A 1153433-nucleotide genomic window follows, 5' to 3' on the forward strand; every position below is an offset into this window, starting at 1 on the left:
CGGAAATGGATTAATTAGGTGATTTTATGAACACCTATACCAATTTTTTTTTTTGTAGCATCAATATTTTTAGGCGTTACAAACTTGGGACTAAACTTATAATACTATGTATATTTCATATATACATGGTATAATAAATTACGGGCGATATGAGGTCGGGAAGTGGAAGGGTTGAGTTTTTTATGGTACAAAACAGTTTATCTTCATTTTCGGCAAAACTACTAGTCCTATAGAAAAAAAGTTAAATTGCAAAGTTGTAGGTAATGAAAAGATGTACAACTTTTGTTCATACATTTTTTTCACATAATCTCAAAATTTATGTGAAAAATTCAAATATCCAAGTTTTTGGTTTTTTATTTTTTTCTTTTACAAAAAAGTTTTCCACGAAATTTGTTAAAAACTTGGATATTTGCATTTTTCACATAAATTTTGAGGTTATGTGAAAAAAATGTATGAACAAAAGTTGCACAGTTGTATCGCTATATTTCCATAGAATATTAAACTAGAGAACGCCATGGCCCAAAATTTGCGATATGACGAATGAGAGAGAAGACTGCCAGTTAATTTCTATTTGTTCTTGTCTAATCTATGTCATTGGCTATATATTGTTTACATTATTGGAGACACAAAATCTCTATGCATCATATGACTATGATAAGGACACAGGGCAACTCACTGACAGTCTTCTCTCTACAGGCTAGCAGATCCCTCGCGTTCTGTATGTATAATTTTCCATGTATATTTCATTATTTACAATTTTGAATAAACAAACAAACGTGCATAAACTGGAAACTCAACCCCTCTTAATCTAGCCTTATTTTTGCGAGAATCATCAAATTTAATCAGAATTTAATCATATATATTTATACATATCTACAGAAGAGTTAAAACGGATATGTTGTCGAGTCCAAAGCTCTCTGCGAAAGTGCGAGTGCGTTCAAACTGAAATGAGACCAACCAAGATTGTAAATATTTGATGTTTATGCACTCAAATCTACAACCTGAACCTGAACGGACTCTATAACGAAAACTGTTTACAAATTTTTTACTTGCTGCAGCATTGAGCTGTCTTTAACGACTTAACGAAGCTATGACTTCGTTAAGTCGTTGAAGTACATAATGCCTACATTGAATTTCGATAATTCTATCTTAACAATATACTTAATCAAATGCTAAAACTTTGCGGGTGAAATGACCCACCAGAAATCATGTTGAAAAAGATGCTCCTATATGTAAAAGTTTAAGCACCATGGCGTCAGCTTTGCGGGGTACAGGTGATTACAGGTGAGAATATGAATATCACACCCCTTGGTCTCTCACCCTTGCATCAGTAAATATGTACGGCGTTGCTGGATACTAACTCTGCATAAATATTCGAAGCGAGTTACAAAAATACCGTACAGAAATAAATCACATAGGGCTTCGGAAATTGACGGGAGATCAAATATTTTTTTTAAACTCCGGTATCGATTTTACCGGATTTATTTAAGTACGATTTATATTTATCTAAGTTCGAATACTTATGCAGAGTTAGTATCCAGCAACCAAAGGATGTGATATTCATATTCTTACCTTTACCGTGCAAAACTGACGCCATGGTGCTTAAACTTACTTTTACATATAGGCGTATCTTTTTCAACATGATTCCTAATGGGTCGTTTGACCCGAAAACTTTTAGCATGGAATTGTAGTCTATATTTAATTAATTATTTCCACATGACAAAGTTATTCTTACTTATGTTAAAAATTCTAAATACTCTACTTAGCTAGCGTTACATTGCTCTCTTTGAAAGCTCCGTGCATAAATGCAGTATATACACTGAGATTGAAACATGCTAACAATTAAATTATTTCTTTGCATCGATCCCAACAACTTGTGATATATTTTCAAATCCATCGAATTCTAATAACTGCTGTAATTCCTCCTTAATTCGTGTTATTCTAGGTGGACCGTGATATATAAACGAAGTGTAAATTTGTATTAATGATGCACCAGCTCGAATTTTTTCATAAGCATCATGACCAGTAAATATACCACCAGCACCTATAAAAACAAAAGTTGAGCTAAATAATCACTTTGGTCCACAAAAATTAAAACATAAAAAAGCTATAGTGATCGACTTATCAATTTGTTATGAAGAAAAAATTAGCCGAAAAAGCGCAAATATATTTCTTTAGGTAGGTTAGGTTAGAATGGTTGTCCTGAGGTGGGATCGTTGTGATACCGAGAAAGAGTTGGTCTATCAACGACCATTACTCCATGAATCATTTAGAGCTGTTTAAGAACAGCACGATTGCCTTGACGTCCACGAGCTTAAGAGTCAGAGAGATCGTCAAAGAAAGGCTGGCTCAAGTAATTTTGACATATCCTCATGGCAAGAGCTGGACAGTAACAGAGAAGATGAGACAACTACTGCAATAATTGTGATGTACTGGTAAGCTTAGTCGTTCAGCGTAAATGCCGCTTAGCCAGTGTCCTGTAATAGCCGCATCAATTGTACTTATAGAGACCCTTTGAAGCTATGTATGGTCTTCGAAACGCGTACAATTGTACTCAGACCATATCTGTCTAGTAGTACCAAAAGTGCGTTCCTCCATCCTTTTAAAATTGGCCTTTTTTAAGATATCCTAATTCAAGAGCAGCAGTTCGCAAATGCAGCTTCCGGATGCCTATTGATGCTTATATCCCTGTGTCCCAATTTCCTAGATAAATTTTTGTATTATATAAATATGTATTTCGACTACCAGTATAAATCAGTAATAAATATCTATTCGTTGTCAATTTGGTGACATCTACACACGAGTATTTTGGTATGTCTACAGTTTATACTTTCCAAGTCCAAGATCATGTAATTAATGTTTGTTTGTTGTTTTTTTGTTATTATTTGTTTTTAATTTGGATTTGAAGTTTTTAATTTATGTGTCAAAATTAGATGATAAAATACTCGAATAACAGTGGCCAAAAGGGAGCACGTGATCCAGTATCATTGGCCAAATACCAATCACATGATCAATGTTGTGAGAGCTGACGGCACAATTTGTCAGATACTTGGAAAGTCTAAACTGTAGACATACCAAAATACTCGTATGCAGATGTAACCAAATTGGCAACGAATAGTTATTTATAACTGATTTATACTGATGATGACTACCTGATAGTCGAAATAGGTATTTATATAATAAAAAAATATATCTAGGAAATTGGAGCAAAAATCAAAATTTATTTCAAGTACACTCTGTCGAATAGAGATATTTTGAACTTTTTGCTCTAGCTTTGTACCCGAAAATATTGGATATTCAGGCTCAAAGTGCTTTTTTTTTAAATGGAATATAGTGCATTTTTTTAACGGAACATTTTTTAATTTGTTTGGGATTCTACCCAAAATATATGATCCGATTTTTGATACAAAAATAATCATATTATTTTTATAGAATTCAACCCTATTATAAAAATGTTCCATTTAAAAAAATGAAGTGAAGTTAAAAATGTATTCATTCGAAAAAAAGTATCCGTTCAAACTGAAATGAGAGCAACCAAGAGTTTAATATTTTAGTTTTTAAACGGGTGTCTCTAAACCCTATACTTAATAATCTTTGAAACATTACTTCTATGAAACATTTTAAATTTATGAAACGATCTCATACCAGATTTTATTTTAACCTATAGTTAGACTGTTTCTTAGCACGATCCTTCCATAATAGGCAAGTTTACTACATTTTTTATCACTTCAGGTGAAGAATTCTCAATGCACGGGCAGAAAAGTGAAGTGGTTTTTGAAAATCTTTAGAAATACACAAAATATGAACGTTTAAAATTCCTAATTAAACAAAGAGGAAGATACGCACTAGTGACGCCATTGTTCGATATCACCATAGAGATTACATATAAAATACATATAAAACTTTGTTTTGCTAAAAGGAGATGGACAATTAATCTTTGAATGCTTATAACTTCAATTAATTTTAATTTCACTTTCAAATTTTGTCATGGTATCAAGGCTAGCTTTACATTTTTATGCGTAATATGGCAAATTTGACATAGTTGTCTAAATTTGGCAAATTTAGACAACTATCGTATTCTAGGTTCGAATTCTTATATGAAATAGTACGAAAAATTGATGAGTGCAATCCAGACCAGTTTTATTAGAATTTTTTGCTGACAAAAACATGACAAATCGATTTCAATTAATGCTAACCTTGCAAATTAAAACGACCAACCGTATCATTTATTTAGTGACATTTTTGATACCATTCATTTTAATTATTTTTATAACTTACCAATAATTGGAATTTGTCCATTGGTTAATTGATACATTTCTTTAATCATTTGTGTCGATTTCTCCTTCAACGGTCGTCCGCTTAAACCACCTGTTTCATTTTTATAATGAATACTTTTCAAATCGTTCCTTGCAATGGTAGTATTTGATATAATTAATCCGTCAATACGACAATCACGTTTTTTTAAAATACTCGCTACAGATTTACGTTCTTCTTGTGATAAATCTGGTGCTAATTTTAATAATATTGGTGGTTTATTTTCGACATCAAGTTGATTGCGGGCCGATATTACAGCTGGTAATAAAACTTTTAAATTTTCCTCATTTTGTAAAGTTCTCAAGCCAGGTGTATTTGGACTGCTTACGTTTATTACAAAATAACTTGCATATTTACCAAATTTCTGAATACCTTGAATATAATCATCAATCGGATTATCTGATTCTTTATTTTTACCTAAATTAATGCCTAGAATTCCATCAAATTTATCACTGTTTCGCAGTTTTTCGATTCTTTCAAGAACTTTATCATGGCCATCACTATTAAAACCATATCTGTAAAATATGTTAATAGAAATTTTTAATATCGAATGAAACATTTATTGTAACGTTTATCTGAGAGAAGTATAACCAGTTAAAAACTAGATGACACTTCTTTAAGTGGGTACAAGTAGAATTAATAAACATTCATTCACTAATTTTAAGTGATTACTTATTGTGTCTTGACTAAATGCTTTTGCTTCGAATAAAACTTCATAAACAAGCTACCTACTCCTAGCTGTATGAACAAGCTACGTAGCTTAAGTGAATTTAAAAAATATATAATTTCTGGTTGATTACAATAAAGTTGGGCCGTTTTATCCACCAAAAATCAATTTTCGTGTGTTAAATTTATCAGTCATTTTAGTTCAAAAATAAGACTTTTGAAGTCGAAATTTAAAATTACACCTTCGATTTTTACTGGACCGGGTGCAAACTGTTCGTAAATGGGTGTAGAAAAATGCCAGTTTAATAAGAATAAAGTGTGTTCTTCAAATTTACGCACGCTTATAAGTTCGTAGTAGCCAATCGTGCAGAAAATCATTAAAATGAGAAAAAAAAATATTGGATGTTATTTCTTGAATTATTTTTAGCATTTTTTCCCCTTTGAAATTTTTGCTAAAGCTCAACGTTTAAAGATACAAGCGTTCAAAAAATTCATTATTATGATGAAAATTTGATATTGACAAAATTAACGATTATTGTGTGGATTTGATCAAAAATTTTATTCAAAACCTATTGGATCTTATATTTCGGACATTTCTAAATAATTTTTGTTAGATGACTTTTTTCACCTTGTCGTTTTTGAGATGTCGACGTTTCAAACTATTTTAAGCTAAAATTTTGTTATTAATAAGTTATCAAATAGTTATTGTGATCAAATATTTGATTAGAAAACCAACTGATTTATTTTTGCTTATTTAAAACATTTTTTGTATCATGACATATTTTACCTACCCTCACCTTTTTCGAGATATAGACGATTAAAAAAATCGATTTCAAGAAAATGTAAAAACTTCCATTTTTGAGCTTCTTAGTTATTTAATTCTTAATTTTCTAGAAGTGTTTAAAATAATCAAAAATATATAATCAGTTGGTTTTTATAGCCTGCATATATGAAATATATATCAAGGTATGCTAAGTTTAATTCTAAGTTTGTAACGCTAAAAAATATTGATGTTATGAAAAATATTTTGGTATAGGTGTTCATAAAATCACCTAATTAATCCATTTCCGTTTATCTATCCGCTTGTCCGTCCGTCCGTCCGTCCGTGAACACGATAACTCAAAAACGAAAAGAGATATCAAGTTGAAATTTTTATAGCATGCTTAGGACGTAAAAAGTGAGGTCGAGTTCGTAAATGAGCAACATAGGTCAATTGAGCCTTGGGTCCGTAGGACCCATCTTGTAAACCGTTAGAGATAGAACCAAATTAGGCCTTAACTTTGATGTCCTTTTTTTCGCCAATTATAAAAGATAGGCAGTTGTGAATTTGCAAGTAGCTTCAACTAGTGGTCTTAAATATTTTCAAAAAACGAAAAAATTGAAAATACTTTAGAAAATTTTCGAAAACCAAATAAATGGCAGCCGAAATGCCGCTACATTTGTGTTGATTTCTTGAAATGTTCTAATTTATAAAACATAATGCAAGCACTGACACTCAGACACTCAACACTTTCTATACATGATATTTCAACAACTAACTCAGTCAATTGTTTGTTTTAACTTGTATAATAAAATATTTGATCAAAACCATTCGATAATCGTCAAACTTTTCGATAACTAAATTTTAGCCTAAAATAAATTAAAACGCCGACTCTCAAAAACGACAAGGTTAGTTAAAAAAAAGTCATCTAACAAAAATTATTTTGTCCGGAATATAAGATCCAATTGGTTTTGAATAAAATATTTGATCAAATCCACTCAAATCGTTAATTTTGTCAATATCGAATTTTTATCAAAATAACGAATTTTTTTTTAAACGCTTGTATCTTTAAACGGCGAGCTTTAAGAAAAATGCTAAGAATAGTTAAAAATATGAGATCCAATAGTTTTTTTTTCTATTTTTATGATTTTTCAGTACGATTGGCTGTTACGAACTTTTAAGCACGCGTAAATTTAAAGATCACACTTTCTGATAAAACTGACATTTTTCTATACCCTCATTGGAACAGTTTGCGCCTTGTCTCGTAATAATCGGAGGTGTACTTTTTAATTCTGAGCTTTTGGTCATTTTTCTATTTTAATACCTTGAGTAATTATTTCGTATAAAAGTCTCTTTGAAAGTTATGCTTACACTTACGCAGTTGCGCTCTTTAATATAATTTTCATCCTTAGACAAGGCTGAAATTTAGCTTCTAAAAATGCAATTTTTTCCTGTGGCTGTTTAGATCAGGCATTGAATTAAAATTTTTTTACGCAATCTTTTATACCATGTATATATGAAATATACATAGTATATTAAGTTTAATCCCAAGTTTGTAACGCTTAAAAATAATGATGCTTGGAAAAAATTTTGTCATAGGTGTTCATAAAATCACCTAATTAGTCCATTTCCGGTTGTCCGTCCGTCCGTCCGTCCACCTGTCTGTGGACACGATAACTCAAAAACGAAAAAAGATATCGAGCTGAAATTTTTACAGCGTACTCAGGACGTAAAAAGTGAGGTTGAGTTCGTAAATGAGCATCATAGGTCAATTGGGTCTTGGATCCGTAGGACCCATCTTGTAAACCGTTAGAGAAAGAACCAAAGTTTAAATGTAAAAAATGTTCCTTATCAAAAATTAAACAACTTTTGTTTGAAACATTTTTTCGTAGGCATCACTGTTTACCCGTGAGGGCGCCAATTAGGCGGAAATTTTATAATATGTACTATACTTGATTATCAGTTATGTATGTGTCACATGTTTGTATGTGTAATGTGATAAAGAAATCAACACTGACTATGCATGGTATTTCAACAATTAACTCAGTCAATTGCTTGTTTTCTCTTGTTATTAAAATCAAAAATTATTAAAGAGATTTATAAATAAGCAAGCTTTAGAATGGTTTGAAACTAAATTATATTTTTTATCGGTAAATTAAGACAGTACTGTTCTGGCAGACATCGCGCTATTGCAAAAAATCAAAATATCTTGTAAACCTACTCCCACAAGACTACAAGACTAAAAAACCAAAAAAAAACAAGTGAAAACAAACAATTGACTGAGTTAATTGTTGAAATACCATGTATAGTCAGTGTTGATTTCTTTATCACATTACATATACCAACATGTGACACATACATAACTGATAATCAAGTATAGTACATATTATAAAATTTCCGCCCTAATTGTCGCCCTCACGGGTAAACAGTGATGTTTACGAAAAAATGTTTCAAACTAAAGTTGTTTAATTTTTGATAAGGAACATTTTTTACATTTAAACTTTTGTTCTATCTCTAACGGTTTACAAGATGGGTCCTACGGACCCAAGTCCCAATTGACCTATGATGCTCATTTACGAACTTGACCTCACTTTTTACCTCCTGAGTACGCTGTAAAAATTTCAGCTCGATATCTTTTTTCGTTTTTGAGTTATCGTGTCCACAGACGGATACACAAACAAATAATACAATCTTATAAGTGACGTATATGTTTGAAATAAACAATGTTGTTGCTATGCAAATAATTGATACTATGTGTTATATATATATAACATATCAATTATGTTCTGAACTAATTTGCGCTGTCACGGGTAAACAATAATCTTTACAAAAAAATGTTTCAATCAAAAGTTGTTTATTTTTTTGTAAGAAACATTTTTTACGTTTATAATTTTATTCTATCTCTAACGGTTTACAAGATGGGTACTACGGACCCATGACCCAATTGACCCATGTTGCTCATTTACGAACTTGACCTCACTTTTTACGTCCTAAGCACGCTGTAAAAATTTCAGCTTGATATCTCTTTTCGTTTTTGAGTAATCGTGACCACAGACGGACGGACGGACGGCCGGACGGACAACCGGAAATGGATTAATTAGGTGATTTTATGAACACCTATACCAATTTTTTTTTTGTAGCATCAATATTTTTAGGCGTTACAAACTTGGGACTAAACTTATAATACTATGTATATTTCATATATACATGGTATAAATATCAAGCTGAAATGTTTATAGCGCACTCAGAATGTTAAAAGTGAGGTTGAGTTCGCAAATTAGGAAACTAATACGTCAGTTGTGTAGCAGGAGAGAACTTAAATGACAATTTTTTTTTTGTAAATATCATTATTTTCCCGTGGAGTCGAAAATTAGGAAAAAATTTGGTGTAAATTTTCTCTAAAACTATAACAGGTAGAATGTTGAAAACTAGTAAGTAGCTTTAACGAGAAAATACTAAAATTTTCGAAATTTTAACGAGAATTGTTGGTTTTTCTAACTTTCAAAATTAAAAAAATTTCAAGCACTAATATTCAATACTCTCTAAAAAGGGTATTTAAACAATTAACTCTGTAAATTGTATATTTTAAATTTTTTTAAAATAAAAATAAAGTTATTTGTTTGTTTATTTCATACACAATAATTGCATTCCCTATCCCTATCACTACATATTATAAAACAAAGTCGCTTTTTCTGTCCCTATGTCCCTATGTACGCTTAAATCTTTGAAACTACGCAACGGATTTTGATGCGGTTTTTTTTTAATAGATAGAGTGATTCAAGAGGAAGGTTTTTATGTATAATACATCCATATTATAGTAGAGTAAGGGATTGAAATAGGGGTTGAAAGGGATATGCTTCAAAAACTAAAAAAGTTGTGCATCGATTAAGCTCAAATATTGACACGATATACAACCAGCTTCAAAGATCTATTGTTTTTATCTACTTTTAACCTTCGGAGGGTAGAAAGGTGAAGCGAGAAAGAGGGAAGGAATTATCGAATATTTACAAATATACCTAAGTGGGGATCAAATAAAAGAGCATGACGTGTACATTACAAAACTGTTATCCCACGCAAGGAAATGTGGAGGGAGGGGTGCAAGTGGGGATGTTGCCCAGCAAAGCGGGTAGTTCACAGCTAGTATATTATAAATGTGAAAAACTAGCGAATGGTTTTTAATAAAACTGTACAGCAATACAGCTTATACATCAGAATAACACATGAGCTATAAATTATAAAGATATTTAAAAAAAATAAATTTAATCTGACATTTACTATTTTAAATTTTAACAGACATCTTTAATTTATGGTTCAAAATAATGATCACAGATGGAGCAGAATGATTATCATTTTGAACCATAAATTAAAACAGTAAATGTCAAACAAATCATGGCCACCTTTTCTAGTATACTCAATCAATTATGACTATTTTACAATTTAAAAAATTGAAAAAGGGCATATTTTTTAGCTGTATAAACCAATCCCTTAGAGTGTAATGGAAGAGGGATAAGTGAGATCAAGAGAGGTGGAGGTATAGCCGGTGGTTTTTACTTTTAAGCCCAGTGAAGCGGGCGGGTATCAAGCTAGTATAATTATATAAAACAAGTGAAAACAAACAATTGACTAAGGCAATTGTTCAAATACCCTGTATAGAAAGTGTTGAATATCAGTGCTTGCATTATTTTTGTATAAATTAGAAGATTTTAATAAACCACTACAATTATGGCGGCCTTTCGAAAGTATTTTATAGAATTTTTTTTCAAGAAAGTTTCACAAAATCACCAGTTGAAGCTACCTGCAAATTTCATCAACTCTTATTGTTTTGGAGCAAATGGACAACAAAGCAATAAGAAGCATTTTTTACATTTAAACTTTTTTTCTATCTCTAACTAAATTTCTATTTTTTCAATTCCTATTGACCATGTTGCTCATTTACGAACTCAACCTCACTTTTTACGTCCTAAGCACGCTAGAGAACGCTTCAGTTTGATATCTCTTTTCATATTACAGTTATCGTGTTCACGGACGAACAGGCAGTTAAGCGTTACAAACTTGGGACTAAACTTAGTATACCTTGATGTATATATTTTATACATACAAGATATAGAAAATATAAGTAATTAACAAATTCACAATTATATTAGGGCAGCCAACTCTCAGGTTTTCGAAGAATAATTTCCAAATTTTTGCCATTTTGATTTAAAAAAAAAAAAAAAATTTATCGCTTACAAATAATCCTCATGTCGTCATATAGAATGGTATTCAGATATGAATAAACGAAACAAGCTCAGCGAAAAATGAGCTGATGGTAAGTTTATAATAAATTTTATTTCGTACTTTGCTTATTATAATTTTCAATTCTCAGTCTAATATTCATCAAGAAATTTTTAAAATTAAATATTATATTACATATCTAGGGAGCAAAAGTTAAGAATGTGTCAGAATGCCTCGGCTTCGCCCCGGGCGACAATTAACATGAGATCTGAGGCATTCTTTACTTCTGTCTTCTCCCGTGGTGTGTGTACTATTTTTCTCCCCGGTGGAGGCATAAAGCGGCAACTTCGTTTTGCACAGCGAGACAGCAAGACGACAGTTGACACTTTCTGCACGGAGGTGAGAAAAACTATATTAATGGAGTTTTAGCTCGGTACCTAGGCGTTAGATTTTTAATCGAATTTCTGCCATTCAATACTTTTGAGCATACTGTATATTCTTCGATTTCGCTACGAGTCCTTATAGTATTTTCGTTGTTACCTGTTAATTACAGCTGAATCTTCTGGCAAACGGAAAACACGTGGCTTGGGATTACCTTCTTGAGGTTTAGGTGTAATTGACCCGATCTCAACAAATCCAAAACCAATATCTGTAAGACCTAACACCGATTCACCATGTTTATCAAAGCCGGCAGCTATTCCAACTGGATTCGGTACTTGTAAATTTAAAAACTTGCTATTCTAACAAAATACTTTCATTACTAACTTTTATTTGTTTTGAACAAAAACAAAATACTAACCAAAATTTCTGGATCCTTATAATGACTTCTAGGCAGTAGACGATATTTGTTTATAAAAACTACAGCTTCATGAGCTTTTTCAGGTCCGAGTATAGAATGAGTTAAGGGAATTAAAACATCATCATAAAACTTTTCGCTGCCTTTATAGATGTTCAAAGCAGTAAAAACTACACCGCCTCCAAGAGTCATCGATATTATAGTTTTTACTTTATGTACCTAAATACAATTTTAAATTATTATACAACCAGAAAAATTATAAAATTCGTTAAAAAAAAGCATACCAATTGTTGTCGACTCATTGTTTTAAACTTTTGAGACTTTCATAGCATGCTTTGTTAAATATAATTTTAAAATAACCAAATTGACATACGTCAAATTTAATATTTACTATTTGTTTACCAACTGTAGAAATTTATAAAAACACGTGTGCACAGACTTATTCTTAAATATAGACCACTAAATCCCACTCTACAAATATACAATAGACCTTTTCATTTTAAAAACGATTATTTTTTGTTTCGAACCGTATGTCAAAAAATAAGCTAAATTACAATGATTATTACTGTAATTACAATGATTCTCATGGGATAGATTAGAACAATCGAATATTTTCAAATATACTCGAGTTTGGTATCAAAAGAGCATAGCGTGTACATTAAAAAACTGTAACCCTGGCGCAAGAGGATGAGAAGAGAAGGGGTGAAAGTAGGGATGAACTATTGAATATTTTCAAATATATCCAAGTCTGATATCAAATAGAAAGCTTCATTAGCAGTGAGTAACATGGCCTGTTTTCAAAAAAATTGGGGTTCAGCACCAAAATAATAAAATCGACGAAATTGTGAACAAAAGGAGGATAAGTGACGGCATATGAAGTGAAGGTTGTTATAACACAACAATCTTTGTATTCAATATTGAAGTTGCCCAGCGAAGCGAGTAGTTCACAGCTAGTAAAATAATATATAAAAATTGTATTAATTTCATAATTCATTTTCAGTTTAACTTAAAAGTAAATCTTTTAGATTTTTAAGTTAAAAAAACACACGTCCAACAATTATTAAATTTTAAGATATTAATTTGTTATTACAAACAATAAATTAAACATGGGAGGAAGTAAATTAAGTCATAGAATTTGATTAAGTTTTTATTATTCAGGAAATTATATATCCTATCATAATAAATGTTTAAAATGTGCTCTTTGCACATCCTGGCATAAGTTCACCCTTTTCCACAAATTATATATGTTTCTTCTAACATTCTTTAGTTTACATTATTACATTTTTTAATAATTGTTATTATTCAATGATATGGATGATTTTGGGCGTTGCATCTGGAATCCTTAGAAGCCATCTACCAGAGGTTAATACTCTTGTGCAGAATCTTGTTGAAAGTAGCCTAATGTAAGCTCTATTGTTAAATAATCGGACACAAATAAATTATTAATTATATTTATTTAAATAAAATAATTAATTGTATAAATTATTTTCACAGATGAGAATCGCGAGTTACATTTTTATAATGAATATAGGATATCTCTATCCTCCTATATATATCTCCTTATCTCTGTATGTAAGAAGTGTCCATCGAAAAGCAGCAATAGATATTTTACTTAATTTACGAATAAACTGCTGGTGATAATTCCATCTAGCATATCTACAACGTATTACCGGAGCTATTAAGCATAATGCAAGATATATAAATATTAAATGAAATTTTGTATTCCTTTTTCTAGTTTTATTATTCAAAAGTGAATTAAATAAATACAGTAGAATCTCGATAAGTTAAAGTCCAAGGGAAACACAAAATATTTTAAGTTATAGAGGTCTTAAGTTATCAAGTGTCTATGTTAGGTAAAGGTTAATATAGAGGTATGTAATAGGTTGGCTGATAAGTCCCCGGTCTGACACATAGATGGCGTCGCTAGTATTAAATGCATATTATTTTTATATAGTACCAACCTTCAAATGATTCGTTTCAAAATTTGACGTCTGTAAGTCAATTAGTTTGTGAGATAGAGCGTCTTTTGTGAAGCAACTTTTGTTATTGTGAAAAAAATGGAAAAAATGGAATTTCGTGTTTTGATAAAATACTGTTTTCTGAAGGGAAAAAATACAGTGGAAGCAAAAACTTGGCTTGATAATGAGTTTCCGGACTCTGTATTTTTTCCCTTCAGAAAACAGTATTTTATCAAAACACGAAATTCCATTTTTTCCATTTTTTTCACAATAACAAAAGTTGCTTCACAAAAGACGCTCTATCTCACAAACTAATTGACTTACAGACGTCAAATTTTGACACGAATCATTTGAAGGTTGGTACTATATAAAAATAATATGCATTTAATACTAGCGACGCCATCTATGTGTCAGACCGGGGACTTATCAGCCAACCTGTTACATGTTTCTATGTACCCTAGTTAATATAGAGGTATGTACATGTTTCTATGTAGTTACTGAGGGCCTATACAGAGATTATTTATTTAAGTTATAGAGGTTGCGTATTTTAAGTTATAGAGGTTTTGGGCTCTGATGGGAAGGGAACATAGTATTTTTTGAAGTAACAGAGGTTTTTATGTTACCGAGGTTTAAGTTATCGAGATTCTACTGTAATTTCAATAATCACTTGTTAGTTATTAAATAGTTCACTTAAAAAAATACTCTCAGAACTTATGGCGCTGCTTTTCACAAGTTGTAAGAAAAGCATCAACCACGAAGTACTAAGAGTACGATTAAGATTTAAACAAGTTGTTAAAGAAGGATAGAGAAGTTCACATCAAACACAAAGATATGCGAGTAAGATAAGGTCTAAACAAGTTGTTAGAAAAGGATACAGAAGTTCACATCAAATATTAGCTGCTTACCACTGTACACTTTTTCAATTTGTCCCCAATAAAAGATGGTTCGCCTTATCTCTACGCTTCAAGGAGAACCATCTCCGTGTATGAAAAAGTGGTCATAAAATTGGTGGCGCCACGTTAGCAAGCGATAAAGCGAAAGTATAAGTTTTAAAAGAAGTGCTCAAAGTTATAAAAGCAAGATAAAGAGATCTAAACAAGTTGTTAGGGAAGTATTCATATCATTCCCACTTGTTAAGCTAGCGCTAGTTTGGTGAGTTTTTGAGTTATAATATAGTTATAATTTGGTCGTTACCGCTGACCACTTATTCAATTTTTCCCCTATATAAGATGGTTCGCCTTATCTATACCCTCCACACTCTATAGCTATACAATACAACAAAAGAATATCACTATTTTTGGTAGCAAAACATTAATATAATACATACTGATAATATCCCTAGTTATAAGTTATAAGTTATAACACTAATAGATGAAGCAAAACATCGCTAATATAATAGGGTAATCTACCATGTTTGAAAAAGTACTTCAAAATATTGATTTTCCTAATAAAAAGCCACAAAAAAAAAAAAATAAATAAATAAATATTTCGGCAAAATAAACACGCTTTCTTGCCAGAAAATGAAATTAAATTTTAAACCTTTTTTATTCTCGCAAAAACTCTGTCAGCCAATTTGGTGACGTAATATTGGTAAAAACAACAGTCGTGTATGTATCCTGTATATGTATAAATGAAGTTGGTGATAACATAACCTACAATTATTATGAAAATCATCAACAAATTAGTAATTAATCTTATATATTTAAACGAGCAATTCTTGTATATATATATATATATATCAACGATCTTGGAAATGGCTCCAACGATTTTCATGAAAATGAGTATGTAGGGTTTTTTTGGGGCGATAAGTCGACCTAACAAGGTTTCATTTTTAAAAAACGTCGTTTTATCCGTCTTTTCATGAAAAACTGAAACCGGCAATGCAAATTATAACTCTTCCTGACATCTATTGGTGTATATCGTAGTTAATGAAATAAAAATTGGTATTTGTGTGGAGACATTTAAAACGGTCTTCTATTAGTGATAAAATTTGTGTCTTTTTAAGAATACCGAGCAAAGCTCGGTCATCCAGATATTACATATTAATTTGCCTATATGATGTGATGTCACATTATGGCGGCTATTGTTTTAGAACACGTGATATACATATTAAAAAGATTAAAAATTACGACTTCTAATTTTAATATAATAAAACAATAATGTGCTTTTATGACTCAAAATCAGAATATCCTTATATATTATAAATGTAAAATTAAGGATGTTTATTTGTTCGTTTCTTTGTTACGCTTTCACGCATAAACTACCGAATGTATTTGAATGAAACTGTATAACAATATAGCTCATACATCAGAATAACACAGACGTAAAATCTGACATTTTACGACTCCATCTATAATCATCATTTTAAATCATAAATTAAAAATTTCTGTAAAATTTAAATGTAAACTAGCTTGATACCCGCCCGCTTCGCTGGACTTAAAAGTAAAAATGGCCTCCACATCTCTTGGTCTTACTTATCCCCCATACATAACACTTGAAATACGGATAGGGATTGCTTTACACATTAACAATATATGTAATTTATATAGTCTTGATTCATTGAGTATATCAGAAAAGGTGGGCATGAATTGTATCTAGAAATAAATTCCATGAATTGTATTATAGAAATCTGTAATTAATGGTTCAAAATAATCATCAAAGATGGCGTAGTGAAATGCCTTAGACTAAATTTAATTTTTTAATATATCTTTATAATTTATAGCTCATGTGTTATTCTGGTGAATGAGCTATATTATTGATTCAAATCCATTCATTAGTTTTTGCGTGAAAGCGTAACAAACAAACATCCGTACTGTGACTTTAATAATATACAGGGATATCAAACAATTCATGGTCATTTTTTCCGATATACTCCATGAATGAATTATGAATAATTCATTCTTAATTTAAAAAATTGAAATTGAAAACTGTGCATATATTTTAGCTATATAAAACAATCGCTTCGAGAGTTATGGAATGGGGAAAAGTAAGATCAGGAGAGGTGGACATTATAATGTGGTGGATTTTACTTTTAAGCCACATGAAGCGAGCGGGTATCAAACTAATTTAAGTATATTTCTACATAAATTTTAATATTTATCAAATTTCATAATTTATTTTTCACTACCGAAAGTACTCTATTGTGATGTTAAAACAGTTATTTTCTAACAAGCACATTCTCATCATCGTAATTGTGTTAAAATTTGATCACTTCAAATGTAAATGGTTTTTCTCTAGAATGATTTCACACTTTATGTTTATAATTAAATTACTTTGCTGAGTAAATATTTTATTACTTCACAAGAAAAACGTTTCTTCATTATTAATTGCTACATGTTTTGTTTCAAAACTTTCGTCCAATATTTCTTCTTTAATAAATACTTGTTCAATTTTAACCATTTCTTCTGGTATATCTTTTTTAACTTCTTCATGTTCCAATCGAACAGTTTCAGACTTCATGTTCAAATGATTTTCTCGAGAATGATATTCTTTATGTTCATTAAACTGATGTTTTTGATTAAATATTTTATTACAAATTTTACAAGAATAAGATTTTGCTCCGGTGTGAATTCGTTTATGTCGAATTAAATTACTTTGTGAATTAAATTTTTTATCACAAACTTCACATGCTAATGGTTTTTCTCCGGTATGAGTTCGTATATGAATAATTAAATTTCGTTTCCTAGTAAAGGTTTTTTTACAAATTTCACACAGAAAAGGCTTTTCTCCAGTATGAATTCGTTTATGCACAGCTAAATTACTATGATCAACAAATTTTTTATCGCAAACTTCACATGTTAATGGTTTTTCTCCAGTATGTATTCGTTTATGTTTAATTAAATCGCTTTTTTGAATAAATTTTTTATCACAAACTTCACATGTAAATGGTTTTTCTCCGCTATGAAATAGTTTATGTTTCATTAAACTACTTTTATTACTAAATGTTTTTTCACAAGCTTCACATGAAAACGGTTTTTCTCCGGTATGATTTCGTTGATGAACAATTAAATTTCTATGATCAACAAATTTTTTATGACAAACATCACATGTAAATGGTTTTTCTCCAGTATGCGTTCGTTTATGTTTAATTAAATCATTTTTCTGTGTAAAATTCTTATCACAAATTTCACATGTAAATGGTTTTTCCCCAGTATGAGTTCGTATATGAATAATTAAATTATGTTTTCTAGTAAATGTTTTTTCACAAGTTTCACACAGAAAATATTTCAAAGATTTTTCTTCAGCGTTGATTCTTTTATTTTTAGTTAAAATTTCCTTTTTAATTATTAGATCTGTATTGACTTGTTCTTCAAATTCAAGATTTCCATTTTCTGTGATCGAATCATTGAAATGAATTTCTTCCTGTTTAATTTCAACAGTTTCTGTTAACATTTCTTCCTTGATTAATACATGTTTATCTGTATTTAATTGTTTTTCAAGTTCCATGTTTTCTTCTTTAATAACAAATCGCCAAATAATTTTTATTTGCAAATTTTTTTTATGTTACGTTTTAATAATTTGACATTTATTTTATTATAGATACCATTTTAAGATTATTTCATAGAGATCATAGTAGAATTAGACAAGGTATGTTCCTTTGAAAATACTCTACATATGATCTAAGGTATCATGAATGTTATAAAGAAGGAGAACGATCGCTACGTGTTAAAGCATTAGCGCGTCTGTCCCTGAAAATTTGTAGAATTTATAGTTCATTTTTCAGCCACCAACCGCGCTATCATCAAGAAGTAGTATCTGCGAAGTTAGCTGTTTATGAGTACAAGTAGATGCAGTTAGTTGCATAATGTACAAATTGATATATCATTTCAAATTAGCGCACACCAGCCCGCTTTTATTGATACTACTTAGCGGTCGATCCCAGCACCTCACTTAGTTTGTCCATATTTTGAGGACAATATTTTCTACAGCGATCGTTCTTCTTCTTTATAGCCTCAATGGTATGTTCGATGGTCGACGCCATCTTCGCTTCCTGATTCAACTATATTGTAAAAAACGTGAACACGTTTGTGTGAACAATCTTTGATTTTAGCAGGGCCGGATTAACCCTCAACGGGGCCCTAGGCAACCATCAATTTGGGGGCCCTTTTTTTCACGTCCGTTCCCTTCTTTTTTCGATTAAAAAATACAAACTTTTATCTTTCATAAAAATTTTATTGTCCCAATGTAATAATATCAATAAAATTACTATCTACATTTTAAACATGTCGTTTTCTACATTTGTTTTCGGCAAATTCATCAATTATATCATCAGTATCGATTTTGTTCAATAAATCTGACTCAATGCAAAGTATACCTAACATCTCGAGTCGCTCTTGTCGCGTTGTAGCTCTTTCAGCAGCTTTGATTCTTTTTAATTGCGAGAAGGATCGTTCGGCAGAACAATTTGTGATCATTAATGTTAAAAAAATCCGAAGAGCTATTTCTGTGTTAGGAAATACATCGGCTAATTGATCTTCCATTAGAATCTTATACAAATGACTATGAGTTTTTTGTGCGTCAGTGTATCTGGAGTTCACGTAACTTTGGAATTGTTTCATTTCAATAAAAAATTCTTCCAAATCTCTAGAATAAAAACGAACTAAGTTATTTATAGCTTCGTGGAGGTCTCCATCACTTAGAGAAAAGTTGATGAGAAATGCAAATCTCTCTGAAACTGAAGTGTGTTTGGCGTATAACAGCGTATTTAAACTGTATTGTGTTTGGCGTATAGCAGCGTATTTAAACTGTATTGTGTTTGCTGTATAGCAGCGTATCTAAACTGTATTGAGGTTGTTGTATAGCAGCGTATCTAAACTGTATTACATGCGTTAATTTAGTATGAACACTGATGTGATTTTATTTCATGAATATTGATGAACTTTAATACGAACATTTTTCTATGTATATTAATTCTTAATTAAATTTCTAAATTATCCTGTACGTTGTTTAGTTGTGTCCTATTTGTCCCTGCGCAACCCCAAATATTACAAGTTCTGATTATATTTTTCTTTCACTCTCTAGAATTTTATGTTTGTAAGAAAATTTTAGAAGTCTTTTTCATTTTTCGGGGGCCCCCTAAAATCGGGGGCCCCAGGCAACTGCCTATTCTGCCTACTTGTTAATCCGGCCCTGGATTTTAGTAATGATAAAATCGTTCCTTACAATGAATTAATAATTAATGAATTTTTTCCGCCTCAGGTTTTTTCAATTTTTTATGAGACAATTCGACATTGAAAAAATGTAAACAAAACATTGACCAACTTGACAGCTCGAACGTAATAGTGCAGGCGCTGAGTTAGATTAGACAAGGTATGCTCTTGCGCAGGTAGGAGTAGGATGGGGACATTCTCCCACTCTCGGTAATCTCTCTCGCACGGTACCCAGTCACCGCCATATTGATTATTTGTGAATTTCGACCCGCTGAATTCGAATTTTCAACTTGCTCATCGCTCAGAGTGACGGGAAATTTGTTATAAACAAATTAATTGTTCATACGGTCATAGCTCCTAAGCTATTGAAAATTTTGTATATCCGGAAACACACGAAGTTACACGAAGGGCATTGTGACGTCATTTAAAATTATTTCAAATATTACGACTTTTTTACAATTTTTTTCAGTGTTTTTATTGTTAAAAATGGGTATTTTTCGAGTTACATTCTCTTCTCGACCTATATTTTCTTAAAAAAATTAACTAAAAGCATTTATGTTTTTCATGAAAAAGGTCTATTGTATAGTTATTGTATTGAACCAAAAGCACAGTCATATATATATATACACCAAAGATATATACACATAGAATTTTCCTTAGTACGTATTTATTTTATATTTTTACTTATCAAGTTTTTATTTTTTTTGATTCGTTTGTACGAATACTCCGAAAACTTGCCAAATTAAATATAAAATATTTATACGAATCATTTTCGTAGTTTAGTAAAAAAAAAAACTAAAATAGGCCTTTATTAAGTAACTTTTTTACTTAAAAGTACTTTGATATTTTAAATTTAAATTTTGATGTTTAATAATAGTTGTAAAAACCTACGTCTTATCATTTGGGAAAGGGAGAGGGGTTGGCGATTTTCTTATTTGCTCCGATAGGGAAGGAGTAGGAGTCTAAAATCACCGAAAATTTGCTTATTTAATACTCAAATGCTTAATGACGAAAAATTTACTCAATAAATTTATATCATTCTTCTTAATATTTTTCGAAGGATTTTCTCTCTTACCAGATTTCATAACCTTTTTGGGCTGACGTGATTGAGTTTATTAGAATTCTTTGGCAAATACGGCCTTTTTATACATTTATGTTTTTGGTGAGCTTTTAATTATGAAACAATAACTTTTATTGTTTATGGGTGCCCGGGTCTATTTTAGCTTCTTATTTTTGTTGAATGCAGTTGGTAAGTAGATGGTAGTAATGTCAGTGTGCAAGTCTAAATTTTATGAGGTCTGTGTACGCATGTATATCTTAGACCATTAAATTATTTAAATTACATAGACTGAGCGTCAAACAATTTCAGCGTACCAACATCTGAGGTAATTGCTTAGGTCAAATACATCATGGCGGCGGTGTAGAAATGTCAAAACAAAGTCTTGTTGTCATACTTGTCATTGTAGATTCACAAGAAAAAATTTAAAGTAATACATGATAACTTTTTTTTTATCATGTATATGAAATATATCAAGGTATACTAAGTTTAGTCCCAAATTTATAACGCTTAAAAATATTGATGCTATGAACAAAATTTTGTTATAGGTGTTCATAAAATCACCTAATTAGTCCATTTCCGGTTGTCTGTCTGTCTGTCATCACGATTACTCAAAAACGAAAAAAGATTTTAAGCAGAAATTTTTATAGCATGCTTAAGACGTCAAAAGTGAGGCCGAGTTCGTAAATGAGCAACATAGGTCGATTGGGTCTTGGGTCCGTAGGACCCATCTTGTAAGCCGTTAGAGATAGAACAAAAGTTTAAATGTAAAAAATGTTCCTTATAAAAAAATAAATAACTTTTGTTTCAAATTTTTTCGTAAACATCACTGTTTACCCGTGAGAGCGCATATTATGCGCAAATTGTAGTATTATATGGGTATATCAGTTACGTATGTGTGACATGTATGTATGTGTAATGTGCCGGATGTGCCAATTATCTCAGATGTTGGCACACCTCTCACTGTACGGAAAGATAGACGCTGCCCAGCCTATGTACTATAATGTCAATGGTGTATATATATCTGTCAACGATTGAACGATTGCTAAATTATTTAAAAAGTATGTCAAATTGTCAATTATGAGTTCAGAACAATTAAAACATAAGTTGGACAATACAAACACAGATAAATTAATTAAAATGTCAAAAACATGCGTTAGATTAACCAAATCATTTTACGATGTATCTTGTCAAGAATTAGCCTTAAATTTACTTGGTAAAGTGTTAGTACGTCGTTTAGATGATAATTCCCTATTTAAAGGTCGAATTGTCGAAACCGAAAGTTATTTGGCTGATATTGATAAGGCATCACATGCTTACAATGGCAGGTTTGTAAAATCTTAAAGATAAATCATTGAAACCGGACCAGGTTTAGAGTCTCTGATATAAAATGCAATTGATATATTAGCACAACAAAATTATACAAAGTCATGGTAATAAAGAAAAAAGTGTTTCAACTTTGAAATTTTTCACATTTATTAGGCTGTAAAAACTTCGTACCAAAAAAGCGGCCACTCCGGGGGATGTTCAACCCCCTTTGGGGGGGGGGGAGTATAATTAGAAGTTTTTTAAAAATTATAAAAAACTATAGAGAGCCGTAAGATTTATACCTCGTCATCCCTTTCTTTCAACAGGAATCGATATAAGAATGAATAATAAGCAAAAAGTGTCATTGAAATATATTTCGAAAAGTCAATACTTTCCGAGTTATTGGTGATTGAAATTCGGAGTATTTGACGTCGTACTAAAAATTTGATGTTTTTTGAAAAAAGTATATCGTACACTTTTTAAAGTAGAATAAAATACCTTGAAAATGAAAAAAGTTTCCTTGTCATTTGCATAAAAATTGACGGAGTTATGAGGAAAACAAAGTTTATCGGACCTTTCTTTTTATGTTTTATTCAGTACAAAAACTGATGAATTTACCACGGTAACTAAAATTAATGCTTGCCGCTTTCCTTTTATGTTTTATTAACTTTAATTAACTTTATTTAGGTACTGGCAACTGGCTCAAGAAGTTCTAGCAGTATCGGATGTTTTTTGAAATATTGCAACTTAAATGCAAAAAATTGTTTCGAAAAATACAAAAAAAAACTGTCTTTATTGGTAAATAACTCGAAAAATAATAAAGTTACAGAAAAAAGTAGCAGGGAAAAAATTTTAGCTTTTTTTCGACAAAATATTTTACATTTTAAACTTTATTTTGTAATTTTTTTTTCGAGTTATTTAACGTTAAAGACTTTTAAAAAAGATTTTCTTGTATTTTTAAAAACAAAAAAATTTCATTTAAATTGCAATATTTAAAAAAAAAAAACATTTATCCGAAACTGCTAGAACTTCTTAGGCCTGTTCCTAGGATCCAAATCCAAATAAAGTTAATTGGAAAGCGGCAAGCATTAATTTTAGTTCCCGTGGTAAATTCATACGTTTTTGTGCTGAATAAAACTTTTATAGTATTTTAAAAAGTGTACGATATACTTTTTTCAAAAAACATCAAATTTTTAGTACGACGTTAAATACTCCGAATTTCAATTTAGCCTCCAAAAAAAGAGTTGAGCACCCCCCTCCTGAGTGTCCTAGTTTTTGATAACATGTTTTGCTATCTAATAAATAAAATGTGAAAAATTTCAAAGATGCAACACTTTTTCTTTTAGATATTTAGTTTCATTGTACTATATGGAAGTTGTAGGTTTTTAGTGGCTGCTTTATAGAAGGTTGCTTAAAACACAAATAAATATTAAAGACAATAGGTCTGTTCCTAAATACAAACCTCGTGATGAGCAACATAACGGCTTGTATTTAGGAACAGCGTGACGTGATTAGTTATAAATTCTGGGAATTTTAACAGACATTTCGATAAATCCAAATTAATAGAAAAATAATTAAAAACTCCATAAAAAAATTAATGTAGATAGTTTCTTTGATTTCCTTAAATCGGTATGGAACTGTGATTTCACGGAAGCGGATGTAGTTCGAATTTATAATATTTTGGTTTATATAAACAGAACCGGATTAGTAATTTTGAGACAGTGGACCATATAACTTGTAGATGTCCTCCAAATTTCCGAAATGTGCTTAGGAGCCATTCATTAATTACGTAAGCATTTTGAGGAGATGGGGAGTTTAAAAAATCTGTACATATCCTTATGTGGGGGAAGAGGAGGAGGGGGAGTGTAAAAACTGATTTATTTTCACATGGGTAGGCTAGAATTATTGTTTGAAGGATTCCTAACAATTGATCTGAATGGCATTCACTTTGGAATCTCAATCCATTTTTGGAGCTAAATAATGGTCTAATAGGGTTTCGTTCTAAATATATTGTCTGTAATTTTAGACGTACTGAAAGGAATGAACCAATGTATATGCCTGCTGGAACAGCGTATGTTTATATGACGTATGGAATGTACTTCTGTTTTAATATTTCTAGTTCAGAATCAGGAGCTGCAGTATTACTTCGAGCGTTAGAACCACTTACAAATATCGAAGAAATGATTTTATTACGATATAAAGGTAAAAACATCTTGATCGTAGAATATGAACTTTTAATGAATAATAAATATTCGTTTTTTATGCTTTAAGTTTATTTAAACCTAAAAATGAAGATATCTATTGAGAAATTACTGGTGGAAATATTTTATGCCAATAGTCTAATTTAGTCTTGCAGTGTTTTGGAAAACAATTCTAAAAGAATGAATAAGGCTAAAAAATTCTGAAAAGATCTATGTAAAATTTATTTAAGGTTGTTGTCGCGATATTTGGGTAGCGTCAGAAAATTATAAATTTTTGTGTACTTACTAAAGACATGATTATACAATTACCCTTAAAATTTGAATCTGATTGACCGTCTAGAATCCGAGATAAATTTAATTAAAAGTTCGATATTTAACATGTATGGTATACACTCTTTATACTTTTGCATCAGCTATTAATTTATAAAAACCAAACTAACAGTCTATTAATTGATTTGTTTCGATTCTAAAAAAAATTAAAAAAATTTTTTGACCGTCTAGTTATTTTTAAAAAATAGTTTAAAGTTCAACACTTTATAAGCAAGTATACATAGTAGCGAGTCAGACAGAACAGTGTTAGGATTGGTGTTGTATACGTACACATGAATATTTTATGTGTAACGTCTCCACGAGTACAGGCTTGTTTAAATATTATGGATCACTTAGCTACAAGCTCGTATACTTTTACAGCGCGCATATTCCATAATATGCGCATTAGTTTGAAGATGGCATTATTACAAGTTTTTAGACTCTTCTAGAAGACTTTCAGAATTAATATGATAATTTATGAAAATTTAACTAAAGTAAGAGTAAGACTTATTCAGAATTAATCAGAGTAAAATTTTAAACATTTCAGATTTTCACACAAATATACTATATATTACTGCAGTATTTATCATATTTAAATATTTAATACTTGTCCTAAGGAATATAAAAATTTGCAAGGAAAATATTTAGAGTTTTTCTGATTTATTTATTCGCTTTGACGAGTAACCAGAGTGATAGTTGTTTCAAAGTATACGAATGATCATATATTTAATATAAAAATGAATTATTCAGTACAATAAGGACCATAATTTCAAAAATGTACTCAGCTAAACTTTTTTGCTAAACTTTGAGAATAGTTTAGCTTGAGTACATTTCGAAATTATGGGCCTTAATGTACTGAATAATTCATTTTTATATTAAATATATGATCATTCGCACAAGAGAGTTTTCCTGGCAAATTTTTATATTCCTTAAAAGAAGTATCCAATATGATAAAACCTGCAGTAATAATTTTTTTGAAAATCTGAAATGTTTTAAATTTTTCTCTGATTAATTCTGAATAAGTCTTACTCTTACTTTAGCTAAATTTTCATAAAATCTCTTATGAATTCTAAAAAGCGACGACTCTTCTAGAAGAGTCGAAAACCTTGTAATAATGCAGTCTTCAAACTGTTTAATAAATTTTACATAGATCTTTTCAGACTTTTTTCAAAGTTTTCAGAATTTTTTAGACTTACTCATTCTTCTAGAATTGTTTTTCAGAACACTGCAAGACTAAGTTACACTATTGGCAGAAAATATTTCCACCAGGGTTGAACGTATTTTATTTCTTTAAAATGAATTACTAAAATTCGAAAAACGTAATTTAATTTTCCAAAAGTCATATCTGTGACTTTATTGAAAATTTTGTGAAGTCACAACCGCGACCGGATTAACTATTTCAATAGACCTTTTAACAATTTGACAGGTAAAAGTAATGTCGGACAAACAAACAAGATATTTTGTTATTCATTTTACCACATTAGTTTTTTGACATACTGCCCGAAAAAAAAAGTCATCATTTTTTTTAATGAAAAGGGTCTATTTGTCACTAAGTTAGGGTTTCTGCTCGAAAATTCTCGAGAAATTTATCTTTAGTCGAGACGAGATAAAAAAATCAATGTCTCGAGAACACGAGAAATTAATTCCAGGCGCTAGATAACTAAAAAACACATATAATACTTAGATAATAGCTTATATCGAAATTCAAAAGTTCAACCTAAGTTTCCGAAATCGCAAACCAAAACAATATAGAGGACCTCAAACTCGGCAATGAATTATTAGAACTTCAATTTACAAGGCCATTCAGACAGCTGAGACTACAGACAAAACCAGTCACACACTACCAGAAATTTAAAAAGGAATTTCAATTATTTGAGTCTATTGGGCAACGAACGCCTACTCTTGAAAAAATTTACAAAGCTGTAGTGACCATTAAGCCAACGCATCGACGGAGAATGAACGTGTTTTCTCGTTATCGGGAAACATTTCCACTAATGCTGTTGTATTTCTGAAAGTCTATTTTATAAGGAAAAGCTTTAAATTAAAATTTGTTTACTTTGTTGATTATTTTGCGAATTGCTGGTTTGGTTATAGTTGGCATACTATTCTCAAACTTTAAAAGAATAGTATTGAAAGAAATTATTTTAATTATTTCCATTAAATTCCAAAATATGTGACGTCACACAAAAGGTGGAGGGGGCTTCAAAAAGGTGACCATCTTGTGATAAGGGAGAAGGGAAAGGGGTTTCAATAATCGCAAAATTGATGTGACATAATTTATAGATGGCCCCTTAGATCATTTCGGAATGTCGACACGATAACTCAAAAACGAAAGCTGAGATATCAAGCTGAAATGTTTATAGCGTGCACAGGACGTACAGAGTGAGTTTGAGTCCGTAAATGAGCACCATAGTAGGTCAATTTGATCCTTAGAACCCATCTTCTAAACTATTAGAGATCAAACAAAAGTTTAAATATAAAAAATATTCCTTATAAAAAAATAAACAGCTTTTCTTTGAAACATTTTTTTGTAAACAGCACTGTTTACCCGTGAGGGCGCGCCAATTAGGACAAAATTTTTGTGTCTATTTTCTCCAAAACTATAAAAGATAGGCAGTTGAAAACTCCTTTTCTGAAATTTTTTTTAGTAAGTCAGAATATTTCCACAAGGGTTAAGAAACCTTTCATCTTTTTTTATTACCCTTTCCACGACAAAAAGATTCAGTATCTTTACTTTTTTATAACATGATAAATGTAGTTGTTTAAACACAATTTTCAGCAAATTAAACGACAAAAATGCATCTTAAAGATATAATCAGATAAAGGAATACATAAAGTAGCCATTCTTAGGGAGTAGTCTTCAATAACAGCTCCGATTTTGATGATTTTTTTTTTAAATGATTCTTTTTGTATATTATTTAAAATCAGAAACATGAGGGGATGTATTATACTGTAGGTGTCATTTAAGAAAGGATTTTTTGAAATCCATCCCCTAAAAGAGTGAAATAGGGGATGAAAGTTTGATTGAAAATATATACAAACCTCAAATTCTTTCATCTATAGAATGCTACGTTATAACCAATCAGCATGGGTTGTATTTTATTTTCAAAAAAAGTTAGGGTTCTGGGTTCCGCAACAAGAGTTAAAATCCATTTTTATTGTTATTAAGTTAAAATACATTTTTTATATAAGTTGCACATATACTTAGTCTTAGTGCTTACGGCGATATTTTCATCGGAAACTGCAAATCACAACAATAATTTTGGTCAGAGGAACCTCCCCCCACCCCGTGACATGACATTGTGTGTACAACGTAAGAGTATTTGGAGTGGGTGAAGGTTTCTAAAAATGCACATCTTACATTAAAATGAGCCACCTTCACGTTTAGGGAAGGGGGACAGTTGGGGAAGTGGAAAGGAGGTAGGGCTGAGGTCATAGTTGTACTAGACTGTTGATATTCATGTGCGCTTAACATAATTAACATGATATGATGGTAATAAAGAGTTATAGGGCTAAAATATCATTTTTCGGCTACTTTTGTACATTTCGAGAAAATTTGTCTACCTTTTTCGGCTGTATCTCGGTTATTATTGAGTCTAGAAAATCGGTTAATAAACTAAAGTTTAGCAAATTCAATGTTCTACTAATTTGTAGTGAACTCTAGAACACAAAATGGGCTTAAATAACGAGATATAAGCGAAAAACTGAAAGAAGTCAGAAAATTTTGGGGTTTTTGTCCCCCTCCTCAAGTTATCACAGGGTTCTCGAGGTCAAAAACTTAGAAGCGACATTCTAGAGTACCCCTAAATAGCCTGTAAAAAGTTCATTAACTTCGGAGTACTTTCCAGGTTAAAAGTACGTATATACTGGCGTATGTACGATGTATCACATTACGTACAATGAAGGCTTTTAAAATCACACGCATCTTTTTTAATGCGTATAGTTCAAAAACTACTCGACGGATTGTAAAGCATTTTTTTTTATTTTGTAGTTTAAATTACCCTTTTCCATTTAAATAAAAAATATGTGACCATATCATAGGATATTTAGTTGTTATTTTCATTAGAATGAAAAAATTAATTGAAAAATTACACTCTTTTAATCACTTTTATTAATATTCGGCCGCCATCTTTAATTTTTTAAATGGTATGTCTTTCATTTGATTGGAGGTGTCAATAAAAATTGATTGACACACCAAGCACTCAAATCTGTGCAACCTTTATGAGTGTATACACTTTTAAAATTATTCGGTCGACATTTTGGAAAAGGTCCGCCATCTTGAATTCCAGTGGATGAAGTTTTCTTTTCCTCGGATGAAATCATTCATATTAGTCCCTAGTATCACTGGGCAAAGTAGCTTGCTTTTAGCATAAAATGCAGTTTCATTTTGCTAAGCCCTATGACTAATAGGGTATTATCGTTAGTCACAAATAAATCATGAAATTTAAAAAAAAGTTAAAATTTATGTAAAAATATACTTAAATATTCTGATTTCGAGTCATAAAAGCACATTTTTCTTTTGAAATATTAAAATTAAAAATCGTAATTTTTAAACTGTATATCATGTGACCTAAAACGCGGGTAAGCTCTGCTGTGATGTCATAGCGGTATGAGTTATAGACCATCAGTTAGTTCAGTGTAGACAGCTGGGTATTATATATATCTACATAGATAATAAGTATTTATATTTATTATAATCAGATGTCTATGAATATATCTGTCAAACTTATTTGTGTTATTTCGTATAGTGATACCCATATTACGTCATCAAATTGGATGCCCGCGTTTTTGACAGTTTAAAAAAGGTTTAAAATTTAATTTAAGTTTTTGGCAAGAAAGCGTGTGTATTTTCCGAAATAAATTTTTTGAGACTTTTTATTAGCAAAATCAACATTTTGAAGTACTTTTTCAAAAATAGTGGAATACCCTATTGTTTAAGCAATATAAATAAATGGCAGTTATTCATGTTATAGCCTTCAATTCTCTTAAGTTCCCTTTTTTTTCACTATTTAATGGATTTTAATTTTTAATGCGAATTCTTATATAATTATTTTGAAAAGAAAATACGGCCATGTCACTGACTTGCTGGTAATGTAGTATTCTATAAATGAAACAATTTTTAAAATCGGTTAAGTGGTAAACCCACAAATGACGGTTTGGATATATTTTCATACAAAATTTCATCCGCTATTTCAACCTTTTAGGCTATGAATTTCGAAAAATCCTTTCTTAAATGACACCTACAGTATAAAATCAATATGCTCTCGAAATTTCAAACTTCTATTATTAGCGATTTAGACTGGGGGTCGATATATCAGTCGCAACATTGCCTTTCCCCCCTCCAGATTATTTCCCCTTCCTGAAATGTTTCTGATTTTAAATAATATACAAAAAAAATCATCAAAATTGGAGCTGTTATTGAGGATGAGGACTCCCGAGTAAAAACATGCATATTGATGCGACTAATATAATAAATTTTTCTAGGAAAGCCAGTACCAAAAAATTTCAAACATCACATGTTATGCAACGGACCATCTAAATTATGTATAAGTATGTCCATTAACAAAGATACGTGTAACAAATTAGATTTAAGTGATGATCGAAATCAAGCATTATGGATTGAGGATGATTTTGTTGACACAGATTTTAAAATTGTTAAAACACATCGAATTGGTATAGAATCAGTTGGTGAACCATGGTCCAAAGCACCATTACGATTTTATATACATGGTAATAATTATGTTAGTAAGAGAGATAAAAAAGCGGAACAAATGTTTCATAAATGAACAAATAAATTTTGTTTTTTGCATTAAAAATATAGTTTGTATAGATATTTTAACAATAAAATTTTTTTTTTATACCATGCATATATGTAATATGCAAGGTATACTAAGTTTAGTCCCAAGTTTGTAACGCTTAAAAATATTGATGCTATGAACTACATTTTGGTATAGGTGTTTATAAAATCACCTAATTAGTCCATTTTCGGTTGTCTGTCCGTCTGTCTGCCAACACGATAACTCAAAAACGAAAAAAGGTATCGAGCTGAAATTTTTACAGCGTATTCAGGACGTAAAAAGAGAGGTCGAGTTCGTAAATGACCAACATAGGTCAATTGGATCTTGACCTATGGGTAGGTCAAGACCCAATAGACCGTAGGACCCATCTTGTAAACCGTTAGAGATAGAACAAAAGTTTAAATGTAAAAAATCTTCCTTATCAAAAAATAAACAAATTTTGTTCGAAACATTTTTTCGTAAACATCACTGTTTACCCGTGAGGGCGCAAATTAGGCGTAAATTGTATTATATGCATTATATGGGAATATCAGTTATGTATGTGTGACATGTATGTGATTTTAAACCCAGAAGTGCCAATTTTGCTTCGAAAGCGAATATCTTGGCCCAAAAAGCTCGTACGGATATTTCTTAGACCTCAATTTAAAGAAAAATAAACAAACTTTAGAGTGGCCTTAAGAAATTTGGTGTAAAATAATTTTTAAAATTTTGGTACGCTTCTAAACTTAATACAAAATTTAGGGATAACATTTAACACCTTTACAACCCTCAGTGCAAAGCGGCAAGGAGTGATAAAAATATTTATCCAAAACTAGAAAGTACAAGCAGAGTTTTCGCAGAGGTACAGACGTTTGAATTGATGTTAAAATTTTGTGTTAAAAAATTTTTCTTTAATACTTTGGGTCTGTATATTTCTACACAATGTTAATAAAAACAAGTGAAAACAAACAATTGACTGAGTTAATTGTTGAAATACCATGCACAGACAGTATTGATTACTCTTTCACATTACACATACATAAATGTCACGCATACGTAACTGATATTCCCATATAATACATACTATACAAAGATATTGTACTATTATTTTATCTATGATACTATACAATTTACGCCTAATTTGCACCCTCACGGTAGTCGTGTCATTTTAGCATTTCATAGAGAATTTTTTTGTACCTCAACCTATCGAGCCAATTTTTTTTTTTAATGATTAGGAAGGTCCATATATCGGAATCTACATCTAACTTTTTGCCGCTAGAAAGTTTGGTTTTTGCTATGGATCCAATAATCATTAGAATCCATTTATGAGGTCCCTGGTGGAAAAAATATTTGAAGAAAGAATAACAAATTCTGAAAAATTCTTAGGAACTTTGAATTTCTTAACGTTTTCGGACTAGTCTAATTCAGAGTTATTCCGAGTTCTTAATACTTTTTTAAAGTTTCTAAGATTTTTTCAGAGTTTCCTAAGACTTATTAAGACTTATTTTTTTTTCAAATATTTTTTCCACCAGGGGTGGTTTTTGAAAATTTTAAAACGTTGAAAATATGGGTCAGAAACGTATACTCGGGGGTTTTCGGGGTCTCTGATCACTATTTCGAAATCAGAATTTCGATATAATCTCCCCCTCTTGGGGTAATTTACCTCGCTGCTCCAAAATTGCAATATTCTGTAAATATTCGACAAAAGGGATAAAAAAACTATACTCAGGGGTTTTTGCGGTTATTGAGCACGATTCCGAAGTTATAAAGGGGATATACTTCCCCCCTTCTTAGGGTTTTTCGCCCTTCGTTGACCTAAAACTGCATTTTTCTGTAAATATTCAATTTGGACAAGCGGGGTGAATTACCCCAGGAGGGGGGGAGTAATTCTGACTTCAGAATAGTGATCAGCAATCCCGAAAACCTCTAAATGTACGTTTCTGGCCCATTTTGTTGCATATTTTCAATGTTTTGAAATTTTCAAAAATCACCTATTATAATAATGGGCTTTTTTGGCCCATAGCAATGGCCAAACTTTCTAGCGGCAAGAAGTTAGATGTAGATTTTGATATATGGACCTTCCTGAACATTTAAAAAAAAACTGGCCCGATAGGTTGAGGTACATAAAAACTATTTATTTTAGCCTTTTTTGATTTAAAATGATTCGTCTATGGATAAACAATGAAGTTTACGAAGTAATGTTCTTTATTTTTTGATAAGGAAGATTTTTTACATTTAAACTTTTGTTCCATCTAACGGTTTACAAGATGGGTCCTACGGACCCATAGGTCGAGACCCAATTGACCTATGTTGCTCAATTGACCTCACTTTTTACGTCCTGAGTACGCTGGAAAAATTTCAGCTTGATATCTTTTTTCGTTTTGGAGTTATCGTGTTGGCAGACAGACGGACAGACGGATAGATAACCGAAAATGGACTGATTAGGTGATTTTATAAACACCTACACCAAAATTTTGTTCATAGCATTAATATTTTTAAGCGTTACAAACTTGGGACTAAACTTAGTATACCTTGCATATTACATATATGCATGGCATGAAAATTAATTAATTAATAAAGTCGTAAAAATTAACTGAACTTCCCTTGACGACGTACTGCTATAGCCAACTTTTCTGAATGATTACTGGGTGTGCCTTCACAATTAACAACACAACAGATTCGATCGTTTCTAACTCATTTTATTGAATATTGTTGAATATTAAATCTTTATTTAATTCCACTTGTAACATGACAACGACGTTTCTGCTGAACCACTATTTACAAAATTAAGACTGTTCAAAGTAACTGAAACATGAGCAATTTTATAAATTTATTCAAAGCCAAAAAAAAACTAAAAAAATTGGTAGGTTTCGGCATCTAGTTTAAGACCCTACTAACGCGCAGTCTCACAAGTGCTAGAGTTGCGTTAATTGACGCTATGTATACATAAAAAGACGATTTTTGGCCAATATCTCGGAAACCATCAACTTTATTAAAAATTGTCGGAAATTTTTTCCCTAAAAAAATGTAGAATCAAATTTTAATATCTTCAGCCATTTTTCCGAAAATTGGGAAAAATCGCCAAATATATATACAGTAGAATCTCGATAACTTAAACCTCGGTAACATAAAAACCTCTGTTACTTCAAAAAATACTATGTTCCCTTCCCATCAGAGCCCAAAACCTCTATAACTTAAAATACGCAACCTCTATAACTTAAATAAATAATCTCTGTATAGGCCCTCAGTAACTACATAGAAACATGTACATACCTCTATATTAACTAGGGTACATAGAAACATGTACATACCTCTATATTAACTAGGGTACATAGAAACATGTACATACCTCTATATTAACCTTTACCTATCATAGACACTTGATAACTTAAAACCTCTATAACTTAAAATATTTTGTGTTTCCCTTGGACTTTAACTTATCGAGATTCTACTGTATTTATATATATGCTAATTAACAATATCTTGATACTAATTGATTTTATAAAACAATTTTTCAAATGAAAGTTGTTGGAAAATTTTTTCCTTAAAAAAATGTAAAGTGAACAATTTCGATATCTTTAGCCGTTTTTTTCTTTAGCCGGCTTTTTGTTGGTACGCGCTGGTATCGACGTCGTCTATAGGAATTACTACCCGATCTTTAACAGAGGTGTAAAATTTAGGCTCCATCATCTAGTTATCTCCATCATTGAATGTCGTGAAGGAATAGTACCCATTTGTTTTTTATTATCAAGTTTATTGATTTGTCAAAATTTTTTTTTGCCCCCAGTTTTAAATATTTCATTAATAGCTTTGGAAAAGTTATGGAATAAATTTTATGCAACACTATTTTTTTTTTCATTTAAAATTTATAATTAAAACAAACCCCTGAGTAACAAAATTCAGAACTTTTTACATATAATTCGAGGATAATGATTGAAAAAATTCTTAAACACTTTTTTTTAATAAAAGTTTTAAGATATTGTTAATTAGCATATAAATATATTCTAATATATAAAATTCTCGTGTCACAATGTTCCCATACTCCTCCGAAACGGCTTGACCGATACTCATGAAATTTTTTATGCATATGCAGTAAGCCTAAGAATCGGCTACTATCTATTTTTCTAACCTCTAAGTAATAAGGGGTGTTCACCCCGATAAAATTTTTTTTATTTTTTTGATAAAATTTTTTATTTTTTATTTTTTTATTATGTGGCATCAAAAAATACATACAACTCTAAATTTGTATCCCTCATCGTTCACAGCGCTCCAGGCCTTTTTCACTCATATTCCACATCTTTATACACTTCCAATAAGTTAAGTAATTTTTTTTCTACACTAGAAATTCTCAGAAATTATTATTCACATGGCAAAACAACGTTTGCCGGGTCAGCTAGTATATATATATATATATATTTGGCCGTTTTTCCCGATTTTTGGAAAAATGGATGAAGATATAAAAATTTATTACTCTACATTTTTTAAGCACTTTTGAAACTGCGCGTTAGTAGTGTTTTAAATTAGATGCCGAAACCTTCCTTTTTTTGTTTTGTTTTGTTTTTTTATTTTGCCTTCAGCAGCAATGAATAGCTTTCTACCAAAGTTACAGATGAGGTGACCCAAAACTGTCCTAGCTATCCTCACGGCAATTATATCTAACAACAACGAATAAAATGGACTTGAATATAGCCTTTAAAAGTTTTTGAGCTTTGCCCGATGTGACGCTCATATGCGCTCCATCTATCCATCAACTAGTTGAATGAAGTTATAAGGCCCCCAAGTTATAAATGTCCGAAACCATGGAAACGGTCCTGAAGTTTGAATGTATAAATTATTCAAAAAGAATTGACAAAAAATTATGTATCTCCTAACCGAAAGTACGGTCTTTCAGGCTGCATTTGGCTGCAGAAAGCACGATTTTTGTGACCAGTTTTCCGCATCTGTTGATCACTTGCCCAGCATCATGAAGGTTATAAAGAAGGAGAACGATCGCTACGTGTTAAAGCATTAGCGCTGTCCCTGAAAATTTGTAGAATTTATAGTTCATTTTTCAGCCACCAGCCGCGCTGTCATCAAGAAGTAGTATCTGCGAAGTTGTTTATGAGTACAAGTAGATGAAGTTAGTTGCATAATGAACAAATTGATATATCATTTCAAATTAGCGCACAACAGCCCGCTTTTATTGATACTACTTAGCGGTTGCAGCGCCTCACTTATTTTATCCATATTTCGGGGACAATATTTTCTATAGCGATCGTTCTCCTTCTTATAACCTTCATGCCTAGCACTATTTAATGCAGTAAGCACAACATATCGCAGCGCAAAGGTGAATTTGAAATTTTTTAAATATAATATTATAATTATTATTTTACTATCCATAGTAACAATTTTACTATAGCAAACTTGATACTTTTCTTCTTTTTCTAAATCATTTTTATGAAGTTAAAAATAACTTGTATAAAAACTTGCAATTGTTATTTTAACGATTGTAAAACCGTAGTTTCGGTTAGGGGATACAGAAATGTTTTTATCATCGTTACAAGTTTGCCTGCAAAGTTTCGTTTGATTGGATCACGGGAAAAGGCTTAAATATCGATCCAAAGTTTTTCCGACAGGTAAGCAAAGACTACGAGTTTAAGGGGGTAAAAAGACTTTGTTCTTGAAACACACAACCACAACCATGTAATTTTAACTTTAAAGAATTATTTCAAAAATTGTATTTTTGGGCACGGTTGCCATAACTCAAAACCGGTACCTCCAAAAAAATCGGAAAAATTCAGAGAAACTCCAGGAAGGTAGTTTTGCTTCATCTAATACCTTTGGAAGAAATCGATTCATTATATAGCAACTCTTGAAATTCGAGATTTGTGCCCATTTGAAGAGATTTGCGCCCATTGATACATTTGTTCAGAATCACAAGAAATTCCCAAAAATGAATTTTCCCAAATTCTGGCGACATTTGACCGAAAGCCATTCTCCATATAAAGTGGTCTGGAGTCCTTGAGAAACATTTTTTCTCACGCAATTTTCTTGCCTGATGCTTTAAAATATTTTTTCTTTCCAAATTTTAAACTTCAAAATGCCGTTTTCTTTCGATAGAACAATTATGAACGAAAATACAGTCTATCAAAAAAGCTTTCCTTTTCTAATAATGTTACTATCTAAGCTATCCTTCCTTATGGTGGGACATATTGATTGCTTCGCGTCATTCCCAAAAGTAAAAAAGAAAAAAAAAATGGAATAGGAAATTTTGGCGTTGAAAGTGAACTGTATTTATTAGGAATAAATGGAGTATTAATAAATTTAACATAAAAATTATAAACTATGTTTGAACTAATTTTATTTTGATCACTAAACAAAGTTAAAAATAATTTTTACAAAAAATAATGAAAGTAGATTCAAGTTTTAAAAAATAAATTGTAGTTATTAATTATAGATAAGCAATGAAATTAAACATCGTTAAATGAAGGAATGCAACGAATACTGCTTGCTTAAACTTCTAAGTTGAAACATCCATTGAAGCTGAAGGTTCTACAAATCAAATTAATTTATATTAACATCTGTTCAACAATTAGGATCATTATTTTTGAACTGATCAAAACCTTAACCGCAAAAGTATTTAACTCACAGGTCCATTCATTCATATAGACTATTGATTATGTCATACAGTGTGATCATTTCAAAAGTATCCACCCTTAATAACTCTTAACCTGGTGTCATTTTTGTTTTGTGTGAAAACACGTCGATTTAGAGAATTTTAGGTTTCATCCCTTCAACCCACTCCAACTTTGAAATTTCAAAGGGCATAAAATTTTCTCTTTAACCATGATAAAAATAAATAAAATCGATAGATTGGTTTTTATGATAGACTACACAGAAGACGGAAGGTATTAATTCCATTTTCTGAGTAGTCTATCTTAAGAACCAATCGATCGATTTTTTTTTGTCATGGTTAAAGAGAGAATTTTATGCCCTTTCAAATGAGGTATCACAAATTAGGGGGGCTTATTTGAAATTTCAAAGTTGAAGTGGGTTGGGGTGAAGGAATAAAACCTAAAATTATCTAGATACTATTTTTCGTCGATATTTAAATCGACGTGTTTTCACTCAAAACAATAATAATTTCAGGTCAAGAGTTATCAAGGGTGGATAACTTCCATCTTTTGTGTAGTTTATCTTAAGAACCCATCGATTTCATTTTTTTTATCATGGTTGAATAGACAATTTTATGCACTTTCAAATGAGGTATAACAAGATAAAGGGTACAATTTGAAAATAATAATCACATCAGGTTAAGAGTTATTATTGGTGGATCTTTTGAAATGATCACACTGTAAAGAAATTAGAAAAGAACTAAGACGTTCATGAGTTTTTATTGCTGGAATCGTTCAATGGGTTATTAAAGAAGAAGAAACCGCAGAGTGCTATTCAATGAGAGGGTGGAAATTGAGGATAGGGGTGAAAAAGCACCCCTTTTTGTTTTTTCCAAATATTTCGTAAACTAAGCAAAATTTCAATAAACTTTATATAAAATTTTTGAAGAGAATTAAATTTTACATTGGATTAGTATTTTTCAAAACTTAAAAAAAAATTGCATGCCATAACAGTTGAAACAAATAGAAAAATAAACGGTCCGAAACATCGGACAAGACTTTATTATATTATAAAATTGATTATTCTTGTAATATTTTTATTGAAAGCAGCCAATTGTAAGAATTAATTAGAAACAAGTAATGAGGAACAGGCTTACGTATTTATTGGATTTAATATAATATTTAGAAGGATGTAGTTTGGTAAGGATGAGGTTAAGCAAAGATTACCAAGTTACAAAAGTTATTTAAAAAGACATTTTAAATAATATTTGATCAATTTTGGGTAGGGTTGATTTGACCACTTTTGACGATTTCATCCCCTCCGGCTCCACGGCTACATTGGGAGGGGTTCCAGAGGGGAATTATATCAAACCTAGGACCTTGTTGATATAAACCCTGATACGAAGTTTCACTGATGACCCCTCAGCCTCTCCCTAGAAAATCCCATTTTCCTGTATTTGGAAAGGTTTTCCCTAGGATGTGGGCCTTCTCGAATTTTCCCGGATATGCGGCTTATACCAATCCTAGGAACACCTTAAGGTTTAGCCTTGTGTCTAGTTTAATCGAAATCGTTAGAGCCGTTTTTGAGAAAAATCTAAAAATCCTGTTTTGGCCTAGAGGGAAGTACCCTTGAAAAAAGGCCTAGGAAGGCTCCAGCTTGGCAACAGACATACCGACATACCCACATACCGACAGACGCAACATTTTTTAAAAACCACTTTTTTGGAATCAGGGACCCTCAAAATGTGTATTTCCGTTGAAACCCCGATATCGATTTTTTTTTTTCGATCACAATACTTTATTATATTTATAATATAATAAAGTAAAAAAGATAAAATTTTGATTTTTTTTTTGTCTGTATCTTTTTTTAGATATAGGGAGATAGGTATAGGGAATGTAGAAATCAAAAGAAAGTAAATTAAATTTCCTAAAATTAATTAAATAGCCATTTCCTTTTCATTTTAAATATCCATTTCAACCTAGCTTCTTTTTTTCGCATTTCATACATCGTTCGTATTTTATTGTAAAAATTATGGTTTTACTAAATAAAAAAGGGATTTTTACGTTTATGGTAAATGCAATATGGAAGAATGGTACTAAATTTCCTCAATAATGTTACCAAATATCATCATCTTTTACATTGTCACAATTAATTCCCATGAATTAATTCTTTACAAAACAGCTACCATAAAACAGCCAATTTGCAATTTTCTACAAGCACAGCTACCATGGCAGCCTTTAGTGCAACCACAAGCAATTGCTTTAAGCAAGACTCCATGCTTCGATCTTTTCCAACCCAAACTCAGAGAGTCCAAGTGATTTCCTTTCCATTGTTGGATTTGGAAGTAACTTTACAAGCCATGTCATCGCGTGTTGGTGGTAATTTGCGACACATAATACATTTTTATAACTAAAGAAACACTTTTCCATTTTACAATATAAATATCTAGACATACCTCAACGAACACAAGAAATTACTGGTAACGAACATGAGAAATAAAGGTTGCCATGGTAGCTGTGGTTGCAATTTAGTTGTTCAATTTTTTGTAAAAGTATGCATGAGGATTAATTGTGACAATGTAGGCCGATCATTTTAACTTTTGGGGGGGGGGGGGCAGGATTAAAACCATAATAAGGCGCATGCTTAGGAAGTGGGGGACTAGTTATAATGATATATATACATGCAAAATAGTTTTTTGGTCCATAAGTCGAAAACTGTTATATTTACGGAAAAATATTTCAGAAAAGTTGTAGGAAATTTATTTTTCTACAAAAAAGCCAGAGTGCATAATTTCGATTTTCCGAACGGTTTGTCGAGTATAAATATATCAGTTTTCGAGATATCGACCAAAAAAATTTTTTTCATGTAAAAATATCATTATAACTCGCTTTTTCTCCACCTCCTGAACATGCGCCTTATTACGGTTTTAAACTAGATGTTGAAATCCTCCTTTTTTTTAGTTTTCACCCTGCCTCCCAAAAATTACTATAAAACGGCATTTTTTGTCTTAAATGATCGACCGAATGTAAAAAAAAAGTAATATTGCAGAAGACGACATTATTGAAGATATAGATGATAATATAGATATAGAAAGCGGCAATCATTAATTTTAGTTCCCGTGATAAATTCATCAGTTTTTGTGCTGAATAAAACTTGTACAATACTTTAAAAAGTGTACGATATACTTTTTTCAAAAAACGTCAAATTTTTCTATTATTTGACGTTAAATATTCCGAATTACGATGGCCAATATCTCGATTCCAGTTATAATTTTCAGCGTAAATTTTTGTTTTTAATTTCTTTAAGTAAGCTTTAACAATGCAGTCGCAAATTTTTGATGAAGGTTCATTGACTGTTCTTGGATTCCGTGGTATAATCTTACGGCCCTCCACTAACAATAATGTGCGCATTACTTCACCTAGAACTTTTAATTGTTTTCTTTTGGTCATAGTTTTTTTTGTAATTTGTTAAAAACTACACACCTCTTTCAAGTTTTTTGCTCTCAAAAGTTATGCACACCTCCTGGAATGGGGCAAACTCGGGTTACACATATTTAGGACCAAATGAAGATACTAAAACGATTTCCAGCTTGCTGGAAATTGATTTTACGAATTTTTTAATTTGATTAGACTACGGAGAAAACGAGATATTCTCAAAAAACTTATTGAGACCTTTGACCTTGAATATCTAAGCAAAAATTCCTTGACCAAAAAATCATCTTATTCCGTTCGATTCCGAGGTTGACCACTTTTATTGATTAAAATGATCGAGTTAGTACGTACTTTTGCGATTCGATTAAAATCACGGTATCACTTACCTTTAATTTCATTAAACATAAATTCATCTTGATATTCTTTAAGAAACTGTGTTGATCGTCGTTCATCCAAGAACAACGAATAAACTCGTTTTACATCATCAATACCGACTTCAGTAGCTTTACGTCGACGTGCCACAACATTTGCCGTTGTGATTAATTGTATTGCGTAACGTAGTGATGTTTCTTGTGAGATACGTGTTAATACAGTCAATGCATCATCTGACATTTGACAATCCTCTTCTTCGCATCGAATCGATAATATCTGACGCAATTCACTTGGTTGATATGGTGAAGTGGGTACAATAATTGATCGATCTAATAAATCGATCGGTATACCATGTGGGCTTCGATAATTAGTACCACGAATGCGTGTTATTCCACGATTGGTAGCCATTATAACAACTGGTGCCATGTCGTTTTCTAAGGCTCGATTTAAGAATGAAAAACATTCTATATCTAACATATGTACCTGTAACAAAGTTCATAATGAATCTCTGCAAAATCATCGGAATTCGGAACCTCAATAACTCATTTGAACTTCTGACTTTCTAGTTTTGGATTCTATTGTTCAAAAATTTGTATCCCCTCTTGCCGCTTGTGCGGAGGGTTGAAAGGGTGAGTAAGAAATATTATCCCTAGATTATCACTTGAAAGTTTATTTTTCTTGAAAATGAGCTATGAAAAATTCCCGTAAGAGCTGGATCCAGATATTCGCTTTCCAAGCAAAATTTGCACTTCTGTATTTAAAATCTAGTATCTTTTGAAAAAATTAACACCCTAAAATTTGTCTCATATCACGAAAACTTAAACTGCCTTCTTTCAAACCCCTGAATATTGTTTTGTAAAAAAATTAAAATGTTCTCCTACTTTTCGTTTTTAAAACATTTTCGAAGTTTTGTAAAAACAGGCGACATCTAAAATCTCATCATGGTTTTTCTCAGTTGTTAATGTCCCCAAAAGCTATGCAAAATCACAGATGTCTGCCCTTGTATTCTTGATGAACATAGCTCACAGATATTAAGCTTTCGGGAGCTAAGATCATCAAGAAAAAAGGGCAGAAACCTATAATTTTGCCTTAGTCTAAGCGTACCACTTTTTTTAACAAAAAAATTTGTTACAGGGCAACAGCTGAATGTTTGCCGGTGAAGAGGGGTGGATGTTTAAAGGGGTGGAAAAAGATTTCTAGCGATTTACGGCGTAAATACTCGTCCTATCAAAAAAATTAAATATAATAGTTCTCGACAGTAAAACATCTAGAACTTTTATTCTTATCATTTTTATACCATGTATATATGAAATATACATAGTATATTAAGTTTAGTCCAAAGTTTGTAACGCCTAAAAATATTCATGCTACGAAAAAAATTTTGGTATAGGTGTTCATAGAATCACCTAATTAGTCCATTTCCGGTTGTCCGTCCGTCCGTCCATCCGTTTGTGGACACGATAACTCAAAAACGAAAAGAGATATCAAGATGAAATTTTTATAGCGTACTCAGGACCTAAAAACTGAGGTCAAGTTCGTAAATGAGTAATATGGGTCAATTGGGTTTTGGGTCCGTAGGACCCATCTTGTAAACCGTTAGAGATAGAGCAAAAGTTTAAATGTAAAAACAACAACTTTTGTTTGAAAAATTTTTTTGTAAACATCATTGTTTACCCACGAGGGCGCTTATTAGGTGCAAATTTTATAGTATGCATTAATATATCAGTGTGTGTGTGTAGTGTGTGGGAATATCAGTGTGTGTGTAGCTATTTAAAAGTGGATATCTTTTTTTATTAACGTGACGTCAAAAAACAAACGATTGCGTCATCAACACTGTCTATACATGGTATTTCAACAATTAACTCAGCCAATTGTTAGTTTTCACTTGTTTAACATAAGCTCAAAATTCATACGTATATGAGACATCTTTTACACAATATTACATCCAATATGTAATTTGTATTGCAAATTTTTGTACAAACCTTTATTTTGATAGTACAAATGTTATCTCAAAAGTCACATATAATCACGCTTGCGCGTCCTTAAATATTAAAGGTCAAAGGTAACGAAAATTAGTTTTCTGTGAATATCTCGTTTCTTTTGCCTTCAATCGAATTAACATTCATTATAAAAGATGTAGAGGATAAAATTTTCTACAAATTTTGTCTGAAAGTTTTGTTTGTATGCTGAACCGTTTTTTAAATAGAGGGCACAGAAGATGGTACGCTCAGCTTAACGTACTTCAGTGCTGGGTTAATATTTATTAATATAAGGTATTAAATAATTATTTAAGTAGTATTTAATGAATAATTATGGAAAAAAAACGCATAACAAACTGAGATTCACTATTGATCCTGTCTATTATACGGTTTTAACACTTAATTATCGATTAAATACTACTTAAATAATTATTTAATAATATTTATAAATATTAATATTTACCCTACACTAAGGTACGTATAGATCAGCGCTTCATCTTCTGTGCCCTTTATTTCAAAAACGGTCCAACGTATAAAAAAAAGGTTTCAAACAAACATTATCCCAGTTACACATACTTTAGTGCATGGTAAATATTTATAAATTTAAGGTATTAAATAATTATTTAAGTAGTATTTAATAAATAATTATGGAGTAAACCACATATTAGACTCGGATTCACGATTGACCCTGTTTATTATACGGGTTTTTTCACTTAACTATCGATTAAATACTATTTAAATAATTACTAGCTGTTAAACCCGCTTCGCTGGGTTGTTTTTAAATATCAAAATTGTTAAATGAAAGACTTTTTTTTAAATTCTCTCTGTGTGTACGGAACAGTAAGATTTTTTTGGCCGATCCCAATATTATGTCTACACTCTCTGTGTGTACGGAAAAGTAAGGGAAAGATCGATAGAAACCCATGGAACATTCCAGAATATTCGAGAAAGTTCTAGAAAATTCGATAGAAATCCATAGAACATTCCAGAATGTTCGAGAAAATTCTAGAAAATTCGATAGAAATCCATAGAACATTCCAGAATGTTCGAGAAAATTCTAGAAAATTCGACAGAAACCCATGGAACATTCCAGATTGTTCGAGAAAGTTTGATAAAATTCAATAAAAATCCATACAACATTCGAGAATATTCGAGAAAGTTCTAGAAAATTCGATAGAAATCCATAGAACATTCCAGAATGTTCGAGAAAATTCTAGAAAATTCGATAGAAATCCATGGAACATTCCAGAATTTTCGAGAAAAATCGAAAGACATTTGCGCCAGTAGCGCCATCTAGCGAAAATTGTACTATTGGCAGTGGCGCCATCTATTGAAAATTATTAGAACTATTTTTTTCTAGATCTATTTTCTATGAATTCCTAGATCATTTTTAATTCCACCCCCACCAAACTCCCTTATTCACAATGGGAGCCTAAGGGCTACCAAATGACATAATCCCCTACCGAAGGTCAATGGTTAGTTTTAGGGAAAATCGGGGACATACAAACAAACACTCTCTTTTTATATATAATATCTGGATGACCGCCAATAGATGTCAGCAAGTGTCATATTTTTCACTTTAGACTACTCAAACGCCTCCTTTTTGTTATGTTATAATTTGCATTGTATTTCATTAACTACGTTATACACCAATAGATGTCTGATGAATTTTTTTCACTTTAGACTACTCAAACGCCTCCTTTTTGTTATGTTATAATTTGCATTGTATTTCATTAACTACGTTATACACCAATAGATGTCTGATGAATTTTTCATGAAAAGACGGATAAAAGGACATTTCTGATAAATAAATTTCCTAGCTAGATCGACTTATCGCCCCAAAAAACCCCTACATACTCATTTTCATGAAAATCGTTGGAGCCATTTCCAAGATCGTTTATATATATATATATATATATATATATATATATATATATATATATATATATATATATATATATATATATATATATATATATATATATATATATACAAGAATTGCTCGTTTAAATATATAAGATAGATAGATTTAATACCATATATGTATTTATATATATATTGACCTTGCATTAAAGTACGAATCGCTGAGATACTGTTTGTCTTAAAGCTTTTTTTTAAACAGTATCTCAGCGATTCGTACCTTAGGGCAGGGTCGATATTTATAAATATATGGTATTAAATACTACTTAAATAAGTAGTATTTAATCGATAATTAAGTGAAAAACAGTATAATAGACAAGGTCAATCGTGAATCCTAGTCTGTTATGCGGTGTTTTTTAATACCTTATATTTGTAAATATTATTTAATACCTTCCTTATATTTATAAATAGTGACCTAGCACTGAAGTCCATTAAGCTGAGAGCACCATCTTCTGCGCCCTCAATTTAAAAAAGCGGTTCAACGTACAAAATAAAGTTTCAGACAAAATTTGTAGAAATTTGTATCTTCTATAACTTTGATAATAAATGTTGTACGATTGAAGGCAAAAGAAACGAGATATTCACAAAAAACTGATTTTCGTGAACTTTGCCCTTGAATATCTAACGACGCGCACGCATGACCATATGTGACTTTTGAAACAACATTTGTACGATCAAAATAAAGGTTTGTACAAAAATTCAGCTTATTCGGTTATATTCTGAGGTGAAACCCTAAGATGATTGGAGTAATATAATTTTTCAGTTTTTTTGCAATTTTAAGAATGTTTTTAGCATACAGTAATATTATGTATTTTAATTTTTTTATATGGATTTTGATGTCTTTACGAAGAAAATGAGCGTCACAGAAATTGTCTTTCGTTAAAAAAAACCTTTTTGAGAGACTTTAAAAAGAGGTCTTTTTTACCAATTTCTCAGAAACTGATTGATTAACTTAAAAAAACAAAAGAATACCAGGCTATTATGAATTCAAATAGATTCAATTTTACCAAATTACATAACGATTGCATTTTTTTCGCGGAAAAAATGGTCTTTTGCGTTTTACTCGCAAATTTTGAGGTTATGTTAAAAATGATAACAATAAAAGTTCTAAAATTTTTTGCTGTCTAGAACTATTACATTTAATTTTTTTTTGATAGGACGAGTATTTACGCAGCAAATCGCAAAAAAATCGTTTGCCACCCCTCTTCAGCAAAAAACAAATAGCTGTTGGATTTTTTACCCAACATTTGTAGCCCCTTTATCGACCCTTTCGTACTGAGTTTGCCCTGTAACGAATTATTTTGTAAATTGACAATTTTTTTTTAGGTAGTACGCTTAGTCTACTACTTTTTGGGACATAAAACTGAGAAAAATCATGATTAGATTTTAATAAAAATTTTTGCATGATGAGGTTGGTTTTAGATACCGTCTTTTTTTACAAAATGTTGGCCAGAAGAGTGGGAGAATGTAAAAATTTTTTGAAAAATGATTTTTATAATATATAAGGCCTTAAAAGAAGATACAGATTTTAAATTCAGAAGTATCAATTTCATTTGGAAAACGAATATCTTGGTCTAAAAAGCTCGTACAAGAATTTGTATACCATGTATATGAAATATATCAAGGTACATTAAGTTTAGTCCCAAGTTAAGTTTTGCTACAGGTGTTCATAAAATCACATGATTATTCCGTTTTCGGTTGTCTGTTCGCCTGCCTGTCAAAAACGAAAAGAGATATCAAGTTGAAGTTTTTATAGCGTGCTTAGGACATAAAAAGTAAGGTTGAGTTCATAAATGCGTAACATAGGTCAATTGCGTATTGAGCCCGTAGGACCCATCTTGTAAACCGTAAGAGATAGAATAAAAGTTTAAATGTAAAAAATGTTCCTTATAAAATAATAATCTAATAAACAACTTCTGTTTGAAACATTTTTTCGTAAACATTTCTGTTTACCCGCGAGGGCTCAAATTAGGTGCCAATTTTTTAGTATGTATTATATGGGAATATCAGTTACATGTGTGTGGCTATCTAAGAGAGTATATCTTTATTTAAATGACGTAAAAAAACAAACGATTGGGACATCAACTGTTTATACATGGTATTTCAACAAATAACTCAGTCAATTGTTATTTTTCACTTGTTTATAGATCATTTTTAAGAAAAATAACTTGCGAGTGATCTTAGCAAATTAGCGAGTGATATTAGTTAAATAATTTTTAAAATTTTGACACTTCTAGAAAAATTTATATAAAAGATAAGGTTGAAATTTCTCAACCTTTCAACCCTCCATAAAAAACGGCAAGCCATTACCAAAATTTTACAAAATTAGCAAATATAACTTTTTAAAGGAGCTATAGAGGTTCCAACGATGATTTTTCGCAGAGATGCAGCTGTTTGTTAAAATAAAACAACTTTTTATCGTTGAAAATTATATTTTGTCCAATATTACTTTTAGTCTCATGTCGTCAGAAATTCCTTAAATATAATTATATAATTCCAAAAATACTAATTTCCAGGTTCCGACATCCTGTTTTGTCAAGTGGTAGACCAAATCACTTTTCTATTTTATTATTTACTTTCTTATTGTAATAAAAAAAATTTGGAAAACGGTTGACCCTGCAGGTCATCCCTGTAACTTCCCGCTAAGTATTGACTGATCAAAAATTTCATAGACGTTTGATAAAACACTATTTTTTAAATTTTCAAATCGCGATAACTTTAGAATGAATAAATCGATTTTCACGCGGTTGGTGACATTCGACGCAGTTTTTGAAGCTTCATGAAGAATCTTCAATGAAGTTTCAATTGATAGAACAAAAAATTTTGAGGTTATTCCGAAAAAAACGCTTTTTTGGGTTTTCTTTCGTCAACGATAACTCACGAACGAATCAACCGATTTTGACCGGACTGGTGGTGATCGACGTGGTTTTTTGATGTTGAGAGCTGATTAGTTTTTGGAATTGATCGATACAGCCGTTTAAAAGTTATTCAAAAAAAACCACTTAAAAAAAAATTTTTTTTTGCAATTTTTTTGAGATTTCTCGAAATCTATCGTATCGGTCCAAATAGGCCTCAAAATCTAAGTTTGGTCAAGCCCTTTCGAATGGCACCAACCGCGATCAAATCGGACAAGCCGTTCAAAAGTTATGAGAGGTTTACATACATCCACACACACACACACACACACACACACATACATACACACACTCATACATACATACAGCCATACAGACACCCTCGCGGAAGTAGTCAGGGAAGCTTCCTGATACCTTAAAACGTCGAGATCTGATGAAAACTCGATTTTGGCAAAACGGGGTGAAAACAGAAAACAATAACTTCCCTATTTTCTTAGCGGGAAGTTAAAAAAACGGTTATAAATAAATTTTAAGTTTAGGACGTAATTAAAAATTCAAACTAATGAAAGAAATTTTTTTTGTAAGTTATTGATAGTATTGGATTATATTTTACCTCGTCAATAAAGAGCACTCCTGGAATAATATCAGATTTGCCCTCTTCTCGCCATTCAGCTACTTTTGCATCAATTTGATCACGTACTTCCGATTTAATTTCTCCAGTATCACCTGTTCAAATAATTTTTATTTATTATTGGTTCCCTTTTTCAAATAAATTCCCTTGTTCTTACCTGAAAATAGAGCAAGGAATCCATGTGTTCGACTATTTATAACATCAATTTCATGTAACGTAACCGTGTGAACCACTTCTTTTCGTTTTTGTAATTCTCCTTCAGGGCACTGAACGAATCTTGTCGTTGTTCCTAATCAATTATATTTTCAAATTAATAAATTCATGTTTTTTAAAGTTTAAATTTTAGCCAATTATGCAACTAATAAATTCTCCAATAAATCTAGGATCATTTGAGTCATTTCAGAACGATTGGAAATTTGAGGGACTTTTTTTAAGGTCGGGCCTAATAAGTTTGTCTTCTACGAAAATTTATATTCTAGAGACTTCAGAGTGGATGAAAAATTTTTAATTCCACGGTAAGCTTAAAATTAATAAAAATTGATTGATAATACCATAGAATATTAAACATAGAGAACGCGAGGGATCTGCCAGCCTGTAAGTGGATGCGATATGATGAATGAGATAGAAGACTGGCTGTTAGTTCCCCTCTGCCCTTGTCATAATCAAATATACACATATACTTATTATATGTATTAGTACGTATAAGTATATGTATTGGACAAGGAAACAGGGGAACTTACTTACTTTGTGTTTGAAATTAGGTAGGAATGAAGTATTTCTGGCATCTGAGAGCGGTTGCGTTTATTGCGTTTACTAGTGTGTAAATTTAAAATCATTTTAAAGCTGTTGTCTAGCTACAATATTATAAAAATTTTTTGTTTTAAGAATGGTAGTAGTATACACATTTATTAGGAAATTAAATGCAGTTTTTAACGATACTGTACCAGCTGATGCACACATACACATTATTCATATACACGTATTCGCAACGTGCGTGAGTTTTATTGGAGGCGTTTCCATGATAACAATACACTACTTTAATTATAGAATTGTATGAATGCATATATAATTGTATGGATTGCATTTATGACTTACATTGAAAATTTAATATTATTGTCTCACAAATTTAAATAAATAATTGTGATAATTTACATTTGAAAAATAATATTTGTGCAATTTGATTTCTTATTTTCACAATTTTTAATGCATTAAGTTAAGTTAATTAGTGTTTTTCAATAATTTTAATTTGTCATTTTCTTTATCGCCAAAAGTTTTCACTGGAAGCGTTGGCATCGTTTTTATTGACCCTACCATGACTACACACGCAACGAATACACAACTACTATTAAACATTTTCATAATTAACAATCCGACAACGTCGTATATGTCAGTATTTTTATATTCTCAATTATCAAATAAAATCATAATAAAATTGAAAACATGTCTAATGAATTGTTAAATTAATAAGAATTATATCGTTTATTATTAATGTATTTATGTGCTTAGTTAATTAATAAAGAATATATTTATTTAATTAAAATATTATTTAATTCATTATTTAATGTGTTACCTGCTACTGTTAGCTGCTATAAAATTATCGTACTGAAAATGTTATGTATATTTTTTCCCTCTGCCCATTTGAATTTACCGTTCAAATAATATAGAATCTCGCGTTACACTGTTGCCAAATTGTTTTTGTTCAATTTATCAGCTTGCACATTGTTCAACTTTACATTGTTATATCTCAACAATGAGACGGTCAATAATTTTGTTTGTTTGTTTTTTTTTTCAACTCAGAACAAATACATCAATGTTCAATTAGTTTTTTGAAAATATCTTAAATCTAGTCTTTTTCTAAAATTAAAAAACTAGTTAAAATTACAACAAAACACAACCTTTCCTATGTTCTCCATGTTAATTATCCGAACTTTAATTTAATTTATCTCTAGTTAGTGACGGTCAATCGACTTCAAATTTCCCTGGTAATTGTATTATAATATCCTTAATAAGTATAAAAAAAATTATAATTTTCTGTCGATAAGCCCATAGCGAGACAACAGCCATAAGACAATTTTTATCAAATTATATTTTATGCCCTTTTAGCAATATAAATTATAATTGTCAGACAGTTTTACCGTTGCAAACATCGCGCTGATATTAATCTAATAATTAAAAAAGAAAACGTATTTAAATAATTTTGAGTGTGTCTGTAATTTTTACATGATTTAGTTTTATAGTTAAAAGAATTAAATTTGAATTTGCAAGTCATAAATTCGGTTGCTTTACTAGAGCGATTTCATCGTTGATTTATGCAACCGCTCACAGATGCTAGACGTATTTAATATTTCCTAATTTCAATAAAGAAAGAAATATCCGAAATTTAATCTTCCTAAACTAAAGTATCTGTAACTTATTATTTTTAGAGTTATTTAACGATAAGGACATTTTTATACCATGTATATGAAATATACATAGTATATTAAGTTTAGTCCCAAGTTTGTAACGCTTAAAAATATTGATGCTACGAAAAAAATTTTGGTTTAGGTGTTCACCTAATTAGTCCATTTCCGTATGTCTGTCTGTCGTCTGTCCGTCTGTCATCACGATTACTCAAAAACGAAAAGAGATATCAAGCTGAAATCTGAGGTCGAGTTCGTAAATGAGCAACATAGGTCAATTGGGTCTTGGGTCCGTAGGACCCATCTTGTAAACCGTTAGAGATAGAACAAATATTTAAATGTAAAAAATGTTCCTTATAAAAAAATAAACAACTTTTGTTTGAAACATTTTCTTGTAAACATCACTGTTTACCCACGAGGGCGCTACTTAGGTGAAAATTTTGTAGTATATATTAATATGGGAATATCAGTTATGTGTGTATGGCTATTTAAGAGTGGAAATCTTTCTTTATTTTCGTGACGTCAAAAAACAAACGATTTCGTCATCAAAATTGTCTATACATGGTATTTCAACAATTAACTCAGTCAATTGTTTGTTTTCACTTGTTTTTTCTTATTTCTTTTTTCAAAAATTTTTTTTGCATTTAAATTACAAAATTTTAAAAAATCCCGTGGTTTTATCAGTTTTTGTGCTGAATAAAACATAAAAAAAGGTACGAGCAACTTTCTTTTCATTATAACTCAGTTAATTTTCATGCAAATGACTTGGAACTTTCAAGTTTTCATCAATCAAATTTTTGAATTATTTGACGTTAAATCTCTTCGAATTTCAATCTCCAATCACTGGGAAAGTAATGACTTTTCCAAATATACTTAAATGACACTTTTACTTAGAATTCATGTCTATCGATTAGTAGGGGTGGTATGTGGTATCTATCCCCTGGGTAAAAGCACCAGTCGGCATCATATAACTTTTGTTTCTTGGGGTCTTTACTAATCGTCAAATTTTCAAGTCAATCGGAGTTATAGGAAATAATTTAGAGGTTTAACCCTCGTATACTGTACTAAAGGCACGATTACGATATCCGCAACGAACCGTGAACGATGTAATGTTATTATAAATGGTATAATATAGCGAAAATGGAGAGTATAAATTTTTGACATATTTCGTGCTAATTAAAGCCAATAACTCTAAATCGAATCGCACCGGTTTGCGGTATCAGAAATCATTTAATTTTTCATCACATGGTTCATAGCAAAGTATCTGCCCTGGTGGAAAAAATATTTGAAAAAATAATAAGTGCTAATAAGTCTTAGGAAATTCTGAAAAAGTCTTAGAAACTTTAAAAAAGTATTAAGAACTCTGAATAACTCTGAATTAGACTAGTCCGAAAACGTTGAGAAATTCAAAGTTCTTAAGACTTTTTCAGAATTTCTTATTCTTTCTTCAAATATTACAAGGGTGGTAAAAATTTGAAGGCATTATTGGAACAAGGTTACTATTTTTGGAACTCTAACTACAGGTTATAATTTTTTGATGTTATATCAAAAAACGGATTTAGAGTGATTTTGAATAATTAACCAATTCTATACCTGTTGCGTCATAATCACGAGCTCTTGTAAATGAACGACCTAACTTTGAAATTTTCCCAGTTGCTTTATCAATGGTAATAACATCTCCAGCTTGAATGCGTTCTTTCCCAATACTGTCAATCATTTTTCCACCCAAATCATAAACAGTCTCCATATCTGTTGATTTAAGTGTTAATTTTCCTACACGTGGACCAACTCCTGTTGCTGGTCGATCAATTTGTATTTCAACAACCTCTCCTTCAATAATTTCTGTTTCTTCCCTGTTCAAAAACATTTTCAATTTTAATAAAACTTATTTATTAATATACTGTAGGAAATGAAGTATTTGAACCAGGAAAAAACTCCGCGCTAGTAGATTTTTATGGGAGCCGGTGGAAAATATTTGTCTGAATGTACTAAACAAAATCATATTCATGCGAACTTATGTATTTTCGATTTACGCTCATACAGTGGGACAGAAGCACCCTATTTTCGGGCCCCATTCTTTTTATTAAACATTAAAAAAAACTATTCGATTTTATATTTGCGATTTTATATTTTTCTAAATATTTTTTTATCCCTCAGCTATATATAAAAAATATATATTTCAGCTATACATAAAAAAAAAATATATATTTGAGCTCATTTTTTGGTAGTAATTATATTGATATTTAAATTAAAAAATGTTTATATTTTAGGCTTATTTTATAGTCGCAGGAATAAAGCAATGAACTCTGCTTTCTTTTTAAACACTTATAGAAGAAGAGTCAAAAAATGATTGGAATCGTCCAAAATATAATATCTAATGGCTTTCAAATTAAACTTTTAACCGGAACCACAAAGTAATCTTTATTTTTATCAATAACGACTTTTCAGCGAAATTTTGTCATGATTATATCTCGAAAAAAGTGAGGTTAGGTAAAAAATGCCAGGTATTAATAATACTTAGAATTGTCCAAAATGTAAAATCGAATAGTTTTTTTAAATGTTAACGAAGATAACGTGCTGTCTGGAAGTAGGGTACTTTTGTAGCACTTGATGGGCGTAAATAAAAAAAGCATAAGTTCGCCATGAATATGATTTTGTTAAGTAAACTCAGAGAAACATTTTCCACCTGCTTCCATAATAATTTACTGGCGCGGATTTTTTCCCTTGTTCAGACTGTTTATTCGGTTTAATTTATTCGATTAATAGGTATTATTCGTTTGGTACGTACTTAATTCGAACACCAATACTTTTACGAATAGCCTGTGTAAGTGCTTCTGTTTTACTCATTTCCAACGAATAAATTTCTGAACCAGCCATGCAAGTAAATGGAGTATCCACACCTAGTGATTGGGCTAAAGCCATGGCCACTGCAGTTTTACCTAAAAAAAATTGGGCATATTTCAATTATCCTTGCTCAGGACTAGTATACGGCGATCTCCGCGATACCTGTTCCAGGTTGTCCAGCTAATAATACAGCCCTTCCTGCAATTTTACCCTCTCGAATCATCTGTAAAATGATACCAGCAGCTCTTCGGGTTGATTGTTGTCCAACCATACCTTGGGAAATCTACAATTTTTGGAGTATTTAAATATTTTTCGAGATACATTTTATATAGCTAACTTACATTTCTAGCTTCAAGACTGTCATTGAGACCTAGACCACGAATATGGGAATGAGCTCCTATACGTTCAATACGCGTTAACTCGCGTACTTCTTGTACTTTTGCCGCAGCGGCTGTCTGAAAATTAAAACAAAATTTGATAAGTTTCTATTTTCAATAAATTTAATAATTTAACGAACTTACAGCCATATTTTAATACTTTTCTTATAAATTGCAACAATTTATTGAATTAATAAGCTTATTTATTTATTTGTGATAATGCTATGGATACCGCAAAATTTCATACATACGCTGAAATCTCGTATCCTTGTTACATTATGGGAACTTTTTAGATAAATTTAGTTCCGATTCTGCTACCTGTAGCGCTGATTTAAACAAAAACAAAGAAAAAATATATGTTGTACTCTATGTTATCGACTATAAATAGTTTTGTCTACTGTCATTATGTTTATTTACAAAATAATTTTTGTATAGATACTGATAGATACATTTAAATTTATTATTTGTGAATTATTAAAATATTTAATAAATAAAAATGGGAGTCAATTGTGGTGTACCTGGATGCGAAAGTAAAGTGAGTGAAACAAAAATGCATGTGTTACCTGGCGATAATGTAAGTACATATTCAAATTATTATTTATTGAATTTTTAACTTAATAAACTCATATGGAAATATTAGATTATTGTTATTAAATGTGTACATTATTGAATTTTAAAAAGATATCCAATCATGAAATGAGTATATTTCATTATAAATTAAGTTGAACGAATACATAATTTCTTACAATTTTAAAATGTTTGGTTTTTTATAAATTTTAATACAAAAAATTGTAACCTAACCTAAAAATCTCATGTGGACGTATCATGTTACTGTTAATAAATGTTTATTTAAATAATAAATTCCAATGATGGCATGAGTTGAGTATATTTACTAAATTAAGTCAACAAGTATGTCATTTCTTACAATTGTTTAGTTTTTTTTTATAAATTAAATAAAAAAAACACAAAATTCCAACCTAAAAAATCTAATGTGTGAATTATTGGAATATTGTTAATAAATGTGTACATCATTTAATGACAAAAATTTTTATAAATGGTATGAATATATTTCACTAAATTAAGTGGTCGAATGCATAGTTCCTTATAATTTTAAGACGTGTAGTTTTTAAGAAGTTTCAATACAAACGCAAAAGATAACTATTATTTTTGTCCACAGCGATTTAAGATTTGGGCTACATTCATTGGACGTCCGGACTTGGATATTTCAAAACGAAAATCTTACCGTATTTGCGATAAACACTTTCCGGAAGAAATGAAATATGCTACATTTCACAATGTTACAAATCTTAAAAAGACTGCTTTGCCGGTTAATAAAGGTAAGATAAATAGTTATAATCAAATGAAGTTATATAAAATAACATAAATCGTGATCAAAAGAATATAATTTTTTACAAAAACGTTTTCTTTATATGAACGCTTTTTAATTTTGAAAGTAATCTTATAACTGTATAAGTTTACTAATACCTATCAACTCAATGTAAATAAACTCAAATTGAATTTTTTTGAATCTGATTATTTTAATTTTATGCCAATTTCTGATACACGAGTTCTATTTTGTAGGATAGTTGATTGTTAATAAATAATCGATAATAAGTAGTTGATCGTACCATTAAAAAAAATAAATATTATACGTCACTTAAATATGTTCGATATGTAGCTTTTAAATTCATTTTTGTGTAAATTACAAAACGGTATTTCTAAAATAAAACAATTATTTCAATTTTTGTTTAAATTGACAATTGTTTTTAAGAACACAGTCTGTTTATAATTTCATTATTAAAATTTTTTTTTTTTACTCTAGATCTAGAAGATCGAGAGTGTTATTAAAAATTTTATTTTCAATAAAATACCATTTTTATTTTTTGCAAATATTTATGAAACTTTTGATTATCAAATAATCGAAGAATAAATACTATTAGAATACGAAATTTAAAGGAATTCAATTTGTAAAGCTATATTTATAATAAAAAAATAGGTGACTTTTTCACTCGAATCAAGTAAACTATGATTCAAGGAGACGTTTCGTGTTCGAAAAATGGTTTTTTATATCATATTTATTTTTACTCTTCCAGAAGTCCAGAGAAATGCAGATGTGGAAGAGGCGTATTCTTCTTTGGAGGTGAATGTTTCAAGGCCAAATGAATTGGTTCAAGAACCTGGTAGTTTGAAAGAATTAGCTGTTCCTGGTCCGAGTCGTTTGGTTCAAGAAAAATCACCTCCTAGAACACCTGTGTCTCTACATGGTAAGCATTTTTTCAGTTCAAACAATTTTTTTTAATAGTAACCTCAAATTCTAGTTCTATAAATTTTGAAATGAATAAATAAAACAAAATTTAAATACCTTGAAAATTAATCGCTTTATTATGAATGCCGTTTCGACACGCATTTAATTTATAAGTAGGTATACTAAAAGATTATGCCATTAAAATAATTTGTCGTGGCTATATGATAATAATTCTTTTTTGATACAATCTTCCATATGCCACTTAAATTTAAATATATGTATAGTAATAATTTGATCATTCTCATTTTTAAGGTGCAGAGTATTTGGACTCATTAACAAAAGTTAGATTGTCGCCTCAGAAAAAGCGATTGTATATTACAGCACGAAAATTTCAACGGCGGGCATCATACCAGCTTCGCAAGTCGTTAAATTTTCAAGCTCGCTTAAAAAAAGCAGAACAATTCTCGTCGCAAGCAAGTTTCAACAAACTTACAGAAACTCTGAACGAGAATTGCAGAAAGTTTTTTTTGAGTCAGATTAGTTGCTCAAAAAAGAAAATGAAGGGGCGTCGATTTTCCACAGACGACAAGGTTATGTCTCTGGCTTTGTTTAAACAGAGCCCAAGTGGATACAGATTGCTATCCAAGATATTTGCGCTTCCGTCAAGAGTCACCCTGATGAAATTTTTAAACCGCTTACCCGTGTCACCAGGACTTCATTTGGAAATCTTTAATGGACTTAGTCGAATGGTGAATAGACTCGATCCTTCAAACCGGACATGCGTCTTACTTTTTGACGAAATGAGTCTATCACGTAATTTGACGTATAATGTCCATAAAGATTGCGTTGAAGGTTTTGAAGATTTTGGGGATCACCATACCGATAAGATTGCGGATCATGTACAAGTAAGTTGCTATTTAAAATTACAGTTTACATTACATTTAACTTTTCGCGTTATACAAATTTTTAACACACATTTTTATTATAAATTATTGTTTTTCAAAATAAAATATGTTATAATATTTAAATTAGAATCATGATAACAATTTACCCGTATTTTAATATCTTTCATATCACCCGCCCACTTTTTTACAATATAATAAAAATTTTTGCGGAACAATAACAAAATTTACAAAAACTATGTTTTGGAAAGTATAATAACATAATTTTTTTTAAATGGGTGTGGAATTTAACAAATTGAAGGACAGATAAACTTAAGTAAACCATAAATTGTCCCTTGATTATAATTCTAAACAAATCGTCATCACTTTTAGTAATAAAATTATGCCTACTTGAAAGGTAACTGTAATAACAAAATATTTTGTAAAAATAAAACTTAAAAGCAAAGAATCGTAATTAAATATTTATTGCTTTTGGTAGTACAAATAATACCGAATTGTTTAGAATTACAAAGGGTTGGTTATGTTGTAACACATTTTAATCTCTTTTATTACTCACTCATATAATAAAATATATTTATAGATCGAATTTGTTGACAAAAATGCCGATTTATATTTGATTTAATCATTGTACCCATAACTCTTCATTTATTCTAAAAATCTTATATTATAATTTTTTTTATGATATCTATTTTAACTCAAACTTTTTTTTCATTATTACAGGTTTTTATGTTAAGAGGAATTGTCCAAAATTGGAAACAGCCGGTGCTATATCAGTTCGTGAATGGAGCCGCAAAAGGGCCACAAATAGTAAAGGCCATTAAAGAAATTATTTTGGCTGCTCAAAATGCTGGATTTAATGTTGTCGGTACTATTTGTGACCAAGGGTCAAATAATATCAACGCGATCCATCGTTTACTAGAGGATACGCGGGGAAAATATTTGGCCCGAGGTGAGGAACTCAGGCATCAAGTTTTTGAAATTGGAGATTCAACAATAATTCCTCTCTTTGACACTCCCCATCTCTTAAAAGGTATAAGAAATAATTTGTTAACAAAAAATATTTCATTCCAGATCGACGGTGAAAAAAAAGTGGCGAAGTGGAACGATATCCTGAAGGCATGGACATTGGACTCTCCAAGTGGCGATCTTAGAGTCATGCACAAGTTGACGGAGCATCATGTCAATCCAAAAATTTTAAAAAAAATGAAAGTTTCTGTTTGTGCCCAAATTTTTAGTCGTTCAGTTGCGGCAGGAATCAATTTAATGGCCAAAAGTGGTAAGTTAAAGTTTATTTTATTAAAGATTCACATTTTTACAAATATTCTTAATTCTTCAGTAAATGGACAATAATTTTTAAAATTTGATTTTCTACATTTCATCACTAGCAAAGTGTGTAAGTGTTTGCGTAAAACTTTTATTGCCAATTAAATGTAAATATAAAACAAAGCTTAAATGAGGTTTATTTTTCAGAATTCACTATTGGTGAAACGAAAATGGAGAGGCGCGCTACAGAAACGGCAGTTTTTTTAAAATTTATGGATGATGTGTTCGATAGCGTCAATGGTTGCGGACCTTTCAACGAAGGAGGAAAAAAACTCAAAACTCAGATTGATCTTAAGGAAGGGGATAGCTTACAAGTAAAGTTTTGGAGAGAGGCTATCCCCATTTTCAAAAGTATGGAATGCCACGACTCGAGTGGAAGACGAATGACACGCCCACCGACTTTCAAAAATTGGGTGTTTACGTTGACAAATTTAATTTTACTGACGAATAAATTAAAGGATCTTGGAATTAAGACGTTGGTTCCCAGGTTTTTGAACCAAGATCCCTTAGAGAATTTTTTCGGTAAAGTTCGTCAACGAGGAAGTCGGTGGTCGAATCCATCGTGCCATGCTTTTGGACCGTTTTACAAATCTCTTCTGGTCACTAACTTAGTTAGTAAACATTCTGTGGGAGGGAATTGTGAAGATGATGGGTCGGATTTGCTGATTCCATTGCAAACATTTATCCTACAGGTAAATAATAACTTTTGATTATTAACAATTATTGATAACTTTTGTTAAATTTATTTAAGAACTTGATTATGTTTCTACGTTTCTAAAAAATTATAGTTAGAATAGTTATTTTTATCGATTTTAAAATTTTCTGAAAACAGTTACAAAAAATTACTTTTATTTGTTACTAATGGTTTTTTTTTTCTTATTAGAGTGAAAATCAGGAGAGAGGAGAAGCGGAGATTACAGCGGTTGAGATTCAATCTGAAGTTTTGAGTAATGTTTTCAATGATTTAGAAAAAAATGCTATTGCATATGTAGGCGGGTACATCTTAAAAAACATTAAAATAAAAAAGTGTGAGAAGTGTAAGTATAATGTGTTTTTGCAGCAGGAGGAGGAAAATGAATTTTTAAATTTTGTGCGCGAAAAAGAGTTTGGGGGGGCCGTTGCTACTAGGCTTAATTATATAAATAGTAAATTTTTATTAAATATGACTAAGGCGTATAATATTGCCAAATTTATTTTGAAAAATGACCCAAACAAAAAACATTTGTTAAAAGTGATTAGGAAAACGGTTTTTCAGAACGTAAATTTCGACTTCGTAGAATGCGAGCATTCTACGGAGTTGAAATTTAATATTGTGCATAATTTTTGCAAGATGATTGTGTTCACTTATTTTAACGGATTTAATAGTATATTGGCCGGTAAAGATTTAAGATCTTTGCCTTTCAATAGTAGTAGCTTGTATAAAATCGCGAAGAAGTTGCATGACCAGTACAAACATGCTAAAAAGTAAATAATTAACAAATCTTTTATGTTTGGGTATTTTTCGGTTGTTAGATATAGTGAGGATGTCCTAAAATCGTCCCATTTAATTTTGTTAAAATATTTTGTTAGAAAATTAATGTAAATTTATTTATTGTAATGTTTTATCTTATATTTTATTTTCAGGTTTAATCCCTTGGTTTTTTGACATATTTATAACGATAATCCTATCTTAGGATTAAAACTTAATATTTTATTGTGTTTTAGGTGAAAGCAGGCAGTTACATTGTTTTAGAGGGTGTATTTTAATTTATTTTAATTTTAAGGGTAATATTTTATTATTATTTGTTTCAGTGTGATGCGGTCTCCTTCGGTTTTTTAAATATTTTTTAATTTTTCTAATTTTAAGATTTTTTAATTTTAAGAGGTTTAATGCTACTGAAGAGGATTGCCAAAGCAATCGAAACCGGTCTAGCTAATTAATAATTTTATAATCTAGCTAAATATTTTTATTGTGGGTCCTTAAGGGGATATATTTTAACAAAATGTATTGTAATGTATTTTTTTGTTTTTTGTTTTTTTTTTTAATGTATTTATTTATTTATTGTTATGTATTTTTAATGTATATAATAAAATTATTTTATTTAAATTGGTATTTGTTTTTGTTTACATATAACATTTAAATAATATTAATATAAACAATTTAAAAGGAAATAATATGTGGTGGAGTTCCTTGCTAAATTAATTTTAGTTCAACCTTTAGACGTCTGTAGCGCACAATTTGATAAATTAGTTGAGATTACATTCTATCCGTAAGGTTATATATTCTATGATTTCATAACCTCAAAATTTAAAAAATCATGGCTATTAATAAAGGTTGCGTTCTTCACGTCATTATATGATAAAAGTATGCAGAGTGAATTAGTGTCAGAGTGTTAGTAAAGATCCTGTAAAACAGAGAGCGATAGTAGGTACTAAACATAATTGGTACTTAGTAAAAATTTTATCCATAATCATCATTTCTAAATTATAAATTACACTTAAACAAGTAAAAACAAACAATTGAATGAGTTAATTGTTGAAATACCATGAATAGACAGTGTTGATTACACAATCGTTTGTTTTTTCGTCATGCAAATAAAGAAAGGTAGCCACTCTTACACACAAAGTAATAAGAGTATCTTTCTTATCACTTCCTCAGTAGATATAGAATATTCTTTAAACAAACAAACAAATGCATAATATATGTAACGTATAAATTTAAAATTAATACAATAACTATATGCATACTATATAATGTTTCTTACCAAATTTGCGCTTTCACGGGTTAACAACGATGTTTACGAAAAAATGATTCAAACAAAAGCTGTTTATTTTTTAACAGTTTAAAAGATGGTTCTTAACCATCCATTACTTGTAAACTCAAACGGTTTACAAGATGAGTTCTACGAACCCAAGATCCAATTGTTGCTCATTTACGAACTTGACCTCACTTTTTACGTCCTAAGTTCGCTATAAAAATTTCAGCTTGCAATTTTTTTCGTTTTTGAGTTATTGACGTTTAAAACGTCAAATATTTTTAATAATGAACAACTAATTAATTATTAATTATTTAGCTGGAGCAATTATATATTCTGAAGAGCATTTGAGGAGAAAATTATTTTTGATATATAATAGTTTTTTAAAATATAAACGATTAAAATATGTAAATGTAAATTGGAATAAATTTTTTAATAATAATATAATAATAATAATGCGGTTTAACCTCCGATTTTCTGACATATACCTATAACAGAGTCCACCCACATCATTATTTTTTAATCTTTATTTATTTAACTACATCCATATTATTACAATTACGTGTATGATGTGGATGGAATTGCAGTTACTTCGTTCTAAGTAGTCAAACGGTCAAAGTCTAACGCCTTAAATTAATTTTTTAAGTGGAGCAATTGTACATGCTGAAGGACCATTTCAAGAGTGCAATTTTTTTATATATAATTTTTTATATTTAATACATTATTAATATTTGGTGCTAACTAGTTTATAGTTATTATGGCTTGAAGAACCCAATACTTGAATCATGGGTATTTTACAAGGACACTCGACAACTTCTAATTTTTACGCTATTCAAAAATTCTCTCGACAGAATTGAAAAAAAACTAGGAGAGTTAAAAGGATTTTTTTAAATAACATTAAAAAAAATAGCAACACTTTGTTTTGTTTTCGAGATACTTATTTTGACTTAAATTGGTCAAAATTAGGAACTTATGCACAATTATCTCGTGTTTTAAACGGCCAAAATTTCTGAAACTTTGAAATTTAATAGTAATTGCCCTATTAAATTCTGAAATATAATTTCTCGTTAAATTCGGTCGAAAAAAATTTTCCCAAAATTTTAGCATAGGAACTGCAAATACCATGCTGGTATAATACCTTAAATTAAACTGTGTGCTTTAAAAAAATACTTAATTTTTTTCAAGGTTGGCCTCGGTAAAATAACTCAAGTCTAATTAGGATTTTAAAAAAATGGGAAATATTTTGTGTTTATGTAGAACACACCCTACCCTAATCAAACATATCTTTGCGGGATCCTAAACTTTGTATAAAAATTTTATTTACGATTTGCATATTATTATACCTACATTTACGTTTTTTAACAACTATTTTAATTGAAAATTATTTATAAAACTCAATAAATAAATGTTATAAAATGTAAAACTATTGAAACTCGGTGAATAAAAACAAACTTTCGAGTAAAATATTATTCAATGAATTAAGTACAAAAACTCCGTACCATAATATGGGAATAAAATGGCTTAAGCCCAATTTTTTTTATAAATTTCATAGTGATTATGATTTAGAAAATGTTTTGTTTGTTTTCGATATTATTTGTAATCGTAGTCATTAATAATACTGAAAGTGAGTTGAGTAGTTTTGAATAATATTATATACCAAATTTGGTATACATTTTAACCTCAAAATAAATATTGTCAAAATTTTTAATTTTAGGTGTTAAATTACAAATTTACGCAAATGATACTTATATTAGTAAAATTTATATCGGTAAAGTTAGAGAATCATTACGTTTGACGTGTAAATTATTGGAAGACAACGATTCACATTATAATAAATGTATATTAGAATGGAAAAAACCGAAGTTCATTCAAAACAAGTGAGTATTTTTAAACATAAAATTTATGTTTAAAATGGTTCTTTTGTTAGGATATTGTTTTTAAATGAACTCAAGGATATTTTTATATATTATACCAAGTATATATGAAATATGCAAGGTATATTAAGTTTAGTCCCAAGTTTGTAACGCTTAAAAATATTAATGCTATGAACAAAATTTTGGTATAGGTTTTATGAAATCACCTAATTAGTCCATTTTCGGTTGTCTGTCTTTTGTCTGTCTGTCTGTCATCACGATAGCTCAAAAACGAAAAGAGATATCAAGCTGAAATTTTTATAGCTTGCTTAGGACGTAAAAAGTGAGGTCGAATTCGTAAATGAGCAACATAGGTCAATTGGGTCTTGGATCCGTAGGACCCATCTTGTAAACCGTTAGAGATAGAACAAAAGTTTATGTGTAAAAAATGTTTCTTATAAAAAAATAAACAACTTTTGTTTGAAACATTTTTTCGTAAACATCACTGTTTACCCGTGAGAGCGCAAATTATATGTAGTATGTATTATATTGGAATATCAGTTATGAAATATATGTGTAATGAGTAATGTGACAGAGTAATCAACACTTTCTATACATGGTATTGCAACAATTAACTCAGCCAATTGTTTGTTTTTATTATATAAATGGAATTTTGCCAATGCCAGAAAAAGAAAAGGTGACTAAACTGGTGTATTTTTAATTCGTTCACATATTATTTATCAAAAATTGGTTAATTGGTGCGAATTGGGGGCAATTTGAAATTTGTATAATAACAAAAGTTTAGAAAATACAATTTACTAAAGTTCATTCTGTTAGCATTATTTTTCTATGTTTTAATATTTACACACAGATATAGTTACGTGGTCAAATTCTAAAATACAAAATTCGTTTATCGTCAATATCTCCGCAAATATTTTAAAGAGAAAAATACTTGCAGGGTAAAATGCAATTTTATATTCTAAAACTTATTATTTAAAATTTCATTTCAATTTGACTTTTATTGATCGATAGTCTAGCCAACAAGTTCTAAATTCATGAAATATAGAAATAATGGTTGCAAAAATACGTGTGATAGCTTGTTGAATTCAGAATGATGTCTACAAAAGTATGCGAGAAGCGTTTTTTAGCACATAAAAAATTGTAAAAGTTATAAACAATTAAAAATGAAAAAAAAGGTGTTTCGCCAATATTTCATTTAATATTAATATTTAATTATTCAGTGTGAGATACTTGTTTTTGACGATATTACAACAATCTAAAAATGACGCAAAAGACATATTTTCAGTGTTAAATTAAAATTTATTAATAACGGAGATAGATTTCTGGAAGTGAAAGTTTTTTATTGGAAATTTCCTCCTCTTTCAGAATCTTTGTTTTTAAATTTTTTAAATATAAATATTTTATGAAATATTGGCGAAAAACCAAATACCATTTTAATTGTTTATAACTTTTGAAATTTTGTATATGCTGAAAAACGCTACTGGCACATTTTTCTAGATATCGTTTTGAATCCAGCAAATAATCCAATTAATCTACGGAGGCCCAATGTTAAATTTGACAAAATTGTTATCAGAAAACCAAAAATATTTTGTTATAGAAGAAAAAAGAGACAAGAAACATTTTTTGTTTACGGCTAATCAATAGCTAATTTAACCGAAAAAATTTGTAAAAGCCAAAAAAACGGTTTTCTTGTGATTAAATTTAACGTCCAATGCAAAAAAAATTAAATGGGAAAGTTCTAGATCTCAAAAAAACCTATCGATTGACGTCTGGTTGGTCCGATTTTAATGCGTAGGTGCCGAGAAAACTTAACAAACTTAGCGAAAATAGTCATTTTTACATTTGCTTATAACTGTTTTTCTTTTTCGATTTTAAAGTTGTTATTTAGTGAAGTTATGAGTAATTGATTCAAAATCTTCAGTTTTTTTTTTAGCAAAAAATTTTGAAAATTGCAAATAGCAAGCAATTGCAAATATAGCAACAAAGATACAAAGATAACATTTGTAAATATTTTTTGTAACTTAAAGTAAGTATTTATTAGTAACGTATGCGAGTTTTAGAGCTCTACGAGTTTTAATTTTTACCGCGAAAAACCCATCCCAAAAAAAAAAATGCTTCTTAAATATCATAATCGAAGAAGTCTAGACGAACAGGTTAAGCCCCAAAAAACCGCTCTTCCATAAGCCCTCGACCAAGAGGAAAGTTTTTATGAAAGGTGTCTTTTTTTGAAAAAATGTGATATTTCGAAAAAATTTCAAAATTTTTTGCTAAAATAAAAACTGAAAATTAGTGAACAAATTACTCATAACTTCACTTAATGTCAACTTTAAAATCGAAAAAGAAAACAGTTATAAGCAAATGTAAAAATGACTATTTTCGCTAAGTTTGTTAAGTTTTCTCGACACCTACGCATTCAAATTGGACCAACCAGACGTCAATCGATAGGTTTTTTTGAGATCTAGAACTTTCCCATTTAATTTTTTTGCATTGGACGGGCAACTTTTTTTTTAATCGCAATAAACAGTTTTTTTGACTTTTGCGAATTTTTTCGGTTAATTTATTTATTGATTAGCCGTAAACAAAAAACGCTATGATTTTTGGCTTGTTTTCTTCTATAACAACGTATTTTTTGTTTTCTCACAGCAATTTTGTCATCTGTTTCGTAGATTAATTGAATTAAAGCTATCAGACGTATTTTTAAGAGCATCATCTCTATTTCCCACCAATTTGAACTTGTTGACTAGAATATAACAGATCAATAAAATTATTTTATTTGTGTACAAGGAACTGTTAAGTCAGGATTGAACTAGAAAACGTACAAATGTCAGGAAATGTTGAGATTCTGAAAAAGTTACAGCCCCCAAAAAAGATTGCGGCCACAATCATCCAAAAATCGGCCAAGTACGAGTCAAGAGTATGAACCCGTTCATGATATATTTGGTGCATAACTGCAAAGGACATATTTACAAAATATATGATGCTCTGACCAAGATAGATTTTTTACACTGTAGTTATTCCATGCGAGCAAAGCCGTGGGACGAACCCTAATAAATTAATAAACCTGTTAAATGTTAGTTTGTTCGTTCACGAAAACTGCAAAAGTAAGTGTGTGTTTGTTTGCACATCACAGTGTCACACTTAGACTCGAAACTACTGAACCGATTTTGATGAAATTTTAACAACTTCAAAGGATATCAAATTAAACTAAACGCTGGTATACACTTAACATAAGTGTATTAAGGTTTATTACTTACAAATTCAAATTAACGTTTTTTTTTTTCGCGAAAGCGTTGATAATTTTATCGCCCAGGTTCACATCTTTGTGTATATTTAGGAGAGCTAGTCCGAGTAGTGGTATTTTGAACAGTGATGTTTACGATTTTTTCGGTTAACAAGATGAGTCCTTTTTTCATTTGGTTGAATGAGCAAAAAGAGAAAACTGATTAAAACCTCCAACTACCCCCCTAAAAAGGGGATGAGGCTCCCCTGAGAGACCGAACTGTGAAAATTTCCAAGATGCAAGACTTTTTTTTCTTTATTACGATGATTTTTTATTTAATTTTATTGTGTTTAAGATGTATAAGAGTTTTTTGATTATTTAACATTCAGTCATGAAAAACACAATCTTATACATGTATAACATATATGCATATATATAATACATATATAACATATATATAATACAAGTTGACTATTTATTAATTTTATAAGTCAACTTTTACATGAACCGTTTCATTAAATTATCAATTAATTGTTTATTAACAAATAGAAACATTAACGCAACTAACTCATGGTTTATAAATGATATTTAATGCCAAAGAAACAGATTCCACGAGGTTTTAGCAAAAAGTGAGCGGTATATTTCATTTGACTTAATCTGTTGTATCTTTGACTGTACTATTAGTACAATGAAACTAAATATCTACAAATGAAGGAAAAAATCAGTTTTTTACAAATTACAAAAAAACCGCATAGAAAAAGATTTTCAAATGAAAAAGTATCCATCTTGTTAAATATAAAGGTTATTCCTTATAAAAAAATTAATAACTTTCACTTGAATCATTCTTTTGTAAACATCACTGTTCACCCGCAACTTAGGAGAAAACTTTGGCGTTCATTTTCTCCAAAACTATAAAAGTGTGTTAATTTTTTTCAGGTTAACTTCAAATAGTGTTTTTTTGAAATATTCTAGAAAAACAAAAAAATTCCAGAAAACACTTGCGAAAATTTCGAAATTTTTGCAAATAATTTCTGAAATTTTTTTTTACGAATGCTTTACAAAACGACTAGTTGAAATCAACACACTTTTTTTAAATAATTTTGAAAGAGAAAATGGACACCAAAGTAAGTTCTTAAGGGCTCTCACGGGTAAACAATGATGTTTATTTAAGAATGATTCAAATAAATAATACATTTAAAATTTTTTTTTCTATCGCTAACAGTTTACAAGAGAGTCCTTTGTCATTTGATTGAATGAGCAAAAAAATTCCATTTTAAAATTGGCATATCTCGGTCAAAGTCTCATATCTTTTAAAGATAGCAAACCGAAAAAAAAAAAATGTGTTCAAATACCTCAGCTAGAATTACTTTTAATTGAACTTTTTTTTATTTGTTGCATAGTTTTTTTGTAATTCCAAAAAAACTGATTAAAACTCCCAACTACCCTTCAAAAAAGGAGGTTAATTACGCCCCTGAGAGGACGATTTTTTTTTACCAAGTTTTTACAACCTAATAAAAAACTGTGGAAAATTTCATTATGATGCATTAATTTTTTCTTTATTACCATGATTGTTTATTTAATTTTGTTGTGTTATATATGTTTATTGTAAGATTTCTAATTCCTGTTATTTGTTTGTAGTCACAATCGAATAAGACCTAACATTGAGCAAAATGAAGCCACCTTGGACATATTATCGCTTCAAAGATCGGATATTGGACAATACACATGTTTATGCAAAGCCTTGAATTTGACTGCAAAAATAACATTAAATGTAAAACCATTAAGTAAGTTTTAATTTATTTTTCTTCAAATTGTAGAAATAGAACCCTAATCAAATGTTCTCGTGGATATAGTAAGGAAATCGAATGTCACATGTCCGAGATTTGTAAAAAAAAATACTTCTATGTATTAATGCTTTCCTTTCCTTTGTTTCTATTATAATATACTGCCCCCGCCCCCCAAAATAGTTGACGCTCTTAAAAAAAAATTTAAATGTACAGGGTGGACCATTTTAATCTATAATGGGTAATAGTTCGTTTTGTAGTTAGCCAATAAAAAAATAACTTAAACAAAAGTTTTAGAGTTTGATAGTTATCAGAGCAAAACTTTATGAGACATTTTTTAAGGAAATTTTGATTCCGCACATGTTTTGCTTTCAACTTGTATCGCTTAGTGTTGGTAGTTTCCGAGTAACAGCGATTTTAACAATTAAATTGTTAATAACTTTTGTTTTCACCAATTAACATGAAATCGACGCACATGTTCGTATTCAGCGACCTAAAAACCTTCAGAAAACACTGCGTGTACTCATCCGGTTTTACTTCTTACGAAACTCCCCTGTCCTGCGAAATGACTAAAAGAGATACAAACAAATGTTTGATGACTTTTATCTTGATTGTTCTTATAGTTCTATTCGAAAAATAACTTTTCTCTTCTGTTTGTTACATGAATGAGCTTTTATGAAAGCAAAGAAATAAAACCATGCACATTTTCTATTATACATAAAATTTAAAAAAAGCATTAGTACATATAAGTATTAGTTCGAGAACCGTGAAAACAATACAGTTGGGTGAATGTACCGGATTTTGATATTCCTTAAATTTTGAGAAATGGCTAATTTTTTTTAAAATAGGTTTTTTTCGTTGTAAAAAATACAGAAAAGAAGAATTCTGGTTCCAGAACGATCCGTACGACCTTCTGCACGCGGTTATTACCTCTACATTGTTTTCTTTGTTGACGTTTTCTTGAATATCTCTGCTTCTATCGAACCCTGAACATAGCATAATAACATATAACTTATGATCATAAAAATGTTGGTAAATAGAAAATTTTCAATTGTACCTTGTAATCATGCAAATCTGGATTTTTTTGAGTGATTGCATTTTTGTTTTGTAATATTTCGGTTCATAATCAGGATTTGAAAAAAACCGTTGGCACTCTCTGAAAGTACATAAAAACCTGCAATTTAAAAAAAAAGGTTAAATCCGATGATTTGCCTGAACTGTACGAGCTGTTGAAATTTTTCAGAAAAATTCATTTTTCTCAAAATTGAGGTTATGTATCGGGCTAAAATTGATCAAAATTTTTAATGATCACAAGTTACATCTTTTTCCATATTTGCAAATCAATTCCTTCATTTTTCGAAAAGTTATCAGAGAAAGTTGAAAATATGATGTTACTGCGGTTTTCTTGAGATTTTTAGGTTATTTTTCTATGTTCAGGGTTCAATGGGCAAAGTTGATACAAAAATTCATTACAAGCAATTCTTTTTTTGTTCACCTCAATACAATCAATAGAATCCGAGATATTCAAAAAAACGTAACCAAAGAAAACAATGTAGAGATAAATTGTCCCAAAACCGCGTGCAGAATGTTGTGCCGATCGTTATGGAATCGTAAATCTCCTTTTCTGTATTTTTTACAACGAAAGAAAGCTATTAGGAAAAAAAAGTATTGAGACATTTTTATATTTAATTACCTGATCTACAATTTTTGTCTGAGCTAATTTTATGATAAAACTTTCCGTTTGCAGAAAATCACGAAAAAACTTTTTTTTGACCTTTGACCCCGCTTAAATTTTTTTCCACGTCTCGGATCGATGATGACTTTTTGCTCTCATTTATTATGGTATTTTGATCAAAACTACCAAATTTCAGCCGGGTGTCAATTTTTCTACCTTTTTTTTTAAATTTGACCGGTTAATTACTTAACTAATATAAGTATTGTTTTCACGATTCTCTAATTTTAAAGGATTTTAATTTGAAAATGTGTCAGTAGATTTCCATGTAAAGCAGAATTACTTAAAGAAAATTCTTCTTTATTTTTATCTTCTTTTGACAGTATTTTGTTTTACATTGGTTTTGTTTGGGATCTTTTGGGGAAAAAAAATCATTAATTTGTGTTTTCTAGGTATCCCATATTGTGGTCAAAGTATGTTCGTATGTGAAAAATCTGAAAAATGTATTGCACAACATTATGTTTGTGATGGGAAAATTGATTGTAAATATGGCGAAGACGAACATTATAATCAATGTGGCACAGACGCATGCATTGGTAAAATTCGTAATTGTAAAGATGGTCGATGCATTCCAGCAAATTGGTGTTGTAACACTGATTTAGATCCAAATTGTACTGTTAAAGAGCGTCCATCATGTTGCAGGCAACAGTTTAAATGTAAGTTTTTAATATTGTAATAATAATATAAAATGGGTTCATTTCAAAAGTATCCATCCTTAATAACTTTTAAACTTATGTGATTATTGTTTTGAGTGAAAACACGTCGATTTAGACATGGAGGGGTAAGTCCAAAAATGGTTCCTAGAAAATATAAGTTTTCATCCCACCCACCTCAGCTTTGAAATTTCAAATGGCATCCCCTGCCATGTGATACCTTATTTGAAAGGGCATACAATTCTCTTTTCAACCATGACAAAAAAAAAAAGAAATCGATCGATTGGTTCATAAGATAGACTACTCAGAAAATGGAATTAATACCTTCCATCTTCAGTGTAGTTTATCTTAAGAACTAATCGATCGATTTCATTTTTTTATATCATGGTTGAAGAGAAAATTGTATGACCTTTCAAATAAGGTATTACAAGGCAGGATTACCATTTGAAATTTCAATTTTGGGGTGGGTGGGAATGAGAGATAGAACCTAAAATTTTGTAGATGCCATTTTTGAATTTCTCCGTTCATATCTATATTGACGTGTTTTCATTCAAAACAATAATCACACCAGGTCAAGAGTTATTAAAGATGGATACATTCCATCTTCTGTGTAATCTATCTGAAGAATCAATCGCTCGATTTCATTTTTTTATTATGGTTGAATAGAGAATTTTATGCCCTTTCAAACAAAGTATAGCAAGGTTGGGTGAGCCATTTGAAATTTAAAAGTTAAGGTGGCTAGTGGTGAAGGGGTGAAACCTAAAATTCTCTAGGTACCATTTTTAAACTGCTCTCTCCATATCCAAATCGACGTGTTTTTACTCAAAACAATATTCACATCAGGCCAAGAGTTATTAAGGGTGGATACTTTTGAAATGAACTCACTATATAATAAATCTAATTCAGTGCACTAGTTAGACAAAGTCCTTCCCTAACCGCTTTTAATTTTCTCTATGACTTGCCTTGCGCATTTACACACTTCCTGTACATTTAACAATTCCAACGTTTTTTTAAGTGGCCCTTTTTCTTTTGAAATCATAGGATGTCCATGTAGTCGTTTTATCAGTCAGAAGGAATTTTTTGCGAATACTTAGCATGGATTGTTCTTGTGCACACTGGCATGAGTGAAGTTTTTTTGCAAATTTTTGTAGTTAGTGCCGATCCATATGCCAGCACCTGTAGTACACAGGCATCCATCTTATTCTTCCTCAGAGTTATTAGTATGTCACCCTTGAGTATATGCTTTAAGAAACAAATTTTTTTTCCATGAATTAGTCATCCTGGCGTGAATTTTATTAGGACCGTTTGCATTCAAAGACTCCATTCAAGAGAATCGGTATCTGTTGGGTATTCGACATATCCTATCATTGAGCATGATTTATAGCTGCCCAGCATTTTTCGCAAGCAAAACTATATCATCTGTAAAACGCAAGCTACAGAGTCCAGGATGTCTAACGGTTTTTGAAAACTTGAAAATCCTCTTGATTTTTTATTTTATTCTGGAAAACATAGAAATGTCCTTAAATTTTTGTCGCCTTCTTGAAAATGTGTATTTTTGTACTTAACAACAAGTACGTCGAGTTTTCGCCTTTTTTTATCTCTATCTAATAGCATTTTGAAGCTAAGGAAAGAAATCTCTTTTAGCTGGTCATGTATCCGTTTCTGAAAATTATCAACTTTAAATAGTTTTTGCACTCTGTAAACGTACATGGCGTCTTTATAAGTGTAAATTTAAGATAAATTATTAAATTATTCTTTTTAATAAAAAAAAGTGTTCTTAAGGTAGTACGAGGTTAGACTTGTGGTTGAAATTATTTGTACCTTATTTTCAACTTTAAGATGAATTTTTTTATAACTTCATGAAAGACGAAAAATAACAATAAAAATTTTCGATATTTGCCTTGGTTTTCGAAATATTGAAAGCTAAATATGTAAAAAAAATTTTCAATTTTTGATATTTTGAAAATTACTCTAGGTTTTCGAAATATCGAAAGCTAAATAATTAAACAAAATTTTCAATTTTCAATATTTTGAAAATTACTCCAGATATCGAAAAATTTAATTCTTACTTTTCGTCTTATATCGTCCAGTTATAACATAATTCACCATCAAAATTGAAAAGATATATTTTTTTAACTTGTGTCCACACTACCGTGCTCATACATTGTTAAGCACATGTATTTTTATCAAATTATTGTATTTGAAGTATGGCTTATCTGTTAGTTCATCAGCTAGAGACATTTTTATATCATGTTTAGGACGTAAAAAGTGAGGTCTAGTTCGTAAATGAGCAACATAAGTCAATTGTATCTTGAGTTCGTAGGACCCATCTTGTAAACCGTTAGAGATAGAACAAAAGTTTAAATGTAAACAAGTGAAAACAAACAATTGACTGAGTTAATTGTTGAAATACCATGTATAGAAAGTGAAAATGTTTATAAAAAAAATAAACAACTTTTGTTTGAAACATTTTTTCGTAAACATCACTGTTTACCCGTGACTCGTGAGAGCGCAAATTGTATAGTATGTGTTATATGGGAATATCAGTTTTATATATGTGACATGTATGTATGTGTAATGTGACAGAGTAATCATCACTTTCTATACATGGTATTACAAAAATTAACTCAGTCAATTGTTTATTTTCACTTGTTGTAAAACAATTTTTTTTTTTGTATCACTAACCCTTTATGACTTATAAGACTTTGACGAAGTGCACGGTATGGAGATATAGCCTAAAACAGTTTTCCTTAAAATGGAGGAACTTCCACCTATTTATATTTTTGTAAGAATTTTGTGCATTTACATTCAGAACGTCATGCTGAACCAATTTAAATAAAAAAAATTACTCCTGTAATTTAGTGCATTATAGACAAGAGTAACTAGCTTCTATTTAACCTGTACTATATAAAAGTTTTTCCATTTTGGCGCTATACGTTCTTCAAGTTGCAATTTTGAAATCGTTTTTCTCTAAAACGGATAGCGCGATTTGAATAAAATTTGGTGTGGTGACACTGTTTTTCATACAAAAAACTAATATCAACCTTATGATACTTCAATAAACGAGGAGAAAAAATAAGGCGAATTCTTTAAATTTTGACCTATAGCATCGATTTCGAAAGAAATTTGGGATTAAGCTTTGTTTAGCTTCTGGCTCAAAAGGTATAAGGTGCCTAGTGGTGCTTTTGCCCTGGGAGTGGTAACCATCCCTTCTAGGGGATGGAAAAATATATGTTGAAAATGCTAACGGGAATCGATAGAGCGATGAAATCTAAGCAAAAAGTGTGGTTTAAGTATATTTCGAAAAGTCAATACTTTCCGAGCTATTGGCGATTGAAATTCGGAGTATTTAACGTTGAATAACTGAAAAATTTGATTTAAAAAAAAATAATAATATATTTATACATTTTGTAGACTACTATAAAGAACCTTGAAAATGAAATAAAGTTTCAAATCATTTGAACGAAAATTAACGGAGTTATAATGAAAACAAAGTTTGCCGTATTTTTTTTTATGTTTTATTCAGCACAAAAACTGATCAATTTACCTCGGAAACTGAAATTAATGCTTGCCGCTTTCCAATTAACCTTATTTAGGTACTGAAAACATGCTCAAAAAGTTCTAGCAGATTCGGATATATATTTTTCGAAATATTTTAATTTAAATGCAACAAAAATTTTCGAAAAAAACAAAAGAAATTGTCTTTATCGTAAAATAACTAGAAAAATAATAAAGTTACAAAAAAATGTTCAGAGGTAAAAAATTTAGCTCTTTCTCCACAGAATATTTTACTAACAAACATTTTTTTGTAACTTTATTATTTTTCTAGTTATTTTACGATAAAAACAATTTCTTTTGTTTTTTTCGAAAATTTTTGTTGTATCTAAATTTTTAGTTAAAAATAAGAATTAAACAATACTAATTATTCATATTGGCGCGTTCTTTATGATTTTAAATATGGTTTGAAAAAATGAAAACAAGTGTTTACTAATTTAAAAAAATTCCCGAAAAATTTTACGGAATCGTTTTTCCTTCGAGCCTTGTCCAAAATGAACTGATTTTGAGGACCATCGTCTATTTTTTTGTTGTTCTGGGTATGGAATCCTAAACTCGCACTTAAAACATAGCTAAGAACACTTTCCGTTAAATTATCTTTATAACGAAATAAAATAATAAAAATCGATTGTAAAAATAAAAATATCTGAATCAAATGCAAATTATTTTACGACTACTCTTTTTTCGATGCGTAAAATGAAAAATAAGTAGTACCTTACTTAGAGATCACAGATTTCTGAGTTTGATAAATGAGCATTTATTAATCCCCGAGCCAAAAAAGGGTCTTATAAGTTTGACCGCTATGTGTGTGGGTCTATATGTCTGTCTGTGACATTGTAGCGCTTAAACGGATGAACCGATTTTGATTTTTTTTTTTGCGTTTGAAAGAAAATTTAATGAAGAGTGTTCTTAGCTATGTTTTAAGTATGAGTTTAGGGTTCCGTACTCGGAACAACTAGAAAATATGCGATAATGCTCAAAATCGGTTCAATTTAGAGAAGGCTCTAAGGAAAAGGTAATTTAATGGAGAGTGTTCCTAGATATGTTTCAAGTGCACGTTTAAGGTTCCGTACCCGAAAAAAATGTCGGGGATTCTTTAAATTTTGTAAATTTCATTTGTTTGGGACTTCGCTTTATTTGATAGAGCGTTGTATAGACTTTTTAGAGACACAATGTAAATAGCTTTCGTAATAATAACGAACTCTCCTCTCTGATTAACTGAAATTAAAGCCTTTAGAGGCAAATAACCAATTTAAAATATTATTAAATAGAACAAATTGAAGATCAAGTTACTTTCAAGTTGCGTAGTCTTAATTCATAAATTGTTTCAGTGATTCAAGAACAGTCATCTGGATACAGTGAATATCATAGCTTTAAGCATGGCTTACTCAAAGCTACCATCTTCACATTGTTTGGTAAGTAGTTTTTGATAGTTTGTTTATGATGACAATTAAAAAAAACATTGCAAATGATTCCACAAAATCTTCTATGCTTTATGGTGCGGCATCATCTTTTTATACCATGTACACATGAAATATATACAGTATATTAAGTTTAGTCCCAAGTTTGTAACACTTAAAAATATTGATGCTACGAAAAAATTTTTGGTATGGGTGTTCATAGAATCATCTAATTAGTCCATTTTCAGTTGTCCGTCCGTCCGTCTGTGAACACATTAACTCAAAAACGAAATAAAATATCAAGTTGAAATTTTTACAGAGCACTTAGGACGTAAAAATTGAGATAAAATTCGTATATGAGCAACATAGGTCAATTGGGTCTTGTAAATCGTTAGAGATAGAACAAAAGTTTAAATGTAAAAAATGTTCAAATTTCAAATTATTCAATTTTCATGAAACATGGTGAAAGTGTTTCTTTTTTATTACAGAATTAGCATGAATTTTTATGAAACCGAAAAATAATTTTTTATTCTAGATTTTCAACGGAAAACTTTCTTGATGTTTTTTTCGATTCTCCTACTCTGTCCGGGCTCATTTGAATCGTTGAAATGTCTACTTTAAAATGGTCCATGTATGTGTATGGTTTAGTTTTTATTATATCGCTTAAAATCCAGAAAAACCGAAAAAAAACCATTTTTCATTCATAAACACGATAACTCAAAAACGAAAAGAGATATCAAACTGAAATTTTTATAGCGTGCTCAGGACGAAAAAGAGATTCGTAAATAAGTAGGTCAATTGGATCTTGTATTTGTAGGACTCAACCTTGGTCAATTTGTACATTTTAGGGCATTTTACAACATTTTTCGAAGACTTACATATTCTCCGTTCTTTGACTTTAATTAATCGTTATAAATAAGTTTCGTCTTTGCTATGCAGCCGGATCTTCCAACCGTATACGGTTTAGAAAACCAATAGCTTACTCATGTATTGGGTCAGTTCTATCAATAAAATGTGGTCTCAACCTTGCTCCACCAGCTTCCCTATCATTACATGACATTTCAACAACTGTCAATTGTTTTTTCTCTTTTTTATATATAAAATACTTGTATACTTGATACAATATAACTAGTGTATGCATACTATATAACGCTTCTAACATATTTTTCGTCCTCACGGGTAAACAGTGGTGTTTACGAAACAAAGTTTCAAAGAAAAGTTGTTTAGTTTTTTATATGAAAACACTTTTTATATTTAAATTTCTGTTCTATCTCTAATGATTTACAAGATGGGTTTTACGAATCCAAGAACCAATTGTCCTATGTTGCTTATTTACGAATTCTAACTCACTTTTTACATCCTGAGCACGCTATTAAAATTTCAGCTTGATATCTCTTTTCGCTTTTGAGTTATCGCGTTTACGGATGAAAAATGTTTTTTTTCTGGATTTTAAGCGATATAATGAAAACTAAACCATACACCATACATAGACCATTTTAAAGTAGACATTTCAACCCGGGTTCAAATGAGCTCGAATAAAAAAATTTCGGTTTCCTAAAAATTCATGCTTATTATGTAATAAACAAAGAAACACTTTCTTGATGTTTCATGAAAATTGAATTATTTTTGTGCGAGAAAAGAATAAAAACCAAAAAAACAGTTTTTCGCGGTTTTCTCATGAAATTTGACGTTATGTTAAATAAAGTCTCGTACAAAAGTTTTTAATTTTTGGTTTTTTGCTGAACGTTTTTCGCTAGGAGGTCATTTTTCTCCTTAAATTACAAAAAAAACCAATTCAACCCCCTAAAATCAACCCCCATTTCACCATTTCCAAGGGTCTCGAATTTAATTGTTTAATTACACTAGTGTGTATTGAATTATTTCACAATTGTTAAAATATAATATAACTTTGTTTATGTTTTCATTTTCAGTTGGAGCCGTACTATTCTTTTTTCTGGTATCAATATGTTTACTTGTATTGTGTCGCATCCATATCCATTCATGTCCAGCGAATCAGGACATACGTGAAGTATGTTCACGTACACGTATCCCATTCTATGATTTTTATTTATATTTAAATCGTAATTGGAACAATTTAGACCATTCGTGTGTTCAACAACGACCTGCATTACGTAGTGCATTATATTCCAATGGCCAACACCAACGCCAACGCCAACATCGTAGCCAACGTGTTGCGGATCAAACCAATAGTAATTTTAGTAGTGGTTTTGATATCGGTAGTTCAGTCAATCGTTCCATACCTCATAGTATCCTCTTAATGTCCTACTTAAATAATGAAGTTCAATATATACATAGACCAGCAAGTCCTCCACCATATTCAGAAATATGTGATACAACTATTGGGTAAGAACCTTTATTGTAACTATTTACTAGGCTAAGATAATATAACAGTTGGCTTGAAAAGTTCGTAGGCTAACATAGTAAAATGCATTTTTATTTATTATTTAATATAGTTGTCTTCGAGGGCGATACAGCGATTATATCGGTCATATAATTTTTCGATATCATTTTTATTGTACGATTTGCCTGGCCTCAAAATAGGCTTCAGTTTCGGCGATTACCTCTTCATCGGCGCAAAATCTCTTTCCAGCGATAATTTCCTTGATTGCCGAGAACAGAAGTCGCTGGGGCCATTGTTTTTATTGATCCGTGACACGATGCATTGTCTTGATGAAAAAGCGAGTTGCTTCACTCAAAATGATATATCTCACAAACTACCAGTATAACTGATTTAATACTGGTAGCGCCATCTATGTGCCAACCTACGAATTTATCAGCCCACCTAATATAGTGTGGTCCATTTAAGGTGTTTCGATACCAAAACGAAAGTGTTGCCAAAAAACTTAAATTTTGTGTATATTAATGAGTATTTAATACGCCTTCTTTATAAATTTCAAGTGGATTCTCTGTACGGTTTTTACATTGTGATACGGTATTTGATGAAGAAGTCGTAATAAATGATGGTTTTTTAGTCAATAAGTGCTTTTAAAACGGTTACCAAATACATAAAAAATTTTCATCAATATTACTCAAGTTTTAAGCTTTATAATCATATCAAAAATAAGAATTGAGCATAAAAATGAAAAACTTTTTCGTAAAAACACTAACTTTAATAGTTAATTTCTCATAAACCATACAGAGACGAGATATGCATTCTTCACAAAAGACGTATAAAAAGATGATTAATTGATAAAAATTGATAAACAAAATTTCAAATTTTTGGTATCATTTTCATTTTTACTTTTGGGAAAGAATTACTGTCCAAGTTGCTCAACTTGGAAGAGAATTTTACGAAAATCGACATGCTTGCATATACTTTCAAAAATTTTTTATCGTTGGAAATTTATCTTATTAAACGACCCAATGATAAAATCGAATTTGATGCTACCCAGAAACAAAAAATTGGGTTGTGTAGATTGAATTGTTCTTAAAAACGTGCTATAGTTTGCATCTCTGTAGCTGTTTCACAACATAGTCTAAAAAATTCATAAAAGTCCAAAAGTAGTTGATACTTTCCGGGCTTAAATTCTCGTAAGACATAGCAAAATTTTATGCTGGACGTTAAAAATGTTAATTTTTAATTTTTAACAAAAAAAAAAAAATATATATAAAAAATTGACAATCGAAATAAATTTGTCAAATTTTTTATTATAAAAAATAATAATTAATGTACATTTAATCTTCTGAAATTAAGGTAGTACCTACACGAAAGTGATATTCCAAGAATTTCTCAAAACTCAGAATATAAAATATTTAATTCATAATACACTTGCTGTTAAAATTAGAAGATGATTTACCATGCCATACATGAGATATTAGCAATTAAAAGTGACGCAATTTGTACGTGTACATGGGAGAAGTGTATAAAAATACACAAATTTACAAATATTATATTTATTTACCAATGAATGACGTCCACCATCTCTATGAAAAACTAATATAATGTAGAATACTATATTTAGAAAATATATAAATAAAAATAAAAATTATTTACCATATAGTTTCGATAAAAAACTTAAATAAATAACTCGTTTTAGCGATATTTTTTGTGGAAAGCATATAAAAACTAATGGTAAAGGTATATATCAAAGAATGTGTGTGTATACGTATAGAAGATTTGTTAGTGAGTAACTACAGTCTTGTGAAAATAATATATGGTATATGTATAATAGTCATAGCACAGTTAATGCACTGAATGATAGTATTAGTCCAAAACTTTTTGACTGGACGGTCGCGGAGGAACTACCTTAATAGATATCTTTTATAAAGACAGGTCAAATCTTGATCAACTAGCCGAAAATATGTCCAAGATAATAGTATCCTTGTATTCTAAAGCTTGGCAATGTTCTTTAAACGAGTTCCGATATGAGTTATTTCAGAAATCAATATCTCTAGCCACTTTTAAACTACAATTTTACCACCCACTGTGAAAGCAGCTAGGCAGCATACAATGAGGGTTTATTTGAAAATGCAAATATGGCAGGGAAAGGATATATTAAAAATAAAAAAGCTTCATTTTTGATGATTTTTATATAACGTATCTTAACCAAATCCAACTCATTCGATAGATCTTTTTATTATCCTACCGAAACTTTTTCCTGTAGGATGTTTCGTTTGTTTCTTCTTTTTTTTTTTTTTTAAATGAAACAGAGATGCAAACTATAGTACGTTTTTAAGGTTGTTTCAATCTATATGGCCCGATTTATTGTTTCCGGGTAGCATCGAAAAAGCCGATTTTCATAGAATTACTGGATTAGAATACAATTTTCTGGAATGTTCCTTTCCATTGTAAATTTAAAAAAATGTTGAAATAATTGGCGTAAAATTTTTTGGCTTCGAACAAGATCACGTCAAAAAAGTTTTAAAAAAATAATTTTTTTCACTTAAAAATTATTATAAACACAAAGTATTAAATTTTTGAAACTCTTTTGAGTGGTTTTGTTAAGTATATATTTAATAAACGTAGGCAAAAAAATTTACACCAACTATTTAAATAGTGGAGAGCCGTAAGATTTATACCTTAAAATCCAAGATCAGTCAATGGTTCTTTATAAAATTTCCAATAAACTCTTGACTCCTGAATAAAAAGGTAATTCGTTTTTCGCCAATATTTTATAAAATATTAATATTTAAGAAATTTAAAAAAAAAAAAGATTCTTGAAAAATTGAATTTTCTTATTTGTTTATAATATACTACCCACAAAAGAATTAGCGTTGGCGCTTTAAAAATTTTTTTAATTTTCTCAAAATTTGAAATAGGTATATGTCGGTTAAGGAGAAGAAAATTTCCAATAAAAAACTCCCACTGCCGTAAATATATCTCTGTTATTTATAAATTTTGATTTAACGCTGAAAATAGATTTTTTTGCGTCATTTTTAGATTGTTGTAATATCGTCAAAAAGGAGTATCTCACACTAAATAATTTTTTTAAGGTTTTAAATATTTATCAAAGATAAAAAATAAAGGAGGTAGATAGATTTCCGGGATTTGGAGTTTTTCATTCTATTCCTTCTCCTTAAGAAAATTTCCTTCTCCTTAAGAATCTTTTTTTTAACTTACTTAAATGTTAATATTTTATAAAATGCTGAAAAACCTCTAGCACATTTTTCTAGACATCATTCCGAATCCAGCAAGCTATCACACTTATTTTTATGACCAGTATTTCTATATTTCACCAATTTGAACTTGTTGATTAGACTATAATACTTATTAAAAAGTTTCCTATGGTCTATTTTGGTTACTTTCATGAATTGGGTTACTCCAATTATTTTTTTAAAATTAAATCAACGCTCAGCTTAATTTTTTAAGTACATTTTTGTAACAAACCAGATTTCTTTATTATAGAATAACAGATCCACCACCGCCGTATGTGAGTCGTGAAAATATATCGGAACCTGTAAATAATGACGACCAATGTTTACTTGGACGTGGATACGTTTTAGTTACAACACATAGTGATGATGAAGATGTTAATCAAAATATTAATGATACAAACACAAGTTGTGCAATTTACGATTCACCTACCCCCACTCCTTCCGTACCGGATACTAAAACTGTACTACCAAATCAATTAAATACATCGAAGAAGTATGATATCAAAAAATTACGACAAGAATTTCTTGGTGCGACTACCTCAACAAATTTTTCCGATTCGGAATGTAGTACATCGGATTGTGAATTTTCTACATTATATTCATCCTTATACCCAACCGATATCGAAAATAATAATAATATTTTCGAGGAAATTAGTGATAATAAAAAGTAAGTATGTAATTAATTATTTATTAGTTTTTTTGTTTTAAGGGGGTTAAAAGTACTCTTAAATAAATCTTTCTTTTTAGAAAATTATTTTTTCAATTTTATTATGGTGATTTCAGGGTTGACCATGCAAATCGACTAATATTTCAGTATTTCATCTGTGAAGGAAAAATATTTTAAGAGTATTTTATCCTTTCAGATACATGTCTCCGTATAGAATACCTTTTGATATCAAGTAAAAAATTGAATTTTCTTATTTGTTTATAATATACTACCCACAAAAGAATTAGCGTTGGCGCTTTAAAAATTTTTTTAATTTTCTCTAAATTTGAAATAGGTATATGCCGGCGAAAAAAGGTTGAGTCTTAATATATTATCCGATAGCTTGTAATTTCTAGTTCTTGAATCAATATCTCAAACATTTTTATCACCCCTTAACATTTTATGCGCAAAATAAAACTTTAAGGTTACTCTAACAAATGCCGGAACATCAGCCAGACCGTATTGATAAGCGGAGAGCTAAACTAGCAAAAAAAAAAAAAAAAATGTAACGAACATTTACGTGGCTGATGTTTTTTTAGAATGTTAACAGAGATGTTAAAAACAGTTTGCCAAAACATCAGCCAGGTAAGCGAGGATCGTAAGTGTGAGTGGAACGTCAAACCAAATTTACAGTTTTTTTTTTGCATGTTTGGCTCTCCACTCAGGCTTACGGTATCCGGTTGCCTGGCTGATGTTTTGGCAAACTGTTTTTAACATCTCTGTTAACATTCTGACAAAACATCAGTCTCGTACCTGTCCGTTGTAAAAATAAATTTGTTTAAATGTTTGGTCTTTCCACTCAGACTTATGGTTTGCGGCTACCTGGCTGATGTTTTGGCAAAATTGTTTTTAACATCTCTGTGAACATTCTGACAAAATATTAGCCACGTACCTGTTCGTTGCAAAATTTTTTTTTGCATGTTTGGCTCTCCGCCTAGACCTACGGTCCCCGGTTGCCTGGCTGATTTTCTGGCATTTGTTAGAGTAACCTTAAATCTTTATTTTCCGCAACAGAAAACTCACGTACCTGTTCGATAGTAAAACTTGTATGCCCCTCTTGCTCTGTTAATTTAATATGTATTTTAAAAGCGTGCGCGGGGTGCATAAGTATTTATATAAGAAATTTAGTATGTGCAATCGAAAGTTTGTTTATTTCTTTAAAGTGCACTTATATTGATCTTTATACGAGCTTTTAAGACCGAGTTATTCGCCGACAAATTAAAATAAACATTTTTCATTTTAAACTGCTGGATCACCTCAAATAATGACCTTTTATCATGAGGCTGTTGACTATAAATATTCGTCGCTAATTAAAAGAAGAGAAAGTGTTGGAGAAGAGTTCAGAAAAATTTTCAAATGAGAGAAATCTGCAATGAATACGACATGAAATTGTGAAATCCAAGGCTCGCGTCAAATCAAACTCAAAACTCGAATGTACAGACTGATTCAGTTTTGTTTCTGACTCATTTACTATAGGATCGATTAATAAATCATCGCAATATTTTATTAAATTTTGCTTGTCTTTTTCTCAACAAAATGAAAATTTTAGTGAAATCTCTTGCATTCAACTTTTTGTACCAAACTCTTTCCGTCATATCTGGGTCAACGAAGTTAAAAGCATTGCCGGACAGGTCGTCAAAAATTCATTTGAAACAATGGAGTGCGTTCAATATTTGCAATGAACTTCGCGTTTTGCCATTTTTACCTGTGACAACAGCGACGAATGAACGCTTCTTTTCAATTTTGCGTGCTCTTAAACCATACCTTAGATTGAAAATGTCAGAAGATAAGCTAAACGACTTAGCCTTGTTCAATATAAATCTAGAAATCGGTCTAACCAAGAAATTGTCTCCTCGTAAGTTGATTTTTATGAGAGTCGGTGGAATATGTTTGTCTGAGTGTACTCAACAAAGTCATATACGTATTTGTGCTTTTTCGTTTTAGAGTACGTCAGAAGTACCCCACTTCCAGACACCACATTCTCTTTATTTAGTATTAAAAAAAACTATTGGATTTCATATTTCAATTTCCATTCATATTTTGGAAAATTTTCAACATTTTCTTATCCCTGATAATTTTTACGTAACCTCACCAGTTTCGAGCTATAAGCATTTTAAAAACAAGAAATGCGGATTTTCACCGACAAAATTTCATTTTTAGCGATTATTTTGTTATTTCGGTCAAATTTGAAAGCTATTAGAAATTATGTTTTGTCGGTGAAAATCCGCATTTTTGTTTTTCAAATGCTTATATCTCGAAAATTGTGAGGTTAGTTAAAAAATGTCAAGAATAAAAAAATGCTAAAAATTGTCCAAAATATACAAGAAAATAAAAAAAGCATAAGTACGCATGTATATGACTTTGTTGAGTACACTCAGACAAACATTTTCTACCGGCTCCCATAGAAATTATCTGACGAGAAGACAATTCCTTGGTCAATTGCTTCATTTCCTACAGTAAATATCACATTGACTGAATAAAATGTTCTCTTACTTGATAAGAGAGTTTCCTGTTTTTATTGACTGAATAACCTAACATGATAAACATAATCCTAGCTGAAATGCTATATAGTAGATCGCATTTTTTGGGGCGGAGTCCGACTTTTTAGTTATGGTTATGATGGCCAAAGATTAGTTTAAATTTGGAAAGGCGGGATGCTACCCCTTGAGGGAAGGCCGCCATCTTGGTTTGAAGGGGTGAATTTGTTTTTTTTGCAATAACTGCTACACTATTGATTTTAGCGAAAAAACTGCCAGAAGCATTTTTGTAGAGAAAAACATTCTTACAAATAAGTCCCATGTTTTTATTGCGTAAGTCACATATGAACAATCTACTGAAATGTTAGTGAAAAATTGAGACAAATAATTTTTTTTTTTTTTTCGGCGAAAGGAAGGGAAAAAAATTATTAATGAAAGTTATAGACAGCATAACAATCAATAACATTTGTCTAAACAATTGTGACTGGTTTCAATTATGACTGGTTTTCTCGCGTCAGAGGTAGCCAAATTTGCGCACTCCTAAACAAGGCACATACAGAGTTATTTAAAAACAGCTTATGCGTCTCTAAAATATTAATAACGCTATTTGAGAGTAAAATACCCATATATGTTGCTATTATGGAATTATTGCAATGTGAGCATCGTATAATTTCAAAATTGTTTGTTTCAAATTTTGCACTAACTTCCCAGTAAATTGTTTAATATGTGACCTTTTTTTTTGTAGAGAATTTTATTCTCTCGACATTTTTGCGCTAAAATCAACAACGCGTTTTTAAATTTAAACTTAGCATTGACCACCCTAACCATAACCAAAAAGTCGGACTTCCCCCCAAAAATGTGATTTAAAAATTTAGGATGATTATACTATATCGTTTCCAATACTATTTTAATTTTTTTTATTTTTCAGTGATAATAAAATTGATAATAGTAGCGAAACAACCTTAAATCAAGTAGCGACATCATCTGCAGCAACGACTACAAATGGTGTAAAATTACGTGAAACACATGTAGATAGTACAGAGAATGTAGGAAAACGTTCAACAAATACAAGACGACCGCGTAGTTTAAATTGTGATATTTATTTACCATCACGTTCATCACAACAGAGTGATTTGAATTCAACATCAACAACGAGTAGATTGTTACCTCCATTAATTAAATGCAATAGTGGTAATTTAAATTCATTCTCTGATCATGATGACGATTCAACGTTCACCGATAGTGATAGACCACCAAGTAAAAGTGGTCGCTTACAATTAAGTATACGACATAGTATCGCTGATTTATCACCCAGTGGCTCTAGCGAATATAAATACTTTGAGATACCTACATATGATCGAGAATCGCGATTATTAACTTTACCATTACGTGAGAGTTTTATTGGATTGCGTAAAGAGTGATGTATTCAAACATTTACCATTTTGCGATGTGTTCAGATTAAATGGAAGCCATTTTAAATAGAGTTGCCGAAAAACGCGACTTACGAAATTAAAATTCGTCAAATGAGTACGAAAAATAATAGTTTTTTGAAATGGTCGCATGGCGTTGGGAATTAAAAATTTTGTAAAAATGGCGCCTTTTAAATGAATGAAGTCGATTAGATTAATAATTTATTGTTTTCTGTTCAGAATTTAGAGTATTTTTTGTTATTGTTAAATTTTTAACAATAGATAGAAAGTTTGAATAATTTTTAAGTCAACAATTTCTGGATCACAAAACTGTACAAACTCTGTTTTACAAAAATTATTGTTAACTTTCTCTACCAAAAATGGGTATCACTTTGAAATTCTTTTTTACCATTTGGTAAAAATAAACAGAAATAATGAAATTTCCCATTTAACTAATTTAAATTTCGTGCGTTGCATTTGTCCGATTATTGAATGGCTTCTAAGTTGGAAAATACTCTGATATCTAGTGAATATTCAGATATCTTAATATTATGTTACGATTTGGTCGTAGAATACGTCACAATGTGTTCTTATTCGATTTAAATTGAATTTCGACACGTTTTTGTAATTATTACTGAAGATTTTGATAGATCTAGGTGAAAAAGAGACGGTGACGATATCGCAGTCAAGCTTGCAAATACATCACATTTATTATTCTAAAAATAAATTTATATATTTTTATTCGATTTAAATCGAATATTTGGATAAAGTTGTAATGAAACATACTTTAGAAAGCTATTCAACTTATTGACGTTCAATACGCACGCACCTCCAAATCTAAATGTTAGATAATTGACAAAAATACCAGTGAAATTTAAGTCACCATGTTGTGGTCCCCTGGTCAGTGTTTTTTAAGAACAATTTTCATAATTAATTGAAAAGTAATTAATAAATTTTAAATTGCCAAATCAGCCACAAGCCAGACTCCAGAGTAGGCAATTTTCGTCGTAAAAATGAAAAAACCTAACCAATATAACGCTCTCTAAAAAAATAAGAGCAACAGAAATACATAAACTCTTAAATATGTAATAATAATAATACCTAGGAGGGGTACCGCATCTGTGCCCTTCGTGAGGACAACAAATCATCCGAAGGCGCAGCATCCCGGGTAAAAGCTGCTATTTTAAGCAGATGAAGTTATAGGATTCTGTAGAGGCCAGGCGCCGCGCAGAAAGCCCATAACTTTAGCACCGGGATTTCTCCCATGATTAATGGATCAAGGATTTCGGACCCAAATATTCTAAACTTTCGGTAGCTGCAAATAGCATGTATTGAAGTTTTATCGACCTTCATACAGGCCCTACAAGTGGAAGCATCAGACTCTGTCAGACAGTGTCGTTTGAAGAGTCTCACCACCTTTTTCAACTGTGCTCTGTGCTCTAGTGAGTTGAGTGAGTACGTTATCAAGATGGGCTGTGATACTGAAATGACCTTTGAATTATATTAAAATTTTAGGCAACAATTATTTATCACAAAGCAAATTTATCGCGACGGTAAAATACTGGTGACATTTTTTCATTTATTCCGTAAATTACTGCCACTCAACTCAAGTTTATTGTATCAATATCATTTAACCGTCTCGTTTTTTCCCATGGTTTTGTACGGTTCAATTTAACTTATTGCACTATTGTTGGAATGAAGTACAAATTAAAGCGGCGATAAAATATACTTACTGGAGTAAACGAGAATTAAACCTCTAAATTCTTTCCTATAGCATTTTTTTTTAAATAACTGACAATGAAAGATACTCTACTAAATATAACGATTTAGAAAATCTATTTAACCAAATTCAAAAGGAAAGCCTTAACATGGTGGCTGTCTGAAAATTACATTTACATCACATTTATTGGCCCGTTTTATTGGAAAGTTGCTAGTTTGAGAGGTGCGAGATTGTACGTTAAAAAAAAAAAATTGATAATTAATTATTATTAATAAGGCTTTCTATATCATCCAAGTACTATTTAAAAAAAAACATATTAAATGAAATAATTTAATATTAAGGTGTCTTACAAATTAAGATGCGTTCTCATCTCAATATATACAAACTTTTGGAATCCGCTCATTTTAAGTGGAAAATGGCCCATTGTTAAATTCGTCTCGATGTACTGAATTCTGTTAAAGTCAATACCAGTCTAACTAAAATGCCAGTATTTGTTAAATTTTAGTTAAATGAAAGCCTCGTTTTGAGTGTTATTTTACTGATAAAACATGCAAGGAAGAATTTTGGAGGCTCGTACCCGTGAGAACATTTGTTCAGCAAAAAATTAACGAATTTAACCGAAGGACATTTTCCATTTAAAATGTGCGGGGACCTTTATACAGGATGGGTCGTTTTAATCTATAATGGCTAATAGCCCGTTTTGTAGTTAGTTTGATGGGAGACATCATGTTCTGACATCGGATTGGACCTAGTTCTTCGGGTTTGTTTAATAGCCAATTTAGATCCTAAACGGTAAGAGATAGAAAAACACTTTCAATTTAGAAAGTTGATCCTCATAAAAAAATCTAACATTTTTCATTTAAACCATTTTTTCGAAAATCGTCAGCTTTCGGAGGAAATGCGGCTTAAAATTATATTATCATTGCATTTAATATTGCAAAAGTTGTCAAGGGAATAGAGGATATTCGCTTGTGTCCATGACTCTGACCTACAATTATCGATTAACTTTAAGCGTATTTTCTTTCGATTAAATGCAAAAATGACATATTTTTAAGTCGCATTTCCTCCGAATGCTGACGATTTTCGAAAAAATGGTTTAAACAAAAATAGTAATATTTTTTTTGAGGATTTCTAATTTAAAGTGTTATTCTATGTCTTACCGTTTAGAATCTAAATTGTATATTAAAGCAACCCGAAGAATTAGGTCCAATCTGATATCAAAACATAATCTCACCCCCCCCCTCCCATCAAACTCTACAGTTTTTGTTAAAATTATTTTTTTGATTGGTTAGCTACAAAAGAGCTATTAGCCATTATAGATTAAAATGATCCACCCTGTATAGAATATTTACTAATATGCAGTAACGGTAAAGATGCATAGATAGTATTTACAAAAATATGATTGAACGTTGTACATTTTCACAACGAATCTATGAGGGAGGACGCTTCGTATATTTATAAAACGTTGCTTGATATGCTAACGTTTTGATTTTTTTTCATTGTTTTCTACACACATACGCTATATTTTTTAAGATTTATAAAATAACATCATCAAAGCATATGTTGGTGTGACAAACTTCGTCTTAAAATCAGTGATTTCCGAGTTATTGAAGAAAGTGATTTATTTGTACTGATTCTATTTAATTATTTATTTGTATTAAAGTACTCTGCGCAAAACCAACATAACAATAATTTTTGAAAATTAATTTGAATCCGAATGAATTGGTACTTTAAAAAGATTCCGATCAAAAGTTATAATTGATATAATTTTTAAAAAAATTTGATACTACACATGTCACGATGTCAAAGCTAATGCTTGTGAAATCTTCGTAACGCCTCGTTTTAAAAGGAAAAAAGTTGAAGTTCGGAGAATTTAGAAGTACAACTAAAAACTATCCATTCAATGAAAATGAAGTCAATTAAAAGTAGTGATTTTGGGCAGAGTCCTCTATATGAAATGGCTCATGAGTACTTCAAAGATGAACGTACTTTAAAATTGACATTAGCAAAAGTCTTGCATCAATTTCGATGAACGCTTTTGCGTTATCCGTGCATAGCTTCTAGGCTAGTTCTTTTATACCTGTTTTACACTACGTTACGAGTAATTTAATCTGCATTAAATTTGGCCTTTGTGGCTATCTAAACTACTCAAAGGACTACATTATGAGTTTTTATATTGTATTACCTTGTTTCTTGGGAGCAAACTCGTCTAAATTCTACAACCAATTTGTGCCAAATGACATTTCATTTCTGATTATCGATTTGGAAAATTAGATATCGTTTTAATTCGAAATAATAAAATGATATGAAATTGCGAATGGATTATCATTATGGTATAAAATTTCTGGTTTAGCATATGGACGTGGTGCGCATCATCTAAACACAGTCAATACATTTTATTAAAAGTCTGTCAATTACTATTACGATCTGCTGATAGAACATTGACATATTTTTAGTAAAATCTATAGTTTGAGTTTCAACTCACACGAGTGCTACTTTAGTTTCAAAATAGTTTGCGATTGCAAGTTAGTTTTTTTGCCACCAATTTGCAAAAAAATGAAATTTCAATTGACCATGAAAACTGACTGATAGCAAACCAATTTCTAACTTATTTGCAAGCCAAATCTCAAGCGTGTGTATAGTTAAACACAAGATTTTATGTTTATGCAAAATATTTCCTAACCCTGCTCTATTGTACTAGGCTGAATAGACACTTCCAGTAAATTTTTCGATGTACCAAAAACACGTTAAATCGATTGTAGGGATCAAAAAAATGATTCCTATAATAAAATATTTACATTTAAAAGTGTTTTGCAATAAATATACTCGCTTAAAAAAATTGTGACCAGAAAACATTTCAGAATCGTGCGCCATGAATCATGACGTCATCTGCTATGACAATTCATAGTAAAGAGTTTATACAACTAGAGAACGCCAGGGCCCAAAACTTGCGATATGATGAATGAGACAGAAGACTGCCAGTGAATTCCCCTGTGCCTTTTTCTAATCCACACGCCATTGGCTACATATTGTTTACATTATTGATATTAAGTAAATAGTTAAAAAACGATTTATGGATTATTATTTAATACATTAAAAGTTATTCAAAAAGTAGAAACGTCAAAAGAAACTTTATTTACACAACAAACACAATATAATCGGTTTAATTTTTAATAAAATTAACTTAAAGTTTTATTATTTTTTAAATTTAGTTTAAAAAAGAGTTTAATTATTATTTAAATTTAAGTGCACTTTCATTTACCAATATTTCAATTACAATATTTTTGAAAAAACAAATTGTGTACTTAGTATAAACTGCGGCCACATATTGGAATAAAAAACTGTATATAACCTCTTTGTACAAAACAAATATATTATCAGACACAAAATCTCTATGCATCATATGACTATGACAAGAACACAGGGTAACTAACTGGCAGTCTTCTCTCTCATTCATCATATCGCATCCACTTACAGGCTAGCAGATTCCTCGCATTCTCTATGTTTATAAACTCTTTGGATTCAAAACTATTCATAAAAGATGTTTATATTACCTTGCAAAAATTTGAACTTTAACATTCAATTTTAATTAAATGGACTATTAAAAAATCGTTTCGATAGCTAAGAAGACATTTTTTGGACTTTAACTAACTTTAAAGACAAAAAAACTCGGAAAAAAATTTTTTTGGAAGTGTCTATTGTATTATACATGCTGAGTGCATCATCGAGTACACTAATCCAAATGAGGATAATAGCTTATCTAAAGACAAAATTTTTATTCGTTAGATTTGTGTTATCGCTCACCTGCTAAATAAAAACAATATAAGCTACAATAATTCTGGGCCACTTTACATTTTAAATCTCCATAAGAAAAATCGACTTTGTTATATATATAGGGAATACAATGTAAAATATAAAAGGGTAAAGTGTTGAACGTAGATGGGGAGATAAGTGGTTCAATTGAATAATAAAAATTTGAAATAATACATTTAGTGCGGGAGTGCAAGGACAAGAGTGTGTGGTTCAATTGAGTAATTTAATAAGAGGTGGTGTAGAAAAGTCGTTTGACCCCGCCAGCTGATTTTTTCTTATGGATTTCTTATATTTCGTGTAAATTCCTTGTAGGTATTTCGATTGTATTTTCAATTATTTATATTACCTAGGTCCTAGTGCATATCATTCTTTTTAGAGATATAAAAAAGTTTATTGAATTAATTGTTAATACCCATAAAATTAAACCAGTTATTTGATAAAGAAATCAATAGTATGCATATCGTACTCATGAGCAGAAATATGATTTTTTCCTTAAAATGTTAAATTTATAATCGTTACAACTTGAAAATTATTATTCTACACTTGTTAAATGTAGCAATTTTGTTAAAAGTACTATTTTTCTTTACAAAAATGAAAATTGTTGATTATAATAAAACATATTTTTTTATAAATTGGTTAATATTAATCTCCCGGTTTAAATTTGATCTGTGTTAAAATTAAGGAACAAAACTTTGTTAAAAAAAATAATTTACCAGTTTTTTGCGAATTGTTGAAGAGTATTTAAATGATTTTTTTATCAGTGTAATAAAATCATTGATGTTATAAATATACTATAGTTTAATTTTTATACTCATAGTATTCTAATCTGAAGACACCACATCTGGAGAGAGAAAGAGTAAGTTTATATTAACAGAAAAGTTTGTAAATTTAACAACTAAAAAAAGGATAGAAATCATACAAAACAAGAGTATCATTTTATAACAAACTTTTTCATTTATTCATGAAATATTATTTCCGCATTCATTAACAAAATATGAAAATACCGTAAAAGTGATGATAAAAAGTGAAATTAAAATTAAAATCGGCCAAAAAATACGAATGATATAAGCATTTTAAACTGATATTAGACAGAGAGATCGTACATGGTATTTGACGTCATATATATACTATATATACTATGTTTACCATAAGAACTCCATGTTAAATTCTGTTTACCATAAGAACTCAGAACATGTTAAAATCTATGATGGCTTTTATCTTGGTTGTTTTTATAGTTATTCGAAAAGTAATTTTTTTCTACTTGTTACATGAATAAACTTTTCTTAAAGCAATAAAAAAAATTCATGAATATTCCCCATTACGATTCATTATTGTTTTGGACACACAGTAATAAGTTGGACAAAGACACAAGATATTTGTTATTCATTTTATCACATTAGTTTTTTAACAAACTGTCCGATACAAAAGCTAATTACTTTTTAAAATGAAAAGGTATATTACAATTTATTATTAGAGATTTCAAAGCAGGTTGTTCCAAGAATATTTATTTCACAAACAAAAATTGTATTTTTACAAAATCGTTGTGCGTTATAGCTATCAAAATTTTTAGTAAAATTACCATAATAAATTGTGTTGAGTGTACACAATATGGGTTCATCTTGTGTATCTTAATTATCCTTCGTCTAAAAATGTTTCTCTCTACCAAAATTATCTTAAGTGGGACGTTTAATAATAAATTCATATTAAGATTGGAATACTATGAATATAAAAAAGAACTATGACATTAAATTATGTTACAATAATTACATAAAGGCTATATCACACTATGAATTAAGCATTTTATGGCCATGGAAATTAGGAAATATATTTTATAAATCCATTTCTGAAAGAGTTTTAAAAATTAAACTTTATAAAAATGGTCTAAAGCTATTGTGATAATTTCTTAAAATGAATTTAAACTTTTGTTTTTGTAGAATTTAATTCTTAGTGAGATAGCTGGCCTTAAATGTGAATTGATTAGGCCTTAACTCAGCTTTTAGCAAATAGTTATTTAAACAAAAATAAAAGATTATAAAAACTGTTATGAAATACAAAACTAAACATTTATTTTTGAATACTCTTGTTAAATTTATACAAAAGTTATGTAGAATATTTACAATATTTAGAACAGTTATAGATGTCGATCTAAGTGTTGGACATGATTTGTATATATTTCAAATTTAATATTATCAAACGCAGATTCATGCTTCCAGTGTCCAAGAATATCTTACTGAATGCTGGAATATTCTTATCATGGTTATTCAAATTAATGGCTAACAAATATAGCAGCAAGCGAGGATTGCGATTACGGTCAATCTCCTTTCTTGAAATTTATACTTCAATCGACGAAAAGAGAAAGAGAAGGGGGGGCTGTTTTCTTTTAATGTGAGACACAAATAAAGTGTATTTGTGCCCTATTTGTCAACCTCAATTGGGTCTTTTTCATGACTCAAGTTTTTCACACTTGAGTCAATAAATTAAATATAGAGAAACACATAAGACATACTTTTAAAATCAAGTAAGTTACAAAATTAAAAGTTAAAAATTAGGTAACACTAGCCATTGAATTTCTTTTATAGTCTTGACTTGTAATTAGTAATTTCTATTGACTATAAAAGAAATCCAATGACTGTGTTAGCTTATTTTTAACTTTGTAACTAATGCTTTGTAATAACTTTTAACTTTCCAATTTTGCTTAAGGTAGTATAAGGGTCACAGTTAATTATTTTTCTTTTCTTTTTTAAAATTTATTCAAAAATAATAATGTCCTTAATCAAGAAGAAAAAACTTAGACTTTTTTGCCGTACCGTTTTTAAGAGATATAATTAATTAAAATTAACACGAGTTCTTATGATTGTATATTAAAAAGCACTATAAAGGAATTCTTGTTGAATTGAATGAAGGAATTCTTTTAACTTATTTAGGGAGATATATATAGGGGAAAATAGATTTAGGGAAAATTATCGGCGGTTGTGCACAGAAATGCTCATCTTAATTTGAATAATATGACCTATACTTTGTCAGATAAATCATAAAAGCCATTTGTACCCTTTATTCCAAAATGGCGGGCGAGGGGCAAGGGGTGCAACTCCACAAACTTGGATTTACCTTTACACTAACCACTCCTTGATATCTAAAAAATAAAATTGCCTATTCTGACAAATGCACTCTAAGTCAAAACGAAATGTAACATTTTAATGGCCTATAGGTATTATTTACCAGTAATATACTAAATATATTCAAATTAATTCATATTAATTATTTATAAATCTGATCAAAATCAAAACTCAATTTTATTACATAAGATCAAATATAAATAAACTTATTTAGGAAAAATAGTTTTTTTATGGCTTTTAAATTTTATTAAATTAAGTGAGATATTCCGGCATAATAACTTTTAACTACTTAAAAGTGGTGGAATAATGACTTGGTCTACTGGAAAAGTTGCAGTCAAACTTATAAATTGATTGAATGTCTTAAACCCGGCAAGTAATCAAGGAGAAGGCCATGATCATCGTTCCTCGAAATTCTATAAATTTTAATAAATTTATATCTGCTCCGAGACGGTTATCATTCTCTGAAATTTTCACGTATCTATTAAATTAGCAAGTTACTTAATGTTTAGGAACTTAGTTAATATTTATGACCATGCCTATTTTGAATTGACTTATAAACAAATCATGTCTTGTACTTTATTGGAATTGATATTATCAATATAATTAATTCGAATTTGAAACATAATTGATTTGCAATTATCATTATTTAAGATATAATTTTGTGTTATATCGATTGTTATAATTATTATACCAGATGTTTTATGAAAAGTAGACTGAACGTTGTAATGAGTTCTTCAAATGCAAAATAATAAAAGCTAAATTACAGTTTAATTTAAAAAAAATAAAAAAAAATTTTGTTTTGGTGCTCTTTATTTTGATATCTTCGAAAATATAAAAAATACGAAAAAAAAAGAAAGAGAATCAGTTTGAAGGACCTAAAATTTATTTCTCACAAAAATTTTTATTGTATTTTTCACAGGAACTGTGTAAATTACGTTGTTTTATGTATGTTAGAGAGTTTTATATTTTCAATGGTCGTTAATTTTTTCTAAAATTGTGCGATCATCTTTTAGAAAAACACTTATTATTCGAATACGAAAAACTCACGTTTATAAATGTTTTTCTTGGATAAGATGTCTTTTTTGGACAATTTGGTACATTGGAGATTAGTTTTGACATTAATGAAAAAAAAAACTATTGTGAACTCCAAATTTCAACAAACATTACTTTTTTGATTTCCCTAACACAGAAATTAATTATTTCGTACCTTTATGCGTCAGCGAGGTAGCTGATGTATCATTGAAAGTTTTTGTAAACAAAATTTCTTTTCTATTATGAAACTCTTGGATAACGACATCATATTCTCTAACTTTTATTTTGCCTTATTTTTTACCGAATTTCTTGTAAACATTGATTTCATTCGATAATACAATTTCGCAAAAAAAATTTCAATTGTCCATCGACTCCAACTAATGATTTATAATCTGCTAATAATTTATTCGTTGAGTTTCATATTGACAGAGATATTGACGTTGAACGTTCTAAAATACAAAATTGGAATTTTTGATTAATATTTCTTAAGATTGTTAAGAAAAAAGGCTATTTAATGACAAATTTTCCAAAAATTGACAGTAACTTATTCATATAAAGAAACCTAATAAAATATGTTTAAGTTACTTCGTAGTTTTTAAAATAATTAACAAAAATTATCATAAAATATATTAAATTTAATATAATTTATTCTTAAATTTTAGAATTTATCATTTTAGATTGAGACGAGATCTTTTCACAACGTTTGATCCAATTTTCCTAAAACATTTTATATTTAAACAAAATGAGTGCCAAAATTGTGAGAAAAAACAAGAAATTTTTCTCGGTAATCACTAAAAAATTGGGATCGTTTGAATCTTTGATCTAAAATGGAATGTATGAGTATTACTTATTTATATACAATACTAATATTTCGATATTTATATTAATATTTCACGTCGTGTTTTTCATAATAAAATTTATGCTACTTATTACGAGCTATAAGTATTAATACCTAATTGTAATTGTCTTGGTTAAGAATGTTCATTATATCTTACAAGATTTATTTACACTACAATTAGGTATTTATACTGCCCCGCAAAAAAAAAAATGACTAACTTAAACAAATTTTTAATATTCTTCAAATCTTAAACAGTTATATCTCGACGAAAAATGATTGAATCTGAGTAAAATATATCAAATCCGATGGCTTAAAATTTCTAGTTTTTGAATCAATATCCCAATATTTTTATCATCTCTTAATATTTTATGCGCAGGGTCGAAATGCTAAGAAAATTTATTAATTAATTTAATATGAATTTTAAAAGCGTGCACGGGGTGCATAAGTATTTATACAAGAATTCAAGTATGTGCAATCGAAAGCTTGTTTATTTTTACTCCGACTATACTATGGCAAGAGTTATGTGTTTGATTGGTATGCATGTATGTTCATTTCTTCCCACCTAGCTTCTAAACTACTTATCATAATTTGACAAATGAGGTATCGTTAAAAGCGTCTTGATTCAAAAATTTTCACATTAAACTGCCGTATCTCCTCAAATAATAATAACCTTTAAGAAATAAATCTGATCTCATTCGAAAGCATAAACCTTTGTGATTTTGAGACAACAAAATTTGTAGCTTCCTTATCCAGTAAATTCCTTGTCGTTTTGAGATGAGGGATTAAATTGTGGGGAAATATTTTCTTATACGGTAGTTGCCTGATGTCGAATTTGCCATATAACCCATAAAAATGTAAAACTAGACTTAATTCCATAACAAAATTCGAAAGTGAAATTAAAATTGATAGAAAAACGAAGACATTTTAAGCATTCAAAGATTTTTGTCCCAACCCCTTTTAACAAAAAGTTTTATATGTAATCTCTATGGTGATACTGATCAATGACATCACTAAACTATAAAAAATCGACTTTACTTTTCTGCCCATTCAGTGAGAATTCTTCACCTGAAGTAATAAAACAAATTTAGAAAACATAGGGTCCTAAAAATTATTTTACAAAAATCTCTTTATTTTAAAACTCGCTAATATTCAACACGACCTTTCTTGGCTAAATCAATTTATCAACAAAAAAAACTTTATAAACAATGATCAAAAATTCTCTAATTACAAAAGGTTCGGGAGTTCAAAGATCAATATAAGCGCGTTTAAAGACAAACAAACAAGCTTTCGATTGCACATACTAAATTTCTTGCATAAATAATTATGCACCCCGTGCACGCTTTTAAAATTCATATTAAATCCCTATATATTATAAATGTGAAAGTTAGGATGTTTGTTGTTGTTTTTTTTTTTTGTTACGCTTTCACGCAAAACCAACTGAATGGATTTGAATGAAACTACAGTAATATAGCTCATACATCAGACTAACACATAAGCTATAATTTATAAAGAAATATCTAAAAAAATTAAATTAATTAAATTTAATCTGACATTTTACTACGCCATTTAATTGCATCATTTTGAACTATAAATTAAAGATTTTTGTAAAAATGGTAAACGAAATGCAATTTATATGAATAACACGGCTATCTTTTCTGATATACTCAATTTATAAAAATTGAAAACTGTACATATATTTTGCCTGTGTAAAAAAATGCCTACCCCTATTTCGAGTGCTATGGAAAAGGGGATAAGTGAGAGCGAGAGAGGTGAAAGTTATAACGAGGTGGTCTTTACCAGTCTTTACTTTTAAACCCAGCGAAGCGGGTGAGTATCAGCTAGTTAATTAATAAATTTTCTCTTAATTTCAGTCCTGCGAATTAAATATAAAGGGGATAATAAAAATATTGATATTGATACAATGAGATATTGATACAAAAACTATAAATTACAAACTATCAGATCATATATATTTTATTCAGATCCATTCATTCGCCGAGATTAACCTGTTTTAAATTTCGAGAATATTAAAAAATTTGCTTAAGTGCGTCCCTTTTTTGCGGAGCAGTATATTTTAGTTGCTTGATGGAATTGCATTACTACGATGGTTTTGAGAAAAACTTGAGTTTATTTATTTAAAACATTCATTTGATATTAAATACCTTTGGGGATCGTCTCATAATTACGTTATTAAAATCTTACTACCAGAACACTCCCATCATTTGATTGTTACCGAGCGGAACTTTGTAAGTTTTATTAAGTTTGAAATAGTGAGTAAACATAAAATTGAGTAAGATAATAAGCAGTTCGTGATATTTAGAAGAAAATGATAAGTATACTCATGATAAGTATAACCATTGTAATGCTTACTTAAAGTTTTGTCAAAACATTCTTTCAAAAAGCAGTAGATTGGTATTTTAAGGTAGTACCAGCATGAAATCACTTTTCGACAGATTTGGCCGAATTTTTTTTCTCGGGTTTATAATAGCTTTATTTATGAATTCCTAAAATTTCATAATTTTTGACCGTTTAGATCGCGAGATATTTAAAGACAAAGTTCGCGATTTTGAGGGTCATGTCCCATTTAAAGCATGTAAAATGTCCGGTCTCTCCAACTATTTTTTATGATATTATTATATATTGAAGAAAAAGTAGAAAAAAATGTTTATACAATACAATTCTAAAAAAAAATTTAGAAATTAATTTTCACTTTCGAGATATTAATTTTGACGTAAATTGATCGAAATTGGGACGTTGGCATAATTATTTCCCATTTTAAACGGTCAAAATTTCTGAAACTTTGGGAATTAATAGTAAGCATTATTAAATTCTTAAATTTAATTTTTCGTTAAATTCTGTCGAAAAAAAAATTGTACCATTGCTTTAACATAGAAACTGCAAATACCATGCTGGAACATCCTTAATCTATTTCTTGCATCCAAAAATGAGGCATTAGTACAGAAAACGGAATAAGAAATTTAAGTAATATTAAATTTAAATCTAGTAACATTTGAATGTGCCACAGTTGGTTTCAACACAATAAAGCCTGCAATAATTCCTGTCGCGAGACGATGCTCCAAGAATATTTGTAATAAGGGTAGGAAATTCCTATGTCGAGCTATAAGGGTCCGTGGCTGAATTTATGGTGCCTATCTGGGCGGAGTCTAGCCATGGGTCGTTGCGTACTTTGCACTGCGCATAAGTCTAAGTAGTAAAAAACATGTTTTCAATCACTTTCAATTGATTGAAAAAAACAAAAAATTCAAAACAAAAGGCAGCCTGATGCGCAGTTCAAAGTACGAAACGACCGAGAGTACTAGATCTCGCCCAGATAGGTGCCTTTTTTCCTGCTATCCTCTGCACTTTAATTTTACATCCTTAATACATATGTTCTTGCGCTACTGTGATTCAAAGTCAATTAAATGTTCCGCTCTCCAAATGACATTTTGTGATGTCACAACATTGAACAATTGACGTAATTAATAGATGATCCCTTAATTTGTCATAGAAATGATTTTAGAAATGTTTGGTTAAGTATTATTCTTCCATTTACAATTTATCATTAAATATAATTAATTAAGAATTGTGAACCTAAAACACAAATTGCGCTTTCAATTAAACATAAATCGAAATAAATGATATACTTTTTATATAGTTAAGATGATTATTGAGTTCTGTCCACAATTATATACAATTTTGAGCGATTTTGAATGTTGTACAATAGGTAGCGATTCTTCACACACATTCATAGACACATTCATAGAAAAAGAATGTAAACTCTATTTGTTAGACTCAGCTGATTTTTCCATTGAATGAAAAGATAAAAGATGTATCGTATTTGTACTTACATAATATGTTATTTATCAGATGTAAGTACAAACAATTCGTGTTAATACCTTTGAAAAATTTCCTTTTTTAAATGAAGACAACACACTCTGGTACACGTACTTGGAAATTTTTTATCACTCTTGTCTTTTGTTAAGCATGTTACTTCCCATTCTTATTTCTTCACTATTTTTTTAAGGTTTTAAATTAGTTTTTTTTAAGGTATATAAGGTAATCTCCGTGATGCTTCGTATATAGCTTATCGCACGCATGCCGCAATTGTGTTTTGTATGTTTCGCATTGTGCCTTGATTATTACTTTTGCACGGGTCAGAGTAGTGTTTGGTGTAAAGAAATTAATACATTGGTACAATACTTTTATTGTTCATTAGGTTTTTAAGGCGCTACAGAAAAAAAACTGAGAAATTTTTGATTTTGAGAAATTGTTTTTAATTATGTTAAGAAGTCACAATTAAATTATTTTAAAGATTGTCTGAAAATTCTGTAAGTTTTTCAGAAAATAAGCTACCGTAAATTAACAGTAGTTCTTATGGGATTTACTAATAAAAATGATTATTTTCTTGCACTTTTTCCTAAATATGAATTGTTATATAATAAAAAAAACTTATTGTTTCTGTAACAATGTTAAATCTTTGGTAAAAGTTTAAAAATCATAGCTATCCAAAATATACATTAATGTTAATTTACGGTAACTTATTCTCTGAATAACTTGCATCATTTTCAGACAATCTTTTTAAAAATTTAATTGTGACTTCTTAACACGTTTAAGAACAATTTTTCAAAATCTATAGCGCTTCAACAACCTTAAAATGATAGACCTAAATTACAATTTTTATTTAGCCCTGTCAAAAAGATTCGATAGTCTCGTATTTGAATTTCTTTTTCACCAATTAAACAATAATGATTCCCGTAAAGTCAAATATAATGAGTGCCAAATGATGATTTCTCGAAGTGAGCAGGGAAAAACAGCAAATACTACGAGTATGAACAACTATATCAAATACCGACATCCAATACTGTTCTACAATAAAAATATTAATTAACAATCAAGATTTTCTTTAATGTAATTCTTCCTAAATATATTTTATTGACAAATACATACAAAGTAAGAAGCCAGATAGTCAGCGCTTTTAGCCGGCTAGGCTTTACCTATTAGTCGCCGACTAGTTAAAACATCTCTATTCTAAATATTAATTAAAAAATTTGAAAAAATTATGGTGTATTCTGAATACTTGAACGAATTTATTACTGTTGAAAATTTATCTTAAAGTTAATTTTTTAACAAGTTATTAGGCAATAGTTCTAATCCCGTTTTATTAGACAAGTGTTGATTAACAAAATTTTCTCGAATTATCGTTTTCATTGTAAACTAAAAATAATGTTTAAATAATTGGCGTAAATTTGTTTAACTTCGTGGAGCCCTTCTTATATTTGTTTATAATTATTTAGTGTGACGTACTCATTTATGCCGCTCTTTAAGAATCACCCATTTGAACTTGTTGATTGGACTATACCAGGAATGTGTTGTCTTCATTTTAAAAAAGTAATTTTTTCAAAGATATTGTAACATAAATTATTTTTACTTACATCTGATAAATAACATATTATGTAAGCACAAATATGATACATCTTTTATCTTTTCATTCAATAAAAAAATCAACTAATCTTATTCGTCTAACAAATATGGTTTATATTTTTTTTACTCATGGCGCTGACATCTTTGCCTTAAAATCGCATACAAAAGCTCGACGATGTATATGAGTGTAAATCATAGATATAGATATATATATAACATATAGATAGAGGATCCTATGTATTGTTGGTCTGAAATTGGTCTTAATTTGAAGTTGAATTTGTGATATATTTGAGATATATACTAGCGCCACCAAATAACTGAGTAGAACATATAACATATGCGTTGAATGGTTTTATTTAGTTCCCAGACACTCACACTGAGGCGCTGTTTTACGCCATATAGATCCTCTATCTATATGCTATATATCTATGGTGTAAACATAGCTTTAAAAAAATTATATACTTTATGTACAATAACTTAAAAAACATTCTTTATATATATTGTCAAATTGTTTATTTTCAGTTGGGTTTGAATGTTTAAAAAAATTATATTTTGGAAAATAAATGAGACTGACTAAGCAAAATTATCTACATATTCTTTTTATTATTGAATTATTTTTTTTATTGTACCTTTTCTTTATGCGGAGAATTTTCCAATCTTTGAATCCCTTGATTACCTACGTAATATTCTTTAGACGTCCATATACATGTACAATATATATATATATATATATATATACCGCAGTCCAATTGAAAAATAAATAAATAAAACGTATTTCAGAGTGATATCTTTATTTATAGTGCAGTTAATTAGCCATTGGAATAGTTAGGAAACAGCACTAATGCTAATCAAACTTTTTTTAACATGTTTAAAGGACTCGAAGGAACATTCAACCAACTGAACCTAGTCATAGAGGAATATGGGGCTCCAGCGGAGGCCATGAGTAGCACAAAATTTTTTTGAAATGGTTATTTTGGGTTTAAATTGTCATCTTGTATGTGTTTTTGGTCGCTGACAACGAATCCGATGTCAGATTACATGGATTCTGTCACGTCTTCCGAAAATCGTGCCATTTTTGCCAGTAGCTAAAAATTATATATTTGTTAAACATAGTCTCTGGAAACTGTTAATATTTGATATAATTGTGTAAATGTTAAATTTAGTATTTACAACGTCATTATTTAATATTTTTTTAGCCTGCGTGCCTTTTTGTGCCAAGTGAAATTTTTGGCCAAAAATGAAACGATTTTCGGACGGCGTGACAGAATCCGTGTAATCTGATATCGGATTCATATTCAATCTATAAATATATAGGAGACTTTCTATAGATATAGATAGTCACTCATCACGATATCTCTGGAACTATCATCAAGACCTAGAGACTTGAAATTTGGCAGGAATATTCCTTTTGCCAAGTAGAGGTCAGCTAAGAACGGATTTTTCGAAATTCCACCCACAAGGCGGGTTGCGGGGGTGTTCATGAATAAAAAATTCATATTTTTCAATTATGGCTTTTAATAGTTCAAAACTTGGTCAGAATGTTTTAAATTACATTTAGAAATTTTTTTAACCTTCGGAGGGTAGAAAGGTGTAGCGAGAAAGTGGGAAGGAAATATCGAATATTTACAAATATACCTAAGTGGGGTATCAAATAAAAGAGCATGACGTGTACATTACAAAACTGTTATCCAACGCAAGGAAATGTGGAGGGAGGGGTGCAAGTGGGGATGTTGCCCAGCAAAGCGGGTAGTTCCCAGCTAGTATTGTATAGATGCATTAGTTAGACTGAAATAGAAAAACCTGTTATCGACTGAAATAGAAAAACCTGTTCATTAAATGAGGTATAAATCGTAAAAGGTAAGTTTTACAAAAAAGTTTATGGCAACAAAAGATCCAAAATTTTATTCTCTACAATAATGGTTCCAATAACTTCTGCACTATAGTCCATAGTTTCCTTAATATCGGTCAAAAACATTTTTTGAAGATGGCACTTGAAGATTCGTCGGAATCTGCCAGTGTTTTGTGATTTATTATACTCAGTAAGTGAATGAAAGCTAAAAAAAGACTGGTGTTTCGTAATTTTTTTGAATTATTGTGTGCTCTACAAAACTCTTAAACAGTGACGAACAATGAATATCAGGGAAGCAGAGCCGCCTGAGTTTTTCCTATTCTGCGTATTGTTACTGATATAAGAAACGTAACCCAACGAGCACGTGCAATGTGAGGCGTTTAAAGGTACAGTTTGCGCACAAAAGTTACATCAGAAAACCAGGTTCTGGTCGAAAAACTTAAAATTCAGCTTGTAAATATTCATGGACTACCTTATGAAATCGACAAACTTCATCAATATCAATATAAGTAAATGGCCTATAGGGAAATGATTAGACGGAACGTGGGATCAAGTCTTTTAAAGAAGCAACAGGTCCGAAGTTGAGTGCAGCTCATAAAGTAGTAAGATTAAATTTGTACCATACAGACAACCGAAATAAAGTGTGGTATCGAGATGGAGAGAGTTGAAATGTAGTTTAAAATAGGAGAAACAGTGAGTTTTAGGGGTGGCTCGATAATGCTTTGGACTGGGATAGGAATGGGGGAGGACAATACAATGTATTAATTTGTCACAAAATAAAAATAAAATCATGTGAGTAAAAATTTTATTGGGCTAAATTTGCATAATTTTTATATTTTACGTATTTATTCTCTATTTATTCGCTTACCAAATTGGTAGATTTTTTATTTATTTATTTGAAAACATCCTAAAAACCTTAAAAATAAGTTGCAAACTCAGAACTTACAAAGCAACAGACTAATTTTAAAATTTTTGGGTTGCCTAAATTTGTTGCGCCGCAGTGTAGACAAGACTTGCGGCTCGCAAAGCAACTTTTATAATAGCAGAACAAATAAATTTGAACTACACAAGAACTATACAAGTCAGAAACAGAACGGCACGTTGAAAAAAAATTCTGCTATAAAACGATGTTACTCTGAGTGATGTAGTTGGGATCCCCTTGTATGCATAAACTTTTTTTTTATTTCCATATTTTCCATTCTTTTCCGTTTTTTTTTTTTTTTTTTTTTTTTTTTTTTAAACTGCATTTTAGCGAAATATTTCTGAAAAAAGTTGTTAAGTTAAACCGATCTGTATATTTTGATTATTCCCAATATTTCCCATTTTCAGAAAATAAAATATCGGATCGGTAAATTTTTCGAGTTTTACGTAGTTAAGGTAACGGTGCACACTCAAATTATCATACTTTAATGAAACGCTGAGAAAATTTTTTTAACTTTATTATATTATAAACTAGCTGTGAACTACCCGCTTTGCTTGGCAACATCCCAACTTGCACCCCTTTCTCCACATTTCCTTGCGTGGGATAACAGTTTTGTAATGTACACGTCATGCTCTTTTATTTGATACCCCACTTAGGTATATTTGTAAATATTCGATAATTCCTTCCCACTTTCTCGCTACACCTTTCTACCCTCCGAAGGTTAAAAGTAGATAAAAACAATAGATCTTTGAAGCTGGTTGTATATCGTGTCAATATTTGAGCTTAATCGATGCACAGCTTTTTTAGTTTTTAAAGCATATCCCTTTCAACCCCTTACTCTACTATAATATGGATGTATTATACATAAAAACCTTCCTCTTGAATCACTCTATCTATTGTTTGAACCGCATCAAAATCCGTTGCGTAGTTTCAAAGATTTAAGCATACAAAGGGAAATAGGGACATAGGGACAGAGAAAGCGACTTTGTTTTACACTATGTATTGATATAATAAAGTATTGCGATCGAAAAAAAAATCGATATCGGTGTTTCAACGGAAATACACGTTTTGAAGGTCCCTGATTCCAAAAAAGTGGTTTTTAAAAAATATTGCGTCCGTCGGTATGTCGGTATGTCTGTTACCAAGCTGGAGACTTCAATTTTCAACCGATTTTTCTCAAACTCGGTACATAGGTTCAGTTTGGTCATAATTCCAGACGATTTTTGCCTTAGGCCTTTTTTCAATGGTACTTTCTTCTAGCCCGAAACAGGATTTTTGGGGTTTTCTCAAAAACGGCTTTAACGATTTCGATTAAACTGGGCACAAGGCTAGACCTTAAGGTGTTCCTAGGATTGGTATAAGTCACATATCCGGGAAAATTCGAGAAGGCCCACATCCATGGGAAAAACTTTTTTTTTTGGGTTTCCTCAAAAACGACTCAAACGATTTAACGATTTCGATTAAACTAGGCACAAGGCTAGACCCTAGGTTTGATACTGTTTACGTTCAAGTGCAAGTGCACTAAAACCTCAAAAATCGCAAAAATCACATGATAAAATCGTATAATTATTCAAATTGTTCACATAATCAAATAAAACAAATAAAGAAATAAATAAAACTTAATTAAGCCAAATTAGTGAAGTTATGAAACTATATCAATTTTATAATATAATAAAGTCTTGTCCGATGTTTCGGACCGTTTCTTAGTATTTTATTTAAACATAACTTATCAAATGAGTCAGAGGAAGGAGGAGATGAGTAAATTGGGATTCTAACTTCGGAATCGTGATCATAGACCCCAAAAACCACCGAGTATCCTTTTTTAGCATATTGCTGCGTTGGGCTAGGAAGGGGGAATTATATCCTCATTCTAACTTCAGAATCGTGAATACGTTTCTGGCCGGTTTTGTAAAATATGTTTTAAAATTTTCAAAAATCTTCTTAGAAATGGATTCTAATAATTTTCCTATTTGGCCCATAGCAATGGCTGAACTTTCTAGCGGCACAAAGTTAGATGTAGATTTTGATATATGGATCTTCTTGAACATTTAAAAAAAAGAAAAAAATAGCCCAATAGGTTGAGGTACAAAAAAATGCATCATTTTACACTTTTTTTTTCGTCTTAAATGATTCGTCTACAAGCGTCTTGTGAAATCTTAACATTGATTTTTAATATCAATGTTTTAAGAAAACCCAAATCTCTATTGTATAATACATTTTGTATGGAGGTTAAAAATTATACGCTTCTATATTGTTACAGTTTTGGGAAAAATAAAAAAATATGTAAGTTGTTTAGATTTATATCGCTACTAGCTAGGGTTTTTTAATAAAAAATCAAATCAAATTGGTTTCATTCAAATAATTCATTTTGATATAAATGAATAGGGTGGTAGGATACATTTTAATACTAATATGTATGTAGTAATAAACTGGGCAATAACTTTTAAAATGCAAAAAGAAAGAAGATATTACACTTTATTTGCATTTGTTATTAACATCTAGTTATTAGGTATTTCTTTTACATGCTATACTTATTATACGTTAAACATGAAATATGAGTGTTTATTTAGGATTGAAATTATTATTAATATGTAATAGTTACTATATTTATTTATTATTTTATTCTATTCAGAGATAGTCCGTTGCTTGATAAATATATTATATGTAGTTATTGGTGGTCTAAATCAGGGATATAATAGTAATAAACACTATGGGAGAATGTTGGGTCTACGATCAAAAATTACTTTTATATGGTTTTAAGGGCATTTTTATACCCTGTTATATATGAAATATATATGAAAGTTTACTAAGTTTAGTCCCAAGTTTGTAACGATTAAAAATATTGATGCTATTAACAAAATTTTAGTACCTATAGGTGTTCATAAAATCACTAAGTTCGTTAATTTTCGTTTGTCCGCCCGCCTGTCTATCTGTCCATGAACACGATAACTCAAAAAAGAATCAAGCTGAAATTTTAAAAGTGTTCTCAAGACGTAAAAAGTGAGTTTGAATATGTAATAGGGGCCATCCATAAATTTACAATTTTAAAATTTTTAACCTCACCACCTTCCCCATCACAGATAGTAGTCATTTTTGGAGTCCCCTTCCTTGGTGTGACGTCACATATTTTATAATTTAATAAAAATAATTAAAATAAAACAGAAGTTAAAAATTTAATAAAAATAAAAATCTTGGTTTTACCGTTGGGTCAGATTTTTTTTTGATTTTACATATAAATTTTTGAATTTTTTATATTTTGAATTTTAACATGTGACGTCACAAAGTTTTTGAACCCCCTACCCCTTGTCCCGCAACATCACATTTCGTTGACCCACTCTTAACGTGTGACGTAATAAATGGATGGTCCCGAATGAGTAATATAGGTCAATTGGATCTTGGGCCCGTACTACCCATCTTGTAAACCGTTAGAGATAGAACATAAGTTTAAATGTAAAAAATGTTCCTTTAAAATAAACAACTTTTGTTTGAAACATTTTTTTATAACCGTCACTGTTTACCCGTGAGGGCACAGATTAGGTGTCCATTTTTTCCAAAACTATAAAAGATAGAGAATTGAAAATTTGCAGGTACCTTCAACTAGTGGTATTATGAAAGATTTTCGAAAAACGAATAAAAGTTCTAGAAAATACTTTCGAAAACTTTGAGAATTTTCGAAAAACAAAAGAAATGGCCGTCGAAAGATCGCCATAATTGTGTTGATCTTTTAAACTCTTCTAACGCAAGCACTGACATTCAACACAGTCTGTTCTTATAGCACCATTATTTATACATACTTTGTATTTTTTAAAGAGTTTAAATTTGAACAGTTACCTATCAACAAAAACAAAGTATAAATTTTTAAATTTGCGTGTTCCATGCTGCATGACCATAATGTATCATACCTTGGTGAACCATATATCATCTCCATCTATTATACTTAGTACTTTGCTAGTAATCCAACAAGAAAAGGATCTTTCAATAAGAATTATTAAAATGAGAATAGAAAAAACAGCTCAACGTATTAAAGTAAATTATTGAAGATTTGTTGTTAACAAAATAACAGGATATTTCAATTTCTGTGATGATAAAGTTGAACTACTTTTACTATTTCTTTGAATTTTATTTGACCTATAATAAAGGATAAAACAATTGTAACAGTAACTCTGTTTATTAATCACTGATACACTGATATAGGACATTGTTTTGACCCAAGTAATCCGATTGCTCGTCTTTTCAAACTTACCTGCACAACATTCGATTTAGGTAGATTGTAATTTAAATCATTTAGTTGCTTTCTCATAGATAGCAAGCACTATATTTCAGAAATTGAAGGGTGTTTCAAGGTACATTGCCATCAAGGTACAAAACTTTATCCTATAAACTTTTGTAAATTTAAACAACGTTGTAACTATATTTGATTATTCGAAATTCTCTAATAAATTACAAGATCATATCTTTTATTTATCTATATAGTATTAATATTGAAAATTTAATTCTTATAAAATATAAAACTTTTTTTTTTTATATTCAAAACTAGCTTTAGCAACAAATATAAGACTTATTAGCTATATTTCAGGCTACATTGTGTATATGACCCCAAGACAAAAGATCCAATGACTAAGGAACCGATGTGAGAAAAACATATCACAAATCGCATGTGAATCTTTAAATTATTAATTATTAATTAATGCGAAATTTTGTAAAAAAATGTATGCAGAATTTTGGGAAAAAAACAAACCAATAATTAACGCATAATTAATTTAACATTAATTTAACGTATCCACGGAATAGAGAGTGACGTAGATATTAACGAGGTTGAAAATGAAATACCTGATTTCATGGCATCGATTTGATTATACATATAGACGGTTATTTCATTATCGAATATTTATTTGTACAAATACATTATAATAATTAATAATTATAATCATAGATACATATTTATGTAGAAGTTTAGTTACTATCTCTACTATACTTCTTTTTTTAAATTCCGTTAAAAAAAGCCGCCTTATAACCCCCAAACATTGTAAAGATCGATATGAAAGACTCACTTGCACATAGAGACGAACTATCATTTTCCATTTAACTTGTGCGGGGGTATTTTAATGAAAGTACTTAAGGTTAAATTTAGAGTAACATTTTTATCCCGATATGATTTTCTGATTTTAACGTGGGTAATTGGTCCAAAAAAATATAGGAACTCATTTTGAGCGCGTTTCATACGAGTTGATGCGACCTTACATGCGTATAATAATGTATCTTAACTCGGAAAAAAACGCTACATGCACACACAGATTTTCCGAAGAGAAAAATGAAAAATGTATATTTTCAGTCAAAGCTTAAGATTTGAGGAGTATTTTGCCGTAGAATTTTTTGAATTAGATCAAAATTCACCGAGAAAAAAAAATATGGAAATTGGCCATTTTTAGCCCTTAGTTGACGGCATTTGTTGGAGGCATTTTCTAATATAAAAAACAACTTTTTATTAGTTAAAAAATTAATTTGTTTATAAAATTAATGGCCCACTTGCACAAATTTATGTTTTTTTTTTACCATTTGACTACTTTTGATCCAAGGTTTACGAAAAGTACAAACATGTTTAGTCGCATTTTCAGTGAATCATTACAGTTTTTGAAGGGATTTTCCGCTTGCCTAATTGACCAGGGTGAGACTTTATATAAACAGGCAATGTATCTCTGATACACTGACACTATAAAATCATAAGGGGTACTTGCTTTATATACAGAATGTTTGATTTACATCTAGGCATATAAATATCACGAGTGTGACAGACTACATGCGTTAAGCAATGCATCTAGGTGAGAGGTATTATATGTATGTGTTGAAGCTTCGATATGCGTTGAGATAGTTGTTATATAACACCTATAATACCTCTTACTTAGATGCATTGCTCAACGCATGTACTCTGTCATACTCGTGATATTTATATGCCTAGATGTAAATCGAACATTCTGTATACAAGATACACACAATGCAGATTGCGTGCATCAGTCTGTATTTTATGTATAAATATATACACACCTTTAATTTTTAACTGTCGGTTTTATTTCATTATTCTTTTAATTAAAAGATATATTCAGAAATTTCCTTATAATATTGTAAAATAATGAGTTTAGGCATGAAAAAACATATATTTTCGCTTGTTTAGGTGATGGACATGCCCATCGTATCCATATGGGTGGATCCGCCACTGGTAGACAGACCCCCAAATAAACGTGTTGTGTTACTTACCTGTTTAAAGTTCTAATGTAGTGTAACAATACATATTATGTACTTTTGTTATCATGTGTGTTTACAATACAATATTTCATAGTTATTTTATTAACAATAAAAATATTATATTTATTAAAGTGCAAACATTTCAAACAATGAATGCTGCACTTATTTATTTTATTATATAATAAAGGTAAAATCCATATTCTTTAGCTTTACATATTATGGCAATGTTCCAAGTTTTGTATATGAATTACATACACAAATGGGTTCATGATAAATTGACGGAAATGTTTAACTATTATGTATGGGACGGGCATATCTTGAGTTTTTTATTAGATTTGTTTTAAATACTTACCTAAACCATTAAAGTTTAGAATATTTTAAACAGGAAATTCACAATAATTCTGTTCACATAATTTTATTTACAAATTTTAATGTAACATTTATTATGTCGATGTACTCCTAATTGAAGCGTCAATGAACATTCACAATCTTGTATCCAAATTTTTACACGTTTCTTTCTTGTTCACGCACGCTTTAGCTCCAAGTGTACTCAACTGCGTAGGCATAATAGACATAAAGAGAAGGTGGTTATTGGGGATGTAGCCTCACAATTGCTTAAAAAAAATAAAAATTTGAAAAAATTTGTTCTTTTAATTCTATTATTGTGGGATCGCAGAAGTAAGGGAATGTTAACTCTTATCTTAAAAGAATGCTAGAAAAAAAATTAAATGAAAAAAATAAGATCGAATTCCCGGCATTTGAAATAAATAAATATAACGTTCATTGTTGTTTGTTATGCCAAATTTTTACAGCGTATTCATAGGTCAAATGGGTCTTGACCTACGGGTCCGTAGGTCTCATCTTGTAAACCGTTAGAGATAGAACAAAAGTTTAAATGTATGTTCCTTATCAAAAAATAAACAACTTTTGTTTGAAACATTTTTTCGTAAACATCACTGTTTACCTGTGAGGGCGCAAATTAGGCGTAAATTGTATTGTATGCATTATATAAATTGTATATGTATGTATTATATAAATTGTATATGTATGTGCAATGTGATAGAGTAATCAACACTATTTATGCATGGTATTTCAACAATTAACTCACTCAATTATTTGTTTTCACTTGTTTCTTATCAAAATTGCTATTTCCTATTCGCACCGTATGTGAGTTTTATTGGAGGCGTTTCCATGGTGACGATACACTACTTTAATCATAGAATTGTATGGATGCATATATAATTGTATGGATTGTCTCACAAAAAATAAATAATTATGATAATTTACATTTGAAAAATAAGATTTGTACAATTTGATTTCTTATTTTCACAATTTTTAATGCATTAAGTTTAATTAATTAGTGTTTTTCAATAATTTTAATTTGACATTTTCTATAACATTAACATGTAAAGAATTGCAAATTAGTCATAACAGCCTCCTTTATCGCCAAAATTTTTCACTGGAAGCGCTGGCATCGATTTTACTGTCCCTACCATGACTACGCACACCACGAATAGTTGTTTCTGCGAAATCTAGGCACTCTTCGAAAATATTTTCCAATAAATTAAATAAAATTGTTTTATTTCTCTATAAAGACCATTTTTGTTCAAATTGAATGAACAAACGCAGAAAAAGTTAGATTTTTGCAATCGATTACTGTCTAAACTATTGGCTTTACAATAAAATATTTCAAACAAAAAATGTTTTCCTAATTAAAAAGAACAATTTTCTAATTTAAAGCGTTCATCTAATATTAGTCAGTTGTGCATAGAGTAACGTTTTAAAAACTTGATGTGTGCCTTTAAAACTAACATTTTTCGTTTGAGGCATTTTCCTTAAATTTATTTATCGATTTTCAAGCATATGTCAACTTAAAAACGATATCCTGTATTTTGTGCGTGTTTGTTACTTTTTATTAATAATTTCACATAATAATAATCTAATTTTTGTTTATAAAGAAGGGGGGTGAGGGATGGTCTAAAATCATAAGTAGTTTGCTTAGGTAATACTTTTATGCTCCAAATGAAATAAAAAAAATCGGATAAAGTAGGTATTCTTGGATAGAGATCTAATTCTAATTCGTTTTTCTAATATAACGTCCTTTAAAATGCAGAAATGAAAATTTTGAGGGGAAGGGACTACATTTTCTTTATTGAATTGATTGAAATAGTTTATATTTTTCTCCAAATAGACTAGGAAACTACTTTTTACTATTAGAAGAAAATTTGAAGTTGAAAATGAAAATATAATAATAATTTTTTACTTTTCTTTTTTTTTTTTGAAAAATGTTATCACAAATTATAGATAACATAAAATCATTTAACTAACCCATAGTATATAAAATCACTGATAATTTAATTTTATTGGATTGTTCTACAGCTAAATTATTTTGAATTGCGTGACAAACTATTGCAAAAAACAAAATTCAAAACAAAAATCGATATTTAAACTAATAGTTATAAGTGTAGTACAATGGACACTCTGCTTTCTTAATTAAGTGTCGACCAAAGTCAACAGTGTCGGGCAGACCATTATCTTCCTATTTAATAAGACAAAAAGCAAATTATAAGGTAGGTATTTATATTTTGTTTACTAGAATTTGTATGCAAATTTAAACGTCAAGGCCTTTCGGTTATAATTGATGTTTATGTATGATTCAACGGTGTTAACTATAAAGGCAAATAGCTTGTCGAGTAATCATAATTAAAGAGAATTGAAAAAAAAAAAATACTCTCGCACCAGGACTCGAACCCGGACTGTTCACAAACAAACAAAGTTCGATGAGTTAAAAAATTTACACTCTATGTCTAGCGTATTTTTTCCATTCTCTTTAATAAAAAAATCAGATAATCATCAATTGTTATCTGGGGGAGAGGCGGTGTAGATTGAAAAATGTTGCCCTCGCGAAAGTCCGAAAAATAAACGGTAGCTTTATATTTATATACGAGGCTTAAGGAAAGAAAAGTTCAAAGACAGCAAAATATTTTTTTGGAAAATAAACAAATTTTGATTTGATTTAAATAAAGAATATGAAAAATTTACCTATTTAATTTTTATAATTAATTGACTGTAGTATGAAGTTACAAATATAATATTTTTGCGATTTGGCGCTTGTTTTAATTCTGCAATAAGCAAATAAAGAGCAGTATCTTCGAAGAATATGGAGGGTCTACATTCAAGGTCGAATACATTGTCTCTAAGGAACAAAATTTCTCTCTCGCTTCGAAGGAAATAATTTCTAGTAATAAAGAGCGCACTTTATTCAACAGTTTTTATTTGATCACAATGATATTTAGGATCTGATGCATCATTGTATAATAAATTGAATCTCGAAAAAAGCTGTTTATCAGTTTTCTTGCCTGTGTTCCCTAACATACTATCCGATTTCATTGTGTTTTATTATTATATCCTATATATGAAATATATCAGAGTATGTTAAGTTTAGCCTCAAGTTTGTAACTAGAGCTTAAAAATATATGCAACAAAATTTTGGTATAGATGTTCATAAAATCATATAATTAGATCTTTTCCAGTAGCCCGCCCCTCTGCCCGATCAAGAGCACGACAATTCAAAAATGATAAGAGTTATCGAGCTGAAAATTTTATAGCATGTTCTAATTATTTTTATTGATCAATTTAGTCATCTTTTATACCGTAACACATAGAATAAAATTAAAAAAAATGTCCATCAAAAAATAAAATAACTTTTGTTTGAAAGATTTTTTCAAAATAGCTTTGTTGTCCCGTGAGGGATGAAGCATGAAAAATAAAACCGTCAGCTTGTCCAGATTTCTTCATACTGGAATAGCAAAAATATTATATTCAAGATCATTAAATGCGAAATGTCATGTGAAAAATTATAATTTATATAATGAAAGAGAGAAAAAAACCAAATATTGAAAATATTAGTGATTGCCAGTTCTCCTTGCAAATTCTGTAAGAAATGAAAATATTCCTATTGATAAGACTATTAAAAAACAATTAAAGAGCAAGTTATGGAGTATAGAACTGAATTGAGGCTAATAGTCAAAAAGCATTATGAAATTTTAATCAAAGATTGGTGTAATCAACTAAAAGAAAAATACTCTGGCAAAGAAATTAGAATTTTACGAGTAACAGGAGAAATTATTAGAAGGGACATTAAATCAGAAATATATCGTACTAAATTTTATACAGATAGTGGCAAATTTTTGGAAAAATCTCACTGAATCAATCCCGAGCCAACTACTTTTTCTGGTGCAAATAATAATGGTCGATAAAACCTGAATTCTTATGATAAAAAATGTACTTCAATTGTACATGCTTGAAGAGGTGATCTTCATGTTGGATAAACTTCGCTTCATCGAAAATTTGGCTTTAGAAAAATTATGCAAATCTGTAATGAATTGGGTTTCTGTTTCCACAAAATTACCCAAAAATTATCACACTTTTTAAACCAAAAACTTTTTTACTTATTTTCATCGAAATAGATTCATGATCGTATTTTCGTCTTCATGTTCTGTTTTATAAATTTTATTGCAACCTGGCTAGTTAAAAATTATTTTTTCCTTACAGTCTATTGATTATGTAATGAGGAACTACGTGCACGGGTTTTTATTGCAGGTATCGTTCAATCACTTAATAAAGAAGAAAAAACCGTGGAGTGCTGTTAAATGAGGGTGTGAAAATTGATGATAGGAGTGAAAAAGCACCCTTTTTTGTTTTTTCCAAATATTTCGCGAACTTAGCAAAATTTAGGGAAATTTTATATAAAACTTCTTGTAGAGAATCAAATTTTGCATTGGTTGGTATTTTTCAAAAAAAGAAAAAAATTGTCATGCCCAAACAGTTGAAACACACAGGAAAAATATGACGAAATTTCGATTTTTTGCTTTTTCGCATTTATCTAGCTTTCTTTCGCATTTTATTATAAAGATTTTTGTTTTTATCAAACCTATTTTTAACCCTTGAACTAAAAAAAAGAGGTGTTATAAGTTTGACTGCTATGTGTATGTGTGTGTGTGTGTCTGTCTGTGACATCGTAGCGCCTAAACGGATTTTAATTTTTTTATGTTTCATTTGGAAGGTTATTTTTACGGAGAGTGTTTTTAGCTATGTTTCAAGTGCGAGCTTAGGGTTCCGTACCCGGAAAAACTAAAAAAATGGCTGATATATAATTTTAACATATAAATAATTTCGTTGGAAATGAATGGTCAAATAAACCTGGCTCAATTCATTTCGAAAGGTTAAATGGTAAAATATTTTTCCCAAAAAACGATAGCTCTCTAAGTATCCTTTTCATCTTATCTGATGTCCTTGTCCATCACTTTGATATTGATACAAGGAATAAATCGCATTTGTCGGGGGTTTTTTAAATTTTGTAAATTTCACGTGTATTTTTATTATTTAGGAATATATGACAATTTCAACAATTGGTTTAAAATTGATCGAGATATAGCCATTTCCAAATGTATGATTTCAAATATTACTATAGCAAAGAAAATATTATTTATGTCAAATGTTACTACAGAAAAAGCGAAAAAGCAAAAAACCACAAAAAATTTTGTCATTTTTTTCCTTTTTGTTTCAACAGGTTGGGGGTGCTTGTTCACTCCTATCTTCAACTTCCACCCTCTATATAATAGAATTCCGCGGTTTTTTTTCTTTAACAACCTACAGAATGATCTACTTCTATATGATATAATCAATAGCTTACTGTGCTTCCAACGCAATACGTAAATACAAGACCATGTATAATACAATTTAAGGTATAAATGAAAGAATATATTTTTGAGATGATAGGACTAATTTAATTAAGGGTTTATCGTTTTACGGCAAGGTTTGGCTGACTTATTTATGAATTTTTGATACTGTGATTGTATTTTTTTAAAACTAAATGTAAGTTTGTTCCGATAATTTTATTTGCTCTCAAATTATACCGCTCTCAAAGATGAAGAATTTCAAATAAATATCTTTGCAAACATAAACTTCCGTATAAAAACGTTATTCTCCAAATAGAAATCGAAAAAACCCATTAATTATATTATTAAAAGAAGGAAAGAAATCAAATTAGATACACACTTAAAACTCACAAGAACCACTTAAAAAAAATCTTCAAAAATTTATTTTATTCTCACATTGTCCTTACGATAGTTACGGTTAAGTTTTCCTTCAAGGTACTCCAGAATTACAACAAATAGGTGTGTGTATGTGACAATAAACATATAAGTACCTATATATGAATGAATTTTATAGAAATAATGCAAAAAAGGCCACTCACACATATTCTCAATTGCATTCTATATAAATTATAGATTTATTTACGTGTATAGAAAAAAAAAAGACAAATTGCAAAACCTAAAATTCGATACAGAACATTAACAACTTGTAAATGTGAAGAGTATAATATTAATATATTGTATTTGATAAGGAAGGATCTATACTCACTTGTATAGTGACAGTGACTGACTATAGTATCTATTTTATAGAGCTGCATAGTAGAGAGAATGAATGAGTGCTATGCCCTGCTAAAACTGACTATTCATTCAATTTTAATTTAACAATACGTTCTCAATGCGTTACAAATTAATAAGTTTCATAAATATATTTAACTGTTTGTATTTATTACCATTCATATCATCTACAATTTCAAATACTCTTCATGAGTCTGAAGATTTTTATCCTTCATACGTCAACTGACTAATAATAGAGGCGCTTGATAGAGTTGGATGTGTAAAATTCGAGGACCGCATTTTGTCAATTGATTCTTGTTCAGAAAAGCTTATAGATTAATATTCCGGATGTTGCCAGAATCCCTATTTGTCCAATTTTTGTATATTCCTCCTCCTTCCCAAAAACAGTTAAATGTCAATTTTTTTGAACCAAATAAAGCTACCAAAGGTTTTTTAGGTAATTTTACGCCAAAAAGGCTCTGTGATTTTTTCTCAAAGTTCACCTTTTTTGAGTTATTAACAGTTAAATGTTTGAAAAACTCCAGAAATGTTATTTTTAAAGCTGAATATTAATGCAAATAAATTAAATTTTTGAGCTTTCCAAACTATTAAATAATCATCTTTAAACTAACTCAAAAACGGTGAACTTTCAAAAAAAAAAACTTGCATAGTTTAATTAATGCACTATGTTATCAATTAAATCAACCTTCCATATAATTATAATTTTACAGTTTTTTTTACATTCGCGCTTAACCTACCCGTTTTGGTCTACCTTCTCTTACTCTTTAAAGCTCTGGCTAATTTTATGACTCCCTGCGGTCGCCATGTTACAACCGCTTATTAAATTAATTTTAAGTTGAGCATAAGATCTTTTTGAATTGAAACTTTCTTTTTTATAAATTGTTTGTCTTCTATTTCTTCATGCTTAATACCAATTTTAAAGCAATTGCTATTTTCGTTAAAATGTATATAATCGACAAAATAGAGAAAAATGGATTTTCATCCTTCCAATCATAAGAATTAGGTAGGAACTTAAGAATTAGTTGTCCTTGTCAGCACAAGTAGTTAGTCTATGATTCTTAAATAAGAATCCATAACCTGAATTGGGCCGTTACGACTTGCTTGTCAATTTTTTTTATATTATACTCCTTTGAATTTTGCTTAGAGAGGCCCAGTTAGCCCAGATTCAATATCTTGTATATCAGCATTTCTAACTTCATTTGAGGCCCATGATTAAAATTTTTTTTAAAGTTGTATTTGGCAGCCAGGCTTTGTATTTGGCAGTTATTTCTGTACCGCTGGAAATTTGAGAAGTTGTTCTAACGTTGCATCGTTGTAAATTTTTCTTTTATGAAAATTTGCATATTTGGACTTCTCTTTCAGGAGGAAATTAACAATTGGAAAATTTTTAAATGCATGGTAGGTTTCAAATTATATTTTAATAGAAATCGCAAACACCATTTTGTTCGATACCCAACAAAGGGACATTCAGTATGTGTTGCCTGGAACCTTAAAAATTATAATTTTTAGATGTTGGAAAATGTACATTACGTTGTTTCGAGTGCCAGACAAAATAATTTTTATAAAATTATGTTTCTATTTGTACATATTTGTTTCCTAATTAAAAATTTTACACCCATTTTACCTTTGAGAATAAAAAAGACCTTTGTCTTCTTTTGCACCAATGTTTATGGTTTGATCAACTTCCCTGTGAGTTAAAATTCATATGAATGAGATTTACCCGAATGTTTAAAGGATATCAAATTAAAATGAAGCATAAAATACATATACTTTTAATGAAATAAAATTTCTATAACAACCCCGTAACATCCCAATAAATTTTTGCAAAAACTGAAAACCACATACTCAAGTCAATAAAAAAACTTATATAAACTATGAATCAGGGTGGGCCTTTTTATACACATAAATATCTAACCAAAATACATACGTTTTTAACAATAGATAAAATATTATACAAGAAGAATATTATTGTCAGTTTTTAAAAGGACCTACTCTAACTATTATCACAAATAAAAATACTATTTTTATGTAATTCATTAGACAGACAAATTTTTTGTATGTAAATAATTTTCTACTAATTTCACGAATGAATAACTTTTCGATGCATCTTTTATGTTAGGTACTGACCAGGTGTGAGGTAAGTAAAGACAACTATTATTATACAATAAATTCTAGCTTCAATAATTATATAATTATTAATTTACTAGCATTTTGCATGCAAAGGAAAAAGACTAGCATGTCCCGTATTTTGACATGGGACAAGTAAAAACATTAAGAAACATAGTTTTAAGTATATCTACCCGATTTTGAGAATCAATTCGTAAAATTTTGAGAATTTGAAGACTAATTTTTTTTAAATAGGTTTCTTTCGTTGTGAAAATACAGAAAGGGAGTTTTCCGGTTCCGGAATGATCCGCACGACCTTCAGCACGCGGTTTTGAGACAATTAATCACTACATTGTTTTCTTTGGTAACGTTTTCTTGAATATCTCTACTTCCATTGATCGGATTGAGACGAATAAAAAAAAAATTGTTTGCTAAAAAATTTTGTATCGATCATGGTTGCTATCGAACCCTGCATATAGCAAAATAACCTCAAAATCACAAGAAAATCGCAGTTACTTTTAACTCATCTTTTTCTGGTAAATTTTCACAAATGTACGAATTAAGTTGAAATTCTGGAAACATATGTAACTTATAATCATAAAAAGGGTGGTAATTTTTTTAAATTGCAGGGTTTTTTTATTAACTCAAATTTTTTTATAGTGCTAACGGTTTTTTCCCAAAACCTGATTATGAGCTGAAACATTACAAAACAAAAAAGCAAAAAACGCGAAAAAATCCAAATTTGCATCATTTTGAGACACAACAATTGAAAATTTCCAATTTCTTTTAGATTTCAATTGCTGCATCTTGTAATGATGCAAATCTGGATTTGTTTCTAGTTTTTTGCATTTTTGTTTTGTGATGTTTCGGCTTGATAATCGGATCTGGAAAAAAAAGAAACCGTTGACACTATCCGCAAGTATATAAAAAACTTCTAATTAAAAAAAGAAAGGTAGAGTCAGTCATGGGGACTGTCGAAGGAAGTGAAAACTTTGAACGTTTTAACACCTGTTGCTTTTTTCTTTGGATATTTAAGATAAGGGAATGATGATGATTTTCACTACACTGATGATTTTCAAGCCACAGACGGTCTGAAAATAAACATGATTGAAATTTCCATGAAAATAAACACAAAAGTAAAGTTTAAAAACAGTTTGCAAAGCAACAGCCAGGCAAGTGGAGACCATAGGTCTGAGTGGAGAGCCAAACATACAAAAACAAATTATTTTTGCAACGGCCAGGTAGGTGGCTGATGTTTTATCAGAGTGGTAAAAGTAATGTTAGAAATAGTTTGAAAAAACATCAACCAGCCAACAGGGGACAGAGGAATTGAGAATTTTTTTTTTTTTTTAACTTTGGCTCTCTTCTTAGACCGTCTGTCCCCGTTTAACTGTTCGATGTTTTGGCAAACAATTTTTAACATTACTTTTAACACTCTGACAAAATATCAGCCACGTAGTTGTCCGTTGCAAAAAAATCCTTTTTTGGCAAGTTTGGCGCGTTTGGCTCTCCACTCAGACCTACGTTTCCATGTGCCTCGCTGATGTTCCGGCATTTGTTACAGGAGCTTTGACTCTTTATTTCTCTCTTTTGCTATAAAACACTATTATTGACAATAAATGACTCGGGACTGCTTGGAGTCAAACTAAGCACAATAAATCAGTCGTTTCAAACTTACAGCAAAGCTACCTCCTGTGTTATATCTTCGAAGAAATGCTGTCAACGCCATGTTTTTGAAAATATATTTTAAAAATTTCTACTATACATCGAATACAGGTGTTTGTAGCTACTCTGTAGTTTTAATTGAACTTATATCAAAATAAAAAAGTCAATACGGGGAAAGCCTTACAACAGGAAATTTGATTCTCATTTTTTAATTCTTGTTTTATGTTTTTTATTATGTTTTTAAATGTAAGAACCCGAATTATGGTTTCTAAAGCTTTTGCAAGGTTAATAAGAAACGTGCATATAAATAAGTCATCATTTAAGGATGCTCGAGAACCAAGGCAATTTTAAAATAAAATGTTGATTTTTTTTATATGAAGTTGGACTAAGTCTAAATCAAGTCTGAAAGTTTTAGGAGGAGGTTTCCCGATTATTTAAATAAATAAATGACTTCAAAAGTAAGCATATTTAACGCCTACTTGGTAAAACGGTAGATGGTAAAATGGTAGATGGATGATATGTTTTCATAGATTTCTCCAAAACTAATCGGTGGAAATAAAAAAAAAATTTTTTAATTAAAGTTAATACTTTGAAAACAAAAAGAAATTCGTTGTGCCCAACTAATTAAGGATGTATGAGCACGGTTGTGGAGACACAAATTTAAAAAAATAAATATTTTCAATTTTGATGTTGAATTATGTTATAACTTGACAATACGAAAAGTAAGAATAAAAATTTTCGATATCTGGAAAAATTATCAAAATATCCAAGGCAGATATCAAAACATTTTATTCTTATATTTCGTCAACATTCGTGAATTTATAACAAAAACTATCAAAGTTGAAAATATGGTACAAATGATTTAAACCCTAAATCTAAAATTGCCTTTGTGTTCGTACTAAAGCCATGACCAAGGAATTATCTCTGTATACACTTGAGTTTTGTTTTTGTACTTTACTATCGATTGTTGATTACTTTATATTGTGGCTAATTCCAGATATTTACGTTATAACGCCAGCCAGTTGGGAAGCGAGGGGAGAGGGCAAAGGGGTGTATCATGGGCCCGGGCGCTACTCACATAGGGCGCCAAATGGTTCGTAAAACAAAAAATTGCTTGAAAAGTTTTATTATAATTGATTTCTGGAAAATATATTTTAAATTTATTGCTAGTTTAATAAAATAAATGTTAATTCGTAAATAAAAAGGAACACTTATCAAACTGTACAAATCAAACTGTAATAATATATAAATAATAGAAATGGCACGTCTTTTTTACTGGCAGGGCACTTACTTATGGCATCTACGTTGTGTGAGCTAGCTGAAATTTGAGACAAGCTCTGTGAAGAGGCAATAGAAAAAGCGAAGTCTCTTTGTGAAAAATGAGATATTGATACAACAATACGTGTAAGAAGATGCCGCAAAATGCCTGGAGAATTATCTAGAGATAAATAATATATATCTTTTCAACTAATAATCCAAGCTAAATACATCTGATATTAATAATTTTTGGAAAAAATTAGTTGCAGGATCGGACCCATTTTTTTGTGTAGGACTAAATGTGTATAACTGAGGAAAAATATTTAAAACAGTTGAATTTAGCCGGAAAGGGGTGCGCCGGGGGTGGGAATAGGGAGCAAGTGGTTTTTAGCGATTTGTGGCTAAAGTATTAATTATACAGAAAAAAGTTAAATAGGAAAGTTCTTGGCAATAAAAAAATACATAACTTTTGTGCTTACCATTTTTTCACATAACCTCAAATTTAACGAGTAAAATGTAAAAAACTAATTTTTTTGTTTTTAGCGTTTCTTTTTTAGAAAAAAAAATCGGAAAAACTGGATATGTTGAGGAAACGTTCTGTGTTTTATTACCAACAAATTGTTTTTTGATTTTTAAAAAAAAATTAAATAGTTTTTGAGATATTCAATTTTTTGGCAAAAACCACCCCTTTTTTCAGCTGGATGAACAATCTATTTTTTTTCATCGTACAGTGTTGACCATGGTCTCATTTTCTTTGTTAGGATGTATATTTTCATTTAAAAAAGTAAAAACATATCATTGCAATGAAAAAACATTGTTGAAATCGCCCAAAACTAAAAATTCAATTTTTTCATTTACACATTTTTTCAATGTCTATGATAATTTTACAATTAAAAATTAAAAACGTTATAATTAATATTTTTGCTATCTTACATTTTATATATAAATATTAAAAAAATTTTCATTATCATTGCTGGGAATATTAGCTTTTTAAAAATAATTGAAAGAAAAAAAGTAAAAATTTTAGAATTTGGAACAGTTTTATATTTTTAATATTATACAAACTTAACAAACTCCTCAAATTATTTTCTCGCCGTTAATTTTCTTCGTTTTTCTTCGGGTTCTTCTTCTTATTCTTTCTCTTCCTGGTCGATTATTGACGCAGGTTCAATAGCAATTCCTTTTTCTTCATCTCGAGGGACTAAGTTTAGTCCCAAGTTTGTAACGCTTAAAAATATTGATGCTACCCACAAAATTTTGGTATAGGTGTTCATAGAATGACCTAATTAGTCCATTAGTCCAGCGATTTCAACAATGTTTTTTCATTGCAATGATATGTTTTTATTTTTTTAAATGAAAATATACATCCTAACAAAGAAAATGAGACCATGGTCAACACTGTACGATGAAAAAAAATAGATTGTTCATCCAGCTGAAAAAAGGGGTGGTTTTTGCCAAAAAATTGAATATCTCAAAAACTATTTAATTTTTTTTTAAAAATCAAAAAACAATTTGTTGGTAATAAAACACAGAACGTTTCCTCAACATATCCAGTTTTTCCGATTTTTTTTTCTAAAAAAGAAACGCTAAAAACAAAAAAATTAGTTTTTTACATTTTACTCGTTAAATTTGAGGTTATGTGAAAAAATGGTAAGCACAAAAGTTATGTATTTTTTTATTGCCAAGAACTTTCCTATTTTAACTTTTTTCTGTATAATTAATACTTTAGCCACAAATCGCTAAAAACCACTTGCTCCCTATTCCCACCCCCGGCGCACCCCTTTCCGGCTAAATTCAGCTGTTTTAAATATTTTTCCTCAGTTATACACATTTAGTCCTACACAAAAAAATGGGTCCGATCCTGCAACTAATTTTTTCCTTAAAAAAATGCAATTCAGTTGATCTATAATTCTAGATGATAAAATACATTTCAAAATCTAGTCTTGTTTTCTCAACTACATTTTTTATCTCAAATTTAAAGCCTAACTTGAGCCATCGACTTTATTTATTAATTAATTTGCGAGTATATTTTAAATATAATATTATATGATTTTCGAATGCGAGGGGGGAGGCGCCAAAAATGTACTGTGCTCCGGCAGCTAAAGAAACTCACTACGCCACTGACGACAGCACTTCATAAATAAATTTTTGTGAAGCCAATGTTATTAATCTCCCCAAAAAATACTAAAATTTTTTTTCCAAATTTCTAAAAATTAATAAATAAATTATAATGATTTAAACAATACTTATTACATTAAAATGGTTAATATTTCCAAATATAATACAAACATCATATTAAAGCAAGCAGATGTTTTACACGCAGACAGCAAAGAGATTAATATAAGGAATGTAACAAACAGTGAAACGTGTGCGAAGCAGTTGAATATAATCAAACCAATACCATAATATATCCATTTGAATGCACATTTAAAGCATTCATATAAAACGACAAAAAATCGAAAAAAAAAATAATTCTATGAATACAATACCAAAATAATAATAGACAGATTTATAAAATATAATAATGTATAGTTTATGTTGTTCATTTTTGGGGAAAAAAAGTGTAATTTGACAAAAAAAATAAAAATCTATATTTATATATTTTATATTATTAAATTTTAATCCCAATGAATTGATTTAATGATTCAAAAATAATTATTTAATAATATATGTATTGAACAATAATAATAATATGAAAAACATTCAATGACATTAATCTATTTGATTTGAGAGAACAAATTTTTAACGATTGGGCTAACCTGTTGAAATATTAACAGTACAAAAATAGTATTCGTAGTGTGTATTGTGCAGAAATATCCAGGGTTCGAGGATATATATCAATGGATATATATCATGATATATATCCGATATATATCACGTGAATTTTTATGGTATATATCAATACAAAAATGATTTAAAAAAATTTAATATTATTTAGTAATTTTGGCGTTTGTTACCGTATTTCTACTTCCCAAATTTTGATGGCATTGGAGTAGAGTTAAAACCTACTAATACTAAGCTCAAATCGTCCCGTGTCAGAAAAAGTTCGTTACTAAAGAGTAAGTTTAAGTAAGATTCAGAATCGGAAGATGATCTAGCTTTATCTTCCTTGCAGTCAAACCAAGCACAATTATGAAACGACATTTTTTTATTTGATAATTAACAGTTTATTACGAATGAGAATGACTGATGACTGATTTGATAATTAAAAGACTGATTATACTCTAGAGTTATTATTTGTAATGTTTATTGTTTTGTTGTCTAAGTGTAGGTATGACCATTGACTGATAGCAATTTATAAAATTGTTTTTTGTTTTAAAATTGATTTTTATTTATAAAAATTTTGTTATTTTTAATTGATTTTGTCTGATCTAGAAGAATATTTTATGTTTTAGTTTCATTTGTCTGATTTGAAGCGCCTAAGTAAATAAAACCTTTAAAACATTTTAGTTTTTTTTAAATATCAAAATTTTGATATATATCGGATATATATCAAAATATCCGATATTTTGATATTTATAATAAATATCGGATATTTTCGAACCCTGGCAAATATCACAAAAAGTAGCAAATTATTCAACTTCAGACATAAGGATAGCTCATATTTATTTAGTTCGAATTTATTAACTACTAGAGCGATACCCACCCGCTTCGCTGGGTTTAAAAGTAACGATTGATAAAGATTGCTCTCGCTTATCCCCTTTTTATAACACTCGAAATAATGGTAAGGATTGTTTTACACAGGTAAAATATATGTATGGTTTTCTATTTTTTTAAATGTATATTAGTCTCAATTATTCATTGAGTATATATCAGAAAAGATGACCGTGAAATATTTTATATTGACTATTTTTAGAGAAATCTGTAATTTATGGTAATGTCAAATGACTACTTTTACAGAAATCTGTAATTTATGGTAATGTCAAATGACTACTTTTGCAGAAATCTGTAATTTATAGTAATGTCAAATTAAAATAATTTTTAATTTTTTTTATTAATATATCTTTATAAATTATATCTCAAGTATGAGCTATATTGCTGTACAGTTTCATTAAAAACCATTCGCTAGTTTTAGCGTGAAAGCGTAACAAACAAACAAACAAACAAACAAACAATCAAACAAACAAACAATCAAACAAACAAACAAATAAACAAACAAACAAACAAACATGCTTACTTTCGCTTTTATAATATATAGAGATAGATAAATTTTATTATATAGGATATCACAAAAGTAACGGAAAGGTCCAAGAACTTTCTAGAGAAAGATTTTTTTTCACACAAAAATTCGTTAAAAAGCGATCGAGTTAAAAAAGGCCTCATTCAGATCGGTTCACCCGTTCACACAGACACACACACACAAAGCGATCAAACTTATGACAGCCCTTTTTTGATTTGAGGGTTAATACTAAATACTGCATTTTCCTCCAACATAAGTCGATGTGTGTTTTCACGTTTGATGATTGGATGATTTTCCATTTTGTTTCCGAAATATGCTGGTAGAAACTAACTACTAAAAAAAATTAGATTGTATCTACCTGTGTGTTACATTTTAGGTAGTATCTCACATAGAATTTTTCATATTCATAAAAAATATTTCATTTCTTCGGGGATTTTGTTTTGGAAATTTAAATATATTGCACTTTTATAGCATTGGGAAGATCAATTCTATTTTATAACTACAATTTACTTAGCCACGGCTTTCACAGTTTTTCCGAATATAGTTATTATTTTTAAAATTACTTCTAGTAATAATAGTATAGTAAGCGAACCTTTTTCTTACGAAAAACTTGTTTGCTGGGTGTATTGACTTGCGGTTTTGCATTGGCTTCAGAAAATTATCTTAAAAAAATCTATATGGTTTAAAGCGAAACTTTTTAGTTTTAACCCCCGCTCCATTGGGGTGAAGGAAGTTCGAATTGTAAATTAAGTCAAAATGCTAAAGTAACCCAAAATTTAGGATATTTTTATAAGTAAATTCCTTCATGCACCCCTCTCGTTACATCTGGGGTCTGAAAGACTCAAATTTCAAAAAAACCATATTTCGCAAATTTAAAGACGTATAAGGGTGGTTTTTGGGGTCGCTGTTCTGGAATTTTCAGTCAAAATTTTTAATTGGTTACCCGCCTCCTCTTTAAGTCCACATAAGTAGACCACCTCAGTTATAACATTGTTTTGAAAATTTAAGCGTTTTTAAAGGAAGTTTTCATAAGGCGGTTTTTTATGTTGCAGTTCTCAGAATTAATGATAGAATTGATTCAATTTTCACCCCCCCCCCCCCAACTCCCTTATACTTCATTAAAAGTCTTAATTTGAGTGAAAATTGAAGCAATTTGCTCATAAATTCAAGGCAAGCAATTTTATAAACCCCCTTAAATGCTTTAAAAAGGCTTGAATTTAAAAAAAATGGTATTAATTATTTCGGGGGTCTAATTATGTGGGATAAAAGAGGGGGAGGATAAAAAATTAAACATTTTGACTGAAAATTCGAGATCATCGACCCCAAAAACTCCCTTATTCGTCATTAAAAGTCTTAATGCAAATAAATGATTGTTTTTCATTTTGAGAGCCTTTCAAACCTTTGTAAACCTTTAGAGATAGAACAAAACTTTAAATGTAAAAATGTTTCTTATAAAAAAATAAACAACTTTTATTTGAAATATTTTTTGTAAACATTTTATAGTATGTATTAATAACAATTTTATAGTATGTATTAATATGGGATTATCAGTTATGTATGTGTGACATGTATAGGTATTGATAGAGTAATTAACACTGTCTATATATGGTATTTCAACAATTAACTCAGTCTCTTGTTTGTTTTCACTTGTTTTAGAATAATTTTCTGAAACCAATTCAAAATTCGCAAAATGCACCCAGCAAACAATATCTTTGTGAAAATTAAAAAAATTCTAGGTTCTTTTATTGTACCATAATAGTTTCTAAAAGGTACTATATAAAAAATATTACTGAAAATTTTTAAACTTTTTAAATTTTCAGTAAAATGTTTATAATTAAAACTTACTATAATTAAAACTTACTGTTAATGTTGAATTGATCAGTTAAAAATGTGAATAAAATTATTTTAAGATTGTTTTTCAAATAATACAAAACGGAAATTATACTAAACGATACAGTGTCTCGCACATCGAATATTTAACTAAATTTAGTGTATAATGAATAAAAAAAATGCCAAAAAAGCTAGTTTGATAATTTGAGGGGATAAATTATTGAACTGTGTGATTTTGTTGGTTATATAAACAAAAATTGTTAATTTTTTTGAAAATAGGTTTTTTTTTTGTTGATGACCATAGTTTGGTTTTGTTCCTTTTGCGTGCATGAAATAAAAGAGCAATATAGTAAGCTTGCAAATGTTTTGGTCCTGCTACATTTACTCTGGACCCGATTTAGCTATTTTGCCACTTGGGAAAAAATAATATTTACCGCCCTTTACATAACATATACAGAATGTCTTAAAGTTGACATATGCTTGAAACTCAATAAATAAATTTAATCGAGGAAAATTCTTCAAACGAAAAATATTAGTTCAAAGTAACAAATCTTATACCGGCTTCGAATTCGATCTAAGTTTTGAGGTTCAATTAACACTCTGATTAGATATGAAACATCATTTATAAATACGCAAACATGTTTTGTTTGAAACATTTTTTTTAAAACCGAATAGTTTAGACAGTAATTGAAAGCAAAAATCTAGCTTTTTGTGCGTTTTGTTCATTCAATTTGAACTAAAATGGTCTTTGTAGAAAAACTTTTATTGGATTTATTTGAAAATTTTTTGAAAGATGAAAATTTCGAAGAAACAATTTTGATACAAAGAAACAATTTAGTATATGTGTGTAAATTTGTTTTTATGTTTTTGTCTCGTGATTATCCTAAAAATTATCCGATTAATTTGTGTGCCACACAGATGGCGGAGCTCTATGTCGAATGTATCCTATTAAATAATGGGTGCGATTTAAATGTACGTCGAAAAAGGTGAAAATCAAGTAAAAAAAGTGTGTTTTAACGCCAGATAATAAAAGGGAACAGTTCTTATATAATATGCACAGAAAAATATTATATTGAACATCTATGTATGAAAAAATGTAATAATGGTTATTTAATAGCATTAAAATTTAATTTACAGCTATATAACGTAAAATTATTATATGAACCACAACATTTTAATATTATAATAAGTTGGTAAAAATGTTTAGATTTGCAATTTACTCGCCAAATTAAATGTCAAATTAAAAAGTTTTTTTGGTTATAAATTAAAATTGATATTGATATATTTTATTAAATAAGTGTATATATTAAATAATGGCAATTATGAATTATTTTAAAAAACCCTAAAAAAAACTATTTATCTACGTTACTAATGCTAACTCGATACCGTTAAAAGTGTGATAAACATTAAATCATAGAGTGAACTCAATGCCAAGAAAAACCTACAGACCCGTTTTGGCTCGACCACAATAAATGCATGGCCAACCTGTTGATCACAGGGTGAATTCAATAACAGAGTGAATTCAAGGACCAAAAACCCGCAGACCTATACTAACTCGACCCCATTAAAGGCATGGCAAACCCGTAGATCACAGAGTGATTCAATCACAGGGCGAACGCAAAGGCTAAAAATTTAGTTATATGCTATATAATGTACAATGTTAAAAAAAAAAATAAAAAGATTTATCGTTTTTAATTCTATTTTGTACAAGCTTATGTTGTCGTTCTATAGTCAATTTATGCGTCTTTTTTTATCTATCTTGGAGTTAAATGACTAAATCTGGCGTGAAAATCACCTATTTACAAAAATTAATATCTGTCGTTAGTTAACATATTTTTATGTGTACTTATATATACCCCTTAAATAATTGCCAGTTAAATTGTGGCATAAGATAGAAGAGTTTTTTCTTTTTAACAAACAAAGTTGTACAAAATCAATTTATGTTAGTTCATGAAATCGTTTTTTCTGGTTATATTAGTCAAATTTATATTGATCAAGATGGTTAGATTTTAGGAGTCAATAAAAAATTAACTTTAATTTTCTTTAAAATTCAAATTTGTGCGCACAATCCGTTTTACTATTTCTATAATGCTATTAACAACAGAATTAAAAAAATTATAATAAAAATTAAATAAAATCAAAACAACAGTAGGTAAATCATAAAACTTCAAAGGTAAAACTTCTCTAAGGCGATTCATAGTGTTATTAAAAAAGTACCTTACTCTTAGTTTTTTTGGAATTTTCAACGTTCATATTTTGTGTATTTCTAAAGATTTTCAAAAAGTATCCATTCACTTTACTGTACGTAAAGTAAAAATTTATCACCTGAAATGATAAAATTGTAGCCATGATTCCTATGAATAACCAGATCATTATTTTAGGTATGTACTAGCTGTTAAACCCGCTTCGCTGGGTTGTTTTTGCACATTTAAATATCAAAATTGTTAAATGAAAGACTTTTTTTTTAATGCTCTCTGTATGAACGGAACAGTAAGATTTTTTTGGCCGATCCCAATATTATGTCTACACTCTCTGTGTGTACGGAAAAGTAAGGGAAAAATCGATAGAAACCCATGGAATATTCCAGAATATTCGAGAAAGTTCTAGAAAATTCGATAGAAATCCATAGAACATTCCAGAATGTTCGAGAAAATTCTAGAAAATTCGATAGAAATCCATAGAACATTCCAGAATGTTCGAGAAAATTCTAGAAAATTCGACAGAAACCCATGGAACATTCCAGATTGTTCGAGAAAGTTTGATAAAATTCAAAAAAAATCCATACAACATTCGAGAATATTCGAGAATTTTTTTTTTTAAATTTGTTCTAGAAAATGCGATAGAAATCCATAGAACATTCCAGAATGTTCGAGAAAATTCTAGAAAATTCGATAGAAATCCTTGGAACATTCCAGAATTTTCGAGAAAAATCGAAAGACATTTGCGCCAGTAGCGCCATCTAGTGAAAATTGTACTATTGACAGTGGCGCCATCTATTGAAAATTATTAGAACTAAAAAATCGAAAGACATTTGCGCCAGTAGCGCCATCTAGTGAAAATTGTACTATTGATAGTGGCGCCATCTGTTGAAAATTATTAGAACTATTTTTTAATCTATTTTCTATGAATTCCTAGATCATTTTTAATTCCACCCCCACCAAACTCCCTTATTCACAATGCACCCCCACCAAACTCCCTTATTCACAATGAGAGCCTAAGGGCTACCCAATGACATAATCCCCTACCGAAGGTCAATGGTTAGTTTTAGGGAAAATCGGGGACATACAAACAAACACTCTCTTTTTATATATATAGATTTAGTGCATTGACCATGACAATGACATTTAGAGTACCTTGAAAACCAAGTTGAGCTTAGAGCTCTGAAGAGTACAATTTAGCAAAGTACAAAACGACAAATCACTTTTCTAAGAAAATGTTTAGAAATATTCATCTCTGTTGATTACAATGGAACGCCAAGGTATAAATAGGGTAAAGGAAGGAAAAACAGAAAACGTAATAAAACTAATTATTTGATTGAAAAGCACATTTAACGTTCTTAAAAAGGATTATCTATTATATTATTCAGACTCGAATGAATCAAAGATTATGAAGATATTGAATGATTTTCAACAACCTCGTTTTGGTCCATTTTAACTTCATATGGAGGTTAATGGACACATGAAGGCAAAAAGATCTGTTGAAGAAACAAAAACCATTGAATATTTACAAAAGCTCGAACAAATTATAAGCTCGAATGGAACTAGCCTCAAAAAGATTCATTTCTTGTTTAATTTTTTTTTTTTTTTTTTTTTTAAATTTGATTACTATTTGCAATCTGTAATCGCAATAAGCAAATATGATAAAATGAACAGGGACGTTCAATTTGTATTCATTAATACAAATTATAATTTACTTATATTACGAAAATAATTCTTTTTTTTTTCGTAATTTAAAACTTTGAACTATAGTAAATAATAGTATTTGCTAGTAGATTTTAAAATTAAATAATAATAAAACTAATAGTGGAGTCAATGAGTGTTTTTACTTGGAAGTCCTCAGGAACAGCTCCGATTTTGATGGTTTTTTTTTCAGAATGATTCTTTTTGTATATTATTTAAAATCAGAAACATTTCAGATGGGGGAAATAATCTGGAGTGGGAATAGCCAATGTCGTTACTGATATATCGACTCTCAGCCTAAATCACTAATGATAGAAGTTTGAAATTTCGAGAAGTTATTGATTTTATACTGTAAATGTCACATAAAAAAGGATTTTTCGAAATTCATCCCCTAAAAGGGTGAAATAGGGGATGAAAGTTTATATGAAAATATATAAAAACCGTCATTTTTGAGTTCATTTCCAAACCGATTTTAAAAATTCTTTCACCTATATAATGCTACATTATCAGCAAGTAAAATGGGCTATATTTTATTTTCAAAAAAATTAAGGTTCCGTATCAAAAGTTAAAATCAATTAAATACTGAAACCGACATTTTTGAGTTCACTACGTTACCGATTTTAAAAATTTTTTCACCTATAGAATGCTATATTATCAACAAGTGACATGGCCGAATGTTCTTTTCAAAATTATTCGGAATTCGCACTAAAAGTCATGGTCAGGACAATCCATTAAATAGTGAACATAAGGGAATTTAAGAGAATTGAAGACTATAACGTGGATAACTACTAGTTATTTATATTGTTTAAACAATATTTTTGCAACTTATATAAAAAAATTCATTCTTGCGTGATTTTTTTCCACGCACACCAAAAATTGATTTTAACTTTTAGTGCGGAACCCTAACTTTTTTGAAAATAAAATACAACATATGTTACTTGCTGATAATGTAGCATTCTATAGGTGAAAGAATTTTTAAAATCGGTAACGTAGTGAACTCAAAAATGTCGGTTTCAGTATTTAATTGATTTTAACTTTTGCTACGGAACCTTAATTTTTTTGAAAATAAAATATAGCCCATTTTACTTGCTGATAATGTAGCATTATATAGGTGAAAGAATTTTTAAAATCGGTTTAGAAATGAACTCAAAAATGACGGTTTTTATATATTTTCATACAAACTTTCATCCCCTATTTCACCCTTTTAGGGGATGAAATTCGAAAAATCCTTTTTTAAGTGACACTTACAGTATAAAATCAATAACTTATCGAAATTTCAAACTTCTATCATTAGCGATTTAGGCTGGGAGTCGATATATCAGTCACGACATTGGCTATTCCCCCTCCAGATTATTTCCCCCATCTGAAATGTTTCTGATTTTAAATAATATACAAAAAGAATCGTTCTGAAAAAAAAATCATCAAAATCGGAGCTGTTCCTGAGGACTTCCTATGAAAGCCTGTTTTATGTATTCATTGACTCCACTATAAATAACAAAGTGGTATTCACAACGTGTCCCACTTGCTACTATGTATTAAATCTATAAGGTAACTGAAGAAGTTGAATTCTTTTTAGTCTTTGAGTTTCTTCACTATTGTCTAACAGGTTTACTGCCAATGTATTTGTATGAGTTTCTAGTCTCTTCAAATACTTAGCACTGCACTTCACTATTTCACTTTTCACTGTGTTCACTTTTAGGTCTTCACGAATTTCACTATTTGGAATAAAGTAAGGAGCCCCTGTCATAGCTCGGAGTATTTTTGACTGGAATCTTTCAAGAATCTCAATATTGGAGTTTGAAGAAGACCCCCAAAGTTGAATCCCATAGGTCCAAATTGGCTTGAAGGCTGCTTTGTAAACTAACAACTTATTTCTAAGCGATAATTGTGAATTTTTGCCTAAAAGCCAATAATACTTGGTAAACTTGAGACCTAGCTGTTTTCGCTTTTTCCAAATGTGTGTGCGCCAAGTTAGTGTCTTATCTAAATGCATTCCAAGATACTTTACGCAGTCAACTCGTGGTATAATTTTGCTGTTTATGCATACTTGCGGTGAAACACCTCTACATTTTGTAAATACAATATGAGCGGATTTTGTTTCATTGATAGTTACACGCCATTGCTTTGTCCAATGATTAATTTGGTTTAAGTGCTGCTGAAGCTGATTTGTAGCTATATTAGGATCAGAATGCATAGATAATATAGCTTTGTCATCAGCAAATGTGGCTAATGTAGTAAGCTCATTTGTTGGTAAGTCAGCAGTGAACAGTAAATAAAGAGTTGGTCCAAGAACACTACCCTGAGGAACTCTTGCCTGAATTTTGTGTAGTTCACTTATTTCATCATCAAACTTGATTTGGAAATATCTCTCTTGAATATATGATTCGATGATGCAATACAAAGTATGTGGAAGTAATTTTTTTATTTTGTAAAGTAATCCTGCGTGCGCTTGTTTAATGATTTTAGAAAAATCAGTTTCTTTATATGTTACTGGATATAAAAAAAGGTTTTCTTTCAATGTTAAGTCAGTTGTACTAGTTGTAAAAGTAGGTTCAACCTGCATGCTGCATGTCATTTTCATGTCACTTTTACGTATAATCCGATACTGGTCGTTAGCAAAAACAAATGAAATCAGCTGTGTAAACAAAATGGCTCTCAAAACATCAAATTAAGGTAAGTGCCTTTCGTTTCACATACATTTTTATTGACTTATTTCAAAATGTATCAATCCCGAAAATTCTGGGATTCATTAAATTTAATTCTGAAAATTTCGGTACTAAAATATGACCGGGATCCCGGGACGAATCCTCTAATAACAGCTCACGATGTAACTAAAATAACAAACGAGCACGGCTTCTTAATATAATACTTCCTTTAGTGAACTTTATGATCGATGGAGTGCCCAAAATATTGTGACCATCCCTCGTTTAGAAGCTATAAGTCTGCACCTTTCCCTTATTATTTAGTTAAAGCCAATTTTCAACCTCAGATTATATCCTAAAAACCATATCGTATATGAAAATAAAATTCTTCATAGTGTACAAAGAAAATTTAGTAAAAAAAAAGTGTTTATGAAAACTTTTCTAGGTTGGCATTTTATTACCACTAAAAATATTATAAGATGAGTGGATAATTTTAACATTCATCTCAAAAATAATTTATGTAACTGCACATAACTTACATATGGTGTGAATGTAGGTATTATGTACCTACTATAAGAGATGATATGGTACGTTTAGTTCAGATCTTTTCTATGGTGATGGATCTCTTCGTATGTGCTTGTGAAAAGTGGTTTTCCACTATACACACATACTCAAGTCAGTCACCAAGTGTATTATATATTTTTAGTGTTAGTGCTGACAGTGATGTAGTAGTCCAGTCAGTATCCATGAAAGTTATAATATAGAAAGAAGCAGAATGTATGAAAAATTATTGTACCTTGGAACACAATTTACAGAAATAGAAATTAGAATTGTTGTTAACTTCTAATTTCTTAGTGGGAAGTTATTGTAATTGGTTCGATTTTGCAAATTGAAAAAGGTTGACATAACTCCACGTTTCAAGGCCTTTAGAGTCGAATAGTATGGTTTTTAAAAGGACATCTGTGTGTACACATGTATGTATGTATGTATGTATGTATGTATGTATCTTTTTGACGGATTCCAGACGTAGATGTTACGCTTGGATATGTGATACTCGACGCTTGCGCCCATACTCACTAAGCCCTAAACTCCTTATCTTCTATCCTCTCATTCCCTACGGACCCGCCCTCTACGCATTACATCGCAGCGGGAGGCATTAGCTGCCGCTCTTCCTTCTTGTTGTTAAAGTGCTATTTCCTTCTAAATTGTGTCTTTTGCTCTTCTTCTTTCAATGGAACGCAGATCCGTAAGGACTTCTGTGACGAAAGTGTTCGTGGCGTACCAGGCAGCTTCACTAGACAACATTGATTCAACTATTGTCTCTGGTTGACTTCTCTTCTTCAGGATCATCCCCAGCTCATCTCGCAGTGGATAAAATCGTGGGCACTCAAAGATAACGTGCTCTGCATCTTCATTGACTCCTGAGCAGGACAGGCACTCCGATGAATCATCATGAATCATCTTTTGGTCCGTCGTTCGTGTCATACTTTAGGACTCTATTTGTAAAATAGGTAGCCACTATCCTACGCAGGTATCCTGGTACGTTTTTTTTCTTGGAGAGCTTGCATAATGCAGTCCCAATTAGTGGAATTAAAGGCATTTTTGATATCTAAAGTAGCCACCAGGCAGTACTTTTTCGTACCACACTTCCATCTGGTTCCTGCAATTGCCTCCTTAGCCAGCTTAATCGCGTCCAGGGTTGATCGCCCTTTTCGGAATCCATATTGATTATCCGCCAGGACCGGTTCCACAAATACTTCTATCCTTTGATGGATTATACGCTATAAAAACTTACCTGCTGTAACTTACATGCAGAGTGGACGGTAAGACGACGCCTTTTCTGGTGGTTTCTTTCCTTTAGGAAGCAGAACTAGTCGTTGTTGTTTCCATTTCTGTGGGAAAAGTTCCTTCTTTAAGGCAGGTGTTGTAAGCGTCTAGGAACAATGCCGGTGCTGCCTTTATGATGGTTTTCAAGGCAATATTAGGATGGCATTTGTTGTTTTTTCAAGTGGGTCATGACTACCTTATAAGGCCTACCCCACACGACTTTATCCACTTCATATATAAGCTCTTCTCATAATCTTCTTTTGCCCTCTTTGTGGCTTTATTCAGTTTTCGACGAGCTTTTTTGTATTAGCTCCGCTGAGTTGTGCCGTTGATAGCCGCGCTGAGAGATTCTTCTCTTCCTATAACATTCTTTACGGAGGACGCTGATGTGATCGGCCCACCAGTGCATGGAAGAATTTCTACCACGTTTACGAGGCATACTGGCATCACAAGCATGTGCTACTCTTCTCATCAGGTCCTTAGTCTGTTCTTCCGCACATCCAGTGTTGATCGGATCAGTGGCGTAGCTAGGGGGACAAGGGCCCTGGTGCATAGGGAAAGAATCGGGCCCTCCTCCTCCCCTCTTTCCGCGTAGTTTGAACTTATATTTGCCTTCAAAATTATTGATAAGAATAAGAATAGAAAACAGTAAGTGAACTTATCCCTAGTAGGCTAAATCCATACGTCGCCTCTATTAGAATCTCCATGTGTTTAATAGAAGAAAAAGGGAATAAATAAACAACGACGCACATGACAATATAGAATATTTATTAATAGAATATATTTAAAAAAAAAATTTTTTTTTTTAAATTAAAAAAAAAAAAATTTAATTTTTTTTTTCAAAGCTGAGGTTTGAGGGCCCCCTGAGCTCCGGGGCCCTGGTGCACTGCACCACCTGGCCCTATGATAGCTACGCCACTGGATCGGATCACTATCGAGGGCTATTAGCAATACTTCTGGGTCAAAAGATTTCACCCACCAACCACCGATGTTACGTTGCTTGATTGGTCTCATCAGGTTCTGGTCGCTTGATATTTTCCAGAGTATCGTATGATGGTCGCTGGCAGTGTAGAGGTCCAACACCTTCCAGTTGCAGTTACCTTTAGCCAGGCTATTACTGATAAAAGTGAGGTTTACAATCGAGCTTGCTTCGCCTTTGGTGTAGGTCGGCGTGTCACCACTGTTGAGTAAAACTACATCTAGTGTAGTAAAAGCCTCTAGCAGTACATTTCCTCGTGTGTTAGTATGTTTGCTACCCCAGTCACACAAGAAAGCTTTGAGATTGAGATGACTTTTTTTAAAATTAATTATAAAATTAAAATAAATTAATATTGTGGAAAATAAAAATTTATTCGACAAATGGAAGAAAAAACATTAATTGTCGTTTCTTTATTAAGGGTTTATTGTAGTAATATTTTGTATTAAAATTTTTGTAATGATAATTGAAATTAAATCTTTGTTTAAGAGCCACGTCAAGATTGTTTCATTTGTCGATTAGTCAATCTATAAAATAAAAGATATCTTATAAAACAGCAGTTTTAGTTATTGGAAAAATGGAAAAATTACAATTTACGGTGTTACCGTCAACTGGTGGAAAAACAAATGTATGGAGCATAATCTCCATACATTTCATCTCCATACATTCATAATCTCTAATTACTACAGAGGATAACAAAACCTATAGAATACCTCAAGAATTACAAACCGCTGCACTCCACACAGAACTGATCAAGCAACCGGCATTTAACAAAGTTAAGAATAGTATAAAAAATAGGTACCAATACAGGAAAGTTTGGATCACTTTAACAGAAGAGGTTAAGTCTACCTACATTGATGATGGAAATATGCAGTTTTCTAATCAATATCTTGAGTAATTGGTTCAAGACTCTCAAGTAACAGCAGCGGCAGCTACTCCAGAGAATACAAGTACTTTACATAAAATTCTTGAAAAATTAATGGAAAGAGAGGCACAAGTAAGTCAAAATCAAAATATAAAGAAAATAACAGATAAATTTATTTTAGAAAAGTTTACTAGTAAAAATAATAATGCTAATCAATGGATTGAATTATTTGAGAAAGAGTGTGCAAGATTTGACATAGCATCTGATGAGAAGAAAATTAAAATTTTAAACTCATATAAACGTCTCTTTTAACTCCTCCATATAAAAGTCAAGATTGTTTCATTTTTCGATTAGTCAATCTATAAAATCAGAGATATTTGATATGTATGTATGTATGTATGTATGTACGTATGCATACCCTACGGACCCGCCTTCTAGGCATTACATCGCAGGGGGACAAATTAGCTGCCGCTCTTTCTTCTTGCGGTTAAGGTGGTATTTCTACCTTCCTTCTAAATTCTGTCTTTTGCTCTTCTTGTTTCAATGGAACGCAGATCCGTAAGGTCTTCTGTGACGAAAGTGTTCGTGGCGTACCGGGCTGCTTCACTCGACAGCATTGATTCAACTATTGCCTCTGGTTGAATTCTCTTCTTCAGGATCATCTCCAGCTCATCTCGCTGTGGATAAAACCGTGGGTACTCAAAGAAAACGTGCTTTGCATCTTCATTGACTCCTGGGCAGGACGGTCACTCCGATTAATCATCATGCTTGAAACGTTGCAGATAAGTCCAAAAACAGCCATGTCCTGATAACATCTGTGTAAGATAGTAGTTGACCTCGCCATGACTCCGGTTCAGTCAGACATCAATCCTTGGAATGATCCGGTTCGTCTATCTACCCTTCTCTGCGGCATCCCACTATTGTTGCCAACGTGCGATGCTGTGATGCCGTTCGTCTGACTTGAGCTCCTCGGGACTCAGTGTGGTTGACCTCTTTCGTTGGTAAAGGTTCCGTCTTTCCTCAGCTAGGACTCCAAGTGGCAGAGTTCCGGAAATGACACACTGCTTCTTCTGATATCGTGCGAAATGCACTGGTTACTCTTACAGCGTTCAATCGATATACTGGTATAGCCTTTCTCCATGATTCTTGCAACTTCAATGCGTCTGCCCAAATGTGTATGTATGTATGTATGTATGTTCGGATTCAATTTTCGCCTCGGAAGGCGAAGCCCCCTGAAATGAAAAAAAATTGTTTACAAAAAAAATAATAAAAACTATATAAAATAATAAAAGTAATAATAATAATAAGGAATCTGCAACAGTTTAATTTTAATAACATAAATACTAATTCACACAGAATTTTTATGCGTAGCATATTATAATAATAATAGTAATATTAATAATAATTAAAATAATAATATAATAATAATATAAAACATATGATATTTTTTTATCCTTTCCTCTGGGAAGTTAGTCGTGTGGACCTTTCGGGTCGCACCTGGGCTGCTTTTTTATTTTTAGAATCTTAATATCTCATTCAAAAGATAATATCATGTTACTATTGAGATTTTATAATAAAAGAGACAGAAAAAGAGAGAGAGAAACACGACTGTGGTTGATACTTTTATTTTATTACCAATTTTTTTTTTAATTTACTATTTTCATTTTAAGAGTCATAAAAATTTAGAGAAGAAGGAACTTATAATCCGTATTTTAAAGACATTTATTTTTTAAAAGTTTATTTTACCATATTATGCCATATTATGTACATTCATGAAAATTCAAAGATGGTTAAAGTCGAGGCGAGGTGAGGATAGTAAACATTCTACCTAGGCCGAGGCAATTCGAGAGTTCTTATGAGAAAATGGGCTAATCGGTGAGTACCACCTCATAAAATTGATTTTGGGTGCTGAACATATGTATGAAATGTCATTACTTAATCCTGAAATGAAGGGTTATAAAGTAAAAATGTTTGTTAGCATCTAGGCTAAAAATGACTTCTCTAATAGGGGGACTCTGAGGTAAAAACTTAGCCATATAAATATACAGTTTGACTCATATTCTTATTTTCATTCTAAGTAGCATCACAATAGAAGAGAAGTAGTAGGTAGGACGTACTCACTCAAACTCAAACATAGTTAATGTATAACGTAACAAACATATTCAAAATGAACGAGACATGAGGCTATTTCTCTTCACATCGTTATATGTATGCCACACATATTTGTCTTTTTGTATATATTAATATTAAATCAACTTGAGTCACATAGTATAGTGTGGGCGAAATTTTGATTAGGTCGTTTCGTTAGAGTTAATCGATTAGGGTTCAGGAAGGCCAAACATTCTACATTAATAAATCAGAATTTTTTTATACTTATTAAAGATATTATAATACAACTAGACATTATAGTTGCATAGAAATAGATTAGTCAATTTTATGAAATTTGATAAATCCTCAATAGAAGAGTTCACAATTTTTAAGCGGCTGAACTGATTTCATGTAACTAAGGTACAGTTTTTTAATGTACACATCATGTCCTTTTATTTGACACCCCACCGTTTGAACACCGCATTCCTAACATAATGCTTGCGATGAGAATTCTATTTTGTAAATATTACAAACCACATGAAATTTAAAAAAACCCAGGGCCGTCTTAGACTGTGCTGGGGCCCTTGGGCACACAAGAATTTGGGGCCCTTTTGGAATGTAAAGAAAGTGAAATACATTTTTTTACTGTGATCTGCTTTATTATGGGTAATCTAATCTAATATAATTAATGATATTAGTATGATGCGAAATTACGATAATAGTTTCTTTCGAGATTTCTGTTGAGCAAAATCTTCTATTAAATCCTCGAACTCAGTTTCCTGAAGAATATCACTTTCTATGCTCATAATTGACAAATTATTTAGTCGTTCTTGTAGCATTGATGTTCGCAATTCATTTTTAATTCTCTTAAGCTGCGAAAATGAGCGCTCCCCACTACAATTGGTAACCATTAGGCAAAGGAATATTCTTGTAGCAACTTCAACATTTGGAAAAGTTTCTTCTAATTTATCAGTCTTTATTAAGTTAAGTAAGACTGAGATATTTAAATCCGCTGATGGCTTTGCTATATTTTTTAAATATTGGCTTAAATGAAAACATTCTGTTTTGAGCTCATATGCATTAATGTCTTCGTGATAAAATTCTGCAAATTCGTTGCATTTTTTGGTCAATTCGTCAGATTCGATTGTTGTTAACTGACAAAGAAAACTAAATCAATTATCAATTTCTTTGTATGCTGCCGAACGTTTTTTTAAATGTGTAATTAATGTGTCAATTATGGGAATGAAAGTATCTACACGAAACTTTTCCTTGCCTCTCAACTGGAGAGTTTCTGATGATGATGGTCTTTCAAAAAAAGTGAGGCGTGAGCTGCGAATTCTTTTTCTTTCAAATTTATCTTTGTAATCAGCACCTGGATTTTTTTCTTTAGCAGCCGTTTCATAATGATCAAAATTATTGCGTGCGTTATTGACATAACTGATCAGAGATTCGTAAAGTTTTGTCACAACGTCCATAGTCATAGTGCTATTCTGTAAACTTAGACTTGTTTTATTCATAATTCCCAAAATATCATTCCATATTTCCGTCAGAAGAGCAGTCTCAAATTTTTCCATTTTTTTTACTAAGCTTTGGGCTTCGTTTCTAGTGTCTCCTGGTTGATTGATGTCACTTGCGATGAAGGATAATGCTTCAGAAATATTTAAATAACCATTTTGCAAAGCATTAATAGCATTGGCATGTGCGGACCATCTGGTTTGCGAAAGGGACTTCAGAACTCTATTTACACCTAAATGCTCTGTCAAAATTTGCCAGCGTTTGGTCGAAGCTGAGAAAAAATTATACAATTTTTGAACAAATTGAAAGAATGCTACTGCTTCAGTAATACATTCAACAGCTTGAACACCCACTAAATTAAGCGAATGTGCCGCATATGGAACGTAAATTGCATATTCGCATACTTCTTTTATTCTAGACTGGACACCAGAGTACTTTCCAGACATATTTGACGCATTGTCGTAGCTCTGTCCGCGGCAATCTTTTATGGGGATATCAAGGCTTTCAAAAAAGTTTAAAATGGTATCTGCTATATATTGCGCATCATGTCCACCCATAGGCAAAAATTGCAAAAATCTCTCAATAGGCTGTCCATCTTTTACGTATCTAACGATGAAAGTGAGCTGGTCAACATGGGACAGATCAGGCGTAGAATCTACGCTAATAGAGTAATATTTCGCTGATTTCAGTTCGTTGACTATTGTTTTTAAAACTCGCTGTCTCATTAAATTAATAAATTCGTTAAAAATATTTGCAGATAAATATGATACACTTCCTTTTCCACAATTTCCGCAGTTTTGTATGTGATTAGCAAGAAAAGGATCAAATTCACTAATCAGTTCTAAGCATCCCAAATAATTTCCATTATTTTGCGATGTAAGTATCTCATTATCACCACGAAAAGCAAGACCTCTTGAAGCTAAAAATTTTACTACTGCAACAACCCTCCTAAGGACATTTTTCCAATAGCTAATTTCTGTATTATATTGGGACAACAACTCACTATCAATTCGTCCAGTAATTTTCATTCTTGTGACATAATTCATCATAGATTGCCTGTGTTGCAAACTGTTCTCATGCTCCATCAATAAGTTACTTATATGCTTCCAATCCTTATATCCATTTGGAGAACTCAAATTATTACCAATAGTGGTATTAAAGAGACGGCAGCAATAACAGTACACAGATTTCTTTGTTGGAGAATAAAGAAGCCATTTTCTGTCCAAAGACTCACCATTCTTCAATTTACGAGTAAAAACATTTTTTGTCAAGTATCTAGTTTTGGTTTTACCGCTTGAATCTGGAAAACTTGTAGAAGTTTCGGAGAAATCGCAATGTTTATTTTGGAAAAACTCTGGCCCTTTTCGAATCCAAATATTACGGACTTCTTCCGTTAAAATGTCATCACAGTACTGACCAGGGTCATTAGATACAGATACATTCTCCAAGTTTGCAATTATTAACTCACAGTTGCTCGAAGTCGAGAGTTCAGCGATTGATGTGTGTTTGTCAGTTTCGTTACACGTAATAACCTCTTATTTTTATCTTGAGGTGATGATGATGAACAACTCCCCGACTTATTTGTTTCTTCCACCGCAAAAAATGACGTAAGCTTTGGAAGTTTTTCCGTGATTTCTTTTTGAGCTAAAACTTTTTTTCTCTTTTGTGAACCACTTAGATATGTTCTTTTCGACATAATGAAATAATATTTAAACGAACAAATCAATAGTTCTATTAATTTTACCCAAATTACATTAAACAAAATTAAATCACGACACTTCTGTGAAAATAAGTGATATAATAAGTAATAACTTTAGGTAAAAAGTTCCGACTGAAAGTTTTTCATAATTTATCCGGGGATTCCCCCAAGCCCCAACCATAGACAAAGTCGACATTTTTTATGGTCGCTTGAATTTGGCATTGGAGCGGTTTGCATGGATGATCGCTAGATGGTGTTCTTAGTAAATTAGGTAGGATGCGTTCAGAAATACTTTTAAATTACTGAATAACTGAATAAAAAATCAAATGATATGTAACTTGAAAATAGACATTACAGACTCTAGATTATAAAATTTATAAACTCAAGTAAATGTCTGGTAAGTTTTATCAGACCAAAAACAGCCCTTTAGTACAGCCAAAAAGCGCACTAAGTTTAAATTAAGCAAGAAGCTACCGTGTCTATATACCGCACACAACCGAGACCCTGTAGGCTTGATGTCACTCAAATTCATATAAATATATTGATTCGAATAAATCTGAAAATAATCGATATTCGGGCATTGAGAAAAGTGTAATGAGTATTTTGAGATTAAATGTGAGAGAAATTGTCGGCCCTTCGGGGCCCTCTGAGGATGGGGGCCCTGGACACTGGCCCCTTGTGCCCTTATGGTAAAGACGGAATTGAAAAAACCCTAGATGATCTGTATTTGTCTATAAAATTATTTACGGGGGTTTTCTCTATCCAAATTTAATCCTCACTTTCACTCTCTGAGAGTTAAATATAGATAAAACCATCCTCGAATCTGGTATTATATCATGTAAAAAACCAATAATTTGTGATATGGCATGTTTCGTTCCTTTGCGGTCATTATAAAAAAAAATAGCGGGATATCGTGAAGTATTGGTTTAAGTTTAACAAATTCAAAAATGTTCCACAAAGTAAAGCTATAATCCTTACATATATATTAGTGATGGGACGAATGTTGAATTTTGTTCATTCGCGAATGTGAATGCGAATGTTTATTTCCACTATTCGTGAATGCGAAACTTAACTTTAAATTGAAGTGCTCAAAAATTCTAATATGTTAACTTAATTAATCCTTATACACCGTGTTCTCTTATTGACTTCAGATCGTCGGCCTACAGAATAAGCTCATAAAGACGAAGGAAAAATTTATTTACCAATTTTGGATCAGAGCCCTAATTTGGGCGCTACAGGTATGACAAAAATTGATAAATTTGTTCATTCACTGACTATCATTCGATAACCAGCAGCAAAGTATTTGCGTAATTTTTTTCACCACTTTTCTACGAAATTTGTTGTTGTTTTTTTTGTCACGAGTACAAGGTAGCCATGAGTTGCGGAAGCCACGGGAGTCGAGTTATTTTTTAATATTAATATAGTATTTTATTAATATGAAAGGATTATTAATTTTGCTATATAAGAGGTGTATTAAATTGAATTAAGTTTATTTTATACTTTTTAGTTTTTGAAGTCGGTTTTTTTAAACGCAGTTTTTTTATTGTATTGCTTTTTAGTGTCTTGTATATATAATTCTACATATGCGTAAAAGAGTCGTATTAGTCCATTAAAAACAAACCATATGAGCCCATAAAAAAACCATATAAGTCCATTAAAAGCAAATTCAGTTTTTTTTTTGTTTGAGGTTAGTTTAATATAATTGCATTTACTTAACATTCAAATTTAACAGTGATTCAAAAGTGATTTAAAATAATGAATAAAGTACATATTAGTGAATTGTGGGGTTATTTTGCCATTTTATGATACAAAATGATGATGATTTTTTGTCAAAAACATTCGCACCGTTTTATGTGATTTTTCAATAATACGCGAATATTCGTGTATGCGAATATTCCTCCCATCACTAATACATATCATAGCTTTTTGAGCGTTTCTTCATTCAATTTGAAGAAAAATGGTCTTTGTCAACAAATCACTTGTATTGGAAATCTTGTTTCGAAGAGTGCTTCGATTCCGTAGAAGACATACGAAAAAACAGTTTTTGGGGAAACTTTTCTGTTTTTGCCTAAACTGTACGACTAGCGCAAAAATGTTTCGAGCAAAAAATATTACTTTTTTAATCAATAACAACGTTCTAATTGAAATAGCTCGTTTATCTATCACCAGTTATGGAGTAGAGTGAGCTTTTCATTGAGTCTGAAAACTTAGGTCAAGTTTAAGGTTTGCGTAATATATACGCCTATACACTCAGTATTTTTATCGCTTGAAGCATTTTTATCGATAAAACTTATTTTTCGAGTTTCGAGTAAACATATGTCAACTTAAGAAAAACATGTCAACTTAATTAAGACGATGTATAAGCGAAAGGTAATTCATTTATTTAGTTTATTATTGAATGGATATTAAATAGAAAAATAAATTGACGTGAGAATCATTAAAATCGGTCCACGTTTTTGGTCTCTAGTGCGCTAAAAATTACTAAACACACATGCAAAGACTGCAAATGAAAGTCGACGAATTATTTCAAGTGGGGTATCGTGGAATAGGTATTTGAAAATCTGTACTAAAAGGTATAAAATACAAATATGTATAAAAAAAATTGAAAAAGCCGACTACGTTAAATAAAAACTGAAAAGAAAAAACACCAAAAAAATCCAGTAGTTTACAAAGCGACTTCAAGAGTCGGGACCTATTAAAATCTAGACCAGCTCAAATCGTCACAATAATGGGCCCCGTCTTTAAAAGTCGGTTTGCAAACTACTGGACTTGTTTTTTTCTTTTTATTTAAAGAAGTCGGGTTTTTGGATTTTTTAAATTTGTATTTGTATTTTACATCTTTTAGTAAGCATTTTCAAATATTCATTACTGCCATTTCTTTAGTGATACTCGAAAGATTAAGATAAATCGATAGACGTAAAACTCATATAGTGTAACGTAAAAAAACGAGAGATATCCTGGGGTACCCGATTAAAACTATGTTCCTATCGTATTTTCCTACATTATAAATGTAGCGCTTACTATTTTACTCAGATTTGCTTTTCGTTTTTTGCTGGTTTGAATGGTTGATTATGCACATGTTCAATTTTGTAAGATCATTTTGTGCTTGTTTCTTCTGTCTATTTTTTTAAATATTCAGTGTGACTTGTAGTCGATTTGCTATTAAAAAAAATTTACAATTATATTTCAACTTTCGTTCTCGAGATCACTGTGTGGATGTTCAGAGCTGTGATGAGCATATTTAATATATTAAATATTGCTTAGGGTTGATTAATAGTGTCACTTGAGCTGCAATTTTGTTTTTGTTTTTTTGTGTGTGTTTTTTTTGGTTTTTTTTTTTTTTTTTTTTTTTTTAATAAAGTTAGTAACTAAGCATAAACAATAGCATGTTTACATGTGTACGACTTTTAAGGAAACAATAATATAGTTTTAATTCATAATAATGACAACAGGATGGTATTGACTCTGCAAAATTATATCATTAACAATGGGTCTGTAATAAAGTCTTTCAAATACCCTTGACTTATCTGACCATCCTGCCAGACTTTTAATAATATTTACGCCAACTCCTTCATTGAAAGCAGAATTTTATGAAAAGTATAGATTTCGATAACCTTACACTTCAATAAAGAGGCTCGAAGCCATCTACTGATAGTATTCTTCGATGTATTTATAAATAGTTTCCTTTTATAAAACCAAGTCTTTTTATAGACTTGGAGTATTATTTTAATGTTGGAGTGGAAAATGACTTAGTAAGAATGCTCATGGCATCATCATTTCTAGCCTTTTGTTTTAATGTTTGGCTGATAACCGAGTAGCACGCCTTGCACTTCAATTAAAGATTTTAAGCGCGTGATAAAAACCTGAACTGATTTTTTTTTCTTTTATAAACTTTTTGAGGGATGAAATTGATTTGATTTTCGTTGCGTTTTATAAAATTTTACGAATATTTTATTCGAAAACTGAAATAACATATTTTGTTATTTTTGACAACAATTATATGATACATCTTTTTTTATTAGCGATTCGGTCAATATTATTTAATTGTAAAAGAAGATTAGTTTAGATAATATCTTTCCGGGTTGCCGAACGTCAACCTGCACTTTTACGTTCAGAAGCATTTTGTAAACTGAATCCTGCAGAAATTTTCGATGCGAAGATTATTTATGAACAATGACGGATTTTGCCGTGTCCAATAATCCGGCATACGCAATTTTTGATACTGACATTAAAACGCGTAAAATGAAAACATAAAAAGCAAAGGGTTTCCGTGATTATGGGACTTTGGCTCCTATCACTATTCAATTAGGTATGTCGGACCTTTCCGGCTAAAAGACTTTGACCGGCCATATTTTTTCTGAATAATCAAATCAAATTTTTATAATATCAAAATCCACGTGACTGTAAAACATGATGAACATAAAATAATATATTTAAAATATTTTCGTCCAATTAAATTCATGCCGACCAAGCGCATCTTGTTCGCCTAAGTGATAATTTTTAATTTTTATGCAAAAATTAAACAAGGCTTAATCAGGGAGCGTTCAAGCTTGAAGGCTCCTCACCTATCGTAATATGATTATAGTTATTATTAGATTCTAATATATTCAGATGACGTTGTTCAAATGCATTTGAATGAAATCAGCCACAATTAACTGCTGGACAAGCAACTGTGATATTTTTCACAAATTGGACAAAAAAATCCCTGAAGATGCGATGGTGGAATCCCTAAATTTTAAAACTTATGTGTGGGATATTCAAATATCAGCGTTTCCTAGGAAACGGTAGATCACTGAATGTTCAATTATCAGGTACATGTTATTATATTGAATAAGCGTACAAGGGCAGTACTCCACAGCGATCTCGAGAACGAAACTTGAAATATAATATAAAATTTCCTTGTTATACTATGTATATATGAAATATACATAGTATATTTAGTTTAGTCCCAAGTTTGTAACGCTTAAAAATAATGATGCTAGGAAAAAAATTTTGTCATAGGTGTTCACTAAATCACCTAATTAGTCCATTTCCGGTTGTCCGTCCGTCCGTCTGTGGACACGATAACTCAAAAACGAAAAAAGAAATCGAGCTAAAATTTTTACAGCGTACTCAGGACGTAAAAAGTGAGGTCAAGTTCGTAAATAAGCATCGTAGGTCAATTGGGTCTTGGGTCCGTAGGACCCATCTTGTAAACCGTTAGAGATAGAACAAAAATTTAAATATAAAAAATGTTCCTTATCAAAAATTAAACAACTTCCGTTTGAAACATTTTTTCGTAAACATCACTGTTTACCCATGAGGGCGCCAATTAGGCGGAAATTTTATAATATGTACTATACTTGATTATCAGTTATGTATGTGTCACATGTTTGTATGTGTTATGTGATAAATAAATCAACACTGACTATGCATGGTATTTCAACAATTAAGTCAGCCAATTGTTTGTTTTCACTTGTTCTTACTTTAAATTATCTCTAATATGTTTAACTTCTCCTGATAATACAACTTATTTTACAACTCATTTTTTTGAATGAAAAACATTAACTTTGGACGAAAAATTAAAATTGACAGATTGTATATTATTTTCAAAATATTCTTAAAATGGTAAGCTGAATCGATTAAAAAAGTTTCCTAGGTAGCACATTGTTGACTTACTTGATAATTAAATAGTGTTCTGTATTCAAATATTTCCATAAAGGTACTAATTATGAGTGTAGACTGTAGACCAAAATAATGAAAAAAAAATTCGAATTTTGTTATGAAAATCGGTATGTAAGCTAGTTTTTCTAATAATGTTTTTCGATATCTCTCACCATCTCTGACGCTAGGCAAAATATTAACAATCGGCCGTATTGGCCAATTTGTAGTAGGCTGAGTTTAAAATTCTGATTTCGGTGAAGAATTTATATACATCTCCCTGTATGAATGTGGAAAATTTAAAATCGACATTCTTATAAATAGCGATAATATTAGGGTGTCTTCATCTTAAATTCGACACACTCTGTACATATCATATGTTTGACTTGTTTGTACATATGTTAATAATGTATGAACACTTAAGGACATATGAAACGCTTTTCATTTAAGTATGATCTAACACATTTTCTAACCTTTTGTAGTAAATCCTTTATTCTATTCACTTTACATATTATATTATTATTATTATTATTATTGTTGTTTTATCTTTGTCTAAATTCAATTTATTTAAGTAAGTATATTTGTTTATATACACTATGTGGTTTTCTTCGTCAGAATGTATTCATATCATTGTATTTGTAAGGAAATTCTGTCATTTTACAATTTTCATATAAATGCCACTCGAAAATATGTGGGTTATTAAATTACGTGAAAAATTCGATTGTGATAAAATAACGACGAAATGTTGTTATACCATGTATATATGAAAAACACAGATACCCGCCCGCTTTGCTGGGTAATTTCTACATTGAAAACAAAGATTACCGCATAGTCCTCACTTTCCTTGCCCTCACTTATTCTCCCCTCTTTTGTTCACAATTTTATGGATTTTAATTTTTTGGAAATTGAAATATTGCCTATCACACTCGCTGATATTGTAACTTTTTATACGTCAAATAATTTTTAAAATCGGTTAAGTAGTTAATTGAAAAATGACGAATTTTCATACAAACTATCATCCTCTTTTCACCACCAAAATTACGCAGTTTCATATAAACTTTCCCTGTCTAGGTAAGTAAGTGTATTATTTATTTTTATGGATCGAAATTGGATGGCAATTTTAATATTTAAAATATAATAGGAATGTAGTATTCATGAGATGAAGTAAATTGATTAGATATTTATTAGATATAACTATTAGTAGTTCTGTACCAAATATTCTTTCAAAGATAATTGATTTTGTAACAAAATCTACTATACTGGGTTTTTCTTTAGAAATCTTTAAAAATAATTCAAATTTCTATCTTCAGTTCCCTCGACTCTTTCTACCTTTTTGAACTTTAAATATAAAGCTTCATAACAACCATTTTTACAAATATTTTGTAAAGCAAGCCAACTTCTACACAAAGTTTAAAGCGCGCGTTCGTAGGACCACTCGTGTTCGTTCGTAATATTATGTGGCGTGCCCAAAATATTGTATCACGTTTTATCAATGGTCCACGTGTTGTTGGTTCTCCATTCCTTTCCTAGACCAACGATTGTGAGCTTATCAGTAAGACTTTTTACCTTGAAGGCTGTTAAGGTTGTTATTCACAGTAAAATTTTGTTATTCACGTACAATTGTTGAAAAACGGCAATGGCTTTGTTTTCCTTTCTTTATAACCCAACAAAATAAACATTTGTCAGCTTATTCAGATACAAGAAATAATCTATAGAAAATCTATAACAAAATCATGTGTGCAAAAAAAAAAAAAAAAAAATTATTCAAGATCAAAGGTCGCGAAAATAGAATTTTTTCAAGTATCTCGTTAGAAATTAAGTTTACTGCAGTTTTAGCTGCTATAAAATTTATTTAATTTTACATAAGAAGGTTAACAAAATTTCTGAGGAAGCAATAGTTTTCGATATATTTAACTGAGAAAAGTCAGATTCAGTCGCTTACTCTTCGTACAACACGAAAAATAACGATATTTTTTCCTAGTTATTTAGTTTCAACGGAATACTTAGAAGAAAAATAGTAGTTTATAAAAAAACACTCTTCAAAAAATTCGGACTACAGGAAACTGTTAAAAATATATGGGATTGAGCGCAAAACTGTTTTTTTTTGCAAGAAAAAAAACTGAAAAAATTTGTCCCGTGACAAATATTTCGGGTATGGAACTCTAAACTCGCATTTGAAAAATAACTACGAACATTAAATCCCGTTAAATTAATTCAAACGCAACAAAAAAATCCAAATTGGTTCATCCGGCGCTACGATGCCACAGACAGACAAACACACACACATAGCGGTCAAACTTATAACAGCCTTTCTTTGACTAGATAAATGAAATCCGTTCGAAAATGTACGAGAAAACACGAAAACACACAAAATTGATGTCGTCGCTTGGATAAGAACGAAGTAACCCACTACACCCACATTATTAATTTAATTGTATATATAATATTCGAATGTTTATGTGGGTGGCCTCTGTTATAGACGTATTTGTCTGACAAACGGAAGTTCAACTCCATTATTATTACCTATTATTATTTTACACTTTTTAGTACGGATTTTCAAAACTCAATTCAAACACACCGCTTTTAAAACAGTTCGCCAACTTTCATTTTCAGCCCTTTACGATCCCCGCTTACCTGGCTCATGTTTTGGCAAACTGTTTTAACATCTTTGTTAATATTCTGACAAAACATCAGCCACGTACCTGTTAGTTTCAAAAAAATTGAAATTTTTCATATTTGGCCCTTCGCCCAGACCTACGGTTCTCGGTTTCCTGCCTGATGTTCCGGCATTTGTTAGAGTTACCTTAAGTCTTTATTTTCCTCAATAGAAAATTCACGTACCTTATCTGTTCGAAAATAAAACTTGCATGTCCCTCTAAAGCTATTTGGGGTGTTCTAGAGACCAAACACGTGGGTCGATTTTAATGATTCTTACGTCAATCGATTTGTTTATTTTATACCTATTTAACAATAACCCACTAAACATATATCGTCATTTTTTCTTTTTCATAACATGGCATTTGGTTGTCGCCCACTCGTATATAAAGACACTCGAAAGATAAAGATAAATCGATTGACGTAATAATCATCAAAATCGTCCCACGCGATTAAAATAAAATAAATACAAAATACAATTTAATAATTTTTTTTATAAAATAAAACTTTCAAAATAATGATTAAAATCACATAATTTCGATTTCCACCGATGTACCCACCACCTTGGTCTATGTCTTTGTTTTCCACTCTTTTTTTTTACACTCCACTTCCGTGGTTACCTCTAGTTCCTTGTTATCCAACGTCCTTGTTGTCCACCTCCTCTCTGAAAATTATTTATTTAAAAAAAAGTTATGGGCGTTACAAATTTTTGTATACCGAACCCTCTTAATTAATTGGGAAGTTTAGGTAGCACTTGAGGAACATTGATCAAAATGTATGTCTCCTTGATGTTTCATCTTGAATAAAATCGTTCAAAGGTTACTTCCTTTAAGTTTGTCCTACAGTAAATATGCAAAGTTAAAAAGCATAATTTTTAAAGGATTTTATTCAAGTCGAGGCACGAAGTAGAAAAGTTAGAACAATAATACTCTTACAAATTAACAATGGGTTTTTCTCTGAATTTACGAATGATTTACGCCAGCTTATCATTCCAGCTGCCGGATTACTGTAGCGTGTATCAAGCCGAAGTGATGACTATTTACGAGGTATGTGAAGGTTTAAGAATGAAAGCTCTCATGTGCAGGGACAAAACTATCTTCATCGACAGTCAAGCAGCGCTTAAAGCCTTCAGCTCAGTATTAATGGGATCCTCAAAGTAGCATAGCACTCAAATGTACGTAAACCTTATATGGGTACCTGGGCACAAGGACATTACAGGAAATTGTGAAGCCGACGAGCTCGCTAGAAATGGCTCAAGGCTGCCGGACACAAGCATCAATAGACATGCGGGAGTTTCATTTGCGAACTTGAAGTTGCTTCTCGAAAAGGATATCTTAAAACAGACCAATCTTAGACGGAGGGAGGAACATACTTGTGGCACTACAAGAGTACAATCATAGGCATTCCAAAGGTCATATATCACTTCCAAGGGTCTCTATTAGCAAAATTGTTGCGGCTACTACATGACACTTCACATATATCACTGACATGTTGCTGTAATCAGATGACCCGTCTGTGATATTATCTTCAGATAATATACCTAGTTTAATGAATGAAATGAATGTTGAGGTACAGAAGCAATCACGTATTAAAAATATGACTAAGACAATGATTTTACTTTTTTTAAATAAAGTTATTGATGCATCTATTATTACTTTCATCAATAAAATATCCGATTAAAAAAGTAAGCGAAATGAAATTTTTATGTATCATTTTGAATGAAATTCTGAAATGACATCGATATGTTGACACATTGTGTAAATAGCTAAGTGCAATTGATTTTTTATATAAAAAAATTAAAAGTTAGCACTGAAGCACTAGATAGCACTGAAGCATAATTGTCTGTGCGGTATACGTTTGGGTACACTTCCATGTAGTATTGCGTAATATGATGGGGCCAATTCCAAAACAAAAAAAAATTGTTCGCCTTATGTATCGAGAATCATATGTTTTAATTTTTGTTATATTACCATACTTATGTACTTATATGGGTATCTTATGGTAAAATAAATAATAGTAATTGAAAGCAAAACATAAATTTACCGGATTTGCTGGTGCAGCTGGAGTAGCTGGTGTAGCTGGTGTAGCTGGTGTAGCTGGAGTGGCTGGAGTAGCTGGTGTAGCTGGAGTAGCTGCAGAAGCTGTAGAAAACTATTAAAAATAAAATAAAATAAAATGATAAAAATGTAAAATATAAAATAAAATAATTGATTGAAACATAGAAAATTTAAAATGAAATATTAAAATATTTCAAATATAAAAGGTATAAAACTTTCGACTCTAACTGAAACTGATCGATCTGAAATCTTTCATATATTGCGAAAAAATATCCAAAAAAATAAAAGAAAGTGAAAATTATTGTACCTGGAGCTTTGCAATCAAGAATGTGATACAGCATAAAAAGATTTGTCTGACCGAAACACGAGAAGACAAACTGGCGAGCTGTAAAGCACTGCTCGCCGTTCGTGTTGAATTATGTATATATGCTCACAATGAATCTTGTGATTCAGCATTGGAAATTTGTAATACCTTAAAAAGGCTACACGAAGACGAGAGACTGTCACGCTAAATTGGATTGTTTAGAAGTTTCATATCAATCAGATTGGAGTATACCAAGAACATGCAGTCGAATGTTTACGAAATTATTTGTTGCTCGAACAAGTTAAGAAGAATACGTTTCACTATAACAGGTGAATGGTTTGGTGCTATTGTTTTAGCGGGCCTTAGCGATCTGTATAAGCCGTTCATTATGGGGATCTACGCATCGGGCGGTAAAATCAATTCCGATAAAATTATGTCAAAGCTGATTGTTTCAATTCAAAAAGGGGTTTCAATTGTTTGTCGACCATACACTTAAGCTAAAATTGTAACATGCCTAAAAAATTTTCTAATGGAAAATCGGCTAAGGCGTATAACATATTTCAGGCCATGCCGAGAGGAAAACCAAACTCACACGACTCGTACATAGATTCAGATACGCTAAAACACATGACACCGAATACTGAAGTATTGGATGAATAAAGGTCCGCCAATGTGAAACAATGGGTTAAAAATGGTTCAAAAATGGAAGTAAAGAATACTGGCAACACCACAACTAATGAACACGGCATCGAAGTGAATAAAGTGCCTACGTTATGAAAAAATTTGTTATCGGTTAAAAAAATTGTTCAAAATGGAAACGGCTTCAATTTTATTAAGGATGGTTGCGTAATAAAAAACAAAAACAACGATACTGTTGCAAAAATTACACCTGAAAATCGAATGTATAAAATTCTTACAATTTGTGACATGTATGCTGATAGGTTAACAATCATGTATTATAGAAAGGCACTGAGACGTTTACGGGTTTTTAAATTGCCCTGCTTTTTAATATATAACTATTAGTCTATGAGTCAACAAAATGAAATTCTGATGACGATCACAAAATAAAGAATTGCAAAAATTGTGCTTACGCTTAACAAACAAGAAATTCCTTCCAAGAAGGCAAAACACAGTCAATAAAATAAAATTTTTGAATTAAACCATCGCGACTTGATGGGCCCAAGGATATCATCAACCATAGGAAAGACAAGATTCATATTAATGCGATATTAAGGTAATCGATTTGATTTGTAAGAGCGAACCAGGCGCTCCTTTTTTCCTATGGGACACATTTGGTTGAGCATTCGGCTAGAATAACAAAAAGCGAAGCGTTTTTAAAAAAAGCTGGGTGCGTTATCAACTATAAACAAAAGTGGAGATATTACAAGATAAGGAGGTATTTACATTATGGACATTATATTGAAAGGCGCGCTTTTTCGCCTATCAGACACAAGCAGTAAGGGAGCAATCAGCTAGGATAACATAAACCGAAATGCTATTGAAAAGCGTGTTTTATCAGCTATAATGAACGCGAATCAATTTTACGAAGCACGCTTTGCAACAACGCTTCGATGCTCACTATTTGTATGTGTCCCATAGGCGAAAAATCGCCCATGACGCGCTGTGCAACATCAAGTAAGATAGCACTTTGTGCTCTTAAATATCATAAAAGAGCACTTTGTGCGACATGCAGTAATGCTTATTTCTAGGATTTCGTAAGAAAGCATACCTCGCGCGCTTTACAATAGCGACTTGCGGTATGCTGTTAAATGGAGTCTTACTGACATTGGTTATATCTCATTTATGACTGGCTGATTGAAAGACGTGTAATTTATTGCTCTGTTAAAAAAGACTTGAATTTTGTGTTTAGTATAAATTTTAATACTGTTCTTTGTGAAAATTTGACTGAAAACAAGTTTTGAGTTCTGTAATAGTGAATACTAATCCTGAAAACAGTTTATATAGTGGTCACCACACAAGATTGGTTCGAACAATGCGAATCATTGTACCAAAATTAAATAGTATGTCCGGATTCAGAGGATATCAAGCTTATGCCGAGTAGAATAGAAAAACTAGACTGTGGTTTTAAAGAAGAGGCAAACTGGCATAGACGGGATACCAAATGAAATTTACAAATACATATTTAGTGACCAATCAAATATTAATTTACTGAAAGATATCTTCATTAATTCTATTAAGTTATGAAAGTCGAATAAAAAACCGTTAATGTGCATAATTACTTTTTCTGCTATATTTTTCGTTTACTACAGCTACAACTACATTTTATTTTATTTTTTGCATAGTTTTTTTGTATAACCTCCAAAAAGATGTTTTAGCCTCCCGCTGAGTAGTCGATTTTTCGGTACAAACAGGTGTGTCAAATTTCAAATATGCAACACTTTTTCTCTTATAGATATTTCATAAATGACCCCAAATGATAAATAAAAAAGGTAAAAATGACAAATAAATATTAATAGTTTTTACTTACTTGAACTGTTGCTAACGCAACTAACATAAAGAAAATGGACAAAAATACTTTAAAATTCATTGTAGTTTATTTTTGATTGTTTGTTTAGCATAAAACTGGTTATTTTATCAAACTATAAACCATAAAATAATGTTCGTTGTTTTTATATAAAAATGTATTAATAAATGAAATTTTTTAATATCTACCTTTTCTTATACTGGAAAAATTTTCAAAGATAGCTTCCGAATATAAAACTCAGACTTCTAATTATTCAAACGAAGTGACTGATGAACTAAGTTTGAACTAAGTTCATTAGTTGCTATACATGGTACCTGGGATTTTTTTCTGGATGTTTGAAGCTTTCTTTGGTGAATTGAAGGTTGTATGTTGTATTTGTTTTGTAAATTTGATCGGAACCAGTTTAACGACAGAGGATAATTTTGACCATAGTATCCCAGCGCATTGTATTGACGTGCGTAAAATATTGCATGTGCGGAATATAGTTGAACTAATTATAATACTGGTAGTCAAAATGAATAAACACTTTGCTAATCATTTTTTTGCATTAAAAAGCGGTCTAGGTGCGACCCGAAAGGTCCACACGGCTAACTTCTCAGTGGAAAGGGTAAAAAATATCATATGTTTTAATATTTATAATTTTTTTGTAAAATTTTTTTTTTTGCATTTTTCCGTGGACTTCTTAGAGGGGGTCCACTGCATCTTCGCCCCTGCATCCCCCAGGGGCTTCGCCTCTTGCAACACGAGCGGGGGCTTCGCCCCTGCACCCCCAATACGTTAAAACTATATAAATGATAAGTGATAATAGTGACAATTATACAATTTTTCATTCGGTACAAAAAACGGCTTGAACGATTTTGCTCAAAATCTAATCAGGTCTAAGTTACATAATTATGCGTTAAATGAAACTGGTCGCATGTCAGTATCATCATTTGTTCTCGAGATATACGAGACGAAATATAAATACATACAAACAAACATACATACATACATACATGTGCACACAAGGACATCCTTTTAAAACCGTACTATTCGACTCTTAAGGCCTTGAAACGTAGAGATATGTCTAAATTTTCAATTTGCAAAATTGGACCCATTACAATAACTATCCCACTGGGAAGTTAAAAAGAGTAAAAACTTAATCTATGATATACTTTAGATCAGAAAAATTTAACTGGCTTGTTCTCAATATCAGTCTCAGCAACAGTTGAGACTTGTTATACCATGTATATATGAAATATATACTCACTGTCAAAAAAAATGCCACAGTTAAAACATTCTAAGCGTACTCATCATATGTTATGTTATAATAGTAACACTTAGAATGTTTTAAAACGAGCATTTTTTTCACATTGAGATACATAGTATATTAAGTTTAGTCCCAAGTTTGTAACGCTTAAAAATAATGATGCTAGGAAAAAAATTTTGTCATAGGTGTTCATAAAATCACCTAATTAGTCCATTTCCGGTTGTCCGTCCGCCCGTCCGTCCGTCTGTGGATAACTCAAAAACGAAAAAAGATATCGAGCTAAAATTTTTACAGCGTACTCAGGACGTAAACAGTGAGGTCAAGTTCGTAAATGAGCATCATAGGTCAATTAGATCTTGGATCCGTAGGACCCATCTTGTAAACCGTTAGAGATACAACAAAAGTACATCACTGTTTACCCATGACGGCGCCAATTAGGCGGAAATTTTATAATATGTATGTTTGTATGTGTAATGTGATAAAGAAATCAACACTGACTATGCATGGTATTTCAATAATTAACTCAGCCAATTGTTTGTTTTCACTTGTTTTAATTTTTAAATTTCGAGCGTACAAGTGATTTAGGTATCAGTGTAAAAACTTGTATGATATCTGAATATTTTACTCAAAATATTGTCTATATAAAATGGAAAAATTCACAATGTTGGGTATTTACATGAGATTTATACCCATTAACAGTGTATAAATTATTTTACGATCTATTAAAGAAAACCGTAAGAAATTTTTGATTTGTTGTTATCTTTGCGTCTATGTTAATTTTATTTTTGTTACCACCATATTGCAGTATTCTATCCAACATAATAGTCCAAGGCCCCTCAGACCTTATTTATTTTCTGATGGACAAAATATGTACAATAGAGTAGTATTCGGGAGTACAGTGAGATAATACATGCCTGTAAGCTTGAAACGACGGTCAATCCTCAGATACCAGGTGCTACAGGTATGTAAACATTGTACTCAATTTTATTGTAGTCTAAGGACTCATTCTAACATATGCTGTAGGAAATATTGTAAAAAATTTGAAATTAATACTGCTAGACACATTCTGTCGGAAGTATTTATTGCCGGAAACTTTAAATATTGAAAGCAAAAAACATACAATCTTGGCAACCGCAAAAAACCAATATTACTTGAATTATATATGTTGTAAGATACCTTCCCACAAAATTGACATTACTTTGACCATTCGGAACCCTCATAAAATCGAAAAAACTCCTTAAAATTAACTTTTTCTGTTCTAGACATGCAAGAAAGATTTATGAAGGATCCAATCAAATAGTAGAAGATCTGCTGCAAAAAATAGTTAAAGACGTTAATAGTCATAGGGCTTAGCAAAATGAAACTGCATTTTATGCAGAAATCAAGTCACTTTTCCCGGTGATACTAGGGACCAATATGAATGATTTAATCCAAGGAAACGAAAATTTCATCCACTGTAATTCAAGATGGCGGACCTTTTCCAAAATGGCGGCTGCATAATTTAAAAACTCAAAACGGTTGCATCGATTTAAGTGATTGGGGTGTCAATCAATTCTTATTAACGCCTCTAATCAAATAAAAAATAAACCATTTAAAAAATTAAAGATAGCGGCCGAATATTCAGAAAAGTGTGTAATTTTTCAATTGATTTTTTCATTCTAGTGAAAATAACAACTAAATATCTTATGATATGGTCACATATTTTTTTATTTAAATAAAACCTGATAATATTAGATACAAAATAAAAAAAAATAGCTTTACTATCCGTTGAGTAGTTTTTGAACTATACAAATTACAAAAGATGCGTGTGGTTTTGAAAGCCTTCATTGTACGTAATATGATACATCGTACATATGCCAGTAGATATGTACTTTTTACCTGGAAAGTACTCCGAAGTTAATGCAATTTTTAAAAGCTATTTGGGGGTACTCTAGGATGTCGAGTTTTCGGCCTCGAGGACTCTGTGTTAACTTGAGGGAAGGGCCAAAAACTCAAAAATTTTCGGATTTCTTTCCGTTTTTCGCTTATATTTCGTTACTTAAGCCCATTTTGTGTTCTATAGTTCAATACAAAGTTGTATAACATTCAATTTGCTAAGCTTTGGCATATTAAAATATTTTCTAGATTCAATAATAACCGAGATACAGCCAATCAAAGGTAGACATATTTTCTTGCAATGTAAAAAAGTAGCCGAAAAATAAAACTTTTGGCCCTATAACTATTTATTGTCATCATTATCGTGTTAACTATGCTAATCGCACATCAATATCAACAGTCAAGTTCAACTTTGACCTCAGTCCTACCCCAGTCTTATTTTAATGTAAGAACTGCATTTTCAGAAACTTTAACCCCCACCAAATACTCTTACGTTGTACACAATGTGATGTCACAGAGTGGGGGAGGTTTCACTGACCAAGATAATTGTTTTGATTTGCAGTTTCCACACTTTCATTATTATTATTTTTTTAATCATTTATAAGGGTCTGAACAAATAAAATAATATTGGTTTGTCATTGGAATGTTTTTAATTGTTTTAAAAACTATATATTAAAAAAACTCGAAAAGTTTTGAAAATTTATTGATAATTAGGATTTTATAATTAAAAGTTTCATAGAGAAAACACATCATGTTACAAAAATCTGTCAGCGCTGGGGGGCTGTCGGATTCTCTTCCTCGTCGTCGAAGTCCATGGGCTTGTCTCTCTCATGCACTTTTGGTGAGGGAGAAAAGGGGAGATTAGTGGCGTTCTCACTCTCATCATTCGTATCAGCAACGTTGGTGTGGACTGAGGGACTGATTCAGACTGAGGGAAGTTTTTGCATGATGTGCCCACAAAGTGCTTGCACAACAGACCAGCCTAACACCTGCAGTGGCACAGTCAGTCGTATACTTGAAGCTTATTATATGTAGCAGCTGTTCTAGAGCAGCGTCCATCGTTGTGGTGATGGGAACAGGTTTGTGATGATGGCACCCCCATGACCGAATTTTACGTTCTTTGTGAGCTTAATCGTTTGACCATCGTAGGACCACTTTTGACCACCCTCAATTTTCGTTTGACCACCCTCCGTTCGGAAAATATTCACGATTCAAAATTTTATTTCTCGTAGCCTCCACCATAACCAGCATAGGGAAAATAACATGGTAGCACCCCCATGAACGAAATTTAATTTAATTGTGAGCTCAATCGATTCTAAATCGTAGGACCACTTTTGACCACTCGCAATTTTCGTTTGACCACCCTTCGTTCGAAAAATATTTAGAAAAAACAATTTTTTTTTTAACGAAAAACAATAAAGGCTCGATTCTAATGAATTACTACAAATTCTGGGGTGTTATTGTGCTCAATCGTTGGAGAATCGTAGGACCACCCAGGAATATTAACAAAAATCGTTAGACCACCCTCCGTTCGAAAAATATTTAGAAAAAACAAATTTTTTTTTAACGAAAAAACGTTCCCTCCACCATCCAAAGATTGTAATAACGACAAAAACAAAAAAATCGATTTTCTACTAAAGGAGTGAAAAATTTATAGATTTTTTCATCCAAATCCATTCAAAATCGTAGGACCACTTTTGACCACCCACAATTTTCGTTTGACCACCATCAGTTCGAAAAATATTTCCAAAAAACGAATTTTTTTTTAACGAAAAAAAATGAAAAATGAATTTTTATATAAGCAGCAGGAATTCTGAGGTGTTTTTGATGTCAATTGTTAGTGAATCGTAGGACCACCCCAAAATATTCACAAAAATCGTTTGACCACCCTTCGTCCGAAAAATATTTAGAAAAAACAATTTTTTTTTTAACGAAAAACAAAAAAGGCTGGATTCTAATGAATTACAACAAATTCTGGGGTGTTTTTGTGCTCAATCGTTCGAGAATCGTAGGACCACCTAGGAATATTAACAAAAAACGTTAGACCACCCTCCGTTCGAAAAATATTTAGAAAAAACAAATTTTTTTTAACGAAAAAACGTTCCCTCCACCATCCAAAGATTGTAATAACGACAAAAACAAAAAAATCGATTTTCTACTAAAGGAGTGAAAAATTTATAGATTTTTTCATCCAAATCCATTCAAAATCGTAGGACCACTTTTGACCACCCACAATTTTCGTTTGACCACCCTCATTTCGAAAAATATTTCCAAAAAACGAATTTTTTTTTAACGAAAAAAAATGAATTTTTATATAAGCAGCAGGAATTTTGAGTTGTTTTTGATGTCAATTGTTAGCGAATCGTAGGACCACCCCAAAATATTCACAAAAATCGTTTGACCACCCTTCGTTCGAAAAATATTTAGAAAAAACAATTTTTTTTTAACGAAAAACAAAAAAGGCTGGATTCTAATGAATTACTACAAATTCTGGGGTGTTTTTGTGCTCAATCGTTCGAGAATCGTAGGACCACCTAGGAATATTATCAAAAAACGTTAGACCACCCTTCGTTCGAAAAATATTTAGAAAAAACTAATTTTTTTTCAACGAAAAAACGTTCCCTCCACCATCCAAAGATTGTAATAAGGACAAAAACAAAAAAAATCGATTTTCTACTAAAGGAGTGAAAAATTTATAGATTTTTTCATCTAAATCCATTCAAAATCGTAGGACCACTTTTGACCACTCACAATTTTCGTTTGACCACCCTCAGTTCGAAAGATATATAAATATTAAATTCATAATCATCTAATCGTTTGACCATCGTTGGACCAGTGTAGAAAACCTCAAAATTTGTTACCACAAACCACAAACTTTATTGGACCACTCTTAGTTTGAAGAATTCTGGTGGTGAAAATTGATACTTTATATTCTTATATTTTATTTATATCATATGCAGGGATGTTAATGAATACAGTTTAGATTCATTAATCAGTGAAAAAATAATGTTCGGAAAAACTAGTTATACTTTTTTACACTTATTATCTATATTACGATAAAAGCTAAGCAACAGCGATAATTAGTGTTAAAAATTTGGTTTTATGGTGGTTTTTATTATTACTTTTTACAATTATATCAACCAATGTATTTCATAAACGAAAGACTATAAGAATTACTTTTTATAAAATCCATTAAGTTAACAGGAAAAAGATAAGCTTTTGCAATTAAATTATCAAGAATGCTTTATAAACGCAAGAATTTTTGAATGATTTCTTTAAAAAAATTTTAAAAAGAAGGTTCCAGTTTGTTAGTCATTTCCACACCACCTTCGAGGTAGACTTATTGGCGCGAAGGATCCAATTTGATCCTTTGTTGCCCATAACAACGTTTTTTTTCTTCTGAAATGTTATTTTGTTAGTTAGCGTTCTTATTTAAAATTTTAAATAAATGTCTAAATTTTTTTTTAAAAGCGGATTTTGAGAATGTGTTTTAGATTTGTCATTTTCTGATTTCAAATTTTGTTTTGATGTCAATGTTTAAATAAAAATTTCTTTGTTGAACAAATTTTCATTTTTTGGCCTATTATTGCACACATGTTAAAAAACTTAATAAAATTTTAATTTATTGTGCGTACACTTAACATAGTGGTGTACGGTTTTCTAGCAAATACTTTAAAAGTTTTTAAATAATTTAATACTGGAACTTGATAAATGTGTTCGATTTTTTAAACTTCTCTAATTTATTAGAAATAGTGCAACACTGATATTCAACATTCTTTACACTTTACAGGGTATTACAACAAATAACTCAGTTAATTGCTTATTTTCACTTGTTTTTAATATTATTTGAGTTGTTTATTCGTATGTGAGGCCTACTTCAGAAAAAAAATTCGTTTTTTGGAAATATTTTTCGAACTGAGGGTGGTCAAACGAAAATTGTGGGTGGTCAAAAGTGGTCCTACGATTTTGAATGGATTTGGATGAAAAAATCTATAAATTTTTCACTCCTTTAGTAGAAAATCGATTTTTTTGTTTTTGTCGTTATTACAATCTTTGGATGGTGGAGGGAACGTTTTTTCGTTAAAAAAAATTTGTTTTTTCTAAATATTTTTCGAACGGAGGGTGGTCTAACGTTTTTTGTTAATATTCCTAGGTGGTCCTACGATTCTCGAACGATTGAGCACAAAAACACCCCAGAATTTGTTGTAATTCATTAGAATCCAGCCTTTTTTGTTTTTCGTTAAAAAAAAATTGTTTTTTCTAAATATTTTTCGAACGAAGGGTGGTCAAACGATTTTTGTGAATATTTTGGGGTGGTCCTACGATTCGCTAACAATTGACATCAAAAACAACTCAAAATTCCTGCTGCTTATATAAAAATTCATTTTTTTTCGTTAAAAAAAAATTCGTTTTTTGGAAATATTTTTCGAAATGAGGGTGGTCAAACGAAAATTGTGGGTGGTCAAAAGTGGTCCTACGATTTTGAATGGATTTGGATGAAAAAATCTATAAATTTTTCACTCCTTTAGTAGAAAATCGATTTTTTTGTTTTTGTCGTTATTACAATCTTTGGATGGTGGAGGGAACGTTCTTTCGTTAAAAAAAAATTTGTTTTTTCTAAATATTTTTCGAACGGAGGGTAGTCTAACGTTTTTTGTTAATATTCCTAGGTGGTCCTACGATTCGCGAACGATTGAGCACAAAAACACCCCAGAATTTGTTGTAATTCATTAGAATCCAACCTTTTTTGTTTTTCGTTAAAAAAAAAATTGTTTTTTCTAAATATTTTTGAACGAAGGGTGGTCCAACGAAAATTGTGAGTGGTCAAAAGTGGGCCTACGATTTAGAATCGATTGAGCTCACAATTAAATTAAATTTCGTTCATGGGGGTGCTACCATGTTATTTTCCCTATGCTGGTTATGGTGGAGGCTACGAGAAATAAAATTTTGAATCGTGAATATTTTCCGAACGGAGGGTGGTCAAACGAAAATTGAGGGTGGTCAAAAGTGGTCCTACGATGGTCAAACGATTAAGCTCACAAAGAACGTAAAATTCGGTCATGGGGGTGCCATCTTCATAAACCTGATGGGAACCCCACCTGTAAACAAATGAATCAGTTAATTAATGCACGTGCATTGTATATGTTGTTACGAGAATATTTAAAAAAAATACCTACCTTGTTTGGTAAACTTTCGTCCCCATTAAGAAGGATAATGCTGATGGCTTTCTTGGTTTCCCATCCACGCCTGTACTTGACAGTACAGTCAAGTTCTGTATGAGTAGTACTTGGCAGCATCTCTAGTTGATGGTAATCTGACAAGCCGACATTTCATTTTGAATGTTTTTTCAACTAACATCAATAAAAATTTGTGGGAAATTCGATAAAATGGAAAATGTTATCCCAATAATGGATGCCCTTTTTTTATTTTTAATCAATCAATTATTATTTAAATACAAGATGGTAAACTTGATTTACAAAGAAAGAGAATATATTAAAAACTTGGTTTTTTATTACTGAATATTATATACAATCAGTAGAATAATGTAGTTGTTTACATTTTTCCACAAATTTTCCAAACTTTTCCAATTTTTTTGAATGTATAATGTTTTAAATAAATAAAAGCATTCCGAAATCATAAAACAAAATTATTTTGAATGAAAATAATTAACAATAAAAAAATTATTATCCTGAAAAAATAATAATGAAAATATGGAAACTGCAAATCACAACAATAATATTAGTCAGCGGTACCTCCCCACCCTGTGACATTACATTGTGTGTACAACGTAAGAGTATTTAGTGTGGGTGAAGGTTTCTAAAAATGCACTTCTTACACTATAATGAGACAACTTCACGTTTGGGGATGGAATAAAGTTGGGGAAGGGGTATTGTTTTAGGGCCAAAACCTTCATTTTCGGCTACTTTTTTACTTATCTTTGATCGGCTGTATCTCGGTTATTATTGAGTCTAGAAAATCGTTTAATATACCAAAGCTATACAAATTTAATGTTCTACAACTTTGTAATGAATTATAGAACACAAAATGGGATTAAGTAACGAGAAATAGCCTGTAAAAATTGCATTAACTTCGGAGTACTTTCCAGGTAAAAAGTAAATATCTACTGGCATATGTACGATGTATCATATTACGTACAATGAAGGCTGTCAAAACCACACGCATCTTTTGTAATGCGTATAGTTCAAAAACTAGAGTATTTCTTACTCAGTTTTTTTTACTCAACGGATAGTAAAGCTATTTTTTTATTTTGAAGCTAATAGTACCAAGTTTAATTTATATAAAAAAATATGTGACCATATCATAAGATATTAAGTTGTTATTTTCACTAGAATGAAAAAATCAATTGAAAAATTACACTCTTTTAAATGGTTTATTTTTTATTCGATTGGAGTCAATAAAAAGTGATTAACACCCCAATCACTTAAATAGTTGCAACCGTTTTGAGTTTATAAATTTTTTAAATTATGCAGCCGTCATTTTGGAAAAGGTCCGCCATCTTGAATTCCAGTGGATGAAATTTTCGTTCACACGGATGAAATCATTCGTATTGGTCCCTAGTACCGGGCAAAGTGGCTTGCTTTCTGCATAAAATGCAGCTTCCGATGAAAATATCCCCGTAAGCCCTAAAACTATAAAGATATTTATTATAGATAGCTTCATATTGTGGAAGTCCATAATGATGATTTTATCTACGCCAGTGAGATAAGAGCTACTTTTCTCACTCAGTATGCGTGGGAAACATAGTTCATTATCACCCTAGTGTCGTAATTAATTCATAAGCACTTGTATCGTTATGAATTCATTACCACTCTCTAAATTACTGTCAAAATGGCTACAAGCTACAACAGGCTACTTTATTAAGTATTTAAATGTTATATTTTTATACACTGTGTATATGAAAAATATATCAAGGTATACTAATTTTAGTCCCAAGTTTGTAATGTTTAGAAATATTGATGCTATTAACAAATTTTGGTATAGGTGTACATATAATCACCTAACTAGTCCATTTCCGGTTGTCTGTCTGTCTTCACGATAACTCAAAAACGAAAAGGACTAAAAAAGTGAGGCTGAGTTCGGAAATGAGCAACATAGGTCAATTGGGTCTTGGGTACGTCCATCTTGTAAACTGTTAGATAGAACCAAAGTTTAAATGTAAAAAATGTTCCTTATAAAAAATAATTAACTTTTGTTTGAAACATTTTTTCCTAAACATGAATGTTTATCCGTGAGGGCGCAAATTAGGACCAAATTTTGGTGTTCATTTTCTCCAAACCTATATAATATAGGGAGTTGAAAATTTGCAGGAAGCTTTAAATAGTATTCTTGTAAAACATTCTTCAAAAACAAAACAAAAATTCTAGAAAGTTATTTCGAAAATTTTCGAAATTTTCGAAAAACAAATAAATAAAAGCCGAGTAAAAAGCCTGGTCGTGTTAGTTTTTTAAACTCTTCTAATTTATAAAAACTTTGAACAGGAGGGCCATATCAAAAAAGTTTCAAGACAAAGTTGTAGCTAGGGTACATACGCACAATTTTCTAAATATAGCCCCTTATGCCCATTTTTACCGTTTTGTTTTTAATAATTTGTTTCGAGTAGAAGGTTGACTCTAAAATTAATATGTGTGCCGTGACATCAAGTGATAGTGGTTTGTGAATATCACCACTTCCGGTGCCAAACCATTTCCGGAAAATCTTAAAATTGGTTAAGTCCAAACAATGCAGTTACTTAAAAAAATTAAAATAGATCTTGTAGATTTAGGTCAATGTTACCTAAAAATACTATTGTAAGTTTGGTTATTATTCCAACTTCTGAGCTAACTTGTCGTCGGTGGATTTATTTTTTCTCATATAGAGCCGGAGAAATTGATCAAAGAACCGGAGAAATTGAGGATTGAAATTGAGTTAATTGTTGAAATAACCTAAAATGTGTGTGTGTTAGATTAAAAATAAAAATTTTTTTTCAAGGTAAAACCCCTGTAGACGCGTTAGACAATTTGTAATATATGTATAATAAATAATATTTGGTGGGATAAATTTTATGATTTCGCGTCATCAACATGCTATGAATATAGTTACAGATATATCGCAACCTAGGAAACTAAAACTTTTTACAATCGATAAAACGATACCTATGTAATAATTAATTAAAGATGTACGCCTAATTATTAACTAAATGATTCTGTTCGTTGGTAACTAACTAGTAGTTTACTACATAGCCACAGTGGGAGTGGGTTTCTTGGAAAGATTTGTGCCGGTCTATATTTTAATTTGTCTCGGCTACGTTAAAGTTGCTACTTAAACTACTGGATTGGTTTTTATTTAACGCAGTTGTATTTTTTGATTTTTAAATTTTTATTTTACATTTTTTAGTTAGGATTTTTAAATACCTATTTAATGAGACTCCACTTAATATAGTTCACAGACTTTCGTTTTCAGCCCATGCGCCCATGTATGTTTGGTCTTTGTGGCACTCTAGAGATCAAATGCGTGGACCGATTAATAGGTTTATCTCTTTAATACCACCTAATCAATAGTACCCGACTTAACATAATTCGTCGACTTTCATTTTTTTCTTAAAAAATATGGCGTATTGAATTTTCATTACTGTCATGTTTTTAATGATCCTCGCAAGATTAAGATGAATCGACTCACGTAAAAATAATCAAAATCGTCCTGGGCGCTTAAAATAAAATAAAAACCAAACACAATTTAACAATTTTTTTTATAAAAATAAATCACTCAAAATAATAATTTAAATCACACAATTTCGATTTCAACCGATGTAACCACCAACTTGGTTACCTACAAGTCTTTGTTGTCCACCTTCTGAACCATATCTTTTTTGTCCTGCACTTCCTTTGTTACCTCTATTTCCATGTTAGCCAACGTCCTTGTTGTCCTCCTCGTCTTTGGCCGCCTATCTGAAAATTATTAATTAGAGAAAAAAAATATACCATAAATTACAGATTTCTGTAAAAATAGTCAATATAAAATATTTCACGGCTATCTTTTCTGATATACTCAATAATTACGACTATTATACATTTAAACAAAATAGAAAACCATACATATATTTTACCTGTGTAAAACAACCATACCAATATTTCGGGTGTTATAGAAAGGGGACAAGCGAGAGCAATCTTTATCAATCTTTACGTTTAAACCTAGCGAAGCGGGTGGGTATCACTCTAGTTAAAAATAAAGAATGAAATTCATGACTATAACACTCGACAAAATAATGATTAACGTATTGCAAACTACAGTTTGCAAAAATACAATAACTCTACGGAAATTATTGGGATTGAATTGTACAATGCCAAAATTCAAACGCAAGCACATTATAATGAATTGACTTCCAAAGAAAATTTTTTTTTTTCCGTTTTTTTTTTTTGTTTTGAAAGTTAGTTAAAGTTCAAAAAATGCCATCTAAGCTATCGAAACCGATTTTTAATCGTGCATTTAATTAAAACTTTAATGTTAAATTTCAAATTTTTGTAATATATACAATTATTAATGGTTTGAATCCAAAGAGTTTATATACATAGAAAAGGATCTGCTAGAGAAGGATACATCGCGAAGGATCTGCTAGCCTGAAAATGAGTTTCCCTATGTCCCTGCCATAGTCATATGTCATAATTATATGATGCATAGAGATTTTGTGTCTACTATTGTATTTGTTTTGTACAAAAAGAGGTTATATAAAGTTTTGTATTATTTTTTCTGGAAAATGAAAAATGTTTAATATGCAGATTTGAATATTCTCCAATATGCGGCCGTAGTTTATACTAAGTAAACAATATACTAAGTTAAATAATTAAAGTCAATAAAACTTTTAGTTAGTTTTATTAAAAATTAAACTGTTTATATTGTGTTTGTTATGTAAATAAAGTTTCTTTTAACGTTTCTACTTTTTGAATACCCTTTAATGTATTATATAATATTCCATAAATCGTTTTTTAATTATTTACTTAATAGCAATAATGTAAACAATATGTAGCCAATGACATATAGATTATACAAGGACACAGGGGAACTCACTGACAGCCTCTCATTCATCATATCGCCAGTTTTGGGCTCTGATGTTCTCCTGTTGTATAAACTTTTGGGTACACTATGAAATGTCAAAGCAGATGACGTCATGAATCATGGCGCACGATTCTGAAGTGTTTTAATATCACAATTTTTTTAACCGAGTATATTTATTACAAAACACTTTTAAAAGTAAATATTTTATTATAGGAATCATTTTTTTGGTCCCTTCAATCGATTCGACGTGTTTTTGGAACATGGAAAAATTTACTGGAAGTGTCTATTGTTTTAATATTTTTTATATTACCATACTAATGGACTTATTTTTGTATCTTATTGTAAAATAAATAAGAATAATAATTATTATGATAGAAAACACAGTATACGATATACCTGATTGGCTGCTGCAGCCGCAGTAGCTGGAGTAGCTGGTGTAGCTGGAGTTGCTGGAGTAGCTGGAGTAGCGGGTGTGGCGGGTGTGGCGGGTGTAGCTGGAGTAGCTGGAGTAGCTGGAGTAGCCGGAGTAGCCGGAGTAGCTGGAGTAGCTGGAGTAGCTGGTGTAGCTTGTGTAGCAGGAGTAGCCGGGGTAGCAGGAGTAGCTGGAGTAGCTGGTGTAGCTGGTGTAGCTGGAGTAGCTGGAGTAGCTGGTGTAGCTGGGGTAGCAGGTGTAGCTGGAGTAGCTGGAGTAACTGGAGTAGCTGCAGAAAACTATAAAAAGAATAATAAATTGAAATTGATTTAAGAAAATTGTTGATAATTGATTGGTGATAAATAAAATATTTATATGAAATATTAAAATATTTCAAATAAAAAAGATGTCAAAATGTTCTTTTTTTGGTCTCTTTGTATTGTGTTAATATATATTAAATTTTACGCACCAGTTATTTACATATTCACGGCAACTTAAAAAATAAATAACAAACTCTATATTATTTATCATTTTAAAATGAATCAAATGCACTTCAATATAAATATCATCGTATCAATATATAGCTTATGGAAATATACAGAATGTTCGACTTACATCTAGGCATATAAATATCACGAGTATGACAGAGTACACGCGTTAAGCAATGCATCTAAGTAAGAGGTATTATAGGTGTTATATGAAATTGCAAAAGTAACTTGTATCGTGGCTTGTCTGTTGTAGTTAAACTATTCAACTAAGAAACTTCCGCTCTCCAAGCATCTTACAACTATCTCAACGCATATCGAAGCTTCAAAACATGTAGATAATAGCTCTCACTTAGATGCATTGCTTAACGCATGTATTCTGTCATACTCGTGATATTTATATGCCTAGATGTAAATCGAACATTCTGTATAGCTTTAGTTTCAATATTTAGCTTATAGAAATTAATGAAAAAAGTACACTGTTTTTGAAAAAAATGTTTATAGAAAAAACAATGTTGAAAACTATCTATTTTAGCATCCTTAAAAACATATTTAAATAGTAAGATTTTAAACGCATGGCTTACGAAAACGTTCATTTTTTCGATTTTTCCTATTTATCTCAAAAACTGAAGGTTCTGTGAAAAAACTTCCATACAAAAGTTGAACCCTATATCGCGTTTATTATTTCATACATTCACTTCTTACTAGTACATCTGTCTCAGCATCTTCCCATAAAAAAGTACGAGCTGCTACACATAGGTCGAAATTTTTTTGTAATAGTTTGATTAACTTTTATTTTCCCTTCCCATAAAAGCGCGAATCATAACCGGTTCATGCATGTACAACTGGAATGATACCTCTGGGTTTTTTACGTTCAAAACTAAAACAATCATACACCGAATTACTTTCGAATTTGACCTCGGCTTATAAAAATAAATATTTCTACCGTATGGTGGAACTTTGTCTACTATAACGACTATTATGTATTTTCAGATACTGTGACTGCACTTTGCACGATTAATGCGTCGGAATCTTTGACAGCTTGGCCCATCTTAATTCCACGAACTTGCACTTTCGCATCAGTATTTCGATTATAATTGCTTTTTATTTTTTTTTTTTATAAAATAAAATTAAAGAATCTTGTTTCATCGGAATTTTACTATCGATATTGAAAACGAAAATGAGGATGAAAATGAAAATAATGTTGATGAAAATGATGTCAATGATGACGATGCTGACAACGACGGTGTGATTGATGACTATTTAGGTAAATGCGATGCAGAAATACGCAATGAAAGTGATTTAGAAAAAAACGAAGATTGAATTATTGTTAAATTGTATTATTGTATAAATATTCTGATCATAAAAAGCAATTAATCTGATAAATATTTTACACAATAATGAAAGAAAAAATCAAAATATACAGTTTTGGTCATTTTTCGCTAAAAATAGGATAAAAAAAAATTATATATCGAAAACTAAAGGTTGAAAAAAAAGTTGCCCACAAAATTGTATGTATTTCAATTGTCTACAGCTTTTGTACGAAGCTTTTTTTCATTGAACCTTCAGTTTTGGAGATAAATAGGAAAACCCAAAAAAGTGAGGTTCTAGAGCTATCTTAAAAATGTAATGAGCTTTATATTACGGCGCATAAAGTGCACTAATAAGGTATTTGATTTGATAGTTAAGGGTGCGACAGGTTTTCTATGGGTCGCATAAAGTTAATGAGCATTAGGCTAAGATAATATAACCAACGTGACAGTATATATTTTCTCCTCTCACTCTTATATGAGAAAAACGCGCACTTTAATAGTGTAGTTGTTGCGTCTTAGATCATACCCATTTCTAGGATTTCGTAAGAAAGCGTGCTTCACGTTGCGCGCTCTATAATGACGTTTAACGTCGTATTATTGTTAGACAATGAGCACAAATCGCGGTATTAATTATTGTAGTCTAATGTTACATACGTTATACTGCATTTGTTTATTTTGTTTAAGTAGGCAATTTACTTAAATTGCTTTACTGTATAAGCCATGTGCCTACTCTGAAATCGTTTCCCACTCTGAAAACTTATTAGCTTCTCAATTGATGTAAATTGATTTTTAAACTTAAAATAATACAAACAATTGATGATAAACATTGTATATACAGGCTATTTCAACAATTAACAACTAAGTCAATTGTTTTTTTCTCTTGTTTTAATGTAATTTTAAAAAAGAGGATTGCGCGCGTGCTTGAATAACTTAAAAATATACGATCTTAAAATAAACATCTGGGTCAATTTGAAAGCTAGGAAGTCGAATAAAAAACGATGTACAAATGTGCACAATTACTGCAACTACAACTTTTATTATTTTATATTTTTTTATTTGTTGCACAACGTTTTTGTAATTTATGATATGTTTTTAAACAACCAAAAATGCTTTTTCGTATAGATATATAATATTATTTTACTATTCAAATTAAGATGAGCATTTCTGTGGGCTGTATTATGCATTTTGTTAAAATATATCCCCTTAAGGACCCACAATACCCAGTTTATTGCTTAATTATACTTGTGGTGTACACTTTTTACCTGTTTTATTTGAATGGTGATCGAAAAACAACACAATTTGGGCAGTGTTTCTTTTAGTTACCTGTTTCATTTATGTTGTGTCGAGATACGATATTTTATTCTATTTTTCACCTTTTTATTTATCTTTCCTATTATTATTTTTTGATTTAATTTTTATTTTTTATTTTTGCTTATTATTTTTACTTAATTTGATTTTTTGTTTGTTTCAGTTTGTCATTTGGTAAAATTTTTTATTTTGTTTTAGGTGAAAGCAGGCAGTTACATTGTTTTAGAGGGTGTAACATAAAGATTTATTATTATTATAATCGGGTAAATAATTTTATTTTTATTTTAAGGGTAATATTTTATTATTATTTGTTTCAGTGTGATGCGGTCTCTTTCGGATTTGTAAATATTTTTTAATTTTAAGATTGTTTTAATTTTAAGAGGTTTAATGCTACTGAAGAGGATTGCCAAAGCAATCGAAACCGGTCTAGCTAATTAATAATTTTATAATCTAGCTAAATATTTTTATTGTGGGTCCTTAAGGGGATATATTTTAACAAAATGCGTTATTTTACTAAATGACCCCAAGTGATTCATAAAAAAGTTAAATAGTAAAAATGAAAAATAAATAATAATAGTTTGTACTTACTTGAACTGTTGCTAACGCAACTAATGAAACGATAATGATTAAAAATACGTTAAAATTCATTGTAGTTTATTTTTGATTGTTTGTTTTCGATAAAACTTTGTTTGTTGTCTAAAACTATAAACCATAAAAGAATTTTCTTTGTTTTTGTACAAAAGTTTATTAACAAATGGAATTTTTTTCAGAAATTTTTTTATACTAGTTTTTCATACATTTTTTTATACTAGAAAAATTGCTTGCAAATATAAAATTCAGACTTCTTATTATTTAAACCTCAGCTCAGTAAACTTGCAACACTTAACCTTCTTAAAAAATTGGTAATGGCCTAGCTCTGATCTTAAAAGGGTATACTTCTAACAAACCAAAGTGACACTGAGCAAGATAGAGTGTACACATACATACATACATATATATATATATATATATATATATATATATATATATATATATATATATATATATATATATATATATATATATATATCTCGCTCAGTAGTGGCACTTTGGTTTGATAGAATACTAACATCGTAAAATGAAAACGAAATCCATTTAAATGGAATTAGTTTTCAATCACATTGTTTCAATTGAATTCAATCATAATGTTTGTTGGGTAATAATTATTACTCATAAAAAATTATGATGTCCTTATGATCTCCTCAACCAGATTCAGGAATAAAGTTGTTAAAAAAGAAAATTGAGTTTTCATCCTTGATCTGCCCGTTTATAGTTAACCAATCAAAAATAAATTAAACAAAAGTAGCAGAGTTTGATGGGGACATCATGTTCTGACGTCAGTTTGGCCTAATTTTCCGAGTTGCTTTAATTGTCAATTTAGATCATAAACGGTAATAGGTAGAATAAAACTTTAAATTAGAAATTTGATCCTCATATAAAAACTAATATGATTTATTTAAAACCTTGTTTTCGAAAATCGTTGGCTTTCGGATGAAATACGACTTAAAAAAATGCCATTGCATTTAATCACTACTCAAATGTCAAGTTGTTTTATCAATTAAAATAATCAGATTAATTTAATCGTATTTTTCGATTTTGGGCTATTTGCTTGATAGTTAATATAATTACATAGTCATTCAACTTTTGAGAGCCTACTTAAAAAAAATCTTGTCTTATTTCAAAATACCCATAAATGGTCTATAAAATAACCAGTTACATTTATTTAAATATTAATGAATAAGCCAATTTTTCGGATGGTTGTTATTATTATGTTATTCGCTCCGTGCATGTTTTATTTCACAGAGTTACCATAGTAACGATAGAATCTTTTTTAATACTGCTTTATTACTATAATTGTATGGATGGAAATATAAGTCTATGGATTATACATTTAAAAAATCTTATTTGTGCAATTTCTTTATTTTCAGAATTTCTAATGCAACAATTTTAACTTTAAATTTGACATTTACTTTACCATTTCCAAATTTTATAACAGCGCTGCGGTCGATTTAGCTTTCCTCACTACCTAATCTACTGTGCTCCCTACCAATACTTTGCACTTATTTCACACTGTGAGCTCGAACAAACAGAAGTAATAAAACAGGACAGTTGAAAATCTGTAAAGAGTACCTATTTGTATAAATAACAAATATTTACAAATTTTCCTTTCATCATTGTCCTTGGTGTTAAACAAGTGGTAGTGTAATAACTATTTACAAAATTAATTGAAAAAAAGCGCGAGAAAACTGATTGTTTCAAAGTCAAAGATGAACTAAAATTAAGTTGGGACTAAGTTCATCAGCTGCTATACATGGTCTCTAGGAACTTATTCTGGACAATTGGAGCTTTCTTTGGGGCGTTGAAGGCTGTAAGCTGTATCTGTTAAGGAAATTTGATCGAAATCCGATTAACGATAGCGGATAATTAACTATAGTATCCCATAACAAGCAATTGTAGCAGATTTTTGTTGAATGCATAAGCAGATTTTTGCCAAGCCAGTTAAACGCGCGTTTAAACACTCTGATAAGGACTATGGTTAATTTGAATTGAGATCGAATAACGTAACAGGGTGTAGATTTATCTAAAAGGAACAAGAATTTAAAGAAACCTGACTACTCTCAAGCACGTCTGAATATGGGAGATCCCAGATTTCAGAATCTAAAAAGGACTTCAGAAATTAAAAAGGACTGTCCCAGTATTGACACCTTATATTGCTAGTGAGAGTTTTGGGCTCAGCGCTCTCGTATAGAACCAGATTCTGCTGCCATTAATGAAATATCAACACCAAGAATTGTATTCTATTCAATTGCAAGTTGAATACAACCCTCAGTAAAAACATATTTACACAATTTGGGATTAGAAAAATTTAACTCGTTTGCGATAGGTGCACAAGATTATATTGTGCACCTAAGTTTATAAGACTGGTATTGTTGAGAGCAAACGAGTTAAATTTGTCTAATCCCAAATTAGAAGTCCCTAGTCCCAAATTAGCAGGGAAACCCCGATAGTAAAGTTAATTAGTTATCAGTATAAAAACTTGTATGATGTCTGAATATTATACTCAAAATATTGTTGATATAAAATGGAAAATTTCACAATGTGCAATGCGCCCTTGGCTATAGATAGTACTGTGCTATCTGTGTTAATATTATTTTTCGATCTATTAAAAAAATGCACAATAAATTTTTGAGTAATTGGTATCTTTGCGTCTATGTTATTAGCGAATTTCCAAAGGAAATGGAGTTAGCGAATTTCCAAAGGAAATGTAATTTTGTACTGATTATGAAAAAATTTCTTCATATATATACAGGATGTCTCCTTAAGTTGGCTACATATGAGAAAATATTTTATTTTAAGGTTTAGGAAAATTTTATTATTATTTCAAAAATCCCTGTCTGTAGACCATATAGAACATATAATAAGGAAAATGATTCAGGAAACCACTACCGAGATGGTGGTAGATGTAGGAGTTTATTTGAAAAAACAATTGTGAAAGAACATTACACGAAGGTGGATACGTTGAGGCAAAAACGAACTGAGGGTAACTGTTTAGGAATGAATTTTTAACGATGTGAATGTTTTGACCATTTCAATTTGAAATTAAATTTTGAAAATCCTACTTATAAAACACGTTATCTGATATCCAAATTAACCAGTCATCGTAATTTAAATGTTTAATTACTAATTTGAAACATTTGTAACAAAATAATTAATACAGACTATTTATTTTTCATACATTACGATACAATTATAATTGTTGACGTAAGTAAAAATAGTTATTTTCAGTTCATTTTTGCCGCAAGATATCCACCTTCGCGCCCAATACATGCAATTGTTCTTTAACAAAATTCTTTAAATACACTCCTGCATATCTCAGGAGTGATTCCTTGAACCGTTTTCCTTATTACCTGTTCTAAATGGTCTACATTTGTAAACGACACCCTTCAATTTGTGAACATCCTGTATATTCGATGTCAAGAGTGAATAGCAGAATGTTAATATTTTCGAAAGCAGGTTTGCGCAAAGTACAACCTTTTGAATTTGTTCAAAATAAAAAATATATTTGTATTTTTTTATCAGTTTCAAGCAAAAATCAGTTTCAATCTATGAGGGAATTCGCTTAGTCTACGCAGCTCCAGCGCTACGAATGTTTTTATTTTTGTTATCATCATATTTTATGTTTTTATTTAACCCTGCGTTTCCTTGTGTGTTTTTTCTAGATTTATTTATTATTGTGTACCATAATCAATAAGATTTTTTTGGTAAATATTTTCTCGTAAAATGTTGATGACATTATTTTTAATTTTTTTTCAAAAAGTTTAATGCTCTTTTAATAAGACTTTTAGCCGTATCGATTATTAAGGTGATTGGAAAAAGAGTTTAGTAGTAGATTTCTACTTATTTCTTTTAATCCAATTCATAGTGATAACGTTATTATTGAGAGTTATTTCCATATGTTCTAATGTGATTCGATTGTTTTCTAAATTTTTAACGGTGAAATTAATTCTTTTGTGATAATTATTAAAAACTTCAAAATCATTCTTTTCTATAATTATTAAATAATAATCTACATATTTCTTAATGAGTAAAGGTAAATTTGCGATTTATTTAATTTTCTTGCGGTAAGCTTTTTTCAGAAAATTCCTCTAAGGTTAACAGACCTTTCCCCATCGGTAGTCCAAATAATTGCCTGTTGGCAACATAGTTAAAATATGACAAATTTTCAACTGTTTACATATAAATGGTATAATAAATGTCAAATTTAAATTATTGAAAATAAATAACAATTAATTGCTAAAGAAACTGTCACGAAACTGAAAGACAATATAAACAATTATACGAGTCAAACTGAAAATTTTGAGATTGAGAAACATAATGTTATCTGTAGACCAAGTGCATCTTCCCAATCATTTCTGCCAAAAAGTCTAGAAATGGCTCAAACAACGCCAAAAAAAGAAAATCCTAGTTCTAATATACTAGAAAATCATATTTGCGGAAATAAATTCAGGAAAAAGTAACCATCCAATGACAAGGTAATGACTTAACCATTGTCGAGTCTAAGCTCTGAAAAATCTTTCTTAACCGCCAGGAAAAAAGCTCCGACACCCGTAAACAAGAAAATAGATCAAGTACCTACAACCAATTTTCGTGTGCAGTATTTTCTCTTGAAAAGGACTTGACATCAGCTGGCTTTATAAAGAAGTATACTTGCAAGGTTTTGAACAACCAAATCAAGATAATCCCTCTCGACACGTACCACAACTAAGGAGGGTATAATAACCGAATTTGCGGATTTGGGTTATGTTTTTGAAAACGTGGCAAATATTAAACATGCCAACCAAAGCACCTCTACTAATGTTTTTCATCGATTTAAAGCCGAATGAAAACAAGTAAACAAGTCAAGTTTGAGTATCTAAACAAAAAAAGAGAACTTCTTCAATTTAAAGTGCCAAAGATTCGGACACACTCAGAATATTTTTTGCACGTATCGGTGTGTTAAGTGTACCGAAACCAGCCCACTAGTGCGTGTAATAAAACTCGTGATGTGCCAACCGAATTATTTGGACTGTTTCTGTGAACTGTGGTGCGAAGTCACTCAACAAATTATAGGGGTTGTGAAATATATTAAAAAACTCTTGCACAAAAAACAAGGAGACTCCAATTCTCTTGATCCACCTCGCAAATACATCAGACATAAGTTTAGTTATACAGAAGTAGCCCGTAGCCAATATTCCACTATAAGTGTTGATGCCGCCACTGATAACGGAAAAAGTTCTAATGACAATTTTACTATTTTTAAGAATTATTATTTTTTAAATTATATATCAATTATAAGCGAAGAGACCATGATGTAAATAAATATCGTATGCATGATTAAAAGTAAACAAAAACAAAAAGTAGTACTACAAAAACTTTATAAAGAGTTATAATGAAAAGTAAATTTCTCGTACCATTTCTTACTTTATTATATTATAAATATAATAAAGTATTGTGATCGAAAAAAAAATCGATATCGGGTATTCAACGGAAAGTGGTTTTTAAAAAATGTTGCGTCCGTCGGTATGTCGGTCTGTCGGTATGTCCATCGGTACATAGGTTCAGTTTGGTCATAATTCCAGACGATTTTTTCATTTTTCCTTAGGCCTTTTTTAAGGGTACTTCCCTCTAGGCCAAAACAGGATTTTTGGGGTTTTCTCAAAAACGGCTCTAACCATTTCGATTAAACTGGGCACAAGGCTAGACCTTAAGGTGTTCCTAGGATTGGTATAAGCCACATATCCGGGAAAATTCAAGAAGGCCTACATCCTTGGGAAAAACTCTTTTTTTTGGGTTTTCGCACAAATGGCTCTAATGATTTCGATTAAACTAGGCACAATGCTAGACCTTAAGGTGTTCCTAGGATTGGTATAAGCCACATATCCAGGAAAATTCAAGAAGGCCCACACTCTTGGGAAAAACTTTTTTTTGGGTTTTTTCTCAAAGACGGCTCTAACGATTTCGATTAAACTAGGCACAAGGCTAGACCTTAAGGTGTTCCTAGGATTGTTATAAGCCACATATCCGGGAAAATTCGAGAAGGCCCACACTCTTGGGTAAAATTTTTTTGGGTTTTCTCAAAGACGGCACTAACAATTTCGATTAAACTGGGCACAAGGCTAGACCTTAAGGTGTTTCTAGGATAGGTATAGGCAACATATCAGGAAAATTCGATAAGGCCCACACCCTTGGGAAAACCTTTTTTTTTGGGCTTTTCTCAAAAATGGTTCCAACGATTTCAATTTAACTTGGCACAAGGCTAAACCAAAAGGTGTTCCTAGGATTGGTATAAGTAACATATCCGGGAAAATTCTAGAAGGCCACACCCTAGGGAAAACATTTCAAAATACAGGAAAATGGGATTTTCTAGGGAGTGAAAGTTATATCAACAAGGTCCTAGGTTTGATATAACTACCCTCTGGGACCCTTTCCCCTGGAGCCCAGGAGCTGGAGAAAAAAACTTAATTAAGCCAAATTAGTGAAGTTACGAAACTAAAGCTTTTCCTTGTTTTTAAATAATTCTTACAATAATATATCAATTTTATAATATAATAAAGTCTTGTCCGATGTTTACGACCGTTTATTTATATTTTGTGCACTGATGAATTTACTAGGAGAACTAAACTTAATGCTTGCCACTTTCCAATTTACTTTATTTAGGTGCTGAAAACATGCTTAAAAAGTTCTAGCAGATTCGGATTCATATTTTTTGAAATGTTGCAAATTAAATGTGAAAAAATTTTTCGAAAAAAAAGATTTTGTTAAATAACTTTTTTAATAAAATTACAAAAGAAGTTTGTAAGGTAAAATATTCTGCGGAAAAAGAGCTAAATTTTTTCCCTGTAAACCTTTTAGTAATTATTTTTCGAGTTATTTAACGATAAAGACAATAATGACAACAAGGAAGAGGCCTATAGTATATATCGCACTTATCATCTTGGTTATAAACAAACAGGTTTTTTACCGTTATTTTAACACAATTATTAAGAATTTTATTGAGCAGAAAGTTATGGCCTTAAAACTAAATACCTTAACAGGAGCATACAATCGGAAAGAGTTCATTTTTCATTTGATAATTTCATTATTACGTGTAAAGCATCAACGTGTTGTTTTTGAAGTTCAATGAAGTTCAATCTATTATTTTTGATCTTATATTCGTTCAAAGAAGAGTAAAATAGCGAAATAATAACACAAGAAACAAACACAAGAAATAATTCTGAGGGATTACAAAAACTTGTGGCTCACTAGAGATAAACAAAGAATTTTAGAGTCCAGGTTTAGCACCTTATACCAAAACATGATAACTAATGATTCAGTAGAGCCATACCTAAATTACAATATAAACTTTGCAAAGATAAGACTAATTAGCCAATTGAGAATGGCAGGCATTTTAAAAATAAAAATCACCGCCAATAGTCTCACACATAAAAGGCTTCAACACCAAATATGTGACATTTGTAACAGAGAGCAGCCAGAAACCATTACTCATTTGATCTTAACTTGCCCGATCTATAATTCCTTAAGAAAACACTATTTAGAAAAATACTTAGTCTCAAACCTCAATTTAGAAAACCAAATAATTAACCTTCTGACGATCCCTACAACTAACAAACTAAATGACATATATTATTATGTCTGCAACGCATTAAAAATGAGAAGCTTTATCCAGTTCGGATAACCAAAAAAGAAAAAAGAAATAAATAAAATAAATGATGTACAAATTTAGAAATTTAAACAATTTTTTTTTACCAATTAACAAATAGAACTGTTCAATTATTTTCTTAAACTAAAAGTCTGTATAAAATTTAGATAATTTAATTAATGTGTAAAATAAATAAAACTACTTAGTAATAAGGATAATACTAATAATTTAATTATAAGATTAGTGCTAAGCAAATTTGTAAAAGACATCTGTAGCTACCCCTGTAAAGCTTAATTGCAAAATACAGAAAAAATTATTATTATTATTATTATATAAATTCGTTCAAATATCGAATTTTTGATTTATCCCAACAGTCATCAATATTTTCTTGGCTGTCAAGTTCTTTATTCAATAAAAAATAATGAAATTTATATTTTCTCCGCTAAACTGTCTGGTATTAAATATACATATTAGCGTTACATGTGAATTTTGGATATTACTGATTTGGATTGCTTATATTTTCCCGCTAGTGCTACAAGTTGGATTCGTTCACTCAAGATTTTTACATCGCTGTAATTAGATTACACAGGTCTGCAAAAAAAATTTTTTTGTCAGCTGCATGAGATATTTTTACTAAATTGTATGTTTTAGAATGCGCTGATTTCAGAAGTGATGGCCTTTTTTTTCTATCACGTAAGGTTTTTTTTGCAAATTTAAACACAAAAAACTGGTAAAAGCACTCGTTTATTCAAAATTATACAGTAGCCTGCAATCATAGTGACATCCCATTTTCCTTGGTACCGTCTCTCGATATCGCGGATATCCTGGTGAAACCGCTCCCTCTGTTCTTCACTGTATGCTCCCAGGTTTTCAGAAAATATTCTATGTGGGAGTGTAAAAATGGACATTCAGGCTTATCATGATTGAGAAGGAAAAAAAAGCTTGGGTATCGTACAAAACCATTGTTCAACTAGCAGCATACGAAGCTCAAGGCTGCAATTGAGCTTCGTATGCTGCTAGTTGAACAATGGTTTTGTACGATACCCAAGCTTCTTTTTCCTTCTCAATCATACTTTCCACAAAGAGGGTGTCAGTTAAAAGCCTTCTTATGTCGGGGCCAGTGAAAACTCCCTCTTTCAACTTTGCTTCTGATAGCTTCGGGAATTTTGTACGTAGATATTTAAAACAGACTCCACCCTTTTGCAGTGATTTTACAAATTGTTTCGTCAACCCCAATTTGATATGGAGAGGTGGCAACAAAACTTTTTCTGGCGGCACCAAAGTAGTATTGATAACATTTTTCTCCCCAGGTTTTAAAGTTTCTCCGGGTGGCCAATCACTTTTAGTCCAGTGCTGTTTTCTGGCTCTACTATTCCATAAGCATAAGAAGCAAGAGTATTTAGTATAGTCTGCTTGCTGACCCAAAAGCATCGTGAGTATTTTCCAACAAACGAAGTCCCCACAAACCATCCATTGATGGTCCTGATATTTGATTATTTCCAGGGCAATGGCCAAATTGTTATAGTTAGTTTTCTTCCATATTCACAGAATAACTCATTGGAAGCGAAGCTAATTTATTTTTACTGTGCAGTAATACTACTTTAAGACTAGTTTTATATAATATTACTATAAAATACTATATAATACTACTATAAGACTAGTTTATGTTGTTACTAATATCAATGAAAACCTATATGATAGAATGTTTTGAATAGTTTTCCTGTTTTTGGGAGGTCAAAATCTATAAGAAAATGTAAAAAATTTCTATGCAGTTTTTTATTCGCAGACCTGTGTTATTATTATTATTATTATTATTTATTTTCACCATAAGATACAAACGTACATAGGTATAGTCAACATGAAAATTAAATAAATTAAATTAAACTATATGGGCACGACGTTACAATATGCTTCTTCAGCTCACGTTTAAATTTTGGCATGCTCTCTATGTTTTTTAACTCTCCGGGAAGATTATTGTACAATTCACTTCCAATAATTTCCGGAGAGTTTTTGAACTTTTGCAATCTATAGTTTGCAATATGCAAATCATTATTATGACGGGTGTTATAATCATGTATTTCATTTCTAAGTGATAGGTTTTGATATTTTTTTTTTTTTATTATTTATTATCACATATTTACTTGGTCAATAAAAATAATAAGTTCTGGTATAGTATTTTGACACTAGAAGAAGTAAGAATAAACGGTCCGAAACATCGGACAAGACTTTATTATATTATAAAATTGATATATTATTCTTGTAATATTTTGATTAAAAGCAGCCAATTGTAAGTGTGGGCCTTCCCGAATTTTCCCGGATATGTGGGTTATACCAATCCTAGAAACACCTTAAGGTCTACCCTTGTGCGCAGTTTAATCGAAATCGTTAGAGCCATCTTTGAGAAAACCCAAAAAAAAGTTTTCCCAAAAATGTGAGCCTTCTCGAATTTTCCCGGATATGTGGCTTATAAAAATTCTAGGAACACCTTAAGGTCTAGCCTTGTGTCAAGTTTAATCGAAATTGTTAGAGCCATTTTTGAGAAAACCCAAAAAAAAGTTTTTCCCAAGAGTGTGGGCCTTCTCGAATTTTTCCAGATATGCGGCTTATACCAATTCTAGGAACACCTTAAGGTCTAGCCTTGTGCCTAGTATAATCGAAATCGATTGAGCCATTTTGGAGAAAACCCCAAAAATCCTGTTTTGGCCTAGAGGGAAGTACCCTTAAAAAAGGCCTAGGGAAAAAATGAAAAAATCGTCTGGAATTATGACCAAACGGAACCTATGTACCGAGTTTGAGAAAAATCGGTTGAAAATTGAAGGCTACAGCTTAGTAACAGACATACCGACATACCGAAGGACGCAACATTTTTTAAAACCACTTTTTTGGAATCAGGGATCCTCAAAACGTGTATTTCCGTTGAAACCCGGATTTTTTTATTTTATTTTATTATATTTATAATATAATAAAGAAAAAACATTTAAAAATTCATAAAAAAACGGTCCGAGACATCGGACAAGACTTTATTATTTCTTGTAATATTTTTATTGAAAGCAGCCAATTGTAAGAATTATTTAAAAACAAGGAAAAGCTTCAGTTTCTTAACTTCACTAATTTGGCTTAGTTAAGTTTTATTTATTTCTTTATTTGATTTATTTGATTATGTGAACAATATAGCATAGCGGTATATTTGGAATCATATGGTAATGAGGAACAGACTTAGGTATTTTTTGGATTTAATATAATATTTAGAAAGATGTAGTTTGGTAAGGGTGAGGCTAAGCAAAGATTATCAAGTTACAAAAATTACTTAAAAAGACATTTTAAATAATATTTTATCAATTTTGGGTAGAGTTGATTTGACCACATTTGACGATTTCATTCCCTCCAGCTTCAGGGCTCCAGGGGAAGGGGTCCCTGAGTTTAGTTATATCAAACCTAGGACCTTGTTGATATAAACCCTGATACGAAGTTTCACAGCTGTCCCCTCAGCTTCTCCCTAGAAAATCCCATTTTCCTGTATTTTGAAATGTTTTCCCTATGGCGTGGCTTCTCGAATTTTCCTGGATATGTAGCCTATACCAATCCTAAGAATACCTTAAGGTCTAGCCTTGTGTCAAGTTTAATCGAAATGGATAGAGCCATTTTTGAGAAAACCCAAAAAAAAGTTTTTCCTAATAGTGTGGGTCTTGTCGAATTTCCCCGGATATGTGGCTTACACCAATCCTAGGAACATCTTTAGGTCTAGCCTTGTGCCTTGTTTAATCGAAATCATTTAAGCCATTTTTGAGAAAACCCCAAAAAAAAATATTTTTCCCAAGGATGTGGGCCTTCTTGAATTTTCCCGGATATGTGGCTTATACCAATCCTAAGAACACCTTAAGGTCTAGCCTTGCGCCCAGTTTAATCGAAATGGCTAGAGCCGTTTATGTGAAATCCCAAAAATCCTCTTTTGGCCCAAAGGAAAAAATGAAAAAATCATCTGGAATTATGACCAAACTGAACCTATGTACCGAGTTTGAGAAAAATTGGTTGAAAATTGAAGGCTCCAGCTTGGTAACAGACATGCCGACATACCGACAGACCGACATACCGACGAACGCAACATTTTTTAAAAACCACATTTTTGGAATCATGGACCCTTAAAACGTGTATTTCCGTTGAAACACCGATGTCGATTTTTTTTTCGATCACAATACTTTATTATATTTATAATATAATAAAGTAAAAAAGAAAGTAAAAAAAAAATTAAAATCTTCGTAGCGGATTGTTTTCATTGGGGTATCCATTTTTATGGGGACCTGTATACTCTTGTTCATAATGCCCAGTTATTATCCACATTTAGACTTAAAAAAAATAAATTTAAAAAATCAAAAACCCGACTGAATAAAAAGTGAACCAAACTTCATAATTAGGTAGCTTATCGTTTATTAAGTAGGTTATTAATAAGTTTCTTTCATCTTTTTCACAATATGGATTCTGGTGGGCGTCATATTGAATTTACATTACTTCCATATCTTCAGTAGCACTTACGAAGTTCAAATAAATCGATTGACGTCAAAATCGGACTACGCGTTTGGTCTCTGGTGTGCCACATAGGAACACATGTATAGTCTTTTCACTTTATCGCATCTGGTGATCGCCATATTGAATTTTCATTATTACCATATTTTCAGTTGCACTTCCAAGGTTAAGAAAAACCGATTGACGTCTGAATCATCAAAATCGACACACGCGTTTGGCCTCTAGTGTGCCACGTGGGAACATAAATGAATTTTTTTTCACAATATAGCGTCTTATGGTAGCCATATTGAATTTTCATTACTGCCATATCTTCAATAGCACTCGCAAAGTTAAAACAAATCGATTGACGTCATAATTATCAAAATCGGACCACGCGTGTTGTCTCTTTTACGCCACATAGGAACACACATACATTCTTTACACAATATGGCGTCTGATGGTCGCCATATTGAATTTTCTTGACTGTCATATCTTCACTAGCACTCAAAAAGTTAAAACAAATCGATTGACGTCAAAATCATCGAAATCGGACTACGAGTTTGGTCTACAGTGTGCCACATAGGAACACACACTTTCATAATATGGCATCTGGTGGTCGCCATATTGAATTTTCATTATTACCATATCTTCAGTAGCACTTCCAAGGTTTAAAAAAATCGATTGACGTCTGAATTATCAAAATCGGCCCACACGTTTGGACTCTAGTGAGCTATATAGGAACACACATATATAGATGATAAACACATTACCACTCCTTTGCGTTGCTCAGTCGGGTAATAACAAACCTTCCTCTGTACCCGTGGTTATAATAAACAAACAACAACAAATTTCGTAGAAGCTTGGGAAAAAATTAAAAGTTTTGCTTAAATATTATGAAATGATTTAAAAATAATTTAATTTGAAATATCCTTAACAGTTGTTGATTTAATTCTTAATGAAGCCTTCAGTATTAGGAGAACATCTATAAAACTCTTACCTACATTCGAAATATGTTTTCTTAAATACACTTATTATTTTTTAAACGATTTAAATTTATGATATTTTTTTGTAAAATTATTATTTATCTGGCCTGTTTTTTTGGTGGTACATTTTTAGCCCGTGAATCTATTTTTTCGTGATAATTAGCTTGAAAATTAATTGAAAATCATGGAATTTCATAAAGAAATGAGTAAGATAAGGTATGGACAGTAAAAAAACAAATTAAAAAATATTTTCAAAATTGTTTAATTTTTTCTCATTGCTAACAATGTTGACATAATTTTTATAATACTAAAAAAATGTCTATCAAGTACAATTAAACAAAAATAAAAATAAAACTCTCAAAATAATTAATAAAATTATATAATTTCGATATCAATCGATGTAACCACCTTGGTTGCCAATCTCCTAATCCATTTCTTTGATATCCTCCACTTCTTTAGTTACCTTTAGTTCCTTGTTATACAACGGTTTGTAGTCTAACTCGCCTTTACCCCCATCTGAAAATGAGTAATTTAAAACAATTATTGGCGTTACAATCAAATTTTGGTACACTAATTGGATGGAAGTATAGGTAGCACTGGAGATATTGCGTAACCCAAGAGATATTAGATAACCCAAAAAAGTAAGTATTTGAAAATTTTAATTTCGTGAAAATATTTACCCGCATATTTTCATTAACGTGACGTTGCTCATATTCATACTCTTGTTTACATTGGGCCCTGAGATACAAGGGTGTAAAAGACAGCGATTTTACAGCCTGTATTTTCAATTTTCTAACAACATATTACGGATATACAGTTAGTGTCTCTATATGATACAGACGGTGATGAATATCAGTACTTTAATTATTTTCATAAATAAAGTTTAAAAAAAGTGCAAACAAACAATTGACTGAGATAACTGTTGAAATATCATGTATAGACAGTGTTGATGACGCAATCGTTTGTTTTTTGATGTCATGTTAGTAAAGAAAGACATCAACTCTTAAATAGCCACACACACATAACTAATATTCCCATATTAATACATACTGCAAAATTTGCACGTAATTTACGCCCTTGTGGCTAAACAGTAATGTTAACAAGAAAATATTTCAAACAAAAGTTGTTTATTTTTTTATAAGGAACACTTTTTATATTTAAACTTTTTTCACTTTTTACGTTCTAAGCCGCTATAATTCAGAACTGCAGCTTGATATCTTATTTTTGAGTTATCGTACTTACAGACAGACAGACGGACATACGGACGGACAACCGGAAATGGACTAATAAGTTGATTCTATGAACAATCAATACTAAAATATTTTTGTTCGTGGCATCAATATTGGTATAATAACATGGTATAAAAAAATTTTTTACGCCACGAAAATTTATCTAGCCACCAACTATTGGTAGCTTTCGAAAAATTTTCAACTCTATCTTCTGTAGTTTTTGAGAAAATAAAAATTCTTTGACTTAATTTGGACCGGCATGGAAAAACAAAGATATTTACGAAAAATGTTTAAAACAAAAGTTGTTTTTCAAAAAGGATTTTTTTTTAAATTTTTGTTCCATCTGTTGTGGTTTTAAATATAGGTCTTTAGGACCCAAAGGACCAAACTGCAGGTCCTTAGGACTTGCAGTTTGCATATTGCAAACTGCAGGTTGCAAAAATACAAAAACTCTCCGGAAATGATTGGGAGTGAATTGTAAAATGTTCTTCCTGAAGACCTTAAAAACATAGAAAGTATGCCAATATTAAAAAGCACATTATAATGAATTGTCTTTACATTTTGACTTAATTTTTTTAATATTTTTTATATTACCATACTAATAGTCTTATTTTTGTATCTTATGGTAAAATAAAAAACAATAATAATTATAATAGAAAACAGAGCATAACATTTACCTGTTTTGCAGAAGCTGGAGTAGCCGCAGTAGCCGGAGTAGCTGCAGTAGCCGGAGTAGCTGCAGCAGCTAGACGACCCCTAGCACCCTCAGCAGCCGCAAGAGCTGGTGTTGCCGCCGTGGCTGGAGTAGCCATAGTAGCTGGAGTAGATGCAGAAATCTATAAAAAATAAAATTAATTGATTTTACGATATTGAAAGCAAAAAAAGTAAGACTTAAGAATTAAAATTAAAAAGTTCATTTTTCTTCACAGAATATTATGCAGTATTTTCCATCAAATTTATCTTAAATTTTTCGCAGAATTTAGGATCACGCCCACGGTCACAGCAAATAAACAAGCCGTGGGTAGAGTCTGGTGCGACCCCTGAGGTTCACACGAAATTCTCAGCATAATAAAAAGTTATGAAATAAAGTTCAAAATTAAAACTCCGAAGATTACAAAATCACGCGCTTAAAAGTATTGAAACAAGAAAATATTTTCATCTGAAATTGAAACGATATGTAAACTCGTCGTTACAGCCGGGGGACTTCTAAGATTAAACAGTTTTCCACAGGACGGAAAAGAGGTTCCCCGACTGTAATGACGATTTTACTTAGCATAACGGGTAAACAGAGATTTTTACGAAAAAGTTTTTATCATAGGAACATTTTTTACATTTGAACTTTTGTTCTATCTCTAACGGTTTACAACACGGGTTATTCGAACACAAGACCCAATTGACCTTTGCTGCTCATTTACGAACTCGACCTCACTTTTTATGCCCTGAGCACGCTATAAGAATTTCAGCTTGATATCTTTTTTCGTTTTTAGTTATCCTGTTAACAGACAGACGACAAACACAAACAGGCAACCGAAAAAGGACTAATTACTTATGAAAACCTATACCAAAATTTTGTTGGTAGCATCGATACTTTTAAGAGTTACAAACTTGGGACTAAACTTAATGTACGTCGATATATTTCATGTATACATGGTATACAGAAATAATTAATTATTCATATATTATTCGTATTCAGATATAAAAATAAATTAAACTCAAGATCCTTGGTAATGGTGGAATGGGGATTGAATTTAGGGGATTTTTTAAAATTTCAATTTTCTTGAAACTTGGTGGAAGTGTTTTTTTTTTCTTTTTTTTTTATTAATTTTTTGATTAAACATGAAATATATTAATTATATAACCGAGGATTTTTTCAGGCTTTTCAAATCTTCCATTAAAATAGGCCAATTTTTACCGAAACACTCTCTTGATGTTTTTTTCGCTTTTCATACTCTGCCCAGGCTCATTTTATCCGTTGAAATGTTAGCTTTAAAACCGTTCATTTGTAAATACGATAACTCAAAAACGAAAAGATATATCAAGCTGTAACTTTTATAGCGTGCTTAGAGCGCAAAAAGTGAGTTTGAGTTCGCAAACGAGCAACATAGGTCAATTAGATCTTGGGTCCGTAATATCCATCTTGTAAACTGCTAGAGATACAAGTTTATGAGTTTATAAGTTATAGAATAAAAGTTTATTACTTAAAAATGTTCCTTATAAAAAATAATCAACTTTTGTTTAAAACGTTTTTTCATGAAAGTCACTGTTTGCCCGTGAGAGCGCAAATTAGATTAAAACATTATGTAGTATGACACATGTATTGCATTGTATCAAGTGTACATACATTGTTTATATTTTAAAGCATATGTTTGTTTAAAGCATATACTGAGTCCACTGAGAAAATGAGAAGAAATATATCCTAATTATTTACAAACACTTAAAGTTGAAAGTGACTTAGAAAACATTTTTGAAGAGCCAGCAATTCGTCTAGAGGAAAATAACGAATTGGAATGCGATGATTTAAATTGACCAAATACGATATATTGAGAAATTGTGCTCCGAAAATTCATTTTTTTCCGGATTTTAAACGTTTTAATGAAAAACAACGCCCAAACATATATAGGTCAAACATAATGTAATGCATAAATTCAAAATATATACATTTATACTTGATATCACTGGAAACAGTGATGTTAATGAGAAAGTGTAAAACAAAAGTTGTTTATTTTATTTATAAGAACATTTTTTACTTTGATGTTTTTGTTCTATATCTAACGGTTTACAATATGTTATCATTTACGAGCTCACACTCACTTTTTACATCCTGAGCACGCTATAAAAATTTCAGCTTGATATCTCTTTTTTCGTTTTTAAGTTCAAACGAAAAATCGTTTTATTTTTCTGGATTTTAAGAGGTTTAATGAAAAATAAAGCTTATACATAGATCTAGACCATTTTAATGTTGGTATTTCAACGGTTCATGAGGCAAAGCATGAAAATCTCAAAAAATATCACGAAAGTTTTCTTTTAAAAATGACCAATGTTAACGGAAAATTTGAAAAATCTCAAAAAATATATTTTTCTGGGTTTTATAAAAATTCGCGCTCATTTAATAATACAAAATAAACACTTCCACCAAAACAAAGTTTAAGGTTATGTTGAAAAATTTGAGGTTATGCCGAAAAAAGACCCATATAAAATTTTTTTAATTTTTTTAATTTTCTAGAACTTTTCTGTAACACTTTTAACTAGCAGATCATTTGCCGCCCTAAATCACAAAAAAAAAAAAACGGTCTTAACCTCTAAAAGCAACTTCCGTTTCATCATTTCCAAGGGTCTGTAATTTAATGGACTATGTTACTGTCACCCTAAACTAATATTTCTATCAAGTTAGTAATTTGTAAAAAGAAGAAGAACAATCAAAATAACGCTAGTGTATAAGATCACAGATATACGGTATTCATATTAAAAATTTAAAAAAATTTCAAATCGGCAAGTATTGTTATTTTGAAAATTAATATTTTCAGTTTTTATTCAGAGATTATAATAAATAATGAAAAGCATTATAAAAATTTTCAACCCTCGCTTTTAAAATGCTTTATCATTTATTTATCCGTTAATGAATGAAGAAGTTTTACTATTTTTTTTAATATAAAGTTGCCTGTAGAAGATTTCAATCAGAAAGTCAATTTTGAACATGTGTACCTACAATTACTTCAGGTAAGACTTTTATTCGTTGCATAGTTTTTTTGTTATTTGAAAATACTGATTCTAGAATATTGAACCCACTTTTTGGTACGAAATTGTTACAAACTTTTTAAATATTCAATTTTATTGTACTAAATGACTCCAACTGGTTAATAAACCAAAGTGAAAGTGAAAATAAACAATTGACTTAGTTACTTGCTGAAATAGCCTGTATACACAATATTGAATATCAGTGCTTCCATTATTTTTAATAGGTAAGAAAATTTAAAAAAAAAATCTATTTTATGGCGGCTTAAGGTTTTCATTTGTTCTATTTCGAAAATTTTTCGAAGTACTTTTTATACTTACTCTAGAAAACTTCTTTCGTTTTCTTTCATAAGACTTACTATTTGAAGTTACAAACAAATTTAACCTTCTGTTTTTGGACAAAATAAATCCCAAAATATTATCCTAATTTTCGTCTTCATGGGAAAGCAACTTTAATATTTACAAAAATATTTTTTAAATAAAAGTTTTCTATAAAAGTATTTTTTATAGGAAACATGTATTACATTTAAAATTTTGTTCGATCTCTTACGGATTACGTAAAAACCTAAGGACAGACGTAAGAACATAAATGGACTAATTAGGTGATTTTTGGAACATCTATAACAAAGTTTGTTTCATATTATTAATAAGCGTTTAAAAATCGAGGCTAAAATCAGTATATCTTGATGTATTATATTACACTACCCGTTTCACTGGGCAACTTCAATTTTATAACCTCTAAAATTATCAGTGTTTTTCTAATATATTATGCATGTATTATACATAAAAATCTTCCTCTTGTATAACTCTAACTATTAGAAAAACCACATCAAAATCCGTTGCGTAGTTTTGAAAGCTAAGCATACATAAGGACATAGGGCCAGGCAGTGGAAAGCGATTTTGTTTTATACTATGTATTGGTGATGTTAAGGGGATATAAAAACTTAAAATTATAAATAATTTAATAAAATAATAATAATTTACTTACTTGAACTGTTGCTAATGCAACTAAAATAAGTAACATGGACAAAAATACTTTAAAATTCATTGTAGGTTATTTTTGATTGTTTGTTTTGGATTTAAAATTGTTGTCTTCTCAAACTTTAAACCATAAAATTATGTTCGTTGTATTTATACAAAAATGTATCAACAAATGGAATTTTTTAATACATTTTTGTGTACTGGAAATATTTTTTTTGATACTGGAATTTTTTTTTTTTGATATTGAAAATATTTTCAAAAATAGCTTGCAAATATATAAAACTCAGACTTCTAATAATTATAACCAGGACAAAATTACAATACACTTAACCTATGAGATATTTTATTCGTCTTGTTAAAAATGTTGGCCTAATGACTTAGCCTTGATCTTCAGATTGAAAGATTGTAAAGTGTAGACTAATTCTATTACAATCTAGACGGGGAGACAGAGCCGAATTTCTCATGATCTGTAGTCTTTCGAATGTAGTTGTTATTACGTTAGCGAGGGAGAAAGTGAAAATCTGGTTTTTCTCCCTCATTAACAGTTTTTATTCACTTTAACGTAGGAATTATTTAATTTAACTCGACGTTGTGATTAAAGTTGTGTCGGGGTTTGAACGGGAGGCTATTGGATTGCGAAACTAAGCTTTTAACCGTTACACCACGGGTGATTGTTACTACCTGTCCCTTTTTAGTAATTATATTATATAAGTACGGTTTATGATTATAAAACATTTTTTAGACGCAGATCTACTAGTACGACATATATTTACATTTCTTTACATGCAATTAATGACTATCATCAGAAATTTTTTTTAACGAGTTTCCAGTTCTAGGGCTTACAAAAAAGGTATAGAAGCAAAACTGATATAATACTTCAAAGATTTTAGAACTGGGCGGTGTTCCCAGGCAAATCCTACTGTGCAAAAAATTACATATTATATAATATATTAAACGTTGGCCTGTCCAAATGAGTTCTCGCCCATGTTCCAATGTGAGAAAACTCATAGTGGTTTAAAATAAAAGTTCATTGGGTGATTCCAACAAGTTACCATCCGAGTTCCAACTGGTTAAGCACAATATCGAGCCATTAATTTTCACATTGGATTATTCCAATTGATTCCCATCCATGTCCAACTGGGCAAGCCCAATATCGAATCAGTTATTTACCTTGGGTATTTCCAACAAGTTCCCACCCGTTTCTCAACTGAGAAAGCTTAAGTAAGAGTCATTATTTTTTACCTTAGATATTTCCAATCGGTTCCCAACCAGGCCCCAACCGGGCAAGCTCAAAGTCAAAGCATTTATTTTAACATTGGATATTCCCAACAGGTTCCCATACAGGTCCTAACTGGGCAAGCCCCATATTGAGTTACTTATTTTTCGTTGGGCTATCCCTACAGGTTCCCAATCGAATTCCACCGGGCACGCCTAATTTCGAGTCTTTCGCATCACAGCTAATATCCAAGTTTCTTAATAAAATAAATTACCCATGTCAAACGTACTTACAAATTCTCTATGCAATTTTCATTTTATCGTGCATTTGAATTTGCACATTGCAGACATTCGAAGAAAATAAATTACCTTTACTGTACAATTACGTAAGTTTGAATATTTATCAATTCATTTACGATTGTACAACCTATACTGAAGCCATTACTACATTGGACGCACTCTACATAAAGAAACGTAATATCATATTCGCTAGACATTGCTTATCCACGCGAAATCAACAAAGGGGAGAAACCGTTACTGAATACTTGCATGTGCTACATCAACTAAATACAGTCTGTAACTTTAATAATGTACAAGCCGACGATTATCGGAAGAAATATATTAGAGTTGTTTTTTCTACGAGGATTAAAATGTAATCGTATTTATCAACGATTTTTAGAAAATGCAACGTTGAATCTAAATGAAGCTTTCAAACAAGCTAGAACACTGGAATCATCTGAAATGCATACAGCTTCCTATGCGGGAAATCCTATCGTGACACCTGTAGCTGTAATAGAAAACCTTGGAAAATAAGAACAATCTATATCGGCAAAATACTTCAAATGTATCAACTTCTTCAGATACACTGGCAGCTATCCCAGGAGCTAGCCACTGCCTCCAGAAATCAATCACTAATGTCTCCGTGAATAATATCAAACTCAAATCATTGATCGATACAGGTACTTCTCTTAGTTTTCTCAATGCAAAACACGTAGAGAAGTGTAAAGTGAAAATACAACCATATTTGGGAAAAAATTTTATGGCAAATTCTTCTATGATTGTGGAAACAGTAGGATGCTTTAAGATAAATTTAATAGTTAAAAACTTCACATACCAAAACGTGGATCCATTAATAATGAAAAATCATTGTTGTGATGTACTGATTGGTCACAACATCCTAAAACGACATGCATCTGTGGAGATCGGATTTGATGGGGATAAACTCCCACTATCAATCTGCTCTTTAGCTATAGCACAAGTACCTCCTGTTTCACTGTTTGGTAACCTAAACCCAGATTGTAAGCCCGTTATAACAAAGTATAATAATAATGGGGTTTTTCTGACATACGCCTATAACAGAGGCCACCCACATCATTATTTGTAAATATTTATTTATTAAATTACATTCATATTTTACAATTACATTTATGATGTGGGTGGAATCGGTTACTTCGTTCTTACATCGTTTACTTCGTTTATAAAAAAGTCAAGACGCCATACAGATGAAGTTTACAATTTTATGGTAAAAGAACTTCTCCAAGAAGACGTCATTGAACCAAGCAACTGACCGTGGAGGGCCCAAGCATTCGTTATCAGAGGAGAAAGTCACAAGTCAAGAATGGTAGTAGACTACTTCTAACCATTTGACAAGTACACCTTACTCGATGCCTATCCTTTCGAAAATCGAAAAAATTATTCTAAAAATTACAATAAATAAAATATAAAGCAAATTCAAAAACCTACTCTGGACAGCGAAAAATTATACGGTTTTTGAAGCTGGAGGAAAACTGTATCAACTTTTGCGAGAACCTTTCGTATTTACCAACGGCGTAGCGTGTTTTAAAAGAGTAATCGACAAAATTATTGAAGACGAAGGACTTGTTCTTACTTACCCATTCATCGAAAAAACGAGTTATATTTCGAACGAGGATATGACAGATGAAACGCAACGTGAAAGAAAAGAATTCTTACCAACGATGATGAAATACCGGCAAAATGGCCACAAAACTTTCGTTGGCGAACAAGTAAACGATTTGTTAGAGAAGATGAAAAGAAAAAAAGAGAACTTTTTCGGATTCAACCACTTCGGTTACTAAAAAACCAATTCATGAAAGTCTTGGAAATACAACCACCATTGAAATCTTCCACATTTATAAATTTATGCGCCTGTGAGCATTCCTTGAATCAAAGCGATATATCTTCGGAATACAAAGTAGTCGTCAGCAATAGAAATAAAATAGATTTGGGATTTAAAAACTTGGACTGGAAATGGAATATTTTATACTGGAGTTGAACGATTTTCACATGACCAAAAATTTGCAAAGTTTGATTTTATATGTATTTGTGAAACGTGATATATGTGAACGCCTTTTCGACTTCGAAAATTATCAAATGTTTATTGTAAAAGCCACTAAAATGAAAATTTAAATATTATTCAATATACCAATGTGATCATTGAGTGTCACTCAAGCTAACGTTATAGAATTTAATTCATTTGTTATAATTTTTGTTTATTTCAAACCTTTTCTAGATATTTACTTCATTGGTGATTCACTAAACGATCTCATTCTATTGGTTCTTAATAATCTCGAAAATTCATGTACTGATAGGGGATATGAATTGTGGAGTCGGTTTATTGAGCCAAACCAATAAAGAAATTTTTGAACTTGCCCACCAAAATGAGGTAAAAATTTCTAAATACGGTTGAAGATAGAAAAGGAAAGCAACTAAGTGATTATCTAGGGGATGTTGGTTTTATTATTATAAACGGCAGTTCAGAACCCGATACTAGGCAACTGCTTACATTCCACAATTCCAATGAACACAGTATGATAGACCATAGATGGGCGATTTAACTGGCATTATTGGAAGTACTGGATTTTAAGGTAAGCGTGTTTAAATTAACGTCACTTGCCTTGTATAGTAACATTAAACAATACTAATAAAAAACAATCGCACAGCGTAGTAAGTCATGTCCCTCACACTTATACTTTGAAGAACCTGAGTAGCATGATGATCATTCTCAAGCATGTGTACTTGATAAATATTTAGCCAGTGATATTGGCAATGCGATAGTTCAAAATATTACAAATTCAGCTCAAAACTGCGACATCGTTCAGATGAAAAGTGCTCACCATGGTTTTATGAAAAGTATAAAGCCCATAAATCGAAGTTTAAAGATGCGTTCAGACAGTCAAAGCTTTCCTTTCCCAGTTCGATATGACAAAAAGCTACTCTAAAAAAGCTACTAAAAAAACTTCACACTTTGGAGCAAAATTTGGAAACGACCAAATAAAAAAATATACACTTAAATCTGATAAAATATCTCTCGAAACGTGGCAAACTTATTTTAATATCCTATTTCAGAGCAAAATTTTCACAGACTTTGCCTTCTTAGATTTTCTTCATCAACATTACTTACTCCAAGTCCTACAGCATATAAAAGTAGGTAAAGCCGCGGGAGTAGATTTAATTTCAAAGAATTTTTTAAAAAATTTACCAATCACATGGCAAAGGCAAAACAGAGCTATTCTCAGTTTTACATTGAAAATAACCATATTGAAATAGTTAGAGCTTTAAACTATTTAGGTGTTCTATATATTAGCTCAGGCACTTTCACAGCGACAAATATTGCGAAAAAAAGGGAATGTTGCTGTGTCAGGCAAGTATTTGTGAAACCCAGATGCAAATAGAACAAGCTATCTAGAACTAGTCTTTTTTATGCAATTGTCAAATCAACTACGTTATACGACGTAGAAGTATGGATTTTAAGACACCTAAGTGAATTGGATAGTTTGCAAAGTTGTGTTGTAAAAAATATTTTACGTAATACGCGACACTACATGATTTTCAAAGAACGTAAGAAAGGCAACTTGGGAGCATATACTCTTGCTATGATTTTGAGCTACACCTGTCAACTATAACTGGGAATATCTCAATTGAGACACATTGTTTTAAATCTAGGGTTTGAGTCAGTCTGGGCTAGTCAAAGTTTAAGTAACTTAAAGAAAACAACAAGCCATGGTCCAGAAATATGTGCAATTTATAAGAGCACAGTATGATTGGAGGATTCTTGAGTTTTCTTTTCTCTTTTTAGTACAAATATCTCCTGCAAAAGTCATGTGAATATCTGAGTTTGCTACTTAACAAAGAACGCATTAGCTTCATTACCTAATTGCGTTTGATGGGAAATTTACATATCAGGCTCCTATTTAGAGGAATAATTCACAAAAAGGGCAGTCAAGAGAAGATGTAAGATATGTAAGATTAGAGAAAAAAAGATGCCAGGGAATTTTATTCTAAGCTCATTATGGATCTACGTAGTTTAGTAATACTACAGTAATTTATTTTTATTATTATTTAAGATTGAAAAATGAACGTATTCATGCCTACCTGCAGAGTGGATATAGGATGTGCATCCTAGAGCCATCTATCTCTCTTCGAGAAATAAATCTTCACATAGAGGAGGATATAAATGGAAAACATATTAGTGACTTGGGCCGTATATGTCCCCGACAATTCTGATTCCCAGATTTGTTTAAGACGGTGTCTGTACCTGCCGCGAAAAACTTATATGTGTCTGCATGTTAGTCAGGTGCCCGTTTAAAATGAATGGCAGCACATTTTTCAAGACCTAATTCTATGGCAATGGCCTTTAAGAGCTTTAGATAAACGGCTCTCAGAAGATGCATAGTGTTTCAGATCATCCATATAACATAAATGATCTACCTTATGCTTCGTATCTGTCTGGGGGCCACAGCGATAACCACGAACTTCTAGCAAGCACAAGGTAAGGGGCGTTAGAGAGATGCAGAATAGAAGCTAGCTCAGCCTGTCGCCTTAACAGACACCACGCTTATACGTTACCGTTTGGTGTTCGAAATAAAATGAAACATTTTGAAAAGTTATAAATTAAATATTCGATTTTATGCAAAAGTCTTTTTTTTTAACCTCTGAAGTAATTTGTTTAGCTAACGCAGCTCCTGCGCTACAAATTTTTTCATATATGAGAAAGGGTTATCGCATACGTGAAAGATACTATGAGTTAAGATTTACGTACAGTTTAAGGTTCTACGAGATAGATTATCGCATTTCTAACAGACATACGTAAAGGGAACTATGACATAGACTTTATTTATTTTCTTACCTACTTAGGTCCTCACGGTTGAATAATGAGCTTAACGAAAAAAGTTTTTATTTTTTGTTAAACATTTTTTACATTTTAATTTACCTGTTACGGTTTACAAGATGGGCTCTGCGGACGCAATTAATTTATGTTGCTCATTTACGATCTCAACCTAACTTTTTATATTCCGAGTCACTATAAAAATTTCAGCGCGATATTTTTTTGCTTTTTCAGTTATCGTAATCACCTACGGACAAAAGGCAATAGACTATCTGGTAATTTCAAGAATATCTGTACCAAAATTTTTTTCGAAACATCAATATTTTTAAGCGTTATCAACTTGGGGTTAAATTTATATACCTTAATACTTATATATTTCATATATACATATAACGCATTTTTGCGTGTTACAGTAGAATAAAACTGACTGTTTCAACTAAGTTACTGATGAACTAAGTTCATCAGTTGGTGAGTTAAAGATTGGAAGTTGTATTTGTTACAAAATTTGTTCGGAATCTAAGATACGGAACGATAAAGGATAATTGACTGCAGCGCACCAACGCGTTGTATTAAGGTGTGTAAAATATTGCATGAGCGGAACCAAATTAAATGGATATTACGTTTGTCAAAATGAATGAACACTTTGCTTACCATTTTTTCCTAAAAAATAATAAAAATTAAATCTATGATGTAATTTAGATCAGAAAAATTTAACTCGCTTACTCTCCATATCAGTCTCAACAACAGTTGAAATCATAAAATATTATACATAGAGAACGCGAAGGATCTATTACCTGTAAGTGCATGCGATATGATGAATGAGAGAGAAGACTGTCAGTAAGTTCCCCTGTGTCCTTGTCATACTCCTATGTACATATTTACCTATTATATGTATTAATAAATATCCCACCAAAAACATAAATGTGTAAATAGGCGTAGGTGTTACAGAATCACAATAAACTCAATTACGTCAGCCCAAAAAAGTTGTGAAATCCCGTAGAGAAAAAAAATCTTCGAAAAAAATTTATAAAAATGACATAAATTTATTGAGTAACTTTTCCGTAAAGAAGCATTTAAGTATTACATTAGCAAATTTTCGGTGACTTCATACCTACACGCATCTGTATAGGAGAACAAAAGAAAATCGTTAACCCCCTACTACCTCCCTCCTCCCCTCTAATGTTATGACGTTATAATTTTTTCACAACTGTTTTTAAACATCAAAATTTAAATTTAAACAATCAAAGTATTCTTCAGATAAAAGTCAAGCACCTACTTAAGAAAGGCCTAATTTTTTTTTACTAAAGTACTAAAATTATTGGTTTAAATTTCTTGTGTAAGTTTCTCCTTAGTACGTATTTATTATATATTTTTCTTCGCAAGTTTTTATTTTTGGATTCGTTTTTTTATTCCGAAAACTTGCGAAGTAAAATATAAAATAAATACGTACTAAGGAGAAACTTACACAAGAAATTTAAACCAATAATTTTCGTACTTTAGTAAAAAAAAATTAGGCCTTTGTTAAGTAGGTACTTGACTTTAATCTAAAGAATACTTTGATTGTATAAATTTAAATTTTGATGTTTAAAAAAAGTTGTGAAAAAATTATAACGTCATAACATTAGAGGGGAGGGGGAGGTAGTAGGGGGTTAACGATTTTCTTTTGTTCTCCTATACAGGTGCGTGTAGGTATGAAGTCACCGAAAATTTGCCAATGTAATACTTAAATGCTTCTTTACGGAAAAGTTACTCAATAAATTTATGTCATTTTTATAAATTTTTTTCGAAGAATTCTTTCTCTACGGGATTTTACAACTTTTTTGGGCAGACGTAATTGAGTTTATTGGGATTCTGTGACATCTACGCCTTTTTACACATTTATGTTTTTGGTGGGATATCACTTCTTTTTGCAAGGCAATAGTATTTGGTTTGAAACAAGTGTTTGTAACAATTTTAACTGACCATTATGAATACATTGAATTACTGTTGAATACTGAGCCTCGTACGTCAAGAGAGATGCCGGACAAGATGTCATCAAAATTGTGTTATTTATAAATATTGTAATGAAAATTTCATTTTCATATAACTGATATTGATTATTATATAATACATTCTATATAATTTACGCCTAATTTGCGTCTTCATGGGTAAACAGTCATGTTTTCGAAAAAATGTGTCATACAAAAGTTGGTTATTTCTTTATAAGGAATATATTTTACATTAAAACTTTTGTTCTATCTCTAACGGTTTACAAGATGTGTCCTACAGACCCAGGACTCATTTACGAATATTGCCAATTTACGAACTCGACCTTCCTTTTTACGTACTGAGTACGCTATAAAAATTTCATCTTGATATCTCTTTTCGTTTTTGAGTTATCGTGTTGGCAGACAGACAGATATTATGTAACTGAAAATAATTAGGCCTTATTCATGGGTAATACGCACAGCTTGATTTCATATAATAGTTCTGCACATGGATTGATCGTCAATATTACAATGGCTCATACAGGGGCCTTATATTTTGTAAGTGCGTATCCTAAATATTACAACTGCGCATACAGGGATATTTTATAAATGGGCATATTTGGTCCTTAAATATTGAAAGTGCGCATAAATTAATCACAAATTATAGTTCTGCGCATGCATTTAACCTGAATCCTAGAACTGCGCATTAGCTTAATTTATATTTTGTTACTGCGCACATGTAGGCCTTAAATATTGCTAGTGCGCACATGAGGATTACATGGAATAGTACTGCGCATGGGTTGACCCTGAATTCCAGCAAGTCTCTGTCGAATGTCCAAAATCGCATCTTTCTATAATTTAGAAGTCTCTTAGAATTGGTATAGCTTAATCATTCCCTTTATAGATAAATCAATTATAGTGGAAGTGATGGAAAAATAATTACGCCACTAACCTTACCATGTTTTGTTATCAAATCTAAACGTGTATACAAAATTTCAACTCAATCGGTTGAAGATATCTGCTTTAAAATTGGGCTGTAAGATTCCGCCCATTTAACAAAATATGGCGGAAGCGACGGGAAAATTCGGTCAACCATAAAAATTCAATGTCATTCAAATTGAGCGTACTTACAAAATTTCAACGCAATCGGTTGAGGGTGTCGGCTTCAAAATTGGGTTGCAAGATTATTTATTGTTGAACATAACAATACCATTGTTTTTAAGAAAATAAAATTCGTTGCCATAGCAACGGTTAGTTGTGAACGCTACAAGAGACATGATCAAAATGGTTTAAAACTTCTTGTGCGAGTATATTTATACTTTTTTTAAATTTAAGGACAAAAATAGTATGCTTTTGCATTAATGAAAAAAACAGGACTGATTTACTTTCTCGAGGGAAAATGATTGTTTTTTCGAAAAAATGTTTCACACAAAAGTTGTTTAATTTTATGCAAGGAACATTTCTTACATTTAAGCTTTTGTTCTCTACAGTTTTTGCTATAAAGGCAAATTAAAATTTTCCATGTGACAAAATCTGTTTTCTACATGGTACTTTAAATTTGATAGGGTATTATTTTTTCGAAATATTTTATTTAATTTTTATAATATTTTAAAAAGAAAACTGCATCTTTATACCATTTCTCAGTTTTGCTGTGAATTTATATGAGTGAGTAACAAAATTTCGGGGCGTGGCCGTTTTTTGACGCGTTATTGCTCGGAAACGATGAGAGCCGTGAACGCGCGAATTTGATTTACGGCGTCCCAGAGTATATATCTACTTAAGTTGAAAATTTCAACATTATAGCTCAAGTAGTTTCTAAGATATAAGGGTGTGAAAAAGGGCTATTTTACGTCGTGTATATATAGTCACAGCAAAAGCATACACATTTCACATATACATCATCATACATTACACTTTCAATTTTCGATTTTCCATTTTAAACTAATCTACGCTTCGCACTGCTGTGCTATATGATAAGTATATGGTATTAGACAAGGACACAGGGGAACTTACTGGCAGTCCTTTTCTCTCGCTTCGCATATAGCATTCACTTACAGTCTAGCGTTCTCTATGTATAATATTCTATGGTTGAAACTGTTTCAACAAGATGTTCGCTACGAGCCATACAACGGTTCAAAATAATGAATTTTTTCACGATAAATCTCATGTTTGAGTGACGTTAATAAGTCAACAAAATTGAAAGCTACGTGCCACTCAGCTAAACCGCGAAAGAAATTTAACAAATAGAATATGCATCATGCTATCGAATTCTTTTTAAAAATTTGATGATATTCCAAATAAAACTTGTTTTATTTTTTAAATATTGAGCGTATAAGTGATGTAGGTATCAGTCTAAAAATTTTTATGATGTCTGAATATTATACTCAAAATATTGTTAATATGAAATGGAAATTTTTAATTCAAGTTATCAATTGTAAGTTTTTCCACGAAAGTAATACCCATTAACTGTCTTTTATTATTTTACGATCTATTAAAACAATCCGTTATAAATTTTTGGTTAATTACTGTCTTTGCGTTTTGTTAATTTTATTTTTGTATGCATTTTATCATTTTGACCTACTTTATTTCTCCAGACGTTTATCCATGATCCAACACAAATTTTACTGACTATTTTATTATATTAATTTTTAAGCAGTCATTCATGACAAGTTGTTAAATTTTTAGGCTCGCAAAAGACGAATTACAAACAAAATTAATAGTCTGTGTTTTCGTTGATTTTTTTCTCTTGTATTTTATTCAAAGCTCAGCAAAGTCCCAATTCGATCATTTTTCGCTCTTTTCCACTAATTTGAGAAAGCTGAAAAAACTTTCGCAGGCGACTTGGGTGAATGATAGGGTCAATGCGTATTTCAAATCAAGGCCTACATTTGGGTTACTACTCGTAAAAAGATTATACTGCTATAATTGTCTATAACAGCCAGCAAAGCATTTTTAGTAGGATGGGTGTTTTCCTTTGCTTTTATTGGCACTTTCATCGACTTCGTTGCCGTCATCTTTGTTAAAACCGTATACTTTACACAAACATGGTGTCTTTTTTAACTTGACATATGCGTGTAACTCGAAAAATAACGAACACTTTAAATTAGAAAGAAATTGTTTAGACAGTAATTTATAGCAAAAATACCCTATAAGGCACTTTACGAAACTGCATTTCAAAGCTTTAGGCGCTTTTCTTCATTAAATTTAAACAAAAATAGCCTTTAAAATCATTTTATTGGAAAAATTTTTTGAAAACGATTCGTTTTTGCAAGTGTTCTTCCTATGTCTCTTAGCAGTTATCGAATAGATTCAGCTTTTTATTGTGTCAGAAACCCTGGGTCAAGTTTAATGTCTGCGGAACATGTTCGCCTTTAGACCCAATATGTTTTGGTTGAAGCATTTTTATCGATAGTACTTATTTTGTCAAATTTCAAGCATGTGTCAACTTAAAAAAGAAACCTTGTATATTTAAAAATGTTTCTTAAAATCTATATCCAAATTATGAAATCAAACCAATTATCCAATACGCATATATTTTTCAGTTATCAAAATTAAGTTCGAATTATTTAACTTTATTGGCTTCAAAAACAACCAATTGCATATAACCTGTAACTTTCAAGGAGAAAAGCGACCAGTGGCGGTATTGGGTAAGGTTCGTGTTAACAAGTATTTCTCATATAACTTAAATAATAACACTGAACATATTTTGTAAAGAATTCATACATTTGAAATTCAGCAGATTTACTTAAAACAGTAAATTTTTAATTAGTGTTAATGTTTAGTATAGCTTCTATTTACCTGCAAATCTTGTATCTTATTCTATTTACCATTGTATTGCAAAAATGTACAACTTATTTTAAAGGTTTTACAACTTTATTATCCCTAATCATATAATATACATGATAGACTGCAGTCTATAATTGGGATTAAGAACCAATTTTTTTGTTGGCAAAATGGAAAGATTATATATGAGTTTCATATTTTTATTTTTTCATGATAATTTATAGACAGTTTTAAAAGAACTTTTCAAAAGAGAAACGAAAACGCCCGACAAAAAAATGTACGTAAAGGGTAATGTTCGTAACGTCGTTGTGACGTAATAATGTTAATTGAATTGTATACACTATATACAAATATTAATTAACACTATGACGGTACACAATCTTTTACGAACATTTTTTATCATGAAAAAGTAAAAATGAAAACAGTTTTGCTATAAAACTTATATATGATCTTCCCATTTTTGTCAAATAACATCTTAATTGCAGATATTTTTCGTTTACACAACGTTATGTTGAAATATTAAGGTAGAGACGCAACGAACGCTTGATAAAATAATTAATAGTAATTATAATCAAATAAATACATGTATAAATTTTAATTTTAAGAAAATCTGTCTCCAATTTTGCCCGTTTTTCATTTCTGAGGCTACCGGCCCACCAGGAATTCGGGAGATTTTAGCTAGTCCAACCCTGATAGTAATTACCTTTATATTTATAATATCCAAATTTTGTGTATAATTTTAACCCTCCAATTTTATACCATATATATTATTAATATTAATTTATTATTTGATGTACCCTTTGGGCTATTCAATCTACATATTTTCACTACAAATTCTATAACTATGTAGTACGTAACATGAAAAAAACAAAATTTAAAAAATAAATAAATAATTCTCACAATAAAGAAAAATTAAATAAAAATAAAAAACTCTTTAAAATAAACGGCGTTATCCTTACAAACGTGGTTCTAACACACTAAATCATTCATATCATTATTAAGTAATCATTTTTATAATAACCTAATTTGAAATATTGTAATATCGTAATAATTGAATTGAGGTCTAATTTGTGATAGCAGCATGGCTATGATTATATTTACTTGTCAGCAAAATTAATATTTAATATTTTAATTTTTACGTCACAATATTTAATATTTTGACCTAAAAGTTTTGTATTTAAAGACATTGGAAATTGATCATAACAAATCATACAGTAAGTATACAAACTTAAACGTCAACTTGATTATACAGTCGTTAAAATACTAATCGTTAAAATACTCAAGCAAATTTCAATACCACTGATAACTTTGAATAATATATTCAAACACATCGAATTAATAAAAATCATACGAAATATCAATAGCAGTATATCAATGTTTATTTTGTAAGACTTCGTATTCATCCCCAAGGATTCTCAAAGTCTTCCCTTATCAAATATTAAAACCTTGTGGTGGCAGCAAAGACCTTTTGGTACACAACAATATTCATACAATAATCCTTTAGGGCCCACAACCCAGGGAAAACCTTTTTTTTGGGATTTTCTCAAAAATGGCTCTAACAATTTCGATTTAACTTGACACAAGGCTAGACCTTAAGGTGTTCCTAGGATTGGTATAGGCTACATATCCAGGAAAATTCGAGAAGGCCCACACCCTTGGGAAAACTTTTTTTTGGGCTTTTCTTAAAAATGGCTCCAACGATTTCGATTAAACTAGGCTCATGAATAGACCTTAAGGTGTTTCTAGGATTGGTATAAGCCACATATCCGGGAAAATTCGAGAAGGCCCACATCCTTGGGAAAACATTTCAAAATACAGGAAATTGGATTTTCTAGGGAGAGGCTGAGGGGACAGCAGTGAAGCTTCGTTTCAGAGTTTATATCAACAAGGTCCTAGGTTTGATATAACTACCCTCTGGGACCTCTTCCTCTGGAGCCGTGGAGCCAAAATGAAATAATAGAATTGGCTGCTTTCAATCAAAATATTTTAAGAATAATATATCAATTTTATAATATAATAAAGTATTGTCCGATGTTTCGGACCGTTTATTAAAAGTTAATTACCATGTATATATGGCACGCCATTTTACTATTTAATGTCCGAAAAAACATGATCGTAATAATAATACATTATTATTATGTTATCATCATAATAATAATCATTTTCATTATGTACATAATTTTAATTCAATCATTTTTATTATGTACATAATTTTAATTCTCTATTTCCATTATGTACATAATTTTAATTCAATCATTTTTTTAATCTAATTCAAATAAAATTAACTGATTTATTATTATGTATCATCATAATGATAATACATTTTTATTATGATGATAACATAATAAAAATGTATTATTATTATGATGATACATAATAATAATACATTTTTATTATGTTATCATCATAATTTTAATTCTCATCTCTCTTTTCTCATCTTATCTTATATCAATTCTCTTTTACTAAGATTTATTTTACAAAATATAAAATATAAAATATAAAATTTCTGATTGAAAAAAAAAAATTAATTAATTTTTTTTCTCGATAAAAATTAGCCTATTAAATAGTAAAATGGCGTGCCATAATGTATACGTATATAATTACCATGTTAATTACCATGTCCCAAAGTAACACTTAAAAACATTGATGGTACGAACAAAATTTTTTACAGGTGTTCATGAAATCACCTTAAGGGTCCATTTCCGATTGTCTGCCTGTCTGTCAATACGGTAACTCAAAAACAAAAAGAGATATCAACCTGAAATTTAAATAGCGTGCTTTGGACGTAAAAAGTTAGCTAGAGTTCGTAAATGACCAACGAAGGTCAATTGGGCCTTGTAAACCGTAACAGGCAGAAAAAAAGTTTAAATGTAAAAATTCTTTTTATAAAAAAAGAAACAATTTTTGCTTGAAACATTTTTTCGTAAACATCGTGTGTATACATGTTTGTATATATGTATGTCTTTGTTTATTATTATGTATATTGAGGAAGTGAGAAGAAAGACACTCTTTTTGGGGAAGAGTCAATATCTTTTTTTACTTACATTACGTAAAAAAAAAAAGATTGTGTAATCAACACTGTCGATAGATGGTATTTCAACAATTTACTCAGCCAATTGTTGGTTTTCACTTTTTTATCTTTAATTTCGAAACTATCTACGATGCATTTCCTGCAATTCTATAATTTTAAGACATTCCTCTACCGGCAATTGAATCTTTTAAAATTGTTTTAAGCTCAAAGAAATTTTCAACATCAAAATCGTCATTTTACCTAAAATTGTTCAAAGCTTGTCTAAGAAATTTTGACAGTTCATCAGTTAGTCCATTAATTTTATTTATTATGGGTCTTAAAGTCAAAGTATGAATTTTCTTATCGGATTCATTATTTCATGGTTACATTACAAGTAACAATGTCAACAAAATAGAAGCAACATTCATTAATATGACATACCATAAAATGGTAGGCCATACATACGATTAAGGACGTTTGTTCATGAGACTTTTTAATAGATAATAACAAAAAAATTATGATAGTATAAAATTTATAAATGATTTTGAATGATACTGTTGATGAATTAATTTCGTTGAATTTTTAGTTTAAAAAAGACAGTAAGCAACGTTATACATAAGACTAAATGGAAAATATAAATCGATATTTCTTAAAAATAATTGCATCAATTATACTTTTACCATTTAATAATTATTTACACTTTAAACAGAATTTCACAAAATTTTTCTATTTTCTATTCATTTAAAATTTACAATATTGGATAAAATGTGTATTTAAGTTTCCGATTTTTGATTTATGAAGAAACATTCCTAACATACTGCTTGTGAGAAGAATAATTATAATTATCTTTTGTAAATATTATAAACCACCTGAGGTTAAGAAAACCTTATAATTACTTTAAATAACAACATTGATATTTTAGCAAATATTGATCCATGTTTGTCCATAAAATTATTTATGTCGGGTTTGCATATGAAAACTCTCATTCTCTCTTTTATCATCGTAGAGTAGGGGTGCGAGGATGAGAAATACCTTACAACCTATTCTCATACCTACCGGATGTACAAAAAAAACATGTAATTATAATTGGTCATGTCGTTTTAGAGAAGTTCAAACACAAACACCGTGACACGAGATTTTTATTTATTAGATTATATCCCTATATATATTATAAATGTGAAAGTAGGGATGTTTGTTTGTTTGTTCAGTGAAGCGGAAGGGTATCAAGCTAGTGTTATATACAAAGATGAATCAATCAGATTTAATATTAATTGATTCACGAGATCTCTTAGTACACACCGGATGGAATTGAAAATTAGCATAGCTACTCGTTGTGAGTTTTGGAAATTTAACTTCTACAATAGTGAAAAAGACGAGGATAGTTTGTATATGGAAATCAGTTGTAAATAATTTTCTGGAAAAATATAGTTGATTATCAAAAGTTATTTACAATATTCATTTGGGTTTTTTTTTATTAAAAAATTTTGTTTTACAATATTAATGAATAATTAATTTTTATAAACAACAATCAAAGTAATTTTTATAAACAATAATTAATCCGATTACAAAAAAAGTATTTGCTTTATTTGCATATTGTGGTGTTCAAATTATGGAAATGGTATTAATTTTTTATTTATAAACATTCGGACTATTTGGTTGGTTTCTCATAACACGCGCTTCAAATAAATAAGTTTTGTTGTTCAGTTTTTTATTTCAAATCTCTTATTTTTTGCCAGGGTACATTTTAATGGGTTCCGACTGTTAAAGTCGCAATTTAAACTACTAGACTTGTTTTGTTGTTTTAAGTTTCCCTCTCATTTTCTTATTATTTTACGCAGTCGGGTTTTTAAATTTTTTTAAATTATTATTTTTAGTTTTATACTTTATAGTAAAGGTTTTCAAATACCTATTCAATGACACCCCACTTAATATAGTTCGTCGACTTTTATTTTCAGCATATATATGTATGTTTGGTCTTTTGTGGTGCTCTAAATACCAAACGCGTGAGCCGATTTTACAAATTCTTACGTTAATCGATTTGTCTATTTAATACCTATTCATATCGCTGGATTTAACTACTTAGCACAGTTCGTTGACTTTCATTTTTTTCACAATCTGGCGTCGATTGTCGCCATATAAAGACAATTCGATTAATATCATAATCATCTTAATCGGCCCCCACGTTTGGTCCCTTAAGTCCGCAATCCACAAAGCAAGAAACATACATACATACAAACATAGACTGATAAACTCAATACCACTCCTTTGTGTCGCGCATTCGGGTAAAAAATAAAATGAGTACCAAATTCAATTTAACATTTTTTAAATAAAATTAAAATTTTCTAAATTATTATTTAAATAATATAATTTTGATTTCAACCGATGCAACCACCAGCTTGGTTACCTCTATTTCTTTGTTGTCCACCTTCTGTTCCATATTTGTGTTGTCCTATACTTCCTTGGTTACCTATTCTATTTCCTTGTTATCCAACGTCCTTGAAGTCCTCCTCCTCTCTGAAAATTAGTTTTTGAAAAAAGAGTTAGTGGTGTTAAACTCAAATGTATGAACACCGAACCCTCTTTATTAAATGGGAAGTTTAGGTAGCACTTGAGACACTGTGTAAAATAAATCAAAACGCCACCTTGGCGCTTCAGCTTGAATAAAATTGTTTCAAGATTACTTCTTTTAAGTTTGCCCACCATGTTATAATTTTTCAACATGTTTAGGTATTCGGAAAGCTAAATCTAAAGACGAGGCAAAAATTACTTAAGATTGTTATAAAAGTGGAAGGAGATTTCATTGCCCTTCTCACTCTGTCGCATGCATAATACTTAGAATGATGTATCTCCTGCCAACTTTGAATAAAAAAATTATGTAATTTTTAAATTGATGAAAATATATATATTTGCCTATTAGATCTGTACAATTTTTGTATACGATTGTCTTCAAATTGTCCTAATGATGGTACAAATGCATTTTACCAGGTCGGAAAAGTAGCCGGAAAATTTTAAACAATTTTCCTTAATTTAATTGCGAAAACTATTTATTCTGCTAAAGGTAATAGAGATATGAATTATTTAAAGTACGAAAACAGGCGAAAATGACCACTTTCAATTCTGAAAATCTCTTAAAAAAGTTACAAGGTGTTTTAGCCTATTATTTTATCGTAAACCCTTCTAATAAATAAGTGCCTACATTTAATATATATTCTGCGTGAGTGGAAGAGAGACTGATTGCATTTTGTCGAACTTTAAATAATTAATACCTCTGAAACTATTAGTTTTAGAGAAAATTGCCTAGAATCCTTTTTTGTTTTATATTGTCCAAGTAACCTTAAAATCTTTTCCCGAAGCATAATAAATAATTTTCACAATATTATTGATGAAAATTGTTTTAGTTTTCCGACCAGTTTTCCAGCCTGGCATCATGCATTTATATCATCATTAGGGAAATTTGAAGACAATCGTATAAAAAAATTGAGGTGGAATAGTTGTTTGAAGTCATGCGCTGATTTGTACTGTACTATATTTTTTTACATTATTTTTGTATTACGAACTATAGTCTCGCAATCTGTGAGTAAATTAAAAAGTTATCAGAAATCTTAGTTTGTAATGTAGGTGAAAAGAAATGCTTATGTATGTATAGAAATATATGAATGTATGGGTAAAAATGAGTATGTATATTTGAATGTATGGGTAAAATATATGAAATATGTGAAAATACTTGTTTTTTGAGTTTGAAAAAAATTTCATCATGAAAAAAGCAAAAAATTTTTCAATGCCAAAATTATGGCTAAGGCTATGTAAGAGTACATTTTGTACATTTTGACTAAATGCCTACATGAATTTTGACCCAAACACTCACTTGCTCTGGAAGGAATGTATTTTCTCATTATTTTCTAGGATAGCTTAATAAAGAATTTATGCTCACTTTCCTCTGTGTGAACCTTGGAGTTCCACAGGTTTCAAATCTTGGACCATTATTGTTCTTAACATATGTTCTACCGGTCTATTTTCTGCATGGGCAATTGCTACTGTATGCAGATAACCCGTCTGTGATATTATCTTCAGATAATTTACATGGTTTGGTGAATGAAATGAGTATAATAATGGAATAATTTGCTGATAGTACAGAAATAACTAAATAATCATAAATATGACCAAGGCAATGTTTTTTTTCTCTTTTTAAATAAAGTTATTGATTCATCTATTATTACAACATCAATAATATATTCGATTAAGCAAGTAAGCGAAATGCATTTTTAGGAATGATATTAGATGAAGATATGAAATGGTAGTGGCATGTTGACATTTTGTGTAAGTACGAATTATTTTTATATCAAAAAATTAAAAATGAGTTATTAATGTCTGTGTATTATACGTTTGTGTACATTTCCATGCAGTATTGTGCAATATTAGGGGGATAATTGTCAAATTGTTCACAAATATGTATTCTACAAAACATAATTATTCGGCTCATGTTAAATCTTGATTATCGACAATCATTTAGTGGACAGTTAGTGGTTGAAGGTATACCTTACAACGGGTACAATGTTGGATTTATCCAATGGAAAAAACGTGTAAAAGCCCGTGTGGAAGGTTGCTATAGAGATAATATGCTGAAAATATGCTAAAGATAATATGCTGTAACAAATGGTCTCTACAAACTTTTAACATGATCGGAAAATTTGGGAAAGTGATGTGATGTGATAATTTTTGATAGTTTTTTAATAAATAAATCAAAGTAACAACTTAGTAATGAAATTCATGAATATATCACTCTCCAAAATAATAATTTGTACATTGCAAACTACAGGTTACTAAAATACATAATTTGTCCGGAGGAAGTATTGTGGCTGAATTGTACAATAATTTTCCTGGAGATCTTAAAAACATAAAAAGTATGTCAAAATTTAAACGTGAGATGAAAAGGCGCATTTTAATGAATGATCAATAGGTTCCTTCTTTACACAGTTTAACTTAATTGTTTTAATTTTTTTATATTAACATACCTATGTACTAATTTTTGTATTTTAAGCCGCAGTAGCTGCTGTAGCCGCAGTAGCTGCAGTAGCTGCAGTAGCTGCAGTGGCCGCAGTAGCTGCAGTAGCCGCAGTAGCTGCAGTAGCTGCAGTAGCCGCAGTAGCCGCAGTAGCTGCAGTCGCCGCAGTAGCCGCTGTAGCTGCAGTTGCTGCAGTAGCCGCCGTAGCTGCAGTCGCTGCAGTAGCCGCAGTAGCTGCAGTCGCTGCAGTAGCCGCAGTAGCTGCTGTAGCTGCGGGAGCTGCAGATATCTATGAAAAATAAAATAAAATGATAAATAAAATTGTTGATAATTTATTGAAACATAAAATATTTTGACTCAGTCACTTAGAAAATAAATAACAAACTCAACCGTTTTAAAATGAATTAAATGCACTTGTATCAATATTCACCTGTAACTTGCTTTGTTCGCAAAGGAATTCCTCTGCGTGACAGAAAAATCTTTACATGAGTTGAAAACTACCGAATCTTTATGGTTTGTAAGTGCGAACATTTTGACCTTGCATTTTAGTAGTGCGCACAGGTTGATCTCGTATAACATTTCTGCAGATGGATCGATCCTGAATATTGCAATTGCGCCTTCCTTTTATTTTGAAAGTGCGCACATTTAGACCTTATATATTAGTAGTGCGTACAAGTTGATCTGTTTTCATAGATCTGCTCATGGATTCATACTGATTATTACAACTGCGCATAGATAAGTCTTAAATATTATCATTTTCTAATGGCAGCGGTGAATAAATTGAGTTTTTCGAATTAAGCTCTTAATTTGCAGGTATTCTGCGTTGATTGCAAAAAATCGCACCTTTCTTTCTAGCATGTAAAGTGGTGGTTTTGGGGTAGGTGGTTTCGAGGTGTTTTTTTCCATTTTCAAGTGGGGTGGAGAAAAATTTAACGAATAATCTCACTAGTTCTAAGAAATGTCCCACCAAATACAATAAATCCCGTCTTTCAAATATAGATAGAAGTTAAAAGGGTAACTAAGTGAGGCTAAGTGGCGTTGCTCATATTTAGAAGGTAACCTTGTGTTGCACACTTACATAGTTATCAGTCCTTGTATATATATATATATATATATATATATATATATATATATATATATATATATATATATATATATATATATATATATAACAAATCGGAAGGGAACAACTAAATATTCGTTATATCAAGTAACTCGTGAAGCTGAGGCTTGTTACATTGAGTTTAGGTTGGTCTAAACTTTGTTATAGACAGGTAGTTAATGATGTTTCTCTTTTCTGCGACTTATAAAGAACACCTTTTAGTTTCTGAGCCATTGCAACATGACTTTTTAACAATAGTGACGACTCGCAGTATTTACATTACTTTCCATCCAACAGCAATTATTGTTAAAAAAAAAAAAAAACGGGTCGGAACTTTCGCGACATAAATCACATACTATGGGATTAAGGGGATTGGTGGGTATGTTATATAAAGGTTTTGGGTTGACAAAATTCGTAAATTAGAGGTATTTACACATCTTTTTTATAGTTGAAAATTCGTTATAAAGAGGTTGTTCGCAATGTAAAGGTATATTTTACATTGACCCTTATGGGCAATTTAAGGGGGCTACGAAAAATTTGTTAAATCGAGGAATTCGTTACATTGAAAAACATGTTTACTTGATACAATACAATACCTGTATGCATACTAAATAATGTTTTTAACCTAATTTGCGCCCTGACGGATAAACAGTAATGTTTACGAAAAAATGCTTCAAACAATAGTTGTCGAGGAACATTTTTACAACTAAATTTTTGTCTCTAACGGTTTACGAGAACAGTTTACGACGACCCAATTGACCTATCTTGCTCATAAATGAACTCGACCTCACTTTTTACGTTCTAAGCACGCTATAAAACTTTCAGCTGAATTTACCTTTTCGTTTTTGAGTTATCGTGTTCACAGACGGAGAGATGGATAGTCGGAAATCGACTATATAGGTGATTTTATGAACACCTATACCCAAATTTTGTTCGTAGCATCAATATACGTTAAAAACTTGGGACTAAATTATTTATTCATAAAATGTTTTATGTATGTTTTAAAAAGAAATTACTTAGTGGGCTGAGTTGAAAAATGTGTATTAAATTTTGATGTTGTTGGTATCCTAATATTCTATTATAAGTTCCAAATTCAGTAACTACCTGGTAGTCAACTAATCGAAGTTATAGTAGGTATGTAAACTATAATTAAAACTATTTACGTAAATCTAAATCTTAAATCTTGTAAACTTTGTCTATTTAGTCCATTAACTTTTCCACTATTGTCTAAGAGACCACTCCAACGTCTGTGAGCCGTTCAAGACAAGTTAACTATCTATCACTGAAACGTGCAATTTCTTCACGCACTGTGAGCACTTCGAGACTACGTTATATCGTCATTACGCACATAATATGGATATTCACTAATTGCTTGTAACACTTTTGATTGAAACCGTTGAAGGATTTCAATGATACTGTTGCTAGCAGTTCCTCATAGTTGGATCCAACAAGTCCGCACAGATTATAGGATGGTTTTATAAACTACCACTTTATTGTCTAATGATAACTTTTGTTTATGGCCTTACAGCCAGTAAAGTATTGAAAATTTTAAAGTTAATTGTTTTCTCTGAGACCAGATGTATTTCCGCCAAGTTAGCCTTCTAACTAAGTGAATTCTCAGATATTTCACTTCGTTTGCCTTTATGGAAAACTGACACTGTTCATTTTTACAGATGGGAAAGTTTCTCTTCTCATAGTTTTACTTGAACGGATTTTTGTTTATTTTCTTGAATACGTCACTTTTGTTACCAGTTTTTTACCTTATTTATACTATTTTGTAGCCTTTGAGAAGCTGCATTTAGGTCCAAATCTATGGATAATATCATCTGCAATAGTAGCTGTGGTTTTTTTTCTGTCCACTAGTAAGTAGACAGTTGGGCCCAGAAGCTACCCTGAAGTACACCAAATTGAATAGAAAAGAAGTCAAAAAACTCCTCATGAACTTTGACCTGGAAATGTCGGTCTTCTAAATATGATTTTAAAATACACTAATATTTACTTGAGAGAGTAGTACTTAATTTGTAAAGCAAGCCGGGGTGCCATACTTTATTGAAGGCCTTGTTGGCAAATTGGTTAGCTACAAATTTTATTCGATTTTTTTTTGCATAATTTTTTTGTAATTCGTAAAAACTGATTTTTTATAACCCCCAAAACCTCTCCCATAGTAATCGATTTGTCAGAACGAAGTTTTTGTAACCTTCTAAACAACTGCCAAATTTCAAAGATGCAACTCTTTTTTCCTCAAACATTTTTAATTTTATTGTACTAAAAAGTTAGAAGTGGTAAATATCAATATTAATAGTTTTTACTTACTTGAGTTATTGCTAACGCAACTAATGTAACGAATATGAACAAAAATACTTTAAAATTCATTGTAGTTTATTTTTGATTGTTTATTTTGGATAAAAGTTGTTATTTTCTCAAACTATAATCATAAAATAATTTTCATTGTTTATATACAAAAATGTATTAACAAATGCAAGATGATGCATGACGAATACTGGGTTTTTCGAAGTTTTTTTGTTTTCTTCTGAGAATATTTTAAAAAGTAGCTTGCAAATATAAAATTCAGACTTCTTATTATTCAAACCTCGGTAAAATGGCTATACACTAAATTTTTAAGATATTTCATTCGCGTTGTTAAAAAATTTGGTAGTGACCTAGCCTTGATCTTAAAACTGTAAGATTGTAAAATGAAAATTATTCTATTATAATGAACTGTGTCTCTAATATTATTGCTGGATAATAATTATTACCCTGCAAACAAATGGAAAATCTTTTGCACCTTTGTTTCCACAATATTAATTAATTGGATAATTGGTTGTGTCATGAAATTCTATATCCTCAGTTTTGTGCCCTGTAACTTTAATTTAGCATAAATATCTGTTAATTTAGTCAACATAGAATGATTCTAAACGCAAAAAACAAATCGATCGTAATCCCTCGAATTGAAAATTCGTTGGACATTTTTACTACTTTTGAATGATTTAGGAGATAAATTGAATTGTTAACATGTAGCATTAATACGCGAAATACTCAATTTATCTCCTAAATCCTTCCCTCATTCGAGTTTTTCGATTTGAGAGTTTTTGGAGACTTTTTTGTTGCTATGTTTATGTAAGATCAGAAGAAGAGTCATAAATAACACAACACATGTACAAAAATAGCAATTTTTAATTGTCGCAAGGTTTGAAACATGTTTTTTTTGCACAAGTGTCCTCAATTTAAAGTCCTTTCGACAATTGTAATCGTTATTATAATATTGTCACGCTTCGTATTGTACTTGACATAGTTTTAACACAAACGATTCGGGATAAGCAGAATTTTCTTAACAACAAACTTGAACGACCCGATTTCCATTAAACGTATACTTTACCTGATTGCATTCAACAATCACTACTCCAACAATTAAAATTAAACACCAATGAAAGTTAATTGTTACCTGTGAAGATTTCAGTCACTACTCAAATATTCCGTTATTCTTTAAACATAATATACAAAGTTGTTAACAAATGATTTGATAAATTTTATTGAAAATAATAAACCATTTTTGGGCTGTTTGATAGTTAACGTAATTACTTAGTTAATCAACTTTTGAGTGCCCTTATTTAGAAAATTTCTTGTCTTATTTCTAAATAAATGTTTCAAAATTAATTACTAAGCCATTATTTTTTTGTGTGGTTGTTTTTTTACAGTTATTTCACACCATGATCACATCAAATTCGATTTAATTAATGATTTACTGAAGTTTTGGAGGCAGCAATGTCCTATCCTTGACATCTATGTCAAGTTTAGATTGTTCTGTAAAAATAAAAAAACAAATAAAAAAAATGTCCAAAAAAAACAGGATGATTTCGGAAAAATGAATGATTTTCATGTTTTTACACCATTTTTTGAAATTCACTAGAAAACTATACAGTTGAGAGACAAAACAGGTTGGTCCAAAGTTATCGGGCGTAAATTTTTTTATCGATTTATGTGTATGTATAAACCTTTTCTTATCAATATTGCTTTGGTAACAGGAATGTGGACGAAAAAAATTATGTTAATTTTTTCGGTATATTTTTTTTATTTTAGCTGCGTTTCGATCAACATTTGATTTTCATCAGACATCATAAAAAGTACCTCACAATAAACATTAAACTATTATCTATTTGACAAATCAATAACAATTAACGGAATTTGTTAAACTCCATTGATATTAAATTTGAAACAATTTTATATTAAAATCTTTTTTATACAAACAAAAAATAAAATAAATATTTCAGCAACTAAATTATATAACAGTAACACGTAAACTGACTTTCGGTTTTTCTAAGTATATGTCAAAAAGTCTTAGTATATGCTTTTTCTTATTTTTCATATTTTCTGTGAAATTTACATCAATGTACAATTTTCCATGTTTATGGTGGTTTTTTATAATTTTTCTTTAAAACTGTGTACTTTAGGAAAATAATACTTCGAATAAAAACGCAAAATTGCCAACCGATTTGTATATTTCGAATGTTCCCAATCGTTCGCTATAAAATATTCGTTCGTTATTAAAGTAAAATTTTCCGCGTTTTTCAGTTTTTATAATTTCATTCAAAAACTATGCATTTTAGGGAAAAAACACTCTGGCCCAAACTTGAAGAGCGTAAAATTTTCCATCTATTAGAAAACTGCGGAAAAATGAGTAGTTTTCGGGGAAATCGCAAAAAATTGTGAAGAAACGTAGAAAATCGTTGAATCGATCATCCTTTTATGTGCATAGCAAAATTTGTATTCTGCAGGTAAAAATTTGGAAAAGGTGGTATTACTGCCTGCAAATTTTCTGTAAATGTTACCTAATTTGATTGCAGTACTGTAAGCTCGGAAAACAGAAGTCATAAAACGGTTGCAAAACTAAAAGGACTACCTATCAGAACTAGAAACAAATCCAAGGAAAATATTTTCAGGTGGCAGTGTGATAACTGCTCACAAAATTAATTTAAAAGAAAAATTTTGCGTGTTACAGTACGAGAAAACTAACTGTTTCAACAAAGTCACTGATGAACTAAGTGTGAACCAAGTTCATCAGTTGCTTTACATGGTCTCCAGGAATTTTTTCCGGACATATGGAGCTTTCTTTGGTGAGTTGAATCAATTAAAAATGATTTGATTGATTCTGTTAAATCAACCTGATCGAAACCTGAGTAACGATAGAGAATAGTTGTAGGTAGCATCCCAACGCGTTGTATTGAGGTGAGTAAAATATTGCATTAGCAGAATCTAGTTAAATGGATAGTATTACTGATTGTAAAAAATGAATGAACAACTTGCTAATTTTGCATTAAAAAGAGTAAAAATTAAATCTGTGATGTACCTTGGATCAAAAAATTTTACTCGCTTGCTGTCAATATCAGTCTGAACAACAGTTGAGACTACAGTCCACAATAATGAATCTCACTAAAAATTGTGCACTACAAACTGAATCTGGCACTACAAACTGAAGGTGCCGCTTAGCGGAACCATGGCAGAAATTTGACAGATTTAATTAGAAATTTGACAGAACATGCATAATGCTATAGACTTCTTTTTAAAAAAAAATCTTGATGATATTTCACAACTTTTTTTTTCTTCTACATATCGAGCGTATAAGTGATTTAGGTATCAGTAAAACTTGTATGATGTCTGTATAATATACTCAAAATATTGTTTATATCAAATGGAAAAATTGTGCTTTTTTCAATAATCAATAAATTTTTAGTTAATAATTATTTATGTTTAAATGATTCTTTACTAATTAGTCATATGAATACATAAAAAGGCAGAAGTCCTCGAGAGCAGCTTCGATTTTCATGATTCTTCTCTTTTCTTTTTTTTTTTTTTTTTTAATTTCTGTTTTTAAATTTTTTTAAATCAGGGACAAATATTATTTATATTTATTTTAATTATCACAATAATATAATAATAAAAATAATTAAAAAAATTTATCATAATTTTAAGATTTCAAGATACTGTTTTCGTCAAGTAGTGGATGATTATCGCAGTCACTTTCACTACATATAGTGCAGGCAGTTAAGCAATGTTGCGTCATTTTAATTGATTGCGTCATTTCAAATATTTTTCCTTTTGCCAAGCCCATTTTTCAGGAGGTATTAATGATAATGCCATTGTTTGTAAGTACACTATTCTTATATGTAGTTTGGCTATATCCTCTGGCGGAAGTAACGAGCTGAGTTGTATGTACTTGTGCTTTGCAGCTAATGCTGCAAAACGTTTGTAGTGTAGTCCATTTGAGTTTTTTGGCAGTTTTGCAACCAATAATCGAGAGAATGCAGTTAATGCCTTCCTTAAACAGTACATCTTTGTTCTTCAATCTTAAATAAATAATTTATTTATTGATGCAAAATGTCGCTGTTCACTTTGATTACAAAAAAATGTATTTATAAACAATCTAAATCGACAAAAACCACTTAAAAGATGAAAATATTATATCATTATTTGAAACTATATTTTACACTATAGTTTCAAATAATGATACACAAAGTACATTTCAAGCCATGTTTCCTACATCCACACCTGTTATTACAGTCAGAAATTTGAGCATGGTTGACACCACATTTCGATAACATCGATAACATTGACATAGCTTACATGAGCAAGCAATTGTTCTTCCAAACCGTATACGTTGCAAGGCCCGACTACATGGCTCTGAACATCGTAATAAAAATTTTTAAATGTATAATTTGACCGAAGACGAAACTAATTTTTAACAATTATTTAAAATCATCTTCCAAGGAATTAGGCATTGCAAAAAAATTTTTAAATGTACAAATTTGCACATTTTAAATTTTAAAATGTACAAATTGACCAAAGTTGAGCTTTTCTTTTTTTTAAATGTTTCCAACGTAATTTTCACCCTCACGGGTAAACGGTGATATTTACTAAAAAATGTTTCAAACAAAAGTTGTTAATTTTTTTATAAGGAACATTTTTTACGCTTAAACTTTTGTTCTATCTCTAACAGTTTCCAAGATGGGTCCTACGGATAAAAGTCCCAAATGACCGATGTTGCACATTTACTATATTTAACTCACTTTTTACGTCCTGAGCACGCCATAAAAACTTCAGCTTGATATCTCTTTTCGTTTTGAAGTAATCGTGTTTACAGACGAAAAATAGTTTTTTTCGGTTTTTGAGGATTTTAAGCGGTTGAATGAAAAGTAAACCATACACATAGATAAACCATTTTAAAATAGACATTTCAACGACTTAAATAAGCCCAAGCAGAATATGAACATCGAAAAAAAACATCAAGAGACTTTGTCGTTGAAAAATGACCAATTTTATCGGAAAATTTGAAAAATCTCACAGAAAAAATTATTTTTCGGTTTCATAAAAATTCATGAATTTTTTGTAGTTAAAAAGAAACACTTTCACAAAGGTTCATGAAAATTAAATTTGTTTTGACCGAGAAAAAAAAACAGTTTTTTGCGATTTTGTCGCGGAATTTGAGGTTATGTTGAAAAAATTGCCTTGCAAAAGTTTTACAATTCATTATTATCAAGAACTTTTCTCTTGATCATTTTCCGCTACGACGTCATTTTTTGCCCTAAATCGCACAATAACTTTTTCAACTCCTAAAAGGAACCCCCATTTCGTAATTTCCAAGGGTCTCGAGTTTAATTGTTGTTTACTATGTTACTTACACCCCAAAGTCACATTCCCACCTAGTCACTACCTGTTAAAAATTTAATAAATTAGGACTAGAAACAAAATTTTAATAACGCTAGACTATAATGCACTCGTGAAATTTCAACAGATTCGCGACTACAGTTCTCGGTTAGAAAAATTTCAAAGGTTAGCACTTTTAACATAGGCTTATATTATGGTAGCTAGCTTAAATCATATAGAAAAACGTTTCTTGATAATTATAAACTTTTTCAATACAAATTACCTTTAGTAGTAAACTAATCTCAGCTTCTAACCCTTTATATGAAAAAATTAAGCCTTACAAAAAATAAATGTATTTGTTCTAAATCATTTTGTTTCCGAAACCCTATATATTATAAATGTGAAAGTAAGGATGTGTGTTTGTTTGTTTGTTAGTTTATTTGTTTGTTACGCTTTCACACAAAAACTAATGAATGGATTTGAATGGAACTGGACAATAATGTAGCTCATACATCGGAACAATAAATGAGCTATAATTTATAAAGAAAATAAATATAGATATCTGTCATTTTACTGCTCCATCTATGGTTATAATTTTGAACCATAAATTAAAGATTTCTGTTAAAATTTAAAATAGTAAATGTCAAACAATTCATGGAAATCTTTTCTGATATACTCAATGAATTATGACTATTTTATACTTTAAAAAAATTTAAACCTACATATATTTGAGCTGTGTAAAACAATCCCTTCGAGTGTTATGGAAGGAAGATATGTAAAATCAAGAGAGGTGGAGGCTATAAAGCGGTGATTTTTACTTTTAAGCCCAGTGAAGCGGGCGGGTATCAAGCTTGTATAATATAATTTATGAACTAGCATACATTAACGTTTTATCACAAATAACCACTTTTGAACTTATTTAAACTTCTTTTTTCGATTTTAAATTTGATTTAGTTTCTTGCAAACTTCACTTTGACACATTTTCTTATATCGAAACATTTTTTAAAATATGAATTTGCTGTAGAGTTGGTTCAATTTGTATTAGATCTTACCGAGAGAACGAATGATATGCATATTTAACGTGGAATGAGCTAACTCTATATGATTTGTCTCATATTTTGAAAACTTATGCCAACCTTGATATTCGACATTGCAATGTTACCAGATTATTTTATCCAAAATAGTACTACAAAGAAAACCAAATAAAATAAAATTAAAATAAATATAATTCAATTATTATCACGCAATATTTATTAAATTTTTCACAATATTAAAGGGTTTTTATTTATGCTTGTGTGATTATTATTATTAAAATTTAACTCGATGACTTTTTTTTTAAAGATGGTAGTGGTAAAGGAGCTCTGTACATTTTGCATTGGATGCTTCCTCTCGCCCCCTTTCCTCAAGTGCATAATTTTACTCCCTTAAATAATAATTCAAAGAAAAAAAAAACGGAAGAAAAATGTTCAATAGTTTACATAGAGTATTTAGAGTCGAGATCCATAATTGGAAATATTTCAGCCAGGCTACATTTTAATGGTTCCCGACTGTTAAAGTCGCTATGTAAACTACTGACCTTTTTTCTTTTAAGTTTTTATTTTACGCTGTCAGGTTTTATTTGATTTTGAAAAATTATTATTGTTATTATACTGCAGACTTTTAAGATTTTTATTTTTATTTTATTTTTTTTAAATTTATAGTTCGTTGACTTTCATTTTCAGTTAATTTATGTATGTTCATAGACTGGTAAACACATTATCTTTTACTCCTTTACATCGCGAACTCGGAGAAAAAATATAAAAAGTATCAAGAACAATTTAACAATTTTTTAATAAAAGTAAAAACTCAAATTAATATAAAAATAACATAATTTCGATTTCTACCAATGCCACCAATTTGGTTACGTCTCTTTCTTCAGTAGTACACCTCCTTTTCCATATCCTTGTTGTCCACCTCCTGTTCCATGTCTTTGTTGTACTCCATTTCCTTATGTTATCACTATTTCCTTGTTATCCAACGTCCTTGTAGTCCACATCGTTTTCGCCCGCCGATCTGAAAAATAGTAATTTAAAAATAGTTATTGGCATTTCACTCAAATCTTTGTACACCGAATCCTCTGGAGTAATTGGGAAGTTAGGTAGCACTAAATTTGGTGCTTCGTCTTGAATAAATTCTTTTAAAATTATTTAAAGATTAATTTATTAAATATTGTTGACTGTACATCGGTGTGTTTATTTTAATAAAGCTTACTATGCCTTCTGTCAAATATTTAATTTTATTAGTATATTAATAATAAAAAAAAAACAAAAAACAAACAAACAAACAAACAAACAAACAAACAAACAAAATTATAAAAAACTGATTTGATCAATCCAGACATAGTACAAGTAAGTGAAAGCTTAAAAAATGTATACGATTTAACAATGACTAGTAATGATAGCGTTTTGATGCAAGCATACAGCAGAAGAATGAGTATAATAAGGTATTCCACTATTTTTGAAAAAGTACTTAAAAATGTTGATTTTGCTAATAAAAAGCCGCCAAAATATTATTTCGGAAAAATACACATGTTTTTTTGCCAAAAACTACAATTAAATTTTAAACCATTTTTAAACTGTCAAAAACGCGGGCATCCAATTTGATGACGTAATATGGGTATCACTATATGAAATAACACAAATAACTTTGACAGATATATTTATAGACATCTGATTATAATAAATATAAATACTTATTATCTATGTATACATTATATCCAGCTGTCTACACTGAACTAATTGATGGTCTATGACTCATACCGCTATGTCATCACAGCAGGGCTTACCCGCGTTTTAGATCACGTGATATACAGTTTAAAAATTACGATTTTTAATTTTAATATTTTACAAGAAAAATTTGCTTTTATGACTCGAAATCAGAATATTTAAGTATATTTTTACATAAATTTTAACTTTTCAAATTTCATGATTTATTTTTGACTAACGATAATACCGTTTTAAAAATACAAAATCTAAACTCTGAGCTCTTTAAGCATAACTATCTTTTGATTATCGAACATTTCAACAACAAGTTTGTGTTTAGTCTGTGTTTTTGAAGTTATACTTCTTTTGGCGCGTTTTGATGAGAGTGAATTTGTGAGCTGCGCGCGCACGAACGACATGGTGAAGTTAGCCACAGAATTGAAATAATAAAAAAATATATCAACACTGAATATAGTTACAGTACTGAGTCTTCATACTATACAGTACACAGTACTTATATCCCTGAGCCAGTTCAAGTCAATGGTTGTGAAATATAGTATTCATATGAATAATTAATTTTGAATATTAATTTTATATAATTATTCATTTTTCTTCAATTTATTACATATATAAATATTATTTGTAAACTTTTGACATTGTGTTGTGAAAAAACTGTAAAAACTTTAAGTGTTTTCAAATATTAGAGGTTAATTTTGTAAGTATAATATATAGATATATTTCTAAAGAACTTATTATTTTTCTAACAAATAATCAAATAATAATAAAATTTAATTATTTATTATTTATTATTTATTACTTTAGATAATAATATTTTATCATTTTGTGAATCGAATCGAATAATTTTAATCATCTCTTTTTAATTTATATTACAGATTACTTGAATAATTTTCCGGCATTTAATAGAAAACATCTAGCATTGTACTTCAATATACTGGCAAGTATTTTAATTCAAGTGATAATTATTAATTGTGAAAATATTGATTACAAAGAAATTAATTATCTAAGTTAATTAATAAATAATAAATAATGAAATATTCAATAAGAAACATTATTTATTTTAGATTAATAATTAATGTATTTTACAATGATTAATTGTAAACTATATTAATACTTGGCAAGTCCAAAATTAGTTCATTCACGAAAATCATGAATACTATCAAAAAATCAAATTCTTTTGAAGACATTTTACAGCATGTTCTATAATTTAAATGTTACTTATTTGTGATTTTTTTCATTTTAGTTGCGATGCCGATGACTAATGCAGAAATTTGTCGGCGTTACCGAAAGCGCAAAAAATCTAAATCGGAAGGAAATATATCTACAGCAGAACCCAAGCGACCTTATGAACAACGGCAACAAACATGTAACATGGATTCAAACCAAGCTGCAACTCCTGAGCCTCGATCAGAATCTGTTAATATTACAGTGAATCAAGTTGATGAAAATTTCAATATTTTTACGTTAATAAAATATTTTTTATTTAAACAAAATCTTTTTGATTGATTTTAATATTTATTGTCGATTACTACTGCATTTGAGTTATTTTAAATTTTTTTCATACGCCAAAGAAGTATAACTTCTAACGCGTGTACATAAGTACACACACTCTTTTTTTTTTTTTTAATAAATATTTTGACAAAATTTCAACATAGATTCCAACACAAATACTCTACTTGTTGCTCTGCCAGAAATGCATTTTCTAGGAGAGCTTGATAAAAAATATATGTTATGTCACTGATAATTTGCTCCTGTTCAGTATGCGACATGACTAATCGCAAATTTTTGTTTAGTAAGCTCGAGTATAACAGGACTTCCACTTTCATACTTCATGCCCTATTGAGATAATAGAAAAATAGTAACAGATGTTGTATAAAGGTATAAAATCAAGCCCACTCTGTGTCAACCTTGGAGTTTCACAAGGCTGAAATCTTGGACCATCATTGTTCTTCACTTTTATCAATGCTCTCCCTTTTTATATACAGATGACCCGCCTGTGATATTCTCTTCAGATAATTTAATTAATGAAATAAATACTGTAATTGAACAATTTATTGATAGGTATAGAAATAATCATAAATATGACTAAGGCAATATTTTTAATTCTTTTACCCGACTATCAAGGAGTGCTTATGTTTTCCACGACTCAGTGTATTTCAACATTTAGGGTATCATTATATTTGTCTCAAAAACCCAAGTGTTCTTAGAGTGTTCACCCAAGTGTTAAAACAAAACAAAATGGCGGATTTTTGGAACAAAATAGTAATAAGTTAATAAAAATAATTTACAAAAGCTAACTAGTAGGGTATCAAAATAAAGGGAATTACAAAAATATATATTACATATGCTTAAATTTAATAAAATAATAAATTGGTTTAAAAGTTTTAATATAGTATAATACAAAAGTTTTTTTTTGGTTCTGGGACACTAAACAAAAAAATTAAAATAAATAATTAAAAAAATAAAAAACTTGCATGAAATGAAAATTTTTAGGTGTAATGTTGGATAGAGGTGTGGAATGGCATCGACATGTTGACACATTGTATAAGTAGCAAAGTACGATTGATTTTTATACAGAAAGAAAAAAAAAAACAAAAACTCATAAAACAGAAGCATTTTTTAAATGTATAGTCTATGTCATAAAAAACGCTCGAATTATAACATTCTAAGTGTTACTATTATAACATAACATATGATGAGTACGCACGCTTAAAATGTTTTAACTGTTGCGAATTTTTATGGAATCAAGTATACATAGTTATGAACTCTTCCATGCAGTATTGTGTAATATTATGGGGACAATTACTCACACATATATGTGTTCCACAAAAAAAAATTATTCGGCTCATGTTAAATCTTGCGTATCGAGAATAATGTGTTTACCATTACATACTTGTTATTAAGTTTTTAATATATATTAATTTGACTTGAACATTAATAAAAAATAAACCGGTCAAAATAAATAAAAAATATGATTGAAGGTACAATAATTCGCACCCGGCTCAAATTTGGTAAGATTGTTCAAAATAGCATCATAAATAAAATCTAAAAAGTCCTCATCGATCTGAGACGGTTTTTTCGTGATTTTCAGCAAAACGGTAAATTTTATCATAAACTAGCTAAGACAAAAATTGTAGATCAGAAAAATTTATATAATAACGTCTCAATACTTTTTTTTCCTAAAATGATATGAATCTTACAGACTGGGGTTGGAAATATCAAAAGACGATATTTTATTGTCAAACTATTAAGAATGATTCCCGAAAATCTACTGGATAAAATTTGTTGCAAATGTGAAAATGGATGTACAATCTTTAAATGTACTTGCAGAAAGCATAGTTTGTACTAATATATATATTAACGGTCACCAGGAAGGAAGAGAAAAAGACGAAGAACCCGAATAAAAAAGAAGAAAATTAAAAGCGAAAAAATAATTGAATGAGTTGGTTAAATTTGTATAAGAACTTATCCAAAAATATATAACTGTTACAAAAGCTTTTTAATTTTAAATTTTGTTAAAATCGAATATTTCATTCCTAGCAAAGATAATGAAAATTTTTTGGATATTTATATATAAAATGACAAATAACAAATAAGGAAAGCAAAAATATTAATTATGAAAACGTTTTTAATTTTTAATGGTATAATTATCATAGACATTGGACATTGAAAAATGTATACATCAAAAATTTAAATTTTAGTTTTTGGTGACTTCAACAATGTTTTTCCATTACAATGATATGTTTTTATTTTTTTAATTAAAAATATTCATCCTTACGAGGAAAATGAGACTATTTTCAACTAAGTACGATGAAAAAAATAAATTTTTCATCCAGCCCTAGAAAGGGGTGGTTTTTGCCAAAAAATTTAATACCTCAAAAACTATCCAGCTTTTGTGAAAAAAAATTATACTGGTTGTTAGTAAAAAAAGAAAGTTTCCTGAAAATTTCAAAATTTTCGATTTTTGTTTTAATTGATAAGCTAAAACTAAAAAAATCAATTTTTTACATTTTTATCGTTAAATTTGAGGTTATGTTAAAAATGGTAAATAAAAAGTTAATTTAACTTTTTTCTCTAAAATACATTTTTTAGCTAGAAATCGCTAAAAACCATATGGCACCCCTTTTCACCCCTGGGGCACTCCTTCCGGCTAAATTCACCTGTTTTAATTATTTGTATATATTAAATCCAACAAAAATAACGGGTGCGGTCCTGCAATTAATTTCTTCCAAAAATAATTAATTTCAGAGAGGTATTTAGACTGTTGCAAATACCTCTTATCTTTTCAAACAACTGTATATAATAATATACAGCTAAACTTTTTTAAGTTGTTTATATTTTCATACCTATATACTTATTTGTGTATCTTATGGTAAAAATAAATAAGAATAATAATATTAATAATAGAAAAGAGAGCGAGCCTAAGATATACCTGATTTGCTGGTGTTGCAAAAGCCGCAGTAGCTGCAGTGGCTGCAGTAGCTGCAGTGGCTGCAGTAGCTGCAGTGGCTGCAGTAGCTGCAGTAGCCGCCGTAGCTGCAGTAGCTGCAGTAGCCGCAGTAGCTGCAGTAGCTGCAGTAGCCGCAGTAGCTGCAGTAGCCGCAGTAGCTGCAGTAGCCGCAGTAGCTGGAGTAGCCGCAGTAGCGGCAGTGGCTGCAGTAGCTGCAGTAGCCGCAGTAGCTGGAGTAGCCGCAGTAGCTGGAGTAGCCGCAGTAGCTGGAGTAGCCGCAGTAGCGGCAGTAGCTGCAGTAGCCGCAGTAGCTGCAGTAGCTGCAGTAGCTGCAGTAGCTGCAGTGGCTGCAGTAGCTGCAGTAGCTGCAGTAGCTGCAGTAGCTGCAGTAGCCGCAGTAGCTGCAGTGGCCGCAGTTGCTGCTGTAGCTGCAGTAGCCGCAGTTGCTGCTGTAGCTGCAGTAGCCGCAGTAGCTGGAGTAGCAGGAGTAGCTGGAGTTGCTGGAGTAGCCGGAGTTGCTGGAGTAGCTGGAGTCGCCGGAGTAGCTGGAGTAGCTGGAGTAACTGCGGCAGCTGCAGAAAGCTATAAAAAATAAAATAAATTGATTTAAAGAAAAATAATTGATTAAAACATAAAATATTAAATGAAAAAAAAAAATATTTCAAATAAAAATGTATCAAACTTACGACTGCACAAGCTCCGAAAACAATAAGTGTAAGACGAATTAGAAACTTACATCGTATTTTACACTTTATATTGTATGTATATAAAAAATGATTTTAAAATATAAACAAATAGCTCCGTTCCGTAAAATATTTACTAAATTTTACGCAAAATTTATGGACACATCCACAGTCACTTAGAAAATAAACAACAAACTCAACTTTATTTATTATTTTAAAACGAATCAAATGCACTTGTACCTATATTTAACTGTAACTCGCTTTACTCGCAAGGAGGTTTTCCTGACCTCATGGCGGCCTTTGGCTTTGACACTAGTTTTTTCGTAGATTTCAAGCACTTCCTCGTCGAGTGTGAGGTTTTCGATATTCGACGCAGAGTTGCTTGAAACCTACGGGAAATCACCCCCACAAATTAAGTTTTTAGTTCTATTACCTTGCTAGCAAAGCGAGTCTAAAATACAATACATTCCCATTTCAGCTGACTTGACTGATTCACTGACACCAATACAAATTCTAATGTGCTAGACATGCTAGACTTCTAAACGTGCTAGAAAAATGAGGTTTTGGCACTCAACCCTCCACCCCCTCCCCCATCCAAAAATATGCCATATATGCTAGAAAGATGGAATTTGCACTAATCGACCCGAAATAAAGTCAAATTAACAGAATACTTACGTATCAAATTAACAGGTTACTGAAAAATTACGTAATCCAAATCTACGGAAAATCGGAAAGCCCCCAAAAATTTACTATTTTAAATAAAGTCCCATTTACTTCTTTTGCATTTTTCGATAATGATTCATAAGATCACTAGTTCAAGCTACCTGCAAATTTTCAATTGCTTATGTTATATTAATAGACACCAAAGTTTTATCCTAATTTACGCCCTCACGAGTAAATAGTAATGTTTACGAATAATGTTTCAAATCTGTGGTTTACAAGATGGGTCCAAGACCCAATTGATTTTTATTGCTCATTTAAGAGCTTCTCTCAGTTTTTACGTCTTGACCACGATATAAAAATTTCAGCTTGATAACTCTTTTCGTTTTTGAGTTATCGTGTTTACAAACTGGCAGGCAGCCAACCGGAAATGGACCCTAAGCATAGACTCTTTATTTGATATAAATATTTTTCAGCATTACAAACTTGGGACTAAACTTAGTATACCTTGGTATATATTACATATATACATGGTATAAAAAGTTAAAAATGATAAATAAATATTTATAGTTACTTACTTGAACTGTTGCTAACGCAACTAACATAAGTAATATGGACAAAAATACTTTAAAATTCATTTTAGTTTATTTTCGACTGTTTTGGATTTAAAATTGTTGTTTCCTCCAACTTTAACCATAAAATAATTTTCGCTGTTTACACACAAAAATTTATTAACAGATGGAACATGATGCATGACTGGGTTTTTCGAAGTTATTTTGTTTGCTACAGGAAATATTTTACAAAATGGCTTACAAATATAAAATTCAGACTTCTTATTATCTATTCAAAATTCAAGAAAGTTACAATACGCTTGACCCATGAGATATTTTATTCGTCTTGTTAAAAAATTGGAATTGGACTAGCCTTGATCTTAAGACTAAATCCATTACAATGGACTTGGTCGTCAATCATATTGTTTCATCATCAATATTTGATTGGTTAATTGGTCATGAAATGATAAAGTTAAAATTGGTAGTTTCATGATATGCTTTGTGTCATGTAACCTTAATTTGGTATAAATAGTTGTGCATTAAGTCAATATTCAATGATTTTAAACGCAATAAAATCCTAAATCCTCGATCGTATGCTCTCGTTGAAGTGAAAATTCAATGTTTTTCCTACCTTTAGGGGATGTTTTTCGATTTCCTTGCTCTGTTAATATAAATATTATCGAAGATAATAAATGAGAACTCTGGGATATTTCGAAATAAATTTCGATTATTGCCCCAATTTCCTAGATCAGTTTTTCTTTTGTATTTTATAAATTTGTATTTCGACTACCAAGTAGTCATTATCAGTAAGAATTAGCCAGTAGCCACCAAATTAGCAAAGAGTTACATTCATAATAAGAGTAATAACGACTAGCTAATTCTCACTGATGATGGCTACTTGGTAGCCGAAATACGTATTTATAAAATACAAAAAACTGATCTAGGAAATTGGGCAAAAATCGAAATTTATATTTATGTTATGTTAAAAGAAAACCACTAATAACACAATTTGTCCAAAAAATCAATTTTTATTTCTAGAAAAGTTTAAAAAAGGTTTTGTTTTTGTGCACAAGTGATCTTATTTTTCAATAAATATAAAGAAACCGATTTTTTGACTTTGAATTTTTGAGGCTTTGTTGTGCAACAGCTACTACAGAGATGGAAATCATAGTACGTTTTTTTCCGGATATTTCACTCTATCAGACCCGATTTTTTGTTTCTGGGTAGAATCGAAAAAGATTTGATTTCCAAGTGAAAATTATCAAAAACTTTCAAAATGTGTCGTTTTTTGAGATTTCTCCATGAGAGCAATGTATTTTATCTATCTATGTATTTTATCGATTTTCTATGATATTTTTCTTAATAATTGGCATGGATACCTAAGCTGAAATTTTAACCACATATTCTTTGAGTAAAAGTCTACCTATAAAAAATTGTTTGCCTTTAAATCAATTATTGTTGCCATGCTCATACATCCTTAAACATGTGGCAGTGTGATAACTGTTTAAAAAAATCTGATGAATCTCAAAATCTGATGATGAACTGAGTTTGAACTTGAAGTTCATCTCCAGAAACTTTTTCTGGACGTATGGATATTCCTTTGATGTGTTGAAGGCTGTATAAGTTGTACTGTTCTTGTACCTGTTAAATGAACCTGATCGGAACCTGATTAAGGATAGAGGATAATTCACAGTAGCATCCCAGTGCGTTGTATTGAGGTGAGTAAAATTTTGCATTAACGGAATCTAGTTAAACAGATATATAGTATTAGTAGTTGTCAAATTGAATGAATACTTTGCTAATCCTTTTTTTGCTTTAAAAAAATTTAACACGCTTGCTTTCAATAGCAGTCTCGGCTGAGACTGTTTCAACAAGATTTGTTTTATTTTTTAAATATCGAAATTTTATTTTTTAAATATTATTTATAAGTAATTTAAGTACTTATCGGTGAAAATTTTTTTAAGATGTCTGTATATTATACTCAAAATATTGTTTATATAAAAATGGAAAAATTTAATTTTTAATTGAGTACTTACATGAAAGTTATGCCCTTGGCTATTACTGGAGTAAATCTAAGCAAAAATAGGCTGTTATATGGATTAAAAGTTCGAGCAGTGAAACTTGGGGGTTTTTCTTTTCACATCAAAATAAGTATTTTTTGAAATTTTTTACTTTCCCGGAGTGGTGCAACATGTTTAAAAAACAAAATGGCGTCAAAAATGAAATTTTTTTCAGAAATTTTATCATTTTTATTTTATATTCGCAAAAGGGGACATCGGTGCATATCCAAATTTGGTAGGTTTGTAGTCCATGTTAAGAACTACTCCTCATAATTTTTTGGTGGGGTTTCGTCTCTTCCCCTCCCAGTTATATATATATGTATACATACATATGGTAAAACAGTTCATTTGACTATAACTTGAAAAATATTCGATTGATTTTAATGAAACTAATATCAATAGTAGGTTTTATTACTTACCACATTCGGTTAAAATTTTAGCGAAATCCGTTAAATAGTTCGGCCATAATTTCCAATTTAGGGAATTGTTTAAAATGGCTGCCATTTTATGCCATTTTGTCCTAGGAGGTTAAATTTTTTTTTAAATTGTAGCATTTTTAATTTTCTTTCGATTTTATAATAAGTGGCTTACCCGTAAAATGACTCCTTGATCCATATTTTTGCGAAAAACGGAAAATTTAACACTTTCTGGAAATAATTGTTTGGGGGGTGTATGGACTGGCTTTGGGGGGTGTTTTTTGCTTTGGCATGAGAAAACTATTTTTAAAAGAGGTCTATATGGTTTAAAGCAAAATTTTTAAGTTTTAACCCCCGCGCTGTAAAGGGGAAGGGGTGTATGAAATAAATGTATCTTAAAAGATTTTAAAAAGAGGTCAAAATAGTTTAAAATGCTAAAGTAACCCAAAATTTTAGATGCTTTTATTAATATAGCACTTTTTACAACATCCACCCCTTCCCCTTCCGTTTTCATATTTTTTGCAAATTCAAAATTTTTATGACGTATAAAAGGGTTTTGGGGGTCGCTGATCTCGAACTTTTGGCCCAAATAAGTACACCCCCTAAAAATATTACAATTGTTTTTGATTATCTATTGCAAAATTCGTGATCAGCGACCCCCAAAACCCCTTTATACGTCATAAAAATTTTGAATTTGCAAAAAATATGAAAACGGAAGGGGAAGGGGTGGATGTTGTAAAAAGTGCTATATTAATAAAAGCATCTAAAATTTTGGGTTACTTTAGCATTTTAAACTATTTTGACCTCTTTTTAAAATCTTTTAAGATACATTTATTTCATACACCCCTTCCCCTGTACAGCGCGGGGGTTAAAACTTAAAAATTTTGCTTTAAACCATATAGACCTCTTTTAAAAATAGTTTTCTCATGCCAAAGCAAAATACACCCCCCAAAGCCAGTCCATACACCCCCCAAACAATTATTTCCAGAAAGTGTTAAATTTTCCGTTTTTCGCAAAAATATGGATCAAGGAGTCATTTTACGGGTAAGCTACTTATATAAAATCGAAAGATAATTAAAAATGCTACAATTTAAAAAAAAATTTAACCTCCTAGGACAAAATGGCATAAAATGGCAGCCATTTTAAACAATTCCCTAAATTGGAAATTATGGCCGAACTATTTAACGGATTTCGCTAAAATTTTAACCGAAAGTGGTAAGTAATAAAACCTACTATTGATATTAGTTTCATTAAAATCAATCGAATATTTTTCAAGTTATAGTCAAATGAATTGTTTTACCATATGTATGTATACATATATATATAACTGGGAGGGGAAGAGACGAAACCCCACCAAAAAATTTTGAGGAGTAGTTCTTAACATGGACTACAAACCTACCAAATTTGGATATGCACCGATGTCCCCTTTTGCGAATATAAAATAAAAATGATAAAATTTCTGAAAAAAATTTCATTTTTGACGCCATTTTGTTTTTTAAACATGTTGCACCACTCCGGGAAAGTAAAAAATTTCAAAAAATACTTATTTTGATGTGAAAAGAAAAACCCCCAAGTTTTACTGCTCGAACTTTTAATCCATACACAAGGCGTAATTTCACTCTACTATATATAAGAGATGGTTGTAGTATCGTGTTAACTGTGTTTATATCATTTTCCAATCTATTAAAAAAATCCGTAATTTTGTTGTCTTTGCGTCTAGGTTAAGTTTAATTTTGTTATCACCATGCTGTATGTTCCTATCTAAGCCCGCTATGTTTAATTGTGCTTTTTTCTTGTATGCTAATTTCATTTATATTTCTGTACCACAACTTATTTAGAACACTTTTTTCTAAACCGTTTATTGTTTATTTATCAGAGAACCTAAATATCGCTCAATAATTGACACTGGTTCAACTTAAAATATCTTTCGTTTTGATTTGGTTCCGCTTCTGAATTAATGATTCAGATGTTAGGAACGTAATGACCATTATTTTATGTCGCATGAAGCGCGTTATTTATTAGTCTGATACAATGCGAAGCATTATTAGAAAACGTGCAGGGTGCATAAAAGTTGTTTATTTTTATACAAGGAATATTTTTTACATTTAATATTTTATTCTGTCTTTTACGGTTTACAAAATGCAAAACGCAATTGGATTATGTGGTTCATTTCCGAAATGAAATTTACTTCTTATAACATGCTTTAAACATTTAGTTAAACATTGATTCAGTTAGTGAATTATTGATTCATTTAGTGAATCATTGATTGTTTTAGTAAATAATTGGTTCATTTAGTGAATCACAATAAATGATTCATGTAGTGAATCAGTGTTTCATTTAATGAATCATAGATTCATTTAGTGATCCATTGACTCTTTTAATTAATAATTGATTAATTTACTATCCCTCAACCTACTTAAAAAAACATCATGGCTGGAAAACATCATTAAATGGGCAACTTTAAATTCAATCACCTCATCCGTACTGTTCATGACAGAACTTAATAGAACAGAATGGTCTCAACGTCCTCTATTGGATACGGAACTCTTGATTGAATGATTAACCTACTTATCCCGGTTATCCTACCACCAACTGGTGGTGGTTCGTGTTTAACCAACTATTCTCTTGAAGAATCAGCTTTCGGCCACTAAACTTTCTTCAATAGTACCTACTCTTCTCATTACCATCAACAATATTTTAATAATAACATCTCATCGCTCATCTCTCATGTATTTGATCAAACTATGAATAGGTATACCTCATACCTTACAGACGTACATGTAGAGTACTGTGGGATAGGGTACACGTTTAGGGTACTATGAGTTAGGTATTTAGGTATTTAGGGTATGGATAGGTACTTAATCATACATGTTCTATCCATATACCGTATTACAAGCATTACTAAAAAACACAAAACATAGATGTGTACTCAGGTTTATGTTCTGGACTAATAAGCGAATGGTTCAACAACGATATTGCGAAAAAATGTTCCATACAAAAGCTGTCCATTTTTAACCGACTTCAAACAAAAAAGGAGGAGTTTCTCAATTTCGCTGTATTTTTTTTATGTTTGTTACCTCAAAACTTTCTCTTGGATAAACCGATTTTGATGATTTTTTTCTATTTGAAAGCTAGTGCTTTCCGGGTGGTTCCATTTCAATTTAGTCCCGTTCTGACAATGGTTTCCATGAGAAAACCATATAAGTCTTAAATTTACATTAAGTATGTGCGCGAAAAATGGACAAACAATTCAATATCACCCAAACCGATTTCGATGATTCTTTTTTTAGTGACAAATTAGTTAATGTACTTCGGATTCACTAAACATCAAAAAATAAAAAAACTTTTAACAAACAAAAAATCGACTCCAAAAAAAAATATTCCCAAACAAATTAATATGCACTAAAAAATAAAAAATAATTGCGTGTTCTTCTGAATAACAGACAATAATTAAAATATTTTTTAGAGTTCTCTTGAAGTAGAATGAAATCAAAAATATTAGACTACTTTAAAGTTAATCAAATTTTTACGATAATAAAATGTAGTTACACCTATTGCTATTTTTGGAGTCACTGTCACCCAAGGAAACAACAGTGACAGAACAATTTGCTACATTAACTTGGCTGACACCGACTCCAAAAATAGCAAAAATTGTAACTACATTATATTATCGTAATAATTTGATTGACTTTTAAATAGTCTAATATTTTTAATTTCATTTAAGTTAGGAGAACTGTAAAATATATTTTGATTATTGTTTGTTATTCATAAGAATACGCAATTATTTTTTTACTTTTTAGAGTATATTAATTTGTTTGGGAATAATTTTTTTTTGAAATTTTTTCTTAAAAGTTTTTTTATTTTATAAGAAATATTTTTTACATTTAAACTTTTGTTCTATCTTTTATGGTTTACAAAATGAGTTCTGCGAACAAGACCCGTTTGAGCTATGTTGCTCATTTACGAAGTAAAAGTTTTCCTTTTTACGTCCTGAACACGCTTTAAAAATTCCAGCTCGATATCTCTTTTCAATATTTCTAAACGTTACAAATTCGGGACTAAAATTAATATACCTTGATGTATATTTTATAAACAGGGGGTTCTATAATTGACTACAGAACTGTCGCTTCCTGAATAAGCTGAGAAAAAAAGAAGAAAATGTTATTTATCAAATTTGGATCTGACGTCTTATTTACTAGATAATTAACCTACACTTATATTAATAAATTAATAAAAACTAGGTCCATCAAAATATAATTCATCCAATAAAACACTACTTAACTACACAGAGGATGTGTTTTATCATGATATGAAGAAGTGACCTAAAGGCAAAATTACTACAAAAAAAAACTCTACTTGGCTACTTAGGTTATTATAAAAACTAACTCAAAAAACCAAGTTTTATTAAACTCCCTTTCTTCCTGAATTAAGTTTTGTACGCATCCTATCGTGCGCAAATCACATACCTTAACATGTATTTGATCGAAAAGGACAATGTAATCACAGAAAAACCATATTATGTATATTGAGTTGTGGTTGTCAGTTGTTACAATGTATAAGATTTTGTTTTAGTTTTTTGTTTCTTTTTTGTGATAATTTCGCATTTAGGTCACTCCTTCACATTATGATAAAACGCATCTTTTGTTTAAGTAGTGTTTTATTGGATTAATTTTATTTTGATGAATGTATCTTTTGGACAAGAAATCTGCAACAGGCTTGTATGGACTAGCGAAAATGATGTTTCACATTCATTCTTTTGTATGGACTTTATAGAAGTACGTACAAAATAGCAGACCTGCTTGTTTGTTTTATTGTAAGAGACAAACAGGAAACTAGTCTATTGATACTATTAAATTTCACCTCTCTTCATAATAAAATGTGTGTGCAACCATATTATTTAAAAATAGCTTACTAAAATGTATTATTTAAGGGCGAAAAAAAAAATATATGGCGGCAATTTGGCAATGCGCGGACCTGACGAAAATGAACTCGTCGGAAGAACATAACTTGTCTTTTTCTAACATGATTTTCATCTTTGAAATTATTTTTACAAGTATGTTGTCATAATTTACAAAAAAATAAATCATGAGTACAATTAATAAGCCGAGATGCATGGAAAAATTGGGAAACAGCACCGTAGAAATGGAATTTTTTGGAACGCGTTTATAGGACCCCGAAAAACATTCAACCAACTTAACCTAAGTCATGGAACGGCACAAAACTCAGCGGGAGGTATATGTTGCCCAAATTTAAAAAAAAATACTTATTTTGGTTTTAAATTGTCATCTCGTAGGTATTTTTCGTCGCCAAATACGTATCCGATGTCAGATTACAAAATACCTACAAGATGACAATTTTAAGTCAAAATAGGGACTTTCAAATAAGGTTAAGTTGACTGATTGTTCCTTGGGGTCCTTTAAAAACGTCACAAAAAGTTTCATTAAAATCGGTGCTGTTTCCCAACTTTTCCACTATCGACACTTATCTCCGGCTTATTGAGACGGAAGCCTGAACAGTTCATGATCAATTTATGAAAAAGTGGCGCTACACTAGCTTATTTGCTAAATGTGTACTACCCACAAGTAAAAAAACAACTTTCAAAAAGTGCACTTGTAGCTTGTGGTTATTGAAACAAACCTTTTTGAAAATGTTAGTCGGTGATAACTATTCTTTAATTAGCCATTACCGAAACCAAAGAATGGCCGAAACTGTCTGGAATTGTTAATAATTGTATATCCGAATTTAATAGTAATATGATAATGTTTATAATTTGTATTATGTAGTTAGTTAAAAATTTTTATTAGTATTATTTAAAAAATGTAATGTTTTAATTAGCCTTTTTACTTAGAAGATTAATAAAAGATCCGCTAGATGGCAGGAAATCAAAATATTTGTATCACCCTAGTTCTGCCATAGCTAGCGAATCTTATTTTAATCTTCTTAGTAAAAAGGCTAATGAAAGCAATATATTTTTTAAATAATACTAATAAAAATTTTTAACTAACTACATAATACAAATTATAAACATTATCATAATTATTTTTAATCCAGACAAATAATTATTAATAATTCCAGACAGTTTCGGTAGTGGCTAACTAAAGAATAGTTATCACCGACTAACATTTTCAAGGTTTCTATCCATAACCACAAGTCACAAGTGCACTTTTTGAAAGTAGGTTTTATACTTGTGGGTAGTACACATTTAAAAAAAAAGCTAGTGTTTTCTACTCCACTTTTCTTTTTTTTTTCCACCTTTTCATAAATTGATCATGAACCATTCAGGATTTCGTATATTTACTGTATTCCTAAGGTTGTTTTTACTATAACGAAGACTCGATTAAAATCCATCCCTGTACTCCACATTACTCCACATTAGTAATCCTATTTGATGATCCAATTTACATGATGACAGTAATATGCAATTAATTGATCTTTTTCAAGTTAGCTCCTTATTTTCAAAAGTTTTCATGTTCACTAGATTGAAGAGAGATCCTAGACTGGAAGTGACGAACTTTTATGTATTTTGCCTCCATTTTTTCCAAAGAAATGTTGAATGTAGTCATACACTTGTCGTCAAATAATTTTCACTTCGTGATCATTTTAAAAATAATAAAACTAAATACTATCAACTCAGAACTATTTATTTAGTACAAAAAAAAAAAAGAAAAAAGAAAAAAAGCTATACGCATAATTAAAATTAAACTATCTTTAGTGTGACTTCTGTTGTTGCAGATGATAAATAACTAAGGGTTGTGCGATGTTACTTTTATCAGAATGCATGCTGAGCTGGAGTCTTTAATGTTATTCATCACTGAAAACAAGTGAAATTTATAAAATTTAAAAAACCCTCGACAAATTTTTCGGTTACAAAACCCTAAACTAGCACTTGAAACTATAGCTAAGAACACTCCGTTAAATTACCTTTCAAACGAAATCAAACAAATTAGAATCGGTTCTTCCGTTTAGGCTCTACGATGCGACAGACAGATAGATACACACATAGCGGTCAAACTTATAACACTCCTTATTTTAGTTCGGGGGTTAATAATGACTCGCGGGCATAGTTAGATGAAAATATGGTTAAAATATCATGAACCGGCTTCTTCTAACAGTTAAATGTATCTGTTAACTCCATGTTACTAATTTTTTTTTTTGTATTTTTACTTATGAATCTTTCTGTTTAAATTAACTCTTTCTTTTAAAATAAAGTTGTGTAAAATTTAATATTATGCTATGTGTAAATAAACTATGAGTCATGAGCAATTTTAGTTCACGATGTAACGGTAATGATTTCCATCTGTTCAAAATTTTCTAAATCTTGAGAATCTTCTTGCATTGATAAAACTTCTTGCATTTTTCTTTAGTAGATTTAAAGGTTTTTTCATTCCACACTCGGGTTGCCCGCCTTCAAAATGGGCTGCCAAATTTTCTAACTATCTGAGGCTTGGCAACCATTTTTCCCCTAAAATTAGAAATTTTTCATTTGGTGCTAAAATCATCCTTTGACTAATGAGCTAAGAAACTAGACGAAAATAAAAAAATTCAAGAAAAGTTTGCCTAGTAAAATAACTTGCTGTGAACTGCGGGTCCCATTGCATTACTTCCACTTACCAAAGTACTATCTTTTCCAAAAATATATTCCCTTTAACATCTCAGGTGCCATTTTCAGCGTTCGACTCTTCGCCTAATATAAATAATTAACATTTTTGTTCACTGAATCTATTTTTAATTTTTAAATTATCTTTATGGATTATTCATTATACATCTAGGCATATAAATATCACGAGTATGACAGAGTACATGCGTTAAGCTATGCATTATTGTTTTTGAAGTTCAATGCGATTATTTTTGATCTTATATAATTCGTTCAATTATCGATAATTTTCAACTATTTGATTTATCCTAATAGTTATCAACATTTTCCTGGCTATCAAGTTCTTTACTTTAAAAGAAAAACTATCATTCAAATTTTCTTATATATTAGCGTTGTATAAGTATATTAGCGTTACATATATTACTGTTATGGATTGCTTATATTTGGCCGCTCGTGTGACTACTTGGTGCGATTCACTCGAGTTTCGGACATCGCTGTAATTTATTATTTATGATCACATAGTCAATAAAAAATTAAGTATATTTTGATAGTTATAAGAAATCATAATAACATTTAGCTAAGGCACGTTATCAAAATAAAGCAATTTTTTCGATCTTGGAAATAATTTTATGCAATAAAATTTTAAAAAAAAATTATTTTTTCGTAGCGTTTTGTTTTTATTGAGGTAACAATTTTGGTTAGGGCCTGTGGACTCGTGACTGCAATGCCTATTTATTATTAAGATTTAGAGTTAAAAACAAGAAAAATTTAGCAACTGTGTCGTAATTTGATAAGACAAAAAAAATCGAAATAAGTACCAAGTATACAATTACACAATTTATTAATTCAAAAAAAACTCTCAAAATAATTATAAAGATCACATAATTTCGATTTCAACCGTTGTTAACACTGCCTTGGATATATTAATATCCTCGCCTTCCTCATCCTGCAGCTCGTGCTGCAGTAGCCGCCGTTGCTGGAGTTGCCGCAGTAGCTGCAGCTCGCCTTCCTCGTGCTGCAGTAGCCGCAGTAGCTGGTGTTGCAGCAGTAGCCGCAGTAGCTGCAGCACGCCTTCCTCGTGCTGCCGTAGCAGCAGTAGCAGCAGTTGCCGCAGTAGCAGCAGTAGCAGCAGTAGCAGCAGTAGCTGCAGTAGCTGCAGTAGCCGCAGTAGCCGCAGTAGCTACCTATAAAAAAATAAAATTAATTGATTTAAAAAAAAAATGTTGATAATTGATTGAAAGATAGAAATTTTAGGTGAAGTAAAAAAACAAGGGAAAAAAACTATTAGCTAATCTTACACACAAAGTTATAAGAGTATCTTTCTTCTCACTTCTTCAGTGGATATAGTACATGCTATAAACAATCACATACATAGTATACGCAACGTAAAAATTTAAAATATATACAATACCTGTATACGTACTATATTTTGTTTCACGAGTAAAGAGTGATGTTTACGAAAAATGTTTCAAACAAAAGCTGTTTAATTTTTTATAAAACACGGACCCAAGACCCAATTTACCTCATTTACGACCCCTCTTTTTACGTCCTGAGCACGCTTTAAAAATTTCAGCTTGATATCTCTTTTCGTTTTTGAGTTATCGTGATCACAGACGGATAGACAGAGAGACAACCGGAAATGAACTCTTTGGTTGATTTTAAGAATACCTATGCCAAATTAGTGAAAACCCTCACTACGGCATGCAAGAGTCGACTAGAGCTTCGTGTCCAACAAGGATAACCAAGGGGAAATCAAAACCTCCATTGTGGTTTCCCGAAATTGACATCCTAAGGAAAAAGTGCCGACGCTTCTTGTTCAATTAGTCCAAAATAACCAATGAGGGGAACGCTTATAAGGCCACCTTAAACACTTACAAAAAAGCCTTAAGGCTTGCAAAAAGGACTTCCTGGGCAGACTTTTGCGAGAAAATACAGTCAATGGAGGCGAGTCTAGTCAATAATCATTTCCCTGGCCAAGAGCTGCGGGAATATAATGGATGAGAAGCTACAGCTAATTCGTATAACTTCGCCCAAGCGCTGATCGATACAGAAAAGATCAAATGGACAATCTCTGAGTTTCAGCCATACAAATCAGCAGAAGAAATGGAATCATCCCAGCAGAAATGCAAGCGATTTCCAACAGAATGACTTCATGGTTAGAAGTCATCTGCAAGTCCTGTATACAGTTGACCCACATCCCAAAAAATGGAGACAGGTCAAAGTCGTCTTTATACTTTAAGGCGAGCGTGTCTCAGAAAGTACCCCCAAGGGCTTTCGACCCATTAGCCTCTCTTAATTTCTACTCAAGACGCTGTAGAGGCTGTTGGATGTATATATACGCAAAATCATGAGAACCAGAATCGTATTCGATTCATAACATGCGTACTGTAAGGGCAAGTCCGTCGAGACAGCTCTGCATTCACTTGTGGGTACAATCGAAAAATCAGTGACCTAAAAGAATACACCTTGGTGGCCTTTCTATGAAAGTGCCATCAATAACATCGGGCCTGAAGCTATAATCAGAGCACTGTATGATCTGAATATCGAAGACCCCTGAGATAGATCACTGAGTTTATTATACTTTTTCTTAGAAGCAGGGTGATAAGCTCCGAATTAGGCGACTCGGTCATACATCGATATGTAGGAAGAGGTACACCTCATGGTGTTGTGCTCTCACCCCTTCTGTGGAACATTGCGATAAATGAGCTTCTCCTTGGGATGCAAGATAACGGCGTATGCAGACGATGTAGCCATAGCGGCATCAGGGAAATTTCCTGATACCTTATCAAACATGATACAATCCACACTAACAATTCTAGTTCACTGGTGCTCTAACTCTAGCCTTGGGATGAGACCTGACAAAACAGATTTAGTACTCTTTTCAAGGAAATACCAAATTCCCTGAAGTTCCGAAGATTTTATATCGCTTCCAAGGGCCTCTATTATAAAAATTTCCCGTAAGTTTCAAACAATTCATATTTAAGATAGATGGGAGTGTTTTCAATTTTTCCGTGGTTCACAATGAAAAAATTTAGATTTTCCAATTTCTCCGTAGGTTTCCAGCAATTCCAAGTGATTAATAATAAAGTAAAAAGTGGTAAAGATTAATATTAATAGTTATTACTTACTTGAGCTATTGCTAACGCAACCAATGTAAGTAACATGAACAAAAATACTTTAAAATTCATTGTCGTATATTTTGAATAAAATTTTCTGAAACTATGAACCATAAAATAATTGTGGTTGTTTATGTACACAAATTTATTAATAAATGGACAATGATGCATGACGAATACTGGGTTGTTGTTTACTAGTGGAAATATTTTCAAAAATGGCTTGCAAATGTAAAATTCAGACTTCTTTTTATTCAACATATAATATATATATATATATATATATATATATATATATATATATATATATATATATATATATATATATATATATATATATATATATATATATATATATATATATATTTATTATATATATAAACATGTATATGTATATATCCTTTTTCAAAACTGCATGTTTTCCTTGTATATATATATATACCAGATATCCTGATATATATATATATATATATATATATAACATTCAAAAAGGGTACCCGATGATATTGGCCGACAATTTACCGCGAAATTTTGAACAAAAGGGGAGATATAGCGCGGTAGTTCTTAATAACATGGTCTCAGTGTGACAACTTTTATGATGTCTGTATAATATACTCAAAAAGTTGTTTATATCAAATGGAAAAATTGTGATTTTGTCAATATTCAAGAAATTTTTATTTAATAATTATTTATGTAGAAATAATTATTTACTAAAAGAAGTTAGTACAATAAAATTTAATATCTTTAAGGAAAAAATGTTGCATCTTTGAAATTTAGTAGTATTTTATTAGGTTTTAACAAATTCGTGCCCAAAAATCAAATTATACAAAACCTATGCAACAAATAAAACATTCGTAGCACAGGAACAGCCTTAGCTAATTCCCTCAGAGATTAAAAAAAATAACACATTTTTCTGAAAATCGAAAAATGCATTTTTAATTTTTCAAGAATTTTATTTAGAATACTAAGCGTCTAGATAAAAAAATTACAAGAGTGCCTTTTTGCTTAAAACTGATACAAAAATATTTTTTATTTTGAAAAAATTCAAGATTTTGTTTTTTGCGCACCGCGCACCCCTCACGCTTTGTGTATATCTGTCCATTTTTCTCATTAACGAACTTGACCTTCAAATACCAAAACCCCATTCTTGATATCACATTTTATTCAAATCGGACTTAAATTACGACCGCTAAAGAGGGTACAGACACATAAGAACAGTTATACTTTATAAGAATCTCTGCTTTCAAAAATATTAACATTGAGCTATTCACTTTGACATTGAATGTACAATCATTTTGAACAGATTATTAAGGAAACGTTTCAAGAAATCACTTCCGAGATATGTATGAGTGTATTTAAACAATTTTTTAAAAGAACAATTACATGTATGGAACACGAAGGTGGATACTTTGAGGCAAAAACGAACTTAATATGAGAGTGTTCAGGAATGAATTGTTAACGAAGATAATGTTTTGATCATTTCGCTTTTAGATTTAAATTTGCAAATCCAATTTATAAAACTTGATATCTGTTATTAAAATTAATTAATTTGCTAATTTGAAACATTTATAACAAAATAATTCATATAGAATATTTATTTTTCATATATTATGTTACAATTATTATTGTTGACGTAAGTAACAACAGTTATCTTCAGTTCGTTTTTGCATCAACGTATCCACCTTCGCGTCCCATACATTTACTTATTTTATATGAATTTTCTTACATACACTCCTTTTTCTCGAAGCGTTTCGCTTATTATCTGTTTAAAATAGAGATAATATTCATGAAATTTAAATTTGGTTCAAAAATTTTTTTCCGTAACTTTATTGGCTGGACAATTCAACTAAACCATTATTTTAATAATTAATTACTTTTTAATTACTTTAAATTAATTAATAAAAGTACAAATTCAGTGAGAAAAATTCAAAATTTCTAAAACGGGAAATTCAAATTTGTAAACGGACGTGACATCATAATAATACTGGCTTGTCAAATTTGTTAACATACTGTATGGCATTAATTACTTACATTTGTTATGATATTACATTAATTTCTATTATTCTACGACTTTTTATTAGAAAACTTAATGATAACGAGTGTAAATTCTATGTTGTACGGAACCCTAAACTCGTACGTGAAACGTATCCAAGAACACTCTTTATTAAATTACCTATTTCCTTAGAGCGTTTTCTAAACTGAACCAATGTTAAGGATCACCGAATATGTTTTAGTTGTTGGGAACGGAACTCTGAACTCGAACTTAAACCATACCTAAGAACACTCCCCATTAAACTACTTTTCAAATGAAAGAAAAAAAGTACATATCTGTTCATCCATTTACGCGCTGCGACGCCACAGAAAGACACACAGGCAGACAGACACACATTGCTGTCAAACTTATAACATCTAAGTTGCCTCTAAGTTGGTATTTGATTTTGTTTTATCCATCAAAAATAACGAAGTAATACCTATTATTTTTCATGTAAAGTTAACTGCAAAAAAAAAAAAAAAAAAAAAGAATTTAGTGCGTGCTTATAGGAGCAATAAATATGCACAGTCTTAAAATTTGAATACATCGGTCCATTTTGTAACTCTAAGGTAGAATTAAAAACGAAAATTTGCTCAATTACTTCAGCTACAACTTCTATTTAAATTTTTGATTATTTTTTGCATGGTTTTTTTTTTTGTAATACGTAAAAATCTGATTTTTTAAAACCCCTAAAAAGGGGTTAAAACCCAGCGTACCATGAGTAATCAATTTTTCGACACGAAGTTGTTACAGCCTAATAAACAACTGTGCCACATTTTAACAAGATGCAACACTTTTTTCTCTCTTGATGTTTAATTTTTTTCGTACTAAAAGATGACTGCTTATTATTATTTATCATTGGCTATCATTCTATATCTACCTAACACAATGTAGAGAATTAACATGAAAGTTATGCCCTTGGCTATATAATAAGTGATTGTAGGATCGTGTTAACTGTGATTATAATATTTTCCGATTTATTAAAAAAATGCATAATAAATTTTTTATTAATTGCTACCTTTGAGTCTATGTTAATTTTATTTTTCCTATCTAAACCCGCTACGTTTCCTTGTGTGTTCTTTTCTTGTAGATTAATTTCATTTATCTTTGTGTAACATAATTTATTAATAAGATTTTTTGTGTAAAAGTTTTCTCGTAAAATGTTGAAGATATTATTTTAAATTAAAAAAAAATTTAATCCTTGAACGTTCATACTCTATTAATAATATTTTTATCCGTCTTGATTATTTGGTATTTAGGGTGATTAGGAAAAAAGTTTAGTAATCTATTGCTACTTATTTAATTTCAAGTCCAATTCGTAGTGATTACTTTATTATTATTGAGAGTTAGTAAAATCATGTTCCTTATTGCACGATATTTGTTTGCTGGTTGGGAGTTAAAACCAAAAAAACTGCAATAGACACTTAAAACAGGAAACTAAAACTTTTTCAATCGATTCAGGTTGCCATGAATTTTGAGAAAATGCAAAAATCTTTTTATATATTAACTGTCAAATTGTATCTTTAATCTCCGAACCAAAAACAGAGGGAGTTAGGGATCCGTACCCAAGGTGTTTTAAGTTTTGTAAATTTCACTTTTAATTGGATAAAAATGCTTTTTTTGTCAAAATTTTATGTTTTATCATTAAAAAAAATTGACTTGTGAAAGTTATCAGAATTAAATTTAATGTAACTACAATGCAATTTTGATGCTTTGTCTTAATAAATATCCTAATCAAGCCAAACGTAATATACTCACATATTGGGTTGACTACTAAATCAGAGGTATGTTTTTTTAAACTAATACTACAATTATTTCATACATGTAAAACTGACTATAAAATTCAGCCATACAAGTATTTGACTTTCAAATTAATACCTTAAATTTCCAGAAAAATATCTTGTAAAAAAAAAGTTAGCGCTACATTTATAATGTACCAAGGTACGAAAGGAATATACTTTTTACCGGGTGTCCAAAAACACCGCTCGATATTTTATTATTTCCATACCTAGGAACCTGAGTCTTCTGAATTTTTAACAGTGAGATAATTATTTTATGATAATTATTAAAAGGTTAACTGGTAGCCTTCTCCCCATTAGTAATCTGAATAATTGTCAATAGTAATTAGCTTTATATTTAAAATATCAAAATTTAGTGCGTAATTGTAACCCTTCAATGAATAATATTTTATCGTTATTTTCGGAACTAACTATAATTCGTTCCCAAGTCTATAATTTTAAAACATGCGTCTACCGGAAGTGACGTTATAAGTTTATGAAGTTTATCTAAGCTCCATATCCATTCTGGACTTGTGTACTACGTTTAGCCACTAATTTATTATCGGTATTTTGTTAAGGTTGTTATAAAAGTGATAAGGGTTTCAACGTCGGTCTCACTCTGTCCCATGTATAATGGGCAGAACGAAGTATCTGCTGCCATCTTTAAATAAACAAAGGACCCGGACATAATACATTGATTTTTGGTTTCGGTTAAAATTTTTTGTAAACAATGGATTAAGGTAGTTCTCATTCTGATAAAAAGTTCTTATGGATTCCACTCTCAAAAACCTTTCCCTTCCGAGCTATAGCCCTTCAAAGGTTATGTCCACATGATATATTTATTTTTTGTTTTGGTTAAAATTTTTTGATAACTGTGGATTAAGGTAATTTTGAACATGATGATCAAAAGCTTTTATCTTCCCTTCTGAGCTACAGGTCTTCAAAGGTTATGCCAACATGAGATATGGATTTTTGGTTTCGGCTAAAATTTTTTGAAAATTATGGATTACGGTTGTTTTGATTATGCTGATCAAAAGTTCTTATGGACACAACCGTTAAAAACTCTTCCGATTCTCCGTCCGATTTTTACCATTGTTATTGTTATCACTAATTAATTTGCTTTCTGATGAATTGTTTTCTAAACGTACAGTTTGATCTTTAGAATCAATGATTTCTTCTAAGATGAGTAATGTTAGGTCTAAAAAAGATTACCTGCAAATTGTTCTCTTGTTCTCTTTTAGACAAACCTCTTCTGTAATGCATATAATTTATTAATTATTAACTTTTTACTCGCAGATTTGTACTGTATTGTGGTGGGATTATTATTAAATCCGTTCATTCTTCGTATAGAGAAGAATCGTTTGCGTATTGCTTATGGACTCAAAAAGTTCTCCATCGATTGAGCTCAGAGGGTGGACGAATGGGGGATGGAAGTGCGATTTTATAGACAAATACAGATCAACGTTTGCCTAAATCTAGTTTTTTTTTTTTTTTTGTATAATGTCATTTATAATAATTACAACAAAAAAAAGAAGATTTCTAATTATTATTCTTACAAGCAGTATGTTAGTAATGTCTCTTTATTAATCGAAAATCTGAATTTATTATAAAGCTTTATATGTAAATTTTGAACCAGCAGAAATTGGTAAAATATTGAAAATAGAAACTTTTTTAACAGATTTCTAAAGAAAATACAGTATAAAAGATTTTCCATTCAAAATCAAGTATCATAAAATGAATATTTTACACATAACTACTAATGGTTACGGTTCTAAAAAAAATCTACTAAATTTTCCTTTCCTGTTATGGACAGCCATGTTCTTCCTATTCATGAACAATCAAATATTTCCAAATATATCATAATAGGTGGGTATCAAATAAAACAGTATGCCGTGTTTACATCACAAAACTTCTGACGCAAGGGGATATAGGAGAGAGAAAAAATTGGGGATGAATGATCGAATATTAAATAGTACAATAAAAGCCTGTAAGTTACATGAACGTCAGTTCAGTCGTTTAAAAGTTGTAAACTCTTTTACTAAGGGTTTATCAAATTCCATAGAATTTACTAGATACTTCTCATCTATTTCCATGCAACCATATTGTCCCACAGCAAAATGTGGCGGGATACATTTAGTAACATAATAACTAATCAGCAATATTAGACTATTCGTTGTGTGCGTAGTCATGGTAGGGATAATAAAATCGATGCCAGCGCTTTAAGTGAAAAATTTTGGAGATAAAGTGGGCTGTTATGACTAATTTGCAATTATTTACATGTTAATGATATAGAAACTGTCAAATTAAAATGATTGAAAAACACTAATTAATTAAACTTAATGCATTAAAAATTGTGAAAATAAGAAATCAAATTGTACAAATATTATTTTTCAAATGTTAATTATCGTAATTATTTATTTAAATTTGTGAAACAAGAATATTAAATTTTAAATGTAAGTTTTCAATGCAATCCACACAATTATATATGCATCCATTAATTCTATAATTAAAGTAGTGTATCGTTGTCATGGAAACGAAATTCACGCTCGGAGCGAATATATAAATATCTCTTAATATATCGAATGTTGTTGTGAATGATGATTGCGCAATTGTCAATCATCGTTAATACACAATGGTAGATAGAGGGCCACGTAACCACTACAAATTGATTGAAAATATATTTATGATATTTTTTAATTATTTTGTACATTTTTAATAAAAATGTACAAATTTAATGCTTATAGAAAACTTTCCATGTTTGCATTTGCCTTTCTTTTCCAGCTAAAATTATTTTATAATATGTATTTCTAATTAAAATAAAAATAAAATAAGTATTAGAAATTAACTTAAGTAATTAAATTAAAAGTATCGTTAAACAAGTGAAAATTACAAAAAAAAACCGACAAATTTTTCAGCTACGGAACCCTAAACTTGTATTTGAGACATATCTTAGAACGCTCTCCATTAAATTGCCTTTTTCCCTTAAGCCCTTTCCAAACTGAGCCGATTTGGAAGATCATCGCCTTTTTTTTCGGGTACGCAACCCTAAATTCTCACTTGAAACATAGCTAAGAACACTCTCCATTGAATAGCCTTTCAAACAAAACAAAAAAATCAAAATTAGTTTATCCGTTTATGCGCTACGATGCCACAGACAGACAGACAGGCAAACACACAGACAGACACACACACACATAGCAGTCAAACTTATGATACCATTTTTTTTAATTCCGGGGTTTAAAAGTTAAGATGATATATATAAAAGACGATAAATATTTCTTGTATGTCCTTATGGTAAATACACATAAAAGACAAGTCAGTCAGTTTCTTCTTTTATTTGTAAAGGTAGCAGTTAACCCGCTTCACTGAGCAATTGCAATTTTAAATACATCGATTATTTTATTATAAACTTTACTTCATTTGCCATCATTTAATTCCGCTTTCGTTAACAATTTCGTTCGTTTTAATTTTTGGTGCTTTATCCTAATTTTTTTGAAAACAAAATATACCCGCTATTCGCTGATAATATAACTTTCTTTCCATAGGTGAAATAATTTTTAAATTCGACTGTGCTGTTTTAAAATTGAACTATTTTACCACCTCGAGCTAAATTTCCAACCCTTCCTTAGTGCTCATCCTCCACAGTGGCAAAAAACCCACATGCAAATTTACATAGTCCTACATTGGGCGTGGTTCCATGCAAATAAACTGAAGTGATTGATTTTTTCCTTTCTTGATTAGTGCAACTTGTGCAATCTTGAATGGTTTTGCCGTCAACTGTTTCTGCCGGTTTGAAGTTTAAGTATATAGCTTCATGACCATTGTTTCAAATATTTCGTACAACGATTACATATAGTTTTAGAAGAATAATTATTTTTTGAATATTGTAAATATTGTTTATTAAAAAAACCTTGATAATATTATAACACACGTTGATCTATATTTGTCTATGAAAATATTAATATGGAGTTCCCACATATACAAAATTCACATCCCCTTTTTTACCCCTCAAGGAAAAATCCCTTCTTAGTGCTCACAGACATTACTTAAGGAACGTGTGTACAAAATTTCATGCTTCTGGACCAAGCGGTTTCAGCTGTGCGTTGATCGATCGGCCAGCTTCCATTCTTATATATATATATATATAAATCAATAAATTTTCATATTTAATTTATTATTTATAATTTTAATACAGTGTGTAGCATTTTAATATATTATTTTAATTTTAATACAGAAATTTATGTGTAGCATTTAAGATGGAGACACCATCATATTTACGTTATTGGAATTCGATTTGAAATATTGCACAGTCATATAGAGTGATGAATTTTAAAGTCAGCCTACTACAAATTGATAAATGGGGCCGATTTTTATTATTTTACTTAGCGCCACAGATGGTTAGAGATATCGAAAAACAAAAAATTAAAAATTTTGTTCAAAAATTTTTTTATACGCATATACCGATTTTCATGACAAAATTAGCAGTTTTAATTTTTTCCATTTCATAGCACACTAGTTATAAAATTATTTTATAACTAGTGTTACTGTGGAATGTAAAAACTGGTCGAATTGATAATTTAATGTGTTATGAATTAATTTAATGAATTACTATTGAATGCATAACACATTAAATTATCAATTCGTCCAGTTTTTACATTCCATAGCACACTAGTTATAAAAATATTTTATAAATAGTGTACTATGGAATGTAAAAACTGGACGAATTGATAATTTAATGAGTTATGCATTCAGATATTTCAATAAATTTGAGTAGAGAACGAAATAACAAAGAAATTAAAACTGCAAATTTTGTCTTGAAAATCGGTATATGGGTATAAAAAAATATTCTAAGCAATTTTTTCTTATATTTTCTTTCTGATTTCGGTTAAGCATTTTAAAAAATGTGACTCATCATCTTGTACGAATTTACAAAATTTCAAATCGATATTCTAATAAATCACAAAGATATGAGGTTGTCTTCATCTTAAATGCGTCACACTGCACATAGATATTTGAATTTCCAATAGTTTTTTTTTTTTTTTAAATTAATAAAATTAATATATGTTATTGTTTTGTGATAATTATAATAAATATAATTAACATGATTAACAAACAATAGTTAAGTATTTCGTTATGAGGAAAATAAATTTTATAGATACAAACGATATATATTGTTAACACAAACAATAATTCTACATGCAAAGTTTTTTAAATAGTAACAATAATATAAACTATTTAAAACAAATTCACACAATAAATAAATTAGTTACGGTTTAAAAGACATAAAAATTATAATCACTAATATAATAATTCATTTTTTATTATTATTATTATTATTATTATTAATTGTTTACATGAACTAGAAATAACTTATAAATACATAAATATAATATTATATTTATGATTGACATTATAAATTTGTGGTTATGTTCATAATAATAATAACATAGCATAACCTTTTTAATATCATTTCACCATGACCGGATACGGAAGTTTATATGGCGCGATGCAGTTCAAAACTCACATGGTGTTGGTGTTTATGATCATCAAATGAAATTTATGTGTACAGGGTCGGATTAATCAATACACCAGCATGGCACAAGTTTTCTTTTTTTAAAATGTTGTATCATTTAAAAAAATTATTTAATCAGTTATCGTCTAGTTAGTGGATATTGTTACTTTTGCAAAATTCACTTATACAGAATGTTCTATTATTTTCTGTAGAATTTAACACTTGCTGCACAAAATTATCAAGAAGAACGAAAAAGCTGTTTATCAAATTTCGACCTGAGCCATAATTCCCGACATAGTGTTATTGAAATAATTAAAAAATCCATCATTTTCCAAAAGTTTAACTGTTAATAACTTTTAACGGTGAACTTCGCGAAAAAAATCAGGATAGCTTTACTTGACTCCAAAAAGTGGCATTTGAATGTTTCTGTACATCAAGTTTATATTTATGATATACAAAAATGCTAACAATAGGGGTTTCTAAAAATATCTGGAATATTAATCTCTAGGTAAGCTTTTCTGAACAAGAATTAATTGATAAAATGCGGTCCACACATTTGGCAAAGTCATCTTCATCTCCTTTTATGAACCCACCAACAATCGCGTTATGAGCATTTGGCTCACGCTCGATTGTGGTTGAAACTTTTCTATCTTCATATAATTTTATCCATTTACGAATTATGAATTTTTCAAATTTTTTCAACCAATCTACAATTTTGAAAAAATTATTTTTTCAAGCCATTCGGCAATTGTGGTCTCTTTTTTCACGAGTCAAAATTTTTTTGATTAAAATATTTGTGATAATAATTAATAATTATTAATTATTTTTAATAAGCTTAATAAATGTCGATCAGTAAGTACGTTTTGTTTTAATTTATTTATATTACAATGTTGAAAGCATTGTTATTTTGAACATAACCTATGATGTTCATTCAGTTCAATAAATATTTACAGTATAACCCTGGTGGTAAAAATATTTGAAGAAAGAATAAGAAATTCTGAAAAAGTCTTAGGAACTTTGAATTTTTCAACGTTTTCGGACTAGTCTAATTCAGAGTTATTCAGAGTGCTTAATACTTTTTTAAAGTTTCTAAGACTTTTTCAGAGTTTCCTAAGACTTATTAAGACTTATTATTTTTTCAAATATTTTTTCCATCAGGGAATTGATGAATACATAGTAAATTTTCTAAAATTTAACTCAAATTAATCATTTTCTAATTATGTTATTGTTTTACTGTAGATTTGCTATCATTGAGACGAACTTTTGTATTTCTAGTCAAATTTGAAAAAGCAATATCTGACTCAGATATTTTTAATTCACTTGAACAAATCAAAGATGAAGAATCTACTACTTTTTATTAGCTACTGTATTAAAATATAAATTTATATAAAATCATTATGTTAACATTTACAAATTTATAGAAAATTTATTATTTATTTTATTGACGGATTAAAGGATGTGACTTATTAGTAATCAAAGAAAGTGAGATACTATGATAATTAAATAGGACGATAAAGACAACAAACTTTTTATGTTTTCAGTTTTCAATACTAATTAAATTATTTTACAGTTTTTTTTATAATCGTCTCCTATAAATAAGTGTGCGACGAACAAGCCTAATGTCTTTCAGTGCTCCGTGAATGGATGGATTTTTTCAATAATAGCATCTCGGAAATTAGGCCTCAGATCGAAATTTGGTAAAAGGATTCTTCGTTCATCTTGATAAGCTTATTGAGAAAGTGCAGAGTTCTACGTTCAACTACAGAACATCTTGTATACCAGTACTTATCCTCAACATTTACAATTTTTCGTAAACTTCATCGTCATTTATATCAAAACACAATTGAATGAATGCCTAATGGCGATTCGATTTGAACATTGAGTTAATGTCTTGTCTTGGTTCCAGAAGTCAATTTTAAATTCGACTCTGTATATTTTATAGATAGATAGTACAAACTAGATAGATTCTGACTATACTGATGACTGCCAATATTGTGAATATAACGATAATTTAAATATCCGGAATTTAAACGATTTTAGTTTAATATTTATTACATTAATAGGTATTACACGTGTTAGCTTGTTATTTTGGTATCATTGTAATAATGGCTTGTGCTACACTTCAATGAATCTCAAATATTTTAATGGGATCATTTTTTATATTTTCTCATACATTTTATAGTTAAAAACTCGTGAGCAGTGAACTTCCATTAATGAGGCCATATTTTCCGATAATTTTATTGAAATGAGATGGTTTTTGAACATATTCAATAAAAGTATTCACATTTTTAATCCTTATTTGTAGGACTGACTTTTTCCTAACCTGTTTTGAATAGTCCAATTTATTAGGTACATATCTTTTCATTTCTATAATTTTTTCTGACTTTTTAAAACTGAAGTTACTAAATATTAGTAGGCTTAGTAAATGAAGTAGTCCAGACATTTTCGGAAACAATCACTCAAAAACTTTTGAAGAATAAATTTTTTTCATAGAAATTTAGGGGAGGCAGTACTTCATAAAAATTCAAATAGACAAATACGCAAATAGGGGTTGTGTTCACCCTCTCCCCCTTTTTGGGGGTAATTTACCTCAAAAATGCTTTTTTTTACATATCTCAAAAAAGGGTATAAATTAATAAGGACATAAAAGTTCAATCAATTTACTTTTAAACAAGTGAAAACAATTGACTGATTTACTTGGTGAAATAGAATACCATGTATGGACAGTGTTGATTACGCAATAGTTTATTTTTTTCCGTCATGTAAGTAACGAAAGATGGCCTCTCTTAGATAGCCACACATACATACATACTATATAATTTACACCTAATTTCCGCCCTCACGGAAAAAAAGTGACGTTTAGGAAAAAATGTTTCAAACAAAATTTGTTTATTTTTTTAAAAGGATATAACATTTTTTACATTTAAATTTTTGTTCTACCTCTTTTACAATTGACCTATGCTGCTCATTTACGAACTTAGGCTCACTTTTTACGTCCCGAGTACGCTATAAAATTTTAGCTTGATGTCTTTGATTCATCGTGTGAACAGACGCATAGACAACCGAAAATGGACTAATTAGGTAATTTTATGAATACCTATACCAATATTTTGTTTGTTGCATCAATATTTTTACGCGTTACAAACTTGGGACTAAACTTAGTATACTTTGATATATTTCATATATACATGGTATAAAAAGAATCTTATTAGTCGGTAATCGTTTACTAGAAAATCATGGTTAAAAAATATTTAAAAATCGAATTAGGGGAGAACATGTAAAGTTTGATTTATAGAATTTAACAACAAAGAGTTAATTAAAAAAAATTAACTTTTATTTTTAGGGTTTACTCAAGTCTGCAATCAATATTTAATGTTTTTTTTTACTACCTAATTATACAAAAAAAATTATAATAAATTAAAATAACACAATAAAATATTTTTTTAATCAAATTCAATTCGTATTAACAATTGTTAAAAATCATAAAAATATTTTTTTAAATTCAGTTGACTAAAATTGAATTTCCAAATTCAACGATCAGTTATTTTTAAATTCAAAAGCATAGCCTCAAAATTTCCAATTCTTTAACAAAAGATAACGTAATTTTAATTTATATATTATTTTGATTATGAATAAAATAAAACTAATATACAGAGTGGGCCCTTTTAACCTATGCACCAGAATATCTCGCCAGAAGCGCCACATATTAAAAAATGATCTGAAAAAAAATTATATAGTTTGATGGGGGATATCATGTTCTGACATCAGATTGGACCTAGTTCTTCGGGTTGCTTTAATAGCCAAATTAGTTTTTTCCATAATTCATCACAAATTCAAAATAATAATTACTGTTTTTTAACGAATTTCCGAAGCAACTGGAGCTATTGTTTTTGAACTGATGATAGAATTTTTTTTTTAATTTCTTCAAATGTATATTGATCCTGCATAATATATGTCAAAAATGGCCGTCGTGTCTGTAAATTCTCTAGCGGTCGCAATTTAAGTCTGATTGGAATAAAATTTGGTATCAAGAAGAGTTTTGGTATTTAAAAGGTCTATATTGTTAATGAGAAAAGTCGACAGATAAACAAGGTGTGGGGAAGTGAGTAGGTTTACGCAAAGTACAAACTTTGGAATATTTTTGTATTTTTTTTATCAGTTTTAAGCAAAAAAATTCACTTGTGATTTTTTCTCTAGGCGCTTAGTTTTCGAAATAAAAACTCTTGAAAAATTCAAAATAAAATATTCGATTTTAATAAAAATGTGTTTTCATTGATGGGAGAATTCGCTTAGCTTACGCAGCTCCTGCGATACGAATTTTTATTTATTTTAGAAACGTAGATCAATACGTTCGTAATTCCCATGCATTTGTGAACAATGGTCTTATACCACTTGTATTGTAAATAACTATTTTCTAACGCCAGCCAGAACTTAGACCCTTTAAAATTCATGAAAATTAATTAAAAATAGCTAAAAGTAAACAAAATTAAATTGCCGCATCCGATTATCAGATGAGTGAAGATCGAACATACACCGTCTGTTGTATTGAAGGAATATTTTTAAATTTTTCCCTTAAGGGGTTCAAAATAGGGTTAAAAGTTTGCATGAAGCTTTATCAATTTTTAAGTTAGAATTGCCAGAAATGATATATGAGCCCATGGTTGAAAAGAAAACTTTAGTGTATTACTTACTATTTTCAAAAATATCATTGTTCAAGGGGCTTAAATAGGAGGTGAAAGTTTATATGAAACTTTGTCATTTTTAACACGCTTTTATAAGCTTGGGCTGTATGTTTGTTTGTATGTATGTAACTATGTAACGGAATCTTTGAGCACGATTTTCACCGGTTTCTAAACATCTGATTAACTTGAAACTTTGCATACGTCTCAAGAACCGGTGACAATGCAATAATTCGTTAATAATTTCCCATTATCCTTGGTAGGGACGCCAGGATAAATATATTCTTTTCATATATCCTCTATGAGAGTGAACACGATAACTCAAAAACGAAAAGAGATATCAAGATGAAATTTTTATAGCGTACTAAGGACCTAAAAACTGTAAACCGTTAGAGATAGAACAAAAGTTCAAATGAAAAAAATGTTCTTTATAAAAAAATAAACAACTTTTGTTTGAAATTTTTTTTTTTGTAAACTTCACTGTTTACCCACGAGGGCGTAGCTATGGAACTGCTGAAAGACGAATGTTGCCACTAATCCTGAGTTGGGCTTCGACTGTTCACAAAATGCAAGGTTGTACAGTTGATCATGCAGTCATTTATCTAGGCTCACGACTGTTTGCTCTGGACAAGCTTATGTGGCACTTAGTCGTGTAAGAACCTTAGACGGTATTCGCATTGAAGAACTTGATTGCTCTAAGTTAACAGGAAAAACCCCGTGCAATAGTGATGCTTTAAATGAGATGAATAGATTACGAAACGATTCGTAATACATTTTAATACCACATATCCACAAAAAACTAATTGATAAATCGTACTAAAAAGTATAAAATAAATAATAGTTTAAAAAAACTAAAAAAACACGCTTTTATAGCAAATCGAACTAAAAACTTAAAAATAATTTTTAATAACAAAGAGTTTATATTACCGTAGCAGAAGGTTATACAATAAATCATAATTAATTACTTTATTAAATTCAGAGTGAAAAGCGTGGGGTGCATTTCACTACATTTTCATAACTCTCCACTCATAGATAGTTGCCAATAGAATGATTGTATAACCTTTAGTATGTCAAGCACCCCACGACTTTTCACTCTGAATTTAATAATTCTGTTTGTAACTTAAATTTTATTATATTTTTATTTAAGGTAGGATTGTAAAAATTGATATATGTGCTCATGGTTTGAGACAGAAGTATACTGTATCACACTTTTATTTCATTCTTTAGAGGAGCACAGCGAAATTCGTCTCCGATTGCAGCCTTATTTTCCAACGGTATATAAATAAATTTGCCTTTAGGGGGCGGACTAAACGAAGGCAAGCGGGTTGAGGAGAAGCACTTGAATCTTCAAAGTTGACATTGTGTATATTGCTGTATATAAAAGGGTGAGGTAAAGGTCGGATCTCTAAATGAATCAATGAATCACTAAACGAATTCACAAGCGATTGTGAGAAAAGTGTACTGTATCATTTTTATTTCATTCTTTAAAGAAGCACAGCGAATTCCCGGACGAATGTCGCGTAGTTTTCCAAGGGGATGTTTTCCAAAAACAAACAACAAATAAATTTAGTTGAAAAATGGTGAAAAAAATCAAAAGTTCTTAAATTAATATCAGGAGAACATGGAGTATTATGTATCTAGCGTGTTTTTCCTAAACGGTACATTTTTAGACCGTGAGTATATTTTTCATCAAACCTAGACATAATAATTTTGAAAAAAGGGATGAATCATGGCATTTGATAAACGAATGAGGAAGATAAGGGTAGGACAGAAAAAATACTAGAGTAATAATATATAAGATTATTAGTTTTGGCTATATAAGAGGTGTATTAAATTAATTCTTTATTAAGTTATTTTATACTTTTTAGGCTTTGAAGTCGATTTTTTAAACGTATTTTTTTATTTTATACTTTTTAGTGTCTGTAATAGGTTTCAAACCTATCAATAGATTTGAAGTCTAAATGAATGAAAAAAGATATCAGTTATTCAGTATTTATCAATAAACGAAAACTACCTCTCACATTTGACTGGCCATTGTCATTGACTTTGTTGACCTACGATCTTTTGTTACCATTCGATAGATAATCAAAATTCAAAAAAAATGATATAGAACTTGACTGCACGTGTGATAGCAACAAAGATAACTAATAAAAACAACTCATCCCTGTATTGACACGGAATTGTATCTTCCCCCAACACCACGAATACGAAAACTTGGTTTTAGACTCAGGCAATGTCCCTAAACATCCCATAAAAATTTCAGACATTAAGTATTTTTTAACCGACTTCTAACAAAAAAGAACGAGGTTCTCAATTCGACTGTATTTTTTTTGTATGTTTGTGACCTCAGAAAATTTGACTGGGTGAACCGATTTTGATGATTCTTTACCTAATTGAAAGCTTGTGCTTCCCGTGTGGTCCCATTTCAATTTGATCCAGTTCTGACAATGGTATGTATCCATGTGAAAACCCTATAAGTTCGATGATTCTTTTTTGATTTCTCACTAAAAATCATAAAATAAAAAAATTTTTAACAAAAAAAAAAAACCGACTTAAAAAAAAACTAATTCATATGCACTAAAAAGTAAAAAATAACGAAAATATAATGTAGTTACAATTATTGTTATTTTTGGAGTCCAAAAATAAAAATAATTGTAACTACATTATATTTTCGTTATTTTTTACTTTTTAGTGCATATTAATTTGTTTTTGAATTGTTTTTTTTAAGTCGGTTGTTTTTTTGTTAAAAATTTTTTAAGTTAAAGTAAACTATCTATATTTACCGTACTATATATAATATAATAAATTATTTATTTCTGTTTAATAATTTAGTTTCATTATCACACTATATTAATTAAACATCTACAAAGCCATAACAAAATTAAATCGTTAATAATATTTTCAATTTTGTTTAGTTGAATTTATATAAATGTCACAGAACAATAAACTTTACTTAATATATTATTTTATACAATTTAACATAGCTGGTAGTAGGTATAGCTTAATTGCTTGCTTGCTATTTGCTGTACAGTTGTTAATTTTGTCAAGTAATTGCATATTATCTGTATTAGTTCATCGTTGTAACATATTGCAACTATAGATACATTTCCGATTCATTCAATTGAACTTATTAATGCTTAATCATGATAGATATATTATTTAAAAGTGACTTTCATCATATTAATAATACCTTCGTTTTATATAAAATGGTCTTAATATAGTAGCAACTAAAGGTGGTCTATTCTTATGTATTTTGAGACGTTAACTTGAACGGAATTGATCTCGAGGTCAACATACTTTTAAAGAATCAGTAATTCGCAAATTATATCAAAATAACGTACGATTTTTAGGACCTATTCTAACTAATTTATGTAACTTATTCGTGTTTCTTAAGTTTCATTTTCACTGAGTTGAATGGAATTTGGTCCAGATTATAAATAGGTACTCAACAATATGTTGTGAATTTCACTATATAGGTTAATGAATTAGAGTAGAATCCACAGATGTTTAATTTTTATAGGTATATCTCGTAAATTACTTAATCCTCTATCACATTTACCCTCAGGAACGGTTCCATTCGATTCAGAGTAAGTAAACACATCAGAAAAATGCTTAACACCAACAAATTTCCAAAATATGTCAGAGTGGAACTCAAAAAACCTTTAATTGTACCCTGCATATATGTAATATATATCAAGGTATACTAAGTTTAATCTTAAGTTTGTAACGCTTAAAATATTAATGCTACAATTCAAATTTTGGTTTAGATACTCATAAAACGAAAAGAGATGTCAAGCTGGAATTTTTAAAGCGTGCTCAGCACGGGAGAAGTAAGTTTAAGTTTGTAAATAAACAACATAGGTCAATTGGGTCAATTCATCTTGTAAACCGTTAGAGATACAACGAAAGTTGAAATATAAAAAATGTTTATTATACAAAATTTAACAACTTTTGTTTGAAACATTTTTTGGTTAACATCACTGCTTACGAATTACCCGTGAAGTCGACAAAACTTTGCTGTCCATTTTCTCCAAAACTATAAAAGATAGGTAATTGATAATTTGCTGATAACTTCAATTAAGAGTCTTGTGAAAGATTCTCGGAAAACGAAAAAAAATTCTAGAAAATAGATAAGGAAATTTTCGAAAAATAAAATAATTGTGTTGGTTGTTTAATATTTTCTAATTTTTTTAAAATAGTGTAAGCACTGACACTCATGGTATCTACAGGGCACTTTGTATACATGGTATTTTAAAAATTAACTCAGTCAATTGTTTGTTTTCACTTGGTTTGATTTACTTTGTGAATTGATGGCTCATTTCAGCTTACTACGGAACAATTACATTCAATTCATCGTCCCAAAAAAATTAATTCATAATTTATTACCAGGGGTTAACGTGCACACGGATCCACTTTTAGTTGTTACTGGATTAAAATAACAATACTTTTATATCGAGAGCTAGACTAGGCTAATTTGTGTGTTGATGAACATCCTGCGTCAATATATTTCAATAAGGCAGTATAAAAGAAGGTGCTGCAGAGTGAAATAAGAAAATATTTTTTGAGCTTTCAAAAAATAAAACTTTTTTTATATTATTATTTTTATATTTAAAATTTCTAAGAAATTACAGATAGTGCAATTTACCCACTATAGGAAGTTTTCAATGGGTTCGATTTTCGAAATCAACATGTTCAACATATTTTTTCATGGTTAGGACAAGGCATTAATACCAATCTGGAGAAGAAGCATGTGTGTGTGTGTGTGTGTGTACGAAAGTACGTCCGTAGAGATTTTTTTCGTTGTCGATATCGCTGATATGGACTTCGTTGAGGTGTCGATAGATGCTTATTAAAGGCAATATGATGAGGAATTTCATAACATTCGGTCGACTCGTTTCGAATCAGGCGAGATTTTTCTTAAATTTTTTCCTGATCGATATCGCGCAAACAAAAATGATATTGACTTTGTTGAGGTGCTGATCGAAGCGTATTAACGGCAGTATGATCCGAAAAAATTTCATTACATTTCGTCGTATTTTTATTTATTCTTTTAAATTTTTATAGCTTTTTATAATGCTGGGCTCTACATCTATCCACGGCTATCTAACGCACCTGATACTCTGCTTTATAATGTGGCATAGTTTCCAATAAGCTTTCTATACCCTGTAAATATGTTAAATATATCAAGGTATACTAAGTCTAGTACCAAGTTTGTAGCGCTTTAAAATATTGATAACACGAACATAATTTTGGTATATGTGTTCATCAAATTACCCAGTTAGTCAATTTTCGGCAGTCTGTCTGCCCGTCTGTCTGTGATCAAGATATCTCAAAAACGAAAAGAGATATCAAGCTTAAATTTGTATAGCGTGCTCAGGACGTAAAAAGTGAGGGTAAGTTTCTTACTCCTTTTTTAACCTTTCCAATTTTTAAAAAAATTCTCAAAATTGATTTTTTTTATTAAATTCAAGGTTTTGACAATAGAGAGATGTATAAAGAAGATATTTTAGGATATCATCCCTCCCCCTTCGAAACTGTAGTTTCAAGAAAAACGCGTTTTAAGTTTGAGAGACAATTCTGGCCGCGTAACCCGGATAATAATATTACTCAATTTAGATTAATCCGGATCCATACATGGGACCTTCTTCTACTTCATATGCCATGTTTTGCAAAGTTATTTCTTCTAATCGAGCTGTTTTGCCTTCTTTTGAAGCAGCAAAAGCTCGCAGTTCAGAGCGATCAATTTAAACTTCGTTACCAGAAAATCCGCTATATCACCGAAAATAATTGAAAGTTGAAAATTTCGAAAATCTATTTTTTTTAAGTTCTAGACCAGAATAAAACCATAAATGCATTGGTATAATTTATTTATTTCCGAACTTATTAATGTAAGTAAAGTTTTGTTTTGTAAGGTTTTTATTGTAAAATAAATCTGTGAAAATTAATCTGTGCAAATTAATCTGTGAAAATTAAATGAATGAATCTTTTATAATTTACGGTGTTTTATATATTAACATTAGAGTTCGTGTTGATTTGATTGAGAATTATATAAGTTTTAGTTTTAAATTCATTTTACAATGGGAACACGGAAATTACCAATTTAATGTCTTTGGTTTCTATCTAGAAGTTTTTATTTACACCCAGATACCTAGCACCCCTTTCCTATTGATTCAACCTGCTGTAAAGTCTTAGGCTTATGTTGGTACTTTTGCTCCTTAGTGATTCTTCAAAGGATAATTTTAGAATTATCTATTTAATTATTTTTTGTTCCCCTTCATGAAATCGGAAAAATAGACCCGGAAAAGATAAATGGATAATTTTATAGGCCCGGAGTGTTGTTGTAATTACGCACTGGTTGGGCAGTGTTTGTTTCGTTGGATTCTGAAGTTTTTAGCCCTTTTTTCCTAGATTCGGATCACATACACCAAGTTTATTCAGCAGCATATTGATCACCAAATTTTTTCTCTATACACAGTTTTTGTAATTCTCATACCCTCATACCCAACTCTATATTTATTGCCTTTTTATTGCGGAATTCGGGGTAGAACGAGGAACACCAAAAATGTCCTAATAGAAAATGTTCACAAATTGGTTATTTCTTCTAATCTGCTCTTCGTTACAATTTTGAGACCATCCATACGAAATTAATGGTATAACTAGAGCATTAAACATATTCAGAACTAGCTTGAAAGGAAAATCGTTGTAGTTGTAAACAAATCTTCAGTTGCTCATCGTTTGCTCTTCATAGATAAAGTATCTGCATGCTCACTCCATTTTACATTATGGCTTAGGACGACTCCAAGATACGAAAAATATTTGACAATTTCAAAAACAAATCCATTACAACTCCAATTTTCTGTTGAAAATGCTTTGGGGGCATCTTTCAGATAACACTTCGTGCAGTACTCCTACTTTCGCGTTAGCATTCTATGCATACCACCGATAGATATTGCCATCAAAACGACATAATCAGCAAAAATCATTTTTTTCACTTCCCTCTTATTCAAACAAGGAGATGCGTTATCCATAGATACTGTTAATCCATCTATACACTTTTTTTTTATCTAAAGCAGTAACGGTAAGGCAGACAAATGGCAAACTTGTTTTAGCCCACGAAATGTGCGGAAAGTAGGTGTTACTCTACTATTATTCATCACAAGTCAGCGACCTTATAAAAATTCATTTCCATGTTTAGTAATTTGCGCCATAAGAGATTTCGACCTACACTGTCGAATGTTTTTTCGAAGTGAATGAAAAAAAGAAAGACTTTTCCGCGCTTTATTGCTGAACTTTTGTCAAGTACAGTTTTTAAAACCAACACATTGTTTATTGAAGAACCCTATTTTGTCTAAGAAGTCTATTTTAATTGAAGTGATACGGGCATTTCATATTTTGTCTAACTAGTTTTCGCAAGACTATCGTAAAATTAAACAACACGGGCATTTTATATTTTGTCTAAGGAGTTTTCGCAAGACTATTTTAATTGAAGTGACACGGGCATTTCATATTTTGTCTAACTAGTTTTAAGACTATTGTAAAATGAAACAACACAGGAATTTCATATTTTGGCTAGGGAGTTTTCGCAAGTCTATTGTTGATTGAAATGACATGGGCATTTCATATTTTGTCTAATTACTTTTCGCAAGACTATTGTTAAATTAAACTACAAGGGCAATTTATATTTTGGCTAGCAAATTTTCGCAAGTCTATTGTAATTAAAGGAACAGGGGGTTTCATATTTTTCCTAATTATTTTTCACAAGACTATGTTAAATTAAACTACACGGGCATTTCATATTTTGTCGAGGGAGTTTTCTCAAGTCAATTGTTAATTGCAGCGACATGGGCATTTCGTATTTTGTCTAACTAGCTTTCGCAAGACTATTTTAAATTAAACAACACGGGCATTTCATATTTTGTCTAACCAGTTTTCGCAATACTATTTAAAATTAAACAACACGGGCATTTCCTATTTTGGCTAAGGAGTTTTCGCAAGTCTATTGTTAATGGAAGTGACACGGGCATTAAATTTTTTGTGGAGGGAGTTTTCGCAATACTATTTAAAAGTAAACAACACGGGCATTTCATATTTTGACTAGGGATTTTTCCCAAGTCTGTTGTTAATTGAATTGACATGGGCATTTCATATTTTGTCTAGGGAGTTTTCGCAAATCTGTTGATAATAGAAATGACATGGGCATTTCATATTTTGTCTAACTAGTTTTCGCAAGACTATTGTAAAATTAAACAACACGGCCATTTCATATTTTGTTTGGGGAGTTTTCGCAAGTTTATTGTAATTAAATTTACACGGGCATTTCATATTTTGTAGAACGTCTTTTCACAAGAATATTGTAAAATTTAACAACACGGGCATTTAAAATTTTGTCAAGGGATTTTTCGCAAGTTTCTGGTAAATTGAAGTGACACGGGCATTTCATATTTTTACTAGGGAGTTTTCGCAAGACTACTATAAAATAAAACAACACGGGCATTTCTTATTTTGGCTAAGAAGTTTTCGCAAGTCTATTGTTAATTGAAGTGACACGGGCGTTTCATATTTTGTCTAACTATTGTTCGTAAGACTATGGTAAAATTAAACAACACTGGGCATTACATATTTTGTCTAGGGAATTTTCGCAAGTCTATTTTAATTAAAGGAACACGGGCGTTTCATATTTTGTCTAACTATTTTTCGCAAGACTATTGTAAAATTAAACAACACGGGCATTTCCTATTTTGTGACACCAGTTTTCGCAGGACTATTGTTAAATTAAACAACACAGGTATTTTATATTTTATCTAACTAAACATCAAAGGTTACAATACCATCTACATCCAAGGTAAAGGTAAGCTTAGGGCATGTATTGCAAAGAAAGAGTACAATTCCTTTATTCTGCATAATTTCAGTGATCTGGACACCGTGAGCGTGGCGGTAGAATTGAGAGCTCAGGCTATCTGGATACTGTCTTCCTACATGACCTACAGCGATTCTCCTCCACTGGCGTGCTTGACGAAAGCGGTAGCAGAAGCGGAAAGGAGAAGAGTACCAATCATCATTGGGCCCGACGCCAACGCTCACCATTCTACGTGGGGAAGCACGGACATCAACGAACGAGGTGAGTTACTATTTGAATATATGTTAAGTAACAATCTATATATTTGCAATAAGGGAAAACATCCAACCTTTATTACATCAATTCGATGGGAAGTTCTGGACATCACTTTAGTCAACGAACAGGCTGTCAGTATGACTGAGGCTTGGAAAGTCTCAAGCAAACACTCTTTTTCGGACCACCGATATATAGAGATGACTGGAAGTCATCTACAAGGCCTGCATAGACTTGACTCACATTCCCAAAAAATGGAGACAGGTCAAGGTCGTTTTTATACCCAAAGGGAGACGTGCCTCACAATGTTTCCCCATGGGCTTTCGGTCCATAAGGCTCTCATCATTTCTACTCAAGACATTGGAGAGGCTCTTGGATGTCCACATACGCAAAAGCGTGAGAACAGGAATTATATTGGATTCACAACATGCGTACTGTAAGGGCAAGTCTGTCGAGACAGCTCTGCATTCACTTGTGGATACAATAGAAAAATCATTGACCCATAACGAATACACTTTGGTAGCATTTCTAGACATTGAAGTTGGCTTCAATAACATCAGGCCTGAAACTATAATCAAAGCACTGCATGATCTGAATATCGAAGAACCTGCCACTGAGTTTATTAATCTTTTGCTTAGAAGCAGAGAGGTAACCTCCGAATTGGGCGACTCGGTCATACATCGATTTGTAAGGAGAGGTACACCTCAAGGTGGTGTACTTTCACCCCTTCTATGGAACATTGCGCTAAATGAGCTTCTCCTTAAAATGGAAGGCTCGGGATGAAAGATAATTGCGTACGCCGACGATGTAACGATAGCAACAACAGAAAAATTTCCTGATACCTTATCAAACATTATACAATCTGCACTAATAGATCTAGCATACTGGTGCTGCAACTCCGGCCTTGGTATGATCCCTTCCAGACAGAATTGGGATGAGAACCTGGTCAAGCCAAAGGGCGTCGTTTTTTACACTGAAGTATCTAAGATAGAGAAGAAGGTGGGTTGTGGGATCTTCTCTGAAGATCTCAATCTGCGTCGTGTATCAAGCGGAAGTGATGGCTATTCATGAGGTATGTGAATGTGTAAGATTGAACACCCCTAGGTGCAGGGACATTACAATCTTCACCGACAGCCAAGCAGCTCTAAAATCCTTTAGCTCAGTCTGTCTAACGTCAATGGTAGCACGTACGTCCTTAACTGAGCTGGCGGAACAAATCAATGTAAACCTGGTGTGCGTACCGAGACACAGGGACATTCCAGGAAATTGCGAAACCGACGAGCTTGCCAGAAATGGCACAATGCTGCCGGACACAAGCATCAATAAATATACGGGAGTTCCATTTGCGAACTGCATCTTGCTCCTCAAAGAGAACATCTTAAAAAGAGCCAATCTTAGATGGATGGAGGGACGTACTTGTGGTACTATAAGAGAGGTATGGCCTGAGTACAATCGCAGGCGTTCCGAAGATCTTATATCACTTCCAAGGGCCTCTGTTCGCAAAGTTGTTGCGGCCATTACAAGACTACTCATTGGGAGGCAGGCATGCTGAACGCCTGGGCCTAGCAGTGTAATACGACTACTGCAAGAGCTGTCACAGTGGTGAGGAGGGAGAGACAATGTCTCTTCTTCTCTGTCACTGCCCAGCTCTTGTTATGAGGAGATGGACTTACTTGAGCCTCTCTTTGACAACCTCTTCGACCTGGGGTCCGTCGACGTCAAAGATCTCCTGCTGTTCTTAAACAGTTCCAAATGATTCATGGAGCAGTGGCCGAGAATGGGCCAATCTTTTTTCGGTATCACAACGAAAGTGTGTCCCACCCCAGGACAGCCACTCTAACCTTACCTGAAGTATAAAGTTTTAAAATATAAAGTTTTAATAGTTTTAATTTTAAAGGATAAAATTAGAATAAAATTGTATGATTCTTTTGGAAGAAAAATAACAATTGTTTTTAACCAAAATGAACACTATCTAACACAATAAAAATAATTTGTGTTTGAGCAGAGTTTGTGTAATTTGAAACTGAATGGTTGTTGAATCCTCGTGGAGCATTCAAAAACCATTACATTACATTCCCGGGCCCATGAAGGAATATTAGAGATCCGGTAGATCGTTGAGGCTTAGCGTGTTGTTAACACTGAAATAAAAAAAAAATATATAGGAAATGGAAGTTAAAAATACCACTACTATTATTTTAGGTAATTCTGTAAAACACATACCCATATTTTATTGGTTTCTAATAAATATTATATATTATTTTCAATTTTTTCATATACAAAAAATTCTTAAACATAAAAATTCCATTTTCACGAGGTTGAAAGATTGGAACACTGAGAATAATCACTATGACATTTGTTCGTCACAAATAAATTCAATAAATAAACAGTTTTGACAATATAAAAAAAAACTTTTTACAAAAAGAAAACCGACTTCAAAAGAAAAACTTTTCCAAAATAAATTTATATGCACTAAAAAGGAAACAATAACGATAACATAATGTAGTTAAAATTATTGTTATTTTAGGAGTGTGTGTCAGCCAAGGAAACAACTCTGACAGAACAGTTTGCTACATTAGCTTGGATGACACCGACTCCAAAAATAAAAATAATTTTAACTACATTATATTATCGTTATTGTTTACTTTTTAGTGCATATAAAGTTTTTCTTTTGAAGTCGGTTTTCTTTTTGTTAAAAGTTTTTTTTTTTATTTTGTGATTTTAAGTGAATCTGAAGTAGACAAACCAGTTTGTCACTAAAAAAAGGGTCTAGTTTTAAAAGGATTTACTTTGTCACTAAATCGGTTTGCTTGATATTGAGTTATTCGTCCTCTTGTCGTGCATACTTAATGCAAATTTAAGATTTTTATGGTTTTCTCATAGATGCACCAGCTTTCAAACAGTTAAAAAATTATCAAAATCGGTTCACTCAGTCAAAAGTTCTGAGGTATCACACAAAAAAAAAATACAGTCGAATTGATAATCTCCTCCGTTTTTGTTTGAAGTCGGTTAAAAAATATTATCATACAAATATGCAATATATATTTGATTTAAAACTGAAATATAATTTACCAAAGTAGTGAGTATAAAAAAAAAAATTTAATATTTTGTGAAGGGATGTGAATTTTGTCTATGGAAGATCCATGTTAATAATATTATAGACAAATGTAGATCAACGTTTGCATGTTTGTCATGTTACTATAATTTTTTTAACTTCATGTGGTTTATATATATTTACAGAGAAATATAATTATTCTTCTTACAAGCGGTATGTAAGGAATCATATCAAACTTTATTTTATCTTTGTACGAAATATTTGAAACAATGATTAAACAGCTGTATCTTTAAAGTTTTAACCGCAGAAAAAGTCGAGGGCAAAACCATTGAAGATGGAATTTTAAATTAGGTTTAAAAGAAAAATAGTGTAATAAATTTATTTTGTCACAAAACCAAATATCTTAGAAAGAATATTTAATACAGACCTACTAATAGACTTACGTTTCTATAAAATATCTACTAAATGTTTTCTTTCCTCTCATGAACACGTTCCTATTCATATTTTAAGTATCGAAATTGGTATCCAATTTCTGTTCAAAAAAATAATTACACACTAATCGAAAAAGGAAAATCAATCACTCCAGTGCTTAATCCAGAGAGAGAAACTGTATAAGGTCGATCTTCACCCATCTGATAATCAAATGAGACATATTTTTTACGAAATTTTATTGATTTTTGAACACTCCTATTATATTTTTTTATAACGAAAAGTGCTCATGGCTATTTTTAATGAAATTAATTTTAACCAATTTTTTCCATGAAGAGCATTTTAGAGGCATGCCTATACCATTTTTTTCGTAATTAAATTATCTTTTTCTGATATCAATTTGGATTCGCTAACAGATCGGTTTAGTTACCTATATTGACTTACACCTGTTCATATGGTGTAAACAGGCTTACATCGATCTGTAAACCAATCGAATTTGATAATAGAAGAAAGATAATATAATTACGAAAATGATGGTATTGCCTTGCATTCATGGAAAAATATTGATTAATATTAATTAAAAATAGCCTAAAGTCAATAAAATTCCATTCTTTCAATACAAGAGACCATATACCGTCTCTTGTATTGAAGATATTTTTTAAAATTTATCCCTTAAGGGATTCAAAATAGGATTAAAAGTTTTCATAAAACTTTATCAGTTTTGAAGTTAGAAGTGCAAAAAGGGGCTAAAATAGGAGGTGAAATTTTATATGAAACTTCATTTTTTTAGGTGGAATTGTACAAATTGATATATGTGCTCATGATGTTTGAGACAGCAGTATACTGTATCACACTTTTATTTCATTCTTTAAAGGAGCACAGCGAAATACATCACCGAATGCCGCCTTATTATTAAGCGAAGACAAACGGGTTGAAGGATAGAATTTGGGCCATCAAAGTTGACATTGACATTGCAATATATAGAGGGTAAGAGTGAGGTAAAGGTTGGATCTCTACATGGATCAATGATTCTCAAAATCATTATCACAAGCGATTGAGAGAAAAGTATACTGTATCACTTTTTTATTTCATTCTTTAAAGGGGTACATCGAGCTCTATGGACGAATGCCGCGATGTTTTCCAAGATGTAAGTAAAGTTGGTTCTCTATGTCTTTAAAAATAGTTTTCGAAATGAATCATTATCACGAACCAAGCGGTGGACAAAATCTAGTTATTTATATTTATGCTTTTATAAATTTTCGTAGCTTTACTGAAGAATATACTTTTACTTTTTTTAAAATTCACTTATATACATATATATATATATATATATATATATATATATATATATATATATATATATATATATATATATATATATATATATATATATATATATATATATGTCCGGTAAAAACTCTTTTACGCAATACATAAATATTTCCGAACTTTACACCTTGAAGTGAATTTTAAAAAAAGTTAAAGTATATTCTTCAGTTAACGAATCGTTGATTCATTTAGAAAACTAGTTTTAAAGACAGAGAACCAACTTTACTTACATCTTGGAAAACATCGCGGCATTCGCGAACTCCTCCTAGACGGCTGAACCGATTTCGATGAAATTTTTTGTGTGAGTTCAAGGGGGTACGAGGATGGTTTAAATTCACAATTTGGTCCATTACAACTGTTTTTGAGGATTCCGCCCCAAAAAAGATAAATTTCATTAAATGGTGGGAGCGCATATAAATCATATATTACTTTATATTACAATTATGTACTACATTTTTTTAATAATATTAATAGAGGTGTTATTTATTATTAAAATTACATTATTATTACAAATTACTTTGTACTATGTATTTTTAAAAGAATTGAGGAATAATTTATTATATAGGTATTATGTTATTTTGGTATTGTGAATAGGTACTTATTAGAGCTATATGCGAGCGCAGCGAGTTCCACTGTCGAAGGTTCCAACCAGGTCGAAACGCAGACTAAAATCCAAAGTTCAGGCCGTGGCCTGTCCAATGGATAGGAGTAAAATTTGGGTTTAGCGGAATGGGTTTCGCAAGATTGAATTAGTGGGACGTATTATTTTTGAATTGGTGTTAGTTTTGAATTGATATTACGTTTTCACAGTACAACGTCTGTCGGTCCGCTAGTATATATATATATATATATATATATATATATATATATATATAGCAATTTCGGAAACTGCTCCAACGATTTTCTTGGAAATTGTTATGCAGGGATTTTTTGGGGGGAAAAATCGATCTTGCTGGGTTTTATTTTAAAAAAACGTCATTTTACCCGTGTTTTACGGAAAAATTGAAATATTGACTTGAAAATGTGACTCTTCCTGACATTTATTGGCGACGAAATAAAATACATTACCGGGACATTCAATTTGGTATTTGTGTGGAGACATTTTAAATAGTCGGATTTAAAATCACATTTTAAATAGTTATATTAAAACTTATATTATTGATAAAGTTTGTGCCTTTTTAACTCCAAAAATACCGAGTAAAGCTCGATCATCCCGATATTCTAAATTACTTACATGAATATAATAATATTTTTCGACCATATTTATACCGACTCTAGAGAACATAAAAAAAGTATAAAAGCAGGAACCTAAAGCATCTTATTTGAATATAAATATAAATAAAAACACAAGGGTATGTTTGAGTGACTTTCACCATTTCAAAATGTAATACGAATATGTAGGTGTAGCTTGACAATAATATATAGAAAATTAAATAATGAATTATTTATTTCATTTATTTATGTATTATACGTGTCAATGTTCAATGTGTTGGATATACTTTTGATATTACAGTGAGCTGAACTTTTTTCTTTTTTCTTTGTGCTATATTATTATTTTTATTTCATTATTATACGAATTGAAAATAATAATAATAATCAAAATGGAACAATAAATTGATGATACCGATAATATTGATGATAGACATATTGTGGACAATTTTAATATATTTATTCATTCATATGTCGATGATCATGCAAAAAGTTTATAAATTGGAAACAAAAATTATATACGCTTACTTCTTATTGTGTGGCTTATGTTGTAGCAATTTCGAAAATATGTATTAGAAATGAAAATTATATATTACTTCTAATCTTCGTTCAAAGACTACAATAAAAATCCACTGGAAAAAGATCAGAGAAAGGATATCGTTAAAAAAAATCGTAATATACTAATCCTGATTATCATTTTTTACACATTCTAGTGTCAGTATTTATTAGCAGACCCAAGCCTTTATTGAGCATAATTTATTAATAAATATGAAATTTCTAACAATTGTATTATAATTTTTTATTGAAATAATATTCTTTAATAATCTTTACTAGCTTGACTCGTGTGGAATTCTGCTCCCGTAGTTACCGTAACCAGTGGCTTCCCTGTACCCGTGGCTAAAAACAAAAAACAATAAAATTCGTAGAAAATTGGTGAAAAAAATTAAAAGTTCTTTAATTAATTAATAAAATAGTATATTTTTCGTCAAACCTAATAAGCTTGAATATAGACGAATCATTTTAGATGAAAAAAGTGTCAAATAAAGAATTTTTATGTACCTCAACCTAGCGGGCAAGTTTTTTTTAGGTTTTTATGTTCAGTAAGGTCCATATATCAAAATCTATATCTAACTTGTTGCCTTTAGAAAGTTAGACCATTGCTACGGGCCAAATAAGGCCATTATTTGAATCGATTTCTGAGGTGAATTTTGAAAAATTTTAAACCTTGAAAATATGCAATAAAATGGGCTAGAAGCAGATATACGGGGTTGTCGGGTTCGCTGATCAGTATTCCGAAGTCAGAATTTCGATATACTCCCTCCTGCCTGGGGTAAAACGCCCCGCTGGTCCAAAATTGTTATATTCTGTAAATATTAAACAAAATGGACCAACAAATAGGGTTTTTGGGGTCACTGATCACGATTCCAAATTTAGAATGGGGAAATACTTCCCCTCCTAGGGTTATTTGCCATTCGCTGGCCAAACACAGAAATATTCTGTAAATATTCAACAAAGTAGACGAAAAAAAATATACTTGGAGGTTTTTGGGTTTGTTGATCACGATTCTGAGGTGATTATGAAATGAGGATATACTTCTCCCCCCCCCCCTAGTGCGGTAATTCGCCTAACGCTGGCCCATCACAGCAATGGGAATGAACAATCGAATATTTTCATATATATCCAAGTGGGATATCAAATAAAAGAGCGCGATGTGTACATTACAAAACTGTTACCCTGACGCAAGGGGATATTTGAAAAGGGGTGGAAGTGGGGGTGACTGATCGAATATTTTTAAACATATCCAAGCCTGTATCAAATGAAAGGTCATGATGTGTACATTAAAAAACTGTATCTAAGTTACATGAAAATTAGTTCAGTATACTTTTCATACCCTTGAGTATACTTTTTTAGTTCATTTTGTTGAATGTTTACAGAATATTGCAAGGCTAGTAATTTACATGAAAACGCAGCCCCGACGCAAGCAGATATGGGGGAGGGATGAAATAAATGAGCGTGACGTGTACACTAAAAACTATAGACCCCGACGAAATGTGATATGAGGGGAGGTGGTGGAAGTGAGAATGAACGATGGAATATTTTCAAATATACCCAAGTATACCCAGTATACTTTCTATACCCCCGAGTATACTTTTTTGGTTCATTTTGTTGAATATTTACAGAATATTGCAGGGCCCGCGAAGAGCAACTAACCAAAAGAGAGGGGAGTATATACTACAGTAAATAAGCCGGAAAATACCATCAAATGTGGAAAAGTGGTGGAACAGCTCCGATTTCAAAAATTTTTTGTGTACGTATTCCTTAGACCTCTAGGACCATCAAGCCGCCCTAACCTTGGCATTGGAAAAAAAAACTGAGAAAGTTAGGGTAGTTTTCCCATCCCCAAATAGTAACAGTGAAAACAAATCAATATTTCACCTCAAAAATCGTCTTCCGAGGGCTTTCTAGGTCACTGATCATGAATTCAAGGTTTAAAAACAACTGAAAATGGTTGCAACCCCATTAAAACTACCCCTAGAAGTGTCAATATTTAAAAAATTTTGAATTTGACCTCAGAAATTGTCTTTCTGCGGTTTTTGAAGTCGTTGATAATGAATTTGAGGGTAAGAAGCAACTGAATGTAGTTCCAAGCCACCCCTAAAAACCACCCCTAGAAGAAACAGATATAAAATTTTAAATTTTTAATCGAATATCGTCTTTCGGGGGGTTTTTGGCATCGCTGATCACGAATTCAAGGTCGAAAAGTAACTTGGATGGTTGCAACCCTATTAAAACTACCCCTAGAAGTGTAAATGATTAAAAAATTTGGAAAACTTTGAATTTTATTTTAGAAATTGTCTTTCTGTGGTTTTTGAAGTCGTTGATAATGAATCTGATGGCAAGACATCTGGGGGTAGTTTTTTTGGGGTTGCAACCCTCTTCAGCTACTTTTTGACCTTGGATTCGTAATCAGCGCCCCCAAAATTACCCGAAAGTCGATATTCGAGGAGAGAATTCAAATTTAAAATTTTATCTCTGTCACTTCTAGGGGAGGTTTTAATAAGGATGCTGTGACATTCAGTTACTTTTCGACCTCAAATTCATGATCAGCGACTCTTAAAACCGCAGAGAGGCAATTTCTGTAGTGAAATTCAGCATTTTCAAAATTTATTTATCATTGACATTTCTAGGGGTAGTTTTAATGGGGTTGCAACCATCCAAGTTACTTTTTGACCTTGGATTCGCGATCAGCGGCCCCAAAAACCCCCCGAAAGACGATATTCGATTAAAAATTTAAAATTTTATATCTGTTTCTTCTAGTTCAGTTGCTTCTTGCCCTCAAACTCATTATCAATGACTTCTAAAACCAGAGAGAGACAATTTCTGAGGTGAAATTCAGAATTTTCAATTTTTTTTTATCATTGTCACTTCTAGGGGTAGTTTTAAGGGGGTTGAAACAATCCTCAATTGCTTTTTGACCTTAAATTTGTGAACACCGAACCTAAAAGCTCCACGAGACACGATTTCTGAGGCAAAATTTTGAATTTAATAAAGTTTTTGTCTCTATCACTTTAAGGGTTATTTTAATGGGGTTGAAACCATATTCAGTTGCTTTTTAACCTTGAATTCATGATCAACGACCTCAAAAACCCTCGGAAGACGATTTTTGAGTTGAAATATTGATTTGTTTTCACTGCTACTATTTACAGAAATTTGGGGATGGGAAAACTACCCTAACTTTCTCAGTTTTTTTTCCAATGCCAAGGTTAGTGCGGCTGAATGTTCCTAGAGGTCTAAGGAATACGTTCACAAAAAATTTTTGAAATCGGAGCTGTTCCACCACTTTTCCACATTTTCCGGCTTATTTATTGCACTAATAACCCCATTCTAACTTCGGAATCGTGATGAGTGAGCCTAAAAACTCCCAAATATGCTTTTTAAAATAAAATCCCCCGAGTATACTTTTTTGGTTTAAAAAAAAAACATTGACTCAATAAAATGTAATGAATTAATATTAAATAAGTAAATAAACTGAACATATTTTATGAAATTATTAGCGACATGTGTATGACTATTTTTGGCTAGAAATAATTTTCCACCATTTTCACATTTAAGTTCAGATTTAGATTCAACGATCTCATAAACCCCCTTTAAAGCATTGTTTCCCTATTAATTTTGCTTAATTTTCCTACATTTTGGTCGTAAAAATGATAATTTGCCCTCTCCCTCCAGTGTTACCCATTTTCGGGGGGTTGCTATAAAATGCGGTTCGTGGGGCAAATTCTAAAAGTATGGGTTTTTCTAAATTAATTTACGAACAAAATGAGCCGTATTGCATCTTCTCAAACTGTTTTCAAAAAAATTAAATACTCGACCCTGTTTTTGCATAAATAACGTGCATGAAGTACAGAGTTGCCTTCTAGCAGATCTTATTAGTTTTTTTTTTTTTGCTCTACAATTTCTCTTTAAAACTTTTTTTTACAGCTCTTAAGTTAATTGGGACCCTGTATATAATCATCTGCAGTAAATTCGGGGTAAAAATTTATATTTTACGTATTAATGCAACTAAAATTTAAAACGTCATGAACATTTTCATAAACTTCATTTTAAGCCAGTGGCCGTTTTATTGGTTAACTATGACGCACCATTTTCTTTGGGTCAAAAATTGACAGAGTGTTTCTCTTGAAGTGAAAGAATCATTCCTAAATTTTGAAACATAACTATTCGATCCGTACAATATGCTAGTTTTACTCCAATACGTCGCCCCTCTTTTAAAATCAATATGTTGTCGACAGTGCACGGACGCACTTTATACGTATATACATGATACATTCATATAATTATATATAAAAGGATTCTATTATCTAATAAATTTAATAAACCTATTATTTATTATTATTTTTGTTATATATTTATATAAATTCAATAATTATTAAATATAAGTATCTATTGTTAACGATATCAAATTTGATGTCACAATACAATACAATGGAGACAGATTTAAAAGTATATTTATTAAAAATAATTCCTTATTTATGGAAAAAGTAATGTTGTATATAAATAAATAAATAAATGAACAAATATAGAAAATAAGAGATGTAACCAGGGAGAGATTAAAGAATATACTAATGTGATTATTAACGATATAATATGGGTGTAGGTAGAGATAACCTACCGAGTGGTGTCACATATGTAACAGGAAGGCTCAAAAATATTTTAAACAAAGGTTTCATGGCCCAAAATCGAAACTATCTTTTTTTTATCGTCGACTCTTGTAAGAGAAGTAGAAATAACATATTTTAATTGAAACCTTTTTTTTTGAAAATCGATTAATTATGGTAGAAATCAAATGCAAAATGGTACGTGTAAAGTAACGTAACAGTAACATACTTATTCAAATTTGTATTTCAGTTGGACGTATTATGTATGCATTTTGTTAAACTCAGGACCCAGCGATGAATTATGAGTTAAAAGTTATTACTATATAAGATTTAGTATTATTTAGAGTTTTTAACCATAGTAGCTTTGCAGACTTGGAAATAACAAAAAGTACACCAAAATCTCTAGCAAGCCAATTTTCGAACTTATTATCAAAATAATAGTTTCATTTAATGTTAGGTTGCCGAAATACGCTTAATCTCATTTTATAAACTGAAAAAAAGACTGTAATTTTTCAAAAATCAAACGCTATTATACCTACCGCAGTTTTATGAGAGTTGATATTTACAATTCTGGCGAAAGACTACCATCTTTTTGTTATTTACTACATGTGCATTTACTTTTCACATTTTGCTCATTGTTTTTATACATTAGACTACAGCGAATTTTCCCTGCATTAAATTACAGGAGTTATTTTTTCAATTATATATGTTCAGTTTAACGTACTGAATGTGAATGTACTAAATCCTTACAAAAATAATCGGGGATAGTGTCTCCATTTTAAGGAAAACCGTTTGGAGCTATATTTCCATAACCATACACTTTAGACCAAAAATGGTAACAGTCTTTAATGTAAATAATTAAATTTCCTATAGTTTTCGCGAAACATGTTTTTTTTCGCTAACCGTTTAAGACTTATGCGACTATGACAATTTATTTATTGATTATTTGACTTATAGATACGACTACGGCGATTTACTTATTTACTATTTGGCCGATATCTGCTAATATTTGTTTAAACAATAAAATGATAATAACTGAACTCTTAAATTTTGAAAACCTACAAAAGTTTAAAAGGTTAAAAGCTTTCGCTGTTTTTGAAAACATTAATGTTTTTTTATATATTTATTGAATTTTTTCATTACACTATGCAAAACATCTCTTTTATTATATCTTGTGCCCGGTGGTTGTAGCACTGAACGCGTTGTAACTTTAAAAATATAAATTTTAGAAAAAAAAAATTAAAGTAAAAGTTTTAGAAAATTTGTAAATTTAAAATTTAAGTTGTGACCATTTCATTGTTTAAACAAATATTAGCAGATATCGGCCAAATAGTAAATAAGTAAATCGCCGTAGTCGTATCTATAAGTCAACAATAGTAATTTAATTGTCTATGATAAGGACGATTACCACTTTGAATCTAATCTTCACTGTTATTGAAATATAGCCTCCATTCCTTAAAATGGAGGTACTTCCCCCCTATTTTTGTAAGGATTTTGGGAATTTACATTCAGTACGTGATACTGAACCTATTTAAATAAAAAAAATAACTCCTTTAATTTAATGTATTATGGACAACAATAACGAGCTTCTATATAACCTGTATTGTTATACTTTTAATGTTTTTTATTCTTATATAAATAGTGACGGGCACCTTGAAATTGATGTTTCGAGACAATGAAGGTTATTAGGTATAATGTTTATATAACTCATTGTGTACTTATTTTCTTCAACATCGTTTTTACTATACTGTAAGTGCGATCTGCAAAAAAGAAAAAAGAAAAGTCAATGTTATGGCATTCATTTTGTAATAAAATTTTATGTATAAAAATAAAATAAAAAAAGTAAAATATTAAAAAAAAATATACCCTTAAAAAGGTACTGACTGATACTTAATACCATGTATATATAATATATATCAAGGTATACTAAGTTTATTCCGAAGTTTTTAATGCTTACAAATAAATATTGACGGAACAAAATTTTGAGATATGTATTCATAAAATCTATTTACGGTTGTCCGTCTGAATGTTTGTCTATCCGTAAACACGATAACTCAAAAGCGAAAAAAGATATCGAGACGAAATTTAGAGCGTGCTCAGGTCGTAAAAATTGAGGTGGAATTCGTAAATGATCAATATACTTCAATTAGGTAATGGGTCCGTAGGAACCATCTTGTAAAACGTTAGAGATAAATAAAAAAAATGGTCCTTATACAAAATTTTTCCGTAAACATCACTGTTTATCCATGAGGGCGCAAATTTGATAGGAACATAATAGGTCATATTATATTTACGTGACTGTGGCTATCTAAGACTGCTATCTTTCTTTACCAACGTGACGACAAACAAACGATTACGTAATCAACACTGTGCATATCTGGCATTTCAACAATTAACTCAGTCAATTGTTTGGTTTCACTTGTTTTTGTTACAATTTTTTTACAATCGACAATCACAAAATTTACGCTTTTTTTGCCCTTTGTTCTCTGACGCTAGATGGCGGCTACCTATAAGAATGTATGTTATTTTATTTTCATTTAATCAAATATAAATAAAATTTTTATGATCGAGTTATTTGTGTGTGCCATCATCAATCTACACGCTCAAAAATAATAGAAAGAGTTATTGTTATTTAACTAACTGTATGTAGAATATAAAGTAGATTATAGGGTGATCTGTTGGGATCGGTGGTACAGGTTCTAAAAATGTATAAAATCACTAATAATCACTTGTTGTTATGGTTTAAACATAAGAACTTTATTCACTCTCTTGGTTAGTCAGCCTGAATCGAATATTCCTAAAGTTGCTTTGATGGTACCTTTTGAATTTGGACAAATTGTACACACTTTTTATCCGTTAAAACACTCTAAAAAAGTTTCTATGCTTTAAGTGAAGAAAATTAAAAAGGATGGGTATTTATCCACTAGTGGGTAAATTTTGAACACTTAAAATTACTTCATTTTTCGAATAATTTTCACTACTTTATGAAAAATTCTTGACTCTAGATTTTGCAGAAAACGAGCCAATCTGAGATTGATGTATTACATAATTTATCATAGTTTTTATATTATCTGTATCCTATTATATCTTTCATAATTTATCAATATATTTTGTTGTTAGGAGGATATTCGTAATTTGAAACTGGTTTATTGTTAGTAAAATATTTTTTATTAACCTGGCTCATTACTACTTTATTGAAGAATTTATAGAAGAATATTCCCACCGATTATCCCTGTTTGCTCTTTGACTCCACTCTCTTAACCCGAGCCTATTTTCACCCCTTTTCGTTTGACTTCGACTCTCAGTAGCAAATCTGGTTCGTTTGCAATAATAGTACACATACTTAGGCGTACTATTTTAAAACACATTGGACCTATCTTCTCAACGTTTGCTAGGCTTGTAATATGGTAGGTACATTCCCTAAGATACATACGATGTCTACACTTCTGGCGTTTGAAATCGTTGTGAGGGTTCAAGCAGAGGGTAATGAGGAAGTCTTTCGGCATGGCTCTAATTTTTGATATAGTTAGCTTACGAATTTTGATGGATGGTCTTCATGGATGTTTTTTCAACATATTTTATAAAAATCGATTAGGCATAATTTGAACATAGAATTTTTTGTAAATTATTTATTATTTACGATATGTAGTTGGTTGTCGAAAAAATGTCAAAAACAAAATATGACAGTGTTAATTTGTTTATACCGGTTTAAAAAAATTTTGTAAAGCAAATTTGAGATAGATTTAAACATACGTCGTTATTATTTTAGATAAATTTTTGTATTCGATAATTTTAATGGTTTCCCCATTTTGTATCACTTTTCTCAACATAATCTTCATTGATGGAATATTCAGCGGCGTCGTTTCAAACAAGCAATTTGTACTTTTTAATACTATTAGACTCTTTCATAAAAACTTTTACTCAAGCTTTTTCGATCACATCATACATATTTTCAGGCACTGAAACAAACAATGATTTCAACTCTCAATAGGCCGTATATTTTAATATATTACCTACATAAAAATTCACAACAGTATTTTTTTCAACTTTAAAATTTTTTTTTTTTTTTTTGAAGTATTATATAATTCATTGGAAACTGTTAATAGAAGCACTGAAAACGGAGAAAAAAAAGTAATAATTTTATCGCAACTGATTTTTGCCCAATTTATTTGCTGTTTAAAATCTCTTTTAGCAAAAGTGTTTATGAACTTCCCAGAATGGAAAGTTATTGTATGGGTCCGATTTTTCAAAAATTTTGAATTTTTTCAAAATAACAAATATTTGTGTATTTTTTGATCAGTTTTAAACAAAAAAGTATTTTTGTGATTTTTTTCTCTAGACGCTTTGTATTCGAAATAAAAATTCTTGAAAAATTAAAAATGTAATATTCGATTTTAAGAAAAATGTGTTATTTTTTTATTCTCTCCTTTTTTTTGATAATAATTGTCAATGAGCCAGTTATATAAATTTGTAGAAAAGAAGTTTTCACTTTTTTTTTCAATGTCTACTGAATTTACTAGGTTTCACAATCATTGAATATACTTTTCTTAAAAATTTGAGGCAAAAAATATCTTTAACATAAAATGTATGTATTTTACATAATATTTACTTGAAGGGTTCGCTTTTATCTATTGAGTAAAAAATAGCAATATATTATAGAAAAATATTGAAAACTATATAAAAAATATTTTTATATAAAATGTTGTACGTATTCTTAGTACAAAATTCAAATGAACTTGAGGTTAATGGCGTTACTATAGTTTTTTAATTTTATGATAGAAAGTTATTTTTAGCACTTTGAAAATCACAATTTTAAATTTTACGAAATCACAATATATTGACCCAATTCACCCTAACCCCTTCTCCTCCACCATCAAAAAACAGATCGACTCTGCTTCAAAGATTTAGTAATCTTTTTGTGCTAGTTAGTTGCTCTGTTCCCGCTAATTAGTTGCTCTATATTATTTTTTGGCTCAAAGCGTGGTATGTACAATAAGTGTACATAGTGAACTGTCGTGTTCTTTTTTATTTGTAAATAAATTGAATCAAGTAAAAAAATATCGGAGTTCGAAGCTCGCATTCTGAAATTAGGAAATATATAAAATAGGTCATTAAAGGAAACTTGGCCAACATTGGTTCAAGCCTGAATCGGGAATGGCTAAGCTTCCCACAAAGGCTGAACCCAAGCATGGCTGTTAGGCCTTCGGCTAGTTCTGGATTACAGATCGCATAGAGTCAATCCAAGATGTAAGCAAAAAATTTAGTTTTCATTACTTATGGTGTTGTAATGATATTTGGGATTTAATCAATAAAACGCCATAAAAGTGAACTTTGGTAAATATCTTTTACAATTTAACAGTACACTTATTTATTTTTTTAAGGAATCCTTTCCAGTTTCGGATATAGACTTTTCGAAATATCGCAATTTAAATGCACAAAAAATTTTAGCAAAAAAACAAAGAAAACAAGTGAAAACAAACAATTGACTGAGTTCATTGTTGAAATACCATGTATAGACAGTGTTGATTACACTGTCACATATACAGTATACATGTCACACATATACAGTATACATGTCACACATATATAACTGATATAGCCATAACATACATACTATACAATTTGCGCTCTCACGGGTAAACAGTGGTGTGTACGAAAAAATGTTTCTAACAAAAGTTGTTTATTTTTTATAAGGAAGATTTTTTACATTTAAACTTTTGTTCTATCTCTAACGGTTTACAAGATGGGTCCTACGAACCCAAGACCCAATTGATATATGTTGCTCATTTACGAACTTGACCTCATTTTTATGTCCTTAGCACGCTATAAAAATTTCAGCTGGATATCTCTTTTCGTATTTGAGTAATTGCGATTACAGGCAGACAGACAGACGACAGACAGACAACCGGAAATGGACTAATTAGGTGATTTTATGAACACCTATACCAAAATTTTGTTCATGGTATCAATATTTTTAAGCGCTACAAACTTGGGATTAAACTTAATATACCTTCGTATATTTCATATACATTGTATAAAAGTCGCTTTACTAACTTGAAATACATTCATTTTTTATGTGGCATTGCAATGCATGAGGTTCTTTATAAATAAATACAATCATTTTCTCAGAAAGTATTTGGTTTGTTCTAAGAAGTCATATCTAATACGGCTTATTTCGATTAAAATAATGATGAAATGTCTGTCAATATATAAAAGTTATAAAGCTCAACAACCAGCAGCCGTTTCATTACATGTATACACGTCTTGGTATGATTTATCGTAATATTTGAGTGATTTTCAATGACGACGAAACTAAATTTATAAAAATCATAAATCAATTTCAAAAGCTTTTTTTTATAGTTTTTTTAACAAGTTGAGACAAAGGAGGAGCAATTTTGAAAATTCTGGAAAAAAAATTCCTTCAATTTTTACAAATTATCTATTTTAGCTACATAAAAAAACCTTTAAAATTCAAGTAGATCACAGATCACGAATACTTTTCTCGATAAATCTACAGGAGTTTGTAACTATTTCAATATACAGGAGTTTGTAATTATTTTTAACTATATATTATTAAACTATGAACTTCACATGGCTGTTTCTTCAGTGATAAGATTTGATGTTTTTTGGCACAAATCTGTAAGCAAGTTTTATTTCTATCTTTTAAAAGTAATCCAAACAAAATATTTTAATTTATAAATTATAGTTTGGAAGGTTTTTCTTCTTTAAATTCATATCACATTATAATTTTGTAATGTTTCAAAATTAATAGAGAACTTGCATTAATTTGTTTTTTACCACAAATTCATATATAAATGAAAGAAACATTCATCTAAAGTATATTTAAAAAAATTTTTTTTAATTAATAATTCCATTTTGTTATTAATTATTAACAAAAAAAGAGTTATGTTTTTTAATAAAAAATATGGTGGTGACGTATTTACACCCCGGAAAGCTGTGAGCAAACCAACAATTAGTAACAGAGTCCAGAAATCTAATCAAATACGAATGGGTTCGTCAGTGAAGAAACATGATTCTGTTTGTAAGCAAATTAGTAAATTGTATTGGGTTTTTATGTAATTTAAGTTAATGTCATAAATTAATTATAAGTTTTATTTCCAAAAAGAAGGCGTCCACTTAAATGCAAACATTGTTGTAAGTGAATTTTGAATTGCTCTCATGAGGCAGCGGAGACAGTACTTTTCAATGCTTCAATTTGCTAAAACAGTTTCACAGCGTCAACATCCACTTCTTCATTGTAACTGAATAAACGATAAGAAAAATGTGATATATGGAAGAACATGGCCGACTCAAATATTTTAACTCAATCAACAATATTACTGTGACTAAATCAACAATATTACTGAGCTGGGCAGTGACAGAGAAGATGAGACATCTCCCCCTCTTCACCACTGTGACAGCTCCTACAGTAGTCGTGATACACTGTCAGGCCCAAGCGTTCTGCATGCTTGCCACCCAGCCAGTGTCCTATGATAGCCGCAACAACTTTGCGAACAGAGGCCCTTGGAAGTGATATCAGAACTTCGGAACGCCTACGATTGTACTCAGACCATATCTGTCTTGTAGTACCACAAGTGCGTTCTTCCCTCCATCTAAGATTGGCCTTTTTCAAGATATCCTCTTTTAGGAGCAACTTGCAGTTCGCAAATGGAACTCCCGGGTATTTATTGATGCTTGTGTCCGGCAGCATTGTGCCATTTATCCACCCACTAATTTGGAAGAAATTTATGAAAACATATCATCTATATGTACCGTTTTACCATAAAATCAATGTTAAATATGCCTACTTTTCAGAATTGATTTAAACTTAGTCCGACTTTATCCAAAATTTCTTAAGTGCTCCTATATCCTTAATTGGAAAAATTAATGGGACTTTTTTTACAGATTTTTGAAATTCGCATACTTTTCTGCCTTATCCTAAATAAGGTAAAATGTAGTACTTGAATCATTCTGTATTCTCGGTTGAGATCATGGGGTATAAAATTGTTTTTTTTTTTGTACTAAAGAAAAGTTCAAACTTTATGATGTTATTTTTATTAAAATTTCCATTAAAATGTAAAACCCAAGAAATTTATTCACAAAAATGGTGAATGAAACTGCTTTGGCCATGAGCCAGAAGAGACTATGGTAATTGCACATAACGCCTTTATTTGTGTCCGCGCCTGGTTTTTACTAAAATTCTAATTTTATTACATTTCGGTTATTATTGTTTGGGTTATTGTTGCAAGAACATTGCGTTTGCATGGTTGTGATTGAACGTAAACCGCAATCTTTTTGTGTGTTCTTTAAAATTAGGCATGTAAAATTCGATTTTCAAGATATATAATCTCACTTTAAGCACCAGTAAATTTATTTATTTATCTTTCTAATCAATTTGAACAACAGTTGTAATAGATTCAGAATTGAATTCTCTATATTATAATATAATGTAATAATATAACACAATGTTATGGTATAAGTAATAATTGTGCAAGCTGTACCGTTTGGTTCGTTGTATCATACGTACGTATAGAACATCTAACAACAAAATATTTTGATATAATCTGATATTATCAAATTACTGTAATAATATATGTCAAAATATATTAGTTACAATGTTTTTAATGTAAAGATTTATTCGACTATACCGGTATAGTAGATATGTTTTATTTATATACGGTAGACTTGTGTACCTTAACGATGGTATATTTTATTCATCATCACCAAGGTAATCATTTAGTTTCATGACAGATAGATAGTAGATTGTTGTCAACGTGCTTGCAACTGTATTCAGAAAATTATTTGTTAATTTTTTTTCTTTTTTTTAATTATAATTCTCTACTTCTCTGTCTCTTTTTATGAAAAACGTAAAAATTGAATTGTATTAACTTTAAAACGTTGAAACTTAATTGTTGCTCGTGTTTATGATTCCAAACCAAGGCGAGATATTATATTTTTTAGTATACCCTTTATACATATACAAGGTATACTTAATTCAGTTTATAACTAGAGTTTAGATATATCGATGATACGAGTAAATTTCTTATATAAGTGTTCATAAAATCAACTAATTAGTCCATTATCTTTTGTCCATTCCGTGGCCATGATATATCTCCCCGTGGTCACGATATCTCTCAAATAAAAGCTGAAATTTTGTAAGCGTAAAACGTGAGTTATAAATAGGCAACATGGGTCAATTGTGTCGTGGGTCCATAGTAAACCGTCTTGTAAACCGTTAGAGCAGGACTAAAAGCTTAAATGTAAAAAATAAACAACTTTCGTTTGAAACATTTTTTCGTACTGCAAACTGAAAGTGAGTATTTTGAATAAATCTAACAGAAATTTCCAAAAATTCGTACAAATTCAATTTTCACACAAAAATGTATAAGAAACAAGGGAAAAGAAACAATTGACTTATTCAATTGTTGAAATACCATGCATAGACAGTCTTGATGACTCTATCATATTACACATACATACATGTCACACATAGATAACTGATATTTCCATAATTACATACTATACAATTTACGCCTAATTTGCGCCCTCACGGGTAAAGTAAATATTTACGAAAAAATGTTTCAAATAAAAGTTGGTTATTTTTTATAAGGAATATTTTATACATTTAAACTTTTGTTCTATCTCTAACGGCTTACAAGATGGATTCTAAGGACCCAAGACCCAATTGACCTATGTTGCTCATTTACGAACTTGACCTCACGTGTTACGTCCTGCTTTCCTTCGTTTTTGAGTAATCGTGATGACAGACAACCGGAAATGGACTAATTAGGTGATTTTATGAACACCTATACCAAAAATTTTTGCATAACATCAATATTATTAAGCGTTACAAACTTGGGAATAAACTTAATATACCTTGCATATTACACACATGCATGGTATAAAATGGTTGATGGAAGGTTGAAAGTGGCATCGAAATTTCGAAATACATTACAGCATTTTCGAAATTTTCAACAAAAAATTAAGTTTGTTAAGAATAAAACCAAGATTTCAAATTATTTACGAGTTACTAGTTGGCAGTGCTTCAAAAAGTAAAAAAAACTTTCAGAGAGTTGTAAAAATTGGAATTACTAACCTGTCGTAGTTTCGTGAACATCTCTTATTTTTCACGCGCAACGCCCACTATAATTTAACGTTTTTAAAAAGGTTTCGTAAAGAGCTTCGGTCTTTTAACCCAAAAAATCAAAATCGGTTCATATGTTAGGGAGCAACGATCCCCTGATGAATCCACTAGACCTGATTTTGTCTCTGAAGTTTCTTTTAATTTTTAATAAATTAGTGAGTAATTTGTTAACCTTTTTCATTTTTAATCAGACGGAAAAACGTTTAGAATGTAAACTTGGAAGAGCAACGACTCTTTCTTTGATAGTACAACGCCCAGTACCACGGATCAATGGACATATGCTGTTAATGTTACTTTGTGCTACGTGCCACCTTTTTGTGGAGCTGGCACAAGTGGAAAAATAAGTTCAAATTGACAATGCGTCAATAAAAGAAGATATTATACCACATATCATATGAGTGATGTTTTTACATTTAACAAATAGAAAAAAACGAAAAATTACATAAAACCCGGGACCTGGAATTTTTCGTTTCCTTCTAGTTGTTTAAAAAAATTAAAAAAACTAGTTTGGTGTTTAAGGTAGTACCAGCATGAAATCACTTTTCGACAGATTTGGCCGAATTTTTTTTCTCGGGTTTATAATAGCTTTATTTATGAATTCCTAAAATTTCATAATTTTTGACCGTTTAGATCGCGGGATATTTAAAGACAAAGTTCGCGATTTTGAGGGTCATGTCCCATTTAAAGCATGTAAAATGTCCGGTCTCTCCAACTATTTTTTATGATATTATTATATATTGAAGAAAAAGAAGAAAAAAATGTTTATACAATACAATTCTAAAAAAAAAATTTAGAAATTAATTTTCACTTTCGAGATATTAATTTTGACGTAAATTGATCGAAATTGGGACGTTGGCATAATTATTTCCCATTTTAAACGGTCAAAATTTCTGAAACTTTGGGAATTAATAGTAAGCATTATTAAATTCTTAAATTTAATTTTTCGTTAAATTCTGTCGAAAAAAAAATTGTACCATTGCTTTAACATAGAAACTGCAAATACCATGCTGGAACATCGTTAAATAGGATTTGTATGAATTTTTTACAATGTTTATTTATTTTAATATGGTAATTATTTTTAATGGTTTGCTCTCGGCATGAAGTTCATTCCATATCTTTCAAGAATCACTATCAATTTCTAGGAATGTTAGCTAACACTGTGATCGTTTCAGTTCTCGGTTAGTAACGAAAATAAACAATAAATGCAAATTCAAATCAATTCAATTTTATTCATTTTTTTTAACAACACAAACATTCTATATACTTTTTTTTAACAATTGCAACATGTTACAAATGGGATAGGGAAAATGAAAGAAAGGAAAAGGTATGCAGCAGCTATAGCTGAATTTGTTAGGAACTATCCGCGTATTTACCTTTGTAACTTTGTATTTTTTTCAAACCTTATGTAAAATAGATACTAATGATCAAATGCTTCCCGAGTATCACTCATAAAGTGATTCGGTTAAGGATGCGAAATACATAATATGGTGCTTAGATGCAAACTAAATGATTTTCTCAGATGAATAAATATGTGATAAAAAAAAAAATAAACCTTTATTTTTTTTAAATGAGACCAATTTAATCTATATTTTAATGTACTATTTATTATTAATTCAACTGAGAAGTCAAATATATAAGGAATGAATATCCTTACAAAGAAAGTATGTATGTATGGTTCCATATCCCTTTAAGGGATGTTAGAGACTACTTTAGTCCATGTTTTTCGCTTTTCCGGGGGCTCTGCATATTTCTTCTAATGTCATTCCAGTCCAAGCTTTTAGATTATCCATCCAGCTAATTTTTTCCCTTCCAACTGCTCGTATAGCTGGAATTATGCCAAATAAAGCCACTTTGATCATATTATATTTGTTCGATGTAATAATATGTTCAAAGTAGCTTAATTGTCTTTTTTTGGCGGTCTTGCTCAGTTCTGCTGAAAGTCCAATAATTTTAAGCACTTTACTATTTGTTGTGTATGTGTTCCATGAAATTTTTATCTTTTTATAGCACCACATTTCAAATGAAGTTATTGTTTTTATTATATTTGTTGACAAGATCCACGTTTCACAAGCGTAAAGAAAAACCAAACGTAACATTTTAGAAACCGCACTCGTATACTTTGTTTATTTTTTTATCCGTTAAGAACTTTTTTAGCTTCCAAAATGCACTCTTTGCTTGCCCTATCCTTGATTTTATTTCAACACTATTCTTATTATTGTTGTGAAAGAGTTTCTCCAGGTATCTAAATTCACCAACTTGTTTAAGGTAAACACCGTTACACTTTATTTTATTATTTTCTGTCATTTTTTTCCGTGTAAATACCATTACTTTAGTTTTCTTTTCGTTAATTTTAAGGTTCCACTATTCACTTGCATTTACTACTTTATCCACTAACATTTGGAGATACTTGGGATTTTTTGCCATTAACACTGTATCATCAGCATAACGTATGTTGTTTAGCACGTGTACATGAATTTTTACACCGATATCGCAGTCCTTTAAAGCCTCATCTATAATCACTTCACTATAAATATTGTATAAAAGAGGAGATAATATACATCCTTGCCTAATACCTTTCCCTATTTTTATCCAATTCGTGCTACCTCCCTTTGTGACTACAGCCGCTTCTTGTTTTTTGTAGAGTTGCATGATTATGTTGGTTATATTGTTCTCGATTTCAAAATCCCGAAGCATTTTAAATAGTTTAAAGTGGTTGATGCTATCAAACGCCTTTTCGTAGTCCATAAAACATACATAAATATCTTTTTTGGCTTCGAACATTCTTTCGATAACCGTTCCTAACATAAAAATTGCTTCTCTCGTTTCCATTCCTTTTCTGAAGCCGAACTGATTGTCGCTTAGCTGATTTGATATTTTTGCTTGTATTCTATTAAGAAGGATTTCTAAGAATATTTTCGATGTATGACTTATTAGACTTATAGTACGAAATTCTTCACATTTGCGGGAATTATTTTTTTTAGGGATTGGTATAAATAGGGATTTGCAGAAGTCGCCAGGCATATTTCCTCTTTCATATATATCATTGAACATGCTAAGAATGGTATTCAGATTATTTTCATTTAAGGCTTTTATCATTTCACATGATATTCTTACATATCCCAATGCTTTATCATCTCCTATAGATTTCATTGCCCATACCAGTTCTGCAAACAATATTTTTTTTGGCTGATTCTGATCCTCCGTTATTAGTTCTATACTGATTTTCTGAATATCTTGTATGTCATCACCTTTAAATTTCTCCATGATATATTTTACCCAGATTTTTTTTTCTTCATCTTTTTCATGGACTAATTCATTATTTTCGTTATGCAAACAACACAAGGCCTTTTTGTTATCCAAGTTACAGTATTTTTTTATTTCTTGATACACTTTCTGGTCGTTCTTTGTTGCTATAAGTTGTTCTATTAATTCGCATTTCTTACTAACCCATTCTTCTTTTGCGTATTTTATTTTACGTTCGATTTGTTTTTGAATTTCATAGTATTTAATTGGGTTTGTCTCTTTATGTATTTTTCTTTCCGCCATCATATCGAGTATTTCTTTTGCTATCCAACTTTGTTTTTTGCTTTCTTGTGGTGCTTAGATTGCGGTGCTTGTTGCTATTTTTAAGCTATCCTTAATATTGATCCAAATTTCGTTAATGGACTTTTCATTGCCTCCTTGAATGTGATTTTTTTCATATTCTTCGTTAAATATTTCATTATTTGACTTTTTATTATTTGACAAAGAGAGTAGATATACTAAAATATATAAAATAAATACATGTATATAAATCTATCCGTAATGGAATTTACGAAGCAATTTGTAAGCCACCTAATATCAAAAAATGCTTTTCTATAAATTTCAAATGAAAATCGCGTCCAATACTCATGAACTGTAACTGAACTCCTAAGTCGATGTGGAGCATTTTCTCTAATAGAGCGGCCTTTTTTTGAGACAAAGGGGAAGGAAGAAATAAAATGAGTAAAAATTGAAAAAAGTTTCTGCTCTTTGCCAAATAAGTTCCCTTACGACCGCACTAAATGTTAATGTAATGCTAGCAGGCATATCTCCCTTCCCTTTCTAACTAATTCAAACCACCTTACCCTTTTTTGGGCGTTTGGGAGGATGTACAGGAACGAAATGTCTGCCAGCAGTATGGAATGTTTGTGTGATTATTAGGGAGCTTATTTGGCAAGGGGCAGAAATGTCTCATGTATATGTCCTATGAGAGAAAATTCTCCTCATCCACTCCGGATCCACCTCGCGGCCGGAATTTAAGGCTCATGAATTTTTTTACGCTGTATATCCTAGACTATACAGACAAATATTAATAAAAAATCCTTTTTTTCTTCTGCCAAAAAACTTGACCCTCTGCATTGTAATCCAAGGTACAACTGCCTGCCAGATATTTGTTAAAGTTTATTATATTTTAGTAAACAATGTTTTTATATATAATAACAATGTGTTTATAAACAGTGAATTCCATCTTTCCAATATTATTATTGAAACTATAAATATAGATTGTAAACTCACCCCTATAACCTACTTGTCACCTACATTTATATAAAATTCTATGGACATTCTTTTATACTAATAATTTTAATGTCATCTCTTATGACATTGATTTGTTTGTTTTTATTCTTCATTATTTGTTTTCATATTAGGTCAGTGCGTATCGACGAACAAGTGCGAAAAATTTGCGCTTATGTTTTTCATACGCGTTATTGAATTTTACAGTAACATTTTGTGTCTAGAATAACAGTTAATTTGCAAAATTAACAAGCGCGAATTAAGCCCTCAAGGAATCGGAGTATGAACTCGCTCGCTCATGATGGATTAAGTGCATACCAACAAAGAAGCTATTTACAAAATATATCAAGCCTTGACCAAGATTTTGTACAGTGTATTTTTTAATTAATAAACCTTTTAAATGTTAGTTTGTTCGCTAACAAAAATTACAAAAGTAAATGTGCGTTTGTTTACACATCAGAGTATCACATTTAGAAATTTTTACAACTTCAAATTAAATTAAACGCCAGTATACATTTTATATTAAATAATTTTATTAAGGTTCTTTACATAAATAATAAATTCAAGCTTTCAATTTTTTTTGTTGGCGAAAGCGTTGATAATATCATCGATTTCCAGATGTTTAGGAAAGCAAGCGCGAATAATCTTTCCATCAAAAACGATCTCTCTGCGGTAGCTTCGCATTCTGGAAGAGTAACGTTACAAGTTTTGGTCGCATGCTTCAAAGAGATGAGATACCGACTCTGGTATGGCGGAATTATTTTCACATTCGTTTTTCCATTTAGCAATTCAGAGTCGGTAGTCATTTATAATAGTTGATTCACTATCGCCGGTACATCTGAATCACTTTTTTCACTGCCTGGATATCGATATTCAAGTACTTGACACCCACATTTGGTTCCTTGATAACGAAATCTGATATAGGGGTATGTAAATTGATTTCCGAAAGTACTCTTCTACCGATTTCGATGTTTTTTTGTTTTTTTTTTTTAAATTTTTAAAAGTGCCCATAAAACAATCCTCGTCAGTGATAGCGAACTTGGGCACACCCATTTCACAAGCGATATCAAATTTTAATCCAACTCTTAGATATAATAAGTTGCGGTCGATAAAATAATTTTTCAACCCACTAAATAATTAGTTGTGATTTGTTACAAAAAGTTTGATGATCCTGAGAAATTTATTTGTTTAAATTTGTGATAATTTTTGTATTTTTAGTTATTTTTTTAAGTGTTACTGTAATTTTTACAAGTTTTTATTTAGTCTCACCTGTCCCGTTGTATGTCTGTAATCAAATCTTGTAAGTCAAATTTGATCCACTTCCCGGTTTCCGATTGAGCTGAAATTTTGCATTCACATTTAGTTTGGATCACAATGGATGATAAGGTTCTGGCGTTTTAATTTTCCCATCGCTTCCACCATATTTGATATATACACATTTTTTTTGTCTTACAAATTTTAATAAAAAATACTTTTTAAGGAACAAGCTATTATTGTACTTAAAAGTAGAAAATAATTTTATCTATAAGTCACTCATACTCAACTATTTGTAAGAGCATGAGGCGCTTAATACCAAGAATGAATCGAAAAATAAATAGGCACGTGGAGTGGATGAGCCGCTTGATTCATTTTTGATATTTTAAATTGCACGCCTCAAGCTTTTACAAATAGTCGGGTATTAGTGACTCATAGATAAAATTATTTTCGACTTTTTAGTACAATGAAAGCTTATCCCTTAAAAAGTCTTTTTTGTTATAATTTTTTTTTGTAATGTTCTACAAATATATTTTTAACTCTGGCAATAATATTTGTTATGCGTTATATGAATAAATTTTGCTACTGACGATGATTGCGTTGCAATTGAAGTATCGATATTTAGCGAAATGTAAGTCTGTTGTATTCTGTTTATTAATTGTATTTTTTTAATTTTTTAATATAAAATTTTATTTTGAGTATCGTGGTATTTATCTATATATTGGTATCTTCAAGAAGGAATAGTCAATTTCAAAAAATGGATATTATATTTATTTGGCACGAAGTTTTGTGAATAATATTGATTGTTAATAATAGCCATTAATAGTTGGGTACTTAGTGTTTCATAAATATACCAGCCTTCTCGAGAGCACATTAAAAGAAACTTTTTTGATGAAAGATGATACACTTTTAAGACTGAAACAGGAGAATGATAATTGAATTGTTTTTTGGATATTATTGACACAAAAATAACATAGACTTTTAATATAAACATATAGTCAATGACTCTTTTTTCGAGAAAAACGGTCATAAGTTTTAGAACAAAAATGTTAAAATTTTCCCTATAATCGTACATCTCAAAAATGAGAAATCATTTAGCATATCTTTATATGGTTCATCAACAAAACGGTTTATTTGAAAGATGTCGATTTCCAAAATAATGGAATTGTGGAAAGATTAAAATTTACTCATTGGGCTCGTTTATTTTCTAAGGCCTGTAAGTCCTCCCTACTCTGCTAAAGGAAAAAACTTTAAAGGATATGATTTCCTTAAAATCATCTAAGATACAAATCGAATTGATCTTGACGACCCTTGAGTATTAAGACGAGAAGGCAAAATGTGCAAGATTAATCATTGACTGTTTCTGCGTTTGTTCATGACAGTTTGAATTTTGTGTAGGTATATCCAAATAAAAATTTGCAAACATGTAACGTTATAATGTATTGAAAATACTTCATAATACTGTAAAGTCTAAAACTTACGTTGAAAACTTGACAAATTGATTTGTCAATATTTTATAAAAATTAAATAGGGATAGAAATTCTAATTCTAATCTAACTTTTAAAGATCAATAAAATTATGTTTAGAAGAACTTTGGGCCATATGATAAAAAGAAACCACATACTATAGTAGCAAGTAAAAAACATAATTTTTAAAATTTAAAATTGATGACTTTACCACGAACATGACTTATATTAATCATATGTTATGTTTATGTAACATCAATTTCTCTCTAAAGAGGGGTTCGTTAACCTTACCTGTGCTTGTAAGGATGAAGTAAGGTGAAATGTGAAAGATATTGTTTTAGTATACTCTGTATATATGAAATATATATCAAAGTGTACCCCTTCGGTAAGTCTAGACCCAAGTTTGTAACCCTTAAAAATATTGATGCTATGAACAAATTTTTGGTATAGGTGTTCGTAAAATCACCTAAATATTCCATTTACGGTTGTAAATGCTGCCTGTATGTCTGTCGACACAATAACTCAAAAATGAAAAGAGATATCAAGCTTAAATTTTTATAGCGTACTCAGGGCAAAAAAAATGAGGTCGAGTTCGTAAATGAGCAACATAGGTGATTTGATTCTTGTAAATAGTTAGAGATAGAACAAAAGTTTATATATGAAAAATGTACCTCATAAAAAAATACTTTTGTTTGAAAAATTTATAAACTTTACTGTTTGCCCGTGAGGACGGAAATTAGATCAAAACTTTGGTGTCCATTTTCATCACAACTATAAAAGATAGTGAGTTGAAAATTTGCAAATAGCTCCAACTAGTGGTCTCGTGAAATATTTTCGAAAAGTACCAAATAAATGCGACCGAAAGGCCGCCACACTTGTGTTGGTTTTTTAAACTCTTCTAACATTCAACATTGTCTATGCATGGTATTTCAACAATTAACTCAGCCAATGGTTTCTTTTCACTTGTCTTATTTGTCTATTGTAATATGTAATACAGATAATAGAGTTTATTCACCTAAATAATAGAGAACTATTCAAATTCAGTTCAAAAATTACGTGAACAAAATGAAAATTTAACATGAACAAGTGAAAACAAAGAATTAATTGACGAAATACCATGTTTAGAAAGGGTTCAATGCTTGCATTATATTTTAATAAATAAGAAGACTTTAGAAAACTAACACAATTATGGTGGATTTTTTTTCGTATTTCGAAAATGTTTCACAAAACCACTAGTTGAAGCAAGTTATCAACACTTTTATAGTTTTGGAGAAAATGGACACTCAAGATTTGCCCTAATTTGCGCCCTTACGGGTAAACAGTCATGTTTACAAAAAAATGTTTTAAACAAAAGTAGTTTATTTCTATTTTTTTATAAGAAACATTTTTTAACTTTAAACTTTTGATCTAACTCTAACGGTTTACTAAATGGGTCCGTAGGATCAAGATCACACTCGAACAGACGGACAGGCAGGCAGGCAACCGGAAATGGATTATTTAAGTTATTTTATGAACACCTTTACCAAAATTTTGTTTTAGTATCATCAATATTTTTAAGCGTTACAAAACTGGAACTAAACTCAGTATATATTGATATATTTCATACATGTACTAAAAATGAGATTTTCTAAATTAAATTAAAACTTTTGCTTTATCTAAAAAGAAAATTACAAACAAAAAACCAACTTTTAACGATAGGTATTTTTTTAATGTTAATCAGTTTATCAGTTTTGCGCAAATAACTCAAAAAACGTACATTAAATGGAAAAAAATTACTAAAACAATCGTTACTGTATTATATCTACATAGAATGGAAAATCAATCGTTTCACATTTTTATACCATGTATATGAAATATAATACATAGTATATTAAGTTTAGTCCCATGTTTGTAACGCTTAAAAATTAGTCCATTTCCGTATGTCTGTGTGTCTGTCTGTCGTCTGTCGTCTGTCGTCTATCCGTCTGTCATCACGATTACTCAAAAACAAAAACAGATATCAAGCTAAAATCTTTATAGTGTGCTTAAGACGTAAAAAGTGAGGTCGAGTTCGTAAATGAGCAACATAGGTCAATTGGGTCTTGTAAACCGTTATAGATAGAATAAATATTTAAATGTAAAAATGTTCCTTATAAAAAAATAAACAACTTTTGTTTGAAACATTTTCTTGTAAACATCACTGTTTACCCACGACGGCGCTAATTAGGTGAAAATTTTGTAGTATGTATTAATATGGGAATATCAGTTATATGTGTGTGGCTATTTAAGAGTGGAAATCTTTCTTTATTTACGGATAAAGGAATACATAAAATAGCCATTCTTAGGGAGTCCTCAATAACAGCCCCGATTTTCTAGATTTTTTTTTCAAAATAATTTTTTTTGTATCTTATTTAAAATCAAATATATAAACAAAATATAAAATAAAACATTTCAGAAGAGGGAAATAATCTGAAGGGGAATAAGCAATGTCGAGACTGAGATATCGACGCGAAGCCTTAATCGCTAATGATTGAATTTGAAATTTCGAAAGGTTATTGATTTTATTCTGTAGGAGTCATTTCAGAAGGGATTTTGCAAAATTCATCCCCTAAAAGGGTGAAATAGGGGAAGAAAGTATGTATGAAAATCTATACAAATCCTCATTTTAGAGTACACTACTTAATCGATTTTAAAAATTCTTTCACCTATAGAATGTTACATTATCACCAATTAATGTGGGTTGTATTTTATTGCCAAAAAAAGTTCCGGACCAAAAGTAACATCCATTTTTATGGTTATTAAGCTAAAATACATTTGAGCTATAGCGAAAGATTAGAAAATGACAAAATAATCAGATTAAAAATTTACAAAACAACTATCTAATATGGACTTACTTTGAACATTTTGCTATTTGCCATAATAGCCTAATCTGGATACAGGGTGGTATCCACCCATACATATACGTATATTAATAAAGAAGAGTGTCGTTAATATAGTAACTCCCTGAAATAAAACTCGGTAACTTCCTTACTGCACGGAGCGAATACATGTGTCCTATGGAGCATTATTTTGGTATAATGGAAGAATTCAGCCTGCTTCTATATTATGAAAAGAATTCCAGAAAAAAAAATCACGCAGGAGTGAATTGTTTATATAATTTGAGCAAATATTGTTAAAAAAAGATAAATAACTAGCAGATATCCACGTTATAGACTTCAATTCTCTTAACTTCCCTTTTTTTCACTATTTAATGAGTTATAACTTTCATTGCGAATCCTAAATAATTTTTGAAAGAAAATACGGCCATGTTCCTTGCTGATAATGTAACATTCTAGAATTCTCTTCAAAGAATTTTTAAAATCGATTAGCTGTGAACTAAAAAATGACGGTTTGAATACAGTTTCAAACAAACTCTCATCCCCTATTTCACCAGTTTCATACAAACTTTCATACCTTAAATGAAATAGTTTAAGGAGATGAATTTAAAAAGATTCTTTCTTAAGTGACACCCACTGTATAAAATCAATATCTCTTCAAAATTTCAAACTTCTATCAGTAGCAATTTAGGCTAGGCGTCGATATCTCATTCACGACGTTGTCAATCCCCCTTCCAAATTATCCCCCCCTCTTGAAATATTTCTGAATTTAAATAATATACAAAACGAATCATTTTGAAAACAAATCAGAGCTGTTATTGAGGACTCTCGAGAAAAAACATTCATAGATGCGACTATTTATTTGTGGAAAACTTTGATGGTAATTTTCCAAATTTCCTGATATCTAAAATGCAGGATCTTTTAAATTATTTGTTTACATCCTATAAACTATAATAAAATCAAATATTATTCTTCTTCACGTTATTTTTGTACTCAAAATGCCTTTTGTCTGTGCTACTATGCAATAATAACTTTTCAATTTTGATTTATGATGTTTCATAAATCTTTGTATATCAGAAAACAATGTATTACAGAAGTATATTTATCATTACGTGCTTAAAGACTTTTAAAATGATATATTCAATGAATTGTAAAAATAACTTATTTGAATACATCGAAAATCTATCATCTTCATCATATCGATTGTATCAAGTAGATACTACGCTTACAATGTGATTTTAGATACGTTTTAATAAGAAATATTATAAATACATCCCTAATAAAACTTTCATTATTCTGATCTGTAACAGCTTAACTTTTAACATCATAAATAAATTCAACAGCTTATTTTTCATCTATTGCTTATTGTTTAAGTGAGATAAATACAGGTTTTAACTTAAGATATATTCAGGATAGCCGTAACCTCTGAGAATAACATGCATATACAACAAATTACTTAAATTATAAACAATAGATCTTCCGCGTGATTTCTTTCCAAATATCTCGGAAAAATATTTTTTTTGAAGTAAAAATTTCTTTAGGCACGTTAAGTACTTTTTGGGTGAACAAAAATCATGGAACTCGCGTTATTGTCACGCTCCATACATTCCACATTGAAAACAAAGGTACCTAGATTACTTAGTAAAACTAGACTTTTTAAAATGCTGTACGAAGCCCGTCATATGGCGATACAGAGTTATTAAGAGTCAGTTAATGTATGGAGTCCGTCACGGAATGTATGCCATTGTCAGAAAACGTTTCTCGTATTTGAGTATAAGAAAGGCGATCATAATATGCTTTGAAATAATTAAATTCACACGTTCCTTATCATTGAACAACAAACAAAATAGTCTCATCGAGTTAAATTTATTGAAGTTTTGGATACAGCAATGCAACGGTTATTTTTATCTTTTTGCATGCAGAAAAAAAACGTGATTTCGGAAAAAGCAATGATTTTCGGTGCTTTTTTTAGTTTTCCTTCAAAACTGTGCATTTTAGGGAAAAAACAGTTTCAAAAAACTCGTTAAGCATAAAATTTCCAACCGATCTGTATAATTTAATTATTTCTAATAATTCGTACTTTCGGAAAAATTGATATTAAAATATAATCTCGCGTATTTTCCGCAATTTTTTTTTTTTTTTAAATTTATTCAAAAACCATGTATTTTAGAAGAAAAGTACTCCAGTAATGAAAGTGTAAAACTTTCAATCGATATGTAAATATAGGTTTTTCCGGCTTATAATTTATAACACCAGAGGGCAGAAATCAAACATAAGTATATATGCCTCGTGTACATTTATTTAAATAGCGATTTTTTCGAAAGATTAAGATGCATATCAAAATACGAAGATTGGAAATTTTATGCTTTACTTGAAATTTGAATCGCACTATTTTTACCCTCAAATGCACAGTTTCTAAGTAAAATTCAAATACCCATCAAAAAGTCAAAAAATTGTGCATTGAAATAGATTTTTAAGAAAATATGAAAGGTAAGAAAAAGTAAAATGAATATAAATCGATTGGAAACTACACCCGATAACTTTGGACTGATCTATTTTTTAAAATGTGGAAAAAAGTTGCCGAAAAAGGTCCCCTTTTTTGGAACTATGTTTCTTATCATTCGTTATAACTCTTTGCTGGTTGGGAGGTAAAACCAAAAAAGGTGTAACAATTTAAAACGACGCCAAAATCCGACGATGTGTTACCTAGGAAACTAAAACTTTTTTAATCGATTCAACTTGTTATTAATATTGAAAATGTTTTGAAAATAATTTACTTTCTGTCAATTTATATTTTTTGTCCAAAGCTTACGTTTTTCATTCAAATAAATTATTTGTGACTTATCAGAAGAAGTTAAACATATTAGACATAATTTAAACTGAGAAAAAGGAAATTTTGTGTTATGCCATAATAAATATCTTGATCAAGCCAAATGAACACACATATTGAGTTGTACGCACATATTGGGTTGACTACTAAATCAGAAGTACGTTTAACACAATTAATTCTTAAAGTATATTCTTTATACAATAAAACAAGTATTTGACTTCTTTAATCAATTCTTAAAAATTCTTAGAATTACCAATGCACAGAAATGCTAACTGCATCGTCGGAGAAAAAAAATTAAATCTAAAATTATCAATGGACAGAAATCCGAACAGTATCGTAAAAACCATTTACAAGAAACTAATTACACTAAACCTGCAAAGTAGCGAACCACAAAACTAGTATTTATAATTAATTGCTCATACAGTTATTTGTATTTTCAAATAATTTTTATCTAGTTGTGTGTTTTTCATTTTTTTGTAATTGTGATTTTTTATAGCAAATCGACTACAAATCGCACTGAATATTTAAAAAAATATAGACAGAAGAAAAAAGCACAAGATACAAAAAAATCAAAGCAAATCTGAGTAAAAAAGTAAGCGCTACATTCATAATATACGAAGATACGATAGGAACATAGTTCCACCCGGGTGTCTCACAGACTTGATGGGACTAAAAGTTATATTCCACAAACTTTCAAGTTTGAATATTAAATTAAAAAAATCAAATTTAACCGTTATTTTTATTTTTGTTACATTTTCCCTACACCCATCAGATTGTTAAAACCACGACCATTTTACATACAATTGTAATAAATAAAAATTTAAAATGTTATTATTCAAAAATTAATGGAAATAAATATGTTCTTAAATAGTTAAATCTCATTGGTTACGCAATAAGATACCTTTAATCACAACATAAAATCATATTTTAACAATTATTTTATATTACAAAAAAAGAGGCGTGTTCTATATTAAACATTATATTATAATTTTTATTAATAATTCAGAAGAACATATTCTAACACAAAATACTTATATTGTTTGTCAAATAATATAATCAGACTGTGATTGTATTACATCTGTTCGAAAATGTTTTTTTTTTATTTATTATTAAATTGATACACAAAAATTTGTAACTGAAATAATAAAAACATGTTTTTTTTTTATTTTGCAATGACCCTTGTAATTTTGTATGTAAGTGCATATACTAACCCTATTATGTAAGGTAGCTTCTCTTGTACAGAAAAAGGCTTTTATTTAATAAATAAATTTAAAAAGAAGCCTTTTTTTATTTGATCATGTATATATTATGAAGTAAGTAAAGTTTTCCCCTCAATGGTTTTTTGAAGTGTGTCAAATTTTGTTAGATACTCATAAATAAACCGTGGTGGATAGAGCCTTTGGGGACAAAATCAATAATTTTTTACACTTTATATAAATTATAAACAAATGTTCGTGAACTTTGATCATGTATACCTCGAAAAATTGACTTTTTACTCGTTTATCAAACAAAGTTATATTCATAAATATCGGCAGGTTAGCGCTTAACAGTTCGTCCAAGCTAATTCTGCTGAAAAATCATGAAATTTGAGAAAACAGATATTGGACCTTTTTATTTGGGAACCATAAGTATATTTTGTTTCGTGACATTTTTTCTTAAAACTTACCGTTTTTGAGTTACAAGTGATTGAAGAAAAGAAGCTTATATTGATGAAAAATTGCTCTTGTCAAAATTAACTTTTAAACCATTCAATTTCGATCAAAATATTTTATTTATTGTATCCCGTATTTTGGAACAAAAAATTTTTCACTCACCTCAACGTTTTTGATACATAGATAAGCTGAATTGATAAAATTATCGTGATCAAATATTTGATTTAAAAACAACTTGAAATTTATATTTTGATCTTTTATGTTTGCCATTTTTCGATTTACCTCAACATTTTCAATGTTTGAGCGCTTTTTTTGAAAGGACATAACTAACGAGTTTAAATGTTAGTTTAAGCAATGTAAAAATTCGTTAACTGATGATCGGGAAATGGGGAACTAATAGATAAAAGATGTTTGTTCATGGTTGCCATCGTCTGTCTCACAGACATGGCACTATTGATGCTGATACGCTACTAAACGCTTTCAAAATTGCTAGCTGACTTGTTTAAACATGTTTGTGTACACAAATGTATTTGATGCATTATATAATGATCAATCGTGGAAATCGTGGAAATCATTCAATTTATATTTTTTTATGTGCGTAGGATTTTTATGTGCGTAGAATAAATTGTGAAATAACATAGCACACCAAAATAAAATAAAAAGCAAGTGGTTCTCTCATTCACTCTAAGGGGGCAAAAAAGGCATTAACGATTTTTTTGATGGAAAAATTTTAACATAAAGATACAAATTTTTCTTAAACTCTGATATCTCAAAAATGATGAGGTGAGATAAAAAAGCCAAGAGACAAAAATTGTTTCAAATCGTCAAAAGCATAAGGTCCAATTTCAAAAGAAATATTTGATAGAAACTACACAATAGTTGATTTACGTAATTTTAAATTTTCATCAAAATTAAGTTTTTTTTTTACATCCTCTTGCATCCCAAAAATGAGCTATTGGAAACGAAATCCTGAGACAAAAAACTAGCCAAAATATCAGGTTCAACAGCTGTATTCTAAAATTTCATTATTTTTCAGCAGAAATAGCTTGTTCAAAATTCTAAGCACGGCCACGCGCTCACATGGTACAAGCACAGTTTCTAATCAATATGGCTTTGTTCTACACTCATTTTGAGTGTACTCATACTACAAACATTTTGAGCCTGTTCCCATAAAAAATCATATTGATCCATAGAATTGTAACATTGTGGCCTTTTCCCATATTAATTTCTTAGATTAAAAGTAAGATCATTTTTTCGGGAGTCATAAAGCGACTAGCGTAAATCACAGATTAGTTCATTTTTAGTTGTTTATTTTGTGATAGTTAATATCTCAAAATATAAAGGTATCGTATCTATAATTTTTTTCGGGGTGAAAATACTAACTTCTATCAGGAAGATATTATTTATTATCATTTATATCTAAGTACTTTATTTTATTAGTTTTTTTTTTTTTTTCAAATTTTTGTGAATAAAATCCATTCTAACAAATGTAATTTTTCATTGAATCAATGGACCTTTAAAATGGAGAGTTTTAACCACATATTTAACCGAAATTGTTACAATTGTGAGAAGTGTTTTATTTTTGTCAATTTTTAAGTGGGCTTTAATAATAAATTTTGTGACACTTTCGTTTTGACAAAGTATCAGTCTCGCTTTCTTTAATAAATCAGATGGGTCCTCGGTTTTATTATGTTTTCCCCTACTTAGTTAGATTTTTTATGACGCTCGGTGACATTAACGTCCTGCTTACGAATGAAATTTCATGGAATAGGAGATAAGTAACTTTTTTGCGAGTTCATAAACTACCTCTACTAAACATTTAATAGGGTACTTCTTATTTCCCCAGCTAAATTTTTCTTCAATAAAGCGCTTTTGGAAAAATTGAGCCGAATAAAATTTGTTCCACTTAGAAGGGGACTTCTACGAAAAAGAAGAATGTTATTCTTCATAAAATAACAATCAGCTTTTATTAAAAACTTTTTTCGAAAATCTAGTAGATTCTTGACAAAAAAATGTTACCAACAAAAGTTCTTTGTTAATTTAGGAAGAATTATTTGTAATTTTAACATTTTCTGTATCACGTAACATTTACGAACATAGTTTTAATTTTCAAGGATCCTGAAAATTAACATAAAGTTCGAGATCTTCATGAAATGCCCTCTTTATAGCAGAAAAACTTTTATACTGGACATATTTTCGAAAAGACTTTGTTGAAGAAACATATAGCTCAGTATCTTTAGTAATAATTATTCTTTTTACTCATGTAAAAAAATGGTTTTACAATTTAATTAGTAAATTTAAAGAATATTCTACAAATTTCATAAATCGAGACCAATATAAAAGAACTGCAGGTCGAAAATACGGTTTTCTGTATAGCATTCCTTATTGCCATGATTTTTAAATAATTTTATTGACTTTTTTGAGGTTAAAAACTATTTCAAATACTAGTTGTAGCTGAAGTAATTGTACACATTTTCAATTTTTAATCGATTTTCTAGCTTTAAAATAAATATGCTAGTTTTAAGATCGTGCATTTTTTTTTTGCTTATTCAGATACGCGTTAAGTCCTCTTACTTGAATTTATTGCAGTGTTGATAAATAAGTTAGTCCCAAGTTTGTAACGCTCAAAAATATCGATGCTAGGAACAAAATTTTGGTATAGGTGTTCATAAAATCATCAAATAAGTCCATTTCCGTCTGCCTGTGAACACGATAACTCCAAAACGAAAAGAGATATCAACCTGAAATTTTTATAGAGTGCTCAGGAAGTAAAAAACGATCGTAAATGAGAAGATCGGTCAATTGGGTCTTGGATCCGTTGGACCCATCTTGTTAACCCTTAGAGATAGAACAAAAGTTTGAATGTAAGAAATTTTCCTTATATAAAAGTAAACAACTTTTGTTTGAAATATCTTTTCGTACTATTTATCCGTGCAGGCGCAAATAGTACAAAACATAACTAGTGGTGTTGTAAAACACTCTTCAATAACGAAAACAAATTCTAAAAATAATTTTCAAAACTTTTCGAAAACCAAATAAATGGTTTCCGAAAAGTCACCATAATTGTGTTAGTTTTTTAAACTCAGAATTCTAATTTACAAAAAAATAATGTAAGCACTGATATTCAACACTTTCTATACAAATTTTCAGCAATTAACTCAATTGTCAATTGTTTGTTTTCGCTTATTTTAAATTTGTATTTGAATTTTTTCCTTTTTAAAAAAAATTTACAAAATATTACCATTTTTTAATAACATAAAAAAACATAATACTAAAATCACATAACAAACATAATAAAAAAGTGTGGCAAAAAGCACCTCACACTTTTTTACGATAAAATAATTTTTTTTTAATCTAAAGAAATTATTTTAGTGTAGTAGTTACAAAAGCTGGTGTTTCTGTTTTTTTAAACTACCATTTATTTTGAGTTTTTTGACTATTATTTATTTATCAAAAATTCAAGATAAATATGGTGGGAGCTCAAATAAATGTATATATTTTCCGATAAGGAAATCGTTAATCCTCAAAATTTTGACCAGGATAATCGAATAAAGGTATTAAATTATTTCATTGTCATCGGTCCTTGATAAGTATGCCGAATTTTGAGTTAATCCGACAAAGGGGATCAAAATAATGTTCAAAGTTTCCGTTACATACTAACATACAAACATACTAACAAATGTATGACTATGAAGCTAAGCGTGTTGAAAACAGTCAAATCGGCAAGAATATTAAATGCGTGCTTAAATGAGCAAAAAAAGCCCTTAAAAGTGGCATATCTGGGTCTGTTTACTTCATCTAAAACTTTTATTGCGAAAAAAAAGCGAATTTTTGTTTATACTTTTATAATTTATTACTCCACTTCCCGAAAGGAACCCCCTCCTCCGCCCGAGTACTCGATTTTTCGGTATGAAGTTATTTTTGCCTAATAAACAACTGTGGTACATTTCAAAGATGCAACAATTGTTTTTTTATAAATATTTAATTTTATTGTACTATAATAATATAGGAAAAGAAACCGAAAAATCAGTCTAACTCAGGAAAAAACTTCGCGCTAGTAGATTTTTATGGGGGCTGCTGAAAAATGTTTGTCCGGGTGTGCTTATCAAGTTCCCTACTTCGGGCATCACATTATCTTTATACACATTAGATATTTTGGACAATTTTAAGCATTTTTTAATCTTAGAAATTTTTACCTTACCTCACCGTTTTTTAAATAAGAATATTGGGAAAAAAAAATTCCAAAATTTCGCCGAAAACTCGTTGTTGGCGAAACTAAAAATTATTTTGTGGTTTTTGCAAAAACAAAATTTAAAACCCATTAGATTATAGAATTTTTTACTTTTGACATTTTTCAACAAACCTCACCACTTTCGATATATATGCGTTAAAACATAAAATGACGAGTTTTTGACTTTGACGAAAATAAAGATTATTTTGTGGTTTTGATCAACCAGCTCTGCTAAAAATTTACCAGCGCGAACTTATTTCCTTGGTAAAATGCTCCGTTTCCTAAACTGTAATATTACTTATGAAACATTTTTAGAGTAGGTACTAACTAAGATAGATAACGGTTTTAAGAATGACGTACATAGAATGACTACGCGGCTTTTGTGATGTAAGTGCACATTTAGACAAGAAACAGATGCATGTGCAACTTTAAAGACGTATAAACTAGATAATATTTTTTGATACGATTGTGGATCACTAACTAGGTGTCAAATTAATACCAGCAAATGTGCTGTTATTATTAGCAAAAACAAAATTTAGATTTGAACTTATAAATAGGATTTAATTTCTTTTAAAAATATACGCTATTTTTTAAATTTAATATACTTGTAAACATATTTGTAAATGCACACCTGCATTGTAAATTAAAAATTGTAGGTAATAAAAAAAAAAAAAAAAAATAGTATTAATTTTAAACAATAATTACAATTTTATTGATAGTTAATGCCACGCGTATCCTGTTTAAAAGTGTGAAATTAATTTATTTTTATGAAATTATTATTAAACCGTATTTTTATATTTTTTATTTTTATAATAAAATTGATCCTAATATTTAATAATTAGTTTATTTTTATTTATTAGGTGTATTCGTTTTAAAAATGAATTTCATACTTCTATTTGTTAGTTTTATGAGAAATTGTTATTTTTGTATTTAAAGGGTAACGAATGATTGTTGTTTGTAAACATGACGAGCTTAATTTAAATAAAAATTATTTATTTAAAAGAAGTAAAGTTATTTGTTATTTTTTAGTCGCATGCAGGTAAATTATATTGATTCTTGAAGATTCGATGGTTAAGGGGATACTAATTTTTAATTCAGCGAAAGGACAAGATTCTCCTCCATAGACACAGTATACCGATGTGGTGTCCGTAGCGGCGTACCGCGCGCACTGTTTTTCATCTTCAAAATTATGTTGAACTTTTTTATTCATATCTAAGAGGTCGCAAATGAATTTAGACTAAGGGTGCCCAAATCTACCATCCATTTTATTATCTTTCTCTAGGCCCAAAATTGAGTCCAGGGCAGCCCCAAACGCATTTTAATTAATATATCCTATTCTAGATAGATAAAAGTAATCGTTCGTTGTCGAAAGTTGGGCGGTGGTCTACAGTAAAGGCAGGTCCACATGCTACATTTTGCGCAATCTTTTGTCTACATGGCGCAAAGATATCTGTATATTTCGCTTAGTTTTGTGTGATATCGTCATGGAGGAGGTAATACTGTTGTCAATTTTGGCATGGTGTCTTGCTACAAAAAAAGGAAGTGTCTCAAATGTATCCAGCGTTCTGAGTGGCCGCGAAAGTGGCTTCTAAAAAGGCAGAATTATTCCCATTTCAGGTTACTGTGTGAATTACGCCATAAACCTAATGATTGGCCGAACTACTTGAGAATGGACCTGTGCACGTAGGTATAGTTATTTATTGGAATTAGTGACACCGCATAACATCAAAGAAAATACCAGTATGGAGACAGCAATATCACTACACGAAAGGTTAACAGTATCTTTAAGATTTTTGGCAACCAGAAGAAGTTACAAAGATCTAGAATTCACAACTGTTTCTCTGTTCGCAGTTGCATCAACTTATTCTAAACTAATTTTTCTACTAAACTCTCATAATCCTCCCCCTTTTTATCCATGTCACTATACTCCTTGAATTTGACAAGGTATTATTCTTTACACATAAGTCAAAACGAAATATGAATGTCACAAAGTTTTGAAAAAAGCATCGATTTTAACCGTTATTGTAAACTTTGTGACATTCATAGTTCGCTTTTGACTGGGGATGTGACTTGCGGGTTTTGATTTTTAACTACACAATTACTCGTATCTATTTTTTGTTTTATTCAGCACAAAAACTGATGATTTACAATGGAAACTTAAATTAATGCTTTTCAGTTTTCTTTATTTAGGTACTGACAACATGCTCAAAAACTTCTGGTTTACTTTCCGCTTTACAATATAAATTAAGCTCTTTTTTCGCACGATATTTTACTTTCGTAACTTTTTTTATTTTTCGAGTTATTGGACGATCAAGACTTTTTATTGAATTTTTTTTTGCATTTTAATTGCAATACAGCGTTTACTACAATGGGCATGATTCATGAACAGATACTACAGTATCTATGTTAGCATGAGTAATATTATAAGATTGAATAGGGCTCAGAGATATTGTGAGTATCGCCGACCAGTACTGAATTGACTCGACCGCCATAACTATTGTTAATGTTACTATTCCTTCAATGGTCAAATCATTATGGTGTTGGCACCGATACTGACATAGGGATATCCGAATGAATTGCTTACCGTACGGAAATGTTTTTTTTGTTAAAGTTGGGCGTTACATTATACAGAGTGACGTGATAATAAAAAATTTTCTTTAACGATTATTATTGGCGAAAATGAGCTAGTTTCCTGCATCATGTATATACCTAACAATCAGATAAAATTTCGCATTATGCATTAAGCATATTTTTTAATTAGTATTTACAAGGGCGGGCTGATTGCTGCCATTACAGTATTTTTGTTCAAATCATTCGGTATAATATGCTTACTGACAGAACTCAAGTTGATAAAATCATTTTTTTTATGACATAGCAAGTAGTTTATTATTTAATACCTATAAACGAAATGTAATCTTTTTTTTTCGATTAAATTACTACAACTTTATATTTTCGAATTTAATTCCGTGTCATTCATAACTTCTGTATCAAAAAAACAGCTCTTTCAAAAAAAAAAAATTGTTAAATTTACTATAAATCCGCATTATTCTTCATAAAAATTTTGCAAAGAAATATTGTATTTTTTTAACAAAAGACTCGTTTAAAATTATTTACACCATGTATTTAAGTGTAGAGGCATTTCTTTGTACCTTTTGGATACAAACACAAATGGTCCTATTGACAAAAGAAATTAAATGTAAGAAATTAAAATGATGTTTGTATGTCCATTTCAAATAAAGGACTACACATACATATAAAACATACATTTTGAATAAGTCCACCCAAAAGTTAAAAAGTCATTGAATAAATAGATAAATGTCATTTGTGTATTAAATATACCTAGCCTAGACATATATATACTTACCTATACTAGGACAGATTGTAAAAAGCACTCGAGCGATACTAATATGATTTTTTAATGATTATTATTATTATAAATAAAATACACAAACAGAGAGAATGTACCACTCTTATTTGTCAAATAAAACTGTCATAAATAACTAACTTTTTACAATTTATTAAAGAAAAAGTTTATAACAAAGGTTGTCGGCTTACCTATATTAGTAATTATGATTTTTTTTATTTACAAAGAAAGTTTAAAACTATTTTAAATATTCATTCATAAAAATTTCAATTTTTATGAATGTTTGATGATAGTTTCAAGTGTAATAAGGTATTTGGAGGGAAATTTATACATTCCCAAGTTTATATTAAGGGTTACTCTATTTTTAAGTTTATTAATATAAGAAGACTAATGTAAAGTGTATTACCAAAATTAACGCGAATTGCGTGGTAAAGTGTTGACAGTTAAAACGAAAAACTGTTTGGACAAACTGTTTTTAGCATTACATTAAATATTTATCAGCCACGTAACTGAACGTTGTAAAATTGTTGAAATTCTTTTAAACGAAATATCCATAGATGGGTAACAATTGTGTAATGTATTGCTAACGTGTTTCAGAAAAAAATACTCTCTGAGAAGCTGGAGTTAAAAATTTATAATATACATTTAAAAAAATTCGAAAAGCATTTTAACATTTAAAAAAAATAACATTTTAGAAATACCGACTCTATCGAAAAAGTTTTGGAACTATAGAAACAATTGAAATTAAATTTTAGAGGTAATTAAAGAGAATTCTTCATATCAGAAGTTTAAAGTTTTCGGAAACAAGTGCAAATAGTAACTAAAATAAAATGCGGTCTAGGTTGACCCGAAAGGTCCACACGACTAACTTCCCAGTGGAAAGGATTGTATATGCACACATATATTGTATGTGCACACACGGGAATCCTTTTAAAAAACCATACCATTCGACTCTAAAGGCCTTGAAAAGTGGAGATATGTCTAAATTTTCAATTTGCAAAATCGGACCCATTAGAATAACTATCCCACAGGGAAGTTAATAAGCACGATCTGTTCGTAACTTTTCAATTATTAGTAAATATCCATATATTATTGTTTACATTGGTTGTCATAAAATTATCATAAGTGAAATATTATAAAATTGATTAACAATTGATTATTAATAATATAATGCTAGGTTAAATTATAATACGATAGGCTATTATTATTCAATTTACTCCAGATCAAACAGCACATTAAAACTAGTTTTATTTTAAACCACCAGATGTCGTGACTAAAGTTATCACTACTAAAGTTATCAATACTTTACTTTTGATTGAGAGCATTTTAAATTTCTTAATCGCAAACTATTTTTATACCATGTATATATGAAATATACATAGTATATTAAGTTTAGTCCCAAGTTTGTAACGCTTAAAAATAATGATGCTAGGAAAAAAATTTTGTCATTGGTGTTCATAAAATCAACTAATTAGTCCATTTCCGGTTGTCCGTCCGTCTGTGGACACGATAACTCAAAAACGAAAAAAGATTTCGAGCTGAAATTTTTACAGCGTACTAAGGACGTAAAAAGTGAGGTCAAGTTCGTAAATGAGCATCATCGGTCAATTGGGTCTTGGGTCCGTAGGACCCATCTTGTAAACCGTTAGAGATAGAACAAAAGTTTAAATGTAAAAAATGTTCCTTATCAAAAATTAAACAACTTTTGTTTGAAACATTTTTTCGTAAACATCACTGTTTACCCGTGAGGGCGCCGATTAGGCGAAAATTTTATAATATGTACTATACTTGATTATCAGTTACGTATGTGTCACATGTTTGTATGTGTTAAGTGATAAAGAAATCAACACTGACTATGCATGGTATTTTAACAATTAACTCAGTCAATTGTTTGTTTTCACTTGTTTAAAATCGATTCTAAGCTAAATGATCTTTATGATAATTGAATTTCGAATTGTGCTGTAGCAACCATCCAATAACAAGGTATGTTAAAACTAATTTTTTATCTTGTAAGTAAAATAAAAAATGCACACCTGGATGACCTGAATCAATTAAAAATTGCAAATGTATTATTTTTCACACTATTTTAAAAAGTCTGTGTTTGATGATATTTAATATACATATGAAAATGAATTAGTATTGTATTGCTTGCTTGTATGCTATGAACAGAACAATTAAAAAAAGGCCTATATCTAAGATTTCAAATATAGATATTATTATAAAAATATTGAAGTTTTGACCGACTTTAATAGAATTTTGACACATTTTTTTTTTTCATACATTAAATTTTGTGATAAGATTTAAAAGGCATTAAAAGATTAGTATCAATAATCATTTTTAAAATTTACTTAAATTGGTTTAGTATTTAAACTATTTTAAATAAAAACCTTTCCGATGCTGTACAATGTACATACGTGAGATTACATTTTAACTTGTGTATGCAATAATTGAAACGTGATGATTTATAATTTCAATAAAACCTTGGGCTAGAAATATAAAATGTGATAGTGTGTCGCATTTAAGATAAAGACATCTTCATATTTTCGTTATTTATAGGAATTCAGATTTGAAATTTTGCACAAGCTGATGGTTAGTCACATTTTTTAACATACTTAACCGAAATCTGAACTTTAAACTCCCTATCACAAATGGACAAATAGGGCCGATCTTAATATTTTGCAGAGATGGCTAGAGATATCGAGTAAAAGTATTAGAAAAATTTGCTTAGAATATTTTTATTTCCATATACAGATTTTCATTCGCAAGTTTTAATTTTCTCATTATTTTGGTCCCCACTGATAATTAATACAAGTTTATTGAAATATTTGAATACATAACACTATTAAATTATCAATTTGTCCAGTTTTACATTCCACAGCACACTAGTTATAAAATTAAAAAATAAAGTTTTATAAATAGTGTGCTATGGAATGAAAAAACTGGACAAATTGATAATTTAATAGTGTTACGTATTCAAATGTTTCAATAAACTTGTAAAAATCTTGAGTAAAGACCAAAATAATGAAAAAGAAGACGAATTTTATCGTGAAAATCGTTATATAGGTAAAAAAAAAAATATTCTAAAAAAATTTTTGTAATAATTTTTTTTGCTATCTCTAACCATCTCTGACGCTAGGCAAAATTTTAAGGATTGGAACTGTTTGTCAATTTGTAGTAGGTTGAGTTTTTAGTTCTGATTTCGCTTAAGTATCTGTGTTAAAAAATGTGACCCATCACATTGAATGGCTGCAAAATTGAAGGTGATGAGAAAAAAAAAGGAGGGTGTCTGCATTTTAAATGCGACACACTGTATATTTATCAAATAAAATATGCGAGCGACAAGTAAAACTAGAATATTTTTAATAATTAAAAATATTTTCATTTAATTTTTATACCATGTATATATGAAATATACATAGTACATTAAGTTTAGTCCCAAGTTTGTAACGCTGAAAAATATTGATGTTCATAGAGTTTTCTAATTGGTCCATTTTTGGTTATCCGTTCGTCCGTCTGTCTGTAAAAAGTGAATTCGTAAATGAGCAACATAGGTCAATTGGGTCTTGCAAACCGTTAGAGATAGAACAAAAGTTTAAATGTCAAAAATGTTTCTTATAAAAAAATAAACAACTTTTGTTTGAAACATTTTTTCGTTAAAGTCACTGCTTACCCGAGAGGGCGCTAATTAACTGCAAATTGAATAGTATGTACTATATGAGAATATTAGTTAATTATGTGTGACATGTATTTATGTGTAATGTGACAGTGCACTCAACATAGTCTATATATGGCATTTCAACAATTTTCACTTGTTATTTTTATTTTTAATATTTATGGTAATTAAAACACTTTGCATTTTGAATATATATGTTAGGATTTCATGTAAGAATTCTTGATGTTATATAGCCACTGTAATGCGGCAGTAAATTATTTTCAAATCATATAACATTTCTTTATTATCTATTCTTGTCAACGTACTTTTCTGCTTTTATTTGAAGCTACCGATTTATATAGTAACAATAGCATGACTGAAAGGAAGAAACTTCGATCGGATAGAAAGCGGAATAGAAAATATATGAGATATTTGTTATAAAAATGCATCAGAAAGTAGACAGTTTATTTAATTGCGTTGAGTTTTTGTGGATATTTATTGCGTTGTTACAATTGCGTTGAGTTATTGAACAGTAAATTTATTGAATAATTAAAACTTTTAAAGTCATCTTATTGTATACGAATTTGTTCTTTTTACCCTGACGAGAGCGAGGGATTATGTGGTTGACCGGTATGTATGTATCTATGTTCATCTGTTTACTCATAACTTCTAAACTACTTACCATAATTTGAAAAAGAGGTATCGTTGAAAACGTCTTGATCGTCCGCTGGTTATAAGCTATGTAACATCACATTAAATTGAATATAACGCCCTTCAGAGGACATAAAGTCATGAACTAAACACAAATTTTAAGTTTATAATACCGTTTTAGGTATAAAATGAAAAGGCGTAATTAGTACTTTTCGAAAATATATATATTATTATACTTTATAATCTAAAAAGAGCTTAAATAAAATAAAGTTCAGAAAATAAAATCCCGACTACAAAATCACACTTTCAAAATATATGAAAACAATAGTTTCATCTGAAATTGTTTTAATAAGTCAAATGAACATTAAAGTCGGGGAATCTCTTTTTGGTCCTGTGGACAATTTTTTAATCTTAGAGAGCCCTCGACTGTAAAGACGGTTGGTTTTACTTATCATAACAATTTAAATGAATGATGAAACTATTTTCTTGTTTTGATACTTTTTAGAGTCTGATTTTGTAGTCGTTAAAGGTTTTAGTTTTTGTACATTATTTTATAATTTTACTTAATTTTATAGCCGGTATAAAACTCTTGAGGGAGTAAGTAGTAAAATCCATACTTCCATAACTTAAATAACAATCGTTGAAAAACAGGGCTTGTACATTAATTACCATATACAGATCTTATTTTTATATGAAAGTCGTGTGAAGATTCTAAATTTATTGTTTTTTTGTTAAATTCTATAGATTTGTAAATCAGATTGAAATTTTTTTCTTTATATGTCAATTATAAGGCGTCTTGTCAATTTTTTGACATATTTAGTTAATTGTGTTGTGCATTTAACAGACATTTTAATGTAAGCCGATCACATGCTATACAAAGATATTTGACAATTAACACGCTTGTTTGTAATTTAATCATTTTTTAAGAAAAGTTTAATAACGTAGACATATCAAAATAATTAAAATTTCAAAACTCCTAATTCTTAGATAGAAGATAATAAAATTATTAAATAAATCATAGTAATAAGGAAGAAAAGTTGCATCTCTGAAAGTTGGTACAGTTGCTTATTAGGTGGTAACAATTTCGTACCGAAAGCTCGACTATGTTACAACAAAAAAAGTAATTTTTAAATAATGTTTAAAAAAAGATATAAAAAGTAATTTCCTAGTGGGCTAAAATGATAAAGTAAATTAAAAGTATTGACTCTAAAAATTTTTAAAAATTGTCAAATCGCCAAGAATTTTATTTTCAAATAATTTTTTTCAGTATTTGTTATGACTTATAAATTTTAAAATAGCATCATTAAAAAGTTTAATCCCTCGCCGTTAAAAAAGTTTTTAATTTTTTTTTATCTTTTAAAAAATGACGAAGTTATACTATTTTTTTAAATAAAGAAATGCAGAAAATTTAAATAAGAAGATTGTGACTGAATGAGCTTAAAAAAATGCACGATCTATAAGTTGTTATATTTCGGTCGATTTTGCAACTACAAAGTCGAATAAAGAACGAAACGTGCACAGTTAATTTAGTTACAAATTTTTGAATTGTATAGTTTTTTTCTTTTTTTTTTTTTTTTTTTGTAATTTGTAAAAAACATTTTTTTTACAACCCTCCAAAAAAGAGATTTGAGAACGCAATGATATATAAATGAAAGAATAATTCATCTAAAGGATATTCAAATTTAAAAAAAAAAGAAGTAATAATTCCATTTTTTGATTAATTATTAATAAAAATTAGTTATATTTTTGAATAAAAAAACAGTAGTGCCATGTTCACACCCGTTGAGTTTTTCAGTTTGTTTCCGTGGAAAATTACGTTATAATATAGTGAAAGCAGCTGAGAGACAAACCATTTATCATTGTGCATGTTATTTTATCATTTCTTCATGCGGTATCGTTGCTAAAATTATGTGTTGACGTCACTGGCGTTTGAATTTATAGCTAAAAACCATTTTCAATTGCAAAATTAAATGAAAAATCAATTTAAGCCTTTTTTTAATTTTTCTCAGTAATTTTTAGTAAATTTTTGAAAAAAATAAAATAAAATTTAGCATCATTTAACTTCTCTAATGCTTTGAACTAATAAATTTTAGCATTAAAGAGCTTGAATCAGTAATTAAGAGAAATTCCTATCATTATTTTTTGTCTCCCATTTGGAGAAATCATAAAAATAAACTTGATGAATAAAAAACTAACCCATAAAGTTTTTATTATACTCCTATTCTTACCGTAAAGTTTCGCAAAATTCAAAATTATTATTAATAATTAAATTTGCTTAAGCGAATTTTTTTTTTACCGTCGGCATTTTTTTACGAGTCTGCCTACAAATTTTAAGGTCGATTGGATCGTGGGAAAAGGGTTAAAAATCGGTCCAAAGTTTTTTCTGTAGACACTGCCATTTAAAAGAAAGGTAGTAATAAAAAAACAAGCAGTGGATAGAGTCTAGTGTGACCCTTGAGGTCCACACGAATAACTTTCCAGTATAATAACAAGTTATAAAAAATTTAAAAAAATTAAAACTCGACCAACTCAAGACAACTCGATCGAATGTTACGAAATTATTTTCGGATCATATTACCGAAAATAATTTAATACGCTTCGATCGACATCTCAACGAAGTAGATATAATTTTTTGTTCGCGCGATATCGATCAGGATAAAATTTAAGAAAAAGCTCACCCGACTCGACCAATTGTTATGAAATTATTTTTGGATCATTTTGCCTTTAATAAGCATTGAGGAACATCCCAACGAAGTCGATGTTCGCCTGAAAAAAATGTCTATGTACGTAAGTACGTACACACACACACACACACACATAATTCTTCTCCAAATTAGTGTTACAACATCCTATAGTGGGAAGTCTATAACGTTTTAACTGTGATACGAGAGCCAACTTTATAAAAATCGGGAGATATGCTTTAAATGACTTCCTACTAGCATAAGTCAGATTTTGTTTGTTCTTCAGAAGAATACGCAATTATTTTTTTACTTTTTAATGCACATTAATTTGTATGACTACTCTTAACTTTAATTTTGTTTAGATTTCTTTTCAACTGAGGTCCAATTTAGATCTGATGATTGATTTGTTTAAAGAAAAGAACAGTTAATGATTTTAACTGCTATAATAGACCGAAAGCCCCGAAGGCAACATTTTATAATTATATTTGCCAGCCATTTACTGATTGTAGATTTTATAAAAATCGATTTTCACGATTTGTATGTTCTGGCTTTCGTATTTCAACGATTTTTTTTTACTACTAGCATAAGTCAGATGTAAAAAAAAATCGTTGAAATACGAAAGCCAGAACATACAAATCGTGAAAATCGATTTTTATAAATTCTACAATCAGTAAATGGCTGGCAAATATAATTATAAAATGTTGCCTTCGGGGCTTTCGGTCTATTATAGCAGTTAAAATCATTAACTGTTCTTTTCTTTAAACAAATCAATCATCAGATCTAAATTGGACCTCAGTTGAAAAGAAATCTAAACAAAATTAAAGTTAAGAGTAGTCATACAAATTAATGTGCATTAAAAAGTAAAAAAATAATTGCGTATTCTTCTGAAGAACAAACAAAACATTTTTAGAGTTCTCCTAAGTAAAATGAAATAAAAACATTAGACTACTTTAAAGTCAATCAAATTATTACGATAATATAATGTAGTTACAATTATTTTTATTTTTGGAGTCGGTTTCAGCCAAGTTAATGTAGCAAACTGTTCTGTTACTGCTGTTTCTTTTGCTAATTCAACCGACTCCAAAAATAAAAATAATTGTAACTTCATTATATTATCGTAATAATTTGATTGACTTTTAAGTAGTCTAATATTTTTTATTTCATTTTACTTAGGAGAACAGAAAAAATATTTGATTATTATTTGTTATTTAGAAGAATACGCAATTATTTAACGTTTTTTTTTCAGCGCCCAGCAACCTTAATCATTTTAATCATTTTATTATAATAATTGGGACTTGGGATTAATATATAAAGCTTTCATGAAAAAAAAATTCATGAAACAAATTTATTTTCTGTACTTATGACTTACGTATTTCTGAATAATATTTTTTAAACAGAGAATTAAACTTTTAAATTAGCAAACTAAAACTTTAAACAGCATCATTAGACAATACTTAAAGAGAAAAATATTAAGCTTATTTGAAAAAAAATCAGGATTATTTAAGTTTAAAATTAAATTATTAAAAACTTTTCCCTGAAAATTAATAAAAGAATAAATAATAATAAAAGAATTTTTAATTTTAATAATATATATTTAATTCATTTTTTTTATACAAAAAATATTTAAAATTACTTAAGTACTTTGGCATAAAATTATACAAAAATATTTAGTTTTTTCATATCAAAAATACATAAAATATTTTATTTACAATTAATTTAATATCAATATTTACAAAAATTAATTTTATTCCACAATATAAAATAAAATTAAGTACAAAAATATTTATTTATTTTAATATTTGGCAATAATTTAAAACTTTACAGCGGAATGTATCTATCTTATGAATTAAATCTGAATTATTTTGTTTACGTTTCCCTAAACATGTCGATTTGCGTACGTTAAATTATTATATCTTTATGATAAATATTATTTGATAAAAGTTAAAGATTGATTGCTTTTGATTTATAATTTAGTTGTTAAAATATTTAAATATTTAATTTTTGTGAATTCTTGTTTTATTGATAATAATTTAAAAACATTTTGTTTGCGTATAATTAATCATGAAATAGCATCAACTTCTCGTAAGGTACGCGATAAAAATGCCTCAATAAGTTGTTCAAAACTTAATATAAAAATTATACTAAAATTTCAGCATTTGTAATGTGTGTTGTTAAGTTTAAAACCAAATATTTATTTTATGTGAGTGTCTCAATTAAAGCTATTTTTCTTTCTATAATACAATGATTTTTGAACAACTGTGTAAAAGAGACAAACAGAAGAAGATCATCCGTCATTATATATTTTCTACGTTTTTTGGTACGTTTTACGTCTGATAGAATAAATGTTTATTTCCATGTGAAAAACGTTTTACATTCACATCTGCTTTGTCATCTTCATCTGTGTTTGTCACATCGATATGTTGATCACTTGAAAAATCTTCAACATCACTACAATTTCTAACCTGCATCATTGCATACTCATCCGATGTCGACGTGGTGTTATTATTATTGTTATATGCACTAGATATTAATGATGACGATGACGATATTGGTGATGACATTGAGTCTTTTGACCTAGAACGTGCGTTATTAGTGCGTAAGCAACAACACTTCGATAGTCCTGATTTGTTTTGACAACATCCTGACAAGTTACTGGATGATGAGGTTGTCGTTGGTATTGAAGAACATGATGTAATTGATGATTGTGGCAAATCTTCTTTCTTGTATTTAACGCGACGATTTTGAAACCAGATTTTCACTTGTTTTTCCGATAATTTCAAACATGATGCAATTTCAATACGACGTAATCGTGATAAGTACATATTCGCCGAGAACTCACGTTCGAGTTCAAGTAATTGTGTCGAGGTAAATGCAGTACGAATTCGTTTACTTGAGTTATCAATCTTCGAATCGGATGACTCAGATTTAATACTTGGCGATGGGGGAGTTGGAGTTGATTCTCGTGACGTAGATGCACCACTTTGATTGGATGGAGACATTTTTGGTGAGGAGATGATTGTTTGTTGTTCTGGTAATCGTTCGTATGGATGTGTTATGGGTAAGGAAATACGTTTTGATGGTAACATTACACGTGGTTCTGGTTTTATAATTGGACGAACTGGATTGATTTGATTAAATAAGTTCGCTTGGTGTTGTAGTGATAGCAAATAATTGCTTAAATATTCAGGTGGATATGGAAACATTGGTACAGCATTTGGATGAAAATGTTGTGTTAACTTTGGTTGATAATCCTTTGGTGATTGGGTGTTGATTAATGAATCCACTAAGAATGAACGAGACATTGTCACTCACAAATAAAAACAAACTTTCACTTTTCACAAATATTTTAACGATAACCTTTTGCTACAAATGTTTATGTAATACTAACAACCCTTAGCCAAAAAATTGTAATATTTATTTAAAGATCCCCACTTTTTTCTCATCGATAGGGTTTTATTCTTTGCGTATTTAACCGCCTTGTATTTACCCCCTCCATTTTTTTTGGATAACTAATATAGGTTTCAATTTACCCAAAATAAGTGAGTAATAAGGGTAAGTTTAGTGTGTAATATTACAAACAAACCCTTATTGAAAAGAGATAGCTATAAAGTGTATGTAACAAACATAGGTATAGATACATTATTATGTATTTGCTAAACAAGATTAATAATAGCCAATAAATTTAATGGTATTAAGAAAGGTCCTTAACATATGCTTGTATGTGCAACATGCTTTTAAAAACTACTACCCTATTTTATTAGAGGGGATGACGTTTTGTATTACTATGCATACTATCTTTTATTTACATTTTCTATGTAGTATCTAATTTATTTTATTTACAAAGTGGTTTGTTTACTATTTCTAAATTTTTTTTGTTCACGTTTAAGGATGTACAAAGTATCATGAAAATGTTATAAACTTTTTTAACTACCAAAATAGTTATCTGCATCCAATAAAAAAAAAAAAAAAAAAAAACGAGAGGTCTCGTAGCACACCCGGATGGAACTATGTTCATATCATACCCTCGTTTATATTAAATGTAGCGCTTACCTCTGATTTTTTTTCTTTTTTTTTTTTGCTGGTTTGAATGATTGATTATGCACACGTTGAATTTTCTAAAAAAAAAAAAAAAAACAAAAAAATCCAAAAAAATGAAAAATATTACACAAGATAAAAATTATTTGAATATTCAAATAACTGTATTAGTAATTAATTATAAATATTAAGGTTTAGTGTGATTAGTAAATGATTTTATTTTCTCTTACGTATTAAAGTATTTAAAAAGTCAAATACTTGTTTCATTGTTTAAGGAATTAAACAATAAAGCTACTCTAAATTTATACTTTATGAACTAATTGTAATATTAGTTTAAAAAAGACATACTTCTGGTTTAGTAGTCAACCCAATATGTGCGTACATAACCTTCATTTGGCTTAATCAAGATATTTAATATGACAACATAAGATTGCCTTGTTCTTACTTTAAATTACCTCTATTATGTTTAACTTGTATTATGATAGCTCACAACTAATTTTTTTGAATGAAAAACAACTTTGGACAAAAAATATAAATTGACAGATTGTAAATTATTTTCAAAATATTCTCAAATTTCATGGCAAGCTGAATCGATTAAAAAAGTTTTAGTTTCCTAAATAACACATCGTCGGATGTTAGGGTCGAATGTTAGGGTAGTTTTAAATTGTTTCACATTTTTTGGTTTTATCTCCCAAACAGTAAACTAATTATAACGTGCGATAAGGAACAAAGTTAAAAGAGTAATAATCCCGGCTGCGTTACATAAAATTTGAACAAAAAGGAAACAATTTTAGTAGTTTACATAGCGACTTTAACAAATTTTCTCAATAACGGGCCCCGATTGTTAAAGTCGGTATGTAAGCTACAGAAGTTGTTTCTTCTTTTTCAGATTTTATGTAACACAGACAAGTTTTTAATTTTTTAATTATTTATTTTATTTTAGACTTTTTAGTGCCGGGACACTAAAAAGTCGACTAAAACATAGGAGTAATAAATTGGTACAAAAGTTTTAATATAGTATAATGAGTGGGTTTTCGGCATCTTAGTGTTCCAGTATTAAAAACTCTTTAGTATCGCAGCACTAATTTTTTTAATTAACGTTTTACTAATTCATTCCAAAAATCCGCCATTTTGTTTTGTTTTTTCAAAAACCTATCTAAGAATACTTGGGACAAATATAATGATACCTTAAATGTTGAAATCCATTTAGACGTTTGGATGATACGATATAATAAAGAAATTTACAAATATACATGCATGCATATAAAATACGAACGAAAAACATAATCACTCCTTGACAGTCGGGTAACAACACAGAGAAAACTTGGTAACATTATACTGTATTATTGTACAGTGTTGTTGAATTCGATCTAAATATTTGTATTGTTTTATAAGAACACAACCGATCAAACAGGTAGACATTTTTGGATTAAATTCAACTTATACAAGATACGGATAGCGAAATATCATTGATTCGTCACAATATCTCTAAAACTATTCACCTGATTGACTTGAAAATATGCATTATTACTCCCTTAGCGACGTAGACGTAAATTGTTAATAACTTTTGTTTCCTAGACTAAAATTGACGCATATATTCGTAATCTGTAACCTAAAACCTTAAGAAAAAACTGCGTCTGATCATTCTGGGTTTACTTATTACGAAACCTCCTATCCTGCGTATGGACTAAATGTTTTTATAATCAGCTTCTTCCGATACTCTTAGCTGATTCAATTGAAAGAATACAAAATATAAAAAATCAATTTATACGTTACTATGTTTGTTCCTAATTCGCCTCTGATAATTTATCACATGTAAATTTTGTATTTTAACAAAAAAAATTAATTGATATTTGTGTAATTGACTTGAACTTTGTTCATCCCTGTTTCATTTAAAAATTATTTGGTTTCCAAATTATTTAAAGTAAAGAATTTATACCCTAATATTTATCTGTATTTGCTCCGCCTTTAAAGAAAGAAGACAAAATTGGCACCAAACAGTCTGGTATTACACAATTCATCTATGTATTCGTATTTATAAGACCAACCCTCCTAAATATAAAACTACCCTTATTAAAAAATAGTAGTCTCAAACACTCATACAAATACAATATCACTCACTTACTTACTGAATATAAATAAATAAAAATATGCTTAATGATTCGTTTATTATTTATATAAAATTAATATAAATATATTTAATTTATTTATTTTTATATGTTTGTGTCTAATTAAATTTATATGCATCGATAATCAATCTATCTACTATCATATGTTTGTTTGTTTGTATCATGTTAATTTAAACATTAAGAAGCCACAAATTAATATACATATATTTGTTAATCACAGTAACAAAGGTCGTTTTAAACTTAAATTTAACAATTTGTGGATGAAATATTACATGTTTGATTCCTTAAAAAAAGTGTTTTAATTTCTGTGATATCATTATCATCTATATGTTACGTCCTGAAAAGCAGGGCGCGTTACCTGTATGCAAATAATACAATTTTCTATGATTTCATTTAGTGTGCAAAATTCAGGACCGTATTTTTTCAACTGTTTTTTGTTCAGAAAAGCCTACAGATTAATATTCCAGATGTTGCCAGAAACCCTATTGGTCCAATTTATGTATATCCCTCCCTCACCACTAAGAAAGTTAAATTTCCAGTTTTTTTACCAAATAAAACCAAGATTTTTTGGGTAATTTTACGTCAAAAAAGCTCCTTGTGATATTTTCCTAAAGTTCACCGTTTTTGAGTTATTAACAGTTTAATGTTTTTTGATGGTAGGATTTGCTAATTTTAACTTTTTTTTATGAAAATTTATTCAAATGTGTTGTTTATAGTCCACAAGAATAGATAGATTTATATTATGAACACCTTTTGAAATTTTGTTTGTGATTTTATAAAGCTATCCTACGATATTTTATATTTGTAAAATTTCTCGAAAATGCTGCATTTTTAAAAATTACATTCAGAAATTTTTTAATTGAGTTTTAAATACAATAGCAATATTTCAGATACAATTTTTGAGCTATTTGAATTCAAAATCTATTACATTTTCTGAATAAACATCCTTTTTTTTTTTTTTTTTAAAACCTGCTACGAAGCCAAAATTTTTCGAGTAAAGTAAAAGTTATGCCATCGTTTTTTGCGAATTTTGTCATCCAAAAAAGTTTTTGATCAGTTAAAGTAAATCTCCAATTAAGTTTCAAACGTTTGTGGTAGTCAATGAAAGAGAACACCTTTATACCACCTATGAACTTCAGTAGTCACCTCAAAGCTATTTATCAGAAACATCTCAACATGAATCCTTTTCATCAGAAGTATCTTTTGGAGGTTTTTAGTCTATTTCACAAGTATGTATATGTATGATACGATAATTTTTGATTTTTAAAAATAATTTTCATTACAAAATCTGAATAATAATAAATATTAAATGAGGATTTACGGTAGATTGTAGTACTGCGGATGAGATATTATTGAGAAAAAAAATTGAAGCTTTGCTACAAACAAAATTTTTTAATAAAAAGCAAAAACTATAAATGTTCCAAAAAAAAAAAACTTATAGTAATGTTTTGGAAAAGGATAGAATTTCATAATCATGTAGTTTACATTAGATTTTAATAATTTTTATGTTAAGGTGCTTCGATACCAAAACGAAAGTGTGACCAAAAAACTAAAATTTTGTGTGTCGATTAATGATTATTTTAATTCGCCTTCTGTATAAATTTCAAATAGATTCTCTTTACTGTTTACGATAAATTAATTATTAAAAACCGCCCTTTTTACCTGGTGGTATATGAAGAAGTCGGAATAAATGTTGGTTTTTTAGTCAATAAGTGCTTTTAAAAATGTTTTGCCATTTACATAAAAACTTTTATCAATATTCCTAAAGCAATAAGCTTTAAAATCATATCAAAATTAAGAACAGAACATAAAAATTATATATATATATATTTTTTTTGTTGGTAAAAACGCTGACTTTGACAGTTAATTTCTCATAAACGGTACAGAGAATCGATATGCATTTTTCACATAATACGTATAAAATGATGATTAATTGAGAAATATAACCATTTTTTTTGTATATTTGCTTAGTTTAAGCAATTTGAGTAACAAAAACTATTAAATTAAAGACAAAGTTGATACTCATTTGTATGGTGCCTGCTTAATTTATAAGAATTACATTTATTTTCCTTTCAATCATGGACATGGATAAGTACAATGTCCGTTTGGAAGTGAACATTCATTACAAATATTGGCAAGAGTGTGTTATATAAACCAAATTTATTTATTTTTTGCATCAAAATAGACTCTCAGTATAATTTTTGTTTGACTCTCAGTATAGTTTTTATAATGCATAAAACCTAAATATGTGATTTTGTAAAATAATTCAGCTAGTTTTTCTAAAAATTATGATAATTTTTGTTAGATTATATTATTTAATTAGTCTTGGGTCAGGCATCCAATTTGGCTTTTTGAAGACAGTCAATTATCGATTGTAAGTTCTAAATATTTAACTATACGATAATAATAATTTTAAAATTTGTTTTTAGAAAGAAAGTAATTATTTAAGTCATTGTATAATAATTAATTAACAAAAAGCAATTACACAAGTGAAGAACCTTAAATATTTCATTTTAGCGAGTTAACCGAAACGAACTAGAAAATATTGTAGACATTGTATTAAACATCTTCGCTTCCCTTACCTTCCCGTTTTCACGATTTCACCATGCATGTAAGTGATTGATTAATTGTGAAGAGATTTACAGAAGAAAATTCTCTTTTTGTCATTGACGTGCTGTTATTTCGTGCGTTTTCGCGCGCTGCTCTAAGAAGCACCGATTTTTGCATTTTCGCAAATTGTTTGGAAACATTACATTATTGGGCGACAAAAAAAAAAAAAAAACAAAAAACAAAAAACAAAAAGATACTATTAATAGCTAATACAGTTTCAGCCAAGAAATGATTTCCTACGAGTCATAAAAACCGAGAAAATAAATTGTGAAAACGGGATAAAACCGAGTTTTCTCGTAAAGTTTCCATCGGATTTGACTTTAGCTATTCTAATTTTTTTCGTTTTCTGGCGTAACATCCCTCTATTTTTTTATTAAAATGCTTTATCTTTCACGTACCTTTTCGATTTTTTTCAAGATTTTTTTTTTAAACTTAAAAATTTCTGTCTTTGTGTTCGCCTTGAAAAATCGAACGTGTTATTTTTTTTTAATACTGAAGTATTTTGAATGATGTAATTTTATTTTATGTACCTACTGTTTGTGTTTTGTGGTCGCTGAGAATAGTTCACAGTACCTAGTCGAATTTCTGAATGTGGTAAAAATATATCTATTTTTTAATCTGTTAAAACACTTCCTTGAAATATAACAAAATACAATAAATAGGAAATTCTTAAACAATACCAATAGTAAATAAATTGTCAGAAAGGATTTATTTATTTGTTGATTTAAACTGTATCAAAGGAATAAGTATACCCTTAGGGTATCGATTAGATTCTTTTAATTTGAAATTTGTTTAAAAGATTTATAAATATGAGATCGTGTAATAAATATGTGGCTAGAATAAACTTTATATAATATAAACTAAATATACATACAGTGAGTAAAAGTTATTCACTTCAAACCTATGTTCTGAGCGCTCTAACAATAACGACCTAAAACCTTTTATAAGATTTTATACCCTGTATATATGAAATATATAACAAGATGTATAAATTTTAGTCCCAAGTTTGTAGCGCTTAGAAATATTGACGATACTATATACGTTATTGAATAAATCCATTTCCGTTTTTCCGGAGTGTTTATACCAAATTTTCGGACAAAATATAATGACGAGTTTTATGCTCAAACTTGATTCACAAGACTATTTAGATGCAAAAGTACTTTTTAGTTGGCAAAAAAAAATTCGTTTATATATACATATTCGTTTTTACCATATTTGTCTTAAGACCCAATTATTTCATTTCGAATTTTTTAATTTTTTTTTGCTTCTGGTTCACTTTTTTTTCTTATATATGCTTGCTTTTGTTTCCACGTAAGGTGAATTTGGAATTATAAGTTACAAATTGTCACTGGAAAATTGCTTGCTCCCTTTTCTGACTTTTGACTTAAGCTATCTTTATCTCTATCCTTAAGATTTTTTTTCATAAATATATTAAAAAATACTTAAACTTTGCCTGTTACAAATATTTTACCAGGCCAAAAGTGGCACAAAAACCAAAAAAGGAAATATGAATCACAAATTTTTATTTAGATTAATAGAAACATTAACATTAAATACAAATAAATAAAGAACAATCTTAGTCTTCAACATAAAAAAAAAATCCTTACTTAATTGCACTAACAAACACAGTAAACGTAAATTGAATGACACGGTATATCAAGAGCAATAACAATAATAACATGTACCCGTAGGAACAGGTAGATTGCGGATTACAAAACAGGCAGGGAGCGAGGTTAAGGTAACTCAAATGACCTGTTTGTGATGGAGTGGTTATCTTACTATACCAAAGAACAACTTTCAATGCAAAAGAAAAGAGTTGAGTTTTCTGCAAATGTCCGGAAATTTGGTATAAACACTTCACTGTGCTACGGTTTTAAAAAATAAAAATTTGGTCAAAGTGAGTTTAGGCACTTTTCTAAAAAATTGTCCTAGAACGTCAGAATAAAAGCTAAATTAAAGCATTTTTTACCTAAATTACTATTCCCTTGCCGGAGATTGGAAAACTTACAATTAGCAAGTCATTACAATTTATTTTTTGTGCCCAAAAAAAATAATGGGTTAAATTAACTAAAATAATAGCGTTATTTACTTGATTTATTATTAAATATGCTAAAATGTACAAAATTTATAAACCAACAAGTGAAAACAAACAGTTGACTGAGTTAATTGTTGAAATACCATGTATAGACAGTGTTGATGAAGCAATCGTTTGTTTTTTGACGTCACGTTAATAAAAAAAGATATCCACTTTTAAATAGCTACACACACACTGATATTCCCATATTAATGCATACTATAAAATTTGCACCTAATAAGCGCCCTCGTGTGTAAACAGTGAAGTTTACAAAAATATTTTTCAAACAAAAGTTGTTTATTTTTTTATAAAGAACATTTTTTACATTTAAACTTTTGTTCTAACGGTTTACTAGTTGGGTCCTACGGACCCAAGACCCAATTGACCCATATTGCTCATTTACGAACTTGACCTCAGTTTTTAGGTCCTGAGTACGCTGTAAAAATTTCAGCTCGATATCTTTTTTCGTTTTTGAGTTATCGTGTCCACAGACGGACGGACGGACGGACAACCGGAAATGGACTAATTAGGTGATTTTATGAACACCTATGACAAAATTTGTTTCCTAGCATAATTATTTTTAAGCGTTACTAACTTTAGACTAAACTTAATATACTATGTATATTTCATATATACATGGTATAAAAAGCTCAATAAAATGATGTTTTTAAGTAAGATTTTGAATATTATGACACTTCTTATTATGTCAAACTAGAGTGTGTTATATCAAAAACTGTAGGATGTGGATTCTTTGATGATACACATCACAGTGAAATATACTCAAAAAATACATAAATTATTTACTTATTTTCTTGTAGTATTTTCTTATTAATTAAATTCCAATAAAAATTCGTGATTTAGTTTTACATTTAATTACATAAATATTTTTGACCCTTGCGTTCATCCTGCGATAGCGTTCATCCTGTGATTCGCGATTGGCCATGCTTTTACTGGGGTCGAGTAAACACGGGTCTGCGAGTTTTTTGGCCCTTGCATTCACCCTTTGATGGCGAACAACCCATGTTTTTATTGCAAATGAAGGAATTCTTATGTGAATTTATTTATCAATGAAGAAACACTATAAGAAAATAGATGAATAATTAAAACATTTTTAAGTATATTTCATTGTGATGAGTATCATCAAAGAATCCACAACCTGTAGGTTTTGATATAACAAACTCTAGATTGACATTTAAAATTCGCCATTCTACGTAATACTCAAAAACTTACTTTTTTTAGTGAGTATATTTTTATAATTTTTGTATAAGGTAAATAACGACATACTTTTAGTTTTTGTTATTCATTTTTAAGCACAAAAAAACAACTTGTAATGACTTGAAACTATTTTCCTTAATTAAATTTATAACTTTTTCACTCCGCCAAGGAAATCGTAGCTTACGTAAAAATTGCTTTAATTTTGCTTTTTTTCTGACGTTCTAGGATGATTTTTAAAGAAAAGTGCCTAACTGAACTTCTACTTCAATAAAAAAAAGTTCAACTTCCATTGATTCCCAATATTTTTTGCGTATTTTACATAATATTTGCGAAGATGGTTACAAATATTTTTTTTGCACAGAAAAAGCAAAATTTTTGACAATCTCCAATTACCTATATTGTTTTTTTGATATGAATAATGTTCAATTTATTTTAGTAAAGATATATAAAAAATTTTTTAAAAGTTTTGAGGATTAACAGAATTTATGCATTGGTAATATTTTAAATAAAAAATAACAATGATGATTAATCAAAATTATTGGAAAATTGAATAATGTTCTTTCGATTTCAACAAGCAAAGTAGTTAGTTAACAAAAATCAGGTAGGTATTTGTTGTGAAATGTTTACAAAAAGTTTGGTGGTATTGAGAAATTTTTTTTTCAAATTTGTGATAATTTTTACATTTTTATTTTTTGTAAATCGTTACTAATTTGTTGGTAATGTTTTGTTTATTTTTAATTTTTTAATTTTGTGTAAAATGTTTGTAATGTGTTATACGAATAAATTTTGCTACTGACGATGATTACGTTGCAATTGAAATATCGATATTTAGCGACATGTAAGAAGTCCGATGTATGTTTTTCAATTGTATTTTTTAGATAGAATTTCTTAATATACAATTTTATTTCGAGTATCGTGGTATTTATTTCAGTAATTATTTTTTCTGTTTTTAATAAATATTTAAAATAAATAATGATTTTATTCAACGAGTATAACGTTGTACATGACTTTACGATACAAAGTTCTGTTTTTTCAAAATAATTTACAAAGTATTTATATACAATAAAATAAAGTTCAAAAACAAAAACCCCGACACTCTTACAAAATCGTGCTCTTAAAAGTATGTAAACAAGAAAATAATTTCATCTGAAATTGTTATGATAAGTAAAATCGTCATTACAGTTGGGGGACCTTTTTTCCGTGTTGTAGTAAACTTTTTAATCTAAGAGGTCCCCCGACTGTAATGACGATTTTACTTATCATACTAATTTCAGATGAAATTTTCTTGTTTTCATACTTTTAGGAGCACGATTTTGTAAAAGAGTTGGGGTTTTACTTTTTGAACTTTATTTTATTTAAACTATTTTGGGGTTATGGTTTCGTGATAAAGTATTAAAATGTATATTTGAAAGTGCTAATTACACCTTTTTATTTTCATGACTTTATGCCCCATAGAAGGCACCACATTCAATTTAATGTGACGTCACATAGCCTTTAACCAGCGGGCGATCAAAACGCTTATGACGAGACTTCATTTGTCAAATTATGATAAGTAATTTAGAAGCTAGGGGGGAATAGATGAACTTGGGGGGAATAGATACCGGTAAACACATAACTCTCGCCATTGTATAGTAAAAAATATAGTGTAATATTTTTATAAATTAAATTAAAAATGCTGATTTAAATTAAATTAAAAATAAGAATTTTTAAACACGCGTATTTACTAGTTGGATATCGTGAAATAATTTATTGAAATTATATTTAAACTAGCGGCCCCGACGGACGTTGTCCCGTAAAAACGTAACTCCAATTCATGAATACCTATACTACGTTTAGCCTGTCCGCTAAACCCATCCCGCTAAACCCCAATTTAACTCCTATTTATTGGAGTGGCCTGACCTTCGACCTTTGGCCTGACCTTTGATAGTAGAGCTCGCTGCGCTCGCATATGGCTCTAATAAATGCCTATTGACAATACCTGGAGTTCAGTCACATACACACGCACACAAGAAATATATATATTAAGATATTTGATCGGGTCATTGATATCTAAATTATAAATTTTAAGGGATGTTATTTATTATGAATTTTAAGAATAATTTAAGGGCATGATTGATGGCTTAACATATTCTTAGGGCACAACAGTACCTGCCTCAAAATTACTCGAAACTTAATGATTTTAAACATGTTACTTATAAAAAACAAACAACTTTTCTTCGAAACAATTCAGAAAGCTCTCATCCCATTCGGCAGAAATTGCATTCGAAATTCTACAAATTCAAATTCAGTTAAATATGGTTTCCACCTTTAGATTTCCATCTGTAATAGTTTTACATCCTGTTTAAAATTCACTTTAAAAGTAAAACCATGGTAACATCGTATTAACTTCTTTTTACTACTTCTTTTTAAGTAGTGAAATTCTGAGAAAATTACAAAATAAATAAACAAATACACTCAAATTCTTTTTCAATTCAATTGATGAAAACATATATGATTGAGAGTGGGAAGTGAACAACCGAAAACAAAGAAGAACAACAGTCGAAGAACCAATAATTCAATCTGTTAAGTTTGAATTTTCATAAGTTAAGGATTTCGTAGGTATATACATGCAGACTCATAGAACATTATAGCCTGCAAATAAACTCCGTGAAAATTGCATCACCAAAAACGAATTTTCATAAAATACTGATTGGATTCGTTTGCCCAACATTTGTCCGCATTTTTCCATCCAAATTTTTATCCATCCACACCCTAATTGAGTTATGACAACATATTTAAAAATGATAACGACAGCAACCCCAGATGCAAATTTTCATAAAATTTCGATGTCACTCGTTTGACAACGTTTTTTTCACGTTTGTCGACCCTTCGGTTTTAAATTTTGAGGTAATTAAAATATACTTTAAGATCAATAAATGCGAATTTTCACAAAAGTTTGATACATTTCCTGTGGCAACGGTTTGTCAACATTTGCTTTCTAAAATTTTTGTTTGCCCACTCGTAAAAATAAACTTTTGACAAAAATACAATTGTACTACTGCATTCTCTAACTGTAAATCTATACAGTCCTATGTACATGATTTATTTGCCAATTATGGATTAATAAATTAAGTTTTTAGCTAATATATTCAATTTTTTAGTTTTTAGAGTTCCGTACCTAAAATATAATTACCCTTCCACCCGAATGTTTATTTACACACGAAGGGTTTCTTACTTTGTTATATCCTGTACGATGGTACGGAACCCTCTGTAAGCAAATCAGACACGCGCTTGATTGGTTTTTGAATAGGTGTTACATTTAAGTTGATTGTTGAAATTTAGCTTGACTTTATTACAATATAAAACAAGCCGTCGGTAGGGTCTGGTGCGATCTCTGAGGTCTACACGAATAGCTTCACAGTATAAAAAATAGTTTAAAAAAAAATCTCGACCGACTGGAGAAGACTCGTTCGAATGTTATGAAATTCTTATCGAGTCATATTGCCGTTAAGACGCTTCGATCAACACATCAATTACGAAAGAATTTTCAATCATTTTCAATTTCCATGCATCGATCGACAACTCAACAAAGTCGTTATCAATTTTTGTTCACGCCATATCGACGACGAAAAAAATGTCGAAGCATGTACGTACCTACGTAATCAAGAATTGGTGTTTTATCCCTCAACATTGGTTTTAAATCCTCTTTAACCTCTCTTAAACCATGAAACATAAAGACATGTTGAAAATTTCGATGTCGAAAATCGTATCCATTACAATAAATTCCTATATTGGGAGGTTAAAAATCTTGCCAATGATGTTATGAAAGTTTACCATAAAATTTGTATAAATTGTGGAGTAATTTTGTATGTTTGTCATAAGTTAATTGTGAATAGTAAACAAAAAACAAATTTTGGACGGAAAAACTTGTATAAATCGTTGTAAAACGTTTGCCATCTGTATTTTATGAAAAGTTGCATTTGGGCCTGCTCATGTTTTAATTTTAATTGTGTCAACTTTAAATAAGAGGGCAGACAAAAATTTTGGTGGAAAATGTGGGCAAATGATGGCCAATTTTGACGAATGTCAAAAAAAAAAAAAAAAACTAAACAAAACGCTATATTATCGAAAATCTTAGGAATTAAGTTGAATGAATGATTATTTGCCGAAAAGTATAATATCAATGAGCGCAATCATGATTCATTAGTTTATTAGTTACAGGACCATTAAATACAAAGACAATTGTGTGCAATAACGTACAATTGTTGATAAAATAGTTTAATAGTAAATAAAACTGTTCAATTGTTTTAATTTACCATCACTCATGATCGATGTATTTTTAGTTAAAGTAGTACGGCTGTCACATGACTAGTTAAGTTAGAAACTAATTTATAGTCATTGAATTTAAATCTAAGTGAAAACAAACAATTGACTTAGTTAATTGTTGAAATACCATGAATAGACAGTATTGATGAACCAATCGTTTGTTTTTTTAACTGACATTCCCATATAATACATACTTAAAAAATTAGCGCCCTTGAGGGTAAACAGTGATATTTACAAAAAAATGTTTCAAACAGAAGTTGTTTACTTTTTTATAAGTAGATAATATTTTTTTATATTTAAATTTTTGTTTTACCTCTAACGGTTTACAAGATGGGTCCTACGGCCCAAGACCCAAACGACCTATGTTGCTCATTTACGCTCTCAACCTTCATTTTTACGCCTTAAGCACGCAATGAATTTCAGTTCAATATTTCTTTTCGTTTTTGTGCTATCGTGTTGACAGACAGACGGAGAGACAGTCGAAAACGGACTAATTAGGTGACATTATGAACAACTGTACCAAAATTTTGTTGGTAGCATCAACATTTTCAAGCGTTACAAACTTGGAACTAAACTTAATATACCTTGTATATATTTAACTAGCTGGGAACTACCCGCTTTGCTGGGCAACATCTCCACCCCTCCCTCCACATTTCCTTGCGTGGGATAATAGTTTTGTAATGTACACGTCATGCTCTTTTATTTGATACCCCACTTAGGTATATTTGTAAATATTCGATATTTCCTTCCCACTTTCTCGCTACACCTTTCTACCCTCCGAAGGTTAAAAAAATTTCTAAATGTAATTTAAAACATTCTGACCAAGTTTTGAACTATTAAAAGCCATAATTGAAAAATATGAATTTTTTATTCATGAACACCCCCGCAACCCCCCTTGTGGGTGGAATTTCGTAAAATCCGTTCTTAGCTGACCTCTACTTGGCAAAAGGAATATTCCTGCCAAATTTCAAGTCTCTAGGTCTTATAGTTCCAGAGATATCGTGATGAGTGACTATCTATCTATCTATCTATATCTATAGAAAGTCTCCTATATATTTATAGATATACATGGTATAATAATTTTAAAAGTAATGGCTGTTTGTGTTGATTCAGTTAAAACCAAAGCTTCTCGCGGCGACTATCACTAATTAATTTGTGGAGATTCATCGTAAATCAATCGGTCAAAAAAATTAGTTTTTAATACAATGGTGAGTCAATTTACCAATTTATTAATTTAGTAATATGTATTACTTAATTACTTATAATAGTTCTTCAGTTGTTGTAGCAGCTGCCAAAATATCTATTTGATGTTTTCTTTGTTCTTGAGATTCTACCATCTCGAGTGTTGTCGTTAGCGCGCTTGTCTGCCCGTTGCTTGCAGCTGCTGTTAGCTACCTGCTCTCGAACGCTCCAGACCGCTCAAGAATCCTTTTGATATTATCGAATAACTCGTAGAATTCGACTCGAATTATTTGTCGGATTTACTTTTTCAGAGAATATTTCTAAGATATTAACTTTAAGAAAATGCAATTTGCGATTTTTTTAAAAATTCTGACTATACTTAACCCTTTAATAGTATCGTAAAAGACAAAATTTTGTATCGTAAAAGATATAAATGCGTCCATTTGATTAGTTTTTTATGTTTTATTTTTGAAAAGTAATGTTTTTTGTTTTGCAAACACTGTTTTGCATATAGTGATAAATTTTCTTCATGATGAAAACTTTTTTGAAGCTCAATCACCGCTTAATTTTCGTATAATTTACATTATTGTGAGTTCTACCATATGGTACTGTGTTAATAATCATAATTTTAAAATGAAATAATTCAAAATTTTGCGCCGCAAGAGCCCCAAAACTGTGTTTATTGTGATCAAGAGACTTTGAACTATGATGTTACCACAAAAACATCCACAGTACTTGTTCAAACAGCCGAACTACTTTAAGCACAGAATGATCTGTTAGATCTCACAAATATTGAAGTGGTAGTTAATATTAAATTAATTATAGTTTGTAGTATACGTGATAGTCAGCGGCGACTTTTCAGGGTATCTTTTGTTACTTTCGTACATAGATTATTAAGTTAGTTTCTGTAATTTGTAAACATAAGTGTAAAAGAGGGGAATCCATTTTATTTAAGATATTTATTTTATGTTATTTTTGAACACTTTTAGTTCGCGTTTTTGCTTCAGAAAATATCATTACGAAAAAAGTTCCATTTATGTAACTGAACAAAAGTAGGGATAATAACTTGTACAAGCGCCAACATTGTTCAATCTACTCTGTATCGTTGACAGATTTACTATCAAATGTTTCAGTAATACAATGACTATTTAGAAAACTAAATTTCCTTTTCTTTCTACGATGCCATGATAACATTTTCAGTAATTATTAGACACGCAGAAGCCTGATCGAAGTTTGTAATAAGATTACCTTACTATTTCCACAGGCATTTTTATAAAAAGTAGATTTTTGTCGTAAAATATCAAATAATTTATTTTTTTGCGGCTTAATAACTCCATTGGTGAAGATATTGTTGATGTCCACCGATCGAAAAAGAACCGATACAAAAAACAAATGAAACCAAACTTTTAAATGCGTTTTTCTCAAATCAATAGTAGTAGTTATCTATTGATCATTATGAAACGTTTTGAAATAAAATCATCGTATTGAAATGAAGTATTTTCTACTGTTATCGCACAGAAATCTACCACATCATAACAATGTGAATCATCTTAAACAATTTTTGAGATGCTGTTCAAATTGTGAAGACAGTCGCTCGACTAGTTAGAACAAACAAAGGACGTGAATCGTCCAGTCATCTGTTCAGCTTATATTATTGTGGAGCACAAATGGATAACCTCATGTAACGTCACCCGTCGTTAATGTAGTTGTTATAAAAAAATCAATCAAATTAAATTTCTTCGACATACTCTTCAAATTACTAACGATACATCAAATTTCATAAGGTTTTTAAACTTTCTTCCTGGATTTTTTTTTTATATATCATTACACTCTTCTGGCGGTAATATTTCAACAATCTGTATAAATGCAGAAATGTAAACTTAAAAAAAGATGATCCCAAAAGTTGTTCTACAATATAATGTCCTGACCATTTTATTTATAGTTAATTTACAATTAATTACCTCTAAAAATTTTTCGAGCTTAAAAAACTAATTGCATTCTATTTATTTATTGGTGAATGCATTAGAGCTGACGGACTAGCTCTATTTTCACATTTAACGGACTGACCGTCATAACTGTTATTCATATGCAATATACAATCTGTATAACAATTTTCAGCTTTAATAAATTCATTGAAATAACACGGCAATTTGATCGTTTTGATATCATATATCTGACACTTGTTCTATCGTTCGTTTGACTGACCGCAGTATGTGTGTGTACACAACTACTATAACCAATCCTCAAATCAGCTTTTACTCATCATCATTTGGTTGAAAAAAAAGTTACCTAGAATGTTTGCCGGGAGTTTTTATAAATTTTGAGGTGCTCTATTCGAATTTCCACTTTGCTACCTCGTATCATTGCCGCTTGCGGTGCCATATAGGAAAAATTGCGTCGAAAAGTAATTTTTTGACTATATCTCCTTTCCGAGTTATTTTATGAGGAAAAAATTTAGTTATAAAAATAAATTAGAAAAAATTTTCTACAATTTATTTTCAGACCATTTTTTAATAAATTTAATAGTTTCGGCAACGAGCGCAGTAAAGTGTAACCACCCCTTTTAGGGGGTAGAAAAATATATGTTGAAAATGGCAACGGGAATCGATAAGCAAAAAGTGTCATTACTTTCCGAGTTATTAAATAACTCAAATACTTCATTATAACTCCGTAAATTTTCGTGCAAATGATTTGAAACTTTTTCATTTTCAAGGTTTTTAAAGTACATTTAAGAGTGTATTATATACTTTTTTCAAAAAACGTCAAATTTTTCAGTTATTTAACATTAAATACTCGAATCAAAATAAAAATCTTTCATTTAATCTAATCACCTTGCGGCGTTCGTACGTCGAAACTATTGATTTTGCGAAATTGTAAAGACATAAATTGTATCAAATTTTCTGAGGTTTAATTATGTATGTTTCTATTTTCCTCGTTAAATGATTCGAAAAGGAGAAATTGTCAAAAAACTGCTTTTCAAAGCATTTTTTCATTATAGCTGCGGGATCGGCGCAGATACAAGGTAGCAAAGTGGAAATTCGAAAAGAGCACTCAAAATATATAATATCACCCATTTACAAAACTCCCGGAAAACTTTCCAAGTAAAACTACCAGATGAATATACTATTTAGTAAATTCAAAGAATTTTTTTTTGGCCAGGCTCTTAATCCAATATTAATCGGGAGAACGGCAGTGCTCGTGCCAAGTCGAGCGCGAAGCAAACACTGCCGTACCATCCGTTACTGGAACAATTTCGCCGCATTTTCAGGCCCCTATTTGAGGATCTCTGGATAAGACCAGAACGCAGAAATTTTCCTCATCCAGTAAGTTATAACTACATACTTAAAATCCAAAATTTCAAGTCTGTAGGTCATTTAGTTCCGAAGTTAATCGAAAACAAAGTTTTGCATTTATGACACTCTCACTCACTCATGATCATCAGAATAGAACTAGTACTTCCCATAAACTCAGAGAGCTGAAATTTGATACAGAGTTAGGGTTCAATGGCCATATAAAGGGAAAACTATAAAAACTAGGATAATCGAAGATCTGAAGTAGAAAGTAGAAATCCCAAAAACATTATGTAAAAAACTAGCCAAATCTCGATGGAGCTGCTTGTTTATCTTTAAAAAGTTATGAATTCTAGACAAAGTCATGCCAAGTCTAAGGTTCCTTACTGCAATTTCTTTATTATTATAGTTGATGTTGTGTGACTTGGCCGTGGACGTTGACGTGGTCTCAGATTGGTGCAATGGTGTCATGGAGCACCTGGTTTTGTACCCTTGTGTACCCTTCAACGGCCAAGTCACACAACATTAACTATAATAATAAAGAAATCGCAGTAAGGAACCTTAGACTTGGGACACGACTTTGTCTATTCATTACTTTTTAGAGATAAACAAGCAGCTCCATCGAGACTAATTTTGATCTAACAAATCACTCTGTATGAAACGATTAACATCGCTCGTATCGTAAGTTTATATTTCAACTATATGTATATGTGGCAGATGGATTGCTTTACTAAGTTGTTTTACAAAACCATTAGTAGTTATTTTACAAAGCAGTACTTTTATGCAAAACAGCTTAACAATGTTCAGCTAGATTTGCCAAGTTAAGACGTGATACAGAATGGCTTATCCGTAGTCACAATAAGCGTTTGGCGTAGAGTGATTTTGATGAAATAAAAAAGAGTAAATAATTACTGTTACAAGCTAACATAATTAATAGAGAACTTGCATTAACTTTTTTTACCAATAGTTCATATATAAATGATAGAATAATTTATTTAAAGTATATTTAAGTAATTTTTTTTAACTTACTAATTCCAATTTGTTCTTAATTATAAATAAAGAGTTAGATTTTTGAATAAAAAGAAGCAGTGATCTATTTACAACCGTGAGCCAATAGGAATCACGCTAAATTTACATTTTTTAGTGTTTCTATTAGTACAAGAGTCGGTATAAGGTCGATCTTCACTCATTTGATAACCAGTTGAGACATATTTTTTAAGAAATTTTATTGATTTTTAACATGACTATCATATTTTTTCCATCGAAAAGTGTTCATGGCTATTATTAATTTCATTAATTTTAATGAAATTAATAACGTCTTAGAACGTTGGATTATTTAGACTTAGGTTGTGGGGTCGAATCTAGGCAGCGACAGTGTGAACAATTTATAATTAATGGGTGTGCAGAATTGATCACATTGTCGTCGCTTGGATAAGAACGAAGTAACCGACTCCACCCACATCAAAAGTGTAATTGTAAATATGTTTGTTATTGAATAAATAAAGATTAACAAATAATGATGTGGGTGGCCTCTGTGATAAGGCGTATGTCACAAAAACGGAGGTTAAATCCCCACTATATCTTTTTTAATTAATTTTTTCTATGGACGGTTTTTTTCCAGGCAAGCCTATACCATTGTTTTCTTTATAAAATTATCTTTCTTCTGATACCAATTTCTATTGGCTAACAGATCGATGTAGGTACGTATAAAGCCTTATCTGTTTATACTTGATGATGTAACTTCACCAATCTGATAGCTAATCGAAATTAGTATCAGAACAAAGATAATTTAGTTACGACATTAATGATATAGATTCATTCACGGTTTTTTATAGTACTTTTAAAATGTGTATGGTATACTTTGTCAAAAAAACGTCCAATTTTTCAGTTATTTAACGTTAAATGTTTCGAATTCCAATCGCCAATAACACGGAAAGTATTCACTTTTCGAAATATACCTAAATGACACTTTTTTCTTAGATTTCATTGCTCTATCAATTTCCTTTGCCATTTTTAATATTTTCATATATTTTTCCACCTTTTAAAAGGGGTGGTTACCAACCACTGGACAAAAGCACCACTAGACACCATATAACTTTTGATCTAGAGGGTGAACGAAACCTAATCCCAAATTTGCAGGTGCATCAGACTACAGGAAAGAATTTAGAGGTTTAAGCTTCGTTTACTGATGTATTAACATCTACAATTGATTCGGCAATCCATCTGCGACATATATAAATATTATTTTCTTCTACGTGTAACTTTATATATACTTGAGAGCAAAAATAACTAAACACTAGACAGTCTGGACGTGGGTTCATTTTGAATTTATTCTTGAACGGCTTCAATAGCAGGCGTAGACGGGTTGTCGATGTTCTAAGAAAAGCGTACTTTAAAACTTTATGTATACAAGTTATTTGGTAATTTGATGGTAAATATTTGAGCTTATTTGAGGTAGCAGGTCAACAAATCATATCAGTCATAAAACTGTTCTTACATGTTGGTTATTATTGCGTTCAATTCAGAATTCTTATGGGAAATGTTTTTCGACTAAATTTGGTAGAAGATAGTTCTTAATTTGTATTTGTTGTTTGTGAAGAATATTTTTCGGCAGAAATAATATAATAGCATTATGACAATATCTTTTAGTAGTATTTGTTATTAGCTCGCGGATCATAATTCCACATTATTAATCAAATATTTGATCAAAACCATTCGATAATTGTCAAATTTGTTTGATAGCAAAGCGATTTTTTGAAACACTGACATCTCGAAAACCGCAAGGTTAGGTAAAAAAAAGTCATAATATAAAAATTAATATCCAATTTTGAATCAAATATTCGATCAAAACCACAAAATAATCGTAAATTTATTAAATATCAAGATTTCATCAAAATAATGAATTTTTTTAACGCTTTTATCTTTAAAAATTTCCCAAAAAAGTATTGGAAAAAATGAGAAAGGACAAAAAATGTTTAAAATACTAACATTTAACTCACGCGCGGCGTATTTTTTAACACACTTATACGAACTGTATGCGAATGGTCCTGTAAAAATTGGACTTATACTATTTAATTTCGATCTCCTTGGTCATTTTTCGATTTTATTACTTCGACTAATGAAATTTACTTTAGCCGCACTGCTTATTACAAGAAAACTATTTTTGGTAATACTCAATCAGGCTGGTGATTTAGGAAAGCTGTTAGCCAACTGATTTGGCCTAAGTAACCATTAGGCAATGCAAAACCTTAACACGTTCACACGTTCTTACTCGTTCGATAAATGTTGTGTAATGAACTATCGTTTCACGTGTAATGAACTATCGTTATCGAGTTTATACTTTAGAGAAAAAAATAGCTTTAGGTACAATCGATTAGTCCCAACTACCAATCGTATACTCATACACGGTGAGACTATATGGCGTTTACTACAATGCTGGTATGATATACAGACAGATAGTATATTATCTATGTTATCATAAGTAATATTACAGTACTGAATAGAGCTATCCACTTTAAGTATTGTGGATAATGCCAACCAGTATATACGAGGCGCCCATACTGCATTGATTGATCCGCCATAACTATTGCTAATGTTAATATAACCTCAAAACAGTATTCAAGTTTGGAGATAATGGTATAGTGATATCCCCAAAAAATTTCTCACTGTGTAAGATATAAATACCATCAAAGATAATAAATGAGAAATCTAGCATATTTCGAATTAATTTCGATTTTTGCCCCAATTTTTTGCATTATATAAATACGCATTATGTTATACTATTTGTTATGGCACAGGCGGAAGGGTCCTTCAACGCTTGTACGTAATTTATCGAACTAAAAAGAATTTTTTTTTAAATAAACCTCGCGCGCTTAACTTGAAGTAACCCACCTTTTAATATACTGAAAATAATATGTCATGACAATATTTAAGTTCAACCAATATACTACTATACTATACCTAAATTTAATAATTATGAAAGGTTTTTAACCATAAATTCCTAAAAAAAAAATACGTGCAAATAGGGGTAGGGGGTATGTCAATGTTTGATTTCGATCTGAATGCGATACGTCATTTAAGTGAAGCCCTTAGCCACTGTGACCAAATAAGCAACGAGTAACGTACAATATTAGAGTAATTATGATTAGATAATTCATGCTGATGATGAAAACATGGTAGTCGAAATATGTATTTATTTAATATAAAAATTGATCTAGAAAATTGGGAAAAATCGAAATTTAATATAAACAAGCATCATATCTCTTGTAGATACTTATCGTGCAATTTCACTTCGAAATTATACTGTCATGTTTTAATTGTAGATTTGTATAGCTAGATTCTTTTCTCAAGGTATACTAAGTTTAGTCACAAATTTGTAGTGCATAAAAATATTGATGCAACGAACAAAACTTTGGTATAGGTGTTCATAAAATCCATTTCCAGTTGTCAATTCGTCTGCCTGTCCGCCTGTCTGTGGGCATGATAACTCAAAAACAAAAAGGGATATCAAGCTGAAATTCTTATAGAGTGCTCAAGGCGTAAAAAGTGAGGTTGAGTTCGTAAATAAACAACATATTGCTACTGTAACCAAACTGTTAGAGGTACCTAGAACAAAAGTTTACATGTAAAAAATGTTCCTTCTGTTTCAAACTTTTTTTTCGTAAACCTCACTGTTTACCAGCGAGGACGCATATTAAGTTCGAACATTATACAGTACGTCTTATTATGTTTGCATATGGTAATATCAGTTGCGTGTATGACACCACAGTCGTGTTATATATACACGACTGTGTGTGGCTATTTATGAGTGATTATCTTTCTTTACTTACAAAACGTAAAAAAACAAACGATTGTATAATCAACACTATCTATACATGGTATTTCATCAATTAACTCAGTCAATTGTTTAAAAAAAGAAGAAAGTTATTCTCGAAAGTCTCTTTAGGGACCACGGTGGATTCAAAGAATTGTGTACCACTATACCGATTCGGCATATGAAATGTTTTCGAAAAAAGTACTGGTCATTTAAAGTTTGACTCTTCAGCGAAGGATACATTCATTTGACCTAGGATTTAATAAATTTGGATATCTTCATACGTGTTATTCTAGATGTGGAAAAATTTATTTTATCGGCGAATATTTTGGGTAAGTTGCTGAAAAATTTATTCACGTGTTCAATTCATCAGTGACATTCGACAGTATAACTTGAAGGAAAAAACTAAGTCCATATATAACCCATTCAGATGTTTTAAATTTTGTTTAGCTGGACTTAACGTGAATCGTTCCAATCGATCCCAATCTAAAAAGTTCAAAGATAGGCAGGTACTTATACAAAATGTTTAAATAATAGAATATTTCACTTATTTTAATTTGTTTCTTAAATCTTGCGTTACTGCAACAAAAAATCCGATCTTTATTTACAGAAAACATTTGATATTCTACATCTGAAGACATTTATATTTATTTATATAATACGAACGATTCAATTACTTTAATGTCTTAATACATTACTTCAATTGATAATTCAGGAAACAATTGTAATTCTCTTCAACGATAAAAATATCTAAGTAAGTGTATAATAAAAGTTATATTTAATTATAAATATCATTTTTATTTGCAAGAAAAAAAAAAGCTTTCATGGTATTTCATAGTTTTCATTAACATTTTAATTGAGAAAGTCATGGTTTATTCATTTTTATAAAACTTAACTAAAATAAAGACTAACATTTCAAATCTTAATGGTTTCATAGCAGCACTCACTCTCTATACTTGATCCTTTTTAACCCCCGAACCCAAAAAGGGGGGGTTTGTGTATCATATTGCTTAAACGGATGAACCGATTTAAATTTTTTTTATTTCGTTTGAAAGATAATTTAATGAGGAGTTTCTTAGCCATCTTTTAAGTGCGAGTTTAGGGTTCCGTACCCGGGACAAATAAAAAATAGACTATTATCCTCAAAATCGATTTAGTTTCTCCAAACTCTAAGGAAAAAGCTCTAAGGCTCCAGGCTCTAAGGAAAAAGGTGATTTAATAGGGTTTCGTACTAGAAAAAAATTAATAAATTTCACTTATAACCTAGTTAAATGTTTAGTATTGTGGACTAGCGTCGTGGCCAGCATAAATTTCATTTGCAACCTAGTTAAATGTATAGTATTGTGGACTATTTTCGTGGCCAGCTTATCAGGTAAAACCGAAAAAAGTCGAAATTTTTGCACTACCCATGTACGCATTCGATTTATCCTCCTCTTAAAATATAGAAAAGTTTTTAAAAAACAGCTGTATCTCTGCAAAAAACCATCGAATTTAGAACTATAATAGCTCGTTTGAAAACTTGTACTAAAAAATTTGTACACCCCTTGTCGCTTTGAACGGAGGATTGAAGGAGTGAAATGCTATTCTGAAATCTTTAGGCGCGTACCAAAATTTTAAAGATTATTTTACTACAAATTTGTACAAAGACATTCGAAAGCTTGTTTATTTTTCTTGAAAATGAGCTGTAAAAATTCCACATCCGAGCATTTTGTACCAAATTATTCGCATTCCAAGTAAATTTGAAAGCAATAATTTTTTATCAAAATGTTTAATAACTAGAGCGAGCGTGTATTGTGTGCCTTTATTGTGGAAAAATTCTGTTATTTTAAAAATGAAAAGTGAGAGAATCATAAAAGTTTTTACAAAACAATATGCCAGGGCTTAAAGAAGACAGTTTATGTTTTCGAACCAGGTGAAAAAGATATTTTCAAAGGGACAAATATTTAAAAAAATACAGGATTTTAATTCAAGAAGAGTCAGTTTTGCTTGGAAAGCGAATATCATGGTCCAAAAAACTCTTACGGGAACTTTTTATAGCAAAAAAAAAATTTTCAAAAAAAAAAACAAACAAACAAACAAACTATCGATTGGTCTTACTTAATTTGTTGGGAAATAATTTTTAAAAGTTTGGTATTCTTCTTAAAATATAGAAATACCATTTCACAGTTCAACCCTCCGTTCGAAGCGACAAGGGGTTATCAAAATTTTTCAGCTATAGATTCCAAGGATAGAAGGTCCAAGTTTTCCAATGAGCTATTACGGTTCCAAATTCGATGATTTCCGAAAGATACGCCTTTTTAAAATTTTGGACAAATTTTGTGCTAAAAAAATTTTTATGATGATATATAAAAGCTTGAAACGTGCATGTTACAAGTATTAAAGAAATTTGATTCGCAATTTTCTTTTAAGTAAGCTTGTACTGTAAAAATCTTATTTATTTATATTTTTTATATTTTCAACATCTCTGAATCAATGAAAAACATCCTTGAATAACTAAAAGACAAACAGTAAATCGAAAATAATTAAAAGTATACTTTTGAAGAGCACAAAAAATGATATTTTGTCTCAAGTTATAACTACAATTTGCCGCTATTTTGAAAATTAGTAAAAAATGAGTTTTTTACCATAAATGCCTGTTTTTTTAGATTTTTGCCATTTGAAGTACGAAATCACATTTCAGGCTTTATATCAAGATAAGGAAGCCGTAGTTCGCGTAAAAATACACCGATTTCCATAAGGCAGACATACCTTTAAACGAGATTTGTCTAAGTTACAAGTCCTTGTTAGTTAAAGGATAGGGGCCATTCATTAATTACGTACGCATTTTAAGAGGAGTGGGGGTTAAAAAATCTATTCACGTGCTTATGTGGGGGAGGGGGTGGTTTAAACCCATTCTTAGGTAAGATTTTATGAGTTGAAATTTAATATTAGAAAAAATGTAGTAATTTAATGTACATCGCGAACTGAAGTCTTTATGCTAAAGAATGAAAATCTTTAATTTACGTCAAACTGTGAATTTAACTTAATAAATCTCTTATGTGAATCTTATGTAAGTGGGGAAAGGAGAATGTTCCAGATATCTTATGTATACTTACTTGGGGGGAGAGAGGGTCAAAAATCGTCAAAATTATGCTTACGTAAATAATGAATGGCCCCTATAACGCAAAAACCAACGGAACCCGCACTTGACCGGTTTTCAATTATTGTAGTGGGTATTCCGGTTAGTTTTTGTAGTGGGTTTTTCGGTATTTGAATTTGCTTAGCATGTGTGTACATTTTTAAACGTCAAAGCCGTAGTTTATACAAGCTAGTAAGTAAAAAGTAGAAATAATAATGAATAAGTTTAATGTTGACACCAAACAAACCAAAATAAAAATTCGTTCAGTTGAAAAACTCTGTGACTATAGAGCTCGTATGACCACACTGGCTAAGGCGCTTGGCATGAGTACAAGAAATCCGGGTTCGAGACCGGGAGCGAGTGTATTTTAAATTATTTTTAATTTAATAACGTATGTTACTAACAGTCCTTGTGAAAACTACACGTGGTTTTTATACGAAAAGTATATTTTTTGATTCACGACAGATGCTAATACAAGTAATGAAACTTGTGAATAGAACTAAGGAATGAAACTAATTACTTTCAAGCAACACCATTATGTCAAGTACCTAATGTTAAGTAGATTTGTGATGTTTAAACATAAAAAATTTTTCTTTTCAAGTGAATATTCGATCAGATTAACGTTTCAAAAAGCGTATAGTTATTATTATATTGCTAATCGATAGCTTGGTATATTGCTAATCGAGAATAATTTTTCCATTAAAATCCCCTTACTACTTCACATCGATACTGAACAATATAATAAAAGTTATAAAAAAATATCAAATTTTGTAGCATTTTTATTAATTGTACGACAATTGTGTACAATAATGTAATTTATAGTAATTGCAACGTTAATTAACCAATAAAGGGATAAGTATCTTCCGCTTACTACCTATACTTCGTACACATTGAAATTTTGGTAAGTGGCGCACAACAGATAAGTTAAAATACAATCCTAATTTCCTGAATTTACTAAAAATTGTATATATAATTGACAAAATACTACTTACGCAAAGGCCTTCTAAATGGCCAACGATGTTGATGGATCCAGCTTTCCTATCCGACTTTCCTTTTAAATGTTACTAACATTTCTATATTTTGATAAATTTTTTTAATCAAGCTTCCAAGCGGTATTCGTAAAAATCTCAAAACACGGAATGCAAATTTTCAGATTGTCATTTACCATCTCGCCATTGTTCAAAAAGTTGTCATCCGTTTTTATTGGACTATTTTTGAAAAGTTAAATTTTTAAGGCGAAAAACCATAAAAAATAAGGCGAAAATAAATATATGCGAAACAGAGTTAATCTTGCTTAGATCGAATGGCAATATAAATATGGCTTCTTGGGGGCTTCAAAGTAATATGTACCAATGTCATCCGGTTTCAGTAATATTTCCCCCACTTTCTACCGCCAAAACCTTTAAAATTGAATGACTCGAGAGTTGTTCAATCAATTTAAGAGGATTTGGGGGTGGGAATTGGGTTGCAACTTTATTGAAAACGAGTGGCATTGAAATATATTACTTTTGAAGCCGCCAAGAAGCATTATTTATGTCACCATCCGTTTCAAACAATATTAAGCTTGTTTTTTTTTAACTATGATTATTCGACATCTTAAAAATTTAAATTTTCAAAAACATCCCAGTAAAAACGCACGGCAACTTTTTGAACAATAAAGACGTAGTAAATGACAATCCCTGAAAATTTTAAACAGCTAGCAAAGTAAATTTTGTTTAAAATTCCTTGCTCAAAGTCCACATGTCGTTTCGGTGGGAAATTTTGTGATAAACTTTGGGTAAAAACGTTCTGTTAGCCGCAGCTTGCTTCGGTGAACAAGTAAAAAAAATCCAGTGGGATTCCAGAGTAAAGGCTTGTTTAAGCGTGTATGGATCTCAGTTTGAACAGACTCTTTAAAAGATTACGGTACGTTGACATTAAGCGGAGTTAGTTTCAATTTTTAATTTCACATTTACTTGTGGCATACCTTTGGAAAAGAGGGTGGAGCGTTATAAACTTGTCACCTTCTATAATTTTTACTGTAAATTTGTAAAATTAGCATTAAAATTGTTTTTTAGAATGTAGTATATTCGAAGGCGATATTAATCGGTAAGGACACAATCTTCATAATGCAATCATTCTACAATTCACTTGTTGCAATCTAAAATAGATATCTATTTAAATAAAAAATATCAAAACTGTTGATAAAATCACTTCTTACATATCTTTTAAAAAATTATTCAGCAAAATTATTTCAAGAACTTCGTAGTACTAAGCATATATATAATAATAATGTTTCTTTTAGATAATATCAGCAGAATACAGATTCGGTATACATCTCCGTTACACATACAAAAGTGTCTATAATGTACGGAATGTTATTTGAATGAGAACAAAAAACCACCCTTACAAAATCTATCAATATAACTTGCGTATTTTTTCTATCTTCAAAAAAAAAATCTCATTGTGTTGGTCTTGAATGTATACACACTTGACTTAGGTATATCTTTTTATTGAAATCGTTGAATTTCGTAAACATTTTTATTTGGTGAATTTAAAAAACTGCCTTTGATCAGAATTGTCAGGGTACTTTGTGATAAACACATAAATCTGATAGAGATCAATGTATATATACACATATATACCAGATAGAGAACGTCACACTCTGAGTTCTGTTTGATCGATGATTTAAACAGTTTATCTTTTTTGATTTAGGATTCCGTACGTAATTTTCATTTAATAATGTAACCCACAGTCAGGGTGATTCGTGAAGCATGGACCGAACATCAGGAGTGTCTTCTACAGGTGAAAACAATGTAAAAAAACCTTAATGTAGTTATCTGACTGCCAGAGATGCTACAAAAACCGTCACAGATTCATTGAAATACCTTAAGAATCAGTTTTACAAAGGTTGCAATATAAAATAATGACTCCTCCTACCGTGAGACAAATATTTCCATCACACAATAAATATTTTTGCCGTTTTTTATTTCCCATGTAATAAACTAATGCAAACTTCGACAAATAACCTTAGAGCAAGTTTGTAGAGTATAAAATTCCTATATATTATAAATGTGAAAGTAAGGATGTTTGTTTGTTTGTTTGTTACGCTTTCACGTCAAAACTAGCGAATAGTTTTTAATGAAACTGTACGGTGGTTTTTACTTTCAAGCCCAGTGAAGCGGGCGGATATGAAGCTAGTATTCTGAGAGTTCATGTGAGAATTTTGTCTCCTTTGGGCGTAATACATAGATTACCGTAAAATTAAAAAAAAATTCATTGTTATAATAAATTTTCTAGATTTCCGCCATTCTGTTCTGAGCTTTTACTGCTTCTTCTATGAAGGGTGGCAATTGTGTTTACCGGAATGAAAACGTTGAACTAGTGTGCCATGGCTCAAAAACATTTGAGAACATGTTCATTCACGGTTTGAGTCACAAAATGCCTTACACATATTCAAATTTAGAATATGCAAATATAGAAGATGTTTATGTTTTTTGTAATGGGAATGCTACAGCTACTGCTGAAGAATACCGCCAAAAGTTTCCAATTCAGAGATATCCGAACAAAAACAATTTCCAGCCTTTTCACCAAACTTTGCGAGACTGGAAGTTTCCCAGTGTTAACAATTTACTTATTGAGATTTAGAAGAAATAGAGGTATTTCTGGATTTTCAGAAGCAGATCTAACGCCCAATTCACGAAGAACTGGCACTCAATTGGGTATTTCAAAAGTAAGAGTGACAATCACCTTACCCGTGCAAGACTTCTACCCATATCATGTACAGTGAGTCCAGCATCTACAACTGGAAGATTACCAAAAACATATGGAATTTTGCCGGTGGATAAGTAGTATAATCCCCGTTTTGTACGGCGCAAACTTACCGGTGAAGCCACATTCAACCGTGACGGCATTGGTAATGTTTACAATAGTCATGTTTGGTGACGAAAATCTAAATGAAACAGTTGAAAATAATCTTCAACATAAATTTTAGCCAAACGTATGGTGTGGTATGATGGTTTTTTACTTGACCCTTGTATCTTAGAGAATCACCTCACAGGAGATAACTTCCTGCATTTTTCATAAAACAAGAAGCTACTACAAATGGATGTTCCTTTAAATGTCGGAACACATATGTACAATCAACACGATAGAGCTCCTTCATATTTCGCTCGTCAGGTCAAGGTAAATTTGGACGAAAGATTTCCAGGGTGTTGGATTGGTTGGTCGTGGTGGTTCTATTAATTGGTCTGCAAGATCTCGAGACTTAACAATCTTTGATTACTGTTCATGGGGCTAGTTAAAAGATGAAAGTGGACACTCCATGCGTACTAATCCATTCGAAATGCTGCAGTGGATCTTAAACAAAGACGAGATACAATGAGAAAAGATATTTTCGAAAAGTTACTGTAATCTATGTCTCACGCTGAAAGGAGACAATGCACCCTCTCATATGCACCCTCAGAACTTTATTAAGAATATTTTATTTACAAACTTTTTCCAAGGTTGTTTGTCCAAATTGGTATTAGTTTCTGCAGTATCTGACTTGGAAGATCACGAATGGAAAAACTGTTTATTCTATTATGGCAATAGTTGTCTCACGGTGGAAGGAGTCAAGATTTTATATCTGTGACGGCCTTCGTAGCATCTCTTCTTGACGGGTTCTATACAAATCGAATTATTTTTATTAATTACGCTATAACTTGAAAACAAATTAAAAGCGGATAACAACATTTGTGTTTTTTACATTACTTTCATGTGTTGAAGACACTCCTGTAGCTCGGTGCATTCCTCGTCACTCACCCTGTATGGGTGGGTTAGATCCAGCACAAACTGACGCAACAAAACATTTTTTAACAAAATTTGTTTCTGATGAAAACCGTCATTAAAAATGTAAAATAAAGCTTTAGATTTATAATACATATATATTGTACAAAACGTTTTGTCGATGTCAGTACCACTGCTCAATCATTTAACCTTTAAACAAGGCAATATTCTTAATATAGTTTTGTCTTATTTGTTTTATTAAGTTACGGGGGAGCAAGGCTTTCTTAATTTTATTTAAAAGATTTTTCTAAGCATAACATTTTTGTTACTTTTTGCATATTTAGTAGTATTCGAAATGATACTTTTGTTGAATGAAATAGTAGAGCGTTTTATCTCTGGAAGGTACCCCAGTCCACCGTTAGCTTCCTTCCAAATATAAAAAAAAAAAAAAAAACTCACATGATTACACAAACGCGTTGAGGTATTTATTTATAAGGCATTTGTAAAGATGTACTTTTCAATGATATAAAGCTGTAAAAAAAACTTTTAGGACTACTAACCCTGTATGTAAGCTGCTAGAAATTTTCAAAGTTGTCCACATTTAACATGGAAAGAATAGCAATCCATACTATTTAGCAGATATTTTTTAAGCAAACTTAGTTCACATTTTAGAAAAAAACAAAAACAAAAAAACAAAAAAAAAAAAACAAAAAAAAAAAAAAAAAAAAAACAAAAACAAAAAATATGTAAATAAACAGGTTTATGAAAAAACAAAGATTACTTTTTGACGAATATTTAATCCAGAAGTAAACTGTAAAAGCGCCACCGTTATTGAATTTACTCTGTGTATTGTGACTATGAGATGCTTATACACAGTATACACTGATTGGCAATATTATGATAGTATTGGTAGTGTTGACAGATTTACTGAAGTAATACACTACTATTTAGAGAAGTGTATTTTTTTGTCTTTTAAAGGTATCGCGTTCTCTATTATGCCGTTAGATTAGTTAAAAAACCTTAAAAACACATACGTTCACGCTTTCATTTAAATTTTATACCATGTATATATGAAATATCAAGGTATACTAAGTTCAGTCCCAAATTTGAACGCTTAAAAATATTGATGTCACGAACAAAATTTTGGTATAGGTGTTCATAAAATCCATTTATGGTTGTCCTTTCGTCTGTCCATCCGCCTGTCTATCTGTCTATCCGTCTGACAACACGATAACTCAAAAACGAAAAAATATATCAAGCTGAAATTTTTATAGCGTGCTCAGGACATAAAAAGTGAAGTCGAGTTTGTAAATGAGAAACGTAGGTCAATTGGGTCTTGTTAACCGTCAGAGATAGAGCAAAATTTTAAATATAAAAAGTGTGTCATATAAAAATAAACAACTTTTGTTTGAAACATTTTTTCGTCAACATCACTGTTTACCCGTAAGAGCGCAAATTAGGCGCAAAAAAAATAGTATGTATCGGAATATCAGTTATGTGTGTATGATATGTATGTATAATGTCTCTAAGAGTCGCTATATTTTTTTACTTACATGACGAAAAAAACAAACGATTACGTAATCAACACTGTCTATACATGGTTTTTCATCAATTAACTGTGTCTTTGTTTTCAATTGTTTTTTTAAATTTAACTAGCTGTTAAACCCGCTTCGCTGGGTTGTTTTTGCACATTTAAATATCAAAATTGTTAAATGAAAGACTTTTTTTTTAATTCTCTCTGTGTGTACGGAACAGTAAGATTTTTTTGGCCGATCCCAATATTATGTCTACACTCTCTGTGTGTACGGAAAAGTAAGGGAAAGATCGATAGAAACCCATGGAACATTCCAGAATATTCGAGAAAGTTCTAGAAAATTCGATAGAAATCCATAGAACATTCCAGAATGTTCGAGAAAATTCGATAGAAATCCATAGAACATTCCAGAATGTTCGAGAAAATTCTAGAAAATTCGACAGAAACCCATAGAACATTCCAGATTGTTCGAGAAAGTTTGATAAAATTCAATAAAAATCCATACAACATTCGAGAATATTCGAGAAAGTTCTAGAAAATTCGATAGAAATCCATAGAACATTCCAAAATGTTCGAGAAAATTCTAGAAAATTCGATAGAAATCCATGGAACACTCCAGAATTTTCGAGAAAAATCGAAAGACATTTGCGCCAGTAGCGCCATCTAGTGAAAATTGTACTATTGACAGTGGCGCCATCTATTGAAAATTATTAGAACTAAAAAATCGAAAGACATTTGCGCCAGTAGCGCCATCTAGTGAAAATTGTACTATTGGCAGTGGCGCCATCTATTGAAAATTATTAGAACTATTTTTTTAATCTATTTTCTATGAATTCCTAGATCATTTTTAATTCCACCCCCACCAAACTCCCTTATTCACAATGGGAGCCTAAGGGCTACCCAATGACATAATCCCCTACCGAAGGTCAATGGTTAGTTTTAGGGAAAATCGGGGACATACAAACAAACACTCTCTTTTTATATATATAGATAGATAGATTTACCAAAACAAATTCATTTGTTCACTAGTGTTATACCGAACCATTTATAATATTTTTTTCATACTTGAATCGGTATGAATATTATAAAGTTTAAGGTAGTACTTCCATGAATACAAAACTCTTTAGTGTGTAATAATATTATGAGTAGTTGATAAGAATAACCACACCCTTGAGAATTTTCTTAAAAGAAATTTTCGTTATCAATGATGGAACTTTTTGTATTAGTTAAATGTACGTACCAGTATACTAAAAGTAAAACTTGTCTTAAATTTTTTGGTATCAAGAAAACCATTCTTGCTTGTTTTGTTTTATAAATAAACAAAACAAAACAAGTCAAACAAACAATTGAGTCAATTGTTGAAATACCATGAATGGACAGTGTAAAAAAGATAGTCACTCTAAGATAGCTACCCTCGTATTATATATACACGACTGTGATATCACATACATACAAACTGATATTCTCCTATGATACATACTATAATGTTCTAACCGAATTTGCAGACTCGCGGATACACAGTGATGTTTACGAAAAATGTTCCAACAAAAGTTGTTAAATTTTTTATAAAAAGGAACATTTTTTAAATTTAAACTTTTGTTCTCTAACGGTAAAGATGGGTCTCGGACCCAAGATTCAATTGACCTATATTGGTCATTTACGAACTCAATTACACTTTTTACGTCTTGAGACAGACAGCCAGACAGACAACCAGAAATAGTCAGTTTACATAATTTTATGAACACCTGTACCAAAATTGTTTCGTAGCATCAATATTTGTAAGCTCTAGTTACAAACTTGGGACTAAACTTAATATACCTTGATATATAAGGATTGTGGGTTAATACATAGTATAAAGATTGCGGTCGTGGAACTCCCTTTAGGAACATAACTAGTTTTGGATGTAAATAGTACAAAAATGTAAAATTCGTGTATTATAATAAATACAAATTACATAAAGTAGGTGAATATAGTGGTTGTCATGAATGTGACACACATAAAGCATATCTCACACTGTTACGTGATTAATGGTGCCAGTTTGCTCACCATGGCAAGCCGCGTTAAAAACTTATAAATATGCATTTAAATGTGTATTGAGTAAATGGTGATCTAGTATATTTCAGCATTGGGTATTATTTCTCAGACAATATCACTTTGTCAAAAATAGTGCACTATAGGAGCATGTTTTTATGAGTTTGACTATAATGAACATACTACCTTAATAAAAAAATAAATAAAATATAATAGAATAGAAGTACTTAGAAAGTCGCAGCTTTTGTCATTCAGCTCTATTAATCTTTGCACTTTTAATATACCTACATTCCGAAAAAAACACTTACCAAAAATCGGCATTTCTTCTTACAACAATTTTAGCGGTATGGTTTTCTATAATTGTGAGAAATACAATTTTTTCAAGTGTTTCTTAAAAAAAATAGTTCATACTTGTTCATATATAATTCCGGACAATTCTTTATTTTTCAGTTAAATGAACATTAGAGTAGATTGTTCTAAAATATAATAAATCTATACATGAAAATTTATAAGACTCGTTTTAATAGAGTAGTTTCTTAAAGTGGTAGGGGAGACTGGGAACAGTTGATTTAAAAAAAAAAAATTGTTCGAGTTACATGCCGGTGAAGTGGGGGCTAAAAAAACACTCCATTCTTCTTGAAACAATAACAGTTTGTTGTGATTTGAAACAAAAAAATTGGAAAAAAACTTAATCAGGAAAAATGTCGCCACCGTAAAAAAAAAAAAATTCAAAAAATGGCGAAGAGAACAACGTTTTTATTAACCCCTTTTTTGGACCTATCGAATTTTTAAAACATACTTTAAATAGAAATTTTTTAAAATAAAGATATTTATAGAAGATACATTTCAAAGGAACTCACTTTGGATTAATCGGCGATCCGAGGTCGATAAATTGGGCTTTTTTCTACTTAATATGCAATGTCTTGGAAAGTTATTTCTGCTAACCGAGCTGTTTTACCTTCTTTTGAAGCAGCAGTGCGATCAATTCGAACTTCGTTATTAGAAAATCTGCTGTATCCGAAAATAGTTTGAATATTGAAAAATCCATTTGAGGACATGTTTTTAAGGGTCTAGCCTTTCAAAATATGCAAAAAATGAATTTCTTTAAATTTCTAGACCAGAATACTGCCTAAATATGCCTTAACAATTTTTGTTTGTTTGGGTAAAAGGTCTGTCGTTGTGGTATAATCCTATTGAACAGATGATATCACATAAACGGGAGAAGTTTTTCCCAGACAAAAAAATTGTAACCACCTAAACGGTACAACCTAAATGGTAAAGGTACATTGTTCAAAAAGATATTACCAATTATATGGATGAGACGTGTATTTTTATGAGCATAATACACATAATATAAGAGTACATATGTTCTATTAAACCTAGTAAGTTATTTATATTCTACTTTTATATTATTTATATTCTTTTAATACACGTCTCAACCATTCAAGTGGAAACTTTTTTTCGACAATGTGTTCCCCCCATTTATGTGGTAACATCTCTTTGGGCATAGTGCCTCTCGTTTATATGGCAACATCTTATTGAACAACTTTAGCAAAAAAAAAATTAAATAGAATATTATAGTAATAAAGAAAAAATTATTGCATTTATGAATTCGCCCAATGTTATTTATAAGGTTGTGAAAACTTCGTAAAAAAGTCGACCGCTCAGGGCTATACTTAACCATTGGGGGGGGGGGGTTGAGGAAATACTTTGAGGGGGTTTTAATCAGGTTTTTACAAATTACCTAAAACGTAGGTATGTTATTGTAGACGCTGAGTGAGTTTCCTATGCATTTACAGGTCCCACCAAACAAGGAGTGTATTTCGACCTATTTTGACCCACTAATCCAAATTTTCAACTTGCTCATCGATCAGACTAGGATGAAATTTGTTAAAAACAAATTAATTGTTTATGCGGCCATAGGTCCTAAACTATTCACAATTTTAGAAAACTTTCGTACCATTTCATTCTACATGACAAATATTTCGTTTTTTATTCGTCTTGATACGATCAGTAGAATCGGAGATATGATTAAAATTTTAAATAAAAATGATATGGCATAAGGTCGGAACGCAGAGCTTGGATTGAAACGTCCGTCGATTGGCCAATAAATAAAAAATTTTGTACTTTAAGGTACTAATTTTAAAGGTATGATGAGTCTATATTTTAATTTTATGCACTTAAAAATACGTTTTATACAATAGCAACGAAGCTAGCACGATTGTAAATATTATCATTAAGTTTTATCATTTTTCCAACCCGCTATTAGTTTATAAGTCGAAAGCGAGCCTTTAGCGAAAGAAAATCCCATAGGTATATGCGAAAATTGCAAATTTGTTCTAGTATAAGAATCTATTTTTAATTTTTTCAAATATCTCAATTAAAACTTTAGTTATTGCCAATTTATATCTTGGTTTACAGCAGAAATAACTTTCCAAGACATTGCATATCAATTAGAAGAAAGGCCAATATTTCGACAACGACAATGAAAAAGATTTTTAAATTTGTTTCCTGCGCCTTTCATTTGACTTTTCAACCCGTAAATTTATAAATGGGGTGAAATCTGCTGTTTTTTATCAAATGAGATATTGCGTGTAAAATGAAATCTTTTGAAAGTTTTTGTAACTGAATAGAACATAACAGAACATGAAATAAACATCGGTAAGCTATTTGTAGCTTTTCAATTAATTCAATCGGAACTTTAAAATAATTTCAAATAATGTAAACTCGAGTATCATGTAATTAGGTGTATAATTTACAGCGAGTGTTATGTTATGACATATATCTCCGAAATGTTATTAAATGACAAAAATTTTAAATACTGCCGTCATTTTTATATGTAATAAAGTTGTAGTTAGTTTTACTAGAATTACCATAATAACTTTATATATTTCACATTAGAATACAGACACAGTTAGAATTGTTGTGAATTGAGAAGCTGTTAAAAAATTGCATACTCCTGCCAGCTCACTTCACGACGGCAGAAACTTCCAACAGGAAGTGAAGAAAATGGCCGTTAGTTTTCGTTAACCAAGGTGCTGGGTGGTTTTGAGTATGCAAAAATCCTAGAATTTAGTATGCATGCAAGTTAAGACATTTTTTTTCGTTAAGATTCCGAGTTTAATTAGATCGTTTTATATTGTATCAATTTGACACAAATTTTGAAATTGATAAACTTTTACGTTTATAAGTTGCTAGCACTTTTAGGTAGTTAATTTATTTGTACTTGTCCAATCTAACTAATCAAACTTTTAAAGTAACCTTTAACTATAATTAATATAAAACAAGTGAAAACAAACAATTGACTGAGTTAACTATGGAAGTACCCCTCATAGAAAGTGTTGAATAGCAGTGCTTGCATTATTAACTTCTCAGAGGAAGTTAATATAATGAGGCTGGTTTTGAAAATCTCCAGTTTTAAATATTTCCGCGGTATCAGGGCCTTAATATCCGAATAAACCTTTTTAATGTGATGTGTGTGTGTGTTTTTTTTTTTTTTTTTTTTTATATAGCGAAGGAAATTCCTTTACGAATCTCTGGCTTAGATGTTTTGCCTGGTATGTCGGACTCGGACATTTACTTAAGATGACGTGTTAATGCTAATACCGACTAAAACCTCCGCTATCCTCTGAACTCTGGTCCCCCACGGTATCCGCCGTTAGGCATTACTTCGTGGGGGGAGGATTTAGCTACTGCTTTTTCTTCTGCTAGCTAAGATGTTATTACTTCTTTCTTCTAGCTGTTGTCATGTGCCCTTCTTCTTTCGATGGAACGCAAGCCTATGAGGACTTCTGTTGCAAATGTGCTGATGGCGTTCCAAGAGGCTCTTGATGACAACATTGCTTCTACTAGTGTCTCTGGTTGAATACTCTGGTGTAAGATACTTTCGAGTTGATCACGCAGTGTAGAAAATCGTGGACACTCGAAGAAAACATGCTTCGCATTTTCAAGTACTCCTGGACAGGACGGGCACTCCGGAGAATTATCGTGCTTGAAGCGGTGTAAATACTCTCGAAAGCAGCCATGTCCTGATAGCATCTGTGTAAGATAGTAGTTGACCTCACCGTGATTACGATTCAGCCAAACATCAATCCGTGGTATGAGGTGGTGAGTCCACCTGCCTTTCTCTGCAGCATTCCATTGACGCTGCCAACGTGCGATGCTCTTCTGTCGTTCTTCTGCCTTGAGTTCTTCAGCACTCAGTGTGGTTGACGCCTTTCGTTGATAAAGGTTCTGTCTTTCCTCAGCTAGAACTCTAAGAGGTAGAGTTCCAGAAATGACACACACCGCTTCCTCCGATATTGTGCGAAAAGCGCTTGCGACTCGTAGTGCACTCATCCGATATATTGGTCCAGCCTTTCTCCAGGAATCTTGCGTTTTTAGTGCGTCAGTCCAAATGGATATTCCGTAAGTGAGCACCGATGTGACTACTGATGACAATAGTAGCCTACTGCTCTGCTTTGGGCCTCCGACGTTCGGCATCAATCGTGCGAGACTAGCTCTCACTACTGACGCTTTCGTGCAGACGTGTTCGACTTGCTGCTTAAAGTTGAGTCGGGCATCAAGCATCACTCCCAGATACCGTATATGAGGTTGTGATGTGACTTCTTGGTCTCCGACTTTCAGCTTAATTGTTTCAACTTCTTTACGGCTGGTAATAAGCACTGCTTCGGTCTTCTGCTTTGCCAGTTGTAGATTCACTGTGTCCATCCACTGGTTGATCTTCTCAAAAGTGATGTCAAACAGGTGATGTATCTCGTCAAGGTGTTTGGCGACGATCACTGCCGCAACATCATCGGCATATGCTACCAGTTTGCAACATCATCGGCATATGCTACCAGTTTGACACATCTTGGAAGATTGAATCTCAGAAGGCCATCGTACATGATATTCCACAGGAGTGGACCAAGGACAGAGCCCTGTGGAACTCCACCGGTTACATCATATTCTCTTGGACCATTCTTCGTGTCGTATTTCAGCACTCTATCTGTGAAATAACTAATCACTAGTCTGCGCAGAAATGCTGGCACGTTTTTTTCTTCAAGAGCTTGCATGATGCAGTCCCAGTTAGCGGAATTAAAAGCATTTTTGATGTCCAAGGCGGCCACCAGGCAGTACTTCTTCGTTCCACCCTTCCATCTAGTTCCTGCGATTGCTTCCTTGGCCGTATTAACAACCAGATTGATCGCGTTAAAAGTTGATCGTCCTTACTGGTCCATACTGGTTGTCTGCCAGGAGTGGGTCGACTACTGTATCTATTACCCGCTGTATCTAGCATGCAGAGTGGTCGGTAAGATGACGGTTCTTCTGGCAGTTTTTTCCCTTTAGGTAGCAGTATCAATCTTTGCTGTTTCCACTTACGAGGAAAGTCCCCTCCTTGAGGCATGCGTTGTAAGCGTCTAGAAATAATGTTGGTGCTGCCTTTATGATGGTCTTCAGGGCTATATTAGGGATTCCGTCCAATCCCGGAGCTTTATTATTTCCTACACGATTACAGGCCTCCAGCAATTCTTCTTCAGTGACCGGTGGAATGTTTTCCAGTTCGCCTGGCATTATCTGATACTCGAGACTGTGTTGCTGTGGAAACAGCACAGTGACGATTTTCTGAAGGAGTTGAGGACACGTAGGTGACGGCATTTGTTGTTTCTTCAGGTGGTTCATGACCACTTTGTAAGGCCGACCCCACACGTCTTTGTCCACCTCGTATATGAGCTCTTTCCAGCATCTTCCTTTGCTCTCTTTTCTGGCCTTATTGAGTTCACGGCGAGCTATTTTATACTCTGCAATCAGAACTGTAGAGTCAGATCGTCGATAGCCACGCTGAGATATTCTTCTCTTCCGATGACACTCCTTACGGAGATTGCTGATGTGTTCGTTCCACCAGTATACCGCTGGTCTAGATGTCATGACACGTTTACGGGGCATACTGGCGTCACAGGCTTCCGTGACTCTCGACATCAGGTCTTTTGATTGTTCTTCCGCACATCCAGGATTGATCGGATCACTATTGAGAGCTATAAGTAGTGCTTCTGGATTAAATGATTTTACTTTCCACCCAACGGTGTTAGATTGCAAAATAGGTCTCTCGGGGTTCTGATCATTTGATATTTCCCAGCATATCGCATGATGGTCGCTGGCAGTGTAGGTATCCAACACATTCCAGTTGTTAACGCTTCTAGCGAGGCTATTACTGACAAAAGTGAGGTCTACAATCGAGCTTGCGTCACCTTTGGTATAGGTCGGTGTGTCACCACTGTTCAGCAAAACTACATCCAGTGTAGCAAAAGCTTCCAGTAGCGCTTTCCCTCGTGCGTTGGTATGCTTGCTGCCCCAATCTACTGCCCAAGAGTTGAAGTCTCCTGCTATCGCTACTGGATGATGTTGCTTGGCGTCCTCAGTCAGTCGATCCAGGAAGTCAGTAAATTCGACAATGGAGAGGCTAGGTGGTGCGTAGCAACTGTAGAAGCGGGTGCCATTTACTGATGCTGCTACAAAGCCGGCATTGTTATTGTCAACTGCTCTCTGGAAGGGGAGCTTGCCACAAGACCATACGACAGCTTTTGTGTTACTGTCAGATTCCCATGGCTGACCGATGAGGTGTTTATACGGCTCTGATATAAGCACAAGGTCGATCTTCTGTTCACTTACTGTCTGCATAAGCAAGTCATGTGCAGCCTCGCAATAGTTGATGTTTAGCTGCAATATTCTCATTTTCGACTGTTCGTTATCTTCTTGAGTGCCTCCTGGCATACGGGACATCTATTTGAGGCGGCATAATGAGCGACATTCTCTGTACCGGGATGATCAGCACATAGTGAACATCTGGCAGGCTTATTGCACTCGGTCAGTTTGTGACCCTCTTCCCCACACTTAATGCACAGTTTGGATCGGTCTTTCTCACTTTTACACTGGACCGCACGGTGTCCAAAGTGCCAGCATTTGAAGCATCGGACTGGCTTTAGCAATGTTCTAATACGACAGTTTACCCAGCCGATTCTTATCTTGCCGTGTTCTCCTACCACTTTCTACGCTGTTGCTGCTGCCAGCGTGACCGTCGCAGTCTGTGTGCCTCTGAAGGCTTTACGAATTTTGATTGCTTCTGCGGTTATTCCACAGTCGTTCCCGGCTACCTTTTGTAAGGCTGCAAGGATGTCTCCTGTTGTGGTTGTATCATCGATGTTCCGTATCTCCAGATCTTCCTCAGGACCTGTGGCGATGACTTTAGCGTCGTCTTGAAGTATTCCCGAGAGAGCCGTCTGGAGGACTTTGCCTCTATCACAACTGCCTTTTGACAGTGTAATGAGCATATTGCCTGCTGCTGTCTTCCGTATTTTGTCGACTGTGTTACAGACCTGGTCAGCGGGTACTGACATTTTAATCTGTTTCAGTATGTCGGAATACTTACTTTTGTCTGTTGGTCGGATGATCAGTGCTTCCGGTCTCATCGCTGCTCTTCTATTCTTCTTCCGGTTCGGCTTCGGTTTAAGCACTGGAGGTTTTTCTGAAGGCTTCGTCTTGCGCTCTTTTCTTTTGTTTTTCTTCGACGGCACTGTCTCCCAGCCGTGGTCCTGGGCCTGCTTGCCAGAGTTCTGCGACTGTTCAGTCATTTCTTCCTTCTTGCTTGGGAGACTAGGTCCCGAGTCTCTCAGCTTCTTAGTAGTGCGCAATGTTCCATCCTCAGGAGAGCGAATTTTGTGTGTGTGTGTGTGTGTGTGTGTGTGTGTGTGTGTGTGTGTGTGTGTCTGTGTGTGTGTGTGTATGTGTGTGTGTGTGTGTGTGTGTTAGTATGTTCGTTCGGATTCTGTCGCCTCGATTATCTCGCGAAAAAGCTATGATATTAACACGTGACTGGGCTTATTCGACGCGTAATCGCATTTAACTGAAAAAGTTTTCAGCAGAATTACTTAAGCCGTTTTTTAATGGTAATAAAAAACTGGAAAAAACTGAATAAACAGACTCTGAAAAGTGAATAAAACACATCATTTATCTATGGAGATAATGATCATTCCAGCATACTCTGCAGTACATGTTTGAAGAATATAATCTATGAAGGCTAGCAAGACTTTTTTTTAATGATTTTTCCCCTCTGGGAAGTTAGTCGTGTGGACTACAGGGGTCGTATTCACACGACTTCAGTATCACACCGACTATGTACTGCCAATTTATTTTATAAATAAGAAGAATTTAAAAACCAAACACAATTATGGCGGCCGTTTGGTAGCCATTTATTAGGTTTTCGAAAACTTTCGGAAGTATTTTTTGGAAGTTTTTTGTTTTTTTAAGTATCGAGATCTTTTATAATACCACTAGTTGAAGCTACCTGCAAATTTTCAACTCACTATCTTTTATAGTTTTGGAGAAAATGGACACCAAAGCTTTATCCTAATTTGCACACTAACGATTAATAAATAATTATGTTTACGAAAAAATGTTTCAAAAAAAGTAGTTTACTTTGACAAGAAACATTTTTTACATTTAAACTTTTGTTTTCTAACGGCTTACAAGATGGGCCCTACTTGGGTCTCATACGGTTTACAAGTATGGGACCCAAGACCTATGTTGCTCATTTAGGAACTAAAACTAACTTTTTATGTCTTGAGAAAGGTATAAAAATTTCAGGCCGATATGTCTTTTCGTTTTTGAGTAATCGTTATTACAGACAAACGGAAGGACAAACAGAAATGAGCTAATTATTTGATTTTATGAACACATACATCAAAATTTGGTTGGTAGCATCAATATTTCTAAGTTCTGGTTACAATCTTAGGACTAAAATTAGTGTACTTTGATGTATATTTCATATATAACAAGGTATAATAATACTGTTGTATCAACAATAATCTACGTATATAACCATACCTGTCATAATAAAGTATGATGGTGACTGGTGATCAGCGTCAAATTAATATAACCAACTATGACCTACATTAAGTTAGCGGACCACGTTACGAACTTTACTATACTGAGAATTTGCAAGTTTTTAACTGTGAATTATTCGTGAGAGCTTAAATTTTTCCGCTCAGTTATTTGAAAAAAAACGGACTGGCCCACTGATTTAATATATTAAGTTACCTAACTACCGTATGCAATAAAAACCCACTACTTTATGCAATGAAAATTATTCCATCCTGAGTAATTTGCTGTTTTTTATCCGGACCAGGGCGATTTATGGTAAAGTTGACAAATTCATAAAGAGACCCGCTAAATTAATATTAAGTTAGCGGATCACGATCCGACGTCAAAGCACTCCTGCTGTTCTTAAACAGCTTAAAATGGTTAATGGTGTAGTGGCCGGAGATGGGCCAACCCTTTTTCGGTATTATAACGGACCTTATGGTCTAAGTGTGTCTCATCCCAGGACAGCCACTCTAACCTAATCTAACCTAACCTAACCTAGCGGACCACCCTAAGTTTTTTGTTTTTTTTAATAATTGAGCTGCAAAATGAAGAATTTACGGATAAAAAACGACAAATTCTCCATTTGGAAAAATTGGAAATAAAAAAAGTGGCTCGCTAACTTATTATAGGTACAACTATGAGTTTTGAAGGAAACTATGAAACGGTTTATATAGGCTAAACGGTTATATGTTGTGTATGTCACATGTATTTCATATTTATATGCGGAGTTCTTATAAACATTATATACAGCGTGTCTCAGACTTCAATGTAAAAAATTGACAAAATGATAAATATAAAAATAAAAGGATTCGTTCATGTTTACAAGCTTCGTATTCAAAATACAAATTGTTGAAGTTCATAAAAAAAAGTTAGTATACCACTGTTTATATAATATAAAACATTGTTATAATATTGTAAGAATGCGAAAATATTGAAAAATTGATAATATTTGAAGTCATATAGTAACATTCAGGGACAGATATAATCTTAGCGCCGCTTCTGGGCACCATGAAAAGTGCCGTTCATTATCAAAATGAATAGTTCGTCGATGTACAATTTTTAACTAAATAAAATGATTCATTAGTAGTAGAAAATTTCTCGCAAGGAAGTTAATTACATGAAAAAAAGGTCGTGGGATCCCCGTTAGGAACGAGGTTACTAACGAAACTGTACGAAAAGAAATGTAAACATAAAAAAAAATACATATAGGTAAATCTGTTTTTGATTGTTCTCCTAGATAAAGTTATAAACTAAAAAAAAATGATTTAATAATTATTTAACGTTTATAAATAATTGATGTTTGATAGCTACCAAAATAGTAATAGATTATTTGGTTAGTGCCAAGTACGTAGTGTTCTAAGGCGTACATAAGTTTTGGTACACGAATTTTGCCATTTTTTATACATATGTGTCCATAACTAGTTTTGGATGTAAATAGTGCAAAAATGTATAATTCGTGTATTATAATAAATAAAAGAAGATGAACATACCTATAGTGGTTACCATGGATATGGCATAGAGAAAAGAATATCTCACATTGTTACGTGACGGTCTCTGCTAGTTTGTTGACCATGGCGAACCGCGCTAAGGAAATTCATTCCAAAAAAAATTTTATGTATTATTATCATTACCTATAAATTGCAATATAATCATATTTTTAGGGGACAATGGATCTTACTTTTTGATTTGTAAGTTGGTCACTTAAATCTTCACAATCTAAGTGTTGAAGCTAATGTGATAAATATTCCACGCTCGCAAACGTTCGGAAATGGAAACCATAGAGCGGAAGGTGTACAACGCAAATACATTTTTCAAAGCATATTCGACTACGCGGACAAAATTTTTTTTCATCCTCCAGATTTTACCGTTCATAGTGCCTCTAGTATAAATCCAGTGGTGGTAGTATTATTACGATGCAATGTTTTTACAATTCCTATATCAACTGGTCCCAAGCTGAAGTAAACTACTTAAGATTAATATGTCTATTTTCCACTATTTCTCCTCTAATAAAGATCACCTTCAGTTTATTGAAATATTACATCTATTAGTTACTGCTTTTTGAAGTGGATTGAAAGAGTGAAACAAATTATTTCTTTATTTTCTATGATAATTTATAGCATGCAACTCAATTCTATAAATGCACTCGAAAGCTTGCTTAATGCTCTTGCGTAAAATCTGAATTATTCTATTTAAAATAATAATTTAGTATGTACAAGCCTCGAAATATTTTTTTTTATTAGATTTTAAACAATTTAATGCAAAATTTATTCTTCAATATCACTTTTTTAATTTAACAAATAATTAAATTTTTTATTTTATTTTAGTGACGTGTTCAACCTCCGTTTTGAGTTCAATATTGGCAACGGTTCTTGGGCCGTTCTTTTGAAAGGTCCAAGCAAAATAAAACTTGAAATGTAAATAATATTACTAAGACAATAAGAGTAAAAATTGTAGAGTGTAAAAATCAGGAGTCAAGGACTATTATCTGGACTTTCCAGATCTTTTAAATGTCAACCTTAGGTCTTTAATTAATAACAGATAGAGGTCCAGCTTAAATCTAAAACTTTTCCTCTTAACTATTTCGAAAAATTTTTGTTCGAAACATCACGAATTACATTTTTTTCCTTTATATTCCTTATCGCACGTTAAAATTTGTTTGCTGGTTTGAGAATATTTTGAAAATATTTTACAATCTGTCAATTTATATTTTTTGTCCAAAGTTTATTCAAAAAATGAATTGTGAGTTATCAGAAGAGGTTAAACATATATTAGAGATAATTTAAAGTAAGAACAAGGTTTAAGTTATGTCATAATAAATATACTGATCAATTAAATTGTGGGTAATGTACGCTCATATTGGGTTGACTACTAAATCTATGTATGCCTTTTTTAAACTAATATTACAACTAATTCATAAAGTATAAAGTTAAAGTAGCTTTAATATTTAATACTTTTAATATTTAATACTAAAAATAAAACAAGTATTTGACTTCTTAAATTAATACTCTAAATTTTCAGAATTATCAATGCACAGATATTATCGTGTAAGAAAAAATGAAAAAATGCAAACATTATCGTGAGAGAAAAAAAAATATCTAAAGTTACCAATGCATAAAAACGCAAACAGTATCGTGAGAGAAAATAAAATCATTTACATGAAACTAATTACACTAAACCTGCAAGGTAGCGTACCAAAAAACTAACATTTATAATTAGGTAATTACTAATACAGTTATTTGAATTTTTATCTTGTTGTACACTTTTTAAAGTCGCCTTTTTTGATAGCAATTGGACTACAAGTCACTCAGAATATTTTAAAAATAGACAGAAGAAAAAATGCAAAAAATAATCTTACAAAATTGAACATGTGCATAATCAATCATTCAAACCAGTAAAAAAACTATAGAAACATGGTTCCAACCGGGTGTCCCGTGACAACTCTCTTTTTTATTTTATCAATCTCAAATATTTGAAGACTTTAACAAAAATTGAACAAAATTTAATAAAATATAAAATAAGAAAGTGTACCCAAAATGACTTTGAAAGTTTGAATACATAAAGTCTAGTGGCATAAAATACATAATATAGAATTTTGCGTTAGATTTCTCGTCAAATGTTCCCCTTTTTGAAAAACTATTTCGAAAAAATTCTCGGGCATGTTTTGATAAATACCCCTATATCTCTTACCAGTTATGAATGAAAATTTTTAAAAGACCACGTTAGTCCAGGTCTAACTCATAATGGTGATTCAGCAGAGCATTTTATAATGTAAGATGTACTTTTTTGGATATAAAATCTATTTTGTTCGATTTACAGCTTAGTCTCAAACAGAATATCGTACATCCTGTATCATAAAGTTTGCTGGTCTATTTATGTATTTATAATAACAATAATTTATAATACATATTTTACAAAAGTTATTATTATTAAAGTTATTACTATCAAAAACAGGATATTAATAAAATTGTAATTTTAATAATGAGAGTTTATAACTATTTTATAATAATAAAAACAATTATTATTATTTATTTTAATTATAGGTTGGTGTGCATTTTTATTTACGATATTAAAATAATATTAGGGAAATTTTAATGTAAATACATTAACTTTTATTTGTATATTAAACTGATATAACTTAAATAATATTTAAAAGATATGTAGCGGACGCATCTTTCCGTTGGCTATTAATTATTCAATTATAATTAATAGACGAGGAAGGCTGTGACGATGCATTTACCATAACGACATAAATTGTATAAACATCATTCGATTAATAAATTCTTAACTTTGAGTTTGATTTATTATTTCTTGCGCGTCTTTCAGGAGAAGGTTCAAGTGAAGTCTTCATATTTTGGTTCCGATACCGGGAATCGAACCCGAGCCTCCACACACGAAAGACTTGCATACCGTCTTCAAAATACTTGATGATGCTGGAATTTTAATTAATCCCTCGAAATCTATTTTTGGTGTAAACAAATTAGACTTTCTTGGCCACCGCATTGATTCTGAAGGAATTTCCCCCCTTCCTTCAAAAGTTGAATCAATTTCAAATTTAAAAATTCCTACCACCCAAAAATCTCTTCGAAATTTTCTGGGGATGATTAATTTTTACAATCGGTTTATCAAAAATTGTGGAACAATTTTAGCACCATTAAATAGATTTGTTGAAGGCGGTAAAACTTCAACGAAGCCAGTTTCACTTGATGATCGAGCAATTTCAGCTTTCAATTTGGCAAAACAAAAATTAATAGATGTTGTCAAATTGGCACATCCAGTTTCGAACGCTGAAACTTGTATCGTCACTGATTCCTCATCTACAGGACTCGGTGCCGTTTTACAACAAAAAATTAAAGGTGTTTGGAAACCTATATCGTTCACATCAAGAAAACTGACTTCTGCTGAACAACGATATAGTACGTTTTCAAGAGAATTATTGGCGGTTGTTTTCGGCATCAAAAAATTCCGTCATTTCGTCGAAAATCGCGAATTTTTTATTCAAACTGATCATAAACCGTTAATTGATGCAATAAATTCTCGTAATGAAAATTTACTAAATCGTGATCTACGTCATTTGAGTTATGTTTCACAATTCAACTGCACTATTAGATTCATAAAGGGTAATGAAAACATTTCGGCTGATTTCCTTTTCCGAATAAATTTAATATCATTACCCTCACAAATTGATGTCATTGACCTAGCAAAGATTGCGGATCATCAGAGGTCTAGTCTACAAATTCAAAATTTGATTAATAATAAGAAACTTCGTTTTGAACTTGTTACTGTTCCTGCTTGTAATTTGCAGGTTTTGTGTGAATGTTCACGATTTCTTCCACGAATTGTCATTCCGGATGAAGACATCTCCGATGTTTGGAATGCCGTCCATGGTCTAGGTCATCCATCAGTGAAGTCAACTATTCAAAATGTATGCAAATATTTCTTTTCTCCAAAATTAAATTCAAAAATTAAAAATTTGACCCGGTCTTGTCGGATCTGTCAGTTAAATAAAATCACGCGCCACACCAAAAGTCAATTTATGCCGATAAAAGAACCAGATACCAAATTTTCCTTTTTACATTTGGATCTTGTGGGACCTCTTCCTTCCAGTGAGGGTTATCGATATATCCTCACTGTTGTCGATCGTTTTTCGCGTTGGGTTGAGGCGATTCCACTCAAAAATGCTACATCGGAAGAAATTATTGATACCTTGATCGCATCCTGGTTCTCGCGTTATGGTCTGCCTATGCGTATCACCACTGATCAAGGCTCACAATTTCGATCTCGTATGTGGAATGATTTTTTGTCAAGTCTGGGAATTAAGCACATTTCGTCGACTGCTTATCACTCAATCAGCAACGGGATTGTCGAACGTTTCATTCGGACTGTCAAGACATCCCTTGCTTGCTGCAAAAAAAATAATAACTGGCACAAAATTCTTCCATGGGTCATGTTAAATTTACACTCCTCGGTAAGGGAGGATATTGGTTTTTCATCTGCTGAGATTTTGTATGGAACAGAAATTCGACTTCCATATAATTTCTTTGGAGATGTGACTGATATACATCGTTCTGTTTTCGAATCCACAAAAGAATTGAAAAACAGAATGATCAACGCTAAATTCTTTTTCACAAAACGGTTCGTAAACAAAAATGTTTATTTACCAAAAGATTTGGCCAAAACAAAAAAGGTTTATATTCGAGAAGATTGTGTCAAACCTCCTTTAACTTGTAATTATAGAGGACCTTACTCTATAATACAAAAATTTTCAAAATATTTTGTTGTTGACGTTAACAACAAACCAACTTCCATTAGTATAGATCGACTCAAACCAGCATACTATTTGGATAGTTAATTTCATTTATTATTATTTATTTATTTTTGTTAAATATTGTAGTGGAAAATAATATATTGTTTCAAAATTTTGTGATATTTCTTTTAAATATCAATCATTTTTTTAATTCAAACCAATATATTATTTTTCATTTTCTTTAATTGTTCAATTTTTTATTTTATCATTAATTTTTTTTTCCCCTGGCCAAAAACAATAATTATCAATAATTACATTTCTTTTCTTATTCACCTAAGTTAAAATGTCTCTATTTTTTTCCAAATTAGATTAAAAAATTTTTTTTTTCCAATTCTAAAATTGTTTTTGGTCCGTTTTTTTTTTTAATGCAGATTTTTTTTGTTTTTTCAAAGTTATCTCACTATGTTTAGATTTTTTTCTTTTTTTGGGGGGGAGTAGATGTAGCGGACGCATCTTTCCGTTGGCTATTGATTATTCAATTATAATTAATAGACGAGGAAGGCTGTGACGATGCATTTACCATAACGACATAAATTGTATAAACATCATTCGATTAATAAATTCTTAACTTTGAGTTTGATTTATTATTTCTTGCGCGTCTTTCAGGAGAAGGTTCAAGTGAAGTCTTCATAGATACAAAGATAAAATTTGTTAGTTTACAGGAAATACTCACACAAATGTAGTATAAAAAACATCTAAATATATTAAACAATGTCGCATTAGTTAGACCATTTACAACTCAAGAACGGCAGGACCAATTTTAATTATCTGTGATTTGTTGGATTCGCCCTCCCCGGCTAAGGAGGGAAGGGGCAGTTGTATGAAAGTTGAATGAAAATCCGTCATTTATGACTCCACTATACTTAACCGATTTTAAGAATTAATATTCACCTATAGAATGCTTAATTTTTAAAATTTATGAAATTGTAAACAAAAGGGCCTGTACTCTTTTTGTTTGCATTCATTAACTTTTAGGTGTTACGAAGTTTGTTAGCTCAGCTCGTTTACAATAAAATTCATTAAAAGACTAATACAAAATAAATAAGTAGGAATGAAAATGAACACACATTTAAAATAAGCACTTGAAAACTGAACAGATAGCAGTTTCAAAACAGAACAGAATAAGTGTCATATATTACGGTTTTTATAATCACAATAAATTCCCAACATTCACAAACATAGAACTTCACATTGATGTATGGTGGGGAGGATGGCACAGATGTTCGGGCTATCCAGTACCGTTGTGCAGGGTCATGGAGGCTGATCATGGTATTGCCTTTTTCTAGATAGATATTCGATGTACATGTCGTGCGACCAGCAGATCGATCCGACACCATCAACCAAGTCAAGGTCTGTGTATTCGCAAAGACATCGCGACCCTACACTTCTGAGTTAGCCAGAATCCGAGCGACCAACGACAAATACCTCTTATGAGACCCTGTAGTCTTTCGTGGTCAACTTCGAAACAGTTTGGTTATCCTTGAGCTCCACCAAACAGAATCCAAATTTCGGCGATCTTTACTTGTCTATTGACGTGCAAAAGAGTACAAGAGCAGACGCAAGCAAGACGGTCTTGAACGGCGTTATCCTACCGTTGCCTCGCTGCTGAATGGTTGGTACAATGATTCAGCACGTGTGGTAATGTCTCATTGACATAACCACAACCTCGATTCTGTTTATCCCCTGCATTGAATAAGACCACATTACATTGAATAAGAAACGATGTTTGACACCAGAATCTCAAGTAGCACAGCTCACATCAGTTACTAACAGTATTATCATTTTAATAGAAATCAATTTGGATTATTAACCGAGACGAATTATTAACCCTGATAGCACGCTACCATGTCAAATTTGCCACGTAGGGTGAGCACATCGTTGCGACTTAGTTTTTCCTGTTGTATAATTGTTCGTATTGAATACGAAAATTATTCCCTTTCGACCTATTAGTGGGAAATAATGATCTTTTAATAACCTTCGTAGCAACTTGAGATTATGTACATTACTAAAAGTTTGTAAGCTTCTAATTTCAGGTATATTTTATTCTTTATGGGTTTCAATTCTCACTTTGCAGGTTGTATGTTATGAAATAAAATTTTATGTTCACTTTTTATAATTTTATAGATTAATACTTCGAGGATAAAATGTAATAAAACTAAAATTTTAATATTTGTAGAAAATATTCTTTTTTTTGTCAATTTAAATCGCCCAACACGTTTAATTCTTAACAAGGAATAATTCGATAATTGTGAAACGGGTATATTAATGTTTGCATCATTAAAAATCCAAGACAATTAATATTAAATATCCTGTTTTATGACAAAAGCAAACATAAGCAGCACCCTTAATGATAACATCTAACTCGGATATAAGTTACACATACTATTATTATATCATGAGGGTAATCGAAAAAAAAGTGATGGTTCATTAATTGTATGTAGGGTAAGATGTAATACCACGATTTCAATGTATTTTGATTCATGCTCTATATAGGCCCTCGACGGTCTGTAAGATAGTAACTATATGAAGAAAAATTTAAGTTGGTTATTTAGAAGGTTCTGCAACGTAGAAAATGAGATCCTTTTCATTCGTTTTCAAGTAAAGTAGAACATTTTTTGGTGTTATTACAAAGTATTTATTTATTTAAAAGTTCACTATTGCTTTATTATAGTCTAAATCACATTCTACCTAAATCACTACTTTTTATTGGTGGTTCCAGCTAAACAGGATGTTCTTAAATTGATCTCGGAAAACTCTACTACGTGAATAAGCTCATTACGGTAAACGAAAGAGGCCTCTACCAAATTTTGATCTTATTCGTAATTTCTGAAATATCTTTCATTCGAACACAAAGCGCTTCGAATCAAGAGGCAAACAATTAAATGTTATTTTGTATTAAAATTCAGAATAATATTTTTGAAGGTCTGAACAATTTACATCACATTTACATCATTGCAAATCGTAAATAACTATCAAATTATAATTAAAAACTAAATTTCCTTCAAACTACGTGCTCGCCTCTTGGAAGGAGTTTTTAATTATGATTTGGCATTTCTTTAAGATTTACAATGATGTAAATGTGACAAATTTTACAGCCCATCTAAAAGAACTGACTCTAGTGCTTTTTGATTAGCTGAAAAATATCTCGGAAACTCTTTCTGCATCAGATCAAACTTTTGTGAAAACCTTTACCGTTCGTCTTGATGATCTTCAATTAATGTATATGAATGATTTACAATCAAACAAAAAATGGCAAAAAAGAAAAATTTTCTATCTTAATAACTTTATTTAAATTTTTTCGAATTTTTAATAATAACGTGTGTTTTTGTTTCAAATATGGACTCCCATAAAATTTCTGGTATGGAGGCCTCTTAAATGTTAGCCATGCGTTTGCTTGATGCTCGTTCTTGGAGTGTGTTGTATATTAAATGTTCCACTTCTAGGTAAAATTGATGGAGATATTTCTGGATATACATGGTTGCGACCCGCGTTACATTTAAAAAAAAATGCATAGAGTTGGGAAATCATATTATTACAAATACAGACTATTTTCATTGATATATTTAAAAAGTATATCCAAACACGTAAATGTAAATTTTGTTTCCTGGTACAACACCTTCCCCTTTTAAATGATTTTGAACTGTTAGCCAGGCCACACTCTTTTCAATTCTGATAATATTTTTAGTAAAAATAATTGTTTACTGATCGACTTTGATATCAGAATATGTATTCTGTGCGTATATTGCGTTGGCGAATTTATCAGATGAAATATGTCAATGACAGACATTTATATAATTATTCGAACATTATTTGATCTTTTATTATAAATTAGTTTTAAATGTTGATGACATTTTATTTGTATGTATGTATGTACAGACATACTATGTATACCTATTGAGAAATTGTCTTGTGTTCAATTCAATTTTCTCATTCATTCATTGAGAACAATTTGGGGACAGTTATATGCGGACATGTTTTGAATATCACTTCACTAAAGAATAATCACATAAATGACCTCAAAATAAATAAAAATTATAATTCAAAACAAGTGAAAACAAACAATTGACTGAGTTAATTGTTGAAATACCATGCATAGTCATTGTTGATTTCTTTATCACATTACACATACAAACATGTGACACATACATAACTGATAATCAAGTATAGTACATATTATAAAATTTCCGCCTAATTGGCGCCCTCACGGGTAAACAGTGATATTTACGAAAAAATGTTTCAAACAAAAGTTGTTTAATTTTTGACAAGGAACATTTTTTACATTTAAACTTTTGTTCTATCTCTAACGGCTTACAAGATGAGTCCTACGGGCCCAAGACCCAATTGACCTATGATGCTCATTTACGAACTGGACCTCACGTCCTGAGTTCGCCCTGAGTCCGTTTTTACGTCCTGAGTTCGCTAAAATTTCAGCTCGATATCTTTTTTCGTTTTTGAGTTATCGTGTCCACAGACGGACAACCGGAAATGGACTAATTAGGTGATTTTATGAACACCTATGACAAAATTTTTTTCCTAGCATCATTATTTTTAAGCGTTACAAACTTGGGACTAAACTTAATATACTATGTATATTTCATATATACATGGTAAAATAATTTTTTTTTTTGCAAAGATGGTAAGATCGCATATAAGTTTTATAACAAAACTGTTTTTATTTTTTTATAATAATTTTAAAGTTATAGATAGTTTCAAACGAACTTTTCAAAAAAGAAACGACAGCGCCTGAAGGAAATATTCCTCGTTAAAGATTGTGTAACGTCATATTGTTAATCAATAATTGTATACAGTGTATATTATTCAATAGGGTATTCTACTATGTTTGAAAAAGTACTTCAAAATGTTGATTTTCCTAATAAAAAATATATTTTATGACCTATTTTTAGTATTTATTAAATTTGGGAAAAATCATTTTCATTTTTAGCCATATTAAACGTTAGCTCAGGACGTAAAATGAGATTTACTTAGTAAATGAAGCACATAGGTCAATTGGATCTTGTAAACCGTTAGCGATAGATCAAAAGCTTAAATATAAAAAATATTTCGCATAAAAAAAGTTTTTTTGAAACTTTTTTTCGTTAACATCGAGTTTGTGTTGAATATACACGACTGTGGCTATCTGAGAGTGACTATCTTTTCTATTTACATGACGTAAAAAAACAAACGATTTCGTAATCAACATGTTGTATGCATGGTATTTTAACAATTAACTTCGTCATTTGTTAGTCTTCACTTGTTTTATTTTATACAAGCTTCACTTCAAATGCTGCCACTTATTATCCTTTTGTTCACAATTTCGTCGTTATTACTTTATTGTGAAAACATAATTTTAGGGCAAAAGTCCTAGCAGTACCCTGCCACGCTTCGCTGTGGTACATTATGGTTGCCTAGAAATAGATGAGAAGCATCTAGTAAATTTTATAAAATTTGATAAACCCCCGATTAAAGATTTCACAACCTTCAAAGGGCTGAACTGACTTTCATGTAACTTACAGTTTTTTAATGTTCACACCATGCCCTTTTATTTGATATCATTTTATTTTATATGGGTGTATTTGAAAATATTCGATTATTCATCCCCACTTTCATAGATAAAGGAAAGCTACTCAGTCATGGGGACTGTCGACGGAAGTGACACTTAAAACTTTGGTCTTGGATTTGGCCTTCGATTGTGAAAATTATTTTTATTAGTCTAGTTAACGTTTATGTACTAAAAATTCGGGGAATCCCAATGTAAGTAATCCAAATGAATCTTTTTCATTTTTCGAGACTACTGGTTTGTCTTTTTTCTCTTAATGAATACGACTTGTATTAACTTTGAGGACAAACTCAAAATTAAATGAATAATGAAATGTGTATATCGTAAATGGATTTTTTGCCGCTAGTTTATATTTAAATTCATTTCTCCCTTGCTACTTGTAAGAGCCATTCAAATAAATTATATACCTAAACTTTGTACACTACAATTTCTTTCAAACTATTTATGTATTATATTTCATGGACAGAAGGTTAAACTATTAAAAAAATGTAGCAGATTAATAATAATAACAATTTATAAAATAAAAACATAAAATATGTATTTTATATAAGTAAATAATGATTTATTAAATGTGATTCTTATCATTCTACATAATAAGTATTATAAATAATATTTTATTACAGGGTGTTTGTTATGTACACCGACAAGAAACCGAACCGACAAGAAATTGTATTGTGAGCTTCTATCAGACGCATCAAAATATAAACCTTTTGTCCTCTTTTATAACCGGGTGGAATTTTGTAATTTTAAAGTAACTTCCCGATGCGCTAGAGACTTGGACCATAGCTCAGAAGTGGACGACAATGCATGAAAATGTGAAGAACAAAAACGAAACAAAAAGATAAAAAAAACGAAAAAGGCGAAAATAATCATAGAGTAAAAAAATTTGTAGCGTAAATTTTTTTTGGACTGTTATTAAGATCCCTCACGGGAGTGTCAAATTACGTTTAGCGAGCAAAAAAAATTTTGTGCTCCAAGTTTTTTACATATTTAGAACATTTTTTTTTTTTCATTTCAAAAAATAGTTTCACACTCTCCTAACGGGTCCAAATAACATACCAAAAAAACCAGCTTCAAAGCAAAAAATCTCTTTCCTGCCGCCATTTGTAATAGAAAACTTTGGAAAATTTTCCAGAAAACATTTTTTCCGTTTTTTTCAATAAATTTTGATAATGCTCGCTAGTTGAAGCTACCTACAAATTTTCACTTCTTTATCTTTTTAACCTCCGAACCGAAAAGGGGTGTTATAAGTTTGACCGCTATGACTGTGTGTATGTCTGCCTGCCTGTCTGTGGCATGGTAGCGTCTAAACACATGAACCGATTTTGAAATTTTTGTTTCGTCTGAAAGGTAATTTAATAGAGAGTGTTTTTAGCAATGTTTCAAACGCGAGTTTATGGTTCCGTACTAGGAACAACTAAAAAATAGGCGATGATGATCAAAATCGTTTCAGTTTGGAGAAAGCTCTAAGGAAAAAAGTAATTTAAGGGAGAGTGTTCGTAAATATGTTTCAAGTGCGAATTAAGGGTTCCGCACCCGAAATATTTGTCGGGTGTTCTATAAATTTTGTAAATTTCACTTGTTTATTTTTGGAGAAGATGAACTCAAAAATTTTGCCCTAATTTACCACCTCGCGATATTCACAATGGTGTTTACAAAAAATTGTTTAATGCAAAAGTGGTTTGTTTTTTTATAAGGAAGATGTTTTATGCTTAAAAATTTGTTCCATCTCTAACGGCTGAATACTTAGCAAAACTCAAGATTTTAACATTTCTGAAACCATTTAAATTTTTCAAGCATCATATCTCAAAAACTATTGGACATACGGAGCTGTGTGTTGGCTTCAATTATTTCAAATTTAAAATACTTTCAAAATGATAGTTGCTACTAATGCCAGAAGCTCACAGTTGTTGAATTGAACTGAAAAAATTGGAAAAAGTTGGAAAATTTTGCAGTTTTTCGCGGATGACGCAAAAATTTTTTTTGCTTGCAAAGCTAAGTTTCACATTCCCCTAAGGAGTCCAAATAACATACCAAAAAAGCACGTTTACATCGCGTTTAGCGTTTTGCGATTTGAGTTTTTTTTTGTATTATTTTACTGGCGATTTTAAAATGGACTAAAAAGTAAAAAATAATTTTCCCACTCACCCACTCGTTCAGTATAATTTCAGCAACGATTTCTACAAATTACATCCGCCTCATGTTCTTCTTTTTCAATCTTACAATTAGTTTAACAGCTATCAAAAGTTACCAAGTACAAATTTTCAGGATAATTTTGAAAAAGTTATAAATCTGTATATGGTCTTATCCTTCATAATGATTAGGGAAACTATTTTATACTGTTAAGTCCGTTATGAAAACATCATACATTAAAATTTTTTTTCTCTTATTATTATTCATTTAAAAAAAATTGTTCTTTAAATTCGATTTCCAATTTTTGCAAAAATATAAGTAAATGAAATTGAGAGCCTGCCGTACCGCCTACGCGAAATAGTTTCCAGAGATACCAATCCCATCTGATATCATTAAGGGGGTGAAGTATAATTCAGCCTTCTATTTCTTAGTTTCGAAGAAAAAACCAGGAAATTAAATGGCAGAATTTAATTTGAAATTATGTAATATTTTATATCAAAATTCTAAAATGATTTTTAAATAAAGTTAGTTTTTAACCTCTTAAATAGTAAGAAAGTCATAATGACCTTTTGAGTTGGTCTAAAAGTATTCCAACATAATGAATCCGGTCTAATGGCAGTTTCGATTCGAATACTTGAGGTAAACGTTTTTTGCAATTTTTTTAAGCACATATAATAGAGAGTCATAAGGCATATACTTGTTAAAATTTCTGAATCCAGGGCCAGTTAATAAATCTTTATGAATACTGTGTGACAGCATTGTTTAAAGCTCGCATAAAATTTTTTTTTTTTTTTAAATTGTTCGAACTTGCCCAGGAGGCTGAAAAATTTATGTCGTAAATGACAACAGGAACTGATAGAGGGGTTAATTCTATCCAAAAAAGTCATTCAAGCATATTTCGAAAAGTTAATACTTTAGTAGTAATTAGCGGTTGGAATTCGGAGTATTTAACGTCAAATAACTGAAATATTTGAAAAGAAATTTTTTAAGAAAGTATATTATACATTTTTTAAAGTACTATAAAAAACCGTGAAAATGATAAAAGTTTCAAGTCATTTGCATGAAAATTGACGGAGTTATTAATGAAAACAAAGTTTCTCTGATCTTTCTATTTATGTTTTATTTTGGTCCTGATGCTTCGTGAACTAAAATTACTGCTTACAACTTTCCAATTTATTTTATTTTAAACTTTCAAGGAAAATATTCTTTTTGACTGTGTCTAAATTCGTTTTTCGTAGTTTGTGACTTCACAAGGAAGTCATTTTATGCCCGGATAATTTTTTGGTATGAATTATTAATTATTGCAGAAAATGAATGTTTGTATGCAAAAAGATCGAACATCTTCAGTCAAATCTCATATACCGGTAAGAAAGTTTACAAGTTGGGTCATTTTAATCTATAATGACTAATAGATTGTCTCGAAGTTAGCTCATAAAAAAATAACTTAAACAAAAGCTTTAGAATTTGATGGGGGACATCATGTTCTTACATCAGATTGGTCAGCTTTTGGACAAAAAACGACTTTAAAATATGTCATTATTGCATTTAATCGAAAGGAAATACGCTAATTACGGAAAAATTCCTAAGCCAGCAGTTGCCAAGGGCAATACAGGACATTCGCCTGTGTCCATGACTTTGACCCACAATTATCGATAAACTTTAAGCGTATTTTCTTTAAATTCAATAATAACATATGTTTAAGTCGCATTTCCTCCGAAAATGTTTGAACGAGATATTTTCGTTTTTTTTATAAGGATCAACTTTCCAATTTAAAGTGTTCTCTCTTCCGATGTCAGAAGATGATGTTCCCCATCAAACTCTACAATTTTTTTTAAAGTTGTTTTTGATTGGTTAACAAAACGAGCTTGCCATTATAGACTTAAATTACTCACCCTGTATATGAAATATATTAAGGTGTAATAAGTTTAGTCCCAAGTTTGTAATAACCTAAAAATATATAGCTTAAAAAATTACCTAACTAGTCCATTTCCTATGTACTGTCGGTCTGTCAACACGATAGTACAAAAACGAAAAGAGATATCAAGCTGAAATTTGTGTAGCGGTCTTAGAATGTAAAAAGTGGTCGAGTTCCTAAATGAGCAACATAGATCAATTTGGTCTCTGGTCCGTAAGACCCATCTTGTAAATTGTTAGAGACAAAAGTTTAAATGTAAAAAAAGTTCCTTAATAATAAAATAATAAACAACTTTTGATTGAAACATTTTTTCGCAAACATCACTGTTTACCCGTGAGAGCGAAAATTATGTTATAAACATTATACCTAGTGTTCTGTTTACATCTAGGCATATAAATATCACGATTATGACAGAGTACATGCGTTAAGCAATGCATCTAAAAAAGAGGTATTATAGTGGTTACATGAAATTACCAAAGTGACTTGTATCGTGGCTTATCTGTTGTAGTGCATCTATTCAACTAAGAAACTCTCACCTTTCAAGCGTCTTACAACTATGTCAACGCATATCGAAGCTTCAACACATGTATATAATACCTCTCACTTAGATGCATTGCTTAACGCATGTATTTTTTCATACTCGTGATATTTATATGCCTAGATGCATATCGAACATTCTGTATAATACCTCTTACTTAGATTCATTGCTTAACGCATGTACTCTGTCATGGTACGTCTATGCCTAGATGTAAACGATTAGTATAGTATGTATACAGGTTATTATATATTATAAACTTATACGTTACATATATTATGTATGTGTTTGTTTGTTTATAGCATTTGGTATAGTATATCCACTGAGGAAGTGACAAGAAAGATACTATTATTATTTTCTTTGTAAAAGTGACTATCTATCTTTACTTACATAACGTAGAAATACTGATTGCGTGATCAACACTGTTTATATATGGTATTTCAACAATTAACTTAATCAATTGTTTGTTTTCACTTGTGTTATAATTATTTTAATTGTTACGTTCTAATAATTTTAATATTTATTATATTATCATATTATTCGTGTTTTTTTCCTTTTTTGATGCAATCAAAAAATATTTAAGATACCTTATCATGCTAATTTCTAAAAATAGTTGCCCTGTTGATAAAAAAAAAATCCCCAAGCGCTTGTAGGGTAATATTGAGTAATAAAAATTCGGTCATCTGTAATTAAAAAAGGCGTTTATTTTCCAAGCATTGCTATTTTGCAAAATGTTTTCGAGCCTATATTCTTGCCATTTAGCTCAAGTTATTCAATGCTTTTTCTTACTGGCAAATAGCACTCAAAGTAATAATATTAGTTTTATCCGATATTTATTAATTAACAATAAAAAATCTGCAAACAGAAAACGACTACCTTGAAAATTTGAAATCGAATATTCTCTGAATATGACTACGTTAAAACAAGTACAGAAGGTGGGATACAAAATTGGATGTTGCAATTGTATGTCTTAATAGAATTATAAAATTTAATACCGAATTTTCTCACGGTTATGATAGTTTTTTGGTTTTGACTCTGGAATACCCTTTCAAAACAGCACGATAAAATTTTGCATCAAATTTCCTGAGATTAAAGAGTATTAAGGCAAATGGTGGGACAAGATGTCAGAAAGTTACCAGAGGGATGGAAAATATATGAAATAATGTAAACATTTTTTCATATTTTTAACTATTTGGCCACTTGTAGATCTTATTATCAATGGTTTTCGCTGAATGAGTATATCTTAGAAGTTATTGAACGCTATATATTCGTTCTTTGCAAGGTATTTCAAGAATTAACTCAGTCAATTGTTGGGTTTCACTTATTTTATTAGTCAGAACTTTCTGTAATTGTGTCTTTTTTTATATCAAATTAAAATAAATTCAGCATTGTGATGAAAACGCTCTTTTGGCATCTCTTCAATAATCTTAAACGTATGTGATATTTACGCAGGTAAATATGAATGTGCTAACATCCATGTGAGGAATTATTCATTTTGATGGGAATAAATAAGACAATTTATGATAATATTTATCTTCACTTAAACCCGATTTCTCGCCCTTTTGTTTTTCTTAATAGGTTAGGTTAGGTTATATTGGCTGCCCACGAAGGACACACTTAGGCTGTAGAGCCCATTGTGCTACCATATATGTGTTTTACCACCTTTCCGCGGATAATTTCATTTATCAGCTCCTCAATTTCAGGGGCTGACTTTATGACAATATTATTGTTAGAATAGCACCTGCTTCATGCATATACCAAGCACTACACCAGCCCATCACAACTATTAATTAAATTAATTAATAAGTATTTTAAGAATCTCTGAGCATATTTTGATTGTATTCTGTACGTAGATAAAACAAACGTAAGAATAATTAAATTTTAGATTTAAGACTAACTGTTGTAAATCCAACTGTTCATATTTCATTGCGTATGTACTTTTGGTCGAACAGTCTTTATTGAAATTTAAGTTGTAAATCTTAGTCCTAATGTAGATGCCTTTTTTGTATTCCCTTGTTTGCAGCGATATCGATTTAGGCTCTTAACAGAAATATCCTTTTCGACCAGCCCTTGACCCATTTTGCTAAGGAAAATTCGCTAATATTACGTAGGTTCTGTTAAATAGTTAGTTTTTTTAGTATGTAATTTTTCAACTAAATAGTTCATATCATAAATATTTTTTAAATGTTGATTTCAAACCAGTTACAAAGTGCTCACACGCAGCTACAAACAATGCGATTCTGGATCAGTTTTATTAGTGTTGCTATTTTATTGTTAGAAGTGTTGGTAAGACGAAATATTTTACTTCTATCTAATCATATGCTTGAGAGTTATTTTTTGTAGAGAATTGGGGGGGGGGGGGAGGACTTTTCATAATACGAACATATTCTACCTTTTAGTCCATATGTAATACTCGATTTCTTAATTAATAGTGATTTTTCTTCCAAGCAGTAACTTTTAATATTTTCAAATGATCCATATTGCTCTTTATTTGTAGTCGCATCTATCAATGATTTTACTCGAGTCCTACATTGCAGCTTCGATTTTGATAATTTAAAAAAAAAAGTTGTTTTTGGTTATTATTTAGAATCAGAAACCTTCCAGAGGGGGGAATTAATCTGGAGAGCCTTAGTCGGCCGAGGACGCCCAGCATAAATCGCTAATGATAGAAGTTTGTAAAATCGAGATGATATTGATATTCTACTGGTGTCATTTAAGAAAAGTTTTTTGTAATTCATCCCCTAAAGGAGTGGAATGAGGGATGAAAATATATAAAAACTGTTTAGTTAAAAATATATTGAGTTCACTACTTAACCGATTTTAAAAATTATTTCATATATAGAATGCTACATTATCAACAAGTGACATGGCCGTATGTCATTTTTAAATAATTGAGGTTTCGGACTTAAAGTTAAAAGGAAGTAAGACGAGCCATTAGTAGGAGAAAGTTACATTTGAAATTTCAAAGTTGGGGTGGGTGCGGTAGAAGGAATATGATACTTAAAATTTTCTAGCTACGATTTTAAAACTTTCCCGTCGATACCTAAATCAACGTGTTTTCTTTCAAAACAATAATCAAATCAGGTAAAGAGTTATTAAGTGTGTATGGAACCTTCTAACTGTCTTCTATGAAGTCTATCTTGACAACAAATCGATCGATTTAATTTTTTCTTTTCAAGGTGAACAGAGAATTTTATGCCCTTTCAAATGAGGTATAACAAACAATTGGTGCAATTTGAAATTTCAAAAAATGGAAAAGCTAGTAGCGAGAGGGCGAAACTTCAAATTCTCTAGAACATTTTTTACTTTCCCACTCGTTATCTAAATCGACGTGTTTTCACTTAAAACAATATTCACATTAAGTCAAGAGTTATTAAGGGCGGATACTTTTGGAATTATTACATTGAATAATAAATATAGACGAACGTGTCCCAGATAACTACATACATTTATTTATTTATTTATTTTATGTGCGCTATTGGGCTAATCAACCCGGTCATTAGCTCTGATTAAATAAAAATGTATATTTGCTATATATAACACGAAAAAGGAAAAATTCTAATTCTTAAAACATAAAATTAAATAATAGTATTATTAAAACAATTGATTTAACAATTATGTTCGTTTGCGGGAGGGAGGGGGATAGTGTACGGTCATCAATCATAACTTATTTTCCCCGATCATCTCATTGATCTGTTCCTCAGTATTTCTTTTACAAAACTATAATACTTTCCAAGTACGTTAACCCTCCTCTCTTCAGATCGAGCCTATTATCCTCCTTGACTCCAGGTCATTCACATATTAAATGGTAGCCAGACTCACCTGCTCCACACAATTAACATGTTCTTTGATTATCAAATTTATTTTTAGTTTCCCACATGTATCTTCACAAGCAGCAGTTAGCAAGCTCTCTCCTCGTCCTCTTCTACGCTACTGCTATATAAGGTGCTCCGTATACAAAGTGGCCCATTTTGTTGAAAGTATCCAAGGATGGCATATCTTTTATATTGTGAAACATGCTTCTTCTGTTCCAACCATGTAATAATTCTTTTATATAATCTTGTTTGTGATTATAAGTAATATTCCTATCAGTTAGTTTATTTATGTGAATTCCAAACTCCTGAAATAGCTCTAAGATGTTGTCTTTTAATCCATGAATGAAACAAGTCTGTTGAAACTTCCTTTCATTTGCACTCGACTTAACTCTGCAGAAGTACGTCAAATAATGCTGCACTATGTACGCATAAATTGGTACTTCTATCAGTGTTGCATCACTAGCAGCTGCTTTAGCCACACTCAATATCTCTTTTCACTTAATGCACACAAATGTCTTCCAATTAAAATTTATCCCCTTCCAGGACCCACAGTAAAAATATTTACCTAAATTTATAAAATTATTATTAGTTTTTTATTATTATTATGGAAAATTATTATCAACTGAACTTTTCCATTCTATTTCTACAAAGTCTTAATGACTATCGAAAAAAGTTTGTTGGGCGACCCCCTCCTTAAAGAGAACTAAATTATGACATTTTTCTCAAATAAATAATTAGGACGAGCCACTAAAATCGAATACCCGCTATACTCGTCCTGTAGAAGGCGAAGTACATTCCGATATCAGTCAGTAGTTTAAGTGGGAGGTTTTGTGGTTGAATGAAAATAATCTTCTTTCTTCTTTTAAATGGTTTTTTATTTAGGAAAATTTGTTTACCAAGTTCAAGGTTAAAATTTTGAGTACCAAGTTTTAACGCCTAGAAATATTGATCATCAAAATTTATATGTTCATAAAATCACCTAGTTAGTCCACCTACGGTTGTCTGTTCATCTTCCCGGGAATCTTTCATCACGGTAGTTTAAAAACAAAAAGAAAACTAGCTGATATTTTTATTGCACGTTCAAAGCTCAAAAAGGGAGTTTGGGAAACCGTAACAAATGGAATAAAAGTCTAAATGTAAAAAATGTTTTTGAAAAAATTAACAATATTTTTTTAAAATCATGGTTTCTCCGCTAGAGCGCAAATTACGGTAAGAGTTTGGTTTCTATTTTCTCCAAAACAACAAAAGGCTGAAAATTTGTAGGTAGCTTCAAACAGTGACTCTATTATAATTTTATACAAAACCCATCAGATAATATTATAGGGATCGAATAAAAATGGGTAACCAGTTTATTCTGTATAAATGTCTTTGGTTTTTTTAAATTTGTTTATTCTATAAAAAAATTGCAAAGTCTGATATTCAGAACTGTCTGTACAGGTTATTTCAACAACTAACTCAGTCAATTGTTTATTTTAAGTTTTTTTTTTTTCTAAATCTGGTTTAAGAATGCTTTTATGTTCGTAATATATTTTTCCTAGAATAAAACATAAAAAATTAATTTTAATAAAATGCATGAGCCTCCCTTTTTAGATAAATAGGTTCGACCCGATATTTGTGTTCTATTTTTTCGACTTTGCAATGGGTGCAAGTTAAAACCGTCATTCGATTTTTTATAATATTATACTTTCATGATATTAATAATCGGGTATTGAACGTTTATGTTTGTTCTCAGTCGCATCTTATTTATGAAATTATGTTTAAAATTTTAGAGTATTTCATTTGCTCAACCGCCGTATGGTCTCCCACCAGGGCATTGGCACCCACATGGGCCACCACTTGGACCACCACATTGGCACCCACATGGGCCACCACACTGTCCACCACATTGGCCACCTCATGGACCACCACATTGGCCACCTTATGGACCACCACATTGGCCACCTTATGAACCACCACATTGGCCACCCAATGGACCACCTGGATTTCCACCTTGCGAACCTCCACCACATTCAACAACTCCGCCAGGCCAATTAAATCCATCAGATTCAACAAGTCCACCAGAATCAACAACTTCAACAGAATCAACAACTCCACCAGAATCAACAACTTTACAAGAACCAACAACTCCGCAACAATCCACAACTCCACCAGAATTTACAACTCCAACAGATGCAACAACCCCGCCGGTATCAACAACTTCAACAGAATCAACAACTCCACCTGAATCAACAACTTTACAAGAACCAACAACTCCGCAACAATCCACAACTCCACCAGAATTCACAACTTCAACAGATTCAACAACTCCACCAGAATCGACAACCTCACCAGAATCAACAACTTCAACAGATTCAACAACTCCACCAGAATCAACAACCTCGCCAGAATCAACAACTTCAACAGAATCAACAACTCCACCAGAATCAACAACTTAACCCGAATTAACAACTTCACCAGAATCAACAACCCTATCAGAATCAACAACTTCACCAGAACCAACAACTCCACTAGAACCAAGAACTTCGCCAGAACCAACAACTCCACTAGAACCAAGAACTCCACCAGAATCAACAACTACACCAGAATCAACAACTTCAACAGAATCAACAACCCTATCAGAATCAACAACTTCACCAGAACCAACAACTCCACTAGAACCAAGAACTTCACCAGAACCAACAACTCCACTAGAACCAATAACTCCACCAGAATCAACAAGTACACCAGAATCAACAACTTCAACAGAATCAACAACCCCACCAGTATCAACAACTTCAACAGAATCAACAACTCCACCAGAATCAACAACTTTACAAGAACCTACAACTTCGCAACAATCCACAACTCCACCAGAATTAACAACTTCAACAGATTCAACAACTCCACCAGAATCAACAACTTCAACAGAATCAACAACTCCACCAGAATCAACAACTTCATCCGAATTAACAACTTCACCAGAATCAACAACCCTATCAGAATCAACAACTTCACCAGAACCAACAACTCCACTAGAACCAAGAACTCCATCGGAACCAACAACTACACCAATCCCAACAAGTCCACCAGGTCAATCAAATCCGGTAAATTCTTCAAATACACTAGATCTCTAAGATCAACCAGATAAACCGCTATTCGAAGCTCTCGTAACAGGACCTTCACCGACAGGAAGTGGGTGAATATTTGACGTTGAAACATCCATTTCGTTTAAATGCAGCAACTATGGTCTTATACACTCTTAATAAATCTTGACCTGATGTGAATATTGTTGTGAAATAAGAGAAAACACGTCGATTTAGATATCGAGGGGGAAATTCAAAAACGCTATCTAGAGAATTTTCACCCACATCCCTAACTTTGAAATTTCAAATGGCACCCCCTACCTTGCTATACTTCAAAGAAAGAGCATAAAGAATGGGCATAAGGAAAGGGCATAAAATTATCTATTCAACCATGATAAAAAAAATGAATTCGATCGATGGTTCTCAAGATTACACAGAAGACTACACAGAAGATGGAAGCTATCCATTTTAATAACTTTATGAATGAAAACACGTCGATATAGATATGAACGAGGAAGTTCAAAAATGGTACTTACAAAATTTTAGGTTTTAACCCTGCATCCCCACCCACCCCAACTTTGAAATTTCAAATGGCACTCCTGCCTTGTAATCTTCCCCTTGTAATCTTCCTCTTTCCCTTGTAATCCTTGTAAAAAAAATGAAATCGTTCTATTGCTTCTTTAGATACACTACCCAGCAAATGGGAGGTATTCATGCATATTCTGGGTAGTGTATTTTAAGAACAAATCTATCGATTTCATTTTTTTTATTATAGTTGAAGAGAAAATTGTATGCTCTTTCAAATGAGTTATCACAAGGTAGAGGGTGACTGACACATGAAATTTCAAAGAAAGACAACACAGAAGATGGAAGGTATAAAAATACATCTTTTGTGGAGTCTATCTTAAGAACCAATCGATCCATTTAATTTTTTTTTTTTTGGTCATGGTTGAATAGAGTTGCATGCCCTTTCCAATGGGGTATAACAAAGTAGGGAGTGCAATTTGAAATTTCAAAGTTAAGGCGACTAGCGGTGAAGGAGTGAAACCTAAAATTCTCTAGGTATCGTTTTTGAACTTCCCCCTCGATATCTAAATCGACGTGTTTTCACTAAAAACAATAACCACATCAGATTAAAAGTCATGTGGATCAAGTGTGGATCTTTAGAAATGAACACACTGTATAATAGCTTTGGAAGCAGGATATGAAATAACATTGTACATTGTACAATAAAAGAAGTCGTATAATAAAAAATTTGTACGTAAATTACTTTTAATTTCCAATAAATATTATACGTAGTTTATAGATGTCAGATGTAATTTTTCTTTATAACCTTTTTTTTTAATTGACGTTTGGTTTTCATGAAAAACTTTTTTTAAGGGAAGTCCCAAATCTTCTGCGCGGGGTTCTACCGCGGCAAAGCCTTATTGAACTAAGTAGCAATTACATGACTATTATTAATTTTATTAAAAGGCTCAAATTTCTGTGACATGATTTTCAAAGCAATTTTAAGCACTGTGTTATCAAAACATTTACACACATCCAAACCAACTCTTCCTAAAAATTACTTTGCCATCTCATAGAATATAGATAAAGTATAGACTACGTGCCGAACCGAATTCAGTACCACACGCGAAAATATTTCTATACATTAAAATTGAATCGATAATATCAAAAACCTCTTCATAGTACAATAAATGAACCTAGAATATTTTGATTCTTACGAAAAAATTGTTTGCTGGGGGTATGGATTTTTTGCAATGGCTTTAGAAAATTATTCTAAAAATGTCTATATGGCTTAAAACAGGCTATTGGAGTTTAGGCGGCTCAAATAGTAAATTTAATCAAATAGAATAAAATAACTTTTAAAAGATTTTAAAAGGGTCAAAAGGCTAAAGTAACCCGAAATTTAAGATAATTTTTTAATTAACTCCTATTATGCACCTCCCCCCCCTTTTCGGGGTTCAGAAAGACTCAAAATGAAAAAGATCATTTTATTGCAAATTAAAATTTTTAATGACGTATAAGGGAGTTTTTGGGCAGGCGGATCTCGAATTTTTAGACAAAATGTTTAATTCGTTACCCTTTCCCTCTTTTAGCCCACATACGTAGAACTCCGAAATAAGTAACACTTTTTTTTGAAAATTTAAGACTTCATGGAAGAGGGGTTTTTTAAGTTGCTGATCTTGAATTTATGATTAAATTCATTTAATTTTCGCTCCCCCCCACCTTTAGCTTACATAAGTAAATTCTCAAAGAAAAATACCACTTTATTACAAATTAAGACTTTTAATGAAATATAAGGATGGTTTTTGGATTCGCCGATCTTGAATTTTTAGTCCAAATGTTTAATTTGTTACCCCCTCCCCTCTTTTAGCCCACATAAGTAGACCCCCGAAATAAATAATACTTTTTTTTTTTGAAAATTTAAGCCCCTTTAAGATGTAAAGAGTTGAATTAAGTTGCAGGTCTTGAATTTATGATAAGATTGATTCAATTGTCACCCCTCCCCCTCTTTTAGCATATATAAGTAGACCACCGAAATAAAAATTAATTTTTTGCAAATTAAGACTTTCAATAACGTATAACGGGTTTCTTGGGGTCGCTGATTCAAATTGTAACCTTCCCCTTCTTTAAGCTCGAGAATTCTCTTAAAATAACTTTTTTGAAAATTTCACCCTTTTAAAGACATGTAAGGTTGTTTCTTTACTATAAACAAAATAAACATTTTTACTGAAAATTCGAGATCAACGACCCTAAAAGTCCTCTGATACGTCATCAAAAGTCCAAATTTGGAAAAAAAATGTTATTTTTATTTCGGAGGTCTACTTATGTAAGCTAAAAGCCAGTGGAAATGAAAATTGAATCAATTTGATCATAAATTCAAGATCAGTAACTTTAAAAAGCCCCTTATATGTCTTTAAAAAAAGCTTAAATTATCTTTTACCTTATATGGGCTAAAAGAGGGAGGGTTACAAAATCAACATTTCGACTTAAATTCGAGATCAGCAACCCCAAAAACTGCTTTATACATCATCAAAAGTCTTAATTTTCAAAAACGATCTTAAGGGGGGAGGTGTATACAATTTACTAATAAAATCTTAAATTTCGGGCCACTTTACCATTTTGACCATTTTAAAATCTTTCAAATGTTATGTTATTCTATCTGATTTAATTAACGATTTGAACCACCCTTACCCTTTAAGACTTTTATAAAAGGCGTTCTACCATATAGACTTTTTTTAAGGATAATTTTCTGAAACCAATGCAAAAAACCATAAGTGAATCGCCCAGCAAACAATATTTTTAACCGACTTCAAAAAAAAACGGAAGAGGTTATCAATTCGACTGTATTTTTTTTTTATGTTTGTTACCTCAGAACTTTTGACTGGGTGAACCGATTTTGATGAGTCTTTATCTGTTTGAAAGCTGGTGCTTTCCGTTTGGTCCCATTTCATTTTGGCACAGTTCTGACAACGGTATCCATGAGAAAACCATAAAAGTCTTAAATTTGCATTAAGTATGCACGACAAGAGGACGAATAACTCACTATCACTTCGATGATTCTTTTTTTAGTGACAAGTTAGTGAGTGTACTTCAGATTCACTAAAAATTACCCAATTAAAAAAAAATTTTAACAAAAAGAAAACCGACTTCAAAAGGAAAACTTTTCCAAACTATATTAAAATGCACTAAAAAGTAAAAAAATAACGATAATATAATGTAGTTAAAATTATTGTTATTTTTGGAGTCGGTGTCAGCCAAGGAAACAACTCTGACAGAACAGTTTTCTATATTAGATTGGCTGACACCGACTCCAAAAATAACAATAATTTTAACTACATTATATTATCGTTATTTTTTTACTTTTTAGTGCATTTTAAAATAGTTTAGAAAAGTTTTCCTTTTGAAGTCGGTTTTCTTTTTGTTAAAAGTTTTTTTTTTTTTTTTTTGTAAGAAAAAGGTTCGTTTACTATACTACATTCACGTTTGCTTCCAACATGCTTTTTTTGCTGAAAATAGCTTCTTAGAGGTAGATACGTATTCTGGGTATTCTGGGATCCACGTAAGTAAATACATTCCTTCCTTTTCAAACAATACCACGTAAAAGACGTTCATTGCTCAAACAGCATTAGTTAGTGACTTAATATGTTTTTACATGCATTTTGTGATTTTGATAATCCATGTGAGAGTGATGGATAATTTGATTTGTGTCTTAAAGATTTTAAATGTAATTGAAGTTCCAACTAGTTATTACTAACAATAATTTTTAAAAAATTATTCTTTGACTTAACGATGTTCCAGCATGGTATTTGCAGTTTCTATGTTAAAGCAATGGTACAATTTTTTTTTCGACAGAATTTAACGAAAAATTAAATTTAAGAATTTAATAATGCTTACTATTAATTCCCAAAGTTTCAGAAATTTTGACCGTTTAAAATGGGAAATAATTATGCCAACGTCCCAATTTCGATCAATTTACGTCAAAATTAATATCTCGAAAGTGAAAATTAATTTCTAAATTTTTTTTTTAGAATTTTATTGTATAAACATATTTTTCTACTTTTTCTTCAATATATAATAATATCATAAAAAATAGTTGGAGAGACCGGACATTTTACATGCTTTAAATGGGACATGACCCTCAAAATCGCGAACTTTGTCTTTAAATATCTCGCGATCTAAACGGTCAAAAATTGTGAAATTTTAGGAATTCATAAATAAAGCTATTATAAACCCGAGAAAAAAAATTCGGCCAAATCTGTCGAAAAGTGATTTCATGCTGGTACTACCTTAAAAATCTTTTGAGTAAGAACTAGAAGCATATTATGATTGGAAGTCCAACCCCCTCCCGATTATCTCTCCATAAATATCGATTACTCTTATGGTTTACTCAAAATTTTCAATTTCAATCTTTGGTAGAATTTGAGACAATTAATTTAATTTCGAAAAATTTACATTTGATTTTAGACAAATATTTTTTATGATTTTTCTGTGCGAGCTTTTTTGCATTTTTAAAGTTGTTGTAAGTTTTCAGGTACAATATGTTAGACAACCCAAACTTTATTATTAAAACACGCATGCAAATAAACAAAGTTATCATAATATTATATAATAAGTGCCCAACATTCACACGCATACAAAGATTTACACGACAAGTAAATTATAATAAATTTACATAGTCACCTCGTTGAGTATTCCTTGCGTTTTTTATTCCTTCCCATAATTGCCACACATGTTCTAGTGATGTCCGGTAAACCACCGATTTAAGATGTCCCTTTACAAAATAATTTAATGTATTTAAATCATGAGAAGTGGTGGGAAATTTACGGGGGCATCGTTGAAGAGTGTGGTGGTCACCATCATGCATTTACCACATATTTCTGCATGAGTGACGTAAATCTTCTAACAACCTAATGCTACTCTGCTCAATTGCATCGTGCTTATTTCTGGATCGCCATTTACAAGTTTTAAAATACCCTATTCAACTGCAATAATCCTTCTTAAATTTTATTTTCCACAATCAACTGTTTCAGGAGCACAGCAAACATTCACTGAACAAAAACCAAAATATAATACAATATCGGTATAAATTGTATTGGTGTATTGTACAGCCATGACTAAAAAGAACGGTTTCCAATTGTAAACTTTATTAAAAGCACTATCAAATCTCAAAGTAAAGCTTTCTTTAAAATGTGACGAGTTTAAAATGTGAATAGTTTAATTTAGTTGAAAGTATAGCAACTAACCGTCTATCGAAGTTTCAATTAACAGTCAGTAATAAAATAATGGAGTTTTACTACACAAAAAATAGGTTTTTTTTTATCATATTAAACTACAAACGATTTAGAGTATATTTGAATACTTTAATTGTTTGTAGTTTCGATGTTTTTATCATTTTGTTATAAAACTCTTTTGTTTTATTATTTTATCTTTTATTTTATTTTATTTTATTTTCAAAATTTTGTAGCTTGAAAATAATTTTTCTGATCACTACAATAAACTATATTCAAACGATTTAGAGTAGATCCAAGATCTTTATCAACTCTCATATTACTAGTTTTTACCCATTATTGTTTTCACTTTTTTGTTGTTGCAACATCCTCCTTAATAAGGAGGTAAGTAGGAGGTAAGAAGTAAGAATGTCATAATAAGAATAATCCACCTTTCATTCGGTGTATCCCGATTTCATCATGATGACACCCATCTAATGGCAGCCGTATAAATATAACCCTTTTTGGAAAATTAATGTATTGCTAATGAGGGGCGTCGCTAGCCAAGAGGCTAGAGGGGGGCAGCCTGAAAGATACAGAATATGGCATATAAGAAAAAAATTTTAGCTCAGAGATTAGCTTAGCGAATTAGAATTTGCTCCATTTCCTACGGTAGTTCGCTAAAATAACTTTTAAAGATTCACGTCGCTAAAATTGTTAAAAAGGGCGGTCAGACTTTTAATTTAGATAAAGCAAACCTCAAAATTTTTTGAGGAAAATTACATTTATTTAGAAATTTTTTCATTATCTTATACAAAACGACCTTCCGAGTACAGTGACGGATAAATAGACTTTTTTTGTACTGTCAAACACTCTAAAACTTCTATTAAATCATTATATTCACATCTATTAATAGTTTCATGCTAGCGTTTAACTCGCGAACTTATTTTTACTGGGAGAAGCATTTTCTTTCATATGATCAGTCAATAAAAAAAAAAAACTTTTAACAAAAAGAAAACCGAATTCAAAAGAAAAACATTTCCAAAATAAATTAATTTGCACTAAAAAGTAAAAAAAAATAACGATAATATAATGTAGTTAAAATTATTGTAATTTTTGGAGTCAGCCAAGGAAACAACTCTGGAAGGACACTTTACTAAATTAGCTTGGCTGACACCGACTCCAAAAATAATTTTAACTACATTATATTATCATTACATTTTTACTTTATAGGGCATATCAATTTGTTTTGGAAAAGTTTTTCTTTTGAAGTTGGTTTTCTTTTAGTTAAAAGTTTTTTTATTTTGTTATTTTTAGTGAATCTGAAGTACACTAACTAATTTGTCTCTAAAGAAATAATCATCGAAAATGATTGGCGTGATATTGAGTTATTCGTCTTCTTGTCTGTGCGACAAAAGGACAATGATGATATTCACATGGAATCAGTTACATTTAACGCTTAATTATGTAACTTAGACCTAAAATCGGTCAAGCCGTTTTTTGTACCGAATGAAAAATTATATATTATTATTACTTATCATTTATACAGTTTTAACATCATAGGGGGTGCAGGGGGCGAAGCCCCGTCGGGGTACCATGGGGAGAAGCCCCTGGTGTTGGAGGGGGCGAAGTCCCCTGAAATGAAAAAAACTAATTATTTACAAAAAAAAACTAATAAAAACGATATAAAATAATTCCACTGATATAAAATCGCTTCCACTGGGAAGTTAGTCGTGTGGACCTTTCGGGTCGCACCTAGACCGCTTTTTTAAAATGTTGATTTCAAACCAGTTTGTCTTCTAGTAATATGCACCTGAATTTTATTATTAGATATTAATTAATATCTTGACCTTCATAATTTTTATTATGTTACGTACCTATCTATAGTCTAATAAAATTAAATAGAATATCATGGTAGTATGGAAAAATTAATGCATGTGTTTAATTTTATTTATTAGTTGTTTATAAGTTTGTAAACACTTTGTAAAAAAAGTTGACCTCTCAGGGGGTCAACCTAACCATATTTTTTGGGACGAAGTTGAGGTTTTTAATAATTTTTTCACAAATTACTAGAAAACTATGCGTCAAATAAAAAAAAAATTCAATTAAAAGTTCTAGCTGAAGCCTTTCTGCACATTTTCATTTTTTTTCTACTTTTTAGCTTCAAAATTGAACGAGATATATCAATTTTAAAATGGAATTGTTTTGTTCATTCTATCAAATGAAAAAGTATCCACCCTGTAAACCGTTAGAGAAAAAAAGTTTAAATGTAAAAGCTATTCCTTATAAAAAAATTAACAACTTTTACCAGAATCATTCTTTCGTAAACATTACTGTTTACACGTGAGGGCACAACTTAGGAAAAAGCGTTGTGTCCATTTTCTCTAAAACTATTAAAACAAGTGAAAACAAACAATTGACTGAGTTAATTGTTGAAATACCATGCATAGTCATTGTTGATTTCTTTATCATATTTCACATACAAACATGTGACATACATAACTGATAATCAAGTATAGTACATATTATAAAATTTTCGCCTAATTGGCGCCCTCACGGGTAAACAGTGATGTTGACGAAAAAATGTTTCAAGACCCAATTGACCTATGATGCTCATTTACGAACTTGACCTCACTTTTTACGTCCTGAGTACGCTGAAAATTTCAGCTCGATATCTTTTTTCGTTTTTGAGTTATCGTGTCCACAGACGGACGGGCGGACAACCGGAAATGGACTAATTAGGTGATTTTATGAACACCTATGACAAAATTTTGTTCCTAGCATCATTATTTTTAAGCGTTAAAAACTTGGGACTAAACTTAATATACTATGTATATTTCATATATATATGGTATAAAAAGTGTGTTGATTTTTTGCTGGTTAACTTCAACTAGTGGTTTTGTGAAACCTTCTAGAAGAAGAAAAAACATTTATCGAATTTCGAAAATTTTTGAATTGGCATATCTCGGTCAACTTCGAAACTAGGAAGTCGGAAAAAAACTGCACAAATAAAAATGAAAATGTGCACAAATACTTCAGCTAGCTTTAGATTGAATGTTTTTTTTATTCGATGCATAGTTTTTTATAATTTGTAAAAAACTGATTGAAATACCCAACTACTCCCCAAAAATGGGGTTGGGTACACCCTCAGAGGTCAACTTTTTTTTACGAAGTGTTTATACCCTAACAAACAACTGTGTAAAATTTCAAAGATGCATTAATTTTTTCCTTTCGGATATATAGTTTAATTGTACTACTTATACTAATTTATTGAATTCCTTATACTTGCTTTGAAGTTATTAAATTTGTTGTTGTTTTTGTACCTTTTGTGGTGAATCTGTTTTGAAGGTGAATCAGTTTTTACAACCTTTTATTTAACTTACAATGTATGTATGTCTGAATGTATCTTAGTATGTAAGTATTTATGTACGCATGTAAGTATATATGTTTGTTTGTGCGGGTGGAATCTTGCAACTGAATTTTGAAGTAGTTATCGTCAACCAATTGAGTCGAAATTTTGCTTGCACGCTAAGTTTGGATGACAATGTATGGTTAGTGTCATCATGATTTTCCCATTGCTTTCGCCATATTTGATATATATATAAATATATATACAATTTTTTTAGTTTTATTAAAAGTGTACAAAAACAAGAAACTTTTTAATGGACAAGTTTTTATTGCACTAAAAATTAAAAAATTATGTGTTCCGTAAGTCACTCATACACGACTATTGGTAAAAGCTTGAGGCGCTCAATATAAAGAATGAATCGAAAAATTTGAGGGATGTAGAGTGAGTATAAAATAGTATAAAAAGGTAATTTATTTAATTATAAATAAATACTCTATCTCTGAATGGTGATAAAAGTGAAAAAATAAATATTAGTAAAGGAGTACTTCAAGGAGACTCTCTATCACCATTGTTATTTAATCTATTTATCAACGATTTAGAACAGTTTATGGCTAACAACGGGATCAGAGGTGTGGGAGTAGGTAAAATTGATGTTTTGCTAATTCAATATGCTGACGATTTGGTTTTGGTAACTGACAGTTCAGGCATGGCTCAAAGAGCACTCAATAAACTCCAGCTCTATTGTTTGGAGAATGAACTTGATATAAACACCGAAAAGACAAAAATGTTAATATTTAGAAAAGGGGGTAAGTTAAAAACGTCATTATTCAAAATTAACGACAAAATTATTGATATCGTGTCAGAATATTGCTATCTTGGCGTTCAATTTTCTTCCTCGGGATTGTTCATTAAAGCTGCTGACTATGCTGTTAATAGAGCCGTGACAGCTATACATAGAATCAAGAATATAATGGTTAAATCCAAAATGCAACCCTGGGATGCCCGAATTCAGCTATTCGACAGTTCAGTGTCAACTACATTGCTATATGGGGCTGAGAGTGTTGAGGAAATCGAAATAAAGCCCTTGTGGTTAAATATTTAGAAGTGGTTTATTGTCATAAATGTGATTCTATATATATTAAATAAATGCAGTCAAAGCATTATATAAATAATAATTTGACATACATACTTAGCGCGTGTAAGTTCATTGAATTAAGCAATATTATAATTACATATTTTCAACACCGTCCCTTAATTTAATATTACCGAAAAAACAATGAACCGATAAGCCGAAATAACAAAAATTATATAAATCATAAATTCTACAAAATTATTACAAATATATAATTATGCAGTGTAAAAATAACCAAGACACTGCATTCACAAAAATAAAATTTGCTTACAATAGTAAAAATATATTAGGTTTCATATTTCAAAACAGTATATATCTAATTTATTGAAATAAAACAATCACATTTCTAATTTAAATATTTTTCTGTTTAAATACACTAAAAATTGTGTAAGCATTTGCAAAATTCGATGATTTATCTTTGCTCCTGTTCTTTGCTCTACTAATTAAAACATTTTTATCTAGAGCTTGTCCTTTAGGATTACCAACCATATCAACCCTCGATTTCTGCAGAGGTTTCTGATCACCTTTCTTTTGAAATTTTCGCTTGTGCCTCTCTCTAACCCGTGCTCGAAGTACCATTGGAACTTCCCAAAAAGCATTTGTAGTTAGTTTAGGCGTTTCATCGTCTTTAGATGAATCTTCATATTCTTCAACAGGTAATCGTTGATTTATTGGTCTACGAAGTTGTTCAATATTTTGAACTTCTTTTAATGTCAAGCCAGTTTTCATCATAGTAATCCAAACTGCATTGTTCATAAATTTTCTTCTTGATATGTGTTTTTTCATTCAACATATCCATCGCATTTCCATAATCCACATTATTCCTTTTCCGGAATATTCTTGTTGGATCAATAACTAATTTTGTCATACGATCATATTCATCACCTTCGAATACGTTTCGTTTTGACTTTCCTGTATCTACAGGCATAATTGGTAGACTTTCATCCATGACACTAACTGTATCTCTTAAACTTTTAGCTGATTCCCTTTTCATATCAGCTGCTTCACTACAGTTATTTATATCCCTTGGTTCCACAACAAAAACCATTTGATTTAATTTACGATCCATATTATCCATTAAATCAGATTCCATTGATTTCAAGATTTCCTTACACTTGGTTTCGTTGACCTTTAAAGAATTTCTTGTTTGCTTAGCATAAGCATTAGTTTTACAATTCTTTAATTTATTGTTGTCATCAGCACATTTTATACTGTTTGTATAATTCCGCGTTTTTTTATTCAAACGCATGTGACCCAGTTTTCTATGTCCACTCATAGTAGTTTCATTTTGTAGACTCAGCATACATTTACTTATCGAACGAATCTTATACATGCCTTTTTCAGGTGTACTTCTGGCAATTATTTTGTTGTATTTATTGCGTATTGTACAGCCATCCTTATTGAAGATTACAACATTTCCCTTTTCAACAATTTTGTTAACCGATAACAAATTGGCACATAATGTATACTCAATGTCACAAAAAATGCTCGTTTTAAAACATTCTAAGTGTTACTATTATAACATAACATATGATGAGTACGCTTAGAATGTTTTAACTGTGGCACTTTTTTTGACAGTGAGTGTAGGTACGTGTAATACTTCCTTGACTTCGATATCATGTTCATTCGTTCTAATTGTAGTATTGCCAACACTCTTGACTTTCATTTTCGAACCATTTGGACCCATTACTTTATTCACATTTGCGGACCTTAATTCTCTGAATACATCAACATTCGGTGTCATGTGACTTGATGCTCCCGAATCTATGTACCAGTCGTTTGAGTTTTGTTTTCCACACAACATAGCTTGAAACAAATACTCTTTTTCCGGTTTTCCATTTGGAGATTTCTTGGACTTGTCACAATTGTAGCTTAAGTGTTTAGTCGACCCACAATTGAAACACTTTTTCTTGAATTGCTTCTTCTGATATGCGTTCTTTTGTTTTTTCGAAAAAAACGCTTCGTTGCCATTTTGTTGGCTTCCCTGAGTATCAATCAGCTTTGAAATTATTTGATCGGAAGCCATGTTACTTCCCGATGCCTCGATTCCCATAATGAATGGTTTATATACGTCGCTTAGACCTGCTAATACAATAGCACCAAGCCATTCATCTGTTATGGTGAAACCAATTCCACTTAACTTTTTCGAGCAACAAATAATTTCGTCCACATACGACTGCATATGGTCGGTGTCCTCCAATCTGATTGATATCAAACTTCTAAGCAATCCAATTTTCCGTGACAATCCCTTGTCCTCGTATAACCTTTTTAAGGTACTCCAAATTTCCAATGCTGAATCGCAAGAATCAATGTGAGCATAAATACATGATTCAACACACAGCGACAGCAATGCCTTACAACTCTCCAGTTTGTCCACCCTTGATTCGGTTACTGGATCTGTTATACAACCAGATAAACCTTTGTATGCAATCACATTCTTGACTGCAAAACTCCAGGTATGATAATTTTCACTCCCATTTAATTTTTGGATACCAAATTCTGTCGACATTTTCTTTAAATATTGTTACGCATATATTAAAAATTCCAAATTCCAAAAATAAATTCCAATTTCCAGGGAGAATCCAAAAATTATTTCCAATAAATAATTTAAATACTAAATTATTTTTCCAAAAATTGATTCTTCAAATTATTTTCCACAAATAATAAAAATAATTTTACCGCAAAGAAGAATCCAAATAATTTTTCATAAATTAATTTTCCACGAATTAATTTTCACAGGAACCCAATAATTGGAGAATCCAAAAAAATTATTTCCAACAAATAATTATACAATAAAAAATTATTTTCCAAAAGTAATTCTTCAAATTATTTTTTCCATAAAAATAAATAAAATTATTTTAACACAAAGAAGAATCCAACAATTAATTTTTTAATTATATTTCCATAAATAATTTCCAAAATTATTTCCATAGGAATCGAATAATTTATTTTCCAACAATTAATTATATATAAATAATTACAAAAATTATTTCCACGCGATTCCAATAATTAATTTTTCACAAATTAATTATCTTCAAATAATTACCAAAATTATTTCCACAGGAATCAAATAATTAATTTTCCACAAATTAATTATATTCAAATAATTACAAATATTATTTTTAGAGGATTCCAATACTTAATTTTCCACAAATTAATTCCATATAAATAATTCCAAAATTATTTCTGCAGGAAACCAATAATTAATTTTTCACAAATTAATTATATTCAAATAATTACACAGATTATTTGCACAGGAATCCACTGATTAATTTTCCATAAATTAATTCAAATAAATAATTATCAAAATTATTTCTGCAGGAATCCACTGAATAATTTTCCATAAATTAATCAAATAAATAATTACCAAAAATTATTTCTGCAAGATTCCATATAAATATTTTGAACACAAAATAATTTATTCCAATTGAAAGTTTTATATCATTTCAAGATAGACCTCTTATTTTAAATTAACCAAAACAATTAGGCTTCAACTACGCTCTGCTACCATGTTGAGGAAATCGAAATAAAGCCCTTGTGGTTAAATATTTAGAAGTGGTTTATTGTCATAAATGTGATTCTATATATATTAAATAAATGCAGTCAACGCATTATATAAATAATAATTTGACATACATACTTAGCGCGTGTAAGTTCATTGAATTAAGCAATATTATAATTACATATTTTCAACAGAGAGCTGGTGTTTATGATATCTCCGAAATATAGAAAGGATCCAAGGAATATTTTTCAAAACTGTACTTGGTTGGCCACAGAATACTCCAAACTATATCATTCGATGGGAAACTGGGAGGGATAATATTGCCGTAGAAGCATTAAAAAGGGTTTTAAGCTGGTGGGAAAGAATTTTGAAACTAGATGCCAATAGACTACCAAGAATATGTTACAATCAATTAATGTCACTTGATATAAATGGGGATATGGATTGCAAATACAATTGGGTTACTCAGTTAAAAGAGATACTTCGGGATCTTGGTTGTATAAACACATGGAATGAACAACGGTCACAAAGTATTAAAGAAAACAGCGAAATCATTCTTACCAATTATCAAAGAGAACTTTCCAACATGAATAAAAATTTAATTTTGAACTCCAGTTACAGCCCTATGTATCAGTATATTTTGAACGACTCTGTAAAATGCCTTAAAATGAATTTAAATTTTAGTAAGATAAAACTAGTTAACCAAATCAGAGCCTCAGGGAAGCAAATCGTTAAAATTCATGCAAATGGCTGTTTATATAAATGGAAACAAGAAGAACTCTGTATTATTTGTAATTATAAAAAGCCTGAAACACTTATACATTTTCTTTTGGAATGCCCGATTTATAAATCGATGAGAAATCACTTTATTGGCAAGTATTTAAATTCAAATTTTAACTACGAGAATAATTTCATGGTCTTGCTGTCAAGTTTGTCCCCAGGGAAAATAAATGATATTTTCCACTTTGTAAATGGCGGTCTTAAATTGAGGAGCTTTTGTTTAAACGAATAATTGCACTGTTTGCACCATTTCATACATTTTGGAAATAACTCAATGTAGAAAGAATTTACTAATTATTCGATTTAATTTTGTTTTTTATTCGAATAATATTTATATACTTAGTTTAAGTTAAATACTTTAAGCTTCAATTTATAATTAATGCATTTAATTTAATTTTTTACTTTATATATACTTTCTTTTTTCTTTTTTTTTTTCTCTTTTGTATTATTGTTAATATTAGTATAGAGAATGTACCAACCGCTGTAAGCTTTATTGCAAATACAGTTACATTTATTATTATTATTATTATTATAAATGAATACCATTAAAATTCGTGGACTTAATTTCGGCATTAATTTAACATGGATTTCCACAAATTATCGCTCGATACAATTAATAAGTTAATTGTATTTTTAGCAAGTAATATACTAAAATTATATTAAAAAAGAGCAAAATTTAAGAAAACAAACAAGTGAAAACAAACAATTGACTGAGTTAATTGTTGAAATACCATGTATAGGCAGTGTTGATAACTCTGTCACATTTCACATACATACATATCTGACATATTTAACTGATATTCTCATATAATGCGCAAGTGTTGATGCGCAATCGTTTGTTTTTTTGACGTCACGTAAATAACAAAAGATATTCACTTTGATATACCTATATTAATACATACTATAAAATTTGCACCTCATTAACGCCCTCGTGGGTAAACAGTTATGTTTCCAAAAAAATGTTTCAAACAAAAGTTTTTTATTTTTTTATAAGCAACATTTTTTACATTTAAACTTTTGTTCTATCTCTAACGGTTTACAAGATGGGTCCTACGGACCCAAGACCCAATTGACCTATGATGCTCATTTACGAACTTGACCTCACTTTTTACGTCCTGAGTACGCTGTAAAAATTTCAGATCGATATCTTTTTTCGTTTTTGAGTTATCGTGTCCACAGACGGACGGACGGACGGACGGACGGGCGGACAACCGGAAATGGATTAATTAGGTGATTCTATGAACACCTATACCAAAATTTTGTTCGTAGCATCAATATTTTTAAGCGTTACAAACTTGGGACGAAACTTAATATACTATGTATATTTCATATATTCGCTTCGTGCGTGAATTTCGTTTCCATGACAACGATACACTACTTTAATTATAGAATTGTATGGATGCATATAGAATTGTATGGATTGCATTGAAAACTTACATTTAAAATTTAATATTCTTGTTTCACAAATTTAAATAAATAATTATGATAATTTACATTTGAAAAATAATATTTGTACAATTTGATTTCTTATTTTCACAATTTTTAATGCATTAAGTTTAATTAATTAGTGTTTTTCAATCATTTTAATTTGACAGTTTCTATATCATTAACATGTAAAGAATTGCAAATTAGTCATAACAGCCTCCTTTATCTCCAAAATTTTTCACTTAAAGCGCTGGCATCGATTTTATTATCCCTACCATGACTACGCACACAACGAATACATGGTTTAACTAGATTATGGTGAGTTCAAATATATTACGTACTTGTGCTGATAGGACATCGTTTGTTTCGCAAACTTGTGTACCTATACGATAAAATTGGTTGGTAGAAAAGGGATAGTAGTTGCTTGAGAGTTTATACTTACTGATAATTTAAAAAAATAATAATAATCTGTGAATTGATACAAATGGTTTTGAAACTTTGATTAAAATATAAAATTAATATAACTAAATTAATTAATTAATTTAAATAGCATCAAGGCTATCGTAAGAGATTGTGTATATTATAGTCAACCTATCTATTCAATTATTACCTCTACCAATACTACTACAGATAAATTTTTTCTGCATTAAATTACAGGAGTCATTTTTTTGTTTAAACAGGCTCAGTATCACGTACTGAATGTAAATGCACAAAATCCTAACAAATTTGGAGGGAGGAAGTGCCGCCATTTTGAGAAAAACCGTTGCGGCCTATAACCCCGTAACCGGGCATTTTAAGCCAAAAATGGTTATAAACTTTTTTGTAGATAATTAAATTAATTATCTTTTTAGTCAATTTTTTTTATTAACTTCAAACAAAAAAGGAGGAGGTTACCAATGTGACTGTAATTTTTTTTTTAAGTGTGTTGCCTCAGAGCTTTTGACTGGGTGAACCGATTTGTGTGGTCTCATTTTATTTTGGTCCAGTTCTGACTAAGGCAACCATGAGAAAACCATAAGAGTCTTAAATTTGCATTGAGTATGCACGACAAGAGAACGAATAACTTAATATCAAGCCAACCAATTTCGATGATTATTTTTTAGTGACAAATTAGTAAGTGCACTTCAGATTTACTAAAAATCACAAAATAAAAAATTTTAAAACAAAAAGAAAACCGACTTCAAAAGAAAAACTTTTCCAAAACAAATAAATATGCACTAAAAAGTAAAAAAATGACGATTATATAATGCAGTTAAAATTATTGTTATTTTCGGAGTCGGTGTTGGCCAAGCAAATGTAGCAAATGTTCTGAGTTGTTTCCTTGGCTGACAGCGACTGACAATAATAACAATAATTTTAATTACATTATATTATCGTTATTTTTTTACTATTTAGTACATATTAATTTCTTTGGAAAAGTTTTATTTTTTAAGTCGGTTTTCTTTTTGTTAAAAGTTTTTTTTATAATTAAAAAAAAAAAAAAATTCAAGAGTTGGTCGCTGCCTTAGCAGGTAAAATGGCAAATTATTTATAGATAATAAGGTCACTAACATTAACATGTTCAGATATTTACTGAATTTTTATCTTTACACTAAGGATACTTCTTTTTCTTTATTAATCTTGCACCCGGTGGTTGCAGCATTAAACGTGTTATAACATCATAAATATTAAATTTAGAAAAAAAAGTTTAGAATAAAAGTTTTAGAAAATTTGTAGATTTAAAAGTTAAGTTATTAGCATTTTTTTCATTAAACAAATATTAGAAGAGATATCGATTAATTAATCAATAAGTAAATCGTCATAGTCGTATAAGTCATAAACGATTAGTGCTACAAAAAAAAATATTATACAAAAAGGGTAGGAAATTTAATTGTCTACAATAAAGATTATTTCTATTTTTGATCTAGACTGCACGGTTTTGGAGATATAGTCCAAAAAGGTTTTTCTTAAAATGAAGGCACTGTCCCCCCTTATTTTTAAGGATTTTTTGCATTTACAATCAGTACGTAATGCAGAACCTATTTCAATAAAAAAAAAACTCTTATGATTTAGTTTCACTTTACTCCATAACTGGTAACAGATAGATTACAACACTTCAAAAATTAGGAAGTTGTTATTGATTAAAAAAGTAACATTTTTTGTTCGAAATTTTTTATTTGTATGAAAAAATTGTTTGTTGGGTGAATTGACTTGCTTTTTTTTTGCATTGGCTTCAAAAAATTATCCTAAAAAAATCTATATGGCTTAAAGCGGAACTTTTAAATTTTAGCTCCCGTGCCATTGGGGTGAAGGCGGTTTATATCGTGAAGTTAAGCAGATAACTTTAAAAAGACTTTAAAAAGGTCAAAATGCTAAATTAATTCGAAATTTAGGATATTGTTAATAATAAACTCTTTTATGCCCCGCCCCGTCCCATGCGGGGGTCTGAAAGATTCTGAAGATGAAAAATACCATTTTTTTGCAAATTAAATTTTTATAAGGGGATTTTTGATGTCGCTCGTTAAATTTGTACCCCCCCTTCCTTTCCCTCTTTTAGCTCACATAAGTAGACCTTCGAAATAAAAACCATTTTTTTGAAAATCTTACGGCATATAAGGCTTTTTAAGGTATTAAAAGTAGTTTTTAAAGTCGGTGATCTCGAATTCATGATCAAAATGATTCAATTTTCAACTCCCCTTTCAAAAAAAATTATAATTGAAGGGGTCGAGATAAGCAACTTTAAAAACTCCCGCACACCATTTTAAAAGGTTTAAATTTTCAAAAAAATAATTTTTTCGAGGATCTACTAATGTGGTCTAAAAGAGTGGCTGGGGGGGTGAAAATTGAATCAATCTGATCATAAATTCAAGATCAGCAACCTTAAACGAAAATTTTGACTGAAATTTCTAAACCAGCGATCTCAAAAATCCCTTTACACGCCATTAAAAGTCTTTATTTGCAAAAAAAAAAATGGAGTTTTTCATTTTGAGAGTCTTTCAGACAGACAATAAGTTTAATAGCAAATCGTAAATCCATCCGTTATAATTGTTAACGATATTAATGTATGTAAAGGTACTAATGTATTATATTACCTATACATACCTACTATACATTCTTTTATAAATAATTAATGTGGAATCAATTCTCTCAGTAATTAACAAATTTTATTATTTCCATAAAATTATGAGCATACGGCGACGGGTACTGTCGTGTAATCAAATATACGTATGCAATAATTAGAAACATATATATATATACATATATATATATATATATATATATATATATATATATATATATATATATATATATATATATATATATATATATGTATATGTATATGTATGTATAAATATAAGTATATGTACTGGGTGATCAATTTTTAACGCTCCTCTCTCTTTTTTTCTTAGTAGTGCAGCTAGCTCCTCAAATTAGTGAGTCTTCCTCTCCCCTTCATAGAAAATTGAACTTTTATGCCCCAGGATTCCCGAAACGTCTTGATCGTCCGCTGATTATAGTAGTGTTTGGTATCAAATTAAAGGGCGTAATTAGGACTTTTCAAAAAAATATACATTGTTACACTAAAGTAAAAATTATAACTGCAAAATAGTTTAAAATAAATGTATTTCCGCCTGTTCCCTCTAAACTACCTACCATAATTTGACAAATGAGGTATCGTTAGAAGCGTCTTGATTGCCCACTGATTAAAGGCTATTTGGCGTCACATTAAATTGGAATATGCCACCTTCAAGAGGACATAAAGTTATTCGAAAAACAAATTTCGATTTTATTATAGCGTGTTTGGTATCAAATTAAAGGGCGTAATTAGCCCTTTAAAAAAATATACATTGTTGTACTTAATCTCAAAATTATAACCGCAAAATAGTTTAAAATATATGTATTTTCATCTGTTCCCTCTGAGCTTCTAAATTACTTATCATAATTTGACAAATGAGGTATTGTTAGAAGCGTCTTCTGGTTATACACTATCTACCGTCACATTAACGGAAATTATTGAATACGGCGCCCTCTAGAAGGCATAAAGCTATGAAACCACTTTTCAAATATATGTATGTAGTTATAGTTTCTCACGAAATTATAACCCCAAAATGGTTTGATTAAAAAAAATTCGAAAATTAACACCCCGACAGTTACAGAATCGCGCTCTTAAAAGTATGGCAACAAGAAAATATTTTCATCTGAAATTATGATAAGTGAAATCGTCATTAAGATAATTTATGATAAGTAAAATCGCCATTTCAGTTGTGGGACCTCTAAGATTAAACAGTTTTCCACACAACCAAAAAGAGATCCTCCGACTGTAATGATGATTTTACTTATCAAATAATTTCAGATAAATATTTTCTTCTTTTCATACTTTTAAGAGCGCGATTCTGTAATTGTCGGGGATTTTAGTTTCCGAACTTTATTTTCTGAGCTACTACACTAAAAAAATATGCCTAGAAATTAGTATTATTCTGGGAGTTTTTGAAGACGCTGAACTTCTTAAACTTCAGTTTTAGAAATTCATTTTTTAGAACAAAAACTTCCGGTCGGAAAATTCAGTTTTTCGCTATAGAACATATTTTTAACAACCTTATTCATAAAATGAAAGAAATTTGGCACTAAAATTAAGAAATACTGGTATCCCACTAGTTTTTCTGGATAGAAAAAAATAATATTTGGTGTAAAAAAGTTATTTGAATGAACTTTTCAAGATTTGTTATATGCTTGTATTAATTATAAGAAAAATAATTAAGTTTTAAACAGGTACAAAAAGAATTTTTTTAATAAAATAAAGTTTGATTTTATATTTGTTCTGTTAGTTATAATATAATTTGTGGTCAAAAACTTATTTTCCCGACCTCTTTTTGGAATTTGCACAGTTTTCAAGTTCAGATTTGGATTCACCAATGTAGGGTGTTTTAATCGCGTTTGCGGTTATCATTTTGAATTTTCAAATTTTTTGATTGCATATTTGAATCTTACGATGACGAAAACCCTCTGGATAGCATTATTTTTGTGATATATTCACTACGAAAATCTTTTTGTTTTATCAATAAAATTGGGTCTATATTTTGCGTTATCAGTAAAAATAAGAAAAATTGTCTACAAATGATTTATCTAGCCACTATTGTGGTTTTTCAAACTTTTTAAATTCAGATTAGTATTCAGCGACTTCGAAAAACTCCAGAATAATAATATTTTCTTGACATATTTGTTATAATTGAGTAGGGTAAAATTGAATTTTTCGGCGGCCATTTTGAATTTTTACATTTTTCATGGTTAGATTGGGCGTCGTCGAAAACACTCAGGACAATATTATTTTCTTCATATATTCATTTAAGTTGTGTTTTAAATTATCGGGGTTTGACATAAGGATTGCGGCTAAAAACAGAATTTTTCGGCTGTTATTTTCAGTTTTCATACTTTTTAGAGTCAGATTCGAATCCCAAAAGCTCCCAAACTGGTATTTTAATTTATGTTGGAAACTCTGGGGCATAAAAATCAAATTTCCGAAAGGGGAAGGGGAAGGCTCACAAACTAATTTAAGGAGCTTTTCTAAATGCATTTACGAACAAAACGAGATGTTAAACATTAAAATCGGTTAGTGGTCAAAAAACCTAGTTAGTCGGCTTTGATTTTATACTCATTAACTGCACTTGATTTCTTGTAAAAAGATTTTTCAAAATCTCTTATACCTCCTCCACAATCGCACAGTCAGATCAAGATAAACAGTGTGGAGATGATACTTCCAGTCTCGCTGAAAAGCTTTTTTTGTCACCCGTCAAAGGCAAAACGGGAGATCCTCACGAATCCAGGCAAGTATCATCACCACATATAGAGAATTGACATTTTTCAGACATTCCCACAAAAAATAATTAATTGATATAAAGTTTGGAGATCGAAGCGGCCGTTGGATTGAACCATGTGTTCCTATCTACCTTCCTTGTAAGATTCTTTTCTACTACATATCAAATGTAGGAATCCAGACCTAAAGCTTACCTAAGTATGGACGGAGCTCAATTAGAACAGCTTCTTTACAAAATATGGTAATTTTGGCATTAACTGGAGTTAGTTTGAATATGTATACACATTTGAATCCGTTTGAAAGTAAAAATTTGGATGCGGTTGGATCTCCTAAGATGATGGGCCAAAATGTTTTTGTCGTGTAAAATAAATTAGATTACAAATGATTAAATTTCACACCCAAAGAAAATGAAAATAGAGCGTGAAAACCAGGTCACCCAGTTTATAATTAGAGATTACAATTGATCGAACGAGGGATTGTTTCATACTGGTACTGGTAGAGGAATCGATTTTGTACGTGGGTTATATTTCAAATGGTAGTTTTTACTCGGGCGTGAATTGAAATTCTAGAACATTTTCCGGTTATAACGAATAAGAATCAATTGACAAAATGCGGTTCTCATATTTTCCACGCTAAAGTCCATCTAGCATCCGCTCTATGAACAATCCGACAAATACCTGTGCGCAATTTAAGAATCATGGGATAAAATTTTCTTGAATAAGTATTAAGAGAACATGTAGTAAAAATAGTAATTATATGTCTAGAGTATTAGGAGAGCATTTTTTCCCACGCGGTACATTTTTCATCAAACTGAGACATAATAAACTTGAAAATGATGGGTGAATCATGGAATTTCATAAAGAAATAAGGAATTTGATAAAAGAATAAGGGTAGAAGACAGGAAAAAATTTTGCTAGAGTAATAACATATAAGAACCTTTTTCGATATAAAAATCACGGTTACGGAGATATAGGCATATATAGGTCACTTCAACTTAAAAATTTACAAAGATATTGTGGGATGGAATTTCGCGTTTGCAGAAAAATGATTTAAAATGTTCAATTTTTGGAACGCGAAAAACAATCCATTAATTTTTTAGAGCACCCTGCATATGTATAATGCTAGTATCGTGTAAGTTCCAATTCCAGTCTGATACATAATATAATATATATATATATATATATATATATATATATATATATATATATATATATATATATATATATATATATATATATATATATATATATATATATATATATATTATTTACAATAATATGGAGCCGAAATATATAAGGTTCATTATATTATACGTACACATAGCATATATGTACCAAGAGTTATCCCACAACCCTGGGGAAAATGTTATTATTACCAAACTAAATTATAACGAATTAAATTATATTTATAATTATATTTTATATACATTTCATTTATATTGTTTATTATCTTGTATAGAAATAAATTGTTTCAATTTTTATAACATATTTATGAAAGACCACTCATGGAGTTTATCCTGTAGGTTTCTCTAGTACATACAGGAAAAAAAAAATTTGAAAATTACCACAGTCGAGGATTTTTGTATTAATCATCACTACATATTATAAAAGAAAGTCGCTTTTTCTGTCCCTATGTCCCTATGTCCCTTTGTACGCTTAAATCTTTGAAACTACGCAACGGATTTTGATGTTTTTTTTAATAGGTAGAGTGATTCAAGAGGAAGGTTTTTATGTATAATACATCCATATTATAGTAGAGTAAGGGGTTGAAATAGGGGTTGAAAGGGATATGCTTCTAAAAATAAAAAAGTTGTGCATCGATTAAGGAAGGAATTATCGAATATTTACAAATATACCTAAGTGGGGTATCAAATAAAAGAGCATGACGTGTACATTACAAAAATGTTATCCCACGCAAGGAAATGAGGAGGGAGGGGTGCAAGTGGGGATGTTACCCAGCAAAGCGGGTAGTTCACAGCTAGTATTGTATATAGAGAATATAGTCAACAAAACAGCTGCTAAATAGCCATCCATATCTGTATTTATATTTGAGATACTATTCAAATAAAAGCATACATTAAATAGACATTCTTAGTTCTTCAGACAACAGAGAATATTTTTCTGCATTAAATTACAGGACTTATTTATTTATTTAAATAGGTTTAGTATCACATACTGAATGTAAATGCACTAACTTACAAAAATAGGCGGGGGAAGTACCTCTATTTTAAGGAAAACCGTTTCGGGCTATATCTCCATAACCGTGCGCTTTAGATCAAAAATGGTAATAACCTTTATTGCAGAAAAATATTTTTTTTTTGCATCACCAACCGTTTATGACTTATACTTCTATGATGATCTACTTATTGATTATTTGACCGAAATCTCATCTAATATTTGTTTAAACAATAGAATGCTAATAACTTTTAAATCTATTATTTTCTAAAACTTTTACTATAAACTTTCTATAATTAATATTGTTGACGCGTTCAAGGTTACATTACAGCTACAGATAATTGAGAATTTTTTCTTGCACTAATTTACAGGAGTTATGTTTTTCAACACATAGGTTTATTATCACGTCCTGAATGTATACACACCAAGTCCTTACAAATTTAGAGGGTGGAAACACCGCCATTTTGAGGAAAACCGTTACGGCCTATAACCCCGTAGCCGTGCACTTTAAGCCAAAAATGGTAAAAAAAATGGGATGGGGGTAATAATGTCACTAACATTAAGATTTTTCATATATTTATAGAATTTTCATCATTACGCTATGTATACTTCTTTTTTATTAATCTTGCACCCGGTGGTTGCAACAGTAAACTTCAAAAATATTAATTTAAAAAAAAAAACAAAAGTTTACAGTAAAAATTTTAGGAAATTTGTAAATATAAAAGTAACTATCACTTTCTTATTTAAACAAATATTACAACAGATATCGGACAAAATAGTCAAATAGTAAATCGTCATAGTCTTATAAGCCTTTAACATTTGAAGTAACAGTGAATACAAAATTATTTTACAAAAAATGTAGGTAATTCTATTATCTAGAATAAAGGTTATTACCATTTTTGGTCTAAAATGCACAGCTATATAGCCTAAAACGGTTTGCCTTAAAATGGAGGCACTTCCCCCGCCTACTTTTGTAAGGATTTTGTGCATTTACATTCAGTACGTGATACTGAACCTATTTAAGTAAAAAAGTAACTCTTGTAATTTAGTGTATTATGGACATGAGTAACGAGCTTCTATATAACCTGTATTATATCGAGTACTCAATAACGGCTCCGATTTTGATGATTTTGTTTCAAAACGATTCTTTTCGTATATTATTTAATTTAATTTCAGAGGGTGGAAATAATTTGGAGGGGGAATAGGCAATGTCGCGAATGATATATCGACGCCCAGCTCAAATCGCTAATGATAGAAGTTTGAAATTTTAAAATGATATTGATTTCATAAAGTAGGTTTCAAATAGGCGATGAAAGTTTGCATAAAAATATATATAAACCGTCATTTTTAAGTTCACTACTTAACCGATTTAAAAATTCCTTCACCTATAGAATGCTATATTATCACCAATTAATATGAGTTGTATTTTATTTCCAAAAATTTAGGGTTCCGTACCAAAAGTAAGAATGCAATTTTATTGTTATTAAGTTAAAATATATTTTTTGTGGAAAAAAATCACGCAAGAGTAAACCTTTTAAATAAATTGCACAAATATTGCTTAAACAATATAAATAACTAGCAGTTATCCACGTTATAGCCTTCGATTCTCTTAACTTCCTTTTTGTTCACTATTTAATGGATTGTAACTTTTAGTGGGAATTCGTAATAATTTTGAAAAGAAAATATGACCATGTTACTTACTAAGAACGCAGCAAATCGGTTACGTAGTGACCGATGTCGGTTTCACTATTTAATGGCTTTTTACTTTTGTTGCGGAACCTTAATGTTTTTGAAAATAAAATATAGCCCATTTTACTTACTGATAATGTAGCATTCTATTGGTGAAAGAATTTTTAAAGTCGGTTAGGTAGTGAACTCCAAAATGAAATGTATATGTTTTCATACAAACTTTCATCCCCTTTTTCACCCTTTTTGGGGATGAATTTCGAAAAACCCTTTCTTCTGTGACACCTATTGTAGGAAATCAATATTTTCTCGAAATTTGAAACTTCTATCATTAGCGATTTGGGCTGGGCGTCGATATATCAGTCGCGACATTGGCTATGCCCCCATCCAGGTTATGCCCTACTCCCCTGAAATGTTTCTGATTTTAAATAATATACAAAAAGAGTCATTTAAAAAAATCATCAAAATCGGAGCTGTTTTTGAGGAGTTGACCTCAGAAAGTGGATTCAAAATCGTCAATTAATCGTTATTATTTCTCCTCCACAATTCAGCGTTAAAATGCATGAGCAACCTCATACAATATCATACAAAGTAGTAGACAAGTTTAAAATGAGCCCGTTTTCTCTAAAAACTGAACCGTTAATGGTTCTTTTTTATGTATTAGTTATATTTTTAGAAACTATCCGCTAAAAAAGGTTATGCAAAGATTGTTTAATGTAATATGACGGTGACTCATTGAATATAGAAAAAAACAGATTTACTACTCCGGCAAATATTTCTGCGCGCGATGTTTTTTTTTTTTTTTTTATCTTCACAAAATACCCGCTGATAATAATCTAACGATATGTGTTAATGAGGTTCATTGACGTTGTTTGATTCAAATTATATTAGGTATATGCTTTTTTGATATTTGACTTGAGCTTGGTTAATTTTGGGAATTTTGTAACTGGCTATTGATAACTGAACCAATTAATGAAAGAATAGTTACGCTAAAAATAAGAATTAACAAAATGGTAATATTAATTATTCAAGTACATGCCCCAACAGCTGTATCTCCAAACGAAGAAATAGAAGAATTTTATAACAAATTGGAAGAAACTATTAAAATATATAAGAAAAGAATATATTATTTTATAATCATGGGAGATTTTAATAGCAGAGTGGGGAGAGCTAATCCAGGAGAAGAACACTTGATAGGGAAATATCATTTTGGCGAAAGAAATGATCGTGGTGAAAATTTATTAAACTTCGCGTCTAGTCATAATTTAAAAATTGGCAATACCTTCTACCAAAGTAGGCAGAATAAAAAATGGACTTGGTTATCTCCAAATAAAGACAAGTTTGAGTTAGACTACATTTTGATAAAAGATCTAAAAATTATAAATAACATTGAAGTGTTGAATCGTGTTGAATTTGACACTGATCATAGAATGTTGAGAGCATCTTTGGCGATGAATTCTAAACATACCAGAAAAGAAATGCATAAACAGAAACAAAGTTTGTTTGTAAATAATATAAATAAAGATGAGTACACCGCAGAGATAAGAAAAATCTGGATATACCAACGGATGAAAAACATATTCCTACAAACCAATATTATGATCTGATAAAAAACGGCATTATCAACAGTGCTAAAGAATCAAACAAATGTATGCAAAAAAACATCAAAACAAATAAGTTAACGGAAAAAACTCTCCATATCATTGCCAAACGAGAAGAAATGAAAAATATTAATCCGAGAACATCCGAGCTAGAAAAGGAATATCGTGAAACCAAAAAGCTTGCTAAAAAGGCTATACGTAAAGACATTAAGGCCTATCGTGAAAAAATTATTAACGATATTCTAGAAAAGTGCAATTCGTCAACTAAAAAAGTTAACAAGGAACTCAACTATAAACGCTCGTGGATAAAATCGCTTAAAGATTCCAATGACCAAGAACAATTCAATCGCACAGAAATAAATCTTATAGCCACAGAATTCTATAAAAATCTATACAGCCATGAAAGGGAGTCAGAAATACTAGAAACAAAGTTTGATCTTAATATTACTGATGAAGAAATACCCCCAATTTTAAATGATGAGATAGAATTTGTATTGGAAAATTTAAAATTAGAAAGAGCAGCAGGGCCAGATGGAATTACAAATGAACATTTAAAGTTTGCCAAAGATGTGTTATGTGAGCCGCTGAAAATTCTATTTAATAAAATATTAATAACTGGTAAAATTCCTGAAGAATGGCGGTTGACAAAAATTACACTAATTCATAAAAAAGATGAAAAAAATAATATTTGTAATTATAGGCCAATTAGCCTCGCATCAGCTGTTTACAGAGTCTTTAGCAAGGCTATACAAATACGAATTTCTCCAATACTAAATGAATACCAATCTCCAAACCAAGTTGGATTCAGAAAAAATTTTTCAACATTGGACAACATCTTAACTATAAATCAAATTATTGAAAAAACAACAGAGTACCAAAGAACAATATATATGGCCTTTATAGACTTCAATAAAGCATTTGACTCTGTATTTCATAAATATATGATATATGCGTTATATAACAGCGGATTACACTTCAAATATATAAATCTGATCAAAGAAATGTACACCAATAATAAGATGTATGTAGAAACAGAAATATCAGGACCAACTTTTGAGCAAAATAGAGGTGTGAGACAGGGTGATCCCCTGTCCGCTGATATTTTCAACTGCATCCTAGAAACTATATTCAGACATATGGAATGGGATAGTTATGGCTTAAATATAAATGGAGAGTATCTATCCAATCTCAGGTTTGCAGATGATGTAGTAATCTTTGCTGAATCAGCTGAAAAGCTGGAGACTATGTTAATGGAACTAGCTACAGAGATTAAAAAAGCGGGGCTATCCATCAATTATAATAAAACTGCAATCATTACCAACGGTACACACAGAAAAATATCAATTGAAGGGTATGAATTGAAATACACCGAAGATTACATTTACTTAGGACAGCTAGTTAGTTTCGTTAACAAGGAAACAAAAGAGGTGCAAAGAAGATGTATTACAGCTTGGAAGAAATTCTGGTCCTTAAAAGAAATTTTAAAAGGAAACTTTCATTGGACAATTAAGCAGAAAGTCATGGATACATGCATCTTACCGGTAATGCTCTACGGATGTCAAACTTGGTCTAGGAAAGACACAACAAACACAGCAATAGGAGTGTGTCAAAGAAAAATGGAAAGAGCAATACTAAATATACGACTACGCGATAAAATAACAAACAACAGTATCCGTCGTAAAACAGATCTTAAAGATGCGGTCTTCATGGCAAAAAAACTCAAGTGGTCTTGGGCCGGTCACATTCTAAGAACGCAAGATGACCGATGGACTAAAAAACTAATATATTGGACACCTAATTACTGCAAAAGAAGGCAAGGAAGGCAGAATATAAGATGGATGGACGAATTTAAACGCTATGCTGGTAACGAGTGGACCAGATTTGCAAGGGACAGACATGCGTGGAAAAATGCCATAAAAATCTTGCCAGCAATCTAAAAACATAAAAAATGTAAAATTACTTTTCCTTAAAAATGGAGGAGAGGCCCATACCCACTTAGTGGGTCCAGTGGCTAATTATTATTATTATTATTATTGATAACTGAGAGTTGCAACTCCTCAACCAGATGGCCCGAAAACTCGAAACAGCAGTTACAATTTCGACTACCAGATGGCATCACTTGTAATTACCATTTTTATAGGCTAATAAATATATTCAAATTCAAATCAAATAAATCCCGCCAACTGGCGATAAAAATTTGTAGTATTAAACAGGAAGTGTGCCGCTTTTTTAGTAGATTCAATTTGCACCACCCGATTACTCACTATTTATCAATTCTGTCTTGGTTTAGTAGTAGACTTTTTTTTCAAGTATTTTCTCAAATATCGCTGCACCGTCTTAACTTATACTCAAAAATTTTAATTCAATTCCATGTAAACTTTTAAATATACAATTTGAAAATTTTAATAAAATATTCGTCAAAAGTACTTACTACTGTTAGACTGAAGTATTGCGAATATAAAACTTAAACTAAAACAAGTGTTGAATAAATTTCTAAAAGATTTAAACATAAAATTAAAACTATAAAACATACACAGATTTATACAACATAATATATTTTCCTGAGTGTGAGTGTTTGTTTCCTGTATATTATTAAAATTTTCACAATTGTGAAAATACTTATATATTATACTTTTTCAAAATAATTATATGCAATTTATTATTTGTATATATTTATGTACCAACAAATGTATGATACGTTGAATTGGTGTTAGTTTAGTGCATGCTACCCGAGGAAATAAATTTAAAGTGGCTTTGTGTAAAGTTATAGATAATATTTGAAGAAAATGACGACAACGTAAATTTTGTTCTCTTCAATGAGTAATTATTTCATTAAATTAACATTTTGTTTTAATAGGATTTATAAAAACTAAATTTTGTTTTTTTTTTTGTTTTTTTTTTTTTCAATTTTTTAGGATTTTCATCATGGTTATTTTTTAAAGGTACTATAGTTATATAAGTATACTTTAGGTACATAATATAGGTATATGATGCAAATTGTCTGGAGAGGCTAAGTGTACGTGGTATGTAGACAAATGCAAGTCCAAACATTTTTTTCCGGGCGGAAGGTGTTAACTTTTACCCCACTGCCGCTTTCCACTTCCATCGAGATGGAAAATAGTATACAGACCACCGAAGCAAGTAAAGAATTTATCATGAATGTCTCGGCTTCACCTCGGGAGACAATGAACATGAAATCTAACATATTCTTTATTTTCTCTCCATAGATGTGTAATATAATTGAAAATATACACTATGCAATAAATATTTTATTTTTAGATTATTTTTCTTTGTATCTATGGAAACGGGTAGGATTTTCTCCTATTTTGTGTGATATATGTATGTACTTATAATTAACACTAACCACATAGGAGCTGCAGCTACGACGGACATCACGGTGCAATAAATGTTGGAAAAATCATCAACATTATCTAAAACGGGTTCTGTTTTCAATTTATACTAAGCGTATGCCAAGTGATTTTTATTGGCTCATAACGTTAATATGAGTCGAATATAATTCACACCGTTTAGTTGAGGTTGAAAGATCTTACTCTTACATATGAAAATTTTGAAAGCTAAAAATGGAAATAAAAAGTAAAGAAGTACTTTTTAAAATTTTACGCGATGATGGTATACAAACATGAAGCGTTGCTTAGGTAATATTTGTTTATAAAGTAAAGTCGTATCTATGGAATGTATGTACAAACGCAATAGCCGGGTCATTATAAGTTCTTCATCTTTCTTGAAGATGACCCGGCGTCAGATCAAATTCCCTTAAAAGTAAGCTAAAAAGACATCGAAGAATTTTATATTCGCATAAACTTTTCGAAGGAGATCTGCGTTTGCTACTTGACTGGTATTATTTACCATACATAAATATACCCTTTCCATTAAAAAAAAATGTTTTAAATGAAATCTATCTCATGCTGTTAATTCTTTACAATATTATTGCATAAACTATTTACTATTATATTTGTTTCATTAAAGTTACTTTTAACATAGTACTGGCAGTCGGTTCGTTTTCTGTAACAGCTTGTCCTACGACAAAGGAGTCCTCTGAAGATTTCCATGACGCTCGATAATTTGCTATAATATTTTCTAGTGCTTGTCATATTTCCAAGTGTTTCAGGTGTTCCACATATCTACATTTAATACTCGATTCTTGATTCAAAGTACAAGAATCGAGTATTAAATGCAGATATGTGGATATCTGATTTTTTCTCCATCTTTAGAGGGTCGTGGTCTTTCTCTCCCACGAGAACCAGTCGGGTTGGGGGAGGGAGTTTTTCTTTTAATTTTGATTTGGTTTTGGTGTGTTCTTGTATTTGGTATAACCTACAGAATTCAAGGTTTAATTCCTTTTCCCCACCCACCCTAACTTTGAAATTTCAAATTGCACCCACTACCTTATGATATCTCATTTGAAAGGGCATACAATTCTCTGTTCCACCACCATGGTAACAAAAATGAAATCGATTGATTGGTTATTAAGATAAATTAGCCATAAGATTGAAGGTAATTCCTATAATTTTTTTTTGTTTTAATAACGATAATAATTATATAATATTTTATTTTTAATCTATCAAAAATCATTAATTATTCAGTCTCAGTCAGAATCGAGTGGTTTTAATTTTTAGTTACAATGCTTCTGATTGGCTGCTTATTTTAATTAAAAGCCAACAATCCGTGCATCGGATCAAAAAATGAAAGAGGATTTTTCGTCTCAGAATTTTATTTTCTGCCTGATGAAAAAAAGCGTGCAGTACTTACCGGACACCCCGTATATACTATTTGCAGTCACACTTTAATGTGATACTTTCGAGCAGTTTCGGAATTATGAGATACACATTTTTTTGTTTAGGTTAAAGCAAAAAGGTTAGGTTAAATAAGAAACATTTAATTTTCACAACTTTTCTTTACAGAAAAGTTATGTTTAATTTAAATTGATCACTACGATTTAATATCACTCTTAAATACATTAACATTAAAATTAATTTAATTATCGATAATATACGATATACTTACGTCACAAACTTCTCTTCTTTTCATTGTCTCATATATAAAATATAAATTATGTTGAAAGTTTGGACACTCTTATTGTGAGTAGAAAATCCTTTATTTCAAATGCATTTTATAATAAAAATGTTTAGTATCTGGAATTTCAAACATATTTTCATGGTTATAATTTTTTATATCTCCGTTTACCTACTTTTTACAAAGAAACTATTTTTAATGAAGATATTTAAATAATGAATATTATTGTTTGAACTGGGTAATAAATATTTGTTTCGTAAAATGAAAATATTATGCTTTAATTATATTTGACTTTAGAGCTTGAAAAATAAAAAACAATCATAACGGCGTGTGCTAAGTAATGAGTCTTTAATTTTTATACCCCGTATATATGAAATATATATCAAGGTGCACTAATTTAAGTCCTAAGTTTTTCAAGGTACACTAATTTTAGTCCTAAGTCCTTAAGCTTTTAATACTTAAAAATATTGCTGCTATTTACAAAATTTTGGTACAAATAGTTATTCATAAAATCGCTTAATTAATTTATTTCCGGTTGTCTGTCCGTCTGTACGAAAAGGGATATCAAGCTGAAATTTTAATGGCATGCTCAGGACGTAAAAAGTGAGTTTGAGTTCGTAAATGAGCAACATAGGTAATTGGGTATTGGGTCCGTAAGACTCGTATACCGTTAGAAATAGAACAACGGAAGTAAAAGCTTGAAAACTTTGTAATAACTGTGTATGCGTGTAATTATTGTGTAAATAATTAAAATTTAATAATTTATAAATTGAAATTATTACTGGTGTATAAAAAACTATTATAAATTATAAAAAAATGAACAACACACGGTGTTTTCAAGCGGTCGCCCATCCTAGAACTAAGTGTGTTGTGAACCGAATGTTGCTTAACTTTAGTGATCGTGTAGTAATCGTTGAATCGTTTTCAATGTGGTATGTACGAGACGCATGACGATGACGCAAGTTCCATGGTTTTCGTTCACCCAAAAAAGTGCTCAGTGAGCCTAAAGAAGGTTTCATTTCAAAAATAAACTTTTGTTTCAAACATTTTTTTCGTAAACATCACTGTTTACCCACGCGGGCTCTAAATTATGACAAAACCTCTTTAAGGATTATTAGGAATGCCTCTTTAAGGATTATTAAACCTAAAGTAAAACAATTTTGCCGAATTTATGAAAATTAATTTGTTTAATTTTAGTGTTTTTTGACAATTGCTTTTGACTACCGTGTAAGTTAAAAGAAAGTTATTGTCAATATTATCCTTGAAAAAAGTACAGAAAAATTTGTGAATGTTGAAAGGTTTGAAAAATGGAGTGCAATTGTGAACCATACATTTTTAAACTCTTTTGACACTTACAAATTTACTGCCTGTTTATTACGGATTTTATTGTCAATAACTTCATTTTTTTTAACGATTAAGGCAGTTATTATTTTCCGATATTTGTAAAATGATTCATGTTCAAGAAAAAAAAATTTGCTCTAACGATTAAGCAAGTTTTCTCAAAGTTTAATGTTTTCGAAGACAATGCCGTTTATTATTCTAAAAAAAATTTGATGTTGAGATGAAAATTTTCAAATTCGGAGTTTTTATAATATTGGTAAACTTTTTCACCGTTTAAAATGTCAGTACAATGCGGCAAGGGGTGATACTAATTTTTAAGAAATAAATTCCAAAAAAAGCACAAGTCTTTAAATGAGCGTTATGACATTTTACCAAACTGAATCGATTTTGAAGATCAATGCCAATTTTTTAGTTTTTTCGAGTATGAAACACTAATTTACTTGAAATAGCTAAGAACACTCTCCGATAAAGTGCCTTTCAAATGAAACCAAAAAAATTAAAATCGGTTCATCCGTTTAGGCGCTACGATGCCACAGACAGGTAAACACACAGATGCACACATATAACGGTCAAACTTATAACATCCCTTTTTGTTCGGGGGTTAAAAATGGCAGGCAGATGAAAAAAGACCCAAAAATGGAACAGTTCCGTGTAATGAAATGCCTTAAAAACGAAAAGTGAGAGAGAAAAAGAAGGCAATTTAAGTTTTCGAATGGTCCGAAAGCTCATACGGGAACTCATTTCCCAGACCAATTTCTTTCAAGAACAAAAATCAAGTTTTCCAGTGTCAAATTGTTGTAAAATAATTTTAAAATTTTGTTACGCTTCAAAATTTTATATAAAATTTAGGGATAATAACAAGGGGAGATACAAATTTATGAGCAATAGATTTCAAAACTAAAAATTGCAAGTTTTCAAATCAGGTATTGTGGTTCTTAATTCGATGATTTTTTGCTGAGTTTTTGAAATTTTGATAAAGTTTTTTGTGTTTTAAAACATTCGTTTAATATTTGGTTAGGTATATATTATTTTATCCTTATATATAGAAGCGTTCACACTCAATTTTTTGTTGTTTCAATTCATTGACATGTTATATTACCTTTGTTCAAAGTTAATAATATGCAAATGACTTTTCATTCTAAACATCCGTTTATGTTTTGGGTTCATTATTACTATTCACATTTGTTTTCGATGTTCATGCGTACCGGTTATTTTGATTCTAATTGAAACATTTTTCTCTACCATTTTACTTCTATAGTAGAAATTACTATTGTTAAAAACGTTTAGAACATTTTCTAAAAAAATTTTATGAATTTTGAATTTTGCCTCATTCAAAAGCTTAAAGTAATAAATGGTGCAAGATCTTTAAGTCTGTTGAGATATACTGATAAATACGTCAAGAGTTCATCTCTGTCTCTGTCGATTATTCATAGTTTGATACTTTAGCAGTTACAAGAACATGCCAGAAATACTTCATAAGGTATTGTGAGAAAATTAACTATCAATAATAAAATTTTACTAAACCGCTTTTTTAATACAGCGAAATTTGGGAAAAATTAATTCTTTTGACAAATCTTTTAATAGACAAGCCAAATAATCCAACACATTTAGATGAAGAACAGATGCAGCCACTAAAAATAAATTGAAGAAGCCGTTTCTTGTAAACATTTTTTATATGCCTTTATTTAGCCATTTTAAATACGAGCTCAAAGTCAGCGGTGGATAAAATCATGTGATTTCTAGAGAAAAATTTGCAGAACTAATTCGAAATAAGCCTGTATTTAACTTTAAAAATATTTAAACTTTCTATAACATATTAAAACTAAAATTTGATTTTTATTGACAGCTTATTTGTGAATGTAAATTGATTTTTTATCCTTAGCGCAAAACATTCATTTTAAAAATATAAAATTATATTAAAATATAAATATGTGCGTATAATCATATTATTGTCCTGTCAGGAGCAGAATTGTTACAGTCATTATACAAACTGCGTATTCTAGGAAAAAACAAGTGAAAAAAACCATTGACTGAGTTAATCGTTGAAAAAAGATGAATGCAAGGTTTTTAATAGCAGTGCTTGCATTATTTTTTCATAAATTAGAATATTTAAAAAAACCAACACAATTACGGTAGCTGACGTCTTTTATTTGGTTTTAGAAAGTTTCGAATATTTTTAAAAGTATTCTTTAGAATTTTTTTCGTTTCTCGAGAATGTTTCACAAGACCCACTAGTTTAGGCCATCTGAAAATTTTCAACTGCCTATAACTTCATAGTTTTGCCGCAATTGGACTCCAAGGTTTTGTCTTAATTTGAGTCCTCACGGATGCCAACGTGACGTTAACGAAAAAATGTTTCAAACAAAAGTTTTTGAAGGTATTGCAAGCTCCAAGGCAAGATTGAAGACTTGTGGTTGAAATTTTTTTTACCTTATTTTCAACTCTAATAATGAATTTTATTATAGCTTCATGAATGTAGACGAAAAATAAGAATAGGTACAATTTTTCGTTATCTGCCTTGGTTTGCGAAATATCGGAAGCTAAATAATTAAACAAAAATATTCGATATTTTGAAAATTACTCCAGATATCGAAAAATGTTATTCTTACTTTTCATCTTATATTGTCAAGTTATAACATAATTTATCATCAAAAAGCAAAAACAATTTATTTTATTAAAATTTTTGTCCGCACTTCCGTGCTCATACATCCTTAATTAGTTCAGCATAACGGTTTATTTTATTTTTGTAATTATTTATTAAGTTCTACTAGTTCTACGAACTGGTTTTGGAGAAATCTATGCAAACCAATCATCCATCTACCTTTTTCCCATAAGCCCAATGTTAATATGCCAACTTTTGAAGACTTTTCAAGATTTCTACATATAAAGAAAAAACAAGCCTTTTATCGAACATTGCCCCGGCGCTGGACCGCTGGTATATCCTTAGTTTTTTATAAGACACATTTTTTACATTTAAATTTTTGTTTTCGTTTTTGAGTTATCATGTCCACAGACAAACGGATAGACGGACAGGCAACCGGAAATGAAACACTGAATTGAAGATGATTTTATGAACACCTAAATTAAATAATTAATTGATAAACCAAAATTTTGTTTACTAATTAATAAAATATTTTTAAGCGTTTTAATCTTGCAACTAAACTCAGTATACCTAGAAGTATTACATATATACATGGTATAAAAAACATGTTATGTGTAAATATATGAAAATAAAATTGTGTTAAGTGTTTGCATACTGCGTTTGAATTAGATACTCTATTCTATCATATAATGTTGGATTCTCATGATATTTTTTATTTTGGCATAAGTATTTCATACAAATGTAATAAATTTTTAGTTGCTTAGTTAATTCGGTAAATATGTACAGACTCTGATAACCAATAACTAAAATTCAAAGTTTAATTTGTAAGTTTTAGTACAATCATCTGATAGTTTTACCTGGAAAGTTTTTCGGCAGTTTTGAAAATAGTTGATTTTATAGAATTTGAGGTGTTCTTTTCGAATTTCTATTTTGTTACCTCGTATTTTTGACGCTTGTGACTCCATATTGAAAAAAATGTCATCAAAAAACAGTCTTATGATAAAATCTCCTTTCCAAGTCATTTTACGAGGAAAATATCTAAACGTATGACGTAAAAAAACAAATTATTGCGTAATCAAAATTGTCGATACATGGTATTTGAACAATTAACTCAGTCATATAATTGTTTTCCATTCTCTTTACCTGATAATTATATTGGATAAAATGAATTATTTAAAAATGGGAATTAATTTTATTAACTTTATCAGTTTTATTATCGTATTAATAAGTTGCTTACGACAGTGTACGTACATAGTAGTATTATGATAAACATATAAGATCTTATATCTTATAATTTGATTTTAATATGATTTTTTACAATCATTTAACATTATTAATTTTATAATAAGAAACTAAATTACTTTGAAAGCTCGTACAATTTATAAAAGAATTAAAATTGAATAACAAATGCAAGGCACATTTAAAAAATATAGCAATTATAAAAGTCAAACCAATGAAATATAATTTTGTATACTATTTCGACTAATTTCTAGAGAGAGATTGAAAAAACTGATTTTAAGTCAAGGCAAGAACTTGACAAGATAATACAAGATAATATAATGAACTGAGACTGATTTTCGACAACAATACGAAACTAAGCTTTCAGTTCGAGAACAAGACAACAAAGAAAATTTTAAGATCGAGACAATCTCTAATCTCGCCTTGTTACGGCTCTAGTGTGAAGCACTTTTCTTGTGGCCTGAAGGGTGTACGATTGTTATTCCATAGATGAGACAAATGCTTCTTCAAGAGAGTTCCAGAGCTTTCCAGCCTTGGCTATAGTAATGAGCGAGACCATGGCAAAAATCAAGACTGAATTAGACTATCTTTGTTTAACGAATTAAGTGTAATAGGCTTACCATCTTTGTCTTACTGATTGGTCTTGATATTGCGCATGTGTAAGAGTAAGATCAATGTACCTATTACATTAAGTATGCTAGACAAAACCGGTTAATTACAACAGGAACAAGACCAAGAAGTAAGACCCAGATCAAAGTTCAAGCTTAAGCGTGTAAGGTATAGACAGTCAAATTAGCCTTGTTTTGATGTTGGTGGTCATCAATACTGGGCTAGATATAGCAGCATCAATACAGCCCCTTGTGATAAAAATTTCAGATCATGGTGTCATCTACGCCTTGGTCTACATTTTGTTCTTTTATTACCATACATATCCTTTTCGTGCTTCTTGATGTCCATCGGTCGTCTTTTATTTGCCCGGTCCAACATCACTTAAATCTTTTAACAGGTGTGACCACATCCTTTATTTGCGTTTTTTGTCTTATGTCAGATGATGAGGAATATTGAAAAAAGTTCGAAAAAATGATAAACTTTGAAAGGCCTTATATCGGAAACTATTAGGTCTACAGAGATAATTCTTGTCTCATATTGTAAAAAATTTAGTCTACTTTAAAAATATATTCATAAGGAACGATTAAAATCTACCCTTTTAGGGTTATAATCGACAAGCTCTGATATATTTCGGAAACTATTAGGTGTATAAAGACAGTTGTAGTCTCATATCGTAGAAAATTTAGTCTACATGAAAGACGTCCTGATAAGGTACAATCAAAAATTTGCCCTATAGGGTTATATTCACCAGAATGACGCAAACTACGCCTTCCTTTCAGACAAGGTTACTGAACCGTTCAATAAGGTTCAAAGTATTTTGATTGTAGGTTTGGTTGACAGTAATTAAAAATCTTTTAAATTAGAGTAATAAGCACGATCAAAAACATTATACGGATTGAAGCAGAAAAGGTAACAATCATTAAAACACACGAACACGAAAAGAAATATGTACAAAAGTGAAAAATAAAAAAATAAAAAAAAATAGAAATAAATAAATAAGTAAAAAAAAGAAGCACACAAAAAAAAAAAAACCTATTTAAATCCAAAACACACACACAAAATAAAAAAAACAAGAAAAACCACTCAAAAAAAAAAAAAATTGAATTAAAATCACGCTAGCGTGTGAACGGACGTTAGTACACGCTAACGTGTGAATGGCCACCCTGCGCAACAATTATTAAAAGTTAACAAACAAAACAACGTAGTTCGGTGTATGAATACACAACGGAGCTAAAAAGCTCAGACAATTTTAAAGATTAGGTCTCTTGAAAAATCACCATTGAAGGGTACACTTCGAATAAAAATTTTATTAAAATTAATAATTTTACACGTTTGTGCCCGCAACGCGAGCACGTTTTTAATATTACATCGACAATTCATGGATTGGGATAATCAACGACGGAATTACTCTTGAAAAAATCACCGTTGAATGGTACACATCAAAGATAAAATTTATTAAAATCAATAACATACACGTTCGTGCCCGCAACGCGAGCACGTTTTAATATTACATCGTACAATTGATGGATTGGGCAATTTAATCTGGAAATAAAGATAATTGGTTTTACTTCAAAGAAGCGGACCTATTCTTAAACAAATTAATCATACCTGGACATTTCATCAACGGCTGGTGTTGTTTGTTTGGTTGTGTATCGCTCGGTCATCCTCAGGTGGTTTTTCCTAGATTTTTAAGGTACGGTTATTATTTTCCTTCTGTTTTAATCCGTATTTACTAGTAATTGGAGATTTACCTACAAAAAAATTCAAAAAAAAACGATTAATATACGTAGTTTTAAAATAAGCGATTGAACATTTCCGATTCGATTTTCATAAAATATATAAATTTTGTTGTGTATGTGGACCAATACCGCGCTTAGAAGGTAGCTGACCACGAGTTTAGACAGCCCTATTTACGGGTGTCTCGAAAACTCGCTCGGAGCTGAACTTCGCGGTCTTTAATCTTCGCTGTATTCTGCCCCGTGTAATGCTTGACTAAATCGAGTCACGGGTCAGATACCGAGGATAGTGAATTGGTTCACTGCACAAGAAGAATTTACGCCAAAATCGGAAATGTTCAATTCAAACTAGAATCACACATTTTAATAAAACAAAAAAAATAATTAAAAAAAAAAACAAAACTTACTTTAATAAGGTTATGTCGCCTTGTGATTTTTGTGAAGTTGTGATCTTTTTTTAGTTTCTTATTTTTTTTTAAATTCATTTAATGATTTTAACTTTAGTACTGACATATTTGTAAACGCTAAAAACAAAAGAAGAATATTTTATATTTTAATTAAATAAATTAATCTAAAGGTAGATATGAACCTACATGTGTTTTTGTTGTTGTCTAATACTGTGACATTTCTCTGATATAACCCATAGAGTTGTAGTTGCTTCACAGACTACTACTCCATCCTAGACCGTTCCCTTGTCCACTTTAATTTTTTTTTCAGATTCGATCACACTTACTAAGATCGCGGTTAAAAAACGCTTCCACTTTGTCAACAAAGCCACAGTTGGTCATTTAATAGAAGATTTTAATATAAAGTCATCTTAAAAATGCCATATTACTGGATTATTATTATTATTATTATAACAGCAAGGCTTGATTCAGTCAAAACACGCAATTAAACTGTAGGCGTATAAGCTTTCTTTTTCTAGATACAGGCTGCTGAAATTTTAGAAAAAAGGGATATTGCTGAGAGTATTACCGGCTATATAAAACGTGTGCTTAGAAAAATTGAACATTATTTAATAGTTATTGTATTTGCAATGAAGACAGAGATTTTTATTCCAAACGGGGTGATGGCACATCCATATATCGTCTACTAGATTTCATAATTTCTAAAAATAATCCTTAAATCATTAAGAATGTTTAGCTCATAATCAAATTTTCAATTTTGCTAACATTCACAAAATTTCAACATTATTTGTCTAAAAAGCACACTTCCCCGCCTAAGTGTATTGAAAGATTTTATCATTATTTTTAAGTTATTTAGCATTTGAGGCATCATAGCTATAGACTACCCTAATGCGGTTTTCCACTTGGTCTAAAAGACTTTATAAGATCGGCCTTCAACCATCTGATAACCAGATGAGACATTTTTTATGATATTTTATTGATTTTTAAACACTCCTATCACAGTTTTTCTATCAGAAAGTGTTCAAGGCTTTTTAAATTTGATTAATTTTAATCAATTTATTCCAAGAACGGTTTTTTTCAGGCAAACCTATACCATTATTTTCGTAATTAAATTATCTTTGTTCTAATACCAATTTCGATTATTTAACAGATCGGTGTAGTTACCTATATTAACTTACCCGTTTATAAGGTATGAACAGATTTACATTGATCTGTTAATAAATTGAAATTGGTACCAGAAGAATTCCTTCAGAGATTGAAAAAATAACACATTTTTCTTAAAATCGAATATTACTTTTTAAATTTTTCAAGAATTTTTATTTCGAAAACTAAGCGTCTAGAGAAAAAATTATACGAGTACTTTTTTGCTTAAAATTGATCACAAAACACAAAAATATTTCTTATTTTGAAAAAATAAAAAATTTTGAGCTTTATGTATTCTCTACCCCTTGTTTATCGGACGATGATGTTCATTAACGGACTTGACCTTTCAAATACCAATACCCTTCCTCATGTGAAAATTTTATTCAAATCGGACTTAAATTGCGACCTCTAGAGAGTTTACTTACAGACACATAAACGTATAGATACATATCAATATGCATATATACCTATATATAAATTTTAGTGATGGTCATTTTTGACATCTATGAGGTAAGATCGATGAACATTCAAAATTAGGTAGGATCGATGAACATTCAAAGAATTTTCAAAATTACATTGTAAGTACAAAAGCAATAGCTTCATTTTCTTCGGCAATTGGCTAATAATGGTAAGGGCTTACCTGAAAATTCCTCTCATGGAAAAAATTGATTTAAGTTAATTTAATAATTTAATTAATAATTTAATAATTTAAGTTAATTTAATTTAAGAAATATCCATGAACACTTTTCGATAGAAAAACTATGATATGTGTTTTTGAAAATAGATTCCATTAAAAATATGTCTCATCTGGTTATCAAATGGCTGAATGCAGACCTTATACCGTCTCTTGTACTAACTGGTTTACTAGCTTAAAGACATAATACAAGATTTAGTTGAAGTGTCTTCTTCAATAATATAAAAGAATTTCCATTTAATTGATTGAATCATTATTTATGAAAAAGTTCCATACAAAAGAGACAATTTTTTTGTGTTCACTTCTTCACATTGACAATAGTATGACTATTTGTTATAGTAAAGTACAGGTATTATATTACATTTATAAAAAATACAATTACTTAACAATAGTCGTACAATACCAAATATTTAATTTTTAATAACTATTTAAAAAAATACACTCTTTATAAAATTTATTTAACACTACAAGTCGTGTTACATTCGAATCAAAATTAAAAAGGGAAGAAGTAGAATACATACAATGTTACTGACATTATTATTATAAATGTTGTGATCAGGTACGTAGGTACTTTTAATATTTTTATCAATATAAAAAAATTGTATAATGGTTATGAAAGTTTGATATGTAATAGTCTTGAAAAACTCATGTGACATTCATGTTTATTGACAATGGTTTGTAAGTAGCGGTATTCTGACTAGCGGTATTCAATTTAACTTTACAACGGATTATTGTTTTAATTTAATTGAATATCTTCGGCCAATATTAAATTGCTCAAAACCTAGCGGAGGAGAAAAATTTACACCCCCTGCAGAAATGTTTAGAATTATTTCGGGCAATATGGAATAATCTGACTTCATTCTTAATGTAAGCGATTAATAACGTTAACATGATTAAACATTTGTGATTTTCTATTGTTCAAAATCAGTTTAGGCATAATTTCTGTTAACAAAGTTTTGAAAGGCAGATCACTTAGTATTTATAGTGGTGTTATTTGTTTATAACTATCACTAATTTTGACTGGTAAGCCTACCCATATGATAAGCTATTGCTTTAAAGTATTTTTGATTTTTGCGAGTTCAGCTAAGGCTTGCAATTATTTGTTTTTAATTAAATTGACAAAAAAAATACAACAACAAGAGAATTAAAGTTATATCGTTATGGCCGGGTTATGATTTACTCTATTCCCTATTACATTATAAAGAATTAATATCGGAGAAACTTAAAAAAAAAATATCTTAAAGAAGGGGAAATTTCCATAAAAAAACTCCCACTCCCGATAATTACAAACAAAGTATTAACATTTTGTATACTCTTTTGTCGCGATCTTGTCAAGTTGAATATAACAAAGGCTCCTTGAAGCTAAAAAACTTGACGAAACTTATTTAACCATTTTTTTTTAGTTTAAAGTGTTTAAATTTAATAAAAATTGTTGAAAAATTAACTTTAAGATAAATTTTGAACGATACTATCATAATTATATCAAATTTTTAAATTACTATTTAATTCCTTATAAAAAATTATTTAATCTGAGATACTCGTTTTTGACGATATTACCTACAACAATATAAAGATAACGCAGGAAGATCTGTTTTTAGCGTTAAATTAATATTATAAGTAATGGAGATAGACTTCCGCGAGTGGAGTTTTTGATTGGAATCTCCTCTTTACAAAATTTCAAAAATTTCTTAAATATTAATATTTTTGAAAATATTGACGAAAAACCAAATACCGTGATTTTTTTCATCTTTAATTGTTTATAATTTTTGAAATTTTTTGTTCTGAAAAATGCTTCTGACACATTTTTCTAGATATCCTCCCTAACCCAACGAGAGTATTTCTATATTTAACCAATTTGAACTTGTTGACTTTGTTTAAATAATATCCTATAATATTTAACTAGCGTTTGCTCTAATTTTGTCAGTGTTTATACAGGGGATCTTAAATATAGTGAACAGTAGAAAAACAGCAAAAAGGAGCTAAGATTAAAAGTCCTCTGGAGTTTTTCAATCTGCCACACCGTTAAAAATTTGGTACTTTGTTATTTATCGTTGATAATAAAAAAATTGTCGGCTAACATTATGAACACCGAAATTTTTTATAATAGGCAAAGTTGTAGGAAATAAAATTTACTACTTTTTACTATTTAACCAATTTTTCGCTAAGTTTAATATTTTTTTGAGATCAAATTTAATAATTAATTTTAATAAAAGTTTGGATTTTAAATTATAGAATTTTGTAGGCAAATTTATCTGTAAATAATAAACGTTCTATTAAATAAAAATTTGTGTCATTCATTTACCTTCACACGGAAGCCAAAAAAAATTACCAAAAATTAATAATAAAAATCTATATATTATCTAATATATTTTAAAATGTAAAAAACCATATTTTATTTTGTACGCCAAACCAAAGCCCTATCCTAACAACATCAACAAGTACTGTGTGAATTGAAGGGATATAATATTATAAGTGAAATAATAATTGTTAGTATGTATACATTTAATAACCCCCTACCGATATTTATTAAAATGGGTCTGGTAGCAGGAACATCCATAATATACTGCTGTTGTAGATTCGTACCTACTTATGTAAGTATATTAAATAAATTGAGAGGGTTTATTGTACAATTGTACTGATTTAATATTATTATCTTTTGATTCATAATAATAATTTTTAAGTGCTGTTGTTATTCATTCTATTAAAAAAATGGACACATAAAGCTATCAAAATGTGGTATAAGTGTGTTTTATAAATGTTTTCAATCATATAAATAAAATATATATTTCCCATATGATTTTTATTGATCTCAATTTTTTTCGTCATACTGATTTTATAATGAAAATAATGTATGAGAAAGAAACATGTATAACTAAAGATGATATCATTATAGTTAAATAAAACGGAACGAGTAAAATTCTAATTATTACTTTCTGTTTCATCGAATACCTTAGTCTATCAACAAGTTTAAATTGGTGAAGCATAATAATACTGATCTTGATATCTTGAAAAATATGCCAAAAGCGTTTTTCAGCACATAAAACATTGCAAAAGTTACAAATAATTCAAGATGAAAAAACAGTCAATTTGTTTTAGCCAATATTAATTCATATGGTATTAATACTGAATAAATTTCAAAAAAAGATTCTTAAAGAGGAGGAAATTTCCAATAAATAACTCTCACTACCGGAAGTGTGTCTCCATTTTTTATAATTTTAATTTAACGCTGAAAATATTCCTTTTTGCGCCATTTTCAGATTGTTTAAATATCATCAAAAACGAGTATATTTATAATAATTTTTTTAAGTTAACAAAAGGATGTACGAGTATCAAGACAATCTTTAATGAAAAATTTGATTTTTTGTATATGAAGCTGGGCTGAGTGAAAATGAATTCTGGGAATTTTTTGTGGGTGAGCTTCAAAAGTAGTCACTTTCCAGCCATACATTTTTCACTACACTTAAATTTCAAATATGCTTGATGCATGGTCACCATGACAATCCAAAGTAATTTTGATATTATTATTTTTTATTGCCAAAACAAACCAAAAATATTTTAATCCAAATATATCAAACTTAAATTACCTATTTTTTCGTAGGTAAACACTATAAACATCATGTAATTAACAACCATAATTATGGCAAAACATTACTGTATAACATTCTGTCTATAAAGTGACCTGTAAAAAAATTCCAATTCCAATTCCCGTTAATATCGGTAGACAGAGTCTTCCTTAGTAGGATTTGCGAATAAAACAATGTCCACATATCCAATTTTAGCAAATAGAGGTCAATGAAGTATAACATAAAAATGTTTAGCGAGATGGTGTATTACAGAAGCAGGCTTAGAGAGAGGGAGGGGATTAATAAATCTTACGTACGTTTTTAAACAATATTGATAATTTAAGGTCTCGTTATCTGTGAGTGAATTATAGGAACTGATCAGAAATTTATTATAGTCGGTAATGTGAGTATGCATAGTAAGAAATGCATGGCGTTTATTACAATACTAGTATGGTATAGGGACAGATATTCAAAAAGAATTTGATAATACTTTATATAATTTACTTCGAGTGTGTAGATGTTAGTCACTGTACTCCTCATAAATGTATGGACCGATTTTGATGAAATTTTTTGTGTCTGCTCAGCTGGATCCAATGATGATTTTAATTTCCCATTCAGTCCACTGTAACTGTTTGTGAGGGTTCCGCACCAAAAAAAAAAAAAATCAAATTTCATTAAATGGTGGGAGCGCATATAAATCATGTCTTAAATTATAACATGCCATATGTACTACGTATTTTTAATAGTATTGAGTGTTATTAATTATTATTCAGATATTGTGAATAGGTATTTATTAGAGCTATATGTGAGCGAAACGGGCTCCACCACCAAATTCCAGGCCATGGCCGAAGCTCCGGCCGTGGTGTGTCCTATAGATAGGAGAAAAATTTGGGTTTAGTAAGATGGGCATGGCGGGATGGGTTACGCAAAATAGGTTTAGCGGACAGTCAAAGCATAATATAGGTATTAATGACGTCTGTCGGGTCCGCTACTACTCGATAATATTGCTTTAAGATCCATAACTATGACGTTATTTACAATACTGTATGTCATAAAAACTTTGTAGGCATAAAAACTTAGCTTGTATGGCATAAAAACATAGATATATCAGTGAGTAGTAAATCTTGAGTCCCACACTATATTGCAGATGTCGCAATTGTACTTGATTATTCCGCTATGATATTTGGCGCGTTTATCAATACGCATAATTGAACTATGATTTTATTCAGTATAGGTGTAAACGCTATGTCTGTTGTCACACTGTGCTCATCACTATTATTCTTAACCTATTTTGTCATTTTAATAAATATTGCAGGCATGCCATCGGTAGCATTAGTGACATTACTGTGTTAAATAGTACTATTCGCTAGAAGTATTGTGAATATTACCAGTCAGTATTGGCCAGACATTCAAACTGACCTTAGCTAATGCGCCCTAACTGTTCCGATACATCAAAATTTTATAGTAAATCAAAATTCTCAAAACCATATAATATTGCGTTCACATCTGCACTTGCAAACAGATATCGTCAAAAAATTTCTTACCGTGTAATGATTCCCGGTTGGAGTTAAATTACAAAAAACAATTTAAAAATATCAACTGCAGGACACTATAGATCCCAAATATTTTGCGATGTATTATAATTGGTACATTTTTATTATTTGGTACAAAGTTACGCTGTATATGTGATATTTATTTTCATTTTCACAAAAAAATTAGCTTTTATAATTATTTTGAATAATTCAGTGTATTGTACGTACTTAGTGTTAGTTAGCACAGAATACAATGAGATTACCTATCACGTTGGACCTCTATAAATAAGCATGAAATCTAATTAAGGAATATCACATATGTAAAAAAATTATTCTGCCTAGATTTTTTTGTGTACATTCACAAAAGAATAATAAATATGCCAATTAAATTTACTCATTAATATTGTAGTGTATCTACTGTACAGTACAAAAGGTACAGTGTAATTTGAAAGTATTTTTTTGAGGGTATGCCTGAAAAGAAATTTGCTACCAGGCAACACGTGAAATAGCATTTTATGCGAAGCAGGATCGAGCTCACGAAGGGGAGGGGGTCGTGTGACACGCATTTTCACCAACAAACATAGTTTCAAAACATAGCTTAGATGGATAATGTCTGAAGATCGGCTAAACGGTTTAGTCTCGCTGAATGAACATCGTGGTGAAGAGGTTGATGCGCATAGAGCTTTCGAAAAGTTTTCTTCTATAGCTTGCAAAATTAACTCATTGAGACATAATGGTTGAATATCACATTTTCAGTGAATATCTTACTCGAAAAAAGATTTTTTTGACTCTATGATCTAACATGACGAACACAAAAACAAAAATTACTATTATTTGACCACTATCATTTGGATATTTTGTTGAATTTTCATTATTCCTATATATTATAAATATACAAGTAAGGATGTTGGTTTTTTTGTTTTGTTTGTTTGCTTCCTTGTTTGTTTGTTTGTTACGCTTTCACGCAAAAACGTATCAAGTAAATTATTAAGAAGTAAATTATGGAACCAGCCTCTGTCAAAAATGAAATGTAATCAACAATACCTGTCTAGGTAGGGGACAAAAATTGCATTATTATAAAGTTTTGAACAAAATAAATTTAGAAGTACATTTAAATGCTCTTTAGTGCAAAAATTTATAAATTGGGTCTCAGATTACATTTCATTTGTGACAGAGACTGGTTCCATAATTTACTTCTTTTGTTTCTGCCGTTCAGGATGACATTACAGAAAACGATTATTTCATTAATTTTGTAAACGTTCATCTTTAATCCCAGAATATAACATTGCGAATTATTATCGAATTTAACAAAAAATGCTTCTTACTGTGTAGACTAGAAAATTTATTGATAGGCATTGAATTTGTATGCTCTTATATTCCAATAAACGAGGCGAAAAAATAACGAAATCTCTAAATTTTGACCTATAGCAGTGATTTTGATGAAAAATCGGGCTTGGCTTTGTTCATCCTCTAGATCAAAAGTTTTATGGTGACGAGTGGTGCTTCGACCAGGGGGTGGTAGACACCCCTTCTAGGGGGTGGAAAAATATATGTAGAAAATGGCAACAAAAATCGATAGAGCGATAAAATCGAAGCAAAAAGAGTTTTTTAATATATTTCGAAAAGTCAATACTTCCGAGTAATTTTCAACTGAAATTCAAAATATTTAACGTTAAATAACTGAAAAATTCTACGTTTTTTGAAACAGTGTTTTGTATATTTTTTAAAGTAATATAAAAAACCTTAAAAAAATAATAAAAAAAAGTTTATCCGATAAAATAATCTGCGGAAAACGGGTTTTTCCTTTCTAAACTTTTTTTGTAACTTTATTATTTTTCGATTTATTTAACAATAAAGAAAACTTTTGCGTTTTTTTTTAACTTCCCAGTGGGATAGTTATTGTAATGGGTCCGATTTTTCAAAGCCCCCGCTGAGGGGGTCCACGGAAAAATGAAACAAAAATTTTTTACAAGAAAATTATAAATATTAAAATATATGCTATATTTTTATCCTTTCCACTGGGAAGTTAGTCGTGTGTACCTTTCGGGTCGCACCTAGACCGTTTTTTTTTAAATTTTCATTTCAGCATTCAAATTGCAATATTTCGAAAAATTTCTATTCCAAACTGTTAAATTTTTTGAGAATTTTGTCAGTACCTAAATAAAGTAAATTGAAAAGCGGCAAGTATTAATTTTTTTTCTCGTGGTTATTTTATCTGTTTTTGTGCTGAATAAAACATAAAAAGGTTCAAGAAACTTTCTCTCATTAACTCCGTTAATTTTCGAGCAAACGCCTTGAACCTTTTTTCATTTTCAAAGATTTTTATAGTACTTAGAGAGTTTATTCTATACATTTTTCAAAAAACAAGTTTTTCATTTATTTAACGTTAAATACTCCGAATTTCAGTTGCCAATAACTCGGAAAGTGATTTCTTTTCGAAATATATTTAGATAACACTTTTTGCTTAGATTTCATCGATCTATCAATTTCCGTTGCCATTTTCAACATATATTTTTCTACCCCCTACTAAGGGGTGGCTACCACCGACTGGGCAATAACAGCACTAGACACTTTAACTTTTTGTCTAGAGGATGAACAAAGTCTATTGCCAAACTTTCAGGTCAATCGGAGTTATAGGAAAGATTTTAGAGGTATAGGTAAGCATCGGTTACTGGAGTATTAATGTTATAATACACTCGCATATACCATATGTACAAAAATTTATTTAGAAAAACAAACTGAATGTATATTAATTTATAAAACGGCAAATTAAACGCAAACAATACAAAATATTTACAGTAAAAAAAGAAGTTGTTTGTGCTGTTAATGAATTAAAATATTTTACGTATAAAAAACAGATTTTATTATATTCAAAACAAGTCAAATGAATATGTAAGTTTTTATAATCGTAATCATCTATTCAAAATCATTGAATTGACTGACGATGACAAATAACGGAACGACTTTTACAAGGTTTTTTTTACGTTTTTGATAATTTGATTGACGAGCCTCTTCTCTTTAGTGATTTATTTTTCTGGTATGCATTAATATTATGTAATGTATTATAGCTACATTTAAAAAATGTTAAATATTTAATGTAGGTACATGTGTTAAACCAAATGATATAATTATTGTTGTTATAACAGCTTTTAATGAAAACATATGTATAATGATTACATTTCATATTACGTATAACATTTTTAATTGAATTTATTCTACATTCAATTTCAATGTTACTTGCATGTGAATGTGATACCTACTTTACTTTTTAGAGTGGTAAATTGTTACCCTGTAAAACTACCGAACTTTTTTAGTTATGTTACATATGCTAGTCATATTCTTACAAGTGATATTTACAAAATTTAAATACTCCCTGACAAATTTTTCGGGTACGGGTTCCTAAACTCGCACTTGAATCATAGCTAAGAACACTGTCCGTTAAATTACCTTTCAAGCGAAACCAAAAAATTAAAATCGGTTCATCCGTCTAGGCGCTACAATGCCTCAGACAGGCAGACACACATACATAGCGGTCGAAATTATAACACCTTTTGTTTTAGTTCGGAGGTTAAAAATCGCAAACCGCGATGTACAGCTGCTTTTTTTGAACCTCTTAGGGGAGAGTTTCAATAAGCTTCGATCGACACCACAACGAATTCTATATCACTTTTTTCAAAAAATAACCACGAACGCACGTACGTACACACACACATACTTATTCTCCAAATTGGTGTTAAAGCTTCGTTCTAACCATGAGACGTAAAGATATGTTGAAGATATTTTGATTTCGAAAATTGGACCCATAAGGGAAATTAAAAATACTCTTTTCACAACAATGTACTTTAATTTTTCAAATTATTTATGAAAAAATTAAGCTATGAATCCATATAGCTACAGGCTAATTTTTAACATCCTAAAAATGCTTAAAATGCATAAGAATGGTCGAAGTTTGACCATTCTTAGTTAAAAAGCATTTCCGTGTTTAGAATTTCATTGAACTTAAAAGTCGGCAATGAATTGAAGACCAATATTATCTAATTGAATACAATTTTAAAGTATTTCTAGGTCAGATGTCCACAATTTTGATCAACTTATTCAGACTGTTATTTACAAAAATTCATCTTAGGGCAATAATTAACAATTCTAGTGTGGCCTAAGTCCAGTAAAGAGATTTAATAACACGTATTTATGTGAGAAATTCGTCCCAGGCAAATTAGTACCTATTATCTAAAGTATTCACAACACAATTTTTCAGAGAGGTTTTTATACCTGTTTTTATTTGTGAAATTTTTGATTAAAAAATACCCCATTAAATATCACAAATCGAAAAGGTAGATAATTCCACCATGTAATAAACAAAAAATGTTGATAAAAAAGTTTTAAATGATAATCAACCATATAGTTTTTAGTACAATGTATGAAAAATATCGAAGGTTAATTGAAAAAGAAGAAAACTTGATTAAAAAACTACGGATATTTTAAAAATTAGGTTGAAGTAAATAAAAGTATAGGAATAATAAAAAATCGTTTAGAGTGAACTGTAACTCGATTACATTGGGTTCTATAGCAAATATTTCAAGCTTTGAAATTTTAAGACAATCGCTAGAGGGGCAAAGATACAAAATATGAATTACAAGCAAAAATTTTTAAAGGGTCCTGATTTCTAAAAAAAGAAAAAAATAGTTTTGGCTCTTTTCTTACGCATGTAAATTTATTCAACAGATTTAGAGATGAGACATTTTGTTTAGTTGATTTTTAAATATTCTTCGGAATTTGAATAAAGTAATCCTATTAACTTTGCGAGAAAGATTACATTTGTTTATAAATATTTCTTCCGTATCTTATGCAAAACGTCCTGCAAGAGCCATTATCTAAGTGACAAACGAACCGACTCATTTTATATGTGCAAAACACTCTAAAACTTCAAATATAAAATTATTACATCTATTAATACTTTTATATTTGGGTATACATTGTTACGTAACTGCCATGATTAACGGTCCAGAATTAACGGAAGATGATGCCACCATAAATCCGTATTATTTTTACAAGGATAAGGATTTGTAAGATCCTTGAGGGTAAATTTAACACAAACACTGCTTCACGTTTAATTCTAGTAAGTCGTTTATTTTGACTTTGTATTTCTATATAATTTTTATGTTTTTCCGTAATAAGGATTTTATTACTTGATCCCAATTTTAATGTATGATGTTCGAGTTTGTATAATTACTGTATGATTTTGATCATTTGGCGATGCCTTTAAATACAAACCTTTTAGGTCAAAATATTAAATATTGTGACGTAAAAATTAAATATTAATTTTGCTGACCAGCTAAATAATCAAACCATGCCACTGTTACAAATAAGGTTATTACATTATTTAAATATTACTTAATAATAATAAAAAATGATTTATTTATACAGTTTTTAGGATGTTTTTCGTAATGACCTGATCCAGGCTACTACAATATAAAGAGTAAAGATTTTCTTTCATATAATCAGTCAATAAAAATGAACGAAAAGTTTAACATAGAGACTAGCACGCACATTTTTAATTAATATTTTCACAAGCCATTCAGGTCAAAATAGAGAGAAAAATCTCAAAAATGGAAATGTTTTAAAATTAGACTTATTTAACTATAAAATCTGAAAACGTAGTTTTATCAACGAAAATAAAAGTTTGAATGTGAAATGAAATTTTGAATTCAGTAGTATTTTACTTTTTTAAAGCAAGTGAGTGGCCTTCGAATTTCTAAGGAGAAGGGTTGCAAGCTCAAAGCTCCGCGAAGTTGGGAGATAAACCAGAAAGTCGAGTTATGTGTACCCAGTTTTTTCATAATTAAATAATTAAATAAATATATTTCTAGTAATTTAAAATAAAAGCTGCTCAGAGTTGTCAAGTTTACCTGAAAATGAAACAAATAATAAAAAAATTTGTTTTTTTTTTCTGAACTCAGGAGAATTTATGTTGATAACGGGAGCCGCGAAAGATTTCACGATTTCATTAAGTTTAAATTTTTCAGAACACTTTATTCGAGTTAAAGATATATTTGACTTTGCCCTACGCATCTTAAAAAAGTATGATCGCTTACTAAATAAAAACCATTGTATATACCCACTTTTAATTAAGTTTGAAGGAAAATAGAAAGAGGCTATTATTCAAAAAATCAGTACATAATACTTACCTCTCAATAACAACCCTTATCAACTATCAAAAAAGAAAAAGTTTTCCTTCGTTTTAACTAACATGAAAATGTCTATGTTACAGTCAAAACTATAAACTGGTCAAAAGTACTTTGAACTAACAAAATCAGTAAAATGTACTTTGAACCGCAGGCTTTCGACAATAATATTTTTGACTGAAATAACAGTCAAAAATATCATTGCCCAATAAAGCGGATCAAAAGTAGATGTTTTTTACTTCAATTATTTTAACTTCAATTAATCATTTTAAAATTATAACGTAATTGTATTTTTTCGTTATTTTAGTGTCTATTTTTTAAGTATTCTTATTACCTTTTCTTTCATGGCATCAGACATGGCCAACCCATGAATCAGTGAATGAACATAATTATGGGGTCAACCAAAAAGCCAAGAAACCAACAGAGCCGTGCTTACTCGACTTCATTAAAGGCATGACCAATCCATGGAAAAGTGAATGAATGTAACCACAAGGTTAACGTCAGTTGATTTTGTATCGAGTTGACCCAAGTTGTTTTTACCAGAGTGGGAATGATCGCGTTGTGTTCAGCCGAGTTATATAATACTTAAATACAAGAGTTATTCATGACGGTTTCTTTCTAGCGATTAAAACTAGTTTTGACCAGAAGTATATATAATGGACACATTGTAGATAAAGAAGTTTTATAGATAGAACCTTGTTTTATGAAAAAAGAAAATGAATAAAAAAAAACACTACCAAACTATACATACATCGGTTTTGTATGTTGTAACAAAAAAATCTGGCGTGGGTGCCATATTACCTCTATGCACATCTATAATAAAAGAAAAGTGGTTCACGGTCAACAGATTTGGCAGTTAGTTCAATTCAGTAATTGACGAAAAACCACTAAATGGTATTGCAACACTTAATGTTATTGTACAATTGTTTTCGAGTCTTTTACACAATGATAATATTTTTCAGCTTAATAACATACCGCTAAAACAAATTAATTTAGGGCTTTCAAGAAAGAATGTGCAAAAATTCAAAATTACCAAATTGTACGAATCCAATAATATTATTCTGATGTGATATACCATCAACTAGATGAGGCTTTCTTAACTATGGTTTTCAATTTTGAGAATTTGTCGAAGATTTTTCTAGCATGAATGCACTTGTGAACAGATTTGGCCTAGTTTTCTTCACAGGCTTAGAATAATGTTAGCTGTGACATAATCGTCTGCAAAGTTCGCGTTTTCTCCATTCAGAGCATGTAAAACTCACGTCCTCTCAGCTATTTTTAACAATTTTTTAATTAATTGGTATGAATGAAGTATATTTGACATCTGAGAGTGGTTGAGTTTACTTGTATATCAGTGTGCAGTATTAAAAAAGTTGCGAAAAGGCGCGCTGAGCACTTTTTTGTGTGAACAAAAATCATAGAAATCGCGTCATTAAGCAACATTGAGCACACATAGTTCTATGATGGATGACCGCTTGAAAACACTGCGTTTTGTTGCATTTTTTAATTATTCATAATAGTTTTTTATACACACGTTAATAATTCCTATTTATAAATTATGAAATTTTAATTATTTATACTATATTTAATTAAAAAGTTATTACAAAGTTTTAAGTTTTCATTTCCTTCGATAGCCTCCATGATTGACTTTTTTCATGCTCTTTTAGCAATATAAATTATAATTGCCAGACAATTTTACCGTTGCAAACTCCGCGCCAAAACAAAATCATTTTAGCGTGGCTGTAATTTTATCATGATTTAGATTTATAATTAAAGAATGTAATTTTAAATTGCCAGCCAGAAATATTCTTGCTATACTAGTGCGAATCCACCGTTCTTGCGATATACTTATCCATTCCTAATTTCAGTACGGAAAGAAGTACCCGAAATTCAACCTTCCTAAAATAAACTCTCGAACATGTTACCAGCTATCGTACCAAAAGTTGTGGAAATATATAAATATATAAATTGAACGTAAATTACTTCGTAAATTTGAGACCCAAGAAAAATTCTTAGTAACTGAACTGTCATGCTTAGAAAATAACAAATTGTATAACTTCTAAGATTCTTCTTGTGTTACTCCTTGTTTATAGCGACATCGAATATTTTCGTATTTCTTACTACACAAAAATCGTAGTCCGTAGAACGGTAAAATTTTAGATTTGGGAGTGTTAATTAGTATTGGCACCTTATTCATTTTGAATATGTGCAATTAGGTTTTCATGAATTAAGTTATCCTTCTCCAAATGATATTTTTGAAATACGAAAACAGTAAATCGCTTAATACGTGCATGGACGTGAAAAGTTGAATGTAAGAGATATTTTACTTCAACATTGACAATATTTTATTAAAACTTACTAAATTAGAATCTATGTTATATAGTATAGATGTACTTTTAAATTAGTTTTTACTTAATTATGTTCGTTTAGCTTTAATATTCACCATACAATAACTTAAACAGACAATATGACGTCTTTATGAAATTATAAAGGCATCAAAATTTTTTTCCAAAAAAAACTCATGATGTTGTGAAGATTTCTAATGCATGATAAGATAGTAAGATAGTGAGGCGCCCTGATTTTCTCATCGTTATATATATATACAAATTTTAATAAAAAATACTTTTTATGGGACAAGCTTTTATTGCGGTTAAAAGTAGACTTAGTACGCCACTATCTTACCATGCATTGTCATGCAAACTAAGCGTGCATGCAAAATGTCAGCTTAATCGGTTGACAATGACTGCTTCAATATTGAGTACAAGATTTCACCCAGGAAAACATACAAACATACCTTCATATATACATTGCAAGTAAAATAAAACCTTGTAAAAATATGCCCATATTCAAAGAAAATATTACTTACCAGTATCAAATCGGAAACGGAAAATTGATCGGAAAACGGATTTCTTACCGGTTATCAAGAAATCCGTTACTCTTTTCCATAATGCACGAAATTACAGGAGTTATTTTTTGTTTTAAATTGGTCAGTATCACGTATTATAACGTAAATAAGCCTCAAACTTAGCACTTCCACTCTCCAAATTAGTAAAGATTTTGTGCTTTTACATTGAGTACCTGATGCTGTACCTATTATTATCATGTGAAAACTAATGCGCCTCTTCAGCGGCTTTGTTTCACTGGAAAGAATCCCTCCTCTATACCACTCATTCCAGAGATTTATGCGGTGTTCACAGTTATACATTGCACTCAATTATCCCAAATGACTTTACTAAAGTAAATAAATATTTGAATGTTAATTACAAGTACAACAAATAAATCAAATCATTTTATGCCAAATAAATTTTAGAAACCTTAAATGGTCGTAATTTATAACACTGGTACCTACCTGCATTTAAACATTTTGATTAATGTGTAATAAAAATGTTGTTTTATAAAGATTGATAATTTTTTATTATTTGCTGATTTGCTGATATTTATTTTAGCTACAATCAATAATTTGTTTACCTTATTTATGCAAAATATATCAGAGTATATTAAGTTAAGTCCCAAGTTTGTAGTACTTAAAAATATTATATAAAAAAAATCAGCAGTTTTTATTTTAAAATAAATTGCAACGAGAACCTATTTAAATCCTCCGAAAAAGGATCGGCGATATATATATATATATATATATTTTTCGAAAGATTGCATGTTGTAGTAGTCTGTTCTGAAGTAGTATAGAGTAGTTTTCCGAGAGTCGTATTCGAAAAAATTAACTTGCTAAAAAAATGTCATGACTCATTTTATCAAAAACTTTGGCCCAAGGTTCGCTCGTGATAGTGACTTATTTCAATGGATTCCATAAATAATTCATTTAGTGAATTGTTGATTCGATTCATTGAGAGTATATATTTTTACATCACTTATCCGCTCTCCCTACAACTCACAATAAGGACAATAATAACTGTGAAAACGTATGAGCTATACTTCACCCCGCTTGATCTCGCTTATCCCAACCCCTAAACATCAACTTTACTCCCATCTCCTTAGAAAATAAGGCGGCTATCGGTTACAGAATTTTCTGCGCTCCCGTGAAGAAGAAAATAAAAAAGTGATGCAGTAAACTTTTACAGTAAACATTTCTAAATTCAAAATTGCCAAAGTTTCAAACTAACTTTAAACTCTCATTTTAAGCCCTTAGGGGGTGAATTTTCAAAAATCCGTTCTTGAGCCTTACTTACGTTATTTAAGGAACATTTATACAAAATTTCATACTTCTAGAACTAGCGGTTCCAGCTGTGCGTTGATCGATCAATCAGCCAGTTTCTTGTTTTATATATGCAGGTCACTTTTTTGAATTGACTTATGCTTGAAACTCGCTAAATAAATTTAATAGAAGGAAATGCTTCAAATGAAAAATGTAAGGTTCAAAGGCACACTTCTATATCGGCATCGAGTTCGATCTAAATTTTCAGGTTTTATTTTTTGTTTTTTTGTGTGAAACCTTCAATTCAAAAACAATTATACAGAGTAGCAACTTTGAGACGAAAAAACAATTTTGGGTAAAACTTTTCAATCCGTTTTGCCTAAACTGTACGGTTTGCAGAAAAATATTTCGAAAAAAAAGTTACTTTTTTAATAAATTCTTTCTAATTTAAAATGTTTGTCTTTCGATAACCAGTTATGTAGTTTACTTTCCATTGATCTTGAAAACCTAGATCAAGTTTAATGTCTGCGTAAAATGTGTGCCTACACATCCAAAATTTTTCGATTGATGCATGTGTCATCTTGTATAGATACATGTTTTAGTTTTTGTGAACCATTTCAATTTATAAAACAATATGAGATCTGGTATTCGACACTGTTTTTACCTTGTATTTCATCCATTAGCTCAGCCAATTGTTAATTTTCACTTGTTTTTAATTGACTTAGTGCAAATCTAAAAGTATACATACCATACATAAATTAAATTTAGAAATACATGTTATCAAAAGAAAATTGTTAATTTCAATAAAAATTGGTTGGTATAAAACATCATTTCATTTTAAATAATGAAAAACATCATTTCATTTTAAATAATTCTTAAACTTGGCGCACAATAAAATTCAATTAATAAATTTATTAATACATTAATAATAAAAATAATATTTATAAAGTTCTCTTAAAAATTTGTTTTTATTTTGTATGTTTTTACAGAATGTTTCGAAACTTGTTTCAAAAAAAAAAAAAAATAATAATAATAAAAAATAAAACAAGACATATAATTCACACAACACGTCATAACAACAAGAGCTTTACATAATAAATTTTAAGCTGTTCACCTTATTTTTGTACAGAAAATTAATGAACTATTAATTAAATATGAAAGTTTAAGGAATATTATTTAAGTCTATAATCTATGACTTCTTTTTCTATAATAGTATCTATTATTCGTTCCTGTAGTTATGGAGTTAAATACATTCAGGTGGTACTTTAACATAATGTCAAAAAATATTAATGGTAGAAAATCAATTTTTGTATGTGTTCATAGAATTCTTTTACTAGTTCACTTTCTTTTCTCAGTCTGTCCGTTCTTCAATATGTTAGCTCAAAAGTGAAAAAGAGAAAGAAAAACTGTAATTGTGTCCTCAGGTCCACCGACAACGAGAAGTAAAGATCGCCACCAGACACGAATTGAATGATAATTTTTTAAACCTACGAGTGAAGTATTGTATATCACACCGTATCTGAACTAATGAAGATTGTAGACTGTGGGGTTTTATCTGAAAATGTAGATTTATGACCATCCCGGTTACTTGATCATTGTAACTTGTATCAAGTAGAAGTGATGGCTATGCACGAGGCATGCGAATTTGTGACACTGGAATTTCTCATGTGCAGCGACATTACTTACCTTACCAAAAACTAAACAGCGCTATTTCAGCGTTTTTTAGCTCGGTATATCTAGCCTCAATGGTAGTACAGGAACCGCAAACTGTCCCTGAATAAATGTTTCTTAAAAATGGCCAGTCGGACATGGAGGGAGGAACATACTTGTGGAACTACAAAATTGATATGGAGTACAAGCGTACTGCAGACCTTATATCGCTTCAAAGAGCGGTACAGTCCATCACAATTATCGCAGAAACCGTCACAGTGTTTAGGAGGGGGAAACGATGACCCGTCTTTTTGTCACAATCCTGCTCTTGTCATTGCAAGATTATCTCACTTGAGCTAGCCTTTCTTTATCTACCTCCCTGCTGTTCTTAAACAGCTGCAAATGGTTTATAGAGTAGTGTCCGGGGAAGGGCCAAGCCTTTTTTGTATGGTCTAAGTGTGCACAACACCAGGACAGCCACTATAACCTAGCCTAACCTAGCCTAACCTAACCTTTATATGCCTACAAAGCTAAAAAGTCGCTGTAAAAGCAAAATCGGTCTATTAAATCATAAATACCATGGATTTATTGCACCTGTCCATCAAACTCTAAGATGAAAACTTGGAGTAACCTGACTAAATCAAAAAATAACAAGGATGATGAAAAGACATTTTAAGGGTGGAATAGTAATAGAATACTTTCATTCAAATATTTGCCTCCGTTGTTTTAAAGAATGCAATGAGCCTTGATTTCTCTTCGTCACTTTAATTGCGAAGTTTCTCGATGATTAACAGAGCATTATTTTGATATATATATATATATATATATATATATATATATATATATATATATATATATATATATATATATATATATATATATATATATATATATATATATATAATTTCTTTCACTTGAATGACGATTTTAAAACGTAAAAACGCGTGTAATTGGCTGTTGATGTTTTCATAAGAAGTAAGTATATTTTGAGTCAACGATACTTGCATAATTGCGAAGTTTCTCGATGATTAACAGAGCATTATTTTGATATATATATATAATTTCTTTCACTTGAATTAAAACGTAAAAACGCGTGTAATTGGCTGTTGATGTTTTCATAAGAAGTAAGTATATTTTGAGTCAACGATACTTAAAAGTATAAAGTATAAAGATCTGCATGGGGAAATAATCACCAACTTTTACGGGTGTATTTCGTGTAAATTATTTTTCTTAATAATTAAAGTATTGAATAAAATTGTAACGAAGCACTCAGTAGATTAAAGTAAATTGGTGCTAAAATATTATTTTATCATTAACTATAATAAATTTTCAAAAGATATCGTTTATTTAGAAAACTGTTACATGTTTTTTGTCCGCTCTTCTGTATATTACTTATTTGATGAAAAGTTTATTTATTTCGAAAATGTTTACATTAAAACAAGTGCTTTTAATTATCAATATTAATAGTATGCTTTTGTAGAATGTGTATAGAAATACTAGAAAATTTTCTGCGAATATAAATAAAGTAAAATAATATTCGTATATATCGTATATAAATATTGTTTTTAAATATTTATTTATTGTTTTTATTTCAAAGAAAACACTTTCAAGTATGAAAAGAAATGCGGAAGGTACTTAAGTAATAGGTGGATTATATTTTTATTGTATTTTTTTGTAATAAAATTTTCACTGTCCACAAAAGTTTCTACCACTCTGCTATTTCAAAGGTTTTAGTTTATTAATTTAATCGCATTTTTAGTTGCAAACTTTTTTTACTAACCGAAATTTGTCAGACCTATATCCACTTTTGATGACGTTAATTATTTTAAAATAAAAACTTGATAAAATAAATAAAAATAATTGATTTAATTCTAATATAATAATATAAAAATCTCATGTCACGGTGTTTGTGTTTAAATTCCTCCAAAATGAAATTGAAAATAAAGTGAACGAAAATTCATCCGAAAATACTTTCACCCTCCTACCCCTACTCTTAGGTGGTGAATTATAGTTTGTAGATGGAAGCCCCATGTAAATAATTTTATGAACAAATATGGATCAATTTTTGCCAAAATGTCAATGTTATTAAGATTTTCTTAACTTAGTGATTTATAGGTGGGCCCGCCATGTATATGCTAATTTTTTTCGTCTTCGAAAAATCAACATGTTAAGAAATTTTTTTACACTGATATTATTTGTTGTACTACATTTCTCACTGTGTAATGACCTGGTGCGTTTATTGAATTTTAAATTAATCACGAAATAATTAGCTACTAGATCTAACTTACTTATCTAACTCTAGATATCAGCTGAAAGGTTTATAGAGTGCCCAGAGCGTAAAAAGTGAAGTCGAGTTCGTAAATGAGAAACATAGGTCAAATTCTGGGGTCTGCAGGATCCATCTTGTAAACCATTAGAGATAGAACAAAAGTTTGGGTGTAAAAAATGTTCCTTATAAAAAAATAATCAATTTCGTTTGATCCGTGTTTTCAGGAAAAACTGAAAAATTGGCTGCGCAATATGACTTTTCCTGACATAGCGACAAAATAAAGTACATTACCGGGACATTCAAATCGGTATTTGTGTAAACACTCTGAGACGAAAAGCTTTAATATAATTTTTGAAAAAATATTTCTCCAAAGAAATTTTACATCTATCATCCAATTAGTTGAATAAATTTACCGGATTATGATATAGAATTCGAAAAAATTTTTAAACCACTATTTTTTTTAAGGGTTTCGTTTGTTGTAAAAAATACAGAAAAGGAGTTTTTCGGTTCCGGAACGAGAGCGAACCTTCTGCACGCGGTTTTATTTCAACAATGTTTTCTTTGGTGACGTTTTTTGAACATTTCTCTGCTTTTACTGATCGGATTGTGACGACTAATAAAATAAATTGTTAATTAAAAATTTCTGCATTAACCTTGTCTGCAATCGAGCCCTTAACACAGTTAAATAACCTCAAAATTTCAGAAAAGCCGCTGTAACAACTTTTTCTAATAACTTTTCGAAAAATGAAGGAATTGAGTTTAAATTCTGGAAAAAGATGTAACTTACTTTAACATGTTGCTTACTTTTACATATAAGAGTATCTTTTTCAACACGATTCTTGGTAGGCCATTTCACACGAAAAATTTAGGTATGGGTTTGTAGTAATAAAGGTCGTAGAGAAGGTATTTATTTACCCGTAAATAGATTTTCAAAATTCTTTCATTGTACAATGTAATTTTTTTTTGCAAATATCATAAAATTATTATGAGTGGAAATTTAACCGTAGCGGTTCTGATGCGAAAGAATAGTCAAAATCTATTAACCGGAAAAACAAATCCATTTTCTACGACCATATTATTTAAGAGAATATTGTTCATTTACGTCTTCTGTATCGTTTTAACTTAATATCAGAAGCATATCGAATCGGTAAATTTTTATTGCATGTGACGTACAATTTACGTTTGTTTTAAAATGTTTTCATCGACCAAAACTATAAATGCATTTTTTTTCAAGCAAACAAAGAAACTTTTAAATAAGTTTTTAGTTAAATTAAGTAAAAATATTTTTCAATTTTGAGAAACAAGTTACATACTTGCATGATTATATCATTAAAAAAGTTAATTGTTAAATTCCATGTTTTTTTACAATGTGTTTGTCAAAAAAGATTAGAGTTCTATCAAACCTCATATCTACACTCTCTCTTGCTCAGTGCCAGTTTGGTTTGATTGAATTATAGCCACTCTTAGATAGCCCCACATATATACCACACACCCATAACTGATATTCCCAAATAAAACTCACAATAAAATTGGCGCCCTCACTAATAATCAGTGCCGTTTACGAAAAAATGTTTCAAACAAAAGTTGTTAATTTTTTTATAAGGTTGTTTGTTTATTTTTTTTCATTTCAACTTTTGTTCTATCTCTAACGGTTTACAAGATGGGTACGGACCCAAGACCCAATTGACCTATATTGCCCATTTTTGAACTTAACCTCACTTTTAATGTTATAAAAATTTCAGCTTGATATCTCTTTTCGTTTTTGAGTTATCGTGTTTACAGACAGACAATCGGAAATGGACTAATTAAGTAATTTTATGAACAATTATAACAAAATTTTGTTTTGTAATATCAATATTTACAAACATGGGACTAAACTTAGTATATCTTGATGTATATTTCAAATAAACCTAGCCATTTGTACAATAAAATACAGTAAAGTAAATAATCGACTAATAACCATTTTGTTAGACAATTTATTTTAAATGTGAAAAAGTTATCTAAAATTCTTTACAAGATAAAATACACTTGTAAATGCGTGGGAATCACAGACATGTTTTTAAAGCTACATTATCAAAACAGAGCTGGCTTAATATTAGATTGTTTCAAAAGTTTTGTCCTGTGTAGCGCCTAAACGGATGAACCAATTTTGATTTTTTTTGTTTCGTTGCAAAGGTAATTTAATGGAGAGTGTTTTAAGCTATGTTTCAAGTGCGGGTTTATGATTCCGTAATCAAAAATTTATGAAGGGTTTTTTAAATTTTGTAAATTTCACTTGTATAAGTTAACCTTAAACTGTAATATCCAGTGAATAGAATATAAGCGATGTAAATATTTTAATCTGTGCAGTTTTGTCAACGTAGCACAAGCCGATTAATTATGTTGGCATCAAAATTGGGTGCTCGGGATTCAGCAAGTAGTTAACGAAAGACTGCTCTTGATTGCTTTGCACTTAATTCGTTTAATTTTCGGGGAATGATTTGTAAAACGTGCTGTTAAACAGTGCCTGCTGCTGGTGACGCAATTTTCGATGCATTTCTTTTAAATACATTTTGAACTATCAAAAACCGTATGGCGGCTAACGCCCAATTCTTCATTCCACGCATCGTGTTTGATGGGTCAGTCTCCCGGGTCCTTAAACTCGTCTTGGATTACTCTAAGTCGACCAATTCATTGCTCATCTTCGAGGCTAAAATCTCCGGAACGAATTTTCCAAACCAACGTAGAACGGTGTATTTATTAACACTATCATTTTATTTGTTAAAATTTTAGGAAAAATGAACATCATGAATGTATACAAAACATACTGCATTGACTATTCCGCCATAACTGTTGTAAATGTTACTATTATCTCAATACAATATACAGTAAGGCGTTCACATCGATACTCATATAGTGATATTCACAAAAAATTTATTACCGTGTAATGATAAACTAACAAATATTTTACTACCTCTTATATTATATCTAAAATTTTTATCATTGAACTCCTTTAATTATATGGCTACACTAAACAGAATTGAAGCAAAACATTAACCACAAAACTACAATTAAATAAATACTAATGTTTGAAAATAAAATTAATAGTTTGGAACCTTTTTAGAGTCATAATGTTAAAACCAACAAGTGTCGTTCATTCATCCATCCATCCAAGCCAAACCCATCAATTAAAATTGAATTGTTTTGTGTGTTCATGTTAATTATAAGACACAATTAATTAAATTATAGAGATAATACTTAATGATAGAGAGTGAGTAAATTGAACTATTCTCAACTTAATCAATTTATTGGGGTCAATGGGTGTAATGGTGAAGCGGTGGTCATCCTTACTTACACAGGTTATTTTATATATGTTAATTCCTTTTGACCAACCAATATATTATGATTATATATGTCACAGTCAAAACTGTTAAAAAGTACTTTTAACTGAAAAAAAAACAGGCAAATGTACTTCCGACTACACAGGTTGGTCAATAGTAGATTTCTCTGAAAATCATTGGTTAATAGTGCTTTTGAATGTAAATTGGCCTTCAATAGTGGTTTTAAATGATTCTTCTGATCAAACCTAGTTTTAAATCACTCAACTAGTTATTTAATAACTTTATATTCTTAAAAAATATGTCATTACAACTCTGGTAAAAACAATTCCACACAAAAATATCCCAGCGCTCAATAACTCCGGTCAAAACAACTTGGTACAAAAACAACTCGCGTTAACTCTGCAATTCCGTTTATGCACTGATCCACGGGTTGGCCATGCCTTTAATGGGATCGAATTAGCATAGGTATGCGGTTTTTTTTTTACTTTTTGGTTAACCCTGTCTTTGCGTCCATTCACTGATCCACAGATTGGCCATGCCTTTAATGAGGTCGAGTTAGCATGGGTCTGCGGGTTTTATGGCTTTTTGGTTAACACTTTCATTTCGTTTATTCATAATCCAAGTTGGTGTTGTTTTTGTAATAATTTTTTCTGTAACTAGTGATTGCGATATGTAACTTTTGCTAGACATTCAGTTAAATTTGCTTTAAATTCTTTAGAATGGAAATAAAAATAGCGAAATGGTTTATTACAAAGGTTTGCTATTATAACAAACAATACAAAGAAAAAGTAACAAATACTTAAAAAATACTCAGTACAACAAAGATAAAAGGCAATTACGTTAAATTTTTTTTTAAATTATTATTAGCTTTAAATGAAGGTAAAATAATTAAAATAAAAGTAAGCAAAATTAGTTAGTCAAAACAACTTTTGTCCAGCTTCATTGTACAAAAGTACTTTTGACTGATTTTGCAAGTTAAAAGTAGTTTGGCCCGGTTAAGAGTTTTAACTGTAACATATACATGTAGTAGGTATTATACTGTTCTGGTTCGTCGTCTGTGTACTTAATTATTTCATCTAATTCTAATTGATTTAGACGAAGACATTTAACATTATCATAGATATAATATTTTATTATTGTAAAAGTCGATATCTGTGTCTTTAACTAATATTGAAAACCAGAAAAGTTCGATTATGCTTATGTCTACTTGACATATACGTCCCCTAACTCCAAGCATTTCTTATTTAGTCGTCATAGTTACATTTCTTTCCAAAATGCTTTTTTGCTGAAAATGGTTTCTTTATAGCAGACGAATATTGTTTGTGTATAGTACAAAATTCAATACCAAAATAAGCCTATCCAACTAATACCGCCTAAAAGACTTTCATTGCACAAGCAACTTTAGTCAGTGACTTACGAAGTTTTTGCATGCATTTTGATAATCCAAATGAGAATGATAGAGAATATAATTATGTACTCTAAAGATATAAATTATAATTGAAGATTTTAACTGGCTAGTTAAGTAAAAATAATTCATTCTTTGATCCCGAATTATTCGATAAAAACAGTCCTTGTAATGTACTTAACTAATACATATAGCCAGGTTATTTTAGAGAAGCCAACCTTAGTACATTTTTGAAGCACAGACAGAGTTTATTTAAGGACGTACATGCGTGAACCTGTTTGCTATGTGCGTTCATAGGGAAACAGTATGTAAATTTTAAAGAATTTTAAATTAGTAGAAAATAGGAATTTTTTTTGAAATTCTATTAAATGTTTAAATAATAGTTAACTGGTAAAAGTTTCAAGTATGGTTATCGATATATTTTTTGAAAAATATCGATTTATATTTTCCATTTAGTCTCATGTTAAACCTTACTTTTAGTCTTAAACTTTTAAACAGGATATTTTTCATGTTTTAAATCATAGAAAATCATTTCAACTATCGCTTTATCATATTGTTTTTAATTTCTCTACTAATATCGTTGACGCATGAACGTCCTAACATTTCCGAAGAAAAATTATCTATACGTGAATACTCCTACATCTTAAATTAATTAACATTATTTATGGAATCTATTTTTTATCTATTATTGAGAAAGAACCTATGACGATTTGTCTTTCGTTATATTACAAATGTTGAAAGTTTCTCTGGGTATTTCCCCAATACAGGTCCTTACCTTAAAACTCCTTAGTTAAGGACGATTCTCAACTATGAAGTTTGGAAAGATGGTGACTTTTGCAGGTAATTAGTAGTAGAGGTGTATGTAATTGAAAGATACCTTCGTAATGGTAAAAAACCTAAATTTTATATACATTCCTTGGGACGCTATCAAAAGATGTTTCCCCAAGTATCTGATTGTTTTAAGGGTTCCAACTCTCAACTAGACACTTTTAAACTCTAATAAATTTGGGCCTGGCTTTCATTCTAGTATAAAAGTTAAATTTTAGGAGGTTCCTCCAAGTATCTGACACGTTTCGAAGGTTTCACCCCCTGTCAAAGAAATTCGAAATTCCCCCCAAAGTTTCATTTTTCAGATTTATAAAGGCTATAAAGATGAAGTTTTACTCTTCGACCACAAGTGAAATCCAATTAACAGGAAACTTTGAAATATTTCATTACCTACATCGCAACTCCCCGAAAATGTAAAAAAAACACCACTAAAACTAGCCTTTTCATTTCTATTCATATGAACTTCTATTCATGTTAGAAAGGTTCGATTACAATAACTTCTATATATTGTGTTGAAATTAAAACAATGAATTTGAAATGTAAAAAATATAAATATTAAGTACTAAGTAATGGACAAATGCGAGGCCAAAATCGCATCTGTTTGTAACAAAAATTCATGCTGGCTTAACGAGTTCCGAGGCCGTAGATGGAAGCATACATACCGATATAATAAAAGCAATAAAAAATTATAAATTATAATTTTTATAGAAATTTTGAAATGATTTTTTAAAAAGGCAGAATGTACTATACAGGATGGACCATTTTAATCGATTATGCCTAGTAGCCCATTGTGTAGTTAACTAATCATATAATAGTTAAATAACAACAAAAGCTGCAGAGTTTGATGATGGACATCATGTTCTCACATCAAATTGGATCTAGTTCTCCAGGTTCTATTCTCATAAAAAAATTAATATTTTATATTTAAAATTTTTTTAGAAAATCCTTAGCTTACGAAAGAAAATATTTCACTATAGCATTTCATTATTGTATTTAATAGAAAGAAATTACGCTATCTTTAGAAAAGTTTTTTAGGCAAAAGGTATCAGGGATAATAAAGGTCATTCTTCTGTGTTAATAAGTTTCAAGTCTAGTCAAATTTTCCAGATCATTTGAAGATTAAGGTACAATGACCTTGAAACAATGACCTTGAGACACAGTTGGATGTCCTCTATTGACCTTGACCACTTTTGGCTAAATTATTTTTCTGTAGCTAATGTGTTTACTTTCGATCAAATGCAATAATGAAATATTTTTCCGAAAGCAAACAATTTTCGAAAAAATGTTCTCAATAAAAAATTTTATTTTTTTATAAGGATCAACTGTCTAATTTAAAATAATATTCATTCTATTTCGTACCTTTTATGATTGAAATTGACTATTAAAGCAACCCAGGGAACTAGGTCCAATCTGATGATGTCAAAACATGATGTCCCCCATCAAACTATGCAAATTTTGTCTATTTTTTTTTTTTTTTTTTTTTTGATTGGTTAACTACAACACGAGCTATGAGCTATTATTAATTAAAGTATCCCACGCTGTATATATTCAAGACGAGGGAAAAGCATACTAAACTAAGAGATTAATGAATTTTCTATAATACTTCAATTAACTAGCAACAAACATTCAACATAATCTCACCATCTAAATATGTAGCTAGTACATGTACAACAGAAGACTACGTATATTCAGAATTATTATACAAGCAAAGTCAGGAGTTATTTGTAAGATCACAGCTGCTAGTAAGTATGAAGAAGGCCCTATGTAAGCAAAATATAAAATTAAAAAATTCTTCTAAAACGTTTACTCATCTAAACTTGTTTACTAAACCTCTTCTTCTTATTATTAAAGAAGAAAATGATAATTTTCTCTTTTTTTTTATCTATGTATATGTTCACATTTGAGAAAAGAAAGAAGAACTTTTTTACGATCGTATCATTTTATTTTAGTAAATACAGTAGAGTCTCGTTAATCGGGAACAACCAAAGTTGGAACACTTTTAACTTACCCTGTCTTTACATCTAATATCATTATATACATCTAATATTATTCAAAGTTATAGTTCTAAAAGATTTAGTGATAATGAAAAAAATATTTTTGTGAAAATCTTGTAGACGCTTTTTTTTTAATATCTTATTAGGAAAAGTTTTTAGATAGGAAAATTCTCAGTTGCAACGAGTTTTCCTTCACGATATCCGAGGCATTTTGACTAACTACGCTTGAAATTGAAAGATAACCGTTTATTTCTTATTCTAGTTGAAAGATGTTTGAATATCAAATGGAAAATAGTTTTGTCTAAAATTCGATTAAATTGAAATTTTCTGAGTGTTGAACGAACACATCATTTATTGAATGGCAGAATGTTAGAATATAATAGCCCAAGAGCCCATAACGGCCAGATCTTCGTTATGTTATAAAAGCTTATGTTATAAAGGCTGTGTATGCCTCCAACACAGGTAGAACGACTATAGAAATTGGATTGTGGTTATTTGGGCAGGTAACATGTACTAAAAGTGTATAAAATAGTGCCTCAAATTTTATACTTTCTTCAGGATAACTTTAGAAATCACGTTATTCATTGCCGAACAGTTGCTACCCTCTTACGACACTTTCGTTATAGTATAAAAGCTGAATTTCATGTATGTTACTTGGAGGCCTATGAAAAAATGTTAGCTCAATAGCCGGACAGTTTTATTGGTTTTTACATCTTGCCAGATACATTCAGTGTCCGCTGTAGGTACGAGCGCGAGGTTAGTCTAATCGAATTGGAATTTGACCCGGAAATAATAACAGTAATTTTTCCTCAATTGGAGGGGCTCGCTCGTAGTCTACATTTCGGTTTTCGGGATTTTAACCCTGTTGCGTCATCCGCCATTTTGAATTTGAGGAGGAATCTTTACTAATTGAATAAATTTGAAGATATAAAAAAGTTGAACTTTATACTTACAAGGATTTTAGGTACTATTTTATACACTTTTACTACCTGCCACCTGCCCAAGTAACCACAATCCTATTTCTATAATCGTTGGTCGCATACAGAGAGAATCTTTCAGCTTTTATAACATAACCAAGATCTGGCTATTACGGGCTTTTGCTCTATAACAAACAGAAATATTGACTAATTTCCAGCTTGTGAACAAAGTTTTTTAAGATTAGGTCTGTGGTCTATTTTTTAGACATTCTCAGATTTCTTGTTATGGGTGGATGAAAAATCAAATAAACACAAAAACTCTCCTTGACTGTCAACTGATTTTATAAACAGATAAACATTAAACGCCGGTATTTAACATGTGATGTGTTAAAGGTATTAAAAATGCATCAACAAAAATAACATATGGTCCTTTTATCGAGGGGAGTTATTCACTAGATTAAAATATGTAGGGCTTAATTCATATTCATAAGTATGTAATGTATACGATATACCGAAATCACATATTTATAATATTTTAACACCATTTATTTACTGTATTGACCTTTGTTTAATGAATTCATTGAAATACAGTTAAAAATGCGAAAATTAATTTTCTATGAATTTTAATGAGAGAATTAACATTCATTTTTAAATGTTCGTTTGAATTCAATTTGATATGTGTTATTGATATTGATTTAAATTTGGAATTGATTTGACTTTGATAAAATTGAAACTATTGAGTTTCTGTTTAGAGGTACCATATGTCGAGGAAAAAAAGCGTTGATACTGTAATGAATTTGTCAATTTTTGTGCTTCATGAGTATTTGAAAACTTTTTTGGTTGTGTAGTTTTTGATAGTGCCAGTCGCGGTGTCTGCCACTATTTATGTTGTAACGGTCATGTTGGGGTCATGTTGTAACGAGAAAATCGCACTTGAGTTTATCCGATTAGTCTTAAAAATGGATGCCTTTATTTACCGTTGCTTCTAGGCGATTAAGTTCTACTCTTTTCTACCGATTTTTGCACCCAACTCTACTTCAAAAATTGGCGTTCCGTGCCATATCCTAGAATAATGAGAAAGTATTGTTTTCACTAAGAGTAGCCATCGTAAAATTTATGACAACGCTACTATTTGAGTAGTTTACAATGAAGAAAAAACGTTTATGAATATAAGTGTACCCAATTTTCGTCGGGTGATAATTGAATCTCCCGTATCAATTGAGCAACAACAACATATACAAATACAAACTACATCAACATACATCAAACTTCACAGCAGAAACAACTGCTATAAAAAAAGCACTGGAACACATCAAAACAAAAAACCTACCACAAAAATATCTAATTATCACAGATTCTCTCAGCGTACTACAAGCCATTAGCAACTCATAAACAAAAAACGCTATAACACAAGAAATTCAAAATTTATACATGGATCTCAAACAAATAAAAATAAGCCCAAAATTCTTCTGGATTCCTGGACACACCGGAATAAGTGGAAACGAAAAGGCTGATAATGCTGCAAAACAAGCCCATGACAACGGCACACCAACACATGAATCCACAGCTCAGGATGCAATCATTCAAGGAAAACAAAAACTCATTCTACTTCGAAACAAAAAATGGGAAAACAGCCCACCAAGCAAACTGAAACTGATGAAAACCGACACCCAAACCTGGGATACCAGTTATCAACAGCATCGAAAATTTGAGATAGCTCTTGCTAGATTACGCATCGGACACACCAAACTCACCTACTCGTGCTTACTAACAAAAAATCAACAACCACAATGCACAACATGTCATACAACATTAACAATAGAACACATACTAATCCACTGCAGAAAATATGAAAATACAATAAATAAACACAACCTGCCATCTAATCTGAATCAACTACTCTCCAACAACAACACAATAGTCACCAAACTCAATCATTACCTTAAAGATACAAAATTAATTAACAAATTATAACATTAATACACTGTATATTATTGGCTGTACATATGACCTAAGCTGTTTAACGTACAGTCGTTAAACTACATTAATACAAAACAAAAAAATTGAACAATTAATTTGAAATTTTAATTAATGTTAAGATGGGTTTATATGAAAAGTTGTCGAAAATTCGCCTTCTGGTCAGTTTTTTTTTTTTTTTTTTTCCAAAATTAGAAAAAGAAATAAACAACAAAATTGGGAACTATCTGTCTCGATTTAGTAAATTAGAAGGGTAAGTAAAATGGAAATAATTATCATAAGTATATGTATAAAAAATAAAAAAGTGCTGAGAAGGTTATCAAATTTATTGTTATTCTAAAATCAAAAAAAATTTAAGTGAAATCTACTTTTTAGATACTTTAATTTTAGCCGATTTGTACGTATTTTAATGAATATTTATAAAAATTGTTCTTAGAAAACAAAACCAAAAACTATATAAAAAATAAGTCAATTGAATAGTATGAAATTTAAGATAATTAAAAATACTGGTTTTGACATTTAATGTATAGCCAGCCAGTGTTTTCTTGTCATTACATCAAAAGTTTGTTGTATATTTTTAGGATACAATTTTCAACAAAATAATATGTACATTTTTGTATATAATTAACAACTACGTCCTGTGCTCAAAATTTTAACGTCAAACTAAAAGTGGACAGGAAACATAAACATATGCGGAAACTACAAAATAGTCGACATTACAAAATAATTTATACAACGACCGCATGTCTCGAAATTTCGGAGAAGATAAAATATTTTCAACAGATACACGGCTTATTGAACGTCGAAGTTGGTTTTTTTAGGTTATTTGAAATATACCATAAATTTCTTCACTTAAAAAAAGAAAAGAAAAAAAAAAGCGGTCTAGGTGCGACCCGAAAAGTAAACGCTTATGAAAAATATGATAATTTCTAATTAAACAATGAAGAAGAAATAGATTCGTGACGTCATTGTGCAATATCCCCATAGATCGATCACACATAAAATATATATAAAACTTTGTTTTGCTAAAAGGAGATGGGAAACAATCTTTGAATGCCCATAACTTCTTCGTTTTTTAATCAATTTTAATTTCACTTTCATATTTTGTCATGGTATCAAGTCTAGTTTTACATTTTTATACATAATATGGTAAATTCGACACCAGACAATTACCGACCATATTATTTTTGTAGATAAGATAAGAAAGTCTTTATAAATAAAAAATTAAATAGAATAATATACGTGAAGATGTGAAACAGAAGAAAACTTTTTAATTAGTGTACCTGAAATAGAAGAAATAATTTAAACAAAATGCATAGAAATGTTCGTATTAAGTTTTTGAATAATAGAAACTCTGGGTTTGGTGGTATTATAGAATTTTCAATGAGTTTCCACTCGTATTAAATAATAGTTTTTGACTAGTCATTACTTTTAACTTGATATATAGTAGAATATCATGGTAGTGGTAGTATACGGTCTTCATTTCAATATAATATGATGAAGGATAAGGTATCATCATCAGCATTAGTAAGCTTGGCGACATCATATATTTTTAAATAGAAAATTTTGACTATTTATATAAATTGTTCACCAAGTCAAATGACATACAAATTTAATTAGTTTAAACTTTTCACAAATGAATGGATGATATGTGTTGTATACATGTAGTTACAACTAAAAAGGAAATTCTATTTTTCATACAGTGTCTTTATTATATAATTTATGTATCATAAAAACAATAATAAGAGGGGCCTTAACAATGTCTAGGGGCCTTCACCAAAAAATTTACCTCCAGTCTTTTAACAAAATACAAATCTTATTTTAAGCCTTATTAAGCCACTCCAACTTTTATTCCCATTGTGCATCTCCACTTATTCTTGAAAAAAAATTTTGTTTTGAAAATGACGCTAAAAGAATCATTTGCTTATTGTTTTGGAATTAAATTTTAGACTTGAATCGACCAAAATAGGTATATGCCATTGGTTCCAAAGCATGTACATCTCAAAAAACTTATCCAGAAAGTAATCTTTTTTTCTTTTTGTGTAAAATTATTTTTTGAATCTTTGGGACAACATTCAAGGGATGAAAATAGAGTTAAAATTTTTATGAGAAATTGAATTTTACCCCATTTTTCTCCTATATGTCATGGGATTGGTCAGAAATTAGGCATTAAAACCAACAAGTTGAATTCCAATTTTAAACTTTATACCTTGCTTTTCGGAAAAAAAACTCTGTAAACTTTTGACTTACGACGAACAGTAATTTTTAAATTTAATTTGAAAAATCTTTTTAATATGCTTTGCAAAAACAGACTAGAAGTTACAACTTAACTTTTACACAATTTTATATAAATTAATTTTTTATACATGCCAGCAGTTATGAGCATTTTGCCCATTGTCGCTATAAACATAAATAACTTTTAGATTTCAAATATGACATGTGTTTGAAACTTTTTTATCTTCATATAATTTTATCTATTTTCGAATAATGAATTTTTCAGATTTTTTCAAGTTAGGAATCTACTAAACATATTTTTTTAAATTCCTTTAGAAATTGTGAGAATTTCTCTCATCACGAGAGTAAAGGTGTAAGCAAACAAATCTTACTCGGAAATTTTCGGGCCTATTTGTGTAGTATCGTTAGTTTAATTAAATAGTACACAGTAAATTAAAAGAACTTGAGGCATGGTAAATATGGTGAAATTAGGTGAAATGAATTAATTAGATTATTTCCCTGCTCTAATATTTTCACACCAAACATCATTCAATAATCATGTAATCAAATTGTTATTAATTAGCTAGTGCATTATAAAATAAATTTATATATGATTTATATAGACTTTATGATTTACAAATTTAAAGAATATTCAACGCGCGAAATATTTGCCGTATGTGCAGAACGCGTGAACAGATTTCCATCATTCGACTAAAGATTATCTAACGATAGACACGAGTGCTGACGGGTTAATTCCCTGCTTATGCAAAATAGTTTGATTATATAGTTATTAAATGATATTTAATGAAAATTGAATGAGTGAAAACATTAGAGCAGAGAAATAATACAAATAATTAGATTAATTTTAACTAATTTCACCATATTTTTATTCCAAATATTTTTTAATTTTGAGTACCTACTCAACTTACTGACTTATTTTTAACTAACGAAAATACACGAACAGGCCCGAAAAAAATTTTCGAAGTAGTTTTTTTCTTATACCTTTACTCTCGTGATGAGAGGAATAGGGAATATTCATGTATTTTTTTTTATATTTTTAATTCATTGTTTACACCGTTATAACAAAGTAAAAAATATAAATACTGCTTAAAAATACCGTATTTAAGTATAAATTATCTAAAATAAAATATCTAAAATACATTATAATTTTGAGATATTTAAACGCAGTTTTTTTGCGCTCTGCGTAGATGACGTATAAACACGTGATCTGTCAATTTTTGACAGTTCAATGTATAATTTACACTTTAAAAAAATGAATTTACAACACAGAATTTACACTCGTTTTATTAAGTTTTCTAATAAAAAGCCGTAGAATAGTATAATTTAATGAAATAGCGTATAAAATGTAAGTAATTAACATCATACAGTATGTCCACAAATTTGGCAAGCCCGTACTTTGATGTCACGTCCGTATAAAAATTTGAATTTCCGTTTTAGAAATTTTTAAATGCCCTCACTGAATTTGTACTTTTATTAATTAATATTAAGTAATTAAAAAGATATTAATTACTAAAATAATGGTTTAATTGAAATGTCCAGTCATTAAAATTACGGAAGAAAAATATTTGAACCATGTTTAAATTTCATGAATATTCCCTATTCTCACAATTTTGGAAAGACTTAAAAATGAGTGACGAATTGTGTGATTTAATTTTTTTAAATTTTCTTTAAAACAAATTATAATAGTACAATATTTATTTTAGAGACAGTAATTTTTTCAAACATAAACAGACATACATTCAAAACAAACTGAGGTTGTAGAATTAATAAAACTTTTGGGCTATTTTTTAACGTCTTTTGTTGTGTAAGCCCTCGTCAGAATTCACGAAAACAGACAAATTAAATTTTTTGTTCATTAGACTTCTATTTACAGGAAAAAAATATATGCTATCCAGCAGTTAGGTTAAAAATTATGAGTGAGGTTATATTCATTGATCCCTAACTATTATACTTGTTAAGTTTCTAGTATCCTCTTATGAGGACACAGAACATGATCAATGTTAAATTTATCCCCCGTTAAGTATACTATCTATACATATATACATATATTCAGATTCACGTTCTAGAAGACTGTGTAATTCAGATAATTTTAACCATAATAAGACCATTCAGTTGTATAACTAGGTACTACATATACATACAAAAAGCAAGTTTAAGGAGATAGATAGTTACAAAATAGTTGTAGTCAGTCATTTTCATTTACAACCATCCAAACGTGGAGAAGGATTGTAACAAAGCGTTGTGAAGCGAATAGTAATCGAAAATCACTGCATAAAACAGCAGCTAGATGGCTTAGAGTATGCTGGAATTGGCGACGGAATTTCATTCGTTGCATTTAAGTATCGTCGAAGCATCTGAGTCTGTACAGTACTTTTTGCCTATTCAACACTCATTTATTATTCATATCAGTTTGAAGAATAATTGGAACAGTCAAAATAGTCGACAATTTTACACGTAAAAAAATTAATAAGATGGTTGGATAAATCTACCGGATGTTGATAATAAAATTCGGTTTTTGGGAAAAGACTAAGTTTTTCTTGTTCTCGTTGTAAATAATTCAAAAAAGGCAATTGAATATTTCCAATTTTTTTCAGGTTTTGAAAAGAAAAAAACTTTATTCAACTGAGTGCAGAAGGTTGTGCGAGTCGTTCCGGTAGGGGAAAACTTTTTCTGAATTTTTTACAACGAAAGAAACCCATTAAAAAAAAAGTGCCTCATGCCAAAATTTACCGAATTTATTATCAAAATCCGATAAATTTACGCAACTACAAAAGTATGTTTCATGTTGGCAGCCCGAAAGTAAATACAGTTATCCAAATAACAAAAAAATATAATTTATTGAAAATAGAATGTAACGATTATTCTTAAGCGGGGACTTATTTAACTGCAAATACTTTGCTTGGATTATATAAATAGAGTTTTCTTAAAGCTCATCGTTTATTCGCCCAACCTAACGTCTTTTGTTGTTTGAATTGAAAGTTTTCATGTTACGTTAGGTTAGGTACCATTGGCTGTCCACGAAGGACACACTTAGGCTATAGAGCCCATTGTGATACCATATATGTGTTTTACCACCTTTCCGCTGATAATTTCATTTATCAGCTTTTCAATTTCAGAAGCTGAGTGCACCTCCTTCATGCATATACCATGCACTACACCAGCCCATCACAATTATTAATTAAATTAAGCTACCCTAAGCATACTGCGGACAGAATTGGTTACGCGTTAACCAACTCAGCTAGTAGGGCGACAAGTTTTCATGTTGCTTGAGTTGAAATTTTTTTTAACTAAATTTAAATATTTCTGAAATAAACCTCGCGATGATAAACAATGTTGAGCTTGAAAATCCTAGGATAATCTCCACATGGTAAAGTGAAAATAATGACCAAAGACAGTTCTGCGAACGCTGCTTTACTCCAATCATAGAATTGTCATCATGGTTGTTGTATGCATATAGTATATTTTATATTGATGTACAAAGCAGCATTATAGCTTAATGAATTTTTACAGCTAAGAGGACGTTTTTCAATTGAATTTCTTAAGATGTGTTTTGTATACTTTATTCAACCATTCAGGTGTTTCCAAACTATATCAGCTAATTGAGTACCTCCGCCAGTAGTATATAATTTCAAACCACTTTCGAACAGTTTTACGCATATTTTATCAAAAAACTTATCAACCCCATGGATAGTTTCCCAAAGCGTGAAAAAACACGCATGAATATATTGAAATAGTTTCAAGTAAAAGATATATTTTTTCACCATGTTTATGAAGATACATGTTAAATTTCTCCAACTTACGATTTTCACAAAATCGCCATAGTGATAAATTCTCACTTTCTTCAGCTCACTTTTATGGATACATTTGACTAATATTGTGAATTTCGTGAAGTTTTTGACAACCTAATAATATTTTGAAAATACCTTAAGATAGTTTAGTAATAAGGGAACGCCGAGAGATGATGTGCTAAAACAACAGCACATGATTAATAAATACACATCCTAATCATTATACCTACAATCAAAATTCTGAAAGGGACACATACAAATCAGGTTTTTTTTGGTAATGTAAAGGCAATGTTAAATCCAAGTTTTAGATCGCGGCAAACGACCAAATCATACCGAAAACAAAAAACCCCGAAAATTTTAACCTTATTTCAATTTTTGTTGATTTTTACCTGAAAGAACTGATTTTTCTAAACTTAAACTGTAGTATTTATTTTTAAAAAAGGTTTAATTTGCAACAATTTGAGATCAAGCCGGTTTTTATAGGACCGATAGTTTCGGAGATACATTTCATTTTGTAATTCGTTTGGGATAGAACAAATGGTTAAATATAAAAAATATTCCATATAAAAAAATCAACAACTTTTGTTTGAATCATTTTTTTATAAATAACATTGTTTGTATATAACATGAAGGTGCAAATTAGTTTCTCCAAAACTTTAAAAGATAGGGAGTTGAATTTTTGCAGGTTCAACTAATGGTCTTGTAAAACATTTTGGAAAAAAAAAAATTTCGAAAATTTGCGAAAACCAGTGATAATTACGAAAAAATAATCTAAATCAAAGTTTTTTTACGAAACATTTTTACATTTTAATTTTTTTTTCTCTAACAGTTTAAAAGATGGATCTTTGAGTAAAATCATGTAATTTGAAAAGATACAAAAACTTTATAATAATAGCTTTATAATAGCTGCATCTCTGAAACTCATCATATAAAAGCATCAGTCCTATAAAAGCCGGTCTTATATCAAATTGTTGAAAATTTAACCTGCTTTAAAAATGAATACGATTTTGATGATAAACCAGTTCTTCTGAGTTAAATTCGGCAACAACGGAAATAAGGTCAAAATTTTCGAAGTTTTCTTATTTGTCGGCATGACTTGGTCTTTTGCTGAGGTCCAAAACTTAAATTATTGCCTTTACATTGCAATCAACATAATCAACAAAATAAAAAAATGCTTTTTGCCATTTCTCAATAAGGTGGAGTCCACATTTCACTAATCAATTACTGGGAAAATTACACAACATATAGACAACTCTCCGGTTTCTGTTTATTCAATTCGTTGAGCTATTCCTATAAAATGTATAATACTTTACAGTAATACATATCTACATTATTCACACCGTGCGTGAGTTTTTTAGGAGGTGTTTCCATGGTAACGATACACTACTTTAATTATAGAATTGTATGGATTTATATATAATTGTATGGATTGCATTTATAACTTACATTGAAAATTTAATATTATTATTGTCTCGCAAATTTAAATTCATAATTATGATAATTAATATTTGAAAAATAATATTTGTGCAATTTGATTTCTTATTTTCACAATTTTTAATGCATTAAGTTTAATTAATTAGTGTTTTTCATTAATTTTAATTTGACATTTTTATAACATTAACATGTACAGAATTGCAAATTAGTCATAACCGCCTCCTTTAACGCCAAAATCTTTCACTGGTATAGTTCGTACAAAACGAAGTGGCACCGAGCAAGAGAGAGTGTAGATACGAGTGCACATACATATACATCATACACTCTCTCTTGCTCGGTGCCACTTCGTTTTGTACGAACTCTATCGCTGGTATCGATTTTATTGTCCCTACCATGACTACGCACACAACGAATACCTACGATATTAAATAAACTACGCTAATCCATTGAATGAGCTAGCGAGTGCATTATCATTATGCTACACATTTATTGGTGTCAGTGAATTTATACAATTACTAGTATACGTATTATTTTAATTATTTAATCTACTTAGATGATTGTATTAATTTTGCCTGGCTTAGATTTTTCAGTAGAATTTAAATAATATGTGTGTCATGTTAATATTTTCTGCTACTATAAGGTGTTATTTGTTAGTTTTGTAATTAATTGTTTGCAAAACATCTTTTTGTGTTGAGAATGTATCAAGTTACAAAATATAGCCCTCCTGGCTTAACATTTTGGATTTTAAATTGTAAATCACCTAAAATTTTTGAAAGCCAATTTGGTTTTGATTTATGGAATCTTGAAAATGACATAGATTGCTATATAAAGTAATATACTCATCGTCGAAATGAATTCTCTTTACTAGAAAGAAAAACTTTGAAAGGACCTGTATGTTCCAAAGAATGAAAAAACAAGATGAAATGTTGAAAAAAAACCTATAACTTGAAAAAATAGAAAACTTTGAAAAATTGTATCTCAGAAACTATAGGTCCTACAAAAACCAGTGAACTCTAATTGTTGCAAACCTTTTAAAAAATAAATGCTACAATTTTTGATGAAAAACCAGTTCTTCTAGGTCAAAATTGGCAAAAACTGTTAAAGGTCAAAATTATCGAGGTTTTTCTTATTTTTCGGCATGATCCGATCGTTTTCCACGATCGAAAACTTGGATTTAACGTTGCAAACAATATATCAAAGAAACAAACATTCCTGATTTGATGCAAGGTTCACCCTTTTTGCATGTGTAAGTTGATTGATCAATACGAAATAAGAAAAGTGTTTTATTGACGTTCTTTTGTATAAAACAAAGAGGGAATGTACTGTGTGTGGTGCGCGCTGTATCGTATGTTAACTACTTCAAGTGATGTCCAAGTGATGATACTGACCAACTATGTTAATATAGACACATACACAACTACAGATCAAATGATATGATTACGCGCGCATAACACACAATACGTTGTCTGGACACTCTTTCTTTGTCTTATTCGTAAGAACGTCCATAAAACCCTTCTTAATTCTAATTTTAAATAGTTAACTAAATGGTTGCCAAACTGTATGCAAGTTATAAATATATAAGTACTTATAAAATCATCGAAAGGGGCGCCACCAGTCTTTATTATGGCTTTTTATAAGTTAACATGAATGCTAGTGCGGAGAGTACGGTGAATAATCTCATATAATCTGACCCTACAGTAGTTCATCGAAGTAGAAGTTCACTAGGATTTTCAATGTGCAAATACGAATAAACTGAATATATAAATGCATGTTTTGTGTTCATAAAATGTTATAGTACCCAGAATAATTCGTGAATAAAATAGTTTTATGACAACGAAAATTTTAAAATGAGAATTTTATTCATTGAATAGATAAGATATAATTTTAATAACAATACCAAAAATTTATACTATTACATTATTAAAATATAAATTTGAATAGCACATATACAAGAAATGTGCATTACTACCTATAGTAGTCTAGTCATTGAAGAAGTTTAACCAGCGAATTATAAAGAAGAGATTCAATTTTTTTTAAACATTGTTTTTGTATGTTAATTTAAAAACAAGTGAAACCAAACAATTGACAGAGTTAATTGTTGCAATACTATGTACAGACAGTGTTGATTGCACTGTCACATTACACACACATACATAACTAATATTCCCATATAATACATATACTGCACAATTTGAGCCTAATTTGCGCCCTCACGGATACAGTGATGTTGACGAAAAAATGCCTTAAACAAATGTTGTTCATATTTTTAAAAGAAACATCTTTTAAAGCTAAATGAAGCAATTTATTTCATTAAAAAAAAAAAGAAGGTGTATCGACGAATTGAATTTGCTATTTTTCAACCTTTCTCAGTAGGCGAAAGGTATGCATTTAAAAAAAAAAGGTGATACGAATAAAAACGGTTCCTTTTGACTTTATGAATACCTATAGACCAAGAGCCAGTGACCAATTTAAGGTCATTTCAAAAGTCACGAAACTTTTCATAAAAAAACCTCAAAACCTACAGATACTGAAAAGCCACTTCTGACAGCTCAGTGTGGCCGGGTTGAAATACCCAAATTTTTTAAAGAGGGTAAGAAATAAGGCTCATTTTTGTTAAAGTATAAGTCATAAAAGTTTAGGAAATTACTTTCGACAATATTTTTACTTCATACAATTTTTGCCAGAACATTTACATCCCTCCTAATTGTTGCCAGAACGCTATAAATATTTATTTAAAAAAAATCCAATGTTGTCATTTCATCAGTCTTGAAATTTTAACAGAATAAAGAAAATATATTAATAATTCATAATATTTAATGCCAGAACGAAATTCCATCATCAACAGTCTGCCAGAGCGAAAAAAGTATCCGTGCGAGTGAGAGCAATGTATATGGAAACCTATGAGTTAGAGTGAGAGCGCATATTTATTCATTGTAGTATACGATTCAACATTACAGTAGTTATTTACATTGTTTTTCAGTATGTTTATAAAATTTTTGGAGTGCAGTTCAGTTTTACTCGTGCATTGTTTTTTGCTATCAGAAAAAATATTTTATACTGAAGTATAAATATGTTGTTTTCACTTGTTTAAAGCAATATTTAATAAAAGTTGAAAATAATGATTTAGCGGTGGCCTCTGTTATAGACGTATATGTCTGTGGAACGGAGGTTCAACTTTATTATTATTATTATTATTTTCAGAAAATTTTCTTTAAAATGATTTTCAGTAAAATTTTTGTATTTTGTACATTTTCGTTAAAAATTTGTTCGCAATCAGTTTTTCCTGATTTTAAATAATATACAAAAACAAACATTTAAAAAAAAAATTCATCAAAATCGAAACTGTTCTAGAGAATTCTGAGTTAGGGATTATTTCCAGTGTTTATTAACTTTGCTATACTAGAAAATTTATTTTTAGTAAATGATTTATTAAGTTTGATACAAATTTTTCAGGTAATTACTTTTTACTTCTGTTCAAAGGACGGTCAAAGGTGACCGTAAAAGTAATTGACCGATTTCAACGCGAGTTTTTTAAAACCATTTTTGACCAAACCATTTAAATTGACCATTTAAAACCAAACTTTACTACTTTTTTAGCTTCAGAAGATATGGAAACCAGAATTACTTCAATAAGAATCTAAATTTAATGATTTAGTTCGATCATATACATCCACAAAGCATCTCCCTCAAATACATAAACATTATGTAACTTTTTATCAATGAATAATTTTAATATATATCTTCGGTGTTATAAGATAAATAAAAATAAATCAAAATTGAATATATGTGTTCTTGTAAATAAATTTTGACAGAAAAAGGTGTCCAAACCAATTGAAAAAATATTGCTTGCTTTTCCTAATTATAATTAGGACAACAAGTAGCAGATAATACAATTTAGGTACTAAAAATATAAAATATGCTTTGAAAGGTTTAAGGATTTAAGTTTGTATAAATTAATTTCATTTAAATAACATATTATTTAACTAGGTTATTTCAGAGAGGCCAACCTAGAAAAAAAACAAAGCACGTTTTTACTTCTTTAAAGCACACAATTTAATTGAACTTGTTTGCTCTTTTATATTTCTGCTTTAAAATTACTTTAATTTAGCAAAATTATAAATTCGAATCAATTAAATTGTATTATTAGGGTCCAAAACACACTTTGAAGTTATCAAGGTTGGCCTCTCTAAAACGCTTATAAGTGATAATTTTTAATGAGAAATGTATCATACAGTGTGTCGCATTTACGAAGAAGGCACCCTTATATTTTCATTAATTATAGGAATATTGATTTGAAATTTTGGATAGTCATACAGGGTGAGGGGTACATTTTTTAAGATACATAACCGAAATCTGAACTTTAAAGTCAGCCTACTAAATATTGACAAATAAGGCAGATTCTTTATATTTTTCTTAGCTTCAGTGATTGTTAGAGATATCGAAAAAAATTATTAGAAAAGTAGCTTAGAATGTTTTTTTACACCCATGTACCGATTTTCATGACAAAATGTGCAATTTTAATTTTTTCATCATTACAAATTTATTGAAATATTTGAATACATAACATTATTAAATTATCAATTTTTCCAGTTTTTACATTCCATAACAAACCAGATATTTAATTAAAATATTAAAATGTAATAATTTTGGGTAAATACTAAAATAATGAATAAATCGGTATATGGGTAATATTCTAAGCAACTTTTTCGAATTTGTTATTTTTTTGTTTTTTTTTTTTATGGCTCATTTGTAATAGGCTGGTAAGTTAAAGCTCAGATTTTGGTTAGGTATCTTACAAAATGTAACACATGGCCCTGTAAGACTGTCCTAAATTTCAAATCGAGATTTCTATAAATAATGAAAATATTACGGTATTTTCATTTTAAACGTGACGCACTGTATATGATACATTAGATGTAATTTTCACATTCAAATTTCCCATGCGTGAAAATTTAAATGATAATGAGTGTAGGTTGTGCGTCTGCTTCCACCACTAAAAATAAACATTCCTTTTTATTATGTGAAAAAAATTTTTCTTGTAGAAAAAATAAATTGGTAAGATCGGTGTCACAAACAAATCGTGAATTTTTATATATACAGTGCTCTCAATATAAATAATATTGCCCGACCAAAACAGAACGTTCTACCGTAACAGAAAGCGAATCGTCGGTATCTGTCTCAGTTTCTGTCGAAATCGAAACATGTCTCAAATGTTAATAATCTATTATTTACTTTTTATTAGTTTTCAGAGTTCCTTTTTCTTTGACTGGATTTTCATCGCATACGTGACCAAATTTGACTTATTAGATAACATTTTTACTATCAAAATAAAGATTTGATGAAGATGATTGAAGTACTGCATGCATGGAATATATATATATACAGAGTGTTCTGTTATTGACTGCAGATTGTCGGCCTACAGAATGAGCTCATAAAGAGCAACAAAAAAACTCTTTTCTAAATTTGGATATAATGCCTAATTTGGGCACTACAGGTATGGCAAAAATTGATAAATTTGTTCATCCACAGACCAATGATAATAAGTAGATATAAGTTTATTATGTTTTAATATTTTGAATTATGGAAGGGATTTTAAAATAATTTAATTAGATTTGGTCAAACCAGTCCAGGTTTAATATTTTAACTATGATGGTATTGTATTAATACCAAAGCTAAGTAGGACGTCTTACAATCTATTAACATACATAAAGAAAAGTCTATAAATAGACTATATTATATTTTGTGTATTAAAGTAAAAATAATAACAAAACAAGTTGAAATTTGTTTGTTAATTCACTTACAAAAACAACTGATTAGAGCAGGAGACGGTCGTTTCATCAATACGTATGTTTTGTATAAATTTATTATTATTCGAAATAGCTTATAAATTATTTACATTCTTCTGTTTTTCTCCAATTTTTCATTTTTCTAGAAATCATTAGTTCTACTACAAAATCAAGAAAAGCTTTTTTCAGAAACTTTCAAAAATACAAACTCAAGAAAAGTGTTTTTCGGAAATGTTCAAAATTAAATGTATAATAAGTATGTTATGCGTGGTGCCCAAATGAAATTTGGATTCTATTTTCAAGCCACAAACTACAATGAATTGTTTGTACATTAATCACAGCACAGCTTACATTAACCACAGTCTTCTGATATTCCTAGGTAATAATTACTATTACTGACATTCCTAGATCATAATTCATTTCATTGGCCGTTTGTAGCTTGATAATAGCTTGATATTTAGATACCACGCTTAACTTACTTTATATATTTTTGAAAGTATCCGAAAAACGCTTTCCTTGAATTTGAAAGAAAACTAATGATTTTTAAAAATGAAAAAGTGAAATATGATTACTGATTTTGAAGACTGTGATAAGATGGGTTTATTTTTATTATTATTTAGTGCTGTGATTAATGTACAAATATTTCATAATTCATTCATTTGCCATTGGCCGTTTGTGGCTTGAAAATATCTTGAAATTTGGATACCACACTTAACATGCTTAATTTACTCTTGAAAATTTCCACAAAAAGCTCTTTTTAAATTTGTAGGATAACTAATGATTTTGAGAAAATGAAAGATTTGGAAAATTCCTACATATATTTTTTGTTGGAATTGAAGGTCTACGTTGGTTATTGAAACCAATGGATTAACCTTTTGTTATACAATAATGTAAATAATCTATAAGCTATTTTGAATAATAATAAATTTACACAAAACATACGTATTGATGAAACGACCGTCTCCTGCTCTATTCAGTTGTTTTTATTATAAAATTATTTGAAAAGAATCAACATGTTATTTATTATTTATTTTATTGCGTATGTAAAGTTTAAGACATCCCATTTGGTTTATGTAATTAAACAACTCCAGCCTACAGCTAAGTGAACTGTAGTGACAAATAAATACTAATCGAAAAACAAGTGAGACAAGTAAATAATTAAATGCGAAAAATAAAGATAACAATTGCTAATGCATTGGATTTTTATTGTCGAATTGAATTTTATAGTTTTTAATTGCCCCATACAAATAAGATAGTGTATGCCTATCAGGTTAACAAACATTGTGAATGGTTAAATTTTTTCATTACTGCCATTTTGTTTTTGATTTGTACCATAGTCATATCTCGCAAATTATTGCTCAGATCCAAAATTGGTACATAACTTTTTCCTTCGTCGTTATGAGCTTATTCTGTTGGACAACGATCTGCAGTCAATAACAGGACACCCTGTATAGTTACACTAATTTTAGGTAACTAAGGTTTGTTAACTAACGCTTAGAAATATTGATGATACGAACAAAATTTTGGAATAGGTGTTCATAAAATCACCTGAGCAGTCCATTTCCGGTTGTCTGCTCTGAACACCATAACCAAAAATCGAAAATAGATATCAAGCTAAAATTCTTATAGCGTGCTCTTAACGTAAAAAATGAGTAAATGAGCAACATATGTCAATTGAGTCTTGGATTCGTAAGAACCATCATGTAAACCGTTAGAGTAGAAACAAAAGTATAGAGATAAAAAATGTTTCTCATATAAAAATACACAATTTTTGCTTGGAAAATTTATTCGTAATATATCATTGTTTTCCCTTGAGGAGGTGGATTCTGGCAAAATTATGGTATCCATTTACTCCAAATCTCTAAAAGATAGAGTAAGTCTTGTAAAAGATTATCGAAAAACAAAAACAACAAATTTTTCGAGAAAATATTTCAAATATTTTTCGAAAGGACCCCGGATACAAAACATTGATTTTTGGTTTCAGTTAAAATTTTTGGAAAATAATGGATTCAGGTAGTTTTGATCATGCTGATCAAAAGGATTTATGAACCTAACTCTCAAAAACCTTTCCCTTCTGAGTTACAACATTAACAATGCTACACGAAAGTCAGTCGACACGTAAGTGATATTATTTTATGAAAAAAAGTGGACCTAAACTATTTGGATAAAAATTAACGGCCCTTTTGGAATGTACATTTAAAGAAAAAATTCGAAAAATCCGTCGGTGAAATAGTGACAGACATTGCAGGCTAGCCATTTTCTAATATTTTAAATTCGATATTCTCAAAAATTGCCCTTAAATGGGCTTTAGTTAATAAGATAGTTTTCGCTTTATAGAATATTACCTAAAGTTTAAAAAAACTGAGTGATATCTGTGGCTGATACTTTAGGTTAATTTAAAATCCCAAAAGCCCACTCCAAGAGGTTCAATTTTACCCAAAGAAATTAATTTTTGAGGGATAAAATGCTTAAAATATTTTTATTTACTTCCGATTTGGAAAAGATGATTAACAACAAAATCAATATTTCTAAGCGTTACCTGTCATGCGAAAATATCTTAATAATATAGCCGCCTAACTACCGTATCGTTATAGTATCGGAAAATTTTTAGAAAGCTTAATTATCTCACTATGACAAAGGATTCTATAGGGTAATATGGAGGGAGTCAGAGTACAGTTCGAGATTCGGACACTACTACAAAGTAATATCTTGATATCACTTAAGAGGCTAGGAGCAAACTCTTTTAACATCTGGACCATCCAGTACATTTTGTCAGAGCTGACAAGATACGGAGGCGAAAGAGACGATGAATGATCTTAACCGCGTCGTTACCCAGATCTTCTTCTTAGAATATTCATGTAAACGTCAAATCACTCTTGCCTGTCTTAAAGCTCCAAATGCTGCATAGAATAGTACCATTTTAATCTATTATGGCTTATAGCTCATTTTGTAGTTAACTAATCAAAAAATAACTCAAAACAAAGGTTGTAGAGTTTGATTGGGGATAATCCCGCAGGTTTATTTAATAGCCAATTAAGATTCTAAACGGTAAGAGATAGAATAACACTTTAAATTAGAAAGTTGATCGTCACAAAAAATCGAACAATTTTTAAAGAAAACGTTTTTTCGAAAATTGTAAGGTTTCGGAAAATTATGACATTGTAAAATTTTATATTATATTATATATATTATAATCCGATGGCAGAACATGATGTCTCATATCAAACTCTGCAACTTTTGTTTGAGCTATTTTTTGATTAGTTAAATAAGGAAACGGCTACTAGCCAAAATAGATTCAAATAATAGATAGACTATGGCTATTACCCATAATTGATTAAAATGGTACACTTTGTATGTCAGATATCATAACGAAACCTACGGTCCATGATGTCTCAATCTGATACAGCCACCATAACCTTACCTAAGGAGTGGTGGAGAAACCACTTTTGTTGAATACAAATAGATATCTTGCAAAATATGAGGTTTTCGGTTTTCAAAGTTCTTTGAAAACAAAGCTTCACGGCAAAAATGAATCCAAGAAACGCTACTGTCAAAATAATTTTCTTCAGAAATTACTACAAAAGCATAAGTAAGTAACTGCGAGGTGACTTATTCATTGTATTCTTTTGTTAATTTACCGAGAAAGGAAATCCCAAAGACGTAACGTTTTAAAATTAAACTTCATATCAAAAATAAAAATCAAACAAAAAATATTTTCGTCTAATTAAATTGTCATACTGGGTTTCATTCTTTCGGCATTTTTTTGTGTATAAATAAAATTAAAACTACAGTTATATTTGAATCTAAACAGTTTGCAATATCAAAATTATAATTATCAAGCGTAAAAATAAAAATTTATTTCTTTTTTTTTTCTTTTTCTTTTTTTTTTTTTTTTTTTTTTTGTATAATAAAAACATATTCTACTTTTTATACGCTTCAAATAAAAACACCAAAAAAAGAGTTATGTTTAATAAAAAAAACACCGAATTAAAGGGATGATGATCTCTCGGCATTTGTTAATAACAATAATAATGATAATGTTATAATACCGACAATAATAACGATGATTTAAGAAGGGTTGCCGCAAACCCTTTTGGTATGTTTATTTTTATTTTTTATTTTTTGAGAATTAATAAATATTTTGTATTTATTTTGTTCAAAGAGTATGCAACATTATTATAGAATATATACATTTCTACATTAAATATTTTTGATTCCTTATTTTCAATTTGTATACATTATTCTTTGCATTTACCAAGATTGTGGGGTAATTTTGAACAAGTAAAAAAATCTAATTTTTTGAAAGATTTTCTTATTACTCAAAAATAAATTTTCTCCGACCGGACCGATCCGAGGAATTCGGATCTAAATGCTGATTGAAAGTTGATGTATTTTATTTACCTCAGCAAAAACTCACTTTCTACTATAAAAATTTATTAAGCTGTCAGAGAATTTGTCCCAGTTTTTCACCGACATTATTCTGATCATATATATGATTGGCTTAAAGATGCAGGCAGGTTCTCTTTTCATAGATGAAAAGTGTTCTGGTGAACTCTACTAGTATTTTTGTAGTTACATTTTTAGTTCGAACAAGTTCTCTATAATTAAAATAAAAAAATTCTAGTAAACTAGAGTTATCAAAACAAAGCATTTTTTTGTAGTAGGTAAAGTATTTACTCCATCTATATTTTTATTTAAATTACTAGCTTTTACCCGTGGCTACGTTCGCTTTTTTGTCCTTAAATAACTGACAAAGATCATTAAGAAGTAAATAAAATAATTTGATAATTCATTTTTATTGCTAAGTATTATATACAACGTTTAAAAAAGTAATTCCTCTTTAGAATAGCCCAAAACAGAATATCTTATTCTAGGATGTTACTGTATACTATATTATATGTCCTTCGGTCCAGTGCAAATATTTTAAGACTTTGGGTACTGAAGACCAGCGAACAGATTACATATAGTTGGCCATGGGAAAAGCATGGCTTTTTCAAATGCACCCCTGCCACTTGCAGTGTTTTCCTTGCACTTAGTTAATGGTAACTGCCAAACTGACCTTCATTGTGAATTTAACTCGTTTGAATTGAAACGGTAGTGGTAGTGTCAATAATTAGAATTCGAGGTATGATTTCTGAAACTTTCTTTTTTCCCAACATCTGTTAAAATAGTGGTATCAAGTATATTCTGCACCAAAGGTGTGATCGAAACCTTCTTCGATTGTTTTACACTGGTAAAAGTATATATATCAAATAATTAGCTTTCAATTGTATTTTTTTTAATGTCTGATAATCTTGGTTGAACAGATGTCCATAAACTGTGTTATTCTGATGTATGAGTCATACTATTGTACAGTTTCATCCAATCCATTCAGTAGTTTTTGCGTGAAGGCACAACAAACAAGCTTAATTTTAAATTTATAATATATAGGGGCTTTACTTCTATTAGCGGCATAAGGCGGTTTGATAATTAAAACATCTTGATAGCCAATGAATTGGTATTATTCAACATTTGAATTGATTTATTTTTGTCCAGTAAAGCTATGACCACTTTGCAGATTTTATCAACGGCGATTTTTCCTAATTATTATTAAAAACAGCTACTATTTCTAAATTGTAACTTAAGAACTTTATATCATCCAAGCGAAGATATACATCGCGATAAAAATAAATAAATATACATCGCAATATAAAATCATATTTATTTTTCTTTTTCTTTTTTAAAAAACATATCATAAGAAAGATAGAAGTGAGCTCATACATCTCTTTAAGCAGAATGAATTGGACTGTTTATTACTAAAGTTTTGACAAAACTGATCGAGGCAGAACTTCCACAGAGTTTTGTAGGGATATTAATTATGTTGAAAATGTGTAATAATAATATCGCTTAATTTTGGACTTGCACGCGCTATGTATGTAATTTGTTACTTGTATAATGCTTTGTGTGCAATTTTGTTGTCTATAAAGACCCACATTTTTGATAATAAAATACTTCTTAATACTTCACAAGGGCTTTAATAAGATTTTCGTAACATATTAGTGGCTATACGACTTAAAATAAAATTTAAATAAATAACCCTCTATAGTTTGATGTATAATATTTATGAGATACTTGATTCTGTAAGCATTACACATATACAATTATGATTTAAAACCAGTGTTTGAAGAGTTGATCCAGTCACATAATTCATTTTGACATACATACCTACAGGACTTGCAGACCTGTGCCGCTTCTGTTTGCTACCAATGATCATATTTTTATTTTATTATTTTTTATAAATAGAATTTGTATAATTAAAATAAACATGGATTCTGTCTTAAATAAAATTATGCATAATTTTGTAATAATTCAAATAAAATATTATTTATTGGCTTTTTAAATTAACTGTATATTGTTGAAAATAATAAAATAATTATTTTGGTTTTTTTTAGTGTCAATTAATTCTAGTGTTGACAATTAATTTGACAGATGTTGCGAAACAAGATCTTTTTTTTTTTAATTTGTAAAATATTCATAGGTAGATTAAATAGGAGAGTCGATATCTATTAAAAATTTAAACACAGAATAAATGGCAACGTGAAAAATCAAATAAAAGTTTATTGAAACTGGCATTTTATCTTTATATTTTATATTAAACGTATAAGTTATCTCAAACTAAAATTCTTCATAATCCTAGATATTTGAAGTCAAAAATATGAATGATGAAATGGTGAAATAAAAAAAAAAAGAGAGTAGTCGGTAAAAGCGATCAGAATGCGAAGTATGTATATTCAACCTCTCAAAATGATATAAGAGCTGAAATAATCAACGGAAAAGGTGGTACAACACATAAATGGATCACGTTGGGTCCTATAGCCTAATATAAGTCCCTCGTGGACAGCCAATTAAGTCATCTTTGCCCGGTACGACTAGCTTGAATAGAGAACTTGCATTAATTTTTTTTTAACCACATATTCATGCATATGGCTCGCCATTTTACTATTTAATAGGGTAATTTTTATCGAGAAAAAAATTAATAAATTATTTTTTTTCAATCAGAAATTTTATATTTTATATTTTGTAAAATAAATCTTAATAAAAGAGAGATTGATATAAGATAAGATGAGAAAAGAGAGATGAGAATTAAAATTATGATGATAACATAATAAAAATGTATTATTATGTTATCATCATAATAAAAATGTATTATTATTATGATTATACATAATAATAAATCAGTTATTTGAATTAGATTAAAAAAAAAAAAAATGATTGAATTAAAATTATGTACGTAATGGAAATAGAGAATTAATATTATGTACATAATAAAAATGATTGAATTAAAATTATGTACATAATGGAAATAGAGAATTAAAATTATGTACATAATGAAAATATATGGCACGCCGTTTTACTATTTAATATGAATTAAAATTATGTACATAATGAAAATGATTATTATTATGATGATAACATAATAATAATGTATTATTATTACGATCATTTTTTTTCGGACATTAAATAGTAAAATGGCGTGCCATACATGTATAAATAAAACAATAATTATTAATCTAAAGTATATTTAAGTAATTTTTTTAAAATTAATGATTCCATTTTTTTATTAATTATTAAAACGTAAAATAGTGACGGTAGTAACGTTTTTACACCCCTGGAGGCTGTTTCAGTTTATTTCTATAGAAAATTAGAAAAACAGTTAACGATTTTATATGTTTTTTATCATTTCTCTGTGCGGTGGTACTAAAATGAGGTGTTGACGTCCCGGCGTTTGAATTTCTAGTTTATCAAAACCATTTTTAATTGTAAAATAACATGAATAATCAATTAGAATAATTTTTTTTTAAATTTTAGTAAACTTTCGAAAAAAAATTAAAATTAATTAACATGCAACTTCTCTATTGTCTTAAGTTTTCAAATTCCCTTATTGAAGTTTATGCAGCTGATAGTATAACAAACTTTTAACAAGAACAAAAAGAAAACCGCCTCAAAAGAAAAACTATTCCAAAGCAAGTTAATTTGCAGTAAAAAGTAAAAAAAAAAAAAACGATAATATAATGTAGTTACAATTATTGGTGCACTCAGTCCAAATTTTTGAGGTAACAAATATAAAAAAAATTCAATATAATTGAGAACCTCCAGTTTTTTAATTCGGTTAAAAAGGTAAAGGGGTGAATTTTGATAGGAGCGCATGACGTGAGTCAAATTTTGGCATAAAATTGTTTTGGATGAAAGCCATATTCGCTCAAAGAATCATTTGCCCTCGGATAAGAAAACTAAACACATTTTTTTAATTAAGGATAAATTATAAGATGATTAATTTTAGACTCATCAAAATGCAAAGGTCAGCGTGTGTGTGTTATAATCTTAACCTTCCACCACCTTCAGCTTTTTTTATAACACACAACCATATGTTTTCGCGGTTTTTAAGGCTTTGTCCATTTCAATTGCTCCTCCAAATGGAGCAAGATGGTTAGAAATTGTTATATAAGTACACTTACTTCATCTTCTACTTTTTCCCATAAAAACATGTATTGACAGAAAAGTCATTTCAATCAAAATTCCCCTAACAGTAAGAAACATTGAATGAAAGGGAAATATCAATAAAAGGTGCTCGCTGAGTTATGAGTTATTTTTTAACTGAATGACATTATTTAACAAATTATTATCAATTAATATAATTATTTTTGGTTTATATTAAAAACTAGTAGGAGGTATACGGTATATAGCTCAAAAAATTCAGTGCACAGGATAAACGTTAATTTACAAAATCGATTACAACAGTGCAATTAAATCAATTTATATAATTACATTTATTTGTACAAAAATAAATGTAGGTACCCATGTACTCATTATTTTTTTTCCACTTGCCTGAAGCTACCATCAAATGTACCAATATTAATGATTATTGATTACAAACAAAATAATATCTATTTTGAAACAGCGTGGACCATTTTAATTGGTCAAACAGAATAAAGCCTTGTTAAGGGGGCGCCCATAAATTACGTGAGGTGTTTTTTTAAATTTTCTGTCCCTCCCTCTCCCCTTGGTGAGATGTCGTGAGGTTTTAGTCAACCCCCTCCCCCGTCCCCCAATCTCACGTGAGATTTTTCAGAATGTGGGTTTATTACGTAAACGCGTTAGATTGTTTATTGTAAAAAGAAAAAAACAATTTGGTTTGTGCTTTTATTTACGACTAGTTAAGACTGCCAATCAATATTGATGAGAGTTATAAATGTAATAAAAAGTTAAGAGTAGAATACTTAAATTATGTCTACTGTGATTAAAAAAAAGAATTACTCTAATTCAGTCCATGGAGAATTATGCGCGGTCTCAAGAGAGACTATTGGAACCAACATGTCCATATGATTTTCAGTAAAATCATCCGCTCCTTCAACTTCGTTCTGATTTAGCCACTCCAATTAGTGAATAATCGTAATCATATTACGTTAACGCTTAAGATTAAATTTTAAACATGTACATACAATTTGGATTAAATTCAACAAAATAGTATAATATTTTTTTGTTTCAATCAGAAAAAAAAAATTGCGTGATATTTGTCGAGACCCCCCCTCTCCCCAACGTGAGATTAGATGATATTTGACTCGACCCCCTCCCCCCCTTAATCATCTCACGTAATTTATGGACGCCCCCTAACTTACTATCTACAGCCTTGTTCTCATTAGGCCAATAATTTAGTCAAGCATCAGCAAGTTATTTAGGAGCAGCAAGTTCAAACTTATTTATTATTATCAGTTTACAAAGTTAAAACACAATAGTAAGAATCTATAGAGCGTAGCCTAAACTTTACCTATAATGCATCGTTTTACCACGTAAATACAACGATATATATAAACATTTTACACCGTTTCTTAAATGGAAAAATCTTATGCAAAAACCATTGACATCAAAACTTTAAATAAGTCTCCTCGGATAAGCTGCCCCTAAAACTAGATCTTAAGAAAATACCTACAATTTAGGTTCACACGGAATCAGTTGTAATCGACATCATGAGGTATTGTTTCCTGAGAAGCAACGTTCGCGGGTCAAATTGACACAGTTCGTTTTTTTCTGGGAAATAATTTTTGCGGGGTAGGAAACAGAAGTTCGAAATGGTTTTAAAAAAGGAGTGGATTGTGGAGTGCCCAGTTTCTCTGTGTAAGCTTTAGTCGGATATGGTAGGGGACTTTAGAAATCGTCGTAACACAACAATTTTAAAATTTATTCATTTTCCAAGCTGCGAAGGTGCGGAGTTCGACCAGATTTAGTTACGGTTTTAGTTACAGATTGGGCAACGTTTGTAAGTAAGAGCCGGATACATGACTTGAAAAGTCGATGTTTTAGACATTCGAACAATTTACTTCTAGTGTTGAGTAGTGGGTGCAACCCAGAAAAGGACGCGTTTCCAAGGGCAAGGCGTTTTTCTACGTTCTGCGCCCAATTCAACTACCTGTAAAGAGCTATTCCCAGGTATTCAAATCTTTGAGTCTGTTGGATTTCAGTGTTAAACATCTTCAATTCAAGTAGGTAAGAAGAAAATTTAGTCATCTTTGTGAACAATACGGACTGGACCTCCGTAAGATTAATTTTGATTTTTCGTCAGAAGAAGTGGAAAAATAGAGCGGCTCAAAATAATATTGGGCTGCCGGGAAGTGCAGTAGATTGCTGTATCGTCTGAGTTAAAGGCGTCCACGCTAGTATTTAAATAATTTGGTGAGTAAAATATAATGGTATGAGTAAATAATAATGAATTCAACAAATATTTGGTGGAGAGTGGTGAAAAACATTAGTTGCCGACAACTATAATCTGGCTAAATTCAACTACTTTTTTTTCTGATTTTGTAGATATGATGTCCATATGACGTCATATCTTAATACGGATGCTTCCCCGTTCCTCCTCCCATTGAGAATCTCTTCACAAAAGATTGAACTAATAATATAGTCTTGTAAATGCAGCCATTTATGAAACGCAAACAATACTTTTTACACAAAAATATTCAATTTTGCACGATGATTTCCGTGAAATCTGGTTTCATAAACGTTAAACTTGCAAAACTTTACAAATGATTGGCAATAATTGATCGGCAATGTCTGGAGATCAGCTAAAAGGTTTAGCCTCGCACAAAATATATCCCAGTGTAGAGGTCGATACGATCAGTTTTGGAAAGTTTTTTACCCGCAATTTTTAAAAATTCACAATTAAATATTATGACACCGCAATGTTTTTGACAAATAAATTCCAACAATTTATTCCGTACAGATCCCAATATTCGCAAAAGAAACTATACGAACAGGCCCTCAAATATCCAAAGTTATTATTTTTTAGCTTACAGCTTTAGTTCTGGTGTTACGAGAAACCCTCACAATTTCTGAAGGACTTTAAAAATTTTTTTTTAACTGTAGATGTATTGAAAAAATTTGAAACATTCATAACCATATACCATATGAAAAATAAATGTCATTTATGCTTTAAATCCAGCTTGAGCAAAATACTCCTAATGAGAGTGCCTAAGGGTTAAGAAATTAAACCTAAGAGTTTATTAATATGCCTTTTAGGGGCGTCGGGAGGAGGATGCAAAGCGGTGCACTCGCACCCCCTTCCAAGATAGAAAATTCACAGAAAAATATAAGGAATTGTTTTTACTCACTTATGAACCTTGTATTTAGGTTAGGTTAGGTTAGGTTATATTGGCTGTCCACGAAGGACACACTTACACTATAGAGCTCATTGTGATACCATGATGTGTTTTACTACCTTTCCGCTGATAATTTCATTTATCAGCTCCTCAATTTCAGAGGCTGAGTGCACCTCTTTCATGCATATACCATGTACTACACCAGCCCGTCACAACTATAAATTAAATTAATTTTGTGCGACGGCGGGAATCGAGCCCGCTACCCTAAGCATACCGCGGACGGAATTCTATAGGATGACATTCTATAGGAATTTTGTTTTCTTGATTAACTGATGATCTCTTTGCCAAGTTTTGTCGGATTTTAAATAAAGAACAGGAAGATGAGGTTCTTGAACAAGTACTTAGTCAACATGGCTTGACTTTTGATTTGCCACAAGTCAATGGAAATATAAATATTCATAAGGCTTTGATGGATCAATTAAATCTCTAAAGAGTTATTGTTTGGACCACTCGATAAAATATTACACTATGTTAAAATATTACTCTATGCTTATAATGATAACTAGTTAAATTACGAATGACAATTACATTTATTGTTTGTATGAATGTAAAGGGACTCGCAAAACAACAAAACACATTAATTTTTGCGAAGTTATTTTTTGTAAATTTGGTGTAAGCGCTTCCTACCTCTATATAAAATAAATACAATCTATGAAAAACTGACTGTTTAGTAAATTCGATGACTTTTGCACTAGGGCATGTAGAAATAAATATGTCTGATCGTGTAACAATTTGATACTCCCTAATTGCATAACAAAAGGGACACATTATCCATATATAAAAATAATTTCAATACCTGAATATCAAGCCATGCGCCAACAATGCGATCTGCGAGGAGGCTTAAGTCAAATCCTGGATAACAGCGCCACCATGCTGCCCAGGCTGGTACAATTTTTAGAGCAATCAGGACTTTTGCGAAAACTGTGATAGTATATAATCTCCTGTTTATTCCTTTTTAATTTTCTTTTTTTGTTGTTTTTATGTATTTTTTATTATCTCTATTTTAAATTTGTATATTTATACTTACCTGTGATAATACATACTGGCTTGTTAATGCAGTGTTCTTTTAATAATTTTATTTTTGAGTTCTGTTAGGATGTGTTGTATGATTTTAAAGGTCCTGTAAATGTTATAATTGTCACTGTTCTGTTTAGATGACGTGGGCTGCTAATGATCTCAGTTATCGATGCGGCCCTAAAACCTACAAAAAAAAAAAAAAAAAAAACCTGAAAAGGGATTTCCCCTTAATCGATTTTCAATAAATTTGATTGTTTAAACCGAGGTTAAGTAAGATACCATTTCTTAGTTTATTTCTCTCATCAGTGGTGAGTTATAAAGTTTTTAACAAGGTAGTTCACTAATAGTTCAATTAAAAATTATAATTTTAGTTCAGAGTTTTTGTAATCAAAAAATCATTACACCCAAAGCTGCTTCAAAAGTAAAAACTGTTAAGAATATGTTTTACAGGCATCATTTACAACTGGCTAATATTGTAGAAACTACTGCATTCCAGGTCTATAACTCACTTTTTCTGTAGCTCATTAAGGGTATAAACTAGTAGCTCCCTAAAATATAATACAAAAATTGGGAAGGCGGTTTTGTTGTATGTGTCGGTCGAAAGAGATTACATCTATAAACTGCTCAAATGTATAAAAATATCACTTGTTTTATTATTAGTATCTAATAAAAACATAAACAGAAACAATTTCTAAATTCAAATAACAATAGGGTATTCTAATATATTTGAAAAAGTACTTCAAAATGTTGATTTTGCTAATAAAAAGCCACCACAAATTTTTATATCTTTACATTTAAACTTTATCATTTTGTAACTTGAAAATGAAGTCTTTTGGTCTTCTACGACCTATAGTTTGTCGATTCAGTTAACAACTCACTATACAGTTACTGCATTACTAATCATGCATTCTTAAAAAAGTGTACGGAAATATACTTGAAAAGATTAGTTCTTTTCCCGTAAGCTATAATCGCTAAGATCACTTTTCGATTACAAAGACTTCTAACGCCTAATCTCTGTATTTTATGAACTCCTCCATACATGTTATTATTCCATATATAGACGTACAAAAAATATATTTATTCATTGATAACGAACGACTGACTGATGATGAGTTTAATGAGTGCAATTTATTTACTTATTTATTTATTTTGTGTAAACAGTTATTTAATTCATTCAGTGATGACCGGGTTGTTATCGTTATAACATCTCTCTTATTTTTATAATGTAAAACTGTGTCCCAAGTATATGCGTCAAATTACTAATTCTATACTGCTTCTAAACTAATGTTCAAAGAAAAAAATATAACCTAGAGTCAATATACTGAATATTAACAAGTATCAGTAAAGTCAAAGTATAGAGAAAAGAACTTTAAAAATAGAATGTGTTAAAAATAAAATTCATTAAGATAACGTTATACCGACGATCTGACGGTGTCACACTCTTAGCCACATGCTTCATTGTGATACCTGAATGAAGATTGACACTTAACACGAAAATTCATTATTGTCAACAGATTTTCAAATTAGAGAAGACGTCAAAGAATAGCTGAAGCAAATCATTCAATCTTGGAGTTGTCCATTATTCAGGTATAAACAAACTTAAAACTGACGATTTGATAACTTACCATTTCTCATAAATGCTTCAAGCTTTTACCACTCTTTCCATTCTTGTAACGCCATATAGAAAAAAAATTTGGTAGTTACATATCTTCTTTCTAACAGTATTCATTGGTTTATGGACGTCTGATAACAGATGAGCAGTGACAGAGGTGGTTGGTCATTAGCTCTCCTCTCCCTCAGTATTGTAGATCTTGTTGGTCTTGTTTCAGACAATGATGTGCTTCCCTTCAAGCCATTTGTCTATAAGATTTGCAACAGTATTTCTTTTCACGCATCTTTTTATACTCTAACAGAATGTGTCTTAAAAATTTCTTTAATATATATTGTTAGTAATTTCGAAGATGCTTTCATTACTTAGTAGTTTGTATTACTCAAATACTTTGGACCTGCAGTAATTACGCAAGGAAATGTTAAATCTAGGTCTGGACTTCCTCTGTCATTACCTTAGTGCTTAACCAAGTTTCCGTAATATACATGTTCAGGTAGGGTAATTTTTGAGGCGCAGGAAAATCAAAAAATAACAGACGTGCACATCTTCGTAAGATCCGAGCATATCCGCAATGCATTACCTTCTAGCATGGAATTAAATTTAGTCTGACAGTCCCACTGGTTGTGCGTTATCTCCAAAGAGATTAGTCAGTTGTAGATGCAGAATTACTTTAGGACATTGAGTGCTTCTTATTTTCCTGAACTACCCAATTTCTGAACTAAAAATCCCTGGGTGGAGACCTTACTGACCTTTTTGTGCTAGAACAACGAGGTTTCTCACTCTTACCCCAAGACCTTAAGTCTCCAAAATACTAATAAAAAAAAGGCCAAAACCTTTCTTCTGATCTTGCTCTTGTCGGTCTGTCTCTTTGCACAATAAAATATAAAATATGCAATTTGATTTTATGCATTCTGTTTGTAAACATATCTAGCTGTCTGTTGATTTCATGCCACATAACATGTTAACCGTACCACATGTAATGTTTTATGTTATAAACTAGGCTGTTAGTCTCTTTACAATATAATATAAACCGTGAGCCCATAATGAAGCAAAACTTCTATGATTCTGTATATCTCCTATTCTGAAGATTGATAAAGAAAAGTGAAGTTTTAATCGTCTTTCGAGTGTCGAATTTATAGAGAACGATTTTTAGATTTTCATGGTGTTATTTTATGTATCTTATACGTTAAAAGAGAAGAGAAATGTTGACAACCAACACAATATGTGAAATAAAGATCAGGCATTTATTCTTTTGTTTTATCAAATACCATTCTTCAAATAATAAATGTCTGGTTTGTTTTATATTTAAACTTTATTTTTAAAATTCAGAAAAGACAAATGTAAGCATTTTTACGTTCGAGGCCGATATACAGAAAGTTTGTAACTGGATAAGTTTGTAATGGATTGTAATTATGAAAAACAAAACCGGTGTTTTACCATTTCGACATTCGTAACCTTGTTGTAATTTGTTTGCATGTACTCTGTAGTTTTTTTTAGTACATAAGACAAACAAATAAATTTCTTAAAACACGGAAATCGAAAAACATGTTTTCTATAAATTCGACTTAATGTTTCATTTTTATATATAATCTAACTTAAAAGAAAATAAAGTGGTAGCGTAGGAGCTGCGTTAGCTAAGCGAACTCCCTCAGATATAGAAAAAGTAACACATTTGTCTTAAAATCGAATATTGCATTTTTTAATTTTCTGTAGAAAAAAATAACAAGACTACTTTTTTGCTTCTAATAAAAAAAAACTGATACCTGTTATAACTGATAACTGATCAAAAAACACAAAAATATTTTTTATTTAAAATTTTGTACTTTGCGAACCCTTCAACCTTCTGCTTATCTGTCGATTTTTCTCCTTAATGCACTTGCCCTTTCAAATACCAAAACTCTTCTTGATACGAAATTTTATTCAAGTCGGGTTATATATATATATATCAGTACAAAAGCATAGCTCCATTTTCTTCGCTAATAGAAAAAAAGAAATTTCGCTTCATTATGGGCTAACGGGCTAACATATCAGTACATCATACATATACACACATAACAATAACAATGAATGAATATGATGTTAATAATAATGATAATATTTAAACATAATTTACATATAAAGTGTATTTATATTTTAATTTATTTTATCTCTCAAAGAGATAAAATGATGGTTCACAATATAAATTTTGTATTGTGAACGTTTAATAGTACCTACTTACGTAATATATCGTAAATTTACAAGTGAACTTCACACGTAAATTCAAAAAAAAATATATTTTGCTGATTTATTAACTTCCAATAAACTTATTTGAGAATGGAAGATTGTTTTATGAATAAAGCACGTCGTTGAAAAATCCATGAACCCTTACTTTCTGCCGTGTGTTAAATATGCTCCTTAACTTATAAGCGTAAATGAGCATTTTCTCTCATACTACTGCGCCAATTTATTAGAGGCACAAAATTTTACTTAAATTTTAAATAGCTGTATCTCCACGCACAATCGTTGAATAGCTCATTTGAAAACTTGCACTTTCAAGTTTTGGAATCTACTGCTAAAATATTTTTATCACCCCTTGTCGCTTTGATCGAAGGATTGAGAGGGCGACAAAGACTATCCCTAAAGTTAACATGAAGTTTAGAAACGTACCAAAATTTTAAATTAATTTTTTGAAAACGAGCTATAAAAAATTACCGTAGGAGATTTTGGGCCAAGATATTCGCTTCCTAAGCAAGACACTTATTAAATATCCTGTATCTTCTGAAATAATCATCACACACGCATTTTTAAGCCCTTGCATATTGTTTCTTAAAAATTATTACCAGTCTCCTATTTTTCGTTTTTAAAACATGTAGAAATAAATTTTTTCTATATTATAGCCAAATATATTATGGTCAAAAATTGTTATCATCCCTTGCCGCTTTGTACGGAGGGTGGAAATGCTAAAAATGAATTTTTTAAATTTGTTAAAACCGCTCGAAAGTTTGTCTATATTTCTTGAAAATGAGCTATAAAAAGTTACCGTACGAGCTTTTTCAACCCAAATATTCGCATTCCAAGCTTATTTGAAGTTTGTATTTTTAATATAGTGTGTTTTGCGTTTACTTATTTACTGTGTGAGCTCATTTTCAAGAAAATTAAACAAGTTTTCGAGTGGGTTGAACAAATTTGTTGCACAAAAATTTTTAAAAACTATGGTATGCTTCTAAATTTTATATAAAATTTAGGGAGAACATTTCTCACACTTTTAACCCTCCTCATGCTAAAATATTTAGGATGAAATGACCTACAAAGACTTATTTACCCTCTAAAATTTTATTAGAGAAATTTTCACTAATTCAGCTAGTAAAAATTTTTTCACTGTAAAATTTTACTAGATTAATCAGTGAAACATTCACTATCTCAATTAGTGATTTCAATTTTCAATAATTCAATAGTAGTTTTCATCGGTTAGCAGTTTCTTTGTCACTAATTGTATTAGTCAGTTTAGAATTCACTAATTATGCAGTTATTTTCACTTGGTTATCAGTGATTTTATGACTAATTTCTTTGATGGCTTTGATTTTCACTAATTTATCAGTGATTGTTCACCTTTTTAACCGACTTCAAAAAGAAAACGTAGGAGGTTATCAATTCGACTGTATTTTTTTATGTTCTTTTCCTCAAAACTTTTGACTGAGTGTTCTGACAACGGCATTCATGAGAAAACCATAAAAATCTTAAATTTTCATTAAGTATGCACGAAAAGAGGACGAATAACTCAATATCACTTAGATGATTTTTTTATATTGACAAATTAGTTAGTGTACTTCACATTCACTAAAAATCACAAAATAAAAAAAACTTTTAACAAAAAGAAAACCGACTTCAAAAGAAAAACTTTTCCAAAATAAATTAAAATGCACTAAAAATAACGATAATATAATGTAGTCCAAATTATTGTTATTTTTGGAGTCGGTGTAAGTCAAGGAAGCAACTCTGACAGAACAGTTTTCTACATTAGCTTGGATGACACCCACTTCAAAAATAGCAATAATTTTGACTACATTATATTATCGTTATTTTTTTACTTTTTAGTGCATTTTAATTTAGTTTGGAAAAGTTTTTCTTTTGAAGTCGATTTTCTTTTTGTTGAAAGTTTTTTTATTTATTTAGAGTATGCTCTTTATTTGCTTGTATGAACCGAGACATATAACATACTTGTACGAACCAAGACATAACAGTATAATATTAGAATACAGTTCAACAGTTTTAAATGATAATGTTTTCGTGCAAAGAAGACTGTCAAATTTTGATTTAAAAATTTTGATCCAGTGCAGAGTAAGTGAAGTTTTTTCTCTTGTAATCAGTTACATTGCAATGTTTTAATCATAGCAACGGCACACAAAAAAAAAGTAAGTGGAATGTGCATTTGACCGGACCTAATGTGATTTTTCAAAGTTTTTGGTTCTAAACACGTACTTAAGTAAGATGTATTATACAAAAATACAAAAAACGTAAGTAAGTAAGTAAACGTAAGTTCTACTCTTTTTAAATGTATAATAGTAAAATATTTTTTATTTAACAAATATTTTATTTTAAAAATAATAAATATTATTTTTATTTTTTAATTCAACAGTTATTTTATATGTTTCTAGGAAGGGGGGATTTGAAAAATTTTTCCGAAGAAGTAACTGAGAACTCCAAAGAAAGCATTCAATCCTACAAAGTAATAGAATCGGAACAATCTGGAAACAGTTCATTTATTCAAGGCGATGGAAGTAGGCAAAAAACTGGAACCAATATTTGCAGTTGATTGACTATACAGATGTTATTATACCATGTATATATGAAATATACATAGTATTATAAGTTTAGTCCCAAGTTTGTAACGCTTAAAAATAATGATGCTAGGAAAAAAATTTTGTCATAGGTGTTCATAGAATCACCTAATTAGTCCATTTCCGGTTGTCCGTCCGTCCGTCCGTCCGTCCGTCTGTGGTCACGATAACTCAAAAACGAAAAAAGATATCGAGCTCAAATTTTTACAGCGTACTCAGGACGTAAAAAGTGAGGTCAAGTTCGTAAATGAGCATCATAGGTCAATTGGGTCTTGGGTCCGTAGGACCCATCTTATAAACCGTTAGAGATAGAACAAAAGTTTAAATGTAAAAAATGTTCCTTATCAAAAATTAAACAACTTTTGTTTGAAACATTTTTTTGTAAACATCACTGTTTACCCGTGAGGGCGCCAATTTGGCGGAAATTTTATAATATGTGTACAAACTATACACTAAATGTCGGTCGGTAATGCAGAACACTATAAATTCATTTACATATGTACTATACTTGATTATCAGTTATGCATGTGTCACATGTTTGTATGTGTAATAAAGAAATCAACACTGACTATGCATGGTATTTCAACAATTAACTCAGTCAATTGTTTGTTTTCACTTGTTATGTATTAAATTTGGAGTATCCAAAGGAATTAATGAATTTTTATAATTTAATAGATTATTTTATTTTTTAAATGGGAGTAAAATCCAAAAATATTGTATCAGCTATTCATATAACTATGTAATTCATTAAAATCAATAATGAAATTCATAATAGTTTTAACATAATTTCTAACAATGAAAAATGTACTTTTGCAGTAACTGATAACAGTGCTTCAAGTAGTAAATTTAAAATATATGATGAAAATAGTCAATAAAATTTTTAATAAATGAACATATTTTTTCCTTTTACTAATAAAAAATTGTTTTACTTACACCTAATTGAAAAGAATAGTATATTTAACTGATAAATTAGTGAATTCTGCTAATTCACAACAATGAAAGAATTAGTAAATTCTGTTAATTTAATTGGCGATTTTCACTATTTCAATAAACCGTTTGATGTAACTAATGGATTAGTGAAAAGTACTGTAGCTATTAAATTAGTTACTTTCACTCACAAATTAGTGATTTTAATTTTCACTTATAAATTAGTGAAATATATTTCCATTTATCAATTAGTGAATCTTATTTTCACTGATGAATTAGTGATTTATTTTTTAACTGAATCATTCAGTGAATTTTCACTAATTCTAGGTTGCTGGATTTCAACTGCAAAAATTAGTGAAATTTCACTAATTTAATTTTAGAGAGATAGCAAAAACTTTCCTATATGTAAAAGTCAGTTTAAGAACCACGGCTTCAGTTTTGCGCGGTACAGGTGAGAATTTCGCAGTCACAGGTACAAATAGGGAGTGACAGTGAAGTAGTTTTGTACTGCTTTCTTCTGTGTGTTGGAGCAATCTAGTGCCGTACTAAAGCAGCGGTACCGGAAATTAACAGCTGTACGACATTTTTGTAATTTGCTTCGAATACTTATGCGGAGATAGTATCCAGCAACGTTGTACACATTTTCCTGGTGCACGGGTGAGACATCATGGTGTGTGACATCCATACTCGCCTGAATTCATTTTTACCCTGCAAAAGTGACGTCATAGTGCTTCAACTTACTTTTACAATAGGAGCATCTTTTTCAACGTGCTTCCTGGTGGGTCATTTCACCCGAAAAATTTGAGCATAGGGTAAATTATCAAAATTCGTCCATTCGGGTACCGTAATAGTTCGTCTTGAATACTTTTTTATATTGTGTACTTTCAATAAATTACTTTTGAATTTGAAACTCTTTATTTGTCAAATTTGTGAAGAAAAAACCACAAAAAAAAAATCAATTATAAAAAGTTTTTAAACATAAACACAAAGTATTTTCTCGTATTGTATAATATATATGTGAAGAAGGAAAAAAAAAAGTAAGAGTTCCAATTATTTATTTTTATAAGTTTTTGACGTATATGAAAAGAAAATATATAACAACTATTATTACTGTGCATCCATCTACTGTGTCTTCAAAAATTATGCCTTGACAGAACCCAAATTTTGGCTGCATAAATTGAATTGACTAAATAAAAATTGAGCTTTATCGTTTCAGGCATGGTTTATGATTGCTTATCATTTACCAAGCCTGATTTTTGGCCCTCGTTCAAGCCTGGATGCAAGTTAAAGAACAAAAATTAATCATTTGTTTTGTATGGTAGTACGTATAGCACGATGTTAAGTATAATGTGTTCTATACAGTTTTAGATTTATCAAGATAAGGCAGTAAATTTAATAAACGAGTTTCCTGCAACCGAGGTTTCAAGCGAGTCGATGAGTATATTTTCGGATAAGGCTTGCGGCAGGCTGTGGCTAACAAAGCCTTAATTTGTTAACCCTTGAAATGAATTAAACCTAACTCGTTCAAGTCAATGGTTAGAAAACCGCGGCTTGACTTAAGCTCTCTCCAAGTGCTTCACAAACCAAAAGATCCAATCATAGTCAAGAAGGGCTTTTTCCTCTTTGGAGCGCAGAACAAGAAGATTCTTCAATACATAGTACAATGTCATACAACAATGTCCCTCTTACTCTCACACAACCTATTTAAATAATTTTGTCAAAATTATTTTGGTGTATTAATAATTAATAAAATAAAGTTCAAAAACGAAACCGCCCCCCCCCCACTACAAAATCACGCTCATAAAAGTATGAAAACAAGAAAATATTGTCATCTGAAATTGTTATGATAAGCAAAATCGTCATTACAGTTGGAGGACCACTAAGATTAAAAAGATTTCCACCGAACAGAATAGAGGTAAAATTTGGGCTTAGCGGGATGCAGACTAAGCATTGTATAGGTATTCATGAATTGGAGTTACGTTTCCACAGGACAACGTCGGTCGGGTCACCTAATATTTTTATATTTTAGTTGAAAGTAAACAAATATTTAAAATATCATTCAAAAAAGTATTTTCAGATATACATATTTGTTTTTCTCACACTTTTAATTGAAAATATGACAGGTGCCAATTCCATGCATCCAGACCGTTGAATTTTCTATTTTCTTTCGAAAAAAATATCAAATCGATCTACTACTTTCGTGTTTAGCTCAACAATACACAATCAGTCTAAATTGCTTTGTTTTTGAACATCCAGTAAACAGCACAGCTCTACTCTGAGTTTTTCTTGTTGTTGAATGATTGTTTGTATTACATTTAATCATACCAAAACACTAAACATAGCATCATTTTGTGTTGAATAGACAAATAAATATACACAAAAGAAAAACATGATGAAAATATTTCTTAGCTCACATGAGAATTCTACTCTTTCAGTCTGACACAATGAAAATATTAGTTAAGATCTTATGTTTAATGTTTTATATATACGTACGTCTTTTAGGACATCAAATTAGATTACAACAAAAAATTTGATGGTGTCAATAAAAATATGGGTTTGATTGTTTATTTTGAGAAAATCACAAACACAACAATTTAAAAAGTTTTATCGAATTATAGCTGCACCAATTTTCTTTATATAATAAATTTATTTCTTCTTAAATAGAAGCTTTATTTTATCTAAACTTTTTGAAACCGAAAATTCATTTTAAAACATCTCCAAAAAATGCCATTGTTGTTTTTTGCAGTTAAATACTTTGAAGCGATCTTTTATATACACTCATTCCAGGAGAAAATGTTGTTCGGTTTTCGTGTCGTTTCGGAGAATGTTTTAGAATGTATATTTTTAAATGGAACGGAGTTAACGAGAAAAATTTTTGTCCGTAATTTGGTCCCTCCTCTCTTTAGTATTATCGGATGGTGAAATTTGGATCCTTGGATGCACTATTCGAAGCTACATTTCACTTCTTTGTTTCGATAAAAACTCTGCACATATCTTCCTGTTAAATTTCTCACAAACTGTAAAGCTTGAAAAATAATAATAGTACCTCGGATAATACACACAACCCAATAAAAGTCATTGAATAATATTGTCAGGAATATGGTTGACATAAATGTAGCAGCTTTGCCACAATAATTAAAAAAAAAAGCATTAAATAAATAAATTTTGTGTTTATAGAATATAACTGTTTCCTAAATGATGAAATTTTTTTTTAGGTTATGTCTTGAGTTTAAAATAAAAACATAGCTTAAAGTTTAAACAAAAAACGTTATCAAAGAGCGAAGCTCTGAAGTTTTTATTCGAGATTGATAGATAAATGAATGATTGATTGATAAATGAATGTTGAATTTGCTTGTTAATATAGGTGCTTATTTGATTCGTAATAGAGAATAGGTGTCTCTATGCTAAATATTGTATACGAAGTTAGTATTAAAAAGTAGAGTAGTTTCAAATTTTTCCTTCATTTTTCGTCAACCATTTTTTCTAGAGGTAATTTAATATAAAATTAAAAACATTACAGAAGTATACAACTTTTGTCATTTTTTGTCGAATGTTCTTTAGTTAATTTTTTTTTCTTCAAATTTATTTTGGCTTTAACTGTAATGATTGCCCTTAATAGGAATATACAAATCATGCCAAAGCCTCTAAATCCAGTCTGGGCTGACTTTCAGCTTATAGCAAAGACCAATAACACGGGCAAGTGGGCGAAATGTAAACATTGCGCCAAAGAACTGCAGGGCATTCCCTAGCGTATGGTGAAACATCTAAATACCTGATTACGAGCAGGCAGCTCTAACCCCACCACACATTCTAATTCAGAGAGTACGTCCAGAACACGTCCTGCTGATACAAGTTCTATTTTTGATTTTGAATCAAAAAAAAAGAAAGAAAAGAACCTCAACTTCAACGATTGACGATAAAGTAATACGTACTTCTACAGCTTTATCAAAAGAACTTGATTCTAAAATTGCAGCATTTTTTTATGCAACAAATACACCATTCAATCATGCAGATCATTCACTATTTAAGGAAATGATCACAGTTCTGAGGCCAGGATACAAACCACCGTCCGCATTCCAGTTAGCTGGACCACTACTCAATCAAAAACACGCATCTGTTGTAGAGAAGGATAAAGAATGTTTACGCGGCAAAACCGTTTCCATGTCCTCAGATGGCTGGTCGAATATACTCAACGAACCAATTGTTTGTTGTAGTATTACAACAGGTGAAGGAGATTCCGTTCTCGTCCATACTGTCGATACGTCTGGCAATTCGCATTCTGCCGAATATTTGACAAGTATTGCTAAGAAGTCAATCAAAAAGACTGAAGAAGGAGTTCAAGTTCGCAGTTTTGTTACGGACAATACTGGAAATGTAACAAAGATGCGACGTGAGTTGGAAATGCAAGAAGGCATTGACATTATCCAATATGGATATAGTGCACACTTGTTAAATCTACTTGCTGAAGACGTAGAAGTGAAGGGAGTCACTAAACACATCATAAAAGTCGTCAAATATTTCAGAAATAAGCATTTGCCAGCAGCGTGGTATAAAAAAGCAAAAGGCAAAAAAGTGATCTTGCCTATTGTCGTACGATGGAACTATATTCGGGATACAGTTCGATCATTCGTCCCACTCCGATCATCCCACTCCCACTCCTTGAATATCTGTCAGTTTTTCTCATTAACGAACATAACCTCTCAGATACTAAAACCTTTCTTGATACCGACTATTTTTTAAATCGGACTCAAACTGCAACAGCTAGAGAGGGTACAGACACATAAACGTATAGATACATATAAACATATTATACATACATAAATACAGCATACATATATATTTATATAAATTTTAACGATGGTCATTTTTGACATCTATTAGTCAGAATCGATGAAAAATTGAAGAAAGTTTTTCAAAATTACATCACCAGTAGTCAGGCAATAGCTTCTTTAGCAAATAAGCAAGTAACTTCCAATCTGCCTTCTTTTTAGAGTCTTCTTACTTGGTTTTCAATTGTTGTAAAGAAATAATTAGTACTTTGTGATTCTGTGCTTACTTCATTGCTACGTAAAATTGAGTCCCAAAGTAACATAGAACCAAAACTATAACTTCCGATCCGAAAAAAATTACCATATCCTGAATTATTTTAAGAAATATATTTATTTATTAAAAATATGTTTATTTATTTTGAATGCGAAATATACAATTCATGAATCCGACTTTTTTTATCAGGGTTTACATGCATAGCTGAAATTATAAAAAGAAAACCAGCAAGTAACTGCCAATATTCTTTTTTAAGTGTGCCTTACTTGGACTATAATCACAACAGATAGATAGAACCGTGTTTCTGCTGACTTCATGGCTACCTAGGTTTAAGCTCAGATGTTACATACAATAATAATTTGAACTTTCGATCTCATCAAAATAGTTATATAATAATATTTTCATGTCTAATTGAAATCATAACATATAAAGACATATTTTGATTAATTAGGCACACAGTACATATTATTAAATACAGTAGTAACACAACATGTTATATAACAAGAGAAAATCATCAATCAATCACGTCTCTCATTAAAAAACAAAGTCTGTTTCACAGATTTCATACACAAAAAAAATAAATAAATAAAACATGAACGTACATTTATTATATCGTAACTCTAGAATTAAATCGTATAGAAAACTACTTATTTTATACCTTACATGTACTTCAACATATAGACCGTGAGCCCATAGTGAATGGTAATTTCTATGACTCTTTTGAAGTTTTTATTATGAGTCGAGTATCTAATCCATATTTGTTTTTTTTTGCCATCTATTTACGTTAAATACAAGTGAATAAGCAGGCAGTTCGCATGCCAAGAGGGTTAAGAACTGGAATGCAAATTTAAAAAAAAAAAAGGTGATACATTTTCCCTTTTGCGACTTTTGCTACTTCTTTTAGCAAATTAAACAAATGACATATTTTTGTCAATTTTTTTATTAGTAACATTATCAATAACTTTCTTTTAACCAGTACTGTAATAGATACTCTTAAAATGTATTTAGTTATACATACAGATACATTTTTTTTAAATGTATTTAAATACTAAAGTATCTAGATACTCAATATTTAAATACATTAAAAGATACTTTTTATATTTGTAAATTTTTTTAAAATTAAATATAGATTTTTTTTCATAAATTTTTAATAAATTATTTCCCTTTATAAAAATTTAAATTAATATTTTATATGTAAAAAGTGAGCAAGGCTTATACCGAAGTTAATTTAAAACAAATTCGTAGAGCTTACACCGTATTCTATATAATGTACACCAATTTTGATGTATTTGGTAAAATCGTCAAATTTATATACCAAGTGTTTTTGTACCATCTAGGCATATACATGTCTGTAGTATGACTGAATACATCCGTTTAGTAATGCATCTAAGCGAGAGGTATTATATACATATATTGTAAGGCTACAGATACGATACATAAGACTTTTGTTGTATGCATGCAGAGAGTGGGAGTTTTGTTGCATACAAATATTATTAATTAACTAAAAAACTTCCACTCTCCAAGCTTCTCCCAACTAATGTTAAATACATGTATATAATACCTCTCGCTTAGATGCATTACCAAACGGATGTATACTGTCATACTACAGATATGTATATGCCTAGATGGTACAAAAACAGTTGGTATATTATTAATTTGAAAGTAAAACACATAAATTTTGATTTAAAAAAAATTAAATAATTATTTGATGATACAAGATGCATTTAAAATATATCTAGATACAGATACATATACTCAATATATAATAGTATTTAGATATAGATTCAAAAAACAAGCAATGTATCTTTATACTATATTTAGATATTTGTATCTAGGTGTTACAGCACTGCTTTTAACGTATACGACAGAAAAAAAAACTTAATTTCTGTAAATGCGATATTCGAGACGCAGTTAAAAGTTCAAATTCTTTATTACTAAACAACCTTTATCAATTCTCAAAAATGTAGACAAAAAGAATAAATCAAATTTCGCTTCATAATGAGCCAACGGTCTAATATCATGAATTGTTATTTATTGTTATTTTACGTATTTATGTCATATTTATTTCAAACTACAAAAAAAAAATCCAAATATATTTATTTAAGAAATACAGATGTCTACGATTCAAATTGAGTTTTTGTTATGGTTACGTATATCAGTTAAATTAATCGATTACAAAAATCATCTACGATTGTAAAAAAAAAATTCTTTTTGCGGTAAAATTTACTCATCCCCTGTATAAGGTAGGTAATTTGTTGATGGTAAAATATACATCAAAAAATGGTCATAGCGCTTATCATTTTTGCGTCATCGCAGTACGATTAAAATAACTTGTTACAGGCTTTATTATATTTTTAACTGGTTTATAGTTTTTGGAAATTCATTCGCGAAAAATATTTTGGCATAATATTTTGACGGTTACAAATCTCCGCGATACTGGCGTAAGGTTACCGTTTCGAGATAATGGATATAGAGAGTGTATTGGAACCTTACAAAATGATTGACTCCGATTGGTCCGTGAAAAGGAATTATCCAAGGGAGGGTTTCAAACTTTTGTTCGCCATTGCTAGGTCATATAGTCAATAAAACAAAACATTATTTTTTTCGAGTAAGAGAACATTTAATTAAGTCAAAATGTAATATTCAGTCACTGTTTTTCAGTAAGTTAATTCAGCGAGGTACAGTAAAAAACTTTTCCAAACTCTGTCCGCATCGACTTCTATACCGCAATGTCTATTGAGCGAGGACTAAACCGTTTAGCCGATCTTCAAACATTGTCAATTATTTGCTGTTGTCCCAGGTAAAACAGGCAGAACGCGAAGAATTTAGTAGACATTCGGAAACGCATTTTTATTGCAAACATCGAATGCTTCGAGTGAATTTTGGAACACCGCCCGGCAATGCTTTTTCGCCAAAGTTGAACTTCATCGGCCCAGATGTAACGGGAATCATCGTGCAAAATTGTATATTCTAGTTCAAAAAATCGAGCAATAGTTTGCATCAAAATTTTTCATTTTATTGAAAGAGACAAGCTAAATTTGATTAAATATTGCCATGATTCAAAATTCGATTTATAATCTTCAACTGAACTGGTCTGTATATTCAAGCGTTGAGTCCGTTATGAACGTGAACTTTGGCTTCCGCAATTCTATGTCGTATTCATCACAGATATCGCACATGGTTTTGAAAATTTTCCTGAACTCTTCTCCAATGTTTCCTCTTCTTTCAAGCTAAATATGTTCCGCAGCATCAGCTAGCTCGACATCCTCGCTAAGGTCCACATTTTCTGTTTGAAGTAGTCGATTCAAAGACATATCTGACTCGTCAGGGGAAATACGTCTCATAAATGAGTGCATTTACAGAACTAAAATTTAAGTTCAAAATTTATCTCGACAGATCCTCAATGGAAGGGGCTTTGACCTCCAAAACTCCTCCCTTGTGCACGGGTCTGCATTGGCTAAACAGAGAAATAAACTTAAAAATTAAATATATGGCCTGTAAGAAGTTCTTTTAAATACCCTGCGATTTCGCATCGACGATAAGTGCTGCGAACACAATTTTCTTTTCAATAATTACACACATGGGCCTACGAAAGGTTGTCATACTTGTAACGACTAAAAGTTATCAGTGTCACCCAGTCCTCTTGTTCAACAAAAATTGAATGCAATAAAAATATACTCTCAGAATTTGTTTTAATGAATTTCTGCCAAATGTATGAAAAAATGTTTCCACTCCAACAAATTAGTATGACTAACCATGACGTTAATTTTTTAATTAATATTTTTTTGCAGGCATATAAAAGTTGGTGCTTTATTTCACGTGTTATTATTTCCGGTGGAATATGTTATAGTCTACAAATCTACTCATCGAATTTTTTCTACACCTACCTACATCTTTCTACCTAAATTTAGCCGAATTTATTCGGTTTTTGTAACAGGTTAGCTTTTTTTATATAAACTAAGTTTTAACCGACGTCAAAAAAGGAAAATGTTCTCAATTCGACTGTATTTTTTTTAATGTTTTTTACCCCATAACTTTCGACTGAGAGATCCGATTTTGATGAATTTCTTTTAATTGAAAGCAGGTGCATTTCTAGCAATGGCATCCATGAGAAAGGCATATTAGTCTTAAATTTGCATGGAGTATGTGCGCGACGAAAAACTCTATACCACGCCAACCGATTTCAATGCTTTTTTTTGACAAATTAGTCAGTAACAAAAATGCACTTAAAAGTAAAAATAGCCATAATATAATGCAGTTACAATTATTGTTATTTTGGAGTCGGTGTTAGCCAAGTTAATGTAGCAAACTGTCAAAGTTGTTTCCTTGGCTGACACCGACTCCAAAAATAACAATAATTGTCAGTACAATATATTATCGCTATTTTTACTGTCGGTTTTTTTTTTTTTTTTTTTTTTTTTTTAATTTTGTTATTATTTTAAAATATTTTTCTAGGTCATATGAAGTTGAATTGACTATTAAATGACACTAAGAGTTAAAAAGACTACAAGGAATATAATCAAAGTATCAAGTCCCCTGTGTTAAATAACGTTTATCTAAGATATATGTAAATCTTACAAAAGGTACGATAAGCATCGTGATTTTATAGTTTTACACTTTTGTTAAATCAAAAAATATTACGATCAATTTGAGATACAGCAAATTCGTGTAATATGAAAGTTGTACATAGTAGTCAAGATGTTAGCGGGACTAACCTTGCACTTTTTCTAACTGATATGACACTTTTCTAACTGGAAATAAGGATGGGAATTGGTTTACACAGATAAAAGAATTTTTTTAAATATAAAATAGTGGATATTGAAACAGGAATCAGAGCACTAGATGAAGCAACCTAAAACCAAATTGGAAAAAATTGTACAAAAATAATAAAAAACGCCAAACCACACAACAGTCAAGACACCAATGGTAAAATAATAAAATCATTAAAAGAAAAGGATGTACACTACCTGAAGGCAGACAAGGGCAACTTAATCGTCATAATGGACAAAAAAGATTATTCAGCAAAAATAGAAAAAATGCTCAACGAAGGTCCATATAGAGTAACACAAATAAACAATTCAACAACATTGGAACCAGAACAGAATAGCATCGATAAGAAGAAATGGTGCAAACTTACATATTTTCAACCATGCGTCAACAAATTAACAAAAGAACTTGGAGAACATAACCTAAAAATAGCTCAAAATTATTAGTAGAACAAAATTAAAACAATTACTGGGAAATCCGAAAGATAAAATCAACATGGAACAACAATCGGCTATTAATTGCATTGGATGTCAAAATTGTTCGAAGAAATATGTAGGCCAAAATAGAAGACAAATTATCACAAGGTTCAAAGAATTTTAAAATGTGGAAGAATTGAAAAATCATGTGTAGCCGTTCACGTTATCGAAAACGACCACAAAATTTATAAATCAAACTTAAAACTCCTGAAATCAGTATCCAATCCTTGCGAATTAGACGCTTATGAAAACATCTACATACAAATGCTGGGTAATGAAACAATGAACTTGGACAAAGGACATATTCCAAATTCGGATTTAATAAAAATTGCAAAATCGAGGTTAAATTCTAAAATTGTTAATACGTTGTAAAAATAAATAATTATTTATTTACATGATTTATTTATAGTTTGTAATTTAAGTTTGATTATTTTTAACCGACTTCAAACAAAAAAGGAGGAGGTTATCAATTCTACTGTATTTTTTTTTATGTTTGTTACCTCAGAACTTTTGACTGGGTGAACCGATTTTGATGATTCTTTATCTATTTGAAAGCTTGTGCTTCTCGTGTGGTCCCATTTCATTTTAATCGAGTTCTGATAACGGCATCCGTGAGAAAATCATAAAAGTCTGAAATTTGCATTCATTATGCACGACAAGAGGGACGAATAACTCAAAATCACGCCAACCGATTTCGATGATTCTTTTTTTAGTGATAAATTAGTTAGTGCACTTCAGGTTCACTAAAAATCACAAAATAAAAAAACTTACAAAAAGAAAACCGACTTCAAAAGAAAAACTTTTCCAAAACAAATTAAAATGCACTAAAAAGTAATAAAATAAAGATAATATAATGTAGTTAAAATTATTGTTATTTTTGGAGACGGTGTCAGTCAAGATAATGTAGCAAACTGTTCTGTCAGAGTTGTTTCCTTGGAGGACACCGACTCCAAAAATAAAAATAATTTTAACTACATTATATTATCGTTATTTCATTACTTTTTAGTGCATTTTAATTAGTTTTGGAAAAGTTTTTCTTTTGAAGTCGGTTTTCTTTTTGTTAAAAGTTTTTTTAAACGTCAAAAAAATACTCGAATAGGCTTGCGCACAAGTATCATGCCCATTGGCCCAGCACTAGTCAGCTGATGGAAGCTGATTGGCTGGCGCCAATGATATACAATTTGACAGATACTGTGAACAGTATAAATTGTAAGAACACGAAAGTATCAGTGTGCAGTCCGCCACCAAATTAGCAAAGAGTAACATTCATAATAAGAGTAATCACGACTAGCTAATTCTTACTGATGATGACTTGGTAGTCGAAATACGTATTTATTAAATACAAAAAACTGATCTAGGAAATTGGGGCAAAAATCGAAATTTATTTATAAGTATGTATTATGAATCTGGCATAGTATCATATCAGTTGGTGTAAGTGCAAGGTTAGAGGGAAATTTTCGTCTTACCTACCGTAGTACAAATATCTTCAATAATCATTACCCACAATTCTTGTATATGCTATAATGACTTCGTACAATAAATTCGAGTTGGTAGATACTTATATATCTATCTAATGTCAGAAAATAAACGTATATCTATTTTAGTTGTGTGATAACATGAATGCGAGTAGCTAGCTATAACATGAATGTAAGTTTGAAACGTACGTAGAACACCACACTAGGTAATTGAGACTGATGTTGGTAATCGTCTTAAATAAAATGGATGTCATACCATTACAAATGGTACTTATAGATATTATTTACGATATCATTTATATAATTCCCTTAGTGATTTGTGTTTCAAAATTGCCACAGTCTTACCTCATTTCTGGAAATGATTGTCCTGAATGAAGTCCATTCAATGATTCACAAGCATTGGAAAAATTTTAGAACATTTTAGAACCATTTGAAACATTCTTGGACACTATCGAATATCAAGGAATATCTGATATCTCTATATATTATAAATGTGGAAGTAAGGATGCTTAAAAATAAAAAAATTAAACTTACTATGACATTTTATTGCATATGACATTTTATCATCATTTTGAACCATTAATTAAAAATTTCTGTAAAAATTTCAAATAGGAAATGTAAAACAATTCGTGGCAAGCTTTTCTAAAATATTATGACTATTTTATATTTAAAAAAATTGAAAACTGTGCATATATTATAGCTGTGTAAAATAATTCCATCAAGTATTATGAAAGGCAGATAAGGGAGATCAAGAGTCGTGCACGCTAAAAGCGGTAGTTTTTACTATTCAGCCAAGTAAAGCGGCGGGTAACAAGCTAGTATATTATAATCTTAAAAGATTGCGAGGATGTTTGTTACTCTTTCACGCAAAAACTACTGAATGGATTATGATAAAATTTGGAACACTCATAGTTAATAACCTGGATTAACACATAGAATACTTTTTATCCCCATAGTATATTGCTAAGCATTTTTTTGGTACTTTATAATACTGAACAGCTACTCAAAATAATTCCACGACAGATTAAACTTATTTCACCTACAGAAAATAACGGTATCAGCTACCATCATGGGCTAAATTTTAATTTAAAAAAAAAATTATTGTTCCGCACCAAAAAATTAAAATAAAAAAATAGTTAAAAAAAAGAATAAGAGAGGTCAAGAAAAGTAAGGACTATGTTTTTATGCTTGAAATTTCCCATCGAACCGGGCGGGTTCAATCTGCTAGTTCTATAATAATTTCGTACATTTTATGTATTCTAGAAAATTTTTTAAACTTTTTTGGATATTGGAAGACGCCCAAACTATGTAACTGAGGGAAATTTTCTCTTCCTTTTGGGAGTTTTTTTATACCTTGTATAATATGAAATATATCAAGGTACTTTTCTAAATTTAGTCCCAAGTTTGTAAAGTTTAAAACTATTGATGCTAAGAACCAAATTTTATTTTTGTCATAACTTTATTTTAACGGGTTGGCAAACAAAAATTTTGGGCGGACAAACGTGGAAAAATCGTTGCCAAACGAATAAGATCTGTATTTTGTAAAAATTCGCATTTGAGGGTGCTGATGTCTAATTTTAATTTTCTTAAAATTGAGGATTAGAGAGATTTAAATTGAATTGTGAACAATTAATTTTCAAACGAATTACTTCCGCATTTTATGAAATTTTGCATCTGGGGGTACTGATGTGTCATAACTTCCAATTAGAGGGTGGGCCAACGAAAATTTTGAGTGGACAAATGATGGACAAACAGCAATTTATGAAAATTATGATTTGGGGGCGCTATTTTCACAGGGCTGGAAATGAGCTACATAAAACAAAAATCAAAATTCCAAATCAATCTCGCTCTAGTATAATCTAGACTTTCATGTACGGTTTTCAAAACTATATGGAAATAGTTAAAATAATGCATAGCTATTATTAAGAACTGAGACGCAATGTATAATATGTTCGTTCGTTCACAATGTTTGAATTAGATGAAAAGAAAGAACACTGAAAATTACAATCATTCAAGGATTATGTAATTCAATAAGTTTATAGTAAAAAATTATACTGTTCTGATAATACATTTGATTTAAACAAAAAAAATATTATATAGATATGTGTCTGAGTTGTAATCAAATCAATAGATAACTACTAACCACATCGAATCGTGATTTAACGATTTTACTTTTTGAATTTTCGAAAAACGTTTGGAACAAAAGTTACTCCTTGTTAAAATACCATCTGATCATCATAAAATCATTTTTCGAAAACTCAACGGACTTGATACAAATTCGAAACGATTACTTATATCTTAAAATCGTGGTATATCTCTTATCGTTAATTTATATTATTGAATGCCGCATTAAAAATGTACTTTGTTTGAAATTTATTTTCATTGAACGCATATTTTTCATGTCTTATCGGTTGGGACCTAAGTTACTCCGTTCGTTAGGTAACTACCCAGGGGAGGAGAGCACACCTCTATTGCTAGACCATTTTATAAATACAACCAATATGTATGGTAAATACTTCACTGTGAAACGGAGTTTACCGTTTACCCCAGACTATTTCATTTTTTAACCGACTTCAAACAAAAAAGGAGGAGATTATCAGTTCGACTGTATTTTTTGTGTGTTACCTACGGTTTTTCGACTGAATTAAGCGATTTTGACGATTCTTCATCTGTTTGAAAGCTGATACTTCCCGTGTGGTCTCATTTCATTTTGGCCAGCTCTGACAACGGCATCCATGAGAAAACCAAAAAAGTCTTAAGTTTGCATTAAGAATGCACGACAAGAGGTCGAATAACTCTAATCTAACTCACACCAATCGATTTCGATGATTTGGAAAAAAAAAACTTTTAACAAAAATAAAACCGACTCCAAAAGAAAAACTTGTCCAAAACAAATTAATATGCACTAAAAGCTAAAAAACGATAAGTCGTGTCAGCCAAGCTGTCGGTGTAGCAAACTTCTGTCAGAGTTGTTTCCTTGGCTGACACCGACTCCAAAAATAAAAATAATTTCAACTACAATATATTATATTTAGTTGTTTTGGAAAAGTTTTTCTTTTGAAGTTGGTTTTCTTTTTGTTTAATTTGATTACTTTATTAAGGTGCATCTCTCGTTAGTTAACAGGTGCAACATGTGATTCATCCTACCTTACTTCAATAAGAAAAGAAATATCCAAAATTTAAAATAAAAACTAAAAATATATTTTTGGAAAACGTTGCCATCACTGATGCCATAGTAAAATTATTTAAAAAATAAATAAATAAATAAATAAATAAACAATCAAAAAAATGATAAGCTTAGTTAATATCCGCTCCCTGCATGAGTTTTATTACAGAGAGCAACCACAGTACCGACAGACTACCTATTAATATATTAATATTATTTTATGAAGGGACAAGTCTATGGATTGTATATACGTTTTACAACCATTCCACAATTCAAATTTTACAAAATAAGAAAAGAAATATCCAAAATTTAAAATAAAAACTAAAAATATATTTTTGGAAAACGTTGCCATCACTGATGCCATAGTAAAATTATTTAAAAAATAAATAAATAAATAAATAAATAAACAATCAAAAAAATGATAAGCTTAGTTAATATCCGCTCCCTGCATGAGTTTTATTACAGAGAGCAACCACAGTACCGACAGACTACCTATTAATATATTAATATTATTTTATGAAGGGACAAGTCTATGGATTGTATATACGTTTTACAACCATTCCACAATTCAAATTTTACAAAATGTAATTCCATTTTCCTACAAATTTAAATTTCGTTTCTTATTTTCTCAATTTCCATGGAACAATTTAATAAATGGTTATTTTTTAACAATTTTAATTTAACATTTCTATACTATTTACATGTAAGCAATTGAAAATTAGTCATAATTTAAATTATACACACGATTTATTGTAAAATCAGATAACGGCACTGCGATCGATTTAGCTGTACTCCTATGCACTTGCTATGCTCCCTGCCTGTAAAATAAATTAAGGTAAAGTTAGATCAGCATGTCAATGTATGGAATAATTTAGTAAATCAAAAAGTTACGGGTCTGATCAAAATCATTTCCATGAATTCATGTTCATAACGTTTGGAAATCAATTCATATTATATTTGCACCTTTCAATTCCAGTTCCATTATTTATCTGTTTAGACAATACTAATAATTATTATTGTTATAATTTCAATAATTATATTATGTTTGATATTTGTTTACCTGTATCTGTTAAGACCTATTTAACATCTTTTACATGACAGATACATGACACACATCATTGATAAAATACCGTGTGCAGTAAGTAATTATTGTAAAATCATTTATCATTTTCATGTCAAGATATTATACACAGGGAATTTCAAAATACCGAGAGTAGATATTATACGCCATTCAAAAATATTCCACACCTGATACTATCACCTTATAATTTTTTTCTAAATGTATTAGTTTTTCCACCTAAGAGATGCTCTATATAGCATTTTTGATGAGAATGAGTACCAACATCTCCATTAAACAACCTGTAGTTTATAACAACGTCAATGGATTTTTGGACACTTCATCAAAAATTTTTTTAAATGTTCGTTATTTTATGTTTCGATGAGTTTTTCAGTACTTTAGACTACAGCGAATTTTCCTGCAGTATTTTACAGGAAATTTTTTTTATTTAAATAGGTTCAGTAACACGTACTAAATATCAATGCACAAAATCGTTACTAAAAAAGAGAGCCGCCATTTTGAAAAAAACCGTTTGAGTCTACATCTTCGTCATACCGATTTCTTTTTCTTCTGTTTTTTTTTTTTATACCATGCATATATGAAATATACATAGTATATTAAGTTTAGTCCCAAGTTTGTAACGCTTAAAAATAATGATGCTAGGTTGTCCGTCCGTCCGTCCGTCTGTGGACACGATAACTCAAAAACGAAAAAAGATATCGAGCTGAAATTTTTACAGCGTACTCAGGACGTAAAAAGTGAGGTGAAGTTCGTAAATGAGCATCATAGGTCAATTGGGTCTTGGGTCCGTAGGACCCATCTTGTAAACCGTTAGAGATAGAACAAAAGTTTAAATGTAAAAAATGTTCCTTATAAAAAAAATAAAAAACTTTTGTTTGAAACATTTTTTTGTAAACATCACTGTTTACCCCCGAGGGCGTCAATTAGGTGCAAATTTTATAGTATGTATTAATTTAGGAATATAGTATTAATATATAATAGTTGTATGTGTGTGTATTTAAAAGTGAATATCTTTTGTTATTTACGTGACGTCAAAAAAACAAACGATTGCGCATCAACACTGTCTATACATTTTTGTATGTGTTATGTGATAAAGAAATCACAACACTGACTATGCATGGTATTTCAACAATTAACTCAGTCAATTGTTTCTTTTCACTTTTTTTTTTTTTTTTTTAAAGTTTGATACCTCAGAACTTTTGACTGGGTTAACTCATTTTGATGATTTTTTTGTTTATTTGAAAGTTGGTGCTTTCTTTGTAGTTCCATGATATCCATGAGAAAACCATATAAATCTAATTTTGCATTAAGTATGTGCGCGAAGAACCCAATATCACGCCAACCGATTTCGTTGATTCTTTTTTTAGTGAGAAATTAGTTAGTGTACTTCATATTCACTAAAAATCACAAAAAAAAACTTTAAGAAAAAGAAAACGGACTTCTATTATTTTAACTGTTGTCACAGTTGGTTCCTTGGCTGACATCGAATCTAAAAATAACATTAATTGTAACTACATTATATTATCGTTATTTTATTTTTTTTTTTTAAATGATTTTTTTTTTTTTTTTTGAGCGGTTTTTTTGTTTTTTTATTTTGTATCACTTACCGATTAAGACTTATAAGTACATTTTCATATAAACTTTTATATCCTATGTTTCATCGTTTTTGGGGATTACCCTCGATATCTCTTTCTTAAATTACACCTACTGTATAAAATCAATATTCTCTCAAAATTTCAAACCTCTATCATTAGCGATTTGGACTGGGCGTTAATATATCAGTCGGGATACTGACTTTTCTCACCCTTATTATTTTCCCTTTCTTTAGGATCTTGATTATAAATAATATATAAAACGAAACATTTTCAAAACAAATCATCAAAATCGAAGCTGCTATTGATGACTTCCTAGAATGGCTATTTTATGTATTCCTTGATGCGATTAACTGTTCAAAAGGAAGTACTAGTCAAAGTTTTTTTAAATAACCATAATACGCGTGTGTCGGACTAAAATAAATGCAATAATAATAATAAAATAAAGTTCAAAAACTAAAAACCCGACGACTATAAAACCTTGCTCATAAAAGTATGAAATCAAAAAAATATTGTCATCTGAAATTATTATGATAAGTAAAATCGTCATTACATTCGAGGGACCTCTAAGATTTAACAGATTTCTACAGGACGGAAAAGAGGTTCTCCTACTGTAATGACGATTTTATTTATCATAACTCGTTTTTCGATCATAACTTTATATCGTCTAGCGGACGCTACATTAAATTTAATGTGACGTCACATAGCCTATAACCACCCGACGATCTAGACGCTGCAGCTGTTAGCGATGCCTCTTTATGATAAGTAGTTTAGAAGCTAGGAGGGAACAGACGAAAATATATACATTTAAACTATTTTTTCGATCATAATTTCACGATCAAGTATAACAAAATATATAGTTTTTATGCATGGTAAAGAATCCAATTAATGTGGCATTATATATTGTACCTAAATATGGAATAGCAGATCAAAAATTATTATAATAGTAGCACCTCAAAAATATATTTGCCCTCAAGGTTTTTTTATACAATTTTTTCCATACAATTCTTACAGCCTTAAAAAATCGTAAAATCAGGTACGAAAAATCGAAGTTGAACCCTAGACACCAGGCACCTCGGAACCAATTCTGTCGCGATATTGGTGTTTAGTGACCCCAAAAATCTTCGAATAACAAGTTCTGAATCATTTTCATAATAATTAACCGAATTGTGAATTTGGTATACATTTACGGTCAATTAAAAATTCAATTATTAAATGCATATTTTTTATGCAAATTGCATATTTTTAATTTCATATAAGTCAATTTAGGTCACTAACGAATCGAAAAATCGAAATTCAAATCCACTATACTGTTCATATTTTCGAACTTCAGTGCTTTGTTTCCGCGATTAATTCTATTGTTTTATCGGGTTAAAAATGATTATAAATATAATCATTATTTACAATAAAAGTATTTGGTCATGCATAAAAATAAGTTTCCTTGATAAAAAACTTAAAAATAAAATCGCAAAATATAAAACTTTTTTTCCTATTTTTTGATTAAGCGTCAGCCATTTTTAAATTAGCAGAAAATACTTACAGGAAATTTCCCGCTGAAAATCATAAACAATTGAAATAACTTCCAACTCCTAACACCGCAGTCGACGGTTACCGTATTGACGTATTCAACACGATGTAAAATTGTGTTAATGCGATGTAAAAATAATGTTTTTTATACCATGTATAGGCATATGAAATATATCAAGGTATACTATGTTTAGTCTCAAATTTGTAAAAATATTGATGCTACGAGTAAAATTTTGGTAAAGGTGTTCTTAAAATTCATATCCGCTTGTCCGTCATAGGTCAATTGGGTCTTGGGTCCCTAGTACCCATCTTGTAAACCGTTAGAGATAGAACAACAAGTGTAAAAAATGTTCCTTATAACAAACAACTTTTATTTGAAACATCTTTTCGTAAACATCACTGGGCAACAGTGAGGGCGCATATAAGTCGCAAATTATATAGTATGTATTATATGGGAATATCAGCTATGCGTGTGTGACATGTATGTATGTGTGGCTATCTAAGAGTGGCTATCTTTCCTTACTTATGTGACGTAAAAAAACAAACGATAGCATAATCAACATTGTCTTTACATGGCATTTCAATAAATAACTCAATCAGTTGTTTGGGTTCTCTCATTTATATGCCTAAACATTTTTTTTAAATTATGAACTTTTCTTTGTCAAGTCACTTATCCTAAAAAATTTGCCATCCAATCTTTAGCAAGAAGAATCTATTTTTTCTACCGATACCTAAAAATTAGTTATAAATCATAAAATTATTTTTATGCTTCAACTGTGTCATTATGGACGAGGTAATACTTCTTGTTCACATTTTTCTGCCCGGCAAATGGTCTCTAATTAAGAAGACACTGCAAAAATTAAATTTGAGACGATTAAACATTTTATTAGAAAATTAATCACAATAATTGTACACATAAAATTTTTTCTATTTTTTACAATATGGTACGAAGCGTTCGTTGATCATTTTAGAAAGAACGCACACCTGACCATTCTCAATTGATTATTTGTGAAAATAAAATTGATGATATAGTATCGATGCTAATCGATACAATTATAATTTTAAAACGTTTATTTTTAACAGAAAAATAAAATAGCAATAAGTTGTTGTCCAATCCGTCTTAAGAAAAAAAAAAAAAACACTATTTTGTAAAATCATTCAATTAGCAAGGTTCGTTGCATCTTAACAATAACATACACAAGTTTTACTAAAATACACCCGGCATTACCTTAGTTATTTTAGAGGAGATTGTGGTAAAGTGCTTCAGGCAAATGAGATAGTGGCTTCAACGTTTTAAGAATCATATTATTTATATCATTTCATGCTCACATAGTAAAAATAGTGTCCTATGTATTTCGACAGCTCATTTTATAAAGAATGAAACTTTACGACGCTTTCACCAAGACCGAATTTTCAAACGTAAAACTATATCCATATTATTTAAGAGCGAGATGTTACTTGGTCTCAAAATATCTTGTAATTTTAATTTTTTTTTTTTTTTTAAATAGTAGAAAACGCCACTCAATTTGAATAATATATTAAGCAAAACTTTACTATTAACTATAAAAAAAGTCAACTCCGAAGCGATGTACAATACATTTCAGCTTTCGAATATGACAAACAAAAGTTAGGTCGTATATTTAAAAAAATAAAGATTTGTAAAATAGAGTTACCTTCATCGATTACTTAGAACAGTTTTGAGGAAAATTTCAAAGCTAAATTGGCAAGCTACGTTATTTGCACATATCAAGCGTGAATTTTCCAAAACAATTAATTCAATAAGTGGATGTGTAAATTAATTTTATTTCATTGTCATTCTGAACTTAAAGCGTTAGTTTTCATGATATAACTTAATATATTTATGATAATATTATGATAATTAGAATATTTAGTGCCTGACATTTCTCGCCTAGTACTTAGTGCCTGAATATTAATAAATACAACGATAAAAATGAATAGGCCGGTGAATTGGCCAAAATGAGTGCTATTATTTCAGAAAATCAAAAAGTTCGAAAAAGTGCAATAAAATATAAATTAAAATAATAGGCGATACGAAAATATTTTCTTCGCCAAGATCATGCAAAGGCTCTTAAATAAAGCTTCTTAAGACCGCTGGGCGTTTATAAATAAGAAAAAAAGTTAAGAATACTTGTTTTCCATCCAACATGTAACTGGAAACAAAATGAAATGCAAAAAATAAAAATCAAAAGAATGATCCTGAGAATTTTAACTTTCAGAGACAACGGAATCCACTAAGCCTCTTACCAGATTCAAGTTTTCCAAAATAATTGATTATTAACAGTATAGCAAGTTATTGTAATGAGTTTGATTTTCGAAATCGAAATCGAAAGTGTGTGTGTGTACATTCGTTGTCATTTTATTCGTAATCGTTAACCCGCAAACAAAATTTGATACCGGCTTCGTTGATGTGTTGATCGAAGCGTGTTAACGGCATTATGATACGAAAACAATTTCATAACGTTCGGTCGAGCCGGTAGAGTTTTTTAATATTTTTTTATAACTCTCTTTACTATACTAAATTATTCATGTGGATCTAAAGGGTCGCACCAGTTTTTTATGCGGTTATCACAACTGCTGGAACATTAGTAACTAAAAGAAGGTTCAAACGATCAAACTGATCACGGGTCTAAAGAAAATAGCTTTGAAACTTACTCATATATAATAGATTTAAATTTTAATAATTCTGAAACTGGAATACGTATTTCAAAATTATTGTGTTTGGGAGACATTACATTCAAAAGCATCGATATTTACAATGGTTGAAAACAGTATATCTGGAATCCGGAAACTTCAAGACGTAACTATTTACACCAAAAAGCTCAACTTTTGGGTGTAACACAATGACTATAAACAATAATGGATAAAAAGGATGAGTAAAAACATGGATAAAGGATCCTAAAAATAAAAATTTGTAGGTAAGCAATATTTGACTATTTACCCATCTTACTCGTACGTGTTACAAACGTACACCCGGTGTGATCGATAACTTAAAGTACTTAAAGATTCTATTATTACATGCATGAGTATCTGTTGTAATATTTTCTACTTATCACACGTGTAAGTTTAATCGACCATAAAATTATTTCTAATAATGGTAAGATGGGCTGGGTTGTATTTTTTGCATCTTTCTTCTCATTTAGTATTTTTTCTTGACGTTTTATAATAATTAAACACATATATTTGTGTTAATTTTTTGTGAACACACGTTGGCGATAATGGCATATAATTTTGTAATAAATCTTTGTATAGGTATATTTTTTGGTTCTAATTTGACATTATTTACCCATTGTAGTTTCTATGAATGAATTTTAGTTAACACTAGTTATTTACACTTCTATGTACAGCTATAACAAATAACGTAAATTGCTATATGTCCTTAAATATTCCGAAAATTATTTTTAGTTATTAAAGCGAACGTCAAGTCTGGGCTCAATTAACGATACTTTACAAAAACTAATATAGTAAAACTAAATATCTAATAAAAATACTTTTAACAAAAAAAAAAAAAAAAAAAAAAAAAAAACCGACTTAAAACAATTTAAAAACAAATTAATATGGAAGAGGGGTTGTGTTTGCGGTATCTTGATAATCGTTTTTTGAAGTTTAAAACAAGTTTTTTTCAAATAACAAATACAATAAATAAAAAAATATTCAATTAATAATTTTTAATTGCGTTATAAAACGTAATAACAAAATCAAAAATTAAATATGCTTTAAAAAAGAATTTCTTATTAGGCAAAGAAAAAAAAGCTTGTATTAAGTATTTTAATTAAAAATTTAAATTAAGGATGTTCCAGCATGGTATTTGCAGTTTTTATGTTAAAGCAATGGTACAATTTTTTTTTCGACAGAATTTAACGAAAAATTAAATTTAAGAATTTAATAATGATTACTATTAATTCCCAAAGTTTCAGAAATTTTGACCGTTTAAAATGGGAAATAATTATGCCAACGTCCCAATTTCGGTCAATTTACGTTAAAATTAATATCTCGAAAGTGAAAATTAATTTCTAATTTTTTTTTTAGAATTGTATTGTATAAACATTTTTTTCTACTTTTTCTTCAATATATAATAATATCATAAAAAATAGTTGGAGAGACCGGACATTTTACATGCTTTAAATGGGACATGACCCTCAAAATCGCGAACTTTGTCTTGAAATATCTCGCGATCTAAACGGTCAAAAATTATGAAATTTTAGGAATTCATAAATAAAGCTATTATAAACCCGAGAAAAAAAATTCGGCCAAATCTGTCGAAAAGTGATTTCATGCTGGTACTACCTTAATTGTCAAATCGGCAAAGATTTTTTGTTTACAATTAATTTTTTTAGTAGTTATTATGAATTATAAATTTTTAAATTGCACTTTAAATCCATTTTAATGCATTTAATGCTTTTTGATTTTTTGATTCAATAAAATGTCTAAAAAATTTAGGTCAGTTTTGAAGCTAGAAAGTCGAATAAAAAACATTAATATGCACAGTTACTAATTTACACATTTCATTTTTTTATTTTTTGCATGTAGTTATTTGTAATTTGTAAGGAAATGATATTTTTAGCAACGAAAAAAGAGATTTAAGTTCCTCACCACGAAAGAAACTTGCAACAAATGTATACTAGATTTTCAGCTTTTGAGTTATGGTATGGTTCATGCTATTAAAAATTGCAAATTACGAGGGTTCAACAATTTTTAGTAACTTCTATGTAATACCTTGTTCCTACTTTCAATACTTAAAAACGTTGAATGTTAAAATAAATTTAATATACCTACCATCAACTATATTTATTGTATGTATATTATAACAATTAGAAATAGAGTTAATAATGTAGTTATTACCTACACTAAGTTAAAAAAAATGCCAAAAGGTAATCTGAACAACGAAAAAGGATCTGTTTAAAAAAAGAGATTTAGTTTTTCCTCCAATTTGATATGAATTTTATAAACTATATCAATGAATTTTCAGTTGGTCATTGACTTAAAACCTTTTTGTGTGTGTGGTAAGAGAAGAGAATCCGTCTTTACATGAGGTTGTAAGGGGTGCGTGGTACACGGGAGTGGGTCTGATCGCCTTGTACAGTGCATTTGAACAACTGCTTCTTGATTCAAAATTAATTGTTGAAGATTTAGAATGTGAACCTGAAATCACCGAAACTGTTCACCCACGTCCTCGGAAAATACATTTTAATTACAAGGCTACAGATTAGACCATATTAGACTAAAACATAAAAAGAAAAATATTTTTTGCTACATTTGCGACGATCTTAAAATAAAATGAAAGATTTGGTTTGTTAACAGTGTCGCCAAACACTAGTACTTCAGAATCCCTAGGAAAAAGATTTTAAAAAGGCTGAAGCGACACATCGGTGTTAACGGTGTTATTATATGTATAATACTTGAGTAATGAAAACAATTAAATTCACTTGAAGAATGTAGCCTTATATTAACAAAATTCTTATTTAATCTGAATGCTACTATTTTGTATATAGAAAGAGATTCCTAGAGACTTTATGCCTGTCAAATTTTCCACCATGGCCCATTTCTTTGGGAAACAGATATTTCCAATTAAGCTTTGTAAATCAATACCCAAGGTTTCATGTTATAGAGAGCACAACGTATGCTGCGAAAGAGGCTTGCAGATTAAGTGTAAAAAAGGGACTCGCGGATTAAAGATTGTACAAAGCAAAAAAAAGAAGATAACTTTGAATTAAGCATTGGGTGAACCAAAAAATAGATTGGGTACAAAAAATGTGCCGAGCGCTTCATTTTTTACAGTCATAGGCGCAGTCAGATTTTTCACATCATAATCTTAACTATCTCTTAATAGGCACTATCTACCAAAATTGGCGCAAAGATATATATGTGTATGATTCCAAAATTCCGAAAACCATGTGTTTCATGAAAGTAGGTGGATGAAATTTGATTCAAAATGACAAATTGGCAGCGATGCACGTTCAACTCATCTGTTCATGTTTTGTGATGCAGTCATATCGAAAAAGTTTCACCAGAATTATTTCCATTTGTGTCTGACCGATATTAAAAGCTCAGCACAACCATCTCGCACGGATTTTTCTTCGCTATCTCCCGAATCAATAGAAAAAAAAATGTAAACAATTTTTATTTAAAATAATAAATATATATCTTGAATAGAAGTTGTTATTCGTGTTCTCGTACAAACCTTACAAGTTTTCTAACTAAATCTATAGAGATTTTAAATGTTCTTTACAAACACTTAGTTATAACGTTAAAACGCACACATATGGTATCTCTTCTTCACATATACGTGATGTTTCCAAAGATTTATGACGACATAACATTATATTTCTAACCACTATTCAACAATCGTATCATCCTACATAAAATAGTCTTTAAAATCTACTTAATACATATTAGTGATATGTCGAAGCAGCTTAAATGTAGATACGTGATTTAGAAGTACAAATTTCGTGTGATGGATGCTTAAATTAATAAATTAATTGATTTGTTCAGACAGAATCAAATTAAATAAATAAATCAAGCGCAAATTGAGACATACCTTGATGAGTTAACGTGACACAGTTTTAGTTTCTATATTTGAGTTATTTTAGCGAGGCCAAAATCTTTTAACTCTGATTTAAAATAGCATATATTTAGCAAAAATATAAATTCCAATCAATTAAATTGTATTATTAGGCTCGAAAATACACTTTAGAGTTCAAAAAGTTGGCATCGATAAAATCACTCAAATATAGAGAGACGACGCAGTATATACTCCGAGACTGCATAAATACCTCACACAAACTTGCGTCTCAAATTTATCAACCTTATAAGTAATATTAATTAATAGGCGTCAAATTTGGGGGTTTGGTAGCTAAAACCTCCAAATTTTGCAATTTTTGGTATCAGCTTATTTGAGACCAAAATTAAATTTCGACAAAATTATATATTTAGATATTTTTAAATAATAATAATAATATTATCATTTATTTGATATTGTAAGAGGTTGCTCTTACATCAGAAAATGCTGAAATAAAATACGAAATAAAACCAAAAGAACTTTGTTTGAGAATTTATTCCGCAATTATCTGGAGTACAAAAAACCGGCGTTGCTAAGGTAATGTTTGTCTACAAAGCAAAGTCGTTTCTATCGAATGTACATACATTCGATAGAAACGCAATTACAATGTCGTCACAATATATATATATATATATATATATATATATATATATATATATATATATATATATATATATATATGTATATATATATATATACATATATATATATATATATATATATATATATATATATATATATATATATATATATATAGATATATATATATATATATATATATATAGATATATATATATTATATACAGTCAGCTCATAACGGCGAAGGAAAAAGTTATTTTCCACTTTTGGATCTGAAGCCTAATTTGCGAGATAATTAACAAAATAAATTAATTATTCTTTATCGAATCGCAGTTCAATAAAATTTTACCAATAAAACACTACTTAAATAGAGGATGTGTTTTATCATAGTGGAAGGCGTCTTTAAATGCAAAATTATTACAAAAATACTCTATTTGGCTACTTATGTTATTATAAAAACTAACCCATTAAAACCTACACTGTGTTTCTTTGTAAATGTTGTAAAGTGTTGTACGCAACCTATCGTGCGAATATCACATACCGTAAGCATTAATTTAGCAAGACGGACCAGTCCAAATTAATGCTCCCATACTTGGAGACAAACCAAAGTATGTATGTTGTGTGTTGGCGTTGTAAAGAGAGACAATGTTTCAGATTTTGTGTTCAGTATTACAAAATTTATTCCCCCTATCCTGGACCTATTATAATATATAATTTGATACCTCCCACATCTAATTGTATTGGTGAATCAAACTTTTGTTTTCTTTATAAATAATAACAACAAAATATTTTTTTTTAGTATTCACTACCCAATGCAATCAATTTACAATCAATTATTGCTTTATGATAGTCCCCTCTTTATTCTAAATTGACACCTACTAATTTAATGAATTCGATAGGTCTGTGAATTCATAAATCTTTCTATTTTCTCATAGTCACATCTTCCGCATCAGGCCTCAAATGGAAATTTGGTATAGAGCTTTTCCATTTGTCTTGACAAGCTTATTTTAGTGGTACTATTTTCTGCTATCAATAACAGTACACCCTGTATAAATAAATAAATAAATATATATATATATATATATAATATAATAATATATATATATATATATATATATATATATATATATATATATTTATATATATATATATATATAAATATATATATATATATATATATATATATATATATATAAATATATATAAATACACAAATAAATTAATATCATATACAAAAAAGAGAAAAGAAAATGCTCTCGTAAGCAAAAAACAAAACAGTATTCAAAATTCCAAAACAATAAAATAGTAAAAGGAAAAACCAAATAATACACAAACAAACGAACAAAAATTTGTAATTCACGACAGTATTGGCCTTCGTTTTAAATCGATAACTTTCAGGCAATACACTACTTTTTTTAGCATAGACGGATTGTCAACAACTAGCAGATAACTGAAGTTATCTGCCAGTACACCAATTGTTCCAGGACACTTCTCTAGAAGATATTCAATTGACTCAATTTCATTGCAAAAAACGCATTTTCTCTTCTTGTTAACTTTGGGATTCTCCCATACAAAAGTGTACAACCTGAAGCTTGCGATCATTCTTCTTTCCTCCCTTCCATATTTTTATTTTCTAGATAAAAATAATTCCATCCTATTTTTTAGATAAAAACAATTCAGATATTTGCACCCAAATGGACCAACTTTTACAAGGGCATGTTTAGCTAAATTGACTTATTTTGAGCTAAGCTGTATGTGGTAGAGCGTTGTAAATACCTTTCAAGCACCCCGTATTGTTTTCCCTGGTTAAGTTACAACTTTTGCTATATCATTGCTATTAAAAAATTTATTTATATACGTATAAGATTCGCTAAAAACGAAACGAATGCGAATTTTTTGTTTAAATGGCATATACGGCACATCACTAATATGTATGGTACAACTATAGTTGAATCAGTTTTTTTACCTTGTATCTAGCAAAATTAACACGCCAAAACAAGCAAGAACGGACCACTAAAAGGGTATTTTATCTACATGGCCTTGCAGATACGGGTATCGATTTCTTATTTCACACAATAATTTTCTTGTAAGGAAACGTATTAAAATGAGGAAACAAGCTTTCATACTTTCTAAGTCTCTATTTGTTGTCAAACTGGTGATGCCGTTTTATAGAAATAATAGTTATATTAATTCTAGTACTGTTTTAAGAAGCATCTTTTGATAGTACAGCTGCACAATGTAGAGACAACATGTATTTATAAAACATTATCTGTATCATCAGAGGGAAAATAAATATTGAAAAGTAAACAATAGTAATAAAAGTATTACATGCTCTACTACCGATGAGGCTTTTATTTAAAGAGAAATATTACTACTTGTGTTTGCAGCCTCCTTGGAGTCGATATTTACAAAAATTCGAGAAGCAGCAAATCATCTGTTCATCTATGACGTAATTTTATTTTGAGCCAGTTTTTTAATATGTGCGCTCTTTATTGCTATAGAGTCACATTTGACAAAACATCTAGATGAAAATATTTGTAAGTGCATGTTGAAAATTTTGAAAAAGGGGCAGTCTTTGTGATTTTCAAATGATTTAATCGATAATATACCGATAAGTAGTTTTTGATCACGCAGAAAGGTACTACGGAGAATAGTGTGACACAAAACTCAATACTGTCAGTATTTATTTCGTTTATAACAAGAATAGGGAATATTCATGGAATTTAAATTTGGTTCAAATATTATTTAAAATTAATTAATAAAAGTTCAAAATTAATTCAAATTTCTAAAACGGACGTGGTGTCATAGTAGGTGGCTTGCCAGACTTGTTGACATACTGTATTACATTAATTACTTATGTTTTGTATGGTATTACCATGGATATATACCATATTTACTACATACGTGGATATTACACCTATAGTAAAAAGTACATACATTGAACTGTCACCAAATGACAGCTCACATATTAATAGTCATCAACAGAGAGCGCCAAAAGGACTGCCTTTAAACACCTCAAAATATTTTCTATTTAAAATATTTTTTGACACTTAATTAAGTATTTTTAAACAGTATTTATATTTTTTACTATGTTATAACGGTATAAATAATGAATTAAAAAAATACATGAATATTTCCAATTGGCTAATGTTGACTACCTTATAATAGTTGTTAATGTTATATTCTTTTTTATAAGATCAACTTGTCTGTTCTTATCTATTTGATTAAGTTCGATGTTAATAATGTCCTTCACTGCTTTACTTTTATTGCCAGCTGAGTTAATATGGTCCAATTTCTACTATAAAATTTAAAATAAATATTAAACATTTCAAGTCTATTGGATTTTCCATATAAGTGATACTATATCTAACGTTTTTAATAATAACACACATCGTCGCCAAACAAACTGTTGTAAACTTCAATACACACTAGTAGTGTTTAGAGTCATTAGTGTGAGCCAATTAGAGTGCATTATCCTTATACTTACTTATGTTATAAATGCGAAAGTAACTCTCTGTCTCTCTATATGTATATATGTTACGCAATCACGCCTAAACTACTGAACCTATTTAAATGAAAATTTGTTCAGAGATAGTCTAGAGCCTGAGAAAGGATATAGGCTGTTAGGGGTTGTGGGGGGTTGAAAGGGGTGAACTTCAAAAACTTGAAAAGTTCTGCATCGACTAACCTCAAATTTTACACGTTATACAACCGGCTTCAAGAAAAAGTGGAGCGTGAAAGTGAAAAATCGAATATTTTCAAATATTCCCTAGTGTTCCCCAGACGCAAGGGCATTTGGGGAAGGGAGTGAAAGTGAGGAAGAGCGATCGAATAATTTCAAACGTACCGAAATCTGATATCAAATAAAAGGGCATGGTGCGTACATTAAAAAATGTAAGCTACATGAAAGTCAATTCAGCCGTTTCAAAGTAATGGACTCTTTATATGCCTTAAAGATATAAGTGTAGGTACTTAACCGATTTAAAAAAATATAATGTGTATTGGTAATTATTTGAATCTAAGCATCTATAGTCTATACAACAAATATATTAATACAAAACCTAGGTTAATTTATTGGAAAATAATGTATTCTAGTGTGATTTAGTTACGTAAATCGTAGAGGGTTGTTTAGAGACCTTAAAGATGATTTTGCGTTTTCGGAAAATTAACTCTTTTGCCGCCATCTTTGAAAATGATTTTTTTTTGCATTATGGTCTATTATTTTGCGTTTTATTAATTAAAATTTGATGATGATTTCCGTTACAAAAAGAAACTCACGTAAAATTTTTGAACATGAATAGGTTTTTTTTCTATCGCTCGTAGCGTGTACTTTGGCATAAATGGGTTTGAAAATAAAAAGGAGGCAAGTCCAACGACAACAAAAACGTCAAATTTGAATTAATATAACGCAAGATATGGTCCAAAACGTAAAAAGGCATTTTCCAAGATGGTGGTGAAAGGGTTAATTTCCCGAATACGCACAATCAGATTTAAGGTCTCCAAACAAGCCCATATCGAATGAATGAATAAAAAATCTAGAGGTAAAAATTTTGGGTCTGCCCGTAACCCACTGGATCAATATCTTACAAATTAATTCAGTTCTTTACACTGACATAATAACATCATATTATACATTTCGAATTTATCTTTTAATAAAAATTATAATCTTTGTTAATATTGTTGTTTAAATATTAAGTCATCATAAAAACTTCATTAGCAGCGACTAACATGGGCTGTTTTCAAAAAAATAAGGATTCCGCACCAAAATAATAAAATGGTCGCAATTGTGAACAAAAGGAGGATAACAGACGGCAAATGAAGTGAAGGTTTTAAGACAATAATCTATGTATTTAAAATTGATGTAGTTCACAACTAGTGATAAAAAAATTTATTTTCTTTTAAAAAAAAAAAACGAAATTAGTCAATGTGGTGACCATCGTAAACAGGTGATTTTCCAGTATAAGCACAAAAATATTCTTTGTTACAATTTGATAATGTTGTTTGATTAATATTAAACCCTCAATCTGGAAGTCTGAAAAGTCTCCATTCTCATTTTTTTAATAAAATTTTTATCGTATTTTTTCGTAAAGCTATATAGTAAACCTATATATAGCTTAGGTATAATTTCTATAATACGATGGCGTTTTGACTGAAACAATAAAAAAATTCAAATCCGGAATCCTTATTCTTCACACAACGTGTCACACAAGTGTGCGCGTCGTTAGATATTCAAGGTCAAAGGCGCAAAACTCAATTTTTGATTTCTCATTTTCTTTGCTTCAGGCTAAAATTTTAGCCTGAAACTTTTTTTTGTACGTTGAACCATTTTTGAAATAGAGTGCGTAGAGCATACTTTTCAGTGTTGTGTCAATATTTATAATTATAAGATATTAAATAATTATTTAAGTAGTATTTAATGAAAAAATAAGTAAAAAAAACCGTAAAATAGAAAGGGTCGATCAGGATTATCAGTTTTTTATGCGGGTTTATAATTTATTGTTCATTCAATACTACTGAAATAATTGATTAATACCTTATATTTATAAATATTGACTCAGCACTAAAGTTCGTTAAGCTAAGTGCTCGATTTTCTGCACACTCAATTTCAAAAAAGTTTCAACGCACAAAAATAAGAATTTTATCCTGTATAACTTTTATAACAAATGTAAAAACGATTGAAGGCAAAGTAAACGAGATATTCTCAATAAAACTGATTCTCGCGATCTTTGACCTTGAATATCTAAGGACGCTCACACGTGACCATATATGATTTTTGAGACAACATTTGTTCTATCAAAATAAACATTTATACAAAACCGAGGTTGGCCACTTTTTTTTGACTAGGATGATCGAGTTAATTGAATTTTCCAGCTAAGATCCGGCACAAACTTGCCGGTATACCGGTGAAATTTACCTGTGCAGATAAATTAAGTGTGCCTGTTAGCAGCTGTTGGTCAAACAAACTTAGTGAACTGCAATAGTCAAACGATCAAAGACTAATGCCTTAGACCGCTCGGTCATTTAGGTTCAACATATTAACACATATGAATTCATACAATTTTTTATGTCTTTAAAGTGACCTGTAAAAAGGTCTCAATTTATATCGAATAGAATCTCCCATAGTTGAATCGGCAGATAATTGCCAATACTTGCTGCCATATGAAAAGATCGAGCTAGTAGCGTATTGGTATATTCGTAGCGAATATTCGGTCTACTTGCTTCTACATGAAACTGAATCCTCATTTTCAAAGCAATGATTTATTCAATATTAGGGGTGGAACATCTTTTTCATTGTACAAATTGTTGCATATATAAATGCTATTTCTTTGGGGGCAATTGATTTTTAAGAAAATTTTCTTACCAATGTTGAAAACCAGCAGTAGCCCGTCTGCTCCGCCAGATGAATCCAATTTTCCTGAAAATAATGTATTTAATAAGAATAAAATGTGTTTCAAAATAATGTAAAATAATGATTGAATATGCACAAACTATGTAACACTATTTTTCCCTTTTAATTCTCTTACAGTTCCCAATTTATGAACTAATTAAATATTAAATTGTAGGCTACTTTAAAACTTTATTATGAGGTATAAAATAAATATTTTTTGTGACTTGATAGTGAAAAGTATGGCGTTTTTTTTTGGACTCTAATTTTAAGAATTGTAAGATACATTATGGCGTCTTGTAAGACCGCATTAAAACATCTTATAGAGCTCTTATAGAGCTGTTTATTCTGATTTTATGTATTTCACCCCATTTTACCACGTTATTTATGGGTGTTCCAATACAAATATTTTCAACTCGGTGTTCTTGTTCATGGTTTCAAAGTATTCCTATACCAAATTTGATCCAAATCGGTTTTTTATCCAAACCAAGCAAGCAGGAGTTACTTTCATATTTATAAAATACAGGTATCGCTTTGAATTGGTTGATGTTTTTACAATTCTGTCCAGAGAATCTTTTAATATCGTAAAAAAATAGCTGAGAGGGAGTGAGTTTTACATGTTTTGAGGGAAATTGCGAACTTTTCAACTTACATTATTTTGAGCCTGTGAAAACAGACACACTTATAATACTAGTAGATCCTATACTATAATGAATATTGGCTCCGAGAATTAGGTCGGTGATTTGGACGTTCGTACCACCCAAAAGTTTTCATTTTTTAACAATTAAACGTTCATAACAAATCAAATTAACCTTCGCATTTACCCCTTTGGGAGTTTGGGGGTTGGTTTTTATAGGTAAACCCTTCAATTTTATTAATTTCAAGTATAGTTCAATAATTTGATGCGTTTGAATTTCAATAACGCGATTTTATCCATGTAAGGGTGGCATGAGTGCATCTGGAGATCAAGATACCTCCATTACAAATTTCTTGCAAATCGAATCAGCTGCTTATGCGTGAAAACCAAGACAGACAAACAGATCAAGTTTTTTCGCATTTATAATATTAGCAAGGATTCTTTTTTTAAGAGAAAATTGATAATAATAAAATATTCTTTGAAAACATATGAATAGACAAAATCAAAATTTAATATATACACAATTGAGAAAAACGAAAATATTGTTCCCGTTTTTATTTTTATTATTGTTGTATATTACAACCCCAGAAAAAATATTTTTATAAATTGACAATAAAATTATTGAGTAACCATTGAAATAGAAGAAAACATTGAGAAGCATTTCATTTGTATTGTATTCGATGAATAAAAAAAAACTTTTAACAAAAAGAAAACTGACTTCAAAAGAAAAACTTTTCCAAAACAAATTAATATGCACTTAAAAAAATAATTATAACATAATGTAGTTAAAATTATAGTTATTTTTGGAGTCGGTGTCAGCCAAGGAAACAACTCTGACAGAATAGTTTGCTACATTATTTGTAATTTGTAATTTGTTTTGGAAAAGTTTTTCTTTTAAAGTCGGTTTTTATTTTGTTTTTTTTTTTTTATTTTGTGATTTTTAGTGAATCTGAAGTACACGAACTATTGTGTCAAGTGGGCTGTCAATGACTAGCTATTAAATAGACAAATCGATTATCGTAATAATCATTAAATCGATTCACGCGTTTGGTCTTAGCGGACCAAACATACAAACATAGGCTGATAATGAAAATCGACAAACTATGGTAAGTGGAGTATCGTTGAATAGGTATTTGGAAATCCTAAATAAAAACCGTAAAATAAATAAAAAATAAAAAAATTAAAAAATCTGACTGAGTGAAATATAAACTGAAAAGAAAAAAAATCCAGCAGTTTACATAGCGATTTTAACAGTCGGGACCCATTATAATCTTTTTCTTTTGAAGTCGGTTTTCTTTTTGTTTAAATTTTTTTTTATTTTGTGATTTTTAGTAAATTTGAAGTACACTAACTAATTTGTCACTAAAAAAAAGAATCATTGAAATCGGTTGGCGTGATATAGAGTTATTCGTCCTCTTGTCGTGCATACATAATGCAAATTTAAGACTTTTATGGTTTTCTCATGGATGACGTTGGCAGAACTTGACCAAAATAAAATGGGATCACACGGGAAGCACTAGCTTTCAAACAGATAAAAAATCGTCCAAATCGGTTCACCCACTCGAAAGTTCTGAGGTAACACACATAAAAAAAAAATACAGTCGAATTGATAACCTCCTCCTTTTTTGTTTGAAGTCGGTTAAAAACAGATTTGTACTAGTTTGATTACAATTTGTGATTGATGAAATATAAATAAAAGTTACCAATGATATTTGTGTCGAAGGAAAATGTAAATTCCAATATAACGTCCAGTTTTCACTTACAGGGTGCTTCTTAAAATTGACATATGCTTGAAAATCGATATGTAAATTTAATAGAGGAAAATGCTTCAAACGAAAAATGTTAGTTTCAAAGACACATCTTATACCGGAATCGAAATTTTCAGGTTCAAATAAAATCTAACTCTGATTCATGACAAACATTAGATACACGTTTTAACTTAAAATGTTGTTCTCTATAAATACACAAACATTTTTTCTAAACTGAATAGCTTAGATTGTAATTAATAGCAAAAATCTAGTTTTTTGTACCTTTGTTCATTTAATTTAAACAAAAATGCTCTTTATAGAAAAACGAACCACTTTTATTGGATTTATTGAAAAATATTTTTCGAAGAATGTCTAGATTTCGCAAAGATATTTATAGGAATCAGCAATTTTGATACGAAAAAACAATTTTGGGTAAAACTTGTCAGTACGTTTTTTCCTAAACTGTACGGTCTGCGGAAAAATGTTTCGAACAAAAAATGTTACTTTTTAAATCAATACCAACTTTTGTAACTTAAAGTGTTCATCTTTTGACTGCGAATTAAAAAGTAGATTAAGCTTACCGTTGAGCTTCAAAAACTAGGTCAAATTTAATATCTGCGTAAGATGTGCGTCTACACACCCAATATTTTTCGCTTGAAGCATCTTTATCGTAAAAATTAATAATTCGAGTTTCAAGCATATGTCAACTTGTATAATGCCTGACAGCAAACTAGTATAACAAAATCGTGGACCAAAAGAGCCATAGTAGAATTGGAGCGTTTTGCGTTGAATTGGAGCCACGGAAAATTTCAATAATAATTAACTAATGCCCCCAGAATACTTTGCTCAACTTTCCACTTCCGAAATAAAGACCGAAAGCAATGATCGCCGTCTTGAATTTTATAAATTTTGTCAATTATCTCGCTAAAGATGCACACTAAAATGGTTAGGACAAAAAGGGGTTATCCACCTTCGAAGGAGCATTCTTAAAACTCTTTATCCTTTCAAACATACAAAACTTGAGAAAAGTTTCATGCAAAAATTTTTATTATATACTATGTATTATATGGGAATATTAGTCATAAGTGAATGACATATATGTGTGGCTATCTAAGAGTGCTACTTACATCACATAAAAAACAAACGATTTCCTAATCAACATTGTCTATACATGGTATTTCAACAATTAACTCAGTCAATTGTTTGTTTTCACTTGTTTTCACTTAAAATTTATATGAATATTTATGAAGGCGATCACCTCTTTTAAAATCTGTTGGAAAACTTGACTTGAATGTACGCGAAGCATCCCTTATCTATCATAAAAATTTCTTCAGACGTCGGTATAAAATTTTAACGCAAACCTCGATGTATGATTTTCCTGTACTGTAATATGTTTGTATGATTATTAAGCGTTTTCCATTAAGAGTGTCTGAATTTTAAATTTAAATTAAAGGGTGTACCATTTTAATCTATTACTGCTTTTTGCTTGTTTTGTAGATAACTAATCAAAAAATAGCTTAAGCAAAGGATAGAGTGAGGGAGGGGAGATATAAAGTAGAGTTTCATATTCTGACATTAGATTGTACCCAGTTTTTTGGGTTGCCTCAATGGTCAATTTAGATCCAAAAAAGTAAGAGATAGAAAACTCTTTAAATTATAAAGTTGATTTCATAAAAAAACTATCATTTCTGAATAAATTCGACTCAAAAATACGTCATTCATGCTTTTAATCGGAGAAAGCACGCTAGCTATAGAAAAATGCTTTGGACAAAAGTTGTCAAAGATATTAGAGAATATTCGCTGTGTCCTTGACTTTGAACTGAAATTCAAGTTTTACGGTCATTTGACCTTGATGTTCAAATGATCTTGAAAATATCGTCAAACTTGTAGAGATTGTATGAGATCTCAAATTAAACCTTTTTTGTCATGAAATTCTGTTAAACTCTTTTTTTTTGTGATCCACGGTGATAAAATGTAAGAACCAAACTATAAATAAATATAAATTTTTGAGACCTTTGGTCTACTTCAGAAATTACGCATTAAAATACAATTGGGCAAGTTAAAATTGCTTTTTCACGGAGGGTTTCCTTTAACTTCATTTAACCGAACAACACATTACAATCATTTGCAAGCTGTACAAGGAAAGATACGAACCTTCGTGTAAGAAGTTTCAATTGAAATTGATTGAAAAATTTTGAAACTGGCCATGAAACAAAATAGGAAGTAGAAATTCACCGAGTATTTTTTTAATAAATTTTAAAAATGTTTCGATTTTAAGTTTTTTTTTAAACTTTTTTACTATTGCGGTTAAAGATTAGTCAAAGTAAATCGAACGGAAAGAAACCAATATCTATATAGGCTGTTTTATCATTGCCTGTAGAACTCTACACTTCCTGAATAAGTTTATCAAGACGAACGAAAAAGCTTTTTTCCAAATTTCGATCTGACTCCTAATGCTCGAGAAATTATTATTAGGAAAATTAATAAATTCATCCATTCACAGAGCATTGAAAGTCAATATAGTCGTGCACTTGCTTATACGGAGAGGACTATAAAAACACTGTAAAATAATTTAACTCAGCAATGAAAACTGAAAACATAAACAGTTCGATGTCTTTATCATCGCATTAATTTATCAAATTATCTCACTTTCTTCGATTATTTATGACAGTTGTTACAATTTCTGAGAATTCGAACACTATAAATAAGACATCTACTTGGATATACCAGGAGCCGTAGGTATTCGAGTTTGTAAAATATAAGGACCACATTTTGTCAATTAGTTTTTGTAAAAAGCTTATGGGCTTATGGATTGCTCCAATTTTTGTATTTCACCCCTTCCACAGAAGCAATTAAATGTAAATTTTTTTAACCGAAAAAAGCCATCCTTTTTTTTCGTCAAATTGACCGTTTTCAAGTTCTTGACAGATTATCGTTTGGTAAAACTCTAAAAAGTCATTTTCAAAGCTTACAAATTAAATTTTTAAGCTTTTCTTATAAATCCTAAAATGATCTTTGAACATATATTTGATTAGCTTTTGACAGCAAATTGTTATTGTTTACAATTGTCACTGCCAGATTAAATTATTTTACAGTTTTATAGTAGCTCCCTCCATATAAGAAAAATGCACGCTTAACAAGCCTACTGATTTTCTTCAGCCCTGTCAACGAATGGAGTCGGTAAAGAGATCTTTTTCGTTGGTTTGATAATCTTTTTCAGGAAGTGTTCTACAGTCAATTATACAACATCCTGTATGTAAATGTTTATAAATTACTTTAAATCAAATTTTGCGTTCAATCAAAAGTAATATAGAATCTATGTTTAAGAACATCTTAAATCTATTATGAGAGCTACACTTATTTTGAATACATTTTAAGCATAGGGCTATTATGTTGTAACTGTATAAGCACAGAATGTATACTTGAGAGGTTAGTTACAAAAAACCAGAATTTCAACTTAATAGGCTAAAATTGTATAACCTTTGAAGTACATGGCCTTAGTTACTTTAAGATAGTGCTACTACAGTAGAAATTGTCAATACATGTATGGGCAAGACTCTCTTCAAAAGTATGGTATTCAAATGTTAGTATTTTCCATGGGAATTCGATAAAGCGACATTTTTTCCTTACTGTTTACGAAAAAAAAAGCAAATAAATAATTGTAACTAATAATTTAGAACCCTACAGACTATTATAAACAATTTGGTAATGTTAAGCCAATAGAGTTACGGAAAAAACGTGTTGTTGTTGGTTATAGGTCTCAAGTTTTTGAAGTGAAAACTTCTTTAGTGACGTTGGGCACTTTTTGTTAGGGTAAAATGTTATGGGACAGGCTTATAGCAGTATATCTGTAGCTATACAGCTGACGTATTGTGTAACATTAGTATTGTGTCCATATATAACAAATATATTGAAATTTATGTAAATATAAACACTATTCACAAATCATATGATTGTATATTAATTGTTATTTCAATTGAATTGTATTTATATTTTGTCATAATCTTGTACAGCGGAGGGTCAATAGATGTGAAAACCAGATTCATGTTGATAATTTTAATTCAAATATTATGAAATTTCAAATTTTGATACTAAAAGTTCTAAGTTTTCGATTCTATCGGCAGTCCGAATGATTGCCAATTTTTTTGTTTTAACCTCTGCACGTGAGCTCGAAACCTGAGGAATGGACTTATTAAATAAATTCGGCTGGAATTTTTTTTTTTTTGCTTCCTTGTTTTTCAACGGTCAGAGTATAATTTATATGGAAAATTTAACGGTCTTGAAATTTTGAATTTAAAGAAATTAATAGAAAGATCCGTACAGCAACCCCGCCCAGAATTGAACGTGAACGTGTTGTTGTTGGTTATAGGTCTCAAGTTTTTGAAGTGAAAACTTCTTTAATGACGTTGGGCACTTTTTGTTAGGGTAAAATGTTATGGGACAGGCTTATAGCAGTATATCTGTAGCTATACAGCTGACGTATTGTGTAACATTAGTATTGTGTCCATATATAACAAATATATTGAAATTTATGTAAATATAAACACTATTCACAAATCATATGATTGTATATTAATTGTTATTTCAATTGAATTGTATTTATATTTTGTCATAATCTTGTACAGCGGAGGGTCAATAGATGTGAAAACCAGATTCATGTTGATAATTTTAATTCAAATATTATGAAATTTCAAATTTTTATACTAAAAGTTCTAAGTTTTCGATTCTATCGGCAGTCCGAATGATTGCCAATTTTTTTGTTTTAACCTCTGCACGTGAGCTCGAAACCTGAGGAATGGACTTATTAAATAAATTCGGCTGGAATTTTTTTTTTTTTGCTTCCTTGTTTTTCAACGGTCAGAGTATAATTTATATGGAAAATTTAACGGTCTTGAAATTTTGAATTTAAAGAAATTAATAGAAAGATCCGTACAGCAACCCCGCCCAGAATTGCGTTGACACTGTTTTGAACATGTCTTGAAAGTAGCCCTAGGCCATGTATTTCTAGCATACAAAAGCTTCTAACTGAGTTTTGTGTATCTATAACTTCCTAAGTACTACATAGTATGTATGCATGCTTTTATATGGAATTTGTTTTATTAAATTTGAAAGTTCAAACAATCATTGTATATACGTAATAGAAGTAGATAGATAGATAGGAACCTACTGCATTTGAAAGTATGTAGGTAAGTATGTTTTGTGTATACTTCTAGGTATACAGAGAGGTCCAACTAATAACAGCAGCAGTTCTCAATACGTCAAAAAAGTTTGTTTGCTTTTAAAAATGCATAAAAGAGAGATAAATTAATCGAAAATTATAAAATAAATTAATAAAATACATTCATTTAAATATATAGTAACAATAAATTAATAGAACAATCAATAAAATATGTACTAATAGTAAATTAGTAACCAATAATTAGCACAAAGCCGTGACAAAATTACAAATGAGTTGCTAAAAGGAACAAGAGCAGAACTGGCTCCTATTCTGACTAAAATCTTCAACAATGTTATAGCTTCAGGAGTCATACCTGAACAGTGGGAAACATCTAATATAATCCTAATATAAGACTGGTCAATCTACATGTTTCGAGCCAAAGTCAAGATACAGCAAACCAGTACATGTAAAAAGTCGTAAATGTTCCGTAGAATTCAATGCACTATTTTTTTACACTTTTAAAGAACGGGATGACATTAAAAATGGCTGCGAAAGTTGGTCGAAAACAGTTTTTTTAGGTTTTTTTGAAAAACATGCTAATTATTAATTAGTAACGCGTAACTTTTAATTTCGGATCGATCTAACCCAGATAGATGTCAAAAAATTATCAAATAAAAAATTTATTTAAAAAAAAAAAAAAAAAAAAGAAACTGTTAAAAATAGAATTTTTTTGAAACGCCCATATCTCCTTGAAAAAAATTTATTTTTAAACGACCCTTAGTAAAAATTTAGTCTTTAATATGCCCAAGAAGAGTGTTTTTGCAAATTTGAAAAATATTGAAAAGTTTGGGCAATCGCTTTTATAGACCAAAAGTTGTTTTTCTTTAAATTCCAATAGCTCATATACGGGTGTTTTTTAAAAACGTTTCTGTGCTTAAAAGTTTCTTTAATAGTTGCCTGAATATGTGCGGATATTGCGCGCTTGATTATTTGATCGATAACATTCGAAATATCGGTCGAAAAATCAGTTGTTGAAACATTTTGAAACACTATATTAATTATTTTTTCAATTTTTTATATAGTAAGTATATTTGCTTCTAGTTGATATTTTATTTTATTAGTGAGGTCTTAGTTATTGATGGAGGTTTTTTTCTTCACAAATTTGTATCTCGGTTACTAAAATTTAACATTGTGCTCAAAATAGATAGACTAGACTATATACAAAACAAGGACCAAGAGAAGATAATGAAAGAATACTGGTCACTCAAAGAAATCATGAAGGCCAACGAGCTTAGCATCGGTACAAAATGGTCTACGACACCTGCATTCACGTACGGCTGCGAGACATTGTTTCTCTCAAAACAACACCAAGATAAGCTGTAAAGCTGTCAAAAAGCGAAGGAGAGAAGCATGATAGGCATCCAGAAACAAGATAGTGAACGAAACACTTTTATAAGAGCGAAGACAAGAGTCTTGTGTAAAGACAAAAATGTTTTTCAAACTTCACACTACTTCAAATCTCTACTCAGGGTGTGAATATTTATATAACTTGTTTTCTGATTCGGCATTGAAATGTTCTTAGCCTTAACGCTGCATTATCTAAATGTAGACCTCACACATAATATTTATGAAAAATATGCAACTGAGAAGGGAAAAAAGGATTTTGAATTGATACGAAATTTAGTCTTTTAAAATGACTGCATTTGAAAATTAACGTGTCTCTAATATTTAAAATTTTATTCTCTACTTCTGATATTCTATGGGTTTTTGAACAGGAGTAATCTGTTTCAGAGATATGTGGTATGAAAAATCGCAAAATATAAGTACTGAATCGAATTTGAAGGTTTAGATGCTCATGCGACGCCGGACGTACCGTTTTCGAAGTAGAAGCAAAAAACTGAAAAAACAGCAATAACTTCCCAGCTACTGGACTTTTTAAAGGTATACACATCTCCTGGAATTGCGCAAACTCATATTACACGCATTTAGGACCAAATAAGAGTATTAAAACGACTACCAGTTTCAGAATTTTAATTTGGTTTGCCATCAGGTGCTTATACTGTATATCTTTTGTTATATCACTTACCAGAGAAATCTAGACATACTGTTTGTTTGTTTGGGAAAAAACACTTTCAGAAAGCCCAGTTGGTGGTTAAACATAATTTCAGAAAAAGAACCATTTCTATCTAGAAAAGAATCATTTGATGTAAGAGGAGTAAATAATTATCATTATTTGAATGTTATGTGCCATTTAATGAATTCCAGCGGTAATAAGTTGTATCAACCTGTAAACTACACTTGTATATGTACAATGTATATGTATATGTTTTTATAGGTCAAATTCAATCAATAACCATTGTCGAACATTGAACCTTTTTTTCTAGTATATGTAACAATGTATGAAGTAATGTATAATACTTTTTTCAAAATGCACGAAAACCAAACAGAATTTATTTTAAAGTTTATTTCTATATGTAGATAGAAAGCCATGTCACGATAAAACTCTGATACTGTCTAGATAAACAACATATTTTAATAGCATGGATAAATATTTCATTATATCTTCAGGAATATCACCGTAAAAAACTCCAACGATACAATTATATTTTAAATACTAGCTTTTGCCCACGGCTTCGCTCGTAATTATTTCGATTCATTTTAATATATTCCATAAATGATTCATTGAATGAATCGTTGATTCATTTAGAGAACCAATTTTAAAGATTTAGAGCACCAACTTTACATCACGTTTGAAAACAACGTGGTATTCGTCCATGGAGTTCGTTCTCTGTGCTCCTTTAAAGAATGAAATAAAAAAGTGATACAGTATACTTTTCTCTCAATTGCTTCTGATAATGATTCATTTAGTAAATCATTGATTCATTTAGAGATCCAAGCTTTATCTCACTTATCTCCTCTATTTACTGCAATATATACAATGTCAACTTTGAAGACTCAAATCCTACTCTCCAATCTGCTTGTCTTCACCTAGTCCGCTCCCTTAAGGTCAGCTTTACTTACATCCCGTTGGAAAATAAGGCGGCATTTGGTGACGTATTTGGCTGTGCTCCTTTAAAGAATGAAATAAAAGTGTGATACAGTATACTTCTTTCTCAAACCATGAACACATATATCAATTTGTACAATCCTACCTTAAAAAATGGCAAACTTTCTTCCCTATTTTAGCCCTTTGAACAATGAATTTCTTGAAAAAAAAAGTAATACAGTAAAGTTTTTTATTGAACCATGAGTTCATAAATCATTTTTTGCAATTCTAACTTCAAAATTGATAAAGTTTCATGCAAACTTTCAACCTTATTTTGAACCCCTTACGGTTAAAAGACGGTGTATGGTTGCTCTTCACACATCTGATAATTAATCACATGAGACAATAGAATTTTTAATTAACTTTTCTCTATTTTTTGTGTGGCTATTTTTAATTAATTTTAATCAGTTTTTTCCATGAACCCAAGCCAATACCATCATTTTCTTAAATTAATTATAATATTATATAGGTAACTACATCGATTTGTTAACCAATCCAAATTGATATAAAAAAACATTACTTTATTACGAATATAATGGTATAGGCTTCCCTGTAAAAAAACCTTTCATGGAAATTGGTTAAAATATTGGTTTAAAATTGGTAAAAATTTCGTAGATATTTTATAGAAACGTTACTCTATTAGTAATTATAGTAGTGGGTATATTAAATATTATTGAGATATTTGATTTTTTTACAAAATAGATCTATTATTCTAATTTTCCTTTAAAAACAATTCAAATCTCTATCTTCGATGTGTTTTCTCTCGACTTTTTCTGCCGGTTAAAATCTTAAATATACAGCAATATAATCATCGTTTCAAATATTTCATACAACGATAAAATCTAGTTTCAGACTTTGAGTTTATAAATAATGATTCCAAACATACCGCTTGTGAGAAGTAAAATTAAAATTATCTGTAAATATATACAAACCACATGAAGTTAAAAAAAAAAAAAACTATAGAATCATGACAAACATGCATACGTTCATCTATATTTGTCTATATCTATAGTTATTAACATGGGTTTTCCATATAGAAAATTTACATCCCCTTTTTTACCCCTTTAGGAGGTGAATTTTGGAAAATCTCATCGGATGCCTATGTACATACAAAGAACACACTCTCCAAGTTTCAGGTCTCTACGATCAGCGGTTTAGGCTGTGTGATGATCCGCCAGTCATTCAGGACAAAGAATTTTTAGATTTAGATATTGGAAGGTGCCCAGCATGGTGACGAAAAACTAATTTCAAGACGGCTGAATTTTAGATTAGAAAATCACCTATTTGGTTCATTTCCACTTGTCCGTCGTCTGGAATCACGATAATTTAAAAACGAAAAATTTTCGAAACTTTAGTACACTGCACAGGTTTTTTAACTTTTATAATTTATTAAAAATAATCCCCAAGCACTAATATTCAACACTGTCTATACAGGGTATTTCAACAATTAAACCTGTCAAATGTTTATTTTCACTTGTTATTTCTAAAATTATTTTAAGGCAATTTTTTTAAAATCATTTTTATGTACCTTTAAAAATGTATATGCATATTTCTTAGGTTCATATTTTTAACGAGTCAGATGCTTTTCTAATAACTTTTATTTGCTACGCGAAAATTCAGTTAAAGTGCAAGACTTACTTCATGATATGTTCAATTATCTATAAGTCCTGCCTTCCTACCTAGTTTCAATAAGAAAATATATATTCAAAACTCAGTTGTTTTAAAATTTACTTTCAAAAAGGTTGTCGGGTACTAAGAGTATCCAATTTGAAAAAGTTTTGAACGACATGCTCTGGGTCAGTTGTTAACTTAATTAAGCTAGGTACAATTTATATACTAATTTTTTGGTATCAAAATCTATTTTAGTTAATTTTTCTGGTGGCGGCGGGAATCAAACCCAACAACTATATCTCGTGTTGAAGCTGGTAGACTTTCAGGAGACTACGCTATTTGAACTTTAAGACTTAATTCGTTAACAATTATGTAGCATACCAAAAACAATAGAGAAGGAAGAAGAATTCTCTATGTTTATACACACACACAAACTATTAAAGAATACAACCTTTTAATTATATACCTATATTATAAATTATAATAATTAAAAGGATGTATACTTAAACGGATCTTCTTTCTTCTTTCTAAAACGAATTAATTTTAATATTTTAAGTTCAGATTCTTAAAGCGGATACTTAGGAAATTATTTTGAACCTATCTTAGTTGAATGTTGTGTTCACTGAACCGCAAAGGGGGGGGGGCTGTTACAGTCGTAATTCTATATGTAATTTCCTATATAGCCAAGTTACATCCACACAGCTGTGACGATTTTTATTTACTTGGTGGGTATCGTAATATTACGTACTATATATATGTATATATATTAACAAACTAAAAGTTTAAGATTTCTTCTATCTTTTACACCTTGTCTGCTGACAATTTTTGTTAATAAATTTCTCGGACTTAATTTGGAATACGCAGAAAATGAACCTTAAATATTATCATAGTAAGAAACATTTTTTCCCAGCCAGACCAATTTTTATGCATAAAATAGATGCAAACCTTCGTTCAGGAAAAACATTTTGATGCTGTCTCTACATCTGCGTTTTTTGAAAAAAAGAAGTTTTTACAAGAAGGTCATGTCCAGACACCACGTTAATTTTTTTGCTGAAAGAAGGTTTGATATCTATTTTATTCAAAACTAGCTGGGAACTACCCGCTTTGCTGGGCAACATCCCCACTTGCACCCCTCCCTCCACATTTCCTTGCGTTGGATAACAGTTTTGTAATGTACACGTCATGCTCTTTTATTTGATACCCCACTTAGGTATATTTGTAAATATTCGATATTTCCTTCCCACTTTCTCGCTACACCTTTCTACCCTCCGAAGGTTAAAAAAATTTCTAAATGTAATTTAAAACATTCTGAGCAAGTTTTGAACTATTAAAAGCCATAATTGAAAAATATGAATTTTTTATTCATGAACACCCCCGCAACCCCCCTTGTGGGTGGAATTTCGTAAAATCCGTTCTTAGCTGACCTCTACTTGGCAAAAGGAATATTCCTGCCAAATTTCAATTCTCTAGGTCTTATAGTTTCAGAGATATCGTGATGAGTGACTATCTATCTATATCTATAGAAAGTCTCCTATATATATAAGATAATTGGTCTGTCAGCGAAAAAATGTATTTTGACTACAAACTTCATTTTTTAAGCTTCATTTTGTGCGCATTCAAAATTTATTAACAAAAATGGCCAGCAGACAAGTTGTAACAGATAGAAGATATCTTAAACTTTATTTTTTTTTAAATCCAAAGAGGTGTAATGAAGAACATTTTCGTAAAAAAAATTATTTATATCAAACGATCTGTCAAAAGTTAATTAAAATTGTTAAGCAGACAAATTTCTAAAAAAATGAATCATTACTTACTATGAATTGTTTAAATTTCAAGCAGGTGTTTCGAAAAAAAGTCATTTTTTTAAGCTTTATTTAAAAAATTAAAAAAAGATAACAAGTAACAAATTTGCATTAGTCTGGCAGGCGTAACATGTTTTCAGCCATTTTCGCTTTATAGTTTGGAGGGTGCAAAGTTGTTAGATGGGTACCTTGTTCTGTTATGCACTTTTATACCAATACCTCAATAATTCAAATATAATCGCATCCAATTATATAGTTGGATGAATTTGAATTATTGAGGTATTGGTATAAAAGTGCATAACAGAACAAGGCACCCATCTAACAACTTTGCACCCTTCTTGCACCCACACGAGTTAATAAAATCCATCCTTTAAGGACACATAAAGCATATTTAAACTTATTCATAGTCCCGTTAAAGATCTGAAGACAAAGGTGAAAATTAATTGATTGTGGGTAAAGTTAATTCATTTTAAAATGGATATCTGACTTTTGAGTTACTCTGTATTATAAAATAAAAGATATTATTTAATGAAATCTTCTAAACAATTAACTTGGCAAGTAATAAAACTATAACATTCATAACAATAAATGCATGTACACAGCATCATCTAACATCTGGTGGTAGTGAAAACTCGTTACATAATGAAGGTGAAATTGCCTAACTTTTTTATTTAATATCGTAATACAATAATTAAGGTTGTTGTGAAACTGAAAGGGGATCTCATTGTTCCTCTCACTCTGTTTCCATACAAAATGCATAGAACAAAATATCTCTTGTCAACTTTAATTAAAAAGTTTTTTAAAAATTTTAAATTGATGAAAATATCTAATTTTGTCTATTTTTATTATATATTTTTTAATTTGAAGATTCTATATGTAGTTATTTCCAAGAGTCTTAATGGTTCAAAATATATTTTTATGTATTTTAAAAAAGTTATATGTGACGCATAAGGTTTAACAACACTGAAATGTTTAAGGTTACTTTGTACGAGCAGCTCATTATGGCATAGCAAAAAAAGTGCTTGAAAATATTAGTAGTCCAATTGTGTTTAAACAGAATTATTTGATTAATGGATTAATAAAACACCGCATTATATTATTAAATAAAATTATTTTTTGGCAATACAATGACATATCTTAAACACATGTGCAACGTTACCAAGCCTAATTGTAACAATAATTTAGAAAAAAAAAATTAAAGCAAAGAAAAAGTTACAAAAAATCGTAGTGCAGAACCTGCGTTAGCTAAGCGAATTTCCACAGAGATTGAAAAACTACACATTTTTCTTAGAATCGAATATCTCATTTTTAACTTTCCAAGAATTATCATTTCGAAAACTAAGCGCTTACAGAAAAAATCACTGGAGTACTTTTTTTACTTAAAACTGATCTAAAAATACACAAATATTTTTTATTTTGAAACAATTCTATATAAATTTTATCGATGGTCATTTTTGACATCTATTAGGTAGAATAGACATTTAAAGAAATTTTTCCGAAATTCCATCATCAGTACAAAAGCAATAGCTTCATTTCCTTTGGCGATTCGCTGAAAACATATATAGTCAAGTGACAGAAGAGTCCATCTATGACGATATCATACATCTGTTCGTGCCAAATATGCCCATGAAATATGCATCAGGATAACTAAATATGAATAGAAAGAATTTATTTGCCTCATTGTTTTAATTAAAAAAAAAAAAAAAAAAAACTCTAAAATAATCACAGGAGTTGGTTTTATGTTTCTTGGCGGCGATAACATAAAATCAACAGACAAGAATTAGAGAAACAGTTCTTAGGTTAACTAAATGTACGAAATTCTTTACTTAGATAAAGATTTATAATTTGGCATTTAATATTTGATGAACTACATATAGATAAGTACATGTATAAATAATCTGTTTAAAGACATTAAAGAGGCGTTCTTACGTATATAATATTAAAATCAAATTGTGTACGGTACATACACACCTTCTTCAAAACGGAAATTCACAAGAAATAACACGCAAAATCTAACAACGCATATATAAATGAATTTGTTACGCTTGGAAAAATTATCTGACACGTATTTTATAAGCAACCAACAGCGAATTACATTTCTTTTTCTTCTTCTGTTCTTTTCACTTACTTATTGTATAATACAAAAGTATCTGTATCTACACTGTCTATCTACATGGATTCAGATATAAGAAAATCTATTTATATTATTCCATATGAAGTATCTGAAGTTATTCTGGAGCCAACTGTTATAAAACTTTCGCGATGTTAATATTTCTTGCAAATATCAGTCTTTATTGTCCCTTACAAAATCTTTTAAAACAACTGAAAAAAAAAATGTTTATAGTCTAGTTTACAAGTGCCTTTTCTTTCAACTTTTTCGGCAATCTTGGACAATTATGAACACATCGATTCGGAATTGCATTTAGATGATTTTTGAAAAAAATAAAGTACCGCTTGTAAAAGTTGCAATAGCTATTATAATCCATTTAGTGAAAAAATAGGAGTTTAGTTTTTTGCAAGTATCTCAAAAAGTAATAGAAATTTTAGAAACGTAAAAAAAGAGTCAAAAAGAGGAGAAAATATTCAAAATGGAAGTCCCGTATACTGGAGTTGTGGGAACAATACTTCTAATTTTCCCATAGGGATAAAAATATGGTCGAAAACGAGTACTCTGACTTGCAAAGGTCAAGCAAACTTTTAAACACTTAATCATTTAAAGTTATTTAAACATTTTAATTATGAAAATTAAGAAATGAAAATTCAAGCACATGCTGGATAAATGAATGACCGATAATCCAACGGCAAAAAATTTTTATCGGAAATTTTCAACGAGTTAAGCAATAGTTTATTAACAAGGTTTTACTGCTTAATCATGAACATTGCAAGTGAGATAATTAATAAGCTATGAACCTGAATTTTTTTTTCTTTGTTGGAGCTATTCCTGAAAATCATAAAATTACACTCCAGTTGGAAAAATTAAAAAATTTGCATTTTTCAATCTTTTATCACCAATTGAACTGTTCAATTTTTTTTTCATCGGATTATTTTTCTTCCAATTTATGCAGTAAGTGGCTGAATTTTTCATTTCTAAATTTTCATATTTAATATGTTTAAATGACCTTTAATGATTGAGTGGCTGAAGTTACGGCTTAGCTTGGCTGATGCAAGCCAGAGTACCCGTTTTCGGCCATACAATTCTTGGAGTTTTTCAGATACTTAAAAACTTAAATCCCTTTTTTTACGTTTCAAGGTCTTTAGAGTCGAATAGTATGGTTTTTAAAAGGATGTCCGTGTGTGCACATGTATGTATGTATGTATGTTCGGATTCGATTTTCGCTTCGCGTATCTCAAGAACAAATGATGACATTGACATGGGAACAGTTTCATTTAACGTATAATTATGTAACTTGGACCTGATTATATTTTGAGCAAAATCGGTTTAGCCGTTTTTTGTACCGAATGAAAAATTGTATAATTGTCATTATTATCACTTATAACTTATCATTTACATAGTTTTAACGTCATCGGGGGTGCAGCGGGCGAAGCCCTCGCTAGGGTTGCAAGGGGCGAAGCCTCTGGATGGGTGCAAAGAGGGGGCCAAGCCCCCTAAAATGAAAAAAATAAATTGTTTAAAAAAATTGTTTACAATTAAAATTTAATTTTAATAAAAACATGAGATATTTTTTTATCCTTTCCACTGGGAAGTTAGTCGTGTGGACCTTTCGTGTCGCATCTAGACCGCTTTTTGTCAAAATCATCTGTATGCCATTCCGAATCGAATGATACTTTGTTCATAATTTTCCGAGATTGTTCAAAAAAGAAGTGTGGAGGTCAACTCTACACATGGAGTGTGTAGAGTTGTCAGATGAGGTCGTGTTTTTTCAATTGTTCTTAAATAATTAAAGTTTTTATTAAGTTAATATTTGTAAGATATATTTATTTTAAAAGTAACGTTTTTTAAGTTAAGTGAAAGATATAGTCAACAATTTATTAAATATTAAATATTTACTAAATTATAACCGGTGATAAATTTTATATGTAACCACAATTTAATATTAGACAATAAGTGTTAGTGTCTTATTTAATTAGTGTGTGTTGTGTTAATATATATATATATATACATATGGTTTGAAAGAAATTGAACATTTAGAGATTTACAGAAAAAAAAAAAGAAGAAGAAGCTCTATAGAAATTTTAAGATTAATTACCAGTGAGTGCAAATACTAAATAACTTGCTATCGATTAAAATACCAAGAGATCATGTAGCGAACCATAGCTCAGTTGGTAGAAGCGTGGCACTCTAAACATAATTCGGACACTTTTAAGTGTTCGCTTCTCAACCGGGTCAATTAAATCTTTTTATTACAAATCTAAGATTATTCAATAAAATTAGTTTCAATTAAATTCATTTTTAAATACATTACGTACACCATTAACAACAAAATTAAAAATATATTATTCTACTGTAACAAATAAAAAATATAAATATAAAAAATAAACAGGAATATTAAAATGGACCAAAACGAAATTAAAAATATACTTCTAGAAATAAAACGTGACATGACTGAAATAAAAGACGAAATAAAATGTGTTAAAAATGATATGAAAAATCTAGAGTGTTCAATAGAAAAAAAATTAAGTGACATTATGCTAAGTAACACGGAGCTTAAAAATAAAATAGATGAGTGTGAAAAAAGATTATACTTCAATGATAAAGAGTTAAGGAAACGTAATGTGATATTCTTTGGAATAGATGAAACAGAAAATAATTATTATGAGCTTGAGAACATGATAATTGATTTAGTCAAAAATAAAATGAAAGTTGAATTTAGTGTACGTGATATCGATTTTGTTAGAAGAATAGGGCGCAAACATTCAAATAGCTGTAGACCAATAATATTGGGTGTCATATCATATAGAATAAAAATAGAAATTCTGAAACAAAAAAAATTTTAAAACAGTATGATATAACATTAAAAGAAGATTATTCGAAAGAGGTCCTAGAAATACGCAAGAACTTACAACCTGAAGTACACGATTTAAGGAAAAAGGGAATAAACGCTATAATAAAATTTGATAAAGTGATTCGACTAAATAGTAGTATGACTCATACAACTAAAGAAGATAATAGTCATAAAAAAAGATCGATGTCTTCTTCTCCATCTAAAGAGGCCATATTTGAATTCAAAAAATCTCTATTTTCACCCTTCAGCCAAAAGACAACAAAGGTTAATTCTACCAAAAGTATGAATATACAAGGTGGGCCGAAAATTAATGATTTTTGGAGACCTCGAACAAATTCAGCGCCTAAAGTGATTACAAGAAACGAAAACCTTACTAGTAGCACAAATTCAAAAAACGGACAGCAATTCTGAATTTGGCAAGCGATGGTAGAGACAACGACGGCAAATGCAAACAGAATATGGATAAATGCAAAAATGAATTAATTAAAAATAAATTGATAAGAAGAGATAAAATAGTGTTTTGGAATATTGAGGGAATCTATAAAATTAGAAATATTGATATTGTGAAATATTTAAGTGAATATGATATTGTCTTTTTGGTCGAAACGTGGACAGATTCAAACATAAATATAACATTAAATGGATATGAATGTAAACAGAAGGAATAGCAGTGTACTATAAATCACATTTGGTCAATGCAATTAGTAGAATTGATGATGAGAAGGATCAGGCATTATGGATCAAGTATGACTCGGGAGAAAAAACATATATATTCGCAGTGGTGTATAATCCTCCTAAATATTCGGAGTACGAAAATAGACAATGTTTTGGAGAACTTGAGAATGAATTTAAGAAACATCAAGAGAAATATGCAAATACAGAATGGATAATTATTGGGGATTTTAACGCGAGGGTCGGAATTAAAAACGATATAGATGCGAATGCGGAATCTGAAAAGGCTCATAATGAACATTTACGGAACTTAGAGGTATATGTCCCCAGCAGAAAGAACAAAGATAAGGAAACCAACGACTACGGGCATAAATTAATTAAAATGTGCCAAAATATGGACCTAATAATACTTAATGGAAGATGCAAAGGCGACCCGGAGGGAGAGTACACTTTCATATCAGACAACGGGCAGAGTGTTATAGACCTTGTACTTATGAAAACAATGCAGTTTACTAATAAAATAGACATTTCAGTAGGCGTAAAAATAAGCGAATCAAAACATCTACCAATTGAAATATCTGTGTATAATAAAAAGACTGTAATTAAGAGCAATAAAGAGATAATTGGGGACGATTTAGAAATATATAGGTGGAAAAATGAAAAATCAGAAGAATTTACAGAAAACGTTATGAGTAACGATTTTCAAATTTTTATGTACGGGGTAAAAGAGATGATAAGGCAAAACAGAATCAATGATGCGTATAATATATTTAAGATGTCGTTTCTGTGGGCAGGCAAAATTATGAAAAGTAAACCAAATAAAAATTTTGCGAAGAATGAAAGTACATGGTTTGATGAGGAGTGTCGAAGAGTTAAAAAAGAAGCTGCTGCAGAGCTTAGAAAGTTTAGGAAAAATGAAACTGAAGAAAATCTATTAAACTATCATTCCAAAAGAAAACAAAAAAGCAATTGTTACCTAGACTATCTGTTTTTATATAATTTTTTAATCTATGTACTGAAGTGAAGATTACGTGTTTAAAATAGGGATAAATTATTATAAACTAATTGGATCTATTTGCCTACAAAAATTTGCCTTTTTTTACATTTGAGGGTTAAACTTAAAATTTCTCTGTTAATAATTATAGAAGGGAAATAGATTGTAGTAAGCCCTCTTTGAAAATGAATTTCTTTTTTTAAATTCTTGTTTTATATTTTATACGTTTTACACTATCCTACAGCGAAAGTAATAACCTTGATAATATAGGTTCAAGCCTGGGACGAGATTATTTACCGTAGGGACATGGTTGGACACCAGGGCAATCCCAGTATTGAATGATAAAATCGTTTCAAAGGGTGACAGGTACAATTTTGATCATACGGTTTTCCTACAAAACCTGGATTAAACCACTTGTTATATTTTCTTTACAAAATAAATTTGGATTTTTTAACGCTCATCTTTGAAGTATCTACATGAAATTTTGTCCTTCAAAACTGATCAAAAACCTTTATTGTCGGTACTTACGTTTGACAACAACAAATAATAAACACAATTTTGTTACAATTTAAATAATATCTACTTCTACTAGAAATTAGAAGAGAACTAACTATTATCTATCATAAATGTATTAAAGATTTTTCGTATAATTTATGACTCTACAAAGTCACAAATAATCATAATAACATTTTAAAAATTATTAACACTTATTTACAATAAAATTTTACAGGTACTTCTTAAAGTTACACCTTATCAACAATAGCAATAAAAACATACCGACTTCTTTACAATTTATTGTAGTTATACCTTCTACTATCGTTGCGTTGTAATCATTACAAGAGGTCTATTACATTCAAGTCTAGAAATGTTACGATCTATTGGTTTAAACTTTTTACTTTGTAGTAGAAAGTTATTATTTTCACCCCAAAAAGGAAATAAAATATTTTATAAAAATCAGTTAACTAATGGTAATGGTATACAGATGTGTATGTATGGAAAACTCCAAAGAGGATATTACTTGTTGTTTAAAGAGTATTGAAGTGGACCATAAGAAAATTTAATACACAAGTTATCCATGTAAGGTCAGTACAGAACACAGATAAAGTACAGCTTAGTATATTAAGGTATTCTATTCACTATTTCATTTTCCGTAGATACTTAATTTTTATACCCTTAATATGAAACATATTTAGGTATATTAAATTTAATCCCAAGTCCTCGTTTTCCTTACTTTCAGCTGGCAGATTCTGCTATTTGACAACAGTTAGGAATAACAGTTTCTTTTACAAATAAATTTAATATTATTACCAAATCTTCTGTTTCGTTATATTTTGTAAATTATACATACACTAGCTTTGACTCGTGGCTACGCCCGCGTTTTTATCCGTAAATAACTGGCAAGATCGTTAAAAAGTGAATAAAATAATATGCAATTTTTTTTCTTGCCTTAATGGTGACATAAAAATGGAAAAGGTCATAAATCGTATCTTTCATGTTTTATGAAATGTCAAATAATTAATTTGTTTTCAATTTTTTATACCATGTATACCTATATGTAATATATATCAAGGTATATTAAATTTAGTCCCAAGTTTGTAACGCTTAAAAATATTGATACTACGAGCAAATTTCATGAAATCACCTAAGTAGTCCATTTGAGGTTGTCCGACGGTTTGTCTACCTGTCAAGTTGAAATTTTTATAGCGTGCTCAGGACGTAAAAAGTGAGGCTAAGTTCGTAAATGAGCAGCATAGGTCAATTGGGTCTTGGGTAATAAATGGCGGCCAAAAGGCTGCCATAATTGTGGTAGTTTTCTAATCTATTCTAATTTATAAAAAAAATAATGCAAGAACTAATATTCAATCAATTTTAGTAATCTTAATAAATTTTAGCTCATGTGTTATTCTGATATATGAGCTATATTGTTGTAGTTTCATTCAAACCTATTTGCTGGTTTTTGCGTGGATCTTGGCAAACAAACAAACATCCTTACCTTGACATTAGAATATATATTGATATTGGTGTTGCTGACATTTATAGATTTGAAAAATGTTGACCAAATTTTTATAGAAATCATTATTTATGCTTCAACTACTGTCAGGTGACAAATTTAGTATAATTGCCAAAAAATGGAATGTGTATTTCTGTAATCGAAATTCGAATGAAATACAAATAATTGGTCGAAGCAACTGTGATTTTTTGGAATTGCTATAATGAATATTTTTTGAAATGAAAGAAATAACGTCAATATTTAATAATAATGTTAACATTTTCATATAATCAAATCAAAAATTTACCAAGAGTGGGATTAATGAACAATATTTTGTGACTAAACATTTCTCAAGAAGTACACTATTGCCAATTAATCAACAGAATGAGAAATGAAACTCTACCACTGAAACGCAACCACCAAACAAATTGAGACGATTATTAATATGTTTATTAAATTCGTAAAAGTTATATAATTAAAACTTAAAGATGAAATTAAATAATTATTATATGTATTTTAACTATTACGTTTGAGATAAAGCTTGTACCATCGATGTATAATAAATATTTTCGTTCACGGAGTGTAATATTTAATAAATCAGATTTTTGAAAAGCATATGTTTTTAAATTGAAAATTTTAAATTTTTTCGAAACCATTCCGCATTTACGAAACATAATTATATATATTTATTCAGTTATGAAACATTTCAGGGGAATTCTTTCATTAGACTGTTGCAAATATAGGGAACAGTGCCGAGATTCATACGGACTTTAACCCTTGTAACTTGTACCGCACGACTCCGAATCCCCTTGAGCATTACTTCAGAGCTGTGCTTTTTGTCTCCTTAAAGTGTTTTCTCGTTGCTATTTGCCGTCATTTTGTGTACCCTAATTTACTACGCTGTGTACCTACTACCGATTCCATTTTTTAGAGACTTGTAGGTACAGGTCTATCAAACTCTCTCTGTGTTTGGTTCAAAACTTCGCAAGTAGTGTATTCTTTGTCAAAATTTATTTTCTAAGCTAAAATTGATCTCGCATCTTTTATCCTTTAAGACGAATATTTAATTATTATAACTTGTAGAGAACAAATCATTCTAAAAAATTGTTATAATTAATTTCTTTGCTTGGGCCAAATTGTTATAATTATTTGTTCGGTGCACAAATATTAACACATATCACATATCACAGAAAATATTAACACATATCACAGAAAGATTGGCCTATTTTATATGGTAATTTTTCAATTCTGAAAATAAAAAAGTTTAGTATATAATATAAAAGTGATTCCCATATAACATAATAAAATTCTCGTGTAATAGTATTAATTTTACTAATACCCACTTTTATTCTAATTTACATCCTATATTCGAAAAAATTCTAATTGTTTGAAATAAATTTGAATTTTTCTTCTATTAAGGATGTTCCAGCATGGTATTTGCAGTTTCTATGTTAAAGCAATGGTACAATTTTTTTTTCGACAGAATTTAACGAAAAATTAAATTTAAGAATTTAATAATGCTTACTATTAATTCCCAAAGTTTCAGAAATTTTGACCGTTTAAAATGGGAAATAATTATGCCAACGTCCCAATTTCGATCAATTTACGTCAAAATTAATATCTCGAAAGTGAAAATTAATTTCTAAATTTTTTTTTTAGAATTGTATTGTATAAACATTTTTTTCTACTTTTTCTTCAATATATAATAATATCATAAAAAATAGTTGGAGAGACCGGACATTTTACATGCTTTAAATGGGACATGACCCTCAAAATCGCGAACTTTGTCTTGAAATATCTCGCGATCTAAACGGTCAAAAATTATGAAATTTTAGGAATTCATAAATAAAGCTATTATAAACCCGAGAAAAAAAATTCGGCCAAATCTGTCGAAAAGTGATTTCATGCTGGTACTACATTAACATTTTCAAGATTACAAAATAATAAAAAAATTTTTTGAAACAAAAAAAAAAACTGACTTCAACAAAAACAATTCAAAAACAAATGAATACGCACCAAAAAGTAAAAAATAACGAAAATATAATTTAGTTACAAATATTGTTATTTTTGGAGTCGGTGTCAGCCAAGGAAATAAATATCGCACGATAAGGATCATAGCTCCAAAAAAATAAAATAAATCAACGAGTTTAATGTTGGTTTATAGGTAATAACGATAAACATTATCACGGACAATCAAATATTTAAAATTGAAATGAATTGTCATCATTTTTTTAACATAATAATAAAATTGTTATATTCAATATTCAAAATGTATGGGCATATGTTAGAATACAAAATGATGTTATGCTGGTATTTTTTGTTTGTTTGTATTGTTTTTACCATTATGAATAAATACGATAGCTGTAATAGAAACGATGCGATACGCGGTTATGAATTACATTACCATATTTACATTACTATTTCATGATAATGCTGATGATGATAATCATATTTGTAGGTATTATTTGTGTGTTATATAAAACACATGTCCACAAAACGATATAGTATATTAGCTTGAGACGTTTTCAAGAGAGAATTTTTTTATGGCTGATTTTATGATATGCTGTTGATATCTTTGCTCTTTCAGTTAGAGCTTGGGCCATCTGGCTGGCCGTAGTGGTTGCGTTTAGTATTGCGCAGCCTAAATGTACAGATAATAATCCTAAATTTTAAAAGTAGTTTATTATGTCTGTAGTTTTAATATTAGGTTATTTAGGTATACAAAAACCTAAAATTAATTTGCCAGACGTTAATTCGGTTGCTAAACCTTGAATCAAAGCAAAAGTTATGAAAAATATTGCGATGCTAATGAAATTAGTATTATATTTATGTTATATTACATTTTTTTATGTGTGTTAGATGGCTGTGGTTGTTAAGGCGCCAGTTTTCTTAATATTATTTTAGTGACTAGTTCCGAGTTCGAATTCAGCAGCAGTCAACATCAATATAATAAAGTATTGTGATCGAAAAAAAATCGATATCGGGGTTTCCACGGAAATACACGTTTTGAGGGTTCCTGATTCCAAAAAACTGGTTTTTTAAAAATGTTGTCTGTCGGTATGTAGGTATGTCGGTACGTCTGTTACCAAGCTGGAGCCTTCAATTTTCAACCGATTTTTCTCAAACTCAGAATATAGGTTCAGTTTGGTCATAATTCCAGACGATTTTTTCATTTTTTCCCTAGGCCTTTTTTAAGGGTACTTCCCTCTAGGCAAAAACAGGATTTTTGGAGTTTTCTCAAAAACGGCTCTAACGATTTCGATTAAACTGGGCACAAGGCTAGACCTTAAGGTGTTCCTAGTATTGGTATAGGTTACATATTGAGGAAAACTCGAGAAGGCCCACACTCTTGGGAAATTTAAGTGCATGATAAAATCGTATAATTATTCAAATTGTTCACATAATCAAATAAATCAAATAAAGAAATAAATAAAACTTAAGGCAAATTACTGAAGTTACGAAACTAAAGCTTTTCCTTGTTTTTAAATAATTCTTATAATTGGCTGCTTTCAATGAAAATATTACAAGAATAATATATCAATTTTATAATATAATAAAGTCTTGTTCGATGTTTCGGATCGTTTAATTTTTTTATTATCTTATGTAATTCTATTGATTCGTCGGTTAAAAGTCGGTTAAAAATAGGTTATGTAAGATTTATTTCTTACTATTTAAGTTCACATAGAGAATAATCCCTATGCTTTACAAAGTATTTCTACCAATGTTAACACAGTACAAGTGAATCGGTTCATTTATCATTCAAGGCGCTACGATGCCACAGACAGACAGACACACACACACATAACGGTCAAACTTATAACACCCCTCTTTTAAGTTCAGGGGTTAAAAATTGACTATTTTATAGAGAAGAAAATTGCCATATAATATCGGGAAATCGTTGTGCCTTGAAATCAAACAACGATACAAGGTTCAAAGTTGGTGTCAGTAAACAGTTTGAATAAATATATGCATAATAATAGTCCAACCAATCTACGGAAATGCCTTAGACAATTGAAGGCAGAAAACAAAATATATTAGCGTATAGATGAATTGATTTCAAGAAAGATAGGGTTTTTCCTGAATTTCATTTGCGAACCTAATTTAAAAAATTCATGGAAATCAAAACATAGTTTTTTGCTAGAGAATCAAAAATTTCAGCTCTAATACGAAAAGTTTAATTGAGAAAGTTGAAGGTTTTAAAATATTATTTTGATTTATGGGTTGCGCAATAATAATTAGTGCCTCCAACATGGAGAAAAACGCAAAGACAACGAAAAAAAGAAGAAAATTAAAAAAGATTTTACAAGTAAATAGAGATTATTTTATGATGAAGAAAGTTTTAGAAAATAAATTTTACTATAATATATCATTGAACACCTACATTCTTATACATAATCAGAAAGTCATTGATATGAACCCTAAAGCGCAAATCCATTATGAATTGTTAAAAGAGACTTATTACAACAAGGTCTAAAATGATACTATAGTGTAAAAAATTTTTATCAATGAAATATTTTTCAATAAAAAGACTTTAGGTTGTCAATTTTTTATATAAATGACTTTTTATGGTTGAGTACTTTGCTTTACTATTGAATATATATATTGTCATTTTTGTTATTGAGTGGATAATGAGTAATCGATACTTACCAAAATAAAAAGTTTTTTTCATAAAAGAAATTTCTTTTTTGTATGTATTTTCATTCATAAATAAATCTTTTAAAAGTATATTCAAAAGTTCATTCAAAAGTATTCTACAAGAGAGTATACAGAATCTTCCTTTGTTAAGGATTAGGAATTTTTTAAATAGTTTATATAAAGTGTTTAAATAATAAGTTTATATAAAGTATACACAAATACAGAATTTTTGTTCGCAAATAATTACTATTTGTTAGTTTGTAAAATTATTGCATATTTCACAAATCCTCCACCAGTACCTATCTGGAAAAAAACCGAAATTATATAAAACATGACCTGGTTTTTGTTTTCTACATGGTTAAAAAAGCAATATAAAGGATAAAATTATAAAACGAAGAGTACTTTGCTGTTTTGAATTTGGTGTACCATTAAAGAGACATCGCTTTGTAAATTATCGTTTATATTTTTAGAAATAATAATAATAAGTCCAACAATTGGGCAAAGCTTCCCCCTTTTGAGATAACTCTGCTCTGTTTTGCGCAGTTCTATAAAGCCTTGATTAATTGCCGTTGAAAAAAGCAATCATATCGTGGGTCCAACGTTTGTACAACGTTTAGCCCATTTATTAGCGGTTTGTCTAAAAATGTGTCCCGCCCAACGCCACTTTAAAGCTCGAACATTCACCGCAACGTCTCTGACTTTTGTTACTTATGTCCACGCAACGAACTCTGTGTTTTAGCTGAATTTTTAAAATGTTTATTTCAATTTTACGTTTACATACTTTTAACTTTACAGACTTTGACGTGAGGTAAGTGTACAGCTCTGCAGTCCGTAGGTCAGAAGCGGGATGATACAAGAGTTGAGTACTTTACTTTCCATTTCAAGTGGAAAGTCCCTGTCATGATATCCTTTACACTTCCTCCAGGAAGTACTGGTCACTAAAGTAGTAGTGACTAGGCATTAGTAATTCTGTGTTCAATCTCGAGCTCTGAACTATTATCAAACGCTATAATTTGACCTATATATTTAAATTAAGACACTTGTTCTATTTTTGAGTTATTAAATTGGAGGTTTATGGGTTGGTTTGCATTTGAAATAATCTTTGTTTTGTGCTAATTGATAACAAGGCATAGTTGTTGACTAAAAAATCCAAGCTGGAGTAGCATTTGTTTAAATAGGCTGTCTGAATGTGAAAACAGGACTATGTCATCTGCAAACCGAGATTTCATAAATAAACCCCATATATTCTAGTACCCAACTTATTCCAAATTTTTGGTCAAAAACCGTAGAACACCGTTAAATAATTTAGGCGATAGTGGGCTCCCTTGTTTTGTTCCTCAAAAATACCGGCCCTTCACTTTCCAATTTAATTGACGCTGAGCTTTGCTCCTAAATATATTTTTAAATCGAATGTACTTGTCAGAACTTGAGCTTTTTTTAGTGCCTTCCAAATGAATACATGTTCAATGGTATCAAATGCTTGATAAAAGTCAATGAAAGCCATGTGCAATGTGTGTTTATATTATTTCGATTTTTCTATGTCTTGGTTAATGACCTGTATATGGTCGCTACCAGAAACAAATTTTTAGAAGATATTTATTAATTACTTAATTACACCCCTAAGCGGCTTTTTAGGAGCTTTTACTTTTGACTTTGTAACGGACACATCATTCTGTTTACTATTAATTATCTAAGTAATTGATAGTAAGTATGTATGTCCTGCCATTTTATGAGATCATGCAGCAATGAGGATCTGTTATATTTACCATGGCAATATATTTTAATTTAATTCGATAAATTTCATATTAAGTTGATTTTATTATATCGGGTTTTCATTATTTTCAGGAGAAAATTTCTTCAACTGTATAACTTCTTATACTAGAAAAAGTTTAGAAAAAGCGTTTGATAGTTCTTAGTTCTTAGTTCGTGAAGAGATCTTAAAAATATTTGATAAAGCTTTCTGTAGATACTTCAATTCATCTTTGAATGATATTTTGATATTTTTCATAAAAGTGTCTGTATAACATAGTTTTTGTAAGAATAAAGTGGAACAACAAAGCGCTTTTCTGCTTTTATTAACAAAATATTCAATCTTTTTTCAAACTCGACAATGTTAGAAGTTAGTAACTTAAATAAATCAAAATATATTGTTTCAAAACTGAAGTTATATGCACGTTTTCGATATCATACTTTTGTTTCACTGTGTCTCAGCGTGGTACAGCAAAACAATTGTTAGAAAACTGTAAAACAAGATGGAAATATATCAAAATTAATTTAAATTAAATGATAGATCCGAGAGTTCTTCAAAAAGAAAAATATTTTCCCGATGGTGATGAGATTAATAATGCATTCTAAAGTTTTGTTGATAAAGGAAATTCTAAACCAATAATCTCATATCAAGCATATAAGTTTAAATGTTCGAAAACTTTGGATACCGACATTTTTCTATGTGTATAACGAAAAATATGTATTAATTATTAGGAAAATGTAGATTTACTGCCGGTAAAAATATTTTTAATAACATTGAAAAATTTTCTGAATTATTTTAAAAATAAACATAACTCGACAACGAAATTATAATAAAAAAGTTACTTAACTGCTCTTTAGGTCTGGGCAGCAACTTATTTTTCAAATTAAGATGAGCCTTTTTGTGGGCTGCATCTTAATTTGAATAATAATTTGGTGCCGAGACCAAGGGAGCCCTTAAGTAAGTTTTTTAAATTGTCATTAAAATTTCGTTCTCTTTCAGCGGATTTATCGTTTTTAAACAATTATTTAAAAGAAAAGGTATATCCAAAATTTTTATTATTTGTTTCGTAGATCTAAGTTATTTTATTTTATTTTATTTGTAGTATTTTGGGAAATAATTTTTCTTTTTAAGAGTTTGTAATGCTACTGAAGAGGGTTACACCAAAGCAATCGAAACCGGTCTAGCTAATAAATAATAATTTTATAAATCTAGCTAAATAATATTATTGTGAGTCCTGAATGGAGTATATTTTAACAAAACGCAACGTTTGGGTTGTTTTACTTACGTATTCCACCGTATCCCAAATTTTTCTACTCTTTTGGATCTCCAACAGTTGGAAGTATAATATTATGTTGATTCTCATAAAAAAATCAGTGTTAAAGTTTAATATACTTTCGTATTTGATGGTTTTATCTTCAGTGACCTATAATCGGTGATCAAGAAGAGCGGGATTCAGAACAAGTTTGAAATAAGAAGTAAGGTATTAATAGACTTGTTTTCATATGATTTATCGGACACTTTTATGTGGAACATAATAAATATTGCTCTCGTTTAATCAAAAAGAGTACTAATAAGTATTTCAGTATATCTTTCTCATTTCTACTGAGTAAAAATCATTTGAAGTGTGCATTTGTTGCATTCACCATTTTTCAATCATTTTAAATTGAAAATGATTTATTTACAACACGCTGTTACAAATAATTCTAAATATAAACGATGAAGCATTTAAAATAAGAGACAAAAGTACACCTTGAATTCCATTCTATAAATAATGTGGAAAATTAGATATTAATGTAGAAGACCTCATGGTTCATCCATGTTGCAGTGTCTATAAAGATATTTCCGAAATCGAAAACGAAAAATGAACAAACATTTTATACTTCGAAAAATTTCAGCGTTTCTGTTTTATATCTTCTTCTATGTATATAAGAATGGAAGTTGAAACCGCTGGGTCTAGAAGCATGAAATTTTGTACACACGTTCCTTAAGTATCATAAGTACTAAGTTAGCACTAAGAAGGCATTTTTGGAAATTCATTCCCAAATGGGGTAAAAAATGGATGCCAGTTTTGTATGTGGGAGCTCCATATTAATAATTTTATGGACAAAGATAGAACAGCGTATGTTCTAATGTTACAAAGGTTTTTTTAATATACAATATTTACAAAATTCAAAAAATAGTTATTATTCTTACAAGACATTCTATATTTAATCGTAACTCAAAAATTCAATGAAATTAGTGTTAAGCAACATAAAATTCTGAAAGATGTAGGTACTCTAAACAGGATTAATATTAATGCACCGTTCAAAATCAAACAAAAATTACCGCACTCACTTTTGTGGGATAATCATTGCGCATAAAATAGTTATAAGTCTAATTTTAAGCATTGATGTAACTATTAGTTTTATAAGATATTTTAAAAATAAATAATTTATGGGATTTTTTTTTAAATTTTTACTCCAAACAATTAATCAATTAAACAAATAAAAATATGAATATCAATAATAAAATTATAAACAAAACTGGTTATATTGTCATATACAATAGTTACAGTAAATGTAAGATGTAACATACTATGTTTAATTAATTATTATACCATGCATATATGTAATATGCAAGATATACTAAGTTTAGTTCCAATTTTGTAACGCTTAAAAATATTGATGCTACGAACAAAATTTTGGTATAGGTGTTCATAAAATCACCTAATTAGTTCAATTTCAGTTGTCCGTCCGTCCGTCCGCCCGTCTGTGGGCACGATAACTCAAAAACGAAAGAAGATATCAAGCTAAAATTTTTAGAGCGTACTCAGGACGTAAAAAGTGAGGTCGAGTTCGTAAATGAGCAAAAAAAGTCAATTGGGTCTTGACCTATGGGTCCATATGACCCATCTTGTAAACCGATAGAGATAGAACAAAAGTTTAAATGTAAAAAATGTTCCTTATAAAAAAATAAACAATTTTGTTTGAAACATTTTTTCGTAAACATCACTGTTTACCCGTGAGGGCGCAAATTAGGTCTAAATTGTATAGTATGTAATATATAAATTGTATATGTATGTGCAATGTGATAGAGTAATCAGCACTATTTATGCATGGTATTTCAACAATTAACTCAGTCAATTGTTTGTTTTCACTTGTTTATAAATATATTTTTCTTTTGCACAGTATATTTAATCGTTGTACGAAGTATTTGAAACAATGGTTATGAAGCTATATAATGAAAGTTCAAACCGGTAGAAAGAGTCGAGGGCAAAACCAATGAAAAAAGAAATTTCAATTATTGTTAAAGATTTTTAAATGAAAGCCATTATAATTTTCTTCCAAAATCAATTATCCTAGAAAGAATATTTGATTCAGAACTAATAATAGATACGGTTTTAAAAAATATCGAATAAATTTTTTCTAACCTCTCATGAAGACTATGTTCATATACATATATTAAATATTAAAATTGCCACTCAATCTCTGTCCATAAAACTAAATATTACACTAATCAAGAAAGGAAAATAACAATCACTTCAGTTTATCTGCATAGCAAGTCTAGTGTAGTAGCGGGTGTGAAAATTTAATTATTATAAATAAAAAAGCGGTCTAGGTGCGAGCCGAAAGGTCAACTCGACTAACCCAGTGAAAAGGATAAAGGATAAAAAAAAATCATATGTTTTAATATTTATAACTTTGTTTGTAAAAATTTTTTTTTTCATTTTTCAGTGAACCCTCCTCTCAGCGGGGGCTTCGCCCCTTGAACCTATACCCCCATGACGTTAAAACTATATAAATGATAAGTGATAGATGATAAATTATAAGTGAATAGTGACCATTATTCATTCGGTAAAATAAACGGCTTGGCCGATTTTGCTCAAAACCTAATTAGGTCTAAGTTACATAATTATTCGTTAAATGAGACTGGTACCATGCCAATATCATAATTGGTTCTCGAGATATGCGAGCAGAAAATTGAAACCGAACATACATAATACATACATACATGTGCACACACGGACATCCTTTTAAAATCCATACTATTCGACTCTAAAGACCATGAAACGTGGAGATATGTTTAAATTTTCAATTTGCAAAATCGGACCCATTACAATAACTATCCCATAGAAAAGTTAATAATAGCAGACTGACTAATGACACATATGAGCGAATAACAAAAACGGGTGTGTTTTGCTAAAAAAAAAAAAAAAAATTAGGGTAAATTGGAAAGAAACCGGAAATAAAAGATGGCAAATAAAGTTGGTGAAGTTTATAACGAAATAGTCCTTGTATTTAAAATTGCAATTGCCCAGTGAAGGTGGGTGACTCGAGGATCGATCAACGCACAGCTGAAACCGCTTAGAATCATGAAATTTTGTATAAACGTCCCTCAGTTACTTAAGTAAGAAAGGATGTTCGAAAATTTATTCCTCAAGGGATAAAAATGATTGTTGGAAATTTGTACGAAACTTGGTCCATTTTGTAGTTAGTCATTTTAGTTACTTCGTCATTTTTTAAATTAACTACTTAATCGATTTTAAAAACTATTTCAAGCATAGAAAGTTACAATATCAGCCAGTCTCAAGTAAAAATTGCCCAACAAAGTGGGAGGGTATCAGCTAGTTTTATATAATATCATACACGGATGTTTCATATAAATAACAAACAAAATTCTATGAACAAAATATTATTAAAAACGAAGATATTAACATCACAAACTTTGATTGCACTATGAAATCCAGTTTAAAGCCGGCAACAAGATGTTTTAATTTTAATAATTATTAAAATTAAAATTAAAATTAGTTAACTTCAATTCACCATTACTAACTAAAATGAAAGCAATGATTTAAACAAGTGAAAACAAACAATTGACTAGGTTAATTGTTGAATTACCATGTATTAACAGTTTTGATTACGTTTGTTTTTTTACGTCACACACACGTTAATGACAGTCCCATATAATACAAACTGTGTAATACTTTAATGTTCTAAGCTAATTTGTGCCCTCACGGGTAAACAGTGATTTTTACGAAAAAATATTTACAAGACGGTTTACAAGACCTTGCGCTATAAAAATTTCACCTCGGTATCACTTTTTGTTTTTGAGTTATCGTGCTTACGGATGGACAGACGAATAGTCTAACATTCTATGGGTGAAAATTTATTCGAAAAAATAGCCCGTAAAAATAAACCGAAAATTTTAAGGACCCGGAGTAATGTTGTAATTAAGAGTTGTTGGGGTTGAGTTTGCCGACTATAGAGGAGTTGGTTGGGTGCTGAAGTTTTTAGCCCTTTAGCTTTAAAAATGGAACCACATTACAAAAATTTTTTTCAGTCAATTTTTCCGGTCTATTTATTCCTAAATCATCAGAGAGACAGCTGAAAATAAGCAGTAAAATAATAGTAAATTTTGGTATGGGTGTTCATTTTATGAAAACCAAAAAAATGGTCCATAGCATCAATATTTTTAAGCGTTACAAAATTGGGAATAAACTTTGTATATCTTGATATGTTTCATATACATGGTATAATAATAAATATGAAAAAACCAAATGATGAAAATTGAAATTCATATGAGTATTATAATTTTCTATTGTGTAGGAAAATTTTGATATTTTTTCTTTTAATATTTATAATCAATGTTTTTCTGGACAGAAACGGCTTAAAATTTTGAGCTCACGTTAAAGATGTTAAATTTTTTTGTTTGGTTCTACTTATCAAACTCTGTCACCAAACGTTCACCCATCTGTCTACCGAATGAAAGTTATTTTTATGAAATATAAAATATTAACAAATAGTCCTGTTATAGGTTGCCTCAAAAAATATGGTCGAGACTATTTTTAATTTAACCGATATTTCATGGATAATCATATAGCAGCACCGTATTTGCGATAAAATTATCTTTATTTAGATATGCGAGTCTATGAATTAACAGACGAACGTAATAACTATTATCAACTTGTATATATGTATGATAATAGTGCACGAAAAGGGACAGACACCTCAACTGCTGCATATTCCTTATGGCTTTTACATTTGAGTATACCGAAATTCGTAAGACAATTAAGTCGGTGAAAAATTTCAACAAAATTTTACTCATGGTATTTTCACTAAAAGTACGCTTGACCCCATTTTATTTTCACTAAAAGTAGGTTTGCCCCCTTTTTCAATGGTAATCCATTGCAGGGATATTTTTTAACATTTTGTATTTCATAAAAATACAAATACTTTCATTCGGTGAGCAGAGTGAAGGTCGACTCTAATTCGGATCTTACACCAATAATTATAATTATCATTGAAATTTATATTCGCAATATTAAAACGCGTAAGCCTTTCACACAAAATACGATTTTTACGTAGGTTTCACCTCGTACCAATTTGATAGTGAACAGTTCAAACTTAATTGTGTGATTTAGCAGGTCAGGCAGTAGTTTTTGATTAGTTTTCCCTTTTTGTCTGGAAAGGAATATTAAATGTCAATACCTCATTGCAAACGAAAGGATCTCTGAAGCTGAAGATTTAGTAGCAAAGAGGCGCTATATAATGAGTTAGGTACTTTAAGGAATGGGTCAAGAGAGGCAAGGCCATTATACGCTGTTAAAAGAAGTAGAGATCAAACGTCAGAGGGCATAGTTTGTTTGGTAAGCGAAACTAACAGACTGGAAAAAATAGATATGAAAAAATAGCCCTAGAAAAAAATGATCCAAGAAAAAATAGTACTAGAATACGTAGATCCTTGAGAAAATAAAATTTAAAAAATAGACCCAAGAAAAGTTGAGCTCGCTTGAAAAAGTAAAATTAGTAATTATAGGTAACATTAGGTTAAATTATATTGGCTGTTCACGAAGGACACACTTAGGCTATAGAGCCCATTGTAATACCATATGTTTTACATCCTCTTCCGCTGATAATTTCATTTTTCAGCTCCTCAATTATTTTCAGAGACTGAATACACCTCCTTCATGCATATAACATGCCTACACTAGCCCATCACAAATAATACTTAAATTAATTTTTGGTGTGACGGGGGAATCGAACCCGCTACCCTAAGCAACTGAGCTACTAGGGTTATGGGACCCTATGGTTTTTTGGCCAGTGATCATTAACGAATCTATTTGCAATGGATCTGTTGGTTTTTTCTTGATTCTAATTATTTTTGAGTCTTTTTTTTTCTGGTTGTATCTATTCTGAATCTATTTTTCCTGGCCTAGGTTCGATTTTTTATTGATATATTTTGTCCGCGTCTATTTCTTTTAATTGTCTATATTTTCCGGGTTCACTTTTCCGAATTTACTATGTTTTAGTGAATCGTTATTTTATTATAAAATTTTGTATTTCCATTCAATTCGTTCTTTAAAATAATTTTATAAATTATTTTTGAATAAATTTGTAACGTAAGTAGTTAACAACCATCTGAAAGATAAAAGAAAGTATCTGACGGTTTTTTCTGAATCAACCATTGTATAAATTAATTTTGTAAATGGAAACATTTTTATAACGTTCACTAAGAATATTGTCGGTAAGTCAGTACAGATGGTATGTATGTATTGTATATATGTATAATCAATTTAATTCTCTATAAGTCTTTTCTTTTAAAATATTTTTTCATTTAAAAGATTTTCTTTAAAATAAGACATCCACTTTATACTCTTAACAATACAATACAATACAAATATATATTATGCATATTCTTATTTCTGCTTATTTAATGCATATAATATATAAAACTAAATAAAACTAATGAAAAAAATTGGAGTCAACTTCTCACATAACCTCTATATGATAGCTACAACGTAACTTAAACCAGATGTTGACTTTAATAACACCAAGTTTAAAATTTTGACGTATTAATTTTTCCTAATTGAAGTAATGCGCCACTGTAAGACTTTTTTAACAGAAATTAAAAATTTTAATATGTTAATAAATTATTTAAATTGAGGTAGCCTAAAAGATAGGAACGACATGAATTGATGTATTAGCATTAAAACTAATTGTCTTAAGTCTCAAATTAAGGTAGCATCTAACATCACTGAGTCAATAAAATTAATAAATAGGTAATAGTTTTTGGACTTTGTTTTGACGAATGCCAATTTTTTGTTATTTTTTATTTTCTTATTTAAAGTATCCAGCATGGTATTTGCAGTTTCTCTGCTAAAGCTGTGGTAAAAGCCACTTTTCGACAGAATTTAACGAATTATTTATTACAGACTAAGATCAGGGCTTACTAATAAATTTTTGTCAAAATTAATATCTCAAAAAAATTTTTTTTATATCAAAGGCCTTAGAGGTTCAAAACTTAGGATATACGTCCTACAGTACCGCCAAATAGCCTGTACAAATTTCATTAACTTCGGAATACTTTCCGGGTAAAAAGTATACAAATCTACTGGACTATTATTGCAATAATTGGAATAAGAATTTGTCGACTACTATTTCGTTCTACACTAGACTGAATTGTGTGTAAAAAAAAAAAAATTATCTTTTATCCGGCATCCGACAAATGTGTCCCAGCCATCCTACACGCCGCGCTTTGATAACATTTACAATGCCGGGGTCCCTATACATTGCATAAACTTCCTCATTTTTCCTTCTTCTCCAAAGCCCACACTAATCTTTTACGCCTCCATAAATTTTCCATAAAACTTTCCTCTCCCAAACCAGTAGTTTATTAGCCGGTGCCTTCTTCATAGCCCACGTTTCCGACCCATAGAGTATCGTCGTCTTAATCATTGTTTTGTAAATCCAGGCCTTCACCGATCTTGATACCATTGGAGATAGCAAGATGCTTCTCAAGGTACCTACTAACGACCTTATTTCCTTTTTGAAGCCTATTATTAATCTCCATCTCTTTATCCGCATTTGGTGTAATAAGGAGCACGTTTTCCTAAGTGTTTGAATTTTTAGATCACTTTCAGCTTCGCCATTATGGTTCTGTAATTCGACTTTTCTTCTGGTGATAACAGCTAAATCATCTGCATATGCTACGATTTGTTGTTTTCAATCCACATTCCCTGATTATGACTTCAAGCACTAAGTTAAATAACAGTGTGGACAACGGATCTCCTTGCCTTAATCCCTTTTTTACACAAAAGTCTTTGGAAATTTCCCTTTCCCAAGTTACCTTACTCCATGTTTTATGCTATGTTATCTGCATTAGTTTGATGAATTTTTTGGGTATATTTAGTTTTGTCAAGGCTTCTAACATCTTTTCTCTTCATAATCCTGTCGTATGCTTGTTTAAAATCAATAAAAAGCACATGAAGCTGTATATTACTATTACAACTGCTACTAAATAACTCTTTAACCGTAAACATTTGGTCAACGGTAGACTTTCCTTTCCTGAGGCCCCCTTGGTATTCATCAACTAAGTTATCAGCATATGCACTTAACCTTGCCCCAAATAATTGGGCTAATATTTTGTACACTATATCTAAAAAGACGATCCCTCGATAATTTTCGGAGCAATGCTTGTTTCCTTTTTTGAAGATGGGACATATGAGCGATCCTCTCCAACCTTTAGGGATACTTTCTTCCTTACAAATTGGCTAAATGAGATCATAAAGTTTCATGTCCAATAATGGAAGTCCATATTTGAGTATTTCCGCAGTGATACCATTTTCCCCTCCACATTTATTATTTTTAAGTGAAGCAACAATTTCTTCAAACTCCTTTTGTGTTGGATCTTCTAGACTCTCTTCAGTATCGTTCATTTGATTGTTGATTGCGTAACACTTTCTTCATCTTCATCTAATAACTTTTGGCAATAGTCCTGGCAGATATTCAGTTTTTCATTCGTTTCACCAATTAAGCTACCATCTTTGTTTTTAAAATAAACTGAATTGGTTGAATTTACCGGCTTGCATTTTTTAATTTCTTAAAAAAGGTTTTTAATCTCATTTTGCTGAAAATAATTCAGTTATCTTAAAAGTCGTTTTAAGTCTTTTTTCATACGACAGTAATGTCCCTTGTTTAGAGCTGAACTATTGCTGCACAAACTCATCCATGCCTTATTCCTTTCTTGCAGAGCCCTTTCGCACTCCTCATCAAACCAAACTTTACCTTTTTTGGGTACATCATAGCCGAGTACATCTTCTACTGCACTAACAACTGCTATTTGTATCATTTGCCACTTTTGTTCGATGCCTTCCCCTTCCCCTTGCGTATTCAAGTTAGCTAATATTTTTACTAATAGCTAATTCTTTATATCTTCCTGCTTCCTGCTAGGAAGCTGCTGCTTTAATTTTGCTAGAACCAAAAAATGATCGGAATTACCTTCCGCTCCTCTGTGGCTTCTCACATTTTTTACTGTTTTCATATCTCTCTCTTCTATTAACATGTGGTCAGTTTGATTTAATGTTTTTCCATCAGGTGAAACCCAGGTTGCCTTATGTATATTTTTGTGATCAAAGTGCTCAATAACTTTCATATTATTCTCTCTTGCAAACTCAATAACACATTTCCCATTTTTGTTAGTACACTCGTGTTTACTTTTACCTCCTGTTACACTTTCATATATTGCTTCATTTCCAATCTTAGCATTACAATCGCCTATTAAGATTTTCGTATCGTATTTGCTAATTTATTCAAGGCATTTTGTACTCAAAATTCATTTTCATTTTGTACAAAAAGTTGTTAAGACTCGATTTCCTTTTCTTCGGATGGTGCGTGAATATTTATAACCGATATCTTTCTATATTTTCCTCTCAACCTTATTCGATACATTCTCTCCGAGTGAGCTTCGAAATCCAGAACTGCTTTCTCTGCTTTCTCATTTAGAAGGAACCCCGTGCCTAACATTCTGTTAACTCCCCCACTTTTAAATAGGACATGTTTCCCGATTCTAAGAATATCATTTCCTAATAATTTAGTTTCCTGTAATGCTAAGATGTCTAAATTGTATCTTTCCATTACTTAAATTTTCAATTTCTTCCTCTGCGTAAATACTTTTCACGTTCCATGTAGCGATTCTCATTTCTAGATCAGAAAGCTTCCTATACCTCATTTTAATATTTTTTTCTTTCTTTATTTGTTGACGTTTTTCAAAATTTCCATTAATTTTTATCCATTTTCAAAGCCCATTTCGTCGACCTCTTAGATACTGTTGTTTGAGATATAACTTTTTTCCAACATCGTTTCTACTTTTTATCTCTAACTGGTCAGCTTCAATATTCCATCTCCATTCTACATCGCCGATTTTTAATTTTTGGTAAACAATTTTAACCTGCTTTTCCATTTCCTGCTCCTCTGCTGCTATTGCTCTTATGCGTCTCTGTATATCCCTCTCCTTGACTGTCTGATCGTTATTTATGAAAATCTTTTCCCCCTTTATTTCTCTTAATTTGCTTTTATTTTCCATAACTTTAAACTTATCATCTTACTTTTCGAATAAGATCAGGTAAGTTGCCTTCCCTAGCCTGTGTGCTGACTGAATTGAAGTTTCCACTTTCAAAGCTCTTTTGAAAAAATCAGTCATCACATCTTTTAATAAATCCTTATTTTCGTTAGCTACCTCCAGCCCTGAGACCACCAGTTTGAGTGTTGCCAAATTTTTCTTAATATTTTCGTTCTCTGCTTTTAAAATTTCATTCTCTTTCTTTATTTTATTATTATTCTTTTCCTTCAATTCTTGCATTTCACGTCTCATTTCTTTTCCTCTTGCCTTCATCTACTGAAAAATCTTCCGTACTACTCACAGTTTAAAGTACGTTAAAACACAACACCAGATCAACTCTTCGAAATGAGGTATTTTATCAATACAATTTTATGTTATACACTTTACTACCCCTTAACTGCTTTAAAAATAATACAGCAAATAAAAAAAATAAACAAATATGATCTATTAATTTTATTACCTTCCTATTTAAAGGTTATCCAACCGTCAAAATTGACAATTAGTCACAATATTAATTAAGTATCATTAAAAAATAACAGATTGAATTTATTTCACTTAAGAAACTAATCCCAAAAACACTTTCTAATACCTTTTGGTGGCACAGTAACCTCAAAATTTTCCAATAATGAATATTAATTTTGGAGTTGTGTACCACAGTAGTTTGTTCATTTAATACCAAAACCGAACTTTTCACAACTTAAATACATTCCATTTTTATGATTTTCAATGGTTGAGGTTATACTATAAACTGGTGTGACAAATATTTTGGTCAAGTTTTCAGCTGGCACGCCGAGATATTCGTGAACAGCAACCCCAAAAACCTCCGAGAAACAAGTTTGGACTGATTATATATGACGAATTTCTCGAAAACTCTAGAAGACGAAGGGGATACCGGTCGTACTAGGCACCAGGTACCTCTGGACCAATTCTGTCAAAAACGCAAAAACCCACGTGTAACAAGTTTGAAATCATTTTCATCACTATTAACCAAATTGTGAATTTAATATTCACGGCCAATTTAAAATGCATTTTTAATTTCTTATAAATCAAATTAGGTTCTTATACACAAAATTTCCAGACGCTCTAACGAATCGAATGCCGAAAACCGCATACAAATCCGACTTCCTGCTCAAATTTTTCGAACTTTATTCCTTCGTTTCTTCCTCTATATTATAATGAATGAAATTTCAGTATTTTCGGTTTTTCTTATTGTAGCCTGTATAAATACGCAATTTCACAATATCTATCAATATATAGAGGTAACAGTGAAAATAAGAAAACAAAATAAAATCAGTAAGGTGTATAGGTTAGTTATTTTAAATGTTAAGGTTCGATCGACTTGGCATACGTATTTCAAAATGTAATATTATAAGAAAAATAAAAATAAAAAAAATAAAAAAATCCAACTGCGTTAAATAAAAACTGAAAAAATTGTCTTGTAGTTTCATGACTCCAACTAGCTGGACCCATTATTGGGAATATTTCGGTAGGTTAAGATTTTAATGGGTCGGGAATGTCGCTATGTAAACCGACGAGTCGAGTTGCGTTTTTAGGTTTTTTTAATTATTTAATTTTTATTTTATACTTTTAGTAAATAATACCTATTTAATGACACCCACTTTACTTACCTCGTCATCTTCATTTTTTATTTTTGATAATATGGTGTATAGTTGTGGCCATATTGAATTTTCATTGCTGCCATTTTATGTGACACTCGCCAGATTAAGACAAATCTTTGGTCTTTAGATTGCCGAAAAGGATTAAACAAATATACATAGAGACATAGACACATATATACATACATACATACCTAGTTCTTCGTATATATACTACAGGTGTTAAAGAAGCTGTTACTCTTGGCCGTAATGCACTAAATTAGAGGTGTTATTTTTTATTTAAATGGGTTCAATGTTTTGTTAATGCATAAAATGCTTACAAAAAAAAAGAGGGGGGAAGTGCAACCGTTTTATGCTAATCGTTTTGGTCTATGTCTCCGTAACCGTGCACTTTAGCAAAAAATCCAAAAATGGTATTTTGATTACAGATAATTAATTTCCAACCTTATTTGTAAAAATATTTTGTTTCTTCAGTCACTAACTTTGCAATCATACATGACTTATATGACTATTACCATTTAATTATTGACTCTTTGACCGATATTTCTAGAATAATTCATAAAATGGTAATATAACTTTTAAATATACTTTTTTCCGATAAAAAAATAGAAAAAAAAAATTGGAAATTTAAGTACCTACGGTAAAGGTAATTACCATTTTTTGCCTGGAGTGGGCGGTTACGGAGATAAAGGCCGATTTGTAAGGATGTAGTGCATTTACATTCAGTACGTGATACTAAACCTATTTGTAAAAAAATAAACCTGTATTTTAGTGCAAGAAAAAGTTCTCAATTATCTGTAGTTTTAATGCAATATTACTCGCGTAGTAACATAAAAAATATTTACTAACCGACTTCAAACAAAAGAGGAGAGGGTTATCAAATCGACTGTATTTTTTTTTAATGTTTGTTACTTCAGAACTTTCGACAGGGTTTGATGATTCTTTTTCTATTTGAAGCTAGTGCTGTAAATATAGTCTCCTTTTAATTTGGTTCAGTTCTGACAATGGCATCCGTGAGAAAACCATATAAGTCTTAAATTTGCATTAAGTATGTGCGCGACAAATGGGCGAATAACTCAATACCACGCCAACCGATTTCTATGATTTTTTTTAGTGACAAATTAGTGAGTGTACTACAGGTTCACTAAAAATCAAAAAAAAAAATCTTTAACGAAAAAAGAACCGCCTTAAAAAAAATTATTTGAAAACAAATTAATATACAAAAAAAGTAAAAAAATAATTGCGTATTCTTCTGAATAACAAACAATAATCAAGATATTTTTTATCGTTCTCCTGAGTAAAATGAAATAAAAATTTTAGACTACTTCAAAGTCCATCAAATTATTATGATAATATCATGCAGTTACAATTATTGCTATTTTTGGAGTCGCTGTCAGCCAAGAAAACAACTGTGAGAGACCAGTTTGTTACATTAACTTGGCTGACACCGATTCCAAAAATAGCAGTAATTGTAACTTCATTATATTTTCTTAATAATTTGATTGGGTTATTGTTTGTAATTCAGAAGAATAAGCAATTTTTTTTTTTAGTGCATATTAATTTGTTTTCAAATTTTTATTTTATTTTTTTTTTTGGAAGCCGGTCATTTTTTGTTAAAAGGTTTTTTTTATTTTAGAAAAAAAAGTTGGAAATATGTAGATTAAAAAGTTAGGTTAGCATTTGTTTCTTTAAACAATTATTATAAGATATATCGATCAAAAAATCAATAATTAAATAGTATTTTTCGTAAAAGGTAAGTGATACAATAACATTATTGAACAAAAATGATAAAAAATTTAATTATCTACAATAAAGAGGAAGACTGTTTTTGGTATATAAGCCGAAACGGTTTATCTCAAAATGGTGGCACTCCCCCCTTTTTTTGTAAGGATTTTGTGCATTTACATTCAGTACTGAGTCTGTTTAAAAAAATAAATCTTGCAAGTTAATACAGAAAAGAATTCTCAATAGCTTGTATCATTCAAAAGAAATATATCATTATTGCATTTAATCGAAAGAAAATGCCCTAGCTACCGAAAAATGCACTAACCAAAATTTGCCCAGGGCAATAAAGGACATTCACGTGTGTCCATGACCTTGACCTGAAAGCCTAGTTTCAAAGTCATTTGACCGTGACCTTGAAAAGATCTTAAAAATTTACCTGGACTGAAATGTTTTTAACACAAACGAATAACCCTTCATAATTTTTCTAAAGCAAGCCTATTTTCAATATTAAATTAGTGAAATACTGACATATTTTAAGTAGCATTTTTTCCGAAAGCTAACGATTTTGAAAAAATATTTTTCACAAAAAATTGTAGTTTTATTATGAGAATCAACTTTCTAATTAAAGTGCGATTGTATTTCTTTCTTTTTAGGATCTAACTAAATTGACTATTAAAGCAACCCGAAGAACGAGGTCCAAGAACATGATTTATATTATTGAGCCATATTAAACCTATCCACCCGGTATACATACATACGTAGACTGATGAACACATAACTACTGCATTGCGTTGACGGGTAAAAAAGTTCGATATTATATACAGATCTCAGAAAAAAATTATATACTTTTCTTCAAAATTAAGCCTACCAAAAGGATCGCTATATATAGTTAAGATTTCAAATTTCTTTAATTATGGATTTTCTCTTATCTAAATTATTATCTACATCAAAAGTCTCCACGGTAACGTCCTTAGCACACAAATTTTTTAGATTTGAGCTCTGTCATACATAGTAATACAAACGCATGATTAAAAAATTTTTTAATTTATTTTTTTTCGTATTTTGGACCACTCATAACTTTTTACAGAGTAGCCCAATTACGATTATTATTTTTTGCTAGATAGGGTACACTTCAAAGTTGGTTCCACATAAATTTAGCAACAAAGTTTCGACCCTAATGGTAGAAAATTAAGTGTGATTTATTGTTCAACCATTGATTTTTCATCTGGGATTTGATTTTGTTGAAATTTCGTCTACATTCGAACGCAGTAATAAGTTCACTAGAAAATGTAAAAAACTTACGAAAAATTAAAATAATTTTAAGTACAGACACCAATCAATAGTATACTTGTGAGTAATTACGCTTTGAAGTCGACGCCAATAATCCGATGTTAAGCTATACATTTGGAATTATGAACACCATGAAATTATTTTTTAGAGTCAGTCGGTGCTTTAAAATTATTTTTATTTTTTAACCAATGAGATCCGACTCAATAAATAGCTTAATTCTAACATAAATAATAATTTTCTAGGCTAGTTAAACTATTATTATTAAGTAATTTATAAAAATTGTCTGCTCCATGTCTTAGAAAGTGCATATTGACAGTTTTAAAATTTGTATTGTATCTTTAACGGTTTACAAGATGGGTTCTACGAATACAAATTTCATTTCTACGAATCCAAAATTCACCTGAGCATGCTATAAAAATTTTTGATATCTCTTTCCTTTTTGCTTGCTATTTCTTTCAGTTTTTGAGTTGACGTGATCACAAACAGACAGTTAGACAGACAGACAGACAACTGGAAATGGACTCTTTAGGTGATTTATGAACACGTATAGTTACCAAAATATTGTTCGCAGCATCAATATTTTTAAGCGATACAAACTAAGTATACCTTTTGGGACTAAACTTAGTATAAGCAGAGTAAAACAAGTGAAATTTACAAAATTTAAAAAAAACCCGTATAATTTTTCGGGTACGGAACCCTAAATTCACACTTGAAGCATATCTCCATTAAATTACCTTCGTCCTTAGAGGCTTCTCCAAACTGAACCGATTTGAGGACCATTGCCCAATTTATAGTTGTACCGGGTACGGAATACCAATCTCGCACTTGAAACATAGCTAAGAACATAATCCATTAAATTAACTTTCAAACGAAACAACGAAAATCAAAATTGGTTCATCCCCCTAGGCGATGCCACAGACAAACAGACACACACACACACACACATAGCGGCCAAACTTATAACACTTTTTTTAGTTTGGGGGTTAATAATATATACTGCATATAATTAATGTACCTATACAGGGTATAAATATGCATATCTTTGAAAGGAGCTGTGGAACTATATTATTTTGGATGCATTTCAGTAAAAAGTTTCGATTTGCACTAGAAGAAGTTTAAACTCAGTATCATATATGTTACTCAAACATAGGTACTCCTATAATATTGACTTCTTAGAAAACACTTTAAAATAATATCTAATTAATTATTTTTACTGAATGCTAAAAACAGTACTACAATGTAATTTTCTTTCTTTTTTAAAAGTCTTCCTAGAATAATAAATAGAAGAAGTATTATTATTATAACAGTCAGCCAGCCAGCCAGTCATAAGGTAGATTCCATCTATACCTACCACTGAATAATGCAAGATGTTGAATCTTGTATTAACACAGGTCGTATCTTCACATTCGTTACAGAAATTTTTCATTCTCTATTTTTTGCATAGTCTTATGCAAAATGACCTGCTTAAAAAAAACCGACTTCAAAAAAAAAACTTTTCCAAAACAAATTAATATGTACTAAAAAGTAAAAAAATTACGATAATATAATGTAGTTAAAATTATTGTTATTTTTGCAGTCGGTGTCAGCCAAGCTAATGTAGCAAACTGTTCTGTCATAGTTGTTTTCTTGGCTGACACCGACTCCAAAAATAACAATAATTTTAGCTACATTAAATTACCGTTATTTTTTTAGTTTTTAGTGTATATTAATTTGTTTTGGAAAACGTTTTCTTTTGAAGTCGGTTTCTTTTTGTTAAAAGTTTTTTTTTAAATGTTGTAACTCCTTGTCTGTCTGTGGGATTTGAACTCCTCACGAAGGAACCGATTTTGATTTTATTTTTGTTTGAAAGGAAATTTTAAGCGTTTTAAGGTATGCTTTAAACCACTTTTTTTACAGTGGCATGCTTCCAAAGTCAAAATCATTTCATCCTTTTTAGAGCTACCATGTCACAGGCGGACACAAAGGCACGTTAAACTTAAAATACCTCTAGAGATTAAGAATACATGGGGTACAACAAAATAATAGCCTAAAACATTTTGGACCTTTGTTAAGGCATGTTAGAAGAATACTTAAGAATTTTGGAAACATTAATGTTTTTGGTTTTTCTTATTGTTTTCAGGATGGAAAATGGCCATTTTCGTATTTTTTCGAAATTTAAATAATTTATATCTCTGAAACTTTTGACTTTAGCCAAAATTTGCAGAAGACCTTTTTTTTCTAGCCAAATAAAGTATCCAAATATTCTAGCCTAGTAAATTTGTTTTTAGGGGATTATTTTATATAAGGCTATGTAAAAATTCGAGTGCGAAAAAACGGTTGGGAAGATACGACCTAAACTATATGTTGATGAAGATACTAATGGTGGTAAGTCAATTTAAAATTGAAATATTGTATACTAGAGTACTTAGATTCTGACAATATAAGCTTTATTGTATGTAATTACAATTTTCTATATGAGAATGTTGTGAGAGGTAAATGTCTGGTATAAATCGTAAGATTTTTCAACAAATTTAATTCGATTTTTAAATGTAGGTTCTTATTTTTAATAAATGTAGAAACTGTTTTTTTAAAACGTGGAAGGAAAATCGACAACAGCGCAGCGAGAATCAGGATCGTACAATATAATTGTAAGATCGAGCGAGCTCGCCGATCGCGGGTGAAGCTCGATCATAACGGTATTGATAGTTTCGTTTAAAGAGATCACTGTGTAGTACTGCCCTTGCACGCTTATTCAATACCCATAGTTAAACTGTTAATTAAAATTAAGTTAGTATCTATGGCAACGTGCTTATTTATTCTTCATTCAGTTCAGCTTTGCTTTAGTTAAGGTAGAAGAAATCACTGGGAGGGTGACATATTGGGAACATATTGGGTGGGAGTGATCTCTTCGAACGAAACTATCAATATAATTATGATCGAGCGATCCCGCCGAATTATATTCCAAGTTTCGTTCTCGAGATCACTGTGTAGATGTTCAGAGCTGTGATGAGCATATTTAATATATTAAATATTGCTTAGGGTTGATTAATAGTGTCACCACTTGAGCTGCAATTTTTTTTTTCTTTTTTAAATAAAGTTAGTAACTAAGCATAAACAATAGCCTGTTTACATATGTACGACTTTTAAGGAAACGATAATATAGTTTAAATTCATAATAATGACAACAGGATGGTATTGACTATGCAAAATTATATCATTTACAATGGGTCTGTAATAAAGTCTTTCAAATACCCTTGACTTACCTGACCATCCTGCCAGACTTTTAATAATACTTACGCCAACTCCTTCATTGAAAGCAGAATTTTATGAAAAGTATAGATTTCGATAATCTTACACTTCAATAAAGAGGCTCGAAGCCATCTACTGATAGTATTCTTCGATGTATTTATAAATGGTTTCCTAGTTTTGATAAATAAAAACTCAATGTAGTCGCCTACTATTGACGTGACATTTAAGTATTGTTCTAAAGTAGATTCCCGCATTTATATTTTATTATTATTATTATTATTTTTTATTTTATTTTATTTTATTTTATTTTATTTATTTATTTATTTATTTTTATTTATTTTTTATTATTAAGAGTTGAAAGGCACCGTGTCTGGTTGGTAAAATTTCGTCTGGAATTTCTATTTCATAACTACACGTTTTTCAATAATACAGATTCTCTTAGAGGAATTTTCTGGATGCAAAAGCTAATACTGTTAATACAGCTAATACAGCAAATTATGTTGTTAAATGTTGTAAATCAAGTTCAATTACCGAATTTAACTGCGATAGATTTCCAAGAATTTGATAGAAACTATCATTTCTAACACTCTTCTGTTTAGCAAGTTTAACATTACATGTATTAACGCCCTTGTGTAAGCGTGATACCAAAGAATTTTTCCAATATCCTTATCACAATTAAGTGATAGTACGGAACGAATGGCATTTAAAGTACTATACCTCGCTCCTTCACTGATTTTTTTTTTTAAATATTCAATAACAAATTTATCTTTGCAAATAAACAAATGATTTTGTGATTATTATTATTATTATTATTATTATAAAATTTGAAATTAACGAATTCATGCCTGCCAAGGAGGGAGAGAGGATACAGGATTTACACCCCAGAGCCTCCCATCTCCTTGAGAGACATAAATCTTCACAAGGCAGCTACGTCTTTTGAAGAAAGTTCACTGACTTGTGGCCGTGTAGTCTGTACGTCCGTCAGTCAACGCGACGTCCGTTTGTCCGTCTGTTTTCCGAGTCGAGGGTACGTCAGTCTGTCTGATGTCCTGGTCAAGCAGGCTCCGTCCCTGCACCGCAGCGATGTGGAACCTACTAAAAGAAATAAAAAAAAGAGAAAGAAACTTCAAGGGCTGTTACTTGAAGACAGTCTGATGCGATCTCAATGTACGAAGGGTGCCTATAATGACAGCCTTCTGCATAGAAGAGATAAGGTGACGAAGATGAGACCTGCAGACCGGAATTTGAGATAGATTCGTCTCGAGAGTGGGACGAATTCCGCCTAGGCAACCGATAATGAGGACAACCATTTTGACTGAGTAGCCAGGGTGTAGTTGTCGCAGTTCTTGTAAGAGATCAAGATATTTAGTCCGTTTTTGCTCCTCCTTCGTGACTATGTTCGTTTCTGCAGGCGCAGAGAACTCGATGACGTACATAGTCTTAGATGAGATATCCTGGAGCACTATATCAGGCTTAGTAGCAGAGAGCTGCCTGGTAGTTGGGAACGAGAAATTCCAGAAGAAAATGCATTTCTCGTTCTTGACGACGGACTCGATCTCGCCGGGAGCATATGGTAGGACTGGCGTAGGGTCCACTTCATACTTGTGTCTCAAGAAGTAGTACAGCACGCGGAGGGCAGCGTTATGGCGATGTATGTAGGTGTTCGTGGCATAAGAAGGACATGCCGAGATGAGATGCATCAGCGTCTCCGGCTGAGATTTGCACGCTCTGCACATAGTGGTGGAGACTGCTTTCTTATATACATACTTTTGGTGAGTTAGCGTCGCTATCACACCATCTTGGGCAGCGATGATAAAGCCTTCTGTTTCGGACTTGAGTCCAGCTGATCGCAGAAAAGAGAACGTAAGATCAACGGAAAGACTACAGGTGTCTAGATGACGGTAGAACATTCCCTGATGGTCACGATTCCGATGATCTTCGAAGAGGGAGCGTATTTTAGCTCGTTTTACAGCTGAACGAAGTCGAGATTTGGAGAGAAGGACCACGTTATCATCAAGATCACGATTAGACGGATCAAAAGCAAGGCCCAATTTAGACGCTGCATGTTGTGCTGCAGAGAACAAGAATGCTCCTTTACCCTGTAACTCATGATCGCGCACGAGCTCCATAAGAGGGTCAGAACTATTTATGACCTGACAAGCTATTCCTAAAACTACCCTATCATGTAGACATTCAACGGATAGGAGACCTCTACCTCCTTGCTGGCGTGGGAGGTAATTACGCGGTATAGAAGCACGTGGGTGCAAACTACGATTGACGTTCATGAGTTTGCGAGTGCCTCTATCAAGTTCCTTAAGCTCCTCTATTGTCCATTTGATGGAACCAAAAGAATAGAGAAGGATGGGTATTGCAAGCATATTAGTAGCACGTATCTTATGGATCCCAGACAATTCTGATTGCCAGATTTGTCGAAGACGGTGCCTATACCTGCCGCGAAGAGCTTCCTTGACAGTAGACACACTTTGAATGTGGTTTTCACCGACACCCAAATATGTGTAGAGCTCTTCTTCATCGAGATGTTTCACGATGCTTCCATCTGTGAGCTGCACGTCTGCATCGTAATCAGGGACACGACCCCTCTTACAATGAATGACGGCACATTTATCAAGTCCGAATTCCATGCCAATAGCCTTCGTGTACTGATGGACAGCTTTGAGAGCTTGAGATAGACTGCTCTCAGAAGAAGCATAAAGTTTCAGGTTTATTATTATTATTATTATTATTTAAAATTTGAAATTAACGAATTCATGCCTGCCAAGGAGGGAGAGAGGATACAGGATTTACACCCCAGAGCCTCCCATCTCCTTGGGAGACATAAATCTTCACAAGGCAGCTACGTCTTTTGAAGAAAGTTCACTGACTTGTGGCCGTGTAGTCTGTACGTCCGTCAGTCCACGCGACGTCTGTTGGTCCGTCTGTTTTCCGAGTCGGTGGTACGTAAGTCTGTCTAATGTCCTGGTCAAGCAGGCTCCGTCCCTGCACCGCAGCGATGTGGAACCTACTAAAAAATAGAAAATGAAAAAGAAAAAAAAAGAAACTTCAAGGGCTGTTACTTGAAGACAGTCTGATGCGATCTCAATGTACGAAGGGTGCCTATAATGACAGCCTTCTGCATGGAAGAGATAAGGTGACGAAGATGAGACCTGCAGACCGGAATTTGAGATAGATTCGTCTCGAGAGTGGGACGAATTCCGCCTAGGCAACCGATAATGAGGACAACCATTTTGACTGAGTAGCCAGGGTGTAGTTGTCGTAGTTCTTGTAAGAGATCAAGATATTTAGTCCGTTTTTGCTCCTCCTTCGTGACTATGTTCGTTTCTGCAGGCGCAGAGAACTCGATGACGTACATAGTCTTAGATGAGATTATTATTATTATTATTATTATTATATATTTTTTTTTTTTTTTGTAAATAAACAGAAACCAAGTCTTTTTTATAGACTTGGAGTATTATTTTAATGTTGGAGTGGAAAATGACTTAGTAAGAATGCTCATGGCATCATCATTTATAGCCTTTTGTTTTAATGTTTGGCTGATAACCGAGTAGTACGCCTTGCACGTCAACTAAAGATTTTAAGCGCAAATCTGATCTGTTTTTTTTTTTTTTTTTTTTTTTTTTTTTTTTTTTCTTTTTGAGGGATGAAATTGGTTTGATTTTTGGTGCGTTTTATAAAATTTTAGGAATTTTTTTTTTTTTTTTCGAAAACTGAAATAACATATTTTGTTATTTTTGACAACAATTATATGATACAACTTTTTTTATTAGCGATTCGGTCAATATTATTTAATTGTTAAAGAATATTAGTTTAGATAATATCTTTCCGGGTTGCCGACCGTCAACCTGCACTTTTACGTTCAGAAGTATTTTGTAAACTGAATCCTGCAGAAATTTTCGATGCGAAGATTATTTATGAACAATGACGGATTTTGCCGTGTCCAATAATCCGGCATACGCAATTTTTGATACTGACATTAAATTGCGTAAAATGAAAACATAAAAAGCAAAGGGTTTCCGTGATTATGGGGAAACTTTGGCTCCTATCACTATTCAATTAGGTATCTCGGATCTTTCCGGCTAAAAGACTTTGACCGGCCATATTTTTTCTGAATAAATATGATATTTTTCACAAAATTGATTAAGGTTGATTAAAATCCACGTGACTGTAAAACATGATGAACATATTTAAATTCGTCTAATTAAATCCATGCCGACCAAGCGAGTTCCCACAGAAGTGAAATAAGTTTCATCAAACTTGGCAGCGCTGGATCTTTTGCGCAGACAACAGGCATGTTGTCTTCTGGATCTTTGTAATTTCCCACCTTCTCTGGAGCCTGATGGTATATACGCGTGGAGACGAGCAGCATCTTCAGTAGGTGGTAGAAAAGCCAAATTGAAATTAATTTTTTTGAAAAAAAAAAAACGCTTGCTTCTTACGATAGAAGTTCAAAGGTTCGTTGGTTCTATGTCCACCTTCCAGCTTGTAGAAAAATGATTGTCCAATATCTTCATTAAGTTATTTTTTACTTTTTAGTTCTTTGAAGTCGGTTTTTTTTTATTTTTTACTTTATAGGTTCTGTTTAGCTTTCAAATATATCAATAAATTTGAAGTCTAAATGAACGAAAAAACATGTCAGTTATTCAGTATTCACAATAAACGAAAACTACCTCTCATATTTGATCTTTACCGGCCATTGTCATTGACCTTACTGACCTACTTTTTAATGTCTGTAATAGGTTTTAAACCTATCAATAGTTGCGAAGGCTAAATGAACGAAAAACCATGTCGGTTATTCAGTATTTATCAATAAACGAAAACTACCTCTCATATTTGACCTTTGACTGGCCATTGTCATTCATCTTATTAACCTACGATCTTGATACCACTCGATAGATACTCAAAATTTCAAAAAATTGATTTATAGAACTTGGCTATAAGTGCGATAGCAACAAAGATAATTAATAAAAACTAACTCACCCCTGTATTGACACGGGGTTGTATTTTCCCCCATCACCACGAATACGAAACCTTGGGCTTAGACTCCGGGCATGGTCCCAAACACCCCCTAAAAATAACTGTTTACCTACGATCTTGATACCACTCGATAGATACTCAAAATTTCAAAAAATTGATTTATAGAACTTGGCTATAAGTGCGATAGCAACAAAGATAATTAATAAAAACTAACTCACCCCTGTATTGACACGGGGTTGTATTTCCCCCATCACCACGAATACGAAACCTCGGGCTTAGACTCCGGGCATGGTCCCAAACACCCCCTAAAAATAACTGTTTACCTACGATCTTGATACCACTCGATAGATACTCAAAATTTCAAAAAATTGATTTATAGAACTTGGCTATAAGTGCGATAGCAACAAAGATAATTAATAAAAACTAACTCACCCCTGTATTGACACGGGGTTGTATTTCCCCCATCACCACGAATACGAAACCTCGGGCTTAGACTCCGGGCATGGTCCCAAACACCCCCTAAAAATAACTGTTCACCTACGATCTTGATACCACTCGATAGATACTCAAAATTTCAAAAAATTGATTTATAGAACTTGGCTATAAGTGCGATAGCAACAAAGATAACTAATAAAAACTAACTCACCCCTATATTGACACGGGGTTGTATTTTCCCCCATCACCACGAATACGAAACCTCGGGCCTAGACTCCGGGCATGGTCCCAAACACCCCCTAGAAATAACTGTCCTATCTGTAGTCTGAAGTAAAAGAATTTATTACCATTGGAAATTTACATTTACATTTACAAGTTAATTTTTAACAAGCTAGACAATTAACAAAATTTTCTGAAGCTTTCGTCTTCATTTTAAACTAAAAAAAAAAAAACAAAATAAGTAATGGTTGTAAAATTTTTTGGCTTAGTGGAGCTCTTCTTAGACACAGGTTGGGCCATTTTAATCCATCTTACCTAAATATCTCGTTTTGTAGTTAACCAATAAAAAAATTACTTAGGCAACAGTTTCAGAGTTTGATAGGGGCATCATGTTCTGACATCAGATTGAATCCAGTTCTACGGGTTTTTTTAATAGCCAATTTAGATTCTAAACGGTAAGAGAGAGAACACTTCAAATTAGAAAGTTGAAAGTTGAGAAAAAACTAATAATTTTTGTTTAAAATAATTTTTTTTTTTTACCCAAAACCATATAAACGTATTGTTCTCATGCTTAATTTTGCCTTCTATTCTCACATTTGCAAAAACGTAAGATAGAAATGGTGTAATTGAGGCAGAATAAACAATAATTGAAATCGTCGGTTTATAGTAAGGGAGAACAGTGACAGTATTTTCAAATATTCAAATTCACTATAGATTCAATATAAATTGCTATCTCTTTTGGATTATATTGTCAATAAACTATTGGACATCATCGTTTCAAACGTATAAAAAATATTGATGTATTGTTTTCAAATAAATTTATTTAATATACACTTATTTATATAAATTTATGTCTGTTGACGAAACATATAAAAAAATGACACATGAGGTTTATTTCATCTATTCCGGTGAAGTACATTGAGTGTAAAATAAATAGACTGAAAAGTGTAAATTAATATATCATAGAGATTGTTGTTATATTTACACAGCGTTAGTAGTATACCTTGCAAAAGGAACACTATATTTTTAACTTCATGCATCCATTGTCAACGCTTACAAAGTGTACCTTTGGGTTAAAAAAGAACATACTGATGATATATCAAAAATAAAAAAATCTGATATTGACATCACAAAATTTCTACAGAATAAATACCTATATAGGGTGCGCCGTGATGCTCCTTTTAGGATAATGCGTAAGCCTCTAGTTAATTTCAACACGTACAATTCTTTGACCAATATAAAGGCATACTTTAGTTTTCGCTCGCTTTCTATAAGTTATGATGGCGTCTTTATTACAAGAAGCATTCTAAAATACTTACGTTGTCAAGTTTTACAATTATTATGATCGACATTTACGTCATCTGATGACATTAAATTTAATAATGGTCCAAGAAACGTCCGCTAAAATTTCAGGGTACTATTTATTTTGATGACAACCGGCAGTAAAAATGGTATTTACGTTTATAAAAGCATAAGAACAATGATTACCTGGATTCGGTATGACCCCTAGATAGAGGAAAGAGACACTTATTTGGTACATTTGTAACACTGATCATACCTATATAAGTCAAATTGATGTCTGGAATCTGGGTAAAAGTGATCTTAGTAGTAGGAAAAATTTGGTGAACTCGCGCGTCAATAAACTCCAATCGATAAAACGTTAAAAATCCATATGATACTAAAATTCCAAATTCAAATTCAAAGTCTCTAGAAAATGTCCCCCTCTCGTCATTTTTTTAAATAAAAACTCAGATTTCGCAGACCTACCAAAGACACACTACAATTAGTTACATTATTTTTATTCTCTTTCTTCGGTAAGTAGCTTCACATTTTTGACCCGAACTTTGTGGACTGATGTTCTTAAGACTCATTTAATATGGTGTGAATGATATATCGAATCGCATAATTGTTTAAGACCTTTTAATAACGTTAAATCTCTATATCAATCAATTGTCCGAATGTAGTCCTTATGCCACACCCAATACGGTTGTTTTTAAAGGACTGAATATTAGTAAAAATTTGTATATAAAATATGAAAACTTTTATCATTTCATATATTTATTTTGTGCTTGAAAATTTTTATTGATAGTAATTTTATATTGATATTACTGAATTTTTATACAATGTATATATGAAATATATATCAAGGTATACTAAGTTTAGCCCCAAGTTTGTAACGCTTAGAAATATTGATGCTATCATCTAAATTTTGCTATAGGTGTTGATAAAATCACTTAATTAGTCCATTTCCGGTTGTCCGTCTATCCGTCTGCCGTTTGCCCAACTGTTCGCCTGTCCGTCTGTGATCACGATAACTCAAAAACGAAAAATATATCGAGCGAAATTTTTTTAGCGTGCTCAGGACATAAAAAACAACAATTGGATTTTGGGTCCGTGGGACCCATCTTGTAAACCGTTAGAGATAGAACAAAAGTTTAAATATAAAAAACTAGGCAACTTTTGTTCGAAACATTTTTCACAAGATGTCAACATCACCGTTTATTCCTCAGGACGCAAATTAGGAAAAAACTTTGGTGATTTTCTCCAAAATTAACAAAGATAGAGAATTGAAAATTTACAGATATCTTCAACTAATAGTCTTGTAAAACGTTGAAAATGGTCTAGTGGTCTCGAAACAAAAAATTAATAAATACTTTCGACAATTTTCGAAATTTTCGAAAACCAAGTAAATGGCGGCCGAAAGAGCACCATAATTGTGTTGGCTTTTCTACTTTTTATACAGGGTATTTCAACAATTAACTCAGTCAATTGTTTGTTTTCAGTTGTTTTTACTAGTTTATTTGTCGAATCGATCATATACCGCATTTTATTACATCTGCCCATCAGCATACATTGTTTTTTATAAAACTTCTAAAAATTGCTGTAAGGATGCACTTAGAACCTTAAAAACTTTACGAAAATTCATTAATCCACACTTGAAAAATTTTGATAGCATGCACTAGCTTCCATTTGTCCGATATCTATATCCTTTGTCGTCCCTAAAACAGGTTAATCTTATTTTAAGGCAGTTGTCGTGTAAATACCAAAGTGCTAAGTTTATGTCCAATATACTGCATCCTACATCTTCTATTGTACATTATTTATTAAATAAAAAATAAAAATTCAATTCGGTCTGTCTTCTTATAGAGACAATTTACTCGCTTTTTGTATATCGAGGAACGTAGCCCCTCTTTATACCCGCATTGAAGAAAAAAAATTTCATGATGTGTTTTTTGATAAAACAAACGTTTAATTTAAAATAAAAGGGAAGTTATGACTCCATTCACTTGCCGATTGATGAAAAGATCTCGCCAAAAATATATTTTTTATTGTTTTAGACAATCTATCTGAGATCCACAAGGATGTGTGACGATAATTTTTTTTAAACGACTTCAAACAAAAAAGAAGGATGTTCTCAATTCGACTGCATTTATTTATTTATTTATTTATTTTTTTGTTTGTTAACTTTCGACTCAGTGAATCGATTTTGATAATTTATTTGTCTAATCGATTTTATCTATTTGAAAGCTGGTGCTTTCCGTGTGGTCTCAATTCGTTTTGGTCCAGTTCTGACAACGGTATCTATGAGAAAACCATAAAAGTCATTACGTTTGCACATTTACATTAGGTCTGCACGAGAAGAGGACGAATAACTCAATATCACTCACGCCAACCGATTTCGATGATTGTTTTTTCGGTGACAAATTAGTTAGTGCATTTCAGATTCACACAAAATCAAGAAAGAAAAAAAACTTTTAACAAAAAGAAAACCGACTTAAAAGTAAAAACTTTTCCAAAACAAATAAAAATGCACTAAAAAGTAAAAAAAATAACGATAGTATAATGTAGTTAAAATTATTAATATTTTTGGAGTCGGTGTTAGCCAAACTAATGTAGGAAACTGTTCTGTTAGACTTGTTTCCTTGGCTGACACCGACTCCAAAAATAACAATAATTTTAACTGTATTATGTTATCGATTTATTTTGAAGCCGGCTTTCTTTTTGTTAAAAGTTTTTTTACTATTAATCTTAGGGTCCTCAAATCAAAATTTCATATTAAAATAATTTACAATATTAAATAAATAAGAATATATTACTTCAAACAAGTGAAAACAAACAATTGACTGAGTTAATTGTTAAAATACCCTGTATAAAAAGTGCTGAATATCAGTGCTTGCATTATTTCTTATATATTAAAGGAGTTTAAAAAACCAAACCCAACTATAACAGCCTTTCGGCCGCCATTTATTTGGTTTTCTTATTTTCTAGGATTTTTTTTTTCGTTTTTCTATAACTTTGGAGAAAATGGACACCAAAGTTTACTTAATTTGCGCCCTCACGGATAAACCGTGATGTTCACGAAAAAATATTTCAAACAAAAGTTGTTTATTTTTTTCAAAAGGAACATTTTTTCATTTTAACTTTTGTTCTATCTCTAACGGTTTACAAGATGGGTCCTACGGACCCAAGACCCAATTGACCGATGCTGCTCGTTTACGTACTCGACCTCACTTTTTATATCCTGGGGACATTCTATAGATCTCTTTTCGTTTTTTTATCGTGTTTACGTACAGACAGAACGAGAGGCGGACAACCGGAATTGTACTATTTAGGTGATTTTATGAATTCCTATGCCTAAGTTTTATTCGTAGCATCAATATTTTTAGGCGTTAAAAACTTGGTATTGAACTAAGTTTACCTTGATATATATTACGTGTATACAGGGCATAATAAAATTAGTATACCTTGATATATATTACATTATACAGGGTATAAAAAGTATTCATATTTCATAAAATTAAAAGTGGTCTAGGTGCGACCCAAAAGCTCCACACGACTAACTTCCCAGAGGAAGGATTTCATCCCAGGGGAATTCGCCCCACGGACACCCCAGCGGGGCTACACCCTTTCGCCCCCTGCACGTCCGATGACGTTAAAACTATATAAATGATAAGTGATAAGAATGACGATTATACAATTTTTCATTCGGTACAAAAAACGGCTTGACCGATTTTGCTCAAAATCTAATCAGGTCTAAGTTACATAACTATGACTTAAATGAAACTGGTCCCATGACAGTATCATCATTTGTTCTCGAGATCACACATTATCCTCAAATTATGTGTAAAGATTCCTGAATTTTGTTACTTGGGGGTTTTTGAGTTGGCTGATTGCGAATATGACGATAAAAACAATCCAAAGCGCATCTGGAGGTCGATACCAGGGCATACTGACCTCCAGGTGTGCTCTGGAATTTTTTTTATGTAGCAATCACGGATCTCAAAAACCCCTGGTTAACTAAATTCAGGACTTGTTACACATAATTCGAGAATAATTTTTGGATAATTAACGACAAATAAATATGAAATTGCTCGATTTGAATACGGCTATAGATAGCGAATTATGACGAGGTTTTTTTTTCTTTTGGTCGTCGTAAATATGAGCAATTTTAATTTTTTTTCTGCATTTACTGATATATCAAAAATAGGAGCCCATTAAAAAAACGACCCAATCTTTACTTCCTGAAGCTTTCTCCAAAACAAAGTAATTTTATCGAATCTGTCAAATTCTAATATTGACGTTGATTCGTCCCAAAATTTTCGTAAAGTTAAAATGCTTGTAACTTTGTTCCAAATCTACATTAAATATGCATATTAAAATAGGAAGGATTTATTTCACTTTTTAAATTATATACAAAATTGGCAGATAAGAAACAAGGAATAATACCAAGAAGAATGTTATTTGTCATGTTGTTTGATTACTATGCAAGTTTATATGCATTTATTGTGGTTTAGGTATTTATGTCTGTATACACAATGTTTCTAGAGTAATGCAATTCTAGGAAATACTCGACGCGAAGACAGACATAAATTGGATAACAAACGATCATAATAATGAGAAGATAAATTGTGATAAAATTCATTCTTAGGACTCTAGTTCTTATAAAAATTTCAATTTTACTTATATCAATCGGGAAATTACCAAATTATATCTTACCCTCTCTCAATTCCGTTTACATCCAAGATTGGGGACTAAAATTAAGAGTTTTGTTGTAAAAGATTATTTTCTTTCATCATTTATTTATTATTTTTAATTTAAGTTTGATGTTGTAATTTATTATTTTAAACGTCAAAAAATACTAGTCACTAGTCAACTGAAGGAAGCTGATTGGCTGACGTCACTGACATTACAATTTGACCGATACTTAGAACAGTATACATTTTTGGTACACGAAAATATCAATGTGCCCCTAGGATATCCGGCTGAAGCTCTCCACAGGGAAACTGGGCACCCCACAATCAAAACCTTCATCCAAACCGTTTCCAAATTATATTTCCAATCTTCCTGCAAAAATCCTTTCCCAGAAATCAATGAACTGAGCCAATTTGACTCGCGTACATTGCTTTTCAAAAAACGATATCGCATGCCACATGATGTCGATTACAACTGATTCGGTGTAATATAAATTGTATATATTTTTCTTTAAGATCTATTTTAAGGGATGGTTAATCCGTCCAACTAAGATGATAAGATGATGTATTATAGGTAAAGCTTAGGCTAGGAACTATAGATTCTAGGACGTATTGTAATTCAACATTGTAAACTGACGATATTAATTAATAATTTTCAATTTCATATCAACGTGCAGTCCGCCACCAAATTAGCAACAAGTTACATACACAATAAGAGTAATTACGATTAGCTAACTCATACTCATGATAAAAAATTTATCTAGGCAATTGGGGCAAAAATCGAAATTTATTACGGTTGTCTTTATTCTTAATGTAGTTACTGCCCAGCAAAGCGGGCGAGTATCTGATAGTATGATCATAAAATTATTTCAATTTTTGTTCTAATTATTAATTTATTCAAATTCGTACTTAGTTTGTGGTATTTAAAATTTCTTCTGATAATTTTTTGCAATCATTAATCATTTTCTCATTAAGAAATTGTTTTATTATAGATTCGCTCACTATCATGGTGACTTATAATTTATGTACTTTGTACTTTGTAATATTTGGCACGCGCCAAATATTACCGAACAATTGACGCCAGTGCTGGTGAATTAAGCTTTTTTATTTTTTTGCGACAACAATTCGGATTCAGTTGAATTTATCCAAACCGATTCATAGAAACCGCAGTCCTTGATTATACCGTATTTTCATCTTCATGTACTGAAATAGTAATCGGATTTTATATATACACATTGTATATGCGTTGACATATACATATGTGTGTATGTAACGTTTATTGTGTACCTATTGCGTTTAGAGATTTTGTACTACTATGAATTGAAATGGTACATCACTTATATGAGATAATACTATGCCGTTTTAAAGTAAATATGTATTTGAATTTTATATAATACTAGCATTATACCCACCCGCTTCTCTGGGTGATTTCCATTTTCATAATAAAGACCAACACGTTACAAGCTTTACCTCACTTATCCTCCTTCATAACACTATAGGCCAGTCATATTTGACATAAAAAATCACTATATTTGCAACATAGAATCTGAGGAAATCACATTGGGACTTGCATCCGCATCCTTGATTGCGTTCAATGCACAAACAATTGCCATTACTTCGCACGTCCAAATGGAACAGAAATAATAGACATGACAAGAACGGAGAGTGCCTGTATTGTTAACAACACCAAATCCCGCATGATTTTCTGACACAGAACCATCTGTAAAATATTCAGCACAGCTCTGATATTTCTGCTGGGTTGTATGGAAGAGTGATCTATACATTAAGGCTGTAGTCGTGTTTCTACTATAGTCGTTAATACTTAAGTCTATGTTAATATTGAGCTGTTGCCAAGGAGGAGGGTGGTGACCGAGACTTCTTGTTACGATGTTAGGGAGCCTTATATCCAGTTCTTCCTTGTACAGTTGAATTCGCATTCGTAGGGGCTTCGGCAATCGTTTTATGTTGAAAACTTCAGTTAAAAAATCTTTAAATACTTGTCGGTGGGCAGGATTGTTTGGGGTGGATGCTATAGTGGCTGCGTATTCTAAACAGAGCTCTTTTCTTCTTAGATATAACGGTGGCATATCTGCTTCCGCTTGTAGGCTTGAAATTGAACTAGTACAGAATGCTGCAACACCTAAACGTATCGCCGTGTTTTGAACTGAGTCCAATGCTTTTAGTGAGTTATTACTTGCGGAGTCATAAACTATGGCAGCATAGTCCAACTTTGTTTTAATTAAGGCTTTGTAAATGGAAAATAATATATCAGCATCAGCACCATAGTGCTTTGAAGACAGAACCTTTAGAATCCGAAGTCTAGATTGGCAGTCGCTTTTGAGATTCCTAATATGTGGGATCCATGCCAGTTTATTGTCAAAAACCAAACCAAGAATCTTTATTTGTTGCACCTTTTTGCTTGGTTCGTTCTAAAGGGTAAGGGCATTATGTTAGAAATCGTGGCCACGTTTAAATACCATGTGTTCTGATTTGGTCTCCGAAAACTTGAATCCGCTTATTCTGGACCATTCGAGAAGTTTATTGATAGCATTTTGCATCATTTTGACGGTAACATTAATATTGGTACCACGTATGGAAAGTGAAAGATCGTCTACAAATAATTTTTCTTTTAAAAAGGTTTGTTCGTTAGTTATTTGAAGAGCTTCATTGATGGCTATTAGGAGCAATACAACGCTAAGAACAGAACCTTGTGGTAACCCATTTTGTAATTCAACTTTTTTGGGTAATGTTTTACGTAGTCTGACTATTGTGCAGTGGTTCATAAAATTGGAAATGTATGGAATTCAATTACCATTGAAGCCCAATTTATTTGGGTAGATATCACTCTTCTAACCCATACCATCTCATAAGCCCTGTCCACATCCAGAGATAATAGAAGAAGATGTTCATTCGGAGCTAGCGCATCACAGATATCCGATTCCAGGTTGACTAGGAAATCAGTGGTAGATCTCATATTTCGCTAGCGAAATTGAATTGAAGCAAACATATTTTCATTTTCCAACCTCCATCTTAGTCTTTTGCAAACCATTTTTTCCAGTATTTTACTCAAATAGCAGGTTAATGAGATTGGTCGATAGTTTGTAGCTTAAGTATGATCTTTATTGGGTTTGGGTATAGGAATTACTATCGCCTCTCGCCATTGATCTAGAGGCATTTGATTTATCCAAATATAGTTATATACATATCCAATCAATAGCTTTTACAAATACTTTTTACAGGTGCTAATTGCGTGGTAAAGCTCATTTATCAAGAAGGGATTATTTATTGGATCCATATTCTAGATTGATCCATATTATAGCTAAGATTGTCAGGCTCACTCGTTATAGAATTTTTATGACGCTGAAAGGTAACTAGATAATTGATGTCAGATGAATTGGCTGCAAAATTTTCGACCATATGATCTGCGATAGTTTGTATTTCAGGGGTTGAGATATCATATGTTTCAGGCAGTAACGGAATTGAGCTACTTGTATAGTTACCCTTTATTCGTTTTAGTTTTGTCCATACAGTTGCCATTGGAGTGGTATTAGTGATTGAAGAAGTGAAATTAAGCCAGCTTTCGCTTTCTTTAATTGTTCTCCTAGCTGATGCTCGGGAACGTTTGAATTGGATTTTGTTTTCTTCTGATTTATTTTATTTAAATTTTCGATATGCCCTCTTGGTTTCTTGTATAGCCCTTTTACATTCAGGATTCCACCATGGGACAATCTTTTTGTGGTTGTGACTAAATGATTTTGGTATATATTCGTTGGCTACATTGGTGATGAAACTTAAATAAAAATTAAAATTAGCCATAATTTCCTGGATTGTTAAGTTATAAAAATCGGATGGTTTTGGCAGTTCGCATAGTTTTTCTTTAATTTGGTGTTGACAGTCCCATTTAGCGCTTTTAAAAATCCATCGTGAAGTATTTTCAAACTGGTATAAGTTGGTTTTATATCTTGTGTCGAGAATAGATATTGGATGGTGGTCACTGATATTTAGGTTCTCATTAACCATCCAATCCAAGAAAGTGGCCCCATCGGACGTTGCAAATGTGAGATCAATTGCGATGTGTTGCCCAGTGTTACCATTGAAGTGTGTACTAGTTTCATCATTTAGTAACAGAAAGTCATCATGTATTTCGCAGAGATCCTCAATCATTTTGCCCCTTGCATCAATATAACTAGATCCACACATGATATTATGACTGTTAAAGTCTCCGATAACGATAAGAGGTATAGGTGGTTGAGTAAAAATGTCTCCAAGATTTTTTTTGGTAAGAATTTGACTATTAGTAACATAAATGTTACACACTGTTATTGGATAAAATAAATTAATTATGATTGCGGTAGCTTCTAAATCAGTTGTTAATACTATTTCCTGTGCTTGAAAATTTTCTGAGATAAATATGGCTGTCCCACCACTGGCACGCACTGGGTTTATTCTATTTTTGTGAAATGCACGATAAATCTGTACTAAGACAAAAATAGAGGTCAAAAACCGACGTTGGGAATGAAAGGAAAAAGCTTTGCGATTGAAGTTCGCCGCAGATTCTATGAAAAAGAATAAAACCCCAGGTCCAGACAAAATAACAGCAGAAACGTTCCAAATATATAATGATCAAATTCTTGAAACTTACACTGAGTTTTTCAACCTTATTTACGAAACAGGTTGTATCTCTGACGATTTCCTAAAATCAAGTTTTATTTCAATACCCAAAGTGAACCGAGCTATAGAATGTGAACAATTTGGAACTATTTGTCTTATAAACCATAGCATGAAAATATTTACAAAAATTATTGCAGAAAGGGTAAAAAATAAACTTGAAGTTAGTATCGGTGCAGAACAAATGGGATTCAAAAAGGGAGTTGGAACTCGAAATGCCTTATTTACACTGGGAAGACTAATAGAACGAGGAATGGAGGTGCAAAAAGATATATATCTATGCTGTCTTGACTACGTCCAAGCTTTTGACCCGGTAAACCATAAGGAACTCATTAAAACATTGAAAAGATCAAATATAAATAGTAAAGACCTTCAAATAATAATCAACATGTATTGGGGACAATCAGCAACAGTAATAACAAATCATGGCTGCACAGAAACTATAAAAATAGAAAAAGGGGTAAGGTAAGGTTGTATATTGTCTCCAATGTTGTTTAATGTGATTCAGCTCGGCAAAACTGATACAAATAAAACGAGGCCACCTAAATTGATCCTACTGATCCTAGGCCACCGTTAAAAATAGAAAGAGGGGTAACGCAATTTTGTATATTGCCTCCAATATTGTTTAATGTGATTCGGCTCGGCAAAACTGATACAAATAAAACAAGGATACTAAAATTGATTCTACCGTTTGAGTCTCTTGTACATACTTTACTACGTGGTACCAAAATATATTCCAGCTTTAATCCTCATTTTAAAATCAGTGCATCACGTGATAGGACTCCGCAAGAGAGAGCATATCTAAACAAAGTTCGAACCCTTTTAAAAAACCGAATTGATTCAGGTGAAAAGAACTTAACAATTAAATATGTGCGTGGAATTCCTCAAGTTGTGAAGCAAAAAAACTAATTTCTGGGCAGCTTACTGTTTATTATCAAAACGTTAGAGGACTGAGATCCTAAGTTACCCAATTTAGCAATAATATTCTTATTTCTGATTATGATGTGATAATAGCTAGCGAGACTAATCTCAATAATTCTATTTTAGATAGTGAATTTAAGTTTTACTATATATATCGTAAAGATCGTGATATCTTAACTACTCATAAAAAGTGCGACGGGGGTGTATTAATTGCTATTAAAAAGAAATTTATTTCGTTCAGTTTAACCACAAAAAATGAAAATGTTGAACAATTATTTATCAAAGTTGTCTGCAATAAACAAAGTATACTCCTTGGTGCTGTATACATTCCTCCATCGTCAAGGTCGGGTTTTTATACCTCGCATTGTGAATCTATTGAAGAAATTCTAAGAAATGACTCAAAATTTAGCCAAATATTAATTGTAGGTGACTATAATTTGCCAGCATGTCATGGTCAAACGAAGCTATCCCCAACCATACTTGTAATTCTCAGGTAATAGTTGATAGTTTTTCATTTTTCATCTTTATCAACGTAATTTTATAACTAACTCTTTTAATGATTCTCTTAATGATTCTCTTGAGGATAGCTATCACCCTGCAATTTCATGTAGTTTAGATATAACTTTCGATGTTTCCACAATGAATAAAAGTTGCCACCTTTTATATTATAAAAATTGTAATTCTAATGCTTTATTTCTAGCCATTAATAGTATTGATTGGACTGGTGTGTTTGATAATTTATCAGTGAATTCAGCTTTTGATAGTTTCTATGACTGCCTGATGGATAACGTAAAACAATTCACTCCTGTTAAGAAACTTTATAAAGATCTATCCTGATTGGTTTTCTAGGGAACTTAAAATAGAAATTTCAAATAAAAAAATTTACCATAAGCTTTACAAACAAACCAATTCAATTCGTTATTATTATCTCTTTACTGAAGCTAGAAAAGCCTGTAAATTATTGGTAAAACAACACCATAACTCTTTTATTGATTGAGTACAACAATATATTCCTCAAAATAAAAGTTACTTTAGGAATTTTGAACTTAAAAAATCAGGAGGAATACCAAATCATATGTATTTAGATAATGTAACTACCGATGATCGTCAAGGTATAGTCAACTTGTTCGCAGCTAATTTCTCTTCTGTTTATGAAACTGTAGCAAATACAAATCCAAATTTCGGTTACCCATCATCTGTTAATATTAACTCATGCTATATATCTCCAGAAATGATTTATAAAAAGCTAAATTCTTTAGATGTAAATAAGAAGTCAGGTCCTGATAATATCGCTCCTTTGTTACTAATAAATCTTGCTGAAATCTTAGTCAATCCTCTTACATGCCTTTTCAACTATTCTCTTGCAACTGGTGTGTTCCCTGACTGCTTAAAAATAAGTAGAGTTGTACCACTTTATAAATCTGGCAATAAATTTGACGTTCGTAACTATCGCCCAATCACAATTCAATCTACAATTGCGAAAATCTTTGAAAGTTGTGTGTTGGATTTTATTACTCCATTTTTCAAAAATATTATAATTTCGGAACAGCATGGTATTACTCAAGGACGCTCAACTAATACAAACCTTTTAATATTTCAAAATGAAGTTCTTAATGCATTTGAAAGAGGCAATCAATTGGACGTCATTTACATGGATTTTAGTAAAGCGTTTGACAAAGTAAACCACAATATTCCAATATTTCCAAACTCCAAGCCTATGGTGTCTCCGGCCCATTATTGGACTGGACATCCAGTTATTTAAGTGGAAGACGGCAATTCGTTAATTTGGAATCTTCTTCTTCTTCTATCTATTTGGCAACTTCAGGAATACCCCAAGGTTCACATCTTGGACCGTTTCTTTTTTTGTTATATATTAACGATATCAAACCTTTCTTACAACGTTGCTCCTTTCTGTTATTCGCAGACGATCTTAAATTATTTTTGCCTATTTCCTCTGATAATGACTGTGCAATTCTTCAAAACTGCAGTAATCAATTAGATAACTGGTGCGAAATTAATCAATTATATTTGAATTACTCCAAATGTTCCATCGTTAGTTATTATAAAAAAAAATCCCCAATTTTCAATCCCTACACAATTAATGTCACACACTGGCTCGGTATGAGAAGGTGCGAGATCTAGGTGTAATTATGAGTCATGATTTGTCCTTTGCTCATTATATCGATACCATCTGTAAAAAGGCTCATCGAATGCTAGGCTTTATTTTTAATTATAACTTTACAGACATGAACGTTTTACTTACCTTGTATCTTGCATTAGTTCGTCCTATCTTAAAATATGGTACATTAGTTTGGTCCCCACACTATGAATGCTACATCGAAATAATTGAAAGCGTACAAAGAAAATTTTTGAGAATGATTGGTTTCAGACTTGGCTATACATTTGACGACCATAATTATGAGGAGTTGTACAGTAGATTTTCAATTGATTTGTTGAGTAAAAGACGAGATACAGCTGATATGGTATTTCTATATAAATTACTTAATAATACAATAGACAGTTCCTACCTTTTAAACTTAAGTAATTTAAATGTTCCTAATATGAAGTTAAGAAAAAATCAATTATTTAATGTTCGATTTGCCAAAAGTAATTATTTATTTCACAAACCAATTAATAGAATAATGTGTAATGCAAATAACTTCTGTGATTCCATTGATTTTTTTCAACAAAATTTATATACATTTAAGAGAAGTACACAAAATAATAATTCTTAGCCATAGCACTAAAATTCATTGCTTTAATGTATGTTTTTGTTCTTTTAAATTATATTTTATAACAATTTTTACTGTATTTATTGTAGATATTTATATCATTTTTTTAAATTATTGCATTTATTTTATTCCTACATTTATTGTATTTCTATATTTTATATTTTAATTATTTTTATTTATGTAAATGTGTACACTGAAAGCATTTTCCAAGAACTGAAGAAGCTTCGGATGGTATCAAAATAGTATAAGATATGCAGACGATACCATACTTATAGCGGACAGTGAAGAAAAGCTACAAACATTATTAGACAAAGTGTGTGAATTAAACAACTCAATAGGGATGGAGCTAAATGTAAAAAAGACTGTGTCAATGGTTCACTCAAACAATAAAATTAAACCTAAAATTAATATTAAAACGAATAATGAACGGAATGTACAATTCCGTTTAAAAACACCAATATTTTGGCTCATTAATAACCGATAATGGGAAGTACGTTAACAAAATTAAAAGAAGAATATCAATATCGACAGCTAATTGTAACAGACTTAAAAAAGTGTTTTATAACAACAACATAAGTTTAAAAACAAAAAATAAAATTTTACAAACATGTTTGTTACCGGTGTTGTTGTACGGATGTGAAAGCTGGAATATCAATGCAAGTTTATTTAAAGCTTTGGAAGCATGTGAAGTCTGGTACTGGAGAAGAATTTTTAAAAATAAATGGAATGATCACCAATCTAATTCGAAAGTATGGAAGCGGACTTTAAAACGAGCATACGATCCTCAATATACAAACGCCAGTAAGATTTCTTCGGTCATGCTATAAGGAAGAGAGACCTTGAATCAATTGTAATTATGGGAAAATTAGATGGAAAAAGAGGAACAGGCAGAAGACGTACAAGCTTAATTCGAAATCTACCTCTCAAATCTCTTAGCACAGAGGAAATTATACATAGAGAATATAACAGGCAACAATGGAGAGATATGGTCGTCAACGTCTGTAAACAGACATGACACAATCATCATCATCATGGAGGAGCTTAACTAATAAATAAGTTTCGCATTAGTGATTAAAATCATCCAAGTATTTTATTACTCTAGTATATTTCATTTGTTTATCTATTTTACAAGTACACAATCCAGTATCTAAGGTGTGAGTTTTCTTCTTTTTATTCTTTCTTAAGTATTGTCTTTATTTTAGTATTATCTTTTTTATCCAGTCAAATTAGTCCATAAAATATAAGTGAGGTAACAAAAATTCCCATAGAGCTAAAAATTGGTATGAATGTTCAAAATACTATTATAAATGAATGGTGAAAAGTCCCCATCAATCCCACTTGTGCAAAAATTTTTATTGAGGGGGAAGTTTGCAAATATAGACTTTTCGCGTTTTTCAGCAAAACGATGAGTTTCACAGCAAAAATAGTTCATTCAAAAATTATAGATAATCCGATTCTCTACCAAAAGTGTCTCTACACCTTTTTTTCATAAGTATTGCTATTTTCGTGATATAGCGGTTCAAAGAATTGAACAAATTATTTTTTTCGTTATATATTTTTGAACCGTTATACGAGTAAAAATATGAGGATTTATTTTTGATGAACCTGTTTCTTCTTCTTGGCGCTGCCTTTTCACAGCATCAATGCTACTATTTCGAGTATAATTTTTTCGACACTGCACATGAATTTTTACAGATGTCTGGCCTTTCAGGTACTCTGAAAATTCACCACCTCTTCAATACTTACGACTAACAGTATTTTGTGGATTATGAGACCTTTGAAACGAGGCAGGTATACGAGCGTCACCAGGCTGGCAATTGAATGGAAGACAGATGTTACTCAGGCCATGCTACTAAATAAAAATATAGACGGAGTTCTTGACGTTGATTTATATTCTAAAAATTTTAAAATTTGTATGTATAAGATATAGGGACTCATATTTTTACTCGTATAACGGTTCAAAAATGTATATAAACGTGCATATTATGAATAAAATAATTTTTTCAATTCTTTGAACCGCACTGTATCACGAAAATGGCAGCACTTATGAAAAAAGGTGCATATTTTGTAGCAAATTGAATGATCTACAATTTTTGTCTGAACTATTTTTGCAAACTTCCCCCTCAATAAAATTTTTTGCACAAATGGAATTGATGGGTACTTTTCACAATTCATTTATAATAGTATTCTGAACATTCATACCAATTTTTAGCTCTGTGGATCGTCTAAGAGGTCACATGCGTCCTAGCTTCAATATGATGAATCGCCGACATCTCGAAATAATTGACTAACACGTTTAAGGATGAACTACCGACGATATTGTCGGCCACAACTTTTCCCAGAAGACTCAGTATGACTCAGAAGCGCAATTAAACGTTTCATATATAAATTTTTATTTTTACGAATTTATTTGCGCTCCCACCACAACCATAATAAAGCAAAAATTATTATTAATTTTTATTCACAAAGATATATATATATATATATATATATATATATATATATATTACTGATTTGGAAAATAAGATGCACAAACGGACATGTCATTTTATAACAAACCTGTGCTTCTTACGAAAAGAGTTCTCAAGCTCAAATTTTTACAGCATGCTAACGAAGAAAAAAGTGAGGTCGAGTTCGTAAATGTGCAAAGTTCGTAAACCGTTTGAGATAGGACTAAAGTTATATAGTATAAAATGTACCCTATAAAAAAAATAAACTTTTATATAAACAATAAACTTTTGTTTATAAAATTGTTTCGTAAACACCACTCACCCGTGGTTTTGTCCATTTTCTCAAAAAATATACAAGATAAGTAACTTGTGTGTTTTCACTTCTTTTTACTTTGAAATGACCGTGTAGATTGAAGATGATCCCAATGACAAATTATTCACGAAATTTATTGGTGACCTGGCCAAAAATTGGCGGTTATATTTCAAAATGAGCACTTACAGTAAGGGAGCCCAAGATGCTAAATGTGTAGTAACTCGAGCGACGTTGGGATTGGTTTTTGTTGCTTAAATGATTTCAAGAAAGAAAGGTCCCTAAATCTTTTCAATATAGCGATGGGGGCAGGAGTTATAGCTCTTAGAAAATGTAAAAAAAAAACAGACTCATGGCGTAACTCGAGCGCGTCAGATATTGAAACTGTAATACGTATCTCTGAAAAGGGAAATATATTATTATGGCGGCTTGGGCGGTGTTGGTGGCCGTAAACTGATGATTTGGAAATCTAATGGCGCAATCTAATGGTAAATTTTCGAAAAGGCAAAAAAAATAAACGCATCGGATTTGCATAGTGGAGATTCAACTTGATGTCCTTGTCATGTTTAATCCTGACCTTAATCTGATAGAAATCCTGCGGGGTTCTGACTGTTTTTTTTGTTGACATTTACACTTGATTATTTTAGTTCCGATTAGTCAATCCGTTCTGAATTAGGCAAACACATTATTATTATTTTTGGGTAAATGGGTAAACAATTGAAAAAAAAAAACGGCGCGAGTCCTAACATAGCTATTAATTTAACAACACATATTCTCTTCTATATTCATAGCTTAAAGGTTTTTTTTTGGGGGGGGGGGATCCTAATATTCTTTTATAGGTCTGATTAACTATAAATAGGTCTGGGATCTGGGGAATAGATATGATGAACGGCAACTACCCAGTGATAGTCACCTAATCGAGTTTTACGTAAATCTAAATCTTAAATCTACAACACTTTGCCTATTTAGTCTATTTACTCTTTCACTATTGTCTAAGAGATTGAGTACTTCAACATTTGGGTGCCTTTCAAGGCGAGTCAAGTAACTTTCACTGAACCGCGTAATTTCTTCACGCACTGTGGGCACTTCAAGGCTATGGTGAATGTCGTCATTACGCACGTACCAAGGAGATTCACTAATTGTTCGTAACACTTTTGATTGAAACCGTTGAATAATTTCGATGGAACTGTTGCTAGCAGTTCCCCATACTTGAATCCCATAAGTCCACACAGGTTTTAAAATTTATTTATACACTAGCACTTTATTGTCTAATGATAACTTAGATTTATGGCCTAACAACCAGTAAAGTTTCGAAAATTTTAAGTTTAATTGTTTCCTCTTGGACCAGATGTGTTTGCGCCAGGTTAGCCTTCTGCCTAAGTGAATTCCCAGGTATTTCACTTCGTTTGCCTGTGGAAAACTGACATTGTTCATTTTTAATGCTGGACAAGTTTCCCTTCTTAAAGAGAATGTTACTTGAACTGATTTTTGTTCATTTACTTGAATACGCCACTTTTGTAACCAGTTTTGTATTTTATTTATACTATTTTGTAGTCTGTGAAAAGCTACATTTGGGTCCACGTCTGTGGATAACATTGCAATATCATCTGCAAAAGTAGCTATGGTATTTTTTCCGTCGACTGGTAAGTCCGCGGTATATATCAAGTCGAAAGTTGGACCTAGAACGCTGCCCTGACGTACGCCAGATTGAATAGGAAACAATACAATAATATGTACTTGGAAGATGTTGTTTTAATTTATAGAGTAAGCCATACTTTATCAAACGCCTTGCTGACGTCAAGAAATGAAGTTGTACAATTTTTTTTTTCTTGAAAGCTTTTGTTAAGTGTGTTAACTATTCGATGCACTTGTTCTATAGTTGAATGTTTCTCACGGAACCCAAATTGGTAGTCCGGTATGATCTGCCACTCATTCACTATAATCTTTAATTTTTGTAGAAATAATTTTTCAAAGAGTTTAGATAGTGTTGCTAATAAACTGATAGGTCGATATGATTTGACTTCGTTGATTGGCTTTCCTGGTTTTGGAATTAGAATTATCTGTGATATTTTCCAAGTACATGGAAAATAGCCCAGTCTCAAAATCGCATTGAAAATATTACGAATCATGATTATAGCATTTTTTTGGTAAATGATTTAAAATTCTAGTTATAAGATCAAAACGTGGTGTTTTTTTTGGGTTTATTGTTTTAAATTTCGTTTAGAGAAAAAGCCTCTATTGGTGGGGATAATTGTAGAGGAGCACTCAAGAACTGTTCAATTTCTTCGTCGGGTGCATCTAGTGAATTGGAAAATGTTTCTTTCAATTCTTGAGCAAAAAGATCAGCTTTTTCTTTGTTGCTCCTTGCCCATGAACGTTCTTGATTTCTTAAGGGTGGAAGAGCTTGTAGCGGTTGATTGCAACGTTTTGTAGCTTTCCAATTTTCTTTAAATTTTTATAGCAAGCGTTTTAAATTTTGTGACGCTCTGTTGAAGCTGTTTTTGTCATTTGGAAATATTGTTTGCTGTCAGATTCTTCTTAATTTGCACTTTTCTGAGATTAGCTGCCTAAAGTTTTGTGGGAGTAAACTTTTAAACTTAAGGCTTTTAATACCAGGGGTGGATTCTCTGGCTGCTTTTTGGATAGTCATTGTGAGTTTTTGTACAGCTAAGTCAATATCCTCTTCTGATTTTAACAGCATTTTTGAATTTAGGTTATTATCGAAATGCCATCAAAAGCAGTCCCAGTCTGTGTGACGGTCAGTTTAAGACGCAGCCCCTCTTTTTTGAATAAATTCATTGTATATTGATAATAAAACCGGCGAATGGTCGCTGGTGAGTTCGTCGCATGATTTCATTTGCATGTGTGCTTTAGACATATTTTTCACCACAAATAAGTCTAACAGATCGGGTAACTTATTTAAATCGGATGCCCATTAAGTTCGTTCACCAGAAGAAAGCTGGTTTAGTAAGTTTCGTCCTTTCGGATATATCAATCTCGACGCCCAGAACGTATGTTTGGCGTTATAATCACCACCGGCGATAAATCTGTTACCAAGATTACTGAAGAAAGTTTCAAAAGTTTCTTGGCTAATTGAATGCCTCGGTGGACAGTAAACGGCTGACACTGTTATTGGATCAACCCAATCCTCAACAACTACGCTTGTAGCTTGGATTTGCTCAGAAACATGTTTTTCCATTTCATGATGTTGTATATTTTTTTTTATAATAATTGCTGTTCCCCCTTGAGCTTTTCCACTTGGATGTTTGGTGTCATAAACGCAATAATTTTTAATGCTTAAAAAGCTTTTCGCAGTTAAGCGTGTCTCAGAAATTATTGCTATGTCAATATCACGATCTATGAGCTATTATGATCTATTAACCATTTTATTTCATTTTGCCAATGACAGCTGTTAAGAGATTAATCATAACACTATTCTGTTTCATTAAGTCACGAAACATTTCTTTAAGTTCTAGAAATGATTCTTTCTTTTTTGAAAGTAACGAGATTTTGTTCTTCGTTGCGAATGAGGTGGGGTTGTTCATCTGCTGGCCTTTAGTTATTTTGATTAGCATTTTGGGCTGCTGGCCTTTGGTTATTTTGATTAAAATTTTGGGCTGATTGGGCAAACGAAAAATTTTCCCGGATGGAATTTGGCGTAGTTGCCCGGGAAGTTGTAATGGGTGTGTCAATTTGTCGTTTTCTTAATGCAGGATATTTCTTTTCTAATATTTTTTTGTAGACCTGACAACCTTTGTAGTTATCCATGTGATGATCACCACAATTAACACAAGTAGCCGGTTCATCAAGAGTTTTCTTGGGACATTCACTAGTGGGATGATCACCAGTGCACTTCACGCATCTGAAGGTCCTTCCACAGCTGTTTTTTGTGTGGCAGAATCTTTCCCGTTTTCGGTTTGGTGGCTCAAATTTGACTATTTTGTTGCCAAGTTTGTTGATCGAGTAGATTGACTTGTTATTAGGATCATTTTTTAAGTCGATAAATAACGTTGGCAGTGGTGCCTTCGTTTGACTATATTTTATGTTGGAGACGTTTTCAACAACGTAACCCAGTTCGGACAAATCTTCAATAATGTCTTCAAGCGCTGTGGGGCTGTGAACATTTCTTAAGACTATACGGAAAGGACGTTCTTGTTTAAATCGATGAGTATAATAGCTTACATTTTTCGATCGAAAAGTTTTTACCATATCCTTGTAGATACTGATGTCATTAGGAATGATTTTAATTTCTTTATTAAGCACTTTTACGGTGTATTTTTTGTCAAATCCGAAGACACAAAGATCCTGTTGTTGAAATTGGTAACAGTGGTTACAAAGATTGATTGAATCGGTTTTTGGTTGTGAAATTAGAGGGTCCCGCCTCCTCTTCTTTCTGTCTAACTCTACGCTCACTCGGCTCAGGTTCACGTTCATTTTTCTTGAGACAACAGTAAAGTCTTTATCTTGCCATGATGGGGGTTGCTGGCTTGCAGGTATGGTATTTATGGGCGTAATGATATCAATATTATTCATTTTCTTAGAGTTTTGAGATGAGATGCTTAACCTTCTGGATATGTTAGCATATTCTTTAATATAGTTGTCTGTATTACTATTGTAAGCATTGACGTTCGCCCTAATTTTTAAGAATTCTGGCGTCTTTTGATGGTTTGTACTAACTTCTAGAAGATCATCAAGGAGTGATTTTGATGTCTTGCGAGAACATATTAAAGGTGGTCTAAAAATTAAATTTCTGTAATCATTTGGCATCCTTTAATGGGTTTATGCAGGCCATATTAGTATAAATTCACAACAATGAAAATAAAATTTCAAAATAAAAAAACACACTGACCTCATAACAAATTGATGAACTCAGCACAAATATATTAAAAATGTATTTTAACACTATTGCAAATTTTTTTCAAATTATTTATTTAACTATTGCAAAGCTTTAAGGTGAAGCGCGACACTGAGTCTGTAATTAAATATATATTTAAGATCCGTATCCGTATCTTCGGTTCTAGACTTTAAAACCCGTTTCCGTATCCGTGGATATACATTTTAATAATCCAGCACATCACCAATAAAACAAAATTCAGAAAAAAAATTTAATCATGCTCGAGTTACTACAGATAACGTTTTTGTTTTTGCAACTTTGCAAGCTTCCCATTTCCTTAGTCACGGTTAAGTCGTCATATTATTGAAATTTATACTTTTTAGCATGTAATTAACCCACCAAATCTTGATCTGACTTGCTTGAGTTAATTCGTGTATCGATTTTTTTTTTACTAAAAGTCCAAGGAATTCCCCTCCCCACATGTTAATCTTCTCCCTTACTTTTACTTTATGAGCTCCCTTACTTTAAGTTTATGTGGAATTTTTCTATCGCACTAGTAACCAATTTAGAAATTTTAAATTCTCCAAAACTACAGATCCACCAAAAAATAACTATTTACAATTTAAAATGTTGTACAATTTAGAATGACAATGTTTTGTAATATGACAAATATACGAAATGATAAGGATTTTTATTCCATTATATTGTTATTTTGCCTATCAAGTACCACAAACATCATGCCAGCTACAAACACGCATACATACATGTATGTAAATGTTACAGATAAAGTTGATTATTAGTTAAAGTTGACTTAAATTATATGCCAAGTATACTTGTGGTTACAAACAATATGACCACAAAATGTTCATTACTTACTTTACTTACTTTGTCTACAACCACATTTTATAAACAAAGTTGATTATAAACACTAAGTTAAGAATTTTGTTTCACATTGGCTAGTCAAAGTTGTCTGTATCTAGGGAAAGTGTATTCTGGACTGATATGAGTTTGTGAAAGTTGATTCTTACTAACTAAATTTCAAAAACTTTTAAGAAAAAAAAAACGATTTCAAAAAAAAAAAAAAACTATTCCAAAATAAATTAAAATGCACTAAAAAGTAAAAAATAACGATAATGTAATTACAATTATGGTTGTTTTTGGAGTCGGTGTATCAACGAATTCATATTTTTAATTCATTCCCATTCTATTGTAAATAAAAATATTTAGCTGTATTTGTTCCAATCATTAGGAAATTGTTTGAAAGTGTTTTTACTTTATTTCAATATAACACGGTCAACTTCGCCATTGTCATTATTTTAATTTTTTTCAATGTAGGTTAAGTGAACTTTGCCCAATAATCAGCTTTGTTTGTAACATATATATATATGTATATACTGAACTGAAGTTTTATCCGTACATATTAGACTAGGGTTTGGGGTGTTGTTTGGTAAAATGTGTACGTATACATTTCACTGTTAGTGATGATACAACTGTTTTAACCAAAACCACTCACTGACGTTTGTGTTGTCATGTAGAACCGACATTTATAAACATCATTCAAAACATACCAGATATTCACTATCATGGGTAGATAGATAGATAGTCTGATTCAGATGTCCTTAGCTATCCGAAAATATCAAATGTTTTCGTTAAATGTGTAATTTGATAATTAACGGTTTGTATTTTGATAACTAGCTGTTTCTTAACCAGGAAGTATTTGGCCAATAAAAAGGGGATGTAGTTTGCCAAAATAAATTCCTTAACTTTTATCATTTCTTTACTTTTTTTTATGTCTTGTGCAAGCTAATCTTACAAGCTCAATTTGACCCACTACGCGATCTCCGATTAACTTGAAATTTTGCAAGCATGTTTATCTTGCGGGCAATAAAGTTGCAACAAAGCTGTATATTATATAAATTGGATGGCATTAAAACATATTAATTAATAAAATAAATTTACTTTTAAATACCTAATATAATGTACAGCAAAGTACATCATTTGATATACGCTCCCACCATCTTTGATCTAATTTGATATGTAAATAGGATGTTTTTTAGTTTTTTATAAAAAATTTAAATGAACAATTGAGCTAATTGTTGAAATACTCTGTATAGACGATGTTGGATATGACTGCTTGCATTATTTTAACAACAAATTTAGGACAAATTTAGGACGGCCTTCCGGTTGCCGTTTGTTCTTGTTTAATAGTTTTTAGAATACTTTATCATCTTTTTTCAAAAAATTTGTATAAGGCTCACTGTTTTGAAGATATCTACAAATTTTCATCACTATTTATTTTATAGTTTTGGGGAAAATGGACACAAAATTTTTATCCTTATTTGCTCTCACTCTAGAAAACAATGAAAAATGTTTCAGACAAAAGTGGTTTATTTTTTGAAAAAGGAAAAATTTTTTACGTTTAAACTTTTATTCAATCTCTAACGATTTACAACATGTGTCCTACGGCTCAATTGACGTATGTTGCTCATTTACGAACTCAAACTCACTTTTAAAGTCCTGAACACGTAATCAAAATTTTAGCTTGATATCTTTTTCAAACTTCAAACAAAAAAGTCCTGTCAGTCCCTTATGAGTCATTCATGCATGTCTAATTGTAAAAGCTTGAGGCTGTCAGAATCATTCTTGAGATTTTAATTTGTGCGAATTAACTTTTCTTTTTGCACAAAAATAATTAAAAAAATATAATATTTTTAGTAGAATCAATGTATACAGTTAATATCGAACAATAAGTAATGCATCGATTAACGTATAAAAATAAGTGCATGCCTACGTGCACTATGTGGCGGAAGCTTATATACTTGTGAAGAATGTTCTAGAATAATTAGATATCGATAATTAAAATAATGGTTATTACTAATGTTTTTATATATGAAACAGATAAAATTGCCGAGCGGTCTGAGGCGAATTTAGCCGTTTAACTGCGTAGACTAAGGCTGCGGGTTCGAATCCAGATACCGGCGGAGTGAACAATTATAATTAATTGAGGCGGTAGAATTGATCACATTGTCAAATGTGATTTGACCTACACCAAAAATTTAATTGTAAAAGCATATGTCTGAAAAACGGAGGTTAAACTCCATTATTATTATTTATTATTTTCTACTTGTTATTTGTAATGAAACAAAAACAGTCCAATTTCGTTGATCACGTCCACTCATATTGTAGGTTTTGAGCTCCTGGGTAAGGAATAAATAGTTGCTAAACGTTCCGAAAGGCAAAAAGTATTAACTTGTTGACCCGCTCCAACAATTATCCTCTGAAAAGTTGTTATTATGTACAATCAAGGAGCTGACCCACTGATAGTATATAAATAACACCAAAACGCATAAATGTATAGTGAAAAATTTACCTTTGTTTGTTAACCACGGAAAACAAGATTTTAAAGTCTCCCATTCATTTTAATAATACTGATTAATACAATTAAATTTTTTGGACAGGCGGTTTTCTCGTTTACAAACTATATATGGTAAAGGTAAAGAATAACTTTCTTCTGTTCTATAACTCAAAAAATAAAAATATTAAATTAAGTTTTTTAGTGAGTGGTCACATTGGTTCTCGTGAGAAGAAGGACTTCAAGTCAAGTCATCTTCTCTATTTTTCTCTAACAACTTGATTCTTTTCCTTCTTTTACTCTTATTACTTCTTGTTTGATGGTAGCTTCCCTATTCTTCTATAACTACTTGTTTAGATATTTACCTTACTCTTATTACTTTGTCTTTGATGTGAACTTCTCTATACTTCTCTTACTTTTAATTTTTACTTGTTTATATCTTACTTTTATTACTTTGTAAATCTTACTTTTATTACTTTGTATTCTTGTGTTTGTGTTTAATGCTTCTCTAATTTCCTCGGATCCATCATATTGAGTTGAATTTTTTCTCTCCATGTAGGTTAGTTTTTTTTTCTCACACTTTATATTTATATAGAAATTATAAAACATAAACAAATCAATATTTTCATTTTTATCTATTACGTTAGTGGATTAGTCAGTCATTATAAAAAAATAATGAATATTGAAATCCAAACCCTCTTGATTAAATTATAGCAGATATCTGGATGTGATACCTAAATAAAGATTGTCTCCTACACAGGAAGACAGCTACACAGGATTATATTGATTGGGCCATTTGGAGCTGTTCAAGCAAAGCCGGAAAATATTTCACGTGGATTGATTTAAGCTGCGCGAGTTCCTTAAAAAAAGATGTATTTTTTTGTGATAGTTTTCTTATTCCTAGAGCTGGACGGTGAGTGTGGAGATGAATCATCGCCTAATATCAGTAGAAGTATTATTAAAGTATTAAGAAAATTAAAACAATTGTGACTATATTAGTTTTTCAATAACATTTTATTTTCAAGTCTAACAAAACTTTTATTCTCCTTAGATTGTTCAAGATCACCCCAACCCCAAATTGCGGTTGGATGTGAACCATCACCCGTTCGTTGAATGCGCTTTAGTATCATATCATTCGAAACAGTTTTCATATCGTAAACCCAACCAACTTTAGCAAGTAGGTTTAATATCACCACTATGGGAGTCATGTGCCAGCCACCTAATTCACTAGTTCTATAATCCCATGGAAATGTATGATGATAGTTATGCCAACCTTCACCCATAGCTATCAATGACATAAAAAAAGAATTGCGCCCACTGTTACCCCTAAAAAGGAATTAAAATCAATCAATTAAGTTCGTATACAGCTAGCATACATTTTTTGACTTATTTGCAACAAATCAAAAATTCAAAAAGGCGGATATTGAGAGACTTAAACTTTTTGAGTTCTGGAACTAGAAAACATTCGATTGCTCTGTTGATGAGTGCCTACCTTCTTTCATACTTGAACTACCTGTTAACCCACTCGCTTCGCTGGGGAAACAGCAATTTTAAATACAAAGACTATTGCGTTATAAAATTTCACTTCATTTGCCATCACATATCCCCACTAAATTCTTTGGTTTTAATTATTTGGTGCGGAGTCCTAAATTTTTTCCCGGAGTCCTAAATAAATGAATAATAATTTTAGTCGTTAATTTTATGTATCTTTCTATAGGTGTATCTAATCTTCACACCTTGAGGTTAAATTTTCAAAACTCTTTCCTTAGGCTCTTCTATAGTGTCAAAAAGCCAACTTATTAATTTACATGTTTCTTGCCCCAGAAGTTTGGCTGTGTGTTGATATTGTCAGTCTATCAGTTATTCCTATTCATTATATAATAAAATTTCACACCCGCTACACTGGACATGCAGATATTGGACATAAACAACTACAACTGAAGTGATTGAATATTAGAACATACTGTCCATGAGAGGAAAGAAAATATTTAGAATATATTTTATAGAACCGTACTATTAGTAGTTTTGTATCAAATACTTGTTCTATAATATTTTATTTTGTAATAAAATCTTTTATTTAGAAATCTGTAAAAAGACGCAAGTTTCTAACTACAATGGTCTCGAGTTCCTCTGCCGGTTCGAACTTCATATATATATATATATATATATATATATATATATATATATATATATATATATATATATATATATATATATATATATATATAGCTTTATAACCAATGATTCAAATTTTTTGTACAGCGACAAAATGTTTCCAATTTTCGATTATAAAGAAGCATTCCTTGCTACTGCTGGTGAGAATAATACTTAAAATTCTCTTTTGTAAATATTCTAAACCACATGAAGTTAAAAAACCTTAGTAACATGACGTTACAGAAAAGGTTGATCTATATTTTTCTATACAATTATTTACATGGGTAAAACTATATAAGTATTGACTTGGTACATATACGATATGGCATCTTCTTTTTAACCCCTTTGGGTAATAATTTCCAAAAATCTCTTTTTTGTGCACACTTACCTCATTTAAGAAACATGTGTACGAAATTTCCTGCTTCTAGATCTAGCGGTTTCATTTGAGCGTTAATCGATCAGCCAGTTTTTTCGAAAATTTCGTATGTGACAATGTGTGAAGGGCAACGAATACGTCACTGTTGAATACCGGACGAAAGTTAACATTGCCGGAGAATCCATTATCTTATTATTAGAGCATACAAAAAGGTATATATTCCTTAGCTGTGCTCTGGCGGGACCAAAAACTTTTAAGGATTACATCTACATGAAATTTTGACTTGTGACAAATAAGTCCTAATAATGTTTAACTTTATATCCAAAATAACTGTTATTTATTCGAGCAAAATCATCAGTTGTGAATACTTTTTGTTTTTGGCATAAATTAAAACATACATACTTTTCGTATGGTTGGGTACCCCAAATATGTGCCCAACTATTTGCTAAACATGTTGAATTCAGTACAAGTATGTAACGCAGGAATATATAATACCAAGGAATTATCGTTGGTAAAAGAAAACACAATAAAAATAACAATGGGTAATAATATCTAAAAAAAAGAAAAAAAGTTAATTTATGCATTCCTTAGGGCATTGCTTTGTCAAAACAGTACAATATTTCGCGAGATAAAGCCCAAATACTCTGAATAATTTTGAAACTAAGGCACGATGATTCGGAAATGACAAGATTCCTTTAATCTTTCCGTTAATATTCTTTGGAGTATTCATCCTTTTAAGCACTTGTCGACCGATTTTGCCTATTTTTTCACACTCAGAATAATGTTAGCTATGAGATCACGAAGTTGCAGAATTTTTGAATTTCTGAAAAGTTCGTGATTTCGAGGATCAAAGCATATTATAATCATTGTCTCTCCACATAATAAAAAAAAAAATTCATTTTCTTTTCGAGATAGTAATATTAACGTAAATTGTGAAAACTGAGAACTTTAGCATTAATTATCTCTTGTTTTAAAAGGTAAAAATTTCTGAAGCTTTGTATTTTAATAGTAAGCCTTATTCTTAGCCTGTGAACAGCAATTCTTTAAATTTTGTTGAAAAGTGAGGTTTACCATTGGTTGAGTATAGGAACTGCAAATACCATGCTGGAAATATCTTAAGCGTATTACAAAGTTGCAAACTTTGTAATACGTTTAAAGTAAAGCAAAGTTTACCGATTGCGATGGAAATGGTTGTAAGAAAAACGAATCTACTGGCCGGATACATCTGGATCTAACTGCGATCTGGATCTAAAAATAAATTTGTTTTCGAGGAACTGGTATATTTGCGACCTTTTGGTTGACCATTGTAAATTACAAAGAAGAAAACTGATTTTAACGAGTAAGATGTCATTAGAGCCGTTCAAGACCAATAAAATAGAGACCAATAGAGTATATTTAAAGATAGTCCTCTCAACGAGGAGTCTGAAAATATATAACTTTATGTATATTGTTTCCTGATGTCTGCTAGAAACGATGCAATAAACTACATTTGCGTTTTTGTGGAAGCATATTATCTCAAGTAATGTCAACAAATGAGTACGTCAACAAAAGTGGTTACAGGCTGAATAACAGGACATCAGAATTTCAATAAAAACGAACATTTTGGACGTGGCCGCATTTATAAGTTATGGTAGTTGATCGGTATTTATAAAATTTTAATAATTCAAATAAAAACCTTTATTTTTGTTCTAATTAGTAATTCAATTTAGTATCAAATGCAAAAACAAAGTTACCTAATCTGAAATCTTATAAATGGATCTTTTTTCAAATCGGACATATCAATCAATTTTCGTTTTGCCATATATTCTGGATGTGGTTCAACAATTAACCAACCGATATGAGAATAAAAAAATCCACGTCTTGAATTATGTGGATCAGCATCCGTATCCAGAAATTTATGATGCATTCGATGGTTTCTACACCATAGGTAAAGCGACTCCTAATAAATTTAAAAGATCTAAATTAAAGTTCGTACTACTCCAGTACGAAGTGAAATTTTGAATCCAACTAGGGGATTCCGTTTCCTGCCCAAGCCTTATCCAAATCTTTGGGCGTTTTGGTCAAGCTCAGAGCAAACTTTATAAATTAAGTCTTGGTTTGTCAGCACCCTCTCAAGACTTAACAAAATCTAATGAAACCAGTCTTGATTTCAAGATCGTGGTAGACACATAGAATGTTATTTTTTTTGTTACATATTTAAAATAGGTTTCACATAATTGTAAATATAATTTAGCATTAACTCCACCATTACCTGAAATGCCATAGTTTGTAAAAGCATAAAAATTAATTTTAATTGCCACGTTGCTTTATATGCATGATGTGACCATAAACGATGTGCTGCAGCAGCTAAAGAAAATCCTGATAACCAGCTGAGGACGTACGCTGAAACAAAGTAGTTTTTTAAAACAAAGCTTGTTGAATGAATCTTCCCAGCTGATTTTTTAAATTTTATTCATTAGAAAAAAAATTATAATTTATGTTTATAATATTAGCTATTATTCAATTAGCATTTAAGAAAAACATATCGTTAATTTGTTAAAATTAAAAACCATTAAATAATTATCTGAAAGGTTTGGTCAATTTAATCGACAAATGTGGTCAATTTTTTTCACAGACACAGAAGAATGTGAGATTCCAGAAATTTTGATCTTTTACATCGCGAGATAAACAGTTGCAAAAATCGCAATTTCGAGGGTCAAACCATGTAAAAGTGACTGTTCTCCTAGCTATATTTTACGATATAAAAAAATTCTTTTGACAGAATTTTAAAAAAACGTTTTTAGAAAAAAAACATAGCAGCACGTCGTTTTGTTTTCGAGATATTAATTTTGACATAAATTGTCAAAATTGGGAACTTAGACATTAATTACCTCGTAATTTTAAACAGTCAAAATTTCTTAATGTTAGGGATAAGAACTGCAAATATCAGGCTGGAAATATATTAAAAAAATTAAATTTTTGGACCTAGGTCTAAATTGGATTAATCTGACTTACCAAAAATATTTGTTAGTAATTTGGCTGACGTTAATGACAAATACATTCCATAAATTGCTTGGATATGGAATAATCCAAACAGCACTATATGAGTCCAACGATATTTGTATTTTCTTTCTGTCGGCGAAGTAGTACCAGACAACTCACGAATATTATCTTTTCCATTTAATACACATTTAACTTGCTTTGGATTACGTGACATTTTCTACAAATTTTTCAATTCAAATTTTTTCAATATTTACTGTAAACGATTAATACCACCAAAAACATTCTGTAAAAAACTAGTCTCGATGGAGCTGCTTGTTTATGTCTAAAAAGTAAGGAAATTTAGACCAAGTCGTGCCAAGTCTAAGGTTTCTTACTGCGATTTCTTTATTATTATAGTTAATGTTGTGTGACTTGGCCGTGGACGTGGACGTGGTCTCAGATTGGTGCAATAGTGTCATGGAGCACCTGGTTTTGTACCCTTCAACTTGTGTACCCTTCAACGGCCAAGTCACACAACATTAACTATAATAATAGAGAAATCGCAGTAAGAAACCTTAGACTTGGCACGACTTTGTCTAGATTTCATTACTTTTTAGAGATAAACAAGCAGCTCCATCGGTACTTGGCTGGTTATTTACATAATGTTTTCGGTGGGATTTCACTTCTTTTTGTAGAAACGTGGGCATATTGATTTTTTTTTTTTGGTCAACAGGTACTTCAGATCTTCGATTATCCTAGTTTTTTTCCAAATTTCTGCTCTCTGAGCTTATGGCAAGTACTAGTTCTATTCTGATATCATGAGTGAGTGAGTGTCATAAATGCGAAACTTAGCTTTCGCTTAACTTGGGAATTAAATGACTTACAGACTTGAAATTTTGAATTTTAAGTATGTGATTATAGCTTACTGGGTGACGAAAATTTCTGCGTTCTGGTCTTATCCAGTAATGGATGGTACGGAAGTGTTTTTTCGCGCTCGACTTGGCGGGGGCACGGTAGTGCCCCCGGATCCCCGGATAAATTAAAAACTTACAGAAATCTGAAATTATTTTGTAAATTCAGATATGATACATACCAGTTGACATATCGGTCTTGTACGAAACAATTTTCGAAATAAATTTCTTTCAAAATTTCTTTAGATGAAACTACACAAAAATTAATTTGGATCAGTAAATTTCTGACGTGAAAAAACAAATTTATACAATTAAATAAAATTATAAATATTTTTAAAGTAATAAACTGCTTACTTATCGATTATTTTATGCTTTTAAAAAAACTATTAGGACAACATTTTTCATTTATCGTTTTTGGCTTTTATATGATGCAAATGATGCATACATTTGACATCATCTACGTACATACAATTGCGATGCCATTTAAGTGGATAATTCTAAACTCTATCTCCCTTATCACAGTATTTTATTTTTTGTAAATATTTATAATTAATAATAATAATAATCATAATATTAATAACAAATTTATTTGTTTTCAAATTTTACAACTTTTTACAAAGAATTCCTAGACATTAAGCAAGGAAAACAAAAATAAATGTATCTAAAGAACAAGAAAAAACTTAAAAGTAAGAAAAAAGAAAAATTATAGAAATTATCAGAATAGAAAAAAAAGTACAAGTAAACAATCATATTAATTCATTATGTAAAAATAAATTCTAAAACTAGAATGGCAAATTTGTTCATTCATTCATAAGAAAAGACCTTATCATGAGAATTACAGGAAAAAAAAACTTTTTTATATGTGAAATAGTTTTACCGTATAACAAGCCTTAACAAGACTCAATTAGTAGAATTTGTTAGTCAAGAAAGAGCTGATTTAATTGCTTTTGAGACAAAGATGATATGCCTGTTTCAAGAAGCACTCCATGGTTCGCTGTATTCCTTGGTATCTGGAGAAGTTGCCCCTAAAAGTCCCACTTGGACGGATTCAAGAAATCTCAAGAAATCGAAGTCTCAAGAAATAACACTTGGAGTTGGCCAAAGTTGCCATCACTTAGCAGATAATAAGTAAAAATCAATTTCCTTAGTCCGAATTTTCTTACTCTCTAACAGCTAAAGACTTATAGTAATTAGGAACAAAGACATCGCTAATTACTATGTTATAAAACTCTAACACTTAAATCCTAAAAACATAATTATGTCTCTGTAAATACTTTTAAAGTAGTACGTACGTACTTTTAAAAAATAAAAACAGTCACATGGTATAAAACTTATGAATGATTTGCTTTTAAGACGAAACCAGATCTTAATTTTTCAACAATTCAATAGTGAAGTTGATTCTTACGAAAAAATTGTTTGCTGGGTGTGTTGACTTGCGGTTTTTTGCATTGGTTCCAAAAAATTATCCTAAAAAAATTAATATGGTTTAAAGCGGAATTTTTTAAGCTCCGTGCTCCGTGAATATTGGGGTAAAGAGAGTTTATATCGTAAAATAAATCAGATAACTTCTAAAGATTTTAAAAATGGTCAAAATGATGAAGTAACCCGAAATTTAAGATATTTTTATTAATAAACTCTTTTATGCACCTTCCCCTCCCTTTCGGGGGTCTGAAAGACTCTCAATATCAAAAAGACAATTTTTAAGCAAATTAAGACTTTTAATGACGTATATGGGGGTTTTTAGGGTGACTGTTTAATTTGTTGACCCCCCCCCTCCCCTCTTTTAGCTCACATAAGTAGACCCCCCCAAATAAATAACCTTTTTTTTTTGAAAATTTAAGCCATTTTAAGGCATCTAAAGGAATTTTTAAAGTTTCTGATTTTGAATTTATGAACCCCCACTACTTCTTTTAGCTTATATAAGTAGATATTTTTCAATTTATAGTCTTCAAACTCCCAAAATGGAAGGGAAAGGCATAAAAGAGTTTATTTATAAAAATATCTTAAATTTAATAAACCTCCTTCATTCCAATGGCATGGGAGTTTAAACTAAAATGTACCGCCTTAAATCATATACACTTTTTTTAGGATGATTTTCTGTAGTATATGTAAAAAACCGCAAATTAATACACCCAGCAAACAATATTTCAAAGGAAAAAGGTTCGTTTACTATACTAAAATTATGAAATATTTTTTTTAATAAAACTTCATGTGCGATTTTCTTGGATTTGGTATGTTGACTTTGTTTTATGAATTAATTGCTTGATACGGAAAGTTTACTTTTGTAAATAAAGGCATGATTACTCTCGCGGTTTACTCGAATTTGTTAGTTTAAATTATTTTAAACTAACTAATTTTCTCGCGTAAACTGCGAGATTTATTTTAATACATAGTATAACAAGTGAAAATTTGACTGAGTTAATTGTTGAAATATCCTGTATAGACACTGCTGATTATCACTGTTTGCATTATTATACCATGTATATATAAAATATATTTCAAGGTATGCTATGTTTAGACCCAAGTTTGTAACGCTAAAAATATTGATTCTACGAACAAAATTTTAGTATAGGTGTTCATAAAATCACCTAATTAGTCCATTTTCGGTTGTCCGTCCGCCCGTCTTTGAACACGATTACTCAAAAACGAAAAATATATCAATATCTAGATATCAAGCTGAAATTTTTACAGTGTACGTTGGACGTAAAAAGTATGGTCGAGTATGTAAATGAGCAACATAGGTCAATTGGATCTTGGGTCCGTAGGACCCCACTTGTAAACCGTTAGAGATAGAACAAAAGTTTAAATGTAGAAAATGTTCCTTATAAATAAAAATAAATTTTAAAAATCAAAAAACCCGACAGAGTAAAAAGTAAACCAAACTTCATAAAAAATTAACTCATAAGAAAAAAACCAGTCCAGCAGTTTACATAGCGACTTTAACAGTCGGGACCCATTATTAGGAAGATTTGAGCCGGTATAGACTTTAATGGGTCCCGACTGTTTAAGTCGCTATGTAAACTTTTGAGTTCATTTTTTTATGAAGTATGGTTTACTTTTTACTCAGTCGGGTTTTTTGATTTTTAAAATTTATTTTTTTATTTTACCCCTTTTAGTTTAATTATAAGGCGGTTTTCGCAATCTCGTCATTTCATTGAGGGAGTTAATATCATTAGGTTTATTAAGCAGTTAACGGTGATCTAAACTACCGATTATTAGTCCATCTACATAAAGCGGCTCAACGCTACATAGGATTGACCATTTATTCGCAAAAGTACGTGAACTTAAATCAACTACACCTTGATCTTAAGTAGTTCCTTGTAATTTATGTACAATAAAATCCCAACACAATATCAATGGCAACATTTTTTGCTCTATTTTTCCCTGGCCACGAAGTTCACGAATAGTATCATATTCTATCTATATATACATATATAGATATATATATATATATATATATATATATATATATATATATATATATATATATATATATATATATATATATATATATATATATATATATATATATATACATATTGGCTTATAAATACATTCCCTGTAATAAGAATCGGGACCCTTTGTTGGGAAGATTTCAGCCGGTCTAGAATTTACTCGATTCCGATTGTTAAAGTCACTATACAAACGACTATATAGTCGCTATTTATAATAAGTTATTCTCTTTTCAGTTTAATTTCTTAATGAATATAACGTCAGTCGAAAAGTCTATTTAACAGCTATCCAATGATACACCACTGGACATAGTTCGTCGCCAATCAAAATTGGCCCGCTCGTTTGGCATCTAGTGCACCACATAGGAACAGACATACATTCCTTTCAAAAAGTTAGGACAATTCGATTGACGTCTGAATCATCAAAATCAGCCCACGCGTTTGGTCTCTAGTAAGCCATATTGAAACACACATTATCATAAAATGGCGTCTGGTGGTCGCCGCATTGAATTTTTATGACTGCCATATCTTCAGTAGCACTCCCAAGGGTAAGAGAAATCGATTGACGTTTGAATCATCAAAATCGGCCAACGAGTTTGGCCTCTAGTGAGACAGATAGAAACACACATTTTCACAAAACGGCGTCTGGTGGTCGCCACATTGAAATTTCGTGGCTGCCATATCTTCAATAGCACTCCCAAGGTTAAGAAAACTAAGTTCATTGACCATACAGTGTGCTCTCTGCGAATAAGTGTACAAAAAATCACTTATAGCAAAATCCATTTCCGGTTATATGTCAAGACGTAAAAAGTGAAGTTTAGTTCGTAAACAAGCAACATAGGTCTTGTAAACCATTAAAAAAAACAAAAGTTTAAATGTAAAAAAATATTCCTTATAAAAAAATAAAAAACTTTTGGTTGCAACATTTTTTCGTAAAAATCATTGACTGGTTACCATACGCGCCACCACTTTTCGATGATCAATAAAGATACTTCAACGCATCAAAGATTTATCTAGAACCAAAATAACAGAAAGAATCCTAAAATTGGCCAGAAATGTATCAGATCAACATAAAGTACTCCTTTTATGTCGCTATGTGTTTACAAAGGGACTGACGTTACTAAATCTGCACGTTTAGCGGTTTTTGCTCGATATTGTGTAGGAAAACTCAGTAAGGACGAATTAATTGCAAATCTCAACAATCACGAAGTCAAAATTATGTGATGGTACGTACAAACGTACACCATCATATAATTGTGTGTGCCGGCAAAGTTTATGCATGAGGTTTGACACCCCTCTTTTAGAGGGTGAGTGAAGTCATTGGAGTTTTAGCTTTTGAGATTTCGATGTTTTTTTTTTTAAAAAAGGTTTTTGTGCTTCTTCCTGAGTAGTCGATTTTTCGGTACGAAGTTGCTATACCTTAATGAACAATTGTGCGAAATTTCTAAGATGCTACACTTTTTGCCCGATAGATATTTAATTATATTGTACTAAATGAAAAATCTAGAAATACTACATAAAATTAATAGTTTTTACTTACTTAAGCTGTTGTTAACGAAGGAGGTTCACTAGGAACAATAACAAAAATACTTTAATTGTAGTTTATTTTATTGATTGTTTTGAATAAAATTTGTTATTTTCTCGAACTATAAATAATAAAATAATTTTCGTTGTTTATATACAAAAATTTATGAAATAAATGGATAATGATGCATGATGAATGCTGTTTTTTCGAAGTTATTTTGTTTGCTGCAGGAAATATTTTCAAAAGTTGCAAATATAAAGTTCAGACTTCCAATCATACAGACTGCGATAATTTGCAATACACTACTTATGAGATATTTTATTCGCCCTGTTTAATCAAATTGGCGACGATTTAGCCTTGATCCAACAAGTATCTGTAACAAATAAATGTACCCACTAATAAAACATTCCTGTTATTAGTTATTTAGACAATTAATAAAAATTATCACAATATGTATAACATTGAATAATATAAAATTATACTTGAACTTTCCACGAAATTAAAATTTACAAATAGATACTTTTTTTTTTTTTTGGTTATGTTATCTTCGTAAAATGTCAACATAAATATTTCATTGTTGTCAGACTTTATTAATCACAAAGTAACTTTTTAAAACACATTAAAATATATTTTTAATCATCAAAACCCTTCGAAATAATCAAATGAATAAAATAAATAATCATTATATTTGGTTTTGAATCCCCATACAAAGGGAATTGAGTTTCAAAGTACTATAATTAACTCAAACTAAAAGTAAAATTATTACAGTAAGTAATACAAAAACAGAAAAAAAATAAATCACCTCAATAAAAATAAATAAATCAACTCAATTAAACATGAAAATAAAACAAAAATAATCAATTTTACAAATTAAAATAAACATATACATGGTAAATGTATTCTTTAAAGAAACTAAATCATTCTAAAAGTTAAGATCTGATTCACGAGGATTCCGTTATATAATGGAAAATATATATCATTTAATTTTTCAAAATTATTAATTAAAAATTGTTGATTATTTTCCAAAACTTGTACATTTGAGTCCAAATATTTAGAAATATATTTTCAACTTGCATTGCAAAATTGCGGACATACAACAAGGAGATGTTTCATGGATGTTACAGATCGAGCATTCAGAATTTATCAAATTTCCCGTCATAAACATTTCGAAAATATGAAGGTTGACACATACGCAGCTGGCTAACAATTCTATGTTTGGCAATTGGGTCTCTTATATTGAAATAAAATTGGGATCTTATATTGATTTTCGAATTAAATACGGACTCTTAATCTGTTGAAAATTTATGGTTTTTTATTTTTTCTAAAACATTAGAATTTAGCTCTTTTTTAAACATAGACTTAGAAGTCACATCTTGTAAGTTTTCTGCACCTATCACAGATAATTTATTAACCAGTTGCATGCCAGTTTTGTCGGGCTTTTTCTGAAGACAAAATTTTAAATTTTTAAATTCTTTTAAAATCCTCGACTTCTATAAATTCCAAGCCAATGTCCAGTCTAACAAAATGACTTGGAGTATTTCTCCCCGATGGTAAATACTTTTAAAATATCGGAATTGAACCTGTTCTAACTTGTGACAATAAAGGATGGATAGCCCATACTCCCGAAGAGTAAAGAAGGAATAACAAAGACATCGGACCGACTTTTAGATGGTATTTCTCGCGCATTCAAATTACCTAGTTGTGCTTTTCTAACAAAGTCATCGGCAATGGCAAAAAATAAAAAGGAGTTAAGGAAATCGGTGAATGTGTTGCTAAACACAAATCTCGAGAGCAGCTGAACCGATTTCGCTAATTATTTTTTTAGAATTTTCCTTGAAGTACGAGGATGGTGCTTACGGAGAGCAAAATTTTAAAAATAGCCTGAAAAAGTCTAAAAACAACACTTTTTTATATTCCCATACAGAAGATTCGTAATAATAATTAAAAGTCAATCTCAACTTTAATATCTGACCATAAAGTTTAAGTGTTAGTAGAGGGGTTCCAGGAAAGGAAAACAATTGAGTGAAAAAAAAAGAATCGACTGTTAGACAGTACGAAGTGCGCTTGGTCAGCTGGTTACATATAGAAGCTAGTAATCAAGTAATGTCAATAAAAATATAATTCTTTCGAATTCTTTTTAAAATTCTTTTTAATTTTATTAATGATACATATAATAATAAATAATTCATACAAAAATTTTAACACTTAATTGACTAATACAAAAACACAATGGTATATTTAATAATTAAAATATGCACGTAATATATTTTTAAAAATGTTTATAATACTTTGCAGTAATCCACTATAAATTATCGTGTTTACGGACGGACAGCCGGACGGAAAATCGGAAATATACTAATTAGGTGATTTTATGAACATCTATACAAAAATTAGTTTCGTAGTATAGCAATTAGTTACATGCGGAATGAATCTTCTTCTGAAATAAATGTTAAAATTCCGAAATCATAAATACTTCTTCAAAGTGATAATTTAATAATCGTAATAACAATTCATACAAATTACGTTGTTGTGGTCAACGCAACGGCATGGCCTTCATTTATATATGACAAGTCATAAAATGGTAAGCCATACATAGGTACTATTAATTACTTTATTTAATTAACAGTTAGCAGAAAGATGTGTCTACAGTAGCATCAATATATTTAAACGTTACAAACTTGAGACTAAACCACGTCCCTATTTCTTGATATATATTACATATATACATGGTATAAAAATAACAAGTTAACTTTGTTTCAAAATTAACGACTAAGCCAATTTTTCGGGCGATTGTTATTATCATGTTATACTTTGCATTTATTTCACTCTGTAAGTTCGGACAAACAGAAATAATGAAACGGAACAGTTGCAAAACTGTAAAAAGTACCCGTTTGTATCAGCAACTAATCTAAAGAGAATATTTTCTAATTTTGTTTACATCATTAGTACAACTCAGTGTGTTAACTGTTTACAAAATGAATTAAAGAAAGTATTTTGTGTATTACAGTCCGAGAAAAGGATTGTTTCAACTTTAAGTGTCTGATGAAATAAATTTAAACAAAGTTCATCAGTTGCTATGCATGGACTCAAGAATCTTTTCCCGAACGTAATGAACTTTCTTGATCGAGTTAAAGGCTGTGAGTTGTACTAATCTTGCATCTGTTACATCAACTTTCTCGGAATCTATTCGTTGTGTGCGTAGTCACGGTAGGGACAATAAAATCGATGCCAGCGCTTCCAGTGAAAAATTTTGGCGTTAAAGGGGGCTGTTATTACTAATTTGCAGTTCTATACATGTTAATGTTATAGAAATGTCAAATTAAAATTATTGTAAACACGAATTAATTATACTTAATGCATTAAAAATTGATCAAATAAGAAATCAAATTGCTCAAATATTATATTTCAAATGTAAAGTATCATAATTATTTATTTAAATTTGTTAGACAATAATATTAAATTTTCAATGTAAGTGATAAATACAATCCATACAATTATATATGCATCCATATCTTATATATTTAAACGAGCAATTCTTGTATATATATATATATATATCAACGATCTTGGAAATGGCTCCAACGATTTTCATGAAAATGAGTATGTAGGGGTTTTTTGGGGCGATAAGTCGATCTAACAAGGTTTTATTTTAAAAAAACGTCGTTTTATTCGTTTTTTCATGAAAAACTGAAACATACATCGCAAAATATGACTCTTCCTGACATCTTTTGGTGTATATCGTAGTTAATGAAATACAATGCAAATTATAACTCTTCCTGACATCTATTGGTGTATATCGTAGTTAATGATTCAAATTGGTATTTGTGTGGAGACATTTAAAACGGTCTTCTATTAGTGATAAAATTTGTGTCTTTTTAAGAAACCGAGCAAAGCTCGGTCATCCAGATATTGTATAATTAAAGTAGTGCATCGTTACCATGGAAACGAAACTCACGCACGGAGCGAATAGAGAATGACAGAAATAATTGAAAATTGTTATCTCATGTTTAGATGACATTAACTAGGCAACAAAAATTTAACAGATAGAATATGTATGATTCTATCGAATTCTCTTTGAAATTAAAAAATTGATTAATTATATGTCATGTACAACTATATATACCAAGAGATACTAAGTTTAGTAATAAGTATGTAAATTCCACTAAGACAACATGTAGTATGCTGCATTGCAATAAAGCGACCAAAAATATGTCTCCTTGTCGCATGCTACAAGTTGACTGTTGTTGCCAGTCGATTGCGCCATCTTTTGACATCCACGTGTCGAACGGTGTCGCAGTCTATCCAACATTGAACTGATTGGTGCGGTTTGTAACATGCAACATGGAATGGATGTCTACGTCTTTTATAGAAGATTAACATAATTCCCCGGAATAATAAAATCACCGAATACAAAGATAAAATAATTAAAAACTATCAAATACAAAGTTAAAACAATTATCGAGTATTTATAATTATGGTAAGGAGATAGAGGTAAAAATAAATGAATTATTTACAAATGGTTAATTTTTTTAAATAGAAATTGAACAGTGGTGAGAGTAAATGAAATCAAGAATTTTCGATCAGCATTGCATCGCGAGAGCAAAAACTTCAGCTTAGAAATGCTCGACTCAGATATTTAAAGCAGATACATAAGCTATAGCCAAATGTCTCAAAATTACTAACAATCTCACGCGAGGTGATATTGTAAAAAAATATGATTAAAAATATTTTTAATCATATTTGAGGTTTTTTCAACAAATAAGTACTTCTTAACTCATCCGTGTGGAATTTCGAAATAAAGGATTATCGTCAGCAAAGAACTTCTTGTACAAATTAGTTCAAATTATGCTAAAATTCTGGATCATCGACATATAGCACTTCTCCAATATCGTAGCGTTTTTCTTATACTTTTACGATTCAAAGCGATTACCAACTAAGCAGCTACCGCCGTTTTTTGTAATGACATGATGTACCAAATTGAAGTAGCCTGAATGGAATCGCTTTAGCCGTAAACCACACTCATGTACGACAAAGCGCATGCGCCGTGGGGCAAAATTTCCGCATGCGACATTTAATTGAATTTTGTGCCACATTGTCGCACGCCTACAATATTCAACATTTGGCAAGAAATATCGAGGGCTGTCAAACAAAAGTAGTTTATTTTTTTATAAGGCACATTTTTTACATTTAAACTTTTGTTCCATCTCTACCGGTTTACAAAATGGATTGGACCCAAAACGCAATTGACGTATGTTGCTTATTTACGGATTCAATCCCCCTTTTTTTGGTCTGAGTACGCTATTTCCGCCTGATATCTCTTTTCGTTTTTGAGTTATTGTGTTGACAGACAGGAAGGCAAACGGATAGAAAACATGGAATGGAATAATTTGGTGGTTTTATGAACACCTATACCTAAATTTGTTCGTAGCATTGGGTCTTAGATCCGCAGTATCCATTTTTTTAATTTTTTAATATCGAGGACATAAGTTATTTAGAACTTTTATGATGTCTGTATGTTATACTCAAAATATTCTTTATTTAATAATGAAAAGTTGTTATCTGTTCTACATTCCATAATTTTTAGTTAATAAGTCATTTATGTAGAAATAAATATTTACTAAAACAAGTTAGCATAATAAAATTAAATAAGGGAAAAAGTGTTGCATCTTTGAAATTTAACAAAGTTGGTTAAATTATAAAAACTTCGCACTGATCACTACTAAGGGGGAGGGCATAAACCTTTTTTTGGGGATTATAAATAAAATCAGTTTTTTAAAAATTAAAAAAAAAACTATCAGTAAATAAAAATCCAAATAAAATTTGTAACTGATATAATTCAAAATTAACCAAGATATGTTAATTTTTAGATCGAACATTTTTTTGCACCAAATCCCAAATCAAAAAAATTTGTTCTAATTTGTTTAGAGTCAACTTTATATTAAAAACAAGTGAAAACAAACAATTGACTGAGTCAATTGTTGAAATACCATGTATAGACAGTGTTGATTACTGCATCACATTTCACATATACCTATACATGTCACACATGCATAACTGATAGTCCCATATTAATACATAATATAAAATTTGCATCGCATCCAATATGATTTGTTTCTGAAAGTTCGATTTTCTGAAATTCTTTCTAGTCTGTTAATAACTATTGTAATAGACCTTTTTCACATTTGTTTTTCTTTTCTTTTTAAATGAAAGTAAATGTCTTGATAAATAGGCTAATTTTTTTCCCCGATTTTTTTGGAGCCATATGACCGAGAAAACAGACAATGAAAACCATTAAAATTCAAATTGACAAAAACGATGCGGAAACACACGAAGTTACAAGAAGGTTGGTATGACGTAATTTAAAGTTGATAATAATGATATATTAATACGCATGTTGACACTGTTTTATTGTCATTGCTTGTCGGATTGACGTAACAGATCACGTGAACGGTGGAGCCAAAAAAAATCGTTTTAAATTATTTCAAATATTGTGACTTTTTTAATTTATTATATTATAAATATAATAAAGTATTGTGATCGAAAAAAAATCGATATCGGGGTTTCAACGAAAATACACGTTTTGAGAGTCCCTGATTCCAAACAAGTGGTGGCGTCCGTCGGTATGTCGGTATGTCGGTATGTCTGTTACCAAGCTCTAGCCTTCAATTTTCAACCGATTTTTCTCAAACTCGGTACATAGCTTAAGTTTGGTCATAATTCCAGACGATTTTTTAATTTTTTCCTTAGGCCTTTTTTTAAGGGTACTTCCCTCTAGGCCAAATCAGTACTTTTGGGATTTTTTCAAAAACAGCTCTAACGATTTCGATTAAACTGGGCACAAGGCTAGACCTTAAGGTGTTCCTAGGATTGGTATAAGCCACATATCCGGAAAAATTCGAGAAGACCCACATCATTGGGCAAAACTTTTTTTTGGGTTTTCTCAAAAACGGCTCAAACGATTTCGATTAAACTAAGCACAAGGCTAGACCTTAAGGTGTTCCTAGGATTGGTATAAGCCACATATCCGGGAAAATTAGAGAAGGCCCACACTCTTGTGAAAAATTTTTTTTTGAGTTTTCTCAAAGACGGCTCTAACGATTTCGATTGAACTGGGCACAAGGCTAGACCTTAAGGGGTTCCTAGGATTGGTATAAGCCACATATCCGGGAAAATTCGAGAAGGCCACATTCTTGGGGAAAACTTTTTTTTTGGGGTTTTCTCAAAAACAACTCAAACGATTTCGATTAAACTGGCAAAAGGCTAGACCTTAAGGTGTTCCTAGGATTGGCATCACCCACATATCCGGGAAAATTGGAGAAGGCTCACACCCTAGGGAAAACCTTTTTTTGCGATTTTCTCAAAAATGGCTTTAACGATTTCGATTAAACTTGACACAAGGCTAGACCTTAAGGTATTCCTAGGATTGGTATAGGCTACATATCCAGGAAAATTCGAGAAGGCCTACACCCTTGGGAAATTTTGGGGTTTTTTTAGGCTTTTTTCAAAAATGGCTCCAACGATATCAATTTTAAATAATATAATAAAGTCTTGTCCGGTGTTTCGGACCGTTTATTCGAGATATGATTTTGTCCTTTTTTATCGAAAAATGACCAAAAATGTTTATTTTATTTTATTTTATTTTTTTTTATTATTGTGAAAAAGATATATCAGGTCGCTATTTGAGCATTCCAGTGAAAAAAGATTTTTTTATCTAACGATAATAATAAAAAGCATTTCATCGAAATATTGATGCGAAAATTTAAAGTTCGTAGAACTAAGACGGCCCAAGCTGTTGATTGTGCAGTTCATTCACAGTATCTGTAAATTACGAAAATCTCGTTAAAATAACGCAAGACATAAACATTCTCATTATCTTATTGCAGCTTCAACCATACGATAAAAATATGTATTTTTATATTTCGAAGGAAGGCGATTCGGTGTATGGTTGTTTTAGTTTTGAATGTGAGAAAACCAGAGAAATTTTTGCAGTTATACTGTTATGGTCCCATGACATTCGTATTATCACTCGGTAGTAAATCGCTTTGTAGTAGTTTATAAATCAGTATGTTGTTCTCGTGTATTTTGTATAAATTGCAGTTTTACGTAAGACACACAATATTTTATAATATTGTGCAAATTTGCAGACTCAGCTTTCTAGTCTTAAAACTTGTGGCATTTACACGTGTCACTTGAATTCGTGGTCAAATTTGAATACACGAGGATGATTGTCCACAGACGCGATTGAAATATTGCTTCTCCTCAGCCACGTATATAAGTCAAAGTTTTCTGACGCTTGGGGAATTCCTTAGTTGCATTTGTAAGAGACCCATTCGTTTTGCGGATCTATTAGTCAAATTCGTTAGCAACATTCGTTGTAGAACCATTCGTTTTTGTTTCTACTAGTAGAACAAATTAATTAGTTAATTCATTTTCGGTTTTCGATTCAAATATTTCAAACACAATTTCATTGTAAATAATTCATCAAATAAAGAATACTTGTACAATAGTGAGTGAAATTTGAATATTATACGCTTATAAAAAGATATCCGCTCGTCCAACCCCTGATCCACAACAATACTCGGAAATTTTATTTTTTTTTTTCTACAAACAATTCTCATGATTAGGTCATTTCTTTTAAATGAATGAACAAAATCCTCATTCTAATTTTAGAATTTATTTTCAATTATAAATGAATATGTTTGCTTCCTACAACTTTTATTCAGGAATTTTTCTGTTTTATTTTAATTTGATATAACAACGAATTCATGCCTGTCAAGGAGGGAGAGCGGATACAGGATTTACACACCAGAGCCACCCATCTCCGAGAGACATAAATCTTCACAAGGTAGCTACGTCTTGAAGAAAGTTCACTGACTTGTGGCCGTGTAGTCTGTGCGTCCGTCAGTCCACGCGACGTCCGTTTGTCCGCCTGTCTTCCGAGTCCGTGGTACGAAACTCTGTCTGATGTCCTGGTCAAGCAGGCTCCATCCCTGCACCGAAGCGATTTGGAACCTACTAAAAGAGCAACTTGACTCCAACTTGACCCCTCTTCGACAGACGGTATCACGTATCGAGTGTGTGTTAGAATACCAGAAAGCTGGTAAACCCTTCACCCCAAAGGTGCGAGCCTTCGCGCGTGAACTCAGGCACCAACACCACACACTCAACAAGGGTATCCTGCTCACTATCAAGCAGCGAAACATTGAAAAGATACGTGCACTAGCTCTCGATCAGTTTTATTAAAATTGAAATATGTATTAATAATAGTAACAAGTGTTTCAATTTTTGTAAAAAATTTATTGAATTATCAACTTGCTTGTACAAATCTGTTTGGGTGTTATTTAGAATTTAAATCACTGAAACTTGTAATTGTTTATTCCACATTCCAGGTGTTAGAGATACATATTTAAATATTATACAGCGTGTTTACTTTGTATATATATTTTTTTTCTCATAATTTATAAATTATAATAACTTATAAATTGAAATTCCACAAAGCTGAAATGTTTTATTGTATTAAAAATTAATTTATTCGCTGCTTAATTTTGATAATTTCGTTAATTCGCATCTGTAAACTTGTAATTAATTCAAACTCATAAAATTTTTGCGAAACACATTGTATATTTCAATAATATTATTTTTTCTTATATTTAATTGTATATTTCAATAATATTATTTTTTGTTATATTTAATTCGTTTCAAAATGACTAGTGAACAATCATTTAAACGTGAGTTAAGCCAATATGAAGGCTTAAAACAAATATACTTTTTACAAATTCAACGTATTCATGGTTATACCAAATATTATTGAATGACCAATCTTATTACTTATTATTGTTGTTCACATTTAATTATGCACACAATATTTACATCATGGTCTTTCGACTAATTTTGATATATAATATGTTACATTCAATCGTAAACTAAATTGACAAATGTCTTGTCTAGCAATCTTAATTAAAGAGAATTGAAAAAAATACACTCGAACCAGGACTCGAACCTGGACTTCTTGGATTCATGTCAAGCGCCCTACCAATTAGGCTATTCGAGTTCTAGACACGAATGCAATTTTTTCAACTCAATGAATTTTTTACTTTGTTTATCCACCTTATTTATTATTATTACTTATTATTGTTGCTCACATTTAATTATGCACACAATATTTACATCATGGTCTTTCGACTAATTTTGATATATAATATGTTACATTCAATCGTAAACTAAATTGACAAATGTCTTGTCTAGCAATCTTAATTATAATAATCAATTAATATTGTGTGCATAATTAAATGTGAACAACAATAATAAGTAATAATAATAAATAAGGTGGATAAACAAAGTAAAAAATTCATTGTGTTGAAAAAATTGCATTCGTGTCTAGAACTCGAATAGCCTAATTGGTAGGGCGCTTGACATGAATCCAAGAAGTCCGGGTTCGAGTCCTGGTTCGAGTGTATTTTTTTCAATTCTCTTTAATTAAGATTGCTAGACAAGACATTTGTCAATTTAGTTTACGATTGAATGTAACATATTATATATCAAAATTAGTCGAAAGACCATGATGTAAATATTGTGTGCATAATTAAATGTGAACAACAATAATAAGTAATAATAATAAATAAGGTGGATAAACAAAGTAAAAAATTCATTGAGTTGAAAAAATTGCATTCGTGTCTAGAACTCGAATAGCCTAATTGGTAGGGCGCTTGACATGAATCCAAGAAGTCCGGGTTCGAGTCCTGGTTCGAGTGTATTTTTTTCAATTCTCTTTAATTAAGATTGCTAGACAAGACATTTGTCAATTTAGTTTACGATTGAATGTAACATATTATATATCAAAATTAGTCGAAAGACCATGATGTAAATATTGTGTGCATAATTAAATGTGAACAACAATAATAAGTAATAATAATAAATAAGGTGGATAAACAAAGTAAAAAATTCATTGAGTTGAAAAAATTGCATTCGTGTCTAGAACTCGAATAGCCTAATTGGTAGGGCGCTTGACATGAATCCAAGAAGTCCGGGTTCGAGTCCTGGTTCGAGTGTATTTTTTTCAATTCTCTTTAATTAAGATTGCTAGACAAGACATTTGTCAATTTAGTTTACGATTGAATGTAACATATTATATATCAAAATTAGTCGAAAGACCATGATGTAAATATTGTGTGCATAATTAAATGTGAACAACAATAATAAGTAATAATAATAAATAAGGTGGATAAACAAAGTAAAAAATTCATTGAGTTGAAAAAATTGCATTCGTGTCTAGAACTCGAATAGCCTAATTGGTAGGGCGCTTGACATGAATCCAAGAAGTCCGGGTTCGAGTCCTGGTTCGAGTGTATTTTTTTCAATTCTCTTTAATTAAGATTGCTAGACAAGACATTTGTCAATTTAGTTTACGATTGAATGTAACATATTATATATCAAAATTAGTCGAAAGACCATGATGTAAATATTGTGTGCATAATTAAATGTGAACAACAATAATAAGTAATAATAATAAATAAGGTGGATAAACAAAGTAAAAAATTCATTGTGTTGAAAAAATTGCATTCGTGTCTAGAACTCGAATAGCCTAATTGGTAGGGCGCTTGACATGAATCCAAGAAGTCCGGGTTCGAGTCCTGGTTCGAGTGTATTTTTTTCAATTCTCTTTAATTAAGATTGCTAGACAAGACATTTGTCAATTTAGTTTACGATTGAATGTAACATATTATATATCAAAATTAGTCGAAAGACCATGATGTAAATATTGTGTGCATAATTAAATGTGAACAACAATAATAAGTAATAATAATAAATAAGGTGGATAAACAAAGTAAAAAATTCATTGTGTTGAAAAAATTGCATTCGTGTCTAGAACTCGAATAGCCTAATTGGTAGGGCGCTTGACATGAATCCAAGAAGTCCGGGTTCGAGTCCTGGTTCGAGTGTATTTTTTTCAATTCTCTTTAATTAAGATTGCTAGACAAGACATTTGTCAATTTAGTTTACGATTGAATGTAACATATTATATATCAAAATTAGTCGAAAGACCATGATGTAAATATTGTGTGCATAATTAAATGTGAACAACAATAATAAGTAATAATAATAAATAAGGTGGATAAACAAAGTAAAAAATTCATTGAGTTGAAAAAATTGCATTCGTGTCTAGAACTCGAATAGCCTAATTGGTAGGGCGCTTGACATGAATCCAAGAAGTCCGGGTTCGAGTCCTGGTTCGAGTGTATTTTTTTCAATTCTCTTTAATTAAGATTGCTAGACAAGACATTTGTCAATTTAGTTTACGATTGAATGTAACATATTATATATCAAAATTAGTCGAAAGACCATGATGTAAATATTGTGTGCATAATTAAATGTGAACAACAATAATAAGTAATAATAATAAATAAGGTGGATAAACAAAGTAAAAAATTCATTGAGTTGAAAAAATTGCATTCGTGTCTAGAACTCGAATAGCCTAATTGGTAGGGCGCTTGACATGAATCCAAGAAGTCCGGGTTCGAGTCCTGGTTCGAGTGTATTTTTTTCAATTCTCTTTAATTAATGACCAATCTGTTTTAAAAACTTTTTTGGCTGAATATACCACTGTCAACGAGATAATGTCTGAAATTAAGGATGCTGTTCTGAAAATAAATGACATTAATTTACAATTAGATGACGCATATGAAGTAAATTATCAAACTATTAGTAGCAGCCAACAATTGGTTGCTCACATAAACGCCGCTTATAATGAAGTGAAGCCTCAAACCTCTATACCTACAACATCTTCTAATATGACACCTGTTCTACCTAAAATTGTATTACCAACATTTGATGGTAGTAAAAAACATTGGCCTGTTTTTTGGGAAACCTTTCAAAGTTTGATTGACAATAATAGATCTTTGGATGATAATTCGAAAGTAAACTATCTACTTTCAGCATTGTGTGGACATGCATTAGAAATGTGTACGGGCATTATCCCCATCGCTGCCAATTATCAAATAATTAAAGGAACGCTTTGAAGACAAACGTTTTTAATGGACACTTATCTATCACAGTTATTAAATTTTAAACAATCTAAATTGGAAACCGCTGCGCATTTGAATTCATTTTTAGAAGTTTTCGATACTTCGGTTACTGCTTTGAAGAATTTAAAAATTGATGATTTGCTTGATAATGTTTTAGTTTTTATCGCACTTTCCAAATTATATTGTGAAACTAGAAAGTTTTTTGAAATGTCTTTAAAGGGAAACATACTTCCAACTTATTCTGGTTTCATCTCTTTCATTAAAGGCCATATTAGAACGCTATGCAATTCTTCCTCGTCTGATGCCTATAAAGTTAAAGCTCAAACTCCAAGTGCAAAAACAATTTCAATTAATTCTCAAAAATCAGCTAAAAGCACACACAGCTTTGTAGCCATAAAGGAGGATATTTTTAAATTCCCTGCATGCACTCAACGTGTGTCACATAGCATATATCGCTGGAGTCAATTTAGAAAATTGTCCCCACAGGAAAGATACAAAATCGTTATGGACAAATCATTATGTTTAAATTGTTTATCCGATAAGCATAAAATTAACGTAAATCTGAAAACTTATGCTCTGTCTGCAAGTCAAAACATCACACGATGCTTCATTTTGACAATACAAAGTCATTCAATTCGAAAACTAGTGAAGATAATTCATCTATTGATGTATTAAATGTTGTCGAAAAATCAAAAACAAATACCAATGTTACTGCTTGCTCTGCAGTTCGAAATACAGTAGTAACTAAAACTGTATTATTATCTACCGCAATAGTGAATGTACAAGATAAATTTGGAAATATTCATAAACTGAGGTTTTTATTGGATTCTGCATCTCAAAGTAATTTCATTACCTCCGAATGTTGTCAAATTCTAAATTTACCAATAGTAAAAGTTTTTACATCCGTTATAGGTATTGGATTGCATACGAAATCAGTTAGAGGTCAAACCAATATATTGGTATCGTCTAGATTTGACCCTACTGAATGTTATCCATTAGAATGCTTAGTTATAGATAAAATCACCAACCAGCTTCCTTCAACAAACATCAACATTACGTCCTTTGAACATTTGAAGGATTTATGTTTGGCTGATGAGACTTTCCATGTTCCTTCAACTATACATGGAATAATAGGTGCATACATGTTTGCACAATTATTAGGAACAGCTAAAGTTATTGGCCCTTCGCTCAGTCCTATAGCTGTTCATACCCCCTTGGGATACGTGGTAATGGGTGAAGTACCTACATGTTCTGAAACAACTACGACTGAAAACTTCTATGCTATTACCACTCCGGTCGAAACGTTAGTAAAACGGTTCTAGGAACTAGAAGAAGTTCCAGAATCCTCTAGTCCCAATACTGAAGATATGGAATGTGAAAAAATATTCAACTCAACCATAACTAGAGAATCTTCCTGACGGTATACCGTGTGTCTGCCTTTTAAGGAAAATCCTCAAAGACTAGGAGATTCATATAATATGGCACGAAAACGATTTTTTTTAATCTGGAGAAACGGTTCCAAACTGAACCTTCGTTAAAAGAAACCTATTCGTTGGTCATTCATGATTATATTCAACAAAATCACATGACATTGTTTCCTTTGAATGATGTGACTTCTCCAAATTATTTTATTCCACATCATTATGTGCGCAAAGTTGACAGTCTTACTACTCCACTCAGAGTAGTGTTTGATTCAAGTGCGAAGTCCAGTACATCAGTTTCCTTGAATGAGTTATTGCATACGGGTCCCAAGCTTCAATCAGATCTTCAACAAATATTATTGAATTTTCGATTATACTCGATTGCAATGACTGCAGACATTAAACAAATGTATCGCCAAATAAATATTTGCAAAGAGCATCGTAAGTTCCAGTTAATATTGTGGCGTGACTCTTCTGAACTCCCTTTATCGGTTTATTCGCTGAATACCGTTTCTTTTGGAGTAAAGCCAAGTCCATATTTAGCTATTAGAACAGTTCAACAATTAGCCAAGGACGAGGCTGCAAATTATCCTTTAGCTTCTGCGGTTGCAACTCGTGATTTTTACGTTGATGATTTGGTATGCAGCGTTGCAAATATTAAGAGTGCAGTCACTCTTTATAAACAAATGGTGGAGTTATTCTTATCTGGGGGTTTTCCACTAGTTTAATGGTGTTCTAACTCTCCCGAGTTACTTCATCATATTCCAGAGAACCTTCGTTCGTCTCAGTCTATAACTTTTGATACGGAATCCTTAAAAATTTTGGGATTAAATTGGAATCCTAGAGCGGATATGTTCTCGTTTAATACGGATATTTCGACAGCAAAATGCTCGAAGCGAAATATTCTGTCTGCAGTTGCGAGAATGTTTGATCCTTTGGGTTTTGTATCACCTGTCGTTCTATTTGCAAAAAATTTAATAAAGGAACTGTGAAAACGCAAACTTAATTGGGATGATGAAGCTCCATTACCTATCCAAAATAGTTGGAAGAAATTTATTGAAGAACTGCATTTATTGGAACAATTTAATGTTCCTCGCCATCTGCAAATTAATTTGAAAAGCCAAATCGTATTAATTGGTTTCGCAGATGCAAGTGAAACGGCCTACGGCGCTTGTATTTATTTTCGCACTATAAATGATGAAAAGGTAAATATCAGTTTAGTTTGCTCAAAGTCCAAGGTTTCCCCTCTGAAAACAGTGTCAATACCACGATTGGAACTTTGTGCCACGCTTTTACTTGCAAAATTAATTTCTTTTGTAATAAAAACTTATAACGATCGTCACAGTCTTTCAAAAATTTTCGCCTTTTCCGATTCAACCGTTGTATTGAATTGGATTTGCTCGTCCCCACATTTTCGTAAAACATTTGTTGCAAACCGAGTTTCTAAAATACAATCATATTTAGATTCCAAATCTTGGTACCACATTCCTGGAGTCGAAAATCCTGCTGATTGTATTTCTCGGGGTTTATTGCCAGCTGCTTTCATAAATCACAAATCTTGGTTAACAGGCCCTCATGGTTAATAAATCCTATTGAAACTTGGCCTTTAGAATTTATTCCCGATATTGAAGAATATTCTGATGAAAATTCAATATCTCTACATGTGTCTCAAAATTTCCCTAATGGAATAAATGAACTTATACTCAGGCATTCTTCTTGGTCAAGGTTGTTGCATTCGATGATCTATATCCTGCGTTTTCTAAAACTTATTCCAAGGAGAAATGAGTTCACTACTGAAGATTTGGAGGCTGTAGAGAGCTATTTAATTCAAGTAATTCAGAATAAACATTTTTCTAACGAAATAAAGGCTATTGAAAATGGCGATAATTGTTCCAAATCACTTATAACGCTTCGTCCATTTTTAAATAATAAAATTTTACAAAAGCGTTGGAGGACGCTTAACAAACGCTTCAATTGGGTTTGATGCACAACACCCTATATTATTACCAAAAAAGGACCATTTTACGAATCTTCTTATTGATTACACTCATGAGCAAAACTTACATACTGGTCCTAACCTGCTATTATCAATTCTTAGACAAAAGTATTGGATACTTTCTGCTCGTCAAATTGTTAGACAACGAGTACACTCATGTAATCGTTAGTGTAAACTGAAACCAAAACCAGTTTTTCCGCTTATGGCAGATTTACCGGCACCTCGAGTGACTCAAAGTAAAAGCTTTGAGCATTCTGGTGTTGATTTTGCTGGCCCCTTCACCATAACATTAAGTAGGTACAGAGGAGTTAGAAGCCAAAAGGCCTAATTGTGTTTATTCGTATGTTTGACAACTAAAGCATTACATCTAGAACTCGATTCAGATTTGTCAACGGACACTTTTATTGCCACATTAAAAAGGTTCCCTGCTCGAAGAGGAACCATTTCAGTTTTATACTCTGACCGAGGTACAAACTTTGTAGGTGCTCATTCGTATCTCAAAGAAGTATATAAACTTATAGAATCATCTGACTATCTACAATGATGCGCTGAAAAGCGAGCTACTTAAAAGAAAAATTAAGTGGCAATTTAACCCAGCTCGTAACCCCCACTTCGGCGGTATTTGGGAGAGTGCGGTAAAATGTGTAAAGCAACATTTATACAGGGTAATAGGCACACAGATGCTTACTTACGAGGAGTTAGCAACCGTTTTAACACAAATAGAAGCCTTATTTAATTCAAGGCCTCTGTACGTGCTTAGTTCGGATCCTAGTGATCCCACAGCTTTGACACCAGCCCATTTTTTGAATCAGGCGCCCCTATCATCGATCCCAAGTACCATGGTCGCTGATGAACCAATAAATTTAGTTTATCGCAAACATCTATTGGATGCTATTGTACGATCCTATTGGAAACGATGGCACAGGGAATATTTGTCGGGGCTCCAATTACGTCAAAAATGGAACAGTTCTGTCAACCCAGTTAAAATAGGAAATGTAGTCATCATATTAGAAGATAATACTCCCCCTCTTCATTGGCCGTTGGGTGTCATAGAGGAAGTGTTTGAGGGAACCGATGGCATTGTAAGAGTGGCCAAGGTACGCACTAAATTAGGCGTATATACACGACCTGTTGTCCGCCTTAGGCCGCTGCCTACTCAATAGAGTCAAACTTTAATTGTAAATTAAAATAATTTTCCGTCGTTTTGTCCGTTAAAATTATGAATAATTGTATATATATATATATATAATATATTTTGTTTTTACTCATTCTCATTAAGATAATTTGGTTCAAGATAGGAATTTAGCTTTAATTTTTACCTTAGTGTCGTGGCGTTTTCATTATTCCTACAGTAATGGTTTAAAAGACCTGATCCTTTAAAGGCTGGGGGAATGGTGACGCCACTGATCCATTATTCAAATCAATTATATCGATCATTTTTAATAATCGATCTTGTTTACAGATTTATATCTATTTTTAATAAAAAATAACAGATTATGCAATTTGTATAAGCAAGTTCAAGAGACTCAGTTTTTGACCTCCATGAGGACAAGATATAGTTTTTGCGCTGCTTGAGAACACACCCGTCGTTGTGAACTCTATATGTGTATTATGTCTATTTAATAAGTTCCGTATATGTGTATAAAGTTTAAAATTTTATGTAAGAATGCTTTAAGTGATAAGTGCTTCTATGCATATCTTTTAACCGTCACCACTCCTTAAAATTATCCTGTATTTCCCTAATTTTATGGAGGCGGTTAATTATTGAAGCCACGTGGAGAAAATAAACCGGTAAGTGTTTTTACATCCTGCTATTTTTTTATTTTGTGCACATTTTGTGGAACTGTTGCTTCCGCTACACAGTCCACTTGCTCAGCATTTTTGAAGTCGAATTTAATGGAATTTAATGGATATATATATATATATATATATATATATATATATATTTTGGTATAGTTGCTCATAAAATCACCTAAGTAATTCATTTCCTGTTATTTGTCTATCCGCCCTCGTCATCACGTTAACTCAAAAACGAAAGGAGAAATCAAGCTTAAATGTAATAAACAGGACTGTAAACCGGTTATATGATTGGTTTCCCATACAAACTTTCATCCCCCATTTCAATCCCCTTTGTTTTTATTTTCACTACAAAAAGTTACTACAAAAAGCCCATGTACTCCATACCGGAAATCATCGAAATTGTTTCGGCGATTGAGGCGTGAAATCATAATAGGCAGACATACTTTCGCATTTATAATATCAGTTAAGGTGAGAAGAAAAAATATATTTATCTACTATTTAACAAATAAAGATAAACGAATGTCAAACTTGCAGTAAGAGAGGCATTTAAACCAGGCCCACGTATAGGGCGGAGCGTTGTGATAACCTTCCTAATTTGGTAACCTAATTTGGTTAGGGAGGACATCGTGAATAAGAAAATAATCGAAAGCCAAACTGGTTTTCCGGCTAAGTTTATATCATAACACAAGAGTGGTTTCCGAATGCATGCCATATTATGCTTCCAATTTAGATGAGGAGATGGGGAATTCGGGAACTCATTTAAACCTTATAAAAAAAGCATTACTGAAATTTCTGGTCGGAATATTGTAGTTATATATCAAAACCGTTGCACTTTCCCTTGAATTTACTCTTAATAATTATAGCATCTTTTTGATGTTTAATTTTTAACTAAATTTGATGTTTCGATAATGGTGGTGATAGGCCTCGAACCGCTAAAAATTATTCCAAAGAATCATATTATCGAGTTTTGATATTCAATGGTTATTTATTGTAAAAAATAAGTTTATGATCCACGAAAATTACAGAGCCACTCATTAACTATCATGACAATTATGTAATGCATATTATTTATATGTATAATACATAGTTGAAAAAAATTCTTAGTTTACATACATCCAAATTTGGCAAGCTAAACTTCAGCAAACTTCCAGATACCTTACTTTATACCATTCAGGCTTTCCAAATTTATGCCGACCTTCGGCAATGATATAGATTTGTTACACCCAAATTTGTATATACGAATTTCGGCAAACCTCCGGTTACCCTTACTTTATACCAATCAGGCTTTCCAATTGTAGCCCGAACTTTGACGATGCTATAGATTTCCCTAGTTAAATTCAGAGATGGCAAGCTAAACTTCAGCAAACCTTTGGTTACTGTTTCTTTATACCAGTCAGGCATTTCAATGTGTGTCAGTCTGTGATGATGCCAAAAAATTTCAGAATAACTAATAAATTTTAAATTTCGTCGGTATGCCATTATTCGTTTTACCTTCCTTGGATCTATAAGACGCAAACTAGACTTACGTAAGCTAGGCTAGCCAAACTTGCTAATTCTATGGCTTTCCTCTTTACATTTATAGCCGAGTTATATAAAAAAAAATTAATGGTGCTCTTCAACTGATTTGAACTAGACTACACCATACTACTATTGCCATACTACATAGGTAATCCAATTTTCTGTAAAAATGGTCTTTCATTTTCACCTTTTTGTATATCAGACCACGAAATTCTTATTTCCGGTATGTAGAAATGATTTTGTCAAACCAAATGAGAATCTTGGTAGTACATATAGCATAACAAAGGAAGCAAGTTTTTATATAAGCTTTCGGCCTATATAATTATAAAAAAAAGTATTTCCTAAACTGCCAACCAATTTCTTCTTTTTTTTTTTTTTATTTGAACACATTGCACCTTAAAAAATACTTAGAAAGCTGGTGGTCAAAGTAGAATGTATTTTATAATAATCAAATATAAGCAATTAATAATGTGAACCTATTAATACTTTTATAATAGTAAGCTGCTTCGAAAAAAGCTTTGCAAAACTGCAAAATATATGTCGTAATTCGTGTGATGTCGTAGTGTTAGACATTTTCCACCTTGTGGTGAATTTAAAGCATGCATTGGTTTTTAAGGGAGTAAGCTCATTAGCTATTAGAAAAAAATAAATTATTTGGTCAAAATGCCAAAGTTTTTGTACGACTGTTTTTTTTTATAAAATAAGTGAAATAAGTTCAAAAATGCGCCAGCTTGAACATAGTACCTTTTCGATACCAAGTTTATAAATCAAATATGTTGAGAATGCACTGGTAAAACCTTCTTCAATTTGTATCGATTTTTCTATCTTTGGCGGAAGAAGGCAACTCCACAATTTGTCCCTGGGAATTGAAAATTGAGTGAAAAAATATGGCTCTGGGCTAAACTACAATACCACACTGGTTTTAGATTCTTGGCAGCTGGTTTAGGTCATACTTGAAAAAGAATGATACTTTGGCGTGAACCTCCATATCACACGGGAGATTAGAAATTATCTGGAAAAATGTAGCTATGGATTAATTGACAAAGCCACACTGTTCTCAAGTTTTTCTGCGACGGTAAATCAAAAACAGGTACCGCATATAAAAAGATTAACGGCCATTTATGAAACTATTTTTAATTTGTTTCATACAAACATACTAGCTGACCCAGCCACGCACTGCTTTGGTTCAATTATAATACAATCAATAAATATTATACTAAATTATTCAACAAAATTAATTTATTATAGACATGTAAATAAGAGGAATACATTTGTTAATATTTATAAATAGCAAAATTCTTATTTGATAACAGTTAAGAATAATGTTACAAATAAGTTATAGAAAGCAGTGCCGGGCTTAAAGGAGGACAAGACGGACTGAAGCCTCAGGGCCTACAAAAAAGAGGTACGGGCCTATAACAAATCTTATCAAATTTATTCGTATCCAGCATTGTACGAGTGATTTACTACGGGAGCTGGATTTAACCGAAATCATTAATGATTTTCCGACGAGCGACGAGCTCGCAAAACTACATTTTCCTTACAATTTACTTGCGGTTATTTCTGGTGTTTTACGATATCTGCATATGTTTGCTGAATGGATTGTGTTTGTCTTACAAAAAAACAATTGAAAAACTACAAATATGAAAATTGTTTGTTTTAGAAAAATAATTAGGGACCTAATTCTAAGTCGCCCTAAGGCCTTTAAATCAGACATGATAGAAAGGTTGTTTTTTAATTTAAAAGAAATTATATTTGTTTAAATTATAACTATATTTTAATTAAACACTATTTAGTGTACAAATGTCTAAAATTTAGTTAATTGTTGCAATACTCTGTGTAGAAAGTGTTATAATAAATTAGAATAGTTTTAAACAATTATTGCGACCTTTCGACTGTCATTTATTTGGTTTTCGAAAATTTCGAAAATTTTCGAAAGTATTTTCTACAACTTTTTACATTTTTCGAGAATGCTTTAGAAGACCACTAGGTGAAGCTACTTGCAAATTTTGCACTCCTTATCTTATATAGTTTTAGAGAAAATGGACAGCAGAGTTTTGATTTAATTTGCGCCCACGGGTAAACAGTGATGTTTACAAAAAATTTTTCAAACAAAAGTTTTTTTTTTGTAAGGAACATTTATCATATTTAAATCCAAGACCCAATCGACCTGTGTCGCTCAATTACGAACTCAACTTCACTTTTTTGTCCCGAGTACACTATAAAAATTTCGGTTTGATATCTCTTTTCGTTTTTCAGTTATTTTCCAATTTCGTTTTCACTTTATTGTGTTGACAAACAAACGGACAGACAACCGGAAATGGCATCAATAGGTAATTTTACGAATACCTTATACGGAGTCTATTAAACAAGCAACTTGCTTTGGTATTTAATTTTTTTGCTTTCATATAACTATCAATAAAGCATTAAATGTATTTAAAACTATTTGAATGAACAATAATAAATTCATTGCTGTGAATAAATGTAATCCTACGTTAATTAATGTTTTATACAGAGTGTAGCTACTTAAATTGACTGCATATGGAAAACTTTTTTTTTCTAAGGTTTACAAAAAAAAGTTATTCTTTATAAAAATCTCTGATTTCAAAAATATTACCATTCAGCTATTCACTTTTGACATCGAATGTACAGAGTGTTCATTAATTGAGAAAATTCGATAGGAATATTAATAATCGTTAAGAAATGTAGACCATTTTGAACAGATAACAAGGGAAACGGTTCAAGAAATCACTTTCGAGATATGTAGGAGTGTATTTAAACAATTTTGTAAGAGAACAATTACATGTATGTGCGCGAAGGTAGATATGTTGAGTCAAAAACGAACCGAAGATAACTGCCGGTTTGCTTACGTCAACGATAATAATTGTAATGTTACGTATGGAAAATAAATGTTCTGTATTAATTATTTTGTTATAAATGTTTAAAATTTGCAAATCAACATTTTAAGTACGATGAACTGTTAATTAGGATAACAGATAACGTGTTTTATAAGTAGGATTTAAAATTGAAGGGATCAAAACATTTCCTTCGTTAACAATTCAGTCCTAAACAGTTATATTCAGTTCGTTTTTTCCTCAACATATCTACCTTTATTAATGTTGACGTAAGTAAATCAACAGTTATCTTCGGTTCGTTTTTGACTCAACGTATGTACCTTTGCGCACATACATGTAATTAATTGTTCTCTTACAAAATTCTTTAAATACACTCCCACATATCTCAAAAGTGATTCCTTGAACCGTTTCCCATATTATCTGTTCAAAATATTCTACATTTCTTAACGACCAATAATATTCCTCTTGAATATCCTCAATTTGTGTACATCCTGTACATTCGATGTCAAGAGTGAGTAGCTGAATCTTAATATTTTGGAAAGCAGAGATTTTTATAAACAATAACTTTTTTTCGTAAACCTTATTAAAATGTTTTCCATTTGTAGGCCACTTAAGTAAACACCCTGTATACATATTATATTTTTTTATTCTTTATTGTAAAAGAGCTGTATTGAAGTAATTATAATTTCACTTAATTATAATTTTCATGTTAAATAATTAGATTAAAATCATATTTGTAGTATGTTTTCATGTAATAATATTACAATACAATTTATGTGCATTGATATATACATTCAGTATGTCAACCAATCGAGGCACCAAGAGAATAAAAGGCTTAACAACTTTTCAAAACTTTTTTTATTATTAGGCAAGAAGTCATTCTTCATAAGAAATCCCTGCTCATCCAGAAAGTAAGAAAACCAAACTATAGGATCAGACTACTGGGTGCCAATAATTCTCAAAATAACGAAAATCTTCAAGAAATTTTACTAATAATATTAACAAATCGATTTATTTTAAAAATCATTGACTACGGTATTTCTAGAACATTTTAACTGTCCATGTTCGCAAGAATGTTTAAAATTTTTATTTTTTATAACATGGGTAAGTGGTAATGGTTTTTGAATGCTCCACGAGGATTCAACAAGCATTAAATTTTTCATAACTTCCAAATTTAAAATAAATTTGCCTTCACGGTCACATTCCGTACGGGCTAACAAGTCTCCAGTACGAGCATCACCCGTACATGAACGTGCGAAGCTGCGAGCCTGAACTTAGCTCAAGTGTATACCACACTTGTGTTAGCCTTCTTGACCTGAAAAATAAATTTAAAAAACGTAAAATGAAAATAAAAAAAACCAAAATATTGTCTTTCTTTTTGGTAACTTAATTGATAGCCATCCTGTATGAAAATGTAATGTGTACATGTGTGTTGACCTGTTACAAACTAACATTATCATTGACTGGATTTACATAAATACAGGTAAGTATTTCATGCAATTAATAAAAATAATTGTTTTTGAAATAAATAGTTATTTTTCTGTAGTTTTACTAACAGTTTTTAGGGTACTGTACTACGGGTCCAAAAGAATTTCTGGAAAACCAAACGTTTTGAGAAATTAATTGAATTGAAATGGCAAATGTGATGGTAAATTGAATAACTTATCTTTCTTAGTGAATACTTTTTTATATATGGCAAAAACTATTCCGGGGAAACAATTACCTTAACTTATAACATTCTACCCGTTGCTCACCAGCTTCGCTTTACGCTTGTAACTTTATTCTATGGTAAAAATTGATAGAGTGGCAGATTATATGCGCCAAAAAATCAAGCCATCCTGCATTTAATTATTCCGCTGTTCAGATTTCCTATGGACCGAAAAATTGATTTTCGGAGGAGGTGTCACGATGATACTCAATGAGGGTGGTAGAATCATACTCACCACTAAGAAAGAGAATACACACTTCTAAAAAACATACACACATTCATAAACATTAATATCTATTAATAACTGGGTCATACAGATCAGATCATAAAATCTTTAATGGCTAATAGCTCGTTTTATTAAACAAAAATTTTTGCATAGCCATTAAGATCCTACAAGGTAAGAGATGGGACAGCACTTTAAATTATAAAATTAAAAATCTAATAATTTTTGTTTAGAGCATTTTTTCGAAAAACGTCATCTCTCGGAGGAAATGAGACTTTAAAATATGTCATTATTGCATTTAAGGTAGTACCAGCATGAAATCACTTTTCGACAAATATGGCCGAATTTTTTTTCTCGGGTTTATAATAGCTTTATTTATGAATTCCTAAAATTTCATAATTTTTGACCGTTTAGATCGCGAGATAGTTAAAGACAAAGTTCGCGATTTTGAGGGTCATGTCCCATTTAAAGCATGTAAAATGTCCGGTCTCTCCAACTATTTTTTATGATATTATTATATATTGAAGAAAAAGTAGAAAAAAATGTTTATACAATAAAATTCTAAAAAAAAAATTTACAAATTAATTTTCACTTTCGAGATATTAATTTTGACGTAAATTGATCGAAATTGGGACGTTGGCATAATTATTTCCCATTTTAAACGGCCAAAATTTCTGAAACTTTGGGAATTAATAGTAAGCATTATTAAATTCTTAAATTTAATTTTTCGTTAAATTCTGTCGAAAAAAAAATTGTACCATTGCTTTAACATAGAAACTGCAAATACCATGCTGGAAATACCTTAATCGAAAGTTAATACACTTAAAGTTTATCGATAATTGAAGGTAATAGTTATAAACACAGGCGAATGACCTCTATTGCCCTTTTTTTCTGGCTTAAGCATTTTTCCGTAGTAAGCGTGTTTTGTTTCGCTTAAATGCCATAATAACATATTTTTAAATTGCTTTTCCTCCGAAAACTGACGATTTTCGACAAAATAGTTTAGATAAAAATGTGAGTTTTTTTATAAGGGTTAACTATCTAACTGAAAGTGTTTTATCTCTTACCGTTTCGGACCTACATTGACTATTAAAGCAACCCGGAGAACTAAGTCCAATCTGATGTCAGAACATGATGTCCCCATCAAACTCTGTAACTTTTGTTGGTTAGCTACAAAATGAGCTATTAGCTATTATAGATTAAAATATCTACCCTGTACACTCAAATAATTATTAATTGAGCATTTTCTCTCGCGTCGCCCTTAATATCCGTAAGTTAGAGATGAACAAAAAAAAAATTACTATGTATTTTTCGTTTCGATTTGCAAGATGCAAAGTACAAATATCTTTCAGAAAGTTAAATATATAGATCGACACCCCATGGCTACCCACAAACCTCTCTTTATTTTATTTCTGTGATATTCTGTCTAAAAAAGTCCATGCATTTTCTTTTCATTTTAAAAGTGAACAAAATTACCTTATATCATAAAATTTTAAAGTAAGAGACTTTGATTTTTCAGGAAAGTGATGTTAATATCTTAAATATCGAATACAAAATAGAAATTATGGAAAGAAAATTATACAAACATTATTTTAATCGTAAATTAGCAGTAAAATCCTTAACTGTTCCGTTACATTTGTGTCACAGTGTATAAAATATTATTATGAATAAGTATTAAAATATACATAAATAGCTAACTATTATTTTTCTCATCTTTGGGGTAAAACATCTAGAAAACGAAGCAATTTGAGCTTTTCGGGCATTGAGACATAAGTTTTACTCTTTTAGATAAAGCATTTCCCACAAGAATCGTGAGTGGTCCTTTGTAAACCATTTTACTGTAGGGAGACAAATCCAGAACAACATTTAAGGCTTACCATTGCGGAAAGCATTAAACTCGCATTTTGCTCCCCCTCGATTTGAAACACATATAATTTTTATTTTTTAAATGGTATATGTGGTTGAAAGTTAATCTTCGTTAAAACTGTACTGATTCTATTTTCGAATTGTGAATTTTTTTGATTTTTCCAACCTATGAACAAAATATTTTTTTTCAAGCCCTTCAGAAATTTTGAGAATTTCTCACACTGCGAAACTAAAGATGTAAGCAGAAAAAATTATTTTTGAGTCTGTTCGTTCACTTTCGTTGGTTTACGGATATTCGACTATGTAAGGCATTAATCGTAAAAAAGTCGTTTATTTGTCAAAAATATTGCATATTATTTAATTGTGTAATACTTAGTGATAATAATTGTGATAATAATAATAAACTATGAATTAATTTTAATAGTAGGTTTATTAAATACAGATGATGTTGTAAATAACCTTTTTTTAAGATTTTGTTATCTATATTAGAGTTTTGGTTTGTCAGTTTCAATATTCAGTAAATAGTTACAGTATCGTTAATTAAAATGATTATGATTGTTTTAATTTTTGTTCGAAAATTTTTCTCTTATTCAAATTCGTACTCAGTAAACTAAAGAATATTAAACGCGCAAAATATTTGTCCAGCAAGCGTCAGCAAATCTCTCATCACAGGACTAAAGATTACCGAACGAATGACGAGAACGCTGACGGGTTAATATACGGTCAAAAGGACATGCACTTCAAGTTTATAACAAGCATATTTAAGTTTGATTTTGGATACCAGTTAATTTAGTCCATTCGATCCCAACAGTATGTTGTATATATTCACTTTGTTACCACTTGATTTTTAGTGTTCAACCTGGTTTCTAGTGTTCATGTATTTAAATATAGTAGACTTAACAAGCTTGTATGTTACATGTGAACTCACACGCAAATATGTCGTTTTCGAACTGATTATGTACTTACCGATATATTCATCATTTATTTTTATTTTTTTCGTTTTAAATTATTGACTTTTAATGTTTTTGTAAGTAAAAAAACGTTTCCTGAATACACGGAAACTTAATGCAGTTTTATGCACATAATAATTTAATTAATTATTTATTAAAGGTACACTCTTTGGTGCATAACAAGAACATTTGAATGAATAGCTAAATGTATGTGATTGAGATCGTTCCGTGTTTCCATTGTTTTTTTTTTTTTTTTTTTGCATTATTATTTTTTAATTTTTTTTTTAAAGGAACATTAAAAGGTTAAAAATAATAAAAATGTTAAAAACATGTAGAAAAAATTATTTTAAAATTAATAAAAATGTTTAGGGTTTTTCAAAAGGACTTTCAAAATATCCATAGCGCCCACGTTAGTGTACAGTCGAAAAATACTTTATTCAACAAAAATTGTTAATTTAATTTTAATTACAGTGCTGCCACCCTTTCAATTAGTCAATGAAATCTAAATAGATTCACTTAAGGTAGAAAGAACCATAGATAATAAATATTTATATTATACTATAGATGCGCATCTCTATCATCATCCCGGAAACTTGTAAATTTAGTTGTCACTCGACTCACGAGATAGCGCGACAGTCAATTGACCGCCTTTTTTAAATTACTCGATACCAAACTTTAAATAAAATTTAAGTTTCTCTATTTTTTTTAGTTTTACTGTTTTAGCACATGTTTTAGTATCATTTGTATTTCAAATAAAAATACCTTTATTTCCAAATCCAAATCAAGTGCTAAACAGTAAAACTAACTATACAATAATAAAATAATTAAAAAGAACAATTATTTTTAAATCAAAAATCTATTTATTAACTTAATTTTAATTTTATTTACATTCCTATTTCTAATTTTTGTCTCTTTTAAATCTTCATCAAGCCAATATTACCATTAACAGACCTTAAATCTAACACTTTTAAAATATTTAAAATATTATGCATCTCAAAGTAATTAATCTTAAAAAAATCTGTTTGAATAATTTGCAATCATGAAGATGTGAATTTGGCTAATACAATGAATTTTTGACGACAGCCTACATCTGATAATGAATCAATTCTGCAATATCCAATTGTTTCAAATGTAAGAATGTGTGTATTCGTTTACTGAAAATTTTCTAATTTCGTTGGAGCATTTTGTTCTATACAATATTGGAAATAAAGTTCGTCAGGTAGTTATATTTTCCTATAAAAATATTAGAAAATGAAGTAAAAAATGTAAAATTTGGAAATTTCTGATCAAAGTGGGAAAACAAGAAGTATTTCGTAAAATGATTGTTATTTGAGGAAATAAGAATGAAACTTATTTAAAATTGCATTTTCCTTCTTATTGTGTGATTATAATTCCAGTAATTGTGTTTTTTTAAATGATGGCACAAAAATTTATTTCTAATTATATTTTCGAAAAACAGATGTTACATTTAAATTCTTGAACAAGTTCTGAATATGATGTGACTTATTATATTTCTCGTGATTAGATAGTAGTTTTACATAAAGCAATAAGCTTACCACTTTCGAAAATGCACTCATTATTTGATTTTTTGGAGTTAATAATATGATTGTAAATCAATCTAAAACCACAGTCTCGATTTTCTATAAAAATTTTTTAATTTGTGATTTTATGTTTTCTAAATAGGTAAATGTAATGTCTATCCGATTAATGATTATTATCCATTTTTTAAACCACTAAAAAGAATAAATAAGTTTTGCTTAATCGATAAAATTATGAGATACCAAAATAATTGTTAATAGCACCATAAAATCCTTTTTGTTTACAATTTTAAATGATTCTCTACGCAGACAGGAACATTACTTAAAGTTGGCAATTTTTTTACTTACCTAAATATCACTAGAAATCATTCGTAAAATTACTTAATTCTTTTTGTAATATTCTACACAACATGAACCAATCGTTTGTTTTAATTACTAATAATAATTAGACGAAAAATTATTTATAATTATTGACATATCAAAAGCAATTTTCGTTATTTGATTTATTTATCGAGCAGAGACAAATTGCTTAGAAATAAGCAAAGCCAACTCTAAGCATTTTCCACAGAAAATAGACTTTTAAGTTTATGTTTTACATACAACATTTTTGTAAGTCATTGCCTATGCTTTTTAATTTAAAAATTATCTACTGTAGTGACATCTAGTGAATCGAGTGTAAAGTTTTTGAGCTCATATGATAAAACATGTTGGAGTGGCATATCTATATTATAATTAGTTGTCTATGGAAAGAACTAAGGCCACTTAGGTAATTAATACTAAAAATGTGTATAGGATATATGTATATTTTTTCAGGAATTGGCGAAGAATTAATCATATAATAGTGTTGCTTTGAAATAAGAGATTTTATTTCATGAATATTATTTAGATTATTTACAATGATATTTAGCTAATTTATTATAATGTCAATTCCCTATTTTACACAATTAATTAAATGTATTATTCATAGTCAATTTTTAACTTAATCAACAATATCACGCGAATTCATAGCGGGTTGAGTGCGGAAAATTCAATTTCGGGAAATATATCCTTACATCTCCCCCTCCCCTTAAGGAAAAAAATTATTAATAATTTCCGTTTATGTTTTCTTCTGATTAGCCTTCTTCCCGTTCTTCGTTTCTGTTACTTGTCCGATATTTTCTGAAGAAATTGGAATAAGTTTTGTTATATTGAAAAGATTAGATTTCTAGTTTCTTGTGACTTGTATCTATTTCATATATTGAATTTGATATTTTTTTGACAATTTTAAATGGTCCAATTTCGTTTTGTAATATTCAATTTATTCCCGTTTCAGCATAGACCAAGTCTCTTTGGTTATATTCATGGTATTTAGGATTTTTATAAAAAAAATTTTTGTAATAATTGTGAGATTTTAGTGTGTTTTCCATCGATTGTTCGATACAGTAAGTAATTTAGAGCTAAACCAGTGGTTGTGTGTTCAGTATTATTGTAACTCTTCACATATTCTTGTGCTATTATAGTCCAGGCTATTTTTTTTCTTTTCTCTAATTCTAACCAGATTTTGTGCACTTATGTTTGGTTTAGCCTCTCATTTTATCCATTCGAAAAGGGCTCATTTACCGTGAAAACTATTAGTATCAATTTTCTATCTAGAAACTTTTTAAATCCTTTTGATTAAAATCCCTGAATATTGATCGGTGAGAAGCATTCCAATTTCTTCTGCTTACGCAATATTGCTCACTAATTTGGCAAAATCGCATTTTGAGTCTTAGATGTTAAAATAAAAGTGTATCTGGTAAAGTGATCTACCAATAAGAGTAGGTATTTTTTTAACCGAATTCAGGAGAAGATTCTCAATTCGACTGTATTTTTTGTTTTTGGTTCCTCAGAACTTTCGACTGGATAACCGATTTTGATTATTCTTCTTTTATTTGAAAGCTGATGCTTCCCGAGTGGTGTCATTTCAATTTGGTCCAGTTTTGATACTGGCATCCATGAGAAAACCATATTAGTCTTAAATTTACATTAAGCATGCGCGCCAAATGGACGAATAATTCAATATCACGCCAACTTATTGCGATGATTCTTTTTTTAGTGATAAAGTAGTTAGTGTACTTCAGATTCACTAAGAATCACAAAATAAAAAACTTTGAACTAAAAAAAAACGACTTCAAACAAAAAAAACTATTCCAAAACAAATTAATATGCACTAAAAAGTAAAAAAATAAAGTAGTTACAAGTAGGTGTGAACCAGGTTAAGGTAGCAGACTGTTCTGTTACAGTTGTTTCCTTGGCTGATATCGACTCTAAAAATAACAATAATAGGGTATTATCGTTAGTCAAAAATAAATTATGAAATTTGAAAAAAGTTAAAATTTATGTAAAAATATACTTAAAGATTCTGATTTCGAGTCATAAAAGTACTGTGATGTCATATCGGAATGAGCCATACACCTTCAGTTAGTTCAGTGTAGACAGCTGGGTATAATATATCCATAGATAATAAGTACTTATATTTATTATAATCAGATGTCTATGAATATATTTGTCAAACTTATTTGTGTTATTTCGTATAATGATACCGATATTACGTCATCAAATTAGATGCCCGCGTTTTTGACAGTTTAAAATTTAAGTTTTTGGCAAAAAGCGTGTGTGTTTTGCCGAAATTGGTGGCTTTTTATTAGCAAAATCAACATTTTGAGGTACTTTTTCAAAAATAGTGGAATACCCTATTATAACTACATTATCTTTTTAGTTTTTAGTGCATATTTATTTGCTATGGAATAGTTTTTTTTGTTTAAAGCCGGTTTTTTTTTATAATTTTTTTTTTGTGAACCACCAAATCATTCCTATCGTATCTATTGTGTTAATTTCGAATGGTTTTTTGGCCGTTCCTAGGTGAGACATTAAACCAAATTTTTCTTAGCCCTCTAGACTTATTTTGTATGCGGATTTTGCAATCTTTACAAATCTTCCTTATGTTCTGACGTACCTAAATTTTTTGCTATATAAAGTGTACGTTATTTAATACTAAATTCTCCGGATATAATTATTTCTTTTTTTTCCGATTTTTTTAAAGAATACATTATGTTTTTGAATTAGATTATTCATATTCTCATTTTCTTTCTTTTCATGTTGGTGTTTTAAAATATCGTCTAGTTTTATTAAGCTCACAATCTTCAATCGATTCTCTTCATTCTCATTTAATTCAAGAACTGGGTTTATATTTAAGCAATCAGCTTCTGCATTTTTTTTCTGGATTGTATTTTATTTCAAAACCGTATTGTGATTGATAAAAACATCGTAAAGCACTCAGTTCTTCAACTGTTCTAGATTTCATTAGATTCAAATTTACTTGTGGTCTATGATCTGAATATACTGTAACGGTTCTTCTTATAAGCCAATATTGCCAACATCGGATTGTTTCTTTTATAGCTAGGCACTCCAAGTAGATTGTTTTTTTACGCTTTTTTGAGAAATATGCTACCGGTTTTTCTTCTCCATTAGGTTGTAATTGTTTTAAAATTGCTCCTTTACTTTTAATTGCTGCATTTGTGTAGATATTTATTGACATATCTAGATCGAATATTTCCAATATTGGTAAATTTTTTATTTTTTCGCAATTTGACAATCAGTGTCCAAAATAATGGCACAATTTGGTATTTACTCATGGAAGTTGATTTTTCCAAGAAACTGCCTGACATTCTTCTGCGTTTTTGTAATAGGGAAATTTTTTATCTTTTATCGAGATTAAATTATCGGCTTGTCAGAGGTTTTTTGTTTAATGTATCTAAGGTATTTAACCATATCTGAAGTAAACTTTTTTAACCTGAATCCTTTCTGTTTTATCGCCTTCAGTAGTTGTTCTACATGATTTATATGTTCTGGAAAGGATTTGAAAAATTTTCTCTTAATATCTTTTGGAAAATGGCTGATGCTGTCTTAAGTCCATTGAAAATGTGCGTGGTAGACAAGTCCATTGAAAGTTTGCATCTTGAGTAAGACAAGCAGTTTTCTTTCGATCCTCTATTCTTAAGTTATTGACAAAAAAGTCGAAGGTATATCTAAGGTGGAAAAAAATTTGCAGTTTCTAGTTTTTACCATTAACTCCTCAATCTATGGAAATGGTTGCGCAAGCGCAACCCTACAAACAAGATTTTCGTATGGGGCTCATAAAATCTTTTACATAGACCACAAGTTTGTACGGAGCTATCCGTCCGACAACACGATAACTCAAACACTAGACGAGATATCCAACTGAAATTTTTAAAACGCACTGAGAGCGTTAAAAGTGACGAATCCAAGGTAAACATATGTCAATTGTGTCAAATAAAATTGCACTGAAAAACAGTATTTTGAGAGTAATTTAATATTATATTTTAGAAATGAAACTATTGACGGTAAGAACATCAAATGTAAAATTATTCTTCTAGATAATATATTATACATGACAAACCTTTATCGAATTTTACAATATATGATTTTAAATGAGTTGCAAAGGAAACCAAGCAAATAGAATTCATTGCAAAGGTTGTATTGGTTACTTTTTTATTAAAAAAAAAAATCTTTGGTACATATATATGAATACATCTCTAGGTGAGGAGACAACTACCAAACAAATTTAACCGTTTTAAGAGCTTTAGAATCAACAGAGGTTTTGAATTTAATTAAAAACAGTCCTTCAAAAATCAAACTGAAAAAACATTTTGTATAAACTTGTATCAGATTGTATTTAAACTGTTACTAGATTTATAATCGCTTGCTATTTGACTTCACAGGCCTGGCTTATATTATATCTCGTTAAAATCATGAAAAGGGGAGATGTGTAACAAAATAGTTATTTATATATCTAGTTCAAAATGAACTATGGTGCTAAGTTTGAATTACTGTGTTTAGCCGTCGTCGAGTTTACTTGCGATAGATGTTTAATGTTTAAATTTGCAGAAAAAACTCAATTAATTAATTATTTATTCAGTTAATTAATTACTAATTGATTGGTGGTATAGCAGAATGAGACCCTGATTGATTATCGTAAACTTAAGGTTAAATTTGCGGAAAAGCAGAAATAAACTTTATCATAACACTATTTATGGTCTGTGAAGATGAACTTTCGATATGCCAGCTAACAAGCTTTATGGAAATAGCTCTTGGGCTTACGTTTAAATAACTCCACGATTAAATTGCATTCGCTTGCAATTATAGAAATCGCGTGGTTTTCAGAAACTTTATTTCACTTTGAAATAAGTCGATATAATGCCAAAATATTTAACACGTGGGGAAAATAAATACCAATAGTTGCCTCTTGACTAAATTTTTTTATCACTTCAACGGAATTCTCACTACACTGCAATTTAGGATGATACTTCCACATGAAGACTTAGTAAGAGAGTGAATTAATGCCTGGTTGTAAAGGTAAAAGTTGTGTGTAAAAAACAAGGTGTTCATGTTTAAATACAAGATTTTTTACCATTCAGCTGACAGAAGAATAATTTTTTATTGCATTTTATTTACGTTTTGAATTAATTTTACTTTACAGACTATTTCTGCTAGATAGTATCAAATCCACCCTTGTTTGTTTCTATACAGGTAGCCATTACAACAATGATAACTAGCTCAAATATGACATATTTGACAAAAAAACTCACGTTTACTAATTAATTACTTGATACCCACCTGTTTCGCTGGGTCTAAAAGTAAAGACTACCGCATCATAGCTTTCACTCTCTTGTTCTCACTTATTTTCCTTCCTGAACACTCCAAATAGGGATAGACATTGTTTTTTTTTTTAAGTTCCCAATTGTTAAATACCCAAAATTCCTTGGTGTTGGTTAAACGGACGGTAAACTAAAATCACTATTATTCGGGAGACTCAGAAAACCGCTAGATGTCTGCTCGTTGAATCCAATAAATTATTGACCAAACTCAACCAAGTATTTATTGAGTAAAAATACCAAATAAAACACAAAAATTGCATTTAAAAATAACTTAATTAATTTTATAGTTGATACTACTATTTTAATATCGTTTCAAATTTCAGAATTGTTATCTATACGTATAATAATTTATTACAGAGTAGAATGATACTTTCGAGAGTATAAGTTCTGTATCCGTTGTTCCAAGTTTGTATATAAACTGTATCATTTAAAGTCTTCCAAGTTTACATAATTACTGTATATTTTACAATAATTTTCAAAAACTTGTAGGTCAGCCGTAACGTGAAACAAAAAACATTAAATATTAATTTAGCAATCAAAATTTTAACAAATATGTTTTTGGCATAGTTAAAATCTAGGCAATGGTTATGTTGTGTATTATTATAAAATTTTGTGATTAAGTAATAATATTACGTTTGAGAAAGTTACCAATGATAAGTATAATTAGAGATAAGTAATAATAGTTTACACAGCTAAAATTATACAGTGTGTCACCTTTAGGATGAACACAAATTATATTCTCTGCTACAAATTGACAAATAACGCCCATTCTTAATATTTTTCTAGCGTCACAGATGGGTATAGATATCGAAAACAATTATTAGAAAAAGTTGCTTAGAATATTTTTATACCCATATACCGATTCTATACCAATGTACTATATAGTGAACTAGTTATAAAATAAAAAAATAAACTTTTATAACTATTGTGCTACAGATTGTGAAAATTGGACAAATTAATAATTTAATAGTGTTCTGTATTGAAATCCAGTCAAACTTTGGTAAGAGAGAACTATATAAGCTGACCTCTATAACTGAAAGTCTCTCTTGCCTGTACGTCTGTACGCGACAATTCAACATATTGTATGTATGACTCATTCTTTATTTCTCAGGAACTGTGTGTTTTTGTTTATCTTATTCTGTTTTTGTAGTTCTGTTTTAAAATTTAAGCGACCTAGATGTTTTAAGGCCGTGAAGACTCTATACCGACTATGCGAGTAATATAAAAGCTTGGATGTCGAACGAGTTGTTCAAAGATTGGTTAAAAAAAGTCAACTAGCAAATGATAAAAAAAAACAAAAAATCGTGCTTTTTATCGATATTGTATTGCTTACACGGATTAACCAAAACTTGAAAACGTTAAAGTTCTATACTTGCTTGCTAATACCACCAGTAAACTTCAACCTTAAGATCAAGGTATCATACATACATTCAAACGATTTTATATTAGACAAGTTGTTGATCATACTCCGACAGAAATAGCGTACTTGGCATTAACGTACTTTTAGCAATGAAATTCGCAAGAGCGCAGTAAGTAGTGTTACCGTTAAAAATTGCTTTAAGAAAGTTGGATTTATTAGTAAACAAGATGTTCTGCCAGATGAAAGTGAGTTTGACGTTGAAGTTGGACCTAGTGATGACGAATGGGCCAAGCTTGTGCCTCATGAAACAACTGATTTTGAGTTAATGCCAACCTTTGTAGATTTTATACGGATTGAAGGGGATGTGGCTATTGCTCGAGAATTCACCGAAGGCGATGTAATTCATAACTGTATGACCCGCGGGAATGGAAGTGAAGATGAAGCTGACCAATCTCATTTTAGAGAAAAAAAATTCTAAAAAGCAAAAAGCTTTAAAGGCTTTGGAGTCGTTTCACCAGTTTTTTGAATATTCAGCGGTTGTTGATAGCACTATATTCGATAAAATTTATCAATTGGAAAAACATACGCAAAATATCAAGTCAGAAACGCAAAAAAAAAAAAATTAACAGATTTTTTCAAATAATCTTTGAATATTGTAAACACAGTCTCATAATTACTTTTTACATTTGTATATCTCCCTAATAAATGCTATGTTTATAACTAAATGTTTTGAATATGATTAATAGACCTCTCTAAGGGAGACAGACCTCTCGTGGTACCTCTATAAGCTAGAAACTCCAATAAATGAGAAACCTCTATAAGCGAAAAATATTCACGGTTTCCTCAACTCTCTCTTACCCAGGTTTGATTGTATTTCAATAAACTAGAAGTAATTTTGAGTGTAGACAAAAATAATGAAAAATTAAAAATGCGAATTTTGACATGAAAATCCGTATATGGGTATAAAAAATATTCTAAGCAACCTTCGCTAATAATTTTTTTCGATATCCCTAAAAATTAATCACGGTAGACAAAATATTAAAAATCGACCCTATTTGTCAATTTGTATTAGGCTGGTTTGAAAGTTCTGATTTCAGTATCTTAAAAAATGTGGCCCATCACCTTGCATGACTGTACAAAATTTCAAATCAATATTCCTAAAAATAAAGAAAATAGTGAAAGTGTCTCCTCTTAAAATTTCCATTCAATCCTTTAAAAACTTTAATTGTGACTTCCCTAAATGTTTAAGAACAATTTCTCAAAATTTTAGGTGAATGATGTTTTTTCTGCAGCATTTCAACATAGTTTATGCTCGAACTATCAAACCTTCACTAAACTGATGACTCCTCTACTATATTTCAACAATAAGAATAACAACATGAATTGAATAAATAAAAAACACATAAAGCCATATTACAAATATTGAAGTGTATTTATCTGGTGATGGCGTGTATGAATGGCAAGATATGATGCGCATGGAGATGATATGAGATACTCTTATAAAAATAATCAAGGGTAAATAGAACGATACGAGACAGCACAATACGCATACGACCATGAGATGGTAAATAATAATATACTATTGAAATTGTGTGACTTCCTTGTACGCTTATAAATTAGTCATCATTATATGTATACTACTAGATGGGCTCAGCCACGTGTTGGTGTGACTCAATTATAATGCAATCAATTAATCTTATACTAAACTAGCTTGATACGTGCCCGTTTCACTGGACTGAAAAGTAAAAACTACCGCTTTATAGCCTCCAACTCTCTTGATCTCATCCCTCTTATCCCTCTTCCATAACACTCGAAGAGATTGTTTTACGCAGCTAAAATATATGCATAGTTTTCAATTTTTAACACGCTTTTATTAACTGCAGACGTATGTTAGTATGTTAGTATGTAATGTTTAGTATGTAAATGGTCGGATTAACTCAAAATTTGGCATACTTATCAAGTACCGATGACAATACAATAATTTAACAAGATTACAAAACAATAATTATTATTTGATTATCCTGATCAGGATTTTTAGGATTCCCGGTTTTCATTTCTGAAAATTTATACATTAATTTGCGCTCCCACCATATTTATACTGAATTAATGATCAATAAATAATAATAGACTAAAAAACGAAAAAAACAAAATTAATAATAGTTTTAAAAAACTAAAAAACACGTTTTTATTTAGATATTTTATAAAAACGTTACATTTATCAATATCTGTCTTTAAAATATTTGCAATAATTGAAATTTAGCACCCCACCCATCTTTTAGTTCAGCTAGTTACAAAAATGTTTTTTTAGTTTTTTAAACTATTATTTTAATTGTACAATGGTCATAGTTCATTGAGTATATCAGAAAGGATGGCCATGAAAATACATTTACTATTTTAAATTTTTAAAAAAAAACTTCCAATTATGGTTCAAAATGATCATCATAGATGGAGCAGTTAAATATCAGATTAAATTTAAGTTATTTAATTTTTTTCATAAATTATAGCTCATATGCTATTCTGATGTATGGGTATATTGTTGTGCAATTTCATGCAAATATATTCAATAGTTTTTTCGTCAGTCCGTAACAAATAAACAAACAAACAAACATTTATAATAATAATACACCATACTTGCACATTTATAATATACTAGTAGATACCCGGTTGCTTTGCTGGGCAATTTATGCCTAAAAAAAAGACATTCACATTCCTTGCCGTCACTCATATTCACTTGTATTGTTCATAATTTTATGGATTTTAATTGCTTAACTTTTTTGAAAATCAAATTTTGTCGATGATCCTTGCTGATAATGTAACTTTCCATAGGTGAAATAACTTCTAAAAATGGTTAAGTAGTTAATTAAAAAACAACGAATATTCATACAATCTATCATCCACTTTTCACCAACAAATTTACAGAGTTTCATACAAACTTTCATCCGCTATTTGACACTCTGAAGAAATGAATTTTCTACTTTTCTATATTAAAGTAAACATTTGTCTCAAATCATGAGCTCGTGTATCAAGTTTTACATTTCTAACTTCAAAAATGACAAAGTTTCAAATAAACTATCACCCCCTATTTTACCACCACCTTGAAGAATGAATTTTTTGAAAATAGTAGTACAAGAAACTATTGATTTGAATCATGATCATATCTTATCTTATATATTTAAACGAGCAATTCTTGTATATATATATATATCTCAACGATCTTGGAAATGGCTCCAACGATTTTCATGAAAATGAGTATGTAGGGGTTTTTTGGGGCAATAAGTCGATCTAACAAGGTTTCATTTTAAAAAAACGTCGTTTTATTCGTTTTTTCATGAAAAACTGAAACATACATCGCAAAATATGACTCTTCCTGACATCTATTGGTGTATATCGTAGTTAATGATATGTAAAATACATTACCGGGACATTCAAATTGGTATTTGTGTGGAGAAATTTAAAACGGTCTTCTATTAGTGATAAAATTTGTGTCTTTTTAAGAATACCGAGCAAAGCTCGGTCATCCAGATATTATCATTTTTACACTTCCAACGCTCATTTAAATCCCGTAATGGAAAATTTCCGAAAATCTTTTCTTAGTACTTCCTACGTACATAACTTAAGTAACGTGTGTAAAAAATTTCATGCTTCTAGACCCAGTGGTTTCAGCTGTTCGTTGAACCTATATATAGATAGCAGTTGCCCACCCGAATCGCTGGGCAATTGCAATTTTAAATACAAAGACTATTTCGTTATAAAATTAACTTTATTTTGCATCACTTATTCTCACTTTCATTTCCAAATTCGTTGGTTTTAATTTTTGTTGCGGTATCTTAATTCTTTTTTAAGAAAATACACCCGTCTTTGTTAGTAGCTTTCTGCTGTAAGCTTTGTTATTAGCTGTAGCTTTCTTTCTAAAGGTGAACAAATTTTTTTTCGATTAATTTATTTTTAGATCTATTAATTTATTTTTTAAAGTAATTTATCCAAAAAATTTCAAAAATCCTTCCTTTATGCTCATCTTAAGGGGCAAAAAAAACCTCATGCTTTACCTAGTCCTAGGCCCAGTAATTTCGGCTGTGCGCTCATATCAGTTCATATAAAATTTTCACACCCGCTACTACACTGGACGAGTGCCGTTCAGATATATATTGAAGTGATTGATTTTTTTCATTCTTGATTAGTGTTATATTTTTTTTTATGAACAGAAATTGGATGGCAAATTTTAAAACTTTTGAATAGGAACTTTTGAATAGTGTTCATGAGGGAAATTAGATATTTTATAAATCTGGAACTATTAGTAATTCCGTATAAAATATTCTTTCTAAGATAATTAATTTTGAAATTTTAATAGCGTGCTCAAGACGTAAAAAGTGAGTCGAAATATTTTTCCGTTAACATCACTGTTCACTTTCTTTACTTACATGACGTAAACAAACATACGATTCCGTAATCAACACTGTCTATTCATGGTATTTCAACAATTAACTCAGTCAATTGTTTTGTTTTTACTTTTTTTTAAACTGACTACTTATTAATGTATTATATTAATATTTTGCATGTAGATAATATCATTAATTTTATTAAGGCTCTCTGAGTAAACACCTCCTCCGATTTTCTCTACTTGTCTCTATCTCTTGCTTTTTCTGTTCATTTTTTCGCGCTGTTTTCAGAATTTTGTAGAGGCATCTCCCTATTGACGTACTGCTCTGTTGCCATCTCTCTATTGGTTCGGTTCCCTAATTGATCTTGCCATGTGGTAATTTTTTGGACCATTCTTCATCATCCCTACGTCCATCATGGCTGATAGCCGTATTTGTTCTTTTATGTTCTAATTTTGGTTTCAGAGTGTTAAATTTTTTGAATGATGTTAGTTAGATATACATACGCTTGAACATATTCTATTGGCGCCTTGTCAACAATTATCGGGATTATTTTAGTATTTGTCATAATTTTGGTTTTGGTTATGTTTAATTGTAAAATAATTTCAAGGAAGAGATCTATATCATTTGCGAACCTGACATTACTTGAATATTGGCCATTTATGTATATACCTGTGTTATTCCATATCAGACTCTTCATAATGTTTTGGAGCACGGTTATAAAAATTCTGGGTGATAGGGGATCCTCTTTGCAGATACCTCTACATATATCCATTTAAAATCCTGATTTGTCAAAATAGGGGAGCCCTAGAATGGATCTTTGTAGTAATTTGAGCGTGTCAGATTAACATATGAGAGGTTCCTTGGACCTTACTAAGTACCTTCACCAAAATTTCGGTCAAAATCTTTTTTAGTAAGGAAAAATTCAATGATTGTAATCGACCATTTCTACATGATCATCGGAAACGACGGAAACAAGATCAAGAAGAATTATATCTTTATCGAGATGATATTAATTTTAAAATGTATGCAGAAAATTTTGAGATTGCTCAAAAAAATTTGAATTTTCAAGTATGTAATGTATGTCATCGTCGTTGGTTTGATTTACAAATTAATAAAGATGGGTTTTGTTGTGTTTGTCATAAATTTAAAATCAAAAATGAATTAAATATTTTCATAGCGGATAATAACATGGATCATGGTTTACAACCTGATATTTTAAAGAAATTAACGTTTAATGAAGAACAATTAAGTTAAAAATATTTGTCAATAATTGAAGTATAATTTTATTTTAGAAATATCTATTTTATATGATACCATTCGCGAACCATTACAAAGTAATTATTAAACGGAAACGAGCCGATATCAGATAAGAACATATAACATTGTGATACTAAATATAGAATTAACATAGACGTAAAGGTGACAATTAATCAAAAGTTAATTATGGTTTTTTTTTTTTTAATAGAACGCAAAATAATATTTATACAATTATATAGTCAAGGGCATCACTTTCCTGTGAATACTCAACATATTGCATATTGTGATTACTAGATTTAGGATGATAGTCAACGACAATAATATTTAACAATCAACTTGTAGTACAATAAAATTAAATATATGTAAAAAAAAAAAGCGTTGCAGCTTTGAAATTTGGCTCAGTTGTTTATAAGGTTGTTTTAGGTTGTTTATTAGACTCGTACCGGAAAATTAACTACTCAGGGGGAGGAGCTAAAACCCCTTGCGTGGAAACTAGTAAAAAAAATCAATTTTTACTAATTAAAAAAAAAAAAACTTGCAACAAATAAATATTCAAATAAAGGTTGTAGCTTAATAAAGTAATGATGCACATTTCCGTTTTGCTTCAAAATTAAAAGAGATTTGCCAATTTTTACGAACGCACACTTTTTTAATCATTCAAATATAAATCATTACTTTCTATTAAAAATAAAATAACTTTTTCAGTCCTTTTTATTGAGTAAAAAAAAAAAATCAAAAGCATGCAAAATGGAAGCTTAACGTTTTTAATTATGCTATTTTTAAAATTTATAATTCATAATAAATACTGAAAAAATTAATTTGACAAAAATAAATTCTCGCAGATTTGACAATTATTTAAAATTTTTATTATTAATTCTTAATACACCTTTTGTTATCTTCCCACAAACTTGGTTTTAATACTGCACTAACCCCTCTTTGATATCTAAAAATTAAAATTGCGTCCTCTGACAAACGCACGCTAAGCCCAAACTAATGTAACACTTCAATAGCCTATGGGCTGGCTCACTTACAAATTTCTTTTTAAAACATATATAAAGTGGATCATTGTGTTCTCTATAATGGCTAATAGCTCGTTTTGTAGTCAACCTTCTTCATTTAAACCATTTTTTTCGAAAATCGTCAACTCGGAGCAAATACTACTTAAAAATATGTCATTATTGCATTTAATCGAAAGAAAACACGTAATTTACGGGAAAAAAAAACTTTAGTCAAAAGTTGTCCTGGGAAATTCGCCTGCTACGTTAAAGTGTTATTGTATCGCTTACTGTTTAGAAATTAAATTGGCTATTGAAGAAACCTGAAGAACTAAGTCTCATCTAATATCAGAACATGATATCCCTCATCAAGCTCTACAATTTCCTTTTTTGATTGATAATTTACAAAACGAGCTATTAGCAACAATAGATTAAAATGGTCCATCCTGAATAAAACATTTCGTGATTTTACTATTATGTTTTTTACGTTATGTACATTTTTTATTTGTTGCATAGTTGTTTTGTAATTTATAAGAAACTTATTTTTTTAACTCCCAAAAAAGGACCTAAGCACCCCCCCCCCGCCAATCCTTTGTGTAGTCGATTTTTTTGTGCGATGCTGTTTCAACTTAATAAATAACTGTGAGAAATTTCAAAGATGCAACACTTTTTCTCTTATGATACTTAATTTTATTGTACTAAATTGTTTTAGTAAATAATTAGCAACCAAAAATTTCTTCAATATTGAACAAATCCAATTTTTCCATTTAACATAAACTATATTTTGAGTATAATATACAGACATCATAAAGACAATGGTTCCTAAATCACTTATACGCTCTATTTTATGAAATAGTATCGATCGTATTATATGAAAAAAATTGTTCCGTCACACTGGAACTGGACTTGAAAAAGTCAGGTTTTTTTTACAATCGAACTAAACTACAAACGAAGCAATGGATTTTAGTGAAATTTGTTTGTTTGTAGTAACGACATTTATTAAGGAAAGTCCATAATTTAGAGCCAGAATTATGAATAATTATGATACGGAAATTAATCGTATTCGTAGTTGAATGTGGCGATGAGAAAAGTAATTTTAAAGTGTACAAAATTGATAGAGTTATCAAACGATGGAGTTTTACAACAAAATAATATAAACATCGAAACTAAAAACAATTTAAGTATTCAAATCTACTCTAAATCGTTTGTAGTTTAAAATGATCAAAAAATAACCTAATTTTTTTATTGTAAAACTGCAATATTTTTATTAATTTATACATTTTTTAAAAAATCCATTGCATTGTTTGTAGTTTATATATTATGATTTAAAAAAACCTGGCTTTTTAAAAAAAAAGTCCAGTTCCAATGTGACGGGTTTTATCTCAAATATCGCATTCAGTTCAAGTGAAAATAATTTAACAAAATTATTTTATTATTGATTATCTATAAATATATATATAGGAGACTTTCTATAGATATAGATAGTCACTCATCACGATATCTCTGGAACTATAAGACCTAGAGACTTGAAATTTGGCAGGAATATTCCTTTTGCCAAGTATAGGTCAGCTAAGAACGGATTTTACGAAATTCCACCCACAAGGGGGGTTGCGGGGGTGTTCACGAATAAAAAATTCATATTTTTCAATTATGGCTTTTAATAGTTCAAAACTTGGTCAGAATGTTTTAAATACATTTAGAAATTTTTTTAACCTTCGGAGGGTAGAAAGGTGTAGCGAGAAAGTGGGAAGGAAATATCGAATATTTACAAATATACCTAAGTGGAGTATCAAATAAAAGAGCATGACGTGTACATTACAAAACTGTTATCCAACGCAAGGAAATGTGGAGGGAGAGGTGCAAGTGGGGATGTTGCCCAGCAAAGCGGGTAGTTCCCAGCTAGTCTATAAATATATAGGAGACTTTCTATAGATATAGATAGTCACTCATCACGATATCTCTGGAACTATAAGACCTAGAGACTTGAAATTTGGCAGGAATATTCCTTTTGCCAAGTAGAGGTCAGCTAAGAACGGATTTCGAAAAACGAAGAGAACGAAATTCCACCCACAAGGGGGGTTGCGAGGGTGTTCATGAATAAAAAATTCATATTTTTCAATTATGGCTTTTAATAGTTCAAAACTTGGTCAGAATGTTTTAAATTACATTTAGAAATTTTTTTAACCTTCGGAGGATAGAAAGGTGTAGCGAGAAAGTGGGAAGGAAATATCGAATATTTACAAATATACCTAAGTGGGGTATCAAATAAAAGAGCATGACGTGTACATTACAAAACTGTTATCCAACGCAAGGAAATGTGGAGGGAGGGGTGCAAGTGGGGATGTTGCCCAGCAAAGCGGGTAGTTCCCAGCTAGTTTAATATAAAAATATGATTGACTGAAAACAAACGATTGACTGAGTTAATTGTTGAAATAGCATGTGTAGACAGTGTTGTAGGAAATTTTTTGTTTTTTAAGTCATGTAAGTAAAGGAAGATAGCCACTCTTACACACAAAGTTGTAAGACTACACAAAGTTATAAGATCTTTCCTCACACTTCCTCTGTTGATTATAGTAATAAACAATCAAACAACGGACATAATGTATGTAGCGTGTAAATTTGAAATATATTAAATAAATACCTTAGTCGTATCAATGAATCTTTTTACTCGATAGCGCAGCTCTAAAAGCAGCTCCAATATTGATGATTTAAAATAAAATTTTCTCTTATATATTATTCAAAAACAGAAACCTTTCATAAGGGGAAATAATCTGAGGTGTGGAAAGTCAGAATCCCGGCATTTTAACACCCAGCCAAAATTTCTAATACTAGAAGTTTGAAATTTCGAGAGGATGTTGATTTTATACTGTCGGTGTCATTTAAGAAAGGATTTTTCGAAATTCATCTCCTAAAAGGCTAACTAGGGGACAAAAGTTTGTATGAAAATATATACAAACCGTCATTTTTGATTTTACTATTTTACTGATTTTTTAAATTCTTGCGCCTATAGAATGGTATAAAAAAATCATCAAAATCGGTGCTGCTATTGAGAACTGAAGAATGGTTATTATATGTATTCCTTGATGCGATTACCTGTATATTTACTCTATAATAACTTGTATACATACTGTTAATAACAAATATTATAAATTGCAATACATATTTTAACAAAAAATTTGAAAAAAAAATTCAAAATTATAAAGACCAATCAATAATAACAGCAACATTAGGAACACAAGCGTGTACAATTTTACTGGTGTTGAGCTACCACAGGAAGTGAATAAAATATTGAACTTGGAATCGGAATCGGTATCGGCATCCCAATAAGACCTAATAACGTTCCAGTTGGTACTTTAATAAAGGATTTAGAAAAAGCCATCAGATTTATTGACATTACTGGTAGTGACATGAAAACAATGAAATATGAGCGGAACAACATAAGATCGAAAGCGGTTAATTTGATATCAAATCATTACAAGAAGAACCAAAGATCAGCAAAACATGATATTATAGCGAATTTTTTAACAACAAAACGAGATCATGACATGATCAGATAAAGGTATAATAATATGGTAATTATGAATAAAAACGAATATCTAGAGCAAATGCGTTGGATGACAAAACCACTTACTCATTGTCAAATAAAGATCCTACCTACAAGTTAGCTAATTATTTGATTTCAAAATATAAAAAATAGTCAGTTATTTCTGATGTGTTGGAAAGAAATTTTAAAACTTCCAACTCAGTTTCACCTAAGCTGTATGGTCTACGAAAAACACACAAACGTGGTTGTGTTATGAGAAAAGTTGTTAGTGTTATCCGTTTTCCGTGTTACAAACTAGTCAAATTTAACAACAAATATTAATATCATCAGTCTCTGACAAATTTGTTTTTTCTGTCAGAAATTATTTTGAGTTTATAAAGTTCATAGAAAAAACAACAGTACCATATATATATACCTTAGTTTCACTGGATGTAGCTTCATTGTTTGCGAACATCAGAAAACTACTAGTGATAGATAAACTTGAAGAAGATTGGCAAGAACTTTCAAAATCCATAAAGATCCAGAAGAAAATCTTGTTAGATTTAATAAAAATTTTTTTTGAATCGACCTGTTTCCAATTCAGTAGATCATTCTACGAACAACTGGATGGATCTAGCATGGGAAATCTACCAAGTCCGGTTCTAGCTAACATCACAATAAACCATATACTAAAGAAGGTAAAAGATATTTAACCATTTACAGTTCCTATTTTAAAGGTTTTTGTTGATGATGTTATCAAAGCAATACTTAAGCATAAAGTGAACTTGAAACCTTACTAGTATTAATAAAAGGATCCAGTTTATTATCGAAATTGAAGTGAATGGAACCTTACCGTTCCCAGATGGTTATAAGAAACGAGGATGGTTCTATATTCAAAACTAAGTAGCAAGCACTTTCATGTCAGTAATTTAAACAAAATCGAGTTATTATTAAAGAATAATAACATCCTAATGGTCTCATTTACACGGTGTTTCAGGCACCTGGATTCAAGCTGGACAAAAAATGTACTTTGAGTGATACCAATACCCAATAGAATAGGGAATTTATAAGATTTCCATTCTCCAACCCTTTGTCGGCTAAATTGGATAAATTTTTAAAATACGAATATAAAACTAGTTTTCTCAAAATTAATTCTATTTATGTCAAGTTAAAAAATGAAGTGGATAAACTGGACCAGTCGAGTTTGGGTTATAGTATACCTTGTGAATGTGATAAGTGTAACATAGGACAAACTAAACCAAAGTTTAAAAAAATATTAGATCAACATAAAAATGATTGCAAACCGATTAATATTTTTAAAACAAACATCACTGCTTTAACTGAACATCAATTCAAAACCGGACACAATTTTAAATTTGACCAAGCAACCGCAAGCAAATTTGTTTAAAAGGAATGTAAGTGATGTTTCACATAAAAATAACAAAATCATATATTTAAGCACAGACACCTAACCAAAGTTACATTTATAACAAAATTTTATATTTTATTAATCATTTAAAACACAAAAAAACTTTTAAACTGAATTCAACCTACCTGGTAGACCTGGGTTCGAAACCTGGGTTTTTTTATAAGAAACATCTACACTTTTGTTCTCTAACGGTTTACAAAATTGCGCCAACGGACCCAAGACCCAATTTACCTATGTTGATCATTTACGAACTCGATCTCACATTTTACGTCCTGAACACGCTTTAAAAATTTCAGCTTGATATTGTTTTGCGTTTTGAATTACAGTGTCTACAGATAGACGGACGGACAACCGAGGATGGACTAATTAAGTTCGAAGCATCAATATTTTTAAGCGTTACGCACTTGGAACTAAACTTCGTATACCTTGATATATTTTATATATACATGGTATAAAAATTACAATTTCATCATTATTTCATAAAATTATTTTTTCGCAGTAAAATAACATATCTTCAATACATACGCAACGTTGCCAAGCGTAATATAATCATATAAATTTCATACATTTTGTGATAATTATCTCAAAAGCTAAAAGCAGGAATGTTTTGTAAATGACAGTAGTTATTTGTAAGCCCTTAATATATATTGTGGTAGTTGTTTTGGAAGCTTTCATTTCTAGGTCTCCAGCAATGAACGTTAAATCGGTGTGTTTACCGTCGTTTCCCTATAATACAATGTAATAACTCGTCTTAAACTAGTAACTTAAACACCGTTTTTCATGAAAACCAAGAACAGGAATCAAATTATATTTCCATTCTGCTTACATAATACTTTTTCTGTCAATATCCTATGATTTTCAGCAATTTTCATTACGATAGCTTTCCTGTAAGACTCGTCATTTAGCCGGTATTTATGACTTATGAAAAAATCTAAATTTTCGCATTTTGGAAAACAAACTCCGATAATTTAAGGAGATCCTTTCGCCGCCAATGTTTATTAAAAAATGTTAGATTACAAAGCAAAATAATTTTTTTTGTAGTAGCTAAAGCCTTTATCAATCGTATAGTGAAGTTTCGATCATACTTTACCGCGTAAATTTTTGTGAAAAAATTTTCCAAAAATGTTAACATTTGTTGACAGTTTTACGAGAAAGTAAAACCTTATCAACTTTGTTTTGAATTACACTACCAATTATCAATTAGATGGATAGAAAAAAAAAACTGAAAATTATTTTTTCGAAATATTCAATATCTGTTTTTGCACAAAAATATATTGGTCCGCTCAAAATAATGTTTTTGCGTGAACTCATTCAAAGGCAAAAAATTAACTAAAAGCAAGGAAGGTTTCAGCATCTAGCTTAAGACCCTGTTTTCGCGCAGTCTTGGAAGTGCTGAGGTTTCGATAACTAACGCTATAGGTACATACATTAAAAAAAAATCAAATTTTTTGTCAATATCTCGGAAACCATCAACTTTATTATATATAATTTTTTCAAACAAAAGGTGTAGGAAATTTTTTTTCTTAAAAAAATGTATATTGAACGATTTCGATATCTTTAGCCGTTTTGAAAACGATCAATTTTTTATACATATTTTTTTAAATTATTCAATCATTATACTCGTATTACTTAGCCAGTCCATTTTTAACAGGTCGAATAAAATATCTCATACGTTAAGTGTAATTCATTTTTTTTCGAAATTTGAATAATAAGAAGTCTGAATTTTATATTTGCAAGCTATTTTAGAAAATATTTCCAGTAGCAAACAAATCAGCTTTGAAAAAACCTGTCATGCATCATGTTACATTTATTAATATATTTTTGTATATAAACAACGAAAATAATTTTATGGTTTGTAGTTTGAGAAAATAACAAACTTTATCTAAAATAAACAATCAAATATAAATTGCAATAATGAATTTTAAAGTACTTTTGGTTCTATTCGTTACAGTAGTTGCGTTAGCAACGGCTCAAGTAAGTAAAAACTATTAACATTTATTTATCATTTAACAACGATTATCTGTTTACAAACCTCAAAAAGGAATACTAAAAGACAAATATTTACCTACAATGTTTGAAGTCCAAAGTAGAAGTTGTCTAGACATGGCTTTACAATCATCGTTCACCGATGAACATTCGATGATAATTGTTAAGCATTGTTTGTATGTAGTGACGTGGCTCATTTCATCAATTCGGAGGGAATTCTCATGACAAAAATCCTTTTTTAGACATTTTTATGGCTTTGCAATCCATGCAGTCTCTTTGGGTTGAAAAGCGGTATATAGATTGTAAAACACAAAATAATATTTTTTCTCGGTGCTTGTAAGCGTTTTCCAAGTTTATTCAATACGAAGCATCAAGGAGACATTTGATCCATGTTACGCAATATCTCAGGTGCTACCTAAACTTCCCAATTAATCCAGAAGATTCAGTGCATAAAGATTTGAGTGTAGTGTAAATAATTATTTTTCAATAACTAATTTTCAGACGAGCGGGCAAAGACGAGATGATCATCAAGTGGTAACCAAGGAAAAAGTGGTAACCACTAACCACGGAAGTTCAGAATATGGACAGGAAGGACATTTAGGAGGTGGAGTAGGATTTGGAATTAACCATGGTATGGGTCACAACGACTGAAATAGAAATTATATAATTTTTATAATTAATTTGACAGTTTTATTTTAATAAAAAATAGTTACGAACAAAATAAAAAAAATTAAACAATTTTGAAATTTTTCTAATTATACCTTGAACCTATGTATGAAACATATCAAGATATACTAAGTTTAGTCCCAAGTTTGTAACGCTTAAAAATATTGGTATTAGGAACAAAATTTTTGCTTAGGTGTTCATAAAATCGCCCAATTAGTCCATTTCCGTTTGGCTGTCGTTTAGTCTGTTAACACGATTACTCAAAAAAACAAAAAGAAATGTCCAGCTTTATTTTTATAGCGTATTCAAGTCGTAAAAAGTGAGGTCGAGTTCGTAAATGAGCAACCTATGTCCATTGGGTCTTGGGAAAGTAGGACATTTTGTAAACCGTTGTAAACCGTTTGAGATAGAACAAAGGATTAAACAGAAAAAATGTTCTTTATAAAACAATAAACATCTTTTGTTTGAAATAGTTCCTTATAGTTCTTTACCTTACATGACGTAAAAATATAAACGATTGCGTAATCAACACTGTCTATACATGCTATTTCAACATTTCACTCAGTCAATTGTTTGTTTTCACTTGTTATGAACTAACTTAAATTTTAATAATAGTTGGGCAGTAAGTACGAGCACATGGGCACCACCAAAAATGGTTACGCCAATAAAAACAATACGCTGCGAATAAATTCATTTTTTTACTTTCTCGGGTAATTTTATAAATTATTTTCAAGCAGGAAAAAATTTCTTTAATTTGATCACGTACCTTGGCTTAATGATATTCTTACCTCATAACTGTTAAAATATTATACTAGAATTTTTAGTCGTATTGAAAAAAAAATTATGCTATTTTTCTTACTGATTATGTAATAATAAATAATCAAATTACAGCGCAGCGGTGGTCGCACCTTGAGTGAATCACACCCAACTTGTCATACTGGCAGGCAAATATAAGCAATCCAAATGAGTAATATCCAAAATACATATGTAACGCTACTAAATAAAGAACTTGACCTTCAAGAAAATGTTGATGACTGTTGAGACAAATCAAATAGTTGTAAAATGTCGATATTTGAATCATTTATGGAAGATCAAAAATAAAAGCATTGAACTTTAAAAACAATATATTAAGAAAAAACATAAAATTAATATATAGTGGCGTCAATGAATGTTTTTCCTTGGCAGTCCGCGAGAGGAGATAAGATTTAATGATTTTTTTTTTAACTAATGTATTTTCCACACAAAATAACATATATTAATCATAAAACTACTAATTCAAATTTATGGCAAGTATCTCTTAGTTCACCGTAGTTGAAAAGTTGAAATAAAGAACATCTTCAAACTCTTCTGGATTGAAATCATAGTTGTTTTATTTGTACCAAATCATTATATTACAGTAACTTTATACATTACAGCCTGCATCAAATCCGGTAGTTTTGATTTTTCGCAGACTTGTTTAAGATGTTAATCCAATATATAATCCAAGTTTTTGACCTCGAGCAATGAACGCAACTTTGTGAATAATCGAAAAAACCGTGAAAATTTCAGATTTTGGCGCTTATAACCCTTTTCTAACCCTTTCTTTTTTTTAGATTTTGGCGCTTATAACCCTAACGGGGTAGTTTTTGAATTTTGAAGTACTTTTTCAAGACGTTTTTAAATGAGACTAAATATGCTACAATATGAGACTAGAATCGTCACTGTAGACACAATAGTTTCCGAGGAAAAGCTATTCAAAATTCATCTTTTTTTCTAACTTCGCATTTTTTTCCAATACTTCAGACGTCACTCGAGCGAGAGGTTCCACTAACTTCCGACGGATTGTGCTAGTGTTGTTCAGGGTCAAAATTTATTCAAAACGACATAATATTGCAAAAAATTGCAAAGTTAAAAAAAATGATAAACTTTGAAAGGATTTATCTCGGAAACAATTTGGTCTACATAGACGATTGTTGTCTTATATTGTAGAAAATTTAGTTAACTTTAAAAATATTTTAAAAAGACGCTTCAAAAACTACCATGTAGGGTTATAATTGCCAAATCAGAAAAAAGTCGATATTTTCACGGGTTTCTTTGATTTTTGACAAAGTTGTGTTTGTCGCTCGAGGTCACCAACTTGTATTACTCATTGGGACAACTTCATAAACAAGTCTGCTAAAAATCAGAACTACCGGATTTAACGTTAGCTCTGATGTATAAAGTTAAGTCGATAAATTATGAAAGGCTTTATCTCGGAAAGTATTGGGTCTATAGAGTCCATTCTCGTCTCATATTGTATCAAATTTAGTTTACTTAAAAATGAAAACCTAATCCTTTAGGATTATAATTGCAAAGCTTGGAGGACACAAACTTGCATTATTTATTAGACCAATATCATAAACAAGTCTACAAAAGATCTACTACCGGTTTTGATGCAGACTACCCCGTTCTTTCAAACGACAAGGTTACTGTGGAATGTGAGAAATTAGTTGAATCTTGTCATGTACAACTATAAAATATGTTAACATGATTACTTTCCTCACGGAAAGGATGGATTGGGTTGAAAAGGATATTACAATATGTAACTGGGAAGTATAGTTAGGTTAAATTGGCTGTCCACGAAGGACACACTTACGCTAAAGAGCCCATTGTGATACCATATTTGTGTTTACAACCTTTTCTGCTGATTGGTTGCGCTGGGAAGTACGGTGGAGTGTTTTGGTACGACTTTCTTCCGTGTGTTAGAGTGATTTATTTCTGTACGGTATTCATGTAATTCGCTTCGAATGCTTATGCATAGTTAGCATCCAGCAAGGGTGAGACATAAAGGGGTATATTTCCTACCCCTAATTAAGTCGGGGTCGGTAATTTGAAGCAACATAAAATAAAGTCTTTTTAAAACTATTTTATGAATAAAAATAGTTTTTGGCACGCCGTACATTTTCATGAAGAACTACCTTTGAAAAAAAAAACTTTATATAGAAATTTTTTAATACGGCAAGGTGGTCTATATTAAAATCAATCATTCAATTGTATGAATACAGTTTTGCCAAAATAATTCCTTCTTAACACGAATTTAATTCGTAAAAAGTAAGTTTTGAGTGTAAATTTCTAAAGGCATGTTAGGCATGCTATAAGCCGTTTTTCTTGTGTTTCTTTTATAATGCATAGAAATTTTTTCAAATACTTAAGTATTATGCATATAAAATTAGAAATACTAACTGTAAGTTAGCATTTTATAATTTATTTAAAGTCAGAGGCTTATTTATTTATTTATTTTGGGTTAACCACATTGTAAAAAAAGATGACAGATCTAACCTAGTTTATAGAATTCCTTGTCGTTCATGTGGGAATTGGTATGTTGGTCAGACTAAGCAGAAGTTAAGGACGAGCATTGGACAGCAAAGATCTGACTGTAAAATGGAGATAATGTGGAGATTATGGAATCTGGAAAATAATTATATGAGGAGGAATTTGAGTGAAATGATCTTAAATAAAGAGTTGGAATGTGTTAATTTTAAATCTGACACACAAAAATTCAACTGAATTATAGCAACCTTATTAATGTTGTGAGAACTTCTTTTAAAAAATCTTAAAATTAAAAAAAATCTTTGATTTCATTATACTAATGTGGGATTATATTATTTATTACTTTGCCGATGAGTAACTAACAACAAATGATTATTTTTGTTCATCTTATTTAATTTACATGATAACATGAATCTATTTAATTTTATATTAAAAAACATTTTGAACTGGTATAATGAACCAAAGATTTAACTTTAATGATGGTATCTCCAAAAGAACTATATTTTTATTTTCGTTTCTTAAATTTTTATTAAATTTAATGAGTTTTGTTTTTTAATTTCTGCAGCTTGCTTGACGAAGTTGGAAATGAAGGCCAACGAAACGTTACAAAATTTGAAATATCACATCTAGATTGTTTTAATTGTCCAAGTTCCCAAGAAAGATTATAATATTTATTGTAACATATGGATGAGACTCAGAATGTGGTTTTATTTTTACAATAAAAAGTTTGTTAATGCCATACGGTACGGTAATGACATTAAAGAGCACCTGAAACGTTATCGTCCTTTTTATCAGCTGGAAAGAGAGTAACCTCCTATTTGTATTGACATTCAATATTCATCTGTAGGTACTCTTTTGTATCGCACAGAACTGACGACAGGGTACTAAATCTTACATTTATATATGAGCATCCTTTTCAACATGGTTCCTGGTGAGTCATTTCACCCAAAAATCCTTAGCATGGGCTTGTAGTCTATTAGAAAAACCATATTCTTATCAGACTAATCTACATTTGAAAAACATTGTTATTTCAAACATTAAATCATACTAAATTTTTACTTTAACTATAATTAGCTTTTTATTTTCCGTCTCAAAAACTTATATAACGTTATATATATAAATTGATAAAAGTAAGGAAGCAAAAGAGGTATGGTTTCAAAACAAATGTAAAAGTATAGAAGAGTACAATGCCAGGCACAACATGCATAAAGTACAACGAGAAGTAAAAAACCTTTGTAAACTTCACAAAAAAGTATAAATACTAATTTCATTGTGAACAAGGATAAAGAAATCTTAATGGAAAGTGTGGAAATAAAGCAACGATGGGAAGAGTACATAGCTGAGCTATTTTATGACACTAGGCATGAATTCTATCCATTGGAATATAATATCAATAATAGGCAAGAAGATCAGCTGTTTTTAATGGAAGAATTAAATCACAATTAATCATGAGGCAAGGATGTGTAGTTGTAAAGTTGTCACCACACATCCTTGTGGAAAAATAATTCAAGAATTAAGCGATATAAACGAAGGCATTAAAGTTAATGGATACATTATAAATAATATCAGGTACGCGGATGACACTGTACTGATTGCAAATAGCAAAGAAGGTCTGCAGGTTCTGGTAAATCTGAACGTTAAAAAAACTGTTTGCATGGTATTTAATAAAGAAAGAAGAATGGCAAAAAAATTAATTGTGAAAATACAATTATTAAACAAGTAGAAAGAGTAAAGTACCTCGGCAAAATAATAGACAGTGATATGGAAAGTGCAGTGGAAATTAAACAAAGAATTGGACAAGCTAAATCCATATTTAATAAATTAAGAAAATTCTTAGTTAACAATAAACTAAACAAGTGTTTAAGAACCCAAATTTGTGGTCTGTGCTTTTATATTGTTGTGAGGTTTGGGTGTTAAAAATCAACTCAATACGAAAATTAAATGCTTTTGAAATGTGGTGTTACCGTCGAATTTTGAAAGTGAAATGATCTGACAAAGTGCGAAATGAAGATGTGCTGAATAAATTAAAAGTCGATAGATCACTGGTCAGAACCATAAAAAGGAGACAAACAGCATACTTCGGCCATTTAATCCGTGAAAAAAATTACGAACTACAACGAGTAATTTTAGTAGTCAAATGAACTGCAGCAAAGTAAGAGGTAGAAAAAAAGTCAGGTGGATCGATAATATAAAAGCATGGACAAATTTAAATTTGGAAAATCTAATTAGATATGCAAGTGATAGAAATAGATGGAGGAAGGTGGTCTCCGACATTCCTTAAAAGGAATATGGAACACACAACAATATATATATATATATATATATATATATATATATATATATATATATATATATATATATATATATATATATATATATATATTGTTGTGTGTTCCATATTCCTTTTAAGGAATGTCGGAGACCACCTTCCTCCATCTATTTCTTATATATATATATATATATATATATTATCACTTGCATATCTAATTAGATTTTCTTAAGATTAGATTGCTTAAACAATATCAATAATTTTTCCCCCCACTCAAATGGTTTCTGATTTTCAATAATATAAACAAGAAAAAATTAAGACAAATTCCTCATAATCAGAGCTAGAACTAGATTTTATTAATCATGTATTCCTTCACATGATTAATAAAACAAGCCAATAAATCATATGTTAACAAATAGTGAAATATCAATGAATCTGGGACCTACAACCAGAATCATATTAACCCATGTCGGGGATCAAAGGCAATGGAATTATTCAAAGCTCCTAGGAATTGTGACAATCAAACACTTGCTTTAGTCTTGGGAAATCAACTTGCCACCTTTTCTGTAAAAATTTGTTCTTCTTAAATCTTGGTGTCCTTTTGGGTCCCTCCTCTACAGAATTGACTTTTTTGATCTTTCCCCGGAGCCCTTAGAAAATGACCTGATATTACTATTTTAATCATATTTTCACCTATAAATACCTGCAAGTCATTATTTTCAGTGATGAATAACATTAAAGAATCGCTTAGAAAGCATGACACTAATGTGACTTTAATTAATTTGAATCACGCGTTTAACTGAGACTACACAAAATACATATTTTTGGCGGCAAAACGAACTATTTAATTTTGAGTCAGTTGATATCATTTAGTCTTATTATATTCCCAATAATCACGATGTCAAAATTATTTGACGGCAGGTCTGTCTACTGCCCCATGAAAACAGCATGAAAAGGAAAATAGCATGTCGGTGCATAAGGTTCGACACCCCTGGTCTAGGGTGTACTCTTGAATCTAGTGAACTAAATTCTTGGGTATAATAAATTATTGATACAAATTTAAAATTCACGGATCAGGTAATTTTTTTTATTAGTGTATCAAAAGTTGTATAAGCTACCTTGATGTGAATACACACAATTGACTAAGTTCATTGTTGAAAAAATCTGTATAGCAAGAGTTGAATGTCAGTGCTAGCATTATATTTAATAAATTAGAAAAGTTTAACGAACCTTCACTATTATGGCTACTTTCTGGTCGCTACTTGTTTTGGTTTACGAAATTTTTAATTCCTTATAAGGAATGTAGCCTATGGCCTGACGCGTTTCTTATGTAGGACTCACTTTCGTAGAACACTATTAATATTTGTGTAATGTATTATTGTTCTTCACATACATATAGATAACTCATAGAATCCCACACGCAACCATCACCGAAGTTTTGTACTAATTGCTCCTTAAACAGTGATGTTTACGAAAAAATGTTTCTCACTGAAGTTGTTTAGTTTTTTATTAGAAATATTTTCTACATTTAAACTTGTTCAATCTCTAACGTTCAAAGTCCTACGGATCTAAGACTCAATTGATCTATGATGTTCATTAACGAACCCAAACTCATTTTTTACGTCTGAGCTATAAGCTTTCTCAGAACGTAAGCTTGATATCTCTTTTCGTTTTTTAGTAATCGTGACATATAAGACGGATACATGACGAACAGTGCCAAATCTATTCAGTTATCAAAAAAAGTTTTCCGACAATTTGCAGCACCTAACCAACACAATTCACAACTTTGTGTTATGTATAACGATTGAGCTGGAAAGTATTTCTATAAAAAATCAATATTAAATAGGTAAATAAAATAATTACTATAAAACTTTACACATACACATATGTTGTGTTGCACATTATAATTCATAACATTAATTATTACGTATGTTGAATGCATTGAAAATATTTGGTAGCGTTTTAATAGACGAATCATTTTAGATGAAAAAAGTGTAAAATGAAGAATTTTATGTACCTCAATAAGCCAATTTCTCTCCTCCTGCGTTAATCCGCCTCCCGCTGGCCTAACACAGCAATGGGGATGAACAATCAAATATTTTCAAGTATACCCAAGTGTGGTATCAAATAAAAGAGCATGACGTGTACATTACAAAATTTTAACCGCGATGCAATTGTGCATATGCGGAGAGTGTGCAAGTGGGGACGTAAGATCGAATATTTTCAAATATAGTCAAGTGGGGTATCAAATAAAAGAGCATGACGTGTAAATTGCAAAACTGTTACCCCGACGCAAGGAGATATGGGAAGAGCGGTGGAAGTGGGGCTAAACGATAGAATATTTGCAATATATCTAAGCCTGTATCAAATAAAAAGTCATGATGTGTACATTAAAAACTTGTAATTTACATGCAAAAGTATCTGCGGCGCAAGAAGATATGGGGAGAGGGAGTGAGAGTGGAGATGAACGATCGAAATTTTCAAATATAGCCAAGTGGGTTATTAAATAAAAGAGCATTACAAAACTGTAACCTGACGCAATGTGATATGAGGGGAGGTGGTGGAAGTGGGGATGGACGATGAACATATAGTTATTTATGTAGAAAAATATGGAAAATTTTTGTAAAAGGATAGAAGTTAACAATTAGATAAGTTGATAGTTCATAGTAAGATAAATTGATTTGTAAAAGTACAATAAAGTTGATATAAGTTATTCATTTTAGATGCCATTTGGTTTTAGTATTATCTTTGATCAGAAATTATCAATTAAGTCAAGGGGGGGGGGGGGTATCGAAATTCTAAATTCGGATTAGTGATCAGCCACCCCAAAAATCGCCGAGTATAATTTTTGGTTCATTTGTTGAATATTTACAGAATATTGCAGTGTTGGACAAGTGGAGGATATTGCCCCAGGAGAGTTAAATCGGAATTTTGATTTCAGAATCAGCGTCCTAAATACCCAAAGGTATACTTATTTTGTCCATTTTGTTGTATATTTACAGAATAATGTAATTTTGGAACAGCGAGGTGAATTACCCCAAGAGTGGGGGATTATGTAGAAATTCTGACTTCAGAATAGTGACCAGCGACCCCGAAAATCCTCGAGAATACGTTTCTGGACCATATTTTCAAGGTTTAATAACCTAGAAAATATGGGCCAGATTTTATTAAATCACCCCAGAAATTGATTCTAATGATTGGCCTATTTGGCCCATAGCAATGACCAAACTTTCTAGTGGCAATAAAATAGATGTAGATTATGATGCATGGACCTCCCTGAACATATTTTTAAAAAAAACTGGCCAGATAATGGTATTATCGTATTTCAACAATGGGTTGTTATATTCACCGATGGGGAGACGGCTGTATGTTAGTGATATTTTCTTAAATATACTTAACACAATATATAAAAGAATCACTAGGCAGAATAATTGGAACTTTAATTGGAATTATTATTATTATTATTATCACAAAACAATTAATATCATCGTTGAAAATTCAAAAAACAACTGAATCAGATTCCTTGATGTGTAAATAATTATCAATTATATCGTAATGACTAAGAAATGGACTAAAAAGGAAATAAGTAGTAACAGATTACTTGACTGTGTTTTGTACTCAGCTTTAGTACCAAATAATAATAATACGGCTTAAAATCTTATTAATAGAACATTAACCGTGGCAGATCAAACGTTTTGAAAAAAATTAAAAAATCAAAATCAAAATTTATGAGCAAATTTTTACCCAAAAAATGTGATTATTTAATTATGGTACACATACAAGATATGGTACACATAATTATGGTACAAGATAAATGAAGTTAATATATAAGAAAAAACACACAAGGAAACATAGTAGGTTTAGGAAGCAACATACGACATGGTGTTGACAAAAAAAATTTATATAAACGTAAAAATAGCAATTACTCAAAAATTGATTACGAATTTTTTAATAGATCGGAAAATAATATAAACCCAGTTAACACAATACTGTTATGCCAAGGGCATAACTTTCATGTAAATAGTCAACAAACATTGTGTTACCTAGATTTAGAAATGATTGTCAATGACAATAATTTCAATGATGCAAGACTTTTTCCCTTATGATATTTAAGTGGTTATATTAAATTGTTTTAGTAAATTATTGTTATTAACGAACATTTTATTGGATTTTCAACAAATCTAAATTTTTCCATTTTATGTAAAGAATATTTTGAGTATAATATACAGACATCATGCAAGTTGTTATATCTTGATACCTAAATCATTTATACGCTCGATATTTAACAATTAAAACAAGTTTTACATGAATTATGATTAATTTTTTCTTAATTCAAAGAAAATTCGATAGCATTATTCATATTCTATCTGTTAAATTTCTATCGTTGTTTCGCTGAGTGGCACGTAACCAAAAATGCAAATTTTACCACATGAATACAACGTAGGTACTAAGATGCAACAGTTAATTATCCTTTATCATTAATCAAGTTCGCATAAAATTGATTTAACCGATTCAATCAAAACTTTTTAATTGATTTACCTAACAAAAGAAAGGTCCATATGTCCACTAAAAAGGTTCTGGCAATCATGTATAACGTCTGATGCATTTCTTGATTCAAACTAAGTTCATCAGCGACTTAGTTGAAACAGTCATTTGTCTCGTACTGTAACACGCAAAATCAAATTAATTTTGAAAACAGTGATCACACTGCCACCTGAAAATATTCTCTTTGGGTTTGTTGTTGATACAAAGACGGACAATAAGATATCTCCTACGTTAACTGTTTTGCAATTTTCCCGAAGTTTGGATACTAAGAAGTCTGAATTTTATATTTGCAAGCTATTTTTGAAAACATTTCCAGTAACACACAAAACAGCTTAAAAAAAAACCAGTCATGCATCGGTCATTGCATGTTTCACCATGCATGTTCCATTTTTTAGTAAATTTTTGTATATAAACAACGACAATTATTTTATGGTTTATAGTTTGAGAAAATAACAAATTTTATCCAACAATAAACAAAAATAACCTACAATGAATTTTAAAGTATTTTTGGTTCTATTCGTTACATTAGTTGCGTTAGCAACAGCTCAAGTAAGTCAAAACTATTAATATTCTAATTTTTTTATTAATCACTTGGGTGTGCAATAAAATTAAAAAAAGTGTTGCATGCTTGAAATGTGAAACAGTTGGTTGTTAGGTTGTTACAACTGCGAACCGGAAAATCGGCTTCTCTGGGGAAAGCTCAATAACTAAATAACAAATTAAAAATATAAATATAAGTTGTAGCTGAATTAATGTGCACATTTTCGTTTTTTATTCGACTTTCTATATATAAATCATATATATATATATATAAATCAACGATTCATTAAATGTATATATATATATATATATATATATATATATATATATATATATATATATATATATATATATACTAGCTTTTGCCCACGGCTTCATTTTAATGTATGATAATGATTCATTTTAATGTATTCCAAAAATGATTCATTTAATGAATCGTTGATTTATTTAGAGAACCAAAATTTAAAAACTCACATGATATCCTTCAATCCCCTTACCTTCGCGTAGCCCACCGTCTAAACATCAACTTTGGAAAATAATACGGCCTTCAATCATGGCTCGCTCAATCATTCGCTGTGCTCCTTTCAAGAATGAAATAAAAAAATGATACAGTATATTTTCTCTCATTTGCTTGTGATAATGGTTAATTTAGAGATCCATCCTTTACCTCACTTAACCCCTCTATATACTCCAATATACGCAATGTCAGTTTTGGAGACCCCAATGTTTTCGCTTAGTCCGCAAAGAAAGCACATATATAAATTTTTTCATTCCTACCTTAAGAAATGACAAAGTTTCATATAAACTTTTACCCCTATTTTAGCCTTTTGAATAATGAATTTTTTGAAAATAGTAAGCAATACAGTAAAATTTTGTTTTGAACCATGAACCATTTTGCTCATATAAGTCGCCTCCATGACTGCTTTTACCCAGGAGTACTCAAAAACAGCTCCGATTTTGATGATTTTTTAAATTGATCCTTTTTGTATATTCTTTAAAATCAGAAACATTTCACCTTTTCAGGAGATACATTTCGAAAAATCCTTTTAAAATGACAGTTACAGTATAAAATCCCTATCCTCTCGAAATTTCAAACTTCTAACATCGGCGGCTTAGGCTGGGCGGTGATATACCAGTCCATCCAGATAATTTCCCCCCTCTGAAAGGTTTCTGATTTTAAACATATAAAAATAATAATGATTTTAATATATAAAAAGAAACATTTTTAAAAAATCATCAAAATCGGAGCTGTTATCGTTGACTCTCTAAGAATGGCTATTTTATGTATTCCTTTATGCGACTATAGAGACATATGAGACATATTTTTTATAAAATTTTATTGATTTTTAAATAATCCTATCATAATTTTTCTATCGAAAAGTATTCATGGCTATTTTTAATTAATTTTAATCAATTTTTTCCATGAACGCAACTCATACTATTATTTTTGTAATTATATTATCTTTCTTCTGATTCTAAATTCGATTGGTTATCTGTGTAGATCTGTTGATACCATATGAACAGGTGTAAGTCAATATAGGTAACTACATCGATCTGTTAACCGATTCAAATCGATATCAGGAAAAATAATTTAATGACGAAAATAATGGCTTGACCTTCATGGAAAAAATTGGTTAAAATTAATTTAATTAAAAATAGTCATGAACATTTTTTGGTATAGAAAAATATAATAGGAGAGTTCAAAAATCAATGAAATATCGTAAAAAATATGTCTCTCAGACCACTTCTAAGTGCACATACACGACCGCGACGTCATTTAAGAAACGTTTGTGTAAAAATTTCATGCTTCTAGATCCAACGATTTCAGTTAAGCGTTGATCGGTCAGTCAGTTCAGTTTTTTCTTTTATAGATTATATATGATAAAAAACTGGAGTGATTGTTGATTTTCCATTTTTCATTGATGTATAATATTTATTTTTATGAGCATAAATTACCAATTTTAATACTTAAAATTTGAATAGGAAAATAGTGTTCATGAGAGGAATGAAAAAATTTAGTAGATATTTTTTAGAAACGTATCTCCATTTAGTAGTTCTGTATTAAATATTCTTTCTATGATATTTGATTTTGTGAGAAAATCGATTGTACCATTTTTCCTTTAGAAATCTTTTTATATCTTCCATGGTTTTGCTCTGTTCGTTTTCTGTCGGTTGGAACTTTCAGTATACAGCTGTATAATCATTGTTTCAAATATTTCGTACAACGATAAAATATAGTTTCATACTTTCAATTTATAAATAAGCTTTTCTACATGCCGCTTGTGAGAAGAATAGTTCAAAATCTCTGTAAAGTTTTATAATCCACTTAAATTTAAAAAAAAACTGTAGTAACATGACAAACATGCAAACGTTGATTAACGTGGGTTTTCCTTATACAAAATTCACACCCCCTTTTCACCCTCTTAGGGGTCGAATTTTGGAAGACACCTTCTTATCGGGTGCCTACGTAGAACACACTCTTCATGTTTTAGGTCAGTCATGCAATGATCAGTCAGTCATTCAGTACAAAGCATTTTATATGTATATATCAAGGAGAAATTTTGATCAATGTCACGCAATATCTCAAGTGTGTGATACCTAAACTTTCCTTTTAATTTTGAGTGTAACGTAAATAACCTTTTTTTTAAACAACTTCTTTTCAGACGGGCCAACAAAGACAAGGTGGACAAAAAGTAGTAACCAAGGAAACCGTGGTAACCACTAGTAACCAAGGATGTCATCAGGGACATGGAACAGGATGTGAACAACAAGGATATGGAAATAACCATGGTAACAACGGTTAAAATCGAAATTATGTGATTTTAATAATTATTTTCAGAAGTTTATTTTTATAAAAAATTGTTAAAATGAACTTGGTTCTTATTATATTTTTTAATATTATAAAATTACGTCACAATTGCTAGCAATAAATAAATTCAAAAATTTCGAAATTTTTTCTTTTTATAACTCTTAATTTCGATAATAAATGGTAACAAAAAATTTAAAACCCAATTAAAAAAATATAAAAAAAAAACTCAAATTTTCATTAATTATATTATTTTTTAGTTTATTTTGTTCGATAATTTTGTGACTTATTATCAACCGCCAAAACATTTCTTTATTTTGACCACTAGTGGAGCTCCTACTATATGGCATGTTTGGCTAATAATATTTATGAAAATTTGTCAAAAAAGGGGTGTCATAAGTTTGTCCGCTATATGTGTTTGTGGCATCGTAGCTCCTAAACGAATGAAACGTTTTTGATTTTTTTTGGAAAAATTATTTAACGGATAGTGTTTCTGGCTTGGTTTTAAGTGAGAGCTTAGGAGTTAGACTAAAAATGGCGATGATAAAAAAAATCAGTTCATTTTGAGGAGAGCCACCCGGAAAAAGGCAATTCAGTGGAGAGTGTTCTTCTATGTTTCAAGTGTGAGATTAGTGTTCCACACCTGAAACATTTGTCGTAGAAAAGTTTGTGAAAAAAGAAATTATAATTGCAATTATTCAAATAGTCCAATACCTACATTTAAAAACTAAGTTGATCTATATATTCATAGTAGCCGCCGATACCCGCCCGCTTTGCTGGACAATTTAAAACGAAGACTACTGAGTGACAGCCCTCACTTTCCTTGCCCTCACTAATCCTTCCTTTTTTTCACAGTTTTATGAATTTTAACTCTTTTGAAAATGGAATTTTGCCCATATAGGTGAAATGATTTTTAAAATCGGATAAATTGTTATTTCAAAAATGACGAATTTTCATATAAAAACTATCATCCCCTTGTCACCTCGACAATTACGTAGTTTCATATAAACTTTTATCCCTTATTTGACCCTCTGAAAGAATGAATTTTCATGAATAAGGTAAAATAAATTTTTTCTCAAACCATGAGCTCATATATCAACTGTTACATTTCTAACTACAAACTACAAAAATGACAAAGTTTCATATAAACTTTTCCCCCCTATTTTACTCCCTTGAAAAATGAATTTTTTGAAAATAGTGACACAGGAAATTTTAGTTTTGAATCATGTTCATATATAATGTTTAAATTACCAACTTCAAAATTGACCAAGTTTCATTTTCAAAAATGACCAAGTTTTCAACTTCCAACACTCAATTCAACCTCTTCAGGGTTAAGGGATAAATTTCGGAAAAACCTTTCTTTGTGTACACTTACGCAGCTTAAGGAAAAAAATTCAAAAATTTGTTTGTTTCTCCAAATTTCATGCTTCTAGACCCAGCGGTTTCAGCTGTTCGTTGATCGAGCCTCGAGTCAGTCAGTCAGTCAGTCACCCGCTGGGAAAATGCAATCTTTTATAAAACCGTAACTATTAGTAGTTCTATATATCAAATATTCTTTCAAAGAAAATTGATTTTGAAAGAAAATCTATTATACTGGTTTTCCTTTAAAAATCTGTAAAAATAATTCTAATTTTTATCTTCAGTGGTTTGCCTTTTTTGCCGGTTTGAACATTAAGTATATAGCTCCATAACCATTGTTTCAAATATTTTGTACAACGATAAAAGATCGTAGATTTTCGATTTATAAATAAGCATTCGTATCATACCGCTTGTGAGAATAGTAACTATTTTGTAAATATTGTAAATATTGTATATAAAAAAGAAAAACAATACAACATACGTTTATCTAAATTTGTCAATTAAATTATTAACATGGAGCTCTTATATACAAAATGCACATCACCTTTCTAATCCCTTAAAGGGTGAATTTCCAAAAATCTCGTCTTTGTGCTCACTTACGCCATTTAAGAAACGTGTATTCAAAATTTCAAGGCATCTAGACCAAGCAGTTTCAGTTGTGCGTTGATCGACCAGTCATCTTCTTGTTCACATGAAATATTTTTTTCGAATCTACATTATAGAAGAAAGCACTACAGTGTAAGCCAATCTTCTGAAGAGAAAACTTTTACTTTCCACTTTTAGAATCTATGGCTCAAAAATAACACTGGACAAAATGTCGATACATCATTTGTTTTCTGAAACGTGGAATACCAATGAATCTGAGGCCTACGTTGGTAATAATATAATTATCAATTGAAAAATTACCTGGCCTTCTGCTCTATGACCAATAAAATTCTTACTACTAAAATAATAATTGTTTTAAAATAGCAATAAAAAAACCTGTTTGCCTAGAAGTAATATAATAAAATAGATTCACATAAGGTCTCCCAAAGATGAGGAGCAATACACGCAGGAGATATTTTTTGGCATAAGTGGCGAAGGAAATGAACTCATAAAGCCTTCTTTGTAGTTATACTCCATTAGATATATAAAAAATACGGGGTAGCTGGAAAGTATTCCGAAGTTTATTTATATTAATTTGCAATTTGTTTTGTTCACACCAAGATTGTAGTTGTTGTTCTGAAGTAGTGTACAATCATTAAGCCTGAGAATGTTGTAAAATATTTTTGAATCATCGGCAAACATGAGAAACTGATTACCACAAAATATTTGTTTGATATCATTTATGAATATGTTGAACAGCAGAGGTCCAATATGAGATCCTTGCGGAACTCTATATATTAAATATATTATATAAAATTTCCAACTTTGACCATTTGAGTTCTTCCGATCAGATAACTTGCAAGCCAACAAATGATAGAAGGATCAAGACCAAAATGTTCCAGTTCATCTAATAGCATCGAATGACATACTCTATCAAACGCCTTGCTAAAATCTGTATAAACATAGTCTGCAGATATTGACTGCAGAATAAAACTTTGGAAGGACAATAAGTTGGTGCATGTTGATCGTTTCGGCATAGAGCGAACAGTTTGGCTATACTCTGAGGATGAAGATCAATGTAAATCAAGCTTCATTATTCCCATATTTAAATCTGGTGATAAACCTGATGTTTCAAACTATAGACCCTTTGCTATTCAATCCGCCATTCCGAAAGTATAGTCTGTTCCAAGTTATCTTCTATACTTTCGGAATGGCGGATTGAATAGCAAAGAGTCTATAGTTGGAAACTGGAAATCAGATTTATCACCAGATTTAAATATGGGTATAATGAAGCTTGATTTCCATTGATCTTGAAAGAGTCCAATCCATAAAGATTTATTAAAGAGAACAATTTAAGAGAGAATAAGGGTGGGATATTATCAGGACCTGCAAGTTTGTTCAATTTTAGTGAAGTTAAAGCCGAGCATAATTCCTCAAGATTAATAGATTAATAGATTAATGATAACGTAAGGATAACCATGTGGAGTTGTTGAAAAGATTTTATAAAAAGTTTTACTCTTAATTCTTAACTGATTAAAGAACCTTTCTATCTATTCTCATAGGTACGTATAGAATATATGAAAGTTTTTATAATCATAATTCAACGTTAACAAACAGCTTTGAATTAATGCGTAGTATTTTTTTAGTTTCTCACTTTCATTGTCAGTTGAAGCTGTATTAATATTGTTTAGATTTTAATTTGAGTGTTTATTTATTACGCTGATAACCCATTCCATTCTTATCAGTGGTTTCCAGTTGAAAGAGTGTGCGTGTTACAATACAAAATAATTATTACAAATCAATTAGGTTCCATTCAAACTCATTCTATGAATGACATTTTAATATTTGGGAGAATTCTACTCATTCATTCTCATTACAGAAGACATAATCAATAAATTGATTATGTAAGCAATTATGAAGTTACCTATTATTTGATCTAAATCACTACACAGGATGTTCCTTAATTCATAGTAGAAAAATATACTACTTTTAATTTTATTTCATATTTAAATAGCTCCATTTTAACCCCTGAACTAAAAAATGGTGCGTTATAAGAATGACCGCTATGTGTATCCATCTGTATGTCTGTCTGTCTGTCGCATCGAAGCGCCTAAACGGATGAACAGATTTTGATATTTTTCGTTTGAATGGTAATGGAGAGTGTTCATAGAGATGTTCTTTGTCGGTTTTACTGAGTCACATTTTAGAAAATTAAACTGGCAATTAATTTTTCCAACGGCTTTTGGAAAAATTATCCAAATTAAAAAATGGTCTACTCGAAAAGTGTATTTTAAGTGTTGAAAAATTAACTCATGTTCAAAAAGAATAAGAAATGGTGGAAAACCTTTTTTCTTCATAAAATAACTGATAAAATAAGATAAACAGTTATTTAAAACAGATTTTGCCACCCACCTCTAACTTCGAACAAGGTTAACCTTTAGTGCTATGTATATCTCTAGCGTGAGCAAACAGAAAAAAAATCTGGGCCTTTTTCTTTCAAAAAAATTTTGATTGCAAATATCTTATATGAAATAAACATTAATTATGCCACTGAAGACCCGTGAAAAACGCAACAAAAGACTTGCATGTGTTTTTTAGTATTAGATGGGTAAATCTATCTGTTTTTGATAATAAATTCGTATAATTATGGGAAATTGCAAATTGCAATAATTCTGGTCTGGATAGATTTGATATTTGTGACCCAATTGAGGTCAATAACAAAAAATAAAAGGGAAATTATTCAATTATCGAGAATTATTGAGCTACCAATTTTTTTTTTTTATTTACTGTTTTCTTTCCTGGAATTACAAAAATTAAGAAAAACTAATTTAGTCTTTAGTAGTTAGTAGTTTAGTAGTTAGTCTTTGACCGTCTGGCTACTGACTGGGAGGTTGCGGGTCCGAATTTAGGCAGCGGCAGCGTAAAAAATTAAAATTAATGGGGGTGGTAGAATTGATCACATTGTCTTCGCTTGGATAAGAACGAAGTAACCGATTCCACCCACATCATAAAATATAATTGTATATAATCGTATGTAGTTAAATAAATAACGAATAACAAATAACGATGTGGGTGGCCTCTGTTATATTTATATGTCAGAAAAACGTAGGTTAAATTCCATTATTATTATTACTATCTACATTTACGCAATTACTTTTCGTACACTTGTCTTTTTCATGCTTTTTGTGTTTAAATATTACCTTTACTTTTATTATAATTAATTTTCTTTTTAACCGACTTCAACAAACCAAAAAAAAGGAGGTTCTCAATTCGACTTTTTTTATGCTTGTTACCTCAGAACTTTTGACTGGGTGAACCGATTTTGATGATTCTTTATCTATTTGAAAGCTGGTGCTTCCCGTGTGGTCTCATTTCATTTTGGTCTAGTTTTGACACCGGCATCTATAAGAAAACCATAAAAGTCTTCAATTTGCATTAAGTATGCGCCACAAGAGGACGAATAACACGCCAACCGATTTCGATGATTCTTTTTTAGTGGCAAATTAGTTTGTGTACTTCAAATTCACTAAAAAACACAAAAAAAAAAAAAAAACTTTTAACAAAAAGAAAACCGACTTCAAAAGAAAAACTTTTCCAAAACAAATTAATATGCACTAAAAAGTAAAAAATAACGATAATATAATGCAGTTGAACTAATTGTTATTTTTGGAGTCGGTGTCAGCCAAGCTAATGTAGCAAACTGTTCTGTCAGAGTTGTTGCCTTGGCTAACACCGACTCCAAAAATAACAATAAGTTTAAATGCATTATATTATCGTTATTTTTTACTTTTTAGTGCATATTAATTTGTTTTGGAAAAGTTTTTCTTTTGAAGTCGGTTTTCTATTTGTTAAAAGTTTTTTTTTATTTCTACTATGTAAAGGGATGTAATTTCTTTGATTTACGTATCAAATATATGCAAAATGAAATAAATTCAAATTAATTATTTATTAATTGTTATAAATTTGTTTTATAATTTTTGTGGTAACGTTTATTTAGTGTATATTTGAAGCATGTGACACTTGATTTCTTTGGTAAGACAAAATTTTAGTTCAATAACGCCATCACCACTTTGCAGGATATGTCCTTGAACTTATTCATATTTAGTTTTTGATTTTAAATTTTTGTGATTAATTTAGATTTTTAGAATCTACACAGAAATCCTAGATTATCCGATTTTTGACAAACAGAATTCCTAGATTTCCGGTTCCAGAACGATCCGAACGACCTTTTGCACGCGGTTTTGGGACAATTTATCCCTACATTGTTTTTTTTGTTAAATATCTCTGCTTCTATTAATCGGATTGAGGCGAATAAAATAAATTATTTGTTTTGAATTTACTTTTCCTGATATCGAATCCTGAACATTGTAAAATAACCTCAAAAACTTAAAAAAAAAAACGCAGTAATATCATATAAATAGTAAGTAGTCACTTCTTTGTTATAATACTTTTGTTATAAAAATTATGTACTTATACAGGGCGTTCTGTTATTGACTGCAGATCGTCATCCTGCATTATAAGCTCATAACGACGAAGGAAAAACCTATTTTCCACTTTTGGATCTGAAACCTACTGTGCGAGATAATTAACAAAATAAATGAATATATATTTATCGAATCACAGTTGAATAAAATTTTGAATGAAACCAATAAAACACTTAAAAAGAGGATGTGTTTTATCATAGTAGAAGGCGACTTTAAATGCAAAGTTATTACAAGAAAAAACCTACTTCAAAAGAAAAACTTTTTCATAACAAATTAATATGCACTAAAAAGTAAAAAAAATAACGATAATATAATACAGTTAAAATTATTGTTATTTTTGGAGTCGGTGCCAGCCAAGTTACTGTAGCAAACTGTTCTGTCATAAAAGATCTATCTGTTCTGTCAGAGTTGTTTCCTTGGCTGACACCGACTCCAAAAATAACAATAATTTTAACTGTATTATATTATCGTTATTTTTTTACTTTTAAGAGCATATTCATTTGTTTTAAAAAAGTTTTTCTTTTGAAGTCGGTTGTTTTTTTTTGTTAAAAGTTTTTTTTATTTTGTGATTTTAGTGAATCTGAAGTACACTAACTAATTTGTCACTAAAAAAGAATCATCGAAATCGGTTGGCGTGATATTGAGTTATCCGTTCTGTTGTCGTGCATAATGAATGCAAATTTAAGACATTTATGGTTTTCTTATAGATGCCGTTGTCAGAACTAGACCAAAATGAAATGGGACCACACGGGAAGCATCAGCTTTCAAATAGATAAAGAGTCATCAAAATCGGTTCACCCAGTCCAAAGTTCTGAAGTAACAAACATAAAAAAAAAAACACAGTCGAATTGAGAACCTCCTTTTTTTGGCTTGAAGTCGGTTAAAAAAACTCTATTTGGCTACTTATGTTATTATAAAAACTAACCCATTAAAACCTACACTGCTTTTCGTTGTAAAATAATTGTTGTACGCAACCTATCGTGCGATATCAAATATCGTAAGCATAAACTTAGCAAAAAGGACCAGCCCGTTTTGCTAAATTCATGCTCAGATACATATACTTCGTATGTATGTTGGTGTTGTAAAGTGAGACAATGTTTAAGATTTTGTGTTCTGTATTACACAATTTATTCCCCCTTGCCCCGTACCTATATTAATATTTAATTTGATACCTCCCACATCTAATTGTATTGGTGAATCATATTTTTGTTTTCTTTATAAATAATAACAACAAAATATTTTTTTTAGTATTCACTACCCAATGCAATCAATTTACAATCAATTATTGTTTTATGATAGTCCCCTCTATATTCTAAATTGACACCTACTAATTTTATGAATTTGATAGGTCTGTGAATTCATAAATCTTTCTATTTTCCCATAGTCACATCTTCCGCATCAGGCCTCAAATGGAAATTTGGTATAGAGCTTTTTTGACTAGCTAAATGTGGTATCGTGTCTTCATAGTCCGCTGATGATATACAGTGAGAAAAACAATTTTTTTTTTTCAATTTCATCAGCTCGTACAGTTCAGGCAAATCATCGAATTTTACCTTTTTTCATTTTAGGTTTTACTTATATTTGAAAAAAAAAAACAAAAAACTTTTAACAAAAATAAAACCGACTTCAAAAGAAAAACTTTTCCAAAACAATTTAATATGCAGTGAAAAGTAAAAACATAACGATAATATAATGTAGTTAAAATTATTGTAATTTTTGGAGTCGGTTTCAGGCAAAGAAACAACTCTGACAGAATAGTTTGCTTCAATAGCTTGGCTGGCACCGACTCCAAAAATAACAATAATTTTTCCTACATTATATTATCGTTATTTTTTTACTTTTCAGTGCATATTAATTTGTTCTGAAAAAGATTTTCTTTTTGTTAATAGTTTTTATTTATTTTGTGATTGTAAGTGAATCTGAAGTACACTAACTAATTTGTCACTGAAAAAAGAATCATCAAAATCGGTTGGCTTTTGAGTTAATCGTCCCCTTGTCGTGCATACTTAATGCAAATTTAAGATTTTTATGTTTTACTCATGGATGTCGTTGTCGGAACTGGACCAAGATAAAATGGGACTACACGGAAAGCACCAGCTTTCACATAGATAAGGTTCACCCAGTCGAAAGTTCTAAGGTAACAAATATTAAAAAAACAATACAGTAGAATTGAGAACCTCCATTTTTTTATTTGGAGTCGGTTAAAAAGTACTAATAACGCTCTTCCATTTGATACTAAATACATTACATTAAATTGAACTTTGTTGTTTTTCTTAAATTTATGTTCGCTAGAGGGCGACAATCAAGACGTTTTTATAACGATATATCATTTTTCAAATTGTGATAAGTAGTTTAGAAGATACGAGGGAACCGATGAACACACTTACCTACCGGTCAAACACATAACCCTAGCCATACATTCATCAACCAAAATCTCAGAGGTTCTTGTTAGACCAAAAAAATGTAATAATCATTAAATCACATAACACAAAAAAATTAGAATTAGATATTAACATTCATTATCATTATAAAATGGAAGAATTGGTAATCCGGAAAATAACCCCTTAGAAGTTAGTCCCGAGGGACCCGCAAAAAAATAGCGTCGGAAACATAGACCAGGAAAAAGAGCGATGAAAAAAATATACTTGGAAAAATAGCTACCGGAAACAAGGGACGATAAAATAAATCCCAAACACATCTAATATTACATTTCGATAATTCTGTATTGTTGTAATTACGAATTGGTTGGGTTGAGATTGTCGACTATAGACGAATTGGCTGGGTTTGCAACGACCTTGAAATTGCGTTTCTATTGAATATTTGTACATTCGATAATTGCGAATTTGCTTTGTACACAATGATTACCTAAGCAACGTCTGTTGTTTGTACCCCACCATAACTGCGGAATAAATTCTTAAACATAGTTCTTTGGTTTTATTTCGTATTTTAGTTTTCAACATTTTTAGATGTAAGGACAAGCCCTTACAGGTTCTGTAGCTTTTAGTCTCTGCGTTCAAAAATGATACACTATTACAGAAAACGGAGATATTATCGTAAACGGTATCCATCCGATATTTTCTTTCTGAAAAGAAAATTTTAGAGTTTTGATTTTGATACATTTATGGTATATAACATTTTTTTGTTTTTTCCGGATTCTATTTTTGATTTTTTCAGGATCTACTGGAAAAAAATAATGACAAAAATGGCTGTTACATGAATTAAAACTTCGGGCAGCGAAACTTTGGGGCTTTTCTATTCACATCAAAATTAGTATTTTTTAAAATTTTACTTTCCCGGAGTGGTTGCAACATGTCTAACGAACATCATTTTTATTTTATATTCGCAAGAGGAGACATCGGTGCATATCCAAATTTAGTAGGTTTGTAGTGAATGCTAAAAACTACACCTTTTTTTCGGGAGATGGGGTCAACCCAACCCCCCCCCTCCCCTAAGTTATACATATATGTATACATACATATGGTAAAACAGTCCATTTGACTGTAACTTGAAAAATATTTGACTGATTTTAATGAAACTAATGCCAAAAGTAGGTTGAATATTTACAACTTTTAGTTGAAATTTTAGAGAAATTTGCCAAATAGTTTCAAAAAAATTAACTAAATTTCAAAATTAAGTGATTTTTTTTTTTTAAATGGCTTAAATTTTGTCCTACGGAGTTAAATTTTTTTTAAAATTTATAGCGTTTTTTATTATCTCTTGATTTCATAATAAGTTGCATACCTATTACTAAATTGACTCCTTGACTCATATTTTCGCGAAAGACATAAAATTTATCGCTTTTTTTAAATAATTTTTTCCTGGGTATATTGACTGGCATTTTTATGCTTTGGCTTCAGATTTCAAATTTCAAATTAAAAGAGGTCTATCCGGTTTAAAGTGGAACTTTTTAGTTTTAACCCCGTTTTGGGGAGAAGGGGGTGCATGGAATAAATATCTTTTAAAAGATTTTAAAAAAGTCAAAATAGTTTAAAATGCTAAAGTAACCCGAAACTTAAGATATTTTTATTAATAAAGTCCTCTTTGTCCTCTATCAAAATGAAAAGGACCATTTTTTTTTTTAAATAAAATTTTTAAAGACGTGTAAAGGTGTTTATGGGATCCCTGATCTCAAATTTTCAGTCCAATGTTTAATTTGTTCTCCTCCTCCCTTCTTTTAGTCCAGATATTATGTAGACCTAAAAATATTTCCATTTTTTTGGAAATCTTAGCCTTTTTAAGGCATGTAAGGCAGTTTTTAAAGTCACTGATCTCGAGTTTATGGGAAGATGGAGTGAAAATTGAATCAATTTGATCATAAACTCGAGATCAGTGACTTTATATATATATATATATATATATAAAATATATATATATATACTAGCGGCCCCGACGGACGTTGTCCCGTAAAAACGTAACTCCAATTCATGAATACCTATACTACGTTTAGCCTGTCCGCTAAACCCCAATTTAACTCCTATTTATTGGAGTGGCCTGACCTTCGACCTTTGGCCTGACCTTTGATAGTAGAGCTCGCTGCGCTCGCATATGGCTCTAATAAATGCCTATTGACAATACCTGAATACTATTAAAAATACATAGTACACATAGTATACATAATGTGATATGATTTATATGCGCTCCCACCATTTAATGAAATTTCATTTTTTTGGTACGGAGCCCTCAAAAACAGTTGTACTGGACCAAATTGTAAATCTAAACCATCCTCCAATCTCCTTGAACTCACACAAAAAATTTCATCGAAATCGGTCCAGCCGTCTAGGAGGAGTTCAGTCACATACACACACACACAAGAAATATATATATTAAGATTTTTGAGTTCACTACTTAGCCAATTTTAAAAATTCTTTCACCTATAGAATGCTACATTCTATCATTAGCGATTCAGACTGGGCGTTAATATATCAATCGCGGCATTGCCTTACTTCCCCCATCTTTCTGATTTTAAATAATAATAGTAACAAGTGAAAAAAAAATTAAAATACCATGTATACCATGTATAGAAAGTGTTGATTTCTCTGTCAAGTTACACATACATACATATCACACATATAGAACTGATATTCCCATATAATACATACTATACAATTTGGGCTCTCACGGGTAAACAGTGATGTTAACGAAAAAATTTTTCAAACAAAAATTGTTTATTTTTTGATAAGGAACATTTTTTACATTTTTGTTCTATCTCTAACGGTTTACAAAATGGGTCCTACGGACCCCAAGACTCAATTGACTTATGTTGCTCATTTACGAACTTGACCTGACTTTTTACGTTCTAAGCACGCTATAAAAATTTCAGCATATCTCTTTTCGTTTTTAGTAATCGTGATGACAGACGGGCAGGCAGACAGACAGTCAACCGGAAAGGGACTAATTAGGTGATTTTATGAACACCAATACCAAAATTTTGTTCATAATATCAATATTTTTAAGCTTTACAAACTTGTTACTAAACTTAGTATACGTTGGTATATTTCCTTTACATGGTATAATTACTATTGGCAATTATTCAAATTACCGATGGGGGTAAGGCTATCAGTTAACCTTAGTGGAATTTTCTAAAATAAACTTACAACAACATAATTAAATAATCACAAATTAAAACTTTAGCAATTAATAAATACATAGATGATTATTTGATAATTATAGAAAAAAATCATTATATAAAATTATTACAAATTTTTAATAATTATCACAAAATAATTAATTATATCGTTGAAAATTCAGAAAAAAATCGAATCAGATTCCTAGATATGGAAATAACATTCAATAACGTAATAATAACGTAAGCACGTAATATTGACTAATAATTGGACAGAAAAATAGATTACTTAGTAATTGCCTTTTTTTTTTTTTTGCTAATCACTCTAAATAAGGGATCATGGGGTAATGAGAGCTCGCGAGTAATGGGAGAATTGGACTTCCCTAATGCCCGTAATTATGTAAATGAAGTTCGAATGTCTTCGTTTATATTTGATAGAGCTAGTCTAAAGCGTACAAGGTCTTAGTTACACTCATTCAGAGGTATAAGACGATTGTTTGTTTTTTTCTGAACTGTTATAAAAAATACAAAAGAACAAGTGAAAACAAACAATTTACTGAGTTAATTGTTGAAATACCAAGTACAGACTGTGTTGATTACTCTATACACATACAAACATACACATACAAACAAGTCACACACATATAACCGATATACCTATATAATACATGCTATACAATTTGCGCATAATTTGCGCTCTCATGGGTAAACAGTGATGTTAACGAAAAAATGTTTCAAACAAAAGTTGTTTATTTTTTTAGAAGAAACATTTTTTACATTTAAACTTTTGTTCTATCTCTAAAGGTTTGCAAGATGGGTCCTACGGACTCAAGACCCAATTAACCTATGTTGCTCATTTACGAACTTGACCTCACTTTTTACGTCCTTAGCACGCTATAAAACTTTCAGCTTGATATCTCTTTTCGTTTTTGAGTAATCGTGATGACAGACGGACAGACGACAAACAGACAGACAACCGTCATTGTTCATGGTATTAATATTTTTAAGCGTTACAAACTTGGGACTAAACTTAATATACTATGTATATTTCATATACATGGTATAATAACGTCCCAGGTAAACATTAAACTATATACGTTTAATATAGTATTTACGTCAATTATATTTCTAAATCTATCTTATTTAAGGTACGACTATTGAAATTTTGATTGATTACGAGATGTAATTTTGAAATTTTATTTTTTCGATTCCAGGTTAAGCGGGAAATGAGAGCTGCATTCCTCGTACCTAAAAAAATTTGAAGTATCGTGAAATATTAAGTTAATATGAGACATGAGAGCTCCAGGTGGGCTGTTCATTCCACGTCATTTTTCCCACACAACACAACTCGTCTCAGCTGGAAAAAGATGAACAGCCAGGAGCTATCTACACCTGCTCCCAGAAGTAAACGTTACTTAAGTTAAATATTTTTCTGTGATTTTCTGGTAACCAAATAGGTGCAGCTTACGTTCATTATAAACAAAAATTTAAATTATAGAAATTATGAGTTTTATTAACAATATTCCTTAGATAGTGCCAATTACCCCACACTCCCCTACCAAATTCAAAAAATTCGGCGAAAAATATTTTTATTATAGCATTGACGGTGACATATCAACCTTTTTCAAAAAAAATTAAAAATAATGTCTTCAACATTTTACGAGAAAATTTTTACCCAAAAATGTTTTAAATAAATTATGGTACACAAAGATCAATGAAACTAATATACAAGAAAAGAACACACAAAGAAGCGTAGAAGGTTTAGGTAGGCACATACAACAGGGTGATAACAAAATTAAAATTAACAGAGACGCAATGATAACAATTAATCAAAAATTTATTATGCATTTTTTAATAGGTCGGAAAATATAATATAAACAGAGTTAACACGACACTACAATTACTTATAGCCAAGGGCATAACTTTCATGTAAATACTCAACATTAAAAATGATGGTCAATAATAATAATAATAATAATTGTTGTAGTACAATAAAATTCAAGTAAATAGATAGAAAAAATTGTTGCATTTTTTAAATTTGGTACAGTTGTTTATTAGGATGTAACAACTTCGAACCAAAAGATTTGATTACTCAGGGTGCGGGTGCGGCTTAATCCTCTTTTGGGGGTCTTTAAAACTTTATTTTTACAAATTATAAAAAAAACTTTTAACAAAAAGAAAACCGACTTCAAAAGTAACACTTTTAACACTTTTAAAAATGAAAACTGTGCGTATATTTTAGCTGTTTAAAACAATCTCTTCGAGTATTATGGAAGCGGGATAAGTGAGTTCAATAGAGCTGTAGGCTAAAAAGCGGTAGTTGTTACTTGTAAGTCCAGTGAATCGGGCGATTATCAAGCTAGTTTGTACATAATTCAAAAAATAAGTGTATTTAACGGTTAGTTTTAATTATATTATAATAAATATATTTCTAAACAAAAATTATTGAAGTGAAAACTTCTTTCGGCACGTTGAGCACTTTTTGGGAGAACAAAAATCATAGAATTCGCGTCATCGGTCTTTGTAATTGAACTCCCATTACATTACACCCTACCCTTGGTAGAATTAGACAAAGTATGTTCGATGGAGGACGAGTTTTGATTTTCGCGCACGTACCCAGTCGACGCCATCTTACCTTGTTCCCGCCTCCTGATTCAAATGTTGTAAAAAACGTAAATAAGTTTGTGTCCTTGATTTTAGTAATGAAAAAATCGTTCCTTGCAATTTATTAATTATTAATTAATGATTAATGAATTTTTAGTATGTAAACTATAATTAAAACTATTTACGTAAATCTAAATATTAAATCTATAACACTTTGTCTATTTATTCTATTTACTCTTTCACTATTGCCTAAGAGACTGATTACTTCAATGTTTGGGTGCCTATCAAAGCGAGTCAAGTAACTTTCACTGAATCGCGTTATTTCGTCACCCACTGTGGGCATTTTGAGACTACGGTGAATGTCGTCATTACGCACATACCAGTTACTGTTTCCAGCAGTTCAGATTCAGATTGTGAATCAATGAAATTAATTTTGCAACAATAAATTTTTTAATAATTGCTGAAAAATAGCTTAACATTTTTTGAAAATGCAAAAATTAATTGACACCATTGAATTCTGTAGAAAAAAAAAAAGAAAAAAAAAGTGTTTTATAAACTAACGCGAAGCAACATTTTTGCCCAAATCGCAACGATATTGCTAGAAAGATTCATCTAAAATACTATATAGTCACAATCTTTCTTAGTCAGCTCGCATATGAGGTTGCCTCTATTTTCTCACAGAAGTATGTCCAATAGGTCCTTTTTGCTTTTTTTTACCCCGACTATACAATGGCGAGGGTTATGTGTTTGATCCATATGTATGTATGTTCATCTGTTCAGACCTAGCTTCTAAACTACTAATCATAATTTGACAAATGAGATATCGTTAGAAGCGTCCTGATCGCCCGCTGGTAATAGGCTATGTGGCGTCACATTAAATTGAACATTAAAACAAATTTCGATTACATGATAGCGTGTTTGGTATCAAATTAATAAAATAAAGTTCGAAAACTAAAACCCCGATAATTAAGAATCGCGCTCTTAAAAGTATGAAAACGAGAAAATATTTTCATCTGAAATTGTTATGATAAGTAAAATCGTCACTACAGTCGGGGGACCTCTAAGATTAAGCAATTTTCCACAGAAAATAGGTCCCCCGACTGTAATGACGATTTTACTTATCATAACAATTTCAGATGAAAATATTTTCCTTTTTTCATTCCAGTCATTGGTTCTGCATTCCGTGATGAGGGTTTCCACTGATTAGTCCAGGTCTTCCTTTGAAGTGGGAGGGACCGGAACCCTTACTGATGCTAAATTTTTAAAAGTATCGACGTGCATTTCCAAGTCTGTCTTACGGTTGTTAGCATAAGTATTTACTCTAGATTATTGTACGTTTATTCAGAACTAATGAAAAAAATGCTAAACTAACTGATGAAATAAAGGTATAGTGTTTTCCCTTATTGAAAATATATAGTTTGTTACTTAAAATGTATTCAAATAGTTACTCACCTCGCTCGTTGGTATCTGTGCTTCTCCACGACGAATGGTGTGCGTTGGCGAGGAAAAAGATGGTGTGCGTTGGCGAAGAACTTATGATCAAAAAAAAGGGTGGTTTACCCCGATACATAACCTCAATTTTGAGTAAAACTAATTTTTCTGAAAAATTTCAACAGCTCGTACAATCATTCAAATCATCGGACTTTAACTTTTTTTTAATTTCAGGTATGTTTATGTACTTTCGGATAGTGCGAACGATTTTGTTTCAAAACCTGATTATGAGCCGAAACATTGCAAAACAAAAATGCAAAAAAGTCGAAACAACCCAGGTCTGCATTCTTAAAAAAAAAAAAAAATCCATTGAACTTTTTAATGATGCAAATGTGGATTTTTCCGAGTTTTTTTCATTTTTGTTTTGCAATGTTTCGGCTCATAATCAAGTTTTGAAAAAAATCATTCGCACTATCCGAAAGAAAATAAAAGAATCTGCAATTTAAAAAAAATGTTAAAGTCCAATGACTTGCCGTAACTGTACGAACGGTTAAAATTTTTCAGAAAAATTCGTTTTATGTATAGGGCTAAAATTTATCACCTTTTTTATGATAATAAAATTTTCATTTTTATTTCAGAATTTCAATCCAATTCCTTGATTTTTCCAAAAAGTTATCAAAGAAACTTGAAAATATAAAGTTACAGCGCCTTTTTGAGATTTTGAGGTTATTTCACAAGGTCGATGCCGAAATTCTTAATAAACAATTTTTTTTATTCATCTCAATCCGATCAATATAAGCAGAGATATTCAAGAAAACGTCACCAAAGATAACAATGTTGAGATAAAACCGCGTGCAGAAGTTCGCGGGGATCAATCCAGAACCGGGAAACTCTTTTTCTACATTAATTACAACGAAAGTTTATTTAAAAAAATTAGCCACTTTTACCAAAATTTATCAAAATCTTTATCAAAATCCAGTAGATGTATTCAACTTATCGTTTAAAATATTAAAGCCTCCACTTTAAAATGCTTTTTGATTTTTTTTATCCTCTAAAAAATATGAAGTTATATTATTATTAATATAAAGTTGACTGCAGATAATATAAATAAGACGGTTTCCGCGTGCTTTAAAGAGCGAAAAAATGTACGATCTTAAAATTGGGCCAATTAAACTTCGGCCAATATTTTAAACTTATACCATACTTATTTTGCAATTATAGCTTAATTTTTAACCCTCAAAAATGTTAAGCCCCTCCCCTCTAATTAGTTGATCTTTCGGTACGAAGTTTTTACAACCTAATAAACAACTGTGCCAAATTTCAAAGATGCAACACTTTTTCCCTTGTGATGAATTTTATTGTGCTAACTTGCTTTAGTAAATATTTATTTCTGCATAAATAATTAATTAATTATTAACTAAAAATTTATTGAATATTGAACAAATTAAAATTTTTCCATTTTCTATAAATAATATTTTGAGTGTGATATTCAGACATCATAAAATTTTTGTACCACGAACGTATGAAATATGTCAATGTATACTAAGTTTAGTCCCAAATTTGTAACTAAGGTTAAAAATATTGATGCTACCAACAAAATTTTGGTATAGGTAGTCCACTTCCGGTGGACCGCCTGTCTGTTGTTTGCCCCTCTATCTATACGTAAACACGATAGCTCAAAAACGAAAATAAATATTTATATATCGTGCTCAGGATGCAAAAATGAGGTCGAGTTTGTAAATGAGCAACGTAGGTTTTGGGTCCGTATAACCCATCTTTTAAATCATTAGAGATGGAACAAAAGTTTAAATGAAAAATTTGTTTCTTATAAAAAAATAAAAACTTTTGTTTGAAAAATTTTTTTGTAAACATCACTGTTTACCCTTGAGGGCGCAAATAAGCTTAGAAACATTATAAAGTATGTACATACAGGTACTTATTGTCCATATCTAAAATTTATACGTTACGTTATTATGTATGTGTTTGTTTGTTTATCTTTCTTTACTTACATGACGCAAAAAAACAAACAATTACGTAATAAACACTCTTTATACGTTTCACAATTTTTTGCAATTTATTCGAAAACTCTGGATTTGAGAGAAAAAATAGCTTGACCCAAAATGTTTTGATAAAAGTTTACTTATCTTTCATATTTTCGGAAAAATCTCCATCAATGTAAAATTTTTCCATGATTTTGGTAAGTTTTTAAGAGAAAAAATACTTCTGAGTTGTAGCATTCTTAGAAGTATTTCTTCCCTAAAAAATTTATATATACAAATCGACCGGAAATTGTTCGCATGATAACTTTGAATCGACTCTTTTTTCTGTAAAACGCATAGTTTTCGAGTAATTTGCAAAAAATTGTGGAAAAACTTATAAAATCTTTGATTTTTTCGAAATAAATCTTTATTTTGCGCATTTGGAAATGTTTATTCTACAGTGTAAAAAGCTAAAACTGGGAAAAGCTGGCATTGTCGTCTCCAAAAGTTAAGTAAACCATATGAAATTTGATCTAATTTGATGGGATTTAAGTGCAAAGTTTAACATAAACGTAACCAACCGAAAAATTAGCCTAGTCATTGATACTGAAACAAGTGTAACTAATTATTTTTTAGACCATGTATACGGTAAAATTGTATAGATATAAAATTGTGATGCGATAATGGGAAGCGGGTCGTTCAATTTTCTTGTAAAATTCTGCTAATCCTGAATCGTTTGAGGTAAATCACTTTTAACATCAAACATACGTCTTCACCAATTTTTTTAAAAGGGCCAATCAGATATATCATAGGTAATGTATTTAAATTTTCCCGAAGTTTTAATAATAAGAAGTCTGAATTTTATATTTGCAAGCTATTTTTGAAAATGTTTCCAGTAGCAAACAAAATAGCTTCAAAAAACCCAGTTTTTGTCATGCATCATGTTCCATTTATTAATACATTTTTGTATATAAACAACGACAATTATTTTATGATTTGTAGTTTGAAAAATAATAAGTTTTATCCAAAACAAAGAATAAAAAATAAACTACAATGAATTTTAAAGTATTTTTGTTCGTATTCCTTACATTGGTTGCGTTAGCAATAACTCAAGTAAGTCAAAACCATTCATATTGATTTATCATTTCTAACCATTTTATCAATCACTTGGGTCACTTAATACATAAAATTAAATATATATAAGGCAAAAGTGTTACATCTTTGAAATTTGGTTGTTTAATTTGAACAACTTTGTATCCAAAAATCCACTTCAGAGAAGAGGGGGCAGTACTACAAAAAAAAAAAAAAAAAAAAAAAAAAAAATTCAACAAATAAAAATAACATAAAAGCTGTGGCTTAAGTAATTTTGTAAATTTTGATTTTTCATTCGACTTTCTAGCTTTAAATTCAGCCTCATTCAAGCTAATTTATAGTTTCTGCAGCCAACTTTAAATTAAAAATAAATTTCGTCATTTTTTTTACGGATCAGAAACAAAAAGCATTTTAAATGATTAGTATGCACTAAAAAAAATAATTTAAAAAAGAAAATTCTAGCCCATTTGAACTTTTTTTAAAGTTTTAGTATCAATACTTCATACACCTTTTTTATCTTATAGTACCTACAGGAGCCGAATAAGGATTGAGCTTCACATGAAAGTCATGTGAAAGTCATGTTTCGTGATTGAAAGTTATTTTTTTAACCGACTTCATACCCAAAGGGAGGAGGTTATCAATTCGACTGTTTTTTTTTTATGTGTGTTACCTTAGAACTATCGACTGGGTGAACCGATTTTGATGATTCTTTATCAATTTGAAAGCTGGTGCTTCCCGTGTGGTCTCATTTCATGTTGATCCAGTTCATCCATGAGAAAACCATAATAGTCTAAAATTTGCATAAAGTATGCACGATAAGAGGACGAATAACTAAATATCACATCAACCGATTTCAATGATTCTTTTTTTAGTGAGAAATTAGTTAGTGTACTTCAGATTCACTAAAAATCACAAAATTAAAAAAACTTTTGACAAAAAGAAAACCAAACTTCAAAAGAGAAAAACTTTTCCAAAACAAATCAATATGCACTAAAAAGTAAAAAAATGACGATAATATAATGTAGTTAAAATTATTGTTATTTTTGGAGTCGGTGTCATCCAAGCTAGTGTAGCAAACTGTTCTGTCAAAGTCGTTTCCTTGGCTGACACCGACTCCAAAAATAACAATAATATTAACGACATTATATTATCGTTATTGTTTTACTTTTCAGTCCATATTAACTTGTTTGGAAAAGTTTTTCTTTTGAAGTCGGTTGTCTTTTTGTTAAAACTTTTTTTTATTATGAAATAGAAAGGTTAACCAATATCCCTGCAATGGATTGCCCAGTGTTAAAAGATTGTTAAAAAAGTGTTAACAAGACTACTTTCAATTAAATTATCAAAGCTGCAAACGTCGTTAATTATCGATATTTCATGGACAATCATATACCGTCGTATTTGCAATAAAAATATTTTTATTTTGATATGCGATTCAATGAATTAACAGATGAACGAAGTTACTATTCACATACATGCGAAAAAAGGTACAAGTTGCTCCCCTGCTGCATATTTTTTATGCCTTTTGACTTTCGTGTAGGGCAAGAGTCGTTACCCTAGCAAGTTAGAGCAAAATTTCAAAAAATTTTAGTCTTATCTTTTTTACTAAAGTAGTCTTGACCTGTCTCTAAACCTTTTATATTTAAAAAAAAAACTTTAAGTCAGGAAACAGATAGGTGAAAGTCCATCTTAATTCGAATCTTAGACTATTAGTCCACTAAAATATATTATTATTTAAAAAAAAAAAAAAAAACTTTTTTCAAATATAGTTTTTACGTATTTGATTTATGTACGCTGTACTCAAATTTTTTAAATCTCGGTGAATTTTTAAGCTAGAAAATAGAAACAATCAAAAAAAATAAAAATAATAAATAAATAAATAAATAAATACAAAAACAACCCAGCTCAATTTGAAAGATGCAACACCGTCATTTTCCTTCTTACCGTCATTTCTTAAATCTAAATACGAACAATATATTACTAATTAACTCATTTTATATTAAAGTACCTGGATACCGAGCTTTACTAGATATTTTTTGAGTTAAAAAAACACTTTATCACTAATAAAAGAACCATTTATAATGTCTCGACACAAATACCAATTAGAATGTCGCGGTAATGTACTTTACTTCTTCGCCAATAGATGTCAGTAAGAGTCACATTTAGCAGTCAATGGTTCTGTTTTTCGTGTTAACACGGAAAAAACGACGTTTTCTAAAAAATAAACCTAGATGGATCGATTTGTAGCCCCAAAAATACCATCCACACTAATTTCAGGATATTATTGGAGCCGTTGCGATTTTACTGCAAATGAGTATAATTGAGGTTATTCAATCACTCACTAATCTATATAATTTGAAACGGACTTATAAACTGATGCGAAAAATTGGAAATTTTTCCTTCGCAAGTCTTCACAACTGGGAAAACCCCTCCAAAAGTACTCCTTTTTTTATTGCAATCGAAGCTTAAAAGCTGAAAATTAAAAGCTCAAATCGTAAAGCTAAAATTTTTGGAACTGTACACCTGTAAAAAATTGGAAAACCATCACTTAAATTTTTTTTAAAACTTCAACTTATGCAAGAAATGAAAAAAAAACTTTAATATCTTCTTGCTTGAAAATGGGAAAAACACCCTCAAAAACCACCCTTTTACTGTTTTACATGCTATAAAGATGCATCTTTTACATTCAACGCAGAATAAATACAAATTAAGACCTTAATTCGAAAATCTCACTTTTTTTAAACGCTACCCCTCGAAAATGATAATGTGAAACTTAGACTATGCGTAGTTGTAGTACTCAAGATCAACTGATGCGGACAACTGTTCAATAGATCAAAATGTGCGTACTATCAACATGTATGATTTAGATGCGTAGCACTAAATTATGAGTTTAGTTTTCAACTCATGTAGTGATTTTTCTATGGTGCAGAACCAGGACCGAAAACCACTTTACTTGCACCCCTTACGAGCAACGCGAGTAACACTTATTATTGATACAAACGTATTTGGTTCATTTTAAAATAATAAATAATATTGAGTGTGTCATTTATTTTCTAAGTGGCAGGGATGTGTCCATAAGCTGTACGTGAATTTTAGTATATATTTGACCGAAAAGACTTATGCGTTCATGTTGAAATTAATTTTTTATATGCATTACGAAGAATCTACAAAAAATGTAGTTTTTAATTTGTCTTATCCATACTTTTATTGGAGCTTGTATTGTCGTAAGCTTGATACCTTGTTTGTTTGAAATGTTTTGACTTTCATTAAAAATATTGTGTTTTGACTTTCATTAAAAATATGTTTCAATCAATTATCAACAATGTTTTGTGTTTTTTAGGCGGCAACTGCGGCTACAGCGGCTACTGCTGCTACTGCGGCTACTGCAGCACGAGGAAGGCGAGCTGCAGCTCCACAAGCAACTGCAGCTACCGCGGCTACTGCTGCTACTGCGGCTACTGCAGCACGAGGAAAGCGAGCTGCAGCTCCACAAGCAACTGCGGCTACGGCAGCTACTGCCGCTACTGCGGCTACTGCAGCTAGAGGACGGCGAGCTGCAGCTCCACAAGCAACTGCGGCTACGGCAGCTACTGCCGCTACTGCGGCTACTGCAGCTAGAGGACGTCGAGCTGCAGCTCCACAAGCAACTGCAGCTACAGCGGCTACTGCTGCTACTGCGGCAACTGCAGCTAGGGGACGGCGAGCTGCAGCTCCACAAGCAACTGCGGCTACGGCAGCTACTGCCGCTACTGCGGCTACTGCAGCTAGAGGACGTCGAGCTGCAGCTCCACAAGCAACTGCGGCTACTGCAGCTACTGCCGCTACTGCGGCTACTGCAGCTAGAGGACGACGAGCTGCAGCTCCACAAGCAACTGCAGCTACCGCGGCTACTGCTGCTACTGCGGCAACTGCAGCTAGAGGACGGCGAGCTGCAGCTCCACAAGCAACTGCGGCTACTGCAGCTACTGCCGCTACTGCGGCTACTGCCGCTCGAGGACGGCGAGCTGCTGCTCCACAAGCAACTGCGGCTACTGCTGCTACTGCCGCTACTGCAGCTACTGCTGCACGAGGAAGGCGAGCTGCACAAGGAGGACAACAACGATATGGGCGACAAGGATCTGGACAACAAGGATATGGACAAGGATATGGGCAACAAGGCTATGGACAACAAGGATATGGACAACAAGGATATGGACAACAAGGATATGCAGGTGGCCAAGGTAGTCGTTATTTGTACGGTTGAAATCAAAATTTTATCATTTTAATAATTGTTTTGAGAGTTTTATTTTTATTAAAAAATTGTTAAATTGTTCTTGGTGCTTCTTTATTTTGTTTTTTTTTTTTTTCTTGGTGTTAAAAAATGTTATAAAAGTCACAATTATTGACAATAAAAAAAATTCTAACCCGTGAAGTTGGCCACGGCATTTTTTGTTCCAGAATATAAACCATATGGTTCGACTGAAGTCGCATAAAGATGGATTTTTTCAGAATTTCACCGTTTTGTACCACATTCTCGAGATATTCAATTCAAGAGTAAATTCCTAGTACATTCGTTTGTAATATAATCTTTTGACAGATTACCTAGAAAATAGCCTAGTTTTTACTTATTTTAATTTTAACAAAAAACGTAGCCACAGGGGGGTTCACGCTCTCCGTGCCGCTTCCTGTGATATTTGAACTAGGATACTGCTAACCCAAAATGATAGATATACATTAGAAGAGAATTGTTCCAGAATAAAAAATTAATCTTACCTCAAATAAGGCGTGGCGGGGGGAATGTACCCCCGATACAAGAGTAAACATATAGTGCTTTCGTTTGTACCGGGTTTTTCATTTTCGCTCTTTATTAACCGAGAACGTAGTCACAGGAAGCATAATTTGCAAGTATTCTGTGCCGAATTCAAAAAACCGTATCCCTTAAGCATGTATAAAAGAAAGGGGGTAGTTGTTTTGTTTTTTCTCCATTTTCAAAAGGTTGTAAAGGAATACTTTAAATAATTCTTTAATAAACCGACCTGTTACACGTCGAATTGAAAAAACACAATCTTTCTTGCGAAAAGGGCAGTTTAAGGGTGTTTTTCCCATTGTTCTAGTGTAGCGATGCTGGTTACGAAAATTTTCAAAGTATTCTGTTAATGTGTTTCTTTTAATTTGTTAAAAAATTTTATTTGGTGAAAATCCCACCTTTCTAGCATTAGTAGAACTGAAAAACATAATGTTGGGAAATTCCTAGGAAATTTGACCCCCCCCCCCGAATTTCCAAGGAGTCGTGATGATCCAAAAAGTATACTTCGAAAAACCCCCCAAAATTGCGTTTTTCAGTTACATAAAGCTAAGCGACCAGAAATTTAAAGCTAATTTCAAAAATCGACCAGAAATAAAGAAATGTACAGAAACAGATGAGCAGAAAACTTGAAAAAATTTCATAACCTGCATAGCAACACTTCAAAATTGGGAAAAACACATCTAAATTGCCCTTTCCGCTTCTATTCATGTTAAAAAGATTGTGTGTTTTCCATTCGACGTTTAACAGGTTCAAAATAACACGATTATTTGAAAAACGTAAAGTATTCCATCACAACCTTTTGAAAATGGGTAAAATAGCCACAAAACTACCCCCACTCTTCTATACATGCTAAAAAGATGCGATTTTTTGAATTCGATAATGAATACTTGCAAATTATGCTCTTTTTGACTACGTTCTTGGTTAATAAAGAACTAAAATGAAAAACTAACCCGGTAAAAACGAATGCGATTTGTGTTTGCTCTTGTATCAGGAGTACATTTTCCTACCCCACGCCCCATTTAAAATTGAATTAATTAGATATTATTCTGGAATAATAATAATGCAGTAAGTGTTTAATCTTGTATCGGCGATAAATGTTTCTTTCCTCAAACCCCTTTAGATGTTAGATTAGTTTTATATTCTGGAACAATGCTCTTCTTATGTATATCTATCAATTGACGTTTACAGTATCCCAGTACAAAGGTCACAGGAAGCAGCACAAGGAGCGTGAAGCTGGCGCCCCATATATATAACCTAGCTGTGGCTTCGTTCTTTTTTAAAAAATAGTGAAAATAGAAAACAAAGCTATTTTATAGATAATCTTTCAAAAAATGTATTAATAGTCCGGTAAAAACGAATGCACTATGTGTTTACTCTTGTATCAAGGGTACATTTTTCCTCCCTCACGCCCCATCTAAGATTGGATTAATTTTATATTCTGGAACATTCCTCTTCTAATGTATATCTATCAATTGGCGTATACCGTATTCCAGTAAAAACGTCACAACAAGTAGCATATACATGATTGTCCATCACCATATAATTTTTCCACCTATAAATATCCTCACCATGGCTGCGTCTTTTAGTAAAAATTACTCAAAATGAAAAACAATATAGTCTTTTGTAAGAAATCAATATTTACAGCTTAATTCAACTGAATTTTTAAGATGTTAAGTAGTATTAGAGGGTTGGTATATTTTTTTGCTCTCCACCCCGTATTTAAAAGTTTTCCCTCTTTATATTATGGTAAAATCCTTTATAATGGTACTCTTTCGAATAGTGGCATTAAAATTGCAGTACAGAAAATGCCGGGACTAGCGTGAAGTTGGCCTCCGCACATATAAAATTGAATATCTAGAGAATCGGGCGGTACAAAAGGGTGAAATTCTGGAACAATCCATCTATATGCAACTACAATCGAACAATATGGTTTATATTCTGGAACAAAAATGCGGTGACCAACTTCACGGGGGGACCTCTTAATTTGAATAATGATTTGGTATTGTGGGCACAAACCCACAAAAATGAGTACTCCAATAAAAACCAAACACTACGAAAACTTTAATTTTTATACCCTGTATATATGAAAAAATATCAAGGTAAACTAATTTAGGGCCCAAGTATGTAACCCTTAGAATGGAAGCTTTATTGATGATAAGAAGAAAGTTTGATAAAGCTGTTAATAAACTCGCCTACTTTGTCCGTCCTTCTACACGATAACGCAAAAACGAAAAGAGATATCAAGCGGAAGTGGTGAGTTTTAGTTTGTAAATGAGCATCATAGGTCAATTGGGTTATGGATACATAAGACCCATGTTGTAAACCTATGTAGATTGAACAAGTGTTAAAAAGTAAGAAAATGTTCCTTATACAAAAATAAAAAACTTGTGTCTAAAACATCTAAGTTAACTCGTGAAAACAAAAATTAGGCTAGAATAGAAGGTTGAAAATGTAAAAAGGTAGATAGCTTCAAATAATTAGTCCATTGATTATTATTTTATGGTTTTTTCGGTAATTTTGAAGTGAAATATTCTTCTGGAAACTGTCAGAATATTATATAAGGACGTATTGTTAAAAATTATGCTATTCTTCTTAATGATTATGTGATATTAAATAAGCAAATTAAAGCGATGTCCAAATTTCGAGTAAATCGCACCAACTTGCCTCACTAGTGGGCAAATATAAGCCATCCACATCGGTAATATATATCCGAAATACATATTTAATAATATAACTTAATACCAGACTATTTAGCGAAGAAAATATGAATTAAATACTTTTTTTATTAAATAAAGAACTTGATAACCAGGAAAATGTTGATAATTGATCGGATAAACCCGATAGTTGAAAATAGCCGATTTATATAATTTCTATAATGCCTAATAGCTTGTTTTGCAGTTGATTAATCAAAAATTTACTTAAACAAAAGTTGCAAGGTTGGATGGGAGCCATTATATTCTGAGAGAAGATTGAACCTACATCTTCGAGTTTCTTTAATAGCCAATTTCGATGATAAACGGTAAGAGATGGAATAATACATTAAATAAGTAAGTTGATTCTCATAAAAAACTTACATTTTCATCTAAACCCATTTTTCCAAAATCGTCAGCTTTCGGAGAAAATGTAACTTAAAAAAATGTCATTATTGCATTTAATCGAAAGAAAATACGATTACTACTGAGAAATGCTTTGGCTAAAACTTGTCAAGGACAAAAGAGGACATTCGCTTTGTCAAGGGCAATAAAAGACATAACTTTGATCTAAAATTATCAGTTTAAGCGTATTTTCTTTTGACTAAATACAATAATGACATATTTTTAAGTCGCTTTTCCTTCGAAACCTAACGTTTTTCGAAAAAATGTTTTAAGCAAAAATTGTTTTTTTTTTATGAGGATCTTATTTAAAGTGTTATCCTGCCTACTTTCAAGTGATATTCTGTCTCTTACCCTTTAGAATCTAAACTTGCTATTAAAAAAAAAACGAAAAACTAGAGATACATTCTGATGTCAGAACATGATGGGGAATATCAAACTCGATCTTAAGGATGGATGAGCACGGTAGAAGGAGGGGGGGGGGATTTAAAAAATATATATTTTCAATTTTGATGATAAATTATATTTTAACTTGGCGGTGTAAGACGAAAAGTAAAGAAAAATATTTTGATATCTGGCGTTATTTTCAAAATATCGAAATTTTTGTTTAATTATTCAGCTTTCGATATTTCGAAAACCAAGACAATTATCAAAAAAATTTATTCTTATTTTTCGTCTACATTCACGAAATTATAACAAAATTCATCATCAAAGTTGAAAATAAGATAATTTCAATCCTAAATCTACCCTGCTTTTACATTCCTTATATGGAAAAGTGAAAATTATGAAAAACTCTCAAAATATGTCGTTTTTTGAGATTATTCCTTAAGAGCCAATGTACTTCATATCGATTTTCAATGACTTTTTTCTTAAAAATTTGCACGGATACCTAAGCTGTAATTTTAACCACATATTTTTTGAGTAAAAGTCTGCCTATAAAAAAATATTGAGCTTTTAAATTTTTTATAAAAATTAATTTTTATTTAAAACATTGTTGTCATGCTCATACATCCTTAAGAAAATACATTAAATAAATATAGTCGCGTCAATAAATACTTTTTCCTCGGTTGATCTCGATAACAGCTTTACGAACAGCTTTTTTTTTTAAACGACGTTGTTCTTTTGCATTTGGCATATTCTGAAAATGTGTGTTCCTATGACACACTAGGCACCAAACGCGTGGTACAATTTTGATGATTTTGACGTCAATTGATTTTTTTTCACTTTATTAGTGCTACTGAAGATATGGAAGTCATGAAAATTTCGTATGGCAACCACCAGACGCGATAAGGTGAAAATAATGAATATATGTTCCTAAGTGGCACACTAGAGACTAAACACGTGATCGGAAATACCATATGACGACCACCAAACACCATATTGTGAAGAAGAATCTATAGTTGTTCCTATGTAGCACACTAGAGACGAAACACGTCGGCCGATTTTAATGATTCTGACGTCACTTGATTTATCTTAACCTTGAGAGTGCTACTGAAGATATGACCATAATGGAAATTGAATATGGCGACCACTAGACACCATTTTGCACTATATCAAAGGATCAAATATACATACTTACACATGGCTGAAAATGAAAGTCGACAAACTTTGGTAAGTGGGGTATCGTTGAATAGGTATTTGAAAATCGTAACTAAAAAGTGAAAAATAAATTAAAAATTATTTAAAAAATCAAAAAACCCGACTGAGTAAACTATAAACTAAAAAGGAGATAATAAATCCAACAGTTTACATAGCTACTTTAACAGTCGGGACCCATTATTAGGAAGATTTGAGCCGGTATAGTCTTTAATAGATCCCGACTGTTTAAGTCGCTATGTAAACTGTTGGAATTGTTTTCTTCTTTTAGTTTATATTTAATTCAGTCGAGTTTTTTGATTTTTTTCCAACAGAAATTTGTCATATATCAATTATAAAATAACTACTAATTGAAGTGTGAGAAAAATAACTCCAGTCCACTGAAGTTGAAATTACTCGTAAGAATATCTTCAAACTCCTCTTTTGATTGAAATCATAGTGGTTTTATTTGTTGTCACTTCACACCATACATAAGATAAAAATACTTTATTTTGTTAAAAACATTGCAGTCGATAAACGAAATATTTTAAAGCAGGAAAAATCACCGGAAAAACAATTGGTCCACAAATTATAAATGTTGAGCTTGTTTGGCCTTTAACACGTGTATTAGTATTATATTTTAGTATTATTAGTTTCACGAGCCTTATGAAAGTTCGGCATTTTTAGGTTACGTCATGATAACCATGTGGCGGTGTTGAAACTCTCTTTTCTTAACCGATTAGATTGAAGAATCTTCCCTTTTATTCTCATAGATAAGTATATATCGGATCATCATTCAGCGTTAAATAAAAGCTTTGAATTAATAAGTAGTTTTTATTTTAATTTTACCTTCATTTATTTTATCTCCGTTATTACCTATGACGTTGGTGACTATAATCTGAGTCATGCGCTGCCTATAGCATATTCTACCGAAAGGCAGAAAAGAAATTTAACTAGTTCTCACCGAGCAATAGCTTCAAATAATTTCTACTTGAATATCCGGATTTCTTTAGCGAATTTATCAATCAAGTGTTTACCGATCAAAACTGATAAAAACTGGTTAATTTGAAAATTAAGAATATATGTACTATACAGATTGTTCAAAATGTTTGAGACCACACCCTCCTGAATTAAAGAAAATAATGACTGCGATAAATAATAAATATAATTTATTATTTATGGCAAAATGTAATGGCGGCCTACAATTCAATGACTGCCTTCAATTTGATCTTTACCTAGACCATGAAAGGTTTTTTATGGTTAAGTCGAATTTTTTCATTGATTGTTGATTTAGTTCTTGATAATTAGAGTTCTCACATACTCCACTAACCTTACGGTTTCATCTCGGAATCTAACGGAATAAGTCGAATATTTGTACAAACCAATATTTTGATAGTAAAAATGTTGTCTCAAAAGCCCACATATTGTCACGTGTGCTCGTCCTTAGATATTCGAGGTCAAAGGCCGCATCAGTGTTTTGATAATATCTCGTTTCCTTTGCCTTCAATCGTATCAACATTTCGTTTAAAAGTTGTAGATGATAAAATTTTCTAAAAAACTTTTTTTTTTACGTTGAACCGTTTTTGAAAAAGACAGCATAGAAGATGAAGCACTAACCTAAACGTATCTTTGTACAGGGTTAATATTGATCAATATAAGGTATTAAATAATTATTTAGTACCTTATATTTATATACATGGCGTGATTCGATAAAGTTATTTACATTTTATTAATATTATATTAATTTATTTTGTTAATTATCTCACAAACTAGGCATCAGATCCAAAATTGGTAAATAACTTTTTCCTTCGTCTTTATGAGCTTATTCTGTAGGCCAACGATCTGCGGTCCTACACTAAGGTACGTATAGCTGAGCGCTCCGACTTCTGCGCTATCTTCTCTACTCAAAAAACGGTCCAACAAGGTCTCAGTTAAAATTTTTTTGAAAATTTTACTTTTTACAACTTTTATAAAAAAAATGTTAACACGATTGAAGGCACAAGTAACGCAATATTCGCAACTTTTGACTTTGAATATCCATGGACACGCACATGTGACCATATCTGACTTTTGAGTAAAACATTTTTTGTACGAATATTTTTTTGAACCAAAGCCATTATTTTTTTTAAACTAAATAAGCCGTTTTTAACCAACTTTGGCCGTCATTTTCTTAGAGATCACCTACTGTTAGTTTAGAAATAGTGCATTAAGAAATTCTAAAGAAAATTTTCGATTTTTTACATGTATTGGTTTGTTGAATCATGTTTTTGGCCCGAAAAATTAGACAGACTAGACTACATTAAATGACAAACAACTTTTGTTGAAACCTTTTTGCGTAAAATTTATACTATCTACGTTTATGAAGTATTCATTTGTTTTTATGAATTACTCATTAATTAAACCATGTGTCTGTTTCTACTTGCAATGATAAAAGTCGGAGTGAATACGACTTTAAGAGTCAGATTAATGACATTTTGATATTATATATATCTTAATATATATATTTCTTGTGTTCGTGTGTATGTGACTGAACTCCTCCTAGACGGCTGGACCGATTTTGATGAAATTCTTTGTGTAAGTTTAAGGGGATTCGAGGATGGTTTAGATTTACAATTTGGTCCAGTACAACTGTTTTTGAGGGCTCCGTACCAAAAAAATGAAATTTCATTAAATGGTGGGAGCGCATATAAATCATATCACATTATGTATACTATGTGTACTATGTATTTTTAATAGTATTCAGGTATTGTCAATAGGCATTTATTAGAGCCATATGAGAGCGCAGCGAGCTCTACTATCAAAGGTCAGGCCAAAGGTCGAAGGTCAGGCCACTCCAATAAATAGGAGTTAAATTGGGGTTTAGCGGACAGGCTAAACGTAGTATAGGTATTCATGAATTGGAGTTACGTTTTTACGGGACAACGTCCGTCGGGGCCGCTAGTATATATATATATATATATATTAGAAACTAATAAAATTTGAGGGATTATCGCCTGTCAATAAAAGCCCTAATTTCAATTTGAGATGGTTTAAGATAGTCTTCAATCCAATAGTACTCGGTAAAAACAGACCCGGAAAAAATATACCGAAAATTTTATAGGCCCGGAGTATTGTTGTAATTACGAGTTTCTTGGGTTGACTTTGTCGACTATAAAGGGGTTGGCTGGGCTCTAAGTTTTAAGCCTTTGCATTCAAAAATGTGACACTATTAAAGAAATTATTTCGGTCTATTTTTTCCTAAATTCTAAATCAATTTTTCTTAAAATAAATAAATAATTAATTTTATTTATATAAACAGAGTGTAGTTAAAAATAGTAAAACTGCTACAAAATTAAAGTGTTTATTATAAAATAGATATATCCTTCCAAAATTAAGGTTGGAAATATAATGCTTATAAGGGTGTGATTACTAATTGCACAACCATGGAAACAAAATCTTATACGCTTATTACGCTTCTTCAACTTTAATTAATACTCAAGCATTAAATGCCTGCATAATAGAACGGGAGGTGTGTCAAGAGAAATAGTCATGTATTTCCCGGCGGACTCTTGATATACACTAAAAAGTGTCTTGTATTCAGCTCATTCAATGATATTTTGTTCGAAATACGATAAAATAAAATATCGATATAATGGCTAAAGCGTCTATTTTAGTGTGTATCTAAACACACATGATAATTCCTTCTTACACAGCCTTCGACAATAATTTAATGTGTCCCGTTTTGGCAACCCACATGAGTAGTTCATCCACAAAGCCATTTTAGAACAAAATGATCCAAGTGAAGGTTATTCGTTCTTATTAGAGGGGAACAAATGGAATATACAAAATTAAAACAGCTAAGAACACTTTCCATCAAATTACCTTTTTCCTTAGAGCATTCTCCAAAAAGAACCGACTTTGAAGATCATCGCCTCGTTTTTAGTTGTTTCGAGTACGAAAACCTAAACTTGCAATTGAATCATAATTAACAATTGAAATTTACAAAATTTAAAAAACCCCCGACAAATGCGACTTATTCCTTGTAAACCGATTTTTGGAAACTTAGCTATTAAATATTCTCAATCAAGTCGGTTCGACTGTTTAGGGGATACAATGCCACTAAAAAACATACAGACGCACAGATAAACACTTTAAACTTATAACACTCCTTCTTATATCAATATCAAAGTGGTGGTCGAGGTAACAGGTGAGATGAAAAGAATACTTAGAAAGCTACCATTTTTCGGGACAAATTTTCGGAAGTATTTTAATTGAAATTGAAATATTTGTGTTGGCCTTGTTCTTTTGAATTACCTAATTATTTTACCATTTCAATTTTCGAAATGAATTGAGTCAGGTTTATGTTAAAATTCTATGTGAAATCGCCAATATTTTAGTTTTTTCGGATACGAAACCCTAAGCTTGCACTTGAAACATAGATAATAACACTCTACGTTAAATTACTACGATGGCGCTACGATGTCACAGACACACACACATAGCGGTCAAACTTATAATACCCCTTTTTTTAGCTCGGGAGTTAAAAATATTATAGAATTGGGAACGAATTGTAGGTAATATCGAATTAAAAGATAAAAAATTATTCAAAGAAAGGTTAAAATTGTGCAATATTTTAAATATAATGGTAATTACTATTGGCAATTATTTGGATTACCGTTGATGTAGCAGTTAACTTTAGTGGAATTTTCTTAAATAAAAATCCAAAACAAATTTATATTCACTAAAAAAAATATTCCAAGACAAATTAATATACCTACACTCAAAAGTAAAAAAATTATAACGTATTCTTCTGAATAACAAACACTAATCAAAATATTTTCTAGATTTCCCCATAGTAAAATGAAATAAAAAATATTCGACTACTTCAAATCAATCAAACTATTCCGATAATAGAATGTAGTTACAATAACTGCTAATTTTGGAGTCGGTGTCACCCAAGAAAACAACTGTGACAGAACAGTTTGCTAAATTAACTTGCCTGATACCGACTCCAAAAATAGCAATAAATGTACCTACATTATATTATCGTAATAATTTGATTGATTTTAAATTAGTCTATTTTTTTTTTTTTATTTTATTTAGGAGAACTCTAAAAAATATTTTAATTATTGTTTATTATTCAGAAGAATGCGTTATTATTTTTTTTACACTGTAGTGCATATTAATTTATTTTTGAATTTTTTTTTGAAGTCGGTTTTTTTTTTATTTATTTTTATTTTTATTTTTAGTAAATCTGAAGTAAACTGTCTAATTTGTCACTAAAAAAAGAATCCTCGAATTCGGTTTGCGTGATATTTAGTTATTCGTTCCTTTGTTCGCATACATAGGTACTAAATTTAAATATAAGACTTATAGGGTTTTCTCATGCAGTCATTGTTCGAATTAGACAAAATTGAAATGGGATCACTCGGGATGCACCTCTTTCAAATAGAAAAATCATCAAAATCGGTTCACTCAATCGAAAATTTTGAGGTAACAAACATTAAAAAAAGCACTCGAATTGAGAACCACCTCCTTTTTTAGTTTGAAGTCGGTAAAAAATCTTAATTAACAGATATCAATGAAAAATTAAACGTTTTTGAAAAAAATTAAAAATTATGTCTTCAACAATTTAAGATCAAATTTTTATAAGAAAATCTTATTAACTTCCCAGTAGGATAGTTATAATAATTGCCGATTTTGCAAATTGAAAATTTAGACATATCTTCACGTTTCAAGGCTTTTGAGTCGAATAGCATGGTTTTTAAAAGGATGTCGGTGTGTGCCATGTATGTATGTATGTATGCATGTATGTATGTATGTATGTGTGTATGTATGTATGTATGTATGTATATATGTATGCATGTATGTATATATGTATGTGTGTATGTATGTATGTATGTTCGAATTCAACTTTCGTCTCGCATATCTCGAGAACAAATGATGATACTGCCATGGGACCAATTTCATTTAACGCATAATTATGTAACTTAGACCTGATTAGGTTTTGAGCAAAATCGGTCGTTTTTTGTACCGAATGAAAAATTGTATAATTGTCACTATTATCACTTATCATTTATATAGTTCTAACATCATGGGGGTATATAGGGGCGAAGCCCCCGCTGGGGTTTCCGTGGAAAAATGGGAAAAAATTTTTACCAAAAAAATTATAAATATTAAAATATATGATATTATTATCCTTTCCATTGGGAAGTTAGTCGTGTGGACCATTCGGGTCGCATCTAGACCGCTTTTTTACTTATTTATGGAACACAAAGATAAATGAAATTTATATATAAGAAAAGAACACAGAAAAAAACGTATCAGGATAGGAATATACAACAGGGTGATAAGAAAAATAAAATTAACAGAGAGATTAAAATTTATTACGGATTTTTTTTAAAGATTGGATAATAATATAAACACAGTTAACACGATACTACAATTACTTATTGCCAAGGACATAACTTTCATGTAAATGATCAACAAACAATGTGTTAGCTAGACTTAGAAATGATGGTCAATGATAATAATAATAAACCTTCAACTTGTAGTACAATAAAATTAAATATCTCTAAGGAAAAATCTACGCATTTGGCATTGTTTATTAATTTGTAGAAAGATCGTACCAAAAAATCGACTACCCAGGGGGAGGCTTAAATCTATAGACAAACAAGTAGTATACACTAACTTCTAGAGACAGCATCTCTACGTAATACATGCGCGTATATCACACACATAATATTTTCCGCGCAAACGGAACTTTATTTAATTTTACTGCACACAACTCAATTGATTATATTTATATAATATTTTTGCACAAAGAAAATATCGGGTGGATATCGTTTACGATAAAATCTTCGTTTGATGTGTCCCATTTTTGAACGAAAGATCTATAAATTTCAGAGCCCAACCAACTCTTCTATTGTCGACGAACTCAATCTAAACAACTCGTTATTAGAACAATACATAGTTATTGAACTGCGGCTGCGAACTAAGTAATCACTAAAACAATAAATTATATAACCACGCTTCTACTTGCGGAACTATCTGTACGCTCAAAAAAAAAAGGACAAATTGATAAATATAACATAAGATACTGTCGTGAGACGCGTGCGATGCGCGCACATGTATGCCGCAGTCGATCGCTACTCTCTATCTACCCGACACGTGTGAAAAAATTTACGTGGGCCAAAGGCCACAAAAACAGATTTTAGTTAACACCTAATTAGTCCATTTTCGGTTGCCTGTATGTCCGCCTACCCGTCTGACAACACGATAACTCAAAAACGAAAAGAGATATCAAGCTGAAATTTGTACAGCGTACTAAGGATGTAAAAGGTGAGGTCCAGTTTGTAAATGCGCAATATAGGTCATTGTCTGGGGTCCGTAGGATCCATCCTGCAAACCGTAAGAGATAGAACAAAATTTTAATAAAACTTATAGGTTGTCAAACGTTAAAGTGTCAACATCGTTCAAAATTAACCTCAAAAGTAACCATCGTTCTAAATTAAAATTAGAATTTACTGTTTTACTTGTGTTAAAAGTGATTAAATTTTTCAAAAAAGTTTTTGTGAATATAAGTGAGAAGTGGCGATCTATGAAATATTTGTGATTTATATCTTTTTTCTATAATTCTGCTAGTTCTTTGAAGAAGCTGTCGAAAGACAAACAATTGCCTTTAGACGACACAGAATAGTAATTATAATTTGTAAACAGTTATAACATTACTCATAGCGCAATTAGTTAAGTGGTCAGTTCAGATAAGTGTGTTATACATTACAACTGAAGTCAGTTCGAATCCCACCTGTGTTGTTTTATTTACTACACTTTTTATTTGCTTTTTTTATTATTATCTCAATTGACATTTGTCATAACCATGTCGAATAAGGAAATTCTTGATGCTATCTTGAGCTTGAAAAATGAATTCGGGAATATTAAAGCTGATATTGCAAATGTTAATAATAATCTACATCAACAGTTCAAGGAAATAAAACTTAGGAGTACACAGTTGGATGAAAGACTTATTAATGCAGAAAATCGTGTTGAATATTTTGAAAACTCTCTAAACGTAAAAATATCGTTATTTAAGGAATTGAAAATACCAGAGAAAACGCAAAAGAATTAGATGATCTTGTATTAAATTTTATGAAAGCAAATCTAAAAATCGAATTTAATTACAGTGATATTGATTTCACTAGTAGAATGCGGAATGGTAATAAAAACAATGGACGGATAATTATGGGTTTAACGTCACGGAGAATGAAACGTCAGATCTTCTGTAATAAACAAAAATTTTAATAAATTCTAGTATCTATACATATCAGATGACCTAACTTTAAAAGAAAGGCAAAAAGAAAAAAACTAATTCCACAGATGATGAATTTTCGAAAAAATGGAAAACATGCTATCATTAAAAAAAGACAACTGTATGTGGACGGGAAATTATTGGGTAATGAAACGCTTAATCAAAATGGGATAATACCTGAAGCGGATATAAATAATAATAAGAGACATTTGGAAAGTAAAGAAGACTCGGCAGCGGAACATAGAGTAAACACTTCCGTGAGCAAAAAAAAATACAGCTATCAACAAATAAATAAATAAACAAAACGGAAGAACAGAACAATATTACCCTAAAGTCGTCGACCTTGGTCCATTATGCTCGGCCAAAATTAAACTCTATTGAAATTTCATCTCCGTCGACATCTGCATACATGGGAAACGAACCAAAAAAAAAACTGACTACAGAAATGGAGGTTAAAAAAGATAAATTAGACGACACTGTCAATGGAACCATGGATAAGAATAAGGGATACGGATTATATAATGCTGTAAATGGGAAAGGTATATATGGTCAAAAATTAAGCATTGAAGGAATAAAGAAGAATTTTTCGAAGAATAATGTGATAGAATATTTGAATAATTTTGATATAGTAGGCTTAGTAGAGACACGGAGTGATTTACGAGAAATACCCCGCTTGAATGGGTGTAAATGTTTATGAAGAAGTGGTGAACGAGATACGAATAAAGGAAGGTTTCTTGGGGACTTGGCTGTCTTCTATCGGAGTAGTATGTCTGAAATGGTAATTGAAAGCGAGAACGGAATGAAAGAAGTAATATGGATGTTATTGATGTGTGGAGCGAAACAAATTTTGATAGGAGTGGTTTATTTGCAGCCAGAAAATTCGAAATATACGAATAATAAGGTTTTTGCTATGTTAAATGACCAAATAAATGCCATAATGCAGAAATATCCAGATGCTTCATTCATTTTGGGTGGGGACAGGAATGCGAGAATTGGAATAGAAACCGATCATGTAGATATAGAGGATGATGTATTAGAGCCTAGGCAAAGCATGGACAAATGTGTTTTTTGAATGGAAGGGCTTTGAGTGATGTGGTAAACATAGTACTTATTTGTTCACCTACTTGACGACGCTAACAAACAAACATTATTCATTAATGTTTTAGTTAGCAGTCATACACATTTCATTTTGTTTAAAGATTAAATATAAATTATTTGTATTAATAAAAATTAACATCTTTATTATTGTAAACCTACTCCTATCCACCCATCCCACCTTCCAATTTACGAAAGCATGCTTGAACGAAAGCACGTTCATTAATGCAAACGTTCGAAATGGACGCAAACCAATTCCAACAGTTACTTGCTGCTATACAACAGCAGAGTAGCCAGCAAGTGCAAGCTATGGACGAACAAATGGTGGAAATGCAGCTCAAACATCAAGAAGAGCTAAAAGTAGTCTTACAGTTTCAAAAACAACAAACATCCGCACAAGATTCGACAGCATTCAAAGTCAAGTGTCTGGTCGACTCCATGGAGCAATTGGATTATGATCCCGATAATAACCAAACATTGGAAGCATACTATAGGCGCTATGAATTAGTGCTCACAACGCAAGCTGAAGGCCTTGATGAATCCATTTGCTTTTGCAAAAGTTTCCTTAAGAACAATATCAAAAGTATGCTGACTCAATATTGCCTGAAACACCTCAGGATCGTACGTTTTCCGATACTGTAAAGACACTTAAACGTCTTTTTCAACCTTCTGAAACACGATGGGGAAGATTTCAGTGAATACGCAGCGCATATCAACAAGTATGCAGAGAAGTTTGATATTGGCAAATGCACCGCTGACGATTTCAAAGTTTTACTTTTCGTGAGTGGACTTAAGGCTTCTGAAGCTTCAACAATTCTAGAAAGGCTGCTGATAAAACTGGACAACCAACATCTAGAAATCGAAAAGGCAAAAGACGATGATGCACGGAAGCTCATTCACAAGCTAAACCTACAAGATCTCGTAAATGAAGCCGAACGTATCAATTGTTTGAAAATGGATTAAGGAAAAGTGAGTGGATCAACAGCAGTCGAAATACAAGCCATTCACCAGCAGAAATTTCCCAGTAAAGTAAAATCTCCAACCTATTCAACACACCAAGGTACAAAATCTCCGCCATCACCATGTCCAACTTGTGGTGCAAATCACTGGAAGCGCGAATGTCCTTAGAGGGAAAAGAACTGCGAATAATGCTCGCAGAAAGGTCACAAAACCGGGTTTTGTGATATGATGAAATATTTCAAGGCACACTGGAGAGGATACAGATCACAAACTAACCAGGTAACGACCAATGTTAATGTAGTATCAGACCGTAAATTTGTCAGCCCGATTGTCAATGTAGCGACCCTGAAACTTCAATTTGACACTGCGTGTGACATGACCATTATTTCCAAAACTAATTGGACTCTATTGGGACAGCCAACGCTCTCAAATACGTCGCGCACTAATGCAACTAGCGCATCGGGCACAAATATTCCGTTGATGGGTGCTTTTCACTGTAGTATCAAGCTTAATGGACACGAAAAGAAGGTGGTTTGCTATGTCACACTACTTGAACTCAATTTATTTGGAATCTCATGGATTAATGTTTTTGATTTATGGAGAATTCCTATTAATGCTGTCTGTAATCAAGTAAGCTGCGATAATGCACTAGCTCAATAAGTTAAGAATCTATTTCCGAAACTTTTCGGTGATGGACTAGGTTGGTTTCACAAAAAGAAGGTGCCGCTTCAACTCAAACCTGGTGTCAAGCCAGTATTCCGAAATGCTCGACCAGTTCCTGAAGCTGCATGCAATGACATCTCAATCGAACTGGAACGCCTTCAACATCTGGGAATTATAAGCCCCGTTAATTATTCGCATCTGTGCGGTCTATTCAACTGGCCTTAATGACGCGCTCGAGCCAAACAAATACCCTTTGCCAACACCAGGCCATATCTTCGCAAAATTTGCCGGAAAAAAGGTTGTCAGTACCATTGACCTATCTGACGCCTTTTTCCAAATTGAAGTAGATGACGATTCTAAGAAAATCATGACAATAAACACCCACGTAGGACTGTTCCAAGTAAATCGTTTACAACAAGGAATTAAGACTACACCGGGAGAATTTCAAGCGATAGTTTACATCATGCTTAGTGCCATTTCTACAGTTGGTTTTATAGATGACATGGTTGTAAGCGGCGAAAATGATAATGATCATAAAACACAACTGTTAAAAACGCTTGAGAAAATTAAAGAATTCGGATTCAAACTGAATATTAAAAATGGAATTTTTTCAAGAAATCGGTAAATTTTTGCGGTCATATTATAGATAATGTAGGCATTAGACCTCAACCTGATAAAATTTGCGTTCCTTCTTGGGATCCATAAATTATTACGGGAAGTTTATTAGATCAATGAAGGAAATAAGAGGCCCGTTGGATGAACTGCTTAAAAATGGTATTAAATTTAAGAGGGAAAGTATTCATCAAGAATCATTCCACAAGCTAAAAAACATTCTTTCATCTGAACTGGTCCTAACTCACTTTGATCCAAACAAATAAATCGTACTTGCAACAGATGCATCAAAAAACGGTATGGGAGCAGCACTGATGCACCGTTTCAAAGATGGATCTCTACATCCTATTATGCATTTCGCTGCCACATTCAACGCAGCGGAGAAAAACTACTCCCAAATTGAAAAGGAAGCCCGGGCGCTTATATTCGGACTAAAAAAAATCACATTTCTATATGGCAGGACGACTTATTACCGCTCACGTGGACCACAAGCCTTTGTTGGCCATTTTCGGCTCGAAAGAAGGGATCTCCGTCTATACCGCCAACCGGTTGCAGCGGTGGGCGCTGGTAGTGATGGCATAAGATATCAAATTTGCATTTATTGGTACCAACAGCTTCGAGTACGTTGACGTCGTTTCTCGCCTAATGTCGGATCAAACAAAGTCTGACGATAATATGGTGATAGCAGCTGTTCAAGAAGATGAGAACATTGACGAAGTGCTTTCCTATGCCATTCAGTCAGCCCAGGACCTCCCAATCACATTTAAAAAAATACAAGAAGAGCTACAAACGCCTGTCCAGTACTACAGGAAGTCATCAACCGGGTGAAAACTGATCGTTGGCCTCCAGCCATGAAACAAATAAAGAATTTAGGGGTGGCCGCTTACTATCAGTGCCGTAATGACCTTAAATTTGCCCATAACTGCCTTTCTAGGGGTGAACAAATTATTATTCCGGCCAACCTTCGCCTAAAAATCATAACCGAGCTTCATAAGGGTCATCCGGGAGTATGCCGCATGAAGTTATTGGCTGCAGACAAGATTTATTGGCCTAACATCACCAAAAATATTGAAGAAGCAGTAAAGACTTGTGAAACCTGTGCAAAAGTCGCATAGGCACCAATTAAATGTATTTTGAAACCTTGGCCTATGCCAACTGCTCCATGGGTCAGAGTTCACCTAGACTACGCTGGCCCCATTAACGGGTTTTATTTCCTCATCATCGTCAATGCATACAGTAAATGGCTAGAAGTAATACAAACAACAACCACAACTGGCACCAAAACTGTGGAAATATTCGCTGACGTCCTCGCACGACATGATCTATGTGCAGTTTGTGTTACGGATAATGGGCCACAGTTCGTATCTCAAACTTTTGAAGAATTTTGCAGAAGCCAAGGTATTAAGCATCTATCGACCGCCTTTTACAGCCCACAATCCAATGGACAAGCTGAGCGATCTATTAAAGTTGGGACTACAGAAAGCGGAGGGAAGTTTGGACCAAAAGCTGCGGGAATTTCTCGTTACCTATCGTTGAACACCTACGTATATTTTGGGCCTCAAGTCACCATTTATTAATGACGGGCCGCCAGATGCCGACTAAACTGGACCTGCTAAAACCTAGAATTCCATCAGATTTAGAAAACGATGGGAAGATGGAAGAAATATTTAATTACGTGTGTGTTACGAAAGATTTGTGGGTTGGGTATACTGATATGATGGTAGGGGAATTGGTTGAGTCTTTTCATTTTCCATTAGAAGTAAAGACTGATATTTCTAATATAGCGGGCAAAGGAAACTTATGTTGCAATGAGGAATTAATGAGATATAGGTGTGATCCCAACAAAGAAATATGTATCCTCAACCGAAGAAATTGCGAAGAATCTCGTTTGTTTACAATAGGAGTCAATTTGATGATAAAAAAAAATAAAATTAATGAAGCTGTTAAAATTTTACAAGCATGGATAGGCTATTTAAGTAGAGATCTAGAAACTAAAAGTCATCGTAAGATTACAGTTAGTAGCAAGTACGATTGGTATGAATGACTTCGACTGTAAGCAACAAAGAAAAGAGCTGAAAAATAAACTGAAAAAGGAAAATGAGAAGACAAAAGACTGATTTGTCACTAAAGCTTTATCTGGAGTGCAAGGAGTCTTTTGAATGTATGTGCGAGCGAAAGAAAAAAATATATTAATCAGAATACGTGCAAAGGGTGAATGAAGCTGCTAATAACCACGACTCCAAGCTACTTTGGAAGATATTAGCCAGGTGAGGTAAAAAATATGTGAAAGATTTGGTAAAATGGGATGAATGGGCTAGCCATTATAGTAATTTGTATAGAGATAGTGTAGAATATGAGGAAACATTAATAGAGGAAGTGCCGACAAGTGATGAAAACGATGATCTCAATCTTTCCCTGGATTGCACGGATGATAATGGCAATTATCATGGCAAAGAACAACAAGGCACTAGGCAAAGAAGGAATACTAAATTAAATTATTAAACCTATACATAAATACTGCCCTGATTTTCGATTGTTTTTGTGCAACTTCATGAATGCCATGATAGCTAACAGATTTTATTCAAATGCCTGGAGGTCTGGTCGGGAATAATCACAAATATATATAAAGAGAAGGGAAGTCCTTCTGATACTCAGAATTACAGAGGTTTGACACTTATGCCTAGCTTGAGTAAGATATATAAAAAAGTTTTATCCCATCGTTTACGACAATGGCTAAATGATAATATTGTTATTAACTAAACCCGGATTTCGCTCTGACTATGAAGTAATGGATCATGTGTTGGTGTTGCAAACAATCATAGATAAATCATTAGCCGTGAACAGAACCAAAACTTATCTATGCTTCATAGACTTTGAGAAGGCATTCGATAAAGTAAATAGACATCTTTTATGGAATAAACTTGTAAATATCGGATTGCCAATCCACATGATTGAAATACTAAAATCTATATATCAGTCCACTGTGTGTTGTATTCGATCGGGTAACGGATATGTTAAAGACTTTAAAACTTTTCAGGGTCTTAGGCAAGGCTGTCACTTATTGACACTTCTTTTCTTGGTATATATCAATGATATGTATGAATGGATGGAGGGAATAAACACCACATCACAATGTATTATGGGTAAAGAAATAAAAATAGTATTTTACGCAGATGATGTGGTGCTTATTTCAAAAACAGTTGGAGGTATGCGAAGATTTTTAAAAGGCTAAGAGGAGCATTGTGAAAGATGGATGTTGAGTGTGAATGTTAAAAAAAAAACAAAAATGATGATAGTGACGATTGGACGAAAAAGTAGTATGAATGAAGTATGGAAATATAAAAAAGTGATTGTAGAGAATGTAAGTTGTTTTGAGTATTTGGGTGGAGTGATGTGGAGTAATGGAAAATGGAGAGAGCATGTGGAACGTATAACCGATAATTCAATGAAAGTTTTAATGAGTATTAGAAGGTATTTGTACAGATATGAAAATTTGATTTTGAAAATGTGCAATAAAAAAATAGAAGCGAATTGTGGGGTGGAAATCGTCATAACTATAAGGGGCATATTAGGACTGTAAACACATTAATGCATAATTTCCTTCAAGAACTGTTGAGTGTAGCAAAATCTATCCCCAATTCAGCAATTAATATTGAAATGGGCACTGGGAGTGTGGAATATTATTGCATGGCAAAGGCTTTTAATTTTCGCAATAGGGTGTATAATAGCAACAAAGAGCTGCAATTAATCTGTTTGAATGAGGGTACGTTGGATAGCATAAGAGATTTAATGAACGAAAGAGGATTGAATGAATAGGATGAGGGCTGTGTGAGTTCAAAGATCAAGAAAGAAATTGAAGAGTTAGCGATACGTGAAAGTTTGAATGATATAAGAATGAAAGAGAGTCTAAGAACCTTTATAACCTTAGACCACTATAAACTAGGTGCTAGATATGCGAATGTGTGTAATAGAAGTGAGAGATACTTGATTACAAATTTTAGAATGTATGGGTTTAAGTGGGAAAAAGTGAAAGTTGATGGAGTCAGAATATGTGTGTTGTGTGACTCGGCAGAAAGTGTGAAGCTTCTGATAGAGGACTGTCCAGGAACTGCAGGCCAAGAAAGGGAGGAATTACATAAATTGGGACTGACTACAACTCAATCCATACTTAATTGCTCTAGTTTAGAGCTGATGAAAACATTAACGTCGTATCTGCGATCAATTTTGATGAAAAGACAGACATATCTCTACTAAGCCCTCGCGAATATATGCTATTAAGTTTTAGTTATTTTTATTTTTTTGTATTGATATGTTTAAAAGATTTGCACTTGATTTACGTCAAATATAATTTGTATATATAATAAAACATGTTCCTTATAAAAAATAAACAACTTTTGTTTAAAACATTTTTTCGTAAACATTACTGTTTATCCGTGAGATGACAAATTGTATAGTATGTATTATATGGGAATATCAGTTATGTATGTGTGACGTGTATGTATGTGTAATGTGACAGTGTAATCAACACTGTCTATACATGGTATTTCAACAATTGTTTGTTTTCACTTGTTTCAATTATTAATTTATTTTTTAACAAGTGAATTTTACGAAATTTAAAAACATTCCGACAAATACAAATTTTTCGGTACTAAACCCTAAAACACTTGAAACACAGCTAAGAACACTCTCCATTAAATTATCTATTAATATTATTCTTATTATTAAACTAAACTGATTTTGAAAAGCACCACTTCTTTTTTAGAGTACGTAACCCTGAAAATTTCCAGAAAATTTTTCTTAAAATCTCATCTTCATATTAATTATTTTTTGTTTTTATAATTTTATAACAAAATGTAATATAATTTAAATACAACGGAAATTGAAATTATAATTGTTGTTTATTTTCAAACAAAAGATATCATTTTAGTATTGAGATTTTATACTCAAGACAGATAAACAAAGAGACAGAAAGGGTGTCCTCTTATATAGTTTTTAAAACGTCACGGGATATCAATTTTTCATTTTTTATTTTTTTTATTTTTTGGAATATATAGTTTTTATTCAAGGAGTTATAAAAATATAGTGAATAGGAGGTAACTTATATTCGGAATTTTAAAGAAATTTGTTTTCTAATAGGTTTTTTTCTACCATATTATGTACATTCATGCAAAAAAGTCAAAATTTTCGGCCTAGTTCGCGGCGAGGCAAGGGTAATATTTTAAAAACCTATGTATATATATTAACTCAACCCCTTTCGAGGATTGTTTTTTCTATTTTTGATCTTGAGGGAGGGGGTGAAAGTGGGGAAGAACAATCTAATTTGTTCAAATATGCCCAAGTAAGATATCGAATAAAAGAGCATGACGTGTACCTACATTACAAAACCCTAATGCAAGGGGATTTGAATAAAGGAGTTAATGGGGATGAACTATCGAATATTTTCAAATAAACTCAAGTCTGGCAGCAAGTAAAATTTCAAATGATGTGTAAATTAAAAAATGATTTGTAAATTAAGTAATGATAAAAGTTAATGATGTATAAAAACTTAAACTCTGTCATCCGGAGGCTCATCAAATTTCATAAAATTTACTAGGTTATGTTCCACAGTGAAGCGTGGCAGAGTACAGCTAGTTCTTATTAAATACTGAAAGAAATAAATTGCAAAAATAAAAGTCTTGCTAATTCTACAATTTTTTTAAAATTTTAATAACCTTAATACAACTTTTTACTTTATCCCACAAACTTCCATATCATGTGTGATATGGAAAACATATCACACATGATATATACAAAGATATTCTTATTTTGTATAATGATACCAAATATTCGTATTTTTTAGTAAATAGTAGAAACACGAAGTGTTTTGTATATGTAAAAAAAAAGAAATTTCTTTGTGGGATAAATTGTCTAATCGATACTATGAATTTTAAATTTTAAAGATAACATCATTAACAGCGATAAAAAAATGACGAAGATATATTATTTTTAATATAAAGTCGACTCCAGAAAAGTTATATATGAAGATTTCGCGCGTGCTTAGTAAGATAAAAAATTCACGATCGTAAAATTGGCAATCGATGAATTATGAAGCAAGAAAGTCGAATACAAATGAAAATACGTCCAATGATTTCAGTAACAACTTGCAACTTTTTTGTGACATAGTTTTTTTGTAAATTTGTAAAAAACTGATTTTATTCTGAATCCTCAAAAAGTAGTGATTTTTCGGTGAAAAATTGTACAACTTAATAAACAACTGTGCTAAATTTCATTATTGCACCACTCTCCCTCATTAATATTTAATTTTATTGTACTAACTTGCTATAGTAAATGTTTATTTCTGCATAAATTATTATTAGGTCACTAAAAATTTATTGAATATTTAACAGATCAAAATTTTCCTTTTTAAAGAAACAATATTATGAGTATAACATTCAGACATCATAAAAGTTCTTAAACACTTATACTTATATGTTTTCGTACTTTTAAAAGCACGATTTTGTAATTGTCGGGGTTTTAGTTTTTGAATTTTATTTGGGATCGATCTAGCAAAGGTAGATATTAAAAAAATAAAATAAGTTGTACATCTTAATATAATCAATTTTTTTTTTAATTTCAAAGAGAATTCGATAGCGTAATGCATAAGTCTAGATACAGCAAACCAATACATGTTAAAAGTCGGAAATTTTCTGTAGAATTCAATGCACCATTTTCTTACACTTTTAAATTGTTGGATCACATTCAAAATGGCTGTCAAAGTTGGTAGAAAACAATTTGTTTGTTTGTTTGTTTGTTTTTTTTTTAAATGTATCAAAAAAATTTTGAAAAAATATGTGTAAGTTTTTATTTTGGATCGATCAAGCCCAGTTAGATGTCAAAAAATCATCAAATAAACAATTTATTGAAAAAACTGTTAACAATTTTTTGAAGAAAATTTTAACCACAGAAACGATTATAAAAAAGCACGCGTAAATGAGCTATTTTAAATAAAAAAAAAAACGGCTTTTTGTCGATAAAAGCGATTTTTGACCAAATTTTTCAATATTTTTCAAATTTGCAAAAGGCTCTTCTTGGGCATATTAAAGGCTAACTTTTCACTAAGGTTCGTTTAAAAATATATTTCTTTCAAAGAAATTAGGGCGTTTCAAAAAATGCAATTTATAAATTTTTTTTTTCAATAAATTGTTTATTTGATAATTTTTTAACATCTTCCTATCCAAATAAAATTAAAAAAGTTAAAAAACTAAAACCCCGACAATTACAAAATCGTGCTTTTAAAAGTATGAAAACAAGAAAACATTTTCATCTGAAATTGTAATAAAAAAAAAGTAAAATCATCATTACAGTCGGGCTAATATTTTTTAAAAAAGCCTAAAAAAATGGTTTCTACCAACTTTGGCGGCCATTGGTTTGTTGTATCTCGGATACGAAAATTTAACATTGTGCTCAAAATAGATAGTCTAGACTATACGCAAAATACTTTTTTTAAATTCATTTTGTAAAAAATTACCACACTTAAAACACCAAGAAAACCAATGACGTGAAAAAAATTTAAAAATATTCCCTTTGAACTTACAGCATGAAAGAAGTGTCAATTATAACATAACCACCCGACAAATTAAATTAGTTTGGTAAGTTTTTAAAAATTAGAACAATTCGAAGAAACTTTTTTAATCACAATGAAAAATATACAATTGAAAACGACCGATTTTATATTCCTACTTTTAAATTTAACTACTTTTTGTTTTTAACCGACTTCAAACAAAAAAGGAGGAAGTTCTCAATTTGACTGTATTATTATTATTTTTTTTTTAAGTTTGTTACCTCAGAACTTTTGACTGGGTTGACCGATTTTGATGATTGTTTAGTTATTTCAAAGGTGGTGCTTCCCGTGTGGTCCCATTTCAATTTGGTTCAGTTCTGACAATGGCATCCATGTGAAAACCATATAAGTCTTAAACTTCCATTAGGTATATTTGCGACAAATGGACGAATAACTCAGTATCACGCCAACCGATTTCTATAACTCTTTTTTTTATGATAAATTAGTTTATGTACTTCAGATTCACTAAAAATCATAAAATAAAAAAACTTTTAACAAAGAAAAACCGACATAAAAAAAAAAAAAAAAATTAACATGGATCAGATTAAATTGGAATCGGTATCAGCCAAGTTAATGTAGCAAACTGTTCTGTCACACTTGTTTCCTTGGCTGACACCGACTCCAAAAATAACAATAATTGTGACTACATTATATTTTCGTTATTTTTTACTTTTTAGTGCATATTAAGTTGTTTTTGTTTTTTTTTTGTTTCTTGAAGTCGGTTTTTTTTTTTTTAAAAGTTTTTTATTAAGTATTCGTTGTGTTTGTAGCCATGGTAGGAACAAGAAAATCGACATCAGCGCTTCCAGTGTAATATTTTGGCGTTAAAGGGGGCTGTTATAACTAATTTTCAATTGCTTACATGTAAATTTTATAGTAAATGTTAAATGAAAATTATTGAAAAATAACATTTGATTGAACTTGTTGCATTAAAAATTGTGAAAATAAGAGATAAGACCAAATTTATAAAAATTTTTTTTTTTTAATTAATGAATATTTACTTATTTAAATTTGTTAGACAATAATATTAGAATTGCAATGTGAATGCAATCCATACAGTTATTATGCATCCATAAAATTATATTAATAAAGTAGCGTATCGTGACCACGGACCTCCAATAAAACTCATGCACGGCGCGAATAAACGGCATAAGATATATTATCTTTGAAAAATGTATATTTTTTTAACAATATCAAATTTGAAAAAAGAAGTTTTCAAAAATGTAAGATAAAGTTTCTTTGCAAAAATTAGCACTTTTGATACTCTCAACAGTAGCATGTGGTTATTCGGTTGTAAAGATACAGTAAAAATACATTATACAGAATACAGAATAAACAAAACTAGGCAAGCACTGAGAGACCACTGACCTGAGATTTTATGCAAAAAATATATGAACACACTTATATTAGCTTCACCTGTATGCATGTATGTATGTATGTTTGTATGTAACTCTCTAATATCATACCCATGCATAGGACATCATCAGTAATATACTTTTATTATACTACCGATAACCATACTATACATATATACTTAGAACAAGCAACAAGCGTGTTTTTTAGTTTCTATATTATTTTATTTTATACCTACATTGTATCTGTATACTGTATTTTTGAAATAACAGTAGTTGTATCCTGCATGGACTATCTTGTATCCTCACACACACGAATAAAGTCAGACATCACACACAGGCTGTTATATGTTGTACTGTGTTGTATACCCTATATGATACATACTGTGGCATGTCTGTTCGTCCGTTTTGTTTATTTTGAGAAAAACATGCTGTATATGTTATATGCGAACGATTGTACTTAAATATAAATGAATTCAAATAACGTGAGCCTCTATGGTTACACGTTTCCGTCACTTTTACACATTTTCGTAGCATTTACAAAATCATTCCCATAAAAAAATATATATAACCATTAACTTACATAGAACACAACAACCGAGCGGAGAGATGTGACACATCAAAAATTATAATTATAACATTATTTAATAAAATTACTTTTTGACAAAATAATGACATGTCTTCAACACATGTGCAACGTAATATAATTCTATTAAATTTCATACATTTTGTGCTAATTTTTGATAATTATCTCAAAAACTAAAAACAAGAATGATTTGTAAATGGGTACAGTTATTTATAAGCCTTTTATAAATTCCGTGGTAAGTTTTTGCTTTGCTGTAATTTTTTTGTCTCGAGCTGTGAACCTTACAGTTTGTCATTAAATAGCATTTTATTCAAAACAACCTTAACTATCAGGAGGCTCAAAATGGTCTATCATTTTCAAAAAGCTTTATCAAATAATTTGTAAACAATGTTATATATTATATTGAAAGAATGGCGAGCCATTTGAGTAAAGATTGAAGTCTCCATCAAAAAAAATATTGTCTATCCTAACTCATATTGTTTACTGGTAAATTATAATAACCCGATAAACAATTTGATTGAATTGAATTGAAACTATACGATTGAAAACTTATTCCATTATAATGGATTTAGTCTTTATTTTACGATATTACAGTTTTAAAATCTAGTTATTACCAATTTCTTAAGCAGGGCGAAAAAAATAATCATAGGTAATGAATTTCAATTTTCCCGAAGTTTGAATAATAAGATGTCTGAATCTTATATTTGCATGCTATTTTGAAAATGTTTCCAGTACCAAACAAAATAACTTCGAAAAAACCAGCATTCGTCATGCATCATGTTCCACTTATTAATACCCTTTTGTATATAAGCAATGGAAATTATTTTATGGTTTAGAGTTTAAGAAAATAACAAGTTTTATCCAAAATAAACAATCAAAAATAAACTACAATGAATTTTAAAGTATTTTTATCCATATTCCTCATGTTAGTTGCGTTAGTAACAGTTCAAGTAAGTAAAAATTTATATATATTTATCATTTCTAGATTTTTCATTAAATACAATAACATTATATAAGTCGGTTGCTCAGGAGGAGGCTTAACCCTTTTTTTATAGGGGGAGTTAAAAACTTCAAAAACTAAAACTCCGGCGACTTCAAATGACAATCTAAAATGTATGAAATAAGAAGAAGTTGAAAAAAATCCTAAAATATAGAAAATAATTTGTTTTTGACATGTTTTAAAAACGGAGAGTGGTAACAGTTTTTAAGAAACAATATACCAGGGCTTAAAAGAAGGCAGTTTAAGTTTTCGAAGGATAAAAAAATTATCAACATTTTTTTTTAATGAATTATTTTTATTTTTTATAGATTTCTGCAGCTATCGCGACTACTTCAGCAACTGCGGCTCGTGGGGCCCGTGCCGCTACTGCAGCTACTGCGGCTACTGCAGCTACTGCAGCTACTGCAGCTACTGCAGCTACTGCAGCTACTGCAGCTACTGCAGCTACCGCGGCTACTGCAGCTACTGCGGCCACTGCAGCTACTGCAGCTTTTGCCGCACCATCAAATCTGGGATATCTTGCGGTATGTATCTGTTTTCTATTATTATTATTATTTTTACCATAAGATACAAAAACCGTGCATAGGGATATTAATATAAAACAATTAAGTTTAAATAATTACAACGAGATATTTCATATAACTTTTTTTAAATTTTAGCACTTTTTCTATGTTTGAAGAAGCTCTTCAGGAAGATTATTGTACAATTCACTTCCAATAATTTCCGGAAAGTTTTCGTATTTTTGCTACCTGTATTTTCTTATTTATAACCTTTAGTGGGCATGCGTTGGCGTTAGACATTTTTTTTTGTCCTGTTTTCTACAAAACTATTATGTTAAAATATGCGAATAAATATTTTTACGAAATTAAAATTTTCAAATACTTACTTTGTTTTTGATTATGTTATCATGAACTGGTGGCAAAATAACCATTCCAGTGTTGTCAGACTTTATGACGCTTTAATGAAAAAAATAGGCCATATTTATATATATATATATTACTAGCTGACCCGGCAAACGTTGTTTTGCCATGTATATTTTAAGGGTTAACCACCCTTATCACTTAGGGGTATGGAAAATAGATAGTAGCCGATTCTCAGACCTACTGAATACGCATATAAAATTTGGTAAAAATCGGTAAAGCCGTTGCGGAGGAGTACGGTAACTAACATTGTGACATGGAAATTTTATATATAAGATAATATAATTTTGCCTATTTTTCTCTATTAAAACAATATTTTTTTTATTATTAGATTCTATATTTAATTCATTTGGAAGAGTTTTGATGATTAAAAAAATAGTCATTTTTTATATTACTAGCACCAATTTTATTAAATTGTCTCCTTGATCCTTGATGCCTTGTCGTTTGAAATAAAATCAGTTTAAAATTACCTCCTCTAGACTTGTCGACCATGTGTTAATTTGTCAACATATTTTGGTGGACATATATATGTTGGAAAAATATGTTGGAAAACAATATGTTGGAAAATAATATGTTGGAAAGTATTAACAAAATTATACCGTGGCGGAGGAACTTGAAAGAAGTAATCCTTAAACGATTCTTTATCCTTAAGACGAAGCCTCAAGGAGACATTTTGATCAATGTTACGCAATATCTCAAGTGCCATGTAAACTTCCCAATTAATTAAGAGGTCTCGGTGTACAAAGATTTGAATGTAATGATCATAACTTTTTTTTTAAATAACTAATTTTCAGACGGGCGGACAACAATATGGACAAGGAGGATATCGACAACAGGGATATGGACAACAAGGATATGGACAACAAGGATACGGACAACAAGGATATGGACAACAAGGATACGGACAACAAGGATATGGACAACAAGGATATGGACAACAGGGATATGGACAACAAGGATATGGAGGTAACCAGGGTGGTGGTTACATCGGTTGAAATGGAAATTATGTGATTTTAATAATAATTTTGAATTTGGCCGTTCAGCAGCGATCCACTGATCCACCAGGCCGGTTATGTTTCCCATTGAATGCGACGATTATCTTTGTTGTAATAATTGTTAAATTTTTTTTTATTAAAATAATATTATTTTATAATAAGTTTATGAGTAGGTAATCTCTTTTTTATTTATGTATAATTTTTAATTGTTGATTTAATTTAAATAAAAAAATATATACCGAGTGTTAGAATTGTTCCGGAAAATCAGCCAAACTTGAAGGACAATGATTTTCGCAAAAAAAGTTTCATACAAAATCTTTATAGCTAAAGAAGTGAAAACTTTGACCTTGAAAGTGATTTTGACTTCTAAGGTCACAGAAAAAAGAGAATTTTAATTCATATATGGTGAAGGATACAGCAAAACATAAATAAAAAAAACCGATAAAATTTAATTTTTCTTCATAAAAAAACCGACAACTTTTGTTTGTGGATCAAAAATCGGTATAATTATTTACCGGGGAAAAATGTACGACACAATTGTACAAGCATAAAGTAAATTCAGCAATTGTGCATTTTTTCTTATTTTATACCATGTATATATGAAATATATCGAGGTATTCTAGTCTCCGGTTTGTAACGCTTAAAAATATTGATAATACGAACAACATTTTTGTGTAAGTGTTCATCAAATCACCTAATTAGTCTATTTCCGGTTGTCCGTGAACGCGATAAATGAAAAACGGAAGATTTGGTGCAAATAAAACAATTACGATTCCCGTAAAACAAGGGGTTGGAAGATCTTCTTAATTTCAACTTCGGTGGAATGCAAGATAATTTTTTTACACAATTCCATTAGTAGTTATTTTATAATTTTTATACCATGATTTTTAAAACATGGTATAAAAATCAGTATTAATTGTAATATAACTACTATTGAATTGTGTAAAAACTTATCTTTCAATCCACCGAAGTTGAAATTATGAAGATTTTCAAATTCCTCCGTGATTGAAATCATAATTGTTTTACTTGCACCAAATCATAAGTTGACCTCAAAAAATATAAACAAAGTCACAAAATATCTGATGTTATTTCACATCATACTTAAGTGTTAATTAAAACATTACAGTTGAGTTTTCTCGGGTTCTCTTTTTAAGAATAAATTCTCTTAATGTTTTCAGATCCATAGGTGGAAGATACCATAGATCGAGTAATATAAATAGTTTAAAGTACACAGAAAAAACATCGGACAAAACAATTGACTCGTTACCTCCGGCAAGGATGTATCAAAAGGTCATATAAGAATAGGTTACTTATAAATTCAACAAGCATTATTCATTAAGATCTCCTGGAAAACGAGCTTGGCAAAAATATAATTATTTGAAACCAATTAAAACAAGTTTTAAAAAAAATTGACTGAGTTAATTGTTGAAATAGCATGTACAGGCAGTGTTGATAACGCAATCGTTTATTTTTTTACGTCATGTAAATAAAGACAGATACCCACGCTCAGATAGCCACACACTCATAAATGATATTACCATATAATACATGGTACAAATTTTGCACCTGTTGGCGCCAATGTGCGAAATTTAAAAAAAAAAAAAAGTAAACAACTGTAAACACGGGTAGACGCGCGCCTATTCATTTAAGTAGTAATAGTTGAGCATCCGGCTGATACCGGCCTAGTTAACCCGTTTTCGAATTAGTAGTGAATAAGGGTTTTGAGAAATAAATAAATGTCAAATTGATTGTGAATTAAGTTATAAATTGGTTCACTTGTTATTTTCGTTAAATTATCAATTAAATCTTAACCGTGAATTTCAATTTGGATCCCCTAATAGTTTATTTTCGTTAAATTCTTAACAAAATTGGTCCTTCGAGTTGGATCCTTGACTCATGCGGGTAGTAAATTCGCGGTTAAAAAATTAATTGTAATATTAAAAATAATAGATAAACATTTCAGACATATTGAATTTGTAAAGTTGTTCTCGTACTGATCAACGTTCTGCGGGCGCAGACTATACGTCAAGCCGAGTTCCTGAAAGTCAAGTCGGTTTGCGTGCGACTCACAAAGTTAATCTTGTCATAGTTTACAATAATATTAGTTTTTTTTTTGAATATTCGTAGTGATCTTGTTTACATACTCAGCTGATATTTTTCTACTATTATAGTATTTTTCTTTATGTCAAGGAATTCATTAAATGAATAGAATTTATTATTAAAACTGATTTTGCAATTTTAAATACAAGCTATTTTTGAAGATTTATTTATTTTGATAAAAGTTTCTTTACTACCGAGCGTATTTACTTTAATATCTGTCAATATTAATAATATTATTATTGTTTGATTAATTGTTTCATAACAGTACAGTTAAATTTAAAGTTTACAATTTGTTTGCTTTTTTTGATATTGTTTTTTGAATTTAATATTCAAAATCATGCCACTGGTCGAAGCTGATGAGATTAGAAGCTTGACGGCGCGTAGAGAAAGAATATTCGCAAGTGTTCAATGAATTTATGATTATTCTAAAACGCTTACTTCTACTAATGTACAATCGTTTTTACCCAGATTTCAAAAATTGAATACCTATGAGAAAAGTTTTGATGACATACAAGCGGACATTATTGAATTTAATGCTTCTTTAACTGACCGTAAAAGTGAAATTGGAGTCAGTGATGTGCAAACATAGTTTGATACTTTGATTTTTGAAGCTAGAGCTGCTTATATGCTGTCAAAAAGGCAACAGGAACCTGTGGCCCAAGCACCTTCGCCAATTGTAAGACAAGTACAACTTCCTAAATTGAATATCCCAGGATTTTCAAATAAGATGGCAGCATTTTCTCGATTATAATTTATTGTCAGCAATTCAAAAATTTCAGTATCTCAGAACTTTGCCTTTGCCTGAGTTAAAAAATAAATTTCCTAACATTTGCTCAGCCGATGAAGAATGTCGAATCGTCCTGAAAAGGTTAAAATGTTGTTAGGGTCTGATGTTTATCCGTTTTTGTTGGAACCTAATTCTGACTCGTCAGTAATTTTAGGAGAGCCTGGCCTACTTGAAACCATTTTTGGATACGTTGTTACCGGGCCCGTGGTCTCGGATGGTGTAACTGGAAGTAGAACCTCCTTGTTAGCCTTAACTCCTAATCTTGAATGAACAAGAAGAAGTTGCCTTGCCTGTTCTGGTAAACCCGGAAGACGAAGCCGCTGAAAGACATTTTTGTAACACTTATGAAAGAGAAGCCTCCGGGAGATATTCTGTCAGCCTGCCGTTCAAAGATAAAAATAATGTATTAAGAAATCGTCCCGCTGCCCATAAATCGTATTTATCGTTAGAGAGAAAACTATCTCGAAATGTGGACCTCAAAGTTCCTTATAATTCGTTCCTTCAGGACTTTTTAAGCCTTTCCTATATGAGCCAGGCTAAGTGCCCTAGTGACTTATTACTGCCAAATCATTGTGAGTTGTTTTCAATGCATCGGCTCCGGGATCTCTTGTTGGCCTTAGCTTAAATGACGTCCTTCTGCGAGGTTCGAAACTGCAGAAAGCCTTGCCTAATCTTATAAATCAATTTCGATTATATAAATATGCCCTGTGTGCTGACATCAGAATGATGTATCGCCAAATTCTGGTGGATAAAGCTGAAAGAATTTATCAGCATATATTTTGGAGACCTGAAGAGAATTGTGAAATTCTTGAGTATGAGTTGAATACTGTAACTTATGGTTGTTTGAAGCCAGCCCCTTTCCTTGCCCAAAGAGTATTATTACAACTAGTCAAAGATGAAGGGGAAAATTTTCCTCTGGCCAGCCCGGTTTTAGAAAACCAAACCTATATGGATGATATTGTGGGGGTAGCAGACACTATTGAGCAAGTCCAGTTATTACAAAAGGAGTTAGTTGAATTATTAACTGCGAGATGTTTCGAACTAAGAAAGTGGTCCAGCAATAATGAATATGTTTGGAAGCTGTTCCTACTGAATTTAGAGAACAAACGTTATCTTTTCGACGGAGGATAATATTATAAAAATATTAGGATTACTTTGGGATCCTACTGATTGTTTTCAATTTAAAATTTCTCCGTTTAAGGATATAGTGATTAAACGAACAATCCTTTCTTATGTGGCCCGGGTTTTTTATTCTTTAGGTTTCATATCTCCCGTTTTTCACTATATGAAATGGTTTTCTCAACTAGACTGGGACACGCCGCTTGAAGGAAGTCTTGCCGAAGAATGGATTAATTTTACAAATGATCTAATGCAAGTTTCTGTAATAAAAATACCCCGATTCATAGGCTCTGCCAATTGTGAAAAAATGTTGGTAGGTTTTTGTGATGACATTGAAAAGGGTGTCGCTGCTTGTTTTTATCTTGTCGTAAAAAGCAACATATCTGTGCAAAGTTCGTTGACTGCTTCCAAAACTAAAGTTGCCCCTTTAAAATCTTTTCGTATTAATCGCCTTGAACTTTCAGGTGCACACTTATTAACACGTTTATTAAAATCGCCCGAAATGGGTTTAAATAACTTAAGACTAAATCGAATTAAATTATATACGGCCTCAAAAACCGTATTATGTTGGCTAAAAACCCTTCCCTATTTATTAAATACGTATGTAGCAAACCGAGTCACATGTTAATTCCAACGAAAACCCTGCTGATTGTGCATCTAGAGGTCTGAAAATGTCCAGTTTATTAAACCACCCTTTGTGGTTAACAGGACCTTCCTTTTCAAATGATCCAAATATTTTCGAAAGTGCATCTTCGTTGCCAGTTTTTGATAATATGGAGATTCCTGAGCTGAAAAAGAGCCCTGTTTCGTAGGCCATTAATATAGAACAAAATTATGTTGTACCAATGATCACCCATTTTAGTTATTTCATGCGACTGTAGAGAACGTCTATCTTTGTTCTGCGTTTTCATTTCAATTTTACAATCTGTTATTTCAATTTTACAATCCCGTTTAGGTATGAAATTTGATCGCGCTCTTAGTTTTTCTGGCCCTTTAAGCACCGAAGATAGCCTTGGTGCTCTTAGGACGGCAAATTCAGCAATGTTATTTCGCTCTTGAATTTAAATTACTAGAAAAGGGTAATTTAAGGAATTAGAAACTTGTTAAATTAAAGCCTTTTGAGGATGAAAGGGGTTGTTTGCGATGTGGCGGTCGTTTAACCCATTCATTATTACCGAGTCATACAAAACATCCTTTCATTCTTCCTAAAAATTGTCATTTGTCTTACCTGATATGATAAATATAATAATAATATGGGTGATAAGCTATTCAGTGATAAATTACATAAATATAAATAAATCAATCAAAAATAACAACATTTAAATTTTTGTTCTATCGTTAATGGCTTAGAAGATTCGTCCTAAGCACCCAAGACCCATTTGACATGTCGCTCATTTACGTACTCCAAGTTAATTTTTACGTCCTGACAGATAGCAGGCGGACAGACAGGGATTTTATGAACATGTATATCAAAATTTTTTTCGTAGCATCAATATTTTTAAGCGTTACAAACTAGGTACTAAACTAGTACACCTTGATATATATTTCATATACACAGGGTATAGCAAATGAGTAAGTTAAATGTTGAAATAGCCTTTATAGACACCATTGATTAAATTAGTTTTTTTAACTATATTATATTATAATTTATATGAATAATTAAAGAAAGTTATACAGACTTAAGGGAGATCCGTTTTTGTCAAACTCGGCCCAAGGGGCAGCATCATAGATCCTTCTAAGTCTTGCAAAATACAAGGCTAGAAATACTAATTGGCTGTATCGAATAAATGAACACAAAAAATTAGTATTTTAAATTGAACGTCGAACAATTGTAAAACGAGTTAAAAAACGTGTACATCGTACACCTGATAAAAAAAATTATAAAAACGGTAAGTATTATATAAAAAACTATTTATCATAATTAACCTCATTTCTAAATTTCGTTGGCAATGAACCGTTTTGATTAACGCTTTCGTTTAACTACCATCGTCGGAAAAGTAAAAGTTAGAAAACACTACACATATTAGCACCCAGAAGTATTGTAATGGCAGTTTTATCAGGTAGACACTTATATAATAAACTCGCTTCGTCTGCGTTAAACATACCATCAACATAATAATAACGCAGAAAATCTGGCAGGACTTCAATCCATTGGCTAAATTTGTTAACATCAACAGCGTTACTTTCTCCTCAAATTACTTTGAAAATTAAACTGTTCCTTTTTTTAACCCCTCCAACCAACCATTGCTGACACAAAAATTATGAACACCAGACCATCGCGCCAAATTTTGTTCCTTTTTTTTTCACGTAATTTTTTAATTTACTAAAACTGAAGGTATTTAAAGCTCATAATTAGTTAAGTGCGGAATTTTGGAGTAGAATAGAACAAGTAAGTGTAATGTTATGTCAGTTCTCAGTTACTGAGGTTAATGAATAAAAAAATTCAATCATTGTCTCAGTTATAGAAGTAACTACGACGATAAAATCAAAAGCACGAATCCCAGATAAAGAAGTTTGCGTCACCCCACAAACGAAGATATTTAAATGTGGGAATAATTTCATGTTATACGCACCACATGTACTACGAGCACCATTTTATTTCTTCTTATCGATGTTGACTTGCTTGTCTTTTTTGTCGTTACTTCTTTCTCTTTATTTGATTTATTTTTTGAAAACAATGAAAGCTTTGTACAATTTTTATGGATTTAAATAAACTATAATTCTATGAACCATCTAAATCCACTTTTCCTTGTGACCACAGTATATTGCATTTAAGAGTTTAATAAAAGCATTATATAAAATACATAATGAAGATTATAATAATTAAAGATAATAACGTCACATGTTTTAAAAAGGCAAAGTAAATATACAAATCCCTTCAACCACAAAAATAAACATTTTAATTTAAAAAGATATTGCATTTAATAATAATAATAAAACACATTTTAATAAAATCACTGCTAAAATGATTTAATACTTTATACTTCAAATATTGTATCTACTATTACTATAAATGAATGGTGGAGTTGGTAATGCCCTATACTTCCGAAAATTACCAAAGGCTATTATTTAATTCTGTTCGTAAACTGTATAACATACCATCGTATAATATAAGGAAAAGTGTTCTACCTTGAGGGCAATGCATACTTACTCTTCAGTTTCCTCAAAGATAATGCTACCTTTGAGATCCAAAAGACAAGGAACCGAGAATATTAAAGTCCTAGTGCTTTTGTTATCGAAATACAATTTTTACTGCAAAAGTTTATCTTTCACTGTTGATTTAGTTATTAAGTTGACTGCTGTAGTTTGTATTTTAACTCTTAAAATGCACAGATGGATGTGCATGCCTTTATAGTAATCTATTCAGGACAAAGAATGCTTGCCATTCATTTAATTTTCTGAAATTTCAAGCATTAGCAATTGTTAAAAATAATAAGCCATATAATTTATTCTACTGAATTAATTGCATTTCAATCTTTTATTTTCATTGAAAATGTAATGTTTCGACTGAATTCAAAATTCCGGAGAAAAAACCATTTCGGAATGTGTTTTAAAAATAGACTTTTTTATAATTAATGTACCTGAAATGCGATTTGAATAATCACTGTAAATTAATGATAAAATGGGTCTTATTTTAAAACAATACCATTTTCGCGTTTTTCCTTATCTTTTGACTCAAATGACTAAATAATGATGTGCTTGTCTGTTTGAAAAACTGTCGTTAAACGTAAAATCGGAATACGTGACAATTGAATAAAACAAAGAAGAAATATTTGTACATAAATGTAATCTTCCTCAAAACATTATAATGATTGCTTCATCTATATTACAAGGAATTATTAATAAATCATTTAAGCAAAATTTATTATCACTAAATCTGTCAAATGAGTCACATGAATAAGAAAAGCGGAAAAGTTCTGTTTGCCTTTTTTTAAAATTTTATGAACATTTAAAATTTTTTTCTTATAATTCATATTCTGTACCTTTCAGGTTGCCCCCTCCGGCCCTGGACTATATATCTGGCTTTCATGGTAGATGCGATTATGATCGTTAGCCAGTATACTGGCGCTCCCTGTATTTACAAATAAACAAAATACTTACCTGACCTGCACCGCAAATTACTAAAATTTAAATGCAAATGGTGATCTTAGGTATGACACTCTTCCATATTTATATATAACCTACCGTGGGATTAAAAAATACATCAGTCTCATTCCTGTCGGTAATGATATTAAAACAGAACTCTGAACTAAATTTGTGTTTCTCTGAAGTAGAAATATTACTTATTTTATTGAGTTGCAAATATTTTAACACATTAAATAAAAAATTAAATCTTAACTTATGGTATTTCTCAAATTTGAAAACACAAAAAAATAACACCAATCGTATTGACAATATATTGTATCATCTAATAGATTTTCGATACAACCCATCCTTTAGCAAATTATTTAAAGCATTTTGAAAAAGATTTCCTCTAACGAACAATGCTCAACCATTATGATTTCATACTTAAACTATTTATTTTGAATTATGCCTTTACTGGAAAGTCTGTTCCACAGGCAGACACACAGGTACGCAGGTAGACACATATAGTGGTCAAATTTATTACACTCTTTTTTTGATTCGAAGGTTTAAAACTTCGCTCGGGTGATACCGTATGTTATAAGTTAAGGACCAATGAAAGAATTTGTAAAGTTTATAATATGTCTCATGTGTGGTATTTAATCGAACGCTTAGTACTTCTTAAAGAATATAGCCCAAAAATACAAATACTTTGTGTAAAACAAAAAAAAAAAAAAAAAAAAAAAAAAAAAACCAAAAAATACCATCTATAAGACCTACGCTGTAAAAAAGTATCAAAAGAAAAGTTTTTTTGGTAAATATCGTGTTTGTTTTTAAATTATAAAAATAAAATCTTAATGACTTTATTTCAATGAAAAAAAAAAACAGCGTACCAAAATGCTTTATTGTTCATTTTCTTTTTACGGCCGGCGTAACATGGGCTATCTTGTTTCTTGTATATAATATACAGCATCACGTTATTTGATAACTCTCCATCTATTCCAGAAAGAAAATTTTGTTAAAATCAAGCGTTTAGCCATCCAATATTCCATGTCGTATAGCGTGAGCAACTCTGTATATTTTATTCGAATGTATCTGCTTCTTCCGCCCCGAAGAATTCAGAAACCTGACTTATATGAAAATATGGATCTAATCAATTCTAGCATATGGTTTTCAGAATATTCGACGAATAAATAATAGCACATGTGGGTATGTGCGTCCTTCTTTTAAACAATATTAGCAGCTTCTTTCATTGTTTCTTTGGAATCGATTATTTTCGGAATAAATTTTTCAGTGATCTTCAAAGGGATATATTGAACACAAATCGCCTCAACATATCGCAAAGTGCTCTATAAAAATACTAGCTTTTGCCCACGGCTTCGCTCGTGATAATGATTCATTTCAATGTATTCTATAAATGATTGATTTAATGAATCGTTTTCAATTAGAGAACCAATTTTTAAGACTTAGAGAACAGACTTTACTTACATTTCCTTGGAAAACAACGTGGCATTCGTCCATGGAGTTCGCTTTAAAGAATGAAATAAAAAAGTGATATAGTTTACTTTTCTGTCAATCGCTTGTGATAATGATTCATTTAGTAAATCGTTGATACATTTAGAAATCCAACCTTTACCTTATTTATCCCCTATATACTGCAATATACACAATGCCATCTTTGAAACCCAAATGCTACCCTGCAACCCGCTTGTCTTCGCTAAGTCTGCTCCTAAAGGTCAGCTTTACTAACATCCCGTTAGAAAATAAGGCGGCATTCTATGATTTATTTCGCTGTGCTCCTTTAAAGAACGAAATAAAAGTGTACAACCCTACCTTAGAAAATGACAAAGTTTCATAACAACTTTCACCTGCTATTTTAGTCCCTTTAACAATGAATTTTTTGAAAATAGTAAGTAATACAGTAAACTTTTCTTTTGAACAATGAGCTCATATATCATTCATTGCAATTCACTTCAACTTCAACTTCAAAATTGATCAAGTTTCATGCAAACTTTCAACTCTATTTTTAACCCATTACGGGATAAATTTAATAAACGGTGTATGGATGATCTTCACCCAAGTAGATGAGACAATAAAATTTTTAATTAACTTTTGAGTATTTTTTTGGCTATTTTTAATTAATTTGAATCAATTTTTTTTCCATGAAAGCAAGCCAAAGCCATCGTTTTCATAATTAAATTATCTTTCTCCTGATACCAAATTCGATTGGATAACAGGTCGTTGTACAACTGTTGATACCAAATGAACAGGTGTAAGCCAATATAGGCAACTACATCGATCTGTTAACCAATCCAAATTGATATTAGAAAAAAGATAATTTAATGACGAAAAGAACGGTATAGGCTTGCCTGTAAAAAACGCTTCACGGAAAAAATTGGTTAAAATTAATTTCATTAAAAATAACCATGAACATTTCTTAAAAAATATGTCTCATCGGGTTATCAGATGGGTGAAGATCGACCTTATACAGTCTCCCCTCTTCTGGAAAACTGGAATGATTGATTTTCTTTTTTTGATTAGTGTGTATTTATTTTTATGAATAGAAATTGGATAACAAATTCAACACATAAAATATGAATAGGACAACATAGTGTTCATGAAAGGATAGAAAATATTTAGTAGATCTTTTATAGAAACGTTACTTTATTAATAATTCTGTATTAAATATTCTTTCTAAGATATTTGATTTTGTTACAAAATAACTATTTGTCCTTTAAAAATAATTCATTTTTCTATCTTCAATAGTTTTGCCCTACACTTTTTCTGCCGGTTAAAACCTTAAATATACAGCAGTATAATAATCGTTTCAAATATTTCGTACAACGATAAAATAAATTTTCAGGCTTTTAGTTTATAAATCATGATTCCAAACATTTTGCTTGTGAGAACAAAAATTAAAATTTTTTGTAAAATACTATAAACCACATGAATTTAAAAAAAAAAAAAAAACTATAGTAACGTGACAAACATGCATACATTGATATATATTTGTCTATAAAATTATTAACATGGGTTTTCCACATACAAAATTCGTATCCCGTTTTTACCCCTTAGGGGGTGAATTTTGAAAAATCCTTTCTTATCGGATGCCTACGTCATCCGATAGAACAAACTCTCCAAGTTTCAGGTCTGTACGATCAGCGGTTTAGGCTGTGCAATGATCTGTCAGTCATTCAGGACAAAGAATTTTATAGATATAGACTAGCTGTTACCCGCCCGCTTTGCGTGGCGTAAAATATACCCGCTTTGCTGGGCAACATCCCCATTTGCACCCCTCCCTCCACATTTCCTCGCGTTGGATAACATTTTTGTAATGTACACGTCATGCTCTTTTATTTGATACCCCACTTAGGTATATTTGTAAATATTCGATATTTCCTTCCCACTTTCTCGCTACACCTTTCTACCCTCCGAAGGTTAAAAAAATTTCTAAATGTAATTTAAAACATTCTGACCAAGTTTTGAACTATTAAAAGCCATAATTTAAAAATATGAATTTTTTATTCATGAACACCCCCGCAACCCCCCTTGTGGGTGGAATTTCGTAAAATCCGTTCTTAGCTGACCTTTACTTGGCAAAAGGAATATTTCTGCCAAATGTCAAGTCTCTAGGTCTTATAGTTCCAGAGATATCGTGATGAGTGACTATCTATATAGATCTATCTATATAGAAAGTCTCCTATATATATATAAGAATTAGTTTCTAAAAATTATGGTGGTTCGTTAATTTGTACAAAAAATTAAAAACAAGTTTTTTTTTACCGGTTTTTTTTTAGTTATTTTAAGTATGCATCTTTTTATGTACAATTTTGGACGCTATGGTACGATCTATACTATACAAACGTATGTTATTATAGTACATATAATCTTTTGTGTGATTATTAATATTCATAAATTATATACATTAACAAGATCAAATATACAGTAGCGTCTATGTCTAAATGGATTGGCCTATTTATCGACAGGCTGTTACTAAAATTTCTTACGTTTTAATTGTGATAATAAATACTCAAGTGAAAAAAGCGCGAGTTGCCTTTTTTTATATTAATAATGATTTCCACGTATTTACGGAATAGGTCAAACAGCTGTTTTATAGAATAGTTTATGGAGTTATCGAAAAGTATGACCTCCATGGCTTATCTTTTAAACTTGAGCTTAGTTATCATAACTTTTCTTTAAAAATTTTGTGTTCAAAATCTGTGTTTCCTATATCAAGGGTCTTTTAATCAAAATGTGATATATTAACAGTTTAATTAATGTATGGAAAAACTCCAAAAGCAGCCACATGTTTCAAGACAGAAAACCAATGCTGACAAATTAAATTATGGACAATGCCAGAATACTAAAATAATAATCCTTACATATTACAAAGTGAAAGTAAGGATGTTTGTTTGTTACCCTTTTATGTAAAAGCGAATGCACCGATTTGAATGAGACATAACAATAATATAGCTCATACATCAGAATAACACATGAGCTATAATTTATAAAGATTAACAAAAAAATAAAAAAATGATTATTTGACACATCGAAAAATCGTAGAACTGTACTTTTGAGTTTTGCATATTCATTTATATTATACAAAAAAATTTTTTGTTTAACGGTCAGTTGTATTCCTTTTTTTTGGTATTGAAGTATTATTTATTAATATTCAGGTATTGTGAATAGGCTTTTATCAGAGTTATATGCGAGCGCAGCGAGCTCCGGCCAAAGGAAAGTTATTCTAAAGCTTTAAGTTTTCATCCATCGATAGTCCATAGACAGACTAACCAATTGTTGTTGACATTTCAACACAGGGTGGAAGATAAAATTTATGACAATTTCTATTTTATACGTTTAACCTTCGTATATTTACACCGGGTGGAAAAACATATAATAAAGTATACAAAGGCATCCTAAAATATTATTCTGTTTTGGGCTATTTTAAAGAGGAATTGAAACATTATACGTATATTAAGCAACAAGAAAAAAAATGTTCAACTATTTTATTTAATTTTAAATGATCTTTGCCAATTTTTATAAGGCCAAAACGCGAGTGAACCAGCGGGTAAAAGCTATATATTGTAATGGTGAAAGTTTAATGGATGGATGGATGTTTGTTGCTCGATCAGTTAGAACGGCTGAACGGATCTAGATGATATTTGACACAGACGTAGATTATAGTCTGGAATAGCACATAGGCTTTTTATCACCATAAAATGTGTGGTTCCTGGGGATAGATTTGTTTTTATTTTTCACAGAGTAAAAGATCGAAATGATTTTTTGCACAGGTAGTGGTAAATTTAGTGGTCAGAAAATGGCAAATTTTTATCCCGGAAAAATGTTAGAAGGCTTAATTCATTTACACAGTAATGATAAAAACCCTCAAAACCTTTTTTAATCGCGGGTATCACTACTCTCTTTTCATCTTTTAAGAAAATCATAAAGAATAATTATTATATTTCGAAGCTCACCCTCAAGATTGCAGTAGAAGAAAACATTTGTAGTACCACTAGTTGTACGCTCCAAGTACACGATTTTAGAGTAATAAATAATAATTCAAAATTACCACCATTCTCTTGACTGCACCATCTGTCTGTTTATGTTCATAACAATTTTTTGTGCGCTATAAGTCACACGTAAAAATTTTTTATTCTGTTCTTTTATTAAAATTTTTTGTTAATTAATTGTGTAACTTTGTCTAAGTATACTAAAAAATCATCGTCACATGATAGTGAACGAAGAAGAGAAAGAAAATCATCGCATAATCATATTGGTATTTTGATGGTAAAACTTAAACTTACGTAGGAAGAAATTGTTAAATATCGAAAAAATAAAACTCAAATAACCAATAAAGATAGTGATATTAATAGTATGAACGAAAACTGTTCCGAAAAGGTTTATATCATCGTTTTTAATTTAAATAATAATAATAAAAATAATTAAAGTTTGGTGATTTGCAACGCATGCAATTTATTTGGTATTAAGAATATCACCTATAACTGCCAGTTATTATCAAGATACGACTACACATGGGTAGACATCTACTTTCTGGACATTGTAAAAACCATGGTAGAACGAGACAAGGTAAAAAAAAATCTAGTTCTACTAAGATAAAGACCAATGTAATTGTTGGACATGGTATAATTTATGGGTCATAATATCAATGGATATAAATATTTATTATGGATGTAAATTCATAAAAATGGTTATAAATTAGTTAAATTGTCTGGAGTTACGTGGGTAACCGATGTATTTGCACATCTGAGCTTTCACGAGAGGTCTGACATAGCTGTAGTTTTTGTAAATCATATTTATTATGGATGTAAATTCATAAAAATGGTTATAAATCAATCAAATTGTCTAGAGTTATTTGGATAACTGATATATTTGCATAGCTGAGATTTCACGAGAGGTCTGACATAGCTGTGGTTTTTGCACATAATATTCATTATGGATGTAAATTCATAAAAATGGTTATAAATCAGTTAAATTGTCTGGAGTTACGTTAATAACTGATATATTTGCACAGCTGAGCTCTCACGACAGGATTAACATAGCTGTAGTTTTTGCAAATAATATTTATTATGGATACAAATTCATAAAAATAATTAAAAATCAGTCAAATTGTCATGAGCTCTGTGGATAACGGATATATTTACACAGCTGAGCTTCCAGGGGACTCTGACATAGCTGTAAAATATTATTTATTATGGATATAAATTCATAAAAATAGTTAAGAATCGGTGAAATTGTCATGAGTTATGAGGATAATTGATGTATTTGAACAATGTAGCTTTTGCCAGAGCTCTGACATAGCTGTTCCTATTGCAAATAAAATTTATAAAGGATATAAATGCAAAAAAAAAATCAATGTGGATAACTGAACAGCTGAGCATAGACATGAGGTATGACAGAGCTGTAAATTATGGATCACTCCTAATTTTTTCTAATTATTAATTTTTCAAAATAAAAAGATTTTTGTATTTTCAATTTCAGTATCAGTTTTAAGCAAAAAAAGTACACTAGTGATTTTTTATTTAAACGCTTAGTTTCCGAAATAAAAATCCTTGGAAAACTAAAAATGCAATATTCGATTTTAAGACAAATGTGTTATTTTTGCAATCTCTGAGGGAATTCGCTTAATTAATGCAGCTCCTGCGTTATGAATTTCTTCATTTGATTGAATAAGCGAAAAATCCACTATTTATAAATTGGCATATTGTGGTTAATTTTGGAACTAGAAAGTAAAAACAAAAATAATTGTGCACCATTACTTCAGCTAGAACTTTTATTAGAACTTTTTTAATTATAGTGTTTTTGTAATTTGTAAAAAACTGAAAATCTTCTCCGACTTTATCATTTATTTGTACCCAAAAGTTATGCACACCTTCTGGGACTGGGCAAACTCGGATTAGACTCATTAAGGACTAAATGAAGATATTAAAATGATTTGCATGAATTAATTTTTCGAAACATTTTACTTTGATTTGCCTAAATACCTAACTCATATGTATAAAATAATTTTTTGGAAAAAACCTTCGTCGGGTCTAGTAGATTAACCCGTTAGTACTCCTTCGTTCGATAATATTTAATCGTCTGATGAGCGATTGAAATATTCTTTAAATTTGTAAATCATAACCTCATGATTTTATATAAATTTATTTTTTATGCAGTAGCTAATTGAAAATAGTAGATTCTTCATCTTTGATTACTTAGTTAAATTAAGGTTAATTGGTTCGATTAGTTCCCTTTATTCCATAATGAGAAAATGATTAATTTTAGTTAAATTATAGGAATTTATTATATATTCATCAATTATACTGTAAATATTTAATATATTAAAAAAAAGCGTACTGACCTATCGATATTTATTAAACTTATTATTAAAATTAATTATTATCACAAATTATTTAATTAAAAAAATATTGACATTTGATTATTTATACAAATAAATTCATGAACAGCTCCTAGCGGAAAGTATAATAAACATTCACACTAATTATATGCGCGTGAAAAAAGAGACCACAATTTCCAAAGGGCTTCAAAAAAATACATTTGTAAAAACTGTAGATTGGTTGAAAAAATTGGGAAAATTCATAATTCGAAAACATATATTGTTTTATGGAAGTAGAAAAACTTTCATCCACATATATCGTTTGAAAAATTAAAGTTATTTATTTTTTAAATCTAGCGTGAGGCAAATGCTCATAACGAGTGCTGGCGAGTTAAGATAAAAAAATATATATGACGGAAGATTTTATTATTATCTTAATAAAAATAATTTTATTCATAATTAGGTGCACAAAGTGAACATACGATAGAGGGTAGAAAGAGGCAGCATTAGTAAACGAAAAAAGTAAGGAATAGGATAAACTACCTTCCTGGTCGATAAACCTTAAAAAGTGAACGCTGAGTGCAAAAATGTTAGCTGAAAACCGATATTACTATTGGCAAGTTTGTATTTTTAGGGAGATAAAAAAGACGGGTATAATAAACCCCTGTAATTTCTAAAGGCAGTTTGACTCGAAATCTATCATAGTTTTTGTTGGTTTAAAATGAAGTATATCGAAAAGGTTTTATTCAACTAAAGTGCAACCATGTTATATGTTATATGTCATATACCTTGTTATGAACCGATTTTATTCATAATTATAAATAATTAAGTAATATAAAAATTGATCAAGTCTAGCCATCAACTTTTAATAGCGAAAAAAGCATTATTAATAAATATTTTTGTTTTGACACATATTTAACCTTTTTGGGAGTTGTTAACTTTTCATTTAAAATTAATGACTTAATGTACTAGAACCATTATTATTAACATCTTTCATCTAATAATAATAGTAAAGAACATTGAGATTGAGAACAAGAAGATTGATCAACGTAACTGCGGGTCTAATGTTTGGTATTATTTTACTGTGCTTATTCACAAAAAATGTAACTAAATACGGCACTGTGTAATATTGTGTAATATTTGTCCCTTAAATGAATATCATTTCTAAACATACATTGTGTTAAAATAATTCAAAATATTACAATATACGAAACACTTTTGTTTAACAAAATTAAACATTAAATCCCTATTAGACTGAATACAATATAAATATCTGTACATTACATCTACCAATTTTATTATACTTATTTTAGTCTGGTCGTTGTGGTCAATCAGTAAAACAAGGTTTTCACTTAACAGTTCCTTAAGTCCTTCTTTACACGAATCTAGTACTTGTCACGGATACTAATCTCATAGTACTAACCTTCTGATCGTGTTCTACGAGCTAAGTATGTAGAACTCTAGCGTGATTCGATTAAAAACTTTAAAAATGTTTGTAATTTTTTGCTTTTATGGAAACGAAATAGCATTGTTTTTCTATTTTTCTAAATATACAGTGTGTTGCATTTAAGATGAAGATACCCTCAGATTGATTTGAAATTTTCCACAGCCATACAGGGTGATGAGTCGCGTTCTTTAAGATACTTAACCAAAATCTGAACTTTAATCTCAGCCTACTACTAATTATCAAATAGGGCCGTTCTTAATATTTGGCCTAGCGTCAGAGATACCGTAATAAATGATAAGAAAAAGTCTTTTAAAACGCCACCTTGTATACTGATCTATATTACCAACATTCATATGGTGGAGTCTGTAGTGTATCACGAAAATGAGCGAAAATGGAAAACATGAACTTTTTTCATAAACTACAAATCAGCCTTTTTGGACAATTATCTCTCAACTCTCAAACGAACTAAGTTATTAGGGATTCCTAAAACATGAAATTTTGAGCATCGAAAATTATTAGTTTCATTAATACACTCAAGCTATCTATACAGGGGAAAATATATAGCGAAAACGAAATAAAACTGCCAAAAATCGAGACTATAGACATGGTATTGCTGGCTAATAAAAATAAAACAAGAAAATGATCAATAATTATCGTCCGATTACTGTTTATTGAAATTTCGACAAAATGATTTTTCCGTCAGTCATTGGATGTTAGAATAACCGGTGAAGCTTGGGGACTAATCAAGCATTTTTCGAACACTGTGGAGAACAACGCAACAACCCTGCTACTGAGACTTTTAAAATATGTCTACGGTGTGTTGTGAATACAATATTTCAACGATGTTTTATCAGTGACTTTTCTGGACATCATTTTCTGGGACTGAAACAAATTTCGTAGAAAAGTGGTGAAAAATATAAAAAAATGCTCAAATTTATATTAGGAGAAGATGTTTTAAAAATAATTTCATTTTAAATATCTTTACAGTCGCTGATTTACTTTTTAGTCTTCAGTATTAGATTATGTTCTTAAAATAATTTGTCTAACCTATTTTTTCCTTGGAACGAATAAGCTAGATCAGGTATGGACACAAAAAACATGCTGGAGAAATAACATATAAGGGGATTCTTTTCAAAAATTAATCTGTTAGCATAGAAAAGAGCTGATGATTTACGCTTGCTATTCCTGCCTATATTTTTACTTTTAGTGCGTCAATTATAAATAGATTTTCACGACACATGTAAATATTCGTCTGGACTAGAACAATTCTTGAGGGATTATTAGAAACTATAGTTATAATTTAGGCGCATACCTACGCATTGTGTACTAGTTAAAAGTTTTAATGGAAACTTTCACCATTTTGGAAAATGATTTTCAACATTATAATTTTAAACACTATTAATGTGTAATAAATTCGTTTGAATATTTCACTTTTTATTGAAAAGTTTCGAAAAAGTTTTTTACCCACTGCTTACAATAAATAGTTTTGATTTAAAATCGACAGGTTGATGTTTATAGTATATATGATATAGTAGAAGTATTTCTTTATTTAGTACTTATTACTTATTGGGCAACACATCATATAGCACAGCAGTGCGAATCGTAGATTAATTTAAAAAAATGGAAAATTGAAAATTGAAAGTGTAATGTATGATGATGTATATGTGAAATGTGTATGCTTTTGCTGTGACTATATATACAGGACGTAAAATAGCCCTTTTTCACACCCTTATATCTCAGAAACTACTTGAGCTATAATGTTGAAACTTTCAACTTAAGTAGATATTTACCCTGGGACGCCGTAAATCAAAGCTCACGTTCACGGCTCTCATCGTTTCCGAGCAATAACGCGTCAAAAAACGGCCACGTCCCGAAATTTTGTCACTGACTGACATAAATTCACAGCAAAACTGAGAAATGGTATAAAGATGCGGTTTTCATTTAAATAAATTAGAGAAAAATCATACCCCAGAAAAACTTCCAAATATCAAAATTTTTAACGGGAAATGGGAAATTTCGCTAATTAAAGGTGCATTTTTAGCCCATTTAAAAATCAATGGTAAAATATGAACCAATCAGAAGGCTAGTTTTTTTTCTTATACAATTTGTATGGGAAAACTTAAATACGCTTAAAAATTTGTTATTTATATAGTTTTTATTAAATATTGATTAAATTTGAAATATTAAATAAATAATAAAAATTTAATTGTGTATTTCAATATTTCCAACTTAAAATATTATAAAAATTAAATAAAATATATCGAAAGAATAAGACCCTATCATATTCAAAGTACCATGTAGAAAACATATTAAAATTATTATGTTACATTAATTAGGAAAATTTTAATTTGCTTTTATAGCAAAAACTGTAAGAGATAGAACAAAAGTTTAAATGCAAAAAATGTTCCTTGCATAAAATTAAACAATTCTGTATGAAAAATTTTGTTGTAAAGGTAATTGTTTTCCCGTGAAGAGCAAATAAAGTAAAAAATTAAATTGCAATTTTCGAAAAAACGGTAAGAGATAGAACAAAAGTTTAAATGTTAAAAATGTTCCTTACATATAAATAAACAACTTTTGTTTGAAACATTTTTTCGAAAAAACAATCATTTTCCCTCGAGAAAGTAAATAACCAGTCCTGTTTTTTTCGTTAATGCAAAATCCAACTATTTTTGTCCTTAAATTTAAAAAAGGTATAAATATAATTTCACAAGAAGTTTTAAACCATTTTGCTTATATGTCTTGTAGTGTTCACTACTAATTGTTGCTATGACAACGAATTTTATTTTCTTAAAAACAATGGTATTGTTATGTTCAACAATAAATAATCTTGCAACCCAATTTTGAAGCCGACACATTCAATCGATTACGTTGAAATTTTGTAAGCACGCTGACTTTGAATGACATTGAATTTTTATGGTTGACTTGATCGAATTTTCTCGTCGCTTCCGCCATATTTTGTTAAATGGGGGGGGGGGGGGGAATCTTATTACTCAATTTTAAAGCAGATATCTTCAACCGATTGAGTTGAAATTTTGTATACACGTTTAGATTTGATAACAAAACATGGTAAGGTTAGTGGCGTTATTATTTTTCCATCACTTCCACTATAATTGATTTATCTATAAATGATTCAGCTATACCGATTCTAAGGGACTTCTAAATTATAGAAAGATGCGATTTCGGACATTCGACAGAGACTTGCTTGAATTGAGGGTCAACCCATGCGCAGTACTATTACATGTAATCCTCGTGTGCGCACTAGCAATTTTTAAGGCCTACATGTGCGCAGTAACAAAATATAAATTTAGCGTTTGCGCAGTTGCAAGATTCAGGATAAATGCATGCGCACAACTATAATTATTGATTAATCTGTGGGCACTTCCCGGATATAATACCCAAATATGCGCACTAACAAAATATAAAGTCCCTGTATGCGCAGTTGTAATATTCAGGATCAACCCATGCGCAGTACTATTACATGTAATCCACATGTGCGCACTAGCAATATATAAGGCCTACATATGCGCAGTAGCAAAATATTAACTAAGCTAATGCACAGTTCTAAGATTCAGGTAAAATGCATGCGCAGAACTATCATTTGTGATTAATTTATGCGCATTTTCAATATTTAAGGACCAAATATGCCCATTTACAAAATATAACGTTTGCGCAGTTGTAATATTTAGAATCAACCCATGCGCAGTACTATTTCATGTAATCCACATGCGTGTACTAGCAATATATAAGGCCTACATACGCGCAGTAACAAAATATAAATTCAGCGTATGCGTAGTTGTAAGATTCAGGATAAATGCATGCGCAGAACTATAACTTATGAATAATCTGTGCGCACTTCCAATATATAAGACCCAAATATGCACACTTTTAAGGTTCATGTATGTGCAGTTGTTATATTCCAGATTATCCCATGCGCAGAACAATTATATGAGATCAAAGTGTGCGCATTACCAATATATAAGACCCAATTATGCGCACTTACAAAATATAAGGCCCCTGTATGAGCCGTTGTAATATTCAGGATCAATACATATGCAGAACTATTATATGAAATCAAGCTGTGCGTATTACCCATAAAAAAGGCCTAAATTTTTGCAGTTACATAATATCTGTCCGTCCTTCTGCACGTCTGTCTGCCAACACGATAACACAAAAACGAAAAGAAATATTAAGATGAAATTTTTATAGCGTACTCAGGACGTAAAAAGTGAGGTCAAGTTCGTAAATGAGCAATATACGTCAATTGAGTCCTGAGTCTGTGGGACCCATCTTGTAAACCATTATAGATAGAACAAAAATTTTAATGTAAAAATATTCCTAAAAGAAATAACCAACTTTTGCATGAAAAATTTTTTCGAAAACATGACTGTTTACCCATGAGGACTATAGAATGTATTATAAAATAATCAATATCAGTTATATGAAAATGAAATTTCCATTACAATATTTATAAATAACACAATTTTGATGACATCTTGTCCGCCATCTCTCTTGACGTACGAGGCTCAGTATTCAACAGTAATTCAATGTATTCATAATGGTGAGTTTAAATTGTTACAAACACTTTCAAACTAAATAATATTGCCTTGCAAAAAGAAGTGATATCCCACCAAAAACATAAATGTGAAAAAAGGCGTAGATGTCACAGAACCCCAATAAACTCAATTACGTCAGCCCAAAAAAGTTGTGAAATCCCGTAGAGAAAAAAATTCTTCGAAAAAAATTTATAAAAATGGCATAAATTTATTGAGTAACTTTTCCGTAAAGAAGCATTAAAGTATTACATTAACAAATTTTCGGTGACTTCATACCTACACGCACCTGTATAGGAGAACAAAAGATAATCGTTAACCCCCTACTATCTCCCTCCTCCCCTCTAATGTTATGACGTAATAATTTTTTCACAACTTTTATGAAACATCAAAATTTAAATTTAAACAATCAAAGTATTCTTTAGATTAAAGTCAAGCACCTACTTAACAAAGGCCTAACTTTTTTTACTAAAATAAGAAAATTATTGGTTTAAATTTCTTGTCAAGTTTCTCCTTAGTACGTATTTATTTAATATTTTACTTCGCAAGTTTTCGGAATATAAAAACGAATCTAAAAATAAAAAACTTGCGAAGTAAAATATTAAATAAATACGTACTAAGGAGAAACTTGACAAGAAATTTAAACCAATAATTTTCTTATTTTAGTAAAAAAAATTAGGCCTTTGTTAAGTAGGTGCTTGACTTTAATCTAAAGAATACTTTGATTGTTTAAATTTAAATTTTGATGTTTCATAAAAGTTGTGAAAAAATTATTACGTTATAACATTAGAGGGGAGGAGGGAGATAGTAGGGGGTTAACGATTATCTTTTGTTCTCCTATACAGGTGCGTGTAGGTATGAAGTCACCGAAAATTTGTAATACTTTAATGCTTCTTTACGGAAAAGTTACTCAATAAATTTATGCCATTTTTATAAATTTTTTTCGAAGAATTTTTTTCTCTACGGGATTTTACAACTTTTTTGGGCTGACGTAATTGAGTTTATTGGGGTTCTGTGACATCTACGCCTTTTTTCACATTTATGTTTTTGGTGGGATACATATTTACAATTTGTTATACCTTTGACTGGGTAAAAAAAATAAAAAAATAAAAAATTGGGTCAGGTGAATAATTTGTTTTCTACCTATCTTAATATATATATTTCTTGTGTGCGTGTGTATGTAATTGAACTCCTCCTAGACGGCTGGACCGATTTTGATGAAATTTTTTGTGTGTGTTCGTGGAGATTCGAGAATGGTTTAGATTTACAATTTGGTCCAGTACAACTGTTTTTGAGGGCTCCGTACCAAAAAAATGAAATTTCATTAAATGGTGGGAGCGCATATAAATCATATCCCACCCTCAGTAGATTGGATTTCTAGATTCTGGGCCCAAAAAATACTTGAACAGATTCGGTTGAATCAGGCATATGCAAAAATAATTATAAACATAAATTGGGATTTATCTTAAAAATTCAAAATTTATAGAAAAATATGATGTTTTAACAACCCTAGCGGTAAATCTTATGCTTTTTTCCGTAAAAACCTTATGTTTTTCATTTAATAACTAACAGGAGGGAAATTACTAAAAGCTGGATAGTAAAGATCTCTGTTTGAACAAATATGGCAAAAAATTGTTGGAGTTTGTAAAGCAGAATGATTTTATAATATTAAACGGAAGAGTGAAGAATGATAGGAATGGACATGTGAGTAGTACAAGTAAAAGTGTTATTGATTAATGTGATGGTAACAAAAGGTTTATGGCACTGTTATACCAAAATGTAAGTAGGTGACATGTCTCAATCAACTCACTCTTCTTTGGAAGTTACAACAAAAGATAGTTGTGTGGCCATAGTGCAAACTGAAAGTAGTACAACATACTCTACAAGTGGTGTGAAGAAAAACGGAAAAATATAATTAATAGGATAAGAAGCCAGGAAACTCAGTTCTATTTAATCGGTGCTAAATATATGACCCAATTGGGGAAACTAAACGAGGCGGTACAAATACTACAATATGGGATAGAATTTATGAGCGAAGAAAAGAGCGTTCCAGTTTGCCATGCGTACAACGATAAGAAGCAGAACCATCAAACTAATAACTGGTTTGATAAGGAGTGTATAAATAAAAAGAAAGAAACAAAATTCAAATTAAGGAAAATGAGACGAACTGATGAACTGAATTTTGTATTGGATTACTTAAAATGTCGAAAAGATTATAAATTAATGTGCGAAGAAACACAATACCAGCACGAGAGCTACATAGAAGAAATTTATGAAGCATTAAAAGATAAAAACTCAAAACAGGTATGAATAATTGAACAATTGACAAAAATACCTGGACTGACTATTATGCAAACTTGTATGGAGGAGAAGTTGTGAATACAAGTAGCGATCTGGACGATGATGATGGCATTTCTAACCTAAAATTTGAGGAAACTGATGTTGGTATGATTGTTGGGTCACTAAAAATGGTAAAGCTTACGGTATTGACGGTAAATAAAACGAATGCATCAAATGAGCTAGTGAAAACTGTAACTTGAACTCAGTTCTTACATCATTATTCAACGCCATGAGTGATCTAAAAATGTTTCCAGAAATATGGAATACTGGTATCGTAGTTAATATATACAAAGGAAAAGGAAACACCCTTGAACCATCGAACTATCGTGATATGACCCTCTCACCCAACATTAGTAATGGTCGATAATGAAAATATTCTAAATGAATTTGAAACAGGTTACAGAAACGTTTAATCGAAGCAATGGATAACATCTTGATACTTAATACTTTTATTGATAACACATTAAAACTGAAAAGATGTAAGATGTTGCTTTATTGACTTTCAGAAAACCTTCGACAGTATTGATAGAGGTTTGCTGTGGAATAAATCACTAAATATTTGACTTTCTAAAGATATATTGTCTGTTATACAATCAGTGTATAAGAATACGTCTTGCTGCAAACGGTTGAATGTGAAGTGTCTATCGAAACAACTTCAGGCATAGCAAGGCCTACGGCAAGGCTGCCATTTATCAACGCTACTTTTTCTATTATACATAAAGAACCTAAATGAATGGATGCAAGATGTAAAATTCACATCTCCAGGTTTCAGGGGAAAAGAAACAAACATATGACTACGCAGATGACTTTTTGATCTAGATTATACCACCACTGGAATGAGACGTGCACTGTAAGGCTTACAAGAATATTGTAAAAAATTGAAATTATGTGTGAATGTCGAAAAAACAAAAATGCTTATCGTAAGCAATGAATGTAAACTTGCAGCAAATGAAACATGGTGCTATGGAGAACAAAACATTGAAAATGTAAAAAATTTAAATTTTGATGTATTTATGTCACTGATAATGGACGGAACATGTTAATAAGGAGAAAGTTAAAATCGTTCTGTTCTATGTAAAAAAATTTAAATATTTAGGTATTTATCTCACTTATAATGGAAGGAACATGTTAATAATATGAAAGAGAAAGCTAAAATCGTTCTGTTGTACATTCGAAGGCATATTTATCAATTTGATAACTGCCCAATAAAAGTCAAAATTAACTTGTTCAATACCTTGGTCGTACCCATTTTAACGTACGGATGTTAAATTGGGACTACCAGTGCCACAAAAGAGCAATTAAAAATAATTAATACTCTGGGAATCAGATTTTTATAAAGAAATTTTAGATGTTGCAAAACCAACGAATAATGCTGCGGCATATATCGCATTTAGAACAAGGCAATAGACATTATCTGCCTACAGGAAGCCATCAATTACCATAAAAAGATACTTGGAAGTGAAAAATACTTACAAATAATATATGCATCTAGCCGTAGTGGTTGGCTTGGTGAGCAACTAACGAAATATGAACTGAGTGATGAAAGCAGCAAATTAGTCGTCAAAAATAAATTCAAGGAGTATTCGCTGCTATCGTTGCTCGGTGCAAACTATAGCAAAGAAAACATATCGATGTTCAGCAAACTTAATCATTATGCGTAGGGAGGATTATATCTGAATGAATGTGGAAGAAATGATAGAAATGATAGAAAAGTGCTTGTTAGTTTCAGATTATATACGTTTAAATGGGAAGATGAAAAAAATAAATGGGGAAAGGATATGTAAATTGCCCAGGGATAGAATCAGTAGAGCACTTGTTAGAAGACAGCCCAGACACCGCTGGAGAATCAAGGCGGAGTTTGCATAATTTAATTTTAAATGTACATGATCAAACTATACTCGAAGATGTAGTAAAATATTTAATTTTTATTTTGTTAAAGCGAAAGCAAATACTTTAATCATACTCTTGTGATCTATTCAATTTTTGCTTTTGTTCCCCGTCAGATTTATAAAGTCTGTTAATAATTTTCGTTCTGTTTAAACTTTTACCAGAATTCATGTTTTTTTTTTTTTTTTTTTCATATTTGATTATTACTAGGACTATAGTTATCTCTATATATTATAAATGCGAAAGTAAGCATGTTTGTTTGTTACGCTTTCACGCTTAAACTAGCTAATGGTTTTTAATGAAACTGTACAGCAATATAGCTGATATATCAGAATAACACATGAACTATAATTTATAAAGATATATTTAAGAAATTTAAAAATAAATTTAATTTAATTTGACATTTGACATTACCATAAATTAAAGATTTCTATAAAAATAGTCAAAATAATAACACAGCCATCTTCTCTGATATACTCAATGAATAATTACTATTATAGATTTAAAAAAAAAGAAAATCATACTTATATTTTACCTGTGTAAAACAATCCTTACCATTATTTCGAGTGTTATAGAAAGGGAAAAGCGAGAGCAATCTTTATCAATCTTTACTTTTAAACCCAGCCAAGCGGGCCGGTATCACTCTAGTTACTATATACATATGTATAAACGTGTTATTTTGCTATTTTGTTACTTACCTACGTTATAAGAATTTAATAACTTGATTTGTACTACATGTCAAAAATAATAATAATAATAATAATAAATAAATGCAATAAAATAAAAATATTAATCATGGTGTCGACTAGAGTTGAAACAAATCGCAGTCTCAAAAAAATTATTATGTTGCTTTACAATTATGAACAAACAAATCAAAACTTTTTATCAAGCTTATCATAATTGTTGACAGTTTATTATAAAAAATAAGTACCAGGATTTTTTTTAAAACAATTTAAAAATTTTAAAAACACCCAGAAATTAATTACTTAAAACTTTGATATATCTTCCAGTTTAACAAAGCCACATGCAAACTTTTCCACAAAATCAATTTTGTTCAAATCATATCAAAGTTTTAAGTAATTAATTTCTGGGTGTTTTTAAAATTTTTAAATTGTTTTAAAAAAAATCCTGGTACTTATTTTTTATAATAAACTGTCAACAATTATGATGATGATGATGATGATGATGTGTCATGTCTGTTTACAGACGTTGACGGATATGCTCTTCCATAATTTTCGGTCGTATGCCGAATGTACGATATCGGCTGTTGTTAAGTTAAGTGGTAGGTTTTCTAGGAAGCCTCTTCTTCTTCTCCCTCTCCCCCTGCGTCCTTCCACTTTTCCCAGCAGTGCTATTGCTTCCAGCTCGTTTTGTTCGTACATTCCACGAAGCAATATTAATATTCCCTTTATTCGTATTTAGTTTGTTTTTTTGTATTTTCTGGGATTGAAGAGCATAATCTTCCTGAGCAGTTTTGAGTGGGGGTTTGCCATTGCCCTCCACTTGAAGTTTTTTCTGTGTCCATTCATAACCTTTTCGTAGCCTTTTCGTCATCGTTAAATCGTTTTCGGTTTTGCTTGTCAGTTTTTTGAGCCATCTCCAATATTTTTCCTATCTCCTTCACTCATTGAACTACTTCTTCTCAAAAAAAAGTCAATGTGCCTTTTGTCTTTAGAACTTTCTCCAATTTTTGGGTATTTTATTTTTTGTTTTATTAGAGAGGATTGTTCACAATTTTCTTCTTCTTTACTATCTTCTCTTTTATTTTTTTTATATTTTTTATTTTCATGGTCTGAGTTTGGGATTTTTATTTCTTCTTTTTGACCACCGAACTCATGCACCAATGCCTTTGCTGATTTTACATCATACAATCGTTGATTATATAAAAGTTTATCTTTTCTAAAGGTCGCTTCTTTTCCCTGTTCTTTTAGTTCATTCATGATTGGTATCAATTGCTTTCTTGACTCTCTCATATATTCAGGCATGTCATCTGTTATGTATATGTTTGTGTTTTTAAGTTTATGTTTAGATTGCATAATTAATATTTTTTTTCTAAATGCAATCATGCCAACTACAATTGCTCTGGTCTTCTCATGGTCTTTTTTTCCGATTCGATTAACAAAGTCAATATCTTCAATTGAAACATTTAGCATAAGGGTTTCTCGTATCAACTTCATGACCTTTTGTTCAAGTTCATAATAATTTTGTTCTCCCTCTATCAAACCGTGAATAATAAAGTTTCTTTTTCTATTTTCTCCTTCAATTATTTTAATTTTTTTATCTATTATTTCTATTTTTTCTTGATACTCTTTAACATCTAGCTTCAAGGTATTGAATTTTTCATTCAAGTTATCGTTAACTTTTTCTAAACCCTCTTTTAGCTCTTTAAACATTTCAATAATCAGCTTTTGATCCATTTTTATTTATTTTATATTTTGATTGTTTTTACAATTTGTTTGCTTTCCCTAACACTTTCTCAATTAATTTTCACTATTTTATTTTATTTTATTTATTTAATTTTTTTTTTTTTTTTTTTTAAACAAAATGTAAGTAATACCAGTCTCTTTTTCAAACAAAATGTATAAAAGGTACCTTTATTATTCGTATTCTGACATAGAATCAGCAAAGGTATGCTAAACTAATCTGAACAGAATATAGTTATTTTAATTCACCAATTCACTAACCAAATGCGTTTAGCATATACACACAGCACTTTATTATTATTTTTTTTTTATTAAACAGGTAACAACATATAGTTGACAAATATGGCTTTTTATTGAAAACAACTCACTTGAACAATTATTTAAAAACCAAAATTTACTCCGAAAAAATCAGTTTTCCAGAATAATTTTTCGTTAAATCGTTGAACAATTTTCTATTTATAATATAACACAGATTTTATCAAATTTTAAAGGCGCTAAGATACTTTAATTTAGCAAAAAATAGGACACAAAAATAAACACGTCTAACTTAGACAATTAATTTATTACGAGTTATCCAATTATGATAAGCTTGATAAAAAGTTTTGATTTGTTTGTTCATAATTGTAAAGCAACATAATAATTTTTTTGAGACTGCGATTTGTTTCAACTCTAGTCGACACCATGATTAATATTTTTATTTTATTGCATTTATTTATTATTATTATTATTATTATTTTTGACATGTAGTACAAATCAAGTTATTAAATTCTTATAACGTAGGTAAGTAACAAAATAGCAAAATAACACGTTTATACATATGTATATAGTAACTAGAGTGATACCGGCCCGCTTGGCTGGGTTTAAAAGTAAAGATTGATAAAGATTGCTCTCGCTTTTCCCTTTCTATAACACTCGAAATAATGGTAAGGATTGTTTTACACAGGTAAAATATAAGTATGATTTTCTTTTTTTTTAAATCTATAATAGTAATTATTCATTGAGTATATCAGAGAAGATGGCTGTGTTATTATTTTGACTATTTTTATAGAAATCTTTAATTTATGGTAATGTCAAATGTCAAATTAAATTAAATTTATTTTTAAATTTCTTAAATATATCTTTATAAATTATAGTTCATGTGTTATTCTGATATATCAGCTATATTGCTGTACAGTTTCATTAAAAACCATTAGCTAGTTTAAGCGTGAAAGCGTAACAAACAAACATGCTTACTTTCGCATTTATAATATATAGAGATAACTATAGTCCTAGTAATAATCAAATATGAAAAAAAAAAAAAAAAAAAAATGAATTCTGGTAAAAGTTTAAACAGAACGAAAATTATTAACAGACTTTATAAATCTGACGGGGAACAAAAGCAAAAATTGAATAGATCACAAGAGTATGATTAAAGTATTTGCTTTCGCTTTAACAAAATAAAAATTAAATATTTTACTACATCTTCGAGTATAGTTTGATCATGTACATTTAAAATTAAATTATGCAAACTCCGCCTTGATTCTCCAGCGGTGTCTGGGCTGTCTTCTAACAAGTGCTCTACTGATTCTATCCCTGGGCAATTTACATATCCTTTCCCCATTTATTTTTTTCATCTTCCCATTTAAACGTATATAATCTGAAACTAACAAGCACTTTTCTATCATTTCTATCATTTCTTCCACATTCATTCAGATATAATCCTCCCTACGCATAATGATTAAGTTTGCTGAACATCGATATGTTTTCTTTGCTATAGTTTGCACCGAGCAACGATAGCAGCGAATACTCCTTGAATTTATTTTTGACGACTAATTTGCTGCTTTCATCACTCAGTTCATATTTCGTTAGTTGCTCACCAAGCCAACCACTACGGCTAGATGCATATATTATTTGTAAGTATTTTTCACTTCCAAGTATCTTTTTATGGTAATTGATGGCTTCCTGTAGGCAGATAATGTCTATTGCCTTGTTCTAAATGCGATATATGCCGCAGCATTATTCGTTGGTTTTGCAACATCTAAAATTTCTTTATAAAAATCTGATTCCCAGAGTATTAATTATTTTTAATTGCTCTTTTGTGGCACTGGTAGTCCCAATTTAACATCCGTACGTTAAAATGGGTACGACCAAGGTATTGAACAAGTTAATTTTGACTTTTATTGGGCAGTTATCAAATTGATAAATATGCCTTCGAATGTACAACAGAACGATTTTAGCTTTCTCTTTCATATTATTAACATGTTCCTTCCATTATAAGTGAGATAAATACCTAAATATTTAAATTTTTTTACATAGAACAGAACGATTTTAACTTTCTCCTTATTAACATGTTCCGTCCATTATCAGTGACATAAATACATCAAAATTTAAATTTTTTACATTTTCAATGTTTTGTTCTCCATAGCACCATGTTTCATTTGCTGCAAGTTTACATTCATTGCTTACGATAAGCATTTTTGTTTTTTCGACATTCACACATAATTTCAATTTTTTACAATATTCTTGTAAGCCTTACAGTGCACGTCTCATTCCAGTGGTGGTATTATCTAGATCAAAAAGTCATCTGCGTAGTCATATGTTTGTTTCTTTTCCCCTGAAACCTGGAGATGTGAATTTTACATCTTGCATCCATTCATTTAGGTTCTTTATGTATAATAGAAAAAGTAGCGTTGATAAATGGCAGCCTTGCCGTAGGCCTTGCTATGCCTGAAGTTGTTTCGATAGACACTTCACATTCAACCGTTTGCAGCAAGACGTATTCTTATACACTGATTGTATAACAGACAATATATCTTTAGAAAGTCAAATATTTAGTGATTTATTCCACAGCAAACCTCTATCAATACTGTCGAAGGTTTTCTGAAAGTCAATAAAGCAACATCTTACATCTTTTCAGTTTTAATGTGTTATCAATAAAAGTATTAAGTATCAAGATGTTATCCATTGCTTCGATTAAACGTTTCTGTAACCTGTTTCAAATTCATTTAGAATATTTTCATTATCGACCATTACTAATGTTGGGTGAGAGGGTCATATCACGATAGTTCGATGGTTCAAGGGTGTTTCCTTTTCCTTTGTATATATTAACTACGATACCAGTATTCCATATTTCTGGAAACATTTTTAGATCACTCATGGCGTTGAATAATGATGTAAGAACTGAGTTCAAGTTACAGTTTTCACTAGCTCATTTGATGCATTCGTTTTATTTACCGTCAATACCGTAAGCTTTACCATTTTTAGTGACCCAACAATCATACCAACATCAGTTTCCTCAAATTTTAGGTTAGAAATGCCATCATCATCGTCCAGATCGCTACTTGTATTCACAACTTCTCCTCCATACAAGTTTGCATAATAGTCAGTCCAGGTATTTTTGTCAATTGTTCAATTATTCATACCTGTTTTGAGTTTTTATCTTTTAATGCTTCATAAATTTCTTCTATGTAGCTCTCGTGCTGGTATTGTGTTTCTTCGCACATTAATTTATAATCTTTTCGACATTTTAAGTAATCCAATACAAAATTCAGTTCATCAGTTCGTCTCATTTTCCTTAATTTGAATTTTGTTTCTTTCTTTTTATTTATACACTCCTTATCAAACCAGTTATTAGTTTGATGGTTCTGCTTCTTATCGTTGTACGCATGGCAAACTGGAACGCTCTTTTCTTCGCTCATAAATTCTATCCCATATTGTAGTATTTGTACCGCCTCGTTTAGTTTCCCCAATTGGGTCATATATTTAGCACCGATTAAATAGAACTGAGTTTCCTGGCTTCTTATCCTATTAATTATATTTTTCCGTTTTTCTTCACACCACTTGTAGAGTATGTTGTACTACTTTCAGTTTGCACTATGGCCACACAACTATCTTTTGTTGTAACTTCCAAAGAAGAGTGAGTTGATTGAGACATGTCACCTACTTACATTTTGGTATAACAGTGCCATAAACCTTTTGTTACCATCACATTAATCAATAACACTTTTACTTGTACTACTCACATGTCCATTCCTATCATTCTTCACTCTTCCGTTTAATATTATAAAATCATTCTGCTTTACAAACTCCAACAATTTTTTGCCATATTTGTTCAAACAGAGATCTTTACTATCCAGCTTTTAGTAATTTCCCTCCTGTTAGTTATTAAATGAAAAACATAAGGTTTTTACGGAAAAAAGCATAAGATTTACCGCTAGGGTTGTTAAAACATCATATTTTTCTATAAATTTTGAATTTTTAAGATAAATCCCAATTTATGTTTATAATTATTTTTGCATATGCCTGATTCAACCGAATCTGTTCAAGTATTTTTTGGGCCCAGAATCTAGAAATCCAATCTACTGAGGGTGGGATTCAGATCCCTAGCTTCCTGTAACTCCACAGTTTGTATTTAAGACATTAAAGTCTTTTAACTTTGGTTAACTTTGGATATATATATATATATATATATATATATATATATATATATATATATATATATATATATATATATATATATATATATATATATACTAGCGGCCCCGACGGACGTTGTCCCGTAAAAACGTAACTCCAATTCATGAATACCTATACTACGTTTAGCCTGTCCGCTAAACCCATCCCGCTAAACCCCAATTTAACTCCTATTTATTGGAGTGGCCGGACCTTCGACCTTTGGCCTGACCTTTGATAGTAGAGCTCGCTGCGCTCGCATATGGCTCTAATAAATGCCTATTGACAATACCTGAATACTATTAAAAATACATAGTACACATAGTATACATAATGTGATATGATTTATATGCGCTCCCACCATTTAATGAAATTTCATTTTTTTGGTACGGAGCCCTCAAAAACAGTTGTACTGGACCAAATTGTAAATCTAAACCATTCTCGAATCTCCACGAACACACACAAAAAATTTCATCAAAATCGGTCCAGCCGTCTAGGAGGAGTTCAATTACATACACACGCACACAAGAAATATATATATTAAGATAGGTAGAAAACAAATTATTCACCTGACCCAATTTTTTATTTTACAACCGCTAGGGTTGTTAAAACATCATATTTTTCTATAAATTTTGAATTTTTAAGATAAATCCCAATTTATGTTTATAATTATTTTTGCATATGCCTGATTCAACCGAATCTGTTCAAGTTTTGAGTTGCAAATTAAAGTTGTATGTGTATTTGGATCATTTTTTGGATTTAAGTTTCTACCTTGTATATTAGAGCCTATTTTAATGGATTAAAGGTAAAATTTTAGGAGGAAACTAGCTGTTAAACCCGCTTCGCTAGGTTGTTTTTGCACATTTAAATATCAAAATTGTTAAATGAAAGACTTTTTTTTTAATTCTCTCTGTGTGTACGGAACAGTAAGATTTTTTGGCCGATCCCAATATTATGTCTACACTCTCTGTGTGTACGGAAAAGTAAGGGAAAGATCGATAGAAACCCATGGAACATTCCAGAATATTCGAGAAAGTTCTAGAAAATTCGATAGAAATCCATAGAACATTCCAGAATGTTCGAGAAAATTCTAGAAAATTCGATAGAAATCCATAGAACATTCCAGAATGTTCGAGAAAATTCGACAGAAACCCATGGAACATTCCAGATTGTTCGAGAAAGTTTGATAAAATTCAATAAAAATCCATACAACATTCCAGAATGTTCGAGAAAATTCTAGAAAATTCGATAGAAATCCATGGAACATTCCAGAATTTTCGAGAAAAAATCTAGTGAAAATTGTACTATTGACAGTGGCGCCATCTATTGAAAATTATTAGAACTATTTTTTAAATCTATTTTCTATGAATTCCTAGATCATTTTTAATTCCACCCCCACCAAACTCCCTTATTCACAATGGGAGCCTAAGGGCTACCCAATGACATAATCCCCTACCGAAGGTCAATGGTTAGTTTTAGGGAAAATCGGGGACATACAAACAAACACTCTCTTTATATATATATAGATTAGAAAAAAAATGGATTCAAAGGAGAACATCTTCTATACATTATAAATCTGGCTTTGACCTTCAGGGTCATCCAAAAGTCAATTTGGGAACGTTTTTGTTAAGAGATAGAAGACTATTTTAAATAACGAGTTGCTTATCATTTAAAAACAAATATCTTTCAAAATAAATTTTTGGAAAATTTGTCATCTCTGACTAGCGGAATTATTCTATTTTTGCATGGTATTTTTGTCGATGCTGTAACGGACGCAACAATCTATTTAATATTAATTATTTAAGTATTTTGGTCATCTTTTACAAGATGGATCATATGGACCCAAGAGTCAATGGAGCTATATTGCTCATTTACAAACTGAACCTCATTTTGTATAGACAGACAGTGTTGCCAGACGGGCAGGCAGACAAACAACCGGAAATGAACTAATTGGGTGATTTTATGAACATATACACGTAGCATCAATATTTTTAGGCGTTACAAATTTGGGACTACACTTAGTATACCTTGATATATTTCATGTATACATGGTATAAAAATAAATTTTAGTTAATCTGCAATATTTGTTAACTCGTCTAAAGTGAACTCATCCCAATTAAATGTATTCATCCTTGTGTGAAGTAATGGAGCCTTTTGATATATATTTTATTCAAGATCGTCTCCAAATTGTCACATTCGGGTGTACCACGTGTAATGTATAGACAGATAGATAGATAGATTGATGTACCTACAACATATTCAATATAATATGATTATCATTATAAATTTTCAACTTGACTTGATTTTGCGAAGCATTTAGTTAAAAGGATTATTAAAAATTCAAATAATTTCCAAATAATAATATAACATATGCTTCAATTATAAACATAATCTAATTTCTCATCGTCTCTGTCTTTTATTGTAGGAAAATTCATTTAAGTGTTAAATTATACTTAATAGGAGTATCAATAATATTCAAATTGGAATTATGGTCTAGTAACTTTATACATTATACCTTGTGTCGAATCCGGTGGTTCCGATCTTTGGCAGACTAATAATGTTGCCTCAATAGAAAAACCAAGTTTTTGGCCTCGAGCTCCGAACACAATTTTATCTATAATTGAAAAAACCTTGAAAATAACGGACAAATCTCAACCCGAACCTTCTAACTGGGCTAAATTAACTTAAGGCTGTTGTGTACAAATTTTAAACACTCTTTGGTTGGTGTGACACTTTATAATTTTGTTAAGAATCCTCTGTGGAAAAAATTTTATAAAGAAAAGCGGTTTTCCAAATACGATTATATTATTTACTCTTTCGCTTTGAAATTCGGATATGTTTTTGGCATTCGTATACTACCTACTCAGTGCCATGCAAATTAAAAATTTCGATTTCAAAAACCGAACCCATTACAAAAACCTACTATCGGGAAGCTAACAAACAAAAGTAACTAATCGGTTATCGTTTAAAATGATCGTATAATTTACAGTCATTCAGGTAACGACAGAATTTAGATTCCGTGACCTTGTTAAAATTATTTCTTAAAAATATATAACATAAAAATAAATTTTTTGACTTGTCGGCTGACATAATAAAAAGCTTTCCAGGATTTTTCATAACTTAAAAAGGTTTAGATTTATCATCACGGAGTCGCACGAAGTTTTTCCGTATTAATAACCATTTATGAGAAAAAATTTATTTTTCATTTCCTTCACCGTTTCATAACTTTTCTGTACAACAAATTTAAGTTATCAAGAGTTAAGAAACCCACTGACTTTATAATAATTGTTTTAATATATTATAACAATAATTCCTTTTAAAATTTATACTTTAATTGTTCACCATATTATTTAAATTCATTGAGCATTAATTTGTCTAATGTCATAAAGATGCTGTTAATTGATTTATAATGAATAAAAAATGTTTTGCAAAAAATAAAACAGACATATTAAAAAAAAAATCGAGTGTGCTTTATATCGCACGACTAAAGTAATACTTCTTTAGCTCCATCGTTTGGTGTAAATATATGTTACAAATAGAATAAATATTATTTATAAGATTGTTGAATAATAAAAACAATAAACTTTAATATTTATATACATGAGCTTTAATAATTTTAATATACATGAGCCTGTTTCGGACGCTAGTCTTCGATGTCGGAGTCCAGTGTTGGCTTAAGCTACTGGGTCTCTGTGTAAATATATAATATCTATATTCACTAGCTTATATCTCCCTATCAACAAATTTGATCTATGTTTATCTTCACTAAGTTATATCCCCCTCTCAACTTGATCACACTTTTCGGAACAACCTTGATCACACATTTTCTGATTTTTACATTCTGATTATACTTTCTCCAGTTTTCTCCCGAGTCAAGCGCGTCTAAAAACATTACAAATAAATACATGTATCTATAATTTCTTTGTCAACAATTATATTTAGGATTTATAAAAGTGATTTTCAAAGTTTTTTCAAATTAGCGTACATTTTAATGACCAAAGTGGTTATTCAGGTTCTGTTTAATTGGCTGCCCACGAGAGACATACTTACACCATGGGGCCCATTGTGATATCATTATGTGTTACACTATTTTTTCGCTGATAATTTCATTTATCAGCTCCTCAATTATTTTCAGAGGCTGAGTGCACCTCCTTCCTGCATATTCCATGCATTGCACCAGCCCGTCACAACTATTAATGAAATTAATTTTTTACAGTGATGAGATTTTACAAATACTTGGTTAAGCAATTACGTAACCAATTAAGCCACTAGGTTCGAAAGTGGTAAAATTTTTGTAATTAATGACGTTCATTTCCTATTTCTTATATTTCCTTCCTCTGTCTCTTGGGGTTGGAAATTTTTCTTTAAATTCTTGGTGTCTATGGTCACTCTGATAGTATAGATAATTACAAAACAGATAATTACCACTTCAGGTTTTCGTCGTTAAACGAAGATTCAGAGATGAACCACAATAGCAAAAATTAATATCAACCAACTCAAGAAAATCCTGTGCAGTAAAAATATAAAAAATTAATAATTAAAAAATAAAAAACCCGGCTGCGTAAAATAAAATCTGAAAAGAAAGGAACAGGTCTAGTAATTTACATAGCAACTTTAACAGTCGGGACTCATTAGTGTGGAGGTTTGACTCGGTCTAGATTTTAATGGGTCCCGAATCTTTAAATCGCTATGAAAACTACTGGACTTGTTCCTTCCTTTACAGATTTTATTTCACAGCGTCGGTTTTTTTTAATCTTTAATTATATATTTTATTTTAGACTTTTTAACATCCTAGCACTAAAAAAACCCTTATTATACTATATTAAAACTTGTAAACCAATTTATTATTCCTAACTAAATTGAAACATATTTTTGTAATTCCTTTTTAATTTCCTTTATTTTAATATCCTACTCGATAGGAAGTGTTAATTTTTTCATTAAAGTATTACTATTGCACTCTATATATCCGCCAAATTTTGCTGAGAGACATCATGTTCTGGCATCAGATTGGACCTAGTTCTCCGGGTTGCTTTAATGGTCAGCTATGATCCTAAAAGGTAAGAGATAGAATAACACTTTAAATTAGAGAGTATATCCGTATAAAAAGACTATCATTTTTTATTGAAAACATTTTTTCCTCTGTGTAAAAAACTTTTAAGCCCAGGTAAATTTTCAAGAGCATTTTAAAGTCAAAGTCATGGGCACGGTTGAATGACCTCTATTACCCTTGGCAAGTTTTGGCTAAACCAATTTTCTGCAGCTTGTGTGTTTTCTTTCTATTAAATGCAATAATGCCTATTTTGATGTCGCATTTCGCCCGAAAGCTAAATATTCTAATTTAAAGTGTTATTCTATCTCTAACTATTAGCATAAATTCATTATTAAAGCAACCCAGACAACAAGGTCCAATCTGATGTCACAACATGATTGCCTCACCAAACTCTGCAACTATTGGTTTAAATACAAATATATTTATGTATCGTATATATTTTTTTCATTATCGATTTTTCCGAAAATGCGAAAGATTGGGAATAATCGAAATATACAAACCGATAGGAATAATGCTTAAAATTCCCCTAAAACTTTGCAGTTTTTTAAGAAAAATCAATTATAATCTAAAAAAAGAAAATGAAAATTGCATATTGATGCAATTTTTCAGAAAAAATGACAGATAAGAAAATATCTATAAATACAAATCGACTGGAAATTTTATGTTTTTATGTCCGAAAACTTTGGACTGATTTAGTTTTTCTTTATAATGGATAGTTGGAAAAAAAATTGTGGAAAACCTGAGTGTATGAAAATTTTTGTTCTATAGATAAAAAGATAAAACATAAGCGGCATTGTTGGCTATACGACTTCAGTAAATCATACGATATTTCATCTTATCGGGAGTAATCGGTACATATATAGAAACATTGCAAATGAAATAAAAGCTTGTAAGAAGTAGATCATAATGATGCATCATCTATCTAAAGTTAAGTTATACGATTAGGGAAACTCTTCGCCACACTTGCCTCTTAATAACTATGTAATCGAAAATGATGTCCAACCTCGGTTTTGAAAGCTTTATCTTCACTCGAGCTTCCCATGTACAGCATTAATGTGAAAGATTGGTCATGTACCTTCAAAAGTCAAACTTCCGTACTGAGACTAGGAGGTTGCGGGTGCGAATCAAGGCAGCGGCAGTTTGATAAATTATAACTTTTTTGGCGGTAAATCGATCACATCACACTGTCGTTGCTTGAGCTATAAGAACAAAATAACCGATTTGACCCACATCATAAAAATTTTATTATATGTATTCGGATGTAGTTTAAATAAATAAAGATTAAAAATAATGATGTGGGTGGGCTCTTTTATAGGCATGTTTATCTGAGGAACGGAGGTTAAACTCCACTATTATTATTATTTATTATTAAGGTAGTACCTACACGAAAGTGATATTCCAAGAATTTCTCAAAACTCAGAATATAAAATATTTAATTCATAATACACTTGCTGTTAAAATTAGAAGATGATTTACCATGCCATACATGAGATATTAGCAATTAAAAGTGACGCAATTTGTACGTGTACATGGGAGAAGTGTATAAAAATACACAAATTTACAAATATTATATTTATTTACCAATGAATGACGTCCACCATCTCTATGAAAAACTAATATAATGTAGAATACTATATTTAGAAAATATATAAATAAAAATAAAAATTATTTACCATATAGTTTCGATAAAAAACTTAAATAAATAACTCGTTTTAGCGATATTTTTTTATGGAGAGGATATAATAACTAATGGTAAAGTTATATATCATAGTATGTGTGTGTATACGTATAGAAGATTTGTTAGTGAGGAACCACAGTCTTGTGAAAATAATATATGGTATATGTATAATAGTCATAGCACAGTTAATGCACTGAATGATAGTATTAGTCCAAAACTTTTTGACTGGACGGTCGCGGAGGAACTTCCTTAAGTCAAACGATTCTTAAACTTGAATGTGTAAAGGAATGAATGCATATCATACATCATATAATTATCCATATCATTTAATTATATTTTGTGTATTTAATTCCAAAGATTAACTTTACTATTCTAGAAAATGTTTCATTATCATTTGTTTATTTAATACCAAGAATTTTCCTTATTATATTACACAGATAATTGACTGACTGCAATCTACCACGAAAACAAACATTTATAGAAATTGTCAGTAGGTATACACTTTTCCCTGTGGATCACATATACAACTCAATACAACTTTTAAAAACTAACCTTACTTATTTTATTACTTTTAAACCGATTTTTGTAGCGTGCACTTCTGCGTGAAATATAAAATTCCGATGAAAATGTGTACACAACTTTTACCTGACTGAGCAACGCAAGGCTCACTAGAGATGTAACGTGTGGGCCGATTTTGATGATTTAGAAGTCAATCGACTTGTCTTAACCTTGCGAGTGCTACTGAAGAAATGGCAGTAATGAAAATTCAATATGACGACGACCAGACGCCATATTGTGAAAACAATGTAAATGTGTTCTTATGTGGCGCACTAGATAAAAAACGCGTGGGCCGATTTCGATTGCCGACGAACTATGTCAAGTGTTATATCATTGAATAGCTGGTAAATAGAAAATTCGACTGACGTTATACTCATTTAAAAAATAAAAACTGTAAGGACAAGTATACACAGTGACTGTCCAGTAGTTTGTAAAGTGACTTTAACAAACGAGATCGATTAAAATCTAGACCGGCTGAAATCTTACCAACAATGGGTCCCGACTGTTATAACAGGGAATTTGTTTATAAGCCAATATGTATATGTATAAATAGTTGTTGGGAGCTTCATTTTATTTTTTTATTAACTACAAAATTAGGATTTTAAGAAATTAAACTTTCAAAACTGCATTAGGCTGTTTATGTAGAATTTGATAACAAAACTATTAAAGACAATGTACCTGAAATAGCAGTCAGAATCGAACCGTCGACGACAGAATTTGATGCACTTTGTGGCCAGGTCAAAATGGAGCGAAAAATTTTGCCATTGATATTGTGTTGGGGTGTTACTGTACATAAATTACAAGGAACTGCTTTAGATCAAGCTGTAGTTTATTTAAGTTCAGGTATTTTTGCGAAAGGTCAAGCTCATGTAGCGTTGTGCCGGCTAAGATATCTAGATGGACTTATAATCAGTATTTTAGATCACCGTAAGCTACTTAGTAATCCCCATGATATTAACTCCCTCATTGAAATGACAAGATTGCCAAATTTACCGTCTTATAACCATAACTAAAAAGTGTAAAATACGGATACACAAGCAGAAGTGAATCGTGGGTCTGAGAGAAAGTCAACTGTTATTGGTGTAGATCACTCTACACGTGAGACGATAGTTGCTGAGACGCAGGATGGGATATCTCAGGATGATCCAGTATTAGAGAGTGAGAGATCTGATACTGAGACACAGAAAAGGGTATGTCTAAATACCCCACCACTGCTTGTGATAGAAGCTATATCAGCTATACCATCGATACCCGGAGATGCCTCATCACTACATGTGTTAACTGCGGAAACCGCTCCGCCACTCACCTCGATCACAGAAGCGAACGTAGAAGAAACTCCGACACCCCCCCCCCCTGCTGAGCACTAATCACTCGTTTGGGAGAGTTAAAGAACAGTTTAAAAATGCTCTGTTAACAACCGATAATGACATTTCTAAACGCAAACGACCCAAGTATCGCAAGACGTTTGCCAAATCACAAGACCTTTCTTTGATCAATCAGAACGTCGACGAACATCTGACAAACACAACAAGCAGTCTACTCGTGATCGATAGCTCATGCTGAAATGTATACACTTTCTCCTGCCCACAAGTCCACTGAAACAGACGAGGGGAAAACACGAAGGCGTATAGAGCAACTTGACTCCAAGTTGACCCCTCTCCGCAGACGGTATCACGTATCCAGTGTGTGTTAGAATACCAGAAAGCTGGTAAACTCTTCACTCCAAAGGTCACCACCACACACTCAACAAGGGCTTCCTGCTCACTATCAAGCAGCGAAACATTAAAAAGATACGTGCACTAGCTCTCGTTCGGAAAAAGCTAGTTAAGCATGAGAAGTGTATTCGAGAGAACAAGATCTTTGTATCGAATTCTTCTCGTTTATTTGCAGAACCCTCTTCTCTCATCGAGAATCCACTTTCAAATCGATGCTAGATCAAATCTAGGGCAAATCGATGGATACTGGTGTGATTTGTATGAAAAGTCGACTAGTGTAGATAGAAATATAGGATCAATCAAACTGTTCGAAAGGTTCTGCAACGCGTGCTTAGCAGAACAAGGGGTTCTCACATCTGTAACCGCAGATGAAGTACCTCTTGCTTTTAAAGGCAAAGAGAACCATTCGGCGCTTGGCATGGAAGCTGTGTCTAACTTTTGGTGGAAACGTTTCACTTCCGCTGACGCACATCTTGCTAGCCACTTCACTTCACATATCCTTGGATATGGGGCCTCTCCAACGTGGTTCGCGGAAGGACGAACAGTTTCCTTTCCCAAGAAAGGAGACCTTCTAGTTCCGAGCAATTATCACCCGAGTACATGTCTCAATACCGTGACCATAGCGTTCACCTCCAGTCTCGATGAACTCAACACCATAGAAGCGGTTTGGCAGATGATATACGAGCAACGCGGCTCCAAACGAGGTATATGACGCTGTAAAGATAATCTTCTTGTTGACAGATGTATCTGTCAAGACGCTCGTTAATATCAACGCGACCTGAGTATGGCTTGGGTAGATTAGTGGAAAGCATTTGACACTCCCTTTCACGAAGTCATATTGGCGCTGCTTAAATGCTTGAAAATTCACCCCGATATTTTCAGATGCATCGAAGAACTGTTACCTTTTTGGAAGACCAAGTTTACCATTAGATGTGGTAAACTTACTGTCTCAACAGAACTGGTAACGTGGTGTCTATCAAGGCGACAGCCTTAGCCCGGTTCTTTTCTGCATATCCATTCATATCCATTATGCTCCTTTTCTTGCGCTTGGGGGAAGAACCTGGTTACCGTTGTTACCTGGTTAAACGAAGGCCATTGGATAACGCCTTAGACCGCTTGGCTATTTAGGCTCTACAACTGTATAATTAAAAACAAAAAAAATAGTAATACAATGGACTGTTTTTATGTATCTAAAAAATTTATTCGCGTAATTAAACCACTGACCTAGTCAACACAATGTTTACTGCTACCACTTTTCCAGATGGAGTTAAGTTCGTTAAAGTGCTGCCAGTATACAAAAAACCTAATATAATTCAAATCACAAATTTTAGGTCCATATCTTGCCTACCTATTTGTTCTAAAATCACTAAAGGAAAAGAAATAAACGATAAAGTCCTAAATTATTAAACAAAAACAAGTGTAATTAAAATCAGTTCTGTCAAGTTCTTGATTAATGTCAGATGTGTTTTTTGTGCTCTGAAAGTTTTTGTAAAAATTTTTACGCAGATTTGAAATTTTGAATTATTAGGCGAGCGAAGCGAGCCTCTACTAGGTTAAAATGTAACTTTTTGGTGGCAAACTTTACAAAAAAATACAAAAGACTTAGACATGAAATGAAATGTTGTAGTTCCTTATATATATATATATATATATATATATATATATATAGATGTGTTATCAATCATTAATTATAGAAAAAATTATAAAAATAATAAATAATAAAAAACAACAGTATTTTTTATTTATTACAATGTGCATGTCAATATATATGCATAGACAGTGGCACCATCTATGAGCTACATCTAATACTAAAATTAAGTGGCCATCTGTAGATTCTTTCAAGCATTAAAAAACGTCATAATGGAAAATACTAAAATCGTGATAACAAAACATAAACAATTAATTTTTGGAGTTCTACAGTAAAATAACTTAAAAATGTAAATGATATTAATAAATGTATACTTAAATGTAAATTTAAGTGATATTAATACAAGTAATGAAAAATTTTTAAATATAGTTATTATAGTTTTAAAGTTATTTATTAATTAATTGTAATTTTAGGAATAAAATGCCCCGACGTCGTACGTTGACGAGTCGTAAAGAGCGTGATTGTAATCGATCATTAATGGGTGATGATCGGAAACGACGAAAACAAGATCAAGAAGAATTATATCTTTATCGAGAAGATATTAATTTTAAGATGTATACAGAAAATTTTGAGATTGCTCAAAATAATTTGAATTTTCAAGTATGTAATGTATGTAATCGTCGTTGGTTTGATTTACAAATTAATAAAGATGGGTTTTGTTGTATTAGTCATAAATTTAAAATAAAAAATGAATTGAATATTTTCACAGCGGATCCTGGTTTACAACCTTATGTTTTAAAGAAATTAACGTTTTTTGAGGAACAATTAAATAAAAAATATTTGTCAATAATTGAATTATAATTTTATTTCAGAAATATCTATTTTATATGATACCATTCGCGAGCCATTACAAAGTTTTGCTTTTAGCTAGTATTTATTGTTCCACAATTATAAAAAGTAATTCTCTGTGAAATTTGATAAAAGTTAAAGTGGTTAATGTGTATATTTAAGAATAATTTTATAAAAATAAAATTATTAAACATATTGTTTCATTCAAAAAACATTGATAATTACATAACTAGTAGTCCATAATTGATATATGTCATAATTTAATAGTAAGTGCAGTGTGGGTATGCTAAACAAGGAATAGTCATCATAGTAGCACATATATAAATATATTGCATATGACAAAGCGTTGAGCATTTCAAAATACAATTTTATCGAGAGTGAGAGAGTAGAAGTATAAAAAGAGGTATTCGCTCCGAGCGTGAATTTCGTTTCCATGACAACGATACACTACTTTAATTATAGAATTAATGGATGCATATATAATTGTGTGGATTGCATTGAAAACTTACATTTAAAATTTAATATTCTTGTTTCACAAATTTAAATAAATAATTACGATAATTAACATTTGAAAAATAATATTTGTACAATTTGATTTCTTATTTTCACAATTTTTAATGCATTAAGTTTAATTAATTAGTGTTTTTCAATCATTTTAATTTGACAGTTTCTATATCATTAACATGTAAATAATTGCAAATTAGTCATAACAGCCCACTTTATCTCCAAAATTTTTCACTTAAAGCGCTGGCATCGATTTTATTATCCCCACCATGACTACGCACACAACGAATACAGATAAAAGATAAACATTAGACATTACTGTAAATTCATCTTAATATATCTTAACATAATATTAATTCATAACTACTTTATTCGTAATATTTAATAAAATGAATCCGGAATTAAGGGAATTCTTAAGTGAAATAAAAAAATGAGTTTTAAAAAAAAACTTTTTTCAAAAAGAAAACCGACTTCAAAAGAAAAATTTTCCCAAAACAAATTAAAATGCACTAAAAAGTAAAACAATAACGATAATGTAATGTAGTTAAAATTATTGTTATTTTTGGAGTCGGTGTCAGCCAAAGAAAAAACTCTGACAGAACAGTTTGCTACATTAATTTGGCTGACACGAGGAACGGCATGATCTCTAAACAAATTTGGTAACAACAAATGTTATTCAAATTAAGATGAGCATTTCTGTGGGCTATATTATGCATTTTGTTAAAATATATCCCCTTAAGGGCCCACAATAAAAATAATTAGCTAGATTATAAAATTATTAATAATTAGCTAGACCGGTTTCGATTGCTTTGGCAATCCTCTTCAGTAGCATTCAACCTCTAAAAATTCTTAAAATTAAAAAATAAAAAAATAAATTACAATAATCCGAAAGAAACCCGCCTAACCCTGAAACAATTAATAATAAAATATTACCCTTTAAATTAAAATAAAATTATTTACCAGAATCTTTATGTTACACCCTCTAAAACAATATAACTGCCTGCTTTCACCTAAAACACAATAAAATATTAAGTTAAAAGCCTAAGATAGGATTATCGTTATGAATATACCAAACAAACTAAGGGATTAAGTCTGAAAATAAAAGGTAAATAAAAAGTTGTAAATATTAAATAAAAAAACCAGAAAACAAAAAATAAAGAGAAAAATAGATTCAAAAACCTGTAACAAACCAAAATTAAATTAAATGAAAATAAATAAATTAAAAACAAAAAAATTCTATTGTTCTTTAATTAATTCTAATTTTTGTTTTTAATTTGCTTATTTTCATTTAATTTTATTTTGGTTTGTTACAGGTTTTGAATCTATTTTTCTCTTTATTTTTTGTTTTCTGGATTTTTTTTTATTTAATATTTACAACTTTTTATTTACCTTTTATTTTCAGACTTAATCCCTTAGTTTGTTTGGTATATTCATAACGATAATCCTATCTTAGGATTTTAATATTTTATTGTGTTTTAGGTGAAAGCAGGCAGTTATATTGTTTTAGAGGGTGTAACATAAAGATTCTGGTAAATAATTTTTTTTTAATTTTAAGGGTAATATTTTATTATTATTTGTTTCAGGGTGATGCGTTCTTTTTTCGGTATATTGTAATTTATTTTTTAATTTTTAATTTTAAGAATCTTAATAGGTTGAATGCTACTGAAGAGGATTGCCAAAGCAATCGAAACCGGTCTAGGTAATTATTAATAATTTTATAATCTAGCTAAATATTTTTATTGTGGGTCCTTAAGGGGAGATATTTTAACTAAATGAACAAATGTTAGTCACAATTTTGCAAGCAACACAAAGGCAGATAGTAAAGTACCCAAAGAAAACGATGTTCACAAACATGATATAAAATTAGGTACGTGGAACGTACGATCAATGAATCAAGCAGGAAAATTAGAAAATATTAAATTTGAAATGTAAAGATTAGAAGTTGATATTTTAGGAGTCTGTGAAACAAGATTACAGGGAGTGGGAAAATTCAAGTCCGATGAATACTGGATTATATACTCAGGGGGAGAATCCCACGATAATGGAGTGGGTTTTATCTTATCCAACAAAATTTTCAATAAACTTAAAGGATACTGGACTATATCAGAAAGAAAAATGGTGATAAAACTAAGGTGTTATCCCCATGATCTAACAATAATTATGTTATATGCTCAACAGCAGCATTTAGTGATGAAAATAGGGAAGCTTTCTACGAGGAGTTGGAAATGGCATATGCGATAACAAAATCTCAAGATATTATCATAGTCATGGGTGACCTAAATGCTAAAGTGGGAAAAGGTAAAGTTGAAAATATAGTAGGTAGTTTTGGTTTGGGAATACCCAACGAAAATGGTAGGAAATGGGTAGAGTGGTGCAAATGAAAAGAGCACGTGATAACAAACACCTGGTTCAAAAACAAACCAAACAAGATATATACGTGGAAATCTCCGGACGGTAATTATCGGAATCAGATTGACTACATCACAATATCAAATAGATACCGTAATAGTATTAGGGACTCCCGAGCATATCCTTCAGCAGAATGTGGCAGCGATCACAATCCGGTCATATGTAAACTGAAGATTAAACTAAAACATCTCCAAAATAGCACAAGGTATCATAAAAAAGACCAAAATTTTAGTGAAACAGATAAAATTAAAATAATAGATAATGTGGAAGGGAAATGGATGAATATTAAGAATGGATTAAAAAAGGTAAAGGAAATGACGAAGACAACGGCAACAGCAGGTATTTAAAAAAATGGATGGATATCAGACGAGTCAATTAAAATGATAGAAAAAAGAAGATCTCTGCAGGATAGAAATTCAAGGGAATACAAAATGTTGGATAAGAATAAAATTAATAGTAGAAAAGAAAAAAAATTGGATAAATGAAAAATGTGAGGAAATTAGTGAATTTAATAATTTTGATTCAAAAGCACCATACGCGACAATAAATATGTTATGTGGAAAAAAGACCAATCTGCGAATACGATAAAATATGAAGAGGGAAAAACCTTAATGGATTTCGAAGATATCACCAACAGATGGGAAAGATATATTGAAATGCTGAATTATGATATAGACCGAGGAAGTAGCCCAAAATTTCAAATTACGGAGGGGCCAGAAATTACAAAGGATGAAGTAGTCTTCGCAAATAATAAATAGAAAAATTTCAAGGCTCCAGGACCTGATAATATATCAGACGAAGTGTTAAAAATTAATGATGAAAACATCCTAAATCAATACACAGAGTTACTGAATGACATCTACATCACCGGAAACTTACCTAACGATTTACTAAAGTCGGCAGGAATAACGATTCCAAAAAAAATCAAATGCTTATGAATGCGAAAATTATAGAACAATAAATCTGATAAACAATTTTATGAAAATATTAACCAGAATTTTGTTGGAGCGAAACATAAATAAAATATCTTCTATAATTGGACAGGAGCAAGTTGGTTTCAGAAAAGGAATGGCTACTAGAAATGCGCTTTTCTCATTAGGAAGAATAATTGGGACATTACATTAATTAGCAACATGTACTGGAAACAAACTTCCGTAATAAAGATAGGAAATAACTCATCAAAGGAAATACCGATTAAAAAAGGTGTAAGACACGGATGCATACTGCCACCTTCGCTTTTCAACATGTACACAGAAAGTATATTTACTGAGCTAAATAACCTTGAAGGAATTAAAATTGGCGGAAAGAACGTCAATAATCTGAGATAAGTTAATTTCAACAAGCTCAAGAAAATTCTATGCAATAAAAATATTAAAATTAGAACAAAACAGTTAGTGTTGTAAACATGTGTGTGGTCAACTTTGACATACGGTTGTGAAAGCTGGACTATTTACAAAAACTTAAAAAAAATCTATGGAATCTTTGGAAGCTTGGTGTTGGAGAAGAATTTTTAAAATAAAATGGAATGATTATGTGATAAATGAAAAAGTGTTAAAAAAGCGAAAGTTAAAAAGGAACTTTTAAACAATGTTCTTCGCAGGCAATTATCATTCTTAGGTCCCATAATCAGAAAGAATGGTTTCGAGATGATATGTTTGACTTAATATAATTGAGACTTACCTCAAAAATAGGAAGCAGCAAGTATAAATTAAGCATTTAGGTAAAATATATCACTCAGGCTGGTCGGAAATAAAATGTGGTGTACCCCAGGGATCTATCTTGGGGCTTTTGTTGTCCTTATTATTCATCATCAATGATTTGCCAACTTTTATTAAAAACGGAATTGAGAAAAGTGAAATTATTCTGTATGCAGATGATACAAGTATAATTTTTTATACTAAAGCCTATAATTTGGATCAGATAGTACCTCAAACACTATCTTTTGTACAAACCTGGTGCATAAATAGACTTGTTTTAAATAAAGACAAAACAAACATAACAATGTTATAATAACACGCGAGTACTTGAAAATAGAATCAGTCCAAGACAAATGTTATGGGTGTAATTTTAGATAGCAATCTGAAATTTGATCTACATATTAATGAATTACAAATGCAGTAGAGTAAATTATGCTATCAACTTCGAATGATGAAGAAAAAAGTGGATCAAGTCACTCTTTTACAGATCATCTACGCTTTCTATTCTATTATGATCTACTGTCTTCCAATTTGGGACTCAAGCTCAAATTGATACGTACAAATTTTAGAGATACGTACAAAAATATGCGTTTTTGTAAAACACTTTTCTTAAGTCACCACCCTCTTTGACATACTTTTATGATTTGATGAAATACTAATACTTCCTAATCTCCTATGAAAAAAATTTCTGTTCCAAATTTTGGACTGGGGGAAGGACTTGTCTATTACTTAAAAATTAATTTTTGCATGTATGTGTATTTTGCGAAGATGGGTTTAATTTGTTAGTTTTTAGCGTTTTGTTGGCGGTCACTTTTGTAGATGTAAATGATCAAAGGCACCTAAAATTTCTCCACTCTTTGCACTAAGGGAATTATAAATTTTTTTGAAATTTATATGAGGCTACCTCGAAAGCATAACCTATCCAAAAGAAAAATAATAATTAAAAACGGTTTTCCATTAGCGATTATTTCCCGTAGCGTAATGTAACAAAACAAAAAAGAAATAATAAATTAATAAATAAATAAATAAAACTGTATTTGCAGTAAAGCTTACAGGGGTTGATACATTCTCTATACTAATATTAAACACTGCTTTTAACAATAATACAAGAGAGATGAAAGGAAAAAAATGTATATATAAAATAAAAAATTAAATTAAATGCATTAATTATAAACTGAAACTGAAAGTTAAATCTTAGATTAAGTATATAAACGTTAATTGAATCAAAAACAAAAAATTAAATTGAATAATTAACCAAATTCTTTGTACTTTGAATTATTTTCAATATGCATGAAATGCAACAAACAGTGCAATTATTCCTTTAAGCAAAAGCTCCTCAATTTTAGACTTCCATTTACAAAGTGGAAAATATCATTTATTTTTTCTGGGGACAAACTTGACAATAAGACCATGAAGTTATTCTCGCAGTTAAAATTTAGATTTAAATCGTTGCCAATAAAGTGGTTTCTCATCGGTTTATAAATCGGACATTCCAAAAGAAAAAGTATAAGTGTTTCAGGCTTTTTATAATTACAAATAATACAGAGTTCTTCTTGTTTCCATTTATACAAACAGCCATTTGCACGTATTTTCATGATCTGCTTCCCCGAGACTCTGATTTGGCTAACTAGCTTTATCTTATTAAAGTTTAAATTTATTTTTAAGTATTTTACAGTGTCGTATAAAATACTCTCATACATACATAGGGCTGTAACTAGAGTTCAAAATTAGATTTTAATCCATGTTGGAGAGTTATTTTTGGTATTTGGTAAGAATGATTTGTTGTTTTCTTTAATAATCTATGCCCGTTGTTCATTCCATGTGTTTATACAACCAAGATCCCGAAGTATCTCTCGTAACTGAGTAACCCAATTGTACTTGCAGTCCGTACCCCCATTTATATCCAGTGACATTAATTGATTGTAACATATTCTTGGAAGTCTATTGGCATCTAGTTTCATAATTCTTTCTCACCAGCTTAAAACCCTTTTTATTGCTTCTACAACTATATTTCCTCTCTCAGTTTCACATCGGATAATATAGTTGGGAGTATTCTGTGGCCAGCCAAGTACAGTTTTAACAAATATTCCTTGGACCCTTTCTATATTTCGGAGATATCATAAACACCAGCTCTCATCCCCATATAGCAATGTAGTTGACTCTATACTATTAACCCAGGGTTGCATCTTGGATTTTACCATTATATTCTTAATTCTATGTGTAGCTGTCACGGCTCTATTAACAGCATGGTCAGCAACTTTAATGAACAATACCGAGGAAGAGAATTGAACGCCAAGATAGCAATATTCTGGCACAATATCAATAATTTTGTCGTTAATTTTAAATAATGACGTTTTTAATTTGCCCCCTTTTCTAAATATTTTCGTCTTTTCAGTGTTTATATCAAGCTCATTCCTCCAGCAATAGAGATAAAGTTTATAAAGTGCTCTTTGTGTCATGCCTACACTGTCGGTTAGCAAAACCAAATAATCTGCATATAGAATTAGCAAAACATCAATTTCACCTTCACCCACAAGTCTGATCCTATTGTCAGCCATAAACTGCTCTAAATCGTTGATAAATATGTTAAATAACAATGGTGATAGAAAATCTCCTTGAAGTACTCCATTACTAATATTTATTTTTTCACTTTTATCACCATTCAAAGACAAAGTAAGGTTAGCACTTCGATAGAAAGTTCTCATCGTATTTATAAGTTTACTACTTATCCCGATTTTATATAGTTTTTCCCAAACTTTACCCTTACTATGCTGCTAAGCGTAAATACTGCGTCTTGGCATCCCCTTCCCCTCCTAAACCCAAACTGGCATACCTGTAGGACACCGCTGCATTCGGCCCAATGTTGAATGCGGTTTGCTATGATAGTTGTAAATAATTTTGCAATATGCTTCATACGTGAAATTCCCCTATAATTATTAGGATCGTGTCTATTTCCTTTTTTAAACAATAGGCTCAGTTTCAAATCCGACCAGGAATAAGGAATAGTTTCCTTATTATTCAACAAAAAAGAAATATCAATGGGATAGGAGATAATTCTGATGTCGATATGGCCATATTACCCATTAAAATGTCAAACTAGACTTTATATTACGCCAAAATTTGAAAGTGAAATTAAAATTGATTGAAAAACGAAGTAGTTGCAAAGACTGCATTTAAAGGTTGCCCATCTCCTTTTAGCAAAACAAAGTTGTATCTCTATGGCGATATACACGTATAACGTCACTAGTGGGTATTTTCCTGTTTGTTTTATTAGGAATTTTAAACTTTCATATCTTGTATACTTATAAAGATTTTTAAAAACCAACTTCACTTTTCTGCACGTCCAGTGAGAATTCTTTACCTGGAGAAATAAAAAAATTCGCCCGATCCCTTATTCTCGATAACCTTCTCGTTTTTCTTCGGTTAAAAACTGTACGCTTCAATTTAAAATATCGTTAATTGGAAATTTATTTAATAATAAATTTTCCATTAAATACGTGTAAATTTTATAAATAAAGTAGTGAAAACAAACAATTGACTGAGTTAATTGTTGATATGCCACATACTTATTGATATTCCCATCTAGTATATACTACATTCCCAACTGATATTCCCATCTAGTATATACTATAAAATTTGCACCTAATTTTTACCCTCGTGGGTAAACAGTGATGTTTACGACAAAGTGTTTTATAAGGAACATTTTGTACATTTTAACTTGTGTTCTATCTCTAACGGCTTACCAGATGAGTCCTACGGATCCAAGACAAACGTTAACAAACTCGACTTCACTTTTTACGTCCTGAGTACGCCATAAATTAAATTTCAGCTTGATATCTTTTTTCTTTTTTGAGCTTTCGTGTTCACAGACAGGCGGACAGGCAAACAGGCAGAAAACCGAAAATGGAATAGTTAGGTGATTATATGAACACCTTCATAAAAAATTTTATTCGGGGCATCACTATTTTTAAGCGTTACAAACTTGATCCTAAACTTGGTACACCTTGATACATTTCATATATACATGGTATTAAATATTCTTACAAAAACTGTTCAAAATAAAATTGAGAATAAAAAAGAAAAAAACCGAAGTATAATAAAAAATAAAATAAATAGCAGGTACATTCTCAATTATTTAAATAAAATTGTGTGCGTTTTTTAAGTGGAATTCCGGTGAATTGTGTAAATAAAATGATCAATGCGTATTTGTGTTTAATGGTTGTACTCCTACCTGCGTGAGTATGAATAAGGAAACGTGAGGTAATGTAAAACAAAAGTGTTTCGTGCTTAAAAAAACAGAATATTGTTTCTGTTCAAAAACTCGGAATAAAATCAAACTTGGGTCAATTTAGTTTTCTAAACTGCAGTTAAGATCAGTTTTTCGATACAAAATTTTTACTTTACTGTGCCCTAGGAGTTAATTGAAACGCCGATAGGAACACATTGAGACAATACACCATATGTTATATTTCAAATACAAAATCATTATTTAACAAGTGAAAACAAACAATTGACTAAAAGAGTTAATTGTTAAAATGCCGTGTATAGAAAGTGTTGATAACTTTCGCATAACCATGGTCTGAGGCAAGGATGTCAATTGTCTGCACTATTATTCGTACTATACATCAACGACTCGCCGGAACATCTTAACCGAGTAGACATAAGTCCCTGTATAGGCAGTGAAGGAATAAAAATCTTGATTTATGCTGATGATGTGGTTGTGTTGTCTAGAAAAGTAGGGGGAATGAGAAGAACATTGAACTGTGTGAATGAATACTGTGATTTGTGAAAATTAAGTGTGAACGTGGAAAAAAACTAAAGTGTTGGTTACATCCAAAGATAATAGAATAAGTAAGAAGGAAGAATGGTGTATAAACGGACAGCAAGGGGAAACGGTTTAAAATTTCAAATATTTGGGTAAACATGTTTCATGTAATGGTGAATGGAAATTTCATCAATAAAAAATGGTTTTGTCAGCAGATAATGCATGGGCGTGTATAAGAAAGCGTTTGCGTGAACATGAAAATTCCGTTTGATGTAGTCATGAATATGATTAAATCTATGATTTATTCGATTGTTGCATTTGGAGCACAAGTGTGCAGAACGGAGAATGACGCAACTTTAATTGAATTTTTAGAAATGTCTATTGAAACACAATTTTCTGTAATGTAAAGATTTTAATAATTGTAATAATAGCATAATCATTCTGCAGGTTTATAAAGAATATTATAAATTTTCGGATAAATTTGAGCTATAAGCTCTTCTACAGTGGAAACAATTGTACCTAACTCTGCAGAGAGAACTATATTATTATCCTGTTCTACGAAATCACCGTTTCCTATTTTAAGCAACAGTTCTGAGAACTGTCCTTCAGTAACTTCTCCCCTAGGATAGACTCCCATATTTTTGATAAGGCTCAGTTTTGCCACTGAAGGCGACAAATGAGACCGCTTCACGCACGCGTTCCTCTGGACACTATTGGTAAAGTCTGCCGAAAATCGTCTGCTAACAATACAGTAACTCCTACCATTTGACAATTAATATTCCTAATATCTTGTAAAGATCTATTTTGGACTTCGAAACCCCCTTTATGAGCCATAACACTTTCATCTCAAACAATTAATTTCGTTTTGCGGAGTACTTCTGCCATATTACTTTGTTTTGGTATACTACAAAGTAGGGTTTCGGTTTGTATCAAATGAAGAGGGATTTTAAAAGCGGAATGTGCAGTTTTCCTTCCAACAACGTGTCAGCAATTCCAGCAAAATGGCAACAGTTAATTTAATAGAAAAGTCTTGCCGGTTCCACCAGGAGCATCCAAAAAAAAAAAGATACCATCTAAACCTGCGTCGATACTGGAAAGTATTTTATAATATATATGTCTTTGTTCATTGGTTAGAGAGCCTTCACTATTTAACACCAGTTCTGATTAGGAATTGACATCGTAACTGGTTTCCTTCAGGTCATCCCGGTTATTGTATTAGCCTTCAGACGTTTGAGGCTGAGGCAACCCGTAATACTGTAGCCTATGTCCTACTTATACTAACCAGCCATAAAGTGAACATGCGCAGTTCATCGGCCCCAACACAACAGTATTATCCCTATCGTACAATAGGTCTCTATCATAACGCAGCCCAGAAAGGGCTTTCTAATTCCAAGGTTGTAGGCGTCTTAAATTTCACTGCCCTTCATGATTTCGTTCATATCGTAACTGTACACTTTGAGGTTATTGCGCCGATATTGACTTGCAGCCTGCTAATGAGCTTCAGCGAGTTCCCGCTGATATTTACTTGAAGCTTGATGATGTACTTCTGGGTGTTTTTTCTGATAATTATCTGCATGTTTACGATGATTAGAAGGTTCATTTTGATTATATTTTATCCTAGCTCTACGTTTCTTCGCCTTATTTTTTTGTAGTTTCTTTGTGTCACTTTAATTTTTTTTTTGAGTACGGCTCTTGGGCAGTGAATGTTGTATAAATTAAATTTTGACTCACACTCAGATTCAAAAACTGTATAAGTCGGACATACAGCCTGTTCAATGCGCCGTTTTTGACCTATTGGAAGCTAATCAGTGTTATTATCATCATCGGCATCAAAGTGGTCATTAGAAAGATCTTGGGAATAACGTAACCTCTTGATGGGTTGGTCTTCTGTACCAAATTTGGTATACAGGTTTCCATTGCGGTATACTTCAAATACAAATGGGTATATTTGACCGGCTGCAACTAACTCGCAGAAACCCCCATACGTAGTGTTTTGTAACATATTTAATGTATACTCGTCTTTTGTCCCATGATTGTTGCCATGACGGTCATGAGAGATAACAGCAAACTCATCTCAATGGTTCGTCATATGAAGCACAATTTCTTTAAGAATATCCATTGACCGTTCTTGTGTGCCGTACAACAAGTAAGAAAGTGTACAGAAAAGGCAAACGTCATCCCGCACTATTAGTATAATAGTAAGGTTTATTAATTTTTCCATTGATGTTAGCCAAATCTGCTCCAATTTTTAAAAATAGACAAAGACAAATTTATATTTGTTTCTTGTTACACAAAAGTCTTTAGAAATTTCACCTTCCTAAGTTACCCTACTCCATGTTTTATGCAATGTCATCTGCACTAGTTTGACACTGCAATTTTTTAGGTATATTTAGTTTTGTGAAGGCTTCTAACATCTTTTCTCTGATAATCCTGTCGTATGCTTGTTTAAAATCAATAAAAAGCACATAAAGCTGTAGATTATTATTATAGCTGCTACTAAACTAGCTAAAATTATAACTTTGTAATGGCTCACGAATGGTATCATATAAAATAGATATTTCTAAAATAAAATTATACTTCAATTATTGACAAATATTTTTTAATTTAATTGTTCTTCAAAAAACGTTAATTTCGTTTAAACATCAGGTTGTAAACCAGGATCCATGTTATTATCCGCTGTGAAAATATTCAATTCATTTTTGATTTTATATTTATGATAAATACAACAAAACCCATCTTTATTAATTTGTAAATCAAACCAACGACGATGACATACATTACCTACTTCAAAATTTAAATTATTTTGAGCAATATCAAAATTTTATGCATACATTTTAAAATTAATATCATCTTGATAAAGATATAATTCTTCTTGATCTTGTTTTCGTCGTTTCCGATGATCACGCATTAATGATCGATTACGATCACGCTCTTTACGACCCGTCAACGTACGACGTCGTGGCATTTTATTGCTAAAATTACAATTAATTAATAAATAACTTTAAAATTATCACGTTAATTAACGTTTGTTGAGGAACAATTAAATAAAAAATATTTGTCAATAATTGAAGTATAATTTTATTTCTGAAATATCTACTTTAAACGATAGCATTCGCGAGCCATTACAAAGTTATACTTTTAGCTAGTAATAACTATAATTAAAATTTTTTCATTACTTCTATTAATATCACTTAAATTTTTAAGTTATTCTACTGTAGAACTGCAAAAATTAATTGTTTATGTTTTGTTATCACGTTTTTTGTATTTTTCATTATGAAGTTTTTTAATACTTGAAAGAATCTACAGATGGCCACTCAATTAAAATTAATTTTAAATGTAGCCAATTAGTATTAGATGTAGCTCACAGATAGTGCCACTGTCTCTGCATATATATAGATTGTATACATACATGTAATAAATAAAAAATACTCGTGTTTTTTATTATTTATTATTTATATCATTTTGATAACACATCTAGACATAAATATGGAACTTCAACATTTCATTTCATGTCTAAATCTTTTGTTTTTTTTGTTTGTAAAGTTTACCACCAAAAAGTTACATTTTAACCAAGTAGAGGCTCGCTTCGCTCGCCTGATAACTCTTTAAGCGTAAAAAGTTGATCAACCATAGACTTTCCTTTCCTGAAGCCCCCTTGGTACTCATCAACTAAGTTATCAGCATATGTACTTAACCTTGCACGAAATAATTGGGCTAATACTTTGTACACTATATCTACAAGGGAGATCCCTCGATAATTTTCGCAGCAATGCTTGTTTTCTTTTTTGAAGATTGGGCATATGAGCGATCCTCTCCAACCTTTAGGGATATTTTCTTCCTCCCAAATTTGCTAAATGAATTCATAAAGTTTCATGCTCAATAATGGGCCTCCATATTTGAGTATTTCCGCGGTCATACAATTCTCTCCTCCAGATTTATTATTTTTAAGTGGAGCAACAATTTCTTCAAACTCCTTTAGAGTTGGATCTTCTAGGCTCTCCTTAGAATCGTTCATTTGATTGTTGATTGATTGCGTAACACTTTCATCTTCTTCATCTAATAACTTTTGGAAATACTTTTGCCACAAATTCAGTTTTCCATTCGTTTCACCAATTAAGTTACCATCTTTGTCTTTAAAATAAATAATAGTTTAAAAAAACTAAAAAAACACGCTTTTATAGCAAATCGAACTAAAAAATTAAAAATAATTTTTAATAACAAAGAGTTTATATTACCGTAGCAGAAGGTTATACAATCAATCATAATTAATTACTTAAAAATAAAAATATAATAAAATTTAAGTTACAAACAGAATTATTAAATTCAGAGTGAAAAGTCGTGGGGTGCTTGACATATTAAAGGTTATATAATCATTCTATTGGCAACTATCTATGAGTGGAGAGTTATGGTAATGTAGTGAAATGCACCCCACGCTTTTCGCTCTGAATTTAATAATTCTGTTTGTAACTTAAATTTTATTATTTTTATTTTTAAGTAATTAATTATGATTGATTGTATAACCTTCTGCTACGGTAAAATAAACCCTTTGTTATTAAAAATTATTTTTAATTTTTTAGTTCGATTTGCTATAAAAGCGTGTTTTTTTAGTTTTTTTAAACTATTATTTATTTTATACTTTTTAGTACGATTTATCAATTAGTTTTTTGTGGATATGTGGTATTAAAATGTATTACGAATCGTTTCGTAATCTATTCATCTCATTTAAAGCATCACTATTGCACGGGGTTTTTCCTGTTAACTTAGAGCAATCAAGTTCTTCAATGCGAATACCGTCTAAGGTTCTTACACGACTAAGTGCCACATAAGCTTGTCCAGCAGCAAACAGTCGTGAGCCTAGATAAATGACTGCATGATCAACTGTACAACCTTGCATTTTGTGAACAGTCGAAGCCCAACTCAGGATTAGTGGCCACATTCGTCTTTCAGCAGTTCCATAGCTACGCCCTCGTGGGTAAACAGTGAAGTTTACAAAAAAAATTTTCAAACAAAAGTTGTTTATTTTTTTATAAAGAACATTCTTTACATTTGAACTTTTGTTCTATCTCTAACGGTTTACAAGATGGGTCCTACGGACCCAAGACCCAATTGACCCATATTGCTCATTTACGAACTTGACCTCAGTTTTTAGGTTCTGAGTACGCTTTAAAAATTTCATCTTGATATCTCTTTTCGTTTTTGAGTTATCGTGTTCACTCTCATAGAGGATATTTGAAAAGAATATATTTATCCTGGCGGCCCTAACAAGGATAATGGGAAATTATTAACGAATTATTGCATTGTCACCGGTTCTTGAGACGTATGCAAAGTTTCAAGTTAATCAGATGTTTAGAAACCGGTGAAAATCGTGCTCAAAGATTCCGTTACATAGTTACATACATACATACAAACAAACATACAGCCCAAGCTTATAAAAGCGTGTTAATAAACTGAATTGGTTGAATTTACCGGTTTGAATTTTTTGATTCCTTTAAAAAGGTTTTTAATCTCAGCTGAAAATAATCTTCAACTCTCAATTCTACTGTTCCAGTATTCTCTTTTCTTTAATCTACAAAGTCGTTTTAAGTCTTTTTTCATACGACAGTAATGTCCCTAGTTTAGAGCTGTACTATTGCTGCACAACCTCATCCATGCCTTATTCCTTTCTTGCAGAGCTCTTTCGCACTCCTCATCAAACCAAACTTCACCTTTTTTGAGTACATCATAGCCGAGTATATATTCTACTGCACTAACCACTGCTGTTTGTATAATTTGCCACGTTTGTTCGATGCCTTCCCCTTCCCCTTGCGTATTCAAGTTAGCTGATATTTTTACTTCTAGCTGATTCTTTATATCTTCCTGCTTTAACTTAGCAATGTAAAACTTCCGCCTAGTTAACGTCTAAAGTCTTTGGATCTAAGGAAGCTGCTGCTTTAATTTAGCTATAACCAAAAAATGATTGGAATTACCTTCCGCTTCTCTGTAGCTTCTCACATTTTTTACTGTTTTCATACCTCTCTCTTCTATTAGCATGTGGTCAATTTGAATTAATGTTTTTCTATCAGGTGAAACCAAGGTTGCCTTATGTATAATTTTGTGACCAAAGTGAGTGCTCATACCTTCATATTATTCTCTCTTGCAAACTCAATAACACATTTACCATTTTCGTTATTACAATATTAGCATTACAATCGCCTATTATGATTTTCGTATTGTACTTTGGTAATTTATTAAAGGCATTTTGTACTTCCTCATAAAAAAGTTGTTTAGACTCGATGGTGCGTGAATATACCTTTCTATATTTTCGTCTGAACCATATTCGACACAACCCCGTGCCTTATATTCTGTTAACACCCCCACTTTTAAATAGGACATGTTTCCCGATTCTAACAATATCATTCCCTAATAATTAAGTTTCCTGTCATGCTAAGATGTCTAAATTGTATCTTTCCATTACTTTTTTAAATTTTCAATTTCTTCCTCTTCGTAAATACTTCTCACGTTCCATGTAGCGATTCTCATTTCTAGATCTGAAAGTTTCCTATACCTCATTTTAATATTTTTTACTTTCTTTATTTGTTGACGTTTTTCAGAATCCCATAATCTTATCCATTTTCAAAACCCATTTCGCGACCTCTTAGATACTGTTGTCTGAGATATTACTCTTTTCCAACATCGCATCGTTTTTACTTTGTATCTCTAACTGGCCAGCTTCAATATTCCTTCTCCATTCTACATCACCGAGTTTTAATTTTTGGTACCCAATTTTAACCTGCCTTCCCTTTCTCTGTTCTTCTGCTGCTATTGCTCTTATGCGTCTCTGTATATCCGTCTCCTTGACTGTCTGATCGTTATTTATGAAAATCCTTTCCTCCTTTATTTCTCTTTGCTTTTATTTTCCATAACTTTATTCTTATCATCCAACTTTTCTCTTTCTTTATTTTATTATTATTTTCCTTCAATTCTTGCATTTCCTGTCTCATTTGTTTTTGTTCTTCTTTCATTTGTCGAATATCCGATGATATCGTTTGTAACAATTTGAAAATATCATCTAACTTTTGGCCATTTTCTTGCATTTTCACGGGTGTTCTTGCTAATTTCTTGCTTCCTTTAAAGGGCCCCGTGTCCTCTCTATTTCTGTTCCTCTTCCGTTCTACTCATAAATCCCTGTTCACATATTGTAAAGCGTTAAAACACAACACCAGATCAACTCTTCGAAGTGAAGTATTTTATCAATACAATTTTATGTTATTCACTTTACTACCCCTTAACTGCTTTAAAATTAATAATAAAAACAAAACAAAAAACTTATTATCTATATATTTTATTACTTTCCTATTTAAAGGTTATCCAACTGTCAAAATTAACAATTAGCCACTATATTAATTAAATATCATTAAAAAACAGATTTAATTTATTTCACTTAAGAAACCAATCCCAAAAACACTTTCTAATACCTTTTTGTGGCACAGTAAGCTCAAAATGACTGTGCAATGACTGTGCAATTCTTCAAAACTGCATTAATCAATTAGATAACTGGTGCGAAATTAATCAATTATATTTGAATTACTCCAAATGTTCCATCGTTAGTTATTATAAAAACAAATCCCCAATTTTCAATCCCTTCACAATTAATAGTCACACACTGGCTCGGTATGAGAAGGTGCGAGATCTAGGTGTAATTATGAGTCATGATTTGTCCTTTGCTCATTATATCGATACCACCTGTAAAAAGGCGCATCGAATGCTAGGCTTTATTTTTAGAACTTCTTCTAACTTTACAGACATGAACGTTTTACTTACCTTGTATCTTGCATTAGTTCGTCCTATCTTAGAATATGGTACATTAGTTTGGTCCCCGCACTATGAATGCTACATCGACAGAATTGAAAGCGTACAAAGAAAATTTTTGAGAATGATTGGTTTCAGACTTGGCTATACATTTGACGACCATAATTATGAGGAGTTGTACAGTAGATTTTCAATTGATTTGTTGAGTGAAAGACGAGATACAGCTGATATGGTATTTCTATATAAATTACTTAACAATACAATAGACAGTTCCTACCTCTTAAATTTAATTAATTTAAATGTTCCTGATGTGAACTTAAGAAAAAATCAATTATTTAATATTCCATTTGCCAAAAGTAATTATTTATTTCACAAACCAATTAATAGAATAATGCGTAATGCCAATAACTTCTGTGATTCCATTGATTTTTTTCAACAAAATTTATATACATTTAAGAGAAGTATACAAAATAATAATTCTTAGCCATAGCACTAAAATTCATTGCTTTAATGTATAAGTTTTCACTTTCTTTTATTTTATATATACAAATTTTTTTTGTTCTTTTAAATTATATTTTATAACAATTTTTATTGTATTTATTGTAGATATTTATATCATTTTTTTTTAAATTATTGTATTTATTTTATTCCTAAATTTATTGTATTTCTATATTTTATATTTTAATTATTTTTATTTATGTACATACTAATTATACTTGTAAAGGGTTAGCTGCCCGTTTATAATAAATAAATAAAAAAAAATAAATTAAAAATAAAAAAAAAATTTTAATGAATATTAATTTTGGAGTTATGTACCACAGTAGTTTGTTCATTTAATACCAGAACCGGACTCTAATAAAACTATAACCTCAAAATAATTTAAATAAAATAAAGTTCGAAAACTAAAACCCCGACTCTCTTACAAATAAACAAGCAACAAGAAAAATAAACAAACTTTCGAGTGATCTTAAGAAATATGTTGTAAAATAATTTTTAAAAATTTGGTACTCTTTTAAACTTTATATAAAATTTAGGCATAACATGTCTCATCCTTTCAACTCTCCGTGCACAGGGAGATAGGAGAGAAACAAATTTATGAGCAATAGATTCCAAAAACAGAGTGCAAATTTTTAAATGAGATATTGCGACTCGAAATTGGATATTTTTTCGCAGAGATACAGCTGTTTGAAATAATTGAAATAATAAAAATTTGTCTTAAAAAATTTTCCTTGAATACTTTGGTTCTGTGCATGTATCTTTTATGAAGCGATTTTAGCAACGCGAGCTAAATATTATGATTGAAATAGCTAGGAGGTCTATGAGTTTGCCATCTTTCGTTTGGGGTTGGGTTAACATGGGGTTTGTTGGCTCTTGTCACAGATATTTTGTTGACCCAGTCATAGATATACCCAAGTGTTCTATGGATTGGCCATACCTTTAATATGGTCCAGTTAGCGCAGCTTTGTATGTTTGTTGGTCTTTGTATTAACTTTGTGATTGAAATACCCTGGCGTTTTACAAGTTGGTCTTGCCTCTAATGGAGTATAACATCACGTAGGTCTGCGATCTTACGAGTTAGCGAAACCTTTATACGGTCGCCTTTAGCCACGGGTTTGCGGTTTACCCAGGCGTTCATTGGAGTCCTGCGTATTTTTCTTGAACATAGAATTCCCAAGAACAAAAATATTGATGAATTTCCGAGGTCGAAATACGAAGGTATGGAGTACGAATATGAAATTACGAAGACGAAATGACCCCGGTGATATGGCTGGGATAAAATTTACATGTAACGCTAAAAAATAAATTTCGTATAGGAAATCTAAGAAAAATTTTCGTATTTGAAAAATTTGTGTGTTCGACCTTGAAAGCACCCTATCTAATTTAAAATTATCTTATTTAAGTTAATGGTATCAATAGAAGAATGTATATTTCACTTCCTCTCTCTACTACTAATGGGTGATTTCTTAAAAAGTTTGCATAATGACATTTCGAAAACGAAATGGGAAATCAAGAAAGACGAAAATTCACTTTTTTTATACGAGGTAATATATCTGATCGCATGGTCATTGGTCAAGCACGGATTGATTTTGTTATTTGTTTTTTAAATGCACTGCTGCCTACAGTATTAGAATATTTTACTAATAGTCTAAGATCCCAATTAGGATCGACCTTCACCCATCTGTTTACCGGATGAAAGTTATTTTTATGAAATATAAAATGTTAACAAATATCCCTGCAATGGGTTGCCTAAAAAAATGTGGTCCAGACTACTTTTAGTGAAAATATCAAGAGTAAAATTTTTTGAAATTTTTCACTGACTTGCATATCTTACGAGTTTTTATCTACTCGAAAGTAAAAGCCATAAAGAATATGCAGCAGCTATGTTGTCTGCCTTTTTTCGTTCACTATTATTGCATTTATACAAGTTGAAAATAGTAATTACGTGCATCTGTTAATTCATTGACTCGCATATCTAAATAAAGATAATTTTGTTACAATTACGGTGGCATATGATTGGCCACAAAATATTGGTCAAAAATAATGTTTACAAGCTTTCCAAGTTTTGATATTTATATTAAAAATGGTCTTGACCATATTTTTTAAGGCAACCCGTTACAGGAATATTTGTTAATATTTTACATTTCATAAAAAATAACTTTCATTCGGTAAACAGATGGGTGAAGGTCGACCCTAATTCGGATATTGTACTATAAGATTCTAATTCTTTGTAGTGCAATAATTATTTTAGGTAAAACAGTTTCCAGCAAGGAAATTTCAACATCATAATTTTTTTTTACAAATTATTCGTATTATTTATATTAATTATTTTTTATCGAAAAACCAATAACTTTTAATCGTACAATCAGGTGCCAAAAAACGATCTCTAGGAAATAAATTTCCAAATAAAAGTTTCATTAGTTCAAATAAGAAAAACAGGGTTGGCATTTGTCTCTTGTTGGCATCACTTTTTTTTCTTACATTTAAACTTTTGTTAAAAATTGTTTTAAGCAGTCTGTGCTAATATGGCGTAAGTCAGTTATTGCTTATATGAAAATTGAATTAAACATTGAAAATTAAAGTTTAAGTTAACGTTTTGAACTAAGTGAAAAGTTTTATAAGTGAATATATGTGAAATTAACGTTCTGAAATGTGTTTTATTAGAAAATTTGCAATGTGCAGTGTTAACCTAAAAATGAAAGTCATCCACAGAACTAAATCACAATATTATAATATTAATTGAATTATCCATCTTTAATTAAATTGTACTTATTAATACCGTCAGCTCAAGAGGTTCATCGGTTCAAATCTTGGCGACTGTTTTTTTTTTTTTTCTTCACTTCTCTTCTGTACTTTTTGTTGTTGTTTTATTATTAAAAATTATAATGTCACTTAGCGAAGAAAATAAAATACTTCTTGATACAATTCTTGAAAGAATAAAAGGCACGGAAAATAAATTGATGAGTGAAATAAAATCATTGAAAGAAGTGAATGAACAGCTGAAGAATAAATGTGTACAGCTAGAAGAAAAAGTGGTCAATCAAAACGAAATAATTTTACAAATGCAAAAACAAATTAATATCAACAATTTAATAATTCAAAGAATAGAGGAACCAGACGATGAATGCGATGTCGAACACAGAGTCATAAATTTGTTAAATGAAAAATGTAATATATGCATCACACCAGAACAAGTGGACGAAGTTTATAGAATCGGAAATAATAAAAGTAGTCATCCTCGGCCAATTAAAGTGAAATTATTGTCAAAGAAATCAAAAGAGGATATTATAAAAAAACGCGCAATGCTAAATGGTACCAAGATATACATAAACGATGATCTCCCAAAACCATTGCGAATTCGGGAAACGGAACAAAAATTGGAACAAAGAAAGAAAAAATTTGAACAGAGGGAGAAAATAAATAATAAGAGACCAATACAACAATCATCTGAAGAAGGAGAGAGTATGGAAACAAAAACACCGCAAGAAGCTTAACACCAGACCATATTTAGCATCTAATAAAAAGAAAAAAAAAGAATCCCAATTTAAAAAACATATAAGCTTTCTTCCCTGAAACGTTGAAGGACTTAGGAGGAAATTCAAATTTATAGGAAATTTATTCATATTTTGAAAAATATTCCTTAATAGGTTTAATAGAAACATGGTCACGGGAGGATCAAATAATGGATATCGTCGGATTTAGGCATTATTTAAAAAGTGGTAACTCAAGCGTAAAGAAATGATATAAATATCCTATTCTCGTAATTATGTTTTTGAATGAATTTTGTTTATCTCTGTAATAGAGAAGTTGCATGTTTTTTTTTTTTCTTATTATATTTATATATTTATATTTTTTTGTTTTGTTTTTTTGTTTTTTTGAAAGTTTACTAAAAATTAAATAAATTTGTTCTTTTTAAATAAATTTCTCATGTTAATTTACAATTGAAAATGGTTTTTCTAAGCTATAAATACAAACGGCAGTGAAGTCAACACTTCGCTTTCTTAACGCAAAGGCACGGAGGCATAACAAATAATATGAAATATGATCAATGGTTTGTCTTTTAACTAGCTCTTACTATTTTATAACGCATATTTCCATAGAAACCGATTTACTGACAGTTTCAACGGTTGTTAATACGTCACTACCGTTTATTCTTATTCAAAAAAATAATTTTTTTTATTAATTCTTTTTTTTAATAATAATTAATTAAAAAATTGGAATTGTTTATTTAGAAAAAAAATTACTTAAATATACTTTAGATGACTTATTGTTTTCATTTATATGTAAATTTGTGGCGAAGAAAAATTAATGCGAGTCCTCCATAGGTTTAATTTCCTCTATAGTGTTTTTCACCTTTATCTTTATTAAGAGTTGTACATTAATTATTTCATGTGCTTTTTCATTTTTTTCATTACAGATACATGTCAAATAAATATAAATATATATCAAAAAAACAGAGTTAGCATTTGTCTCGACCACTAGAACGTTGAAATAAAAAAAATAGATGCTGTATTTTCATTTCCCCTAAAAACATGCTGATGCTGATTAGTCCAGTCGATATATAGTTTCAGATAGGAAAACATCATTTTCTTAAGTTTTGGACCCTCTGGATCCAGTTTGAATCCGATTTTCTATGGATCCGATATTCTTCCGGCTATTCCTTAATAATATTTTTCTAATACGTTATATGACAAAAGTATCCCTTGACTTTCTTGTCGAGCGTTAAATTTCTCCACAATGTTGACAATTCAAATAAATATTCCATTTTCAAAATATCAAGATGGGAACTTTTTTGTGTCAAATCATCCTGTATATCCAATATTTTGTTAGTTCAGTAAAATTTTTCTATATAAATAGATCCAACCTGTATATATTTTATCAAAAATAAAAAGGAGTAAAACTAATACGATTAGTGGTTTGTATTTTGATACATCCTCATTTTGATCCGACAACTTATTATCCTAAAATTGACATGTTTACTATAATACTACCTTTTATTATCCATTATAAAAGTGATGTTTTATAAATAAAAATGTTATAAATATCTATCTATCTATTTATCTAAGTACCTATATAAAAGATACAAACATCCTTTTTTGGAATAAGCTGTGTGGTTACTATTGTTATTTTGTTCATGAAACAATACCTTAAGGCAATTTAATTTAACAAATGAGGGTTTAGGTACTGTATGTGTTTTTTTTTACTTTATATGTATTTTTTGGTACATGTGAAAAATAAACATTGAGACTTATAACAATTGTTGCCTAAACAGAAGCGTTCATTGAGAAAAAGGATTAAAAAACCCACTCATAAAATTTTGTTTAAAATAGTTTTATAAATAAATATTTTAATAATTTAAGTTTTAAATCATGTTGTGTTTTATATGTGCAAACATAAAAATTACTAAATATCAGAAATCGGTCAAACGCATGTTGTTTATGGCGTAGGGTTCCGTTCCCATGAAAAAATATTAATATAAAACACAAAATTTTTTAAAAAAACAAGTGAAAACTGACTGAGTTAATTGTTAAAATACCATGTAAAAAAAGTGTTGATTGCTCTATCACATTACTCATACTTATATACTGTCACTCTCTACTGTTACTCATATATGTCACACATACATAACTAATATTACTGATATTACTATGTAATACATACTATTCAATTTACGCCTAATTTGCGCCCTCATGAGTAAACAGTTATGTCAACGAAAAAATGTATCGAACAAAAATTGTTTTGTTTTTTATAAGGAACATTTTTTACATTTAAACTTTTTTTCTATCTCTAACGGTTAACAAGATGTGTCCTACGGATGGTCAATTGGATGACCTATTTTGCTCATTTACGAACTCGACCTCACTTTTTACATCCTGAGTACGCTGTAAAAATTTCATCTTGATAAATCTTCAATTGTGAGTTATCGTGTTGGCAGACAGACGGACAGACAACCGAAAATGGACTAATTAAGTGATTTTATGAACACCTATACCAAAATTTTTCGTAGCATCAATATTTTTAAGCGTTACAAACCTGAGACTAAACTTAGTATACCTTGTATATTACATATATGCGTGGTATAAAAATGTACTTATATAGAGCATTCTTTACAGCCTACAGAAGAAACCGAAAATGGAATCGCGAATCTCAAATTATCCCTATATATGAATGTGAAACTAAGGTTAACTCTTACGCTTTCACGCAAAAATTAATAAATAGATTTGAATGAAACTTTACAATATTATAACTAATTCATCAGACTAAAATAATATATAATATATATAAACTTGTATTTGAATTGATTTATGCCATCTAGGAACACCACTTTATGCCATCTATGAAAAATAGTGAATGAGATACAATTTATGGCCATCTGTTGTGATACACTTAATGAATTATGACTATTTTATATGTAAAAAATAAGTTGAAAACTGTACATATATTTTACCTCCGTAACTGTATTAATTTACCTGTGTTTACGGGAGATAAAGTGTATAACGCAATAATCTTTACTTTTAAGCACAGCAGAGAGGAGGGGATCAAACTAGTTGTGTATAATCCGTTCTTGAACAGATGTAGTTCTTACGATACCTTTTTCCGATAAAGGGTTCCCAAAACAGTTCTCACTTTAAACATGACCGTTATGGTAATAGGTCATGAATACCAATTTATTCTGTGTAAACCATGAATAAAAGTTTGAGTTCACTAAAGATTTAGGTTCATGGAACTAACAACCTAAAATAAGAATAAATTTTAAATGAGCAAGCAAATTTGTCAAAACAAGAAACCTTTTTTTTTAATTTGATATTAAAAACAAACAATTGACTGAGTTAATTGTTGAAATACCATGTATATACAGTGTTGATTACTCTATCACATTACACATCCATACATGTCACACAGATATAACTGATATACCCATATAATACTACAGTTTGCGCATAATATGCGCTCTCATGGGTAAACAGTGATGTTTTCAAAAAAATGATTCTAAAAGTTATTTATTTTTTTATACGGAACATTTTTTACATTCAAACTTTTGTTCCATCTCTAACGGTTTACAAGATGGATCCTACGGACCCAAGACCCAATTGACCTATGTTGCTCATTAACGAACTCGACCTCACTTTGTACGTCCTCGCTGTAAATATTTCAGCTTGATATCTTTTTTCGTTTTTGAGTAATCGTGATGACAGACGGACAGACAGACGACAGACGACAGACAGACAACCGGAAATGGACTAATTAGGTGATTTTATGAACACCTATACCAAAATTTTATTCATAGCATCAATATTTTTTATCGTCACAAACTTGGGACTAAACTTAGTATACATTGGTATATTTCATATACATGGTATAAAAAAATGTAAATATTCAAATCTGCATATACATGAAGGAAGTCAATGAATAAATTAATCATGTCATCATAGAAGGATTGTCTAATATTTAATAATTGTGCTTTTTTATATTTAATTGTGTTAGTAGTATACATCCAACAAAGAAGATACTTTCGAGTTGATAAATGATGAAAATATCGTATGTCATCGTTCTATTGTACGTAATTTAATAATATTCAGATGATAATTAATAATATAATTAACACTTAGAATCTGAACTGTATGTAAACCGCCTAGTTAGGGAGCCAAATCTTTATTATTACATATAAGTAACGGGGAGTACAATAAAACCATTTGAATTGTTATCTCGCATAATGGCCATGTTGATCAAGCGACAGTTGAAGGTTATACGTTACTTTTTTATTTTTAAAAACCAAACAAATTGGTTTCAAACATATAAATATGGTTTTTATTAGTCAGACTACGTAAGATCTTATTAATAACTTTTGGTATATCAAATCCTAATATAGATTTAAGAAATATTACACCATTTTTATAACAATCTTTTTGATATCCATTTCGAAAACAATCATTTGACTTAAATTCTCTGGGATGGATAATTATATACGACTGCATTTATAATTGATATTATTTGACGTGTTTTGTGAATATAAGTGTTTTCTTGTAAATCTTACATATAAAACTCTCGTGTCATGGCGTTAAACTCCACCGAAACGGCTTGACCGATTCTCATGAAATTTTCTGTGCATATTAGGTAGGACTGACAATCGGACAACCTCTATTTTCATCCCCCTAAATGTTAAGGGTAGCCCACACCGTCGTGAAGTTGGCCCCCGCATTTTTTGTTCCAGAATATAAACCATATGGTTCGATTGTACTCGCATTAAGATGGATTGTTCCAGAATTTCACTCTTTTGTACCACCCCATTCTCGAGATATTCAATTATATATGCGCGGGGGCCAACTTCACGCTAGCCCCCGCATTTTTTGTACTGAAATTTTAATGCTACCTTTCGGAAGAACAATCAAAATAAAGGATTGTTCCAGAATATAAAGGGAAAAAAATCAAAAATACGGGGTGGGGAGCCAAAAATATACCAACCCACTAATACAAGTTAACAAGTTACCAATTCAGTAGAATAACGCTATAAACATAGATTTCTTACAAAAGACTATAAAATTGATATTATTGTTCATTTTGAGAAATGTATACTGAAAACGGCAGCCATGGGGAGGATATTTATAAGGGTGCAATTACATGATGATGGAAAATTATGTAAATGCTACTTCTTGAGACGTTAGTACTGAGCTACTGTATGTGCCAATTGATAGATATACGTTAAAAAAGGATTTTTCCAGAATATTTAATCAATACAACTTCAAATGGGGCGTGAGGGAGCAAAAATTCACCCCCGATACAAGAGTAAGCACATAGCGCATTCGTTTGTACTGGTTTATGAATAGAATTTTTGGAAAGACCACTTATAGAATAACTTAGTTTTCAATTTTCACTACTTTTAAACCAAGAACGTAGCCACAGGGAGGTGATATATATTCGGGGGAAACCTAACCCTCGCTGTGCTGCTTCCTGTGACGTTTGTACTGGGTTACTGTATACGCCAATCGATAGATATACATTAGTAGAGGATTGTTCCAGAATATTAAATCAATTCAACTTCAAATGGGGCGTAGGGGAGGAAAATCAACCCCCGATACAAGAGTAAACACATAGCGCATTCGTTTGTACTGGTCTATGAATAGAATTTTTGGAAAGAATACATATAGAATAACTTATTTTTCCATTTTCACCCTTTTTAAACCAGGAACGTAGCCACAGGGAGGTTAGATATATGCGGGGGAAACCTAACCCTCGCTGTGCTGCTTCCTGTGACGTTTGTACTGGGATACTGTATACGCCAGTCTATAGATATACATTAGTAGAGGATTGTTCCAGAATATTAAATCAATACAACTTCAAATGGGGCGTGGGGGAGGAAAATTTACCCCCGATACAAGAGTAAGCACATAGCGCATTCGTTTGTACTGGTTTATGAATAGAATTTTTGGAAAGACCACTTATAGAATAACTTAGTTTTCAATTTTCACTACTTTTAAACCAAGAACGTAGCCACAGGGAGGTGATATATATTCGGGGGAAACCTAACCCTCGCTGTGCTGCTTCCTGTGACGTTTGTACTGGGTTACTGTATACGCCAATCGATAGATATACATTAGTAGAGGATTGTTCCAGAATATTAAATCAATTCAACTTCAAATGGGGCGTAGGGGAGGAAAATCAACCCCCGATACAAGAGTAAGCACATAGCGCATTCGTTTGTACTGGTATATGAATGGAATTTTTAGAAAGCCAACTTATAGAATAACTTAGTTTTCAATTTCCACTATTTTTAAACCACGAACGTAGCCACAGGGAGGTTAGATATATGCGGGGGAAACCTAACCCTCGCTGTGCTACTTCCTGTGACGTTTGTACTGGGATACTGTATACGCCAATCGATAGATATACATTAGTAGAGGATTGTTCCAGAATATTAAATCAATTCAACTTCAAATGGGGCGTAGGGGAGGAAAATCAACCCCCGATACAAGAGTAAACACATAGCGCATTCGTTTGTACTGGTCTATGAATAGAATTTTTGGAAAGAATACATATAGAATAACTTATTTTTCCATTTTCACCCTTTTTAAACCAGGAACGTAGCCACAGGGAGGTTAGATATATGCGGGGGAAACCTAACCCTCGCTGTGCTGCTTCCTGTGACGTTTGTACTGGGATACTGTATACGCCAGTCTATAGATATACATTAGTAGAGGATTGTTCCAGAATATTAAATCAATACAACTTCAAATGGGGCGTGGGGGAGGAAAATTTACCCCCGATACAAGAGTAAGCACATAGCGCATTCGTTTGTACTGGTTTATGAATAGAATTTTTGGAAAGACCACTTATAGAATAACTTAGTTTTCAATTTTCACTACTTTTAAACCAAGAACGTAGCCACAGGGAGGTGATATATATTCGGGGGAAACCTAACCCTCGCTGTGCTGCTTCCTGTGACGTTTGTACTGGGTTACTGTATACGCCAATCGATAGATATACATTAGTAGAGGATTGTTCCAGAATATTAAATCAATTCAACTTCAAATGGGGCGTAGGGGAGGAAAATCAACCCCCGATACAAGAGTAAGCACATAGCGCATTCGTTTGTACTGGTATATGAATGGAATTTTTAGAAAGCCAACTTATAGAATAACTTAGTTTTCAATTTCCACTATTTTTAAACCACGAACGTAGCCACAGGGAGGTTAGATATATGCGGGGGAAACCTAACCCTCGCTGTGCTGCTTCCTGTGACGTTTGTACTGGGATACTGTATACGCCAGTCTATAGATATACATTAGTAGAGGATTGTTCCAGAATATTAAATCAATACAACTTCAAATGGGGCGTGGGGGAGGAAAATTTACCCCCGATACAAGAGTAAGCACATAGCGCATTCGTTTGTACTGGTTTATGAATAGAATTTTTGGAAAGACCACTTATAGAATAACTTAGTTTTCAATTTTCACTACTTTTAAACCAAGAACGTAGCCACAGGGAGGTGATATATATTCGGGGGAAACCTAACCCTCGCTGTGCTGCTTCCTGTGACGTTTGTACTGGGTTACTGTATACGCCAATCGATAGATATACATTAGTAGAGGATTGTTCCAGAATATTAAATCAATTCAACTTCAAATGGGGCGTAGGGGAGGAAAATCAACCCCCGATACAAGAGTAAGCACATAGCGCATTCGTTTGTACTGGTATATGAATGGAATTTTTAGAAAGCCAACTTATAGAATAACTTAGTTTTCAATTTCCACTATTTTTAAACCACGAACGTAGCCACAGGGAGGTTAGATATATGCGGGGGAAACCTAACCCTCGCTGTGCTACTTCCTGTGACGTTTGTACTGGGATACTGTATACGCCAATCGATAGATATACATTAGTAGAGGATTGTTCCAGAATATTAAATCAATTCAACTTCAAATGGGGCGTAGGGGAGGAAAATCAACCCCCGATACAAGAGTAAACACATAGCGCATTCGTTTGTACTGGTCTATGAATAGAATTTTTGGAAAGAATACATATAGAATAACTTATTTTTCCATTTTCACCCTTTTTAAACCAGGAACGTAGCCACAGGGAGGTTAGATATATGCGGGGGAAACCTAACCCTCGCTGTGCTGCTTCCTGTGACGTTTGTACTGGGATACTGTATACGCCAGTCTATAGATATACATTAGTAGAGGATTGTTCCAGAATATTAAATCAATACAACTTCAAATGGGGCGTGGGGGAGGAAAATTTACCCCCGATACAAGAGTAAGCACATAGCGCATTCGTTTGTACTGGTTTATGAATAGAATTTTTGGAAAGACCACTTATAGAATAACTTAGTTTTCAATTTTCACTACTTTTAAACCAAGAACGTAGCCACAGGGAGGTGATATATATTCGGGGGAAACCTAACCCTCGCTGTGCTGCTTCCTGTGACGTTTGTACTGGGTTACTGTATACGCCAATCGATAGATATACATTAGTAGAGGATTGTTCCAGAATATTAAATCAATTCAACTTCAAATGGGGCGTAGGGGAGGAAAATCAACCCCCGATACAAGAGTAAGCACATAGCGCATTCGTTTGTACTGGTATATGAATGGAATTTTTAGAAAGCCAACTTATAGAATAACTTAGTTTTCAATTTCCACTATTTTTAAACCACGAACGTAGCCACAGGGAGGTTAGATATATGCGGGGGAAACCTAACCCTCGCTGTGCTACTTCCTGTGACGTTTGTACTGGGATACTGTATACGCCAATCGATAGATATACATTAGTAGAGGATTGTTCCAGAATATTAAATCAATACAACTTCAAATGGGGCGTAGGGGAGGAAAATTAACCCCCGATACAAGAGTAAACACATAACGCATTCGTTTGTACTGGGCTATGAATGAAATTTTTGGAAAGAATACTTATAGAATAACTTAGTTTTCCATTTTCACTATTTTTAAACCACTTTTTGTGTTTAGTTTTTGAAAGGAACATTTTTTACATTTAAACTTTTGCTCTATCTCTAAAGGGTTAGAAGATGGGTCCTTCGGACCCAAAACCCAATTGACCTATGTTGCTCATTTACGAACTTGACCTCAAGTTCAAAATAAGCAACATAGGTCAAAAATAAAAGAAAAATAAACAAACAAAAAAATATTTCAATTTATTTTAAATATTTTTTTATGCACAAAAAATAATACATTTTTTGCCAAAAAATGATAAATTTCCCGTTTTTTGCAAAAACATGGATCAAGGAGCCAGTTTACGGGCATGCAACTTATTATAAAATCGATAGTTAATACTAAAACCTACAATTTAAATAAAAATTTAACTTTCTAGAACCCAATGGCTTAAAATGGCAGCCGTTCTGAAAAGATCATTTCTAAAAAGTGATAAATTTTCTGTTTTTTGCAAAAATATGGGTCAAGAAATCATTTTACGGACATGCAACTTCTTATAAAATCGAAAGATAATAAAAAATGCTACAATTTAAAAAAAAAATTAACACTCTAGGACCAAATGGCATAAAATGGCAGCCATTTTAAAAAAATCATAAAATTTAAAATTTTGGCCGAATTATTCGGCGAATTTAGTTAAAATTTTAACTGAAAGTTGTACGTGTTATAACCTAGTTTTGGTATAAATTTCATTAAAATCGGTCAAATATTTTTCAAGTTACAGTCAAATGAACTCATTTATCATATACATGTATAATATATATATATGTATAACTTGGGGAGGGAGGTAACAAAAACCCCCCCAAAAAAAATGTGGTGTAGTTTATAACCATTACTACAAACTTACCAAATTTAGATATGCTCCGATATCTCCTCTTTAAAATAAAAAATAAAAAAGATAAAATTTCTGAAAAAAATACCATTTTTGACGCCATTTTGTTTTTTTGACCTGTTGCACCACTCCGAGAAAGTAAAAAATTTCAAAAAATACTTATTTTTAAGTAAAAAGCAAAACCCCAAAGTTTCGTTGCCCGAACTTTTAATCCATACATAAAGCCTATTTTTATTCTACTAATACATGAGTGAGTGAGTTACAGTTGTAGTAGTTACAGTTGTAGTCATTTGAAACAATATGATTAACTTGTAGTTAATTCGCGTAGTGCTTTCCATATGGTACTTTGACTTATTAGGTATACAAAGAATATTATTTGGATAATTCAACATATAGATTGGTATCTTTCCGTTTAATATAACTTCGAAAATATTATTCTATCGTGGATTTTTATTGTGTCAATTTTTTTGCTTTTTTTCATTTATTATCATTTTTACAATTTTTTGCTTTTATAAGCTTTATTTTTCCTTCATATTTTTGGTGTTTTGATTTATTCGCCGAAAAATAAAATAATTTTTTTTTAATTTTTGATTAATTTTGTTTTTATTATATACATGTATAAATGTATGTATTTTTCGATTTTTGAGTTTTTTTTTTTGGTTTATAATTTTGTTTTATTGTTTGTGCTTTTTTTTTTTGTTCACTTATTTTTTCGTGTCGGAGTTTATTTTTAATTATTTCGATTTATTTTTGGAATTATTATTTTTTTTAAATTGAACTTGTTTTTGATTTTTTTTAAATTTAAATTTGTTTTATTACAAATTTAAAATGCCGAGAACTTTGAAACTACTCCCGACTGAAATTTTGGATGAGGCTCTTGATTTTAATCTTTATGATGAAATTGGTAAACTCATACCTCCGTCCAGTGGTATATGGAGAGAAATTAGTAAACGCCTTAGTAATCAAATTACTCCAAAACATTTATGGGTAATGTTTCATGGAAATCGATATAAGTTGAAAAATTTGTATTTCGAAGCTAAAGGACTCTTCATTCAAGAAGAAATTATTGAACCGAAGGAAACCGAAATAAACACTGGTGATATAAATAATACGTCTACAGAATCCGTTGCTTGTTCTGATTTATCTTATTCCATCATAGAAAAGAAAGATGTCAAAAGCAAAAACTTTCCTCTTTTGCATACTATTCTTACAATATCTGCGGCTCTTTGGTCTAAAATAATACCTTCCTCTTTAAACTACCAGGATAAACGTGATCACACTCGTGGATATTCTGTTTTAAGAAAAGGGTGGACTGATATAATTTATAATGCAATATGGGAGCAATTACGAATTCCATGTGCGTTTGTCTTTAAGCGAGGAATCATATCTGAAAGCCCAGGTTGTCCCTATTTAAAAATATCGGCCTTGTGCCATGAATGCCATTCAAATTTAAGTGCACATTTATTATTTAAGCCAAAAAAGACAGATGAAAATATTATTTTACAAGTCACGGCTTCTGACACCCGAGGTCATGCGCATATTAAAAAACGTCGCCTGGCTGGGCAATCCCGCCGCGAAATCGGAAAGGAATTAACTAGCACACAAGCAGCAAATTGGAGACGTGAAAACGCAAACCGCTGCATGCTATACGGCGAACCACAACCCGCAAATCTTTATAGTCTTGAAGTATTAAGAAAAGCAAAACAGGAGATTCGCGATGAGATTTTGATTGGAGGGAAATGTACCGATTTAGTAGAATCATTTCATAATCTTAATGAGTCTGTCGAATTTGCAGATATTATAAAGGAATTGTGCTTAAATAAATTTCACCTCATATACTGGACCATAAATCAAGCGACAATTTACAAAGAAATGAGCCACCGTGAGAGAATAAGCATTTCTATAGATGCAACTGGATCACTTGTGCAACAGGTACACAAAGGGAACGACTATTCCGGCAGTATTTTCTTATATCAATGTGTAGTTTCCTCAAAAAGTGCAGTGGTTCCAATTGTACAAATGCTATCGGAAAAACATAACGCAAACATGATAGCATATTGGCTTCGCGAATGGCTACGAACAAGACTCCCCATACCTTTTGAAGTTATCACGGATTTTTCACTGGCTTTGATGAATGCTGTTTCTTTGGCATTTAATGGAATGGAGCTATCCAACTATATTGACCTGTGTTTGCAAATTTTAAAAGATGCAAAAGATGACAATGTGCATTTACCCCGAACATTTTTACGCATTGATATAGCCCATCTTATTAATTTGGTATGCCGTTGGAAGTGTTTCCATAGTACACAATTTAAAGTGAAAGATTTCTACGTCCGTTGTGTTGGTATCCTGTCGCAGTGTACTACTTTGGAAGATTTTAGGGAAATTTTGCTTTCCGTTCTAGTCGTTTCACAAAGTAAAAGAAGCGGTCGAGTAAAGGATATGGATTTTTTAACGCCTTGTGAAAATCGGGAGGTCTTTCTCATGAATAGAATTAAAAGCTATAAAATAGAACAATTCGTTAATAAAACAACTAAAACAATTGAAGGGGATACTTTTGTAGACGATGTTGATAAGTACGAAGAGGAAATTTTAGCGGAGGCTTTCGTAAAAGATGCTACTAAGAATAAATTGACAGAGATACAAAAAATTCAAGCAGAAGCACTTCAAGAATGTGGTGTCCAAGGAAGTCGCCTTAATGCATATTACTTACCAAATTTTGCTCAAGATTTGTTAAGAATATGTAAACACTTCGTAATGTGGACAGGAGTTTTATCTTCGAAGTATATGGCGACTGTAACTGCATCGTCATCGTATGTGGAAAGTTACTTCAACGATTTGAAGAATTCTGTTCTCAAGAACGAGAACTTACCTATTCGAGCTGACAAGTTCTTTGTTCACCACGTACGATCTATTGAAGGTACAGTGAAATTGGTTAAATCAACTCTTTTACTGTCAAAGGAGCAACTAAAATTTAAACCAACACAAAATGTCAATTCTATTTTCATTGATAAAAGTGAAAATATCAGTCAAAATCTTGAAATATGTAATAATAATTTAGGGACCGATCTTGATCATTTAAACGAAGTTGAAAATTGGAAGGGAAAAGCAGCGCAAAAAATCAAAACGAATAAATATTTACAAAAATGTCCTGGAATGACATCAATTGAAGGCAAACCAATAACAATTAGTTCAAAAAAATTGTTATTAAGAAATGGGAGTATTCTACCTTCTTTAGTAATAAATGGCATGAAAATACAGGTAACATATACCTGTCCTTTTGATACTTTGGCCCAAGCATTTTCTGCCGCCTATGTCGATATAAATTCATATAATACATTCGTTGACAAAAGCGGCATTCAGTTTTTTGAATTAGTAAAAAATTTTGTAATGCAAGGGCCTAAGTCTTCTATTTATAAACAAAGGGCCGACCTCTTATTGAAATGGCGTGGGAATTCCCTGAAAAATAATGTATTAGATTGTTCTGGAAACGTAATAGAGCTGGCAGAATATCTCTTTAAAAATGAGCCCAGTGTCATAAATATCCGGAAATGTAAAAAATGTAATTCCGCACGTTCATCTTCTGTTGTTGCATTATGCTTAACTCCCCAATATTTTTATGAAACTGGTTTTGCTGGTGTCGAAGAAAATATAAAAAAATCTCTACGAATCGCTTTAAATCAACAATGCAAATCATGTAAGGAGGATATGGAAACTTCTACTGTTATTGGGAATCATTTAATAATTGACGTAGAATTTACAAACTTTCCGAAACACAATGATCCAGATTGGTCTGGCCAAATAAAATTATCAGATTTGCCTGTAGAGATAAATATTTTCAATGACAATTTTAAGCTTGTCGCTGCCATTACAAATTTACCTCCAAAGGTGGAGAATAGTATTGGGCACTATGTAGCATACTGCCTTCGTGCTTCAAGTAAATGGCAGCTACACGACGGCTTAAAGTCCGAAATAATAACGGTCAATCCAAATAGAATTAAAACAACGGTGTGCGTTTTAATTTTTGTTAGAAAGTAAATAATTTGCACAACACTTACCTAAACAATATTCCTCCCCTTCCTCTAGTACAACATATACAGACTTCATTTACACAAACTTCTCTCATATATATAAACTATATGTAAAATTCTATCACAAGCTGTTTGGACTCGGCGTCAACATATCAATCGGCACATTGTCTTTGTCCCCTCCACATAAATTCCCCCAACCTTCTGATAACAGCCCAGTAAAAACATTTTGCAAATATATTAGCTAAAAACGAGAAAGATATTTGTTGATTGTTGTATCGGTGGGATATAATACCGTTTACGTCCCCAACCTTTGCAGTTTGATTAATTTAATATCATGAAAAATCCTATTCTAAAGTATATCTGTCAATTGCCGTATACAGTATCCCAGTACAAATGTCACAGGAAGTAGCACAGCGAGGGTTAGGTTTCCCCCGAATATATATCACCTCCCTGTGGCTACGTTCTTGGTTTAAAAGTAGTGAAAATTGAAAACTAAGTTATTCTATAAGTGGTCTTTCCAAAAATTCTATTCATAAACCAGTACAAACGAATGCGCTATGTGCTTACTCTTGTATCGGGGGTAAATTTTCCTCCCCCACGCCCCATTTGAAGTTGTATTGATTTAATATTCTGGAACAATCCTCTACTAATGTATATCTATAGACTGGCGTATACAGTATCCCAGTACAAACGTCACAGGAAGCAGCACAGCGAGGGTTAGGTTTCCCCCGCATATATCTAACCTCCCTGTGGCTACGTTCGTGGTTTAAAAATAGTGGAAATTGAAAACTAAGTTATTCTATAAGTTGGCTTTCTAAAAATTCCATTCATATACCAGTACAAACGAATGCGTTATGTGTTTACTCTTGTATCGGGGGTGAATTTTTGCTCCCTCACGCCCCATTTGAAGTTGTATTGATTAAATATTCTGGAAAAATCCTTTTTTAACGTATATCTATCAATTGGCACATACAGTAGCTCAGTACTAACGTCTCAAGAAGTAGCATTTACATAATTTTCCATCATCATGTAATTGCACCCTTATAAATATCCTCCCCATGGCTGCCGTTTTCAGTATACATTTCTCAAAATGAACAATAATATCAATTTTATAGTCTTTTGTAAGAAATCTATGTTTATAGCGTTATTCTACTGAATTGGTAACTTGTTAACTTGTATTAGTGGGTTGGTATATTTTTGGCTCCCCACCCCGTATTTTTGATTTTTTTCCCTTTATATTCTGGAACAATCCTTTATTTTGATTGTTCTTCCGAAAGGTAGCATTAAAATTTCAGTACAAAAAATGCGGGGGCTAGCGTGAAGTTGGCCCCCGCGCATATATAATTGAATATCTCGAGAATGGGGTGGTACAAAAGAGTGAAATTCTGGAACAATCCATCTTAATGCGAGTACAATCGAACCATATGGTTTATATTCTGGAACAAAAAATGCGGGGGCCAACTTCACGACGGTGTAGCCCACTCCTAATTTTTTTATTTTTTTATTTCTAGATAAATTTTTTATTTTATGATACAGCATTAGAAAATACATACAAACCCTGATTTTTCAACCCTCTACGATCAACCCCTATTTTACCATCGCGATTTTTATTCTTAATCGTCGATAACCGATCAACTATCAATCTATCAGTTATCCCCGCTAGATGTCTACCGTTGTCACCTCTCATCCAGCAAACATCACCGGGTAGGTATGAGAACGACGCCGGTCTCCTGTCTTACTCACTACATAGTTTTCGGCCATTTTCATAATAAACATTAATTTATTACCATTGATAAAGCATACTTTTATTGTTTATAACGCTTTCGATTATAAGTACATACCCGAGCACTTATAGTAGATGGTTATTTTTATTGAACTCAAAAAATGTTTCCTAGAAATAATATAGGTACATGGCAAAATAACGTTTGCCGGGTCAGCTAGTGATCTATAAATATGTACCCGTATGACCTTTCTGGACCAAGATATTCGCTTTCCAAGGAAATTGACACTCTTGAATAAAAATCCTGTATCTTCTAAAATACTTATCGCACTGAAATTTTTCTCTTATCATTCGAAAACTTTAACTACCTTCTTTTCATCCGTTGCATATTGTTTTGAAAAAATATCATATTTCCATTTTTTTTTTTTACATCTGACCACCATTTTATAAAAAAAAAGTGGCTTATAAACTCGCAACAGGAGCCTATTAGTGAAATAAGCCGCAACCATCCTACGTAGATATCCTGGTACACTTTTCTTCTCTAGATACTGCATAATGTAGGCCCAATTAGAGGAGTTGAAGGCGTTTTTGATGTCCAAAGTTGCCACCAAGCAATATTTCTTCGCACCATCTGGTCCCTGTGATCGCATTCTTGGCTGTGGTGACGACAAGATTTACTGCGTCTAGCGATGATCGCCCTTTTCGGAAGCCATACTGGTTGTTGGCTCGAAGTTGTTCAACTGCTGCTTCGATTCTTTGATGGATTATCCGTTCGAGAATCTTGCCAGCTGTATCGAGCATGCAGAGCGGGGACAAGATCATGGCTCTTCTGGTGGCTTTTTTCCTTTTGGGAATTGTACAAGTCTCTGTTGCATCCACTTCGGAGGAAAACTACCTTCTTTAAGACATGTATCGTAAGCTTCAAGGAACAATATTGGTGCTAATTTGATTGCTGCTTTCAAAGCAGTGTTTCGGATTCCGTCTAACCCCGGAGCTTTATTATTCCCAACTCGATTGCAAGCTTTCGTCTGACCTGATTAGGTTTTGAGCAAAATCGGTCAACCCGTTTTTCGTATCGAATGAAAAATTGTATAATTGTCACTATTATCACTTATCATTTATGTAGTTTGAAATTCATGGGGGTGCAGGGGGCGAAGCCCCCGTTGGGGTACCAAGGGGCGAAGCCCCAGGGGATGCAGGGGGCTAAGCCTCCGCTGGGGGTCCACGGAAAAACGAAAAAATAATTTTACACGAAACAACGAAAACAAAATTTTGGTATAGGTTTTCATAAAATTTGGTATAGGTATTCCCAAAGAGTCCATTTCGGATATCTGTTTGTCTGTCCATCTGTCAACACGGTAACTCGAAAATCGAAAAGAGATATCAATCTGTAATTTTTATAGCGTGCTTAGGACGTAAAAAGTGAGGTCAAGTTCGTAAATGAGCAACATAGGTCAATTAGGTCTTAGCCCTGTAGCACTAGTCTTGTAAACCGTTAGAGATAGAACAAAAGTTTAAATGTGAAAAATGTTCCTTATTAAACAATAAACAAATTTTGTAAGAAAATTTTTTTGGTAAACGCCGTTGTTTACCCAGGATGCAATAAAGTTACAAAATTGTAGTATTGCAGAGTATGTGTTATATGGAAATATCAGTTATTTGTGTGTCACACCAGAGCGCTGTTTTATATACACCAATTTACATACATGACGTATAAACAAACGATTTCGTAATTAACACTGTCTATATATGGTATTTCAACAATTAACTCAGTCAATTGTTTGTTTTCATTTGTTTTAATTAGTTTCAACAACGTGTATTTTGTAACAGAGTAATTCTTATCTGCTTTTATTTTCTTTTTTGTGAGATTTGTTCAAAAATATCGGGGTGAAAATTCGAGACACTCCTTCTGCTAATGTAGAAAATTTTGCGCACTTTGAAATTGGACAAGCCCGGCTCTTAGGTAATCATCATAAAATTCATTAAATTATTTTTTTCTAAAGAAATGTTTGATTAGAAATACGATTATTTCAGATCTTTGTATACACGCTTTTGAAAATTAAAAACGGCAGATGTGTTTCATAGAATAAAAAAAGAAGAAAAGAAAACAATTATTTTGCTAAATCATTGTATTTAAAATATTATTATTATTATAATACTTGTTTGAGTAGGTATTGATGACTTAACTTATCACCTCTTGTTTTTTTTTTATGTAAGTAAGGGTATCAAATTTTTAAAAATAATAATTAATGATTTTTAAATTTAAATATATTTTTCTTCCTTGTTATATTTTTGAATATCTAATTTACATATTAAAGGGAATCATTATTGAAGTTGATATAATAATTAATAGGAATGTTATTTCTGTGTCAACTTCAAATTAATGACGCAGATTCGATATCGTTTTATAATTTCTTTGCTTTGTATTCAACTGTTGTTTTTATGTTCCCATGCTTATGGGATGAGTCAGGATAAACGTACCTTACACAATACGAGAAGTTCTTAACAGTATAGTTAAAAAACTTAGATATCTCTCAAAAATTTAAAAGTAAAAAATCACAGCAATCTATATAATTTGTTGTTTTTTTTTGAATAGTCATAATCATTCTTGGGTAACGTTCTTACACAGCACGCCACCGCCAAGAAAATTATGGTAGCCAAAACTCCTCAAATTGACACCTCAATTAAGTTGAAGACCATACCCAATAGCTGTTGGGTCAATAGGTCAAAGATTACGAATTTCATACTTCCTAAGTCCACTCCTCGTTCTTCCTCAAAAGTTGGTAATGTAACGATTTTTTAACAGCTTACATTTCCGACTTGGGAACCCGCATTGAGATGTTACCTACAGAATTCTCGGAACCCAGTTGGGTAATTCCCATTCAACTAGAAATTGTCCAATCAGCGTTCAGTTCAACAAGAACGAAAAAACAAATTCGTAGCGCAGGAGCTAGCTAAAAGAATTTCCTCGGATATTGGAAAGAAAAACATTTTCCATAAAATAGAATATTGCCTTTTTAGAGAAACATTGCATTTCAAGAATTTTTAAAACTAAAAACTAAAACTTGCGCATCTCCCCATCCCTTGCCTATTATTTGTTACTTCATGATAACAAATTTTATTCAAATCGTACTTTAATTACACACATAAACGTATAGGTATGTGAGAACTTTTACTAACTCTTTATTATACTGGTAATCTATTCGTGTGAATCTCAAGGGTTTCATCATTTCCATCCCACGGCTTGTTTAATTTTTTCCTATTACGATCTGTTTTCCCAGTAATATTCCCATCAGATCCCAGTTAGTTGAAACTTAAGAAAGCTGTAATTTTCTACTGGGTTTTCCCAATTATATCCCAAATAGATCCTAGTAAGGCAAAGCTTATAATTTTTCATTGAGTTTGCTCAATCATATCCTAAATGGTTTGTTCCCAGTTGTACAAAACCGATAATAACAATGTTAATTTTAATGTTGGGTTTTCATAATAATTTCCTACAAAAATCTCAGTTAGGCAAATAAATGTCAGATCATTCATTTAAATTGGTATATAATAATTGGTTTCGAAATAGATCCCAAGTGGGGAAAAATAATATTACTTTATCAATTTTCACATTAGGATATCCTTGTCGGGTTTCTATTGTGTCTCAATTGCCATACCCTTAGTTGGCATGCCCTCTTTAATCCTTACTGGATCGGAACATATGTGTGAGGATAATTTCTAGCCGAATATATAGTCTGAAAAACCATACATACAACCTAAATACATTAGTAAGATTTTTAAAATCTAACCTATGGAATTGAGATTGCTTTAACCGAATTTAATGCTTAAAATACGAAATTATGACGGTAATGTTGAATTTTATTTTGGAAATTGTAAATGTTCCTATTCTATCAAACTATCCAAAAAGATTGTATGAAAATTTGTTTTTTGGGAGTTTCTCATAAATTACTTTTTATTTTTTATTAACATTTTTCGGTTTGTATAGACAAAATGGGGTTAGAAAAAATGTACTTTTTTTTAATGATTTCGATTTTAAGAAAAGAGAAAAATCTACTCGGTTTGTTACATATTTAAAGGTGGTAGATATCTCTAAAGAAATAGACATGATTAAATTTCTTCTTTACATTTACATTACGGAGCGAAAACAACTGCTTTATGTAGAAATTATAAAACACATCACGCTTCAAGCAAAAGTATATCAAAACAACATTGTAGTACGATATATGATCCTAGACTTGCAGTTTTTTGCAGTGGCTTCAGGAAATTATTTAAAAAAAAGTGTATATGGTTTAAAGCGAGACATTTTAGTTTTAACCCCCACACTATCGGGGTGAAAGGTTTTAAATCGTAAAGTAAATCAGATAGAATAATATAACTTTAAAAAGTTTTTTAAAAGGTCAAAATGATTAAATAGATTAACCCGAAATTTAAGATATTTTTATTAATAAGCTACTTTATGCAAGAGAGAGACGTGCGTGGAAAAATGCCATTAAAATTTTACCAGCAATTTAAAATTAATATTTAAACGAAAAATCCAAAACAAACTTTTTATGCAAGAATAATTTTAACAATTATTTTTAAAATTGTAATCGTTATTGTGCTACTAAATTTTAAAAGTGCCAAAAGTGAAGGAGAGGCCCATAACCACTTAGTAGGTTCAGTGGCTTATTATTATTATTTTTATTATTACTCTATGCACCTCCCCCCTTCCTTTCGGATGTTTGAAAGACTTTCGAAATGAAAAGACCAATTTTTTTTTTTTTAAATAACGACTTTAAACGATGTATAAGGGTTTGTTAAAGTTGATGATCTTGAATTTATGATCAAATTGATTCAATTTTCAACCCGCATCTTTTAAGCCTACAAAAGTATAGTCCCGAAATTAAGGAATACTATTTTTTTGCAAATTAAGATTTTTAGTGACGTATAAGGAGGTTTTTTGGGTCGCTTATCTCTAATTTTCAGTATATATGTTTATTTTATACACCGCCCGTAAGCTAAAAGAAGAGGGGCGGGTAAAAATTGAATCCATATGATCATAAATTAGAGATCGGAAACTTTTAAAACTCCCTTCTGACATGTCTTAAAAAGGCTAAAATAAAAAAAAAGGTATTTTTTAATTGGGGAATCTTCTTATGTGGGCTAAAACAGGGGGAGGGGTAACAAATTAAACATTTTGACCCCAAAAGTCCACTTATACGTCACTAAAAGTATCAATTTGCAAAAAAATGATACTTTTCATTTTGTGAGTCTTTTACACCTCCGAAAGGTGGGAGGATGGGGAGGTGTATAAAGGAGTTTATTAATAAAAAAATCTTAAATTTCGGGTTACTTAAACAATTTGACCTTTTTAAAATCTTTTAAAAGTTATTTTATTGCATCTTTACTTTACGATTTAAACCCCTTTCACCCCAATGACCCGGGGGTGAAAAGGTGAAATATCCGCTTTAAACCATGTAGACCTTGTTTAGAATAATTTTGTGAAGCCAATGCAAAAAACTGCAAATCAATACACCCAGCAAAAACAAGGTTTTTGTCTCAAGGAAAAGATTCGTTTATTGTACTATTAGGAGGTCCCACAAGAATCAAAATTTACTTCGATTGCGGTTGGTCATTTTGTGATGTTCTTAAATATGTTGAATTGATAATTGATCGTTTTAGTTTTAATTTTTTTTTTCATAACGATAGGTGCAATTACAATTACTGACTAAGATATAAACATAATTAATATTGAAAATTTTTAATGGAGAATATTTACCTAAGAAAAACAAGTAAAAAAAAATTTTTCAAGCTGCCATAATACTGAAATTTTTATTTAAAAACTACTATTTAACATAACACAATATATTATACTATTAACGATATAGTATTTTTATTTATTTCATTAAACATTAAACTGCCACATTTGCGAAAAAAAGTAAAATTTAAAAAAGACATGCCATTTCTGAATTGCCTGTATTGTATTTTGGTAAATTTAAAAAAGTGGTGTCAGCATAATATCCTCTGCAGAGGGCCGAGAACAAATATTGCAATTTCATGTCATTTATATGCATGTCTTTTGAATTTTGCCTTTACGAGCTTTCTGATAGCCGGGATAGTACAAAGACCGTGTCTGTGAAAATAGGGCCCACAAAAATACAAATTTTCATAATCGAAATGGATAATTGGATTCTTTGTCTATCATAAGTCCACATTTATCCACCTCAAACTTTCGTTTGCCCACCCTTCCATTTGAAAGTTATGCCCACTCTTCAATTTCAAATTATCAATTTCAAATGCGAATTTTCACACACTAAAAATTCTATTCGTTAGGCAATGATTTATTCACGTTTTCCGCACAAATTTTTTGTTTGTCAAGCCTTATTTTAATTTCTTCAAAACTTTAAATTGAATGATATACTTATGTATGATAAATTTTGTGCGGACAAAGATGCACGAACCGCTGGCATGTAATACTTGTGAAAATTTGCATTTGGGGTGCTCAGGAAAATTTAATCTTCCGCGTAATTTCAAATTGAAGGGTAGACAAACAAAAATTTTGAGTAGACAAACGTGGACAAATCGTTGTCAAACGAATTGCATCTAAATTTTATAAACATTTGCATCTGAGAGGTATGAAAATTTTTTAATTATACCATATCTTTCAATTAGAGGATGTACTAACGAAAGTTTTGGGTGTAAAAATGTGAACAAATAATGAACAAAGGATGGAAAACTGGGGTAAGGGTACTACTTTCAAGGAGCTGGGAGGCATCGTAAGAACCGAGGGTTCCATGTTTCCAAATGTTAAGATTCCAAAAGAAGCAAGAATGAGACAACGTCTAACAGCCAAGTAATAAATGTAATATACTGATAAAAAAGATGTTATTATGGCACTATTTTTTAAAATTCCCTAATGTGTACCAATTGTGTACAAATTTTAATTCAGCAAAATAAAATGCAGGATAACTCATATAGGATCTGCTAATGCTAACAATAGAATTGAGGCTGGGTCAGCATTGGTTTGCAAGTGTTTACAGAGTTATTTCCCAAGATTCCGAAACGTTACCTTGGGGTTTCGTTTCCAATCTCAAGCTATTACTAGCCAAGGCTAATAAGTTTGTTGTTAATAATTCATATTCATTTTGCTAATATGATAATAGAAAGAATAAGTGCTCCGAGAAAAATTTTTTTATCTCTTTTTGTGGGTACATATTTTCAATAAAATGTAGAATTTTCTCGAATAATTGTGTTAATATTGTAGTTTCAAAAAATGAACAAAATAAATAAAATTTCATATTCTTAAGAGTATCATGTTTTAGCAAATTTGTATACTAAATAATATAGTATATAAAAAAATGAAAATAAACAGAAACATAAATGCTAGAATTTCTATTTGAAACTTTCATTTAATCAAAACAGATTTTCAAAAAATTTTTAAAAAACTATTTCTTAAGTTTAAATCCCATCACGCCCTTTGGCCATTAAAATGGTGTCACTAACATCCCCACTATTTATATTTATCGGTTTATTTTCCTCATTTATGGGTAAAACATTTTTACGTTGTCCTGTATTCAATTGATTACATTTTTTTTTTTTTTTTTTTTTTTTTTTTTGATTTGTCTCCTTAAAAAACCAAATTTTTGGGACATATTTGGATGTACAAAATACATGTTTACTTTTTAATACATATAATGACTCTTATATTTGTATGTAATGTGTCATTTATTATTATTTTCTAATGGCATACAGACTGTTTAATGTTTAACTATATTTGAGTTAAATTAAAGAGGACAAGCTTGGGAAATTAAATGTTTCGAACCCACGCATACAATTTGATTGATTTTAATTTATAAATATGCCCGATTACTGCCCGACTTGCAACCAGGGCCGGATCAGGAAATGAAAAGAAGGCCCGATGACGTGAGCCATGAAAGGTGACAGACCTGGGCGGTTAATACTGCCCCAACTTATGCAAACCCTGCAAGGTAACTAGTATCGCTAGCCCGAATATCTTAGCCCAACCGGCGTAACTGACCGGGTATATAATGTGAACCCGAGTACGTGAGCCCGAACAGGGAACCGCAACAGCTGAACGCGCTACCCTGATTACTATTGACCCAACCAGGCAACCAACCCGGCAAAATATCGTTAACCCCAGTGTATAATTTTGATCGGGCACCCACCGTGGCTACATATAGTAACCCCGACCACTATGAGCATAGTCAGGAAAGTAACTGGGTAGAAAATAGAGATCCATATTACATCAACCAACTAAGCCACCTTTAGTTATTAAATATACGTAATTCAATATTTTTTTACCCGAACAGGCAACTGACCGGACAAAGTGAAGTAAACCAGGGTCCGTGAGCCCGAACAGGCACCCGCAGCATCTGAACGAGATACCTCGATTATTATTGACCCAACCAGGCAACCAATGCGGCAAAATAACGTTAACACTAGTGTATAAATCTGATCGGGCTCCTACCGTGGCAAAATATTTATTTTATTTATTTTATTTATTTATTTGATATGCCCTATTGGGCTAATCAATCCATACATAAATACATAAGCTCTGATAAAACAATAAAAAAGTATATTTACATCACAAAAAAGGAAACTTCAAATTCTTGAAACAATTAATTAATAAATACTACTAAAAATATCGAAACAATGGATTTCGGAATTATATTAAACTAAATGAAATGAAACGTTGGGGAAAGAGTGTCAAGTTATTTTCCCCGTTTTATTAATCATAAATTATTTTCCCCGTTAATCTTGCTGCTCTGTTGTTCAGTATTTCTTTCAAAAAGTTGCCCACTTTCAAGACAGTTTCTTCATCTCTAACATTCAAAACACTTTCTAAGCACGATAACCCACCTCTCATCAAATCAAGTCTTTTACCCTCATTGACTCCTGGACAGTCAAAGATTAGATGGTAGCCAGATTCACCTCCACCACATAGTGGACATATTCTTTGATTATTTAATTTATTTTTGTTTTCCCACATGTATCGTCCCAATCGGAAGTTAGCCAGAACTCTCCTCGTGCTCTTCTGCGCTACTGCTAGGTAAGGTGCCCCGTATACAAAGTGGCCAATTTTATTGAAAATGTCCAAAGACGGCATATCTTTTATATTTTCAAACATGTTTTTTCTGTGCCACACATGTAAGAGTTCTTTTATATAATTTTTTTTACTATTATATGATTTATTAGTATCTATTAATTCATCGATATCAAGTCCGAACTCTTGAACAATTTCTAAGATTCTGTCTTTAAATCCATGATCGAAACAATCCTGTTGAAGCTTTCTTTCATTTTCTCCCATCTTAACTCTGCAAAAGTATGTCAAACAGTGCTGCACTATATACGCGTCTATGGGCACTTCTCCTAACTCTATCAGTGCTGCATCGCTAGAAGCTGCCTTAGCCACACCCAATACGTCTTTCCACATACTGCACACAAAAGACTTTACATTTTTATCTATTTTTTCCATTCCCCATATTTGTGCACCATATGTCAAGATTGGCATAACTAAAGCTTTGATCATTTTTTTAATAACTTCAACAGGAAAATTTGGATGCTTACATAGGCTTAGTCGAATGTTCGCCCAAACACCTTTCGCCTTTCGAATCATATTCTCTTGGTGCATTTTCCAGCTACCATTATGAGTAATGTAAACTCCCAGGTATTTGAAGTCTTTAACGCATTCAATCTCTTTTCCACCCATGCTCCATGTTTCATTTTTATGCTTTTTGCATCCATTACTCACGATAAGCATTTTTGTTTTCTCCACATTAACAGTTAGTTCCCATTTATTGCAGTAGTTTTCCATTCCTTTTAACGCATTTCGCATTCCCCCGATTGAGTTTGAGATCAACACTATGTCGTCCGCATACATTAAAATTCTAATTTCTTGACTTCCAACGCAAGGACTAATAGTGTTATACTCAGTCATATGTTCTGGTAGATCATTTATAAATAATATAAACAATAGTGCAGATAATTGACAGCCTTGCCTTAAACCTCGGTTTGTTTTAAATGTTTCTGACACTAATGTTGAGCTGTATCCAATGCAACATGTTGATCCAGCGTATATTGACTTCAAAATGTCAATCATATTCTTTGGCATTCTGAAAGTACTTAATTTATGCCAAAGTTTATTTCTGTCTACCAGGTCGAATGCTTTACAGAGGTCAATGAAACAGCAGTACATCTTATTGCGTTTCCTATATAAGTTTCTTTGTATCAGGTATTTTAAAATTAAAATATTGTCCACTACCTCATAGTTTGGTCGAAAACCGGATTGACAGCAAGTTATAATTTTGTTTTCAGTGGCCCATTCTTGTATTCTTACGGATAGGATTTTAGTATATACTTTACTTATGCTTGGTAGTAAAGTAATCCCTCTATAGCTTTCTATATTATTCACACTACCTTTGCCCTTGTATATATTACGCACTAACCCCACCGACCAAGCTGCAGGAAATTTCTTGCTTGATTGCAGTTTCTGATAAAGCTCCGTTATCGTTTTTACCCAGATTTCACTTTTACTCGCACACACAATAAAATCGTTCAATATTCCGTCAATACCAGGTGATTTTCTCAATTTTAAACCTTGTATTGCACTTAAAACTTCGTCCACCTGTATTTGAATGCTTATATTATCATCTGGTACATTCTCAATTTGTTCTTCAATAGATTCATCAATAGAATCTTCTCTGTCACTTTCGTAAAGTCTCTTGTAGTGATTAACCCAATCGTGTACATCTGTTTCTTTGGAAAACTCTTTAGCTTTTTCTTCTCGCATCAGAGACCACAACTTCTTGTTATCGCCTTGCTCCAAAGCAGATTTAATGTCATCAATATGCTTTTCTTCGCTAATGCACTTTTTAAACTTACACGTCTCTCTGTATTTTTCACGAGTATTGATATACGCATGTATAGTGTGATAATTTCTATTCCGCCGCATTTGTCTCAGACTATTTCTCATTTCTTTTTTGAGTTCTATGCAGTCTTTATCAAACCATTTTGCTTTTTTAATTTTATTGTCATTACTAGATGATTTCACTTCCATATCACCAGCAACATGTGAAAACCATTTCTCAAGCAAGTCTACTGCTAAGTCTGTATTATTATTCTTTACACATTCATTAATGCCTATCATATACAGCTCTGTTTCGACTGACTCAAGAAGACTTTCCATCTTCTGCAGTCCTTGTTCTGTACACCTGAATCTTCTTCTCTCTTCACCTCTTTCTTCTATGTCTTTTTGAATATTCGAGGATATAGTTACTTCAAGTGGAAAGTGATCTGATTCTGTTGCCTCACTAACTCTCATGTCAATCCCATCCTGATACAATGCGTCAGAAACTATAACATAGTCAACGACACTACAACCATTTTTATTTACAAATGTCCATTCGCCTTTTTTATCGCTTTTAGTTCTTCCATTAATAATATACATATGAGTATTTACACACATACTTAATAACATTCTTCCATAATTATTTATAACCTGATCCTTACTTAACCGTTCCAAATTCATGGTATTTATGTTGGTGTAATACGTTAGTTCGTCTGCTTCTTCAGTTAATATTTCTTGTGCATTACCTACTCTGGCATTAAAATCACCACCTAGAACCATTTCTGCGTGTGGATATTTGTCTTTTATTTGCCAAATTTCATCTTCTAATTGACTGAAAAACTTTTTATTTGTATAATTTGAGCTTTCAGGATGCTGATATATTGCCCCTATTAAGATGTGTTTACCATTGTTTTTTAATGAAATCCAAATTACTTCTTCCAATTCGTTATCTATTTGCTTTATAGAATTTGCGATCTCTGACCTATAATAAATACTTAAGCCACCTGGATACCTGCCCCTATCAGTTGCTCTACACCTACTCTTACTCAAGCATTCAAAACCATATACCGCGTATGTTTTATTGTTTGGCACCCACGTTTCAACTAGTATAAAAATATCAAAGGATTGTAAATACTGAACCACTTCTAAGCTATTAGACTTGACACCCCATCCCCCAATGTTCCAGAAAACTAATTTCAGAGATTTATTCGCACTTATTGAGTTAAGTTTTTTTGTTTTCGAAGTTCAACCTCACTTTCTGCTTTATCGAATGCAAATTGTGATAAAAACTCCCTTGGTTTCTTCATTTCAGGTCGAATTTTTTTTTCATAATCACCTTCTTCTGATGATTCAAGCATCAGCCGTTTATTAGAATTCCTATCGCTTTTCCTTGATAAACGTTTCTCTTTTTCTTTAAGCCTTAACTCCAATGGCAAGTCATCTAAAATATAGTAACCCAGATCACTATGAACCCGACCAGGAAAGTAACTAGGTAAAAAATAGAAAGCCATGTTATATCAACCAAACCAGGCAGCTTTAGTTATTAAATATACGTAATTCGAAATTTGTTTACCCGACCAGGCAGCTGACCAAACAAACTAAAGTGGACCCCAGTACATGAGCCAAAACAAGTACTCACAGCGGCTGAACGTGGTATCCCGATTACTATTGACCCTAGCAGGCAACCAATCCGGCATAATATCGTTAACCCCAGTGTATAAATCTGATCGGGAACCCACCGTGGCTAAATATAGTAATCCCGATCACTATCAAGCCGGTCGGGAAAGTAACTAAAAGTAATTTAAATTTAAGTTATTTTTAAGCAAAATTAAAAGATGCAACCCGTAAAATTGAATTGTGTGCTTTAAAAACGTACGTTGTTTTTTCAAGATTGGCATCTCTAAACAAACGATTAAAGTATAGTTAAGAAAGCTTACACTGAACGAATGGAACAGTCACAAACAATATTCTTCAGTCTCAGCTAAATGATATAACTTTTGTATGTGTTTCACATGCCATTTTAATTTAAATTTTACTGTAGGATATATATCCAAAGAAAGAAAGTCCTTTCCACGGAGATTCAGAAAATATACATGAGACATTGACCATCGAATTTAGCTGAACTTCCATTTTTCTCTTTTACACTATGGATAAAATTATTCATTCTTTGGCTAAAGTGCTGCTCTAATTCGTGAATAACAGACCGAATATTCTCGTTGAACACTTCAATAGGGAATATTCATGTATTTTTTTAAAATATTTTTAATTCATTGTTTACACCGTTATAACAAAGTCCAAATATAAAGACTGTATAATAATATTAATTGTATAAAGCTTAAAAATGCTGTATTAAAGTCTAAAAAAATATTTAAAATACATTATAATTTTGAGATATTTAAACGCACTTTTTGGCGCTCTCTGTTGATAACGTCTAAGTACGTGATCTGTCAATTGGTGGTGACAGTACAATGAATAATTTACACTTTAAAAAAATGAATTTACAACACAGAATTTACACTCGTTATCATTTAGTTTTCTAATAAAAAGTCGTAGAATAATAGTAATAAATATAAAATTTGGTAATACCATGCAAAATGTAAGTAATTAATATCATACAGTATGTCAACAAATTTGACAAACTCGTACTATGATGTCACGTCCGTATAAAAATTTGAATTTCCGTTTTAGAAATTTTTAAATGCCCTCACTGAATTTGTACTTTGATCAATAAATTTTAAGTCACGAAAAAGTAATTAATTACTAAAATAATGGTTTAGTTGAAATGTCCAGGCAATAAAGTTACGGAAAAAAAATATTTGAACCAAATTTCATGAATATTCCCTAAGTATTGTGGGAGGATTATTGGCATAAACTTGATCTTTGCAATATAAATATTATCAAAGATAATAAATATGATTCTTAGGATACTTCGAAATAATTTACGATTCTTCCCCAATTTCCTAGATCAATTTTTGTATTATATAAATACGTATTTCGACTACCAGGGAGTCATCATCAATATGAATTTATAGCTAATCGCATTTACTCTTATTGTGTATGATCAATTTTATTGAGTAAGGTATTCATTCAAATATCCAATCTACCCTTAAGAAACAAAATGATAGATTTACTGCCATAGTTCTAGGTCGAACATGAAATACTTTAACATGAATTTTTTCAACGAAGAGTTCAAACTATTTCACCGAAAGTGAGCATTTCTCTAAACTGTGCCTCATTTTCAGAACTCATAACACCTTATGCCTTTGTAAGGACTTTAATACCCTAGAAGTTAAAGATTGTTAAAGCACATTCCTCAAACTGTATATTTAAAATCGAGAAACATGTTTTATTATGACCCTTCTTTCTAATGTGTTATTTAATATGTCGCCATTTCAAAACCAAATAATAATATAAATAAATATATTTGAAAATAGTCATCGCAACGACAAATTTAATTGAAAAACGTACATACTCGTATAAACAAGAATATGTATGTACAAATGTATGCCGTTTCAAATTATCATTTCATACAATATGACAAAGGTACCTTATTACGAAACTTCAACTAAAGATCGGATAATATGCAACGTTATGTTTTTTAGGTTTTAATAATTAATATTTTATCTACTTATCACAAGAAATTTTCAAAATAATTGTCTAAAAAAGTCCAGTTTCTTTATATTTATATTTAAATCACTCCATGATATTTCATTCGTAATTCTCATTAAAATCGAAATAAACCATTTAGGAGGTTAGAAAAAGGAGGCACAATATTTTTTTAAAGGGAATTGTTAGAAAAAGGGAAAAATTTTTGGAAAGGAAAGTTGTAAAAAATAAATGTTACTATTAGGGCTTCTACGCGTAGATGCAAATTTTGGATACAATCCAGTTTGCAAGCAATGGTTTTTCATGGTTATTTATAAATATTTCATTTTGATTGGCAAATTGATGATAAAAAGGCAACGGTTCCATTTTCTTGGGAGAAAATTCATTAAAACTGGTTTGCAAGTTTGCAAGCTCGTTTCAAACCAAAACTTACATTCATATGCTAATTTTTGCTGGATGTCCTCTACTGTATTATACAACCATTATGTCCAGAAGGGTTTCTTAAGTTTTTGATATTTTCTCTTTTCTTCTAGGCACAAAAAGAATGTTTCGATATGGAAGCCAAGAGAACAACGAGAGAAAGTGAGGAAGTATTTTTTGGCATGAGACCTCACTCAACTCGTAATATGTTGGTATGATCCTTCCACATAAATGTTATGCATTTCTAAATTGGAATAATAAGATATCAATATACATATTTAATTGTAGACGTTAATTGACGTTCTTTTTTTTTTTTTTTTCATTTCATGTCTATCTCTGTAGAATTTCTGCAATACTATTTATTTGCAAAAAATATGCTCTATTTACACCTTCAAACCACACTGGTAATTGTATGGATGTCAACATGACTGGTGAACGACATACTTAATCAGAGGCTTCTTCGATTTTTTCCATGAAATAATCGAACTACATGAAAACTGAAATTGTCGCATTTATAGTTAAGATAGTCCACATATCGCCCTACAGTAAACTAACACGTTCACGTTTGCATCTACAAAAATTAGCAAGTCAGTGCGGTTTGTAATATGACATTACAGTTATCGTAGAAGCAATAATTACATGAAATCATTTTTACAAATGGATTGAACTTAAAAAACAAACTAATATCCTATACCGTTTTGTTTTTATTTTAATATATAAACTCTTATTTTATCATCCTTTATGAAGAAAGTTTAGTCACATTGATTCAACTCATTCAAAAGTTTCTCGATTAACAATAGAGGCATCTACGTTTATTTAAATTGTGCTGTGTGTACGACATTTTGTGACAGGAGAATTAAACTCATCACAAAATACAATTCTAAAGTTATTTTAATACAGAACTACAAAGTAGAATATACAACTTTTAGCCTGATAATGCAGATCAGAAGAATATTTGTAAATGCTATTTGTACAGCATATTTTAATGTATTGTTTATACTGCATATATAATCCCATCTCTACTCATTTACCATCTATTGTCACCCCATTATTTAGGAGAGGGTTGTTTTGCTTGTATGTTTATTTGATTTAGAAAAAAAAAGGAATATTTTATTTCATTATATTCATTTTTAATTTTGTACCGTAACAAAATTTTTGGAATTTTATTTTTAGTTGTGTTATTATTGCTATTGTATTAGTTTTTTTTTATTATGTTAAGTTTTAATTATGTTTTTTATTAAAAATATTTGTTGTTTTTGTGTTAGTAAAAATATTTCGATATGCAATTTTTATTATGATCGTATGAAATTTGTTTTTATTTAATTTAAAATTATTAAATTAATAGAACATTTTTTTATTAGTGACAATAGTGTAATGCTTCTGTTTCGTAAAGGATTTTTCATTTAAAATGATAAAACTTTAAACTTCAAGTAGTAAAAACAATATACTCAATATTGGGAAAGTAATCAACCAACCTTACGTGCAATGTTAATCTCAGCGTAACTTTTGTTCCATATATTGGACTTGAAAAACTACCCGATAATTTGAGAGTTTAAAAAAAGTTAACTTAATAGTTTATAAAAATTTCCCGTGTATAGGACATAAAATATTATGTCTCGTGATTTTTCAACTACTTAAATGAAAATTGAATGTCTCATATTTAGGAATATCAAGAGGAAATTAACTTTTTTTTATCAATGTCAGTGTTTGGTGTGAGATACTTTGCATGGATCTCACGATTTTCACTGGCTCATATTATTTTTTACAACCCTAATATTAGCCAATAAAAATCATGTAATACGTATTTAGTAGCTCAAAATGAACACTCGGATTGACAAGCTTTAAATTATTGTTCAACATTGCACGTAAGGTTGCATGGTAACTCTTCTATTATTGATCACCTGATGTGTCCCCTTTTTAAAGTTTCAAGTTTTATCATTTTAAATGAAAAACCATTTACGAAACAGTAACATTTCATTGAAATATCGTCGACAAAAAAAATAACAAAATAAATATGAGACGACTTTTTCCCGTTTGTTAAGAAATTTGAAATCATCCCATTCAGAAAATGTGATCCTAAAAGTAAGAACAAACTATTTCTTCTTTTTAGAAAAAATATTTTGATGAATCACGGATTACATTAGTTGGCATAATATATCACAATAGTTTACGTAATTTTGCTTAATTTGCGGAATTTACATTTTCAGTGATTCGTCAGTCATTTTCATTTCCACGCACTTTTTCAGGGGTTTGCCGCTTACCTAATTAGTTCAACTCGACAGTCTTGAACTTGTTTTTCCCGCAATGATTTTGGACTCCTTTATCAATGCGTATTATTGAACTACGTTCTTATTTAGTATTGGTGGAAACGCTATCGTTTGTCTATTAGATTTTAATACTAAGAAAGACTCTACCTAGCGATAGAAAAAGAACCACATATTAGCTCACTTAGATCTCTAATATTTAACGGAATTGTTATTTACGATCTTGTAAACAAACATACACATTTAAAAGAGGCTTATGTTACAATATTGACTGCACAAATGTTGTGCACATAAAAAAAATATTTTCTTTTGTTTTTTTTTATCGTTCATTTAAAATACTTGATAATAAGTTTAAAAGATAATTTTTTCTGAACGATAAAATTTATTATGAACATTATAGTGTTACTTTTAACTACTATTCGCCAGAAGTATTGTGGAAATCCAAACTTAGCTATATGCTTTATAAAATAAAATATTTAGTATCCCCAAATGTCTTGATGCAGGTTTATTAAGCCCACATGAATACAATATGGAATATTGCTCTGGGGTTATTTAAAATATGGAATATTGTTCTGGAGAAATTCCACTACTAAGTATCTACAAAATATTAAAAATACAAAAACGATGTGTTAGAATAATAGCAAATGCTAAAGTGAACGAACATGCCCACCCAATTGTTAAGAAATTAGAAATTTCGAGAGTTATGGATACGTATATTCTAGAAAGTGCACTTATATCTGTATGAAAAACATCACTTTGATCACTCATACAGTACAAGAAATAAACAAAATTGGGTTACAATGCAAACTACCAAGAACTATTTACTTACACAATGGAGTTATCAATACAAGTATACGTGTCTTTAAAAAAAATTCAAAAAGAAATCAGAATCCTAGACCCAATTGCTTTTAAGAAAAAATGAAAAGAATTTCTACTTGAGAAAAATGATTACCATCTAAGAGAATTGGTTGAATAGTGATTGCGGTTAATGATTGGATAAATTCATTCCAAAAGTTTTGATTTTATCAGATCTAACTTTGGCAAGGATAGTTCTGTCTGTTTAAATAAACTGTTGACTAATCATTTCACAGTCTCTTCTAGCATAAAAAGTAAAGACACACATGCAAATGTTATAAATTGCGCTATATCAGAAATCAATGGCTTCACTAGATCTGATTTGATTGTGGTTATACTTAGCTCATATTATGTGATATCCAAGAAGGAGAATTATATTAGTGTACATCAACTTAATTATTTCAACTATACCATTTAAGATAGGTTTTAATGATTTGAATCATACAATTTATAACATTAATCATTTTATGGCAACCAAACTATTTAAACGGTCTAATACACAGACACTGTACTTAAATAAAATTATCATCTTAAATAATGACTGACTACCATGCAAATGGAATTGATATAAGATATAATGAGATAAGAAGATAAGAAGATATACTAGAACACTCAGTCAGTATATTATCAATGAGCTGACAAATGATCGTATATCACCTCTTCAAGTTGTATCTGATTGTGCCAATCATCATTCTAATGCGAAAGATAATGTTCCTTCAAGATTCTGTTTACAGAATGAACCAATGTTAAGAAATACATTTCGTAAAGATAAAACAAAAAACCTAATTTCAATACTTCTAAAAATCGTAAAGTAACGAAAAATTGCTCTTCAATCGTTGTTCATTCAAATATTCGAAGCCTTAGACCCACTTATCTTCACCTGGAGGAATTTATTATCAATAGATAAGTTGAATGTCCAACCTAATTTTATCTTCTCAACAGAAATCTGGCTCAAGGATTCACAAGTTGACTTTTATTCTATTAGAAATTTCTATCAAGTTCAAAAATAAAATCAAAATAAAACAAGGCTTACACTTACAAACAAGATTAATTTGAGTATCGAAAAAATGTTCGAATGTTCAGCCCTAGAGACGAATTGATTCAAAAATTACTGCTTTAGTTATTATTTATACGCCACCTAGCGGCAGTATGGACATTTTCTTTAGCAAGTTTGAACAGTGTTTAAATATTCTTAAATCAAAAGAGCTGAATTTAAACAGCTTAATTTTGCCGGAAAGGGGTGCGCCGGTGGTGAAAAGGGGTAACAAATGGTTTTTAGCGATTTGTGGCTAAAGTATTTATTTTTGAGAAAAAAGTAAAATAGGAAAGTTCTTGGTAATAAAAAACTCTAATTTTTGTATTTACTATTTTTTTACATAATCTCAAATTTAACTAGTAAAATGTAAACAACTAATTTTTTTGTTTTTAGCTTCTTTTTTTAGAAAAAAAAAATCGGAAAACCATACTTTTCGACTCTAAAGGTCTTGAAACGTGGAGATATGTCCAATTCGCAAAATCGGACCCACTACAATAACTATCCCACTGGGAAGTTTAAAATAATAATATGACAATTGTTAATTCTATTCAAAAAATTTTATGTAATAAATAGTTTTAGACACTTAAGGGGTAACGATATTTCTTGTTCATATGGGCGCGGCCATGTTTTTTCCTATTGCTGACATCTGGGGTCGAGAAGAAAATATGTTTATAAAGCTACCTACATTTTTGAAAGTATTTTGTGCAAAATGCAAAATGTTTATCTGGTCTGATTTAAAATCATAACTTACATTAAAATGGAATAATCTACTCTTACATATAAATTTAAATAAATAAATAATAAATTTCTACATAAATTAAAAAATTTGTAAATAATTCTATTTTATAAAAAACTAACCCCATTAGGGAAACCTACTACCTACATTAGCGAAAATAAATCAGGTTAGCGTTTTTAACGTGTGAAATTTTATATGATCAATTGGAACTCAATTAAAAATTACAGATCTGACCCAATTTGAGTAAAAATTGACTCAAATTATAACTTACATATCATATAAAAATGTAAGTCGGTATCCGATCAATATTTTTTATAAAGGGTTGGCCTAGTTTAATATAGAATTAAAAATAATTTCAAGCAAACTTAACTTACATAAAAATAAACTCGTTAAAATATACGAGTACAATATATACAATTATTAATATAAGATATAATTATAACCCCTGATAAATATAATTATAACCTATTTTATTTCGGAAATTGACTGTTTACCTACAGTAAATTTTTTTACGCAGATTGTACATGTTGACTGCCATGCTATCTCTTGTCACCAAAAATATTTTAATAGTTTATACACGAATTTTCTAATAATACATAATAGTCCTAATACACGAACCAAATTTTACAAATTTTTAATCTTATATTTTTATTGAAGTTCCTATCGAATATTCGAGAAATTTTTAATAAAAAAATGCTTATTCATATTACAAATTGTATTTAGAAGGGCTAAAGACTTTGGTTTTCACATTTTATAAACACGAATTTAAAATATAAAAAAAAATGTATGCGTCAGTCCAAAACTAACAGCGTCAAAAGTGAAACTTTTTATGTAATTCAAAAACTGTCAATGAGTGTACAAAAAAATACATTGCAGCAAAGAAAAATTGACTGGAAATTATAATAAAAATGATTTATAATAAAAATCAAGAAAAATCTACAGACTATCCCGAATTAATTACTGCGGAAGTTTCACTTGTACGTACTATTATTTACATATACATAAAACTATATACATATACGTACAAGTGAAACTTCCGTAGTAATTAATTCGGGATAGTCTGTAGATTTTTCTTGATTTTTATTATAAATCATTTTTATTATAATTTCCAGTCAATTTTTCTTTGCTGCAATGTTTTTTTTTGTACACTCATTGGCAGTTTTTGAATTACATAAAAAGTTTCACTTTTGACGCTGTTAGTTTTGGACTGACGCATACATTTTTTGTATCTTCATTGACAATAACTGAGAATAAAAACAATATTAAAAAATTTTTAATATGAAATAATTTAATAGACATATACATATATATATATATATATATATATATATATATATATATATATATATATATATATATATTACATATACATAAACATTCTACATTAAGAACAATTACAAAAAAAAATATTTCCATAAATAAAGCAACACTAGTTACAACGACTTTCTCTGATGAACTGAGACTTACTTGCTCTTCTACGTACGTAAGATTGTACAAGTCTAAACTAGTCCTAAATTTTATATAAATAAATAACATCAATACTGCTTGACTCATATACAGAACATATATTGATAAACTGAATAACATGATCGCCATCAACCGCCTCTCTCACTCTGCTAGAGTAAATGGTAATAAGAAAGAGACAAGGAGTTTAACAGTTTTGTTAGCTCGACGAGTTAACTCTCATGACAAAACGCTAGTGTCCCATAAAAAGTTTCACTTCAAAAAAAAAATAATAACCTCACATAGGATCGTTACATAAATTTGTAATTTTTTTTTTTATTAAAATTTACAAAATTTAAGTCTTTAGCCTTTTGTAATATCATTTTTAACATGCATGCAAATTTTCAGGTAATTTTATAGAGGGCAACATAAATACTCTGTTTAAAAAAATGTCGATAATCTTCATATGACTATAACCACTTAAGGAGAGATTAAATAGTAACTAGCTTAAAGTATAACTTTAAGATTAAATAGTAACTAGCTTAAAGTATAAATTTGTAATGGCTCGCGAATGGTATCATATAAAATAAGATATTTCTAAAATCAAATTATACTTCAATTATTGACAAATATTTTAAATTTAATTGTTCCTCAACAAACGTTAATTTCCTTAAAACATCAGGTTGTAAACCAGGATCCATGTTGTTATCCGCTGTGAAAATACTCAATTAATTTTTGATTTTAAATTTATGAGAAATACAACAAAACCCATCTTTATTAATTTGCAAATCAAACCTACGACGATGACATACATTACATACTTCAAAATTAAAAATTCTTTTAAGCAATCTAAAAATTTTCTGCATACATTTTAAAATAATTCTTCTTGATCTTGTTTTCGTCGTTTCCGATGATCACGCATGAATGATTGATTACGATCACGACGTGGCATTTTATTGCTAAAATTACAATTAATTAATAAAAAACTTTAAAATTATAATAACTATAATAACAAATTTTCATTACTTGTATTAATATCACTTCAGTTTTTAAGTTATTCTACTGTAGAACTGCAAAAATTACTTGTATATGTTTTGTTATCACGTTTTTTGTATTTTTCATAATGAAGTTTTTAATACTTGAAAGAATCTACAGATGGCCACTCAATTAAAATTAATATTAAATGTAGCCAATTATATATTAGTGTTAGATGTAGCTCACAGATGGTGCCACTGTCTCTGCACATATATAGATTGTATACATACATGTAATAAATAAAAAATAATGTTGTTTTTATTTATACCATTTTTTCTAAAAATAATGATTGATAACACATCTAGGCATAAATATGGAACTACAACATCTCATTTCATGTCTAAATCTTTTGTATTTTTTTTGTCAAGTTTACCACCAAAAAGTTACATTTTAACCTAGCAGAGGCTCGCTTCGCTCGCCTGATTATTAGATTTAGTTTTCACTAGTTATTAAAATATATTAATTTTAGGGACGATGAAATATTTCAATTAAGATCAATTTTAGTTTTAACTTATTTTATCGCTGATGCTCCGTTTGTAGTCTTTAACAAATGTTGGAGTGGTACTTTAAAAGTCAGCCATGAACGCACACTCATGCGCGTCTCAGGCTTTGCATAGAAATGTGATGCGCATGAGATTTCATTAATTTTATATTTAAATCAACTTGTTTATAAATAAATATATATTAAATCAACTTGTTTATGAATATATTATATACTCTCTTTATTTTTTTTCCATTTTGACGCATTCAATACAATTGTAAATTGTTTTTTTATTATGAATAAAGATTATTATTATTATTATTATTATTATTATTATTATTATTTAATTTCAAATTTTAACGAATTCATGTCTGCCAAGGAGGGAGAGAGGATACAGGATTTACACCCCAGAGCCACCAATCTCCTTGGGAGACACAAATCTTCACAAGGCAGCTACGTCTTTTGAAGAAAGTTCACTGACTTGCGGCCGTGTAGTCTGTACGTCCGTCAGTCAACGCGACGTCCGTAGGTCCGTCTGTTTTCCGAGTCAGTGGTACGTTAGTCTGTCTGATGTCCTGGTCGAGCAGGCTCCGTCCCTACACCGCAGCGATGTGGAACCTACTAAAAGAAAAAATAAAAGAAACTTCAAGGCAGTCTGATGCGATCTCAATGTACGAAGGGTGCCTATGATGACAGCCTCTTTCATGGCAGAGATAAGGAAGATGACCAGCAAACCGGAGATGAGACCAGCAGACCGGAATTGGAGAAAGATTCGTCTCGAGATTGGGATGAATTCCGCCAAGGCAACCGATAATGAGAACAACCATTGTGACTGAGTAGCCAGGGTGTAGTTGTCTTTGTTCTTGTAGGAGATCAAGATATTTAGTCCGTTTTTGCTCCTCTTTCGAGACTATGTTCGTTTCCGCGGGCGCAGAGAACTCGTTGACGTAGTCTTAGATGAGATATCCTGGAGCACTATATCAGGCTTAGTAGCGGAGAGCTGCCTGGTAGTTGGGAACGAGAAATTCCAGAAGATAATTTCTCGTTCTTGACGACGGCAAAACTACAGGTGACTAGATAACGGCAGAACATTCCCCGATGGTCACGATTCCGATGATCATCAAAGAGGGAGCGTATTTCAGGTCGTTTCACAGCTGAACGAAGTCGAGACTTGGAGACCGCCCTAACTGTTGCTCATGTTCCGATATATTTAATGGTAAAATCATATATGTTTAAATTTTATAGCAAATCAAAATCATCGAGACCACACAGTATTGCTTTCAAGCCTACACTTACACAGCGACACGGTAAAAAGTAAAATTTCTAACCGTGTTATCGAAGGTAAAAAATTTGTGCTTAACTTGATCAATAAAATTTTAGATACCGAGCTTATCCAACGTCAATGATCTGAGCTTAAACTTTTTCTGATTTACAAAAAACAGGATGTAAAATTACTCGGATGCTATCGAGATATTTCATAATAAAAAGCTAAATATTTTCCCGCTTTCTTTGGCCAGAAGCTAGTCGTTACCTTCCAGAAAGACAGTCCGAATTCTGTCGAAGTCGATTTTGCGCAGATACAATGTGTTCCGTAATTTATGTCGGTTAGAGTACATAAATTACGAACAAACAGATTAGATAAAATAATAGAACTACTTTCTTATGCGCAATGATTGATGCGCGAATTAATTTACTAAGCTACTGGGTGAAGTATGAGGAGAATGCCTCTTCGGCTTGGGCGATCGAACAGCGAGCATCGACAATGTAAAAACAGTAATGGATCCCATTCTTTAAATACAATTTTAAATTATCAGTATGCAGCATACTTAAAATAATATGTAAAAACAGTGAATTTTTATTAAATTATCTGGTATGTATTAATTTATTACAATTATTGGATTTTTGGAGATAGTTTGAAAGGTTTTTTGGTTTCAATATATTATGCATCCATTTAAACTTTGATATAAGTTTATTTAAGATTTCTAGGTTCAAATGACTTAGAAGTTATTAATCTTTATTTGTAAAACACCTTAGATTTTGTGTATTTATTAAATACCTACTTGTATTTTTGTTATTCAGTAAACACTTAATGTGTTAAATTTAGGATACTGTACCAATTTTGTAATTAATTATGATTTACATAAAATATCTTTCAAGTTTATATTATTTTTGATATTGTTAACACTTTCCTTTTTGGACATTTTGTTTTGTAGATCTGAAATTCAAATCCATGCGGTAACTTTTGGAAGGTAAAGAAATGAAGCATTTACTTTGAACACCAAACATTTCATCCAGTTCGGATCTTAACCTCTGGACCTGTCAGTTTAAATATCAGGGTGGCTCTGAATAGTACAATTATCCCGGAAAACTGTATGGGTGGGCCCTTAGCATACTTTAACTCGTACTCGTAATCTCTACTTAACTCGTACTCTAAATCACTTCTTTCACTTTGTAAACTTCGTAACTCTTTAAACTTAATTTTGATATTCTCATTTTCTTATAACCCCATCATGGGTTATCTTTCTTTTTGTTTTTGCTTCATTTGGCAGCGAGCCAAATGGATGGATGTTTGGTGTTTTATAACCGAAATTTACCGTAACCTGTGGATATACACATTTCTTCGGTTATCAAACTAGATAATTTATTTTCGTTTTGGTCTACACTAAATTTATCTTTCAATTCTATCTCAAACCCTTAATATGATATCTTATTCTCATTACTTATGATATTTAATTTTTGTTTTCCCTTTCTTACTTTAAAATTGAGATTTTTTCTCATTTAAAGCACCTTTTGTGCACTAATATTCTAATGGACAACTTGATGTTGTAATATTAAGAATTTTTTTTTTGAAAATACCTCGTGTATTTTCTTTCACTCTTTAAGTTTTTACCTTAAAGTTGAGATTTTTTCTCATTTTAAAGCACCTTTTGTGCACTAATATTCTAATGGACAACTTGATGTTGTAATATTAAGAATTTTTTTTTGAAAATACCTCGTGTGTTTTCTTTCACTCTTTAAGTTTTTACCTTAAAGTTGAGATTTTTTCTCATTTAAAGCGCCCTTTGTGCATTAATGGATAACTTGATGTTATACTATTAAAAATTTTTTTTGAAAATACCTGGTGTATTTTCTTTCTCTCTTTAGGTTTTTTCTTGAACATTTTATGTACAGTTTTTTCTTATAGGTTGTATATTAATTACATCTGTAAAATTCATTAATCTGATATTGTTACCATGGATTCATCGATCACTGAACTTCAATCCGATGGACCAGCAATACCTGTCCCAGGCACTAGTCCACGTATACGGCAACGTACGCCACTATCTACATTTAGAAGAGCAAGAAGGCGAATTGATGATTTGGTGAGTCCTCCTTTAAGACAAACTTCATTATTTTTACAAGAAACCACAAACTTGTTACGGAATTTATCCTTGGCCGTTAACCAACAACAGAACTCTGTTGCTGAATTGATTAGAAATGCGCAAATGCAGCTGAATAACAGTAGTAACAATAATAATGAATCTGTTCGACCCCATGATGTCATTAAGGAAATTCCTGTCTTGGATGTATTGAATTTTGAGTCGATTTTGAACTTCGTAATTGAAGTTGATGAAGTAGTTTCACTTCGCATTATTAAAGAGTCTATTTTGATAAGGTCATTAATTGCGAAAGTTAATGTGCACTCACGACATAAATGGTCTGAGTTTATTGTACAGAATTTACCTTGGAATATTATCAGAAATAATCTAATAGCTTGTATCCCTTATCCAGAAATTCAAATTTTGGTAGACCGTTTTGTGCGACGAACTCAGAGATTCAATGAAAAATTTTACAGTTTTTGCCTTTCTATTCGTAAAAATGCTGGAGTAATTTGTCCGTTATTTCCGCAAGACTTAATAATTAGTATTATATTTTCTCATGTAAATTCACAGACATATGATTTAATTAAAACTATGGATATGCCACGTAATTTCGAAAATTTAGATTCTTTTGCTTTGAAAATCGAACAAATACAAAACCGTGTTGCTTCCTATTCGACTGTTTTGCCAAGTACTAGTTTTCGATCACCTACAAATAGTTATGGTACAAATGCTTCAACTAGTAGCCATAGAAATACTATTGCACAAGCTTCAAATTTTTCAAATAGTACATCAATTTCTAGTTTAAATCGTTCTCGTAGTAATTTCACTAACTGTGCGTATTGCAAAGCGCCTGATCATCATATTTCAGATTGCCCTACAAGGCCTCAAAGGCGACAAACTTCTGTAGCAACTACTGAAATTGTTTCTCAACCGTTACCAAATAATAGTTCGAGTAATTCAAAAAACTAAATTCTAACTCCCCTAACTTTTCTATACACTTGCCCTTGGTTTATCTTAATTTTTCTTGTACATCTTTATTATCTCTTTTGGATTCGGGCAGCACATGTAATATTATTTCAGGACAAGCAGTCAATTCTTTACTCAAAACAATAAAAATTAATTTCGAAACTGTTTCATATACGGCAACGTTACCGGGTTCTAACTTTATGCAATTTAAGCAAGCGTGTAAACTATCCTTTAAGTTGGGCTATTTTTCTTGGAAATCTACCTTTTTAATTGCGGATAATATCCCTTTTCCTGTTATTATAGGATCTGAAACTCTTACTCACACGGGTATTTTAATTAATTTTGCGACCTCAAGAATCAAATTTCAGTTTGATTCAGATTTCGAAGTTCCATTTGTATCTTATAAAAGTGATTCAAAAGTATGTAATCTAATTTCAGAGGTGCAAGCGGTGTTCACAACCTCAAACTGAACGCTTGAATAAGGTTTTATCTATGTTTTCATCCGTTTTATCTAATAAACCGGGTTTAGCTCGCAATTTTGAATATAAATTAATTTTAAAAGATAGCGAACCTTTACGAAAATCTCCGTACTATTTACCTAAAGATAAAATGCAACTTTTGGAGGCGCATATTCAAGAATTAGTAGATTGGAAAATTCTTTCTCCATGTATTTCTCCTTGGGGAACGCCAGTATTTTTCGTTCCAAAACAAAGTGGTGTTCGTTTATGTGCCGATTATAGGTTCGTAAACCCTAAAATACAGTTTGATCCGCTTACGGGAGTGAAAATGAACTCGATTTTTGATTCCTTGTGTTCGTCTAAGTACTATTCCAGTTTGGACATGAGTAGCAGCTTTTATCAAATTCCCTTAGCTCCTGAGTCTCGCGATATTACTGCGATTGTAACCCCCTTTGGCCAGTATCGTTTTAATGTGGTCCCTTTTGGTATGGTAAATTCCTCTCAAGCTCTTAATAGGTATTTATTACGTGAATTTTCTGACTTTCGGAAAGAAGGTTTTTTCCTACAGTATTATGATGATTTGATTATTTACTCAGATAACTTGGATGAGCATATTTCTCAGCTGTCAAGAGTGTTTAAACGTTTCCAGGAACTAAATTTAACAATTAATCCTAAAAAACTTCGTTTATGTATGACACGCTTAAGACTTTTAGGACATGTTGTCAGTAATATGGGAAAATTACCTGATCCAGAAAAATGTGCAGCGATAAATACTCTACCTTTTCCGAGAAATCTTAAGGAGGTACAAAAGTTCGTGGGTATGTGTGCTTTTTATGCTAAGTTTATTCCAAACTTTAGCTCAATTGTTAATCCCTTTAATTGTCTCAAAAAGAAAAACGCTAAGTTCAAAATCGATCAAAGTCATCATACAGCCTTTCAACAACTTAAAAAAGCTTTAATATCTCCCCCTTTATTACGTTTCCCAGATTTTAATTTACGTTTTATTGTTACTACTGATGCTTCTTCTTTCGGTATTTCGGCAACCTTGTCACAAGATTTTGTGGACGGCAGACATCCTATTGAATATTTTTCAAAAAAATTACAAGGAGCGGAAATTCGCTACAGTGCGCACGAATTGGAATTACTCGCTGTGGTCAAGGCCCTAGCGCATTTTAAAGATTACCTTTTGGACAGGGAATTTTCGTTAGAAACTGATTGTTCAGCTTTAGTTTGGCTCTTTAAAACACCACAAACTTTTAATAAACTCAGTAGATGGATTTTACATTTGAGTAGGTTTAAATTTTCTATAGTACACATTCGAGGTAAAGATAATGTTATAGCAGATACTTTGTCGCGTATTTTCGAACCAAGCGAGAAAGATACAATATTTGATAATTTAGAAAAAGTCCATATTTCGGAGTCTAAACTGTTAGTATCTAATATTATTCACACAGAACCGCAAGGCTATTTATCTCTACGAGAATCACAGAAAAATTCAGAATATTGCAAATTCATTTACCGTGACATCGAGTCGGGTTTAAATGTCAAAGATTTCTTTATTCGGGATGGGCTTTTGTGTAAATTCGTGGGTAAAAATCGTGTGAAAAGAATAGTTCTTCCCGATAATTTTCTACACTTTACACTTCAGTATTTTCATAATCTATCTCATTCTGGTATTACTAAACTGTACAGAGATATAGCCAAAAGATTCTGGTGTAAAAATCTATTTTTCAGTTGGTTAAAAATTTTGTTAATAAGTGCGATATCTGTGCGGTCATGAAACCACACAATAAATCAATGATCGTTAAACCAACATATATATCCCCAGAAAATGTTTGGACACATTTGTATATCGATTATATTGGCCCGTTAATAAATTCCGTGGATAATTTTAAATACATTTTTGTAGCCATGGACGGATTTTCCAAATTTCTAATTACAATTCCTACTCGTAGGGTTACGGCAGCTGTAACAGTTAAAAATTTAAAAAATATATTTTGTCAGTATGGTTTCGTGGATTTTGTTATTTCTGATAACGCTCCGAATTTTAGGTCAAATTTATACAATGATTACCTAATTAAATGCGCTGTACGACCGGTATTCATTTCAGCCTATAACGCACAAAGCAATCTTTCAGAACGCGTCAATAGAAATATTAAAATAAACTTATCCTCTGTTTTAAAAATGGAAGATTTAAATCATAAGTATTGGTCAGAATTATTGAAATCTGTGACTTTCAATTACAACCGTACGTACCATTCTTCTATTGATACGACACCAGCAAAAGTTTTTCTGGGTAGAGATTTGAAAACTCCTTTCGATTTAGCGTATAGTATTAATTTGGCTGAAAACGATTTTTCTATAGATGATGTGAAGGTCGCGATTCATGCCGCGAACGTAAAAGCTTTAAAGAAGTATAAAGATTATCCTGTTCAATCAAATCTAAAAATAGGTGATACTGTTATGGTTAAAAACATGGAACCATCTTCGACTTTTGATACTGATAAAAAATTCGCTGTTAGATTTTCGGGTCCATATGTGATTACAAAGTTTAATACACCGTCTTCTGTACAAGTAAAACATAGTAATACAAACGAAATTAAAAAGTGCCATGTGACACATCTTAAACCTGTCCATCATAGTACTAGATAATTACATTATCCAAAAGGATACTAATACTTATTTAACGATATATATCTAGGGGAGGGAACTGGTGCATCAAGGTTGTAAATTAATGAAAACTTATTGAGTTATTTATAAATTGCCTTTTTCTTTTCAAACTTTAATTTTTTTTTTTTCGTAAAATTTATGCAATGTTGATAATTTAAAAAAAAAATAAATAAATAAATAAATAAATAATTTCATTTTTCGGTGTCTAAGCTGTTATTAGCTAGGGCTATTTATCTCAACACTATTTGTCTCTACGAGAATCACAGAAAAAGTTCGGAATATTGCAAATTCATTTACCGTGACGCCAGTCGGGTTTAAATGGCATATATTTCTTTATTCAGGATGGTCTTTTGTGTATGTTCGTGGGGTAAAAGTCGGGTGAAAAGAATAGTTCTTTCCGAAAATTTTTTAAATTATACACTTAGTATTTTCATAATCTATCTCATTCCGTTTCACGATATTGTACAGAGATATTTCTGAAAAAGAAACTGGTACATCAAAATTGTAAATTAACGAAAATTTATTAAGCTATTTATAAATTACTTTATTCTTTCAAACTTTAATTTTGTCGTATAAAATTTTACCATGTTTCATCAGCAATTGTTTATTTATAAAGTAAATTGTCATGAAGATAACCTAAAACTGAAATAAACATAATATTTAACAACTTATAAAACATATATTACGTGCAATTAATATTAAATTGTTTAAATCAGTACCTATCAGCAGTATAATTTATTGGATCATTATTGTTATTATATTTTCTAAAATTGTTCACGTATAATGTATTGTACAATAATTTTCCATAGAGATCCGTAATATTAACTTTTAGTTAAACTTTGTCTGAAGGAATTTTTCACATATCGCGGATGTATTTTCCTTTAATAAATAAAAGGAAAAACTTTTGTTTGTTGGAGTAAAGATTTCTTTAGATAAACTTTTCATTTTCCTAGTTGAAGAGCGGAAAAATTCAAATAACATCTAGTATATTTTTTATTTTAATTTTGAGTTTCTTTGTTTGAATTCCTACACATCAAATATTTTATTGCATAATGTAAAAACTTATTGTAAAGATCAAGTCTTTTTCTTTTTTAAATATTACCGTTTCTTAAATAAAAAATATTTTTGTATACCTTGGTGTATTTAAACAAATACGATGTTTGTAATTTTAGTACTCTTTACTGGGAGTTAAATGAATAAAATAATTTCATCCAAAAAAGGGAAAAGTCTTGATCGAATTTATTTTCCTTTAAAATTTTCGCACTCAAATAATTATACTTTAATAAGAAATAAATTAACCATTATACTTTAATAACAAATAAATTAATCATCATACTTTAATAACAAAAGTTAATCATCAAATTCTTCGAAAACTGTATTATATCAAACATAACCTCATCTTTATTAAATGTCATTTGATATAAATGTGGTTGCCTACAATACAGAAATATGATAGTACACTGTTTTAGATAACGATTTGAAATTTCGTACACTTTTGGCATGAATTATTTTTTGTTTATGGAGATGAACTATTAAGTTTTACAAAAATGGATTATGCATAATTATATTTGGATACGTAAAATTCGATGGAAAATTTTGTATATTTTTTGGTCACAATAAACAACTTACCATGATACATGTGTATATATTCGTGTTTGGATGTTGGCGTCAATTTTTATGCAATCGATATAACATTAATGATAACTGATTGCCTGACCGTTTAGAAGATACTTTGAATGTTGAATTATGTATGTTGAAAAAAAGCGGAATTCCTGGAAGATTTTTTGCGAAGGTCTTTCCAGGAGTACGCCTATTAAAGAGATCTGGAATAAGGTTAAGATGTATAGGGGGGCTATCAACCCATATCCTCCTTCTCCATCAAACCAAGGTTGGATCTTTGATTTCTTACAAAATCTGACTCCAGACTTTGCCCTTATACCTATTGAAACCCTGCCCGCCCAAAATGATCATCCTATGGATCGTCCGTTCGGAATATGTGAGCTAAGGGGTGTGTTGTCCGGTCTAGTGGATTCGTCTCCTGGCCCGGATAACATATCCTATAGTATGTTGAAAAACTTGTCGGACAGTACAATATCATCTTTTCTGTCAATATTAAATCAACTACTTAGTAGCTCATCTATTCCCGACGAATGGAGACATACGATGATCATTCCAATCCTTAAACCCAATAAAGATCCTAATATACACCAATCTTACCGTCCCATTGCGCTAGCCTCGTGCGTATCAAAGGTTATGGAACATCTAGTAAAAAACAGGTTGGAATGGTGGTGTGAATACAATAACATCGTTCCACCATACTCACGAGGCTTCCGTAAAAATGCCTCTACCCTTGATAACCTTTCTGTACTCTTGACTGATATCCAGATTTCTCTCTCCGAGAATGGATATCTGGTTTGTTGCTTGATTGACGTAAAAGGAGCCTTCGATAATGTTGACATTAACATTCTCATTAACATTCTCACGTCTCTGTCGGCTCCCCCTGGACTAACTAGCTTCATATACGAATTTTTAAAAATTCGTCATCTCACCGTCAACTACCAAAATCATTTATCCGGCCCTAGAACTGCATCAATGGGCTTACCCCAAGGTGCAGTCTTGAGTCCCCTTCTCTTCAATATCTATTCCTCTGGCTTACAGAATGTAATTCAGCCTCCCTCTCAACTCCTGCAATACGCAGATGATCTTGTCCTATACTCGTCGTCCAAATCCTTACAAACGGCTATGGATAATGTTTCAAACGCTCTAGTTTTACTTCATAACCATTTAAGATCTATCAATCTGGAAATTTCTGCTACAAAAAGCTCAGCTCTTGTTTTCTCTAGGCACAGATACAATATCGAATCAATTCCGTTTCTCAACACATCCATCCCTTGCCACCCATCCGCAAAATTCCTAGGAGTCTTTTTTGATGGAAAGTTGCAATGGAATTCCCATGTCGAATATATCGTAAGTAAGTGTACTCCTCGAATTAACATCCTCCGTGGCCTCACCAAAGTTTGGTGGGGAGCTGATCAAAGTACTTTACTTATGATATACAGACAAATCATTCGAAGTTTCATCGATTATGGCTCATTCCTCCTATGCCCATTATCAAACCAACGATCCTCAAAGTTAGATAAAATCCAGTTTCAATCCTTGCGTATTGCCCTAGGACAAATGCGCTCCTGCCCTACTAACGCCCTATTGATTGAAGCAGCGGATCCTCCATTGATAGTCCGTCGTCTGTATTTGGCAAAAAAATTTTTCCTCAACCAATATTCCTCTTTATCCCACCCGTTAATTCCAAAACTTGCCCAACTCAACCAGCTTTGTACAAATTCGGCCTACTGGAGAAATAAAAATCTCCCTCTTCTCTTGGTGGCTTATCGTGTATTTGCAATAATCCCCATTTATCAATCTCTTTTATCTCCCTTCTTCACCTTTGACTTTCCATCCCGATATACGGAAATCCCGGTATTTATTGATTGTGGACTTGACAGCGGACATGCAAATTATGGCTCGCCCTTCGTCAATTCCACTTTCAATGATTACCTTTCCTCAATTCTCCCCAACTATACCTACATCTATACAGATGCTTCTAAGTTGAGTGTAGACTCACGTGTGGGCGTTGCGTTTCATTGTGGTGCGCATTCTGCCACACTTAGTTTATCACAACATTTTTCAATTTTCTCTGCGGAATGCGTTGCCATTTTGGAGGCACTCTCATACGTGGACTCAAACAGTATTAGGAAAACAGCTATAATATCCGACTCGCTGAGTTCTCTCTCGCTAATAAAACAAAATTGCATCTCCTCTAAAACTCCCTCCCTCATAGTACTAATCAAAAACACCGTACTGAAACTAATTCAAAAACGTTTCTGCGTTGCTTTTGTGTGGTGTCCATCACACATTGGTATACGTGGGAACGAATTTGTTGATATGTTGGCTAGGGACGCAGTTCTTATTGGACCAGAAGATAATTCACCTCCACCCGCACAAGATCTGTGGGCTATCTGCAAAAGTTCTATGCTGAGTGATTGGACTCAAATGTGGAATACATCGCCTAAAGGGCGTAAGCTACATGACATACAACCAACTCCATCACTTGAAACATGGTTCCACAAATGGGAAGTGGGCAGGAAAAACATAACAATGATTGGTCGCTTGAGAACAGGCCACAATTCGTTACCTGCCCATCTACATCGAATACATATTGTTCCAGACACCAGATGTAGATGTGGATATTATTATTGTGACATAAATCACATAACGTTCGCCTGCCCACTCCTTAATCAGCATAGAAATATTCTTCTAAGTTCCCTAGCCCGTATGGGCGTTTTTGGTCCGTATTATATTCCCCATCTCCTATCTCTAAATAAGCTTGAAATCCTCTCTGCAATTTGCAATTTCCTCAACAAATCCAAATTTCAAATATAAATATAACCCCCCCCCCTTCTTATCTATTTTTTGTTTTATATTAAAAAAAAAAAAAAAAAAAAAATTTGTGTGTAGCCCCCTCTACTGTCAACCCTTCCGCGGCCCCCAACCTATGTGTTTTTTCGTGATATTTCCTTTGTATACAGTCTCGACGGGTCCCGACGACGAACTTCCTGTCTAATTCCATGTGTCCTTGTGTTCGTAAAATAGAAAGTACGTTTCATATATTTGTATTTTTATTTATTTATTTATTTATTTTTTTTTTTTTCTCTGTCTTCTCCTACTCTTTTTTTTTAACTGAATTTATTTATTTTTTCTTTATTTGCAATTTACATATTGTATTTATATGATTTTTTGTTTGTTTGTTTGTTTGAGATTCATCTTTTTATTTTTGGATACTAGAAAACAATTTACTTTTATTTTTTAATTTCTAAATTACACTTTTTTTTCTCCTGAATGTTAAATTTTTGTTTTTCTGATCTATTTTTTATTTAATTATTTATTGTAATATAATTGTATACTTTATTTGGATAATGGCTGTATAGCAAATTAGCTGAAGCCAATTTTAATAAAAAAAAAAAAAAAAAAATTATGTATGTTAAAAATTTAACATATAGTATGCAGTTTGACACATTGATTTTGTAATTTGCCTAGTGTATGATTTTCTAAGTGCTATTAACAGTTGTACTCTGGAAGTCTAACTATATCAGCTATACGTATAAAAGAGTAAAGTGACATAAAGGTGGTTTAATATAATGGTGCGAATTAACTCTTAATCTAAATTTTAAACATTACGAGTTCAATAATTTAAGTTTTCTTGTTAAGTAAATTTGTATATGTAAAGTAGGAATTCAACCCTATCTTAATTTTAAATATTTTTTTTTTTCTTATAATTAAAATTGTAAATCGGGATCATGATGAAGACATGCCTGTTTAAAAAACAATTTTCTTCTTTTCTTTTCGTCAATTGACATTGTATAATTTTAAATAATTTTTTTTTTGAATCTTATAATTAAAATTGTAAATCAGGTCATGATAAGGACATACCTGTTTAAAAAACAATTTTCTTCCTTTCTTTTCGTCAGTTGACATTTGTATTTTCGTTTTCAACCCTCTAAAAATGTCAGAGGTGTAATTTGTTCTTTTCTTTGTCTTTGTAAATGTTAACGGTACCATATTTTTTTTTTTAAATGTAAAAGTACAACACAAATTTTTCTTTGTACGTATAAGTAAAAATTAAAATTATTTATTTAGAAAATTTTTACAAAAATGTGAAAACTATTTATTAACAGATTTAAAGTTGTGATATCGTATTAAAAATGAAAGTTAGGGAAGTTTTTGTTAAAGCTTAAGAATTTTTTTATGATTGTTGGAAATTTTTCTTAAATTTGTTATTCAAATTGTTATTATAGATTCTAATTAAGATTGTCTATGTTTCGCTTAGTTATTGATATAATTGTGCTTTTCCTTCTTAAATTTATGGTTTATAATTAATGTAAAAATTGTTTATTAAGAGATAGTTAGATTGAAAAATGTTATTGAAAAATTTTGATAATTTAATAATTTTTGTTAAAGCTTAAAAAATTCTTTAACATTGTTGAAAGTTTTTCTTAGATTTGTTATTTAAATTGTATTATAGATTCTAGTTACAGTTGTCTTAAACTTTATTAATCGTTAATATAATTTTCTTTTTCATAAATTTATAGTTTATACTTAGTTATACAAGGGTGAAAATGGATGCATATCGTTGAATGGGGCGAATTTTCTTGCTTTCTTTATACATAGGGTGATTGCTTTAAAAAAATTTTTTTTTTTTCAAAAAAAAAATTATTTTTTTCCTGACTCTTGGGGAATGTTCCGTAATTTATGTCGGTTAGAGTACATAAATTACGAACAAACAGATTACATAAAATAATAGAACTACTTTCTTATGCGCAATGATTGATGCGCGAATTAATTTACTAAGCTACTGGGTGAAGTATGAGGAGAATGCCTCTTCGGCTTGGGCGATCGAACAGCGAGCATCGACAATGTAAAAACAGTAATGGATCCCATTCTTTAAATACAATTTTAAATTATCAGTATGCAGCATACTTAAAATAATGTGTAAAAACAGTGAATTTTTATTAAATTATCTGGTATGTATTAATTTATTACAATTATTGGATTTTTGGAGATAGTTTGAAAGGTTTTTTGGTTTCAATATATTATGCATCCATTTAAACTTTGATATAAGTTTATTTAAGATTTCTAGGTTCAAATGACTTAGAAGTTATTAATCTTTATTTGTAAAACACCTTAGATTTTGTGTATTTATTAAATACCTACTTGTATTTTTGTTATTCAGTAAACACTTAATGTGTTAAATTTAGGATACTGTACCAATTTTGTAATTAATTATGATTTACATAAAATATCTTTCAAGTTTATATTATTTTTGATATTGTTAACACTTTCCTTTTTGGACATTTTGTTTTGTAGATCTGAAATTCAAATCCATGCGGTAACTTTTGGAAGGTAAAGAAATGAAGCATTTACTTTGAACACCAAACATTTCATCCAGTTCGGATCTTAACCTCTGGACCTGTCAGTTTAAATATCAGGGTGGCTCTGAATAGTACAATTATCCCGGAAAACTGTATGGGTGGGCCCTTAGCATACTTTAACTCGTACTCGTAATCTCTACTTAACTCGTACTCTAAATCACTTCTTTCACTTTGTAAACTTCGTAACTCTTTAAACTTAATTTTGATATTCTCATTTTCTTATAACCCCATCATGGGTTATCTTTCTTTTTGTTTTTGCTTCAAATGTTTGTGCTTACAGCTATACAGCTGTGTTGTCGCTTTTGCTTAAAGGAAAGCAGGCTCTTTTGCACGCTTATTGATTTTAAAAGTGCATTCGACATAATTTACGATTCTAATGTGCAATTCTTGCAAAAGTGCAACTCTTACCAAATTGTTCCAAACGAACAATGCAGTACTATGTAACACCTTACAAAATGAAAGTATTTTTCACCTACTAATTGAGGGCCCAGTGTATGATTTCATTCGTGCACGTTATCTGCAGAAGTATTTGATGGGTCCGGATAGTTTTTGTACGGAAAACTATGAAATATTTTTAAATGCTGTTAATGTGCAGCAGTTGAGTGATTTATACTATTATGTAGAATACATGCTCCGAACGCTTCAATGTATATCTAGTCAGAACATTTTTTAATAATTTTATTTATTTATTTATCCCGGTTGCAAGGAAGCTTTAATTATTTTTACACTCTTTTAGAAAAATTTTATTTTAAGACTGTACAGTATATACTAGAAATATATATGGAGAAAATGTCCAACAAAATTTTATCATAGCTTGCGCCCTCACGGATAAAGTGAGGTTAAACAGTGACGTTTACGAAACATATTTAAAATGTTTGTATTTTAAGTTTTAAAATAGTTTAGCTAATCGTTAAAATAATTAGGTATCGTTAAATGAGTCTTAATCGTCCTCTGGTTATAGGCTATGTGACGTCACATATATATATATATATATATATATATATATATATATATATATATATATATATATATATATATATATATATATATATATATATATATATATTTCCTCTTAAAAGTAGGAAGAACAAGAAAAGATTTTCTTGTTTTCCTAGTTTTAAGAGCGTGATTTTGTAATCGGGGTGTTAATTTTTGAACTGTATTTTATTGAAACTATTTTTGGGATATATTTTCGTGAGAAAAAATAACAACATAAATATATTTTAAATCTGCCAATAATGTCTTTGATTTGATACCTAACACGGTATTATACAAATTTGTTTTTAGTATCTAACTTGATGTATATATATTAGTATCTATATTTATATATATATATATATATATATCACGTCATAAAATAAAGTTCAAAAACTAAAACTCCGACTACAAAATCACGACTTAAAAAAAACTATTCTAAATCAAATTAATATGCACTAAATAGTAAAATAACAAAATAATAATCAAAATATTTTTTATAGTTCTCCTAATTAAAATGAAATAAAATATATTAGACTACCTAAAAGTCTATCAAATTATTTCAATAATATAATTTAGTTGCAATTATTGCTATTTTTGCAGTCGGTGTCAACAAAGTTAATGTAGCAAACTGTTCTGTCACAGTTGTTTCCTTGGCTGACACCGACTCCAAAAATAGCAATAGTTGCAACTACATTATATTATTGTAATAATTTGACTTTTAAGTAGTCTAATATTTTTATTTCATTTTACTTGGTAGAACTCTAAAAAAAAATCTTGTAATTGTATGTTATTCAGAAGAATACGCAATCATATTTTTACTTTTTAGTGCATATTAATTTGTTTTAGAATAGTTTTTTTTAAGTCGGTATTGCTTTTTGTTAAAAGTATTTTTATTTTTTTATTTCTAATGAATCTGAAGTACTCTAAACTAATTTATCACTAAAAAAAGAATCATCGAAATCGGTTGGCGTGATATTGAGTTATTCGTCCATTTGTCGCGCACATACTTAATGAAAACTTAAGGTAGTTGTCGTGGTACAATATATTTATAAATATTATGGAATATGCGCGCTGTAAAAGTATACGAGCTTGTAGCTAAGTGATTCATAATATTTAAGCAAGCCTGTACTCGTGGAGACGTTAAACATACAATATTCATGTGTACGTATACAACACCAATCCTAACACTCTTCTGTCTGATTCGCTACTATGTATACTCGCTACTACTTGTTTCTGTTTGACTCGCTACTACTTGTTTCTGTTTGACTCGCTACTATGGGCTCACGTATACGGGCTTATTACATTCTTCCCGGTCGGGTAAAAAAATATCGAAACACGTATATTTAATAATTAAGGGTGCCTGATTTGGTTAATATAATGAGGTTTTCTATATTTTAGCCAGGTACTTTCCTGACCGGGTACACAGTGATCGGGGTTACGAGTATTTAGCCCACGGTGGGTGCCTGATTAGATTTACGTACTGGGCTTTACCATATTTTTCCCGGTTAGTTGATTGCTAGTGCCAACACGGGTTCACGTATTGGGGCATATTACATCTGCCCGGTTAGCTGCCCGGCCGGGTGAAAAATATACCATGTATATTTTATTTGAAACATGTATATTTAATAACTAACGGTGCCTTATAGGGTTAATATAATGAGGTTCCCCATATTTAATTCCGTTACTTTCGTGACCGGGTGCACAGTGGTCGTGGCAGTACAGTCGATCTCCTTTTCGCACCTTGCATGACTCACGTCATCGGGCATTCTTTTCATTTCCCGATCGGTTTACACAAAGATTAAATGCCCGCAAAAAAATTAGAGGAATTTTTAAAGTTTGTTAAAATTTTTTTCTTTTATTTGTATTTTATTTAATGAATAGACTATATTTTATTTCATGTAATTATTTGTTCTTTTATACATTATTTTTATAAAATAATAAAAGAATATCACGTTCATATGCTGTATGTGCCTGTTCAGGCTCACGTACCCGATTTTATCCGGTCAGATGCCTGATCGGATAAAAAATATTGAATTACGTATATTTATATTTAAGGGTGTCTGATTTGGTTGATGTGATAGGGCACACTATTTTTTACCCAGTTACTTTCCCGACCGGCTTGATAGTGATCGGGATTATTATATTTAGCCACGGTGGGTTCCCGACCAAATTTAAACACTGGAGTTAACGATATTATGCCTGATTGGATGCCTGGTAGGGTCAATAGTAATCGGGATACCACGTTCAGGCGTTGTGAGTACTTGTTTTGGCTCATGTACTCGGGTCCACTTTAGTTTATTTCGTCAGCTGCCTGGTCGGGTAAAAAAATTTCGAATTACGTATATTTAATAACTAAGGGTGCCTGGTTTGGTTGATATAACATGGCTTTCTATTTTTTACCTAGTTACTTTCCTGGCCGGGTTCATAGTAATCTGGGTTACTATATTTTGCCACGGTAGGAGCCAGATCAGATTTATACACTAGTGTTAACGGTATTTTGCCGCATTGGTTGCCTGGTTGGGTCAATAATAAACGAGGTATCTCGTTCAAATGCTGCGGGTGCATGTTCGGGCTCACGTACCCTGGTATACTTCAATTTGTCCGGTCAGTTGCCGGGTCGGGTAAAAAAATATTGAATTACGTATATTTAATAACTAAAGGTGCCTGAGTTGGTTAATGTGGATCTCTATTTTCTACCCAGTTACTTTCCTGACTGTGTTCATAGTGGACGGGGTTACTATATGTAGCCACGGTGGGTGCCCGATCAAAATTTTACACTGGGGTTAACGATATTTTGCCGGGTTGGTTGCCTGGTTGGGTCAATAGTAATCAGGGTAGCGCATTCAGCTGTTGCGGTTGCCTGTTCGGGCTCACGTACTCGGGTTCACTTTATATACCTGGTCAGTTACCCTGGTTGGGCTAAGATATTCGGGCTAGCGATACTAGTTACCTTGCAGGGTTTGCATAAGTTGGTGCAGTATTAACCGCCCAGGTCTGTCCCCTTTCATGGCTCACGTCATCGGGCCTTCTTTTCATTCCCTGACCTTTTCATTTGTGTACTCCCTCAGGTGTACTCCCTCCTGAGGGAGTACACAAAAATTTAGAATTTTCTGACGCGAAAAATTAATATGGAGATAGATTTCCAGCGGTAATAAATTCTTTAAAGTGTTCGAAATCAATTTCCTTTACAGGTTTTATTTCACGCATTCGGGTTTTTACTTTTTTTAATTATTTATTTTATTTTAAATGATCATACAGTTACCCTATAGCAGGTCCGGATTACGGTTGGTGGGAGCCCCTAACAATGAACGCAAAAAGTTATTTGCATAAAAATGTATACAGAGCCATAATTATACGTATAATTTGATAATTTTTATGATGTTCAAATGCATTATAAAAAATACCTTTGCTTGTAATATGAATATCATTAATGACAATCATGAGAATCGTATGCGTGATTAAAATACAGAAGTTTTACAAGATTTAATCGAAGCAAACACTTCGACAGCATTTTCGAAACATAAAAGAATCTATTAGTATCGAAAAACCCCCTATAATTATTCTATTAAGTACGCAATTGGAAACAGGAATTATATTCGGATTTTTAGTGAATATGAAGTACACAAACAAATTTGCCACTAAAAATGAATAATTGAAATCAGTTGGCATGATATTGAGTTATTTGTCCATTATCGCGCACATACTTAATGCAAATTTAAGACTTATATAGTTTTCAAATAAAAAAAACACCAGCTATCAAATAAAAAAAAAATTCATCCAAATCGGTTCACCCAGTCGAAAGTTCTGAGGTAACAAACATTAAAAAAAAATACAGTCGAATTGAAAACCTCTTTTTTTTTAATTTGAAGTTGATTAAAAAAAGAAAATTAAAAAAGTTACTATAGTAATTTGTTATTAGTTTACATTTTGACAGTAATTTTTATTGTGATTATTAATGCATTACCACATTACTAGTGCGGTAATGAATCCCACGCACACTGGGTGAGAAAAGTATATTCTTCTTATATCACGGGCGCGTAGATACAAATTCTTACAAACTCTATTAAAATATTAAACTAGTACTTAATCATAAAATATAATGAAGCGTTATTTGAATAAAGAATATCGGATTTTAATAAAGGATGCGATAAATTTATGTCGACTGTATCTCCCTAACCTAACTTGGATGCAATAAAATCGTATAAACAAATGTGTGGAATCACGCAAGTAAGAATTTTTTTTTATTCATCGTATAGTGATCAATTTCAAGCGGCTTGGATAATTATCTTCAATAGCTGGCATATTTATCCTAAATTCTAACTGTACTAGCTACACTTAGTGAATAAATAGTGAAGTTTACCTATATAATTTTAATGAATGAATAATGGCTTGGAATAGACAAAACCGACCGTATATTACAGTATCAAAAATAACATATTAAAAGGATTCATACAAGGTTCACAGGTGTATTATGAAACAGTTTAACTTAATTATTTCATTATGCTTTGTAATTTATGCAATGCTTAAGAACAGTTCTTACTCTAATTTGATTTTGTACCGTCATGTACTAAAAAACGGCAAAAATACGTCATTTTTAATTCTCATTATAAAGGCGAGTGGATTTTAAACTACGAAATTACCATCACAGCTTTGTGCGTGAGTAGAAAAAAAGCAATTTACTTTATAATAATCCTACGACAAAAGCTACTGTCTTATGTGCTACGAACTTTAAAACTAACATCCTTGGGGTATCTATGCTTCACTTATTTAAATTATAACTGAGAATCGATCGATGATAATGAATATTTTGACACATATATCCACTTTTAGACTTAAGGTAAAAGAAATTACTTTTTCAAATCGGTCAATCAGTGTTAAATTTTATTTTCAAATTTAAATTAATCCCTTTAGAACTCCATATTTGAATCGAATAAACAAAAACTTATGACAGTTGTTTCTCAAAAAGCTCATATAATGCTTTTTTTCTTAAAACCAACAGGTATTTTTAACTTCCCACAGGAAATAATTGTAATGAAATTTTCGACATATGTTTACGTTTCCTGGCTAGTATAAGGTATTAACACTAATTTGGAGAAGAAGTATGTGTGTGATCTTTTTCTTATATTTATATTTATCCCGATTGATATCGCGCGAATAGAAAATGATATCGACCTCGTTGAGGTGTCGTTCGAAGCGTATTAAAGGCAATATAATCCGAAAATAATTTCATAACATTCGATCGAGTCGTTACGAGTCGGGCGAGTTTTTTCTTAAATTTTTTCCTGACCAATATCGCACGAACAAAAAATTGTTTTCGACTTCATTGAGATGCCGATCGAAGCGTATTAACTGCTATATGATCCGAAAAAAATTACATAGCATTCGATTGAGTCATTTCGAGTCGGTCGAGTTTTTATTTTTTTCAAATTTCATAATTTTTTATTATACTGGGAAGTTCTTCGTGTGGACCTCAAGGGTCGCAGCAGACTCTATCCACAGCTTGTTTTTTTTTTATTATTAGGTCATGTGTAAAATTATTAATTAGTCGTATGAAATCTTAATCCTCTTTTTCAAAACAATGCGTATTTATTCGGAAAGGACATAACCATCCAATACCTACCATGCTATCCAATAGTAGTTTTTCCAAAAATAATTGTGTAATGGGCAAAAATAATTGAGATTCAAAATGGGAATGTTTTGGTACACTTTTTATGTATTAATAAAAGCCAATTACATATTACTAAAACCTAACAATAAGAGTTTTATTACAAACCCCTGCATATACATATTTACCTACTGCTATACATATAAATGACAAATACTATTATTTTAAATGCATTTTACTTCATTTTAAATGCATTTTACACAATTTAAATTACATTTTAAAGTGTAAAAATAAATGTAAGGGGGTGTTTTTACCAATTTGTAACGTTACATTTTAATAAAAATATTTCATTTCATTTCATTTATTATTATATACAAATGCGTAATCAACATGACAGAACATAACTATTCAGACAATGAACAAGTCATGACCTGTAGATAAGAGCTTTGATGAGCAGACCAATGTTTTTTTTTTTTATTCAATCTTTGTATTTCATTTGTGTCCAATCGAAGTTCGGTTTCAGTTACGATCTCGGTTAAAAAACTAGTCTAGGCTGCAGTTGAAAAAATATAAAAATAACTTAAAACAAAAATATTTATCCTATAATCCAAAAAACACTGAAAGAAAAAGTTGACTTCAGATATATTTGTTAATAATTTTTTGATTCAATATTGTGATTAATTTTGAGATAGTAATTGCGGACAATATATCGAAATATTTTTTACTAACTAAAAGGGAATCTATTATTTAATTTAACCAGAAAAAAAAATTCAGTAGATAATAAATTTTTACCCCGGCTATACTTGGACGGGGGATATGCGTTTGAACAATATGCATATATGTTCATCTGTTTAATCGTAGCTTCGAAACTACTAATCAAAATTTGACAAATGGGGTATCGTTAAAAGCTTCTCAATCGTCCGTTGGTTATAGGCTATGTGACATCTTGAGAATGGTCTTAAAACAAAACTATTTCTAATTCAACAAGAAGATATACAGGCAAACAGTAGGATTGGCGATGGGGTCTCCTCTTAGCCCATTCTTGGTAGATTCATGTATGAAAAATTTAGAAGATATAATTCTAAATTCACAAATAGCCATTAAGCACATCAAATTCTGGTATAAGTGGATGATGTCATCATTTGTTTTCATAGTACTCAAAGGCAATTGGAGACGTTTGTGGAAAGTACCAACTTATTCAACAAAAAAGAGAAACAGATAATCAAAACTTCCTGCACCTAAATATTGAAAGAAAGAACAAGAAATTGAAATATAATATTTTCCGTAAACCTATTTTTACGGATACCAGTATTCATGTTGGCAAAAAAAAAATTCTTAAAAATACTTTCACTTTGATTTTTTGCTTGTTCAAACAAATGTAAAAAAAAAAACCCTTCTGGTAAACGTTAATGATAGAACAACTGTTTAAATGTAAAAGTTATTTATTATCATAAAATAAAGTTCAAAAACTAAAACCCCGACTACTACAAAATCACGCTCTAAAAAAATAAGATGGAATGTTTTGTGTGATTTACAAAAAAATATTATAATCTGAATTGTTATGATAAGTAAAATTGTAATTATTATTATCGGGGGACCTCTAACGTAACGGTCCCCCGACATTAATTACAATTTGACTTATCATAATAATTCAGATAAAAATAGTTTCTTGTAAGTTACAACAAAGCTTGTTAGAATATTTTCATGGAAATTACACCAAACCTTGTTTCATATTTTTTTAGAGAGTGATTTTGTAGTAGTCGGGGTTTTAGTTTTTTGCATTTAAACTTTTGTTCTATCATTAACGGTTACCTTCAAATTTTCAACTCTTTATCTTTTATAATTTTGAAAAAAATGAACATCAAAGTGTTTTCTTAAGTTACGCCCTGACGGGTAAACAGTGATGTTTACGAAAGAATGATTAAAACAGACTATTCATCTCTAACGGTTTACAAGATGTAACATTTTTTTTAGACTGCTACAAAGTCGAAAAAAAATGTGCACAATTAAGTCAGCTAGAACTTTTATTTAAACTTTTTTTTTATTTGACGTATAGTTTTTTTGTTATTTGTAAAAAACTGATTAACTCCCAAATACTTCCCAAAAAGGGGGGTAAAGCACCCCCTGAGTGGCCGATTTTTTGTAATAAAAGGCTGTGGAAAATTTCTTTATTACTATTACTATTGTAGACATTTCAAAATGAAAAAATATCATAAAATGTTTTATTTTTAACCGACTGCAAACCAAAAAAAAGGAGGTTCTCAATTCGATTGTATTTTTTTTTTTTTTATGTTTGTTATCTCAGAACTTTTGACTGGGTGAACCGATTTTGATGATTCTTTATCCATTTGAAAGCTGGTGCTTCCCGTGTGGTTCCATTTCATTTTCGTCTAGTTTTGACAACGCCATCCATGAGAAAACCATAAAAGACTTAAATTTGCATTCATTATGCACGACAAGCGGACGAATTACTCAATATCACGTCAACCGATTTCGATGATTCTTTTTTAATGAAAAATTAGTTAATCACGAAATAAAAAAAACTTTTAACAAAAAGAAAACCGACATCAAAAGAAAATATTTTCCAAAACAAATTAATATGCACTAAAAAGTAAAAAACTAACGATAATATAATGTAGTAAAAATTATTGTTTTTTTGGAGTCGGTGTCAGCCAAGCTAATGTAGCAAACTGTTCTGTCAGAGTTGTTTCCTTGGCTGACACCGACTCCAAAAAAAACAATAATTTTTACTACATTATATTATTGTTATTTTTTTACTTTTTAGTGCATATTTATTTGTTTTGGAAAATATTTTCTTTTGAAGTCGGTTTTCTTTTTGTTAAAAGTTTTTTTTATGTTTGTCAAAATATTTAAAAAAAATCACTTTCGATCAGGAATAAAAAATTTTTAATATTAAAAGGAACTTTATTAAAAAAAATATTTCAAATATTTGTTTTTATGAAGTGCTTGAGGGTGTTTTTTTTTAAGATTTATAAATAATATCTAAAAGCTATGTTATTTTAGCGATACATCATGCTTTACTTTACTTTTCTACTGTGTAGTCGGAAGTAATTGAAACAAAAATTGATTGATGCTTCTAAATGTTCGAAATATTTGGTGTTTGTTAATGGGCAAAGTTTAGTTTTTGTAAGTTTTATTGTATTTTTTGTCATATTAATAATAAAATTGAAATATTTATTTATAAACAATTTACAATGTTATTATAATGAAAGGTGAACAAAATAATTTGTTTCTAGTTATTTATTTGTGAGTCACGTCGAGCTATTTGACTTTAACGGGTTAAATCCAGTTAGAATATTCAAATATTCGGTTTTTTCATAAAATTAACTATATTCTCAGAAATTTTCAAATATTCCCTGAAATATTCAAAAGCACCAAAAAAAAATTAACTGAGTGTAAATGTCTTTTGGAACTTTAAAGTCTTCTTTCTCGAAACGGTGAGCTAGATCGACCGGTTTTCCCTAATTTTTACACTATAAATCTTCTTGGATATTTTTCCCATGTATGAATTGAAGGAAAAAGGTTTCTGAAAATTATTGTGATAGACCACTTTGAAGTTGGAAAGTTTCTGAAGAATTTTGACTCTGTTTTTTAACTTCCCAAGTTATTGTAATGGGACCGATTTTGAAAATTAAAAATTTTAACATATCTCCACGTTTCAAGACCTTTAGAGTCGAATAGTATGGTTTTTAAAAGAATGAACGTGTGTGCACATGTATGTATTATGTAAGTAAGTATGTATGTATGTATGTATGTATGTATGTATGCATGTATGTATGTATGTTCGGATTCAATTTTCGCTTCGCATATCTCGAGAACAAATGATGATATTGACGTGGGATACATTTAACGCATAATTATGTAACTTATCATTATCACTTATCATTTATATAGTTTTAACGTCATCGGTGGTGCAGGAGGCGAAGCCCTCGCTGGGGATTTGAGGAAGGTGGCGAAGCCTCCTGAAATAAAATAAAATTGTTTACAAAAAAAAAAAAAACCGATATAAAATAATAAAAGTAATAATAATAATAGGGGATCTGCAATAATTTAATTTTAATTAAAAAAAAAAAAACCTGGGAAGTTAGTCGTGTGGACGTTTGGGGACGTTTGGGTTCTTCAATTAATATCTGTTTATTCATCTATCGAACTAGAAATTTTCTGGATTTTTTATTTTAGAAACTCTTAAGCAGAGATATTGTGTTCACCGCCTGACACATTTTTTTGTGGGACCTACAACACTAGAACCAACAAGAGCAGTACCATATCAAAATTTGGAAATCAGACAACGGGATCAAAAAATTAAAGAAATGTCCTTTATTTTAATTTAAGTTTGACAGCGTTAATTTATGGAAGTTAATAACATTAATTTAACATATTTTTCTTTGCTTAAAATTCACTTTATTTGAGATTTTGTCAATCAAAACATTTTGTTTATGTACATTTCGATTTCTAAGTCATCTTTTTTTCATCTCGCTTTCCTTATGTTATGTATATATTCATATAATTGGTCGCCAATTCAATTTCATTTTTTTTGTCAAGGCTATGTACTTCTTTTTTTTTCTTGCTCCCAAAAACTCTTGTAAACTTCGACCACTTACATGCCTTACATTCCTCGTCAAACCACTTAGCTTTATTCTTAACGTTCATTCCCCCTTTTCTCACAACTTCCATTCCACTAGTAAATATAGGAATCATTTATTAAGCAATTGCACTGCATTATGCAATTTTCAGTTATCAAAGAAATGATTAACTCCTATTGCGAATAATTCTGATTCCTTCGTTTCCATTTTGGTTGTGATTTGTTTTCTTCCTTCTTTGGCCACCTATATCAACTCAATGCTTGCTCAGTTTCCATACCCAACAAATTATTATTTTCTTCACTGAGCACTACATTAAGTTCTAAAGGAAAATGATCTGATTCGGTTTCTTCACCAATTGGTATGTCACTCCCAGAACTTATGACAGAAATTATATTTGTACTAGTTGACCCGACGAACTTCGTACCACCTAACAGTCGATTCTTTACTTATTTTAATACTTTTTTTTAAAATTCTTATTCTGCTATTTGTTAGTTAGGGAAAAAAAGTTAATATGTCAACAATTACATTATGTCAAAAAATAAAAATTAGTAAGGCATATTTAGTAAGTCAAAAATACAACACTTTTTTAATTTTATAGAAATTTGTAGCTTTTAGATTTAGTAATATTATAGATGCACAGCAAAGAGACGTTAACATTTCAATTGACATTTAACCACAATTCACATTTTACCATAGACAATTTGTTTTTGAGTAATGTTACAATAGTATTGATAAATAATTATAGGATACTAACGTGCTTTCCCGGAACACTTTTTCAGGAAATTTTTAAAATTTTCTCTCCGTAAGAACCATCTTCGTACTTCAAAGAATATTATAAAAAAAGAATGAGCAAAATCGGTTCAGTTGCTCTCAAGATTTGCGCTTAGCAACACATTCAGCGATTCATTTTCATATTATATATTTTTCAGACAAATTGGCTAGATCAAAATCTTTTAATACTTAATCATTTTTGTCCGTAAAGTCTTTTCTTAAATTAAAGATAATATTTCGTGATAACATGTATATATTGTTAATCAATCATACTTCTATAACCATATTACAATTTTATTTTTGTTTTAGCTATTTGATGTAGAAACATTCACATAACTTTCGTATTACGCTAATTACTTTTTATTAATAAATGTTTAAGGATGCTTTTAATTAATTAATGATGTAAATTCTATGAAGTAAATTTATTTTGATTGGTCTTACTGTCAATTTATTTTTATTTTGTCTCAGAATAGATGCTAAATTATCAATATAAACTATCATTTTCGCCAATCCGTCGAATCAGATTTTTAAAAACATTGCCAACCCGCGGATCACGGGGTGAACCCAATCACAGAGTAGACGTAACGGCCAAAAACCCACAAACCCAAGTAAACTCGATCCTATTAAAGACATTAACAAGAGAGGGATCATGTATGATCGTCATCACAGTCATCAATTTAAGAAAAAAATACACATACACCAATAATCCAACTGATACAATATATGGTCTAAACATAATGTGTAATTTTTCAACTCAACAAGTTTTTATTTTTGTTTGATAATTAATCAATATTAACTTATTTAATTATTATTTATGGTTTTCGATTTTAATTTTGATGATGATTATATTATCATTGGTCATAAATAAAGATAGCAAAGCAACTAAGTGAGAGCAAATGACTAATATTACAGTAACTTTATACATTTCAGTATTCATCAAATCCGGTAGTTCTGATTTTTCGCAGACTTGTTTATGATGTTATTCCAATGAATAATGCAAGTTTGTGACCTCGAGCGATGAACGCAACTTTGTCAAAAATCGAAAACCCGTGAAAGTTTCAGCTTTTTTTCAAATTTTGGCAATTAAAACTCTAAAAGGGTAGTTTGAAGCAACTTTTCAAGATGCTTTTAAAATAGACTAAATTTGCTACCATATGAGAATCGTCACCGAAGACCCAATAGTTTCCGAGAAAAAGCTGTTCAAAAATCATAACTTTTTCTAGCTTGGCAATTTTTTGCAATATTTTAAACGTTACTCGAACAACTCTAGCTAGCGGGAGGTAGTTCCACTTACCTCCAACAGAGTTGCTCAGGGTCAAAATTCATTCAAAACCATATAATATTGAAAATTGCGAAGTAAGAAAACATGATAGGCTTTGAAAAGATTTATCTCGGAAACTATTTAGTCTACAGAGACGATTCTAGTCTCATTTTATAGAAAATTTAGTCAACTTTAAAAGGTATTTCAAAAACTACCTGTTTAGGGTTATAATCGCCAAAATCAGACAAAAAGCCAAAAATTTTCAAAGCCAAAAAGGGTTTTTTCGATTTTTGACAAATTGGATTATTCATTGGGATACCATCATAAACAAGTCTGCTAAAAATCAGAGCTACCGAATTAGACCTTATCTCTGATGTATTAAGTTATGCTGATAAATTTCGAAAAGCTTTATCGGAAAGTATTGGGTCTACACAGTCCATTCTCGTCTCAAATTGTAGCAAATTTAGTCTACTTTAAAAACGACCTAAAAAGAATTTATTAAAAAACTAGTTCTTTAGGGTTTTTATCGCCAAAATCCAAAATTTTCACGGATTTTTCGATTTTTAACAAAGTTGCGTTTAGCGCTCGAGGTCACAAACTTGGATTATTCATTAGACCAAAATCATACACAAGTCTGCGAAACTACTGGATTTGATGCAGACTTTCAAACGACAAGGTTATTGCATTTTAATTAAAAATATTAGGAACTCTGTCAAACGTACTAACCTTGACATGATTTTAAGATGAAAAATTGATTTTCTGTATCTCTCAGTATCAGGGCTAAATTAACTAAATAACTCCGGCACAATATCCAGTAACAAGATTTCGTTAATTTGGCAGGAATTTGTTTTAATATCTCTGATTTTGTTATGTTTTTTCACTGTTATTTTTGAGAGGGTTTATTTTGCATTGATTTTTTTGTTACTGGATATTGTGCCGGGGCTATGAAGACATTGGTAATTTAACCCTGATACTGAGAGATACAGAAAATTCAATTAAATTTCATTTTAAAATCATGTAAAGATTAGTACTTTTAACAGAGTTCCTAACATTTTTAATTGGTCATCTGCTCTCAATTAGTTGCTATCTTTATTTGTTTCAAAAGTTTTTTGTTTTTGTGTGTTTGTTTGTTTGATTGTTTGCTTATATGTTGTAACATATCTCAGATATGTATCATAATCGATTATCAGTTAAAAATGTCAAATGTTATTTATTACAACTTTTTGCATTTTTATAATATTGTCAAATTTAACAATTATGTATTGTAGATCCATACGCTCCTACATCATCCTTTTAATTTTGACTACCATAAAGATATAACAAAACAATAAATGGCCCCTTATATAAAATGTATAAGGCTTTTTATTAGGGTTTAATTATATGAATTATTGTTACATTAATTTGTTATACTTTTTTTTCTAATATTGTTGTATATAATTTTTTATTCGATCAAAAATCATTGCTTGTAAAAACATATTGTTAATAAAATTCATCGATTAAGCAAGAAGTTAAATTATATCGGTTCGATAAAACAAAATAAAGTAATATTGTAAAATTACCACAAAGTATTGTGTTTGTGATGACCGGTTTTTGTGTTCCAGAGCTTTTTTTTTTGTTGCTTGATTTTCTAACAATACACTCAAAAATTTTGCCAACTTTTAGAGTAAATATTTCTTATTTCAAAGCTTATAAAAGTTTTTTAAATTTTATTATTTTTGATTTTTTCTGAGTTGTCTGTTATTTTTTCATTTGATTTCTGCCCAATTTATTATTATATGTTTCGAATGAAATTTATTTTTTACTCTAAATTAATTAATTGTTACCAAATTCTGTTCAGCAAACAATAATCAGTCGGGAGGGAGGGTAGGTTGTGTGCTTATTAAAATTAAATGTAAAAATCTACTAAAACAATAAAATTTGAGCTTAGAAATTTAAATTTTGACCCTTAAATTTTGAATTTGGAAGTTTTCCAAAAACGCACTACCGCACACAACTTTACTAAGATATTTTTGGATGTGAGTTCTATGTTGACATGTGTAGATAAATTTTGAGATTATATTCCTGTTGAATAGTTGAATATTAGTTTTGTATAATGAACAACTTTCTAATTTAAAGTTTTAGTACCTGAATAATCGAGCTTTGCGTGTTTTTTTTTTAATAACTCCGAGTCTCAAGTTTTCGAGATACAGCGACGTTTTCTAAAAAAAAAAAAATCGATTTTTCGTCCCAGAAAGCCCCTGCATACTAAATTTCAATCATCGGAACAGTTTCTGACATTGCTGATAGTATGCTTACGAATATAAAGGCTTAAAATTTAAACTTTAGTATGCTTACAATAATTACAATAATAAAGATTTAAATTTTACTGAAGGTTATCTAGCGACAAAACAGAGCGCGCAACACCTTAGAATGAGAAAAAGTATAGTTTTCTAAGTAGTAGTTGTATTCAAAAAATAAAAAAACCATTAAATCTATCAACGGTACAACGAATACTATCATATACTGCTCATCGGTGTTTCATATACAATGGTTAATAAGTCATTTTAACAGCACAGATATTAAATTCAACAACGTTGCCACTTATCACTTCTTTTCATTCATTTTTAAATTACACTAAATATTTATGAAAAAGTAATTTATGTTTATTCGATTTTTTTAAACTAAACTGTTAATTACATCCAATTTTAGTTCAAAGCATCCTTAATTTGTTTATTTACAAATGTCGAGTTTTTTTTTTTACAAAATTATTTTTTATAGAAAAAACGCGAACTAAACATCTTCAAAAATGTCTAATAAATAGTATAGAATCAAATCCTAAACTTTACATGTTATATATCAAAAACTTTGAAAAATTATACCAGCTTTCAGAGGCAATGGTCCTAAAATTTATTTTACTGCTTTATGTCGTTGAAAACTATATCTTTGTAATTTTTCGTGAAAAACAATTTTTAATCTCATGTCATTAAAAACACCTTAAGTGAAAATTTAATTACATACCTACTCAAAGTTATTCACAACTGTCGTTTGACTTACAATTATACTTTGTGCACTAGGTACGGTATACTTAAAAATCCTTTAAACAAGTAGATGTTTCAATACAAGGCCTATTATCAACCATAAAAAGTAAACTTCAAACCGTTTATTTGATTAGAATCAAAATCTAACAACTGGTCTGTATGTGTATCCATATATACATATATATATATATAAACACAATATATATTTTAAGAGGGGTTCTTCATTCATAAACTGAATTTCTAAAACACAATTCAAACTACAAATAATAATATGAGGTGAGAGGGAGGGTGCATGTGTTATTGAATTGTTACCTCTATATACAATGTGTTAGGAGGAATATTCTCGTTGTTTATAGGAATATCGATTTGTAATTTTGCACAGTCATACAGGTGATGGGTCACATTTTTTAAGATACTAAACCGAAATTAGAACTTTAAGGCCAGCTTACTACAAATTGACAAATAGGACAGATTCTTAATATTTTACCTAGCCTCAGAGATGGTTAGAGATATCGAGAGAAATGATTAAAAGGTTAGGATACAGTCTGGTGCAACCCTTGAGGCCCACACGATTAACTACCCAGCATGATAAAAGTAATAAAAAAATTTTAAAAATTAAAACTCGCCCGGCTCGAAACGACTCGATCTAATGTTATGAAATTCTTTTCAGATCATATTGAGACTAAAATGCTTCGATCAAAATTCAAAAAAATTGTCTTTTAAGTAAAAAGAATACTCTGGTATTTTCAACCGTAATAAGATCTGTTCATTCCTACTAGTATTTTTACTGGACTGTCAAGAAGTGGTTATGTTTACGCGCGTTTCTTGTATGTATGTATGTATGCATATTTGTTTGTATGTTACATCGTATCTTCCAAACGACTAAATGGATTTCAACATTTGAGGTATCCTTATATTTGTCTCAAAAAGCCAAGCGTTCTTTGATTTATCGAATTTGATTTGTCGAAAGGTATTTGAAAATAAAATGGCGGATTTTTGGAGCGAAATAGTAATACGTTAATAAAAAAAATATATATAACCAATCGAGTAGGGTATCAAAATAAAGGAAATTAAAAATGGATCACAAAAATATTATAAGTTATATGTTTAAATATAATTAGGAACAATAAATTAGATTAAAAGTTTTAATATAGTATAATAGGAGGGTTTTTTTAGTGATGGGACACTAAAAAGTCGAACTAAAAAATAACAAACCCGACTGCGTAATACAAAATCTGAAAAGAAAGAATCAAGTCCAGTAGTTTACATAACGACTTTAACAGTACCGACTGTACAGTCGTTATGTAAACTAATGGACTTGTCCCTTTCTTTTCAGGTTATATAACGCAGTCGCGTTTTTTTATTTCTTTAAATTATTATTTTTTTCTTCCTTCAATCATTTTGTATTATTCAACTTAATTCTTCTATAAACGGAAATATCTGAAATTTTTTTAAACTATAATTTTCGCAAAATGAAAATAATTTTTGATCACTTCTTTCATTATCAGGGATTGAATTTTAATGTTAACATAGAAGTGATGTGACGTTAGTACATTAATTTTTTTATACGCGTTGCAATGAGTCTATTAATCATTTATAATGTTACCAATTATAAATGATAATGATTGGCTTCTCCCATTCATACTTATACAATATTATTTATTAAATAAATAATTATTGTTATTATTAAATGAAATACGCTTTTATTTTGTGAGTGGAAGGTTACATTTGGATGGTACCTTTAATAAATAAACCATCAGATATCCTACACTATGATTTTTTAAGATTTTAACTACAATGTTTACACAAGCGAAATCAATAACTTTTTTAGAGCTTCAAATATCACTCCATCAAATGCGTTCCATCAAATATGTTTTGATACGATTCAAGAACTACTATTATTGGTAAAAAGTTCTCACGTGAGATATTTCTATAGGCAGGAATCGAATTTTGTTTAAACTTATTGAATTTTGCAAGATAACAGAAGCATAATCAAGATAAAGTTTAATATCAGTATAAGTATTCATACATTTCACGTCATAAAAGATAGGTTGAAAATTTATTAATTAATTTTTTTTAAATTTTTATTCGTTTTAGCTGCTAAGGCTATATACCCTGTAAAATTCTGATACCACTAAGATAACTTTATCACTTTTCGCCTGACTACTAATCTGCCTGTATCACACAAAACCAAAAAGTTAAATCACACGCTAAGTTTTAAGACCAATATCACCACTACACTTATTTTTATCGAGAAATGAATTATATGTCTTTGGTCTATGTAATGTAAATATTTATATTTTATCTCCATGAATGAATTTTAGGTGCCGTATGAAATTTTAAATATTTAGTATAATATTTTTATACACTAACTACTTATATAGCACAAATACTTGTTTTTGTGTTGGTTTGGTAAATGTTCAAAACTTACAATCCAAATTATTTAATATTTAAAATTATTTAAATTTTATCGAATAGTCCCACTAATTTTAAGCTTTGTATAACTTTGGAAATGCGTGAATATAAGGGGTTTAATATATTTATGTTGACATTATCTATCCGCAATTTGGTCATAACGGGTGCGGTCAATTTGTAATTCGTAAACCGGTGGTTAGTACTTAAAACTTGATTGCACTTGTCACACAGCCTTGGGTTGCTTTTTGTAAAGAAATGTTCGTGGGTAAGTTTAGTATGCCCACGCTTAGTATGTTATGATCCTTGTAAAGGCACTTTTACTTTTTATTTATTATTTAGAAACTACTAATATTTTTTATAAATTATTTATTTAAAATAATATAAAATGTTGACGATCGTCATTTTCGCCATTTTCAAGACAATCTTCTAAATATGTATTTAGAATAGTCGCTTTTTTGACATGTTTTTTAATTTTTCTTAGTTTGTCGTTTGACTATTTTCCAATTTCATTTGTCAGTCATTAAGTAAGCGTTGTTTTATTTCGTTAATCTTAACGGATACAGTGTCTCGCTTGCTAATCTGCTGGACTTCATCATTGCCTTGGATTCCAACGTGTCCAGGGATCCAACAGAATATTATTTTTGTTTCTTGACTTATGCAATCCTCGATGGAAGCATTAAGATTTTTGACTATTGGATTTCTAAAGGCAGATTTTGATTTTATTGCTTCAATTGAGTTTTTTGAGTTTATAGCAATCTGGATGGCAAAGATTTCTGTTGTAAATGAACTGCACTCTTTCAGTAGTAGCTGCTTTTTTCATAGTTTGTGGTGTAAATAATGCTGCCCACAGACACATCGCTGGTGGCTTTGGATCCATCTGTGTATATGACAGTGTAATTTACGTACTTTTCGAGGACCGCTTTAAATGTTTATGTGTATAACTGAGATGCTGTGGTGTCTTTTGAGAAAAAGGAAAGATCATCAACTTATTCAATGACCGTTTTCTTCCAAGGACATGGAGGTTTATTGGTGTTGATTAAAATTAATTTTTGATGATATATGAATGGGTTCAGCGTAGAAATTTATTGTAAAATTTGTCCATTCATGAAAATGCCTTGGAAAGTTAAACTCTGACAGACGCTATTTTAAAGGATCCCGACTTCGTATCGTCCTGATCAAAGGCTCTCACGGCCACATAATTTTTTAAAGAATTTTATTTTAAAGAAATTTACATACATAATTTAATACACAAATATTATATTTTCCTATCTCATCGGGCGAGGTCCTTTCATCGTTGAACATATTTAGCAGTTTTTACTTTAAATTTCGGTCAAATCTATTTATAAAGTTCGAAGGCATGTTTAAAAACAAATGTTTTTATATAGACAAGTAAAACTTATTTACAAAATTTAAAAGCCTCCGACAAATTTTTCGGAGACGGAACCCTAAACTTGCAATTGAAACATATATAAGAACACTCCCCATTAAATAAGGTTTTCCTTAAAGCATTGAAGATTGTTACCAATTTTTAGATTTTTTGGGTACGGTAACCCAAACTTGCACTTGACACATAGTTAAAAAGACTCTCTGTTAAATTACCTTTCAAATGAAACCAAAAATTAAAAAAATCTCAGCCGTTTAGGCGCTACGATGCCACAGACAGACACACTCACACATGCACACACACATAGCTGTGTGTGCCTGCTCCAACTGACCTTAAATTAAAGGAGTCCATGAGATACCCAAGCAGTCCTTGAGATACCCTCTCCTCTCCAATTCTAGCAGTTTTTGCCTGAAAAATTTTTATGTATATGATTTAACTTAAAACAAAAATCTCATTAAAGACTTCTGGGATGTAACTTATACATACATTATAATATTGAAAGGGAAGCCATTTCTAAAGCAAAATGCCGAAGGCTTTTTTGTTGCCAAACACGTGGCCATAATGTTTGTTTTGAGGAAATGGTGTATTATGTGATGATTTTTTTAAACTGGCATTTACCAGCAAAGCGTATAACAGAGGTTAAGCGTAGAACATAAGATAAAGATATCTTAAAATTTCGGAATGTAGGGAAAGTAAATGAATCTTTATAAAAACTATGGGACTGGATTGTTTATAGCTTGCTTAAGTAAATTAAAAACAAAAATTTGTGCGATCTAGGAGGTGTGAGCCACATTTGCTCGGGGATGGGAAAGTTTATGCAGAAAATGATAACGGAAATCGATAAAGGAAAATTCTAAGCAAAAAGTGTAATTGAAACATATTTCGAAAGTCAATACTTCCCGAGTTACTGGCAATTGAAATTCGGAGCATTAAGCGTCAAAATTTGACATTTTTTGAAAAAATTATATCGTACACTTTTAGTACAAAGCACTATAAAAGAAGCTGAAAATGAAAAAAGTTTCAAGTCATTTGCATAAAAATTGACGGAGTTATGATGAAAACAAAGTTTATCGGACCTTTCTTTTTATGTTTTATTCAGTACTCAGAACAAAAACTGATGAATTTATCAAGGGAGCTAAAATTAACGCTTGCCGCTTTCCAATTGATTTATTTAGGTACTGGCAACAGGCTCAAGAAGAGTTCTAGCAGTTTCGAAGAAATGTTTTTGGAAATATTGCAATTTAATTTCAAAAAAATGTCTTAATCGTTAAAAAACTCGAAAAAAATAAAGGGCGTTATAACTTCATAAATATTAATTTTAGAAAATTTGTAGGTTTAAAAGTTATTATCATTTTCTTGTTTAAACAAATATTAGAAGACATATCGGTCAAATAGGCAATAAGTAAATCGTCCTAGTCGTCTAAGTCATAAACAGTTAGTGATACAAAAAAACATTATTTTACAAAAAAAGGTAGGTAATTTAATTATCAACAATAAAGGTTATTACCATTTTTGGTCTTTAGTGCACACGGTTATGGAGATATAGCCTAAAACGGTTTTCCTTAAAATGGAGGCACTTCCCGCCGCCTATTTTTGTCAAGATTTTATGCATTTACATTCAGTACGTGAGACTAAACCTATTTAAAGAATAAAATAACTCCTGTAATTAATTTAGTGTATCATTAAGAAATAAATTGATATAAAATTATTAAGAGGTTGTGACAAAGATAAAAAGAATATTTAACGCGCAAATTATTTGACGCATGGGTAAATGTCTCATCACGGGACTAAAAGTTATCGAACGGGTGACGCGAGTGTTGACGTGTTAACGAAATCCCATTTCATTAACCTCTCTCCCCCATTCACACTCTCGCGGAGAATCCTCTCCAAAGTTAAATGAAGTATTTTATTTACTACCGCACTCTCGTCTTACTTCATGAGTATCTCCTTACTATGGCTGATATCGAAGTGGTTACAGCTACAGCAAGAGCTCTCTGTGCGTTATATGATCACTTTTGAACTTACAACACAAGTTATCACAAGAATGTGGAGTTGATACTTACCTGTACTCGAGAGGATGCCTCGTGTTGCCTTTTATACGGAAAGTAAAACCGCTTTTTTAACGAATTTGGACAAGGCGAGGCGAGACACCACAAGTAACTACTCCACACTCTCGTTTCTTGCCCGACTTCATGCTACTTTGCGACATTATGAAGCAGGCTTACGAGTGTGTCAGATCAAAAGACATTAAAAACAAGTGAAAACAAACAATTGGCTAATTTCATTGTTGAAATACCATGTATAGACAATATTGATTACGCAATTGTTTTTTTACGTCACTTAAGTAAAGAAAAATAGCTACTCTTAGAGAGCCACACATACATCCCTGTCACACTCGTACCTGATATTCCCATGTTATATATACTGTATAATTTGCGATTAATTCGCACCCTCACGGGTAAACAGGGATGGATGTTTAAAAAAAAAATCTTTCTAACAAACGATGTTTCTATTTTTATAAGGAACATTTTTTATATTTAAATTTTATTCTATCTCTAACGGTTTATATGAGGGGTGCTACGAACCCAAGACCTTATTGACCTATGCTGTTCCTTTACGACATCAATCTTACTTTTTACGTCCTGAACACGCTATAAAAATTTCAGTTTGATGTCTCTTTTCGTTTTTGAGTAATCGTGTTCATGGACGGACAGTCGGACAGATGGATGGACATTCAAACGGACAACCGGATATGGATTTTATGAACAACTATAAACAACTTAGTATATCTTGATATATGAAAAAACTTAGTATATCTTGATATATTTCATTTATATATGGTATATATATTCCATACTCTATTCATCCCTTTTCTGAGACTTATAACATTAAGAATAATTTTGCAACATCCAGTGAACAGTTTGGACACAAATTATCTGAAAATAACCTAAAAAAAGCATAATATATTACTTAATTTATTAAAGCATAAAATATTGAGGAACATCGATTGCGAGATCGTATGTGGTATTTTTTATGGGCTCAATATACATAAATACTTGACCCTTGGGCATAGTAATAAATTATTACTCAATTCTTGATTCATTATATTTGCATAGTTCATTTATTAATTAAAGGGTGTGTTAAAATTAAAAATATGAAATATTGGATGTAGGCACTTTATAGGAAGAATATTAAAATTAATATGTCATTGCCAAATATTAGCCGTAAGGTTATTTTATTATAATTATTGTATTCATTAAAAATCATATTTATATTATTTAAAATAAATAAAACTATTTTTAGTTCTCATCAGAGCGTATTTGTATGTTTTAAATAAACTGCGCTATATTTTTCATATTCCTTTACTGCTTTTAATTAATTAAACGTACACTTTTGAAAACTGACCTGAAGGCGTATCTCAAAAAACACTATACTTGCACACTATGTATAGTGTGCAAGCAAGTTTGAGTTTGTTTGCATTTATTTTTTAATAAAGTTATGTTTTCTCTAAACGAAACTTTTAATTGGGTCGGATTAAATCCAGGTAAGAAAAATTTTAGAAATGCTGAGTAAATTATAAAATGTGATGAAAATAATGATAATATAAATAGTGATGTTCTAGTTCCTCAGCACCTTGGCCTTGTTTGCAAAATGTAAAACTGACAAAGACAAATTATTAAATATCCAAATAATCATTGTTTTCGGTAACATCAATCAATCGTATTCTATACTTGAATTATTTTACTGAGGCCAACTTGAACTTTATGGTGTGTTTTCTAGCCTACAAGTATTATTTAATTGATTTAAATTTATATTTTCGATAAATATGAGTTTTTTAAATCAGATTTAAAAGATCGAACCATTGAAATTAAACTGTGAGCTTTAAGTAATGAAATATACGACTGGTTGGAGTAAATGTGATGGTTCAACACACCAAACAAGTAATTCACAGATACCTGATGGTTAAGTATTTGTATTGGTGTTTGATCTATTTCATAAATTTTGTAAGTTAATGATTTTCTGACTCAATTCTTTCTAAACATTTTTAGTTTTCCAATGATATTCAAAATTTTTGATTTTTATACCATGTTGTACATATGAAATGTATAAAGGTAGGTATACTAACCATAATTCCAAGTTTGTAACGCTTAAAAATATTGATGCTACGAACAAAATTTTGATATAGGTGTTCATAAAATCCATATTCGATTGTCCTTTTGTATGTCCGTCCATCCGTCTGCCGGTCTGTTAGTCTGTCTCTTTGTCTGTCTATCTGCTCGCCTGAAAACACAATAACTCAAAAACAAACAAAAAATATTGATCTGACTTTATAGTGTGCTCAGGACATAAAAAGTGAGGTCGAGTTCGTAACTGAGCAACATAGATCAATTGAGTCTTGGGTCCGTAGAACCCATTTTGTAACCATCAGAAATCGAACAATTGTGTAAATGTAAAAAGTATTCCTTATAAACAAATTAACAACTTTTGTTTTCGTAAACATTACTGTTTACTCGTGTGAGCTTACTTACATGACGTAAAAAAACCAATCGATTAACTCAATCAATTGTTTGTTTTCACTTGTTATTTATAAAATTAGATAAAATTTAAAATTTTTATTGTACGGGGTAAGACTAAAAAAGGTAACAAAAAGAAGGTTGCAAGAAACAAAACACTTCAACACTAATATAATCAGTTCGTGTTCGTAAAAACATATTGAACTCATCTTAATAAAAAAGTATGAAGTAAACATACACATATCTATCTATCATCTATTCAAATACTAATTATATTTGATTATAAGTTGACAACACCATAATTAGTTCAACAATAGAATATTAATAATAATAATAATAATAAATATATAATATTTTAGAATTAGGGGTAGGTATATACCATGTTCATATTTTTAACTGGACGTTGTACCCCTTAAGCAAGCAGCAACATGAATGCAGTTGCAACATTAAATATTATATGAAAACATAATAAAATATTTTGATGATATGTACAAGTAAATATGATATTATACGACACGTGACTATACACGTGTGTTTAACATATTGTATTGTAAAGTAGCTATCTATGTCTGTATGTGTGTTAGGTTAGTGTTTGTATGGTACGAGGAGCGCTTTGGAAGACTCTATGTTAAGGTGGATGAATGTGAGTTCTTTCTTTCCTTATTGAGCTTAGGTTGGGATGAAGTACGTTTCAGATTTGGGGGTGGTTGCGTTAACTAGCACCTGCGCCCTGAATAAAGAAACATAAGCCGGATTTCGGAATAGCAAATTATAATTATATTCTTTAATTAAAAAACTAAATCATCTTAGAATTACAGCTTAACTAAATGATTCGGTTTTAAAATCAGCAATTTTAGCATCTTGCACCTAGCATCAGTTTGCGACAATATAACTCATCCCCGAAGAATTGGAGTTATCTTACAAACTCTCCTATTTTTACTGAAAAAATTCCAGCTTATCTAAGATTTCTAACCAATGAAGTGGACAAAGATGCTGTTTGAGAACTTATCAATTCCTTAAGAAAAAGCTATCGTTTTATTTTTTGATCGTGAACTTGGTGAAAATCCAGATGTCAAATACAATATTTAGCATGTTAAGTAGTGGTTCTCTTAGCTGTCACTACTGGCCATACAATTCAAACTTTTGCTGATAATTATAGAAAACTAGCAGTGAATTACTCGCTTCGCTGAGCAACTTCAATTTTAAATACAAAGATTATTGTGTGGACTGGTATTTATAACCTTCACTGAATATGCCGGCACTTACCCTGCTTTTATTCACAATTTCTTCTAACCTCTAAAATTATCAATGTTTCTCTACTATAATATGCATGTATTTAACATAAAAACCTTAATCTTGAATCACTTTATCTATTTTAAAGATCTAAGCATACATAGGGACATGGGAACAGACAGCGGGAACCGACTTTGTTTTATACTATGTGTTGATAAAAACAATTAAATGATCGTACAGAAATTAAAATAATCTTACCTAATCCTGCCTTTTTTGACGATACTTCAATTTGTGTTGCTTCGATTCTGATAAATAACCTTAATCGTACAAAGTATTTGAGAGATTTCAAAGTATTGTTTATTTCTTGATAAAAACCTCACCCAGGAGTTCCGATTCCTGCAACCTCCGATATAATAGGTCCACTCAATTTCTCTTCTTTTACATTTTGCTCTTCCCTAAGCTGATCTTCATAGCCGGGAATTTTTTCGACAGCCAATAAGTTTTAGCGATTATGAGCTTGTAAAACTATAATAAAAAAATCGTATTTACATAAGAGATTCCCAAATGGTCAATGGCCTCGATTGATGACAGTAGGTTTGCTTCAAAGAAAGATAATTACTGCCCGTGACTAATCTTCATGAAACAATACCAATAGCTAAGCTGTTAGAATTTGTTTAATCGCTATACCCGGATACTAATTTTCAAGAGTATCTGTGTCTGTATCTCTAGATATGTTTTCACGTGACAAATCTGCATCGGTACCTAGTTGCATTTTTACTTTAGGTAGATAAAAAATAAAGACAAAGAAACAGGAATTCAGTTAGAAAATTGGAAAAAATTCCTTTGTTTTATACAGTTATAGCTTAGATTAATATAATATACAACTCTACAATTTAATCGAGGAATGAAAACCGAAAAAAGAGTCTAACTGAGATATTGACTTCTCGTTCATAGAATTATATGGGTGCTGGTAAAAAAAGTTTGCCTGAGTGAACTGAACAAAGTCATATACATGCGAACTTGTGCCTTTTCCATTTTTCTCCATAGGGTGGGATTCACCCTTCTTCCGGACAATTCATTATCTTTGCTTTACATTTAAAGAAACTATTTTATTTCATATTATGAACAATTCCTAGCATTTTTTGATTACTGAAATTTTTTATCTCGCTTCGCCGTTTTCCAAATGTAACCATTTGGAAAAATAAAATGCGAATTTTCACCGAAAACTCGTTATTATGGAAAATAAAGTTTAATTTGGGGTTCCGGAAAACAATTTTATTTGAAAGCAATTAAATACTACTTATAGTTTGGACGATTCTAAGTATTTTTTGTATTTTGGCAATTTTTATAAAACCTCACTGTTATCGATATATAAGCGTTTGAAAAAAAAATTTTTGTCAAGAATTTGTTATTGAGGAAAATATAGATTATTTTGTGGTTCTGATCAAAAATTTGATACTATGACTTTTTATTTGAACTTGACTTGATATTTTTTACTCCTTACCTCACCGTTTACGCGTTTACGATAAATAAGCTTTTGAAAAAAAAAACTTGTTTTTGCAGGAAATATGATATTGACGAATGTATAGATTATTTTATGATTTTGGTCAAAAATTAGATTTGAAAACAACATGACTTTATATTTTAGACAACTACAAAGACTTTTTGATTGTTTGACAATTGATGACAATTTTTTTCTTACCTCACCGTCTTCGATATATGTGTTTGAAAAAATGAAATAAAATTATCGAAAACGATGGTGTAAAATAAAAAATGTCACGAGTCAAAAAGTCTTTATAATCGTCCAAAATATTAAGTTAAGGTTCGAAAATATTAAGTTAAAATCGAATTTTTGGTATAAGTTTAGTCCCAAGTTTGTAATGCTTAAAAATATTGATGTTATAAAATTATATATGTATTCATAAAATCACCAAAAGACTCCATTTCCGGTTGTCTGTGTGTGCTTCTGTTCGTCTGTCTGTCCGGAAATTAGGTCAGGAACATATAGTACGAATGCACGAATTGCATTTGTGTGTAAGAGGAGTGGATATCTTTCTTTACTTACATAAAAAAATAAACGATTGGGTAATCAACACTGTCTATACATGGTATTTCAATAATTAACTCAGTCAATTGTTTGTTTTCAAATTTTTGAATCGATGAAAATTTTTTTATGCTTTTGATAGCTATTGATAGGATATAGATATAAAAAAAAATTTGTAACATAAATATAACATAAAATATATATAAACATATATCACACCTAGGATCCCTACATAAAACCTGAAGTAAACAAGTCGTGTTTTAACAATAAATAGTTTTTGTGTGTTTTATTTTAGTAATTTTCTTTAAAAAATCGTAAATGTTATATGTAGTGGTTGTGTAAATTTTTTCGCGTTGCTCCTAGTGCATTCAAGTGCACGATTTTCCTAATTGATTGATTCAAAAGTTCTATTTAATCTTTTTAGCTTTGAATTATTTTGTTCATAAATTATTGGGTAACAAACGTCAAAAATTTTAAAACAGAAAATAAAATTTATTGATGCAATTCAGATTGTGTATGCTAAACATATTTTGTGTTAACGTGAATTATATAGTGTCTTTGATTATCTTCAGTTGAGCATACCCCACTAGTGTTTTATCTCTATTTCATTATTCTGATTTATATTTTTAACCGACTTCGAAAAATAAAGGAGGAGGTTATCAATTAGACTGATTTTTTTTTTATGTGTGTTACCTCAGAATTTTCGACTGGGTTAACCAATTTTGATGCTTCTTTTTTTAGTGACAAATTAGTTACTGCTAGGGGTGGATTTACACTAGGGCAGCAGGGGCTGGAACCCAGGGTGGCAAATTTTCTAGAAAGGCAAAATTTGGAAAGTGTAAAAAAATTTTTTTATTGTCATCAAAATTTCTAAATAGAAATTTTAATTTTTTTAAATTAATCATTTAATTACTTAATCATTTAATAGATAATTCAAGAAATTCGACTCATACAATATTTGTCAAATCGAAATCGACTGTAAATCATAATTTTGGTACCTTAAGTGAAAACTTGTCTTCAAAAAAATTTAATTGATTCATTTCTTTGAAGATTTGAAATGGTTATATTTGATTTTTAAATTGCATTAATTATAAAATTTAAATTTGGTTATTTTTGCCATGCTTATTGCACTGAATAAACGATGGAAAAAAATTCACCTTCCGATATTCCGAAACTTTTGTGAGCAAACGACCTTTACACTGAGTTTCCAAACGTAGAAATCGCATATAGAATAATTGTTACTTTAGCTGCTACAAACTGTGGCGCAGAACGCTCGTTTTCTTGTTTAGAAAGGGTTAAAAACTACTTACGTTCTACAATGAGTGCAAAGAGACTCAATAGCTTAGCTATTCTATGCATCGAATCGGACTTACTTCAATGTTTAGATTGTGAAGATCTAATCGACCAATTCGCAATTCAAAAAGTCAAGCGTGTTTGCCTGTGGAAAAATTATCATATCATAGTATATAATATATAACAAATTATTTGCAATACAATATTACATATTTTATTTTTTTTTAAATAAGATATCAAAACTACATAACTTTTAGTGATATTGTCTCTGGTTAGTGTATTTAAGATTCAATAAAAATCGCAAAATTACCGACTTCAAAAGATAAACTTTTCCAAAACAAAATAATATGCACTAAAAAGTAAAAAAATAACGATAATATAATGTAGTTAAAATTATTGTTATTTTTGGAGTTTGTATCAGCCAAGCTAATGTAGCAAACTGTTCTGTCAGAGTTGTTTCCTTGGCTGACACCGACTCCAAAAATAACTATAATTTTAATTACAATATATTATTGTATTTTTTTACTTTTTAATGCATATTATATATCTGTTTGCATAACATTTTTGTCCTTACCTCTAAAGTCCAATTACAGCTTCGGCTTCATAGAAGACGACAAGCTTTTTTCTTTTGGTATCAGCGGGAAAATAATGAGAATGTTAAAGAATTTATATGATAATGCTTATGTCAAAATTAAGGCCGAACTAAGTAAAGAGTTCCCTGTGAATGAAGAAGTTTTACAGGGTTAATCGTAAAGCCCCTGGCATTTACTCAGCATTTATTAATGACATCGAAACTTATTTTTCGCAAGAAAGGTGCTCGTAGACTTAAGATTGGTTTCCGTGATATTTTCATGTTTCTATACGTTGATGACCTTGTAATTCTGGGCGATAGATACTCCTATTTGACTAAAAAATTGTATTACTTTCCCTTTATGCTAAAAAGAATACTTTAATTGTCAATAACTTCAAAAATTATGATATTCGGAAATGGTTGTAAAATTCCTCAAAGTTCACAAAGTCACAAATTTGAAAAGCTGTGGTTTGAAGTTGTGAACACATTTCATTTCTTAGGAGTACCGCTCCCGATCTTCTCCTTGTTTCATCAGGCGCTTGAAACTTTGGTACCAAAAGTTCTGTTGATAAATGATATAAAAGCTGATATATGTTCTGTTACACGTTAACTACATCGGCTACGTTAACTTGATCTAAGTCCATTTCTTGGGAAGCTATAATATATAAATTATCATTCATGCGTATTTAATACCTTACTATACTGTTCCCCAGTGTAGAGTCTACGTTATTTACCTGAAATTAAAAGCTTTTAAGTAGGGTTTTTTAAACAACTTCTTCAGCTCTCGAGAAATGTACCCAATTATGTAGTTTGTCTTGAAACGGGTTCTTAACCGTTGGCTCTTAGAGAAATAAAGGTAGCACTTTCATGGTTGCGTTAAATTACGCTCATGGGTAATGAAAGGTACCCGAAACTCTGTCATAGGCGGCCTCTTAACCTGGCTAATACTTCCGACTTTAGTCAACCAAAGTTGAATTGGGTATTACGTATTCGAAAGCCTGCATAACAACAATCCTTAACAATTTTCAAACTTTCTATGAACTAGAAGACAGTGAAATAATTGCTTTGTCATGTCACAACTTGATGTACAAAAACCTGATAGTCTGAAGTGGTGGATTCGAGAAATATTTGGCTTTCCACTGTCCCCTGTCATTCATTCGAGTTTTCGTACAATTTTGTAACTGTAACAACCACATTTTACGTATCGTGATCAGCAAAATAAGTTATGTATCTGATTTGGCTGCCGTTTGCACTCTTTGTAGAAGTAACGAAGTCGAAAGCCTTACTCATTTGTTAGTTATTTGCCCTGTATGAGCTTTCAATTCAATTCCAATACCTTAGACTTGTATGACTTGCTATACGGAATATTTCCCATACTAAAAAGTTTTTTCATTACCTTCGAACAATTCTGATGATTAGGTCGTTCCTTCTAAATGAATAACTGGTTAATACTGTAAGTGTAGGTACTTCAATTTGGTCTCTACGATTTTAAATCTTATGATTCGTTTAGGCACATATGAATGTTATAACTGAGCTATATTTATATTCTAACTATTTCGAATAATTTTTGTTTTCGTTGATTAATGAAGGAATTCATTGTAAAAATTCACTAATGAAGGAACTATTTGCGATGTAAAGTCTTGGATCAAAAAAAAATAAAAATTATTTATTTATTTTATTATATTAAACACCTATAGAGCAAAAGTACGGAATTCGTGAAATACCGTGTAAAGACAATGTTGTTTACGCAATGGTTTGTTTTTTTACGTCATGTAAGTTAAAAAAACGATAGCCATACATGCATATCCCACACATATAACTGATATTCCCATATAAAACGTATTATATAATTTGTGCTTTTACGGATAAACAGGTTTCTAACGGTTTCAATTGCCCTATGTGCTCATTTACGAACTACTCACTTTTTAAGTCCTAAGCACATTATAAAATATTTAATATATTTAATATATTTCAGCTCGATATCTGTTTTAGTTTTGAGATCGTGTTGACAGAACGACAAACAGGCAGACAGACGGACAGCCGGAAATGATCTAGTTAGGTGATTTTATATACACTTAGACCAAAAGGTTCGTAACATCTATATTTAAGCGTTTCAAACTTTGGACTAAACAAAGTATACCTTTATACAATCCGTTTTTGTACCATCTAGGGATACCAATATCACTAGTATGATAGAATACATGCGTTAAACAATGCATCTAAGTGAAAGGTATTATATACATGTGTTGAACATGTAGTTGTAGGATGCATCCACACAAGAGAAGATCTGTCGTATCGTATCTGTAGTCTTACAACTACATGCTCAACACATATAATACCTCTCACTTAGATACATTGCTTAACGGATGTATTCTTTCATACTAGTGATATTAGTATCCCTAGATGGTACAAAAACGTCCTGTATATATTTCATATATATATAGAGTAAGAATGTCATCATTGTAAAATTGTAATAAAAAGAAATAATCTTCTTCTTAATAAATTGTTTCATTTTTTATGGGAATTGAATGAGTTATCAATCTTATTCATTCAAGACACAAACTTTTATTATATTAAATATAATACACTGTACTTATAAAGCAATTCATCTTTTTATTTACTATTTATATAAATTCTTATTTAGAAAATAAGAAAAAGTTATTTATTTCTATTTAGAAGTCAGCGATGAAGTGGTCAGTAACATAATATTAAACCACACAATTCAAAAGTTAATAACATAAGTGCTAGGCTAGTGAACCCTTGTGGGAAAAAAAATGATTACGGTTTTTTTACGGTCCTCTCTTTTACGGCCACTATGCAAAGTATGTTCTTATAGTACAGTATTAGCCTAATAAAATTGAAAAAAATATCATGGTAATACAGATAAAATTAATGCAACTTTGAAATTTTACTTTTTTATTGTTTATAAGAGAGTATTTGGGAGTTCTAATCACTTTTTTACAAATTATATAAAAAACTATGCATCAAATAAAAAAAAAGTTCAACTAAAATTCTAGCTGAAGTATTTGTATACATTTTTAGGCTAATAGAATTACGGATTGTACGTGTTGTTGTTGGTCACAGGTCAAAAGTGGTTTTAATTTCTGAAGTGGCTCCGAAAAGTTCTTCGTTAAGAAGAATTTTAAATAAATAAATCGCTCTAGCAAGGTTTGGAACAAAGGTATGGCCTATTTCTGTTTTTAATCCGCGATTGTCATCTCGAATTTGTTGCTATGAAAAAATAAAAAAAATGAATGGCCTTAAAAACATTTTGCAACATTTGATACTCCGTTACCTATTGATGGAATAAAAGTAACTAGAAAAGAAGCACAAAACCTTTCCTTTTGTCATGTAGCAAAAAAAATGTCGGCAAAAGGTCGCATCTAGAGAATTTTAAGAACAAAGGAGGATCGTTGAAAATTCACAGTAATTGTTACAAACATTACAGCGACTCAAAGTGTATCAAAAGAGCAAACAAATCCCAACATACGTCAGAACTTTCATCGTCAAGCAGCACAGGTAATACACAGTTTGATTTTAAAAATCTCTACTTCGTTTGCGGACATGAAACTTCCAGAAATTTGAAATTTTTCGTAATAAGAAGTTGAAGGTCATAATCGTTGTTTAAAAAATAAAACAAAATGGGCTCTACATCGGTCCCAAACCGTGTTAGAGAGGTCTATTTATTTAAAATTATTCTTGCCGAAGCACTTTTCGAAGCAAATTTTAAAACCGCATCGTTAACTCGTTAAGTTGAAAATTCGTTGAGAAAATTAATTTTGCAAATAAGGAATTTTCGAACCTGTAATTATTCTTAATATTAAATATGGGTATAAGGAACAAAATTGCTAAATAAAATTTCTATTTTGCCCTATTGTTCTCGTCCAGCAGATTGCGATTGGATAAAAACTCAGACCTTGCGGTCTGCTCAAAGTCAACCACTTTTTTTCAGACATCTAGTGCAAAATGAAATTGTGAAAAAACTATTGGACCGAATGAAACGTTCCAAAGTTAATTTTGTTCTTCGAGGTATCAGCCACAAGATAAAGGTGTCAATTTAATTTATAGCAATTATTAGCAAACAAATAAATTCAATTAAAAAATAGAGTTTTTGTTGACATTTTTTTGCATTTTTTCGCAAAAATTTGCAACAAAAAATTTGTTTTTTCTTTTGAAGTTCTAGAAAAACATCTAAGGAAAAAAAAGTTCCGTAGAACCAGTATCTTAAAGAAATATTCGCAAGAATGTTCTAGATTTTTTTTTTTGTTTTTTTAGAATGTTTCACAGAACCACTAGCTAAAGTTAACTTGAAAAATAACAATTGACTGAGTTAACTGTTGAAATACTATGCATTGACAGTATTGATTACTCTATCACATTACACATACTTAACTGATATTCCCATATAATACACACTATAAAATTTACTCCTAATTTACGCCCTCACGGGTAAATAGTGGTGTTTACGAAAAAATGTATCATACAAAAGTTGTTTTGTTTTTCATAAGGAACATTTTTTACGTTTAGACTTTTGTTCTATCTATAACGGTTTACAAGATTTGTTCTATATCTAACGGTTTACAGGACCCAATTGACCTATATTACTCATTTACGAACTCGACCTCACTTTTTACATCGTGAGTACACTATAAAAATTTCATCTTGATATCTCTTTTCGTTTTTGAGCTATCGTGTTGGCAGACAGACGGACAGACAACCGGAAATGGACTTAGTTATTAGTTATTCTATGAACACCTATACCAAAATTTTCATAGCATCAATATTTTTAAGCGTTACAAATTTGGAACTAAACTTAGTATACCTTGCATAAACACACTTTTTGTTTGGTTTTGGAGAAAATGCACACTAACATTTGTTCCTAAGTTGCGCCCTCACAGGTAAACAGTGATGTTTACGAAAAAATGATTCAAATAAAAATTGTTATCCTTTTTATAAGGAATAACTTTTACGACGTTTATTCGATGCGTAGTTTTTTTGTTATTTGTAAAAAACTGATTAAAACCCTCAAATACCCCAAAAAAATGGGGTTAGGTACGCCCCTGAGAGGTCGACTTTTTTTGCTTACACCATAATAAACAACTGTCGAAAATTTCAACGCTGCATTAATGTTTTCCATTTAGAGATTTAGTTTTATTGTACTATATATGCAACGCAAAATATATGAGCAAGAACATAGGCTCAAGAAAATTTTTTTTGTAGACAGATGTTTGATTTTATCTTGCCAGTATAGGAAGTTATTGTAATGGGTCCCACTTTCGAAATCGAAATTTTCAACATATCTTTACGTATCATGGTCAGGACATGGCATTAACTTTGGAGAACAAGTGTGTTTGTGTGTCTTACTCGTGTAGATCTGAGGGTCGCACCTACCCACGACTTGTTGTTGTATATTTTGATGTACAAACCCTGGTTTTCGCGTAAAAAGTTCATAAAATTTAGGCTTTTTCAGGGATGAAAAACGAAAAAATTGCGTTTTTTTAAATTTTACGAATTTCTTCCTCGAAAACTAGAGGGCTTAGAGATTATATGATGAAATTAATTATCCAAAGCAATTCGGTCAATATTACTCATGTTTAAAAAAAATAGTTTAAATCATGTCCTACCGAGCTACCCACCGGCAACGTGCACTTTTATTTCAGGAGCATGTTTTCAACGTGATTCTGATAAAATTTTCATGCGAAAATTAATTATGCTCAATGATGAATTTTGCCGGGGTTAAGTTACTGACCGTTTTATAAAACCAATCAAAATGATTCTTTTATAATTTTGGTTTTTTACACATTTTTGTAGTTTCTTAATAAAAATTTAAATGATTCATTTTTCTAAATTATATTATTTTTACTTAAATAAGAATTTGAATATATATTTTTCTGAATGATCGATCCTTTATTGAAATCTTAACTTTGACATTTTATATAGGTTAGAGGCTGTTTCCTTAGACATTCAAATAATTTTTCCGTCTACTTAAGACGTCAATCAAACGCTAACAATATTTTTCATTGCCGCTAATTTGCATGAAATGTTTTTTTTTTTGACTAGTTGTATGCAATTAAAACAAGCAAAAAATATAAAAAATAAATAGTCTAAAACGAACTCAATTGAGGAAGTTGAAAAAAGGAAGCAGTACTGAAGCTTTTGAATTGTACAAGAGCTTTTACATTACGTAAACCCAGGGAGAAGCCAGAATTATTAGAATGTATACGCTAGAAATTTAAGGTATAAAATATGTTCAATTTTCAAAAGTACAATATATATGCTAATTTGTCAGATCAAAGCACAAGGTATCCGTTGTATAACGCCTTGTGCCCTCCATTACTACAGCACATCTGTAGCTTGCATTGAATTTAACAGCCTTATGTGTTTGAATTCCATTGAAGGGAAATTAAATTATTTTTATTTTCTATAAGAATTTTATAAAATAATTTTGTTTGTTATTTGATTAAACATATTTCATTCTAATAGATAAAAACACATTAATGTTACTTTGTGTCAAACAGTCAAACACAAAGTTCCTTTAATTTATCAAAATAACAAACAATGATTTGTGATTAGTTTGTCATGTCATGCCAGTGTGATAATATACATTAAATACTTTTATTATGCCATTTGCCAGCATTCCATCCTTTTTTTGTTTCTACTGTATCAAACAATGAATGTCAATTAGAAAATGAATTTTTAATGAATTTTTTTTATAAAATTGTAATTTTTACGAAACAATTAGAATGAAGGAAGACGCATTGAAGGAAGAGGGACGGACATCCTTCAATAGACAAATAATATAAGTTGTCTAAATTCTTCCATCTTTGCCGCTTTTATGCGTTAGAAACTTAAGAAGGACCACTCTATGTGATAAATGTGATAAGCTAAATGGCTTATTTCAGTCTTTCTACCAATACCATGACTCACATTTCATGTTCCAAGTTATATACACCGGAGAAACTTTACAAATCCATGTAAAAGTAAAAATATTGATGCTATGAACAAAATTTTTGTAAAGGTGTTCATAAAATCCTATTATTAATCCATTTTTTCATCTGCCAGTGCATTCGCCAAAACGATAACTCAAAAACGAAAAGTGATAACGAAAGTTTTATAGCGTACTCAGCGCTTAAGGGACTTATAACGTATATCGTTCGTAAATGAGCAACATTGGTTAATTGGATTTATCATCATCTTTTAAGCCGTAAGCGATAGAACGAAAATTAAATAAAAACTTAAAGTTGATCCATATCTAAAAAATAAAATTACTTCTGTTGAAACATTTTTTCGTGTATCATTGTTTTCCCGTGATGGCACCAATTTGGGAAAAAACTTTGGTGTTCAAAACTATAAGACGGCCTGCTCGAAGGCAATAACTTTTTTTTCAGATATCTAGTGCAAAATGGAATTGTGCAAAATCTATTAAATCAAATGAAATGTTCCAAAGCTAATTTTGTTCTTTAAGGTATCAGCTACAAGATGTAGGAATAAATTTTTTTTAAACATTTATTTGCAAACAAATTAATTCATTTGAAAAATCGCATTTTCTCGACTTTTTGTTTCATTTATTCGCAAAAATTTGCAACAAAAAATTTGTTTGTTTTTTTTTTTTCTCACATGCCTTAGCATGTATTGTATCGAAACCCGCTCTTGAAACAGAATTTGACTGATAAGAATGCGGCCAAAAGAAAAATAGGGCATTGAATTCTTCAGAAAATTTCCGACTTGTAATGTGTATTGGCTTGCTGTATATCTCGGTTACGAAAATTTAACATTGTACTCCAAATAGATAGACAAGACTAATAGGCAATGTATTGTGTGCGTTTTCATTTCTTAGATAATTTTCTTTACCCTTCAAATTTTTTATTGTAATTATTTTAAATAGGTCAAGATTTTGAAGGATCAGGCTATAATCACTGGCGCGGTGGAGAACCCAATGATCAAGAAAATGAAAGATGTGGAGCCATAGATCGAAATGGTTTAATGAATAATTACTTTTGTAATAATCCATCAGCCTTTATCTGTGAAATACCTGCGTTCTACTACTATTTTTAACTGCGATTAGTATGCTTTTCTAAACAGATTACGTTTCGACCTACTTTGATTTGTCGAATTTATTCTACGGAGATTCTTCGTGGCTTATGAAACATCCTGCCTATTAAAACAATATTTTGGCTTTACGTTTTACTGTTTACTGGAATCAATACTAAGGTTACTAAAGCTTTAAGTAAAATATTGCATTGGAATCAATCAAAATCATTAATAATAATATATTGAATAAAAATTTGACAATATTAAAATATTTTTTCTTTTTTATACCATGTATATATGAAATATACATAATATATTAAGTTTAGTCCAAAGTTTGTAACGCCTAAAAATATTCATGCTACGAAAAAAATTTTGGTATAGGTGTTCATAGAATCACCTAATTAGTCCATTTCCGGTTCTCCGTCCGCCCGTCCGTCCGTCCGTCTGTGGACACGATAACTCAAAAACGAAAAGAGATATCAAGGTGAAATTTTTATAGCGTACTCAGGGCCTAAAAATTAAGGTCAAGTTCGTAAATGAGCAATATGGGTCAATTGGGTCTTGGGTCCGTAGGACCCATCTTGTAAACCGTTAGGGATAGAACAAAAGTTTAAATGTAAAAAATGTTCTTTATAAAAAAATAAACAACTTTTGTTTGAAAAATTTTTTTGTAAACATCACTGTTTACCCACGAGGGCGCTTATTAAGTGCAAATTATATAGCATGCATTAATATGGGAATATCAGTGTGTGTAGCTATTTAAAGTGGATATCTGTTTTTATTAACGTGACGTCAGACAACAAACGATTGCTTCATCAACACTGTCTATACATGGTATGTCAACAATTAACTCAGTCAATTGTTTGTTTTCACTTGTTTTAATTATCCTTTACACCAGCTGTTTCAATATTGGAACTTTTACCGTAACAAAGTGCTTTTTGGAGATTTAAAATAGGTAAGTTTTTTTGGTAATCAAGAATAACTGCGAGATCTTGATAAATTTTTATCGGTTATATTGATATTTTATTGTTTTGAAACTATTTATGAATGGTCTCCCACAAAAATCCTGAAAAGTGAGCGAAAAACATATTGTGCACATGTAGTCGGGATTCTGATGATAGAAACTACAAAGAAATATAAAAAAGCAAATCGAATTATATATTGTTGAATGAGTCTTTAAAGATACAATAAAAAATGTTATAAATATATTTTCCTTTTCACAAAATGGTCTCTGGTGGTCGCCATATTGAATTTTCATCACCTGAAATGCCATATCTTCAGTAGCACTCGTAAAGATAAGAAAAATCGATTGACTTAAGAATAATCAAAATCGGCAAAAATTTGCATCATGATCTCATGATTTTTTGCACAATTTTATAAATTTACAGTATTTGGTTAAATACTAAACCAACAAAATCAAGGCAATTCCATATCCAGGGGGGGGGACATCTACCCTTAACAGCCCTCTTTTTGCCTACGACAATGTATATGATTGCACATATAAGCTTGAGACGATCAGATCAAAAATATAAAAATACAAAACGACAATTTTAAGATTAGATTTCTCCAGAACTAATTGGTGGAAATTTAAAAAAAAAAAATTGGAAAACGGTTGACCGGTTGAACGGATGACTGCGGGTCATCCCTGTAACTTCCCGCTAAGTATTGACTCATAACGTGTAAAAAATTCGTGCGACGTTTGATAAAACACTATTTTTTAAATTTTCAAATCGCGATAACTTTAGAATGAATAAACCGATTTTCACGCGGTTGGTGATATTCGACGCAGTTTTTGAAGCTTCATGAAGAATATGTAAGTTTCAATTGATAGAACAAAAAATTTTGAGGTTATTCCGAAAAAACGTTTTTTTGGGTTTTCTTTCGTCAACGATAACTCACGAACGAATCAACCGATATTGACCGGACTGGTGATGATCGACGTGGTTTTTTGATGTTGAGAGCTGATTAGTTTTTGGAATTGATCGATACAGCCCTTAAGTTATTCAAAAAAAACCACTTAAAAAAAATTTTTTTTTGCAGTTTTTTTGAGATTTCTCGAGATGTATCGGTCCAAATAGGCTTCAAAATCTAAGTTTGGTCAAGCCCTTTCGAATGGCACCAACCACGATCAAATCAGACAAGCCGTTCAAACATTGTTTAGTTATTTAGCTTTCATTGTTTAGTTATTTAGCTTTCGATATTTCGAAAACCAAGGATGATAACGAAAAATTGAATCCTAATTTTTCATCTACATTCATGTACGTGCGCTCGTACTACCTTAAATGCAATAAAAAGTCCGTACTTATTTTGAAAAGTATTTTTTAATAAACGTAGAGGAATCGTGAATTCTTCATTACAAATTGAGTCGAACGAACCCTTGAAGATATACCGTTAAATAAATACTTCTATGTTCAAACTGATCCAAAGTTTCATGTTTTCTTTTTGGCAAGCGTCATAAGGTAATTTTTTTTTTTTTTTTGCATAAAAAGAATCTGTGATAAATGTTCTTCATGAAGAACTAAGCTCATTCATGGATTAATTTTTGTACAATTAACATTTTTGTAAGTTATTCCATGAGGTACTATGTTAAACTTCACAATTTTAAAATATTCAATCATTTACCTCAAAAAAAATAAACATTCTCCGTACTTGCTCCAACAGCCGAACCAAGAGGATGATAGATTAGACTGTTCCATTTCAAACTATTGCGGCCAAAATGAAAAATTGCTCGGCACTTTTATTTGGACGCAGCTCACTTTCATTGCTAGAATCCGTCCAGAAAAAGATTTGTAGCCAATAATTTTCAATCACGCTTACTTTGATTAATAACAATTAAACAGGTTTCTTTTCGGAAATTAGATGATGATGCCGTTTTCGAAAATTGGTTTCCTAAAAAAATGTAAAGTGAACAATTTCGATTTTTTTAGCCATTTTCAAAACTATCAATTTTATACACATTTCTCTTAATGATTGAATAATTAACGAAAAATAAATATGAAATTGATCGTTTTGAGAACGGCTAAAGGTATCGAAATTGTTCACTCTACATTTTTTTTAGGCAAAATATTTTCCAACAACTTTTGTTTGAAATTTTTTTTATAAAATCAATGCGTTTTAAGATATTGTTAATAAGCATATAAATATATATTTGGCCGTTGTCCCCGATTGTTGGGAAAATGGCTGAAAATATCAAAATTTTTGATTCTACATGTTTTTTAGACGAAAAAAATTCCAACAATTTTGTTTGAAACTATTTTTCATAAAGTTTTTTATGTATACATAGCGTTAATTAACGCAACCCTTGTATTTTTGAGACTGCTCGTTAGTAGGGTTTTAAATAAGATGCCGAAACCTTACTTATTTTTTTAGTTTTTATTTTACCTTTGAATAAATTGACGTAAAAACATTATTTTGAACGGACCAAAATATTGATTATTTCTAAAAACACTTGAATAAAGAAACCAAAAATATTTCGACGTTATACATATCTCGAATGAGTTTTTCTATAAATTACATTTTTTTCTTAGGGGGATCAGTCCTCTGATGATCCCCCTATTATTTATTTTAGGGAAAGACATTCATCTGTCTGTCTGTCGCTATGTCTGTGTGTCTGTCTGTCTGTAGCAACGTAGCGCTTAAACGGATGAACCTACTTTTATTTGTTTGATTTCGTTTGAAAGGTAATTTTAAATTCGTTTGAAAGGACAGTGTTCTCAGTTACAAGTGCAAGTTTAGGGTTCCGTATCCGAAAAAACTAAAAAATTGGCGAATTTTCAAAATCGACTCAATTTGGAAACAGCTTTAAGGAAAAAGATAATTTAATGGAGTGGGTTCTTAGGTGTGTTTCAAGTGCGAGTTTAGGATTCCGCACACGTAAAATTTGTTGAGGATTTTTAAAATTTTCAAATTTTCACTTTTTGTATATCAAATTTTCGCCCATTTTCGAATCCGTTTTTAACTTAAATTATATAACCAAATCAAATTCGATTCATCAAACTCTTTCGGTTCTATATCGAAGAAAATAGCACTCAAATTTTCGGAAAAAGGTTTTAATTAACTTATATTTCGAAATAAACAAAGGAACTTATCGAAGTACCCTAGAAATGTTTTTCGGAGAGAGAGTTTAAAGTAAAATCATTATATAGTTTCTAAGATAGTTTGGTAATTTTCTGCGTTTTATAAATTCTTGTCGGTGTGAAAGTGGATATTCTGAGATTTATAAGCGATGTAAGCACGTGGAAAAATGTCTCAACAGTCAGTCACTTCTCAGTCACCTACGAGACAAAAATGAGGGATGTAAATGTATCATTTTTCTGCAGTCTATTTTTGCAGTTTATTTCTTTCGAGATTGAAGACCATCGAATTGTCACTATGACTAGGACAATTATTATCTCGGATCAATTTGTTTAGAAACACGTTTTAAACGAAATATTAATAAAGCATTTCAACCTTTCATATAGAAAGATCAGGATTTAACATTTGAAACTCTGGCGAACCAAGTGGTCCAGGTGTTGAAAAGTGGATCAATATAACGAATGGTTTCTTAAATGACTATTTATGTGATTATACGGCAGTCTTTATTTGTGAAATACCTGTGTATACTTCACGTGCGTACCTGAAATGATGGATGAAACTGGTAAGTAAAAGTTTCATACAATGTGTCTTTCATTGAATGTAACAACGCTTGAATTTAGGGCAAGATGTAGTACCAACAATCTTTAAGCCATGTTTTAAAATATCGCAAAACAAATTATCTCTATTTATAGGACTTATATCCCTAGACACAAAATTAATTCCAAGTTTGTAACGCTTAAAAATATTGATGCTACGAACAAAATTTTGGTATAGGTGTTCATCAAATTCATTTCTGGTTGTCCGTTTGAATGTTTTCCCGTCCGTCTGTCTGCCTGTCTGTCTGTCGACAATATAACTCAAAACGAATAGAGATATCAAACTGAAATTCTTATAGCGTGCTCAGGACGTAAAAAGTAAGGGTCACTAGTACCCACCTTATAAACGGTTAGAGATAGAAGAAAAGTTTAAACATAAAATGTTCCTTTTAAAACAACTTTTATTGGAAATATTTTTCCGGAAACATTGCTGTTAACCCATGAGGGTGCAAATTATTTAGTATGCATTATATGGGAATAAAAGCTGTGTGTGTGACATGTATGTATATGTGCTTTTCTAAGAGTGATTATCTTTCTTTACTAACCTGGTGTAAAAAAAAAATAACGATTGCGTAATCAACATTGTCTATACATGGTTTTTCAACAAATAGGTTAGTCAATTGTTTTTTGTCACTTGTCTACCATTCCTGGTAGTGCAAGCAAACTACTCTTTTAAAAGAGAAAAAAAATTCGTTACAGGGCAAACTCAGCGGGAAAGGGTCGATAAAGAGGTTTCAAATGTTGGGTAAAAAATCCAACAGCTGAATGTTTGCCGGTGAAGAGTGGTGGGGGTTCAAAGATGTAGGGAAATTTTTTTTGCGGTTTGCGGCGTCATCGTCCAATCAAAAAAATAAATGTAATAGTTCTCGACAGTAAAAAATTTAGAACTTTTATTGTTATCATTTTTTATCATAACATCAAAACTTTCGAGTAAAACGTAGAGAATCATTTTTTTGGTTTTTCATTTTTTCTGCGCGAAAAAATTTGCAATAATTATGCAATTTGATACAATTCACGTTGGTAATGAAGACCACATTTTAAAGTCGCTCGAAAAGGTTTTTTTTAACGAAAGGCAATTTCTGCGAAGGTCATTTTCTTCGTAAAGACATCAAATTTTATATAAAAATATAAAAATATGTTACTGTATGCAAAAAACACTCTTAAAATAGCATAAAAATGAAAAATTATATAATAATCAAATTTCATATCCATTTCCATTTAGTAATTTTTTATGCAATACAAATTACATGTTTGTAATATTGTGTGGAAGTTGTCTCATACATATGAATATGAAATCTGAAAATTCGAAAAAACTGAAAAATTATTTTTTTGATAAAACACCACGCTCTCTTTGCTCATTCTCGGCCCGCAGCGCTAATTATGTATGAAAAATAAAATAATATTGCAACGGCATCTTAGAAAAAAAGATTTTCAAAATAAGACGTATGCAAATATTATTGTATTACAACTTTGGCAAATATATTATTTTGATATACTATTGTTAAGGGGTAACGACATTTCTTGTTTATATGGGCGCGGCCATGTTTTTTTTTTATATTGCTGACATCTGGGATCGAGAAGAAAACATATATATAAGGCTAACTACATTTTGACATTATGGAAACGAACCTTTTAGAAAGTATTTTGTGCAAAATGCAAAATTTTTATCTGGTCTGATTTAAAATCATAACTTACGTTAAAATGTAAGTCGACATCCGATCGAATAATCTACTCTTACATATAAATTTAAATAAATAAATAATAAATTTCTACATAAATTTAAAAATTTTAAAATAATTCTATTTTATAAAAAACTAACCCCATAAAAACCAAGTTTTTAATATAAAGCGACCTACATTAGGGAAAATAAATCAGGTTACTGTTTTCACGTATGAAATTTTATATGATCAATTAAAAATTACAGATCTGTCCCAATTTGATAAAAATTGACTCAAATTATAACTTACATATCATATAAAAATGTAAGTAGGTATCCGATCAATATTTTTTATAAAAAATTTATTTGTAACTAAGTTCTGGCCTAGTTTAATGTAGAATTAAAAATAATTTTAAGCAAACTTAACTTACATAAAAATGTAAATTGGCGTCCGATCGTTAAAATTTACGAGTACATATATACAATTATTAATATAAAATATAATTATAACCCATGATAAATATGATTATAACCTATTTTATTTCGGAAATTGACTGTTTGCCATATATGTGGAGTATTACATATACACCGTGTTCTGTTATTAACTGCAGAAACCTAACTTTTCAAAATATGCTCATCAAGAGCAACAAAAAAACTCTTTTCCAAATTTCGATCTGAGCCTTAATTTGGGAGCTACAGGTATGACAAAAATTGATAAATTTGATTATTCATTGGCTGTCATTCGATAAACAGTAGCCAATGAAAATCAGAAGATATTAGTAAATTTTTTTTTAATAATATTCAACTGAGGTAGGGATTTTTAGAAATTATAACATGATTTGATTCGATTATATTATTTTGCAAAAACATTAAATTATTGTACTTAAACAAACAAACTATGTGACAATGGGTGTGGTTTGCTTGTTTACGTCCAATCATAAATTGTTTACTTATAAGTATTATTATTTTCTCAGAATAATAAAAAACAAAAAATGTATAAAATTATTAAATTGTCCCACTTTTTATAATTTAAATATTTTTATTCTATTATTCTGAGAAAATAATAATAATAATTATAAGTAAACAACTTATCATTGGACCTAAGTAAGCAAACCACACCCATTGTCACATAGTTTGTTTGTTTAAGTACAATAATTTAATGTTTTTGCAAAATAATATAATCGAATCAAATCATGTTATAATTTCTAAAAATCCCTACCTCAGTTGAATATTATTTAAAAAAAATTTACTAATATCTTCTGATTTTCATTGGCTACTGGTTATCGAATGACAGCCAATGAATAATCAAATTTATCAATTTTTGTCATACCTGTAGCTCCCAAATTAAGGCTCAGATCGAAATTTGGAAAACAGTTTTTTTGTTGCTCTTGATGAGCTTATTTTGAAAAGTTAGGTTTCTGCAGTTAATAACAGAACACGGTGTATATGCTGTTTACCTAATGTAAAATTTTTGTTCGTAGATGTTGACTGCCATGTTATCTCTTGTCACCAAAAATATTTTAATAGTTGATACACATAATAGTTCTAATGTACAAAATAGTCCTAATACACGAACCAAAGTTTATAAATTTTTAGTCTTATATTTTTATTGAAGTTCCTATCGAATTTCGAGAAATTTTTAATAAAAAAATGCTTATTCATATTACAAATTGTATTAAGAAGGGCAAAAGACTTTGGTTTTCACATTTTATAAACACGAATTTAAAATATTAACAAAAAGTAATAACCTCACGTAGGATCGTTACATAAATTTGTAAATTTTTTTTATTAAAATTTACAAAATTTAAGTCTTTAGCCCTTTGTAAAATCATTTTGAACATGTATGCAAATTTTCAGGTCATTTTATTGAGGGCAACATAGGAAATATTTTGTTTAAAAAAATGTCGATAATCTTCATATGACTATAACCCCTTAAGGGTAATACATTATATTTCCGTTCAATCAAATTAAATATAGTTTGAATTCATTAAAAAACGCAGCGTTAAAAAGTGCAAACGCTTTTATTTCTTATTTTTAAAAATTAATTATACATATCCTGTGCTTGAAAGTTAGTGAGTGTTTGCTTTCTTGGGAATGAAGGACACAAATAAAGTGTATTTGTTTTAAAATTTTTTATTTGCCAACGTTTTGACCTCAATTGTAATGCAAAGTTGTAATGCAATAATATTTGCATACGTCTTATTTTGGAAATCTTATTTTTTAAGATGCCGTTGCAAGTTTATTTTATTTTTCATACATAATTAGCGCTCCAGGCCGAGCAAGAGAAAAGAGAGCGCGGTTTTTGATCAAAAACATAATTTTTCAGTTTTTTGAACTTTCAGATTTCATTTCGCATACAAATTGCATATTCATATGTATGAGACAACTTCTACACAATATTACAAACATGTAATTTGTATTGCATAAGAAATTACTAAATGAAAATGGATATGAAATTTGATTATTATATAATTTTTTAGTTTTTTGCAATTATAAGAATGTTTTTTGCCTACATTAATATATTTTTATTTTTTTATATGAAATTTGATACCGTATAAGAAAGTCATGTTTCTAATTGTTCTATTAGATATTTCTAAACTTACTTATGAGTTTGATGAGACAAAATTGGAATGATTTTTGTTAAATTTATAGCAAGTGTCGCAAGTGGATCAAATATTATCTGGAATGAAATATTTGAAATAAATTCAAAACAATTATTAATAATGCTATTGTTATATAGCAAATAAAATCTGACAATAAATAATTTCCTTTCATTTTTTTTTTCTAATTTACTCCTTACGCTTACCCTTTAATCTACACTGAATATTTTTTGGCCACAAAAAACTTTCCATAAAAAATTCTTCCGAAAAATTTCAAGAGAAAAATTATTCTCCGAATCCATGTTATCTTACAAAACTTAAAAATTTTAATTACTCGCACAATTCAAATTTTTTATTCTACTTGCTGTAACATCTCATACTTTGTTTTCGGAACTTCTTTGTAACAAGTGGTGAAGCTATCAAATTCTGCAATTCAACGTTAAGTTCCAGAAGTATTGACCAAAATAACAAGAACATCGCTCTTCTTGCTTAGTTTTAACCGTCGTCTCAGAAACTACTCGTTCAGTTGTCAAAATAACCATCGAAAATTACTTTCATTAAATGCAAGTTTAAAAATAGACCTTCTTCAGAAATTTTTCCTTTTTTAAATGAAAGTAAATGTCTCGATGAATGGGCTAATTTTTTTCCTCGATTTTTTGAGCCATATAACCGAGAAGAAAAGTATTATATATATATCAATTATATTTGACATAAATCAAGTTACAAATCTTTTAAACATATCCATACAAAAAAAAAATAATAATAATAATAACTAAAACTTAATAGTATATATTTGCGAGGGCTTAGTAGAGATATGTCTGTCTTTTCATCAAAATATATCGCAGATACGACGTTACTGTTTTCATAAGCTCTTAACTAGAGCAATTAAGTATAGATTGAGTTGTAGTCAGTCGCAATTTATTTAATTCCACCCTTTCTTGGCCTGCAGTTCCTGGACAGTCCTCTATCAGATTCTTCACACTTTCTGCTGAGTCACACAACACACATATTCTAAATCCATCAAGTTTCACACTTTCCCACTTAAACCCATACATTCTAAAATTTGCAATCAACAATCTCTCACTTATTACACACATTCACATATCTAGCACCTAGTTTATAATGGTCTAAGGTTATAAAGGTGCTTAGACTCACTTTCATTCTTATATCATTCAAACTTTTACGTATCCTAACTCTTCAAATTCTTTCTTGATCTTTGATCTCACACATCCCTCATCCAATTCATTCAATCCTTTTTCGTTCATTAAATCTCTTATTCTATCCAACGTATCCTCATTCAAACAGATTATTTGCAGCTCTTTGTTGCTATTTTACTCTCTATTGCGATAATTAAAAGCCTTTGTCATGCAATAATATTCAACACTCCTAGTGCCCATTTCAATATTAATTGCTGAATTGGTAATAAATTTTGCTACACCCAACAGTTCTTTAAGAAAATTATGCATTAATGTGTTAACAGTCCTAATATGCTCCTTATAGTTATGACTATTTCCAACCCACAATTCGCTTCCATAAGTTAATATTGGAATTATTAAAATATTGCACATTTTCAAAATCACGTTTATAGGGAAATTTTCATATCTGTACACATACCTTCTAATACTCATTTAAACTTTCATTGCCTTATCGGTCATACGTTCCACATGCTCTTTCCATTTTCCATTACTACACATCACTACACCCAAATACTCAAAACAACTAACATTCTCTACAATCATTTCTTTATAGTTCCATACTTCATTCATACTACTTTTTCGTCCATTCGTCACAATCATCATTTTTGTTTTTTTAACATTCACACTCAACATCCATCTTTCAGAATGCTCCTCTAAACCTTTTAAAAATCTTCGCATACCTCCTACTGTTTTTGAAATAAGCACCACATCATCTGCGTAAAATAATATTTTTATTTCTTTACCATTAATACATGGTGATGTGGTGTTTATTCACTCCATCCATTCATACATATCATTTATGTATACCAAGAAAAGAAGTGCCGATAAGTGACAGCCTTGCCTGAGACCTTGAAAAGTCTTAAATTCTGGGCTTACATATCCGTTACCTGATGGAATACAACACGCAGTGGACTGATATATAGATTTTAGTATTTCAGTCATGTAGATTGGCAATCCGATATTTACAAGTTTATTCCATAAAAGATGTCTATTTACTTTATCGAATGCCTTCTCAAAGTCTATGAAGCACAGATAAGTTTTGGTTCTTTTCACGGCTAATGATTTATCTATGATTGTTTTCAACACCAACACATTATCCATTACTTCATAGCCAGTGCGAAATCCGGCCTGGGCATAATTTATAACACTATTATCATTTAACCACTGTCGTAAACGATCGGATAAAACTTTTGTATATATTTTACTCAAGCTAGGCATAAGTGTCAAACCTCTGTAATTCTGAGGATCAGAAGGACTTCCCTTCCCTTTATATATATTTGTGATTATTCCAGACCTCCAGGCATCTGGATAAAATCTGTCAACTATCATGGCATTCATCCAGTTAAAATCAGGGCAGTGTTTATGTATGGTTTTAATAATTTTATTTAATATTCCATCTTTGCCTGGTGCCTTGTTGTTCTTTGCCATGATAATTGCCAGATCTATATCCGTGTATTCCTGGGAAAGATTGTGATAATCGTTTTCATCAGTTGTCGACACTTCCTCTATTAATGTTTCCTCCCATTCTACACTATCTTCATACAAATTACTATAATGCCTAACCCATTCATCCCATTTTACCTCATCTTTCACATAGTTTTTACCTCGCCTGGCTAATATCTTCCATAGTAGCTTGGAATCGTTGTTATTAGCAGCTTCATTCACCCTTTGCACATATTCTGATTCATATATTTTTTTCTTTCGCTCGCACATACATTCAAAAGATTCCTTGCACTCCAGATAAAGCTTTAGTGACAAATCAGCCTTTTGTCTTCTCATTTTCCTTAGTTTATTTTTTAGCTCTTTTCTTTGTTGCTTACAGTCGATGTCATTCATACCAATCGTACTTTCTAGTAACTGTAATCTTACGATGACTTTTAGTTTCTAGATCTCTACTTAAATAGCCTATCCAGTCTTGTAAAATTTTAACAGCTTCATTAATTTTATATTTTTCTATCATCAAATTAACTCCGATTGTAAACAAACGAGATTCTTCGCTATTTATTCGGTTGAGGATACGTATTTCTTTGTAGGGATCCCACCTATATCTCATTAATTCCTCATTGCAACATAAGTTTCCTTCGCCCACTATATTACTAATATCATTCTTTACTTCTAATGGAAAATGAAAAGACTCAACCAATTCCCCTATCATCATATCATCATATCAGTATACCCATCCCACAAATCTTTCGTAACACACAAGTAATTAATACCACTCTTCCCTTGTTTCGATACATTCGTCCACTCACCACTACTGTCACTCAAAGCCCTTCCATTCAAAATCACCAAATTATTCTGTCTAACCATGCTCAAAAACTTTTTGCCATAACCATTCACACATTTGTCCATGCTTTGCCTAGGCTCTAATACTTCATGCTCTATATCTCTACATGATCGGTTTCTATTACAATTCTCGCATTCATGTCCCCACCCAAAATGATTGAAGCATCAGGAAATTTTTATATTATGGCATTTATTTCGGCATTTGGCATAGCAAAAAACTTATAATTCGTATATTTCGAATTTTCTGGCTGCAAATAACCACTCCTATCAAAATTTGTTTCGCTCCACACATCACTAACATCCATATAACTTCTTTCATTCCGTTCTGGATTTCAATTACCATTTCAGGAAACCTTCCTTTATTCGTATCTCGTTCACCACTTCTACATAAACCTATATAAACATATATACCTTTCCCATTTACATCATTATAAAATCCGTATCCGTTAGTCTTATCCATGTTTCCATTGGCAGTGTCGTCTAATTTATTTTTTTTAACCTCCCTATCTGTATTCAGTTTTTTGGGGTTTGTTTCCCATGTATGCAGATGTCGACGGAGATGAAGTTTTGATAGAATTTAATCTTGGCCGAACAAAATGGTCCAAGGTCGGCGACTTTAGGGTTATATTGTTCTGTTCTTTCTTTTTATTTATTTCTTTATTTGTTGATAGCTGTATTTTTTTGCTCACGGTAGTATTTACTTCGATGTTCCGCTGCCGAGTTTTCTTCAGTTTCCAAATACCTTTTTTTACTATTTATATTAGCTTCAGGTATTATCCCAGTTTGATTAAGCGTTTCATTACCCAATAATTTCCCGTCCACATACAGTTGTCCTTTTTTAATGATAGCATGTTTTCCATTTTTTCGAAAATTCATCATCTGTGGTATAAGTTTCTTTTCCTTTTGCCTTTCCTTTAAAGTTAGGTCATCTGATATGTATATACAAGACCCTTTCAAATTTTTCTTATTATAGAAAATCTGACGTTTCATTCTCCATGGCGTTAAACCCATAATTATCGGTCCATCGTTTTTATAACCATTCCCCATTCTATTAGTGAAATCAATATCACTGTAATTAAATTCTATTTTTAGATTTGCTTTCATAAAATTTAATACAAGATCATCTAATTCTTCTGCGTTTTCTTTAGTATTTTCAATTCCTTAAATAATGATATTTTTGCGTTTAGAGAGTTTTTCAAAATATTCAACACAATTTTCTACATTACTAAGTCTTTCATCCAACTGTGTATTCTTAAGTTTTATTTCCTTGAACTGTTGATGTAGATTATTGTTAAGATTTGCATATATCAGCTTTAATATTACCGATTTCATTTTTCAAGCTCAAGATAGCATCAAGAATTTCCTTATTCGACATGTTTATAACAAATGTCAATTGAGATAATAATAAAAAAAGCAAATAAAAATTGTAGTAAATAAAACGACATAAGAGACCTTCGAACTGAACTCCGTTGTAATGTATAACACACTTATCTGAAGTGACCACTTAACTGATTCCGCTATGAGTAATGCTACAGATATTTACAAATTATAATTAATATTTTGTTTCCTCTATAGGCAATTGTTTGTATTTCGGCAACTTCTTCAAAGAACTAGCAGAATTATAGAAAAAAGATATAAATCACAATTATTTCATAAATCACCACTTCTCACTTATATTCACGAAAATTATTTTGAAAAATTTAATCACTTTTAACACAAGTAAAACAGTAAATTCTAATTTTAATTTAAGAGGTTTATTTTGAACGATGTTGACACTTTGACGTTTTTTTGAAGTAAGAAAAGTATTGACTATCATTAAAATTCAAATTGGCAAAATAGATCCGGAAACTCACGAAGTTATACGAATGGCGCTGTGACGTCAGATCGTCAGTTGACTTTGACTAATTATCAAAAATATACGGATTACGAATGAAATAAATTCGCAATGACAGATAAACCGGTCAATAGTGCCGGCATGTTTTGTGACTACTCTGTGCCCGAATACTACTTCAAAACAGCAAAAATAATTAAATAATCAAAAGATTTGACATCGACTCTTGCGAGTGTCAGTAAAGACATGGCATTAACGAAAAAACAACATGGCGAAAACCAGACAATATAAACAGTGTCAACAGAAAAATTAATTTAAAGAATCAAAAAATCTGATTGAGCAAAATTAAAAGTGAAAAGTAACATACAAATCCAGTAGTCAACATAGTGACCTCAACAGTTTGGGCCTATTATAATGTAGACCCGCTCAAAACTTCCCAATAATGGGGCCGACTGTTAGAGTCCTTATGTAAACTACTGAACTTGTTTTTTCTTTTCAATTTTTATTTAACGCAGTCGGGCTTTTGGATTTTTTAAATTTTTTAAAAAAATAAAAATTAAGTTATAGTGGTAGATGAGTTGTTTACTGCATTTTGAATCGAACACTTGAAAAAATACAGTTAAATAAATATTGAAAAAATAATCATATTAATAAAAATACATATTTTGACAAAATTTGGACGTGTATATATTTAAAAACATTCAAAGAGAAGCAAAATTAGTTATTTCAAGAGCTTCAGCTCAAATTAAGTACAATCATGGTTACCATTCAAGTTTTTGTAGCATTAATTCTTTGGGTTTTACATGGACATGCTGTAAATGGTTTGGCAATTATTGAAAGTAATTTAGAAAATATTTCTAACGCGGTAAGTTTAATAAAATTCGTTAAATTTTAGTAAATTTTGTGTCCAAAAACTTGAAGTTAGCCAAACAAATATGCGGTTTTACTATTTTATTTTAAAAAGGCTGAATGTTTTTATTAAAATTACATTCTCTAATTAAAAAATGAAACCATATTAAGGATGTACAAATTTTCGATAAAAGGCTTCATTTTTTTTTATATGAAGTTGCACTAAGCCTAAATCAATTTTGAAAATATAAGGATGAATCTTGTTGACTTCGAGTTGAGACATAGTTATTCAAATAAATACCATGATTTAATTGTATTTTTTAAATAGAATTTCTTAATATACAATTTTATTTCGAGTATCGTTAGCGACATGTAAGTCCGTTGTTTGTATTTTAATTGTATTTTTTAAATAGAATTTCTTAATATACAATTTTATTTCGAGTATCGTGGTATTTATTTCAATAACAATTCTGAAAATTTTAGGAGGGGGATTGCCCGATTATTTAAATAAAAAAATGACTTCAAAAGTAGGCATATTTAACCTTATTTAGCCTTATGAGAAAACGGTAAATCAATGAAATGTTTTCATAGATTTCTCCAAAACTATTAATATAGTTGGCACATAATCTAATTGTAAAGGAACACGACGAATTACTATTATATGGTGATATGGATTAAATTGAACGAAATTAAGTAATTTCTAAATTCAACAAGTGAAAACAAACAATTGACTGAGTTAATTGTTGAAATACCATTCATAGACAGTGTTGATTACTCTATCACATTACACATGCATACGTGTCACACATACCTAACTGATTTCCCCATATAATTCCTACTATAGAATTTACGCCTAATTACGCGCTCGCGGTAAACAGTGATATTTACGAAAAAATTGTTCAAACAAAAGTTGGTCCTCACTTTTTACGTCCTGAGTACGCTGTAAAAATTCCAGCTTGATATCTTTTTTCGTTTTTGAGTTATCGTGTTGACAGACAGGCGGGCAGACAACCGAAAATGGACTAATTAGGTGATTTTATAAACACCTATACCAAAATTTTGTTCATGGAATTAATATTTTTAAGCGTTACAAACTTGAGACTAAACTTAGTATACCTTGCATATAACATGTATGCATGATATGAAAATATATTTAAATTAAAATTAAAACCCAAATAAATTATTTGAAAACAAAAAAAATTTGTTGTGTCTGACTGGTTAAGGATATATGAGCACAACTAAAGAAATATATTTTTTCAATTTTGATGGTGAATTATGTTATAACTTGACAATATAAGTCAATAAAAGTTGGAACAAAATTTTTCGATATCTGGAGTAGGTAATTTTCAAAATATCAGAAATTGAAAATTTTTTTAAATTATTATCTTTCGATATTTCTAAAACCAAGGCAGATATCCAAAAATTTTATTCGTATTTTTCGTCCACATTCTGGAAGTTACAACAAACAAAAGTTATAACAAAATTTATCCTCAAAGTTGAAAATAAGGTGCTAATAATTTCAACCACAAATATAAACTTGGCTTGTCGCTCGTACTACCTTAAAATTGTCGGAAAGTATAAGAAATTGAAGATTACAGAATGATATGTTCCAATTTTTGTTTAATAGTGTCTAATTTCATACCAAATCAAGTCTTTTTCAATTAAAAGAAAACACCTTTTTCAGAATCATTTGGAACCAATATTATCAAATGACAAGTATCCATCGTTCAAGTTGGATAATAGTTATTATAAGATTCACACAGATCCACAAGTTTGGAATGATGCACGAAAAATTTGTAATAATGAAGGCGGTTATTTAGCAATATTGAATACAGATTTAGAAGCTCGATATTTAACTTCTTTAATAAACGGTCTTTATCCATATTCAAGTTTAGATGATTCAATTCCAAATAAATATTTTATTTTCATTGGATTCCATGATTATTTCCAAAATGGTGAATATGTTACAATTGATGGTATGAATTTTTAAATTTTGGAAATTTTATTATAGACAGATTTAGACGCAACTTACTTCAATTGCTAGAATCAGATTTAATGATTTTTATTTGTTTGTTCCGAAAATTGGCTCTTGATGTTGTTTATACTATTCTAGCCTTTCCCGAAATCGTTTTATATTTTAATTACACAACTAGAAATGTTTTTCGGAGAGATTCTAACAATTGATGCAGATAATGAGTAAATTAACACATTCAAGACTCGCCACATGATAGGGGGTCATTTTACCTTTTATAACTTTATACACAAAAAAACGATCATTTTAACTTATACAAAGGGGATCATTTTAACTGAACGACATATTTAAATATCGTCATAAAAACTGGCCATAAAAGTACATTATACGGGATAGTCATAAAAATTTATTATACGGGAATCAAAATGTGCTGTAATATTATTAAAAGCCAAGAGTTAAACAACCAGCCGGCGAAAACTAATACAAAAAAGATATTTTACTTTAAAATTTGTCTTATCATATAGATCATATGTAGTTAAATTAATAGTTTTGCTTCGAAATTTTTATCTCCATTTCCGCTAACTTTAGACTAAAAATGGTAAAAACCTTTATTGTAGATAATTAAATTACCTATATTTTTTGTAAAATTTTTTTTTTCTTGTTTGATTAACCACTTATGACTTATATGACTATGACGATCTACTCATTGACTATTTGACCAATATCTCTTCTAATTATTGTTCAAACAAGAAAATGATAATAACTTTTACTTTGAACTTTTTTTCTGAAATCAACATTTATAAAGTTATAAGGGGCTCAGTGTTGAAACCAACGGGTGTAAGATTAATGAAAATGAAGTATCCATATACCCCAATAGCCAGGCCATAAAAAGTAGTTTCATAATGCAATTTACTGCAGAAATTCTTCGTCTTGGAATATGTTTAGGGGTATCCCCCGAGTGTAAATCCAAATTGGCGGGATGGAGGGGTATGTGTTATTTTTGTAAAAATTTTGTGCAATTACATTCAGTACGTGATACTGAACCTATTTAAATAAAAAAATAACTCCTGTAATTTAGTGAGTGCATTATGGACAAGAGTATTGAGTTTTTATATTACCTGTAGTATAAGGTCCTAAGAAATTATGATAAATTTTTATAAATTCATGTTAATAACGGTGTGAAAGTGGATATCGTCAGATTTACAAGCGATATAAGATTAAAAGCTTGAAAATGGAAACGAATTTTGACATTTTTCGATCCCTTACGAGACAAAAATGAGGCAAGTGAATGTGTTATTACTACTCGACAGTCTATTTTATAAACAATTTTCGTTGATATGCTTTCGTTGTTTTTCTATTAAATCATTACCAATAATTAAAGTGGTTCAGTTGTCACGTGACTAGTCAACTAGTCAATTTGTATGGCTTAAATGTAACAAAATGCTCTAAAAATAAGGGTCTAAAAATATCGAAAAAGCGTCAAAAACCAAAGCCATGTTTTGCATAAACAGAATCTATAGTATGTCAATTTCTAATTTACAATTATTTTAAATAGGTTTAAATATAGAAAAATCAGGATTTAACAATTGGAGCCCTGGTGAACCAAGTAGTCCAGGTGTTGAAAATTGCGGATCAATAGAGCGAAATGGCCTCTTAAATGACTATTTTTGTGATGCAAAATCAATCTTTATTTGTGAAATACCAGCGAAACAATGAGAGATGTAACTGGTAAGTAAAGGTTCTACACAATATATAATGAAAGGATTTTTATGCTCAAAATTGATTCAAAAGACTATTTAGATGCAAAAGTACCATTTATTTGGTAATAATAAAAAAAGTTTTGTGAGTTATATTCGATTTTGAAATTATAAATTACAAGCCGCAAGCAGTTTCTCTGGAACTTTTTTTGACGTTTACCATCAGCTTTCTTCCTGAATCCTTAGCTTATTGTAGAATACAAAAACTTTTGTTAGAACAAATTTTGACGGACAAAACCTGATACAAACAGAAAGCGTTAAGTTAGATAAATTTAATAAAAGAAATTACCTTTTTAACAGGAAATATGATTCACAAATATTTAACTTAATTAGAAAAATTAACATTAAATACTAAGAAATAAAGCACAAACCTTTGTCTTTAATAAAAAAAAATTTAAATTGAATAACACGGTAAATCGTGAACAATAACAATAATATATAACTAGATTGCGAACAGGCGTGAAGCGAGGTTGAGGTAACTCAAGAGGGCTGTTTGTGATGGAGTAGTTATCAAACTACCCAAAAAAAAACTTTCAATGTAACAGACATTGGTTGCGTGCTTCAATGGGACAGGAAATATTATTCGGGCTTGCTTTCCTAAACATCTGGAAACGGATAATAAAATTATTTAATGAAAAATGTATACTGGTGTTTAATTTGAATTGAAGTTATGAAAATTTCATCAAAATTGGTTCAGTAGGTTAGAGTCTAAATGTGACACTGTTATATGTAAACAAACGAGCTTTAAGTGTAATTTAATTAGGTAATTTTATAAAATATTTTGTAAACATCGCCTTTTGTTGGAAAGCACTATATAGTGAGCGAGTTCAAGCCCCATTCGCATTTGGCCGATTTTCGGATGCTTTGTCGTGACCATCACCTTTTTTGGGGCTTGGAACCGCGCTTGTGCCGAGCCTGGATATTAATCAAAAGTCAAAAGTATATCAAATTCTCTGCGCTTTTTCAAATTGAATTAAATACAGATTCAAGTTTAAATGGTTATATTTCGATGTAAACGTGAATGGAAATCGAACAATTGATGCAAGGCAATTGAGGCGTCCAAATCAAAGTTTCTGACCTTTTTTGAGCAGTGCACCATTCCTGAATTCATTTTAATTACTTTAAAACCGTACAAGAAAATTATGTTTTTAATTGTTCTATTAGATATTTCTAAACCTACTTATGAGTTTGATGAGAAAAAATTGGAATGGTTTTTGATAAAAAATTGCCGCAAGTGGATCATATAATATCTGGAATGAAATATATTGGAATAAATTCAAAACAATTATTAATAATGTTATTGTTATGTAGCAAATATAATTTGACAATAAATAATTTCATTTAATTTTTATTTTAATTTACTCCTTACCCTTACCCTTTAATCTACACTGAATATTTTTTTGCGACATAAAACTTTCTATAAAAACATGTTACTTTTGAAAAATTTCAAGAGAAAAATAATTCCCCGAAACCGTGCCATCTTACAAAAACTTAAAAATACTAATTAACCGCACATTTTTTTTAATGAATGCTGTAACATTCAATACTTTGTTTTCGGAACTTATTTGTAACAAATGATGAAAACCATCAAATTTTACTGCTCTTAAATAAAGTTTATTTCTGTGAAAATGTGGTTCATACTGCGATTCAACGACAAGTAGCAGATATGTTGTTTAGAATTGACAAACAAATCGATCTTGTTCAGCTTTAACCGTCGTCGCAGAAAGCACTCACTTAATTGTCAAAATTACCATCGAAAATTGCTTTTATCTTAGTATAAAATATTTTCCTTTTGCTTGGTAATAGTTTTGTATGAGATAGTACACCATTATTTTTAATGGGGTCTGAGTTTAATGCTTTTTTAACCCATTGCGCGACGCAAAGGAGCGGTCTTGTGTTTGGCAGACTGTGTATGTATGTATGTTTTTTCATTCGCGGCTCAACGTCTGAGCCAAGAAAGAGTTGAAAAGTAAGTTGAAAGGGAGTTGAAAGAATTGATTGAAATAAATACCACTACATTCTCATTTCTCACCATTTCAACTTTCAGAACAAAGCTTGATAAAAAAGTTTGATAAAAATTTACATGGAACAATATCAATTGCTCCAAAAGATTTTAGATAATGCCGTTTTTTATAAAATGGAAGCCAAAAGAAAAAACGCCTAAAATATGAAAACATTCTATTTTTTGATACGTTTAAAAACGAAAAGTGGGAGAGTGGTAACAATTTTATAGAAACAATATGCAAGGCCTTTAAAGAAGAAAGTTTAGGTTTTTGAATATGAAAAAGAAAAACAGCGCGATTATTATTTCAGATGAAACAGGATTTTAAATCCAGATGTGTCAATTTTGCTTAGAAAGAAAATATCTTGGTCCAAAATGCTTATATGAGAATTGTAAAATAATTTTTAACATTTTGGTACGCTTCTAAACTTTATATAAAATTTAGTGATAACATTTTTTATTCTTTCAACCCTTCTTGCAAAGTGGCAAGGGGTGATAAAAAATTTGAGAAAGTGATTCCAAAACTAAAAAGTACAAGCTTTCAAATGAGCTCTTAAGGTTGCAAATTCGATAATTTTTCGCGGTGGTACAGCTATTTGAAATTGAGGTAAAAATTTGTGGATAATTTGGTCCCTTTATTAATTTAGCGTAGTGTTTGAATAAATAGATTAGTTTTTTTTATAAAAAAAAACTTTATTTATGCTGCTACTTATTGTAGCATACAGTAGTATATATACCACTAGTTGGTTTTACATCTAGGCATATAACTATCACGAGTATGACAGAGTACATGCGTTAAGCAATGCCTCAAAGTAAGAGGTATTATAGATGTTATATGAAATTGCAAAAGTGACTTGTATCGTGGGTTCAATGTCTTTTAAGCTATACAACAGTTCTTCTGTTGTGTGTCTGCAGAGACTGGGGGTTCAACACATGTATACAATACCACTCACCTAGATGCATTGCTTAACGCATGTATTCTGTCATACTCGTGATATTTATATGCCTAGATATAAATAAAACAAGTGAAAACAAACAATTGACTCAGTTAATTGTTGAAATACCATGTATAGTCAGTGTTGATTTCTTTATCACATTACATATACAAACATGTGACACAAACATACATAACTGATAATCAAGTATAGTACATATTATAAAATTTTCGTCAATTTTACGAACTTGACCTCACTTTTTACGTCCTGGCTACGCTGAAAAATTTCAGCTCGATATCTTTTTTCGTTTTTGGGTTATCGTGTCCACAGACGGACTAATTAATGGACTAATTAGGTGATTTTAGGAACACCTATGACAAAATTTTTTTCCTAGCGTCATTATTTTTAAGCGTTATAAACTTGGGACTAAACTTAATATACTATATATATTTCATATATACATGGTATAACTAGTGGTATATTATTAGGTATATTGTAATAAACATGTAGTATATAGTACATTTCTTTGGGGTTCAGAAACACTCGATTTTAACGGATTTATAGCCGTCGTTTCACAAAAGATTTCAAATTTTTTTTAACGTAAAGTAAGTATTTATTAGTAACCTGTGTAAGTTTCAGAGAAATGCGAATTTTACCTTTTACCGTTAAAACCCATCCTTAAAAAATGTATTTTTCAAGGCTCGATTTCGGCATTAAAAATTAAAAATTTCACTTGTTGCTAAAATATAATTATCGAACTCTAGACGAAGAGATTAAGCCCCGAAAAACTGCTCTACCATCATCCTTCGATCAAGAGGAAAGTTCTTACAAAAGGTATCTTTTCTCGAAAAATTATCAAAATTGGTTGCTAAATAAAAACTGAAGAATGGTAAACCTGTTACTCGTACATAACTTCACTAAATATCAACTTTAAAATCGAACAAGTGAAAACAAACAATTGACTGAGTTATTTGTTGAATTACCATGTATAGACATTGTTGATTAGGGAATCGTTTGTTTCTTCATGTAAGTAAAAATAGATAGCCAGACATACATACATGTCACACACACATGACTGATATTCCCATATAATACATACTACACAATATTCGAGACTTATTGGCGCCTCCACAGGTAAACAGTGATGTTTTCGAAAAAATGTTTCTAACAAAAGTTCTTTATTTTGTAATAAGGAACATTTCTTACATTTAAACTTTTATTATATCTCTTACGGTTAACAAGATTGGTCCTACGGTCCCAATTGACCTATATAGACTGGTCAATCTAAATTTTTCGAGCCATAGTCAAGATACAGCAAACCAATACATGTAAAAAGTCGTAAATTTTCCGTAGAATTCAATGCACCATTTTTTCACACTTTTAAATTACGGGATGACATTCAAAATGGCTGCCAAAGTTGCTCGAAAACAGTATTTTTAGGTTTTTTTAAAAAATACGCTTTGTATAAAAAAAAGTTCCGAACAAAAAATGCGTAACTTTTAATTTCGAATCGATCTAGCCCAGTTAGATGTCAAAAAATTATAATATAAAAAATTTTTTGAAAAAAACTTGTAAAAATTGCATTTTTTTGAAACGCCCATATCTCTTTGAAAAAAATATATTTTTAAACAACCCTAAGTGAAAAGTTTGTCCTTAATATGCCCAAGAATATCGTTTTTGCAAATTTGAAAAATATTGAAAAGTTTGGGCAAAAATCGCTTTCAGACTATACTTGGAAAAGTTAGTTCTTCACTTCAAGTTGATCTGAATGAACACTTGAAGAAATACAGTTAAATAAATATTGAAAAATGAAGAATATTGATCCAAATATTTGAAAAAATTTTGACGTATCTTTAAAAGTGTGTAAAAAAAACCCAGTCAGTTATTTCTGAAACTTCAGCAACAAGCTTTAGTATACATTAGATAAAATCATGGTTTGCATTCAAGTTTTCATTCAACATTAATTCTATGTGCTTTACATGTAAGTTTAATATAATTATTCTTAAATCGTGCAGAATATAAGTAGAATTTTTTCACAGTGTGTGTGGAAAATTTACTTGTGGCACTCAAATTAGTATTTAAGTTTGCTGTATAATTTTTTTAATTAAACACAATTTTATGAAACTAAAGTGTTTTATAAACGTATGAGTTAGTTATTCAACGAAAATTTAAAACCGATTCGAAAATGGGCCGAAAAATTTGATATACATGAGTTTTACTTAGGTAATATGCCCTTCCCGCCTAAAAAACTACATTAAAATCCTGAAACCATTTATCAATTTTATTTAAATTTTACATTTTTTTCAATAATAAAAAACAAAGTCAATCGTTAAATTGTTAATTTCGTAGTTAACGTAATTGAGAATTATCTGTAAAGGCTTTAAATGTTTTTGAAGGGATTCTAACAATTGACTTCTGAACCATTTTTCGCGCTAGAGACCTTTTTCTCCCTATCTCCTCTACTTTCCTTTCGTTTAGATGCAGTGCATGAAAAACCAAATTCACAAAGACAAGTATAATCTCTACCCTTCTTCACTTTGCTTACATCTCTTACCTGTCTGCTTACATCTCTTACTGTACATGTGTGTGAGTTGAAAATTGGAAAAACTATCAAGATTTTCGAAAAATAAAAGTACCCAGGGCAAGTAAAATACGAATACCTATAACATATCCAAATTTCAAATCGATAGAGTAAAGGGAAACTTTCCGTTTTTCTTTATAAATTTTTTTCCCACCCATGAGTATTTATACTACAATCATCTCAGAAACACCTCGGAATCAAACGGTATAAGCTGAATTTTTGTACAAACCTTTATTTTGTGTCCGTCCCTAGATATTCAAAGCCAGAGGTCGCAAAAATCAATTTTTTGATAATATCTCGTTTTCTTTGCCTTCCATTGTATTTACATTTATTACAAATTTTGTCTAAAAGTTTTCTTTGTACGATGAACCGTTTTTCAAATAGAGGGCATAGAAAATAGAACGCTCCGCCTAGCGTACTTCAGTGCTGGGCCAATATTTATAAATATTAGGTATTAAATAATTATTTAAGTACTATTTAATGAATAATTAAGTAAAAATACCGTATAATAGACTGGGTAAATATCGAATCCTAATCTATTATGCAGTTTTTTGACTTAATTATTCAATAAATACTACTTAAATAATTATTTAATACCTTAACAAAAACTTTCAAAAGACAAAATTTGTAGAAAATTTTATACTCAACAACTTTTAGCATAAATGTTAATACGATACAAAAGGGAAACAAAAACGAGATATTCTCAAAAAACTGATTTTCGCAACCTTTGACTTTGAATACCTTAGGAGACGTAACCATACATGTATTTAGAGACAACATTTTTGTACTGTCAAATTAAACATTTGTACAAAAATTCAGTTTATTCCATTAGAATCCGAGGTTGTACCCTTTTTTAACTAAGATGATCGGGCTATTAAACAAAACCAGTTTGTGAAAATAAATAAAAAACTATTTAAATTAAAAGTTAAAACCTTAATAAATTATTGAAAACAAAAAAGTCGTTGTGCACGACTAATTCATAATGTATGAGCACGGTAGTGGGGAATCAAATTAAAATATATATATATTGTTAGGCCCTGGACGGCGCGGGCGTTATCCTTAAAAACGTAGTTCTAACACACTAAATCAATCAAATTATTATTATTAACTAATAATATTTTAATAATGTTATAACCTAAATTGTAATAGTAGCATGGTTTGATTATTTAGCTGGTCAGCAAAATTAATATTTAATATTTAAAATTTATGTCACAATATTTCATATTTTGACTTAAAAGTTTTATATTTAAAGGCAAGCTAAATATTCAAAAAATCATACAGTAATTATTACAACTTAGAGATTCAAGTGCAACTTAATTTGTAATAAAAAAACACCAGTGATTAATTTAATATAACATATTTTAAAGTCTCCGAATAAAATAAATATCATACGTAATATCAGTATATCAGTGTTTACTTTGTAAGACGTCGTATTTATCCCCAAGGATTCACAAAGTCTTTCCTTTTCAAACATTAAGACTTTTGGTGGCAGCCTAAGTCCTTTGGTACACAACAATATTTTCAATTTTGATGGTGACTTATGTTATAACTTGACAATATAAGACGAAAAGTAAGAATACAATTTTTCGATATCTAGAGTTATTTAAAATTTTATTTAATTATTAAGCTTTCGATATATTGAAAACCAAGATAGATATCGAAAAATTTTATTCGTATTTTTGGTCTTTTAATGTTAGAACAATATTCATCATCAAAGCTAAAAATTAGGTACAAATAATTTCAGAACTTGCCTTGGCGCTCGTACTACCTTAAGAGTGGATACTTTTGAAATGAACACTACACTCTATAAAAACAGGGTATACATGGAAAAATTTTTTTTGCAGACACTGTTTGAACTGACATCTGCTCAATGTTCTGATGTTCTAATACCGCAGCATGGTGATAGAATTGGATGATGCAAGAAGAATGTGTAATGGTGAAGGAGGCTATCTAGCAATAGTTAATTCGCCTGGTGAAGCTGAATTCCTACAAACTTTGATGAATTATTATCCAATCTCATGTATAAGTGATGCGGATAAACTGGAAGCTTTCATAGGAATACATGATTATTTTCAAGCGGGACGCTACGTTACAATTGATGGTACGATATATATATATATATTTTTTTTTTTTTTTTTTTAATTTTTTTTAGTTTTTGGACATGCAACTTTTTGTAAAAGTAAAGATCTTGTGCATTTTGCACTTTGAGACTCTTAAAATAAGACCTGAGAGCAAGTAATTTCCATTCTACCGGGTCAAAAAAAATTGATTGCAATTAAGGATGCACGAGCGTTAGGGCAATTTTGGATAAAAGTCTTGATTTTTTTATATAAAGTTGGACTCAGTCTAAATCAATTTTGAAAATTTGATGGGGATTACCCGATTCTTTAAATAATTGACTTCAAAAGTGGGCATATTTAACATTGGTCTTATGGTGAAACTGTAGATGGATGATATGTTTTCAAAGAGATTTCTCCAAAACTAATCCGTGGAACTTTAATAGAAAAAAAACTATTTAAAGTAAAGTTAAAAACTTAAAAAATTATTGAAAATATAAAAAAAAACCCGTTGTAGGCGACTAAATAAAGATGTAGGAGCACGGTAGTGAGGTCATTCAAGTATATTTCAAAAAGTAAATCCTTTCCAAGTTATTGACGATTGGAATTCGGAATATTTAACGTTAAATAACTGGAAAATTTGACGTTTTCTGAAAAAATTATATCGCCCATTTCTTAAATTACTATAAAAACCTTGAAAAAAGTTTCAAATTATTTTCAGGAAAATGTTAACCTGAAAAAAATCAACACATTTTTTTTCAAATGCACACCAAAGTTTTTTTTTAAGTTGGACTCTAACGGGTAAACAGTGATGCCTACGAAACAATGCTTCAAATAAAAGTTGTTAAATTTTTAATAAGGAATAACTTTTAAATTTAAACTTTTGTTCTATCTCTAACGGCTTACAAAATGGATACTTGACTAAATAATTAATTTGAGTGAATAAGCAAAGAAATTCATTTTTAAATTGGCATATCTCGGTCAGTTTTGAAGCTCGAAATTCTAAAAAAAAAATCTGCAGAAATACTGAGCTAGAATTTGTAATTGAACTTTTTTTATTTGATGCATGGTTTTTTTGTAATTTATGAGAGGTCGACTTTTTTTACAAAGTGCTTACAACCTAATAAACAACTGTGGAAAATTTCAAGGATGCATTAATTTTTTCTTTATTACCATGATATTCTAATTTATTTTATTAGACTATCAGTATTTTAATTTTTTTTATAAATTTTAAGTCGAAATATAGAAAAATCAGGTTATCAATATTGGAATGATGGTGAACCGAATAATATAGGGGACGAAAGATGTGGCGCTATATATCGTTTCAATGGCCGTTTAAACAATTTAAGATGTCATGATAAACATACATATATCTGTGAATACAAGCGTCCACCAGGAGGTGTAGTTGTAAGTATAATATCATTAACTAACAGTTACCCGATCGCTTCATTCGAAAATTTTCGCTTTAATATCAAAAGCTGCCGCTTTATAGCCTTCACTTCACTTCCCTTACTCTCACTTAATGCTTCTTTTGATTACAATTTTCTGGGTATTTACATTTTTTGGCGAGGAATCCTATTTAAAAAGAAAAAAAAACATATGAAACCAAACAATATACCGAGTTAATTGTTGAAACACCATGTATAGACAGTGTTGATTACGCAATCGTTTTGTTTTTTTACGTCATATAAGTAAAAAAAGATAGTAATTAATATTCCCATATGATACATAGTATATACTGTTCTAGCCTAAATGGCGCTCTCATGGGTAAACAGTGATGTTTACGAAAAAATGTTTCCAACAAAAGTTGTTAATTTTTATATAACGAACATTTTTATATTTAAACTTTTGTTCTATCTGTAAAGACTTACGAGATGGGTCCTACGGACCTGTGACTCAATTGGCATATGTTGCTCATTTACGAACTCAATCTCACTTTTTACGTAATTAGGAGGCTGTACAAATTTCAGCTTGATATCTCGTTTCGTTTTTTATTTACCATGATGGCAGACAGGCAGACCGACAGGGGGACAACCGGAAATGGACTAATTAGGGTATTTTATGAACACGTATACCAATTTTTTGATATTAGACAATAACGTCACTGGCCTATATTTTCCTTTTTGCTGAATTAGGAATTTTAAACGTTCATATTTTGCGTACTTCTAAAGATTTCCAAAAATCAACTCTACTATTTTGCGAAATATTAAAAAAAATTTATTCAACAAGTCTATTGTGTCGATACGATAAATGATATAAATTCTTTTTTTCTCAGGTTTTGGGTTGAAAAATCAAATCTACATAAAATATTATTTTTTTTGAATATACTGAATAAAACATGACTCAGAAAAAAATTGCATTTTTCTTTTATTATTTGATTCCATATAGACTGGTATTTATACAGGTTATATAGTGTGATCAAATAAAAAAAAAATGGCGTCAATTTTTAGATAATTCTGAGTTCGGAGAAAAAAATTGAATTAAGTAGATCATTATGATACAAATTGAAGAAACTAAAATCTAACATTTTTTGATGGTCGAAAGGGGTCCAAAAAAATGCTAAAGTGGCCTAATCCGGTCTTTCGCGTCAGACACCGTCGGATTGAGTTAAAAATAAAAAAGCGTTTAATAAGCTTAGGCGCTGTAAAAAGGCGAAACAAATGAGCTGTGAATGAACCCGATTGGTCCATCGATGTTCCCACAAATTGCAAAAAACCATCGTTTTTGCTTGAAATTTCAAAACTTCATAGCCCTTGTTGTTTTAAAGATTCAAAGCTGAGATTTAAATGGATTGTAGCTTTTGTGCCCATGAAGTATCACACACAATTTCAGCAAGATCGAATGTATACTTTTTGCAAACCGCAGCTGAATGCAAAAAACAGGACTTTTGTAAAATGGCCCTAAAAAAGTTGTGGTGCAGTAACGCGCTATTTTTTTTACGCGATCATATGCTTCAATAGTTAAAGTAATATAATAATAAAATATTAATTTTAAATTACTATTATTTTAAATTTTAACATTAAAAATAGGATGGGAGTAATGGGAGCAATTATTAAGAGGCAGAAATTATGTGACATTATAGTGTGATGCATTTGCATTTAATATTGCGATGCACTTACTATATTGAACTTTTGCTGCTATTTAGCTGCCTTGATGGATTATGTTTTGCTCTTTCGTAAGGCAAGAGTAAAAATTTTATCGTATAATACCTTATTGTAACTGTATTTAACACATATTCTTTGCATGTGAATTTAATTGTTGCATTTGCCGTTAACAGTTTGAATAATTCCTAGTCCTTCCATAAGTGACTATTAAATATAATTAAATTTTTTTATTAATTAAGTTACCTATGTAACTTACTATATTATTAATTGAGTTGATTACTGTCAATTAAATTGCAAGTTACATAATTAATTTTCGAACATTATATTGCAAAATATTTCTTCTATTATAATATTGTGTTTTTGTTTGGAGATTTATTTGTAAAGTATGGCTGATACTACTATCGATTTTGCAATCTGCGGCAAGGACGCTTCTATTGGTTCCGTTGCTATTAAGAAGCGCGGAATAAAATCGCTAATTAATGCTAGTCATCGTCGTAAAGATAAGATGTACTTGAAGTTTAAGAAGCAATGCCCCATTATCGTCCACAATTCTTGCAGAGCATCATATTTACGTGAATCAAATATCAAGCTGGCCCTGAAGAAGCAGAAAAGTGCTAGTACGTCATCTCGATTAGATTATCCCGAGCCGAACTTTAATTTCGATTATGAAAATCTGTGTCTATTTTGCACTGAAGATGCATCACCCGAGTATGAGAAAAAGGTAAATCAAAGCTGCAAATTACATTTATCTCGAGTACGATATGTTAATAGCGCAATGGTTCAAGTTAATGTTGAAAAATCTGTCAGAGAATAACAACGCAATAGAAGATGACGATTTAGAGAATTTGATAAATTCAACGTCAAACGACGAATATGAAAATGAGGAGAGTGAAGAGAATAATGTTCAAGAAGAACAACAGGAAGAAGGGGAGGAAGATGAGTACACAGCCGATTTAGACAATAGATATATTTATCAATGTCCATCACCAATTAAAAAAAATAAAGTATGATAAACAAATTGTTAATCATTTGTGCCTCTTCTCATTTATAATATAAGTAACTGTATTTAATAGTCACTTATGGAAGTACTAGGAATTATTCAAACTGTTAACGGCAAATGCAACAATTAAATTCACATGCAAAGAATATGTGTTAAATACAGTTACAATAAGGTATTATACGATAAAATTTTTACTCTTGCCTTACGAAAGAGCAAAACATAATCCATCAAGGCAGCTAAATAGCAGCAAAAGTTCAATATAGTAAGTGCATCGCAATATTAAATGCAAATGCATCACACTATAATGTCACATAATTTCTGTCTCTTAATAATTGCTCCCATTACTCCCATCCTATTTTTAATGTTAAAATTTAAAATAATAGTAATTTAAAATTAATATTTTAGTAACTTTTACTAAAGATGAGAGGTTGGCACTTTAGTAGGTATTACTTTAACTATTGAAGCATATGATCGCGTAAAAAAAAATAGCGCGTTACTGCACCACAACTTTTTTAGGGCCATTTTACAAAAGTCCTGTTTTTTGCATTCAGCTGCGGTTTGCAAAAAGTATACATTCGATCTTGCTGAAATTGTGTGTGATACTTCATGGGCACAAAAGCTACAATCCATTTAAATCTCAGCTTTGAATCTTTAAAACAACAAGGGCTATGAAGTTTTGAAATTTCGAGCAAAAACGATGGTTTTTTGCAATTTGTGGGAACATCGATGGACCAATCGGGTTCATTCACAGCTCATTTGTTTCGCCTTTTTACAGCGCCTAAGCTTATTAAACGCTTTTTTATTTTTAACTCAATCCGACGGTGTCTGACGCGAAAGACCAGATTAGGCCACTTTACCATTTTTTTTGGACCCCTTCCGACCATCAAAAAATGTTAGATTTTAGTTTCTTCAATTTGTAACATAATGATCTACTAAATTCAATTTTTTTCTCCGAACTCAGAATTAAAATATTCAAAAAATTAATTTGATCACACTAATATAGGAGCTAGTTACTATTGTCCATAATGCTCTAAACTAAAGGAGTTGTTTTATTATTTAAATAGGTTCAGTATCACGTACTGAATCTAAATGCACAAAATCCTTACAAAAATAGTTAAGGAAAGCGCCTCCATTTTAAGGAAAACCGTTTTAGGCTTTATCTCTTTAACCGCACACTTTAGACCAAGAATGGAAATAACCTTTATTGTAGATAATTAAATTATCTACCTTTTTTAAAATAATTTTTTTTTTGTATCACTAACCGTTTATGACTTATATGGCTATGATGATTTACTTATTGACTATTTGACCGATATCTCTTCTAATATTGTATAAAAAAGAAAATGATGATAGCTTAACTTTTAAATCTACAAATTTCCAAAAACTTTTACTTTGAGTTTTTTTTTTTCTAAAATTAAAATTTATGAAGTTATAACGCGCTTAATGTTGCAACCACCGGGTGCAAGATTAATCAAAAAGAAGTATACATAGTGTAATGATAAAAATTCAATAAATATATGAAAAACGTCAAATGCCAATAAATATGTTAGTGACATAATTAGCAAAAAATAATTTGCCTTCCTACCTGCAAAAGCAGCAACCACCCCTTTCAATTTTTTTTAGGAATAACAAAAAAAATATTGCGAGAATTAGGTACTATTTGAATTATTTCTATTCAGTTTATCATTTTTATACCATGTATACAACGTGTTCTGTTATTAACTGCAGAAACCTAACTTTTCAAAATAAGCTCATCAAGAGCAACAAAAAAACTGTTTTCCAAATTTCGATCTGAGCCTTAATTTGGGAGCTACAGGTATGACAAAAATTGATAAATTTGATTATTCATTGGCTGCCATTCGATTACCAGTAGCCAATGATAATCAGAAGATATTAGTAAATTTTTTTTTAATAATATTCAACTGAGGTAGGGATTTTTAGAAATTATAACATGATTTGATTCGATTATATTATTTTGCAAAAACATTAAATTATTGTACTTAAACAAACAAACTATGTGACAATGGGTGTGGTTTGCTTGTTTACGTCCAATGATAAATTGTTTACTTATAAGTATTATTATTTTCTCAGATATAAAATTATTAAATTGTCCCACTTTTTATAATTTAAATATTTTTATTCTATTATTCTGAGAAAATAATAATAATTATTATAAGTAAACAACTTATCATCGGACCTAAGCAAGCAAACCACACCCATTGCCACATAGTTTGTTTGTTTAAGTACAATAATTTAATGTTTTTGCAAAATAATATAATCGAATCAAATCATGTTATAATTTCTAAAAATCCCTACCTCAGTTGAATATTATTTAACAAAAATTTACTAATATCTTCTGATTATCATTGGCTACTGGTTATCGAATGACAGTCAATGATTAATCAAATTTATCAATTTTTGTCATACCTGTAGCTCCCAAATTAAGGCTCAGATCGAAATTTGGAAAATAGTTTTTTTGTTGCTCTTGATGAGCTTATTTTGAAAAGTTAGGTTTCTGCAGTTAATAACAGAACACGTTGTATATGAAATATACATAGTATATTAAGTTTAGTCCAAAGTATGTAACGCTTAAAAATAATGAAGCTAGGAAAAAAATTTTGTCATAGGTGTTCATAAAATCACCTAATTAGTCCATTTCCGGCTGTCCGTCCGTCCGTCCGTCCGTCTGTGGACACGATAACTCAAAAACGAAAAAAGATATCGAGCTGAAATTTTTACAGCGTACTCAGGACGTAAAAAGTGAGGTCAAGTTCGTTAATGAGCATCATAGGTCTATTGGGTCTTAAATGTAAAAAATGTTCCTTATCAAAAATTAAACAACTTTTGTTTGAAACATTTTTTCGTAAACATCACTGTTTACTCGTGAGGGCGCCAATTAGGCGGAAATTTTATAATATGTACTATACTTGATTATTAGTTATGTATGTGTCACATGTTTGTATGTGTAATGTGATAAGGAAATCAACACTGACTATGCATGGTATTTCAACAATTAACTCATATCCTCATATCCCTCTCCTGGAGCAATGCGCCCAGGAGCGCTGGTGCAAACCAGAAACATTCTGTAAATTTTCGACTAAATGGGCCAAAAAAGTAGAGGTACTCGGGAGTTTTTGGGAACTTTTAAACGGCTGAACTAACTTTCATGTAACTTTTTACCCCGACTATACAGTGGCGAGGGTTATGTGTTTGGTACATATGTATATATGTTCATCTGTTCCTATCTAGCTTCTAAACTACTGCCCATAATTTTACAAATGAGGTATCGTTAGAAGCATTTTTAAATTACCACCATTCGCCTGGCAGCACCACCCGCCTGTCATGTGCATCATAACACTTTTTTGTGTGCTTAAGTCTCACGTGGAATTTTGTTTGTCTTATTATTTTTATTAAAAAATTGTGTTTTAATTGGGAAAATATGTCTAAACATAAGAAAAAATCGTCACGTGATAGTGATAGAAGAAGAGGAAGAAAATCGTCACATAAGCATAGTGATTATTTGAGGAAAAAACTTCAACTCATGGAGGAAGAATTAGATAAACTTCGGAAAAATGTGGATCAAACAAATAGTGATGGTGATATTGAGTGTATGGACGAAGAAATATTGGTCACAAATACTTCACCATTGGATCTTTCTAATAAAAACGGTACGCTGTCAAAAAATTTGATTATCATTTGAAAACACAATTTGGTTATAAATAAACAAGTTGAATCAAAAAATTATATTTATTACTTAAACAAGTGGAATTGTAAATAGATGTTAAATATAATTTAAGTAAGTAACATATTTTATCAAAATATAGTCGAATAGACCATGATGTAAATATCGTGTGCATGATTAAATGTAAACAACAACAATAAGTTATAATAATAAATAAGTGGATAAACAAATTTAAAAAAAATTCATTGAGTTGAAAAAATTGCATTCGTGTCTAGAACTCGAATAGCGTAATTGGTAGGGCGTTAGACGTGAATCCAAGAAGTCAGGGTTCGAGTCCTCGTTCGAGTGTATTTTTTTCAATTCTCTTTAATTAAGATTACTAGACAAGATATTTGTCAATATTTAGTTTACGCCTGTATGTAACATATTATATCAAAATATAGTCGAATAGACCATGATGTAAATATCGTGTATATTATTAAATGTAAACAAAAACAATAAGTAATAATAATAAATAAGTCGATAAACAAATTTAAAAAAAATTCATTGAGTTGAAAAAATTGCATTCGTGTCTCGAACTCGAATAGCCTAATTGGTAGGGCGCTTGACATGAATCCAAGAAGGCCGGGTGCGAGTCCTCGTTCGAGTGTATTTTTTCCAATTCTCTTTAATTATAATTTAATGGACATAAATTTAATAAAAGTTTTTATTTTATTATTTTTCTGGATGAATGACTGTTGTATTTGCGCAGCTGAGCCTTCACGAAAGGTCTGACATAGCTGTAGTATTGCAAATATTGTTTATTTTGGTTTAAAAATCAGTCAAAATGGCCATGAATTATGTGGATAACGGACGTATTTACACAGCTGAGCTATCACGAGAGGTCTGACATAGCTGGTAGTATCGTAAATATTGTCCATGATATTTAAAAATCAGTCAACCTGCCAGGAGTTATGTGGATAATTGATGTGTTTGCACAGCTGAGCTTTCCCGAGAGGCCCGACATTGCTGAAATTGTTGCAATTAATATTTATTATGAATATAAATTCTCAAAAATTATTTCAATAGTTATGTAGATAATCGTACAGCTGAACATACCAGTGAGGTATGACAGAGCTGAAAAAATTTTGGATTACTTTTGATTATTAATTAATGTAAGTAATAAATAAGGTTCTCATAATAAATTTGAATCTTCCATGACTACCTCGTTTTCGACTAACCGTCCAGTGCTTTCAGACGTTACGCACGTGCTTAGTGTCGAAACACCAGCTAATTCACGTACGAAACCAAGTATGACTTAATTAGGGATACAAGATGAACGCCCCACAGAAAATCTCGAACAAAATGCACTCAAGTTGGACGTACTAGAAATTATTGGAGAAAATCCAGTCGTTAAGCAGGCAGTGTTAAATGTGTCGACACACATTTCTTCTAGGTGGATGAACTGGCTGAAATTAAGCATGCAAAAAGGGGCTAAGGATGCCCTATTACAGAAATACCCGCGATCAGGGGATTGTGGGAAAGCCCCCCTGGAAGCTCCAATTCTCAATGCCGAGATTAAGGCATGTTTACATGAGGGAGCATTAAAGAAAGATAATTATTTTGCTACTATGCAAAATCTTGCTGTCTTGGTCCTATCAGCGTTAAGCGTAGTTATCGAAACATTGCTTTCACAAAAAGAAGATAATTCAAAAAAGATGCTAGAACATTTATGGGAGGCATCCCAACTCTTAATAGAAATTCACCGGAGTCAGACAATTGCCAGAAGAGCATCTATCTTCACGGTCTTGGAAAAGTCTGTAGTGGCTACGTTGGAGAAGATTGAAACAGATTCTTTTTTATTTGGTAATAATCTTACGGAAAAAGTCAAGGTTTCAAAAATTGGTAATGAGTTAAAAATTCAACAACAAAAAAACTATGTATAAGAGATCTACACCCAATAATTTAAACTCGTCAGGCCCCTCTGCATATCGTCCGATAACTCAGAGGGGCTGGAAGAAGAAATACCTTGCTTCTAGACCGTCGGGGCACAGTCATCAGTCGAAACAAGTGCCTGCAACCAAATCTAAGCAGCAATATCGAAACAAACAGTGGAATTGCAAATAAAGGTAAATAAAATAGTAGGCCGACTGAAAGAATTTGTCAAACAATGGTCTACTATTACCTCGGACAGGTTTATTCTTGATTGTATTAAAGGATATAAATTACCTTTTGTAAGAAGGGTTAGGCAGGACCAGCCTCCTTTTACGAATAATTGGCCCTCCTCAGAATTGAAAACAATTCAAATAGAGAAAAATGGACTTCTTCAATTAGAGGCCATTGAGTTCTGTGAGCCTGTTGAGGATCAATTTATATCATCGGTTTTTCTGGTCCCTAATAGGTTTATCATAAATCATTTAAACCCTAAATGAGTTTTTAGATCCAGATCATTTTAAAATGGAAGACATTCGTAGGGTATGCAACTAATTTGGAAAAATTGGTTTATGGCTTCAATTGATATAAAGGATGCCTACTATTTAATTCCTGTTCACCCGAGTCACAGAAAATATTTACGTTTCTATTTTAATGAGGCCACCTACGAAAAATTATGAAGCCTGAACTTAATTATTTGAGATCCAGAAATTTTTTGTCCGTCATATATTTAGACGATATTTTATGTATGGGAGAGAATCGCGATTCGTGCCTAAAAAATCTAGAAATGACTAGAGATTTGTTGTCATATCTGGGTTTACTTATTAATTGGGAGAAAAGTGTTCTTTGCCCGGAAATTCGATGTAAATATTTAGGATTTATCATTGATTCTAGTATTCTTTCTCTAGAGTTAACGTTCAAGAAGCGTGAGTTATTACTGAACTCAATTTCTAAGATGAAAAAGAAAATTTCTTCTTCAATTAGAGAATTTGCTCAATTAATACGATCCTTGGTAGCGGCTTCCCAGCTATCAATTATGGCCCGTTGCATTGTAAATCACTTGAAAGGGCAAAAATTGAAGCCTGAATTTCTAATAATAAGAATTTTGACGCCAAAATTTCTCTACCGAGTTTTGTCATAAATGGCCTCTTGTGGTGGCAAGATAAATTACCTATTTCTTCTCGAAAAATTTGGTCTGGTAATTTCATGTTAGAAATTTTCTCTGATGCATCGTGATCGGGCTGGGGAATTTTCTGTAATGGTAAGAAGACTCATGGATTTGGGAATGACGTAGAACGAGAACTGCACATTAATTCACTTGAATTAATGGCGGCTTTCTTTGGCCTTAAATGTTTTGCGAAAAACTTTAAAGATTGTGAAATACTACTTCGCGTTGATAATTCTACTGCCATGGCCTATATTAACAGAATGGGGGGCACGCTTTTCTCACATTTGCATAACTTAGCGTCCGAAATCTGAAACTGGTGCGAAGATAGGAATATTTCGATTTATGCAGCCTACATTCCTTCTAGGGAAAATAATGTGGCAGACGAACAATGAAGGATAAATAATATTGATACTGAATGGGAATTGGCAGATTATGCATTCCAAAAAATTATTTCAAAATTTGGTCGCCCATCTATCGACCTATTTGCCTCAAGGGCTAATGCTAAATGTAAATCCTATTGTTCCTGGATCAGAGATCCGTATGCTTTAACCATTGACGCGTTTACTTTAAACTGGGGGGATAAGAAATTTTACGCATTTCCACCCTTTGCGATTTTAAATAGAGTACTCCAAAAATAATAAGGGATAAGGCTGTTGGGGTACTCGTGGTTCCACTTTGGACTGCCCAACCATGGTGCCCGTTATTTCAAAAACTATTGATTGATCAATCAATTATTTTTAAACGAAATAAAAAATTATTAATTTCTACTTCTAGAGACCGTCAACATCCTCTTGTCAGCAAGCTTACCCTGGTTGCCGCGAGATTGTGCGGCTCTCGTTTTAAAGAAAAATCTTCCGGAATCTTCATTGGATATTTTATTAACATTTTTATCTGAGTCAACCTTTAAACAATATAAAAGTATATTAAAGGAATGGTGGGCATTTACGCAGAAAAATAATTTTGACCTATTTGATACTAGCCCAACTAAAGTTTTGGAATTTTTAGCCGAAATAGTTAAAAAGGCTGCAGCGTATGGCTCAATAAATTCAGCAAGAGCGGCAATCTCCTTAATTTCTTCTGAAGATGTGTCAATTAATATGCATATATCGCGATTTCTTAAGGGGTTTTTCAAAATAAGGCCTAGTAAATCGAAATATGACGAAACTTGGGATGTATATCCGGTCCTAGAGAAGTTCGGTAAATATTTTCCTTTAGAAGGGCTGACCCTTCATGAACTGACTATGAGCCAGGCTCTTGAAACCGCACATCGTGTGCAAACATTCTCTCTAATCAGTCTAGATAATATTATTACAACGGCTATCGGAATCAAAATAAGAATTTCGGACAATATCAAACGTCACGACCAGGTGCTTAACAACCTTTGTTGAATCTTCCATTTTTTTAAATTAAGCCAGAACTTTGCATGGCAAGTTCATTGTTACAGTATATCAAAATAACCAAAGAAATTAGAGGTAGCGAAAATAAATTATTTATTGGGATACGGAAACCACATAAGGCTGCTTCGTCTCAGACTTTGAGCAAATGGATAAAATCAGTTTGCATACTCCGGCACATAGCACCGGGCATGCTTCAACGTAAAAGGCATCAGATATTGGATTAAACATGTAATTAAAAGAACAGCACGGCAGTTTTGTTAAAAAATCATAATAATAAATAATTATTATTGGTACCGAATGTACCAGATATAATTGAATTGGAATAGAATAAAATTCACCAAATTTAGAATAAAATTCACCAAATTTAGAATAAAATTCATCAAATTTAGAATAAATAATTATTTAGAAATCAAATTGACTGATTATTATAATTACATAAAATTGATTGTGTTGTAGAAGGATTGGTTTAATAAACATAGGAGAGAAGAACCCAAAAAATTGTTGAACTCGAAAGGGCTACAAATTTTTTCTTATACTGCAATCTTGAGGGTGAGCTTCGAAGTATAATTAATGATCAAACGAACCTACCTGTTCGTAATGTTCGATCATAATTATACGAGAAGCTCACACGAAGAGATTGCAGTCCCTCCCAAAATTTTAGTTCCTAGGTATCCCGAGGTCTGCCTTACTCTTGAATTCTTCTTTCCCAGTATTATTTCCAACAATTTTTTGCATCACTTTAAACGATATGATGCGCATGACAGGCGGATGGTGCTGCCAGGCGAATGGTGGTAATTTTGAATTACTACACTGAAATTTTGGACTTAGCGCGTACAACCAGTGGTACTAAAAATGTTTTCTTATACTGCAATCTCTTCGGGTGAGCTTCTCGTATAATTATGATCGGATATCACGAGCAGGTAAGTTCGTGTGATCATTAATAAATAGTTATAGGTCCAAAACTTTCATTTTCAGCTACTTTTTTACATTTCGAAAAATTTGTCTACCTTTGATCGGCTGTATCTCGATTATAATTGAGTTAAGAACATCATTTTACACACCAAATTTAATGTTCTACAACATGTTACGATACTATAGAACACAAAATGGGTTAAAGTAACGAGATATAAGCGAAAAACTTTGGGGAAGGGGTGGGGGTAAGGCTGAGGTCATAATTGCACTAGACTGCCTTGATGTTCGACTAACATAATTAGCACGATATGATGGTAATATATATTTGTAAGGCCAAAACCTTCATTTTTCGGCTGCTTTTTTATATTTCGAGGAACTTGATCTACCTATGATCGCCTGTATCTTGGTTATTATTGAGTCTAGAAAATCGTTTTACACACCAAATTTTAGAAAACTTAATTTTCTACAACTTTGTAAAGAACTATAGAACACAAAATGAGCTTAAGTGACGAGATAGATATAAGAGAAAACTGAAAGAAGTCCGTAAATTTTGGGATTTTTGGCCCCCCTCCCTCAAGTCAACACAGGGTCCTCGAGGTCAAATCTTAGGATCAGCATCCTAGAATACACCCAAGTAGTCTGTGAAAATTCCATTAACTTCGGAGTACTTTCCAGGTAAAAAGTACATATTTGCTGGGTGTTTGTGCGATGTATCACATTATGTACAATGAAGGCTTTCAAAACCACACGCATCTTTTGCAATGCGATTAGATCAAAAACTACTCGACGGATTGTTTCGCAATTTTTTGTATCTTGTAGTTAATATTATCAGGTTTTATTTAAATAAAAAATATTTGACCATATCATAGGATATTTAGTTGTTATTTTCACTAGAATGAAAAAATTAATTGATAAATTACACACTTTTCTCAATATTCGGCTGCCATCATGAAATATTCGTTTCCTCGGATAAAATCACTCATATTGGTCCCTGGTCTCACTGGGTAAATTACCTTGCTTTCTGCACAAAATGCAGTTTCATTTCGCTAAGCCCTATGACTACATGTAAGTGGTCATACTTTAAATAAAACGCGTAATTTATTGTAAATTTTTTAAGTTAACAGCTCTGCGGTCGATTCAACTGTTCCCTCCACCTACTATGCTCTCTGCTAATACTGTTATCTCTCTTATAAGCAAACAAATTAACAAAATAAATTAATTTTATTCATAATAATTTATCCAAGTAGGGCCATGAAGTTGATTTACCCTTAAGATAATCCAAGTACCAAGTATTTAAATAAACGGTCCGAAACATCGGACAAGACTTTATTATATTATAAAATTGATATATTATTCTTGTAATATTTTTATTGAAAGCAGCCAATTGTAAGAATTATTTAAAAACAAGGAAAAGCTTCAGTTTCTTAACTTCACTAATTTGGCTTTAGAAGGATGTAGTTTGGTAAGGGTGAGGTTAAGTAAAGATTACCAAGTTACAAAAGTTACTTAAAAAGACATTTTAAATAAAATTTCATCAATTTTGGATAGGGTTAACTTGACTTGACCACTTTTGACGATTTCATCCCCTCCAGCTTCACGGCTACAGGGGGAATCCCGGAACGGATACCACAGGGAAGTTAAATCAAACCTAGGAACTTGTTGATATAAATCTTGATACGAAGTTTCACTACTGTCCCCTCGGCCTCTCCTTAAAAAATCCTATTTTCCTGTATTTGGAAAGGTTTTCCCTAGGGTGTGGGCCTTCTGGAATTTTCTCGGATATGTGGCTTATACCAATTTTAGGAACACCTTAAGGTTTAGCCTTGTGCCCAGTTTAATCGAAATCGTTAGTGCCGTTTTTGAGAAACTGAACCTATGAACCAAGTTTGAGAAAAATCGGTTGAAAATTGAAGGCTCCAGCTTGGTAACGACATACCGACATACCGACGGAAGCAACATTTTTTAAAAACCACTTTTTTGGAATTAGGGACCCTCAAAACGTCTATTTCCGTTGAAACCCCGATATCGATCACAATACTTAATTATATTTATAATATAATTAAATAAAAATAAAGAAACTTTATTTAATAGCAATATGTAATATTATGTATATGTCACGAATTTTACATGAGATAGTTTATTATTTTTGATCCATTTTAACAATCGTACTATCAATTAATTAAAATATTTTATTTATAAATAATTTAATACATTTTGATATTTTTTATTGGTTAAGATTAATCAATTATGGTGTATAAAAAAACTAAAAGTGCTAATAGAGCAACTATTACTAAAGACACATTATATTACTGCAATTAAGCGTACAAAATTTGGAAAATAGCTTGGTCGACCCGTTGCCAAAGGGCTTGCTATGTGTTATATGACGCTTACAAGATATGATAAGCAGTATGAGCAAACTGGTTCTCTACGTATAGGATATAATCCACATAATAAGGTTTTTGTCGCTGAACAAGAACTGGTCAAATATTGTACTAGTGCTTCGAAATTATATATTGGTTCAACAGCAAGAGATTTACGTAATCAAGCATATAATTTTGCCAAATAACTCAAATTTAATTTTTGTGCCAAATGGAAAGAGTTAGAAATGGCAATCCACATTTGCCAAATTGACATAAGCCATTGATATTCAGAAGCAACAAGTCTGATTCGCAACATGAACTTGAACCCAATGTTGATGAATTTTACACCTATCTGGGTGTATTATTTGATCGTTGGAATTTTCCACCGCAAAACATACATGATATTGATGAAACACTTTGCTTCTGCTACAGACATTTTTTGTGAATCACCAGTAAATGAATATCAAACAATGCATCGGTCAATTGAAAGTATAGGTGCTTTACTCAACGAACAATTTAATGGTATGTCAAGAGTTGGCAAAGGTAGGAAAAAAGGCAGAATGGCAATTTATACGGATAGTCTAAAGAAAGAATCTATGGCAAAAGATCACTTAAGAACAACTTAAATACAAATGTCATGCAAAAAAATTGATTCAAATATGAATCCCTTTGTACTTTTGATCGAGTAAGCTAACTCCTTTCAATCTTAAATTAATACAGTGACTTTGTCGTTTCAAAATTTTGTGGTAGAATGCATCAAATCGGGTAGTTCTGATTTTTTGCAGACTTGTTTATGATGTTATTCCAATGTATAATCCAAGTTTGTGACCTCGAGCGCAGAACGCAACCTTATCAAAAATCGAAAAATCCGTGAAAATTTAGTTTTTTTTCTGATTTTGGTAATCTACAACCTTGGATTATATATTGGAATAACAACATAAAAAAGTCTGGAAAAAATCAGAACTACCCGATTTGATACCTACTGTAATGTATAAAGTTACTGTTATAAATTATAATTCACATAGTTTCATTAAAACTAAATGTAAGGTTAATGTACATTATTACGGGTTAGTACGTTATTCCGAGAGTTTTTAATGAAAAAATAAGAAACACTAAATAAATTTTTTATTTTAAAAAATAACAGAGCCTCTAGGACAAAATTTGAAGAAAAAAAATTCACTTTTGATCAAATCAAATCACACTTTAATAGTCATATTGATCGAATAGCTGACCGATCAGTTAACATCTGATTTTATTACAAATATGTTGTCTGTTTACGTAAGGTGACAGTGTTGGATTGTTAAGCTTTTTTTAGTTTACTGGTAAGTTTATAATTTTTGAATATGTGCAAATATGGCACGCCATTTTACTATTTAATAGGCTAATTTTTATCGAGAAAAAAAATTAATTAATTATTTTTTTTCAATCAGAAATTTTATAGAAAAGATTGATTAGAATAAATAAATAAATCGTTTCAAAGCTTTTTCAAATTATTTTAATTTTTTTTTTTTTTAATTATGTTTTTCGTAATTATGTTATGCTCTTAAATCAGTGATAGTGAACCATATTACGGGAGTCTAACGTAATTAGGGAAAATAGGAAGTATTTATTTTTAACTCTCATTTTAAATTGGTGTTATAATTATTAAAATATTTTATAGAATAAGCAATAGACATCATAGATTTTTGTGAGGTAATTACGGTTTTTTTTTTTTTTTTTTAATTTGGTTAATTTATGCTTAAATACTTGCTTTTTATGATATAATGTGTTTTTAAGTCCCGGAATAATGAGCAGAGTTTTTACTTATGTATACAATTCCGGGAGTATCACATTGTAAAGAAGAAAATTGAAACTTGATTTTATTTTGTTGTTTCAATTAGTTTTTGATGATTATTAATGTTAAAATAACTTTTACTATTATTAAAAGAATAAAAAACTAACAATTTCTATTAACTTAATTAATTTAATGACGATGATATCAGTGATTTACTGCCACCAAAAATTTAAAAATTTTAATTTTTTATTTATCAATCAAATTGTATGTGATAATACTCAATAATCTTAATTACATTAAACAAAACATTTTTTTGAATTTACCTATATTAAGTGTGTATCCCGGAATTATGTACTTTCATTCCCGGAATCAGGTTCAAAGCCAAATTTTATCACGGAATTAGATACTCGAATTCCAGAAAATTCATTTTCATTTTCAACTACCGAGCCATTTTCCTGGGTTAGTTTGTGCAGCGGAAGCTATAAAAAATCTAAAATGCTTGTACATACTGATAAAATAAAAATTTACATAATTATGAATTGTTTCTGAATTAATGATAAGCAGATGAGTTGAAAGGAGCGATACAGTACATCTTAACATCTTTTAATTAAATTGTTCGAGGATTCAATCGTTCAATTCTGTAATAGGTTACCATCCTGTAGGTATATGACCGATTCAAATATGTTAGAATACTACTCCTATTCAATCCTTGCTAGGGCGATATATGTTCTTATCGTCATGTTAACTATATTCACAGTTAAGGAAGATTTAATCTTAAGATTTAAAGTTAAAGAAGATTTCATCAGATTTAAAGTTCAGGAAGAGTATCAGCGTCGCATTCAGGATGTGGAAATGAAAATAGAAACGAGGAATGGATTGGCTGCCATCAGCTAGACTCCTGCAGCTCAGCGCTCTTGTCAGTTGAAAGAGAACGATGCTCCATCCTAAACTCCTCGTTCAAACAACATAATAATTATTATCAAAATACCAGAGGTTTAAAATCCAAAATAAACACTTATAATAATGATTTTGGTATTTACATATTTGCTGAAACATGGCTATATCACAATATTTATAACTCCGATAGTATAGGCGAAAATTAATGAAAAATTCGTCGCCGTATTATAAAGATCAATATAATGGCCTGAGAAGTTCGCTTAAACTCTGAATTAAGGAAGAGTACTGAAATTATCAAAAGGAGTCAGAAATAAATAAATTAAAAGTTTTTGGAGTTTTATAAATACTTTTATTCCTATTTTTATGTTACTAGCGAGAAGTTAAAAGCTAAAATTTCCTGCCATGTTAACTTAAATTTAAGTACCTAATGTTAGTAGGTAATGTATTTTTTAATTTTAGGATATTTTAATCGCATCTTGTATTATCATATGCATGAAGTGTCCCTGTTATTGGCTCTGGCTGTTGGAACTTAATAAATAATAAAACTTAAGGAAATAAATAAATTAATAAATAAATAAATATTAATTATTTTAATAGGTCAACTCCATTCAAACATTTTGAATAATATTTTACAAACTATTTGTTAGTCTGTATTTACCATGTGGTCCATCAAAAAGTTGCTCCAAGCATTATCTATGACAAAATGGAAATTATCTATTTGTTTTATAAAATGTTAAATCACTGGTAATTTTATCGTTATCTGGAAGTCAAAAAACAAACATTTTAGTTCAAAAAATTGAAATTGATTTTTTTTTCTCTTAAAACGGTAAAAAACACTGGTCAAATGCGAGTTAAACTCGCAAGAACAGGCAGGCTTTCGTTCAAGCTAAAAAAATTCTTTATAGTTCCTCACTGTAACGGAAAATAACCCTATATTAAATTTCTCTTTACGAATTAGTTATTTAACTTCTTTTACGAAAATTATGTATTTACTAGAAATTTAAAATTTTGACTTTCCTTTCCTGAGGTTTTCATGTAAACGCCCAATCTATATTTTTTTGAATAAGAAGAGAAAATGGTCAAGTTTCATAAATTTTTTTGAAAATTTTCCAAACTGTAACTACTTTTTGATATATAAAATATACATTTGTATTCCTTGTAAATAGCGTTTTAATACAATACGCAATGATTGGGAAAAGTTTAATAAAACTTCATAACTTTCCCCGAATCAAACTTCGAAAAGAAAAAATCGCGATTTGACACCAAACTTTATATTTCCACTAAGTAACAAATTTCCACTTTTTACGTCAAGACAATTCGTGAAAAATCGGTTATGATGACACAATAGTGGTTTCTTTTTTATAATGCTCCCTTTTTTGTATTTGATGATGAAATTCTTAAATCAATTTTATTTACCAAAAATGCCATACTGTCAAGCAATTTCCTTAAAAACAAACGATTTTGGTGAACTGTGCTGTAAAAATAATGCCATGAAAAATCACAAAGTTACTTTGGTTTAAGTATGTTATTTCTAAGGTAAACATTTTATCATGATGGCCATTTATTCTACATTTCTTTGTCATAAATATTAAAACCAACCAATAATAAAATAAAGTTCAAAAACTAAAACCCCGACTTCTACAAAATCATGCTCTAAAAAATATGAAACAAGGCTTGAAAGAATTTACAAAAAAAAATTCGAACCAAGTTTGGTGTAATTTACAAAAAAATATTTTCATCTGAATTGTTATGACAATTACAATTTTACTTATCATAACAATTCAGATGAAAATATTTTCTTGTAAATTATACCACATTTTCTTAGAATTTTTTTTCTAAATTACATCAAACTTTGTTCGAATTTTTTTTGTAAATTACACTAAACTTTGTTCGATTTTTTTTTTTTTTTTGTAAATTCCTTCAAACCTTGTTTCATATTTTTTAGAGCATGATTTTGTAAAAGTCGGGGCTTTAGTTTTTGAACTTTATTTTATTGAAATGTTGGGGTTAGTGTTAAATATCAATAAAAATTTCATACATCATTCTATTAAAAAAATTCAAATTCAATGAATTCAATTTAATGTGAAGCTACAAGTCTATAACTAAGAGCCGGACATACACACACTTAAAACTATTTTGAGGCTATAATGCGTGATTAGGTATAACAATATATTTATTGTAGTAAACACACTATCATTAAATCGAAATTTGTTTTTCGATCATAATATTATGTGGTGTAGAGGACGCCATATTCAATTTAAGTTTGACGCAACATAGCCCATGTACCAGGAAATGAAGACGCTTCTAACGAAACCTCATTTGTCAAATTATGATAAGTATTTTAGAAGATGGGTGGGAATAGACAAAAATACATACACGTTAAATTGTTTTACGATTATAACTTCGTAATTAAGTATATCAATATATATATATATATACATATATATATATATATATATATATATATATATATATATACTTAATCCCGAAATTATAATCGTAAAAAGTTTAAAGTGTATGTATTTTCGTCTGTTCCCATCTAGCTTCCTAACTATTTGCCATAATTTTACAAATGAGGTATCGTTAGAAGCATTTGGAGTACCCGATGGCTATAGGCTACGTGACATCACATTGAATTGAATATGGCGCCCTATACAGGAAATAAAGTTATGATTGAAAAATATATTTCGATTTAATGATAGCATGTTTGGTATCAAATTAAAGCGTAATTAGCACTTTTCAAATATATATATATATATATATATATATATATATATATATATATATATATATATATATATATATATATATATATATATATATATACTTTTTACGATTATAATTTCGGGATTAAGTATAACCATTTATATATATTTTTGAAAAGTACTAATTACGGTCTTTAATTTGATACCAAACACGCTATCATTTAATCGAAATTTGTTTTTTGATCATAACTTTATGTCCTGTAGAGAGCGCCATATTGAATTTAATGTGACGCCACATAGCCTATAACCATCAGGCAATCAAAATGCTTCTAACGATATCTCATTTGTAAAATTATGATATGTAGTTAAGCAGCTAGATGAGAACAGATGAACATACATACATATGTACCAAACACATAACCCTCGCCATTGTATAGTCGGGGTAAAAATTGTATGAAAATGTATTTAAATATAATTTTATTTTGAGTATAATATTTTAATATGAATTTGTTGTCGCGTGATTATATATAAATACTATTCATTTAACTTATGAGCGAAAATTTACATATTTCTACGGTACTATCATGTGATCATCATATTTTAGTTTGAACCCTTCTAAAGACTTATATTAACAGTAATACTATCCGTATATGGGGTAGGCTATATGAATCGAAAAGTTGAAAAATTTTGTAGATTAACTAAAACAGGAAAAATCTTGAAAATAAAACTGGTGAATTAAGAAGGATGCATCCTTTTGACAAAGTCATAATTGGCAATGTAGTAATCAAACTTTATCGCGTCCCTAAGTATTGGAAGATAGCCGAAGTCATAATGATTCTTAAGCCAGACAAACCAACAGAGCAACTATGTTCATACACACCAATTTCTCTTCTCCTAGTATTATCAAAACTGTTACCAAAGATGATATACAAAAGACTACTACAAATAGTTGAAGATCATAAGCTGCTCTGCCATTTTCCATCATATCACTCAGACGTTTGACAAGACCTGGAATGAAGACCTCAACCATAAGCTGCGCGAGTCTTTTTCACTAAAACTCATATGGACAGGAAGGAGTCCCGCAAGTGGGTGTACTTGCTCAACTATTGTACGAACTGTATACCGACGATCTCACTGAAATTTAAATGAAAACACCACAGCCACTTTCGAAGACGATACAGCGGATTTAGCAGGTAAAAGTAACATTAAGTCAATCACCAAGTTAAATCAGTTAATATCTAGCGTTTAACTGTAGACAGCGAAATGGAGAATCAGAATGTATGAATCCAAGTCGGCATGTCAATTTCACTAACAGAAGGAGGATAGGACACAAGGAAAAGAAGGAGAAAGTTGTTATTTATGAAAAAGTCTCCCTTGGAAGTCAGCATTTTTTGTTGGAACGATTTTTCTTCATTTTAATTGCCCTACTAGATCCTCTAATCTTTTCGACCATATTTAACACTAGTAATTACTATTGGACCATATTTAATTTGATTTCTCAACCTTTTGTTTATTCAACATTAAAAGAAGAATCAGAAGGTATTTTGTGTTTCTACAACTTTCTGATAGAAAGACAAAATGTTTCATTGTGAAATGTTTCTAAATAAAATAACGTATAGCATTTTCTACCCTACAGGATATTTAACAAGTAAAAAAGGCATATTAAAAGGTCTTTACCTAAATAAATACTCGATTAGTCTACTTTTACGCGAAAGACTCGCATAAAACTGTGACGAAAATTAATCGTAAAAGATCTTTAAAGCTAAACTTGAGAACTTGTTTTTTCAGAAACTATTGGTCGTACATAAAATGACATAAAAAACCTTTTTTACAGAAAATTTCCTAGCTTACAATTTTGTTATTTTCATTTATTAGTGTCCAGTAAGCACGAAGACTGTTGTATTTTGGACTGAATCATGTTATTTCTGTCAACTGTTAAATGCCCAGTTTTTTAACCAAGTAGGTAAGACTATTTTTTGAGTCTTTGTCTGTAAAAAAGCAATATTTTGACTTCTCAAAAAGCTCTCCGTTTCCGAAATTTTAACAATACAAATATTTGAATAACTCCGTGAAAGTCATAGTTAAACCTGAAAAACAATCCTAAAAAATTCAAGATTTGAGTTTACCAAATTCTAAAATTACCTTGGAGCATTATTTAACAAACTCCTTAAGAGTAATTGCAGCTTTTTTCACTTTTTGCCATGATTTTTAAATTTTAAAGAGATGCTTTTTCTTTATAATAGTATAATATGAGACAGGCATGATACACACTTACATTAGCATGTTGATTTAAAATATTATTATTTTATAGTTTAATTTTTTTTAGAAGGTTCTGCCCTTACATTTTGAAAACGTGGCAGAAAATACACGAAGGCAGTCAAACGACATTTACGCAATTACGAGCATTAGAAAAGTCCATATTGTGGTCCATTACCCCATGCTCCCCTACTCTTTATGCTTTTGGGAAAATTCGAAAGCTATTTTAGGATTTTGGTAATCTTAAAAGAAATTGTTTGCTTTTTCTTCAATTTTAACAAATTTTAAAAAAACCTCGACAAATTTTTCGAGTACGGAACCCTAAACTCGCACTTGTAACATATCTAAGGACAGTCTCCATTAAATTACTTTTCAAATGAAACAAAAAAAATCGGTTCTTTGGATTAGGCGCCACGATGTCATAGACTGGCAGACGAACAGACACACACACACATAGTGGTCAAATACCCCTTTTTTTAGTTCAGGGGTTAAATAGGGCATTTTTGGAGTGTTCCCAAACTTTGACTTAGAAACAATGAAACTATTATAATCCATCGCTCAGCCAACCCAAATGTATTGTCATATAGTGAAGTTAAGTTATTTGTAACGTAGTAAGATAGAACGCGATATCCTAAAAAGAGAAAAAATATAAATATAATATAAACATAGATGTATTCGTGCAGTAAATCTGCAAAAGCTAAATTGAATATTCTCATATATTGCTCATCTGTGCTCACAGTACATCAAGCAGCACATAAGCAACCTGAATAACGTTGTCGCTTATACAAGCCACTTCTTTATCTTTCTTTATTGTTTTTTTAGTAAACTTTAATCCTATTTGCGTTACATCTTCTTTAGGTTTAAAGCATCCCTAATTTCTTTATTTACGTACATCTAGTTTTGTTTGCAAACCTACTTTCTGGAGCAAAAACGCGGACTGAACTTGTTCAAAAATGCCTTCTAACTAGTATGAATTTTTCTATCCTTTACATGTTAAAAATCGACAACTTTGAAAGTTTATAGCAGCTAACAGAAATGGTCAAAGCTTCTACAAGTTTTTTTGTTCAACTTTATTTTCATGCACTTAGAATTATCTTAACTGATGCTTATAGATAGATGTAAGAAGTTATGAAATGGTTTCTATATTAACAAAAATATATTCAACCAAAAAGTTAACCTTCACCTACTAAATTGTTACAGATTTAAAAGTAACGGACATGTACAAATTTTATTTATTATACGAACATTAATTCATCAAGCCACTCGAAATGGTTTTTGTTATTCATCGTACTAAATCAAACCTTTTCGAATTGAAAAAGTCCTTTTTATTTGTATATATTACATGAAGGCTATTACTTCGTTATTGCTAGTAAATTTGCGTGTTTTGCATATAAAATTTCACATACGATTCTGTTTTCACTTGCTAACTTGTAAGTAACTAAGAGATTACGATTACGAGCATGTCATGGCGGTGCCTACATAAACTAAAACGATAACATAAACGAATTTATTGTTTCGCAAAATAATCAGATAAAATTAAATTTCTTGTTATATTATAATCCTTGTACACGGAGATGAATTTATGATTATTTTTAATACCAACTAAAAGTTTCAATTAAAAATACTACGATAAACTACTAATTGAGTTCCTTTTACAATCTCAGAACCAGCATGAAAATACAATAGATGTTTTAGCAAATCAGGAACATACGTACATACAGGAAAGAGGAACATACGTTATTTATAAATTAATCTACGATCAGCTCATTCATACTAGTAATGGCTGTTGAGGAAATTGAATTAAAGCTCTTGTTATTTAATATTTAGAAGTAATTTTTTTAATAAAAATGTGAATCTATTTATATAAAACAAAATTGCAGACAAAGCATTAAATAAGTAGTGATTTGACATACAAACATAACGCGTCTAAGTACTAGGCTTGGGACTTCTAGTTCGCCTTTGGGATCGCTCAGTTTAGTTCGTTCTTTTAGTTCGCTAGTTCTTTTTATTAATTAAAAATAAAACACTTTCCAAACTTTTTTTAAATATTTTTTTTCAAATATAAAGCACAAACGTACATTCATATTCAAATAATGTTTCATAAAATCACGATAATAATTAAAGAAAATTAAAATTATATAATTAAATATGGCAATTGTTTAATGTTTGGTACACAAAATCACTTTTAGAAAATGGGCAGATTTCAATCAAGTAAAGACATATCACATATCTTTGTCAAAAAGCGCTATTTGATATATTCAATTTATAAAAATAAAAAATTATCCGTTGGATATTTCAAACTTCCAAAGTTGACCCCACCTCATACGCAAACGCTTTAAGAATAAATAATTTGTAAAAACAAAATAACGAACTAAAAGCGGAAACATTGGCGAACTAGTTCGCGTAGTTCGCGGGAGCGCTCTTACGAACTAGGTCGTTCGGGAACTACCCAACACAGTAATATTATAATTACATATTTTCAACATTGACTTCGTGGTAGTCGAAACACGTATTTATAAATTACAAAAATTGATCTAATAAATTGGGGCAAAAATTGGCCCTAATAATTAGTTTTATGGTCAGTAATCTATACATATAAAATGCTTTGTCCTGAATGACTATCGGATCATTGCACACCCTAAACCGTTAAATATAGATCAACGTTTGAATGTTTGTCCTGTTACTATAGTTTTTTTTTAGATTCGGTTGGTTTCTAATATTTTACCAAAGAATACAGATACATATTAACAGAGAATTTTAGTTATTCTTCTCACAAGCGGTATGTAGGAAGGATTATTTATAAGTTGAAAGTATGAAACTATTGAAAGCACCGATTATAGTTTTTAATTTCAAACAGATCTGCAACTCCCTGTAAAATTTTTACTATTTTTGTTCTCTGAAGGTGCCTTTCTCCAGGTGGCTCTACGCGTTATATTCGTGTAGGGCCATTTATTAGTTTTGAAAATAATTTATCCACTTCAATGGTTGTTGGGGAAACAATATTTTATATATTTTTAAATAAATAAACGATACGTCTTTCAAAATTCGTTTGCATGTCATTAATTCGTTAAATTTCTTTGTGTGTATTCTCAATTGATTGTCTTTATTAACATTTTGTGGATTATTTGAATAGTGGCATTATTTGAGTATTGGCCGTTTTCATTATGCCCCTGTTCATTAACTAATTAGTGTAATTAGTGTAATTTTGTCGTTTTAGGTGTGTTTCGATTTTTTTATGGTATGTACTGAGGCAGTTGTTAATCGTGTTGATTACATTTATGTAGTGTTTAATTGTGATTATATATGACTATTAACGAAATAAAATGGTTTTACATTGCATTTAACCCACATAAAACTAATAATTAATTGTTATTAATAGTGTTCATATTAAAATAAATATGCTATTATTTTTCAAATATTGCAATAAATTATTATTTTATTAATATTTGTTATTAAAAAACATATATATTAAAAAACTTCACTTCATTTAAGAAGACAAATAAATACAAAAAAATTTAAAAAAAAAAGATAAACTGAATAGAAATATTTCGAATAGTAACTAATTCCCGCCATTTAACAAAAAAAAAATAGTTTACTGTCAGTGCCTTTCTCCAGGGGGCTTTTTGGACAACATTTCATGTACAGTAGAGTTGCCTGTCTATTTATGTAATAAATTATCTGCGATTGAAAGTATGAAAATAATTTATAACCGACTGAAATAGGCGCAAAATCATTGAAGATTTGATAAAATAAAATATATAGATAAATGATTGATGAGAGCTTTAGTTTGTGGAAATCCATATTAAAACTTGTAAATAATTAGAAACTAATTAATATTTATTTTGCAAAGTCCACTTTAATTAAAAACAATTGTCACAATTATTTTTAATTAAAGTGGACTTTGCAAAATAAATATTAATTAGTTTCTAATTATTTACAAGTTTTTATATAGATAAAATTTGAATTATTCTTAAAGATTTCTAAAGGAAAAACAGTATGAAAGATTTTCTTACAAATCAAATATCCTGGAAAGAATATTTAATACAGAACTACTAAATAGAGTTACGTTTCTATAAAGTATCTAATAAATTTTTTCTTTCCTCTCATGGACACTATGTTCCTATTTAAATTTTAAGTATTAAAATTGTTATTCAATTTCTGTTTATAAAAAGAAATAATATACAATAATCACACCAGTTTTTTATCATGAAATATCATAATCTATACAAGATGAAACTGAACTGACTGACAGGACTGATTAATCAACGCTTAACTGAAACCGTTGGATCTAGAAGCATGAAATTTTTACACAAACGTTTCTTAAAGGTAGTGTGCATTTAAAAGTGGTCTAAAAGACGGTATAAGGTCGATCTTCACCCAATCTCATAAACATATGAGAAATATTTTTTACGAAATTTTATTGATTTTTGAACACTTCTTTTTTTTTTTTCTTCGAAAAGTGTTCATGGCTATTTTTAATTAAATTAATTTTAACCAATTTTTTCCATGAAGGGCAAGCCTATACCATTATTTTCTTAATTAAATTATTTTTTCTGATATCAATTTAGATTGGTTAACAGATCGATGTAGTTATCTATATTGACTTACACCTGTTCATATGGTAGCAACAGATCTACACCGATCTGTTAATCAATCGAATAAGGAATCAGAAGAAAGAAATTCTTTTTACGAAAATAATGGTATTGACTTGCTCATGGAAAAAATTGATGAAAATTAATTAAAAAAGGACCATGAACACTTTTCGATAGAAAAAATATGATAGGAGTGTTTAAAAGTCAATAAAATTTGACAAAAAATATGTCTCATCTGGCTACCAGGCGGGTGAAGATCGATCATACAGCGTCTCTTGTACTAAAAGTTTTTTTGAAATTCATCCTGCAAGGGGTTCAGAATAAGGTTGAAAGTTTGCATGAAACTTTATCAATTTTGAAGTTCGAAATGCAAAAAATGATATATAGTCGCATAAACGAATACATAAAATAGCCATTCTTAGGAATTCCTCAATAACAGCTTCGATTTTGATGATTTTTTAAAATGTTTCTTTTCATTGTTTAAATGTTTGTTTAAAATCAGAAACCTTTCAGAGGGGGGAAATTATCAGGAGGGAGAAAAGGCAATGTCTCTACTGGTATATCACCGCCCAGCCTAAGCCGCTGATGATAGAAGTTTGAAATTTCGAGAGGATATTGATTTTATACTCTAATTGTCAATTAAGAAAGGATTTTTCGAAATGTATCCCCTAAAAAGGTAAAATCTTTCTGATTTTAAAGAATATTCAAAAAGAATCATTTAAAAAAAATCATCAAAATCGGAGCTGTTTTTGAGGACTCCTGGGTAAAAATATTCATTGATACGACTAATATGAGCCTTGGTTAAAAACAAAATTTTACTTTTTTATTTTTATTACTTACTATTTTTAAAAAATGCATTCTTCAAGGGGGTAAAAGTTTATATGAAACTTCGGCATTTTTTAAGGTAAAAATGAAAAAATTAATATATGTCATTGTTTAAAGGAGCACAGCGAGTCCCATCATCGATTGCCGCAAACAGTTCAAAGTACAAAAAAAAGTTTCAGACAAAATTTCTAGAATATTTTTTATCCTCTACTACTTTTATAATAAATGTAAATACGATTGAAGGGAAAAAAATCGAGCTATTCACAAAAAAATGATTCTCGAACTTTGACCTTGAATATACTATCTCCCATTTACCTACTTTAATCTTTGAGGTAAGAAAAAACAGAGCCAGTTTTGTTTTTTGTAATATTGTTTAATATTGATGAGGAGGATAGCTATGTATTCGTTTAAATCAATGTCGTATACTCTAATGTCATCTATTTCTCAATTTAGTACAAGTCCCATGTCATTATGATAATAAAACTACAAATTAAATTAGTTTTAACATTATGTTAAAATTGATTTTATTTATTTATAACCCTTTTTACAACAGAAAACATTATCATTTTTTTTTTTCAAAAGACAAAATTCGAAGATATTTTCAGTGACTGAGAGCCAGATATGTATAAAACCTCCGACAATTTCAATGGCGTAAGTTAATTAGGGATACAACTTGTTTTGAGAAGGTCCCGGAAAGAATAAGAAGGCTAGAAATATATTTAACCACCATAGTTATAGCAGGATAGACAGAATTTAAAAATAAATCTGGGAATAAATTTGTTTTTTCATCAGAAATTGCAACACGCTTTGAATCAAACCACGGATCTAATTCCGAACTTTCAGAAGTCGGGTATCAACCTTTCTTGTTCGGATTACAAAACATAAAAGCGGCGTCAAGAGTCATCTAATCAAAAAATATTGCATGGTGGACGATGTTTTAAGTATCCAATCCCAATGTTTACCTGGAAAGTTGGTTAAATCGGTCCCGTTTCACAATAGTTAAAATGTTGACGAACGCATTTTAATCCAAAAGGCGGGCAATAAGACTCTCAACTGAGATTAAGGTCCTGAATGGATTGATAAAATGGACACTCTTAAAAATAAAGAAATTATCGTCAGTTATACTTAACTTGGACACACTTATTCCACAAGCCATACCAAATATTAATAGAATAATTTGTCAAACGCACTAAATAATTTGATTTGAAGTCTTACAAAAAGTTTGATGGTCTTAAAAAATTTAATAATTAATTAATTACTTAATTTTGTGTTACTTTAATTTTTGGTAACGTTTTATATATTTATTTTTAACTTTGTAAAGAATGTTCGTAATATGTTATACAAATCATTAATATCAATATTTAAGGAATTAATATATTTGCGTAATGTAATGACTTTTATTATATTTTTTAAATAAAATTTCTTAAAATAAAATTTTATTTCGAGTATTATACTGTGTCAATAAACCATGTCTCGACGCGAAGTTGTCAAAAATTTATTCTCAAACTAGTAATGGCTTCAAGGCGTAATAAATATATATTAGAAAATTTGCGACAAGTTATCAAAAGCAATAAATGGTGGAAACGCATATAAATAATGTATTATTTATTTATCACCTTACTATGTACTTATGTATTTGTTTGCGCTCCCACCATACTTATCTAGAATTATGATCAAGTATTTCAGCAGTATTGATGTATTTTATTATTCAGATATTGTAATTAAGTATTTATTAGACCTGTATGTGAGCACAGCGGGCTCTACTGCCAAAAGGTCCAGCTGGGCCCACGACCGATGACCTGTCCAAGAAATAGTAGTAAAATTTGTATTTACCGGGCGAGCTTAGCAGGTGGTGTCGGGTCAGCTAGTATATAAATAAACATGATCTATACTTGAATGATCTATATTAGCTATATTATTATCTATAAATAAGTATGATATATACCAGCTAAATTTTCACTATTTTGAATCGTCATCTATAAATAAATAGCTAAGAATATTTACGTAGAGAATATAAACTAATTTTAAAAAAAAGATATTACTTCTGACAGTGATATTCTAGGTTAATTTGTTTTTTACCACTATTTCTATTCGATAATAAGCGAAAACGGAAAACATTCAAGCAATCAACACTGGCCGCAATGTTGAAAAACCATAAATTTATTTCATTTCACATCTGTACTATTTATTTTATTCTTGGGAAAAGATTTTCAAGCATTCAGTCAAGCTGGGAAATCATGTCTGATCCGCTTGTGTAGCTTACTAAAACTATCGGAAAGTTTGGGTTACTAGTACCTATAATAAAGGCAAACGATCAAATATTCCACACATTCCAAAACATTTTTGAATTATATAGTTGTCGTTGTAACGGAATGTTTATTACAAATTTTTTCCCCAATAATAAATGAATATACGGGTATAGTAAATATTTGTATGAGAAAATTTTCATATAACATAAATATAACATGACTGACTATATTGGAAAATTACATTTTCTGTAAATACTGTTTGCATGTTAGTAGATAAAATAAATAAATGCCTAAATTGCGTGCCTTATTTTTTTTCTAATATACTTAATATAATATTCGGGTATTTTCCATTCTTAAAGTATTGGTAGGCTTTTTCATATTTAAATTGTAAGTAAATATATTCTAACTGCTTTGTTGTAAACAGCAAACTTAATGTACAAACAAACAATAAGTTTATTTTGTTCCTGTAATAAAAGGTAGAAAAGGGTAGAAGGTTCTTAAACAAAAAATGTTTATAGATTTTTTCAAACAAATTATTAAAATTATCACTGTAATAAGAGCTTTGGTATAATTAATAATATTAATTATTATAGGTTGTTAAAAATAGGGTATTTCAAATAATATTGTACACCAAGTCCTATTCAAGGTGTATGCTATAAATTGATATGTTGTACCACGCCTTGAAAATTAATGCGTAACACCATGACACTAAACCAATGCAGCATTTTCAGTGCATGGAGTTTACCTGTACCAGTTTGGGAGTTTAACCGCAAATAATGGTATCCGAATTTAGAGAAACTATCACAGGATAAGCAACCACCAATAGTTGAAACACGGAAGAAACGGAACTGGCAGTAGATGGTTAAAATCCAACGAAACGTGCTGAATAACTCAGTTATCAGGAAGAATGTGTACGCTTTAATGATCGTCGCCTTGGAGTGAGGTTTTTGTACCTTAAGCTGCAGCTAGACAGGAAGACGAACATCATACAACAACGAACAGAGGCAAGTAGTAACTATTCTATATAGGGTATTTCAACAATTAACTAATTCAATTGTTTATTTTTACTACTGTTTTGACGATGTCATTAACCGTGTCGCTTTTTATACCCTGCATATATGAAATATATATCAAGGTATACTAAGTTTAGTCCCAAGTTTGTATCGGTTAAAATACTGATGCTAAGAACAAAGTTTTACTATGGGTGTTAATAAAATCACTTCATTAGTCCATTTCCGGTTGTCTGTCTATCTGTCGCCCTTTTTCTTTTTCATTGGTACATGTTCAACTATATATCAGTCAAGATGCATGATATAGTGTCTTCACATACTCTATCATGTGTATTAGTCATACGGAATATCATACACGTAGTACCGTATACGGATATGGATGGATGTAATTATTAAAGTGTTGTTGATGTTGATGGGAAGAGTAGGTACTATTTAAGCTTTAAGCCAGCTCAAATTAATAGAAAAGTTTGTAAAGTTGCATTCTTTACATTCTAACAACCTCTCGGAAAATCGGAAAAATCTCCCAAATTACGTATTTCAGTCCTCTACATGCAAGAAAGATGAGATTTTCACTAGTCACTTTTGGAAGGGAATGTAGGGGATGGGTTTTGTTAGAGGGAGGGGGGGTTATTTTCAGTCTTTTTTTTTTAAGAACACTGTGGCAAAGTAGATTTGTTAAGGGCGATTTTATACCTTGTATAAATGAAATATATATCAAGGGATAGTAACTTTAGACCGAAGTTTGTAATGCTTAAAAATATTGATCTCATCACTTACGCTTGGCGTTTTATCAGATACCTAAATAGGACCCAGATATAACGCATCACGTTATTTACAAGTAAGGAATAAATCAAAAATAATGATTACTATTGATAGATTCAAGAATGAAAATAATGCAGAAAAAGCATGCTTTTCCAAAACGCGCGTCGTGCCTTTCACTAACAATTCGCCTTTTACTAGATACGTTAATAGTGCGTTTGCTACGCCGAAAAATAATGCTCATTGATTCGTAAAATAGGCCGGGCTTCGCGGGACTTTAAATAACGCTTCGCTTTATTTGCTATTCAAGAATAATGGATGGATCCAAGAATAATGACAAAGTGATGCAGAAAAAGCGCGGCCAGCGTGCTTTCCCATGACGTTTTGCCTTTTATTATCCAAGCATGACGCTCACAAACCGTATGTGTCCTACAGGCATAAAAGTACACCGCGTTCATAAATAACGCTTCGCGTCATATCAGATACCCTAATAGCTAGCTCCTTGCGCCATTAAATAATGCTTAGTGGTTTTTAAGTTACCACGCACCTCGCGTTATAAAAATGCTTCGCGTTAATTGTATTATCTTAGAAAAGTTATAAGTCAAAATAGATCCAAGAATAATACCAAAGCAATAAAAGCGCGCCATTCAATAACGCTTCGGGGTCTATCGGCGAAAAAGGCGCCCCCGCGTTATTTCAGATGCTTTAAAAGTGCGCTTCTTGCTCCATAAAATAATACTCATATAAGCGTTATGTCATTACATAATGCTTCATTTTATCCTACTAAAGGACTAATTTACCGGATGGGTTCTACAGCTGAATATCGCTTTGCGTGCGCTTTTTGTTAAATAAAAAATTTGAATTTCTATTGAACATAACCTTATTTGTTCTACTGTTCTAAGTTTTACGTACAGTAATTTCTAAGAAGTGGCGGTTTTGAGGACTCAAGTTATTTGTGGTAATGTTTTAAAAGAAAAGTAATTGAAATATTTTTATTCATCAAATAAGATATCTTTTTCCCTATTATCACTAAAACTACCCTTTAAAAGGAGAAATTTTCGACCTAAAAATGTTATAAATTCAACAATATTTTTCAAGGAAAAATATATTTGCACATTATATAAAAATTGGGAAGTAAAATGCAATTTTGCAGCACATTCAGTAAGGGGTGTTTTAGTAGTTGAATAGTATGTTTATAGTACATACAGTACATAGGCAGAATAATTTACGTTGGTGTCGTACCAGTTGCTTGACTATAACAAAGATATCTGAAAAGTAGTTTGTTCTAGAAACTATGCTTGTTGAGATAGCCGTACAAATATGCAATGAGTCTAAGCAAGTTTCTTTGGGTGACTTCAGTTTAAAATATTTTTTTTTTAAATTTACTCAACAAATAATAATAGGTGAATAATAAAAATCAGTAATGTTAAACCTTTTTCAGTAATCAGTCAGTCAGTAATGTTAAGACATTTTTGTCGTTCTAACTTTACTTACCTTGTAAATATTTTTAAAGGGAATAAATAAAAATTCCAGTATATTTCAAATTAAAATTTGATTTTTTTCTAATTTTCCATCAATGTAGAGACCGTCGCTAAATAACCCGCGAGTAACATACACTATAAGAGTAATTACGATTTGCTAACTCATTTTGATGGTACTCGAAATACATTTTTATATAAAACAAAAATTGATCTAGGAAAATAGGGCAAAATCGAAATTGAAAATACTTACCTTTATAATAATATTTTCTTAAAAATCGATTATGGGCTTGAATTAAAGGAAGGATTTGTATAAATGCATTTTATAAATAAAACTCATGAATTTATTTCAGAAAATCATAAATGATATTTATTTATAATATATTTTTATTTCATCATACATTTTCTGAATATATTTTTCAGTTTTTTTTTTTTTTGTTTTTTTAGATTTATAATTATATCTTGTTTTAAATTTCTATACAGAAAACCAACGCAAACATAGAGAGAAGTACGCGCCCATCCCTTTAAAAAATAATAATCCATTTTCAATTTTATCACAGATTAAACTGTATTATACCTATTTCAATTTCCAAGCTCATATTTTATCCAATTTTTTCATAAAATTTTCATCACATATTTTTGAAATATTATACTCTCATACAACGCAATCTGTTTATACTTTTCGTTCTCTTACATCAGTTCCGTAAAAGCATTCCATGAAAGTTTACAAGCAGCTTTTTTATATTAGATTTTTGAGAAAATAGTTATTTTTTTGTCTAGTGGTATGTATGTATATTTCTGGTCACTTTGGTCCTCTGCGTTTAATTTTAAATATGTTAAGAATTTAATAAAGTTATACATCGAATATCTTTCTATTCTAGAACAATTACATTTTTTTTTACTAATTTAGAAAAAACATTCGCTTCTTAGAAGGGTACTTTTATATAATAATATACGTTACGAAGATTTATATAGAAGACACTTAAGGTGATGTGGGAAAAAACATCAAGTCACCTAAAAAATATACATCACACGAACATTTGAAGTGTGGGCTACAAAAAAATCATTTCTGTTTTCTTTTTTTATTATTAAATTCTTAACAAACTCATTAAGAAGCGAGTTTTAAATTATTACAAAAAACAACATTTATTGTTTTAATATTCTATAAACATCATGTCTTTTTATAATATGATTCTATTTTTTTGTATTTTGTTACTAATTAAAGCATTGACCACGCATGCGCTGCCATGTTACGGATCAGCTAGGTAAATATTTTTTAATTATAAATTCATCTAAGATTATAATAATAATAATAATAAATAATTTGAACATTAATTTTCTAATATTTTTTAATAAATTTTGATTCTATTTTTATACTGGTCTCATTATGTATATATAAATTTTCAAAAGTCAAAAAACACTATTTATTTAATTATATTTACATTTTTTCTAAATTTTTTTCCCTTTTTTGGAAGGTTTTATTTTTTTTATACGAATATATTGTATAAGTCACACATTTAAAGATATATTTTGGTTTGTTTTTAAATTGACATATAATTATAGCTTATTTTATTTTATGTAAAGAATTTATATAATTAAATAAAATATACAATTTTTTCTAATAAAAATTAATAAAAATGTAATAATATCAAATGTTACATTTATCAATATTACATTTATTATTTATAGTATATAGGCATGTATTTACATTTAGGTCATATTAGTTGCCTATCTACACAAAACATTTCTGATAAATAATGCCGATTACTTATAAATATTACGCCAAAATTTTGACCACATTTTTGAATACATTTTTAATTAATGTGCGTAATTCAAAGTATTTTTTAATTTTGTTTAACAGTCACGTAAAATGATATTCCGTTTCCCGTATTTAAAAGAAGAAACGCAAAACATAATGAAAAGTATATATATTGAACTAAAAGTTCTCTCCAATTTTGTTGATTCAAATTGACCCTTTTCAAAATTTTTATACGTAATAATTATGTAATTATATAGTAATTAACAAGTAATAACAAGCTAAGTTTCTCCAATTTAAATTATTAGAAAGTTCACGACTGTCTAAGAAATAAATTTCCTAGCTATCACCGTGAATATTTGATGCCATCTCCCACCAATAAATAAAGGCCAAAAAATTGTTACTTTTTATTTTATAAATGTTTTTAAAAAATTCAAGTTTTTACAGACGAAAATATTTTTACACTTCTCCATATTTTTATTTTTACACTTCTTCATCTTTTCATGAACAAATGAACAAATTTTTATTTCTGAAAGTACGAATTAACATTGGGTGGGGAAATCATTCGTTTAAATATAATGTGTAGATATTTATAAACATTCCACATATTTATAAACATTTATTTCTCTTTTTATACAGCAAAATATTTAAAATTTACAATAATTTTTGTAACATTTTTATTTCTTCGACAAGCTTATTAAAAAATGTATTCGTTTTTTTAGAAGCTAATGAATTATAATTATTACTTTATATGGATAAATTTAAGAGATTAAAAATATTATTTTGCTCTTTATACAAAAATATATGAAAAATAAAACTATATAAAATTGGAAAAGAATATTAAGCTACTAATTTTTATAATATTATTGACTACAAAGTAATCAACTCTTCCATTATATAATTTATTTTTTATTAAAATAGGTTACATCATATTATTTCATATTAATAATTAATTATTTTACAAAGGACGTTATTATATATTAATAATATTCGATGTTGTGTTGTTGTTACAAATTCAAAAATATTAAATTTCATTTTAAATTATTATTAAACAAAATATATATTTACTAACAATAAAATTTACATAGCAACTATTTTATAGTTTGGAAAGAAACATCTAATATTATTCATTAGTGTATGATTTATTTTAATTATGGGTACATAATGAATGTATTTTAAATAATTTTTTCCAAGTAAACAAAAGTTTAATAAACTAAAGAACAACCACGCACAAAACTTTCATTTACTGCCACTCCATTAAAAAATGGTGTCTCTTTTATCGCAAAAAAAAAGGGATGCACTAAACTATTATCCGATAGTTTGTAATTTCGGATGATATCCAATCAATTTTGACTTTGATATACCTGTTTGAAGTTTCGAGAATATAGAAAAATCATGTCAAATTGACTATGAATATAGTATGATCTTTACTATAGTAGTATTTAGACAGTAGTATGATATTTACTATAGATTTATACTATGGTGTTTATACGCTTACTACACACATAGTCTTGTGTCGAAATTATAAAAAGAATAGGAAATAGATATTCTTCATCCACCCGGAGATTTAATTGTATCCATCTATTCTTAAGCTAAAGTATGAACATTTCTATTACTTTCGGCCCCATTGTTTGAAGTATCGATATAATATATAGGTCCTTGAAAATAAAATTATATTGCTGTAATCAATATTTTCTGTAAATCAATTTTGTCATAGTAGTAGAGTGAAATTACGCCTTGTGTATGGATTAAAAGTTCGAGCAGCGAAACTTTGGGGTTTTTCTTTTCACATCAAAATAAGTATTTTTTGAAATTATTTACTTTCCCGGAGTGGTGCAACATGTTTAAAAAACAAAATGGCGTCAAAATGGAATTTTTTTCAGAAATTTTATCATTTTTATTTTATATTCGCAAAAGGGGACATCGGTGGATATCCAAATTTGGTAGGTTTGTAGTCAATGTTAAGAACTACTCCTCATATTTTGGGGGGGTGAGGTTTCACCCCTTCCCCTCCCAGTTATATATAAATGTATACATACATATGGTAAAACAGTTGATTTGACTGTAACTTGAAAAATATTTGATTGATTTTAATGAAACAAATATCAATAGTAGGTTTCATTACTTACAACTTTCGGTTAAAATTTTAGCGAAATCCTTTACATAGTTCGGTTAAAATTTCCAATTTAGTAAATTGTTTAAAATGGCTGCCATTTTATGCCATTTAGTCCTACGAGGTTAAATTTTTTTTTAAAATGTAGCATTTTTTATTATCTTTCGACTTTTTAATAAGTGGCTTTCCCGTAAAATGACTCCTTGATCCATATTTTTGCGAAAAACGGAAAATTTATCACTTTCTGGAAATAATTGTTTGGGGGGTGTATGGACTGGCTTTGGGGGGTGTTTTTTGCTTTGGCTTCAGAAAACTATTTTTAAAAGAGGTCTATATGGTTTAAAGCAAAATTTTTAAGTATTAACCCCCGCGCTGTTAGGGGGAAGGGGTGTATGGAATAAATGTATCTTAAAAAATTTAAAAAAGAGGTCAAAATAGTTTAAAATGCTAAAGTAACCAAAAACTTTAGATGTTTTTATTAATATAGCCCTTTTTACAACATCCACCCCTCCCCGTCCCGCTTTCATATTTGTGCAAATTCAAAATTTTTATGACGTATAAAGGGATGTTTGGGGTCGCTGATCTCGAATCTTTGACCCAAATAAATACACCCCCTAAAAATATTACTATTTTTTCTTGGTAATCTAGTGCAAAATTCGAGATCAGCGACCCCAAACACCCCTTTATACGTCATAAAAATTTTGAATTTGCATTTAACCTCGTAGGACTAAATGGCATAAAATGGCAGCCATTTTAAAACATTTACTAAATCGGAAATTTTGACCGAACTATGTAACAGATTTCGCTAAAATTTTAACCGAAAGTTGTAAGTAATGAAACCTACTATTGATATTAGTTTCATTAAAATCAATCAAATATTTTTCAAGTTACAGTCAAATGAACTGTTTTACCATATGTATGTATACATTTATATATAACTGGGAGGGGAAGGGAGGAACCCCCCCCCCCAAAAAAAAATATGAGGAGTAGTTCTTAACATTGACTACAAACCTACCAAATTTGGATATCCACCGATGTCCCCTTTTGCGAATATAAAATAAAAATGATAAAATTTCTGAAAAAAATTCCATTTTTGACGCCATTTTGTTTTTTAAACATGTTGCACCACTCCGGGAAAGTAAAAAATTTCAAAAAATACTTATTTTGATGTGAAAAGAAAAACCCCAAAGTTTCGCTGCTCGAACTTTTAATCCATATAACAGCCTTTTTTTGTTTAGATTTACTCCAGTATAGCTATGAGCATCTAAAATTATACTAATTTGACTACGTTGACCTTGAAAAATATTCACCTGAAAAAAATAATCATTAAAGAACATGCATATTATTTTCAAGACCGATACCTCAAATACTGGGACCAAAAATAAGTAAATTTTACTTATTTTTACCCCGTTCCTTTACTTTTTTTTATTTTCGGCATATGTAAGTATGTACTAACACCTACAATATACACAAGGTATTCTATAAATGACCGTAGAGCCCTGAACTTCCTGAATAAGTTTATCAAGACGAACAAAATAGTTTTTTAAGATCCGTGGCTTGATTTCCGATATATTGTTAACTGAAGATTAATAAAACAAACCATTCACAAACCACTGAAAGTCGGTAGGCGTGGTAGGCAGTTAATTTACTATAAACAAATTGTAACATAATTTCACTTGGCCGTTTAAATGAAATATAAACATTAAAACAAAAACAATTTGCTGTCTTTATTGCTGCAATAAATTATCTAATTATCTCACTTTCATTGATTATAAATTAAATAGTTACAATTTCTGTCAATTTAGAGACAAGCTTTTCCTATATATAAGGCACCTCTTTTATACTAATCAACAGCTATTTTATACCGAAAAAATAAATTAATATCTTATCTTATATATTTAAACGAGCAATTCTTGTATATATATATCAACGATCTTGGAAATGGCTCCAACGATTTTCATGAAAATGAGTATGTAGGGGTTTTTTGGGGCGATAAGTCGATCTAACAAGGTTTCATTTTAAAAAAACGTCGTTTTATTCGTTTTTTCATTAAAAACTGAAACATACATCGCAAAATATGACTCTTCCTGACATCTTTTGGTGTATATCGTAGTTAATGAAATACAATGCAAATTATAACTCTTCCTGGCATCTATTGGTGTATATCGTAGTTAATGATTCAAATTGGTATTTGTGGGGAGACATTTAAAACGGTCTTCTATTAGTGATAAAATTTGTGTCTTTTTAAGAATACCGAGCAAAGCTCGCTCATCCAGATATTATTATTATTATAAAATAAACCAACTCGAATGACAAACTACTATAAATTAATAATGATATAATAATTTATTTTGATATAAAATAGCTTTTGAAGGGGTTAAAGAAGGTGGCTTATTTATGGTAAAGGCTTGTCTGGATGCCCAGATATTGTTACAATTTCACTTACAGTGATTACAGTGAAAGAAAGTGAGACAATTTGATAATTAAATACGACGATAAAGACTGTAAACTGTTTTTGGATTTCATAGATTTGTACTGTAAACTGTTTTTATTTTAATTTGTGGATTTCAGATTTGAATTTCATTAGGGTATACCGCGGGCGGTATACCCTAAGCATACCGCCCGCGGTATGCATAGGGCAGCGGGTTCGACCCGCCGTCGCAACAAAATTTAATTAATAGTTATGATGGACTGGTGTAGTCCATGGTATATGCATGAAGGAGGTGCACTCAGCCTCTGAAATTGAGGAGCTGATAAATGAAATTATCAGCGGAAAGGTGGTAAAACACATATATGGTATCACGATGGGCTCTATAGCCTAAGTGTGTCCTTCGTGGACAGCCAATATAACCGAACCTAACCTAACCATATAAACTATCAACTGAAATTATTTAACACTTTTTTAGAAGTAAATTTTCTCTGTGAATGTATAGTTCTCTGTGAATGGAAGGATTTTTTAATTTTTCATTTAACATTGTTTCGTCTTAAATAGCTAGGAAGTTTAGGATTCTACAGTCAAATATGTATACCCTGTATATTATCAAGTAAAAACTAAACTTTTTTTAATAATTCTCAAACTTGAACGGACTGTAAGTTGGACATGTATCATACGATTTTTTTGTGCTCGCTTTAATAGCTTTTATAATTTTTGTCATTTTTTCAAATATAATTATATTAAATTACACAAAAAAAAAATCTTGTTTAAAATATATTAATCATTTTTAACATAATGGACATTATTTAATATTACGATAACACAAAAAACTTCATTCACATGATGTTTTGATTTATAATGGTAAATATAAACTCTACATTACCAAAGATAGTAAAAATCATATATTAATTCTTTTTTTTTATATGTCATCATATACTATAAACTGAGTATGAGATTATCATAGTTATTTATTATAATAAATTTATTAGCTATTTTTAATATCAAAATATTTCAATATTTTACATATCATATACAGAAAGCCCCTGAATTCTAGTAAAATATAACTGTAAAATATAATTTCGCGTGTAAGTGTAAGTGTAAATATGAGCTTAAAACGATTCACGGAGGGATTTATCACTTTGATACACTTAATACTATTATAAGTATTAGTAAATTTTCCACAATTATATGTACTTTTATTTGTACGGCATGAGTATAACATCAAAGCACCTGTACTGTGTGAGGAAATACGCTTGAAGTGTTTCTGTTTAAAAATAACTTGAATATATTAGAAATTGATTTTTCGAATTCTTTTTTTGTAGCTTTTAATTCATCAGCTAAATCTTCATTTGCGCTTTCACAGGTAAACAGTGATGTTTACGAAAAAATGTTTCATAAAAAAAAAACAAATGTTTTTTTTTTTTTTGGTAAGAAAGTAAAGAAAAATTTTTTACGTTTAGACTTTTGTGTTATCTCTAACGGATTTAAAATAAAATTTTTCAAAAAATCGTATAACTTGCAAGATAAGACAAACTTTGAAAAGGAATATCTCTGAAACTATCGATTCTATAAAATTAAACTTGATCTCAAATTGTTGCAAATTTAACCTTTCTTTAAAAAATCTTACAATTGTTTATGAAAAGTTAGTGCTGCCAAGTCAAATTCAGAAATAACTGAAATAAGATATTATTTTATTTGTTCTTTTATTTATTTAATAAAATTTTCGTTCTTTTATTTGTTCTTTTATTTTCAGCATAACCCGGTCGTTAGTCGAAGTCGAAAACTTGAATTTTGCATTGCCTCTACATTGTAAACAAAATATCAAACAAACAAAAATACCTGATTTGATGCAGCGTTCAAGATTTAATTTGATTGGCCTATTTAGTATTGTTTGAGATATTTACAACCAAAAGTTTATGTGAACAGAAAATGTCAAAAATTATTATGTTCCATCCCGCTCTTTTCGTGTTTTTACACTTTGGTTTTTCATTTGATTATTCTCATCAAACAGAATATCCACAAAGTTTGTCTTGCTTGAATTTTTTGAAGTGAAACACCAAAATGATTGAGACATACTAGATATAAAATATCAGAGATAGTGGGACACAATTCTCATTGATATTATGTAACTACAATTTTCATCCTCGATGCTTAACATTAATATCAGTTATATAACCTAATGTTCAATTCCGGAAGTAAAGATATTATCTTGTATAAGGTAGGAATTATTTACTATTAATGAGTAGATGGACGAATAGTTAAGGATATACATAATTCATTTGACAAGTTTAATCCAAGTTTCTATTCATGAAGCCCATTATTTGTTCATTTTACTTATAAATAGTATATTTCATTTTCATTTTTTATTTGACTTAGTAACCAACTGTCAAATGTAAACTGATTGATTACTGAATAGCATATAGTAAAGTTTTGAGCATGTTTTCAGGGCAAAAATAATTAAAAAGCGTCAATAATAGAGAAATATTTTTAAATTTTGGTAAGACTTCGTTGGAAATTTTGATTGGAAGTCCTTGACTCTAATATTTTTCGATTGTTTATATATGTGTATTTGTTTTTTAACCCAGATTCAGGGCCTTACTGTAATATATTTACCTTAAATAGGTGGCAATAATAATTAATATATAAATATTTTTTGAAATATTATTATCATAAATATTGAATTTTTCATAAATTTATTTTTATTTTATATAAATATTTATAATGTTTTTTTGCTGAATATATTTTTAAATTGGAGTTTTCGTTACATTTTTTTATTATCTTTTTATTTTTTTAAGTTTTACAGTATAAATCGTTTCTTATGACACCGACCTTTATTATTCAATCACATAATTTAATAAAACTTGATTAACATTTAAAATTCAGATTGTGTGTTTCTAAAAACTAAAAATTTATAAAAATTTCCGAGAATGACTGAGACGAAATAATTCAGTTACATAGAAGCATTTTCTAAATTTTTTTAAATGATATAAAAATAACAAATAACTAATTTGTTTGAAATTTTTTTTTCTAGAATCGAATAAATTCGGTAAATATTGAATTCGTATCTCGACTAACTGCTGTCAAAGTGTGTAATTCTTAGAAATTATACTTTCCCAACATAAAGCATGTTAAGAAAATTTCATTTTGATCGAATTTATTTACGGCCAAGGAATTATAGTTTTTTTGGTCAAATTTTCCAAAGTATTTTTTTCTTATCTTATCGCAGTTTGCTTCTTTTTCAGAGAGTGCCAAGAAAGTATTAATATTTGTTCTCATTGCACTGTAAGTTAGGATATCTCTTACCTGAAAGGTAATTCAGGATATCTATTACCTGAAAGTAAATAGTAGTTCGAACGAAAAAAAAGTTGGTATAAAAATAAAGTTTGTTTAACTTTATCACTCTTGTCAGATATTGACAAACGAACAAACAAAACGAGCATAAACTGGTAGTTCTTCTATAAGAATGACTTTCTTAATTAAGCTGCCCTTTTCCTTTATATTATTATTTATGACCGTTCGGGGATATTATTTTGCTGAGTCGTGGACTCAAAATTGCGAGTGTATTAATGGGAATGAATCTCAATGGCGAAACCAGAACTTACTAAAAACTGTGCGTTTGGTGCGTAGTCATGGTAGGGACAATAAAAATGACACCAACGCTTCAAGTGGATAATTTTGGCGTAGGTGGCTATTATGATAAATTTTCAATTTTATATGTAAATGGTATAGAAAAAGTCAAATTAAATGATTTTGAAATAACAATAAATTTAACTTGTTGTATTAACTATGAAAAAACTATGAAATTATGAAAATAAAAAACGAAATTGCATAAATAATATTTTTTAAATGTAAATTAACATAATTACTTTTGAATTTCATAGAAAATATCCTCAAATTTTCAATCTAAATCGTATAAACAAAGCATAGAATTATATGACCATCCATACCATTATACAAATAAATTAGTGTATCGTTATACCATAGAAAACTACACCAAGAAAACTCATGCACGGTACGAATATGAAAATATGAAGGACCGTACGAACATAAAAAATGAATTTGCTGTAACCAAATGTCTTTCTATAAATCCATGGTTGACTAATCGTCCCACAGTATTGACACTGTGCAATACTGTATCACTGAAAACGATTTTTACTATACGGTAAAAGAAGTAAGGGAGAGTTTATAAAAATATGTATATAGATATTATTTTTTCATACACCTACACCCAATTTGAGTATAATATTTAAATTTGTGAAACAAATTATTTCTACGTAAATGAATATTTCTGTTGTTTTGGTATATGAAGGTGAAATGAAAATAATAATAATAATAATAATAAAAAAAGAAAAACAAACTTGAAGTTAAGTAATCCGAGAAAATATTATAATGATTTGAACAAAATACTTTTCAGACGTTTTTATATGAATTTTTGTTATTTTTAGAGACCCTTTTTCTTATAAAAAGAATTCACACACTTAGTGAATACAAATAAGTAGGTATTTATAAGGTAGATGTATTTTTTGTGTGAATCTCTAATTTGGAAACCATTTATGAAGACAGCTCGAGAAGAATTTAAATGAACTCAAATATACAAAATAATATTTATTAAACAATTAGAAAACTCTAAAAATTCATAAAACTGGGAGTATGTTGGATAGACGATGGTTTTTTTAACCGACTTCAAACAAAAACGGAGGAGGTTATCAATTCAGCTCTATTTTTTTTTTTATTTTTTTTTAATGTTTGTTACCTCTGAACTTTTGACTGAGTATACCGATTTTGATGATTTTTTTTATCTGTTTGAAAGCTGGTGCTTCCCGTGTTCCCATTTTATTTTCGTCTAGTTCTGACAACGGCATCCATGAGAAAATCATAAAAGTCTTAAATTTGCATTAAGTATGCACGACAAGAGAACGAATAACTCAATATCAATCCAACCGACTTCGATGATGCTTTTTGTAGTGACAAATTAGTTAGTGTACTTCAGATTCACTAAAATTCAGAAAATAAAAAAAACTTTTTTAGAGCCAAGGAAACAACTCTGACAGAACAGTTTGCTACATTAGCTTGGCTGACACCGACTCCAAAAATAACAATTATTTTTAACTAGATTATGTTATCGTTATTTTTGTACTTTTTAGTGCATATTAATTTGTTTTGGAAAAGTTTTTCTTTTGAAGTCGGTTTTCTTTTTGTTAAAAGGTTTTTTTTATTTTCAAAAAATATACCATATACCATGTTCGTACATGGTATATGGTACAAAATTTTACCACGTGAATGGGAGATATTGTGAACAAAAAGTGTTATTACTTAAATGTCACTATATTTGATACACATCAGATTGTTTTTGTTTTAAAGTAGAAAATACTTTTTACGAAACAAGATTTTATTCTAATAAGTAAAAAAATTATTCTATGAGTCACTTTGAAGCGCTCAATTTAGATTATCCAGAATAATTCACAATAATTTTACAAATAGTCAAGTATGAGTGTCTCATATTAAAAATAATTTTTAACCCTCGAACTAAAAGAAGAGGTGTTATAAGTTTGACCGATATGTGTGTGTGTCTGTCTGACTGTTTATCTGTCTGCCTATCTGTGGCATCGTCGCGCTTAAACGGATGAACCGATTTTGATTATTTTTTGTTTCGTTTGAAAGGTGCTTAGATGGAGAGTGTTCTTAGCTATGCTCTAAGTGCGAGTTTAGGGTTCCATACCCGAAAAATTTGTTGGGGTTTTTTTAAATTTTGTAAATTTCACTTGTTTCATGTTAAGTTAAATAAAGAGTTGATTTTTAAGCCAGAATATTTTATTTATATTTTTCTAAAGAATAAACCAAGAGTTGTATAATATCTGATATCGTTACTTTAAAATGTATATTGTCCTTATAATTTTCATAAAATACACTTCTTCTTCATTTAAGTGGTAACATCTTTTTGGACATAGCTTTTTGGTCATAACATATTATTGAATAACTTTGTAATTAAATTCATTTCCCAAATTTTCCCATTTGGCATTAAGCACTGCATTTTTTTTTCGTTTTCTATTTCGATGTAATCTTTGTATTTGACGGGCTGGCAGATAGCACTTTCAGTTCAAAACGATTTTATCACAAGAAAGGAAATTTAGAGTATCCGTTTTACATAAAATTTCTTTTAATATCCGAGTAAATAATTTTGAATTTATCGATTATATGAGCTCTGTGGTCCTGTTGTGGATTAATACAAGGTGGCCCAAAATTACTGAAGAAAACAAAAATCAATAATATTTTCGGCAATTCTAAGACGAAAAAATCGTTGTGGCAGTTAAATAAAGACGTATTTTTTAAGATTATAGCCTTGTTAATTATAGTTTTTGACTTTATGATTTTTAGATTAATATAAGAAGACGATATTCTTTAAAATAAGGAAGGTTGCAGGTAATAAAGCTTAACATAATTTATCATCAGAACATTTGACGCTAAGTTATATACAGAGATTTACTTTAAAATCAAAAATTCAAAGTTTACATCTGCGTTCAGAACTTCTACTGTAAATTTTTCTGTTAGTATTAAACTTACCGAAAAAGTTATGTTATGATAAAATATAGTTAAGTTTATTTCTTATAACTTTGCTTATTATAAAAGTTTTACTGTACTGTAAATAAGCAATTAACTATAGCTCACACAAATTCCAAAATTGAATGTTAATTGTAGCAAAAAGCTCTTAGAATTTAAAGATATAGAAATAATGCACACCTTACATGTGCATATTAAGGTAATCAAATGAATTAAACTATTACCAAGATATAAGAGGTGCAAAATTCTTCATATCTCCAGGGGTTTTTTTGTAAGCAAGCAACTTTATTATTCACAAATTTTATCTAATAACTAACAATCGACATTTTAAAACTTGTTAAGTATAAAATTAGGAAATTAGAACTTAGTTGCAGTAAAATATTTCATGAATATTCTATGAATTTCTAATGATGCGGTAACATTATCTGCATAACTATTTTGTTCATTTTCCATTTCTATAGAGTGTCAATTAAACGAATAGCATACATATCGTTGAGGAGTGTCAATAGCACTGAATGCGTTGAAAAAAATAGATATCGGAAGTTGGTCAAACTTTGGGATAACTGAAAGTTATAATGTTTTTCTTAAAGTATATTTCCAGGGTAATGTTAAGGTAATGAAAATATTCGTCTATATTTTACATAAATTTAAAAAACTTCCTTACAATTAGTTTTAATAGTAAATGAAACTATATTGGACATAGAATAAGCTCTGTGTAATAAATAAATCTTTCGTTAAAGAAATTTTCCACGTGTGCCATTCATATATAGGTAGCATCGTTTAGACAATGGTGATGTTGGGTGAGCATCATAAGCACTCCCCACAGTTTTTAAATTTTAGTACTTTCTAGAACGAATAATGCTAATTTTTAGCATTGCCAGTGTTCAAATTAAAAATCAAATTTTTAAGCGGCAAAAATTTAATTTTTCGCGTATATATAACGTAATTTAGCCCCATGAAAATAGCCCCCTTGAATGCAAATTTTTATAAAATGTTGATTGGATTCGTTTGTCCATCATTTATCCATATTTGTCCACCCTCCAATTTAATTGTGCCACCGTTTTTAATTTTTTTACAAACGAAAATTTTGGATGGACAAATGATGGATAAACCAATCCAATCGGCGTTTTGTGAAAATTGCATCAAATGCAAATCGCATTTGGGGCTGCTATTTCCTCAGGGGTGTACAATTTTTTTTATTACAAAATATTTGACCAGATATTTGTCTAATTCTTGAGAATAATATTTTGTTTGTTATTCATTAAAATGAATGCGCTTAAACAGCACAAAAAGTACCTGTTTACTTGCTTGATTAAAACATTTGGTAAATATTTATCAAGATTTTTAGTCGTATAAAGTAATACGTAAAATAATCATTCTCAGGAAGTCCCCAATAACCGCTCTGATTGGATGATTTTTTTTCCAATATGATTCTTTTTGTATATTATATTTAAAATCAGAAACATTTCAGAGGAGGAAATAATCTGGAAGCGGAATGGGCAATGTTGCGACTAATATATCGACACGCAGCCTAACTCGCTAATGAAAGAATATTGAAATTTGAAAGTTTGCATGAAAATAAATACCAAACGTCATTTTTGAGTTCACTACTTAACCGATTTTAAAAATTATTTCACCTATAGAATATTACTACATTATCACCAGTTAACATGGATTGGAATCTATTTTCAAAAAAGTAAGGATTCCGCACCAAAAGTTAAAATCTATTTTTATCGTTATTAAAATAAAATACATTTTTTTGGGGAAAAAATTACAGAAGAGTGATTTTTTTATAAAAGTTATACATATATTGTTTAAACAATATAAATAGTTCAAGCCTTGAATTCTCTTAACTTCTCTTTTGTTCACTAGTTAATGGATGTTAACTTTTAGCGCGAATCCCTAACTATTTTGAAAAGAAAATACGGCCATGTCACTCACTTGCTGATAATGTAGCATTCTATAGATGAACGAATTTTTAAAATCGGTTACGCAGTGAAGTCAAAAATGTCGTTTTCATTATTTAATGGATGTTTAGTTTTGGTGCGGAAGCTTAAATTTTTTTAAATTAAATTTCTGTCCATGTTACTTTCTGATAATGTAGCATTCTATAGGTGATAGAATTTTTTGAATTTGTATATATTCTCATACAAGCTTGTATATATTTTCATACAAGCTTGCACCCCCTATTTCACCCTTTTAGGGGATGAATTCCGAAAAATCTTGTCCTTCTCTGAATTTCAAAGATCTATCATTAGCGATTTAGACTGGGCGTTGATATATCAGTCTATTGCCTATTCCCTCTCAAGATTATTTCCACTTTCTGAAATGTTTCTGATTTAAATATTATACAAAAGAATCATTTTGAAAAAAAAATCATCAAAATCGGAACTGTTATTAAGGACTCCTGGGTAAAAATATTCATTGATGCGACTATTTAAATACAAAAAATATATTTAAAGGTCATTAGTGGTAATAATATATTCGCCAGGTTTTTGTTTGCTTTCAGTAAACAAAGCACAAAACACCCCGAGTGCTAGGAGTGTAGGAGAGTAGGAGAGGAAATTAGGAGTGTAGGGTGGGAGCACCGTTGTGCCCTTGTTTTAATCAACATTAAGCAAGCGCACAATTTTAAAAACTTCCCAATTTCTTTTTACTGAAAATTTGCTGTTTTTTATACATAAATTACACAAAAATGAGAGGTTTGTTAACTTTATATTAAGTTAACGGACAACTTTACGAATTTCAGTACACACAAAATCGAACAGTGTATTAAAATCAAATATATTTAGTGCTAATTTAGAAAAAACAAAAATTTATAACTTTAATGTTTTTAAAACAACAAATAGTTATGTGTGTTAGTCATAACTCTTTGTACTCCAGAGGGTGCCGTATTCAATTTAATGTGACGGTACATAGCCTATAACCAACGGCAATCAGTTTGAATTTTATACATTGTTCTATTTTGTATGCATTTTGCTGAAATTGAAGTTGATAGAATTGTTTTATGATAGTCCTCTCTATATTCTTAAGTGACACCTACTAATTTAATGAGTTTGATAGGTCTGTGAATGCAAAAATCTTTCTATTTTTCCCATAGCTACATTTCTCGAATCAGACCTCAGATCGAAATTTGATAAGAGCTTTTCCACTTGTCTTTACAAGCTTAATTTACTGGTATAATTTTCTGCTATCAATAACAACACATTTTTTTCTCAGAAATTGGTATAATTACAGTAATCATATTTAATTTTTGATTAAATATCCCGATTTTCCAGATTTTACCTTTAAATAAATTAAATATTGAAAATCTTTTATTACAAAAATGGAATTGTTAGAAGTTGGTACGTTTCAAGAGTTGGCTAATTAAATATTAGGGTAACAGTTTTTTGAAAAATACCCTGGTTTTCTTGAAAATTAGTGAGCTGCAAAATCAGAAATGCCAAGAATAATTTACGGATCAAAATGAAATTCTAAGTACGGTAAAGTTGAGAAATTTTCATTGCGTATGGAAGTATGGAAGTGGTCCGCAAGCTTCATTTTATGTATTAAGTTACAGGACCAACCAGATTTTGTTTTTTTTTTTTTTTGTTTTTTTTTTTGTTTTTTTTTGTTTTTGGTTTTTTAAATAATTGAACGGCCAAATTAAATTTTTCACGAATAATTTTCCATAAAATTCAATAAGTGGTCCGCTAATTTAATATAGGTCTTGTTTTTATTGTTATATATTTTGTTGATGTGAGCATCTCTGCAATTTTGTAGGATTCTTATCAAAGGTGTAATTGATTTAAATTTTGGTCCTGCTACCTTGTCAGCGGGACAAAGGGCTCTTACCGATCAGCTAAACATATAGTAAATACATATACTTTTTAGGGCGTAAGCATCCTTAAAATTAGTATAGAGCGATAAAGAGACTCCTGCTGTTTAGTCGATGTAATATGACTTCGGAAGAAGTGAAATCCTTAAAACTCATAAAAATTGTGCAAATTAATAGAATTTCCATATGTTAAACCATAAAATTGATTGAAATTTGTAATGTTTGTGTATAAAAGAAATAAGTGTACTTGAATAATTCGTGTAATTTTGATGCTATTATAAAATACTATACTACATTCCCCCACCTGAAGCTGACTCACTCACCTACTCACCTTTCGATAATAATTCAAAGGTGCTTCTAGACGCAAGAAAGATGCGGTTTTCGAAATTCGAAGCGGAATGTCAAAAATTTAGGAAAAACTTCATCATTTTCATTTTAGCCCCCTTTCTATACGTTCTAGAAAAATGAGATTTTTATCAATCAAACCGAAATGAAGTAAAATTTACGGAATTTTTGAACAATATCATTACGTTAATCGAAACTATACATGTTAGTAAGATGGGTATTTTTGCTTTCGATGCAACTCTCCGGAAAATCGGAAACGAAACGGTTCAGTTTGGTTGGTACTTTTTAAGTTTTTTACAATTCATGTAAATGTTTTTTTTTTTTCGACGCGGAGTCTAGGCCGAAGTCTGTGACGGGGTCAAGAAGGAAACCCCTGGCGAACAAAGCTTGGATGTTTTAAGAATTATGAAAGATGTATATACAAACCAGAAATAATATCATTTTTGAGTGGGTGGTAGAGAGTGATGTGGAATGTGCAGGTGGGTGAAAAGTCATCTCATTTCCGGCTTTTTCCGATTATCGAGATTCTATATTTGTAATTAAATAACTACAAATTATTATACCTGTTATATACACAAGTGTAATAATCATGAAGAAACAATATAAAGAAAAAAATCGTGCTCTTAAAATTATGAAAACAAGAAAAGATTTTCATCTGAAATTTGAAAGTAAAATCGTCGTTACAGTCGGGGAGACCTCGAAGAGTAACCATTTTTCCACAGGCCCGAAAAGAGGTCTCCCGAATGTAATAACGATTTTACTTACCAAAAAAATTTCAGATGAAAATGTTTCTTGTTTTCATACTTTTAAGATTTTGTAAGAGCGTCGGGATTTTAGTTTTTGAACTTTATTTTATTTAAACTATTTTGGGGTTATAGTTTCCTGATAAAGTATTACAATAAATTTTTTTTGAAAAGTGCTAATTACGCCCTATAATTTGTTACCAAACACACTATAATCAAAGCGAAATTTGTTTTTCCATCATAACTTTATGTCCTCTAGAGAATGCCATATTCAATTTAATGTGACGCCGCATAGCCTATAACCAGCGGGCAATCAAGACGCTTCTAACGATACTTAATCTGTCAAATTATAATAAGCAGTTTAGAAGCTAGGTGGAAACATATGAACATACATACGTTTGGATCAAACACATAACCCTCGCCATTGTATAGTCGGGGTAAAAAGTGGAATTTCTAGTTTTATTCGTTCATTTTAAATTTCAATAAGGGTGTAATAAGGAGAATCTATAGCATTGCCGAAGATTGGAATACAATTGGAAAGCCTGACTAGCATAAAGTAACGGTAACCGAAGGTTTGCCGAAGTTCGTCCTGCCAAATTAGGATGAAACTAGGGAAATCTATACCATTGCTGAAGTGCGGCATACACAGCGGCAGGAAAGCCTGACTGGTACAAAGTAACGGTAGCAGGAGGTTTATCGAAATTCATCTTGCCAAATTTGGGTGTAACTAGGGAAATATATAGCATCCAGTCAAATTAATTAAAAAAATATGAGTGAAGGTACAAAATTTCCTGCAGCCGGAGGAAATTTGGTAGGATTGTTCAAAACACCATCATAAATGAAATCTTAAAAGTCCTCATCGATCCGAGATATGGAAAAAACTAACGCGGGGTCAAATATCACAAAAACGAGTTTGTCGTGATTTTCAGCGAAACGGTAATTTTTATCATAAAATTAGTTCAGACAAAAATTGTAGATCAGATAATTAAGTAAAAAAATCTCTCAATACGATTTTTCTTAAGGGCCAGCGTTTCAAAAAGTTAGTTACGATTAAAAAAGTTGGAAGAGCAATCGTCATAATATGTATAAGTACACCACGTACATCACTGAAGCAGTAATACAAGTAAAAAAAATTTCTATCGATCAGTGGAACCTACATTTATAAAATTTTTACTTACATATGTCCGTTGGTCATGTAGTCATGGTAGGGACAATCAAATCATTTGTTATATTTAATTATCTGATCTACAATTTTTGTCTGAACTAATTTTATGATAAAACTTACCGTTTCGCTGAAAATCACGAAAACCCCGTTTTTGTGACCCTTGACCACGCGATAATTTGTTACACATCTCAGATCGAGGAGACATTTTATATTTCATTTATGATAGTGTTTTGATCAATCCTACTAAATTTCGTGCCTTCGGAGGTTTAACTTGATAGGATAACTTTGCCGAAGTTCGGCATACAATTGGAAAGCCTGACTGGTATAAAGTAACGGTAACCGGAGGTTTGCCGAAGTTCATTGGTAATTATTTAAATACAAAATTTAGATTTCTCATTAACACAAGTGTAATGATGAAAAAAGACTATCTGGAATCGAACTGTTTCTACTACTTTAATTTATTCGCTTTTTCGAATTGCTGTTTCTTGCGCCATTAAAGAGAAATGTAAAAGGGGAATACACGTACTATTTTTTTCATAAAAGCATTTAACTGTGAATTATTCTTTACCAGGATATTTATTTCTGTTTAAAACTTTTCAAAATTAGCTACACTGGATTCACTGGATTACTACTAATTTTGTAATAAAAGACTAATTTACATTATATCTGCATTATAAAATAAACATTTATTAAGATTTTCAACAATATATCTATATTTTCCGATAACTTGTGCCAAAAATAAAAATTATGACAGTATACATATATTACTTTTATTTATTATGTATGCATTAAAATTTTTGGCAAAATAAAATATGAAAAATATACTTATATAGAAAAATGCCAAATATTAATTAAAAAGTTGTCTGTACTGTTGTAAGATGCCAAGGTTGACAATGTCTTGTAATAAAAGTCAACTGTTTAAACGAATTTGTAAAGCTTCACAGCAGTAAACTACATTTTAAGGCCATTGACCGTCTCTGTTAGCTGCAATAAATTTTCAAAGATGTCGATATATGCATAAAATGTAAAAAAATAGAAATCCATAAAATGTAGAAGATATTTTTGGACATTTTCAGTTCGCTAGTTTGTTTTGGAAAATAATTTTACTAACGAAACTAGATACATGTTGTCTCGTTCGCGTCTCCCTCATGTCTGCAGAAATACTTTAATAAACGAGCAAGTGTATATGTATTAAAAAAACGTGTTAAAACTGAAAAGTGCTCTCGTAAAAGACGCACTCCTCGCCTGGAGAATAAAAATTTTTGATAATTTGTTTGTTTATTAACTGTACATGTCTTATCTCTTGGGTACCGAATGCAATAGTGAATGGGTACTTGCCAAGAGGCGTAAACAAAAAAATGAAAGACCACTGAAATACTACCAACGTCACTATTAAGACTTGTCAATGAATTGAGACTATAGGACTGCTATAATCATTTATTTCACAAACCTTAAAAAAAAGTATAGGTGTTTAATGCCCTCATTAGAAGTGCGCGTCAATTGACTTGAATTTCACATTTTTTGTTTAAAGCATTTTTTCCGTTTTAGCTTATTTTTCGGAAACCGAGCATATACCAATTTAAAAACAAACGGAATGAACAGTTTTCTATTTGAAAGGTTTTCTATATATGAACACTATATATTTATTTCTTGTTTATGTAACTCAAAACTTGAGCCCACATCGTTTTATTGTTAATTAATACAAAAAAAAGTTTTTACCTAATTACAAACATGTGACTGTGGGGATATTAATGCAACGTTGTGTCAAAATTTCAAAGCAAATGCAGGTAGAGAAATCAAAAATTTGCAAATATAACATTAATGTTTGTACAGCTTAAGTCGATTTTAAGGCTGTTATGTACAAATTTCTGATTGGCGTGACATTTTATAATTGTTTAAGAACTCTCATAAGAATAATATTCAGTACCTGGATGACCGAGCTTTGCTCGGCATTTTTTTTTTTGTTAAAAAGACACAAATTGTATCACTAAAAGTCTCCACAAAAATCCCAATTTGAATGTCCTAGTAATGTACTTTATTTTGTTAACTACAATAGACCCATAGATGTCAGGAAGAGTCGTATTTTGAAATTTGTTTCAGTTTTTCCTGAAAACACGGGTAAAACAATTTTCTAAAAATGAAATCTAGCTAGAGCATTCGCCCCAAAAAGCCCATGCATACTAATTTTCATGAAAATCAATGGAGCCGTTTTCGAGATTGCTTATATACAGGATGGGTCATTTTAATCTATAATGCATTTTTCATTTGAATCAATAAGATGTAATCACGAGCGTTAATATACCATATATCAACTATTTTCAAAGATGCTTTATTATTACTTGAATATTTTGTACATATTTAAGACAGCTAATTATAACAAAAATATGATCACTTGAATTGCACAGCTTTAGCAAGCTTATGCAAGACTCTTTTTTTTTATTATATAACAGCCTGTTAACCAATATGATCATGCTCTTAAACATAATTTAATTTCTTAAATAGCAAGAGAACAATTCCATTTTTCCGTAACCGTTCGAAATTCCATCACTCTCCCAAATATCCTCCTTAACCAAGCTTTCTACTATTTGTTTTTTTGTATTTTTGGAATTGTTATCAATCAAAAGGCTCATTTTATTTTCCAACCACTTTATATAGTTAGAATGTTTTCTTCCACCACTCTCTGATAATTTTCATTTTGTTATTTCGGTAGATAAAAGTTAAAAATGAGTAGACAAATAATTAGAATTTAACACAATTGAAACCAATAATACAATTTGGTTATTAGTAAATGACAGTACCATTTAATGCCTATCAATAACTAATAACCAATCAATCATGTTAATTAAATCCAATTAATTTGTTACAACTAATTAAAAGTAGATTTCTGATATGTAAATGCAATCTGTCTAAAATATTTTAATCAATATATTACTCTCATAAAATTTATTCAACATAATTTATAATATGATAATAATAAATTTTCCATTAATTTTATTTATAGAAGGGTAAGGTGTGTTACCCAGCATATATTTACGGTAAACCATAGTTTTTTGGACAAATAGCACCGTCTTTCAGATAGCAACTATTACTCCAGGGAATGTAGAAAACAAAACATAATTAATGCAATTAGAATGAAAAAAAATTGGTCAGACTTTTAGGTTCGTTTTTCAGGGGCTTTTTAAATTTTGTAAATTTAAATTGTCTATAAACAGAAACTTTTTCCATTGTAGTAAGTTAACCCATATCTTCCCAAGGCAAAAAATTCAGAAATAATTGTTATTTTTATTATGTATATCAAAGAAGTAGATCTTAAATTAGACAAAAATATGAGTTTTATTTTTTTGCGTTTTACTGAAACTGAATTTCAGGACCGCACCTTAAATGGAGCGTTGGGAAAATATGCCCATGGACTATGTGTAGAGAAAGAATAGACATGATGTTTCATTGGAGCTCTTTTATTTATGAAATGAAAATACACAAAATTATTTTAACAAAATCAAGAAACAAACAAATGAAAAAAGGAACCCATCAGAGAAAAAAATTATTTGATTGTGTGGAAAGATTGAGAGCAATGTTGATGTAAACCCACCCCACATTTGCTGCAACGAAACTTAGTATTCTTGTGGCATTCACGACACCGAATTTGAGTTTCGTTTCTGATTGTATAGTGATTCTTTCCATCGAGCCTTATCGAATCAGGCAGTTTATTCTTGACTGGCATAGGTGACTTAGTTCCAATCGATTTTGAAAGAGATGATGATGCTTTGCCAAGAATTAGGTAACTTTGTACGATGTATCTTGTAAATGACAAAAAATCGTGGGAATCATTAGCTTGACCTGCTGGTGAGAGTCGGTACAATTGGTATGCGTTATTTGCACACACATTTATGGGGAACATCATCATTTGCCAATACCATCTCTTTAGCCTTATACCAATTCTATATTTACCAACATTTTGGTCAAGTCTGTCGACTCCACCCATGAACTTGTTGTATATTTGGTAACAGTGTGGTTGATCTACGTCAACTCTTTTATTGTTGCACCACCTTTTTACCTTTCCAATTGGCTGAACTCCACTTTCTGTTGAGGCTATAATTACGATCCGTCTGCTTCCACTTCCTCTTGAATATAGTTCTAGCTTTCTTTGCAGGATGTTCAACGGCTTGGGATGTGGATGGCTGTTCCTCTTCTCCTTTCTGATTTATATCATCAATATCTTCTACCGTTTCTAGAACTCCTTCTGATGATGGAACCGTACGTCGAACCTCAGCTTCAGCCAACAACTGGCGACGCGATAGATTACTAATCTCCACTACATCCTCGCTTCCACTATCTTCATCACTCAAATCATCATTTCCAGGTGGCGTGATAAAAATGTCAGCAGAAATTGTAAGACTATCGTCTTCCAAGATCGATATAATTTCATGAACATTCAACCTGTAGCAAGCAAACAAGAGCACAAGTTATAACTCCAAATGTATAAAAACTACGTTTAAATAAAAATAATGCAACAAACTATCATGGTGCCTCCCATTCCCAACGCACCTCAAATGGGGCGTTCAATTTAACCGAACAAAAGTCACGTATAAAAATAAAATATCACCATGTTCATGATATTACCCGATAGTATAACTAATAACTTACTAAAATACCGCTACACTAAAATTTTAAATAATAAATATAAAACTTATCACTTACCCTTTCCGAGAACTCATATTGGTTGAAATTCACAAAACTCGATGGCTTATAAAAATTTAATGAATAACCACAATCACTGTCAATCACTATTGAAGTAACTGCGAAGATGTCTAGTATAACATAAAACTATAAAACCTGCCGAACCTTGTTAATATTTTGTTTTGTCACATAAAATGTAAGTGCACCTTAAATGGTGCAGTGGGAAGATATGGGTTAAAATATGGCTTTAAAAACATATAGACTTGTAGCGACAAAAAAATTTTGACAGCCGCAGCAAGCAACCGAAAAATATTTTAAATAACAGGCATAACTCATTAATACGTTTTTAAACATTATTAAAATTTGTTTAAAAAAAAAAAACAAAAAAACAAATTTTTACAGTCTGCCATGCATTTGAATAAAAGACCGTTCAATGCGGAAGCTTGAAAGTCTCACTGTCAATTTATGAGAAAGTGGCGCTACACTATCATATTTTTTGAATGTGTACTACCCACAAGTATAAAACCAACTCTTAATAAGTACACTTTTGACTTGTGGTATTATGGAAACAAACCTCTTTCGGTATTTTGCCAGTTCAGATTTCTAATTAAACGTCATGATAGACACTTAATAATACCTTTAAAGGTTAGAAATTAGGAATGTGCATATGCAAAAGAAAAACATCAACGATTAATGCATTATATTTTTAAATAAATAAAATTTTTAAGTGACTACAAAAGACAAATTATAAACATTATCATATTATTATTAAATCCGGATACAATTATTAATAATTCCAGACAGTTTCGGTACTGTCTAATTACACGATAGTCATCACCGACTGACATCTTCAAAAAGGTTCATTTCTTGAATGCCATAAGTCACAAGCACCTGTGGGTAGTACACATTTAAAAAATATGCTAGTGTAGTGCCACACTCTCATACATTGACAGTGAGACATTCAGGCTTCCGTAGTTCGATACACTAATAATTTATTGGCAGGCGGTTTTCTCTTGTACAAACTTTAACATAACAATATTTTATTTACTAACTCATTAATGCGTTATACAATTTTTGAATACATTTTTCTGTTGCTTGTGGCTGTAAATAAGTCCCCTATCATTGACAGATGTTAAAAATTGATTATTTTTATCTGTCACTATCTGAAAGTCTAGTAAATGTAGATTTTTATCACTGGCAATACAGTCTCCCCTACTATATGAAAAATAAGCTCTTGTCAAAGTCATATAATCTCATACAGCCATAATATAAATTATGTTTATATTTAAATATACAGTGGTTTTATAACCTGTAGGCATATACGGTGTCCCATGATTGAATATGCAAAGCTTTCAAGCATTGTAAATAATAGTATATTACACACCTGGGGAGCAAAAGTAGATAATGTCTCAGATCTCATGCGCATGGTCGCTCTATTCGAAGGAGAAGTTGGCAAACATGAGATCTGAGACATTGTTTACTTGCTCCCGTGGGGTGTAAATTATTTTTCTCCCCGGCAGAGGCTAAAAGCGGCAACTTTTTTCACAGTGGGATGAAAGTTGACACTTTCTGTACGGAGGTGAGAAAACACATTTAAGCAAAGAATATATTGCTCGATTTAATTAACAAGTAATTAGTAAAGTAAATGTTAGTTTCTGACTATTTAATGTTGCGATATAAGTAATGAGACTAGCTGGTATAATTGAAACAAATAAAGACGTTATACAAATCGTAAATTAAGATATATCGCCAAATTGACAAGATATTTGAGCATTCAAATGGATCTTCTTTTCCTTCTACGCTTGGTTTAAATGTTTGGAAATAAAATTTTTATTTTTTAAGAATTTAGTTTTAAAAACAACTAGCTGTACCTTGCCACGATTCGCTGTAGCACATCATATTTTCATTACATGAAAATAGATGAGAAGCTTAGCAGATAGTAAATTTGATAAACATCCGAAGTGCCTAACCTTTAAAAGCCTGAGCTGATTTTCAGGTTGGTAATGTACACGCCATGGCCTTTTTTTGATTACTCTATTCATACTTCTATGTCTCCCTCTCACATCGAACTTACACCTGCAGTTAAAATAGATAAAAACTATCCTCTAAGCGAGTTGAGTCGATCGTGTAAAAATTTCAAGTCAATCGATGCAGAACTAGTTTGCTACATTAACTTGGCCGACACCAAAAATAACCATAAATGAAACTACATTATACTATGGTTTTATTTTCTTTTTTTTTTGCTTTTTTCGTGCATATTAATTTGTTTTGGAATAAAGTCAATTTATTTTTTTGTTTAAAGTTTTTTTATTTGATGATTTTTAGTAAATCTAAGTACACTAACTAATTTGTCAGTAAAAAAGAATCATCTAAATCGGTTGGCGTGGTATTGTGTTATTGGTCCATTTGCCACGCACATACTTAATGTAAATTTAAGACGTATATGGTTTTTTCATGAAAGGCAGTGTCAGAACTGGACCAAATTGAAATGGGACCACACGGGAAGCACCAGCTTTCAAATAAAAATCGGTTCATCCAGTCGAAGGGTCTGAGGTAACAAACATGAAATATAATACTATATGTAATCCGTGCATTTGTTGTGACACTTAGTATGCATTGAACGATTTTAATGAGGTAACAAAAAAAAATCCTACGAATTGAAAACCCTCCCCATTTTATGAAATCGGTAAAAAAATAGAAAACTGTACAATAAACAATCCCTACCCCCATTTCGAGTGTTATGAAAAGGGGATAAGTGAGAGCAAGAGAGGCGGAGGCTACAACGCGCTGGTCTTTACTTTTAAGCCCAGCGGAGCGGCTGGGTATCCAAGCTAGTTATTAATATTTTGAAATAAAATAATATAAAATACTTGTTTCAAATAGAAAGAAAATAGTTTTAAAAAGTAATGCTTTGGAATGGAATATGTCGAAAATGGCAACGTTGGTGGGATTTGTGGTCGTTAAGGCATTTGTTCACAATGACAAAAATAATAATTTCGAAAATGCTGGCGACATTTAACCGAAAAACATTTTCCGTATACAGTTCTCCAGGGTCCTCTCTGATTCAAAGAAAAATTTTTGTTTGATTTTTGATAATAAGCAGTAAAACGAATAAATAAACCTAATCTCTATACTTTTTAGTTTTTAATTTTGTGTATATAAACATGAACCTGTTTTACCATTTATATGGTACTATACAATTTTTTTAGTCTCTATCATTGCAGGTTAACCATATCCACCCGATGGAAGGAAGGTACTACCTTGAAAGAAAAAAGTTGCTGCTTTCTTTCTCTCTTCTAAAGTCAGTTGGGTGGTCACATTTATTCTGCCACGATAGAAAATTATAACTGATGTACTACCATATTGGATAGTCCCATTGATGGAATTTATGCAATCATCGCTTACAAAAAAAATAATATCTTACTAACGCAAAATTACTCTATTGTAAAATATGCACAGTGAACATTTTAATTGAGAGCTACAAAAATATTCTTAAATACACCAGGCTACCAAAAATTCGTTTGTACAATAATAGTTCGGCTGGGAAAATACTTATTGTGACTTTGAGTTTGACCTAGAACTTCAAGATATTTGAATAATCAAGGCAATTTCATAACTGATGTGCAATTTCATAACCGACGTGTTCATTTTATTTAGTATATATAGGTAAATTATCATTTGTTATTGAAAACCTTTTTTTGAAAGTCTGAAATATTGGATGGAAAGGCCACGTAAACAATCCGTACATTTTAATTGCAAGAAAAATAAATCTGTACTAAATTTCGTTACTCACTCTCAAAATGCGCAATGGATTCTAAACTTGGAATTTATCGTTTTTAAAAGGCTTTTAAATAGATAAAACAATTTGTACTTGGTGCTCAAAGTCGCAATGCCTCGGCCTCGTTTTCATATAATCACCTAGAAATCATTGATTTTATTCTTTAACTAGATGACTCGTTGAATTTGATCACCTGAGCCTAATAGAAGTGGTTTACATATTTTTTATAACATCATAGCATTAAAATCTCATAATAATTAAAATTATCTACCAATTATCAGGACACAAAAGAATGATTGTGATCTTTGATATTCTGTTCAAAGATGGATATCTTAATTTTCTTTATCGGCTTCTTTTAGTTTTCCCCAAAAATATGGTTGCTAAATCTTCTTGCCATTAGTGCGAACAAAAAAAGATTTACTCTATTCGATCAAGCCATTTTAGAACCTTATCCATTAACAGACCTGCTGTGTATTTTTATACATAACAGGTTGGCTGATAAGTCCCCGGTCTGACACATAGATGGCGTCGCTAGTATTAAATGCATATTATTTTTATATAGTACCAACCTTCAAATGATTCGTGTCAAAATTTGACGTCTGTAAGTCAATTAGTTTGTGAGATAGAGCGTCTTTTGTGAAGCAACTTTTGTTATTGTGAAAAAAATGGAAAAAATGGAATTTCGTGTTTTGATAAAATACTGTTTTCTGAAGGGAAAAAATACAGAGTCCGGAAACTCATTATCAAGCCAAGTTTTTGCTTCCACTGTATTTTTTCCCTTCAGAAAACAGTATTTTATCAAAACACGAAATTCCTTTTTTTCCATTTTTTTCACAATAACAAAAGTTGCTTCACAAAAGACGCTCTATCTCACAAACTAATTGACTTACAGACGTCAAATTTTGACACGAATCATTTGAAGGTTGGTACTATATAAAAATAATATGCATTTAATACTAGCGACGCCATCTATGTGTCAGACCGGGGACTTATCAGCCAACCTATTATACCAGATAACCTCAAAGAGTCAGTTTTAATAGTAAGAATTTTTATTTTAAAATATAACATATGGTTTTTATAAAATTTGGAATGAGAGATTTCAGTTCGAATGAAAGCTTGAAATTTTGATTAAGCGAAAACTATTGCCCTGCCCTTCCTGATTATGTCATTATTAGGGAAACAAAGTTATTCCCCTTATATATCACACCAAAGTTACAGTAACTATGAAATATTTTAAGATTGAACTTTTTGTCCGATTGTAAATTCTGGGTGTCATACTAATGTTAGTCAATGCTATTTTCAATGATTAAATTTATAGCTGTCTACACTATTTAAATCCATCAATTAGTCACTCACTCACACTCTGTTACCTACAACTTGTCGGTAAGAATTTATATTTTAGAATTTCGACTTTATATTATATATTTTCGCATAGAATAGGACTTGGTACCTTGTTGAAACAAAGAGCCTACAAAGTTTGAGGTCAACTGCCGTACTCTTGATTCCAATATATTTTTCTGTTACAAAAGTGGAGTAATTTATTTTTACAAAGTATTTTTCTTTTACAAAATTTGCTGCCCTTATCTTCCTATTACCTATAAAAAGATAGAAGCTATAAAGACACCAAAACTTATTTTTATTGCAAACTTAAAAATACTTTTTTCGTAAAAGAACTTTATTTTAGTAAACAGCTGTCTGTATTTGTTTATAAAAAATAAGTAACAGATTTAATGATGCTTGAAAAATATTATATCGACATATGCTGGGTTTATTATTATTTGAATTTGTTTTTGTATATCAAAATGTAGGTATATTTACTAGACTATAAAAAAAATCGCGAGCAACGAAGCTCCATCATTAGGGTCATATTTCATAATATCATGAATATGGTCGCACATACAACTGTTTTGCGCTGAAAATTTTTATGCGTCTAGTCAAAGTGTTTATTAGCTTCCCAGTAGAGGAAGTAATTGTAATGGACCCGGGTAATTTTTTTCGTAACCGATATTACGCGAACAAAAAATGTCCGACTTAGTTGGATTGTCGATTCGAGTCAGTCGAGTTTTTATTTTTTGATAATTATTTATTATGTTGAGAAGTTATTCGTGTGGACCGTTATGGTCGTGTTAGACCCTACCCATGGACTATAGATAGCGTTTCGAAATATATTAGCGCACTTTCTAGTGCGGAAGTCAATGTAAAAATTTTGTAAAATACTTTGGAAATTATTAGGGAAGTTGGATAAAAACTTTTAAAATAATAAAATATTATGTGTTTCTTGTAATCCTACAAAATATGTATATTTAATATTGAACAAAGAAAGTGAAGAAGACGTAGAATCCGTAAAAATAATATTAAAATATAATTCGAATTAATTCTAATATATTCATCATACTCCAGTTAACGAGGCTTCAACCTCTAAATTCGTTCCTGTACACCGATTTTGATTAAAGTTTTTTCACCCTCTAAATCATATAGTGCCTAGTGGTGCTTTTGCCCAGAGGTTGGTAACCACCCCTTCTAGGAAGTGAAAAAATATATAAAAATGGAAATTGATAAAAAGATGTAATCTAAGCAAAAAATGTCATTTAAGTATATTTTGAAAAGTAAATACAGTCTGAGTCTTTGGCGATTCAAATTTCGACGATTTTTGAAAAAAGTATACCGTACAATAAAAAAGTACTATAAAAAAGCTTGAAAATGAAAAAAGTCATTCAAGTCATGTGCACGAAAATTAACGGAGTTATAATGAAAAGGAAGTTTTTCGTACCTTTTTTTCAGCACAAAAATTGTTGATCAAGGAAACAAAAATTAATGCTTGCCACTTTACAATTTACTTTATTTCTATACTGACAACATGCTTAAAAAGTTCTAACAGTTTTGAATACATAGTTTTCAAAATTTTGCAATTTAAATGCAAAAAAAAATTTTAAAAAAAATAAAAAAAAAAAAGTTCAAAAAGTTTTTGAACTGAATTATTTGCTTATGGCTTCGTTATATACATGAATCGAATGAACTTTAATAAAATGAAGGGAAAAATGGGGGGAAAGAAGGGACAAATGAGAGACGGTTGCCTTCTTAAAGTACTTCATTGACACTAATACAACCTAATTAACAGTTTTCAGTCGGGCTCAATTTGTAGGCGCTGTACAGCTATACGCTAGGCCTTCTACATATTGTAAAAGGATTGTCTTCTTTGGAATTCCCTCCAAGTTGCTTAAATAAGCCCCCATTTTTAAACTCTGATTCGTCTAGTAATAAAACTTATATTCTAATTTTCAGACATAGCTCAAAAATCGTAAATCGTGCTCTGGGGATTACAAAACGGCTTTAGAGCATACCCCGTCCTCTATCCGTTACCTTTAATACAGTGCATATGTCTTTATTTTGAGCAAAAATACTTGATGGAAACATTTGTTGTTAATACGTAGGTAATTGTTTTTCAATATACTCTGCAATGAATTGATTACTTTGTATTGATTCTCGATTAAAAGACGATAGAACATTGTTGAAAAAATTTTACCATGATAATACTCATACTCGTTTAATGTAGGTGAAATATACTCGCAGTGAAAGAAATTAAGTATATCGTAACATAAATGGTTAGTCATTCTTTAACCTGGTGTCTTCTGTTGCCTGGTATCTAATATCCGACAGTTTTAACACTTTAACAACTTTAAAACAAAATACGCGCGTTATTTCCCGCTCGGAGTAGCTGCAATCGTTGACCACTTTGAGCGTATTCGCTAATCTATTTAGTGTCGCTCCGGCTACGATGGAGTGTGCCCGTTCGTAAAGAGCGTTCCTCGGGTAAGCTATATGTAGTTATAATGGCCACGTCACAATTATGTATTCAGTTTATATTTTACAATTTTGATTATATGATCAATTAATAATTAATAAATGTTTAATTTTCATAAATAATAGATATGGTATGACTATCAATTTCCCTAATATAGAAAACTAATCTATATGTATAAGAATGGAAGCTGACTGATCGATCAACCCACAGCTAAATCCGTTGGGTCAAGAACGCTGAAATTTTAGACACACGTTCCTTAAATGAAGTAAGTGAGCACTTTTAGAAGGGATTTTTGGAAATTCATCCCCTAAAGGGTTCAAAAGGGGATGCGGATTTTGTATATGGAAACTCCATGCTAATAATTTTATAGACAACCATAGATCAACGTATGTTATAATGTTACCAAGGTTTTTTGATATACAAAATTTACATTTTGTAAAAACATTAGAAACACAGTATAATAATTAAAAAAAAAAAACAAATTTACAATATTTACAAAATAATTATATACTTCTCACAAGCGGTATGATAAGAATACTTCTTTATAAAAAAAAAAATGTAAAATTTATTTTATCGTTACACGCTTGGTTGAACTAGACAAGGTATGCTCAGTGTAGGACGAGTTTTGGTTCAGTAGGTGTATGTACCCAGTCGACGTCATTTTAGCTTTTTCCCGCTTCCTGATTCAAATGTTGTAAATAACATGAATACGTTTATGTGAAAAATAGCTCTTGACAATGAATAAATAAGTAATGATTAATGAATGAACTTTTCCGCCTCAGATTTTTTCTTTTTTTAATATGTAAACAAAACATTGACCAATGAGGCAGCTCAAATGAAATAGTGAAGGCGCTGAGTGCCTACAAAAACATTTTTGAACTAGAACAAATTTTCTCATAAAACGTATTATTATGTGCATAACATTAAAATATATACCTCATACCTTTAAAACGAGTACTTTAAAGTAAAAAAATATTTTTAATTGGCCAATCTACTAACGTTTCAAACTAAGCGCTTCGCGCCGATCATTTACATTATAATTTTTGTTTAAAATTTTAATCATATCTCTGGCTCTTTTGGTCCTATCAAGACGAATAAAAAAAGGAAATATTTGCTTTTACATGTTTGGATAAAATAATATTTGTACACTAAATTTTCAATAACTTAGGAGCTATGGCCGTATAAACAATTTATTTGTTTATAACAAATTTCCCCCCACTTTGAGCTATGAGGAAGCTGAAAATTCAGATTCAGCGGGTCAAAATACGTCGATACAAAATACAATACACTCCTTGTTCGGTAGGACCTGTAAATTTATACAAAACATACTCAGCGCTTACATTTTAAATAAATAAGCAATATGGCGCTGACTGGGTACTGTGCAAGAGAGTGAGAGAATATCCCTATCCTACTCCTACCTACAAAAGAGCATACCTTGTCTAGTTCTACCAAGGTTACACGAAATATTTGAAACAATGGTTATGCAGCCATATACTTAAAGTTCAAACCGGGATAAATTCAATTTGAATTATTTGTAAAGATTTTTAAAGGAATCCAGTATAATAGATTTTCTTACAAAATCAATTTTATTAGAAAGAATATTTGATATAGAATTACTAAAAGTTACGGATTTATAAAAAATATACAAAAAATTTTTCCTTTCCTCATGAACACTTCCCTATTCATAATTATTAATTCATAATTAAAAATTAATTCCTATTCATATTTTAAGTATCAAAATTGCCATTCTAATAAAATTATATATTTATATAATTTCTAGAATTTTAATTTATAATTTTTAGAATGTCGTCCATTGTAGTAGCGGGTGTGGAAATTTTATTATTTACTGACTAAGACAATAGTTTTCCTTAATTTTTTTCGTGAAAGTTCATTTTTTCAAGATATCAAATAGGAGATAAAAGGTTGTATGGAACTCCGTCATTTTGATTCAGTGTACAATAATATATACGGGAAAATAAATCCGGCCAAAACGGCTGCCGTTTGTTCGCCACAATGACGCCGGGTTAATGCTATTTAATATTGAATTTGGAGTACTTTAACGAAATTTGATAAAGGTTTGATACCATTGAATGCTACTTTTATCGTTCTTTGAACGTTCTAGCTCGTTCAATATGACTTAACATACTGCATGGGAAAACTACTGTAATTTAAGTCATTTGTTATTAATACCTAGGTAATTGTTTTTTATATACTCTAGCTCATGAACTGATTACTTTATATTGAATCTCGACTTAACGATAGATTAATTTTGCAAAATAAAATTCTTTACCATGTGTGTTGAAAGTTACTATGATAACTTTGGGTGAAATATACTTGCATTCAAAGAAATGAAGTATATAGGGCATGTACTATAAATCCTCAGGCACCTTTTAGTGCGATTTAATATTTGCGCTCCCACCATATTTATACTAGTATTTTAGTTACAAATAAATTCAATAAAAATCCAACTCAAAAATGAAAAATAAATAATAGTTTAAAAAAACTAAAAAAAAAACGCTTTTATAGAAAATCTAAAACTAAAAAATTAAAAATAAATTTTAACAAATTTGAATTAAGAATAGTGTAAAGAAGAAAAAAATGCATTTTATTTAAAAAAAGCGTGGGGTGCTTTTAAGATATTATCAAAATGATAATTCTTCTCTTCATATCTGTTAATAAAATATTTATAACTAATGACACCAAACAGAACGCGTTATGACTTCATAAATATTAATTTTATAATCAAAAGTTTTAAGAAATTTGTAGATTTAAAAGTTACGTTATTTGCATTTTATTGTTGAAACAAATAGAAAATAAAACAAATAAAACAATATTAGAAGAGATATCGGACATATAGGCAAAAAGTAAAAGTAAACGATTTGACTTATGAAAAAGATGGAAAATTAAGTTAAATACAGTAAAGGTGATTATCATTTTTAGTCTTAAATGCAACAAAATGGTTCCTTAAAATGGAGGCACTTCTGCCCTTTTTTTTTGTAATGATTTTTCGCATTTACACTCAGTACGTGATACTGAACTTATTAAAATAAACAAGTGAAAACAAACAATTGACTGAGTTAATTGTTGAAATACCATGTATAGGCAGTGTTGATAACTCTGTCACATTTCACATACATACATATCTGACATATTTAACTGATAGTCTCATATAATGCGCAAGTGTTGATGCGCAATCGTTTGTTTTTTTTGACGTCATGTAAATAACAAAAGATATTCACTTTGATATTCCTATATATTAATACATACTATAAAATTTGTACCTAATTAACGCCCTCGTGGGTAAACAGTGATGTTTACAAAAAAATGTTTCAAACAAAAGTTGTTTATTTTTTTGTAAGGAACATTTTTTACATTTAAACTTTTATTCTATCTCTAACGGTTTACAAGATGGGTACTACGGACCCATGACCCAATTGACCCATGTTGCTCATTTACGAACTTGACCTCACTTTTTACGTCCTAAGCACGCTGTAAAAATTTCAGCTTGATATCTCTTTTCGTTTTTGAGTAATCGTGACCACAGACGGACGGACAACCGGAAATGGATTAATTAGGTGATTTTATGAACACCTATACCAATTTTTTTTTTGTAGCATCAATATTTTTAGGCGTTACAAACTTGGGACTAAACTTATAATACTATGTATATTTCATATATACATGGTATAACAAATAACTAGTGCAATCTACTATTATATTATGGGCAAGAGTAAGGAGCTTCTATATTACCTGTATTATCTTTTTATTTAAAATATCATGCTGCGGCCCATCTTGTGAAGGGGTTTGTGAGGGGTCATGAAACGTAAAATTCTATGTATATTTATAACACCTGCGCCAAGTTTTGTTACTAAAGTACTGTTAAAAGAATGAAGTCGTCTGTATTTGCCTTTGAGACTCTTTTAAAAGACTATTTGAAATTCTAAATGTCGAAAATAGAACACTACTTTAAATAAGATTATAGGTTGTAACAACATCGTACCATCGTTTTGTAAAAATTACAACAAAAACTAAGAATCAAATTTAAAAAAAAAAGTGTGTTGAAAATTTTTAGGTTAACTTCAACTACTTAGTGGTTTTGTGAGACAAAAACAAAACAAAATTCAAGGAAATACTTGAATTTTCGAAAATTTTTGAAAGTATTTTCTAAAATTTTTTGCCCTTTCAATCGAATGAAAAAAAAAAAAACAATCTTCATCCCTTTTTACCCGAGGCACTCCAAAATAATTTCAAAAATTTCGAAATTAGGTATTTTCTATAATTTTTCTAGAATATTTCACAAAACCACTAGTTGAAGTTAACCTGAAAATTTTCAACACACTTTTTTCTGATAGTTTTGGAGACAATGGACACCAAAGTTTTGTCCTAAGTTGCCCTCTTACGAGTAACCAGTGGTATTTACGAAAGAATGATTCAAATAAAAGTTGTTAATTTTTTATAAGGAATAACTTTAACTTAAGATGCATTAATTTTAGCCCTTTAGGTTTTTAGTTTAATTCTACTACTATGGTTAAAGTTCATAGCAAGATTTTTTTAATGATACCTCATTTTGACTCCAACAATTTTATGTTGTTTTAGAACATGCTGTAATTGAAGTTATTTTTTAAATTACAGTATTATACCGCATTATATAACTCGCCAATAAAATAAGCTTTCTTATGATCCCCTTGATAAATTTAACATACGTGTATATTTATTACCTAATGTTATTTATTTCCCTTAATAAACTTTACATTTTTAACATATGACTTTTTTTAAAGTAATTAATTCTAATATCTTTTGAAAACTCCCAGAAATGAAAATTCTTTCAGGGAAACATTTGCTGACACGTAGCGAAAAAAAAAACTCATTTTACAGGAATTAAAGTTACTTTATCCAAACTGTAGTTAAAAGGAACGATAGATAGAATTTAATAATGAAATTTTAATTTCGATTCGAACACCCTGTACAACATAACTAAAGTTCCAGAAATTTCCTTTCATAGTTTAAATCGATATTTTTGCAGAATGATCTCTGTAAGACACCTTTTGAAGAAAAAATATCTCCTTTAGCTTTGTTATATAGAGTAACTGATCTCTGTAAGACACTGTGTGTGTGTGTGTAGTTATGCACATATTTTTGGGAGCTTGGGGCACTTACACGTGGAATTTATGAAATATTTCCTATATGCAGGAATACATCAAATATTTCTAATTATAAAGTAAAGTATAAAGTACAGAACTAGCTATCAACCGCGTGCTTCGCTGGGAAACTTCAATTTTGAGTACGAAAATTATTTTATCATAGCCTTCACTTCATTTCAACCTTCACAATTTTTTTTTTAAACAGCCCATGGTAAACTCTCGCTGAAAATGGGCTTATACTCCAGGGAATGAAGGTTTTGACCTCCGAAGTCCAAGTAACTGAACCGATTTTGTTGAAATTTTGGGGATAGGCTCTACTTACCACCCTTTTCCAAATCTATATCCCGCCGAAGGGCGCTTCCTTCCTGGGGGTGGTTGGCACCCCTTCCCGTGGTGAAAATAGTTTTGGTCAAAATAACTCCTGGAATCGATAGAGTGACCAATTTTGAACTAAAATGTCATATACACTTATTTATTAATAAAATAAATTTTGAGCTATTTGCAATAAAAAGCGAGCAGATTTGACATAAAAAAAGCATGTTTTCAGTTGGTTTTACGTGAATTACTCAAAAACTAGGCGTTTTTTTCAGCATAGTGTTGTCATAAACAAAATTGTAGCCAATAAAAAAACAAAGACAATGATTGCTTAACCGATGTATTTAATACAACGATCAGTAAGTAATACCGTATCAAAAAATCTTTTTTATAATTTTTTTTTTTGTTTGACGTTTAAAAACGAGGAGCTTTGCAAGCAGAAGTGCTTGAAAAGACCTTCAAAATGAGCTGTGTTAAAAGTCGATCGGACAAAAATTGAGTGAGTTACAGTTGAAAGAACGTTGGCTATTCAAATTTTTAAAAGAAAAATCTCACACAGGATGGGTACCGTTCCTTACACAGTTCACTTCATTTGAGTCTCGTATATGTGATCAAGAAGTTACACTGGGTTTGAAGGCTTATTTTTAGAAATAGGCACGATCAACTTTATTAAAATTTTTCGAATATAAAAAAAAAATTCGTTTTTTTTTTCGAAATAACTAAAAAACTACTACAGTTACGAAAAACACACTCGGTAACGTATGTTTTGAGCCCTTTGACCCTGCACCTTTCAAACTAAGGGTTATAAAACAATGAAACTTTCAGATGTTATAGCCCTTAAAATTACCTTCCAAATGCTTCTTGAAAAATCAAAATCGATGAAAAATTACGGAAGTTATCGCAAAAAAAAAAACAATAAAAAAGTGTTAAGCTTTTTGGAGCAAAGTAAATTTATAGCACCTATATGATGACAAAACGTATAGTATGTGTTTTTGTACCATCTAGATATATGAATATCACTAGTATGACAGAATACATGCGTTAAGCAATGCATCTAAGTGAGTATTATACATATGTGAAGTATTATACAGAAGATCTGTCGTATCGTATCTGTAGAGGCAATTACACGCTAAACACAAATATATATATATATATATATATATATATATATATATATATATATATATATATATATATACTAAAATAACTCACTTAGATGCATTGCTTAACGCATGCATTCTGTCATACTAGTGATATTCATATATCTAGATGGTACAAAAACACATAGTATAATACTCATATAACACACAGCACATGGACACAGACTCACACACACACACATACACATATATTTATGCAATTTTGTAATTAGGCTCTAATTACAATCCTCTTCAAAGCCTGCCTCTCCCAAAGTGTACTTTTTGCCCTTAGAGGGGAAAACTACCCCTTATAAAAAATGTATAAAAAATAAATAAAAAGTGGTTTAAATTGCTTTGCTGGATTAGGTAATAATAAATATTTGATTTTTAAATAGAGATGCAATTGAAATTTCTCATAAAAGTGTGTATCTTATTCTTTCGTAAGTTATAAGGGGTATTTTTCCCCTCTAAGGGCAAAAAGTACACTTTGGGAGAGGCAGGCTTTGAAGAGGATTGATTGTAAGTAGAGCCTAATTGCAAAATTGCAAAAAAGTAAACGATATATAAGATAAATTAGTTACTTTTATTCATTTTGATAAATACAAGGGATGATCTACGAATAAAGGGGGTGTTTTTTGGGATTGAATGATGTTTCAAAGTATTTTTAACATAATTTATTATACTCAATCCTGCAAAGCACTTTGAAACACTTTTGATTTGTTTTTATTGCATTTTTCTAATAAGGGGTAGTTTTCTCCCTTAATTGAAAAAGTAAAACATTGGCATATGGTAGACTTTGAAGTGGATGGTTTGTAGAGCTTAGTTACAAAATTTCAAAAAATTCCATGAGTTTTAAGCACTGAATCTTGTGAAAAAGTCGACAAATCGTTTTTTTCATCGTAATTTATGATAGTTATTAAGGGTTGAAACATTCTGAAAATTATACTTGTAATGACAAATCATGGCACAACTCATATTCAAAATGATTTATCATTCCTCACTCTTACAAAGCCCTTAAAACACTTTTTATTAATTTTTATTGCACTTTTTCACTAAGGGGTAGTTTTCATCCCTTAGGATAAAAAGCGCCCTTCGGCATGGTATAGATTTTGAATAGGATGGTAAGTAGAGCTTATTTTCAAAATTTCAACAAAATCGATTCAGTTACTTGAATTTCGGAGGTTGTACAGCTTCATTCCCCGTATTATTAGTAATTTTCAATTGCTCTGTTAGTAAACACATAAACATTCATTCTCTTTCTCTCATCACCATAAGAGTTTAAAATTCTTCCTAGCCCCCCCCCTCCTCCTCTTTGCATTCTTAGCCCCAAAGACTTTGGGCCACATGATGATCATGTCATCCGGTAAGTTTTATTTTACATATACAGAACAGCCATTTTCCCACCCGCTTCACAGGACGCGTGCAGATATTAACTATAAAAAAAACTGGAGTTGATTTAAGTTTCATGATTATTACTTATTTTTATGAACAGAAATTCGATGAAAATTTAAATACTCAAAATATGAATAGGAACAAAGTATTCATGAGAGAAAAGAAAAAAATTAGTAGATATTTTATAGAACCGTAACTATTATGTTTCTGTATCAAATATGATCATTCAGTGATATTTGATTTTGTAAGAAAATCTTTTATACTATGTTTCCTTTAGAAATCAATAAAAAAATTTTCCAAGTTTCTATCTTCAATTGCTTTTTCCTCGATTTTTCTACCGATTAAATATTTATGACTATAGCTTTATGACCATTGTTTCAAATTTTTGGTACATCGATAAAATATTGATTCAGATTTTCGATTTATAAAGAATCTTTCCCAACATACTGCTTGTGACAAGGATAATTAATTATAACTCTGTTTTGTAAATATTATAAACTACATAAAATTAAGAAAAGCCATTGTAACACATTGACATTTTAGCAACCGTTGATTTTTATCTATTTGTCTATAAGATTATTTTAATAGGGCTTCCATATGCATTTTTTATCCCCTTTTTCACCACCAGCAGTTAAATTTTCAAAAACGTGCTCAGCGAACGTCTACATCGCAAAAGGAGTAACTATGATTGTTTTCAAGTCAATCGGATGAATAGTTTTAGAGATATCGTGATGAATCAGTGAGTCAGTGGTATTTCACGTTTGGCAACGTTGCACGTGTGTTGAAGATATGCCATTGTATTGTCAAAAAAACATTTTATTAAATTAAATTGTTGGACACATTTGAACTTCACGAAATTAAAATTTTCAAACAATTAAATGATCATGAACTGACCGTAAAATATCAATATACATTTCTTTATAAACCCCAATTAACAATTATTCTATGAAATACGTATTGCTCAAAATTAGAAATTTCTCCTTTCTGAGCCAATAATTAAATCACAACCGTATTCTAAATACCGTTGCAAGGCTCATGCAAAGTTTTTCATAAACGTATATAAGCAATTAATCAATTAACTTTATACATTACAAGTAATTTATGTTCAGTAAGTATTTTGAATTACTTTTAGACAAGAACGAATGTAGACAAAAGTACCAACCTTTTTAATCAAAATATTTTGAAATGTGAATTTAATTAAATATTTTCTTTCGTTCCATTCTGTGACATTTTGGTATAAAGAAGTTAGAGAAATGCTTCATTTATCAACTGTAATGATAATAATAATAATAATAATAACTCATATTTAGTATTTTGTTCAAATATTACAACAATTTTCCTTAATTTATTATACAGGTTATCGCAAAAGTCACCGTTCCATTCAAAACTAATTTAACTTTCTACAAAGAGTTAATTTCTATATTTTTGTACTTAGGTTATCAATTAAAATTTTAATTCTTTAAGTTTCATTCTTGGAAATTGATTTGTTGTCCAAATAGCTTATATATTTGTATGTTAATTGTTTATTACCGTTTTTCTTTTACTCATTTTGTAGCAAATTGAAGTGAATTCGTTTGATGTAAAAAATGGCATTCAATTGGTAAATTTTAATTCAATTCTTCATTATCACGAAAACATTTTTTATTATAATTGATCATGAGAACATTTTGAAACCGTACAAATAAATATTATGAAAATTAATATTAATAAAATATTCATAGATTATAAAGATTTTATAGGCAAAGTGTGCCATTTTATGGACACAGTGTTCCATGTGTAATTTGGACATTCATGTTCACTATTCTGTATATATGACATATATACAGAATACTGAAACCCTTTCATACATATTCTCCTAATCTGTACAATAACTTTTCCAAATTATATCTATCCTCTTTGTGTTGTGTTATTCTAACCCAATCCGCATGAGCAACATCTTTTATGCATATCGTATATGTTAATTTAAAAAAAAAATTTCGTAGAGCGGGAGCTGTGTTAGCTAAGCGAATTCCCTCAGAGATTGAAAAAAGTAACACATTTTTCTTAAAATCGAAAATTGTTTTCTAAGAATTTTTGTTTCGAAAACTAAGCGCCTAGAGGAAAATTCACGAGCCCCTTTTTACTTAAAACTGATAAAAAATTACGAAAATATTTTTTTATTTAGAAAAAAAATCAAAAGTTTGTACTTTCCGCATGCCCCTACCCCTTATTTATCTGCCTTATTATTCTCCTTAACGAACTTGACCGTTCAAATACAAAACCCTTCCTGACACCAAATTTTTTTCAAATCAGACATAATTTGAATCGCTACGCTCTCATACAGACATATAAACGTATAGATACATACATACATACATACATAAATATATTAATTTTAAGGATGGTCATTTTTGACATCTATTAGGTAGGATCGATGAACATTTGAAGAAACTTTTGCAAAATTCCATCACCAGTACAAAAGCAATAGCTAAATTTCCTTCGACAATTCGCTAAAAATATCAGGGGAAAGTAAACCGAAATTTTTGGAGACAGGGTAGGAAAATCGAAAATTTTGATTTTCGTAATTCAACAGCATTTGGCATAGTCAAATATTTAGCTAATAGACAAGGAAATTGAATATTTTAACGCCAAAATTTCTAAAGTAAGAAAGATCCGACATACGATTGTGATCATTAGGTTGTACATAACTTTTCTCGTTTGTGCATTAAAAATATATCTTTTGTACTTATTTTGTACTTTTTTATGTAAATAATACAGTAAAGTATGACAAGAAACTGAAAAACCCCTGAGTAACTACTTTCAGTCCATTTAGTACATTTGACAGGATAATAATTTTTTTCCATTGCCTAATGCACAAACGTACAAGCGAAGACAATTATCTCCACCTTAATGTTCATAAAGTTTATAAATGCCTTCTAGAACCTAATGCAAAAAATCGCAATTGGATTCATCTTACTTTAGAATTTTTTGCGTTATTCATTCACATATCCCATTGTATTATGTGATATTTGAAACCACGCCACAACTTTACTTTCCAGTCGCTAAGTTTATTTATATATCATAGTAGAGTGTAATTAGTCATTATAAATCAAATGAAGGAACCCGGTTATAGTGAAAGCATTTGGATTTTTCTGGATTTTGTGATTTTCTTTTACTAATCGGTAAAAAGTTTACCTATTGAAACCTTCCGCTTCCGTTTTTATATCCTGTGTTTAGGATATATTTATCAAGGTATGTAAAATTTAATCACAAGTTTGTAACGCTTAGAAATATTCATGATACGAACAATATTTTGGTAAATTTCTCCTAATTAGTCAATTTTCGGTTGTCCGTCAGTCTGCTAGTCTGTCCGGCGGTAATCACGATAACTGAAAAACGAATGGAAATATCAAGCGAAAATAGTTAATTTGAGTTCGTAAATGAGCAACATAGGGCAATTGGGTCTTGAGTCCGTAGGATTCATCTTGTAAACCGGTAGAGATAGAACAAAAGTTTAAATAGAAAAAATGGTCCTTATAAAAAAATAAATGTTTGAAACATTCTTTCGTAAAAACCACTGTTTACCCGTGAGGGGCGTACTAACACAACACTTTCGATATTTATTTTTATCTTTTTTGTAAAACCCTGAGGTCTTATCACATGCAGTAAGTGCATGCAAAAACAAAATAAGCTTCTTACACATTGGTAGTGTTTATTCATGGCTTTTCAAGAATAAAGTTTTGCGGATACCGTACCTTTAAGAAAAATACTTCTCTATGAGGAGGTGTTAAAGCTGTTTCACATATACAACAATCAATATCTTCAGCCTTTACTGATTCAATATTAATTGCCGTGTGTATTATTAATGTATTAATGTATTATTAATGTATATTATTAATGTATCAGCATCGCCTTCTGCTTGACAAGAGAAAATATTATTATTTCCTAGTTTCTTTCCTATTTCAATTAATCTTCTATAATTTAAGAATGTAAAAATTACGCTCTACGCCTAGAGCTTGTATGGCCAAGTTGGCTAAGGCGCTGTCCGGGTTGTGAGTTTTGATGCGAGTGTATTTTGTTCAATTCTCTTTAATTAAGGAAAACTAAATACAGCTCTAAATGAAATGCACTATACTAGAAGTAGCATCATTTTCATGGGACAGGTGATAAAAAAACAAGTGAAACCAAACATTGGACAGAGTTAATTGTTGAAATACTCTGTATAGAAAGTGTTGGCTCAGTGCGCCCCCCACAGGTAAACAGTGGTCTTTTCAAAAAAATGTTTCGAACAAAGGTTTTTCATTTTTTTATAAGGACCTTTTTTTCCAGTAACACTTTTGTACTCTCTCTAACGGTTTACAAGATGGGTCCTACGGACCTAAGATACAATTGGCCTATGGAACAGATGAGTTGACATACAGACGGCTGGGCGGACAACCTGAAATTGACTAATTAGTATCATCAATATCTAATATTAATTATCTATCATCAATTCTAAGCATTACAAACTTGTGATTAAAATTTGTATACCTTGATAAATATATCATATACACAGGGTATTTAAAAATTAGCGGAAGATTTCAATAGGTAAACTTTTTACTTACTGGTATAAGAATTCAGAAAATCCAGAAAATCAAAATCCATTCACTATAACCGGGCTCGGGTTCTTATTATGTTGTAAAGAAAGACTAAAAAATTGACTATATTCAGTTTAATTAAAATGGCATTACTTAGCATTTTCGACTTTCAATTAAATAATTGATTTCTTTTTATACTAAATTAGTTAAATTGATTTCTACAAAAACTTAAAATTAAATTGTTTGTCTACTGAGTCAAATGATTGTTTTTTCGATTTGATGGAAATTTATATCCAAAAGGCCTTAGCATAAGAGTATTATTACAAAATCATTTGTACATCACATTTCCGATTTCAACTGAAAGATCTATGTGTTTGTGAGGGAGTAGGAGTACGAAATTTATGAATTGTTTTTGATACAAAAAAAAAAAAAAAGATTTATAAATAGTTAGTTAATGTAAGTTGTTATACTCAGTAAATTCAAAAAACTTGTGATAGAAATATGGAAAAATTAGTAAAAAATAAATTTAACTATTCAGAGTTTTTCTTTGCTCTAATATTATCACTCCCAAACATCTTTCAATAATTACGTTATCAAACGATTTTTAATTAGTGCATTAAAAAATAAAATTACCTAAAACTATGTAGAGGTTATGATTTACAAAGTTAAATATTTAACTCGCGAAATATTTAACGCGACTGAAGATTACCGACTGATATGCGCGTGTAATGACAGGATAATAACATAATCTACCTTCAATATTTTATAATCACTCAATATTTAACTTTATTTCCTATTATTTAAGTTTTGATTGTATATAAGAAATTATTAATCATTTGTTGGTTTTCTAGAAAGGAATAAAACGGAGAAGGCAAGTATTATTAAAAAATTAAGTCATTTTTATAATAAAATAAATTCCTATTGAATATTGAACACATGAAATTTTCCTAAATTAATTTCAATTAAATACCTACATTTCAAAATTTTATTTATATCTTCGTAATTTTTAATTTTAACAATCAATTGTCTGGCTCAATAATTTTCTCAATCATTAGTGCGCGTTAAATTTTTGTAGTTTAATAATTTTTAACTAGAACGAGACTTGAACGAATTATTATACTTTGGATTACTGTTTCCATTTATTGGTTTTTAGCGAACTTCCGAGGGAAATGGAGCTAATGCTTTTGAACTGATGATGAAATTTTGAAAAAATTTATTCAAATGTTCATCACTTTTACCTAATAGATGTCAAAAATGACCATCGTTAAAATATATATATGTATGTGTGTATGTATCTGTACGTTTATGGATTTGTACCCTCTCTAGTTGTCGCAGTTTAAGCCCGATTTGAATAAAATTTGGTATCAAGAAGGGTTTTGGTATTTGAAAGGTCAAGTCTGTTAATGAAAAAAATAGATAAGGGAAAAATCTATATAAAAAAGGGTTGGGGGTGCGCCAAGCACAAAATTTTGAGCTTTCTTCAAAATAAAACATTTTTTGCATTTTTTGGTTAGTTTTATGCAAGAAGAAGTACATCTATAAAAAATGTTACATTCGAATCTCGTTTGCCTGATGCACTTATTATTTAAACTTTCGATATTTTTTCTTAAAATTATTGTTGCCTATCCTATTTTTGCTAAGCGTTACATTTTTATACCGTGAGTATATTTCTCGTCAGAAGCCAACATGATAAGCTTTTGAAAATGAGGGGTAAATAAATCATGGCATTAGATAAAGTAATAAGGAAAATAAGTTATGGGCAGAAAAAAACATGCTGGAGAAAAAAAGTATATAAGGTCAACTTGAATTTCTCAGATTTGCTTTTGTTATCTTTAAGTTAAGATTTAAAAAAAAAATTACTAACCTATTCTTTTAAAAATAGCATATTAACTTTTTTGCTTCTTTTGATGCAAGGAATTTACGCCCGAGTTTCTCAATGTACTTTTAGGGATCATTCTCTATATTGATTGTTTTTATTAGAATATAGTCTAGTTACTTTTAAACCATTTTCCAACTTTTATGAATTTTTTAGGCTATGCAAAAGCTAAAGAGATTCAAACTATTGTACGTTTTTAAAGACGTTTTTAAGAATGGGTAGCATCAAATTCGAATTTATCATTGGGTCGTTTATAGAATTACTGGACTATTGAAGTTAAAACACTCTTCCACATATTATCGAATTAAACTTTATTTTCAAGTGCGTTAATTTTGTTATTATGGAATATTTAATAGAAGTAGCCTATTTAAATATGGAAGTGTGTTAAATGTTAACATTGTCGTTACAATGCAAACTATTGTAATTTCTTTTTTGCACATATTTACATAATAGATATGCCATGTGGAATAAAAGCCACAAGTTAAAGTCGTTTTAATAAGTTCTTGAATCGCATGTCGATTAAAAATCAACTCGATTGCATAACAAATAAAATAAAGGAAAAGCTTAAATTATTCTTGATGATAAAAAAAAACACACTATTGTTGCATAAATTTTGTAGGCTTCATAATTTCGGCAGCAAAATTAGTTGATCATTACATGGAAGTATACGTGAGGCAATAAAATAAAATTGGTACGAGATTGAAAGAGCCACCACTTTTTGCTTGGAAATTTTTTAAAGTGGAGTAGACTCCGCATGATCTTTAAAACAAAAATAAGTACAGGTATTCGATTTCCACCGAGAGTATAAGGTTTACGAAAAAAACGATTCTAAAAAAAATTGTTTGATATGCCATGTAAAATCATTTTCTAATTTTAAATATTTTCGGTATCCTTTTCCAAGTATGAAAATGTCACCCTACTTGAAGAAAAACTTTTACTTAAGGCTTTTGCTTTCCAAAACACTTCGATAAAGGAATTTGGAGCTGTATTGTATAAAATATTAAAGCAAGCGGAAATTTTTTATAGCAAGCAGAAATTTTCATTACATTAAACTGACTTTTTTGCGTTTTTATTTGAAAAATAATTAAAATTATTATAAAAAAATATAAGATACAAATCTTTTATGCTTGAACATTTTTTTAAAGGTTTTCGATGTATAAAATTCAAATATAAATTAATTGAAGAAAATTAAAATATTTTGACACTTACGATAAAAAAAAATAAAACAAAAAGAAAACATAAAAAATTACATATAATATTATTTATATCGTCCTGGTCCTAACCATGGACATCCAACAATTTGACATGTAGCTAATGTTACAATTAACAATAATATACCACCAAATACACAGTACAATATGTATAAATGTATCAATGAGAATACATACAATGTGCGATGACACCAACGATTTGGATCAAATAATGCTGGTGTATATTCAGGCCATTTTATGTGTAATATCCAATAATTACCTAAAACAAATAAAAAATTAATATCAATTATAGATTAAACAAGTGAAAACAAACAATTGACTCAGTTAATTGTTGAAATACCATATTACGACTGTGTTGAATGTTAGTGCTTGCATTATTTTTAAAGAATTGGTTTTTCGGCCGTTATTTACTTGGATTTCGTATTTTCCAGAATTTTTTTCTCTTTTCGATAATGTTTCACAAGACCACTAGTTGCAAAATTTCAACTCTTTATCTTTGACAGTTTTGGGGAATATAGACACCAAATTTTGTAACAAAAAAATGTTTTTGAGCAAAAGTTTATAAAAAACATTTTTATACCATGTATATATGAAATATACATAGTATATTAAGTTTAGTCCAAAGTTTGTAACGCCTAAAAATATTCATGCTACGAAAAAAATTTTGGTATAGAATCACCTAATTAGTCTATTTCCGGTTGTCCGTCCGTCCATCTGTGGACACGATAACTCAAAAATGAAAAGAGATATCAAGATGAAATTTTTATAGCGTACTCAGGACCTAAAAACTGAGGTCGAGTTCGTAAATGAGCAATATGGGTCAATTGGGTCTTGGGTCCGAAGGACCCATCTTGTAAACCGTTAGAGATAGAACAAAAGTTCAATGAAAAAAATGTTCTTTATAAAAAATAAACAACTTTTGTTTGAAACATTTTTTTGTAAACATCACTGTTTACCCACGAGGGCGCTTATTAGGTGCAAATTTTATAGTATGCATTAATATGGGAATATCAGTGTTTGTGTGTAGCTATTTAAAAGTGGATATCTTTTTTTATTAACGTGACGTCAAAAAACAGACGATTGTTTCATCAACACTGTCTATACATGGTATTTCAACAATTAACTCAGTCAATTGTTTGTTTTCACTTGTTTATATTTAAACTTTTGTTCTATCTCACATAATAACACATAATATAGTATCGTAATGGGTCACAATGGCTTTTCAGTTTTTTTAAACTATAATTTATTTTCTTTTATTTTAGTCATGGGGTTTGATTTCACGACCTTCCGTATGCGAAACGAACATTATCGCCACTACACTATCTTACTGTTCAATAGTACTTATATTTCAAGATAGTATAATTAAAGTATTATTAACATTGGTGATCCTGGTTAGGTTACTATGATATAGTTATTTATTTATTGTATGGTCATCTACCGTCTATTGTATGGATACCTACAAATTGGGGATAAAATAAAGTTCAAAAACTAAAACCCCGACGCTCTTACAACATAGTGCTCTTAAAAGTATAAAAACCAGAAAATACTTTCATCTGAAATTGTTATAATAAGTAAAATCATTACAGTCGGGGGACGCCTTTTCCGCCCTGTGGAAGACTTTTTAATCTTAAAAGTCCTCCGATTTAAGAGCAAAATAGTTTAAAATCAATATGAATATTTTTGAAAAGTGCTAATTACGCCCTTTAATTTGAAATAAAACACGCTATAATTAAGTCGAAATTAATATTTGTTCATAACTTTATATCTTATAGCGGACGCCGCGGCCGTATTAAATTTTATGTTACGTCACAAAGCCTATAATCTCCGGCCTCGCTTGTATAGTCGGGATAAGCATCTGTTATTGATTTGTTTTCATGTGTAGATGTATCACGTACCGCATTTTTGCTATATTCTTTATTATAAATAAGTGTTTTTATGTTTTTATTTATTTGAAAATTGAATTGTCCAAATTTAAAGTTTTGGTAACTAATATTAAAGGACGTCGCAACAAAGTACAGAAGACTGAACGGCTCATAATCAATTGATGGGAAAGTGGCGCTACACTAGTTTATTTTTTAAATGTGTACTAACCACAAGTATAAAACCAACTTTTAAAAAGCCACTAGTTCACTTTCAACAAGTGCACTTGTGACTTGTGGTTTTATGGAAACGAACCTTTTTGAAGATGTCGGTATTTTGTCATGTGTAGATTTCTAATTATAACGTCATAATAAACATTTAATAATACTTTTAATGGTTAGAAATTAGGAATGTGCAGATGCAAAAGAAAAACATCAACAATTAAAGCATTATATTTTTTGAATAATACTAAAGAAAATTTTGAACTAACTACATAAGACAAATTATAAACATTATCATATTATTATTAAATCCGGACAAATAATTATTAATCATTTCAGATAGTTTCGATAGTGCCTAATTAAAGGTGAGGGGATCGAGCCGAATCTTACTAAATCTCACTTCGGGGAGAGGGGGGAGGTATTGGCAAATATCAAATAATTTTTTTAGCTGAAAATGTTGTAAAGCTGAGTGAAAATTAAGTTAACTATAAGTTCAATGAAAGTAAAAAACGTATCTTGAATCAAATATGACAAAATCTGATACAATTACCTTAATACTTTTATACTTAATACTTTTATACCCCAAGGTATAGTAAGTTTTGAAATATCTCACGTGAGATTGGGGTAGAGGGAGGTGATCGACAAAAATCTTACGACATCTCACCAAGGGGAGGGGGTCCTTAAAAATGCCTCACGTAGTTAGTGGAAGTTCTCCTTATGTTGAAAGTGCACTAGTGGCTTTTTCAAAAGTTGGTTTTATACTTGTGGGTAGTACACATTCGAAAAAATAAGTTAGCGCCACTTTTTCGTAAATTGATTGAGGCTTTCGTAAAGAAGGGGTTTTGCGGAGCTTAAATAATATGACATGAACAAAAAGTTAACAACTAAATACCATAAATGATATCTGTGTTGTGTTCTAACGCAGAACCTCTGCTATCTTAGATCAACGCTTAAACCAAATTAAGTTATCCGGTGAATGGTTATGTACAATTATCTCATATTCTGAGATTGTGTGTGTCTAACAAGCTTTTATCAGCTTGATCTGTATGTATGTATGAATGTAACGGAATATTTCAACGTAATTTTCTCCAATTTGTAAGCGTACGATTAACTTGAAAATTTGTAGTCTTATGAAGGATCAATGGCAATTCGATAAATAAACGACTTTAATAATATCATCTTGAAATATAATAAATACTATTCCACGGTCAGATAGTATATTGTCAATGATCATGCGACAGAAAGGTCGTAATGACGAAATCGAGTCGTAAGCGAATCTAAAAATTAAGAAAATAAATTATAGTTTATAAATACTAAAAAGCACGCTATATTGCACTTAAAGTTAGATCAATATTTTAATTGTAAAAAGTAAAATTCAACGACGTCATGTAGGGAGGGAAGCAGCTGCCATTTCGCGTAAGGACTCGATCAATTTTGAATGTCCGATTTTTTTTTTTTTTTTCGACTTCCCTAATCCTTCGAATACGGATTTTTACAAAACAATTTTTTTATGTTAAGGCTGTTTTGTGCGCATATTTGATTGGCGTGAAACTTTAATTTTTTTTAGAATCCTCTTAAATATTCATAGGTGGAAAAACTTTTTTAAAGAAAAGCAATTTTCCAGATAAGAATTGTTAAAGTTACAATTAAATTTCAAGTACTGGGATTATACCCTATAGGCTATCGATTTGAAATTTGTTGTAAGTATTCATATTCTACCTGCCCTGGGTTTTTTTTTTTTCGAAAATTCTGTTTATTTTATCAATTTTCATTGTTCACACTCAGATACTTATTTCACTCACTGTACCTGGATGTGAGTAATGAAAATTGGGAAAATTAACAGGATTTTCAAAAAATAAAAGTACTCAGGGCGGATAGAATATGAATACCTTTGACATATCCAAATTTCAAACCATACTATTCCTCCTATTTAGGAGGATTTTCAAAAAAATTATTAAGTTTTACGGCAACCAAAGAATAATTTCACGCCAATGTGATCATTCTTTACTTAAGGATGTATGAGCACGGTAGTGGGCGCACAAATTTAAAAAATTAATATTTTCAATTTTGATGATAAATTATGATATAACACGAAACTATAACTTGACGATATAACACGAAAAGTTAGAATACAATTTTTCGATATCTGGCGTATTTTTCAAAATATTGAAAATTGAAAATTTTCTTTAATTATTAAGCTTTCGATGTTTGGTAAACCAAAGCTGGTATCGAAAAATTTTATTCTTATTTTTCGTCTACATTCATAAAGATATACTAAAATTCATCATCAAAGTTGAAAATAAGATAAAAATAATTTCAACCCTAAATCTACCCTGCTCTTACGTCCCTTATATGGACGGAGACACTTGGTTTTTTACTTTTCTATGTCATTGCTGATATGTTTACTTTCTATTAAAAAGTTTTTTTTAATTTGTTTTCATTCATTCCAAGTGAAAATTATCAAAAACTCGCAAAATATGTCGTTTTTTGAGATTCCTCCATAAGATCCAATGTATTTTATATCGATTTTCAAAGACTTTTTTCTTAAAAATTTGCATGGATACCTATGCTGAAATTTTAACCACATATTCTTTGAGCAAAAGTCTACCCATAAAAAATTTTGAGCCTTTAAATCAAACATTGTTGTCATGCTCATACATCCTTAACTGAATGAATGCTAGTAAAAAGTTTCCTTATCCTTATTGTAAAGGTTTATCCTCATCATAAAAACCATTCCCTACCAATGCAAGAATATCGTTTTCAAATAATTAAAAAACTTTGGTAATAATCGAACATCGCTAACAAACACCTCATGGCTTTGGGTAAAAGTCTTACCTGGAATGCCAGAGGTGTGCTTTTCTTCACTTCTAAAATTGTCATAAAAACATTTTAAAATTACCTAATATAAACCAAGCTATGAGGAAGACAGTTAATGCTAATGATGCAACTTTTGAACCAGCTGATGAGGCTTGTGACGATGTGTCATCTAAACGGCGTGTACTCAGCTGTGTATATAGTAACCATGCCATTTTAATACAACCAACGCTGCCGCCAACAACCATATATACAGGAATGTGTGGTTCCCGTGGGCAATCACGAAGAAATTGTATTCCTACAATGAAATAAAAAAATGTAATAATAATAAAAGGATCATATTATTAAATTATCTATATTCTATATGTTGTGTTGTGAGAGATTCAATATAATTTTTTTTATATGATTTAAAAATGTTATTTCGTGTGTGTTATGATGATACTGCCACAGCCGCAGCGGTAAACATGTTATGTTATATGGATGGTTATGTATAGACTTATTAAGCACACAATGATTTAGAAAGGTTAAGAAAACTTTCATGAAAAAATGTTTTTTTATAAGGTATTTAGGTGATTCAAATAACACTTCCACGAGAAAATATAAAATAAGCTAAAAAACCTATAAATAAAACAATGTGGCTAGTTTTTGATGTTAAGCTGCACAATTACGGCTGCCAATAAATATGATATTTTTTATAGAATTTTTATTCCAGGGGTTTCCTTCCCAAGCAATTTAATCAATAATTTTGATATTGACAAAATTAAAAATTTATTTAAATGGTATTTGCAATATGTGTTACGAAACTGTTTTAATAAAATATTGCAAAAACTTTTAAAAATCAAGGTATATACTAAGATATATAATAATTGATACGGAAATGACTGTCTATAAGCAAATATTAACTGGAATATAACTAATCATTTATTCTATTCATATACATATATTATTCTAAAAAGAAATGTGTGTTTATATTTACAACACATGCTGAAATAACTATCTCTTTTCGACAAAGTTTTTTAAATCAGCCATTAATTCAAACAAAATTATAAAAATTATCCACTGCAAGCGTTGGCGTCCACTTGATAGTTTTTACTATGACTACACACCCATTCACCCAATCAATTGATATATGTAAGTAAAAATTCTTGATGTGCAAGTTACACTGACCGATAGAATAATAATTTTACTTGTATGCAACTTCAGTGAGGTATGGACTATGTGCAATGGGGAGGGTCTTAGGTTTGGCAATACACGTGGCGCGCCGACGGAAAAATGCCGAACTATTTACACGCCAGCCGCCGACAATGTACATTGAAAATACATTGACTAACTACTTTTAATATAGAGTACAAAATGTAGTATACCGTGTGTGTAACTACCATCTTGGGATATAAATATGTCTGTAGTATGACTGAATACATAATACATCCGTTTAGTAATGCATCTAAGCGAGAGGTATTATATACAAGCATTGAATTATTTGGAAGACACTTGGAGGTGGGAGTTTTTTAGTTACATAGTTAATATTTGTATGTAACAAATCTCCCACTCTCTGCATGCATACAACAGCCTGTCGTATCGTATCTGTTTACCTCTCGCTTAGATGCATTACTAAACGGATGTATTATGTATTCAGTCATACTACAGACATATTTATATCCCAAGATGGTAGTTACACACACGGTATATTGTATAGTGTATTTATATTATACTAGTATTATACTTTGGTAAATATTTCGAATCCTACCTATTTAATCTCAGTTTAAATATTAAAATTATTAATGTTATTTTCTCAATAAATTTTTATAATCAAAATAAGGACACAAAATATAACGATGTTAATATATGTGTCTTTGTTTAATAATTAACGTTATACTTTATAATATTCAATCGACTTCAATCATTAATTGTAAAATAAAGATTTTTAGTGCATTTTGTGTATAATGTTATCTTTATTTAGTTGTTATCTCTCTTTAATATGTAGTGTTTAATATTTGTGTATTTGGTATCCTTGTTATACTTCTGTTTAAATATGATACCAATTTCACATGGTGGTTATAAAAGATTGTGTACTCTTTTTAACACACATCTATATACTATAATGCTATTTCATTTTTCTACATTTAATACACATTTTTATTGAGAACGAGTTGAAATAGCTAACGAATGTTTAATTAATAATTACAATACCTTTTTTACTACATTTAATACACATTTGTATTGAGAACGAGTTGAAATAGCTAACGAATGTTTATTTAATAATTACAATACCTTTTTCGGCGTTAGTATATAATAATTATAACAAGTATTGCAAATAACTTTCTGCTCTTTTTACATGCAGTTCAATGTATACAAAGAAAAACAATGGCCGCATGACAGGTGAATAGTTCTACACTTTCCACTAGTTGGCGACACTTGGCTTCATGCACATAGTCAATACATATGTGGCGTACTTATACATATTATGACGATTACAACTCTTCCAAATTTTTTATTCTCAATATTTCAGAAACGGTGGCTTTTGCGAAAAACAGTTTTGGGATATTTTTTATATTAAATTATCTGCTCTACAATTTTTTCCTGAACTAATTTCATGATAAAAATAACCGTTTTGCTGAAAATCGTGAAAACCCCGATTTTGAAACCTTTGACCCCCAGTAAATTTTCTAGATTTCATTTAAGGCGGTGTTTAGACCAATCTTACCAACTTTGAGCTGATTGTGAATTTTTTACCTTCGAATGTTAGATTTTAGCGGATAATAAATGGTTTCTACCTATATATAATTTTTGATGTAAAGCAGGTGAAAAACGCGAGCAAGTGACGGCCACTTTCTTATATTGCTGTAAGTATTTATTATTGTCTTATCCATTTTTTTTTCCATAATATAAAACAAATGATTGTTTTTTACCCCGACTATACTATGGTGAGGGTTATGTTTTTGACCGGTATGTATGTATGTTAACCTGTTCCCTCCTAGCTTCTAAACTACTTATCATAATTTGACAAATGAGATATCGTTAAAAGCGTCTTGATAGCCCGCTGGTTATAAACTATGTGGCATCACATTAAATTGAATATGGGCCCTGTAGAGGCTATAAAGCATTGAACAAAAAAAGTTTTTTTTTTTCGTAATACCGTATTATGTATCAAATAAAAAGCGTAATTAGCACTTTCCAAATATATATATATGTTCTTATACTTTCTCATAAAATTATAACCCCAAAATAGTTTAAATAAAATAAAGTTAAAAAACTAAAACCCCGACGCCTACAGAATCACGCTCTTAAAAGTATGAAAACATGAAAATATTTTCATCTAAAATTGTTATTATAAGTAAAATCCTCATTACAGTCGAGGGACCTCTTTTCTGTCCTGTGGAACGCTGTATAATCTTAGAGGTTCCCCGACTTTAATGTCGCTTATACCTACTTAGCATAACAATTTCAGATGAAAATATTTTCTTGTTTTCATACTTTTAAGAGCGTGATTCTGTAGGCGTTAGGGCTTCAATTTTTGAACTTTATTTTATTTCAGAAAGTTCTAGTCACATCTTTATCTGAAAATCAAACTAGTTTTAATTTGCAATTATAATGTATAAATATCAGGAATAAATTGAATAATATTTTTTATTATATTATATTATTATTGAATCAAATTGTTAACCTTATCCAAATATCTATATATTATTGTTTATCTTGGTTGAAAAAATGTCGTAAAAATATCTTAAATTGTGGTTTTGAAAATGTGATTAAAAATTGAATTAAATAACACCTTTTTTCAAAATTTCAATCGTTGATTTTTATGGTCGTTTTTCTTTGCTTATGACATTTTATTTTTAAATATACCCCCAGAAATTTTTGTGCGACGAATTTCTGTACGTAATTACTTTATTGTCGATTTTCATCATTTATAGTACCTACACTTAATATGCCGAAAAATGTGGATAAGTGGTGGAACAACTCCGATTCAAAACATCTTGTTTGTACGTGTTTCTTAGAAATTCAGGAACGAACATTCATACTCCCAGCCTCTACATTACTATAAAAAATGACAAAATAAAGGTAGTTTCCCTACTCCTATAGCACTCCAAAGAGTGACAGTGAAAAAAGGTTCAAAACATTAATTTCTTCTCGGAAATCGTCTCTTTGCGATTTTTGGGGTCTTCGATTAAGAATCCGAGGTAAAAAAAAAAATTGAACACGGTTGCAACTCCATTAAAACATCCCATCAAAGTGGCAATGGTATTTTCAGGCTTATTTACTGTATTATTAAGTGTTTTGTTCGTTTATAACGTAAATATCGCAGATATCTGAATCTTAAAATATAGAGCTGATCGAAAGATTCTAAAAACTAGTTTGATTTTTACTACCAGATATCGAGACTAAAGTTTAACTGACTAAAATAATGTACACGCTAACGCATCTATTCCAATTAGAGATATTTAAGATTGCTTAGCAGGCGCTTCTAGCGCATAAATGCAACATTTGGATGAGGCGTCAATTTTGAAATTGAATCGGTTTTTTTTTATAGAGGTCTTGATAATCTCTTTAAAAATTTACCATAAAACTCTGTCTTACTGTTTAAATCATTCTGTATGTGGGTATGTCTGTATATGCATTATTAATCATATAGATATGATAACTTTCTATGTGTAGAATTTGAAACTGTATGCACACTAGTTGGAGAGGTTACCATCCAAAATTCTGAAGGGAATTATTTCAATTTATTTTTTATATGATTTTTCTATACTGGATAGTTAACCTAGATAGAGTATGAATAGAGCTTGAAAATCTAGATCAACTGTAATGCCTGCGTAAGATGTTCGCCTACACACCCAACATTTTTTTGGTTAACGCATTTTTATGGATAAAACTAATTTTTCCAATTTCAAGCATATGTCAACTTAAAAAAGCATCCTGTACATCAAACACACAAAAAGGCTATGAAATCGATCCAATGACCAATGAGTCTACAGCCTACTACATTTTGAAATAAGAAGGTTATATTTTTGTGTTTACCTCACGGCATATTTTTGAAGATCCTTTGGTAATTGTATAATCAATTGGCCACATTGGTCGACAATACTACTGTTTTTTCATTCCAGAAACTAAAATGTCATTTTCACGACAACTATTTAAGTATTTAGAAATGGATCAATAAATACAGTAAAGTCCAGCTTACAGTTAAGTACAAGATGTAAATGTGCTTCCGAAAACTAGTCACTTAATATTTGTGTATACGTAAGTAAACATGAAGACTTAATACTTCTGGCTATTATATTTTTGTAGATAGCTGTGCGTTTTCAGGATATTGGGCTGCTGGATACTATTGGACTGAGTGATCCATTATTATTTCCGCCCTCATTGCGGGGAATTTGTTTTCGGAGTTCAAAATCAATATTGAAAAAAGGCCTGCAAGAAGGAGTTAAAATATTTTTCTGCTGACCTAATAATACGTTCATTGATTACCAACACTAAGTAAACAAACGAACGTATAGAGGAAACAAACTCCACTTTTAATCGATTTCAACCAAAAAAGAGGAGGTTATCAATTCGACTGTATTTTTTAAAAGTCTTAAATTTGCATTAAGTATGCACGACAAGAAGGCGAATAACTCAATACCACGCCAATCGATTTCGATGATTCTTTTTTTAGTGACAAATTAGTTAGTGTACTTTAGATTCACTAAAAATAACAAAAGAAAAGAAAACCTACTTCAAAAGAAAAACTTTTCAAAACTAATTAATTTGCACTATAAAGTAAAAAAAATAACGAAAATATAATGTAGTTAAAATTATTGTTATTTTTGGAGTCAGTGTTAGCCAAGCTAATGTAGCACACTGTTCTATCAGAGTTGTTTCCTTGGCTAACACCGACTCCAAAAATAACAATAATTTTAATTACATTATATTTTCGTCATTTTTTTTACTTTTTATTGCATACTAATCTGTTTTGGAAAAGTTTTTCTATTGAAGTCGGATTTCTTTTTGTTAAAAGTTTTTTGTTTTTCAATCAATCTCAGAAAGTTGTTTTTATAACTCCCAATAGCCATATTCACCACAGTTGCTTTGAAATTATTATTTTTTTTTTTTTACAATGTCAAAATTGAATTAATTGTATTTAGTGACATAGAATTACGTCAGAGAATACATTAAATAGATATATTTTACACATAGACTGGCTGCTGAATGTTAAATAACTCGTAAGAAATGCATAAAATTTTATGTATGTGGGACGTCATTATTATTCTTATACCATGTATATATTAAATATACATAGTATATTAAGTTTAGTCCCAAGTTTGTAACGCTTAAAAATATTGATGCCAAGAAAACAATTTTGGTGTAGGTGTTCATAGAATCATCTAATTAGTCCATTTCAGGTTGTCTCTCCGCCTGTCCGCCTGTCTGTCAACACGATAACTCAAAAACGAAAAGAGATATCAAGCTGAAATTTTTATAGCATACTCAGGACGTAAAAAGTGAGGTCGAGTTCGTAAATGAGCAATGTAGATCAATTGGGCTTTGGGTCCGTAGGACCCATCTGGTTAACCGTTAGAGATAGAACAAAAGTTTAAATGTAAAAAATGTTCGTTATAAAAATAAACAACTTTTGTTTGAAACATTTTTTGTAAACATCACTGTTTACCCACGAAGGCACTAATTAGGTGCAAAGTTTTATACTGTGTATTAATATGGGAATATCAGTTATATGTGTGTCTATTCAAAAGTGGATATCTTTTTTTACTTACATGACGTCAAAAAAAAAAAAACGATTGCGTCGTCAAAACTGTCTATACATGGTATTTCAGCAATTACCTCAGTTAATTGTTTGTTTTTACTTAAGATAGTATGAGCACCAATAACCTGATCATCTTAGTTTAAAATAGTGATAAACCTCGGAATCGCACGGAATACGCTGAAATTTTTTACAAGCCTTTATTTTGATATTACAAAAATCACAGGTGATCACGTGTGCTCGTCCTTCGATATTCAAGGTCAAAGATCTCGAAAATCAGTTTTTTGTGAATATATCGTTTCTTTTGGCTTCAATCGTATTAATATTTATTAGAAAAGTTATAGAGAATAAAATTTTCTACAAATTTTGCCTGAAATTGTAAGTATAATAGTGTCATCCACATACAAAAACAGCATTGGAATGTCAAATGAAACTTTATAACACACTTCATGCAAGAGGCGCCTGACTAGATCAGCAACAACCGGGGTTACTGGATTACCCATGCTTGTTTGCTTGTTCGTTTAACCCATTAACCTATTGACAGAGTTTGTTTTGTAAGTAAAATAACTTGTTTCACAAGAATATGCTGTTATTTCTATCAACAATTTCTTAGGAACATTCACATACTGTTCCATTTCATTCCAATATTTATTGATGGTGTCGGTCGCCAATTCCTTAGGTACGTGGGTAAATAGTGACACTACATCTGGTGACACAGCAACTGTTATTTCTTCTATCGTTTTGGCCAATTCAAACGAGTTTATTATATTATACTTTTAGGTTCGGTTCCATGGGCTAAGTAGATTGTTTAAAAAATTGGAGATTTTGTAACTTAGAGCTCCAATGTAGCTTACGATGGGACGTAGACACAAGGTTTGTTTATGAGTTTGAAGTAGTCCATATATTTTCGCGTTAATGGCGTTGTGTGTCATCAAATTTTTTGCCGTCCAATCATTTATGATTTTGGATTCTTTCAATTTTTTAACAATTTGTATGTAGACCAGAGTAGATAATTTTTGAAACCAAAAAAAATTACAGTAGGATGAAACCCATTAGAAAAGGATGGGGAATATGATCAAATGAGAGGAAACATAAATTACGGTCGATCCGAGTTCGGGAAGTGGGAGGGGGTGAGTCTTTAAGGGTAAAAAATGGTTTATCTTGGCAAAACTACAAGTCCTATGGAAAAAAGTTAAATGGCAAAGTTGCAGGCAATAGAAAGATCTACAACTTTTGTATTTGCAATTTTTTCACATAACCTCAAAATTTAGGTGAAAAATTCAAAAAACCAAGTTTTTGGTTTTTTATTTATATCTTTTTCAAAAAAATTTTTTTTTCTACGAAATTTGGTGAAAACTTATCTTATTATGTCCCAAATACACTGTAATTTATTTGATTAAAAATATTTATTTTTTCGCTTCATTTTAACTTAACATCAAAAAAGCACCCTAATTTTCAATTGAAAATTCTGACGTCAAAATATCAGCTTTTTTCAAAAAGTTTGGGGGCTTTTTGTTCGTTGAAATATCTACTTTCTGATGGTGTAAAAAAAATAAACATTACTATAGGAAATATTCTTAGAAAATGCAAAAAATTGAAAAAACCTCAAATTCGAAAATTTTTTTTAATTACTATGTACAATTTCATCAAAAAAATGTGATTGCTGCAATTTTTTTTAGTTAAAAAGTTTTTTTATTTTTCTCGAATTACATGTCATAGAAAATCTCATACAAAATAAATATACATGTAAATCGTACTATTGAGTTTAGAAACTTAATTCTGATTACGTTATTCATTAAATTTTTTTTAAAAAACGTTAATCTTGTTATTTATAAATACCTTATCTGAAATTCTAATCAGTTATTCATTAGTTTTTGTCTCTTTGGAGGCATTTCTTCATCGTCAGATTCGACAAATATTTCCAACTCTAGTTGATCGTCAAAATCTTCAAGACCATTATCTTCGTCTCCAATGTTATTTCCAGTCTGCATTGGTTCTTCACCCATAATTTCATCTGAATCATTTAATTCCTCGTAGATTCTTTCTTCCATATTGGAGCAATTTTCAGAACCATGACAATTAATCATAAATTTGTGCATTTTAAACCATGTTTTCGGCAGCCACATTTTAAACTGTTACATCCAGTTTCACAGCTGCAGCAAATAGTTTTGAGCAATACTTCCGGAATTAAATCCTTTTCTGTAAATTTGGGCATAATGCCACGCTGATGTTGCTTCCAGCCCCAATCTGTTGCTGTCAATACATTACCCAACTAAGTTTGAAGCTGGTAATATGCTCTGTAACAATGTTTTTCTGCTGCTCCTTCTGTGGGTGGGAGGTTTGCCAAAATGAAGGATGATTTAATTTTTGCTAATTGATATTTTTGAAACCTTAATTGATTCACTGTTATTTTTTCTTTTTTTTCATTTATAAATAGATTTGATGAATTGTAATCTATTTTTTTTTTTATACTTTCTTTATTTTCATCTTTTTTGTAAAAAACATTGGCCAAATTTGACAAATTTTTCGCGTCTTCCAAACGATTCTTTGAATAAAGTAAATTTCTCACAAATAACTTAGAGTAACCCAGCCTGCACGTGTATTTTTAAAAACGATGTTGTACACTACTCTGTATCTCGAATACTGGCTAACGGTTTTTACAGCTGCTACGAAATAGCAGGTATGTAGTAAGGCCCAGACCCTCCTAGGTCCGTCCCCACTTCTCAATGAAATAACTTACAATGGGCTTAAATTCACCCAAGGTCACTCAGGTATATAAATTATCTTAAAACAGCATTAAATAGGCATCTACAAATATTATTTAAAGAAGATTCTACAACTTTTTCAAAATATTGTAGATGTCTTATTAAATATTAACTTTATTAACTTTTTTGTTTGTTAAGGTAGTACCAGCATGAAATCACTTTTCGACAGATTTGGCCGAATTTTTTTTCTCGGGTTTATAATAGCTTTATTTATGAATTCCTAAAATTTCATAATTTTTGACCGTTTAGATCGCGAGATATTTAAAGACAAAGTTCGCGATTTTGAGGTTCATGTCCCATTTAAAGCATGTAAAATGTCCGGTCTCTCTTACTATTTTTTATGATATAATTATATATTGAAGAAAAAGTTGAAAAAAATGTTTATACAATACAATTCTAAAAAAAAAATTTAGAAATTAATTTTCACTTTCGAGATATTAATTTTGACGTAAATTGATCGAAATTGGGACGTTGGCATAATTATTTCCCATTTTAAACGGTCAAAATTTCTGAAACTTTGGGAATTAATAGTAAGCATTATTAAATTCTTAAATTTAATTTTTCGTTAAATTCTGTCGAAAAAAAAATTGTACCATTGCTTTAACATAGAAACTGCAAATACCATGCTGGAACATCCTTAATTATAGAAGTATATTTTAATTTGCAATTTTTTCGTTTATCAATAAAACATGAAATCTTACGTTTTTTGAGTAATTAAAGTGTAAATTTTAATAAATACCTCAAAATTGTAAATAATGATTAAAAAAAAATTTTCGAATTTGAGGTTTTTTAAATTTTTTGCATTTTCTAAGAATATTTCCTATAGTAATGTATATTTTTTTACACCATCAGAAAGTAGATATTTCAACGAACAAAAAGCCCGCAAACTTTTTGAAAAGAGCTGATATTTTGACGTCAGAAATTTCGATTGAAAATTAGGGTGCTTTTTTCATATTAAGTTAAAATGAAGCGAAAAAATAAATATTTTTAATAAAATAAATTACAGTGTATTTGGGACATAATAAGGTAAGTTTTCATCAAATTTCGTAGAAAAAAAAAATTTTTGAAAAAGATATAAATAAAAAACCAAAAACTTGGTTTTTTGAATTTTTCACCTAAATTTTGAGGTTATGTGAAAAAATTGCAAATACAAAAGTTGTAGATCTTTCTATTGCCTGCAACTTTGTTATTTAACTTTTTTCCATAGGACTTGTAGTTTTGCCGGAAATCAAGATAAACCATTTTTTACCCTTAAAGACTCACCCCCTCCCACTTCCCAAACTCGGATCGACCGTAATTTATGTTTCCTCTCATTTTGATCATATTCCTCTCCTTTTCTAATGGGTTTCATCCCACTGTAATTTTGAGATGATCAATCTTACTAATGAGTGAGATTGGAACTTAATATTTGGATCATTCTTTATTTCTTCATATGTAGATTTGTCCTTTAACAGGTCTAACATACCGTCTTCGTAGTCTTTTTTATACATTAATACTGTAGCGTTGTCTTGTTCAAACCTCGAAACAATAATGTCCTGGTGTGATTTTAGGAACTCCGCAGTACGTTTGACATCTATCCAAGGATACTGTCTATTTTGGTGTTCGAGATTTTAATAGTGGTTAGTAATTATATTGACAATTTTAGACCTGAAAATGTTTCTCGCTTGCTCTTCTTCTATGGGAGAGTTCCCTTCCACCGAAGTGTTAATAAGACAAAACTCGAGATCTTTAATTATCGATAGTATTTGTATAGCTTTTTTAGTGAGTGGTAATCCAAACTTAGATTACAATAAATTTGTCCTGATGTGTTGATGTTTTGAATTTAGTAGTATTTGCTAGCAAATTTTCAAACTTAGCAATATTATTTGATTTGATGTTAGTAAATTCCATCTGAACTATTAATATTTTGCATTTTAAAAGGATGAAAAAAATATTCTTGGTGCGACAGATGAAATCTTAAGACATAAAAAGTGAGTTTGATTTGGCAAATGAGCAACAAAGGTCAATTGGCTATTGGGTTCGTACGGCACATCTTGTAAGCCGTAAGAGATAAAACAAAAGTTTAAATGTAAAAAGTGGCCCTGATAAATAAATAAGAAACTTTTGGTTGAAACATTTTTCCGTAAACGTATTTGTTTACCCCCGAAGGCGCAAATTAAGAAAAGGCTTCAACTAACAATCTTGTGAAATATTCTTGAAAAACGATAAAAAAATGCTAGAAAACAGTTTTCTAAAACCAAAATGCCAAAATTGTTTTCTAAATCTGAAAGGCTCTGAAAAACGAAAGGCTACTTGTGTTGGTTTTTAAACTTTTCTAATTTATTGAATATAAGGCAAGAAGGCAAGAGGCCATACATGTAAGCATGGTTTTGACAATTTCTGAAAGTCTTCTCGGTTCAAAATCATTTCAATTATTACACGACAGTGGTTATACAGCAGACACACTGAACGACTGAACCTGAGTCTGGTAGTGCATCACGATTATTGTAGAAGCTCTTGCTATGGGGAGATGAACTCCTCTAAGGCAACCTTTCTTTAATGACATGTTCGTTCAGAGAACTCTAGCTGTGCTAAGTGTGTCTCACCTTAAGTGAGCTAGTTCAACCAAATCTGATATAGATAAATCCCTATGGAATGAGCTTGTAGCTCAAATACCAAAAGTTTGGTCTTGACATTAACGGTCTGTATAATGGACTAAGAGATAGAGACGAGTTGCTCATGATCTGTAGTCCTTCCAATGTTGTGGTAATTATGTAAAGGGGGTGTAGGGGTAACTTATTTAGGTAATGAGGGATAAAATCACTGATGCGAGGGTGAAAGTGAAAATCTGCTTTTTAACTTGAACGTGATATGTAATATGTCCACCCTTTTTCCAATAAAATTAACTTCACTTAAGAAGTGAAAATTGAAGTGGGCGGATGACTGGGTTAAGGTAGTACCAGCATGAAATCACTTTTCGACAGATTTGGCCGAATTTTTTTTCTCGGGTTTATAATAGCTTTATTTATGAATTCCTAAAATTTCATAATTTTTGACCGTTTAGATCGCGAGATATTTAAAGACAAAGTTCGCGATTTTGAGGGTCATGTCCCATTTAAAGCATGTAAAATGTCCGGTCTCTCCAACTATTTTTTATGATATTATTATATATTGAAGAAAAAGTAGAAAAAATGTTTATACAATACAATTCTAAAAAAAAAAATTTAGAAATTAATTTTCACTTTCGAGATATTAATTTTGACGTAAATTGATCGAAATTGGGACGTTGGCATAATTATTTCCCATTTTAAACGGTCAAAATTTCTGAAACTTTGGGAATTAATGCATTATTAAATTCTTAAATTTAATTTTTCGTTAAATTCTGTCGAAAAAAAAATTGTACCATTGCTTTAACATAGAAACTGCAAATACCATGCTGGAACATCCAAAAAATTATATTTTTTGTTTTGACATTTTATAAAACAGGGTGAAGGAGATATAATTTATGGACATTTGTTGATAATAATGTAAATAATGTTAAGTTTTTATTAAAAAGGAATGTATACATTAAGCAATATATTATGTAATAACCAAATCCTTACTAGTCCTTACTAATAAGGGTGATTTTTTAATGGCTATAGGAAATTTTTTCAAAAAAAAAAAAAAACACACACACACACAAAAGTCAGAAAAATGCATGAAATCTTTATTTGAATCGATAGTACGGTTCATATAATTTAATGTTTGAAGATTAATTCATGCAAGTGTTGACCGTGGCTGCGCCTCCAAATGGTTCATCCGCTTAGTCCAATTTTGGCATCTTCTTTCCTACATTTCGGCCGGTATGTTACAAATAAATGCTTTAATGTTATCTTCCAATGCGTCGATCGAAGAGGGCTTGTCAGTATAGACATGAGCCTTGACATCGCCCAACAAAAAATAGTCTAAAGGCATTCAATCGCACGATCTAGGCGGCCAATACACCGGTCACAACCGTGAATTAAACTGTTCGCCGAACTTGCCTCTCAATTGGTTCATTGTTTCGCCTGCTGTGTGGCATATAGCACCGTCTTGTTGAAACCACATGTCATGCAAGTCAAGCATTGGATAGAAGTGCTCACCATTCACATTTACGTTGCGATTCGCATCATATTTGTAAGTAAGGTCCAATGATGCCACCAGACTATAATCCGCACGAAACAGTAACTTTTTCTGAATTAATTGGTAGCTCTTGCAATGCTTCTGGCTGATGAGCTTCGTCGCTGGACATAATTTTTCGATAAAAGAGGGGATCTTCCGCCAACTTTTCAAGAACCTATTCACCAAAAATTCAGCGTTGTGGTAGGTCGTTCGGCTTCAATTTTTGCACGAGCTGTATTTTGTAAGGCTTCACACCTAAATCATTTCGCAAAATTTTCCACGTTAAATAACAGGGGCCCAATTGCTGCGATGGCCACCACTAACACGGACCCATACAGCTGCGATATTTTCTTCAGTTCGCACTGTCGTAAGTGATGATGGCTTAATGTCTAACAATGTAAATTTGGTGCGAAATTTCGTCACAATAACCCGAATAGCCACTTCAGTGGGTCGATTAAACTGACCATAAAATGGAAGAAGCGCACGATGAACTTTCTTAACAGAGCACGCATTTTGATAGATGAACATTCCATAGTATGAACACAACAATAATTCACGTCTGCCGTCTAGCGAATTTCGTCAAACCTCGGGCGCCCTCTATTATATTCGGCTATCTCGTACAGCGCACAAGAACGGTTTAATTATCCCAATAGTACATAATTTACACAGGCTTTTTATATTTCAAAACGTTCACAACTTGAACGTTTTGATGTATATTAAGTTCAGAAATTATTCGTCGGGTAATAATTTATGTTCCGATTCAAAAAATTTGCGTAATTAATTGTGTTTGTTTGTTTGTTTGTTTCTTTTTACCATTTCATTAGATTTTGAAATGATTTGATTTAATTTAAAATTAATAATATTAATTTTTTAATGTAATGTGCAGGATAGTGATGTGTGGGAAAATACATAGCATGAGCAAAATGTCGGTTTATTGCAACTTCTACTAGCTTTTTTTTATTAGGATCCTAGTTTTTAGTACCTAAGCTAGAGACCTGCACCACCAGTTTCATAACTCATCAGCCACCACTGAAAATACGATTTTTATTACCTTACATAACTAATCTAAGCATACGTGATTGTTGCGAGAGACTCTTGCAAAGTCAAAAAGTACATTAAAACTTTCGACACATTACTCCTCTCCTAAACTGGACCTTTAATATGTTAGACTATGAAGTCTCTGAAGAAAAATATTCTCTGTAATTCAGACGAATGTATTTTAATAACCAAACATACTGAACTGTTTTTTATGTTAAATTATTGTTCTTAATAGATACTGATAAAAACGAATGTCATTAGGTTTATTACGTATATCTGACGATCTAAAGTTACGTATTCTGAAGACATTTACCCATTAGGATTATGTTAATAAGATAGAAGGTATACACTATTAGTGTGTTGAAATACACAAATAACATGTGTAAGTCGTTTAAAAAGAAAAAAATTGTGTAAGTACTTATTTTTAAACTCTTAAACGATGGAACTGTGATTTTTTTCGAGTTAAAAAGTACGAGGCCAAAACAAAAGCATTATTTATATTCTGTCAGTTTCCTTCTATTTCAAATTGTTTGAATGTAATTAATACAACTTTGTTTGTTGCATGACGGAAATTTTAAAGGATCGCAAAGTCGGATCGATTATTTTGTACAAATAATATCAACAAAACCAGTAAATTAAATGCCTGTTTCTAATGGCCAGAAATTATCGCCCTTGACTTTTTTAACTGTAACAGTACCTATGACCGAAATATTTTTATTGGTGGAACACCATGTGCTATTTAAGATTTTCACTGTTTGAAAAGTATGTTTTATCAAACCAAAGTGGCACTGAGGAAAAGAGAGTGTAGATAGGAGTGCACATACGTTTATATGTCTTTCGCAGTGCCACTTTGGTTTGATAGAACCCTAAGTGCTTGAGTTTAATAAAATCATAACCTTAGAACATTTACAATCCACTTTTTCGATTTTTATGAATAAAATTTTTTTGTGCGACGTCCATATATGTTACAAGAAATCTGTTAATAAAACAAATAATTTAAAAAATCCAAAACCAGACTGCTTTAAGTAAAATCTGAAGAGAATGTTAAAGTCTCTATGTAAACTACTAGAATCGTAACATTCTTCTCAGATTTTATTTAACGCATTCGGTTTTTTTTTAATATTATTTATTTTATTTTATACTGTTTAGTGTCTCGTTAAAAAACCCTCTTATTATATTAATTTAAACTAATTTATCGTTCCTAATTAAATTTAAAAATACCTATACCTTAATTGTATTTATTTTATCCCCTTGTAATTTTCTTTTTTTTTGATACCCTTGTCGATAGGTTTGGATATTTGTTTTATTCACGTATTACTATTTCGCGCTAACAATCCGTTCTTTGTCTCATCATCACCATTTATAAAAAATCTATGGATAGTAATCAGAAGTTATCAAACATCAGAATCACTCATTTAATAGTGAAATATTTTTAGATTGAAAACAGTTTTAAATTGAAATTATATTTATATACTGATATGTTATACATAATTTTACAATAATAATTTAATGTTTATAATTGTATCAACTATGTTATGTATCTAAACCAAGATCAATGTATTGTATTTGCATGACTAAATTTGATATACCATACCTACTGGTGTGAATAAATTTATTATCTACCATGTACTTAAAATAACAGCATCTTTAGACACAATTGAACAAAGAATAAGATTCATTTATGACATAGATAAATTTTACACTAGGTTAGATAATTTCTTAATTAATTTATTCTAAATCAATACTCTAAAGAGGATTTCATTCAAATTTCACTATGCCACAAAGTTACACATTTGGGTGCCTCATTCTATCCCTTTCGCTTCGTAGAGAATTGAAAAGTAGTTCAGTATTTATTAAAATGAAATATTTGCAAGTGAACACCATAAGTAACATTTTGAAAAAGTTGTTTTTCATTTTTCAGGCCTTTCGTCTAAATGGCCCATATGCAAACCTTATGCCAATATTTTTGTTAGATCTCACGGTATTCACTTTCATATTATCCATTAGCAGTTAAAAACCGTTGAAAATATCACTTTTCCTTACTAAATCAGATCCTTATTTCAACCTTTGTCATACATTGTATATGAATTGTACGAATTTTCCTTCATATAACAGTTTGTAGACTCAAATCGAAACAAATATATTGAGATTACTGCAATTTTAAGGTGATAATTCCAAATGGTCATTTCAAAATCGCTGACCACCAAAAAAAAAAAGATTTAATTTTTAATAAAATTAAACAATGAAAGTAAATTTTTACCTGAAACTTTTCGAAAGAGAAATGTTGTTGCTCAAAGGCAAATTTTTGGTGGAGACCCACTTAAGGTAGTAAAGGTATCCGGTATCCGTATAAGGTCGAACTTCACTCGCCTGATAACCAGATGAGCAATATTTTTTTATGAAATTTTATGGATTTTTAAACATGCTCATCATAGTTTCCTATCGTTTTCCTATTTTATTCAATTTATACCATTACTTTGGTAATTTAATTACGTAATTATTAATTAGACATTTCATTGTAGATATGTCAATACCATATGAACAGGTAAGTCAATATAGGTAACTGCATCGATTTAAACCTCTCTTATGTGATTTTTTTCTCAATTTCAGCTATGAAATACAAAGTGACTTTCTCAACTACTTGTAATAATAGCGTCGCCCTGCTTTTGTCAATTTCCGTAAAACATCTGTGGCCGCCCTTCTCACCACCAGCTAGCAACACCCCAAGCCACACGAAGTAGCCGATACACGACATCCTTCCTTAAAAATACTAGTGGTTCTGTGTGTTGTTACTACAGTCTACTCCGGCCTCCAACCCTGAAAAACTTCTTCAGGCTCATGACTCTCCTCCATTTCATAGCTTGGCGTTGGTGGCTCGTTGTGATGTTTTAGCAGTTCTTTTTCAGCGTCCAACTCAGAAGTATTTTCATTACCGATTACCACTTCAGTGACACTAATCTCCTCCGTTTGGGGTTATATAGCTTGACGTTACTCCGAAATTCCTTTTGAGAACCAAGCCTCGGACTCTTGCATCTCTGCCCTCGCCTTCTACAACAAGATTAAAGTTCGTTTATCATGGCATTTTGATTTGCAAGCAATTTTTGCAAGACGTTTTGCATTTCGTTTTGTATTGCTTTCAAGTTGTTCGGTTTTCCACAATGTTGGCATTTATATCTTTGAGAACTTACAGGTTTCTTCCTCAGGAATCCGTGCTTCTCGCATTTGTTCAACCAATGCACCTCTCTTGTCGCATATATCTTGACTCTTTTCTTCAACTTCATCCGTCAACTGAGTAGCATTAAGATTCTTCAAAGTTCATATTTCAAGTAACGTAGATTCGTTACAAAAAAAAAAACTCACACACATTGGGTGAATCCTTCGAAACTCTGATATTTTACTGTTTCAAAAGTAAAATAAATTTTTCAATTACATTTTAAATGAATTAATAATCTTGGGTTCAAAATATATCCACAATTAATATATTTGTAATATGCTTCCGTATACACAATCTACATTGAACTGGCTTGTTATTTTATTGTTTTCATGAAATTTTGTTGCATCTTTGTTAATTCCACACCTACCTTAAATGTCAGTCAGACTCTCTTTGTTCTAAAGACCTTTCCACAGCCGGATGGAAACCAGACTCGTTACAATATTTCTTTGCAACTAGTATATTTTCCAAATGAATCAATTCGTACATCTTTGTTCTCTTCATTTACCCTCGAAAACTTGCGAAACAAACCTAAAGTATGATAGTGATTATGAAAATTTCTGTATTTTCTATAAATGTGAAAACTTTTTTCACGGTCTTTGGCAGCAGCTAGCAACACGTTCAGAAAAAGTTGAAGAAGTTCTACGTTAAGGAAATTTAAATCACTTCCATAATCAATAAAATTTAACAGTTTTTTTTGGTCAATTTTTGGTGCTTTTATTTAAATTCTAGCCCTTCTGTTTTGAAAAAAGAAACTCACCTTTAACTTTACTGTTTTCAATAAAAATGTATGTTTTCGTATATACAGGCTAGGTTTTGATTATATGATACCTTCAGAACTAATTTATTTTTTATTTTTAAATATTTTTGAATTCATAGAATATTCATTTACTTTTTTCTCTGTATGAAATGTATTTTTTAAAAGGTTTCATATAATGATAAGAATCATATTTAAATGAACTATCACAGTTAAACCTCTTTTAATAATAAATGATTTTGTACGCATATACTTGTATCATTAAACTATGTTAGTCTAAGGGCGTTGCAAGTCAATAGACTCGATATAGGATAAACATAATTAAATTTGCAAGAAACAAATTTGAAGGTTCTTCATGACTAAAAAAAGACAAAAAGCGAGAAATTTTTGCAATCGTAATTCTCTATATTAATCAATTGAATAAAACATACAAATACATTTTTATTGTTCTTAAAATTTCAGCTTAATATCCATAAAAGAAGTAATTAAAAAAAAATTTTAATTCATACAAAATGCATGTACTCTCTTTTCGAATTGTGGAATTACTTGGCTTAAGCATCTTTAAATGAACACTTATCACCGCAACACCTTTCAAACATAAAGAAATGTTAGATCATTTGAACGAATCAAAGAGAGCTAGACAAGAAGACTGGTATTTTTTCGAGTCTCCAGGCAACTGTCTCTACCTGTCTAAGGGCGACGCTTATGTGCATAGTGCAAAATCTTAAAAAAAAAATAAAATTATTTTATGTATAAAAGAGATTGTTGCAAATAAAAAATATGTTATATATAATAGTACAACATAACTGTAAAAGGTGTTGCATATTTGAAAATTTCCAAAGTTGTTTAATAGGTTGTCAAAACTCCGTACCAAAAAAATCTACCTTTCAGGAGGGGGGGGGGCTAACTCCCTTTTGGGGGTTAAGATATATATCAGTTTTTTACAAATTACAACTAAACTATTCATCACAAAAGAAAATTTCACAAATAGAAGACGCGAACACACATTCTTCGTGTGTCCCCGTTTCAGCCCGCTACGCAGCGAATTGGAAAAGATCCCGCAATAACCGATCCAACCACGTACACTTGTGGAAGCAATGCTGTCATCAAAGGCAGCTTTTTTGACCAGCAGTTTTGCCACGGAGATCCTCAGTCACCTGCGTTCCTTCGAAATAAAGAGAGGTAAGACAAAGCTATGGTGTGTATTTTCTCCCAAACTATTTCATAATTTGCTTTAACTAAGTGATTGAGTAAAACATTTTCGAAGCGACCGATTTTTTGCTTTGCTACGGAGTTTTCATTAACAACTGTGACAAATTTCGAAGATGTAATACTTTTTTCTATATTACTATGATTTTTTATGTAATTTTCTCATACTATTTCATACAAACAAACATATATACAAGTCAACGTGTAACTTTTGTAATGAATTGTATTTAATTAAAATTAATTGCAAGATTTGTAAAGAAAATTGTAAGTAAAATATAGTTTACAATGCAAGAGTACCTAATCATCGATCTACAAACTGAGTCAGTAAAAGCGCAGTCAATTATAAGTTAGCCATTTGATCAATGAAAGAGATAGGCTTTAGTCGGAATATCAATAAATAACATATATATAATTAACGTCTCTGTTTAAGTATAACCAATTTAATATTATCGTATGTAATTTTAAGAAATTTACGATTAATATTAATAAAATTGAATTTTCATACTAAGCAAAGGTATAGAAAATTGTTTCCAATTTCTAAAAAGAAATATAATTGGAATCAGAAAACATAGGACATACCACTAAATTGGTTTCATTGATCGATCTGATAAAATGATGGAAAGTGAGAGAGTCAGTGCCGGTAAGAGAACCATCGCGCATCGGAGAGTAAATATAAACAATAGGCATTAATTGTAGTATTCGTGACTTGTCTAGCCATCCGTATTATAGATTGAAAAAGCTTTAGTTTATGTCACTTTTGAACATAATGGTAGAGCAAATGCAAAATCTATCTATACTAATAATTATACCATGTATATATAAAATACATCAAGATATACTAAGTTTAGTCCCAAGGTGGCACGCTTAAAAATATTGATGCTACGAACAAAATTTCGTTGTCGGTGTTGACAAAATCAACTAATCTTAATTAGTCCATTTTCGGTTGTCCGTTCGTTCGTCCGTTCTGCCTGTCTGTCTGACTGTCTGTCTGTCTGTCTGTCTGTCTGTCTGTCTGTCTGTGAACACAATAACTCAAAAACGAAAGGAGATTTCGAGCTGAAATAACTAAGGACGTAAAAAGTGAGGTTTAGTTGGTAAATGAGTAACCTGGGTCAATTTTGGCTTGGGTGGCTCAGAACGAACAAATATTGTAATATATGATAATAATCAAATAATTCAGAGCCACTCATCTATTAATAATCACGTATTTGAAAGATATAGAGTTTGTAAATATTTTTCATATGGCGCTAGATTCAATTCTGCACACATCGATTAATAAAAAATAAAAAAAAAATTAAAAAAAAACATTTTATAAATATTTGTTTCAATAAACTGAGAAATTATAAACATTACTGAATTTTTTGAGTGTAATAATTTAGAACTTTTTGAAAAGTTGTTGCTGTTAAAGAAAGCTTTTTATGTGTTAAATCGATTTAGTAATTAAAAACTTTTTTGGCAAGTATAATCCTGATACATGCAATATGTTCGCCATTTATGAAGAGAAATGTTATTTACATTTAATTTATATTTCTTGAAAAATCTCGTTTTATTTTTATTAATTATATAGTTAGCTTTATGTTTATATCTAATTTAGTTGCGAATAAAATAAAAACTATATAGATATATGCATTTATGTAAGGTGCTCTACGAATAAATATGTTACTTTAGCGGGCATTTTCTTTTACAATTTTAATCATAAAATTCCTATTATTACTTATTATTGTTGTTCACATTTTAATTATGCACACAATATTTACATCATGGTCCGTTCGACCAATTTTGATATATAATATGTTACATTCAATCGTAAACTAATTATTGACAAATTCTTGTCTAGTAATCTTAATTAAAGAGAATTGAAAAAAATACACTCGAACCAGGACTCGAACCCGGACTTCTTGGATTCATGTCAAGCGCCCTACCAATTAGGCTATTCGAGTTCTAGACACGAATGCAAGTTTTTCAACTCAATGATTTTTTTACTTTGTTTATCCACTTTATTTATTATTATTACTTATTATTGTTGTTCACATTTTAATTATGCACACAATATTTACATCATGGTCCGTAATAACAATAAATAAAGTGGATAAACAAAGTAAAAAAATCATTGAGTTGAAAAAATTGCATTCGTGTCTAGAACTCGAATAGCCTAATTGGTAGGGCGCTTGACATGAATCCAAGAAGTCCGGGTTCGAGTCCTGGTTCGAGTGTATTTTTTTCAATTCTCTTTAATTTAAATAAAATTCCTTTTTCCAACTTGTTCAAACGTACTGATCATAAATAGTAAATATTTCTTACAAGCTATCTAGTAAAATCGAAGCACAACCCAGATAATCTAAGAAGCTAATTCTTACTGATGATGACTACTTGGTAGTCGAAAATACGTATTTTAAAAATACAAAAAACTGATCTATCAAATTGGGGCAAAAATCGAAATTTAAATCTAAGAAGGGTTTGTTTTCAAATATTAGAAACAAAAATTAACACCCAAAAGGGCAGCAGCATAAAATCAATAATGAATGAAATTTGTCAAGAAGATTGTGTAATTAATAGTCGAATAGGAATAAAAGTCGGAATAGTTCGTATACAGGTTTGTTTGGCTATACGTTGAAATAGTGCCTTTTAGGATAGTAATATAAAAATAGATTGGGCTACCATTGAGAACTGCCCACCTAGTCTCTAACGGGTGACTTAAGAGATCCCTTTCTTAGTTATTTAAAAATTTACGTAGTAGCGAAATGTTGTATAGCCACATTCTTACCAAAAATTGTTTTTGAATTGGTTTATTATTCGTCTCGATACCACAATCACAAACTGATTTACAACTGTTTATTTCTCTTTGCCGAAAAAGGAGGTTTTCAGTTTATTATTCCATTCAGGTACTGTTTTGGTAAACTCATTTGTATATCGATTCACCAGTTTCATCAACTTAATGGGCCAAGTGTTTTAGCTTTACAAGGTTTGAATCGCTAAAAGTATTAATTTGTGCAATTATTGTATTTGAATATAAAAAATGTTATTTTGAGCCACTTTTAAGTTAAGTGCAGACTTGTATACACTCTATCGAAGGTCGAGAGGAAAGGTGGGGTTGTATTACATATTCGCTTCCTGGCCTCTAATACACAGATTAAGTGATTTTTCAGATATGAAGTTTTTTTTCCATGGAAAAACCAAAAATAGTACAGGATATTTAAATTTATATGTCGAGTGGACCTGCAGATATTACCACTTCGAATATGTTCAAATATCTAAGCTTAAGAAAAAAAAATAGTACAAAATTATGAGGCACAAATGTGGAGCTAAAATAGATCCATTAATTATTTAGCTCCACCTCATTTATTTAAAAATAGTCGTGAATATATAATACACTTTTCGATAGAAAAACTGTGATAGAAGTCCAATAAAAATCAATAAAATTTTATAAAAAATATGTCTCATCTGGTTATCAGATGGGTGAAGATTGACCTTGTAAGCACTGTTTCTTGCACTATTAAACCTCCATCATGCTAAATTCTATGGTTTTTAACTTAGGAGCATAAAAGAAAGTGATTTAAATTTATTTAATGTATGAAAAAAATTAGCTAACAAAAAATTGGTCTTTTTAAAAAATAAAACTATGAATAGAAGATCTTATTTTTATTCAGGATGTTTTTTAAATCCCTCCATCCTTACTTGTGGCTAATAATAATTTTGGTTGAATTTGAGTATGGTAATAGATAATATTTCACTCGACACCTTTTGAGAAAAATTCATTTTAAAACATACAAAATGACAATTGATTCTTTAGGTATGATTAAGTGAACCAGAATAATTTCTGACTGTATCGTTTTAGCACATATTAAATTTTAATTAATATTTAGTATATATACTACAAAATTATATTTCAATTAATATACGGTTTACACTTACGGTTGTTATTAATTATCAAACAGGATACACGGTAATTAAAATCAGAAATAATTTATTTTATATAGATCAATTTGAATGACTATATTTTCGACAAACTAAGATTATTTATGAATAATTACCATTTTCAGGATACCAAAAGGGTTGAAGTACTAAATGTGCTTGCAAAAAAATTGGACTGTTTTGTCCTTTATCATGTAAAATTTTCAAGACTGGGTGTTCTCAAATGTTGATTCACCGACAGTTGAGGATTTATTTGATACCAACGAGAAGACATACGATGCATCAATATTGGGGCAATTTACTGGCACCAAGGCTGAAGAAGAATAACATAAAATAAGAAAAGAAAGCCACTCTCATCATTTGGAACCCTTGTTAATATCTTTTCTTATTCAATAGTTTCAAATTAGACAGAATCACAACAGGCCCGTGGAATATATATAGTATTGCAACAATTTTTATATCTAATTATATGATTTACAATTTTCGTCTGAACTAATTTTAGGATAAAACTTACCGTATTGTTGAAAATGGTGAAACGTTTTTGTGACCTTTGACCTCGAGTAAATTTTTTCCAGTTATCAGATAGATGAGGACTTTTTAGATTTCATTTATGATGGTGTTTTGAACAACCCTACCAACTTTAACCTGGCTGAGAATTTTTGAGCCTTCGAATGTCTAATTTAATCGGATAATATACAAATCAATATGTTATTAATAATATGGTACGGGAAATTTACGAAAAAATTTTGAGCGAGATGGCAGCGTTGGATTGGCTTACCAGTCAGAGATATCGTAATGTGTGCCGTTTTGCAACAATACTCGATTTCTTAAGGCCAATCAGAGAAGAAAAAAAGACATAGTAAGTATCGATGGAACTATATACACTATACAAACAATCTATTCCGCCTGGCTTCAATCAGAAGAAGCAGTATTAATAATTCATGAATTTTATGAAGTGTATGAGCAATATTTGGTGCAAAGTGTCAAATGGACTTATCGGTATCTTCCTGTCTATGTTTCGCTATTGTCCTCTTCTTTTATCTTAGCGATAAAATCAACGAAAGGCTGGATAGTATTTCTGACTTACGTAAAGCTCGACGCAGCGATTATGTGCAGATATTTATCGTCTATCTTCCAAATTCACAGGTTTAAAAAAACAATACGTTTGCATACCTGTTCTCCTGATTAATAATATGGTAGGTACGATTAATTATAAATATTATTCCTGATTAATAATATTAGATTAATAATATAATAATAATAATAATAAACTTTATTTAATATTCAATTATGCATTGCAAAGAATGCGTCTAAAAACAAAAATCTATGTAATATTAGTTCCCATGAGATATGTTAATGTACTAATAATAATGTTTACTAATAATAATTATGTAATGTGAGGATGGATGTCTGGATGTCTCTTTGTTATTCTTTCTTTCTTTTAATTTTTGTTGGCTTCGAGTTGAGACATAGTTATTGAAATAAATACTATATTAAGAAATCTTATTTAAAAAATATAATTGAAAAAAATACAACAGAGTAATATTTCGCCAAATATCGATATATCGATTGCAACGAAACCATAGTCAGTAGCTAAATTTGTTCATATAACACATTACAAATATTTTTATTTTTATATTTTTAGTTTAAAGTACATATTATGTAAAACGTTACCAATAAATTACAGTAACACTTATAAAAATAAAACACAAAATTTAAAAAATAAAATAAATTTTATATATCTTTTAAACTGTGTAAATGACCATCCACAGTTGTTAAACACGCAGTATAAATATATATATATATATATATATATATATATATATATATATATATATATTTTTTTTTTTTTTTTTTTTTTTTTTTGATATCAAGAGGGGGAAATGCATGGCTGCACTGACCGGGAAGTCTCCTTCTCAGGGGACATCCGGCACGGTGCGGGGCTCGGACTAGTGTGTCAAGTCTAGAACATACCCGCTAAAACCTAACCTCTTGAGGATACTCCTTTGTACCCCGCGCGGAACCGCCGTCAGGCATTACTTCGCCCGGGGAGGACTGGCTTATTGCTGCCTACTTCACTGTTGCCTACTTCGCTGTGGGCGTCTTCTTGGTCGATCTCCCTGGAGGATCTTCATCATTTTGGCCGCTGCATCGGCCACTGCCTTCCAGTTTTCCTCGCAACGAACCATCAGGCCAACGAGGTTTATATATATATATATATATATATATATATATATATATATATATATATATATATATATATATATATATATATAAAAACTATTTCCACAATCTCTGTTTTTATCTGTATATAATATAAATGCAAAAGTAACGATGTTTGTTTGTTTTTTGGTTTATTAGTAACGCTTTCACGCTAAAACTAGCGAATGGTTTTTAATGAAACTGTACAGAAATATAGCCCATACTTCAGAATAATACTTGAGCTATAATTTATAAAGATATATTTAAAAAAAAATAAAAATAAAAATTGAATCTGACATTTACTATTTTAAATTTTTGCAGAAATCTGTAATTTATGGTTCAAGATGGTGATTATAGATGGAGCAGGTCTATAACCATCATTTTGAACTATAAATTAAAGTATTCTGTAAAAATTTTAAATAGTAAATGTCAAATCATTCATAGCCAACTTTTCTGATATACTCAATGAATTATAACTCTTTTACATTTAACAAAATTGAAAACAGTGCACATCAAGAGAGGTGGAGGCTATAAAGCGGTATTTTTTACTTTTAAGCTCAGTAAAACAGGCGTGTATCAGGCTAGTTATAAATAAACTTTGAAATGCCCAAATTGTTGTTTCTATATTTTGGTCCATATATTCGATATAATTATTTAAAAAAAATTTGAGTCGTCTATATGTTATCGTTTATGATTAAGAGTGAAAGCCTTGCTGACGCATAGCTTCCGTTTTAAAAAAATTAATATAATCAATTGTATAAATCAGAAAATTATTATTTGTTTTTAACAATGTAGGTACACATATACAGTTCTATTTTATACGTTGGAGCAGTGAGAAGCATGCGATTGTCATTCAGACCTATTTTTGGTGCAAATTTTCTATTATCGCAACCTACAGTACTCTTCAGAATCGCTGAAATTTGGCCCCGTTGACCTCTAACCCAGACCGGAAATTAAAACACGAATAACTGGAGTCCCTTGGCCCTATCACTTAAACATTGCGGCAGTCAGAGCTTCAATATTGCGATCAACATGTAAAAATTTTTCCACGGCTTGATGAGTTGGAGCTAGCTGAAACTTAGTGCGCCTCTTCTCAAACATGGACGATTTGGAATGGCCGGCCCACTCTCGCAATTTGACCCCTTGTGATGTTTTTTTATGCGTTTTTTGAAATCCTATATTTGTGCGATCCATCCAAATATCCTGTAAAGTTTGAAGACATACATTTACGAAAAAATTAATAACATATGGCCAGCTGTGCCGCCAGGAGTCATGAAAAACGCCAAACTTAGTGAATGGAGAATATATGACGTCATATACCTGATTTGACCTTCAAAAATAAGTTAAATTTTAAACACGTTTAATAACAGAGAGGCGCAAGGTATAAATATGTTAAAATTGACCGAGTTATCATGAAAACAAAGTTTTTCATACTTTCTTTTTATTTTATATTCCGCACAAAAACTGATGAATTTACAATTTACTTTATTAAGATACTGGCAACATGCCTAAAAAGTTCTGACAGTTTCGGATATATATTTTTGTAAATATTGAAATTTAAATACAAAAAAATTTTTTCGAAAAATACAAAAAAATTGCCATTATCATTAAATAACTCAAGAAAATGTGACACAAAAAATGTGAAAGTGACAGAAAAGAGTTTAGAAGGTTAAATATTTTGTTGGAAAAAAGCTAAAGTTTTTCCGTCAAAACTTTTTTCTGTAACTTTATAATTTCTCGAGTTATTATTAAACGATAAAGACATTTTTTTTTGTTTGGGAAATTTAAAAAAACTTTTGCCTTTAAGTTGCAATATTCAAAAAATATATATCCGTAACTGCTAAAATTTTTTAAGGATGTTGTCAGTACCTACATAAAGTTAATTGGAATGTCTCAAGCATTAAGTTTAGTTCCCGTGGTAAATCAGTTTTTGTACCGAATAAAACATAAAAATAAAACATAAAAAAATTGGTGTCAGAAGCTTTGTTTTCATTACAACTCCGTCAATTTTGATGCAAATGATTTGACACTTTTTCCATTTTCATGATTTTTTATAGTATTTTAAAAAGTGTATGATGTACTTTTTTAAAAAAACTTCAAATTTTTCTATTATTTGACGTTAAATACTCCGAATTTCAATTCCCAATCACTCGGAAAATATTGACTTTAAAATATGCTTAAATGACTTTGTTTGCTTAGAATTCATCTTTCTATCAAATTCTGTTTACATTTTCAACATAAACTTTTCCACCCACGAAAAGGGGTGGCTCCCACTGCCTGGGCAAGATCGCACAAATTTAAACAATGCAGTTGAACAGATCTTATAAATATGCATTGACTGTCCCTAGATTGCGATGTATAAATCTAACGGCTCTCCACTAAAAGACTGAGATAAATTTAAAGATTATCGAATCACCAAATAAAGTAGACTAAAGAATTCTTGTGGCTAACCATATAACATGATAATTTGTCAATGACAAAACAGCATTGTCAATGAGCACATGTTTTTGTATCGAACAGAAAACACAAAGAAAATATTTCAGCATAAGACGGTTTTGGATGAGATAAACAGAGAACTCCTCAACTATGAAAATAATTAGAGGGATTAAATTCGAGCTACTATTATGTGTATTCCAAATTTTGTTATTATTAATCATGTAATCCAATTTTGTTATTATTTTTCAATTTTTATAGAGATTGTATGCACCTCGAAGTTTACATTAGAATATATGCTAATCATTTTTTTACTCATTAATATTCGGTATCATTTTACTCATTAATACTCTAAATATGTCAAAATGTCAAAAACTGTTTACAAAAGAAAAATTCACATCTTAACACTTTTAATCAACATTTTAAGAACAACCTTTCAACCAATTTAAACAATCTCATTTGTTTTCTACTAGCAAATAACAAAATCTTAGACAATTGGAAATTTTCTAATTGGCGATTTCATCGTAAACCGAAAAAATGTTTTCTTGTTAAACATAGCCTTGAAAAAGCCTTGGAAAATTATTAAAACGAAATATTTTTGAATTATGGTTCTCAAGAATTTTTAAACGAACCATTTTTCTGGTAAAATTGACACAAAAATAATTGATTCCATTTAGGAACTTCAATATAGTGGCCAACTATGTTAGAATTTCAGGACTAAACTTGACTGAAGTGGTCTAAGGGCATTTTCTAGCAAGAATTAAATATTGCCTGGACTTCAATTTAACGTTAACTTAACCCCTTTTTCCGACAACTCTACTTTACTAAAGTATATTATGATAACTTGACAGATAAATGTAATAAACAAGATAAATTTTTCTCGAATTTTGGCTTGTTAATTCAAACAAATATTAAAACCAAACATCTGGTAAGAAATGAATTGAGATACATTGATTATACACATTTAAACACAATAAACTCTAATTTTATATGTCTTTACGTGATTTGTGTAAAATGCTACTAAATTTCATATTTTATGCTAGACATCATATTTTATTGTTTGTTTATTAAATTAGAGAAATTAAATACCTGTAGTATGCGTGTAATATCATCCTGACAACGGATAACTTGAATGAAACTACTGTCTAAACAATTACTACTCAATGATTATTTTTGAGCGGGTAAGCTTTCAATACAATCTTTATAAGGGTTCACATACAATTCTTACAAGTATTGGACAAAATTTCTCTTTCATTTGAAATTGATAGATATAAGCACTCTTAGTACAGGTAAACAAGGCTAAATATGTTTGTCAGCAAAATATGTATCACAATGAAACTTTGTTAAATAACTTTATCTTGGCACTAGAAATGAAAATCTGTCGAGTCCTACCAAAATTAAGGCGTCATTTAAATCTGCAAATTGCATAAAACTATGCATCAAGAAAAAAATTAGCCTGACATTGGCCATCCATAGCTGCATACCTCCCGTTCTTTTCGTTTACCCTAGCCCTTTTTATGAATCTATATAGTGTGTGAGAAAATGTCTCTATCAATAGTTTCGCCCAAAAGTGCCTCTTCAAATGGAACTCTTCAAATTTTGTTCACATTTAATTATGCACACAATATTTACATCATAGTCTGTTCGACTAATTTTGATATATAATATGTTACATTCAATCGTAAACTAATAATTGACAAATATCTTGTCTAGTAATCTTAATTAAAGAGTGTGAACAACAATAATAAGTAATAATAATAAATAAAGTGGATAAACAAAGTAAAAATTCATTGAGTTGAAAAAATTGCATTCGTGTCTAGAACTCGAATAGCCTAATTGGTAGGGCGCTTGACATGAATCCAAGAAGTCCGGGTTCGAGTCCGGGTTCGAGTCCTGGTTCGAGTGTATTTTTTTCAATTCTCTTTAATTAAGATTACTAGACAAGATATTTGTCAATAATTAGTTTACGATTGAATGTAACATATTATATATCATAATTAGTCGAACAGACCATGATGTAAATATTGTGTGCATAATTAAATGTGAACAACAATAATAAGTAATAATAATAAATAAAGTGGATAAACAAAGTAAAAATTCATTGAGTTGAAAAAATTGCATTCGTGTCTAGAACTCGAATAGCCTAATTGGTAGGGCGCTTGACATGAATCCAAGAAGTCCGGGTTCGAGTCCTGGTTCGAGTGTATTTTTTTCAATTCTCTTTAATTAATTACTTATTAGGATCTCAAAAACTGAGAGATCAGTTAACATTTGGCTTTATTACAAATATGTTGTCTGTTTACGTGAGGTGCAGTGCTACATTGTTAAGATTTTTGTAGCTATCTGGTAAGTTTAGCATATTTACATATGTAAAAATATTGATTGGAATGAGTAAATAAATAGTTTTAAAACTTTTCAAATTATTTTCATTAATTATTATCTTTAAATTATGATTCCCGCTATTATGTTCTTGAATTAGTGCATTGTATTACGCAAGTCTACCGTAATTAGGGAAAATAAGATGTAATTATTTTTAACTCTCATTTTAAATTTGTGGTATAATTATTAAAATATTTTATACCAATATAAGCAGTAAGGTAGATGTACATTGTTACGAGGTAGTACGTTAATCCGTCTCTAGCACTAAAATATGAACTAAAAAATCGACTTTTGAACAAACCTAATCACAATAAAATACTCATACCAATCGATAATGTGATCGAATTTGTTTAATAGCTCCATTTCAGCCGAATTTGTTTAATAATTCCAGTCCCCAGGTTACGGGCGAATCCAATATCTTTTTCTGTTATTCTATTGGCCTATAAGCCAGTAACAAATTATTTTAATCCTCCATCGATCACACCCCGATACTCATCGATGTGACCTTTCTTTTCCTTTTAATAATTGCATAATTGAACTTATTAATGAGTTGCCATACTGTAATATACGGCTTGTAGATTTGTGTCAGTGAATACAAGTTTATGATAGAGATGATAAAACATTTTATAAAATTAAATTCATGTTTAGAATCAATAATTTATTTTGAAATTTATATATTTGAAAAGTTATAGAAATAATAATAAATACTACCTATTCGCACCGTGCGCGAATAGGTAGTTTCGTTTCCATGACAACGATACACTACTTTAATTATATAATTGTATGGATGCATATATAATGGTATGTATTGCAGTTACGACTTACATTGAAAGTTTAATATTTTTGTCTAACAAATTTAAATAAATAATTATGATAATTTATATTTGAAAAATAATGTTTGAGTGTCAAAAGTAATGCACACCTACTGGAATTGCGAAAAATTAGATTAAACGCATTTAGGGCCAAATGAAGGTTTTTAAAACGATTTCCATCTTCCTGAAAATTCATGCCTCGAAACACTTTTTATGAATTTTATTCGATTTTTACTTATTGTTGTTGTTTATTAAACAACAGCAATAAGTAATAATAATAAATAAGTGGATAAACAAATTAAAAAATTCATTGAGTTGAAAAAATTGCATTCGTGTCGAGAACTCGAATAGCCTAATTGGTAGGGCGCTTGACATGAATCCAAGAATTCTGGGTTCGAGTCCTAGTTCGAGTGTATTTTTTTCAATTCTCTTTAATTTATTCGATTAGTCTATCAAAATGTATTAAAATTTGACATTTTCAACTTTCGTCCGTAATTTGACGAAAATGCTGTACGCAGTTGGCGCCATATGGTCACGACGTTAGCTGGCTGCATAAAAATATGCGCTCATGATATGTAATTATGATAATTTTTATAATTTAAACTTTTTAGGTTACGCAGCTGTATGGCGTAATAACATGTCGGATACCATTTTTTATGTTAATAACCTTAAATAATACTTCGAATTACATTACAAAATTTATTTCGTTATTTTATGAAAGATAACATTTCCGACTGATTTCTGCTTGAGTTCTCTCAATAAAAATATATGTATTTCAAATTTTTTTTTTCATATAGAGTAAAATACGCTACGAAGCAGGCGTTAGATAGAGTTGAGTGTGCGAAAGTCGATGGGCCAATTTTCTTGTTCAAAACAGCTTATAGAATAATAATCCGGATGTTGCCAGAAACCCTATTTGTCTAATTTCTGTATATTCCGACAAAATTCGACAAAATATTTTCACCGGATTTATCATCATTTGTATGTAAGAAATGATTTATGACGTATGAAGGTTGGTTTTCACTTGTTATTATTTAAAAAAATTAAAAATATTTATTTATTTTATTTTTTTTTTAATATTTTTAACTTTTGTATTTTTATGATATTTTTCAAAAATTTAACGCTTCCACGAAAATTTTTTACGCAGAATTAACTCATAAATAATTTTTATTATAGCTTAAACTGCCATAAACTTAATAGTTTACAAGATATTTGAAAAAAGCTATTTACACGACCTTATACCCTGAATAATATTGTTGCACACATGATTTTGCAATGGACTTTTTACTGGTCATTTCTTGCATCCAAATGAAGATAATCTCGGTGACAAACTTAATTAGGATTTTTTAAGCTGAAAGTATGCTGGCACCGGAGTTTTATATATTAAGATGATTATTCCTAATTCAGATTAAACAGAATATCAGAAACATTGAGTATCAACTAATCGAGCTTTTAGCAAATTTCTTTTATTTTTTATTTTTATTATTATCCATACAAGATAGATATATTTTACATAATATTATATACTTATTCATAAACTATTACCAAAATTAATTAATATATTAAAGCATCTTAATATTATAACAATAGCAAGTTTTTTTCTGTCTTACCCTCATCATTCTGTCTCACCTTATTCCTTTATCAAATTCCATGATACACTCCTTATTTCCAAACTTATTATGTGTAAGTTTGACCAAAAATATTACAATATCTTGAAAACCTGTTATTTTACACTATTACAAATTTAATTGTTGTTTTTTAGATACGGGTACAGTGTAGCCACGGATACCGGTAGCACGGGAACATATAATCCTCACGAGTCGAGCTAGTATATGTATTATATAAAGTATTTATTTTCTGTTGAAAATTCCTTGCACGACTTCATCATAATACAAACTGGAATACAAACTAATAGCTCACAAGCTACGGAGAATTTTCAGTTGGTCATTTCTCTTCTGCTATTATTTTATAGGATGTTTATTTTTATTCATGTATATGAAATATATATCCCACCAAAAACATTCTGTAAAAAACTCGCCAGGTCTCGATGGATATGCTTGTTTATCTCTAAAAGTTATGAAATCTAGACAAAGTCATTTCATTTTAGAGATAAACAATCAGCTCCATCGAGACTTGGCTAGTTTTTTACAAAATGTTTCTGGTGGGATTTTCATATTGATTTATTTTTTTCAGTGTCACCAGGTATTCCAGATCTTCCATTATCGTAGTTTTTATAGTTTTCCCTTTATGTGGCCATTAAACCCTAACTCTGGTACTAGTTCTATTCTGATGATCATGATTGAGTGAGTAAGTGTCATAAATGCGAAACTTTGCTTTCGCTTAACTTCGGAACTAAATGACCTAAAGACTTGAAATTTTGGATTTTAAGTGTGTGATTATAATTTATTAGATGTCGAAAATTTGTGTGTTCTGGTCTTATCCAGAGATTCTCAAATAGGGGCCAAAAATGCGGCGAAATGGTTCCAGTAAAGGATGGTAAGGCAGTGTCTGCTTCGCGCTCGATATAATCAAGGTATACTAAGGGCAAGTATACAATCAAGGTATACTAAGTTTGATCTCAAATTTGTAACGTTTAAAAAATTTATGCTATCTTCGAACAAACTTTTGGTATAGGTGTTCATAAAATTACCTAAAGAGTCCATTTACAGTTGTCTGTCTGCCCGTCTGTCTGCCAGTAAACACGACAAATTAAAAACGAAAAGAGATATCAAGCTGAAATTTTTATAGTCTATAGGACGTAAAAAGTGAGGTCGAGTACGTAAATGCAGAACATAGGTACATTGAGTCTTGGGTCGGTAGAAAAAGTTCGAGTAAGTCGCCTACTCTATTACAGAAAAATATCAAAAATGAATAATATGAATAAAATTAAAATAAAAAAAGTTAATCAATATTCAATAAATAAAAACATTAAAAAATGAATATTTTTAATTTTTTTAAACATAAATATCTAATATTTAATTTTTTAGAAATTTTTTTATTAAAATATCTTGAGAGCTATTGTTTCTATGGATATTTTTTACAAAACCTTTTTGTGTAAAATAAACTTACAAACAAATTTTATAGTAGTTGAAACTACCATAAACTTAATAGTTTACGAGATCCTTGAAAAAAAAACATATTTTTAAAACTTTGACCTGGAATAATTTTTATGGCAATGGATTTTTTACTATCATTTCTTGGATCCGAATAAAGATAATCTCGATGAAAAATTTTCACTTGGATTTTTTAAGCAGATCGGCTGTGTTTTTGTCTTAATTCTCTGGTTTACCTATATTATTACAATTCAAATAAAATATTTTATTTATTTTTAATACATTGTTGAAAAACCACTAGAAAATTAACATATTGTTGAAAATGAACAATATATTAATCAAATGTATCATGTACAATAATAAAAAATAAAAAACAACTCTTTAGTTCATCAAACTAATGTCCAGGGTGATTTTTAAACGGTGTAATCAAATAGGTGGGTTCCTTCTCAAAAATTTCATCATTAATGTAATAATAATGTCTATATTAGTTAATAATCATTTTCTACTTTTTAGTATTGGATATTTTTTCATTTTCTTGCGTTGCAATTATGTTTTTATATATGTTCAAAATTTAAAATTTCTAACTCATCGAGCAGCAAATAAATTATAAAATTTGACTCTAACAGAAACACACGAAAGTGAGTTAATAACAAGTGAAAACAAACAATTGAATAAGTTAATCGTTGAAATGTAGAAAGTGTTGAATATCAGTACATGCATTTTTTTTTTTATAAATTAGAAGAGTTTAAAAACCAATATAAATTTAGCGGCCTTTCGGCCACTATTCATATGATTTTCGAATGTATTTTCTAGAATTTTTTTTCTGTTTCACAAGACCACTAGTTGAAGAAGCAAAGTTTTACATATCATACAAATTTTAAGTGTTACGTTTTTTTATTTAGCCCAGTATTGATTATTATTTGAAGGCAAACGTTAATTTCATTACCTGTGTGTGCGGCCTCACTCATACATAGGTATATACATATACCAAATTTTGTAGTAGGAAATGATAAACAATCATAATTTTTGAAATGAAATCAATAATTTCATTCTATTTGAAAAAGCAATACACAGCATGTACAATAAAATTAAATTATATCTATAAGGAAAAAAGTGTTGCGTCTTTGAAATTTGGTTCAATTATTTAATAGGTTGTTTAGGTTTAATTTTTACAAATCACAAAAAACTTCAAAATCAACTGCGACATGCCAATTTAAAGATCATTCATTTTGTTCCTCAATAAAGCACGTGCGAAATCCTCTTATTTAAGTTTCTTACGGTCAACTTTATGTTCAAATATCTTTTATACAAATAAAATGCCTTGTCCTGAATGACTGTCGGATCAACGCACTGCCTAAAGCGCCGATTGTACTGACCTGAAATTTGGAGAGTGTGTTCTTTGACGAAAGCATCCGATAAGAAATGATTTTTTCCTATGGGGGTGAAAAACAGCGCCAAAGTTTGTATGGGAATACGTAATTCCTTGGTTCAATCTTCTTTAAATGCATAAACATTCTTTAACATTCGTTTTTTAATGAAACACATCGCCTAACGGGGTTAAAAAGGAGTAGAAAGTTAGTTAGAGCGTGATTTGCATCGAAGTTGATATCAATACTCCTTAGTGCTTTTGATTTAAATTACAGGCTATATCGCAGTAGACTTTGTTTTGAAATTACCCAGAGAAGCGGGTGGAAAACTGCTAGTAATAAAAGAGGAAAGTTTAAATTTTTTAATGATGCTATTATTTAAAATTTATAATTTATTAGACTAGTAATAATATTTAAAAAAGGCCCCAGAAAAACTTTTAGAAGCAAATCATATTACTTTTGGGAAAAAAGACCACGAGTGGAAGTGGGATATTCAAGATGGCGGCCAGATTTTTGCCACTTTTTTTAGTTTTCTCAATATATGTCCAAAACAATGCGTTTTTTCAAAATATATTTTCCATAAGTTTTTAAAATAGAAGAAAATTGCTAAAATTTGATGCCAAACCAGCTCTGTAGGCTTAATACTGAGTGAGATACAGCTCTCCAAATATTGGAAATTTTTTCGAAAAAAGTCAAATTTTCATACATGGTCTATTTTCGACTCAAATATCGAGGAAAATACTCATTTTATGGATGAAGTAATGGAAAAAGATATTAAAGAAAATGTTATTAGCTTTAATATAAGCAAAGATGTCTTTAGGCCATATTGTTCACTCCCAAATCTTAAAAATGCAAGAAAAGAGAGAAAGAGCATTTTTCGCCAATTTGCTTTAGTTCTCATAATGACTTGAAGGTAGTTTGAAAGGATAAATCATGTACTTTCACAATAGTTCGGAAGCGAATCGCAAAATAATTTGCTTAACGCTAAGAGAGGTGTTATGGACACCCGATAGGAACTATGTTCCTTTCGTTTTAAATTATGTATTATTTAATTATGTATAAAGTTCTGAAAATAGACATTTTCATATTAATAACAGAATAATCAGAAGTTACCAAAGATCAGAACCAATTACCAAATTATTATTACATAGGTTTCGTTTTTTGTTACATTTTATTTTGTTGCCATAGATATAATATATATTTGTTACACAAAAACTTTTTACATTTTTCTTTATCTAGCCTCTCCGCCTGCAAACAAATCAGAAACGGGCGATAAGAAACATTCCAAAAATGGGTTGCCAACCCAAATCGGTTGGAAAATTTAGACAACCATCTTCCATAGTATGAATCAATTAAGCGATTCTATTATTTGCGATTTGATCGTTTTTTACACATAAAACTAGATTTATTAGATACTCGTTAGATACTTTTTGATGTTAATCGTAACTTGCCTATCGTGCACTGCCTCCAACTATACAGCTTCTTTGTTTACAAAAAGGTAAAACAAAACCTATTCCACTATTGAAAATTTTTCGAAAAAAATATTGATGACAAAAACGTCATGGAAACGATTCAAGAATACACTCGTATAATATATACGGAGTAAATAATTCTAAAAGCGTCGACCTGGCTCTAGTAATCTTTTACTCTGGTACAATCCCACCGTGCTTTAAATCACCGAACCAGAAAGAGTACAAATAATTATAATACGAAAAAGTATTCTAATTATAATACGAAAAAGTATTATAATTATTTTCAAAATTTAAAGATGGTTATATTTACTTTTTATACCATTGTATCGATTTACCATATTTGTACCGTTTTATCAAATCAGGTTTAACGCCTGTGCTGACACGGCAATTCTTTGTACTATCATAACGCCAAAAACATAGATAAAGACCTTTGTGTTCCAACACTAAGTAAATCAAAGATTGGTTTGCCATCACTTGGATCAGTACAGGTTTTCCAAGCCTTCGTTTTCAAGGACACCTCGGTCAAAACTACTGGACAAAGTTAATAGTCAGTTTGTTTTTGTGTTGCTGTTATGATAGTGACGAGAATGACAGTGTGAGTAAAGAAATTGAACTTGATGAAAGCATGGCTTTCATCAAGTTCATGCATGACTTGTACTACCGATTTTGGCAAATACTGCAAGAAATAAAGCCGGAAAAGTTCATAAGGCTGAAATTGTATGGAACAACATGACTTTTCATGGAATTCGGCTCAAAATGTTTGTATGAGTGTGTTGAACAAAATCATATTGATAAGAAAGAGTATCTTCACTATTCGCACTCGCGCGTGCGATAAGAAATTTTCCCAAAGTAATTCTACTGACAAATTATGAAATTTGAGAAAACAATTGACCCTATATTTTTCGGTACTCTAATCTTTTTTTGCCTCTTGACATTTTCTCCTAAAACTCACCGTTTTGATGTACAAGTGATTGAAAAAAAACATGAGCTAATTTTGATTAAAATTTGAAATTGTTGAAATTAACGATTATTGTGACGTTTCGATCAAATATTTGTCCGGAAACTTGTTGTATCTCATTTTTGGATAATTTAAACCAATTTTTGTCTCTTGCCTCTTTTCACCTATTGTCATCATTTTTGAGATATAAGCATTATTAAAAAAATTCAGATTTTTATGCTAAAATTTTATCATTAACAAAATTGTACAATTACCGTGTGATTGGATCAACTATTTGATTTAAAAACGACTGAAATTGATATTTTGGATTACTCATAAACCTTTTTGTACCTTGTCATTTTTCACCTTATTTGTCTATTAAATATACTACCTACTTTGTATTAGCCGATACAAATATGGAAAATCAGTATAAGGGTAAAAACTAAATATAATATCCATAAACACGAGGAAGTCAGGTTAGAGTAAATATTTGATATCCAAACTTGAAACACCTGGTTGTTTTACTAATAGGGAATTTTTCCCTAATAACCAGAAAATTTGTGTTTTTAGAAGGGTGTACTAGTAGTCAAGAGAGAAGACAGCGGGTAAAAAAAAAAGATTTCGATAGACCTTTGTGATAATATTTTTGGAAGAAAATGTATAAATGAGAGACGGACAAGACTGAAAAGAGCCAAAATTTGAGTCATTTAATTACTTATGTAAAAGAAAAACAGCAAAATAGTTCTCCAATCTTATATAGAAAAGTTTGTCATGTAAATTACAAACTTACTTGCAAAATTAAAAAAAAGCTAATGAGTACTCTTCTCATTTTTATACTACGTGCCACAAGCTAAATGCTTTAACTGGATATTATACGCGTAATTCATTTTTGCACCCAGGGGCTTATCTTCCTTGATCATAGGAAATGAACTGTGTCATGGATTTGATTCAAACAACAAACGATATTAATCAATTTTCATGAAATATTTTTTATACCATGTATATATGAAGTAAACATAGTATATTACGTTTAGTCTAAAGTTTGTAACGCTTAGAAATATGGATGCTATGAAAATAATTTTGGTATAGGTGTTCATAGAATAACCTAATTAGCCCATTTCCGGTTGTCTGTCCGTCTGTCTGTCAACACGATAACTCAAAAACGAAAAGAGATATCAAGATGAAATTTTTATAGCGTATTCAGGACGTAAAAAGTGAGGTCGAGTTCGTAAATGAGTAATATGGGTCAATTGGGTCTTGTGTCCGTAGGACCCATCTTTTAAACCGTTAGAGATAGAACAAAAGTTTAAGTGTAAAAAATGTTCTTTATAAAAAAATAAAAAACTCTTGTTTATAACATTTTTTTGTAAACATCACTGTTTACTCACGAGGGCGCTTATTAGGTGCAAATTTTATAGTATGTATTAATATGGGAATATCAGTTATTCGTGTTATTTAAATGTGTGTTATTTAAAACTGGCTATTTAAAAGTGGATATCTATTTTTATTTATGTGAGGTCAAAAAACGTTTGCTTCATCAACACTGCCTATACATGGTATTTCAACAATTAACTCAGTCAATTGTTTGTTTTTCACTTCTTTTTTTTTAAATCAAATGTTTTAGCCTACGTGATATCAATATCATGTGACAAAAAAATATTTTTTAATTCGATAAATATTTTTATCGTGTTGAAAAACGACAACAATTTTATCATTGACATTTAAAAAATTAGATTATTTCATGTAATTCCGTACCTTAAAAGTACACTTGAAGATACTACAAATTTGATTGTATATAAAAATTTTTCTCAAAGGTTATAGATTATTTTAATTAATAGTTGGGATTTGTGATGGGCTGGTGTAGTGCATGGTATATGCAAAATAATTAGTCGCGTCAATTTAGCATTTCAAAGTGAATTTCTTTTTACCTCGACCTATGGGGCCAATTTTTTTTAAATCTTCAGGAAGGTGCATCCATCAAAATCTATATCTAATTTGATGCCGCTAGAAACTTTGGCCAGTGCTTTGGGCAAAATAGGCGAATTTCTATAATCCATTTTCGAGGTGATTTTTCAAAATTTTAAAACTTTTAAAATGTTCAACAAAATGGGCCAAAGACGTATACTGGGTAGTTTCGCTAATCACTATTCCGAAGTCAGAGTGTAGATATACCAAATCCTTCTGGAGTAATTCATCCCCGTTGACCTAACACCAAAATTGACCAAAAAAGTATACTTCGGGGTTTTGAGGAGGGTGATCGCGGTTCCAAATTCAGAATTCCGATTTACTAACCCTTAATAGAGTAATTCGACCCACAGGCTCAAAACATCAATATTCTGTAAATATTCAACAAAATGGAATTTTGGAATGGAAAGTTTTCCCGGGATTTTTTGGGTCGCTAATTATAGTTCCGAAGTCGAACGAACATTTTTTTAATTACTTCCCCTCTTCTGGAGCAATTAGCCCTTGTTGGTCCAAAACAGCCACTGTAAATATTCTACAAAATTATGACTGTGTCAGAGGGGGGAGGGATCATATCGAAATTGTAACTTCCGAATCGTAATCAGCGCCCTAAAAACTCCTGAATTTAATTTTTTGGCCATTTTTATTGAATATTTGCAGAATATTGCTGTTTTGGACTATTCGAGCAGGTGATGGGTCAGGTAATATCGAATTTCTGAATCATGATCAGTGACTCCAACAATCCTTAATGTACATTTTGGGCCCATTTGTCGATTATTTACATGTTTCGACCAGCAGGATGAACTTTGCCCGGTTGTAATTTTCTTGACTATTTTGTTGAATATTTTCATAATATTGTTTTTTTTACTGAGGGGGGGTTTACCCCACGAAGGGGGAAAAGATCCCGAGTATACCTTGTTGGTGCATTTTGTCAAATATTTACATAGTGAACTGGCTGTTTTGGACTGGCAGTGGCGTATTACTCCAGGAGGGGAAATATATCTGAACTCTGGCTACGGAATCGTGAACAACGGCCCTGGAAACCGTCGACTATACTCTTTTGGCTTATTATCTTAAATATTTTCAAAGTTTGGAAATTTTTGAAAATCACTCTTGGTATGGATTTCAATCATTGATTTACTTGGTCAATAGCAATGTCCAAACTTTTTAGCGGCATCCAGTTAGATGTAGATTTTGACCTTCCAGAACATAAAAAAAAAAATAAATAAATAAAACTAGTCCAATGGGTTGAGGTTCAAAAAAATTCCTCATTTTACACTGTTTTCGTCTAAAATGGTTCGTATAAATTGAGGAAATAAAATTATCATCGGAAAGGTAGTATTATAATAATCTTGGGAAAGGTAGTATTATAATAATGGGCAAAGGGTCTCCGTCGTGAAGAGTCATTAAAACCTGGCCTAACGTAGCCATATTATCTCGTTAATAACTCGTTAGTACAAGCAACTTGATATACATAAGGGTCCACTTTTTGCTTGCATCCAGGACTGGGAGAAATATCTGATATTTGTATGTCTTGAAATAAGGCTTGGTATCCTGACTCGGGCGAAGAACTATACTCCAAGGTTGTATCAAAACTTCACGACTTTGGCACTGAGATATCAAGAGAGATAATGGAGATAATTCAAGAACCAAACCATTGAACCAGACTTAGTTTGCAAGCTTGACTGTATTCGTAACAATCATCACCCAAATATTAGGCCATTGATAGAAATCTTCGAACAGAACCACACAAATTTACAATAATAAACCATGCTACACACTTATTTTTGATTGTATTTCAATAAATAATATATATCCCTAAAAAAATAATAATAAAGTTTATAAAAAAAGACTAAATACTGTGAAAAGTATGAGGTAATTTCCTGTCATTTTTTGCAAATTATATCCGTTTCAGGGAATATAAAATTCAATGACACATACCATATATATCTATAGCATAGTCTGCCACTCTTCCATATTATTCCATTATTTTCCCCTTATACCACTGGAGAGTAGATACAGCATCATGCTTCAGGTTATATCATAGGTATGCTTTAAATGTACAGTAAAAAGTATTTATAATGACATCGATAACATAATCAATAAACGTTTTCATTTTAAAAGATGTTTCTTTTTCTTTCAGGCAGATGTCAAAAAACTGTTCAGCAAAGACATATCATATATCACATATCTTCTATCTTTGTCAAAAAGCCTGTTTGATAAAGGTAAAAGACATGTATTTTCTTTACTTGAATAATTTTTTGACAACTGTCCGAAACAATATCAAATCGATAGTTATATAGTATAGTTATAGGAGGGTCAAATACTCAAAAATTTACACATTTATCATGACACGTCATCATGACACATGACATATGCAATGTTTTCAGATGGCAATACAAAACAGCATGGCTCAAAGCCATGTTAGTAAGTAATGTTTTCATGCCTTATAAAAAGGAACTAATAAATATAAACCGAGGAACAAGTTTCGATGAATTCGGGTATACAGATAGATGAGACCTGGGCGAAGATCATAGGCTATGGTGAAGTAGGGGATGGAAATTTGTATTGATCATAATGTCATGATAGTTTCGTTTAATGTTCTCAGGTGACATTATATATATTGGATAATAACTCTGATAACATGTTCGTTTAGTATTCGAATTCTATACTTATGAATTCTAAATAAAACTATTTTGACTTTAACTTTTGATAGAAACTTTCATCTCCTTGGCGAAGGACTTAGGCTACTTTTTGTCGGGAAAAATAAAACTTGAAAGGTAGTAGTTTCAAGTTTTATTTTTCGCGACAAAAAGAAGCCTATGTTCTTTGCCAAGGTCCCACATATACCCGGTTCTCTAAGATTCATGTAAAGTAAGTTGTATTATATGCCTTAAGCATATATGGTACAGCAAATAAAGGCGCTTCAATTCTCTTAAATTAATAAACAAAAAACTATGGCACCTTTTGCTATAAAACATTTTGATTGAACATTTATAAGGATTCATCTCGTCACGAATGTACTTTTTAGACATATGGAAGTGTTATAAATCTGTTTCTTTATTCTCCAAACACATTTTACGAATTTTTTGGAGATGTCTTCCTTTAGTTTAATTGGCTCAATCAAATTATCGTTTACCAGTGCCGCCAAAAATGTTTCAAATCGGTATTTTGTTGTGAAATTGGAAACAGGCTTGGTAGTTATGGGAATCAATATTATTCATTGTCTTAGAGTTTTGAGATGCTTAAACCATCTTGATATGTTAGCATATTTTTTAATGTAATTGTCTGTGTTACTATTGGAAGTATTGACGTTTGCCCTAATTTTTAAGAATTCGGACGTCTTTTGGTGGTTTGTACTAACTTCAAGAGATCATCAAGGAGTGATTTTGAAAATAAAATGCGATTTATTTGTTGTAAACCGATTTTTGGAAACTTAGCTATAAAATGATCTCAATCAAGTCGGTTCGATCGTTTTAGGGCTACGATGTCACTGAGAAACACACGGACGCTCATATAAACACTTTAAACTTATAAGACTCCTAATCAATAATCACTCTTTAATCAATATCAAAGTGATGGTCAAGGACATCAGATGAGATTCAGAGGATACTTAGAGAGCTATCATTTTTTGGGACAAATTTTTGGGAATATTTTAATTGAAATTGAAATATTTGAGTTGACTTTGTTCTTTTGAATTAAGAATGAATTACCTACTTATTTTACCATTTCACTTTTCGAAATTAATTGAGCCAGGTTTATTTGACCATTCATTTCCATAGTAATTATTTATATGTTATTATTATAGGTCATACCTTTTCCAAACTGAATCGATTTTGAAGATCGTCGCCAATTTTTTAAGGTTTTTCGGGTACAAAACTCTAAGCTCGCACATGAAACAGCTAAGAACACTCTCCGCTACGATGCCACAGCCAGACAAACACACAGCCACACACACAGCGGTCAATCTTATAACACCCCTCCAGCATAAGGTGGAGTGTACGTGTGCTCATTTATTTGCCTAATCGATATCGCTCGAACAAAAAATGATATACTCGACTTCGTTGAGGTGTCGATCAAAGCATATTAGCAGCAATATGATCCGAAAATATTTACATAACATTCGGTCAAGTCAGATAAACTTCTCAAGCATAATTTATAAGTAAATACTCTTGTGCCATATAAATGTGGTGAACTCTTTATTATACTGGGTAGTTATTTGTGAGGACCTCAAGGGTCGCTCCGGACCCACACAACGGCTAGTTGATTACGTTTTGAATTTTTGCGGATAATAAAAAAAGAATTTAATTATCTTTCGTTTCCTCTCCGTAAACAAGACAAACGTAGTGGAGCTCCGTTCGTAGATCACATAGAACTTGACAGTATTTCATTGAATGTTGCATTGTCGCTACAAATAGTTTTAACTGCATAAAGACATATAGGTACTTTTTTTACACTGACAATAAGATGGGGGTATTTCTATTGTTTGAGAGTGATATCAAACGTACAAATATAAAAACTGAATGTCACATTATATTTTACTGTTTTTTGTAGCGTAACGTGTATAGTTACGTTATGTATAAATATACATATTCTTTTTTCTTTCCGAATGGTCATACGTATAGTATATAACTGTAAATACCTTCCCATTGCTTTTTTATAAGGATTTTTCTACTATTGCCGAAAATTTGTGTGGAATTATTATCGATTGTAGGATAGTATAGTATAGGGTAAGATGTAGTACCTAAGATTTATATTACCTTAAATCACTCTATAGTTTCTCGATGGGTATTACAATCTACAAATTAACTAACTATATGGAGACAGAATTAATTTGCAAGAAGACGACTTATAGATTGAATACCCATGTACATTTGCTTATGCTCTTACAAGGCATATATCATTCATCCTTAATCAATACAAATAACAGTGGCAGGTGCAACTAGACGCGCAAAAAAGAGGATGTTTGTACGAACAATTTTTCAATCACATAAATTATTTGATGCTGTTACCTAGCATAAACTGTAAAAATAACATATTGAATATAGTATCTTCAATACAATCGAAAAGTGATTTTATGAACATTATGGTGTAATTCACGGTACATTATGATTGTATATCATGGATCGCAAAAAATTACATTGCATACTAAAGATTGATACAATTTCCATTATGATATTTTTATGCATGGCTACTATTCCTGATTGTATACTCTCCCCTACAGTATATTATACACGACGATACTCACAAAAGGCCCAAAAGGAACCGCTCTGTTCGAGTCCGAGAGGCTTGGCTCTAGTACAAATTCATCCTAGAAACTGCACAAAAAAAAAAAAAAAAAGAGAATCTTGATTGGAAATTTTGTATGAGTTTTTTTTTTTTTTGGGTCACTGGGTCATTTATCAAATGTCACTCTTTTACACCTGATTGACAGCTACGGTAAGTAAAACAACGTACGTAATATTTGGAAATTTTGAATTTTTAGTCACATTTAACTAATAATCTTAGAACTACGATGTTTTTACGCGACTGTCAAGGAGTGATTATGTTTTTAGCACGTATCTTTTAGGTATGTATGTACTATGTATATTTGTAAATTTCTTTATTATTTCGTATCTTCCAAAGGGCCAATGGATTTCAACATTTGAGGTATCATTATATTAGGCTTAAAAACTCAAGTGTCATTAGATAGGTGTTTGGAAAAACAAAACAAAATAGCGGATTTTTGGAGCGAAATAGAAATATGTTAATAACAAAATTAACAAAATCTATCGAGTAGGGTATGAAAATAAAGAAAATTTAAAGGGGATTAAAAAAATGTATAAGTTAAATGTTTTAATTTAATTAGGAATAAGAAACTGACTTTTAAATTTAAAGTTTTAGTATAGTAAACAGAGGGTTTTTTTTAGTGCTGGGACTCTAAAAAGTCTAAATAAAACAAATAATTAAAAAAGTAAAAAACCCAAGTGCGTGCTCCTCTAGGGCAAGGATAAATCACTTCCTTGTCCTAGTGGGACATAAAATACTATGCCCTGTTATATCGAGCGTATCATAAATCATGCCGCATTTTTCAGAAATAAATTCAAGCCAGCCAAAGTTCAAAATCTTCAAAAGGCTTGCGATCCGATATGCGATTAACATGGAAATATATATATAATAATATTTGAAATTATTATAAAAATCAAAGTTTATAAAAATTAATTTTGTAACGAGTTAGTATCTCAGCAACTTTTCTCTATTTATAAAGATGTTTAGTTCTAATTTCAAATTTTGCTATTTAGCTTCAAACTGCAGGAAGAAGTTACAACACGTCGTCGTCAGATATTCTCTTATAAATCGCGCTTTGCACTTAACGGGGAAGTATCATTCATTATTAAAAATAAGTTTCATTCAAAACTATTTTTGCATTTTCTGCTGGTAGGCCTTTAAAGATCTCGAAATGTTCTAATTATTTATTTTCAACTTATTTTAATCTGAGGAATCGTTTGCTTGAAATACAAAGTGGTAATTTACGGATTTTAACTAAAAAATCACCTAATTCAACTCCAAATTTGTTTAACGGCGTTGGATTGAAACTAGTTAAAAGACTAACTAAAAAAATTTTATAATTTTCAATTTTCGTCGTATTAATTTTTATGGCATGAATATATGTAGATAATATATATCAAGGTATATTAAGGTTAGTCCCAAGTTTGTAACGCTTAAAAATATTGATGGTACCAACAAAATTTTGGTACAGGTGCTCTTAAAATAACCTACATTTCCGTCCCAATGAGCAACATAGGGCATTGGGTCTGGGATCCGTAGGACCAATCTTGTAAACTGTTAGACGTAGAACAAAAGTTCAAATATAAAAAATGTTCCATATAAAAAATAAACAACTTTTGTTTTAAACATTTTTTTTATCAACGCCACTATTGCCCGTGAGGGCCGAAACTAGGGCAAAACTTTGGTGTCTATAATCTCTAAAACTTAGAGAAAAGATAGGAAGTTGAAAATTTTCAGGTAGCTTTTACTGATAGTTTTTTTAAATACTCTCGAAAAACGAAACAAAAAATTCTATGAATACTTTTGAAATTTTCCTAAGCCAAATACTTAAATATTATGTAAATAATTGTGTTGGTTTTTTAAGCTTATCTAATTTATAAAAAAAAAATATAAAAGCACTGATATTTAACACTTATAAACATTTAAACAATAAACTCAGTCAATTGTTTGTTTTCACTCATTAACTCCCTACTATAAGAAGTTTATGTAGGTAATGGGTAAGGTTCTGCACTAAGCATAATAACATAAATGTTTCTAAATATTCCTGTCAAGTGTCACTTTCTAGATTCTGCACTAATATCATTTCATGAAATAAAATCATAATGATATTATATGCACTTATAAATTCATTTTTATACCGTTAATATATATAAACTATATTACAGTGGAACTTGGCTAAGTGGGACCCCAATATGGGACCTTGATACGTGAGAAACCTCCATAACTGGAACTCATACTGAGGTCCTAACACTTTGGCACTGTTAGTGGGACGAAGCAAACCTCTATATCTGGGATTCTTTCTTTCGATTTTATTGTCATAGTAACCTCTATAACTGAGACAGCGAGTGAATCTTATATGCATTAACCATCTCTGTAACTAATAACTGAGATAAAATCTTTTTATTTTTTTTCTTACTTATTCTTATTCTTCCCTCAAATTTTGAACTAATTTTAAACCTCAATGACCTTCATCTTTAGTTTTTGCTTTATTATCATACGGATGATTATTTGAAACATGCCACAACACACAAGGCTCAAATCGTTATCAATACGTGAAAAACTAAAGTTAATTTCTATTTATGAATTCTGTATAGAATGTAATGTGCCAAAATCTACTCTTTGTAGAATAATTCAGATAAAAATTCAAAGATAAAGATGAATTTCAATATTCTGAAGGATTACGAAAACAAAAACGGGTGTTTGATATCTATTTGAAAGCTCGTGCTTCCCGTGTGGTCCCATTTCATTTTGGTCCAGTTCCATGAGAAAATTATAAAAATCTTAAATTTGCATTAAGTATGCACGACAAGAAGACGAATAACTCAATATCACGCCAACCGATTTCCTTTTTTTAGTGACAAATTAGTTAGTGTACTTAAGATTCACTAAAAATCACTAAATAAAAAAAACTTTTAACAAAAAGAAAACCGACTTCAAAAAAAAAACTTTTCCTAAACAAATTAATATGCACTAAAAAGTAAAAAAAATAATTTATAATATAATGTAGTTAAAATTATTGTTATTTTTGGAGTCGGTGTCAGCCAAGGAAACAACTCTTACAGAACAGTTTGCTACATTAGCTTGGCTGACACCGACTCCAAAAATAACAACATTTTTTTGTACATATCACTGTTTACCCGTGCGGGCTGATGTATGTGTGACATGTATGTATGTGTAATGTAATAGAGTTATCAACACTGTCTATGAATGGTATTTCGACAATTAACTCAGTCAATTGTGTTTTCACTTGTTTTTATAATTTTTTAGAATGTTAGTAAGTTATTTGTGTGGACGTCTAAGGTCGCATCATACCCATCCATGGCTTGTTTTTATAGTGCTTCGTCTAACGTTAGCTCTGTTCTACACCCAACAAATGGCTTGGTATAATATATAGTATTATAGAATATTGTGCATACTGTAAGTAGGTATGTATAATTATCATTATTATTTATTCATAATAAAATATTAATAAATCATTACATATAATAAATTTATCATGATTTACTATTACCTGTAACTATATTTCCTGTAGCTCTAATGATGGTTGATACTGATTGATAAAATAAAATAAATCTCTACCTCTAAGATATGATCAAGTAATTTTATATTATACAGGGTAACTCGTTTTATTTATTTATTTATTTATTATAAACGGGCAGCTAACTCTTTACAAGTATAATTGGTATGTACATAAATAAAAATAATTAAAATATAAAATATAGAAATACAATAAATGTAGGAATAAAATAAATACAATAATTTAAAAAAATTATATAAAAATCTACAATAAATACAATAAAAATTGTTATAAAATCTATAAATATATAGGAGACTTTCTATAGATATAGATAGATAGATAGATAGTCACTCATCACGATATCTCTGGAACTATAAGACCTAGAGACTTGAAATTTGGGAGGAATATTCCTTTTGCCAAGTAGAGGTCAGCTAAGAACGGATTTTACGAAATTCCACCCACAAGGGGGGTTGCGGGGGTGTTCATGAATAAAAAATTCATATTTTTCAATTATGGCTTTTAATAGTTCAAAACTTGGTCAGAATGTTTTAAATTACATTTAGAAATTTTTTTAACCTTCGGAGGGTAGAAAGGTGTAGCGAGAAAGTGGGAAGGAAATATCGAATATTTACAAATATACCTAAGTGGGGTATCAAATAAAAGAGCATGACGTGTACATTACAAAACTGTTATCCAACGCAAGGAAATGTGGAGGGAGGGGTGCAAATGGGGATGTTGCCCAGCAAAGCGGGCGGGTAACAGCTAGTATAATATAAAAGAAAAAAAAATTTGTATATATAAAATAAAAGATAGTGAAAAATTTTACATTAAAGCAATGAATTTTAGTGCTATGGCTAAGAATTATTATTTTGTATACTTCTCTTAAATGTATATAAATTTTGTTGAAAAAAATCAATGGAATCACAGAAGTTATTTGCATTAAGCATTATTCTATTAATTGGTTTGTGAAACAAATAATTACTTTTGGCAAATGGAACATTAAATAATTGATTTTTTCTTAAGTTCACATTAGGAACATTTAAATTAATTAAATTTAAGAGGTAGGAACTGTCTATTGTATTATTAAGTAATTTATATAGAAATACCATATCAGCTGTATCTCGTCTTTTACTCAACAAATCAATTGAAAATCTACTGTACAACTCCTCATAATTATGGTCGTCAAATGTATAGCCAAGTCTGAAAGCAATCATTCTCAAAAATATTCTTTGTACGCTTTCAATTCTGTCGATGTAGCATTCATAGTGCGGGGACCAAACTAATGTACCATATTCTAAGATGCAAGATACAAGGTAAGTAAAACGTTCATGTCTGTAAAGTTAGTAGAAGTTCTAAAAATAAAGCCTAGCATTCGATGAGCCTTTTTACAGGTGGTATCGATATAATGAGCAAAGGACAAATCATGACTCATAATTACACCTAGATCTCGCACCTTCTCATACCGAGAAAGTGTGTGACTATTAATTGTGTAGGGATTGAAAATTGGGGATTTGTTTTTATAATAACTAACGATGGAACATTTGGAGTAATTCAAATATAATTGATTAATTTCGCACCAGTTATCTAATTGATTAATGCAGTTTTGAAGAATTGCACAGTCATTATCAGAGGAAATAGGCAACAATAATTTTAGATCGTCTGCGAATAACAGAAAGGAGCAACGTTGTAAGAAAGGTTTGATATCGTTAATATAAAACAAAAAAAGGAACGGTACAAGATGTGAACCTTGGGGAACCTTTTGTACTTAACTAATCAAAAAATAACTTAAACATAAGGAATAGAGTTTGATGAGGGACATCATGTTTTGACTACAAATTGAATGAAAAAGCCAAGAGATAGAATAATGCTTTAAGGAAAAAAGTTGTTCCGCCAAAAAAAAACTATCATTTTATATTTAAAAACTTGCTAGCTACAGAAAAATACTTTGGCCATGATCGGTGAAGAGTAATAGAGGATATTCTCCTGTGTCCATGACTTTGACCTGAAATTCTATATTCCAGGTCATTTGAGCTTGATTTTCAAATGATTTTGAAAATTTGCCTAAGCTTAAAAATTATTAGCACAAACGAATGTCCTTATAAATTTTGTCTAATAGATTTTTCTAAGACTTGCGTATTTTCTTTCGATTAAGTGAAATATTAACATATTTTTAAACCGTTTTTTTTCCGAAAGATTATGATTTTCAAAAAATATTTTAATTTAAAAAAGTTGGGTCGTAATCTACTCTTACAAAGTGTAAAATGGCCAATCTAAAACAATTCTGAACTCAAAAACTTACCACTTTTTCGTGGTCCGATTTTTTCTGGATCAGCTTAGAAGTTGGAGTATTGACAAAACTTGACAAAACAATGGATGGTGTTTTTAGGTTTTACTGACCTAAATCTACAAGATCTATTTTGATTTTTTTTAAATAACTGCATGTTTTGGTTTATAATCTCAATTTTACGATTTTATAGAAATGGTTGATTTTGGCGCCGGCAGTGGCGCTATTCACAAAAATAAAAAACGAGGTGAAACAGCATAAAAGCCATTATCTTTGCCAGCGTACATTTTATTTTTGGAATCAACCGCCTACTCGAAAAAAAGTTATTGAAAAAAACGGTAAAAATGGTCATATCTTTTTCCTAACCTCGAGGAGCAAAATGACCGAGGAGCACAATAAAGACAAAATTCGTGATCAGTGCTCAAAGTTATCTCCTAAAAATATTATTTTCAACCATTGCTCAACAATTTTACTAGTACTTTGTGTTATGAATACTGTGAGGGTTCACTATTTTATAATCAATAGATACACCACCAGGTTGTGAACTTTTATCAGAAAAATCAGCACAGGTACACAGAATTAATGTGGAATCTGTAAAAAGATACCGTGAAGAAAAGTCTTACTAGATGAATACCGAATCACAAAACAGTAGTCTCAGAAAAGAGAGAGAAGTATTAGAAAACTAACAAATTAATAAACCCATCGTTATACTCCAATATATGTTTAAATATGTATGCCCTGATATATATTTAAACGAACCTTTCTTGTTTATTTTGTTCCAAAATATCTACGCCAAAATATCTATGCCATGTATTTGATTTCAGAAAGTGCCACGTTTCTGGTTTGCATGTTGTAACTTTTTTAAAAAGCAACTTACATTTTGACAATCTATAATAACATTTTTAACCGACTTCAAACAAAAACGGAGGAGGCTATCAATTCGACTGTATTTTTTTTTATGTTTGTTACCTCAGAACTTTTGACTGGGTGAACCGAGTTTGACGACTTCAAAAGAAAAACTTTTCCAAAATAAATAAAAAAGGTTTTAAAAGTAAAAAAAATAACGATAATATAATGTAGTTAAAATTATTGTTATTTTTGGAGTCGGTGCCAGCCAAGGAAACAACTCTCACAGAACAGTTTGCTACATTAGCTTGGCTGACACCGACTCCAAAAATAACAATAATTTTAACTACATTATATTATCGTTATTTTTTTACTTTTTAGTGCATTTTAATTTATTTTGGAAAAGTTTTTCTTTTGAAATCGGTTTTCTTTTTGTTAAAAGTTTTTTTTTATTATGAACGCTATTTATTTTTTTTAATACCGCACTTTGTAGACATGATCTGTACCATACAGCTAAACATTATTAACAAAAAACAACTCATCATACCTGATGTTTAGGCCGTTCAACCAAGAACCTGTTGAACGCTGCCTAAAGTTCTGTCTCTTTACAATTAAATGATTGTTAGTTGGTAGCACCTACAATTCAAAATATGTTTACAATTTACAACTGTTAAAAGTAAGTACTACTAGCTCATCAATCCTTCATTACTGTTCGTTTTCTTGTTGGCTTGAGACACGTTGTCTCAACGCCATTTTTCTAAAGTGAATTTCAAAGTTGATTTTTAATCACATTGAATCTCTAATTTCAGGAGGAGAATCATATTCTCTCCAAACTAATTTCAAATCAGTTAAGAGTGTTTTTTTCATATATTTTTGTATTTTTCTTCTTTTCGTAATTCTCACATTTATATTTAACGGTTTTTTGTAATGTTATTTGAGTGCTACCACGTGGTGAACGGGTTTTATTTGTAGTATTTCAACATTAAATTCAATTTTTAAAATAATCAGTGTAACAATATTAATGTAATGTGCTTTTGAATTTTATTGACAAATTTTTATTGCATGGTTTTTTGTATGGTCGAAGTTATCAACGTGGTGCCGTGTATAACGTTGCACGAAGCATGAGGTTTGATTGACTCTAAATTTCTCTCCCTTTGTTCAACTTATTTCCTAACCAAACCTCATCGTACTAAATCACTTAACCATAAAAAACACGTGAGTACAAATTCCATTTCATTTTTTTTTACAGTCCATTAAGATCGCCCGTCTCATTTTTGTTCGGGCTTTGCCCCTATATTTTTGGTCACTTCAAGCCAAATAATCGAATCCAGAAGTGGATAATGTCATAAATTAACATCAATAAATTAACACCGAAATTCATTCATCAAATCATTCAAAGTTTGTCAAAATTTCATATCAAAATTGTTAGTTCTAATTTGTTGAATAAACAAGTTACGTCATAGTTCTTTCAATGAACAATTTTTTTTGTTTTTTTCACCAACACACTCTGTTGACAATTTACAATATCAAAATTTTTTCTGGCTATTTAATAAATTTTTTATAAGTACTCAAAATATTTACATTTTTAACCGACTTCAAACCAAAAAAAAGGAGGTTCTCAATTCGACTGTATTTTTTTTTCTTTTTTTATGTTTGTTACCTCAGAACTTTTGACTGGGAGAACCGATTTTGATGATTCTTTATCTATTTGAAAGCTGGTGCTTCCCGTGTGGTCCCATTTCATTTTGGTCTAGTTCTGACAACGACATCCATGATAAAACCATAAAAGCCTTAAATTTGCATTCATTATGCACGACAAGAGGACGAATTACTCAATATCACGTCAACCGATTTCGATGATTCATTATCTATTTGAAAGCTGGTGCTTCCCGTGTGGTCCCATTTCATTTTGGTCTAGTTCTGACAACGCCATCTAAGAAAAAACCATAAAAGTCTTAAATTTGCATTCATTATGCACGACAAGAGGACGAATAACTCAATATCACGTCAACCGATTTCGATGATTCCTTATCTATTTGAAAGCTGGTGCTTCCCGTGTGGTCCCATTTCATTTTGGTCTAGTTCTGACATCGCCATCCATGAGAAAACCATACAAGTCTTAAATTTGTATTCATTATGCACGACAAGAAGACGAATAACTCAATATCACGTCAACCGATTTCGATGATTCTTTTTTAGTGAAAAATTAGTTAGTGTACTTCAGATTCACTAAAAATCACGAAATAAAAACTTTTAACAAAAACAAAACCGACTTCAAAAGAAAATCTTTTCCAAAACAAATTAATATGCACTAAAAAGTAAAAAAATAACGATAATATAATGGAGTTGCAAACAAAAAAGGAGGAGGTTATCAATACGACTGTATTTTTTTTTTGTGTATTACCTCAGAACTTTAAACTGGAAGAACCGATTTTGATGGTTCTTTATCTATTTGAAAGCTGGTGCTTTTCGTGTGGTCCCATTTCATTTTGGTTCAGTTCTGACGACGGCATCCATAAAAAAACCATAAAAGTCTTGAATTTACATTAAGTATGCACGACAAGAGGACGAATAACTCAATATCACGCCAACCGATTTCGATGATTGTTTTCTAGTGACAAATAAGTTAGTGTACTTTAGATTCACTAAAAATCACAACAACAAAAAAACTGTTAACAAAAAGAAAACCGATTTCAAAAGAAAAACTTTTCTAAAACAAATTAATATGCACTAAAAAGTAAAATAAATTACGATAATATAATTTAGTTAAAATTATTGTTTTTTTTTTTTGGAGTCGGTGTCAGCCAAGCTAATGTAGCAAACTGTTCTGTCAGAGCTGTTTCCTTGGCTGACAGCGACAAAAAAAAAAAAAATTTTAACTGCATTATATTATCGTTATTTCTTTACTTTTTAGTGCATATTAATTTGTTTTGGAAAAGATTTTCTTTTGAAGTCGGTTTTCTTTTTGTTAAAAGTTTTTTTTATTTTTGCAACTGCCAAAGTTTTAAACAGCATAATGTTGGTACAAATTGGAATTGTTTATTAATTTTACTAGTAAATTCAAAAATTTATTTAATTAAATCACATATGATTTAGTGTTATTCAACATTTAATTGATTTCATTAGTTACAACTTCATTTATACTGGAGTAAATCTAAGCAAAAAAAGGCTGTTATATGGATTAAAAGTTCGAGCAACGAAACTTTGGGGTTTTTCTTTTCACATCAAAATAAGTATTTTTTGAAATTTTTTACTTTCCCGGAGTGGTGCAACATGTTTAAAAAACAAAATGGCGTCAAAAATGAAATTTTTTTCAGAAATTTTATCATTTTTATTTTATATTCGCAAAAGGGAGCATCGGTGCATATCCAAATTTGGTAGGTTTGTAGTACATGTTAAGAACTACTCCTCATAATTTTTTGGTGGGGTTTCGTCCCTTCCCCTCCCAGTTATATATATATGTATACATACATATGGTAAAACAGTTCATTTGACTATAACTTGAAAAATATTCGATTGATTTTAATGAAACTAATATCAATAGTAGGTTTTATTACTTACAACTTTCGGTTAAAATTTTAGCGAAATCCGTTAAATAGTTCGGCCAAAATTTCCAATTTAAGGAATTGTTTAAAATGGCTGCCATTTTATGCCATTTTGTCCTACGAGGTTAATTTTTTTTTTAAATTGTAGCATTTTTTATTATCTTTCGATTTTATAATAAGTGGTTTACCCGTAAAATGACTCCTTGATCCATATTTTTGCGAAAAACGGAAAATTTAGCACTTTCTGGAAATAATTGTTTGGGGGGTGTATGGACTGGCTTTGGGGGGTGTTTTTTGCTTTGGCATGAGAAAACTATTTTTAAAAGAGGTCTATATGGTTTAAAGCAAAATTTTTAAGTTTTAACCCCCGCTCTGTAAGGGGGAAGGGGTGTATGAAATAAATGTGTCTTAAAAGATTTTAAAAAGAGGTCAAAATAGTTTAAAATGCTAAAGTAACCCAAAATTTTAGATGCTTTTATTAATATAGCACTTTTTACAACATCCACCCCTTCCCCTCCCGCTTTCATATTTTTTGCAAATTCAAAATTTTTATGACGTATAAAGAGGTTTTGGGGGTCGCTGATCTCGAACTTTTGGCCCAAATAAGTACACCCTCTAAAAATATTACAATTGTTTTTGATAATCTATTGCAAAATTCCAGATCAGCGACCCCAAAAACCCCTTTATACGTCATAAAAATTTTTAATTTGCAAAAAATATGAAAGCAGGAGGGGAAGGGGTGGATGTTGTAAAAAGTGCTATATTAATAAAAGCATCTAAAATTTTGGGTTACTTTAGCATTTTAAACTATTTTGACCTCTTTTTAAAATCTTTTAAGACACATTTATTTCATACACCCCTTCCCCCTTACAGAGCGGGGGTTAAAACTTAAAAATTTTGCTTTAAACCATATAGACCTCTTTTAAAAATAGTTTTCTCATGCCAAAGCAAAAAACACCCCCCAAAGCCAGTCCATACACCCCCCAAACAATTATTTCCAGAAAGTGCTAAATTTTCCGTTTTTCGCAAAAATGTGGATCAAGGAGTCATTTTACGGGTAAACCACTTATTATAAAATCGAAAGATAATAAAAAATGCTACAATTTAAAAAAAAATTTAACCTCGTAGGACAAAATGGCATAAAATGGCAGCCATTTTAAACAATTCCCTAAATTGGAAATTTTGGCCGAACTATTTAACGGATTTCGCTAAAATTTTAACCGAAAATTGTAAGTAATAAAACCTACTATTGATATTAGTTTCATTAAAATCAATTGAATATTTTTCAAGTTATAGTCAAATGAACTGTTTTACCATATGTATGTATACATATATATATATAACTGGGAGGGGAAGGGACGAAACCCCACCAAAAATTATGAGGAGTAGTTCTTAACATGTACTACAAACCTACCAAATTTGGATATGCACCGATGCTCCCTTTTGCGAATATAAAATAAAAATGATAAAATTTCTGAAAAAAATTTCATTTTTGACGCCATTTTGTTTTTTAAACATGTTGCACCACTCCGGGAAAGTAAAAAATTTCAAAAAATACTTATTTTGATGTGAAAAGAAAAACCCCAAAGTTTCGTTGCTCGAACTTTTAATCCATACACAAGGCGTAATTTCACTCTACTATTATTCAAAAGCTGAATGCATTGATTTGGTACACTGTTTGTCAATTTGAATCAAGTACATTTTTATAATCAACTAGCTGTTTCCCGCCCGCTTTGCGTGGCGTAAAATATACCCGCTTTTCTGGGCAACATCCCCACTTGCACCCCTCCTTCCACATTTCCTTGCGTTGGATAACAGTTTTGTAATGTACATGTCATGCTCTTTTATTTGATACCCCACTTAGGTATATTTGTAAATATTCGATATTTCCTTCCCACTTTCTCGCTACACCTTTCTACCCTCCGAATGTTAAAAAAATTTCTAAATGTAATTTAAAACATTCTGACCAAGTTTTGAACTATTAAAAGCCATAATTGAAAAATATGAATTTTTTATTCATGAACACCCCCGCAACCCCCCTTGTGGGTGGAATTTCGTAAAATCCGTTCTTAGCTGACCTCTGCATGGCAAAAGGAATATTCCTGCCAAATTTCAAGTCTCTAGGTCTTATAGTTCCAGAGATATCGTGATGAGTGACTATCTATATAGATCTATAGAAAGTCTCCTATATATATATAGATATATTTTTTTTTCTGAATATTTAAATTTTGAATTGTGTGGGTGTTCATTTAAATTTCTTTTATCTTTTATTCACTCTTTCCCTTATTTTCTTTAATTGTTGATTTACGACATGTTAAAACAAATTTCAATTGTTACCTCACCAGTACTGAATGTCCGGGTAATTGCTTGCTAATTTATTTAATTTGGTATATTTATTCTAAATTTTCAAGGCTTCTTTCAGTGCTTGTGTAGTTCGATTGAGATTATCAATTCATTGGCCGTTGATAATATTTCAATTATCAAATTCATTTGATTGTTCTTTCAAGTCAATCAACTGTTTATTTTATTTCAAATCTTTATTCGTTGTCGCAATTATGGCAGAAATTAGCGACAGCTTACTTCAATATGAGGAAAGCCTGGAGGCGGTGAAGAAAAACCTTATCCTTCATCGTGAAAGTGCTTTTGCTCAAGTAAATTCTATTTATGACACAGTCAAAAATCTTTCGCTAGACGATTTCTGGCAATGCGAATTACATTACAAAAGGCTACCATCGTTTATTGAAAATCATAAAAGAATTCAAAACGATATTTTAAAATTTAACTCTACAATAGAAAAACGGAAGCGAATCGAAATGGTTTCAGCTCAAATTGCATATGATCATTTGACATTTTCAATCGAGCTGCATTATCAAAAATTGAAGGCATTAATGCCAGACAAAGTTTCTGATTCGACATCGGTTGACTCAGTCAAACCCGTTCAACATGACAACAGTTTATCGCCGATTAATTTACCTCAATTTCACGGCGATATAGATTCGTGGTTGGAATTTATTTCCATTTTTGACAGTCTTGTCCATGCAAAAATATGCACAACATTTGCAAATTTCGTAATGTAAAAACTTCCTTGAAGGGTGATGCGGCAGCTGTAATTTCCCCTTTCGCCTTAACCAGCGGTAATTATCCGTTGGCTTATGAAGTTACATTTTCGTTACAACAATAAAAGGCGCACAGCAAGTTTTTATTTACAAAAAATCTTAGAATTTAAGACAACCCATTTGTCGAACCTAAACAATTTAAACTTATTTCTCACCACTCATGAAACCGCTGTAAAGTCTATTCGTTCTATGGATCTTCCAGATGTAATTGATTTTATTTTCTTTAATTTAACATTAATAATCTGGACGCTAATATGCGCCGAGAATTTGAATTACGTCATTCAGACAAGGAGATTCTGCATATACCGACTTAATTACTTTTGTTACAAATAAGCTTCGTTCATTAGAATTGCAACTACCCACTACTCGCACCAGTAACCCAACGTTTTCAAACACAAGCGAGCCCAAATAATTTTTAGTAAATACTTCTCATAATTTAAGCAAATCTTCTTCGTCAAAACACAGCACTCAAATTTCAAAATGCATACGTTGCAGAGGGGAGCATAATCTCGCAAATTGTCCATCGTATTAAAAAATGGAATTGTGCAATAAATATCGATGTGTACAATCATTCAATCGGTGTTTCAACTGTTTGGGTTCTCATTTCAGAAGCCAATGCGCTTCAAAAAATGTATGTCGCAAGTGTGATTCTAATCAACATCACACTAGCCTACATCCAGGGGTTCAACCGCCGATCATGTCGGCAGCTAAAGCCTCTGTTTTGGACTTGAACACGTCTCCCTCCAATTCGGCACTTCAACCCCCTCGCAGTACCGGTAATGACATCCCGGCGCTATCATGTTCTTCATATGCCCAAAACCTTCAAAGGGTCTTACTGGGCACAGCTCAAATTTTAATTCATACCCCCAGTGGTAATTATTTTTTCGTTCGGGCACTTGTGGACCCTGGCTCCCAAGTGTCAATCATTTCATTATCATTTTGTCGTGCTCTGGGATTACCTATTAAACCCACTTCAACTCAAATTTCTGGTATTGGTAATTCGTGCGTTTTAAAGTCAAAATATTCCGACATAACAGTTTCTACAGCCACATATGTCATGTCTACTATTTCATTAAATTTACCCTCACTCGAATTGTCTCACGAAGTCATCAGTCGCTTCGCTTCACTCGAATAGGCTGATAGCCAATTTTATAGATCATCCCCCGTGGATTTTGTGATAGGGGCTGATTTATTCCCTTCAATACTATCCTGTACGGATTCACAACCTATTCAGAGATTTCCTTCCGCTATCAATAGCATTTTCGGATGGTTAATTATCGGTCTTATTGAGGGCAACCCCCTTACTCAACCCATTTCACTTCTGAGTATGGCTTAAATTAGAAATCAATTACAAAATTTTTGGGAAACTGAAGAAGTTTCTGTTTCTATCCTATCTAATCCATTAGATATTTTGGCTGAACGTCATTTTCAAGATACACACTCGCGTGATTCAACGGGTGATACATTGTCGCTCTTTCTTTTCGTCCTGGCAGCCTCCCTGCCCTTTTCAACTTGCCCCTGTATCAATTTGGAGAAAAGATTTTCCAAATGTCCTGAGAAATATAAGTCGTACACTCAGTTCATGAACGAGTAAATTTCACTCCAACACATGTCAAAGGCTACTAGCTCATCAAGCTACATTATTCCACATCATTGTGTCACCAAGGACACTAGTACTTCCACCAAATTATATGTGGTTTTGAACGCATCTGATCCTGGTTATCATAAAATTGCATTAAATTCACTATTATTGGCCGGTCCCATGTTACAGAGCGACATTTCTGACATTCCCTATTCCTTTCGTTTCAATTCGGTAGCCTTGTGTTCTGACATACGTCAAATGTATCGACATATTTTAGTACGTCCAGAAGATCGCTCGTATCAGCACATTTTTGACCGACCGTCTCCTCAGTCCGATGTCGTCGAGTATGAGCTTAATACCGTTACTTAGTACCTGAGAAAAATCCCAAAGAAATGGAAATAGGCTTAAAGAAGTTTTTCAGAAACGTTTTGTCTTATTTTTTTTTTTGTAAAATAATATTTATAATCACCTTATTACACCCTTTTCGTAAGCCCCTCAACTTGTTTGTCTGTCAATCTGTCCACGAGCACGATGACTATCGAGATAAAATTTTACTTATCGAGCTAAAATTTTACTATGCCATGGGTCCGTAGGACTCATCTTTTAAACCATAACGGATAGAACAAAAATTTAAATACAAAAAATGTTTCTTATTTAAAAATAAATAAGTTTACTTTGAAACATTTTTTCGTAAGTATCTTTGTTTCCCGTGAATGTATAATTAGGGTAATTATTAAGTTTCTATTGTCTCAAAAACTAAAAGAGATGGAAAGCCATTTTAACCTGCATAAATATTATTATTTTTATTTTTTTTAAATCCCTATATATTAAAAATGTGAAAGTAAGGATGTTTGTTTATTTATTTGTTACGCTTTCACGCAAAAACGAATGGTTTTTATTGAAACTGTACAGCAATATAGCTTATACATCAGAATAACACATGAGCTATAAATTAAAAAGATACGGAGACTAAAAAAATAAAAAATAAAAAATAAAAAAATTTAATCTGACATTAACTATTTTAAATTTTTACAGAAATCTTTAATTTATAGGTCAAAATGATGATCACAGATGGAGCAGAGTTATGATCATCATTTTGAACCATAAATTAAAGATTTCTGTAAAAATTTAAAATAGCAAATGTCACAATTAAGGGCTTCCTTTTCTGATAAACTCAATGAATTATGACTACTTCACAATCTACAAAATTGAAAACTGCGCATATCTTTTACCTGCGTAAAACAATCTCTTTTAATGTTATGGAACGTTGATAAGTGAGATCAAAAGAGGTGGAGGCTATAAAGCGGTTGTTTTTACTTTTAAGCCCAGTGAAGCGGGCGGGTATCAAGCTAGTTATTTATAAAAATGATAGAAGTCCAAATATACAACACTGTCTACATAGGGTATTTAAACAATTGACTCAGTCAGTTTTAGTCATTTTAAGTTGATATAATTGAAGTAGTAAATAATTTTCATTATGCATTTAATAAAATGGTATGATATAAACTTATAAATTATGATACCACATTCAGAGCTATGCCAACATGCTATTGGCGATATTTATTCTATGTATATAATAATAATGTCTAGCGTCTATACCTATACTGTGTTACTTGTAGGTACTGCATATGTTAGTGAAATAATGTTTCGACTCATCATGGAATTCGAAAACCGCATATAATAATATCATAATATCATGTATGTTGAATTAAACTTTTGATGTTTGAATTAATTATTATATAGATAGAGAATTTAATTTATATTTAGATTGTCAATTGAATGTATTCATTTAATGGTTCTATACGACTTCTAAAACTATTAACTGATAGAAAATATCATACAAGTTCTATGTCTATTCATTACGTATCATATTATTCTTACAAAGTCGAATGAATCATGGATGATTCCTGGTTCGTAAATCTATACTTTCCGTCAATTATTCTGTGTCTTCGTACCTTCATATCAAAGGAGCTTATTTCATTTAATTTTAACATAAAGAAAATTATTTCTATAAAGGTTTACAATTTGAAGAAGAAAAATTGAGTTTCAAATAAAAAACAAGGCTGCAACTTTTGAACAGGCTCCAAGCTTTGAACAGTCAAATTGATTGGCTTCAATTGATATGAAGGTACCCACCGATTGGTTTCAGACTTTTCCAGTGAATCTAGTGGTGGATATAAATCGTCTCTAGATACTGAGAAAGTAGATTAGATTAAAGTTAGGGGTAGGTTAGGTTAGGTTATATTGGTTGTCCTCGAAGGACACACGGCTATAGAGCCCATTAGGTTAGAATTAGGGGTAAGTTTTAGAAATTTTTTGTACTGCTTTGTTTGATCTTTTGAACCTCGTTTGCTTCAAAGGTGCATCAGAAGTTTTACAGCTTTATTTAAATTTGATTGTTGACTTTTTCAGAACAAAAAACATCCATCCTCTTGTATCTAAAACTGTTCGTTATAAGTTCCTATTAATTTTTCAAATTTGTTTTCGAGTGAACCTTGTATAAAAAAATAATCCTTGACGTCGTTGGAAGAGCGTCCTTAAATAAGAAGATCAAGCGCCCTAACTAATTCGGTCATATGATCTACGCACTGATTGTTATTTTGTTTTAACAGACACTTCTTGCTTTGTTAAAACGAATCGAAACCAGGTTTTCTTTAATTGATCCTGGAAAACACTACTACGAGATTCATCAAGACGAACGAAAAAGGTCTGTACCAAATTTCAATCTGATGCGTAATTTCTGAGATATTTCAAGACATCTTTCATCCGATCACAATGCACTTAGAGTCGGGAGGCTGGTAATCAAATGTTATTTCTTAGTCAAAGAATAATATTTTAGAGGGGACTGTACAATTAGGATTACATTTACATCATTGCAAATTTGAAATAGTTGTCACATCATAATTATAAACTAAACCTCTTCAAAGCTTAGTGTCTGCCTTCTGAGGAGGAATTTTTTATTCTGATTGGACAATTATTTTGCAATTTTTAAATGTGTATATGTAATCCAAATTACAGACCCCTTTCAAATATTATTCAGAAACTAATCACTGTCAGTTTAAACGAAAACGTTCAAGGAGACATGTGTATGCTGACAGCGGAACCCTTTTTACGCGTATACTACGCGTTTATCCTATTTTCTATGTTTGCGAATAATTAGTTTTTTAGATTTTATAAATTAAAACTTTCCATATACAGTATGGTTCCAATATTACTTAACTGTCCTTTTCTGAGGAATATTGATTTTATTCTTGTATGTGTAAGCAAGCAAGATATAAAAAATGCTTCAAACAAAAGTTGTCCATTTTGACAATCGTGGTCGTAAAAATGTTGACTCAAGTTCCTAACTGTGAGGTAGTAAACCACTTTTTAAATTCTGCTTTTAAAAAATTGAGGCATCAGCCCAAGCAACAACAAATATAACGAACCTAGTTTTTTGTTCATACATATTGATATTCTTTGCTGTTATTGTATAAGACAGAATAGTAGAGAATTAATGGGAAACATGTAATTATAGGAAGGTTAAAGTTTAAACTCAGGTTGTGGTATACCCACTAATAAAATATACTATCCAGTAGTTATAAATCTAATAAATGGTTAGTATATCTAAAATTATAACACATTACGACATAATTAACGTAGCAACCATTCATTTCAAAAATTTTGATCCAAAAAAGAACTAAACATGATAACGGAGACCGGATACTCAAAACGAAGATATTATTGTTAACTGCATATCAAAGTTTAAGTTTGAATGTTACAAACATTTTCTGTAAAAGTGTCCCATTTAGCAACGCAATTGCTAAAACCTTCAGAACCTAACCAACTCCTCTAAAGTCGACAAGCTCAATCCAACCAATTCGTAATAAAAACAATACAGAGCTATTAAAAAATAAAACAAGAAACGGTTTTTTTTCGCTTATTGATGATCGTTTTCATCTTAATTTATTGTAAGAAACTAATTAGAACTTACTTACCACGCTTAGTTTATGCCTGGTTACGCATTCGTCCTAGTTTTAGGGAGTCCTTTATAAATAAGACAATTTCACGATCCTGGCTGTTTAGCACTTAACAAGCACCCAATTGTGTTTCCTTAAAATTCACTATTTCACTATTATTTTCATTGCGTTGAAAGCATCACATAATGCTTAAAAACGCAACTTTGAGTTTTGAGTTGCGGTGTCAGATACAGAGCACCTAATTTCTTACTTTGGTACCTAATTAGCACCAATTCTGACTTTGGTACCTAATTAGCACCAAAAAAGTACCTTATTTTGGTGTTTTTTTATTGCAAGTTCCGTATTTTGCGTCGCTGGCGTAACAGAGCTTATTATTATTCGCAGTTAGTCTAAGACTAAAGGAGGTTTTTTTTCTACGGTTTAATTTCCCTACATCAATATAAATCGCTCCTCTTTGCGAATGATACCTAAGTAAAAACATTACTCCAAAATGGATTTATTTTTAAGGATTTACAGTTTTAAATAGGTTTTCTTTCGGGAATTCTGTTTTTAAATGATCTTACTAATAAAAATTGCAATGTTAGGATGCCATAGAAAAAAGATTGCGGTCGTAGGATCCCCGTTAAGAATGAAGTTCCTAACGAAGATGTACAGAAACAAATGTGAACGTTAAATATATACATATATGTAATCTGTTCAATTTGTAGTGTCAATTAGGTATGGTTGCAAGACATAATTATAGTACACGAATTTTGCTATTTTTGTACTATTTACATCTTCAATTAGCTATGTATATACATCCATTACTAGTTTTGGATATAAATAGTACAAAAATGCAAAATTCGTTTACTATAATAAACATAAAAACTTTTAACAAAAAAAAAACCGACTTCAAAAAAACAGTTAATATGAAAAGTAATACTAAAAAGTAAAAAATAACGATCATGTAATGCAGTTACAATTATTGTTATTTTTGGAGTCGGTGTCAGCCAAGGAAACAACTGTGGCAGAACAATTTGCTACATTAACGTGTTCCCAGTAGAAAATTGTATAAATGATAAGTGATAATAATGACAATTATACAATTTTTCATTCGGTACAAAACACGGCTTGACCGATTTTGCTCAAAATCCAATCAGGCCTAAGTAACATAACTATGCGTTAAATGAAACTGATTCCATGTCAATATCATCATTTGTTCTCGAGATACGCGAGTCGATAATTGAATCCGAACATTCATACCATACATACATACATACATACATACATACATACATACATACATACATACATACATACATACATGTACACACACGGACATCCTTTTAAAAACCATACTATTCGACTCTAAAGTGGAGAAATGTCCAAATTTTGAATTTTCAAAATCGGACCCATAATACAATAACTTCCCACTGGAAAGTTAATAATTGTAACTACATTATATTTTCGTCATTTTTTACTTTTAAGTGTATATTAATTTGTTTTTGAATTGTTTTTTGAAGTCGGTCTGTTCAGTCACCCTGGCAAGCCGCGTTAAGGAACTCCGTTCCAAAACCCAAAATTCTTAAACTAAATGGGAACTTATGGATAGAAGAGTAATCAATCTGTTCTTGCTAAAAATATTTGAATACCTTCGGTTTTGTATGACATAGTGTACAATTGAATTTTAGAGCAGCAGTGTTCTTTGATGAAAGAATTATTTAAAATTATAAATTTTTAAAAGCATATATATTTTTACCTGTAGAAATCTTTGAGAAAAGAATTATTTTTAAGTGGAAAATAATAAAGGGGGTTGTTTTGATAATTATTAAGAAGTATATTCTAATTAAGATATAATTTAAGGGAGAATATATGGAATAGAATTTAAAATTAATATTATTTCAATAAGAAAATAGCAGGTAATCAAGAAAATAAGTAGCTGAATACTTAAAAATTAAATTATAGCTGCTTAAAATTAAACTTAAAAGAAAATTAATAATTGCTACCATATTAAGAACAAAGAGCCTAAATGGCCGAGCGGTCTAAGGCGCTAGTTTTAGAACATTTGACTAATTAGACATAGGTTGCGGTTTCGAATCCAGGCAGCGGCGGTGTGAACAATTTATAATTAATGGGAGTGCAGAATTGATCACATTGTCGGCGGTTGGATAAGAACGAAGTAACCGACTCCACCCTCATCAAAAATGTAATTGTAAATATGTTTGTAATGGAATAAATAAAGATTAACAAATAATGATGTGGGTGGCCTCTGTGATTAGGCATGCGTCACAACAACGGAAGTTAAACCCCCATTATTATATATATTATTATTATTATATTAAGAACATATTTTTTAACAACTTTTTTACAGTGTAGGATTATGTTTCAGTGAACAACCCACTCCTAGGCATGAAAATATTCTTGTCCTAGGGCTTATCTCAACGACTGGCAAGATTTTTATGATATTGTTTAAAAGTTTATGATGAATTAAAATCTGGTATTTTATTCTCTCGGCGAATTAAATCAAATTTTATTACAGTTCGTACATACTATTTTAAGTCATACCTATTTCTTAACTAAATATTTATTGATTATTGTAAGGTCTAACCCGGAAAGAAGGTCAAAGGTTCAATTATTATTCTTCAGATAAGATTAGTGTTAGGGCACCCGGAGTGAAGCATATGATGTCGTGGTATTTGTTTTTAAAATTCTCGTGGTCTATATTGCGAGCGAAATCAGCTCTGACGCTGAAGGCCAAAGTCTGCAAACTCTGGATGCAAATGGATTGAAAGATATTGTAATGTTTAAATATATTTGCTTTGAATATTAGTGATGTTCAGCGAAACCGAACCTCTTCTATTTGCAAAATAAAATAATTATCACAAAATAATATTTGAAAAGTTTTTCCATAGCATTTTGTACGGAATTCTAATAATAATTATTATTATTTGTGAACTAAAGTTTCATGTATTCAAATGTATATGTATACTAACTGTATGAATACAACACAAAGCTGTGTATCATATTAAGTATACATACATATATTTGAAAGTTTATAATCTTAGAATTCTTGTAAAGTTCTTGCTTTGTTTATATACTTGTTTATACTAAACTAAAACAGGCTGTATTTTTAAGAGTTAAATACAGAAAAGTGATTAAAAAATTTAAGAAATTACATCGGTAATTTATAAACATATTAAAAATACTATTCAAAAATTATGTATACAAAAATGAAGCTCTCGATAGTATATGCAATTTAATTTAATATGCAATTTTAATCCCATTCGATTATTTCTCTCCATCTTGTATTGCGAAAATTTTTCAAGCACCTACACGAGCATATTTTCTGAAAATTTGTAAAACAAAGTATTTTATTTGTAATTAAATTTTTTGGAACTAAATTTCCAAATAGTTCACTTAGCACTTAGAGTGAAACTAATCACTCTTGCTAATTTAGGGGAGTATTTCAGACATCTCCTGGGGCATATTTTGAAATTTCAAATTTATAACTTCCCTGTGGGAAGTCTACATATTTGAGTTATCGATAATTTATCGGACACTATGATCACTTGATAACATTAATATTGATTAAACAATTTAAAAAAGATGAACCATGTACGTATTAAAAAACACAAGTACGGCGTGTCCGAGGTGGTATACAAGCTCATCGGTGCAGTATTTTTATTCAAAAAAATATTTTGTTGTTTAATAATAATTAATATTATCAAGTGGTCATAGTGTCCTAAAATTCCCCGGCTGCTTTTTTTCTGAACAATAACTTGAAAACGCAACATTTTCGAAAAAAGTCGTAGAGGAAAGATTGGTAGACTCTTCAAAAAGAAGCCACTGACGAAGTTTCAAGTATGTATTTAGCATTAAAAAAACCCGTGGTGTCTCCTGGTCTATTTTAAGTACTGTATTTCACAAATTTGTGTTAGAGTTTTCAAAATTCCGAAGTAAATCACTGTTTTTACACATTAGATAAACGAGATCTATAGCAGAATAAGAATATAATATAATAATAGGTATAGTAGTAGTTCTATCACGTTAACCATAAAGGATAGTGCCAAAATTAACACTATAAATAGTTTCAATAATTATTTGCGAATATTCTCGTTACATTCTTACTAAAACTGTAATGGAGAGACCTGAAAATATCTCAATTTAAAACCGATTCAGAATATGGTAAGAAAATGTCAGCAATTCTAGGAGTTTTTTGAATGTTCCTCTAGTTTTTGTATTTTCTTTGATTCTGAAGTTAGCTTAAGAAAAAAGTTACCCACTAACATAAGATTTTTTGGCCAACATTACAGATGTAATTAACTAATTTCAGAGAAGTTTAATAATAGAAATAAGTTTTAATAACAGTAAGTAACAATTGACACGCAGATGATAAAATAAAAAAATTTATTCCAGGCCATTCTCAATAGAAATTCTTTTTTCTACGGATTATTAATCATTAGAACCGCATACAATATATATTCCAGAGAATGAGTTGCATAATTCGATACAGATTATTGGTTCACGAGAATATATTAATTTCAGATAATATGCTAGATTAAATAATAAAATTATTTTCTTAGAACTAATCAGTTGACGCATTATGAATATAAAATATTTTTAAAAATAATTGTTAAAAGTAAAATATAATAAAATTTCTTTATGTATACACAGATTCACAATTGGAGGATGTTCTCAGAGATCCACTTCTACAAGCAATTTCATTGAGTTGAAAAATCAAAAATTAATAAAATTAATTTTTAAATGAAATATAATATACTGATATTCAAATAAATAATAAGTATATGATCTGGTTAATTTTTCTGGACTTTTCCTAATCGTTAGAAAAAAGTGTAACGCGGAGCATGTGTAACTCCCATAATATGATAGAAAATACATTTAATTTTTAAATTCATTAAAAATAATACCTACGTAATTTTTGTTAATTAATTTATATTTTTGAGAGGATGTGATAAATATTTATGTTAAGGTAGTTATTATACCATGTATATGAAATATACTAAGGTATACTAAGTTTAGTCCCAAGTTGGTTACGCTTAAAATTATTGATACTATGAAAAAAATTTTGGTATAGGTGTTCATAAAATCACCTAATTAGCCCATTTCCGGTTGTCTGTCTGTCTGTCGTCTGTCGTCTGTCCGTCTGTCATCACGATTGCTCAAAAACGAAAAGTGATATTAAGCTAAAATTTTTATAGTTTGCTCAGTCGTAAAAAGTGAGGTTGAGTTCATAAATGAGCAACATAGGTCAATTGAGTCTTGGATCCGTAGGACCAATTTTGTAAACCGTTAGAGACAGAACAAAATTTTAAATGTAAAAAATGTTCCTAATAAAAAAATAACAACTTTTGTTTCAAACATTTATTTCGTAAACATCACTGTTTACCACCGAGAGCGGAAATTATGCGCAAATTGTATAGTATGAATATCAGTTATACCTATATGTCTGACATGTATGTATGTGTAATGTGACAGAGTAATCAACACCGTCTAAACATGGTATTTCAACAATTAACTCAGTCAATTGTTTATTTTCACTTGTTTCAAATAAAATTAATGTTTACAAAATATCTTGTGCAATCATGAAACATATATATTGCCGATTAAAAGTATCCACAGATGTATAAAGAATTTTGAAAGTAAATTTATAAAGAAAACAATAATACCTTCATAATATGTAAGCGTGTGTCTTAAAGTATAATATCTGGATGACCGAGCTTTGCTCGGTATTCTTAAAAAGACACAAATTTTATCACTAATAGAAGACCGTTTTAAATGTCTCCACACAAATACCAATTTGAATGTCCCGGTTTATTTCATTAACTACGATATACACCAATAGATGTCAGGAAGAGTTATAATTTGCATTGCATTTCATTAACTACGATATACACCAATAGATGTCAGGAAGAGTCATATTTTGCGATGTATGTTTCAGTTTTTCATGAAAAAACGAATAAAACGATGTTTTTTTAAAATGAAACCTTGTTAGATCGACTTATCCCCCCCAAAAACCTCTACATACACATTTCCATGAAAATCGTTGGAGCCATTTCCAAGATCGTTGATATATATATATATATATATATATATAAGAATTGAATAACAATTCAACTCACAATCTCTATATTTCTATATATATATTATCAATGCGAAAGTAAGCATGTTTGTTTGTTTGTTTATTACTGTACAGCAATATAGCTCATACTTCAGAATAACACATGAGAAATAATTTATAAAGATATATGAATAAAAAACAAAAAACCTAAAATTTTTTTAATTTGACATTACCATAAATTACAGATTTCTGTAAATATAGTCAATATAAAATATTTCTCAGCCATCTTTTCTGATATACTCAACGGATAATTACGACTATTATATATTTAAAAAAATAGAAAACCATACATATATTTTACCTATGTAAAACAATCTTTACCATTATTAATAGTGTCATAGAAAGTGGATAAACTCTAGTAATACATAATTATTATGATGAAGAAACTTTGTTAAGCCTTGCTCTCTCGTGTTTAAATTTACAACTTTAAGACTTATATGGCTTTCTCACGGATGCCTTGGTCAAAACTGGGCCAAATTGAAATGGGACCACACAGGAAGCATCAGCTTTCAAATTAAAGAAAAACTTAAATTCGGTTCACCCAGTCGAAAGTTCTGAGGTAACAAACATAAAAAAAATACAATCGAATTGAGAACCTGCCTCTTTTTGAATCGGATAAAATAATTTTAATTAATAAATTAATGGTTTCCATCCGTCGTTCATTCCGCGTTATACCATTTAAAAAATTTAACAGAAATGAAAAACATGGACTGCATTCTGCAGACACTACACTCTTTATAGTTATGTTTTGCATGCGCCCAATGTTTTTCTTTTCCAATCTTACAAGTATTTTAATAGCTATTTATTATTTTATACTTTTTTGTCCGTTATAAAAACATGATATATTAAAAATTTTGTTTTATTTTATTTTTTTTTTTTTTGCATTGTATCTAGTGCATTGTCGTCCACTTCTGAGCTATGGTTCACACATTTTTACAACAGTTTTACTATCCAAATAAAGGATTGTACTGTATTAGGCTTATTCCGTTAGATTGCGAGGTAGACCCCTTTTCTTGACTAAAATGATGGGGTTAATTAATAAAACAATATTATTCAAAACAAAATATTAATTTTCTTTGACAAACAAAAATATTGCACAAAAAACATGAAAAGCATATAAAATATAGCGAACGTAAAATAAAGGTACATATTATAATTACAAAGTAACCAAAAATTAAATTACTATGGATTCCTATAATTTCATTTCCACAAAAATAAAACCACCATTCTATTATTTAAAATATGTAGCATGTATGATTTAGACAAATGTTCGGTGTACGATAACTGTTGTTCAAAAATATCAAATATTCGAAATTGTAACTAAATATCGTTTTCTTTTATGATCCCCTTTTAATAACTTACGACCAAGATTATTGTTTTGATTTGCAGTTTCCATATTTTCGTTATTATTTTTTCAGGATAATAATTTTTTCATCATTAATCATTATTTTCATTCAAAATAATTTTATTTTTAACATTATACATATAAAAACTCGGAAAAGTTTAAAAATTTGTGGGAAAATGTAAACTACATTATTCAAGTGATTGTGTATGATATTTAGTAATAAAGCCCTTATTTAAAGTAAATAAGTAAAGTTGTTAATACAATCTCTTTCTTTGTTAATCAAGTTTATCGTCATGCAATTGAATAATTGATTGATTGAAAATGAAAAAAAACATCCATTATTGGGGTAGCATTTTCTATTTTATCGAATTTCACAAACATTTGCATTGATGTTATTTGGAAAAACATGAAATGTCAGCTTGTCAGACTACCGTCAACTAGAGATGCTGCCAAGTACCACTCATACAAGACCTACTTTCAAGTTCAGGCGTGGGTGGGAAGTCAAGAAAGCCATCAACATTACCCTTTTCAATGAGGACGGAAGTTTACTAAACAAGGTAGGTATTGTGTTAATTTTTTTCGTAACAACATACAGGTCTACAAGTCTGGTACTCATCACCACAACGATGGACGCTGCTCCATCGGAAGACCATGAGGAAGACAAGCCCATGTACTGGAGACGAGGAGTCCAGCAGCCACCCAACGCTTAGAGATTTTCGTAACATGATGTGTTACCTATACGAGACTTTTAATTATTTAATCCTAATTATTCATAATAATCTCCTGAATTATGATTTTTGTAAATTTTTACCACTAAATTTTCCAAACCTTTCCAAATTTTTTTCATGTATGGTTTTTAAAATAATTAAAGTCATTCCAAAATCACAAACCAATAATATTTTATTTATTTGTTCAAACAAACCAACAAAATTAGTAATGAAAGTGTGGAAACTGCAAATCAAAACAATAATCTTGGTCGGCGGAACCTCCTCCCACCCCTTGACATCACATTGTGTGTACAACGTAAGAGTATTTGATGTGGGTGAAGGTTTCTAAAAATGCACTTTTTACATTAAAATGAGAGACCTTCACGTTTGGGGAAGGGGGATAGTAAGGGAAAGGGTAGGGGTAGGACTGTGGCCATAGTTAAATTTAACTGTTGATGTGCGATTAATATAATTAATATGATATGATGGTAATAAATAGTTATAGGGACAAAACCTTCATGTTTCGGCTACTTTTTTACATTTCGAGTAACTTTGTCTACCTTTGATCGGTTGTATCTCGAGCACTAATGAGTCTAGAAAATCCTTTAGATACCAAATTATAGCAAATTTAATGTTCTACAACTTTGTAAGCAACTATAGATCACAAAATTGGCTTAAGTAACGAGATATAAGCGAAAAACTGTAAAAAGTCCGAAAATTTTGGCGTTTTTGCCCCTCCTCTTCAAGTTAGCACAGGATTCTCAAGGTCGAAAACTTATTATAGACATCCCAGAGTACCCCCAAATAGCCTGTAAAAATTTCATTAACTTCGGAGTACTTTCCAGGTAGAAAGTACATGTCTATTGGAGTATGTGCATTGCATCACATTACGTGCAATGAAGGCTTTCAAAACCAGGCGCTTCTTTTGTAATGCTTATGGTTCAAAAACTACTGGACGGGTTAGTCAAGCAATTTTTTTTATTTTGTAGCTAATATAATCAGGTTTTATTTAAATAAAAAAATATGTGACCATTTCATATGATATTTATTTGTTATTTTCACTAGAATGAACAAATTTATGGAAAAATTACACATTATTCTTAATATTCGGCCGCCATCTTTATTTTTTTAATGGTATGTTTTTCTTTTGATTAGAGATGTTAATAGGAATCGATTGACACCTCAATCACTTAAATTGGCGCAACCGTTTTGATTCTATAAATTTTTTAAAGGATGCAGTCGCCATTTTGGAAAAGGTCCGCCATCTTCATTTCCAGTGGATGAAATTTGTGTTTCAAACCAGCAAAACCTAACATTCAAACAGCTGATATAATCCTCGTAAATATAAGCACATGTGACCTAAAACTTTTAACGCCCAGGCCGATAATTGATATCAATTTTTCACAATAAGCTTTCAAGTCGGGTTTCAAATGAAAATAAGTTTCAAAGAAAAAGTCATAATCAGCGAAATTTTACTGTATTTTGTTTTATAAAGTTTTTAGCATAACAATTGCTATTATTATTAAAAAACAGTTATATTTTTAAAAAAAAAAACAACGACCTGTTGTCGAAACTAAAGGCGGAGGCGCATTGTTTCAGTAAACTTTCGAAAAAAAAAAAATCAAACTTGAAACTTCTCTTTTATAGTTGCGATAAATTATACAATAATAAAATGCATGTTAATTAAATCGATTAATGTTTAAAAAATTGCGCAGCTTTTTTCCAAATATCAATCGATAAACGTAACATACATTGTATAATTGTATAAATTTTTTTCATTTCATTTTAATCGTATATACATAATAAAAACCGTGAGTACATAATAAAAACCAATTTGTACAATTTTTGTTTGTTTGCCAATTGGAGGATTGATTAACATAAGTTTCATGCACCTCAAATACTCTCTTTATGTCAACTTTCCGCACTCAAATTACCTACGACAAGTAAATTGGTAATTTTTCTTATGTCTAGGATCGAGACATTATACAAAAAGAAAGAAGTAATGACACATTCGTAAAAAACATATTGAATCTAGTATTTCAACGAGGTAAGTTAGAATGCAGTTTATGTCAAAACCAAGTCATTCACAATAGAAGGCAAGATGCTTGCTACGGGCTTGCATTTTATTTTAAATGCATAAAAAATTACATTTTATTTTAAAAACCCTTTATATGTTTAACAAACATCCTTCCCCTTGTTCTTACGTTGCCAATGTTTTCTTTTTTATGCTGCCAATGACTTTCTTTTGACATAAATGGTAGGCATAAAACGATCGTAGAAATACGAAAAATGAAAAAATGAGACTATTATCTAATTCGGCCCTCGATTAACGATATTCCTCCAAACAGAAGATAGTAAAAGTCGCTGCTTCATACACCTACGGTCTATTTGCATGTATTATACATATACCTTCAATCTTCAACATATAATTTTCCTCATACATATATATTTTCAATTTAATTTTATAATATTATTATGATTATTATTATTATTATACAAATTGTTTGATTATTATATTTTTAGTATTTATTTATTTTTTTATACCTGTGTGGTTGTAATCAATAAATCTTAATTTGTTTTTAATTAAAATATATTATAAGTAGAAAAATATTGCTTTTTTATTCACATAACTTTACTTATCAAATTATTATTTTTATTGCTATTATAAACGCAATCTAAAATTTTATTTTATTATTTTTTGTACCTCTAAACATGGCAAAAAACATTCTACCGTGTTATGAAGTAGAAACTATGTTGCTATTCATAAAATGCTTAACGCAAATGTCAAAGCGTGTAGGGCATTGCTTGGCGAAACGAAATGAGACACAAGAGAAAACGTTATTTTAAATATCTCATAGATTGTACCTGGCACACTTTTGTTAGTAAAAAAGTGGCGTAAATTGATTTAATATGTAATTAGATTCAATTTTTCAAAATTCCAAGGAATTTTCAGATTGAGTGATTAAAAATACAATTTTTAAAGCGAAAATATAATTTTCAAAGTCTCATTCACAAAGATAGCACGTTAAAAATTTTGGATCCCACTATTAAAATGGAGATAAATATAAAAAAAAACGTTTCCTACACTGCACATATGTTACATATTACATCTTTATGACTTAAAACTAATGGGTAGATAAAATAAATGCTTGAATGAATTTATTCCGCAAGACTGACAAACCATAAGCTTTGCTTAGGTAATATATGTTGACAAAGAAATAGTAGCATCTTTTGAATGTCCATACATTCGATAGAAACTAAATCACTATGTCGTTATAGTCTGAGAGCTGGTGAACAATTTGGGCTAAATTCTTGAGGCACTGCGGAAAATTGTGTAATTGTACTTGAAGGACCCGTAAATTAAATAATCGAGGTTTTGACTGATGGGTAAACATCAAATAAGCAGAACCAATCAGTCGGGTCAAAAATGTTAACCAGACTGTTGTAAGTTTCCAAAGTGAAGCTGACTCACTCGCTAACATATACAAATTATAAGGCACATCTATATATGCTAGAATGATGCGGTGAAAATCCCATCTTGATAGCATGTATAGAACTGAAAAACCTAAGTTTGGGAAAGGGTTTTCCGATTGGATTTCCGTGGGAGGGTTGCGTAACACGTGGGTATTTCAATTTTTCGAACTTTTCTGTTAATTTGATGTTATTCCAAGCCGATTCGTGAAAAACTCATCCTTCTAGCATTTATTTAACAGAAAAACGGAATTTTAGGGGGCGTTTTTGTGATGTGGTTTATGAAATCTATTTATTTACTTCTAACTTATTTACATATTTTGTTATTTTAACTTTATTAGGGGCCGATTGCTGAAAACCCCATCTTTCTTGCATATAATGATGATGATTAGTACCATATCTCCTAGGAGACGTTGGCAACCACGTTTTTCCATCTTTTTCGGTCATGAATAATTGATCTCAGCTGCATTAAATTTAAGTTAGTGTACAGTTTATTGTTGTCGGCCATATTGTTCGCCTTCGACTTTATTTCTATATATAGACAGAAAATAATAATTTTGGGGGACTTTTTTCGATTTTCTGAGGGACTGCCAGGAAAAAGTTGAAGTTTGTCGTTTTGTCCCGAAGGTTTCAAACAATTTCGCGTTGAATGCAAAATTTCGCATCATTCTTGAAATGTCTTAGAATTTGTATATATAGCAGTGAGTGAGTCAGTCGTCAGTCATTTTGAGAATTTGCAACAATCTGGTTAACATTTAGACCCGACTGATTAGTCTGGCTTTTTGATTATTTAATTGCTTAAATATCTGACTTTAGTATTCAAAAAGCCTCAAAAACATTTTTTTAATAAAGAAATTTACAAGGGTTGGTAGGGTGATGTTACCCTTCAGCCAGACCTCGACTATCTTATTTAAGGGTCTTTTAAGAATAATTACAAAATTTACCGTATTGCCTCAAAAACGTATGTTCATTTCACATTATTTGGGCAAATACATCAACATCCTGCTTCTGACCAACTCAAAAATATAGCATTTGATATTCAAGTCTAAATTTCCCAAAAGGATTTTTGTCTTAATTGAGTCATTTAAAAAAAAAAATCTAGATTTTGGCTTAAAAATTTTCAGGAACCAAACTTTCGAATAATAAGAAACTTTTTTACCGAGTGTTTTTTTTTTTAAATGTTCCACTTAATTTTTCAAAAACGGATTGTATTATAAAAAAAACTGGTCTAATAAGATCTTCATATTTTCGGGGGCAATTGAACAAAATGACTAGTATTATTTTCTCATGGCGCCTTCCAGGTCAAAGAAGGGTAAAATTTGTTATTTGAAATGGAACTACATACTTTTTCTAGCAGATTCTGATGCTTTGCCTTATGAAGTCTTCACTAGAACCTTCTTCTGAAAGATAAATTGACGCACAAATAATAAATACAAATTCAAAGTTTTGAATTTATTAATCGAATCAATGTTTATACAAATGATGTTGTTATGATAAATGCAACGTCACAGCCTTCCTCGTCCCATTAATTACTTGAATAATTAATAGCCAACGGAAAGATGTGTCCGTTACATCTACTGATGGATCACCTAGACCATGGACGGCTTTGGAAACATCGGAGATATCTTCATCCGGAATGACAATTCGTGGAAGAAATCGTGAACATTCACACAAAACCTGCAAATTACAAGCAGGAACAGTAACAAGTTCAAAACGAAGTTTTCTATTATTAATCAAATTTTGAATTTGTAGACTAGACCTCTGATGATCCGCAATCTTTACTAGATCAATGGCATCAATTTGTGAGGGTAATGATATTAAATTTATTCGTGAGAGAAAATCAGCCGAAATATTTTCATTACCCTTTATGAATCTAATAGTGCATTGGAATTGTGAAATATTACTTAAATGACGTAGATCACGATTCAGTAAATTTTCATTACGAGAATTTATTGCATCAATTAATGGTTTATGATCAGTTCGAATAAAAAATTCGCGATTTTCGATGAAATGACGGAATTTTTTGATCCCGAAAACAACGGCCAATAATTCTCTTGAAAACGTACTGTATCGTTGTTCAGCAGAAGTCAGTTTTCTTGATGTGAACGATAGAGGTTTCCAAACACCTTTAATTTTCTGTTGTAAAACAGCACCGAGTCCTGTAGATGAGGAATCAGTGACGATACAAGTTTCAGCGTTCGAAACTGGATGTGCCAATTTGACAACATCTATTAATTTTTGTTTTGCCAAGTTGAAAGCTGAAATTGCTCGATCATCAAGTGAAACTGGCTTCGTTGAAGTTTTACCGCCTTCAATAAATCTATTTAATGGTGCTAAAATTGTTCCACAATTTTTTGATAATCCGATTGTAAAAATTAATCACCCCCAGAAAATTCGAAGAGATTTTTGGGTGGTAGGAATTTTTAAATTTGAAATTGATTCAACTTTTGAAGGAAGGGGGGAAATTTTTTCAGAATCAATACGGTGGCCAAGGAAGTTTAATTTGTTTACACCAAAAATATATTTCGAGATTTCATAAATCGAGAAAAAGTTTGCGATGCAGTTCTTAAACCGAACGGCATTTTCAAAAAGACCGAAAGGGGTTATTATGGCGGTTTTCGCGATGTCATTTTCGTCCATAGGAATTTGATAATAAGCTTTTCGTAAATCTATTTTACTTAAAAACTTTTTATCATGTAATTTGTTATTGAAATCATATAAGTGTGGAATTGGGCATCTGTCAGGTATAGTAATCGAATTGAGTCTACGGTAATCACCACATAAACGAAAAGAACCGTCAGATTTGTCAGATGTGTCCGTTACAGCCTCAAAAGAAACAATTTTTAATTGGATATTTTTTATACTAACTGATTTGACGGTTTTTAAGTCTAAAATGGGACAGCAAAAATTACTTGTGTATCGATTAAAAATAACAATCTATTGGTGAAAAGTCTTCCGAACAATAAAAAACATCGTCATTGATTAAAAGTCTTCTTGGTAGAACCTGCTATACCTCAAATTTCTAAAATAAGACGACAGAAATTCAGGTCTGGAGAAAACATTTTTCGGAGAAAAGCTTTTTTTGCGACAAATAAGGAAAGTATGCTACAAAAACGCAAAAATTTGCTATAAGCTCGTCCAGTATACCATCTTTAATTCATGAGTATATTAATATTGTTACAATGATAATTTAGTTACAATCCTTTCAATACTTCATATGGAGGGGAATTGCCTATTTCAGGACATATGTTATGTTATTTTTGTGTGTGTTTTGTAGGTTTATAACAACGAAATTCAGTCTGAATTAATTCTAGTGGAGTTTTACTTTAAGAACATACCTTTCTATAAAGACCCGCATTCACGCCTGAAGCAATCAATTAATAATCACTTTATGATTTTTTAGTGTACGAATCATATAAATATGATGATTCGTTCGTCATTTTATCAAACTAAATTTAAAAAGATGTCTTACCAACTAATATAAAAATAACAAATAAGTATTCGTTCCAAATCTCACAAAAAAATGATGGTTCCATATAACATACCAAAAAAGCAGCTTTACATCGCGTGTTGCGATTTAAATGTAAAATTTTGAAGCTAGCACAATTTTGTTTTAATATTAGTTAATATAGGTAATGTGTAACACATTTCTACTTTTAAACCGACTTTTAACAAAATAGGAGCAGGTTATCAATTCCTCAGAACTTTCGACTTGGTGAACCGATTTTGATGATGATTTTTTGAAAGCTGGTAATTCCCGTCTGGTCCCATTTCATTTTCATCCAGTTCTGACAAAGGCATCCATGAGAAAACCATAAAAGTCTTAAATTTGCATTAAGTATGCATGACAAGAGGGCGAATAACTCAATATAACGCCAACCGATTTCGATGATTCTTTTTTTAGTGACTAATTAGTTAGGGTACTTCAGTTTCACTAAAAATCACAAAGTTAAAAAACTTTTAACAAAAAGAAACCGACTTCAAAGGAAAAACTTTTCCAAAACAAACTAAAATGCACCAAAAAGTAAAAAAATTACGATAATATAATGTAGTTATAATTATTGTTATTTTTGTAGCCGATGTCAGCCAAGCTAATGTAGCAAACTGTTCTGTTACAGTTGCTTTCTTAGCTGACGCCAACCTCAAAAAATAACAGTAATTTTAACTATATTATATTATCGCTATTTGTTTTTACTTTTTAGTGTATATTAGTTTGCTTTGAAAAAGTTTTTCTTTTTGCTAAAAGTTTTTTTTTATTAATCTTTTTGTGTTTATTTTTCTTTTATTATTGTTAAAAGTAAGCATTGTTTATTATTACTGAATGTATCAACCACTATAAGTTTTAGTGAAAATATCAACAGTTTTAAATTTATTATTATTAATATTATGACGATATAATTTATAACGAAAATGCTACCTTAGCATTTTTTTAAATATTTTATGGGTGTTTAAGGTAAGATAAATGAATTATTTTGTGATAGGGGTTTAATGCAACTGAAGAGAATTGGCAAGGTAATCCGAACCGATTTAGCTAATTAATAGTAATTTTTTAGTAAATTTAGCTGAATATTTTAATTTTGGGTTCTGAACATATTTTTACAAAATGCAAACTAATATAGCCTAAAAAAATCTCGTTTAAGCTACAGAATCTGGACTCAACAGAAAAGAAATGAAATAACAAAAATGTCTAAATCTTTGTACTTTTTTTGTAAAACTTACAATTTTATGTTGAAAAAGAGTCGATTTGTAAGGAAAAATTGTTGAATGATGTAGAATTTTAACTACTTCTAGCAAGATTTTTTTCTACTAAAAGATAACGTTATTTTGAATCCAGAAACTTTTGTATGATATATGTTTTCACAAAATGCGAATTGAAAAAGTTAAGTATTGATTTTTTTATTACTATAATAGAAAATTCCCTAAAAAGATTTAATTTATCTGTGCAGCAGAGAACATGAGAGAATACCACACCTACCTATAAATATCTAATCATAGTAATAAGTGATTAGATTACAGTCATATTTCATTCAGAATTATTAAAGGTAATACGAATATGAATGCATTTTTATACTTAATGTTACCAAATTAGTAAATAACTAAATAAGTGCTTCCATTTAAATTAATTTTTTCATTTGGTAAGTTTCTATCTAAATTATTATCATTAGATACAAGAAAAATAATTAAAAGTTCTAGCAATTCAAAAAGTTCAATTCAACTATTTATTACAATAAAATTAAAATATCTACATTAAAAAAGTAGATATTTAATTTTATTGTAATAAATATATATCTACTTGTGTAGGTCTATATTTTTGGGACCTGAGTGTTAAAGCAGATATGTAAACATCTGAAATTGTTCCTTTCTTTTCTGATTTTATTTAACATAATCGGGTATTTTATTTTTTTAATTATTTATTTTATTTAAGACGTTTTAGTATCTTTCCTCGCAAAAAACGCTCTTATTAGTACTTACTATATTAAAACTGTTAAAACAAATTTATTATTCCTTTATTTTGAGACCCTACTATAAGATAGGTTTTGCTTTTATTTTTTATCAATTTATTAACCGACTTCAAACCAAAAAAAAGGAGGTTCTCAATTCGACTGTATTTTTTTTTTTTTTTAAATGTTTGTTACCTCAGAACTTTTGACTGGGTGAACCGATTTCGATGATTCTTTATCTATTTGAAAGCTGGTGCTTCCTGTTTGGTCCCGTTTCATTTTGGTCTAGTTTTGACAACGTCATCCATGAGAAAACCATAAAAGACTTAAATTTGCATTCATTATGCACGACAAGAGGACGAATTACTCAATATCACGTCAACCGATTTCGATGATTCATTATCTATTTGAAAGCTGGTGCTTCCCGTGTGGTCCCATTTCATTTTGGTCTAATGGGGAGTGTTCTAAGCTATGTTTCAAGTGCGAATTTAGGGTTTCGTACCCGGGATATTTAAAAAAAAGGCACTGATCTTCAAAATCTGTCCAGGTTAGAGAAGGCTCTAAGAAAATAGATAATTTAATGAAGAGTGTTCTTAGTTTTGTGTTTCAAATCCGAGTTTAGGGTGTGAATGTGAGTAGTTGTGTGTGTCGATATATCTCTTTCTCTCTGTTTCTTTCTATTTTTCCTTTTTACTTTTACAAAAAGCGTTAAAACTTAATTGTTACTTGTGTAGTCTAATAAAATCAAATATAATATCATAGTACGAAAGAAAAAATTAATGCATCTTTGAAATTTTCCACAGCTGTTGATTAGGTTGTAAACACTTGACCACTCAGGAGCGTACCTAACCCCTTTTTTTGAGAAGTAGTTTAGGGCTTCAATAAGTTTTTTATAAAAAACAAAGAACAATATGCATCAAATAATAAAAAAGTTCAATTAAATGGTCTAGCTGAAATATTTCTGCACATTTTCGTTTTTTTTGTCGACTTTCTACCCTCAAAATTGATCGATATATACCAATTTTAAAATGGAATTTTTTTGTTCATTCAATCAAAAAAATAAATAAAACGTAAACGTGTTCCTTATAAAAAAAATAAAAACGCTTAGTTGAATCATTCGTTCGTAAAGATCACTGTCCACCCGTGAGGGCGAAACTTAGGAAAAAACTTTGGTGTCCATTTTCTCCAAAACTATAAAAAGTGTGTTGATATTTTCAGGTTAATTTCAACTAGTAGTTTTGTGAAACTTTCTAGAAAAGCCAAAAAAAAAATTTCAGAAAAAACTTGCGAAAGTTTCGAAATTTTCGAAAATTTTTTGCTAGAATTTTTCGCTCATTCAATCAAATGAAAAATAGCCTTCCAGTAAACCGTTAGAACTAGAACAAAAGTTTAAATATAAAAGTATTTCATATTAAAAAATAAACAATGTTTGTTTGAAATATTCTTTTCTAAACATTCATTTTTACTCGTAAGGGCTTCTCCAAAATACTTTCAAAAATTTATTATTTGCATGTATTTTCTGGAATTTTTTATTTTATTTTTCTAGATTGATTTACAAAACCACTAGTTGAAGTTAATCTGAAAAACATCAACACACTTTTTTACAGTTTTCTAGAAAATGGACACCAAAGTTTTTCCTAAGTTGCGCCATCACGGGTAGACAGTGACAGAGTTTACGAAAGAATGATTCAAAAAAAGTTGTCAATTTTTTTATAAGAAATAACTTTTACATTTAAACTTCTGTTCTATCTTTAACGGTTTACAGATGGATACTTTTTTGATGGATTGAATGAGAAAAAAAATTCAAAACAAACAAAAATGTGCATAAATACTTCAGCTAGAACTTTTAATTAATTTTGTTTTGTATTTGGTGTATAGTTTTTTAGTAATTTGTTACAAAACTGATTAAAACCCCCAATTACTCCCAAAATAGAAGGTTAGATACGCCACTGAGAGGTCGACTCCTTTTTATGAAGTGTTTACACCCCAATAAACAACTGTGAAAAATTTCAAAGATGCTTTAATTTTTTCCTTTTAGATATTTAGTTTCATTGAACTATGTGTTTTTGTTTTAATTAAATTATATTCTTCTCAAAAATTATGTTTTCGCATAATAATTTTCAATCATATTTTTTAACAAACTAAGGTAAATACGTATGCATTATTTCGGGGAATTTCGTAAATGTTTTTCGAAGATGTGAATTTGGCCGCAGCTATGTTTGTTTAATCTATCTTTATTCTTACTATGATATGTTTATCATCCGAATCACCATTATCTTTTAGTAAATCGTTGCTGCAACACCTAATTGTTATACTCTGTACATATGAAGTATACTTCAACGATTCGAAATATTTATGAAACGAACATAATTTTGGTATAGATGTTTTTTTTATAAAATCACCTAATTAGTCCATTTCCAGTTGTCTGTAATTAAATAGGTTTTCTCGTCCCTCTGCCCGCCCGTCCGTGATCATGTTAATTCAAAAACAAAAGAGTGGACGTAAAAAGTGAGTTTGAGTTCGTGAATGAGCATCATTGGTCTATCTCTATAAGGTCTTGGGTCGTTAGGCCCCATATTTTAAACCGTTACATTAATAAAAGGTTAGACACAAAGTGTTTCTCATAAACAAATAAACAACTTTGGTTTGAAACATTTTGGATTACCCATGAGGACGCAAATTTGGACAAAGCTTAAGCTAAAAAGGTACTGTGAAAAATACTCGAAAACTGAAAAAAAAAAAATTTAGAAATTTTCGAAAACCAAAATAGATGGCGGCCATAATTGTATTGGTTTTCTTAACTCTTATAATTTGTAAAAAATAATGGAAGCATAGACATTGCACTCTTTCTATACAGGGTATTTAAAAATTTAACACGGTCAATTGTCTGTTTTCACTTGTTTTAAATATAAGAATGGGATGAAATGAGATTCGCCCACTAACTATTACAACATTTCAAAATATTATTCCTAAAACATTTAAACAATGATTTGCGTAGAATGGAAAACTACACGGTAGAAAAAAAAATGGCGAAATGCAGGAGCTGCATTCGTTAAGCGAATTCTCGAAATCGCTAAGCGAATTTAAGAGATATTCCACCCAATCAATTAATAAAAAAATATATAAATTTATCCAATCACAGAGTATTAAGGTGTTTAGTTTAATAAAATTTAAAAAAGTGAGACAGATAATTCAATAAATAAATGAAACTAAAAGACAACAACAAGTGCTATCTTTTTCGTTACATTTAATTATCATAATATCTAATTCATTTTTAAATTTTTATTTAACTCCACCCAGTAATAACCATGATATGTAATAATACACGCAGGCTACTGGGCGGTGTTTAATAAAAATTAAAAATTTGGAATAGATACATCATATGATAATTAAATGCAATGATAAAGACAGCAATTGTTACTGTGTTTATCGGTGCATTTATTTACCAAATTATTTAATTATATCGAAATCGAAATTTGGTATAGGGTTTCTTCATTCGTCTTTATATAAGCTTAACTTACTGTTCAAATAAGTATTAATATTTTGAACTAAACGAATGAATTTGAATTAAACTGTACAACAATATAGCTAATACATCAGAATAATACATGAACTATAATTGGTAAAAATATATTAAAAAAATTAAATTTATTCTGACATTTTACTTCCTCATCGAAGATCATCTTTTTGAACCATCAATTAAAATTTCTGTAAAAATTTAAAATAGTATATGTAAAACAATTCATGGCCATCTTTTCGTATATACTCAATGAATTTTGAATATTTAACACTTACAAAAATTGAAAACTGTTGCTATATTTTAGCTTAAAACAATCCCTTCGAGAGTTATGAGACGGGGATACGTCAGATCAAGAGAGGTGGTAGCTACAAAGAGGTGGTTTTTATTTTTAAGCCCAGGGAAGCGTGCGGGTATCAAGCTAGTTTATCTATAAATATATAGGAGACTTTCTATAGATATAGATAGTCACTCATCACGATATCTCTGGAACTATAAGACCTAGAGACTTGAAATTTGGCAGGAATATTCCTTTTGCCAAGTAGAGGTCAGCTAAGAACGGATTTTACGAAATTCCACCCACAAGGGGGGTTGCGGGGGTGTTCATGAATAAAAAATTCATATTTTTCAATTGTGGCTTTTAATAGTTCAAAACTTGGTCAGAATGTTTTAAATTACATTTAGAAATTTTTTTAACCTTCGCAGGGTAGAAAGGTGTAGCGAGAAAGTGGGAAGGAAATATCGAATATTTACAAATATACCTAAGTGGGGTATCAAATAAAAGAGCATGACGTGTACATTACAAAACTGTTATCCAACGCAAGGAAATGTGGAGGGAGGGGTGCAAGTGGGGATGTTGCCCAGCAAAGCGGGTAGTTCCCAGCTAGTAATAAATATAACTTAGTATAACTCTTAAATATAATTATTTTTCTTTTAAGAGATAATTCTTTCATAATAGTGATTTTTTATTTTCAGAAAACCCTCTGAAAACGTCAGTCTTTACATGAGAAATCGACAATTTATAGAATTTTTACTTGGAAATAAAAATATTAAACATTGTTAAAAATGAGTGACATTAATGTTGTTCGTAAACAAAATGACTTGAAAAAATTAATTAAAATATTTAAAATTATTAATGAAATAAAAATAGGGGCAACTAACTCTGATTTAATAAAAATATTGGTTAATATTGGTAAATTAGCTGGAAGAATATCATTCAACAACAAAGATAGTGATTGTATTAGAAACAAATATGGCTACATTCAGAGGGTTTCAATTTTAAGAAAAAATGAAGAAAGTGGATTTAAAGTTGAAGAAACTCATGTGAAAATTAATGGTGATGGGATTGATTTTAAGAAACTTGAAAATTTGAAACAAACATTATTAACCTTAAAGGATACTGAAACAGATTCAGTATTCAAAGATTGTTATGAGAGACAAAGATTAATAAAAGATTTATACAACTTACAAATGAAAATAGCGTATGTTCTAGACGAAGAAAATGAAATGACATCAAATGTTGACTTAGAAAACCAAATAAAGGCTTTAAGATCTATATACAATCCAAAAGAACATCAGATTTCAAACATTATTCACTTTTCTAGTCAAAGATACAAACAAATGGCTTTCAAGAGAATCCATGAAGAAATTAGTTCATTTGATATTATAAATTTAAGTAGAAAAGAAGATTTGTATTACTTTGGAAGAATATTTACAATTATTGGAGAATTGTTTCATGAAATTAATACAGATCAAACTATTGAGAAAAATGAAAACTTATTAAAAGCATTCGAAAATTTAAACAACACTAGAGATCTGTTAATTCATCACCATAAATCAGTAGAAAATTTTAAAGAAAGTAAAGAAGAACTTGAACGCATAATCTCAAATTTACAAAGAGATTTATTGAAAATTATTAAGGAAGACAAAAAAAATACGTTTGTTATAGAAAATAACGAATTAGATTTATCAAAGTCGTTACAAATTAACTCTGAAAAATTAAATCTAATTATAAAAAGTAAATCTTCACAAATGGAAGAGTCGAATATTAGTAATAAATCTACGAATAGTACAAATAACACTACTAATATTAACAATAAAGCTGTTATTAATTCCACAGCTACTGATATTATCAAATCGAAAAATATATTAGTAAACCTAATAATACTTTTAGCGAATACATTAAACTCTCAGAACTCGAAAAATCGTGATAAATTATGGAAATTATTGAATACAAGTTATCAGAAAATTAATAAACAAGTCACGAAACCAGAACCATTTTCTGAAGCAGGCATGGAAAAATTGATAAAGGGACTTGAAATTTTGTACGACGAAATCAGAAAACATACAGTCATATTGCAAGAACAAAATGATGATCAAGAAATTGTAGAAAACTTAAGCAAAGAGTTAGAAACTCTAAATTTTATCAATTCTTTATCAAAACATGATAAAGAAGAAATAATTAAATTTGGGGATGAATTAAATAAAAAACGTGAGCTAGATAATTATAACAAAAAAAAGAAAATTGATGAAGAAAATAATAATAATAAAATAATTATATTACGTTCAAAAATAAAGAACATTTTGGGAAAAATTAATAATGAAATGGAATATTTAAAAGAAACTGAAAAACAACAAATGGCAAGTAAAAAACAAGCATATGTCATGGATCATATAATAGCCCTAATAGGACAGTATCAAAGAGATTTGGATGATGCGTATTATGAATTATTAAAGCTTGGAGATAACCTAACTTCACCAAGACCAACAAATGTTAGTTTTGAAGCTAGTGTTTCAGCAAAAACAGTAAGATCTTCTGAATTAGTTCATAATGTATTAAATTTAAATAGGAAAGCATTGTTAAAACGAATTAAAGAGGACATACTACCTGCACAAAGACATTTTGATGCTATAGCTGTAATCTATGAACATGAATATGGCGAAAATAAAATCATGCCTGAATCTGTTTTAATATACTATCGTTTAGGAAGCTGTTATTTTTATGTGAATATGTTTAATAACGCTGTTAAATGTTACGAAGAGAGTTTTAAGTTAATCAATAAACAAAAAATCGATTTTCTACAATATTTAATATGTAGAGATGAAAATGTATGTTGTATTCACTTGTATACAAATACAACATTTAATTTTAAAGAGAATATAAATGATTTGCATTTTTTGTTGATAGAAACTTTAGCTAAGTGTTATAACATTATCAATGACCAAGATAAAGTAAATGATTTACTACAACCTATTTATGAACAGATTCAATCAATAAAAATAAAAGAGACAGTTAATTTATGTAGAGACTGTTCCTATTTGCTTTATTTTACATGCGAAAAATTGTTTAAATATTTATTTAATAAACAAGATAAAAATTATGAAAAACCTTTAAAATTACTTGAAAAATTAACAAATAATATAGATAAAAATATTAAATTAATAGATATTTATATTAAACTAAATAAATATGCCAAAGCAAAGGAACTAATTAAAATTATTTTAAGCGATTCAAATTTGAATCTATCACAAAAATATCTTATTTTGTCATTCAAACATAGTGTATTAGAATGTAGTTCGGAGGACGATGAATATGTAAATGGAATGAAAGAAATATTGTTGGAATTTGATGATTTAAAAAGGAATGAACATTTATTTAAAGAATTATTTGGTGATCATTATGTTAGCATTGATTTTGAGATTATTTGTTTAAATCTGAAATTAATCAATAAATATGTTGGATTTGAAAAGAAAAATAACTGTGAAATACAGTCAATGATAATTGAAGTCGAAAATAAAATTGATAAACTATATGATTATTCACTGAAACTTTCTGGGGAAATTTTTAATTACAATAATATTGTGTTCCTCCTTATTATACTTGTTTATTGCAATATTATTAAAAGTAATATAGTTATAAATTCCGAAGATGAATTTAACAAAATTTTTGAAAAAGCAAAGCATTATTTAAATAAAACGATAACGAATAATGATCCGTATAAAAATGAAGCCGTAATTGGTTTAGCAAGTGCTTGTGGGAATTACGCTTTTAAACATGCATCGGTAACCGGGCCAGAACCAGCTATAAAATATCTAAAACGAGGTTTAGGTATTATCAAACAATACAATTTAGATGCAAATAACGTGGAAGTTAAGGATTTGAGTGTTTCACTATCAATTGATTTAAGTTTATTCTTCTTTAGGATAGTATGTTCCTCTTTAGGAAATGAACACAATTCGAGTGATAAACGAAGGGAATTACTTGAAAATTATAAGAAATCAATAAATTATCTTCAAGAAATTCATCATAATGCTGTTATAAAATTTAATGATAATCATCAAATTTACTTTTTTACAAATTCTATTTTACCTAAATGTTATAACAAAACAGCAATTATAAGAAATAATTTTGAATCTACACAAAAAGTGTTATTATATTATGAAAAAGTTACAGAATTAATAAACATACAAATAGAATTATTTAACAAAGTAATACATAAAAATGAAGAAATTAACAAATTAAAACCAGGGAGGGAAAATTATGAATGTTTACAATTTTCAGATTATTTAAAGTTTGACTATAAAATCCTTTTATTGACTACTTATATTAAATTTAATAAACAAGAAGAAGGAAATATGTTAATCGAAATAATTTTAAAAAACCCAAAGTTAAAATTTTATTTAATATGTGATACAATTCAAGATCCAATTGAATTTATAAGGAAAATAAAAAAAATATTGTTAGAGTTAAATTTAGAAGATAATGAATTAAGACAGATATATGATAATCATACTTTAATTAATTTATTTTTTACTTATTTGAAAATCATTTCATTTAACAAAAATTTAATATTAATTATAGAAAATCAAAATTGGAATGTAAATAATTTACGACTAAAATTAATTGAACTTGAAGATGAATTCTATAATTTAACTAAAAACTTAACAATAATTGATAAAAATATAAGTCAACTGTTAAATTCCATTTATATACATTTCATTGTTTCCTTTTATTTTATGTTTCAAGTCATAAGTTCTGAAGCTGAATTTGACGAAATGTTTGAAAAAGCAAAGAATTATTTGAACAAATTAAATAATGATTCGGATCAACAAGATGGTGCGTATCCTTTAGCACTTGCTGCTTGGTATTATGCTACGAAATGTTTATCAGAAAATGAAAATGAAAAACGTATAAAATATTGTAAACAAGCAATAGATATTATAAGACAATTCAAATCAGAAATTGTTGATATTCAATTTAATAATTTAAATGTTAATCTTTTAATTAATTTAGGTGTTGAATATTTTAATTTGGGAAAGAAATACAATTCATGGGATAGACGAGAGGAATCACTTGAAAATTATAATCGATCAATAAATTATCTTCAACAAATTGAAGATGATCCAAGTATTGAATTTACTGATAAACTTCTTATTAACAATCTCTTAGGTGAATGTTATTCGAATACAGGGATAATGGAATGTGATTTAGAATCAATACAAAAAGTTTTATTTTATTATGAAAAAGCATCAGAATTAATAAACGCACAGATAGAATTACTTAAAATAGAAACACATCAAAGTGAAGAAATCCAGAGATTAGAAGAAAAAATAAATAAAAGTGAAAGTTTAAAGCAACATTTTGAGCAAACACTGATACAACAAACTAAAATATATGTTGATATGTGGTTTGTGTTAAAACAGTTGTTTAACTTGTTCTGTTTAACTTTAGATGCACAGACAGGATAATTTAAATCACTTTTAAAATTGATAAAAGTTCATATTAAAAACATTGTAACATTTTACTTTAAAATTTTAAAATAATAAATACTTTAATGTCCTATTATTTATTTTTAACTTCTATAAAACTATTCTTGAAGGGAAATCTTTTTTGTATACATTTGGTCCAAATGGATAGTAATGGGCACGGCCATTACCAATTCTCGAAGCTCCTTGCGTTAGTCTTTGTTTAGCTTTATACGAAATGATTCACTAAATGAATCAATGATGAAATATATAATTGCTCTTATATCAAATTATGCTTTCATATCACTGAATCATTTTTTCGGTGTAAAAAGAATAACCTGCTATCAGAGTGTTAATGGAATTATTATCTCGAGCCGTTAAAATAGATGTAAAATATTTTCCATTCTATCCCAAGCATACCCATGGAATTTTTTTTTTTTCAAACTACAATATTATTTTTTATTATGTTAAAATAAAATTTTATATGCGTAAACAAAACAAAATAAACCCAAAAAAAAAAAAAATATATTTATCGAACAAAATAAAAACCGTTGAAATTTTATTACATAAAGTTTTTATACACATATTCGACAGATGGGAAGCTACAAAATTAGTTTCATACCATTTACTCTGTGTTCCTGATATTACATTTTTAAGATTCTTTTTGTGGGATAACTATAGCACGGTTTACAATGAATAAACGAAACAATTTATAGGTAGGAATGAAATATTATCGATGATGTATTTTGATTTTGCACGGAATTGTTTTTTGAAAAATATCTTTTTTAACTTTTTAGAGTTTTCTAAAAAAATATCTTGTTCTATTGTTAGTGACGGAGCATTTTATTAGATTCGATTTGCCGAAACGAGTGAAAAGTGAGAGTTTGTTAATAGCAGAACTTATGTATTAAATGTTCGTTTAGGAAGAGAGGGAGATTAATTAGAAAGTTAAGCAAAAAACTTTTGCCAAGTATCTTTATCGTGTAATATCATAGAAAAGAACTCATTGTAAGGAATACAAATATGCCCGTGAAAATATCATATACAAATCTGTCTAACATCGCAAATTTAAAATGCTTTCTTGTAAACCTGTCTAACATCGCAAATTTAAAATGCTTTCTTGTAAACTATTACATTTGGGTAAGTAAAATTTTGGCTTGATAAAATTTCTACATAGTGTTTTAATTTATCTTACTAAGATCCATAAACTTTTCAGTCGCGATATTTTTAACATAAAGTCGGAAAAAGTACAGTTTTCGACATGTTCTGAAGGTAAGTGAAAATAAACAATTGAGTTAATTATTGAAATACTCTACAGACAGTGTTGATTATCAGTACTTGTATTATAGAAAGATAAGCTAAGAAAAAAAGAATCATGTAGGATAAAATGGCGGCCATCTTTCCCAGAAAATTTTTCTAGAAATTTTCTTATTATTTTTAGAATCTACATGCTGTGAAAATTGACCCCTTTGATCACCTTAATATTATCGGATGAATTTATACACTATTTTAAACTTCTTACAAAACTTTAATTTCTCTTTCTTTCATCTTTTGAGAAAATGAAAACTTAAATTTTGTCCTTATTTGAAACCCCCCGAGGAAACAAAGAAATTACGCAAACATTTTTTAAACAAAAATTGTTGATTTTTTCATAAGAAATATTTTTAACTTCCCAGTGGGATAGTTATTGTAATGGGTCCGATTTTGCAAATTGAAAATTTAGACGTATCTCTACGTTTCAAGGCCTTTTTAGTCGAATAGTATGGTTTTTAAAAGGATGTCCGTGTGTGCACATGTATGTATGCATGTATGTATGTATGTATGTATGTATGTATGTTCGGATTTAATTTTCGTCTCGCATATCTCGAGAACAAATGATGATACTGACATGGGACCAGTTTCGTTTAACGCATAATTATGTACCTTAGACCTGATTAGGTTTTCAGCAAAATCGGCTCAGCCGTTTTTTGTACCGAATGAAAAATTGTATAATTGTCACTATCATCCCTTATCATGTATATAGTTTTAACGTCATGGGGGTGCAGGGTTCGAAGCCCCCGCTAGGATTCCAAGGGACGAAGACCCTGGGGGATTCAGGGGGCGAAGTCCCCGCTGACGGGTCCACGGAAAAAATAAACAAATAAAAATTTTTACAAAAAAAATTATAAATATTAAAACATATGATATTTTTTTATCCTTTCCAATGGGAAGTTAATCGTGTGGACCTTTCGGGTCGCACCTAGACCGCTTTTGTCGTTGATATAATTTTTGATATTCTCTATCTCTAACGGTTTACAAAATGAGTCCTACGGACTCAAGACCCAATTGACTAATCGTCTATATCTAGGCAACCATAATGTCCTACAGCGAATCGTGGCAGGGCACATTTGAGCAAAGATTATGGTTCCGCATAAAAATAATAAATTTTACTCCTATACCAAAATTTTTTTCGTAGCATCAATATTTTTTAAGCGTTACAAACTTAGTATACCTTGATATATATAATACCTTGATAAGAGTACTTTCTTCTCACTTGCTGAGTGGATATATATAATATATACTCTATATAATAATATACATATACTAGCGGCCCCGACGGACGTTGTCCCGTAAAAACGTAACTCCAATTCATGAATACCTATACTACGTTTAGCCTGTCCGCTAAACCCATCCCGCTAAACCCCAATTTAACTCCTATTTATTGGAGTGGCCTGACCTTCGACCTTTGGCCTGACCTTTGATAGTAGAGCTCGCTGCGCTCGCATATGGCTCTAATAAATGCCTATTGACAATACCTGAATACTATTAAAAATACATAGTACACATAGTATACATAATGTGATATGATTTATATGCGCTCCCACCATTTAATGAAATTTCATTTTTTTGGTACGGAGCCCTCAAAAACAGTTGTACTGGACCAAATTAAACCATCCTCGAATCCCCTTGAACTCACACAAAAAATTTCATCAAAATCGGTCCAGCCGTCTAGGAGGAGTTCAGTCACATACACACGAACACAAGAAATATATATATTAAGATAATAACGTATAAATTTATAACATACACAATATGTGTGTATTTACTATATAATGTTTCTAACCTAATTTGCGTCCTCACAAATAAAAAGTGATGTTTACGAAAAAATAAAAGACGTTTATTTTTTTAGAAGAAACATTTCATACATGAAGGCCATAAAAATTTCAGCTTGATTTTTCTTTACATTTTTGAGCTATCATGTTCATATTTGATAAGCTATAGCGATTCTGGTCGATTTTTGCTTCCCGGGAACCTCTTTTCGGTCCTGTGGATAAATGTTTAACCTAAGAGGTCCCCGGGCGTAATGTAATGACGATTTTATTTATCAATACAATTTCAAATGAAATATTTGGTTGTTTACATACTTTCAAGACCACGATTCTGTAATTGTCGGGGTTTTAGCTTTCGAACTTTATTTTATTTAAAACATTTTAGAGTTATAATTTAGTAAGAAAGTATAACAACATATATTTATTTGAAAAGTGCTACCATAGCTTTATGTCCTCTAGAGGGCGCCGTATTCAATTTAATGTGACGCTACATAGCCTATAACCAGTAGATTTCAAGACGCTTCTAACAAAACCTTATTTGTCAAATTATGGTGTATAGTTTAGAAACTCGGTGATAACAGACGAAAATACATACATTTTAAACTATTTTGCTGTTTTAATTTCGTGATTATGTATAACAATTTATATTTTTGAATAGTGCTATTACGCCCTTTACTTTGATACTAAACACGCTATAATTAAATTGAAATTTGTTTTTCGATTATACCTTTATGTCCTCTAGAGGATACTATATTCAATTTATGGCGGCGCCACTTAGCCTATAGCCAGCGGGCGATCAAGATGCTTCTAACGATACCCCATTTGTCAAATTATGATAAGTAGTTTAGCAGCTAGATCCGAACAGATGAACATACACATAACCCTCGCCATTGTATAGTCGAGGTAAAAAATAATGCAAGCACTGATACTCAACACATTTCTATACATGGTATTTCAACAATTAACTGAGTCAATATGTTGTTTTCACTTGTTACTCCTAGCTATCGTAGAATTTTCGTTCAGAACAATCAGTAACAAAAGCTCATTATGTTTTCTAATTATATAATAATTATAAAGAAAATATTCTATTTATTTTTTTTATTTACTCAATTTATGTTTTGATGAACTCATCAAAAATTTCATTTTAATATCATAACATTATTTCAAAAAGAAAAAAATAAATAGGTATACAGCGTGATTAAAAATAAAGTACATAAGTATATTTTCGAAAACGGAGAGTAAAAAGGATTAAAATACTGCTTATTTTTGGGGGCTTAAAAATGAAATGTTAGGTTTATTGTACACGTGACCTTTATACAATCTGTACAAAAATTGTTACCCTGAAGTCAAATTTACACAAAGAAAATTTTAAAGGCAACTTAAAAATTTTTTCCCGACCAAAATATCATTTTTGGTAGGACCATGTTAAAAACAGGATTGCTTTATATTGAAATTTATCTAGTTATTTTGAGCTGATCAAGCTAATTTTATATGTAAGCAAAATTTGACAGAGACTTCTTGAATAGTTCGATCACTCAAGGGAATTCACTACTAAATTAGAAACAATGTATCAAAACTATTCTTGATGTCTATTTTTTTGGTGCAGAATGTTGCAATATTGACAAAAAGAGATATTTCTGTAAGATATTGATGAAACTCTAGCTTAGAATCCCGTCTTACGATGTTCGTTTACGTTAAGTTCCTAAACCACTCAACCGATTTCAATGAAATTTTGTAGATGTGTATTTTTTGGTCCAAATTATAAGATAGGATTTTTGTTTTGGTGAACGTCAATTTTTTATTGCGAATTCCAGAATTTTTTTAGACAAAAATTGAATTTACTTCCTTGAGATTTTATATATGAAGATTATAATACACAAAATTCTGAATTAATGGCCAAGCCAAAATATTCTCTGAATTTACTAAAGCTAATCATTTGCGGATTGGTTAGTGGTTGTGTACGCACACATATTGCTGTCAGTCAAGCGAACGATAGAACAGGGGTCAGATATATGCCATCAAAACGATTGTATATTACAAATAGATAACAGTTATGAAAGTTAATTATAGAGGTCCTTAATAGTATATTAACTATAAATATAATTGTATATTTTTGTATATTTTGGCTTTATTATTATTATCCTCAAAAATAAGCAAATAGTTTTTATGGTGCTTTGATTCTTGAATCCGTTTTCTAAGAATCACCTGTATATCCTTTCAAAAAGAAAAAAAGTATATAAATGTAATATACAAATAGAATAATGAACAAAACAATTTTCTTTTAAACGAAGCTCAAATAGAGTTCAAGTATTGTAATTTTCATGATCATCATCATTCAATGGTTTTTCTTCGTTGTGTACTGCGCTGCGTATCTTTGTCGTTCTATATTGCATGTTTTCAGTTTTATAATAATATAAAATGTAGAAAAATCTTCATTCCAACACTCAACTAAGTCGAGAAAGCAATGTTTCCCCTAGGAATACCCTCTCACTAGCTGAAATTAGTACCCGTTTTTTTAAAATCGATCTGCCTATTGTTCAACTGTGCTTTGAAATTACAACTCATAAACTAAGGAAAACGTGGGAATATCCAAATGTACTAGAATCGAATACTCAAGAAATACAAAAGTCCAAATGACTTTTGTCCAAAACACGTCTTTTTTTCGTTTCATTTTGAAGTCTTTAGGACATTATAGAAGTATGTTTTTGAATTTTTAATGTATCAGAAATATGAACGCATTAAGTCAGTGGTCTTTTTTCTGATTACAGGAGTCCATTATGACGTCTTTTTTAATTTTGTAAGACATTAAAGATTTTCATCAAGAAAAACGTCCGAAAGAAGTAAAATTTCGTAGAGACATCCTATTTCTAATTTTATAAGAAGTCATAAATCTGATGGCTTTCATACTAATTTTTTATATTTGTTGTCTTGTTTGTATGCAATTTTGGTTACACTCATGTCATACGAGCCGCTGATGCATCTTCTCAGTGTTGACGGGTTCATTTCTATTAGCGGAGTTTTAACAACTAAAGTAATTTGTAATTAACATGAGGGTTGAACTCTTACGAAACTGATGAAAATATTAAGGAAAAAATTTAAGGGGTGCGGGGAAAAACTAGGGTGCTATATTGTATTATAATATGCAAAACAGAGGGCAACCAAAAATTATTACATTTAATTATATTGTACTTGCTGTGAACTATCCGCTTTGCTGGGCAACATCCCCATTTGCACCCCTCCCTCCACATTTCCTTGCGTGGGAAAACAGTTTTGTAATGTACACGTCATGCTCTTTTATTTGATACCCCACTTAGGTATATTTGTAAATATTCGATAATTCCTTCCCACTTTCTCGCTACACCTTTCTACCCTCCGAAGGTTAAAAGTAGATAAAAACAATAGATCTTTGAAGCTGGTTGTATATCGTGTCAATATTTGATCTTAAGGTATTTCCAGCATGGTATCTGCAGTTCCTATGCTAAAGCTATGGTTAAAATTTTTTTCGACATAATTTAACGAAAAATTAAATTTCAGAATTTAATAATGCTTACTATTAATTCCCAAAGTTTCAGAAATTTTGACCGTTTAAAATGGGAAATAATTATGCCAACGTCCCAATTTCGATCAATTTACGTCAAAATTAATATCTCGAAAGTGAAAATTAATTTCTAAATTTTTTTTTTTAGAATTTTATTGTATAAACATTTTTTTCTACTTTTTCTTCAATATATAATAATATCATAAAAAATAGTTGGATAGACCGGACATTTTACATGCTTTAAATGGGACATGACCCTCAAAATCGCGAACTTTGTCTTTAAATATCTCGCGATCTAAACGGCCAAAAATTATGAAATTTTAGGAATTCATAAATAAAGCTATTAGTTTTATGACTTTTTTCCCAGAAATCCGACATAAATACTCCACTGTACGATGGCAAGATTATAGTTCGTAATATACTTTAAGTTACTACTAAAATTGAAAAATATTAATTCAGTGAAGTGGCTATGTATACATAAGATTGAGTATAAAGAAGATTAAATCTAGATCATCGTGTACTTAATATTTACGTATTATTACAGAAGATTATCAAAAGATTAAATGAAGCGTGACTAAATACACTTACCCATAATTAGCATAAGAAGTGGAAGAGTTGATAGGCATACCAATACCACTGTCACAACAACTGTAATAGAAAATAAAACACAAATATATAGCAGATATTAAGGACTAATTGATGACAATCACGGTAAATAAAAATTGTAAAATCATAAAAAATTATGTCCTCTAATGATAGTCAATAAGAAATTTGAATTAAAAATAATTACGTTATAAATAAAATTTATAATTAATTTTGGAAATAATTATTTCTCGTTCAATATGCATAATATGAAATATACTACGCTGATAAAAATATTTGAAAACCTAAATTTAATTCTATTGAATTAAAATTACAAAGTTACAAGGTCCAAAAAAAAAAACAAAAAAAACGCAATAACAAAAGAAAGCTAATTTAAGAAAAAGTTTTGGTTCTTTTTTTTATAAGAGTGCCCTATTTTAGAGAATTTAGCTGAAAATTTCTTCAATGAATGTTTTTTGGGAAAATTAGGTTGAAAATTCTTATAAAAAATTGGATGGGGCACAAAAGAGAGGGCTGAAATTCAACCTTGACTTAAAAGGTATTTTAATGAAATTACGAAGTTCAAACCCCAACACTCTTACAAAATCGTGCTCCGAAAAGTATGAAAACAAAAAAATTGTTTCATATGAAATTGTTATGATAAATTAAATCGTCATTATAGTCGGGGGACCTCTAAGATTGAAAAGTTTTCAATAGGACGGAAAAGAGGGCCTTCGACTGTAATGACGATTTTACCTATCATAACAATTTTAGGGGAAAATATTTACGTGTTTTCACCCTTTCAGGAGCACGATTTTGTAAGTGCGTCGGGGTTTTAGTTTTTGAACTTTATTACACACTTATTTTATTTTAAATGTTTTGGGGTTATAGTTTCGTGATAAAATATTAGAATATATATAATATGTTTGAAAAGTGCTAATTACGCCCTTTCATTTGATACCTAAGACGTATTATTAAATTGTTTTTTATTTTTAGTACGCGACTTTATGTTGTTTAGAGGGCGCGGTAATAATGTGATGTTACATAGCCCTTATACTTACATACCAGTGAACAATCAGGACGTTTTCAACAATAGATCATTTGTCAAATTATGATAAGTATTTTAGAAGATATGAGAGAACAGATGAACATACATACATAAGTACAATCCGGGCAAGCACATAACACTTGCCATAGTATAGGCTGGGTAAAAATCAACTCTTGTTCTTAAATAGCACAAGCTTTTTACTTCCAGCTTTTCCCTATATCAGAGGAAGCTCAACTTATCGATAGCTCCGCAATGTTTACTGAAAAATAGACCGGAAAACCTAAATTCGACAAAAATAGGCAGAAAAAAGAGAAAATAAACACAGGCAAAAAAAAACCAATAAAAAACAGACCGAGTAAAAATAGATAAATAATAAATAGACCCTGAATAAACTGACTCAGGAGAATATATGTTCATAAAACAGTTTTCTTCGATCCATCTTTTCCATATCTAGTTTTGCTGATTTTTTGTGGTCTATGAATTTTGCTTTCCATTCTTATGGTTACAATACTAATGAACTAAGTGTGTACGGTAATAAATTTATAAACGGTATCACTATGTTTGTATAGGCGTAATCGCAATGCTGTATGGTTTCGATAATTTTAATTTGCTATAAAATTTTAAACAAAGATGATTTTACCATTAAATGTATCGGAACATCAACAACAATTACAGCGCATGAGCCTATGTCAGTATGGGTGTCAGGCTTATACTGACAGGTGATATCGACAATACTTCTGGCGAATGGTGTTATTTAACACTGTAATGTAGCATTGTAACATCTGCAATATTGTATGGGACTCAAGACCATACTATCAGATTAAACTTACTATTTTCTAATGTAAATGGCGTAAAAGTTTTTTACCAAACAGAATTGTAAATAACGCCATAATTATATATCTTACGGCAAAAATATATAGCGTTTTATCAGATAATTTTTGAATATCTGTCCCTATACCATACCACCATTGTAATAAACGCCATGCATTTATAAGCGTGTACTTTCTAAAAAACAAAAAAGTTTACCTGTTTTATTAACAATACGTAATGCTCTACAAACAAAATCGCATGTACCAGATGATTCCATATTTGCATCCTTTAATTGATACGTAACTGATCCATACGTGGTCAATGATATGCCTAAACCTAATGATATTCCTGTTTCAATATCATTATTACTGGATCCACCAACACCACCTCCGCTACCACCAAGTTTTGTATTTTCTGAACATAATCGTCGTTGATCGTCACCAGATACCTGCTGGCAAATATATATTATATAGATTATATATCGGCTATCACAAAAGTAGAGACTTTTCAGAGGAACATTTTTTTTAAAAACGTTTCAAACAAAAGTTTAAAGGGTCGAAAAAATCTACTTTGTAAGCACATACATATGTGTATCCAAATTTCAAATATAAACTTTTATTTTTTTCTGTTGCTTTGTTGAATATTCATAACTAGCATCGAATCGAATACGAAATTCTACCCATATAAGGAAGTGGGATTAGTAAATATTATATTGAATGAGTCATATTTTTTTATTTAAATTAAGGTCATTCGTTAGTAATTGTCAAAGAGGAGTTTAACGGTCTGGCCTTATGTTTCATTTGATCCTAATTTTTTTATTAACCTTGATATTCAATGTTATTTGAAAACCAACTTTTTCTTTAATGTAAAATTACCAGTCTGCACTTCCAATGTAAATACAAAACCGAATTTTTGATTTTGATTTGTTTGAAGTTTATTTTCAAACTACCTTTCTCCAAGGTCTAAGTAAGTTTTTTAATAAGTACAAGGTTTTTAAGAATAATCTTAGTTATCCTAAAATGGCTCATTTTATTCACTTTCTGCTGTGCTTTTTTGTCTTTTACGTAAAACGTCAAAAAAAAATGGGGATTTACATTTGGAAATTTGAAGTTAACCTTCATTGGGCCTATGAAGGGCCCATAGGCTCTATGATCATTTCAAGCTCACATACTTACACTCGCTAAATAAATTTTTTTTAACCTAGAAAGTTTTGCTTGATAATTTTTTTACAAAGTTCTTTTCCGGTAAGTTCTGGGAAATCACGCTACTTTTGTGACTCAGTGTACATAATAACATGTTTATTGACATATATTAATAAGATAAATAGTTACATTAATATAATTAAACATCAAACAAATATACATAAATTAGTAGACTAATTCAAATCTTGCTAAAGTAGAATCATAAACGAACCGGATAAAACTGTTATATTTTCAACCCTCAAGAATTCGAATCGAGCATAAAAAAAGTTTATTATACAATTTTATTAAACTAATAAAGCATTATATACAAAAAAATTACCTTATCATATCCTTTACATTTCTAGTTTTCACTTTTTCCGATTTTTACCGACGACGTGCCTACTTAATGACAGATTTGAGTTCCTGAGCATTGGAAATAGTGCTCGTAATAATAAATATAGAAAATGTGGGGAATTATTATAGGGTTCCGAAATTTATTTCAAGAAGAATTTAACTGCTGTCTTAGTTAAGATTGGATTTTTTATTTTTAAACTACTGGGCGTTTAATTAGAGGAAACAATAAATTTTTATGGATCTTTACTTATTTAGTCTAAGTTAAATTAGTCTAATAACTAATTCCTTAACCCTCAAACGGATGCGTCTCGATTTTAGAAAGAAGCGACGTTTCGGAGCCTTTAATAACTTTTGAAGATTTTTAGATGTTAAAGCCCTTACTAGGTTAGGTTAAGTTAGGTTATATTGGCTGTCCACGAAGGACACACTTAGGCTATATAGCCCATTGTGATACCATATGTGTTTTACCACCTTTCCGCTGATAATTTCCCTTAAGCCCTTACTAAGACAATTTCAAAAAAAAGATAGACTTATATATCTAACGTCTTTTATTTAGACTCAACAACGATGAAATAAAAACCACTTATAACCTTTTATTAATATTAAAGAAACATTAAATTTATAAAATTACAATTTGGGTCGAATCGACGACCGCACTTGAAAACATTTTTCCTAACCTTAAAAAATTTCGTAATAAACTCAAGTTGCAACCTTTGCTAGACGTTTAGTACATTTATACATTTATAAAGATCGATACTCGTTCCTTTTATTATATCGGACTTGTGTGGTCTATTCGAATATTAAATGTCCATCAAAAAAAGCTTTCAATATGTTACAAACAGCACTCGGAGAGTGGTAACCTGGTTGATTGTCTCAAAAAATGAGTGCATAGAAAGAAAAATAGAAAAAAATGAGGATGCTTAAGAGTGAAAATATATGTGATAGAAAATGTTAAAAGGGTCGTCGTATCTTCTATAAGGAGGCCGCTTAAAGGTTAAAAACAATATAAAATCACACATAAACAAGCGCCTTAATATACACACCACCGCGCCGTTTTCAAAAAACATTCTTAAAGAGAATCAATGTTAAATAAATGAATAAATAAAATATTTACTTTAAAACTATACATACTAAAAACATCTCGCTTGTGGTGTGAAGTTTCTGTTTGATATCATTTAATTAAGGAGAAGGTAATGTTTATAAAATTATAATTTATAATATTAATCATTGCGTATGAAGTTTGCATTGTAAATATTTGGTTGTGTGTTTTAATGGTATTACTTACCGAATTTTAACAATGGGTTAGTACACAATACCAGAAAAAGTGTAAAGTATTAAATAGTACTTTGGTGGACATTCGGCAGAGGTGTTCATTTCTTTTTTGTGACATTTGAAGATAAGAAATCGCCAAGTTTGGTAATAATTTACTGATATATATAGATGTCCTAAACAATAAGGTTGTGTAATATCTAGTTAAAAAGAATGCCACAAAGATTTAAATTTATTATGTTTTGACGATAAAAAGTCGACAGTAAAAGTTATCGAAGAACTGGGCCTAAACAACTCTATAATTCCAAACAATTGAATGGGGAACAATTTCAAATGTTTTTACTATGGAAAAGCCCAAGAACTGAGGACTCTTATCAAAGAACGCAACTTTTTGAAACTGTAATGAAACAGGCTAATCGAGAAGGTAATTTCGTCAGTAATGTCTGTTTAATTGATGCATCATCTTTTCCATTACATGGGAAAATAAGCATCGATATATTGAAACCCGCACTGAGTTTACACAGAAACTAAGTGTAATTATTATATTAATAAACACATATTATATAATTATTATATTAATAGAATCATTAATAATAAAAACTAGTAAATAAAGCAGAAACCTTCCTCTGCAATTGCACTAAAAAAATACAGTATACATAAAATGAATGGCACGGTAAATCGAGAAAGGTAACAATTGGGTTATATGATTACACTAAAAATTTTCAATGCAAAACAAAAAGTTGAATTTTATGACTTTTGCCCAGAAATCCGACATTAATACTCCACTGTACGATGGCAAGATTGTAGTTCGTAATATACTTTCAGTTACTACTAAAATTGAAAAATATTAATTCAGTGAAGTGGCTATGTATACATAAGATTGAGTATAAGGGAGATTAAATCTAGATCATCGTGTACTTAATATTTACGTATTATTACAGAAGATTATCAAAAGATTAAATGAAGCGTGACTAAACACACTTACCCAAGGTAATTTCGTCAGAAATATCTGTTTAATTGATGCGTCATCTTTTCCATTACATCGGAAAATCAGCATCGATTTATTGAAACCCGAACTGAGTTTACACAGAAACTAAGTGTCTGATGTTGAATATGTGGTGACCATATTATTGGACCAGTTTTCATTGACAGATCTATAGATTCTCAATATTATATCAGTTTGTTACAATTGTCAACTTTTAGACATCTTCTGTATGGTTGCAACAAGATGGCTGCCCTGCACACAACGCAGGGCACATAGTTAGGTTGTTTGGGTTTATTACCTCTTATATTTGATTTCGGAATCTTATAGCGGCCAGGCAGATCGTTAGATCTATCTTCTAACGCCTTTGGTTTGTAGGGTTTTCTTAAAAAACAGATTTATTTGCGGAATAGACTTAAAAATTTGCAATTAAGACAAAGAATTGTTGACAATAGTGCAAATATTTCTCCCCGCATGCTAGAAAATACCCTGTTGTATTTCTAAAACTGACTCGGATATTTTATTTTATTTCATATTTTGGCAAATAATGGAGTTATATTCAAACCGTTGCGTTGGTTTAAAATTTTTTTTGTACGTAATTTAATTTTCTTTTGAGGTTAAATTATACCCTATACATATGAAATGTATATCAATGTTCACGTGATTCATGTAAAAACACCTTCCAAAAATACGAAATTTTGACCTTTCCCAGTATTTATTTTTACGAAATGTTAACCTATATGCATCGCAATCAATATTTTTCAACTCAGAAAGCACAATACTGCAATACAAGATCTGTAGCTTTGTTTGATTTCTTACACAGAACCACCTTCTATGAAAAAACTCCAGTGTACACAGGATACAAAGTACTTCAAAAGTTACCCAGAGACATTCGGATGGAGCAGAAATTTTCTGAATTTAAACTAAAATTAAACAAGTATTTAGTAGAATTAGCTATTTATGATATCAATGAAATACTTGAAATTTAATTTATCTATGACTCTTTGTATACCGATATTGGTCTTTTACAAATCAATTATTATTATTATTATTATTATAATGTATATTAAGTTTAGTTCCAAGTTTGTAACGCCTAAAAATATTGATGCCACTTACAAAATGTTGGTAACGTTGTCCTTCAATCACCTAATTAGTCCATTAGCGGTTGCCCGTCTGCCTGTCTGTCTGTTATTTGGCGTCTGATCGTCTGTCTTTTTATAGCGTGGTCAGGGCATAAAAAAAGGGGGCTAAGTTCGTAAGTAAGCAACATACGACAATTGTGCCTTTGGTATGTAGGACCCATCTTGTTAACTATTAACGATAGCACAAAAGTTTCTTATGAAAAAATAAAAACTTTTTGTTCGAAAATTTCTCGAAAAACCGAAAAAAAAAAATTAGAAAATACTTCGAAATTTACTGAAAAATTTTCGGCCGCCATAATTGTGTTGGTTTTTTAAAGTCGTCTAATTTATAAAAATAATGCAAGCACTGATATTCAACACTTTCTGTACAGGGTATTTCAACAATTAACTCAGTCAATTGTTTGTTTGCACTTGTTTTTCTTTTATTTTAATTGTAGTATGGATTGTTGTTTTATGTCAGACCGAATAGAATACTATAATTTATTTTCACATATTCCACATACAAATAATAGGGAAAATTTTAAAGTATTTTAAATTATGATAAAAGACAGCAATGATCATATTTGATCCACTGTCGTTACATATGAATGCAGTATTAACGACTACTTAATAGTTATCAAATAGGCCAGCATACAAAACGCACACATTACAGAGTAAATAACGGACCATAACAGAGTATACCTCCTCTATTTTTACTTCTTTATTTAAGCCATTATGTATACTTAATTAAAATAATATTCGAAATGTACTCTCAATTATCAATGCTTTCCAACACAATCCGTATATTAAACCATAACGTATTTAGAACTATAAAAAATATATATTACCAAGAGTTAAGCATGTCCAATTTTGATACTAATATGGACATCTGGCATTCTAGACCAATCAAATTAAACATTGAACGTACATCAAATTAGGTATGTTTGTTTTTTTTGATATATTGTTTACAATGTAAAACAAAATGTTAAATACAAATTTTCGACCCTGACAAAAAACCGGATCATGTCGGCAAAAAAAAAACCTCGAAAACTTTGGCCTTTTTGCAGTTTTTTCCGATTTTGACACGAAAATACAGGTTTTACATCAAAAACTGTAGTATTTATTATACCATGCATATATGTAATATGCAAGGTATATTAAGTTTAATCCCAAGTTTGTAACGCTTAAAAATATTAATGCTGTGAACAAAATTTTGGTATAGGTGTTTATAAAATCACCTAATTAGTCCATTTTCGGTTGTCTGCCAGTCTGTCCGTCTGTCCGTCTGTCTGTCAACACGATAACTCAAAAACGAAAAAAGATATCAAGCTGAAATTTTTACAGCATACTCAGGTGTAAAAACTGAGGTCAAGTACGTCAATGAGCAAAATAGGTCAATTGGGTCTTGGGTCCGTAGGACTCATCTTGTAAACAATTAGAGATAGAACTAAAGTTTAAATGTAAAAAATTTAAAAAAAAAAAAAATTAAACATTTTTTCGTAAACATCACTGTTTACCCGTGGGGGCGCAAATTAGGCGTAAATTGTATAGTATTTTTTATATGGGAATATCAGTGTGACATGTATGTATGTGTATTGTTATAGAGTAATCAACACTGTCTATGCATGGTATTTCAACAATTAACTCAGTCAATTGTTTGTTTTCACTTGTTTTTATAGAAAGTTAAATTTTCAACAAATTAAGATAAAACCGGTTTCTATAAAACTAGCAGTTTCGGATATATATCCTAGCTTTTCCAAGTTTGTCTAATGTTTCAAGTAACACGATTTTACACAAAATTTAATCTTGTGAACCGACAGAGATAAAAAAAGCTTAAATGTAAATAATAAATTCTAAAAAAAAAATTTTTTTATTTGGAACATTTTCTCGTAAATATCCTTGCTTTATGAAAATTTTCGAAAAAGTATTTTCTATAATTTTTTCTTTTCATTTTTCCAGAATGTTTTAAGACTACTAGTTGAAGCTACCTAAAAAATTTCAGCTCCATATCCTTTGTAATTTTGGAGAAAATGAACACAAAACAAAACGTTTCAAATAAAAGTTGTTTATTTTTCTATAAGGAACTTTTTTTATAATTTGCGAAAAATTTTATGAGTGACTTGATCTCAAATTGTTGTCCGGTTGTTTGCCGAAGCCGAAAACTTGAATTTATCACTGCTCTTACATAGCAAACAATATAATAAAAAATCAAGCATACCTGATTTGATGCAATGTTCAACTCCGTTTCATGTTTAATTTGATTGAATCATTGGTGCATCTGCATGCCAATAGACTACACAGTAAACATTTTACTCTACGCTTCGTTGAATGTTTGATAGCTTTGAGAGTAATGTTATCTTTCATGTAATCAAAATTTGATTACCAAATATTTATTCGAAAACTGGACAGAAAATTTGTACACCTTCCTAATTAATTGAAAGAGTTGTAATAAATTTATCAATAAAATTTTTTTTGCCGTTAAATATAACATAATAAGTGATTTACAGACCAATTTTGTTATAAATGTTTTGAAACTCGTTAAGAATGCATGAAATAATTCCAAATGATGATTGTAGTATGCCAGTGAGTAAAATTTAAAGTGTATGACTTTTTGAAACATGTTACTATTTCTTAGAGATTTAATGAAGAAGCATCGCTGCTAACTTCTAAGATCCTTTTTAAAGTGTATTTAACTGAAAATTATTGATAACTTATTACTAACGATAAGTAAATTGTCGGTTACTAACGATAAGTAACTTGTTGTAAAATAATAATACCTTGTATGATTGAGTGTGCTAAGATTGGTATCAGGTGATTACGTGTACCTATATAAAATAACGTGAAAAACTACTCCTACCGATAAGCCGATGTGACATAGCTACGTCAGGGGTAGAAGTCTAAGTAATTTTCTGGAGTTGTGTAATTTGCAATCCGCATCGCCATTCCAAATATAAAAAAAATACCGCAAACTAAAAATCTTTTAATTTCTCCATCAAGCGAAGTTACACAATGAATATAATTTTTTTCGATTTTGATATTTTAAAGGAGGTACTGATTTGAACTCTGGTATCTATGGCACGCCATTTTACTATTTAATGTCCGAAAAAAATGATCGTAATAATAATACATTATTATTATAATCATACATAATAATTATACATTTTTATTATGTTATCATCATAATTTTAATTCTCATCTCTCTTTTCTCATCTTATCTTATATCAATCTCTCTTTTACTAAGATTTATTTTACAAAATATAAAATATAAAATATAAAATTTCTGGTTGAAAAAAAAAAATTAATTAATTTTTTTCTCGATAAAAATTAGCCTATTAAATAGTAAAATGGCGTGCCATAGGTATCTGTGACATATATTTGTAACTATATGTGGAATTTAAGATTGTACTTCCATTCTCAGTTTTGATACCACTTAGTTATCATAGGAATCATGTAGATTTTCAATGTTACTTTTTACACTAAACGCGCTCTGGATTTTCCCTAATCGTTGTTCGTAACCAATGTTTGAGAGTATGATATCAAGTTGAGAGACGCAATTAAATTTTACTATATTGCTCCTGTCATTACTTTGAGATGGTAGGTGTAAGTAACAATTTTTTGGGTATCTGTCATTTGAGGCAGCTAAAAGTTTATACCACCAGTTGAAGATAGATTTGAATGCGCAAGCCTCCAAATGGGTTCTCCCGTGTTCCCTCGAGTAAAGAATAATAATAATAATAATAATAATGGGGTTTAACCTCCCTTCAAACATCCTGCTTTAACAGAGGCTATCCACATCATTAGTTGTAATCTTTATTTTATTTTTAACTACATTCGAATATACAATCAAATTGATGATGTGGGTTGAGTCTTACACTTCGTTACACCAAGCGACGACAGTGTGGTAAATTTACCGCCCCATTAATTAAAATTGATCCGACTGCTGCTGCCTGAAGTAATCAAAAGGATAAAGGCGATTGCACTTTTACTCGCTTGTCCACTGAACTTGTCAAAAATTCAAATTTAAAAGATAAATTTCATCCTTTAAGTAAAGTCAAAGGTAATAAATGGGAACTCGGATATTTCGAATTAAATTTTTCGATTGTGTTACCCAAATTCCTATATAAATTTTTGTATTATATTTACCATGCAGTAATATGTATGTTACTGGTTGCTAAGTGCACACTGGTGTTTTGGTATTTGTCCCATTTATTAACCGACTTCAAACAAAAACGGAGGAGGTTATCAATTCGCCTGTACTTTTTTAACTTCCCGCTAAGAAAATGGGAAAGTTATTGTTTTCACCCCGTTTTGCCAAAATCGAGTTTTCATCAGATCTCGACGTTTTAAGGTGTCAGGAAGCTTCCCTGACTACTTCCACGAGGGTGTCTGTATGGCTGTATGTATGTATGAGTGTGTGTGTGTGTGTGTGTGTGGTGTGTGTGTGTGTTTTTTTTTTTTTTTTTTTTTTTTTTTTTTTTTTATAAAGGGGGGAAATGCGTTTACGCATTCTACAAGCTTAGATGTTTCGCTTGGATATGTCGGACTCGAACATTGACTGATGACTTGTCGATGCTAATACCGACTAAAACCTTCCCTTTTCTCTAGCCTCTGATCTCCACGGAAACCGCCGTTAGGCATTACTTCGCAGAGGGAGGAATTAGCTGTCGCTCTTCCTTCTTGTGGCTAAGGTGTTATTTTACCTCCCTTCTAGTTCCTGTCTTTCGCTCTCCTTCTTTCAATGGAACGCAGCTCTGTAATGACTTCTGTGGCAAAAGTGCTTGTGGCGTTCCAGGCAGCTATTGAAGACAGCATTGCTTCTACTATCGTCTCTGGTTGGATTCTCTGGTTCAGGATCCTCTCTAACTCATTACGCAGTGGATTGAAACGAGGACACACAAAGAAGACGTGCTCCGCATCTTCAGCGACTCTTGGACAGGACGGGCACTCAGGAGAATCATCGTGCTTGAAGCGGTGAAGGTACTCCCGGAAACATCCGTGTCCTGATAACATTTGCGTTAAATAATAGTTGACCTCGCCGTGACTCCGGTTCAACCAAGCGTCAATCCTTGATATAAGGCGGTGCGTCCATCTGCCCTTCACTGCAGCGTCCCACTGAAGCTGCCATCGACTTATGCTCTTCTGTCGCTCTTCTATTCTAAGCTCCTCCGCGCTCATTGTGGTTGACCTCTTTCGATGGTAAAGATTTCGTCTTTCCTCAGCTAGGACTCTGAGAGGCAGAGTTCCAGAAATAACACACGCTGCTTCTTCTGATGTTGTGCGAAAGGCGCTGGCTACTTTTAAGGCACTAAGACGGTATACTGGTCCAGCCTTTCTCCATGATTCTTGAGTCTCTAGTGCATCAGCCCAAATTGATATTCCATAAGTGAGCACTGATGTGACTACTGATGACAATAATAGCCTTCTGCTCTGCTTTGGGCCGCCGATGTTAGGCATCAGTCGTGCGAGACTAGCCCTCACTACTGACGCTTTGGCACTGACGTGTTCCACCTGCTGCTTGAAGTTGAGTCGGGCATCAAGCATCACTCCCAAATATCGGATATAAGGTTGTGATGTGATTTCTTCTCTGCCGATCTTCAACTTGATGGTCTCTATCACTTTTCTGCTGGTAATAAGCACTGCCTCGGTCTTATGTTTGGCCAGTTGGAGGTTCACTGTGTCCATCCACCGGTTAACTAGCTGGAAAGTGATATCAAACATGTGACGAATCTCGTCCAGGTGTTTAGCGACAATCACTACGGCTACATCGTCCGCATACGCTACAAGTTTGACGCTTCTTGGAATCTTTAGTCTTAGCAGCCCGTCATACATGATATTCCAAAGCAGTGGGCCAAGGACAGAACCCTGTGGAACACCTCCAGTGATATCGTACTCTTTTGGACCGTCTTTTGTGTCGTACTTTAGGACTCTATCTGTAAAATAGCTAGCCACTATCTCGCACAGGTATCCTGGCACGTTCTTCTCTTGAAGAGCTTGCATAATGATGTTCCAGTTAGCGGAGTTGAAGGCATTCCTAATGTCTAATGTAGCCACCAGGCAATATTTCTTCGTACCACCCTTCCATCTGGTCCCTGCGATTGCATTCTTGGCCGTTTCAACAACCAGGTTAATAGCATCCAGGGTTGATCGTCCTTTTCGGAAACCATATTGATTGTCTGCCAGGAGTGGATCGACTACTGCCTCTATTCTTTGATGAATTATACGCTCAAATATCTTACCTGCTGTATCCAACATGCAAAGTGGACGGTAAGATGACGGTTCTTCCGGGGGTTTTTTTCCTTTGGGAAGAAGTACTAGACGTTGTCGTTTCCACTTCCGCGGGAAAGTCCCTTCCTTGAGGCATGCGTTGTATGCGTCTAAGAATAAAGTCGGTGCTGCCTTTATAGCTGTTTTCAAGGCCATATTCGGAATCCCGTCCAATCCCGGCGTTTTATTGTTTCCTACGCGGTTACAAGCCTCCATAAGCTCTTCCTGCGTGACAGATGGAATGTCATCTAGGTCGTTCTGTGCTACCAGGTAGTTGAATTCTCGTTGCTGTGGAAACAACGCTGTCACTATCTTCTGTAGGAGTTGAGGGCACGTGGGTGGCGGCATTCGCTGGTATTTCAGGTGGGTCATGACCACCTTGTACGGTCTACCCCACAGGTCTTTGTCCACTTCGTTGATGAGCTCGTTCCAGCATTGCTTTTTACTATCCTTGATGGCTTTGTTCAATGATCGACGGGCTTTTTTGTATTCTGCGACCAGCTCCGCAGAGTTAGGTTGTCGATAGCCACGCTGTGATATTCTTCGTTTTCTATGGCACTCTTTACGAAGGACGCTGATGTGATCGTTCCACCAGTGCACCGAAGGTCTTTGATTTATGCCACGTTTACGTGGCATACTGGCATCACAGGCTTGGGTCACTCTCTTCATCAGGTCTTTAGTCTGTTCTTCTGCGCAACCAGGAAAGATCGGGTCACAGTCCAAGGCTATCGTCAGCGCACTTGCGTCGAAGGATTTCACTCTCCATCCAATGTGGTTAGATAGCCTATTAGGTCTTCTAATATTCTGGTCATTTGATATCTCCCAGAGAATCGCATTGTGGTCGCTAGCAGTGTAGATATCCATCACCTTCCAGTTGCAGTTACCTCTGGCGATGCTGCTGCTGACGAAAGTGAGGTCTACGATGGAACTTGCGTCGCCTTTAGTGTAGGTTGGTGTGTCACCATTATTGAGCAAGACTACATCTAGTGCGGTAAAGGCCTCTAGTAATGCTTTACCTCTCGGATTAGTCTGTTTGCTACCCCAGTCTACTGCCCAGGAGTTGAAGTCCCCGGCTATTGCCACTGGATGATGCTGCTTTGCATCCTCGGTCAGTCGATCTAAGAAGTCAGTAAAATCATCAGTGGAGAGGCTAGGTGGTGCGTAACAACTGTAGAAGCGGATGCCATCTACTGAAGCTGCTACAAAGCCGGAACTGCCATTGTGAACTGTACTCTGGAAGGGGAACTTGCCACAGGACCAAATGACAGCTTTAGTGATGCTGTCAGATTCCCAAGGTTGGGTACTCAGGTGTTTGTATGGCTCTGCTATCAGTACTAAATCAAGCTCTAATTTGCGCACGGTCTGCATGAGCAGGTCATGCGCAGCCTCACAATGATTGAGGTTGAGCTGCAGTATCTTCATGCTTTTTTGGTCGTCATCTTCTGGAATGCCTCTTGAAATACTGGGCATCTACTATTTCCGGCATAGTGAGCAACGTTTTCTGCGCTTTGATTCTCAGCACATAATGCACATTTGGCTGGATTTTTACAATCAGCGATCTTGTGCCCTTCCTGTCCGCACCTGATGCAAAGGTTAGATCGGTCCACCCTGCTTTTGCAGGGTGGACCGTGTGGTGTGTGTGTGTGTGTGTGTGTGTGTGTGTGTGTGTGTGTGTGTGTGTGGATGTATGTAAACCTCTCATAACTTTTTAACGGCTTGTCCGATTTGATCGCGGTTGGTGCCATTCGAAAGGGCTTGACCAAACTTAGATTGAGGCCTATTTGGACCGATTCGAACCGATAGATTTCGAGAAATCTCAAAAAAAACTGCAAAAAAAATTTTTTTTTTAAGTGTTTTTTTTTTTAATAACTTTTAAACGGCTGTATCGATCAATTCCAAAAACTAATCAGCTCTCAACATTAAAAAACCACGTCGATCACCACCAGTCTGGTCAAAATCGGTTGATTCGTTCGTGAGTTATCGTTGACGAAAGAAAACCCAAAAAAGCGTTTTTTCGGAATAACCTCAAAATTTTTTGTTCTATCAATTGAAACTTAAAGATTCTTCATGAAGCTTCAAAAACTGCGTCGAATGTCACCAACCGCGTGAAAATCGGTTTATTCATTCTAAAGTTATCGCGATTTGAAAATTTAAAAAATTTGGAAAACGGTTGTTTTTAGTCTAAGATCACATCTAATTACAATAAAATGCGAGTGGATATAACATAGAATAGAAAAAATTTTGTACACGTTATGAGTCAATACTTAGCGGGAAGTTACAGGGATGACCTGCAGGGTCAACCGTTTTCCAAATTTTTTTTAATATGTTTGTTACCTCAGAACTTTTGACTGGGTGAACCGATTTTTATAATTCTTTAACTGTTTGAAAGCTGTGTTTTCCGTGTGGTCCCATTTCATTTTGGTCCAGTTCTGACAACGGCATCTATGAAAAACCATAAAAGTCTTAAATTTGCAGCAAGTATGCATGACAAGAGGACGAATAACTTATTATCAAGACAACCGATTTCGATTATACTTTTTTTATACTTTTCTAAGTATCTAACAATCTGTGACGTCAGGTTATCGGATTCGATCAGGTAATTTGTGTTTGGCCAATAAGCGTGGATAATGTAGTTCTGTTAGGTCAATGATATAAGAGAAATTTTTTCACCTGATTTTCACACATAATAAAATTTGAAAATAAATTTAAGTTAATTTAACGGGTAAACAATGATGTTTACGAAAAACTATTTCAAAATTTATAAATAAAACAATAGTTTATTTTTTATTTTTTTTTTTTAATATATTTTTATACTGTGTGTTTAACAACTATGGTCATTTACACAGTTTAGATGTATGTATACATAAATATATATATTGATTACACTATATAGGTTAATTTAGAGTTAATTTTTTAATTTTGTAGACTTAAGGAATTTAAATAATTTTCGTAGGTTTTGTTCGTCATTTCCTAGTATTTCTTTGATGTCTGGTGATAGGTCTGCGTTTACTCTGTGGTTGTCATATTTAGCGCATGTAATGAGTATATGTTGTGTGGTTATTGGTACTTGGCAAGAATTGCATAGTGTTGGGGCTGTTTTTTTAGTACATGCTCGTGTGTCAGTTTGCTGTGGCCAATTCTTAGACGGGTGAGAGCAACTTCGTCCCGACGGTTAGTTTGGTATGAAGAAGTCCATGTACTGGTTTCTGTTTTAATTTGTCTGAGCTTGTTTGTCATCGGCACTTCCAGCCAAGATTGGGTTTTTTTTTGGTCGATTTTTTGCTGGCATAATTTAATTATATCTTCTTTACATATATTGGGATTATATGTTCCATTTGTTAGGGCTTCTTTAGCGGCTGTGTCTGCCATTTCGTTACCTGCTATACCTGCGTGTCCTGGTACCCACACGAAAATGATTTTATGATTTTCCTCACATAGTTCATGATATGCTTTTTGAATTTTTTGGATAATTGAGTTTTTTGTGATTCTGTTTTCAATTGCTTTTAAGGCACTAAGGGAGTCACTAGCTATTAATGATTTGTGTGATTGTGTGTTGTTTGAGTTTTTTATTATTCTTAGTGCACTTAGGATGGCTTCAGCTTCGGCACTAAAGTTTGTACAAATTGGATTTAATTTAAATAGGTGTTTATTATTGTTTTTTATTATTGCATATGCCGTGGAAGTGTCGGTTTTTGAGCCGTCTGTATATATTATTTCATAATCATTATAATTTGTGTTAGTTAATTCACTGAAACATTTTTTAAATTCCGTGGATGTGGTGTTATTTTTTTTATTGTTGTCATTTAGTGAGTAGTCTATTTTTATATTAAAATTAATCCAAGGTGGTACGCAGGGAAGTTTTTGGATCTGGTGAATGTTAGAAACTTCATGTGGGCTGATCTGAAGATTATGTAAAGTGGATTGTAGGTTGAGGGATATCGGTTTAGGGTATTTATCATGTTTTTCAAAAATGGTTTTGTACGTGTTATTATTGATGGTCTTTTTTAATTTGGTATTTGGTTTCTCATTTGCTTTAATACAGTATTTAAGCATAATCAGTTGTCTTCTTTCGTATAGGTTGTATTCGCCTGATTCACAGAGAAGACTATTTATTGGTGAAGTTCTGTATGCTCCTGTAATCAGTCTAATTGCAGAGTTATTGATTGGGTCTAATAATTTTAAGATAGTGTTTTTAGCTGTCATGTAGATTTGGCAACCGTAATCTAACTTTGAAGTAATTAAAGCATGGTATACTTTTTTTAAGGATTTTCTGTCGGCTCCTGTGTTTTTGTTTGCGATGATTTTAAGAATATTTAGTTTTTTTTGCACTTCATTTTTCAACCATAATATGTGATTTTGCCATTTTAGTCGATCGTCAAGATATAATCCTAGGAATTTGTGTGTTGTTGAATTTTTTATTTTAGTTTGTTTGATGAATATGTTTAATTTGTGTTTTCGTTTTCTGTTGAAAGATAAATATTTTGTTTTGTTTTAAGATATATTTAGCCCATTTTTGTCGCTCCATTCAAGCAGGCTATCAATCGCTGTTTGTATTGATTTTTGGGCATAGGATTTATTTGAAGTGGCCAAAAATATCACTAGATCATCGGCATATTGAATAGTTTGGATGGGGTATTGAAAGATTTCTACGATGTCATTTGCTGCAATGTTGAATAATAAAGCCGATAGTATTGACCCTTGTGGAATTCCATTAGTTTGATAGTATGTGTTGGAAACTGTGTTCTGTAATTTAATTTGGAATGTTCGGTTTGAGAGGTAATTTTGTATATAGGATGGTAGTTTACCTTTAAGACCCCATTTGTGCAATGTGGCAAGGATTTTGTGTCGCCATACAGTGTCGTATGCCTTGTCAATGTCGAGGAAAACTGCATCCAAATTTTGGCGTACAGCTAATGCATTTTTGATGTTGGTATCTAAAATGGTTAAACAGTCAATTGTGGATTTGTGTTGTCTAAAACCAAATTGGTTGTTGTTTATTAGATTGTTGGATTCTATAACCCATTGTAGACGTTTGTATACCATTTTTTCAAGTATTTTTGAGTTGTGGTTTAGTAGGCTTATAGGTCTATAACTGGATACTTCTAGTTTGTTTTTATTTGGCTTGAGTATTGGAATAATTAGTGAGTTTTTCCATTCGGTTGGTATTAGTCCTTGTTCCCATATTTCATTGCAAACATTAAAAAGTAACGACAAGGATGATTTATGTAGTTTTTGTAATAGTTCGATATTAATGTCATCAGATCCTGGTGCGGATTTTTTAATGTCATAAAGTGCGGAATTAAATTCATCTAATGTGAATGGCTTGTTGTAATCAGCTTCCACGTTAGAGTAAAAGCTGATGATTTGTTTTTCTTTTTGGTTTTTGTATTTGCAAAAGGTGGGATTATATTGATGATAGCCGGTGACCTCTTCAAAATATTTACCAAATTCATTTGCTATTTCTTTTTGGTTGGTGATTATCTTATCCTTTGTAGCTATTGCTGATATTGTGTCCATACTATTTGTGCCTGCTGTTAATTTTTTGATATTTTGCCAAATGGTTTTGTCAGATGTTTCTGAGTTTATTGTGGAAATGAATTTGATCCAGCTCTTTTGTTTTTCATCTTTGATTTCTTTGCGTACTTTCGACCTAGTTATTTTGTATTTGATTAAGCTATCTTCATCCTTATATTTTTTGAATTTTCGTAAAGCTTTTGCTCGTTCCTTAATTAGATTGCTAATGGTTGTAGTCCACCATGGTATTCTTTTGTGTTTAAAGGTAATTAATTTTTTGGGGACGGTTTTATTTATTGCATTGTTGATACATTCATAAAGGGTGTCGATTGATTCTTGGATGTTGGAGGTTTCGCAAGAGTCTATTTCAGTTAGTTGAGTGTATCTCTCCCAGTCGGCGTTATCGAAGTCGTATTTAATGATCGAGTTATTGTGATAATTATTTTCAAATTGTACAATGACAGGATAGTGGTCAGATGAACAGGGGTCTTCGTGAATGTCCCATTTAAGTTTCGTTGCAAGCTGTATTGAAGCTAGTGTAATGTCTATCGACGAGAATGTGTTCGTTGCGGTGCTAAAATGCGTCGGTTTATTATTGTTTAGAATTATTAGATTGTCGTTCAATAGTAATAATTTTTCTATTTGTTCACCTCTTTTGTTTGTTTTATTATTTCCTGTCATGGTTGTGTGTGCGTTTAAATCACCTAGAAGGATGTAAGGTCCTTGTATTTGTTTAATGATGTTTTGAATATCGACTGAATTAAATGGTTTGTTCGGTGGAATATAAATATTACAAATTGTTATTTTGTTTGTCCTGTTTATAATCACTTCTGTAGCTACAACCTGATGATCCGAGGTTATATTTACTTGCTTTGCGTATATGTTTTTGTGTATAAAGGTAGCGACTCCTCCACAGGCTTTATTTCCTCCCAAAAAATCATTTCTGAATGGAATATAATTTGTGATTTTGGTTTTTTGGTGGGGGTTTAGGTGGGTTTCTTGAATACATAGAATTATAGGTTCGTATCTGTTAATTAAGATTTGTAATTCTGGTTTATTTTTGTATAAGGAAACTATTTTGAACCTTTTGCTCTGTCTCTAACGGTTTACACTTGACCTCACTTTTTATTCCTCAGACAAACAAACAAATGGAAATAGACTACTAAGGTGATTTTACGAACACCTATACCAAAATTTTGTTCGCAGCATCAATATTTTTGAGTGGTACAATCTTGGTTTAGTTTACTTCACACAGAGTTTCTGTACGATATATTTTCAACATAAATTATGTATATACAGTCAAAAATTTATAAATTAAAACAATTTTCTTGAATATAGAGGAGATGCAGGCCAATTGATAATCACATGAAACAATATATATTATAGCAAAAATATTCAATTTATACGCGTCAAATTAATTTTGATGAAAAAAGAATTGAAAAATAAAATTCACACCAGTACTCGAACCCGAATCTCTTGGATTCATGCCAACCACCTTAATAATTTGGCTCTAGGCGCAGAGTTTAATTTTTTAAACTGGTCGTATCTCTTATTTTTGTTTGTCAACAATTTATTATTTAAGTGTTTAATTTTGGTTTCTTTGTTTAACTATTGTCCGATTAAAAAAAATAGTTTTTTGGTTTGTACTTGGACGTTTTTAAGAAGTATTCAAAATATCCGGAAAGCATACACAAGGGTATTAAAACACTCATAGGTAAAAAATCCCAGCAAATATTTCTTGTTATTTAACAAAAAAAAAATTTAAGTTGTTATTAAAATAATTATTTATTGAAAATTTTTGAAATTTTATTCGAAAAAATAAAAAATTTATAATGTAAATTTTTTACTTTACTATATTATTATTTAATAAAGTATTGCGATAGAAAAAAAATCGATATCGGGGTTTCAACGGAAATACACTTTGAGGGTCCTGATTCCGAAAAAGTGGTTTTTAAAAAATGTTGCAAGCTGGAGCCTTCAATTTTCAACCGATTTTTCTCAAATTCGGTACTTAATTTCAGTTTGGTCATAATTCCAGGCCATTTTTTCATTCTTTCCCTAGGCCTTTCTTCAAGGGTACTTCCCTCCAGGCCAAACCAGGATTTTTGGGGTTTTCTCAAAAACGGCTCTAACGATTTCGATTAAACTTGGCACAAGGCTAGACCTTAAGGTGTTCCTAGGATATAAGCCACATATCCGGGAAAATTCGAGAAGGCTCGCACCTCAGGGAAAACCTTTTCAAATATAGGAAAATGGGATTTTCTAGGGAGAAGCTAAGGGGACAGCACTGAAACTTTGTATCGGGATTTATATCAACAAGGTCCTAGGTTTGATATAACTTCCCTCTGGGACTCATCCCTCTGGAGATGGAGAGGATGAAACCGTCAAAAGTGGTCAAACCAACCCTACCCAAAATTGATCAAATATTATTTAAAATGTCTTTTTAAGTAACTTCTGTAACTTGGTAATCTTTGCTTAACTTCACCCTTACCAAACTACCTCCTTCTAAATATTATATTAAATCCAATAAATACCTTAGCCCATAGACAACTAATTATAATATAGATAAGAAACTTGAACTGTTTTTACCATGTGAGTTCCAAAAACTTATCACTCTGTTCAACAGATTTCACTACTGTAGATCAAGTTCTTAATTTATACAGTATAGGCAATGAATATTACAAAAACGTTGTATGTATCACATAAACTTTCTAAATTTCTACAATCATTTTGATCATAGTTGCCTGGTCAAATTTGACAGACTAATACAAAAATATTATCTGAAATAGTGTCAAATAAAATATTAATTAAAAATTAAATAAATATTAAGATGGTTTTTCCATATATGTAATACGTAAACATATATGGTCAGTTCCTATAAGTGGAAGGCGTTCGGACTAAGTGAAACAGATAGTGTATCGTTCTCTCACTCTTCCGATCGCATTTGTCAGCTCTGCGCATGTAATACATATTTTAGAGAATTCTCAAGCATGCGCAGTATAGATAAAATGTCTCGAACGAGAGAGAAAACAAATATTGTCGGCACCGTAATGTTTGGACATTCTTTCCCGTACCAACTGCCCATATAGGAGTATATTACATATATGGGTTTTTCATTGTTGTGTGAAAGGTTGTGTAAAAACACAGAAGGATATTAGTTTACATGTGATTCCTAAGAATTTTGAGGTAAGTACAAAAATTGTTAACTAACGTATGTTTAATTTATTATTGTATGTAGGTCTTATAGAGGAACCACGAATGTAGACACAATTTGATTATAAGGTAATTTTTATTTATTTTAGGTTCACAATTTTTACATGCAGAGACCTCGAACATAAATTTGAACAAAACTGCATCAAAACGACCTGGTGAGTGAATTTAATTGTTAGATACTAACAATTATAATTTAAAAAGTAAATATAAAAATATAGTTATGAGAATAAAAATAAAACCTAAAGAGATATTAAATATTCATTAATGAATTTTTTAACTTATTATGTCTACTGAATAAATCGCCATGAAACACAAGTTTATTTCCTTAAACGCTTGGAAAATTTAGCTTTTATTAGCTTTTATTTTAAAGGAGAACTTTTGATAGCGAATCACCATCCAATTCTGTATGATTTTTCATGAGAAGGCATATTTTGTGCTCATTTACAATCTGTTTGGATTCAATTATACTTTATTAAATCACAAAAAATTTAATTGTTATTGAAATTGAGGAGCTTTTGTACTTTTTCACTATTTGACACCTAAAATCATAATATTATGTATATAGAACATGAGTTTTTTAACTGTTGTTCAAAAAATTTTTAATTAATTTTTATCAATCACGGCAAATTTAAATGAAATCAATTTTTAGGATCACCTATGGCTTCTACGAGTCGAAAGATTATGGCCATAAATATCGAAGAAGAACAAATTCGACCTGCGTTTCAAATAGGTTTGTTGCCAACCTTGTTTCTTTTTTTTCTATTTTATCAAAAATCTATATTTTATTTTCATAGATTTGAAGAAAAAAATTTATTTACTAAAAGAAGGAAATGTGAGAAGGGTGAAAGAACTATCGAAAACAGCAAGAAAATATTACCGTATTGCGAAAGATATGTTAAAACTTGCTCGAAAGTTGAAAGATAAAAATGAAACATATCTTAAAAGATTGGAAAATGCAAACACGGATGCAAACATTTATAAGTTTTAATTTTAGTTGTAAGAAACACGATTTAAAATTTTATTTGTAAATAGAATGTTTTTATTTTATACAAGGAAGGGTGTGGGTTCGGAATGTAAATAATATTTTGAAGGGAATAGATTTAAGATTTGCTACTGATAGGATTAAAAAATTAGCTTTACGTAAATATAAGAAATATAAAATTAGACATAAAAGTATAAACAAAAATAAAAGATTAGTTGTTTAATAAATTTATTTTATAATTTAAAAGCGTTTTTTTTTCTTTAAAATATTTAATTATTTTTTGTTTTACTGTTTTAAGCACATGATTTGGAAAAAAGATATTTGATAGCATTTCAAATACAAATTTGATACCAAAACATGTTCTAAAACAGTAAAACAAAAAAAAAAGTAAAAATTTAAATTTTATTTAGAATTTGGCATTGATTATTTTAAAAAAGGCGGTCAATTGATTGAAGCGCTGTCTGGTGAACAGAGTGAGAACTAAATCTCAAGTTTCCTTGGTGATGATAGAGATGCCTATCTATAGTATAATATAAATATTTATTATCTATGCCTTAGCCTGTTCCTCATTACTTGTTTTTAAATAATTCTTACAATTGACTGCCTTCAATAAAAATATTACAAGAATAATATATGTATTTTATAATATAATAAAGTGTTGCCCGATGTTTTGGACCGTTTATTGGTATTGCCACAACAATTAATGCCCATACGGAAATCATATGTAAAATCATATCTACATTTTCAAGTACTCGCGCTTCATGTCCTAATTTTTATTCCCCGAACTAAAAATAAACGGGGTGTTAGAAGTATTACGACTATGTGTGTGTGTCTGTCCGTGTGTCTGACTGTCTGTGGCATCGTAGCGCTTAAACGGATGGAATTATGCATTTTTCAGATTTTTCAGATCTACAGTTTTGAAATTATTAATTTTGAAAGTAAAGGTGGAAGAAAAAAACTATAAATTTCGAAAATTTTCGGGGCTGTTTGTGTACTTTTATTAGTTGAATATAAATCACAACCAGTAAGTTAACACAATTGGGATAAAAATATGGTGAAATCAGTTAAATTTTTGGGTTATGTCTCTGCTCTAATATTTCCACTTTCAAACATCATTCAATGATCACGAAAGTAATCAAACTATTTGTATTTAGCTTGTGCATTAAAAAATAATTGACAATGCTTTGTTTGCCTTATTTTAAGAGTGCCGTCATCAAATAAAAGAGATATCATTTATATGATCACTATTTTGCGTGTCTGTCTATCTATACGATTGGAAGATCCTATTTTCTGTAAATGTAATGAACGAAGAACATGAAATTTGGTACTTATGTAGAGTGTAGGGACCTTTATCACGGACACATATTATAATCAATCTAGATATTTATACATACGTATTTAATTAATAGGAGTTAAAAGGCTCTTCGTGAGGAATACAAACTTTTGGAAAAATTAATGAAAATTGACCATATGCGATTTTATCTTTTTTCAATTGTAGCAATACTGAAAGTTTATAGGGAAATTTACCCGAAAGGATTATTCTGATTTTATCAGTAATTTTGGGAGGTGATAGTTTACCCTTTAAGAACGATTATCTTGGAACAAGCATGTTGTATAGTGTTTATGCCCGTCGGGTTATTAACCTTTTCAAACAATAGATGCTTGTAAAAGTGAAAGATGCACACGATGGTCATTCAATCACTACGACGATAGAGAATCAGACTTTATTATTTTTCGACTCAGACTCTACAACAAAGAAAAAAGATACAACAATTTTTATTACTGTTTAGTATCATACATTTACATTTTGGTCACCCAAAAAATTTTTTGTTTTATTTGAGTTATATGAAGAATCATGGAGAAACCCTCATCATGCGAGGTCCGCTTGCTCTTTTTTAACCGACTATACACAAAAAAAGGAGGTTCTCAATTCGATTGTATTTTTTTTTTTAATGTTTGTTACCTAAGAACTTTCGACTGAGTGAACCGATTTTGATTATTCTTTATCTATTTGAAAGCTGGTGCTTCCCGTGTGGTCCCATTTCATTTTAGTCTAGTTTTGACGACGACATCTATGAGAAAACCATAAGTCTTAAATTTGCATTAAGAATGCACGACAAGAGGACAAATTCAAATTTAGACTAGTTATAATGTTTAAAAAAGGCCTCAGAAAAAGTTTTAGAAGCAAATCATATTACTTTTGGGCAAAAGGTATTTTCTCCCTATTTCGACCCTGCTGAATTCGAATATGCCGATTGCTCAACCGAAATCTCGACCGAAAGTGAGATATTCAAGATGGAGGCCAAATTTTTGCCCCTTTTTTAGATTTCTCAATATAAGCCCGAAACTAGGCGTTTTTTCAGAAAGTTTTTCAAAAGGAAGAAAATTGCTACAGTTCAAAACCAGCTTTGTACGTTTAATACTTACTGAGATACAGCTCTTTATTTTGTTTCCATAGATACAATATATATTTGTTACACAAAAAGTTGTCACGTTTTTTTTATCTAGCCTCTTCACCTGCAAACAAATAAGAAACGGGCGATAAGAAACATTCCAAAAATAGGTTGCCAACCCAAATCGATTGGAAAATTTAGGCAACCACCTCCTATAGTGTGAATCAATTTAGCGATTCTATTATTTGCGATATGATCGTTTTTTACATATAAATCTAGATTATCTAGATACTCGTTGGATACTCTTTTATGTTAATTGTAACTTGCCTATCGTGCACGGGCTCCAACTATACAGCTTCTTTGTATACTAAAAAGTAAAACAATGCCCTTTCAACTATTGAAAATTTTTCGACAAAAATTTCGATGTAAAACAACTTGTATACGACGAAATATAGATTCTAAATTGTTTTATTTCTAACAAGGCCAACGAAGATATTTAAAGTAACAAACTTTGACTCAGGTACAATCCCACAATGCTTTATTTAAATCATCAAACCAGAAAAATTTTTGTCATCGAAATTTTTGTCGAAAAATTTTCAATAGTTGAAAAGGCTTTGTTTTACTTTTTAGTATACAAAGAAGCTGTATAGTTGGAGCCCGTGCACGATAGGCAAGTTACAATTAACATAAAAGAGTAACTAACGAGTATCTAATAAATCTAGATTTATATGTAAAAAACGATCATATCGCAAATAATAGAACCGCTAAATTGATTCATACTATGGAAGGTGGTTGCCTAAAGCCTAAATTTTCCAACCGATTTGGGTTGGCAACCTATTTTTGGAATGTTTCTTATCGCCCGTTTCTGATTTGTTTGCAGGTGAAGAGGCTCGATAAAAAAAGACGTAACAACTTTTTGTGTAAGAAATATATAATAACATTTGCTTCAACATGTTTTCTTATAATTTTACCCATAAAATTAGTATTTGCCTCGATATCTAGGCCGAAAATAGATCAAGTATGAAAATTTCACTTTTTCACACGCCATCTTGAATATCTCACTTCCGGTCGAGATTTCGGTTGGGCAATCGGCATATTCGAATTCAGCAAGGTCGAAATGGAGAGAAAAGACCTTTTGCCCAAAAGTAATATGATTTGCTTCTAAAAGTTATATTTTCTGAAATTCTTTCTAGTCTAATTATTAAGATTCAGTTTTTTAAACAATACAATATTGTAGAGAACATGTCATTAAAAGGGATAATGAAAAAGAAAGGAAGGGGAAGGTATGCAGCTAAATAACTAAATAACTCAATATCACGCCAACCGACTTCGATCATACTTTTTTTAGTGACAAATTAGTTAATGTACTAAAACTCACAAAAAAAAAAAAAAAAAAAACTTTTAACAAAAAGGAAACCGATTTTATAAGAAAAACTTTTCCAAATCAAATTAATATGCATTAAAAAAAAATTATTGTTATTTTTACAGTCGCTGTCAGCCAAGCTAATGAAGCAAACTGTTCTGTCAGAGTTGTTTCCTTGGCTGACATCGGCTACAAAAATAACAGTAATTTTAACTACATTATAGTATCGTTATTTTTTTACTTTTTAGTGCAAATTAATTTGTTTTGGAAAAGTTATTCTTTTGAAGTCGGTTTTCTTTTCGTTAAAAATTTTTTTTATTATTCCTTTACTGGACTAGATATTTTACTTCTTGAATGTTTTCCCTCTTTGAGTATTTTTTCTCCCATTTCTTCGTCTAAAAAATGTTTGAATGGTGTACTCAATATTGGTGTGTTTTTTTTATTAAAATTATTTCGTTGTATTTTTGACAATGATTGATTGATCCATGTTGTGAAAACTCTGAACGATGTCCAAAGATTTTTATGGGTAAAATCAAAGAGGGACACCTTAAAATCCATTAAGAGATTCTAAGACAGTTTAAATCACGAGTAAAACAATCATTTCCAAAAAATTAACACACACAATTGTTAAATTGAAATTTGATTTGTCTCTGACCAGACTCATTCAAAGTAATACATCTTTATCCAATAAAAAGGTATTTAACAAAAAAAAAACCTACTTAAAAAAATCTATTCGAAAACAAATTAAAATGCACTAAAAAGTCAAAAAGTAACGATAATAAAATAATGTAGTTACTATTATTGTTATTGTTAGAGTCGGTGTCAGCCAAGGAAATAAATTTGACAGAACAGTTTGCTACATGAACTTGACTGACACCGACTCCAAAAACAACAATAATTGTAACTACATTATATTATCGTTATTTTTGTACTTTTAGTGCATTTGAATTTGTATTGGAATAGATTTTTTTTGAAGTAGGTTTTTTTTTTTTTTAAATTATTTTATTTTGGAATTTTTAGTTAATCTGAAGTACACGAACTAATTTGTATCTAAAAAAAGAATTATCGAAATCGGTTAGCGTGATACTGAGTTATTCGTCCATTTGTCGCGGACTGAATACAAATTTAAGACTTATATGGTTTTTCTCATGGATGCCATTGTCACAACTGGAACATAAAAAAGAAATACAGTCGAATTGAGAAGCTTCTTCTTTATGAAGTCGGTTAAAAACAACTGATAGTTTTTATCTATTTATATTCAAGCATGTATCAAAGTTTATCATTATAAAAATCGTGACATCGTAAAAATTACATTATTATTTGACTTCAAACAACCAGGTATCCTTCTCCTCCAATCTCCCCTACTTGTTTAAATTTCTAGAAACTTTATTTTATATAAAATTTTATTAATTATTATTATTAAATTTATTTATAAAATTATTATTTATCTGTTACATTAAATAATTTTCAAACACCACTTTATTTTCTTCCATATACTCAATATACATTCTGGATGAATTATTATAAGTTTACAGCTACGTTTTCCTTAAACAGATTGGAATATTACAACCTGTTAAATTTCGGTCTTTTCATTTTCGGGAAAACTGAAAAAAATGTGTCTTACTTTATTTTCCTAGGGCTCCTTCTATATCAAACAGAGGACAGTTTTTTTTAAACACTTTTTGCAGCACATATGTATATATAATATTATATATGTATGGCTTCTTTCTGAAATATCTTTCAACATATTTTAGTATTTGTAAAAGTTGAAAGAGAAGTCATATTTTAGTATTTGTAAGCAAAACTGAAGTATTTGATACAAAAAAAAGTAATTTCTATAAAAAAAAGTAAACTATCGTATGCCCCCGAAACTCGTATTTTACAGTTTTTTTGATATTCCAATGCACTTTTGTTTAGCTGGAAACTTTATAAAATATCATTTTGTATAAGAAAATATATATTTCTTTAAAACATGATAGTCTCCTGGTGTGCTCGAAAATGTTTTCCTTCTATGAAAGCTTAATGGTAAACCACATTAATAACGAAAATATGTTTAAGAAAATGAAAATTAATTTTTGTTAATATTAATTCTAAAATAAATGATTTTTAAAAAAAATAATAACAGGTAAATATAATATCAGTATTTTTTGCTAGAAACCAAGATATGTTTTTCTTCCAGGACAGAAGTGGGATTTTCAATTGGATATGAAAACTGTAAATTTTGACTAAGAACTTTCATTGAAAATTTCTCGATAATAAAAAACACGTCGAATAATAACAGAACGATCAAATTTGGGTAAAAATTGACCGAGAAGCAGTTTGAAATTTGTGTAAATTCCCGATTTTTGTAAAAAAATGTTTTTCATTTTTCCACTTTTTTGCCGAAATATTCATTTTGAACCACGTTATCAAGACATTCAATTTGTATAAAACTTTTGATTTAGATCTCATTAAGGTCGTAATGTCAACAGACCGAGATACAAGCATTCAAAGTTTCAAAAAATGTTGCCGATTTTCAGATTCTCTTTGGTTTTATTAAGATATCTGTAAAAACTGATTGTCTTACACGCATAAAAGGGTTCAAGCGTTTAATCTCTACGATGCAAACATCTCGCTACCTTCTTAATTAGGAACAAAGGTGTAGGAAGTATCAATCACTACCGATCCCATACTGCATCAATCCTTTCGATATTAATTGTAAAAAAGTATTAATTACATTTAACTGTATTTTTTGTTTTAAAAATAACACTATAATAGAAAAGGAGAGAACCTATCCATTTTTATCTTTCGTTTATTTCGTACCATTTCTCAAGAATAAACATCTCCCGTAAGTATTGCCGTTAAGCCATAATCTTTGTGCAATTAATTTGGAATAATTAAAGGTACTGTGTAAAAGAATATTTATTTATCAAAATTAAACTATACTATAATAACCCAGTAAATATAAGACTACTCAAGTTGGCTATATATGGAAAACTTTTCTGTTTTAAGGTTTACGACAAAAAGTTATTCTTTATAAAAATCTCTGCCTGCAAAAATATTAAGATTCAGATATCCACTCTTGACATGTAACGTACAGGATGTCTACAAATTGAAAAAGTTCGACAGAAATGTTAATGGTCAGAACAGATAATAAAGAATACGGTTCAAGAAATCACCTACGAGATATGTAGGAGTGTATTTAAATAATTTTGTAGAAGAACAATTACATGTATGGAACATGAAGGTGGATACATTGAGGTTAAAACGAACTAAAGATGTTCTGTGTAAATAACTTTGTTATAAATGTTTCAAATTAGCAAATAAACATTTTTATTACGATGACTGGTTAATTTGGTAACAGATAACGTGTTTCGATGAGTAGAATTTGCAAAATTATTTTCCTTTTACAAAATTGGTTAAATACACTCCTACATATCTCGGAAGTGATTTCTTGAACCGTTTCCCCTTACTATCTGTTCAAAATGGTCAACATTTCTAAACGACCATTAACATTCCAATCGAACTTTCTCAATTTGTGGTGGCACCCTGTACATTCGATTTCAAAACTTAACAGCTGAATGGAAATGTTTTCGAAAGCAGAGATTTTTATAAAGAATAACTTTTTTCGTAAAATTTAAAATAAAAAAGTAGTTTTCCGTATGAAGCCAACTTAAGTAGTCATCCTTATTATAATAATATATATATATATACTATAGTTTGTTAATCTACATAAAAGAATATTTAATTAAATAAATAATAAGTAAATAAATTTTTTTGTCTTTTTCTACAATACATATATTGTACAAAATATGTCATGTTTCTTACTTTTTTCTTTCCTTTTTAAAGTATTTAGTATATTATTCATCCTCTTGTCGTGCATAATGAATGCAAATTTAAGACTTTTATGGTTTCCTCATGGATGGCGTTGTCAGAACTAGACTAAAATGAAATGAGACCGTACGGGAAGCACCATCTTTCAAATAGATAAAGAATCATCAAAATCGGTGCACCCAGTCAAAAGTTCTGAGGTGACAAACATAAAAAAAAAATACAGTCGAATTGAGAACCTCCTTTTTTTTTGGTTTGAAGTCGGTTAAAAATATTGATTATACGAACAAAATTATGTCCATTATCTTCCATTTTCTCCAAAACTATAAAGGATAGGGAGAAAATTTGCAGGTAACTTCATCTCGAAAAACGAAAAAAATTTTAGAAGATACTTTCAAAATATTTTTTAACCAAATAAATGACGACCGAAGGGCCCCTATAATTGTGTTGGTTTTTAAACCCTCCTTATTTTAGAAAAAATAATGCAAGCACTGATGTTCAACGCACAGGATATTTCAACAAATAACTAACAATTGACAGGAGTCAATTGTTTGTTTTTATTTGTTTCAACATAACCTAAAATTTCATGAGAAAATCGCACAAAACAGTTTTTTCAAGTTTATTTTTTTTTTTTGCGCAAAAGAAACTATGTTCAAGAAACTTGGTGAAAGTGTTTATTTTATTACTGAACAGGCATTTTTTATATATAAAAATAAAATAAAAAATTTTTTTGAGATTTTTCAAATTTTAACGAAAAAACGAAATTCAACGAAAAACTTTTGATGTTTTTTTTCGATATTCATACTTTGCCTGGGCTCATTTTTACTGGTGAAATTTTTTATCTTTAAAATGGTTTATCAATGTGTATAATTTTTTTTTCTTTAAAATTCAGAAAAAGCGAAAAAAATATTTTTCGTCCGTAAACATGATAACTCAAAAACGAAAAGAGATATCAAGCTAAAATTTGTATAGCATGCACAGGACACAAAATGTGAGTTTGAGGTTGTAAATGAACAACATAGGTCAATGGATCCCTAGGACCGATCTTGTAAACCGTAAAAGAAATATTTAAAGTTTAAAGACAAAATTCTTAAAATTTCTTTCTTATAAAAAATTAACTTTTTTTGAAACATTTTTGTTAAGCATGAACCCATGAGAGGGCAAATTTGATAATATTAGTATAATGTATGATACATGTATTGTATTGTATCAAGTATACATGTAATGTATATATTTTAAAATTATACGTTACATTTATATTTACATATAAACACATACTGTGTATAAATGTATAGTTATACAATTTTCAAGTTACTTAGTTTTCACTTCTTTCGGCAGTCCTCAAAGATTGTCCCTCATGTTTTTGTACATAATACATATTAACTCGAACATGCTTTTATTTCGGCTAAAAACTTTTGTCTCTGCTCCAAAGTGAAAAAAAACAAATTCTAAGATTATTTTTAGTCATTGATTATAATTTAAAAACCTTTAAATTGTGAGAAATTTTCTTAAAATTGTAATATTTTTAGTAAATTAAGTAAGTTTGCTTTTGTTTATATTGAACAAAAGTTTTCTCCGGGAGTAAGGTTTGATAAAAGATGTAAAAGATGATTAGATAACCTAATTTTATAAATTATTACCGCATACATTTTGAACTAATTTTTATTAAGTAGGGTAGATAAAACGAAGAAATTTGTGCGTGACCACAGCTTAGGTACTTGCTTTTTAGATTAAAAAGATAATTATTCGATTAAAAAGAGTTTAGTAACAAATTATTATACAATTACAATCGCTTATTATAAATATTCAATTAAATATTATATAATGGATATGTGCAAATTAGCAAGCTTTGAAGAAAATTTATCAAATACAAAAGAAAAAATTATTTTAAAATAAATTAATATAGTTTAATAAGAAATAAGTGGTTATCAGACGACTGCCATTTTAAACACACCGTAAAAGAATCTACAAATAAAATACTAAACAAAATTTAAGAACATTCTCCATTAAATAAGCTTTTTCCTTAGAGTAGAGCCTTCCCTAAACTGATCCGATTTTGAGGATCATCGCCTATTTTTAATTATTCCGGACACAGAACACTAAAATCGCACTTAAACCATAGATAAGAACACTCCCTATTAAATTAACTTTCAAACGAAACAAAAAATTCCATTTTGGTTACGATGTCAGCGATATCCAGCTGGCTAAAAAAATCAAGATGTATATTAAAATGGAGCGTTTAAAGTTTTTAATGATGCTTTTTTTAAAATTTATAATGCACTAGCGGACTCGACAGACTTGTCCTGTGGAAACGTAACCCCAGTTCATTAATACCTATACTTTGCTTAGCCTGTCCGCTAAATCCAAATTTTACTCCTATCTATTGGACAGGCAATAAATATCTATTCACAATACTTGAATAATAAATAATACCTCAACATTATTAAAAATACATAGTTAGTTGTAATATAATGTAACTAGCAGATACCCGCCCGCTTTGTTGGGAAATTTCTACTTTATACTGGCTGATATTGTACTATAGATGAAATAATTTTTAAAATCGGCTAAGTAGTTAATTCAAAAATGACGAATTTTCATACAAACTATCCTTTTTTTACCATGAAAATCAATTAAAGAGTTTCATATAAATTTTCATCCCCAGTTTGACCTTCTTAAAGAATAGATTTTTATGGAAAAAGTAACAAACTTTTGTAAAAAACCATGAGGTAACATATCCAGTTTTACATTTATGACTTCAAAAATGACAGAGTTTCATATAAACTTTGACTTCCTATTTTGTCCCCTTGAAGAATGGATTTTTGAAAACAGTTAAACAGGAAACTTTTGTTTTGAACCATGCTCATATATCATTTTTTACATTTCTTACTTCAAAATTGACCAAGTTTCATACAAACTTCCGATAATAATTTTAACCCTTTCAGGAATGAATTTCCGAACATCCTTTCTTAGTGCACACTTACGTCTTAGGGACGTTTGTACAAAATTACATGATTCTAGACATAGCGATTTCAGTTGTGCGTCGAGCTTCGCACAGCTGAAATCGCTATGTCTTCTTATTTTAAATACAACGACTATTTCGTTATAAACTTCACCATCATCACCAACTTCATTTGCCATCTTTTATTTCCGCTTTCGTTCACAATTTCGTTGGTTGTAATTTTTGGTGCAGTTTCCTAATTTTTTTTAAACAAAATGCACCTGACTTTGTTATTTGCTGATAATGTTTCTTTCTATAGGTGAAAGAATTTTTTTAATCGGGTACGTAGTTTTTAAATTTATCTATTTTATTTAATGTATCCAAAAAATTGCAATTGCAAAAAATTGCTTTTTCACCACCTGGAGCTATAATCCGGGGAATGAAGCTGAAAATAGAGTACAACCTCCGAAATCCAAGTAAATGAATCGATTTTGTTGAATTGGAAATAAGCTTTTCTTACCATCCTATTCAAAATCTATATTATGCCGAAGGGCGCTTTTATCCTAAGGGGGTGAAAACTACCCCTTATTGAAAAAATGCAAAAAAAATAGTAGAAACTGTTTTAAGAGCTCTGTAAGAGTAGGGAATGATAAATTATGTTGAATATGAATTGTGCCATGATTTATCATTATAAGTATAATTTTGAGAATGTTTCAACCCTTAATAATTACCATAAATTACGATGAAAAGAACGATTTGCCGACATTTTTACGAGATTAAATGCTTAAAACTCATGGAATTTTTTGAAATTTTGTAATGAAGCTCTACAAACCACTCTCTTCAAAATCTACTTTATGTCGCTGTTTTATTTGTTCAATTAAGGGAGAAAACTACCCCTTATTAGAAAAATGCAATAAAAACAATTCAAAAGTGTTTCAAAGTGCTTTGCAGGATTGCTTATATTAAATTATGTTAAAAATACTTTGCAACATCATTCAATCCCAAAAGACATCCCCTTTATCCCTAGAACCCCTTGTATTTATCAAAATGAATAAAAATAACAAATTTATCTTATTTATTGTTTACTTTTTTGCAATTTTGTAACTAGGCTCTACTTACAATCCTCTTCAAAGTCTGCCTCTCTCAAAGTGTACTTTTTGCCCTTAGAGGGGAAAACTACCCCTTATAAAAAAATGTATAAAAAATAAATTAAAAGGGGTTTAAATTGCTTTGCTGGATTAGGTAATAGTGAATCTTTTTAAAAATTCTGTATGGCATTATTTACAAGACATTTTTTGTGATCGACGATTTCGTTCTACTATTTGTGTACTTTGGCTATCATAGCTATCAAAAACAACGATAACGTGATTTCCAAAATTTCTAAGATGCAATTGAAATTTCACATAAAAGTGTGTAACTTACGAAGAAAGAAGATTGTATATAAGTGTGTGTGTCTGAATGGGTGGCTGTGTGCATGTGCTGTGTGTTATATGAGTATTATATACGTTTTGTCATCATATAGGTCCTACAAATTTACTTTGCTCCAAAAAGCTTAAAATTTATTTATTTGTTTTTTGAGATAACTTCCGTAATTTTTGATCGATTTTGATTTTTCAAAAAGCATTTTGAAGGTAATTTTAAGGACTATAACACCTTTCATCTTTTTATAACCTTTAGTTTTGAAAAGTTGAAGGGTCAAAGGGCTCAAAACATGGGGTGTTCACGCGGGTATGCGGACTTAGAACGTTAATATCTCAGCTCCGTTAAATTTCATCTTAGAAAAAAAAAAAAACATATGAAAATGTTTGTTAAAAACAGGCCTACATTTTTGTTACCGAGTATGTTTTTCGTATCTGCAGTAGTTTTTTAGTTATTTCGAAAAAAAAACACAAATCTTTTTTGATATTCGAAAATTTTTTAAAAATTTGATCATGTCTATTTCTAAAAATAAGCTTTCAAACCCAGTGTAACTTCTTGATCACATATACGAGACTCAAATGAAGTGAACTGTGCAAGGAAATTGATTTATTCCAATTAAAGTGGAAATGGTACCCATCCTGTGTGAGATTTTTCTTTTAAAAATTTGAATAGCCAACGTTCTTTCAACTGTAACTCACTCAATTTTTGTGTGATCGACTTTTAACACAGCTCATTTTGAAGGTCTTTTCAAGCACTAAGTACTGCTTATATAAGCTATAAAATTTAATTTTATTCCCGTTCCTAAACATCAAACACAAAAAAATAATAATAAAAAAAAAAAAAAGATTTTTTGATACAGTATTACTTACTGATCGTTGTATTTAATAAATCGACAAAGCAATCATTCTCTTTGTTTTTTTATTGGCATCAATTTTGTTTATGACAACTATGCTGAAAAAATGCCTAGTTTTTGAGTAATTCACTAAAAACCAACTGAAAACATTTTCTATTGCAAATAGCTCAAAGCTCCAGCTGCAGCTTTCTATTGCAAATAGCTCAAAAAGTATTTTGTTAATAAATAAGTGTATATGACATTTTTTGCTCAAAATTGGTCACTCTATCGATTCCAGGGTTTATTTTGACCAAAACTAATTTCACCCCCGAGAAGGGGTGGCAACCACCCTCCAGTAAAGAAGCGCCCTTCGGCGTGATATAGATTTTGAAAAGGGTGGTAAGTAGAGCCTATTCTCAAAATTTCAACAAAATTAATTCAGTTACTTGGATTTCGGAGGTCAAAACCTTCATTCCCTGGAGTACTAGATTTTCAAAAATCCTTCCTTTCTGATATACAGTGGCAAAAAAACCTACATGCAAATTTACATAGTCCATGTCTCGGGAGTTTTGGTTTTGCGTTCATATGTGTCATCATTCAGTCTGTTTTCACACCAGCTTCTTTGTTGCTATGCAGATAAACTGATATTTTCCTTTCTTAATTAGTGTTATATTTATTTTTTTGGGCAGAGATGGGATGGCAATTTTAATATTTAAAATATGTATATGGGCATAGTTGTCCATGAGAGGAAAGAAAAAATTATTTAGATATTTTTTAAAACTGAAACTTTTAGTAGTTCTGTACCAAAAATTATTTCTAAGATAATTGATTTTGTAACAAAATCCATACTGGTTTTCATTTAGAACCTTTTAAAAATAATAACTGAAATTTCTATCTTCAATGGTTTTGCTCTCAACTCTTTCTACCGGTTTGAGCTTAAATTATATATCTTCATAATCTTTGTTTCAAGTATTTCGTACAACGATTAAATATAGTTTCAGACTTTCAATTTATAAAGATGCATTCATATCATACAACTTGTGAGAATAATAATAATTTCTTAAATATTGTATATTAAAGAAACCTTGGTAACATTAACGTTGATCTATATTTGTCAATAAATTTATTAACATGGAGTTCCCATATAAAAAATTCACATCACATTTTTTACCCCTTAGGGGATGAATTTCCAAAAAAGTGCTCACTTATGTTACTTGTGAAACGCAGCGGTTTCAGCTGATCGTTGATTTAATAAAATTAAAGTTTTTTGGTGTGGAATCCTCAAAAACAGTTGTAGTGGAGCGAATGGTAAATATAAACCATCATCGAATCCACTTGAACACACACCCACAAAATTTCACCAAAATCGGCCGTTTAGGTTAGGAAGAGTACAGTGGCTAACATCTACACACTCGAAATAAATATAATAATAGATAATCAATATTGAGAAATTTATTTGGAAAAAAAAATTTTGGCCGATTTGACAATTTTTTAGATAAATACTTAATACACTATTTTTTTACTGCTATTTTTGCACTGATAAGTTAAGGCACATCGATTGACGACAGAATCATCAAAATCGGACTACGCGTGTGGGTCGCCATCTATTGCGCTACAAAGGAACATACCTTTTCACAATATGGCGTCATTAACACTCCCAAGGTTAAGAAAAATCGATTGACGTCTGAATCATCCAAATCGACCAACGCGTTTGATCTCTAGTGAGCAATATAGGAACACACATGCATAGCTGATAAACACATTACCACTCATATGCGTTGCTGAGTCGGGTAAAAAAAAGCTTTTTTCAAACAATTGATTTATATAGAGTGAAAAAAAATCATTCCATTTTTATGCACAGTTCTTATTTTTGGTATGATTTTAAAGCTTAAAACTTGAGACAGTCTTTTGTAACACTTTCGTTTTGTTATATTATGTCACTCATGAGACGTTCATTCTGCCATTTGTACAGAAGATTATGGTATGATGGTGATTTGAAATTGTCTCCGATTAATGGTTTTGTTGTTGATTGAAAATAAAATTTTATCGTACTACGGACTGCTTGCACGCTTACAAACTTAAGAGTAGGATAAATCAATAGCTTTTAAAAATACTGATTTTATTCAACTGTACGGGCTTGTGAGAATGAATTACGATCTTCTTTACTGGCTTGCTGGATTTGAAAAATGATGCCTTGTAAAGAAGAACACTATTAGTCAAGAATGACTCCATGTTAAAAATTTCTAAATATTATACAAACTATGATAAAATTTTATATTTTATGTTTTCATTTATAAGAAGTATATTAAGTAGGTCCCATGGGACAATAAAATAAAAAACATGCAACAACGTCTTAGATATAAATTATTAAACACATTCCCATGAGTCTAATTTTATTGAAATACTGACTGCAGTATATGAATATTTCATCTTGTCAATAAGTTCAATAACCAATGAGTAGAAACCATATCTTTAAAAAGTTTATTTATTTTATATGTTTGTTTCAAGTGGTAAGCAGGTAGTAAAAAAGTTTATCAATATTTTAATATATTAAATTGAAATAAAGTTGTATCGTACGGTATTTTTAGCGAACGATACGTAAATTTCGGCTTCTAAAATTTACATTTGAAATAAATTTAGGGAAATGAGGAAAGCATGTTCAGGTTCACTTACAAAATTTCAAATCAATTATTGGGCACATTTTAAATTTTGACTGTTAAACAAGAAAATTAAATTTTTAAAAAGAAAATGATAGATAATGCATGGTTATGTTTAACAAAAAGATAGTCAGATAGTGACAAAAAAAAAAAACAAATTTTTATATACAGTAACAAAAACAGAAAAATGTTTAAAATAACAAATAATGCAATAATGCATAGTTAAATAATAACGTTTGTTTTTAAAGGAAACAGAGTTACATTTTACGGCCTGTCATTCATTTGAATAAAAAGCAAGATTGTTCAATACACTAAATATGTACACGATAAAACCTGCTAATAAAGTCTACTAATAATTTTTAGCGTATGAAACACTCTTGTCTTTTATTCAAATGAATGGCAGACTACAAAAAAATTTTCTGTTTTTACCTGCGAAAGAGTGGTTATGCTTCTCGCCCGTATCTTGTTAGTCTGTATGTACGCATATATGTATGTATGTTTGTAAATTTCTTTATTACCTTGTACCTTCCAAACGGCTCGATGAATTTCGACATTCAAACGCTTTTAACGATACCTCATTTGTCAAATTATGAAAAGTAGTTTAGGAGATACGAGAGAACAGTTGATCATACATACATACGGGTCAAACACATAACCTTCGCCACAGTATAGTCGGGGTAAAAATAAACTTCATGTGTTGGATTGCTTTCCCATCACGTATGCTAAACGCTTTTGTATATCCTATCGGAGCTTCGAACAGCCAAATAAAATCTTTAGTGTGGTATACTACCTGCTAACAAAATTTAAAGCGGGAATATTCTATTGTTTAGTCATGGTACGGACAATTAAATCGATTCCATCGGTTCTAGTAGATAATTTCGACCTTAAAAAGTGCTGTTATGATTAATTTTCAATTCTTTGCATGTAAATGGTATATATAATAATCGTTAAATTAAAATTATTGAATAATAACAATTAATTATTATTTATTGCATTAGAAATTGTGAAAATAAGATACGAAAAAGCAAAAATAATTTTTTTTTAATGTAAATTAACATAATTACTTATTTAAATGTTACAAAATAATAGTAATTTTCAATGTAAACCATATATGCAAAATAGTATATCGTTACCATGGAAACGCCTCAAGTAAAACACTTTCATGGTGGGAATAATATACCGGGTTAATCTGTATAACGAGTACATGGAGGCGGAGTTTACATACATAAGGGCTTACCCTTATACAAAAATTTTTAAATAGTAGGATATTTTTGAATCATTCAAAATTGTAATTGACCATTTAGAAACCTTTATTGATTCGTTTTAACATGAAATATTTATTGCTTTATTGCTTTATTGCTTTACAATGAGACAGATAATATATTTGAAAATAGATATTTTTTATTATTTACAAAAATCTCCTACTATTGGATATTTGTATATCCAATGAAAATATTAAATTAAATTAAGGCGGTCAACTCAATGTACTCTATATGTTGGCTGACCCTGTATAAATGGCAATATTTCAAAACTCCATTTAAAATTTACTAAATTAAATTAAATTCTCAATTCTCAATGAATGTGAGCAATTATGCAGAAAGTGGTAAAGACTCAAGAAAAAGATAGCAAAATTAGATACAAAAATAAATTGAAATTCTAAGAGAGAAAAGTCAGAAAACTGAACAGCTTCTTGTAAATAATTTAGAATATCTATTGGAAATTACGATTGAATGATAACTTTATAAAACTGACTAATACATTGTGGATGGTACAGTGTTGACACGACAACGATGATATCATTAAATTGAAAAAGAAAGCACAGACTAGTTCTAGTAGATATTGTGTAAAGCACAACTTGGTCTTATTTTGGTCGAATGCCAAAAGTCAAGAGATTTGAACTTTTATATGTGATTACATATTTATGTTATGTGATTATATATTTATGTATTTCATGGTAAAAGGAATTCCTTTGTTATTGAAAGGATAACGAACACTGCCAATGATTTCACAAGACTTTATTCGAGGTTTCACAATTTGTTTGTGTTCAGCCAACAATTTTGGAACTTAAAAATATCATTTTAGGGATATGATACTTGGAATCTGTAAGCTTTTAAACGAATAATACACATATATTTTTCGGTTAAAAATCGAACCATAAATTCTGAAAGTGTTTTCAGGAAAAATTTTTTTCAATTCTTCGAAATATATTTTTTATTAAAAAAATTTATTCTTCTGAAATTTGACCTTTCGACTCCTTAAGTAGTAACGGATGAGGTAAATAATAAACTTAGATCAAGTTCAAGATATCTACAAATTTCCATGCTTTTATCTTTTAAGCTTCGGAAACAAATTCTAGAAGAGGTTGAAAAACAATTTACGATGATTTTTTCCAGAAATTAGAAGGAGAATGAAAATTATAGTGACACTTCGGAGTGATACCGAGATCATTATTTATTTTTCGGTTGCAATCGGATCATTTGTTATTCTCAATGTTTCCATGATTCTCCTCTTCCTCAGACTATGAAACTGTGCATAAATTTTCATCGAAATCCGAGTGATATTTGATATAGAAATATATGACACCAAAATTGAATAATAAGACGTACGGTTTACCATTTTCGAATTGAAGGTGCTTTGTAAAATATAGCTACAAATTTTGAGAGGCAGGGAGTAACATCATTTTACTAGACATTTTTCATCGCGTCATGCATCACGCAAGATCCATGTGTTATTTAATCAAATTTCCTCTTAGCAATAGAGTAACTATGAAGAAAGTAGTAGCGCTGGAGTTCTTTCTATAATAAGCGTTAGTTATTTTTCCAAGCAAAATGTGTAACACCATTAGTTGAGTGCAACTAGTCATTACAAAACAAAATAGACGGAACCCGATTATAGTGAATCAATTTTGATTTTTCTGGATTTTGTTATTTTCTTATGATAATCCGTAAATAGTTTATTAGTTAAAACCTTCCGCTTCCTTTTTTATACCCTGTGTATATGATATATTTATCATGGTATCCAAATTTTAATCACAAGTTTGTAATACTTAGAAATATACTTTTGGTAAATGTGTTCATAAAATCACCTAATTAGTCAATTTCCGGTTGCCCGTCCGTCCGGCTGCTAGTCTGTTTTTTGACTGTTTTTTGAAAAGGAAACTTCTTTAGCGGCGTTGTACACTTTTTTGTAATGGGTAAAAAATGTTAAAATCGCGTCAGGACACGTGACCTGATGGTTCTGATAATAATGATGGTGAAAAAGTCGTCGAAATTATGGATGGAAGTTGATTTTTCTGGAGATAAACTTTTAAACTCTCGGAGTGCAAGCCGTCGTTTTTTTTTAACACATGTCTCATGAAAATGATGCTGCTTCTAGTAAAGTAAATTCCATTTACAGCCGGTAGTTCAGCAGATGATTGTGGTTCGTAGTAACTGCCACTAATGAATTGTCTATTCCCATTTTTCTTTCTTTCCATCCCCATTTTTTTTGACAACTTTTGATGTATCATACACAACTTTACTTGTAAACCAGAGGTACTTTTACTTGTAGCCTTAAGAAATGATTGGCATCGCAATTTACTAGCGAATTTATTTTTTATAAAACGCGGTGGTCGTATCACATGCAGTAAGTGCATGCAAAAACAAAATGAGATTCTTACACATTAGTAGTGTTTGTTCAAGGCTTTTATTAGAATAAAGTTTTGTGGATATCGTATCTTTAAGAAAAATACTTCTCTATGAGGGGGTGTTAAAGCTGTAAATAAACACTCAATATCTTCAGCCTTTAGGTATTGATTCAATATTAATTGCCGTTTGTATTATTAATGTATCAGCATCGCCTTCTGCTTGATTTCGAGAAAATATTATTTCCTGGTTTTTTCCTTAACATTTCGATTAATATACTATAATTTTAGAGTTAAAAATTACATTCTATGTCTAGGGCTCATATCGCCAAATGGGCTAAGCCGCTCGGCATGAATCCAACAGGTCCGGGTTATGAGTCCTGATGCGAGTGTATTTTGTTCAATTCTCTTTAATCAAGGAAAAATAAATATAGCATGTAAATGGAATAAACTATACTAGAAGCAGCATCATTTTCATGGGACAGGTGTTAAAAAAACAAGTGAAAGCAAATATTTGACAGAGTTTATTACTGAAATACCCTGTATAGAAAGTGTTGTGTCAGTGCACCCCCAACGAGTAAACAGTGGTCTTTAAAATAGTTGTTTATTTTTCTATAAGCACCATTTTTTCCATTTAAACTTGTGTTCTATTTCTAATGGTTTGCAATATCCTACGGACCCAATACCAAACTGACCTATGTTACTTATTTACGAACTCAAACTACCTTTTTACGTCTTGGGAAGGTTATAAAAATTTCAGCTTAATATCTCCATTCGATTTAGAGTTATCGTGATCACCGGAGGACAGACGAGTGGAAGGACAGAAGGATGGACGAACAGCCGGAACTTGACTAAGAAGGTGATTTTATGAACACCTATACCAAAGTTTTGTTCGTAAATATATATACACAGGGTATAAAAACATTAGCGGAAAGTTTCAACAGGAAAAATTTTTACTTTTTAGTATAAGATTCAGAAAATACAGAAAAATAAAAATTTCTTCGCTATAACTTGGTTCTGAGGTAAAAATCTAATATTACCGGACTACATTATTTGTGTATATTTGGATCGTAAGACCACATTGCTTTAATCTTAAGATTGTATCAATGGACATAATAGAAATTAAAACTATTTTCTAACAAATTAATATATGTAATTATGTTAATTTATATTTAAAAATATTATTTATGCAATTTTATTTATTATTTTCACAATTTCTATTGTTACAAGTGTTAACAAGTGTAATTAACTGTCTTTTTTTGACAATTTTAATTGTACATTTCTATACCATTGATATGTAAACAATTGAAAATTAATCATATTTTAAATAAAAGGCATGATTGATTGCAAACTTTGTAAGATAACAGCGCTGCGATCAATTTACCTGCCCCTTTCACCCATAATGCTTCCTACCAATACATTTTTGTCGTTATTTTGTGTATGGATAAAAAAATAAAATTGCAGCGTCGTAAATATCTTGTAAAAGCTTATATTAAAGTTGTAAGGCGATAGATTTTAGTAAATTTATTTCCTATGACTGTTCTCACCCGCAAAAATTCCTAATTTTGTGTTTTTCTTTGTAAAAATTAAAATGATTTTTTAATTTGTTATATTATAAATATAATAAAGTATTGTGATCGAAAAAAAAATCAATATCTGGGTTTCAACGTAAATACACGTTTTGAGGGGCCCTGATTCCAAAAAAGTGGTTTTTAAAAAATTTTGCGTCCGTCGGTATGTCGATATGTCGGTATGTCTGTTACCCAGCTGGAGCCTTCAATTTTCAACCAATTTTTCTCAAACTCGGTACACAGGTTCAGTTTGGTCATAATTCCAGACAATTTTTTCATTTTTTCCCTAGGCCTTTTTTCAAGGGTACTTCCCTCTAGGCCAAAACAGGATTTCTGGGGACGATTTCGAATAAACTGGGCACAAGACTAGACCTTAAGGTGTTCCTAGGATTGATATAAGCCACAAATCCGGGAAAATTCAAGAAGGCCCACATCCCTGGGAAAACCTTTTTTTTTCTGGTTTTCTTAAAATTGGTTCCGACGATTTCGATTAAACTAGGCACAAGCCTAGACCTTAAAGTGTTCATAGGATTGGTATAAGTCACGTATCCGGAAAAATTCGAGAAGGCCCACACTCTTGAGAAAAACTTTTTTTTGGATTTTCTCAAAGACGTCTCTAACGATTTCGATTAAACTGGGCACAAAGCTAGACCTTAAGGTGTTCCAAGGATTGGTTTAACCCACATATCCGGAATAAATTCGAGAAGGCCCAAACCCTTAGGAAAACCTTTTATTTTGGGGTTTTCTCAAAAATTGGCTCTTAAAGATTTCGATTAAACTTGGCACAAGGCTGGACCTTAAGGTTTTCCTAGGATTGGTATAAGCCACATATCCGGGAAACTTCGAGAAGGCCCACACCTTAGGGAAAACCTTTCCAAATACAGGAAAATGTGATTTTCTAGGGATAGGCTGAGGAGACAGCAGTGAAACTTCGTATCAGGCTTTATATCAACAAGGTCCTAGGTTTGGTGTAACTCCCCTCTGGGACCCGTCCCCCTGGAATCGTGGAGCTGGAGGTGATGGAATCTCCAAAGGTGGTCAAATCAACCCTACCTAAAATTGATAAAATATTATTTAAAATGTCTTAAGTAACTTTTGTTACTTGGTAATCCTTGCTTAGCCTCACCCTTACCAAACTACTCCCTTCTACATATTATATTAAATCCAATAAATATCTAAGTATCATCTCTGTTCCTCATTACCGTATGATTCCAAATATACCGCTATGCTTGTATCTATACCTGATATAGAATAAAATTTGAGAAAAATAATAAATTATCCAAAAATTACCTACCTTTTACCAAAAAATTACGTTGTCAAAAAATTATTACATCAAGTTTGTAAACAAAAATCGAGAAGGCCATACTCAAGGAAAAACCTTTCCAAAATGGAATCTTTTACTTGTTTTTACAATTGGCTGCTTCCAATAAAAATATTACAAGAATAATATGTCAATTTTATGATATAAAAAAGTCTTGTCCGATGTTTCGGACTTTTTATTGAACTTGGAATAGATTGACAGTCATCCTAATCGAATGATTTGATGAAAATTGTATATGTTTATTTCAACAAAAAAATAAATGTCCCACAGAGATCGCATTGAATTTTGAGCAAGTGGAATTCCTTGCTATTCGATTGATTTTGACAAAGCTACTAAACTAAATATACTCAATTCGATTTTAAGGCTTTAATGACTATTATTACCGTGATACTGTTCATTTAAAGCCTGATAATTCGGTAACAGGGAGGGGGTATGGTTTCGTGATTAACAATCTTACAAAACTTCTGCAATGTGGAAGCGAGAGACATGTCAATAAAACGACCTATTGAAAAAATATAAACAACCATTTGCTTCTTTCTTTAACGTGAGATAAATGAATATAATAAGAGAGAATAATAGTGGCCTACAAAAATATTGAGCCTTTTGGCGTGACCTTCACCCCCAACATGTCGAAAAAAACGAGGTTATGCCTACAGATTTCATGAGCCGTTTTCTCAGACCTACGCCATCAACATGTCTTTTTAACGACTATATAATCAGAAAATTATATACCCTCTCTGTACTGTAGACTCTTTGTTTTTGATTTAAAAAATGAATAAATGATGGTTCTTCTTTGAACATATTAGGATCTCCTGTACGTGTGCAAAATAATACAAATCAATATTGATTTTATTTTCATACAAAATGAAGACAAATCACCACATGCCTACATGCATATGTCCTTTACAACATAACAAATTTAATATATAAATTTCTCACCTGGCTAACCGAACTACTTGCACGTCGTGAACCACCATCTGAATATGCAGACGAACTAGCATAACCCAAATTTACTTGTGGACCACGTAGAGACATGCGGTATGGTGATGTACTACGGTTTCCTCGACCACCTAAAACAAAATTTTTTAAATTGTACATTGCTACTCATTATATCTATGCTCTTATATTAGTACAGAACCAAAGTAAACGCCAGTATTCATAATTTACAATGTCATTCTATATCCCAGTTGTGGGCACTGCACCGGTTACTTTTTTTACTCAGTAAGCTTTCCAGATAGTTTTCTTATCTTGAGAGTAAGAAAGGGAGGTATGTTGAAATGAGACTCACTCAGTGTCAGTAAAGAGTATCCAACCAATTACTTTTTTTAAATTAATTCATTTATCTGGGGAAAAATAAAATAATGTAGGGGAGACCGGGGATGGTTAACCAATTTTCAGTTTAAACGTTTGTATTTTTATTGTTTTAGTGTTTATTTCTACCGGTTTTTTTTTTCTAAAATTACTTTTTACTTTATTATATTATAAATATAATAAAGTATTGAGATCGAAAAAAAATCGATATCGGAGTTTCAACGCAAATACACGTTTTGAGGGAACCTAATTCCAAAAAAGTGGTTTTTAAAAAATGTTGCGTCCGTCGGTATGTCGGTATGTCTGTTACCCAGCTGGAGCCTTCAATTTTCAACCGATTATTCTCAACCTCGGTACATAGGTTCCATTTGGTCAGAATTCCAGAAGATTTTTTCATTTTTTCCCTAGTCCTTTTTTAAAGATACTTCCCTCTAGGCCAAAACAGGATTTTTGGGGTTTTCTCAAAAACGGCTCTAACGATTTCGATTAAACTGGGCACAAAGCTAGACCTATATAGAACAAATTTCAATTCTTATTACTAATTTCCTAAAATCACGCCATTGTTAAAAATAACAAATATATCAAAGCAGATGCAAACTACTCAATATTTCTAGTAATTAACTTTAAAAACAACTGCATTACTGGCTTCTTAACTAAGTAACAGAGAATACACGGGTATAATGACAAAAGATCAATTCATGTTTCCCTAAATTCATTACTGATGGTTTTCGGTAATTAACATGTAAAAAATCGCTGCATTGTTGTAATGACGGAGGATCAATTTCTCTTTCTAAAAATACATTACCAAAGGTTTCTGGTAATTGTGGCTCTGGCCATAAGAAACGCCTAGTTAAGAAACTAAAGCTTTTCCTTGTTTTTAAATAATTCTTACAAGTGACTGCTTTCAAACAAAATATTACAAGAATAATATATCAATTTTATAATATAAAAAAGTCTTGTCCAATGTTTCAGACCGTTTATTACTTTTTCGATTCAAAACTTTTTTGATTAACCTTCGAAGTAATTCAGATAAATGATATGTCATATAATATATGATGAAAAACTAGTTAAGAAGGTACGAGCGCCAGGGCAAGTTTGGATAAAAGGTTTGTCTAAATCAATTCTGAAAATTGTAAAGGGGTAGCCCGATTATTGAAATAAAAAAATGACTACAAAAGTAGGCACATTTAACATTGGTCTTATGGGTAAACGGTAGATGGATGTTTTTATAGATTTCTCCAAAACTAGACGGTGGAAATAAAAAACTATTTAAAGTTAAAACCTTAATAAATTATAAAAACAAAAAAATCCGTTTTGCTCGATTAATTAAGGATGTATGAGTACGGCAGTGGTATAATTAAAAAATATATATTTTAAATTTTGATGGTAATTATATTGAACTTGACAATATAAGGCGTAAAACTATCGAAAATTTTGTTTAGTTATTTAGTGTGCGCTATTTCGAAAACCAAGTTATATATCGGAAAATGTTATCCATCTTTTTTGCTACATCAAAGTTGAAAATAAGGTACAATTTCAACTACAAGTCTAAACTTGCCTTGGCGCTCGTACTACCTTAAACATTTAAGAAAAATTGTCTTCGGTGTTTTTAAATTTAAATCTAATTACTAGTTCAGACCCTCAATTTGCCCCGGAACGATCTTTTTTGGCTGGTTTTATGAGAAATTTTGAAATAAAAATTTAGGTTTTATTAGGTTTTTGCGACAACTATTGAGTTTAGAACCTGCCCTGTATCTTTATTCGTTCTCCTAATTATAAGCAATTGGAGTCTTGAAATTGACAAATTTTTTTCTTAGAAACAGCGGGAGTGGGGGGATAATAATAGCATGAAAAGGTAGGACTTTTTATGTACTATAAATGATATTTATTTCGGGTTTGTATTATAATAGAAATGGGCTTGTAAAAAAAACCTGTTTGTTTATTAAAATTGATGGATCGCCGCTGATGTATTAAAAGGAAGACCAAAAAAATAAATAAATAAATGAGATTCAAAACTGACCCGTGTTCTAATATTTAACTGACTGACTGTCATAACTGTTATTTGTATGCAATACAAAATCTATAAATTTTCAGCTTTAATAAATTCATTTAAATGACACGGCAATCATAACTTAATATTATTTATTTATTGCACATACATAAGGGCTGACTGACCAGCCCTGTTCTAATAACACCTAATTGACCGACAGTCATAACTTTTATTTATATGCAATATACAATCTTTATAACAATTTATTTCGATAGCATATCTGACCCCTGTTCAATGGTTTGCTTGACTGACAGCAGTATGTGTGTGCCCACAACTATAACCAATCCTGAAATCATTTAGTAAATTCATCGAATTTTTTGGGCCTGGCTCTCCCATTATGTCAATAATAATAATTATGTAAAATCTATAAAATAGCAAAAAATCCAACTTCTTATTAACTTGCCTAGCAGTAAGTGCAGAAATAACATTTGGGGCATTATTAAAAAATTTGGGGCATTTTGTAAATTTTTATTTAAAAAATAAATATAATTTTAATTAATTTTTGAAAAATGTTTCAAATACAATTTCTGGAATACTGGCTAGGCGAATTAAAAAAATAATTTATGCTTTGGTATTTTGTAAATATTTAATCATAATTCGACCTGAGGCGGTTCATTTTGACCATTAACTCCCTCAACTGTCAGCGGCGGTCCATCTATTTTCAAGAACAACCACATTAAAACCCGTGCATTCCATATCCTCTAGAGGACGTTGGAGACCATGTGATTCCTTTATGTTCTATCTTGAACAATTCGGAACATCAATGAATTTAATTTTCGTCCATTGTGTGATGTTATCTAACCAAGATGTTCTTTGTCTATTTCAGGATTTTTTAAGAACAATTAAAGGACAATTGTCCTTCTTTACTTATTGTTGATAGTGACTTTTTTTCTTGTATTATTTACAACAGTTTATCATTTATCACATAATCCGCTTATTTAATGTGTAACGTTCGCCGATAACACCACATTTCAAACACATTTATTCACAAAAATCAATAGTTAATTCCCAAAAAACCCAAAAAACCGTCTTTTTTTTAAAATTTTCAAATAACCTCCAAAAAGATCGTTTTTTGGTAACTTTTTGTGTAACTTTATTGCATTTTTGTTTTTGATAACATTTCTAACCCATCCGCCATGGTTACGAACAGGTTTTTTTCCAAAATGAAGAATTGAACTAGACATGAAAAAAATCAATCAAATATTTTTGTCAAATCAAATTATCCAAATATTATGAGTATCTACACAAAAGTTATATAATTTAAAGAATACATAATGTTTTCAAAATCCTTACAAATTTGGAGGGCGAAAGTGCCATCATTTTAAGGAAGATCTTTCTGGTCTATATCTTCGCAATCTATCCTTCATTGTAGATAATTAAATTTCCTCTTTTTTTGTAACAAAATGTTTTTTGCATCACTTAACGTTTACGACTTATACGAACAATGCGATTTATTTATTGATTAATTGACCGATATCTCTTCTAGTAATTGTTTAAACTAGTAAATGATAATAACCTAACTTTTTAATCAACACATTTCCAACAACTTTGATTTTGGCTTAAATAACTATTACTATTACTATTTTTGAAGTTATTACGCGTTCAATTATGCACTATTACTACAAATAACAGAAAATTTTTTCTCGAACTAAATTATGGGAGTTTTTTTGTTTTAAATAGATTCAGATCACATACTTAGTGTAAACACATAAAATCCTTAAGAATTTGGGGGGGCCAAAGTACCGCCTTTTTAGAAAAACCGTTTCGGTCTATGTCTCCCTAATCGTGTTCTTTGGGCCAAAAATGGTAAGAGTTTAGTATTGTAGATAATCTTTTTTGTTAAATACTTTTTTTTTTCGTAATAAAAGGCAAATTATTTATTGCTAATTATCTCACTCTCATTAATTTTTTTTTATATATTTATTGAATATCCATTATTACATTATGCATACCTCGTATTGCAACAATGAACGCGTTATACCTTCATAAATATTAAGTTTAGAAAAAACGGTTTGACGTGAAAGTTGTAGGAAATTCATGGATTTAAAATTCAAGTTATTAGCATTGTGTAGTTTTAAAACTGATCAAGTAGATATCGGCTAAAAGTCCAATAAATAAATCGTAATATTCGTATTAGTAGTAAACATTTAAATTTGTAAGGAAACAAAAAATAACTCCGGTAGTTGAATGCACTATGGACAAGAGTAACGGACTTTTGTATTACCTGAATTAAATGTGTTAAAATTATTTTTTATAGGATGAAATCGGTAAATAAGATATTTTTGGCGCTATCTCTGCCCAGTTACCAACGAATTTTCTGTATATTAAATATAGAGTCTCATAAAATATATTTTCTGTATATTAAACTGTATTATTTTGTAAAGATATTACGTCGATACAAACAAAAAAAAGGTATTTTTAATGTAAATTATAAGTAAAAGACTACAAGCACAACTGAAACGTTTCGAGTATAATGACGCACCAGGAATCTTGTTCAAAAATATGCTCCTAAATAAAAAGTATGTTTAAGCTCCCCTACACAAGCACCGGCACCGGCAATAATTCAAAAAAATTATTGATCTCCCGTCAATTTCCAAAGCCCTGCGTGATTTATTTCTCTATGGAATTTATGTAATTCGCTTCAAATACTTACGCAAAGCTAGTATCCAGCAACACCGTACAAATTTCGTGGTGCAGGGGTGGACACCAAGGGGTGTAACATTCTCACCTGTATTCACCAGTACTGCGCAAAACTGACGCCATGGTACTTAGACCTACTTTTATATGTAGGAAGGAGTATCTGTTTTAACGGGCTTGTAGTTTATTATTGAGACACAAATTATTGTTTACTATTTAAGGTATAATGTTCGTTCAAGTCAGTCAAGTTCATAAAAACATGATACTGTTTGGACAATATAGGTGTAACTGTACAAAATACTTAAACATCGTGTATATATATATATATATATTCACGGTAAGGGAGCCCGTAACCCACACGTGACGCGTCCCCAGGTGGCGGATAGGGGAATGCTCGCTAGATATAGAGGGTAGGAGAGAAATAAAATATCTCCCGCGGTCCAAACAGGCTGAGGAAGGACACCTCATAAGAAAACCACTGCTGCCTTGCAGGTAGGGATTGGAGCTCCCAAAGGCTAGGACATGGTTAAAGTCCGAAATAAAACCCGGATCGGTCACGCCGCGGAATCAGTGGGAGTGCCTTGGGGATGGTGCCTGAGGCTGATGTGTGCTTGCACTGCCGATATGATTCTGTGGCGAGGGACCAGTGGCCAGCCCCTTCGGGCCTTGATCAGGAAGTGCGTATTGACCACGGAGATCGGAATCCGTGGCGCCCCGAGCGAGTGCTAGTCCGTCCGTGTTTTCCGGGATGGGTTAAGCGAAGGTTGGGCCTCAGGGAACTGGGGTAGGTCGTTGCCAGGCCGAGGGTATACCCGCTCCCAATTATTTCGGCCCGCTCCCTTACGCACGAAGCGCTGGCAAACAAGATGGATCATCAAATCAACCAACAAAATACTGAAGGACAGCAGTCCTTCCAGAAGGAGACGAACACGCCGAAAAGAGGGATCGTGACTGATAGAGTCGCCTCACCATGGAACTAGAGCAAGAGCATCAGCGTGGCGCCCGATGTAACAAGCAAGGAGATGGATAAGAGTGTAGCTGCACTTCATCGACTGAGGAATGTCTTAGATGACCTCACAGCCCTCACATACTCGAAGTCGAATGTGAGCAAGGAATTAGACCGGAAGATGAAAACCCTGGAGAATACCTTCGACATGGCGGAACTGGCTATTTCTCTGATTGAGAAGCCGGAAATCCAGAACCGAGAGCCATCGAGCATGACACGAGATTCGGAGAGTCAATGGTCTCCAAAACCAGGTGAGTCATACCTGGTACCAGAGATCGAGCAAAAGGATTCGGCAGCGTCTCAGAACAAGAAGAGATCGCTCGCAGAATCCCCTGCGACGGATGATTTCCGCCTGCCCTCGAGGCAATTCAAGAAGGCGAGAAGGCAAAAGGTTAAACAACCGAAGCTGCATGGGGCAGGCACGCCCCAGACAACCAAAGCTGTGTCCGAAAAACCCAAGGAGCAGAAGAAGCCGAAGACTCGTCAACGCAAAGTAGCGAGAACAATACGACCCGACAATCTAGTCGTAAAGGCCAAGGAGGGAAATTCGCACGCTGCCATCCTTAAGTCGCTGAAGAACGACTCAGAACTGAAGGAACTTGGAGATAGCGTGACCAAGGTTTACAAAGACACGAAGGAAAACCTGGTGCTGGTTTTAGACAAGAAGGCGCACGACAAACGCATACACGCATAGCGACCATCAGGCCATCATCTTTGAAGTAGCATCCTCTCGTATGCAGCGAGACCCGGGTGATCTTGGACGGAGAACCTGGAACCCACGCTCGTTCGATCGAGAGACTTTCGAAGTGATGCTGGAAGAAGCCAAGGTGCCAGAAGGATCATCGGTTGCAAAGGTCGCATACCTCATGGCTACCCTGACCAGAGCGTGTGATGCGTCAATGACGAGGCGAGCGAATAACCGCAGAAGGCCAGCATATTAGTGGAACGATGAGATCGCTGATCTTAGAAAAGTATGCCTTCGTTCTCGAAGACGAGCTCAGAGAGCCCGAGGTCGCGCATCCTTCGCTGAACTGAGAAATCAGTATGCTGATGCTCGCTGAAACCTGAGCAAAGCCATCAGAAAGAGCAAATTGCAGTCAGTACAGTCACTGCACCGTGAGGTTGACCAGGACACTTGGGGGAGACCCTACAAGTTGGTCATGGCTAAGCTGCGTAGACAAGGATCTGGGACACCATCAAACCCGGAGTTTCTAGACAGGATAGTTAGGACGCTATTTCCCCTACAACCAGGAGTCCATATGGCGAGGACAGATTCGACCGAAGACGATATCCGCGACGTGCCACCAGTGACGTTGGAAGAACTGAAGAGAGCCGGCCAGAAGATCGGGGCCACGAAAGCTCCCGGACCGGACGGTATCCCAAATCATCGGCAGTTATTTCTCGAACCGTGTCCTTTTTTATGACACGGAATCGGGAAAACAATCGTACAACGTCACCGGTGGTGTCCCGCAGAGTTCAGTCCTTGGGCCTCTCCTGTGGAACATCATGTACGACGCTGTGCTGAACCTGCCCATGCCTGAAGATTGTACAACAGTCGGTTTTGCAGACGATGTGGCAGTGGTAGTAGTCGGCAAATACCTAGACGAGATCACGTGGAAAGCAAACAGGGCAGTGTCTCGCGTACGCCAGTGGCTTACATCCGTTGAACTGCAACTCGCCGACCACAAGACAGAAGTCGTCCTAGTAACAGGCAGGAAAATAAAGGAATCCATCACCCTCTCCATCGGAGATTGCGAGATTGAATCTCAAAAGTCGCTGAGATACCTGGGCGTCCAGATCGACGCTAAGCTACGGTTCAACGAACATCTTCTAATAACTAGCCAGAAAGCATCCAAGGTGGTGAACGCATTGACCTGGATAATGCCGAACACAGGAGGTCCACGACAGAGCCGAAGACAGCTCCTCTCCACGGTCAGCAGCTCCATTCTGCTATACGCAACGCCAGTCATTGCTCCAGCTATGGAAACTGCGTCGCATGCGCTTACCGCACAGTGTCCTATGATGCTGTGTGTGTTGTGTCTGGTCTCCCGCCAATTGACATCTTGGCGGACGAGCGACGAAGAATCTACCAACGAAGGCAGAGTGACATTGACGACACCAGGTCACCTGCAGCAGAAGAGAGAAGCCGCACGATAGAAATGTGGCAACGTCGCTGGGAAGCCTCGGAAAACGGGAGATGGACATACCGTCTGATCCCAGACATCGCGATGTGGCTCAGCAGAAAACACAGAGAAGTGGACTTCTATGTCACGCAGTTGCTGACCGGACATGGCAACTACCGAGCCTACCTCAGCAGGTTCGGTTTGAACCTCGAACCATCATGTCCACGTTGCCCAAATGAAGATGAAACGGCGGAGCACATTTTCTTCTCGTGCCCCCGCTTCGCCGCAGAGAAAGCGGAACTGGATTCTATTCTCCAGTGCCATGGAACGCCAGAAAACCTCGTTGGCCTGATGGTTCGTTGCGAGGAAAACTGGAAGGCAGTGGCCGATGCAGCGGCCAAAATGATGAAGATCCTCCAGGGAGATCGACCAAGAAGACGCCCACAGCGACAACAGTGAAGTAGGCAGCAATAAGCCAGTCCTCCCCGGGCGAAGTAATGCCTGACGGCGGTTCCGCGCGGGGTACAAAGGAGTATCCTCAAGAGGTTAGGTTTTAGCGGGTATGTTCTAGACTTGACACACTAGTCCGAGCCCCGCACCGTGCCGGATGTCCGGATGTCCCCTGAGAAGGAGACTTCCCGGTCAGTGCAGCCATGCATTTCCGCCTCTTGATATCAAAAAAAAAAAAAATAATATATATATATATATATATATATATATATATATATGTGGTGCAAAAATTTTTTATGGTTTTTTAAATAATCCATTATACGTACAGTAATCGTACCGAAGGCTTACCTTTACCTTTGTTATAAAAGCTCATTAGCAGCAAATTGGCGAATAATCAGAAAGTAATGGTCAAAGCGTCTGACACAGATATTCTTGTAGTTATACTAGGGAATATTCATAAATTAAAAACATTACAAATATATTTAAGTACAATAGGAGCGAAGTCTAACATTATTAATTTCATTAATTGTACCGAATTAGCTAGTAAACTTGGCTATCTTATGTGTCGTGCACTGCCTGGTTTTTATGCATATACAGGCTGTGATTACACAGCAAGCTTTTATAACAAAGGTTTAAGCCTTTCAAGGAATTTATGAAAAATTCGCAAGTACAGTTAGTATTTGCTAACTTAGACAACATTGATGAAATTAATAATTTTAAAGATATGGAAATATTACAACAATATACTTTTAAGCTGTATGGTATTAATTGTAATAGCGTAGACGATGCTAGGCTAATAATTTTCCAAAATCAATTCACATCGACCTCTGTTGCAGAACATTTTCTAAGAAATGTTAAAAATGTTGTTTTCATTTGAATTTATTTATAAATGTTATCATTATGTATTACTTTTACTCCATCCCTAAATCCTTTGAGTCACGAATGATTAGTCAGGTACATATGTTTAACGTTTGATGCCACAATGTTAAATAAACGTGGCACTAAATATTTTTTAAACAGAGGAATGTTTGAACTTTAATTTGAGGTAAGTTTGAAGCGGTAACTCGATAGGTACATTTGCTGACAATAAAAAAAAAATAAAAAATGTCCTGCCAAGGTGATGAATTCATTTTTATCAAGGCACTAAATGATGGTATTGTTTAACACGGTAAGTAGTAAATTTTAAGCAAAAATTTAACCGGTAACTCGTTCGGTACGATTACTGTACGTATAATGGATTATTTAAAAAACCATAAAAAAATTTTGCACCACTCAAGATGGCAGCCGTTTAATATTTGAAAATATACTAGTGAGTACTTCACTAAGAAACAGGTTTTATCCGGTAACTCGATAGGCCCAAGATTTTGCAGCGGGCTCTTGGTCCATTTTGGTATTTTGTTGTAAATGCGTATGGATGTGTTCACTGTTCCGCTGTCAATGTACCCTTTGGTGGTTTGCATAACGATTAAGTTTTCGTTATTCCTAGTAGAATATGGATGTT

General features: G+C 30.6%; 16 protein-coding genes and 3 long non-coding RNA genes across 20 annotated transcripts; 8 read left to right on the top strand and 11 right to left on the bottom strand.

Moving 5' to 3' along the window:
- Window positions 1-406: 406 nt before the first annotated feature.
- On the bottom strand, window positions 407-12100 carry LOC123299606 (dihydroorotate dehydrogenase (quinone), mitochondrial). The gene is made up of 5 exons (XM_044881869.1): window positions 12035-12100; window positions 11754-11969; window positions 11495-11694; window positions 4279-4829; window positions 407-2044 (listed from the first exon to the last, which is right to left on the bottom strand). Exons 1-5 carry the CDS (start codon window positions 12050-12052, stop codon window positions 1848-1850), a joined length of 1182 nt encoding a protein of 393 aa, XP_044737804.1. The 5' UTR covers window positions 12053-12100; the 3' UTR covers window positions 407-1847.
- A 7301-nt stretch (window positions 12101-19401) lies between these two features.
- On the bottom strand, window positions 19402-36337 carry LOC123299618. Its single transcript, XR_006535353.1, has 3 exons — window positions 36327-36337; window positions 34563-34564; window positions 19402-19701 (listed from the first exon to the last, which is right to left on the bottom strand). It is a non-coding gene; the product is annotated as an uncharacterized LOC123299618 (long non-coding RNA).
- On the top strand, window positions 21988-30534 carry LOC123299608 (putative 3-methyladenine DNA glycosylase). Its single transcript, XM_044881872.1, has 3 exons — window positions 21988-22242; window positions 24249-24424; window positions 30217-30534. The coding sequence occupies exons 1-3, from the start codon at window positions 21995-21997 to the stop codon at window positions 30516-30518; spliced, it is 726 nt and encodes a 241-aa protein (XP_044737807.1). The 5' UTR covers window positions 21988-21994; the 3' UTR covers window positions 30519-30534.
- A 573-nt stretch (window positions 36338-36910) lies between the features above and the next one.
- LOC123299604 (ruvB-like 2) lies at window positions 36911-54151 on the bottom strand. Its single transcript, XM_044881865.1, has 9 exons — window positions 54056-54151; window positions 53876-53989; window positions 53697-53817; window positions 53479-53629; window positions 52284-52543; window positions 48449-48580; window positions 48274-48386; window positions 40921-41389; window positions 36911-37040 (listed from the first exon to the last, which is right to left on the bottom strand). Exons 1-9 carry the CDS (start codon window positions 54059-54061, stop codon window positions 37009-37011), a joined length of 1398 nt encoding a protein of 465 aa, XP_044737800.1. The 5' UTR covers window positions 54062-54151; the 3' UTR covers window positions 36911-37008.
- Window positions 54152-62685: 8534 nt separating this feature from the next.
- Window positions 62686-85625, top strand: LOC123301432. Its single transcript, XM_044884170.1, has 8 exons — window positions 62686-62740; window positions 62831-62993; window positions 67849-67994; window positions 70119-70382; window positions 75266-75349; window positions 77266-77698; window positions 81201-81617; window positions 85062-85625. Exons 1-8 carry the CDS (start codon window positions 62686-62688, stop codon window positions 85552-85554), a joined length of 2055 nt encoding a protein of 684 aa, XP_044740105.1. The 3' UTR covers window positions 85555-85625.
- Window positions 85626-152327: 66702 nt separating this feature from the next.
- On the bottom strand, window positions 152328-156776 carry LOC123299615 (major pollen allergen Lol p 5b-like). The gene is made up of 3 exons (XM_044881879.1): window positions 156639-156776; window positions 153833-153940; window positions 152328-152453 (listed from the first exon to the last, which is right to left on the bottom strand). Exons 1-3 carry the CDS (start codon window positions 156696-156698, stop codon window positions 152412-152414), a joined length of 210 nt encoding a protein of 69 aa, XP_044737814.1. The 5' UTR covers window positions 156699-156776; the 3' UTR covers window positions 152328-152411.
- Window positions 156777-168650: 11874 nt separating this feature from the next.
- On the bottom strand, window positions 168651-174056 carry LOC123301433 (oleosin-B6-like). The gene is made up of 3 exons (XM_044884171.1): window positions 173916-174056; window positions 170206-170520; window positions 168651-168704 (listed from the first exon to the last, which is right to left on the bottom strand). Exons 1-3 carry the CDS (start codon window positions 173973-173975, stop codon window positions 168651-168653), a joined length of 429 nt encoding a protein of 142 aa, XP_044740106.1. The 5' UTR covers window positions 173976-174056.
- A 13346-nt stretch (window positions 174057-187402) lies between these two features.
- On the bottom strand, window positions 187403-193085 carry LOC123299614 (ice-structuring glycoprotein-like). Its single transcript, XM_044881878.1, has 3 exons — window positions 192978-193085; window positions 188935-189093; window positions 187403-187544 (listed from the first exon to the last, which is right to left on the bottom strand). Exons 1-3 carry the CDS (start codon window positions 193035-193037, stop codon window positions 187524-187526), a joined length of 240 nt encoding a protein of 79 aa, XP_044737813.1. The 5' UTR covers window positions 193038-193085; the 3' UTR covers window positions 187403-187523.
- A 16586-nt stretch (window positions 193086-209671) lies between these two features.
- LOC123299613 (ice-structuring glycoprotein-like) lies at window positions 209672-216600 on the bottom strand. The gene is made up of 3 exons (XM_044881876.1): window positions 216488-216600; window positions 213083-213361; window positions 209672-210584 (listed from the first exon to the last, which is right to left on the bottom strand). Exons 1-2 carry the CDS (start codon window positions 216545-216547, stop codon window positions 213104-213106), a joined length of 318 nt encoding a protein of 105 aa, XP_044737811.1. The 5' UTR covers window positions 216548-216600; the 3' UTR covers window positions 209672-210584; window positions 213083-213103.
- A 25209-nt stretch (window positions 216601-241809) lies between these two features.
- Window positions 241810-244231, bottom strand: LOC123299612 (ice-structuring protein 4-like). The gene is made up of 2 exons (XM_044881875.1): window positions 244114-244231; window positions 241810-242169 (listed from the first exon to the last, which is right to left on the bottom strand). The coding sequence occupies exons 1-2, from the start codon at window positions 244213-244215 to the stop codon at window positions 241927-241929; spliced, it is 345 nt and encodes a 114-aa protein (XP_044737810.1). The 5' UTR covers window positions 244216-244231; the 3' UTR covers window positions 241810-241926.
- LOC123299607 (ice-structuring glycoprotein-like) lies at window positions 242056-731565 on the top strand. Of its 2 annotated transcripts, XM_044881870.1 has the most exons (6): window positions 242056-242143; window positions 546471-546481; window positions 697902-697974; window positions 701291-702034; window positions 729912-730082; window positions 731273-731565. In XM_044881870.1, the coding sequence occupies exons 3-6, from the start codon at window positions 697915-697917 to the stop codon at window positions 731471-731473; spliced, it is 1176 nt and encodes a 391-aa protein (XP_044737805.1). In that variant the 5' UTR covers window positions 242056-242143; window positions 546471-546481; window positions 697902-697914; the 3' UTR covers window positions 731474-731565. The 2 variants fall into 2 exon arrangements, with proteins under 2 accessions (XP_044737805.1, XP_044737806.1); XM_044881871.1 differs by lacking the exons at window positions 242056-242143; window positions 546471-546481 and having other exon boundaries at window positions 697845-697974; window positions 701291-702029; window positions 729925-730082.
- LOC123301434 (GS homeobox 1-like) lies at window positions 320024-321001 on the bottom strand. The gene has a single exon (XM_044884172.1). It carries the CDS (start codon window positions 320999-321001, stop codon window positions 320024-320026), a length of 978 nt encoding a protein of 325 aa, XP_044740107.1.
- Window positions 382338-386511, top strand: LOC123299609 (cell wall protein DAN4-like). The gene is made up of 2 exons (XM_044881873.1): window positions 382338-382409; window positions 385708-386511. Exons 1-2 carry the CDS (start codon window positions 382356-382358, stop codon window positions 386371-386373), a joined length of 720 nt encoding a protein of 239 aa, XP_044737808.1. The 5' UTR covers window positions 382338-382355; the 3' UTR covers window positions 386374-386511.
- On the top strand, window positions 386374-387560 carry LOC123301435 (cell wall protein DAN4-like; the record flags this gene model as incomplete). Its single annotated transcript, XM_044884173.1, has 1 exon — window positions 386374-387560. A coding segment is annotated over one exon (678 nt), but the record flags the coding sequence as incomplete, so codon positions are not given.
- On the bottom strand, window positions 426405-427327 carry LOC123299616. The gene is made up of 4 exons (XR_006535351.1): window positions 427309-427327; window positions 427123-427239; window positions 426588-426730; window positions 426405-426521 (listed from the first exon to the last, which is right to left on the bottom strand). It is a non-coding gene; the product is annotated as an uncharacterized LOC123299616 (long non-coding RNA).
- LOC123301436 (acyl-CoA Delta-9 desaturase-like) lies at window positions 597865-609567 on the bottom strand. Its single transcript, XM_044884174.1, has 7 exons — window positions 609366-609567; window positions 608623-608753; window positions 608105-608310; window positions 606774-606923; window positions 604873-605167; window positions 604309-604420; window positions 597865-598100 (listed from the first exon to the last, which is right to left on the bottom strand). The coding sequence occupies exons 1-7, from the start codon at window positions 609565-609567 to the stop codon at window positions 597865-597867; spliced, it is 1332 nt and encodes a 443-aa protein (XP_044740109.1).
- A 142574-nt stretch (window positions 731566-874139) lies between the features above and the next one.
- LOC123299617 lies at window positions 874140-883472 on the top strand. The gene is made up of 3 exons (XR_006535352.1): window positions 874140-874183; window positions 875915-875916; window positions 883353-883472. It is a non-coding gene; the product is annotated as an uncharacterized LOC123299617 (long non-coding RNA).
- An 18932-nt stretch (window positions 883473-902404) lies between these two features.
- On the top strand, window positions 902405-907561 carry LOC123299611 (hemolymph lipopolysaccharide-binding protein-like). Its single transcript, XM_044881874.1, has 4 exons — window positions 902405-902574; window positions 904243-904534; window positions 906086-906258; window positions 907452-907561. The coding sequence occupies exons 1-3, from the start codon at window positions 902467-902469 to the stop codon at window positions 906244-906246; spliced, it is 561 nt and encodes a 186-aa protein (XP_044737809.1). The 5' UTR covers window positions 902405-902466; the 3' UTR covers window positions 906247-906258; window positions 907452-907561.
- Window positions 907562-911172: 3611 nt separating this feature from the next.
- LOC123301437 (hemolymph lipopolysaccharide-binding protein-like) lies at window positions 911173-916149 on the top strand. The gene is made up of 4 exons (XM_044884176.1): window positions 911173-911205; window positions 913650-913906; window positions 915097-915269; window positions 916138-916149. Exons 2-4 carry the CDS (start codon window positions 913702-913704, stop codon window positions 916147-916149), a joined length of 390 nt encoding a protein of 129 aa, XP_044740111.1. The 5' UTR covers window positions 911173-911205; window positions 913650-913701.
- Window positions 916150-1153433: the final 237284 nt, after the last annotated feature.

Source organism: Chrysoperla carnea, chromosome 5, assembly GCF_905475395.1.
Source record: "Chrysoperla carnea chromosome 5, inChrCarn1.1, whole genome shotgun sequence".
Taxonomy (NCBI): domain Eukaryota; kingdom Metazoa; phylum Arthropoda; class Insecta; order Neuroptera; family Chrysopidae; genus Chrysoperla; species Chrysoperla carnea.

Bases quoted from the DNA above. Each gene is read 5' to 3' on its own strand.
- LOC123299607 (XM_044881870.1), top strand. From the start codon at position 697,915: ATGAATTTTAAAGTATTTTTGTTCGTATTCCTTACATTGGTTGCGTTA. The intron at 702,035-729,911 runs CAAGGAGGACAA...GCGGCTCGTGGG, and splicing joins CACGAGGAAGGCGAGCTGCA to GCCCGTGCCGCTACTGCAGC. The intron at 730,083-731,272 runs GTATGTATCTGT...ACTAATTTTCAG, and splicing joins CAAATCTGGGATATCTTGCG to ACGGGCGGACAACAATATGG.
- LOC123299614 (XM_044881878.1), bottom strand. From the start codon at position 193,037: ATGAATTTTAAAGTATTTTTGTCCATGTTACTTATTTTAGTTGCATTA. The intron at 189,094-192,977 runs GTAAGTAAATTA...TATTTTTTATAG, and splicing joins TTGCATTAGCAACAGTTCAA to ATTTCTGCATCTACTCCAGC. The intron at 187,545-188,934 runs GTAAATGTTATG...ACTCATTTTCAG, and splicing joins CTCCAGCTTCTGCAAAACAG to ATGGGGGTAAAGGCGAGTTA.
- LOC123299611 (XM_044881874.1), top strand. From the start codon at position 902,467: ATGGTTACCATTCAAGTTTTTGTAGCATTAATTCTTTGGGTTTTACAT. The intron at 902,575-904,242 runs GTAAGTTTAATA...CACCTTTTTCAG, and splicing joins TAGAAAATATTTCTAACGCG to AATCATTTGGAACCAATATT. The intron at 904,535-906,085 runs GTATGAATTTTT...TATTTTAAATAG, and splicing joins TGAATATGTTACAATTGATG to GTTTAAATATAGAAAAATCA.
- LOC123301433 (XM_044884171.1), bottom strand. From the start codon at position 173,975: ATGAATTTTAACGTATTTTTAATCATTATCGTTTCATTAGTTGCGTTA. The intron at 170,521-173,915 runs GTAAGTACAAAC...TTCTTTTTATAG, and splicing joins TTGCGTTAGCAACAGTTCAA to TTTTCTGCAGCTACTCCAGT. The intron at 168,705-170,205 runs GTATATCGTATA...AATAATTTTCAG, and splicing joins CGGCTGCAGCAGCCAATCAG to ATAGGCGGCCAAAGACGAGG.
- LOC123301434 (XM_044884172.1), bottom strand. From the start codon at position 321,001: ATGTCTCGTTCATTCTTAGTGGATTCATTAATCAACACCCAATCACCA.
- LOC123301437 (XM_044884176.1), top strand. From the start codon at position 913,702: ATGGTGATAGAATTGGATGATGCAAGAAGAATGTGTAATGGTGAAGGA. The intron at 913,907-915,096 runs GTACGATATATA...TATAAATTTTAA, and splicing joins ACGCTACGTTACAATTGATG to GTCGAAATATAGAAAAATCA.
- LOC123299604 (XM_044881865.1), bottom strand. The intron at 53,818-53,875 runs GTAAGTTAGCTA...CAAAAATTGTAG, and splicing joins ACAGTCTTGAAGCTAGAAAT to ATTTCCCAAGGTATGGTTGG. The intron at 37,041-40,920 runs GTAAGTGATACC...TTTGATTTGTAG, and splicing joins TATGTTTAATGAAATTAAAG to AACCTTCAGCTTCAATGGAT.
- LOC123299613 (XM_044881876.1), bottom strand. From the start codon at position 216,547: ATGAATTTTAAAGTATTTTTGTTCATATTCGTTACATTAGTTGCGTTA. The intron at 213,362-216,487 runs GTAAGTAAAAAC...TATTTTTCATAG, and splicing joins TTGCGTTAGCAATAACTCAA to ATATCTGCAGCTCCCGCAGC.
- LOC123299612 (XM_044881875.1), bottom strand. From the start codon at position 244,215: ATGGTTCATAGTTTCAGAAAATTTTATTCAAAATATACGACAATGAAT. The intron at 242,170-244,113 runs GTAAGTAATAAC...ATTTTTTTATAG, and splicing joins TTGCGTTAGCAATAGCTCAA to GTAGCTACTGCGGCTACTGC.
- LOC123299615 (XM_044881879.1), bottom strand. From the start codon at position 156,698: ATGAATTTTAAAGTATTTTTGTCCATTTTCTTTATGTTAGTTGCGTTA. The intron at 153,941-156,638 runs GTAAGTAAAAAC...TATTTTTAATAG, and splicing joins TTGCGTTAGCAACAGTTCAA to TTTTCTACAGCTTCTGCAGC. The intron at 152,454-153,832 runs GTAAATTTATGT...AATAATTTTCAG, and splicing joins CAGCTGCACCAGCAAATCCG to AGAGGAGGTGGACAACAAGG.
- LOC123301436 (XM_044884174.1), bottom strand. From the start codon at position 609,567: ATGTCACGTAATCCAAAGCAAGTTAAATGTGTATTAAATGGAAAAGAT. The intron at 608,311-608,622 runs GTAATGGTGGAG...TAAATTTATTAG, and splicing joins TACAAACTATGGCATTTCAG to GAGTCGCTTTACCTATGGTG. The intron at 604,421-604,872 runs GTTAGACTTGAA...ATAAATATAAAG, and splicing joins CTAAGGAGAATAAAAGTTTT to TGTGAGAAAAAAAAACTAAC.
- LOC123299606 (XM_044881869.1), bottom strand. The intron at 11,695-11,753 runs GTTAGTATTTTG...GTATTTTGTTAG, and splicing joins ATAAGGATCCAGAAATTTTG to AATAGCAAGTTTTTAAATTT. The intron at 2,045-4,278 runs GTAAGTTATAAA...TTGTTTTTATAG, and splicing joins TGGACAAATTCCAATTATTG to GTGCTGGTGGTATATTTACT.
- LOC123299608 (XM_044881872.1), top strand. From the start codon at position 21,995: ATGAGTTCAGAACAATTAAAACATAAGTTGGACAATACAAACACAGAT. The intron at 22,243-24,248 runs GTTTGTAAAATC...CTGTAATTTTAG, and splicing joins TCACATGCTTACAATGGCAG to ACGTACTGAAAGGAATGAAC. The intron at 24,425-30,216 runs GTAAAAACATCT...AAATTTTTCTAG, and splicing joins GATTTTATTACGATATAAAG to GAAAGCCAGTACCAAAAAAT.
- LOC123301432 (XM_044884170.1), top strand. From the start codon at position 62,686: ATGTTTTGTTTGTTTTCGATATTATTTGTAATCGTAGTCATTAATAAT. The intron at 77,699-81,200 runs GTAAGAACCTTT...TCTTTATTATAG, and splicing joins ATATGTGATACAACTATTGG to AATAACAGATCCACCACCGC. The intron at 81,618-85,061 runs GTAAGTATGTAA...TTTATTTTTCAG, and splicing joins GAAATTAGTGATAATAAAAA to TGATAATAAAATTGATAATA.
- LOC123299609 (XM_044881873.1), top strand. From the start codon at position 382,356: ATGCGATTCTGGATCAGTTTTATTAGTGTTGCTATTTTATTGTTAGAA. The intron at 382,410-385,707 runs GTAAGACGAAAT...TTAAAATTTTAG, and splicing joins TTTTATTGTTAGAAGTGTTG to AGTATTTCATTTGCTCAACC.